This window comes from Neopsephotus bourkii, unplaced genomic scaffold (genome assembly GCF_033783945.1).
Source record: "Neopsephotus bourkii isolate Nb327-2 ecotype Australia unplaced genomic scaffold, CSIRO-AGI_Nbou_v1 NB_1760, whole genome shotgun sequence".
NCBI lineage: Eukaryota > Metazoa > Chordata > Aves > Psittaciformes > Psittacidae > Neopsephotus > Neopsephotus bourkii.
This window is the reverse complement of record NW_026902234.1, coordinates 10901211-12054643: the sequence shown is the minus strand read 5'-3', so window position 1 is coordinate 12054643 and position 1153433 is coordinate 10901211. Positions and strand designations below refer to the sequence as shown.

The 1153433-nt window shown below is 37.4% G+C and overlaps 3 protein-coding genes and 3 long non-coding RNA genes across 6 annotated transcripts; 2 read left to right on the top strand and 4 right to left on the bottom strand.

The window, feature by feature from the left end:
- Window positions 1-371071: 371071 nt before the first annotated feature.
- On the bottom strand, window positions 371072-417320 carry EFNB2 (ephrin B2). The gene is made up of 5 exons (XM_061377847.1): window positions 416127-417320; window positions 394440-394723; window positions 377989-378081; window positions 377119-377232; window positions 371072-374949 (listed from the first exon to the last, which is right to left on the bottom strand). The coding sequence occupies exons 1-5, from the start codon at window positions 416252-416254 to the stop codon at window positions 374567-374569; spliced, it is 1002 nt and encodes a 333-aa protein (XP_061233831.1). The 5' UTR covers window positions 416255-417320; the 3' UTR covers window positions 371072-374566.
- A 7675-nt stretch (window positions 417321-424995) lies between these two features.
- On the bottom strand, window positions 424996-433771 carry ARGLU1 (arginine and glutamate rich 1). Its single transcript, XM_061377675.1, has 4 exons — window positions 433157-433771; window positions 428895-429120; window positions 426446-426529; window positions 424996-425196 (listed from the first exon to the last, which is right to left on the bottom strand). Exons 1-4 carry the CDS (start codon window positions 433510-433512, stop codon window positions 425032-425034), a joined length of 831 nt encoding a protein of 276 aa, XP_061233659.1. The 5' UTR covers window positions 433513-433771; the 3' UTR covers window positions 424996-425031.
- A 60576-nt stretch (window positions 433772-494347) lies between these two features.
- On the top strand, window positions 494348-519133 carry LOC133225375 (uncharacterized). Its single transcript, XR_009729128.1, has 3 exons — window positions 494348-494474; window positions 514794-514877; window positions 518320-519133. It is a non-coding gene; the product is annotated as an uncharacterized LOC133225375 (long non-coding RNA).
- A 54318-nt stretch (window positions 519134-573451) lies between these two features.
- On the top strand, window positions 573452-574943 carry LOC133225327 (uncharacterized). The gene is made up of 2 exons (XR_009729104.1): window positions 573452-573500; window positions 573569-574943. It is a non-coding gene; the product is annotated as an uncharacterized LOC133225327 (long non-coding RNA).
- Window positions 574944-672221: 97278 nt separating this feature from the next.
- On the bottom strand, window positions 672222-1146639 carry NALF1 (NALCN channel auxiliary factor 1). The gene is made up of 3 exons (XM_061377804.1): window positions 1143770-1146639; window positions 683955-684126; window positions 672222-672964 (listed from the first exon to the last, which is right to left on the bottom strand). Exons 1-3 carry the CDS (start codon window positions 1144589-1144591, stop codon window positions 672669-672671), a joined length of 1290 nt encoding a protein of 429 aa, XP_061233788.1. The 5' UTR covers window positions 1144592-1146639; the 3' UTR covers window positions 672222-672668.
- LOC133225433 (uncharacterized) lies at window positions 1091351-1094660 on the bottom strand. Its single transcript, XR_009729158.1, has 2 exons — window positions 1094497-1094660; window positions 1091351-1092375 (listed from the first exon to the last, which is right to left on the bottom strand). It is a non-coding gene; the product is annotated as an uncharacterized LOC133225433 (long non-coding RNA).
- Window positions 1146640-1153433: the final 6794 nt, after the last annotated feature.

Sequence of the window (1153433 nt, the reverse complement as noted above, 5' to 3'; positions counted from 1 at the left end):
CACTTCCTTCTAGTTGGGTTGCAACACTCCTGAGCTTGTAGCAGGTGATCCTTATTTTGCTTGTGTGTGTATCTTTTGCTTTCGCTATTAAACTGTCTTTATCTCAAGCTATGACTTTTCTCACTTTTACCCTTCAATTTTCCTTCCCATCCCATTGGTGGTGATCTAGGGAGTGTCTGTTCTGTGCTTACCTTCCCGCTGGGGTTAATTCACAACAACTGCAAACTGCAGTGAGCTCTGCACTTATTCTTGTACTTCATAACACAGACAGAAACTTGAGCTGGGATCCTTAGTAGAACTTTATAAAAACACCAGTGCCTGAGGTCATATGATCCCCTGACAGAGTTCAGGTCTTCTTTTTTTTTTTTTTTTTTTTACCTTTTTCTTGTTTCCTTCTAAACATAAACCCTTGGAACAAAATGGATAGTGACCTATAAAAAAAATGCATCTCTTATTTGCCTGCTAATTTAAATGATAATACCATCAGAAAACAAGCTACATCATACTGCATTTTCTTTGCAGTTGTTGACAAAATCTGTGAGGATGAATCAAAATATCCTTGACAGAATTGACCATCACAGTTATGAGCTTGTTGCAAATTTTGAGCTATCTCTGATTTTTCCTCTATAACTCTGCTTAGCATTTTTGCTTTAATTCAAGGTCTGTGGTGGAAACCCTCATAAGCTCTACAGGTGTCAGGAATTTAGCAGGTAAGAGGTCAGAGTTGAAAGAAAAACTGTTGTATCTTAGAGTGCTCCTTTTCTTTCCAGTACTGCCCATCTCGCATGAAACTGGCTTCTGACTTAATTTTCTATTTCCAGGTATTTTTTACATTTTTTTTATTCTGGTTGTCAGGAAGCATTTATCTCCTTTACACTGCATAAACCTACTTTTGCTCATTGATGGTATTGCTCTTCTAAATGCTTCTTGATGTGTTACATTTTTCTTTCAAAGACCTGTCCTCTGCAATAAGAATCTTCCTGGATTATAATTTTCACAAAAAGAAGACAGGTTGAATTCCATACTCATCCCCGTGTTTTGTGGGGTTTTTTAATTATTATTTTTTAGTTTGGAAGCTAATTTCTGCAAAAAGTGCCCTTATACTTCAGTTTTAGAATTTTATGGAGGCTTTGCTACTTGTTTCTTTCCCACTGACTCACCAGAACTCTCTGAAGTGGTGGAAGCATTTATTCTCTCCAAGGAACAGCACAACGTTCATTAGGGAACATGACTCATCCACTGTTACTGCTAGTCCTAAAGACCAACATTCTTTAAAAGTTGAAGAAACACTGGTGGTCTCACCTGTAAAAGCAACAACCTGAGCAAGAAAAAGCTGTTGAAAAGATATCTTCAGGAAAGCTATACCAAAGATAGGCAATTTCATATCCTTGATGAATGTACTATTTCACTAAACTGCTTTAGCTTTCTTTTGTGTTTGGTTTGGTTTGGTTTTGAGGTGGGGGGGGGGGGGGTTTGTGGGGTTTCTTTGTTTGTTTGTTTTGTTGTTTGTTTTAGTAAAAATATTTTCTACTGTTGAAATAAATCTCAAAAAGTAAATCAAATGTAACCCAACCTCATGTAAGAAGTGTTGAAGTTGGGTATTATTTCTACACCTTAACAACAACAAATTAGATTTAATTCAGTAAGAACAGATTCCTTTATGGCAACAATTATATATTAAGATGTGGGCAACATTTTTCTGCAATAACATACCTTTTTTTTTCACTTTTTTGAACTAATTATTTATTCTTTCATGCTACTTAGCCATTAATAAAAATATCTCTATCTTTGTGGTAGTTCTAACAACTACTGTTTTCTCTGAGATGTGTCAGCTCTAGCGATACATCAGTTCTTCCTGTGTCCATGAGTTCAGCTCATTTTCAAACATTATTTTAAATATGATATAATCTATGTATCTAGACGACTCTATGCTAAGATATAGGGTCCATACTGATTATTTATCTATTAGCTGCAATTTGTGTCCTTGACCACTCTATGAAATAGTATCTGAGAATAGCAGATGGAGTTTATAGTTAGAAGTCTCCAGGTGTCTGTGGACAACTTGGGCAAAGCTATTAGCTGGTTGCTTATACTACCAGCACCTTCATTCTCATATGACATATGAATTGGTTGATATATATTAGTACAATCACTCTGAATTCTGAACTAGAAACTTTTTGGAGGGAAAGAGCAAGTTTGAGAGTGGAAAGGGTAAGGATATTCAAAACTAAAAGGCAATGATTTAGACTTCTTAACATTTACTATAACTTAAATTTCTCTTCATGTCTCTTTTTCCTTTATCAGTTTCCTATCACCCACTGTTGAAATACATTAATATTTAATTATTAACCTGTGTGCTCAAGGCAACCATACATAAAAAACCCTTCTCAATAGTAAATCACTCTGTTTCCATGACCCCAAAATATTGCTTCCGGCAGTGTCTTTGTCCAGGTAAGTTTTAAGTGACCCAGACACTCTGGCCTCCACAGTTTTCTCAGCAGTCATTCAAACAAAATATCATTCCTGAACTTTCATTCTTACCATCTTATATCACTGATTACACTTGAAGTAATTCTTGCCCTATTGTTAGTGCATGTGGCCTCCACAAGCTTTACATGGCAATATCCCCTCTTTTCTTTTACAAGCTGAAAAGCTAATTATGTGCATAATGCTCAAGTGAATGAATCACTGTTTAATCCCTAAACTTATTTTTTTCCTGGAACTCTGGCCAAGAGTCAGTATTTCTGCAGCAGTGTCTGCATCAGCTAGTAAGTACAACAGGAATTAACCTGTACAGCAAACCCATTGACGTTGAAGACCTGATAGTCACAATGGGTTTGTTCTGAAAGATAGCTTCAGAATTACTCTGCTTATGCAGACTCAGAACACTTGAGTTTGGATCCATCTTCCTGTCTAGAGTTATGTGAAAGGAACCCAGATGTGTGCTCTGATACTGTTCCATTACGCAAAGCAGAGAATTAAGTGGCGATGAAAGATATACTACTTGCATGCCCAATATAAAGCAGCAGTATAGATGTAGCTGGTTCTAAAGTACCTAAATTTGCGTTCAGTGACTGCAACAAAACTATACATCACAATGAGATCATCTGGTCTATGACTTACTACGTCTGCAACTCAAAGTGCCCTTATCACAATTCACAATGGCCACTGGAAAGGCCAAATTCCAACTGAAGTTGCTACTCAGTATCCCAAGGGCTTTTTTCATTTTAGTTTTTTTGCAAGGTTCCGACTTTATCTAATACTCCTGTTATAGGTTATATATTCTCAAATGTATTCAATTGCAACTTCTCCATTTTGAATCTCATATAAGATGCAATTATTTTTAGTAATGGTAAAGATAATTAGCCATTGAAACAATGCACCTAAGGTCATGATAAATTCTCTGAAATGAGAAGTTTTAAAATTGAGAATAGATTTATTTCTTAAATAGAGGACCTTGCTCATCCTGAAGTTTTATAGGAATCACTAGTTAAAATTCTATGGTCTGTGTTATGCAAGAGGTCAGATGATCATTATAATTCCTGCTGGACTTAAAATTTATGGAACTGTGAAACATTTTGATATTTTATGTGCATATTACTAATTCTCTCTGCTTAGAGGTTTTCATAACACCTCCCAAATGAATTTAGCATTATCTCCGAATTTCATTTACATGCTGTAAATCCAGCTGAATATATTGCTATTTATCAGTGCACTGTTTGCAGCTCTTCAGCAAGTTTTCATTGTATGTGACAGTGTTCTTATCCATGCCAATTTAAATTAATTTTGTGAGTAGAATTTCATTTGACACTATATAAAACATTTTAATAGAAGCTAGATATATCACATCTACTTCATCCCCCTCATCAACTGCTTTTGTCAGTTTACTAAAACAAAGTATTCATTTTTTTCTGGAGTGATTTGTACTTTGCAAAGCTATTTCTAATTTTGATCATGGATAACCAAGTGAGAGGTGCTAAATAGTGTTATAGATGTTTTCTTTACAAACTGAAGCCCTTAGAAACGTAAGAGGATATGAATCTTACACTAATTTGTAAATTTTGAATATATTCATAGTTTCTTCCTACTCATGTCTCACAGCTGACAAAAAATACCTGTTTCTCCGAGTTTCTAAGATACTCAGTAATAGTCATTGTTGATAAAAGTGGTCAGAGCTGAATTTGTTTGTCTAATAAAGTAGTATAAGTGATATATAAACTTTCTTTTAGCTTGTGCACAAATAATTATGGGACTAATGTCTAATATGGCTGCCTTATGAGAATATTTTTAGGCATAAATTACATCTTTCACTTCCCTGAATTCACAATAAATCAGAGGATTCTGTGATTCTCTGAAAATCTCTCAAGCTCCAAGACTTACTGTATAAAATCTTGCTAAGAATGTATATGTACAAAAATACAAACTCTCACACATGTGCATTTAGGAGTAGAGAAAAAAAAGAAAATTATGGGATCCATCTGCTAGAAGTTAGACAGCTAAACCTGGAATTTCATCCCTCCATGGTCATAGAGGGACGGGTCTGAGATGCACGTTAGCTCAAAGGACATTGCTCAAGACTTCATTCTGCCTCATTCAAAGTGAAATAAAGACAGTTTAAGATAAGGCTTTTAGATCATTCATATCCTATGCCAGTATATAGCCACATGAAAGTTCTTTCTTTGAAAAGTATATTTTTAAACTGAAAAGGAACATGATGGCAAAAATCTAGGTTTAACAATTTGTTAAAATATCATCTTGGCTTGTTCTGCTCTGGAATTTAAGCATTTTTAAGGAATAAAAATTATGCTCCAAAGGTGAACTGTCAGTTGGATACATTTATAAAATAGACAGCTCATTAACAATTTCTTTTAATCATGCCTGTGAATATTTGTAAAACCATTGCCTGTTTGCAGCTATGAAATCTTGCAGCTTCTTTGCCTATACAGTTTTTATTACAGAGAGCGTTAGCAGCCTGTTGGGGTGCCAGTTATCTGAAATAGTCTGTTGCAAAAAGGCTCTTCCAAAAGCTCACTGACTAGAGTCTGATAATGGAAATTAATTAACAGAAAAAAAATAAAAGGATAAAACTAGGTATCAGAGTAACTGCTACTGCTGAACCCAGGACAGGTCAGAAGCCCTTGTGTTTTTTTGAAATGACTGGCTTCTTCAGCCTTAGAACAAATACAAGATACTTATTATTTCCTACACTCCCATACAAAGATATATGCTTCTCATAATATCAAGCTGTTCTTTGCATGATGTTTTGAGAGGAAGCTGGATGAAATATGACAGAACACAAATCAAGTGTTATATTGTTTCAGTTTTACACAAAAACATTGGGTTTCTTTAATTCTGCCAGAAACAAAGTTGATACAAAAGCAAGAATAGGTGAAAAAACCTGTTTCATAACATCTTATGAGTGCCTCCTTCCTGTCCTTTCCCTTTGCCGCCTCCCTGATATTTTACAATGCCTAAATATACTGTACTTACTTCCTTATTTATTTTACTATCATCTAATAAAGAATGCTGTCTTGTGCTGAAATATGGCATTGTATAAATTATCTCATAAATCACGAGTTGTCATAGATCATAAGTCACCACAAGTAAGCTTTTTTTGTAATTCAAAAATAAGTGAGCCTATATTTCATGTTTTGACTTATCCTGTTGTGGACTATTTTTTTAAAAGTAAAATAATTGAAATTCTTAGTTTCTTAAGTAAAATAATTGAATGGATTAAAACATTATCATGTTTGGGTTTTTTTTACCTTATATCTATTTAAGACAATTTTTGCAGTCTCATAAAATGACACAGTTACTTACTTTGCTTTTATTTGAGATGTTCTCATTATGTCACTCTGACATCCCAACATAATCTTTTAGCTTCTTGGCCTTATTCATATTGTCCTTTTTTTTGCCTAGTTCCCTTGGCTGCTTCTGCGAGACTTGGTCATGTATCTAATCTCCTGCAGGTCCTGTCCACTCATCAGGCTGTTCAACATCATACATAAAAATGAGTAAGTTAACTAGAGAACTTAATTTTCATTTTCTGTTTCTATTTACAGAACAGCAGTCAAAATGGGAATCTGCTTGTTGTTAGATTCCCAAACATTTAATTATCTGGACAGAATACAGGAAGTTGTCTTTCAGAAGTAATATTTTCTGTCCAGTTTGTACCTATTTCTGTGAGGCTATTATTATGCACAGGCACAGATCCAGAAAAAGGTTAAGGAGATATTTTGCACATCATAGGTTTCTGCCAGGTTCAGATCTGTAAATATTCGTGTGAATATTCTCTTTGGCTGAAATATGTTCTTGTTAATAGCAATAGGAAAAAATCTACTGATTTCATGAATGCAAGAACAGACCTAATTTTTGTATAGTTCAATGAAGCAGGAAAACATTCTTTATTTGAAAAATTATAGGGTACACTCCTTACTAAAAAAGCAACTATAAGGTGTAAAACCTCACTGATGATGTCCCTTGGTATGTTTTGGACCAAAATATATCTCTTCTGTGCTTTCATCCTGTGCTCTTCTCGGACCAAAGAGAGCTCAGGGATAAATAACGGTTTCAGTTACTGCAATGGGTCCAAGCTTCCTTGGAATTCACAGTTTTAGTATTTAAAATTAGAAATATTTTGTTAGCAATCATGTGTGCCTGGTGTGTGTCTATACAAAAATAATTTTGTCACTCCTGTGACAAAATAGCCATCTGTTCTGGTATTTATTTCTGACATGAGACTAAACTTTACATCTCAAAATAGACAAAAGTGATTCTTCTCCCACTCTCTTCTACTTCCTTACCAGAAATGTTGAGGGTAAATGTTTTCAAAGCAAAAGAAAGATATTAGCATAGCTGCTTTTGCAAATCTCGGTCTACCTGTATGCAGCCATATGCAAACTATAGAGAGAAAGGAGTTTCAAAATTAGCTTCATGATCTGAATGTGTGCCATGATTTGTAGATCTCTGCTCACACTGACATTCCTAGTCGCATATCTGGCATTAGAACTTGCAAGAGATTACTGAGTAACAGCAGAGTCATTTCTCTGAGGTCACTTGCTCCTTGAAGAAAAGAAAAAAAAAAAAAAAAGAAGTCCAAAAGAATACTACTATGTAAGGGATAATAATATATGCTGTCCTGCTAACTATCATGGATTCAGTGTAAGAAGAAGGGGAAAGCAAATGATAGTAGGTGCTGAAGAGGTTTATCATTTAAACCAACTGTATTATTTCTTAAAACTTTACTAACAGGTTGTGAAATGCCTGTATTATTTTAAAGACATTGGTAATCATGTAATTCAGTGAAACTGTCATGATTTAAGCCCAGCCGGTAACTCAGAACCACACAGCCCTCGTTCACCTCCCCCCCACCACCCCTTACTACCCACGCTCCCAGAGGTGTGGGGAGGAGAATCAAAAGAATGTAACCCCCACGGGTTGAGATAAGAACAGTCCAATAACTAAGGTGTAACCCAAATCACTACTGCTACCACCAATAATAATAATGATAAGGGAATTAACAAGGGAAGAGAATACAGCTGCGCACCACCCTCAGACCGATACCTAGCCCGACCTGAGAAGTGAACTAACCCTTCTGGATAACTGCCCCTAGTTTATATACTGGGCATGACATGCTGTGGTGTGGAATACCTCTTTGGCTAGTTTGGGTCAGGTGTCCTGTCCCTGCTTCCTCCCAATTTTCCCTCCTCACTGGCAGAGCATAAGACTCAGAAAGTCCTTGGTCAGAGTAAACATTACTAAGCAGCAACTAAAAACATTGGTGTAATCAACGCTGTTCCCAGGCTGAAAGTGAAAAAACACAACACTGCACCAGCTACTAAGAAGGAGAAAGATGACTGCTACTGCTGAACCCAGGACAAACCTATCCTATTGTCCTGGGTTTAGCAGTAGCAGTCATTTTTTCTCCTTCTTGGTAGCTGGTGCAGTGCTGTGTTTTGACTTTCAGCTGGGAACAGAGCTGAAAAACAATGATGTTTTGGTTTGGCCAAGGACTTTGTGAGCCTCATGCTCTGCCAGGGAGGAGGGAAGCTGGGAGGAAGCAGAGACAGGACACCTGACCCAAACTGACCAAAGAGGTATTCCATACCACAGCACGTCATGCCCAGGAAGTAACTGGGAGTGACCCGGAAGGGCTAGGGGGACTGCAGGGTTAGAGGAGGTATCGGTCGGTGCTTGATCAGGCTGGGGGGCAAGTTATCGGTCGCCTAGTGATGGGGTGTTGAAGACCCTTGTTATTTCCTTTATCATTACTATTATTGGTGTCAGCAGTAGTGATTTGTGTTATACCTTAGTTACTAAACTGTTCTTATCTCAACCCATGGGAGTTGCATTCTTTTCGATTCTCCTCTCCATCCCTCCAGGAGTAGGGGGAGGGCAAGAAGGGGGGGTGTGAATGAAAAGCTGTCTGGCTGGGGTTAAAACATGACATCTATTAAATATAGATTTCTATGGAAGAAAAATCAGTGACAACTGTAAGTTTCACAAGGTGGTAGTTAGCTATAATCTAACCATAAAATACTGGTTGTGAACATTTATAGACCTCTGAAGCATATGAGCATGGCCACCTCTACATTACACAGTATCATTAAACTTGAGGATCAGTATGTCCATGCAGAAGGACTATGCCCAATGAGCTGTTTTATATAAAATCAGCCAAACTTAACTGGCATAACCTCAAGGAAGAAACACAAAAATATAAAGAATGCCATATGTACCCACAAATGAGCATGCAGGTTACACTTTATGAGTAAGGATGCAGTTTGTTGTTTTCCTGACTGCATTTAGCTCTGGGACTTACTTTTTCAGTTTGTTGGGGTTTTTCAGTTAGTTGGGGTTTTTTGCTTGTTTAGTTTGGTTCATTTGTGGTTTTTTTTAAGTTGTTTCATAATCAGTTTGAGATAAAAACTGAGCAGAGAGGAAGTCTAGTAATTTTTATACTCTCATAAATCCCTTTTCTCAATTGGCTCAGTACATGTTTTTTGGTGGTTTGTTTTTTTTTTTCTTTTTTTTGGTTGTGGTTTTGTTGGTTTGATTGGTTTTGGATTTGCTTTTTTTTTTATATGAGATTTACTTTGTAAACAGCATTTCATTTTAAATAGAAACCATTTGTCAGCTAGTTCTGCAGGGTCTTTTCCAATTAACTCCTTAAAGAAGGCTTCAGACCTTCCAAACCAATTCCAGAAAACCCTTCTCAGTAGAGTATTCCTTAGGGTACAGTTTGTTGACTTCCACCTTAAAATCTTTCCTGTAAAAAGTATTTTCTTTCCCTATGCCAGCTCTGTTAGTGGATGACCAGTACCTACGAGTTGCTGCACTCTCAGAGTTTCAAGCTCTGCACTATGGAGATGCCTAAGAATTGATCACGTAATATTACCAATGTCTTGCGACAGTTTAATCCAGTTTTGGTATCAGTATACAGTTGCCTTCAGATCACTTTTGACATCCCAGTTAAACCTGCATTATTAGAACTACCTCTGTATAACAAGAATCCCAAAATGGGTAACTAAGTGGAAATAGCTGGAACCCTTTGTACTTTCTGTGCTCAAGTTAACCCATTTGTGGAAAGATTTCCACTAATACATGAATGAGAATGATGGGATAAGCTGTAGCCTAGTCTGGAAAGGTATCATCTCATGAACTTGACCTGAAGTGGCACCTCAGTGTGAGGAATAGGTTTGTCAGCAGACAATAAGGTAATATGAAGAGTGAGGCATGCAGGCAACCTGAGGTACTGTCCTACCTGCTAGACACCTAAACTTCATTTCCAAACTGGACTTCTTCAGAGCTGTTTCAGAAACACAGGGCTTAGTCCTGTTAAGAAGCACTTTCCTCCCAAACCCTGGGATTTCCCTGTTCATGTTCTGATTGCAGTCAGGAGTGGAAATGCTACTAATCCTCTGACACAGATGCCAGCAGACATACTATCAAGTCAAGGTTATCCACATATTAGCTGGAGAAGAAAGGCAAACAGCACAACAAGCAGAGTCAGGAGGAGTGAAATTACTTACTTGCAAAGGCAAGGAGAAAAGGTCAAAAAAGCAGCTGTGAAAGGGTGACCACAATCTCCATTCTGCTGCTGAAACAGTGCTGCTCTGTGCTGCCTCTCCTCCTCAACCCCTCAGTTTTGGCTGGCCCCAGGATTAGGAGCAAGCAGCTTGCAGTAAGAACTTCTATTGGAAACAGAAGTTCCATGTGCTGAGAGTTTATAGGACTGGACCTGTAATTTGCTCAATTACTAGTGTAAAGAAAACTATAGGGAACCTGAGTAACAGCAGCTCCTAACCAAGCACATTTGCACTTCATCTGAAACCCGGTGTGATTTATCAGGATCACACCCCCTCCCTCTCTAGGATCTAAAGCAATTTGTGTAGCTTAAATCAACTATTAAATGTATAACTAGAAGATAAAATCACAAACCAGATCTAATTGGTATAGCTTAAATTAAGTTTTACATTTATTCTTGGGAGATAAAATTTGGATAGAATAACTATTACAACAGAATTAAGGAAAAGAAAATAGATATGGTGTGGGACCTATGGTAACTTTTATTGAAAACACATGTCTGATGGAGGCAGGAGTCTGCAGAAACCATCTGATATTATTGCATTGTAATCCCCATTTGCCAGAGCAACACTCTTCTGGGTACTGAGGGAAAATATTAAATCTTCTACGTGATGCTGATTTTGGAAAATATGTAAAGGCGTAGAAACATCATTCAACAATGCCTGCAGCTTATGTGTAGAGAGTACTACAAGAATTAGTGTCCCAAAGAAGATTTTTTTTTTAACCAGTTTTTTATAAAGGCTTAAAAGTTAAAGTCTAATAGAAGCAAAACAACTAGGACAGATAAAGTGGTGAAGCTAAATACAGAATACTGATGTCTGAGGAGACTGAAAGTAAAAAGAAAATAAAAGATGAAATTACAACTTAAAACAGTACAGTCTGGTTTTATTTCCAGTATAATAGAAATTGCCCTAGGTTTTTCATGTTCTCATCCTCAGTATTTCCTTTTTATCTCCTTCAACAATTTTATAATAGGAAATGCTGAATCATGTTTGTGCATCAAGTATTCTTGTTGGAAAGTTCTCATCAATACATGTGATTTGTTAGTTTTAGAATTAAAGAATAATTTATGTTGGTAGGGACTTCTGTACATCATCAGATACAGTGCTGACTGAAAGGAAGACATACTTCAGAATAAATTATGTTACTCAGTCTAATCAAATATTTAATTTCTTCAAAGAAACAGCCTCTCTGAACAAGCTTATTACAACTCATTCAACTGCTTGACCAGTAACACTGTGGATTTTTTCCCACATATCTAAAATGAAAATCTTTTGCTGTATCTTGTGTCCACTGTTTTCCATCTTTTCAGTGTGCAATTCTGAGAAAAGTCCAGCTTTGGCTTCTCTATGACCACTGATTCCATAGTTGACAACTTTGATAAGCTACCTTCTCTTAGCCTTCTCTTTCACATTTTCGTGGAAATTCTGTTACATCGTAAACGTAAAAACATTTTGTTGCTCAGAATTTGCAGAAGACCTGAAGGAGAGTAGTGTTATAACAAGCAAGGAGACAATACAATTTGATGCAATAATTTTCACTAAGTTACTTTTCCTTGGTTTGTAATAATAATAGTAATAGTAATAACAATAATAATAATAATAAATTTTCTAGTACTTCAGGTATTCTCCATTCTGCCATCTCCAGCATAATTTAGGCCAGCTCAGAGGGATTTCCAAAAGGCAATTTTAATGGTACCCTTCTCTCTTTCCACAGAGACAGTTTTAGGTAACCAGAATATCCTCCATATGAAATAGAGGTATACTACAGGCAGATAAAGTCAGCTGAGATTAAACCTAGTTTTAGGATTAGCCTTTGCCACCCTTATTTCCATGAAGAGGTTTCCAAAAAAGGCTTGTAGTAGAGGAAGATGTAATCTGCTGAGTTGAGGCAAATAACTACAGCAATTCTTGTGAATGACAGTCACTCCCATACACTTGCTACATGGCATCTGGAGCAGTTTATCACCAGGACAAAGAAATAAACCTTGGGTGTTATGCATTATACTTTGAATTTCTGTGTCACTGGAGGCATAGTATCACTTGTGTACACCTCCTCCAATACAGCTTTACTTGCAATTCAGTTTCAATGCAAAAACATAATGCCATTGCTGCTGTTGCTTTTCGTAACACTGAAACTTTATCTGTCAAAAATTACCTTAAAAGCCACAGTTCTAAGCAAAAACCTAACTTTTAACATCTTTTTCATCTCCCTTTAATGTCTTTGCTTAACAAACCATCACTCCTCCCTAACAGATATTGTATACCCGTGCAGCCATTACTCATCTTCAAGTCCCTGTACCTGTACATAGGTATATTAAAATCACTTGTTCCATTTGGTTTAACCCCTTTTTTTCTTAAAAGGCTGTGACAATGGACAGTCAAAGGGATGCACTGAAAAACTTCTTTAAAACAAAACATTATGTATGCACTGCAAATTACCTCATGTAAAAGAGAGGATTATAAAGAAACCTACGCTTACATATACAGTGGTTTATACAATTCTCATTGAACTGAGATTGTTTTCTCTCAGGACCAGAAACAGTGGATGTACTTTTCAAAACAAAACAACAACAAAATTCAACAAACAAAAAAACCAAGCAAAAAAACCCCACCACCACCACCCCCCCAAGCCCACCAAAAAAAAACCCCTTCTTATTCATTCTCAAAGTTGCTGACCACTCTTTTCTTTCTTGTCGTGAAGTCTTCATCTGCCTGATGGCAAATAGAGAACCTGAAAGAAGCAATGCCCCCAGTTCAGTAACTCTCTACAAATTCAGTTTCAGAGCTAAATACTTCAGCTATAGCACAAGCAATTCATAGATTGAGCTGATGTACTCTAAAGTACATAGGATATCGCAAAACAAATTATGTACTGATTAGCTGATGCAACTTAGTTCTGTGAATTCAGCAGAGAGATGCATTAGCAATTCTAATATTGCTAAAACTATGTATTTTTCTTTTTTCTTGTGTCATCCACAAAGATAAAATACGTTACTTGAGTCAAGGTTCTTCATATGCTCTCTTTTTAATTTTCCTCATTTCCTTAACTCTTATTTTCTTGTAAAAGTTTTATTTCAATATCTGCAATTCTTCTAAAGTACTAGTATAAATTGGGATAACACAATATACAGAAGGTAATATTCCCACTTTCCCCAAACTTGACCAAGGAATGATTCAAACTGAGCTTAAATACACATCTAAGAAATAATATTATTTCAGATGCACCTGTTCAAAAGATTTTTTAAAGAGGATAAATAAATACTAATCCTCCACAGAAATACAGTTGAGTGGCTATATTGTTTTTAGTAATTAGCATTAGGAGATGTAGCCAGGTACTGTTTCATCACCCTTGCTATCAATATGATCTATCCTTTGTGTCGATGGCTTAATAGGTTCTACGGAATATTGTAGTGATTTCTTTTTCTAATTACTTCTTTATAATCGACATCAGTTACTTAGTCTTCAATTATGTTTTCATATCAGGAGGACTTATAAACAAGATACTATTTTAGAATTTTTCACATAATTTGGGTTATTATTTGCTTGAAGAAATTTCTAATCTCTTTTCCCTTCATTTTCTTGTTAACTAACAAACCCTTTCCCTTAACTTTCTTAACTGTAAAACTAAACAAATAGCAAAAGGTCTGTGTAATATCTTGACTGATTTTCAAGATAGAAAAGTATTTCTCTTGAATTCTGATTGCATCAGCACTGCTGTAGAAAAACTATATTTCAGGACAGCAATTTCACTGGAATTAAAATTCATAATGAGTTAAAGTGAAATAGGGAAAAAGTTGAGTATGGGATTTTTCAGTCATGGGAAGAAAAAAAGAGTACTAGGAATGTAACACAAAGAAAAGATATAAGAAAACAGAAAATTATAACAGTCATAGAATCATAGAATAGTTAGGGTTGGAAAGGACCTTAAGATCATCAAGTTCCAACCCCCCTGCCATGGGCAGGGACACCTTGCTCTAAACCATATTACCCAAGGCCTCTCCAACCTGCCCTTGAACACTGCCAGGGATGGAGCATTCACAACCTCCCTGGGCAACCCATTCCAGTGCCTCACCACCCTAACAGGAAAGAATTTCCTCCTTATATCCAATCTAAACTTCCCCTGTTCAAGTTTTAACCCATTACCCCTTGTCCTACCACTACAGTCCCTAATGAAGAGTCCATCCCCAGCATCCCTATATGCCCCCTTCAGATACTGGAAGGCTGCTATGAGGTCTCCACGCAGCCTTCTCTTCTCCAGGCTGAACAGCCCCAACTTTCTCAGTCTATCTTCTTACGGGAGGTGCTCCAGTCCCCTGATCATTCTCGTGGCCTCCTCTGGACTTGTTCCAACAGATCCATGTCCTTTTTATGTTGAGGACACCAGAATCAAAACACCTGTACTTCATCTTACTTGACCCCTGGATATTAAACCCCTGTTAGTACTGAAAAATGTAATTAAGAGACTAAAAGCTGTCTAAATACCAGTCTGCTGTTATATTTAAAAGAAATTAAAAAAAGTCAGAATTCATCCGTGTCTCCATTTCTCATTGTTTATATTTTGCAGCACTTATGCCTCTTCCTCCTTTAGCACTCCTAAATATTTTCACATTTTATTTCTTACTGAGAACTTACAGCTATAAGCTTTGTTAACAGAAAACAAGACAAGGCATTGTAAAACATAACTGTCAGCAAAATCAAACCAGTATAATATTGATATTTTTTTTTAAATTAAAGAAATTTCTTTATTAATGTTCTCTTTACATAGTAATAAAAAAATTTAGACATCTCCTAAAGAGCAGACTTTTTTTTTTTTTAATACCAAAGAAAAAAAAGAAGGTATTTATTATAATAAAATAACAGGACTAATATTAAAAGAAGAAAAACAATTAGTATGGAAAAATCATATATTAGATTATAATAAACAATGAAGTCTTTTGCAGAACTATTGGAAATTGTTTAACGTATTGATATAAGAAGAAGGTGATGAGCATTGCAGAATGAGATGCATTTAGATTCTATTATGGAATTAAATACTTTTTATAATAGCTTATTTACAAAGGGTATTTTGGTGGAATACTCACTAAAATGATTTGCAATCCTGATTTCTTTCAAATTATTAAATTAATTTTATTCTATCCACACTATCCATAGAACATGGAAACAATTTGTCCTTGTAGAACGATTCATTGATTTGTATCAAGTATTCTTAATTTATTCTTCATAATTCATCCACCAGTGATTCAAAATTGCTTGGAACAGAAACTGAAATATTGTAAACAGGAGCACAATATGCTGTAATTCATAAGTCTGGGAGAAAGACTTCAGTTAGGTATTTCTAAGATCTGCTCTGTCTCATTCAGTAGAGTTCCAGTCAGTAACTGCTTCCACTCTGGCCCTCTGAAGGGGAAATCAAGGCTTGTCTCAGATCTGACACAGGTAGTGTGGCGATAAACTTACTCATTCTCATAGTTTTTATTCATACCAAGTAAATATAAACATTTCCTTAAATGGTTTGTTTTGCCTTCTACTGAAAAGACTAATATGACTTCTTCAACATCTGAATGCAAGACCAGCTACTCAGCTGTCAAGCCCATTATTCCTTTTGGTGTGGCTCAGCTGTGACAATTTATGCTAATGGTCTGTCCCCCATCAGAGGCAAAGCTGAAAGTAAAAATCCATCCGATGAGTAAGAATGTATAAGTATATACATGTATACACACATTCCCATAGATACACTTAGAGCTACAAATATACATGAATAAACGTGTATGTTTACGTATGTATACCTTTAGACGCATTTGAAAGCACCATTCAAAGCAAGTGGAACATTTAAGGATGTATTCAGTAATCCTACTAAGTACTAGACAATAAAAAAAAGCTCCAAAAGACTTTACTTGTTTGTACATTATAAATTATAGAATCATAGAATCATAGAATAGTTAGTGTTGAAAAGACCTTAAGATCATTATGCTTAACCTCCAATGAACAGGACTCTGTGGAATCCTCTGTCTAGCAGGTAAAGCAGATTGATCAGCTGTGATGCTTTCAGACAGACAGAGCAGAGCCACAACCTTGGCTAGCAAAAGGGACCGAATGGATAAACATAGAACATGTGGCCTTGGGCATTTTAGAAATAGCCTATATTGTGTGTAACTCTGCTGTTGGCAAAAATGCAGCCAGAGTCCAGGCTTGTAGGCAACCATATCAGGCCATGATCTGGTATCCGTAATTTTCTGTGGAGGGCTGGTTTCAGCAGGAACTGAAGAGACCTTTCTGCTTACTTTGATATTAATGTATCGCTCGAGCAGGAGAGGTGAGGAGATCTTTGAATAGCTTCTATATAATTCAGAAAGCAGAGATTTCTGCTTTCAGTGTTTCCCAAGACTGAAAGTGTTCAAATCTTCATAATGTCTCCTCTCAAATGTCCATGTGAACCTGATGAAGTCTCCTGTTAGTCTGCTCTGTTTAACTTTAGAAGAGTTTTTATTGTGTTTAATTTGAAGTTACATAAAAAAAATCTATAAACTACAATTTTTCCCCAAATACCTTCTATTTTTTTTTCCTTCACAGTCTTATTTTGTCTGCATATGTGTTTGCCATGGTTTTGAACCTATGTCCAAGATTGTTTTTATTTCCCATTTTAGACATTCATTGGCCTTTCATAATGTCTTTGAAGAATGAGCTCTAATCCAAATCTTTATATTAAATGTATAGCTACTGTGTGGACATATGACAAATAGTCATCAGTCTGGAGTAGATAGCAGTGGGTTGGGATTTATGTCCTAATGGAAACCTAAAACTACCTAGGACTAACATATTCAGGTTAACGCATTCTGACTTTCTGTAAGTCCTGACTACGGAAAAGGAGCTTGTAACACATACTTTTGTATTCCTATAGGAGTGCCTAGAAGCTAGACACTGCACTGTGTAGTCTCTGTGTCTAAACACTTTATTTAATCTAGCATTTACAGTTCTCGTCTGCCTCTCCCAGTTGTGACTTTGAATTAATCTCCCATTTGACAAGATTCTAGTTTGTAAGGGGCAATTTTTTTACAGATAATCTTTTTTTCTTTTTCCTTCTTTTTAGCACCACAGCTCTTCCAGGGTTACTGGGTACATAAAGGGACATTTTATTTCATTTATCTTTTTATTTACTCTTTCTTGGTTTAGGAAGAATTTTAAGAAAGCTCTTCTTTCTCTCTCTGCTCAAAATAAAAATCAATGGCAGAAATAAGAAAAATCCCTTTCTACTATATACCAGTTCTTTTGCAGCTTTCAGTATTTTCATGTATAAGGTATAACTTATCACCAGCTCAACTGGCCAGTGTATGTGCTGTCTAACACCCAATAGATAAACAATACTTTCAGACATCTCTGCAGGATTTCTGGTTGTGTTTTCAGATTATTAACAGCAAGCTGCAGTATGTCCAGGTATCATGGACTCATAGCTACTGTGAATGTACTGCAAGGTACACTGAGCAGGTGGTCTGGTATATTCTGGCACTGAATTTACTATGCTCACGTTGCATGGAAATACAGTTCTGCTCAGAAACCTTGGGAATAAATCTGGAACAACTACCTTAATTTCAAATGTTAGAAAGTATTTCTCAGACTGCATATTCTTCCTGGGCTGAACCCCAGGGCTGGGCTAAGTACTGGGTCCTAACAGAAATAACCAAAGGCTGAGGGCACAATGGATAACATTGCTGAGATACCCTGCTTCACAAGTGCATCACGTTAATCCCAGAATTAATATGACTACATTGCTTCTGGTATCTAAGATGACTTGACTAACTCTGTGCTAGTCTCTGTGGTGTGACACAGATGTATCCTGCATATGGTAAGATGCAGAAACACAATTTAAAGACTTCTGTTACATTATGAATCCACTGAGAGACAAAAAAATGCAGAAACAGATTACTGTTGTATTCTTTTCCCCTGAAGTTCTGTCTAAACATATATGAGTACACACATTACAAGATTTAGAATTACATAGGAAAATATTTAAGAACATAAGTCCAAAATTAAGGTTACAACTATTAGAAACCAAAGTAGGTGTCACAAGCTTCCTCATTTCAAAACTAATTTTGAACATACTGTCCAATAACCTGTCCAGATATGTCTATTGAAATTCAGTGGAATTTATATGGGAGCTTCAAAAGCATCTCTCAACCAAACCTGCTGGAGTTAAATAAACCCAAATTCTGATGTTCTTATACATTTTGGTGAGCTTTCTACCTTGAGATCTAAATACTTATATACAGTAAGTGTTTCAGATAATATTTGTGGACAATAGTTTTCAATTAGAAAATAAATGCAGTTTATGTGTTCTCTATTAATTTCTCATATAACATGCTGATTCTAGACTACTGTATTATGTTGTCTCTTATTTTTTTGTACTATTTCATACTGTGAGCTTTAATGGATTTTTAGAACATTCCTTTTTCTTTCCCTGCTAAGCAGAATTTGTATTTACTGAAAGGTTTGTTTATGGGTTTTTCCTTCAGTGTTTCCAGCTGTGTCATAGTTTAGTAAATTATACCAGAGGTCATTGATATTTTTTGTTTGTTTGTTATCTGCTGTAAGTCTACAGACATTTAGTTTTAATATTTGTTTTTGAAAGCCTGTTTTCCTTTCTTTATTTCCTGCTGTGCATGCGAGCAACTGAATAATATTCAAATGAAAGCTGTTGAAATAATGGAAGAGGGTTGTTCTACTTTTAAACTGTCAGTCTGAAAGTCTCATTTATAACTCTGGCAATGTTCTGTGAACTTGAATAATCCCTAATAAACAGATACCTTCCACTATAACATCATCAATACTCTAGATGTCAGTAAACATTGTCTTTTTTATTAATCATCTGCCAGAAATGCTTTTAAAATTTAGCAATGAAGTTTAATTCTGCTTTTTAGTAAAGTCTTAGATGATCCTTGCGTATGATCAACACAAAATCAGAGACAATCCAGAATAAAAATTATAAACATTGCAAATATGCCACAGAAAATAATTGTAAGGACAATTAGGTAGGCCATTAGACAGAAAAAGGAGAAAAAAAAGTCGGGCTTGTTAATGTGATATTTTCGTATTGTTTATCACTGTTATTAAAATGTATTTTTTTAACTGAAAACAAATGTAAGAGGGAAAAGCTGTTCTCTTTCTGCTCTGTTTGCAGTTTGTATCTCTGAAGTGAGCAAATTCCCAAGTGGTGTTTACAACAGCCCACCTACAGAGCAGCAAAAGATCTAAATTTAAGAATGTAAGCCACTCAAACTTCTCATTATATCAACATATATTCTGATAAATAAGTCAATCTTTAAACTAAGTCAGAATACAGGAACAAATTTACCCATGGCTTGCAGAGCCTAGGTTAAGTGCTCTACTACCCTCATATTTAGGTGGGGCACTACTTCTTATTACTGATTTAAGTTAAAAGAAACTAGCTTTATCTGGTTTCTCTGAATACCTCAACTTCTTAGATGTGCTCCCAGAATAAACACTACTTTTATCAGAAATTTAATTTTTGGGGTCTCTCTGAGATCATGCAGTAGCCATTAGAAAGCTCAGCTATTTTACGACTATAAATGCTCTGAACTGTCTCAAAGAAACATGGACAGCTGTAGAGTGGGATATAAAATATCAGTAATGTCAGAATTTTCAGCATTTCTGGGTTTAGGTGGATGCTAGGAAAAGATTTCCATGTCGGAGTATTAAAAATATATTTCAGCAATGTCCTACACTGATAAAGCAATAAAAAATAATAGTGCTGTGCTAAATCTGTTCTTTATTGATATCTCTATGAGACTGAGACACATATAAATAATTTTAAACTGACTTTTCAGATTTTATCTTTGTGTAATCAAGTAAGCCTACTTACAAATTACAAAAATTCTAATTTAAACCAAACATAAAATCTAGGTTTGGGGTTTTTTTTCCCTTTTATAAAACCTTCTGTAAAGACTCATATTATAGAATCATAGAATAGTTAGTGTTGGAAAGGACCTTAACATCATCAGGTTCCAACCCCCTGCATGGGCAGGGACACCTCGCTCTAAACCATATTACCCAAGGCCTCGTCCAGCCTGACCTTGAACACTGCCAGGGATGGAGCATTCACAACCTCCCTGGGCAACCCATTCCAGTGCCTCACCACCCTAACAGGAAAGAATTTCCTCCTTATATCCAATCTAAACTTCCCCTGTTTAAGTTTTAACCCATTACCCCTTGTCCTACCACTACAGTCCCTAATGAAGAGTCCATACCCAGCATCCCTATATGCCCCCTTCAGATACTGGAAGGCTGCTATGAGGTCTCCACACAGCCTTCTCTTCTCCAGGATGAACAGCCCCAACTTTCTCAGCCTATCTTCATATGAGAGGTGCTCCATTCCCCTGATCATCCTTGTGGCCCTCCTCTGGACTTCTTTCGACAGATCCATGTCCTTTTTATGTTGAGACACCAGAACTGTACACAATACTCCAAGTGAGGTCTTATGAGAGCAGAATAAAGGGGCAGGATCACCTCCTTCCACCTGCCGGTCATGCTCCTTTTGATGCAGGCCAGGATACGGTTGGCTTTCTGGGCTCCAAGCGCACACTGCCAGCTCATCTTCATTTTCTCATCAACCAGCACCCCAAGTCCTTCTCCGCAGGGCTGCTCTGAATCTCTTCTCTGCCCAACCTGTAGCTGTGTCTGGGATTGCTCCGACACAGGTGTAGGACCTTACACTTGGCATGGTTAAACTTCATGAGGTTGGCATCAACCCACCTCATAAGCGTGTCAAGGTCCCTCTGGATGGCATTCCTTCCCTCCAGCGTACCAACCGAACCACACAGCTTGGTGTCATCAGCAAACTTGCTGAGGGCACACTCAATCCCACTGTCCATGTCAGCGACGAAGATGTTAAACAAGACCGGTCCCAACACCGATCCCAGAGGGACACCACTTGTTACAGGTCTCCAGCCGGACATTGAGCCGTTGACCACAACTCTTTCTGTTCGGCCCTCCAGCCAGTTCTTTATGCACTGAGTGGTCCATCCATCAAATTGATGTCTCTCCAATTTAGAGGCAAGATTGTTGTGTGGGACAGTGTCGAACACTTTACACAAATCCAGGTAGATGACATCAACTGCTTTACCGCTGTCCATCAGTTCTGTAGCCCCATCATAAAAGGCCAGCAAATTGGTCAGGCAGGATTTCCCCTTGGTGAAGTAATGCTGGTTGTCACCAAGCACCTTGTTGGTTTTCATGTGCCTTAGCATGCCTTCCAGAAGAATCTGCTCCAAGATTTTGCCAGGCACAGAGGTGAGACTGACTGGTCTGTAATTGCCCGGGTCATCCATTTTCCCCTTCTTGAAAATGGGGGTTATATTTCCCTTTTTCCAGTCGTCAGGAACTTCACCTGGCTGCCATGATGTTTCAAATATGATGGTCAGCGGCTTAGCAACTTCATTTGCCAGCTCCTTCAGGACCCGTGGATGGATTTCATCAGGACCCATGGACTTGTACACGGTCAGACTTTTAAGATGGTCTCTACCCAATTCTTCTCCTACAGTGGGCCCAAGGTCTCCATTCTCACAGTCCCTGCATCTGCCTTCCAAGTCTCGGGTGGTGCGGTCAGAGCCTTTGCTAGAGAAGACCGAGGCAAAGAAGTCATTCATTACCTCAGCCTTCTCCAAATCCTGTGTAGCTAGTTCACCCGAGAGCTTCCTGAGGGGGCCTACATTCTCCCTAATCTGTTTTTTATTTGCTATGTACCTGTAGAATCCCTTCCTGTTATCCTTAATATCTGTAGCCAAGTTTAATTCTAACTGGGCCTTAGCTTTCCTAACCTGGTCCCTAGCTTCCCAGATGACATCCCTGTACTCTTCCCAGGTCGCCTGTCCTTGCTTCCACTTTCTATAAAACTCTTTTTTCATTTGAATTTTCTTTAGCAGCTCCTTATCCATCCAAGGAGGTCTCCTTATTATCTGCCAATCCAATATAATTTCAATCAATTGCCACAAGAAATTAATTTTTTCATTCATCACCTAATCTTTTCTTTGTTTTCTTCACATGCAAAAGCCAAATGAGAGTATTTTAACTATTATTAAATTAAATCAATTTGTCATAATTCCAAATAGTGTCCAATAACTTGTCCATATATGTCAAATATCTATTGAAATTCAGTGGAATTTATATGGGAGCTTCAAAACCATCCGTTGACCAAACCTGCAGTTAAAAACCCAAACAAATTCTGTTGCTCTTAGTAGAACAGTAGAGGGTACTAACCTCAAAACAAAGTGACTGTTTGAGCAACGGAAAGTTGTTTGAGATACCACCAAGACACATTTATTTCAAAGAATTTATTTAAGATACAGATTGGCAACTATCTCCTGCCTAAGGAATATCAGAATAAATAAAGTATTTCAAGATTTGAAGTCATATTTGTTTTTTATGTGTTTCTCAATTCCACTTCCATTGTTGTAAATGTAAATTAAAATCACTGCAACAGCAAGTCAAAAAATAAAACAGTATAGCCAGTATTTTGTCATACCACAGCCAAATTACAATACCAATACCATGTACAAATACAATGTGCATGTACAAACACAAGCACATTAGGCTTAGAAGAAAGTTTATGAAGGGAGGGAACTTCTGCAAAATATGATGGTCAGAGTTCCATCCTAGGATTCCGAAGTAGGCTTATTTATTTATTTCTTTATTTATAAAATATTTTTTAAATCATTATGTTTCTGCCCCTCTTTAATACACCAAATAGAAAAATAAAGCACTTCTTACAAATGAGAAAAAATACTAGATGAACGTCTAGTTCCCAAGACTGTTTGTAACCCATGTCACAGGGTCCTGTTGGCTTGGCATGACCCATGCACACTGTTGTAGATAGTTCCAAGCTAGACATCTTTCCTTTTTAAGAACATATTTCGGTCTGTACAGATACAAAGGATATAATGGGATTTTGCTCCAAGTGAAGCAGCAATATATACGATTTAACACAGCCATGTAAAATCAAGTTATACCTTAAGTAAAAAAAAAAAAAAAGAAAGAAATCAGAAAAAAAAACCCAAAAAAGCAAATTAATTTCAGCTTACTAAATAAATATATTTCTTTGCTTGATGTATAACTGTGTCATAATCATACAACAGAACAAAAAAAAAGATTACTAATAAATAAAATATTATGTTAGGAGTCCTTAACTTCCATTTAAAGCCTCAGTTTAGTTTTGTGCTTGTCTCCCTGTTTAAAAACAAGCATGTATTGCACATTTATGAATTATGTAAAAAGATTCTCATAACTCTTTCTTAGCAACATCACTCTGAAATTCATCTCATTTACTGTGCAAATATATCATACAAAGGCATATTACACTCCTATTTTTATACTACTATTATTATTGTGATAATTTTTGTGCATCAGAATATAATTAAGCTCTTATTGAGATGCATGTTTTAAATCTATGGCTGTTACAAAGGTTTAAATCCTTGCCTTAATTTGAATTGCATAGCCTCTGGTTCGTTTATATTTTTCAAAGAATTTAGTTTATAAAGTCTATAGTAAGCTAATATGATATGCATACAAAATGAATTTGTTCATTCAAGTAGAATTTTCTGCTGAGTTGAGCCCTTTATTTTTCACAGAGTTAACCTTCTGCTAAAATAAAACATCTGAAAACCAGCCAGCAATTCTGTAAGGCCCACATTAAATCTATTCAGAGAGCTCAATTCCAGAAAACCCCAATCAAAACAAAACCAAAAGCCATGGTCCTGTATTGTTTCTCGTTAGATGTCTAATATTTTAACAGTGCAATTGATACTGAATCTACTTAAGGAGAACTCTGAGCATTTCATCACATAGTTTAGAGATGACTGATACACCATAGCAAGTGCTACAAGAAAGTAACATACACAAAAGGGATACTGTTGCAAATTTGCTTTTTAATGTATTTAACAGTATTTGCATTTTGAAAGAAAAACAAAGATAGAAAAATATTAACTTACAAATTCCTAAACAAAATGTAGATAAGCTAGATTTTTGTATTTTGTTTATGCTTTTAAATAGATTGCTTCCAAAGGTCCAGATTCCTCTTGCCTAATTTACATACATAAATTTAACCTGTTTCTTCTGAGTTTAGTCACCCTAGGAATATGCATTGTCCATGGGGAAAAATAGGTGTCTTCGATAAACAGACATATATATGATCCGTTGGAAGTACTTGCTTATATTCAGGTACTAGATTCATTTTTAAATGAAAAGATGATAAAATCTTTAGGCATACCATGTAACTGCCTAAGATTAGGAGAATAAATGTGTCCCCAGTGAAGTTTCTGGTGTAATTGTTACATGTCTATCAGCATGCATTAAGTGCAAATGGTACCTGTAAAGGAGTGTTTGCCAGTAGCAGTTTATTGCTCATAATACTTAAAACATTATAAGAACTGTAAAGAAAAATCCGTATCCAATGAAACGGTTTTTCAAGAAATTTTCTCTTGTCTCAGCAACAAGTATCTAGGACAGTAAATATGTTTTCAGAACCTTGCTGAACTCTTACTGAACTCTTCAATGATCTTAGATAAGGAAGAGGGAACGGGTTTCAGTCCCAGCTGTATGTGGGCTGGAAGGCATTTTCAGAACTGCATATGGGAACCAAGGACCTTGATTCTGAGAGAAATTGCATTTCAGACACTTGTACAGCTTTTTTTTTGTGTTTAATTACTGTGGCTTCATAGCTAGTATTTACTGCATTCCAATGTCCCCCAAACTTCAAATAACTAAAAGAAGCAAGGGAGAGGCTGTTGTTTTGCTGGGGGGGAAGGGGTGCTATAGGTGGGGACTGGGCTGTGGGGGTGTATGTGTGTGTTTCTTGCTCTAGCAGGATCTGAAATGGCTTGAACATGCCTCTGAAAGCTCCTAATGAACTGTCCTGGTTCTGCAATTTGACCTTTGCAGAGGAGAAGCCTACTGTTCTGCAGAGTGACACTTTGTTAATGGAAACCCCAAAAAGGCCTGTACATGGAGTTTCAGAATTCAGGATTAAATTTGCACCCCCTAAAAAGTTCAGAAAGATCAGATGGCATTCTGTATTGTTAATGCATTTCTGAATGACATTATTTTTATGGCTCATCCATCACCCTGTTTTCAAAATAAGTTTTCTTTTTCTCCTCGTAACTCAGTTGCAGCCTGATTAGTTAAGGCTTGAGTTACAAAATCTTCCACCTGTCTTAGCCTGTTTCCAGGCACTATATTAGTACAAATAATAAGTAACAATAAGAAAAAGCAGCAAAACTGAGTTAGGCTGAAGACTTTTATAATTTGTCTGTCTGGCAGAAAGACAAACAGCAAAGCGCAGCAAAGTGAAAAGACTGTGTTCAATCACATTTTATTAATGAAGTTGCAATGCAAAATAATACCACAGCTAGCATGAGGTTAAAAACAAAACAAAACAAAACTATATTAAATCTCTTTTATTGATTTCAAACAAAATTATGATCACAGTTAATTCAAATAGCAACTCTATGCATCATAGGAGGGGACTAGTCTTCCAGTTGCTTCTGGAACAGAGGGCTGGAACAAGGTGTAGACATCTTGTCAGTTTATCTTTAGATAATCTAAAGTTTGCTTCTTTTCCTTCTGATTCAGAGCCCTTCAAGGAAATGTACTTAACATAACATGTTTCATTGTTTCTGTTATAGGCTTTGGAATTTTTGCGTGGAGGCTTAAGAAAACTTAAGGTTTTTCAGTTGAAGAATACACGAGAATTTGGGTAATTTTAGAGAAAATTTAAAAATTTAAATATATTTTCTGGTACTATGAGTTTTGTCCTAAATTTTAATTTAGACTTTTTAATTCTCTTATGGTTCTAGTTCAAATTCTTACAGCTGTTTTTCTACTTTTAATGGGACTTCTGCAGAAAAAAAAGAGAGAAAAATTAATAATAAAGAGGAATTAAATATTTTATTCAGAAGTTACCTAGCGTAAGAAGATTCACACCCATGAAGTTAACTTCTAAGCTTCTGATCCTAAGCTAAACTTCTGTTTATGTCTCTTGAAACATGTGTTTTGAAATACATGCATCCTGCCCTCCTTCTTAACTACTTTCATTACCAGTGTGGTACTTAGTTCATAGAATCTTAGAATCATAGAGTAGTTTGAGTTGGACGGGACCTTCAAAGGTCATCTAGTCCAACTCTCCTGCAATGAGCAGAGACATGTTCAACTAGATCAGCTGTGGGCTGGAGTTAAATCGCCATAGTCTAATAAGATTTGAAATGAGTGCAGGTATTGCCAAACACAAGCTTGCAGGTGTCATCATCCTGAAGACGTTTAAATAATCACTGACCTATAACTGACAAAAAAACCCCACCAAACAACAAAATAAGCAAACACACACACACACACACACACACAAAACCCAACACAACAAAGAAATAAACAGAAAGCAAATAATCAAATAATATCAATTAAAAAAAAAAAATTTACCCAGAGCAAAAAGCTGCAGATGAACATGGGCATATAACATTATTGTCCCTGTCTATGTTTTTGAAGAAACATGCAGGACCAGGGGCACACTATGCTACTATTTATCCCAGGTCTGTGGGAAAGGAAAATCTCTGTGGAAGTGGATAAACCAGAAGTCTTGACTTTTCCAGTCTTTCATAGAATCACAGAATTGTTGAGGTTGGATGGGAACTAAGCAGCCCCTATTATCCCATCTTCCTGCTCAAGGACTATGTAAAGCCATTGACTAGAACAGCATCTAAACAGATCTTAGTATCTCTAAGGATGAAGACTCCACAAACTCCCTGGGCAACTTTTTCCAGTGTTAGTCACCCTCACAGTACAAATGTGTTTCCTGATGTTCAGAGGGAACCCCCTGTGTTTCAGTTTGTTCTTAGTGTCTCCTGGGCACCACTCAAAAGAGCCTGCCTCCATCATTTTTGAACACTTCCTTCTCCTTTTTATATACACCAATAAGATCTTTCCCCCTTCCCCCCACCACTTCTTCTTCGGCTGAACAGTCGCAGCTTTCCAAGCCTTTCTTTATATGTTAAGTGCTCCAGTCTCTTTCTGCAATGAGTACAAATTAGGAACTTTTCTTTTTTTGTTAAGGAATAAATTATGTATATGCTTCATGTAGTACTTTAAAGTACTTTTGACCACTTACATGATTTAGATCATCAATATAAAGAAAATCCACTCCAGCAAGGATCTTATACTTAAAAAGACACAAACAAAAAAAATTAATCATCCTTTATATTACAGGTCTCTCACTTATAAGTGCCAAATCTGTCACCATCTAAGACAAATTTCTTGTTTTTATAAAAGAAATACTATTTTAAATCTGACTTCATGAGGTCTCATACTTTTAAAACACAATAGCACTCAACAGACAGGTAGTTCTGTCTTGCAAGAATAGAACAATGGACAAATGCTGGAATTAATCTGAACTTCAATTCATTCAGAGCTGGGCTTCTTTGGCATCCTGCCTGAACAACTATCAGACTTTACACTGACAGTGTGAAATCTCACTTCCACTGGCAAAATCCCTACTAGCCTCAGTAGAGTCATTATTTCATCCATCAGTTATTGTTTTTTCATTGTTTAGGTTTTTTGTTTTGTTTTGTTTTCATTTGGATTGGGGCTTTTTTTTCACAGAAGTTGAATTCCATGCTTCTCATTTACTTTACCTGTAGGTATTACTTACAGTTGAAAGCACGCATTTTTTATTAACATCTTCAAAACTGGGAATTCTAAATTATAAGTTAAAGTTTTTGAACACAAGGCTGTAAACACTCTATTCTTCAACATATTTAAAAAAAAACAAACAACCAACCCTCAGATATAATATTGCACTCTACTTTGGAAAAGTTACTGTAGAAGGAAAATGTAGTATAATGACTTTTTTATACACTTAGTACAATGGAATTTTTGCATAGTCATATGGGTTATGTCATGAAAAGTAATTAATCTGAACATTTTCTTCTCTTCTGCTTTAAAAATATCTTTTGGACTTTCATCTTCTTTAGAAATCCTGCGATAACAAATTAAAGAAATCAACGGAATATGGTAGTGAAGATTTCTCCCTGAGGAATAAAATAAACAATTGTGTAGGTGATGATCGGGACACTGGGGGAAAAAATGTGGTAAAATCAATTCTAACAAATCTCACCCTCCCTTCTAAATGTATAAGTATACAAAATGGCTAATGTCACAGCTTTTTGGCACAATATAGCCTTCCAATACTGTTTATACATTGATCACAAAGGATACTTACACAACATTTTTTTTCAGATAAATTAATGTGCCTGGCTTATACAGACTCCAAGGTGAATCAAAGAAAACATGCATACAGACTAAGCTGCCCAGATGGCCAATCAACAGTTAATTAAGTGGCAAACACAGAAGCAACTCTGATGCTGCCAACAAAACTGCCTTCAGAGTCTGCCATGGGCTCAAATTTAGACTGCTGGAAGGAACTCTGCAGATTGGCATCAGTCACTTGTGATGCTCATCTGAAAAGCAGACAAAGTAAATTTCACAAGCTACACTGAAAATGAGAACAAGAGTAAGGGAAGTGCTGTCTGAACATATTGCTATTAATGGGATGAGTTTGTCATGCCTGTGCTCTCATGACTAGAGCAGTAGTGACCAAAGGGGACCTGCAGCTGTTACCGGCTCTCCATGTAAAACAATATGGTAATCTTAAAGTTTCCATCTATTTCGTGTCCTCATATTAAAAGAAGCTGATATTCCCATCAGACTTGCAGTCACAGAGCTGAATGAACATATGAACTCTGCTACCTACCCATTCCCTGGGACAGTCTTTCTAGTGAAAAAGTAGTAGAGTTACATGTGAAGACTTTACCTTTGCAGCCAGCACTGAGAGACAATTCCAATCCCTAGAGCTGTCAAATAAACACCAAGTTGTGTCTTCTCTATTTCTCTGCTCTTGCAATTATTGATTTTTGTTGAATTCTTCTGCATTCTTTACCCTCTCCTACTTTACCTATTGTCATTTAAATTCTTACCCTTCTTGATACAATCTGTATCCACAGAGGAAAATTATTTGCATTTCTTGAGGGTCCTTAGCTGCTAAAACCTTTAGAATGGTGTTCTCATATTTGTTATTAAAGGCGATCAAAGCATGTTTTTGGAGGGTACGAGGAAGTTTTGAATATATGTTTCAGATAAATTTTAATTATTTTCAATATTTTTCCCTGAAAATATGCCTGCTTTTTCCAAGTTATGAAATTTTGTTGCCAATGAGAAATCTGAAAAAAATAGAATGTGAATAGATTGCCATACTTCCAAATGTAAATCTACTCAACCTTTGTTAATTCAGTACAATTATCAGATTTTCACTTTGGCTGAGATTCATGGATAAAACCACTATAATTGTTTAAGCAAGTGAGAAGACAGGACTTGGTCAATAAGTGAATTAGGGATTCCTCCTTTGAAATTTGTTTCACATAAAAGAGCAGTAATCATGAATATTTTAAAAGCAAGAACTCTTTAAGCTTCTTTAAATATTAATGCAGCAAAGAGACAACATTAAATATCAGTTAGGAACACATAATATTTCAAGTATTAAGATGTGAAGCTACATGAAAACCAAGCCAAAACCATTGACAATATATAGCTTTTCATTTCTCATATTTTGCCATTTAATTTCTTGCATATTCAATCAGATTTTTATTTTTTTTTGTCTTAATGTCTTCTCTATAAACTGCTTGTTTCTCAAGGATCTTTTTTCTGTTATGTAATCTTACAGAAATTAGTTGGAAAGACCAAAAAAAGACAGAAGTCTTGAGAACAAATCAGCCTTTCAATTAAGTTATTATGGAGTCACTGGAAAAATGTACAAAACATGCCATAGCTCTTTCAAAACCAAAAAAAGTAAAACAGATTAAGCCACTTAATTTTGGTCATGAATTTGAATGAGAGAATTAGTTCAAGATTCTAATTGGGTAAAATGGAAAACTATGGATGATCATTACTCCCAGAAGCACCTCAAGGTGTGCTGTGGAGGTATGATCAGCAAGGATTCAAACAGGTACTGTTCTTCTTGAGTTAGAGAAATATGCTTCCACTCTTTCTACTGCTGCTGTGTCTGGGGGAACTCATGTAGCCAATGCACATGCTCTCAAGAAAACCACAGTATTGGCTAAGTTACTAAAAAAACCCAAATATGCCCCAGAACAACATAAAAAAATAAACTTCCATTGAAAGTGTAGTTGTACATTGAGTTTCAACTGTTCCCAAAAGGCAACTTTTCATATATTACACTTTTTCAACTTCAGCTTGGAGGAACCAAGGAAAGCTATTTGCTCAAATTACAATAAAAGATTGTGAATACTCACAAACCTGGATCCTATATTGGCACATCTGTACTTAGTTTCCATCTGCGGCCAATTTATTCTACTGGTTGCAGCCAAAATAAAATAATTTAGAAAAAAACTTTAACAGGGAGGCCACTGATACTATTAGACACCATACATCATTCTGCATTACTGTTTTTTCTTCCTCTTGTTTTAGTTCCTTGTGAGAGAGGCAATTAAAAGAGAGTAACAAACAACTGAAGAACTTACATACAGATTTACACTTTGTATTTATTTTCTCCACAACCAAACACCACAGTTATTACAGTTTGGGTAAAAAAAAAAAAAAAAAAAAGACACTTATTTTAGATAAAATATGCTTTTGTCTGATAAAACCTAATTCAAGTAGAATATGAATTACTAGAGAGAGGGTTGCTGGCACAGAGATTGACACAGATGATAATCAGGCTCAGCTAATACAGATGAAAACTTGAACTGTGCAGAAAACTGTCTTTTTCAGACCTGACCATACCACATATCCAAGTACAAACAGCAAATTGTCTTTTAAAAATTAAACTAATACTAAATTTAATTTGATATATAATGTTTTATTTTTACTGTTTTGGTTGGTGGGGGGTGTTTGGGGGGTTTGTTTGGTTTGGTTATTTTACTTTTTAGAAAAACTTCCAAACCAGAGAGAATAACTAATCCATTAGTAAAATCATTCATTTGGAAATTAAATGTTAAAAAGAGTGAAAATGTTTACAATTACTAGATACATGGCTTTATTTAATACTCAGTAAACACCTCTTTTTTTTTTTTTTGAAAGTTGATTGCTGTTTTAGATGAATGAAATATTAGTAAGAATTTTTGTTTGTTTGTTTACATTTATATTTATGCACCTTTAATTTAAATAAAACTTTTTTTTCTATGCCATTTTTCAGTGGTGTTAAAAATGTTTGTTCTTTGTAGATTGTTGATAGTGCTCTTGCATATCACTCAATTCTTAGGAGATTATGCAACTCTGCAATTAATTTTAGAAACTTCTTTAAATACCCCAGTTGCAATTAAAACCCCTGAAGTATATGGATGCATGCCATATTGATTGCTTTCATACACTTTGTCTTATCATTTTTCTGTCATGTGCTTAATTTTGTACCTCAATATTATCAAGGCATTAATGATCAGCACAGAGCATAATAGGAACCAAGAAACAGATCTTCACTCAGCAGTGAGAATTTTAAACAGAAAGGGAATAGGGATGTTTGTAATATTGCCCTTGTTTATGTAGTAATTCATCATTTCAACACCGTTTTATTTGCTAACTCATGTGAGATATGGACACACCAATAACCGATGTATCATTAATTCAGCGTGTTTCCTTGAATGTCAGAAAATATTGTCACTGACCTGAAAAGAAATAACTTTTGTAGTTCCTCTCAAAAGAAACCCCAATACAATTCTGGCAAGATGTGAGTAATGTATGGTGACCAGTGAAGCAATGTATGAAGGCACATAAACCCTTCACTTCTGGTCTGCATAATATATGGCGAATGAAGCTATTTCTTTGGCTTGCTGCACTGTAGAGTATTCAGAGGGCAATTTGCTTGGCCTGGGATTGTGGTGGATGAGAGGGGCAGTGGTGACTTGGCTGTTTCTTCCTTTCCATATGCTTGGCAAAAAGCTTCAAAAGGACACGTCTGACAAAACTGTATATAAAATGAAATCAGATTATAAAGGAGGTGTAAGAGGGAAATGGAAGATAGATGGAAGAGAAGTGAAGTTATTACAGTAGAAAAGGAGAAGAAAGGTGGAAGTCTTGGGTACCTGCTACTAAAAACAGAATAAAATCAAATCAGTTTTAGAAGTTGACACTTGTTTGAATTGCTCCCCCATGTGTCAGCTGATGGGAGGCTGCCAATATGCTGTAATGCTACACAGCTCCCTCTCTTGTTCTGCAACCTGATGCTGTCAGTAGGCCAGAAGCATGCTTGAAAGCTGTATGAGAGGGCATAGCCCACTCTCAGATCCTTTACTCACCTCTCACAAGTTGACTTTTTCTTACCTCACTTTTTGATCCAAACACCTTTCCAGAAACAAATGCTCTTGGCCTCTTATATTGCTTCAGGTATCAGTAACACTATGGAGTTCAAACAACGGTTTTCTAACAAGATATTTTTTTCCTCCTCATGAAGTTAAATTTATGGTTCAAGACAGAATGGTCTTTGTGTCAAACTGAGGACATGGGGATGTGAGGGGTAGGAATCATTGGCATTCTTATCCTAATCTAACTTTCATTCCCAAATTGGATTCTGAGATGTATTCTCCTTTGCTTTTGTAGAGCTAATGTGTTTGGTTTGTTTATTTTTCTGAGGTTATTTCTTTTTATTTGTGTGCTGCCTAATGGAAACACATCAAATTCTTAGCAGAGGCTGTCTGTGAATAAAACAAAGGTCTAAATGCTAATATGAATAATGAAATTTCCATGGTGGCACACAGAGGAAAGAGTAGAAATTGCTAAGGCATAAGGAAGTTAATTATATTTCATTGAAAATCTCCCTACAGAACAGATATTACTAAAGGTATTTTCCAAAATGTACTAATGTATATTTTAATTTATAAAAAAGAAATAAAACGCCAGTGTTATATTCAGGTGTATATAGAAAAGTGTATATCTGGAAGCACTCTTTGTTATACAAAGTCATCTAGGTGCAAAGGAGGATAAGAATATTACTTAGAAAATTAACAAGCACATAAAGAATTTGTTTACCATCAGGTGCAAAACAAGCCTGGCTTCATCTTAATGTCAGATGTATCTACACTGCTTTCTCTAATTGCTGACATACAAGTGCAGGTGTGCAAGTCTCCTTTTCAGTGAAAAAAAAAATTATCTATAAAATAAATATAAAACATAAAAATGAAAAGAATAAAAAGAAATAGAAAGAAACACAACAAAACAAAGGGAAAGGAAGGGAAGGGAAGGGAAGGGAAGGGAAGGGAAGGGAAGGGAAGGGAAGGGAAGGGAAGGGAAGGGAAGGGAAGGGAAGGGAAGGGAAGGGAAGGGAAGGGAAGGGAAAAAAAAAAAGAAAAAAAGAAACAAAAAGAAAAAAAGAAACGGAAAGAAAAAAAGAAAAGAAAAAAGGAAAAAAGAAAAGAAAGGTAAAGAAGAAAAAAGAAAAGAAATAAAAGAAAAAAGGAAAGGAAAGGAAAGGAAAGGAAAGGAAAGGAAAGGAAAGGAAAGGACAGGAAAGGAAAGGAAAGGAAAGGAAAGGAAAGGAAAGGAAAGGAAAGGAAAGGAAAGGAAAGGAAAGGAAAGGAAAGGAAAGGAAAGGAAAGGAAAGGAAAGGAAAGGAAAGGAAAGGAAAGGAAAGGAAAGTTTACTGATTAACCTTGGGAGTACTTTTGTGGGATTTAGTCTACTGCTCTGTGCATTGAACTGAAAGATATTTACATGAAAAAACTGGCAGTTAGATTGTACTTTTACGTTTGAGGTTGGGTTTTTTTAATATTAAAATACTGATTTATACATTATCCATTTAGACATTCTCTAGCTTGCAATTTCAGTTACTCTTTTGAGTGGGAATGAAATTGAACACTGGAACTGTGAGAAGAAAATGAAAACATTTTGTGCACTTTTATGAGCAAAACCTTCTCTTCTTTGTTCTTTCCCAGGGTATGAGGAAGAGAAAGATGTCTGACTTGAGTACAGTGGGATGAGAGCCAGTATGGAATGGGAAAAGACATGGAGATAAAGATAACGAATCAGGGTGGAAGCGCAGATGGTGCCTGGGAATGAGGGAGGGGAAGCCTGGGAATTTCAATCTAAGAGGGAAATCATGAAGGAAACAGTGAGGTAGCTGGAGAGGGAAGAGAGCCTGCGTTGGACAAAGATTTGCTTGCTGTAAAGATTAGAACGGTACAACTGGGAGTTATGTGCAAAAAATCTTGAAATAAGTAAATCTGACATTGTGATAGTATGAACAATGATAAATGAGACTTTATTAACAAAGGCGAGGAGGCAGGCATACTACTCTAGCTTAAGGTCAGCAAGTTACAAGCCATCAGCCAAGATGAAGCAATTATCTGTATTATTTGTCAAGTAGAACAAAAGCTTATTTTGATAACACTTACAGTCTTACCTTAATACTTTTGTATAAATACATCTAATTTAATTATTAAAAAATCTACAAAGTATTCAGCTATAACTGATCAGAATTTTATCAGAGAAAAAATGTTTTGTTCTATTTTTTTAATAGTTTTACCTCTATTTCTGTGTTTCAAGAGGGGAAAAGTACACACCAAAATTGTGAATATATAAACTGTGTTTGCTTGCAATTCACTTCCACAAATTTGTAAATTTTGCCCATTTCTCAGTAAAATATTAGAAAATCTGAATAAAAGTTACTGTAATGAGTATCTGTATGTCTTTCCAACAAAATTGAAAAGTATTTTCATCTTTTGGGGCCCTTTTCATTTTAGTGCTCTTCAAGTTTAGCTTTGCTAAATATTAGGAAGAGCTTTATAAAGTTACTCTTTTATTTTACAAGAAATTGGTCACAGAAATGTATTGTTTAAAATTAGCCCTAAAGAATATGATTGATCATGAGCTCATTCAAGACAAAACATCAGCAAGTAAAGTCCTACTGACTTCAACATAATTGTGAGCTTGAAGTTAAAAGCTCATACTTAAGTACTTGGTGGACCAGTATCGTAATCTTCAGAATATTGCTAACTAAAGGTCAAAATTACTTTAGCACTGACTAATTGTATTGAGGTCAGCTAGATGAAAAAAAAAAAAAGGGAAGTACCCTGTGAAAGGGAGGTGTTTGGATACTAATTGTTTTCCACTAGCTTTTGGATTTTGTTTCAAGATCAAAAGGCATCATTAGCTTTTCATTCAGTTATGTGGGTATATAACATGACTCATATATTTCTATACTCTGCCTAACCTGCTAACAATAGAAAATTCAGTCTGGGACCTCTTCAGTTAATTTTCACTGAACAGTCTTTTAAAGGTCTAACTGATATGAGCCTTGGTTTCCTCCACAGTTTATTCTCCTCAGCACATTCTCCTAGTTTTAAAGAATACTGATATTTTATACCTATTTTTATTGCTGGTATTGCTTGGGGTTTTGTTGTTTTGGTAATTAGAACAACAACAACAACAACAAATTATTATCAGGCCAGTACAGATCACTCATTGGTTAGCCTCATCCCTGAGGCTTTTTTTAATACTTTATAGTTACAGAAGATACAGAGATGGCAGAGTTACTGAATGCCTTCTTTGTCTCTGTCTACTCTGCCGGAGGCAGTCCTGAAGAGCCCTGTACCGCTGAGACCTCGGATGAAGATAGGTCAACGGAGCGGTCTGCCTTAGTCGATGAGGAATGGGTTAAAGACCAGTTGAGCAATCTGGATATCCATAAATCCATGGGTCCAGATGGGATGCACCCGCGGGTGCTGAGGGAACTGGCTGAGGTCATTGCTAGACCGCTCTCCATCATCTTTACCAAGTCTTGGGAAACGGGGGAGGTGCCTGAGGACTGGAGGAAAGCAAATGTCACTCCTGTCTTCAAAAAGGGTAAGAAGGAGGACCCGGGTAACTATAGACCGGTTAGCCTCACCTCCATTCCTGGGAAAGTGATGGAACACCTTATCCTTGGTGCCATCTTAAGGCATATCAAGGATAAGAGGGTTATGAGGGGCAGTCAACATGGCTTCACCAAGGGGAAGTCGTGCTTGACCAATCTCGTAGCCTTTTATAAGGAAATAACATGGTGGATGGATGATGGTAGAGCGGTGGATGTGGTCTACCTTGACTTCAGCAAAGCGTTTGACACAGTCTCCCACAGCATCCTTGCGGCTAAATTGAGGAAGTGTGGTCTGGATGATGGGGTAGTGAGGTGGACTGTGAACTGGCTGAAGGAGAGAAGCCAGAGAGTTGTAGTCTATGGGGCGGAGTCTAGTTGGAGGCCTGTATCTAGTGGAGTGCCTCAAGGGTCGGTACTGGGACCAGTATTATTTAATATATTCATCAACGATTTAGATGAGGGAATTGAGTGTACTATCAGCAAGTTTGCTGATGACACTAAGCTGGGAGGGGTGGCCGACACGCCAGAAGGCTGTGCTGCCATCCAGAGAGACCTGGACAGGCTGGAGAGCTGGGCGGGGAATAACTTGATGAAATATAACAAGGGAAAGTGTAGAGTCCTTCATCTGGGCAGGAACAACCCCAGGTTCCAGTATAGGCTGGGGAACGACCTGTTAGAGAGCAGTGTAGGGGAGAGGGACCTGGGGGTCCTGGTGGACGACAGGGTGACCATGAGCCGACACTGTGCCCTTGTGGCCAAGAAGGCCAATGGCATCCTGGGGTGTATTAAAAGGGGGGTGGTTAGTAGGTCAAGAGAGGTCCTCCTTCCCCTCTACTCTGCCCTGGTGAGACCTCATGTGGAATATTGTGTCCAGTTCTGGGCCCCTCAGTTTAAAAAGGACAGGGACCTGCTGGAGAGAGTCCAGCGCAGGGCAACTAAGATGATTAAGGGAGTGGAGCATCTCCCTTATGAGGAAAGACTGAGGGAGCTGGGTCTCTATAGTTTGGAGAAGAGGAGATTGAGGGGTGACCTTATTAGTGTATATAAATATATAAAGGGGGAGTGTCACAAGGATGGAGCCAGGCTCTTCTCAGTGGCAAACAATGAAAGGACAAGGGGTAATGGGTACAAATTGGAGCACAAGAGGTTCCACTTAAACCTGAGAAGAAACTTCTTCTCAGTGAGGGTGATGGAACACTGGAACAGGCTGCCCAGGGAGGTTGTGGAATCTCCTTGTTTGGAGACATTCAAAACCCACCTGGACACGTTCCTGTGTAACCTTATTTAGGTGTTCCTGCTCCGGCAGGGGGATTGGACTAGATGATCTTTTGAGGTCCCTTCCAATCTCTAACATACTGTGATACTGTGATACTGTGATAGTGTATGCAGACAGATGCTGTCCAGAGGAAGACAGGGTGGCAGATCCGTAAGCTTGAGAATTGGTTCTAGACTAATTCTAGAGTTCTAGACTGATCTAAAACAATCTTCAGATACTAGAGAAAATTAACCTCCATCAACAAATTAAATCATTAAAAATAAAATAAAAAACTACTTTTCATTTACAGACTGATACAGTGCATCTCAAATCCAGGTTTTCCAAAAGTTTTCACTGTTAGGAAGCTTAGTTTCTCAAGTTCTCAATTATAATTTTAATTATCATAAAAAAACAACTTTATATCATGAATCCTGTGATTTTTTTATTTTTTTTTTCAGGCTGGAATAATAGCAAAGGTGGCCAGTATCAAAACTTGTACATTTTACATTTTGTTTTACTGAGAGTGAAATACACTTGATCTTTTATATTTCCCCTCTGTCTTTTGTGTTCAGAATACATTTAGAAAATTACACATCTGAACAGTGAAGCCTGTTCCAGGAAGGACTCACTTCTTTGCATTGCACCTCTCCCAGGTAAATTACCTTTAACAGCACTAAAAGTTAGAACTGGTTTGACAAGTTGTGAGCATGGAAACTAACAAGTCTATTTAGAATCTAATTTACTTACTACTTCTTAAGGAAATAGGCACTGTTTTCTACTGCTTCAAATGGCATATACTTCACAACGTACTCTTTAAAGGAAATATACTTCAATCTCATAAAATGCCTTTTGGTCAAACCTGGACCAGGGGCTGGAAAAGAATGATTATTCACAGGCAGGCGTATTTCAAGTTGTAAGATATCTATGTACATCAAGGTAGGATACCAAAACAGGGGCATAGGGCTGAAGTCAGAACACAGTGCTTTGAAATGGGTAGTTTCTACTGAATGCATCAGCATTTCAGAAGGCTAGGTTTCAGAAACATTTTTAATGTTCACTTGGAAGTATTCCTGCTTCTTTTACAAAACTCATTTTCACAGTGATTGTAACTACTTTGCTCTGAAAATATTAATATACTAATATTCCCACTCCAGACACTGAAAATATTAATATACTAATATTCCCACTCCAGACATCTATATCTGTGTCCAAAAAGAACTCAGTAGAGTAGCCATTTTGCCACTGTACCTCACTGGCAATAAATAATGAAGTTTATAAATTGAAATTTTCAGATTCATAGTCATAGCATTTTTCAGTTTATTCCTCACACTAGGTGAATACTGACAATAATTTTTCTAAAAAAGGATTTGAGTTCAGTGAGCTTTAAGAAAAGAATATCTCGCTTAGCTTCAAAATTTCTTTTTGCACTGCATATTTCAAGATTTCACCAAATATAAATACTGTAAAAAATAACACCTCTCCAGAAAAATAAAGTATAGACCGATTTCTTCCCTGAGAATCTTTTCATCTATGTCAGGATTTGGGGTCCTTGGATAAGGTTCAGCCCATGCCCAAGTTTATGGTAAGGCTTAGGGTAAGAGCTGGAAGAAAGATAAAGCCTGCACCTTCAGTTGGTATGGAGCTGTCAAGGGGAGGATTATACTGTAGAAAGATTTATCACCTAAGAACATTTTCATGTGGGTCATGGGTGGGTGCCCACAGTCAAGTGAGGAACTAGCTCAGTGGGTCTGCAAGCAAATGCTGGAGGGTGATGCAGACAAAAGACACGTCAACTTCTGAAAAACAGGTGGAAGGAATCCTGCTTGTATCCCCATAGATGAGGGAATGTTGTGAGGACATTATGGGGGAAGCTTTTGCCCTTTCTCTAGGAAGTCCAGAGAGCTGGACGCCTACCTGAAGTGTCTGTAGGCTGATGCACACAGCATGAGGATCATGCAGGAGTTAGACACATGCATGGTTCTGCAGGGCTGTGATCTCACTGAGTCACAGAGACAAGGTGTAATAGCTCAGAGAAACATTGCAATGGACAGATACAAGCTTTTTAGGAAGGATGGACAGGAAGGTGAGGAGAAGGAACTGTTCTTTATGTCAGAGAGAAGCAGGACTGCCTAGAGCTCTGCCTAGGAATAGTTAATGAGTCAGTTGAGAATTTATGGATTAAGATTAGGGGAGATCAGGGCAGTCAGTATCATGGTGGGTGTTTGCCGCAAACTGCGTGATTAGGAAGAAGTAGATGACTGTTTTTTCAGATAACTATTAGAACCCTTATGCTTTCAGATCATGGTCCTCCCTGAGGACTTGAATGACCCTGATATATGCAAGTAGGACAATACAGCAATGAGGAAATTTGTGGAATGAAAGAGAACTTCCTGACACCTGCAGTTTGAGGAGACAGTGAGGGAAGGCATTCTCCTGAACCTGATTCTTAGGAAAAAAAAAGCACCTGTTTTGAAGAATCTCATGGGATGTAGTTCCATACGATCAACCTGACAACCTTATATAATAAGAAAATTGGCTCCATGGGTGCTGGGAGAGCAGTGGATGGTTTTTGGTTTGACTTTAAAAAATATTGTTGACACTTTCTCTGATCGTAACCTCATAAACAAAACGAGGAAGTACAGATTAGATAAATAGACAGTGAGGTGTACTGAAAAGTGGCTCAATGGCTTGCCCAGAGTGCTCTGATCAGTGCAGTGGTACAAAGTCCATCTGTGGGAGAGTCACAGTTGGGTATCCCAGGATCACAGGGCCAATACTACTTAACATTAATGACCTGGGTGATAGTGTGGACAGAACCCTCACCAAGCCTGCAAATAATGCAAAACTGGGAAAAGTTGCTGATACACCAGAGGGTTGCCCTGGCATCCAGAGGGACCTTAACAGACTCAAGGAGTTGGCTAATAGGAAGCTCATGAAATTCAGCAAGGAGTGCAAAGTCCTGTGGCTGGTGTGGAACAGCCCCATGCTGGGGGCAGACTGTCTGGAAAATGGCTTTGCAGAGAAAGATATGGTTGTGCTGGTAGACAAATAAAATTGAACATGAGCAGGAATGCGTCCTTGTGGCAAATAGGCCACTAACATCCTATGTTGCATAGGTTTAGAACAGCGCTCAGGAAGCCCACTATTCACTGTATCAAGCATGGTTCTGATGTTCCAACATGCGAGTGTCAATCTGGACACACCTTTGGAGACAGGTGTATTCCTTTGTCTCTGTCTGATCGACTGCAACAGAAGATGCCCGTTGGCTGCAGCTAGCCAACCAGGTGGAGGGGGAGATGAGCTTTGGTTAGGCCACCTTTTCTAGGCCTCTCTCCGTATGGAGCAAGCAGTGCTCTCCTTGACAAAAGGCTGCTTGGTCATTCAGGATGTTGCTGAACAAGACTGTCATCTCCTGGGTCAGTCTCGAGCAACCAATGTCCTGAACCGCCTGCATGCAGGGTTGGGTCTGTGACTTCCAGTGCACCTTATTACCTGCTGTTTCATCCCTCGCCTGTCGCTACAGGGCTTTGCAACTGTGGGTAAACCCTTCGGGCCCGCGCAGTGGATTTTTTTTAGGTGAGACACTGCGCAGAACTGACCCTACCCTTTAGACCTGAGGTTTATCTGCCAGGCCCTAGTGAGCTTGGACGGTGACAGCAATTATTTGGCATTTAAGCTAACACTATCATGTAGCCTAGATAAAATTTGTATTTGTTTTATTTTTAATTTGCCACAGGCTTATGTGCCTTTACAACCAATACCATTAATTCTTGTAAATAGTGGCCCTACAACTTAGCACAATGGTTCATGTCTACTCCTTGAAGAAATACACAGTTCTTCTACTAATTCTCAAGTAGACAGAAATTCATGATTAGAGAAAAAGGAAACTTGAAATACTGAATGATAACAGAAACATGGAAAATCTTTGGTAGTTTTGCAAAATAATTTTTAAAAGTCTTCCTGAAGTTGTTTTTGAAAATGTGAGAAGAAATAAGGCATTTTAATGAAAGAAAGCCAAGGATACTTTTGCTGCAGTATCACGTTTTTACCTACAAAACTTCTATTGCATTTCTTAATTTGAAGTAGAAGGTGACCAACTATTTAAGCAGTCAGGATCAAACCAATCCCCACTGTAAATATGTTAGTAGGAGCTCCCCCTAACATAAATACATTTTTAAGAGGAATATGAATAAAGAGTTCTCATGCATAATAGCTATTCATAGTAACACTTCAGTAATTTTTTTAGTTTTTTTTTTTTTTTACTTCTTTTCCTAACAGACAAAAAAATGGTTGGTTTAAAATATTTCTGCTTGCTTATTTTTATTCTTTGGAAAAAATGATCTATTCAATATGGCAGATCCATTAAAACCCAAATTAAATAATTGCTCCAGATTTATCCTACAAGCTTTGAAGATATAATATTAAGAATGAAGGGCTTTTACAGCTGGCTATTTCAGTCAACTAAGGTCTTAATTGCTCTCAGGAGGCAACCTTCTTTCTATTAACTTTAGGATAAGTCTAGAATGATTAAGAACTTAACATAGGATCCTCAGCTAAGTGCCTATACTTAGCTAGGATGAATCCTTAATTTTAGCTTTTTAATCCTCTCTACTTGAACTGAAAAAGGGAAGGGAGAATAAATTACATTTATTAGAAAAGAATTGTCATATCCACCTTCAGTCTCCCTTGCAGATGGGATATTCACCTCTGACACAATTTCCTGAGGCAATGTGAAAGATAAGAACTTAACTCTGCCATCTCCTATCTATGTTTTATTTAGAGTTGCAGTGAATCATTCAGGCTTTTAAGGTACCTTTCTTACTGCTTCTTGGAGTTGTTGAGTGATTTTTCCAGGCAATGCAATAGACATATACCATTCTTTCTGGGTTGCAGGAGCAAGAGTAACTATGGCAAAGGGAATTGGATGCTTTTGTTGACCACTGAAATACCATTCTTGTTCCACCTTTTCAATGTGTTAGATTTTAACTAAACTGTAGTGTATCTGGGGTATAGTTCTATCAACCCTCCTTTATACTGTTCAGTTTTTCCCTTACATAATTAAACATCTGCTAAAGCACTAGCAGGAGATGAGTTATTCCATTTCAGAATTACTTTAACTTATAGTGAGAATAATGTTCTGCCAAGAAGTGGAAAATCATTTCAGACCCACTGTATTCTTGAGGTATCTAGATCAACAAATGTAAACTCTCAGGTGCATGTGCTTAAAGATTTTTTACTAATTTTAGGGGACTAATCAAGACATAAGACAAGAATGAAAACCTTAAAATTTTCCACGTTTGGAAAAGAAAGCTAGATCCCATGATTCTGTAATCTTATGTTTATTTTCTCTGAATATGAAATCATTTTTACTTTTGTAAACACTACGTCCTGTTACTAAGAACAATATAACCTGAAAAGCATATTGCAGTACAATATAAAGAAATAAAGAAAACAGGTAATTTTTCTGCTTGATTTTCCCTGACTGTCAGCATATTTAGTAATGCACAGGAAAAGAAAGAAAATAATAAATGAATCTAAAATTGTGAATATAAACAATTTGAGAATTGCCAGGCAAGGTTAGGTGTTTCACCTCAGAGATGAAGGTCAATGCCATGAAGTCAAGTGACACATTCACTTTACACATCTTAACAATTTCATGATAAAGAACAGCAACAGACAGGGAAAATAAATGACAGATCATAATTAATATTTCTTACTGAATCAGCATGAAAATTCCAACAAATTTTAGCAAAGATTAGAGAGCAAAAATCTGACCAACAGTTGTAATACAAGGTAAGATCAAATCTTTTTCTTAAGTGTCTTTCCTCATAATAAAGGAAATTAAGAAAAATCACCAACTCAGAATATTTAATGATTGCATGTTATCCACTTCCCATGTAATTATTTGCCCAAGCAGAGATGCTGCTTTTGAAGTGGATACCACAGTCTTATTTACTGGAACTCCATAGCAATCTATTAGAAAATAAGTAATGGCAAATATTGCCGTACAGCTCCCTTCACCAAAGTTTAATCTGAATTGAGTCATAGTAAATATAATTGATGTATAAAAGATTGAAACTTATAATAGTTCCTTCATCCTTCTAATAGATTTTTCTTCCTGAGTTTATATCTGCAGTTCTACGACAAGCAGCACTGTGGTAACAGCTCACCACAGGAGTATGACCAAGGACAAAAATGCAAAAAAAAAAAAAAAAAAAACAAACATATACAAAAGCAAATAAAAACCTTACAAGATGATTTGTAGTAATTTTAAAATCAACTTCATTCTCTTTATCTGCAGTGTGGTGACCAAAATAACTTTGGTTACTTCTCCATTTCTCAAACTGAAGAACTTCTGCTTATGGCTAGAAACAGAACTTCAGGCACCAAAGGCACTTCAAGGCCTGTGAGTCTCCAAAATTACTCTTTACTGTACATAAAAATTTTAGTGTTTGCAGGATGGAGGCCTTGATGATAATTAATGAATAAGCAATAATATAACAACAGAGGAGTATTAAAGCAAAAATTTGATTGATCCTGTGCTAGGAAGTTTATATGCCAATATTCTATTTCTGATATGATGACTACTTCACTAAATTTTCAATTTTCTTTATATCATCAAATTAGATCTGAAATTTCATTACTGGTTGTTTTAATGCTATTGTTTTATGCCAAGAAACAGGATGAACCCTGTAATTTTTCTATGTTTTCTTTTTAATTTTGACATTAAATGATATGTCACATGTCCTGATAATACAGATCCAAAAGTCTCTATGGCTCAGCTATTTTGTTACCAGCTAAGAATTATTAGATTTATAAGATTGCACAGAAAAAAAAAAATAATACTAGAATAATAACAGTGGCAATGTATACAGAAAGGAAAGAGGCAATACAGAGGTTTTCTTAAAAATGCATGTTACAATTTTCTTCAGAGGTCATTCTTGCCTCAAGAGATATTCAGAAAGTGAGGTTTAATTTACCCTAATTTTATAGACTAATGTCTGCAACTTCAAAAAGCAGTTTTGTTGATTTTTGTTTCTGAAACACAGACAACAATATTTTTTTATTAATGATATTTCCAGATACTCCCATATTCAGTTTTCTTTAGAAATTATTAATGTGACCATATTTTTAAATTCAGACCTAAGAGTTTTATATCAGCTAATTAAAGTCATGGATCAGTGATCCTTTTGGCCTGGTGACTGACTTTTGCCAGTATCACAAGTACTGGCACTATGAATAGCTCACCTGGAATATTGTGTCCAGTTCTGGGCCCCTCAGTTTAAGAAGGACAGGGACCTGCTGGAGAGAGTCCAGCGCAGGGCAACTAAGATGATTAAGGGAGTGGAGTATCTCCCTTATGAGGAAAGACTGAGGGAGCTGGGTCTCTATAGTTTGGAGAAGAGGAGATTAAGGGGTGACCTTATTAGTGTATATAAATATATAAAGGGGGAGTGTCACGAGGATGGAGCCAGGCTCTTCTCAGTGGCAAACAATGAAAGGACAAGGGGTAATGGGTACAAATTGGAGCACAAGAGGTTCCACTTAAACCTGAGAAGAAACTTCTTCTCAGTGAGGGTGACGGAACACTGGAACAGGCTGCCCAGGGAGGTTGTGGAATCTCCTTGTTTGGAGACATTCAAAACCCGCCTGGACACATTCCTGTGTAACCGTATCTAGGTGTTCCTGCTCCGGCAGGGGGATTGGACTAGATGATCTTTTGAGGTCCCTTCCAACCTCTAACATACTGTGATACTGTGATACAAGTAGACAATATAGTAATATTGATGCTACAGTCTCTTTATGCTATTATTAAAAGGGTAATTGATGCACGTGAGCTTACTTCAATTACCATTCCAGCTGCTTGTCAGTGTCATTTGTGTTAGGACAGCTGAGCTTCACATTTAATTCCAAACTCTAATCAGACTTTTTATTTGGTGTTTTCCTTGTAATCAGCAATTGGGTTGCTTGTCACAAAATGCTCTGTGAACTTGTTTATTCTTTTCTTACTAAGAATTATCTCCCTAGGCATGTGTCTGTATAAATAAGGCATTCTAATGCTGCCCAAGTTCATAAATTTGACTTAGGTAACATTCTCGTGACATGAAGAAGATAGCCAAGTTGATACAGCATATTATGCTCCAGTTAAATCCACACTACATAATGAGAAACATCACAGTGTTCCTAAACTACTGCTTTATCTAGAATCTGTTACTATAGTACCATAATAACATTACAGCTGACAGTTTTCAACCTCTGTGCCACACCTGCCAATACAATTCTGGCTCAAAACTCTATAGAAATATTTTAGATAACCTATTAATGTGTGCTTAATTAATTTTAGTGAATTGTTTATTAAAAACTGGAATAAAATACAGAGGCAGGTATGGCAAAACTAGAAGTATAAAATATAGATAATCATAGATAAAATATTCAATGTCATATATAGCAAATAATATTTTTCAATAGATCTTACAGGCCTGCATTTTTACAGAGGTGATACCAAATTTGATACATAGCTTAAGTAATTTTTTTTTTTTTGTATTTTCCAAAACAACAAATAAAATTAGTATTGGAAAAGCCAGATTTACAGCTCAGAATTCCGTCTCAACTGCAGCACTTGCCCCATTCCACCTTTAGGGAACATTTTCCTAAAGAGAACATGAAATTAGAAATTCAGGAGAAAAATAAGAAACTCTTTGATTAGCAGAACTAATGAAGTTTGATTCTCTGTAGATTTGTTTTGTGGATGATTGACATGAGTGACTGATAAAGTGTGAAATCTGACTGGAGTTTTACCAGTTCGGGAATATCTGTAGGTTTTCATTCTGCTTCTCCCTCATAGGTATATGAATAGAAATGAAGGAACAAAGTAAATGCATGAAGTAACTTCACTAAGAACCTTGTACCTCTCTATACTTTAATAATAATTGAACGGAAGTGGCTGGGGAGAGCCAAGGTCATATTTTGGTTGCTTGCAGGTAACTTAGGCAGCTAACTTTAATTTCATTGCTTAGCATCTCCAGCAAAACTCAGGGTATTTGTCTAAGTAGCAGCTCTTGTTCCTCAAGCAGTTGTTACAGACTGGTTTCCTCCCTCTTACCTCAGAGAACATGTCGCGTATATCAGTCTCATCCACACTGCATTAGTCCAAATCTCCAGACTCCATGCGATACCTCGGTGGCCCAAAGACAGGATTAATTATCATCATTATATCTGGCACTTCTTTTTAATTGTGCTAAAATTAAATCCCTGATCAATGCTCTGAAAAAATATAGGTCTCTGTCACAGTTCACTTACTTAGTTCTTTCTACAAGCAGAGTGCTGCAGGTATGAGCTACATTTGGAAATCTTGGGAGACTGGCAATAAAAATCACAGGTTTTCATTAAAAAGGATAATTCAGTTTTAAAATTCTACTGAAGAAAGCTGTCTGCATTATAAAGAATACTCTTGACCCCCTTTCAATGGGATATAGCACAAGAATGACTAACCTGATATAATAAATAATGATATCTGTGCAGAGAAGAGAGAACTATTATTGTTGTATGCAATATATTAGACTCTGTTAGATTATATGTCTGTCACTTTGTACACAGTACACTTATAAAGAGAGTAAGACTTTTCTCCAAAGAACGTAAGACTGGAATAGCTGGGTAGAACAAACAAGTAAATAGAAGAAACTGGACAAGGTAGACAAGATTGTGAAGAAAACCACCACAAATAATAGAATTTGTAATTACAGGCTAACTAATTAGTCAGGTCTGGGCAAGTGATATACAAATAATTAATTTATCTGATTGAGTAATCAAGTCTTCATTCTTAAATAGTCAACACTAGCCTAAAAACAGCCAACACTTAGAATCACCTAAAATATTTAAATGAAACAAATCGAGAAATATATTTTTCCATTTTTAGAAATTAATAATTTTATTTTAGATTAATTTCAAAACAAAATTACCACGTTAAGGAAGAAAAAGTGTGAATGGAAGGAATGATTAGGAATTACTTATTCTTGTCTCTTCTCTTCTTCTACATCTCTTCTTTATTTTCCTGAAAAATACCGCTTTGCTTAGACCTGAATGTATAAGCATTTACAGTCACTGACATACTGATATTTATTTCAGTAAATAGTATATCTGAGGAAATGCAAGGGAGAATCATCAAGAAATGTACATTACCTGCCTAATTACTATCAAATTACCCAAGCTTTTGAAAGTAGAACTGGTGGCTTTATTGAATATTTTGTTGTGCAGTTTTCCTCAGTTTAAAGGTTGAACTTGGTGTGAAAACATTTGTGGAAATAAAAAGTAGGGAAATCAAACTGACATAATTTATAAATAAAAGCAGTAAAGCATTGATACAGAAAAATAACACAATAGAAGGTTCGTATGATGGTGACTGCTACTTCGTGTTTGTTACAGAAAAACTGGAGGAACTGGCACAGATATTTATATAAGTTTATGATATGAGAACATGTAAACATGAACGGCCTAGTGAAATCAATTAATCTATTTATAGTTTTTAAGAGGAACAAATAATTCCTCGGTAATTTTAGGCCCCAAAGGACATATGAAAAACATTCTGAGTGAACAAATCCAGAGATCAAAATATAGAAGAAGTTGTGTTGTTCAACTTTATGGACAACGGCAGAGCAGCTGACGTCATCTACCAGGACTTGTGCAAAGCGTTCGCCACTGTCCCACACGACATACTTGTCTCTAAATTGGAGAGACATCAATTTGATAGGTGGGCCACTCAGTAGATAAAGAACTGGCTGGATGGCTGCACACAAAGAGTTGTGGTCAATGGCTCAATGCCCAGCTGGAGACCAGTAACGAGTGGTGTCCCTCAGGGATCAGTGCTGAGACTGGTCTTGTTTAACATCTTCGTCACTGACATGGACAGTGGGATTGAGTGTGCCCTCAGCAAGTTTGCCGATGACACCAAGCTGTGTGGTTCGGTTGATACACTGGAGGGAAGGAATGCCATCCAGAGGGACCTTGACACACTTGTGAGATGGGCTGATGCCAGCCTTATGAGATTTAACCATATCAAGTGCAAGGTCCTACACCTGTGTCGGAGCAATCCCAGGCACAGCTACAGGTTGGTCGGAGAAGAGATTCAGAGCAGCTCTGTGGAGAAGGACTTGGGGGTGCTGATTGATGAGAAACTGAACATGAGCCATTGGTGTGCACTTGTAGCCCAGAAAGCCAACCGTATCCTGGGCTGCATCAAAAGGAATGTGACCAGAAGTTTGAAGGAGGTGATCCTGCCCCTTTATTCTGCTCTCTCGTATTCTGGTCTCTCGTGAGACCTCACTTGGAGTATTGTGTACAGTTCTGGTGTCCTCAACATAAAAAGGACATGGAGCTGTCGGAACAAGTCCAGAAGTAGGCCACGAGGATGATCAGGGGACTGGAACATCTCCCGTATGAAAACAGGCTGAGAAAGTTTGGGCTGTTCAGCCTGGAGAAGGCTGCATGGAGATCTCATAGCTGCCTTCCAGTATCTGAAGGGGGCCTATAGGGATGCTGGAGAGCGACTTTTCATTAGGGACTGTAGTGATATGACAAGAGGTAACGGGTTAAAACTTAAACAGGGGAAGTTTAGATTGGATGTAAGGAGGAAATTCTTTACTGTGAGGGTAGTCAAGCACTGGAAAGGGTTGCCCAAAGAAGTTGTGAATGCTCCATCCCTGGCAGTGTTCAAGGCCATGTTGGACAGAGCCTTGGGTAGCATGGTTTAATGTGAGGTGTCTCTGAGAATGGAAGGGGCATTGGAACTAGATGGTCTTAAGGTCCTTTCCAACCCTAACTATTCTATCTAAGTTCTCCAGAGATTTCCAATCTGTTAATTTTAAATCAGTAGTCATACTTTTTTTTTTTTTTTTTTGCAATTTGCTGTCACGATTAGTGTAAAAAAGGAAATTCCTCACAGTTTTCTCTTTATGACATGTATTAATGAAAGCTACGGGCCTCAAAATGATTTCATTAGAAAGGTAACACAAATGTATGTATATGCACTCAGATTTTTTAGTGGCGAGCATCGGTTCATTAAAACATGCGTGCTACTTGTGACTTAGATACAATTGCATATTATTTAAAACATTGTGTTTCATATCTCGTATTGTCTGTGTCACATAAAATTTTTCCCCATTAACTAGTAATTAGAAATAAGGAAGCACATGAAAGAAATTCAGCTATAAATTACAGACCAGCATGTCTTCTAATGCCATTTGGTACTCGATATGCCAATACTGCAGAGTAACCTTATCACAGATCACACAGGGGTACAAAAAGTTTCTACTGACAGAAGCAATATTTTTACTTAGAAAAAAAAAAAAAGAAAACATGGGAGATGTGTTATGCTCATTCAGCTTCCTTTGGGTGGTGTGCAGGAAAGTGTGTATCAACCTAGGACGTGTTAGGGTGGAACATGGGTTTAGGTAAAGCCACAGCTGGTCAAAGCAAAAGGTTGAAGCAGAATATGCTCTAGAAAGCAGATGAGAAATATAACTCACATATAGCCACAATATAACTGCATTTTCAGAAAATATTTCTAATGCTTCCATTTGCTTAGAAAAATTAGGAGGGGAATATTCAGGGTACACAAAGTATACTCAAGATAGAAATGTATGTGGCCATTCTTCTTCAGCAATAAAGTTATCCATTACTGCTATGATAATAGATTTAAGGTGTAGTTTGCATTGGCTAAACCTTTAAGCAATCTACAGACAGTACAATAATCCTGAAAAGTTAGAAGTTGACAGTAAATTTCAGTTCTATGCATCAGTCTTGGACAGAGGCAGGTGGATGACACATCTCATCAAACTCTATTCGCAAGGTATCCTAAAGAATCAACACACAGGTAAAGAATTTTGCAAAAATAAAAGATAACAGGAAAATATACTAATATTTTCTTAAATTGCTAATCCATGCTGATTTTTTTTGTACACATTGTTTTTTCATCTGGTTTACTTTGTTACTCTGAGGCACGTGTTAATTACATTACATTACATTAATTTACAACTGTGAGGTGAAGGAATAACAGATTTTTTGTGCAGTGGTAGAGAAGTAAAAGCAGTTTATAGACAGGTTATTTGAAAGATTGGTAGAATTCCTTTTTTACCTTCCACGAAAAATACAGGAAGAACAGAAATAGAAGTATAATGCACGTTATAATACTCACTCTATGGCAAAGCCTGAAATCCCAGGTCCCTTAATCATCTATCAAACATCTGCCTTGTGAATGAAAGATTATTAATAGAACTAGTATTTGAATGTTGTTACATGATGATGAAGGATCCAAAGACAGACAGAAATCAAAAGAAGCAGAAATGGTCCTTACTAAAAATTGAATTATATTATAATATTTGATTAAAAATATGCTTAAATCAGCCCTCAAATACTTACTGTAGAGATTACGATTTATTGGTCACCTTCTTACCTAGAAAATAAGTGTCAAAAATAAGATGATGATGGAAACAATCAAAGAAGTTAAAGCTTTGTAATAAAAATTGATATTGGCTAAAGAACTTGAGCTAATAATTAAAACACAGAAAAGTAATTTAACTGAAAAGGGAAAGCATAGAAAGAAAAAAGCAAAATGAGGCAAATTGAATGAGCTACAGAAAAGTAACTGGTAGGATTTAAATAAAGAAATGTCATTTCAAGAAAAAAGAAGCTTTTTATATTCTTAGCCTTTGGAGTGAGATCAAGAACAAAAGGAAAACACAGTATGAATAAATTGGCAAAGAAAAACTCAGATACCTCTTCAGAAGAGTAACTCCTTGAAGCACAAATACCTGTGCAGCTGAAATAGATTAAAATATGTATAATTACACTTCTTCAAAAGTGTAAACAAATATAATTATACTTGTCTTTCGTGACTTTGAAAAGATAACCATATGAAGAAAAAAGGAGACTGCATAAGAGACGATGCAAAATGAGGAAGACTATAAGCTTAGCTTCTATGGAACAACTAAAATATTACAACAGACTTCCTTCCAGCCCTGTGGCTATTTTAGATGTTTGCATGATTCAAAAATTTCAAAATTGGGTCATGTTTGCCTAATTGTTATGTGTTTAGATTTAAAAATAATATTGACTTCTACCCTCCTTTATGGCTGTAGCAACAAATTTTAATAAAGAACATTGAATTCATTTGAACTGATTTCTCAAATTCTCTAAAGAAACAAAAAAAAGTAGGAATTTAACAAAAAATAAGTTCATCCTCTTTTTTACTGTAACCATGTGGTTTAAGTGTATTGGCCTTTTAACATTGTATTTTCTTTCCCTTTTTAAAGGATCTACGTTAATACTATTTTAAATTTCTAGTACAATATCAGAAAATCATGAAATTATGTAAAGTAATAATCTAAAATCATGACTTAGACTAAAGCTTTCAGCTGCAACTAACAAAACGACCTTAGATTTTGCTGCTGAAAACAAAAAAAATAAGTACTCAAACACACATAAAAAAAGCCAAAAACAACAAGGAGCACGTGAATGGATGCTAAATAACACTTTGGCACACAGTTCTGTAGTTTTCTTAATGATGAAGGCACCTTTTCTAAATGACATGTTACAAAGTCAGCAAAAAAAAAAAAAAAGGCAGTTCAGAACACAAGGCAAAGTGGGATTACCTGTTCTGTCACTAGCTTTGCACAGCTGGAAAGTATCTGATAATTTCATTGTCAGACAGTGATGAAAATGGCAATAAGGAATGGTGGAAAGGGGAGGGGAAGGGTGTAATTACAGTCTACCCTTATGTACTCACTACTGCACCTTCAAAAAAAATGGCTGAGTTAAGTTAGCATTTCATGTGGACCAGAAAGGACTTATTTTAAAGAAGGAAAACTGGGATTCTAGGGTATGAGCTAGAAACAATCAGAAAAAAAAAATCATTCTTTTTGTAGAAAAATCTACTTCTTTCTTCTTTTGAGGAATGAATGGAAGTTTAAAAAAAAAAAAGAAGAAACTTATGAAATTATTATATTCCAAATAAAATCGATGAATAGTCACTTTTTTGTTTCCATAACAGAATATTGAACCCAAAATATTCATTATTATGTTATACCTACCATGACACATAATATAAAATTAACCTTTAGCATAAGCTCTTAATAATGTTACTTTATTTTAAATCAAGTAATATAAATAGTAATAAAATCTAAATGTATAAAAAATAAATATTAAAAATTCAAAATTGAAGTTTTGCCTTACGAAAAGGAAAAAATTGTGTATTGTCAAGTGTATATCTTTAGGTGAATTAAATTTTCACTCAACACCAGTTATAACTGTAGCCAAATTATTTAAACATGCTATATCATATAATACAATTACACCTGAGACTAAAACATAGTATTGGTCTTAAAGAATAATTTAGCTTTTCAAGTTATATTTAAAGTTGGGGCAAAAATTAGGCAGAAGGAAAGGCAATGAAACACATTCCAGACACGTTCCATATCTTTTAAGGGGGTCCGTGATAAAATACAAAATATGACTAAAAGAAGGCATAATGCTATAGTTTCCACTACTGCAAGAAGTCCATGGCAGAACTTGATTTTTTTTTTCTTTCTAACCTTCTGCCTCAGGTGTTTTAAGACAAACACTTCCGACCCATCACACTGTAAAATAAATGAGCAAAGGCATTATGAACAATATTCCAATGCTTTTTCTCTTTCAAATATACGTTTTGAAGGTGACCAACTCCATCTTTGCTAGCTCTGAACATCTTTTCAGAGATAGATTCTAACTTTTAACCTCTTGAAGAGGAAAAGTGAAACAAACTGGGGAAATACTTCCAAGCAGTTTTTCTTCTAGTATTTGTTTGTACTTTAGGAATCTATTCAAGTCTAGACTGGGTAGATAAAAAAAAACTTCTATCAATATTGAAGAGGTATCAAAAGTGGCAGGGAGACAACAGGTGGCATTCTGAATTAGCACAGATATAATAATAATAGGAGCACATTTCATATTTCAAACACCATAAAAATAATCCAAAGACGGTGAATGAAGGTCAGAGGGTTTTTTTCCATTTTGACTTTGTTCTGGGTTATTTTTTATGATACATGAAACAGAACACCTGCTCACCTGTGGTCATTAAAAACATAATGGCACATGGTACAGATGTTGTACTGAAAATGTGCAACCATATTCTAACTACATGGCTACTGCAGTTTTGTTTAGACAAGTTTGTTTAATTATTTCTTTCTCTTTGACTGCTAATTAGCAATCATGTAAAATTTGAGATGTCGTTCCTTGTTCATTAATAACATTTTGTACAACATTATTTATCCATTAATTGGAATGGGATTTTATGATAAATAATACTTTGTAAACTAATTATTTTCCAAAATCCTTAAAGGTTTTTTTTTTAAGGAAGAACCAGTTTACTTAGAAATTTTCAGTATCCTTTCAGTTTTGAAGATTAAAATTTGGCTCTCACTGCAATGGCAACAATGATTTATGGTCAATATACCATGGACCCATCTAAATATTGGTCAGCATTTGCAGATCACACAACTATGCCTCAGATTTACACAACTGCATCTCAGAGGTAGAGTGAAATAACATAAAAGGTTGACCTACCAGCTACTGTCTGAAGCATACTTAGCCTTACCAAGTAGTGTTAACACTTCAATTTCAAGAGTTCTAAGTTCAGATAATTGCTGTAAATATTATCCTAACTTTTCGGAATGAACATATGAAGTAATAGATATTTTTAAAAAGTCAGCTTGAAACTACACACCATTGGTTCCAAAATAAGATTCGTACAAACCTCAAAAATCAGCTTCAGTTCAGACTACAAATGGATGCAATTTATCTCTCCCCTTTGCTTTCCTTTGACAACTGAAACATGAATCATTGGTACTCATCATATTGCACTTGAGAACAAAAAACTGTTCCTGGATTGACAAAATAATTACATGAAAACCTAGCAGCTTTGAAGCAAAAGTAATGGATAGAAATACTTCATAAGACTATAATGTTACTATATTTAATGGTACTGTACAGATTTTTGTAATATTACAAACACAACAGGATATTTTAGAAATAAACTTGCAACACTGAGAAAAACAAAGAAAAAAACAAACAAAAAACCACACACACACAAAAAAAAAACAAAACAACAAACAACCCAAAACTCTGTTAGTTTTCTAAAATCAAAATGGCATCAAGTTTATGTATGGATTCAATTTTAAGAAAATCAATATATGTAATTCCACTGATTTCAAGGACACAATAAGGATTTGCTCCACCAGAGCAGAGGATTTTGCCTTATAATTTCTATGACTCACAGTCTAAATTCCAGAGAAAAGCAGCTATATTTAGTATATTCTTAGGAAAACAACAGCAAAATACTATATATACATATGTAGATAGGGCAAAGAATTGTTTTGTTGAAGGAGGATTTTCCCACATTTTTCTCTCTGTTCCCCTTTTATGATCAAGAACTCACTGTCCCTTACCTTCTCACTAACCTGTGAATTGTGCATACTCTACTAAGCGTGCCTTGGTTTAGAGAGTTAATGAAAATTCGCAGAGAGCATATAAAGCAGCTTTAGGGTACCTTCTCCTGCTTTCCCTTCTGGAAAGAAAAAGATGTATGAAAGTAAAAAAAAATAATGAAGAAAGTCATACCCGTTCCAGGCTTCAGACTGTATGCATAAGAAGGTGTCTTAACATGATCAAAAATATTATAGCTATTTATCAGAATATAATCTGGGGGTTTTTCCATTATCCAGGCAAGATTCAAAGAGAGGCAGGAAAATATCAGCTCAGGCTTTGGCATGTAAATTTGAATTTCCTTACCTACAGTTAGGACATAAAATTAGGACATCCCAACACTAGAAGACAAGCCACCCTAAAATAAAGAATCAAAAAAGCTCTGAAGACAATGGTTCACAATGACCAGAGTGGATATGTAGAAATTATTTAGGTTAGGCAGTCTGCTTTGCTAATTATCATGGCATAGATTTGCAGCAGTGGATCTGTAGAATTTCTGCCAAGCTCCCAACACCTGTATTTGATGTCTTTTGGGTTTGCTGCACCCTTGACCAATGGACTAGCCATCTATCAGTGCTTGAAGTGAACTGGATACATCCTGGAGGATATCTTCTGAATTTGTTTCATAAAAAAAAAGCCTAACACTCGCACTCCAAGGTTGCTTCTCAAGGTAAGACTGAGCCAAAGCAGGGTAAGTCAGGACATCCAGGAGATCCACTTCAGTAATGCAACCCTGATCTGAAGAAAAACATTGATACAGACACATTCAAAGTCAATTGACTTGAGTAATACTGAAAGACAAATGCTGAGCAGTTATTTATGTATGTTTGTGTTTGTGTGTTCTGGTCTTAAATCTTCCTACCCAATGTGATGCATCTACTGTGTCATCTACATTGTGAACCTAATAATCAGTGGGAATGAGTTAACAAAACCATAAACTGATTCAATCTTCTAGCTAAATTGGAGATGTAATGCCAACTATAAATTATCACCTAAGATAAAGCCTCCTCTAACTTCTCTCTTGAGCACGTTTATTGCACATCTAAATTTAAATATCACCATACTTGCTTCATGCAAAGTATTTTTCAGGTAGTTACTGTAAAAGCTTTGTAGGGAAGATTCCCAGTGTGCATACATGGCCTTTGCTAGAAAAAAAGTCTGTTTCCAAAGAATTAATGTGGTCTGTGGGAGAGAATTAATTTTATTTTTTAATTACCTTTATTCCATTATCATTGTGCTTCATTCAGTATTTTTGCTTGCTCAGTCTCCTTGGATTTAACTTGTATTCTGTTTCAAAGTGACTCAGAAGTGAACATCAGCAGCATGTTCAACTCTCTGCTTTCCATAGACATCATTCTTCACCAATACGTTTATTCATAATAAATAATTTGAGATTCACAAAAAAACTCACCCAGACTAGAACAGAGAATTTCATTGCATTACTTCAGTTATCATAATCTAATAATAAAGATATTATCATATAGATTATTAACTATGAGAAAAGCCCAAGGCTATTAAAATGATTGCTGTCAAAATTGTAGGCTGAAGCAGTCCACATTCTTTAACATAATCACATGACCATGAAATGCTCAACTTTCAAAGGATTATTGTAAATCCACTTTTCTGGGTTTTTTTAATTCTAATTAAAAATCTCAAAGGGTTGGGTCCATTCCTCAGGGTAATCAGCACTGGCACTTTCCTTTAATGGTTAGCAAAGCAAATTACCAGACATTTGTATTTCTGAGTTCCTTCTATCCTGAATATAGTGTATTACCCGCTCTTCTAATGCATGCATTTTGTGCAGAAAACTGGTATAGTCTTATTTCCAATGTAACATACAGATGCTGTGTTTAGTTGTAGAAATATCTGCAGTTGTGCTCAGAAATACTGCCTCTGCTCCCTGATCTCACTGTAAGGAAAAGGTTAAGATCAAAGGCAAAGAACAATCTTGAACTGGTAAATAATTGTTTTGTTTCCCCATGGAAAAACTTCACCAAGGAAGGGGGGGGGGGGGGGGGGAAGTAGAAACTCTTACTTCAGCTATTTTCCCTTTGGCTTTTAGGAAAATCTCTTAAGAAATTAATGATGTGAATCTGAGCTGTTTTGGCTCAAGAAGGCAAGATAACCTAGAAAGTTTTACCTCTGGACACTGACATGTCATCCTGCTCTGCTTCCAGAATAGTTGAGCTTTCTACCAGCTGTTGTAAATGCCATTCTGAGCTGTTCTTGCTATGTGGAGCCAGGATGTCTAACACAGACTTCAACTTTGGTGCCAAATACTCAAAACGTAGACATTGCAAAAAACCTAAGCTTTTAGCCCAAGTCCTTTATTAGATGGTACAGAGGTGGTTAGAACATGGCTGCTCTTATTTTTCCAAAGATTTTTTCTTGAACCTAGGTTGCAGGTGTTCTGTATCTTCAATGCTTTACCTACGTCTTTTTAAGGCCAATTTAGTGAAAACATTTTTACCACCTTCTTTTTTTTACCCTTGCATAACCACATCCAGACATTTTTGTTCTTCTTAAGAATGTCCGCCTCTGTTCTGTATATTAGGAAGAATTAATTGGTAAAAGATTGATAAAAGGCTGCATAGTTTTCTGAACATATGCAGGTGTCAAAGGCTCAGCAAAGTGCCTCTTTGTGCTGAATCTTTATATTATAGCAATTTTTATTTTTTTTTTTGTGATATTCTCAGTTGCTAGAGGCTATATTTAAATGGAATGGAACAAATATTTCCTCAACTAGTTTCTACAAAGAAAGAAGTTGTCTGGTATATTTCTTGCTTCAAATTTATATCAAGGCTCATGTTCTCACAGTTTTTCAATTTTGTGCACCTTCATAGAATACTGGATGAACAGCTTGAGAGCCCTTTATTGTCTTCACAGAGAGCATATAAAACAGACAGTAACAGGCATGATTTCTAATTGCTCTCAACATGCCTGGAGCCTGACCTTGAAGGAAAAGCCTCTAAGATAAGAGTTGATATCTCAGAAGCTTGTTCAATGGCCCAGGCATGTTCAGAAAAGATATTTTACAGGATTTATTTTTATTTGTGTGTTCCTGTGTGAGCTTTAATTTTGCTGGTGGCGACAGGAACCATTTTAGTTGTCAGGTGAGATCAGGACTATAGCTATGACTGTCAGTGCAGTAATTATGTTGAATTTACTTCATGTGCAGTTACAGAAACAAAACATATCTGCTTACACCTTAGACTGCTGCAGTAGGAGTCACTAACAATAGCAGTACAGTCATTTTCAATGCAAAATAAATATATGCATAATTTGTTTTGTACATTTGTCTTTGTCGTGGTTTAAACCCATCCAGACAGCTTGTTACCCACTCCCCCCCCTTTCTTGCCCTCCCCCTACTCCTGGAGGGACGGAGAGGAGAATCAAAAAGAATGCAACTCCCATGGGTTGAGATAAGAACAGTTTAGTAACTAAGGTATAACACAAATTACTATTGCTACCACCAATAATAGTAATGATAAAGGAAATAACAAGGGAAGAGAATACAACACCCCATCACCAGGCGACCGATAACTTGCCCCCCCCAGCCCGACCAAGCACCGACCGATACCTCCTCCAACCCTGCAGTCCACTCTAGCCCCTTCCGGGGAACTCCCCAGTTACATCCTGGCCATGACGTGCTGTGGTATGGAATACTTCTTTGGTCAGTTTGGGTCAGGTGTCCTGTCTCCGCTACCTCCCGGCTTCCCCTCCTCCCTGGCAGAGCATGAGGCTCACAAAGTCCTTGGTCAAACCAAAACATCATTTTTATCAGCTCTGTTCCCAGCCCGAAAGTCAAAACACAGCACTGCACCAGCTACCAAGAAAGAGAAAAATGACTGCTACTGCTAAACCCAGGACAGTCTTCTACGTTACCTGTAAATATATATTTGCGTATTGACAACTAAGGAAGCCAAATGAAAAATGGTGATGATAAATAAAATCATAAAACCATAGAATTATATAACCACCTGGATTATAGAAGACCTTTAGAATCATCAAGTGCAACCTTTACCCCAGGACTGTCAAGACCACCATTAAATCATATCACCGAGGGCCTTATCTACACAGTTTTTGAACATGCGCAAGATAATAAGAACTTATGTGAAATAAAAAAAAAATGGTGCAATGAGCTTTTATTTTATTTGGAAAGGGGATTCGGTTAGATGAGTGTGAAAGAAAATCCATTCCACAACTACTGTTCTCCTAGGCCATGGTTTATAGTGAGTATGAAGCCTTGGAATTCAGTTCCAACTGACATTAGATTTAAATTTCTACCACAAATCTTATTATCATTCTTATAAGCAATCTCCATGCTTTTGGCTGTGTTTAGTAACACTCAGGTTGCTGTCAGACCTATAGACCAGTAGATAAAACATTTGTTCTAGACTAAAAATCCTGCTTTCAAAGAGTTGAAGTGACTTCAGCTCAACCTACTACAGTCAGTGCCTGATGTTTGAAAAATTTCAAGGATGGCAATAAAATATTATGCCTGTCCTTGTCACTTTAGCACAAAAAAAAAAAAAAAAAAAAAAAGTTGTTTGGTGATGATCTATGGCAACATACCTGAAAACAGAAATCATCAGCTCTTTTGGCAAGTCTGAGCTGGTTAAAAATTCACACCCCCAATCTCCTCCTAATGCCACCAATTAAGCCCTCAGCAACAAACAGAAACATAAATTATCAAAATCCAGGGGTTTATACCTTCCTCCTGTCATTGTTGCTAAATCAAATTTCAGATCACTACAGAAAACATGAATGGAATCAACAATAACCAACTCACTATAATTGTGTTTCGTAGAAAAATAGCATAAAAATCAGATTTTTTTAATCTCTTATTTTTTAACTGATCATTGGCCACTGGTGTCAAGGAACAAAAAACATCTTTGATTATTTACTTACCAAAATAAATATTTCTTTGACTTTATTGCTTAATATGATAAATTTTCTTTCAGCACCTATGCTGATACACTGCAAGGAAACTGTATGGTAAAGGAATGGGAAAGCTGTTCTGTGGTCAGGATCTATCTTGTGTGGTCTTGCAGAACACGCAAAAAAATCAGAGGATATGACTTATTGGACCATGGAACTATTGTGTCCATGGATCTCTCAACTCACTGGGAATTGGGGGAAGAAATTGTGAAGAATTACTCTAGTACACTACTTATTATTTAGTCAACAATTTGACAAAAAGAAACCTTAAAAATAATAATTTGATTACATTTCTGAAGGTGCATATGCAGAAAGACATATTTTATTAAAAGAAAAAAGAAGGAATATCGACATAAAAATATTAATGTTTCCATTGTCATAAATCAGAGTAGGTAGAAGATAATAAGCTTCTTCTAACAAAAAGATAATATATTGTGTGGCAGCATTTGTCTTTCGATTACTTGATGTCAGACAAGATACAAAGGGAGTAGTTACAAGAAAATCAAGTGAACACTTTTGTGTGAAAGGTATAACAGCAAAGTTGAAGCCTGTGCTTGATTCTTAAGGAGATCTGATTACAGTATTGCTAGACAGAAGGATGACTGAGAGGAGTCTGGGGATAAGCAGGATTTCAGGCTTCGGAATTACCCAAGCTATGGTCAGTAAGAGAAACTAGATTTAAAAGGTAAGTTTTGAAAATAAATAGCTTTTTTCAAGATATACCTTTCTGGGCAACCAATGGGTATCTTAAATTTGTATGACTGGTTATCATTCCTGTATGTTCAGTAGCAGCTAATATAGTAGGCTTGGTGTCTTGTAGGATTTTTTGGCTTCACATTCAGGACAAATTTCTCAAGCCAGACACACTGGCTCCATAATCCAAAGTTGAATGCATACATGCATACTCACAGTGGACAGTATATTTTGTTAAAAAAAAAGTAAAAAATAAAGAACAATATTTTCCTCGGAAGTGTGGCACCAAAAAAAGACTTCCCATCATGCAAGATACAAACCTACAGTTTCTAACTGCTAAATTCTCCTGCCAATCATTTCAAATGCACATCAAAAGCAGAACAGGTATAATACTTCATGGCAGCTTGTCAGTATTCCAAGGCTGTCTCAGTAATACCTGTACAAGTTGCGCTTAAGCTGGCTTTGTAACCTGCAGAGATTGAAAACAAAATATGCAAGAAAAAATACTTTGCAGTGAAATGTGCATGTTGCACCTTACATGAAAATAAAAGGTAAAAAAAAGAAGAAAAAAGATGCAGTTCATGAATGAAAAGAGCAGTAGGATATTGCCTTAGATGTAATCCTGTGTACTCTTAATACATTTGCTTTCTTTTTCGTTTGTTTGTTTGGGGTTTTTTGGTTGGTTGGTTTTTACAATCTATTTAGCTTTCTACCTGGACACCTTTATTTTGGAAAGAAGATAGCAATTCACCCATCCACCCCCGGGGGCCCCCCCCCAAAAAAAAAAAATCAAAAAAAAAAAAAAAACACACCAAAAAATACCAGAACTGAATGGAAGACAAGTCTAATAGAAATCTAAGATGATCAAGTGTGGTATATTGTATGCATGTGGCAAAATTCCTCCAAGAATATCTTAGCATAACTGACTCAGAATTTTACCCCTCAACTGTTAGGCGATGATGCTGAACCTGTGTATAATGGTGATAATCACTGTGCATATGTTAAATATCCTCATTTTCTACAGAATACAGAGACTGTTTTCTACCACAGATTAACTGCTTTGTACATAAGCATCCAAGCAAAACTAGATGCTTGATATGATGTGATACAATATGACACATGCAATTTCTCTGTAAATAAGAATGAATAGAAGTCTTTGAGGCCACTTTTTCTCATTTAAATTAGCCATTAGAAATGACCAAGTTTTATTTATATTTATCTCTTGCTGTTCCCCTTTTTGCTTTCCAGCATTTTTTTTTTGCCAAAGTAACCAACATCTCATCTTTAAGGTGAAATCTGTAGTTCTCTTTCACTATGTACCTGTTACCTTTTTTTTATGAACCCTCCAAAACTGTAACATTATCCAAATTACCTGAAGTTACCTTTGCTGACTTTTGTGGTTTCCAAACTACTATCTAGCAAACACTTCACTTTTCTTTCAATACATTTTGGGGACAGCTTCACAAAGATGTAAATTGAGGGTAAACAGTCTTATCACCATGACAGCATCATTCACCATGGGAATAAGAACTAAACCGATCTGTGCTAATGTTTAATGATAATGTTTAAATATAAAGTTACTTTAGACAGCCATAATTTTGATATGCCACATATATATTCAGTTAACCTCTATTAAGCTACACTGAGTTTTATTATCTTGGCCATGGTTAGCAGCTCAGATTTCCAAACAGTTCTGGTTTTGTAAAGAAGTGTCCATTTCAAAGGAATACTAATGTTTCTTATATCCCAAGTAAAAAGAAGCAGCCACAATTGTGATATTTTTCTCCAAGGAGCAAAAAATCCTCAACTCCTCAAAATATTAATTTTAAAACCCTAAAACTATTGATTTCAACCATATAAAAATATCCTCTTTAAATAATAAAAAATGAAAATGCAAATATAGACAGACAAAAAATATATTAGTGCTAATATGAAACAAAAATAGGATATATACTTCAGCATGTCAACATTTTTCAACGTAAAAGTCTATAAAAACCCACCATTTTGTGAAAAAAGATCCATTTTAACAAACAACTTTTGACTAATGTAAAGATATTATCGTGCAAAAGTTTTAAACTACTTTTACCAGGAATGTTCCACATGTCAGACTTGAGTGTGATTTGATTTTTTTTTAAGTAGTACTTTATTATCTATCTAAAAACATCAAAATGACATAATGAAAATGCAATAACTTTGTATAATGGAACATCAGATATTCAACCCTCTTATCAAGAAGGTAACAACAGAAATGTATTTGTTTCAGCTTTCTGAGGTGTGTTACCCGAGATCAGATTTTCATAAATAAACACTTTAGATCTCTCCCTCTATGAGAAAGAGGGAGAGAAACAATACAAAAATGTCATTACAGTTCCACAAGAATATGGGATATTCAGGTGTTTGGTTGATTACAAAAGAAATCCATTCTTATCCCCCTCTTTTTCCCAGCGGCCGTACTCCAGGTGCTTCCATTGCTTCTATTTTGTGCATGTTATCTCTGAGTTTTCTTAAACCCATTTGCATTTGCCTATACTTTGAGTAAGTATCAGCTATCATTTATGTTAATGACAGGGAAATATGGCAATTAAAATCGCTATATCAATATCTCCAGCAGAAAGAACTTACTTTTAAGGTTCTGCAGGAAAGCTGAGCAGTAATTGCTAGTTTTTCTTAATGCAAGAGCTCTCAGTCTCTTTATAAGATATACCTTGCCTCTGTCAAGTTATAGTATTTGTTTGCTGATGAAAACTTCAGTATAGAAATAGTAATACAATACATGTTTTTTGCTGTTTTTTCTTTCTTTTCAGGGTCTAAGGAATAATAATGCAACAAAACCACCTTCTATCTAAATTAGATGCATCTACAGGAAAAGGATCATCTGGTATAATTATAAAAGTCTAGCTTTACTTTTTTATCCTATCTTAATTTTCTGTTTTGTTATGTTACAGGTTTTATATGTTCTTAATAAGCTCAGGATTTAGCAATAGAAATGAGATGGCCAATTCTCATACTATGTGTACGAATATACGATGTAAATTAAGTGAGCTGTACTGAAGAAGTAAAGAGTATTTTTATTTTGTTTCTTTTTATCACTTCATCATTAATAAGCTGATTGGAGAACTAAATAGGGTTTATTTTTTACATCCTGGTCTTATTAACATATTTAGAAAAATAAATATTCAGTCTAGACTCATAAAAGGGACAGGTTTGTGCTACCATGTATATCAATATTCAGTATATAAATATTCAGTATATGTCTAGAGAAAAGTGTAAACATTCTTTAACTCTAAACTCTTTAAACTGAATTGCAAACAGAATCATAACTTTACCTTTTCAAAACTTGAAAAAAAAGAAAACAGAAAAATATTCTTCAGAAATAATTTTAAGAAGTTATTTAAAAATACATTCACAAGCTCCTGGTCTAAATTTCTTAACGTATGTTCTGTTCCTTACAAATTTGTCTCTCCGGTCTTTGACCAGTTAATTATTTTCAAATTGGTTTTGCTCAGATGTGTGCTAAATAATTTTTCAGATCACTATGATCCAAACAGAAAACTGGGTTTACTTTGTCTACTTGATTGTTTTCATCACTAATGTATATTTCATCAAGGATTACAGCTAAAATGCAATAAAATGCTATTCTCAAATAAAAGGTCACGGTGCTAATATGGTTTCATTTTGACTGAAAGTTCAGGGTGCAACTTCTGTGCTTTCTTCTAATTTCCACTGAGGAAACCCATAAACTCATAGTTTTAAGGAATGGCTGCATGCATGGCTTCAACAGGTCTTGTAATATGACTGGTAGTGGAGCAAGAATGAGAAGCTCAACACAAGTGCACTTGTCTTGCAAGTTAGTCACATCCAGTGTCAGCACAGAAAGCCAAAGAAGAATGTTTATCTCACAATTGCTAAGGTCTGTATCTGACATAGTCATTCTAAGTGATCTGTTTAGCCAGTGTGCCCATGAAAAGAAGAATTGTGAAGACACAAAAGTGCTGCATTTTGAAGACAAGTACCTCAATAACTCACTTCATTATTGTTCATCTTTCTGATCAACTTGGCCTTAGAACCAAAGGGATTCATATACAATCAAAGACTTTCACAACACTGTTTTGTACAGGGGATTTAATCCAAGAGAAGCACATAGTCATAACTTGTTGCCTCCCTTATTCTTTATATTTGTTCACCCTCCTGTGGCAATGACATTTTTGTCTTCTTGACGGGAGGAGAGAGGATGGGGAAGGGAGCGGGGTGGTGTTTCTTGTTTTGTCGGGTTATTTTTTAAGATCTAATTTTTTTTCTCACGTTTTCAGCCTAGAACAATATAATTAATTTTCTATTACCTGCAAGACTTACCATTTTTAAGGGTGATTTTTTTCTTTTATTCCACAACACATTGGCATTGCTGCACCTTATGATGTAAATTTAGTAAGCATGCTGACAGGATTGAGTTGAAATTTGTTGGAAAGATTCTGAAAAGCATGCTATGCACAAAATTTCAGTCATACAGTGAAATCTTCACCAGTGCACGAATATACACTCACCTTTAACCATATTGTGATATCAGCATATCAAATAGAAAAAAATTATTTGCTAGGCAATTACTTTATGGTATCAGTCCTGTTGTGATTGACTGAATCAATATAGTGTTCCAACTCTATTTTTCCGCAGTGCCATTTTTACTTGGAGAGTATAATGTACATTAAAAACATTCTCACATATTTTTTGTTGAGATTGGTTTTGCCCAAAGTTTTTCCCTGCAGACTCCTTTGAAAGATACTACATAGTACTGGAAGATGTCTCAACAGCATTCAAAACATATTTAGGGTTATTTGTCTATCTAGCTATTAGCAATATTTTCTGTTCTATTGTTGCTAATACTCTTCATTGTATATAATGCAAACAAGTTAACTAGAGAGACAAAACCTGAATAGGAGCCAGAGACTTGACAACCGAGGGCCACATCTGGGTAAATTTGCAGGAAACAATTTGGTACAAACACAGTACACACAAAAAAATGCTGGGTTTTTTATTTGTTTGCTTTGGGTTTCTTTTGCTTGTTTCCACTTAAATCTAGGGGCACATTAGTAGCAATAAGTGCTTTTTCTTATTTGTTCCTACAATAAGTGTCTGTGTATGCATTTTAATGTTTCACAGGTGGCCTGGAAAAGGATCTCTGAGTAGCCTCAGGGCTATCCTCACAAATATTGAGCAGTCTTAGCCTAGGATTCCAGCAGGGACAAAAACTAAGTATGTCTCTCATTAGGCTCTCTTGGGTCTAATTCCTAAAGATGTTCAGAGATTGCTTAAAGCTTATCTTCCAAAGGAGGAGACACAAAAGATTTAGTTAACCAAAAGAGCATCTGTGGATAAAAAGCATCATACAAAACCTAGAGTATACTGCAATCATAATACTGGAAAGAAAGCCTCCTGGGCCTTTTTTACATATGAACAATCCTAAAAAATCATCAGACAAGTTGACAATCTACCCCATTTAATAGAAGAATTCCTGAATAGCCACCTGATCACCAGATCAGATGAAAAGAAAATGAAATAGTACTGGTCATAGGAAATAATAAGCTATGCTAAACCCCACAATAACTGAAAGCATGTCTGTTCACAGTTCAAGAAAACCCTAAAATTAGTCCTCTTGAAAACCCAGTAAAACTGTAAAAATTGTTTTGATAAACCTTCAAGACAGCAGACTACTAGGGGTTGCCCAGATGTGTTTGACTAGTATAAGCACAAAAAAGTCAAGCCCAGATACAGGAATTCCTTCTTGTTGCATATATGTTCATATCATCATTCTGTATTCTGTATGTAAAATGGGACAAATCCACCTCTTCTGAAGTGTCAGAACTAATACCTACCTCAGTCACTTCCTTGGTCTTATACTAAGCTGTTATCTGAATCTGTTCTTTATATCAATCAAGCTCAGTGAAATATTCTTCTCAAGAAAAGTGACATTAAAATAGCAAGAAGGGAAAGAAGGCTTCATCTTCATAATCTACATTACTGTATGTCTCTCGGATATCCATTATCCTCCTAATTTTGTAAATCTGTCTCCTAGACTATGATATTTCCTGAATTAAAAAGGTATCACCTAAAACAAGCATATCTCAGTGTTAAACCCAGCCAGAAGGAATAGGTACTATATTCAAATTGAACATTTCTGATCCTCATAAATATTTCCTCTTATGAAAACATCCTGTGATTTTATTGTCACACAACCATATGAGGGTCTAATGCTGCTTCTGGTAGAGTACAAAAGTAAATAAAAAATTATATATCCTTTGATTACTTCTGTACTGAATCTTCCTAACTTTCTGTAAATCCTATATTTTTCATTTCAGTTTTGTAGATAAAAGAAAAATTGATAAAAGCTTAAACATTATGGAACATTTTTTACAATATACTTGTTTATAAATATTTGATTACACGTTTTAAAGCCAAACTTTTGTGCACACCTCACTACCAAATTGGAATTAAGAAATTCAGTGCAGTCAAAAAAATCAGAATGCTAAAGCAGAGCAGTGGTTGACTTCAGTCGTAGTTTGGTGCTGGTTTTATGCTAACGGCTTTTTAAAGGAGGAAGCTTATCTCAAAGTACTACTGATCAAGGCAGCTGAGACCATGTTTATGGTCTTATGAAAGACTGGTGTGGAACAGACAGTCACAATGCATAACTCTATTAATTGTTTGTGGAACCACACTTCAGCTCTCCAGTGGAGTGAGACAGTATTTCTCCACTGATGCTCATTTTAAACTGTGTCTCTTTGGAGCAAAGCCTGCCAACTCACAAACTGTGCCAAACCTCAGTGTAGTTCTGTAAAGACTAGTGCTCAAAGAAATGAAACCAACTAACTTAGTGTTTATTACATCCCTTTAATTAGAATAATAGTTGTCCTCACCAAGCACTGAATTGTGTCCCCAGAGGTGCAAAGTCAGGGACTAAAAGGTAATTATACACAGCTCCCATTTAAATAGTAAAATTAAATGAATGTAACAAATTAAATTACTGAACATTAACATTATTCAGCGATTCCGGGTCAGATTCAACTTCTGCTCATATAAAATATTCTCTTAACTATTTCTTGTGTGGAACAAAACATCTGTAAAAGCAGGTGCCACTGCTAACACAAAAATCTAAAAGATGCTAAATAGGAAAAGTATTCATACTAATTTTTAGACTCATTCTGAATATTTTAAGTACTATTACTTCCTGCTGTTTCGTCTTTTTAAAAGTGAAAATTCCTTAGCTATCACTTCATCACTTTTCATCCTCTAGGTGTCCTTAAGGGCAAATTCTATTCTTCATGAGATTTGCCAGTTTCTGCAGGTTTTTAAATTTGAACTGCTAAACTGCACAGCTCAAAGCTTACACTAAGTGTATTTTGACAGATTCCTTAATCAATTTGTGATTAATAAACATACACTGGAATGTGACTATAAGCTTTTTTTAAAGCTTTTTTTTTTCTTTTTTATCATTACAAAAGTAAATATTTAAAGTGACATGGAAACTTTGGTCTGTCTTGCACATAGAAGTAATATCTTCCATAAGGTCACTGAGATCAAAATCCCTAGAGACACTGAATCTCTATAACACTTTCCACTTTGTACTTAAGTTTTATATGTACTGCAACCTAATAAGATCATAGAATAACAGAATCATAGAATGGTTTGTCTTGGAAGGGACCTTAATCATGTAGTCCAACCCCCTCTGTCATAGACTGGGACACTTCCACTAGACCGGTTTGCTCAAAGACCCACCCAAACTGGCCTTGAACACTTTCAGGGATGAGGCAGCCATCACTTCTCTGGGCAACGTCTTCTAGTGCCTCACCACCCTCACAGTAAAGAATATCTTTCTTATATCTAATCTAAAGATACCTTGTTTCAGTTTAAAGCCCTTGTCTTTTCCTGGCACTACATGCCCTTGTAAGAAGTCTCTCTCCAGCTTTCTTGTAGTCCCCATTTTGGTACTGGAATATTTTCCCATTAAACCAACTTCCTTGTAGAAAACTGAGAAAAAGCTGAGGTCTTTCCCTCATGGCTAGATCAAGAAACCATTGCTAATATTTTTTTTTCAGCATGACATGGGAAAAAGTATTTGAAATAAAGTTCTATGGGGAAAAGGAGTGAGAGACGGAGGGTTTTCAGCTGCCCTAAACAGCCTAAGTGAATAGATTTCCAGTGGTAGATCTTTCTTTGTTCTCTCAGTGTTCTCTTGATAAATATCTGGACCTGGATGTCCTATACTCTAAGGAAGTGCTCTGTCCAGCCCAGTGTGTACCTATTTTTTTCTACAAAGATGCTGGGGGACTTTCCCAGCATCAGCTGATTGGTAGCTCTCAGTCAGGTACTCATCCTACTAAGTTTATCTCTCCTGAAGAGAATTCTTTTACACAACTCTTAATAAGACCACTCTAAACCCCACTCATTAACTGCAAAGAAGTATTGCTAGACTGGTCCTCTAAAAAACCTTTTGAGCTCTTATACACCATGGGAGAGAATCCAAATTCTGTTTCATTTCAGCCTGTTGAACCCTATCCTGACTTCTTAAAAGGAAGGTACGATGCAATAAGCAAGACAGAAAACCAGTCCTCATCTAGCTGTGCAATTGGCACAGGCCTGTTTTACCACCTGTCATTCTAGTTTCACCCACACAAGTCCCGGGTTCATTCATGACCCAATTCTTTCTCTGAACCAATGAGTATTAGTCAGAAATGTAGTGATGTCACTGCCACCTAGCTTCCCAGTAACTTTTAAGGTCATCTTCATTCAGCTTGTGAACTGACAAGTAAGGAACAAGGCTTGTCAGCAGCAGGTGCTCTCCTAGCTCAGAGAAGCAACTTTCTTGCTCCTATTCTTATCGTCATCTAGACTAGCTTCTGCTTCTTACCCAGTGCAAATGAAGTTTCAACTGCTCACACCTCTTACTTACAGTGGGTTTGTAGCAATTTGACTTTCAAGTGCAAAATCAATGTTCTAGGTGACTCTGACTGCAACTGAGTACTATGAGCTACTACACCGCAACAGTACTGGATGACTATATCTGCTCAAATTTGTATTTCCAATAACTAAAAGATTTTGAAATATATTCTAATACATAATATTGAAATATTTGTGAGAACTACTGTGCTTCCAAGTTTCTAAAGCATGCACAATATAGGAATAGCAAACTTAGTAAAGCAGTTTAGTTATACAGCCACTACTGTTGTCCTCCAAAGTTGGTTTTGCTTTACACCTGTTGCCAGTGTCAACATAAAATATGAAAAAACACTCTTGTCATTCTGCCTCATGGTACTCGGGACACTGAGGAGATCTGGTTTTAAGTGACAGCTCCAAATCAGGAAAAAAAAAAACAACAAACAAACAAACAAACAAAAAAACACAACAAAAAATTAAACTTCTGAAATGAGACAACCACATGCCAGGAAAGTGTGATGAAGTGATGGCAATGATGAAGTGATACATGCACCTGTCCTGCTACATGGCAAAGCTTTTTCAGAATCCCACTAGCATTTTATCTCAACAGTTTCAGTGGCTTCATGCATGCCAAAGGGTAGAAAATTACATTTCTGATAGGATTCAGTGGCAGAAACTTGGTCGATGACATTCCCTAGAAATACGTGGAACAACTGTGAAGGTCTTCATGGTTCCAAAAATTTAGACATCTTGGGTAGTGCTTTTGGGAAGAGTGCTCAGAATCTTTCCACAAACACCTTTTCTTGTGAAAAAGACCAAACCACCCAAACCAGTTGTGCCAGGTGTACAGATGACATGAGGGAGAAGGGGTCCCAAAAATACTTGCTTGTAAATCAGAGTGCTGGAAACAGGAGTCAGACCTAGAGCTGTACACTGTTCTCCACTCTAATCCATGGGTCCTGATGAAATCCATCAGCAGGTTCTGAAGGAGCTGGTGAATGAAGTTGCTATGCCGCTGGCCATCATATTTGAAAACTCGTGGCAGTCAGGTGAAGTTCCCAATGACTGGAAAAGGGGAAATATAACCCCATTTTCAAGAAGGGGAAAATGGATGACCCAGAGAATTACAGACCAGTCAGTTTCACCTCTGTGCCTGGCAAAACCTTGGAGCAGATTCTTCTGGAAGGCATGCTAAGGCACATGAAAACCAACAAGGTGCTTGGTGACAGCCAGCATTACTTCACCAAGGGGAAATCCTGCCTGACCAATTTGCTGGCCTTCTATGATGGGGCTACAGAACTGATGGACAGCGGTAAAGCAGTTGATGTCATCTACCTGGATTTGTGTAAAGCGTTCGACACTGTCCCACACAACATCCTTGTCTCTAAATTGGAGAGACATCAATTTGATGAATGGACCACTCGGTGGATAAAGAACTGGCCAGAGGGCCGCACACAAAGAGTTGTGGTCAATGTCTCAATGTCCAGCTGGAGACCAGTAACGAGTGGTGTCCCTCAGGGATCGGTGTTGGGACCGGTCTTGTTTAACATCTTCGTCGCTGACATGGACAGTGGGATTGAGTGTGCCCTCAGCAAGTTTGCCGATGACACCAAGCTGTGTGGTTCGGTTGATATGCTGGAGGGAAGGAATGCCATCCAGAGGGACCTTGACACGCCTGTGAGGAGGGCTGATGCCAAGCTCATGAAGTTTAACCATGCCAAGTGCAAGGTCCTACACCTGGGTGGGAGGAATCCCAAACACAGCTACAGGCTGGGCAGAGAAGAGATTCAGAGCAGCCCTGCAGAGAAGGACTTGGGGGTGCTGGTCGATGAGAAAATGAACATGAGCCGGCTTCAGTGTGCACTTGGAGCCCAGAAAGCCAACCCTATCCTGGCCTGCAGGTCGAAGGAGGTGATCCTGCCCCTTTATTCTGCTCTGGTGAGACCTCACTTGGAGTATTGTGTACAGTTCTGGTGTCTTCAACATAAAAAAGGACATGGATCTGTTGGAACAAGTCCAGAGGAGGGCCAGGAGGATGATCAGGGGACTGGAGCACCTCCCATATGAAGATAGGCTGAGAAAGTTGGGGCTGTTCATCCTGGAGAAGAGAAGGCTGCATGGAGACCTCATAGCAGCCTTCCAGTATCTGAAAGGGGCCTATAGGGATGCTGGGGATGGACTCTTCATTAGCGACTGTAGTGGTAGGACAAGGGGTAATGGGTTAAAACTTAAACAGGGGAAGTTTAGATTGGATATAAGGAGGAAATTCTTTCCTGTTAGGGTGGTGAGGCACTGGAATAGGCTGTCCAAGGCGGTTGTGAATTCTCCATCCCTGGCAGTGTTCAAGGCCAGGTTGGACGAGGCCTTGGGTAATATGGTTTAGAGCGAGGTGTCCCTGCCCATGGGAGGGGGGTTGGAACTTGATGATCTTAAGGTCCTTTCCAACCCTAACTATTCTATGATTCTATAATCCCTGGGACACAACGGGGGCATGGTCCTCTAGATTCAAGTCAAACAGCAAAACTGTAATTTATCCCCTTCGATTTTCCATCTGGTTGGTTGATTCGGTATGTTTTACTACATTCATTCTTCTATTCCTACAACTTTCAATTTTACCTTTCATCATCTTCTTTCCAGTTATTATTTATATTATCCTCAGTACTTCCTACATCTCTGCTCATACCAAATTTACCAGTCTCTTTTTCTCCCCCTGCCTGGCCTCAGGCATAGAAATGGAAACATTGACAAGCAGAGGGGAGGGGAGGGAAGGGAAGGGTGTGCTGTAGTGAGATATATTTATCATAACTCTCTTACAGATTTTTTTTAAATGTAATTTTAAATTTCAACTCTTTATTTATACTGGCCATCTGCTGTTACAAAAATTCATTAGTTGTTTTGATTTTTTTCCCTCTATCTTTGACAGACGATCAATACCGAAAAAAAAAGGAATTGTTGACTTTCTCAAAAATATTCAGAAGTGTTTATATTTTGAAAGAAAAGGCTCAGTAAGTAAAATCTCTGCAACCTGGGCAGTTAACACAAGACACCAGTACTATTTTTAGAATAATTTTACCTTACTATGGAAAATAGTTCAGTGCATTTTCATAAAGTCCTTTAGTTTCCATGGCAAAGGGGGTCATTATTTTTGTTGAAACTGATGGGGTTTACTTGGTACTTTCAAAATGCTTTTCATACGATGCCAACAAGACAACCAGAAACAAATGCACCAGAGGTCTATTGTTAATAGCTACTAGTTCTTAAAGTGAAATTTTCACAAGGTCAATATGACCTTGAATTAAGGCCATTGAAAACAGTGAATGATATATTGTAGACAATTAACTGGCATTCTTAGCTAGAAACAATGGAAAGGCTTTGATTATTAACCAATTTGTTAAAAAAATTGAGAAAAATGGGAGATTTAACCCTGAGAAGCTATCCAATGCCTCAAAAAATCTTTTATAATAAATGAGCAAATTAAAGCAAACTGTGCTAAAGTTTTACCATCTGTCTTGCTCACAATTTATACAAAAAGCTAAAATTTCAGTGTTCTTAACATACAATTTTTTTTTTTTGTTTCTTCATGATCTTTCCCTATTTTCGATTATTTTGTGAGACATAGTCCCAACAATCTAGTTATATTCATATCTAGACTATTGCTAGAATGAAGTAATAATTATTACAGAAAACACCGGAACATCTGGAGGCCCAAAAATGTGGGCATTTTATATATGTTTAACTAAAATAAGAAAATAAGCTTGATCCTAAAAATGATCCTCTATCATTTTCCTTTGACACCTAACATGCCACTTTTTATGGGACTGTCATAAGGAAATTAAGTTCAATAAATAAATGGTTTTGCACAGCCTGAACCAAAACATGCAAATCTGAAGTGTTATCCCTTCTCTAAGACCTTAAATGGTTGTTTAAAAATGCTATAAAAAAGTGAGCTGTGCTTTTCTAAATTAGACACAACGTTCCTGTGGGTGCCTTGTTAGCATGCCTTCAGCTGGTATAAATCAGTATGATAGTTCCACTAATGGAAATGGAACTGTGACAACTTTTACCAGCTCATTCCCATGCTCCTCCTCCAAGTGTTGTCTTAAAAACTGCACATATTGAAGTGTCTGGTAATACTTTGCACTGAGAGAATTGGTGTCGTTTGGCATTAACCGAGTCATGAATTTCTGCTTGAAGCAAATTGAAAAGCTATCTTCCCCACTCTTTCCACTGCGCTCCCTGAGCCCAATATAGAGAGCTTTTCAGTAGCAAGTGGGAGGCTTGCTGAATGGAAATGACTCCTTTCTCCACACATCCTACATCTCTATCCTTTCTGCTACTGTTTAAGCTGTACAAAAATTCTTCATCTGGCTCTTGAGAATGCCAGCACTTAAAATGAGCAGTGTTTGATATCACAAGAGTAAATGGGACTGGAATCAGGCCTATATATGTTTGTATTGAAAATGACTTGTACAGAAACTGAGTGCACTTATTTCTATTTGTGTTTCTGCAGGGAAACCAGAGAATGTAATAGTAGCGCAAATATATCTGCTTAACAAACAGATCTCTACATGAGTGGTGACGGTGTTTAATAAGCTTACAGAGAACAATGCAAACTCCTGGGGGGAAATGTCAGCTCATTTTTCTTAGTCTTATTCAAATGCTCAAAACTGCAGTTGAATGCTGAGCCAAGGAGATCAAAAGGGGCAGTGCCTGCTATCAGTGATACAGATATTAGGGGCAATGACCCATTTCTCCCTTTTGTCCAGTTTTGAGTATCCCATTTATTACACAGTTTCGACAAGCAATGGAATACTATGAAATCTATCTCACCAACCTCAGAACACATTGCCTTTCCTGTTAAACAATCTAGACCTGCCCTGGATAAAATGCATTCCTTTGCATATAGTTGCAGTGCTTGCACACTGTGTTTACCATATCAAACTACCCTTGTCCAGCTGACCTGAGTGTAAGACAGTGTAACATATGTAAGGAGAGAATTAAATAAGCAAACAGAACAGAATGGAAACAAATTATATGCATTTGAGCATTTCCCCCAAATTAGAAGATAATGTTTCTCTATGTCCACATTTTAAGTTTTATTCTAGCTACCTAAAGTGTCCTCATAGATACTGTCTGAAGTGTTGAAAGGTTTCTTTGTGATCTCAAAGCCTAAAACACCCAACATACAAAGACAAAACAAACAAAAATCACAACACAAAACTCTAAAAAACTAATACTGTGACTAAAAAAAAAAAAAAACAAAAAGCAATTATACCAGTATAAAGTACATGTTTTTATGAATAGTAGGAAATTTTATGTTTACAAACTGTTACTGTAACACAAATATTTTCAAAACCTTCTCCTCCCAGTTCAGTAGTAATAACAGAAGTACAGACAGGAAACACAACAAAGAATAAGTTGTGTAGGTGAAAAACTGGGCTTCTTTTCCATATGCTCAGCTCATTTAGCTAGCCTAGAGAGCATCTAATATTACCAAGTTTAGGGCAAAAGAAATAAATGCAAAATAAGAGATTGGAACTCCCCTTGTAGCAACAACCCACGTATGCACTAGATCATCCCTAATCAATTACTAATGGTATTTTGTCTTTCAGACTCCACCTACTTAATTTATCGGCAAGAGGTTTTGGGGCAAAAATGTATTTTCAATTTTTTTTTTTTTTGCAATATATATCAATTTTTATATTTAGTATTTTTATCTACCAACTTACTCCTTTATAAGTTTTAAGTTTAAATTTAGAATACTCTTCCCTAGTGGCTAGCAGCATGTCCTGAATTATATTCACTTAAAAGACAATGAAGATTTTGTGAATGAGCAAGAAAGTTTACATTCCAATCTGCATTGCACATATAAGGAGCAGCACCTACTAAAGTAGGACATGACCATACAAAAGCCACTATACTACAAAAAGAATGTTTTAAAACCTTCCTTTCACTTCCCTGCCCTTCCCAAGTATTTGACAACTTTCAACTTTGTTTTGTAGCATGGCCCAGAAAAGCTGGTATTTATTATGCAAAATTTCTTTAAGCTAGCAGACAAAAAGAAAAAAAAAAGTTCTGAATAAAACAGTTGTAACAGGAAAATGTCATTCTGAAAAATAACATTCTTAAGCCAAAGGAAAGGCACTAGTCACCATCTAAACCAAAAAGACTTTTTTATACAAGGCAAATCTGGGCCTGTCAGCAGGGAGACCAGTATGCATTAGAAAGAGAAACACTTGAAAAAAACATGGGCAGTAACAGAAAAATCGTGGAAGCTCCAACCACTAACTAACAAGGAATCAAGAATGGTTCTGAGAAAAAAAATTGTGCCTCAGGGTTTCTCTGGAGCAAGCCATTCTCCTTGATTGAGGCTTCCTGCATTAATAGTCTTCATGTACCTTATTTCTAAATGAGCAGGCTGAATCAAAACATCTGGCCTCATTATCAGTAGTTTCTTAATGACTAAGGAGTGCCATGAACACTGATAGATTACAGGTACCAAAGTGTATCAGCCCATTGCAGAGTCCTATCTAACCTTGGCCACTGAATGAGTGTTTGCCATGGGCTTAGTCTGTGTGAATATCCCAGCTCTGAACAGAGGTCCAGCAGCATTCTGCCCTTATACCTGAGACACACCCAGAGGCACATACCTGAGATTAAAACTTTTCACCTTCATTTTGTCTTGAGAGCTTGTACCCACGCTCCAGGCACTCGTTTCCATCCAGTACTGACTCTTCAGTCAAATTCTCCATCTCCACCCAAAGCTTAAATATAGTCTTTCTAAAATACCACTGAGGGTGTGAGTCTTTTGAAGTTGCATGCCCAAAACACAGAACTGAACAAATTATTATCATTTACATAAAATACAATTAAATATGAAAATCAAATATATTTGAATCTGCCTGTATTCACATAGGAAGGATGTGCGTGGTTCATGCTTTCTGGTTTGATTAGTCTGGCTATTAAAGCATATTATCCCTCTTCTCAGTGTCTTTGTCTCCACCTTCCCCTCCCTGCATATCTACCCTTAATGACAGTGATCCGTTGTCATCTATAGCAAGATCTCTGTTTTACCCTGGGCACTTCACTCTCCATCTTATTTCAGAGAAAAGGAATAAATCTCATCTCCCAGGCTGAGCAAACCCGTTGCCCAAAGCAATTCACTTAGATGAGAGAACAAGTACAAATGACTACTGCTGTCCCAGCCTCTCAACATATGATGGATACACAAATGAAAAGGTATTTCATGATGCAGCAGTGTGCCAAGTGACGATTTTATAGTATCAACCAGAATTTGTAAAGCAGAATTTTAAAAGCAAATGTTTATAAAACTATCACACAAGCAAATACTAAGCAGTCAGGTGTTTTCATAACAGCAAACTGGAGCCTCAGCTTCTACTGTCCTTCACATAACTTATGTAAGCAGACAGACACAGTAACATAAGCTTTACAGTCAAAGATAACCCTTACCTCAGTCCTTCAGCAGGCATTGCACAGGTATGAAATAAGTGAAAATTGAATAATTAGACTACAGAAATTGAAGGGAGCTCTGTTACTCATTTTGATTAAAACTCTTTCACCACCTCTTCCAAACCATGCAAACTAAAGCACAGCTGATAAAGCCAAAGTGTTTAATAATTCTGTTTCAGATGAAGGGTCATATTAACACCAGTTGAGCAATTTGCAGTCATTTTAAGCAGAAGCCTAAAAGGAATGAGAAGCAAACTGAAAACTTACTCATGCTACCTCAGCTTAGACCACTTACCAATTTAGTCACATCATACTTTACAGTTTAAGAAGTCGATTAATGCAGCTGGCATGAGCAAAAAGTTTTACGTATACTTAGCTTTCAACTTCATGATAAATTGTATCAATATTTTCCTTTTGATAAATCTAATAGAGTGAAAAAAAACCCTCCTTATGCTAAGATAATTTTATTTTTCTCTTATCAGCTAAAGCAGTCATACTTCAGGTTTCCGCTTTCCAGTTTTCCTAACAGTAGGAGGGAATTTCCTCCAAGGCCTTATCAGCTTGAACCACAACCCCTACACTGATTTTTGGTTCACTCACAAATTGCACTCCTTTAATCTCCATCTGAGAAAATTTTAATGAAGGCATATTTAGAAATTATACCACACATGACAATTTCTATACATACCTAAAAATGTAAAGTCCCAATCTTATTAAATGGCAGACTAGAGTGTCCACTGCAAGTGAAGAGACAGCTCCCATTCCACGTCTGAACTACCTTTTGTTTCACTCAGGCTAATGTGGCTTGTTTCCTCTGCTTATCTTTTCATTTACTTAGGCAAGAAAAAAATAAAACTGGTTTTAAAAATTATTTGCTATTCTCAGAGCATTATCAGAAAGGGTAGAAGAATTATTCTTTGTAAAGAGTGAAACAGTATAAGCTAAACATCACTCACTGAACACTGCAGTAATGTAAATGACTTTTTACTAGTAAATCAAAAATTCTTAGCAGGAAATACAGGTGTCACGAATCCTTGATAGGTGTCTCTTGACTACAGCTGCACATAGGGGGGCAGGTAGCTGCACAGTTTGTCCGCCTGTGCACTGCCTGGCCAGTGAGCCACAGAACTTCTTCACATTGTATGGCTCACAGCAGAAGCAGGTGCACTGGGGACAGGTCCAGTCTTCTAGCTACCCTTATCTTCCTTGTCCTTACAGCAGCAGCAACTTCTGCCATACTCACCCCACTTTCTCCTGAGGGAGAAGCACCAGTGGTCACTTCCATAATATTATTTTTCTAGGGCTCAGGAACAGGTAAAAAAGATAGGAGGCCTGTAGTGATTTTGTCATTTCCTACCATTCTCCATCTTTTAGGGTGGCTGCCTGCTTTTCCAAGCAGACCCAACCTTATATGTGATTAAATGGTTATGTGTAGACGTCCCTGGGCTCAAAATAAAGAATAGGCGTCAGAAGTCTCATACACGTACCTGCTCATTCCTCTTGTCTTATGGTTCCTGGACACCAAACATTGGCAGCTCTGCGGGGCCAGTCTTTTCCACTCCTCGCAGTGACTTTAGCTTCTGTGTTATGCCTCCTGGATAGGTCTGGCTTGCAGGTTTCTGAAGGTAGTGTGCCACACAACAGCCACATTTGCAAAAGCAGCAGAGACCACAACAAAAGTCAATTCTGCCAGCAGCAATGAACTTGCATCCCATAGCCTTCTCTGTCGCATGAAAAATACACACCTGGTACATAACCCCACAGTGCACCAAAGGCTGTACACTGGATTCTCGTAAAATCATGGTCTGTGAAAAAACCTGTCCCGTCTGTTTTGAGTCAGACATTTGCTGTATCCCAGCACTCTCCTTATTCTTCTCTTGGAAAAGAAAAAAATAAAAAATAAATATGGTGCTACAGTGTTATCTTTGTGGAGTCCTGAGCACACATTGATTCACAAGTCTCTTTGCCCCCCAGACAATGCTCGTGTTGCTAACTTAGCCTTGGTCCTCACAGCCAGTTTAGAGTAAAAAAAAATTGTTGCATTATTTGATCCTCAAAGCTATTTTGAAACATGAATTCTTTTGTATTTTATAATGGCTCCTTTAGATAACTGGTTACAGTGAGTGCAAGTTTAATAATGTCCATTTTCAGGACTAAAATGCTTGCCAAGTGTATCTCAAGAGACTGTCAGTATATCTCTATTATGTGACGTATTTTGCCAAGATTTGAAAAATGAAAGGCTTCACATGTGTGTCTATTCACATAAGGTTTATTTTTGTTATTTATCGAGCTGTGTCTAAAATCACAAAAAAGAAGGCCTGCAGGCCCCTCGTTTCACAGTGCTTTAGATACCAGTTCCAACTGCACCTTAATTTCCCTCCACCAGGTTTTTCTACATTGTTGTAAGACTTCCAAACATCTGTTGTCATTTACAGAGCAATTATGCCTAAGCGCCATTACCATCTCATTCATGTAAAGCAAAGATGGGTAACAACATATTTAAAAACATAGGAAGAATGGCATCCTCTCCCTTTCTTGCAATCTTGTGAAATTAATATTGTGGGACTTTTACTTCAATTTTTGAAAATATTTTGTATTACGCTTGACCAGGCTGAACTGAAATTGTGAGTTTTTCCAGAGGGTAGGCTGACACGTTCTCCCACAGATGAAAATAGCAGTGTCTGGGCCTTGGTGAGGTGAATACTTGGTGGGTATGTAGATACGTTCTGCAGCTTCAGTTCTGCTCAGATTGTTATTGAAACTCTGAAAAAGCTCAAATACATTTGCTAGTTTCATTGAATGTCATGCTTCATCCCTGTTTACCTCGCTGCAGGAATGTTCTTAAAATGGCAGGGAATTTGTTACTGATATAAAGAAATGTAACAAGAACAAACAGAAGCAGTAAAAAACATTAACAAATTGGTGCTGTCACATATTCATCATCAGATGCATAGCAACTACAATAAATACTTGCTTATGCACACAGTATAGCAGCTAAATTGCCTACCAAAATGTTAATATATTTCCCAATAGTAAAAATAAATATTAAAATGGTGCTTTAGAAAATTGCCTATCTTCTCAAACATTCAAAGGAAAGATCTTGTATCAGCTTTTACAGTAGAGTCTTGGTCACTCATTACCATCTTGCCAGACAGCAGTAATATGAAGTGCTGCATTATCAGGATAATATAATCTCATAATGGCAGGTGAAAGCTATTCAAGAGTCTGTGACTTTTCACTCCAGAAATCAGGATATCCTGTTGATCAGTGCAAGATGATGTAGTAAGTTCTCCTTTGTGAAATAATCTTAAATTTTGAAGAAAGTCATAAAAAAATTACATCTGACTGAAGAAAAAAAATCATAAAAGACTTAACAGAGACTGGAAAGCTTTGTTACGAACCACAGTGGGGTAAAAAAATTCTCTTCCTAAATAGGAAAAATTCATAATGACAGTGTGTTTTTTGAATACTTTAGGTCCTAACAGAAATGGGAACTGCCTATTTTACTGACAGTTCTTCCCTTGTATGTATCATGGTAAGGTTGGACCACTCTGGACATTTCTATATGACAGAAAATAAATTCATGTTCCTCGTCTGAGCATCTATCTTAACTAAGAAGAACAGTTAAGCTGAAGCTCATCTCAGTCTTTTTTCAGTTTAATAATGAGAGAATCTCTATGTATCTCAGGTAATGAAATGCAGAGACGAATTAAGCTACAATTGAAAATTATGGTTTAGATCTGAGCTTGCCGAACAGAAACCCCTGAAGGTGATCTCTTGAAAGGTGCAAGGTTTTGGATTAAAATGTATTATCTCCAAGTAAACTGGAAAAAGAAGTGGGTCTAGCCTAGTGTTTCAAGGTTTAGGTACCTTAACTGCCTAAGAAAAGTATGTATAGGGCATCTGCAAATTTGCACTTATCGAAAACTGACAAAACAATCACATTGCAAAAGAGAGAAGATAGAGAGGAGATGCTGAATAATCTAGGAGGAGGTAAAATGGAATAAATGAATCCTATAACATCTTAAAATATTATTTAAAAAAACCAAAACCTTCATAGTGTTCTGAATTTAAAGAAAGAACTGTAACAGGAAGCGCAGAATCTTTGTAACAGTAAAAGCAAGAAAGTCTTATATGTAGTCACCTGAAGCTATATTTAAGCCACCTTTATTCATGCAAAATTTTTATAGTACATGCCAACTTTTCAAATCTGATTTTCAGCTGTTAAGGAACTGAAACCAAAATTAACAGGAAGAATCAACAATCTTATTGGACAATGCAGAATATGATGAGATCCAGAATTAGGAAGAGCCTGAAGTAATCTGCCTTATTCTTTCCCTTATTTCTGAAGTTCCAAATGTAGAAAGACAAAAAAAAGCCACACAGTTTTTATTAAGATGTAATCTAGAAGAATTAACTTTCTTCAAAAGATGAAATTAAAAATTCCTAAGTAAAAAGGAATAGAAATAAAAAAAACAGTATAAACCAATCTTCTCAGAATTGTGTCTTTTAAAAGCACATTCTTTCACCCAGGCTTACTTTAAGTCATCCCAATGGCTTACTAGTTTGAAGAAAACTCTTTTATCCCCCCTGTGGTTCGCAAGTTTTATGTTCCATCATTTTGGAAACATGATGCTGTGGCCTTTCTCCTGTCTGAGGCTCCAGTGTCTCTTCACTTGCCTGTCCCACCTTGCAGATTATGACAGTCCCTCCCTCCAACACACTCAGCAGCTTTTAAGAGCAGGAGACCTCCCACCTCCCTCCCCCAGGATGCTACTACTGTTAACACTTCCTCTTTTCATAATGAGTCATAATACTCAAATGTAAGACCAACAAAGAAAATTAGCTGTCCATCTCATAGAAAATCAAATTGTACGACTTGCATGGCCTTTTCTCAGTCTGTGTGTCAGATGTTTTACAAAGCATGTATCTCCAGACATAGCATGCTACACATCCTTACAGAATACTAGTGGTGTGGGACGGTGCTTTTCACTATTGAGTCAGTGACACATTCCTCCTTCAGCCTGCTTGATGAGAACACATGAAGCTATAACATGCAGAGGGTATATCTGTTTCACTCTCACAGTGTTCTGCATCCCCAAATTCTCCAGTGTTGATACAGTTTGCCAGGAATTCTCTGTGGAATCAATGACAGTCTATTCCGTAGGTATATTGAATCAATCTGTAATTAGACTTTTATTAATTGATACTGCATATTTGCAAAATAATTTTCAGCTGCATAACAAATGTCTTCCTGCAAAAAATGCATTGTTGTGTTGACCCCATGGACAGGGAAGGTGAATAGAGTCTAAGGACCCAATGAACCATGAGAAGATTTCAGCATAAAGCAAAGCAACAACCTTTACTGACTCCAGAAATAATTTTGCCATTACCTTCTGAATAGCCAAGCTATTACTCCAGGCTTTGGCATCTCCAGACTTACTTTCCAGAAACTGAAACATGCTGCCTTTCACCACCAGCCAATCAGTTGTATTATATATGCCCCATACTGTAAATTTCCGCCACATGGCTCATGTACATTCAAATTCATCTGGATCTACGTGTGCATTCCCGGCATCCAGCCTGCTATAGATCATCAAAGAATGGCAAACTGCCACGTGCAGCACCTGACTTGGATGTGTCTGCAGTCTTGGAAGCTTGACTACCCTACGTTCTCCTACAACTGGACCTTGAGCTTGTTTGGACGTTCTAGCAGGGGAGAGAGCTACCGTATACCTGTGACCAATGGACGGTACCCCCTTGTATCGGGGAAGGTCATCCTCTTTGACTGAGCATGCAGCTTCGGAAGGAATGCACATGGAGCGGTGAAGGAGGAAGGGGACTCCAGCCTAGCCAGCCAGATCAGCCGAATCAACCCTGGCGATCAATGGGGTGACAGATGTCACAACCAGATCACTCTCACATCCAAAAGAATGGCAAACTGCCACATGTAGCACTTTACTTGGTGCTTTGGCAGGGAAACGAACCAGGGTCAGCTGCTTGGAAGGCAGCTTCATGTGCAACACTGTACCATCAACACTGTATCCATGATACATGCTGATATTTCTATCCATGCTGTAAAGTATAACTGGTATTTTATTTTAGAAATACCTTTCAGGGAATTTTAATTTCTAATATTGTTGCCATGTAATTCTTTTTTTTTTTTTTTTTAAATGCAGTTTTGTTGCTAAGAAAAGAATTATATTTATTAAAAGATCATCTTTTAAAAATCTGGTTCTCACCATGTTTCAGGTCCTGCAAGTTAATGACGTAATCTCAGATAATTTTAAATCAGGTTTATTTATTTGTTAATCTCAAAAGACTTCTGAAGAAGGATTAGCTACATTGAAGTTTGAAATTTTAATACCTAGCACCTTTTGATATGTGACAGAAAAGGCAGACAGACTTTTCATCAAAGCTACACATATATTTTCAGATCCGTAACATATATCTCTAAATTATATCCATTAATTTTCACTGAGACAAAAGATAAGTATATATAATTCATAGAATGATCACATAGAAACATAAAAAGTTATATGCTTTTAATTACTTTATCATATATTCTTGATATGAAGTAGAAGCAAACACATATTTAATTAGGTAAATATTTAATAAAAACCATTATATTTTATTATAGAAGATTTTGAAATCTTTACAAAGTTACATTTACTCTTGGAAGAATGACACAAAGGGGGACTTTAGTCAGTGGCTGAGAATACCGTGATGACCAAGCCCAGTGCCTGTGTATCCAAATTGAAAATGTCTTTATACCTGAAACACTGACTTCATTAAGCATTTCTTCACAGTGCACAAAGGGGTAGAGGTTGAACTCCGTTTTCAACCTAGTGGACACTGCAGACTCTGCAACACTCAGAACCTCTTTGTGTATATAAAGGAAATGTTTGGGTTGCTGCAATGTTCTTGCTGTTTCAGTCACTGAACAATATTTGTATAGCTGGAGGGAGAGTGATTATTTCTTCTGGCAAATGAAGGCAATCTATATTTATTTACTTTCTTCCTTCTTTAGAAGAGAACTGTAATGGTTCTTGGCCATAAAATTAATGATTTCTCTCTTTTTACGCTTCCTTTGCTGTCACTCTTGCACATCTGAATAAGTTAAGATCTATAACTAATTTAGTCTTCTCACAATTTAGTGAGTTCTTATAAACCTAATGCTGAAAAATTTACTTCTTTATTCTCTATCCCTCACTTATGTAGAACCATGGTATATTTTGATCTCGCTTTCTGCAAAGCAGCTGCTGAAGGCCATAGCACATGAATCATTACATTACTAGTAATCATATTGTCCCTATTAGATAGCTGCATGCATTCCCGTATGGTAATCCATCTATCTCGATTACGAGAGCAAGTGTCATGTCATTTACCAGTTCTGAGTGATAGTTAGAATAAAGCAAATACAATAGGGAGAGGGGACTGGATATTGCTGGAGAAGCAATTGACTTGGCATCACTTCACACTCACTTTTCATATGCTGTTGTTTTGTTTGTTGTTGTAGAAGGGCTGATCAAGTGAGTTCAAATTGAAGTCTTCGTATGGCTGAAAGATACATGTCAGCAACCTGAAGAAAGAGAAACTCTGACAATGTATAAAGGATCTTCCAACAACCTTGATGCCTACCAAATTCTTCTCTGAGTGTATGACATAGTCTTAACCTCAAAACTGTACTTGAATTTCTTACCTGGAATCTAAAGTTTGGCAGCCCAAACTGTCATATCTTTTTATGTATCAGAAAAAATTCTGCCAGTAGCTTCTGTAACTGTTCTCTGACTCATCTCTTGTCCATTTTTAACCCTTTTTTTAAAAAAAAAACAAACAAACCTTATTCTTCCTAGGTAGCTTTGACTATCTCTTGGGTTTGTTAGTTTTTCTTGTCTTATGGAAGAAACATTTGTGTTATACAACTTTTCATTATTAAATAAATAAACACCTGTGTTTCATCATCATATGTAACATCACACGCCAACTACAGATCAGGAAATATAAAAAAATAAAGCACTTTGTGATCCACTGCATGTTCCAGTTAAAAACAAGTATCTGTTCTTATTGACGGAAAAAGTGTTTTATCATTTTGTGACCCCAATCCAGCAAAACTCTTTAAAAGAATATAAAATACAAAATAGGCCCATTAAAAAAAATTGGGCTAAATATGTATTTAAAGTTACATACATACATAGATACATTTAGGGGAGCGGGAAGGTAAGATGCTTGCTTAAAGGGCTCTTTCTGAGGATTGGTAATTTTTACTGTTTCTGAGGCAAAATCAGTCTTACTTCTTAAGTAGCTTTGAAATGTCTTCTTTTTGTGCTGGAATATAATGCCAGTAAATACAAAAGCAATGGAAGTAAGAAAGAAAAAAGCCAGTATAAGCTGCAGTGCAACAAGTTTACTCTGAAAACAATCAAGCGTGTGTTTTTTATTTTGCAAGGGATACAAATTGTTAATGCCATTCATAACTTCATGCTGGTAGCTTTGCAAAACAAAGAGGCTTAATACAAAAGACCCCTGAGGCTTTCAAGATGCCAACTCTAAAATTATGGTAATCTTGTCTATATTTTGATACTGGTTCACTAGGAAAATCCTTTATGTATGACGGCTTTGGCAGAACAATGACATAATAATTTGTGGTAAGATACATATTTAGTTTGAGACAAAATAATGCCTGCATAACAGGTAATGAGATTAATCTAGAACAGAGAGACTTCTTTAAAATAAAAAAAATCAAAATGTCACCCTGAAGTGTCAGTGGAAATTCAGGGAGTGCAGATTTAGAGTGGATTCCTTGTCAAAAGCAGCTTTTAAATTCAAATAGCTTGAGGATTAATAAGGTCTAGGACAACAAGTTGTGACTATATCCATGTAGTTTATATACTGCCAGAGTTTTAAGCTGACAGTAATGTCTTTGGGCTAGGGTGGGGATCTTTCAGCAGATACAGCTAAATCATACTTGTTAAATGAGTTTATAAATCACACAACCAGCACAACTGAGTTGAAGGTTTCGTTTCTGTTTCAGGTTTTTTTGACATTTTGATGGTGGAGAGAAAGTAAAACTGGTTATCCAACAGTGTGGAGGTCTGCAATTTATAAGAAAAGCTCTTATATCTGCATCTTTTTACAATATACCAGTGGAAGATTAAAGCATACACAAATAATTAAAAACAAACAGTATGGTTAAAACAGCTGATTAAGTCACAGTCATATGTATAGACAACTGATACAGCTCCCACTGTTGTTCACTTCCTCACAAATGGAATCAAAGGAGACAAAATATCATTCTATGTGATGGAATAATGGTTTTGCTGTGACAGTACTTAATCAGATTAATTTAAAAGAAAGCTAATTCACATATGCTCCCTTCTTTTCTTGTTGCTTAAATTTATTTCAGAACTTCATTAATAATGCCTTATCGGAATCATCCTAAATTTAATACCATGTGCATTATATTTTATTCTCCTAAAAAAAAATCAGTTTTTTTGGTAAGAAAATCAATTGTTTAACTTTATGAAATGTCAACTTATGTGTTCAAACAAAAAATATGTATTTCCTTATTTCTTTCTGTAATTATGAGTCTTAGTCTTTACTTCTGTGACTATTCAGGAAAATTTCTTTCAGGCAGTGAAAAATCCGTTAGCAAATAACCACATATATTCAAAGTCTGAATATGCTTAGTAATAGAGTTTTGAACAATTAATATCCAAGTTACACTAACATATTTAATACTAACACTTTTCAATACCTAAAAAGTTATATAAAAATGAATTAAAAATCAAGTAATCTGTCATTATCTTTTTAAAACCATTCCCAGTTCTTTAGCATGCTTTAAAGAAACTTCTTTACACACTGTACCAATACTGAGCCTTCTAGTTATAAGTACCTGATATGAAAACACAAGTTCCAAACACATACATGCTCTAGGTTTGGGGAGTTTTGTTTATAAATGCTATTCTTGTAGATAGACACTATTTTTGTGCATAAAAATTTTTGTATTCATGTTAAAAAGAAACCTTTACATAATCAACAATTCATATTAAAAAGCTTTATATATCAGAAAGAATATTCAAAAAAGTTCACACAAAAATTCATGTTTGCATAAACAGGAAACAACATGGATGATTTTTTTCTTCACATCACAAAATAAACTTTTGGAATGTGACTTTCATAGATAAATTAGATGATTATATGTTATTTCATTGGAGGGAATGACTAACTTCTACAGGTCTTTTCAAAAAGTTTCAACCTGCACTGACAAAATATGTTCCCTGATGTATATGTTACTTGGTAATTTTACTGCTATTAATGGCAATTACCCTATTTAAAAAGTGGAGTGCAGAAAGTAGAGTAATGTATACAGAATACACGATTTATCTTCAGGGATGCTGGCTGTTTCAAAAACTTATGGCAGCTGTACTCCGTGGTCTGTGGAAAACTCACTCCAGGTTTGGGAGGTGGTGCAACATGAAGAGGTATCTGTTGTGTCTACATACCTGAGTTGCCTCCCAATGGAAAACAAGTTATAGGGAGGGAGAGAAGACATCCCCAAACCAAAGTCTCATCCCAATATACAGTCAGAACTTGGCCACAGCACACATACCCCAAACCAGGATGGAGAAATGTTCTCAGACTCCCCTTTTTAACTATATCCTTGAAATGTAAAAAAATGTAATAAATATTAGCTACCTTGGAACTTTTTGCTAAGAAGTTAGCCAGATGCATATTGCTGCAGTAGACTGGAATTCTGGCCTTAGGAAATAAGAAAAGATTATTATCTTTTAAAGTGGTAGTACTTACTGATTCACTTTTTTGCTTTGGAAGTGTCAGAGGTGGAAGGCAGCTGTATGGAATGCCCAACAAGTCGCAGAAACTGCTGAAGGGGAGTGTGAATTATTTTGAGCCTGGTGGGCCCATGACACTTCAGGCCATCAGGGCAGAGATGCAACATATAGATAGGCTCACGGTAGAGGGGTGGACTTAGCAATGGACACTATTGCCAAGGTTATTCACGAGTGTCACCACTGCACACAGCCTCCCCTGCTCTGAAAGACTGTTACAGGAGATGGACCAGACAGACTAGCAGCTTTCTAAGGATTGGTCTGTGCACTAAGGAATGATCTCTCTCTCTCTCTGTGGATGTATATGTGTATATATATATATACGTATATATATATGAGTGATGGTATATTGAAAATGTGGGGTATAAGCATGACATGAATGGCATGGAATAAGGGGTGGATACTGTCTTGGGTTCCGCGGTAGCAGTCATTTTTTCTCATTAGTAGCTGGTGCAGTGCTGTGTTTTTGACTTTCGGTCTGGGAACCGCACTGGTAACACCGATGCTTTTAGTTACTGCTCAAATGTTGAGTCTGACCACGGACTTTCCAAGTTTCATGCTCTGCCAGGGAGGAGGGGAAGCCAGGAGGAAGCAGGGACAGGACACCTGACCCAAACTAACCAAAGAGGTATTCCATACCACATCATGTCATGCCCAGGATGTAAATTGAGAGTTACCTGGAAGGTCTAAGTTCACTGCTGGGTCTGGCTAGGTATCGGTCGGTGGGTGGTATTGTATTCTTTTCCCTTTTTATTTCCCTTATCATCATTATTATCATTGGTGGTAGCAGTAGTGATTTGTGTTGCACCTTAGTTACTGGACTGTTCTTATCTCAACCCATGGTAGTTACATTCTTTCGATTCTCCTCCCCATCCCTCCAGGAGCAGGGGAAGGAAAGAGGGGGGGATTGAGAGAGGGACTGCGTGATTTATGGCTGAGCTTAAAACATGACACAGTTTTATATCTATATTCTGCTTCAGAAATCTGAGAAAATGGCAGGAAATATTGATGCCTAATATTTCTTTAAAGGGATCAAGGTAGAAGTGACTGACAAACAAACACCTTTTAAAGACAGTTGGCTCACTTGTGGAATAAATCCATTAAAAAAAAAAAAAGAAAATTCAAAAAGCAGCAAGAGCATTCAGGAAAAACAAAGCAGAAGGGGCTGGCAGTGTTCCCTTTGAAGTATTAAGAACAGGTGGAGATTCACTAAGACAAAGATGTTATCAAATTATCCGGTTGATTAAGAGGTTTGAAAAAAACCCAATGAAATAGAGGAAGGTAGTATTATGGCCAGTCTTTAAAAAGAGTGACATTATGGAATATAAGCATAATTGCACATCTCTTTCCTCATTATGGCTTATAAAACTCCGTTATATCAGTTTACTCCTCAGAACAGACAGGAAGAGAATAAAATGCACACTGGATCAAATGCTTTCTATTGGGCATTCAGACAAATACAGTGCTAACAGTGTATCATAAATACAAAAACAAACCCAATAATTTAAGTGCATAAGATATGGGGTTAGGTAATGGAAATCAGACGGCCTAGAAAAAACTCTCAGAAGGATATTTTTAAGAGGTTCAGCTTTGTGGCCAACTAGGAAAGATGGAAAGATTACATTGAACAAAATCTAAGAGTTCTTAATACAAATGACCAGCAGGAAGGCCTTGGCAAAAAGTGGTAGTGATAAACTGTGAGAGCAGCCACAGATGTCTGTGGCTGATAGAGCCATGTAATGTGAGGAGTAGAAAAAGCAGGTGATACATAATATGCATTTAGTCATCATACCATGCCTGCATACAACATGGCACACACTCAAGGTACATTTCAGGCTATTATGGATACCCGCTGCAAACTTCGTAATTGGACTCGTATTAAAATATGAATATCACAATAAAACTGGTTTCCTGCATTCCCTGTTTTCCAATAAATGCTCTGCTGTTTAATATGATGGTGAAAGCACCACCTAAGATTTTCCATCAGCTGGGGAACTTGTCAAATGTCATTCCTATGTGAATAAAAGATAAACTAGCACAGCTATCTTGCCCAATCTCTCATTTTCTATTAAATTGTTCTCAAAGTAAACTGTGCTTAATCTTCAACACATCCACTGAAAAGCTGAATCTCATGATAAACCAAGCCAGATAGTTCAAGCTAACTGAACAATGAAGTACTCTATTGTACTAATTGCATCTATTTTAAAGAATCTTTGCCATGCATGGAAATGTTGCTTTAAGTACAGACAGCATGTCTTCTGAGCTGTTGGTTCCTTCTTGTGACATGCCATGTACAATTGATTTGCTTGATGATTCTATAACATTGGCGTAAAAGGCTTTAAAATACTTACAAATATAAAATAGCTCAGATGTAAAATTTTGGAAGTATACTTTCAGCATAAAAATACCATCAAATGGAAATTATTATTCTCTTTCTTAATTTGATAAGCTGTTATGATTTTCTTTAATATTTTAAATAAAATTCTAAAAAGCTTTAGGGATCAGCTGTGGTGTTATATAAGTCAGTAAGACTATAAAATTTTTTTGTGTGATTAGGGCCAGTTACATTCCAAAACCAGATCATGATTGCTATTTTTTTTCCCCACTATATTTTTCCCCCCCTTAACGTAAAATGGATTGCAGTCCAGATTAATTCAATAGGCTTAAAACCAGTTACTGTCTCATTCATCATTTGTAAACCACTTGACTTCCTGGGCATGGGGAAAAAAATACTTAGTAAGACCTTTTGGGCAGTTTGAGGAGTATTAGTTTGCTTCTTTGATTTATTAGCTGCTCAAATTTGTTAATATTTTCCATCACTATAATTTGCAGTTATAACTCAGTGTTGTGGTTTTAACCCAACCAGACAGCTTGTTACCCACTCCCCCCCCTTCTTGCCCTCCCCCTACTCCTGGGGGAACGGAGAGGAGAATCAGAAAGAATGCAACTCCCACGAGTTGAGATAAGAACAGTTTAGTAACTAAGGTATAACACGAATCATCACGGCCACCACCAACAATAGCAATGACAAAGGAAATAACAAGGGAAGAGAATACACCACCTCATCACCAGCCAACCGATAACTCACTCCCCCCAGCCCGACCAAGCACCGACCCATACCTCCTCCAACCCTGCAGTCCACTCGCCCTTCCGGGTAACTCCCAGTTACCTCCTGGACATGACGTGCTGTGGTATGGAATACCTCTTTGGTCAGTTTGGGTCAGGTGTCCTGTCTCTGCTTCCTCCCAGCTTCCCTCCTCCCTGGCAGAGCATGAGGCCCACAAAGTCCTTGGCCAAACCAAAACATCATTGTTTTTCAGCTCTGTTCCCAGCTGAAAGTCAAAACACAGCACTGCACCAGCTACCAAGAAAGAGAAAAATGACTGCTACTGCTAAAACCAGGACACTCAGGTGATTCTATAGAGCAGCTGGAGCTTGTAAAACACCCTTGAACAAACAAAACTATGTACGCTTTCTACTTGAAACAGTAAACAGTCATTATTTCTATCATACATCAATTTACAAACTGCAATTACTACATTACAGAGATATTTGCTGACATGCTAGTGGCACCAAGGAAAGACATTTCCAGTAGAACTTTCAAGTGAACCTCAGGTTTAGACAAATAAAATCAATTTCCAATGGGATATCAATGCTCATTAAATCTCTACTGTTAAACTAAATCTCTTACACCTCTCCAATCATCTCAATCTAGAAATATTTCCTTTCTACTTTTACATGAAAACACATACTACAGAAGGAAATTGAAGAAAAAATAGATTATTTGTGAGTATTATTGGCTAATGTCAAGAAAGCTGAATGACACTCCCAAGAAATTATGTCTGATTTGGCATAGACCACTGTCATTTGTTTTTCTTGGTGTAGACCAACAGTAGATAAATTGCTTCCTTTTTTAAGTTTAGAAAACCAGGATTTGTTCTTTAAAGGTCTGTACTGTCAGTCAGTACTGCAGTTTATATATTGTATATCCTTCAGGACTATACCAAAAAAAACCTTATCCAACTTCTGATTAAGCTAACTTTACAAAAATGGGTATGTAGACACAATTACTTTTTGTGCTTTCCATGTGTATATTCTTTTCTCAGTTCCCTCAGTATTCCTGAAAAAATATGCACTTGCACATTTGGGGAGAAGAAAGTTCAAAGCCAATCAGGGCAGAGGGAGAACCAAAAATCAACACACATCTACTCAAAATTTTCTGTACCACAAAGGCCAGGGACCTTGCCACTTGTAATTTGCAGTTTCAGCATGGGAACATGCTTAATCTCCAACCATTAGATACAACACTTTATTTCCAGTGTCTTTCAACACAATTGTCTCTACTTCTCATCATAATTCGGAGAAGGATTTGTGCTCAGAAGCATGATGTTTCAAAAATATTACTTTATATTTCTTTATCCAACAATTGTGTTCTAAATCCTGCAAAACTTCTGTTTTCTCAGTCAATGCATTCCACAACCTAAATACCAATCAAGTGAAATATATATATATATTCATATGTTCTTCATTTTTATCAGTTTTGAATTTTCCTTGGTTTGCTCAATTGAAATGACCTTGTTAAAACACAGCAGCTCTGGTTTGTCATCTCCTTTTATATATATATATATGTATATATATATACATATATATATATATATTCCTTTGCCATGATATCATTCTGTTTCTCAGGCTGGAAAATCATCAAATATTTAGGTTTTGTCTGAAAGTATGCTTCTCTTCATACATAGCGAACTGTAAAACTCAATTTGGAATTGATATTTTACCTCTCTGATTGTGTCTTCTCATTTCCATATGGAAAATCTTTGTCTAAAAGCCACTGATAGTCCATCTAAATTGGCTCTGCAATTCAGTTCAATAGTTCATTTTCTATAAACCTAGCCTAGACTTACAGTTGTCATGTTCAGAATCTGCCTGAATCCTTTCACCTGTCTCGTTCCCTCTATGCCCACTTCTCATCTCCCTATCATCATTAGTAGAATTATTTTTGTTTCAAAGGAACTATTTCAGCTCAGACAATGTAATCTCTCTATATTAGAAAAAACTATGTGGTGGGCTGGCAGTTGCTCTGAAAGGGTCTTTGACCACCTTTTTCTGTATTTTCGCTCTAAGAGGGTGTGCAATATCGGGGTATTCATTCATACTAGATGCTGATATTTGGAACTCCTCCAAACCTTAAAAGTCAAAACTTCACATGACTCCAAGTCAAACCCAGATATCATGCTACTATTGGCTTTCCAGCCTATTCTTGGCAAAAAGGCAAAGTCAATGATTTCATTTAAATATGATCCTAAGTATGTGTTTAACTATTAAGCTGGGCAAATGCCACAACATTGTGAATTATGTGCTGAGGAGTTTGCAGAGCTTTAACTCTTTGATCACCTTTCTTCACATAATTGTGCCAATGCAAACTAAAGACTGCATTCCTATATTGTTTCTTTTTGCTTTCAGTAACACTGTTACAAAATATTTCCACTTAGTTTTTAACACATTCAGCCACAAGCCAGAGGTTAATTTACATGCCATAATCAGGACATGGTACTAACTGGTCTACTGTGTAAACTGTTTATCAAAAGATGGAGATCCTGTCTATTAGTTTTTTCAAAATTGTGTACGTCTAAACTTATAATGTGTGAGTCTCATGACATCCCAAAAACCCCTCCACAGTTTCAGATAAGCTTGTTTACACATCTTCACAGTTCTTCAAAGTTTTTCCAGTTCATTCCCAGATGCAAATCAGTGTGTTGATTTACATCTCTAAAGTGGTTTCTCAAATAATCATCCAATCTCCCTTGTGAAATTGTCACATACAGGAGGGTCAAAGAAAGAATTAATGGGAATATCTGGGACCTTGCCTTGACTTGCTTTAATTTGCCTTGCCTTTTCCTTCTCCTTTGCTCTTTATTTTTTCCCTCTTTTTTTTTTCTTTTCTAACTTTTTTCCTCACCTCTCGGTCTCCCTCTCCCTCTACCTCTCCGTCTCCCTATCCATCTCCCTCTCCCTCTGCCTTTCCCTCTCACCTCTCCTCTCCCCTCTTCTCTTCAGGGACAGTAATACAAAACTGGAAATACTGGGTGTCATTGACAATTTTGTTCTGCCAACACTGGGGAAATAAATAAATAAATAAAAAAAAACCACCAAGCCAAGAGTTATAAAAACACAAATATTAAAACAATGACGAGTGTATTTTGCACCAAAAAAAAAAAAAAAAGAAAAATTCTTAACAATGACTCAGCTATACACAGAGCTTTAGATGAGGTCAAATCAAATTGGTGAAAAGAAAAAAATCCTAGTTTTGGGAGAATGCATATTATTTCCACTCATAAACTGGTCTAGCAGTGTTCATAGCTGGCATATGTTATTTGACATTAGGATGGAAATATACTTTTGCTTTGTTATACCACCATTTTTCATACACTTTACCACTCTACTGATGAGGAATATGCCATATGAGGGAAAGAATTTAAATTACCTTTGTTTTAAAAAAAGCATCACTAACAAAAATCAAAGCTATTATATTTATGGTGCAGTCTATCATACTCTTAAATATGGAGGCTGATGCAAGTGACTAAGATGAAGTTTTGTTTGAGTAGGACGAGGGTGACAGGATCTAAAAACATTGGTGTCCTGGGTTTAGCAGCAGCAGTCATTTTTTCTCCTTCTTGGTAGCTGGTGCAGTGCTGTGTTTTGACTTTCGGGCTGGGAACAAAGCTGATAAAAATGATGTTTTGGTTTGGCCAAGGACTTTGTGAGCCTCATGCTCTGCCAGGGAGGAGGGGAAGCCGGGAGGAAGCAGAGACAGGACACCTGACCCAAACTGACCAAAGAGGTATTCCATACCACAGCACGTCATGCCGAGGGGGGAACTGGGAGGTACCCGGAAGGACAGGGGGCGGCCGGGTCAGACTGGTGGTTCGGTGTGTGGTATTGTACTCCTTTCCCTTGCTATTTTCTCTTATCATTGTTGTCGTTGATGGTAGCGGTGGTGATTCATATTGTACATTAGTTGCTAGACTGCTCTTATCTCAGCCTGTGGGAGTTGCATTCCTTCGATTCTCCTCCCCATCCCTCTGGGAGCGGGGAAGGGGGGGGAGCAACCCCTGGGGAGGGGAGGGGGGGGGACGACAGACTAACATGGGCCTCAATTGCTTCCAGCCTGGCACCACTCACTGGGAGTAAGTGCACAAGCTGTCTTGGTTGGGGTTAAACCACAACAATTGGGATCTTATATCCAAATGACTATGCCATATCAGGAAATCCTTTGTTGAATTATGCTTAGAACTGTATCAGAATATGGTCCTTTGTTATGGACATATTTGAGTTAAGTAACTCCATAATACACTGTGGTTCCTGAATGCAAAGTATGTGAATTTTAGAACTGCCACAGAATGTGAAAGCTGTAGTTCATTGTTCAGCTGTTTAGACAGTGGGGTGTGTAAAGTCATGATTCTGACTCATGCATTTTCCTACCTGACTCAAACAATCTGATAGATAAGCAACTATGTTTCTCTGGGCAACAGTAAGCATGTGGGTTGTATTTAGAAGAGTAGAGCAATTTTCTAGAAAACCTGCCTTCAGTTTTAGTGCCTAAGCTCAAAATAACAATTCAATTTATTGTATTGTGAAGCTCACAATGCAGTAGCCCTCCATTTAAAATAAGCAAACTTCTCAAGAAGTAATTTGATGTTGAAAGTAACTGCAAAATACTCATGTATCTTATTCTGTTAAAAAAAAACAAAAAAAACCCAAAAAACAAATACCACAAACAAACAAAAAAAACACCAACAAACACAAAAAAACAAACACAAAAAAACAAAAACCAAAACAAACAACAAGAGAAACCCCAAACCAACCAAAACACTAGACACAGATCACAAGAAAAATTGTGCTCTGCTGTGCTAGAATCTGTTCTTTCAGCAGTAGGAACAAGAGTACAAATCAAGCTGCAAAAGCTGGGGAGGAACCTGGCAAGGAATTGCCTACAAGTTGCAACATCTGTGAACTACTGAGTTACTGTTGTACTCTTTCTCACCTATCTTTTTATATTTCAAATAATCTGTGTGAACATTTGTATGTATGTTGCATAATTGGGTTGCATAACGTTTCATAATTTTAAAACGTACAAAAATCAGTTCTGTAATTATTGCGTGGATTTCCTTTTTTAAAATAAAAGGTAGAATTACACAAAGAACCATAGATCCTAATTCATTATGCTATGTCCCTTGAGGTGAAAAAAACCCTTCTATCTAATCTTTATCCTAACTGCTTAACCATATTAACAACCTACTAGGTTGTTCCATTAACTTACTAATAGTCAAAATTTGCTCTAACATCAATCCTAATTCACATTTTTACCTCGTGTTTCCATGCTAACCAGTATTTTTTTCTTCTTCATATTTTCATCTGCACTGATGTATGGAAATATGACTGTTCTTACATGCATTGAAGACATTATCTACCTGTGTCAAATTAATCCCTCTTTTGACCTCCTCTTGTACTGTACAAACTTCCCTTACCTTAACCTTGTAGGGTATGTTCTCTGCATTTGTTTCCTTCAGAATTCTGCTGTATGGAGCAGAAACCAAAATACTAAAATTTCTTTATCTTTCACACAAATATGCTTCTTAATACACCTCTTGATCTTCTTTTCATGATGCCACAATCGTTATTCACAGGTACCCTGTGATGAACTAAAAAAAATGAAAGTCTTGCTCGTATAGTTTTTCAACTTAGCCTAGTTTATACACAATACCCTTGTAATTAATCCTTAAATTTATGATCTACTTTGTGTTATTACATTTAATTCCAGTTCTTTCACTCTCTTAGCACTATCCCATGCATTACCTACATTGATATTCCAGAATTCAATCATGTGTCATCAGCACATTTTTATTACTTGTTCCAATGTCATTAATGAAATGAAAATACTAAGATTGAGCCCATGAACAATCTGTGGGGGATCCTCTCTAGACTTTTCAGTGCCATTTATCTTCCACACACAGTTTCCTAGGTTGTTTTTTCTTTCTTTTTACCTATCTATGTTATTATGTAGCACCAACATATTTCTTTTACAGAACTTCAGGTACAGAATTTATTTTGCCTAGAAAATGATTCAGAAACATATGTATACTTAATTTTCATATTTTAGCCCAGAAAACTTCATCTCATATTTAGTTTCTGTTCAGTTTTCCTCTTTATCTATATTAATTAAAATGTGCTTTTCAATTCTCTCTCAAATATCTCTTCACAGCATCTACCTTTTCCTTGCTGTCAGGTTGTTTTCCTGCACTCATAGAACTGCCCAGCAATTCTGCGACCTTCCTGGTAAGTAGTAGTGTTGAGAAAATATACATGAAATCTCCTGTTCATCTCTTTTATGACTTTAACTCCCCACTTCCACTTCATGATTGTTTCGACCATAATCTGTGTATCTGCCTAGTTTTATCAGCTAATACACCATGCATTTAAAAATATTTTTGCCATTAATATCTTAACCTTACTTAAGATAATGAGTCGTTACTTAACCTTATTTAAGATAATATGCCCTTAGTATCCTTCTATTGTTTGGTTTATCACCAGTGTTTCATCATTGCTCATGATAATCTTTTCAATGCTTACCTTGCACACATAGCTGTACTAATACTAATTGTTTCATCTTCAGTAAGATTAAATAATAAAAATTATATAATTATAATAATAAAATAGAATTAATAAATTATTTAAAAAGTAAGAATTGCTACCAACACTAAGTTAAGTGAAATATCCCCACTTTCTAATATGTTAACCTGCTTATTTATGACAGGCAGGGCACTCAAGTAAGTGGAAGATTAATGAAAAAAATGAGAGAAGCTTTTTGACACCGAATTTATAGGACTCTCTTCCTATTTTGTAAGTGCACACCTGGCAGCAGAGAAAGTCATAGGATCACAGAATAGTTAGGGTTGGAAAGGACCTTAAGATCGTCTAGTTCCAACCCCCCTGCCATCAGCAGGGACACCTCACACTAAACCATCTCACCCAAAGCTCTGTCCAACCCAGCCTTGAAAGTCTTCCTTACACTGCTAGAAATCACAGGCTTTCCAGTCTTGGGAGTCACCATCCTATGCTCATTCAAGGGTGTTTCCTGTCTATACCTCCCCACATGTAACAGTGGGAAAAGAAACCTTTGGCTTCTGAAAGGTCTCTATTAAGAGCCTATTTATCTACTCATCTCCTTCCCCAGTTCCTTCACCCAGTAGCAGAGCTCCTCAGCCACAGCTGGGGCTGCCATTTTCTTTCCCCCATCTTATTACCAAGTCTGACATCTTGACACTTGGATTTCTGTGTCCTCTCTTAGGAGGTTAATCTGGATCTCTGTCCACCCCGTGGGATATTACTACCAACTTTGTGTGACTGGGTAAATCCTACACAATCTTGATGAGTGTCTCAAGGCCTTTTTGCACCTCCCTTTCCACCAGCTGTCACATTAACTGCTGAGTCAACCCCTCTCCCTGTTCTCCTGAGGGACATTGCAGTTAAACAGAAGTAATCTAGGGGCTCATGAGCCACATTGTCTAAACTGAAAGCAGTCTAAACTGAACGCATAAACCATACCTAATCAGAGACAACAAACAGAAGCAAAATCCCAGCTTTGTGAATAACAACAAAATGCTTCATTAATTGCCAAATTGCAAAATTCAAGTTGCTTTATAGGGAATTTTTGATGTATCTGAATTTTTTCAGTGCAAAATATTCTTCTTCATGTACAAAGTTCTTCTGCACTTTTATTTCTATGAAGGCATCATACCAAGGCTTATGTGTCAGTCTAACATGTCATCCTAATTTGACAAGTAAGTATTTTTAGCTCTCAAAAAGTTTACATTCCAATTTTATTCAGAATACCTTTATATAAAAAATTAATTACAATTCCTTTGTAACTAAACTTTGATCTACAACAGTAGATATTTAAATAAGTATGTCCTTTGTAAAAAATGTCTTTTAGACAAAAAATCACATAACTGTTTTCAGTTTCCCAGAAACAGAGCACATGAAGCCAAATGTACCAGAAGACTTGTATCACATGTAAAAGACTTTGATAACTTGTATATATGTCAGAAAACCCCTACAATTTTAGCCTTAAATTAAGTTTAAATGAAACAGAGGAACACAAAAATATTGAAAAGATTAAAAGACTAAATATTTTATTTGAAGGATCAATATCAGTAATAACATACAGGACTTTAAATGCCCTTAGAAAAGGGAAAGAAAATTTTTCTTTTCTGCTCGGTTTACTGGGTTTACTGCTTAGTTTTCTGAATATAAAAGCCTTCACATACTGCCCAAAGAGTATATGGAGAGGGTAATGCATCTTATTCCAGACAGTCCAGATCAGCACATTTCTACCTCATTGAAATACACTAGAAAAGCTGGATTCGAAACATGAATACGGTTCTCCATCATATTTGCCCATGTCTATTTGCTTCTTTTAGCTATTAGAATCATACATTAATTATTTGGATTAGGCCTTCAAAGGAAAAGGAAAAAATAGTCTGAAGCCAGAAGATGAAAATCCAGGGTCTATATGACTGAATTTACTCATAAAATGGATTCAACTTTACTTTCATCTGCTTTCAAAGAGTACAACTGCAATACTATCATATTGTATGCTTTCGTATCGTGCCATAAGCTATCCATATTACATAGGTGAATAAAATATGGTGTTTTTAGTCATGAAATAGGGTCTCAGGCATCTCAGTTTCTGGGAACTCCAGTTTTCCCCTAAAATGTACTTCTGCAGGTAAAATTTTTCAAGGTTTTTCAAAGAGTTGTTTAGTTTACTATGGGGAGATTGAAGACAAAAGATGATTTTGAGAGAAGGTGACTTTGACAGCCAATTTGTAGTGTAGGGAGAACGCTGATTTCGTCATGGAGGAAAGATTTTAGAAGGTGTGATAGGACCTCTGAGAGAAAAAGTATCTTTCTGAAACTTTCTGGAGACAGAAGAGGCCTTTAAACCTATTGATTATGAATGAACTGCAGGTCTTTAGTTACCCAGGGAAACCAGTGACTAGTCATTATTCATCTTTGGTATGGTATTTGTATTACTTTCTACAAATTACCTTTTATTCATTAATTCTCATTTTCATTAGCTGAAGGATGGGTAACAATATGCTTCATGTAAACACTAGGAATTTCATGTAAAGCTTCCTATGAAAATCTTTTTTCTTTTTTTTTTTGAGCTATCTCATAAAAATGTACATAAATCTGATTCCAGAGAAGGCTTATGTAATCTCATGAAGTCACATAAGAAAACCACCAGTCAACTAAAGGAACAGTATTTCAAATATATAAGCAGTACCACCCAAATTAGAGGAAAGAATGTGTAAAAAACATGCAAAACAAATATTTGTCTACATGACTAACTCTGTGTGCTGTCCCAGGAAACCATTTATGTGCAATCTGGCAGCCCCATGAGCTGATGCTATAACTATGTAAGTGCCTTACAGTCTTTCTTTAGCAATTCACATGCTGTTTGAGAAAGTTGCACCCTATGGTAAAATACCCTGGAAGCAGCATAAGATAGTTCACTTTCCCTACCTTTCAAAGTGAAATTATTTACCAAAGCAAAGCTAAAATCCCACACACCAGAATGCAGCCATAAAATACATACAAGTACTTAATTCAACACTAATATTCATTGAACAATAAACTTGATAGATGCATAAGCTGTGAGGTAGCTGGGCAGGAAGAAGCATACTTTTTATGTATTTAAACTATACATTTACTTTTTTTTCAGTAACACATCTTCTTAAAAGACAAATTTTATTTGTGCTTTCTTTACGGAATAGTGAAAGACTACTGATTCAATTTATTCCATGAAATATTGATTAGAACTATTAAAGAAATCTGACCTATTCAAATTTAGACTGGGATTAAAGACTTCATCTTCAGACGGATATCTTCTAATTATTTACCTTTTGTTTCCTTCTACTTTCCTTTTCCCCCCTTACGCCATTTTTCCAAATTTTTTCATCACTACATAAACTAAGAAAAAAGGAAAAAATCTTTGACTAAATGATTAAATGCCATTTTGTAACCATTGTATGATTTACAACTTAAATGAGTACTGAAAAACCTTAAATATCCATTTATGATGGGACATGTTGCATCCATATTTTCCTTTCTAATGGATGTCCAAAAGAAGCCTTTTTTCTGATTTCCTTTTTTTTTTTTTCCCCCTTTCCATGAGAAACTAACAGTTCTAGTTTCTTCATTAATTAACCTAGTCAGCACGAGGGCATTGTTTTTAAACAGTCATTAAATATTATGTCTGGTTAGGGTGGCAGTGATGGAAATGACAAATGCTCAGCTATTAATAAACAAAGCCAATCCTATCAATAATTTGAAAGCAGAAACTGTTTTCAAAAAATAATTCTTCCATAGGCACTTCTTTGCACAAAGCCAACAGCTTTTCAGTCATGCTATTCTCCTTCTTCTCTCCTTCTTAGTATTAGAGGAGGTTTTGCAAAACTAAAATTAAAAGTTTAACTTTGCAATTTCTTTTTTACTGTAGAAACTGAAAATATGTTCATTGTTCTCTTAATGTCACAGTGTCAAATCTTCTTCTTTGAAGAGGTTGCTGGGCATATTGCCCCTTAATAAACTCCAATTAGCAGTTTGCTATTCTTTCTCTTCATAGAGAAAGCAGTTCCTTTGGAGTCCTCCCTTTCTCTTTCAGATCAGGCACAATTAATAGCAATAACATGTGCCTTCTTTCTGGAAGAAAAAGGGAGTTATGTCTGATGTGTTGCCATTAATAAGGTCCATTATTTTCCTTAATGACAGTGGTAACAAAATTATATAAATAATGGTCCTGGAACATTAGGATGTGATCACAAGTATGAAGAAGAGTAAGGCCATTCTACATGAAGAATTCAGTATCAGTGTTTGGATCTGAAGGTACTTAAAATGCCAACAGTAAGAAATGCATTTAGAGTTTTTAGACATTGAGTTTTTCTTTCATAAACTGGGAACTTAATTCAAAATTGCAGACAAGACAACTTTCAGAAGCTTATAAGCCACCTACCTGAGATGTCAATGAAAAGTCTAATATAGTGATAGTATTTAGTATAAAGCTGACAAACTACTTCCAGTAGATGGGTGAAATTTCGAAGTGATTACACATGTAGAAAGGGAATATATCTTCTGTAGGGTCTTGCTTAAAGATGCATAAATCTTCCTGCATGCCAGCGATCCATATGGAAAGCTTATAGAAATGACAGGTGCAAAGAAATTTTCTACTACAAGATATTTGTGTTTTAAGAGTGAGAACTTCACATAATAAGAAACCAATTTATCTTAGAACAGAAACTCATTAATACAATAGTTTCAGTCCTCTCTACCCAGAAGCAGGACTACTGGTATGTGCCTAGATAGATAAATTAAAATAGGTGTCCTAAGTCCTTCCTGATAGCAGTGCCCTTTCCTAAGTCTTCAGAATTTGGAAAATGGCTCCCAATGAGGTATCATTAGGAAGGCTGCACAACAGTGAGTGACTATAGCACATACACTCATGTGTGGGGTTATATAGGGAAGGTAAATTTTGTTTAGCAAAGCAAAACAATACATTGCTTTTTTACGAGACTGATATTTTGCTATTTATGCAGCCTGTTATTCCACACTGTCCTGAGTTCAGCTGTAGCACTCACCTGTTTCCCTGCCTTGAATCATTATTCTCTTTTAAATACACCTTATTCTACTTTCTGTAAATAGTTTTGTTGTTGTCATAGGCCTACCTTCACTGTGGCATTTAATTACTTGCAAACGCCACTTATGGCTGCATATATAATCCTTAATCATTAATATTATCCCTTAACTAAAGCCAACAACATACAATGTGTCAGCTGGCATATATGACCCTCCTTAAGGGTATAATTCACCAAAATCAGTAGGCTTGAAATTAAAGTTTTCAGTGCCATCTAGAAATACCTTCATGTCACCGGAATTCCTTCTGTTGATGTTAGAAGTTCTTCAGGAAAAAAAATTAATATTGCTAATCCTAGAATCAAGCCCTATGTATAATATTATGATTTTAACTCAATCTTTCTGTGAGGGAAGAATCATACCTTCATCTGTTCTAAAATCAAGGATTACTCGATTGGAGGAAGGTCACAGTGCACTGTAAGAAGGATTTGTCTTTTGTACTAAATCATAGTCCTATGTTGTTTTGTTTAGAATTCTGTTCCTGAAAAATCAGTTGAATAGATTACTTCATCGGTTAGAAAACCTCATGTTGAAAGCTGAACAGAGCCGAACAGGTGTATTACAGATTAAGGGAGACTAAGGGGAAACAAGTGATAAAAAGTAACAGTTCTACAGAGTTACAAAATCTGCAGTGTTTCTACCTTATAAAATCAGTCAGGTGTGAATCTAATCTTTACTTTACAAGAACAGGTTTTATCTTCTAATTGGGGAATGTATAGAATCTATGTATCTATGTATCTATCTATCTATCTATCTAAACAAGCCAGAAACACTGTTAGAGTGACATCACAGTTTTTCTTTCCTTCTTTAAGTCACATAGGAGTATTATTCTGTCTTTCCCACAGAGAGACAGCCAGGAGGACTGTCATGGAGAGTGAAGCAATTCAAGAAAATAGGAGAAAGTCTTCCATCTCTATTCTCCCAAGAGAATCCATGAATACGATGTACTGGATATCTAATGAGCTATTGAGTGAGCGCCAGGCAGACAGGTGTCCTCTGAGAATGCCAAAGCACACAACAATCCTCAAATTTGTAATACACATGATACTGGCAAAAGGATGTTTCTTGACTACTGAGTACGATCTGCGGAATAACTCATGTTAGCAGAACTAATCATGAACAAAACCAGTGTTAAAGTACCAAAGAAATTCTACAATTAAACCTTAATTTTTGAAGTCCTTAGAGTTGTGCAGGAGGTAAGTAAGAGCTTAAAAGAACGTGGGTTAACAATAGTTATCAAACAAAACCTTTAACAGTGCTCATTCATATGTGGCCTCTTCAGACCTAACTCCACGTCTGAAGACTTCCAAAGACCTCACAAAAGTACACTGTTCAGGACTTCTACCTGGTCCCACCATACTGATTCAAAATATATTGCTTCCAATAAATTATTCTGAATGAGTTGCAAGAAGCAACTCCTGGAATTAAAATTCTGGGGCTGAACTGAACTGAATTCAGTTTATTTTCAGGAAGATCATTCATCATAGATTGAATCCAGATACAGATAAAATTTCAGAACAGGAAGACAAACTCCTTGTGAAAAATCACCAAAAGCACAGGAAACATTTTGAGGCTTTCCAGTATTTCCATTTCTCATTATTCAGAGTAGTATATCGACATCCAGATCAGCTGATTACATTTCTACAGAAATACACGGAAAGTGGCAAAAAAAATCGTATTTATTTTTTTAGATACATAAAATCATAGAATAGTTAGGGTTGGAAAGGACCTTAAGATCATCTAGTTCCAACCCCTCTGCCATGGGCAGGGACACCTCACATTAAACCATATCACACAAGGCTCTGTCCGACCTGGCCTTGAACACCATCAGGGATGGAGCATCCACAGCTTCCTTGGGCAACCTGTTCCAGTGCCTGACCAACCTCACAGGAAAGAACTTCTTTATATCCAATCCAAACTTCCCCTGTTTAACTTTTAACTCATTACACCTTGTCCTACCACTACAGTCTCTAATGACTGTATAATACTATAATGACTGTATAATACTGTATAATACCTAATAATAGTCATCAGCATCCCTAATATACCTAATAATACCTAATAATAGTCATCAGCATCCCTATAGGCCCCCTTCAGATACTGGAAGGCTGCTATGAAGTCTCCATGCAGCCTTCTCTTCTCCAGGCTGGACAGCCCCAACTTTCTCAACCTCTTTTCATATGGGAGATGTTCCAGTCTCCTGATCATCCTGGTGGCCTTCTTCTGGACTTGTTCCAAAAATTCCATGTCTTTTTTCTATTGAGGACACCAGAACTGCACACAATACTCCAAGTGAGGTCTCACAAGAGCAGAGGGGCAGGATCACCTCCTTCAACCTGCTGGTCACACTCCTTGTGATGCAGCCCAGGATACGGTTGGCTTTCTGGGCTGCAAGCGCACACTGAAGCCAGCTCATGTTCATTTTCTCATTGACCAGCATCCCCAAGTCCTTCTCCACAGGTCTGCTCTGAATCTCTTCTCTGCCCAGCCCATAGCTGTGCCTGGGATTGCTCCGACACAGGTGTAGGACCTTGTACTTGGCATGGTTAAACTTCATGAGGTTGGCATCAGCCCTCCTCACAGGCGTGTCAAGGTCCCTCTGGATGGCATTCCTTCCCTCCAGCGTACCAACTGAACCACACAGCTTGGTGTCATCGGCAAACTTGCTGAGGGCACACTCAATCCCACTGTCCATGTCAGCGACGAAGATGTTAAACAAGACCGGTCCCAACACCGATCCCTGAGGGACACTACTTGTTACAGGTCTCCAGCCGGACATTGAGCCGTTGACCACAACTCTTTGAGTGCGGCCCTCCAGCCAGTTCTTTATGCACTGAGTGGTCCATCCATCAAATTGATGTCTCTCCAATTTAGAGACAAGGTTGTTGTGTGGGACAGTGTCGGAACACTTTACACAGATCCAGGTAGATGACATCAACTGCTTTACCACTGTCCATCAGTTCTGTAGCCCCATCATAGAAGGCCACCACATCGGTCAGGCAGGATTTTCCCTTAGTGAAGCCATGCTGGCTGTCACCAAGCAACTTGTTCTTTTCCATGTGCCTTAGCATGCCTTCCAGAAGAATCTGCTCCAAGGTTTTGCCAGGCACAGAGGTGAGACTGACTGGTCTGTAGTTCCCTGGGTCATCCATTTTCCCCTTCTTGAAAATGGGGGTTATATTACCGTCTTTCCAGTCATCGAGAATTTCACCTGACTGCGATGATGTTTCAAATATGATGGCCAGTGGCTTAGCAACTTCATTTGCCAGCTCCTTCAGGACCTGATGGATTTCATCAGGTCCCATGGATTTGTGCACATTCAGGTTCTTAAGATGGTCTCGAGCCAGATCCTCTCTTACAGTGGACCTAAGGTCTTCATTCTCACAGTCCCTGCATCTGCCTTCAAAGACTTGGGTGGTGCAGTCAAAGCATTTGCCAGTGAAGACTGAGGCAGAGAAGTCATTAAGAACCTCAGCCTTCTCCAAATCCAGGGTAGCCAGTTCTCCCAATAGCTTCCAGAGAGGGCCCATGTTGTACCTAGTCTATCTTTTATTTGCAATGTACCTATAAAATCCCATCCTGTTATCTTTCACATCGCTAGCCAAGTTTAATTCTAACTGGGCCTTAGCTTTCCTAACCTGGTCCCTATCTTCCCTAACAAAGCTTCTTCTAACAAGACTGGCTCTGTATTTTTCCTTGATGCACTCCTATGCCTGGAAATGCCATCAAAATCTTACTAATTGCTAAATATTAACTATAAAATGAATTAGTAGCCAATTTTGCTCTGTTAGCATATAATTTATATTATGTTAGAAAATATGCTAACAGAAGAAAAACATATTTTTTATATTTTATAGAGAATTTTTTATTAATTATGTTACATCCCATAATGTTCTATATTCTTTACATTCATTGCTGTTCATTTCACTAGGTGTTGGGAGTCCATAGATTATATTCTCGCAGCAAACTATCTATAGGCGACAGCTTCTATTCAAATTCTGATGCATTCAGTTATTTTTACCGTATATCTAAATCTGATGGAATATTCTGTATGTTAGAAGAAACCACACTTAATGTTCATGCTAAAATTAGAGATTTATGTGTGATTTAAGAGTTCAACTCTTGCTTTTAGAGAATGCTCCTTATTAGACATTTCTGTTTGCATATTTTTGGTAATATTTGCACAATAAATAAAAACAGTCATAAGAAGCACACAGAAAAAAATTATGTAGATTAGGTAAAGAAAGTTACTTTTATTCATATATGTAATAATTTATTAACTATTTTATTGATTCATTTTGAAGTACTTATTTAACATTGGTCTTGGGGAGAGTATATAGTTTTTCCAACACCTTTAAGGAAGCATTGTTTCCTTAATAAGTTTGATTAAACTCTCACAAAGTTTTTCCTAGCAAATACTGCTAAGCTTTTTCATGTCTTTTTTATAAATCAGAAAGGAACAGTATTTTCAAAATAAAAATTAACACAGGTAATAAATTTTATTAGCCTTACTTTTACTGCATACTTATCCAAATGCCAAATTTATTGATATATTCTCATAGGTAGTTATTTCAGTATAAACTTGATCTAGAATTTCACCCAAAAACTAAAAAAAAAAAAAAATCTGAAATTATTAATTTGTACAGAATTAACTTTCAGCATAATATCATTATGGTTCATATTTTCTTTATTCAACCAAGAAATGTTAGTAGATGAAATCATGTCTGGGAAAATGTCACAGTAGGCAGGAAAGATTCTTTGGCCCCATAAATCACTCTTTGAGGAGATACCACTATTACTAACATCACCAGTAACAGAAAATTTAATTGTCTAAACATATGTAAATAATATTTGTCTTACTTTGAAGTAAAAATTTAAAAAAAAGGAAAGAAAAGAAAAACTAAAAAGAAAATATTTGTTAAACAGTTTATTATATTGAACACTGTGATATTAAAGTATACCTGCTCCAAAGAGCACATGGTATATGGTAGTGAATTAGGAAATATCAGTCTTTTTTGATAAACTCCCTGTGGTGTAGCTGGTGGAAAAAGACTTACAAAAGCAAGTAGAAAATTACCAACATCTATCACAGTGAGAATAAAATGTAACAAAAGCCTGTAAAAGCTGTCAGAAAGAACAAACAATTCTTGATCCACAGTAGTTAAAAGAAGTCTGTAAACAAAGCAGGTTTTATTTTCATTTCAAACAGTCCTGTGATCAGACTGAAGTGAGATAGCAGCTGCTTAAATAGAGTTAACAAGCCAGATACTTCAAACTCAATAAAATGCTACTATACAGACTGGTGTGGCAGTTTGTTTTTAATGAAAGTCAGCTTTCTGGCTAAAAAAAAAATTGTGTTATCAGAACTTCTATAACAACATTTGAAATTCCACAAAGAAGGAATTGTTAACACTGATGGTGGACAAGCAACACATTTTAGGTTAAAACTTCAGTGTTTGAGTAGACTATAAGCTTACTTTAGTTAGTTTTGTCCCCATTATTTTTCAGATGACAGTACTCATTTTTATTTGAAATTTGTTAAAAAATGGATGCCAGATTATTGAAGTTTTGTGTACTTCAGGATTGGCACAAATTACAATTATTTTCAGTAAATAATAACTGTTAAGGTTTCTCATCTGTTACTGAATTATCACACAGGAAAAAATCATCCTCTGCTTTTACACTGTCAATGATATTTCAGCTATCCAAGTCACACTGAGCAGTTTATAACCATAAGCTGGAGTATGAACTGCACACATATGAGATACTTCATTTTGTTGATTTCCAGTTTCAATGATACATAAATATTTATCACTTTATGAAGTTACATTTCCAGGCAGAAAGAATCATAAAATGGTTTGGGTTGGAAGGGACCTTAAAGATTAACTAGCTCCAATCACACTGCCATGAAAAAATAATGTTTGGAGAAACATGCAATCTAGAGGGAAGAGTTAAGAGAACATATAAACTAGGCAGAATGACATGGCTATCATAACCCTGCCTTATGTGCCAGGCTTATCACCATGAATTTTATTTCTAAGTCTCACCAACACTCTACCTACTGGCCTGTTATACCCTACTGTATACAACACTTATCTAAGTAAAAAGATCTTAGAAAGATCTTTAAAAAGCGTGGTGAGGCAGTGGAATGAGTTGCCCAGGGAAGTTGTGAATGCTCCATCCCTGCAGTGTTCAAGGCCAGGTTGGACAGAGCCTTGGGTGACATGGTTTAGTGTGAGGTGTCCCTGCACATATCGGGGGGGTGGAACTTGGTGATCTTAAGGTCCTTTCCACCTCTAACTTTTCTATGATTCTATAATTCTATAAAGTAGTGGAATCACCGTCTCTAGAAATGTTCAAAAACCAAGTAGATGTAATCTTAGTGGTGTGGATTGGTGGTGGACTTGGCAGTCATCAGATGATGATTGGACTTGATGACCTTACAGGTCTTTTCCAACCTAGTTGATTCTATGATAAGAAACTTGGACCACTAAGATACTGAGGGTTAATTATTTAATTGCCGCTAAGTGCTGACACTACATGAGTAAAATTACTATTTCAAGCTCTTTTTCTCAAAAAAAAATCAATTTTGTTACTCTTATCACAGTATTTTTTTTCTTTCTATGCCTTGTGTATTTCATTATTCATGAAAAATTGCCTCCATCATGTCCATTTGTGAGCTACTGTAATATACTCAGCTATATCTACAAGATCCATAGAAGACCCTGTGAGATAATCAATAAATCTGTGATGAGTATAGCTTCAACAGCATACAACAGAGACATAGGCCAACAACTGAAATAAGAATAGAGAGTAAACTATGGGAGAATATTCATGGAAGTGAGAAAAACTATCTTATGTAAGGCATGGTGCAAGAATTTTTAGGGGGGAAGGGATTAAGTAAGCAAGTTTAATTCTAACATTCCCTAATATTTTATAGCATTCACAATGTGCTCCAATACAGTATTTTCAGTACCAAATATAATATCTTTTGACATGTATAAACATTCTTATGATTAGCAGTCACAGGGTTTATTTATTGTTATGAATAGTGTCCAATCCAATTTAGTTTCATATTGCCCAATTCCCTAGTATCTTTTACTGCAAAGGTAATCTTGGAAATCTGTAAGTATTAGGGGCTCAGCTGAAATTGGCAAACTCACTGAAACATATCTGTCAAGCACAGCAAAAGCCTTGTAAAATGCTCCTCTGATGTAGGTCACAGAATGGAGCTATAATAAACTCTGACCCATAAAAAGTCATGTAAACATTATAATCTGTTTTTACTAGCCTTTTAAGTGCCAGGAGCAGTTGATCTTATATGGCTTGGGTCTTTCCAGCTTCCAAGTCTCCACAATCATCTAGGATCCTGCATGGGTGTTCAAATGCTTCTGGCTTAGAAACAGATAAAATGCTATCAGCTATTTAGTTATTCACTCTAGGCAGATGTTTGATATTTCCATCAGAAAACATTTAAAACTGAAGTACCTATGGAAATCAACTGACCATTTCTGTATTGTTAATCAAAATAGATGTCCACGCAATCTCGAGCTGTTTTGCTAAATTGCTGCATCTGTCATACTGGAACAAAAATGTGCGGTAAGGAAAAAAAAAGTTTTAAATATACTGTAAGAGTTGTCTTCACCTTCAGACTCTCTGGTAACGATAGCTTCCTTAAGGTTCAAAGTTGTTATTTGTTTTAAGAAAAATTCTGCACACCTCACTCCTCAGGGGAAACTGAAGTTCAGTTCAATGTACTCCAATGGGATTTTTGCCTGAGTAATACCTAAAAGATTTAGCTCACTGCTAACTTCATGAACAAACAATATGAATTTTACAGCTTTTGATTTCTGCCAAACACACCATTAAATTACTGTGGGAAGTCAGCCATACAATTAAAACTTATTTTATGTCTTCAATAATGTTAATGAAGAAATTGTGGCTTTCAGAATTTTATATATATGTGTGTATATATGTATGTCTATTTTGGCGTCACTTCAGCAGCTGCTGTTGGCCTCGCACAGCATCTCTTACTTACACAGACGATGTAGTGATAGAGGTGTACATGACTCTGATGGTCATTAAGCCTCATTAAAAAAATAAAAATCCTCCCCTATACAGATGGTTGCCAGAACATGCAAAAATTTGTTGCTTATTGAGAAGTGTACCCTATTCCTTCCATTCTAGGTTAAAAAAAAAAAAAAAGGGAGAAAAAAATATAAGTAATGAGTAGTAATAAGTAGTGTCGAGAATTTCAACTGGTTTCCAGACAGTTACTTTCTCAACAAGGTTTTGATGCCAAATCTGAACATAGCATAAGTTTTACATGCCAGTATCTGGACCTACATCTCAGTGTAGAAACTTATATTTATTGGAGTTTTTCAGTGCATTTTTCATTTCTGAATCCTTATACCAGAAAGCCCTTTAGATGAAGTTTTCTACTTCAGTAGGAGCTCTCACGTAGACGGGTGGCAAAAAGTTCTCAAAATAATCAAATTCTTGTCTTGCTCCAAAAATGCAGACCATCGGGGAAAATTGTTCAAAATTCTATAGTTTTGGTTTTTGACAGAATGATACAGTCAAGATTTTGGCCAAGGATTTTGGTTCTGAGATGTAACTACAGACAACTGAAAAATTCCGAATTCTGTTTTGGGATGTAGTAGTCACTTTCTAGATATCTACCTAGGAGATGCAAGTTTAGAAAGAATGGCCTGAACTTAAGAAGGACTGGATATGCTTCTCTGCTCTTAGCCAGAGTTCCAGTGATCACCTCTGAATCCCAATACCCATCTTTGGAACCTTTAAATTTTCAGTACTCTACTACTTTAAGAGATTCACAACCCTGAATTGAGTGGCTAGGGCCCATGAGGGAAAGTACAGTGACATTTGGACACCTAATATGGGAATTTGAAGGAAGTGGATTCCAGAACACAGATTGACATAAGCAAAATATAAATGATGTTTGAACAAGGAATTAACTAGGAATTCCTCTAGGGATGAAAAATGGGAACTCAGATTTCCCCACAAGAAAAGAAAGATCTTGGCTGTAACACTTCCAGATTTAACAATTGGGTAAGTATCACTCTTAGGTAAAAAAACTAGTACTGTTTCTTATCAGGTTTTGTAAGAGTTAAAATTTGCTCTGAGCCCAACTCCTAGATCAAGCCCTGTAGGTAATTCATGTAGGAAAATCATCATTTAGAGCATTGAAAAAGGCACTGAACTTTCCAGGCCTCCTGGTATTTCAGTGATTATGTGCATGACCTCCTGCAGTAACTGTGGCCATCAAAATTAACCACTGGAAATTTGGGAATGACGGTGACTGTCAGAGGTATATAAAAATACTGTAAGTAAGAAGAAACATTCATTCATACGAATCCCTCTCTCTCCAGGACGTAACAACTAGTTCTAAAATTTTATTTTGCATTTATGAGCTCCCACTTGCATATTTCTATCAGGTAAAGTCTGGGGGGTTCTTTCGTTGCCTTTTTACAGAAATACAATTCTCTGATACTACTTGAATTTGGGAAGTACCAACACAGCAAAATAAATTATTATTCTTCCTTTTCTGCAGCTTTTAACCAGCTCATGTACTGTTTACAGAGTCAGAATAATTTTCAGTCTGAATAATTTTCTTCTTACAATGCAGAGCATGTAAAAAGTTGCAATGTTTTCACTTTGTGGAAATTGCTTCACTGGAGCAGAGACAGAAGTGCAAGCAAACTCCTGTTCAAATTTAGATTGTTCCTGAAAACAAAACTTTATATTTAAATCCGAACTGTATGCTGACATCTTGGGCTAGTTGATGTGAAATTTTATTTGTGCTACTAAGCCTCAGAAGCACGAGAGAAACATGACATGAACAATAGCCATTGAATTCCAGTTTTACAGTATCCCTCAGAAATTAAATAACAATGACTGTTCTATGGACCCAATGTGCCTCTGAGAGCCGCATATCTGGGTACTATACCTAAAAACTTTTGGGTTTTTACTGCTGTGCCTTCCACTGTACAGCTTTTTAGGCACAATGTTTAGAAGCAAGAAAGCTGGAACAGAACTCTATCTTGGCTTCAGTAGTTACATTCAGACACTTGCAAAATATGTTTTTCACATTGAACTCTTTTTTGTAACATAATAGAAAAACCTCCAACAACTTTTTTTTATGCCAAAGACTTCTTCAAAATTGCCCTGGACTTATATTCATAATGTTGTCCTAAACATACAAGTGCCTTCCCCACAACAAATACTTCCAAAATACATTAATAATTACGTAAGTTCAAGCAAGAAGCTCTCAAAAGACATTCATAATGGCAAGCAAGTTTGAACTAATTAAAAAATAGCTTCTAAACAGGAGCCCACTCATCTACCTCTGGAGAAATTAGCATCAGAGGGAAGAATGGCATTCCACCAGTTTTTGACAACAGATCTCTATGCCAGCACTTCTGAACAGATCAGTTGTTTGCTCCTTTGTCCTAGCTTAGTGTGATTCTCCTACATGCCCATGTCTCCAGAACATCAGAGAACTTGTATAGCCAAAATAAACACAATTTTGCTGTCAACACACTTCACGTTTCCCAGCCAGAAGCACTACGGGAACTTTCAACATAAGGATTCTGAAGTCATGTGTGGGTGAGCTTAAAAGCAGCTTCATCATATCAAGAAATAAATTTATTGTGGAAACTGCTGGATTTTTTTTTCTAACCTGCTTTCATATTCAGTTAACATTAATCACCCTCAGCTGCTTAATTCAAATCAATACTCCAGGTGTTTGAAAAAAGCCTGTCACTCCTTTGCTGTGTTAGCTACATATACATTATACTCTTACACTTGAATAAAGGGTTTTACGTGGATGCCCTGAAAACTTGTGACAAAACCAACTTCATGCTGAACACTTATTTTTATTATAAAATGGGTTCATCTGCCCATGACTGAATCACTGAAATGAAACAAGAAAGTTACTGGAAGTGTGGCTAAGATGGCATTGCCAGGAGGTCAAACAGGATATTCCAGCCAACAAACTTTGGGAATGTAATATGGCAATGCAGAGCTTTATGTCCTAACCACACAGAAACACAGTATCCTATCTTATTTCAATTGTACCACTTTACTAATATCTATTCATGATATTAAAAAATATATTTATTCCTTTTAGAAATAACATACTGTTTCAGGTTTTGGTTCACAAATTACCAGAACTACAGATGTTAATATTTTGTTTGTTATTTGGATACATCATATTTTCATCATTTGCATTTTCCTCATGCTACTCCTCCTCAGTTATACTTGTACAATAGAATATATCTCTATCCTTATCCTTTATGCCCTGTCTAAAATTTAATTTATATGAAGTGCACTTCTGCAAAATTTTTCAAACTCCTTGGACATTCAGTGATGAACATTGTATTCAGTTCTCCCTTCTACCAGATTTCCTCTATTTTCTCTTAAAGCAAATGTTTTCCTTCTAGAGTTAAGAGTCTTTGTTAAATTTCTTCTGGAATCTTTCTGTTGACCCCACTTGCTTCTGCACTATAAAGATGCTCTAAGCAATCATTTACATTAAAGACATTTGCAGTAGTGCAAACTGCAGTATGCCTTATAGTTTTGTTTTAATACAGTTTGGTTCTTATTTCTTTTTAATTGTATTAGTAACTTTAATTTTGAGGTTTGATTATTATAAGAATAAAGATTTCAGTTAGTTATACTTAATTTCATTTTTGATACTGGTAAAATATCATTACTCAGCTTTAGAAAGATGTTGTTAGGAACTTTGTGCGGTAAGTAAAACCTTCAAATTGTTAAGGAACAAATCTGAGATTTCAAAGCATGACAAAATTCAGTTTAGCAAGATTAGTAAAAGCTTCCTAATCTAACTATGTAGGTGAGTCAGCAGATAAAACATTTAATCTGTGGGAACAGTCCCAGTGCTTGGTAACTCCTCATAGGTTTGTTAGTTAGTGGTCAACTATAACGAACTCATTATTGGCAACATGTATGTGGAAAACATTTTTTTGCCTCCAGCTGCATTTATACTATTTTCCAATACATTTCCAAGGAATAAGAGCCCTCAGGCAAAACACTTGATTTGGATTCCTGCTAACTTTCACCTGTTCCTAAGTATGTGAAAAATCTGCATTAGTTTTAATAGGAGTTAAGTTTTTCCAGGTAGAGAAGAATACTTTCCTTCAGGGCATGCACATAATTACTATACATGGTAACTAACAGTGAAATAACAGTTCCCTTGTAGGTAAGTAAACTACTCTTTTCCTTAGTACAAAAATAGAATTCTGATGGTCTCATTCGGTACCACTCTTCACCTCATGATTTGTTTGCTATTTTGAAATTTTCATTTGAAACCTTCTCATGTTAGTTATCTCTGTGGTTTCTTCTAACAGATATCCTCAATAACTCTCCATAAAGAGATGCCCTGTGGTGTCTTGCCTTTGCTTAAAGTATTTCATAGCTTTAAATTCTGTCCTTCTCTTTTAATTTATTTTTAAAAAGGGGAAAAAAAACAACCAACCAACCAATTTAAAAAAACCTTACCCCTCAACACTCTCCAAAATGAGAACATCTTGTAGCAGAGCTATTTTAAGTGAAACTAACTTACATGGCAACCGAGACACAATATGGTCAGTGTCAACAGTTCAAACATATGCCTCACTTCAAAAAGAGCAGAGGAAACTTCTTTTTCTACTACAGTTACCCTAATTTTTATAATAAGTAGAATAAATTCTTCATAACTAATCGTTTGTACTTCTCCATTTCCTTCTCTCTTTTTTTGAAGAACATTGTCAAGAACTGTAGGCTGTTATTTATATATGCTTTACAAATGTGTATTTATAAAATTGATTAAAATCCTGATTAAGTTTAGGTCATTGATTTGCCTTTGTGCAAACTAAAACTATATATATGTGTATATAAAATATATTGTGCTATGCTGTACCCTGCATGGTCAAGCCAAATCCTTACTTGAGGAGGCATATATATGTGTATTTATAAATCATAGAATCATAGAATATTTAGGGTTGGAGAGGACCTTAAGATCATCTAGTCCAACCACACACACACACACACACACACACATATACCTGTATCTACTTATGTACAATAGCTGTAAGGTTGAAAAAACTCCATATAGAATAATATCTGAAAATAATTTAAATCATATACCTGTTTACACATACTTTCACCTAAGGCTATCTGAAGTATAAAAGACAGACCATTTAAACTGCTTAAGGCTATTTCTACAGCAAACAGAGCAGAGAAATACAAAGTCATTGCTCATTTCCAAAATACAGATTAAGTCACCTTTCATGCATACCATGCTATAATAAATACATGAGATTGTCAACATAATTTTAAAATATTTGTGTTTCTTTTTACTGATTTTCTTCACAATACAGTTCATCAAATCACACAGATTTCTTATGAAAAGGCCCTTCACCATTCGAGATGTAGTTACTTAAAATAGCAATATCATGGGCCTCAGGAAGTCTAAATATATTCAGGATGATTATTGAATGATAAATCTATATTAATTTTGTTGGAATTTTACATTGTTGTGTATGGTACAATGCAAATCATAGGGTTCAGACTTCAAGCTTCTGAATACCTTCCACTTTGTGTGAAGCAAAGGAAATTGAGAAAATTTAGCACACAGCAGCATTTTTGCACCTGAAATTAAGCTATCATGATCCAAACCTGAATATATATATATATATATCATTTATATGCCTAATGATCCATTATGTGTTTTCAGTTTAAATACATAAAAAATGTGAACCTGAATTACTTCTTTAAAGGTCAACTAAGTAAAAGTGATTTCCTGTTTCATATACCAGTTCCGTACACTACTGCACATATTGACACCCACAGGCCATTTTTATGTTCTCTGCATTATTTAACTATTCCTGCATGTGAATGCAAATTGATTTTTTTCCTACTGTATCCTACTGAGTTCTCCATCTGGCTGTACTGAAGTTCTGCACAGGTACTATACTGGAGTTCTGCACAGGTGCCTTACATCATCTTATCAAAATCAGAAGGAAATATAGCATATTGTCATAAATGCCAGCTTTCTACTTGTGTGCCTAGTCTTCAAAGGACAGACTAAATGTACCATTCTCTCCAAAGTTACAGGCAGCTTCAGAATAAGGACAGAGGACAAGGGGTAACGAGTTAGAACTTAAACAGGGGAAGTTTAGATTGGATATAAGGAGGAAATTCTTTCCTGTTAGGGTGGTGACGCACTGGAATAGGTTGCCCAGGGAGGTTGTGAATGCTCCATCCCTTGCAGTATTCAAGGCCAGGTTGGATGAAGCCTTGGGTGATATAGTTTAGTGTGAGGTGACCCTGCCCATGGCAGAGGGGTTGGAACTAGATGATGTTAAGGTCCTTTCCAACCCTAACTATTCTATGATTCTATGAGTCTAAAAGTTCTTTCTGGGTACAAATATTTTTCTCTCTTTGTTTTGTTGCCCTAAATGTCTTTTCTGGTAGTCTTCTATATTTGCCAAAATACAATCTTCAATACTGCATTCTTTAACGGTGTTACAGTGTGTATGTACAAAAACCAGTATAGGTAGTCTTTGTTTATCCGGTACTTTATGCCGAAGGAGATGTACTCATATTAAGGATTCATACATTGCTATGACACCTCAAGACAATTGTTCTTAAAGATATTCACTTATTTAATGCTGATACAGGAAAACTATCTGAAATTAGGTGCTTGAAGACGGATGATGCTGAGAACTGTATAATATGCTCACCTTCATGTGAACTCTATAATATTCGAAATTCTATGCTATCAGGTTTGGACTTTTTTTTTTTTTTTTTAATATAGTGGAGGTTTGATTCACACTAGAGGTTTTGACTGGTGTGATATCTGACTTTTCTGAAGAACAGACTTATTCTGTGGTCTGTGAACATTTGAAAGCTTAATTCAGTTGCATTTAGTTCAATGAATGAAATTCGATTAATTTGAAGTTGCAGAATCCACATCCAGATAAATAGCAACACTATTGCAAGTCTTGCACTGCTAATTCCTGGTACTTATAAACCCTGCATTTAGATTTTTATTTTGGAAGAACCGTAAGCCAGTTTACTCAGTACTGACAGTATTCTGTTTTCAAAACTCCTTTAGAAATAGCTTACTTGCAAACTCAGCTCAAAGGAACAATGTTCCTCTTCCTGTCCCCAGACTGAACTGCAGGTGATCAGTGAAGCCCATAGCTAGAAATGTTCACTGCATGACTTATCCTCATACTGACTGACACCATGATATGGAGTCCCTCTGAGAGTCATTTATATTAGGAGATAGTCAGAAAGTCCCACTCTCAAAGTCACAAGTGTCAGTTTCACCTCCTGGTCATATCACTGTCTCCAAAGCCAAACTACAGGTTGACTAAATAAGTTACAGATAATCATAAGATGCTACAGCATGATTCCAGTTTAAAAAAGTGAATTAAGGAATGTCATCTAGATTCAGACTTGAAACTGTGCTTAGTATATCTAGCACTGCTCAGAAGTATGAGGCTTTTGTTTCTAGAGTACAAACTGCATTCTTCCTAATCTCCTCTTTTCATTCTTCTTACCTACCCCATTACTCTATCTCCATTTTCTTCTTAATATAGCAATGGAGTTACTACATGTAACTGCTCTTCCTCCTTCAGGCTTTTATTTTAACTTAGCTGCCTCATTTACAGACTGTTAAAAAGTATTTGTGTGTAGCAGTTAGCTACAAAAACTTACAGGACTATTCTTATTTTTGGTTTGCATTCACTACTGAAAACTAATTTAACAACCGGTTACCAGTCTAGATTTTTAATACTTTGGTCATGGTACCTCACCTCTCCATTTCTCATGGCTGGTACTACCAACAGTTCTGCTACCCTCTCCTGGATACTTGTAATAGAGACTGAAGTGGGAATCATCTCCCAAGGGGAAAAAAATAAAATAAATCAGTCTATTGAAAAGTAGTGGATTATTTTTCATGGATGGAAAGTCTGTAATGTTGAGACTTTTTTTTCAAGTCTGCACTGAGTTAAAACTTTGAAAGCATGAAATGTAAAGCTATTTAAGGCATACTGCTCTTATACATTTAAAAGTGACCCATGGCAAAGTCCATTAGACTGGTGTGTGGGCAACAGGTCTTCCTCCTTTGTATTAATTCAGACCAGAGAGCTGAACAAGAATCTTTTGTATCTCAAATAAGGTCTCTTGCTGGTGAAGAGATATCTCCTGATTCTTGGTGGAACTATTCCGCTATGTAAAACTAGATGTCTGGGTGATAGTCAAGTGGAGTGCTTACTTACAAAGTTACTGCAATATTTAAACTGCGGGTTTGAATCTACCACCACAGCTATTAAGAGGTATCTATGATTTTCCAGCAAATACCCTCCCTGCTGTATTATACTAGAGTATGTAAGTGTTTATTTCTCTTACACCAAGTAATCTAATCTTGTCAAAACAGATAAGTTCTTATGAAAATGCTTGTATCAGCTTCTTTCTCATTTTTTTTCCCTTTCCCCAGAGGAAAAGAAATAATAAAAACAACACACATATTTGGCCATTAAGAGTGCAATCAGTTTTAATAACAAGTGCTAATCTCATCAGTGCATATCATTAGGGAAACATAATCACAAGTACCAGTCCATCATTTATATAACTCATTAAACATCTTGCATCAGAAAGGTTAGTTTCAAGTGTCTGGTATACAGACACTCAAGATCTGAATGCTGGTTTGTAATGAACTGCAGAACAACTTTAGATTCAACTCCATCATTCCTTTTTACCCTGGGATGTTTAAATTTAGGTATTCTTCTAGTTCCATCAGTAGAAGCTGAATTTTAGCTACAACTAATCCCTGCTGGTGACCCTTGTGAGTCAGGTGTAAATAGCCATGATTTGTCACACTTGACCTCTGACTATAGGTGAAATTTTTTGAATGTCTAGAGAAAAATCCTTTGAGCCATATTTTAACTATGTTCACATGGAGGAGGAAAGATATAGACATATAAATAAATAAATAAATACACAAATACATAAATAAATAAAAGATGAACTCTCTTTAAAAACCCAAACCTCCACAAACTGTCTTGAATTAGTGTTTTGAAAACAAGATTGAAGATTGCACTTACTAATGACCTCAAATGAATATCAATGGCAGAGGTTTATAGCAGAAAGGAACAAAAAGTGCAAGTGTAAAAGCACTTTTAAAGGTGCATGTATTAATTATGAATTTTTAGCACCTCATTCTTCAGTGGCAAACAAAAATTGGTGATTAGAACTGATTAAATAGACAGCATCAAGGAAATAATTCGTTACAGATCCCCATCACCAGATGATCTAGAGCAACATTTTACAGAAGTCTGAGATTTTTACTCCTTCCACAAATAAAAGAAGTGCAGATCTTCCTTTTCTTAATCACTATAAAGAATTAAAGCATAGTAATGAAAGATCTAAGAATGATTCACTGATAAGATCCTTAGGTCAGCCCTGAAGAGTTGAGATCATTCTTTCTCTTTCACAGACATGGAGTGTGTCTGAAAGAAATCATGAGGGGGTGAAATCAGTTATCTAAATTTAGGCACTGAGCTTCCCCAGGTACACTTGAGTGACCAGTAAAGAAATATTACAGCTTCACAGTTGCTGTGGTTTAAGCCCAGCCAGTAACTCAGAACCATGCAGCCGCTTGCTCACTCCCCACCCTCTTTTTTCCCTCCCCCTCCGCTCCCTGAGGTATGGAGAAGAGAACTGAAAGAATGCAAACCCCACAGGTTGAGATAAGAACAGTCCAGTAACTAAGGTATAACACAAAACCATTACTGCTACCATCAATAATAATAACGATAAGAGAAATAACAAGGGAAGGGAATATAAAACAAAAAGGGGGAAAGGAAAACAAGCACAAGTGAAACACAGTGCAGCTGCTCACCACTCATCGACCACAACCCAAGCAGCAATCTGGGCCTTCTAGGTAACTCCCGCAGTTTATATACTGGGCATGACATGGTGTGGTATGGAATACCCATTTGGCTAGTTTGGGTCAGGTGTCCTGTCTCTGCTTCCTCACAGCTTCCTATGCTCCTCCTCAATAGCAAAGCATAAGACTGAAAAAGTGCTTGATTGGAGTAAACATCAGTACGTTATCAGCATTGTTCTCAGATTAAAGTCGAAAACATGGCACTGCACCTGCTACTAAGAGAAGCAAAATGATTGCTACAGCTGAGCCCAGGACAACAGTAAAGATAATGGAGGGAGATTAAGTGATTTTTGAAGCCATGAAAATGAATTAAATTTTACCTGCCTATATTTAGATGTGTATGTGAGATGATTAGTCCTTCTAAGGATCCTACCACCACTGATAACTGTAAAATGAAGCACCTTGTGAGAGCAGCTTCACTAGGCATTTAGTTAGGTATCTGCATTTAGCATCCCATATGTGAGATAAATTTACCTGGATCTTGTCCTTTCCTTTTGGTCTCATTACAGCAGCTTGAAGTCATGCTAAAATAGCAAGCTCCCTACTAGCTATTATTTTATGTATTGCATGCTAAGGTACCTAAATCACCTTAGACAGTGGTGAGAGAGCCTACATATTGCCTTTGAGGATTCTGGTTTTAGCTTGGGTTATGGTTTGGTTTTGGCTTTTTTTTTCCTGCAAAAGCTCCAGACATTCATTTATGAGCTGGAGTCTTAAACCTGAGAGGTCATATAAACAGCTAATGGAAAGAAGATGAGATAATTCTTGGAAAAGAATAATGACCTTAAACTTTGACTAGGTGACTACTTGACAGAAGATTATTGTGGAGGCTGAATATTTGTTTGTCTTGCAGGAACTATTATAAAAGTTCACGTAAGACAACTTAAAAAGTTTGTAACTATTAAATTGCTTACCCAAAGGGTCATTGTGCAGAAAACTGTTGGAGACTAGAATACTATAAAAAAAAAGTTATCACTGAGTGCTCGCTTTGTTCTATGACTTGCTCCTAAGCATCCACGTTTGGAGAATGAATGCTACGGTGTTTTCTCATCCTTATAATAGTGTATATTAGCATTTTTCTTCAAATACCAAATGACTGTGCTGCAACATCAGACTTCACTAGAGTAGTCTTTTATGCATTTCCACAGAAGCAGTAGTTTGGCAGCATACCTCTATTCTCTTCTTACACATAGTAAAAAATTCTGTCTGTCCTGTACTCTTATTTTTTTAGAAGCTGTTCTTCACAGTAAACTATAAATCCTGTCCATGGAGACAAAAGGATACTGTACTTGCATGTTTTATCAAAAGAAACCAAGCACAACAAAACAAAACCCACAAACAAACAAACAAAAAACCCCAAGCAAACCAGGAAATAGTGTTTTTGAAAGGCAGAATAGAAATTTAAAGGAAAAAGAAATTTAATTAGATAATTCTGCATGCACATATGAAAGACCCCTTCACTTTCCTGTAATCTCCCTTGCTTACAGATTTTCAGCTAAAAAAGCAATTTCTATTTAGAGGAGTAGCTAAAGCAATTTAAATAAGTTAGGCTTAAAATAAATATGTGAGTTTTCATATATCTCACTGGAACACGTTAAAATACATCCTTTAAAGAGTGAGAGGTAAAGAATTTGCTTTCAAATTAATTCAAAATGAAAGAATCTTCATCTGACAGGTGTAGATTTTAAAGTTTAAAGGTCTGAACCTGCATCACTTGCATGTTCAAAGACCTCCATGACCTCTGAGTAACAATGCAGTAACAATGATATACTAAATTTTTCTTGTTACCTCAAGTTACTAAAGGATTTTTGAAATGCTGCCCCATTTACTGGGAGGCAAACTGAAGCATGAATAACTTCAGTACAAACCTAGACCTTTCTGTATGATCCTGTCTCCTTTTCAGTAGAAAATGTCTAAATAAATGAAAGACTACCTCTTGGAAGCCACTTTGCTTTATCCAATGTTAATAAAAATACACCCTTATATTTTCTAAATATATCACAGGCAATCATTGCATCAGAAGAACGTGGGGTTTTTTTTTGCTATGATACAAACACTGTGTTCGGATTGACAACATCATTCTTCTACATACACACCATTTGGAAACAACTGCAACCACAAGCTATGTTACTCAAACAACTACCTTAAGAAATCAGAGCACATTTAATGTTACCTTTTTACAAATACTTGGTTATCAGTCTTAACAAAGCCTTTATTCATATTCCTGTACTCAACCCATGAGTGAGTAATTGATTCAAATGAAGGAAAATTTCAAATTCATTTGACGTTGGCACAGTGTTTTATATGTAAGACTCTCTCTAACACTTATTATACAATTATATATGCTTAGTTCTGAGAAACACTGCAAAAATATTTGTGATTCCCTGTGTACAGCTACAGGGAGCGTGTAGGAGTGCTAATTGCGTGACATGAAGGGGAAAATTCCATAAATTCATAAAGCGCTCTCTTTTGCACAGTGCACACTTTGAAGTCAAGGCAGATATATAAACATGAACAAGTCCAGCACTTGCTGGCAGAGGGCCAGTCACCTCTCTCAGATAAAGAGCAGTCCATGTTTCAGTAGTGGCTGAAGACATCAGTGACAGATTTCTCCTTATGATTAGGTACTGGCTGTGAAGGGTGGTTTCACCATGAACATTTACATTCACCTTATATTCCACCTAAACACAAACAGTGTTGAACTTGGAAAGAAAAAAAAGCACAACTTTATGGCCATGAAGATTTGAATGGGGTTCCAGAAATTCTATTTGTTCCACTTTGCTGAATTTGAAGACATTTTCCTAACATCTAATAACCACTTCTCTGAAATGAGAAGAGAAAAATAAACATTATTTAAAGAAAAAAAAAGAGAGAAGAAGAAAGTATCTAAAACCTGCTGTTGGTATGTGAGAAGCCTGTTTTTAAGGTGTATGCATTTCATTGCTCATAAGAGATCAAACACCCTGCAATTTATTGTGCAGTCTAAGGCTAACTAACACATCATAGGACAGGAGAAATAGCTTGAATGTTCATAGTTTTGAGGGGAAAAAAATATTCAAAATTAGTAGGTAAGTTTATCTTTAATCTAACAATTTCAATCACTAAAGTGTTTCTTTATGATTTACTGCTGTTGAGAATATCACGTACTGTGTCTATTAACAAGGACTTCCTGTGTGGTCATTCAAAGTCACAAATACAGATTCAGTGTACTGCTGTACTGGTTTCAATACCTGCATTTGATTGAAAAGCTCTGTGACATTCATTTTATGAAACTCAACACAAAGCCCTCACAGTAAATACCCTACCATTCTGACTTTTATCAGCAGGAACCCAACCTGGTCACCTTTGTTAAGCAATGTCCAATAGAATCATGATATTGTACCTGTATGATATTGAGGTCAAGTGGCACAGTAAGCACTCACATTTCTTAATATCCAAGTACCATGAAAGCTTTTAATTTGGACATTCTTGTACATATTCATAGCTGTCTGGTCCTCTTTTATTTTTACTGCTGTAATGACCCCCCTTGTTAAAGAAAATAACTCCAGATTTGATGCAGGTGGAAGTAGTTAACAAGATGTTGACCTAGTCATGCATATGATTCAAAATAACACAAAGAGGGGAAAATGTTCTGCTAATGAAAACATTATCTATAGCTATGGGTTATTTTAGCCCAGGTAGCTAATATCCTGAATTGTTTGTATAATCCTATTATTTCCTGTGTAATATAGAGTGTAGTGCCTTTTGATTAGCTGGTAAAGTTACAATAAAAATGGATGGTGTTTCACTCCTCTGTTTAAGTGTCTGTATTTGCTTTGACTTCTGAGTGTAGCTCAAGAAAACGTACCATTCAGTGTTCAGATAGTCATATTTATAAAACATAAAAATGGGGAAACATTAGTAATTCATTTACACATAACACAGTGAAATACTCATATACAACTAACTGTATAATTAAAAATAACATCTGATCTTTCTCCATGTCACGAATACTGTGCAAGACAGAAAGTGCTTTGAGAATATTAAGCTGTATTATCAAAATTTGTTCACTTTCTTCACAGTCTTTTCTTTATGAAATGTTGATCCTGAGTGAGGATATTAATGTGTACCTCAATATTTTAGTCATGAAGCTTTTTTTAAGCTAGATATTCATAAGGATGCAGAAAGCCTTACTGTGGCAAGATGTCTAAACTGCTCTTCAAGTTACAAAGGACTTCAAAAAACCATTCAAAGGCTGAAGAGAATTTACTCCTACCAATAGTAAACTAAATAGTTAATCATCAAGCTTCTACTATGACAGCAGTTGTCAGCATTTTAATTTATTTAAGACTCCATAAATAAATAAGGGAAAAGCATGTCCTATATCAGTTAAATAAAGATGGGAAATTCACATACTTAAAATAAGAGCTGTTGCACAGTAAGATTATACTTCCAAACACTCAATTTATATCCATTATTATCCATACTAAATGTCTTTGCAACACTTCCAAGACAAAATGTAATCCAAATACTAAATCTAGCCCTTTACCCCCTTGCCACACTCCAGATTAAAAAATAGCTAGGAGAGAATTGCTTTATTTTTTATATATTTTTCATTTTGCAGCATACCTTTTCCCTTAGCAGCTCCAATCCCAAATTCAGCTCTACTGTTTATTTCCCTCCCACAATCACCATAAACTTAATCACAAATTTTAGCCTCAGATAACCCTTAGCCAAAGACCTCCAAACATATACCAAAGGAAAAAGATCTGAAGTGAAAACTTTCTACTTAACTTTGACAGACCCTTTGCAGCCTGACATATATGGGCTGCCTTATAGCCCTTGAAGTGATGTTTCAGGATTTGTCACTCTTTCAAACTCGGCCATAATTGATAAACCGTTGGCTTTGGTTGAACCTTTGGCAAGTACCTGCAAACCAAGAAAATAGTTTTCAGATGATAAACTCCTCTGTTACATAAGCTTTCCCTTTGTAACCCCACACCAGCTGGAATTTCAGTCTCTATTTCTTATCCAATCCTAAATCCAAACTCCACCTTTGGCCTCAAGCTGATTACTAGCCATGGCCCATATAAAAAAAGTCCTTAGTGAAGAAACCTATCTTCAGTGTAACTGTCCTTTGTCTGCTTGTTTGACACTCAACTCCCACTGGAGGTAAGTTTTTGTGTCTAACCATAACCTTAAACCCAGTTTTAACCTTGACCTTGGGCTAACTCTTAGCCAAGGCCTCCATGCTATGGCACAGACTTCAGGAAAAAAATCTTTTTGCTACCTTTCCCTTGCTTTAGTAGCTTCTTGACAGCACAGATAAAACTGAAGCACACCCTAGGCATTAAATTACGTTTTTACTCAGCCTTTACCAAGGACCTACAGATGTGGCCCAGACTACACTGTGGTCCAGAAAAACACCTTCTTTCAGTCTACCTTTTTCCTTGCTTCTCCTTGTGCCACCATACTCCAAATGGATGTTCAGACTTTGCCTCTCCCCCATGTTTAGCCAGAACTCTAACTCTTATTGCAGACTGGACTGAGCTAAAGACCTACAGCTATGACCCAGATCAGCAGACTAACCCACCCTTTTAAATGACCTTTTCAATTGCTTATGGGTTCAGACACAACTGGTACTGCTTCCACGTTGGCAGAAAAGAAATATTCCCTCAGACAGATTTCCATTAACTTGCCCAAGCAAACCTGAGATCATTTTAGAATGAAAAGTTCTTTTCCACCAGAAGAAAACTAAATCTCTCTCTGGAATGTACCTCCAGACAAAGGTAGAGCAAATTCTTATTTTCATAATGATCCAGGGATCAATAAAACATACAAATGAATCACTGAACATCACATATGTCTGCAAAAGCTGCCTTTAAATTTGTAGGAAAAAATTCTCTCTCCCCAAATATACTGCAGAATATGCTTGCTCCCCCTCTGCAGTAAAACCTGTAAGAAGGTATGCTAGGGTCCTGAGGGACCTGAGGACTTTCCTGTCCTGACCCTCTGGGGGCTCCCCACACTCTGTTCATGATCCAAAGCTCCATTTCAACCCAGGCTGGAGCCATCAGTCCTTGTTTCAGGAACACCATAGCAGTTCCACTCTTCAGTCATATGTCTATCTCTCCTTTATGGGGTCTTGCTGCAGGGACCCAGCCCTGGCTCACTACTCTCCAAAAGCATCAGGGCTGACTCTCCGTGTCAGGGCCAGCTGACTGGCCCTCAGCTTTGCCACTGTCCTCAGACCCTGCAGGATGATGGCTTTTGGATGGGCATGGCCAGCTTAGGGTCCCCCTGGTACACAGCTCCCCAGCCCGAGGAATCAGCTGGCTCTCACTGCTTCCTGATAAGACATGAGGACGAATTTTGATGGAAGTGGTATGTTTCCTTTGTATGTAACCCTTATTGTGCTTCATGTGCACTTTGTGCAGCATCAGTTATTATTCAGTGAGAATTTTAGATAGGCAGTGAAGTAAGAATCAAATCCCTTTTATGCAACTTGCACATTTCTGCTATTATATAATTATAAAATCTTTACTAAATCAAGTCTGTGCAATGAAAGGCAACATAAACAAACCCATGCAACAAACTATGAACTTGCTAGCTTCTGCCCCACAGCTGAACTGCACTTAGTAAATATGAGAATTGACCAAGTATATAGCTATTGATAAAGCTCAAAAGAAAATGTGGTATGACTTTATTTGAAAGAACATGTGATGAAAGAAAAGAACAGAAACTCTGAAGCGCAGCAAAGCAATTCAACAAAAATATGGTTCTATGTACCAAATAATCATAATAAAATTAATGAAAAAAGAAAATAGTTACTAAACTAACAAAATAAAGTTTTTCATTTATTTCGAAGTCACAAATCTTACAAAATATTCAAAAATAATGAGCAAGCTTATTTCATATAAGCATTTATCATGGAAGAGTAAGTAAAAGTTGCATCACCTATGTAAATAGTACCTTGTACTGAATTTAGCATCACTTCCCCAGAGAATTACCTATGCTTATCTGCTTCTATCCTGGAAGGGACAAAAGTTTTCTGTGTTGATCAGTGTCCTGGTTTTGTCTGGGATAGAGTTAATTTTCTTCCCAGTAGCTGGTGCAGTGCTGTGTTTCAGCTTTAGACTGAGAACAATGCTGATAACACACCAGTGTTTTCAGTTGTTGCTAAGTGGTGTTTACCCTTATCAAGGACTTTTCAGTCTCTCATGCTCTGCCAGTGAGGAGAGGCACAAGAAAGCCAGGAGGGAGCAGAGACAAGACACCTGACCAAAGGGATATTACATACCCCAGTATGTAAACTGGGGGCACTTACCCAGAAGGGACTGACCACTGCTCGGGGATGGGCTGGATATCAGTCAGAGAGTAGTGAGCAACTGTATAGTACATCATTGTTGTTTATTGGTTTTTTTCCTTTTCCCTTTTATATTTCTATTCCCTTCTTTGGTTATTTCCCTTATAATTATTATTAGTAGTAGTATTATCTTTTACTTTAGTTATTAAACTTCTTATCTCAACTTGTGGGTTTTATATTCCTTTGGTTATCCTCCCCATCTCACTCAGGGAGTAGGGAAGGGGAGGGGTGAGTGAGGGGCTGCATGATACTTAGTTGCTGTCTGGGTTTAAACCACAACAATAAGCAAATTACTGTGCTTCAAGCTGTATGTATACACTGTATATATACACTCTATCAGCATCTTTTCCAACAATTCAGTCACAGATTTAAGGGAAGATATTGGTAGTTCAGAGGGCTGTAGACCCTTGTGCTTTGTGTGTTGTGATGCAGCTGTGGTTAAGGTTTGATTTCAGACTCAGGAACAGAGTCCACAGGTAGATGAAGGACCTGAAATTGTGCAGATAACCCATGATAAGAAATTAAAATTATCCTGTAGAGTCTTGTGGAACTAACAGACTATTTTCCCATTCTGCTATATATACAAGCTTGTACACCTCCGTCTCCATTAGAAAGTATAGGAAAATAATGTATCTTTTGTCATGAATATTAAATGGTATATATATATCTCAAAACCTTCATATTCCCACCTCTTTCTCCTATTTTATGTTACTAACCTTGTAATATGTCCAAATAAGTCACTGAAAATCTTCAATATATTTTAGTGTTTGAAAATTAATCCTGGCTTTGAACTGAAAATAAATGCAGTGAATAGAGAACGTTTCCATCTTGTTTCAGGTATTTCTGTGCCTAAACCAAGACCACACTGAAGAAAACCAGGGAACAAGAAGTTCTGGGAAATATGCAGAAGGACATTTAAGTAAACTTATTTACAGCCCACAATAATGAATTTGATTTTATGAATATTTTTCTCTTTCACATCCTGCAAAAACCTGTCTAGGAACCCAGTGGCAGGCAGCAGCAATTTTTCATGTTGATAGAGTCTGTGTTTTGATACAATCATTTCCTTTTGATACTACTTATGCATGCATTGGCTACCAGCACACTTTGTCAGAGGAGTGCATTACCTTTATCATTCAGCCCTCTCTTGAATTCCTGAAGTCTTGTCCTTCTAAGTGACAATAGAGTTGCCTTATAGGCACAGTGGTGACACTCAAATACTGACAGTCAGAAACAGGCCTTGCACACAGCTTCCCTTGTCTATGGTTTTCTGAAAGACTTTAAGAGCTGTAGGTCCTATAGATTTGCCTAAATAGTAAGCTCAATTTCCAAAAACACTTTCTAAAATTAATTCACATCTTAATCTCCACAGTAGTGGAAAAAAAAATCTGTAGCAAAACCAACGTTTGTTTGTTGTTTGGTTTTTGTTGGGGTTTTTTTGGTTGGTTGGTTGGTTGGTTGGTTTTGGGGTTTTTTTTAACATGAAAAGTTTTTAACTCTCTTCATGTCAAAAGCTTAGATTGGTATAGTTTACTAAATTCACTGCAACATCCCAAATCCATGGTTCAGCTGGCAATAGATGCTGAAGAAGCTGTTTTATCCTCTTCACATTTCTCTGATTTGTTTCCTCTTGTACCTTCCTCATAATTCTGAAAGGTGACTTACCCTAGCTCTGCTAATGCAGGTAGTAGAAGTAACTACTTTTTTCCTCACAAGTGCTAAAGGCGTATTACATGTAAAACTGTAACCCACTTTACAGCAAGGGAGAAAAGCTCCAATACATTTCCTGCTGACAAATATGAAAATTATGTTTTACATGATTTTTTGAACTTTCAGAAGTTGCAAATGATACTTAACACAGTTGTAACCTGTCAGTGTGAATTTATAGTGTGACTTGAGAAACATTTTATATTACTTTTTCAAGTAAATTTTGATTTTTGCATTTTTGGAGTTTTCTTAATTTTATATACTTCAATAACACCTCCTGCTGCCATGTAATGAAAAAAAGTGTAATGATAGAGCTTTGAGGATACAAAGCAGTGCGCTAAGCACTGATGCTTTCAAACTACTGCTATCACATCCTGCTGTCTTCAATGATTACAAAAGAGAAGCTTATTCTCTTTGCAGTCTCTGATATTCTGAAACAAAAAATGGTGAATATAAGCCTTAAGCTGTCCAAAAGTAAAAAATCTGCTGAGCTAATTAGTAAGGAAGCTCATGTATGCTGTGTTACATTGATGCTGGACAATTGTCCCCTTTTTCCATCTACTCTGTAGATCTCCTATAGTTTATGACATGCATTTGAAAATCGGTAAACCAAATTCTAGCCCCTCTAACTTTTCCAGTAGTGTATCCATATTTATATGTAATTGGTAGGTAGAAGACTAACACCTTGATAGACTCAGAAGGCCCCCTGTCAGTCTTTTTCAACTGACATTTCTAAGTGTTTATGTATGTTTTTTATTAAAAAAAAAGGGGGGGTTGTCATTTCCAAACAACATTGGCAAATTAGTAATTTAAACATCTCTTTCTACCTCTTGTAACATAACATATCCATAAAGTTTGGGATTTCTTTGTTTTAGGAATATCAAAGCCCACAGACTACACAACATGACATTTATTTTGGCAACCCGTGGTAAAACCTCAGTATAACCAGCTTTCGGCTGGCAGGCTGAATGGCATTATACCAGCGTCATTTGATGCTTTAACCATCTTCAGACATTCTCAGTTACAGTGTGTAGAACACTTAGCTAGAATTAATCCCCTTTTCTTTGTAAATTGCAGCTACTTCCTCCACTGTAAATTTACCCTAGCTTCTCTAACAAATAGTGTAATTCAACAATGCAGAGTCACAGGTTTCTTAATCTAACAGCCATTGAGCTTTGTTCTGAAGAACAGAAAGTGTAAGAAAAAGTAACTCTCAGTCACAGTTTTGGTTTTACATATGAAGAGGAAAGGCTGCTAGCCACACTTGCAGAAAGTTTGATTTTAACAACCCTTATAAAAGAAAAAAAATGTTAATAAATGTAAACAAACAAAGTGTTTAAATGTGCTTCACAATAATTAAAATTAATTCTACCAAAAAAAAAATACAGTTCAGACAAATTCATTGGAATGCTGGAAATATGAGATATGGGAAACATTGAAAATTATTTGTGGTATTAAAACAGTGTGCAGCAAATTAGGAACCTTTATTCTGCTGTACTGTAAATCAATCAGCTCTTAGGACCACAGAATCATAGAACGGCTTAGGTTGGAAAGGACCTTAAGATCATCTAGATCCAACCCTTCTGCGATGGGCAAGAATGCCTCACACTAGACTGTGTCGCCCTCTTGTTAAAAAACAATTTATCCTGAAATCGTTAATTACTACATAGATTTAATATTTAGTAATTTAAATCTACAATGTAAGTCAGCTGAGCAATCTCCTTTGAGCTTCATATTCATTTTCTTTTCAACTTCAATAGCAATTGCATAGGTGAAACTGAGAAAGGTATTTGTTTCATAGTCTGCAGAATAAAAATTATACATATATATCTTTGTTTAAAGATATAACAAACTTTAATATTGGAAGAGTATCCATGCAAGTCAAAAAGCCCACTTTTTTTCTTTTTTTTTTTTATAGATGAGATCATAGAAAATTGGCTATGGAGTTATTTTTTGTTATATTATAAGCCAAAGTAAACACAGAATAAAGCATACGCACTTCTGGAAATGGAAAATGATGTAAACTGTGTATTTAGTGGAATACAGGTTCAAACACATTTGAATAAAATATGCAAAGTTACCTGAAACCTTGATTATTCCCTTATAACTTAAGGCACTTAACCAAATGATTTTTAATTCTAGTGGTTAATGAGTGGTACGCAGCTTATGACCATATTTACTTTCATTCACATTTACATGTCATTCTTTCTTAGAATCATAGAATCATAGAATAGTTAGGACCTTAAGATCATCAAGTTCCAACCCTCCTGCCATGGGCAGGGACACCTCGCTCTAAAACATATCACCCAAGGCCTCGTCCAACCTGGCCTTGAACACTGCCAGGGATGGAGAATTCACAACCGCCTTGGACAGCCTATTCCAGTGCCTCACCACCCTAACAGGAAAGAATTTCCTCCTTATATCCAATCTAAACTTCCCCTGTTTAAGTTTTAACCCATTACCCCTTGTCCTACCACTACAGTCCCTAATGAAGAGTCCATCCCCAGCATCCCTATATGCCCCCTTCAGATACTGGAAGGCTGCTATGAGGTCTCCATGCAGCCTTCTCTTCTCCAGGCTGAACAACCCCAACTTTCTCAGCCAATCTTCATATGGGAGGTGCTCCAGTCCCCTGATCATTCTCGTGGCCCTCCTCTGGACTTGTTCTAACAGATCCATGTCCTTTTTATGTTGAGGAAACCAGAACTGTGCACAATACTCCAAGTGAGGTCTCATGAGAGCAGAATAAAGGGGCAGGATCACCTCCTTCGACCTGCTGGTCACACTCCTTTTGATGCAGCCCAGGATACGGTTGGCTTTCTGGGCTGCAAGCGCACACTGCTGGCTCATGTTCATTTTCTCATTGACCAGCACCGCCAAGTCCTTCTCAGCAGGGCTGCTCTGAATCTCTTCTTTGCACAACCTGCAGCTGTGCCTGGGATTGCTCCGACACAGGTGTAGGACCTTACACTTGGCATGGTTAAACTTCATGAGGTTGGCATCAGCTCACCTCACAAGCATGTCGAGGTCCCTCTCGATGGCATTCCTTCCCTCCAGCATACCAACTGAACCACACAGCATGGTGTCATCAGCAAACTTGCTGAGGGCGCACTCAATCGCACTCTCCATGTCAGCGACGATGTTAAACAAGACCGGTCCCAACACCGATCCCTCAGGGACACCACTCGTTACAGGTCTCCAGCTGGACATTGAGACATTGACCACAACTCTTTGTGTGCGGCCATCCAGCCAGTTATTCATCCACCGAGTGGTCCATCCATCAAATTGATGTCTCTTCAATTTAGAGACAAGAATGTCGTGTGGGACAGTGTCGAACGCTTTACACAAATCCAGGTAGATGACACCAACTGCTCTACCGCTGTCCATCAGTTCTGTAGGCCCATCATAAAAGGCTACAGAACTGATGGACAGCGGTAAAGCAGTTGATGTCACGTTCTTATGCAGGCAGAAGAGTTTGAGTCCAGTTAATACAACTTCACTGAACAATATTTTCTCATGTGCCAGACTACACAATTCTAGCAAAACTTTTAAATTAAAATGATTATTTCAAAATGCAGGTTTTTCAAAAACTAAAATATTTCCTGGAAAGGGTTTGGTTTCAGTTAATCAGTTTGCATTTTATTTTTAAATAAACCACTAACAATGGTCACGTTTTCTATCAATGCTTTCTAAATAACAATAAACTTCTTACATTCTTCTTGTATGAGCTTATTTTTGCAGTCATATCAAGGTAAGCTATATTTTAAAATAAAAATATGATAATATGAAAGTATATAATTTTAAAGTCTCCCAACTTTGGTTTACAAATAATGTATACATATTTTCTACATGGCAGAAATTGTTGATAACTTGAAAACTTTTGTTAAACAGAAAAAACCTTTTGTAACCATCTCTATTTTTAATCTTTTCTACCTGCTCCAAGCATCTGTATAAGAATGAAAATTCCTGCTCTTAAAGTTCTTCAAGTGTCTCTGAAACCTGCATTTGTTTCTGTATTTTTAAGTAATCCTTCCTCATTTATCTTCCAAAGGTTAGATATTATGGTGGGTTACTATTCCCTACAGGTATAGTGACTCCAGCATTAGCAAATTTCAGATTTTTTAGTACTTCCAATTTTTTTTGAAGTGAATTCAAACTTAAAATTAAAGGGAAGTCTTAACCTGTGAGGTTTTTACTTCCTTTATTTTCATCCCCTTCTGCTTAGCCAGACTAAATCACCTACTGTGTTGTTTCCTTCAATGTTTTTTCATTACACATTATAAGCGATATATCTACCATTTCCTTCTGAATTAGTGCTAATTAAAAGAGTAGGCTGAGCTTACCAAGGCAGCAGACTCACTCAGGTCTCATTAACTTTGCTAAGGACACTGGAAATTCAGGATTCTTTTTATTCAGGCCTATTTATAGACAGGTCACTGACTAGAGCTAAGCATGATGATGTAGGAAATCTACCCAAGTGTTTACTTACAAAACCAGCAGCAGCAAATGTGGCATTCAGAGTTGCAGGCCTTGAGAGGGGCCAAAGACAGAGGAGGAGCAGAAAGGAAGGAAATAAAAAAAAAAGTAAAGGAAAAGATCTCCTCTGCCCCAATAAATAAATCCCTCTTCGGGCATCCAGCTTGAGAGTGGAATTTCACCATCAGCATCAGAAGTAGTGACAAGTCAGTAAGTGAGCTCATTGCAAGGGTAATGGAATGACACAGTTTTCCTTCACATTGCATTTACTGAGCAGCTCTGGCAGCGGATCTAGAGGGAGATACTTACTTTGCCCTCCCAGCTGGTGGCCATCTGCCTTAGTGACAACTGCCAGATGGAGGAAAAGCGCATGAAATCAGGGATCAAACACTAAATAAAAGAAAATCACTTTGAAAGCAACTTTGTCATATTATAAATAGACTGTTTTAAAGTGTCTCACATGTTTTAATTAGAAGGGGAAAAGGGAGGTAATGAGGTAGATATAAACCTGTGAGATAGAGATAGTACAGTAATTTGCAGACTGCCTCACTCTCCTCCGAACGTGGATGACACTCATTTAGAGATACATTTTGATGTTCTTACATCAAAAAAGTACCAATTAGGTGAATACAAGAATTATCAAATAGAGTTTCTTTCCCTGTGTGGGTAGTGTGGTGGGAGCCTCCCACAAATTGATTTCCAGTTGCTGACAATGCCTCTTTTGAGCTACTTGCTTTGACCCCCCTGCACTGATTAACCTTCTAAAACCAAACTCAGAACAGGGCTGGTGATGGCAAGTGTCAAACCCTGTTTTCATTTCAATACGGAAAATGATGGTTCCTTTTTGCCCCCCTTGCACAAGCTTAATTATAAAAGGGTAAACAAACCCTCCTTAATTCACTCAGAGATCTAAAAAAAACCCCAAAACCAAACATTGAAGGCCTCCAAGACCTTGATTTTTTGTAGATAATTCATGGATTCGTGGGAAGCCAGGGTTAAAGGACTCGTTCTACACACTCCCAGAGACCAGAAAAAGATGATGTTGTGTGTGTTTAGAAAGACTGTGAAATACAGAGGCAGAGAGATTTGCTGGGTGTGGAAGTTTATTGGTGTTACAGTACCATAGGCAAATGTGTTACTGAGCACTAGAAAACTCAATGTCTCCATTCGTAAAAGTTAACATCTCCCACGCTGTTTTTATCTTTAAAAAACTTGAATGAAGATCATTTTTCTCTTACTTGGCTATATAGGGATTTGGAAAAAGAAAAAACTTTTTTTCTTATTAATAAAATATAGGGGACAGATTTCTGAACAATTGCATAGCCAAAATTATTTGAGGAAGGAGTTTTGATCTGACAAAATAATAGCCATTTTCAGAGGTCAAAGTGTTCTCTTTTCTCCTCTAGAAATTAGTTTTGATGTGACTTATTTAGAAGACTCAGTTTATCAGTTTTTCAGTGTACTTCTAGATGCGTTTGTGTATGATGGTCACCATTTGACCATTAGCTGTCAGCTGTAACCATCTCATGTCAACTTGCACTCTAAGCAGAGAGGGACACATGCCTCCTAGAGAATAATGAATATCTGAGTTGTTAACATGGATGTTGCAGTGTGCTGATACAAATATGCAGAAATGCACAGAGCTGGGAAAGTCCCCTTTATGTCTTCTACATTTCCTTAGGGAAGTATTAGACATTTTGCAAACCATGAAAAGTACCATTAAGAAGCTTTGCCTCAACTTTGCAGCATGCAGCAGGAGCTTGCACTCTCCTTTAGATATTTAAATCTAATTTGGCTTAATATTCCATTAACAACTGCATTGTTATCAGCCTCCTTACAGATTTACTTGATGGAATAAGGTCATTATCTGAAAAAAAAGAAACTGTGCTTTTTTTTATTTTTTTCAGCCACAAACTCAAAAAAAAATCAAAGTGCATTGCTTGTGAAAGAATTGTTAAGCTGTGGCAAGGATATTACTTTGGACTGGAAATGAACCAGTCGGCTTTGAAAATGACGGAGAAAGAAACATGGAAATCTCTGTCATGTCACACAGTACCTATAGACTTACACTGGGGTTCTTCAGATGTAATACTTTCAATTGTCTGGTAAAAAGAAGGGTGTACATCCCTTGAGTCAACATCAAAGTTAGTCACCAGAGCAGCCCTGATAGCTCAAAAGTGACAATCAGCTCTGCTTAGTACTTGGATCATGGTTCCTGAGAAATTTGAAATATACCAGGAAGAACATGCATTGGTCTTATTCAGCTCTCACCGTCACAGAATGCATGCACTCTCTCACATATATATATGCATATATATATGTACACAAAAAGAGAATCACCAGAACTTCCCTTAGCAATGCAGTTATGTTTCCTATGTCACACCTTACTATTTTAACATTTTGCTTTTCCTGAACGTTCAGTGATTTGACAGTGAGTTATAAAAGAAGGTAATTTCAACAGCTAATGTCTAATATGAAGCAATTGTCAGTCAGATTCAGACGTGCTGTTCCACTGCTGAAAGGAAAATGTTTATATGTCTCATGGTACTATTATTCCACTTTATTCATGGTTATGACTGAAGGTCTTGAAGATTCATCATAGGGATTGTACTGTAATTCTTTTCTGACCACCCAGCAAATTGTATGCATTTCAGAGTAAGCAAGCAGCACAAAGAGGAAGGAACTGATGGAACTCTTGATGGGGGTGGACTATAATTATTTTGTGGCTACCCAAGCATGCCATGTGCATTGCAAGACAAGGAATCTCATGCCCTAATAGTGAAGCAAAAAGAATAGATTACGTGAGGAGGTAACACTGTTATTCAAAGACAAACATTATGAAACAGTTCTACTTTTATGCATAAAGATTTTTATTTTCAATGTAATTGCTAGATCACTATTTATGCAGAAGATAAGGAAATTATAATGAAGAAGACTGGAGGAGGATGTATTCAGAAACTTTGCAAAAACTATTATTGATAATGTCATGGGAAGGTACATGAGCATGACATATATATAACTGGGAACATATATTACCTGTTTCTCTTTGAAGATAGCAGGATCTTATGAATACATTTCCAAGTGCAACTGTACATTCCTGATACCTTGTGGATTGGAAAGAGAGTCTGGTTCTAGCTGTTAAATCATAAAAGTTCACATTGTTCTTCAGATAACAACTAAGAATGATCTGAAAACGTACAACTAAATTATAGACTTGTACCTTTCCCTTGTTCTGCCTCCCCCTCCCACTGTGTCCATACCTTGCAATTAAGGAAAAAGAGTGAAATGGGGTGATTCAGAAATATGATGGGGCAGTCAGAAGCACCATGAAATTCCTAGTATGCCCATTGTAACATGAATCCAGGCATCAACAATGCATTATTTGTGTGCTACTTCTTATAACACCATTTACTGTGAAATCTTGATCTTACCTAAGCATACATATAGGTTACAAAAAGAATTGATAGGAGGGAACAGCCTACCAGCAGTCATGATACATCTCAGAGCTTACCCTGAAGCAAGCTGTAACTGGGAGCAATAAGAAGGGCAAAAGAGTTGAAATGAAGTTCCAGTATCTTGCAGCTGAATGTGCAACTTTCATACACCCCAGCTTTCCTTGACCCTCTCTCTTTGACACCTTGTATTTTCCAAAAGTATAAAAAGGTGATAGCCATTGTCAGAATGCATGAGTATGAAAGAAATCCCCGCACCATGGACCACTGATAGCTTGCAATTGGATGGGTTTCCTCTCCCCTCTGTAAATCTACACTGGGAAGCAAAGGGAAGTCTTGAGTGTTTCAAACATGAGGAAAAAATATCAGGGCCATCTGTGCCTTACTCTGTCCTTTGGCTGCTGGAAAAAAATCCAGTTTTTATCCACTGAACCAGATAAAAGCTTTTTTGCACTTTACCTTAGAAAATTTGGAGAGAGACTTTCCACATTCTTCCACATTTGCAGAGAGACATTTCCACTAAATGTCCAGTACAGCACAAATATCTTACAGGAATAAACTGAGCAATCTCTCCTAAATTACCAAGGCTCCCTCAGCATACTCACTTGTGTCCTACAACTTCATTCTCCAGAGTCTGATTGCTGTATAAGTCAGAAAAGCAGTGTTGATGATTGAATGCTAAAAGGGGATGACATGTAATACCTTATTAGGCATTCAAGAGGGGGTTATTTACTTTAAGAATTTCAATTAGCTGCTAAAGAACAGGAAGCTGCTGAAACTTCCATGAGAAAGAAGCTAAAGATGCAATTTTCAGCTGGTCAACAGGTAAGAGGCAATTTTCATCCAATTATGCTGTGTTCTGCAGGAGACAGATTGAGCTAGTGTGCAAGAAAATGCTTCACTAACACTTTAGCAAAGACTCATCAGTCTCTAGAGCTCACGGTTTTGTCTGAAAAGCTAAACGAGAGCTTTGCAGTCCAGATAATAGGGGTATGGGGGAACTTCAACAGTGTTGTGTTTCTTGCTCAAGTCAGCAAATTAAAAATAAAAAAGAGATAAATCATATGTGTTCACCACGTGTATTATCTCTGAAGTCCAAAAATCGTGATTTTTTTTGATGGTTAAGCTTATAAACATAGATAGCCATGCCACACAAATACTAAAAATAATATTATATTAGAAAGCAGTGATGTCTTGAAAATATTTCATCCTGTAAAATGAAGGTTTTGTCAACAACTTCTTTCCCCATGCATGTATGTATATTTAATTATAGCTTTCATTTTCCTGTGCTCAGAATTCACAGAAGAAAATAAGAACTGGTCCTTCCTTTCACTGGGAGAAAAAAAATATGTCCCAAAGAACTGTGCTTATTAATAGAGATCCACATTGACTGAAAGAGGATAGTTCTAATTAACGGCAACAAGGGGCTGCTGGCTTTAAATAGAAGTGGTGAAGAGTTCTGACTTGAGATTTCCCATACATCATGTAGATAATTCTTGGCATTTTTTTACTGATTTCCAAAGTGTTTTTGCCAATTTACTTCATGGCAATTTGTTTCTTCTTTTCCTTGTTATTTTGCTTTTCACTTCTAGACACTGTTTAGATTGTTTTCATCTTCTCTCTCCTGTTCTAACCTACAATTGCTCTTCTTTGTAGGCTTAGTCTTCATCCAGTTATTGTACTGCTTCTTGTCTCCTGAATTAAAGCTCTCATGTCAGTGGTTTTCCTTGTTGTTTTACCCCTTAGGAAAGGTTCAGCGTAGCTTGTATGCATGCCCCAGGGGTGGGTCACTTGATAGCTCCTGTGGGGCTGGCCATCTATTTTTACAAGGCTGCACCAAGAACAATAGAAGTAGGAAAAGAATCACAAAGGAACAGCCTGCTACTTCAACTCTCAACCAATAAACAGTGACCGTGAATAGTCCTCAAATATGAGCATATTTGGTGTTGCTAAGAAACAGGGAAGAGGGCCAGTAAACTCCTATTGTTTCAGAGAATATGTGCAAGGCAGGTAAAAATGAAGATCCTTCTTTATCCTGGCCTGGAGTTCTGATGTCTTTCCACACACATCAGTTTCCACATGGCAAAGAACTGACTGAAACTGAGATCTCTTGGAACAGGGATTCTGAGGAAAATTTGTCCAATCTATGGTCCAACTTTTGAAGGTTTTAGATAAAAGCAAGGAGTAAAACAAAACTAAGAATACAGTTTGTAATATCTCATGGTGGAAAGCCTGTTCCTGAGAAAAATCCTATCACCTAAAATAATTTTAAGCATCCCTTTTCACATGACAGCATATATATATGCATCCATGTGTAGGTGTCAGACTGATGCAATCTGAAATCACTTTATGCCTTTCACTTTCACCACTGTTCATATTTCACATGATGAAAGAATAGCTTCAGTTTGATTTTAAAGGTGTGCTTATTAACATACATATCTTTCTGATCAGCCTGCTCTGGTTGCATTGTCTTGGGCTCTCACCATATCATAGGGGATGCCTGTATTAGTGTCATGTGGTAAATCCAGACACATGATGAAGGAACTAAAAATGATTCCTATCTGAGAAGTGCTCATGGTGTTTACCCAAGGAGCTTGGGGTTACCCATCCAGGGGCAGGTAAGTGCTGAGAGTCCATGAGAATCCTGACTTCCCACTCCCACTAAATGAAGAGGTCAGTGTGAGCCAAGGAGCCCTACCTTTCACATGGGTGGTATCTGTCAGAAGCAGCTGCAGGGAGGGACACCCATTTCAGCCAGTTCTAAGTACCTTCAAAAGCTCCCATAAGCTAAAAATTTGGATTTTAACCACAACAGGAGTGTCAGGTACTATGCATCAATAAAAGCAAACTTGAAATTATTCCTATAAAACCATACATTTATCTAAATGTTTGTATTTTGATTGTCATAGACCAGAATGGATGCATTTATTATTGTGATCTATATTATTAAGTCTCACCTGCATTTTTTGCTCTGTAAATATTGGATGAAATTACTTTACAAAGAAACCTTGAGCTTTAAACACATGCATAAACCACCCACTTATACTACTAAAGTGAAAGAGACACTATATGAGTGTCTTAGCACAGAAGAGTGAGTTCACTGAACATATCTGTTCCTGTAGTTTTGCAGGGGGTTACCAGGGCCAGCTATGTTCCAAATGAATTTGCTGACCTAAGTGAACTTCCTATCAACAAAATTCTCTCAGGCTCCCATTATTTCTTGTCAACAATTAATCAACAGCTGCTAAAAAGTTATGAGTGTGCTTGCAATTTTCAGTAAAACTGTCTTCTGAAATATACAAGGAGTCTTTTCCTCCTAACTCTGGTGTGAATTTTCTGATTGATTTCTTAAACCAATTACCCTTCTGAACTCCCATGTCTCCTGTCTTTGGCAGCAAGGATTCCAGGCTTTACCATGACAGGCATGGATAGCTTTCGCTGATGCCTATAAATTCAGTGTTCCAAAGCAATGACCTCTACTGTAGAAAGATGCTGATATTTGCCAGAATCTATCATGCATAAACAGGATGTGGTTACTCCTTTTGAAGTCATGTAAACATTGAAGTTTTCTGTTGGGAATCAGTATTATTTTGTATCTCTACCCCTGGCAGTCAGGGAGAGAGTCTTGTTTGTGCAAACACCCCTTACTCAAAGTGGTGCTTTAGGGGTCTCCATTCCACAAGGATGTGTTGGGCAAAGCCCAGTGAACAGCGTGGAGTCACCCTTGCTGGAGTGCTGGAGTCCCTTTGAGAACCAGTGGGGGGGGTGGGGCTCACTTCTATCCCTTTTTCTCCTCCTGCACCCATAAGAAAGTATTGTTTTATCCTTGTGGGCAAAATGTATTGTACATACACACAGAGATGACACTGTACCAAACTATGCGAAGACCTGATGATAATGTTCCCAAAACTGTTTTAAGTAAGAACTTTGGAGCTTTGAAGTGTAGGACATTTCACCTTTTTTACATCAATTATTGGACAACTGAAGCAGGAAATAAAATATGCAGCAAGGAATTTACTGAGACACTCCAAACATTTAGAATAAACCCTACCAGATCTTCTGGATTGGTTTTGGAAGGAAAAGCAAGTTATTCTAGAGATTCACTTGTGGAAGAAGGAAAGAGTTAATCCCACTATGCCAGTGTAACTTCACCTACAAAGAATATCACATTTGTCCAAACATTTGCAGGATCAGGCCTTGTGCATTGCTCTCAGTGCTTGACAATTACATCATGTTCTTTTGACTTTCCTTCTGTTCCAATAAGCTAAAATACAATGCATATTTTTATGACCCAGGTCGCCTTTTGTTTTCCCACGGAGAACAAAAACAACATTCAACAAATTTGACTGATAAAAGATTTTTATCTTACATGGGAAAGCAGTGCTGTTTCTCTAAGCCACACATAATATATTCGTAATAATGGTATTCCACTTCAAACAAATTACAAACTAATGTTAGTGTTCTTAACAATGTTGTACTAAATAATAACTCCCCACAGGCCAATTTGCATACAAAATGTAACATTTAAAGCCAACTTACAATTAGCACTTTGTTATGGAAGTCTGTGGATTGTAATTTACTGAAACAAAGTTATACTTGCTGCAAGGAATTTTAATTTATAAAAATTACCCATTTAGAATTGCTGTCACAGTGGACCAACTTGTATTAAAATGATGGGTACCTAATAAATACATTCATTCTTAATGCAATGAATGACAAAATGAAACAAAGTCAATGCAGGATTAATGATTGTACCTCTTTGTAAATAAAGAATGTAAGTCAACAACTCTTTCCCTCTTAACTGATGATGGCACATAGAGCAATATGTGTGTGAGAGGAGGAGGCAAGGAGTGGAGTCTGAGAGAAAAGGAAATTAAGATAATGAAGGGGAAAAGGAAAAGCAAGGAGGGATACACAGAATAGAAAGAACAGAGAAAAACTCAGGATGTTAATGAACCGAAAATTAATTTACAAGGAAACTTAAAAAATCTAGCTCAGCCAAGGTGAATCACACTAGTACTTCTTTTCCTTTGGGTGAATGCCATAAATCACCTGACAATGACAGTGAAAGCTCTCAATCCCACAGATTTTATTTGAAGGGAAGGAACATTAATTATCTGATTGTACTTATAATGCAGAACATACAAAAATAGACATTCTGATGTAAAAAAAATAAATTTCCCAACTAGTCTCCTGAATTCATGTTTTAAACTTGAGGTTTGTTGTTCATATTAGTTTGAGGGAGTCTGGCCCTCAGGGCCATCTGGTGGATCTTCCATTTAAAAATAAAAGGCCAGAAGAGTACCTAAAAAATCAGATCAAAGTCTGTTTCACAGGCACTCAGCCAACCTGGGCAGGGGGAGACAGTGTCACATGCATCTGTATGCTGGGTTCATGTGACTAACTACAGACGTGTGCTGTCATCACCACATCTGCTTGCATGGCGGGGAAAGGCCTTGTCAACCGAGCCTGTGATTTTTCACCAGCTCCAGGTCAGCACATCACCTGCAGTGCCACCACTGATACTGGGAAGGAGAAGTTGGGGGCCAAACATGCAAAACTCATGCAAGCTACAAGAGGCTACTATGAGTCTGGAATATTTGCACAGTGGACATTTCCACTGTAGGTGTTTCAGGACTGCTTGGGTAATCTAGTCTCTTCAGGGAACAGAGCCATTCCCACATAATTTATGTGACTAACCACAACAACTACATGAGTTCAGCCTTTTCACATCTGAAGGAATCACTGGGAACTCTGCTTGTGACAGTCCACTGAGCTAAAAATAATGTGGAAAATTATCTCCCCATGGATATCCAGTGAGAAAAAACAGTCTAAATTTAAGATAAATCATTCTTTGAGGTTATTTACCCACCTCTAGTTAAATCTGATATATCCCTTCATCTATAACAACATTCTGGACAGTATAAACTCAAATTAGGTCATAGCTTGCATTTGGCAGGATGCTACTTGGCAGCACTGGGAAGCATTGGTTTATTGAAGAATAAAATTAAGAATGTATTAAATACCCAGTAAGCAACATAAATTCACTCACCCTTAAAGAAACACACACACATGTTTCACACACTTGGAAGCTTCCCATTCTGATGGAGACCAGGGTGAACTTTGCCCTCAAGACTGTACCATATTATAAGGAGAGCTCTGAGGACCAAAATGAGCCTGGGAGTAAGTAGTCACCACTCCATTGTTCTCTCTGTTTTTACACCCAGTGATACCAGCACAAAGTTTTGATGTGGTTCTATGAATAGCTTTTTACTAAGAATTGTTTCTTTTCTTTAGACATTATATCACTATACAGTTTTACAAAACAACGACATATTCCGATGGTCAAGAGTCTTCTTTCAAGGCTTCAAAAATTCTAATAGTAGAACAAAATGTTTTAAAAATAACTGTGAGAGATGTGGGAAAAAAAAAAAAAAAAGGACAAAATGCATCAAATTTGCTAAACAGTTCTTTTTATTTTTATCTTTTGTTTGCTTCTTAAAAAACAGTCTTTTTGCTTTATAGGAGTGTACTCAACTCATTCAGATTCTGGATCCAGCCTAGTCTGACTCCCTGTTTGACTTTATGTATAGTGGATGTTCTCATGTAACATGTTGAAATATTTTTACTAGAACATAAATTTCAACACTGAATCAAAAACTCTTAACACAGTATAAAAAGCAAGACTACAGAAGAGCATCGAGTATGTAGCTGGTAGAAGACAATTCACAAAACAAACAAACAAACAAACAAAGAATTCTATTACAACATTTTCCCTCATCTTTTTAATTCAAAGAATTGTCAGCATGCTCAAAACTGCCCATCCTGGTAGTTAAACGTAGGTATTGTATTCCAAGGGCATGCTTTTTTTTTTCTAGTTTAGAGGATAATCTTGACAAACACCTGCTCTTCACTCTCAGTCTGTAACATGGCAGACAAGGTGAGTTTTTCTGGTCTTTCTGAAAACAGTAGCAATACATGTCCTGTTGGCCAAATGCTCTACCTTCACCTAAGGAGCTGCTATTGCTCTGTCATCATTTCTTTTTTCCTGCTCGATGTGGCACTCCTGAGATTTGAGCTCTTATGATAAACAGCATTCTACTGAATCTCATTTTAAAAGTTTCCAGGAGATTTTAAATGTTGAAGTTGCAATCAACAAACAATAAATAAATGGAAATAAAAAACTGCTCAATAGAACTTGAATAAGCTTACCCTACTTTCCATGAATTCTTTATTTCCATTTCATTTGAAATTTTGCATTTTTCTATTCTGTCAAATGATGTAAAGGGAGGTGAAACTTTCTTTCATAAATAAGACCATTATAACCAATCATTGAGAGGATGACTTCTTAGGAACTATCAAGAAATTATAGCGGCAGCATGCCTTTCGAACAGCTAATGCTTTATACCCAGGAGATTTTATTGAAGTTACAGCACTGCGTGATCTAATAGTAAACAGCCATTGCTATAAATGGTTGGGAACATTCTCTACATTGACCAGATCAATTTTCTCCAGCTTTATCTCTGAAACCAACATGAAACTAATCATCAAAGATTTCTTACCAACTTCTGGAAAGTAAAGTTGCGATTCAGATCTCTACTGGAAAACTAAAAGGCAGGGGCGATTATTTTACTACATGAGGCTACCTGGAGGTTTTATAGTGGTATTATTCAATAAACACATACTGCTCCTTTACCTAGCAGTGATTTTTACATTGATTCTTTTTGTCTCATTCTCCAAAAGCTAAGAAGATTAAAGAAAATTAATAAAGCATCATCTCAGCATTTCATCTGATATAAATCAATGTGAGTGACTTCTGCAAACCTGTGTCCACTTAACCTGGCTATGTATATGACAGTTTTATTAAATGGAAAGGCTGAGATGCAATTTAGTGAAACACATTGAAATAAGACATTTTAACAGAGCATAAACAGGAATAGACCCTTTTATCTCAAATCACGAAAAGGTTCATCTAACAATATAGTTAATTGAGACCCCACTTCAGAAATGCATTTATCTGAGTGATTAGTTTTAAATCTAAAAAACATTATTATAAATACCTTAGAGTTGAAAGGAAATTATAATCCTAATGGGGAAATAGAATGGAAGTAGAATATTATTTTAAGTCAAAATTCATTCAGTGGCATATGCCAAAATCCAAATTACAAAATAGTAGCACATCTCTTGACTGATAAAAATGGCAAATCCTTATCTTGCTTCAAACAGGTAAAACATACCCAAACTACAACTTTCCTTGTCAATAACAGTGGTTTTAGTACTAAAATGATTTGACTATGTATCAATTCTGAATCATCATGTGGTAACAAGATTGAAATACTGGGCACTTGTAGGTTACGGGTAATATTAATGTATTCATGTAAATCCTACAAGGACAGTGGTATTTTCTGCCTTTCAATTGTTTTAGTAGGCATATAATTCAACTTTATTTATAAGCAAAATGGGTTTAATGGATATATGTATACACACAGAATACGTCTCAAAAGCTGCTCTTTTGCACTTGTGATTGATGGCTTCCTTCCCTTTGTTAATACATGAGGTTTCTAAAAGAATATTTTTTTCTTGAAGGCACAGATATTATATCACAGAGAATTTTGTTTCATATTACAGTTCAGGTGTAAAGAAAACTTTCAGGGAGAAATTTCCTGTTTATATACATTTATCTTCAGAAATTATCTTTGAAGAGAAACCTATTTAAGAAAAAAAAAGAAAGAGCTGCATATATAGGTAATACTGACATGGTTTAGTTATTTGTTTCTAAATGTTTGACCAATACAAAAACTAATCTTTAAGTTAACGTTATCTTTCTCCTCCCTATTCCCTGCCTCAGGTGTATCTATCTACTTTTGAAACAGCTATTAATCTTTTCTATTCAGACTAAATGTTCGTCTCATATTTTAACTTTGTACAGTGTTGATTAAGTACACAGACTAAAAAAATATGTCTAATTTCCATAGTTTTCACTAAGAGGTAGTAACTGGAATGTCTGACAGTACGTCCCTGATACCGTATTTCATTAACTGTTGAAAAGTTTCATAGAATCATAGAAACATTTGGGTTCGAAAGGGTTCCTCTGTCCTATCTCTTGTTACTTGGGAGAAGAGACCAACACCTGCTTTGCTACAACCTTTCAGGTAGTTGCAGAGAGCAATAAGGTCTCCCCTGAGCCTCCTTTCCTGCAGGCTAAACAACCCCAGTTCTATCAGCCTCTCCTCATAAGACTTGTGATCTAGTGCCTTCACCACTTCATTCCCCTTCTTTGGACACACTTCAACACCTCAATGTCTTGTAGTGAGGGACCTCAAACAGAACACAGTATCTGAGGTGCAGCTTCACCAGTGCCAAGTACAGGGGGACAATCACTGCCCTAATCCTGCTGGCCACACTATTGCTTATAAAAGCCAGGGTGCTGTTGACCTTCTTGGCTACCTGAGCACAAGCTGGCTCATGTTCAGCAGTTGTTGACCTACACCCCCAGGTCCTTTTCTCCAGGTAGCTTCCCAGCCACTCTTCCCCAGGCCTGTAGTGTTGCATGGGGTTGTTGTGAGCCAAGTGCAGGACACGGCACTTGATTCTGTTGAACCACATACAATTGGCTTCAGGCCATCAATCTAGCCTGTCCAGATCCCTCTGTACAGCCTTCCTACACTCCTACTCCTCAAGCACACCAACACTCCTGCCCAACTTGCTGTCTGCAAACTGCTTCCCAAGGACTCTGTCAATCAGTCTTCTAAACAGACCGAAGTCTGTCCTCTGGAAGTCCAAGGTAACAGTTCTGCTGAACCCCCTTCTTACTTCTCCAAGAATCAATAACTATAATTTCGTGATTGCTATGCCCAAGATGGCCTCCAACCATAGAATAACCCACAAGTTCTTCTTGGTGCAATGGGAGCCTTCATTAGTTGGCTCACTCCCCATCTGTGTCAAGAAGTTATCTTCCACACACTCCAGGAACCTCCTAAACTGTTTTCTCTCTGCTGTACTGTATTTCCAGCAGACATCTGATAAGTTGAGAACAAAAGCTAAAGATTGTGAGACTTCTCCTAGTTGTATATTGAGTATTTTGCCTGTCTCTTCAGATAAGGTAAGACAAGAACTGTATGTCTACGTATTAAAATATCCATCATATTAAGTATAAACTTCTCAAGGAACAGAACAGTATTTCCTAGGGTACAACTATTTATCAATTAAGTAAGGAAAGCATCAGAAGTACCAAATGATAGGTTATTTGTTTCATTAGATTTTGTTACAGAATTATTTTGGCTGCCCCTAAATGATGACTTTGAGATGATGTAGTAGTGAATAGAGACAAAATTATTAAAAATAGTGGGGGGTCAAGGAGAAAAGGTCTGATTCTCAAAATAAAATCTTGTTAAAATTCCAATCATAAAATGCTTTGGTTTTTCCAGTCTTTAAAAAAGTTATATCAAGCTATTTTCTATTAGAAAAGCAGTCTTACAGGATGAACATTTGACATTATGTCTTTTTTATTTATTTTTTTTTTTAATCAAGGGTAGGGTGACAACTCAGTGTCTTCTGCCCTGTATGAAAGAAGTGCAATCAGGTTAAGCCTGTAAATGCTTTGGAAACTTTTCTTAATTCTACCAAAGGGTTGGGTTTGCTGGGTTTGGTTTCTTGTCTGTTGGATTTTGTTGTGGTTTTTTTTTTTTTCTTGTCTTGGCTCTTCCTGTTTTAAAAATTAGTTCACATCTAACACACCTTTGATTCAGGGTGAGACAAGGGGGCACAAAATCACAAAATGGAATATAGAAACCTTTAAAATTAGTTTTAAGTAATGTTAAGTTTGATGGCTTTGTAACAGTAGCAGTGGAAAATTGTTGAGGTGATGATATGTAGAGAAAAAAAGAGTACAGCTAGAGAACATACTGAGAATTCTCACACAATAAATTGTTATAGTTGACATAGTTTTAAGAAAAACAGTCTAGAAGAACAGGACACCAAGATAGGGAGTATCTGGGAACCGCAGGTGTCCAGGATGGGCTACAGTTAAACTAACTGATAAGTAGGAGGATTATTATGTCTCTGGTGCTAACGAACCAATTAAACTGGTATGAACATCTACTGCGTGTGCTTCAAAGGCTGCCAGAAGTGATGAAGATTGTTGGAAGAAATAAACTACCCCCAGAGACCACCACCACAATTTTGTACACATGTGGGGAACTTTCTGGAAAATGATGTAATCCATACGTAGCCTCATGAATATGTATGCATGCCCAGGGACTGTAAAAGGATGGCTTGTGTGGCAATTGGGGGACACATGTTAGGAGGAGCTATCCCCTGTGTCTCCCGGCACCACAATAAAGAATACCTGCTTGTCAGCTTGAAAACTTTGTTGGCAAGTTTGTTCCTGGAGTTTTCTCTGAATCAAGGGTCAAGAATTCAAATAATATTCCAAAGGAATTAATTATTAACTGTGAATCAAGGTCCTTCCTAAGCTTTAAATTGTACTGTAGTTCATTTCAGGGGAATAATAAAAAAAATAAATTTTTTATTGTCTGAGAAACGAAGGATTTCTCTCTCTACTTATTAAAAGTTGAGAATCCACAGAGCAGTTTTTCTAAACTAAGTTTCTGAAGATTAAATAGCAATATATATATAACTAATATTTAATGCATGTTATAATGCCTCAAACCATGCAATTTCCTTGGCAAACAGAGAAAGCTGTGCTCAGACAAAGCCTAAGCATTTTTAGTTTTAGTACGGTGAGAGCCCTCACTTCTGTATTGGGTGCTGCCCCTCATAGAAGTAAAAGTAATCGTATATGTCTGTCTTTGCAGGCTTTGGCTTTTGCTTCCTAACTTGGTTCACATTGTTGTGAAGGAGCAGTCACCATAGACCTTAATGAGCCAGAAAGGGATGGATTCCCTCTTTCCTGCTGATATTCAGCAAGAGATTTTTTCCACAAGTCTGTGTAAGAGAACAGCCTTTATTTATTTAAATTTCAATTGAAGCTCTTCAGAAACTGGTGGGTTTTTTTTGTTTAGTTGCTTACTTAGAGACTACAGGTGACTATCAGCAGTTATGTATGTTAAAGATCAAGGAGGAAAGAAAACACTAAAACAAAAATTTAAAAACTGCATGAATTCAGGGTCATTGATTCAACATGCCATTTTCAGAGCTTGTCTGTAACAACTTCTCTGTGGAGAAACTGTTTCCTTGCCAGATTTCAGGTGGAACACACATCAAAGAATGACTAATATGTCAATGCAGTGGTGTATCACTTCAAGCTCAATTTTCTTCAGAGGTATTTTACTTGCAATAAATATATAGATATATCGATATTCAGTAACTATGAGTTATTTCACTATGAAGGGGTCCTTAAATGAAAACTTTGATTTATATCTTTTTTTTTTTTTTTTTGTAATCTACTGGTAATTTTGAATGTAAAGATCACCTTTGTAATATCTAATTTCCTTAAATAACTTTTCTAATACCTAAACCTTTCTAATATCTAAACCTAAACCATTGTTTATGAATCTACCCTTTGGAAAATACACATAACAATAAGTGGAATTTCCTCATTCTGTTAGAAAGCAAATGAATGTATCTAAATGAAGTTAGATAATTCTCCAAAATGCTCACATCTCATTTATAAGTATTTCTCATATGCTCAGAGATAACTCAGATGTTGCAGTTACGCATTCTTTTCCAATTTGCTAGTGCAAACCTTTATAAGATAAATTTTCTGAAAATATCGATGCAAAGCAAGGGTAATACAACAATAAATGTTCATTAAATTGGATGTATGAAGAAAAAGAGACTGCTGCTCATATTTCTTTCAAATCAGTTTTTTACCTACCTGTGGAATGCTTCAGTAGAACTCATAATATGTATACTGGCTATCACATGAAAAACAATTTTCAAAGGCTATCTTTAGTGGAGAAATGCCAGTGAAGAGTAAAAGAGAAGATACCTTAGATGTTGATCATAGCACAAGAGCAGCAACGTAGCCTGGAGGATTTGAATCAGCTTCTGGAGTAGTCTTAAGGAAGTATAATAGAGTTAACCTGGGTGAGTTATTCCCTGAGTCTCATCTCAAAAATTATTTTGCACTTGTGTTAAAATGTACTTTTTAAAAATGAATGATAACCAATTTTTATGCTACTGTATGTGAAGTAGTGAGCAACTTAGGATGAAGACGGAAACAATTTTTACTTATTTTCTTTTATGTCTTGAAGTGAACTAGCTGTAAGACACAACAATATATATATGGGAGTTAAATTGTGCTGGGTATCTATCTGAAAAGCTATTGTAAAAAAGAGAAACTGGGGGGGGGGGAGAATCTCCTCAGTGAAATATACTCATCAATTTTTTTAAACTTTATTGCAAAAGCAGTGTAAGGATACCCAGATCTAATACTAGAAAATCCACAAGAATTTTTAGAAGAATACAAACAATTAAAGAACTTTAAGCAGAAAACAGCAATACAGCTGTGGGAGAAGCAACTGAAAAAAAAAAAAAAGTTTGGTTTATGAACAATGATATCTAGAAACTAGAAGACTAGGAAGGAATAATGGAAATTTAAATGATGTGGCAAAATAAGGGCAAGATATCCAGTGAAGAACGGACAACAGACCTTTGAAAGAATATACAGGATACATAGTAGCTGGACATGTGACCACTGAAGCTCTACTCTTACTTGACCAGCAAACTGACCAACACACATATTTAAAATCAAAATCAGCTCAATAGCAGTGTCACAGCTACTGCTTTTCAGAGAATTTGGGAATGGCTGTCTTCTAAGACTGAATCTAATTCCACATGGGGCTCATACAGAAGATTTCTATGGTCAGCTCCTTGGGGAGATAAACAAGGGAAAGAACATCTTTCAATAAATAATATATATCATCATTATAATGTAAGGTAAAGAGTTGAAACCTGTTATTCAACAGCATAAGATTTACGTTTATTAGAGAATGACTGAAAAAAAAAACAGTCTCCACAGAAGACTCTACACATTCACAGGCTAAAGGAACCACCAGGGGAGTACTTTGCACAACTGAACCAAATTAAATGCAAAGAAAGTCATTTCCCACAGCTGGCCATGTGTAATCATCATTATATTACCTTTTTTCTCCGAGCTGATGTGCACATCTCTCTAGCTTACTTTCAATAAATAGCTCTACTCTGTGCAAGGAACAAAATTTTTAAGTTAGATAATACTTAAGAGGAACACTCTGTTAGAAAAACTGAATGCATTTTTATCCTACCCAACTTCTCTTATTTCTCTGCCTTTGAAAATTCCATGGGTATGACAAAACAATTTAGAAACTGTTCTAAAAATTTAGTCCTCAAAAATAAAATCAGAAAATAGAGTCATAAAGATTATTGTTAAATTATTGTCATTAAATAAAAACCTGCTGATAAAAAATATTTGAAAGAGTTGAAATAACTACCCCCACTTTTTCATACATCATACTGTTCTGTAACAGTGGTGGAAGATGCATCTTTTGCAGTCTCCCACAGAAAACTATTGTTTTCCTTTCTTCTCTCTTACAGAAACTGAATTGCTTTAAATTCTGCTGACAAAGGTAAGAAAGGCAGCTATAGTCTCAGGTTCACCAATACCTCAGCTTGCATTTCTTCAGCTTGTATTTGAAAATACAAATGTACTGTAAGTTCTCAGCAGTATATGACTACAGGCTTGTCGGGGTTTTATTTTGTTTTTGCTTTTTTCTTTGTTCTCCACATCATCTGAATATATAGTTGTGAAAATCAACAGACATTACCTAAAACACCAATTAAGCAGTTGTTACCAGCATAAGAACAGTTTTTATAAAAAGATGCTAACGTCCATGTAAACGTTGTTCTGTCATTGTTCCCAGTATCTGCCAGTGATCTTCAGTAAATTATAAACGAACAGGTAAATGATTGCTAATGCCAGAAACCCATTCAATGCTGCCAAAAGAGATGGGGTGGAGGAAGTAATTACTTCAAAGAAAGCTGTTGTGCAAATTCCATGAAGAACAACAGTGCAAAAAAAGTGCATTAAAAAAAAAAAAAAGTTGTCAGTAGCATACCCACTAATCATCCAGTTTGATATTTTCTAATAGTAAGTAATTTACTGAAATCTGAATGACAATTTTAAAAGTTAAATATAAATTAAGATTGGACTTCACAACAAATTTGTAATTGTGTTGCTTATCTCATTAACACACAGATAATTTTATTCTATACTTACACACTTTTGATTCTAAATATTAGCTCAGAATTATCATAAAATTTCAAAATTTTGTGTTAGTATAATTATAGATTCAAATTAGACTGTAACATTTTCCTTTATGAGCCTTCTTTGTATGTGCATTACTGTTCAAATTTTAAATATATTATCAAATTGTATTTTCAGTTTATATTTGGAATAATGTAGAATACAAGAAATTTTATATCCAAAATTATACAGAGTCTCTTTTTCTCTTTTCTGTCGTTCAGTGATTGAAGTGCCAAATAACCTGGTTTACCCTTTCTTAGAGAAATATGTAGATATACAGTAAATCAATAACATACAACAGGAATGAGGTAACCCGATATATAGAGGTGACTTTTCCTCCCACCTGTACTTAAAATTAGTACAATACAAGCTAGTGAAAGAGTACCTAAATTCAGATTAGCCTGTCATAATAACACTTTGAATGAGAGGCAGTCAGGTGACCAATCTTACAATTTCCGCTTGCCTGGTTGGTGTTCATTGTCTGTACAAGTTCTGATTGACAGCAAATTCAAAATTGTTTTCAAAATGTTTTTCCAAGGTGTTAGTCATGATTCACACGGAGCTGCAGCATGTCGCCACTATCCTTCATCTAGTATAAGCTGTTAAAGCTTTTTGCAGGGGAGACTTAAGAGAAAGGCCATTGTCTCCACAATGCTTCTTTGAAGTGAACAGCTACTGCTCATGTACTTCTGTAGGTGGGAGGAATAATCTGAAGGAGTTCAGATTTCCTCAGCATCCTAAGCCTTTCCCAGCTGGCTTGTGCTTCTCACTGTCAGATGAGATCAAAAGGGAACAGTGTGGGACACAGAATAGTTACAGCATTAGTAGTTACACATCTGTGTTTTTATTTCAGACGTATTGAAATAAAGCAAGAACATCACCCTTTGCCATATAGTTGCTGAAAATAAAACTGGGTACAAAGATATTTAAGGTCCATGGAGATTTTGCTGGAAAATCACCAAAACTCCCAGTTTTCATGCTACAGAGGAACATGACACTAGGCAGATGAGTAATGTCTCAACAGTCCAGAAAGAACATGTGCAACAGAAAGGGTTGCCTGGCTCTCCCATCTTTCCTCCAAATATAGGAAATTTTCATTATACAGAAGACTTAGAGTAACACTAACACATGTCAGTCAGCTCATGAAGTGCAACAGTTACTGTCTTTGAAACAGAAAATTGAGCTGCCCTTTTGTATCGCATAAGTACTTGAAATTATTTGCTGAGCTGAGCTGTCTACCAACTGATCAACCAATTAAGCAATGAATCCCAGCTCTTTTAGGTGAAGGGTACAAGTATGTCAGCTGTGAAGCAGTTTGAGTGGTCTGAAGATACTGACAGCTATGTGAAGAGTAGACATGGTAAGCAGAAACACAGCACCCAAGTAAGTAGGTGACTTGGTGAAACACTGGCACATAAAGTATAATTAAAGGGATTCAGGAAGCACTGGAGTGAGAATACATAGCAAACAGGGAAATAACAGCTTTTTGTACTTTTTACAGAAGGATGGAGACTACGAATGAGACTTCTTTTGTAGTTTCAACACTGTAAATAGAGATGTGTAATCTAATGGCCATCTTGTGAGTACCTAATAATATTAATCTCATACAGTTCCTGTACAACTGGTAATAAAGTATCTTCTCAACCAGTACTTCCACTAAAGATTCTATGCCACCTCAGTCAGTGGCTATTAGAAGTGCATTAATGTTTGGGCTGCAGCTCTCAAGAGTCTGAAAGTGTTATTAATGGCTGTCTCTATTCACACATTGCATATAGCTGTGCAAGTTTGCTGCACTTAGTCATGCACTTTGTTATCTTCTTAGCCCTCTTTTTTCATGCTGTGAATAAGGCACTGCAAGTGTATTTGTAATTAGGGAAACTTAACTTCCTTTCTCTCAACTTTCTAAGTCACATCTCATATTGGATCTGTGATATACTTGGTGCTGCCTAGATAAGGAGCAAAACACATGATTGTAAGGGGGTGCCTCCCTTTAATTATTTTGCCAGTGGCACTATATCTGACTGAAAAATACAGGGAAGTACTCACATTACGAGAAACATTGGGTTTCTTTTCTTTGAATTCCCAGGGACTTAATAACCACTTCTCCTTCGTTCCTCTCTCCCTTCCACTAGAATTCCCCCCAGCTCCACTGATTTCCTTCATGAATTCTTCAGTGGAAGAGTATCACAGAGGGCCACAGTAAGAACAAGTTAAACACTGTCAAATAACTGTACAAGTACTTGAGCCCTCTGGCTCAAGAGGCTGCAGGTTGTTTCAGCAGTAAGTCACTGGTGGATGTGAGGGAAGTGGTAGGGGAGAGGGGAGTGAAAAAGAAGGGGAAAAGAGCAAACAAAGTGCCCCAAATGTCTCACCACAGTTCTGGAGATGGATTCAAGCTTTCTAAGTGCAGTTTCCCAGGCTTTAAATTAGTTAAGTGTATACATATTATTATGAAATATTTAAATATGTATGTATGAAATAGAGATATGCAGTTATATAACTATGTATGTAGTTTCTTGTCCTCTAGAATTATTCTTGCCAGCTTCTCTTTTTTCCTTTTGATTTTCCCTCCACTGAGGTAGAGATAGAAGAACTAGGGAAGACAATTATTTTAAATTAATAAATAAAGCAGTGCTTTATGCTCTCTAATGTCTATTATAATGAGTCATTCCAAACCTTCTAGGAGTTTACAAGTTACTGAAAACATACAAGCAGTAGCTGGTAGAAGTTTTTATTCAGTTTGGAGCAGAAAACTCTGTATTTGGAATGATCAGAAATGAATTTCCTTTCCCAGGAAAATTAAAAACCTGGCAGGGCTGGAAGTGTGTTTGTTTGTTTTCCTTCAATGTTTTGATGAACTCAGGACCTATCAATTTGATTTATTTTTTTTAGGTTATTTATTATATATGAAAATAATTAAAAGAAAACATTTTGATCCTCAAAGACCGCAGTGTTTTTGTTACTTAGAGTCAAATCTTCGTTCTGTAAATTAGAAAACAGAATTAATCTGGATGGCATATTTAAAGAATAATAAAAAAAAAATCTGCTTTACTGAAAGGGGAAAAGGGTGACACTTCCAAAATGCAACTTGACAGAGTATGCTGCCACCTTGCCGAAAGACTTCTTACTAATTTTTGTTTGTTTAACAAAGCTGCTATGCTTCCATGAAAACTTATGTTTCAAATATATTGTCATTTCAGAAAGGAGAGAAAAAAAAAAGGAAACTTCCAATTGCTTTGGGTCCAGATGAAAGCAAATCAAATGAAATTCAAATGAGCATCTGATTTTTTAGGTGTTTAACTGAGCCTGTGAGCCTTTTGAGACATAGTTGTTAGTAAAAAAAAGACTGTCATGAGTTGAAAGGAAAAGAAACTAATAAATTATTAAGAAAAGCACAACTGGGTTCCTTTCTGGCATTTTCCCACTAAACTAATAGTTCTTTTATCTTTGCCTTGCATTATTTTGATTACAAATGAGAACACTTTCCAGAAAATGTAAATTAAAACCAACAGCATCGTAAAAGAATCCTTTAAAGATTTACATTTAAGCCACAGTTTGATATAATCAATACCAAAAATAAAATTCATGCTAATACCCATATTTTGTATTTCAATTTTTAAACACAGTGCCTTTTCTTGTTTAAGCTTTTGAGCTCCCTTTCTTTGTCATACATAAATGTATATTAATGGAATAAAGGCTAACATGAAAAAACAGCCTTTATTGGCATGAGCAGAGCTTACAAAAACTTTCAGATTTGATTGCTACAAGTTAGGCTTCTAAATTCAAGATCAATTGCTTGAAGTGTTAAGCACCTGCAATTCCCCATTGGCCTCATTTTCAGAGTTTGGGTCACTTTTATTGACATAGCTAAATGTGGGTTTAAAAGCATGGTTTTAAAGAAAGTACTTACTGTTTTCCTCTATTTCCTGCCTTCTTCCTTTCTTCTCTTTCTCCCTTTCTCCCTTCCTTCCTTTCCTGCACACACACACACACACACACGTATATTCAAGGTTTTAAAAGCTAAGTTACAACTCCAGTATGACCCAGCACTTTGTCTAATACTGTGAATTACTTGTAAGACAGGTAGACCTAGATATCACTAGAATGAGATTGATTGGCAAAAGATAGAATAATATTACATTCTATGTACAATAGAACAAAGTTTAATTAACATTGATATTAATTTCTAGCACTCCTGTTCTTTTCCTATCTACCCTACCTAATGAATAATGAAGTTTTCAACAGTGCCAGTCTGCTCAGTCACTGAATGAGGAGGAGGAAGTCACGGATAATCAACAAGAGAGAATTTCTTGATAAACTAGTGCAGTTTGCAAGACAGAGCCTGCAGGCTGCCATTTTATGCCTGCTGTCTGCACAACAATTAGCAACACTGTAGAATAAAAACCAGTATGAAAGTCTAATTCCTTTTCATTACTGAGAGTTTAAAGTGATAGATGGTAGATAAGAACAGTTAATTAGATAAGAAAAAAAAAAAAGTGATGTTAGGTTTATGGATTAAAGACACAAGAAAAAAATGGTGTCTTAGACATAATATAAAATCAAAGCTTGCTTATGTTCACCTTCCCTTCACTGAAAGGAATCTATTCATAGAAGTTCAAGAATTTTTCTGCTGAACACTTAGCTAATTTAATTCAGTAGAAAAACTCCAATTAACCTCAGGGCAACCTGATCTGACCTCTTGGCTGGCCACTATTCTGAGCCTGTTTGTTTATTAATCTGGCAGATTTAAGATATTTCTGAATCCATTATATTAAGATAATTATAATAGTCACTTATATTAGAGAAAGACAATTATACTTAATTTGATGGATGTCACCATTCTTTCAGGCATTAGTAAGGAAGATTAAGCTGCTTCCTGTACAGTTATTTGCATGGCTACCTGAGCATGGTACCCCTATTGTGAGCATATAGCACTTCTTAAGCTATTCACTTTTCCTGAGTGCAAGTTTATTTAAAATGCACATATCAGTATCAATAAGTGAAAGGAAGCAGATGTTTGATGTGTCCCTCATTGCACTGACAGGTGCAACACAGAGTGCTAAAGACCCCTACTGCTTCCTCCAGGATCACAGCTTTTGGGTGTCCATAAACATAGTTTGATTGAAGGCCATACAAAAGAGTGGCATGGCCTTTGGCCTTTTTATGACATGGTGGTTTTGGAAAGCTTTGTCTGAGATAAGCCATTGTACAACAGTCTCTTAACTGGCACAAGCCTAATTTCCCTGACACCAACACAGGCTTCAAATAAATCTCTTCCAGATAGGATAAATGAAATATCATATTATTAAGAAAATGTTCTGGGATTATTTTTTTTTGTTTTATATATTTATCAAAGCAAAGCATCTCAAGCAGATTATACCATTAGTTAGAAACTGACTAAAAAGAGATCTGGAAATTCTTTATACAGACATGATGTACTTAGCAAGATTTGCTTCAAGATAAAAATTTCTAAGCATATATTTCTTAAATATATGTTCCTAAAAACAGTATTTCCTAAATGTTGCCTCTATAATACTTCCTGAATTGTTGCAGCACAGCCCTTTTTTCTCTTTCTCTTCCCTACATAGAAAATAAATGCAGCCATGCTGTGTTCAGGCCAAGGATCATCTAACTCAGTATGCTTTCTCTAGCAATGGCCATAAGCAAATACCTAAGGAGAAATATGAACAAACTAAGTATGCACAATATTTCCAGAATTCTCCCAGCCTCTAAACATTTTCAGTTCAGTGAATTTGCTGAACTGCCTCTGTTTTTTATACAATTAGTAACTTTAAATGACATTATCTTCTACAGATTTGTTTCATCTCATGCCTGTATAAGCTTCTGCTTTCAAGGACACCATCTGAAAACAAATTTCACAAGTCTCTTATTTTATTTCTTCTTTTTGACTCCAGGTTCTACTAATTTCATCAATTTTTTTTTCTTTTTTTTTTTTTTTGTAAGAGGAAAAGAATTAACTTAATCTACCTTCTCCTTAACATTAATTATTTTATAGACTTCTTTCATATTTCCCCTAAGTCATGTCTTTTCTGGGCTTGATAACTACTAGTGTATTTACTCAGTTTTTTTTATGAAAGTTAGTCTGTGTGCTAGTTAACTTTTCCTCCTCTTTTAAATTTTCCCTCCAACTCCTTTCTTTAAGTCTTCTTGTTCAACCCCCATCTCCATAATACCTCTTATTACAGTTTCACTCCATATCTTTTCAGCTACCATTCTATATTAAGCATACATTTTCTTGCTCTAGTTTTTGTTCACCTCTTTCTTTTCACAAGGACTCCCACTTTTCAGATTTTTCTCCCATTACACTGCTGACACACCCCTTCATCACATACTCATCTCGGACTCCTACAAGCTGACAGTACATTTCTTCCTACCTGCTGCTTCTAGCATTTCTCCACTGTCCAGGGAAGGAGATATAGGAAATGGAAATCTCTGTGAAACTCCACAACTTCTTGATTTGAGCTGTAGAAGCTGCAGTAGTTGATACTTCTTCTCCCTGTCATAAACTGAAAAGAATGCTGCAAAGATGAAAGCATAGGTGGTGGGATTAATTTCATTAGACACTAGACATCTATGCAGATATCTATTACACTTATGTGGTTATGTGGACTGGTTATTCACAATCACTGAAAAGAAAATATAGGTGGTCTACTTAAACGTCTCTCATATAGATGGTTGTCTATAAAATACACCCTATAGCATGTAAAAGGAAGGATACCCTGATTTCCCCCAGTTTCTGTACCACATCAGCAAAACTATGGATACTTCAACTGACAAAATGACAACTTTTTCTTACCTTGCTCTGGTAGATTTCTGCATGTAGAAAATAACCTGTGATTCAGTGTTTGTCTTCTTGCTTGTCATCCCTAACCGAACTAATGTTACATAAAGACCCCAGTCTATGACAAGAGGTTTCTGCCTTCTTGCATGCTTGTCTTAGTAGTTATTGTTATTAGAAGCAGTAGAAGCAACAAAAAAAGATATCAGGTTTTCCAGTTGCAGAAGTAGAACTTGCACAGAGATTTTCACAACTATTTGTCACAAGAATAAGATCTCTGTTTTCTAGTGACCACTTTTTTCTTTGCTTCTATGTTCTCTAATCACTAATCAGTCACCACTGAAATTACCAAGTTACATATTTCCCAGGTGACACACAGGAAAATATCAAAGAGTTTCCAAAGTCATCTTTTTTTCTGTATTCTACTGTTAGCAGGGTGGGTTTTGGCTTTGAGAGTTCAGAATTTTTTTATGCAGGTAGTAGAAGTAGGTAGAATAATGCTACCTTTATGCAGGTATTAGAAGTAGGTAGCCCACCTCTAGAGGAGTTGAAACGACACTTTCTCTCCTATAACATTAACATAATTACTAGGCAATTGTAATATTTCTTCCTAGTGGAGAAGCTGAAGCAACGGTTCAAGTAGAACAGAGAAATTGATTCTGTGGTTCAAATGCTGCTGCTGCTGTGCACTTCTGTACTAAAAATTCATTATCCATTCTTTCTAAAATGTTATTCCTTCATTAGCAGAAAAATCTTGACATATACAAGTAATGTTTGCTTTTTGAAATATGCATGCTCAAAACCAACTGTAATTAACTGGATGATGCAATTTGTCCACTTACATGATTACTGCTGAATATCTAGCTAATATTATGCCCACTGTTAGAAATAATTTAATAGATTTAGTAATTTTAAGGATTTAAATTCATATTGGAGCAGCGTTTCTGTGTAGTAAAGGTGCTAAGGCAGCTATGGAGGTCTTATTGATACAGGGTTTTGTGTGCCCAAATCTTTTCCATGTTTTCCACCATTATCAGTTGATCTATTAAAAGATATTCTCTTTCCTCTAAAACCTTCTCTCTTTATAACATGCTGATTTCAGAAAAAGAAGCTCACGCTAGTTACTGTCACAGTAACATAATATCAGGATGGGACATAATCCACCTGACAGAAGGGCACATTGCTGAGGTAAACCTAGGAACTTTTCCTTCAGTTGTAGATGCTAAAAACTCTGCAGTATTTTTTTTCCAGACCTAAAAGGCAGTCCTGATAGCTGTCATACTGAACATACTCTGCTTCCTCAAAAAAAAAAGCTTCTTAAAAAGTGGTGGCTAGATTCTGGAAGCCTCTGCAGCTATGAATTGCTCCTACTCAGTATTCACTGACAGCTGCACTGAGATGCTGGGAGGAACGCTGTATCTTTTTCCAGTGCTCACATCAAGATACAACTGAGATAATACTCTGTGTGTAGGAATGAAAGTGGAGGAAAAGAAAACAGAAATGCCAGTGAAGAGAGAAGGTGGAAAACCCCTGCTGAGAAGCATGCCATTACAAACAAATGGAGGCAGACCGTGGAAAAAAAGTAACAGAAAAGCATAAACCCCACATTCTTTGGTGGAACTGTATTTCAGAAAGTCCCAAAGCTGTAACTGCTTTCTGACCTAACAAATGTTATTTCTAAAAGGCTAAGTAAGTTGTTTTCTCTAGTCTCACTTCTCTCTCCAAAATACTATCATAAGGCAATAACTATTGAACTGAAGCTAAGTCAAGTAACAAAAATTCAGCCCACCACCAGTTGAAATGATTGTATAAATCCAAGTTAATCGCACCTCATTACTACTGTAAGTTATATATTCATCATATTCTCTGTACTTTTCCTTGGATTTGTTTGATTCCATGGGTTTAAGTGGATTCTATACTCCTTATCCAGGAACTGTGTTTGTAAAATCTGACTCAAATAAAATATTTTGTCTGTGTCTGCAGTTGTTTGTTAATTTGTGACTCTGAACCTATCAATAATACAATGCCTACAATGCAAAAGTATTAGGACTTGTAGTATTCAAGCTGCACATATCTACAATGTAAATTCATGAATTTAAAAGAATGGTCTTGGTACCTTTCATAGTCAATAAACAGAAGTCTAATATAATGACCGTTTGATCTGTTTAGAGATACATACAAGGATGAAATTATTTGTGCCTTAGAAGGATTTATTACTCTGCATTTCATTACAGAAAGCCTAGATGATTAGCCTTGGATGTAGATAACTATAGGCATTTAAAATTAGATGGTCTGAACCCTACATCTTAAATATGCTGCAGCCTTGAGTGACAGCAAGCACGTACCAGCAGCATCAGGAGGCAGCCAGGAATATCCCTTTTGTTGTTGTTGGGGCTGCTTTGAAGGCAGTGCCACACCTCCTGGCCACAGATCAGTGGCCTGCATAAGCCCATGTTGTAGCCAGTGAGTAAGTCCCCAGCCATCTAGAAACTATCATAATGATCAGTCCAAACTAAATGCTTCGGATGGCATATAAACGTAAAACAAAATCGATGAAACCTCTCACCATTGAAGTAAATTAACATATTTCCCTTAAATTCACATGGCAGATTTTCATTCCATTATCTTTTTTTTTTTCTTGAACTTCCTTCACTGATTGATGCTTCACTACTTTCATTATACCTACATTCTGAAGTTGCCAACAATAAGAATAATCTCTCAGTATCACAATGAGAAATATATGTCAGTAAAGCATGGCAGTTAATTGCTGTTTGAAATCTCAGACATCTGTTTTCTTACAATTGTTTTACAATACCATATGGGAACAAAACCCACAAGATTGAAATCACTTATCCAAAATGGCAGGTAAAGCTTCTGAATAGGGAGGCATGTCAAATAGCTTTCTTTTAAACAGAGGCAGGTCACAGTCATGAAATCAAATGAGGGGAAAAAAAAAAAAGCCTTCAGGATCAAAGCCCATCATTGGCTGGACATTCATGGCTCCATGAGCCCACATGGGTTGTACTGTGGGAATTAAGTCTGAGGTCGTGTGATGCTACGGTACACCAGTTTTACACAGACAAAATAAAGGGGGGGGGGGGAGGGGCAAGCAAAAGTACACATCTATGAAACTTTTCTAAGACAAAAGAGGTTGAAAGATAAGACTTTGGGGATATGCAAATACCAGCAATAAATTGCTGAAGTAGGTACCATTAGGATGAATATGGATTAAGAATATCTTCCACTCCGTTAACAGCATCTGAATCATTTGATACTGGATAGATTCAAACAGATTTCAGTTTGCATGACAAATTTTCAAAGTATTTCAAAGCTTCTTATTGCCCTTCAAATTCTTCCAAAACAAATAACTGTAATTGTAATCTACCAGTACCTATTATAAGCTTTATTTATGCTATCTAATTGTAAAGGAAATTATAGTCAGCAGGAATCTAGAATGAAGTATCTCTTAAACATATCTAGTGGAACCATTTTTCAAGAAAGAGTAATATATACCTCTAAATATACCTTTAAGCAAGGCAATTAGTTTGATGACTCCTATTTTTTTCTTAAATCAAGTAACCTTAGAAGCATAGTTCTGATTTTAAGAATCCTTTTAGCTTGGCCCTGAGTAATAGACATATGTTGAATCACATGTAAGTGCATATATCTCTCTGAAACTCATATATGCAAAGTTTACAAGAACTGATTTTCAAGCATGTGTAATAATTATTTAAATCTCTTTACTCTTGCTGCACACCCAAGGCAGACCTAGCAAGAATTCTCATTCTTGAAAGGACATCCGGCATCAAATCAGAAAATTTGCTTAGACCACTGATCTTATAATACTGTATCTCAGTACATAATCACCACTTTTGAGAATTTTTTGGTACAGGCAAAGTAAAGGAGAATAGTTGGGAAAAAAAAGTGATTGTTAATAAAAGTGGTTTGCTTTAGAACCTAAAGTTTGATCCCATAGATACTTTGAGTGACACCAAGTCACTACATACTCTTGACTTTGTAGAGTGGTAAGCACACTGTTAGTGCAGCAGCAACTAATACTCTCACTCTGAAGGACCGTATTGCAATCTTAAAAATAATAAGAAAAAATAAAGCAGCTGGACAGGTTTACCACACCGTCTGTGTCTCAATTATAGAAGTGAGGAAAAAGGTAAATGAAATTAAATTGAACTTTGGCTGCTTAAAATACAACATAATCTTATCTAATAGTAACCATCTAATCCTTTCTATGTTTGGACTCCTTAAATTGTTTGAAGTTTTATGACATTCTGAAAAAAAGTTGGTTTATGCTGGGGTAAATGGGCCTTGAACCTCCACAGGTTAGAACCTCACCCTGTGCATGCAGATGATCCTGCAATTTCTGCTAGAGTCACAGGAGGGGAAAAATACATCTAAAAGCATTAGGTGTTTGAAGTCCATCAGTCAGCTTAATTGAACTGAAGGGGCGTAAGGATTTTGTTAGGAGCAATATGCCAATAATTCTAATTAACAGAACCACATAGTAAATTTCAGTAAATTTTATTGAGGAAAAAGCACAAAGAAAAAGAAAAAGAGAAAAAGAGGAAAAAAGTTAAAATAAAAAGAGGAAAATAAAAGAGAAAAAGGTAAAAGGAAAAAGAATGAGAAAGAGAAAATGAAAAAAGGAAAAGAAAGAGAAAGAGAGGAAAAAGAAGAAGAAAAAAGCAACAGCATGCATGACATTGATTTAATAAAAAAGAATATTGAAAATGTTTTCTTGTTTATCTTATGTCTGAGACAGCTCTTTTGGCTTCCTTGGTGGAAGAAGACAAATCAACCTTTGGAAAGATCTCTACCTTCCCATTTGCTGTATAAGGTACCCACTTAGCTTATATTTGGCACCTAAACATTTCAGATTCCTACAAATCTGGTTGGTCTGTAGGTTGACCTGTTGGTCTTTGCTTTCTGCAGTCATTCAGCTGGTTGTCTGAGCTGTTAACATATAAATTGGCATCATATGCCAGAGCCTCAGAGAAAAGGGTGAGTAATGGGAGCAGCACACAGTGAGAAAGATATATGGGACCTGGCAGGGAGGAGTAGAATTATTTAAAATAAACAGCAGGAGTTAAGGCAAAAGGAAACCTTTTAGAAAAGCAGATTTTCTAGTACATTAGAAATAGGTACAGCAATGAGGAGGCAAAGCTGTGCATGAAGTCTTCCTGCAGCACATCAAGTGTATGCTGAGAAATGTTAATATGCTAAAGCTACATTCCTCGGGCTTCCTAGTAAAAAACTCCACGTGGTAATCTTTATGACCGCTTCCTAGGTCTTTTGGTTAGATTTTAACTACAATTTCCATGGGAGCTGGAGGGTAAAGCCTCTGTAACCACTGAGTAAAGACTTCAGAATTTGCCTTGCAATGTCATTGAGGTAATATTCACTTGTAAGTAAAATGTTCCTGTTCAACAAAGAAAAGTGATATTATTTCCTTGTGTATTTCAACAGCCTTTTACAGATACTTCTTGCTTTTATTTTTAAAGTTACTTTCATGCAAAGATCTCAATGGGTAAGAAAGAATTTATCTGCATGTTCCAAATAAGGAGGATAGGACAAACATGGGATAAATGACTTAACTCATTAACGGCAGAAAAGCGAGCCTTTAGTCTCTATTCTCTGTCAGAAATAATTCTGCTTTGACTTCAGAGAGAGAATCCTCTCTCCTCATGGAAAGGATTTCTAGAAAAGACAAAATCAGCTGTACCAATTATGGTAGGGTATGATATGCATACAGCAGTAGACGATGAGCTGTGGTTCAGCTGTAACAACAACCAAAATTGCATGAAATTTAAATCAAATTCAGTACAGAATTAAATTCTGCCCCATCTTTTTCCCATTTCTCTCCCAATTATATTTTACAGTCCAGTAATATAAAGACCACTGTATTCTCCAAATAACCTCTCTAACTGGAGGCAGAAATCCACAAGGGTCTTTATTGTCCCTTCCCTATTTTCTTGATGTTTTGGTAGCATGTCTTGATCAGGCTACCCTTGAATCAATATATGAAATTGGAATACCATACATGATACTTCAGATTCTCTGATGTCAGATATCTTCATATCAGAGAAGGATCAGTGACAAAATCTGAGCTCTAGGAAAAGATAAAAACGGGTTAAAAAAAAATTATAAAAAGAGAAAGATGATAGTCACAATCCACAGCAACGCTAATGACAATGGTGGCATTGCTGGCAACAATAATTTAGACAAAGGATCAAATGGAAAGTGAAAGACACCTTGACAGTTGGAGATTCGGTAAGACCTTCTTGGATACGATTCTTCCAAGTGATAATTGTGGTCAATCAATCTGTGACAAATAGATCATTAGAAATTATACTGGCACCTCCAAATACATGCAGACACAACCTGTTGAATCAAGTTACTGAGTGTATGCCAAATAAACTACATGGCCATTTAGGAATGCCTATGGTATTTTCTCCACTTCTTTCTGCTATGTATTTCATTTCTCCCATAACATCAAGACCCACTTCATCTACAGAGTATTATCTTGAGATTTTGAAAAGAAGAAGACTACAGCAGATTAAAAAAATGTAGTAAAACTGGAACTTCTGTGACATCAGTCCATAGAGTGAGGTTTTGCATATATATTATTGCACTATGGGTTACTTATTGCCACTATAGAATATGAGCATTTATGCCAATTGCAGAGTGACTAGCAAAACACTAACTCACTCTTAATTCGTTGACTCTGCATTTTTAACTATTATTAAGCCTAAAATAAGGAAGGATTACTTAGGCTTAAAATAGAAATGGAGTGTGCATGAGAAGAAGCCCAGTTCTATGGAGCATCATGGTATTACCTAGAAAGAATGATCTAGACTTCTGGAGCTTAACGCAGTGGCCATTTACATGTTTCATACCTCTTAAATTAAATCAGATTGTCAACATCAGAATTTTGAAATGGTCCTGTATTCTACCTAAATCCTATCTACACTGTTGATTTGTATTGCTGTTTTCAATCTACAGTCATTGCAGTGTGTACCTAATCAGTCTTAATTTGTTGGAATAGCACACAAAGTATCTGAGTTTTGTCCTACTGGTCTGGTACTTGATACCTCTTTGGCAGCTGCTACTGCTCAGAAAAAAAGTTTTCCTTTTCTCATTCAGTCAGGCTTTTAAGACCTCGAAGATATGGATCCAGACTTCAACTCAAGTGCTAATCTGGCCTGGATTTGAGAACCAAGGTCAAACTTCCCCCATCTTTTCTACCACAAAAGAAAAGATGACTGACTCTATCTTGCATACCTTCATCACTGCAAAAACTGATATTAACAATATGAGCTGATTTAGTGGTTGGCTAGGCATTTTTACCAATAATATAGTATTTTTAAATTTCAGTTATAGAGGGGTGGCTTTTCAGGAGTTTTGGATTTAATATGTTGATGTAAATATTGTTAAATTAAAGTCAAAACTGCTTTAGGAGAGTCTTTTCAATATCACATTTACTCACTTCATAAATATAGCATAATGCAAAAAAGGCTTTAGAAAGAAAAAATGTGAATGACATAGAGGAGAGTAATTTAATATCATGTTAACTCGTTCTATATGATACCAGTTAATACTGCATCATGACAAAGACATGGTGTAAAGTATTCCCATATGATTTTATAACCATTAATACAAGAATTCCATATTTTATAACATCAACAAACCAGATGAACCTCATCCACTGAAAGTATGGAACAGTGAAAAAAAAAATGTCTTGTGAGGAGTGGAAATAAGAACAATGTGTTTGAGTTTAAGCAGTGGAAATAGGTTGTGGACATACTGCATGAAGTAATCATTTCTGCAGTAGGGTTCTGCTGTTCTTGCATTTAGTTTATAAGCATGACAGGGCACACAGTCCAGGCATTTCAGAAAAAAATGCCCAGTTTATTTGACATGTAGAGCAAGTTAGATTTGAACACAAAGAAGCCTTAAAAAAAAGCCTTTTAAAAATGGAGGATTTATTAGGAGAATAAAAGAAAGAAATATATTTCATTTAAAATATGTAGTGTTTCTAGTCTGAAAGTTTTCTCACTGTGAGCCTCAGATGGCTTTCTCAAAACAGTGTGATATCTGAAACACAATCAAGGGCATACCAAACCTTTTGAGGATAAATAATTGTGCCAATACCCTAAATATTCGCCATATGCCATTGCTTTTTTTTTTTTTCAACATAAATATCTATCTAAAATTGGCATTCAAACAGAAACACAAAAAGCTGCTCAGAGTATGTTAGGATGGAAACTTAAATAAGCCTATACTAAATAAGAGCACAAGTAGAAGAATCTCCAAATGCAAACATGCTTGTACCAAAAGCAGAAATCAGAACACTGATAAAACTACCAGGAAAATCACAGGCAGTATTCAGAGGGTCAGTGGCTCACACTTGCTTCAGAGCTTGTCATTTTTTAAGCCTCAGTCAAGATCTTACTAAAGTTCAGAGAAAAATTATTTAAGGACTATTTATTTGGGACTGAATATAAACCACAAAAACAAAGGAAAACGATATTTCTCTTGAATTAGCTAAAATTTGAAACTAACAATTTATCATATTTCATGAGATCTAAAATTTTTGCATCTCTTAGTATTATTCTGCCATTCTCTTTAACACACCTGATTTTGTGTCTTGCCCTGACTTTTGCATCAGATGTCTCAAGCTGTATCAAAACAAATGGACTCAGGTACCTAAGATAGGACATTGGCAACCTGTTATTAGTTTCCCACCCTCATTCCTTCCTGCACTACCTCTTGTTAGTTGAGGCAACTCCAGAGATGTGCTGCAAGGCACTACACTGCTAGATTTTAGGGTTTCCCAGTTATCTCCAGTCCTGTTTCTATCCTTTTGAGTCAGCCTATACCTCCTGTTACAGGCTAATCAAGATACAGATAGGAGGCATTCCCTTTCCTAAATTATTTCCTGTTAACTGTCAAGCTAAATGAGACAGATCTATAGGAACTAACCTTGCAAAATGAAACTGCTTTCTGAGGCTTTTTTTATTTACAAAGCAAGGCCTGAGGAAGTTCTTACATTGTACTTAGAAAGTACAAGAAAGCCTAAAATTTAATACTTTCTGTATTGTATGTTCATTTTACATCAAACAGTCTTTAGATGAAAGAAGGAAACAATTTATAGAGCAGTCACCAGAATCTGATATGTTGCAGACTGATATTACTTTATTCTTATTCTCCTCTTCCACTATAATAGCATGGTGTTTGGCTCTCAACAGAAAAGATTAAACAATAAATGTTGAGAGTGTGTCCTTCCTCTCCAGGAATGCATTTAAACCTAAATAAATACGACTGGGAGGACAGCTACAGTTTTCTGGGTAGCCATACAACTAATATGTAACAATCATCCTATTTGATTATATGAGGATTAAATGGAAATTTCGTTGAAGTTCAGAGTTACGAGACATTGAAGATAACTAAAAGTATAACAATTACTTCTGGACCAGTAAGTTTGTGAGCCAGAAATGGTTGAATACTTGGACAGAATAGGCAGAAAATATCACTATTTGATTTATTCTTGCACTTTCCCCTAATTATTCACTTTTGTTCACTATCAGATGCAGCTGGATGATTGGTTTAGTCTTTCTTGTAGCATGATACAACACAGTCAAAAGAAACAGCACAGCTCTCCCACAAAATAATTCAAAGGTGGGAGACAACAGACCCTGCTCAGACTGCTGATCTCCCAGTGGAGCTGGAGTTGTCATAAAGCTGTCATAAAAGTCGTGTTATGTTTGCCTCACTACCTTCTGTAACTGTTTTATCACTTAACTGGAGATATACCCAGGTTCAGCATTGGACTGCTTTTGAGCAGCTTGCAAGCAGAGTCATGCCTGTGCTGGCTAAAACATACAGTTGGTGGCAGCACTACCATCGACTATGCCATAATTAAAGAGCGAGCCCTGTGTGCCGCTTGGAAAGAACAAGTGGAGTTGTAGACCATGGAAGAAAGGATTGTAGGGCCTGAATTTCCCGAGCCAGGTGGGCATAAGTTTCAGACGTGTTTGCCTCAGGCTAATGCCAAGTATGGCTCCAACCACATGTAACCACCAGAAGACTGCTGAGATTCCCTTAAAGATGTTGGGAACACTGGCATCGAATGATGCTTTGCTCTCCATTCCACCTGAATACCTAACAGATACAGGTGAGTATTTTGACACCCTACATTGTAGGTGCAAGTGTTCTTTGTGAGAATACATTTCTTTGCAAAACAGGGACCTCTAAGTCAAGATTTCAGTAACACTTTCTTCTGTCTGCACTACCTTGGGACATACTGTTAAGTTCCTTATCCAGTTACTATCATCTGTTTAACGGTTCATCCAGCTCTGAGTTACTTCCAGTTCCCACAGTAATGGAGGACTTATCCCTCAGAAGTCTTACACTTCTTTTTCTCAAAAAACTTAATTCCCCTGACTTATCTTCCTAGCCCAAGCCCTGGCAGCCAGCACTGTCTTACCTGAGTACAAATGAATTGCCCACTTCCCATCACACTATAACTGGGCTTTACACTATCACTGGTTGCATACATCTGGATTTTTTATTAGGTTTTCCCAAGTAAAGAAAATTCTTGTCAGTCAGGTCAAACTAGTTGATGGCTAAACAGCTCGTTACTGACCTGACCTGATGTTAACCTTCAGAAAAAACACTTTTCTTCTCATTCTCAGAAACCCCAGTAGGGTGTAGATTGTTTATTTAAAAGGATAATTAAATGTATGAGTTAACTTCACCCAGCTTGTGTTCATTCTTTACAGTCTTCTGGTGTATTATGAAGAAAGTAGTAATAAAATAATTTTCACACTGGAAAGAAATAGTGCTTTAATGTGCCTTCTACACTAACAAACAAATAATAGGACTTGCTTGTTAAAACTGACACTTTGTCCTTTAGCTGCGATGCTTACTAAAGAAAAAAATACAGTACAACACTGAGTTCAGGATGTAGTGCCAAGCTTAATCGGGTGTACTTTAATTTTTCTTCTTTAATGAGTGTTTTTAACATGTCTGTGAATTGCCTGGGACAAACATATAGTCCCGCTAGATTCAGAGCTATACATATTCGTAACTAATATGGAAGCAAACAAATACATATAGTTTGACAATTAAAAAGGAGAATTTCTCATATAAGATGAGGAAAGGATTTTTCTAACTGAGTCTAGGAATGAAACTAAGCATATGGCAAAAATCCATATTCTTTTCATACACAGCATTAGATCCATAAGCCAAACCAATTTCTTTTCTAAAGGAAAAGATAAAAATATGTTCCTAAATTTGTTTTATGCAGCATTTAAGCTGCATTTTTATAACTGATAATGTGTGAACTTAGAACAATATCTATAAATTGGATACTTATAAACATCATGATTGTGGGTAAAACAATATTTTATATTTATGACTAGTCAGTAGCCTCTTTCCAGCATCTCACCGTTCCACTGGGGACTGAGAGATTTCTTTCCAAGACAACCACTGCACAAGCATTCTGTTTTTTCAACTTGAAGTACAATGTGCTGTTTTGTTTTCATAAGACAAGTTAACACATTCCTAAAAAGAAAATAAAGTACATGACATAACAAGCTTCAGTCTTTCCTCTTTGGAAATAAAATCTTCCACTGTACCATTTTGTAGTGACTAGAATAATAAGCAGACAATTGGTTGATGGTACAAACATATCATTTTCCATTTGTCATACCAGAGTTCTCTTTTAGTGTCTTAGTGTCATTTAAATATTATAGTAAGTGTTACAGAAGCCAAAGCCAGAGGATCCATTAGATGAACTGCTCTAACCTCCTCTGTGTTGCAAACCATTAAACATCCAAAACCTTCTGTAATGATACCATAAAATGAACACATTACAGTCCTGAGAAAACTAAGCTTTTGTCTTAATCTAAATTTAATTCCACTGACTTATTTTGTGCTAATTGCTGATATGATCTTCAGTCTGAAAAACACACAAAGTTGTAAAACGACCCACCAGAAATACTACAGAAAAGTCTCTTTTTGGTTACTGTTTAGTATTTGTATCATGGGATTTTCAGTTTAAACAACCTGTATGCGCTTTTGAAGTGCAGCTTACACAGACACAAAACACAAATGCAAACTGCCACTGCATGACTGCCATGAGAGCACTCTTTCTATAACAGCCTGCTGTTCAGATACCTCACTAAGTTTTTATTTGAAACTGTTCAGCTGCATATCTCTAGTTCCCCAGGGTACTAGGTTATAGGCTATTTTGGACACAGATGTTCCTCTAAACCACTGTGCTATAACACACTCAAGATTCATGGATCTACTGAGAAGGACCGCAAGAGAGTGAGCATAGCTGCATGGTTCAGGATAGTTAAGAAATGTGGTTTGAATCTACAAACCTAGGGGAGGGCTTCCCACTTCATATATAACTGCTTTGATCAGCAGTAAATCTTTCCTTTTAAAGGGGACTCATTACACATTCAATTTCTGAAGCAAGCCTATGTTCAGGATAGGATTTTAGTCTGTACAGTCAGGCTGAACAGAGCTATGGAAGGTGACCTGGAAGGGGCTGGATATGCTCAACACAGGAACTTATTCCTTTGTATGCAAGGTTTAACTTTTCTTGGAGTCTACCTTTGAAGCCAAATCAAATACAGCAATGAATTGTAAAGTGCAACTGAAATTTGAATGTGCTTCAGATGATTGAAAAAACCCACAAATAAAACAAACGCTCTTCTGGCCAACACAAAGTGCACTTACTTGAAAAATCCCTGAATATCTTACAAATAATAATTACAATTTTATAATTTTTTCTACAAGATTCCTCCTATAAAAAACTTATTAAAAGATTAATAACATTATATTAGGGCATTTTGTCTATATTAACAGATCAGAAGTGTACCTGAGTCCTTATGTAAGGTTGTACATCATGTCCTGAGACATAGATGGCTAGTGTGAAACCAGTTCCCGTACAAATTTATCATCATTTGATTTCCTTTCACTACTTCTGGTTTTCCATGCTACATCCAGCAAAGGGAACATAAGCATCTACATGAGATACCTACATAATATATCTATTTAATATATGTATATATCAACACGACATATGAGTTCGCATTGTGCATTCACAGCCCAGAAAGCCAACCATACCCTGGGCTGCATCAAAAGGAGCATGACCAGCAGGTCAAAGGAGGCGATCCTGCCCCTCTGCTCTCCTGAGACCTCACTTGGAGTATTGTGTACAGTTCTAGTGTCCTCAACATAAAAAGGACATGGAACTGTTGGAACAACTCCAGAGGAGGGCCACGAGGATGATCAGGGGACTGGAGCACCTCTCATATGAAGATAGGCTGAGAAAGTTGGGGATGTTCAGCCTGGAGAAGGTTGTGTGGAGACCTCATAGCAGCCTTCCAATGTCTAAAGGGGGCCTACAAGGATGCTGTGGATGGGCTCTTCATTAGGGACTGTAGTGGTAGGACAAGGGATAATGAGTTTACACTTAAACAGGGGAAGTTTAGGTTAGATATAAAATTCTTTACTGTGAGGGTGATGATGAGCTGGAACAGGTTGCCCAAAGAAGTAGTTAATGCTCCGTCCCTGGCAGTGTTCAAGGCCAGGTTGGACAGAACCTTGGGTAGCATGGTTTAGTGTGAGGTGTTCCTGCCCATGGCAGGGGTGTTGGAACTAGATGATCTTAAGGTCCTTTCCATCCCTAATTATTCTAAGATTCTATGAGCCTGTGTGACCACAATCTTGAACTAGACTGCTGAACTAGACAAGAGGAAACTTTGAGTATTGCCTTCACAAGGATAAAGATTGGCAAACAACAAAAAAGAAAATTGAGTTTAGAAAGCTTAATTTTAAATATATTCCCCTCAAGCATTCACATTTTAAGTTAAAATGTACTACTAATAGCAAGCCCTTGTATGGCTGTGGTAAGGTGCTCCTGCATACATTAGTGATGCTACTCACTAAAGTAGAACTACCTATCATTTTGGCAGGCCCAGGCACTAAATTTGAGAGCTTTGGAAGCTGTTCTTGGACAATTCATGAGAAGGAACAATGGTCATATGTGTGTTGAATAAATTGTTTGCTGTGACTTATTCGTCCAGTCCTCATTCTAAGCCTAAGTACAGGATATTGTCATCACTTTTGTAATAAATAGCTTCCCTGAATAAAAGGCTTTTATTGGAGTTTCACCTGCTCTTGTTGCATAGGCACACCTGGTAAGTTTCTAGACAAATACCCTAAATATTAAAAAAAAGAATATGAAGTTCAAGTCAGTTGAATGAAAAGGCCTTAAAAAGTCACTTCTCAACAAAAATGTCTTAAAACAGTAAATACTCCGGTGAACAAATACAACGTTCAAATAGACCTAAGAGGAATTTCTCCTTTCTGTAATCGGAGCTAACACATAAACCTTTGACATGAGAGTGAACATGCTTTCTCTCTCTCTCTTTAATTTTTGTGTCTAGAGCTGCAGGTTTGAAGTTTTGTTTCTGAATTTGTTCTCATAATAAAACATCTGCAATTAAAGGTTTTCATCTTAGCAGTGCAGGAAGTTACTGTCTGGGCTGTGACTCTGAATTTCATTCTGTTTATTTCCTTATTTTAAAGCAAAATGTTTCGAATTCCCATGCCACCTGCAGAGTTTTTGGTACATATCTAACTGTTTCTGAATCTCTTTCCCACATACAGAACAAGCTGTATCCATTACCCTTCAGGTTGGGTGTACCTCACTGAGAACAGGTTCCACTGCTTTACCTTTTCTGTAGGTAAGGGGAATACCCAGAAAGGGGAAAATTTGATTAACAAGTTGTTACTACTCTCCCTACCAAAAAGAAAACCCAAAACAAACCATCCCAGGTAAAACTGTCAAAATTAAAAGTGAATTTGTAGGTTTATCAACATATATGTCTGCTTATTTAGCAGAAACATATTTCTCAGAGAAAAATAGTGCAGAGAAAATGTTAGAACAAAAGAACTTTGCTGAAGATTTAAGTGGAAATTCTGGTCAAAATTAATGAGACAATCAAGGAAGTAAGAGTTTTTCTAGCTCATTTCTCAGATGAGGATTGGCTGAAGAGATGAGATGAAAATCATTTTTAAACCTTGACAATCCCATAAGACCAGCAGATTTCTCCATCATGTTTAGTTAGTAAGTGTAGTTATCAGGTCAGTGAATAAGATTCAGGCTATTTTTGTTGGGAATCTTTCAGGTAGCATTCTTATTCCGTTCTGATTCAATAATAATGATATTTGACAATGGTGGTGCATTTGAAATAAATTTAAAAGTAAATTCAACTTGCCAAATGTAGAGCTTTACCTCCTTATCCAAATTACACACTCTATCATATGTATTTTGTGTCAAGAAATTAAAAAGCAATAATGACGAAGAGCTGTGGTTTGCTTATTTTCTTTGGGAGGATTATCAAGGAAGTGAGCACTGGTTTATGCAATTCTCAGGCAGGCAGGAATCTGGTTTTACATCAGCTGGAGACTTGCCAGCATAAAACTTGTAGGATAGAGTCCCAAGTGTTTTTTTTCCAGAGCAACATGCAATACATTAGATTAGTCTAGCTTCAGTCTTGCCAACAGTTACTCCTGTGACTACCTGATACATGATTCAGTAGGGCTCTTCACAGGTGTTAAGTTAAGCATGTGTAACACAGTTTACGGGGTCAGTGACCATATAGTTCTGGAAAATACATAGCTATGTGTCAAAAACACAGAGCTATGTGTCAAAAAATTAAAGATATATTTAAAAGCAAAGTTATATTTAAAAATACGCTGAAAAATATGTCTTGTTTCATCTCCTTTTCTATTACTTTGAAAGGTATTATTTTTTGTCTATATTAACTACTTAAGAGTGGTTCTGAAGACAGTATTACCATTTAAGATATGAATACACATTAAATATATATACATATATAACAACTATATTTTCCTTAATTTGATCCAGATTAAAATAAAGTCTTTATTTCCATGCATTAAGTCTATGGGTTCTTCACTGACTTTCAAATTACCAACCCAGTAATGAATGCATCTTAAAAAGAAATATACATATGTTTTTCATACACTTCACAGTCTCCACACTTACTTTAAATAAATAGCTTATGAAATACATGCAGATAACCTTTTCCTTTCCTCAGTATTTATTGTTATTTTACCAGCTTCAAAGCAGGAATTGCAGGCACTTTAGTAAATGTAGTAAGAACAAATGTCTGAACTCACTGTTTTCTATATGTTTTGGTTTGCTTTACTGAACTGCTGTTTTGTAACTGCTCACTGTGTGCTCTCCAAATGAATAACAGTCTAGCATCTCTTACAGCAACTGAGTACTCTGTCCCTTTGTTTTTTAAGTAGAAACATCCTCTAAATATCAAAGCCACATTCACTGACGGCTTTTTCTCTGCAGGCTTTTTTCTACAGCTATGTACATAACATATGGGAAAATACCAAGTGTAATTAACTCCTTGCCAGGACATCATGTGAGTGAGGCTGTATCTTTGCTCCTACACTGAGAACTGAACCTCCATAGCTTTCTTCAAATTACTTCTCCCTTGATTGTGCAGATTAAGGACTTACTTGGATGATATAGCAGTTTCTCCCCTGACCCATATATCTAGATTTCCTAGTGAAATCCACAAAGGGCTGGTAATCACCCAAGTCTTGTCCCACTATGAAACTGGGATGCAGCCAGAAGGTGCATCTGGATGCAGCCCTCCTGTGTTCTGTCATCAAGACGTGACTAAGTCATTTAGTGTGGTCTGTGCCGGATAGATTACCATATGCTTCAGTTCCCTGGAACACATCTCTTTTTTTTTTAATGCCTGGAACGTATATCCAGAGGGAATTCAAAGATTTTTGACATTTGTTCAGGATTTCTGAATGTCTGGCAACCTAATCAGAGCAGTAGTGGAGAAAAATCTGGACATATCCACTCCACATGCGTGTGTCAACTTCACAGTGCATTTGCAATGAGGCCTACCAATCCACTATGCATGTGCTGCACAGATGGCCTGTGTGTACATTGTAAATATGATGTAAAAATTACTGAGAAGCACATGCACAGTTAGTCTGTAGCTTCCTGGAAGCCTCGGGCTCATTGCATTTACCCTTAATATGTAAATGCATGGCAAACCTGTTTGGGAAATCCTTCTCAGCATGATAGGAGGATATTCAGGAGCATCTGAAACACGAATCCAAACAGCAGAGTTACATCTTTACATCCTGGAAATGATGCATGAATTTGTGTGCAGGTGAAGAATACCTAGCACACTGACATACATATGCCTCCCTGATTACTAGATGGCACCACAATGTCTCCTAGCTTTTGGAAAAGCTCAAAAGAAGCCACTGGACCATGTTTCTTGCTATGCCAAAATAGGTGATGTAGGCAATGTGCAAGCATAACCAAGACTACAACATGGGCAATTTTACCCAAAGGGTTCTTCAAGTTACAGCAAAACCAGATGCTTTGCCAGCGAGCTTGCTCACTCTCTTTTCACACGCAGCAGACAAACAAGCATCCACAGTGAACCGTTTAGGGAAAACAGGTAGTGTCAAACAGAGGCACCCTTAGGAAATGGGCTGCAGCTCAAGGCTTGAAGAGTCAGAGGTACGTGTAAAAGGAAATTGGGGAGGGAGGAAGGAAGAAGGAGCTGAACAAAAAACTTGAGAGCCCCCTGTTCTGTAAATAAACTGAAAACTGCTTGAAAGATATCAGAAATATTCTATGATGCAGTAGCACTATGTAACTATTAAATGATCAACTGGAAATAATGTTAAAACCTCATAAGGGCACAAGTTGAATTAATCGCAGGCTGTTAGCTAGCCTGTAATCAGGTTTAAAGCAAGACTTGCACATCATAGGAGGCAACACAGTGGATACATATCTAACTCCAGTAAAGGGCACTAAGCCAGAAAAACCCTGTTTGCACAATGGTAGTTTTCTGTTGAACCCTTCTGAGAATTAGAATAATTTTCATGTAATCAAAAAATACACTGTCGTGGTTTAACCCACAGCCAGACAACTTGTTACCCACTCCCCCCCTTCTTGCCCTCCCCCTACTCCTGGGGGAACGGAGAGGAGAATCAAAAAGAAATGCAACTCCCATGGGTTGAGATAAGAACAGTTTAGTAACTAAGGTATAACACAAATCACTACTGCTACCACCAATAATAGTAATGATATAGGAAATAACAAGGGAAGAGAATACAACACCCCATCACCAGGCGACCGATAACTTGCCCCCCAGCCCGATCAAGCACCAACCGATACCTCCTCCAACCTTGCAGTCCACCTAGCCCTTCCGGCTAACTCCCAGTTACCTCCTGGGCATGACGTGCTGTGGTATGGAATACCTCTTTGGTCAGTTTGGGTCAGGTGTCCTGTCTCTGCTTCCTCCCGGCTCCCCTCCTCCCTGGCAGAGCATGAGGCCCACAAAGTCCTTGGCCAAACCAAAACATCAGTGTTTTTCAGCTCTGTTCCCAGCTGAAAGTCAAAACACAGCCCTGCACCAGCTACCAAGAAAGAGAAAAATGACTGCCACTGCTAAACCCAGGACATACACTTAGCAAGGGATTTAATAATAAAATATGTCATACTTCATTACAGAAATCAAATACGTTGTCCTGAATATATTCTGTATTAGTGTGTATAACATATGTGAATGTATATTCACAAGTCCCTATGCCCTAAATTATTATTTGCTTAAATACATTACTTGAAAAAGAAATTGAATAGGATGGGATTATTTTGTCACTACTTATATTTAACGTTGGGCTTGTTATTTTTCTTCTGGCTAAAACCCAGTACACAGATTGTGACAATTGGATGACTTTATTGGATGGGTTTGATTTTTTTTTTATTTTTTTTTTTTAACACAGCAGACAATTTGGGCCCAGTTTTCTGGTATTATTGCCAAAACTGTATCTGGGAAAGAGATGCATGCCAGGATTGTGGTCCTATATTGACAAAATAACATTGGAACTTGTGCAGCAGGTAAGTGCCAATGCAAACTAATAATTAGCAGTTTAATTAATCTCTCTTCACATTTCCACAGAGATATAACCATGAAGCAATATTCCATGACTTTTAGGAGCTACAGATTACATTACAGTATCTCTTGGTTTAAGATCTTCATGAATTAAAGCTTCTCTGATAGCTGCTAAGATCTAGGGGAATTTTCTTTCCTTCTCCACAACCATCCTGAGCCAGAATACCCTCAGATCCACAGAAAATATCTCAAAACATACTAGGAGATGGCTAAACACCAAAGGGTTTGCCCGTTGTGTTTAATTATGATTCTAATATTTCAGTTGCTTTTCTAAACACAATGAGTACATAGCCAAAGGTCTTTTACACCGGTAAGCCTACAGTAACAGGCCCTTCACAGGTTTTCCAGTAGTTACTTTAGAAACAGGCCTAAATCCAAGACAGTAAAATCTGATGCTTGTGCTTCACAGATTGGATTAAATTCTTAAATTCTTGTTCTATCCAGGGTAAAAAAAAAAAAAAGTGAATTATCATAGCCTTGCATTTTTATACCTCTGCTCCTGCTACTGGCCAATATAAACAAGCCTAAAAGTATGCAACGATTTTTTTATTAGTCTAGTTTACACTTAGGCTAAATCCAGTTTATGTTATATTATTATTTTTTTTTAATTTTTTTGTTTGTTTTTTTGTGGGGGGTTTTTTAAGAAAAAATAAAATCAGTTGCAACCTCTCCAGTTAAGAAATAAGTACCTGGAACCTAAAGAAAGTGTGATGTGATATACTCAGAATTTCTATGCAGTTTTGAACAAATTAACCACTCTATAGCCTGGTTTTTGTTAAATTTAAATAAGAGCACTTTTTTTTCTGCTTTCAAAGACAGAGAAACACATTGTATTGTAAAATCATCCTATGATGTAAGACGACAGTCATTTAGATATTAGAATTCTTGTTAAACACATATGTTCTATTGATCTAGGTACAGTGGATATAATATCAGTATACATTTACAGTGTAATAAAATGTAGAATTATGAAATTAATTTTTTTTTATGAGGGAGAGAAGAGAATCTTACTTTTTTTGCATGAAAAACAAACAAAATTCGCTGAAGGAAAAAAAAAAAATACCCAAACTTTCAAAGAACAGTTCAGTTTCAACTTGAGCAAATACAAACAACGAAATTTGCAATTGAAGTTGACTTCCAATATCTATGCCCAACAGGGTGCCTTCTGAATCACTTCCTTAATGTGCCCCTATTGTGTCTAAGAGGGCAGCTGGCCCATGAATTTCCTTATTATTAGTTTATGTCCCACTGCAAATTCTCTTATTCTATTACAAAGATTTTAGCTATTACATTTAATTTCCTCTTTTCATGGTACAGGTATGACCCCAGAAGGATAAACTACCCCCTACCATGCAGACACACTGAGACTCAGTTATCTTCTGGCGAGCTCATGTGGCATTGGCCTATTGATAGTTAACGTGGAAAAGACAGATTCATTACAGCTCAGCTTTTATTTACTGACCCTTTCAAATCTTTTGAAGTGAAAGATCTGAAAAATCTGAAATATCTGAAATTTCTTACCCTCAGCAAGATGCAGGAAATTAATTTTTTTTCATACTTGAAGTATTTATTGTCAGATACAAAAATGTTTAGTCCAGTACTTTTTATAAAAATATTCCACTTGTTTTGCATTCAAATCTTGAACCCAGTATCTTTGCTTTATTCACCATGCACTTTAACAGTGACCCATATTTTAGTTGAATTGGCTGAACTACTGAGTGGCCACAGCGTCAGGGGTCTCCTTGACCCTGTTTTTATGCACCTTGCAGTGAACCAGAGATTAAGGTGTTCATTTAGTCCTCAGTCATTACAACATTCGAGCTTGTTAAAGGATTACTTGAGATGCTAGGTCAGCCAGTTATTAACAAAAGTGAATGGCATGGGCAGCTACACTTAACATGGTGAAGCGAAGTCCATGCCTTGCAGGAAAGGGACACACAGACGTGGGCCAGGATACAGTGCGATCTCCCTGCACACTTTCCTGTGAAGGGGAACACTGTTTCTGCTCAGACAGGCCTGACTTTTTCCTCACTTTGATGCTTCCTTGCTATTTATTGAAGTTGAGAGCTCAATAGAAAAGTCTGATAAGTAACGCATGATCAAGAGGGCCTTTAAATGATTTTGAAACTTTCCAAGGCAGTCAATTCTTTCAACACTGCAGTTGCTCAGAGAGAACTACCTTCACGGGTATGTGAACTAGCGAAACCTACAGATCAAATAGAGTATTCAGGTAATAGGCCTGAGATGGTGCAAGATTTAGCTTAGACTTGACTGGCTTGGACCAGTAGTAAGTAGTGACACAAGAACAGATGAAGCCTTTAGAAGTCTTTGAAATTGAAACAAAAAAGTATACCTGCTCATGCTATGGCACTGTCATCCATAATTCTCATGGTTTCATAGTAGTAATGATGAAAGCTTAGATTCCAGCGTAAAAGAGCTTGTCTGCCATGCAGTACAATCAGAAATACCATTAGCATTTGAGCCTAGTAATCCCACCTCACAAAGTAGGTTGGTTTCGATGTGCCTTTCTGTTTCATTTCAATAAGCTAGCTAAATATATAGTGCAAAGAGGCAAAGAAACAATGAGGGAGAATGAGTTTATAAACTTGTAGTTAGGGGTTTTTTAGACAGGATCTGGGCATTGCTCCAAATAGTATCTGATTTATTTTCTGCAAAGCATGAGCTTTTAGCAGAAGAGTACGAAAGAGACCTTTCTTTCTTAAGGGGTATTTATTATCTTAAAGGGGTTAAAGCATCTAACTGCCAAATGAGATACTGAGACATAAACCCTATTTCAGACAGAAAATAGAAATTTCAGCATGAATATCTTTTTCCCTGGATCTCATGATTACTGAAGGACTAGAAGAGCCAGAGGGACTCCACTGATACCTCAATTTTTCTTCCACAAAAAAAAGACAGCCACTCATCTATGCATATAAAAAATGGTACCCATCTGTAGCCAGTGTCTTCTGAATTTTGTGTTGGCTACCCTATATTACTTCATATTTCACTACAGATTTTGTGATTCAGGTTCTCAAGAGTTTGATTTGTAACATACCCTGAGTATAGAGCAAAGTATGATTCCTTCCTCTAAGAATCATATCTAGGAATCTAGTTAGGTAGCAGGACATTTAACGATTAGTCATTTTAATAACAAAATCCTTTTGTGCCTTTAGTCCAAAAGATTACTCTCATATATAAGAGCTATTTCAGCTATCTTAAAGGATTTAGATAACTATGGTTTATAAAAATGGGACTAAAGAAATCCAAATTTCATTGATTTCTGCTAACTTCTCAATGTGCCAAGGCAGTATATTTTTGTGTCATGCAAATCTTCTTCTTTTCAAAAAGAAAAGAGCTTTTTCTGGATTTTGTGTTTGTTTACATCTTTATATAGCATACAACCCTAATGATTCTATGATTCTATAAGAAGTAATCTTGTGATGAGGTACTTTATGACAGTGGAACAGGAAGACATACACTTTTAACAAAATACTTGCAGAGAACATGACATTTCCACAAGGGGAAAGTTTCCCATGAAATGAGTTGTCTGTGATGTATTTTAATCTCAATAAGATCAAATTAGTAGTCTTTTCTCCAATATTTGACAGCATTTTGCTTGCTTGAGACCTACACGTGGCCTAAACTCTTCCTTCCCCCAACTTTAGTATAGTCTTTGCTAACTAATGTTCTCTTTCAGTCTTTAACTTGCTCCCCTTATATATATATATACACATATATAGTATCTTATAAGTATTTCTCCATATTGACTACTTTTCAGAAAGCTGCCATTTCTTCTTTATAAAACTATTTTAATATGAATGTAGTATATTTCATTCAGTAATATCAATAATTACTTTGAATTTGAACTTTACACATGGCTACAACCATGGTTTAATATTACACTGAGGCATCTTCCAATCTATAGAAAATGAAACTTCTCTGTGCTTGAAGTTTTGTAATCTCCAATCTCATAGTTCAAGAACTATGTAAGCTGGAACTAGATCATATAAGTATGCATATATATTTGTATATTTACGAACGATGTTGTAGATTGGTATGTAAAATATGCATAATACATTTTCCTTAAATATTCTGGCTTTCTGAACCTACTGAAAAATATTTTATTATTAAAAAGAGTTCTATTTATTCCATAGTCATTAGTAGCTTCAAGACTAAGTACATAGATATGTAAAAGATAATTTTCTACAAGATTCAGAACTTTTATGGTTGCTGTAAATAAAACACAATGGGGAGAGAAGCGAGGTTGAACATACCAAACGTTACATAACTTCTCCAAAAGGCTAAAACATATCTTGAGCAATTTAAGTAACTAGATTCTGCACCATATGTATATAATATAAATTCTAGTTAATGATAGTGGAAAGAAAAAGGGAATGTCAGATATTTGATGATTACTTCTCACTAGCTTTATTTTTGCTCTTGCAAAACTGAATTCTGAGGATGAAGTATTAAATGTAAGACATTAAATTAATACACAGCTTAAATTCAGCTTTTAAAAATGATTCATTACAGTTTCCCCACAAAATGGTCAGTGCTGGCATCCTAGCACAAAATGGAGAAAAAAAATGTCAAATTCATAGTAACATACATTGGCCTTTTGGTACAAGGAAGAAGGTCACATTAAGGGAATCATAATGTTTAAACAGTTACTGCCAGGCCAGGTCTTGCTCGGTGTACTTGTAGGCTCCTCTAGATGGCTTTTAAGTCACTGAAGAAAGGCCATTTATTTCTGCCTTGACAGTTGTATCTGACAGAGGATGCTTGCTTTGTTGTACTTTAAAGTACTACATTAAACAGAGGGACAGGAGTCACTGCAGAGGCAGCAGGAGAGAGTTAACCTGTATTACAAACTATCTGCCTCCATAGATGATCAGAATTCACTTCATTCAATGAAAATATAGTCTCTTCCATAAGGTCATTTCCTACCCAAACTGTTCCATGATTCTATGAGATGCCCCTGTCTGAACTCTTTGATGTTTCCCCTTCCTACCTTCCTTTTCTCAAAAAAAAAAGAAACAATAAAATAAAATCAATTAAACAGCAACAAAATTTAAAAAAAAAACCCACCCAACCAAAACCACACAAACAAACCTGCCTAAGGTAAGTGATCTGTGAGAAGGACCATCCATTCCAGAGCTCTATACGAATAAACAATCATTTTTTGGAGATTTAGCTTCTGGCTTCCAGGCCTCACACCGTAGTATTCTCTTTTCATGTGATCATGAAAAGCTTGTGCAATAGCATCTCTGTAACACTTCAAAAAGCCAGACTCTGTGTGGTCCATTTCTACCTTTCCTCACATTATTGGCTGTGGATTTGCTGATATGTACTACTAGCCAGAATCTGGCCTCAAGTCTAAAGCTCCGCTTTAGTATGTAACCTATATAGTCGCATGGGTGTTAATGTGTCAGCCGCAGAGGGAGAACACTTAAAGATCCTTAGCAGCATTTATTCAGAGACCTCTTATTTCTGTGGATTTAAACATAAATTAATATATTTTCAAAATGAAAAGGAAAAAAAACCTAAAGAGGAATAAAAATTTCTCCAAATGCTTCATCATCTGAATGTGGCAGGAATCAAGGTACAAAGAAGGGCTTGAACAAAAGTATCATCGTGGTATTGTATATTTACACATGAAAAAATCATAGCACAGCAAGTCAGAAATTTTACTTGTTAATTCAGATGAAACCTGACAGCTCAGTGAAAACCTGAAGATGAATAAATACTCCAAGATCAATACCTAAATCCATTACAGATAGTTCACAGAACTGCAGCTCAGCAGAGAGCTTTCTGTGTTCCCACTCCTGCACAGCTTCTTGTCTCATAGATCATGCCAGCTTCAAGATTGACTGCCTGTTCCTCTTCAGGAAACACCCTCCCTTTCACTAAAATGCACTACAGGAACAACACAAAGTCTAGCCTCCAGCTGCTGCAAAAAAAGGGGTCTGTCCTCTTGCTGAGTCTACTTCCTTCACCACAAACTGCAGATGAAACTCCGGGTAGTAGATTTTGCTCATGTTCAAGTTATAGCAACTTTCCAGGACAGAATAAATCTAACAAATGGAGCAAGCTTACACAAGGAAGGCTTTGGCGAAAGAAGTCTGAGGTGATGTCTATGGAATGACGTGCAGAAATGCCTCTGCTCTAGTTGTACCTAGGGCTGGCCACACACACAGCTATGCTGTGGCAGTGGAGAGTGTGTTGCTCTGGCTAGTGATAAGACAGAAAAGCCATGTGAAAATCCTCAGAGATTATCTGGTAAATCTGTTTCTCTATGTGGCACTTGGGGTACCCTGAGTCCCACAGGCCTTATTAGCTCACATTCAGCACTGCCCTAGCGCTCGTACAAGGACCTACAAATCATGAAGACTGGGGGGCCTCCAGGTGTGCAACATCTTCATGTCAGTGAAATTTCCTATCTGTGGAGGCATGTCCTGAATTTTTCTCCCAGTTGTTTCATCTTAACAGCTCTTTGATCCAGAGGTAACAACAAATCTGAAAAAGAAAAAAAAAAAAAAAAAAAGAAATCCCACACTTTGGGAAGGTTTTGATGCAGATCCAGAATTTCTGCCCTGAAGCAGATAATTTGTACTGTTCTTTAGCAGTCTTGGGTGAGCAAATCACTGCTTCTTCTGATTCAGAGGTGCAAATATGCATGTTTATGGTTGAAATTTATGTGTAGATTTTGCATGCAAACAAATCCTATTTACATACTGATTCCTCAAAAACTCAAATATTTTTCCTTTGGAAATAATCCAGTTTCATGGAATACATAATGCAAGGAGAAGAAAAAAAAAAAAAAAAACAAAACCACACCACACCAAAAAAAAACCCTAAAACAACTATTCTAATAATTTGCTGGCCCAACAGAAAGCAGCTTAAACATTTTAGAAATGGGGTACCAGATCTCCAGCACAATAGTGCAATGAGCAAATGCCAGGCCTGCACTAAGAAATCCTAAATGAAACCAGTTTGTGAGTAAACTGAGAAAGTCCATAATATACTTTTTACAACTGGAAGTCACTTGTTTTCACACCTGGGAAAAAAAAAAAAAAAAAACAACAAAATCATTGTTATGATCTTAAGAGCTAAATGGTAAAATGTTATAATTCTTCCTTTTTGTCTGTTTTCAGTTCCTCAATTAAATTCATAACCACAGAAAATGATGTAAAGCTGAGAGTTTGGACCTCAGGATTTGTATATTAAGCTTTGGAAGGCATGGTTGAGGTTTTGGGGGGTTGTTGTTTTTTTTTTCAGGGAAACTAGACCCACTTATTTGTGCCCCAAGTTATATTTCAGTGACTAGAAGCAGCGTCCTAGAAATACATAAACTCAATTATCACCATCGACTTTGGTCTTAGGGATGTTTAGTTGATACGGGTCTCTTTATGGTCTCTGTAGAGTTGCACAGGACTTACTGTAGCCTTAATTAGACCTAGAACATATCAGAAGAGGAAAGGGAGAAAAAGGTAACACTGTATGCCATATCTGTGAATATACTTCACAAAACTCTTAACAGCCAAATAGATATTCAAACAAAAAGGGTGAAGATCAACATCTTCAAAAAGGGCAAGAAGGAGGACCCAGGTAACTATAGACCAGTCAGCCTCACCTCCATTCCTGGGAAAGTGATGGAACACCTTATCTTTGGTGCCATCTTAAGGCATATCAAGGATAAGAGTGTTATGAGGGGCAGTCAACATGGCTTCAGCAAGGGGAAGTCATGCTTGACCAATCTCGTAGCCTTTTATGAGGAAATAGCACGGTGGATGGATGATGGCAGAGCGGTGGATGTGGTCTACCTTGACTTCAGCAAAGCGTTTGACACAGTCTCCCACAGCATCCTTGCAGCTAAATTGAGGAAGTGTGGTCTGGATGATGGGGTAGTGAGGTGGACTGTGAACTGGCTGAAGGAGAGAAGCCAGAGAGTTGTAGTCTATGGGGCAGAGTCTAGTTGGAGGCCTGTATCTAGTGGAGTGCCTCAAGGGTCGGTACTGGGACCAGTATTATTTAATATATTCATCAACGATTTAGATGAGGGAATTGAGTGTACTATCAGCAAGTTTGCTGATGACACTAAGCTGGGAGGGGTGGCCGACACGCCAGAAGGCTGTGCTGCCATCCAGAGGGACCTGGACAGGCTGGAGAGCTGGGCGGGGAATAACTTGATGAAATATAACAAGGGAAAGTGTAGAGTCCTGCATCTGGGCAGGAACAACCCCAGGTTCCAGTATAGGTTGGGGAACGACCTGTTAGAGAGCAGTATAGGGTAGAGGGACCTGGGGGTCCTGGTGGATGACAGGATGACCATGAGCCAACACTGTGCCCTTGTGGCCAAGAAGGCCAATGTCATCCTGGGGTGTATTAGAAGTGGGGTGGTTAGTAGGTCGAGAGAGGTCCTCTTTCCCCTCTACTCTGCCCTGGTGAGACCTCATGTGGAATATTGTGTCCAATTCTGGGCCCCTCAGTTTAAAAAGGACAGGGACCTGCTGGAGAGAGTCCAGCGCAGGGCAACTAAGATGATTAAGGGAGTGGAGCATCTCCCTTATGAGGAAAGACTGAGGGAGCTGGGTCTCTATAGTTTGGAGAATAGAAGATTGAGGGGTGACCTTATTAGTGTATATAAATATATAAAGGAGGAGTGTCATGAGGATGGAGCCAGGCTCTTCTCAGTGGCAAACAATGATAGGACAAGGGGAAATGGGTACAAACTGGAACACAAGAGGTTCCACTTAAACTTGAGAAGAAATTTCTTCAGTGAGGGTGACAGAACACTGGAACAGGCTGCCCAGGGAGGTTGTGGAGTCTCCTTCTCTGGAGACATTCAAAACCCGCCTGGACACGTTCCTGTGTAACCTTATCTAGGTGTTCCTGCTCCGGCAGGGGGATTGGACTAGATGATCTTTTGAGGTCCCTTCCAATCTCTAACATACTGTAATACTGTGATATGGATTTAGCCATGTGGTGAGTGTCTGAACTAATGGAAGGCATAACCCTACATCCTAGCATTTACCATTAATAGTCTCATCAGCTTGCCAAGAGCACAGAAACTTCTGAGACTTTTCCATTTTGGAGACACTGTATGTTCTATGGGATCAGTAGAATTAAACCTTAGCATATACATAAATTTTAAGAGGAGGGGGTCCTGGGACCACAGTTCTAAGCCTTATGGCATAATGCTGGGGTAGCAGTGCCATCTGGCTGATTTTCAACTGGACTGGATGCTTTTGCTATGAATGTGCTGGTTGGCAATACAGGGGCACAAGTTAATGTAAGCACGTTCATCAGCTACATGCCTTAAGGTGGCTGGTTCTTTTGGACATCAAAGGTAGTAGCGTTAATGGGGCCTAGGAATAAAACATACATGAAAGTGTTTGGTAATGCTCTTTGCACATTTACATTTTGTGGGGGAATTTGCTTTTTCCTCATTAGAGTCTGAATTCAGTCTCCCGGAGAAAGGCAAGAATGTTAAAACCACATAGGTCTGCCTAGCTCACCAGTTGCACTATTTTTTCATGCTCCTGGAACACAAAGATTCAGTTCCGATCTTTTTTTGCTGACTTCAACAAGAATAGAAATAAGGCCTAGGGTCACGGGTTCCTTGTTGACTTTTTCCTCATATTTTACATTTGGACTAATTTTGAGATAAACTTTGCCCTCTGGGGAAGCAATTACAGATAACACTAAAATCAACATAAATTAAAACTTTATCATATTTATGATGTCACCAGCTTGTGAATTATGCTCCCCATGTGAAACATTTTTTTCTGCTTAGTTTTAGAAGGGCCACTGCTATGTATATGCTTATATGTATAAACAGAAATACTGGTACATCAAACACAGTCATTCTTCTTTTTAGAGTGACTTTTTTATCTATACAGTACTGGGAATGAATACCCTCAATCAGGAAATAAGTTTCCTTGGCACCCAATTAGCCTCTGTCTTTGGATCCATTAGTAAAATGTTCTTATATGCATTCTTTTTTTTTTTTTTTTAAGAAATAACAAAATCATTTTTATACCCATAGTAATGTTTATGCTTTGGAATAAAGCTGCAAAACAGGATGAAAGGAAAAAGCCACACATTTAGGAACTACCTTTTCAAGATCTGAAGAAATTTAAATATCAAACAAAGAAACAAATCTTCTTTATATAGATGAAAATACTTTTCCTAGAATTAACACAATATATAAAAGAAAAAGAAAACAAAAAAAGGAATGCTTTATATTATTTTGCTTGTAAAAGAAATATTTACCTCTGCTTGACAAACTGGGACAGTGAACATGGGAAACTGAGGAATAGTACAAAGCAGATATAGAAAAGATCTGCAGGTCATTCTTAGTTCTCTACAGTATGCTCCCAAGAATTTGGTCCAGTCTGATTTTAAATAAATCAGCTGAAACCATTTTTTACAACAAGAGTATTCCACTGTTAATTATGCTTGTGAGTCTCAGACACAGAAGTTATTCAAACATTAGTATTAAAAATTACAATCAAAGGGAAAATAAACTGAATAAAATGTTATGTATAGTTTTTGTTTGTTGCCTAGATTTGGTTAGATTTAACAAAACATAATGAATGTGCATACAAGCTCTCAGCAGGATGTCTGACAAGACCTAATTCAAGATTTGGGGCTGAAGCAAAATAGTCTTGTCAAGGAGTGTAGATTTCAAAAGAAATGGATTTATGAGTAGAAATTTCTGAAAACATTTTCATATATTTAGACATCTCTTCTCCCAAAGGAGGAAGAGAAAATATGACTGTCGCTCATCTCTCCCACAGAAGTCCAGAGACCTTTCTTTCCCCCCCTAGAAAAATAAAGATGTGCCTTTCCCTTGGGTTAGGTAACATGTAATCACTATGATATGAAATCAGATCCTAATTAAGGTTCATTGGCTGTCATCTTAAAGATAAATTCATTGCATATAGTAAATTCTAGCTACTATACAAGCTCTCAGGCATACTTTCTTGCCCTAATGCATAAGAACCTTGGGGTTTTTTGCAGTGTTTTATGAAATTCTACCCAAGATAGTACAGTTTTTTCCAAAGAAGTGATTCCAAACTTTGCAGCCCTAGGCATATAAACAGTAATAGCTAAGTGCCTGATAGATCTCTCACATGAGCCTGGGTAGGGACTGTGCCTCAGGGTATTCCCACTCACCGTGGCTGTGGGTTTGTAGAGGCAAATCACATCAGACATATCACTCACCCAGCTGGAGGGGGTGAGAGACTGAGGTGGCCAGGAAATCATGGGCAAACTTGTGGGTAAGCACCCCACCCCACACACCTGACTTGTTAGAGGCAGGGAGGAGGCAGGAAACCATCATGGGGTCTGGACTTATCAGGCTGTGTGCCTTGCCTGCCTGCATGGAGCACATGTGGGAAAGAGGAAGCTTTCCAGATGCTTCAGGTGGCTTTGGCATTCTGAATACTTGCCAGCTGGCAGTCCTGCGCTTATTTGGTGCAAAGGAGAGATCCAAAGGAGGAAGAGGAGAGGTCACAGACTGTTCTACCTGCTGGCAAGCAGCCAGGGCAATGTTGTCCCATGGGCAGGGTCAGCTGCAACCCCTCAGCTTAGAAAACCTCCCAAAAGAAGGAGCAGGGAGCCTCTGCTAGGACTTTCCCATCTTTTTCTTGAAAAGTCCCAAGTCAGACAAGGTTTTGGCTGATACTGCTTTCTTCTACCTGGAGCTGGCTGTGAGCAGCCAGCTAAAATCTCACCCTGCTAGGAGTCGGCCCCCACTAAAGGACAGCCTCATCTTACACCCATACCTAATAAAAAGGCTATGACTGAAATACAGCATCTTGAAGCTATTTTCTCCCATTCTGAAGGAATTCTCCCATCAATTGTTTTGGACAATTCAATAATTGTCTGCAGCACAGTTGTAAGGCTGAAAATCTGGCCCAAAATATCAGCTTATTTTGTCTTTAGCACATTTCTAATTTGTCAGTGCAGACTGGTCTTACTCACAAGGGGGGGAAGCTATTTTTGTGCTGTTGCCAAGATACTACTGGCACTAGCAGACTGATCAGATAGCAGCTGTCAATAGCTGTGACAAAGTAACACAATGATTCAAAGAGGGGAATTTAAATGATGTATAACTAACAGTGGTACAGAGCCTTCCGGACATATCTGCCATGTGTAAATCTCCTAACTCCTGCCTGGAAGTTGGGTAAGTCAGTCCCATTCCTTCACAAAGCTAGCAAAGGGAACAACCTGGAGCTATCATTCACAAACCCCATCACAGAACCTGTACTTCATACCTAAAGTAGATTCCCTTAGAAGGGTACAGTATAGCTTGAAGGCAACTATAAAGATGGATTTGAGGAGCACTGTACTACCAGAAAGAATGATGGTACAAACAAGCTACGTTCAAAAGGCTTTGAGAGCATAAGTGAATGCAGAAACACAGAAGCAGTAGTCATACTTTATGCAAACTAAATACTTTAAGGGAAAGCTTAACAAACACAAAACAGAAACATTGCACAAAAGCAAGATTCTTTACCTTTATTGCCTGCTCTTCAACACTAAAATCTAATAATGCCTTATGCTCTCTTCAAAATTTCTTCCAGAATAGCAATTTTCAGTGTAAAATGCTGCACTTAAAAAGACGTCCAATATAAAAGATACATAGTGGGAAAAGGAGTCTGGATTTGCTTGGTCTTTGCACAAAAACTGAAGAATAAGCACTGGGGAAAAATAATGCAATTTAAATTCAGTAATAAAAAAGTTTTTAACAGAATGTGTACACACTTTGCATTTATGTCTGTAGCTTGGCATACACAATGTAAAGAAATAATTTACTGATGATACTAGCTGTTACATTAGTGATTCTGTGCCCACATAAAAATGTAAAATGTGTCTCCTGATTGTGAGCCATATACACTTAAAATGTAAAATCCCTGTCCAATAAAAATGCTCCAAAGTCACCTTGCAAAATGGAGCGTACTAACAGATTTTTAATCAGAAACTTTTTTTCTAGGTATAAGTAGGATAATGCTTTTAAAATATAATCACAAAAAAATTGAGTTGTGTTTCTCTGTGTGTACGTATATAAGCCTATGTGTTTATACATACATAAGTATGTATGCTGCATGTTCAGACACACGGTATATAGACTCATATAATAAACAACATTAGGATCAGTATGATACTATTCCTGAAATGTGTATCTTTTTCCTTCCTCTAAGGCTACAGATACCACTAAGCAAGATATGATTCCTGTACTTTGTACCTTTTCAGTGTCAAGGGGAAGTTTAAAGTATAAGCAAAAGAGACTACATAGCACTGTTTACAAAGCACCCCTGTAGGATGCTGTCAAATGAGATAAACAAGGATCCTGAATGGTTTTGGGATGACAGTGAAACTTGAATCAAGAACTAGAGCTGGGAAACTCCTTTCTGCCAAATGAAGAATCCCTTAGACAAGTCCAGATTTGGAAGGCCGTGAACTTGCCAGAGAGTTCAAAATTCTTCAGGTGCCACTTCAGTATATTTGTGGAAAATCATAAATTTTTGCCCCTATTTCTCTGCCAGACCTCAAGACAGGCCAGAGTTCACAGGCCTATCAAATATTGAGTATTTGATAAGCGCAGAGCTTTCCCTCAGTAAGATTTTCCATCTATATCATCCCTTCTACTTAATAAAGCAAGGGTGAAGATTATGTTATTGTATTGGGTTTGGGTGGCAGGGTTTGTGGGAGGAGGACGAAGGAGCTGAGGGGCTGGTTTCTGTGAGAAGATATTATAGATGCCTCATGTCAGACAGAGCAAGTGCCAGCGAACTGCAAGACAGAGCTGCTACTGGCCAAAGAAGCCAGGCCAACCAGGTCTTCTGGTAGTGCTTCTGCGACACCATATTTTAGAAAAGGTAAATCCACTGCACAACAGCTGAGTGAAAAGAGTGAGGAGACAAGAGAGAAATAGCCCTGCAGACACCAAGGTCAGTGAAGCAAGAGGGCAAACTCCAGAGCAGAGGTTTCCCTGCAGCCTGTGGTGCAGACCATGTTGATGCAGGCTATGCCCCCCCAGCTCATGGAGGTCCACAGTAGAACAGATATCCATCTGCAGTCCATGGAGGATCCCGCATTGGAGCAGGTGGATGTGCCCTGAAGGAAGTTATAGCCTATCATGAGACCATGCAGGAGCAGTTTTCCTGGCAGAACCTATGACCTTGGGGGGATTCATGCTGGAGAAGTCCGCTCCCAAAGGACTGTACCCTGCAGAAAAAGAACCATCCTGGAGCAGTTCTTGACTAACTAGAGCCTGTGGAAAGGACTGTCATTGAAGAAGTTCATGAAGGGCTGTATATCATGGGGAGATCCCATGCTGGAACAGGGGAAGGGGTTGTTAGTTTTTGTCCTCCTCACTATCCTACCATTTTGCAATTATTTGCCAATAAATTAAATTATTTGCCCATAGTGTTTTTCCTGTGACTGCAATTAGTAAGTGATTCCCCTGTCATTATCTCAACCTCCTTTCATTATATATTAATCTCCCTGTGTCCTATTGAGAAGGGGGAGATAGAACAGGCTGGTGGACACCTGGCGGCCAGCCAAAGTCACCACACTACAGTTATTAAATTTGCCAAAATTTCAAAATATAAGAACAACATTTGTACCAATTCCATAGTGCAGGTGGGACAACAAACAACTATTGGATTATATGATTCCTGGAGCACTTTGTTCTGTTTTGTTGTTTTACTGCTCTGCACAAGTGCCTAGCAAAATGCTGCAAGGCAATCTCCAATGAAATCAGAATCTGACATGGTGGAAACTTTTACACTTGGATCGATTCCTAAGCAAATAGGAAAATTCTGATGATGCCTGCTCAGAGAGGTTCTCAAAGACCTAGGAAGAAAAAAAAAAAAAAAGAGAGATAATTTAGACAACCATCAGATCAGAAATGACAAATTCACTTTTCTAGCACTCATACTGCAAACCAGTTATTTTTGCATTCATTTTGAACATGAAAAATGTTTGATCACTTACTGTCTTAAGTTAACCATAGAGTTGGTTTTATAAACTTATTTAGTAGCAGATGGAAAGGTACACTAGTTCCTGATATCTCATTACTACTTGTTGGAAAGTATCAAATAAAAGCAGAACTAGAAATATAAAGCATCACAGAAATCATTTGAATGTTATTTCTTAAAAACTGAAGTTGTACAGGTAAAACCAGAAATCCCTATTCCTGTTACTTTGGATTGTTTGTTTTGGTTTTTTTTTTAAGTTAAATATCTTTTATAAACTAGAAATTACCTTAAATTAAGGTGCTTATTAAGAAATAATGGTCAGCCAAAGGATCCTCAGATGGCCATTAATCTGTAAGAGATTCCCTTAAATCTTTGTTGTTTTCATGCTCGTAACTATGCCAGCATAGAATCTTCTATTGGAATACATCTGTATGAAAATAGAGGAGACAGGTACAACAAAAGACCTTCAAATTGAAGTTATAAGGCTGAACAGATGAAACTGCCTTGGTTTTATGCAGAAGTTTAGAATATGGCATTCCAAAATTCTGACTCAGGCTCACATGTTTCAGGTGTGCCAGAAACCACCCTTGCCTTCAATTTCCCACTGGGAAAAGGTAACAATAATATTTACTCATCTCATATGTCTGTCAGAAGGAAATCCCACATATTAAGGGTCAAGAATGGAGTCCAGTGTCATATTTTTCAGCTTTTAATACCACCCCACTGTCAAGGTTTAAACCCAGCTGGCAACCCAGAACAATGCAACCGCTCACTCACTCCCCCCTCCCCCCTTCTCCCCCCACTCCCAGAGGGACGGAGAAGAGAATCAAAAGAATGCAATTACCATGGGTTAAGAACAGTCCAGTAACTAAGGTATAACACAAACCACTACTGCTGCCACCAATAATAATAAAGATAAGGGAAATAACAAGGGAAGAGAGTACAACCGCTCACCAGCCACTGACCGATACCCAGCCCCACCCAAGCAGTGATCTAACCCTTCCAGGTGACTGCCCCCAGTTCATATACTGGGCATGACATGTTGTGGTATGGAATACCTTTTTGGTCAGTTTGGGTCAGGTGTCCCGTCTCTGCTTCCTCCCAGCTTCCCCTCCTCCCTGGCAGAGCATCAGACTCAGAAAGTCCTTGGTCAGACTCAACATTATTAAGCAGCAACTAAAAACATCGGTGTTATCAACGCTGTTCCCAGGATGAAAGTGGAAAAAACACAGCACTGCACCAGCTACTAAGAAGGAGAAAAATTACTGCTACTGCTGAACCCAGGACACCCACAGAGAGAGACAGGGTCCAGGTAGACTGAGAATTTTAAAGGCCTAAGAGTCATAGGAAGAAATAAGATTTATGGGCCCTAAATAACTCTTGGGGGACAACAGAAAACAAAGGTAATATTGTTACCTAAACGCATACAGAAAGTCTCTCTGAAGTGTACTTGAATATCAAGCTTGAACTTTGCAGAAAAAAAAGTGGTGGGAAGGAAGAACTTCTTTTAGAAATCATTGCAAAGCATTTCTCTGTCTGGTAAACTCAGGAACAGCAGAATTACAGAAAGAATCACGATAAAACCCCTACAAATATTGTATATATTAGGGAACAAGGTACCTGCACAGTCTTATCTTTGCCTGACCTTCCCTTTGCAGTTATGTTCTTCCCATCCTGCTGTTTACTCCACCTGTTGCTCTGTCTCTCTATTGTTGTGCCGTATCTGTCACCAGAGTTAAAACCCTCTGAGCACAGAATATACCATTCTATGTACCTAGCATATTTTGGGTGATGCCACAATAAACACAGTACTCAAAACAGCAATAATAGCTTCTTTATATTTATATAGTAAACTTTTGCAAACTGAGTGTTTGCATGGTGGTATTTGCTTGAATCACATTAATTTAACTCACTGTTTTCACAAGCACAGCTTGTTAGTGCTCTTACCAAAACATCTTAGCCTTTGATGCTGCTGTAATATTCTCTATCCGTGTTCTTGCATCACACCCTATAACGTCTTTTTTGTTTTGAAGGTCAGGGATTTATTTCCATTGAAGCAAGGCATTCTCTGACATCAATAGACTGAAGTTTAGGAGAACAAAAAAAGATATTGCCTAATGGTAGTAGGAGAAAAACAAAACAAAACAAAACAAAAAACCCTATAAATGAGAGACTTATGAATGACATCTTCCTACAGAAGAGGAAAAGATAAAGACCTGAAATAATAGTAACCAGATGACCACTCATTAACTGCTCTGTCAGCAGTTCAAGACTTTCCAAGTCTTTCTATCAACAGGTGGACAATTACACTGGTTGTTTCCTACATGCACACTTTGAAGTTCTGTTTCACTCCTTGCATACACTTTCTATGTTGGTTTTGGAAAACAGCACTACTTCTGAATGAAAATATTAACACTTTTATTCAAACTGAATCATAGAAACAAAGAACAGTTGAGATTGGAGGAAAACCCTAAAAGTCTTCTGGTCCAAACTCATTCCTCAGGCAGGGCACCCTAAAGCCAGTTGGACAGAACTATATCTAGACAGCTTCTGACTATCTCCAAGGATGGAGACTTCACAACTTCCCTGGACAACCTGTGCCAGTGCTTGGTCTCCCTCACAGTGAATAAGTGTTCTCTGATGTTCAGACAGAACGTCCTGTGTTTCGGTTTGTGCCGTTTGCTTCTGGTCCTGTCAGTGGGCACCACTCAGAAGAGCCTGGTTCAATTGTTTTAACACCCTTCCTTCAGGTATTTATACACATTGATAAAATCCTCCTGAGACTTCTTCAAGCTGAACAGTCCCGGTTCTCACAGCCTTCCCTCAGAAGAGATGCTACAGTTCCTCAGTAATCTTCATGACTATTCACTGGATTCTGTCGAGTATGTCCACAGGGAGCCCAGGACTGGACACTGCACTCCAGTTGTGGCCTCACCAATGATGAATAAAGGGGAAGGATCACCTCCTTCAACCTGGCAACAACGCTCTGCTTAACACAGCCCAGGAGGACGTTGGCCTTTTTTTGCCACAAGTGCATATTGCTGGCTCAAATGTTCAAATGGTTGTCCACTAGGAGCCCCAAGGCCTTTTTTATCAAGCTATTTTCCAGCTGGTTGTCCCCTAGCATGTACCGATACATGGGGTTGTTCCTCCATAGGTGCAGTACTTTGCACTTCCCCTGTTAACTCTATGATGTTCCTGTCAGCCAATTTCTCCAGTCTATCAGGGGCAATTTGTATGGCAGCAAAACTGCCCACAACAAACCCAGACAATCACTGTGGCACAAACATGAAGTTTCTCATCTTACAATACAAAACCATCACCTGTCAAAAAATGTTAGTAAAAGCTGTTTACCAAAATTTCTACCCAATAAACAGGACAAGAAGATAAGTAGGAATGTAGTTTATCAAAGAAAGCTTATTTTTCTCATCAGTAAATCACATTTTCTCTGAACTAGTATCAATCAAGAAAAGCATCAATGTTTCACAGTAAGGCAATTTAGTAGGAATTTATGAATGCTGGGAAGTGGCAAATTAGAGTAGATAGATACTATCTTGTTCAGCCTGACTAGTTATACTGCCAGCTGAATATGACTATATTAATTATGGGTATTTTACTTTTTTTTTTAACATAGTGTTTCATGCTTGTATGCAACAAACTGTAGTAATAGATAAAATGCAGCCTTGAAACCATGACTGCATAGGGTCTCATCTTGCCTCTTAACATAAGAAGGATGCTATCAACTCAGTGAAAAGACCTTAACTCAATGAAAAAGCCTCCCTTAACATGGGAGGTTAATTTGGAATTTATGAATGACTTCTTGTGTAGATGCCCATATTCTCAATTCTGAAGTGTGTAATTTGGAATAAAGACCCTTATTTTAGAGTCAGAGGATATGATTCATCTCATTTAGCTTTAGACGTCTACAGCTGAGATGTTTATAATCAAACGAGTCATCTTTATATTCAAATAGAAAGATAGAGACACACAGAGGATGTGAGTTATATGCCCCATTTTAGAGTTCTACCTTTAGAATAAGATGAATCACAGTAGAAATGAAATTGATTATTAAAGGAAGTCTAAGTAAGTGATTCAGTGTGAATATCTAAAGTTCTGTGGGATTAACTTTCTCGGGAGGTTGAAAACAGTTAATTTGCAATCACTGTTTTATATCCTACCTCAGCCTGAATTAATTTTCCACATAGATCAGACTTAAATGAATCAGTGCCCACTGCTATACCATTGCTTGCACTTTCTATTGGCTCAGTTTCTCCAGAAAAGTGCTGACAAATCTTAATCCTGCCAAATATCAAATAAGATTATTTTCAGTGATAGAGTTGCAAAATTTTCACATACTTGCATGTGATGCCAGACCATGCTTATTTCTCACACAGATCACAGCCTTCAATGACTGGGCTTTTCTGGGTGAAGAGTTCATAGTATATTTCAGGTAACCTAGACGAAAGCTGGTCCTTTTCCAGGAAAATTTTACTAAATATATATTCGCAGAAATCATTCTCTGATGCACATTATTCCCTCATTTTCCATTGCAGTTTATCTTGCAGCTTGTCCCACTGATACTATACTGAATACTAAACCTGATAGGATCTCACATTACCTCATACTTGATTTCCTTAGTGTAAGGACAATTTGCAGTAAAGTATTTTACTGAATAGTAAAAAGGAACCTTATCACACAGCTCCTTGCAGACAGATACTCGAGAGCTGGTTTGTGTACTCAAGACCTGTGATGGGAAGGAAGATACAAACTCTAGACTACTGAACAATCTATTTCAGGTAACTCAGCAAACTAGCAACTCACATCGAGGAGAGAACTTTTCAGGCAACAACAGGAATTCAGTGGCAGGCATAATTTTGAAGATTAGCAGGGAGTTGGCTGAACAGAATCAATATCCAGTGTGGTTTGCGTGGGGTCACGAGAGGAACTCCTCCAGACTGTCACAGCAGGACTGCATTCCAGAAATGTGAATTTTAGAATTTTAGATTGGGCGATACTTTCAGGAGAGACTACTGTTCAAAATGAGTCACTAATAAATCTGTGCCTTTGCTTGATATCTTGTGATACAAGGAGAACTAATGAACATAGTTGTGACATGCTGCTATAAAGATGGTCACATCCTAACAGATTGGAGGGCTAATGCCTCACTGATGAAGACTCCTGATTTCTGAAAAAAGCCTGTTACGAAAAAGTCCTTTGTGTCTTATCCCCAAATCGCTTAGTCTGTCAGTCTATCAGGTTTCGTTGGTTGAAATAGTATTCTAAAGTTAAATTGAACAAGGATGTCTTATTCTGTGCCCCATTAGCTAAGACAATTGCAATTTAAAGGAGAATGCACCAAATAAAATTTTACATTTCTCCAAAGTCAGCATACAAAAAAAAGCCAGGTTTTAGCTCTTTATATAGCTGTATTCTCCTTGCTGAAAGCTAATAAATTACTACATATTTGTTTACAATAATGAATGTAAAATAATTCTTAACTCCATAGCTTCACTCTTCTATTGAAATTTAAATGGCATTTTCAAAAGACAATGTTCCATTCAGGCTTTTGATAATTTTACTGTAAGCCATTCCTAGACTCTTGGCTGGTTCTCTACTAAAGCAGTAGCTACATATAATTACGTATAACGTAACCACACTAAAAAGGAGATAATAGTTTTACAGAGGCAGGTTTTAAAAGGAGCTAACCACATGAAATACTGAGCCATTTTGACTTTAAGAGAGTACAGCCAAAATGTCAGAAAAATTTTAATTTAGATTGAGCAATTGTGACTTTCCTCACATTCACAGAAAATGTTGTGTATCCCCTGTCTTTTGCTGCACAGGACCAGTTATTAACCTGTATAAAATAGGAAAGCACATGCCTCCAGTGTGTTTCAAGCTGGAGTCAAGCAAGGTTCTGCTTGACTCATATATGACAAATCATTCTAGGTGCTTACTACCACATGTGTTAGTTTTGTTAAATAGAAAATAAATCCAGATATTTGATACATTTTTTAACAAAGATGGAATGGAGTTCAATAGTGCTCCAGTTTTGAAAAATCACTTTTCCAGTAGGACTGTCCAAATTCAGTTTAGAAATTTTAATCAAGATCTTAATCAAGGTAGTGGTGGAATTGTGACCTGAGATAGACAGATTTTTTAAAAACTTAGTCACTTTAATGACAAAAGAAAAATATAAAAATATTTAATCAAAATAGAATTAATGTTTTCAATATTGAACTATAAATTTCATAGCTGAAGAGGCCTTAAAACAGTTATACCAGGGAAGATTAGCATCCACTATCACACAAAGATATAATTGTTAATGCAAATTAAGATTTTTATTTCCAAGTTTAATCTGTCTTAAATTGTTGGAAGTTAGAATGATAAGTTCATGGAAACAGACTATAATTTGTTTAGTGTAGCTTCTCATACTCCCATTAATGCAGTCACTGCCTTTGGTTCTCAGTTCACCATGGGTCTGAGCACTGTTATTCCTGCAACAAAACCCAACCTTTTACTGTATTGCTTGCTTAGACCCAGTGCTTGTGATGTCAGCATGAATCACACATTATGAAGTGTTTTTTCTTAAAACTTACCTTCTGAAGTTTAGAAATTGCCTGAAAATCCCAGGCAGGCAGCTAACGGGTATGAAATGTTAGTACAAAGAGGTTTTTTAAATGCGCAGGTTTTTCACCTCTGCAGTACACAAAGTGGTCTACTAAGAGCAGTGGCTCTGAGATTGCACTGGTAATTTGCAACCTGGTTTTTTGAGCTCCCTGTTAATTCTGAAGGCTCTCTGGCTCCCCATTCAATATACACTCAGGTTTTTTGACTGCCATGTTGCTGAGAGTGAATCTCCTTGGCCGACTGCTTTTCTAGATTACTTGCTACCTGAGCACTCAGTTTTCTTCAATGGCAATCCTTGAAGCTGAACTGGCAGAGAAAGACCTGATACTATTAAACACAAGAGAATAGGCACTTACAGAAGCCTAGCTCCAAAATTCCCTGTCAGGGAATGAAGCCATACAGCGATGAAGGCAATCAAGCAAGCTGGCAGAAAGCCAGGATATTTTTTCCCCATCAGAAATCTGCTGAGTTTTGACAAATGTTTTCTCGATATCAGTATGCTTCGATTCAGTGAATCTGAGCTTCCCGAATTAAAAAGTGTCCCCCCAGAAAATGTCCAATCATTTCTGGAAGAAAGACAGCAATTTTGCTCATTAATAGAATTTAAGCTTTGTGGATTTAATTTTAAAACCAATAGACTCTTTTATAAAAATAATTTATGAATCATAGCAGTTTTACTTAGTTTCAGTTCTCTGGGAAGGGTAACTGAACTCAGTAGTGCTCTTCTAATTCATTGCCTGGAAGGATTGTGAATTCCCCTTTAAGACATATTCCCATCTGAGATTATTTTTGCTGGAGAACCATGCAATAGTTTCATGTGGATTACGCATCTTGCATTCTTTAAATGGTAATGACAGTCGTTCCTCATTTATCAGGATTCCTGCTTTTCCAGGTTGATTGGGTTGGTTTTTTTTTTGTGGAGAGTGGGGAAGGTGTTTGGCTTACTATTTTGGCAGTATTAATGCCCGTAACAGTTTCTCTAAGTCTGTGAAAGAGGATTTTTTGAGGAAAGAAGTCTTTTGGGGTTAAGAGAGATTTTCAGGGGGGTTACATATATATTTTAGTTTTTATCGATCAAAGAGAACTCTAAAACAACCTAGTTGAAACATTTGCCATCAGCTTTCCCACTGTTGTCACACGTTTCCACTGGTGCCTGAAGTTATACATACCACTTCAGGCTGTGATCTTCTCAGATCACAGAAGCTAAGTAGGATCAGAGCCACTCTGTGTTTAGCTGAAAGAAGTCCAAGGAAAATCTCAGGTAGCGTAGAATGGGATGGAGGAGGCATCTTTCCCTCTGATTCAGAATGGAGCCAGTTCTGTTGCCAGAGGCAGCATGTTATCAGCAACACCAGGCCAAGAGATTCTGTGTGATTAAGCCACACTCAATGCAGAAGCAGAAGATCTAAGGTGGAAACATTCCTAGACGAAGCCGTACAAACAGTCTGTTTTCCCAATTGGTTTTATTATTCCATTTATTCGCTTTTCTACATTCTGTAAAATTAGTCCCGTATGCCTGACCTAAAGCTCCTGTGATCTATGTATATCCTCTGTTTTCTGTTGGGATATTTTTATAATTACATTTTCCAGTGTTTAAGGTGAGAAAATTCTTTTGAATCCTCTCACAGCCATTCCACTCTTTGCATGGATTTCAGTTGATTTCACTGCTGCTCAATGCAGAGAAATCTGATATACCCCCACAGGTTTAAGTACAATCTGAATTAAGCTTGATCATATCTCAAAAGCTCTTCATTATTCTTGAAGAAATCACTCACGTACCAATAGAGCAGCTGTTCTAATCATGTTTCAATGCCTTCAGTCAATGTTTTGTGTGAAGCTTTCCTCCTGCTACCTTCTACTCACTATGCTTTCTTACACCTCTGTGCACATGAGTAGTTTAAGGCACTGTACTTATTGGACATTTGCTTAATTTTTTTAATAATTTTACCTAATCAAAATTGTTGTCCTTGTGAGGAGCTTTCATGATCCAATGTGAAGTTCTTTGAAATGGCAACTCAAATACTTGTAGCTCCACCTTGTTCTTCTTCCTCAGGGTAGTATTGCGCATTAACACGATTTTTAGCACAGCTTTATTTGAGCCATCATGAAAAGCAACTCTAACGTCATATTTAGATTATGAAAAAGGCAACTCCACTTTCTTAAGATGCATATTTCTTTCTACTAACTGCCAGGGGTGGGTATCTGTTATCAAAGAACAAGTATGTTCCATTAATACCTTGAGAATTCTTAAAATAAGCTGAAGTGAAACTTGCTCCAACTCTAATAGAATTTATATTTTTCTCACTGTATGAAAAGTCCAGTTCATGTATAAGTGTCTCATTTATAGAAAAATTGTAGCTTTTATCTTCTCTGTAAAGGCTGATAACTGAGTCACTGATATAATTCCTGCAGTACACATTTTATTCCCTTTAGCAGTGAGTGTTTGCCTTGAATCTGATTTATTTCAAATCCTTACTCCAGCAAGGGAGTAGTTTTCCAGGCCCTTCATAAGCATATACTTAGTAAGAAGTACATAGCCACTGTGTCACAAGAACAACTTTTACTAACTTCTGTCAGGAATTTTATTTTACCCAGTGTGATTTCCCTGCTCTCAGACAAATCCATAGCCAGTGACCCTCACCTATACACAGGCTGAAAATGTTATCTGGTCTAGCAGCAACTTAGACTCCATCTACTAAACCATCAGCAAGTAACTTACAGAAATTTAACATTTTTCACAGTTTTAACAGCTGCATCATATAGGTGGCTCACAGTCCTGTGAGATAATCAGAATTTTCTTCATATATTTGCGAATAATTTGCAATTCATTGTAAAGCTGCTTTTACTACTGTCAGAATATCTGACTACCCATTTTTTGTGCTATAAAATTCATTATATTACTCCATTAATCAGGCATATATGCTATTTTAGTTGTTCATGGTGCCTCTTTCACAGTCAAATTTCATTAGCACTGTCTCATGAATTATTTGAGAATAATCTTCCTCTGCTTCATCCTGGAAGAATGTCCCTCCCATCTTAGATTTTCCTCGTCATCATTACCTATTGCTACTGTTGCTACAGTAAGAGCCATACTTACCTTACAGGTACTTTACAGACTTTGTCCTCTCCATCTTCTGTAAGTGGGATCATAATGAACATTTCACTAAAGTCTTTGAGCAGTCCCATCTAAACTAAACCAGCTGGGTGTGGACCAGATGATGCCAGAGATCCTTTCCAGCTTTGATTATTCTATGCTTTTATGGTTCTCTTTCTGGATTGGCAAGACCCCTTATATTACTCTGCTCTAAAAGAAAAAGAATTATTTAATAGACTAAATTAGCCTAACATGGCCTGTTTGCCTAAATAAATTGCCATTTTGTTCCATTTGTGTTCTCCTCCATGTCTTGTCTTGAAAATATGACATGCAGCCTGGTACATATGTAGTCAGACAGCATCCAAGTGACTATAATTTTATCTGTTTTATGCTGCATTGCATCCTGTGGACTAAAACCCATTCTCCTTCTAGGGCTGAATTAAAAACTAAAGAAGCTAACTACCTACCTACCTACCTGCCTAACTAACTAAAAAAATACCCAGTATTATTCTTGATAATTTTTTCACTTAATGGTCATTCAACTTTATAAGGTTCATCTTTTTGTTAATAGTCACTTTAATTTGGATTTGTCATTCTTTGTCTTCAGGATGTAACTTCTTGTTATCTTTTTAGTCTGATAAGATGAAGATCTCTTCAGTATTTAGCCTTTTTTTGATAGGAAGATAGCAGCAGACAAGACACGAGTCATGTGTTTATATTCTTTTTATTCACTTATGCATTTGAATTCTTTCCACTGTTTCCAGGAATTTTTCCCTTAAATTACATCTATATTCTTTGCATTTTTCAAAATAATTTTAAATGAGGATATGACATAAAAGCAGTTTCTAATTGATCAATGGCATATTCAGAGGACTACAAAATTTTAATTATATGAGTAGTCATTGTTCTGTTTCTCAGTTTTACTTTTACAGCAGTACCACTTGCCCTTTGACAGATTTACAAATTCCTGCATGTTCCTATTTTTCGTCATATGAATGAGAAGCAAGTAAGTGAGATTCAAACAGCTCTCTCGTGAAAGGATAACTACTTAATAAGGCAAGGTAAAATTAATTTTAGAAGTACATTCCTCACATATTGCAGGTTGACTGGCCTGTTGAGCAATTATCTTTTCAGTGGTTTCTCTTAGGACAGTAATTTCAGTCCTAAGTACTGAAAAGGATGGGTGATGCCAATAAGCCCTAATATGAGAGGGAATTTTCCCTGCCTCAGGTTCTGATTGGAATGCAAGATATATTCACAGTGACAGCTATACATTTACTGAACATGTTTCAAACTAGTTGCTGAAAGCAGAGCAATCAGTTTCGTCCACTCTATGCACACATTTCAGCTTACCAATATACAGCTTCTGTTTGAAAATGAGCTTCTGTAATAAATGCATCTGTACATGTACTACAATCAATATTTTCTTAAAACTGGGAACAATAAAACTGTTGTGGCAAGCAGACTGTATCTCTTATCTAAATTTAGTATTAAGTTTTATTTATGTCACCTTAGCCTTGAATATTCTTGCTGTTACTATCAGTGTCTTGCAATGGCTAAGACAGTGTTACTGTTAAGTGTTGTTTATTCTTGATGAATATGAGTTATTCTTCATCCTATTTAACCTTCTTTCACAGAAATTCTCTAGTTATTTAGAGGCTGTTCTCTACACAATTTAGTCCAAGCTCACATGCTCTGTAGTTCAAGATAAGACAGGCATTTTACTAAAAATATTTTTCATCTTTGTCTAGAGGACCTTTCAATCCCTTTATTTTCCATTTCACTCCTCTTACTTACCTCAATTTCACACTCAAAAAAAAAAATCATATGTAGAAAAATACCAAATTAAAATAAATGCACTTCATTAAACAACAGTTAAACCAGTCCAGTAACACAAAGACTCACAGGACTTTGTATTCCAACCTCCACAAATAATTTTGGAATGTGTATAGGTTTCAGAATTACACTGCTGTAAGGAGAGGCGGAATGAGCTTCATTTTTTAGGATTTCTCATAACTGAACTCTTGCAATGACTTCACTTAGATGGTAAAAAAGAAAAAAAAAAAAAACCACTTCTTTTAACAAGATATTATTGTCCAGTAATGCTAGGGCAAGAAGGAGGACCCAGGAACTGCAGAAAACCAATTAACTTTAACTCACTTTCAACCCCTGGGTAAGTTACGGAACAAATATTCCTTGTAACTGTCTCCAAACACATGGACAATAAGAAGGTGACTAGAAACAGTCAGAAAGACTTTATGAATGCTAAATCGTAACTGGTCAACCTGGTTGTCTTCTACAATGTCATGGCACTTTAGACTGGGGAAGAGCAGTGGATGTTGCACGCCTTGGCTTAGTAAGACATTTGACACTGTAACCCACAAAATGCCTATGGCCAAATTGGTAATAAACACCACCCAAATCTCTTTAAAGGAATTAAAGCTATTTTAAAAATATTGTCCAAATACAGTGCATGTGAAAATCAGGTCTTAAAATATATTTTGTGAAATTTACAAATGATGGCAGAGATGCCATTCTACCTCAAAAAAGTGTGATGAACTTCACATTAGTTCATTAATATTTACATGTGGTTAAAATATTGGAAACCATATGAACATTTAAATAGTAAAATATTCAAAAGTATGCAGAACTCCTAACTTAAACCTAGTTCTTGAAAATTACATTTAATATTATTGCAGATTTCAGAAATACTTTCCAATCAACTTTCTTCTCCTGATGTAGATAGATGTTTTGCTGATATGATTGACCTCCAGAGCCACATAATGCAGCTAGATGGTGGAAAAAAGGTAAAGTTTAGTCTGATAAAATATCTACAATTACAGGATTCATCAAAAATAAAATACACCAAAAAATTCAACAATGGATTATATTTAAGAATGGTACAGATTAGTACATTGATTCACCCTGTAATGTTATTAATTTGAAACACTTGTTTCTTAAGTAACACTTAACATTTTACTCTGCTTGGTTTTGAAGTATATCCTGAAGTACTTGGATTTATTCTCTGCAGACAAGCAGTACTTGGGTCCAATTTAACTTGGTGCAAATAAATACTTGGACAGGTATAAGGACATTTACACCCCTGTATCAGTGGAAAACGAAGAGTCCCTGTGCTATTTGTGATCCTTTTCCATTAACTACAGGATTTCTAAAAGATGTCAGAGGTTTAGAATTCTTTATTTATTTATTTTTTTTTCTATAACATCATTAGCACACTGAATGAAAATATAATCTGCTTCCTGGATTACCCAGGTCTTACTTGGTGTCCATAGTGAATTCATCTGGTAATTACATGTGAGAATAATTATATAAACCCTGGTCATTACTGCAGGGAAAAAAAATGCCTGGAATATTTACTTCAGCCTTCTTCCTTATGTGAACATATTTATATCACACTCACAGATATTTCAAATCATTTAGCTTTCTAGGATTCATAACTAGTCCATGCTAATTACACTCTCCCAATCTGTAATAACAGGGAATCTGCAAAAGAGCTATCATGCTTTGTTTCACTGGTCATTTCACAATAATATCTGACTCTAGACTAGCATTATTACTTTAACAGATTTTCATTTTTTAATAGGAACTAGTAGGCTTTGAAGTAACTATTCAATAATATGTTTCCTCTGAGCAGCTTGATGTGACCAAGATTCCTCTGATCATCTTCTTTTAGTCGGAAATTCAAACTTCTAATAACATCAGACTGGAGTTATTGCTAGTGATTTTTACAAAAGCTTTTATTCCCAAAGGTACTGTAAACACTAAAAGAATTGACTAACACAGTTTTGTTCCAAGAATGGCAAGATGTGAAATAAAATCAAGTTCACAACTGATTACCATTTGAATCTAAGTCAATAATAGATCTTTCTGTTACATGGCCATGTATGGCAGATATAAATTGCAATATTGGCAACATTTCCATTTAGTATTTTGAAGTCAGAAATTATTTTGTAAAATGTAATAACTGAAGTACAACACTAGAATTCAAGAGCATTTAATACCAGTGTTCTCAAAAAGGCATGTTTTAGAAATTTTGATCATACTGCAATCTGCTCAAAGCTGTTAAAGTATGGATAATTTTGTTCAATTTTCCAGTAGGTTTCTGCCTTGAATAAGTAAATAGTGGGTAATGGTTTGTGTCAAAGTCCTTGTAACACTCCATTAAACATAAAGCATGACAATCTGATCAGATGTCTCTTTTATAGTCAGAAACTGACTTGTGACTTTGGGAGTTACTCAGCTGCATCAGGTCACATCAGAAGTCTAGTCTTTTCATCTTCTAAAAATCCCTTATGGCTTTACATCTGACAAATTTTGAATCATAGCATCATGACCTCACTTTTAAAACCTCATTTGATATAGTCCAAGCACTGTTACTGAATGGAAAGTAGAACACCCTATTGCTGGGGACTGTGTAAAAGGAAACGCTTTCTCTCTTTTTCCTTTTTTTTTTTCGCTTTTTTTTTTTAGTGCTTTAGATTTAGATCATATTCTTAAGCTTCAGATATTTCATTTACATGAAAAGAGATTAGACTTCAGAATTGTCAAGATTCTAGCTTAAAAAAACACACAAAACCAAGGGAATCCAGAGTCAGAAGAGGATTATTTCTCCATTCAAACATTACTATTTCATGAAGATAAAAGCTTAAAACCAAACAATCCCTCAGTTAAATAACTTAAAATATAGAAGCAGAGATTCTCTGTGTTGTGACAGAATTCAGTAGAGTCTGCCTATGTAAAGTCTTTGTAATGCTGTACATTTAATGTAACATTCAAAATCTAAACCATGTGTACTCCCCAGCTGAAACAGAGTCATATATCTTTCAGAAACTGTTTGCCCATTTCTTTTTTGTCCTGCAAGGTAATCTTACTTATCTGAAGTGCCACAGAAAAAGAAAGGTTAGGGCATGGTAAGTCAGGGAAAGTGTAAAGACTCAAAGGACAGAATATGAGAACATCAAGGAAAGGTGGAGAGAGAAAAATAAAATTAAAAAAGCTAGTTTCTAATGTTCAGTAGAGGAGGAGGTCAATGGAACCTCTTTAATAACCAAGGACCAGTCCCAGAAGATTCTGAAGAGAACCACTGGCAAAGACAGGTGCAATAAAACTTTATGCCTTCAAATTCACGGCTTTGCACCTTTGGTATACTGAAGTTTCACAGTTTGTAACCAAACATTTGCTTTTTTTCCTGAGACAGAGTCTATTATTCCTGGAAGGCAGGAACTATGAAAGTGATTTGATTGTATTTTAAACAGCATTTCTGTAAACCTATTAATGTCTAATTTCAGATATCTAATGTCTAATTAGATGCCTAAATTTATACAAGAATATATGACTGCGTTATATCAGTTAATCTAGTAAAGTATGTCGTCTCTCACTTGAAGCCGTTCCTTCTCTTGTTCTTGGAACAGCACAGCTACAGAAGCAGAAAATGAAGAAGATGTAAAAGAACTGAGGTCTAGCTATTGGCATAATCTAGCAGTGTATTTGATGACAGTCTTTCCAAAAAAAACCCTGATTCGAGTATGTTTTATACAGGGGGTTTATTTGTATGGCCTTGTTAGAGAAATCACAGTTCCTTTTCTACTGTTCCCTATATTAACAATGGATTTTTTTCGGGCAACATTCTTAAAAGGGCTTGTGACAGAACTATTATGTCAGTGTCACCACTGCTACTCTTCTGCAATGGTAAATATAGATGACGTTTCAATAGTGTATTTAGTTTGAAACTGTAAATTGCAAGTGGTTTCCAAGTTATCCTGATTTATTCTATGAAGTCTGTATTTCTGGAACACCCATGTACAGTAGTGTGCCCTTACCTCTGTCTCATGCAGCTGGAGGTGTTATACAACACTGATATAGAAGAAGAACACACAAAGCAACACTGATATAGAAGAAGAACACATTTTAGCCAATTAGAGAGAATAATAACACTCCCAGTTAATCCAAATTAGCTTCTTAAATCCATCCCATAGAATAAGAACTATCAATAATATTAAACTTCACTAAAAAAACACTACCTTTTTCTTGGTGGAATGTGAAAATTTAATAGAAACATGGTTCATGCTCTTGACTTAAGGCTCTGATATGAACTGAAAAACAAAAAGGAAGTTTAGTCTAAATTGGAACCTTTTAAAACATCCACAAAATAGTGAAGCCTATTGTTCTCATGGGATTTCAAACTCTTATGCTTAATATCCAATAGATTGCAAAGCCAAACTCTTTGGCCAAATATTTGGCGTAACTTGAGTTTAGCCCATTATCCTTTCTTCTTGCTGGCTGAAAAAAAAATCTTGGTGTAATTGTACCCTGGAGAAAAACAGTTTCTTACAAAGCACAAAGCCAGGTGCAGGAGGTCTTTTATTACAAACAAACATCCTTAAACTGAGGCCTGTGACCTGTTTAGGACTGTTTAGGACTTATCCAGCATAAAATAGATACCAAACCACTGAGATACTGAGTATGATTAATATTTAATGAATTGTTCAAATGAATATATAAAAAAAGCTATTTTATATAATTCTCAACAGAATTTTTGTTAGTAAAGCCTTTAAGAAATTAAAAAAGGAAAAAAAACAAAACAAAACAGGGAAATAACATCTTACAGTACAGAAAGCAAATATTTATGAATCTTTTGGGACATTACTGATATGAAATAATACAACTCTTAGGCAGTATGTTTTCTTGTTACCATCATACTGTGAGGGAAGTTGTCTTAGAAAGTTTATTTACATTTTCTTTAGCAAAGGGAGAAACATATATTTTTTTCCCAGAATTCATCATACTTTTTGAACTAAACCAATATAAATGCAAACAGGATGGATATGGAAAGGGAAAGTCTAAACACCTCAGGGGTTTAATACTGATTTCATGCTAAAAAGACTCTTTGACCCCTCTCCAGAAGCGGGCACAATAGCTGTCTTTTAGCATAGTCTTTATTATGTTACATGATGGCTCCCTTGCACAGGAATTAATTTCATCCTTTATAACTTGAAATCAAGGAGGAGGTTCATGAACTATGCATTCATCTCCATGACCTTCAGTCATTATGGTAGGATGGTCAGAAGACAAAATATATGTTAATCCACACACACAAAAAAGGGTTTAGTCAAATAGTCTCAGAAAATTAACAACTCGGTTTCATTATTAACAGTTTTTTTAGCAGTGTCAGGTTTTAGGCCTTTAACATAAACTGCCATTCTTTTGCTGTGGCCCTGTAACATGTTCAGCATTCTTCTTACTCTTCCTGTATGTTTAAATGCATTCACTACAGGCCATTATTATACTTGGGTTTAACAGAACTGTCGTATTGAATGCAAGTGGCAAGGTTCTGATAGTGGGGGCTGGGCTGGAAAGGTGGTTTCTGTACGAAGACACCAGTTCGACAGAGCCAGCTTCAGCCATTTCCAAGATGAATGCACCATGAGCTAAAGCTAAGCCCATGATAACACACTTCAGAAAGGGTAAAAATGCTGGGTAAGCTGTAAAATGAGTAAGAAAAATGTGGGAGAAACAACCCTAAGGACAACAAGGTCAGTGAAGAAGGTGGAGTAGGAAGTGCTCCAAGCACCAGAGCAGATTCCCCTGCAGCCCACAGTGAAGTTCATGGTGAAGCAAGCTGTCACCCAGTCCGTGGAAGACTGCAGTAGAGCATTATCAACACTGAGGCCTGTGGAGGATCCTGCACCAGAGCATGTGGATATACCCAGAAGAAAGCTGCAGACCATGGTGATCCTATGGTGGAGCAGGCTTCTGACAGGACCTGGGTCCTATGGAGAGGAGCCCACATAGGAACAGGATTGCTGGCAGGAATTGTGACCCTACAGGGGACCCACACTGAAACCATCAGTTCCTGAAGAACTGTACCCCATGAAAAGGTCCTACATTGGAAAACTCTGTGAAAGACTGTATCCTGTGAGAGGGACCCCATGCTGGAAAAAGGGAATAGCATGAGGAGGAAGAGTAGCAGAGGTGAAGTGTTATGAACTGACCCCATTCCATATTCCCCTGTGCCATTTGTGGGCAACAGTAGGAGTGAAGACGAACCTGGGAAGAAGGAGGTGGTAGGAAGGTGTTTTTAGCTTTATTCTTATTTCTAACTATCCTCATATTTTCCCTAAGTCAAGATTGCTTTGCCATGACAATAACTGGTGAGTGATGTCCCTGTCTTTAGGTCAGCCCCTGGGCTTCTTCATTGTATTTTCTCCTCTTGTCCTGCTGAGGAGGGGTCATGAGAGAAGGACTTGAGTGAGCATCTAGTGGCCAGCCAAGGTTAAGACATCACAATCCCTTGTGGTACCCAATGCTGGCCAAGTAGACCCAATACAACTGTGAAAATAAAAGATAAGCAATTTCATGGGGCTGCATTACTCAAAGTTCATTGCTAACTAGTAGGATGAGTAATTTCTAGTTACAGCAGAAGATTTTCATGTGAGTGATAGATGAATGCATAAGTGGATAAATGCCTTAACAGAGAGCTTATAGAAAAAAAAGAGAAAAAATGCACCCTTTAATTTATAAAAGCTTGATGCATTTTATCATGAACCAGAACAATTGTAGGAGGCTATTCTGTATAGAAGACTCCCCTCCCAAATGCTGATGAAATGCTTTCATAGAGAAAAGTTTCTACACATGAATGAAAATTAATTCTAATGTGTTTGGCTTATCATCATATTGTAAAAGATTTTGCTGCAATCCTAGAACCTGCAGCCAAAAACATTTGAGAATCACCTGCCAGACTAGAGCAGACAGAAGAGTGCAGTGGACAGGATAAAGGAAAACCAAGGACATGGAAGCAGCATAAAGTCAGAAGTTATTGTCTGAACACCTGCTTCTGGAAACTCTGGGGTGCTTGTGCACTTGAAGATGGAAAGCAACCGGGTCTGAAAATAAGCTGGAAAGAGGTCAAACTCATCCTCTTTACAGTTTTATGGGTTTTTTTTCCACTTTTCAATGGTTTCCACTTGTGGAAAGAAAAGGAAGGAGCAAGTGGGAGGATTTGAAAAGAAAAAGGTCTGATCCAGAATATGCAATTTTCAGTTTACTATCACATTTTAATACATTTAAGGCTGGCTCAATCATGCTTTACTCATAAATATCTCCATTTGTCTTAAAACAAAGAAATGGAAGAAGTAATATTAAAGTGACCTGGAATGACTGAATTATAGAAAAGAATAACACTCTTTAAAACCAGAATCTGAATACCCCAACATTTCCAAATAAAGACAATAATTTCTGTGCGCCTTAGTCCCTTAACCAGCAGAAAAAGTGTTTATCAGTGGAATATTCCATCATTTATTGTGTGTATCACCAAATTTCTCTGCAACAATTTACTGAGATTTGTCTAGCATAGTAATTAAGTCTTTAGTTAGGCTTACTCTTTGCTTCAATATTTATTTAATTTAGGATACTAATCAATGGTACAAAGCTGTTGCCTGAGACCATGTCCCCATGCCAATAGCATGCAAAATTATCTCATAAATGAAAATAACCAACAACTGTCAAGCTCCACAGTGTCATTTCAAATTAATCTCTGTAAGAAAAGTCAGGCTTCATATTAATAACAACAATAGCTGTAATATATATATTTTTCCTTTTCTTTTTTCTCAGCAAAATGTAAAAGTGACAATACATGGTCTGAAATGCCAGTTAGAAATATCTTTGGAGAGAAAGATAAAACAGCTTCCTATTGCTTATTTGTGCTGCACTGTAAGAGCAATGCAGTAGCTAATGTACATACCCATTATATTGTCTAAGACACAAATGTATGCTCAGTAGCAGGAAATCCCTGCCCAACTGATAAGAAGGAAAATTACTCCACAGTACTCAAAAAAATTGTGAGGTTAAAATTGGATTATTATTCAGCCTGCTGTAGTTTTGAAAAGACTATTTTATTTTTAACCATTAGAGAAATAATTACAATCAGATTTTACTTTTAGACTGACTAACCTTTCCTACTTTTTAAGGAAAGGTGACCTTTTTAAAAATTATTATTAGAAAAGAGGACAGCTTTTTATTTTCTTTGAAACACCCATTTTTTAAATATTTAAAGCAATTATGTACATACATATTTTAAATATATATAATGAAAAAATATTTTTATTAACCCTCTGGAAGCAAATAGAAAAAGTCAGTAAAGTTAAAGTCAGATCAATGATAAGTTCATATTAATGGGCTTTTAGGTGTGGAATATATTTCATTTAATGAAATTGCCACTATGATTGTCAGTAGTGAATGAATTATAAATAGAAGATATATTCCCTATGTGGCCTGGTGGTTGGAATTCAGTTCCATGGATCAAATCAAATTAATTTGATACTGTTATTGCAATATAAAGCAATAACCTATAACACAAAATCACCACACACAAAGTGTGAAAACCCTTCCCTATGTGCTAAAGAATGCCAAAAAATAAAAAAGACAGGGACAGATTTATATGCTGTCTTCAGCAAAGTTGGAAAAATACCTAAAGTAACATAAACTAGACAGTTAAACTCAAAACAGTTTATGGGCCAAACGGAAGTTAAATGGGAGTGTGAATATAAATCACACATAGAATTGTTGGTGAAATTAATGAAGTAGGCCAATTGCTTTTTTCAGTTATAATTTTCAGGGTTCCCCATTTTTCAGAATGGAATTCAGAATGGAAGAAATTTACTCTACAGAATTGCTTCTAAGTGTAGAAGTTAAGTTGAACTTGACACTGGGTGTATTCCATGAGGTTTTTGGAAAAAATATGTCATATAGAAGATAAAATACAGGGTTCGGGTTGTTTTATTTTTTGTAGGTGTACAGGTGATGAAACATATGGTTCCTCTTATTCACAGAATTTTATCATTACAGAAGTATTTTTAATTCATGTTCTGTAATCTAATCAGAGTAACCAGAGTAAATGACTTAGTTCTACAGCTATACTCCTACTTCTAAAATGTTGCTTGCTTTTGGAATAACATCTGTAGTTACATGCACAACTAGTAACTCTTGAGTAACTATGGAGCATTACAAAAAGTTGAAGTAAGATTTCCTTAGGGTTACGTCATGTTAATAGCCACAACGTTATTCATCTTGGCTAAATAATATGAGACTCTGTGGTCAGAGAGATTCAATCAGCAGGGACTTCTACAATTAATACTGTCACATCATCTTTGGATCCAGCTACTCATCTATTCATCTGTCCATCCCAGAACAAAAGGATAGGAGCCTTTGGGGAAGCATTGCTACCTACTGCCCCAAGGTACTTTTAGATCATTTTTCCCCTCAAGTACCAGTGTTAAAGTTTAAACTGAGATGTTTTTAAGTTCCGTAGCACAGTGAAAGGCTTTTTCTTGCTAGGATTGGATTTTGTGTCTTTTTTTGAGTAGAAGTTCACTACAGTGAAGATGCTTAGCTCACTTAGCACCCTTAAAATACAGTGCATATAATCTAAAATTACTGACAAGGAACAATAGATGCAAAAACTACATTTAGTATGAAAAATAGCATTCTCACTATGCTTCCTGCTCATAAATACCAAAGAAGTTGATTTTGAGCAGGAATGCTGGACAATAATCCAACAAAATGTGCCAGCTTTACCTTAGATAGATCCAAGACCCATTAGGTGGTTCATTGGAGTTGTGCTATGCTTTTTAAAGCATCCTGCTGCATTACACGAGCTTCATGGGATTTGGGGACTTTTGGCCTTAAGGATCACATCCAACAGCCAGTATGTTCTGTAATCCCAGTAATGAGAAAGTTTCCATATAATTCTTGGATATTTTTGCTCACAGTATTTTTACACTGGGCAACCAACTATGAGCTTCTGTATTTATCTGCCAATACACTTGGAAGGGTTTCCATGTCTTAAACATGCCTAAGCCTTATGCCCTGTTCTCTGAGAATAAAAGTAAGTACTGAGCTGGAAGGTTGCATTTCTTAGCACACTGTATCAACTTGCATGCATATGGACAAGTTTCCAGAACACCAGGGAACGATACAGAGCCCTCATTTGCACTGTAACATTTGGGGTGAGGAAACAAGGTATAAATGCAGTTTTATCATATGTAGGAACATATTCATGAAGTTTGGCTAGTGATAGGTACAACATGAAGTGCTAACCTCCAGGCTTGAGTACGAAAAGTAGGGACATAGCAACAGCTAAGTGAAAAGGGTGCTTAGTGAGGGAGCTGTAAGCAGTGACGAGTTGCTGCTTGTCAATAAACCAGCAACAAGCATTCTGCCTCTGAAAGGCAATCTAAGATAACTGCAAGAAGATAACAGGTATAAAATATCTCAGCTCCTTTCCCTGTTATCACTGATCTCAGCTTGCTTGCTAAAGCCTGAGTAAAGCCTGTGCCTGACCTAGTCGGCACTTAAACATGTACCCACTCCCTGGCCAAGCCCTGTGTCTTGCCCTTGCCTGCCCAAGCCACACTCTGTGCAGTTCAGGCTTCTTCCAATTAAGCTTGACTCCCACCTCAGTTGTTCCCCCGTGGGGCTGGGGTGCCTCCTCTCATACTCCTGTTACAGGACAAGCTGTGTTTTGCATTCCTTTGTAATTTGTCTTGCACCTCACCCTCGGGTCATAAGGCTTGCATTATTTCTTAACAAGAGAGAAAAATTTTGTTTGATCATACACAAACTGGACTTCTGCATTGCAGTTTTCCTGTTGTGGCAAAATAGACAGTCCAAGTTCTTTCGATGAAAACTTCTCCTGGGCCTTTCATTAATTAAACTAATCCCAAACCAGATTCTTTAAAACAAGTGCTCTCTACAGTCAGCCAAACAGAAACAATGTGCACAGAGAAGGGTTGAAATAACAAGCGTGCATGTGCTTTTTTTTCTGAAATTTATTCTTTTTTTGCAAGTATGTGTGGGTATCTTTGCCCACTTGCACCAAAATCTGTGTAGCAGCAGGCACACAATGCTGCTGCACTGTCTCAGTGCCTTCCCTTTAAGAGCGGGGAGCTGCATGTTTGTAGGATTGTGGCTAAGCCAGCCAACCTGGGTGAGCACACCACAGAAACCAGTGCCAAAACAGGGACAGGAATGGACTAAGTTCCCACCCCCATCTATAAATACATGCATGTTATTACACTCAGCTTCTTTTTGTTTCCACCTTCCTCTTTAGAAATGATCTTTAACTGTGAAGTGTCCCTTCAGTCCTAAATTCTGCTCAAGGCCTCGCTGCCCTATAAAATACATCATTAGCTTCATTACAGTTGATTGGATAGCATTATCCACAAGTATACACCTACATATGTGAAGAATTTTCAGTATGCTCTTTGGAAAATACGGCTGTCATGTCTTTGTATTTTTTAATTTCCTTTGATTTTTCCATAAGAGTCTCTTCTGATTTAACTCCATACCATATACAGGATAATATGAAAAAGGAAAATTATTAAGCATATTATATTTGTACAATACAGTACTGAGATATTCTTCATTTTCAACATCTCTTGCACCTTAGTGAAACAGATGAGCAGATCTATTTGATAACTATCCTAAAGAGGCTAGGCTACAGACTCTGTTTTGGATGGTAAATTTGTTACATCAAAAAGTAAAATGTTTCTTGGAGTACCTTCTTATCAACAGTTCAGTTTTCATAATTTTTTAGACATCAGCTTCAAAATGTTAAGGTTTCCAGATCAAAGTTTCATATTTCCTCCTGTGACCTCATTGCCCCGAACCCTTCTTTCAACAAGCCTAAGTTTCATTCCAAGCACATCTAATTGCAACTCCATGTCTCCAGGTAAAATGAGCCCACAGAATTTCATGGTGTTCTCCTGATTTTTTGATTCTTTCCAACGGATTTTTGTCAAAGCTCACATATTTAACAGTACTTTTTCCAAATGCAGGGATGAATGGATTCATGTGCCTGTGTGCATGTTAAGTGTCTGAGCAGATTCTTTTGATTCTGTTTCCCCAAATTCAAGTACATCATATTGCATAATACCTTCATCCTTAGTTTCTCATGAGCAACGCAGTAGGTTACCTTTCATGGTCACAGACCACTTATTCCAAGTTGACCAATGTACTTGATGTTTTCCCTGTGGAAATGGGTGGAGGTCCTGCTTACTCTGAGTCATCAGTTTACAGGCACTGGGATTATGACCTGAGGATAAGGGCTTTCACTTTTGCCTGTAATGGAGGGAGAGGATGTTGACCTTCCCTCCACTTGTATTTCCCTATCACCTCATGCGTTTTCACTGATACACTCAGCTGCATTCCTGCAGCCAGCTGTCTATGCTTTTAGTGAGGAAAGGACCAGATTTCTGGCTCATTAATACATTATGACTTCCAAGAAAAATACCAAAAGGTATGTCTTTTGATATCTTCACTGAGCGTATTCCTGACCTTTACTGGGTGTGTGCAGAAATGTGCTCTTCAGACAGCAGATGTGGCTTCTTGTTTTGAACTTTCAGCTGCATTTTATACCCTCCCAATATCTGATATTTTATTTCCTCACATGAGATCATACCAGAGTTCCAGCAGCTCCTGTACACCAACCCCCTTAAATGTCTCTCCCATGCACACTGCTTCGCCATCCCCTTCATGTCAAGATGTTTTGAAACTCCCCAAATGAAACCTTAAAATAAGCAGCTGTTTGTAGTTGTTTGATGAGAAGTGTAACCTATAAAAAAACCATAGATCTCAGAGGAACTAGCAGTGTACCTTTCTGGCAGAAGATGTATCACATTGCTAACTGCGTTAATCTGAAACCCTAAAACCATTCTGACTGGGAACACAGTGGATCCTCAGAACATGCTTTTAGATGTCAGTCGACAAATTCTTCCCAGCTAAAACTTGATGAGTGTTTCTGTGAGTGTTCTTCACTTTGTCTCCTTGCCTGTGCTTCTGGAATAATCCACAAATGTTTTCTGCCTTTACCCTGATCTGTTCTTACTTAGGAACTCATGAGCTTCCTTTTCAGATTAAATCAATATGCCTCCACTTTCAAAAATGCTCTTTGAGGGCTCTCTGAGGTGAGCTTTACCAAGAAGAGGCACATATTTACTTTAGCTCATTTATAAGTGTTTAATCATCATAGAATAACCCATAAAACCCCAATCCATCAGTTTCAATCTTTTTTGTCATCTCTCATTTTCAACCCAAATTTACTTAAGCATATGAAATCCTTGTACTGGTCCCATTATCTTAGGTGACCTGGACTTCCAAATTTAATCTTGTTACCAAATAAATCTCACATGAGATTTCCTTGTATCCAAGGCCATGGGATGCTGAGTGCAGTCAATGTGCTCTGAGCACACTTAATGCTAAAGCCAAACGGCTGGGCACAAAACATGGAATATACATTCCTTTACATTTAAACATGTGTCTTCTGTTAAAGCTCTATGCTTAAAGTATTCTTCCAGGAAACAGTAAGTGAATTCACTATTCAGTTTCATCTCTTACATTCAATAACCTAGGCTATAAAAAAAAGCTAGGCTGAGGCCGAGTTCATCAGTTCCTGAAAAAGCCATAGCACTGGTCATTCAGGCATGCAGAACTTGAAAGGATCAGATAGACAGGACAAGAACCAGATTGAGCAGCCTCTGAAAGGGGTATTCTCAGAACCTAGTGGAGGAACAAAAGACGGATTGATGGACTTAGGATGTAGTTCCAAAGGCAGTGCATATAGAAGTAAACAAACATAAGGTAAAATACATCCAGAGTCCTCCATTCCTTCAGCTCTGTCAATTCAACATCATATAGCATCTATACAGGACCTACTGTAGCCCATTTGACATTATTCATTCTTGTAGTTTTTGTTCTTGAACTATTTTGTTTACCTTTTTCTGTCTCTTTTTTGCTTGATTGAAGAGCCTCAAATACTCCAGCTCTTCCATTTAGTCCTTCTCTCTGCAACTTGTTTTTTAAAATGTTTCAGACTCATCTGAGTACATTTTTAATAAGGGACATTTCTGAAGTGATTGAGATTATTCTGATATTCTTCCTGACCACATAAGCTTCATATGTAAAATTTTCACGTCATAAGACATAAACCACATCCCCAAGCAAGCTAAGGAAGCATTCATTGATTGTGGTTCACATGCAGGTCCTAATGTTTTCAAGCACCACCACTCCAGGGAAGAATGGATTCAGACTGGGAAAGGCCCCTGATGGATAGACAAATGCAATACTGTCTTCTTCCTAATGCTCTCCTACTAGCCCCAGTGCTGTCATTGGTCACATGCTGAATCCTGACATGGAAACACCCCTGAACTGCTTAGGAGCCTCAGGGATTGGCTATCTTGTAAAGTAACAACTTGACTCAGTTCCCTTCAGTAACTGCTGATAGAAAACTAAGTTCACCCTCATTAATTTTCTTTCAAAAATATGGTTTACAGTTCTACACCTCATCAGCTGAATATAGCACAAAGGCATAAATCTGTTGTTCAACATCTTCAGGCTCAAACACAGTTTTCATATCTCTGTCAACTGGGTAATTTTAAAGAGATGTTTATTATCATTTGTATTGTATGATCTTTTCTCCTCTAATCCTCCTTTCTCAAGGAACACAACAACCGTGGCTTTGTCTTTAGTAGACATTATTTTCACTTTTGTTGTACTCAGTCACTGCAAAATGTCATTGTCAGAATCCTACTACTGCCACCAACAAGCATAGGTGTAGTCAGCCGTATTTTAAACACCTTGTTGCATGGGTCTAAGTTGGTGAGTCAGCTACCTTTGTCACTATCAAAGGTGAAACCTTGCCATTTGAAGAGTTATATATAAGAAATGGGTCAATGTCAAATAACAAATCAGCATAAAAAACCAGAAAAGACAAAAATATATGAAAAAAAAAGATATCAAAATGAGAACTCCTTGTGAGCCTTATAGAAAAGGCCTGAAGAAGACCAAATTCAAGGCTTTCCGTAGAGATCACAACACCCTTCAGTTTCAAGCCTGTTACATCACTATTGCAATATTGGTCAACAAGAGATTAAAGCCATAAGTGTCCCCTGGGGGGGGGTGGGGGGGGGAAGGATGGGACAGGAAAAAAGAAAAGAAAAAAGAAAAAGAAAAAAGAAAAAGAAAAAAGAAAAAGAAAAAAGAAAAAAGAAAAAAGAAAAAAGAAAAAGAAAAAGAAAAGAAAAAGAAAAAGAAAAAGAAAAAGAAAAGAAAAAAGAAAAAGAAAAAGAAAAAGAAAAAGAAAAAGAAAAAGAAAAAGAAAAAGAAAAAGAAAAAGAAAAAGAAAAAGAAAGAAAAAGAAAAAGAAAAAGAGGAGAGGAGAGGAGAGGAGAGGAGAGGAGAGGAGAGGAGAGGAGGAGGAGGAGGGGAGGAGGGAGGGGAGGGGAGGGAGGGAGGGGAGGGGAGGGGAGGGGAGGGGAGGGGAGGGGAGAGGAGAGGAGAGGAGAGGAGAGGAGAGGAGGGAAGGGGAGAGGAGAGGAGAGGAGAGGAGGGAGGGAAGGGAAGGGAAGGGAAGGGAAGGGAAGGGAAGGGAAGGGAAGGGAAGGGAAGGGAAGGGGAAGGGAAGGGAAGGGAAGGGAAGGGAAGGGAAGGGAAGGGAAGGGAAGGGAAGGGAAGGGAAGGGAAGGGAAGGGAAGGGAAGGGAAGGGAAGGGAAGGGAAGGGAAGGGAAGGGAAGGGAAGGGAAGGGAAGGGAAGGGAAGGGAAGGGAAGGGAAGGGAAGGGAAGGGAAAAAAATATCCACAGTAGCTCTGAAAGATACCTTATTCCCCAAACCATTAAAAATGCCAACTCCACCCTTCCTCTTTTGTTTGCCAGATACAGTTATTGGAGTTACAACACTGCAGTACACAGCTTTGTAGCATCCCTACATCATACAAGAAAGGAATGCCATCCTCTGTGTAAATTAGAAACAAATTAGACAGCTTTACAGCTAAAGTGATCTAGAATCCATTCAGATACTTTTTTACTTCTTAAAAAATTTTCATATATATTGGGCAAAAAAGGGAGCTGCCTTCTGCAGGGAGAAGACCTTTCAAATGTAGAGAAAGAAAAACAAGGAAGAAAAGCAGAAAAGAAGACATTAAACAAGATAGGAGGAAGGAGAGAAGGGAGGTGAGAAAGAAAGAAAAAAAGAACAGTTTATTGCCCCTGTAATATGGAGACTTGAGAACTCTGTCTTGCTGCCCCTCTGTTTGATATAGATATATGAAGCAAAGGGAAGAAAAGCACAATAATCATGAAAAAGTTTAAAGCTGCAAGGTGAGAGGGCTAAGAAGAATCAAGAGGCCATCATTAATCTTCTGAAAGCAAGATTTTCACATCCAGCAGCATAAAGATTTCCTGAGAATATTGAACTTTCTTATTACATAATACACGAGAAAGAGCTAAGACAGCATAAAGTGAACACAATGGTATTAAGGTGGATATTATCAGAAATTAATAAAATACAATTTCAAAGAGATTTATGACAGCTGTATAGTTTTTCAGTGGTTAAATAAAAGACCTTTTTGCACAAAGCTGGCTGTCACCTCTGGTAAGTAGAAACACATGCATTTTGATTCCACTGCATAAAACAGAGGCATTTTGTCCTGAAATTTAAAAAGCACACCCAATACATCAGTAATCAACCTGCATCTAATGCTGCATATAGATCTATGGCAGGTGTGGAAGCTTATGTGGAATCATATAGGCATGTGAATACATCCCATTTCAGCTGTAACTTAAAATTTTATGGAGTCACGTAACTCAAGTTATTTACGACAAACTCTTCACTATATTTCTCTGTGTGCATGACTCACATTTCTGAATGCCACCTCCAACCTCTCTTACTTGCTACCCTACCCCCACCCCTCAGCTTCACCCGCCTTTTGTCTTATGGCGCAACGCAGAGTACAAAGGAAAAAAACTGCAAAGACCAAGACAGGATACGGAAAGGATAAAAAACAGATTGAACACAAGGGCTAACCTCTGCTTGTTAGTTCCCTTCTGCAGTAAGAGTGGTTAATCTGCAGTAAAGTTCCTTAAAACCTAGATTTCTGATGGAAAACTCACTAAATGGTGAAAAACTGCAAACAAGCGACTGACTTTGTCTTTGGCTGAAGGGGGAATTTTAACGTTGACAACAGGCAACTGACAAATCTCCCAGTCATCTAGTCTGCCAGCCTGGATGTCTTCACTTCCTTCTCTTTATCCTGAACCCCTGAAGTAGGAGGAAAGCCAGACAGAATCATTTTACTAGTTACCACTAACCTACAATGTTTTTCTTATGTTCTTCATTGACTTTTGCATCATTCATTTTACTTCTGATTTGATTTCAGAATCAGGCTTTTTTTGGTGAGGGTCTTTTTTGAGGAGGTAAGGGGATGATAAATCCTCAAGACTAGCAGAATTCTTTTCTATGTTAAGTTTAGTTTAACTTTTTGTATCTATTCAGACATAGCCTCTCTGAATCACAGGATATACTTTGCGGCCTGTTTCTGCAATGCTGCATCAAATCTATTCACTTGAATATGGATTTGCCTTTAATATAAAATATCTTATGTACAAGAGGACAAACACTGTCATTAAAATTTTCACAATCTAAAACCTGTAAGTGTTCAAATAACAATCCCTCTAGCATGCAGCAGATAAAAAATGTGTTTTGATTTACATCTTAACACATTGCTGAAGTCATCTCTTTGAAAGCTTTACAGCATGATTATTTCCCAGCAGCAGGTTATGCAAAAACTAATTGAAACAATTAAGGTGACATCCAATTGCTTCAGTTGCATTTTGAGGATATCCGTTTGTATTAATATATTTCTATAAGAACAACATTAAAATGTGTGTTGGTCTGTCACCCTCTGGCCAAATTACAATCTTAGAGATAAAGATTAAAATTACCTTCCAAAAATTGGAGTTCAGTCTGGGTAGGAGAAAAAGACTGCCTGTGCCTATATTCACTAAATAACCAGTATCACACCCTGCAAAATAAACCCAGTTATCCAGGACATGAAATGCTGGTTGTGTATCATTTCTGATGGTGGCTATCTGTTATAATGGAAAAAGCATCAGTGATGCATGAAGATCTATCTGGCAAGGCACTGTGAGGCTCTCAATCACTCAGTCTCTGCAAAGTGATAGCAGTTGCAGTTCATGCTTTTTTTCTACAGAAACTTCAATGCAGTGGAAATGTTGGGTTAGAGCAGCAGTAAGATCTCCATCTATTTATTTCAAACTGAATATAAGACAAAAGTCACAGCACAGAATTGACTACCTCTGATACAGTAGATGTGTTTCCCTCGTTCAGAAATGCTAGCAGTGCCTTTATTTCTTTTTCAAGTAGTGCAGTAGCATCTTGATCAAGATCAGAATCACTGTGTGGGTCCCACAAACCTGTGCCAACCTGAAAAGTTTCCATCATGAATCAGTCTGTGTTGCCTCTTCCTTTGGCTACAGCCAGTGTAGAAAGCTTTCTCTAGCATGTGACAACATTACACCCAGTCTTCAGTGCTGTTCAGCCTGGTCTGTCCTCAGTGCCTGTCCCTTTCTCTCTCTGGGCTTCAGAGATAAGTTGAGACACATGTTCAGCAAAAGGATGAGGCAAACAATGGGAGGGAATAGAAAAAAAGAGGCTGATGGTAGCTCAGGATAAGAAACAGTGTTAACTTCGATTATTCTGGTCACTCTTATCTGATTTTAAGCCATGTTAATGTTTAGAAATAGAAAAATATGCAGAAGGGTTTTTTTCAGGTCATAATGGTAAATATAGAAACAGGAGGGTAGGCAAGGGAGGACTGCTGTTCACTACATCATGCTTAGTATATGGACTGAATTTCCATTTTTTTCAAGTGACACTCCCCTGATAAATGTGCATTGTAAATGCGCAGCTTTTCTGTTTTCCCTTCAAGCAGGCCACTGTTGCTTATAGAAAGCTTTTTTCATTGCTTTTCATTAGCTGGCTGGTATTGCTTTTCCTTTTTCTTCAGAGTCTTCTGAAACAAAAGGTTTATCTCCCCTCCTCTTCGCCCTAATTAATAATACTTTGTAGTGCTTTCATTTACAGGCCAGAACAATTTTTTATATAGCCTTAAGGAGAGGGAGGAGACAGTAAATCAACATTAATGGTTCATTTGTAGCCAGACCCTGGTATATGAAATTATATTCTAGGAGCGAAATTTTATTTAAAATAAAATATTCAATGCTTCTACAACCCCTAAACTGTTCACTGGATTCATGTTTTGTATTCACCAAGCTCCCAAATGCAACCCACTAAAAAGAACTACTCAGCAATCCGATATTTCACCTTGTTTATGTTAGGTGGCTGAGAAAAGGCGTACTAAACAGCTCATAAACATTTTCACCTTCTTTCTTAAGTTGAAGAGTTGGAGAGGAGGAGGGGAACTGGCACTATCAAAGTTACACAAGCAATCACGAGTTGTTATATTTATCAAAATCCAACTGAAAGGGAAGACCATGGTGCTGATGCAGTAAGCCACCTCAAACAGCCCTTATGCAGGTTCAAAAAGATGTGGCATATGTCAGGAGCAGAAATTATGAATTCATCCCATCACTCCATTGCATAGCACCAGCAAGGTCAGGCTACAGCTATTGCACACCCCCAGAGACAGTACCAATTCAGTTCTAGGCTGCACCTTGAGAAGGATGCTGCCAGATGTGCACAACTTAAGTCAATATGTATCACTGGCAATTGTAATGTCAAATTTGGCTCTTGATGATGTCAGCGTGCCCTGTTGTTCCTACAGGAGTCTTCTCTGCCTCACCCTAACTGAACAAATTAGGATACACTACAATACAGTGTGAAATGGACGTGACTTGAATAATCTGTTTAAATGAGTGTTACTTAGGAATGGGATGAACCTAATTCAAAGTGAAGAACTCTACACAGAATGGGTCCAAATTATTTGCTTTTAATAAAGCAACAAAATAGAAGTTAATATGTAATTAAATACTATAGAACACTTAGAAAAAAAAATTATTATTAGCCAGAGAGAGAACTTACAAGAAGATCACCAACATTTTTTTTTACCAATAATACAGATGAAAATGGTTAATTCTAAAATTTGTTATGGTGTTTTCTTTGAATATTGTATACAGTAAATTTGTTCTTTTTGAAAACACTGAACACTTTAATATTTTAATTTAGTCTTCTTTCATATAGGGTAATTACAACAAAAAGTACCTACAGTTGACTGCACTGCAAATTATTTATTTAAAACTTGTTTACAAGCTACGATTAAAAATTAAAGTCTTCCCTTCATAAGCAGAGGAAAGGATGCTATCTGATAAAGAAGGAATAGCAGATACTTTCTGATAATAATATAGAAGAATTTATGTAGCAAATAAATTTTGTGTCAACTGGGACATACTGTTTATAACAGACATTTTTGACAACATTAATTATAATAATTTTATCAGATAATTCCAGTGTTTTGCATTATTTTAAAATAGTAAGGAAGTTCTTCATAGACATGTTAATGTATTAGGAAAGCGAAAAACTTTATCAGAAATTCTGTATTTTTTAAAGAAAAGATTAGCTTAATGGCTTTTTCACTTGAATCACTCTGAAATTTTAAACCCATTTATAAAAGGCCAAATGGAATTGTAAAGGAAGCATTAAAGATCACTGGCTAATTCTAACACTGCATGAATTTTCATACAATTTGCAACGATGTGAGTCCGTATAAAATGTTGTGAATGATTTCAATGAATCATGCAGTGTATCTCCTTTGAGAAAACAATGAGATGAAGTAGTTGGTACAAGAAGCGATCAGGAAATCCACTGAGTATTCACTTCTTCACAAAGTCTCATGGTTCCTTTTGAATCTAAATAGCACAGAATGCAGGCTGAGCATCCTTGTAATGTTTAATTTGCAAAGTGCAGCACTGGTGTGATAAAAATAATGAGGGCATACATTTTCAAAAACTTGAATCCACTAAATTACCCATATTATCTAGAGTTGTAAGCAGAAGGAAAAGCATAAACAGTACCTTCTAAGGTAGGATTTGAACATATCCCAACACATTCAAAAGGATTATATATTAGCACAGGATAGGTGCCCAGAACTCTTTTCTGCATTGAAAAGCTACTTAGGCAGGGATCCAGGTAGACCTGGATCAGGACAGGAAAAGCTTCCAGATAGCTTTGTTTTATCTACCTGCTTAGAATCTTTGCTAAAGTGAAAGAAAACAGTGCACAGGTATATTATACCTGTTTGGTTAAATGTCATGCCCCCAGTCATTCATTGCAATTCAGAACAGTATCTCCCACCAAAAAAAAACCCTGGAGGCAGTTGCCGTTTGTGGCTGCACACAGATCTCTAGGTCAGGTAACGTTTGTGCCTGGTTTTGTAAATTCTGGCCAGTCAGAAGCAAAGCTCAGGCTTTCCAGATGAGATACTGGCACTGTATTTTGTCTTGCGTGGGCATGTAAGGAAAGCCAGGATGACATATAACTTGAGTGAGATTTTCACACTCAGATCAGAGTAGCCAAGCTTCTGCAGAAAACTAATAAACCCTCAAGCAGTTCCAGCATCCCTCCAGCTACTTTGTTGACCTCAGTGTCCAAAATTCCCACCAGAGTTTTTTCAAGAACTCAAGCCAACTCCTTGCAATCTGCCTATATTAGCAAAGGAAACAATTGAGCAGGGTAACAGAAACACAAGCTAGAACTGAAGCTGGAGCCAAAGATGCAGTCCTTGTGAGCACTCTGTGTGGAGGAGGGGACAAGCTGAGCACAGTGAGCACAGAGCAAGATTTCTGCCAGCTGTGTCTAGCATATCACTTGCAAGACGTATTGGTGTGACAATTTACATCAGCTGAACCCAAAAGTGGAATCCAGTGGCCTAAATACAGGCATCTACCACAAAAGTAAACATGAGGTACCCTGCCTGCTCTCCAGAAAGTTTTGGGTGAGCTGTAGGCCTTCTGTTTGCCATATCATCTAGCTTTATGTGGATGTCTCAGGAACCCTGCAGCATCAATTATCTGCATCTAGGCCACTGAATTCCCTGCATGCTTTGCAGTAATGTTTTCCTATGAACTTTTCATTTTGACAGATTCTGTGAACATTTGAACATCCGTTTTAAAAGACCATTGAAAAGTCTCGCCGGATATTTAATGTCCAAGGAAATTGCAAAATGTACTTCCTTTTCAGAAACATAGCTGTTGCTCGCATACAACTTCCTCATTCGACCAGTTGCTTCAAGTGGAAAAAAATACTTTGTCACAAGGATTGTGATTCCACTAGGAGAGTTAGTGACACCATGAACATATGCTACATCACTTGAACACTCCCCACCCTTGCTGCTGCAACACCCGAGATTTTAAAATAGCTTTCAAAAGCAGATTTTGATGAAGATGGGGACCACATTCCCTTTACTTCCAGCTTTGAAAATGAAGCACATTAGAGAACAAGGGTGCTGAGCCAAAGCTGCTGTTACCAGGTCTTTAATTCAGAAAGGGTTTTTTTTGTGGTGGTTGTTAAATATGGCGTAGCAAACCCTAAGGCTCCATGTGCTCTAGCCCTGCACACATACTCCTGTGCCATCTGTAACACCCACACACATCCTGTGCTATCTCTCCAGTATCCTACATCATACATCTCCTGGAGAAATCATACCTAGCAAGTCAGACATTCACCATTAGGGAGACTGGGCTGCTCCAGTAATAATGCTGTGAGTCATGGCTTTCTCTGTGTCTGAATCATTTGAACAGCTGCAGCAATCAGAGACCAATACCCTCTTCGGAATAGGTAGATTTCTGCTGTTTCACAGTGAAGCTTGACGTTTTCCACTGTGTAGATTGCTTTGAGAGGTATGCAGGAAAGGACAGATTGGTTCTACTCGTACATTTGGCTTTTCTGACAGAAGCAGCATCCAGTGAGAGTAGGAAGGTCCAACTCTCACTCTTCATCATTTACTATACCAGCTGGCTGAAGCCATTCCCAAAAAACTGCACATTTGAACAGCCAGGTTAAGAAAGAATGGAATTAACAACCCAAGTGGATTTTTAAAACAATGCAGTAAGCCGTGTCTAAGTCCTGCCAAATAAACACAATGTCTCTGGTTCTGACAGCCCATTGTACATTTTACACTGGAAGTACTGGCCAATTGCCATATTTAAAATAGGAAAAGATGGAACATTGAAAATGCATTAAAAATTATCTTAGGTCTGATTGTCCTCCAGTCTAAGGAAAGAAAATGTTTTGGCAATCTACTCTTATAGGTTAACCAAGAGGTTCCCTGAGAGCTCAGATTTGCCTTGGACCCTTTTGTCACCTATGAAACATCTCAGCTGCTCCAGGGCATTAGCAGGTGGGATGCTTTTGAAAGGTATGAGTTGAAATTTATCAAGTACCCCAGGACATGCTGTCTCGCAGTTCAAGTGGATTAGATATATGATACTAAGGTGTCTGACAGCACATTTTTAGTTATAATGGGCATTTTCTTCTTAAGATCATCCACTGTCTGATATGTACATGCAGATAAAAAAATACACATAGACTTATATGTATTTTGTATATATAGATATATACATAGATATAAAATACACACACATGCATAAAAGACTGGTTTCTGTTTTACAAACTATAAAACAACACATACATGGGAAACCTGGGTAACACACTAGAATTACCAAGCTTTTTAGGTAAAAAGCATATTGAACATTCTTGAAGCAAATTCCCCTCCAAGCCAAACTTGCCCTGATGTCATGTCAACAGTCATTTGTAGTGTCCAAAAGCAAGAGGGAAGCATGGTTTGCTTTCTTTGCCTAAATAAAACTAAGTATAGCAGATCTTAGATAACTTTGGTTAGTTCTCTGCTGCCACAGAGGGTATATGCAGAGGCAGCGGAGAAAAGGTACATTGCATTCAAAACTGATATTGACCTCATCCTTTACCAACATGGTTTTTTAGATATCTTACATGCCTATATGTATAGATTTTCCTCTGCATTCTTATGTTAGATGCAGCAGATCCAAATGTCCATGGTACTGTGTTTTACAGATTTTTATACACTGTAATCACACTTGTAAAAGCAAAGCAACCATAATATGTTCAGCCCTTTAATGAAAATAGTTTCAAGGTTCATTTAGGGTTCCTCAGCAATGTAAATAATACCAAATGTTGCCATCCTTTAACAGCAAAATAATTTACTGGTAAGATTTAGCTGTGTTTCAGTCATAGAGCAGCTCCCAGAAGCATCAGCCATCACTCAGCAAGCTTTCCTTTCTGCTTCACGTGCATCAGGCAACAATGCCCATTTTTCATTGGGTAAATACAGCATGCTCAGACAAGTGGAGACAAAATAAAGGAGGAACCGGCTCCCTCCTTCTCGTTTTGTCACTCACAGAGACAGCCTCTCCTACCTGCATGGGTGGAAGCATGCAAAACAAAGGTTAAATTTCAAGTGCTGGTGCAACTGTCTTCCCTTAGTAGCAGAGACCTTGTTCAGGTTCTGCAGCTCGGCTTGTTCTTGAAGGGCTGTGCCAGGGGAGCTAACTGCTCAGGTGGTATCAGGCAGTCAGAGGCTGCTATCACTAATGTGAATCTCCCCAGACATGCTTTATGGCAGATGATGAGTTTGTACTCCCTCCACTAACATGCTGCTCCAGCCAATCATTTATTTTGTTGGTCCTTCATAATCTTATGGTTGGGATTCGTCCCTTTGCTCAACTACTGCCTACTATGAGATAGCCTGGAGTCATACCCTCTATGTGCAGTCTTGTTACTCCCATGGTGATGTGTACTTCATCTAAATTCAACATCAAGTTCATCGGGAGTATTTGGACATTATAATAGAAATAAATCATGCTGTACATCCTGTTCTTTCTCCACTAGCTACAGCAAACAAACAAGACAACAAGCTTCTCAGAAGGAGGAAAGAGAATATTCTTATCCCTTGTTATTTAAGTGGTTTCATTTTCCACAATGTAATGAAAGATTAACTGGGCTAGCAAGGCAACAAATTCATTATCTATAGCTTAGTGGCTAGAAATGAAATTACAGTCCTGGAGTCACTTCTTATCTTGCAAAGTGATCATTGTATATTTTGCCCCAAATCTGTTTTATGCAATTGCAAATGGAAGAAGACAACTGTGTCCTGAGACCAGAAAGAGGACACTCATCACCCTCTCTCTCTGTCCATGCTAGTCTATGAGAAGGACAGCATCTTTTCTAGAACACCTCACTATTCTTATGCCCTATACACTATGGTAACCAGTCTAAAAATTTAAAACAAAAAGTACATTGGGCATAATTGAGCTTTTCAGTATCTAAGTGCCATTTAAGGATCTGGGCCCGTGTAATTTTCATCTTCAAAAAACACAGTACAATTTAGTACAAAAAGACATTGTCTTCTTCACAGTCAAAAAGTCTTAAATCTGTTTCAATTAATAGGAAAATAAAAAAAAAATGGCATTGTCTAATACTTGTTACAAAGCAGAGAGCAAAGATTATTTTTTTTCAAATTTTGATAGCATGATACTGAGCCCAGTAGCCATATAATAATACTGTAAATATAGGATAATCGACAATCTGAGTAGAATGCAACCCCAGGATAATTATGCACTTCTCTATATCTTTAAAACAAAGCCTTATCCTCACATCTAAAAAGTTGAAGTTACATGGTAATTATTCTTTGAATTACTTCGTAACTGGTAGTATAATTATCAAGTAATCTGCATGAAAATAATTAGGTATTTACATAGTCTTTGCAACGTAATTACAGAGTAGTTGGCTGATTATGCAGTGTGTGTCTTGTAAAAGAAAGTGATATCAAAAAGACAAAAAAACACTATAAAAATACTTGCCATTTCGAGTAAAATGACTTGAATTTGAAACAGAATTTCTCTGTACTTTACATGAGCGTGTGTCTGTGTACACATATATACCTCTGTGTACACAAGAATGTGGAAAACAATAGAGATTCAAATGGAGATAGAAGAGTCTACAAATCATGGCATCAGTCAGTTTCCTGGGTGGAAGAAACTGGTAGAGTCAATCATTTTCCAAGTCATAAACTTCTTTCACAAGACAATATGAATTTCTTCCTTAATTTAAACTGCACTTGCCTCTCCATCTCACAAGCCCATCTGCATTCAGAGATGCTTAATAAGTTGGTAGAAACAAAATGAGGATATAATGGTTGCTTAAAAACAATTAGTCTGGCTGACTTTCACTCTGATTGTCAGCTGAAAAAAATGAATTTACAGTATACCTTTTGTTTTAATTTTAAATACATTATGAAATTTTTTTTTCCAGAAAAAACATCTAATAGCAGTAATTCACTTTTGTTATGAATGAAGCAGCCCAATAATTGATTTTGATCGCTGTTATACATATGCACCTTCTGGTCTGGCTGCACAGCTCTAGTCATATCCAATTATCAGATGCAGATACTGCAACAATGGAGATTATTTCTTAAGTAGAAAGCCATTATTTGGTAATCATTTGCATTAAAATAGCAATACAGAGTGAATAGAATGCAAGTGCTCAAAATATAATATATATGGTCAGAAAGTAAATTATAAATGAAGAGGATCTAGAACATATTGCAACTAGCAAGTACCACCAGCAGAAAAAAAATCTAAGAGGAGTATTTCATATTTGTGCCTTTCTCAACAAAGAATACAATCATTATTTTTACACCTCTTCCTTATTGTTTTCATCTAGGCAGCTTTAGCTTCTGTTTTTCTAGGCCTACCCCATCTATGTCCATCAGTGTTATGAAATCAATAAGAATTGTTTTCCTGTGGATATGTATGGCCACAGACCATTTATGACCTTCTAGGCTGACTTTCTACATAGCAGAGACCAGCTTGTTCTTGTATCCAGTCTAAACTGCTGTGTCAGAGAGCTGTCCTTTAGATGAGCAGTTGTTTCTCTTCCTTTTCTTTGTTTGCTTGGTCTTTACTCAGGGAATTCCCTACCATTCCTAAAACAAAATATTCCTAAAACATGAAATGTTGAAGACAAAATTGAATAAGGGTTTCTGTCTATGGGGTTTTTTCAGTGGGGTTGTTTGTTTTTTGATGATTTTTGTTGTTTTTTTTTTTTTTTACCCAGTGAATAATATAATCTGATGGGAATGATATAAACTAGTTTTTAAAATGAATGTATAAACCTCCCACTCATTTCATTATTTTGAATGTCTGAACTATTCCTTGATGAAATATTCCAGCAAAAATACATGGTTAAAATTCAGCAAATAACAAACCCATGTTTGATGCACTTCAGATGTCTAGAATGAACTTTTCATGCTCAAACAAAAATACATCTCAAGCTGACTAAGTATGAAGGTTTCTTTTCCTTCAGTGTTCAGCTTAGCTTAATTTCACATATAGTCTAAGGGCAGCTAATAGGACTGACAGGTCATTTTTTATTCATTATAATATGGAGTTTGAGTGTGACAGGATGCATCTATCTGTTTCAAAACTTACTTTAAATCAAAACTGTGGTCATTATGTGGGTCAGAATCTCATCTGCTCTCTATTACTTGAAGAAAACAGAGAGAGAACGAAGGTCCAAATCTACTTACTTATTAGTGTTAAATTGACTGATTTAATGGAAAAGAGTTAACCAACTATCTTGAAAATTCTGCCCATACCTCTATAAAATGCCTTATCAACAGAAACAAAAGGGATACTAGAATAATTAGTAGGCTTATACTTTCTTTACTGGTTGAAAAGCAGCAGAAAGCACACAGCTACCTTAAGAAGCAAATTTTGTTATAAATATCTGAAATGAATCTGAACATTATTACCTTGATGTGTTGTCAAAAAAATAAAGTCCACAGCAAATACGTGTATCTGCTAGGTTGTAGGTAAAAAAATAAAGGCTTACTTGGGAAAAAAAAATAAAAAAAATAAAAAACCATAGGTCAAATTAAGCTGAAGCATTTATAGAGGAACTGAACTCAATACCAAGTTTCAAGTATGATCAGAAAGAGAACGGGACACATCAACTCCTTTGTACTACGAAGTCTCCACTTCCCATAACTAACAGAATGTTGATTAGCGACTGCCCAAAATACAGGGAGGCTTTTTTACATTCCAGGGTGTCACTACAATGAACTCTAGAAAGAAGACTCATTAATGACAGCTACAAAACTTTATAAAAGTGTGATTCAGAAGCTATGGAAACCCCCCAAACAAACAAAACTGTGTCAAATAGATAAAAGTCAGACCATGTGAGTTAAGTTAGCTGGTGACGCTAAAGAGTTAACAATACCAACATGAAAAAAATATTCCAATTCACAGCATGATCTGTATTTTAAGCTCCAGACAGCCTTGAAATATGTTCATACAAGTTTAAGCCATCAAGCTCCACTTCTGCTAGACAGGAGTTTTTAAGAGCTATTTCTACTTGATTCAATTGATGACATGATAAACACTGCTTAAGCTAGGACCAGCCACTGTCTCATCCTCCAGCCTAAACTAGGGAACCCAAGGCCCTCAGCTCCTACAGATTTTTATTCCATTGTGTTTCTTTTTTCAAATTTACAATTCTCTGTTAATTTCTGAATTACTGTGGTTAGTTAATGGAAGCCAGAGCTCTTAACAGGTAACAGGTTATGTTTGGCAAGTTCTTGCATGCTGCATAGCAGGATAAATTGGTCTGTTACTCTCCAGGACAAGCCTGAATGGAGACTCCGCAGGAGCGCAATTGGAGTTAAGAGCTCTGAATGCTCATCTATGGCAAATGGCAGTAGTCTGACCCTGCAGGACTCATTCCCTCTTGCAGCAAAGTGTGATAAAACAAATGCCTCTCTGATTAGAGGAATTAGTGCTGCCTAGTCTCCTGCGTGGCTGTGTCTCAGTCCTGTGAGCCAAGTGCACTGCATCAGGTGCAGACATACTGTAGCTGGGAGCCAAGACCTTAAGGGGTCTAGCAGACTTTTTTCCACCTGCCCTGTATATTTCACTAGCTCCCAAGTTATATGACAGGAGTTGCTGCCTATCCACACAGTTTCTCTCCAACTTAGAATGGGGCTGCTCTGTCCTTTGAGGATCCACACTCACTTGTGACTGGACGATTGTGAGTAAAAGGGAGGTTTCAGACTGACACACAGACAAGGCAGGCAGCCGCAGTCTTCCATGCCCTTTATTTGAAAGGGACACTTCAAACACTGAGAAAGTTTTCATCACCAGGGAATATCTAAGAAGCTCAAACTCACCTGGATGTTTTTTCTTAAGTCGGGTTACCTAGAATGTCTCCTTCCTCCACCAGTCATTATTTTCACAAAAACTTTCAAACGCAATTATCTCCAAGATTACAGCTTTCCACCCAATCAGACAGCAGGCTGGAGAATTTCCATAGGAAATCAGCCTAAAGTGCACTAGAGTTGAATAGGCTTTTATTGGATGTGTCTGAGTAAATATGGTTCAAGTGGCTTCTGGAACATAAAATCCTTCTCTGGATCAAGGCATGGTAATTGACTGCTTATTAGCAATCATTAATACTGGATCAGGTTTCATAACTACACTGCTCATCAGTTTTCACACTGAGTTTATATGCATTTGTTTGTGCTACACCTATGCATTGAGAAGCTCATCTAAAGCCAAATATTGAATCTAGGTGGTATTCTGTTTCTTTTTTTCCTTTTTTTTTTTTTTTTTTTAATGTGATTCATTTGTACACCTTCACAATGCATGTTTTTAAATGCTACCTGAGTCATGTACAGGATATTACAAGTCATATTCAGTCTTGCTGTAAAACAATACAACACCAAAGATCTATCCACTTAAGCCAAGAAATTCAGCAGTCTCTAGTCTTTGGAGATAGTGTATGTATTGTTAATCTCAAGTCACAGAATTAGTAAAGAACAAGTTTTGGTTCAGACTTTCACTTTCCCTAAAGCCAGTTAGCTCAGGTAAGTGAATGCAGTTGTCAATTTTAGGCTTTTCTCCACGCACTTCACCCCACCCTACCCCACCCCACCCAGCACCTGGCTCATGCTCCTGGACACTGTGTCTTTCAATGCTTACGTGTATTCACAGTCATTCACGGTAGACTTGGATAGTAAGATGAGAAACTCAGGGAGCTTAACAAGCTCTGACACCATCATCAGTGTGACATAACTGTTGTGCCCCAAAATTTTAAAAAAGTTAGAAAACTGCTGAAAGTTCACACCCCACTAGGAATTACATCTTTCCTGTTTCTTTTGCTTTTGTAAGAGAAATTCAGCAAACACAAAGCATCTTTGACAAATAATGATGAGTTGCGTCTCCCTGGTAGGGCATAACCAAGAACTACTGACTTTCTCCAGACTCATTTAATCTTCAGGAAATATCATGCACCTTAAATATCATGGTTTAATTAAAATCATTCTCTGAAGTGCATTAAGCTAAAAAGGGAGCTTAAGAATAATATCTAAAGCACTGACACTGTGAAGCTGAACAAAGGAAAAAAAGACTAATGAAATACTGGGAGTGAATAAAGAAAATGACAGAAATGGCTCATGTTCAGCCCTGGACAGGGTGTGATACTTAAAATAAACAAAAGCGCCACAAAAGAATTCCTACCTGCATGCATTTCCAGTAGCTGACTCTGCTGATACATGCTAGTTTTGTAAGGGCTGGCTTTCTGAATTCACTGATAACCCTGAGCTAGTAATTTTGCACAGAAGGGTGAGATACAGGCATTTCCAGCCATAAACTTCTGCTGAAAGATTTATGGAGGTATTGCATTTTATTGCAATCTTATGTTTATGATTTAACAGTACAATGTGCTCTGCTATTATTGTTATGTAACAGGCCGGCGGCTTTTCTTCAGTGAACTCACCCTGCTAGCAGGTGTTAATCCTGCTGGGAGATGTAAAGTGACAACTCACTGCAGCAGATGGGGCTCCTGAACTCCATCCTGCTTGTACCAGAGGTGTGAGAGCCACTCTGGAACACAGGCAATGATCTCTTCTCGGAGATCCACAACCCAGTCAGGTTTGTCACTGGAGAGTGGCTGACCTAGAATGTCTCTTATTTTGGTAATAATGCTTGGGAATAAAGCAATTCACCAAAAAATGAACGTAAGTGAGCTGTTCTGAGTCAGGCTTAAAAACCTGATTGTTTATATATTGGTTTTCAGATTCATTTGTATATATTTTCCCTCCCTCAGAGGGATTGTCAGGATTAGGTCTACCTAGCAAACCAGTATAAATCCACTATCTTTGGTTTTGCTTGCTGTGCATGTCATTCACAAAGTCATTGTCTGACACTGGTTAGCTTTCAAAACATTATCTTTACTTCGCATTACAAATGCATATTATAACCAGATCTTTCCAGTAGTTTAATTCGAGGCATGCAGAATTTGGTCTTATCCAATGTCATTTTTATTAGCATATGTCAAAAATGCTGCACCCCTTCCCTTCTTATTTTCCCCTAATAGTTCACTTGTATGATACAGCTACCTCCAATATTGTGTCCAACAATTGTGTTTTCTAATAATTAACACACGAGACCAGACATTGTGGATGAAGCATAGTTTATCTAAACTATTAGTAAGTCAGAGACAGTGACAAGTGCTAAACAGTTGCAAGACCCTCCCTAATCTTAAGATCACGATTGGACTTTGACTATGTTTTTGAAAAAACATTTAGCCCTTTTAAGGTCACAAGCACTTCTGACAACATCCCTGCACAGGTCATTTCAGTCTGCCCCCTCTCTAACAATGTTATGTTTTATTGTCTCCCTTCTGAGACAGATCACACTTTCTCCAAAATTATCCACTCTCTGGCTTTAATAAAATTTTTTCATTAAACACATGAAAATTGACACAAATCTTAGAAGAAATAAAACTGGAGTAGAGGTAACACTAATTAAAACGCGTAAGTCTCCAGATACAGAGACAAAAGAGGCTATGCTTGTGCATTTATCTTGTAGCAGTCTGATGTTAATGTTTTTACATTTGTTTTTTTCTTTTTCTTTCTTTTTTCTTCTGTGTCTTTGCATGCTGTTGGTTATTGAGCATCAAAAGTAGCTTGCAAGTTCCCAGCAAAGAGGAAAAAGTATCAATTCTCAATTTTAATTTGAGAAGCACAAGCAATATGTTAGTAACTTCACGAAAGCATCCTAAGTTACATAGAAGAGACCAAAAAACTGCCAGGGAATCTGACTGGGGAGTCTTTGAAGCAGTTCAGCTTCTACATATATTCATCACTAAGCTTATCATATGTCTTTTGCAGATTACACATGCTTGTTAAAGAGTCTCTCATAAAGTCTAGTCACAAATGAGAACCCTTACAGAAAAGTGTCAAATTGCTCATGAAAACTTAGGAGGGGAGGGCAGGGAGAGAGAGAGGGAGAAATATAACTCTGTTTACTTTATCTTAAGTACTGAAGATGTCTCAGAAATCTCTGCTTGTGTAGAAAATAGATTGCTCGTTTGTATTTGCTGATGGTGCTGAAATGCAGCATTTCAATGAAATTTGTGGCTGAAATTTGAGATTTGGAAAGCTTTAGGCATCTTGGAATGAATGTGAATATGCATCTTTAAACTGCAAGATCCTGTAAGAGTTCCTCCTATGCAAATGTACAGCACAGACCCAGGAAGAGAAAACATCACTGAGTTGTATGTCCACACAAACTTGTTGATTCATGGCTAGTGTTCTGACAACATGAAGTTGAAGATTTGCGCTGACAGCATTGCTGAACTCGACTCTGAAAAAACAATGTTATTCCTAACAACAATGTTAACAATGATAGCAATAATAATGTTGTTGCATGGCTCTTCCTGTTCATGAAAGAAAGCAGGGTCAGCGTAAACCAGGATGCAAATCCTATATCCTCATTTTCCCAAGTATGGAGTGGGGACAGTCTTACTGCATATTCTTGCTGTTCATTGTATGCAAAGTTTAAAAAAAGTTAATAAATCTTAAACTGCTCTAAATATCTTTTTTTTTCGCAACTGGGTTGATTTTAATAGGACAGGGCACAATCACAGTTAGGAAACAGTCCAGCAGGGGAGCACTGAAGATGTCTTTAACTGTGTGCACTCTTCATTCTGTCACTGACCAGTTGCTCTCACCACAGTGTTATCCCTTATTGCACTGATGCATTATATTCTGATGAATATATTGTAGTATTATGTCAGTACAGCGCATTCCTTCAAGCTCAGTGCATTGCTTTGGTAAATAAAGTACACATAGTCTCTCCCCTTTTCCATTTGTGTTCATACTGATTTTTTATCGATTCTTTAGAATTACCAATAGTACATCATTGCAGTCACTCAACCTACAAAACACATTTTGAGATAAAAAATTAAAATTGAAACTAAAACAATTTTAATAACTTTCTTGTCACCTACAATGAATTAAACATTTTTTAACTTTTAGTGGATTGCTTTATGACAAACCAGACTGTTCAGCATGTGATTTACTTTACCAGAGTCCCCAGAGTAAAGCTCATTTTGTGTTAAAAAACCAAAGCTGATGCTATGTAACTCTTAAAGCAAAGCACTTCACTTATGAAAAAAAAAAAAAAAAAAGAAAAGGTGATTACAGATTATGCCATTGCCATGAAAACAAAACAAAATTAAAAAAAAAAAAAAAAAAGAAAAAAACCCAAAGCACTTAAACACTTGCAAGCTCTGCAGTTTTTTAGAATTCAGTGTACATAAATATTCTGGGTCTATGGTAAGCTTTCTCGTATTCATTACCCTATCCGAATGGTTTAAACTCTGCAAAACCCAAAGACTTTCTACTTGGGAAAGGACTGTAGAACAAGAACTCAAATATTCCAAAGGACAACTGGAAATTTGTAAGGGCTAGAGATCAAAAAAGAGAGGTATGAAGATGGCAATACTGAAAATGCTTAACAACAGAAAGCCATCATTCCATAAACAAAGTATTCTAAGCAATTCATAATACTCCAAAACCAGTCATAATGCTGGTCAATGCCAACCACATAATATCTTCTTAAATCTGGGAGTCAAAAAGGCCTCCCAGTCATAGACTATATTGCCACATAGTCCTATGATTTGATGGATAACTGCAGTTATCAGCTGGATAACCCATTTGCAGCCTGGTGGAGGCCTTAGCCTGGGCAAACAGAAAGCCCAGCTCTTTGACTGAAGGAAAGGCTTCAGAGACCAAAAAGCAACAGGATTCTTGGGACAAGAAGCAAAACAAACAAAACAACAGAGGCAGGAATGAGATCAAAAGGTCTAAATAGAAGTACAAGATGAGACAAGAACAGAGGTCTGGACAGCAGCCATATTTCTGGAAAACATTTCTTAGCAGGCAGTGGAAACTCTACCCAGATTTATATGATGAAGTCAGTGTCACAGCTGCAGAGTCAGAGACAGAATAAGTGGGGAGTGGGGAGCTAGGTTATGGGAGACAGAGAGACAAAGAGATTGTGCCATGTTGTGTGATATAGTTGTAGGCAGCCAGATGTACAGTCCATTTGATTCAAGCAAGAGCTGCAGGCATCTGTCAAAGCGACACCTCCCCCATGGAGCTTCCTCCTATCTGGCTGACGGATGGCTTCAGAGTTGCCAAACGTATTTGTTCATCAGCAGAAGAGCAGCACCAAAAGCCATTTCTTATTAACCTCAAACAATTTGATCAAAAAACCATTTCCAAAAGTATGTGGGGTAGAATAATCTGGACCAGAAATCATTTTTCTTCCCAGATATCCAGTGTTCCTTTTCTCCATCACCTTTGTATCACAGCGCTAGACTTCCTAACTAAATCTGAATAACCCTGAATAAAATCAAATTCTGAGGCAACTCGGCAAAACATCATTTCTCAAAATCAGCAGAAATGTGGTGTAAAGCGTTCTTCAATGTTAGAGAAGGCAGTGGAACAGGCTGCTTACTCCTGATCTGCAAGGGATAATTTCATGCCTTCATCTATTACAACTTCTGTGTGGCTGTTACCATGGAGAATACGGAGAATAATTTCACAACATGATTCCTACACAGATACCCAGAGAGTCAAAATGATAATGAACAATAAGTCTGACACTAACACTGAATATTTGACACATCATGCTGGTTACCAGACATATCATATGTAAGACCTGTACATGGACTGTCTTAGTATATTTGACCCTGCTGTTTAAAAGACATTGATAAAAACAGTGTAATTTAAGGTGGTCAAGATAACAAATCCACAACATTTGTATCCTTCCTGGCAATCAAGGGTGTATAATCCACCAGACCATTTGAGCCTTTTTCATTATTGTAAGGAACAAAAAAGATAATTCCTACTTGTTCAATATGAAAATTAGAAGACATAATACAGGTTTAACTCTAAGAATATATCCCAAGAGACATTAAGAGCCATTTTCCTTAAAAAGGGACCATCATTCAAGGGATTACAGTTCATTGCTTCCGTAAGTCCTCCCACAGTGACGATATTCTTTCAGCAACCTCACATGTTCCTGATCATTCATATCAGAAGCTTTAGTGTCATTCACTGCTCTCACTTTTTGGGGATTAACCTGATTTCAATGAAATGAGCTTGTGCTCTGCAAGATTAGAGCACAGATCCTGAAACATATTTCAGGACCAGTGTAACTTCAGACCATAACTACAAAACCTTGAAGCGTCACAGCATTTTGTTTCACCATGATTTCTACAGAGGAAATGTTTTTAAAATAGATATTCACTAGTCAATGGGACAGCAGTATGTTTATCTCCCTGAGCTGTTCAAGCTTTCCAAACAAGAGAATTTGATAATCTGAGTTTCTGAATGAGGCTTCCCCTCCTTGGTAGCTGAGCAAAGAAAGCCTATCAACATGGGGTACGCTTTCAAAAAGTCACATGGGGGCTTAACTGTGTATTTTTCATGTACTTATTCAAGAGCAAAGGCCTGCCTCCACATTTGCAGTTGACAAGCATGTGGTAAAAGCAAGAAGTAAACATATATATGTACATACTCATACATATAATTTATTTTTCTTTTTTATTCCTTTATATATTATGTCAGAATTTCTTCAGTTTGCATCCACTGGCGGCAGAGGAAGAAATTCTTTCTCAAGAAAAGGATCTAATCTGGGGAGGTAATGTCTTGGGGGTGTTCCCTACCCACTCCTAGACAATTTTGTGAGTAATCTAAAATTAAAATGACTGTTACTTAAGGTATAACAACACATTTCCACACACATATGCCACATTCCCATAGATATATGCCAGGGGATACATATTCCATGATTATAGATAGGCCCCTTCAACATACAACCTAATACTTGTTAAATGAGACTTTGTATGAATATTAGGGGGGTTTAGCTTTAGTTTGCTAAGAGAAAGACTACTTTAAAACAAATACATTTTACAAATTGGTAAGAATGAGAGCTACTCCCATTACCACAAAATTTTTGTGTTAGTAAATTAAATATAATTTATATTCCTTGTTCCTCAGCTTAAGTAATTTTAAAAGTTCCTAAAATCCTTAATAAACACAACGCTATTTTTACCCAATTTTTAGAATATGGAAATCAAAGCTGGCACTTATATCAAGATCTGGAAGCCTTACTAAATGTATTGCTTACATTCAAAAGTGTTCTATACTTTTACATATTAAACTTCTATACGTTCTGTGACCCTTTTTATTAGAAGTGTATATTGTTTATATGGGAGCCCACAACTTCCTCAGGAAAAAAAATATGTATCAACCCCCACACACACATTATGATTAAAAGAAAGAGATAACCCTCCATTTGTTGCATTCATCTGCTTCATCACTATTTTATTAATTGAAATGTCGGCACGCAAATTCTGTGTTTCTTACCTTCTTCTAGATAAGATCACTATAGAAATTAAAGTTTATGAGAACTGTTATTACCCATGTTCAAATAAGCATTAAGGTATATCTTCAAATGGTTGGCTTTATAGGCATAGTGTGCTAAAACCAGTAAGGGTTCAGATAGCACTGCAGTTTAGAAAAGTTTCTGAACTTAAGTTCACCTGTGATAACAAACTTTGCGTGTTCTTTATCCACAGCAAGTATATGCTAATTTTGAGTTAACCCAGGGCTGAAGAAAGTCAAGCTAACTTAAACTACTTTGCTAAGTTAAACTACTTTAGACTATTTAAACTCTAAGCTAAGTTAAACTACTCTCAGACTTAGAGTATGCTCTTGAAAAGCCTGTGTCAGTCATGCTTTTGAAATCTAAGAATATACCCAAGAACTCCAATTATAATATTTCATTTTACAAAGCAATCACTAATTAATAAATTGAAGAAACAGGTAAGCTCTTCTTGGTATGCAAAACAAAATTTAAAACATGTGTTAACAAGATTTTAGACATCTAATGAGTGGTGTATCAGAGTTACTTATTTTTAAAATGCCAAAGGGTGACTATATGCAAGGGTGGTATAGATCTTGGCAGCTAATTAAACTTACAATCCATGTAGGAATAGCATCATGTCACAGTGTAATTAGTTTACCAGATAGTGATTTGGAATAGCAGATCCTATAATAATCCCATACATAATTTCTGTTGTAAGCAAAATACAGCAAACATGATCTGTTTTCTCTAAAGTGTATGAACTCGTCTTGTAGAGTAAAAAGCAATATAATCTCATGAATAGCATCTACCAGCTCTGAATAGTCATCAACATCCTGTCATTGTAGATGCTGCTTGCACACAGAACACTGCCCATTCCTGACTCAAATGACACTGAACCCATAGGCCTTGCAAAACTGCAAAAATATGCATGTGCTTAAGCAGAGGACCAGCAAGAGAGTAAGCCACAGTTAACACACTCAAGGCTAAGACCTATATTACAGTTCACTATCACATACACATTTACATTCCTTCCTCTCCAATTTGTTTCATCTCTCCCTTTCAGCTGATTAACTCCCCCTTAACATCTTTATTTTGGCTCTACCACACACTGGAAAAGAAACTACTCATTTTACAGCTGCTCAGGAAGATTAAAATGTTTAGAGCAAGAATATGAAATTAACAGGGTTTTAGTGTTAAATACTAATGATTTTTGCCCTGGAGAAAACTACCTGTTTCTGTTTCGCATGGGATAATAAAACACATAGTAAACCTAACCTCCAAGTTAGTCTATCTTGGATTATAATTTGAGTCTTTAATGATAGTAGTAGTTAAAGGAAGTAGCAATTAACCTATTATTTACTTTAGATGCTGAGTACATTTTGGAAAAATTCTTCACCATATGATTATGTTTACCAAAATATAAAAATTATAGATGGTGTTTCCATGTTTTCACAGTTATATTCAGCTTAATATCAAGCTTTCACGAAAGGTTATATATTCTCAAAATGAGGTTTGCTCCTTGAGAACTTAAGTTGGAGACACAATCAGTCTTTGTTAATACTAGTGCACACCTTCATAAAAACAGTTTAATGAGTGTTTCATTTATCTGATTTAAGGGGATTAAAAGGAGAAATTCTCATATGACTAAGTATAGTCACATTCCTTAGTTGCCACCTCGATACTGTTGCTTCTTCCAATAAAAGAAGCTTGCACTTTGTGAAGGGGGATACAGTCAGAACATCTCTGACTTGTGGTTGTTTAGAAATTATGAAAAATATATAAGGATTTTCCAGCTAACTGGTCATTAAAGAAGGAAAAAGATACATGGCAAACCACTGTTGAATCATGTCAAATAGTAAATCCCTGACTCCAAGACTCCCATCTTAACTGCAAAATGAAATTTATTGGGAATTATTGAATTATTGCACACGAGCACATGTTAGGCTGCATGCATTTTGAAAGAAGTAAGGAAAGAAGGGGGGGGGGGGGGCTAAGAGTGAAGGAAATGAGAAGAGAGACGGCTCCATGTCGCATATCATAGTTTGGGGCACAAAGCAAGTTTCTGAAAAACACTGTTACTGCTGCAGCCTAGTTTTTTCTCCACACCATAAAATCATAGAATCATAGAATCGTAGAATCATAGAATCATAGAATAGTTAGGGTTGGAAAGGACCTTAAGATCATCAAGTTCCAACCCTCCCTGCCATGGGCAGGGACACCTTGCACTAAACCATGTCACCCAAGGCTCTGTCCAGCATAGCCTTGAACACCGCCAGGGATGGAGCATTCACAACCTCCCTGGGCAACCCATCCAGTGCCTCACCACCCTTTCAGGAAAGAATTTCCTCCTTATATCCAATCTAAACTTCCCCTGTTTAAGTTTTAACCCATTACCCCTTGTCCTGTCACTACAGTCCCTAGTGAAGAGTCCCTCCCCAGCATCCCTATAGGCCCCCTTCAGATACTGGAAGGCTGCTATGAGGTCTCCATGCAGCCTTCTCTTCTCCAGGCTGAACAGCCCCTACTTTCTCAGCCTATATTCATATGGAAGGTGCTCCAGTCCCCTGATCATTCTCGTGGCCCTCCTCCGGACATGTTCCAACAGTTCCATGTCCTTTTTATGTCCAGGACACCAGAACTGCACACAATACTCCAAGTGAGGTCTCACGAGAGCGGAATAAAGGGGCAGGATCACCTCCTTCGACCTGCTGGTCACACTCCTTTTGATGCAGCCCAAGATACGGTTGGCTTTTTGGGCTGCGAGCGCACACTGAAGCCAGCTCGTGTTCAGTTTATCATAAACCAACACCCCCAAGTCCTTCTCCACAGGGCTGCTCTGAATCTCTTCTCTGCCCAACATGTAGCTGTGCCTGCTATTGCTCCGACACAGGTGTAGGACCTTGCACTTGTCATGGTTAAACTTCATAAGATTGGCATCAGCCCACCTCACAAGCATGTCAAGGTCCCTCTGGATGGCATTCCTTCCCTCCAGCGTATCAACCGAACCACACAGCTTGGTGCCATGAGCAAACCGTCAACCAAAACTTACAAGCCAAGAGTTCAAAGGAAAGATGTTCCTCCAGGAGACACAGAACAGTTCTGTGTTCAGTGCTCCGCAATGCTGGGTACCCTCTATAATTTGCTCAATTTCCCTGGTCTTCCATTTTTACCAGAAAAACAATATTTTCTCTTTTGTTTCTTGTTTGCTTTATTTGTTTAAGAACAAGATTTAAGCAACCAAGTGAAAAATATCTTCACTAGAAGCAGAATTGGGATCAAAACAAGTACAAGGTGGGAAAAGAGGGGGATACAGATGTCTGTTTGCTTGCTTTATGTTTTTAAGATTGCATACAATGAATCAATTTATTAATATGAAATTTGATGAATTATCCTTGCTGAGGGTTAGTGGGAAAACCAAAGGTATACATGTGTTCAAAAAGGGATTCAATAAATTCATGAAGCATAAAGTGATCTAGCTCAAAAAGTCTAACTAATTAATTACTGGAAGATGACCAGCTATTTCTGGGGAAATATCACATTATATGTATTCTTCTTTTTACCCTTCCTCTGAGCTTCTTCTATTACTGGATTAGAAGAACTTTAAGTCATCTCCAGTAGTACATTTCTTCTAGTCGTCAGTGTGGGGTTGTATGTATATGTATATTTTTGTGTATGTGTATCTGTGCTTGTATGTATAAAAGCTATATATCCTTTATGAAGCCACATCACTTTGAAGTGAAAGTTGATGCTGTATTATTAATATCGTGCTGTATTATCATTGCATTATCATTACATTCTTTTTCTATATGTGTTGGTTTGTTGTTTTTTTCTCTATGACACTCCACTACTTGGAATAAATGTTCTACAGAATTTGTCATTGATAAAGAAAAGGATCAAAGGGAAATGGAATTGTATAGTATCAAGAGGACCAGGACTTGTGCTGGCTTTTCTATACAACATCTATTACCCCAGTCGCCCCTGTGCATATGGATAGACATTAGCTTCATCTTACATTTCTCATCAGAGAGGGTAAGGGGGCCAGGTGTAACAGCTCTGGCTTGTCACTTGTAATGCTGATGTCATCTACAGGCTTAAGCAGATACCCCAAATGCACATCCATGGCAAAAGGCTAAAAAGCTTAAATGTGAGATTACCAGATTTTGTTTTGTTTAGTTTTGTGTAATTTAAATTGTCATCTTCCCTGGGAATGAGCTAAATATGCAGATGTACTGAAAAAGTTACCAATATTGTCTCAATGCTCAAGTGCAGAGTGCCATGGTGCCTGAAATCACAGAAGCAGCAGCAATCCTCTGTAACTGCATTAGGGTTTGCATTAACTCCCCTCTCCTTCCATGCAAAGGCAACTCTGCAATTTCTGCAAGATGTAATGAGCCCATTTTCTCCATTAATAGCTCACAGAAGAACTTACAACCACACACATGCACATACGTGTGTGTACACACATAAAAATCAGGAAATGCTGAACTGCCAGTTTAGCCTCCCAGTGTTTATTTTCCCATTACTTACAGGCTTTTCTATGTATTTCTTCCAAACTGATCAAATAGTTGTTGTTTGACTCTCACCACAATAACTTATGAAACTTATTTTTAAAAACAGAAAATGCAATTTAGCCTTGTATTTAAGAAAATTACTTTTAGACATGTTCTTGGAAAAAGGTATTTCCTTTGCGGCCTTGTTTTCCTACTCAGAATGAAAAATTCTTTAGCACCATTCAAACATTTTAATATGAAAAATAGTAATTTATTGCCATGAGCAAAACTCTAAAAACATCTTAGTAAGTGGTTGGTAACCTCAGGGACTTTCCGAAGAGATAAAGAGACAGCAAAAACTCCTTCGTTCCTGTTCTACTCCCCCACACCACTGTTCCTCCTTCTGCCAACAGCAGCCAGCAAATGCAAAGTATGATAGTACCTACAAAAAAATTTTTCTGTTTTCCAAAATATTAGTTTATCTCTGTCAACTTGTGCATCTGTTGCCATGTTGCCATTTAGCTTGCTAAATGAAGTCTGTGTTCTAAACATACCTGGATGTGCATAAACTTTGCTCAGTGTTTTGGCTGAGAGTGTTCCATTTCTGCATTCCTGTTGCTTGAAGTTGTCAAAGGAGAAATTTAACTCTGCCACTAAACAAAGACCTTTTGAAATTTTTTCAAAGCTACTGTTGAGTGATTTTTGCGTGTTTACCATTAAGCAAACCTACAGGAACTGTATCAACATTGTAAAGCTTCATGGTAAGACACAGTGTAATGACAGGGGAGGAAAAATTGTCGACTGGAAGAATACAACCATTTTCTCATCTTTTCAGTCACCTGCATGTTCATTATAATGACACAAAACCCAAGATATTTCAGTGTGTTGTTATTTCTCCTTCTTTCTTTTTTTCTGGTCAAGTTTTTTTTTCCACAAATTCATCACATTTGGTTACAGTGCTGAAAAAAAAAAAAAGTAGAAAAACATTATAAACATTTTTTGAATGTCATTTATAAGTAAAAATAATCACGCCTTCTTATGTCATGATAACAGATCTAGAAAAGGACTCATTATGCAAATAATGTTTTTCATCTTTTATGGCTACTAGAAAATTAGAGCTGGAGTGAAAAAAAAAAAAAAGATTAAATTACCTTAGCTGTTTAAAAGTTTGGTCAATTACATCATATGTTCTTGGCAACCAAAGACAAACAGGATATGGCTATACTAAAGCAGGTAAACTGAACACAAGTGGTACTTAAAGTAGAGCTCTGGTAGCAGAAAACCTTTCCTAAGCAGTTTCATTAGGATTTTTTCACCTTTTTCAAAAAAATTTTCCTCAAAACTTTTGGAGCTTCATCTTATAATTATTTGCCACTTCCAACACTTAAAATATAACAACAAAAAGGCCTGGTTTAGTAAAAAATTGTCAGAACTTCTATTTCTTTATTCCAGTGAACCATTCACTATCTGGGGGGGAAAAAAAAAATCATTTAACTTTAAAGCAGATATATGTTAACTTTTTTTTTTTTTCAGATGGCCCTGGATGACCTTGTCAGTAGTCCAAATCTTTATTCAATTTTAAACCTTTTACTTCTCCACCCCCATAATTATTATAATGCTTTTATTACCTTAGTTGGTGTCAGTGACCTACTTCATAGTTTAAGATGGCAAGGACACTTACTTTTAAATCAGTTTTCTTCAACTAGCCTAGGAATGAGACATCCAGACTGAAGTACTATGAATCCCATAATAGACTTTTTTAATTTCTCTTGATAAATTCAAACTCTTCACTACAGAAATGTAAATCTCCTGAGCACTTACTGCTTTGAGTCAGATGAAACCTGTTCTGTAGTACTGTAGGTTTCCAGTTGAAAGGTGTATCAGATTTATACAGTTCCTGAAGCATTGGCTCATTCACTTTAATTTTTCACACCTAGTCTTCTCTATCAATTCACTTTGTAGACTGGAAAGCTCTAATCCTAGTCAGCAGATTAAGAACTTCACAATTGTTTTTCCTACTAACTTGTAATAAAGACATACATATTCTTAAGAATAAAAACCTCACATAGTTAATACAATTTGAAACATTCTAACAAAGAAATCCAAGTTCTTTCCTAACATTTCAGTCCCACACTGAGAGCGATTACTGTTAATAGCTTCATTTTTCGTAAAATGGAGGAAATTACCTCCTTGCTTTAAAATGTACAAATAAAAATCATAGTCCACATTCTCTATTTTATATTCAGGTCATATTCAAGATGATACTTTAGCATTAAAATATAACTTAAGAAGAAATTAGATGTCTAAATTTTGTAATAAATTAAAAAATATATATATTCAAAAGCCCTAAACAAAACAATCCCTATGTCTCCTATATCATTCAAGCTTCTGGACTTTTTAGCAAAATTTTTGGAGAAGATACTGACATTGTGCTAAGAGACCACCTCTGCCTACAACCTACATGAACACCAGCCTCCTGTCAGCAGCTGGTCAGCAGCTTCCCCACACCCCTGGTCATTCTTCCTAGCCTGCATAACAATTTACATACGAGACAACCTGCTTGCTGGAGGTGAAATTCCCTTTCCTAATCATAAAGAGAACTTAAGACATTCATTGTGGTGACCTGAAGGTTGGGTTCAACTGGAAGTAACCAGGTCAAAACACAGTGGACACTGTCTTCTGAAAGGAAGGGAATGGTAATGTTTTATAGATGTATTGTACACAAGATAAGACTCTTGGTTGGGTTTGGGGATTTTTTCTGAAATAGAACGTAAGAAATTTCTTAACAATTAAGCAAAATGTGTAAACAACAAAAGAAACCAAAAAATCACTGCATTTTTCTAGAGAAGTCACTTGCTGCCAATTTTAGCAAACCCTGTTTATCTATGTTTGCCTTGCCAAGGATTTATGTTTATTAGCTTTATGCTTATTACTGGAGAGGAAAATACATTTGAAAAGAGGAGAAAACACAAGCCCTCATGCAAAAATATTAATCTTCACCTTGTCAGTGATAAGAGACTGTTTTGTTTCATTTATTCCCACCTTTAGAAACATGTGCAAGTCTACTCTTGTTTACAGCCCTGAATTCATTGTTTTCTATTTACTTTTTGCTTTTTACTCACTTCCCAAACCTCTTCCTAAATGTCAGGAATTAACCTTTTCTGGTGTTTGGAGATTTTATTCCTATTACTTGTCTTACAGTGAAATTTTGGATTCCCAGAAGTCAGTGGAAAATTTCACATCAAGTTCAGCAAGGTTTTCACCCTGGCTGTTTCCGTCCTTTCATCTACTGACTAATATTCTGTCTTTTTTTGAAAACTCTTTTCAAAATCAGTTCTTATATTTGAATCTGTTCCAGAGTGCCTCAATTTCCTCCTTTGTAATATGATAACTTTCTTTCTCATTATGAAGCCTTGACATCTGATACAGTAAAAACAAACATGATTTGACTGGTACTGTTGCAACGGACCGCCAGGTACTCAAGGAATCTGATCATTCCATGCTCAGGGTAGTCCTAGATTGCATCAGGGTTGAGATAAACCAGGACTTAATCTGAAACACTGTGATCATTCTTTCCATAGTTCAGCCCAAATCTACTGGTTTATCCCTTTTCACAAGTGTGAAATCTTTAAGAAAAAACATGTATTTATATTTTTGTTAAAGACAATACCTTAATTCTAATGTCACTAAAATAGTAGGAGTAAATCACATTATTAAATATATATTTTTATATATAAGTAATATGTATATATATGTAATATGTAAAATTAGTTCTTAAAAATATTCTTTTAGTCTATGTCTTTTTCTCTACTGCAGAACAAATTATGACGGTGGATCTTTAGAATGAAGATTAAAACACCTCTCTATAGCTCTAATGAGTTCTGACCTGCAGTGCAGTTTTGTAGTGCTTGGTTATTAGTTACCAGCAGCTTTGCTTCTCCTTCAAAGCAAAGTTATCAAAACATACATAGAATTAGAAAGTCGTCAGGTCCCGACAACTCGTCTTGGTCCCATGGCTTGCTAGTTAATTTACATAAATTTTGGCAAAAGAAATCTGATGAGAAATTAAATAAATGATTATGCTCTCATAATATATAAATCAATTCCATTCTTTATTAGAAACCTTTTACAAAGAGTATTAGATAATTAAGCTGTTATATAGTAACTCATGCATATCAAATATCTCAGCCAAGAAGGTTAATTGAAGCTCCCTCTTCATCATTGTAAATGTCTTCAAACTGCTTTGACTGGGTCAAGTTGAAACAAAATAGGTAGGCTCTAATAAATGATCTGAACAGACTAATGACATAAACCTACAAGGAATAACATATTTCTCTCCATATTTCTGATTTTTAAGAGTATGTTATGATATAAAATCTTTTTTTTTTTCTCTTAACTTGGCTTTTAATATCAAATTGGAAAGGAACTTTTCATTAGGGACTGTAGTGATAGAGCAACAGGTAACGGTATCAGACTTAAACAGAGGAAGTTTAGGTTAGATATTAGAAGAAGCACTTTACTGTGAGGCTGGTGAGGGACTGGAACAGGTTTCCCAAGGAAGCTGTGCGTGCTCCATCCCTGGCAATTCAAGGACAGGTTGAACAGAATCGTAGGTGACATGTGGTGTCTTTGCCCATGGCAAGGGTGTTGGAACTGGATGATCTCAAGGTCCTTTCCAACCCAAGCTATCCTATGATTCTGTGAAATAGTACGTCCATTTAAAAATGCAAGATAAAAAAAAAGCAGTTTGTCCTTTATGTTCTCCAGGCTACTGCCATCTATATCACTAGCACCCACGTGGATCACTAGAAGTGGGTAACAGTCAGTGGCATTTACTAGAACAGGCAGCCCCTCTGCAGCATCCCTCATCTGTGCCCCTGGTAGGCAACACACCTCCCTTGAGACTGGGTCAGGCCGACAGACGAGTGCCTCTGTTCCTTTCAAAGTATAGTCCCCTACTACTATGACCTGCTGCTTTTTCTTGGCAATAATTAATTTAGATACAGTTTCATCAGTATGTATTAATTTTTTGTGTTTGTCTCACCTTACAGTGTAAGTTATTGACCAAATACATGTATAAGTTGGGCACAATTTAATGTTAGCTCAGTGGAGACAGATCTTGGTGTTTGCACAAGCTACAATCTCAGGAGTCAGTTAACTTGGAGTAATTTCCAAAACTGTGGTAACAGAAGTTGAATGCAAGACTTTAACATTACTGTTACTGCACAGTAACAGCTCTCAAGCATTGATCTTAACACCAGCCACCAAATATACACCACCCATTTTAATTGCATTTTCCCTTTACTTATATTGTGGTGGGTAGACAAGAAGAAAAGATTTTATGGTTTGGCTTGGGGGAGGCGGGGTGGTGGTGTTGCTTTTTTAGTTTTAATTTAATTTGGATTACTCTCTTGCGATCTGCTGATTTAAAAGATACATATCCTACAGAACTCACTCCCGTTAACTTCAGGTCTTCTCTAATTGAGCTGCTTTATTTCATGTGTTCCCAGCCTTCCCCTTAGAAAAGCTCTTTATTCTTTCTTGTATAATAGTGTATAAGAATCCCTAACTACTGAACCATGATACAGTCTTTCACTACAGCCAGTTTCTGATGAAGAAAGCTCTAAATAATTATCGAAGTATAATGAACGTTGTTACTAAATGCTAACTAAATGCCTCATTGGAAAAATTAAAAGGCATTAATTCAAACAACAGTTTCTCTTTATCTCCTGTATTTCCTGGTTCTAATTCCTCTTTTTTTATTTATTACTAAAATAATTTGCATGAAAGAAGCATCTTTGTTTCTTCAGCACTCATTTCCTTTTTCTCATTTAGGGTATCATTCTGCTTCATAGAAAACAATGGCAATTTTTCTGGTCGACTTCAGGAAAGAAGGTCTGATAGTGAGAAATGCTGGTTGTCTCCAGGCCCTGTTGAAGTCAGCCACCAGGTAACAGCCCTCAGAATTCTTTTGGATCAGAATCCCTGAAGTGAAATCTCTTTTGTGCAATTTATTGCTTTGCTATTGCAGAAATGCTGACTGCTTCATCAGGGATTATGACTTTATGCAAAGAGTAAACAGCAAGATTAGGTGGATTTCTAAGTCCACCTCTTCAACAACCCTCTCTTTTCATGCAAATAGCTCTACCTATACCAAATAGCAGAAGAAAGCAGAAAATGCATGTTACAGAAAAGCAGGGTACTGAGAAGCAGTTTCCACACATTGCTGGCAGTTCAACATTTGTCAGACAAGGAAGTGTCTATCCATCATTAACTGCTCCAGAATAGGCAGGAAAATATGAACCATCACATCTTCATGGTAGCAAAATACCTTTTGTATCAGAATATCAGGTGAGGGGAGGAATCCTAATTGTCAATGAAAGCATTCTTTCACTCTGTTACAAAGTGTTTTGTGCAATGCATTTCTGTCATGTCCAAGGCTGGGTACATTACAAAACAGTCATTGCCAAGGGATGATTTTTTGTGAGTTTTGTTTGTGAGGATGTTATTTGTTCATCAATTTGTGCATGTGTGTGTGTCTGTAAATTAATCCACCAGGGCCAGAAAGTGGAATTTTGATTGGAAGCTCCTGTCAAAGTCTGTCTGAGTGATGGTTGTGCTTTTTATCAGTGTAATCTGAAATCCCCATTTTCATTGGTTCAATATAATTCATTGTCACATACACAGCACCTTGTCTTTTCTGGGCACATGTAGCATAGAAAAATTCTCCACAAGCCTTTTACATTCTGCTACACTTGATATATAGGCTGATGTTTACAAATTATCCAGTCAGAATCTTCCTCAGAAACATCTGTATTTTGTAGTATAGCTCAGAATTTACTGCTTGTCAGGCAAGCATATGACCCACTATACTATGTCAATCAAGGCCTAAAACCTTTTGCTTAGAGCCTTCAAGCTGTTTTTTCACACTGTTAGAGGAAATCTGACATCTCATAAAATTTAGAAATGAATTTTCACCTCAGGAGAAGAAGAGACTGAAAATACCACTAATTAAGCAAAAGATAATGTACTGTGTGTCAGGTTCAGACATGAATGAAGGTATTTACAGAATGTTTTAGGGAAAGCAACGCTCTAGCAACAGATAAGAGTTACTTGTTCTTTATTCTTTCTAATGCAAGCATTCTTTCTATTTTTCCCTCATGAAAATCTTCAAATCTTATATCTGAAGTACATGTGTTATTAGATATGTCTTTCAAAACAAAACTGTTTTCTAATTTACACTTACAACCTACAAAAAACAGCTAAAAAGACACTGAAACATCTGAGACAGCACATGAGAGTCACCTCTGTATGGGAATGCTGGGTAACTAATCAATTTGCATTCAAAGTGATATGTCCAAGATATCAAATGACCACAAAATTGTTTAGGCAAATCTTATTTTGTTATTGCCTTAAAGTAAATGTAGTCTATGCTACCTTTAAAAATGAACAACAGCTTGCAGAACCAAAATAACCTTATTAAAAATATATATATTCATGAAGAGTCTGTCGCAGCAAAATGTTTGCATTACTTGAACACTGCAATTTTGTCCTTTGTCATGCTATCTCCTTCCCACACTTCCTGAAAAATGTGTTGGACTCTTCATTTCCTGAAGGAGGGTTAAACATTCAGTGAAATGATTACCACATCTTCCTCCCTGCCAGGAAGATTCCACCACAATTTGGGGAATATTAAAATGATTAAAACAGAGCAGATATAAATAATGTACAGATGTTTATGTAAATTATTTTAGGTTTAAGCAACTGATCTCTAAAGAAGGAAAGCAGAGTACAGAACCAGTAAATACATCTCCATGTCATTACAATACTTCTGCTCCTCCATGTGGTATTTTTTAATTGTAATACATGTACTATAATGTTGTGCATGCTGTGTTTTGTCATGTACACCCTGCAGGTGAACACTGCCCATGTGACAGAAGAGTTTTTCCTGCATAACAAGATGCATCTCTTCAATTCAGTCTTCAAATCACAACAGATTGCACAGTTAAAAATAAAACTGCAGAGCTGACATTGCTGTGATTCATTCTATCAGGTCATTTGTTACTGGTACATGGACAAATACAGAGGAAAATAAAGCCACCTGCAGACTGTCATAAATTCCAATACTACTGAGTTCTCCAGATATCTGTTTTAAAGTATTGACATGCATTTATTACATGGATTCTTTCAGTCAATAACATAAGTATCTTCCTAATTATATATTCAGCAACATAATAAAAATAGTAAGAGTGAATTTTATATGGAAAATTAGTGATTTAAAAAATTAATTAAATATTTGTATTCAAATTATTCAAAATTCTGATTTCCAACAATAGCAAACAATAAAGCTGTCAGATTAGTTTTAAATAATATCTATAATTAACAGCTGGCCTAAGTCTATTCTATTCTGTCATAACAGACTTGAACATTTTTGTTTCCGTGTTTTTCATCTCGATGATGATGTCAAACTTTGTGCTAGGAAGAGAAAGTGTTTAATATACTATTTCCTAGAAAAAGGAGAAATGGATGAAGAAATTAACAGAAAAGGACTTCAGATCATTCCTCCCAACCATCCCACATTTTGCTGCTGAATGTTTTAGTCAATTATCATGTATTACAAAATTTAATTAATTCATTTATTGGAGAAAACAAAATCTGTGCTGGTAGTCATTTTAAGTTGACATAAAGAAAATCAGTGAGAAAACACTAAGATACATTTGATACAGTTGAAGTGCAAGATATTCATGCCCAGATGGAGTCATTACAGAGAAAAAGATTCCAAAGTGATGGAATAGATATCATGGATAGAAGAATATTCCTTTGGAAACTCATCAAATTCAGATGCCATTAAGACACACATTGAAGTTTGGTACGGAAAAACTAGGTGTGGTCTGCTCCCCACCTGTGCACTCAGTATTCACTGAAATCTTTTCTACTATTTTGTGATAAGTATTAATGCCTCTTTCAGGATTAACACAATCTTGCCCTCTATAACCTAGTTGATTTTCTTCACATAACATGCTTCTGGCACTTCTCTTTTAAATTTCCAACCATGCAAGAATGGAAGCAGGCTCTAAGAAACAGATGATCAAAGAATTAATTTCTTATTTCTCTTACGTGGTAGCAGGGAATATCAAGTCTGTTCAGAAGTACAGCAGCAGAAAGCTAAAAAGGGAGTGGGGGATTTTTATCTCGGAGAAAAGAGAGCTGGTTTCTTTATAAATCTCAGAATTATCTCATCACTATTACCAGGGCAGGGATGAAGTTCTCAAATATTCATGACATGGTACCTTTTATAAAGTCCATACTTGGATGCATAACTCCCATGGAAAGTTAAATTTAGTGGGAGATACTGATGGGAGCTAAGTTCCAACAGAGCCTCTTGAAGATAACCCATCAGCTGCCAACTATTTGTCTTTTTTTCAGTGAAGCTCTAAGTAGCACAGTAACATGCTTAGATCTGTAGCCATAGATAACACTTTTTTGTCCCAAAGTGAAAATACACCTTCTTAGTTCAGGAAGTTTCAGAGAGAACAACAATAATTTTAATTTTTCAATGGCATAACAAAGTCCAAGTATCCAATCTATCTCAGTCTTACTAATCTTCTATTGAACTACTGCTAAATACAAAAGGTCTGCTTTAAAAAAAAAGGGGGTGGAGAAGAAAAAAGGCTGAGAAAGTTGTAACAGCTTCAAAGGGCTTAAGAGCTCGAAGTACTAACATCATTTGAATATAAGCCTTCCTATAACTATCTATAGACATACTAGTATAACACATCCAGGTAATCATTAAAATTATTACATACTTAGCCTCAAAATTTCTTAAACAATAAGCATTGTTAAAATTTTTGTAGCAGTGGAAATATTAATATAAAAATCAAGCCAAACAAATGTTTTATCTTCTTAGGTTATTCTTGCTCATTCATTTTATAAAAGACGATCATAAATTCCTGGGGACCCTCCAACATAACAAAGATATGGTCCTCTTGGAGCGTGTCCAGAGGAGGGCCATGAAGATGAGCAGAGGGCTGGAGCACCTCTCTGATGAAGACAGAATGAGAGGGTTTGACTTTTTCAGCCTGGAGAAAAGAAGACTCAAGGGTATTTTATAGCAGCCTGACAGTGCATAAAATAGCCTGAAGGAAAACTGAAGAGGGACTTTTTACAAGAGCATATAGTGACAAGATAAAGGGGAATGGATTTAGACTGAAAGGAGATTTAGACGAACTAAAAGGAAGAAGGTCTTTACTGTGAGGCTGCTGAGACACTGGCACAGGTTGCCCAGAGAAGCTGTGGATGCCCAGTCCCTGAATGTGTTCAAAGCCAGGTTGGATAGGGTTTTCAGCAACCTCATCTAGAAGGTGTCCTTGTCCATGGCAGGGGATTTGGAAGTAGATGATCTTTAAGGTCCCTTCCAAGCCAAACTATCCTAGGATTCTATGATAACTTCCTGCAAGAATTTAATTTTAACTTCCATAAAAACCAACAGCTTCTAGATGCATAATCTTAATTTCACCTTCTTCTGATTACGTGTGACCTCAGAAATACTTTCTGTAGACAAAATGAGAAAGAGGAAGTATTTGTTCTCTAAAGCACAGTTCTCAATACACCTGTATAATTCTCTGTTGAAAGTCAGAAGTTATTTTTAGTAAATGGGGTTCAAATGTTGTAACCAGAAATTACATCACCCCAAAATGATTTATTTCTTTCTCTTGATCTTGTGTACTTCATTATCTGCTTTTAGAGCTTCATATTTTGAAGCATTATTTTTTGTTCCCATCTTCCCTGTCCATATACTTAGTAAAGTTCATATGTCATAGAACATTTAGCATGCTCTAAGTTTTCAGTCCAGTTTACGTCCTGTAATCTGGATGTCTTCTGTGCACTTAAGATACTTTTTCTCTTCCACTAGAATATATTGTTTCCTTAATTACTGAAAATTAAGTCTCTATATAAAAATAAAGGAAAAATTTTTATCCTATCTTGTGTATATAGCACTACTGATATTTCTGCAAGCCCTGAAAGAGCTGTGGGTGACAACCATGTTCTTCTTTCAACCTGTTTGGAATTTGCTTATGCTAAGTCAAATCCTTCTTTTTTTTTTTTTTTTTCTTTTTTAATTTCAGGGATTACAACCCTTGTTTATTAAACAAGAAGAATCAGAACAACAAAAATCACATGTATTTCATAATGTTACATGGAGTTTTGCCTTTTGATAGGTAAATGTTGAATATCATGAGCAGATGACTATTCAAATAATTGCTTTTACACAACACCATGTAAGAAAAGATCACAGGACAAAAAGAAAAAAAAATAATTTCATTTTGCTCTTACTAATAAGACACAATGTTCTTCAAGCATTGTTGTACATAAAGTAGTTGCCAAATCCATTCTTTTGGATACTAGACAGTATTTTATGACAAGCGAACTAAGACTTAGATACTGGGTTTAAGACTGTATATGTATTTTTAGATTCATAAGAGAAAACCACATCAGATTTTAACCAGTTAGATAGCTGCATAAACCTATGGTGCAAAAGCTTCTTTCAAAGATGAGGGGAGCAAACATAAATATCATACAACTTACATAACAATAAATATATATATTTTTTAATATGCATATAAATATTACATCAGAGATTGACGGTATGGAATCAGATAAGTAAACAAAACCCCAAACCTTTATCAGAAAACATTCCAAATTTGCACTGAAAGACTACTGGACTTTATAAGGACAGCAACAATTTTTAAAAAGCTGTCTTTATCCTCAATAGCTGTCAAGAAATCCTCTATTGCCATGAAGAGAGATGGGCATTCCCTAGGGAGAGGCTCAGGCCAGAACCCTGACTGAAGAGCCCACCATTTCCCTGGAGCACTCTCTCTGCTCACTCTCCATACAAGAGGCCTGACAAGATTGGCATTATCAGGCTAAAGCAAGTGCTTAACAATACTCCACCAATATGTCACTCTGATGTAATAAAGCATATCTACCTCAAGTAAAGCTCACAAGCGCTAAATTCAAGTAGCTCTAACATTTTAGAATATCAACATTTTGGAAGTCACTTTTTCACTTAAGAAAAACTGGGTTTCAATTTCAAAAATTTCTCCCTTTCTGAAACTGTAATATAAGATACCCAAACTTATTGTCATAAGCAAAGTGTACCACAGCAAAGATTTCATGCAAAAAGTACAGCTTGGTATGGCTTAAACCAGTGGTTCTAAGACTATACAAACTCTTTGAAGAGGCCTATCATATTCTCTACTGCCATCTTTAATATTCTTTGGCTGAAGGCATTGATTATGCCAGAAAAGCAGACAAGCAATGTTGTTGCACATGAAAGTCAAAGAAAATAAAAGCAATATCACCTCTGAGATTAAGGTAATTGCAAGGAATAAAAGTTTCCTCTCTAGGAGAGGATCCAATTATGCTCAACAGAATTTTGTTAAGATACTAACTTTTCTAAAAAGAGCTAGTGTTATTTGACATAACTCTTTGCATTATTCTCTGTGGCCACATTAATGATATAGGACATGAAGTGAAAATTATGAAGACTGTTTTTATGTCAGTGCTAAGTATTCTTTTTAGCATTTTTTTATTTTCCTGGATTTTTGAGGAAAAAAAAATGAAAAGCAGAAAATAAAAGTCTGTGTATATATATTCTTAATAGAGATGAAAATTATAGTGGCACTATGTAGAGACCAGTGTCTAAGCACTAAGAAAACACAAATCACAATTTCTGTGCCAAGGGATTTGAAATCTAAAAGTATTCCCGAGGGGTCTACTTGGTTTTGCTTTTCTTTTAAAAAAATACCAGCAGCTGACACACAACCAAGTTGGGCTCCTTCTTCAGGCACCTTATTATTTTGTCTGTAGAGGGTTGATTACAAATTCAAGCGTATTTGCAGCAGCACAAACAGCAAGCTTCATTTCCTGTATTTCTCTGCAAGTATTTTGCTTCCAATCACTAAGGAGTACTTCTCTGTTAGATATTTCTGTGTGACATATATTGCAACTAGAGATTAATTAATATACACTGATTTTGTCTTTAGTGCTGCATGCCTTTAGTGCTGCAAGTCCCACATAAGGTTGGTTCAGAGAAGAAACACTTTAGTTAGGATTCTGAATACTTTTTTGGCTAATAAGCAAACTCAGAGCTATATTGATTAGAGAGCACATTTTGCTGGACCATCAGCTTTGTCTCTTGCCTTGACCTAAATTTTTGCCTCGCATATATAAGCCTTGAGAGTCTTAAAGATGTGTTGGGTGTAGGTTTCGGTAGCATGGGGGGTGCAGGCCATGCTACAACAGGAACTACCCCTGTGTTGGAGAGCCAGTTCCAGCTGTCTCCAAGATGACCCCACTGCCGGCAAATGCTAAGACCATCAGTGACACAGGTAGAGCCTCTGTGATAACACATTTAAGAAAAGGTAGAAAACACTGCACAGCAGCTGTGAGAGAGAGGAGTGAAAAAAAAAAACACAAAAGAATGAACTATGCAGACACCAAGTTCAGTGAAGAAGGAGGGGGAATGGAGAGAGTGGCTTGATGAGCACCTGGCAACATGCCACGGTTAACCCACCACAAACTGAAAGCAGGGTTGTCTCCCTGATGCTGAACAGTAATATTGGAGAGCTTAATCTTCTGCAGCAGGGCTAACCACCCAACACAGGAGACAAGGGCAATGCCCCTCATGTCTCACCATTCAAACAGGCTGCAAAGGACAGCTAATAGCTTGAGATGGATTTATAACTAATAGTACCCTGTGTCTTGCATGGCAGGCCTCTAGTCTCTCTTGCATTTTGTTTCTAAATCCCAGGGAAAAACACAGGCACAGGAATTTCTCTTGGGGCATGAAGCTGAAAGCTGTTATGCCAGGCCAAGCCGAACCAATCTCTGCTAGACTGGGCATCACACTACAGCGGTGTAGAGCATCCTTGTTCCTGGCATTTAAAGCTTCAATTATTCTCTCAACATACCTAAAAAAAATAAAAGCAATGTTTTCTTTAATTGGGTATTTTAGGAATCATTATGCTGTTAACTCCCCCCCAAAAGTCCTTCTTTCTCAGATAAAACTTTTCAAATGATAAGAGATTCTATAAATATGCTGCTCTACATACCCTATGACTTAAATAGTTTCTTTAGTATATCATATCCTTTGCAATATTTCTAGCAATAGTGTTCCATATTTCATGGAAGACCAAACAGATTTACTTTGTAACAGATTGACATGTATATAATCTATCTCAGACGTCCTTCTAAACAAAATTCTCTAGAGCATGAATTTACAATAAGCCTTTTCTTCCAGATTGGTGTTCAATTTGAAAATCATACATATGCAGCTAAAACATATATAAATTTCTACAAACTTACCCAGTTATTTACCTGACAATTTCAGTAATTGGGTTGTGGATTCCCATTAAAAAGACATGAAAGCTTTTATCCCAGCAGACCAAGACCAAAGCTTCTGTCTTTATCTGAGCATATTGATGAACAATTTTAGTGATAGCTCATTATGTGGTAGAATTCTCTTGTTCTTTCTTTTGAAATGGATTTTCTCAAAGGCCTGCTATTATGTATGTCTATAGGCAGTTTGTTCTTTAATTTACTCTCCAACTATTTCAGAAATGATGCCTTTAGTTCTTTATGCTCTTTATTAAGATACTTATCTGATAGCTGTTAGACATTTTTGCACCAAAGCACTCAAATTGCTAGCAGCCAAATTAGTCACTTCATACTCCATAGTTCACTGCTCCAAAGAAATCTTTGCTTGTCACTCTTGTGTTTGAGATCAAGCATCTTTGAGAGCTCACTCAGAGTGACCTAGCTTGCTAATGCTAGTGACCTAGCTTCTCTATGCTGACTTGTCTCCTAGGTATGTTGTTTCTGTACATATCTTTTTTTAATTTTTATTTCTATAGTCTTAGCCTAGGATCTAAGTATTTTTAAAGTTGCTCATTCTTTCTTATCACACTTTGAACTGTTTTCCCACAGTGTAAAACACCATCAGACTTAATAGCTGTCGTGACGTCAAATTTTCTTACAATGCATTCTAGTGACACATCAGGTAGAAAGCATAGCCAAAAAGACAGTCTGAAGAATAGCATCTCTTTAAACAAGAGCTGTACATACAAAGAAGCAACCTTTGTTTTTCTACCTAACCAAGTTTAGTGAAAGTCTTCAAACTAAATATCTTTTCAAGAGTTTTCCCCATTGAAGATAGTACAAAATATTCCCTTCTGATATAGTTAGTTCTCAGTTCTTTGGGGTCTATGCATATGCAAAGTGTATACATTCATTATGTTTACAAACAAGTTTGTACACTGGGTCCATATTGCATTGAACCTTACAAGCTACTCTCCTCAATATCTGTCTTCAGAATGGAGAGCTTTTCTGGCATGAATCATGTACTAGTTGGGCTTTTCAAGCTCTGTTCAGTAGTTCATTGAGAATATCCCTGCTCTTAGTAAATGGTTTCAATTCCTTTTCATATCTTTTCTTAAGGCTGGAAGCTTTACAGCTTTCTTAAGCTATCATACATAGCTTCTGAACTAACATGCTATTTTGTAAACATACTGTTTCAAAGTTTATTTTTCAGAATGCTACTTGATCATACAGTTAATCCACACACTGAGTTATTTTAGCTCCAAACCAAATCCTGGGTTTTACCAAGTACTTTCTCCTGACTTACAGTTAAAAGAGTTCAGCCTTTAAAAAGTAGGGAGTTTCTCACTTAAATTTTGTTTAAATCACCTATGCTTTTTCTGTTGAACAAGATGTGAATACTTCTGGCTTCACAGCCAACTTTCTGTCTGAGATGGCACAGAGGGCTCCTGAGGCAGAAATACAGCTACCTGTGGACTCTCTTTCTGATGCATCTACAACCTGTAGATGGAAAATTAACAACTTTTATCCTTGCACAGTTGTGACCCATAGATCCTTTGAGATTCTTAGGTTAAGCACCCGTGCATTTTATTCCAAATAATTTATGCTTTTAAGAAATTGGTTTATTTTTCTATTTTCCCAAGTTCTGAGCAACTTGCACTATGTAGTGGCAGCCTCTGTACATCACTGAACTCTATGGCTCTTATCAGATAACCTGATGCTCCTCCCCTCCCATCTTGCAAGCTATACCAAGGACCATAGTAGTCTTCTGAAAGTAGTGTGTCTTAAAGACATAATTATAGTGATGAACCAAATATAAAGTGGGTACAACATCCTTTTTTTGTCTCTAAGGTGTTGGGTTTTAGAGACTGAGGAATTGTACAGTAGATTCCAGAAATGATTGTCTGTCCTTGTGAAAGTTATCCATATAAAAATTCCTCTGATATTCCAACAAAACTATGGGAATTATCAGTCTTTATGATGCATGAAAAAAATCATACAACTTTCATTTCAGAATTTTTAAATTAATACAACACTACTCCTTGTGATAAGGAAATCCTCAGCTCAATTCCATGCTTAGGATAACAATTTTCACATACCATATACAAAACAACCCTTATACTTTCTTCATTTTCTGTTTTCATTCTAAATGTAAGCAATCCATAATGAGGCCAAACATTTTTTTCTGAGTTGTTTTAATTCCAGATTATCTAAACACAACATTAACCTAAGAAGAATTTTACAAAAGTAAAATCACAGAACCACAGAAGAGGTGAGACTGGAAGGAAACTCTCGAGGTCATCTAGTCCGACTCTCCTGCTCAAGTAAGGTCCCTGAGAGCAAATTGCTCAGGGCCATGTACTAATCAGTTTGCACTATCTCCAAGAATTGAGATATTTCAGAATGGCCATGAATCCTTTTCCTATGTTCAGGAAAGCCCTCATAGTAGAAGAATTCTTTCTTTATGACCAAGTGTTTCAATGTTGTGCTCATTGCTTCTGATCCTGTACCTGGGCCTCACTGGGAAGAATATGGCTCCGTCTTCTTTGCACTCTCCGTAAGGTATTATTTATATACATTGATAGCATCCTGCTGAGCCTTCTCTTCTCCAGGGTGAACAGTCCCAGCTCTCTCAGTCTTCTTTCATGGAAGAGATTTTCTTGTCCCTTCATCATCTTCATGGCCATTCACTGGATATACTCTAGTATGTGAGCATATCTTTTGCTGGGAAGTCAAACAACAGACCCAACACTCGATGAGTCCCACTAATGTTGAGTAGATGGGGAGGATCACCTCCCTCAACCTGCTGGCAATGCAACTCAGAATACTTTTGTTCCTTTTTGCTGCAAGTGCATGTTGCTGCCTTATGTTCAGCTTGTCCTCCAAGACGGCCAGATCCTTTTCTGCAGAGCTGTTTTCCAGGCAGTCACTTCCCAGTTCATACTGGTGCATGGACTTAGTTACCCTTTCCCATGGGGATACATGAGGAAGGACTTCTCATTTCCCACAGTTGAAGTCCATTAGGTTCCTTTGGCTCAATTGTACAGATCCCTCTGACAGGCAGCACAACCCTCTGATGCATCATCAACCCTTCCCAGCTTTTTAACATCTGCAAACAAGGAAAGGATTAGCCTAACTAGAAAAGATCCAAGTGGGACCAATAGGAGTCTGTGAAAATGAATACAAAGTACTTCAGCAACAAGGCAAGGGAGACCCTCCCTTGAACAACCATAGCTGCCTGCCGGAGGTTGCAGGGATTTGTTACATACTTTGCTGCCCTAAAGCTTTTCCAGGTGGAGGCAAAAAGTTTCTTTGGAACAAGACACCCCTTCTATAGCCTCATTATCCTAGCATTCTCAGCCTCCCCACATTCTTATTTCATTCTGAAACATGAGGATCTTGTTCTCCCTCAAATATACTTAAGGTCCTCTATGAGTCTATTTCTTTCTGTGACACTTTACTCAGCTGCTTTCATTAAAGATCCCTTTAAAAATCCTTCAAAAAAACATCACAGAGTTCTACATCATTCTCAGTTGATTTTCCTCCTGTTGAGCATGCTGTATTTCTTGAAATCTTTGTCAAAAACTAAAATTGAAACATCTTCCTGCCAGGTGGAACAGCATGTGTGCATCATAATAGGTTAATGATTTCTTTATAGCTAGCTGAGCAACAGGCCAGTTGTTAACAGATTCTGTTTTTCTCATAGACAGGGAATAATTTGACACACAAATAGAGATGAGGATAACATGTGTATGTGTGTGCTTTGTTTCCCAGTTCATGTGATTCTAAAATGTCTGCAATAGCATTGTCTATATTTAGAGTTTTTTGTTTCCTCATTTATTTTTTGCCACAGGATGTTTTGCATTAAGTATAGCTACATGTCAACAATACTCTAAGCCTTATAACCAGCAACACAGATGCTCAGCATCTTCTTATAATTCTCAAGGGCAACAAAATGAATACCCTGTAAAAGCTGAGAAGCACCACAGGAGCTTGTGGGATTGGGCATTTGTGTGAGAGAAACATTTTAGTAAGTAACATTAGCTGAGAAAGGCCCTTGACATGTGTACAGTCAGGCAGCAGAAACATAAGGAACGATGAGGGTCTGGCTGACTTTGTAGCCCATGCAGAGAATAACTCCTCTAAATATTTTTTTGGTAGCATCTGGCACATATTGAAACAAATTCTGTGCTAAGGAAACAGAACAATATTCTCTTGATAGCACTGGACAGTTTTCTTAAAGAAATAATTTGACCTATTGTGTTTTCTAACGTTGCCTTTAGACTGACATTTTCAGTCCCTGTTATGGGATTTGAATGCTAGGGCTCCCTGTATCTCCAAAGCAATGGGACAGCTTTGAAAAAATATGTCATTTTAAATGCCAAAATGTTGAATTTCTCAATATTTTAAAATTTTATTTCCCATGAGAATATGTTGAATATTTATATGGTTTTAAAAATAAAATGATTGAAGAATAATAATCACAAGTGGGATCCAAAATAACATGCCATATAGTCATTACATTTTATAATTGTAGCTTAATAATCCTATCACTATTAAAACCAACAAATGGTCAGTTTTGAATACCAACCATCTGAGAGTTCAGGTATCTAAGTTATCACATTCTTTCCTCATCTTATTTAAAAGTGAGAATATAAATATTTGAAAATTAGGAAGATGTCATTTGTATTATCAACAGAATCTCAAAAAACAATGAAAAAAAAAACCAAAAAAAAAACCACCAAACAAAACAGACTTTCCTTAGGTAGGAAATACGTTCCTACTACACTTGTTCTTTCAGCAAGCATGCTGAAGTCAGATCTGATTGCTGAGTGTTTGAGGGAGGGACAGATATCAAACCAATTATTTTGCTGTTCTAGTTCCTCTTTCAAAAGGATAATCTCAGTCTCTTCCCTTGTCTGATACCAAGAGCCTTCACAGTGACACTACTCTTGCTTATATCATCAAGAGTGCTTCACCAAATACTAAAGTTTTAATCACAGTATCTTCACCATGTTTCTAACACCACATGTTAAAGTCTACCAGAAGCACAGACAGCAGATAAAAAATCAAACCTATAGAAAGAGTGAAGTTCAAGCTTACACAACATGCAAATCCCATCTAAAAAGCAGGACAGTACAAAATTCATTTATGGGCAGATGATTTTGCTCCACACACTGCTTTGTTGAGGTCAGTTTCTCTTTATTCTGTATTTTTGGAAATCATTGCACCACAGCATTTTTTCTTCCCAGATTTATTAAGAGGCAACAAATCTCTTGAGTCTTTTACTCACAGTTAGACTTGCCAAGTCAGTGATATTTTCTTTTAGCAACACTAGCCACCTTCCATCAGCACTTCCTACTAAATTTTACCTAAGACACTTCCTTAAACCCAGTCACTCATCTTCCTCCCACAGAACAGTGAGGACTGCTTCTTATTTTGTGCCTTTTTCCCAGAAGTCATGAGAGTTCTCAATGTTGCCTGTAGGCAGCTGTGATACTTTCTGGCTGCAAAAGTTAGCATTTTAGTAACAGTGCAAAAATGGTGTCTTAGCAAGTTGTCACACCATCTTTATTGCCTTCATCTGCTAAAAGTAGAGTAAGGGAGTTTGAAGCCTGTCTCTTGGAATTGAACATATAGATTCATTCCTGCTTCATCACAGTGGCTGTTAAAGGCTGTCAGGCAATTTGCAGTGATTAATTGGGAAATGATTGTAGACTCAGAATACTGAGGTTAAAGAATTTGAAGATGACATATGAAAGTACAGCTAAGTATGCCCACAAATTTGGTGTTTAATGTAAAAGGCACAGATGAGAGCTTCTAATGCATACAGCTACAAGATTAACAAAGGCTCGCCTGCTCTGATCTGCCCGTTTTCCTTTTGTTACAGTCCCAGGCTTTCTGCTGTTGGATTATAAGTCTGTTTCTTCTTTCCACAGAAACAAACTTCACCCATTTGTATTCTTCATTTCAAATTGCTTTTCCCTAGTAATTTGTTCCATATGTTTTGTTACTAACTACTCGAGACACAGAAGTCCGTATTGTGTTCCCCTCTGTAGAGCATGTAACTCCAGTAAGTACTGAAAATAGTGAATTACATAAATTAATTCCCCTGTGAAAAAGTAGTGTGCCAAGACAATGCATGCTAGACAATGCAGTTAAACCCCCCAAAATGCTACAGTAAGTAATAGTTTCAAATAAAGAGCGTCATTTTCTTTTCCCTTTAGGGTGAGGCTATTTTTCATATCTCATGGACTCTTCTTAATAACTGTAATAAAAAGCATCCGATATGGTAGGGTGCAAATGTATTATGTATAGATGTTTTTATAGCTGGATTTGATTGCCTGTTTATGCTTCTCTGCAGTCTGCATTCAAAGTTCAGATATTCTTTTTCACTTTGAGCGCTTCCTATAGGGAAAGACGTTGCAAACAGGGCAGCTATAATTATCACAGACAGTACTAGTGCCTGCTTCAGGGGACAGCAGAGTGCCTCAGAGAGCCTGTTAGCACAACTAGTTTCCCCCTCCTCAACTTTGCTTTTTTTCTGTGTGTTACTGGAGGTACTTCATCTCTTCCTCCCCCCCCCACAAGAATGTCCTTCAACCCTTAACTAATCATAACATTTTTTCAGACTACAATTTATTTATGCCAAACATAAGGGAAACTGAAACAAAACCAGTTGTAAACAAGGGCATATTAGAAATAGAAGCTAAAGTTATAGATGATATTTTAACCAGAAGACTTTTCATAGGGCCTAAGAAAATGCATTAAATGGAAAGTTCAGAGAAAAAGAGAAGAGTGAGGTCTGGAGTATGACAACTGATCACAGAGAAAAAGAGGGAAAGAGTAAGAGTATGCACAAAACAGAACATGAACAAGCACGAAAGAGCAAAGGAAGGACAATAATATCGATAAAAGGAACCAACACTGTGAAAGAGTATGGCAAGAAATTAGATTATTATCTCAATGGCAATTTAATTCACACCTACAGGTTCTATACAGGGGGGTTAGAGACAGTGATCTGCTAGCCCCAGCAGGGAAGGAAACAGGTACTTGCACAGACGGCCATGCTGGTGGTCCCCAGCATGCACAGATGGCCAAGAAGCCACTGATCCACCCCATCCCTCTCTGCACTGCCCATCACATGTGAGCTGATGAACATGAACATTTACTGCTGATGCAAGTGTCCTTGAAGAGTTCCATAGCAATGGCCTTTTTCTAGAAGCTATCACCCAGCATGAGAAGAAGGTATCAATGTGTCTCTCTGCTTTGTCTCCTTTGATCCTGCCTGCTAGCTGTAAAGCAAGGGCAGCAAAAATGTGACTCTTGTGGCAATACCACTGGGGAAAGGCCAGAGCCCTGTAGCACTCATGTATTAATTTCAGATATATAGGTTATCTGGGTCTACTGCTGACCTCAAACCTTTAGATGAATTTAGCTCACACCAAATATACAAACAACTGTTTAATCTCACTTAATTCTTCAGTGGAGAGATTGAATCCAAAGCCCAGACTTGGGGACCTGTGGTCTAACTTATGCTACTATGGCAGTCACTCTAAAAATACATTTTTTCTGAGATCTACTATTTCCCTAACATGTTCAGATTTCTTTTGGTAGCATCTGGAAGAGCCCTTCTGTATTTGAAAATCTCTTTTTCTTCCCCATTGATGGAAGCAGTTGTTTCCTTAGTTAGACAATAAACCCCCAATTTTTGCTTTAACAAAACTTCAGCTCTTTCAGCAGTCTATTAGTGAAGCTAAAGCATCTTTCAGAAAGACAGTGAAAACTTACTAAGATATTAATTTTTCCTCCAGAGAAAAAGATGCTTCATTCTATGAGACTTGCATCTTCCCAAATTTTAAACATTTTAACAATGCATAAAATAGTATCACCATCTTCACTACATACTCTGATGATGTTAGAGCTCTATCAATATTAGCAGGAAAATTGCCTTAACTTTTGTGTAAATACAAATAGAAATTAAACAAAAAAAAAAAAGGAAAATCAAATATTAAAAAACCACACCCATACCAAAATCACCACAAAACCTCAAACACTTTTTCTCTTGAAAATGTTTTTATTCTGAAAAAGACCAGTTCACACCAAAGTAATTCACCATTTGTACACGTTTTGTTGTCTTTTTTCCAAGCCATAAAATGACTGGGCTTCCTTAGATGGTGATTTTGACATTATGCAAGGAGGCAGCATTCTTATGCTAATCAACAAATCTAAGCCATTCACAAAAGAAAGCTCCCTGAAGTGTTCAAAAGTTGAGTTGTTGGTGGATTGAAGCACAGGAGGGAAAAAACCCTGGGTTTAAACTAGCTTTTCCATTCCAAGGCTTTACAAGGTTTTGTCTTGATTTTACCTTCCTTTTAAGTAAAAATATTTACTTTAGACTACAAGATACTAAATGTCAGTTTATGCAAGAAGGCACCTTGTGATAAGTATGACTATCAAGTATAAATATTTTGAGAAACAATAACAAGTTGAGTCACAGGACAGCATGAAAGCAGCTGTCATTTGTGTAGGGGTCTCATTTAATATGATGGTTGCTTTTGAAGTGCATTTGTGAATCATGTTTTGCCCTTATGGAAAAGGCAACTTTTTTATCAACAGGGCTAGAAATAATCATAATGTCTTATAACAGTAGATCAGAAATCTGCAAAAAGGCTTTTGAGGTACAAACTGGATTTAAAATAAGAATCTACCACCACAGGCTGATCATATTTTTTGTAGTACAGAAGTTCCAACATAAGAGAGAAAGATAATATGTATTTATCTTAAATAGGAAAAAAAAAAAAAATCTGTTTTTCAATTAATAAAATGACAATGCTTCCGAGAAAAATATAGAAAAAAATGGGAAGAAAGGGTAAATTAGATGAAGGTTCATTCTTATAATGATTCACACCGCACAGTAGTCCAACAAAAGACCCCTGAATCACTTCCTTCCCACCTAAGGCCTAATCTGAGGATTTTAATGGTTATTTGTGCTGCTCAGACATTGAGTTGTCCCTCTGTACATGTTAAATTTCAAGCCTCAGAATTAATTGGAGAAATAAAGGATTCTTAGTGCAGGACCAGATCAACTTTATAGTCACAGTTCATGAAAAAATACCCAGAAGACTTGAATAAACCCTGGACCATAAGGTCCATATTGAGGATCAGACCCCAGCCTTACCCACTGATTTCAGTGCGATTACTTATGATTCATGGAGTAATTATCAAAGCGCAACTAACTGCTATAAAAATAAGACAAAAGATATTGTATTGTAGAACTTTCTCCTCATCTTCTCCCCCATTTTGATCTGAAATAAATGGGATTGTTCATTTGCAATAAAGTCACTGATACCTACCCCATGTTAACTAGGTCTAGCACGAGTGATTTCATGGTCAAGGAGTTAAATTAAATTAAATTAAGGACCCCACACTGCTTCAGTTGAAACAAGTGACAAGAGTACATCTGACATCAGTGAGAGTAGATTCTCAACCTGTACCTTTCACAAAGGAAATATCTTTAAAACTAACAGGGGCATAGGTACCTAACTTTTTACAGCACCGTTTAACATTACATTGCATTGAGTACAATTTTTGAAGTTGGAAAGTGATGAAGCAACAACAGCAACTGTTATAAGGGTGGCACATCTTACTCCTGCTATAACTGATTTTCAGACAAAAAGAGACATTTCAGGAAAACAATAAAATAGAAGCTAAAAGAGATGGCATCTATACATCATACGCATGACACAGTGCATATTTACAGTCAAATCCAAATTACCCACTATATCAGAGTCCCACTGAAGCCAATAGCATTAATCATGTAAAGATGAGAGCAATTTCATGCTATACATAAAAAGGTATAAAAGTTTTTAACAGATTTAGCATTTATTCTTAACAGGAGAATGAAAGGAAAAATATCTTTCTCTCAGACCAGGGCATGGCTTTAATTTCTGAAGAGAAACTCCATTAATTCTATCAAAAACCTAATTTATTTGGGCCTAATTAACACTGGAGTTGCTGTAATTCATAATCTGTAACAGTGGAAACACCTGAATTCAATAAACTCCATGTTTCTCTGCAGTACTCTTCAACTGATTTAAGGCTAAAGCCTGAAAGATTCAAGACCACAGTAGGTGTCATGAGTGTTAAGAACCGGACCTGGATTTGCTTCAAAGTCTTTGATCTAATGTGTTGTAATGATAATTCATAAATCAACGAACCTATCTATCCACGTAATTAAAATGTAACATCAAGCACCTCTGAAACACTTGAAATCAGAACTGCAGAATGTTTGTACTCCTTGCCCTGAGAAGAAAATTACTCAATTGGAATAGTTTATGTCTAATATGTGTGTAAGGGAAAGAGTTGGAGTACTTCTTTGTGCAAAGAAGATCTAAGCTTACATAGACTCCATATTGTAGTTTTCTGCATCATCACTTCTGCACCATGAAGTCTGAAAACTCCTAAGCTAAATTGTGCATCTTTAATTCATCCCAGACCAGACATTTGCCTTAACCAGTCCAGTGTTTCTGGTGTTCCCATGTTTATGCCAGCCCAAAATCATGTTCAGTAGACTTTAAAAAACAAGTAAGAAAATGAAAACTTTATGGGGGGTTTTGTATAGGTTTTTGGGGAACAAAGGTGAAATCTTGGCTGTATTCAGTCAACAACGAACTCATAGTAATATTAATTATGCCAGAACACAACTATATAAGGAGTATTTTATTTTTTTTTTGTAGAGAGGGTTAATGTTCAAACAGAAGTCTGAGTAGCTGAATGCCAAAATAAGACTTAGAATAAAAGCTACTTTAAAAACATTTTTGGTCACAGGCTCCAAATACCAGTACAGTCAAGTAAAGGAAAGAACAAACAGGCCATCCATAGACAAAATTCTCTGAGATCTGAGCCATTTTATTCTCAATGAGAGCTAAAACATACTCTGCACTTTCCATTAATAACCTCTGCCTCTTTGAGCTTACAGAAAATGAAATCCAGACAGCATACACTGGTTGATTTGCCAGTGTGGTTTTCCCACTGAAGTAAAGATTCTATTTTTATCACTAATTTTGGCAATGTTAGGTAAGTATTTAACATCAGTACCAAAGTAGGCACCCACTGTTTTTAAGCACCACAGAAGAAAAGGATACCACAATTTTGACTTCCAGAGATGTGTCACTGGGGAAGAGGGCTGAAAGCTGATAGAAAGCTGGCACCAGCACAGTATGCCACTCCTTGACTCAGACATGGGGAGTTTCTAAGTAGTCACTGGCACACTACTTCTGCCCATAAGACCAAATCTAGCAGGAAGAATGGCATCTCCAGTCTCAGAGCTACATCTATATTTTAATGCATGTTCTGATTAATTACCACAGTTCTGCCTGAGTTTCTGACATAGTTACCTGTCTTTGGGACAAGAACTGACTCATACCTTTCTGGTTTACAAGAAACAACAGATGAAAGTAGAGCATAGCTGAATACATAAATACGCCCAGAGTGCATTTTCAGGATCCTTTCTTAGGCATTTTTTCATAGAAAATACTGTTCTTTTGAAGTAATGCTGAACTAGCAAAATACTAGAAGCTGGAGACTAGAAATCTACGAGCCAATAGCAGCACAACCACCTGACCAGTTAAACTGTTGTCTTACAACAAGAACATAATATAGATTTGATGGGAAGGGGGAAATGCACGACTAAGAATAAGGAGTTTTTTGGCTATTACAGAGCTCTTCAACTAAGAAGGTATGTATTGACCATTCCATGGTGGAAGGTTGTTGGGACAATTTTTTCCTCAAAGACAACAATTACAGTTTTTGCTGCTGTAATTATTATGATTTAGTAGAAACTGTGAAACTGCTCAGCAAGACAAAAAACCCAGATGGAATATACATTTTGCCCAAAAAAATCTTGAAATCTAAATGAGACAAGCAGTGCAGTCCAGACACATTATGTACTAGTTCACCACCAAAAGGTGAAACGTTATTGTGCCTTTGTTTGTTTATTTCTAAAACAGCATTTATTGGTTGACTAGCACTGAAAAGCAGTTACCCTATCACTTATATGATTTGTACTTCACATACACAATATACAGTGAAGGTATAAAATGCTTCAGATGGAAATGTATGTGTAGTAAGCAACAAAATATCTCATTCATTTTAGATGTATGACCACAATAAGGATCCGTTTTCCAACTTTCAGCTTCACATCTATACTGGTTTTAAGACATATTTAACAAATAAATAAAGAAAGAAATTAATAGCGAAAATAAAAATATAATGTGTACACACACACAAAAAAAAAAAAAAACATTTATTAGGATTTTATTTTTTTCCCCAGGACTATTTCTGGTATGAGATTTTAATTTTTTATTATTTTTTTGTTTTACTAGTTTTACCATGACATAAATACCTACACATTTTTTAATCATTTCTGCATATATTTCACCAGGAAGCCCTGAAAATAGGCAGGTTTAATAGACATGTTGAACATCTAACAGCAGAAATCAAGCCTGTGCAATCTATAACATAAACATAGCAAAAAATATGGGGTAAGCATGTGTTACTGTAACAGTAAAGCTCAAAGACACTAACCTCACTTACATGATAAGGCAAGCTTGAGGTTTGCTTTGATCCATAAGAGATGAGTTGTAAAAAGCACTTCTGTTCACTTCTGTTCCCCTGCTCAGGAATGAAGAATTCCTTTTGCTGCATTATGCATAACATCATTACAGACAAGGTACAAGTCAAGAGCAAGTGGTTCAGATATCCTACCAGCATACTAAAATAGCAGTGGGACTATAAAATGATTTAGATACTATATTACACAGCTCTTCCTTAAATACCACTTATGCCATCACATTTGCCAGGAATCTTCCTTTTCAAGTGTTCTAAATGTAAGGTTTCTGGTATCTGTTCCCTGGAGGCAACTTCAACTAGAATAGGCAGGTTGGTATGGCAGATGGCTATGTATTCCTTACAAACTATGCCTGATGTACTGTAGAGTGATAAAAAACATCTTATCAGTTTGGATTCCAACCTAAAGGCAACTATTGTCCAGATCTTACAGTGAAAGATAATGTGGTGTAATTAAAGCTCGCAATCTACAGATACAGCGTGCCAAACATCACTCACTTTAGTCAGGACTGGAAATTTTGGCTGTAAATTTACTATGGAGATTTTTCTAACCTACAAGAAGAAATCCTGCTTAGGCCTTTCTCTTTCCTTTAACATTCACAGCCTCTCTCTCTCTCTCTCCCCCTACCTTCCTTTCTTTTCCCTTCTCAGATATGTTAGCAAGCCACATTCAAAACTCTTCATGAACACAACATATATATAACAGTTGTGCCTTTGCGTCCACTTGCAAACTTTCCCAAATTTCTTCTAAGCACTTGAAGAATGATAGTTCAAACATTTAGCAGAGATTTACTCAATTCTAACAATAAAATTTTAAAACCAATTTCCACTTAGCATGCAAAAGCCTCACATAATTTTTATGTGCAATTGAACTGGGTGAACTGGTAAACTAAACTGTGATTGGGAATGTTCTCAGACCCTGGGACACAGTTGCCTCTGGGTGTATCTGTGGTAGCATTTTAGTTCAGATCAGAAAGCACTACTGAAGCAAATATCCCAGTAGTTGCAACTTCCTGCACTTTGTTTCACATCACATTATAACGTGCAAAATGAATTCCTTGCAGACAAAAATAAATTTGGAATAGCAGTCTCGGAGAGCATCTAATGCACTTTGACTGCTAGTGGACATTCTGTCTGCAAGAGCAGGCTAGATCTAGGCAACAGTAAAGAACTCTGAAATACAAAGAGTCTGAACATCAGTGTAGATGTGATACTCAGCACCAGATGTTTTCTTCCACAGATCTGTTCTTATTGGGCCTTTTCCCTAATATAGACATGCCCTAAATTGTCAGACTATTTCCTGGCATACTTTTGACACACATGCCATCCAGCACTCTTTCAAAAATTCCCCAAAACAGCTCGGGAGTATAAATATTCCTGGGATCATTTCCAACAGGCACTTTTTCATGCACTCACTTAATTTCACAGAACGATGGAATTTATAAGCAGGAACATGGTCTGCTTCTTGGTCCAGCAGTCAGAGCCTGGGAACATTTTCAGACACTTTTAATTCATTGGTATAGCAGTCCCACACCTACAGTGCTGTTGATGGTCTCCCATGCAGAGGGATCAAAGAGTGGAGAATTTCTTCTGCACCTCCTTTCTCAGGTCATCCAGGCAAAGGTGAGGATGGCTGCTGCAACGAAGAAAAAAAGACACTGGTAGAGCATTTCACGTCATATTCAGCTTTTCTGTGTTTCTGTTATTCTATCTCATATCCACACAAAGGTTGACACCTTATAGCTGTTAGTGACTCGGCTGCTGTGACAGAGGTTAGTTCAGTCCATCCAAATATTTTGACTTTACCAAACAGTATGTGAAACAGAATGAAAAATGCAACCAAGATAACATGTTCAAGTGCCCAGGGATTTTCAAATTGGACTTACAATTACCTGTGCCCTTAGAATCGTGTATGGATTCATCATACAGACCATGTGTCAGAAACAATACTGAGTTTTCAATATACAGAGTTGCAAGATTAGGAAAGGTCTGCTTAGTTCAATGGTTCCTCCACTGTAATCAGAGAAACAAAAGCTTGCAAATTGCATAGGCCTTTTTTGAAAGGTCAGAGCTACAAGGCTCTGTTAGCACCCAGGGAAAACCTTCCCAGCTGATGAAACTTACCTGTATCTGCACTTTAAGGCTATTTCCACAGTGCCATGACCTGCCCTTGTTATGTCTCTCCTGGCACCATCATGTACTGCATCCATCCCACAGTCCTTTGCAGTACCCTATTTAGAGCTTCCTCAGCCTTCAGTTCAGAAGTGCGAAGCCTGCCTCGTTTCAGGTCTGTCACACTGTCCCAGACCACGACAACCACCTTCTGCAATCCATTCATCCTGCTGTTGACACGAGTGTGCTTTCCCTGCTTTTGGGAGGCATCTCAGACATGGCGCCTCTGAGGTGGCCCTGCAGACCCTACTTGTTTTGACAGACATTTGAGGTGGACAGAAAGAGGAACAGCATAGAGCTGGATAGAGCATGTACTACAAAACACGAGCCTGTGAGACCGTTATTTAGTTTTGTAGCTTTAAACAACTGGCAGGGTTCTTTTATAACAGGGTGCATTTGCTATGCTTTTTGAATCAAATAACATTTGTCAGTTTGACATAGCGGGACACTTTCAGCGATGCCTGTGGGACTTGGGAGCACACGTCCCACAGACTTAATTAACAAAACACATTAAGAAAATCATGAAGGTGTTCGTTTCCAAACATTTAAACACAGATTGGAATATAGTTGGCTTTCATTTCATTATATAGCTGACATTTGCTCATCCTGTGAAAGGTAATGTCAACATTTAACTATCTGCTAGGTGTGTTTATAACTCTCTTAATAAATTAACTAGTCCCATCTTTTTCCTTTCTTTGTACTACCACAGTTACCAAAAATAGATTGTCATAAAGCCAGCTTATTTTTGGTAAAAAGTACTTGATTTAGAAGTAGGAGTTATTTAATAATTAGTAATTATTTTCTGTATGTTCTGGCTTCTTCTTGATATTTATATTTTGATGCTGCTGCAGGGAAAGACTGTGGGGACCTATACAGCCAGAAGAATCTGGCCCATAAGCAGGTCTTTTCTATTCAGCTCCTCATGTTTCATGACAGAATTCATTAAATTTCAAAAGACAATAGGAAAACAAACTGGCTTCTCCAGAGAAGTAAACAGTACAATTACAAGAACTCTATTTCAAGCTAGACATAAAAAGCAATCACCTAGAACAATAAAAATCATATTCCAGATGACAGGAAACAATAGACTCCATATTGTATATATATTCACTTGTGCCTTTTATAGACTGAGCTGAGTTCAGGACATGAGGCTGAAATTTAATGTGAAAGTCGTCATACCTGACTTCAAGGTCATTATTATCTGTTTAATCTACTTAAGTAGTGAAACAAACTTATGTAAAACTATGTAACAGTCTACGGCAGTGGAGGATGATGAAACTACCTCTCTCCAGGCATGCTATTGGATACTTACGTAGAAACGCAGGTTTCCCTGGGATCCTCATACAATCAAGGGGCACAGAGAGATTGCTCCAGAGAGCAATTCAGAGCAGAAGCCCAACCAAAGCTGTGTCAAGCTGCAAACACTGAGAGCATTTCTTACTGTCCGGGAGTTCTTTATCCACTGAGTGGTCCATTCATCAAATGGATGTCTCTCCAATTTAGAGGCAAGAATATCGTGTGGGACAGTGTCGAACGCTTTACACAAGTCCAGGTAGATGTCATCAACTGCTCTACTGCTGTCCATCAGTTCTGTAGCCCCATCATAAAAGGCCACCAAGTTGGTCAGGCAGGATTTCCCCTCAGTGAAGCCATGCTGGCTGTCACCAAGCACTTTGTTGTTTTTCATGTGCCTTAGCATGCTTTCCAGGAAAATCTGCTCCAAGATTTTGCTAGGCACAGAGGTGAGACTGACTGGTCTGTAATTCCCTGGGTCATCCATTTTCCCCTTCTTGAAAATGGGGGTTATATTTCCCTTTTTCCAGTCATCAGGAACTTCACCTGACTGCCATGATTTTTCAAATACGATGGCCAGCAGCTTAGCAACTTCATTTGCCAGCTCCTTCAGGAGCCACGGATGGATTTCATCAGGACCCATGGACTGGTGCATGTTCAGATTTTTAAGATGGTCTCAAACCAGTTCCTCTCCTACAGTGGGCCCAAGGTCTTCCTTCTCAAAGTCCTTGAATCTGCCTTCCAAGACTCGGGTGGTGTGGTCAGAGCCTTTGCCGGTGAAGACCGAGGCAAAGAATTCATTCAGAACCTCAGCCTTCTCCAAATCCTGTGTAGCTAGTTCACCCGAGAGCTTCCTGAGGGGGCCTACGTTCTCCCTAGTCTGTTTTTTATTTGCTATGTACATGTAGAATCCCTTCCTGTTATGCTTAATATCCCTAGCCAAGTTTAATCCTAACTGGGCCTTAGCTTTCCTGACCTGGTCCCTAGCTTCCCAGACAACATCCCTGTATTCTTCCCAGGCCGCCTGTCCTTGCTTCCACGTTCTATAAGACTCTTTTTTCATTTGAATTTTCCTCAGCAGCTCCTTATCCAATGAGGTCTCCTGGCCCTCCTGCTGCACTTTCTTCTAGTTGGGATGCAACACTCCTGAGCTTGTAGCAGGTGATCCTTGAAGACCAACCAAGAGTCTTGGGCCCCCCTGCCCTCTAGGGCTATAGCCCATGGAACCTTACTAAGCAGGTTCCTGAAGAGGCCAAAGTCTGCTCTCCTGAAGTCTATGGCAGTGACCTTGCTGCACGCTCTTCTCACTGTCCTGGGGACCTCAAATTCGACCATCTCGTGGTCACTGCATCCAAGGCTGCCCTGGAGAGCCACATTCCCAACGAGCCCTTCCCTGTTGGTGAGCACAAGGTCAAGCATGGCACCTCTCCTTGTCGGTTCCTCTATTACTTGCAGAAGGACGTTGTCTTCCACACAATCGAGGAACCTCCTGGATTGCTTGTGCCAGGCCGTACCGTCATTCCAACAGATGTCAGGGTGGTTGAAGTCACCCATGAGAACAAGGGCCTGTGAGCATAAGGCTTTTCCTATCTGTCTATAGAGTGCTTCATTCGCAGATTGTCGTTGATCAGGCAGTCTGTAACAGATCCCCACAGTAATGCCTCCCATCACTGTTTGCCCTTTAACCCTGACCAACAAACTCTCTGTTAACTGCTCACCTGTCCCCAGACAGAGTTCCATACTCTCCAGCCTATCCCTAACATAAAGGGCAACTCCCCCTCCGCGCCTGCCAGGCCTGTCTTTTCTAAAGAGTCTGTAACCTTCCATTCCAACACTCCAGTCGTAGGAGCCATCCCACCATGTTTCTGCAATGCCTATTATATCATACCCCCATAGACGAGCACACATCTCTAATTCCTGTTGTTTGTTCCCCATGCTACAGGCATTCGCATAGAGGCATCTGAGCCGAGCTCCAAACGAAGCCAGCTCATTGGCTAGAGCAACCGGAATATCTCTACATTGCTCCGAGCATTTATTATAAGTGCTGGCAACTGACTGGGTGTGTTGGGATGGAATGATGCCCCCCTCCCCCAACACATCTAGTTTAAAGCCTCCTTGACCAGCCTGGCAAGCCTCCTACCAAAACCGCTGCTCAGACCAGCTCCACCAGCCCCCACTAGACCTGGCCTACAAACTTGGGTTCCATGTTCAAGCCACCCAAAGCCCTGACTGTGACACCACCCTTTTAACCATTTATTAACCTGGCTAATGCTCCTAGCTTTTTTTAGGTCCTCCCCTGTATCCTGGAGAATAGACGAAAAAACTATCTGAGCTCCAGAGCCCTTAACCACCTCTCCCAGGGCTCTGTAGTCCTTCTTTATGTTCCCCAGGCTACTACTATCTATATCCCTAGCACCCACATGTATCACCAGAAGTGGGTAATAGTCCGTGGGTCTTACTAGAGCAGGCGGCCTCTCTGCCACATCCCTGATCCGTGCCCCTGGTAGGCAACACATCTTCCTTGAGACCAGGTCAGGCCAACAGTGAGTGCTTCTGTCCCTTTCAAAGTAGAATCCCCTACTGCTATGACCCGCTGCTTTTTCCTGGCAGCACCAGTAGAGATCTTCTTTACCAGCGCATCAGCTGGCTGTTTCTGGTGCAAGTGCGTTTCCTCATGAGCCCCCTGCAAGACAGCAAAGTGGTTCTGCGTGGGGACAACAGATTTAGGAGGAAGTCCATTGCTTTTAACTGTCCTTTTCCTCCTTTTTCTGTCCTGTTTTTTTTTTGTCACCAATTCCCAGCTTCACGGTTAACAACCTCCTTTTTTCCTCCATGAGCTAGAGGGGAGGCTTGAGGACTCTGCATAGTTTGGGCCTGCAGCAAGCATTCCTGCTTCTTCTTAGCTACTCTGACATCTTGTAGCCTATTAATAGCTTCCTGCAGCTCAGCCACCTGCTGCAGGAAGACCTCCACCAGGGAGCACCAAGTGCAGCCTTGCCCATTGTACACCTTTCCCTCACTAGACCAGTACAGGCACTCCCTACACCCCGAAGTCTGCACAGCAGCCTCCCCTTTCATCGGCGCTGTCTGGGTGCCTACGGTGGCCACTGCCGAGACAGCCAGTGCAGAGCTCTCAGACCGGGCCCTGGTCACACGGCGAGCACTCACCACCCCGCTCACCTGCCCGCACAAACCACCCCGCTCTCGCTCCCTGGGGCAGGTTTTTACCCACTCAGGGCTAGCGCCGTTCCTCCTGGCTCCGCCCCTGGAGTCAGCTGCTCGCGTCAGCTGAGCTGCCGGCTCCTGGGCAGGTCCTGTCGAGGGCTTAAGGCTCCCTCGGTGGCTCTTGTCGCTCTGAGTTGAGGCTCCTGGACGCTGATCTCCCCCGCTCCGGTGTTCAAGGCGTCCTCTCTCGAGCTACTCACCTCAGCAATTGACCCGGTAATGAAGACAGACCATCAAGAGACATCAGTGGGTCTATGCCTGTTACATGTTACAGTTGCACACTTGTGTTTGCTATGGCAGCCAGGCTTAGATAGGACATAACTATACCCTAGACATACCATTTCCATTTCCTTGCTCCAAGGATGCACCATGTTTTGAGTTTTCCTAAAGAACTGTGCCACGGGAAATTAGGGAGAAACTGTATCTTACAGCATGATATGGAGCATATACAGCTGTTTTGCATTGCCTCTTGACAAACTGAATTTGTTTGTTTTTTCTGCCCTTATCTTCTCAGAGGTCAATCATTCCGCTCAGCCAAAACTCCCTTAAACACACCTCAGTTTTATTCTCAGAGCAGACTGCAGGATTTCAAAGGGACTGAAAAGGAGGCTTTTCTGCAACCAGACATGTCTGAAACTCAGCTATTTCCATTCTCAGATTTTTATCACTGTCCTTGGTTTTAGTTTCTGGGGGGTTGTAACGCAGTAAGAAAAAAAGGTGAACCTTGGCATGTCAGATACATGTAACCATAAATCAGTCAAGATTCACTCAAAATTAGCCATAGGTTTACTTGAAAGATTCACAACTTCAATTAACCTTTTGATAAACCTGGCTAAGCTTACAGAATGTGTGGGTGCAGGTTTTATAATAAGAGCTTTCACAGCTCAAGTAGTCACCTGCCCTATGTGCAAGCATTACAAAACAAGCTGGGCTCTTTTATACTAAGTTAGATACAGTCCCTTGGAGTTGAGTTACATCTCTGAAAAAACTTCCTGCTCATTTATATCGTCTTCTTAAAAGAATGAACTGAATTTACAAAGAAATTCAAGCTTACTAGGCAGATCGCAATTCTCAGGAACAGTGTGCTTGTTTGGACTGTTTTTTTACTATAAATATGCCCATTCTAGGAAAAGGAAATACAAGGTTTTAAGACCAAAACCTGCATCACGGATTTAATTTGACTGTAAATACTGTTAGATATAAAGCACACTTCCTAAAAGCATGATGATTTCAGTTAAGTCCTTCCTTTAAGTTTCATGTTCATTTTTCTAGAGAAAATTGTTTCATTTTCAGACTGAACTTGCTTTTGCAGCTTCTTTTATGCCTGCAGCTTTGTGTAATCTGGAGTTCCACTTACTGAGGATAGATGTTCTCCAGAGATTGGTCTCTTTCAGTTCCACACAACACCCACTTGACATTTTCTGAGGACAAGAAATAAGGCAAAGGATATAATATGGTTAAAAGTCAAAAGCTATAAATACTTTCAGCCTTTGAAATATTCAACATCTTAATATGGTTACATACGTAAGTTTAAGCAAAAAGAACTCCATGTTCATTTTTCATGTTGTTCCTAGTTTGTGCTCTAAACTAATATAGTATTCAGAGCTTGATTTGCTGATTATTTAATGTATTTATGAATAGAGATCAACACTGAAAAGTGAAATCAGATTAATGCCTGTGCAATAATATTAGGATTCTCAGAGCACTCAAACTATTCACTCACATTGCCCAAAAAAAACACTCATAAATCTTTTATTTTTCTCACAGAGATGGCTGTTAACCTCTTACCAACGCTCAGATCTATAAACACAGTCAAACACCCAGCTCTTAATTAGTCTTCCAAATCCTGCTCATATCAAAGGAATTAAAGCAACAGTAGCTTTAGGTACTTTAGTAACTTTATGAATGCAAATTCTCGGTTACTGCATAAAGATAAGATGAAAAAGTACATATGAGGTTGCTAGAGTCAAGCATAGAGGGAGAACCAAGGTGAAGTGTAAGCAAGTCATGGAGTACATTGGACTGTGTTATCATTGCTTGCATAAGACTAACATTCTCTCTGCACACACACATGCAATATACAAAAAGGATGTGGAAGGTGGCCAACATAGTCTACTTAACCCAGCTCCCAATTTGATACCAATTTACTATGGACCCACAGTGAAAGGGTCTTAAAGAAAGTGTCTAGACCACAGATACTTAAAACCAGAGCTGCCTACACAGGGCAAATAACCAGGGAAATTCTCGTGAGCCCTACGGGGAGAAAAGGATAGCACTCATCTAAATTAGGTAGAGTGTGAGTCATCCAGCAGATGGGTGTGAGGAGGGAGGGGCTCATGCCTAAATCTGTGCCTAAGAACCCGGTTCTCTATGGCCAGCACACTGCAAAGCTATTCAGGTGCCTATCACCCCTTCCAATAAATTCAGCTCAGTTTCTAAACTATACCTTAGGTACCTACCTAAAATTTCTGGGCCATGTGTGGCTTTCAGAATATAGCTCCTATTCTCTCTATTCTACTGGAAAAAAAAAAAAACCCAACAGAATCTCCTTTGTCCCTGTATGTTGTCAGAATTAATTCATTGATTCTGGTACAATGCTGAGAAAAATGGTGAGCACTATTTTAAGGATATATAGAGGCATTATATTCTTTGTAGTGTTAAGCAAGTTGTGTAACTTTGCTGGACATGTGCCAGAGCTAAGATCCATGAAGGAGCTCTGTTAGTTCTTGTAATGATAAATCAGGCTAAATGAAGGAAGCATTCCTGTTTCTGGCAGGTACATTCCAACGCTGGCTGCAATAAAATGAATTCAGCTACCTCTGTGCAGCCTCACCTTTGCAAAAATACTTTTGTCAGCTACTGTACATGTCTTTTCCCTGGGTAAGGGACTCTCAAAAATTCCTGAATCATCTGGTCATGAAGTGACAGCCCAACACTATTTGAACCCTCCTTTTTGCTCTTTAAGATTATACACACCATTTTTAATGCCAGTGATAAAATCTTACTTTCAGTTAAGCTGTGGCCATTGTACACAAGAGTTGAACATTTAGCCACATATTTTGTCTGGAGTGTCTGACGGCAACATTGCTCTTGGAAAGAGATTTTTGTCAGACATATTTTAGCCATCATTTTTATTGCAAAAAGAAATCAAGCAAGTGTCTTTCACTGCAAGCTGGTAAAAAAAAATTGAATTATTTAAATTAAATGAAAATTCAAATGGACAAGGTGAAAGGAAGTACTCATCCAGTGGACCCAGATGTTGCATAGACCTAGCATATAGAAGCAGCATAGACCCAGAAGACTGAATCCCTGAGCAGCTGGCTTACAAAGCAGAAAATTCCTGGATTTGCTAATAGTAACTCAGTTCTGGTTCCTTTAAGTGTGGAGAGCCTTACTTCAGTTGGTCTGTCAGTGTTGTAAATTCAATAGCATACTCTCTGCAGGTCAAATTGACATAATGTTAAAACACTGGTCACTCAACTGTGATAAGACTCCCAGTGTTGTTGACACTTGCTGAGATGACCTGATGCTTGCATACCAGCAAGTGACACATTTTTAGAATAAGTCCCCAGTATAAAAGGATTTTTGGGGGGGGGAGGGGGGGGCACTCAGGCCAGGGTGTAAAACCAACCCAAACTAATTAGTTACCACAGCAGAGCAGAAGGAGGAATAGAATTCATTGTTTCTGAGAGACCACGAAAGTGCCTGTAAGGGGTTTTTTGTTTGTTTGTTTTTAATGTGTCTATATTGAAGCAATTTTTTCTCAGTCTGGGTATGTGCAACCTAAACCATTTTCTCCATATAATAATTTTACTCTGCTGAGAGGCAGCATCACCTGGGGAGAGGTAAAGAGCTGTAGAAAAGCTAAGTCATTTTCTACGTCGAGTTTTTCAACTTAAAAGCTTGACAGGGCCACTTTTCATCAGACTTTGTTTATTTGTTTGTTTTCAATTTCAAAGGCTTTTTAACAGATCTGGACAGAAAAGAGAAAACTGCAAGGGTTTGATAATTGTAATCTTTTGCAATCAAATTTATGATGTTTATAAATATAGATGCATGGATTAAAATTCCTAGACAATGGAATATTGTTATTGGCCAACATCCTAGGTTACATACCTGGTATGCTGAGGTATAATCAAGCATAGGATAGGGTTTTATGTGTGAAAGCAATGCTTGATTGGATTTAAATGGTTTTGATTGGAGCTGATACGATGCATAGTTGGACATAATGTTCATAATTGACTATTTTTCTTGGCAAACAACAAGTGCTTGATGACTGCTTTCTGAAATGTTCACATCTCTTTCTTTGTGAAGTGTACCACAATTTAACAGTAATTCTAAACAAGCTTGTGTTGTAGTCCTCTGACTTCAAGAGAATGCACTCCTTATTGACTTAATTTCCTCATTACAGCAGAATTGAAGTATCTCCTTTGTCAAGGTTGAATCTTGGTCTGGCTTTAATGACAATTCCCACAAACACCTTTGCTCTTTCTCTTGTACTCTTCCTTTTCCTACACGTGTGCTAATAACCAACACCAAAATTCAGTCAAATTCACAAGCAATCTCATATGTGCTCCTCTGAGAGTCTAATTTTACCTTTTTTCATTACAGTTTGACACAATCCAGAGGAGGTGTTTTGAGATAGGCATCACAGAGCTATCATAATTCTAGCCAACTTGACACGAATGTGTGCATACACACACATTTTTCCTGCTCAAGGCACAGGTCTGCCTTAGAAAGGCCTATGTTCGCTACCTTACTTGCAAAATGTCTTTATGGGTTTAATGCATGAACATTTTCCAGACTGGAGTTAAAAGAAGGACAGCCCCAGTCTTCTTAAAGCAGGGCTCCTAACACTGCCATAACACAGGCCTTTTCCAAATGCTGGGGCATTCAGGAAGCCTTGCCTGTTCTGTTTTCTTTTGGTTTTCTTGCAGAATGATCTGAGGTCTTTACTGTATTTATCTACAGTTTCCTTCTGAGATGTACCTCACAATGCTTTGATAAGATGATTTCCTCAGTCATGTAAGTCTCCACTTGTAAGACTGTGCAATGGCTGCTATCAGGATACTTGCTCCATCGGTCTTTTAGCTTCATTCTATTCCATTTACATTAATGCCCTTTCTCCAAACCACCCTGCTTTCTTGATTGCTTGCTCACTCCAGGTTCTTCTCATGGAACTGAAACAGCAGCTTATCAATTGGCCCACCCAAATCAGTACAACTGACACATTTTTCCCCCAAAACAGCATTTTATAATCTTACTTAGAACGCTGAGGCAGTTTGTGCACACGTTTGGTGGGACGTTGGCACTGAAAACTCAGACGTTATACACCTACTATGTTTGTCATAATAAGCAGGCGGAAATGCAGCATTTCTTCCTATCCTCATAACTTACAAGTTGTTACTTCCAGGCCAGTGTATCAGAAGGAAATGTTAATTTTCCGATATTTGATACAAAAAAAAAGCTATGTGGAGAACTGATACATAAAACTGCTCTTTCAGCAGAAGTAAAAAACGTTGCCACCTGGGAAACAAAATCTCTTTTGTTCTTATGACAGAGAATGAGTAACCCTGCAGTCCATCCTTTAATGAGATGATCAGTCTGAGCATCAGAGGAAATCAAGCATTCTGGAAAAAAAAAAAAAAAAAAGTCATTAAAGTCCTAGTTCTCTAATGAGAAGACTGACTTCCTGAAGACTGTGCCCGAATGTAGGAAAGGAAAGCAGACCATGAATATACGACATAAAAAGCCTCAACCTAAAATGATGGAGGGGACACCATAAGGATCCTGAAAAGATGAAAAGCCCGTGTTTTTCCTAGATCATCACATGTTTGTGAAGAGTCAGGAGACATCTCTGACTGGAGCACATGAGCCATAGACAGTTGCAATGTCATAGACTCCGTATTTCAAAACAAAAGCACCTCCACACAACCCAAAATGAGGAGCTGGTAGAGGGAAATGTCGTCTTCATCTTCACAGTGTTATTTTCTTTCTTCGTAAGTATGCATAGGGCAAGAGCAGAGAAGTCCCTGCTGAGTAGGGAGGAACACAACCACATGCTAGTGTCCCAAATGCCATCCAAAATACTTACACCATGCACTTAGCTTTTACAGACCTGCTGCATTTGTGATACATTCTCAAGTAGAGCTGGAAGGGAGGAAAATGTTCCTTAAAATGATCTAGTAATGTCATTTCTAATCGTATGGCCAGAGAAACTTCAGGAAATGTACTTGCTTGTGGTAATCTAATATTCACCAAATTTACCACAGAAAGACAGGAACTTCACAGTCTTTTCTCTTTTCATCTCAGGATTTGGCTGATCCGAGACAACTCTGCTACAGCAGACCCTACAAGCAATAAACAGAAATCCCCCACTCATTTGGCAGCTCTGTAGTACATGATAAATTAAAACACTGAGAAGAAGCTGAAGTCTGCTGGTTCTCTGTGAGTGTTGGAATGCTCAAGATTTGCTGATGGCTTTAAACCTGTGGTATTAAAGGGGAGCAAGAGGCTGTGCAGATACACTTGTTCCAGTTTGGTAAAGTCAGTTGCAAATCAGATGGTTCAAGGCTAAATAAGAGTATCTACACAAGTTTAGCACTGTTTTAAGTGAATTAGTTTAATGAAAAGATACATGTTTGCATAAAGATGAGGTTTCACCTTTTCTGCTTCCTGACAGCTGTGCTTAATTCTGCTTTATGTGAAAAAGGCAAAGGAGGAGAAGGGGAGAAGTATCTTCGAGATAATCTAATTGGAAAGAAAGAAAAGAAATGCATGCCCTGCCTACTCCAGCTGCAATCCACCCCAGGAGTAATAGTTTGAAGTAAGCTTATATATAAACAATAAACAAGTTATTCCTGGAGCATTTGCTTTGAGCTAGGACTGTGTGTAAGGTATGGGTTTTGGAAATGCTGTCAAAGTATCTACTTTTTAAAATTAGGTTTTGCATCTCAGGTTCATTAAGATAGCCTTGAGCAAGAGTCTTTGATTCATCCTTTCTTTTAAGGTATGAAGTGTGAATCTGATGAGTAAAAATAACTTGAGTGAGGAATGTCTAAAAATGGGGGAATTAACCACGGAGATATTTATGCAACCTAGAAATAGCTATCAAGATACCTCTTTAACTCCTGTGGTAATCTTTCCTTCCTGTTTGCATTGTCTGTTTGAAGGCTTAAAATTAATGCTTCAAAATGGGAAAAGGATAAAATGTGTTCTATAGTACTGGTGCACATCTTTGGAGGATCTTTTGGCAATTTGTCATGACGATTTTTCTGCACAGAGAATACAGATCTACCATCCTGTACAGAGTTTGAGAGATGTATTTGACAGGATTTTATTTTTCTGCTCCCTTCTCCCAGACAGCTTGAAATCAAGAACTTGGACAAGATGCAAATTGCTTGTCTTGGGTCAGGCTTGTCACAGATGCTAACATGGTAGCATGTATGTGTGTGCTAAAGGCAAATCATACTGCTCCTGAGAGTAATCAATAATGATATTATTAGCTAAGTTTTTCCACAGATAGTCATGAACAAGTACTCTCTGTATACAATACAACAGAAACCCCAGAGGGGGCAGCAGGGGGTGGAAAGGAAAAGAAAAAAAGAGCATAAGCCTTAAAGCATCAAAAGCAGAATAAATACCTCAGTAAATTTCTTGAAGCATTAGTAACTTGACAGCATCTACTCATTCACAAAAAAGCCAGGGCAAGCTCAATGTTTTCTGCTGCTGCACTAAACAAAAAGTTGATGCTAAGTCTCAATAGCTAAGAACAAATGACAACCCTTTAGAAAGTGCTGTAGTTCTAAAATGTCAAAAAAAAAAATGAAAGTGATTTTCAAAGCACATTGCATAGTGGGTTTTTTTAAGGAACATGATCCCTGATGCCTTTAATAAACAGCTGCATAAGAATTCCTCTTTAATTCCCTGTGATTTCTCCCTAGAAATTACTGCTCTACTTCATTCATCTGCCATTACTTCTAATCACAAACGTATTAAGTTACAAAAAAGGGACAAATCAAGTTGACAAATCATTTTAAAACATTTCTGGAAGGTGAGAAAAAAATAAATGGGTAGAAAAATGTGCAGCTTTGAAGTATCTACCCTCATCTTTTTATATCTTAATTTTAAAGGCTATACACCAAGGCTAATTTTCACAAAAAGCACTCACTTCATGAGTGATCTTACAGTAAACAACCAAACTATCAGTATAAAAACAACTGTTCAAAATGACAGAAGGAGGCTCCAATATTTCTAGAACTACCTTTTATTTCTCTTTCAGATAATCAAGTAATTTCAGATAACTAGCACTTTAATATTTGTCAACTGTGTTGTTTGTCTTCTTAATTAAAAAGCAGAATATATCAGCATTCTAGAGTCAAAGAAACGCATCCTAAAAGCGTCGTCCTATTTAACAAAATGTTCCCTTGCAAACACTGCTTTCCTTGATAAGTGCATGCACAAATAAAAGAATGGAAAACAGTAATTGTTTGATTGAGATGTAAGGCCATACGAAGTGGTTAGCACTAAATAACCTGGTCAGCAGCTCAACTAATCTACTGCAGTTTGTTTTCACAGCTTTGCACTGAACACCAGTGCTGATGGCCTGACACTCCCTGCAGAGCCTGAGAGCAAATGGTAAGTCAAGATACCAGCCACACAATGCTTCACCTATGATACCAGAGATTTGGAGGAGGGAGAATAACAGTTTGTAAAAACACTCATAAAATACTGGATTTTTCTTTTTTTTTTTTTTTTTTGCTTTCAGTCCTGCAAACTTCTGTCAAAGCTGCCAAATACATTGTAAAGCCATTTAATGAAATGGAATGCTGCTTGTATTTTTTGGTGGATTTTGTGGGTTTTTTTGTTGTAGTTTTTTTTTTTTTTTTTGGGGGGGGGGTTCATTGTAAGTTTAAATCAAGCCTGAGATTTTTTTCCTTGCTATTATTATTTTCATTTCAGATCTGGAATTGTAATGTGACAGATGAAGGGAATACAATTGCTCCCAAGGGACTACGGACAGCAGAAGACCCCTAAGGGTTCTGCATTACTTACTCCAAAACCTGTTCATGAAACATTTTCCACTCTAGTCAGCATCTATCTTGTAAATACAGTAAGATCCACAATAGTCAACATGATTGTGAATCTGCCCTGACTTCAGTGATACTAAACTTATTTTCTGAGAAATGCGATGCAAGAATGAGCTCTGCAGAACTCTACCAGAGAGCTGAGTCTGCCTTTGCCCTTGCTTTGCTACTTGGTGAGGTAAAAGTAGCCAAAATGCCTGAGTGAGATTTCACAATCTGTTCAAAGCAAAAGATTATCTGATAAGAGCTTTCTATCTAATTATGCTATGAGGCCTGACCCTGTTTGGTGTTGAGTGTTTTCTGCTAAGATCTATCATCTTACAGTGAAAACACCGCTGAATACTCAAATCCTGTGCAATCACTGCGGTCAAACGGGATTTTTACCACTGTGACAGACCTGTCCTCAGTGTGTGTATAGCTGATTTAGATCGTTTCCTACTCAGCATGTGAGCTGTTATGAGTTATACTGACAGGCCCATTTGTTGCTTATAATATCCTAGGAGCAGCTGTAAAGGGGCAGGCAAAAAAAAAAAAATCCACCTATTGCAGTATCATATATTTGACTGTAGCCAACAGCAAGTACCTAAAGAACAGGACTAGAATATAGTTACAGTTCATAGAATCACAGAATCATATGATGATTATGGTTGCAAAGGAGCTTAAGATCTTTGTCGCTGACATGGACAGTGGGATTGAGTGCGCCCTCAGCAAGTTTGCCGATGACACCAAGCTGTGTGGTTCGGTTGATACGCTGGAGGGAAGGAATGCCATCCAGAGTGACATGCTTGTGAGGTGGGCTGATGCCAACCTCATGAAGTTTAACCATGCCAAGTGCAAGGTCCTACACCTGGGTCGGAGCAATCCCAGACACAGCTACAGGCTGGGCAGAGAAGAGATTCAGAGCAGCCCTGAGGAGAAGGACTTGGGGGTGCTGGTCAATGAGAAAATGAACATGAGTCAGCAGTGTGCACTTGCAGCCCAGAAAGCCAACCATATCCTGGGCTGCATCAAAAGGAGTGTGACCAGCAGGTCGAAGGAGGTGATCCTGCCCCTTTATTCCGCTCTTGTGAGACCTCACTTGGAGTATTTTGTACAGTTCTGGTGTCCTCAACATAAAAAGGACATGGATCTGTTGGAACAAGTCCAGAGGGGGGCCATGAGAATGATCAGGGGACTGGAGCACCTTCCATATGAAGATCGGCTGAGAAAGTTGGGGCTGTTCAGCCTGGAGAAGAGAAGGCTGCGTGGAGACCTCATAGCAGCCTTCCAGTATCTGAAGGGGGCATATGGGGATGTTGGGGATGGACTCTTCATTAGGGACTGTAGTGGTAGGACAAGGTGTAATGGGTTAAAACTTAAACAGGGGAAGTTTAGATTGTCTATAAGGAGGAAATTCTTTCCTGTTAGGGTAGTGAGGCACTGGAATAGGTTGTCCAGGGAGGTTGTGAATGCTCCATCCCTGGCAGTGTTCAAGGCCAGGTTGGACGAGGCCTTGGGTAATATGGTTTAGAGCGAGGTGTCCCTGCCCATGGCAAGGGGTTGGAACTAGATGATCTTAAGGTCCTTTCCAACCCAAACTATTCTATGATTCTATGATTCTAAGATCATCTAGTTCCAGCCCCCCCGCCATGGAGGGGGTGGGCCCTCACATTAGACCATGTAGCCCAAGGCTCTGTCCAACCTGGCCTTGAACACCACCAGGGATGGAGCATTTGCCACCTCTTTGGGCAACCTGCTCCAGTGCCTCACCACTCTCACAGTAAAGAACTTGTTCCTTATATCTAACCTGAACTTCCCCTGTTTAAGTTTAAACTCATTACCCCTTGTTCTATCGTTACAGTCCCTGATAAAGAGTCCATTTCTGGCACCCTTCAGATATTGGAAGGCTTCTATGATGAGGCCTCTATGTAGCCTTCTCTTCTCCAGTCTGAACAGCTCAAATTTTCTCAGCCTGTCCTTATTTGCTTTCTCATCATCCATAAATTTGCAGCAGAAAGCCTTCCTGAGCCACTCATTAATTTTGTGTTGTATACTAAGGTAGTTTTTTTCCTATGTCTAATTACTTTTCTGAACCCACATAAACTTTCAGTATCCACAACAACTTAAGTTGCAGAGATCCAAAGACCCCTAGGGGTCTTCACTTAATACATCTTCCCAGGAAAAAACTGGCATTAATTCCCTATTCTTAGCTTCTCATTTTTCAAAGAGAAGCTGGGGCATTCACCTCATGGTTCCAAACCACACTTGATGTCCTAGTCATAAGTTATTCACTACAGTGCTCAGCTGTGCACTATCTAACACTAATTTTGGATCTAATCCAAATTACAACTATAAATTCTAGGTGACATTTGATCATCTGAGTAATGCGCATTACAACTCTAAATCCGTAACACGTACAGTGAAAAAAAAAGTCATTTTTATGGTTAAACACAAGTCAACACGCTGTAACAGTGGTCTTTTCATGACTGCCACAGATTTGTGATGTGTAGCAAATGTTTTTGATAACTCTCTTGGCTTCAGGTCCTAATCATCTGCTCAGTATTTGTCATCCCTTTTAAATTTAAAGTCTTCAGGGCAGGATCTGTGTTTTGTTATGGCTGTCTGTGACAACCCATGCAGTGATTCTTGAGCTGTTGGCAATTCTTGGATGGAACTTCAAGGCGCTAATGCAACAACAAACATTAATAATAACATGTATCAGAAGAGTAGGACTGTGAATGACTTAGCATTGTTCACTGCTTTCCTTCATGATGCTTTCTATTACCAAAATGAAGCTTGATTTATCTAACAGATGTAAGCCTGGATAGAGACGAGACAATGTTTTTTTGCTAGTTCAGTTAGAAAGGAGTCCTGTCATGGTAGTCAGCAAGCCTGATTTAATGAGTGAGTGTTCGCTTTACAGGGAAGTACATGAGGATGGGGTATTTAAGTCCCGTGCTCATTTCCCTTGGAGCATTATTTCACAGAATCATAGAATCAGTTAGATTAGAAATGACTTTTAAGATCATCGAGTCCAACCTTTACCCCTGGACTGCCAAGTCCACCACTAAACCATGTCACTGAGGGCTTCATCTATATGGTTTTTGAACACTTCCAGGCATGGTGATTCCACCACTTTCTTGGACAGCCTGTTCCAATGGCTGATCACCCTCTTGGTGAAGAATTTTTTCCTAATATCTAGTTAAACCTCCCCTGGCACAGCTTGAGGCCATTACCTCTTGTCTTATCTCTTGATACTTGGGAAAAATGATCAGCCATCTCCTAGCTCCATCATCTTTTCAAGTAGTTGTAAAGCGCCATGAGGTTGCCCCTGAGCCTTCTCTTTTCCAGACTAAATGACCCCAGTTCTCTCAGCCATTCCTCATCAGACTTGTGCTCCAGACCCTTCACCAGCTTTTTTGTCCTTCTCTGGACCCTCTTCAGCACCTCATTATCTCTCGTGTACTGAGGGGCCCAAAACTGAACACAGTATTTGAGGTGGAGCCTCACCAGTGCCTAATACAGGGGGATGATCACGGTCCTGGCCCTGCTGGCAGCACTATTTCTGATACAAACCAGGATGCCACTGATCTTCTTGGCCACCTGAACACACACTGGCTCATGTTCAGCAGCCATCAGTCAGCACCCTTATGTCCTTTTCCAGCCATTTTTCCACAATCCTGCAGTATTGCTTGGCTCAGGAGATAAATTAGAATGGTTAGTCAGGAGAATACAGACATTCAGGAGGTAAGTTAGGATGGTTAGTCAGGAAAATACAGACGTTTTGTCTGCACGTACAAAGGACATGTACTATTTCTTTATCTACCTCCTTGTGACACCCTCATCCCACCAGGACTCTTAGTTCAGGAATATGCATGCAAAACGGAGATCTGGACAAAGTAAAGGGAAGACTTGAATTTATTTAGGTATTTATTTCATCAGCAACATCTGGATCCATTTATTTAATGGCAGCAGAGTAAAGCCTTAACCAAAGTATGCACCTAACTACCTGACACCCAAGCCTGATGTCATCAACTAGACTTTCCAAAAGGCTCATCCAAGGTGCATGATAACTGTCACCTGGCTCTTGAAATGAGGTGCTTGACCATTCCACAGGAATGAGATTCTCCTTCACCAGCTGGGACTCTGTGGTTGCAATTTGAAAGCTATGAATGGAAAAGGAAAGTAAAAACAAACCAGAGATGTTTGAAGTTAGTTACATTTTTGAAGGTAGCACTCTTGTGTTATAAAAGATAGGCTTTTTGACAGCAGGATCACATATCATTCAATCAGATTCAGACTCAGATATTTATACTAAACGTACAACACATTTTTAGGATTGATATTTTTAATTCACAAAAAGGTTTAAATTCTGCAAACCTGAGGAAAAATAATGCTTACAAGGAATTGTAATTTGTAGGTAGGTAGAAGATGAACATTCGCATTTTTCTTTGTGAGAATGTCTACATGATCTCCTAAATTTCCTAGTACACTTCAGTGAGATATCTGGTTCTTAGATATGTCTTTTGACAGTTTAATAAGAGAGCTGAAGAAGCCATTTCTTGCTACAGTATTTCAGGAATAAGTTCACTCATGCAATGCCTAGAGCAGGGGCAAAAAAAAAAAAAAAAGATAATCTGTGTAAAACGAGATCAGACATCCAGTGCTCATCCTGAAACTATTCCCTTTGTATTGAAGGCATGTAAGTGCTGATTTAATGAGCTCTGGGTAGAGGTGTTAGTTTGAACGAAGTGTTACTGCACAGAGGCTGCAAATAGTGTGCTATTAGCTCCACTTTCTTGAGAAAAGCTGTTTGAAAAGTAAATAAAAAAGTTTATTTTAATGTGAGAGATTCAGCATATGTAATCAAAAGATTCAAGTTTGACACTACGTACTGAAAGTGAGACTTCAGTAGCAAGAATATGCAATACGTCAGGAATTCTATTGGATTCTGTCTCCATATTGTAAGGAAACAATTATAAAATTCAAATATTTATAAATTACATACACCAAACTGCAATCTTTGGTATAATTTTTAGAGAAAATGACATATCTTAATACTTAAGTGCTCCTACCCTGCTGTTTGGAGAAAATGGGATAAGAAGTTCCTACAGTGTCAGAAGATTCCTGCTTTGTTGAACAATATTGAAATCAGCTTGATTTTCCATTGATGTTTTGTTTTTCTAATTCCACTTAAAAGAATAAGAGCTGACAATGCAAATACAGAGCTTATAGACAGAAGGGCTGAATTTACTGAATTGCAGGGAAAAAAAAAACCAAACTGGCTTCATACAGAGAATGGTTTGGGTTTCTTTTATTATTTTGGGTGAGTTTTTTTCTGAATTCTGACTGGAAAATAAGATTATGGATTGGAGATCTTAGGGTCCCATGAGTGTAATTCTGGCAGCCAGTAGCTGAACTTAAATAACCAGGCATGCAGCCTCTATGGCTTAGCCATGATACTGTCACTATTTAAAAATTTAGATGCTGTTTGGATCTAGTTTGCTGTTTTCATCATGTTTTATGGAAGAAATTAGGGAACACAGAGCCTCTCCATTTCAAACTCTTCTGGTTTAATGTGGCTTTACAGAAAAAAATAAGCTTCTGTATTCAAACGAGTTGTGGGGAGCAAGAAGACTGATAAAATTGGGCCTTAGCTGGGTTTTGCTCCCCTGAGAAAGGAAGGATTGCAGTGACAAAAGACTTAGAGTTGACCTGGGATTTCTCAGAAGAAAATTTATTTAGCATAAATCTACAATCAGTTTTGAAAGCAAAAATAATAATTCTCAGCACATATGCAAAGTATTTCAATATTAATGGAATTTAATATTTTATTTGACCTAAAGAAGTACCCACATATACACAGAGACCATTTTTGAGATTCAGTCTTTCTGTCTCAAGCATAAGTGAGAAATATTACTAGCTATCTGAATCTCTAAGAGCGATAGGTAAAGGAAGAAGTTCTCCTTCCAGCCCTAAAAGTTAATGTGTTGCAAGAAAAATTTCCATCTGCCAAAGGAAAGATCATTGATTTCATACTTAAAAGTTATAACATTAAATTGCTCTGAGTACAGTAGTGCAAGATCAGTCTCTAAGTGTCAACCATTGTGTAGACTGTCGCTGTAGAGTAATTTTTCAATCTTTCAATTAAGTGCACTGTATAATTTTATGGCTTCAGTCTGCGCTTCTTGTTCATACACAACTGTGTTAAACAATGACAGGAGCAGCCTGGAATGAGGAAGAGACTACAGGGAGGATCCAGTCTTGACAAAGAAGCTGACATAGCAAAGGTAAAAGAGGCTTAACGGCTGACAGACACCCATGATTTTTAATTATCCTTTCCCACGTGCTGACTGTTGCAACCCATCTCACCCTCATACCCCTCCTTTTCTCTGCCCTTGTCTTCATGCCTGCTCCCCCTTTCTCTTCTCCACATCCTGAAATGCCCTTGCCTCTCATTCCCTGCCTTTTCTTTGTCCTGTTTAACTGATCTCCACCTACCTAAGCCCCTATCAAACAATAATAAAATGTTTGGAACTCGCAGGGTGTTTCCTGACAGGCCGTTGCTCATTCCTCCCCAGTGACTCAACCCTTCTCCACGCTACTCCTCTGTGGTGAGCCATTCATTTGCATGTATACACCCTCACCCTACTTTTCTTTTGTATTTTCAGGTGATAAGCATCTCAAGGCAAAGACCATCTGCTCCTTCACTGTGCAATCAGACTTTTCCATGCATTAGCTTGTATTCAATACCAACATAAATTACATGCATTTTCTAAATTAATGAGAATAGTTAGTCATAGAAATACATAATGATCTTTATGGTATTTTTAGCAAACCTTCTAATGGTTTAGACTTATAATGAACACCAGAGGATCACAATGTTCTCACATCAGTCATGTACAGTAATACCTCTGGAAAACACACATATCAAAGCTGTAGCAAATATTTCCCAATTTTACTGACTTCCAAGAATCCTGGTATTCAAACAGCCATGAATTTGTAAATATATCTGATGACAGAAAGAAGAATAAATTAAAAATGAATTTTGTGAATGCTTCATCCCTGGAGTGTTCAAGGCCAGGTTGGACAAGGCCTTGGGTAATATGGTTTAGAGCGAGGTGTCCCTGCCCATGGCAGGGGGGTTGAAACTTGATGATCTTAAGGTCCTTTCCAACCCTAACTATTCTATGATACTATGATTCTATAAAAAAAAAAAAAAACAAAAAAAACACACTATTATTTTTGTGGGTGACCACTGATAGGATTTATAAAACTAAAAAGTAGTAGACTGACTCTTAGATGACTTATCTAATTTTTTTTCATCAGTTCAGCCTGTCTCTGGTATATTCTGCTATACAAAATATTTTGGGGACAATCACAGTTACGGTGAGGGTTTATGGGCAGGATGGCAGGTACTCTGGAAGTATTGGCATACATTCCAGGTTTACTCAGCTACAGTTCATTAAGTATTAGAGACAATGAATACACTGACAATTATAATGACATCTTCTTCCTAACTGACACAGAAAAGAAGACTCTTTCAGAATACATTATTGCACACTAGAGCAGTCTCCTTTATGATAGTCATTACCTATATATTTCACACAAGAGATTTATTCTATTATGAAGCTCTGAAACTTCTATGAAATTATTTGTATTTTACTTAGGATTTTGTCATTGGTTCTGATTAATTAAAAATACACTTGGTTTGCAATAACTTTGTGCTATTTGTTATTCAAATACAGGCTTTTGATTCTTCCATTTCTTTGTCTGCTCCATATAGTTTGCCTCCTCTGTATTACATGTACATGAAGTTCAACCAAGCCAAGCACAAGGTCCTACACCTGGGTCAGGGCAATAACAGGCACAGCTACAGGTTGGGCAGAGAAGAGATTCAGAGCAGCCCTGTGGAGAAGGACTTGGGGTGTTGGTTTATGAGAAACTGAACATGAGCAGGCTTCAGTGTGCACCTGCAGCCCAGAAAGCCATTCTTATCCTGGGCTGCATCAAAAGGAGCAGGATCAGCAGGTCAAAGGAGGTGATCCTGCCCCTCACTCTGCTCTCGGGAAACCTCACTTGGAGTATTGTGTGCAGTTCTGGTGTCCTCAACATAAGAAGGACATGGAACTGTTGGAACAAGTCCAGAGAAGGGCCACTGGGATGATCAGGGGCTGGAGCACCTCCTGTATGAAGAGAGGCTGAGAAAGTTGGGGCTGTTCAGCCTGGAGAAGAGAAGGCTGCGTGGAGACCTCATAGCAGCCTTCCATTGTCAGAAGGGGAGCTATAAGGATGCTGTGGATGGGCTCTTCATTAGGGACTGTAGTGACAGGATGAGGGGTAATGGGTTAAAACTTAAACAGGGTAAGTTTAGATTGGATATCAGGAGGAAGTTCTTTACTGTGAGGGTGTTGAGGCACTGGAATGGGTTGTCCAAGGAAGTTGTGAATGCTCCATCCCTGGCGGTGTTCAAGGCTATGCTGGACAGAGCCTTGAGTGACATGGTCTAGTGTGAGGTGTCCCTGCCCATGGCAGAGGGATTGGAACTAGATGATCTTAAGGTCCTTTCCAACCCTAACTATTCTATGATTCTGTGTTTGTGCATGTTGTACAAATACTTAAAAAGAAATATATATATCAACTGTGGCACATCTAATAGCTGTACATCATATATTTTAATCTCATATGGAAATATTTCAGATGTTACGTACAATATTTGAAGACCTGATCAGGTGATAGCCACTCTGCTACATAATGTTCTAATCTTACCTTCTCTCTCTCCTTCTTTCAGGATCTGCAAACTTTCTCACATGCTGAAAGCTAACTTCACACATACATACAGGCTTTCAGCATCTAGTGTTATGGTTTAATTGCTCAAAGAAATGCATATGAGTTAGGCATCTTTGGTCTATTCTAGGCAACTAACTTCACAGCCGTGTACAGTGCGACATTTTTGTGTATGAACACGATCAGTGCTTCAGATCCACTGTAGTTCAAATTGCTGAGAACTTGCTTTCCTAAGCTGTCAATGGAAAAAAAAGTAATCACAGGATTTAGTCTAAATATTGTGTATATGGGAACGATATCCAAAGGGGAATATAACAAATTAGCTGGATTGTCCTCTGATGTGTTTATTAGAAGGTGCAGTATGTTCTGTAATTAACAACAAACAGCAATTATTAAATTCCACATGTTGAAGGTGAAAAGAATCCCAAATATCTTCCACTGTTTTAAGCAAGACATTTTCACCTTGATTTTTTAAACTAATCTCTTTTTCATCTGTGAAAATTTTAATAGTTCTGTTCTTGAAAAATCTAGCTAGGAAAGAAGTGCTTTGTGGGAACTTCGCACAAAGTGCTGACATAATTTTAAAGAAAAACGGTCTGGCCTTGTATGCTGCATTGAACAGAAGTATTGTAAACTGTCACATAATCAAAAAATCAAGGTTTTATGCATTGTTCCTTTAAGGAAAAAAATTATTAAAGTCTTGAATTTTAACAGGTCAGAGAGACCAGACTCCTTACTAGAGTGTATACTGGCTGTTTTAAGAACACTGAACAAATTGGTATTTCTACTAAGATAATTTCTAGTGAAGGGATTTCCTCATTTAGATTTTCTCAACAAAGGTATGATCTGTAAATTTAAGGGCAAAGGTTAAAAAATATAGGAATAAGAAGCAAAAGTCTCACAGAGGAAAAGCAAAAAAACCAAAAAAAAAAATTAAAAAAGCCTACAACCCAGAAACAAACCCAGATCACTTTAGGGATATGCAGTTAACACTTAAAAACACTGTTTTGTTTTGGGTTTTTTTCTAGAGTTATTTGTTTAGGGAAATAGCAGTAAGCCACTTTTTTTTAGGGAAGAACAAACAGCCACAGCTAGTGGTTCCCATGGAAGACTCCTGTAGGCTGTAAAAGTCTGTGGATAGCTGAGTTCTTGTCCATATGTGCAATTTTGTTCAATTAATCTTTATAACTACAAGAAGAGATGGCCCCACAGGAATTACCTATATGTAATGCAAAAAAAAAAAAAAAAAAAAAAAGAAAGACAACTAAAAAGCCACTTCCACAAGGTAGTCATTTGCATGCAGTTCAGAATAGGTTTTCATGAGAACCTCACAAGAAAAAGCCACATAAGAACCTGTGTTCCTGACACTGATGAACTGAGATACTGTGACTTAGCAGTAAAATACTTGTTGTTCAGCAGTGACTAGACAAGCTGAATGGCTGTTTTAAATGAGGTACAGATCATATAAGTCAACTGTGCTGCTACTGCTGCTGAATTTTGAGAAATGATTTGGAATGAGTTAAAAGAACTGTGTTTCAAGGAACTGTGACAAAGAAAGTGATTAAACTTGGCACAACTTTCATTATAATCAATGCAGAGCAAAATAAAAAATGTGGCCTCTGACTCAGAAAGTCCTAAGCCACAAAGCCCTGGAAACCAAGGAACCACATGAAGTATCACTCTATGAACAGTAGGTAAGATAAGTCTCTGGTTTGATCTAGCACAGGCTTTTTTATAAAGCCCATCTTTTAACAAAGATGAGAGGGAAGTAGCACTAGTCAGTGAAGCCTTGTATCCAGCAAAACTGATTTTTTACTTACTGACTGCATCCAACTGTGCATGTCAGACTCTAAATGTATTTCATTTGGCAAAGCACTGGAGCTGTTATATTCTTTCTGAGCCAAATTTTGCCCTTGGCTTCAGGCACACAGCTTCCATTGACTCCAGTGGAAGTTGTACAGAAGGAGATAGATTGTGTAAATTAGGCATGCTCTTGAGATAGTGAAGGAAGGGAAATTCACCGCTGAACCCCAGAGTGGGAGTTCACAAAGGGCCAGCAAAGTCAATCTCACCAGTCAGTCCTCCTCAACTCATCAGAAAAATGGCTTGCAAGATTCATAAAATGAATAGCTCACACACACTGCTTGGAAAATAAAAGGATTTTCTCAGGTTTTGGGGCAGGCCTTCCTTTCACTCATTTCCTCAGAAGCAGTCCCTCCTCAGAGAGTTTATGTTCCATATAGTAATTGGTGGAAGGTGCTGCTTTTTCTCCAAAACCGCACTAGCCCAGATCTGTCCAAGACCCTTTCTTACCTATACTGACATACCCCATATCATCCTGCCACCAGCTAAATCCCTGCTTTTTTCCCTATCCTGGCACAGGTTATTCCAGTTGTTTTGACTTTGCTTTTTGTTTGACTAATTTTGATTTCTTTCACTTGTAGGGCCACAGGATTTATTTCTAGTTTTCTCATAGGTTTAAAGTAACAAATTTTATGTCATGCAAAGTTTCATATATGGGTGCTTTAACTTGGACATCTCAGTTTAACCTCGGTGGTAGCAGAAAAGATCTCTAAGCATAATGAAAATGAATTCAACTTACTGCAGTTCTCCCACACCCAACCTCTTAGTCAGACCCCATGTATCTGTTTGAAACCAAATCAATAGCATCAATTCGAGTTTACTTTTTTGTGTGCTTTCAGTACATAAATAAAAAAACTCTCCTTAGGTCATACTTACAAACCCAGTGAAGGTAAGGCTCTGCTTTGCTACTCGTACCAGGTTCTGCTTGTCTTGTAGATGAAATAAACATGTTTAGCAAGTGGATGAGAAAGCTACATACAGCATAAAATTTATGTATCTATTTATTATTTCTCCTAAGGAAAAATATTTTTTATTATTTTTTATTTATAAAGAGTGTCACACCAGAAGAACAAGATGTACTGTGCAGGTACTTGCAGGGAAAAAAAAATGTTTCTAAATTAACCCAGTGTAAATATGTTACAGATTTAGACCCAGAGTGGCCTGTGAAAAAGATAAAACATAATACAACAGAGATAAGAGTGTGATGGAAGAAGTGAGTGACTAAATGACTCAGGTATGCTGTGTTTGTATGTTACTAGATAGAACTGTATTTTTTCCAGTTGTTTCTATCAGTTGTTTGGTGGTTCCTGATCCAACCATCAGACCCTGCCATTTTCAAGCTGAAAAGGTAATGAAGGAGGGAAAGATCAATTTTAAGTTGTCTGTCATTTAACATGTCATTTAACAATGACTATTTTGGTCTCTAGGGAAACTTCAGCCCACCTCTTGTTGCTGGCTCAAAGCTCAGTATATTATTTTCAATATATGCACACTCAGTGACTTCATAACATTGGTGCCTGGCCTGGTATAGAAAGTGTTTTAAATATATAATCCTAAGAAATATAAAATTTCTGTAAGCAGAGAAGGAGATCAGCCTTCTCTTGCTTCTTCTTTGTTTGATAAAAGCAGCCTTCAGTGATGTGTTCCAGGACCCAATAATTTGCTTCATATGAGAAAAATCTTGGAAAGAGATTGAAACATCTTGATGTTCTGTAAAGTCACTGTCTGTCTTGCTGGTGAAATATGGATACACCACCCTTTTCCCCATTTCTCCTTGGATTGGTCCTAACAAGATCTTTCAAGGTATTCGGTCATTAATTACAACTTTCCTTTGAATCGTCTGTTGGCTTCAGACATATACATGCAATCTACTACTGTCAGGGTTCACTAAGTGGCTCCAGAAATTTTTTTGCTACTGGATTTGTGAAAAAAATTGCTGGAAGGCAGATCTGTGTGACACTGATATTACTCCTTTGTTCAGATGAAGACACATTCACTTTTTTGCTATGTCCCTCACACTGAAAATCCGCTACCTATAAGGAGATCTGAAAAACACATTTTCTTACAAATTACACCTTATAAAACCTTATCAACACTGAAGGTTCAAAAGAGTGAAGATATGCCTGCCAGCCCTCTTTAATGAAGTATTTTCTTAAATTATCAGCTATAAAAGATCTCTTTAGTACTCCAAACCTTCCTGACTGGCTTGTCACCTCTTAAAATCTTTCAACCCATCCCTCAAAAACAAAACCAAAACCAAAAACCTCCTTCCTGAACTTTGGAAATAACCAAAGTAGTTTGGTTGATGGTTTTACAGTTTTTTAACTCATTCTGCAATTCCTAGACACTATAAAAGACCACCAAGTGCCTTAAAAACACAGGATTCGGCAGAAAGGAGGAGAGACTCCTGCAATCCAAGCCTTTATAAGCCCTTATATTTCTCAGTTTGTATTCCAGATATATATAACAAAAATCTGACCTAAAAAATCATTTTCTCTTCCAAGTTATCCTCCCAACTATCCCTCCTCTTGCTAATTCTCCCTAAGCTTAAGTTGTTTATAGGTTAAGCAAAAGTATGACAAATATGTTCAAAAGTAAATATTTTTGTTTTACTTGTTTGACCAATTTCTACATAATTTAGTACATAAATGATAGAATAACAAGATTCTCATTTGTTTTAGCTATTTCTACTTATTATTATAAATGTATGCAAACTCTGTACTAAGTAAATATAAATTAAGTAAGACAGAATTAGTATTAAGTGTCATGGGTAAGTAACTCCAGTTCTTTATCCAAGAACTGTTAACAAAAGTGCAAGAAATATCAGGAAACTGCCCAAATAATAGTTTCTTTGCAGGTTCGATTGTACTAAACCCGAAAGATCTTACTAGTCTGATAGAAAAATAAACCCTAACAGTTACTCTTCACAAATACAGCTTCTTTATCAATTTTGCAAGCAAGAAAAAAGAACGGGCTTGCTAAAATGAATTCAGATGATAACAGAATCAAACACAGACTGAGGTTGTGGATGCCCCATGCCTGGCAGTGTTCAAGGCTAGGTTGTACAGGGCCTTGAACAACCTGGTCTAGTGAAAGGTGTCTCTTCCCAGAGCACGGGGTCTAGAACTAGATGTTCTTAAGGTCATTTCCAACTGTAACCATTCTATTATTCTACACCTGCTGAAAAAGAAAATCTATAAAAGATTTTCAGCCATAGAATAAGATGAGTTAACATACATTACATTACATGCATTTAAACATTATGGTACTTGTAAGGGGTTTTTCAATATTTTATTTTTTTTTTGCTTCCCTTCAAAACATACTTCTTTCCTTATCAATGTGGCTGGATTAAGCATTAGCAAATATTTTTGTGACCTTTTATGTTCATTAGTGCTAGAACCCCATTGAAGTTCACCTGGTTCATTGTGGCTTAATTCTCCACTGCTGACAATTACAGTGGAAGCCATTCTTTAGTGGGTTAGAGCCAAAAAGACTCAAGGAGGAAATGTCAGTGGCAGCCAGGTTAATAAGAAGTTTATCAGAACTTTCTGTGGAAAGATGTGGGTTTTTCTAATAGCAATAAAGGGCAGCAATCAGAAAGCTAATTTGGATAGAACTACATACACCAGTTTGTGCATAGAAGTTTACTTCTCTAACGTCTTTTCCATCTCTCTGTTACTGATGGGTTGTTTGTTTTTTTTTGCTTCCACTGTGCATACCACGTGATTTGTAACGTTCATTCACAGTTGAAGTAAAACCCTAAAACTGCAATTCAGTTAAAATAACTGGATTTTGTAGTCACTCAATAATAATCTTGGAGCCTTCTGTGGCTCAGAAAAATCTACTCCCTCTGAAAGAAAGAGACTCCTCTTACAGTGGAATTATTTGAATTTTTAATATTCTTTGCAGATCTTAATGGAAATTCTATAAGGTACTTTCCTTCAGCTATGAAAGAAATGTAAAGGTTAAGTTTGATTTTTCTTTACCAGTTTATGCAGTTTTCTGAAAAGATAGACACATGATTAGTTTCTCAGTAAAGAAAGAATAACAATGTGATGGGAATGCATTGATCTATTTAATGAAGGATTGTAAAGTCAGCATCATTGGAGAAACAAGAATTATTGACTCTGTTCAGTAACGTTTGGAGGATTTTATTCTTTGGCTTAGCATTAAAGTGTGTCCCATACAAAAAAGTGTTCCACCAAAAAGCTTGTGAAAAGATTTGAATACCTAGATATATCTATCTGTAAATAAATCAGTGACTGTGTATTGCAGTCTAGTGTAACATATATCTTGCTGTAATAAAAAAAATAGGACACATTGCATAAAAATTGCCAATAGCAACATATTCAGTGCACACATGTTATTCCATGATTCATAAGGGAAATAAGCACATATGCCTACTGTTTTATTTACAGCATATAGTGGAAATCACCCAAAATCATGAAAAATACAGAATCAACCTTGCAACAGGCTAGCTTGCTCCATCTAGTAGCAGGAAGCCTAGAATGAGTGAGGCCCAGAAAATTAACATGTCCAGCTCATTTGTGACCAGTTAACAAATAATAGAAACCACCTGTCTTCTGCTATAAAAAACATAATAAGACCAAAGAAGATGTTCTTGAAAGGCTGTGGAAAACAGGAAAGGGAAAAAAAAAATTAAAAAATGAAGTTTTATGGGATTAAACCTTGAAGTCAGTGTTCTTGTAACACTGTAACAGGTAGAAAAGATTGTGTGTAAGCAGGCAGTGTTTATTCTTGGACATATGTTTTGAATACTTCCTCAGGCAATGATATTAGATATAGTAGCCTGCTCAGGAGCTCCCTAAGTTTGCCATCCTTTGAGTTGTCCCCAAGTGGCTATGTGTCAGAAACACACTTTTCCCCACTTTTAGGCCAAGTGCTATTACTTGCAGGAAAAGTGCAGATCCCAGCAATTTTAGAGGTGCAGCATATATTACGTGTTACAGCATCGTCAACAAATTTTAAAAGGCCAAGTATCTGCACCAGCTGGGGTGCAATGTCAACAAATTCCTTCACCAGATGACATGCCCAACATGCTGCCTGCCTGAGAATTGGCACCTTCTTCTCTTTTGAGTCACTGTTCATTGCTCCATACAGCTGACATTTTGGCAATACTGTCCAAAATGGCCCTTCTGTCTATCTATCTCCTGTGCTCATTAAAGGTATCTGAGAATGTTATCTGATTATATTAATTTCTGTAATATTAAAAATAAACAAAAAAAATCTAGAGAGAGACTGATAAAATTTATGGTATGGGCCTATACACATTTTACTTTTCTGTTTGTTTTCCACTTTCTGCTTTCAAATAATATGCAATTGTGTGGCAGCAGGTAAGGCATTTCTACCTTTTCACCACCTGTATTTTGTGACAAATTTGAAGCTCAGATGTAGTCTGAGAGGAAACGGGTGGAAAAAGGAAGGTGAGAAAACATTTTTAAAAAATATGTCTTGGGGGAACAATTAATCATCTTTTACAGGTGCTCAAAGAGGAGAAGAAGCCTCACAGATCATCATTCTTTATTAAATCTCTGCAGCACACTCAGCTGCAATCTCTACAAGGAAAACTGACACTGCTTTTACCTACAGGCAAAGCCACTGTGAGCCTTCACATAGGAACATATACACTGTGGTAGACTGAAACACAAACGGCTTTAGCAGTAGAGAGAGGTGTGTGGTGCAAACTTGGGTGGGAAAGGGGGATGGGCTTTTTGCTCTGCAATTACAGAGTTCTGGGTAAGACCACGGACTAGATTCTTCTTTGGGTTCTTCCACCAATGAAGTCCCTGCTTAAATTTCCACTCAAGCTGAGCAGACAAAGCGAGATCAGAAAGTCAGATCTAATCTGACAAGAGGTCACATCAGTCTGGTGCTTCTAATACAGTAAAGGAAAGAAGCCACATGGACATAAGGCCACTGTTTACAAGAATTACCAGTTACAACTGATTCCTGGAAAAATTATTTCAGTAGAGCATGACAACACTAACTGAAATGATTAAGCAATTTCATACGCTGTATTACAGGCCAAGTCTTTACTATGTTGTTGTTTGCTCTTGTTATGAAAACCAGCCTTTTCATCTGAGCTGTATATAAAACCGTTTATCTTGTAAATGTTTGGTCCCCAACACACTTCAGTACTGGGAAAGAAAGCCAAATTACTTTTGAATTAATCCATAGAAAGATGAACCCTCCACTCTAAATCATCCTGTCAACAAATATGTAGTATTGTATTTTCTTACATTAATCCTAGACCCACCAAAATAACACATAAATGTTTCTATACAGTTATCAAATAAACATCCCATATTCCATAAATTGTTCCTTCAAGAGATACAAGCTAAAGGTTAGTCATCTGTTCTAGCTCTCATGGGGAACCAGACCTGATTCGTGGTTGAACAGTCTTTTTGCTCAAGTAACTCTCCACTGAAGTTAACGTCTCCCAGAAAATAACAGTCATGGTGTTGGTGTGAGCACAAAGAATCAAAGCCACCATCTTTCACCCCAGATTGAAGTTCTATCCAGATTTTTCTTTCTCTGACATGTTCAGACTACAAAGGTAAGGCAAGCATGCTCTGACAATGGCCAGCCAGCATGTGAGTGGTGCCTCATGCACCCTGGCATGGGCTCGCAGGGCTGCAGCTCTGTAAATATCCCTCATAGACAGTATCTGCACTGGGCTAGTGGGATGCAAAACCCTACTTCTGGCTCTAATTTCAAGCTTCCTTTATATATTCTATGGGACTATTTGTAACATTTATTTATAAATGATTAATATTTCACCACAGTTGTTAATGCATTAGCATAGAAGTAATGTGTGTGAACAAGAAATCCCTACAAGCTTTTGGCTTGCGCAGCATAAAACATTGTCTCATACCCAGTGTCCCCGTAGACATCAGTTTCTGTTTTAGACAGTCAGCTACAGCTCTCCGAGTATAATATAAAAAGCACAGCCCTTATTAATGCAGCAAATAGCCTACAGGATGGCTAGAGTAGCAGAGTAAAAGTGGCAGTTTTCTACAGTCACACTCTCTGTTATAACTCATTATAGTAATGAATCACTTTAAAGATACATTCTTAAAATTCAGGGAAAAGTTTTAAAATCCCTTTTGTGGATCTAATGTGTATGAGATAAGGTTTAGAAATTTTATCTGTAATACAATTATTTTTCTCAACAAAGCATGAGCATCTGTATAGGTCTGCAGGCAGGATTAATACTTTTTCATAACTTTCAGCCTTCTTGGTTGGTTGTTTGGATCTGCGGGTTTTTCTAGGTTGTTTTTCTGGGTTCATTTTTGTTTTTTCTCTGGAAACACAAGAAATAATTCAGGAAGGGAAACTAATTTGGCTTGATTTCAAACTGGATTTTTTTCCTCTCAGAAAAACAAAAATTAAAGTAAGTGCTGGTGAAATGGCTCTTTGCAAAACTGAGCATGAATACGAACTGTGGCTTTGTATTTCCTGATCAGGATGGAAACAGAAATGTGGACCCTTCAGACCTAAACCCTAAAATTAATTCAGAGAGCACCATTCAAAAACATTTCCTCAAGTCAGCAGGGGAGGAGGGCAATGAAAAGCTTGATGAGAGTCTGGTGAATAAAGAGGAAATAAGGGAGGGATGAGGGAAATGATAGTGGACCCTCAACCCCACACAAACTTTTCTCTAATTCACCTTTATATGCATACATTGTAGTTATTAACACGGCCAATTTCCAAAGAAAGATTTCCTTGCCCAAAATGTGGACTTGCCTTTTGCACAACACTTTAGATTCCCTGACACTGGAGAAAGAGCCATAGCCATACTCAGGTTTTTAAGTGAAGTATAATCAGAAAGCCAACAGTGATGACAGTACTCCATTAGTCAGATCTATGAAAGACATGAAAAACCTCTATCACTACAGGCCTCTATTTCTGATATAATCACGCTTTTTCTAATGCACACAAGAGAAAGTCTATAATTGCAAATTATTTATTAATACTTTTGTTACTTAAACTGTCTTGGGTTATGCCTGATGTGACAAAGATTGTAAGGTCAAAAGGGAAGTTGTTTATATCGGTGAGTAGACCAGATTATTACACTGAGAAATGTGCAGCGCATCCTGTTATTGCTGCTACCAGCAAAAACATTGCATGAAAAGAACTAGACAGACCAGTTGCTTGGATCCTCAAAAGGCTTTATTTTTAGCCTAATGAAAAAAATGTCTGTGTTTGCACAGGAAACCAGAATGATTGATACAAAGGAGTGGAAATAAAATTCTTCATCTAATTTTCAGTGATATATTAAAGACTAAATCCCCAGAGTGCCAGAAAAGCATTTAGTGAACCTTAGAATGACAACTTTTCCACCAGTCCCCCACTATTCCCCACTTCTTTGGTCATGGAAGCTCCTACATACAAATCAATTCCTCCTTCAAGTTAGAGCCTTTTCAGGACCATTCTTCACTGTGCAAGCAAATAATGATGCTATAGAGAACAGCTGGCATAGCTAGAATAGCCTGTCCTTCCCCGAAGGCATTTCAAGTTGGTCCTGTGGGAATGAAGTCAGAAAGTGGATAGATGTCTTGCTGTTCCCCAGTGGAGTCTTTTGCTATCTTTACTTGCTTTAAGCTCTTTTTGCTACAATTGTGCACAAGATATTTATTTAGGGTCAGGAACGTGGATAAAAATGCAATCGCTCTGAACCAAATCAAAAATGCGTACTTTCCATAGACCTCAGTAAGGCTTCCACACTTATTAGGGCCACCTTCCAAGTGCTAGTGACAGCTCTAACTTCTAGATTATTTTTGCCCAAGCTAAATTAACATTTGAACATGCTGTACAAAGAAAAATGGGTGAAGTCCTGCCTATGCTGGCATCAACAGTAGTTTTGTTACTAACATAGTAACAATAAAGCTAATATTCCATTGAGTGCAGTAAAAGTCAACTATTTCTTTTATAGAAATTAGCATTATGTTTCAATTCTGAATGTTCAGAGAATGTTCATTGTTTTTAATTAAGGTACTTATTAGTGCTTCAGAAATGCCCTAAGGTTTCAGTAGAAGTGCCCAGTTCTGCTGTAAGTGAAATGAAATGAAGTGTAAAGGACTGTTTCAAAAGAAATACTAAGGCTTGCTCCTACACCCCTGTCATGGTTTAACCTGGCTGCCAGCTAAACACCACCCAACCATTCACTTAGTTTCCTCAGTGGAATGGGGGAAAGAATCAGAGAAAAGGAAAAACTCCTGGGTTGAGATAAAGGCAGTTTAACAGGACAGAAAAGGAAGGGAAAGTAATAATGACAAAATATACTAAGCAAGTGATGCACAATGCAATTGCTTACCACCCACTAACCAATGCCCAGCCAGTCCCCAAGCAGTGAGATACCACCCCCTGCCCAGTTCACTCCAGTTTTATAGTTCAGCGTGATGCCATATAGTATGGAATGTCTCTTTGGTCAGTCAGGGTCCTGGCTGTGTCCCCTCATAAATTCTTGTGCACCCCCAGCCTGCTCAGTGGCAGGGCAGTATGAGACGTTGAAAACTCCTTGACTTAGGGTAAGCACTGCTCAGCAACTAAACCATCAGCATGTTATCAACATTATTCTCACCCTAAAACCAAAGCACAGCACTGTACCAGCTAATAGGAAGAAAAATAACTCTTTCACAGCCAAAACCAGGACAACCCCCAATATTCGTAAGAGTGCAGGATCAAGACTGTGTTTTGGGAAAAGTTGCTCATTTTGGGTATATTTCTAGTGAAGGAACTGGAATGTCCAGGTCTGTGGCCACAGAACTAATTGTTGGGGATTTCTGAATTCCTTTAGCAATGTTCTCCATAACTTGATGGTTACTTGATTTAAAGATGACTTAGAGATTTCAATTGAACTAGTACTTGGGCAAATTCTGCTGCTGATATCTTAACCATTTTTTTTAAAGAGCAAAATAATGCAATTTGCTGATTAGTTACAGTCATGACCCTGTTTCTTGTGCATCTTCATACTTTCAGAGGGGCAATGCAATTCATCCTGAGCCAAAAGCCTCTATTTCCTTTACAAGAACAATTTTTCGTGGAAGTGCTGATGCTAAGGGAGAAGATACCTCTCTCAGCCTGAAATCTGGGACTTTGGGTGTGCAAAATAAACATGTACAGATCCGTGCTGTAGCTGCAGAAGCATAGATGAAATACAGAGAAGCTGGGAGTTAAGGAAAGGCAGATCAGAACCCTTAGCTGCTGGTAAAGGAGTTTTACAGTGACTACATACAGGCTTGTCCATTCTGTAGCTGAAGTAGCTTGCACAGTAATTTACATGAACATTTACAGAAAAGACAGGAACGTTCTTCAGTGAAGCAATCCCATCCTGCTTTTTTGCTCTGCAGTTCTGGGAGTACATATGAAGCAGGTACAAATGAGATGTACAAGTGCCTTCCACTCTGCTGGGACAGAGAGAAGAAACGGCATTTTTCCAAAACTTCCAGAAAGACCTAAGAGAGTAAGGAGACAAAGTATAAACAGTTTGCTCTTTAATACTGTGTTTGGGCTGGCTGAAGTCCTCAAGCAGTCTTATTCATATCAGTGGTGAGGAATGGGAGATTTTATGCCTTTCTTCAAGGTTCAAGAAGTGATGAAGGACAAGCTTTTTCTTCTTGTGTAGAGTCTTTGGAGGCTGGAGAGAAAATGGCCAAATTCTCATCTTGATCCATATCCCAGACTGCACCAAAAGAAGCATGACCAGAAGGTCAGCGTAGGTGGTTCTCCCCCTCTGCTCATGTGAGAACCCACTTGGAGAGCTGCATCCACCTCTGGGGCCTCCAGCATAAGAAGGACATGAAGCTGTTAAAGCGAGTCCAGAAAAGCAATGAAGATAGTCACAGGGTTGGAGAACCTCTCCTATGAAGACAGAGTTGGGCTTGTTCAGCCTGGAGAAGGGGAGGCTCAAGAGAGACCTTATAAGAGTCTTCCAGTACCTAAAGTGGGCCTATAAAAAATCTGGAGAGGGACGTTTTTTACAAGAGCATGTAGTGATAGGACAAGGGGCAATGGCTTAAACTGAAAGAGCGGAGATTTAGGTTAAACATTAGGAAGAAGTTTTTTACTATGAGAATGATGAGACACTGGAACAGGTTGCCCAGAGAAGCTGTGGCTGCCCCATCCCTGTGTTCAAGGACAGGTTGGATGGGGCTTTGAGCAACTTTCCACTGGACCTGAAGACAAGACTGACCTGAAAAGTATGCAGGTATGTTATTTCAGTGAAGAACCTGAAACTATTCAAACAAAGAAGGTATTCTGGAATACATGCAAACAGCATAAGTCATTTGAAGCCAATATATTGTGCTATGGTTATTTTTTTAAAAAACTAAAAGGAAAAGATAAAAGAACACAAGGGAAAGGAAGTAAAACCAGATTATTTGCTTCCTAATAGCCATACTTTTCTGTTTGCCCTAAGAAGGATCTTGCAGCTCAAGCTTAACTTCTAGGCTATGGCATTTCATTGCAAGCAATCAGCAAGTGACCATGGACTGTGGAAGAAAGAAACTCAGGAAGGTCTTCTGGGAGCAACATCATAGATCACAGCAATACAACAGCCCACAGAAGATATATGGGGCTTCCATTAATTTATTCTCCTCCATTAAACAACTCCAGAGATACTTTCCTCTGTTTTTCTGAGCTATGTGGTGTCTGTCTTGTAGTTATCTGAAGATTTTGGTAGGTGGCTTGTAAAAATCAGAAAAAATTTCCATCACAGTCATCAATTTTTTTACCATGCTAAGATAGGTCTGTCATCAAAGTACTTCTGTAAGTACTTCTAGGTTTTCTCTGATTTAAACCCAGAACAAATACCAGTTGAAGATAGATATCAATGCCAAAAAATCAAAAGTTCAAATTCCAGACACAGGGTATAATCCTATCTTGAATGAGGCCTATGTGTTGTATTTCTATAGCTAACACGGAGGTCTTGTTTTACCAGTGCTTAAATACAGTGCCTGTATATGTTCTCATGCCAACATCATCTCCTGGAATTCAACTGTTTTATATTTGCTTTTCTCCTAGGCCCAGGGAACAGTGTGGAAATGTCATAGGTTCAGCTGCAGCAACAAGGTATGAAGAGGAGGCACTATAAAGAGGAACAAAGAGGTGGGGTGATGAAAGATGAGGTGCTGGAGCAGAGCTGCAAAGAGCCCTGAAAACGTATCTGCAGAATAGATGTAGGAAGCCACATGATAAGATAAAATGAACAGAGTGGGGTAAAGAAATAACAGTATTAAAGAAGCTGAGATAAAAAGAGGATAATTTTCAAGATTAATTAAATATCCCAGGGGGTAGAATAGAGGAGGGGGGGAAGAAACCCCTAGAGTAAAAAAAAAAAAAAAAAAAAAAAAGAGAAAGAAAATGAAAAGGAGGAGGTAAATAGCAGCTGTGGGAAAGGGTTAGGAGTACTGATGATTAGTCAGGTGATGCATGGTTTTTCATTTTGTGCCAGGCTCTATAAATCTTCCCTGTTACCCTGAGCCCAAAGGTGTGGAAGCTTGAATATAAACTCAGAAGTTTGGATGCTTTTCCAGATCTTACCTAAATCATATAAACCTCCTTATATATAGTGTAACTTAGCCAGCAATAACTTAAGAACTCATTTTTTCTCATGCTACTTAGCACAGCTGGATGCATTATTCATACTCAGTAATACTAATAGCAAATACAACCTTTTTTCTGTTGGAGAATCATTTGTGAATAGGCTTTGACACTGATCTCCAAAATGTGAAATGCCTCTTGATCCTGTTGATTCCTCTGAGCCTTTTATTTTTTTCTTTAATGTAGCTACAGTCTGAAATTCACATTTTGCATGAGTTAGGTGAGTAGACTAACTTTGCTCATCATCATCAAATATGGACTGCTTTTGGTTATAAGCAGAACATGAGGAAATATATAGCAGCACAGTATCAGTCTTTCAGCTGTTTTCTAATCTCAGCTTTTATTTCATAAGCTATACAGTACATGTTGCTCAGGTGTAACTGATACCTACCTGAGTCTGCAGAAAGCCTGAAGTAGTGGCTCTAGCAATGCTATGGCACTCTTCATTTCAAGAGGAGTTAACTAAGCTGTTTTAAACATCAACAGTAAGTTTCTTTCTACACTGTTCAAAGCATGTTTTGGAAGGAGGGGAAAAATCTGAACATGAAGATCCACACAGACTGCTCTGAGTGTTCATTTTGGTATGCTTTTAATAACACATGGGAGGGGCGAGGAGTGCAATTGTTCTTATTTTCCTAAAGAGACAGTTCAACTTTCAAAGATTTGGGAAATGCTAACTTTGGGGGGTTCAGATACTGTCTAAGTATTCACTGCCTCATATTTGGAGCATGTTATTGGTCAGCTAAGTCACGGGATATTCTTCCCAGTCACTAATTGGGTTAGTGTATCCTTTTAAACTGAGGAATAATGAACGCTCTTGTTTGTAAAGGAATAGCCTAGTTCGCATGCAAATACGGGTATTCACACAAATCAGACATTCCCCAAACCTCCTCAGGAACAAAAACCTTTCTGTCTGAAACCGCAGGAGCAGCAGATAACAAGGGGCCTTGATATGGATAGATCAAACAGCCATTACAAATTCCTGCAAATGTTCATGAATACTGTTGTTCAATATTCATCCAGTTCTGGCTTTTCCTGTGTTATGGAAGGAAAACAAAAAGTTAAAGTAGGATGTAAAGGAATGAAAGATATGAAATAGTTGTGCTTTCCAAACCAACTCAGGTATTCCAGTATAGTATTTTTCAGGTTAGTGCCTTGTTTTTGAAAGACAAATGATTACAAAAAATAAATCACCTAGAAACACTTTTGGGGATTCACTGTTTTTCAAATTCAGCATAGCTCAAGACCAAACAAGAGATCCAATAAGCATGAGATAACACATAATTTCAGATGCCTAAATATTCAAGATACACAGTATGTAGGCAGATGAGAAATAAGACTTGCTGTCTGAAGATTTACTAGAAATCCTTCGCCAATTCTCCAAGACTCCTCAAAGAGTGAGTTATGACCTCATCTGGCTATAAAAATAGCTGTTTAACCATAAAGTCTTATACAAAAGTAAGTGAAAAGAAAAGAGACTTGCAAAGAGTGACAGCTCCAAGGGTAACTTGGCTCCCTTTCCTCACTCTGTTTTTATAGCTGTAGGAATTCCTTATTACTTTTTCTCAAGCTGTCATCAGAGCAACAGAAACCGCTGTTATTTGGGTTTCTCTTCTCTTCAGATGGAAAGAAAGGGATGTAATAAAGGCAGGTCATGAGCAATAGGTTGTAATCTATCCACAAAATGGCCCCACCTTTCCATTTGTTCCTTTCTTTTGTGTTCGAACAGACTCCCAGTAAATATGTCTGCTTCACATTGATCATCACTGATAGTAACATCCCTAATAGTGTCTCCATCTTGACAGAAAAATGGTAAGCACCATTGTGCGCCAATGTTTTTGTCTCTTTCTGCAGCCACTGCAAAACAAAGCTGTTAATTTATTCAATGAAAGACATGATAGTGAATGTTATGTACAACCCAGATGTTTCCCCACTGATTTCTTAAATAGGAGCACATAACTGTGATGATTGGGAGGCTATTAATTCAAACTACTTGTAAGCAAAAGAGAAAGAAGACCTCAGCTTACATTTTCACTGTGGCAAGTTTCTGTGCATGAGATGTCTGTCATTCTGCTCAGTGTTTTATAAACCTAACCAGTCAAATGATTCCCCCAGTTCTTCTCCATCTGTTTTCTCACAACAACGTTAATGTTCACTTAAATAACCATAGCAGCATTAACCTTTTAAACTCTTTGTCTCTTTGCTCTGCTTAGATCAGATTTGTGGTCTAGAAAGTTGACTTTTTCCTCAACTTTGACAGATTTTCTTATTATCCCCTGCTGACCTGTAGAGAATTGCACTGGCTCAATTCCTGAGGCACCTACAAGTTTCAGATGGACTCAGCCTCCCTATCTGATTGCTTGTCAAGAGAAGCATCAGTGGTATGCTTTTTATTTCAGCTTATTCCCTTCCTCTCAATAGATATAATGAATTTTTTGCACTCTTGTGCTCTTTTTTTCGCAGACCTTGGATATCACATTTTCATCCTCAATGCAAAGACCACTTCAGAAAATCAGTCTGTCTTCAAAGAAATTTTTGACAGCACACATAACAACAAATGCTTTAATATATGCTTTATACAGATCTGATTTTACTGATATTGTCCACAGTAAATTGTATATAAGTTGCATAAGCCACTACCTCTGTGATTCAATCTTTCTATATTCATGTAAGTACTATTAGTACTGATAACTAAGGATGATAAGTTAGGTTTATATAGAGCAAAATGGGGATGAACATGGCTACTCTTCATGCATGAAAACTGCAGAAGGAATTACGACTCTAGATTAAAACTGAAACTGGATAGTACCATTCAACACAGAGGTTGATAGGTAGCTAAAAGAATAAGCACATTAAAAAAAACGGTTTGGATAAAAATATTACCTGCATTGGTGAATCTCGAGTAACAGCCCAGGTATGTATTTTAATCCCTAATGCAAATATGACTTACGTCAGCCACTTTTCACTGCCATAGGTTGATTTCTTCTCTTTCACCAGCAGCTGTGCTTATATGAATTACATCACATTAGCCCATGTGAGTTACCACAAATCAGCTGGCCTGTAGTAAATTGGGGTGAACTCAAGACCAAGAAAGGGCTTTTTAGATAGGATTGGTGGTGCTGTTTGAGTTATGCTTAGACAAACCAGAAATATAAACTCTCAGAAAGCTATGGGCAAATGGCTGAGGTATGACCTTGGAAGAGTGTTTGAGGAGGGGGAATATGATTGGAAAAAGTGCTTAGAATATGGAGCAAAGAAGCTGCTACCTGTGCAATTTTGACCCTGTTTGGAAAACATAGCTTTGGTTTGTACAAATGAACAGAAATAAAAATTTATCTTTGGCATCTGAGGACAATAGTCAAAACAAAGGCTAGTACTAAAGAAAGAGATCCCAAAAATGAGGTACAATGCATAAGCAGTGTAGAAGAAGAAAAAGAAATAGAGATCTCTACCCTTTTAGTGTAATTATCGCATTGTAGCAGTTTCTGTTTTCTGTGCTCTAGGGTTTATGCTCTAGCCTCTCTGTAGCTCCTACAGCAAGCTTCCCCCTGCACCAATCAGGGCTTGTTCTGCTGAGAAAAAGCTGTGAGAAGACTGTACAGAGATGAGAAAGGCCACAATTGCAAAGTTGAGATTGCTTAGGTGGAATAATCTATAAATCAAGAATTCAAGATGGAAAACACAAGCATAGCTAGCAAAGTGCAAAGCCAGATGCAAGGGGGTATGGGTGGTGATGTCCCAGAAAGAAGCTGCCATCAGTGTCATCAGTGTAGGCAGTGACACCTCCTCACTGCTGTGGGGCCTCTGGGAGAGCTGTGGGGCCAGTACTTCCCCTTTCTGGCAAACACTGGTCCAGGCAGCATATCTTTGGTTGCCTCATTCATCAGGGTGACGAGCACACAAGTGCTTAGCCTAACACTGATCATAGCTATCTTCTGTGTGTGCTAGCCTATGAATAACTGCTTTACACTGTTTCATTGCATATGTTATTCTTGCAGAATATCTTTACATATCTCTGAAGATGCCTGAACAAGCTGACAAAAGAGGGGCATTAAGGAAGACATGAAGCAGAGAAGGAGCAGTGTCATGACTTCACTGTTGGCCCAGGGTCCGCAGTGTTTCATGCAACAGGGCAACGGTGCTGACATATGCAAGGAGCACCTGCCCCAACCTCAGTACTTACAGACACCAGGTGTCTCATGTGGCCCAAGAGGACTTCTTGTAGACCATACTGATTTAACACCACTTGCACAGACTAGTGACATAAATGCCACAGTTTAGCCCCTTGAGTGCAGAGTACAGTCCTCCCCTATTATGCATAGCTCCTAAGATGCAAGTCAGAAAGCGATTCCTGAAGGAACAGCAAGACAGCTTGCTGACTGCCATAGGACAGCTGGAGCAACTGACAGGGAAAATCAGATGCCAGTTAAGTGAGGCACTGATCCAAAGCCCTTTTAAACACCTCAGTGATTCTCTTGAAAATAAGATGTAGGAGCTTTTCAAAAGATTACCCTTAATCTGTCACAGACAGCAAAACAATTTAATGCATTTATCATTTTTTTTCAGCTAGTGAATTCAAATCCCACTGTGACAGTTCAACTAGTAAGTCAAATTTCTACATGGTAAATGTCCGTCCTAAAATTGTGAAGAGTGGGTCCTTTTATCACTGACCTGTCTTGTACATGCAAGGCCTCCTATCAGTGGGAATTTTGTCACTGTATCTAACGGCAGTAGTACTGGGCAACCACTGCTTTTTGTGTCTCTTTGATCTACCATGTTTGATCTAACCACCTCTCAAGCATCAGCTGCCAGCTCAGGTCAATAGACACAAGCTCACTTGTTAACCTGTACCCAATGAGCCAAGGATTACTTTTAACCATCTAGCAATTTCTCGTATTATTTTACATGCTGATCTTCTCAGCAAAGTAAATGAGCTGTCTTTTCCCCTTTTTGTAATGATTGCTGGCTTGTGCTTTAAACAATAAATCAGCCCTCTGTCAGGCTTGTAAAATTCCTTGAGATGCAGTGCAACAGAAATCTGTTTTGTCTTTCCTTTTATATCCTGCTTCCAAAAAGTATCAATATTTGCTCTTCAGGCATACTGTTTGGGTATTAAGGTATTTCCTTTACCATCTTCAAAAGCTGATTATTCTAATACAGCTCAGGAAAAGTCTAGTATTTGCCTTCTTTCAAGTCAGAAATATGCAGAGTTTTATTTTTTAAAATTCTGTTAGATTATTCAGTATTAGATATATTCAAACCAAAGTCATCTTAATACTAAAAATCAAAGTGTCAGATATTAAATGCTCTGGTTAGTGACAATTAAAGAGCAGTAGTTTCTTTGGGGTAAGTGCATATTTCTCAGTGACTGGATATAATTTTGAGGTCTTATCCAACCAAGCATGGAATTTTTAAATACCCTGTTCTATTATATCCATTCTATTACACCCATTCTTTCAGCAATTTCCTTGTAAAATTAGATTTGTGGAAGGTTTCTCTCCCTTAAAGCAGCGAACCAGAGAGCTGCAGTAATCTCTATTGCCTCTCATGCCATTTTTAACCTTATATATGTATTAGATACAGATTAACATTTTGTCTTGGAGAAGCTTATGTTTCATAGAATATGGCGGTGTTTCATTTAAAAAAAAATCAATATACCCTTTATGCTTTAGGAAAAATAGGATGTTTTCAGTGTTCTCCCTCATAGGCACTATTCTCAAGCTTTTTCCAGTGCGACTGGAATAATGGCACTATCATGAATATTGTTTTTACAGTGTAATGAAACCTCATTGAACAAAATGGCTTTTTTTCAGTCACATAAATCATTATTTGCAACCTACTAAAATGTGACAGTATGAAACTTTTTCCAATTTAACAGATCTCTGTGGATCTAAAAATTTAATTTTGAGTTCAAGAACACAACCTCCAGGAGAGAGGAGATTCCGTTCTGGAAGACTTATATAAGCCAGGAGGCATGCTATTTTTTTTCCTACCAAAGAAAGAAAGTGAGGAAGAAACATAAGCATTATATGATAACACTAGGCAGTCCTCTGTGCTCCCCTGGGTTCCCAGGTAGCAGTGATGGCTGAGCACAGATGCACTGCACTGTGGTCCAGATGGATACCATAACCTGCAGCGCACCCATGCTAATTAGACCAAGCCAGTATCTTCAGGCACACTGTGAGTGTGGTAGGAACATAACGCAGTCTCCAAATATGCTGATGAAGATATGCTTACTCCACATAGAGAACTAATCCCTGAATAGTGGCAGCCAAGGTAAATAATAATGAGGCTGGTGGGGGTTAAGCAGCACAGGATGAGTGGGGCAGCTGGCCTTGCCAGGGGTACCAGCTCTGGGGGACACCACTCTTCCCCTGGCTGCAGATCTCTCCTCTGCTTGGCTCAGCCTCCCTCACTTCTTGGCAGCCACCGATGCTCCATATTTAAGGTTTCTGTGCTACAGTGCAAGAAGGGAGGGAGGAGGGCACTGGGGAGAGGGGAGTGGCATGACAGGACCACCCAGGTGCTTTTCCAGGTGAGGAGTGAGGGGGAGAAGAGTCTATTTGCCCCAGGACCCAAAACAGCTCTTGGTGTGGGTTCTAATAGAACTGCTGGAACAATGAGACCTGCAAAACACTCATAAACACAAGGGTGTATTTTTCTTTTTTTTTTTTCCTTTTTTAACTTACTTTCTCTTCACTTTTTTATTTCTTCCTTTCATTCCTTTTTCTTTCTTTCTTCCTTTTCTTTCTCTTTCTCCCTTCTTTACTTCCATATTTTTATCTTTTATGCTCTCTTTCTCCTTTTCTTTTTAGTTTTTCTCCCTCTCTTTCTTGTGTGTTCTCTCTCTCTCATCCCCTCATGTGCAAACACACAAACAAACACACGCCACTTCTTCCAGAGAACACCACTATATACTTTAATGGCAAAAAGCACCAAGGACTCCCAGCAGTATCAAAAACAGTGCTATTGCTCCAGCAGTTTAATTCAGAGATGCTCCCCATAGATAAACTGCTATTTTAAAGCATAGCTACATAAAGAGTTTATTACAAAAGAAGCCAGAGCGTGCATTTATAATATCAGTTTTGAGGCAGGAATTGTCTGAAAACAGCCCTTATAAACACTCATGGGCCATAAGAAATAAACGGAAAGTTGCTGCCTATGTTGACTGCAATAAATGGCTTTTCCTTTTGCTTAGGGGAAGGGTGCATGCAAAGGCAGTTTTTTCAGAGTAGCTGCATGTAAATCTACATCCTCACTTATCTGACAGAAATACTCATAAAATAAAACCCTTTAACATAGTGTTCAACTACTAGCAGACCCTGGAGGGGACATTATCTTTGTTTTCTGTGAAGTTTAAAATATTTTAGTTTCCTGATCTTCAGTTATTGCCACTCAGACAGTGGTACAGTCTAAGCTATAAATTTAGTGGACATGTTTAAAACATATTTGCAATAAAATAAACTATTGCAGACACACACAAAAAAAAAAAAGTATAGAGGGTGAAAAAGAGAATTTTAATTAAAAACTTGTGGGACTTTACTGTCATTTTCGTAGAAATTTCTCATTTCAGATTTTTTTCTACTAACAATGTATCTGGCCAAAATATTTCATAAGTTAAAAAAATCAGTAAAATAATATGCCTTTTATTTAGGGGAGGTCAAAAAATTGTGTCAAAATTGCATCCTTTGCAATATTGTTAATGATCTTATGGAAAAAATCAGAAGTGCAGGCCCCAGGTAATTTTTACTATAGTAATGTAGCTTCCCCAGAGGTGTAAATTATTCTCAAAGTTAAATAAAGATTTTTCTTTACTGAGGAACAAAATATTAGCGAAAAGAAAGTTACAATAACTTTTGAATTCAACATGGAACACAGTGCTCCTCATCATTCCTGAAGCAGCAGAGGCATTTGAATCTTCTCCAGTTTAAAGGGATGGAGCAAAGGGTGTTTTGAGGACCTTTCCATCACTGCTTTTCTGTAACGCTGTGCTCAGAAACATCCATAAAACCAGTGCTGCAGATGCCACTGTATTGTCTTCTTGCCTAGAAGACAAATAATGCAATCATACTGCCAAATAATACGTTATCTTGGTACTGTCTCACACTGTCTCTTTCTTCAGTTATTGAGCTGGAAAAGGCTTTTTTAGCACATCCTGTCGTAGTGGGGCAAGATCAATATGATGATGTGTGCTGTCCTAACCCTATATGCTAAAGTCCACGGTCTCTCTAGGAAGTCTATTCTAGCCTCTTTTGGTTCTTGTAGTCATTCTTTTCCCTCAGAAATTGTGAAAGAATGTTTCACATCTTTCCTTCAGTGGATGCTTGTAAGCAATTGATCACAACCCTCTTCATAACATCTTTTACACATTACTCCTTAGTCTTTCCTATATTAGACAAAGCAAAAACAATTCCCACTGCCACAGGACATCTAACCTCTTTTGCTTCTTGGTGCTATTTTATGGATTCTCACTAGTTTTTCTTGAAGCGTGATAGCTGCATGTGGAGATGAACCTTGGGCTGATGAAAAATACTAATGGGAAGTAAAAAATTACCTGTCCCTTTATGTGTGCAATACTCCGATTAATATATTGCTGAACAGGATTTCCTTCCTTCTCTTGCAGTAGCCACACAATGGTTGCTTCAAGATGAGTGCTTGCTGTAGGATACCACAGGGTACTGCTGTTATAATTCTTCAAACAGCAGTATGGCACACAACTTCTATGGATGGAGCCAGGGCTGTTCGAATGTAGATGCTTATGTGCATGTCGGTCCCGTTCTAATGTGGATTTGCAGGTGTGTGGCATATATACCAGAACCCACTGAATTTCTCCTGACTGCAGTAGTATAGAAACAAATGTTATTAAGTCTTATGAAGGTACAATAGATATGATCCAAGGTAGCCTCCTGCCTTCTTTTTTGTATATTAATCACCAGCTCCTTAATCTTTTTGTTTTCATATTTGAGTGTTGTGTTGGGTTTTTTTCCTGTTGGGTTTTTTTTGTGGGGTTTCTTTTTATCTCTTGATAGACATAGCACTTTATGCTAATCTATATTGGCTTTACTTCACAAATTTCTTTACACAGTTTAACAGTACCATCTTGAGTTCTACTTCTGTCATCCAAAGGGCTTGCACATTCGTAATCTTATGCCACCATCAAATTTCCTTTTAAACCCAAGTTCTTAACTAAACCATGAGCCTGAGCCAAGTTCAGGACAGACAAGTCATTATTTTTTACCTGGATAACAAGTATTATTTGCAGATATCAAAGCAGTAAAGAATGTTTAGTATGACAGTTTGGGACAGTGGAGAAGAGTTAATGGTCATTAACCATGGCTGTTTGAAAGAATTATTTTTGCGTCAATTAAAGAGTCAACAGCCACCAAGTAAGGAAAAGCATGAGGAAAGATGAAAGCCTCTGCAAGAAAGGTAAATTCAAACCCTGGCAAGAAAATTGAAGGCCTGAACAGGAGGTAAATCTAATGAAATGATAGCAAGAAAGCAGCAGAGGGAATTAGAGAAAGACATCTTCAACTGCTGTGACTCACATGTTTCAAGTTGTTTCTATGGCCACAGAATAAGAAGGTCAAATTAGATCAAATAACACAGGGCAGAACTGAAAAGTACAATTAGGCCATAGTCAAAAAGTAATTGCTTTTCCATCCAGTAGAGATTGCATGTTATTTCTTGGAACTGTACATTATTATCTAAATAATAGATACTAGCCAGCGATGAGACTGGGAATAAATCAGGGAGAAAAAAAGCTAAAAAGCCACTTGGCTAAATATTATAACATTATAATTTACATTAAAGCTCAGATAAACTTGAAAGTTGGATGCTGGTGGGTCTTACCATATTTATGTTAACTCACCAAGGGTATAGAGAAATAAAGAATGCAGCACAGAACTAAAACAGAGTAGTACTGAAAAAACTATTTTTTAAGTTACCAAGATAGCTAAAGTAGCATTCCCTTTGTATATAAATATATAAAGGGGGGGGGGGGGGTGTCACAAGGATGGAGCCAGGCTCTTCTCAGTGGCAATGATAGGACAAGGGGCAATGGGTACAAACTGGAACACAAGAGGTTCCACTTAAACTTGAGAAGAAACTTCTTCTCAGTGAGGGTGACAGAACACTGGAACAGGCTGCCCAGGGAGGTTGTGGAGTCTCCTTCTCTGGAGACATTCAAAACCCGCCTGGACACGTTCCTGTGTAACCTTATCTAGGTGTTCCTGCTCCGGCAGGGGGATTGGACTAGGTGATCTTTTGAGGTCTCTTCCAATCTCTAGCATACTGTGATACTGTGATATGTTACCCTTAGTAACAGATCTTCATTTAGCGTTGCAAGAATCATCATGCAGCACCTGAAAATCAGTAGGACCACTCCAGTACTGATGGAAATGAAGTCCAAAGTAGTGTGAATCAGCCTCTTCAGTCAACAACTGCTTGTTTTGGGTTTTTTTTCAGAAGCCCAAATTACCCTGTTACTTACAGGAACACCAGTGGCTACCAGATCCAAAGTTTTGCAAATCATTCCCACATCAGAAAGAAAGCATGCCATGATCATACTATCTGAGTTACTGTCACCTCAAACTAGCAATATTTCTATATTGCATTATCACTTAAAAGAACAGCTCCTACACAAAAGTAATTCCTTCAACTCCATCTGCCAGCCCTGGAATGAAGAGGGTTAAAGAAGCTATAATTTATTTCTACCAAGTGAATAGAAAATTAGGATCTTTCACTTTCTCTCTTTCTCCTGCGTCTGAAAAAAAAAAAAAAAAATTCACTGGAAATTATGATTTCATCAGATGAACTCAAAATCAAGAAATAGACCACTTTAAATATTCACACCATCTTGATTAAAGCAGGTGTCTCCAAGCCCTATTATTGTGAAGTGATTGTCAGTATTTCCATTGTAAATCTCTTCCCTCCTTTTCAGTGGTTTCATACTTGTGCCTTGGCTATGACAGCACATTCCAGGCTGGAATTTAGGCTGGCTGGTTATTAAAAAGAGGAGAATTTTCCTTTAAAAATCATATTAAAGGAATTGTAGGACTAATAAAATGTTGGCTTTTCAGTATGGTGGAAAGGCAGGGCACATTTTTGTATGCTACACATATTGATCCAAAACAGTAACCACAATCTAGTGGAGAAAGCAGATCTGAAAAATTGTCACATTTCCCCAGATGTCAAAAGAACACTCTGAGCTACCAGCCCACTATGCTACTTTACTTTGTTTCATTCCCTGCAACTTCTGGAATGGAACAATGGCATGGGACAGGAAGGGATGTAGTTATTTTCTCTTATTACAGAAGTCACGGGCTTCACTATCACATCATGCATAGTCTTTATTATGTTTACTCTCCTGACATACTATGAAGTACAGGAATGTTTTTGTTCATTTTGTGGATAAGAAATAAACAGAAGAGATTTTCACCTAATAAACTCCAGGTTGAACATCAAGATACCAGCCAGTTCTTTTCTTGTGTTCTGTTTAGGCTATGTTCCCAATAATAAAATCAACTGTCTCAAGAGATATACCTAGACACATGCGTAGGCACTGAAAATTAACTGTAAATACTGTTAAGTGAGTACCAATGCTATAGCAGCTTGTGTTTTTTGGCCAATGCCAATTAGTACCCTCCCAAGCAACTCTTGGGCATGGCTCAGAGCTAACACTGGCCAGAACCATTCCTAGCAGGAGAGAAAGAGACTTTAATAGCATTGGCATTAGCTGCTCTCTGTCAGCTGTCCAGAGAGCAGTCACAGACATGTTTAATTTATGATTACAGAAGCTGCCAAAATGGTCAGCCCCAGCTAGCACAGTGCATGGAAGCCACATCTTTGTGCTGAGCTATGCCTATGCTAGCAAAAGCCTTTCTCATTTTCAGATATAAGAATCTCCTCTCTAGCTGTCATATTCTGCAATACTTACCATGGCTGAGAGTGTGGTCTTTTCTCCTCTTTCTGTCTATATTAAGGTTATATACTGATTATCAGTGTAGCAGCAATTTTTAGCGTAACTCTGAGTGAAAATTCATGCATACTAATACTTTTATGGAAGTAGGAATATAACTGCTCAAAGGAATTGGCAATAAGACACAGACTGCTTTTTCTGTGCACTCTCTGTAACAACATTTCATAAGCATTTTATTCTCTTTTAGTAAAGATTCAGTGTTACAGGTCCATAAAATGAAAACATGTGTTCTCTTTAATATGCATTCAGAGTGAAAATCGCTTCACTCACATAAAACCTAATAATTGGACGCTATGTAGTGAGAGTCTGAAAAAAGAAATGAAGTCTCCTGTGAAGTGGCACTAAAGATGGTTTGCAATCCTGACACCAGCCACAAAAATGCCTAAGCTATCATCCCCCACTGGCTTGAGTAAACACCACATTTTCTTTACATCTGCACGCAAAAACTGCTAGGACACAAACCTACATCTAACTGAAATAATTTAAAAAAAGTAAAGAAAGAGTCTATTATTAATAAAATACATTGTTCATTTGAAAATTATCTTCAATATGGTTTTTAAGTATAAAGCCTGGATGTAATTAAATGGCATCAGTGACATTGATTTAAATATAGATTGCTGTTCAAGCCTTTTTAAATGTCTGGGGTCACAGAGAATGGAGATGAACTTTTGCTTCCCAAAACCCAAGATGCACACCAGAGACTTCCCTTCTTCCCACAGATAAATGCTGGGCACAATTTCAGGCATCAAAAAGGGAATTTTTGTTTTAATTCTGGATTCTGCATACACTTTGATTACATACCCTCCATTTTACCTCATTTAAGTTTTAGCATACCAGCCTACAGACCCATCAATACTGATGGGAAGCTTTTATCATTCTAAGGAGGTTGAGCCAAACACTGACTCAAAGACAGCTTTCAAAAGGAACATAATGAAAGTGATGTCAAATTCAAGCCCACAATCAGCTCTAGAACACTGCTTATTTTTTTCTTGTCCCCTTTAAGGTATGTAACAAATAGTATTAAAAGTGCCGTAATGTTTAAAATACAGATTTGTTTCAAACTACAGCTTTGAAAATAAGGGGGTGGAAGACTTTATAATGTAATTGAAATCTTTTTATGATACCACTGTGGAAACATTGAGGCAGCAATAACTCTCAGTAGGATTACATCCTGGCAAGAAGAAAAGCAAAATGCCTGAAGTGATCCCACTGCGTGTTAATCACATGGTTAATTTGTTAAATTTGCATGTCATTTGTTTCTGTAGCTTGGCAGAAATTTTATTGATAAGGGCCTTTTTTATTGTTTTGGTTTGGGTTTGTGTTTTTCTTTTCCTTTGTCTTCCAAGAGATTCTGCATTTATCAATCTGTTTTCTGTCCACAACTCTGTCATAATTAGTGACTAAGTATGTAGCTGAGCAAGAAGAGTTAATGATAGGGCATAGTCTTTTGTGTAGTCTCTTGTTGTGTAATTGTTGCTTTTCTGGGTTCGTAGGTTGCATGCAATTTGCTTTGGTTTTGATCTTATTTTCTTGCAAAATTGCTTTAAGATAAGCTTCTCTCGGTGATTTTTTTTTAAGTCTTTCTTCTTTGTTTGATTAATTTTCATCCTCCTGATTTCCTTATTTTCCTTTATAGCAAATGATTGGGGTGAGAATTCTAATATGGAGCCAAGTGGAGAATCCGGCTCTCTTGCTCCCCCCAGCTGCTGAAGAAAAATAGCAATAGCAATAAACCCTGAATTGTGCCCATCACTTCCCTGGACAGACATTTCAGCAAACTAAAACCAAACACTTTTGAAAAACATTTGTATCTGGACTTCGACACTCAGGAACAAAAAATTCCTGCATAGCAACAACTTCAGTCCCCTTGCTAACCCCGAAATAATACATCACAGGAGAATCTAAAGCTAAATGAAGCATTTCTTACACATCTTGCAACTCACCGGAACCAAGCATAAGTATATCCTTGGCTAGATCACAGTCTGTTTAAAATGTAGGATGTTGCAAACCCCCTGGAGTAACAGAAGAGAAGAACTGATATATGAAAAAACTAGGACACAAACTGATTAGACTTCATAGACAATACAATTAAATGTCCTTTGAAACAGGCAGACAACTAGTCCTTGGTTATTTATAAGAGAATCCTCTAGAAGTATGTATTTCTTATCACCTTATGACTGACTTAAAGGATTGGTACTGCATTTTGCATTGCCTGGAAACTGCAACTGCTTTTCAAGGACAGATCCAAAAGACAGCACTATACAATGAATTATCACTATTATCCCCCAGGTAAGAATCAAAGCCACACTGGTTTTGATTGAATAAGGTCTTGGAACAAACATTTAGGGGAGCAGGAAAAGGAAAAATAAGCTGCAATGGCAGACTCAGGGTCTCCAGGTCTCACAGACACTTCTAATTTCTCATTTTTTTTTTTCTCTCTGTGCAGAAGCAATCATACCCCTGACCCTTTTTCAGACAGACTAAAAGGTGACATTTGCATCCCTGATTCATTGTGACTACAAGAATCTTCTTTGGATAAATACAGGGTTTCATCTTTCAGTTGTTCCAGCCTTCTCTTGCAATTAGTTTCACTGCTTCATTCACTGACATTCCTTCTGACACCCGCATTTCACTAATGGATCAGCAAGCTCAGTTTCCACGGGGAGAACTACATTCCCAAACAAAAATCTTTTATACTGATGAAGCCTTTAGAAGATCTCACCACTCACTACTATGTCCAGAAAGGTGGAAACTGCTGAAGTCAAGAACCTACTCAATACTATGGCATCTCTCACCCAAGGGTATTGGAAATGAGAAAAACATTTTCCTTTAGAGGAAGGAACGGAGAAGAGGTCCATCTACATCTGTATTGCATTCCTTTATTCTTAGGTATGACACATGCCTGCAAGAGACACTTTCTGCTAGGACAAATCCTTTCAAGGGGATACTTCAACAGCCTGAAAGAAGACTAACATGCACAGCAAAAGTCTGACAGAGGCACTTGGGAGGGGATAGTAAGCTGAGAAAAGTGCAGCAGGGAATTCTTTTATCCTGTCTTTTGCCTTTCTAGAAAGAAGGTAAATGGTTTGGTCTTTGTACTGTCTTTCAGAGAACACCATCTACCAGGAAGCACCTGGCTTTTGTTTTGAAGGCCTGTGGGGAGTTTTAAGGCCATAGTACATTTTCTGACAGATGAATTTAAAAAAAAAAAAATATGGTTAGAAAAAGAACACATTCAGCAGGCAGTGGAGAGCTTGAAAGGCTGTTTTCGCTTTCTCATAGTTAAACAAGAAATACCTATTAGAAGTCAATGCAACAACAATAGCGGGCCGCTATCTCAGGATCTGGACAGTAAAGTGGTAAGGAACACAAATCATATCTGACAATATGTGAGGTAATAAAGTCGTCTTCTAGGTTCAGCACTAACTGGTGTTCCAGCCAGGTTATAACATCAAAAAGGATCAATGTTGACACAAATTTCAAAATCTGGTGCCACATTTGACTGCAATTTTTTTCACAGTGGCTGTAGTATCTCTGAGGTTTCATCCCCTTTAGCCACATCCAGATTTGAACCAGGAATAAAGTCCTATCTAATTTTGTTTGTGACATAGGTCCCTGTCCAAAGTCACCAAAATAAATTCTGAGCTTAAAATGTCAAATTCAGAACTAATTTTTATTCTCTCAATCTGGCTAGAACTCAGGCTGACTGAATAATTCAGGCACACCCCACCTAATCAATCAAATGATTAGAGAAACACCAAACCAGACTTTGACACTCAGGTTTGACAAAAAATCCTACCTATCAGTCCAACTCAAGAATTTGATATAAAAGGGTCCAAAAATCTTTCCTTCAGTGTTCTTGATTTGTGAATATAAAAGATTAAAAAAAAAAACAGACTATCACTTTTAGTTCTAGTGCCCCAGAAGAAACTGATTTATTTAATCACCTGTTACTATCAGAACTGCCCAAAAGAATAAAAACAAGAAAAGAAACTCTTCACCCATGTTCATAGAAAATCTGATTAAGGAAAGCATTAAAAAAACAAACAAACAAACAAACAAAGTAAAAAAGTCAATACAATATCAATAGTGGCTCCATTATTTTAATCACTCTGTAATGAAGGACCTGTTAAACAGATATGTTAGGAGAAAAAAACTAGTCCAGTACTGTCCACTCATTGTGAAGTCATATCTGTTGCGCATAGAAGAGAATCCCCTAAAGAAAACTCCTTAAAAGTAGCTAATTAACATATAAACCACAAATGTCAGAATATCAGAAATATTCAAGTAGTGATGGATAGTGGGATAAACCCTGAGTGCATGCCATAAGTTTTTTATCTCCATAGCTATCTTGAGTTGGATATTTACAGTAAATTACAGCTGCACATGCTTTACTCCAGAGCCATATGTTTTATTATTCAACCAGATGTAAGCTATAAAACTGTTTTATCTATTTTGTGGCTCAGCCTAGTACTAATAAAATAAACTACAAATACCTGACTTACAGCTTTGCTGGCATTTTTGCACTCCAGTGAAGTTCAGTGCCAATGCCTCATGCAGTGAAAGTGATCTAAGAAAATCATATGTTCTTCACATTTCTTATACTTTCATAAGGACCTTAAATATTTGAGTGAACAGTGTTGAGCTATAGCTTGTTCTTTTACTGTTTTTCATCACATGGACTATCACCATCATTGATAGTTCATTTTTGTTTCTTGTAGATGGACATTGTAAGGGGCCTGCGCTCTTTCTTGCATCATACATCCCTGATTTTCTCTAGGCATTACAGGGTAGCATCAAATTACTAAAATAATCATATATCCTAGGAAGGATGTATTTAGTTGTACAAAAAGATAATGTTGCAATTAACAAGATTTTTTTTAATTATTAAACCTTGGAGACAAGAATCTAAAAGTATGAATTTGTCTTGCCACTATTTGGGGATTATGATACCTTTAAGCACCTGTGAAAGCTGTCGTAAGAGCACACACTAATGTTTTCTGCTTATGTCAAGTGTGTTGGAAGACAAATTCAGCCTTCATATCACTGGCTTTGCCAAAAAAAAGTGTTTTCAGAGGTTTTAGAATCCTACTTCTCCTGTGGAATGCGACTATAAGCAACACAGTATATAGCAGAGGTACAGTAGACATACAGAATATTGTGAAAAGATCACAAAATACAGCCAATTCTCTGAACATTTTTAGGTACACTGCTGGCCTTGGACTAATATCCTTAGTCTCGAGGTTGTCATGGACATCTGTTAATAAGTCTCCCTACCCTAACAACATTCATTTGACTCTCAAAATGCATACCCTAGCAGACTAATGAGGAACTGAATGCCGAATGTTTATCAAAGGGGACTCTCTTCCATTCCATCCACCTCTTGCATACTTTCAAAGAATTAATCTATTTTAACAAGGGACCCTCTCCCTGTTCTATGGCCCCAATTCAATCTCTAAAACAGGGGATTAAATCCAACATTCTACAAGTTGAAATTAAAGTGGTTTTGGTTGTTGTTTTTCAAGCTACTCTGAGTGTTAATTGGGGTAAAATCTGCAGCTTCTGGATTACCATTCACATTTCCATTAACAGAGGAGGAAAACTTTGCCAGAAGTACCACAAGCCCTAAGTAAAATGAACTCTTTTAACTCTTTCTCGGCACAGTAAGCAGGTATCACTTAGGGGAACACAGGCAATTTAAAATGTTTTGATTGCTCTACACAAAATAATGAAGTTGAACTAAAAGCACTGTGTCATTTTTTACTCCTCAAAAATTCTTCAGATTTCATTATGATTGATTAAAAATAATTGAGCAGATGTTACAGACAGTAATGCTTTTAAAAACTTTGTGCTTAGATTTAAATCTGAAATAACTCAGATAAAGGGAGTGAGAAAAATTTCATACCACGGTCCCACAAGTATTCGTAAAATGTAAGTGCTGTTTAGATACTTTCTTATGCACGATACTTTATCATTTTTATGTTGCTGCTGAAAGGATAAAGTCTCAAGTGTGAGTTCCTGTGATAAACACATTTTCTTTTGGATCATGAATCATATACAATGTAAAAAGATGTTTTCCTCTGAAAAAGCCAATATTGTGAACATCTGGTTCATACCCTTCTTAACAAAATTTGTTCCACTGCTCTATTACATATAAACATCTGTCATTTATATCAAGTAGTTGACAAATGCTCTATCATGGATTCTAAGAACTGGCATGCTAGATAGTTAAATATCTTTTTATACAAAATAAAAAGTGTTTGTGTTGAAAATAGAGTCTTATTCAATAGAGGTGAGACTTCTTTATCAAACGAGAAAAATGGGTTAAATCTGTATCAACAGTCTTAAATTTTCTTTCCCCTGACAACTGTATGTAAGTACTGTAAATCACTCCTCACTCTTCACATAAGAGACAATGACGTGCTACTGGGTGACACTGCATAGATACTCTTTAGTAAATGGTTTTGTCTACCTGAAAGACTGAAAGTTTTGAGGAATGTCAGACCATTGGTGTTTTCCAGATATTCATAGGTAGACAATTAATTTATTAAATAAATAAAGCAAGCTCCATTTTCTGCTGGTGTTCAGTGTTAAGAAATTGTTTTGTTCCTTTGCTTTGCTCAGAAGGGAAGGGACAGCCACAGACACAGAGACAAGCAACACTTTCCAGGAAACACTTCCTCCACAGGTGTGGAATTAGTTCAGCTTCTTCTTTTGGGGACTTAGAGGCCCATGAAATAAAAATGTGGGGCAGCTATCACTCTTTTTTGTAGTGCCCCAATGACAGTTCAAGCACAAGGAAATCACTTGATTTTCCTTGAGGCACAACGACTGTGGTGCGATCCCCTCCCCATTCAGGAAAGAGCAACAATCTCTTCCACAGCAGGACAGGATAAAACTCTCATGAGGCTTCAGGCAGTATCACCACAGGATCCTGTTTCCTTGAGTACTAAAAGTTAGAAATGGGATGCAAATAGGAAGGAGTTTCTGTTATTTTGTAATTCATGACTCCAAGAAATGAATCCAAAATGTATGTATGACATCCAAAACCAGCTGGTTTGGGTAGAGTCCACTATTAAGAACAAGTCAAGATGTGTAAATGAGGTGTCTCCTTTTCTCCATTGACTGTACAGACTAAACAGAAACCTGGCAACAATTAATAGAAAAATGGATTGCATTTCCTAAATGAGGTGCATGAAGTGGGCAGTCTGCACCTGGCTGTATGAGCTTTAAATTTGCCATCCTTATTCACAATGCATGAAGTATTTTTCATAGCTTTCAAGACAGGCATTGCACAAGACATTTGTAACTAGCTGAAAACAAAGAAACCCTGTGATTCACTGTGAAAAAGGATATTTAGTTAGATGCATGACAGAGCCAGAGGCAACTTTGAGGCTGCAAATGCAATTACCACTGGCCAGAGGCATTTGCTTTTCACTTAGGAAAAAAAAAAAGAAAGATAGTTTGCTCATAGTTGTCTAGTTTCCGTCCAGAGAAGAACAGCATAAAACTTGTCCAGTCTTAGGAGATCTGGAAGATCCTCCCTAGGAAGAGAAAATGAGTGGAAAAGGTCCCTTTACCTACATGTGGAACAAGATAATTTTGTCACCTTCTGCTTTCCTCCTGCCTTTATTATAATAGGCTGAAAATTGTTTTTTCATTGCAAGATGGGCAAAAAATATGGAGCAATTTGATATGCAGCCTGTACTAAAATTGAGAAAGCCAAATCTAGCGTCCTAATGAAATCTATTACAATATAAAAATGGTGTGTTTATTAATAAAGCAGAACATTATTAGATTTTCCTATTGAGCTAGAGCATTTCAAGGCCATTTGGGGCAGGGAGAGAGAGCAATGCCTTTACAGTACATTCTTTGTTTCCTTAACACTGATCACCTGTCGTACGTTATTCCCACAGTGGACCTTTTATAGCAATTTGCTATTCTGACCTTTGCGCACATTTTTTTGCAAGCTTTACTCTGGGACCATTTAAGCTGGGATGGGTGGGCATATGCTGAGTAGAGTAGCAAAGAGTAGGGAAGGATTAAATTTCAGTCGTGAACTGTCTGCATCTCTTGAACCATTCATTACTAGATTCCCTAACATTTGGGTTTTCAAAAGGTGATGAATTTTTGTGTAGAAAAGGGTATTTTGTTGGCTGGACTCCACCAAAGCATACTTTCAACATTAACTCCCTGTTGGCAGCAGTTTCTGCTTATGATTTGTTTTAATGAACACCAGTTTAAACTGGGCTAATCATAATGTCTGCTGGAGAAAGGTTAAACCCCAGCATAATTTATACAAGCCTGACCCAACCAGTGCTCATGTGCTGCATATGGTAGCCATGCAAAAGGACTTTTTAGAGTGTGGGAGTTAAGTCTATACAGGATATGGTTAGAATACATGGGGGAAATTAACATTTTTCCATTTCTTTTTCTTCCTGTTACCTCAGTTCCTCATGTCCCTAACTGCTGCATGCACCCACCACCTTCTTTCTCTCTGACCTTGCTGATGTCTCCCTTTTGCCTGCAACCTCTTCTACTCCTACATCCCCCACTGATCCCATTTTTCTCATGCTCAGCTTATATCCTCTCAGTATCTCGATCCCACTGCTCTTCGCTGTCCCCCAGACATACGTTTTCTCAGCCTCATCACACATTCCCGTGGTTTCCTAAATCCTCCTACTTGCATCATAGGCCAAACAGCTGGAATCAGAAAAGAAAAAGTTTCTAATTTAAAACCTTCAATTGCAAATATCACACATTTAACAACTGATCATTGAATCTCTCAGAAATATCCCTAATTAAATCCCTTTAAAATACTGAAAGGTCTTCCTTACCAAAGTCCACAGAACAAAGCCAAAGTAAAGTTACTATGTTTATTCCTGAGGTCATGAACTGAAAAGGCATTTTTCGTTGAAACTAAACCATAAACAAATATCATAGAAATAATAATTTCAATCTGCATTTTACCTACCTATTCAGAATTAAATTTAGAATAAAGAATTTCTGGGAAAAAAAAATCAAACAACAAAAAATGTAGTCTGGGAATCAGCAGGCAATCAGCTTTACAACAGGATGTCAGCTAAACCCGCATTGATAGAGTGCGCATATCATTCTGCATCTGGTTTGCATCAGTGTTGCATTTCTAATTAGAACTTGCCAATCCATTTTTCAATACGGGTCTACAAGTGACAGGGTTGAAATATTTTTTTACTATTGAGATATCTGCCAGTGTTTCATGTATTTTGGTTTAAAATAGTTTAAAGCAAGGATGGATCATAGCAGAATAGTGAAAATCTCTTTGGGAATAGTAACCATTACAAATTGAGGACAAAATTGAATAAGTTAAGTATTAAATATGAAGGGACAGATCCTCAGATAACATAAACTGTTATTGTTATTCCACTGATGTCATTAAGGTTGTATTGATCCAACCCTACTGAGAATATGCTGAAAAGTACTACCACATCCTGCAGGCAGAAGGAATACTGGAAAAACATATATCAGCCCCTTATCAGAATCCACTTTGCTTACAAAAGAAAGCTATTTCTTTGTAGCTTTATATTAAATTTTATTATTGTGAATATTTGTCTCTGAGTTACCTTCAGCTCTCTCTAAAGCCTTTTCCCTTTGAAATGCAAGGGGCTCAGTGTTTCAGTATTGCAAGGCACAATAACTGTGCAATTTACATGTATAACTAAGCACTTGGATTTCAAACCTTGATAGCACTGCACTGGAACACTAAAGATTCCTTCTTGAATACATAACCCATTTCAATTATACCTGTAGAGACTCCATTTAGTTAAGAAAATAAAGCAACACTTATTTTATTTGCTAGTGTGCTACTTATTCTTCCTTCTTTCCACTGCAAATACGTCTCTATGTACTACTTTGTTTAGTAACATTAACAGATAAGTCCCCGGAGGCTGGAAATCCTGCCTCCAGGATAGTGAAAAAAAAAAAGACTACAAAGGACTCAAAAGGAGCTGCAAATATGGAGACCAGAGAGGTGAGATTTCTAATGCATCAGGCATGTAATTGCATTAATTCAATACAATGATTAAAGAGCTTTGAAGTAATGCTACTGCCTCATCCAGACAGATTCTGATTAAGCAAGAGAGGTGTGAGAAACTGCTATGGATCAAAGATTGATAAGATATCAGTTAGGGAAGAAAATAGGTTGGGAAGATTTAGGAAAGATACTTAGTGGCTCTGAGGGAAAAGAAAATGTGTTAGAAGTTAGCTATCCTTAGATTGTTGTGTAGAATTACAAATTTGTCTTTAAATGCATACTTCAAGGAGCACAGAGTAATACTGGATAATTTAAAGATTTTATTTAAATGCTATTTTAAGGAAGAGAAAATAGACAGTTCAATTGCAGTTCAAACATTAGCCTATCATACCTCCAACTTAAATATCTAAATTTAAACACTGGTAAAATAGCTAAGCTTTGAAATACCTAAAGTCATTGGTGGATTTAAGGAGATATCGCAGGGTCTGCAATACATGCCCTTATTAGCATCACAAACCCAGGATTCACTCTGGGCAGGCAAATCACTCCAACTAGATTCCGAGGGCTGCAGAGAATACATGCTAGGTAGATTTCTTCTTGACTCCAAATGCCTCACTCAAAATCGTAAAAAGCAAGGCAATACATTAAGCCATTCAGTCATATAAAATTCAATAACTTAGTAGCATCACAAGTCCTAAAACTCAACAGCCAAGCATAGGAACGCTATCTCTGAGTGCCTTTCTTTGCTTCTTGTTCTTCACATTAGTGCCTTGTTTTGAGAAGAGGTAGTCCAGAAATAGAATGGGGAAAGGTGGGCGTGTCAAGTAGTGAAGATATGGCTGATGATCATAGTTTCTGCTATGCATTAAATGGCTATTAAATGGCATGGGCTTCTAGATAGGCAACATGAGACTAATATGCTAGCAAATAGGTTTTTTGTTGATTTTTATATATATATAAGTTCACTGGACCGTATATTAATGTGGAGACATCAAATCACACATCTTTATTTTTTTTTAAAGGGTATTTTAGGGATTCAGAGGGAAAGGATTTCTTCATAAGGGAGAGAGTAGGTTAAACCATGACGAGAGTTTATGAGCAGCCACTAACATAATAAAATTTATGTACTAGCAGCTGCTACAAGTGAGCATTTGTATTTCAGAAACAGTAGCTTCACATCATAAGCTTGTTCAAGAGTTTTCCAATGGACAATTGCTTGTTTATACAATTTTTCTTGTGATATATAGGAAGAGAAAATTACCAGGAATCATCTTTTTTCTATTATTTATTTAACAAATTTTCAGTTGCTTCAGGTCTTTTCAGGATACACTCCTCTAACAAATGAAGTGAACCTAAACAGTGTTTTTTTGAGAGCTACCCATTAGCTGCTACTGAAGAATCTCCATATGGTGCTGAATTCTGCACCTTCCCTATGGGAAGATGAAGAAAGTGAAAACTATTACTATGTAAAATAAGAATAATATTACACAGGGGCACCAAAAATGAGACTTCTGAACAGTTTGAAACTGTTCAGGGAAGCCATTTTCTATGCCCATTTTAAAACTCTGTGTTAACCCAAATACAACTGTGACATCTTTCTCAACACACTTTGGCAATCTGAATTACATGTTCTAAACTTGACACAGCTATACCAGACATCAGAAATGGGAAACAGATGAGAAAGATTCCTCCATGTCCGTTCGTGGTCATCTAAAGAATAAAAGTTTAGTTCTGGCACCTGGATAATTTTAGCAGCCTCAGGACCTCTCCACATTATATACACACACAACAGCCAAAAAATCTTCTCCAACAGCAGGTTTCTCTAGCGAGACAGTAGGTTTTCCTCTCAGAATCTCCCTCCTCTTTGGGGAATTCTCCCAGAAAACACCACCTTCACTCCCTCCTGTCATTTTGCATTAGCACTATGTTGCAGCTCATAATGCTAATGAGTTCCCATACACAAACACAGACTTGAAAAGACAGGCTATGGATCACTGAACCAATATTGTTGCTTCCTACACTGTGAGTGGTTTCTGACATATTCTAACATCTCTTCCAAGTAGCAGTCATGAGTCTTTAGATCTAGGACCCAAAGCGTGCTTCTTTTCTGATAACTGAAAGTATAGCACAGAGCAGCGTGGCTCCAGTCATTGCATAGATGGGAGTTAGAGTTCTTAACATTATGTTTATCCCCCGAAATTGCTTATATTTGGAGCTTTCTTGTGCTTAGAACTGCTAATCCCACAGCTTGAAAGGTTGTATAGAGGAATACATGCTTTGCATATAATTATTCTCTTCACCAATTAGCCCTGTGAAAGTTATGATGTTGAGTCCTCAATGCTCTGCATAGTAGGTTTTTTTCCATAGCTGGAAACAGAGTAAAAAGTGTCTTCCTACTGTTCTGTTTTCTGTTTCACAAGGGCAAAGACCTAATTTCGATCACCCGTAATTTTACATTTTCTTCATGTGCTAAATATCTCTAATTTTTTTTACTTTTGGACTAAGCAGGGATGTTGGTATTGAGTAGATCAGCACCATGTGACAGAATCCCTGGTGCAGGAAGGAAGAAAAAGAGAATTATGTAGTTAGCTGTATTGTCTGTAGGTTTCCACTAAATGGATGTCTCTGGCTTGCTATCATTCACTGTGATTGCAGTATCTGGGAAGTTGACTTTCCCTTGAGACTAATCTATTTTAAGTTCAATGGATCAGGTGAAGCTTTTGAAAGACTTGTAGAATTTTTTACACTTCTTAAATCCAAGGAAAGACAATACTGTATACAACACATACTTCTTAGTCAATAATTTATTAGAATATTAATTTGAGACAAATTCTTTATGAATTCCACAGGCAAAAATACACATAGCAGAGCACTACAAACACATACAATTATCTACATCATAATAATAATTGTTTTCAGAGGGACATTCAGATAAATTTAGCTGTTACAGTTTGTATTTCCCGTGTTTTATCATCATCTATGGCAGAACTATCAAGGCAATCTAAAGGTGCTGCAGAGAATTTCAGACATGCTCTGAAGGGAAGATTGTTATACTTTAAGACATTTTTGCCATTTTGTCCAATTGTATAAATAGGATCATTAGTCCTTTAGCCCTTCTTGAGGTTCATTTCTTCACTGAAATAATTTAGAGGCTATTGGAAGATCTAAAGTGATTATTAAAAAAAAAATAAGAAGAGGATATCCATTATGTTCTGAAATCTCTAGTGAGCAAAATGTCATCCTTCTTGCCTGGACATTCAAACTATGGCAACCCCATCAAAAAAAGCTAATCAAACAACAATGGGAGAGGTAACCTTCCAAAATCTCATTTCTGTGTCTGCTCTAATGTCTGTGACTACTGCAGTCTCTGTTCAAATCTCAAAATCAACCTAAGATTCATACAATGTATCAATGGTCATACCTTATTTACACCTCTGAACATTTCTTTTACCAAACATCAAGAGTGACCAACTTTGTAACTTTCACTGAAAACAAAAGTGTTCTAGTGTATGTACCATTCTTGGCCCATGGCATTGCCTACACAAATTCCAGAGAGAGAGACAGGAAGAGAGAGAAACCTCAAGCAACAGTTGTTGTGCATGTTGCTTAATGTATGACTGGAAGGTGCACATTTGTGCTGTAAAAAGAAAAGCGTGAAAACTGAACAACATTTGCTTTCAGTCTTCATGAAGGAACACGCTCACACTTTTCAGACTCCATCTTGTTTCCATTTTTGGGGTTGCCTAGGAAGCCTAACATGAAGCCTAACAGGTATTATGGAAACCTGATGTTAAACAGGTGCATAAACAGGTGGTGAAGTACTTCATTACAGATGATAAGCTTTGAAATGCACCCAGTCCTCTTCTAAACAGCTGTATTTAGAAATCAGGAGCAGTGGAGATACTCCACATCTGGGCTCCTTTCTCCAGCACCTCAGGTTAAACTCAGTATATATAGATCTCTTCTTGAAAGGAAAACACATTACACTCAAAGACTGATGTTCAATGTGAACCTCCGAACTGCAAAAACCTGATATTTCACATTGCCCGCTTTTAGAAAACACCACTCTACAGCCCTCCTTGATAGGCCTGCATGAAGAAAGGGCACTGAGATCTTCCCCTGTGAGGGGATGCAAAAGCACGCTGCTAACTTGCACCAGTATTCTCACAAAACACTCTATATCCAACTGTAAGTCTGCTTTACACTCAGGCTGGAGAGGGCTGCATGAGTGTGCCCATCAATGGCTGAGCATGACCACCTTCCTGTCTTCTCTGCAGTGCTTTTAGCTGCTCCAGAGGCTGAATTTGCAAAAGGCACAGTAACTGAGTCTAATAGTGAGGTTCCTGTACAGATATTTTTTTATGTTATCAGTGTAGCAGCATTTCACATGGCTTATGACAGACCACGGCAGAAAGGAGAAGAATGCTCGCTGCATCAGCCTTGGGGAGTGGTAGCAACCTCCCTGTTATATGACTGGCCATACTACAGGAAAGCCACAGCTGAACATCAGACCCCTCATATGATATAATATCAGCAATTACCGCCATCAAAGCCACAGCAAGACTGTACTTGGATTTGTGGTTTACATGAGAGAACATGACTTCTTTATACTCCTGTTTGAGTACACACAGATTATACACATTTGCTCAATCTATCCCTGTGTTCCTATCAACAGTGCCATATTGCCTAACATAGCTCTTGTGCTGATACTGCTTTTAAAGGCATATTTCTGTTTTATTAGCATTAAACACCTTTCAGACCATTTTCTTCCTTTTCTCTTAGGATTGGTCTGCTGTGAACTCAACAGGTTTCCCCAAATCCGGCTGCGTGAACAAGAGACTTTGGAGACTGCTGATTCAAGAAACTGGAGTGATTGACTGAAACAGCAGTACAGTAATAAAGGGAATCACTAGGGGGGTGTTGGAGCAGACAGCTGTTTTATTATTTCGGACAGGCAGTTTTCCTTATAAATATTTACTGTCTTGAAAAACAGGCAGCTATTGTAGTAGTGATCTGGAAAAAAATTTAAAAAACGACTAGGATTTTCCCAGTGAGACCAACATCAAAAGCTGTAACTGAATACACATATGGTCCAATATTGCACAAAATTTAGGCTCAACCTGTATTTCAAAACTTCCAGTGAAGCACTGTATTTTGAATGCAAGGTATCAGTGTGACTTTTGTTTGAACAAACATTTCAGGACTCCCACCTATTGTTCACAAATTTTACCCAACCCAAAACACATGCCTGACAAAAATGGCCAAACACCCCTTTGATATAAGTCGGCCTCCACAGCACTCACCACAGCTAGCATGTTTTACACCAGTAGAAGATTTGGTCCATGAGCAGAGGTCAGTAAATTTATTAAGAAATCATTTAAATGCATCCAAAACACTTTCCTGAAAAGTTGCTGCTACTTTTATTAGCACCTTCAGAATATCTTAAATACAGGGAACTATTTCTAATACCCATACTAGACAAAGGTTACTTGAAAAATATCACACTATGAAATTTCAAGAACTTAAATATTTGAGAGAGCCATAATTTAGTTGCTGTTGTTCTTGTTGTTTTTAAATTGTCTCGTTCATTATGTAAAATGCTGTACCTATGAGATAATTGACTTTTCCCTGTAGTTAAACCTGCAATTAAAAAATTGTTATCATCACTTAAATAACTGCTTGGGAAACAATTCAATGAAAAGAAGAGCTGAAATCAAACAAATGGTCTTTTCTCAGAGTGTGAATAACAAGGTTTCATAGTCTGTCAGTCACAGTACCAGCAAGCTTGTCTTTGAAAAATGCTTCAATTTTTCAAGCTCTTAGAGGGATTGCTATAGATCTTCAGGGCATAAACCTGAAAGAAAGATCATAATTCAGCAATAGGAGGTCTGCTTATCTCACCCAACAGTGGGCTGGCAGAGGATAGGGACCCATGCTTTGTTTACAGGGGGAATAAACAGCATACCTGCCTCGTGCCTGCATAGACTCCAAACCCCCATGGCACACAGGTGCTGGAAGGATGGATGAGCTAGGCAGAGACAGCAAGGAAAAAACTGTGTGCATGAATATGTAGGTGTGTAATTAGTGGGGCTATTCACGCCTTCAAAAAAGAAAAAAAGAATCTGCCTCATCCTTACAGTATCCCTTGATCTCTTTGTTAAATTGTATTAGTAGGTTTCTATTGAAATGCCATTCAGGAAATACCATTCAGCTTCCCCTGACACAGAAGAGGGAGGATGGTATTAAGTGACCTGTGTAGTGAAAGTAAAGCTGTGACTCAATTTTATTTTTTAATTAAACAGAAATAACTGCAAAAGTGATGGGGAAAATTGGGAGTGGGAAAAAAAAAAAAAAGAGAAGAAATTAGATCCTATTGATAACACACATTTCACAGACCAAATTCTGCTATGCCTACTTATTTTGGATTACTCTTCCACCTGGGGCAGCTCCATTGATTTCAGTGGATGGTCTACTTGCAAAATATTCTTCTAAAAAACCACAAAGGTGCAGAAGTTAAACTGATTATAACAGCACTGTGATGATTTACCTAATAAGAACTTGTCATTTCACCATTTCAGAAGAAACATATTTAAAATCTAATTATGATTGTATATTTTAATTTGGAGTTACAAGTAACATTCACCAAATACAAAGATCAGTAATTACCTTAGTTGCGTGCCACAAAGCCAAGAAAGCCAAACCAAACAAAGTGTTAGCTGAAAAAGAAACATAGTAGAAGAATTAAACATGATAACATTATTATATAAAATAGTGATATACTTTGATTTTGGCTTCTGACTTCCTGGATGCATTTCTAAATAGTTTTCTGTTTTGATATCACAAGAAAACAAACTGAAAAAATACCCCAATCCCATTTATTATATTTAAGTGCATCACCTTTAAAAATTATCTTTTCCAAGTTAGAAACTGAAGATAAAAATTATTACCTGCTTATTGTCCAAAAGAAAATCTGACTTGAACGTAACTTTTAAAGGTCTTTGAAAATTTAATAAAGTAAATATTTCTATTTTCTTTCACTTTATTTTTTTTTACCCCATCAAAGTTAAATGAATGTAAAATAGTTTTAACTGTTTTAAGTAATCAATTTGACTGTCTCAGTTCTTCATGAAAGATAATGAAGTGCATTTAGTCGTTATTACATAATGATTTTATGTAATCATTAAAAGTAGTTAATTGGAAAAGATGAGTTGACATAAAACTGAAGTTTGGAGTCAAAGAAAATGTGCAACAATTTGTTTTCCCATGTGCATTAGTTTGTGTGATGTTATGACATTAACAAGTCCCCCAGTTACATCAACTTTCATTTCACTATGTGATGTTGAAATAATTTACATTTTTTGAAATTACATTTGAGTTTCTGAGTATGGATTACTCAAAGAAGCAATTGGGTGTTTAGAAAACTACATTTCTAATAATCAAACAAATGCTGAATCCTTACATTTTCCAGTGTCAGTCACATTCTTCATATTTCTGAACCGAGCATGTTACCTTACTGATACTTGTTTTAAAATAGAGTACAAATGGTAGCCAGAGAAAGCAATAATTTTGCATGTTTCGTCTGCATAGCTAATGACATGAGAGTAACAAACAGAATGCTTTCTCTAACTTGCCATGGGCAAATATTGTTTGAATGGCCCTACAGACCTCATAGAAGCCACAGCTCTGATTAAGATCTACAGAATTAACCATCACTTATTACTGTTACCTTGCCAGAGGAAAGCAAAGATGTATCTTTTCAGACATAACAAGAAGAATTGCTGTAATAAGAACATTCACAGCTTGACATTTAAGATACCAAAAACAATCAGGTAAGGTAAATACAAGGGAGAAAGGAAGATATACAGGACTGCTCAAAAGAACGACATCTCCACTGAAAACTGCAGCAAGCTTTCAGCCTATGGAGATTGAATACCATTGGATTGGTATACCATGAACAGGTGCTGAATGAAATTTTCTTCCTCAGCAAATTGCGTAGTGCTTTGGAGTATGGGTGGGCAGTAGGACTGGGAGTTCCCCTCCATAACTTATCCATCCCCACCTTGTGGGGCCAGAACGAATGGCATATCACTCTCCACTGCCATAGAGATTTTAGATAGTAAATTTAAACTGGTCTCCTCACTTCCACGCTGCTAATGGGTGAGATGAATCCTGAGTGTTCTCTGGTTTCTTTGGGGGGGGTTGCAGTGAGTCACTGAAGTTCAGGTTACTGCTCAGGATCTATGGAGGATAGGAGAATAGGTTTGTTTTTAAAGACTGCGTTAGTTGGGGGTGTTGGAAAACAGTCAGAGCTTCGACTTGTTAAAAAAAAAAAAGGTGTGAAAACACTACTTTTCTTGTGCAGAATATGTGTTTGATTACTAGAAAAGTAGATTACAGTTAAAAAAAATTGTATATATCTGTTACATGCATCAGCTATCTCCCCTGCTAAATGGATGTACCTGAAGGTTTCACAAGGCTGTTGGAGGCTAATTTGCAAAGTAAGTTTGTAAAGTAATTAAGTTCTTTAGAATGTTATTAACTGCTGTGTCTTTAAGAGATAAGAATGTATTCTTCATCAGGGACTGTAATCAAGGAGCAACAAAGAAAAAAAATGTGAAGACAATGTTGTTCTACCTTTTTGAAGTTGCATCTTATGTAGTTACAATTGATCTTGTGAAGTAAGCAGGAAATTAGGTCACTCGTACTATTTTTCAAGTTAAATTCTACATGAAATAAATTCAGTTCTGATGCTTTTAAGCACCTGAAACTTGATTGCTTGTTGCCTTGCCCTTCAGTGATGATACTTTTTTTTAATGCAGTTTATATAAGATAATAACAATGCAAGATATATGAGAGTGTAAAGAGTTCTGCCATTTCATCCTGAAGCTTTGACTCAGAAACAATCTTTTTATATCAAATTTCTTTCCCAGAAAATTCAGAGGGCACAAATACTATTAAAAGGGCATTAAACAGAAGAGTGACTTACAGATAGAAATGGTACTGCTGATTATTGCTTGAGGAAAGCAAAAAAAAAAAGCTAAGGGAATGTATCAGTTGATGTTAGTTGTATTATCAAACTGCAGAGTATATCTTTACAACTGAAACCACTTAAAACTTTGTTGGGATCCAGGGAATCATTAAGCATGATGGGATCCTGGTTCTGTAAAGAACTGCTTCATATTACACTTGCCCAAAAATAGTTTCTACAGAGAAGCATCTAGGCAGTGCACCACTGTAGGCTGCAGATCCTCTGAAAAGGCATGGTGCACTGAATATTAACACCATTTCACACATTCCCAAGATGTATGCAATTACCTCAGGGAGAGGAGCTGGGAATGTGAGGTCTCAAGGGCTTAGATAATGACATAAAATAAATTGCAACGATTACCCATGTATTTTTCCAAGAGACATATTATTTAAAACCTGTCTAGGCTTTCGAGAATGAAAGACAGAGGAATGTCCACTTTATGAAATTGCTATTAATGTGTGACCTAGAGTTGAAGACAAGGTTAATTATGGGTTTTTAACAGAAGTATCATTCTGGTTTAATATCAGTACCCAGGCCTTAAATATTGAAGTAAGTCACATTTTTCAGGGACAATTGCCTTTGAATGAAGAATGGCGGGGCTCTGATCTTTGCTGACCCTTCCGACTCCCGTTGTGCAATCCATAGAAACAGCGTTGCTACAGCAACAAGGGAACACATCGTAAAATAGGGTAAGACCATGAAATCTGATGTCATACTTCCACGAGATGCAAAATCGCAAACGGCTTCCTAAGACAGATTTATTAAATGACTGGTATATTGTATAAAAATTATATGGGATCAATCTGAAATGAACAGAGTTCATCATACTGTAGCATCACTAAAATAACTGGAAGGCAAGCCAACCTTCCTGGACATGTTGGTGTTCTGGTCAGATATTCAGTGCTTAAGACAATTATTCTCAGATCATGTGCATCTTTCTGTAATGTTTTTGTTCCCTTGAGCTTTTTTCTCTCAATCAAGGTACACTTGATCTAATTCTGTGCAGTTATTCCTAAATTAAATGGAGAAGAAGATATAACTGTAAACAGTGTTGTGTAAATAAGAGGGAATTATTCGGGATATTGTATCCAGAGTTTTATTCTTCCATGTTTACAAGCTGATTTTTCCTTGGGTTAGTGTGCACTCATCCAAACAGCATATAATTTATATGGATGTTCACAAATACAACAGACAAGCTGGTAATATTAAATTCTACTTTCTGAAAAAGAAAAATTCTTTTTCATTGCAATATGCTGCACAACAAAAGCATTAATGGCATGTTATTACTTTTAACCATAAATACAAAAAAGTAAGCCATAAAATACATCACCACAGAGTCTGAACTATCAGTAATTTTTAAAAGGTTATGTTTTATCAAGAGCAAAAAAAAACATCCCAAGAACAGAAGCCCTATTCATTACAAAAAAAGTTCTTGCTGGTCAATCCTCACAACATTTGTTAATTAATATAACTTTGCAGTAAGCTTAAGTATGTCTCACTGAATGGATGGATTGTGCTATACATATTATAATAGGCTCAGTAGCTATATAGCACAATGAAAGAATTTTTTTTTTCTTTTTGAAGGATCAGAAGGGCTTACACTAATCAATTTCATACAGTTTTTTCCCTGTATTTAACAATAGTCAAAGCTGGGTATTTCAGAAGCATATGTAAAACTCTAACATCGTATGCAACTGTAGATTTCTATACCATAAAGCTAAATTTCTGCCAAAGCACAGATGATGATCTACCTATTTCCTCAAGCACAAGGTTTGATGGGTCCTGTAATTTGATTCGCTTTTGTTAGTACAGCTAGTCAACAAGGAGTGCCTTTCTCTGAAAGTTTTGCCTGTATATTGATAGTGTGTGATGCTATGCTCTGCTGCACATATTATACTGTAGACATTCTGCCTCCACAGGAGATTTTAAAAGCAAGTTGGTCCAAAATATTAACCTTACTAATGTCTGCATATTTAAAGATGACTTTCTGATACAGAAAGTTCAAAGGGACGCTCATACAAATCACAAATTCAAGCAACAGTGGTCCTGTTCTTAGATAAAAAGGTATGAGCTCTTTAAATGCCCATATAGATGCAAACCAAGAATATTATTTTTCAGTTCCTTTTTCAGATATTTTAAGGCTTCTACATGACAAAATATTTATATTCTCTAAAATTACTTTCATTAAACATACAGGCATTGATCATGCACTATTGAAGTGCTTTTAGTTTTGATCAACTAATGTTCATATTTATGACTCCTGAAAACAAAGCAATATAGTATTTTCTTTTCCAATGAAAAGCTAAAAAAGCTCCAGTACTGTATTAAAAGGAAAAAAAAAAAAAAAAGTCATTACCAGCCAGCTGGCTCTAACATTCTTATTGTTATCTGCCACAGAACTTTCATGGCAAACACTGATTATCTTTGTAAACTAATTGCAACAATTCAGCAAAAGAACTTGATTTTATGGCTGAAATTCTAATGCTGACACCAGATTTCAAGTGCTTGTGAAATCCGACTGCAAAATCAGGGGCATAGAATTGAATATATATATATATTCTCCTTTTTTAAAAAAAAACCCCAAACAGTTAGGATATTCATAGCTCTGTTCTCCCTACTGAATTATACAATTATGTCCACAAGCCAGTAATACAAGAAAATCTTCTGGAAGATCTGTTTACTGAAAAAAACTTTCCATGTCCATTAGCTGTACTTCCAACAATACTTCTTTTAGTGTGGTCAGTTTCAGAATTAAAATAGAAACTCCCTCAGCAACCTCTTTCCTTCACTTTGACTCCATTTCTACAGGGTCAAGAGCCATTTTAGCTAAGTAAAAAAATGTATTAAACTGAAACTATGGCATTGTTGGAGAAGCAGGAAATTTCTTTAAAGTTTAGATAGGGGGAAGGTGTTTTGTAGTGCTTCATTTTTTAGCATCCTCTTCTGCTGTAGAAAGGATAAGTCCTGCAGTTCATTTCTGAAGAACATAACTGAAGAAGGTGTTGATATGCCTGTTAGTCAATAACTGCTATTCTGGCCTGTGACCCAGGTGTCTTCTGAAGTGTGACCCTTAATACCAGGTAGCTATCAAGCTGTGACTACAGGACTGTCACTCACCATGGTGCAACCTATAGAGAGGGCCCCCTGGCCACCCAAAATGGGGGGATCCATTGGCATGTATGTCAGCACCTTCCCTGCTCATATGCCTGTTTTTTCTTCAAAGGGAAGGATGCCTCCAACTAAAATATAGATACAAGAAGTGTAATTTAAACACTTGCCTAGATAATTTATTGTATGGACTTCCAGCTCTAGAAAGCATTTAGTTTTCTTGTTCCCTCAACTGAGATGATCTGAGACAGTCCCAACAGCCTTCATTTCCCTATATAGCATATAAGATTGGGATTTAAGTCTTCCAAGCTCAGCCATCTGCCATTTATTTCAATTATATTCCTGTACTTTAGATTTTCCTGTCAGTCAGATGGGAATTACTCATCCATTTTGTTTTCTCATATCCCTGGATACATACAGAAGTACATGTACACATGCACTCCTGCAGGAGGTCAAGCACAGGCTCTCATAGTGGGGATTCAGAGGCAGCAGGAACACCTGAATTAAGAAATATATCAATTTTGCTCCTTCCAAATGCAGGTCAGAGCCTAAATATCTATTACTTCTTGCTACTGACTCATATAATCTGCAATCAGTAACTCATAAGCTTTATTATCTTCACCTGAAATAAGATTAGTCACAAAATGGCCCATGAGGGTTAAACTATTTTCAGTGGATATATATTCAATGGATATATTTTCAGTGGATATAGTTTATTTTATGGATTATTTTTTGTCTAGACAAGTTTTTCTATTTTCACAGAGGTCCTCTTCCCTGTTATGCTTATATCCTGTGTGAAAAGCAAGCAAAACTAATTGTTATGTCTATTCACCTTATGTTTCCTGCTCCGTTGGCATCAGGAGAAACTTTGCAGTTAAACTCAAAGGATATTGGATCCAGCCCTAAACATTCTCATGTACTGCAGTAACATCGTTTCCTCTTGTTTTCAATGGCATGCCTTGTTCTTTCTATTAATGTCCATCTAACACATCAAAGGCTGATTGAATCAAGGCAGGTAATAGCTAAAAAGAACATAATCTCCACCAGCAAAGTTAAAGGCTGACGCTATGACCTACTTTATCTAATAAACAAAATGGGCTTCACAGGTGCCAGAATTCCACTGCAATCAACCACCAATATTTGTTTTCCAAGAGTGAAATAACAACAAAAGCAATTTTTCTGTAAAATGAGCTGACTCTTGTCAGTTTTGTGTTAAAGCAAGAGACTTCCGTGGGTATTTTTCAATATACTTTTAATTGTGAACTTTTAATTCTTCACATATGTGAGGTACGGAAGGAACATTTATATTATTTGATTCTTTTATCTACTTTCCAGGCTCAATTATTTTATAGCTGAAAAGCTGGAAAACATTCTTATGAATAAATAACTTCATGTTTATCATTCATTTTATTTTTTTTAGCTAGCCCACATGATACAATTCTAATTCTGATAAAATTGATAGAAGGAGCTGGAAGCATTTACACTGTTATCTAACAATTCTACTCATTCAAAGACATTGTCAAATATATAAGCCACTTGCCAATAAACTGGTATAATGAATATACTTCATACTGCAATAGTTCTCTCACACAGAGAGATCCTAATCTTTTTTTATACATTCTATATTTTCATAGGTTTATATATAGCTTCGTTTTCTCTGTAAGCACTGGTTCTGGGAAGAACAAATCATAAATAAATCATATTCCTATTAAACCATAAAATCTTTAGAGCTGACATTCTTGTTTTAACCTAGGAGGGAGGATTTACAAGAATGCTGGTGCTGGTGCACCAATAACAAATAATTGCCATCTCCTGTTTCTTTGCATTTTCCTGGTTTGTAACCTGTTGTTATCAAATAGGCTTGCAGAATCAGAGTGAGTTTTTATCTCGCAGGCTATGTAGATAACTTTGACTTTTTGCAAGCATTTTTTGTGGGAATTAAATTTTGATGGTCTGTCAGACATGTGCAGACAGAAACGTAATTGGCTCTAATTTAAAAAATAATAACTTTTGCTGTTCAAGTAGCCAAAGAAAACAAAGAAAGGGGACAAAGGGTTAATATCTGAGCCAACTGCCTTTCCTCAGGAAAGGCCTGTAGTTGTGACAAGGGGAAATCATATATGAGAACAATTTTCTCACTCTATATACAAATAAAGAGAAACTTTACTGTGAAAATACTAACGGTGAGGTTTTTTCTGACAGATGTCCTTACATCTTGGTTCCATCACAGTTCAATATAATGTTTTTGAACCCTACTTCACTTCAATATATATTTACTCAGAGAGGGGAGAATGACAGCAAGATGCAACATTCAGAGCTTTTATTATAATCTTAGAATATGCAGATAGCCATCATCCAAACTAGATGATCTTTTGAGGTCCCTTCCAATCTCTAACATACTGTGATACTGTGAAATCATTACCCAATGGTGCTGGGCAAGTAACAATCACAAGATTTTTTAATATGTGCACGTTAAAACCTGATAGACTGTATAGTACCTCCCTCTAAAAGGAAAAGGAGGGGAAGAGAATAATAAAAAGATGGGGAACAAGCAACAAATTCTTATGCCTTTGTTTGCTCTTGATTGCCCCTTTATATCCATAAAAGCTCTCCCCCTCTTCAAGATGCCGCTATTTTTTGTAGACAGTTTGTAGCAGAAGAGAACAGTCACTGACACTAGTTGAGGCAACTGGATTTAAGTTCTTCCAGGTTTCTTTTTTCTGCATTTATACAGTTTCACTTTAGGTATAGCACCCTGACACAGGAATAAGGAAGCACATGAATGTATTCAAACCCCTTCTTAGCTTACTGTAGCTCTTCTGTGCTGGTTTCAGGGGGAAAAACCTTGATAGGTTTTAGTTGTTCGTGTTGGGGTTTTCACTGAAAAAAAGATGTGCTTCAATTAACACAGACCTGCATGACTTCTGCAACAGTTCGTCACATGCCTCACTTCAAAAAATCAGGTGTTCTCCACATTATCATGTCACACATGGCTCTTGTGGCAAGAGTTGGTTTGTGTTTCATGCAGCTGAAGTGCCTCACTGTTTAGGAAACCCCTCTCTCTCTGTGGCCTGAGGAAGTACTTCAACAGAAGCTGGTGCTGGTGACCTTTTTCATCTTCACCATCTCTGCCACACCTCACAGTGGAGATGTGACAAACAACAGATACTGCGTGAAGAGGGTTTCTGATATTATTGAAGTCTTACCTTCACCAGAAAGAAACTTCTCCACCCCACTGCAGAGGGCCAGGGCTTACCATTCCTCCCTCAGGCTCCCCATCTTATAATCTCTAATGTTCCTTTAACAGCAGGATACACATGAAAACCCTCAAATATGTGCTTTCAAAATAGTCCAGGTAGATCTTCCCCAAAGCTTTTGTTTAACTTTTTGTCTATTTTCAATGAAGGTAAAAATACGGCCATAGGATGTTTAAAGGGAAAAAATCCAGCTGTGAGGAAAAAAGGAGAAAAAAACCCCAACAAACTAAAACAACAGAAGGCTACCCTATTTGTTCCAGAAGGGTCTCATAGAGATGACCAACTTCATTGAACATTGGCAGAGACAGGGTATTTTATATTTTTTTTAAGTAAAAAGTAAACCTGGTTCATAGTCAGATCCACATGCTGTTTATGAAAATCCTGTCTCACTGACCAGAAACTCAATATTTAATAGCTCTGAAACAGCTTAAAAAACATCATTGATTAATATGGTACATTGATACAATGATCTCTATTTGTTTTAAGCATTATTTCAGATATTCAATAGAAGTCTGGAAGAGATATAATGAAGAGGTGTTGAGGATCCAGATTTATATCACTAAGGATTCCTTGGACACCCCATTAGGCTTTTTGAGATGTGAAGGGAGGAAAAATATTTTTTCCAACTCTCCCACATAATAACTAGAAAAAGATCTCATCACCAGACACTGAAAATGAAGTTAGTATTGAGGCTTGGCTACCAAACGCATTTTCAAAACATCCAAAAAGATAGAAATGTTTTTCTCATTCTCAAAATGAAAGAAGCCAGAAAAGCTGCTGTTAATCAGGAGGTAATGTAATTCCAAACGCACCCTTTAGAATACTTATACTACCACTGTGTTTAACAGTGATGCATGATTTTGGTTACCCTGACGCCATGTAACCATCCCAAGTTTTCAAAAGCTTGATGTTTAGAGGATAGAACTGAAACACCTTAAACCACTTATTCAAAAATCTCAATTTTCTAGCATATTCAGCAATACTTTAAAGAAGTGAAGTGCTGCCACCAGTTATCTGAGATTACTTCCTAATTATCTCACTGTTTCTAGGATATGGCTGCTCAGAAGTGAGTCCCCTGAAGCACAGAGCTATCTGGACTAGCACAACCTAGTTAGTTCAGACATCATTACCTCTCCAGTGTCAGCAGCCGGAGCTAATTTCTCCTCCTCAACAGAGCAAATTGCTCAAACTTCAGCAGAGACAGTCTTAGAATAAGAAATTGCCAGTTTCTGTAAATATGGTGTACAACCCCTTCTTAAAGTTCGCTTTTAATGTGGGCAGAGTAAATCATCATTAACATTTGTGTAATATACTGGTGATTTTTCAAGTGGTGACAGATTTTAAGGTATGCAATAAAACTTTTAATTTGTCAGGAATGAAATTGTGGAGCAAAACTGTACATTTACAAATGTTATCGTTTACAGTACTGAAAGATCAAGTAGCAGAACTAAAGAGACAAACAGATGCACTTAGAAAAAATCAATGCATATGAGATATTTCTTTGATGACACATGCCTAGTTTCAGACTCTGAAGAGGTGACAGGAGAGGGAGGCCGGCTGCAGGGATGGAAAAGATGAGTGAAACATAGATAAGGCACAAGAGAAACAGGATGATATAAAAGATAATGATTGAGTAATTGTGAAGACAGATATTAAGAGAAGAAAGAAGCATGGCAAAAGCAGTGATGCAGTAACACTGTCTCGTATATCAAGTATTGGATATCATAAATAGTGAATCAGAATTTTTAATATAACACTTAAAAATAAATAAGAAATGACAAAACAATGTAGTTAAGGCTAAAATAGTGGCAGGATGAAAGTATAGAAGGGAACACTGAGAGACACATTTCAAAGAAGAAAAAACATGGAAGCAAAAACCTGGTGAATTTTGTCCTTTAATTAAAGTTCATCTCTATTCTTTTACCTCAGTCAGCAACAGTTGCTGCTTATTACTGATTTTTATTTTCTTTACTGCACTGGGGTTTTTTATCATTACTATTATTATTAGAAAGCTTTGTTCAGTTAATAGCTGCTTTTGTTTTGCAGGCTCATTGTTGCTAGGAAGCATTTTATAAAAACTATCTTTGTTAGCAGGTACCCGCAGTACCAGATTACCCCTTGGGTGCTGGTCTCCCAGAGTTGGTAGGGCTGTGCAACCTCAGTGAAGGACAAGTCCAATCAGGTAAGCACTCCACTACATGATACATAATTTCCATCAGGAGACCAGGGCATAGGACACACTTTCCTTGTCAGATTTGTGTCACTAATAGTGAAAGGAGAGGTACTCAACAGAAATAAATAAGAAACGTCTTCTGGCCTGCTCTGCTAGGCCACAGCCAGAAAATATGTCTTCAAGTAGGAGTTCTTTCCACTTGGAGCCTGATGGAAGACACACTCAATTTGTATTTGCACACAGTGTCACTAACCCTCAGCTCCTTAAGGATGACAGTACAACTGCTGTGGTGTCATTGCACCAGCTACAAATTGCAGACTGTCCTCAAAACAGGAGATGTGGAAGGTGACCCAATACTTTTTTCTTATTATCCCTCTTATTGAAATTCCAACAATAAAAATCAGTGCGATCTTTATGGATATGGTGGGCCTTATATTGCAGGGGAAGGAGGGTGGCCCACAAGAAAAGTTTTACTTCCAGCTTAAGGTCTAACAAAAGACTTTGTCTCCAGCACTGTGCCTTTATCATTATGCAAAGAACTGTAAACCAGGGCCTTCCATATAGAATTAAAAATATCATAGCACCCATGAATCAATCTTACTAAATTTTTGACTCGGATATAATACAGAAAAAGTTGTCATGTGCTATGGGAACGATTGATTTTCCATCAGGGATGTTGATTGGTGGTTGAAAGTCTTGAAAGTTTTTTTTTGTCTTATTATTTTCCCATTTGAAAGTTTAAAAAAAAAAAACAAAACAAAAAAACCCACACACACAAAAAAAACCAACCACCAACCAAAACCTAAAAGTGTTTCCTTGATCTGATTTAAACTAGATCTAGTATGGAGTTATTACTCTACAAAAATAAGAAGGCAAGTAGTGAAATCAGCTCATTCTTTTTCATATTGTTATAGTAAGTTTCTTGGTAGCTGCTTCTCACAGCTAATTTAGCTGTATCTACAGTGTCAGTTAATTATCCAGAAATTTCTAAATGTTTTCATTGAATTGCTCATACTGAAACTACTGGATAATTTCGGCCCTATACCATTCTGAAACTTTGTAACAGACACGGTGTTTCTTCCCTATAAATGAAGCTTAAGCATCACATTACCATGGGCTTCACTCACTCCAAGCTGCACTTACAGCAAAGGAGTCTGAAGGTCTAAATTGTTTGAAAGCATAGTCAAAGCTTCAAGTTTTCTAGCTGAAAAGAACTTTACCTTAATAGTTAAAACTCACACGTGCTCAGAGGACCATGCCAGATTCCTAAAATGAATTTAAGCCCTCATAATATTGCTATAAATTTAAGCAGTAACTTATCACAGAAGCCTTGATCTGGCTCTAGACCCAGGAATGAATTTCACCTGTAGTGAGTGTTGTGTGAAAGGAAAAAAAAGTACGAGAAAGATTCCTCAGAACTAAGCAATCTGGTAAGTTAAACAAGGGGATTGGCAGAGAGCCCGTTATGATTGGTCATATTGGATAAACAATATGAGAAAAGTAATCTGAGATACTTTAAAAGCCATTCTAAATCCTTACCTAGAAACAAAGGATAGATATACTACACTTCTTTGTGTTAGCAAAGAGTGAGGATATCGTACTTCCATTCATGCCTTCGCTGAGGCCCTGAATTTTCAAACATCCTGAATTAAAGCCAGAGGAAAATCTGAGCTGTAGAAATAAAAAACAAACCAGTGACAAAGGAAAAGAATGCATAATAGGACAACTATTAAGTCCTATTTTCCACCAATTACTATAATAACAGATACAGCTCTAACAGGATTAGAAAAATATAGTTTGACATGATATCTTTGCGATATAGAACACAAAAAAACCCAAGGGCCATAGCTGAAGAAAACTAAATATGTTGAGTTGTATGAGCCAACCAAATAACTCAGATATCTAAAGCCAACTTTAAAAAGATTCACTGATCTAGTATTCAAGCTGGAAGACTGCTATTTCACACTTTGCCTGTGCTGGCAACTTCTGCAGAGATTTCTTTGCTTACGCAACACGAGTACTTCATGTCTTTATGCAATCACACAAACTACACATCCAAATACAGGTTGTATATTCAAGCTTTTACATGTGATTGGTGCCTGTAACAAATAAATGGATTTGAAGTAAAGGTTAAATGAATTATCATATTTATCTGGGACTCTCAGCTGTTACCAGGCTTTCCACAGGCTAGCACTGTGCTTAGCAGTGTGTATTTCAAAGTAAAAGGTTAAGGGTTTTATGGGGGGGGGGGGGGGCCCCCCAGGAATAAATAACCAGTTCATTTGCTAAGTCAAGTAATAAAGACACTTTATTCGTCAAAGTCGGAATAGAGGTAACATGGTTTGTAAAACCCTGTATGAAACTAGGGAAAGTTGAGGGCTTCCTTTAAAACTTCATCTTTCAGTGAGAAATGCAATTTAACTTAATACGGTAATATACATACTTTTGATTGACATTGCTTTTGTTTTACAGTGACATCAGATATTCTGACATAAGACTAGAACCAAGTAGAATAGAAAACAGACAGGAACTCCTGGTAGAAAAGCAGCAGATTTTGGAACTCAGTTTCACATTCACAAGTACTCAAACATGAATTTCACTTCACGAAATACAGTACATAATTACAATATAACTGTCCAAACATTACTCCTGTATGGCAACTGTATTTCATACCCCTGTTATGCATGATTTCTGAAACTAGTTTCCAAGCTGTATGCTAGAAGTGGCTTCATTCCAAGTCTTTGTGTGTTGGATATTACTAAGCATAATAAAGCCCAGTTACTGCTGAATATGAAAAGGCTGTTATTCATGTATTTGTTGTGTTAGTGACAAGCTTGCAATAAATTTGTGGTTAACTGAAGCAAAACTCAGTCTGTGATGCAAGAAAAAACTAGGATAATTAATTATCTAAAGCTTATATGCTATCAGCAGTGATAATAAATTCCTTTATTCAGACAGTCTCCATCTTATAGCTTAAATTTAAAGCAATATTTTGAAGGCATAATTGTAGCAGTGTACATTAGATAGAACCAGAGTCATCCTTCATTATGCAGTACCTAGCAAAGCTTTTAAAAATGAGCTCTAACTAGAAAAAAGGTGTTGCACCTATCATAGCCTAAGTGTACAGACCTGCAGAGTGTGTATCCATAGCATGAAAAAATATAATAGGCTACCTGGTTTTACTTGGTTTTAAATATTCTGCATGCTTTTTATAAATGACTATTGTTATGAAAAGCAGCAGTTGTGACACATTGTCCTCCTTTTTCCCCCAAGTATTAATCTCATAAGTTTTAATTAAATACAAGCATACAAAGATTACAGGAGCATGGACATGAAAGTATATACTGTGGCACATACGTGTGTCTACATTATTTTTAGGAGAGGCCCAGTACATCTATAAGTAAATGAATCTGAGGGTTCTAATTTCCATCTAATTTGAGGCTAAACCAATAAACAAATGAAACATAAACTGAGGTAAAAATAAGTGCACACTTCCTGGACCAAGCTATCTTTTCTCATCCTGCAAACCATAATGCTCCACAAGGGTAACAGTAGTTAACTATTTCAACCATGTACAATGGATAAAATACCTGAATCAGTATTTCTGAATGTTAATGTCAATCTGATTTCACCATATGCCACAGGAATTTACGGGTTTAATTATGACTTTGCATCAGAATAAAGATTTTAAATCTTCCAAGTAAAACTTTCCAGATTTCTCCTAAGGGAATCCCATTATCATTATTGGGGTTTTTTGACAGGCTCAGTGTGTGAAACAGACTTATCATTTCATTACTTCAGGACATTAAATTGTGCAGCAGAGTGAGTGCATTCCCCTCTTGGTGTGTTGAGTCATGCAGCGTCTATGCTGGGTTTGCAAAATCACTTTATCTCTGGTAACCTTTGTGACCCACCCCAGTGACTGACTGGCACCTTCACTGTGTGGGGTTAGGATACCTCCAGGCTTTCACTTTGAGGAGCTTTTGTAAACCATTCTTTTAAAAGCTGAACAAGGCCTCCACAATTATGAAGTAATCCAGGAAACTTTTCTGCCTTTCTAAATTCTTGCGTAAGAGCCTAGTGTCAATGAAACTATGTGCCTAAATGAGCTCCATTACAAAAAAGAGATAAACGTTATAATTGTAGTGTTTAAGCTGACCTGTGATTACCTGAATTGAGTCTGACACAGATATGCTTCATGCTGAAAGCTGCAGTGGCCACTGGCAGATTATTAAACCCTGGCAACTCAGCAAACATTTTCGTTTTAATTGTATCAAAATGATGACCCAGTTCAAATTTTCCTATTTTCATTACCTGGGTTGGAAACATCAGCAGATAATGTTGTCAGTAAAATCAGCTGCCCTAACCACAAAACCGAATAGCCCAGGGCAATGGTGGCTTCTTCCAATTAGGGCTTTGCCTTGCAAAGCTGGCCCATGCATAAATTGGCATGAAGAGCAACTGAGCTAAATCAGATGAGGCTGAACAGCCAAACACCTGAGAAGAGATAGTATTTATCCTGACCAACCTGCAAAAATAAGCTGGAAAAAAAGCTGGGTTTTTTTGTTGTTGTTGTTGTTTATTTGGGCTTTTTTAAACAGTAATATAATAATTCTGCCTCAGGGAATTTGTATATGCACAAAGGTACAGGCTTCATCAGTTTGTACTTGTTTTTTTAAATAAACCTGCAAATACAAACACAAAGAGTAAAAAATTATATACCATCATCTAATGTTTGGCTGTGCATGAAAGATGCAAGCTTAAAGTATGAGACATACAAGAAGTTACTTATTTTTAAATGTGTTCCTTCATTTCTATCCTTCAGAAATTACACACTATTTTACAGTGTGAGCACACCTGAAAAATGAAGAGACAAGGGGAAGACAGCAGTTCCTTGCCTATCCACAACAGTTGCATATTGCCTTAAGAAAAAGAAAAGATATTGCACAAAACAAATTAACAAAAAACAGCAGCCACAATACTCCTGTAAGAGCAAGGTAACATAAGCCTACAGCCACAAAGCACTGCAGGGCTTTTGAATCACATGATTAGGTTGTGGTAATGTGTATGTGTTTATTTGAAACAAGGTGGCGCTAATATATACTAATGTGGTAATTTTTGGTACCAAAAGAAATACAGTACTTTTGGAAAATATAATACCAAAAATAAAATAGAATAACAAAAAAAAAAAAAAAAAAAGATCTGTTCTATACGAGGTGTATATGCTACTAAAAAATTAGGAAGGAATGAAATACAGCCAACAGCATAGGACAACTTTGCACCTTCCTAGTGTCCTGGATCCTAGTGGTCAAAGCTTTAGGATATTTCTGATTAGCTGAGACCATATTTTAGTATCTTCATAACATGCCCTGTAAGGCGCCAGGCTGATTTCAAGCTGCCAGTACAGTGAATAAGTAATTTCATTATTTAGTATTTTAAATCACAAAAGTGACTTTGTACAATTAATGCAGGAGAGGTTACTATGTGGATACCTGCACTGTATTTCTCCCTGCTTACCAGTGTTCCCCTCTGCATTTGTCCTGTTGGATCTGTACAGTGTTGCCCTTACTGAATCTACCCCACCCTGCAACCCTGTCTTCCTGCTCACCCTTCTCTCGGGAATACCCGCAGCCTCTACACTCCCAGCTCTTCAAATTCCTAATCTCCTGATGAAACTCTTTCTTGCTGCAGTATTGCACTATGATAACTGATGATTAAATAGCTGTCAGGTGTGACTGTTTTTCTGGATTCTGTTTCCTTTCCTGAGGCCAGCACTGGTGGAAAAAATCAAAGTGACTGTCATGATACTTTTTATTACCTATAAATACAAATTTTCACACCTAAAATTAATCAGAAGTTATATTTTATGTGTGATTTCATCGCAAAAGAGGATTTTTTGGTTTCGTGATTTTGTTGTTTGTTGCATTTTTTTTCAAATGGCCAGCAAAAGGGCACTTAGGACATAGTCATCTTCCTTAGCTACTCAATGACATTTTGCATTGGCATTTCCAAGACACATTTACACTGAAAATGGCAGTATATTTCCACATTTTATCAGTCATTATACTCCTGGCATTCTCCTGCTAAACTTTGTTTTTGGGAAGTTTCCTCAAAGGCAGCCAAGCGTGTGAGTTCCCTTTTATTTCTGAATTCCAAAAGGGAATATGGTAAATGCCTGCTCTGCTTTTTATTAATGCATAGTTTACAGTGGAGATAATCCACATGATCCAAGGAAGAAAAACACCCACTTCATGCAGGTGTGTGGGCACGGCTGAGTTTCACTGTGCTGCCAGAAATCTAACAGAGGCCTTGAGACTTATGCTTACTGGATAAATATGCAATACTTCAAATGATTTTTCATCCAATATATAACTAATTTATAAAAGTAAGCACATTAAAAAAAACGTCACCTGCCATGTAGTGTAGTGTTCAAAAAGCCTTGGTACAGTAATGATTTACCCTGCTTAACAAGGATAAAATAATGCCTAGTAAACAGTTGTTAACACTTCTTACAAACCTCCAAAAGAATCTTTTTTTTGCTCAGTAATGGAAGAATTCTTCACAGGTTTTCTTCACACAAAATCTCTAAGCAGTTATCCAAGATCTGCAGGTTTTTTTCCTCCAGCATTCTTCCTCCTTCTGTTTGCTATCCTACTTGGCTCTGCTCTTGAGTATCAATAAAAGGTGCCATTCTAAACCAAAAAGTTTAATCAAGAGCATATAAATTTGCTGATGTGATGGTATATCAAACACAATGGCTGTCAGAGCATGCTTTAAAGAAAACCCACAACATTCTGTAATACCTCAAGCATATACTGCACTAGAGGGTGTGCGTGCTAGCATGAGAGAATAAAAATGGGGGTGGGGACAGGGGGACGGGACTAAATAGAAACAAAATCAAAACCAGCAAATCAAACAAATGTGAATAATAACTGCTTGTTTCCTGATCTGACCTAGTTACTGTTTCTCCATCTACTCCTGGGCACCTGCTGCTCTGGGAGGGGTTATTTGCTCAGGTGCAGTAGTGGTTGAGCAGTTAGCCAGCTCAGGCTTCAGGGTACTGGGGCTTTTTTTTTTCACATGAATCTGTGTCCTACCTAGTGAGCCCTCTTACAACTAAACAGATTAGGATACTAGAATATTTATTAACCATGGGTAAAGGCTGTTCAAGTATGGCTTTATTGTTTCTGGACAATGATTCCAGGTATTCATGACGCATAATAGCTGATCTAATAGATATGGCCAGATCTATGTTTCTTCTCTGAAGTCATATCTGGCTTTACGTCACAGCTTTACTCTGTTTGACTGTACCTACTGAGGTCTCAAACCAAGGATTCCTTTCACCTTACCAGACCTGATGTTGTGCACACATGGCACATCAGGAGAAGGAGAGACTGGTGATTGCCAGCAGCCAGTATCATTAATAGAAACCTTATATTCTGATTCACAAAGCAGCATAGTAGTCTTTTGACACTGCTCTCTCTCATCTTCAAATGAAAGTGTTGGAAAGACCACTTCTACCCCTTCATTTTAATACATTTTAATCTTGTGCCTTACTTTGTCACACTTATTTAAACTTACTCCACAAGTCCTCCCATTGATGTTAAAATGTCAGCTTACAGCTATCAGGCTACTTTAAAGATTCTTCCTGAAAAAAGAGCAATTTTATCTCTATAAATTTTATCATCTCATACAGATAAAAAGCTTCTTCAAACAAATGCCCAATAGAACAGGTATCATAAGAAATTATGTGGCAGATAATGATTTTAATTTATTATTATTATTGCCTTTTCATATTCCTAAAGTCGCCTATTAAGACAGACAAATAATTTCCCCTTAACCAATGTCAAATAATCTTCATGTTACTAGCTTTCTAAAACAGAAGTTCTCACAATAAAAGAAGCATTGCAAACAATACATGACTCTGTGTTTTGGCTCACAACATCAACGAGTATCTGGTTGTCACAAGGAGTACCTGCAAAACAGCAGGTCTTCGTAGAGTGCAGAGTGATGTGTGGGAGCACACCGGACAACTGAGGAAAGGTTTTCTTGCATAAGATATGTGTGCATCAGTATATAATAGCATGATTTTTTTAGTAACTCTCCTCCGAATAGCAATCTTCTGCTGTTTACAGTTCTCCATTACCGTATCAAGTTTCTCACCAAACTGCAATACATCTGAGAGAGGATTCTGTGTCTAGCTGATCGTTCTCCAAGATATCTAAGATAATACAGGGACGTCATAAGTACATATTTTTAATTCTTTCTTCTCTCTAGTCATATTCTCATCTATCTTTATGAACTGCCACTCTTTAGAAATTGTGGTCTTGAAGATTTGCCACTTCCCTGTTTCACTGTGGTGTTACACTCTGCCTCCAATTCAAGCAACTAAATTAAGTCAGTAGTACCCAGCTTCTCTCTCTAGACTTTCACCTGCTGCTTCATGGCAGAAAAAAGAGCAGTTCTCCCCAGTCTGCAGCTGTGGGCTAATTATCTCTGGTCTGTCAGCAGAAAATTTAAAGAAATACACACTTTTTCTCTTTTTTTTCTTTCCTTTCAAGTAAACCACAGGCTAAGTGTTCTCCATTTAATTTTCAATTTAACCCCACGGACTTCAGAGCCTCTACATAATAGCTGAATTTAGTTGAGTAGATTATGATTTGACTAGTTCTTCTCCCAGAGCACTAGATGGGGAATTCATGCACCACATCTGGGTCTCTGGATTCCACTACAAAAGTCAGACACCTAAAATTTAGGTTTGAGCATTGCCATGCCTACAATTCTTTCTGCATCTGAAGCACGGAGACCTACATCAGCTGTGCCTAAGGCTGCTTTTCTCCCACACCCCTTCAGATTGAGGTTTTCTGCCCCACCTCAGCAAATAAATGGATAAAGGTCATTAAAGACACAGAGTGTCTCCCTGTTTCAGATTATAAACATATACGATGGTGCCTCTGATTTTAGGGGAAAATCAGCCTTATTTCCAGGGATGCAGAGTTTTTCTAAAAGCAGGAGTTTGGTAAGAGATCTAGTAATAGTAGCAAAAAGTTAATTATTCCTCTTCACAGCAGCAAGAAGGAATTAAAACCCCCAATTAATTCAATAGGTGACAGCTTCCTTTAATGACCCACTTAAGCATGAAACAATAAGGTGACCCAGAGTTTACACCTGTACTATTGAACACCACTAGAAGAAGCATATGGACAATGCTGAATTCTCTGTTGGCCTAGCAGTAATTTTATGTTGCCTTAGGGAATAGACTGCTCATTAATTAGCTTACTCATCCTTAGTATTTTCTTTTTTTGCATTAGCTTGCAAATAGACATTTCTAGGTTTAATCAATCATTTGTCAAGGATCTGATGGTTTGGCCATCATAGAAATGGTTATAGAAAATGGTTAACACTGCATTAAGCAACTAAAAATTGTTATCTCTTCTAATAGAAAATAAATCAGAATCTGTCCAAATCTCATGGAACTAATTCTAAAATAGCAAGACAAACCAGGCAGGCATTCATACACTTCTTTTCCACCTTGTAGTAGAGAACTGAAAGCAGTTGTAGACACCTAAGCAAATGAAGCCCATGGAAAAGACATATGGCATAGGATACATCCTGTGATTGCCTGGATGTAAAATACTGAAGACATCTGAAAATGTCATCTGTGAATCTTGACTGTTGGTGGGAACATCTCTCACCCAGAGCTAAGCTTTTTGAAGTGCAAGGCCTCAGCTGTTTCCTTGGCACTTCCTGCTGACATCCTTGTCTTTGATGCCAGCACCAGCGCTGCCTCTTTTAGGATAAAGTGTGTCTCTTTTACATGAGGATAGATTTTATTTATTCATCTTTAAACAATGTTCTTCTCTTGCTCTGTTTTTTCAACTGTTTGTAATGTCATTAGTTTCAATAAATTCAGGGCTGTGACTGTTATAAAATAAAGCCCCCCAAATGCTCCAATGGGATGGGATTTTCCTCAGTTATTCTACACTTTGCAAAATTGTCCCAGCTGCCTGACCATTAGATGTAAGCCAGCTCACTCTGGCTTTTAGTGATAGAAAATGCACATGTAAATTGGAATACTAAGGTATGTTTTCAGCAGTCTTCCTTTCTGCCTTTTCTCTTGTTGAGAAAAAGAAGGCTATTGATTTCCTATTACTTATTTTCTACTGTTCTAATTTTAAGCCTTTTGTGGTTATACTAACCTCAGGGGAACTAAAACCACAGTGCTGAGAAAGGGTTAAACAGGTTTTGAAGCAAAGAAAATGTGTCCAGACTTGTTGAATCTTTTAAAATACCATCTAAAAATCACTATATAGGAGTCAGCACTGGCTCAGCGGCTGAACATAGGAAGCAGTGCTTTCAAAAGAGCACTTTATTGTTGAAGTACTCTGAAAGTGTATTTTAAAACATCTGGAGCTGCAAGAGCTGTACGACTGAGACTGTTCATTATGAGGAGAGGCAGGGGATGGCAAGCAGCCATGGGATCACAACGTAGCACCTGGTTTCTGACCTAAAGTGACTAAGAAACTGAAGATCTCATCATTGGCAGCCACAGCTCCCCTGCAACATGATATATTCTCTGATATATTTGTCTAATTCTCTTTCTAGGTTTCCTGTAGGCTCTCTCCCCAGAAAATGATCCTTCTGAGTTCTTTTTTTCCTTGTAGAAACCAGCAGAGATATGAGAAATAAAGTATGAAAGATGGCAAATAGATCTCACGGGGGGAGAGAGCCCCTTTCTCCTTATAATGACCGGCCAGCATGCCTATTCCTCCAAAGCAGAAATACAAGTTTTGTCTTTAAAATCACAAGGCATTTCCTAGACCTGATGGACTCCCTAATTTTACCTCCATTTCCACATTATAGTATTCACCTTCCTGCTACAGGAGTCTAACTGCGCCAAAAGTTTCTCAGTCTGACAGGATTGCTTAGAGGCACCAAGTATTTGTTTCAGTCCTACACACTTCTGTACATTTCTTGGTGTAGACGTGTACAAAGTCAGTGGGAATTATTCCTGTGTATGCCAAAGCTGAATATGGCCCTAGATTTACTGTGTCATCCAGCATTTGTAACACAATAGCATTTGTCAAAGTGCCAGTGTGAAGTGCAAGTGGATTTCAAACAGCTGCAGTGCTGCCATATGCTGCCCTTTGGTTAAGCCATGACTTAAAGTTCAGCTTCCCATTTAGAGCAAAAAATGACAGATTCATCTTTTTCGGATCTTCAGAATGAGCCAGGCTTTTTGCTGTGCCTTTCCTCATCCAAATCCTTCAGATGGGCACTGCTAACACCTCCCCCTGACATTGGACACAGTGGGTACCTCGATTTCTGGAAAACAAACAAGCCAAACCCACCTCCTGATGGAGTTCACTGTCCGCCATCAAGGAAGTGTTTGGGATCTCAGCCCAAGCCAAAGCTCAGAGGAGAACTAAGAACAGACATGTTGCCAGTAAGACCTGATCTCCCACTTAGGACACCAGTTGAATGGGGGACAATATAAGGGGCAGAACCCTTGGACAAGATTAGGTTGTGTAGATGGGCTTGCAGTATCTTCTGTACCATGGGCCGTGCCCTCCATATTAAAGGGTAATTCCCTAAATGTCTATTTTTGCCTCTTTTACGAAACAGTGACAGGATAATGCCACTGCATGTAACTGGTGAGACTGGACAAGAAGGGTTAGAGCCTGACCCCTTAGGCTGCTAGTTCATGAATTTTAGTATGTTAGAAGTTCTTCTAAGCAGTAGCGGTTCAGCTACCAAAAATGATAGAACTCCAACAGAAAAGAACAACAGACTCAAAATACTTGCCAGGGCACTAACTTGAAATCATATATCTGTATCTCTGTTCAGAGTCATGTTGGATATGTATTTAAAGTCAGGACTCCTCACCCCTGGTGAATGACCTAAGCTGAAAGGAAAATGCATGTTTCCAAAGGCAGCAGATATGGTGACAGTCTAGCTGCTAGCAGGAATCCTTTGTACCCGGGAAAGGACCCAGCCTTTTCTCCAAATATGGTCTTGTCTATGAAATATGGATTGAGAAATAAGGCAAATTTTTAGTACAAGGGTGACCCACATGGTTTGTGAGAGAGAAAAAAAAAAGTTGAATTAAAAGGCATATTCGAGAAAGGAGTTTTATGCACCAAGTTGGAAGATACAACAACGGAGTATTCAGAGAAATATTCCCTGTTAATGTATTACAAAGGAAACATCCTGATTTTGCTGTAGAGAAACATAGGTAGAAACCTCTTAAGCTTTGTGACTACAGCAGAAAATATAATCCTTTCTTTCTCAGCAGGATGCCTAAGAGGTGCTGAGCAGTTTTAAATCCTTCTACTATTAATGTAAGCTTAAAGTGCTTATCACCATGCAAGATGTTTTACAGGAGCAGTTTCCCACAATACTGTGGACATAGAAATTGGCCATGATAGCATCCAGACTGTTTCATATGCAGTTCCTCCTCAGCTACTCTAAGATTACACTACAGGAAAAAAAGCCTGCAATATATATATATATATATATATATATATATCTCAAACTATATATATTCCCTTTCTCTTTGTTTTTAAAGGATAAAGTGGAGCTAAGGGAGAGTTCAAAGTAAAGAAAAAATAAGTGAAAAATAATTGTTTGGGGCATGGAAAAGTCACCAAATGGAAATAGTCTGAGGAGCATGGGTACTATAAGAGTAAGAATGAGATTAATTATTCTTTTTTAAGATCTAATATGCTAAGAAGTGATAGAATTTAAGAGTTTATTTCTCTGTCTCAGAAGAAATGAATAGAGAGTTTCAAAGGTGGGAAGCTAAAAACTGATCAAAGAAAACACTCTTTTATATGATGTATGGCTGAACTATAAAACTTACCTCCACAGAAAGCTACTCAGCCTTAGAATTTAGGGAGCTTAAAAAAACAGAATTTGAATATTGATTGAAAGTGCTCAGAGTTCTGGTTTTCACTGTTTTTAAAGAAAAAGGACTTAGTAGACTCAAAGATTATGTGTATCTTAAAGCAGCTGGCAATGAATAGTATTTTTGCAAGAGCTATTACTTCTAAGAGACTTGGAAATGTTACTAAATGGGGTTTATATTTTACAGTGATTTAATTGCCACCTGATTCATGGCTGTCAATTGGTGAGTGATCAGGGGCCAAATTCTTCAGGGCACGGAAATCAGTCAATGGCATTAGTGAAAAACTCTGCTTCAGGCTTAAGAAATCATGTTTGGGTCAAACGCTATTCTGGGAGCTGGCAGTAATGTTAAGTGGAGCTGTGAAATAACAAATAGGGAGTGTAAGCTTTCCCAGACCTCCTTCTGCAACACAGAAACAGCCTCTCCTGAGAAGCCGGTGCCCACCTCTGGGTCTGCAGAAGATGCTGCTGTGATGGTTGCAGCTATTTCTCACTGCCTCTGTGATTCTCACCACCCATGCAGTTTCCAAAGGTTTAATTAAGCTGGATTCTCCTCATTGTTTCTTGCAAAGCACAGCTGGCAGAACACTCAGCAGTGGTACAACAGATGAACTAAGGCACGCCAAAAGCCCTAGATCAGCCCCCGTATACCTTCCTTACCTGAGCAGCCCACTTCCAAAAAATCTTTTGATTCCCAAATGCTTGCTGTCACAGCCATGAGCAGAAAGCTGAATGACAGCACCACTGCTCAGAGCTTTGGTCCTGCGGTTATTCCGTTTGGTGCTGCAACGAGGGCCATGTGAGACTCCCATTTTGTGCAACATGGAGCAGATCTTCCCTTTGAGAAGGAATGATCAAAACCCTGGGGATTGTGGCCTCACCACCTCCTCTCCACCTCCCTGCAAAAGCCTGAACAGCCCAGGGTAATCCCTCACTGCTGGTGACTGAAAGAAAACAAAATCAGTCCTTACAACTTTTATGGGCAGGGATGATGCCTTTTTCTGGACCAAGGTGTAGTGGTGTTTTGATCTGTCAGTAACGTAACACAATTAAAATGCAGCGGCAAGATATCTCTCAAAAAACTGATGCAAATTTCATCTGGATATTTGTAGGCACTGGTCTATTAATGGTGCCTTGAGTGAGGGGATGCTGTGGAAATGTTGCAAGCAACCAGCTACACAGGAAAAGAAAACTGTTGTATAACTTGATAAATATAGTTCTGGTGCTATCTTTGAAATATTTACACTGGGTGAAAAATCCAAAGGAAAAAAGTCTGCTGTTTCAAAATGCAGCACTAGAAGGGGATGGAGGGGAGCTGGCAAAAGGGATTTATGTTTCTCCTGCAGGAGCAATGTCTTCAGATAAATCCCTCGTATTGTGTGCAATCACATAGGTTACACCTACCAGTGGCCAAAGCATCCAGACTTTAGTTTTACCGCTGCTTGTCTTAAGACACTGAGCGGACAAAGCTAGATAAATAAACCCCAAGCTGGCTGCCACCAGGCTGGTGCACCGATGGTAAAACTAGAAGCACTTCCTGCTTCATAATATTGAGCTGACTTAAGGAAACAAAACAAAACCAAATATTGGGTTTTGTCAAAAGTCATTCTGTCTTTCAAATATGCTCACTTAATTTTGGGCTGCACATCAATGACTGTTTCTTAATTGTGCTTGAATGGTGCCTTCCAAAGTGAAGTGCTTACACTTTTCTGACAGATATTTTAATAGATTTTTTTTTTTTTTTGACTTATGAGAAACAAGACAAAATATTCTGAGGTATTTTTAGTTTAATGCATTGATCACTGGAGATGTAAAATCAAACAGACTGAAATGAGCTATATTTAAATTATATTTAGGAATCTTACTGCATGATATTTTCCTTCAGATGCAATTGAATAAATACAAGAGGAAGAGATAAAGCCACATAAAAATTCAAACTAAAGCTGATTGGAAAATAAGGGGCTTAGAAGAAAACACACTCTTGGTACAAGGAATGTTCCTGTGTTTCATCAGAATTTATTCATTTTTTTCTTTCATGAAAAAGTTATCACAAGCTAAAATCCAGAGCCAGTCATATAAAAGGAGGAAAGCCTAGGGCAACTTTTGAAAAGAAACTTTCACAGTGAGCAACTTAAGCTTTGTCCAAAAGCGAAACCTTATCTGGGAAGATACGAAGCCCCAGAAAGGGCGTTGGGACTGACAGGGCTGGTGCATTGAGCAGGTGATCAGGGCATGGCATCAGGGTATGTGATAAACAGGCTGAAGGAAAGCAGTCACTGTTTTCTCAATAGTGGAAATTTGAGAGAAGACCTCCAGGCCCAGCAGTATGCATATGGAATAGAACTGAATACAGGAGCAGGAAGGAATGAGTTTAAATATTAGAAGACAAAAAGATACATTAAAATGTGATCAATCTTTATTAGACATCTGCTAGTAATCCAACCACTTTTAATGAACAGATACAGCAAATTGCCGATGATGTTCAACAAAATACAAACTACAATTCTTATGGCATTTAATATAGTCTGTTATAAAAGCAGTCTTTGTTGGTATGTTTTTGAGTCCAGTCTTCATAATATTCAGGACAACACTGTTATAAAGCACTTTCTCACAGCTAAGAGGTATTATGAGTATTGCTTATGTATGTGCTATTCTGAACTGTGATAAGCAGGATCAGATATCTAAGTGAGCTATCCTAATTTACATCCACTGAAGGTCTGATGTAGAAGCAAACATTCTCCCACCCTCAATGGATTCCCCATATTATTAAATTAATTGCACTTTTTTAGCAGCCTAAGCACATGAAGCTCTGTCAATACACTTATGAAAACACAAGTCCTACTCCAGAGGTTATGACAGCTATGCACAAGTTTTTCTGCTGCTTAGACTTTTAACAGTCATGCAGTTATTCAGTTCTTGCAGATCCTTGATCTTTTTCACAGGATCCCAGCCTGTTCTCGTCTCAGTTCTCCATCTCATGCAGGCTGTTTCTGCTCTCAGGGTCTAGTAGAACAATCCGGCCTCCTCACCTGCTCAAAACAAAGCCAACACTTATCACATGTTATGTTTACTTGCCTTCCATCTGTCAATGTTTTTCTTCTGCTTGCTGCTGTTTTCCACTGAAGCCTTTACAAGAGCTGTAAAGACTGTCTCTCTAACTATCTCCACAGCTGGGCCTATCATCTTGGTCTGATTTCTCCCCAGGATTTTGTCATTACAGATGTCTCGGATTCTCCACCTCAGGAAGTCAATGCCTTCTTGTACATCTTCCCTCTCACCTCCTCCCTCTGCTCCACAGGTTTTCCTCAGGGAACAACCTCCTGCAGCATCCCTTCCTCATCCTCACCATGTGTGGACTGACTGTTGGCCCAGTTTCACAGAAGACACCAGCCCCCATTTGCCAGCACCTCACTCATCATCAGGAGACCCAGGCATGGGCAAGGATGTCGTCTACATGCTTTTTCCAACAGGAACTCCAGTTCCACCATCAGCCCCATGATTTTATCTGTAGGGTGACTCCTACGGGTTGCATTATGTCTTAATTAAGCATCAGAGTATTTCCATGAGTCATGTGAAAGATATTCTTTTACCTCATAGATGATAGCTCAGCCAGCTGAATCCAGCACCATTCAGATTATGAATGGCACAACTATGAATACACTGTGGTATATCCTTCAACACCCACCTTTTTCCAAAACAAATATTACCTGATTTCTGATCTGATGTTTCATGTGATGACACGTGAACTGCCGAATGAGTATGTTAGGTGCTTTTAAACCCTGGGATTTTTCTCCACCAAAATGTCTATTGTGGCTATGAAGATGGAGAGTGTCTCTTAGAATGACAGTTTTCATTTTCCTTTATTTTGCTAACCCCTACACAATTTTAAGCTTTTCTGCAAAAAGAAAACTTATGGTGCCCACAGAATCAAAATGAGCATGCTGCTGACTGAGTGAGCATTTGATCAATGCATCACAGCAAAGCTATAGACAAAGGATAAAGAAAGAGGTATAACATTTTAAACCTAGGCAGCAACATTGCTAGGCTTACTTTGTGAGGCACTATTTTGTGTAAGAGATACTTATTTCGCTCTAGAGTAGTAACAACTGTAAATTATATTTTCCACTTAGCAGAGCCTATTGACTCAGGCTGGTTCTTGTCAGGAACCAGTCTCATAACAAAGGCAGTAAATTCTGATTTTGTGCTTATTTGATAATTAATAGCGCAGCGTCAGCAGCAGCGCAAAATGCAAGTATGATACTCTTTTCCTCTACCAAATTACAGAAGACTGGTTATAAGTCAGTGACTTTATGCTGAGTGTCCAAGGCACATATCGTTTTCTACAATGAGCGTAGCAGACTCAGTGGAGATTCTGTTGTTTGCTGAGGTATGTATGCAAGGACCTCTCATCCACCCAGCATCGTTGTCCCAAAGTATAACTATACAGACAGAGCTACACCAGCAACCATTTTTTACCCCCCCACCCCCAAGTTGAGACACTGCTTATAGCAACATTGTTTTTCCCTTATTGCTATAACAGTGACAAAAATAGAAGGGTGTGGGTATTGGTATACAAGCTAGCTATAAATATATAATCGTATAATAATATGTTTATCATAGATGGAAAAAAAGGGACACTAATGAAAATGCCACGTAAACTTGACAGTATTATTTTTCTTATCACCACCTTCCAGTATTTACCAAGGCCTAAAATAAAAACAAAAGCCTTAGTATTTACTAAGCTAATCACAGCTCTAGCAGATCGCTGTAACAGACAAGCTTTTAGCATAGACCAGACCCGAACACCACATAGCTATTAACAGTGTGGTGACCCTCACAACAACCCACTGAGATGAGCAAGTGGAATCGCCCATGTGCAAGCACAAAGCAGAGAGGGAAGTCTCAATTCAGCCAAGTATGCGTTTCCCTCCAAGTATGCAACACTACTTCCTCTGAAGTGATTTACAGTGGTTTAGATGCAGGATTAGGCCCAGGTGATTTACTGAGAAGTCAGAGGATGCTCACATGCTCTACCACAGGGACTTAATGTCTTTCACTGGGCCACATAACTCTCCCAAGAGTATCCATAACAGTCAGGAGGTGAATCTAAGTGTCACTATGTGATTTTACCCCTAAAGTCAACTTCTAGCACAGACTCTGTAAATTGGACCTGTAAAATGAGCTCTGTCAGCAAGAAGCCATGCTAGCTCAACCATTCCAGCTTTTGGTAGCCCCCGTTTCAGAACACTTGTGCCACAAGTGAAGTGGCAAGTGCCACTTGCAACACATACAGTGCCTTTGTCATAGTCATTTTTCGATTATTCAGAAAAGAAAAAAATAATCTGACAAATGGGAATTGCGTGACCATTGTATGACCATATCTAGCTGCCCTTCTTCAATGAAAATTTTATGGCAAATTGGCATCTATTGTTAAAGCCACAAATGCATCTTTGTCGTCTGTAGAGGACAAAGTTACTCCACGGATGCTCACACCATTTAAGCACTGCTAACAAACTGAAAGATGCTTTACTCTCAGTAAGGAAAAGGGATGGGCTCTGTAAAAGAATGAAGGTATTATTTATTAAATATTTATTTTCAGTTGTCACACTGAAAATCACAGCAATGCAACCAGAGTTTGTATTAAGGCTTGTGTCACCTGCATATGTTGGCCCCCATCTCCCTTAAGGTGCTGTAAAGCATGGACAGGATGATGCATGGCCCTATTGAAAGAACCATGCAGAGATGTTTTGACTTTGCAGCATTTCCAGTCCTTAGCTATTCTCCAAACATCTTCCATCTTCTGTCCCTTCTCACTCAGCCCCGCCACCCACAAGCTTGTTGTTCACCCTCCTCAGGAGCAGCAGTGACAGCAAGAGCACCCAGAAGGCTTCACATGTATTTTTATCTCTGACTCTACCCACAGTATAAGCCCACTCCATAATGTCTGGCAATTGCTTGTGTGCTAAAGCTCTCCGAATTCCAAGAGCGTTAAGATCCATGTGTTTTGTAAAATCTGCTAATATATGTAAGAGAAAGCCCAGGAAAGAAGTAGGTTAACAGAAGCCAGTATATTATAAGATTTCTTTCCCATAAACATTAGCAATCAGGGTGGAGAGCTGGGAGAGAAGGGGGGGGAGAAGAAAGGGAGGGAGAAAAGGACACGCAAAGGGAAGCAGGCATGGTGGCTTTCTAATTTTCATCTTTTAAAGAAGAAAAAAAAAATCACAAAACAGAGAAGAAAATACTTAAAAGCAAGGTTTCCATAGGAAAAAAATATTTTATTTTTTTAAGAACAAATTCAGTTTGAAACAGATGTGGAATGTGATTTTCATAATTTTCATTTTCTGGGAACTAATTGCAATGTGGAACTAAAGCAGATTTCAAACTTATGACCCGCTAGTCTTAAACAGAATGAAACAAACAAACAAAAAACAAATAAACAAAACAAAAAAATATTTATAACTCAAGCATAATACTGTGTTACTTACAAACTGGACAAAGAAATTCTTAAATAAATATACCTGGTACACAATTTCAGCACAAATATGCGGCAATTTGGCAACCTTTTATACCATTTTTTTCCTCAATACAGTGCAAAGGGGAATGACACTGCCTTTAAACAAGCTGTAGCTAAATACATTGCAAAATTCAAATTTTATACAAAACATCTTGCTCGGACTTTATAAAAAACCAACATTGCTCTATATACACAATCTGGTTAAGAAAAGCCATTATTGTCTTGTTTTCATGTGGGATTTTTTTTCAATTATTATTTAAAAAGGTGAATAAGGCTACTGTAACACCCCAAATCCATATACAGTAAATCTGAACCTATTTACAGCATCTTCACTTAGACATGATGGTGCAAATTCCAAGTCGGTTGACTAGGGATGATCATACAAGCAAGGCATTTACAGGAACTTTTCAAAGCTGGACCAACGTCAAAGAAAGGAACAGTTGGTAGATTGTCATAATTCTGCACCAGACACAAAACAGACGCACAGTACATTTTTTTTTTTCTTTTCAATTGGTTGCAGGTTGCTCTTGAGCAATTCATCTGATTATTTTTTTTCACAGTTTAGTACATAACTAGAATGTAGCCAACTGATGAAGCATAGATTTAATAAAAATCAGTATCAGTAAACCCATCTTTTCCCTTCCCCCGTCCACCCCCTCCCCAAAATAAAATCTTAATGACTTACAAGAGAACCTTGTATGGATGGATTCACAGAAAGGAAGGGTTGTTGAAAAGAATTACATATGTACTGTAGTTAGTCACCATGGTAACCTTCCACAGAAACATGGGTTGGGATTTTTTTTTTTGTTTTGTTTCTCTCTTTTGGACCAACATCCCAACATCATTTTCAGGTTCAGGAAACAAAGAGAGTGATCATTTTTATGACAGATATTTTTTCTTTTTTTCCTTTTTTTTTTTTTCCTTGCAGGTGCTCACTGGAGGTCTGAGATCCCCAAATGCTGTTGCTACATTTTCTTTCCAAGTCAGAAAGCAAAGTGTTACCATAGTAACATGACTATGTTAGAAATGTCTATTTGCATAGCACATATAAAAGTAAGAGTTTTTTTATTTCCTCCCCAGGGTGGGAGCTGTAGGGAACAGCCATGCTAAAGAGAAAACTTTAACCTGAAACCCCCATCTACGAACCTCAACGAAATCTACACAACACATCAGTCTGTAAGGCAAGGGAAAACACAACACACAAAATAAATGCCGGCACGCCTTGTTACTGTTAAATATGTGATGCAGTAACACTGACTTCCTGATATTTCGAGCCTTATATTTCGTAGTTTTCTCGTATGAGATGCTTTGGATTATTTATCTCTTTTTTTTTTTTTTTTTTTTTAATATGCTCCCATTGTTATTTTGGGATGGCTAATGTTTTTCCCAGAAGCAGTTTCTTTTTAGAGAAAAAATGTGTGTATATTTATATATGCATATAAAGACATATATATGTATTTATGTATACACACACACATATATATGCAGAATGATGACAAGTTAAGACTATTTAATTGCCGCAAAGGAATTTCACATCTTCTGGTGTAGATTCTGTGCAATCTCAAAATATATATTAGTAAAAAAAGCAAACCAAAACAAAAAAAGTAAGAAAGAACAAACGAAAGAAAAACTCTCACTTTATATCCCTTGTGTTCTATACACCTATTATAAATAAAGACCTATCTTCCTTCTCCATCTCAGTGTCATAATTTATTTTATTCTTACGGACTGCAAGAGGTTTGCCATATGTGCTTTAACTTTCAACAGAGCACCAATGAACGGCTGTGTCAGTCACAGTACCTAAACTCACTGTGCAGGGACAGCACTATAGTAAACCAAAGTGTCAAAAGGCTCAGTCAGAAAGAAATTTTCTCTTACTTTAGAGATGAGAAAGTGTTGGGGTTTTAGTTTGGGTTTGGTTTTTGGTTGGTTTGGGTTTTTTTCTTTCCACAACTTCACCAGTGACAGAATTACAGCTCATTTGACCTGTTGGCTTACAATCATCTTGCTCAGTTTGCTCTCTGTTATTTTCTTAAACGCTTTCCCTGTGTTTAACAGAATGTGACAGTATAGCAGCTGAGTCTGCTTAAAAGTCATCCAAAGCAGACTACGTTTTTGCTACAGCTTCAAAGCTGTATACTTTATTGCCAGTACCACAACAGCCCTCCCCTAATCTATCCTCAGCGGCCTGCTATTGTCTTGTCCTCTCCAAGCTTGTTCACTTACTAACAATACCCCTTTGTTCTACTGTATTGAAGGTACTATTTTTTTTCTGCACACTGGTATTTGATAACCATTAATTCCTTCAAATGCAGCCCTAATCCACTGCGTGTGTTACTGTGTCTCCTACTTGCCTCTTAAAACTTAGCATACCAAAGTGCTGTACTACCTAAATGTGGTTTTATTTTCTTTTTTTCTTACCAGCTTCTATTTCTGAGACAGCAGTATTAACTGCAACTGCAGTCAGCCCTTCCCTTCATCACCCAGTCCTGCTCTTGACTTTGTTGACAGCCTAACTTTTTGGCTGGAAGGCTCCTTACTATCAAACACGATTTCTATAAATGCGTTACCCATTCGAGTGAGGCTGCTGTAAGCAGATGGATGGAGCGTGGATCTCCAAACATTAATGTTCCATTAGTGATTCAGGAGGTGGAGTGAAAGGAAATCTCATGTGAAGGATGGCAGAGCCCCGGATAACAGAAACAAATGGAACAGTGACAGACTAAAAGCAAGAGAACTTTAACAAGTCTTACTTAGACACCAAGGTCTGTGTGACAAATCCAGCACGTGCTGAGAGAGACACAAAAAAGTCAGAAGATTGCATTTCAAGCTTGATATATCCTAGAGCACCTTCCCAGGATGCCTAGAGCTATTAACATCCACAGATCACTCCATCTTCCCTTGGCTTTTGTACACGCCTGAATGCCTGCAGCACATGGCTTTGAGGATGATGAATGTAAAAACAGTACAGCAATCAGAATGGGCATCTTCTACATAAAAGTCTTCCAGCTTTTAGTGAATACTTTTTCACCGATAGGAATTCTACAGACTAGGTAAGCTGTCCAGCTCATGTCGGCTCCTGAAGAAAGAGCTGTCGCCTTCTCCCCCCTGTGCTTGAGTCAATGCTAGTGCACAAGGCGTCATCACAAACTCCAACAGAAAGCATTTGACCAGCAAGTTTCCTCTATGACTCAACTGTACCACAGAGTTGGTTGTGTGTTTCTCAGACCTTGTAATAAATGTTTGCTGGACTCTGAGGAGGCATCTCTTGAACTATGTACACCGGATGTCCATAGTCGCCGCTGACCTTTTCATAGTGGGGGCAAAAGACACTGTCTGCAGTCCTTAAAGGAATGATAATGTCACTGGGCTCAGAACCATTGTTGTTGCCACTGCGTTTTGGGGTGGCTAATGTACTAAGTGAGAGAGTTGTTGTGTGTTGCGGAGAATGCTTCCTGTGTCTTCTCCGGTACTTCAACAAAAGAACCACCAAAGTGATGATGATGACGATGAAAATGATGCACCCTGATGCAATCCCTGCAAATAAGGCCACCTCTGAACCCAGTATACTGGAGTGCCCAGCCTTACTGCCATCTGTGCTAGATCCTGAAAAGAACAGAAATACAACAAACAAAAGTTATTGCCATGTTGCGATGCACTTACACTGCTTAAAATGTGTAGAGTAAGCAACACTGGGAAGAATTAACTGACAGCTAAACTTTGACAAACCAATTACCCTGTTAGATAGCTAAATGCAAACAGCCAAAGTCAGCAATCAATATTAAACAAGACTTTGTGTCTGTTGGTCTCACTTTTGTGCTGCTCCCAAACCACCCTGTTTCATACATCATCATCCATCAGCAGCGAGGACTGGCACTGACAAGGCAGCCTCTGATACACACCGCATCTTTTAACAGACGCTGGCCAGCCCCAGGCAGCAGAGAGGGGTGGGATATGACTGCAGGGGAAAATAACACAGAAATTGCAATTCTCAGGCCAACTGGTTCTGTTCAGTGTCACACTGTTCTTCCGGTATTTTACCCTTCAAGTATCGATTTAAGCTAAACCATTCTTAGTGCCTCTTTACATGGACTCCTCTTGCTTGCACACAAAACAAAGGAGCTTGAGGCAGTGTGGGAGACAGGCAAAATGGCTATGGCATGTATCTGCTTGTATTACCTGAAATTTTACTTACAAGAAAACACCACCACACATTTGGTAGACAGGAAAAGCTCATGTGCTGAAATACTGTCTCTACTGAATATTTTGTGCTGTCACCCCATCATAGTATTTGTCATAAAAATTAAATGAAAGATCACTTGACCCTTTGTCACTTGAAAAGTTGGACTTACACATCTTGATCCTAACTCACAGGTGGAAGAGTGCTGCAGCTACTACGTGCACGTAACTGTGACCTTTTCTTGAAACCTCTGTAGGAATTAGCTGAACCCTGGCCAGTGACCACTGTATCAAAGATTCATCAGCCCAGTAACTAATGACAGAATTGGCAAGGAAAACTTGCAGCCATTTGGGGAAACCCCAGAATCAACTGCCAGAAAGTTTTGCTTTCCAGCATTTCCAATTCATCAAACTATCTTCCAGAGACCATGGGTCTTAAGAGTTAGGTTTTTTCTTGTCATCTAACGTTGTCAATGCATCCTAAAGATATTTGTTTGGAACCATCTGTTTATCTTGCTTAGATAATTATTTAAAAAAAGCAAATCTTTAAATTTAGTGAAAGTCCAGCCACTCAAGTGTAGACTTTATATGGTCAGTTAAAAGATCAGGACAATAATTATAGATGCCTTGAAATAAACTTTATAAATTGCTGTCAAGAACCACTTGATAATGTATTATATGGGAAGAGGTGACCCTTCCCCTTTACTCTGCTCTCGTGAGACCTCACCTGGAGTACTGTGTGCAGTTCTGGTGTCCTCAACATAAAAAGGACATGGAACTGATGGAACAAGTCCAGAGGAGGGCCACGAGGATGATCAGGGGACTGGAGCACCTCCCATATGAAGACAGGCTGAGAAAGTTGGGACTGTTCAGCCTGGAGAAGAGAAGGCTGCATGGAGACCTCATAGCAGCCTTCCAGTATCTGAAGGGGGCCTATAGGGATGGTGGGGAGGGACTCTTCATTAGGGACTGTAGTGATAGGACAAGGGGTAATGGGTTAAAACTCAAACAGGGGAAGTTTAGATTGGATACAAGGAGGAAATTCTTTCCTGTTAGGGTGGTGAGGCACTGGAATAGGTTGCCCAGGGAGGTTGTGAATGCTCCATCCCTGGCAGTGTTCAAGGCCAGGTTGGACGGGGCCTTGGGTGATATGGCTTAGTGCAAGGTGTCCCTGCCCATGGCAGGGGGGTTGGAACTGGATGATCCTGAAGTCCTTTCCAGCCCTAAATATTCTATGATTCTATGATTCTAAGAGAAAGACAGAAAGACTCGTTCATCTGCCAGAATACAAAATGTAAGGCAGCAGTCACCACTGTAAAGCTGCTCAGTGAATGTCCTGTCCAAAAACTTTCCTGTAAATGAGTGATATTCTCACAAGATGTAATTAAGTTCTATTGCAGAGCAGAAAAGGGGAGAGAGCAGCTGTTGCCAGAACTTGCAGCTCCCAGACATTACCCACCAGAGCATTAGAACTGGCTTTTGCTTCATTTCAGTATGAAAAAAAAATCGTCTTTTTGGCACTTTAATGTTAAAATAAAACACATTTGGGGACAAAGGCTGGAGCCTCACCCCAGGTGCAACTGCCACCATACCCACCTGAGTGATCCTTCACAAAAGGGCTGGTGGTGGAACTCTTCCCATTGGTGCCAGCTTCCTGCTCAGGGCGCTTGGTGGGATCCGTGTGCCGGGGCAGCCCTGCCGAGTTGGGATCTGGGGGAGAGAAAGATGGCTCATGCAGCTTCAGTGCTTGATGGTACGGAGCCTTATAAACTGGCTCTCAATACCTTGTGAGACACAAATGGTTTTGAACAGAAGAATCTTTATGCAGAGGACTGGGAGATACAAGAATGTCGTTTTCCTTTTAAAGCAAAATGGTCAGATTAGTTATTTCAGAGGTTTAAATTGTGAGGCCATCTGCAGAAACTATAGGGACTCCTGTAATTGGCAAGAAAAGCTTTGCAGATGACATTCAGTTTAACTAAGGAAGCTGAGTGACTACTAAACCAACCTCTACTTAGAAGAATAATTCTTTCTTCCAGCACAATAGGTTATCTATATGTGGAAAGAGACAATGAACAAAAACCTCTCTGTAATCAGAATTCATAACAAGCAAACTATAGAAATATTAGCTTCCCTCCTTTCACGTATTTTAAATAATTTTGAGCATTAGAGTTGTGGCTTTTGTTTTTAAAATAAAAATAAAAATGACTGAAACACACTATTCCCAGGTGACCTTTCCTTCTAGGGATCTCTCCAATGAAGAGATCTTATTATGCTAACCCTCCTTCTATAGAAATCTGTCAGTAGCCTAGGAAGAGAAAATAGGCTTTGCTTTCAGACTAAAGGGAGGAATGACTGCACTAGGCTCGGTTGGCTCCCTGTTTTACACCACTAAAAGAAGCCTGAAAAGTAAAAGGACACTAAGACTGATCAAAGTGATTTCATGAAACAGCAGATGGTCTTTACCTTGTCCAACTTTCATGAGGATCTTCATGGTTTTTGTCTGGCACACCCCTCCCTCCTGGTTATCCAGGCCCTCCAAAGACCCATTTGATGTTGCTGATCAAAAATAAAAGAAAAATAAAAAAATAAAAATAAATAAAAATCAGGAAATCAACAGGCAAAGTGATGTGAACATGAATGTCTGAAAGCAGAAATCTTTCAATCTACCAGGACCTGTTCTTGTTTCTCAGGCTGACCTATGGCAAGTTGTGAAATGTTGGAAGCCAAAGGAATGAATACACTGGTAAGCCATACAATATACACAAATGGAGGAATGCGTTATCAAGCTTTCAGATTTACCCAGCAACCTTCGTTTTCTATGCACAATTGACTGACTGACTGGCTTGGCTGAAAACACAGCACCTTGCTATAAAGGTGATGGGAATCAGCTGAAAACGAAGCCCTGGCAGGCTCAGAGGAGCAAAGCACTGAAAACTCAGCTCTTTTTTTTTTTTCCCCTTCAACAATATCTTTATAATCACCACATTACACCTGCTTCCTCTATTACAAATCTCCTGCTGGAAGAAGTGAATGCATACAAAAGACCCAGGTGAAAGCTGAGATTCTGCACTGATTGGAAAACCATTTAATATTTTAAAGTACAATCTCACTTTTCTCAGCATTGGGGAGCCTCCGTGGGGGCGGGTGGCAGCGGGAAACACACTATTCTCACGGAAACCTTTGAGCTCATACAAACAAATGGGTGCTTTCCCCTCTGTTTCTATTGTTCACTCTTATCTAGGTACTGGCTAGAAACATGCAACCCCGCCACAAGCTGACACTGTAATGCAATTCCAGCACCAAGCACAACTCCCTCGGAGAATCCAAAATGTTGAGTCAGTGTAGGGGTGTGCCACTGCTTCCGCCCGAGCCAACTCTTGGTTGCAAAACCCCACCAGCTGCTGGGAAACCATTTGGCAGCTCCTCAGGTGTAGGCACTGCAGCCACCCCACACCACTCCAGGCACCAACCACCGCTGGCACGTGTGCTGGTGCCCCAGTCATGGCGGTAATGCAGACACGTCCACCAGCAGTGGACTCTGGCTTCTCTAGTTAGGGAATGAAACAGGGGTTTTCCCACTCTGCTTGCCCTGGAGGTGGGAATTTCACTGTCGTTTCTTTCAGCTGTTTATTCAAGGCCCAAAACACATAAAACAGGTACAATATGCACATGCACCATTACCAGGCCACCAACTGGAGAAAACAAATAGAAAATGGGATATAGCAGAGCTCGCTACTTGTCGTGGCTGTGGCAAGGTGTTTAAGCATCACTTTCTTGCCTTCGCCCTTCTCCTTTCAGCTCGGGATCTAATTCAACCAGGGCTTCACACTGTTCGTATCTTTGTTTTTAATTCTCTCTCCTTCTTTTTCTGCCTTCCTCGGGGATTTTCTTTCAAATGCAACCTATGTGTACTTCCTTTTTCTTTCACAATGTCTTCCTAGCCCCATGGCAGTATTTTTCTTGCTCTAATCTTCTCTCTAGCCATAAAGATATAAACCCCATACTGCTGAACCCTGCTTCCTAGCCTTTGATCTACTTCTTGTTTTTGTTCCACTTCTGACTCCTTTGTGACAAACTCGAATTACGGCCACCATGCAAACTTTCCAAATCGTGCTTTCTTTTCCTAAAATTCCCTTCTCCTAATATGTGGTCCATCCAAGTTCCTCCCCTTGTTCCTTCCCCCTGTAAAAACATTACAATGGCCACATGTGCAATTACGTTTTTTCTTTTTCTATTTTTTGCAACTTGCAAAAAGGCTTTTTAAAACACAGAAGAACACACTGAGTTATTTAAGATAAAAGGTCATCTGAAATGTGCCACTGCATTGCCATGCTCAGAAAATAATGGAGACATATAGTTTTGTTTTCTTTCGTTTTTTTCCAGAGGGGAAAAAAATCAATACTAAGAACCTGTTCTGGACATAAATCAAATGTGTCTTTGCTGAAAGTGTTTTTTATGACCTATTTGCCAATGTACCAGCACAAGGACATGGGGAAAAAAAGCAGTAAATAGAAATACCAAAGCTGAGCATCAACTTAAAGTACAACTAATAAACACTGACATTGCCTCACATTTTCTGCTACCCTTCGTTCGTTTTTTAATCGAGGTGCTGGGGGCTCACATCTCCTTAAACACTTCTACTGGATTTTAATTGAATAGAGTACTGCTTCTTCTGAACATCAATGCCTTTTTATTCTTTAAAGGCCTATCTATTTAACCCACAGAGCAGGAGACCTCAATAAGATGCAGAGGATGCAGTCTGACCTCAGTACGGAATAAGAAAGTAAGATGGCAAAAAGAATGCAAAATTACTTCAAATACAGTCTCCAAACGGGAAGGCCCAGATGTACAATGAGTCTGGTTGTGTGCCTACGCAAGCTCAATCTGCCTCACTTGCTTGCTAAAAGAATGCTTTAGCTTTGATGTCAGATGAATGAATTTGCAGAAGTATTCACTTTTTCCACTGTTCTTCAAGGGGTTTTCAAAAAGCCTATGTTATAGCTCAGAGTACAGACTGCCACGTCCCAAGGAATGGGGGATTTTCAAAGAGGAGCATTTCAGTGACAAAGCAAAGTTTCCATCTCAGCTGCTCCCTGTAATTAAACCGACAATTACCCAAGGCCACTGGAAAAAATTACATTTCAGAATTTATTATGACTATCGAAATACAACCTCACATATTCCTAGTGTACCGGGAACAAAGTGGGCAGTTTTGAACACATCGTTTCAAGCTTTGAAAAGCAGCACTGAGAAAAAGCAGCAATCTGGGACATCAGAGACAATATAGTTTCATACTGCTAATGCCCCTTGACAGTTCAGTGTACAGAAGTCAAACAAGGGAGTGAGCACAAAATATTCCTCAAACACTCGCCACTGCCTTTCTGTATTTATCTCCAAATGAAAATTATACCCACTATCATGTAGGCTCCTCCACTGCACTCTCACTTCTGCATCAAAGTGACCCTGTACCTGCAGCTCTACTCACAATGAAAGGATATTTAAAAAAAACCCCACCAGTGTCTGTGATAGGAGTTTTGGGTATAAACACAGAAACATAACACAATCTTCTTGTGTTTAAAATGGACAGCTACTCCCCAGTGTGTTTGTATGATCAAAACCTAGACTTTCCCTCCAGTTTATTTTTATATACATACATAAAAAAGAACAGCTTGCATATTAAAAAAAAAAAGGTCTAAAAAGTGATATATTTTACAGAGGCAATCAATCATACACAGCCCTGTGCTAAGAACAGGAGATACTACTTAAATATTGACATTAATAAACACCATTAATGATTGACACAGTTTCTCATGAGTATTAAATGTTCTCAGGATCCCACACCACTTTGTATTAATACAGCACCACATAAGAAACTAAGTTCAAGTACAATGTTGCTAAACAGGTAGCAAAACACTTTTAAATCTTTTGATGGATAGGTACCTCTGATTTTCTGAGACCTGTCCTGTTCCACTGGTGTCAATTACAAAACTAATAATTACAGTCAAAAGCACACTAAATTATTCAGTTGACAGTGTATCCACACCTACAAATAAACACATATAATTGCCCTAAAATCTCTAATAATTTTAAGACTTTCTGACAAAATCATAATTTATAGGCAATGCTCACAGCAGTCAATCAAAAATGATGCTTGAGCTCTGCGTACACAGACACTGTGTGTCTGCATTCCTTGAACACATCAGCAACTGCCATTTTATAAGGAATTTAAGATGGGTTTTCAACTTTAAAAAAAATTGACTAGTTATGAAATTATGGTTAAGAGTCTGCTGATACACACTTACTCGAGAAGCTAGTATATATTTTCAGTTTCATAAAACAGTGCCTTAACATACCCTCTCCTTTACACAAGACGAAATTAAATTATTCAGACCAAAGGATTTCATTCCAGCTCTGACTCCTTCAAAATATACATTATTAAAAGAGAAGACAAAAAAAAAAAGCCAAAAAAAAGCCAGAAAAAACCCCACCCCCAAAACCTGCAAGTCATGTAAATCAATGTATAATGTTTTACATTTGTTTATTTTTAAAACTTCACAAGCGTTATTTACTGTTCGAAATGCATTAGTCATAAACGCAGAGGCAGGGAATCAGTGAGTGAAACAGAGTCAGCTGACAAGAATAGTTCCTGGCTATGACTCCTATACAGTCCCCATGGAAAGGAAGTAATATTACATTTTAATATGTCTTCATTTGATTGTTATTACTCTGCCTCCCAGGAGGCTAAGCCACTGCATGGATCTTGGCTGTTTCCAACCTATCAGGTTGGTAACATTGCTCTAATCAGATGGAGAATTAAGCTGCTGGATTTGTGCCTGTATATAGCTTTTCATTCACAAAGAGATTACAAATGAAGGCACAGTCACAAAAATTCAACTTCCTTCACTCCTAAAAACCCACATTACAAAATGAAAAAATGCCATCACAATTACTTAAAAGAAAAAAAACAGCTGACAAAAATCTCAGCCTCATAATTCTGCCATGATTATTACCCATACTTTTACGTTTTAGAATTATGAGAAACACTACCTACTTGCAAATTAAATGTTACGTCCTTTGAACCAACACTACATAGCTAAAGAAAGAAATTATGAACATCATACTTAGTTTTCCTGTGACCTCTCCTGTTTCCACAGACTGTAAGAATGAATGAGTGATGCCAACTGATGGGTGAACGCAAAACTGGTTTAGCCCTCCCCCCCCTTTCTGTGCTGACAATACAAGCCATTTGGCCATGTATTAAAGGCATATCATTGACTAGGTCATCAAGAATTAATTGCTGCTGATATGGGCCTGTTAATAGAAAAATGAGAATTACAAGTTTCTTTGGGGTAGATCAGTACTGTCTGATGGTAGTGGTTTTCACCGTGGTTTTTTTCCCTTAAATACTGCTTGGACTCAGCATCAGAAAACAGGTTTTTCGAAATCAGAGCTAAATAAAATCCGATAACCCTACCCGCCTCCAATTTTCCCCAGCTGTGTTTAGAAATGAAATGGAAGAGCCTGAACAGCAGCAAAAATCCATGAAAGCTTTAGATCTAACAGCAGTAAGAAGTTATTCTTAAAGCAAAGCTGCACTTGATCTCATATGGACTCACAGGATTACTAAGCGCATGTAAAGTTTTTGAGGGTTTTTTTATTTTACTAAGTAATAGAACACTATTTTGGTCAGGCATTGTGCATTTGTCCTCTGACTGCTTTCATCTGCTTTTGGTCTTTTTAATGACTGTCTTAGCTAAGCACCAAATAAATACTTCTTCTTTCCCATAAATTATCTAAATTTATGGGACAGGTTTAAGAATACCAGAAATCACACACTGCGAAACCACAAATCACAACACAGAGGTGTTTCTAGACCAGTCAGGGATGAAGAACAAGGCAGCTGAGGTAATAGAGTGTTTTAATTAAATGAAATTATTTTTTTTTCTTTCTTACTCCACTTACTAGGAACGCCAGACCTACATGGAGATCTGAAACAACTGGAAAAAAGTGTTCAGGACACTCACCAAAGAACAGGTAGCTTGGCAAACACTTGGTAAAAGCTTGGGTGAGCTGCAGAGAGTTTAGAGAAAAGATACACACACCAATTTCTACTACCAGCCACTAATGGTTTACCCTTACTTGTAGTGAGACTGACACTGAACCCTTCACTTGACTAAAAAGAAGAAGAAATTGTCTTCCAGAATTTAACCATCAGCAGTGCCAAACCTGGACTGTAAGAGCTAAAACTTAAATGCATTATGAACAGTTGCATGGAGTACTGTCACTGTGTTGTCTGTGTTGCTATCTACAGACAATAAAGTCACATCCTAACTTTTCCACTGAACTTACAGAGTCTTTAATAAAAAAGATTAAAACCTGCTGAATTGGCTCAATTAATACAATTTAGGACACCAAGACAGTCATGAAAAATGTGTAAAAATGGTCTACCAATAATTTTGCAGTTTTCTAACGTCTGGTTTTCATTTGTCCTACTTGCAAAGTCAAGGTGGCAGCAGGATTCTGAGTTTCTCAACCTAAAGGCCACTCAGAAACTCTCATTCTCCCAGTCTTATTCCACACATTTCTTCAAATCAAAGTTTTTCTCTTAAACTAAAGCTTATAGAGTATTTATGAATACTGTTGAAGGCAGCCTTTTCTCCCTCTACCCACATACGAGGCAAGAGTTTCATGTAAAAAAAAGGGCAAGAATTATCCCTTCTTTTCCACTTCTCATTCTTGTTTTTCAAAATTAAGTCCTATGTTGTATGTCTCAGGATTTGTATCTAAACAGTATCCACAAATCATATTCCGCACAACAAGTAAGCAATGCCCTCCCCAGTTAAGCTAAAACCAGAACAAAATGAAGTAAATAAAAAAAAGGCCTCTTCTTGCCTGGAGAAGTGAAAACTTGTGATTAACATTTCTAACTACTGCTCTAAAATGTATCTTGTCCAAAGGCAAATTGTGCGACTTGTGGTACTTAGATGGGACTCTTGATACAAGGGTCTTTATATAGTTCCTACAGAAGTCTCCATTTGTGGAGGACAGAAGCAAGGCAGGGCAATCAGTTCTGTGCTGCAATATACCCTACTGTATACCAGTTGGTTAATTCCAGGCACACTTCTGAAAATCCACAGACTCTCCCTTCCAGCACCTCATACCATCCAACTGAGAAGGAGCACCCAAGTATTAAGCACAAAATAGGAATGGAGTTCTTGTAAAGTATCCTACATTCAGAATGATTTTATTAATTCCAGGGAGACACAGCATCATACAAGAGTACAGGTGGTAAATAAATAAATAAGTCCTTTATGTCAACAAAGTCATAAAGGGAAAAAGAGCGAGCAAGACACAGTTGGAAAGCATCAAAAAAGCTGTTGAGCTCTGACGAGTTTCTGTTGCTTATCGTTTTATAAACAGCACCACTTTATCTCTGGGTTAAGGAATACCACAGCTGAAGTGCACTAAACAGCAAACTATTGGCTGAATTATTATCTATTACAGAAGGTCACCGCATCCACCCACAACAAAAACCTACTTGCTTCAGTGCAAGTTGTCTTGGAGTAATTTAGAGATTAAACAAAAATTAAAAAGCGTCTCAATACTGTATCCCTATGACTGACAATTTAAGTCTTTCATTACAGTTAAGCATTTCTAAAAGTATTTCAGCTCCGTATTTCACATACTCTGAGAAATGTCAGATAATGATCTACTGCACACATGGTTGCTTCTAGTTTACATAAACAAATTATATATTTGAGAGCGCTGAAGTAACTGTGGCAGATGCAAGCCCACTAATTATGATGTATTCAGTGTATATCAGAAAGTATGCATCTAAAGCAGATTACTAGCTAGTTAACTTCACCAACCACAAACAGGTATTTTGCGTAAGTTTATCCTTTCTCCCGGCACAAGTCTGTCATGGACGGGGAGAAGTATCTCCCGACCACAACAACAAAAAGCTTTGCTTAACAGTTCAGCTGAACAGAACTAATAGAATTAGTTAGCATTCAAGTTACACTGATTATTGTTAATGACAAGCCAGCTTGCTGGAACAAAAGCAGAAGCTTTAACATTAAGTGAGGACCTATTCTCTGCATTGCACAAACCCTACCCCACTATTGAAGAATGTTCATCTGCCTTGAAAATCTCTCTGCTTTCTGTCTGTAGCACTTGGATAAGGAAGGGTTATAGTGAAAGTTCATATTAAATAAATAACAAACCTCTTGCTCATTCTACTGTCACTAATTGCATGCAATGATATTAATGACCCAGTAATTGCTATACGAGTAGCACTGAAGTGGAAAACATCATTTTGAGGCAGAGTTCATCTCTAGGTGGTAGGACTTCACCAGTGACTGAGTTAATGCCTAGTGACAGTTTAGAATATAACACTATAGATGAAAAAATGTGCCAGTCTCATGGTCAGAACAATTTAGATGGACATGATGTTATTTGCTTTGACCACATAGAGTCCAGAAGTAACCCCAATAAAGTGCCACATTCAGAGTTTGCCCTATAGATGAACCTCATTTTTTTCAGGGGAGATGCTCTGCACTACAACAATCTAGAGCAATTTTCCACATGTTTGCTTCAATAAAAGAATACCTTCATCTCCTGCTTTTACATCAAGCACAACAAAAGTGTGCTTTATTGCAAAACACAAAAAGCTGTTTACATCATCTAACTATCCTTCAGCAACACAGAGTTTGGCACCTTAGTACTGAGATCAATTACGACACTATGGGATGACTGTGTGCTTGGCAAAGATGATCAGAAGTCAAGCACTGTTTTGATTGCAGTATGCTTATGTTTGTGTTTAGAGCTTTAGAATGCCCATGGAGCAAAACTTAATGAGGGAACATTGCTGAAATAAAGCAATGTGACTTTCCAAAGTGCTACAGGACCTCTAGTTCAAATACTCACTGTAAGAAATTAAAGGGTTTAGCTTTTTTTATAAATTATCACATAGGCACATCTCGGTACATTTTAAGAAACTCCGATGGGATGAGAATGTTAATCCAGCAGTGTGTGAAATTTTGAAAAACTGTAATTAAACAGGAAAACTGATACTTCTAATAATTATGTTCATACATATTTTAATATTTCACTAGTGTTTTAGTAGTATAACATTATTAAGTTTTCTTTAAAGAAAAAAAATAAATTCCTTCTGCTACATAAATTCTTTCAAGAACGTCTTTATTCTGTTACCAAATCTGCTGTGGTAGCCTCTGGACGGCAGGTGGAACAGAGTTTCAACACAGGCTGGGGCCAAACACCTGGAAAGCAGATTTGCAGAAAAGGCACTGGAGTCGTGGCAAACACCAAGTTGACCATAAGCCAGCAGTGTGCACTGGCAGCAAAGGCAGCCAACAGCCTCCTGGACTGCATTTGGCAGGGCACTGCCAGCAGGCAAATGGAGGTGATCCTTCCCCTCTACACAGCACTGGTGAGGCCACAACTGGAGTGCAGGGTGCAGACACGGGCTCCCAGCACAACACAGACATGGACTTAAGGAAGCAAGTCCAGTAAATGCTTATGGAGATGATGAAGGAACTGAAGCATCTGTACAGGACTTGGGACCGTCCAGTCTGGAGAAAAGAAGGCATGATGAAGGAACTGAAGCATCTGTATAGGACTTGGGACTGTTCAGTCTGTAGAAAAGAAGGCTAAGGGGGATTTTACCACTTTGTATAAATAGCTGGTGAGGAGAGTAAAGAAGGAAGAGCCAGACCCTTCTCAGTGGTGCTCACTGACAGGAAAAGAGCCAATGGGCACAAACTGAAATACAGGGAAGGCTGTTTAAACCTGAGAAAACCTTTTTAAATGTGAAGGTGAAACAGCACTGGACCCAGCTGTCCAGGCAGAATGGAGTCTCTATCTTTGCAGATCTTCAAAATTCAGCAGGACACTGTGGTCCTGGACAACTGGCTGCAGTTCAGCCTTCTTGAGCAAGGACTTGAGCAAGGGACTAGATCATCTCCAGAGGTGCCGTCCAAAGTCAACCATTCTGCAATTCTGCGATTAACTGCACTGCTGTGGACTAATGCATTTATGTGCTAACATGAAATACTTGAAAAACAAATCCTTCTTGGTTTCCCTGGCAGGATTTGGATTCAGACTTCTGTTTCTCTTACAGCAGCTCAGTGAGCACATAAGGACTAGTCTGCTGCTGCGGTTATTTTTGCTGTCTTCATCTACTGAACAGAAAACAGATAAATCATGCTAACAAAGATCTGAACATGCTTTTTAAAAACAGCCTTATCAGCTTAGTACGGACTCTTCTCCAAGAACTTCTAAGACCTCCTTAAGCCTAATCCTGCTTTTACTCACAGAAATATTTGCATGATTTCCTTGGAACTGAAAAAGAGCAACTGGAAGACTGCCCAGTCCAGCTTAGTTTTATAGTCTGATTTATCAGAAATAAATCCTGGAATATTCTTACTCCAAAGCTTCCAGGATTGACTAAAGTCAGGAAAGAAGGTCCAAGCTGACATTTAACCCTGTTTTTCGACCATTTCAACCTTGTGTTTTAGTTAACACAGTTCTCAGACCAAAGTACATTTCCCTCCAATCCAGCTATGTAAAGACTTTAATGAGACACACATTTTCAAGTACTTAAAATCAGTTTCATCAAATCCTTTGTAAATACTTAGTTTCTGACCTTTTATTTTAAGACTTAAAATACCGTAATATGTAACAGATACTATATGAGCAACTACATAAAATAAAGACTGATGATCCCACTTGATAAGATAAATACTCACCACCAAACTTAGGGACAAAGTGAGAGTTAAATGTGTTTTAGTATGCTAGCGTGCTTTTCCAATATTTACAATATTTTTAAATTATGAGGAACTATTAAAAAAAGAGAAAAATAAACAGTGACTAAAAATATCAAACAGCTTCTATGAAATTTTAAAACCAGTTTAATTTCTGAGTATTTCCTGAGTAATTCCTTCTTCCAGTCTGAATAATTACTCTTCATTTTAATCTGATTCTGTATCTATATGGAATACTTGGGAATGTGGGGGAGAATAAATGCATTTTTTTCACTAGATGCCATCAATTAAAAAACTAAGCATTCCTCATTCCCTTCGGAATAAAGAAATAATAACAGATTTCCTGCTGAACTATCTCTGTCTACTTTAAAGGAGATAAACGGTTGGTATTGCCTAGGTAATGGCACCAAATGCGAACAAAGTCCATCAATCTAAAATAGCCTTATTCTCTTACAAGACCTATGTGGTCTGGGACAAAACCCCGAAGGACCATGACTCCATTAATCCTGTAGGTCTTAGACTCTGTTAGAAATCTGAAGCTGCACAGTGATTTTTTTTCTCCAATAATATTATTTGTTTGAGCTGTATTTATATTTCATTCAACAAGAGCTAAGTGGTATTGCTGATATATCCCTTAAAAGACTCTCAGCAAAGTCAAAGACTGACCTCTGGATATCATTTTACACTAAAAAGAAATCATTTATCTAATTTTCCAAGGAAGGAGGAGGAGAGGGGAAAGAAAAAATGTGATCTTTGTACAACTGGAATCAGGACAGCTATTATCACATAGGCTTTCATTACCACCCACCGCCACCAAAAAAATAACAATTGATTGTGGGTCCACAGAGTCTTTCACAAAAAGCGTGAAAAATGTGCTTGCTGCAAAAAAAAATTTAATTGAAATTCTGAGCTTTTGTCTCCTGTTTTGGCTAGTTTGGAATTAATCTCCAAACAAATGAAACCCTACTGTTTCCTTTTGGGTAGCTCTTACTAGGTGTTTGGGAGGTTGCAGGGGGCTGTGGACTGAAACCTGCCTCAGAGAGGTGTCAGAATGCCCATACAGCCAGATTAGCCACCACTTAAACTGTTTGGTTAGAATACAGAAATAACATTTTAATGTAAATCTATTTGGCCATGCAAAGAGACTTCTTCCTCCCAGCTGAGCCATATTTCAGGGCACAATCTATATTGTCCTTTAATGTGTTCTTCCTCAGACAGTTATTGCCCTTTAATTGTAACAGAATGACAAAGTGAAAACATAAAAAGCCTTGTGATTTTTTTCAAACCCAGCTAATGCAAAAGTTTCAGAATGACTGTTTCAATTTTAAAAGCCACAGTACTCTTAAAGCAGTTATCCACAATGCATTGCTACTAGCCAGTATAAACCTTTCAATCAGTCAGGGATCAAATATATATATATGTATGTTTTTTTAATTTAAGCCAGAGGCCAATTACGTAAGTGGGTCACTTGAAAAAGGTTGACAAAAAACATTTAAGGAAAGCTGCTTATTCAATTTTGCCAATGCCAAAGCCAAAAGGCATCGTTAGCTCAGCAAGCTTGGCTAATGGGGCCCAGGCAGAACAAGCATTTGAGAGGAAACTCTTCTAGGACCATGTATAAACCCATCCCAAGGCTCAGGCCATTCTCTTACAAATTTTAAACAGGTGCAGGCTTCATTGCAGGTGGTTAATTTTTTTAATACTGATGATGCTAGCCCATAATCTTCATTTCACTTATGCAAAAGAAGGGATGAAGTGAGGAGAGTATGTGCTTGCTTGGCCAAGCTATGCCAAGGGCGTGAGGGTGCTCCAAGGCAAGCAGCACTGCTCCCTTACCTCTGGTGTAGCTTCCTGCAAGCTTCCCTTCCCCAGGGCACTTCCTCAGTGCAAACCCAGGGTACCACAGCGTGCTCTCTGTGCCCTCTGACTAAAGGCCAAGTTTGATTGGGAAGGATTCAGGACAACTCCTGTTCACCCAAAGTAAATATCTTTGGCGTATTATATATGCTTGTACTATGCTAACACATCTCCCTCCCTGCATCTGAGAGAGGCACTGAAGCACTTACACCATGAGCCAAGTACTTGCAGATCAATCCCCAAATACTGAGAAGATACTCATTGCTCATTCCAAGTAATCCACAACAGCAGAAAATTATACTTCATTCCCTAACCATACAAAGACATAAAAAAACTTTTTAATGCAAACATCAGAGTTGCAAATCTGCACACCCTTCTTGTGCTTAACTTTGCCCTTCACACAGATATTTATATTGTTGGGCATGATGTATCTTTCTTCACACATCTGATTAAAGATTTCCTTAGAGACTTATGATATGTTAGCTAAATGGTCACATATTTTAGGATAATCTAACATTAATACTTCTGAGATCTCAAGTACATTTGACCTTCTCCAGTTCTGCTGAAAAGAAATCAGGTAACTGTAGGAAAATGAATCTATTAATTTCCCAGGAACAAAAAATTGATGATGGCAAAGAACAGAAAAGCCAGGACACTCTGTTACATCATTTATTCACTTCCACAATACCATTCAGTATCATCTTTCCAAGTACTGCTGTTCACAGAATTAACTCTTTTGATTCTGATACTCATATTAATTTTGTCAAGAAATGGATTTGATTATTTTTGAATTAAAGTACCATTAAATCTGAAAACAGGCATCAGAAACTCATCTACACTTTTACTTTTTAAAAAAATGTGAATTGTGGAATGAGAAAAGTTGCATCTTTACACACTTAGACCTTGGGAAGTACTGAGCAGAAAACATCTCCTTCTGACATACCTATCATGAATACATCTGCATGATATAAAAATTATGGCTTGAAGAATTCCTGTACAGTCATATTTCCCTAAAGGTACACAGGGTTCAGGAAGCTGCTTCATCCTGTGTTATAATTCCTCATCCCAAAATGACTAACCCTAATCTGAATAGAAGCTTTACTGTTTAATACAGCTCCACAAACCATACTATTACCTTAGAAAAACAAACTGTGTTTTCAAATAATGGCAAGATGATAAAGGTACATGATGATGCACAAACCATTTAAGGTCTGACAACAGCCTGCCAGCATAAACAGCGTGAGATTAGGCTACAGACACAGACAGAGTAAGCACTACAAAGATGCTGGGCTCAGTGAACTCTTGTGTCAGGTTTGTTTCATGCCCCTTAGTCAGGGGAATACAAGATCCTAAAACACTTCAAAATCAAAAGCTGGCACATGAAATGCATCACTGCCTTCACTTCATAGCACCCTCAGACCCCTCAAAAAACAACAAATCAAGACAAAACTCAAAACTACCAAAGGGAAGGGAAAGGGGAAGAGGAAAGGGAAAGGAAAAAGAGGTAGCAGAAGGGGACAACAAAATGAGGAAAAAGGGAAGGGAAACGGGAAGGGGAAGGAGAAGGGACAGAGTTGGTGGGAGACCCAGTACACCTGTTAAATTACAAGTCTGGGAACAGAGATGTATGCAAATGATTTATGGCCTGATTTGCGTACATGATTAAGATGTATTATATTACTAGTAGAAATCACAGTAAATGTCCTAACTACCAGAACTTTCATCTGACAAGGCTGTGTCAGGGTCATGAGCTTTTGAATACAAGCTGCTAAAATCCTACCAGCTCCAGTATCTCTGTAAAATGGTGTACTAGCTGAGCCCTGGCCTAGTTTTCCCTCTTAGTGTTTCTGAGACCAGTATCACTGAGTTCATTGTTTTCTCCCTGAATGATAGAAAAGCATTTTAGCTTTAGGATGGCTGGGTTTTAAGGATTGGGGTTTTTTTTTGTCCAGCATATTAAAATGCATGGGTAGCCTTGATGCATCTCAGTCAGTATGCTAGCAATATAGTGACAGATTAGCCATTTGATTATGCCAGAATGAGCAGGGAACGTAACATTCTAAGGCACTCCAGTATTACTGCAAGGCCAGTGTGATTTCTGAGGCATTAGGCTGAAGGCTGAGAAAGTTCTTTCAACCTCACTATACTGTAATCTTCCAGGAAATGCAACGTCTATTACACCTTACTGCTATAATGAAATAATTACACAAAATTAATGAAAATGAAAAATATTTAATAATTCTCTGGGTATATCCATGACATAGACATGACAGAACTGACAGGGTATCAGAAAGCTCAATTTGTGCCTATAATTTTCAGGTAATAATTGTAACGGTGCCATTTGTTCCTCTACAGCTGGTCTGCTGTCAATGTTTTTAAAAGCAGCACTCAATACTGAACAGATTTAATTATTAAAGGCAACTATTTGAGCATGGTCATTTTTATGCTACACATTTTCACTGGGATTACAGACTATTTCTCCACATCTAATCTTGCAGTTTTTACCCTGGTAAATCACTGGATTTCAGTGGGAATTTTGTCAAAGCTAAATGCTGTGTAAGTGGGATCAGGTTTCAATATACCCCTTGACTGAACAGAAAGTGCTTATATTAAGCGATCTATTTGTCAAACCTAAAAAAAAAAAAAAAATGGTGCTTTTTTCTCTCACAACTGTTACTTAGTAATTTCTGTATTTAATATTTAATGCAGTGAATTCTTAGTTTCTGTGACATACAACTTTTTTTATGCTGTGTCTGTGTACCATTATGCATATAACTGTGAAGTGAGCATTTATTTATATTAAATGCATTTCCATTTCCATTTTAAAAGTACTTGCTCAGAGCACTTGTAAAATTACCATTATTTTTAACTAAGAAGTTAAGAAATATTTAGAGTGGCAGACATTACATAAAGTAATTACCAGCCCTCCAATTTTCAAGGAGGTGACAGAAATGTGTTCAGGGACAAACTTTTTAGCAGGGTCTGTTGTGACAGGACAAGGAGTAATGTTTTTAAACTAAAAGAGGGTAGATTTAGACTAGATATAAGGAAGAAGCTATTTACAAGGAGGGTGGTAACAGGTTGCCCAAAAAGGTGGTAGACACACCATCCCTAGCAGTGTTCAAGGTCAGGCTGGACCTTGCTCTGAGCAACTTGATCTAGTCGAAGATGTCTCCGCTTATTTCAGGGGAACTAGATGACCTTTAAAGGTCCCTTCCAACTCAAAACTATTCTGTGAGTCCATGAAGTAAGATAAACCAGAATCCTACTTCTTAGTAACTGCAGAAAAGGCAGCACAGCGAATTTGTCCATCTCCTACTTGCGGGTGATCCTTGGTCAAGACTTCAGAAGTCCCCATGGAGCTTAACGAGACCCGCGGGCTCATTTAGTATTATAATGACAAAACCTAAACTAATGTAAATCATTGTTGTACTGCTGAGGTCTCAGCTTATGCTAACTCCTGATTCACATCATTAACTTTACACATCATAAGTAATTTGAATCACTAAACAGTGGTTACCTCCAGACTTGTTTTCAGCTATAAATCCCTGGTAGGATTAAAACCCACACAAAGTTTATCTTGCTGGATGCAGGCCTGTGTCCCACACATTGTTTTTACAAGACCAGGCCCATGAAAATGGAGGAAATTCAAGATCATGCTGGTCTAGGTTTTGACCAAGAACCCTCCTAGCTATTATACGGACATGGCAGGTATGGACTGTAGCTAGTCATGCTCAACTAGAACCCACAAGTAACCCTTGTGGGGAAGTTACATGGTCAAAGTTGGCACCAAAGTGACCAAAGGTGTTTCCTGTTAGAATCCCTGGATCACTTAAGAGTAACGGCCGGCCATCTCAACGTAAGATGCCTCAGCTCAGAACCTCCAGGCCAACCTAATCCTGCTCCTGGTGTAAGAGCATTCAAGTGTAAGGCCAATAGCATGGCTCGTCACCAGAGCTGCGAGCAGGAAACACATCACGGCTTAGCAGCACACAACTTTCAATGTCAATACAGGACACAAGACAAGCACAGGAGAAGCACTTTACAGGCGCAGAAGTACAATCTAATTTGGTTTACACAAACCAAGCTGAAAAGAGACAGGCCCCATGGAAGTCAGGAATAATGTCAAAAATAATGCTGACAAGAAAATATTTTCAAAGGAAAAAAACCAAACAAACCCATTCACATTCTTTTTAGTACGCTTGTAATGTACAAGACAACACACAAAAGAACAATTATATTTAAAAGAATCAACAACTGAAATTTTGAACTTACATATGACGTAATAATCTTTGTTCTTCTGAAATTCCAGGCCCCAAAGATTAGGACTGAACTCTTGAAACTTGATGGTAAACTTAACATCTTGATCTGGCTTGGCACAGTTGAGTAGAGGTGTATTGTCCTTTTTAATAGCACAGCTATCTGCTTGGTCTTTATCAACCATGTAGACCTTATAATATTCATACTGGCCAACTGTTTTAGAGTCCACCTTTGGGCATATAATATCCAGTTTGTCTCCTATCTGTGGATATAGTACCAGTCCTTGTCCAGGAAGGAACCTGAAACAGGAAAAAAAAAGGGGAGGGAAGGATATGGGAGGGAGATGGGAAAGATATGGGAGGGAGGGGAGGAGGTGGAAACACAAAAAGAAAAAAAAAAAAACAGGGAGGGGGGGAGGGATGGAGGGAAGGAGGGAGGGAAGAAGGGAAAATGTGAGACACTTGATAAGATCACATCCAGAACAGTAGCAATTGCAGTGGACAGAAAAGAACAAATACATGGTTTCCAAAACCAAAATGACTGAGCAAACCAGATCTTAATAATCTAGGCCTGACTCAATGTCAACAAGATGTTTATATAGATCTTGGAAATTACAGATGGATTAAGTAGTCTAATCCTTATCCCAGCTTTGGGAACTCTATTAGGTTTTATGTCTCTGGCAGGCACTGTTTCTTCCACATTTGGCCATTTACAGCAGCTAGTACAACATCTGGTGGTATACTAGCTACAATCCTGTTTTTCAGCTTTTGTAACATTTCTACTATTCTTGCACATACTTTGCTAATTTTGGATATGGGAGGATGACGAGAATAGTTTTTTCAAACCCCCTAAACAGCCGTGTGGGAAGAGAAACAACTTAGACATTAAAATTTAACAACATATTAAGATACTGATTGATATTGCCAGTGGAAAACAAAGGAGCATCAGTCACTCACCAGGATCATGCTTACAGACCTTGGGTAGACAGAGATCTACCTGACCCAAGGATCCCACATGCTTCTGATAAAACACTTTTCCAAGACAGCGTGACTGCTATGCTACAATTTCTTCTCTCTAGCTCTACTATTACCATCATTATTTCTTCTGCTGTAAGTGGAACATGCATGTGCTTTTGCCTTACTGCTGATGAAGACTTCTTATACGAACTGGCAGTGAGCTTTAATGTTTGGGGTTAGACTCGATATTGTATCTACCCTACTTGTATTAATTAGGAGGCAAACCTCACCACTTCCTCACAAAAGAAAAATATAAATAATTACTTATAATATTGATTTATCCAAAAAACGAGAAGCCTTGTTCTCAAAAGGACAAAAGCCACAGCAGGTTTGTTTGTTTCTCTGCAAGATATATTTGTTCCAATTAAGGCCAAGAAGTGCGTGTTTTAGAACTACAGCCAACATCCTCGAATGCACAGACCTAAAAGACTTTCTTTCCTCTTTCTCCCGCCTGCCAGCCTTTTCAAAGATCTTCCTTAATGGAGAATCAGCCTGAAAAAAACAACTGAAACAACTGCTGCCTGATGAACACCCTTCTCCAACTGCTAGCATTTAAACAGCACATGTAGTAAATCTAGCTTATTCACAGGCAGCCTTCCTGGAAACTTTAAATTAAGAGTATTAAGCCCAACCGGAACAAAGCTGTAGGCGCTGATGACCTCCAGTCTCTGGCTTGACTGAAGGAGCCCACCAGCATGTAGTAGTGCTAGGGCAGAATTTACTAAGTTAGAGAAAATGACAATGCAACACCCCAACTTTTGAGTTAATAATTTAAAACTGCTTGCTCCCACACAATGCAAGTTTATGATCTCTGCTAATTGAGCGGGATTATTTTCACCCACAAAGCCTGTGCAAGAATTATATTTGTTGTTAAACAGCACATAGCAGGACAAAGACATGTAATTACAGATTTAGGGAAAAAGAACAATGAAATGTTATGGCAAGAAAAGTGGCTGTTGATGTATAAATCACTGCACTTTTTTGTGCCATGCAACGTGATTTCCAGACTACAGAAGCTAGGCTTGGCCATCGCTGTTCAAACTGAGAAGCACTGGAGGCAAGGAGAAGCCGCACCTCTTCCTCCAGTTTTTGGACACGCCAAAAGAATGCAGTGACTACCACCTCCCAAAATCTGAAATGGTGAAACAAAGGGAAAGGTGGAAAGGCAGGAAGGCATCCTCCTCCAAGTCACCGGACTGGTGAGCGACGACTGACGGAGAGGCTAGCTCTGCAAGGATGCCAAGGAAATGGTGGGAGAAAGACCCCAGCCAGCAAATGTTCCCAAGGGAGCAGCATGGATCCTGATTCAGGCTCTCCTCAGGGACTGATTGACCAGGAAAAAGAAAAGGGACACAGTTTCTGAGCTAACCTCTATCACCTGTGACTGACTTCTCCACCTTATCTTGACCACAGTCACATTCTACTTTGCTCCTGCACAGCAGTGTTATGTGAGAAAAATTACTTGTATTCCCCCATCTGCATGACAGGATAAAGGCTGGTTGCTGTATGATCCCACTGCTGTAAATACTTCTTCTTCCCAGTAATTCTTCTTCATGTAATGGGAATATGTAATATGAAACACACAAGATTTCAGAGACCAAATCTTTTTTGTTAAATCAGTTTAGATTCCCATGCATAAAAAATACAAAATTCATATGACCTAAAAGCTGCCCTGAAAAACAAAAAACACTCATCCTAATTTTAGGGTTTGTGTATATATGTACGTGTGTAGTGAAGCACCAGCGGCATACATTCCTCAGCAGCATACATTCCACATGCAAACTCTGAGCACAAACAGGATGCGTTCAGAGAAACAGCTACCAGAGAGGAAGTATACTTGTGTGCCTTGGCTAAGTAGCCAGGAATTGCCCCATAAAAGGTAGAGGACAGAACCACCCCCAACAGACAGCTAAAACTACATTTTATAAGAGCTTTAAACCGATACACTTGTTAGACTTTATGGCAGGGGAATATTCTTGCTGTGGCTACAAGTCTGTGCAGTTTTAGAACTAAATTTGGTATATCTCCTTCCACTTGAGTTTCTGAACTTGCAGGATCTAATGCTGATGGGATTAGGAAAGAAAGAAGGCTGAAAATGAAAGGATTAATCTTAGAACTTGATTGTGTTCAATTTTTTTCCACAGTTTGCACTTTTGATTGTGACCTCTGCAAGAAAGATATTTTTCCAATTTACTTGCCTTATTTCCTTACAACAGTAAAGCACAAACAGGGATGGAGAGAACATAAAATTTTCACCTCATGCATTGCAGTTCAATCACAAAATTTACAGTGGCCAATTAGTAGTAGGCATGATTATTATTCCCACATCTGTGTAGTACTTTTGCTACTATATTTTCCTTAAGACTTTAAATAACCCATTTGCTGGATACTAAGCATTTTCTGAAGTTATTTATTAAATGCCAGGGGGATTAAGACTACTGTTTCACGATCTTATTTTTGAAAATCTTGTGGCTGGAAAAAAACAAACAACAAACACCCAGCATTGGTAGAGGTTAACAAAGATTTCAGGATTAATCCTGAATCTTTATTTCTGCAAGTACTAAAATGTATGTACGTAAGCATTCTGGGGTAGCATCAACACTCTCAATATGTTTGCAGGATGGCATCTATAAAAATAAAGTTAATGAACTGGCTTTGAAAGTCCAATCAAAAATCAGAATGCCCTTTCAACTAATTAAAAACTTTTTTTTTTTTTTTTTTTTTTTACACAAACAGAAATATAATACAGATGAAGGAAGAGTTTTCAGAATCCTGAGACTGGTCCTGAGAAGGCTGTGCTGCCTGGGACAGTAACATGCTCTTTAAGCAAGCAGGGTAGCAACAGCACTGGAAACATTACTTTCTATAAAAAGCAAACTTTCCGGTTTTCCGCTCTAAATGTTCTTTACTGGGAAACCTACATACCAATATAGGCCCCTGTGCCCTAAGAGAAACTTAGGAGAAAAGCTTAGGGAGTTCCCAACTCATTTCTCTCAGCAGTCATATATAGTGAGATTAGAGCATTCAAAGAATGTTGCTCATAATTAATAATCCTCGTGCTTTGTGTGAGAAAGGACAGAAATGTACATAAAGTACAGTAAAAGCTGTATGATGAAATTTATGCACTTTATGCCTGGCACTTTTGGATACAGATGGCATTTTTACTGTCAGCCCAAAATTGGTGTATTGTGGGCGACATCTGACATCTGTGCAAAGCCCATGGAAGTGAATCCCTCCCACGCTGCTTATCATGTCAGGCTGCTTATCAAATAACAGCAACATGTAGGGTTCCAAAACCTTCTTAAAAGTATTAGACAAAAAGTCACATGACACATGAACAGAAAATAGGAGCCGAGTAGTCCATCCCCCGCTACCACCAATGTTACAATAAATCTCTGTACCACCCTTAATTTAAGGCCCGACAGTTCCTTGCACTAATGTAGCCTTACTGGTCAAAGTCCTACAGAAGTTAAATTTCACTCTGAAATGTTACAAAACCCAGAATTTGTATTATGCACAGTTCCCAACTAAATTCCTAAGATTCTACTTTTTGTTTAGAGGAAATTAGCACATTCAACCTTATTAAACAATAAAGGAGTTTTCCTTAATAATAACCACTCAAACATGCCTAATTTCATTAATAGTAATTTCTAAAAAAAAAAACCCCAAACTTTATCGGTCAGCGCTCTTTTACTCTGAAAATATTCTACCATTCCTTACTACACAGACATTTCTGAAACTGTAAAATTATCAACAGATAAAATTCTTACAGAAACAAATTCTTTGAGATCTTCTTAATCAGTATTGACTTATGTAACAAATGTGTTGTCATGCTTCTTCCAATTTGCAAAACTAGATATATACACACATACTATAAATATATATATATGCAGACTTAGCTTTAACTATATCCTGGTAATTATCAAATGAATGCAATTTTAGAAAGCACGTTAGTACTTGTTGTAAGTCTGGGAAAACAGTGCCAAATTTCTGCGTTTTAATATCGTACCTGAACTAATTGGTGTAGGCAGTTAGCTTTAAATTAATGTAACAAAAATAACCCTAAAAATGCGAACAATCAAGATGCTTCTTACAATGCAGCCTGAAACCTTCTGTTGGGGAATCCTACCCACTTAACTTTATGAAGTTTAACTACCAGCCTGACTATAAAATTATTCATTGAAAAGTTTTATTAAGGAAATGTCATGAATACTAATAACACAGTATGTTAGTCCGTTACTTATACAAGGGCAAACTGAAACAGAATATAGAATAGCATTCCACATACACGTCCTTACTGTTTAAAAGGAATAGTTATAAAACTGTATATGCATTCATCATCTGGCTTTTGCGAAAGTAATAACATTCATATTTTGAGTATCATTTTGTCCACAGGAGAAGTATTTACGGAAGGCGTAAGTCCTACCAGCTTCATGCAAGGAAAGTAAAAGTTCCAGGAAAAGCTCCTAGTGAGTTCACTGAAGTAGCAGTGGACTAATCACAGGCTGCTGAACAAGACAAAAACCAGTTCACTGCTTTCCAAAACTTTGAACTGAGTAAAAACCAAAAACATGGACCAGAGGTCTCTGTAAGAGTCCACTTCTCCATACAGAGCTTTCATATTAGTTTGTGTCACAGTCAACTTTACATGCAGACACATCATGTGGATAACAAGCTATGCACCCAGCTGTAAACCTGAAATGCATTTTTGCAGAAGCACTTATTTTACAGGACTGAATGGATTAAGTGCAAAGAGGACCAGTAATGCTGTGGAACAAAAAGCAAAGCAAGTTTCACAAAAAGAAGAAAAAAAAAAGAACAAAAAAGATTAATGTGGAGTCTGTCTGAAAATGGGTACGGAGTTTGCTTAAAAAGAAGTCTGCTCCTAAGAGAAGTCTCTGCAAAAAATTACCATCGTGTGACACAGCAAGATGACAGACTAGCAAATGAAACTTTGAAATCAAAAGTACAGCATTTTATATTACTAAAATCCTTTTAAGTGAGTTTTGGAAGCTACTTTTCTTTGCCAGTGAAGTATTATTAAATCATTTTAATACTATAACAAAGTTTTATAGAACATGCTAAATAGGGATATTTTTTAATTTAAATAAAATTTAAGAAGTTTAATCTGCTGACCTTTATTTCTACATATCATTTTTCCATGCAGTTAATGAAACTATTCATATAAGCAGTGGTTACTGGCATTAATAAGACTTGCAGGCTAGAAACTAAATGGAATTAACACAAATAAATAAACAAATATATTCACGTTCATCCCTTCAGATCTTTAGTGGTAAATACCACATTATACGAAGCCAGATTATAAAGTACTGTAACACAAGCTGCTAAAGCTGCAGCTCTTGTACTTCTCACTTTCATTGGAATGGAAGAACCTCTATTTGGGGCTCAGGCTCCCCCATGATAAAACTTGCTGCAAGGCCATAAATGCTGTGAAATAATCCCTTGAAACTGTAGCTAAACTCCATGGTGGGAGTTTGTGGTACCTCATTGTCCTCCCCATTTCTCACCTTCAAAGGAGCCCATCTTCTTTCAGACTACCTGGGGGCAAAAGCTTGCAGAGCACTGAAAAGGGGAATGGTCAAGTGTTTGTTTTAATCACCACCCTGGACAGAAGATGGTAGTGGTGCCACCATTTAGTGAGTCTCAAGTAGCCATGTAAATGGATGGTCGGTCTTGGTAATTCTTCCTGGACCTATTCTTATTGAAATTGGCTGCAAAACTTCCATTGATTTCAGTAGGGCAAGACAATGCACTATGTTTACAATGGAAATCATAACTTACACAGGAATGATTCTGCAGCATTATTATGTCTTCTAAAAATTTTCAGTGGACAGGGAACAAGGGGCATGTATGAAATTTTATGTTTCATATATTGATTCATTGCACTAGCTTTTACAAAATACTAGAGGAAAGCATTTAAAATACAACAAAGAATTTCTAGTAGACATAAGAATGGGCTGAAAGTAGATACACTTCTACACTTTATTTGAATAAACCACCTTTTTTTTTCATGGCCCTGTGAGATTTTACAATCAAATTGTACCATCACATCACTTTCCTAAAGGCACAGAGCTTTCACTGTATAGAGGGACACTCACAGACACCATCCCTCTTCAAACATGGCAGAATATGCTCTAACCGATCTCCTAGAAAGATGTGTCATGAGTTTCCTTCAACAAATAAGTTGTGTGTTGCTGTTGCAAGAATACACGCAGCCACTTTTTTTCTCCATTCAGCTTATGGCCTGCTACAAGCCTAAAGATGCCTTCCACTTGAGAGAGCACAAAACCTGCAGCTAAGACATGCTATCTGGCAAAAACCATACCCCTTTCACCTTTCATGCATATGGAAGGTCACCTGCAACCCAGCACCAAATACATCTTACTGGAGGCACTCTCTCTAAGAGAAAATCTGGTACCTTAAGAGCTGTGATGTACGAGGTTGTGAATGTGATCTCATTCCGTGGAAAAATAAGCCAAAGGAGGTGCCGCAGCCTCTACTTCAGGACTACCCCAATCTGGGCTCTACTAGAGGTAGCTGACTGCAGTCCCTGTCCAAGGGATCACAACATCTCAGGGTGACCACAGAGCTCCTTTCCCCACGTCCCCCCATGAAGCAGAGGCAGCATCGTGGCTTCAACCCCCTGCATGCAGCTGCCAGAACGGTTTTGCTGTAAGACAGCAGATCTGTTTCAACTGGACACCATCTCCGCCTGCAAGAGATGATTTAGCTTTTGCTGGAAAGCTGCCCTTTCCCTCACTTCTTGGCTCTCACTTGCAGTACAAAGCAAAAACCCCACTTACACAACTAAAACCTTCAGACCAACTTGGGCTTTACCCCTCTCCCTAACATAAATCCAGAGTGCAAAAATGAATGCACGGTTTTTCCTTGTGTAAAAGGGAAACATATTTACCTCTGCCTTAAAAAACTTGAGAGCAAACACCTATCTGCTCAGGCTTTTTCTCCACAATGGGAAACAAGATCTGGGCTTTTTGTAGAAGAACATCCAGCCTGGCTTAGAACATTTACCACATGGGCAAGGCTTGAAACGCTGGAAAGAGGCATGATTTGATTTTTTTATTAAAGTTGACAAAGGAATATTTTATAAAAAAATACAGATTTTATATTCAGTTTTCATATATGACCTCCACACAAAGCACTATTAATAGCAATTAACTTTTTGTGTTATTGTGGAGAAAGCAATTATCGCTCAGCTAAAAGTACTTAAAGCACTAGAGAATTCCAATCCATTTACTAAATCAATTCTGGTTACCACAAAAGAACTGCTAATGTGTTTCAGGACAGTCTTCTAACTAAGAGGAGGAAAAAAAAAACCCACCAAAAAAAGGGCATGGATATGAGCAGTGTTCTATTTTTAAGTGTATTATATTAACATTTCATCAGCATTTACAGAAATATGAACCCTCCAACAGCACTGGACTTACTGAGCTTCAGCAAACAAGGAATCACTCCTCAAATGACTGCACTCTCTCGCTCTCTCATGCACAACCATGGAAGCACACAGAGGCACATTCTCCTTTTACTGCATTTCTGTCAGAAACATGCTTTCTACATAGAGTTTAAAAACTGCAAGTGGCTGCAGTGAAGAGTAGCAGCCAATCTGTATAAATGGCTTATTCTGAGGAATTTCTGAAAGAGAAAACACTCAGTAGGTGCATTGTAATTAGCTGCTCTTTCTAGCTACCTCTTGACAAATGATGCATGTGGGTCTGGATGAGAGCCCAACTCTTGACCCATGCCACCACTACACACTTTAGTACTTCAAACTGAAACCCCTAGCGCCTCAGCATTCTTTTCGTATTGGTTTTGTTGCTTTTTCTTCTTCCAGAAAAGTGGTGCTGCTAATGCATAACATGAGAACCAGACATGATTAGCAAATTTGGAATTCTTTCAGAAGTGCTTCATATAGCGATGTCCTAAATATATCTGAGGAAAGCCTTTGATTCCTTCCAAATATGTAGCATGTTTCAGGACTGAGTTAAAAGGACAGGCCATGGAAATGCACACAGCAAACACTGTTCCCACAATGCCTGACAATAAGCTTTGGCCACATTTGTAAGTCTTTCAAATGCAGGATATTCATGTGATCATTATTTTAAACGCAGGATATTATAAACTTATTGAGAAATGCAACTTTTGCCACAAAAGATACCTTCCAAAAATAAACATTGTTTGGATAGCACTTTACTGCCCCCTTTTGCACTTTAACATTAGAACAGGTTTCAACATGAATATACCTCTGAGAAACACTTAAGATCTGGGGTAAAACGACAGGGCATCATGTTTACATACTAGTAGACTATCAGGCATTGCTTTGGGGGCATCTTCCACTTGCCTACACAGTAAACAAATGAAGCATCTAGCTTTCATTGTCGCTAATCTTCCAGGGAAGAGGATCAGTAATGGATGGTTTAAATTACCGTCTTCCATTTTCATCTGCATGTATATGGGCAACTGGGAAAGAAGGGGATATTGCTCATTAACACTAGTTGTCTCTCTAGCACAATTTCCTAAAGCAAAGATCATCTGCAATTTGAATTTGGCTTTATTCATCAGGAAGAAAAGAATGACAAAGGACTTTCCAGTCTGAGGTCACCCATGTGTTAGCAATCCCTCAACTGAAAGGAAGGGTGTATCCTTCAGAAGAACACTTCACCAACTGGCAGGCAAGAATATTTTCATGAAAGGTGAAGACAAGAAGCCTAGACATTCCAATACCCTGCAAGCCTACAGGCATAAACCCGTTCTGCAACTCCATGCTGCAATTACAGTGAGTCCAGAATCCATGTATGTGTGTGTCCACATACATCTACAAAAGGTAATAAATCTATAGTCTGGTGGCCAGTTATTTACAAAATACTAATTCATTATGACAGAACCAGAAGGGGACCCGTCCTGCTCCAATCCTCAGCTTCCATTTGACAAAGTCCATGTGCTGCTGTGTACACTTACATTTAAACTTAATCCATTTTCCTCTGTCATCCTACAATTACAATACAAGTCACAATAATATTAAATTTCACTGCCTACAGCATTGCACAATTGAACCATTACTGTAATGAAAACTGACTCCCTTTGATATTAACACTGGTGTTTTCTCTCATTTGCCAGCCATGAAATACAGGAAGAGACCAATGTTGTTTTAATTAAAGAATTGTTGTTCAAAATATGCTACTGGGAATATTAAAGTAGCTCTTTGCTCTCGCAGCAAAGATAATCAGGTATTTATATGGTTTGGATTTTGGGGGAAAAAAAGACAAACGAAAAGCAAAGAAAGATCTGCCATGAATTCAGCGTAACACAAAACCAGCGCTCTACTTGACTTGTGCTCACAGAGGTGGGGTGTGCCAAATCCAAGAAAGATGTGCTTTATTGAAAAGATGCAGAGCAGTAGTTAGCACAGAACAGAAAGTCAAACCAAATCGTGTGCGCTTCTTACACAAGTCACTGAAGTCTTCCCTTTTAGAAAGCTAACAGAGAGCAGCTGGCATTTGCCAAAGAACTACTTCTTAAAAAGGGCACTGTAAATTGCAAGAAAGAAACAATAAAACCAGCCTGTATTATTGCTGTGCTATTCTGTGCTCTTCCCTGCCATTCCTATTGCAAAAGCAAGTATCTTATGTCAGCCACAATACAGGGATACCAACCAAAGTCTGCAGTCTTCCTCCTCTTAAGTTCAATTTGTTTGCACCTGTCTTATTCCAAGATATGCTCCAAGCAAAGTCTATAAAAGAGGGTGAGGACTGTCTTGTTACTTGATGAAACACTAATAATTGGTGATTGTATCTCAAATCCAAACAAAAAAAAAAATCAGCTGATTTGCAGTTGCTAGAAAATGTAATATTGCATACCATTTACTTATTGCATAAGAAAACACTGGAAGTAGAACAAGTTGTTAACTTTTAGGAAAAGTTATGCCAAAGCAGTAACAGCACTGTAAGGTAAACCAAACCTATTTTGGCAAATCATTGTTACGCAAAGGCTTCGGGTTCCAGTTAGAACCCTCTATCACTCCTATACTGCATCCTTTTCCTCTTTGTATTTAAATGATGGGTTTGGGGTGAGAGAAAATAACCCTAAGCAAAAATCCAAATGAGAGATCTACAATCAAGTCTGCACTTGCATCTCACATTAAACGCAAGATTCAGCCACCTGCAAGAATGGAGATTCTACTTTTTCACATTAAATACCAACTTTTCCAAAGTTTGACCAACCCTCAGAAGCAGAATAAAACTTGGTAGCTGCCGCCACCTCCAAAGCAGCAGCAATATTTGTCCTATCAAGAACCAGCTTTTGGCCCACTGCAGGTCTGAACGTCTCAAACTAAACTGACACTATAGTAGTTTAAAATCCTCCTGTAAAGGTCCAGAAGTGCATTCAACACTAGATCAGACATCCCTGCCCCGCGTGGAAGAGTCAATTAGACAGGTACAGCAGATGGCTAGGAACAGCTGGAGCCCCAGCCACACAATTTTACCCCACTGGAGCTCCAGACACTCGATTTTAACCTGCTGCCCAGTGCCTGTGAGATACTGGCATTTTGTTCAGACTACTGTAAGGAGGTTCAGCCTGTGCACCTGATGCAAACTGAGTTGTCTCTCAGAAGGGTAACCTGGGCTCTTGGGAAGAGCCAGGCTGCTCTCAGCTGTTGGTCACCAGTGGAAATGTGCTGTTGACATTAACTGAACTGCAAGCAAAAGCACAGAAAACTCAGTTCCAGCAGAACTACTGGTGCAGTCAGACCTCCAGGACATGCTTGAGCCGTCCCAGGCAATGCAAGGGATCACCATTGGAATGGATACATTGGCTACTGGCGAGCTACATGAAAATTAAGACTTTCCAAATGCAGACAGGGCTGTAGCTTCTGACATAATTCTTTTATATATACATATATATAAAAAAATACATAATGAAGCTTCAGAGAGATCTGTACTTGTCCAACCCCCAAAAGCCTTTTCACTCTGGCCTTGGTTCAAGACAGCTCATGCTTAAATTCGTTCCACTTCAGCAAAAATATTCAGCATTCAGCACATGCTCAACATGAATTTTTCTGAATAAGGACAGTTTCCTGAGTCAGGCCCTAAGAGCATAGTGCAGTCTTGCTTGTCGTGTTGTCACACACAGATCCACAGAATGGAAAAGACCACAATAAGCAATAAATGGATTAAGATTATTCAGCTTTTGTTTTTCTTCAGAAAGTGCCTTAAAACTATTTGATAGAAGGAACAATTACCACTAAAAAAATGTATCTTCTAAAATATTTATCACACAGCCTAGTAATCCTGTCTGCCAACGTAACCTTCCCTGTTCAATTAATCTATATTGCTTGGAAATATCTTGGAAAAAGAAACCCCTCAAAAACCTAAAGGTCAAATGTCGCTCAGTGATTAAGACAAACTGCTTCTGAACTAAACTGAAATTAATTAAACATGAAGAAAGCAAGTGAAGTGTGGGCAGTGAGTGCTATGGGACTGCAAATCCTCGAAAGGAGCCAAGATGTTCCAACTCCAAATTTACACTTTTTTCCAGTCAGGTATAGAAACCAACTGCTGCTCAGGCAGCACGTAAGCAGATGGCAAGCACCAGCACAAAATGAAAATGTGAAACCATGCACCAGTTGAAGAGTCAGAAGTGCAGTTATGTGTGCTTTCACCAGTGTTCACTGCATAGGTTCCTTAAACAAACTGCTTCAAACTTGCAGAACATCAAAAGCCAGATGGGTCTTCCTGAATGAATCCACAGGCAAGCAGCCAGGATTCCCGTATGCTGCAGAAATAGGCCTGGATTTGATTTGAGCCTTCTTAGCTTTGACAGGCTGGAGTCTGGCAGAACTCCCAATCCAAAATAAAATAGCATTCAACTGTGACTGGGCTCTAACTAATAACAACAACAATAATAGTAACAATAATAAATTTTAAACTCCTCTTATTGGCTTTAACATGCACCATCCTTTATAGTGCACTGTTCACCTTTCCCACTGCTGTTATTTGCTTTGGGTACCTAAGTGAATGCACTTGTCAAACAAAAACTAACAAAATGGTGAGAAGTAGTTTGCAGCATCACAGACTTTTCAGCCTAAGGTATCGTTCCACCATCAAACCTATCCGTGTAAGACAAACCATAGAATTTCTCATTTTCTGTTGACATGTGTAAAACTTGATTATGTTTTAAAGTGTACAGAGATCTGAATCCTACCAAGTAGAGTTTTGTAAATCCTATTTCAGCCATCAACCATGAGACATTTAAAAAGAACACCACCTTATACATATGCCATACATAGGGAATGATTCACCTAGCAACATAATCCTCTACCAGCCTTTATCTTTTTTGGCTTGGAACCTAAATTTAAAACCAGAAAAAAGCATAGACTATTACATCAAAGTTTAAATCAGCTGCATTATAATTACCATGCTGATACCGCAATAAACACTGGGTGTTGGCTGGCCAGGATTGCCAAAAAAGATAGAGGTCCTGCCCTTATTTTCTGTCTTTTGACAATGTATATAATCACATCAAAGGAAAGTTCTCTGCACAGTTAACAACGGTTAAAAAAAAAAAAAAAAAAAGAAAAATAATCTGGATGTTCTCTTTGTTGAATAATGATAGATTTTGCTCATTATAAGAAAATGTAAATTTTGCCTATAATGAAAAAAACATTTATAATGTAAACCCCTTGAGGGCTAATGTAATAATGAAATCACTGGAGGTATTTTCATGGGAGTTGAACAGCAGCTAGACAGAAGCCCTGAACACATTTATCTACTCGCAACTAGAAATACAAAATAGTAAGTGCCATTTTCAAACATAGAATTTAGAATTACCTGTTGTAATTCTGCACTGAAGGCTGTTAGGCTCCTGAAAATCTGGCTAAGACTAAACAATTGAATTTATAAGCACAAAATAATACCTGAAAATGACACTCAAGACACTCAGGGAATTCCTGTGTGTATCCTCATGGTTTGTTTTTTAGATCTCCCTGTCCTTGGGGGGGGAGGAGGAGCAACTGCAAAACTGCTTTTTGTTCTGCCTTCTTGTTTCCATACTTGGCTTCCGGAAACAGGCTGGAGTGCGATGTGCTTGTTTTCCCAAAGCCTCTCCACTGTGGTGTTTGTGGTTAGGCAGTTTTGGGGGGAGTGTTCCCCCAATTAGGGAACAGGAGTGCAAACTCCCTGTGTTCTAAGCACAACTTTGAGCTGATGTAAGTCGGGGAGCAGTACTTCGGAGAGACAGAGGGGCACCTGCTGGGAGGGGTAGTCAAAGAAGAACCATCGGCTCTTTTCCCTTGCCCCACCAAACCTATCGAGCCTCCTCGCGAACCTTCCTGAAATGTGACATGACAGGCAGGTTCGAAAGCTAAATGTTGGATAATGGTGAGCAAACAAAGGACATCGGTTTTTGCATTATTTCTTTAATTACTTTAACCCTTGTTCGAGCAGAAAGCACAAGGCCAGAGCAATTCAGCTTCTCCCTTTGTCATTTGCCTGCCATAAATATGCACCAGTCTGCATTTGAAAAGCTGAAGGAGGCCGCAAGCTTGCTGGACATTTATCATGCTCTGTTCCCTGTTAACAAGCAAATACTTTAGTTGAATAGCCCATTAACAATCATTGTCAAATGCAGAATGCAAGGTGCTTGGATGTGACCGGCCTGTAAATTAGATGAGGGTGCCCCTGCGCTTTGGAGAATTTCAGCAAATGAATTGGATCTTTTGATATAGATTTGTGAAGGTTAAGCTGCAGGAGAGGAAACCTATCTGAGCACTTCAGGCCGCGTATACTCTGACAATCTGTTCAGCTCCCTATATGCACTTGTTATTTTTCATCTGTTAAATCCCATCAGCAGCAGCAGCTTGACAGTTTTGGGCTTGGAGTTCCCTTCTCAGAATCGTGAAGCTTTCAGCTTACTACGGGGTAGGATAAGAATGATAAGATTCAAGCATGTAATTAACATATTTATATATATACATATATATTTATATATATTAAAAACCCACACCAAAAAAAAACCCAAACAAAAATCAACCAAACAAAAATTTTAAGTGTCCCAGCCACTGCCAAACGAACAGCATGAATTCCATTTTGCCGAGCTCATCCCAAACTCATTCCCAGTAAAGACACAACTGTTATTGTAGGCTTCAGTGTTTTTTCCCCTTATGTCTAGACTCTGCCTAACAAATGCAGAGTGCTTCCCCACCCCCCTCCCAGCAGACAAATGAGCAGGCAATAAAGTAAATATTTCTCATTTGAATCGTGTCCCTGATTTGCAATGTAATGCTGACTTTGAGGTGTGGGTGGTTACGGTTGTCAGTTGGGTAGAAAAGCAAGTCTTAACTGTTAGAAAGCTCTGTAAGAGAAAAGGTAAGGAAAATAAAAACCCAAGTAGTTGCATTAAGAGAGGTGTTTTACTACGTTTACAGCTGCAGATTGCTTAAAATAAATGACAAAACAACAGCTAAACTGTCTCCTGGCTCAACTCGAGGGGCAATCGGCAAACTCCTCCCAATGATTTTCAGCTGGGGATGGGGGAGTAGGCAGATGCTTATCTCCTTCATTTCTAGATTTCAGCCTGCCTTTCGGAAATAAATAACCACCTCGAGACTAAGCCAAATCAATTTTGTTATCTGCAGCTTTACTGGTAAACAGGAATGAATGCTGGTTTGCTTGTGGGGGTTCTTTTTCCTTTATATTTTCTGCAGGATGGGAAGCACAAGAGATGCTGAAGTATCACCTGGCCAAGGCACAGACAATGCAGTGTGTTTATATTTGGCTGCTCCCATGGAGTGTGAGACTGAGACCACAGCCTGAAATACGGCTGAAATCAAAAGCCCTGTGTTTTCCTTCCAGATAACCCCAATCCTACCCATCCCCTCAGCTTTCTGTTCCTTGCCAGCATGCTCCTGCCCCAAGCCCAAATAGATTAAGGCAACAAACGCCAAGCACAGCTAATTCTTCCGAAGGGCTGCTGCTAGGGCAGGAGTTAAAAAGGAAATTCTTCCCCACCCAACAATTGCAGCCATCTCAAGTTTTAATCGGTCCCCACCTCGGCAGAAAGCAGTAAATGAAATCTATCTTTACCATATTATACACCACCAATGAGCAAGAACTGAGCAGCTTTTCTTTGCTGCTTTAACCATCCCAAGCCACAAGTAGGCCTTTCATACTTCCTAATCCCGGCCCCCAAGTTTTGTGCAGTTCTCACATAATACCTCACAGCCCGGAGCAAGGTCCTTAGTTTATAACACCCCTTTCAGAGACGTGTCATTTCTAACATCAAGCTAATCTATATGTTGCCATGGCATCACCCTTTATCTGCCTTTACATCTTATGAACTGCATGGATTTACCACATTATTTTTATCTGAAAGACAGAAAATGGTGGTTTTATTGCCATACAATCAGATTACTGCTGCTAGTTTCTCTATGCCTTTTTACCATACTTCAATCAAAAGGGATCAGTTTCTTTATACTCTGCCCTTGATTTACATTACATCTGTAAAGACCTAGTCTGGGTTGTAATCCCCTTATTAACTATGACCAGGGTTGATTTGCCTAAAAATAAAAGCAAATTGTGTCAGACCTTTTCACTTTGTTTTTGATTCGGAACTACAAAATGGATTACTAAAGAAATCTTCAGAGTTCACACGGCTGGTATAGTACTGAATTTAAAATGAGAATTAAACAAGTTAAACATGGGAGCTGTGTCAACGGTTTACATTTTCCATCATGGGAGAAAGACTGAACTGCATTTGTCTTTGTGTTCCCTGGCTTTAAGGGGACAATGAAGCCACAGGAGTTTTTCCAAGCTCTTCTAACACTGTCCATCTGCGATCCTCCCTGCCTCTGCTTTTCATGAAACTCCCCCCCCCAAACTCTTCTCTCTGCTCCCTCTCCACCCCCCAAAAAACCTCTCCTTGCTCAAGCCAGCAGTGGTCTGGTTAAAAGTCTATCTTCTATGGCACTGCATATTTTAATCAAAATATTTGAAGCAGTTTAACATTCCTATTTAAGTTTCCACAATGCCTCACAAAGAATGAGCTCATAACCAAATCCATGTAGATGTATGATAAATGACCAGAAAAACAGGTTTCTTTATGTCAGCAGCCAAGGCAGGCAGACATTAGGCACACATGAATAACATTTTAATCACTATCTTTTCCTCAGAAGAACACTTTCTTCTCATTTGCAACAAGCAGTTTCAAGTACTGCAGGTTTGCACGACACATAAAGAACAGGTCCTCCAAAAAAAGAAGAGAAGAAAAAGCCCCCAGAGCACAACCCAGGCCCTGGCTGCTGCACAGGGCAGACAGGTCTGCCCGTGCCAGCATGTCACAGCAGTCACCTCAGGTCCTTGGCTGAATTTGAGATGACGCTGAGTGTCACATCTAAAGCAATGTGATCTCCTTACAATAAAACAGGGAAAAGAAGATTAAAAAGAAAAAAGGAAAAAGAAAAGGAGGGAGGCATTCCTGTGTGTGGGAAGAGGGAGAACTTCAGTGATTTTAGCTTGACTTCTAGTCACTGCCTTTCTAAAGGCAATTACTTCATTAAACAAAGTGAAATAACGTAGCACAGCTTACAGATAACACACTTTAAGATAATTACTATAAATAATATAGCAATTATACTCCACATATAAAAGCTTGGGGCAAATAACCAGCTGAAGAATTTGGCCTTCAGTTTGTTCTGAATTCATGTTGCTAATTCACTTGTGCTTTGAAGACCTGGCTATGAATGCCAGAGATATCAAATGGACTGGAAGCCACCACTTGCTCCTTGTGTTAGCATGCCAAATGTCAACAGCTATGTTTTGGGTACAATTTAGGAGCATGTGTTTAAATCATTTTACCCTTCCACTCCTGTTTCTTCAGCTTGAAGCTGTAATTGCTGAGGTTAGAAAGTGTGGTCCCGTAACACAGGACTTCCAAATAAATCCTTGTCTCAGTGAGAGGCTCCCAAACATGTTGTGAGATATCGTTTTAGCAAGCTCTTTGTGCTCTGGCTGGTTCGCCTGTCCTGTGAAACAGCGGCTGTCCATTACCTACAGTTTATCATCCTGACAAAATGTGAGGAATGTGGATGTGAAAGCACTAACAATTCCACCCCTGGTGCTTTCTCCTTTTTTTCCCCTCTCTGTATTAAAACCGACAAGATTAACCCAAATGCAAACTGCAGAGCATAGTTCAAGGGGCTATTCAATCGGTAGTGAATGTGCATTTGTTTACCTACAAAACTAAGAATTTCAGATACAATGAGAAGCAGACTAGTCTATATGCTACTGAATAGAACATTTAATAGGGTCATCAATTGTAGTTTATTTTATCAGTTTCTAATATGTTAGCATTCAATTCACAGGAAGGCTGTGAAACATCCCATTTATAACTGGTTATCAGAGGGAGAGAAAAATAGTTATCATCTAACTTCATCAGTGTCAAAGGCACCACTTGTGAGGATTACCTTCCACATGCCACTAAGGAGAATGAACCGCTTTGCTCACAGGCCTATAGTACCCAGGGAACTGCCACGCTTAAGGAATGTTATTTTGAATGAGATGTCTCTACTTTTTGCCTAAAAGGCGGCCTGTGACACTTATATGCTGTCCTGTGTGTCAGAGGCGGTGCCTGAGCCCTTGTGAGGTGAAACTGAGGTAATCCATGCTATCTATATACACTGTTTGTCTTGGCAGAAACAGCACAGGCGGAAAGTCCCCCATTAAAAAGTGTCAACAGGAGTTAGGTCCACAGAGTAATTTTTCTGTGTTTTCAAGATCATGAGATTTAAGGTTCTTCAAATGAGAAGTCTGTGAAGTCTACCAGAACCATCTGCAACAATACTTAAATCTCCTATGCAATAAAGTCACAGGTGTAATTATTTCATGCGTCACATCTTGCAGTATCAAGACAATAAAAGCAGATCCCTAAAAAGGGAGAGAGGGGGCAACAGGGAAGGGAGCTCTGTGTTCAGTGACTGTGTGCTCTCCATCTAGCCACCTGCTAGAAATTATAACCTCTAGACTTCAGTACAAAACCAATTCAGTTTATACATTCACCTTAACCTGAAATTTATTATTTCATACTTTATATTAACCTAACAACTTCTCCCAGCATTTAATTGCATACCTGTTCAGCAGATTTATGTGCTGAGGCTTTCAATAGAGTTAAATGCACAGCTTCCCTGAATAAATTAACCAGCACCAAAGATAGTTATTATTTCAAACCTAGAAAGGAGCTTTATTATTATGCTACACCAAAATCCCTTCAGCAGCTTGCTTCTCAGGCTAACATCCAGCCCGAATCCAGAGTGAGGATAACCTCATCTAAGGAGAAATTATTCCCCATCCTTCAGGCAAACAATTGTGACAAGAATTAGTGAGAAATCCTGCTCTGAGAAGTGAAGCTGTCTCACCGGCAGCAGTATCAGCAATGTATTTCTAAGCTTCCCCAAACGACGGGCCTCCAAGTGGCCTATAAATCACTAGCCCCAGCAATTGAAAAGACTAATTTTTAATAGTGTACTTCTTCACTGTGGTGATTAAGCCTCAATGAATCACTCAAGAAAACCCAATTACATCAACAACACAACCTATTTTTACGCGTGCATGCATTTAAGTTCAAAAAGTAATTAGATATTATCATTAGATCTACCATTAGCAACATCCAAACTTTTTTTTTTTAATCAAATAGTTTAGAATTAGCCAAATGGAAACACAATTTGTATTTGATAAAGGAAGCATATCCCCGGGCTCCGTAAGATGGGTTGAATTCAGCTGCTGGGATACTTTCGTTTCTCTGATGGCTAATAAAAAGCTCCCAAGGTAAGCTTCAAAAAAAAAAAAAAAAAAAAAAAAAAAAGCAGGTTGTAGCTGGTAGAGGCGAGGAAGCAGCAGCGGGCTCGGGCTCTTCTGCATTGGAAGAGTGACCTCTGTAGGCATAAACCCATCAAGGGCCGGAATGCAAAAGCCTTCCCTTCCTCCCAGGCTGAGCTCAGCCTGTTTTCCACTAGCACAGTAGGCCTCCTAGCGCAATGCAACCCCGGCTTGGAGCCTTTGACTTTGGAGAATTCAAACAGCATTATATAGCCCGCTTTATCACCGGGCAGATACCCTTATTCTTAGATATTATGTCGTACCTTTCTTAAGCCAAAGAAAGGTTTAGCTGTGTAGCACCATGTAAGTGCAGAGCCAGAGACTGGAGCTAAACTTCGTTTTATTGTAACTGGCTTCCCACCTGGTGCATATATAAAATGATCATGTCGCACAGTATTAGGAATGAAAAGTTAATTGAACAGTCCACAGCATATTTTTTTTTTTTAGGATCAGAAGAACTTTTCAGTAAAGAAACCGTACAGACACAGCAAATACATCCATTATCGAAAAATGCCAGCAGAAATCTGCAGCAAGGTTTTCCTTCCATGGGAAAAAACAGCAGGTAATGATAGCTGTAAAACAAGACTACAAACTTGAGATGTTACTTCTAATTCAAACTTTAAAATCTTCACTAAACTCCTGCAGATCCTGCCACCTACACAGAATTAATCCCCGATTCAGGAAATACTCCATTCGTTCTTGTCTCATCACCACCTGACATTTCCTCCAAAAAGTCTCCCGGGAAAACAAAACCTGTACTTACTGGATTTAATGGGACATTCTGCATTCAATTAACACAATGCCTATGGTTTGCTTTTAAATAAATGTAACTTAAGACACAGCATGAGTTAAAAGAAATTATCTTAACGTATTTCTGGTGTAAAATTCCCCAGACTCATTACAAAGTATTTTTTCCTATAGTGATTTTTGTTCTCTACACTCGAGTTTAGTCACAAAAGTTCAAACGATTTCACAACTAACAAAGCCAACTTTTATTAATGCACTTCAAAAACAAAAGAGGAGAAATCAGTTTTTCATCACTACTTCAGTTAGAAAGAGCCCACTTCCCCAAAAGTTCCTCTTCCCAATAGCAATAATTTTGTATGTTTAATAACTTTCTTTAAAAGGGTATGTTTCTATTTTAAGGGTGTGCTTTGATGGCGAAGCCCTGGGAATACAACTTTTTTCCCTGGGTTTGTTAATGAAGAATGACACTAAATGGTTGTGTGATGGATAATGCTTAGTTCATTACTCACTGACATGTGCCTTGATACCATCAACTCCACAACCAAATTTAGCCCTGTTATAAGCAGATGTAACTTCGCTGGAGTCAATGGGATGAGTTTGCATCTGCAGACGGAGAAGTTGAAGAGTATCACCCTTCCTTGGCAGCCCAGCTAGGCACGGCTCCGCCGGCCTCCGCCGCAGCTCCGACCCCTAGGCGGCGGTTCCGCGGGGGCGGAGTGCGCAACCCACACACCGCACGCAGGTTTCAGCCTCCCGCTGCCGCCCGGCTCCCGATCCCGCTCCGCCTCCCCATCCTGGCTCCCCCACCCGTCGGGACGAGGGGCTACGGAGCAGCTCCGCCTCGACACGGGCCCCGCGCACCGGAGAGGCCCAGATGCTGCTGCCAGCCCAGCCTGGAGACCCCGGCCGCCGCCTCTCGCAGCTTCCCCCGCCCCGTCCCCGGGGCTCCGTCCCCGTCCCCCCTCCTTTCCCGTCGCACCGCCGCGGAGGGCATCGCCGGCCCCCGGAGGGAAGGCGGGAACGGGATGGAAACTTACTTGGGGTTGGAGGAATTCCAATAAATGGGATCTAGAACGATGGACCTCGCCAGCGCAGTTCTGCATAAAACCATCGCGACTCCCCAACAGCACTTCCAGGCGGAGGCGTCTCGTCTCCGCGCTGCCATGGTCGCGGCGGCGACGAGTCCCTCCCGCAGCCTCGCCAACTCCCCCGCACCTGACGGCAACAGCAGGGGGACACACCGGTATCCCAGCGGCCGGGGCGGTGGAGCGCGAAGAAATACTACTACTACGAGTGAGAAAAATAAAAATCACACGCGAAGGGTCGACGATGCACTTGGTGAGAGCTGCAGGCAGATCTACTGAGTCATGTACGCCACTCGCATGTAGGGAATTCTCCTGCGAGGTAAGATCCAAGCTACTTCCGAAGTAACAACATCAGTAACAACAAAAATAATGCAAACACTCAGTCCTTCCTTTTAATGGGGGTCTCCCGGCTGCCTTGGATGATGCCACTTAAACTGCCAACTCCCATTTGGATCCAGGGCGCCATACACGTTCACAGTGTCTAATGCTGGCGTGAAAAGGAGAAAAAAAAAAAAAGTAAAATAAACGTAAAATAAAGGGTTTGGTGGAGAGGGACCCGGCCTTGGCAGGAGGCTCCCCCCGTGTGCCTCTCAGTGCTCCCTGCAGTTTGCAATCCGCGCAGGCACCAGCTCGGGCTGTTTCAGGGAGCTCGGAAGCAACCGCGAGTCAATAAATCCACTCCGAGAGTCAGCTCCACCGGTCCCGGGGAGGCGCATCCGCAGGGCTCCGGCTTTCCTAGGGGGGCACTGCTGACCTTGTCTTTGGCAAAGCCCCCCGAGCGGAGCGGGGGCAGAAGGAGTGTGGCGAAAATACGAGTATTTTCAGAAGTAAAAAGAAATGAAAAGGGGGGTCCGCAGCGTCAGAACGTCCCTCTCTCCCGTTGCGCGATCCGCAGTGCGCGCCCCGGCGGCAGGACAAGGAGAAGGAAAGCCGGGCGTGGGACTTGCGCAGCCCAGCGCGGAGAAGAAGGAAGGAGGAGCGGCGCCAGCCACGGCCGTTCCCGCCGCGGCGCCGCCAACCCGTGATACCGCTGCTCCTCTGCCGCTGCTGCCCCAGCGAGTCTCTGGCGGAGAAGCACAGCCGGCGGCAGCGCGCCGCCGTACCCATATAAGTGCGGCCCCGCCGCCCCGCCGCCGCCGCTCATAGGGCCGCCGCCGGCCCGCCGCGCTGGTTGGGTGCCGCGCGTGTCACTTACCGCCGCCGCCGCCGCGGCGGGCGGGGCCGCGGAGGGCTGAGCCCAACCCCGTCGAGCCGAACAGGGCCGGGCCGAGCCGAGCCGAGCCGAGCGGGGTCGGCAGGTAACACCCCTCGGCTCCCGGCTCTGTCGTGCCGCGGGCGGCCACCGAAGCGAGGGGAGAGCCTACTCGCTCTTAGTCACGCCGGTGCTGTGCAGGAGGCGCGACTGGCCCACGCGGGGAGAAAAAATAAAAATGAAAAGACATAAATCCCCAAAAAAGTCTTTTTTCTTTTTTTTTTTTTTTCAAACGTAAAAAATAGACGTTTTTCAAGTACACCGCTTTTTAAGCAGCGGGGACAGCCGGGCTCCCCCACCCCCGGGAGAGCACTGCTGACTGCGCTCCGTGGAAGCAGACACCTCCGCCGGGAAGGGCCGGGTCTCCGCTGGTGCGGAGCTCCCCGCGCAACTTTCTGCGGTTGCCGGAGGAGCAGGGGGCTTTCCCACGCTCGGTGCCGACAGGCCCTTACCACGGGGCCTCTGAGTGAAGTTTCATCTGGTTGCGGGACAATTAGCCAAGAAATGGAGGGGAGCGGGACACGCGGAGCGCGTCAAAGGGATGAGGGGTAATCAAGGGCGCTGAGGGCGGCTGCGGGCTCCCTCGCCTTTCTCCGGCGATCGCTCAGCGCCTTTGCCATCCCCTCCCTAATGTGGGAGTTGAGGGGCTATTTTCGGATCCGGTTGTTTTCAGACCCCGCGTTCCTCTCTGGCAACTCGGCCTTTTATTTCACTTTGCTATTAATTCCTGACCAAGAGGGATCTACCCGCGGACAGGGCCGGGAATACGGCTCCGGAGGACTCCCTCCCGCCACTTCGGAGTGCGGAGGGCACGGAGGCGACCGCGGAGCCCCCCCCCCCCCCGGGTGCGCGCCCGCCGCCGCGCCCGGCGTTCCACCGCGCTTCCACGGGGACACAGCTCCCACTAGCGGCCAGCGCCTCCGTCCGCGGAGGGACCGGACCACACTCGGCCGTGTCTAGCCCTGTGCTGCTCCTTCGCCTCCTGCCCTGCCCGCAGCCTTCGCGGTCGTGTCTACCACCCCCCACCCCCCCGCACCCCCCTCTCCGAGAAAAGAGGAGACGGCGGCAAAGGACAAACGAGGCGCCGGTGCCGCTGCCCTGGTGGTGGTTCGCGCCAGGAGCTGCGCGGTGGCTGAACACCGGTTGTACCGTGTCAAAGTCAGTCCCGTGAAATGGAGGGGGTTGCTGAATTTCTTTCAGCAGGGATTTCGTGCCAAAATAGTACCTGCAGAGAAGGATTGAAAGTTAAAGCGCAGGAAATCACAGCGCTCTTTTCCTGTCATTTCCCTACCTTTCAGTTAAGAACACGCTACAAAGGACCGTAATAAGGAACCAATTTCGCACAATTTTATTCCCGGAGAAATACGGGTTTTCTTTCCTTTTTTTTTTTTTTTTTTTTTATATCGGGTTAGCGGTGGAGCTCCTCCGGCTTTTAGACGAAGGCGAAGAAGCCCTTAGAAGGTAAACGACTGGCATTGTCATTTATTTCCCTGGTCAATTTGGAAGAAAATCTTCCCTCCCCCCCACCCCCACTTTAAACTCATATGGGGCTCCAGCCTTCTCCGTCCTGCCTGGCAGAAACCACTCCTTTTCCTCGCAAGAGACGGGGAAGGGGAGCAGAGGCGCGCTCGATGCCCCACAGATTTTGCGCTAATTGTGTTGGGTAGTTCTCTTAATGAAATCTACCACTCAAGGAAACAAGGAAATCAGTTTGCTTTTCACACAAAATATCGAATGCGTTTTAAGCAAACTGCTTAATTAAATTTAATTTGCAGTGAGGAAGGAATTGCAGATCCGGCGGCGCAATTTGGTGGAAAAGGATCCGATTCCCAGGACGGAAACTTAGCGCTCAAGTGGGAGACAGAGATTGGGTATCTATGCACATCGAGGGGCATCAAAGGAGAGCTTCGCCGGCGAGGGGAGGAAAGTACTTAATTATTAAACTTTTGAACAAATGTGTGGTCTGTATCCAGTCGTGAGCCACTGTAAACACAGAGCCTGATAAACTCTTCTATCAACAGAGACGTGTAAAATAGCTTTACCTCAGTTTTGTGAAGCCGCTGCTTCTGTTTGTTTTGAAGCAAAAGGTTACAAGCGGTGTTTTGCAAAAGCTGTGAGTAAACTGTGACCTCTAACTCTCCGTATCCTTGTTTTAAGTAAACCAGAGGAAATTAAGAGCCCTGGTATTGTCTGAAAATATCCTTATGTAGCTAAATATATCGCTCGACTTCTATTGTCCAGCGGCTAATTATTTTACGTAAATACAGCTGGTTTACTCAGCATCCTTTTTATGCGCGCTTTAGGCGCATAAAGATCAGTGTTAATAAAATCCTTTTAACTAAGAACCTAGATAAAAACTTGAACTTATCTCCGAGATAACCTAAGCAACAAAAGTTAAAGACATCCAAAGAAATACGGGCTCTGTGGCTGCTCCCCACAGGTCACTCCTTTCGCAGGAGGGGCCGATCCCCGCTGCTGGGGGGTCAGGGCGAGGAGCGCTTTCGGCGCCGCAGAGTGTCTTGCGGGTCCCTTCGGACCCGCGGACGGGAGCGGCAGAGGGGCTGCGGCGGCAGCCGTGGTGCTGTCGCGCTCCCTCTCCGTGTCCATCCCCGTCCCCGTTCCCACGCCGCCCGCTGCATTGACCTCCAACTTTCCCGTCTCGCCTTCGAGGAGCAGCAGGAATCGCCTCGGACACGGAGGAAACGTGAGAATACGTGTTGAAGCCGGAGGGTTAGAAGCAGAACAAGCTCACAAATGTTAGGAAGTTAGCAATGGCCTTCAGCCGCGGCTTCTCGGGGGCTATCTCAGGAGGAGGTCCCGGCAGATATTTCGGGTTTCGCGGGGAACACGATTTCCTGGCAGACAAATGCGCAGGGGAGAAGCTTCGGGGGAAGGAAATCCTGCCGCCGCCGTGGACCCCTGCGCTCAGCTTCCAGCAGACGGATGGACGGACAGATGGTTGAATGAGCGGGCCAGCGAGCAGGTGAGACCTGCTTTTCCCTCTGCCTTCAGGGAAAACCAGCACTTTGGTATTTGCACTGCTCAAACCTTGATTTCCTGTACCTCAGCCAGCCTGACAGCAAAAATCGGGTTTATAGCTCAATAATCAACCCCTTTCGGCTTCTTTTCGACAGTGACATGGGCAATAATTGCATAAATATTGGCTCCAAGCCTATAAAATCTATAACGGGCAGCTAATCTGAATGGGATCAGGATTGGGCCCGCAACCCTACTCTCTGAAACATCAGTCTGAACATCGGCTATTAGAATACATGGGACAAGAAATCTTTTATTAAGTAGAAAAGTTTCATTATTACTTGAAAATTTAGCAGTTTTGAAAGTCAAGAATAATTCAGTAGGCGCAATTCCTACTACTTTTAATAAAGACAAGTGATTGACACTTATTTAAATGAGTTGTTTATTGTTTGTACAAAAGGCCAAGTGTGCTGGATACTTGAAACAGCTCCTAAAAATATCATTCACACCGTAACTGCATTTTCTGCACTTTATGGTAGAGTGTGTATCTAGATGTTAATTTGTCTCCTCCATGTCTGTTTTGGTTAACCATAGCTTCTTAGAAAATGAGAATGGCTCCTCCTCAACACACCTAAAGAATTCAAGCAGCCTTGTAATGAAATCAGGCAAGAAGTACATCCTAACTATGCATTTTAATTCACATTTTGACTTATTTTTATACTGATTTTCAGTATTACTCTGTGAAAACAAAAATCCCTGCATTATTCTGTGGTCTGTGATAACGTGGGTGAAAAACAAGACCAGGGATCAAAACTCTGCTGCTTGACCATCTTTACTAGAGGTTTACATACATAAGCAGAGCTGACCACTGTGCCAGCCTAACCCCTAGTTCGTCTGTCCAGCAAAGACAATGAGAAGCATTAGGTTGCTCAGCATAGAAATGTCAACAGCACTCCCTAGCTGGCAAACAAAACAGCAGGATGGGAAGATGGGGATAACCCCAACATGCATGTGTTCAGTGGTACTAGCACAGAAATGGAATAGAGGTGCATGAAAGTCATGGTTCAGCTCCAACTGGACCAGCCTGTTGGTCCAAAACTCTACCAGCCCAGGCACTTCGACCATATCCTCCTGCCTTGGAATGAGCCTTAGGCACACAGGCAGCTCTACCGCTCTCTTCAGAAATAAATCACCTCTGTAATGCAAACTGAAAAGTGTTTTTTATCAGCATGAATTCCACCTGAACTTGCACTGAGACCCTGTAATAACTGAGCTAATAATTTTCCTCCTGTTTGCCAGGACCACACATCCCCCACGCTGAAATGTTTAAAGAGACGCTTCATGCAGTTCAAAGTGAATCACAGCCAGCACCTTCATATTAGGTGTACATGCAAAAAATGGCACAAAAAAGCTGAACGACTGTATAGCATCAGAAAGAGGGGTTTACAATCTTCAAGTCAGCAAGGGTGAAGTGTATGAGGTGACAGAAAGCTTCAAAGAGAGACAAAGAAGACAGATCCTTCTTTTTCAAGACAAGATACGAAGCAGATGAAGTATTGATACTTCAGTAAGATAATACTGACATATCTGTCCATACAGAGGCACACAGTTGCTTGGCAGCTTAGACATCTTGCCAACATAATTGTCTGCTTCAAGGACACTGGCTCTCCAACGTGTCTCACTGCAGTCAGCTTTCTACTTGTGCTTGGAAAAATGATGATAATGAACATGGGAAGTTCAAAGGGCAGTTTAACAAATCTCCGAGCTAACAGCACACTGCTAGGACACTGCTGTAAAGGCCTCCTGCTCTCTCCCACCTCTGCTGGAGAGATGCATTGTTCAGTATTACAATAATGCTCCAGGGCCTTTGCAAACAGGCATTGGGAAAACTAAGATCTGTTATCATAGAAGGTAAATGAATACTGCTGAAGGTAGGTGGTAACAGGAAATGCCTACCTGCCTCCCTGGGGGAAGAAAAAAACCCCAACACACAAAGCCCCGGAGTAAACCAAAAATTGTCTAACCAAAATTTAAAGTCGAAAATTCAAACTGTAATGAAATCAAACTTAAACACCCAATGCAACTTCTAGGAGAGATTTCTCTATGTAGGCCAGTATCCTTCTGTAAACCCCTCCCCCAAAGCTCATACTCACTACGTATATGTCAGCCTATGTTCTAACCTACTTTGCATTAGTCAGGTATCATGTTTTTAAGGAATTTAAGAACATCAAATCCTTATCATCAAATGTCACTTTACCCCCCTCCTAAACTGTGTGCACCTCTATTTTTCCTAGAAAATGACAGCATCCCTGAAGCCCTATGATAATTTTGAAAAGCAAGCAAGCTCCAGAATAATAAATGTGTCATCCTCCCACACTGGGTCTACAAAAAACTATCCAAGAAATACCGTATACTTTAGGACAAGCCAAGAGACAGTGACTTCTACCAACTGAACACTTTTTTTTTTTCTGGGTGGGGGGTGGGAGGAGAAAAGAAATACATAGCCACTTTATCTGCTCTTCGTTTTTTGAGGGCAGAGAGAAGGAAAGGCAGGTAGGAAGGTGTGTGGAATGGCAGAAGGGGTGATCAAACTGTGATCAGACATTTTGTTCGCACAGTAGTCCTAAAGGAACACTCCTGGAAACAACAAAGTCTAAGCCTACACAATGTTAAGTGTAAAAAACAGATGTTATTACTTAGCTGCAAATTCACTATTAGAAGAAAATACTTGATACCACAACTGCACGTATGAGAACTTCACTTCTTGCTTTCAGAAGATGAAACAAAAATGCATAGGTCTGTTTTGAGTATTGACTTTTAATAGCTTGTTTCTCATAAGGGAACAGGGGATGTTTTCTGGTTTAGAAATACAGGTATCAGTTAAGTTTTAAATACAGCCTGCTCCTGCCAACAGGTCATGCACACAATTTATTTGGCTTCAGCTTTTGTTTCTATGCATTAAGCAACCTTCAACCTTCTTCTGTAACAATATATAGACAAATTTAAGTACAGTAATAGTGTAGGTATTTTACTGTCTTCACATTTTTCTTGACATACTGGACAAAGCAATGCATGTCAACTTGCTCCCACACATTTAATTTGCCAAACCTACAGAAACAGATCCTTTGGGAATATCAGGAATTATTTCCAACTTTGTCCAGTGACATTCAAATGCTCACGCAACTACTGGTAACTTTCATTTTATGGTTAATACCCAAGTCGCACAACAATAGGAGAAAGTTTTCGAACTGGACAAGCTATAGTAATCCAGGTTTTGGTAGAATAATTATATACAAAAAGGGGAATTTTATATATACTTTTCAATCTGTAGTTTAATTTTTCAAAATAAAACCTGTATATATAAACGGACAACATTCAAGATCTGTATACAAATAACAGTTGCTTTCTGGCTAAAACAATGTATTTAGACAGAATCTCACTTTCTGTTTTTCACTTCAAGTATGCTTGCCAGTCCAGTCCTTTGGGAAAAAAACTTCAATTTTTAAATCCGTTAGGATCCATCAGATTCATTATATGGTCACGACCTTAACTTATACTGTATTATGAGGTGAACCGAAAGGGATTAGATACCAAAGTATTGGTCTGAGTGCAGTAAGCCAAACAGCTGTTTAAACATGATACTATGGCTGAAATAAGTCTCTGTCAGAATAAAAACCAACATTCATGAAAAGAGCAGCAGCCATCAAAAACATTCACAACTGCAGGGATTTGTTACTGTGTGTAATCTTGCATTATAAGTAGAAGCACAGTAGTTTAAAGCAAAACTAAAAAAAAAAAAAAAAATACTATAACCTTGAATTTAATAATGTGAATTGTCACTTTTATAACCATTTATAGATGTGTACTAAAAAAATTTACTTAAACATATGAATTTAAGACTTTCACTTTATTCAGCAAATCAGTTTATTTACACAATGAGGAAAGCTGGTTGAATGCTGTCAATGTAATAAAAACAAATCTAACAGAGACAATACTGAACTCCCTCTATGTATTCATAGCAGAAATGACAAACTATTTCCTTACCTGTATCAGGAACATCAAGCGCAACAATGGGACAGTATCATAGGACACTGATTTAACAATAAACCACAGAAGTCCAGTAATACTATGGCAATTTATTCATGTATTTACTGACTTAAAAAAAAAAAAAATTAAAAGTCAGCAATACCCAGTATAAAGTCCTGTCAATTATCAGAGTCAAACTCTGATGAGTAGGTCAGTAAAACCTTACCAGATCATCCACAATTCAAAGTGACCTGATCTGCTTCAGACCACTAATACAGTTACAAAACTGATGAGAACAGATTGCACTCTAAAATGCAACAATGATCTGATAAGGGTTTAACTTAATGGAAGTTTTAAAAAATTAAGAATTGCAGAGCACGGCCCCTATCAGAACAAGCGAACTTTCCAGACTTCCAAAAAAAAGACAAAAGGGGAAAAAGAAAAAAAAAGAAAAAATGGAGAGAGGGGAAAAAAAAAAGAAAAACCCCACACTTCAACATGAAGCTACCATACAAAGTTGTTGGGTTGTTTTTTTTCCATTTTTCCTTTTTTGTTGGTGGTGGTTGGTTTGGATTTTTTTGTTTAAGAGTTCAGAGTTGCAATTTAATCCTGGCTTTTTAGTGAGAAGGACAGTTTTGGCCTAGACTTTCCTTTGCCCAGGATAATTTTTTGCTCTTCCTTTTGCTGACGTTGTCTCTCTTGTTCTAGTTTCATCCTCTCCTCATGAATCTTTCTTTGTTCTTCAACAATTTTCAATTGTTCTTCAGCCTATATATGAAAATTGTAGAATTTAGGCCAGCATATTTTGTAGTCATAAAAGCAATTTACAAGTCTGTATTAACTTCCAAACAGGTCCAATCCTGCACAGGTATGTAAGCAGTTCTACCTGAGCTAGATGGCCCTAGTTGGTTTCAATGAAACTATTTGTAAACTGTTATTTGAATGCAGAAGAAACACTGAACACTTTCTACAGCTAATGTATCAAAATCTTGACTGCTTACAGGCAACGCTTTTCAGCACTGCTTTGCAAACAATACATTTTAATTAAGGAAGTCCGTGTATGCATGGAGAAATTCCCCTGACACCTGTTGTGTCAGATGAAAGCACAATATAATGATGGAACAGACATTCAGAAGTCTCCCCACTCAAAAATACCTGTAACTCCCCCCTCCAAATTCAAAACCAACTTCACATGATTTCTAACAAGCCAATCCTTACACTGACTTACGGTTCTTACAGCTCTTCCAATGGTCTTCTAAAGGTGCTTATTTTGTTCACTTTGTCAGTTTATACTTTCAATTTTTTAATTGTCCCATTTCCACCATATGAGGTTGGGAAAAGGGTAAAACAGAAAAGAGGTGTAAAGCAGACATAGTTCAATCAATTTTAAGAAGCACTGTCTTTATCTGAAAATGGTGTAATTGCTTGGGTAATTGAAGCTGGTACGAGTTCCATCAGGATTTACAAGCGGCTTAGTTTGAGGTTATCATTAATTGATTAGAATCAGCTAAATCATACTGAATGTTCTCAAGAGGCAGACACCTGCTTAAATAGTCTTGGAAACCAGTATAAACTAGACTTTTGTAATGTAAGACATCTTAAGCTTATGCTGAAAGTCCCTTTCAGCACTTGTACATCAATGTTATACTAGTCAAAAATTCAGTTTGTGCTTGTCCTGCTCAACAAAACATAAGTAGTCACTTCTGTTTCAGAAGCAGAACATAACTTGCAAACTTACTTCAACCTTCCCTGTAAGATACAGTAAGAAAAAAAAAGAAAAAGTACTTTTTAAATTCTGAAGGCCTCTATCTTCCTCTGAATTAAGTGCACCTGAACTATTTTTTCAAACCAGTGTTACTGCTGAGGATCTGCTCAATAGAAGAGCAACACTACTGATATAACCAGCAACAGACAAGTTAAGCTCCAGAAAAGTTCAAATTGTTTATTTAATTGTGTTGCAAATTAGGCATAGGGACCTGTATTCCCCTACAGAACAGTTAACTACATCTTCACATACCAGTTTAGCTTGTGCTTCTGCAATTTTTCGATTATTCTCTTCTAGTATTCGCTCTAGTTCCTCACGCTTTGCACGCTCTTCTTCCTAAACGGGAGGACAGGGAAAGATGTTAGTAAAGTAAAATACTCACTTCTGCACGTTCACTAATCTTTCTCATAATTCTTTTGTGAACTGACTTAAAGTGGCAGCTTTATAGCCACCTATTTTGTCTCACAACAGTAAACTGCGCAGCCACTAATACTGGTTTCTAGCACTCACTTTATATAACCCCGCCCAGTCCAAACAGCAACCAACTAAACCCTCCCTAATCACAGAATCCTGACAATTTATTATTAGAATTTTAATATCACACAAATCAACAAGGACAACTACAAAAACTGGATAGTATTTACCAAATTAAAAAGTAATATAGAAAATATAAATAAAGTGAATAGTTTGTCTCACCAATTAAGTATACCTACGTATTCTTTACCTATACTCCTTTAATCAGCATTAAAAGTTGAATATTTACTGTCTTGTCCAGTGTCCTGCAGAGTGTGCTCCTCGGCTGCCATACACGCCAGCTTCCTCTTTAAAATGATTTGTACTGTTAGCTTGGCAATACCTGCATCAGCAGCTCAACCATTTATAAAGAAACAACATACAGGGAAGGCTGAGCTGAGGAATGCAGATGTTTATGATAAGAAGGAACAAAAATATGTAAATCATTCCTAAGGCAAACAATTAATAAGAAAAATACATTTACTGTTAGTGAAAAATACAAATGGTAATCCATACTTCATGGAGCTATGGGCTTCTTTCATGGGGAGAATGGACTTAACATTCAATATTTTGACAATTTTAAGACAGCTGAAACTGTCATTTGCAGTCTGAACTTGGAATTCAGGAGTCCAGGGAAGGCAAGATCAGGAAATAAAGCCTTGTAATTGTTTTCTTGGTGGATTTTATGGAACTCTTGTTATACAACTCAAATATGAAGACTGCATGAAAGTTTTGGAGGTGTTTCAGTTCACATAATATATATCCAAATTATTTTAATATTTGGAAGATTTAAAGTTAGCCAGAGGTTTGTGTCTGTGTAAGAAAAAAAAGTTAATACGAACAAAGCAAGCATATGAAAACTTCTTACTATGACTAGTAACCAGCTACTAGCTAGCACACTTCACTCCAGGCATGGAGGGTTATTCTGCATTACAAAGAACCAATGGGACTTCATCACATCACATTGACAATAGCAAAAATACTTGGGGGGGAAAAAAAAAGAAAAAGTAGTCACCCATCTGATCAAACGAAAATCTATATACATGAAGCAATTGCTCACTACAGACATCTAAATTTAACTTAAATTCTTTGATACTAAGGTTTGAATTTGCAGAACAAATGTGATTTAATATTCCTGATATTTGTTGTATCTCAGTGGTTTGGTTTGTTGGGGTTTTTTGGGGTTTGTTTGTTTTTTTTTCAAATTAAAGACATTATGTGACAGGCAAGTCACACATCATATGAAGGGGAAAGCTCCATTGCTACTGTCTTTCCTTTTGTAAGCCAATCAAAATATTAATTTAAGATAAACTGTGTAGGAGGCAGAATGAAAAGGGCATTTGAGACTTCTGTTTAGCACAAATTTCCTTTACAATTTTAAAATTTGCCTTGAAATTTCTGAATCCTGGAATGATCGGTGCAGGCAGGCATCAAAGCCTTTAGTAGCAAATTACTGTCTCACAGAAAGACATTTTCAGCTTCTGCTCCAGCTGCTGATTAAAAACCAAAAAACCCAAGTCATATGTTCAGCTTGACTTCAGACAAGGGCAACCTGCTCTTTTATAACTTCTTGGAGGAGGGAAAAAAAAATAAAATAAAAGGAGTTGTTAGTAGTTATTAAAACTGGATATAATGATTTGGACATAGATCCTTCGTGAAGACATGGATGGCTTATGCTCGAAGTCCCAGAATTAGTCCAGTGTTTGCTCAAGGAAAACATTCATTTTAAATGAAGAATAAGAAACCTATTTGTTAAAGACAGGTACTGCAGCTCACTGTTGGACCCTGATTTTTGCCTGACTGAAGGCAAAAGCCTCTTACAGTCTAGGTAAACAAAATGAAACAAATTAAGGATACAAAATTACAGATTTTCAATACCCTTCCCCAAAAATGAAAGGACCGCTGATAAATCCTGCAGCCATGGCAAAAGTTTCAAACAATTCTGAAATATGTAGGTCAGTTCCATTAAAAATCAGTATCCTTGTTCAGGTTTTAGGAGAATGACTGTTTAATATCAGTGAGCTCCCCTGAATAGGCTAGAAATTAAGTTTCGCAGCAATTCAAGTTTATACGAGAAGTGAATTAGATTTGCTGTATTCCATCTCTTTCTGAACAGAACAGGAGGCACAAACCAACACTGAAAGTTTTGCCATGGACTGTTTCTACTTTCCAAACGACCGAGCGTTACCTCTCTGGCTTTTTGTGCTGCAAGTTCAGCTTGTCGCTGTCGCTCGAGTTCTTCGAGCAACTGTTTTTCCATGATGCGCTTAGCCTCCTCCACCCTGCGGAGAACCTCTCGCTCAATCTCATCCTTCCTTTTCTCCAACTCTTCTTCTACGCGTTTAGCCACAAGCTCTTCCACTCTTCGAGCAGTTTCTTCTTCTATGAGTTTCTCTTCAATTTCTTGTTGACGACTACAAAACGCAAACATGAGTATTACCTTTTTAATGAATAAAGAATGGTTGTGCTGAAACAAACTCTTTCAAATACACATCATCAACCACACTCCTGAACCACTTTAGAAGAGTTTTATACCTTGCACACACAGATTATGCAGAAAGAACATTTTGCCATACATTTAAGGATAATTAATATTCAGGCAATCAGTACTTCTATCCCAGGGAACCCATTCAGACCGTAACGTATTTAGTACCCTTTAATTTCTTTAGGAGAATAAGCTTGAGGAGACATCTTCTCTTGACTTCTTGATAACTTTTAGTGGAAAATAAAAATAAAAGACCTCATCCAACTGTGCCCACCCTTCACCCTTCAGGAATTCAAATGGTCTCAATTTTAAGAAAACATCTTGTAAGACTTATCTTAAAGCAACCACCTCAGAAGCATCAAACTAATCCCTAGTGTCTAAAATAGAAGACAGAAGCAATAGAATTCGCAATTTGAATCAGATGTTGTATCTGTAATCTAGTTGTTATCTACCTTATCAAATTTCAAATACCTCTGCTCTCCTTAACATCTTTATTGCAGCATCACAATAAAGCATAATAATGGTTTCTAACATAACTATCAAAAAAAATATATGAAGTGCTAAATAAATCCTTGCAATCCTTATAGTTTTCCATGTCCTGAATTTTGGTAGTATATTCAAATGTCTTCTTGTTTTTATCTTTTATTTGCAGCAGTATTATCACTTAGCCTGATCACTGTCACAAGTTTTCATTAAAAAGAATACAAAAATATTATGCCAGTTTGCCAGGTTTATTACCAAAGGCAGGAAAAAAAAAAACAAAAAAACTTACAGGTAGTAATCACTAGTACCATATGGCAATTAGATATCCCTAGACGAACAAAAGTGAGTAGTGTATAGCTATGTGTTGTAGGATACTACTTATTTGGAATTATTATGGGCTTTGGGGAGAAGGTTATTCTCTTCAACCTTGAAAATGAACTCTCATTTTAAGTATTATGTTAACTATGGAACAATCTTAGAAACTTATCTTCTGGCCTGTCAGCACCAGAAATCCATGATTTAGAGTAACGACTGCTGCTGTAATATCCTAATATCCTGTCATTTTCCTGTTAATACCCTTGTCATTAATAAGTTTGCATTTTTTTATTTATACTGAGACACACAAAAGCAACTCATTAAAAAAAAAAGTTGCAGGATTTGTTAACTTTTAGATTTCCTAGTGTACAATTTGCAAATATGTAAAAGGAGATAATGAAGTATGGAATACTGATCTAGATAAACACATGAAATACAGAGGCGAAAGGCTCTTAAGTTCCCCTGTTCATGGTTTGTTGGTTGGTTTAGGGTTTTTCCGTTTGGGTTGTTGGTTTGCTTGGTTTTTCTGTTTTCTTTTTCCAAAAAGTGTACTGAACCAAACAGCTAGTTATCTCCCTTCATTAAAAAGTTTTGGAACCCTCAACTTAAGACACTCAGCCCCAGAAGACAAATTTGATTCTTATATTCCTCATGAGACAGCAAAATTACCTGGTAGCACATTAGGCCAGCATTTACTTTAACTTAAGCAACACAGGATCCCATGGTCTTTACCACCACTATCGAGAAAAAGACAACATTAACCCCATTCTGTTAGCATGCCTCTGACGAGCCACTACCTACAATCCTTTTGGACAAATTTTAAACGTCTTTTATATACTAAGCATCCTTTTATTTTAAAGGGGTTTCTTTAACCCTCCACAAGTATTCAGCAGCAAGTACTCTCACCATCCTGTACTGATACAGCTTAATATACACAAGAGGCTGTTTCACAGAAGTTTTGGGTTGGTTTTGGGGTTTTTTTTGTTTTTCTAATTATTATTTTATTTTAGCTTCATGTTTAACACTGGGAAAATCCAGAATGTTAGCTAACTGAATAATGACGCCACATAGTTATAAAAATACCCCAGACACTCATATCTGAATTAAGTTTTCAAATATACTCAGCAATTGATGATGGATGTACTACTAAGCACTGTGCCTGCACACATTTCTTTCTTCTCAGCCCAAGTAATTCCATTCAAACTTAATTAAACCAAATGTATCTTTTCACAAAGGCTGCAACAATATTATAAGTATATAATAATATATATAGTGGCTTTAACTTTATAACAAAAATAAAATTGTAACCAGATATAAATTTCAATGATCTGTTCTGTAGACTATACCCACTATTATTTTAATTGCATGAACTGACAGTATTTTATATACAGGTGTAAGTTTATCATACTGACCTACTGAGCCATGACACCAGAGCAACAGATAAGCCATTAATGTAAAAGCATTTTTAGTATGAACCATTTACTTCTTAAGAGTAATTTAATGAAATCTGCAGAAAAGACACTGCTTACATTTAAACAGATTTCAGATGGAAAAAAATGTCACATTTGCAAGGCCATTATGGAAAACTAGCATTATAAGAAAAAGCAGAAGGCTATGTACTAACGTTTGAAGAGACACGAGACTAATAAAGTGAATTTCAATATATGAACTGTCCGCTAGTTAATTTAGTTAGCAAGAAAGTACTTCTGCATGAGTATATACTACCATATGTAACACAATTTACAGATGACTTACTGAAATCTACTCTACTAGATAATATTACTTTTTCTTTTGGAATATAAATTGTATCCTAGAAGTATCAAAATTCTATACCAAATCTTTTCCAATATTGTTTCTCCTTCATAAGTTTACTATCCGGTTGCCAATATCATTCAAATGTCATATTCCTCCTATATAAACTTCACAGGGTTTTTTTAAATTTCAAAGCTAATTTAAATAGAAAACTTACACATGAACTAAACCAGCTCCAGAATACTAAAACTATTATCTGCATTACACTGCATTCTCAAATTGTTAAGCACATTCCAATTCTTCACCGCAGATAAGCATGGAATATTATTAATTTAGGTACTGAATAAAATTATAAACCACAAAATTAGGATCAATGACTCAACAAGCCTTCAACATTTTCACATGTTTGTGTTACTATGCAAGTTTTTGATGACATCACTGCCAAATTCTGAAGTTAGGAGATTACTGACAAACAAAAAAGAAAGTGACAACTCGGGGTGATCAAGCCTTCTGAACCACAATTAATATTTCAGTAGAACAATTCAATAAAACTCATTCAATAAAACTCAAAGCTCCACCTTAGAATTAACATTACTACTTGGCTTCACACATAAAAACACGTGCTGCTTCTACACTCAGCGCTCCAATGAGCAACTGTAACATTCAAAGAACAAGTACCACTTTATCACAGGCAGGGACACCTTCCACTAGACCACACCGCTCAAAGCCCCATCCAACCTGGCCTTGAACACTGCCAGGGATGGAGCATTCACAACTTCCTTTGGCAGCCGGTTCCAGTGCCTCATCACTCACACAATAAAGAATTTATTCTTTATATCTAACCTAAATCTCCCCTCTTTAAGCTTAAACACATTGCCCCTTGTCCTACCACTACTGTCCCTGATGAAGAGTCCCTCTCCTGCATCCTTCTATGCCCCAACCCTCAGTGTTACTGTAATCGATGCATGGTATTTCTTAAATTCCTAGCTGAGCAACATCAGGCGCCTCCACTCTAGGCACAAGCAGCTCGCCACGCAGTGAGGGGAGGGGCGGGCAGTGTGGCAGTGCAGCACAAAGCCTCCGCGGTGCGGAGGCCCCCACTGCAGAGGAAGTTTCCGAGCAGACCAGCGGCAGATAGGAATCGAGCAGAGCCGGCGCAGGGAGGGAGCGGGCGGCCGCATCCAACGCCCCTGAAAGAGCCAAGCCTTCAGGGAAGGGAAGGATGGCGGGAAAAAAGGCAGAGGTTAGGCCTCAGCAAGGGCCTAAACGTCTTCACCCCAGTGGCAGGCGCCCCTAGGCCGGAGGAAAGAGCGGAGGAAAAGCCACCAGGGCACGAAGTACCTCCTGTCCTCCTCCTTCCCCTCGCACCCTCACCATCGGCCCCCCGAAGTGCCCAGCCCAGACCCAGGGCTCACATTTTCCGCTGCCGCTCGAACTCCGCTTTTTTCTCTTCCTCCTCCCGCTTCTGCTTCTCGTCCAGGCTGCTGCGCTTGCTCACCGTGCGCCCGAAGATGTCGATGCGGTCGGGCGGGGAGGAGGCGCGGTCGCGCTCCCGCTCCCGGTCTCGGCGGGAGGAGGGGGCCGTGTTGGAGCGGGACCGGGAGCGGGACTCTCGGCGCCGGTTCCGCTTGCTCTCCCGGGACTTAGATCGCTTCCGCGCCCGCTCCTTCTCCCGGGAGCGGGACCGCGATCGGCTCCGGTTCTTCTTGTTGTGCTTGGAGCTTTTAGTGTGCTTGGAGCGGGACGAGCTCCGGCTGCGGGACCGACCCATCCCGGCAAAGGAGAGGCCGCGCCGATGACCGCTCAGACCACCCCCGCCCCCTTCGCTAGCGGCGCCGGAGAGAAGTGCGAGGAAGCTCCGCACGCATCAGCACCGCCCAGGCGGCCCTGTCGTTTTCCCCCTTGCCACCGCTTTGCGCTGTGAGGAGAAAGAGCAGGCCCCGAAAGCGGGAGCAAGTCCGGACGCAGGCAAGATGGCGGCCCCAGCAGAGCGGTGACTCTCTTCTTCCGCCCCACAATACACTGCGCCGCATTCGAGCCGTTTAGCTTCTCATGCCAGCCGCCCTCGGCGTCGTGCCGGAGGAGCACGAAAGCACTCGGTAATCTCCGACAGCCAATGGCAAGCGTCGCTCGCGGCTAATGCATCTTTTGGCTGTGCTTACTCTCTGCGCATGCCCGTAGCAGCAGGCGTTGTGTGTGCTTGTTGGGGTGCGGGGTGATCGCTGAGGCTAGGTTTTTGAGGGGCTGTCTCACGAAGAGCGTACCCGGGGTGGGGTGGGCTGGCTTGCTTGCTTAGGAGGAAAAGGTAATGGGGGTTTCAGGCGTTTGGAGGCACGTCTAGCTCTCGAGGCCGCCTCGGGAAGCGGTCAAGAAGCGGGGAGCGGCAGCATGTGTAAGCAGCACCCTGTCCAGTGCCGCTGTGCTCCGCCGTGGAGGAAATGCTGTGGTTTTCTTTAGTTGGTTCCAACCCCCCCCCCCCCCCGAGATTTATGTTACTTGATTTTGTTTGTTTTGACATAGGGGACAGAGGGAATCTGTTGCTCTAGATTGAAGAAGTTACAAAACTCATTAACCTTCCCAACAAGTAGTGGTTTTATTTTTCTGAGTTTTCTGTTGACCCTCATAGTTCAACGGAACTATGAACTAGGTTCTGCTTCATTGTAGCTATCTCTAACGTGGCACGGTGTTTGTTTTGCCTGTATTTTGATGTTACTTCTACCCGTTGTTCTTTGTTGACAAGTATGTAGGCAAAGGAAGCAGCTTCAGGTCAGGTGTAGTGTGTGAACTAGTGATTCATTAGGTATCTCTATGAGGTTTTTATCCCAGCTCTGCCATAACAAAATTTACAACTGATACTCTTCTTGGTTTCAAGAATATGCAAGCTATGGATAGTTAAGCTTACTCTTTCAGAGAAAATTAGCTCATTGATACTTTTCAGAGTTTGTGCCTTTTTTTTTCTCTCTCTCTCTCTTTAAATATGTATGTCTACGTTCTAAGTAAGTTACATTTGGCAAAACATTAATCACTGGTCAAAATCCAATCTCATCTAAAGGTATTTTCATCTAATTCTGTTGTCTGAGTGACATGTCTTACTTTTCTTGAAGGAAGACTTCCTTATTCTGTAATTCAGAATTGAATTAGTACTAAAAACAAATAAAATTGAAGCATCTTTTTGACAGACCACTTTTCAGGTGACAGCAGAGTAATTGACATTGTGAAGCCTGCACGGCAGGAATTCCAGTGACACAGACCCCGGGTGCGCTTGTTTGTCTCTTGCCCTGGGAAAACTTTGTGCCACAGGTAACTAAGGAAGTTAACAGACATTTTAGCTCGGGACTAGGTGCTTGAGTTTCCAGCTGGCATAATTTCCCCAGCAACTTTGCTGTAATTGAGCACTGAAGCTTTTAAATTCATATGCAACAGGTTTAGTGAAAAGTGACATCATAGTTTTCTTAGTTTTGCCTTCAAGTTGAATGTACCTGACCTGGAGTGGTGGGGGAGGGGAGAGGACATTACTAATTATTTTATTGTCAGCTATAAATGAGTTTTCTCCTTGGTAAATCACTGGGAACAGAACCCATATTTAGCACCTTGCTTGTCTGAAGAAATATAATTTTGAACTGCAGAAATTTGTTCATATTTAGTAGTACTGATTCACCAAAGCTATAAAATACAGTATTTTCTGAGAATAATTCATGATGTTGGATTGTGTGGAATTGAAATTATAAGATATGGTATAATGAAATAATTTCCCCCAGTCCATTACTGTATTGCTCCATCTCAGTTTGGGTTTTTTTTAACTACTGAATTATTAAGAGCATGAGATTTTTAATACCTATACCAGGTTGAAGTTGTTAGTCCACTTTGTTATTTATGAGGACTAAATTCTAGTACTTCTGGAAAAAAAAAGGTCCTTTTCCTTTCAAAAATACATTCCTGAGAGCTGACAAATTAGAACAACATTCCTGTGATTTCTTCTTTGCTTTGAATTTTGATAGTTTGGGATTTTTTTTTATCCTATCACCTTATTTTTCCTAGCTCAATGGGGATGAAGTAATAGTGTTTAGGGTTCCCCTCTCCAGGTGTAATTACAGTTGATATGGAATTTCAGTCCCAAAAGGAAGTTTTAATATTTAATTTAAGAACCCTCTTTCATTAAATAATTTAATTTCTTGTTTGCAGTTAGTAGGAAAAGATGGTAATTTTCTATACCTGTTCCATTTCAAAATTTCAAATAGCTGATTAAGCACATGTAATTTTGTCTAAATAATTCTAGAATTTCTGAGTTTTTAATCACATTTAAAGAAATGTGTTACTCATGGTTTGGTAGCCATACTTCAGTTCTATGCGCTGTTGGGTTTTTTGCATTATTTTTCTCCATTTTAATATATCTCAGAACATTAGAATGCATAATTTAAGTCTTAAAATAGTTGCCTCAAAGTTGGAAAATGCCTTATTTGACAGCCAAATAGTGGTATAATTAAAGCACCTCACCCTTCTTTACCTTGGATACTATCATCACATGAAATCTCTCAACCCGCAGGCAGTTGGGGGTAGCCCTGTGATGATACTGTGTTCTGATAATCTCCAGGTCATAGCTGCTCTCACACCATAGCTTTTGTCATTAGCTGGATCGAGAGGAATCTTGGGAGACTAAAGGTGTTTGCGTTAGTGTGGCAGAGCTGGATGTGAGGTCTTTGTGATAGGTCTAAAATGAAAGAACTCTGGAGGGTGAGAAAGCAAGCAACAGCATAACAGGGTGAGGTGTTCAGTATATAGTTTACTGTCATCTGGTGTAGGCTGTCTCATGATGGGAAGGGCATGAGTAGCACAAAAGAACCAAGTTCTTGGAATGAAAAAAAAAAACAAAACTAACATCAACAACAACAACAAAAAAACAACAAAAAACAAAACCAGCAAAAAACCAATGTGGTTAAAAATATGCGTTGGTTCTTTCAAAGTAAGCATTTCAGCTTGAGTTTATTACAAGGTCAGAAACTATGTATGCAGGTTTGTTGGTTGTTGGTTCCCCCCCCCCCCCCGAAATTATGAGTCAGTGCTGGGATTCATGTAACATAAATCACAGAAGCTGTGCAGGTGTAGAAGTTGGATTAGTTAATCACTTTTTACACCTGATGGCAAAGCTGCTTGTTTTGCTTACTCATTTTCTGCCAGCTACTTTGTTTCTCTTTAAGCACTGCTAGGGAGATCTGAGCTGCTAGCTGCAGAGGTAGGGAGGTGAAATGTCTGGGAGACTGGCAGAACAGCTGTGAGGAAGACATGACAGCAGCATGGAATAGTCCTCAGAAAGGGAAGTAGCTTTTCTAAAACTTCAGAGAGTAAGTCATTAAAATTGCTGCTGCAAAGGATTCAGTTGAAAAAAAAAAATATGTTTAATTGAAAGAATGGAGAGGAAGCCCTGTACAATAAGAAATTAAATAAATGGAAAGGGTTTTCACACTGTACCTTTACAGAAAGGCTGGATAGATTGTACACGTAAATATAGTTATTAGCTAAAATGCTTCTCTTGTCCACATGTTCAGATGATAATCATATCCTTGGAAAATGAACAATACAGAATGCTATTGAAAGTGTTTTGTAATTTAGATATGAAAAAAGGCACAGCTTGAGTAATAGGGACTAGTGTGTGATAATCAAATTAATTTAAAACTATTTTCATTCCCATGTGGATTAGTTTTAGAAAACAAAATTGCTGAATCATGATCAGTGTGGAAATCTTAAAATTACGTTAATTATCAATGTCAGGGGACATTTTACAATTTTTATTTTGTGTAAATCTACTTGCCACTTTTTTAATGCTTAGACTACCTACTAGTTTCTGCTTTTTCTAAGGAAGAAAGTAAAGTGGACATTCATTCACTTACTTTGTTCAGTTTGCCCAGTCCATGCAGGTCCTAAACAAAGCTCTTGAATATTATTAGAAGTGGTAAATGTAAGTTTTTATCAGAACTTGAGACACTGATCTGCAAGCTGTGTATCTGTAGTGATATGCCTATTCATAGTGAATGTTTGTTAAAAAACAATTGATACTATATGGGGTATACATATTTAATACTGCATGTAAGTATTTAAATGGTCCTAAGATTTGGTTCATTGGAGACTGATTAATAAAAATCCAACCAACCTTCTTCAGCAGCAGCATAGTCATGGAGCTGCTTGAACTCTATAGGCATATTCTGATTTATCTGAAAGACTTCATAGCATTTGTAGTGTTTGGTATGTGTAACTGGGGATTTATGCCAGGCAGAAATGAGTTGAGGTGTCAGCTAAAACTCATGAGGGCTGATCCGATGTGAAAGCTTGAATAATTCCTTTTAAAAAACCCAACAAAACAAGCCAGAGTAGCAGCAGACACTGTTATTCAAAACCAGGTTGCTCATGTTAGCATAGTTGTTAGACTAGTTGGACAACCAAGGAAATTGGATTCAGGTGTGTCCTCATTCATATCAATGTCTCTTCCTTCCCATGACAGTATGCTAATCACTAGGCCAGTGTCAAGGCTGGAGGAAAGTGAGAAGGGAGGTATGGGCAAGGTCCCCTTATGCTTCTTCAGTTGAAACCAATTGGATTTAACAGAATGGAAAATAGATGTGTTCAGATGCAGGGCACATGTTTGTAATTTAATGACTGTGATACCCTGAAAGAGGGGGGAGCAAGTTGCCTTGGATTTAAGTCAGTTCAGAAGATGTTTTTTTGAATTTTGTTAAATAATCACGAGAAAAGAAACAGGGCTGATCTTGAGAGCTAGAGCGCAAAACCTGGCAGGTGCTGCAACTGCCCAGGTGTTGCACAACATGCCCCCTCCCACAGCTGCTGTGTTTCAAAAGGGGTGAGCCATGTTCAGTTCTTCAAAGGCTACTGCAGGCACTGCCTTTGGGAGAAGACTCCAGTTTTTGGCTTCTAAACAGGTGAAGATGCCACCCTTGTGGTGCTAACTCAGACACCTTGGCCTTTAACGGGGCGATAGCCGTGCCTCCCCGTACAGCATTTCTGCTTGGCTTGGTGACTCCTAGTTAGCATGTGTATTTTAAGAGTTTCTAATTCTTGCTTAATTTTGAAAAACTATTTGGATGAAGTACTGGCTGTGGAAATTTTGTATCCTAAATATTTTACATATTTTATTTGTAACCAGAGATCTTCCTGGGTTATTTTTTTCTTTCCTTATTTAAACACGCTAATATGTCTAGCAGTACCACTTTTTCTGTATGAATATGGAAATGACTGGGAGTGATTACTTTTTAATTTTTTGAAGTAGTCAAGAAGCGACTTGTGTATGGTAAAAACGGGGTTGCAGGTATGGGAAAAACATTCTATCTACACTTAAAAGTTAAATCAGTGCTACCACAGTTAATGGGAATTGACCCTGAAGCGTTTTGAATGTTAATAGTTGTTCTGTTAAAATTTATCAAAAAAAGTTGCATGAAAACTTGTCCTTTTTTACTTACAACCATGCAAATTGATGAGCTTTAAAATTTGCACATATTAATAGCAGAAAAAAGTTACTACTTTCCTAAGGTTTTTTTTGTTAAAAAGTAGAAGACAAATATGTTGTCTATATGAGCAAGCCAGTTTAGCAGGAAGTTTCCTGAGTGCCAGATTTCTGCCTTCTGTATTCACAAAAATAGTGCTTCATTCTGAAAGTTGAGTCATTAATTCATTTCCCTGACTAGCTAGGTTAAAGGTTGGAGGAATAAAGCATCTGGTCATGATGCAGTTTTATTACACAGTTTAACAGAAGCTTTTAAACTTTCTTTTTTTTTTTACGTTTTTGTGAAAATTCAGTAAAATGGTAACTGAGAGACTATACTTGTAGAGGTCTTTCCTAATAATTTGAACAGAAACAAAATACTACAGAGAAGCTTATCCTTCTGAGAGTTTTTATTGAGTATCTGTTCTTTTTAGAAGACATCAGAAATGTTGTGGCATGTGTTGTTTGCCTCTGTTATTGTTCCTCATGTCTTTTATTCCTAAATCAGATCAGTAGTATTTGTCTGCAGATTGATATTTTTTGAACTGCAATGATAACAGTGGTGCAGGTCAAACTGAATTGTATCTTCATGAGTGACTTGGCTGATTTTGTTGACCCAGCTGATGATACGCCATAGAACTATCACTGTAACTGTGACTTCAGCAGTACTAGAATAGGGCTGTCTTAATCAGTCACAAAGCTTTGAACATTGGGCACCCTCAGAATGCAGAGCATCTAAGTTGCTGCTTACACAGTGTAGTGTCATGCTGCCCACAGCTATACACTCCGTAGAATCTGGGCACAGTGTATTTAATCTGCCATCAGGCCTGCCAAGCATGGTATTCAAAATGGGGTTGGGGCCTGGTTCATTTGGGTCCATGTCTAAGATGATAATCAGAGCAGGATAGGCTTCTAAATGCATGGAATATCTAGTGCCTGTGTGTACTTCTCTAGAGATGCAGCTGACATCAATGTGTATGTGGTTGCTGGTCATTGACAGTCTTGTGTACTGCCGTACAAGTTTGATGAAGTTGTTTTAGGTTTCTATCACAGATGCTAATTGCAGCTTTATGAATTCTTAGGGTTACAATCTTAATAATGTGGGAAACTAAGTACATGTAGAAGGGAATGCACCTGGTCTTTCTCGCTTATCTCTTATTTGCATTATTATCAAGTTTTGAATGCATGAAGTGTATCCTTGTAAGGTTTAAGCATTTTGTAACACATACTGTGGTGCTATATTTGTGTTTAGGTAGTTCTCTGTATTTTACTTTTTGTCTTGTGTTTGGAGACAGTGAAGCAGTTATGGAAGAAGAAAAAAACTGTCCATACCATGTTAAAACATTTAAATGAATACAATGTAAAACACCACTTTCTGAAGTCGGGCACTGCTGAGTATAAAGGTGGCAGAACATAGTTGTAGTAGAAGAACCAATGAATGAATCTATAGTAGCATTTCGTCTAGGAGAAAGTGTGGTGGTTTTGATGTTGAAGTGTATCTCTTGAACATTAATTTGATTGCATTGGAATAGTCTCAGATTGGGTGAGCTGGATTCCTTTTGGATAATACTAAGTCTAAAATCAAAAATGAAATATGATAGGTTCTGTTTGAAACACTTTATTTGCTGTGAGGGTGAACAAGCACTGGTACAGGTTGGAGAGGCTGTGGATTCTCTGTCCTTGGAGTTATTCTGGACATGGCCCTGGGCGACAAGCTCTGAGTGGCCCTGCTTGAGCAGGACAGTTGGACAAGATGACTTCCAGAGGTCTCTGCTAGCCTGAACCATTCTGCGCTCCTGTGAAATCAGATGGTGTATTCTGGGACTCCATCTGCTATTGGAGTTTCAGTCTGCAACACTGGTCTAGAGCTAGTGGGAAGTAAAACACTTCCCAAAGCATGTAGCATGGGCATCCAGTTCTCAATAGCCATTATCTTAGTTCACATACTTTCTGTTGCAAAGTGCTACTACTTGCTAATGCAGACATAGCTACTAACATCACATGGAGCCGAGTTAGCAAGTCGTTTGGTGTTGGCTTCTTTGCTCAGGAGCAGATAGGTATTGCAGAAAGCACAAGCCAAAAGTTGGCACAATTACTTTGTATATTGGGTCTATATAGGCATAGGCCTTTAAGCCATTTTTTTTGCAGACTGGAAGACTCTGGAATTTGGCTATCGGCATCTGAAAGACAGGCACCAGGCCAATCTGAATGTATATAGCATTGGAATATCTAGCCAATCTAAATTTGTAGACTTTCCTGCTAGTTGGTTGATGAGTTAGCACACCCTAGACTCTTTCCATTTAGATCCTCATTGGTCAATTACATATTCTTTCTGGCTTGCCAAAGATAAGTAGAAGAAATGAGTAGGGGAAGGTAATACTGAGGTTGAGTGGCACAGGAGGCATGGGAAGAGATGAAAGTACTGCAGTACGTGGTGAGAGAGGATATATGTAGCTTAGGGTTGGTATGATGAAAGGTTGTCTGCACACTCAAGTCTAGAGCTCCTGCTGTGTATATTAGGCAATGAAATAATGCACTGACATGCTGTGACTGTTCAAAGCAGGTCTCCCAGGGCAAAATGCTATCCATGCTTACTCACCCTGCTGGATAGCATTGTCTGCAGTTTTCCTCAAGCTGTTTCTACAGGTATTTGGTCTTGGTAAGGCAGAGGGACCTGGAATTGTCTAAGAAGCTGTGCTTCAGGAAAAAGTGATTTTGCTGCATCTGTATAAAAGTGCTGCTGTAAAGAGTAAATGCAGAAAAAGTCTTGGAGCTTCGCAGTGCAGGCTTGGAGCCAAGTGCAGACTTGCAGCTCATTGTGAGACATCTGTCATCAGCAGGAGTTGCCAGTGGTAGAGCTGGGGGCTACAAATGAGAGTGACAGAAGTACATGATGACCTAGTGAAAGAAAAGGATTTTCTAGGACAAAGGGTTGTAGTTTGTGACAAGAAGGCAAAATAAACTGTGTACCTGAAAGAGGATGATCAAGTGTGGGGGATGTGAAGGGGAACTAAAGAGGACAAAACCACACTAAGAAATAAGCTGTGAGTAAGACTGGGGGCAGGTAGTAAAATACATGCATTGGTGAGAACAAAATGAGCATGGCGAGAAAACGAGTAGGAACTGAAGAGCCAAAAAAGCAAGGAAGTGAAGGATGCAAAACCCCAGAAAGTACTTATTGCATTGAAGAAAGAAAAAAAACCCCACAAAAATGTATTTTCAGTACTACTTTCCAGTATGGTCTGTTGCTAATGTTGCCAGAATGGATGTTAAACACTTTAAATGGAATGGTGTTTGAGATGAATTCTCTTCAGCTGTACGTCTCCTAGGCAAATGTGTGAGAACTGCTGATCTGTTCATCTTGTTCAGATCACATGAATGTGAACACAGCAGAGATTTGATTTGGTGTCCCTGTCTACAAATACAGAGGGGAGGAGAAAAAATGGAAAGAGAAAGCCTCCCATGGGAAGAAAGGGAGTGATCCCATTATGAATGAGTCATACAACATCCCTTCTGGAGGGGTGTTGAAACTTCTCATGGGAGGAAGAAGAATAAACAGAGGTTGGCATTACTAATAAAAGAAAAATACTTGGCAACCAAGGAAACAATAATTATTTGATTGCAGTGTCCTGAAAAGCTAGCAACAGAAACAATACCAGTTAAAAACAGCAGGCCAAATGCATTTCAGTTGCTGCCCTACCTGTCATTACACCAAGGATGTGTTTGCCTTAGTGCCCTGAGAGCAGTGCTTTGCCAGCAAAATAAATATGCCCTGAGTTTTCGCCTTTGCTGCTTTACTCTTCATATGACCACAGTGTTCCTGAGGGTTTATCATGTTTTACTTCACAAAACTAATGTGAAGCAAGCAAGGAGTATTATCTCTGCTTTAGAAGTGAGGAGCAGTGCCTGCAGGAGAGCTGTGCTTACAGCCACAGAACTTATGGTAAGTAAGGGAGTATGCAAATCACAGGACAGTAAATTTCTTTGCTGACTTTCTGTGATGGCGGAAAGAGTAATGGAATATTAGTAGTGCAAGGGCATGTATAATAGTTTTTTCTTGAAATTTACCTACTATATAAGAAAATAAATGAGCAAAGATTGCTATTGCAAAAAAGATATTCCAAATCATGACTTCAGCAATTTCAACAAGTGATCCATATAGTTATGAAAAAAACATGAATAATGAAATACTGTTTGTGCAGCAGCAAGACCCTATTAAAAACCAGTGCAGTTTTGTTTTAAGTTCAAATTGGCAAAGCCTGTTAAGGCCAAATTGTAACAGGCATTACTATTTCTTAATGGAGAGGGTTAGTGAGAAGGAAGCTGTGCACTGATCATGTTACCAGTCTGCCTGATGATGCAGTTGCAGCCCTACCTGCACTTCCTCAAGAGGTAAACCTCGCTGAATGGCACCATTTAGTTTAGCTTTGTCACAGTGCAAACAGTTGTTCTGCATTCCCAGTGATCTTATCTTTGCTAGCAGTGTATATCTGAGTTGTGGGATGGTTTGTTCTCAGTTCACTGGGGGTCATATAGGAAACACTGTGCTATGGCAGGTATCACTGTCTGAAGCCTGAGTGCATGCTGAATATGATTGAGAGGCAGTACTCCACTAAGAGTCTAAACTAATGCTGTTGGTAAGGGTTAGGTTGTGTAACATAAGCTCAGTCCTTTTTTGGCTAGAGAATGGGTGAGTGTTGGATGTTCCCAGTACACCAATTACTGCACTTTTATAAAGGCTGTAGCACACTGCTTTTTGTCTGCAGGAAGTCGAAGCTATTTAGCTAGATCTTCTTTACTGATTATTATTTTTCTTTGTTAAAGCAATGTCTGTTTCTTATGTTAGCTATTAACATTAGGACAGATCTTCAAAAGCATTGGTATCATCTTTGCCTTTCTTACTGCATCCTTGAGTTTTTATTCTATCTCCTTTGTATCTACATTAGGTATTGCTACCCTGTAAATGAGATCAGTCTTTTAGAATTCTTACTTCCTGTTAAAATAAGTTACCTTGGAGAACAGAAGACAGGAAAAGTGTCAATTTGAATTCTTGATCCTTTTTTGTTACAAAAACGTTAAGACTGAATGGTACTTACAAGCAGAATCCTCTATTAGGACTTAGTTGCAGCATAGGAGTGAAAAATACATACCATGCAAGTTGGTGTTTCTAATAATACTACTTTTTATTATGCCTGTAGCTTTTTAGGTACTTTAATATTAAAGATATTTTTCTTATTGTAAGAGAGCCAAACCTGAAACAAAGTTGACAGCTGAAGACTGATAGTGGTCATTGTACAGGGACCGTTTCATGACTGTGTGAAACTAACTGTGCTTCATTTTGTAATGTTAATTTATGATAGAAATTTATACTACAAATGAAAGTGACTGTTCTTATTTCTGACAGCTCTGCAAAGTTCAGTATTGTCAGTATTTTGTAAATTTATGTTTATTTAGATGTTTGCATGTAGCTGTTTAAAAACGTTAACCTCCTAAACTAGTATGAAAGCAGTCGGTTCAAATATGCTGTTTTAAAGTGATCTGAAAAACAGCATGTAGAAGTGAAATATTTTCTTTAGCTTTTCAGTGACTGCCTTGCTTGTAAGGAGGAAAAAACCCCAAACAAACCAACCAACCGCATTTTAATTTCCTCTTTTTGGTTTCTCTTTGTGGAAAATGGCTTCTCAGTCTCTAAGATTCTTTGAGATACGTGGAAGGAAAAATGCAAGGAAGTAATTAAAATATTTTATAATGGTGCTATATGCAGTTTATTTTCATTTGTCCATAAAGTATGCTTGAAAATCTATTTTCTTCTTGCCTGCTTCAAGATGGGATAAAAAGTTTTCCCTCTAACTAGCTACTTTGATCAACACTTTTGAATTGAAAATAGCATTTTAATTGCTCCAGATAGGCTCACAGAGGTTGGTAAAAGGATTTGCACTCGTGCTTGTGGATGTTGGATGGTGGTCTGTGTACATTGAAGATGAATGCCAACATGATTGTATAAATATTACATATAGCATGTCCTTCTTAAAGCAGTTTGCAAGAAACCCTTGGATTGCCCTACTCCAATATTCATAAGCAAGTACGACTAAAATAGGAATAGCCTAAATAAGTGTGTATTTGCATTTGTGCTCAAAGCTCTGACGGGAGGGAGTACTTCGTATGCAAGATGTGTAAAGTCGTTTGATGGTTTAGGTGCCAGTAGATGGCAATGGAGAGCACATCCCCCAGTTCTACAGGTCCGGCGTGTGGTTGCTGTGACTGCTTTGTCTGAACTTCTTTACACGGTGTTCTTAATGAACGTTAGCCTATTTTAAGCCCACTACTAAAGCGGGACCTATGGAACTTGCATTTGAAAACTGCTATCCTGTGAATGCGAACTGTGTATTTCAGTTTTTTTTTTACTGGAGGTCACCATCTTCATTCCAGTTCTCAACAGTTGTTTTGCTCATGCAATTTTTTTTAAGCATAAATGATTTTAAATGAATACCTCCATTTAAATATATAAAAGGCTGCAATGAGAAGAATTGGAGTGGTACAATTAGAGGAACCCTGCTTCCCATTCTGAACAAAAGCGGCGTCGACAAAAATCTACAGGAGCAGGTCAACCTTTGTTGAACAACATTCCATTTCCTGTTTTATGGGCACTACACTAAATGCAGTCCCTTGCCTTTGATGGAAATAAGTGCACTGCTTGTCCCAGTGGAAGCAGAATTCTTGAATGAGCCTAAAATTCCCTTTTATAAGAAAGCAAGTAAGTAAGAAAAATCCTTAATGACTAGTCCCATATTGGTTATTACTGGTTTAACAAAGCCTTCACCTATTCCGTGTGAATAATGGACTCTGTCCTTAACATAATTATTAGTCTAGACTGGAGACATGTCAGGTTAATATTTCTGCAGAGAGGGGTTTTCCTTTAAAACCAGATGGTGGCTTGGATCATGGGACTAAATCTGGAATGTGCTTCTAAAAAGACCACGATTTGGTCCTATTGGCAAAGATTATTATACTGGGAATCACTCCCAGAAAACGGAAATACATGAATCACAAATAAGCTATTTGATTCCCTGAGGAAAGGACCTAGTGAAAAAGTCTGAAGAGTAGCATAGGGTAAAGGTACTTTACATTAACCACAAGTTTTATTTCTTATTTGGCCTTGGCCTACTGCTGTACAGAAATTACCCAAATAATCTGATTCATTTCTGGGAGTGCCAGATAATACTTTTTGCTAAACTGTAATGACAACCATGGGCGATTTGATTAGATTGCTATTTCTCCATCTTGTGTCAGATAGATAATGTGAAACAAATGCTTTCAGATTGCCCTGAAAAGAGAAACTTAGCTTTGCAATGATATTTTGGCCATGGTGACCTTTTCAAAGAAAGGTCTCAATAAAAAAAAAAAAAGTGTAATTCATGCCTCATTAGCACTTCTTGTACTGCATCTTTACTTTGACTTACAATAATTTCTGCTTCAAAGCTATTCTGAGAACTCAGGAAATTTGCAAGATAGATATTTTTCTGCTGATATCTATACAGAGCTGAAAAAGCTGGGAAAGGTGGTCATTCATTTTTTGTTATGGAAGCAAAGTTTATCAAAGAAAGCCTCAGATTCTTGCAATGTGAGTATTAACGTGTCTAGCTAGAACTGGTGAAGTACAGAGTCAGCATTTCCATTATAAACTGTCATTTTCAGTATTTTGTAAAGTAATGGTCCCTAAAAATTCCTTCCAGGTGGAACCTTAACATGTAAATTCTCAGTCCAGTTATTTTTTATTTTATTTACAGATTTTGATACAAATCTTTTTTGTTTGTTTGTTTTTTCAAGTTTCATGTGGGATAATGAATTTTTATATGGCTTCAAATGCTTTATTACATTCCTGTAACAGTGCAGGAATTCATTAAAAAGAGTTTTTCATTAAAAAGAATGTTTTCATTACATACTGTTAACCTGTGGTTTTTATTTATTTTATTTTTGACATTTGAAAGTAGCTACTGTGCACCTTGTCTTACGTAGCCTATAATATTATTTCACAGGATAAGATTGGCTTGTTATGGACTACCTGGCACTCTCCTGTCAGTGACCTATAAAGAGAGGGCTATATTAAGTGTTAAGTGTGTGAGAATAAGTCCTTAATTAGGCCCAATTTACATCTAGTCTTGAATCATTTTCTTAATCTACACAGATGCTTTCTAATAGAGAGGAATAGAAATTGATTTAATTATCTAAATTTCTTTAAAATTCTATTTCAAGAGAAATTGAGTATTTTTAAAGGATGATTTCTGTCACTGAACACTGGTGAAAGATTAGATCCTCACAAATAAAAATGACCATAATTCTGTGTATTTGAATATGCCAGCTTTATACTTAGTGGTAATGGGATAAAAATTATTTTAAGACATTATATCGAGGTAGAACATATAAAAACTTGTATTCCATATAAAACCTAAGAAAGTGACAGGCAATATGGAGTATCCTACTTGCTTGCCACAGTTCTTTGTATGATGAAATTGCTCTTAAGCAACACCTCTGCAGTATTAATGTTGGAGCGGAACTGCCAGGAAGTTAACAATTCACAGAAATGAGCACTTTTCCCTTTATTGTCCCTACATTTGAATCCATGATTCTCTGAAAAGCATGTTAACTTTCTTGATGAAGTAACTTCATCATTAGGTTAAAGTAATTATTATTTATAGAAACTAAGTGTATTTGTAATGACATATTTAAAGTCTGTAGACTTTTTCCTGAGCTTTGACCATCTAATTTCTGTGCTGTATTTTAATAATGAGTGATAATAGTAGCAGAAATTACAATGGAAATAATAATGGTTCTTAGAAATACATCATCTCACTTCACAAAAACACTTAAAAGCACATGTATATTTAGCGAACAAATGTAGTCTGATACTTTGTTTTAGAGTACATGTATTTTAAATTCACCTGAATCCTTGTGAACTTGGGGAACTTCACCATAGGCTTTTTCTCAAAAAGACAGGTATCATGATTGGCTGGGTTCCTATCTTTATAGCTGATGTTAATAGGCTCAGTAGGTACAAAGACCTATGAGAACAGCATTTTGAATGCCTGTACTGAGCAGAGTCTTGCAGAGACCAAAGTTTGTCATTAATCCAGGGTGATTCTGCTCTGATCTAGTAACAGGGAGTCACTTGTAAGTTTAATGGTGGCTCCAGTGTTATTACTTAAGATTCTGGGTTTGACTATTTCAAATGCATTACTGCTATTATCCTCATCATCATTACAGAGAGTTCAAAAGCAGCCCCCAGACCAAGTAATCCTGCACAGCTCCAGGGAGGATGTTGCAGGTGAATTTCTGTTTTGCCATTCTGTGGCAGTGGGATTCCCTGTTTCCTCTTCTGCTCCTCCAGCTGCCTTCTTTTCCTTGTATTTTAGGTTATTTCCTTGTATATTAGATTAGGCTGCCATAGTAGAAAATGAAGCCAACTATCTTGGGTTTAGGAAAGACAGAGGCTGTTTTCACTAATTCAGACCCAGAGAATATATTTTTCATAGTAGCAGAGGGGTACACCACTCATCCTAGAATCCTAGAATTTTCTCCTTAATTTTTTATGAAGTTTAATGGAGTTTTCCTTTAAGTGAAATGTTGGGGTTTGTAGTATGTTGTCTCAGTAGCATCACTGTTAAGCCCTAACTTAGCATCATTTAAGCAGGACCTCTTCTGGCTCTGTGGCTTTTGTAGCTTTACTGCAAGTGAAAGACTTAAGAGAATCTTCACTGTGATTGACATCAAGAAGGGATTATCCCCCTGGGGCAGTGACTGTGAGTGACTCACTTATCTTTCTCTGCTGAACTGCAAATATGTCTAATGAGAGCTCTATGAAGGAGAGACTCTGGCAGTGTGTTGCTTGTGTCAAGCCACATGGAGGTTCAGATTTTCTTGGGTAACTTTACAGTAATATCTCTAAACTGTCAAACCCTGGCAGAATTATTCCAGTGTGACAATTCCCGCCTTTGTAAACCTCTCTCCTCAACCCCTGTCCCATTGTCCTCCCCCCCCCCTTCCTTTCTGCCCCTGCCAAAACAACATTAAAAGAATACAGTGTGACTGGAGAGACTTGATATTTTGTGTAATTATTTCCTTTAATAACAATTGTAAAGCATATAACTTAAAAAAAACCCTGTATTAAGAGTCAGACGGATTTCTTATGAAGTTGTATAAGAACAGGAGCGTATAAAACATCGCAGAGTAGTCAAGGTCATGACATAGAACTTGGTTCTTGGCAGTCCTTCCGTGTCTTGGATGTTGTAGCTACTATTGTACCAATGGTTGCAAAAAAAGATGATGAAGCATTTTTCCTGAAATAAGTTTGGTTTTGTAATAATATAAAATTATAGTGACTTCATAGCCCTGCTTCAGAATCAAAGATTTTTTTTTATTATTATTTTTTTAATTGGGATATATCCTAGTGCGTATATCCTATATGAGAAATGCATTACAATGCAACTAAAAATGTCCGTTAAAATTCAAATATTTCTGAACATTTTGTTGTTGCTTTTAATATTAGATAATTGATGCGTGGCTTAGGAGATTTAACTGTGACTTTATTTTTAGTTTAGAACCTAAGTGGAGGAATTTTCATCTAACTTTAGTGGTCAGTTAAGTCCCCCAAATAGCGCATGAGAAGAGATGGAGACTTCACTAGGTCCTATCCTAGGAAATATATGACAGTGTAAGTGAGAACCATTATCCCTGGCAGCTGTCTTTTGCCTGGGAAGAAGGGGGACTTGGTGTCTACACGGCTGCCTTGAACAACATCTGTCCCTCTTCAAATGTACAGAAATCATGGGAACACTTTAAAAAGTGCAGATTTAAAATTTGGTTGGTTGGTTTTGTTTTTTTTTCCTGAACACTTTAGAGTTTATTTGTCAAATGTTTCTTAGAAGTTTCATGAGATAGAAACTTTTCAAAAGTTTCACAAACATGGAGGGCTAAGATTCTAAGAGAACCATATTAAATATCCTTTGAATCATGACAAAATTGTGGATACTGTCTGAACTGGTAGGCAGGGACATCTCTTTGATTGATCATATAACTGTGACGTTAATTTTGTTCTCATTGCTGTCGTTCTCACTGATATTAGTGGTGTTCTCCTTGCTAGTAGTAACGCATCACTGCAGACCTTATTAAGTTCAAGAGCAGTCTCTCTTTTGTGACTGATTCTGCAAGAAAAAAAAAACCTCTTTTGGAAAAAAACCCAACCAACCTTTATGTGATAAAGTTTTTGTTTGTTTCTTACTTGATTGGGGATTTTTTTTTCTTGGTTGAGCCTTGTATCAAGCCTAAACAATATCTGGTTTGCAACATTTGAGATCTGAGTCGTAATGTTACAAGTTAAGTGTATCTAAGTTATTGTGTAAGGCTTGCTGTATAGAAAATATTGCCTTTTGTCCATTACATAACAGAATCTGGAGGGAATTAGGCAATAAATAAGTGCATTAAAGACATTTGCATTATAGTGTGCAAAACAGTTAAACCAACTGGTGCGCATCTTGAAAGCCTGGCTGAAAAGATTACTAAACACTGAAGGTATTTTTTGACTTCAAAAGTATTGTAAAGAGGTATTCAGTACTACTGCTAAGAAATTATCTTGCTTTAGCTGAACTATACATTACACAATTATACTTTTTGACAAATTTTTAAGTGCACGTCTTGGAAAAGCTAACAAAACCAAAGAAATGCTATAAAAGTTCACATCCAGTGTTGTTACCAGAGCAGAAGGTCTAGTATGGGTTAAATTCTACTCATGGGAAACAGTATGTAAGGAATAGACCTTTATTTCAATGTTTTTACCAATACAGGTTTTTACTGTTTCTTATATTCTTGCAGAAATCTATGACACTAGCTACCTGGCTAGATCAGTTTTGACTCTGATTTATGATCAGAACTGGTAGAGGAAATGTCTAATGTCCTTGTTCTGTATCTTTGAAACTTCAGGTGATAATTTAATTTGTTATTGTTTTCTTCCCATGGTGGATGGAGCCACAACTGTCCAAAGCAGGAATGGCATGATGCACAATTTCACTTGAGTTGTACCTTGGGGAAGCCACCAAAGTTAAACTGGATGTGGGACCGCTCTGAGGGATTTTGCGCAAAATTACATATCTCTAGAAGCCAGGCTGTGTAAGAAAATTTTCACACAGGACATATAATAAATATTGCCCTGTAGATTTTATGAGGGGAAAGGGCAATCCAAGTTCAAATATGGAATATCTGTGTCATTTTTTATTATTGTTTTTTTTCCATCACAAATACCCATGTGATTGTTTGCTTGATTATCTTGAGCTATGAAAAGAGACTGGGCAAGCAAAATGAAGACAACCAATGTCATGATTCTGTCCTTACGCAGAAATAAGAATGTTTTTTTTGCCAAGAAATATTTAGTAATTGGAGGGAATAAAAGACTAGAAGGGTCTTTTGTTATCCTTTTTTACAGGGGTCTTCATGGAAGGTGTGAAGGAATCATTTGGTAGCGGTTGTGCTGCACTGATTTTCATTTATTTCTGGAGATGGAGACAAGATTGCTCATTTCTTTAATACTGCTATGGTTGTCTTTCTTGCTGTGCTAACCTTTAAATCTTTATTCCCTTATGGCACTGTGTTTGGAACATGAAATTCAGGACTTAGTATGCTTGTAAGGATGCTATGAGAGAGTCAGCAGTGCTCAGGAAAACATGGTTTAATCTTCTGGTAGGACAGTCTGATGGGCTGTGCTGTGTGATTCTGAATTGGAAAGATGAGTGCTACTGATGCTTTGCCTTCCCGCAGCACAGAAATTAAATGTATTTATTTGCTTTTATGCTCTGTTTGCTTATGTTCAATAAGTGCTGTTGTCCAAGTTGCAGCATAACCTGGTGGTACCTGATGGATGATATTTAAGAAAAGCCTACTTTGGTTTGCTGTCTGTATATTTCCCTTAGGTAGAAGCTCTCTTTGATTTTCCTTTTCCCCCCAGTGGTATATTTTCACTGTGCATTTCAAACAGTGATGAACAATAGCTCTGATTACTCCATGCAGGCTGTGTCCCTTCAGACTGTATTATCTCAATAGGGACTTGGAGTAGAAAAGAAAGCTATTTCCTTGTTTTCTAGCAATATGTCAATGGACTCTTAAGAGGACAAGGTTTGCCACAGATGCAATGCTTAGGCTATGAGCAAGCAGAAGATAAAAGAGATCAAAAGCTTCAAATTCTGGTGAGGGGGAAAAAGCTGCTGTTAGCAAGGGGCCAAAAGCTTTAGCAACACAACCATTCTCTAAGAAGTGAAAACTTAAAAGGAACTTTCAAAATGTGTATCAAGCAAAATCTAGTGTATGTTCTCTGTGGACAAAAGAGCATATGCAGGCTCACCACTTTCTATCTCTCGGTGAAAGGTAAACAAAAATCTTGTTTGATTGGTCTCTTTTGTATTAGCCTAGTTACATAGTAGACAGTGGGGGAAGGATCAGCTTAGAAGCTGGAAGGACTGTGCTCAGCAGAACTGTTTTTATTGTTCAGGGAGTTGAGTTTTAACTGCTGGGCTGAATTACTGTATAAAATATAGCTTTGTAATAAGTTATGTTTTATTAGAGAATTGTATTTCATGTGATCATAGCTCTCTTTTTCAGGATTCACAACTTCAGCTGACCTAAATAGTAACTGAAGCTGAGAGAAACCACTAAATTATCTGTGGTATTAAAGGAGCGTTCAGGCTGTCATTTGAAGTATCTTGTATTTCTTTCTTGCTGTACATAAAAGCATTTATTGCAGAGGACTTTGAGGTTTGTTACATTAACAAACACATTAAGTTCTGAAGATGAAATCTGTCTTCCTAAAGACATAAAAGTAATTATGTAATTCATTTACATTTAGATATGCAATCACATATAATTTGTGAGTCCTCATAGTCTTCTGTGCCTTTTATACAAAAGCAGGTGGTTGTGAGAGACAGCCAGGAGATGCAGTTTTCATCAGTGGATTATATGCATGGAATTCAGAGATACCACTCTTCACACTGTTCTTGTAGGCAGCATTAGGAATAAAATCTTTTAGTGCAGTGACAACACAGAAGAATTATATGGTTGAAACATTTTGTTCTCGCAAAATTCAGTTACAGTCTTGTTTTCCTAGGGAGTAGTGTTGCCAGGCCATTTTCCATTCTTTAGAAGTAAATAGTGGGAACTACTGTGTCTCTGAGATCCTAAATTTGGAGGGGAAATACTTCTCAATTTATTGCCTTTTCCCATTAAGGGAAAATGCTTCCCAGTTAATTGAAGAGTTTAGGCAATAGTAGTTGATTGTGGAAGAGATTTAGTCTCCAAGATAGATTAATGAGAATGTTACCAGAGGTTTCACAGGAACTTCTGCATGCTGTACACAGAATGGGAGAGTTAGTCAGCTGCAACATACTGATTAGGACTCCAAAGCCATTCTGGTTTGGGTTTTTTTTTTCTCCATTTGGATTAGATTAGGTGATGCTGCAATTTTTTGCACCCTTTTCCTCTTCCTAACATAAGATATTTTATAGCTGTGTATCTTTGAAACACTTGTAAAGCTTATGCATGTACAGATTTGCGCTCTTAAGCGTCTGAATAGAATTTGGTAAATACATGTTCAAAGATTTTTTTCACTCTCCTGTACACATGTTCATCTAAACCAGATTGAATTATGAGGCTGAGTGTCTCTCTCTCACATCAAAGTGTATTTTGTTGGTGAGAGGTTTAGCATTAATAGAATGATAGAATGATAACGACAAATCCCTAAATAGTGTTTTTGTTTGATTCCTCCCCCACCCCAACCCCGCTTTATTTCATTCCCCTCCAAATGGCACTGGGCAAATTAGGCTGCTGCTTGAGGCCCTTTTCTGTTACTTCATATTTGGCATACTTCACATTGTCACACTGTCACAATCCCGAACTGTTCCTTAAACTTTCAGAAGCATAGCCAGACCTTTTATAGATCCATAATGGAGAGTCTTACATCATCATCATCAGGGAAAGTGATCTTTTTTTTCCTGTTGTGATATCTGTATGCCTTCTACAGCACTAATCCCTTAATAAGGATAAAAGAGCAATGGCTTGATCTGGTAATACAGGACACATAGCAGCATTCCTGGTTTATCCATCTGTTTACCATATTGATCTAATTACAGATTAATTATCCACATTGATGCACATTTAAATCTGCATTTCTCTAAAACCTTTGCAAGAAAATAATAATAATAAAAAAAAGCTCATGAGTCAGATGTCTCACTGGCATTCAGGGTCCCGAGCTGCTGAAGTAATCTGTGTGAGCATTCTGCATGGAGTAATTTCATTATGGTAATCAGCATTAACCATGTGCCCTGTATTAAACATAGAATCATAGAATGGTTTGGTCTGGAAAGGACCGTAAGATCATAGAATCGTAGAACAGCTAGGGTTGGAAAGGACCTTAAGATCATCTAGTTCCAACCCCCCTGCCATGGGCAGGGACACCTCACACTAAACCATGTCACCCAAGGCTTCATCCAACCTGGCCTTGAACACTGCCAAGGCTGGAGCATTCACAACCTCCCTGGGCAACCCATTCCAGTGCCTTAAGATCATTTAGTTCTAACCCCTCTGCCATGGGCAGGGATGTCTCACACTAGATCATGTCACCCAAGGCTCTGTCCAGCGTGGCCTTGAGCATTGCCAGGGATGGAGCAGTTACAACCTCCATGGGCAATCCATTCCAGTGCCTCACCACCCTTACAGTAAATAATTTCTTCCTTATATCCAATCCAAACTTCCCCTGTTTAAGTTTTAACCTGTTACCCCTTGTCCTATCGCTACAGTCCCTAGTGAATAGCATCCCTGTAGTTCCCCTTCAGATACTGGAAAGCTGCTATGAGGTCTCCAAGCAGCCTTCTCTTCTCCAGGCTGAACAGCCCCAACTTTCTCAGCCTGTCTTCATACGGAGATGCTCCAGTTCCCTGATCATCCTCGTGGCCCTCCTCTGGGCTTGTTCCAACAGTTCCATATCCTTTTTATGCTGAGGACACCAGAATACACAAGGGTAACACAATACTCCAAGTGAGTTCTCTTGAGAGCAGAGTAGAGAGGCAGGATCACCTCCTTCAACCTGCTGGTCATGCTGCTTTTGATGCAGCCCAGGATACGGTTGGCTTTCTGGGCTGCAAGCACACACTGCTGGCTCATGTTCATTTTCTCATCAACCAACACCCCCAAGTCCTTCTCCGCAGGGCTGCTCTGAATCTCTTCTCTGCCCAGCCTGTAGCTGTGCCTGGGATTGCACTGACCCAGTTGTAGGGCCTTGCACTTGGCATAGTTAAACTTCATAAAGTTGGCATCAGCCCACCTTACAAGCATGTCAAGGTCCCTCTGGATGGCATTCCTTCCCTCCAGCATAGCAGCTGAACCACACAGCTTGGTGTCGTTGGCAAACTTGCTGTGAGGGCACTCAATCCCACCGTCCCTGTTGCCAACAAAGATGTTGAACAGGATTGATCCCAACACTGACGCCTGGGGGACACCGCTTGTTACTGGTCTCCAGCTGAACATTGAGCTGTTGGGTGCAACTTTCTACATGTGGCATCCAGCCAATTCTTCGTCCACTGAGTGGTCCATCCATCAAATTGATGTCTCTCCAGTTTAGAGGCATGGGTGTCATGTGGAACAGTGTCAAAAGCTTTGCACAAGTCCTGATAGATGACATCAACTGCTCTACCCCTGTCCATCAGTTCTGTAGCCCCATCATAGAAGGCCACCAAATTGGTCAGGCAGGATTTCCCCTTAGTGAAGCCATGCTGGCTGTCACAAAGCACCTTGTTGTTTTTCATGTGCCTTAGCATGCCTTCCAGAAGAATCTGCTCCAAGATTTTGCCAGGCACAGAGGTGAGACTGACTGGTGTCTAGTTCCCTGGGTCATCCATTTTGCCCTTCTTGAAAGTGGGGATTATATTTTACTTTTTCCAGTCGTTGGGAACTTCACCTGACTGCATGATTTTTCAATTATCATGGACAGTGGCTTAGCAGCTTCATCTGTCAGCTCCTTCAGGAACTATGGAAGGATTTCATCAGGTCCCATGGACTTGTACACATTTAGGTTCCTAAGATGATCTCACACTTGATCCTCTCCTACAATGGGCAAATCCTGCATTAGCCAAATGAACTAACTTGGAAGTCAGAGTCTTAGACTTTCCAACCAGTGTTTTAGGCTTCAGTGTGCAATATGCAAGATTGAGATGTAGGACTTGCAGCATCCTTCACTAGGTTTCATTTTACTTTAACATCACCTGAATAAATATAGACTGGAGACTTCCTTATCCAGCAGTACAGGAGAAGGTCTTCTTTATTTTAATTGGCCTAACATTTGTTTCACTCTTATATTTTGGGTTCTACCCATCCATTAACATTTTAGTTACAACCCTACATTTCTTTATATCATGTCCTTTCTAAGTGTCTCACAAATAGATCTTAATAGTATCATTATGAGGCTTCCTTGTTCCTTTCATTTTAGTTTATTTTCTTTTCCTTTAATAAGAAGAACATATTCTTTTGGCTTTAATCAAGATTTAAGATGGCTTTATGTAGTACACAACATTTGGCAGCACTTTCTTTTGTAACTCTTCAGTACTTACTAACTTCCTACCTATCTTCAGCACGTAATTGCCCACTGGCAAATTGCCTTCAAATCACAAGTTTTTCCTGCTCATGTAATTTTGAATCAGGTTCTCCAAATTCAGCTAAAACAAAAAACTACGGTATTAAAATTGCCATTTTGAAATAGTTTGCCATATTAATTTTTCTTTCTTTTTGATGGCAAAAAGAATTTACTTCTGACACACTTTTCTCATCTTTTTCACCTCTGTTTGCTTTTGTGAGTGGTTACTGGAGCAAACTATTCTCTGAGTAGTACTACATATGGTTTTGGTGTATGGTACTGGAGGCAATTAGTTGGAGCAGCCAGAAACAGATCCAGGGACTGAAATAAAAGTTAAGCAACATAGATGATGAGGTCTGATGCTGGGGCTCCGTCCCTAGCTTTCCTTTATTTAGCACTATACCTCCATCCCTTAAAGAGTTTGCAGTATGATGGATGTCTTTTTAGAATATGTCTTACAGTTGAAGTTATGAATTTGCTGAAAAGATTGCTGTTTAAAAGCTTTATAATAATTTATGCATGAAATCAGTCTAAATAAATGCTCTTGTCCTTCCTAGCTTTAGTATGTTAAGTGTATGTGTAATGGCTGAGTTGTCAACAAAGCATTCTTAATAATAAAGATACTTTATATTTCTCTCTGAAAGATTATGATTCCTGTATTTCACAGATATTTTTGACTACTTGGAATAAAAGAACCCCAACTGTTCTGCTCTCCTCCATATAGCTATAGCATTCGTGCTTTGTCTATGGGATTATAAAATTGCATATATGATTATCCTTGGTTCCTGTACACTTTCCTGCTGTGCTGTACTACCTTCTAGATGCATTCAGTTTTAGCTATTGTGGGAGTATGGACTGCAGCTAGAGAAACAGGGATATTTGTCCTCTGTTTCCTCCAGCAGTTCAGTATTGCAGATGTTCTTCCTTTTCATGCTTTTTGTTCAAGTCTTCAATTCACTGCTGTTTTCATCAGCTGTGTAATTTGTTAGCCTATTCTGTGCCTTATCTTTAATGTTCAAAGGCATTGTTTAACTTTTAGTACAGTTCCTGGGTTGTTACAATGCTACTGTTTGCATTTTCCAGGCTGGAGAGTTTTGTAACCGTGGCTTAAATCATGTAATGACTTATACATGCCTTTTATACAGTGGAAATCCTTGCCGTTTCAGTGGGAACAGTCACAGGGTGCTAATTTTATAGTGTGACAAAATGTTGGTAAAAGTTTACCAATAAACAGCATTTTTGATAATGAAACAGTATATTTCTGGATAGCTATAGTTTCAAATACTAGAGACACTCTATCCGACTGTGTTTTGGGTTTCTTTTTCTTTTCCTTTACCTGCAGTTGTATATTTTTAAACCAATATATGAGTATTCCTCTGAGTTGCTGTTGTTTTTGAAGAACTGCAATAGGTTTCTGAGGAGATAGGCAGGTAATAAGCCTGGAGAAGATTGTAGTTGTGCCACTGACTTCAAGAGGTCCAGCACTTAGCCCCTGAACTTTAGTGGCTCAATGAAATGCTGCGGCATACCCCTGCTCTTTTCCATTTCTCAACTGCACATTCTCCAAAGTACTTACAGCCTTGTGCTATGAGCTGGCCACTTACCCAGGGTGTGGGTAAGTGGCAAATATAATTGTTGCCAAGAAAACTGGAAGTCCCAATCCTTTTTCTTACTCTTTTGTAGCCCTGTGCCAGTTTCTAGCCATATGGTTCCACCCGTTCCCTTGTGTCAGCTTTTGCAGTAACACAATTCGTCTTACTTGTCTGGCAGGAAGCTAGTCAGGTTTTCTTCTGTTGTATTTTGCTGCCAGATTAGTAAAATGCATTGGCTTGCCAAAGGATCTGATAACAGCTTACTTTCCATACTGACAACTGTCTGAGAAAAGAGCTCTGACAAATCATACGCTGTCTCTACGGCAATCTTCTCCACAGCCCAACTTCTTCCCAAGAGCCCATGAGTTCAATTTTGGGGAACGTATGCTGGATGTAAGTAGAGGTCAAACACTGATATGCAAGATCCTTGATTTGAGAGTGCTATTTTCCCCCTGGAATTTCCCCGGTGGCATGAAATCACTTACTTTGGGTAGCTGGATAATCAGGAAAAGAAGTCTCATTCATCTTGATTTGAAGGTCAGCCCTGAGAAACGCCTTTTGTGTCTTTCTTAAGTGAGATTCTGTGCTGTTTAGAGCCAGGGACTGTAGGTGCTACAACACCATTAATTTAGGAAATATCTTTGGAGGTTCTCTACAGAAGGCAATGTTGCTTGTCTTTCCTGGAATCTGGTGTAAAGCAGCTTAGGCCTGACTTCAGGTGGGCCTTGATTTGGAGTAGAGGTTGCTTGGAGGAAGAGACTGTGTACTGCTGCTGAATGATTTCAAGATGACTAAGGACATTGCAGGTCATAGATAGAGAGCTGGTAGTGAATGCCTGCTCTTCACCAATGAGGAGAATAAAGATAGCAATGTATTTGCTCCAGAAAGAAAACCAAACACAGTAGGTTTTTTTTGCTCCCTTATTCCCTCCAGAGTAAAAAGCTATGTTTCTGCATGCAGCAGTAATCTGTTTATACTGATCCAGTGGAAGGTCCTGCTAGGTATGGGGCATCTGTGTCCTTAGGTGCGTACGAAATTAATAGAGAAAGCACACTGCATACAACAGTCCTCTTCAAGTGGTCTTTAGGCAAGCTGAATTTGCAAGTGAGAGAAGGCTGAGCCTATAGGGTAGTTTCTTGCTGCCTGCCTGCTCGCCTGTGTTGGTACATGAACAAATATGCTTCATGAATAAGGAGCCAAGACCATGGCTGAAGTTTCCTCCTTTTGTTGAGAAGTGCTGGCAGTTACTGTTATGAGTCGAACAGGAAATTTTGGGTAGGTCATGGGTATGCTGGGTTGCTGGCACATGGATGGTGGCGTGGGGATGAGACCAGCCTAGGAAAACCTTGCTGCGTGAGGACTAGTGGATAAGTACTGACCCTCAGGGTGTACTGACCATGGTGGTCAGAAGATACTCCAAGAGCCTGAAGTGGAAATAGTTTATTCCATTTTAGTGCCATAACTGAGACCTTTTTCATTAATATATCTACCATGGAAATGACCAAAAAGAACAAAAAGTACATTCCTGAAACAGAAATTTTCTGACTTTGAAGAAAAGAGTTTCTTAGAAACTGTCAAACAAGACATCTTGTAGCACTCCACAGACAATGTGGACTGAGTGGAGGATGCCCAGTGGAGATATTTCAGGCAGCCAAATTTGAGAGTTTCAGAATATTCCACCTGACTGATCACCAAACTAACAGGCCAAGTTTGATTCCTGGGAAGTCTTTAAACAGAAACACTTACTTTGATTTTTGTGAGAGGAAGAGACTCCTAAATGCCATGAGTAGTATTCTGGTTTCCTAGTGTTAGTGGAATAAAACCCCTTTAGAATAAAGGGGTTTAGAAAAAACTAATTGAGTTTTCATTTGAAGATGATGTCATGAGTACCTTAAAACTGGAGATAAACATCTTGCCTTACATCTTACTTGTTATCCAAAAAGATCACCATTTCTCACCATTAGCAGGGTTGCCGTTTTTCTAATTTTAGGTGACGTCAGCTTTTGGAACAGAACTAATTTATCCCCCAAAAAAAAATATTTCTTGTTTTAAAGCAGTACAGCCTTTATATTTTCTTTTGTTAATTTATCAGCAAAGCTCCCATTGTTTTTTTACTGATGACAAATTACACTTTTTTTTATGGAGTGCCGAGTCATAGTAATTTCCTTGTTACAATTTCATTAACTTCCTGGTAGTATTGTCTGGAGCAACCAGATGCTGATGTGTAATCCAACTGTTTCCCTAGTATGTGGGAAGCAGTAAACTTTTTGTTTATCTTGTAAACAGTTCTGTCTATATATCTTTGGCTGTTTCTTTCCCATGGCCAGATTAAGATTGGAATAAACTGTATTCTCATTGGCAACATGCAGTGCCTAGAAACAGGAACAAAAAAATCCTAGACCTATGTCATTAGCCTGGTTCACAGAAGTTGACTGGCTTTGTTTTGTTTTGAAATCTGGCTGGGTTATGTTATTTTTGCATATAATCTGTACACGAACAGTCTCCAAGAAGCTGAAATTTTGCAGTTCATTGTAAAATTAAATATATTTTTCTAGAACCTTACCTAAAATCTTCTGCAGAAGGGGAACACTGACATTTAAAACTGATGGCAAAATATTAAATTGTATTGAAGAGAGACATTTTCTTAATTCTTACAAAATAATAGGAATTGCCAAGCCAAAAAGAAAACGTTAATAGTTTTACATGAGTGCTGTAAAAAATAGCCAGGCATTTTGCATCTGTTACAGATATTTATTGTTGAAAAAGTTATTTTGCTAAGCATCAATGTGTGTTTGTGTACATGTATGGTTTTTGTATCAAATTATAAAATACTATTGTAGATTAACACTTTGGGTTTTGAACATCTCAAAAAAAAAAAAAAGATTCATAAGGGTTTTTGGACTAGTCTCACAAGGGTTTGATCTCTTGAACTGCTGTTTTTACCGGTGTAGCCAGTGATATCAGGGCCATAATTAATCACCTATACCTCATATTAGTAAATTGCTTGAATATTTTGGGATGAAATATCTTTATTTTCCTTAAGGTTAGATCAAAATACAGCAGCATCTGACATTCTATCCAAGTTCTTCTGTCAAAGCTGGGTATTTTTAGCAACAGCAAATATGAGTAATTATGTGCAGCTACTGCAATAAGATATGTTTTTGAAAGTTTTGAAAGGGTTACTTGACAAGGGGTGGGGAAGCTATGCATCATTTGTAATTTATAATTTCTTTGCTTTATGTACTTTGAGATAGGTTTTATGAAATGCTATGCCAGCAAAAAGTTTCACAGTGGCACTTTCATTGAGGTATACTTACTTGAGCATTCTTGATCTGAGTAACAATTTGACATATTTATGTTTTAATTTTTTAGACTTGATAATAATGGGTTTTGGAACTTAGAACAATGTGTATTTACACTCCTGAATTGTATTTGCAGGACCGGTCTTATCTTATTCTGTAACTATGGAGCACCTTTTCGCTTTATTTTAACTGGCTCGGAAATAGGCACTCTAATCTTTGCTTACATGACCAGATTGAGATTGGCATTCAGGCTGATTTTTCACAGTGTGTGGCACATTTATAGTGTTTCTTTTAGATGCAGAAAGATTGTGAAGTTGGCTGCAACTGTATATAACCATGTATGCAGTACAGCTACTGGCAGGTCTAGGTTCAGTATGGAGGCACATACAAATTAGGCAGTGAAACTCTTCCGTTTTGGGTGGTCAGGTATGTGGTGGGCCGGAATTGGACACCTAGTATTCTTATACAATGTGCAGGGAAATCCAAGTGCCTTAGGGAGATAACTGTGCTTATGCAGTAAGGTTTCCATCTCTGGCAACTAGGAAGTGGGAGCAGGAAGAAAGAGGGAGAATCATCATCTATGTAAAAGGGCACCTTGGAGAATGTAAGTGGACTTTGTAGTTTGCAGTTCTTCTCAGGTCAGTTGTTTGCACCTGCAGTGGCTTTGCAAAGGGCTTACAGAGCTACTATTTAGAAAATAGTACAGTGGTATATTTAAAAAACCTTTCTCCCCTACTGCCTGGTTCTGGGCCCTTTATTAACCTGCGATCCAGACAGAGTTCAGAAGCCAATGCTAAGAGAGATATTGTCCCATGTATGAGTACTGGAAGTAGCAGAAAAGAATTTACACCATATTTTCTTAAGTTTGTAGGTTTCTAATGACTTCTTATACTGTAGCCGGTACTATAGGATTCTTTGAAGATTCCCTGCAGCAGTGGCTGAGCAGCAGAACTGCCTTGTCCTGCCCACCTGCTTTCACTTCCAGGTCATATATCCATCCTTCTTGGCTTTATTTCTGATACTCTGAAATTCAGGATTTTTGCTGCAAAATAGTCTGAAGGGCTTGAGAGTGCTCTTTCTTGCACAGATAAGTTTAGGTATCTTGAGTTAGGTGGTAGCTCAATACGAAATTGTTGTTTTGCACCAGTTCCTTTGCCTTGGCTTTGGCCTATATTTTGCTTTAGATACTTGCATCGCACTTGGACTTCACTCTTGGCTTTGTCTACAAAGTGCAGTAAACTGGCCTATAGAAATACTGGGACTGATTTCTGTGAAAGATAAGTTAGTCTGTCTGGATATCTCCATAACACAATTGTATTAACTCTGCTAATTTGGATAGTTTATTTAGAGTTAGCTGCCTTTAGATGGAACTGAGCCACAAAGTGTAGAAGTATTCTGCTCTATCCAGAAATTCCGAGATTGGAAGCAACTGTAGTCCTACCAGTGCCAAAACAGCTATTATTATGTAAGTTCAAAATTTATTGCTTGCAAAGTAGTTATTAGTTTGGTTTGTAAATTGTCTGCTGGAATGGGCATAGCAAGTGGAAGTTTTTACTCTTGTTTCTTTTTGTTCCAACAATGAATAATAACCAAACACATTGGATTTAAAGTTTTAATAAAGGTTTGGGTTGAATTTTCGTTTAAAACTTTTATTTATAGGTAAAAAATACTTCTGTGTGTCATAAAAGTAGTAGTCATGAACACCAGAGCTACATGAACCAATATTTTTCTTGAGCTCCGTCTATTTTTATCAATGTTATTTATATACTTACTTATACACTTATTTGCAGTGTATTAGTTGAACAATATAAGGTATTGCTTTAAAGTTACAGCAATAGAGATGAAAATGTTTTAATTCTGATTGTACAGATTTTACTGGAAGAAAAGTACACGTTACTTTTATTAAAAATAATTACTACATTAGATGCAGATATTTCAATTTTACTACTAGAAGGTAAAATTAGGAGTCTCACATACAGTAATTTCTAATCTGTTTACATTTTTCCACAGATTTTATTAACACTTACTGACTCAGACCTTGTTCTTCTAATTAGCTTAGCATTGCAGGCATTTTTCAAATTTTTAATGGCAGGAGAGTGGTATCTGCTTATATATAATTTTTTAAAAAATAGTAAAATTCTATTATGAAAATAATGACCGAAAAATAATTACTTTACTAAAGTCCTCATACTGCTACTGCTTACCAGTCCAGTCCTGTAACAATTTATTTAAAAATGCATAGTGTTCATATAAAGGTGCTCCACAAAATGGATCTGATTAAAGATAGTGGAATTGCAAATCTGAGTGTTTTCTAAATGTTTGTATATATAAAACCTCCTGTCTATAGGGAAATTGTCACACTGTAAGAAATCATGGTTTCAATAAAAGAAGCAAGGTCAGTGTATGAAGTAAATGAGATATCTCCTCATTATCTTTTTTGCTAACTGCCTACGGTGGGCTTAATTCAGGCATGTTTGAAAATATTTATATAATCTCTCTTTTTCTCTGAATATCATAATACTCTTGTGCACATTGAGTTATATGACTGTCTCATGTGATGCGGTGGTGCAGTTTAGCATCTCTTCCAATGCTTGTGGTGAGCATACAGGGAAGTAAGTTGGTTGTAGCCTGGTCTTTGTGAAGGAACAGAGTGGGGGGGAGCTGGAAGAGAAGGTGAAGACATTACTGAATTGAATGCATAAATCTCTTAGAAGTTTTGAATGCACACAATATAAAAGATTTTTTTTTATCCCCCCCCCCCCCCCTTCTGTTTTCTGGTTATACCAGAATAGACTAAAAAGAAAAAAAAAGCCACTGGAGACACCTTGCATTTCCCTGTCAGTTGCCTTTAAAAAAAAGAAAAAGTATATATAGCTCCATAGAAAGCTGTTTTGGAAATAAAAGAGGGTCAGGTTAGAAGGTCATAAAAGTACTGAGGAAAGCGACTCAGAAAATGCCCCTTGCTGAAGAGCAGCGTTGTTAATTGCCTCTCCCACAATAAAATTCTGGTGTCTGAGGAAAGCTGGAAGAGCTACAAGTAGTGTTTTAATCTGTCTTCAAGCAGTGGGTGCCAGCAAGGATAGAAGGCAGCCAGCAGTATGTTTTTTGTTTTTAGACTTTCTTTTCTGACACCAGCTGGCACTGAAGCACTTGATGTGTTTAACAGGCAGGAAGGATGGCTATGAAATGGTTTAAAATAAGTTTGAGGAGTACTGAAATCTGTGTAAAAACTGAACATATGAAAGATGTTTCTATATTTGATAGGAACTGTAAATGAAAAGCCAGCATTTGTGACTGTTTAGAGGTTGAACATCCTCAACTTCGAGAGGCTGAATCCCTGGTGATAGGCCAGATTTAACTGCAATCTGGAAAAAAAAGCACCCTCTAGAGAATGTGCTGTTGAGATACCCAAAATTAACCCTTGGCAAAACCAGCGCAGTTATATTCCTTGTTCGTTTGGAGACATGTTATGAATTACAGGTGTGCTTTGCTTGTTTTTTATTAATCCTTTTTCACTGCCCATTTACAAATATGAAGTTTATTAATTTCATTTGTTTGTAAGAATTTGCTTTGTTTTGGTGTCTTCAGATGCTGTGGAATGTCTGCACAAATTTACACACAGAGAAGGGCTGTTTTGTTTAGCAGTGTTTTGGGATTTGAATGCTTTGTTGTTACTCTACACTGTCTAGCCTTTCCATTTTGGAAAATGAGTATGAAAGGGTAGTTCTATAAATATAAATAATGTCTCAAGGGGATAGTCCATCTCAGATGTATTCTGGTCTGGCTTTACATTTCATCTGGTGTTGGGGTTATTTGTGTGCCTAACACAATTACTGCAAATTTTGACCCTTGTACATGTGCTACATCTCTCAGCTGGTGATAGGAAGGAAAATTTGATTTTTCCTTTGAGTGATTTTCATATGTACATTTGACTACAAGTGTGCAGGGAACTTACAGGACTGAGCTTGGAGATACTTTGTTTGGCAGTTGCATATAGCATGGGTATATATAAACTGAGGTTTATATTTGTGCCAGAATAAGACATGCCTAGAGTTCATATCAGAGGTAGTTCCAGATTTCCAGCCAAACCAGCAGATTCATGTCATATTTGTCTGAAAATCCCATCATCAAGTGTAGAACTGTCTCTACCTTTTGGAGAAAAACCTGTGGATTTTTTATAAATGCACACACAATATTTTTTTACACAGTCTGTTGCCATAATAAAGAATCATGTAAAACTTGTCAGGTAGACATGAAAACGTGTAGAGATTTCATGGTGGGCTTTCCTGAGAAAGCACTCCCAACAGATTTTGAACGACATTGGCAGCTTAACTGAAAACATTAACTGATTTTTTTTGTTTTGCAGTAGCAGGAAGAAGTATATGCTACATATTAATTTGTATAGGCAGTGTGTATGAAAGAGCATCAGCAGGTAAGTAACTTTGTACTGTATACGGAAATAAAGTTATTTGGTAGTGATGGGTAGTTGTGTACTATCATCTCATCAGCAGGAGATTTGAATTGTCATCCCACCTCTTACTTTTCTCACAAAATTCAAAATTCAAAATAAGCATTCGCAAACTAAGGAGCAGCAGAATAATTTTACTATTATATCGAATAAACTGTTAAAAAAGGACAATTAAGGTAATCAGTCATCAGAATTTACAAGCATTAGTTTTCAAGAGGAAAAAATACTGGGATATCGTACAAATGCATTTTTAAAGTGTTTATGTTGATACTTGATTGTTTTTTCTGATTTTTCTAAATGTGACCTGGTTTAAGTTGCAGAACAGACATTCAGGCATAAGCCATATTTAAGGAGTAAGATATACTCTCCATTTTTTCCAGTTATTAATTAACAGCAACATTTGGAACAAATAAGGGAGTACCATAAGATATACCCCCAGAGCTGGAGATACCACTGATTTTATGGGCTGGTAAGCATATATGGTAAAAACCTGGCTAAGAGTATTCCTCACCATTTAGGCTATTGACTGGTGAATATGAGTGATCTGAAAATTAACTGACAAATAATGGACTTTGCTTTGCTTATTTATTTCTAATAGATATCCTTAACTAATGTAGGTTTTTAAGGCTTCTGTTTTTTTCACTTTAAGCATGGAGTATTTTTCTGATCTTACTGCAGAATGTATTGTGATGTGTGAGAAAAGGGAAGACCTGATGTTTCAATCTTTCTGCTTTAACCTCTACTGCATGTTTATTTGCAGTATTTTATTAGACTAGAATCATCTTCGTTCCCTTTGATGGTATCATGATGGTGTCCTGTAAAAATCTGTAACTGGTTTAGGAAGAAGAATTTTAGAGAGATGTTTTAAGGGAGTTGAATCAATACATTCACTAATTGAGGGAAAGCAAGAGTATATACTGGGCATAAAAACATGAAAATAGAAAACTTGGCAAATGGTCTAAGGCCTCTGTATGAAGTTCTAAGTAATGGCATTTGGCACTGTAGTTTTCAGAATTTCAGATGAAACACTTACAAGAAGAGAAAATTACCATTTTTTGACAAGGAGAGGAATTTGGACTTTGAATTAGGAGTGAACTAAAGAAGAATAGTAGGTGTGAATTGAAACTAATTGGTGCTTCAGATCATTGAGCTGTTTGAAAATAACGTGTAGTGAGAGCTGTGGCAGTTAAGTCTCTCTTAAATGCCTAATTAAGTACAGTTCTGTCCTGCATGGGAGAGAAAAAAGTTAATGTCGCTGCATTGTACTCAACTGACTGATTTAATGAACAGTCAGTCAAAAGATCCAGCTTCTGTGCGATAAAGTTCTCCTTATGATCAGGTTGATCTACTAGTCCTGGAAAGGGTGATACCCTAAGGCATACGGATACAGGCATAAAGTTGGCCACAGGTATAATCAGAGTTGTCCAGAAAATGTGTAAAGCAGGTTGCTGGCACAACTGATGAGCATTTTCAAGTGTGTGTAATGTGGGTGCAGAAGCCTTGTAGCTGAGTGTCTAAATTGCATCACACCCTGTGGCCTGACTTAAGCACACATCTGTGCTTATGGCAAAGATATAAAAAATGAAATTTTCACTGGAAAAGTACCCATTAAAAAGCATGGATGAACCCCCCTTCTACTCCCTTGAAAAACAGCTGACAGTTGATCAGACTTGTGTAAAATAAATTGGACCATTTGACATGTAAGATCCTTTGCTTTCAAAAAGACTATTGGGTTCACTGGCCACAATCCAACAGAGAAAACAAAATGTGCAGAATAAACACTGTCTATAACAGGTGGACGTAATGCTTTATTATGCACAAATGCTGTTTTGTGTTGTGTAACCTGGGGACAATTTAGCAGACAATTTTGTACTTAGAAAAATCATGGTTTATGCAGAAAAGGAGAACCACGGATAATGAATTGTCTACATCTGAAAATACCACACTAGATCTGAAACACATGTCACACAGCATTGTCTTACAATTTCAAAAGCAGAGGAAGGAAGAGAGATTATTAAATTTAATTTCACTCCCTCATATCACTTTAAAACAGATGTTTAAAACCAAAAACTTATCCCTGCTTTCCAGTATTTATTCTGAAATATTTTATTACCAATGTTTTGCCATTCAAGACCAAACATACAAACAGTGGCCCTTATTCATTATGCAGCTAAGAAAGAGGTATTGTAATTTTGTGCCTGCAAACCTCAGTTTAACTTTAAAAATAAAACAAAATAAAATGCAAACAGAATACCACTCTGCTGTGAGAAGTATGAGCTGTGTGTGTTTATGTGTATGTGTGCAGGCATGGCTGCCTGGCTCCAGGAGAAGCTGATTCCTGAGGCTTCTCTTCCCCAGTAGTTTTTTACCCTCAATTCTACACAATCAAGCGCCGGTATTTTCAAATAAATAGGGGTTAGCTGAGGTGTAAGTTGTATATTTAAGAAGACAGGAGTCATCTAATGTATTTTTTGAAGAACAAAGCATACAGAGTTATTTCTTGGACAGCTTAGATGTCTGTGAGCAAAAGTGCTGACATTTTGTGCAAACGAATCAGTTGTCTTCACGTTCCTACAGAACTGTGAAGATAAAATTATGTTGCTACTCAGGTAGGAGTATCACCAGCAGATCACTGCAGTTCTGTGTTTCCAACTTTTGAGATGGAAGAAGAAACAACTGGTTTCCCATACAACATGTTTTGCTGATTTCATCCAATTTCATAATTATCAGCCACAGCACTTTTTCTTCTAAGTGATTTATAAATACTGACTAATTTCTTCTCACAATTGTCACAACAATCTGGATTTTACTCTCTCAGACTAAAAAATGTCGCTGAAGACAAGGAAACAGACTAAGTCAAATATTAATCAAAGGGTTCATTTCCTCTGTGAAGTCAGCCTCAAAATGGCATTAGATCCCATCTGGGCGTTATTCCCAGCGTAGGTCTAGTCACTAGGCACTTCTTCACTTGCTCATTTTCTGTGAAGCTGGTTTCTCTGGGACCGTATTGCCAGAAAAGAGGAAATTAAAGCAAAAAGGAAAAAGAAAAAAGCTTTCATTGTTAATGCAGCTGGCTTTGCAAGTTTACTTCAGCTTCATTCCAGTCCTTTTCATTTAATGTTTTGCTCTGCATATATTCAGGTGGAAAAGTGTATAGTGTCGGGACCAATCTTGTTCAGCATCTTTGTCGGTGACATGGGCAGTGGGACTGAGTGCACCCTCAGCAAGTTTACCGGTGACACCAAGCTGTGGGGTTCGGTTGATACGCTGAAGGGAAGGAATGCCATCCAGAGGGACCTTGACACACTTCTGAGGTGGGCTGATGCCAACCTTATGAAGTCTAACCATGACAAGTGCAAGGTCCTACACTTGGGTCAGTGCAATCCCAGGCACAGCTACAGGCTGGGCAGAGAAGAGATTCAGAGCAGCCCTGTGGATAAGGTCTTGGAGGTGTTGGTTGATGAGAAAATGAACATGAGCTAGCAGTGTGTGCTTGCAGCCCAGAAAGCCAACTGTATCCTGGGCTGCATCAAAAGGAGTGTGACCAGCAGGTCAAAAGAGGTGATCCTGCCCCTCTACTCTTCTCTTGTGAGACCTCGCTTGGAGTATTGTGTACAGTTCTGGTGTCCTCAACATAAAAAGGACATGGATCTGTTGAAACAAGCCCAGAGGAGGGCCACGAGGATGATCAGGGGACTGGAGCACCTCCCATATGAAGATAGGCTGAGAAAGTTGGGGCGGTTCAGCCTGGAGAAGAGAAGGCTGCGTGGAGACCTCATAGCAGCCTTCCAGTATCTGAAGGGGGCTTATAAGGATGCTGGGGAGGGACTCTTCATTAGGGACTGTAGTGATAGGACAAGGGGTAACAGGTTAAAACTTAAACAGGGGAAGTTTAGATTGGATGTAAGGAAGAAATTCTTTCCTGTTAGGGTGGTGAGGCACTGGAATGGATTACCCAGAGAAGTTGTGAGTGCTTCATTCGTGGCAGTGTTCAAGACCAGGTTGGAGAGAGCCTTGGGTGACATGGTTAAGTGTGAGGTGTTCCTGCCTATGGCAGGGCATTGGAACTTGATGATCTTAAGGTCCTTTCCAACCCTAACTATTCTATGATCCTGTTATTCTATAGAAGTGATCCTTTCTTAGAATTTATGGTTATCTTCTCAAGTGTGGCATGTTTAAGAGTTATCTAGGACATTCCATTCAGGCAAATGCAAAATAGATGCTGTTTTGTTGTCTGTGGCATCACAGAAAAGAAAGAGGAAGGGAATGAGTGAAGTAGGTGAGCCATGCTCAGCCCAAGCCCTTAATGCTCATCAAAAGATCTGGCAAACATAACCAAGGTTATGTTGCTCTTCACAGCCAAAGAGACCTGGTGTGTGCTTCTTTGAGGCAGAGGCTTCCCCACTGCACTCCCCTGCAATGGTATGACTGTGCCATCACCCGCTCCAGTTCTGGCTGGCTGTCATAAGGGAGCCTGCTGTTGGGAGTGCGACTGCTCATGAAGAAGACACTGTTTGTAAGCAAAGCTGGTAACAGTGGACATGAAATATGGCAGTGTTCCTCAAAGATCTTACCCCTTGGTACCAGATTCAGCCTAATTCTCTTTGGCTGGTAAATTCTCATGGAAATGTAACGCAATGTATGATGATGATACTGAAAGTCTCAGAAAGCTTTTTGCTTGGAGTGCTGTTCTGAAACCTCATGGAGAAGTTGTGGGGTTTTTTTTCTGCCCTTTGTGTGGAGTGAATTAATTCCATAAGTAGGGTTTTGAACAAAAATAAGCATTTAAAAACTTTTTCTTGGCAAATGCTTTCCAAAGTGTGTCATCTTCTGTGTGCATATTGCATGTGAATGCAATGGGATGTTTAGCAATCCAGTTTCCATTTTACCTTAATGCTCATTTAATAATCACAAGGCCTTTACTTTTTAAACATTTGCTTAAATTCAAATATTAAGTATTAGTAAGGTTTAATCTGAAAAAAATGTAGCAGCATTTTTACTTTAGTTTTACTCCAACCTTGTGTTCACCTTGCACCTATCACATAGGGAAGCCTGGAACATTATTAGTAGCTATAATTTGTGACAAGCTTATCTCTGGAGAGCATTACAAGAAGTCCAAAAATGTGACTTCCTATTGTCAGGAGCATGACGAAGAGTTATACCCATTTACTGGGGCTAGATATGGAGATGGCTGTTAAATGGCAAAGTTTCAAGGTTTTATAAATCTACTGTAGAAGATTCAAAGCAGCTAACGTTTTTAATGTTTGTAGGATTTGTTTAGGACTTTAAAATGGGAAATGCAATTTAATCAATGGCATGCTAATACAAATTAGCAGTTTTCAACCCATTTTCCCGAAAAATGAGATATGTTTAAAAATTGACTGAGTTCTCCAGCATCCGCCACCTTTGAGACATAGGTTATTGTCGAAAGATGACTGGAATACAGAGCCACTAAATATTTTATCTTAATGATAATGTATGCTGCAAAAATGTTGAACTTTATATTGAGCTTTGAATTGACTTTTGATAAAAGACATACTGGATTTTTTTTATTTTTTTTTTTTCACATTAAATTTGTGCCAGGAGCTGGGGTCAAAGCTAGCACTTAAATTCAGACTTTTCTCTATTTATTGCTAGTAAAATGGGCATATTAGGGGATTTATTTATTTTTATTGTAATTTTAAAAAAGTCTGGATCAAGTTCAACTAATTAGTTGTGGTTTTAAAGAGATAGATGGGGTAAATGTCAGAAACGTTGTGAGTCAGTTATTTAAGTAAATTATGTCCTGTTCCACTGAAGTTGAAGTTAATTTTACCATCCCTAACCCTTTGAAACTTTTGTGCTGTACTCAGCCATGCACCCAGCTGTGCCCTACCCAGCTACATGCATTTATTAGTCAGAAAACCTGCGTTAAACACCAGTGACATAAGAGTGAAACATCTATCATAGTCAAATGGGCTGTAGTTCAAGACAGTTCAAAATGTATTTCCTAATTTTCATGATTGACTATAACACAAAACCAAGTATTTCCTGCATGTCTAGAGCTGTTTCTTCTTTATTTTTTAAAGGAATTTCAGAAAAAAAGCTGTTCAAGCTTAACATGAACAAGTCTCACCAAGTTTTCTTTCAAGAACATTTTACAGTCACAGTTTTATTGTCCAAAGCTGCTTCTGTATATGAAGCAGCAGATAATTCATGTACATTAAAAAAAAAAAAAAAAAAAGAAGGTAGTCTTTAGGGCTGTAGGTATTTTTCCTGATATATTGGGGTTTTCCCCTTTATTATTTGCTTTCCACTGTTGAATATAATTCTTACAAAGTGCTATGCATGCTTTAATTCTTTTTTCAGTTTATAATTTTTTTTAAGAAGGACCTGATTAGTTTTAAAACATAACAATAGCATTTTAGCCCTCACATAGTTCTTTCTTTTGGAAGAATTTCCAGGAAAAAGCCCGTGATCTCTACTTTTTCCAAATATGGGTATTTGCTCTTAAACATTGTTTTTTTGGGGGGAGTAAAACATAGCCCCAAATAAAATGGTTAATTATAAATGTTCTAAAAAATAACTGTTTTCAGGCATTTACCTAGTGACTGATTTATAACTTAGCAGAATGGAAAAATTCTACAGTTTTGTTATAGTATTGCAATATCCAGTTGTCAATAATGACTTCTTTCCTCCTTGAACTAGGTGGTTTATATCTTCTCTTGAAACTGCTTGTGTTCAAAACAGAGAAATGAGTTCAGAGTTTGAAAAAAACAGCAATCCAACCATTTGTATGCTCCATGTCATACCTCCATCTTTTCAGAAACTAAAATATGCTTTACTACTACTTCCTTTGGTTACCCGCATTGGTTTTGCATCAACAAAGTAGGAAGAGATGGTTTTAGGGCTTTTTGTGCCTTAACTGCAGAACCATGTGGATCATGATGTAGTCACACTCAAGTATCAATGGGAGGTAAATGCATTCAAGAAAGTGTAGGCTTGAGCCTTGTGAAATGAATAAAATTTGGGGTTTAATCCCACCTTCATTAAACCTGATGTCAAAGATTTTGCTGTCTCAAGTGGCACAGGCAGGATGTCTCAGAAAGAAATTTGGGGACTAAAGGTTGATGCCAAGGTCTTTGAGAGGTAAACAGGAAGTCTCAATCACGGAGAGGAGCAATGGGAAAAAAATAAGACTGAGAAAGAACAAAATGCTGTTTTCTTTGCAATACTTCACTGAATGAAGCTTGGAAGCTACAGATTTACTTGATCAAGGCAGAAAAAGAACGAATGGAGAGGATGTCAAAACACATAAGTTTCAGCAGATCAGTGGATGTGCAGCTGCTGCAATTAAGCTCTTCAAGGGGCATGTGTTAAGTTGTAAAAGTTCGAAGTCAGAAATGTTTATTTTGCACAGTTATTTGTTGTGCTGGGTGATGAGCACATATACTGCTATGCAAAGTGCAATGAGAGATTGCACTTTGCCCCAAACACTGATAGAAGTGCTGTGGTGGTGAATTCCTTCATTGCCTTGGGTCTGTGGGAGGAGGGAATGAGGCTCCTGCCTGTTCTCTCTCTGTGGGAACAGGGAATGAGGGTCCTGCCTGTTCTCTGAGCAGTGGAAATGGGGTATTTCTTGCTGCCACTAGCACAGTGACAGGGAGTTCTTCTCCACATGCCTTCAGAAAAGGCATTTCTTACATCTCTGAGCTGTATACTATACCTCATTGCAGAGCAAAGTATAGTGCTGTAATAACGTTCATCATAGTATATTAGTTGGGTATACACATATTACATTTAAATTACCTTAATAACTTTAATCAAGCTTGTAATTAATGTAAAGCATTAAAAAATGCATTTAAAGCATTACTGTATGTTTTTTTGTTCAAGTGTAAGGAGTGGGAAGGAGATGGAGGAGGAAGGCAGCATCAAGGTTAAATTCAAAGCTTCACTAAATGAACAACTCCTAATCTTCCAGATATTCCTCAGATGTTTCATTATAACCATTGACAATAGTTCCATTGCTTTTCTTGGTGTCAATCGTGAATATGAAAGTACAGCAGTGTAGCAGAAAGGATCAGGGTGCAAAAGGGAAGAGGAGAAAACCGTGTCCCCTTCTTTCAGCCCTTTGACAAATACATATTTGCTGTTGGGTATACTGAGAACAGCATAAAAATCTCTCATGAGAACTTTGTGTGAGGAAGTGCACTGTGTCTGTCACTAAAAGAAAAAAAGGAACGTGTCATCACTCCAAGTGGTACTGATTAAAACAATAAGGATTTCCTGGTGCCAACAGTTGAAACAACTGTGTGAAAAGTAGTGAAGAGGTATTACCGTATTGTTGCGGCTTTCTCAGGAAAATTCCAAATAAACCAAAGGATTCCTGTCAATATTTGTATAAGGAAACATGCTGCTGCCTGATTCGGAGGCACTTCACACACATGCACAGGCACACATGCCCTTCTTCCTGCATGCAAAATTCCTGAGAAACTTTATCACAATCACACAGAAAAAGGACACACTTAGAATTTGGTGCACTCTTTCTCATGCTAATATTTACAACATCGATCTCTTATTGTCAGTATTTAATCTACATTTCTCCCAGCACTGGTCAATGGAAAGCACAGCTGCTGAAACCTCATATTGTGCAGGCAGTGTGCCTTTGTGTCTGCAGCTGGGGAGTTCTCATGTCCACAATAGCAAGTCTGAGCACACTAAATTAGGAAAAGTTATTGTTTCATTTATTGACTACACAGGTTTAAAACAGCAAGTATATAGTTTGTTTCATGTTTTATTTGTTAAGGTCATTTTCACTAAAAGCTGGGCACATGGTCACAAATATAGGGCAGCTGTACTTCCAGCCACCCCAGTAGGAAGAAAATTCCAAACATTATTGAAATGAAATTGGATGGTTGGTTGCTTTTATGTGGCACAACCTCCCACCTGCCTTCTCCCACCCATCTACTTGTGAAGACTTGCTGCAGGTTTTTTTCTCCTCTTTTTGCATCCAAGTTCCTTCCCAATAAATTGTTTATCCTACTGTACAATCCATTTTAAGCAAAGCTGGTTTTATGGTGGAAGGGAAGACAAGTAAATTCAATTTTTGAGCTCAGTTTCCAAATGTTTCATTCGTGGAATGGTCTATAGAAAAAGAAAGGCAGCAATTTTAGCTGGAAGCAAATAGTACTCGGGAGTAACAAAGAAAGGGAGGGGAGAAAAGGGAGAAAAAACTATTTAACACTTTAGGTTATAGTGGTATTCAAATATATATTTTTATGCCATTTATTCAGTTGTGAAGGAACTCTGTGAATAATAATAGCTGCTGTCAAAGATATTTATATTTAAGAGGGTCTTTATGTAAAATCATTTTTTTTTATCAGGAGTGATTTTTCTCTAGGAGAAGTCTGCCATCTCCTAGCAACCGATATGGCTATCTTTTTTAACAGACACTGCAATAACAATGGGTGCCTAACCTTTATATGGAAGCATTTGCACATGTACAATCAGACCGCTTAGGAATTCAAACCCAGTTGTTAAAGTGCTCCAAGGGAGACACTGGTTACTACTTTATCTACTATGCATCTCATCTAACCAAGATTTTATAATGGCAGCCATTTTAGCTGTAGCCGAATACCTCCTAGCGAGCTCCAAAACTAAATCAGAAAATGATCCACACCTTAACCTTCCCCTCTCTTCTCTCACAGGAGACAAGGGGACTAACTTCACTACTTCGGTTTTATTTCCTTCTCTGTTTTTTATTGTGTTGCTCCAATTGCAGAGCCATAGCATCACTTAAACTTGCTCGGTAAAGAATTCTTTTAATTTTTAAGTCTAAACATGAGAGCACAAAGACCCGTATCTGCAAATGGATAACTAATTTTAAAGGTACATGACTGTAAATTAAGTATCTCTGACTCAGGGTAGGCTCTTCTTTCTCCACCTGGCTGGTTTTGGACCTTATAGATACAGAAGATTTGGACAAGGGGAAAATCTGGCTAATTATAACATGACCAGGCCCATTTCAGTGATTCATACCTGCGTGCTTGAAGGCTGATCTGAATCATGAACCATGTAATGCCAGGAAGGAGCTCTGTGAAAAAAAGAGTAGCTGTGGAAAAATGTGTGTGTGGTACCTCAGGAGACATGAGATGTAGCTTCCAGGAGCTCAAAGTTCTCCAGCTACTGCCCAAAGGCTGTTCTATAACATGTTTCTGTAACATGAGGGACTTTTTAGAAGGGCAGATAGTGACAGGACAAGGGGTAATGGCTTTAAGCTAAAAGAGGCTAAATTTAGATTAGATATTAGGAAGAATTTCTTCCCTGTGAGGGTGGTGGAGCACTGGAACAGATTTCCTAGGGAAGCTGTGGATGCCCCATCCCTGGCAGTGTTCAAGGCCAAATTGCACCAGTCTAGTGGAAGGTTTCCCTGCCTGTGGCCGGGAGTTAGAACTGCGTGATCTTTTAAGGTCCCTTCCAATCCAAACCGTTCTGTAATTCTGTGTTTCAGCAGGGGGCCTACCGAATTTCTGTTGCTTTGCAGAAATAGAAACAACTCTTGGCCTGGAAAGAGGGAGCAGTTGACTTGAGTAAAGCTTTGATAAATTTCCCTGATACATGTCCTCTGTTCCTGCTCTTAGAGCTGTTATTATCTTTTTAATATCTTGAACCATCCTTGAACAAAACATTTGAACACCATTGGCAACAGGTGATACGAGCAAATGAAACAAGAGTCTGTGGCTTTCCCATCAACAGCATGACTAAATCAGTAATTTCTTATCTATATGCCACAATGATTCGAATCAGAAAGAAAATGAGGCACAATTACAAGTAAATAAATTAAAACTTTCCCTTGAAAGTTCTTCTATCAATTAAGTATAGCTAAACATTGAACTTGAGCTGCCCCACCCCCAAACCTGTAGCTCAGTCCCCTATTTAGTAAATTCATATAAAGCTATGACAAATCCCCAGGTGTGATGACAAACAGATCCTTCGGTAAGCTTCATCATCCCAGTTTATCCTTCTCCATTCTGCTACCAATGCTATTCAAAATGATGCTTAAGATTCATAGTCTGAAAATAAATACTTTTTTTTTTCATCATTTGTGGTTGACCCCAAATTTGGTTGGAAACAAAATCATGTTATATATGCATGTTTTGGTCAAAACGTTTGAGATCTGGAATGAAAATGGAAGTAAATCCACTGTGGAAGAGATTTTGCTTTCTTGCTTTTTAACAGCACACTATTACTTTCCAGCTCAAAACTGAATCTTTTACAATAAATTTGATCTGTATTCCCTGTGCCTTTTCTCTAATTTTTAGCCAACTGCAAATTCTTGTCTTCAGATTTGGATATTCTTTCTTTAGTGGTTGAGCATTTTTCAAAGCAACTTTCTAAATCCTTCATTTAACTCCGAATACAGAGCTTCTGTTCTCATTTTTTATATCTGTCTTCAGGCATTTCCAAGTTGATTCAGTGTGGTCTCTGCTTTTACCGCAACATTTAATGTTTTTCATTATAGATGCTCTCTCCTTCATTTCCACTGATAGATAAGACCCCTGTTTATGTACTACTTTGGGTCACAATTTAAATGTTTCCCTGTAACATTATAAATACATATATATAGATAGATTTCAACATATTGCTTTCATGTAGCTTTCATCAGAAAGGCTGAGTGCCAGGTCAGTGGAGTGTCTTCAGCTATAGATCCAGTAGTTCTTACTTTCAAAGTGCTCTTTAACTTTTTGATGTCAGGGAACTAAATAGTAGTTCCCTGAGAATCTGATGTCTGTCATTTGAGTGCTTAACCACAAATCTTTAATTTAGTCCTACTAAGAGAACTCATTAATATTAGATGAATTTCATTCTTTACATGAGTTATAGAATAATAAAACTAGGAATAATTTGCAGTGGATAATTTACTTTTAAAGTGCATTTGGCAAATTTCGCTGCTTTTTCAGTTTGTGGAATACCAACTAGTGCTTTTAGGTATCTGATAAGGACATGAGGTAAGAAAGGACGTCCTGGGTAACGGGGAGCAGCTACAGCCCCCTGGGTAACAACTCTTTACTGTTGCTGGCAGCCATCTCATATCATTCCTTTTAGGAACTTATCCAGTTTGATCATAAAAGTAGTCTAGCTGCTCTTTTCTCTGGAAATTGGAAACCTTCTTTTAATTTTCCAGTCTAATCTTACCCAAGACTACACTTTTTTTAATCATTCTTGAGTGAACTTCTGGTTTTCACCTTTGCTAGCTCTTTGTCTTCTCTAGTGTGTACTTGTTTCTCAGCATTGGTTTGCTAAATTAAGTAAGCCTCATCTAAATCTTCTTTCTATTCACCACACCATCCTAGAAACTCTTTCTCCATCTATTCAGATTTCTTACTCTTATTATGATTTGACTTAATTCCGCAGTTTTTTCTAACTTCAGAGACCAATCACAAGCAGTTGCTAAGTGTTTAAAAATCAACATTCACTGCTGTTTTGTCTCAAGTATTGTTTCTATTCATAATCTTTCTCTAAGCCTTTCTTTTTATTGTAGCTTACCTAAAATCTATTGATTTTACAGAATTCAATGGGCTGAATCCAACTCATAATAAAAGGATAGAAAATGACCCATTGTTTTCTCTTCCAGAGGTATAATACTTGCAGAACTACTAGACAAGTAAAATAAGGCAATTTTAGAACCATTTAAAGATTTTTTTGCCTGGGTCATACATATCTTGCCCAAGGTTATTCCTCTAGAAATCATCTTGGTTTTTTACAAATTTATGATGGGTGATGATTTAAAATATATACAGTCTACCCTTTGTGTCTAACCGGTCCTATTTCTATTAAACCTTTGTTTCCGTCTTTCTGCATGTTCTTCCTGTTACCTGCTATACAATTGCTAGGCAGCAATGGCTGGATGAATTATTGCTGACTGATTTCAAGAGTATTTTGGTTTTGCTTATAAAATTAACTTCTTTGCCCTGTTACTTGCATGTTTAGCTACTCTATAGTTAGCTGTTTCCTTTTCCCAAATATTCCTACTTGATTTCAAGTTGAGTGAGTGCAGCACCTTGCAATAAATGAAAAGCTGCCAAGAGGAAATGTGGTTTCTAGTGGTGATCTTGCCATCAGTAGATCACAGACCAAGACATGGTTTGCATTTGGTGTAAAGGGCCAGAGGGCAGGAGAAGGATTTGGCACTGATCTGCAAACATATGAAGTAAAGACCTAAGAGAGAAAATGAGGCAGAAAGCAGTTGTGCGTGTTTCTCTTCTGTGCAACACTTCTTGGGTGTCTGACTTTATTGGTTTTGTCCTTGTTCTTTCTCCATATGTTTGCTATAGTTGCTTCATGAACCAAATTACGTTTTATATATTTTATCAAAAAGGCAAAGGAGAGAAGATAATTAGCTCTGTTTTTCCTGTGTAATTCAGCAAACAAGGTACCACATAGGACCAGTGATCAAAAAAGGTTTTGATGAAGGGAAGAAGCGATTTTAAGAAAACTATTTTGCAAGTAAATGCAGAAAGTCAGACTCTGCAGGTGAGAAAATTGTAGCTTTTCCCTGCTGAAAGCAGAGGGAAAGCTGATCCTCCTATCATGGTTTGGGAAATATTGCTGTGCTGGAGCGTGCCTTCGTAGTTGGCCGGTGTACTGAGAGCTCCCCCTCCTGTTTCATTCTACATCTAAGTGCTTGCAGATCTACCACCTCTAACTCACAAATTTCTTTCATTTATTCTGCAGTATGATATACCAGCGCAAAGAACACTTTTCAGTGCCAGTGGATTTCCACAAGCTTAAGTTGTAAGTACAACCCAAGACGGTGGGGAGGAGGGGATGCTGCCCAAAACTGTCAGGTACTATTCCATATACAACCATAGTTTTCCCACATTTGACTTTGGGTTTATAGCATTAACTTTTCTTTTTCTGTTTTGTAACTGTAAGATGAGGACCATAAAATTTCATCCTCTGAATAATTTAATAAAAAAAAAGTTGACAATTTTATTTTTCAGGTTAAAAAAAAATAAAAATAAAAATTCTTGGATGACCAGATTTAAGAAATTTCCCCAGCTCAGATTCAAGAAGGAGCACTACGGAACCCCATGGAAAAGCAATCTGTGTTGAGGAGGAACAAACTGTGACTATGAGGGAAAGTACATTAAAAGGGATTTGATACATGGTGTTGGAAATTTTCTGTTGTTACCATGTCCACAATATAGAAACTGAATTGTCTGAGCCACAGGTAATGATAGAGAATGACATCTATTTTGTGGAAACTGCTCGATTTTGTAAACAAAAATGAAATTTATCCACAGCCACCTAAGACAGAGAGGTGATCTTTTCTGCAGACTCTTATTTCAAGAATGAGCAATAGTATTTTTCATGAGGCTTAATACTGATATCGTATAGGCTCTTAATTCACAATATGGAGAACCACAGTTGATGATGTACATCCTTTTTAATGGCTAGATTTCACTGGGTACCTCACAGCAAGTAAACAACTTCAAAAAGCCTGAAAGGTTGCTAAAGGAGAAGAATTCCTATCAATCATATCAGTAATTTTTCATTTCCTTCAGGCAAAAGAAGATTCTGGAAATAACTTCCTAGTAAAGAGAAGTGATGAAAGAAACAGACACTTGCTTTTGTGGAACATTGTTCACTTTCGTGTAAGAAATGAGGGTTATGCAGTTTGAATGTCAATAGAAGGAAAAGCAAGATTAAATATCTCCAAGCATATGTAACACTCACATTATTTGTGGTAAGAGAGCATAAAAATTTACAATATTTTGAAGTGCTTCTTCCAACAGAAAAGAATTTTGCATTTCTGTGACAGAAAAAAAAAATCAGAAAATGAAAAAAAATAATAGTGTCTGCAGAGGTACCAGTGCTTATGATGTTTTTATTTGTACAGGCAGAATAAAGCTCCAACCATAAGTTAATACAATATTTAGACATTGTCCTTTAAAGTTAAAAGTTAGATTGCTATAAAAAAATATTCTGTATCATTTGATAGGACATTTCACCATTTCTCCTTTATTCCCTTTTGTATTTTACTTTCTGGTGTCCGTTTACCTTTTCCTTTTATTAGGAAAGATCCCTTTGCCTGCTTTTCACTGCTTTCCTGCTCTTTTGCATCCTCCCTCCAGGTTTGTCTTCTGAATTAAATACTTCTATTCTGTTTTCTCACAGTAAACACATTTATCAAAAGAAAATCGACATGAGGCAGGAGGATGGAGGCTACAGTCATATAATCTTTCCTCTCTGTGGAAGGTACTGAAGAAAGTGCAGAAGAATGAATTTCCAAGAAGTATAACTAGGGTTTGTGATGTTCCAGATTGTCTGATGTTTTATTTTTCAAGCATTTTTGCAAACCTTTTTTCCCTGATGAAGTTCTTCTGGAAAACAACTCAATTAGTTCCTCACTGTGAGTGCGAAGACAAGCTTTTCTCGTGAATCCATGTGAAAAAGGAAGGAGTCAAGGGTTTTGTTTCTTTCTTTCTTTTTATATTTAATTTCCAAACAGGCTCTGCTTTTCCTGTTCACCCCTGCTGTACTGCCTTTCATAGCCTTGCAAGAGATTGAGTCAATCTTTGGAAAGTTGTGGGAACGGATGGGTTGTAAAACAAGTTCTGGTGACACGAGAACTCAGCAAATCATCATCTGAGAGCTGAGATTGGGTGCCTTGGAACCAGCACTGATGTCTGGAAGGAAGCAGGGCCTCAGGAAGGATATGGTGATGCTGGGGCTTGCAAAGCACATTGTGTCTAGAACTGCAATTGAGACATTTCATTGCTTTAAGATTGTGTTTCGGTTTCGTCTGTAGAAAGAAAGATTATATTTGCTTTAGGACTGATAGTTCAGGCTTGATAGTCCACATGTGTTTCTGACTCCTTCATTGCTGTCAAGTAAGCATGATGCCAGTGCCTCCCAGGTGCTGGGGACCCTCAAGTCTCAGACTCTTATGAATGAAAGATCTGCTTTAAAACAACTCTATTTAAAATAGTTACACTAGTGAATCTCACAGAAGAAAAGGTGATCACATCCTCTGAATTGTCTGGCTTTTTAGGTATGTTTCCTAGAGGAAGTGCCAGTACATGAACTAGTACTCTACTTTTAAGTAGTTCACATTTTTCCTAGAACTGCAGCCTACCCACAGGCATCACCGGCTCACACACAAAAAGGAGTGTTTCTGGAGTCCACTGCTGCAAGATTGCATAATTGCTTATGCAGTCTAGACTGTGGGGACAGGAGGATAAGACTCACATTGTCATTGTGAGTAGCATATGCAGAGGAATTATGGCTAAATAGCAGCAGCAGCAGCCAATGAAGCATCTGCATTTGGCTGGCCATTCAAATGGAAGAAAAGCAGGATATTTTCCCCCTATTTCATTAACGGAAGCAATTATGTGTTGTCTCTGCTGGTTACTATGTGCAGATTACAGATAATTTAGGGCAGAAAACTGTGAGAAGAAGGTAAGCAACTGTGTGAAACAGAGGGAGAATTATACTGGAAGGTAGCTTTGGGAGGATGAGAAAGAGGAAAGGGAAAAAGTGAGATCATTACCCTCAAGGTTAAAGAGCAATTCAAGACCTCTTCCTGTCAATTAGGATTAGGATGGTAAGGGGGATGCTCTTATATGTTGCTGTTAATTTGTCTGCTTTTTTTTCTGGTACATAATAATTCTCCATACTATTGGATACAGACTAGGCAATAAACATCCCCTATGGTTTTAAAAGCCATAATGCAGGCGATGTAACAATGACGTCTTTTCAACTTTTGTTTTTTTGTTTAAATCAAATGGCTAAAAACACTGACCCTCGTCATGCTGACCCTGACTCCTGGTTTCTGACTGTGTGCTTACTGATGTGAGTTCCAGTGTGATGGACTAGCCCCAGCCGTGTTTCACAGAGTATGGTAACAGCACATACTGACTCAATAATTTCCTTAAGCAATAGTCTCATTTGCTTTCTAAAAACTTTAAATTTGTAACATAGATTTGCATACATTTTACAAGAAATATTTTATATTTTCATTTTTATTCTTGCAATTAGTCAGGCTAAAAGTGTGCTTAGTTACTTTAAAAGTATCCCAAGTCACTTTCAGCAATCTCAAACATACATAGATTAGCAGGACAATCTCTATGTGTTACTCAAATGGAAATGCTTCATATTGAGAGTAAGGAATGACAGTATTAAGGCAGTTCAGTTAATATTTGACAACTGTCTATGTTTTTTAGCTGTAACTTTTTCTTGTCATGCTGTAAATCTGGGTAGGCATATATGCTTTTGCAAAAATAAAAATAACATTTTAAAATCTCTAAATTAAGCATCTAAAATTGAAAATGTCAAGCGCTTGTTATGTGTTCTATTTTACTTTCCCAATACAATTCACAGCAAAAGAAAAAAATTGAACAGCTTTATTAATAAATTCCATAGTATTTTCCTGTATTATGGGAACAATATACATTTCTAAGAGCTCCATGCATCTGAAATTTGTCTCAGTGTGGCCCATTTATTTTAATTCGGGTCTGTCAGTAGAAAAAAAGAAGTAATTAAACTTGTGACTAGCATGGAGAAACATTTTACATCCTAACACTGTAGCTTGATACCCAGTAGTTTCTTTACATTTCTTCCAGTTGTCAGATCAAAGTCTCTCGAGTGCTAGAACTCAGCCATGCTTTGATTAATTGCTTCACACAATGAATTTGCAAATTATATTTCTGAAGTGATTTATGTACTTTTTAATTTCAGTCACACACACCCTGCCCCCATTTTGTTTGTTGGGTTGGGGTTTTTTTCCTTTCTATTCCGATAGTACTCACTAATGTAGTCAGGCCACAGCCTGGAAACGTATTCTTGAAAAATAACTCATGCTATTTTATGCTTAACAAATTGGTATAAAGAGAGGTTTCCAGTAAAGAACGAAAACTTACCTCAACTGTGCAATTAAACAGAACTATAAGAATCACTTAAATTGCAGTCATCCGCCAGCACTCCTAGTCAGGACTTCAGCCTCAGTGCTTTCTACAAATACATGAAGTCCCTCCCTAAAAATTCCCAGCTGCAGGTTTTGTCTAGGCTGGGGTTTTGTTCAAGACAGGGCTATTGGAATAGCTGAGCTAAGGCAACCTTTAAAATACATGTTCAAACCAAACATTTGGTTACTGTAGTTAGACACTGGTAAATAGTATTTAGGGAAGTAATAACTTGCCTGCACCAGTGATGTGCTTGTCTGGGCAAAGTTTAATATTTACATTTCTGGTTTCATTGTACAATCTCACATGGCATACTGCTGTTCATGTTCAAACCATTTGCATTACATAGTGGTGTCTAATCTCTGGTGGTATTGTGTTTATATATATAAATATCCATGCCTTTCCTAAGACTTGATCTGACAAGCTTCTGAAGGAGTGCTATGAGCCTATTTCTCTCATTACTCCTGTCTGATATCCTTAGCTCTGAATGTTTGAATATGGCCCCTTTTGTATTCTTTATAAGTCATTTTCATCTAGATGCTGTTTTGTTTTTACTCTGGTATGAACTGAACTAGGATGTGGGTGAACCAGAAGGGTCCTGATTGCAGATGTGGGACTGGGATACTGACCCAAATACTTCTGTTCCTTCCAACAGCTGCAAAGTAATTGTTTCGTCCATCCATATAGGAAACTGCACAGAGTGAAATGGGCTGAAGTCTTGCAGATTGGAAATATTCATTCACTCCCTGACTTCCCTTTAAAGTATGCTAATAGCTCTCCGTCAGACAAAACCCAGCTATGGCTTGGGGGACAGTTCACTTTGAAGGCACCTCATTATAGGGAAAATAGACAAGTTTTCAATAAACTTGGTCATTTGACACTCCTGACAACCTTTTCACTCTCAAACACCTGAAATGCCTTCGTATCATGCCCCAGGACCTGTAACAACTTCCTTTGTATGTGACATACAGCTGCTGTGCTGGTGGGCAGAATTGTTGATCTCACAATATTTTAAACTCTGAACTCGAAAATAAACAAACATGCACATAAAAAATACTGTGTTCTAAGGCCACCAAAATGCAGTGGAAGGGAAACCCATGGGAAGCAACATGCAGTTTGGATGAGGCCAGTCTACTGTAGATGGGGACAGCCAAGAAATGTATGTGAAGGCACACTGCAGCACCTGCTCAGGGGTGAATGATTGTTCCCTGGGACAGATGCATTTAGCCATGTAGATATAACAAGCTGCCTAGCTCAGAGTCGTGTCTCCAGTGACAGCTTGAGGTGGAGGCATGAGCTAATGTGTATGCATTTTAATCAAATTTGGAGTGATACCTCTCCTTGTATGCGTTCCCTGTCCTAGTTTGCTTGTGCTTTCTACCTTCAATTTTAAATAGACCTATCACTTCTGGGGCTGACCTTGGACATTGGTAGAGACAGGTCTATTTCTCTTTGTTAGGAAATATTTTTCAGATAAATTATTCTGGTCTTTCTGAAACTTTGTGATATTCTAAAATTTTGTAGGAGTTTTAGAAGACTGAAACCTTTTATGACTCCTGTAAATATAATTTCCTATTACATTGACATTTTTTCTACTGAAATGCCAATTTCACCTAAAAAATTAACTTGGACAACCCATAAGGAGGGTACATGTATACCTTTACAGACTGATTAGTTTGCTCACTAAAACATAAGCAGAGGAATTGTAGTTTCTTTAGTTTAAGTCTTGTCATTGCCTTATTTAATACTGTGCTCATGGCACTTCATTTTAACAGTAACATGGGCTCAGCCTGTGCACAGCTGCACAATGTCACTGTAACATAGGGCACAGCATTGCCTCCATTTTTGAAAACACAAACCCAGCTGACTCAGACCAAATGCCCATGGTCATAAAAACAACCCTACAAGTGCAGTACGTTTCTTATGACTCTCCTGAAAGGTACAAAAAATACAGAACATGAGATTGTTTCTATTTCTAGGCCCAAAATCAAGAAATAAGAATGTCAGCAAGCTAAGTGACAGCTTTACATGAAATAATAGAGTCATAGGAGGGATCCTTAAAAAAAGAATAGGTTGATTTTTACATAGAGGCCATTATGAAAATTCTTTGTGAAAAGAAAATTAATGTCTCCATTTCTTGGTTGAGAGTTGAGAAACCAGTGGAGCTAGCATAGTAATAAGGCATTTTAGAATGTCTGTTATTAGGATATCAATGCATCTTGTGTACTGAAGCAACAAATTCAAGTGTGAAGTTCTTCAGACATATAACAAGTATCTCAAAAGACTGCTATCATTGTAGAATAAATCAAATAATACATTTCTGGAAGGACCTCATGTTTCTTAAAGTAGGATTCATTCATTCTGTGTTTGGGTTTTTTGCCATATTTATATGTATCTGTGATGACAGGGGGGGTTGGAAATAGGTGATCTTAAGGTCCTTTTCAACCCTAACTATTCTATGATTCTATGATTCTATGATCTTTGTAAAGGGTCTGCTGGAATACTTGAAATATACTTCCTTATAAATAAAAATTAAAAGGTTAAAAATAAATTATTCCTTTGCATCTGTTATTACCTTTGTGTGTGTAAATTCCTCTTTTGCTTGTCAAATACTGTGAAATCTACCTAAACATATTTTGTTTTCTCACCCTAGTACCCCCAATAGCCTGGTAGACATTTTGCAGTCGTTTAGCACTTTGTATATTTTGTATAATTTATGTTATTATCCCCTTTCAGTTTGTATGTTCCTTCTTAATAAAGGAAATATGTATAATAAATGAAGGAAAAAACCCCACTTTCAAACAATGACAATATACTACCCCCCAAATCTTCATGTGTAATTCACAGTGATGTTTGATCTAGAAAAATAAAAGAACAGTGGCAGAAAAAAACATTTCTATGGCCTATTGCATTACAGTAAGGAATTCTTATTCCTTGCATCACCATTGGCACTGACATTAAGACTTGGATTCAAAGAATACGTTTCCTCAGTCTTACCAGTTACAGTTCTTTTCCTGCCAAAGAGGTGTTAGCTCAACTTTTACACATCCTGGTTTGCCTCATGACTGTAACATGTAAGGTTACATGCACGCCTAAACCTCTGAGGATTGATTTTTTGATGGTGAGAATGTCTTTTGAAAATTTCCAGCATGTAAAATTAAGTTCTCAAATCAATCTCCTCCAAACTGGATTGTGTTAAACCCAAATTAGAGGCAGCTATCTCTGACATGTATTTATAATCTGTTGAATTAATAGACGTTTATTCTTCTCAATAAAATTTTCTTTCTTACATTCCTATCAGAAGAAAGACTGTTGGGATTCCTGTTATCCTAGATAGATTTATTTACTTATTTACTATTCAAATTAGATAATATTTCTTTTCAGACACTGACTACTTTTGTTGTTGTTGTTGTTTTTTAGTTTGGCCTTTCATATTCTTTCCTTCCCCAGTACCTTCCTAACACTCCTGTCTTTGGGGGCTGCCACCTGATTGTAGGAGCCAATCAGTAAGATGGCTCCTAAAACCAGTTTCTTTATTTCAATGGCAATATCCAAACAAGAAGCAGCTTCCACACTTTTGCCAGGACAACTGTCGAACCCAACATGTATGGGAAATCATCTGGTTTTATGCACAGGGACTCTCAATTGGTTTAAATTGGCACAGTGCTGCCAAATGACTCTGTGCTGATTTAGACAAGCTGAGGATTTGGCTGTTCTTATCTGAAAGAAGAAAAGAGATTTAAAACTCATAAACATGAGTACGCACTTATTTGTGCTGAACATGTTTTTTTTTTATAACGAGTTTCTAAAATTCTGGAGAAAGGTTTGTGGGCTGTCTTCCCCCCCTTCCCCTCCCAGCCTTAAGTGCACTTGAATACTGGCAGAAAAAGTTTCAGGAGGAAGCAACTTACTGACAAAACAGCTCTTCTCTGAAGGACCAGAGAAAATAACCCTGGAACATCTGGTTTCCGTTTAGACCGGAAGCACAGAAAAGTTGCCTTCCACTTAATTTTGGCACTTAGGATATGCAAGAGTCTATTTTTGTCTCATTTCCAAAAGAAGTGAAGCTGCTGTCACCATGTTGCCTGTCACTCTGCTCACTCATTTTTCTTTTCTTAATAACTCAGGAATCCACTGGCCAGCTTCCAAGTCAGATGGAGAGGTAGGTGTATGAAAGATGCAGACTTCTCACAATGGTTCTCCAAAATAGCAGCCAAGTAGAGAACCTGCTTAATGCCCCCAGTGAGGAGAAAGGATGGGGCATGAACTCAGGCAAACATCATAGAACTTGGGACAAGTATATTATGAATGGCTTAAATGAAGAGGGAGGGGGAAAAAGGCAAAGGAAAACAAAATCTTCCTAGTCATTGTCATTTCTTTTTAAGAGATCAAGAAAGCTGCACATGATGTAAGAGCCTTGGGTGGCATGGTTTAGTGTGAGGTGTCCCTGCCCATGGCAGGGGGGTTGGAACTAGATGATCTTAAGGTCCTTTCCAACCCTAACTATTCTATGATTCTATGTTACTCACAGCTGAGGGGCTGGTCCTGTGGTGTCTAATAAGGAACAAACAGTGACTCAAGTTTTTGCCACAGTTAGGATATATAATTATCCTTCTGTTTCACAGACTACCCAGTATATAAAAAGTATATATAAAAATTAAATTGCTGCTTTATTCTAATCCAGTTAAAACAGAAAAGAACCACATACTACAAATCTGTTGTAAACTAGACTTTTAGGGGTTTGGAGTCTCACATTAGATCAAGAGGTAGGTGTGGGTCAAAATTAGAGGAGTTCTGTTCATTTGTGTGCTTACAATCTTGCTTGTTTCAGGATCTTTTAATTTCTTGAAGTTTAGCAATTTAACTGCTTGTCCTTATTCAGACTGCTTCCTAAAACATTTTCTCTGTGTTGTCTTTCAACATTTACCCCACAATATAAAATGAATGACACATGTATATTTATAATCTATTTCAAGGCATACTGATTGCATTGTTCTGGCCTTCTGTGTAAGTTTATCCTTGCATATAATGACGGACATCACTCCAAAACCCCATTTTCCTTCCATTTTTCCCAGGTACTGCAGAGGACTTTGGGCATGAACTGCATGATCAGGCTAAAACTTCATGAACTCTGGGGAGAAAGGTAGAGTAACACTAGACTCGGAACAAAAATTTGTTTCTTGCGGCATTATTAGGCCTTTCCCAAGTTGTGGATGTTATTTCTTTTTTTTAAATTAATACAGCTCACTTGAACAAGGCTGTTCATATCTTCTAGCCCTGAAGTTTTTACTTCTTTACTCCTCTGGTCCAGCACTCTTTTGGCAGGCTTAGGCAAGGTTGAAGCATTAATGTAGAAGTTGTCAGTGTTGAGAGGAGCAGACTCTCCCTATGCATACCTGTAGGTCTGTGTCTCAAGATGAGCAGGTGGCTTTGGGCAACTTGTCCACTCCTCTGCTGCAGACTGGAGTACGCAAGTTCCCAGTGAGGTGAGGGGAGTTCTCTTTTCTCTGCTGAGTGCCTCTGTCCTCTATGCATCTGCAGTCCCTTATCACAGGCTTCTCTATTCCCTGATCAGGCCTGAGGTATGTGATCTTGCTGTATAATCTGATATAGCATCCGGTTTGGCTTCCATTTCCTCTTTCATGTTAGGTTATTAATTCTCTTTTAATGGAAACTTCAAATTCTGGGCAAATCTGGGGACAAGATGCTTTTCCCTTTTTTTGGGTCCTGTTTCCCTACACATTCTCTGCAGTTTTGTGGATGCAAACAGCCTTTTCCTTGCTGTCCCTACTTTTTTATTCCTCCCATGCATTGCTCCCTGTTGCTCTGCTACAATTGTTTATGAGGCAGAACAAGCACTAGACTAGGATAAAAGAAAAATAACTTTTCCTTTCTGAGGGTTTTGGTTTCCTTTTTCTTTTTATTTTAAACCTGGATGGTTCCTTGACCTGATTCACTCTTCCCATTTAAAGCAACAGACTGAAGGCAGCAGTGGGGAAGTAAAAGAGACATTTAAGTCAGCCTTACTTCTGAGAGGGATGTAACCACAGTGTTAAGAGGAGGACACCATGCACTGTGTGCCTGCACTTGTTGAATTTACTGAGAAATTTACTGTGAAATTTATCCTCTCCTGTGGTGGACAGTCTTAATCTGGCCTTTATTGTACAAATGCCTCAGATTGGGAAAATGTTTATACAACACTGAGCAAACTGTGAGTGCTCAGAAGATAATTGCAATTATTTTCTCCATTATCTGTTAAACTTTAAGCTCCTCCATGATAATTTATTTTGGTGTTCATGAATAAAATAAGATGGGAGGAATGAATGAAATTTCCTGTGTATGGATAGTAAACACCTGCTTTGAAGGAAGGCCTTTACATTCATATCCTGTCCCTTCTGTAAAACACTCCCCATGGTATACCATTATGTTAAACCAATAAAGAGGAAAATGGTATTCCACACGCATGTGAGCTAATAACAACTGGCATGCAGAACATAAACACCACAGTGGGTCACACTAAGGCAGACTGGCAAGCTGCTGTGCTAGCTTAGTTTCCAAATGCCTGAAGATAATTGCCCCAGTATATCCATGCAAAACTTATAAAGAAAAAAATAAGATTATCCCAAGCATGAAACTAGCTGGAAAAATACTCAGCAGTGTTATTGAAAGCTCATTTTACCTGCTGTGATATTTAGCTAATATGATTAGCAACATTAAGATGAAGACTTCTGCTATAGTTTGGAAATAGACCCCAACCTGCCTATCACGGTGGGAAATTTGTTTTGTTCTGCAACATAACAGCATCTCCTGCCTGCATGAAATCTCTTAAACATCTACCTCTACTTTCTTATATCACTAGTGTCAAATTCAGTACTGATTCATGAGTAATATGTAGTTTGGAACTTCAACACTCAGTGAGAATGGTACAAATAGTAAGAGAAGCATTATTTCAATAGTTAATTACATGAGGCAAAGTTGAAAATCTTTTAAACGTGATTTACAATAGATTTGTATGCACAAAACATTTTCACACTGAGCTCATTTTTAGACTTTTGCATAGGTGAATTCTATTCTATTTATATGGGTATATAAGAAGTTAAAATGCTGATGCTTATTTTTAATAAGATATAAAACAAGTTTTCCTTTTCCTTGAAACTATTTCCTTATACTTTAGTCTTCACTGATCATACCATCTTCATGCTTAATTTGGTAATTACACCTCACCTTTTCTTATAAAGTCTATGATAATCTCAATGTCTGTAATAAAATATCATGTAACTATAGCACCTGGGGCCTGCAGCCTTAACAAAGACCTCATGTGGTGAGGTCTTTACAAAAAAGCACAGAACTGGAAATTAGTTTTCCTTTTCACAGTTTCTCAAGAGAATACATTGTAAGAGAAGAGATAACAGATAATACACACTTATGGGGAGACTGAAAGAGAACAATGATATCAAGTAAGGCATGTATATATAAAGGTCAGACTCTGAATGAGGCAGTGTCCACTTTGATAATTTAAATACTACAGCACCTACTAACCTGAAGATCATAGGGTTAAAATGCCCTTTTGCAAAGTGTATTAGAAATTGACCATATAACAGGTGAAAGCTTGTGAATTTAGTTCACGGAAGGCAGGAACTTCACAAGACTATTGGTATGTTTGTAGGAAATGTAGTAAGTGTGAGGGAATAGTTCAACTAAGGCATCCAAGCACTTTGGTGTAAATGAGGTCACGGGCTTCTTGTACAAAAGCATGGAGAAAATCTGGCATGTTGGAAGAGAGGTGAGGAACTACCTGGGGTCACTAAATAGATGTAATTCTGCCTAAGTCTAACCAGTTGGAAGGCTGGGGATAAGTCTCAAATCTCACTTACTGTTTTTCTCACTTGCAGTTTCTAAAGATGCTCCTGTTCATGCATAATCTGCAGCCCAGAATGCATGCTCTGTCCAGGGGCATACTGCATTTTAAAAAGGAGTGGCTCATTTGTGTCTATGGGTTTTCATAGAGCTTTACCACCTCCCTCTGTGGCTGTGTGTGTATACACACATATATAACTAGACCTTTGGTTCTAGGGACCAGAATTCAGGCCTCTCTTTCCAAACCACGTGCTCCAACTATGAGGTTCCAACAAGCTTTCATCTGATGTTCTTTCATAGAGCCACAGAATCATAGAAAAACTGAGGTTAAAAGGGACTTCCTGAGATCATCATCTCCAGTCCCCAGCACAAAGCAGGGTTTGCTAAGTCAGGTTGCTGGGAACTTGCCCAGCAAATTATACATGCCTCCAAAGACAGGGATTCCACAGCCTTTCTGTGCAACCTCCTCAGGTGTCCAACCATCTCCATGGTACATTTTTTCCTCCTTACATCTAAAAAGAATTTCCTATTTTCAACTTGTGCCTGTCATTTCTCATGCCATCAGTACCTGAGATCTTTAGTGAAGAACACTTTCTTCCAGAAAGAGCCTGGCTTTGTCATCTCTTCATCCTTCCATTTGGCAGCTGCAGAGAGCAGTAAGATTTTCCCTTCACCTTCTCCTCTCAAGTCTGAGCAAACCCAGTTCTCTTGGCCTCTTCTCATATGCCAGGTAGTCATCCTGCTGTCTCTGCTCTGGACTTGCTCCAGACTCTCTAAATGTTCCTTGCAGAGGAGGGACAAAGACTGGAGAGTGCAGTTGCAGCCTCACAGGAGCCAAATAAAGGGGAATCAACCAGCCACACAGGAGCCAAATAAAGGGGAATCAACATTTCTTTTGACCTGCTGCCTACAATTAACTGTTGTGCACAGTGGCACTTCTTCAACAGCATTGGTTCAAGACTACCCTTATTTTCAATAATCTATATCTGTACCTTGATGTTATAGCATTTACTAGGGGAAATGATAGTTGTGGTTTGCATTGGTTCACTAGGGGAGGCAGCTGAATCTATTTTCAACATCCTGGCTGAATGGAGCAATCATTAGATTTAATCCTAAAGGGAAGCAGCATACTTCATGTGGGTCCTAATGCTGTGCATGGATGCTGGGCATGCTCTGAGAATGCTTATTGGATCACAATGTTAAAATCAGTAGAAAAGTACCTAATATATTTATTCTAATCTGTTTTAGATAAAGCAATGTATTTGTTAACTTAGTATTGTAAAAGCAGAGATACATCTGTGCATTTTGCACTACCACAAAACATTTTAGGTAGCTCCAGGATTAGGCAGCAGCTGGAAAAGGCTTTCCAGAATACTGCATCTTTGTCATATATGCCTAAAGTCGACTTAAATCCAAAGATTTAGTAACTCTGATTACTTTGGACTTGCGCTGCCCTTGTTGATATTTCAAAATACAGCTCATACACAAGCAACACAAAAGGGGCATGAGACTAAAGACTGTCTATACCTGATAGTGCATCCAAAAGGACAGGTAAGAAAAATATAGTGTTTGGTGTGCCTTGAGGCTTCGCAGCATCTTAGGTCACTAGGCAGCATCTTTCCAAGTGCTTCTGGATAATAAACTGCCTATCAACATTTTTTTATATTTTCAGCCCCACCCTCAGCTTTTTTCTGGCTGGGTCTCCCCTTTCTACATGGAGCAGATGTGCCTGTGCCCACTGAAGCAATGTGCTGTTGGAGACAAACTGCAGGAAAAGAGTGTGGGCAGGAGTTAGTCTCCAGCTTAAAAGTCCCCATTTTGTAATCCCCTATCCTGCAGAGCTGGGATGCTCCACTGCTGGTGTGTGCAGAGCCAAAGGCAGGGTTAAAAGCAAGGGCAATGGTGCAATTGGCACACATTGCTGGGGCTGGGGAGCCTGCTAAGCCTTGGCCATTTGCAGAGCAGGTGCTTAGAGAGGTGATTGTGCCATGGGCTGTGAGCTGGCTTAGGCTGCCCACAGACCTCTATCAGGTAACATGAGGTCAAGTGACCTCTTTCAGAGCAGACCAGGATTTTAACAGTCCCACAGTCTTCCTCTCAGTCAAGCTCTCTCATGGGTATGGTTGATTTTCCTTTTGAATAAACCAGCACTGACTTTGGTAACACAATTTACCTAAGACTTTATCAATGTTATCAGCTGGATCTTAAAACAGATGCATGTTTTTGTATGAAATTGCATATGATTTAGTCCTTTATCTCTGCTCTAAGGAACTGTACTGACTAAACAGAAACACCGGACAACAGTACATGAGACTCCAGTTGCTTATTTGCTGAATTTTTATGTTACTGTCTGAGAAGATTTGAAGGGTGGACCTCTACTTGTCCCTTTGCTTCAACTACAGGCAGGAAAGTGCTTCGGCAGTAAGTCACGTTTCTCTTGTTTACTCTCATCAAGACCTTTCTGTTGCGTAATTCTTTTGTTTTCCACTCTTGTAATCTCTGATGCACATGGATCCCAGACAATGTAGATGACCCGTGTGGGATGCATGAGGTTCTCTGTCAAGATATTGTTGTCCTTTGCTGGCTGCGATCCAGGTTTAGTACTAAGCAGAAAAAAAAAAAAAAAAGAAAAAAAAGAACAATGGAGATAAATTTAGATGCTGTTGGGAAAAAGAATCCAGCACACTGTCCATCCCAGCCCTTTGAAGCAACGCCCACAAGGCAGTTTCCTTTGACTTTCTCAGGGATTCCCAGATTTTCACAGTGACTTATGCAACCACCTGACTAACATTTGGCTAACCCTTTGCAGTCTTGTTCCAAATGCAAGCTATGAAACAAAGCTTGGTGTCGTAACTTACATCTTCACTATGTGCACACTGAATGCAACTGGGAACAGCTGGAGTACTGTTGCTGGTATCAGAGATACCAAGGCAAATTGGAGTCCTGGCTACACTGACTTCCCTGCAAGGCATTACCAGTGGCACTCTCTAAGCAACTCTAAGTGCTCACTAGCCTGAATTTAATTTTACTAGTACAAGAACCTCCTCTAAGACTGAAATTCCTGCTAGCAGCTCTTTTAAAATACTGTTAATTAGTGACTTTGGTCACAGTGACTAGTAAATACCTATTTGTTATTTTGATTAATAGTTTAGTTACATAACTGTCTCTCAAAAGTTCCATGGAGGTGGTATTAGCTAAATTGATCACTACATCCAATTCAGTATGACTAACATTTCTATATAAACACGGTGTTTAACTGTTTAAAAGGAGAAGGAGATGGTGCTTGCACTAAGCAAGATTCTTGAGTCAAATTCTGGGAGCTGAGGGAGGCCTTCGCCCCCTCCACACCTTGTGCTTTCTATTTTTCTTGAATGGCTTTGCTCTTGAGAGTTCTTTACCTATGTTCTAAAGATTCACATTCAGTTGCTGATGAAACAAACTGTGTTGCATATGTTTTTTTATGTAGTATATGCCCATTCTGTATTTGGCCATATAATATGGGCACCTTAAGTAATGGAAATGCGTGCTCCTTTTTGTGCTTATAGAAGTCAAATCCTGAGTAATGTAATTTTATGTAAGTAAAGCTAAACATAAAAATTGTATTAAGTGCTTTGACTTACTGGTAAAAAATAAAGGAAGGAAAAATTTTGTTTTGTCATTCAGACACTCAAATTGCTACACTAAAGAGTAATAGGCAATATTAGACTAATTTGAGAGCATGTCTGCTGCCATAACTATGAATGCAATTAATTCAGGTACTGGCAGACTACATGTACTTTCTTCTTTTTTAGTTTTTGTTAATTATATTGTTTTAAAAAATAGAAGTGTAATTAGCATTTACATGACAATTCTTATCTGAGAACATGCCATGACAATTTTGGTCTGCTGACAAACGTAGCCCAAAGTAATGCCTTCCAATGCAGTGCAAGGTTTCTATTTGTTTTCACTTTCTAAAGTAAATCTTGGTTTGTGTCACAAGTTCTCATTAGTTAAGTTGCTTTATCCTAAAATAATAGGATTTTTTGAGATAATAACATAGCGTCCATTTTAATATCACACAATTGAAATATTTACTTCTTTCAGTTCAAAATGATATTTTGGTATACTGTTTATTTTTAAGATTTTTAAAATTATACCACTTTGTTTCACGTAAAAAAGTATCATCCAGCTGCAAATTATTTTCTTTCTCATTTTGTCACAAATATATAAAAAATGAATTATAAGTAGGTCAGAAGTTTTCTTTTTGATTTAACTGGAAACTAACAAACATATAGTACTATCACCAGTCCAGACATAATTTGTTTTTTTAACACAGTTTCTCTTCTAGCAAAAACCAGTTTGGGGTGAAATTTGCATGATAGGACTTATTTTGGGGGGTTTGAAAACAAATAGTATTTTTCTATTTCTCTCATTCTGATATCAAACCATGTCCCAAAAAAAAAAAAAAAAAAACAGAAAAAGAAAAAGAATTCCATCGTTCTATCAAATATTGCGGTAGAGAGTTAAAGCAAAGAGCTTCAATGGCATGCCCATTTGGAAAGTGAATGAATAAGTATCAGAAGGGTTTTAGCTGGAGTTCCAAGCTGGTAAGCTATTTCAGCACACACCACTCTTCAAGGATTTCAACAGTATCATGAGACCCATAAAATCATTTGATACATAATTTTGTGAAATTTGAAAGCTTTTCCTGTGCAGATGTTTTGGTTATCTGACTATAATAACTCTATGACCTTAACCTTGGTAAATAGGTATTGTACGTGTTTCTAATCAGTGTGTGTATATGTTGTTTTCATTTTATTTTTAACTTTAATGCCTGTCATTTAATACAAACCTATGCCTCTAAAAGTATCAAACTTTATTAATCCACTTAAAGGCTTAACCATCTATAAAAATGTACTATGCAAATTGAACTTTTTCCCCTTCTTCAGTCATCACGGCCAAGCACATAAATCTTGGGGAAATTTATGCTTTTTGAGCATCTCTAAATTGTTAGAGGCCAAACCAATTTAAACAGCAATCAGTGACCAAGAACACCCTTTGCTCTCTGAAGCTTTTTTTTGCTTGGTATTTTAATTATTTAATTCAAGCTTGTTACGTTCAGCTCTGCTGGATGCTCTGCAGTCTGAATTCATTCTGCCTTGTTTAATTTGCCGTTTTCCTCTGCCACTAGATTGTTAGCTCTCAAGATGAGAACAGAGCACTAACTCACCACTGCATAGTATGAGTAGAAGCTGCTTCTTAAACTTAAAAAAGATAGAATGATCTTTTGGATTTGACATTTGGGACAGAGGTTTTGTGTATAGTTTAATTGCTTTCCAGATTTATCCCTGAGTTTTTCCCACTTGTAAGAGTGGACTCCCATTTTATAAAGTGTTTAAAGGTTTTAAAAAAACCCCAAACTAACATGTAAAGTTTTATTGTATACATTTTTCACTGACTTCAGTGGAGTCAAAAGTTTGTTTCTGAGGCCTGTGGAGTCCATGAGATCTCTGAATGTTATCACAGTGGAAGTGGGAAAGCACTCCAAACACATCTGAAGGTTATTTTCAGAAGTGGCATCTCAGAGAGGGTTGGAGAGCCAAACATGTTGTTCTCAAAATCTGTAACAAACCCAGCTCAGTGGAAGTCAGCATTTTCCTTAAGTTTTTAATAGACTGCTATTTAGAAGATGCATAGGTTTGAATCCTCCCCATAATGTTTATTCTGTTGTAAAACTTAACAGAGGCATTTAAGTCTGGTGTCACTTTTGCCATCAGTTATTTCATCCCTTGTGCAAGATCTGGTCTCTGTAGTCATGACTGGGAAGAGGTAGAAAAATCTATTGCTGGGCAGTTTTTTTATGTCTGCGTCATTCACAAAGTATATTATAGCTTCTATATACAAAAGGTGCATCTTTTCTGACAAGATAGCTCTCCTGATGTCTTGAAGTGTCCTGAACTCATTACAGCTTTTGACTTCTTCCAGCCTTCAGATTAAAATGGTTCAGGTTACATCATTTTAAACTGCACAAAGGGTCAAGAGGCCGTATCATTTCAATGAGGCCACAGTTCATTTGCTTTGGCTTAGGCAAGCCAGAGGATGAAATGCATATTAATTGTCACAGTTTGAAAGAAAGATTGCAGCCTTGGTATTACAATGAAGCAAAACATTTCATACATGATGCAGCAAAACAATCACTTGATTTTTGCCAGTTTGAAGGAAATAGAGATGAAGACAGAATGAAGTAAAAAAAAAAAAAAAAAAAGTAATTAAAAAATGCACCTGGTACCTAATTTTTTTTTTTTTTTTTTAAAAAAAGCTTTTCATTATGGGGCAAAGCAATATTTGCTTTTTGCTTCATGGGCTTGAAATCAGTCCATTAAGAGGGTGGGAGAGAAGATTAATAGGTAAATTCAGCATGCTGACTCCTTCATGTACTTAATGTCCTTAATCTTACCTAAGCGATGAGCAGCATTTACACTGATGGTGAGGGGAGAGAGGAAGTGAGGTTAAATATGTGGTTAAAGGAACAAAGTTAATGAAAGTGTATTACAGGATTTTGCAAAAAATATGTATTACTGTTCATTTAATGTAGTCCTTGGGACAATTACATCCCTGGTGTAATCTCATTAAGCTAATGAAATCACATTAGGGATGAATTTGGCTCTTATATTTGAATTTTTAAAATGGTGCTGTTATCGTAATTTTCTTCTTTGCTTAGCATGCGAATGAGCTTTGGAAGCCTGAGAAAAGAATATTTTAAGGATGATGGAGACCACTGAGATAGGAAGGATGCAGAGTAGATTATTGAGCCAGTTCATTTTCAGCTCTCATTGTCCTTGTCCAAATCATTATTTAAAGTTTATTAGCTTTTCACTTCTCTGCGTGGAAGAACTGCTGTCATCTGAAATCCAGAGTCTTAATAATGTAAGGCATCTAGCTCTTTCTAAAACTTGCCAAGGTTCACCTTTAGGCATGAGTGACACCCTCAAAGTCATCCTCAATTGCACTGATCTGCTTTAATACCTGTAAATGTTTTGAGTGTCTGAATGTACACAGCTTGGTGTCTGTTCCTGCTGACCATCCCACAGTAAGTTTCCTAACTGAAATAAAAGCTTCCCAGCCTCCAGAATATGGCTACTAAAATGCACTATTCATCTACTCTGTGTCCTGTGAGCTTGATGCATAAACCACACACAACATACTATTCTTCTGCTGATTTCTGGTTTTTGTTCTTAACAGTAGCATGTTCAGGTTGACAGTAACAAGCTGTATGCAAGTCTTTTGATGACAGGGCTTCAGACTGAACTTTGTGAGAGCTCCAGCCATCAAGCTGTTGGGGTTTTATTTCATGTAAGTGATGAGTTTGTCATTGAAGCTGAAACTTGTACCAGCATCTTGGGTATGTGTCTTAAACACTGGTCACCAGCAGCTGTGTCTGTGGTCCGGTAAGCAAAAATGGAAATCCTCTAAGTGGGAGATTGACATGGGCCAGGAACATAATATTCAGTAACAAACTGCTAAGGGTAATCTCTTGCAAAGTCAGTTCAGATTACTGCCTCCATGAAGTTGCAAGAGAGATTTTTTAGATCCGAGTCTTTTGAAGCACAGGTGAATGATCCAAGAAAACATCTACTTGATGGTTTCTCTGACTTTCTGTGTTTTTTCACTGATAGGGAAAACCAGACATAAATGCCCTTAGAGTAAATTCATGCCTGACAATCTGTCTCACTGCAGAGAAACATCAGCCCAGTGCTTCACATGGATCATGTCATTGTGACAGGGACATAAGCATTGACTCTGAATATTACTCTTTGTTAAACTGTGCACAATCCTGCTTAGCTAGTTTTTGAGGTATCTGACTATCCTCATGTTTAAGGAAAAAGAGAATACGGCTGCAGTGCAGCAATTCTCTAATTATCCTTGTTTACCAGAAACAACAAACAATCCAGAGATTTCTGAGAGTTATGCCAGCAAATCAAATCTGCCATATTTCACTGGGGCTAGTTCAGTAAGATTCCATATAAAATAGATTACACTTTTATTAAATTTGTCCTAAAAACTCTGCAGTAATAATCCTTCAGCATTTTTTATTTACCCTATATTGCTCTTAGTTCTCAATAAATCTGGGAATAGCTAAATCCCTGTGAATAGTTTTTCCTTATATTTTCCCTTAAATATTACAGGATTTTTCCAGCTGAGCTATAATAACACTATTTCCTTCCAGCCTACCTTCTGGTTCTACTCCAGCAGGTCCACGATGAACATGTTCTCAGAACACACACCAAGCTGCACTTTCCTTTATTACTTATGACAATCTTCAGAGTGCACAGGAGACATTTTTTTCGCCCAGATCTTATTCTTTATTCGTTATGACAATGACACAATGCTCAAGACCTTAATGATCTTATGCTATTTCATTTTTGCTATCAGTAATAGTTCAGACACATATATAACCCCCTCTCTCTCCCTTCCTCCCTTTCCTCACTAAAGTGCTTTTGAATTTTTCAACAAGATATGTAAACATGTCATTTTCCTAATTATTTTTGTTGTTTTACCTGGTATTATAATTACACAATGTTCATTTCTGTTTCAGTCCAGTGCCTCTGCTATATTAGTGAAGGAGGTCAAGTTATGTAATCTCATTCTTCTGTGCAGCTGGATTTTAATCTTATGTGAAGCTGCTTAAACTATGGAGTATCTATTCTTTGGAAAATGCTGAGCTTTAATTTCTTTTGTTATTATTTATTTTAAAATTCACTGAATTTTTGACAAAATAATGGGAGACCAATGGATATATTCTGCTTAGAGACCACTGAAATATTGTGCTCTGATTTAGATACAGTTCTGACAGTATCAATAGTTATCAATATTCATATTTCTGTCAGAATTCTTTAAACAAAACAGTCCCTGAACCAGGATACTTCCTTAAATAGTATTTTTTTAATGCAAGAATGTAATTGTTGGAAGCTTCTTACTCTACAGTGGAGATGGTGAGGTCCTTAAGGTGTAGAATTCAGCTGAAATCAAAGAGGAGCCTAATCCCTTCAGGAGGAACATTGGCCATGGGGAAGATCTGGGAGCAAGACCAAAGAAACCCTGGTGCTGTCCTGCAGGCAGGAAGACTCCTGCCTGGATGGGGAGGGCAGGTCTGCCTGGGACCTGCTCTGCTGTGCTCTTTCCCCCTGACAGCTGTGTCAGGTTTAAGGCACTTAAGTAAAACAAACAAACAGAAAAAAAAAAAAGGAGGTAAAAGGGCATTCTTGATGCTCAGATAGTGTTGTGAAGAGGAAAAGCATGCTCTTGCAAGCCCTAGATATGTGGTTACCCAGAGGTGGTGGAGGTAAACAAAAAGGCTGAGTGAAATTTTTTTCTGTTTGAAATGTGTTTCTCCCTTTTTTTTTTTTTTTTTTTCTTAAGTCTTGTGATATGGGGGGCCCAAGGATTTAAAAGTACGGGAACATTTTATTTTGTGTTACTGAATTCAGGAGTCACTGTGGGTGTCATTGCTTACTTTTATAGATGCTTCATTTTGAGTGCTTTAACATCTATGAGGCCCTTGGTGTAGATGAATGAACTCTGTTGTCATTCCAAGCACATCACTTTAATATCTCCTTGTCAGACAGCTGCAGTTATTAACAGCAGCATTTAAAATTCATTTTCTTCTTTGAAGAAAGCCCTGACTATAAGATAGAACAAATTACAAGTAGTATGTGTAGTGCAGCAGTGTTAAAACTGCTGTCAGCATCCCAATGTGGCCATATGTCTGACATAAAGTACACAAAGAAAAGTGTTGAGGATTGGAGCAGAATCTAATGATAAGTAGGCCGTTTAAACAATAAGCCTCTCAAGTGAGCAATATACATTCTGCTCTGTTTTTCTTACTTTGTGCTGCTTTAAATCAAAGTCCTTGGGTCTGATATTGCTGGGAGGTTGGACATGTCTGCAAGTAAATAGGCCCTCTGCCAAGTAACTAGAGCTCACTCTTGGTAAAGGAAGAACATTGTTCACTAAAATAGTTTGTCTTTTGATGCCAAAGGAAATCAAATTGTAATCAAGGGCTGAGAACGGACTGAAGTCATAAAGGCTGGCTTGCCTCAGACTTTGGCAGCCTCACTTGTTCCCAGGCATATTAAATATAATTTACGTTTGCAGAGGGGAGAGGCTTTATTGCACTGGAAATTTGTTCTAAATAACGCTTAAGTGAAACACTGTCAGGAGCAGCCAGGGATACACTTCTACTGTCATCTAGGCTGCTGGACATACAGAATACGTTCATGGGCTTTACTGGATTTGTTCTGAACTTGCATCTGTGTAAATGGATATTTATGGTTAGTGTTGATGAAACAATCACATTTCCTAGGTTCTGGTCACATGTGCTGAGTGGAAAGTTCATGATGAAAGGCTTAACTCAGTTACAGAAAATATTTATATGTTTTTCTTTCATTTTATTGTGCATGTGAAAATTCACATTAACTATAAATAACCATCTTTGTATGAAAATTTATGAACACTGTATAGGACAATTGAATCAATTCTGTGCTTGATCTGCAGTGTATAAAGTAAATTTTGCTGATAATTACTGTGTCAAAGTTAAAGTTTAAAATACATAACTTATGGTTTCAAAAAAGTAACTTTGGGAACACTTCAAAATAAATTAAAAAAAAAGTTTTTAATTTTTCCTAAATAAGATTTATTTTTTTGAACAGCAAAACTTGCTTTTATTTCACCATGGAATTAAAAACTAATTTTAAAATAGCTTCTCCCAAGAAGTGATAATTCTACTTTTCAGCATCTTGCTCATAAGTAGCCAGCTGAGGGAAAATAATGTTTTAATTCTTTGCACACTTTCGGCCAAGACTTTTTTCTTCTAACCTGACATCATGATGTAGGTTATATCTGAAATTTGTTTTACTAAATTGCACTGAGTCAAAGCAATGGAATCTGTCAACTAAAAGGTCCCCCATGCACATCTTATTTAAGATCACATTAACTCCTTTGTTTTGCAGCTTTGCCACATTGCATATAGCATTCGTCAGCAAATTCACTGTAGTTCTGTGTTTACTATGTAATGGAAATTTGGCCCTACGGAAAATCATAAGGGGTAATTAAACTAACAAAGAAATGCTGGGGTAGCTGCTATCTTTAAAAAGTGGTTTGGTTTTTTTTTCTTGTTTCAATCTTTCTGTTGGAACTAACATTGAAACTGAAGGCTTCCACCTTAAAATAGGAGTCTTTAGATCATTTCACACAGCTGATCTCTGTTCAAGTAACAATTTGAAACACTTTAAGGTTAGGTCTATTAAAAGATTAAGGCAGATTTTAGACCTTGCTGACTAATTTGGATGTCCAAGACAAGGTTTCAAGAACCTTAAGAATAAGTTTTCTGTATCTCAGTGCTTGAGGGGCCAAAATAGACAGGCATCTGTCTGTGATGCTTCTTAAAACCCTGCCCCTTTCTGGTATGTATTTACCTGCACCTTGATCTTGTCTAACATTTGAACAACAGCCTAATGCCCAAACTCTGCCACCTCAGAGTAATCTGTAGCCTCATGACTGAATATATTCAGGAGCCTCCAGGTGGTGTTATATATTCTATACAAGACATCTAATTTAAATTGTCTCAGGGTGGTGGGCCTTAGTGAGAAACAAAGTGTCTGGAAGATGTGACTTGCATTTCTCACCTTTGTCTGAGTCCTTGTGCGAGTCTAACCTGTAAAATAGCTTGATGAAAACATAAACAAAACCAGTCTTCCTGGAGCTGGAACCCTTCCTTTTCCAGAAGGGAGATAAATAGAATTGAAATGCACTATTTTCTGAACAAAATTAATTAGATTGCACATCATTCAATAACTTAAAGAAAATATATCAGATTTTGTTATGATGAAATGAGAGTCAATAACTGCAGAAATTCTGAAAGTACCCTTACTTTTGATATCAGTGGCTATTCCAAGGGGAAAATGACAGGGTAAAATTTTTTACATCAGAGCATAAAAATATCAGGACTATCAATTGTAACCCATGGCTGCCCTTTGACCCAGCTGTAATACACATTTAGAAGATATATGGTCAGGTCTAAGAAACTACAAGAGACAGAAGGGTTACTGAAGAGGTAAACGCTCTGACACAGACAAGAACTAAGCTTCCTGGTACTTTTGACAGCCGTAGGCACTCATGAGGATTGGCAAATTGGTAGGCACTTTAAAATAGCCCATGTCAGTGAATAATACCACATGATGTGGGCTTTTGAGACCATTAGTAGCGACCGTAGGCCCTGCTAATAAAAGCAGGGCACTGTTAAAAAATACAATCAGACTAGGAAGAGATTCCAAAAAGTAACTGGAGAGACCTCAGGACATGTATTCCCGTAAATGCATACAGGGATTAAGATGCTATGGGAGCTTGATCCTGTGAAGATCTGTAGCTCAGATATGCTCTGAAGTCAGGGAGATGCTCTGAGACAGCTCCAAGCTCTCTGAAGAAGTTCGCACAAGGAGCCTTTCACAAAATGACTTCAGGGTCTAAGCCATTCTTCAGTATTACCTTCTCTAGCACTGAATAATCCTGTATCACACATTTCAAGTGCTCTCAAACTTTCTGTTGCTTTCGTTTCCTTCCCTTTCAGTCAAACAATGCAATACAGTGTATTCAGATGTTAATAGGACCATTTGTGTATTTCTTGAAATAGGAACAGACTGCTTTAAAAGTTTTTACTTTTATATATAGACAGGCGTATAAAGATATTTATACTTTTGTTATGTTTTCTGCCTTCCCTTTGTATTGTCTTGTAAACATGTCACGAACTTGATCCTTCATTTCTGAAAACAATAGGAGCTGGATGCTGACTTCAGGGGAAGCAAACGAAAGACCCATCTCTCCATTGTTGCAGCTTTCTAAAAAAAAACAGTTGAGACTTTCAAAACTATTGTTTGAAATGAATATGTATACTGCAAATGAAATCAGAGCAGAAGGACATATTTCAGTGAGAAAACTGTCCTTGCAATCCTATCCAGTGTTTGTAACCAAGGTAATGCAAGGCAGCAGGAAGAGAGGTGTGAAAGACAGCCCAGCTGAGTGTGGGAACAAAAATGTGCAAGAGATTGAAAGCTCATAGCTATTCAACTCTACCCCCACCTCACCATTATCTAGTCTGTAGCAAACCAACTGGCAATATCCCACTGTGTGTTTGAGAACTGAATGGCTGGTTAGGAAATTAGTCCTACTGCTGCAGAGACTGGGCAATCTATTTCTACCAGTTTACACTCTTCTGTTGGACTTGGTCTTTTTATCTCTCAGAAGACCCAAAGCCAGTCAGTTCAAAGTTAACAGCTGGTCAAATTGCCATACACTTTTAGAGGAGATGCAAAAATGAATGTGTGCCATGATTTTGGCTGAAACTACGATGAAGGTTTAACTCATTTTGACAAGGAGATCCTCCCCCTAAACTTCTTTTACATGCTAAGACTTGGTAATATGGGAAAAACACTGCTGATAGCCGTAGAATTACTAGCCTGTCATCTTAACAAAGGAGCTTTGGAAATGCCTTCTCTTCTTGAGAAAGGGATTCTCCTGCATGAGGTCTTGTCCCAGAAAACTTACAAGAGACTTTTATAACAAAAAAGTACATAGCCAATAATATTTTAAGTTCTGTAATATCAATATTAAAATTAATTATTCTCTATTATTTAATAAATCATCATTCCTAAGTGAAGAAGCTTTTTTTCAGCAGTCAGGCAATCAGGTGACACAGGCCTTATAACAATGTCTCTAACTAAAACTGTCTGAAACTCATGTACAGGTATACATCTGTATCATGCCTAAAACCATACACCTCTCTCTATAAACACCAAGTATAATTTCAAGTAATTTTTGCGTAATTAAAATGCCATTCAGACTAAGCAAATGTCTATTACTTTTGCTACAGGAGCAAGCACTTTTTCTTTCTTCGTGTTTGTCTCAGCTCAAATAAAGTGAAATACAACACCCCAAATCACTTGCTCTGCAAATACATGGTTTATAGGACCCATAGAAACCACATGCAGGTAAATTTGGGGTTTAATCTGCTGAAAATCTAATGCCATGAAGCATCAAAAAAAAAAAAAAGAACAGCCTAGCCACGTTGTGGTAAAGGAAGCAGTGATCTTCATAATACAGCCCCGCAATGCAAATAACTGAATGATTTTCAGCCAAAGTATATTTAAACAAACAAACAAGCCAAGCTCAAACTCTCAGTCCGTCAGGTATTTCTTACAAGGAATGTCAGAAGCCATGTCAGCCAAAGCATAAAAAGATTCAAGAGACTTATTTTGGAATGATGTCAAAAGCAAACATGAAAGTGTATTCAAAGGCAAACATTATCTTCTCACTGTAATGCATTAGGATACTGGCTATTGAATTTTTTGTTCAAGTTCAATGGTCCTAAAATAAACCCCCAGACTCTCAATAAAGACTTCTTGGCCCACATGCATACAAATAACTTTGTATATACATATTTTATATTTTTCCTTATCCAAGCATTTTTGCATGTATATTTTCATTCTTTAAATACTACCATTTAATTGCTAAGTTCCTTGAGTGTGATGAATCTGGGTAATAAATGAAAGTCTGCAAAACAAGGGAAACTTCTGTAGCAAGATTGTTCACTTTTCCAATGAAAAAAACATAAATAGTAAGAAAAAGACTTTTAACAACCTCTAATGATAAGTCCCTGCAACACAAATGTTAATGAACAATGAACAGTAGCATTTTTAGGACATTTGAATTAAGCTATTGGATAGTACCCATGGATGCTTTTTTTTGCCTTCCTTTATGATAAGAACAACTTTTCAATATCTTCTTATTGTGTAGAAGAGATTTATAGTTTGTCTTATGCTTTTCAGTTCCACAAGAAAACACAAGGCAAAACAAGCTCCAAATTCAAAGAGAAAGGGTAGCCTGTTTACTATATCAAGAAAGGATGAATAACTGTTGTGTACCTAATATGCAGAGACATCTTAGTATAACAAGATACAGCTTAACTCCTAGAGTCCTTGTTATTTAATCCATTTAGTTCTGCCCAGGGATCACATGAATTTATGGAAACCCCCTGCTACCCTCTTTGTTGACTTCCATCCCTGCTGGGAGATCCCCATCTGCTGGGAAGTGAAACTCTGTCCTGAACTTTACCTCATTTAACAGAGTGCCACATGTAAATCCAACTTCTTCATTTATTACTTTGACAGAGCAGATGGCAATGGGCTTTTAAAAGACTGTAATGTTGCTTAAAATCAGCTATATTTGTAGAAATAATAGTTTTAGCTGCTTGGATTCTAGTGCTTGATTTTTAGGAAAAGAGTCTGACACAGACAATTAAATTTTTGTGCCATCAGTACTTAGTGATGCATCATAATTTAGCTGTTTTCAGAAAATCATATTGTGACCAAATAATCATTCATTAAGACAGAAAATACTTTCTTAATGGAGATTTGAGACTCATGTTTGGTGGCTGATATGACTGACTAGTTTTCTAATAGCCTTAATCACTGGAGTATTTCTTTACTTGTTCATTTAAGCCCATTAATGAAAACGTATGATGTTAAGTCAAATATCTACTAACCCTTGATGACTGTTTTGACTTCCAGCATTGTCCTATAAATAACTGTGAATGACATGCACTGAAAATCAAAGAGTATTATTTCACTGTGATTAAAGAGAACAGGTTCACCCAAGATTTCCTTTTCATCCAGTAAGACCACAGAGAAATTCATTGTTAGCTTGAGTCAGATGTAATGTACTTCGAAATGTCTTGTCCTTAAAAATCTTACCCTAAATGCATAATGCAGGTTTTAAAAGTAAGTCAACCTCAGCCACTGAGTTTGCTTATGGAAGGCACATAATAACGTAGTGAACACCAAGCACAATCACATCATCCTGGGCTTGAAGACTACAAATACCATAAATTACTTGTCCTCAAGATCCAGTCTAATGGTTTGTTCATTTGTCTATGTTCAGTGACATCTGAAAGGATTTTTAGCCCTGAAGAAGGAAAGTAAACCTTAATAGGCAGTGCTGACTGTGCTTTTCTAACTTAAAATATCAGCTAGCTTGATACTTTGTAAAACTCAAAGGGCATGTGTTTATGTGACACAACTGGGAACTTTGGTTATGTTCATCTTGGCCATGGACCTCCTGATCATAAGTACTATGGCCAAAAGGCACCGCTTGTTCGCATGACATTTGCACTCTGTCATGCAATCATGTCAACTTGTACGGCATCTTCAGGGTGAGACCTCATATGAACTGAACAATCTGTGTTCTTTGTTTTAAATTAAACAAATACCTCTAACATGCACTTCCTTAGTTTTAAATCAGGTGTTTTAAGGTATTTCAATCTTGTGCCTATGCAGGTGCCCTGAGTTTCGTAATAGGTTTTTGCCCTCCTGATCATAAATAACAGTTTAGAAATGACAGTGTCTGTCCCCAAAGGTCTTTTATTATGAACTGTGCAGGCCTCCTCTGCAACTGCACTGGTCAGACTTCTGTGATACAAAACCCTGTTTTTATCAGTCATCTGGAGAACATTATACCATGAAGGGTTTGTCTCTCAATTGCATTATATTTAAGATTTTTCTTCATATATTGGAACTTTCTTAAGCTTTAATGTCACGCTCCTTTTCCTTGATTTTAGTTTCAGATAATTTTTAAGATTATTGAGTTAAAAAATAAACCTAAGGCTATCTCCTGCATGAAAAGACCCAGGATGACAATCCTAGTGGCAAATTCCTTTGCAACAATTTCTTACAGTGTGATGTGGAGAAAAGTAATGCACCGCAGTGAAAGCCAGAGAGCCTCTGTTCTTATCTAATAAACCCCCTAAGGAAAACCTGAGGAAAATTGGAGTTGGGCATGGTTATTCCTGCTTTGACTATAACCTCAGGAACACACCCTTTTCAAGGCATCTCTGAATGCAAAAGGCAGCAGTGGTCTCCTGCCTATAAAAGTGATAGGAAATCAGTGGATAATTAGTGGGTATGTATAACGTAATACAGCTGAGAATCTGGACTGCAGTGAGAGGCAGTTCAAGTAGTGTAGGGAGCTGAGAGATCTGGGGAGAGGAAGACAGCTGAGTCTTGCTGGTACAGGATGTGCTGGCATTCATGTACACATGGCTCTTGCTGGTGCAATCTAACCATGGTTGGTTTATGATGAAATAAAAGTGCTTGACCTTTCTTGTGTTTTCAGAGCCTACAGACTGAACTTTGTTAGGGAAGGCGTTATGACTCAGTATGAAGAAATATGGTGGAATCAGGACCTTAATTTTTTTCTGAAGTTGTCTAGGATTAGAATTGTTTCCTTTTTTGTATTATATTTAAATGTAAAAAAATGCAGCAAATGTTTTTTTCTGTAAATAAAAAGAGAAACTTAATCACTAATGAATGTTAACACCCGGTGAAGTTTAAAGAAAAAGAAAAGAAAATCTCCAGTCCACAAGGATTTAAACCCCTCCATGTCAGTAAGTAAGCTAACCATTTCCTTTTCTCAATGGTTGCTTGTGTAGGCAGTTTATGGTATTTCGGTAATTCTGACCTTTGTTTAACTACAAGGCTGAGTGTCAATAAAACAAGAAGTCTAAACAAGTAAAGCAATCTGAGTACAGCTAGTTAAAATTCACGGCTAGCAGGGAACAGATTGCCACAGGAAAGCCCTCAGCCTGTCCATCTACTGGTACCATACCACCAGCAGAGCTCCTTTTATTAAAGCCTCTCTCCATGGTTGCCTCCAATTCTTCTGCAAATTTTCCTTGCCCCTCACAAATTTATAGCCCATTGAGGACTTTCTGTGGGTGGCTTGAAACATCTGGGTAGCAATCCTTCAGTCTATGTCCTGCACCCCTTCGTTAAACAATGGCGCACAGGCTGCAGGCAGCCAGGAAACCTAGGAGGAAGAATGGAGCTGGTTAACATGTATATTCACTACCAGCCCTCAATTAGGTGGCGAGCAAAGGTGGAGGAGCTCAGGATCTTACTTTATCAGCCTCAGAAAAACATTTCTGCAATTGTTACATCATGTTTCATTAGACTAATTCAGTCTAGGTGATGCTAATTTCTTCCTGGGTGTCAGGCCTATTGCTACCAGCTGCCACTTTTACAAGAGGTTTTGCAGTAGATTCAGGCTGAGCTGGTTGAACTCATATATCCTGGTCCATTGACATGACAGAGGGGAAGATGTCTCAGAGCACACACAATTAATTTACAAGAGTTTTACATTTACATTAATTTAATGGATTTTAATAGAGAGGGCAAGTTTTCCCCAGAGTTTTAAAAGCATTAAGTAGCTAGGATAAAGCTCCCTATTGAACTCTAAATTTAAATATTTTATACAAAATGTCTGTATTTCTAGGAATTTATCTGATAAGCTATATCTTTTAGTAGATACTTTTTTTGCTTTGGGATAACCAGGATGTGTGAGAGAAGGAAGAGAGGAAGGAAACTTTCCCCCTTGTATTTATGTTATTCAGTGTGTTACAGTGTCTGTGAATGACACATGCTAAGTCAGTTACTTATTTTATTGAGATCTGCTGGACTGAACTAATGTTTGTTTAACTTTCTCATTGTTGGACCAGCCAAGTGTTGCATGTCATGTTCCTCACTGCAAACTGTGAATGCAGGAGATATCACAACTTAGAGATCTTAGTAAATTCTGGGGAAAATTTTGTTCCAGATCTAGGCTTATAGTCCCATTTAGTATGTCATGATTAGGTACTTAAATTCTATAAATGATGTTTTTATTATCATGTTTTATTACAAGATGCTATATAAATTTTAGTCAGAGATAGAGTTGAGCCTTTTTTGGAGACTGAAACATGTTGAGTAGCTTATCAAAATATGTTCATGCAGATGGGTTCTCTGATACCATTTCCGTCCCCCCCACTCATCCAGAAGAAGGAGGAATGGCCAAAAGCAGCATCATTCACTGTAACTTGGACTGCATCACGCCTGGCTGAAATTTCTTCCAGGCTTAACAACATATCTACATCAGGGTAATCTGCTTTGTGCTGTTCTGGGGCAATAGATCTGTGACCTGAAAAAGATGCACTCCACATCCACCCAAGTGGCAAAGCAGGGGTATGATGATATACCAATCTGTTATTACCTGCAGAAAATAAATATGCCAGGGGGTGAGGCTGATTCACAGTTGGTATTGATGGGACATGAACTTGTGAGATAACATACAAACATGTTTGACCTGTTAAGCTATAACTGTTTTTCTTCAGTGTGTGCTGAAGAACAATGATGGCTATTAGTCTATTTTTATAGAGAAGACTACTGGCAAGTCCTGTAAGTCTCTCCAGAGAGCCTTGGTACAAAAATGATTAACTGACTGAGACAGGCATTTGAGCACACACACAATTACTGTGTGCCACTGCAGAGAAGATCGTATATGTAATATTAGTTGGGATGGGGAACTGCCTCAATATTATCAAATACTTAGAACAAATCACTAAGACTCAGTCTACACTGCAGGAATAGTCCTTCTTTAGAAAAGAATAAGCAGTTTGCAGTCATACTCAGAATAGAAAAACTACCTAAATTTATTGAGAAAATTGTTTGTCTCTAAAGAAAATGTGCATACACATTACTTATTGAAGAGTAGGATGAGGTTATTATTGAACAAAATATAAGTAATATTAAAAAACATGATAGAAATCCTGGCTTTTAAAAATACTTTTTGCAGAAATGTGTTTCAGCAGTTCAATACTGTCATTATTTTGTCAGAAAAAACATGACAGGCATTTATATTAGAAAAAGTCTAATTTTCAGCCAAAACAACTCTTGTAAAAACTTGCTAATAGTATATTTTTAGTGATAACAAATTAATAAAGATATTTTTAAAGAAATTAATTTACTTAGTAGCAGCTGTATATTACACATTAATTGATCCATCTATGAAGAGAAAGCAGAGATGTATATTTTAATCCCTTATGGAAATCCTTCAGTAAATCCATGCAGGATACATATTTCATTGATTGGCATCTGTCTACACTTAAAGGGAAAAACAAAGGCAAAAGGATTCCCTGTGACACATCCCCCGAGGACTGGGGAATTTCTTTCTTTTATCTATTGTGGGTGTAAACACGACATCTCACCCTTCCAAACATAAGCTTTGCTCCTGAAATTAGAGATACTTTGCGCTTCTTGTCACATCCCAGCTCTCTGTGAAGAAAGGTCCTCTAAGGAGTTTCTGCTTATCTTGTTTTACTTTGAAACCTGTTCAAAGGAAAGAAGAAAGATCCCACTTAGCCTAGTTAGCCCGAGACTAGATCGTTTGGTTTGCTTATGGAAAGGCTTCCCTTTAAAGATAAGAGCCCTTAGAATGTATCAGATAATTTGAGTTAAACTTTTGGTTGTATGTCTAAGTACTTCCGTGGCTGTCTGCTCTAGCATGTGAGCACATCACAGTTACTCTGTTTTGTCATTATAGCATCCCAGTGAGATAAGAAAACGTCTTTATTTTATGCCTGGAGAACTGAATCACAGGGTAGGTGAAGAATCTCGCTTGAAGTCAAATGGAAACTCTGAGAAGTTCTGTGGTTGATCCAGGGTACTAAAACTAGGTCTGAATTCCCAGAGCAGTACTGTTTCCCCAAACCCAGCCTTTCTCTTTTGTCAGCTGTGCTAACACGTAGTAAATACTTTCAGTTGAGAATTATGTCCAAATCATGCACAGACCTGAATTAGCAGCAGTGCTTATTAGGTAGAAGTACAGCATTTTAAGATACTACTCACACCACGTATGTGCATATTTTTGTAAGATGTTGAGTGCTGTGCCTCCTTTAATGACGTGACTACATGCTAAGGATTTAGCCTTATGAATAAATTTATGTGGCTTTCAAGGCAAAGTAAAAGAATATATTCCTTTAAAGTTCAGATAAAAAAAAAAAGTGAGCATGTTTTGTCAGATCTTTTTGAGATAGGAGTATGCAATGATTTACTATGATTCAGCTGATTCACCTGACCTAAATTGCAATAATATGATAAATTTATCACTGAATTTACACTGTTGTAATTTGACTATTCTGGGATCAAAATGAAAGTGTCTTCTCCAGTGAACAGGAGCAGGATCCTGAGTGATGACCTTCTCTCCCCCAAAATGACTGCAATAATGTGATTCTGGACTAATTTTTCTGTATACTAACAGTAGCTTGTGAGAGCTAGGATTGATTCTACAATGGTGCAGATTTTTTTTCAGCTTACATAGGGCTTGGAAATCTATGACAATCCATCAATTCAGTTAAGAGAAAGTATCTGAAACAAGTTCTTTGTTTCCCCATTACTGCTGCAGCAACGAGAAAGACAACAACAGGATTTGAACTGAGCTAGGTTACAGTAGAGCAACACCCAGTGCAGAAGCCCATCCCTGCTCAGTGACTTGTGTGAATGACATGTGGAGGGAGAAGGTACAGTCTGCGTTCTTTCCTGGGCTGCACCTAGGGAGGTTATCAGTGTCTCAGTATGTAGTGGCTGTGGCTCCTGATGATGCCTTTCCTTGCCACTCTACTTATACTAGGGGTCTGTACAGTAGAATACACCCAAGTGTGCACACCCATGAAAATGAACTGTTCTTCCACAATTAGAAAAACACAGTGTAGTGTCCTACACTGCCTTCAGAGTCTCACTTATTCAGGTAGTTAGATTAAAGTTATTTCAAGTGTAAGTAAAGTATCGTAAACCATCTTCTCCCATTGTTTTTTCTGTCAGAAGCAAAATATTTCTGTGTGCTAGTAGAAGTTCCTCTTTTTTTTTAACTGACTTTTGGCAATCATTGACTCCTAGGCTGACATGAGCATTGTAAATTTTTGATTAATGAAAGGTTGCTTTCCTAGGCTATTTGTCTAACATTAGGCACTGGACTGAGTAGTCACATTGTTTTGTTTCTATGCTTGCCTGACTGCCTGGTTAATTTCTTGATTTTAGGATTTCAGTGTCTAGTGTCTTATGTATAATGGCTCCTGTACATTTCCATTACCTTTCTGGGACAGTTTAGATGACACAAGCTGAGTTTCCTACCATGGTCCTGAACATGGCTGTCCTGGTTTAACCCCAGCTGGCAGCTAAGCACCACACAAATCCTCAGTCACTTCCCCCCTCAGTGGGATGGGGGAGAGAATTGAAAGGGTAAAAGTGAGAACGCCTGTGGGTGAAGATAAAAACAGTTTAATAATGGAAAAGAAATAATAACAATTACTCATATAAACAGCAATAATAAGAATACTAGGGAAAAGAGGAAAAATAACAGAGAGAAAAATAAAACCAATGAAAGACAAGCGATGGAAATGAAAAAAATTGCTCACCACCAACTGACCGATGCCCACACAGTCCAGGAGCAGTACCCTCACCCTTCCCAAGCTTCCCCCCAGTTTTATTACTGAGCATAATGTCATAGGGTTTGGCAAATCCCTTGGGTCAGCTGGGATCAATTGTTCTGGCTGTGTCCGCTCCCAGTCTCCTGTGCATCCCCAGCCTGCTCACTGGTGTTGTGAGAGGCAGAAAATGCCTCGACTCTGTGCAAGCACTGCTCAGCAACAGCTGAACCCCGTGTTTCCAGCACAAATCCAAAACACAGCCCCATACCAGCTACTGTGAAGATAATTAACTCGATCCAAGCCAAAACCAGTGCAGTGACCTTGTATGCAATCCAGATACTCAACATGCAAAGCAGAGATGTTATGACTGTTGCCTTAATAAGCTCTAACTTTTGATACCATTATACTTTTCTCCACAGTCTCACTCAGATTCTTCAAAAGCACCACTGTCTTAACATAGTTTGTGGTTGCATCATCATCTTCCATAGCACATTAATTCCTAGGTAAATGAGCTAACACACTATAGACAGTAAATACCTGTAATGGGTGCTACATAAAGTTTAGCAAAATCAAATACTATACCAGCAAGACTGTAATAGTTCTGTGTACCCTCAGGCCTCAGTTCTGAATTACAGCATTTTCTCAGGTTACATATATGACAGTGGTAATTTATGTACTGAATTAACTCTGCTCTGGTTGACTGATTTTTGGTGACGTGGGGAAATTTACAGTGATGTCAGTGAATGCAGGAGATTCTTATCATTTCTAAACATGGACCATTTGTGTTAGACTTCATATTTGTAAAACTACAGTTACTTTCATTCTCGCCCCTCAACATTCCTGCTATCAATCAAGATAGATACTAGCCTATTTTTCTATATTGACTTGATAAATTAGGCCTGAAAATACAATTGAAATATGCCACTTTTGCACTAATTAAGGATCTGATTCAGTAAACAAAATAGAAAACAATATGCAGCTAATACTCAGAATAAGATCACTCTGCAGAGATATTTCTGAGTGAATTTGTTAAGTCTATTTTGTGCCTGCAAACTTTGCATATAGATTCAAAGATGTGGGATTTTGGAAGGGAAAAAGGTAGAAGGGAGGCTTACCTTGTACAAAAGCAAAACATCATGAGAATTCCTCCTGTGCAGCCATTAGACACCAGAATCTCTCCTGAAATAGTGATTTATTGTGGGAATGAATAAGAAAGATTGTGTGTATAAATCAGAGTGTTAGCTGAGTTGAGGCTCAACTTCAAAGCCTTCACACTTCCTTCCCTCTACTTTTTACTGTATTCTACAGTTTATTTTCCCAGTGAAAACTACTTTTCTCCTTCTCAAGGTCTGCCTTCTTGGGTACTTTTTAAACACTCCCGATTAGAGCAGGGGTTTTGACCTTCTGCTTTAGATTCTATGTAACTATCAATGTCTCACTTGGGAACATTACAGGTACTCTGCTGCACTGAGCTGAGAAGTGTTTAGCTGATTTCTGAGGGTGATCTTCATTGCTTTGAAAAAACTAAGGGTCATATGGTAGGGTAGGCATTAAAAAAACACAAAACAAAACAAAACAAACAAAACAAAATGAAACAATTTTAAAATGAGGCAAAATAAATAACAGCTTCGTGAGGTGTCCCTGCCCATGGCAGGGGGGTTGGAACTAAATGATCTTAAGGTCCTTTCCAACCCTAACTATTCTATGATTCTATGATTCTGTGATTCTGTGTTGTGCCTGATATGCAGCTGGTTTTGCTTCTGCTGATGAACTTGGCAGAGCGCCTGAGCAATAATTACCAAAAATATTTTCCTAACTTTTCTTAAGTTGAATGAACCAACTACTAAAAGAAAATTGTTCACTTGTTACAGAACAACTTCAGAATATTAAAGTGGGTAGTAGCACAATGAATACTGATTTTATTTTTCTTCACCTCTTATTAGACTTCAGTGATTTCAAGGTTAGCCTAGGGGTGGGTTGTTTTTTTTTGGTGAGGGGAGGAAGTGAGCTGAGAAAGAGGGAAGGCCCTGTGGAGATGGAGGAGTATTTTCTGTCTTTTACCAGTGATTTTTAGCAAAGGACAAGCTAATGAATGTGCAAGCATGCAACCATGACAGCAGTGCAGGAAGAAAAAGCCTCATTACCCACAAAATTGCTGAAATTACTGTTCTCATAGGTTTCCACTGAAGAGATGTTTTTTTCACTAGACTGAGTTTCTGTTATTTGTCCTGACTAGACTTTTGACAACTTTTGTTGACTTTTCATCTCTCTAATAAACACACAAACAGTTGTACCCTTCTTGAAACTCAAAGGTGTGATTGCAAGTCATGGAAACCTGCATGTGAAAATTTAGGCTCTGCACCTGCTAAGCCTGGGTTTTGGGAGGATTTGCAAGACTCACACAGGATGCTGTGCCAACCTGGGAACCATACTGACATCGGTCCACCTTTATTAATGATCAGCCTAGCTTGGTTAGAAATGTTTCAGGTAACCCTGCATGAATTTTGACATAATCTCTGAGCTTCACTGTAGGGAGGTGCTTTGCTAGAGATTCTTCCTGTTCACTAACCACTTCCCATTGGTATGCATGTAGTACCCTGTACTCCAATATAGACAGTAGAATGTAGACTTCAAATATTTTTAAGTAGTTCATGACTTAGAGGGTGTCTTTATGTCGAAAGTCCTTACATACTGAAAGAATCAACCTAACTTTTCATTTGGTTTTGTAAGGTAAAGGGCAGTTATGGGTAGACAATATTCTATGTGTGCACTTTTACATTTAGTCAAACCTTTGTAGAGCAAATGCTGTTTTAGACTTCTAGAGAAGAGTGCATAACATGGTCTTTCTGAAGACACTGATTTTGTAGATCCTGCTTTGTTTCCCTGCCATCACAGAATAGATTGAGTTCAGTGATATGGCTCCTAACCAGGGGAAGAATCATAGTAGTATTGAAGGGATTCTGGACCACAGAAATGAAATGGCTTGTTCAAAACCACACAGCAGGGAAGGACCTATGGATGGAACAGAACAGAGAAGGGTTTTTTTGCACTTTGTTTGCCCTTTATCACTTGTAGGAAATTCCATAAGAAGACGTTTCAGAGAAAATCTGTTCTCTGCCTTTAAAAAAAATAAAAATCTTACTTATTTCTCTTTTCTGTCTCCACTGTCCATATTCTCATCCTGCTGCACTGATGTCAGAATTTGGTATACCTTGATCCTATTCCAGTCTAATAGTTCTTAGACTGCCTTTATGCTACATCTGTGAGCTGAATTAAGCATACCATCTTCCAGCTCATAATTTAAAACCTTAAATAAAACTCAGTGTAACAGTGATCCCTGCTGTAATCCACTGGCCAGGTCTCTACAGACTAACACATTGTCATTTATCATTAAGCTTTGTTTACTGTATTTGCTCGCCCCTCATTGTTACCATAAAAATCCTATAGTTCAGACATTAGCTGTCAGTAATCAGAGTTAAGACATTTACCTCATTGCTGGTCAGTTCAGTACCTTCACGTTCCTGGAAATGGTTGCCAAAAGAAAAGGTTAACAGTTGCACAGTAATAAGGTCATAAGATTCATAAGGACAGCAATACAAGGGGGAGGAAAACAATAGCAGAGGCAGCTGGGAGATCTGAAATAGTAGACGTTTGCTTGAGAGAATAACATCAGTGGCAATGACATCAAGAGGAAAGGGGAACAGTTATGAAAAAAGCAGATCATTAGAAGGAAAAGGAAGTGCTGGGCATGGAAAGAATCCAGTATCATGTTCAATTAAACTTGTATTACACATCTAGTCAAGTCAACTCTTCGAGGTTTAAAAGAAAATTGGCTTGATAACTGTATTTCACATCTGACATATTTTAGCTAAAATAAAAAAACTAAAAGAAGGATACAGAAAATCTCTTGTATTACTTGATTGTTTTATAGGTTCTGATTTACAGAGATTCAGTGGATCTCAAATGGAAGAGTACTACTCTATGTTACTGCAGGCCTGAGCTGGGGATGTTATTGCTTAATATAGGTAATTTAATATTGTGAATTACATTAAAGATATCTTGAGACAATCATTTAAGGAGAAGTTTGTGTAATAACATTTATCAATGTATTCTGCAATATTAAAGAAGAGGCATATTTTGAATTATTAAGCTATATTTCTCTTTTGAGATGTAAATCAAGTGAATTTTCACTTCAAATAAATCTCCAAAACCTCAAGGGCTTCTTGCTTCCTCCTGTACTTCTCCCAATTCAATTGCATTCTTGATTACCCTCCAAAATCTATTCATTTATGCTGATTGTTAAATATCCTCTCCCAATTTCCACTAACTACATCATTATCAGCCTTACAGCAGCAGGACCATTTATCCTGTCCTTTATTGTGCTCTCATATTACCATCCCTCCTCTCTTCTGAACACTGACCTTGACCTTCTCCACAAGTCCTCTGTCTTTTCTACTGTCAAAACCTCCTTCACTGTTTATTTCTACTTGATCTGATTTTGACTGGATTTAACCAAACATCTGCTAGGTGTCAGGTGATCAACAGTAAACCTGAAGATTTCATTTTAATGAACCTTCAAAAGTTTTTTAGTCCTTTGAGAGTGTATTCTGTGGTGATGATGTGAGAAAGCAAGAACATTTGTTTGGATTTTTTTTTTTTCAATTTTTTTATATGGCTTTATATAGAATTTGGAATAAAAAATGTTAAGAGGGGAAAATGTGATCAATTTTCTAAGGTAAAGAAGTGAAAGCAGAAGGACTTTCATTTAATTGAACACATTTTTATTATTTTATCTTCTTTCACTTTTCTGTCTTTTCTTTTCCCCATGTCCACTCAGTTTTTCCACACCTTTTTTTTTTTTTTTTCCTGCCACAGAAAATATGTATGAAGTAATGTATCACTTTTTGGTAGGCTATGAGGCTAGGAATCCAGATCTTATCAGGTAAGTGCATTGCATTGCACTACTCCCAGAATTGAACAACAGAGTTTTTCCATGCAGCAAAGGGATTTTGGGTTATCCCTGTGGGATGTGGTGATCAACTTTCTCTTCCAAATAACCATCTGAAGCTTTAATTATTCTTGAAAATTTAAGGATTGTTTTGATTAGGAATAAAAATGTAGAACAGATGAAAAATGTAGAACAGAGATTTTCTGCTTCCTTTTTTCTGTCTCTGGACATAAAACAGAGGAGCAACTGCGGTTTCTGTATATGCAGGGAAGCACAAAATCAGTATGAACCCCTAAATCAGCAGGATGTTGGATATATGTGCAACAGGCTGGTATGACCAAGCAGAGTCCTGCTTCCTCACGACTCCCAGGGTTGGAGTAGGGAGCTGGATGGTGCAGGAAAGCATAGGGAGCAGTTGTGCCACCCTTACAACAAGAATGGAAAAGAAAGAGCTTTTCTCAGCCCTTTCACTTCAGTAAGAATGGGCAGCAGTTTTGCTTTATATTTTTGAGGCTCTTAACAGTGCATGTGCCCCCCTTTCTGCTTAAATCAAGAAGCCAGGCAAAGGTCATCGGTTTTATGAACTGTATAATGCTAAGAGGGCAGGCCTCTTAGGTGAAAGGAAAAAAAAAGAGCGAAAGTGAACAGGTGAAAATAATCAAGATTTAAATCCTCTCTTAATGTGGTAAATTCTGTGGGTCAAGCTAGCGCAGCACTGAAATGAGCAGAAATGGAAGCTCACATTTCCCCAGGGTGTGACTAATGCAACTCTAAAACAACACACATAATCCCAAGCTATTAAAGCACTCATAAAAGAACACTCCTCAAGTATATTAATACTGTGTGAAGTGTGTGTCTGCTTTATGGCATGCTGTTTCTTAGTCAGACTGCCCCAGTGTGGAATATCCTGGTGCTAATGCACCTGTCTGTTTTCCTCTGTTTTGCTGTTCAAGTTTACTAACATTAGTGGATTATCCCCTAGCATTTCTAGATCTAAGGGGCAATATTATATTCAGTTGTGGTTTTTTTCCGTGGCAATAGTGGAAAAGGCTATCTGAGTGCTCCTTATTTAAGGCATCATCTAAGTGCTGGCAGTTCAGCAATGTACTGTACTTTACAAGTGTTTGTGGCAGGAACTTCTGGTAGTTTTCTCTTTCTAGATAGGTAGACAATATTTAATTGCCATGGTATTTGACAGCATCTTGTAGTTACCAGTGAGATTTGCTTTTGACCCATGCACTGATGTTCCAGGCTTTCAGGTAGAGTGGAGCTGTGTCTTTAAATTAAACAGAATTGGCAGTGTGCATTAAATACAAACAGCAGTCTTTCATGTTAGATCTGAAAGAAAGAGCACAGGTTGGTGGGAATTTTGTGTATCAAGAAAAAAAAAGCCCAACAAAACAAAGCCTGGCCTAGCTGTATAAAATTCCACTTCAAAAAAGAAAACCCAGAAAGCGCATAGTTTTTTTTACAAACAAGCGGAAAGTCAAAGAGACTCTTGAACTTTTCCTGTTTTTGTTGTGTCTAATGTCCAGCAATTGGTTAAGACTAATAGCCATTTTCTCAGGGTTACATTAATACTTCAAAGAATTTGACCAAACCACAACTGGAGTTTCCTTTTGAAAATGTTGATGGCAAGTTTGATTAAAACCTTTTATTCCCATAAACAACTTATGCAGTTGAATAACCCTTTTATTTTAGACTTGTTTAATTTATTAAAGTCTCATCTCACCCATTTGCTTAGTGAAGCCATTACTTTGCAAACATCTGATAGAAGAGGGAGTCTGAGGTGCTTAAGTGCAAATAAATATCTGTAGAATTTAAACCTTTACCTCTACTTAAGAACAAACTATTATTTTGAGCTGAACATTTGCAAGAAGTTTAAAGGAAAACAGGATTCTTCTATCTTGGTCTATAATGTTTCTGTGTAACTACTGGAGCTGGAGATTATTCTTTTATAATGAATGATACATACTACTAGCATGATGTATTCTTTGGGGAGGACTGAGGATTTTAGCCCTGCTTCCAGACTTCCTATTCATACTCTAGCTCCTAACTGCCTTAATATATAAATATGAGATTCCAGTACTCATCAAGGCATTAAGTTCTGTCTTCTAGCAGATAAATTGTGGACTGTGACAGAAATTATTTTGAAAAATGCCTGTAAAATTGAATACCACAGTACTAAATCCATCTATTTCTTATAATTTGCATTATTCCAAAAGCACTGGGAGACAGAAAACCACCTGATCATCTTAACAGAAAATTTCTCCACCATGCAGAATTTTACAACAAATAAAATATGTCTCTCATCAATAGTTTATCTCCATACCAGCAGGTTTTATGTTAGATGGACTGTCTGCCTGTACCACTCAAACGGTGGCTCTAAATTCATGCAGTTAGCCCTGCACTCTCCACCTGCTCATCCCCTTCTTTACACCCTCTCTTCTTTAATGAAGAACATTAGGAACTTGCCTATGTGAAAACCAGTAATAAAGGAAGAAGGAAGAAGGAAGGAAGGAAGGAAGGAAAGAGAAGAAAAGAGAAAAGAAAAGAAAAGAGAAAAGAAGAAAAGAGAAAAGAAGAAAGGAAAAGAAAATTAAAAAAAAGAAAAGAAAAAAGAAAAAAAGGAAAGGAAAGGAAAGGAAAAGAAAAAAGAAAAGGAAAGAAAAGGAAAAGAAAAGGAAAAGAAAAGAAAAGGAAAAGAAAAGGAAAGGAAAGGAAAGGAAAGGAAAGGAAAGGAAAGGAAAGGAAAGGAAAGGAAAGGAAAGGAAAGGAAAGGAAAGGAAAGGAAAGGAAAGGAAAGGAAAGGAGAGGAGAGGAGAGGAGAGGAGAGGAAAGGAGAGGAAAGGAAAGGAGAGGAGAGGAGAGGAGAGAAGAAAGAAAAGAAAAGAAAAGAAAAGAAAGAAAAGAAAAGAAAAGAAAAGAAAAGAAAAGAAAAGAAAAGAAAAGAAAAGAAAAGAAAAGAAAAGAAAAGAAAAGAAAAGAAAAGAAAAGAAAAGAAAAGAAAAGAAAAGAAAAGAAAAAGTTAATTTAGCCTAGGACTTCATGGCTGTCTGAATAAACATGGTGTTGCCACAAGGAATAAAACTGTGGGAGTGAGAAGTGGTGACTGCAGTAATGGGAAGCGGGGACTACTTAATTTGGTGGAAATGCTGGCTGAAAATGATAGCTGAATTACAATGTAGCTTTATTCTGGATTGAATATTGGCTGTCCTCCCACAGTCACTGCAAATCTGGCATAATAAAGCCCTGTATAAACATATGCTAGCTAATTTAACAGACCTGTGATCATGTATCTACTCCTGATAGCAATGACAATTGCTATCAGGACCTGGCAATGCACAGGGCTGGTACAGGTGGCTTTGCAGCCTCAGACTTCTTTTGCAGCCAGTGTGCTGAGATCAGGAGCTACAACTGTCCACCTGGCAGTGACTTCTGTCTCACATGCTGCATGCACTGGACATTGGATGAGCTAAGCATCCAGCCTGCAGTTCCGTCTATGCATCTCATGCTGTTGCTCTAGAGCCCCATTGACTCAGACAGTGTGTTAATGACACCTGATACACATATTCAATACTGAACATAGGTATTCAAGTTCAGTTTGCTTGTGCAAATACTGGCCACAGTACTATTGTTCAGAAAGATCTTCTTGATTTCGTGGCAAAACTGAAACAGTATGTAGCTGTTTTAATTTCAAATGCCAGTTCATTGAAGATGTTAACTATTTAAGTCTTTGAGTAAGTTATAGAGAAATATAAAAGCAAATTATGAATCTCCATATAATAATGGAACTGCCAGAATTATTTTCTAGACATATCTTTCACTCTGATTAGTTCTCTTTTTCACTCTTGTGCCACTACAAGGTTTCTGCAATGCTGAGGAAAAAGCCCAGCTTATCTGAACTACAAGCACCTTAGATTCCTTATAGCTTATAAAATGTACATAAATGTATGTCCAGTGGCAAATAGCTTTGGGACGTTTAAATCACATTTGCTGCTTGAATTTAAATACATTCTAGTGACCTAGCACTCTGCTGACCTCTGGAGAGAAAATACCTCTGTCTGAATGCACCTTATTCCCAATATTGTGAACAATCACTTTGCTGTTTCTTTCAATTTTGCTTTCACCATATTGCTTTACTTTGATTTCCTCCTATTTTTCATCCTGACATACACACACATTAATGGTTGTTAATATCCTTGCTAGAAACTGAGTCCTGGTTGCATTGCTCTTCAGGTAATAGCTTGGGGTAAGCAGGCATGGGACCATAAAAATACAATCTTTAATCTTAAGGACTTCCTGTTCAGGAAGGGCTAAGTGCAGACCAAATGGCACCGAGCAAACAATGTGACCTGCACTGACTTTTAATGTGAATAAACAATCTGATTAAGAGTTACTCACTGCTAGATATTCTCAGCAAGTCTGAAAGAAAAATAGTAGCTCTGCTGGTGCTGAAATTTCAGTTGTTTCCACTAGAATCAAATAAGCCTTGCTCACTGGGGAGTTAGACTGTTGGATTCCTTTCCTCAGTTAAAGAAACAGAATAGTACCTTTCCACTCCCTAGTACCTACATCTCCTGATCTCTCTTGCTTTCACAGTTAGAGGCATGCATCGAGCAGAATGTTGCTTTCTGGCCATATTTTTAGATTTACTCAGAATCAGAATACTGCAGTAGCCACTATTGGAAGACCCTTCTTTGGAAGACCCTCCTCTACATGTCACATCTGAAGAACTGGATCTTTAGGCTTAAAGACATATGTTTCAAAATCACTGAACCTTACACATATAATGATAGGTGTTTTGTCTGGAAATCAGCTGAAGTCAAGTTAGTGCTTGTTCCCAATGCTCTGTTGACATGGTGAGCACCAGGCTTCATGCCATGGGAAAGTTGGTTTGAGTAGCATGGAGAGAAATCTCTACTTTCTTCCTGAATAATGTACAAGCTACCTTAATTTCTAGTACTAAAAGTATAAATTCCATTTCTATGACTATTGTATTTTAAGCAGGGTTTTTTGTATCTTAATTGCAACACAAAATTCATGCCTTACTGACAGTTAAGGACAGGTAGGAAGGTCAAAGAAGAATTTTACCTCATAATTTAATTTTGTAGAGCTGAGATTTATTTTTTTTTCCACTCAATTGCTGGTTAACCCATCGATTAAAATATTAATTTGCTTGGTATTAGGTTAAATCATTCAAATACTGTTTTATTATTCATATTATCAGTGATGCAGGATTTCATATTTGAAATAGAATAAAATTTCTCTTCCCTTTTTACCTGGGGTCTCTCTTGACAATGTGATGTGTCATGGAGAGATGGTGTAACTATATTTTTGAATACAGGTTATTCAAATCCACAGCCTCCACCCCATTCCTCTCTTCCTGCTCATCCTCACGCCCTCCCCCCACTTTTATTTGTAAATTACATGGTTTGTCAGTTCAAAGCTTGGACTACAGAATTTCTGATATTCCTCTGTGCAAGTGTTATGCCAGCGTTATTCCTCCAGCTATCTTGCCATCTCTCAGTCTACAAAATAAATAACTAGGATGAGCTATTACAGCACTTACTTTCCTGTCTCTAATGGATTTCATTAAAAAATAAAATCAGCTAGTTTTCAACAGGAAAAAAAAACACAGAACAAACCCACCTGAGAAAGTAAGGAGTGAACCCTTCAGAACTAAAGTTAGGCAGAAGTCATTAAGGCTGCTGCAGCCTTAGCACCAATTTGCAGGTGTACTGCAGGTATGGTTTTGGTCATTCAGGGCTGTACACATACCTTTGAACAAAGGACTGGACTCACAGTTGCTTTAAGTTCCTTTGGCTTTTATGGGATTAAACCGAACCTAATCTCTATATAAATATTTTCCCAAATCTCACTGCTCTCAGCCACTCCACTGTACAGAATTGAGCTCCACAGTATTTGACTTCCTTTTTTTTTTTAATTTTTTTTTATTTTTGAAAGTCCTAAACCTGGATACTCTCAAGTAAATACACAGTCCATATGTGCTCTAGACTTAGTGGAAACAGATATAGTTTCTTGGATTTAAGTAGAATCTGTGATTTTACATTTCATGGGTTTTAAATATTGTCAGACTTACTATATTCTTTCAAATATGATTAATATCTCAGTGAGGTGGAAGGATATTAGTATAGAAAAGATGAGAAGTGCCTAACAGCTTTCAAAATTAGGTTTCCAGTACTGTTATTTAAGGTATTATTTTTATGTGCGTTTAATGTTAGACAAAAACAGCTTCTTACTAAAATAGATTGTCCTTAATCAAGTGTCCCCTGATACATTGAAAGCAGCTTCCTCTCAGTCTGGGAAAGCCAAGCCTACACTTATCAGAAAAGAGTAAAGCTGTGTGTTTTCTTCTGGTAGGTTTTCTTGATTGTTTGGGTTTGTTTTTGTTGTTGTTGTTGTTGTTTTGGGGGTTTTATTTTTTTCATTATGTTTCTTCCTTTCTCTAGATAGCTTGCTGTAAACAAGAGGTATCTGTAATGCCTCTCATTTGGGAACAAGTATTCACAGGGCAGAAAAGGTTTGTTCAAACTTAACAAGATATGTGGGAGTTTTAAAACTTTGAAATTAACTCAGTGGAGAAGTTTTATTTCATGTAACCAGAGGTAGCCTCTGCCATACAAACCACTGTCCTGATACTTTAGAGAAACAGGAAGCAATTTTCACAGCTCATTCACACAACCAATGAAATGTGAAATAGGTTGCATGGTTAGGTGAGAATCCTGGATGTTTCCCCTATCTCTGGGTAAGGCAATCGTATTCCCGGGGCATTAGGGTAAGGAGATAAACACAGAGCAAAAGGTATTTTTTAACACCAATGTTACTGTGTGAGTAATAGAGGAAAAATGAAGGACTACCCAATGCTTTATATTCTTATTTACATCCAAGAAGTGTTACTGAACATCTGTATGGACGAACAAAAACCCCAACTGTTTTGTTTCATCCAGACTGCAAGCAGTAGTTTGATGTAAAATCAGTGGATATGTATATAGCACAGCAGATTATAACAGTTATCACATTCTGTATAGGAGGGGCTGTCAGAAGACTATAAATCTTCATGCAAAAGCAGAGGTTGTTGCTAGCACTACTCTAATATATGAATAAGCTGCTAAGGTGGAAAAATACATCTCTCCTCATCAGAATTTCATTGACTTAAATGAAGCAATCTGAACTACGCACAGAATGATCATAGGATGAAAGCTAATTAAATTTTTAAAATTGTTTTCCCCTGCCCTTATAGTCAATTTCTTTGACACTTAATAGTTAAGCCAGTCCATTTGTGTCTTAAGAGTGAAGTTCCCACAGCAAAAAAAAGTACAACACAATAGTCTGTGCTGGAGTCTTGTGGGCAAGTGCAGCGAGCATGGAGAAACTCTGATGAGTCTATTGAAAAAGCAGCTGTTTCTGACTTCACTTCTGACCTCATAGTGCACTCCAGTATAGCTGTGTTCAGCACCCTTTCATTCTTTACTTGGTGCTGCTTGCCATTCAGTGGGACAGAAGAAAGATCTTTACACTGGTTTAAAATTACATCAAGAAGCAGATGCAGCAATTACCTTTAAAAGCAATAGCTAGATGGGCCCTGAATGGTGGCCTGTTTTTATTACTGCTGTCTGTCCAGGGAGCACACTTTCATTGCTAGCAATCAGTGTTACATCTTCAATAGCAGCTGATCATTTTTGCTTCAGGCTTTTGTGTGTCCATATGGTCATGTGTGGGGAATGCAAAGATGTATTTGGTTTGCAAGGCAAGGTTTTGTGGAAGGGGAGGGGGCCTACAGGGGTAGTTTCTGTGAGAAGCTGCTAGAAGCTTCCCCTATATCCAAAAGAGGCAATGCCAGCCTGTACTGTAGCCTATGGGAAGAACTCATATCGGAGGTTAATGGAGGACTGTCTCCCATGGGAGGAACCCCACCCTTGAGCAGGGGAAGAATGTGAGGGTCTTCCCTTTGCCTTGAGGAGGAAAGAGCGACAGAGACAATATGTGATGAACTGACCACAACTGCCATTCCCCTTCCCCCCTGTGCCACTGGATGGGAGGAGGCACAGAAAATCAGGAGTGAAGTTGAACCTTGGGAAGAAAGGGTGGGGGGGAGGTGTTTTTAAAGTTTGGATTTACTTCTCATTATCCCACTCTGATTTGATTTGTAATAAATTACACTAATTTCTCTGATTTGAGTCTGATTTGCCCATGTAGGTAACTGGTGACTGATCTGTCTCTGCCCTTATCTTAACCCATGAACTTTCCATCATATTTTCTCTCCTCTGTCCAGCTGAGGAGGGGAGTGACAGAGTGGCTTTGCTGGGCACCCGGCATCCATTCAGGGTCAATCATCACAGTCCTTTTTGTCACCCACTCTGGGGCATTCATACTGTCTTCTGGAGAAACTTCTATGTGTACGGAAGCCCTACTTCTTGGGAAGTAGCTGGACATTGCCTACTAATGGGAAGTAGAGAAGAAATATTTTGGTTTCCTTTGTTTCTGTGTGTGACATTTGTTTTATTATTTGTGACATTATTAACCTGTCGTTTTCTTGACCCCACAAGGTTTTTCCCATCTTAATTTCTCCCCCTCGTGGCCTGCTGAGTAGCTGGGTAATAGGGTGGCTTGGTGGGCACCTGGTGTCCAGCCAAGATTAACCCGCCACAAAAGAAGCACAAATTTTACTACTGGATTGTCTGTTCTTGCCTTACCTTCAAATTTTACATTATAGTACCTTGTATGCATACCACAAAAGGAGGAAGCAGTGTGACACTGTGGTAAATGATAGCCAAAGAGGAGGAAAGCTTCAATCAAATACTGCATCTCTGGACTCAAAATTATTAACATGGTAATTACAGAAGGTATGTACAATTGCTGACACAGATAGCTTGGGAAATAATGTGTACTTACCAGAGTATAAAATGTTCCCAAAGAGTTATACTAAGGGTGGTGCAGATTTCTTCACTTGTTAAATTTGTAATATACAATTGGTAGAGCTCAAAATGACAGGGTTAGAAAAATAGGACAGGTATTAATAAGTGTACAGCCTCTTTCTTTTTGCAGTATAACAATTACAGTCTTTTGGGTTCTCAGGTATTTGCTGAAGATACAGCATACTCATCTTAAGTGATGATTTCTTTTCAAAGATTTCATAGGTAAAAAATTGACATGCCCATGATCTGTTTTTCAGATTCAAACATTTTGACTGTTTGTTAGTTTTGCAAGTGGCAATGAGCAGCTAAGGACTGAAAAATTCAGGACTACTGATAGTAAATGCATAATTCTGTGGTAATTGAGACCCATGTAATTTCATTAAAGTGAGATTTCTCAGATATACCAAAGGCTGGGTGTGCTGTACTGTAATTAGCTCTGTCAATGGTTATTGATGAGAACAATTACATATTTTATTTATTTTAATATGAAAGTTTGGGGGGTTATAGAGTTTTTTTGTGGAAGACAGTTGTTGTGTTTTGAGGTATTATGATAAAATAATTTAAGTTGCGTATTTTTAATCAATTCCCCAGCCTCTTTTTTATTCCTCTGAAATTCCAGAAAAAAAAAAAATCGAAACAAACTAAACTCTGACTTTTATTCTGGCTAATCTTACAAACTGCAAGTCATAAAATACCTACTCCAAAGAAGTGAGAATCATACCAATTTTATTATTTTCCTTACTCTCAGCTGCAAATCTAAAACTAGTGATGTATGATGCAGTGACCAGTAAATAGCAACTAGATATTAATAATGTTCTATTTATCCATGTAGAAACAATAATGACAAATTAGCATTTGTGAAAACACATTACATTTTGTATATTCAAACTGACCACAGGCATAGCATTATGTTGAGTTACCTGTGACTGTGAAAGATATCTATTCATACCCAGAAAAACATATTTTGCTTTCAGCAAATAGTAGTTTTGGCAATGAACTCTCAGAAAATATTTACTGAGAAACAGATGGGATCTCCACAGTTATATACCATAGCTTTATATATATACTACCCAAATTGTAGATAATTTTCCTCCTTCAGAAGTGGTGTTCCTTGAAGTCAAATCTTCGATCACCACAGTCTGGTGAAACAGTGGTGTAATACTGGGAACAAGGTGTGAAGATTCAGGTAATGTAAAGCTGTTGGACAAAGAGAAACTTGTGTGATGTACTTTTCCATGCGGGAGTGTAACATGAATTTGAGACTGAATCAAAGTTATCTTTGCAAATAACTCACAGTTCCTAGATGTTAAAATACAATAATTGATTTTGCAGTGTAGGGAAAGACAAATAGCTTGATAGTGGTCCACATATTGCATGTCCAGCAAAGCATCCTTGTCTCTAAAGTGGAGAGACATAAATCTGATGGATAAACCACTCGGTGGATATAGAATTGCATGGATGGCTTCACGCAGAGAGTTGCAGTCAATGGCTCAATGTCCAAATGGAAACCTGTAATAAGTGGTGTCCCTCAGCGGTCAGTGTTGGGACTGATACTGTTCAACATCATTGTTGGCAACATGGACAGTGGAATTGAACAAGCCCTCAGCAAGTTTACCAGTGACACCAAGCTGTGTGGTTCGATTGGTACACTGGAGGGAAGGAATGCTATCCAGAGGGACTTTGACACACTTGAAAGGTAGGCCAATGCCAAGCTCATGAAGTTCAACCAAGCCAAGTGCAAGGTTCTACACCTGGATCAGGGCAATGCCAGGCATAGCTGCAGGTTGGGTGAAGAAGTAATTCAGAGCAGCCCTGTGGAGAAGGACTTGGGGGTGTTGGTTGTTGGTTGATGAGAAACTGAACATGAGCTTCAGTGTGCAGTCACAGCCCAGAAAGCCACCCATATCCTGGGCTACGTCAAAAGAAGCGTGAGCAGCAAGTCAAAGGAGGCGATCTTGCCCTTTGCGCTGGTGAGACCCTGCTTGGAGTACTGTATAAAGTTCTGGTGTCCTCAACATAAAAAGGACATGGAACTGTTGGAACAAACCCAGAGGAAGGCCATGAAGGTGATCAGGGGACTGGAACACCTCCCATATGAAGATAGGCTGAGAAAGTTGGGGCTGTTCAGCCTGGAGAAGAGAAGGCTGCGTGGAGACCTCATAGCAGCCTGCCAGTGTCTGAAAGGGAACTATAAGGATGCTGGACTCTTCATAAGGGACTATAGCAATAGGACAAGGAGTAATGGGTTTAAACTTAAACAGGAGAAGTTAAAGTTAGATATAAGGAAGAAGTTCTTTAGTGTGAGGGTGGTGAGGCACTGGAACAGATTGCCCAAAGGAGTAGTAAATGCTCCACCCCTGGCAATGTTCAAGGCCAGGTTGGACAGAGCCTTGGGTTTAGTGTGAGGCGTCCCTGCCCATGGCAGGTGGGTTGGAACTAGATGACCTTAAGGTCCTTTCCAGACCAAACCATTCTATGATTCTATGATTCTTTGTGTTTAAAGAGACTGAACTGGAAATACCAGTCTGTATTCTTCTCTATTGTTGATCATATCCCAAACAAGACATAAGATTTTAGACCAATGACTGCTTTTTTGTACATCTTTGAATTATATGTGTCCAGAGATACTGGGACTAGGCTGATCCAAAGCAAATCCCCTGAGTAGATGGAGTAGCCTCAGCAACAACAGACTTGATCTACCTATTTTTTTTATTGCACCAAATTGATAACTAAGAGACATGCCTTTAATTGGCATTAAGTCAGCATTAAATTTACTGCGCTAATATTTTATAGGGTCACAGAAAGGTATGTGAAGAGTGAGGGAACATCTAAGGTTTCAATGGCTTGGTGTTGCAGTATTGCCTTTGAGTTTCTAAGAGTTAATTTTCAAAATGCTTTTCACCTGTAAGTTTCTAAGATTTTGTATTTTTTAAGATCTGATGCCAGGCAGTAAGATTTCTCCAGTTTATTTGGTTTGATGTGTAACTTTATTTTGTAGTGAAAGATTGGACTTGGGCTCTGAGTCTAAATGACTGCTTTTGAAGGAGAGGAGGTTGGAAGTAGGTGCAAACTTGCATTATAATTTAACTATAATAAAATAAAGAAGAAATTAGTAATAATGCCATAGTTCTCAGTGTTTTGAAAATCAGGATCCTGTTGCTTAGCTAGTAGATGTTGGTGAAAACTGATTGTTTTTAATGAAGCTGTATTTGTTTAACCTGCTAGAGGTCTGGTCTGATTTTTTTCTTGTATTGTAATAATGTCTGCTGGCTCAAGCAAGTGCCAGTTGTGTGAGAACAGCTCAAAACAATTGGTTATATAATGTTCCTGCCTTAAAAATCTGTACATCTAGATAAGCAAGAAAGATTTAAAAAGTACAGAACCCAAGCATCTGGATTTTACACCCACTAGAGTACAGGCCGTGGTTTTGCTAAGAAAATTAAATTCCCAGCATAAAAAGGTAATTTTTGGAAACTAATAAATCAGATTTTTTTTTTTTTTGGAGGTTGCTTTCAGTGGCATATTAATTTCTCTGCAACATGCAACTCCATTTCTTTCCTCTCAGAAAATCCATTGGCAAGAAGACTGTTTCTTCTCCTGTGGAGTTTGATTGACAGGGTGTTGCCAAGGAAGTGAAAATGATTTTCAAAGTCTGACCTAAGAAAAAACATTTCTTGTGCTCTCACTACATTTCTGTTACTTCAGGTGCTACAGGAAAAACAAATCAGCTCAACTGCTCTGGTTCTTAATAAGAGTACTATTATGATCTTGAAGCATTGCTGATACTGTTCTTCGAAACAGACCAAGGAACTCCATTCATTTATTGATGCACTCTCCGTGAAGGGATTATGTTTCACTTTGTTTGAAGGACCTGAAAGCCCTTATTATTTTTGTTTGCAGAAGCACTGTAGTGCACATGAAAGAGAAAGAGAAAAAAAAACTTTTTTTTTGGTTGGGGAAGAATGGCTGGCAGTTGATTGCTTCTTTTTTTTTTCTTTCTTTTCCATTTGAAAAAGCTTCTTGGATGATTGATTTCTGATTTAGATTACCACATCCTCCCTGTTGTTCCCTGTTCTGTTTACTGAAATTTTCTAGCTGCCTTGTTCGTCTGACATTCAGGATATTGATAAGGTTAAAGATAATGACAGAGTTGCTTTAGTGTCCAGGTAAAACTAAAAGTTTAGCTTACTTTGATAAAGTCTTTCCTCCCTTCCACCCAGTAAAGACAAAAATTTACTTAGGGTGATAAAAAAGAAAAACAAATACAAAAAATATGAAAGAAAAAGAAAACCTCTCTCTTTTAGATTACCTTTCTCTGCAGCTGCTGCAAGTCCTTGCACAACAATACTTATCATGGAAAGCAAATGCAGCAGTTGGTGGGAAGACCATGCTCAGAACAGAAAACCAACAAGCTAGCCGTCACATTTGTCTCTTTGCAAGCAAATATGCAGCTCCTGGGGGGCAGCAAGTATGGCCATCAACTGTGCCCAGGTCATGCAGTTCTGCAGAAGCTGCTCAGGAAGCTGACCTTCTTGACAGTTGAATACTGTGTGAAATCTTTGGGAAAGGGGTGAAGAAAGGCTCACAGGAGGTTTATGGGATCTCAGAGACCACAGTAATTCTCCAGATAGGGCCCACTGTGCTTTCAGGAAGCCTGGTTGAGTTAGTAAGCTTGAAAAATTGTCTTTTCCTTATGTCTCTATGTGTGTGTCATAATTTTTCATCCCAAGTAACCAAACAGAATATTTCTGCCTAATCCCATTTTCTGCACTTAAGACTTGAAAAATACAAATTAGGGCCTCTATTTATTTGGGATTGTCAGAAAACCATTATGATAAGGACAATACTTTTCACACTAAGACCGCTGAAGTACAGTAGTTCAACTCATCTTTCTTATATGTAGTTTAAATTGTAGTTGCTCTTGTGCTTTCACTTATTCTGCCTTCTTTCTCAGTGTGAGTTGGCCCTTGACAAACAGTTAATGACAGCTGAGCAGGATTTAACGTAACTGGAGAATGGCATGAGTTGCACAAGAAATCATAACCTTTACACTGTTCCACCTCTGTGTCTGGCTGAAAGGGGGATTTACATTCTCGCTGCATGCCAGCAAAAGCTATATGCTGCTGACTACTAGAGAAGGCCAGGATGCTCCTGCATCCCTGTTGTATGTCCCTTTCAAATGCACCCAGTAGCTACATCTAGCTGTGGATACGTTTGTGGATACCTTCATGCTTAACTTTATGGTGTAATTTACCTCTGCACGTAAAACAATCTGCAAGCATGTTACAGGTTTACACAGTAAAGCAGATCCTTATTCTTTGATAAGTAAAGGAGATATTAATTTTGTCAGCTTTACCAGATCCCCTGCAAAAGTGAGGTGGTGTGTGAATTTTGAGGGTCTCTACCACATATCTATAGTGACAAATCAAACCAGAAAGAATATATTTTCTTTCCCAAGAAGATTGCAGTAATTTGATGCAACTTATAAGACTTTACTGAAAAATAAAATTTGTGCATTCCACTTTATTAATAGTACAAAATGAAAGCCATTAAAATATTACTCGGCCTGATTTTTCATTTATTTACTGTAAAATAGTAAATAGTAAAAGCTATTTTTACAGACATAGTTTCATAGATTATGATAGCTTTCTTCTGGATTTACAGAGGGTAATATAGTATGGGGTCATGACGTTTACTGTAAAGAGTATATTTGCATTTAAAGGAAGTCTTTACAGACAGCTATTAAGTTAAAGGTTATAGAGAAAAAAATAGTGACTGTTGCTTAAGCTATAATAGGACCACAGCAAAGTGGAAGAGGAAAGATATTTTTAGGCACTGAACTGCTGGCTTTCTTCCTGTGTCATGATTCCTGTTGCTCAGACATGATGTTTTAGACTGTGTTACAAAGAGTTTTGACTTCTTTTCACTCCCAATTTTAAAGTTTTTGCAAGATAAGGTCATCATATTCCTGCAGTTATCTATTTTGATAGCAGTGTAGACAAAAATAGTAAGATATGGAAACATTATAACCTAGCTGAGATTTTGGAAGATTCTTATAAACATAGAAAGGTATAATTTGTTCTTCTTGGTGCAACTATAAATCCAAATGTCTGTCACTACCTTCAGTTTGGAGAGTGGAGGATGTTTGGTGTCTTTAAAAGTTAATAAGAATAATACAAAATACGATAACAGCGACAAAGTTTCTGCATTTCAGCTCAAGTTCTGCAGTGCTGGGTTTCCTTAGAAATATGTTAAAAGTTTCTAAGTTTCTTTTTTAATTTAGGGTATTTAAGCAAGCTCTGTCTTTTACATCTCTAAAGACCATTGTGGAGTGATACTGATTCAGAAGTGCTAACATTCTGCTTCAGTTCTTTATTGATGGCAGCAAAAATATCAGGGAGACCTGAGGAACATTAAAGAGAAAATAAAGATTTTAAAATAATACATGAAGTAGGGAGTGTCTTTTATCTGAACATTTTAATGAGAAATATCAACTATCTCAGCTAGATGCCTGGAATCTAGTCTTCAAAGCTGTGAAAACCATCTTAGATCCTCTCATATCAACAGTATGAGGCTAATATACACCAGGTGAGAATCTCCTATGAAATACAAAAGAAAAACCCACTACAAAATTAAGTTTTCCACAGAACAATGTGGAGTGATAGATAAAACCCTTTGAATCATATGCTGACTTCTGATGGATAATATGCTCTGCAAATTAACTTCCATATTGATAAGCACTTAAAAGAAGGTTCTCATTACTTGAACAAGAAGGAATCCTCTTTCGATCTCTCTCTCTCTTTTTTCAAGACTAGTTGCATTCAGACTTTAGTTTTCAGACATAATTCATTTGATTTGGTTGGTATACTGTACAGCAGAATTTAATATAATATAATTAAAGAAATACAATTTAATCACAGACTCTTTCATTATGAACAATTTGCCAGCTAATGGTTCCAGCTGATGCAGTTATCCATGATTTTTTTGCACACCCAGTATTGATCGTTTGTTGCATTAAGCTTAACTTTCATAGATTTGGTTTTGATTTTTTTTTCTTCATTAAGCCTTAGCACAAAGAAAGAATTCATTACAAGCACACAAAATAAATAGGGGGAAAGACCTATAAATTGTGACCATGTTATATAAATATCCAAATTTGCTTATTGAAAAAAGGGGCCATTATTTCTATTTTCTTTAGAAATAATGTTAGGTCTCTTGATTAAAGTCCTAGTGCAATCAGTTATTCATACAGAGAATTTTGTTTGTTAGTAAGGTGGTGCTTGATAAGCATGTGTAATCAGTCTGATGTTTTTTTGCCTCAGATCCACTCAAAGATTTAGATGTGTTGTGCCCACTGACTTTGAGAACCACTGAATACCTTAAAGACAAGAATAGTCCAAAAGACAGCTTTTGTACTGAAAGAAATACTATCACCCACAAAAAAGCATTCTATAATTAATTACTATTTGTAGCATTTTCATTAAGGAAAAAACTATTTTCTATAAAAAAACTGTAATAAGGAACAGTTTTTGGTAGAATATCGTTTTCGATGGGCACTCAGAATATTTGGTTCTCCTGCAGTTTAGTCCTCTTGGGAAGAAAGTTTCATAACTTTTTACATTGGGAAATAAAAAACCCAAACATTTTGCCTCTCATAACTCTTGTTAAAGACTATGCTGTATTTTAGCAGCAAAGTTAGTGGCTGATACTGGTGCAGTGATAGGAACACAGAAGAGATTCCTCTATATGTCAAAGCAGGGCTGCAAAATAAAAACATGTTCTCTTCCTTTCACATAGCAAGCAGTTTACAAATCAGTGAAAGGGGGCTGTGGCCATCGTATTTCACCCTTTTTACTGCAATGCTTTTTTTAGCTGCACTTAGGAAAACCAGTTTATAGGCTTCCTAAATTAGATGAAAGAAGGTAGTCTGACCCCATGCACAGAGGATGTGATAGAACAGCATAAATCAACACCTGAGTAATGGATAAGACTTAGAAAAAGTCCTCTTGCATTTCGCATTTAAAAACAGTAAAGTGCACTCTCAAAGAACTGGGTTAGATGGATCACTAGTTTAATCCAAATAGCTTGCAATACGACTCTGACAGAGCCGAGGTTACAAGTTACTACGTCAAATTCACCTACTGATGGCATGGCACAGAACCTGCACATCCTTTCAAATTACTTTTGTTATAAAGACTTTTAAGACTAAATAAGATTGATAACTAGCATGAGCCATAACAAAGTAACAATCTGTATGTCTAAAATTATTTTCCAAATATATATATTATGGCAATTGTTATACAGATGTCTGATGAGTATTTCTGTGAGCATGAGAGAACCTGCAAAAACAGGGAAAAATCCTAAAAGGGAGAAAGTGGGAGAATTTGGATGTCTTTGGTCAGCAACTCAGACAGAACCAGGTCATCTGGGACCTACCATGGGGAGACTGTACTTGTAAAAAAGTAATTTTAAAGGATTGGACTAAAGTGCATAGCAAAATAGAAAAAATCTGTAGAGCTTTGCAAAATCTGAGGGATTCCTCACAAAATGAATTATAAAAGAAAATAAACCTTACCTCATCAATTTTTTTAATTTCTAACCACTTTATGTCTGTAATCTTTCCTCTAGCCTTTCAGGAAGGCTAGAAGGTGAAACCAAAGATGTAAAAATTACAATACCTCTGTTTAAGGGGCATTTTTGACTCACAGTGCTCGTTACATTTCTACCTTTGTTTTTTTTTTTTTTTATCCTGCTATGTCTGCCCAAAGGAGAAGCAGTAATCTGCCTGCTTTGTGACAACTGCACTCCAAACACTGCAATGGACCATTCGATTACCAGCTATGTGCTCAGGGAAAGAAGAGTTCCTATGTGATGGATCTGAATGAACAGCCTACCCCTCCCCAACTGTATCTTTGATGGGAGGTAGTAAGTGCTGTACAGTGTGCTTTTGCTGTCCAATACAGGCATAAATAACACAAGCAGCCACTTAGCCACCCACCCAAACAACTCAAACGTCCTCTGATGAAAACTATATGATGAAAGAATTTCTGTAGGAAAAAATTGTCAATAGATGAATTTGATTCCTTTTAAAAGAACATATAAAAGAAATCCACTCTTGGTCAAATGCAAGAAAAAATTGACTTCTCTCTTGAAGAGTTTATCTATTCATTTGATTGCCTTTTCTAAGTGAGCTGTAATTAGAGCTAGTCCTCTTCTAACCTTTGTGCTAATGAGGCTTTGCTCACTTCTATTAGTGACAATGCATTGTATTTTAATAAGGATCCCCTGGCCTGGCACTGCAGGGCCCAAAGATAAGGGGAAGGAGAGCAAAAGGAAGTGTAAAGAAGTGGGATCAGCAGGAGGTCCCCTTCTTGGCACTGGGCTCCACAGGAAAGCAATGACTAACTTTGCCTTAGAACTGTCATTTGTATTAACTTCTAACCCATCACCTTCCCTGGTAGGCTAGCTTTACTCAATGAAGCGGGATAGATCCTTCGTTTGGCCTCACTATCCCCTGTTTCAGCAAACTGAATACAACACAAAAAGTTCACAGGGGAAGCATTTGGGAGATGGTGTTAAGGATAGGGTCAAAAAGAGCTTTTAACTCATCTTAACATTACTGTCCTTTTCCATTTCAACTTTTATCTGCCCATCAAGGCTTTTGGTTTGCTCACTCATGCATTGCTAAAAAAAACCTCACAAAACACAATAAACCTCCAAATGGAAATTATATGTTTTGAGATATATATGGAACACTGTGGCCTGCACATTTGTTTCTGTGTTTTCCCTCTGTATGTTTTGGTGGTGTTTTTTTCTGCTGATTGATTCCTGGTCGGATTAGAATTCTTTGACTGATTCCACGTTTGTGTATGCTGATGCAAATTGGGCTAATTTCTTTGACATTCAGTAAAGTTAGCAGGCAAAAGAGAATCAAGCCTTTTGTATCTTTTGTGTAACAGTCTTACATCTCAACCAGAAAAATCTTTTCTAACCAAGTCTTTGTAGAGATACTGGAGGCTGCTAGAATGTGACAAACAGCTCCCTGAATGGCAGAAGGTAGAAAAGCATTATGCCTTTTTGCTAAGTTTGTATCGATAACTTCCCAGAAGCCCTCAGCAGAATATATTTCTTACTGTTAGCCCTTTCAGAGCCTGCCTTGTGATCTTTCAGACCTCTAGGGACATGATTCTGTTCTGCTTCAAATTCCAGAAGATTGTTCGCATGTCAGTGAAGTGAATGCAATACTTTACCATTTTCACTCAGTTTGTTATCCACCTTTTATGCAGACCTGTAAATGCCTTTAGCAAAATATAAAGCATGAAGTATCAAGCCAAAAGCCCCCCATGAAATACTGAGACATGTATCAGATGTTATTTAACCCTTTAAATAACATGGCATGCTCAGTGTCCTTGCTGGTGGAAAATACATTACTGAGCACCTTCCTGAAGCAGATACTGTTTAGTAATGAAGCAGTTCAACAAAAGGCATGGTACCTATTTAGTCTACTGATGTTGTAGACAAGTAGGATTTATAAAGATATGAGATATGAGTTTGTTTACGTTCCAACTCAAGCTCACAGAAAGGTCACTAGTTGAAAGAAAACTGGTATTTAAGTTCTGCCCCTACCTTGTGTGGACATGACAGGGACCAGGATGGCTCTAAGTAGCTTTATCACAGGCCTCCAAGGTATTCCAATAAGCTTTGTGAGTTCATCTACACAATGAACCTGCTTTATCTGCCCTGGCATTGGTTGTGTCACCACAGAAACCTATGCTCACTTTAGAAACTGGGATTTTTTTTGTGTGTGGATGGTTTCCTTAGGTATGATTTCAGATGGCTGGAACAAAGCTTCTTTAGTGATCAAGTAACTGGGTTGCCTTTCTAAACATCACCTGGCTGCCAGGATCAAAGGCTGTTGCAAAACATGTTCCTTAAGATCAAGTGTATTTTCAATCCTAGATTCTTTTCCTTGCCCAGCTGACTAGCAGGCAATTCAGGGCCTCCACCATTACCTAGCACAACCCTTTACTGTTGTCCCAGCATACTGTCCTTCCCTGAGCACCAGCATGAGTCTTCCAAGAGGAGTTTCAGGGTTGGCATTTGTGTAGGGCATGAGAAAAAGCAGACAATCTTGTGCTAGAGAATTTCCACAGGCACAAAATATGTCTTTTACTGGCTAATCAGAATGTGTTGAGGTCTTGCACTTTTTCTGTTGTCAGTAGCCAGCTCACAGAGTCTTCCTTTTCCTTGATTGTGCTAGCGACCTGCTGTGACAGCGACCTGAAACTGGCAGTGTGTGTTCTCTGACTGGAAGGTGGGCATACTGCAGGATCGTAAATGCCTTAAGAGAATTCTTAGTATGTAACATAGACCTGATGCTGGTGTGCACAGCTCTCCTGTCCGTTCTGATACCTCCCCAATTCTCTATCACATTCTCCATCTCCATTCCTCTAGACACCACTAAGTCTATCCTGGAAGACAAACCATACCATGGCCATTTTTCCCATAGAGTCCAGGTTCCATAAGGAATAGAGGGTGCAATGGATACTGGATAGATGGCAATGTCATGAAGGAGGTTTGTAGAGGAAGAGGGTAAAGAAAAATAGAGAGAAAATGAGACAACAGATTGTACAACAAACTGTATTTTATCCATGGCAGTAATAGAAAACTCTTTTATGTCACTTGCATGTAAACAAAACAGCAGTATTTCATGTGGTTTTATTTTTTTGTTGTTGTTGTTTAACTGTCTTTAAGTTAATTTTTCTACTGTATCTAGGCCGGTTACACAGGAGTCAGAAGTAATCAGAAGTGGTAAAATATTATGGCTATGTAGTAGCAGTGAATCTATAATAATGCTGCAGTCTTCATTACTGTGGACTCTGTTTTTTACATCCTTGCCCCCAGTGATTTTCCTTAACATTCTCTTTGTCTTACAGCTGACAAAGAGATAAGAATTTCCAAAAATATTTAGATGTTGGTCTACTGACAGAACAAAGTTTAACTCATTTAACATCTTAGTGAAATTATCAGACCTCACTTAATCTGGCTCATTGGTCACATAGGTGTCTCTTAAGTAAACAGGGAGAGTAAGTGTCTCAAAGGGGTCAGAATTAGCTATCCGAGCACTGAGATAAACAGAGGACACTGAAGCAATTGTTCTGACCACTTACTGATTCACAAAATAATTCTGTACATACTTTTGCTTCACTGACTTGCAAGACTGAAAATCTGCTGCAATTGCAGATGCAGTGAAATCTTGCCTTTTGGTGGAAGGCTGGGCAGAAAAATTAAAAAGTAAGGAAAGAATTATTTATTTCTTTTTATGGCTTTAGCAACTGATCTTTCCAACAGGCTAGAAATAGGTTTCTATCCCCTTCATGCCCCTCCACCCTGCTTCCTCCACTCCCATTCCACTAGGCTCTTGAACTATGAACTTAATGCTAGAGCTGGATACCCAAGACATACCAGCCATTTTTTTCTTTGCTATCTGCTTTAGACCATATCTTTTTGCTCTGGTGAGTTATTTAAAGTCCTTGATACAGTTCAGTTTACTACCTTTGTGTTTAGAGATTATATCAATGTCCATGCCTGGTGTCTCAGTTACTGACAGGTTGAAAGCACAGTTGAGACATAAAGTCTCACAGTTCAGGATCATAAAGTGACTGTAGAGAATGGGAATTTCATTATCTATAAATACCAGCACAATCATAGTCAGGCTATAGTCCTCATCCTTTATTGTCTGTCTTTGTCCCAAAGAAGAGGACTCATGAGTTGAGAAGATGAAGACTGCCTGTAGTATTGGCATAGGGGTATCGCAAGGAGGGCTCTTTCCCTACCTCTTGCTGTATTAGGGACATTCCTGTTAGTGTGACACGCTTAATTCTATCAAGATTTCTATAAACTGTCTTTTTGTTAAGAAAAAATGCTTTCTGATTTCTAGCAAGATAAAATACCCCAACTACTTACATAGGAGCAAGACTAAGCCTGATGTGTTTTTCTTTATTTTTTGTTACATACCTGAATGCTGGTCATGTCCTAAATATTATACAATATTTTCTAAAGATTTTCAGTTCTTTAAAAAAATGGATTTTGTGTTGAAGACAAGATAATGCCTTGTAATTACAAAATATACTTTTACACTCCTGTACTCAAAAGACTTGCCAAAAGATAGAAGTGTTTGTGACAACCACTGCCCAAATTGGGAAGAGTATGTTACTCACATATGTATATTTAGATCAAGAATAATCAGCCATTTGCTCTTTTGAAGTCCTTTACACTTTCGATGCTGCTTACAAAATCAAAGATTTCAGTCCCCAGAACTCATTTTATGGGTACGTGAAATCTCCTTGTTAGCTATGTACAGGATAAGAAGTATTTTTAGAAAATAATATCCTAATTAATGTCTGATTGCAAAAGCACAAAAATACGTTACACACAAAAGTTTATTAATTTTAGACTAATATCTCTAAGACTTTTCTAAAGTGCCACAGCTGTACTTTTGTATTACTATCTGTTTAACATTGTATGAAAAAGTTACAACATATGAAAATGTTAATTATTAACATGATAAAAAATACCGTGTGACTGTGTTTCTTAGTTTGTTCTTAATCAGTGAAGACATATGTTAATTCTGATGATCATTCATATACAACTGATTTTAAAGTACTATAGAAGATTCTGTAATGAAAAGACTGTGGGGATTTTTTTTTTTTTTTATCCTTTAACTTCTATTTTAGAATTTGCCTCCTCAGTGGCTAATATATGCTGTAGTCTAATGTATCTGCTTACCACATTTTCATTTTGGAGTATCACTAAAACCTGAATCTGCTAAACGCATGGTTATCAAGTTATGAGAATATATCATTTTACTTTGTTTTCTGTTGTTGAAATAAACAAGATAATTACTGTTGTTTAGTGCAAAAATTGGCAAACAAGCTGCAAAGTCTTTATCATCAAAGGCTTCTTGCCCTTAGGTCAAAATTGTGTGCTTTCTTAAGTATGTTTTTTGTAACACTTGTTCTTTTTCAGAAAGAAGAAATAAGGTAACAATGACGATGTCTGAAAAATCATTTATCAGACTACAAGTCTCCTGGTGTGTTGAACAAGGAAGAAATCTAGGAGGTAACTTCTGCTCCAATGGATCCCAGATCCAAAATCTTCTTTGCAAACAGAGCCTTTCATTTAGTACAACTGGATCATAAAGTGACAAGTTTTCCCTTAGAATTTAGCCTAAAGCTTCTTCTGGTCAGATTAACTCTGTTGTATTCAGCTGCAGACCTAGATTAACCTCTAAGAAGCTCTGTATTGTTTCTCTTCATTGTATATACCCCTGTGTCTCCTATTATCTCCTTTTTACATCAGACAAAGTGATACAAACTTTAATCCATGATAAGCTTTTTCTTTTTTTTTTTAGTTTTGCATCTCTGTTAAGACTTCTTCTTTGACAGTTGTTTCCCCTTTTAATGTAAACAGCCCATCCAAATAGAAAACTTTGTCAATAGACTTTGCTAACCTGAAACACAGAAGAGATAGTTAGCAGAAGTGTCCTTTTCACAAGGACAAAGATGTCAGTGCTAAATCCATTGTCCCTTATTGTTGTCACTGTTGAGTGCAAATTGAAAACACACACGTATATGGATGTGATACATGCATAAGACACACAGTTCTTGTGATAGACCTACTACCAGGCTGTATTTTCTCAGTGAAAAACTGATTGCTGTGAAGTTTTCTCAATGTAAAATTATTGTTATTATTACTTTTTAAAAGCTTTTTCAAAGCTGCATTTAAAAACTGCTATTTCTCTGGTGCAACTGACAGGAGGAACTAGACAGGAGCCCTGATGAAAGTGGATGCTAGAGTAAGAAAGAGAATGGCATCACTTACATACCTACCTAACTACCTGCTTACTAGGAAAACCAGAAATAATATAGCATAGATCATATATTTGATTGGGATATTACAGCTCTGGTTAATGATGATTTATATAACAACTTGCTCCCATATTGCTAATATTTTATGGTGATATGACATATTAGCAAATCTATCACTTTTTCAAAAACTAGCAAACATCCAAGGAGGCTTCACTGACCTCATCACATGAGTTTTGCTGAGGTCTCTACAAAGCTGTGTTCTACATGGTGTAGGGTTAGGGCTAAACAGAGATAATCCTGTCAAGACTTTAAGATGTTTTCAGAAACTCAAACCAGGGCACAGTACAGCAGATTATCCCCTGGCCTTTCACCTCCAAGGGAAGCAGACATGGTATTGAGAGATGAGACATAGCTTTTAAAAGGCATATATTAAAAGTTTCTAAACTGACTGGTATTAGCCTTACTCTTGCAAATTTTCTGCAACCGTTGGATGGCAATGCCATGCACCTGGCAGAGACAGGATGTACTTTTTTACCCCCCCATAACTTTGTACCATCACTTGTAACAGTGGTTTATTTTTTCTAATATTTTCAAAATGGCTTTTGTTTAGCGTTGTTTTGATTTTACATTTTTTTCTCACTTTTTTTTCCCTTTTTGCTAAAACAAAAGAAGGGAAAATGGGAAACTATCTTATTTTGGCTTTCAGATTTTGTATTTTAGAAATTAAAATAAACTCTTCGGGAGCACTGGGAAGCATAGACTTTCTTTTTCTTTTTTTTTTTTTTTTTTTTTTGTTTTCCAGAACTCTGGTATTGACCAAAAGTATTTTGTCAAAAATTTTTAAACTATCAGAAGTTCTTAGTTTGAGTATATTAAAAGTCTTCAGAAATATTATCTCTAGAGATCTACCACAGAATGGTTCTTCTGAAGACCAAAATGCAAGATTGTAATGTCTCCTGTTCTTGTCATCTCAAATTCTATATATTGTCATTAGGTCTTTTTTATTATTTCTAAACCACTTACAGAAACTCTGGAACTCAGTAATCACATGACATAGATGTGTGAACACACAACTTACATAAGCAGGGCATGTTAAAAAGGGACAAAATTCCTATTTTGTGTCAGACTTGTGAATTCTGTTTTGAGTAGTCCTCCAACGTAGTCCACTCTCTTAACCAGTTCTATTCAGGGACATCAGAAGACCTTGGGGTCTTCAATAAGAGTTTAAGTATGGAGAAGTCTAACTATGAAGCCTATTTCTGCCTGAGCTCTGGAAAGATCATCCTGAATAGCAAGGAGGGTAGACTGGACACATCCAGAAAACAGGATAGTGACAAGGTGAGGTTGTTATCATTGAGAGACCAGTGGAGAATAAGATGAAGTAGGGAATAAGATCAGTAGGGAGAGGTAAAATTGTACCAGCTTTTGATAGTGCATTGTAACAGTGTTAGTCTAGCATAGTGGGAAGAAAAAACTGTGACACCCTTTCAAGGAGATGAGTGTGCTGCTCAGCTGATAAACTGATCTCAGCGTGGACTGAGTTGAGAAATACCTACCTTAGGAAGAACATGGTGCTGCAGACATCAAGGTGTGATATGATGATTGCTTCAACTGCAAATGGTAGGGTGGAAGAAATCATTCTAGAGATGCCGAGAAAAAGGAAAAGTAGCTGTATTTAGCTGACACATGTAATCCTTTCAGGTGTGACATTCTTATAACAAAAATGTGTGAAAAATCCTCTCTTTCCTTGAAAGATTTTTTTTTTTGTTTGGCAGCAAGCTCTCCTGTCTTTTTCATGTGAACTACAAAGGAATTAAATAACTATGCAAATTTATGAAGCTGCCTCAAAGGAATGAATGTCTGTGTTGCAGTTTGCACCTCACAGAAATTACAGTACTGCTGTACTTCATTTTTTTTCAAGTGTTGTGCTAATCATCTCAATAATAGGGTTTTCCTGAACTGCGTTGATAACAATATCAGTGCAGCTGTCAAAAATTAATATGTTAAAAATAAACAAATTGATGAAAAGAAACACCCAAAACCAAAGGCTGCCAGACATGATTCTATGGAGACTGCCTCAAAAAATTCCTAACCCTTGGATTGTTAGGAACTGTGATGAAAGGGTAAGGATTTTGTTATCCTAAACATGGTATTTTCTACTAGTGGTCACTATTGGAGACAGAATAACTAAGCCATTGATATGATCCAGTTTTGTTTCTCTTACTTTCTGACTCAAAAATGTGGCATTAAATGCATGTTATAAATAATCCAACAGCTGATTTGGTCACCTATAGCAGTATATGTATTGATTGAATTCATTTTGTGATATGCCTGTGTTCTACAGTCTCTTACTTCTGTTACTGATTGCTGTATGTATGATCATGTGCGACTGTAAAATTAATATTGATAATTTTACAGGTTGAATATTAAACTAATTTTCCAATGTGTCCAGCACTTTTGACCTGATCCACTTTGATTTATGTTCAACCTCGAGTATGTGCAAGTTACATTGCTTTTCCACAATAGGACTTCTCAAGATCTCAGTGTTCTAAATGTTGAACCAGCAGCCCGGGTCATCTTTGTTTATAAGTCAGACTAAATTGTAAAGATTAAGCATTTTGTTGGATTAGGGACTAGAATGCATCCATTTTACAGGATAAATCTTCCAGTTAGCATGGTATGTGTGCTAAACAAGCTTTCAAAACCAGGTGTATTAAAGGTATAATTATTCCCGAGCTTGATACTGACATCACCAAATATCCAGATCCCTCTGAATTTCAACATTGTGAAACATACATGTGGAACAGCATTCAGAAATGTCCCACAGGGCCAAAAGCACCATTTTTGGAAAGGAAGGTTCCTATCACTAGGTCAGTTACCTAAAAATTAAAGTCACATACATGTGACTTGGAGAAAATTATGGAAAATTAAAGGAAATGTATGTTCATCCTCTCAAATGAATTAATGTTTCTGGAAGATTTCTCTGGGACATGAAGAGTACTCAGTTCCCACTGAAATAACTGCTGAACAAGGAACAATTTCTTTAACAAAATTTTGAATGAAATTATATTTTAAACACATATGTTGTGGATGTCTTTGAAGATCCTTTGGAAATGTGTGAAAATCAACTGCAATAGTTGTTATAGTAAAGCTTATAGAAGTATATATATTATACATATATATACTTCTACAGTATAAAAGCCCTGATCATTTTTCTTGTTAATCTCATAAAAATATGGAACATATTGATGGAGTAGTTCCCAGTGAAGTTTCTTTTACGACAAGATGTTTCTTATAATGTCATTTAAAACTATACAGTTTCCAGCTGAGAGTCCTCTAAACAGTTCAGGATTTGTCTATAAAGTGAAAGTTTGTCCCCAAGTTGATTGTTATTTTCTCAGCTGTATTTCTATCTGTGTGTAGCTTTCCTTAGCCCTTTGTGAATTTCCTAATTATTTACATGTGAAAAGTAACAGAAACAATACGCTTGATCTTATCTACCATTCATCTTGCCTTCCACCCTTTTCCTTCTCCTTCACCCAGAAAAGTGACTCCAGAAAGAAAGCTTCTGTTCTCTTATACCATCATTAGCTGCACTCATAATTAGATGAAAAATAGTGTCTTTCAGGAAGAAGTGTAGATGTTTCCACCCAAGAAACAAATCACTTTCATGACCTACAAAAGACAGAAAAGCAGATTTCTGTTAGAGCTCATCATTTAGTAGTTTGACAGATATTAGCAGGGAGTTGTTCTTTGCACACATCTGTCTTGCTGGATGCATTATATCCAGACAGTGGACATTAATCTGTAGTATGCACTTCTGATCTTTGCAGTAGTTACTGCTCTGTAAATTTGCAGTAAACATAAATAGCACACCCTAAATAAACATGAAAGGTGTCTTACTCAATTCAGTGATGGACATTAAAAGCAGAAGAATTTGACATCTCTCATCCATGGTAACAAAAGAGGAATTCCAGGGCCACTAACAGAAAATGAATCTAAATTATTTTAGTTTTACAAAAAGACTTGCTGCCCGTGCCAGTCTCCTATTTTGAAATTCTTAAAGCTCATCTACATTTAAAAAAGTCACACAAGAGATGCAATAGATGAGAAAAAGACCCACTATTTTGGATAGAAGAAATGGTTCAGACAGAGAAGATTACTCTTGATTGTGAAAATTATACGGTAACATGTTTCTTGTCTGTAAATCAGCACAGAAAAGTAAAATCATGTGAATAACAGAACATCATACCATTCTCCCATATTGCAGTAAATAGGCTACATAAATATGGTGTTTTCAGAGGTGTTCACTGATGTAGCTGGGTGAGTCAGAGGAAGGAGTGAGGACATATCCATCTTTAGGTAAATCATGTATCAATAAATTCTGTGCATTAGTAAAGGTGCACAATTGTAAATAGTACCATGAAGTGGTAAATGTTGTATGACAACATAAGCAAACCACTGAGCTTTGATTTTACATTTTGGTTTTACAGCCATTTTTACAGAAGAAAATTGCTTTAATGGAAGAATGACAAGCACTCGTTTTACACCACTATCATTACTGGGATAAGACTTTATCCTGCTACAGCTAAAGTTTTAAAAAACATAGATTATAATGTGCATGTGCATACTCATCTATATGTTGTCCCTTCACCATTTTAGTAAGGATTTTTTTTGGAGTACAGACCTGTTAGGCCTTTTGTTTCCTTGTGAACAGTTCGGAGCTAAGCCAGGATGTAAGGGGAATTTAGCCCTGAGGAAGTTAAACTTGTGGGACAGCATAGCACAAGCTGTTGTTATCAAGCAAAAGATTTCTATAGCAGCATAGATCGCTGGAAGTGAAAGCAGGAAAACATTTGTAAAAGGAAATATTTCTCAAGACATATTTTGTCAATCCTTTGCCTTGGGTACCAATCCTCCACATTTAGGATTTCTCTGATGCTGAGTGTGACCTTTCTTCCTTTTCTTTGTCCAAGGAACAAAACCTATCCACGTGCCTGCTCAAAGGGAGCACTATTATGCACCTTACATGCAGCCTACTTATCTCCCCCGGCCCAACCTTATTTTCATAACACACTGTGACAGATTACATCATTATGTCATTTTCTACTGGTCCATTCCTCTTGCTTTTGAAGTTATTTAGCCTACATGAAAGTTTAGCAATGAATTGTTCATTCCCCCCTTTGTTATATGACTATTTCTTTGAGAGTTACTTATCACCATATGTATCTGTCTCTGACCATATGCTACAGAGACAGCAAAGAGTGTTGATTGCATTGAAGGACAGGGGTGACTGGGAAAATGAAGAAATCAAATTCCACAAGCAGTGACTGAAAGAATGGAAAGCAAAAGAAGTCATTAAGAAAAAAATGAAGAAAATGTGCAGAATGCAAAATGAGAGAACAAAAAAAGCTAGTCTATCTCTGCCTTGTCTTATTCCAGCTCTATGCAAATCTCCCTCAAGCCTCTGGATAAAACCTGACAGATCTGTATATCTGCCAAGACAGACAGAAATTATCTGATGCAAAATTATTTAAAAAAGAGAAAAAAAATTAAAAAAAGGAAAAAAGTTATAAATAATCTAAGCAAAGTGCAAAAATAAACACAAAGATAACCATGAATGCTACTAGTTTAGTCTCTAAGCCTGAAAAGGACTGTGCATTTGCATATCTATGCACACCATGAATAAAACCTTTGACATTTATGGACCTAATAGCAAGCATGCAGACCTCTTCTTTGCAGGGTCATGGTTTTACATTGTAGGCAGAGCAGAGATCAGTCTTGCAAAACCATAAGCTGAGTTGGATTCTATTCTTATTTTGGTAAACATCCTAAATATGAGACATGTTACAGAAAATTGAAATTCACTGCTTTTTTGTTTTTATTAAATCTAACGTTAATTATTTTTATTCAGCAGAGTGTTAGTTTAGAAATCTTGTGCACAGCATCTGTGTATTTCAAAAGAACCAAAACATTTTCTTATATGTTACAGTAATCCACAGGTTGCTTCCACAACAGCTGCGAAGATGAATTAGTTCTCGCACAGTGTACTTCACTGCTGATGGTTTGGTTAGTATGCTGGGGTGCATGCTCAAACATTTTTCAAATTGTTTTCCTCTTCTCTGGGTAAATGCTGTAATCACAAAGATAACACACAAAAGGCACCACAACTGTATGAATGTAATGTTATATAAGTGAGTATAAGCTCATACCTACATTGTAAGAACGCTTTGTAGGTATCTTTCTGTAGACCTCTGATCTCCAGCAAAGCTTAGGCATCTCTTTCATCTGGCCACTTTCTTTCTGATCATATTTAGGAGCACTAGGAGCTTTGTAATCCAAAATAAAAAAATAAATTTCAAGAGTGTATTTGAATGAAGATGTTTGATTTACTCCATAAGAAGGGGCTTGCAAAGGTTTTAGCTGGACTCACTGGTACCCTATATGTCATTGTGAATGACATGAGAAATTAACTGCCAGGAAACATGACATCTCCTGTCTCCTGCAAGCAGTTTCATAGTTCTTGTTATGATAAATTTTTTGATGGACATGTGTGTTCCAATTAAGGCTGGATTGTTAAAACACATTTGCACCAGGAAGGAATAGGTTGCTGTAGCCATGAACACTGCCTGGGTAAGACTTATTGAGAGAGGTAATATATTCTCTTAAGTAACATTGTGTAATTGGAAAAATTAGGCAAGCTTTTAGGCAAAAGTGCTCCTTCAGGTCCACACAACTTAAAAACCAAAATTAAAAAAATATGTAACTAAATACATTATTTAATTTACCATATTCCCCACATATGTTTAGTACATTTGTTGCATTTACAACACCTGTATTTAACTCCACTCATATACTTCGTCCTGCCTGAATGGAGGAAAATAAGGCAAATTTTGGTCAGTTTTATTCACCAAAATATTAGTTAAATGAGAAAAAATGCAGCAACATGGTTAGTAGTGTCAAACAAAAGAGCTGCTCCTTTTTTATCTATTATTAGAGGAAATAATATGAGGGTAAAGTGCCAACAATCCTAAGGTGAGTAGTTATTAAGCTGTGGCTCAGCAAAGCACTAATAACATATGCAAGCTTGCTAAATACTACCTTGGCTGTACATTCATTTCCCCTGTGACTTAAACAGAAGAGTGTACTGGCATGAGTCTAGAAATATTCTGTAATGTTCAAATTTCTTAGATGTTTTTGGGTGTGGTAAGGGTTTTGGGTTGCTTCATTTAACAGTACCATTCATTACTGTTGGTGATTTTAGACTAGGAGTTGTTGCATAACCTCACCATAAAACCCAAACAGTGGAATCAGGTAGAAATGGACACAGTTACTACATTCTTTCAGAGATCCCAAGAGCTTCCCAAATTTATTCCCATTTGCCATAAGCAAGCATATTTTATTTTGAAAAATGTTTTATACGCTGATTTTGAAAAGTCCTTGAGTTCCTTTGGCCAGGAAAAGTGAAAATTAGATCAAGAAGAGTTATGAATGTATTTTTCATTTAAAGTAGCTCTACATAATACATAAGAGATCCACCGTGTTGTTTTTTTTTTTTTTTCATAAATCCCGGGGTTTCTGTGGAAGTTTCTTTCTTTACCCAATGTTGTATTTAAAAGGATGAAAAATGGACTTCTTTGTCCATAAAATTCTTAGATTATATATTCTTAGACTATATTTAATGTATTCTTATTAAAGAGTCATAGCTATTCTCAGATTCTTTAGCTAAACTTAGCTGATCCTTTAGGGGCATCAAATCTGTCATGTGGGCTTCCACAGAAGGAGGCAAGTTTGTACCTACAGAGAGCTGCAAATCCAGGTAGGATACAACCCCTCTGCTATATGGACAGGGTACCTATTTTTCACATTGGGGCACTATAATAAATCATGACTTTTACAGCTGTTGAATATATGAACCCCCACACTGAGTTCCATGTCTCAGTCCCTTCAAGAGCACAACCTAAGCCTAGAGAAGTCAAAGCTTTTCATTAATTTCAGAAAGATTTGTCTTATCCTTAATTAGCAAAAAATGTATCCATTCACAACTGTTGTAGCCTGGAAATATGTTTTTTTACATTAACAAATTTGAGTAACATTAAAATTGGGATCGAGACCCTTTTTATTTTTTTTTTTCCTTTCTTTTTTCAGTGCAGCTGAAACCTTGAATCCCTGCTAGCATACTGAGTAAACCATCTCATTCTTTGTATTTTGACCATCACTTTTCTTCTTTTTCTCTTCCTGGGACTTTTATTATCTATTTTGCAGAATAATATTATTTCTTTCTTTCATGCCCATCTGTCCACCCATCTGCTTATTTTAGCTACATTTCCTTTCACTCTGCTGGCTCCTGTGTATCTTCACCACACCTCAGGCATATATCCTTCAAGAAGATTTATTATGTGAATCATTTTGAATACCTTCAGAATAGTGGTAGAAGAAAATTGGATTCCTACCTTTTGGTGAGTAATATAAAATTATTTATAAGGTTAAAAATGCACACAGTTGCCCTAAGAGAGGCTTCAGGCTTCAGGTAAGATTTCAAAGAGTAAAAGCTAAAGTATAGTTTATATCTAGAAGTACCAACAAAAATGTTCTAACTGGTAGTTGCAAAGTGTGTCCTCCTCCTTGGCCACTGGGAAAAAAAGGAGGCTGCACATGGGCCAAATGGGGCCTGGGGACTTCACACCACACACCTCTTCTGCCTGAAATGGTGACCAGAAGCTGGGGGCACATGCATGCACAAGATAAGTGAGAATACACATACATGTGCAGCAACTTTCCTCTGGCATGTGTTAGTTGATTGTCTTAAGTAGATTCTCAGACGAAAAATAAATAAGTCAAAGAACATTTTCCCACTGTAAGATCTTACTGCACACACACAGTGGTGGAAATCAGCATTAAACCTAGGGAAGTGAGAGAGAGGGAGAGAGTGTAATCTGACCTTTGCTTCTTCCCTTAAATAATTTTATCTTTGCTTGTGTTAACTTACTAGATAGAGAGCCATAACAATACTTCTGGTTATTGCCTATTGCTTACCTTAAAGAGCTCCAGGAGGAGCAGCTTTTGGTAGGGTACCTGCCTTAGGAAAAGCCATGTGGGTGGAGGACAGAACCAACAGTGTGAAGAGGGCTGCACTCCTCAGCTCCCCATGCTCCTATTTAGCTTGGCTTGGTTTCTTTGAGCTCTTTTGTCAGCCTCACTGGGACAATAACATCCAATTTGCTGGTGCTGAGGAGATCTGCATGGTCCCTTCTACCAGGGCTCAGCAAAAGAATGGCCAAGGACCTGTCACCATGCCACCACCTCCAGGAGGGCTGGAGCATGGGATGAGCCTGGCACAAAGCCAGGCACAAAGCCAGGCAAAGAGCTGTCTGTGGATGCTGAATGAGGAGGAAAAGCTATGCTGGAGCTCTAGATGATGAGCCTTTTTACTACATACAGCTGGTGCTGCCTCTCCTCTTTCCAGCACACATCTCTGTGGTGGGTAGTGCTGCCTGCTGGGGTGACAGTGAAGGAGGCTGGTGGCTGGTCTCTAGGTTTCTCTTTGGGGCAGCATGCTCCATCCCATACCTCTAGCTCATGGAAATGCCTGGGTGCCACATTTTTAACTTTTGTGCTTCTTATGGCTACCAGTAGCTGCTTCCAGAAAGTACTGATGTTGATATAAAGTTAATTATATTGGAGGTACAACAGATGCTCTGCGTTGTAGATACATATGATTTTTTGTCTCTACGCAAGAAAAAGTATGTATTTTCTTTACACAAAGGTACACGTTTTTCTCCACAATTGCTGATATAGCTTTGTTTATTTATACTTATAATTCATATTTAAAATATATTAGTCAATATAGAGCTGTTTAACTTCCAGTATTGATGTATATCAGTGAGAAAAATATCCTTACAGTATGAAGAAATCTTATCATTTTCTTACCAGAACAGTCTGTCAAAGTATTTAGATTCTTTGATCAGACTTCAGATTCGGGAGTATGACTACAAAAAATTGAACGACAACACATCCACTTTATGTGCTGGAGAAAATGGAAATTAACTTAAAACAACTAAAATCTCCTCTAAAAAGGAATTGCCAATGACCATTTAAGCAGCAGCGGCTGTGTGTGTAACAGTATGTGATGTAATTGCCTTGTATTTTAAAAACTACAGTGATTTTCACAAAGATGATTTTGTTTCCTCCCCTTAGTAAAAATGTTCTTTTATTAAAGTGTATTGACCTCACTTGTGTCAAATCACCACAATCTCCCTTGCTAAGTCATAGTCTGATTTAGTAACCACTGAATGTTCTTTTTTCACACAATTGAAAGTGCCTATAATCTATTTTGGAACAGGCTTCAGTCCAGAAATATGTTTTACTTTATTATTTTCTCCTCTCTCTGGGGATGCCTTCACAAAATGGTAAAGCCCAAAGACTTCCTGAAGGCTAATCCTTTTCTGGGTCATATGATTCTTTTCAGATTCCATCTTGAGAGAGTTTTCTTGTAACAATAGGTTCTGCTGTCTGCAAACTGGAGAAAATCCTGTTGCTTTAGTGCTAACAATGAGTGGAATTTTAGTGCAGGAGGAGTGTTTGCTTAATACAATAGAAGTTGGTACAGACTGGACTCACAAGTGTCAAGTAAGCGGTGTGGGAAAATCTATACTACTGCAACTGAGTCAACAAGGTGCTGAACACCTAAGTGTGACTGAACTGTAACTGCAATAACTATCTGGTTGACTTCACCCTTTCGTCTAAGATAGGACTTGACACATATCTTATTGGGAAAGAGTTAACAACAAAACAGGCTGCTAACAGGGAAAAGATGAACAAAGCACACATTCAGTCATGCGTTAGAAACACCACACTATGTGCAATCAGAACAGCCGTGTTTGAGGATCAGATACAAGTCTGACCCACTAAGCGAATATGATGGAAGATGACTGTTTAGTCCTTGCCATAATCGCACACATTCACCCAGAAACCTAAAGCAAACCCTGCCTAGGTCACAAAACATCAAATCTTTTCTTTTTTTCCCTTTCCCTTTCCCTTTCCCTTTCCCTTTCCCTTTCCTTTCCTTTTTTAATGATAAACCTCCTCAAATTTATATCAATTCAAATGAGCCAATGAAATTTGAGTTCACTTGGCAGTAATGCGAATGCCAGTATCCTAATCATGTTTGGACTGAGAACACAGGTTGGCTCAGCCCTTACTGAAGTCAGGACAAATGAGGCAACATACATTTATATCCAATACAGCAAATAGATAAAGTGATATAAATTTCTTTAAGTCAGAAACTACAATGCAACCTAGCCTACTCCCTCATTTGCAATGCAGAAGTAGTTTTTGTAAGTTTTAACCTAGGGAGAATTCTAAAAAAAAGGCTTATATCATATATTTGGCTTTTCAAAGCAGGAAGTTTTCCAGGTACTTTGTCCACACTTTTGTTTTCTGATTTGTATTCCTTTACTTTTATTTGAAGCCTTATTCATATTTAAAGATTTATTTGTATTCAGGTTGCACTTATGATTTCCACATATTGAGCCAGCACTGCTATAAAACTGCTGTCTTAAGAATAAAGATAAAAACTGTCTTTTTATTCATGTCTTTCAAACTGCTTTAGATCAGATGCTGAGGTAGAAAGATGTGGCATAGGTCCTGTCTCACTGCATATTTGCCCCATACAGGAAGCACTCCTTGCAACACTGCAACATCCCTCCACTAGAATCATCAGTGAGGTGCTTTGGCATCACCAGTGTTGATTTAACCACTAAACCAAGAGCTTTTATGAGAGCTGGGCTGCTGAATTTACTTCTAACCCATATAAAAATGTCTGTGGACTCCAGTACTGGAGTATATCCATGGTGCATGTACATGCAGAACCAGTTCAGGGTTAGAAAACTGTAGCTGTTTCATGACAGCTACCTCTGGGGTAGGAGTTCCTGTGACTCATAGTCAGCTCAGCCTAGGAAAATCACTGCAGCAAAATTACTACCCTGTTTCTCAAACACCAGCTAACATCCCTGTAGTTTCACTACTGGCTCTATGCCATATACTGTCCTTGCTGAGGTACATGTACATAGTGCTGCTTTGTCCCATGCATACCTGCTCTAAATGCAGAACTGATTCAATTTTCTGTAACGAATTCAAATGAATTTACAGTTTGGTTTTTTTAATTCACTTTCCCCATACACATGCTCATACATGTACATCTTTGTATTCTGTATCTGTCTATACCTATATCTATATAATCTATAAATTTGAATCTATGTGAAGTATGCATGTATTTTTATCTGAATCAATAAACTACATTTTATGGGTGTATATATTGGCACATGCATACACCAATACAATACAAAATATTTCTGCTAATTAAGCCATTTCTCTTACTGCCTGCTGCAGAAAAAGGGATAAAAAGAGTAAGCAATTGACTCTCATTTGTAGTTTGAAATATTTAGGAAATAATCAGGTGGCAGGGGTAGAGTAGATAGAGACAAATGCCTTGTAGCACCAGAGGTGTTCATTACATATGTGCAGATTTGTGAGTCAGAGGAAACAGGTTTGGGGATCTCTTACCTTTGGCATGATTCTGGATGTGTCTGTAATTTACAGAGTTTATTGTTCAGTGTTTCTTGAGGAAACATCAAGACGTACTCTGTACAGCACATAGTGCTAACTCCTGGCTTTGTAAGGATCTGGATTGGTATTTTTCTCAATGCACCAGCCACCCATGAGCTCCTCAGTACCCAGGGCAGCATGCATCCTGTTCTCCTGTGCAGCTGGCCAGTGGAGACAGCAATACTGTGGTCCATGCTCCTTGTGTAGCTCAAGATGGATTTAAGACTTATTTACGACTTGGATTTAAGTTCTACAGCTGGTGGAGAAGAAACAATGCATGGACCCACACAATGGGTTTTCCTATGTTTCTGTTTGTTCCTCAGACATGATCATATACCCAAGAAGGATCCAGAAACAAACTTGTTTTTAAACAAATTAAAGGGCCACTAATGGCAAACAGACATGTTAAGAACAGCATTCTGTTTCTGTAGATCCCATTATGGATTCTCTGCCTCTTCTCCTTAGCACATATTGTAAGCAGCTGAGCAGCCCTACAATTAGTAAAGTATAAAGCAGGTATATGGAGAGTTTTTTCTATAAATCCTGTAGCGCTTCAGTGACCTTGACAGGAATTGCAAACATCATTTTATTCTGATGTTACACATTACTGGAGTTTGGTTATTGGCCAAATCAAGCAGCTGCCAAACTGTCATAAGTATTTTTAAGTACCAACACAGAATAATTTAGTCTCACAAATCTAGATTGCTGCAAGAGACTTATCAACACTTTTGTTATGGAATACTAACAGTCTTCACTTACTCCTGGGTGCAAAAATGAAGCACTGTTTCTGAGATACACTGAGACAAACTGGTTCCTTTTTCTGCTTCATAATAAGACAAATGGCAGACAGGGATAAAAAAAAAAAGAGAAAAGAGAAAGATTGTGAATTTTTGTGCACAAATGGGTATGCATATAACTATAATTAAAGTAACCTTTCCATACCTTGAAAAAAGTAAGATAGCAGTCAGAAACTTATGGAAGATCAAATAAATTAAGATACACAACAGTAAAATGCACAACAGACAAACCTTAAAGGACCCTGTATAGATTTGTTTCTCATACTCATCTTCTTTCCCCTAGCATCCAGAATTGGCTAGGAGAACGTATTTTATTGAAAACATTTTTTTATTTGTTTGTGTTCTCCAAAGTCTGCCAGCCAACCAACTGAGAATTAAAAATACTAATTATATTTTCTGTGTGTGCCAAGGACCAGGCAGACATGAGATTAAAAAAAAGTTATCGAACTTCAGAGAGGCCAACTCTCCATCTTGCAGAAAATAATGACTTAATGGTAGCTGCAAACAAATCATAGAATTATAGAATGGAGAACTTAGCCCTGTAGTAAGCAGTAGCTTAAGATGTTTCAACAACCTTTCCATGGAATATGTTTTGAAACCCATTTCTAATAACAAAAATAGTTGCTACTGTCGAGCTGTTGAGTACTTTGCTATGTTAATTTAATAATACCAGTGTTATTTAATAATACCACTATTCATACGTTATACTGCCTGGTTTCATAAAGCATTGAAGGAAAATATCTCATTTGAATTCACCTCTGTAAGGATGCATCATAACATGTAAAGGTTCAATCTCTCTTAAGCCATGGCATTGTGGTATCTATGCTACAGTTTGCTTCATGGATGGAGGATTTGTAATGTTCTATCAAGCACTAATCTTTTAATGCTCTTTATTCACTGTGAAGACAGGACTACATGGTTTTGTCATAAGAGTGCAGTTTTATCACATCTACGTTCCACTTCTATTCCCTTTATTACAGTCTTTTGGTGAAAATTGGGTCTAAGATTTCTTCACAGTTAGAACAAAACAGCAATTTTGAATGCTTTTCTCTTTGAAAGGCTATTCTCTGTCCCCAGACCTCTAATTCTGTAATTTGAAGAAAGCATCAAAAGGACCATCATTGTCTTGCGATAAACATTTCAAGTGCCTGGAATTGGTTTTTAATATAAGCAGTTTGCAGATTGACCTTAATTTGTATTTAGATTGAATACAATAATTTTTCCAAGAATTTATAATTCCTTGTATTGCATTTCACTTCTAAGGACACTATGTGTTGAACTTTACCCACCTGGGTGATTTAAATCTCTTCTCTGGTGGGAATATATGTTTGTATCCTTCGAGTTAATTCTTCTATTCTTTCCCTTTATCTCTGTGCACTTCCTGGTAGCAAGATAAATGATCAATGAGATTGCATTCTTTTTAGCTTTCAAGGTAAGGGTAGATACCAACAATTATGGAATAAAATTAACATTTGGGGAGGGAGAAAAGAGACTAGTAAAGGGTAGAGAAGTCACTGTGTAGCTTTATTTTAATCATGGATTAAATTGTGAAAGTGAAAGGTTAAGCAAAGGTCTTTGCTCTCCTTAGCAGGAAATGTGAAAAGAGTGGCTAATTAGATTATTCAAACCAGCAGACACTCCAATTACATTTGATAGGCCCAGTGGACATTTCCACCTGGAGGAAAGGGGGGAATGGCTCCTTGATCAGCAAGTAGAATGCAACTAGCTGAATGCCCTCCATGCATGCTAAGGAGTGACTGGAGAGCTGATGCTGTCCGAGCCCTTCCATCTGGGCCATAGGACATGAGTGGATAAAGACTGAGAGGCAGATGTTCTCCAGAGTCTGTCCATCCCCAAAACAGCCCATCTGATGGACCTTGTTTACCTTTCTACAGAAGGAAGGACTTGGTCCAGGTATTACTCAGAAATCAGATGCCACCTCTTGCCCCTTGTGGGCTTTTTGTTGTAGTGTAGAAACTGTTCTCTGCTCTGTGTTTTGAGGAGCTTCCTGGTGACTTAAGTGTAAACATATGTCTACATTGTGAGGTTTAGGAAAATATCCTAATGTCAAGTTTTGGTTTTACAGCCTAATCATGCCCTGGCATTATGTTAGGATGACAGCTATTGCCTAAAATCCAGCAGTTAATACCCAGCATCTTGTTGACTTTACATAGGCAGTTAAGGACCAGAGGTTTTTAGATTCAGCTGAGAGCTTGAGTTTTTCTGTAGAGGTGGGAAGATTTCCCAAACTTTACGGTTTCACCAAATAATTTCATGATGGTTTGATTTTTGAACAGATTAAAGAACTCTGCGTAGATCTTTGACATTATTCTCAGTAATGCTGATTTTATCAATATAAACCTCTTTCCACTTTGTGAACTTGTGTATGTACTCATACATCATCTCATTTTAAAATTTAACATTTAATCAAAGAAGTAACTCAAAGTTTCTGCAGACTAGAGAAGAGTTAGTGGATCACAGTGTGGTTACAGCTACTGCTTCTTTTCCTTAAAAAGGAAGGGAGAAGGAAAAAGAGATAGCATATATAGCATATATATGTATGTAGTACGTATTTATGACAAATACAAAGAACTCTAAGTTGTTGGTTTTTTTCAGTATAAACATGCTACATTTAAAACAGTCTGAAGAGCTGTTTTCTGTTTTTTTTTAGATTGCATTAAGTATTACACTTCATGTGTTTATGAGTCATCCTCAATGAGTATATTGCTCCTTGAATAAGCAGGCTCAACCATATGTTTCATTTGCATATGCTAGTTTGGATAACTGTTCATTCCTTCTTCTTCCCCTCTTCCCTCCTTTTTCTTCCTACCAGTTCGGGTTGTTGGGTTTTTTTTAGCACTCATCTACATTTTTGAATCCTTGTGACTTTGTGCAGAGTTGGTTCATGAATAAGAGCAACATGTCTTATATATTTAGCAGTAATACCAGATTAAAATAGTAAAATTTTAGCAAACTATGCCAGAGCTGATAAGATACAAGGCAAGAAATGTGGCTCTGTAGATGTAAATAGTTTCATGCAATTTTGTTGTTTTGTTGGGGTTTTTTGTCAACACATTATATTCTTCCATGGCTGAATCCAGCCACAGTCTGAAAATCTGTCTCTTTTATTTTAACACGATGAATCATTGTGTAGCCAGAAAGTCCTACTTTTATAAATGAATTAGTTGAGTTTTTTTGTTTGTTTTGTTTTGTTTTGTTTTCCGGAGGGAACAAAACAGAGAATTTTTTTGTTTGTTTCTGTCTGCCACATATATCAGCACACAATATGAAGCTATTAAATTGTGAAGAGGGAGGAGGATACAAAATGGAAATTCTGAAAGAGTGGAGGACTGAGGAAAAACATTCACTGTTGACGCATACCATACAGATAGCCTACACTGAAGATGGTTAATTTGCTGAAAGCTGCGTGCCATAGAGACACTTCTTTACAGTGTCCTAGATATCACGCGTTCCCTTTCAGCTGGCAGTCTTACAGGGGTAACAGCTTCAAAAGAATGCCTGCTCTTGACTATTTCTTTCTTAGTTTTGGCATAAATGTGGCTTCTGTCAGCAGTCAATATGCCTGTTATTTTCCTCCCACCATCGTTAGTTCTTGGAAATTCACATTCCTTGCACCAACATGCAGAAACCCACATTCTCCAGCTGTGTTTGAATTCCCTTGTCTTAAGCTCATATCAGGCCCTGACAGTTAGAGGTCCATGACCCACACCTGGGCTGGGGAAGATAATCCTCGGAAGACTCAGAGCATACTGAGCATTCGTATGACCAGTCACCTGAAACTAGGCTGCCTCCTCCTTTTCTGGCAGGACATGAAAGTGCCTGGATGCATACAGGGCCATTAGTGGCAGTGGGTTATAGCACCAGAATTTGAGGGTTCAAGCATTTTAGGGAAAAGTAGAGGATGCAGCTCTAAAACAGACTGTAACACACTCATGAGTAGAGCGAGTGCAGAGATCTGTGTAGTTCTCCTGAACAAGCGAATGCATATAAAACTAAAAATATTGTAATTTTGCTATGTGCTGAGTAGTCCCATTTACTCCAATAGTTGCCTATGTAATGAGTGCTATGGCTTGTCAGCTAAGTAGGCCTGACGGCAGAAAAGAAAAACTCTAATTTTTGATGCAATTTACCTCATGCATTTTAACAGCTGCTTCATAAATACTAGTTCATGAATGTAATACGTTTACAATGTACATCTGTGAGGGAGTGTTGCAATACAAATATATGATCTGAAAACTAACTGAAGTTGAAATTCTTCTTGGGCAATGGGTTTCCATTAACAACAGCAATAAAATGGTACTTTGATTTGTGTGAAATTCATCCTGTAAGTGCACTTTTTTTAAAAGTGCACGAAGTGGAAGCAACTTGAGAAGCTGTATGTATGTTTGTATTTTCAAGGTTCTGAAACAATTTTTATCATCTGGCTGACAGTTGTCGGTATCCAGTTCAAATTCAGTCAAGGTAGAGAATCTACACCAAAATATTGTTCCAAATTTGAATGGCACCTAAACTTAACCTTTTAATTTATAGTTTATCTTGACTTAAACTTCTTACTGATACTTTAGAGAGAATTTTTTTTTTTCCACTTCCAAGCTGTGAGCAGTGCTGAAGAGATCTTGTGTAAATTCCTGTGGAAAGGTAGCTTTCATAAGTACTTTGGTTCAATCAGAAGTAAGAAATAAATGAAGTCAGGTCTTACTGTTATTTTGATTACAGTTTAATGAGTTCAAGAGGTTCAGATAAAGATGGATATGTATCTTACTGAATGAATCTTTCATTATTTTTCTTATTTAATGCTGGTACTTGGATGAAACCCAGTGACTTTGAACTCCATTGTGCTAATCAATGCACTAATTTGACCTTATCCATTAATTCTCCAATATTCACCCATTATTTCAGTGCAATATTTCACAATGATTTCTCTGTACTTCATTTTTAAAATGCCGGTAACTAATTTAGATTTCTTTGTTTAAAATCTTTGTAGCAAGAAGAGCTTGTGCTCATTGTTAGCTAAGGTTAATGTATGCTTCTCACACAGGACTTAATATCCTTTATAGGACTAGCTCAAACTAATGATTGTTTTTGCCAGCACAGACATAATTGCAGAAGATCTGTTCGCCCCTTTTTCATGCTCTGTTTAAAACAGAGTTTTACTTTCACATGTACTTTCAGAGTTAAAAAAGTGAATTACTTTCTTGGACAGAATAGTTAAAATACGTAGAAGTTGTCTACCTTAATTAAGCATGTAAATGATAAGTAAAGCAAGTAACTGAAAATGGAGTCGAATCTGACATATTGCACAATATCCATCCTGGCAGTAAAGCACAGTGACTAGTTACTCACTTCTTCAGCTGATGGGAATGCACACTTAGCAACTTAGTGTTAGAAGCATATTTAGCAGTTTGTAATAAAAGTTAGGAGATGACAAAGTGGAAAAGACATTTAAAAATATGCTTGAGCTATGAAAGTAGAAACAGGGTCCAATGAAAATGCATGAGATTCTATAGTACAGTGTTTGAAATAGCTTTGTGACTGGAGACTAACTTCTAATATGCAATGCATAATACAACAAGAATTGGTCCTGCTTGATGTCATTACAAGCACCGCAAGAAATAGTTATTGGTGGATGATAAATAAGCTTGAAGAAAATAAGTAAAATTTTTATGGGCATGTGAGCACCTTATGACATAGGGGAGAAGAATTACTCTCTTCCAGCAGTTCATGTCTTTGTTCAAGCATTAACCAGTAACTATTTGTAGAGTTCTGAGGAGCTTTGGTTTAAAAAAAAGAATCTAAAAATAGTCGAACAGGCTGTGATGTGTTTTGAGGAGGGTTCTCCCAGGGGGTCAGCATATCTGCAAGGATTTACACCTTTACTGAGAACAGAGGGAAGTATAATTTCAACCTTCAAGTTCCACATAGATTAACTCTTCATTACAGAACAACATAGCTAGAGGCTACGGAAAGTTCAGCTTGATCTTTTGTGACATCAAACAAAATACAATCATGTTCCTGATGCCTGGTAGCAGCAGCAACAGCTTTCAGTTAGTGTGAGAACAGAAATAAAGAAGCAAATTAAGGCTTAACACTAATTTGCATGCAGTTAACCATTTGCTTTTACCACACCGTAGTTAACTCACAGTCCTTCACTGTCTGTCATTCTTTTAAAATGTAGAAGGGAAGGATATTATTTTCTTTCCTGTGTTTAATTCAGGAGAGATGATGAAAGCTCCCTACTGATCTAACTTCTTTGGTTTATTCCCTCCATCACCACCACCCGAGGTTGAAGGCCTGCTTCCTGTTAAAGAAAAAGAAATACAGAGTTTAATATACTGTTACCCTGTCCCTTTCACTTAACTCCTGTGATAGTTATATTTTCTTAGCATCTTAATTGAATGATAGAAAATGTGCAAACTGTTCCTCCTTCAATTTTATCAGACAATTCATACCTGATTCCTTTGAATATCTATAAAGAAATTCCTGGTGTCTTGCTTCCTTATAAAAAAAAAAAAAAAAAAGGAAAAAGCCATTGGATATGCTTTCATTAAGTTGTATATAACATATTTGTCTTTGCATTCTTTGATTAAAATGTAGTAGTATTTCTCTGAAGGGAGGAACTTTGCAGTTGCAATTACAGATAATAGGGTTGTTTTCTAAACCCCAGTGTGGTATGAAAATCAGAGTAGTGTAGATTATAATAATCCAAACAAATAACCTTCTATAAGCTCATAAGAAAGAAGCTGGATGTTTTCATTAAGAGAGAGGCAATGCATTTAACAGTTGTTGCCTGTTTCTATGTGGTGAACAGTCTGTTAATTTGCATAAGAAAATGACCACCGAAGAAATGTAAATGACTGAACTAGGATCTCATTAGCAAAGCCTCTCTAGCTACCTGAAGGACCTATCTCTGCTGGTAGTAGATCGAGTTTCAAGTACCTGCTTACCTTTTAGAACCCAATTATCTTCAGGCATTTCTATCAGGTCAGGCAGAGAGAAGGGAATAGCAATGGTCTTGGCAACAGATCTTATAGTTTCCAAAATAAGCTTTTGAATGACCTGTGATTTTTTTTTTCTTTTTTAATTAAAAAAAAAAAAAAAATTCTTGAAAATCTGTCCTTTAAGTAACTACCTCTAAAACTTACATGATTTTTACTGTGGCAAAGGAGTATACACTTTTCTGGGAAAAAATGCAATAAATTCCAATCAAATGTTCCAATTTGGAAGGAGAGGATAGATGGCCTTTGAAATATTTTCAGTCACTAACTGAGCAAATATGTTTAGGTAGGCGGAAAAAATGGTTGTTAATTATTTAAGTGGGTGAAGAGGAAATCATTGTTCCACAGTACTGCTGGTGACATACACAGGGCCTTAACTCCTATAATGTATAAAATACAATAAAAATATCTTGAGGAAAATTGATTTAGTTCTACTAGAGTCAATAGATTTTTGCCTGCTTGTGTCAAATGAGAACATGGTTCACAGTATTCTCTCTCAACCCAACATATGTAGTCTATAGACGTTTTACACATGGACAATTTCCAGGAGACAGGTCATTCAGTGCATAAACACGGTAACATTTCACCTCCGGAGTCCTGAGCTTAGCCAGGGCTGGTCAAGTTACAGTCAGCAGCAGTTTGATAAACTCTTTGCCTGCTAATGGAGGTTGGCAGTTTGTGAGAGAGTCATTCATTTCTGAATTCTGTCTCAACCAAGTGCTTTATAGGGGGTTGGAAGAGAGGCTGGAAGTACGGCACACCAAAGTAGGGAGGGGTTTTCAGGCATTCAGGCAAAGGTGTGCTGCCAGATTAGCAAGAGCTCCCAGGGTCAAGCTACAGACCATGGTTTTGAGGCCATAGGCAGGGATTTGCCTATCTGAGCAGGAGCAAATATGGAAAAGAATAAGGAGGAGCTTTACCCTGAGTGCAGTGTGTTAATGATAAGACTGTAACTTTCAAAAAAAGACTGTGCTAAGCAAAGTGAGTGCATTTTTGTCTTGCATCTAAATAAATTTCTTCTGAAACCTTTACATGAGTTTGTGGTTGAGGTCCTTTGTCCATTTTTTGCCTTCAGCTGGCCTGGCTGAAGACATTGTACTCTCCTCTACTGCCCCTCACTATTTCCTCACCACGTGCAGCTTCCCAATCAGCTCTGATGATTGTGATGTTCATGTTACTGGTTCCTGACTCAGTGCAATCAAGATGAACTAAGTGAGGAAAAAAAAACCAACTCTCTGTATTTCAAATTATTAGAGAACCTGTATTTCTTTTACAGAATAAGAGAAGTGAGTTGTACTGTTGTATTTATACAAGTGGACATGTCACCAGAGGGTGAAATAGCACTCCACTTACACTGCATCATTTGTTCTGCCACAACTCTCTCTACTGAAGTTTTCTTTCATCATATCCTTTCACTGGGGCCAATGTGCAAAAAGACAGCCGAACAGGTACCAAACCAAAATAACAAATTTAATTTGTCTTTGCATCTTTACTTACTCTGTGGTAAATTTTTCACTTGATACTGATAATTTCCTACACCAATGTTCTTGAATCATTATAAAGCACATGTAAATGAACCTCTCATTGAGCAAGACATCTCCTGGCAGACAAGCATCTGTAGGTACACAAAGATGAAGAACAAGTGAAGATGTCTGCGGGGCAAGGAAGTGTCTGTACTCAAACTGATAATGATTGTTCCAAATAAATGGTAGTGTAAATGTAATTGCAAGCTAGAGCTTTTACTATAAGGTCACTATAAATTGCTAGGGTAAGTATGATCTCTGCCATGCATTGTAAAGATCATTCACTGTCCAGTTCAATTCTGTAGGAACTGATAGGCTATTTGCCCACAAGCCAGAATTTCTAGGATGTGTTTTTGGGGCTTTTTTTTTCCTCTTCTTTTTTCATGACACTTTCAGCATTCTGTTCCCAAAAGACATATCAGTAATCCCTTTGACCTCAGTTACATGCAACTGTTGGATATTTCATTGTCTTTAACTGCAGAATCATGACATAGAGGTCATTGAGCAGAAATAACATCAGAGCATTGTGTTGAAGAAAATACTTGGAAGATACCAAAGTGAGATTGGGTATTTTAGTGTTGGCCTAGCTCCATCTGCAGTTCCTCATTCATCAGTGAAATTTTAATCTGCTGTAAAATTATAAATGAGTCTTGGGAAGATAAAGAGCTATTTTTAGAAGTTTATCTCTTCTGAAAGAAAGATCAGAACAGGTCAAAACCATTGTAACAGAGACTGGACATAAAATGGAACATCGAGCAAAGGCCAAAATAATATTTGAAAGCAAAATATGACTGTTATTTAGAGGCACTGTGTTAAATATGGTGAAATTGAACTGTTTATAGAAGATGCTGGATTCCCTCCAAACAGACTCTGGCTGCATCAGTTAGGTGTTATGTTTTTCAGAGACAAGGAATTTTCCTTATAGAAGCCATAAATGAGAAAAAGGGAGCATAAAGGAAAGTGTACTTCTAGATGCTATCCACATTACAGCATTGCCAAATGTCAGGGGGTGAGGCTTGGAAGGGTGGGCAACCAGCAGAAGGGCATGCAAAATTAAACACGCTGTTCACGCATTCCAGTTTCACACTACAGCAGCACAGAGGGCTTGGGCCGAAAATGTAGGATGCAAAGATGTCTTGTATGGAAGTCCAGCATTTGCACGCTCCAAGTGGTGGGGAGAGGCACATTTCAAAAATGTCATTACTGCCTACATGCAGCTTTCAAAATTCCTCCAAAAGGGTGCTCTAGCGCTTCGGTACAATTCACGCAGCAGGGGAAGGGGGCGTTAAGATTCTGCAAGTTTAGCTCTTTGATCCAGCTCACTGCCAGATAAATACCAGAGCCTGCGCAACAGCGAGGAGAGGGCAGTGGGAGGGAGCCGCCCCTCCCTTCAGCAACAGCTGGCAAGGGCTAACACAGCTACATTGCTCATCCACACCCTCAGGTTCTCCACCAAGCGCTGAATCCCTCTCATGATCATGTGAGTCAGTACTTAGGGATTTCATGACTTGACTCCAGGTATTGCCCATGGCTAAATCAGAAAGCAACACCTGTTCATCTTAACAGGTTTTACTGCTGACTTCAAACTCCATGCAAACTTCTCATGTTCTGAGTTAATCTTTTGTTTTCAGTATGTTGTCTGTCATTTCCCTCTTTCTACTTCTCTGATTTCAAGCCTCATATGATCTAAAAGACTTCAGTAAGTTAGCTTAGCAAGTCAATACCTTGCTATTACTCTTAATTTACCTTAAACTTCTTCCTGTTCCTCCTTGTAAGTCTAGTAGGGAGGGGAAAAAATAGCTTTAACATGTGGCCTTAAATACTTCCCAGCTGAAAAAATACAGTTAAGCAGCATGAGGCTGATGGGCTGATGTACAAACTGATGATCCACACCAGTTGCCCTGCAGCCAACTAACATCCTCTGGCCCGTACACACAGCAGCTGATTTTACCCTGGATGTTCTAGTTTCTCTTTTTCCTGCATTTCTGATCTCTCAGTACAGAGCTCTAATGTTAATTCAGGCTCTCTTAGCCCATTAACTGAATGATGTAGCACCATGATTCCCGGCTTGTAGAATCCTGGTTTTTTTATTTCTCCGCAGCTGATAGTCAGCTCCACATAATTTACCTTGCCCTTTCCTTAATGACGTCCTTCTCCATGAACATCATTCAAAACAGACAATATAACGATTTAAACTGCTTCTGTGGGTTGAGTAGCTTGTTGATTTTTTGTTGTTGTTCATAACTAAACAGCCCTTTCTAACAAAATGTGTTTGAAAGTCTGTCTTTTGAAAGTTCTTTAAATCAGAAAAGCTGCTTAAAAATGAAAGTTAATAGCTAGTATTTTTGTGTGCACTAGTAGTAATACTACACTGGCTAGTAGTAAAACAATTCCTTTGGTATTGTTTTCTTTTTTTTCCCCCTGTTTTCAGTTTGGTTTTGGTATTTGGGGAATTTGAATAAGAAAAAAAATTAAAAGAGGCAGAAATATTGGAGTTTTTTCTCTTGCTTTCCTAAATGTTAAAGAGTTATTATTTTTTTAGATACTGGAAAAAGTGTCAAAATGCAAGAGAGCTCATGGGAATGAACAGAGAATCCAAATCTATGGGAAGTTAATGTAGAGATAGAGAAAACTCCAACTCTCTAGACCTCTTATAATACTGAACAACTTGTAAGATGTCTGTATATGAAGTCCATAACAATAAAGTTATGTATTCATAATTTGCAACTAAAATAAAGCAAGGGAAGAAGAGAAAGTGTATGTTCTTTAAAGTGCAAATGGCCCAACTCTGCTCTCAAATGCCTTTGAATTAGAAATAACTGGAATTATTGTAATTTAAGTGATGCAAAAGAGAGAGTATAAAATAATTCCCTGGAGATTCTTTGGACCAATACAGGATAAAAATGACATAACTATTTAAAACATGTAGTTCAATTATGATAAACAAAAAAATTTCCATACATTTTTTAAACTATTATTTGGACAGCAGTAATTTGCAGCTGGTGGCCTACAAAACCTCCTGGATCTCTGGGGCAGTTCTTAAAAGTCTCTGAAATGTATATCAGAAAAGCAAACATATTTCAGCAGCCTAAATTCATAAGGATGTAGGCACATCTGAAAGGGTTGAACATAATCACAAAGTGGAAGCAATACTATTTCCACTTCTACCTATCAACAAGAGAAAATGTCCAGCCTCCCTGTTAGCTGAACTGCTCGATTTCAAATCAGAGCTGTGTACTGAATCTTAATCAACTTGAGAAGTGGAAACTTAAATGGAAGTCATTTGAACTTAGAGCTGAGTCTCCTAGGGGTTTTCAAGGATCTTTTTTATGGTGATGCCCTGGCTGTCAGAGTTTAAATGCTCTAGAGGCTCAATAGCTGTGATATTTATTAACCAAGTGGTTATGATCAGAACTTTCTCACTCAGGCTTGCTTGGTATCAGCTGACATATGGTATCATGTTTGAAATACCACTCAGTAAATCACTGATAATGTCAATGTAATTGCTGAAAGCTAACACAGGGTATAATTCTTTTCTCATTGAAGTTGATGGCAAGAGTTTTATTGATGGCAGTGGTACAGGACTGAATCTGCTAACCAGAAAAGCCTTTCCCTTTTCCTAATTGCACAGAAAGAATCAATAATTTTTTAAAAACCTGATTTTTAAGCAAGCTTACATTTATAAATGGCAACATGAAAAAATTCATGATGGACTTTTTTGGTAGATAATGTTGCTGTGACTATTTCAATATGTTTTATTTGTGAGTCAGATGCTAATATATTCATAAGTAGATGAATATATGAATGTAAGAGCTCTACATATATCTCTGTTCCATCTGTTATTTCTTTTTACCCTAAATTTAAATACTCTGTTTAGTGCTAGCATTGTTATTAGCATTTAATCATTTTTTTCCATATAATAATTAGATGGTGTCCATGGAAGAATTTTTTTCTGCTATTTGGGTTTAATTTTAACTGGTCATTTTCTCACAAAAATGCTAAATTGCCAAAAATAAAATCTTCCTGTAAAAACAGATTTCCCCAACCCGAAATTTTCTATGACAAGGATTTCTCATGTTCTGGGCAGATTGTCTGGTGGAGAGACACTGCCACCACCAAGATGTGAGAGATTCAGAGTCAGTTCTCCATCCCATATGATTTGGAACAGAGTCTTAACTCTGGGCCTCCTACACCCAGGAGGTTCCAGGATGCAATCTCAGGCTCTCTCTAGCCAAATGGGTGTGACAAGGCTGTTTGCTGGGTGATCAGATTTCCTGCAAATTTATTTCTCTGTCTCGTGTGTTTGCCTAGAATGCTTAGAAAGGTCTTTGTTCCAATGTTGGGCAACATTCAAAACCCCAAAGAGTTTAATAACATAATTACAATGTATTTGCAGCCCCTGACCAAAACCAGCCATTGTAAGCAGGGATTACTTGATTGCTGAAGGTTTCTGCAGTTATACTTCAGAATTACCATTTCACTATCACTTACCATATTTGGTTCTCTTCATAAAATATGGACATTAAAATGTATTTAAACTTGAATTTTACAAACTCCAATTTATTGGAAATTTCTTTGTATTTGCCAGCTAGCTTTTGTGAAAATTTCAAAAGTTTTGGTGCATTTCAACACCTTCATAAAATTGATGTTTGTCTATTACTGACATTTTTGACAAGTCTGAAAATGAATTTCATTTGGTAAAGATTTTATAAGCTAGGATGGCAGTGCACAGATGAAGGATAGGTAAAGTGGAGGAGTAACTAGCAAAGTAACTGTGGTTTGATTACATCAAATGCCATGTCTTGTCTTGTTATGTCTGTTCTGTGATTTTATTTCTTTCACATTTTTTCCTTTTAGCTGTCTATCTGATCATCATATCTACTTTATTACTCAAATGAAAGTGGGAGATGCTTTTTATCTTTTAAGAAAGGTGGCTGCTGTAGGAGGGAATTATGGCAGCAAAAGTAACGTCCATTGAAAATCAAGAACTTTTCCTTTGCACTGTCATTTCGGTCAAAGTTTAGTGCAAACAGCTCTGCAGATAAGCTATATATGTAATTTGAGTTTTATTTTTCTCTTTCTCTGAAAGCTATCCAAATAATGTGTATGTGGACATACAGACAGCAGGGTTATTACTGTGTTTGCCTGCTGCTTTTGAACTTCAATGTGGCATTTGACTCTTTCAACCATCAGATATAATTGTACTCTTTTTCTTATTTTGTAAAATTTATTGCTTTGATCTCTGGTATCTTCAGTGTCATCTGGTATCCCTCAGGGACATATTCTGGGTTCTATAGTGTTTCTTTGTTATATGTATATTGGTTGGAATTACTTGTGTTCACAGGCCAAACTGTCAGACAAATAGACCTTAGCTGTATTTATCACTCCTTGAAGACCTTGTTATAGCATCTACAGTGTTGCTTGATTGTCTTTCCATTATCAAGGTTTGGATGGTACTAATTTTCTTAAGTGTAATGTTGAAAGGATGGTATGTAAGTGGAATAATGTCAGCTGAAAGTGGAGCCTCTTAGGGGTCTTTTATCTTGGGTTTTAGCTATTGCTCTTTCCAGGCTTTGCAGTGTCTCAACTTTGGATGAGATTCTAGGCCATTTTGAACAGCCATTGCAATCTAGGAGAAATGGATGCTTGTTTAAAAACCAGGATATTCTTCTCATGCAGTAACAGGAAATGCAAAATGCTTACCTGAGGTCATTTACTTCTTCAGACTCTTTCCGTAGTGGAAGAGTCCAGGATCTCATAATCTACCACTTCTAGATAGTGCCCTCAGGCCTTTGGTCTTTAAGGGTAACTCACCCTCAGAAAAACATCGGTAACAACTAAAGCTCAGACCAAAGCATAGTTTGGGGGAGAAGGGGAAGGAAGCATGTGTAATGCTTCCTCAGAATCCTTCCCTTAGCTAAATTCTAGCTCAGCCAGACAACTTTGAAGGTATTAGGAAGGTACTCATGTCATCTGCTCAAACATCCTTGAGTAGTAGGAGGCTTCTTTTCTTCAGGTGGTGATTGATAGGTAAACTACGTTTAGCTTTATTCACAGGGAGTAGCTGAAATTGGCAGCTGTGCTGTGCTTGAGGAAGTTTCTTAGGATCTGGGGGAGGAGGTGGAGACTATATCACATCAAGTTTACCATCTGTGTTTGAGGAACATCTTCATACCCATGGCAATTATTTTTGCTCTTCCTGACATCTCTCTACCTGAACTTTAAAATGGCCTTTTTATCCTGAAACCAGTGGCTCCCACATAATTTGGATCAATGGAGTTCTGCCAGTCTTCAACACTTTACAGAAACTGCTGTGTACTTTTCTCAGCAGAATTTGAATTGCCAGTACTGTTCATTTATTACTTAGCAAGATTCTGCAGACTTACTACATGTGCTACAAGAGAAATTGGATCACAGCAGTGGTGATGTAAGAGGAAAGAGGGTGGCAGACTTATTTTGCACTTTTCCTTTACATGTGTACCTACAGACACATGTGCATATACATGGATTTTCTTCAGCTTTGCAGAAAAAAATGGACTAACAAACATGCCATTTTCAGACTTTCAATCTTTCCTCATGAACCTAAGAATAAGTGATGAATCATTGCTTTAGATACAGCTCTGGGCACTTTTGTTGCCTTGATGCTGAATTCCTTCCTCCTAAAGAATCAGAATAAAAGGTCAGGACTTCTTCTGTAGTTTGGTTGCTGTTTTTGGGGGTGGTGTGGGTTGTGGGTTTTTTTTTGTTTTGGTTGTTTTTTGTGTGTGTCTGTTTTGTTTTTGTTTGTTTTTACTTTTAATGATCTTCAATTATTTTGTAAAAGAAAAAAAGAGTGTATCTGAGACTTCTGTTTTCAGAAATTTTCGGGCTTGTAGTTTTGGCTTTTTGGGCTTCCTTTCTTAAAAATACATTTTTTGTATATTTGCATTAGTGATATTGAATAACTTAATGCTGCTAAGTAAGTCCGAATTTTGCAGAATGATTAGACTCAGTTATGCTTGTTAACAGTCCAAGTATCTGGAACAATATTGCTAAAGAACTCACAATGTTAAAATTAAAATTTGCTTTTAATTCATATTTGAATGTGCACAGTGGTGATGGGTACAGAACAAAACAAAAAATGAAAAGGAAGCTATTTTCCTTATCCTGTACGCTACAGCCAGTAAAAGGTGACTACTAAAGGTAATTATTTTTAATTATCTCTAAAAAGATTAAACTATAGAATGTTTAAAGAAACAGCCAGCCTTAGTGAACACTGGTCTTGGAGTAGAGAGAGCTTCTCTCTATTCCTGTGTTGCTAACTTCTTTTATGTTACTCATTTATGCCTCTGGGTTTCCTTGTTTCCTCTGCTGAGTTAGAGCATATGAGGTTGACAGCAGAGACCTGTTTACTTTTACTGTGTGCAGTTATCCACACTTTACAAAAATGCAAGGAAACAGTTCAGTGTGTGCTTCACAATACACTGTCATGCTAAGTTTTTTTCAGTTTTGGAACAGGGGGATAGTTAGCTTTGCATGTGCTTTTAAAGGTCCTAGTGAACTATGGTTCTAGTTTATGACAAATCTTTCAGTTGATATACCAATGCAAATAATTTTTTTTTCTGTTTCTATGGTTTCTGAACATAGCTAAGTTCATAGAAAATGCGCAGTCAGCCTGAGATCACTTTCACCCTGTAACCCTAGTAAAATGTTTATGTTAAACTCTTTCATTGTATGTGTTCATGTTTGTGCATGTACATCTATAGAGCATAACATAATAGCAGAATGAAGTTTAGGATAGAGGGCTGCAAAACATTTTGTAGAAATAATGTTCTCTTAAAACCTGTGTTTGCTTCAGTTTTAGAAGGAAAAGAAAAATATTATAAAGGGAAAACTGCAAATGACCGAAAACCAGCCAGAGGGAGTGGGAAGAAAAGAGTTGAAGGCCACCGGACACAGACTGTGTTCTGAGCCAAAAGCATTATAGAAGATAAAACAAAAGGTAGGCAAAAATCAGGCCCTGACCATCAAAGGAAAAATATCGTAGACGAGATGGCATGAGGATACGGCTCCTGAGGTAAGATTTTGGTGCCGTTCCAGAGGGGACATTTTCCAGATCTTGTGTCTTTAGTTTGTGGAAAGACTTGGAACAGAAGGAAGGATCACATAAAAAAAATGCAACTGCACAATTGCACTAGACTGTCACCAAATAAACTTTTTATTTTCTTTTTTTAAGTCCACATTTTTCTTGACCTTTTACACAAGAAAACAGTTTTTCATATTTTACCCCAGTACATCCTGCCTAAGATATTTTTAGCTAAACATTATGTTGAAGAGGAGGGTAGTGAGGGAGGCCTGGGGTGCAAAAGGAAGGTGACCTGAGGAGCTATGGGGTACGTATGTGCTGCAATCCTTGCAGTGCAAACATTAGCTGCAACGTCAGGTGAGGTCACCTTGGAAAAAGACTATAAGCACAGACTGGCCATGAGAGAGGCTGGGGAGACTCTTTGATGAAGGGCTGGTAACAACTTCCTGTGGTTTCAAATATACTGAGCATCACCCGTAAGACAGATCAGCGTGTATGTAGTCTTAAAGACCCCCCTCTCCACCTCCTTCAAATCCATGGTATTTTCTGGACCTTGTATGTCTGCAGCTACTCTTAGTCTATGCTGCCCTCTTCTGCTCAGTCTCACAGCCGCAACGGTTGCCTTCGTATTTACAGTTGAATGTTGTTTAGACGGTACCATATTTGCTTCATATAGTTTAATATAAGAAGCATTTATAAATGCACGAACTATTTAAGATGATGGTTAATATGAAGCTGGCATGTAGTGCAACAACTTTTCAGCTCTTATAGCAATTTATTCATACATCGTGAACAAGTGAAGATTTATGCTAAAATGAGGAATTCTCAGAAATATTGTATTAAATTAATAACTTTACCATTCATAAGGTAAAAGGTAGGTGATGTATTTTGTTCATCCTGATGTTTATCTGCTTTGAAAGAAGTGGAAAACATGAAGGCATCAAGTAGATTGAACTGTTAGCACAGAACAGCTCTTTATTGTACTTATATCAGCATACTGTTCAATCTAACTTTGAATGTGCTTGCTGACAAGCTTTCTATCATTTATAGCCCAGATATTAATGGATCACTCTATAAAAATACTTTTCTGTATCTTGTTAATCTGGTTATTTCCCTTGTTGCTAAGTTTTAACTTGTTCAAATATTTAGGGGTTGCTAGTGTGTTCTATAGCCTTAGCCAAGCTTAGGCATACTTAACTCTGATATTTTTTAAACCATTCCTTGCATGTTCTTAACTGTTTTCCATGCTTCTCTTAGAGTACGCTGCGTTTATCCGTGATGAGGTACCCAGATACGAACACAGCACTCTGCAATGACAAGAGCAATGCTGTTATTTTCTCTTCCCACTGAAGACTGCCTCTCTGTATGAAATCAAACTTTATGCACCCTCTCATACTATTTATTGTCTACATTTTTTATATATTATTTTTTAATTTGAGACAATGAGTGTTCCTCCTTCCAATCATTAATTAAAATGACCATAGTGCCTTCATAGTGCTGACTGCCTTCTCACAAGAAGCTATTCAACAGCCAAGTTACTGTCTAGCATTGCTTTCCATGTGTCAGTTAGCCAGTTTCCATTACACTGGGCAGTTTTCCTGTCTGGAATAAAAGGTCCTAGTGTATCAATTTTCTTACATTCTCTTCAGCAAGTCATTCTGGAGTACTAGAAAACAAGCCATCCAGTCCATTTTTCAAAATGCATATTCTGTAAAAACCTGTGCACATTATTGGTTCTGTGTCATGGTCTTCTACTGATATATGATTCAGCTAAAACTAATTGAAATAAATTAACTCGGGAACAACTGGAGTGTGTTTATATACTTCTGCTGCTGGGTTGTTTTGGTTTTGTTGGTTTGGGGCTTTTTTTTTTCTATTTTTTTTCCCCCAAAGTAACTTTTCACTCTGCACACTTTACGCATGTCCCCTCAAAAATCTTTGGTTGGCTTCTGCCAGTTCTTTCCCTGTTGAAGAGATGTCTAATGCAAGCAAAACCTTGCTGCTTTATCCCAGCTAGGCATTTTCACTCAGAGCAAGCCACCATGAGATCCTGAGCTTTCTGGAGACTGGACTTAATTTTGTCTCTGGTGGGACTGCTCTCCTAAACTGAAGTTAAGTGTTTTCTTAAGCTCTTTTGCAAAGCCTGAATATCACAAGGGCAGTAAATGAAAACTGCTTAATGCTGCAGTTTGCTTGTGCTTGCAAGGTGTTCCAGTGTCTCCCCTGAAGGACTGAATACTCTTTACTCCCACCCATTTCAGCTCTTACTGATCACTTCATTGAATTCAGTAAGATATGTTCCAAGTTGAACAGTAATTGATCCTCAGAGTGTTCCAGCTCTTCTTCACTGGACAGCAGGTTTCTTCCAGTAGTTTTTTTTTCTCAGTTTTTGTTGCTATTTTTTGTAACTTTTCAGAAGGAGGGGGCTGGCTCATGTTTCAGATGGGATCATTTCATGGAGGCTGAGTAGCAGACAGGAATAGATGATGCAATGGGTTTGCTAGAAGGTGGCTGTTTGTTCAGACTGTGCTCCTGTTTTCAGGGCCAAGCAAAGGAATCAGAATCTGGAGTTTTGTGCAGCTGTCTAAATCACCTTTCCAGGGCTGAAAATCTCAGCCAAAGTCTTTTAGTGGTGTTTATTTTTTGCATGTATTTAGTTAGCAGAAAATGAGACTTTCAGTGCAGATAAAACCCCATTCTTTTAAAACCCAATGCTTTTTGTTATATTTATTCATTTATCAATGCTGTGAAAGTCTCATGAACTCCAGCCATTGATTTCAGGAGCCAATGCTATTTTTCCTGTTTATTATAATTTATTGTCTCATTGTTGCCGGTAGTTTGCACTTAGTTGAGTTTCCCACACAATATACAGGAAACATCTCTATAGCATCAAGCTTCCTCAGATTGATTCCCACAGGGGTTGGGAGGGACAAGTCACTCCCAGGCGCTTTGTGATGTGGCTGTGGAGAGTCATGTTAAATCCACCATTTGGAGACTTACTTCCTTTCACATACGGTAGCACACACAGTAGCCAAATTATGCCTGATCTCACTACACACTCTCCCACTATGCAGTCTCCCACGCAGCCTTTGGGAAAATTTTACCTGTCTGTGTGGTTTCATAATTCTATCGCTTTCTTTTCATGCAGTTAACACTTTTACTGCCAGTCTTCAGTGAAAATGTACATCTCTGAGGGCGTCTATTTGTATTAGAGCAAAGCTAATGAAATTATTCAGTTAGAATAGGATATTTATGTCAATTTACCTTTCCTCACTGTTGATTAACTGATGACTTGCAAATGTTGACTGATGTATTAAGCTGTCTAGGTGGAGGTGCTGTGGTAGTAAAGATGGCCAGTATGCCTATGTTCCTTTGAAAACACCCCTTAAATAATACACACAGGAGTCTCCTGGGAAAGCTGGGAAATTAAATGAACATTGTGTGTGCCTCATGAGCAATACTTCCCTAATAACAAACAATGACTTCAAGGGTTTAGAACAGAGACAACTTTATTAGGAGTGGGGGAGCAGCAGAGGGAAAGTTGAATATAGAATTAACTTCACAAAGTCAGTGATTCATAAATCAATTCTATGAAACTATGTCATCACCCTTTCCTGCTGCCTTCCCTCTTCACTCCCTTCTCCTGCAGCTCTCCCTCTGCCCCACCTTCTCCCGGATATGCTGCACAATAGTTGTGAGGCTACCCTTCTCCCTTGGTCCAGGTGGTTAGTCACCACTCTACCTCAGAATATATTGCTCATGGGTTTTGTTTTTGGGGTGTTTTGTTTTGTTGTTTTTTTTTTTTTTTTTTTGGTCAAGGTTGACTGAATCTGTTTTTGGCAGGTTCTAGTTCTTGACCTTACAAGGTCACGCTGTGTGTGAGGGCATCGCCATTTCTAATGCATGCTGATTCCATTTCAGATGCTGGGACAGCTGCTGTTGGTAGCTCCAGTTTGAGCACCCTCAGTTCTGCCTAACACCCTGCCAGCATTTAAACACAGGAAAACACCTTTTTTACCATGAGGGTGATCAAACACAGGTTGCCCAGGGAGATTGTGGAGTCACCATCCATGAAAATATTAAAAGTCTGACTGGAGATGGCCCTGAATAACTCTGAGCAGGTGGGTTGGACTACATAATCTCTAGAGTTTGCTTCCCACCTCTACCATGCTGTGGTACTGTAAGAAGTATATTGCTTTCATTTGTCAGCCAAGATAGTTGCAATAGCAGTTCCAGTGTAACAAATGCTATTTTATATAAATCAAGAAAGTATTAAAAATTCAGTAGTGGGTTCCTTTTAAAAGAAATTGCCAGAAGACTATATCTGGAAATATTTTGAGACCTTAAGTGTTTATGTGGGTAACACAAACTTTGGCAAAGTTTATGGTCAAATGCCATAAATTAAGCTGTTAAACTGTAATGCTCATGCCAGACTCATAACTGCTCAATACAAATTATTTCTAAATGAAAGTTAACTGATTTTTTTGATTTGCTAATAATTCCCTGCTGCCAAAACTCAACATAGCACAGCTTTCCATTTTCCTGTTTCTGCTTCTATAGAAGTCAGACTATTGTTTTGTCTAATATATGACTCCCATGACAAGAACCCCATAATAGGTAGGTCTCCCTCAATAAAAAGCCATGTGTTTAGTTAGATCATGGTCAGCCTGATGAAGACATTGCTTTCTAAATTCTCACTTCAAAGCACAGCAAGGATAAACCATCTGGCTTCAGGCTGCCTCATGTGTCAGAATTAATTTTAACTGACCATACTAGAGAAAGAAATTTAATTGGCCTATTTTATATATATATATATATTTGTTTGTTCATTGGCATACATTTGCATGTGTGTTTTAAAGCAAGCTCAGCTAATTCTCTGTTTGTCTAGCAACCTTTATGAGTGGTTGCATTTCTTCTTCTTTATGAAGTATAGTGAAAATGTATATCATGGGAAGATTATCATCTCAAGAAATAGAAAGCTGGGTGAGGTTTTTTTTTCTCCCAGGATCTTCGGGAGATTTACAACTATATTGACCAAGGTGGCTGGTGCTCCATGAGTGCTTTCTGTCTTGGCATCTAGTTTGTTCTTTTTATCCTCTGGCAGTTACCTCCTGCTCAGAGATGCTGCTAAGCATCTCTAGAAACATGCTTTTTTTTTTTTTTCTGACTGTCCTTGTGTCTGTGCTTCTGGTGACCTTTGTCACTATGTTTCTTTTCTTTCCTCCTGCCCTCCCTTTTAACTTATAATCTTGTCCTGGTAAGCTTAGAAAGATGAAACATGCGAAGTGACTCTGTTTCCTTCTTTGTCTTTCTTCTTGGTTCTTTTCAGACAGAACCTTCTATAATTACCTGGCTGTGTTTATGGGATCTCCAGCAAGGTTATTACCTCTTACAAATCGTAAGGGTAATGACTATAAGGTCATCCATATAAAACCCCTATATATCCTGAAAATGTATAGAAAATTTGGAATATCTGGAATCCAAATCACTCGTTTGCACACTTTTTTTCCTTGTAAGTCCTGTTAAGTTCACAGAATGCTTTTCTTTACTTTACAGGGCTGAGATGACCGCATGAAATTGCTCAGATGCCTGAGGCAACAGACTGAGTTGTCTGGAATGATAATGATTATTTGAATTATTATTATCCAAATGACACAGAATTTTTCCTTGCTATATCTTGACAAATTGCTGGGCAGTGACACCTCTGCTGTCTGTGGTTCTGTGGTCAGACACATTTGGATATCCATGTAAGTAAGCTGTACAGATCAACAATACCAATTAGGCATATCAGGAGTGGGTGTATAAGTTACAGTGCCTTTAGTGCAGTTTTCAAGATTGTTACTGTAACTGCTTTTCTTTTTTTTTATATTTCATTGTCTTTATCTTACAAGTTCATGCTTGTATTGTGCAAATTCAGAATATGCAGTCTGTTTGCAATCAGCTGTTGCCAATTTAGTTGAACTGATTTTATTTTGTCTAAGTGTTTGTCCTGAGCCATCCACAGACCAGGACCATGCTGATAGCTTGTTTAGCTTACAGACTTTGTAGTTGCATGCTTGCATTTTAGGTGGGATAAAATATGATTTATACTGAAAACCTCTCCAATGGCATACCACTGCATCCCTGATCTCCCTGATTATGCTATGGGAAACTTTCCATCTAGGTTGGAGACATGAATTTTATGGTGACTTCTGCTAAACAGATTAGACTTCAAAAATAACAGTAGTGTAACAAGGAAATTATGAAAGGCAGAACTCCTCTTTTATATATTTCTAGACCTCAGTACATTTAGCCTTTCTTTACACTCTGTGTTTTACACACCATTCTCAAGTAATCCTTTGATGCTACTTGGATTATTATTTTTTGGGGGGGAGGGGGGGCTTTCCATAGGTAACTTCTTCTCCTCTTTTACTTTTGGCCAGCTTACTGTGGATTCATTTTCCACTCTTGCTTCTACCTCTGTAGGTTTCAGAAGTGCAAGTGCTCAGAACAAGGTGTCTAACCATAACAGGCAAAGCAGTGTACTTGTGAAAAAGACTAGCCTCTGGGTCATCTTTAATCATTTAATAGAGAAGGAATAGGCTTCCTTGTGGAAGAGAGCTAAAAAACAGCATTGCTGCAGAATCAGCTAAAAAGTAAATAGACAGGAAAACCTTAATCATCTTAAAGGATGCTCATATTTGTGGAACATGAGGGAGTGCCATGACTCTTCTGGCTTTATAGTAGTTACTCTAGGAGTCTTTCTTCCATATGATCATGGTTAGACATAATAATCTCACGTGTTATTCAGTTATCTGCAATATCTTTTTCTCTATAGACCAAAATAATAAAATTAAAAGGTCCTCCTCTGTCTCTGCAACAAACCTGATGCCATTAGAAAGCACTGACAGATACTGAAAGAAATAAGCTTGAACATAAACAGTAAAAACATAACATTTCTTTTAATATCTTGGAGAAGATCAGCTTAGGCTGATGCTTTCAAAAATCCACAGCTTTCAAGGGAAGCACATCAGTGACCTCCCAGCTTTCTACGCCAGTAGAGTACCGTTTGCAGAATACATTCCAGCACTTCTGGAATTTTGATGAAGCACCAGTTTGAACAAGATATTGTCAGCACATTTTTATCCTAACTGTTGCACTTGGAATGAAGTGCTATGGACATAAGGAGCATGTGCATCATTAGTTACTCCAGTCTGCAGATCACACTGATTTTGATTCCCCACCTTTCTGGCTTTAAAAACTGTGCTTATCCTAACCAGCCAAATAATGTAAGAAAATGAGAAACTCTGAATGGGCCATACGCTTTGAAAAGCTTTCATAGTTTGACCATAATACTGTTTGACATAGATGCACAGCTTTTAATTTGAAACTGGCCTGTATCAAACTAGTTAGAAGAAGAAGCAGCAAGAACTCCTATCTATCTATCTGTAAAAATACCACTGAGTACTTGGAGAGACTTCTCTGATTTGGATTCCTATGTTGCTTATCATTCTGCATGCCACTGTATCCAAAATTAATATATTACATAAGAAATAACTTCAGGAAAGGAGGAAATGGACTCAGTTGCACCAGAGGAGGTTTAGGTTGCGTATTAGGAAAAATTCCTTTCCCAAAAGGATTGTCAAGCATTGGAAGAGGCTGCCAATGGAAGTGGTAGAGTCATCATCCATGGAGGTACTTAAAAAGTGTGTCCGTGTGGCACTTAGTGGCACATGGTGGATTTGACAGTGTTAGGTTAATGGTTGGACTTGATGATCTTAAAGTCCCTTCCAACCTAAATGATTCTGTGATTCTATGAAATTGAAGTTGGAGAAGCAGATGGATGCAGAGATTCTATGATTCTGTACCAAATGGCTGTGATACTGTTCTTCTGCAGAGTACTAAGAACCTACAAGTGGCCTGACAGCAGCAGAATTTGACACTGGTGGTCACTTTGGATTGAACCCTAAAATTTTATGTCATTGTATAAAGTGTATCACAGCAAATTGGAGGGTAGAAGCCCTGAAACACAAATTAAAATGAGGTGAGGTAATTTGAACTAGATGTTCAAAATATTTCCACGCACTGTACTGAATTTATTAGGAAAATATGTTGTGTCTATAAGACAGCATAATTCCTCTTCCTCCCTGCCAGTAAAGCCTGGTTTAACCTTGGAATCTTGGGAAAGATTAAAATGAATCATCAGTGTATCCCTGACCAATAGCTTGCTAAAAAAAAAAAAATCTCTCAGAACTATCAAAAGATAAATTGCTGTAATCATTGAATCTTACTGCAAGGTACCTTCTACACCATGTAAGTGACATTATTTGTTTCAGAATCATCATGTAACCTGTAATGCTGGTCACCCATATAGCATTTTTGTCTATTTTCTGTGCGTAAGCATATGCTTCATTAAGAGCTAGTACATCTGCTATTGCAGACAGAACTCTTCATTTTCAATAGTCAAATGAGAGTTATTTTTAACTTTTTTTTTTTTTCCTGCTTGAAGTTTGTAAAAACTTTGACCTATATGCAAAATATGGCTTCCCTTTTTTAGTACAGTTAAGTGGTAGATAAACTGGACTGGAATTTCTGAAAGCAGGAAGTCTCCAAAGAGTATATAAAATTGATAATGACCTCGAGCAAACTAACTTGCATGTAGCGAGCAAAAATGTCATTTTATACTGACATATCTGTCTTAAAACAGATGCTGCACATATGCTGCTGTTTGATTCAGTGTAACAAGAGTCCTGTAAGGTTTATGTTAAGAAGTAGCTGTTAGGCTTAGTAGTTAAATGGGAAAACTGAAAACCTTCCTCTAGCCCTAGCTGTGTAATGTAAGTCAAATTAAGAAAAAAAATAAATGTCTATTTCTGTGAATGACATTTGTAGTTCCTTAAATCAGGGTATCAAGAGACTCGATCAGGCCTATCATTAAGTGCAGCATGTTACACCTAGACAACACTCTTTCCCATCAACCTGCTATGTACTAGTCGTTCTTCAGACACAGTCAGGGTATGTGGGCGTGGGGGATGATAAGAAACAGAAGGAAGAATCGGTTTGTGAAAGTGGAGTTACATGACAAGAGAATGGAAAAAATAAGGACCTTGGTGTTGAAGCTCAGTCTTTGGACCTTCAGTCTTGAGGTTGATTCGAAGTGTCATGAGGAGGTGCTCAGCAAGTTCTCCTTCCATTTAAGACTGGTAAAGGTCTCAATCTCTAAATATCACAAGTGGCCCCACTTTCTTCAAGGCAGTGAAGGCACTCTTTTCCCACCATAAATACGGGAGATGTGCTGAAAACTGAATGTTGCAGATGAAACATCCCAGATACCTGTTGAAAATTCCTCTCCACAAGGAACAGATGGTTGTATGAGAGAATTTGTATTTTTGCCAACAGAATCATTCCAAACACCCACATCGTGAAGGTCATCAAGTGCAGAATTAGCACAGACACCAGCTTCGGGATGATGATTGCCAAGTCCTAGCTGCACCTGGCCAAAACAGAAACATAATCATCCTGGGGATGAGTCATGTTTTGTAACTGTATCCCAAGTAAACTAACCCAGTGCATATCAAGCTGAAATAAAACATTACTGGTTCATTAAATTACTTTTAAAAAGCAATTTAAAGACTCTGAGCCAGTAGCACAAAAAGAGGAGCCAAAGACTGAATTCCTAGAATGACCTTGCATGCAGAAGTACAATGTCTAAGTCTTAGGTTTCCTGCCAACTGACAGAATCTTTTACATGAGAAGCTGCAAGAAGCAGATCTTTCTAGCAAGAAACTCTCAACACTAGAAAACACTTGCTAGAAAGCACTAGCAGGAAAATGCTCCTCTGAACATAGCAGTATAGTTGAAAGAAAATATACTGGGAATTTAAGATTTAGCAAAATGAGTAGGCTTATTAAAAATTGTCTTCAAGTGCTTAAGAATAACTTAATTGTGTCCTTCTACTGGTCATAAGCTTCTCCAGATGTCATCTGCTTCACCCTATCCAAGAGAAATGGCCAAAGTTTAGTTTTGAGACAAAACGTTGCAGTGCTTTGGAGTGGACACATCAAGCAGAAATCACTTTTCCCCAACATTTTTGAATAGGGTAGGGTTCTATTCTGACTTAAATAAGCCTGTCTTAATTTTGGGGTAGGGCTTTGTATATAGCTCTTTGTAATTCTGTTTCTTTATACTTCTGTATTGATTATCCACATTATTCTTCAAAGAAGCCAAGGCTAAAAGTTTCCAAAGGTGGAGTTTCATCTTTTATTTTTACAAGAAATTTCTTGGTCCTTATGCCTATGTCAATGATAGCCATATTCCCTTAAAGATCCAGAAAGCTTCCCAAGAGGCTGAACATCTATTAAGTCTTGGCATACTGAGCCTGAGTATGAGGGCCCAAAGTGCTATGCAGGTATTCCAAGATCTTTTTGTACACCTTCCCTTTCAGCTTTCGTTCTGACCATGCTATTTGTCTGTCTTCATTTTCATGTCTTTTTCATACCTGTTCTTCAGATTTGCTTGCTTAGTATTGAATTTTTGTCTTTCTTTTCATGAACTGTGTGTACTTGGCATACTTAATCAGATTAATTTCTTATTTTCTGGCACTAAACTTTCTATGTGGTTCTGTGTAGTCTGTTCCCTACCCCTTTTGTTCTAATTCCTAAATAATTACTTTTGTTCTAATTCCGAAATAATTTTTAATTCCCTTCCAGATAAAGCTTCTACCCTACTCAGCTGCTTTCTTCTGTTCATGTTCCTTATGCCTAGCTCCGAGACCAGCCTCTTCTAGCCCTAAGCTGTTTTTTCATGTAGGGCACTTTGTCTCAGATTTGTTATTCAGTTACAAATTTTATTGTTACAAATTTTCCTGGCAAGTCTCCCTGATGCCATCATTTCAAAGAAGGAAAACAAATGTGAAGGACATTTATGTCCAAAACAGGTTATGTTCTGGACCTAATAATTCCAAACAAAGAAGTATTTATATGTATGTTAAAAATAAGGTTGATTGATAGAGAATATATGATTTGTAGTTAAATAGCCCAGAATTCTCTCCATATTGATAGAGAATATAGGATTTGTAGTTAAATAGCCCAGAATTCTCTCCATACCGTCTCCTTTTCCCAATAATCATCTCTTTTCTTTGAGATTTGCCATACTAGTAAGAGATAGCCATATGCTAGACAGAAGGTTGAAGTTTTCATTTTAAATTTGAAATAAAAGGACTATAACAATATTTCAGGAATGCAGGAAACAGAAAAGAAAGTAACACCCACTGTTCCCGTTATTAGAAGGATGTATCACTGAGGATAGGATGCTCTACACTAACTAGCCCTCTTTGTGAGTGAGATGGGTAGGTTCCTCTCTAGTCAATGAAGAGAAATATGCCCCTCTGGAGGGCAATCCATCCCACTTATTTAAAATGCTTGTTTTGGACTACAGAGGAAGCCTGAACAACAAATTTAGACTGGACACATAGGGAATAATTCAGGTGCCTAAATTTAGATGTGTGGTGTCAACTTAGATACTTAAAGGAATTTTCTCTGGCACAGATCTGAGATTCTGTATCATTTCTATCAGTCCTCTGCAAGATGTTTTGGACCATTATAAGGAGCTAAATGTTATAGTGTAAGAAATGCTGCCTAAATAAGATGTCTAAAATTTCTAAGCTTAGCCCTACAGCAAGGATATAAAACTGGTGGACTACATGAGGATGAATGAACAAAGTGAGCTGTAGTAGGGCAGACAAGGAGAAGCTTCTTAGAGAACTTAACACCTGAGAAGACTATTTATAGTACAGCACAGATATTAGTCAGAAAAGGAATGTGACATTTTATTTTCACTTGTTGATATGAGCTAGTCTGTGTTCAAGATGCGATACTCAAGTGAGATGACGTACTGGGAAAATTATAAATAAGGCAACAGGAAAACTGGAAGGGATCTAAGACAAAAAGAAAACTTTCAAGAGTAATAAAGTAAAAGTAAAGATAAATCCTGGTAATAATTTGTAGTTACATGGCAATAAAACAGACAGGAAAGATTTGGGATAAAGGAAGGGGGCGGTCATTAAAGATTATTATGTGCTTTAGAAGTATGATAAGTTCTCAGATGAGGGGAATAATAGCCTCCATTTGAGAGTAAAAAGGCATGTTCTTCAAGAAGGAAGATTTTATGACCTTGTACTGAAATATTTAGCAGAAACTGAGTCAAAACTGATCTGACAATATCAAGAAAACACAAGTAAAATAATGGGATGTTGAGAAATCTTTCATAAGACTTTGAGGCTGCAGATAGGGCAGAATTTAACAAGTAAGGAGGGTTTATTTTATTATATTATTTTATCCTGAGAGCAGAGACCAAAGTTGGACAATAAAACTCATCCTTGTCAGTGGAAGCGCAATAGAAACTGCAGAAGGCAAAAGCAACTTTGAAGGAAGATTCATAAAGAAGAGGTTTCTGTGAGGAAAGCAGTGACTATTCAAAGCACTGTTAAACAGCTAACATAAAGAACTAAAAATTGGAGGAGAATTGCTTTAAAAATTAAAACAACTGCTCTGAAACCATGACAAACTAATTGCAAAACCATGATGCCAAACTCTGAAGGGTATTTTTTTTTTGGCAGTAGAGTATGTTTTTTTGGCTGACTTCAAAGACAGCTGTACTGGCAACAACTGAACTGTTTCATGGTCAGTCACATGGCTGTATGTAGCTTGTTTCAGTGTGAGTATTCTCTTATTTCTCTGTTTCCCTCTCACAGGTTTTCCCTAGGTCTATTCTTTGATTCTGATGGGTATGAATAACAACATATTTAATGAAAACACTATGTAAATACTTTATGAAACCTCTGCAAATGATTTTTGTGGCTGAAATGAAGTTGTAAATGTAATGGATATGTTGTGTAAAAATTCATTCTGATTTTTAGAAGAAAGCATTCATTCTGTCAATTTCATTCAGCTATAGATAAGGTTTAGTGAAGGAAATGCACTGAAAAAATTTTTTAATGTTATGGGATTTTTTATTGTGCTGTATCAGTGCACAAATGCATGTCTGAAATTGTTCTTTCCAAGAACACCATGTAATCTTGAAATATGGGTAGCATTTCAGAGACATAGAAGATGGTAAGGGAGGATTTAATGGTCAATGTGCTGCCCTCTGAAATGAATTGTGTCTCTTATAAGACTAGCCTACAGTTATATAGAAGTCTACGTAGTTTAATTGTCAGAACCATATACTGCTGGTAAACAGAAAGAACCCTAGGGAAATCATTTGGAAAAGACCTGATAATCCCTGGATGTAATCTGTGCCTGAGCAGGTAAAGAGCAAGTCAGAGTCATATCCTGCAAATTCTAGGGAGCTGAAGGGACATCCAGCCCTTAGTTTATCTTTTGTGGACTAGGAGCCATGGCCCTGCCTCCCTTTGACCTGCTGGGTCAGAAACCTAATTTTATGGTTGGAGGACATGTGGAGAATATCAGTTGTGGTTCCAGAAGGGCTATAAAGGATGCAGTTTTTGTTGAAGCTGCTGTTGTTTGGGGGGTTTTGTGTGGTTTGGTTTGGGGTTTTTTTGTGGTTCATTTGTTTGGTGGTTTTTTTTTCTTTTTTTATTTTATGCTGTTTCTAATCAAATAGATACTTGTTTCTAAAATGAATGAGTTTGTGAAATTAGAATATGTGTCTGTCTTGCCTTAATTCCTTAGGAACTTCTGCACCTTTTAGGTGCTTTTCATTGCATTTAACAGAAGCATGGACCAAAATTTGTGATTTTTTTTTTTTTTTTGGGGATTTGATTCCTGTGAAAATGTTTAAGTTATTAAAAAAGCACGTTTTGACAAGAAAGAAACAAACACTTTTATCATTCATGTAGTGCCAAGAAACATAGGAAGTAACCCCACGTCAGAAAGTGATTCTACTGCTTCTGATATGATGTCTTCTGAATCTTCTAAGTTTGAATTATGGAGATTCAGCCTTATGGATGCTTTCTTCCCACTGAATGGGAAGGTTTATGCCCTTTCAAATGGGAGAATAGTATAAGCCAAAGCTCTTTTTCTTTTTTTTTTAAATCCCTATCACAATGATCCATGTTTTCCTCATTTTGTAGTACAACATTGCACTAGGTTGTGTTATCTAAAATGACATTCCATGTGTTAATCATCACTATTTATATTCATTAGTATAATGGCTGTAAAACCCCTATTTTAGTCATTATTTCAAACCCTGCCTTCTGCACCCAGACTTTTTATCAGGCATGATTATAGGGTTGGGAACAATCTGTTTAAAAAGCCCAAAACTGAATGGAGTATGGATAAAGATATTTAGCTACAAATATTAATGACAAATACTAGTGTGAAGATCCATGGAAATCCAGTTATCATGGAATTAAATTTCTACTTGTTGGCTTTTCAAGTAAAAAGGATGAACTTTGCTTTCAACTTAAGGGAGGAAGAAAATTGAGGTTTTAAATAGAAGAGTTGAGAACTGATCCAGCTGACTTCTAAAGCCATTAGAAGCTGTTTAGTGTTCTATTATTTGGTATTCACATTAACGTTAAATGATTTGTAGTTTATCAGCATCTAAAAACATATTTTATGAACTCCAAGTTATCGATTTACACCTGTCTTGCAGTATTGAATCATGTTGTGTGAATAATCAATGAAACAACTTTGTATTTGCTTTTGCTGATCATGTTTCCTTACAGGAATTGCTGTTTTTCTTTAACAGGTAGTCAATGCTTTATAAGGATGATTTAAGTTTTAAAATAATATTTTTACATTAGTAATAGAGTTGTCATAGTTTATGAGCTTGAGCAAGATCAGTAGTAAGAAGCAATATGTGAGATTAATAAATATATTAGAAATGCTCAGTGGCCTCTCCCCCTCAAAAACCACCCCCAAAATAAACTTCTGAACTTCCCAGCTCATGGCACCTAAACACTTATTGTGCCGATGCTATTCTTCATGCATGGCAAAGGCGGTCATTTTAAACTGAAATCTGAAATTTAAAATAATCATAATCACTTCAGTATTCATTCAGCAAACAAGTGTGTTTGGAACAAGGGTTATTTGACACAGCTTGAACTGAGGGTGACCTGGCAGTGCCAATCTGCAGATAGTATTTAGTTGTATAATTTAATGGCCTTCACATTTTTCTATCTAGGTGTCTGAGGCAGGTTTCCTCTTTCATACAAATCTTGTGGTAACCTTTGCTCCCCAATGGTTTAAATCACATTCTTAAGGGATTAAACTGTTATGACAAAAGAGGAATGTTTAGATATTCTGCTTTGCAGCTAAAAATTTGTCAGATTAGAAATTGTGTATTTTATAATCTCAAGATCAAAGAAGCTTTCCATCAAAGCTTTATGTCCACTGTAATATTTTCCCAACCTTTGTTGAACCTGAATTGTTTTGGATTATCTCACATTGGGTTCACTGAGTATGCCTACCCAAATGTGGGAAAAAGCTTCCTGCCAAACATTTTAAACATTTCACATGTGTAGGGCAGAGGCGGTAAGCCACAGGTATTAGTTTACTGCAGTGGTGAAGCTTGCTTTAACAGTCTTTTAAACTCTTACACGAGATGCTTTTTGAGATTACTATGACAGATAAAACCCCACAGGGCAACCGTTTATCTTCCATTAGGAATACCATTCACTTTCTTTAACCTGGTGACCTAAGTCTTCCTATAAAGAGTCTCTTTTATAGAGGTTTTACATCTCAGTGGATTAAGTATCATTTCTCGGCTGAGGAAACAAAAAAAAAAAAACCAAAAAACCACCAAACACAACACAATTAAATTTTTTTAGAAGAATGGTTTGTCAGAGGAGAATAGTTTTTGTCTTTATCCATCTCTAAATCAAGCAGTCATGTTCCCTGAATAGTCACAAAACAGTGATCACTCAAAGTTCAAATTGTCAGTTAATTTAAAATCCAGTCACCAAGTCCCTTTATTACAGTTTCACTGTGCATTTGGCAAGGCAAACAGCATACCAAGAGGACAGAGGATAGTGGGTTTAGTTATACTTTGTGCTGAATAGTACCTTAATAGTATTTAATGTTGGTATAATCTTTGTGGAAAATGCATATTCACAGTAATATCTTTTTTTTGTCAAATAACATTATTGAAAGTTATATAAGTCTATATATAAAACCATACATAATTAATTAATAGAAATATACATAAGTAGAATAGAATAGCCTCCGTAAAGAAATAATAAAAAACATTGCTCAGACATTTAGAAATAAAAGCTTGGAATTTACCTTATGGAGAGATATGAATTTTCTGGTTTCCTGTCAGTATCTTTTGGGAAAGCCAGACAGGTTGATTTTTTAATGAATATAATGAACAATAATATGCCCAAACATACAAAGATCTTAAGTGTCCTTTTTGCATTTGCTCTGTTTGGTATCTAATGCAATGCCTTTGACAAACTATTTGGGACTCTCACCTGTGTTCGCCTTTAAAAAAACAGTCTATGATGGGAAACCAGGCCCCATCACATTTTAGATTGATTTTAGATGCAGGCACTGCATCACATTTTAGATTGAGGCTCAGGAACAATTTATTTTTGGTGGCACTTGCTTGAAATAAACCTTCCCCCCCCCCATTTGATTCTTAAATATAAATTATTGTCTCCTTTTTCTTCATTATTCTTGTCTAATTACTGCACTGTAATAACTGGCTGTTTCCTGTTCTCCATCATGTTTTTGTTTCGTTTCCTTTTCTGCCGTCAGTGACTTGTTTTCTTGATTGATTTAGGTACCATGCTTATATGTGCAGGGGTTAGAAGTCATTTTGGATTCCCTGTTTTCCCTGCACTGTTTTAGTCCCAGTCTTTCAATTGCAACATGAAATAGCCTCCTGCGAATGAGGAGTAGCTCACACTGCAACCTGAAGTGCATTCCTGATTTTATTCATGCTCAATGTCTTTTGATTTAGTCAGAGTTTAGAAAAAGTACTGGATGCAGCTTATATTCCAAAGGTTTTAATTTTGAATTTTTTATTATTTAATAGCATTTTTATTGATGCACTTGAAACACCTCATGAGTATTATCAGCTGTGGAAAAAGTCCACTCAAAGTATAGTACTTACATATGTGTCATTTGTTTTTCAAGGGGTGTGCAGATATTAAAAGAAGGACAATATCAATGTCTTCAGCTATTCAAGTTTACACAGGTTAAACTTGTAGTGCCTATATTCTTTTTATTAAAAAATATGAAAAACACTTTGAGACAAATGATCAGACTTTCATTGTATTCATATTAAACAATAATTGAAATATGGATTCACTATATGTACATTGCTATCACACAAAATGCTGAAGAATTCTTCATTTTCCTTTCCCATTTTGTACCCAGTACTACCTTCCTTTTCTAGTCTACTGTCTGTAGACTGTCCCTGACATGTTTATGCCCAGAGTGACACTTTAAAAGAAAAGATTAGTACTTTTTTCTTTTTTATTTTAAGATTGAAACTGTACTTTTCAGCTCTGAATTTGAATCTAAGTCTACTACTTGTGGGCCACCTGCGCTAGATATCAATCCCCTGTATCTAGTGTTTATAACCTATTATCCTGTGCTTATAGAGTCAGAATGAGATGTCTGGTCTTATAAGGGCATCATCTTAGTGTGCATCTTCACGCACTGGGGCTAGTAATTATAAGCTGCAATGCTAACATTAGCCAGCTAATTTATTCCTAAGCACCAGAATCTTGTGATTGTGTGATATGTGACAAATCTTTTGATCATGGCATGGAAATATATCCTAAAAGGCTCTGCAATACTTACTAATTAGTAGAAAAACTGGCATTAGTCTGAGAAAGGCAAGTTGTGCGAAAACAATTGCCATTGCAGTAAAACAACCTTCCTATGCTTGTTTAAATACATTCTGTCTTCATATGTGATTTTCCCCAAACTTAAAAGAGGAATTTTTATATTGAAGAAATCATATGAATAAATATCTTATAGAGATACTACTATATTACTGGAATTGTGATTTTGTATATGGATGTAAAAAGTGAAACCTGGCAGAAAAAAAAATATTTATAATGTAGAGAAGAAAACATAACTTAAGCCTTCTGGGATACTTCATCAAACTGTTTTAAAAGACTGAGAAATAAGATTGTACTTGCTCATGGTCAAGGGATTTCTGAAATAGAATATTAAAGGTTTGTTAGAATTAGGTTTCAAACAATGGTGGGCATTTCATGCTTGAGTGACAAAAAGACAATTATTTCTCAGTGTCTTTTCTGCCTCTGGGCATGATTAAATTATGGAATTGTATTCTCAGAAAGATGTGGTTTATTACTTTTAACAGCTTTTCAAGCTGAAGTCTTTATAAATAAAAAAGAGCTGTAATTAAAAAAAAAAAAAAAAGATAAAAGCCCTTGCGCTATTTCATCCCCTCTAAACATGGAAGGGAAGGAAATGTGTATAGTAATATCTATAACTTTTAGCATGTGGTTTTCCTGAGGTATGCATTCTTGAGGGAAAGAAAATGTAATGCTCCCAGGGCTGAGGGGCTCTGCCTGTGTTGCTTGGTTGTTTTATGTTTCTCATAGCAATGGTTTATGCAAAAAAGCTGAACGAACTGATTTGGGTTTGCTGAATTTTGATGGTGTTTTCACAAGTGGAGAATAAATTAAAAAAAAACAGCCACCATATTCAGGTACTTTACTTAGCTTTGCCATTCCTGAATGTCTCCAAGCCAGGCTGCAGCATTTGGAAAGGCAACCACTCCTTAGCAGGGTTAGTTAGGAGTACTAGAAATATTCTGTGCCTGTATACTGCTTGTAATTAGGTCGTTGTCAGGTATCATTTCTGGCCACATCAGCAAATTGGAGTACTGGGCTCCTTAGCAGCATTATGCTTTGGGCTTCAGCTCACAGAAGTGTTTGTGACTTTTCCTGTCCCCACACAGGTGCTGGCAGGCTGCCTGGTCTCACAAGCAAGATCTGTTGTATGTAGGTGCAATCAGAACCACAGCTGATACCAGCCACCAAAAATCAGTGGCTTTTAATCTATTAAAATTGGAATTTCCATGTAACAATTCCAGTGAAGGTGAAGACTTGCATATGAAAAACTAGTAAAACTAGAACAACCTTCTTTTTTTTTTTTTTTTTTAAGTTGACTGTTTCTTGAAACCATTTTAGCTATGCTTACTTTGTCTTTTTGAAGTGGAAAAAAACCGAAAGCAGCATGATATCAGTTTTGCCCTTGTCTGTGGTTGGTCATCAATGCTTGTCCCTATCTCCTCTCTAGTGTCAGATCTAGCCTCCTAGCCACCACATAATGAAACTGTTGGGACCTGTCTTCAAGAATAAGCTTCCTGCTCCTCCTGGTCCCCTCTCTGAGAGAAATTTAGCTGGATCCACTTCTCCTCTGAGCTACTGTGTCTCCACAAACTCTCGAACTGGCAAAGGTGAAGGGGAAAAAACAGCTGAGAAGAGGGAAGAGATAATCACATCCTTGGTGTTCAGATGGATTTGCATACAATACAAACAGGAGAGACATATGCAAAATTAAAATATATGATCTATTTTGTTGCTTGACTGCACTAAGTCAGGATAACGATGCTCTATTTACATGACATCTTAAGTATTCTGTATCCTTGTTATGTTTTTAGGATTTTGAATCTCTTTCAACAGGCTACAAAATCTTCTTTGTGGACTACCAGCTTTTCTTTATAGCAAGCAAGATCAAGGTTTGTGACAGCAGCTCAAAAAGCAATACTTTTGTGTCCACTCTGACACGTCATTATTCTGTGATACGTATCAAAGCTCCCCTCTTTTTATCAGGTTGCAGAATTGTCCCATTTGTATAACTGCTCAAAGTAAATAAATAATCTAGACAATACTAAGTGCAAATGCAATTGAAGCAATTCATTGTTTGGTCTCACTTCAAGGGGAAAACATGTCAAAGAACTTGTCCAACCAGAGCAAGGTGCCAGAATCCCTAGATCTAGCCTTGGCATATGGTATTGAACAGATGTACTGGATATGAAAAATCACAGCTGCCAGCTAGCTGATAGCTACCTAAGAATCAGTCATTGCTAATTTGGTATTCCAATGCCAGATAAGATCTATGTGGTGTGTCTGTGGGTAACTAAAGCTCTGTTTACATTAGGTTGATAAGAATGGATGCCATACGGAGTGTCTTAGGAAAGATGTATCCATTTGTGACTGCAATCCACGTGACAGCTAATTATTTAAAATGAAATCTCCTATTACTGCATCACAAAACTGCATCTATAAAACCAGGACAGAAATGGCATCTTCTTCCTGAGATCCTATGGGTGTTAGGAGCAAGCAATTGTACTTTGAGTCTTTAATAAGGTCTTTAACTTTGTTGTGAAGTGCAAACAATCTTTAAAGTGAGTTAAGTTGGTCAGGGTAGCAGAACATTTTATTAAAATTGAAAGCAGGGTCCACAATGATTAGGTACAGTAGGAACATCCCTGGTGTAATTTCCCTTATTTCCCCTAGCTATATTTTTCATTAATCTCTTCACATTCCTTTCAAATAAACTGTTAGGCGTAAGCAGGTTAGAATTTTGTCCCATTTATTGTAGTACAAAAAATATTGGTTCCACACCACTTGCAAAGTTGCCAGTAAACATTTTTTCCATTGTGGCCAAAACACCTCTTGTTTCTAGCATCTCCAAATGAAATTAGCGCTGTCTTATCAGTGGTATAAAATAAATAAATAAATAGCACCCCCCTAAAAAAATAATCTATCAACTTCCAAACACAACTACTTTGAGTCTGACATCTTCCTCAGTTCCTCTTATCTATTAATTTGGAAGATTTCAGTGCCTCCCTTTCCTATATCTTACACTTGCAAAAAGCAACATTTCCCAGGTGTCTTAGAAAAAGGGGACAAAGTCTATCAAATTCAGACTTCATTTTTAGTGTTCTCTCTAATGTCTACATTAATTAAATAAATGCATTTTTAATTGAAATACATGAAGCTTTCAAGTCAAACTGAGTTCATGTCCTCAGGCACCCTATTAATGGAATTTTGAAGTGACAGTGCATTCCAACCAGCTGGGTCAGGGCCACGTTAATGCATCACTGAAGTTTTTTCTCTGATGGCTCAAACCATTCATTCATTCTAGAATGGAATAGTCTATCCCTTCACAGTCCTTGGAGAAGTAACATTTCATGAAATCTCAACAGATTCCACATGCAGTTTGGAAGATATTTGAACCCGGCTAGTCCTTTTCAATGTTTGATTTTATAGTCTGTCAAGTTTTAACAGCAGTTAATGCTCTTCATCATGGAATTTTGTCTTCCCTTCCAAGGAGCGAGGACCATTTATTGTTCTTTTACTCCAAAAGAGTTATGCACAAGTGCATTAAGTACATAGAACAATAAATAGTTTCTGGGATTGATTGATGTTATTCTCAAAGGACCAAAGCATTTTCTTTCTTTAAAAGGGAATAAGAAGAAAACAGCACAAATAGGCCTGAATAGATATACATTACAATGGGTTATCCTTATGCAAATAGAAACCCCAGTCACCATCAGCAATATGCATGCCAAAAAAAAAAAAAAAAGGCAAAAAAAAAAGGGTAAGGGGTGGATAATTCCCTTGCATTGTTGACTAATGAAGCTTTCCAAGTTATGTACATGCTGCAGCTGCACATCCTTTGTGTTTTGTATTGGCCAGGGATGCTGGAGCCTGTTCCGCACCTTATCTGTGTAAGACCTCCCAGAGTCCCCCCTGAGCAGGGGCACTCAGCCACCAGTGCATGCTGGTTTCCCAAGACTCATCTACATTAGTAAACAAAAAAAGACCATAGACTCTTACCTGGTCAAGAGGCAAACTGATGCAGGCTTATACTTTTATGCCCATGTGATTTCTTTCCTCAAAAGAGAGTGACTATACCCTTACACTGTCTGTAAGAAACTGGCGGATATGTTGTAGCTTGAATTTTCACCTGTACCATTTGAGAGGGTGTTAGTTGACATGGATCTAAATTATATGAGGGAATGTATTTATAGCTAAACATTACAAGTGATCCTTGACCAGTAAACAAACTCATGATTTTATAACTATCAGCACAGGCTAAGGGCGTAGTTCTCCCTGTAGGCATCACCATAGCAGAAAGATACTTGAGGGACAAATTACCTCGTTACAAGACATGTAGACCTGAGTGAAAGCTCAGAAGCCTAAGTTTGCTTAAAATATAGCCATAAAAGGAAGTAAATGCTGCTCTTATGCAAAGCCTACACCATTTTGTTAAGAAAAAAAGATATACACCAACTATAAAGGCTAGCAGCTTCTAAATCTGGTCACTTCCTTCTTAGCAGGGTCCAGTTTCAAGGGGACACTTTCAGCCTTGCCTACTAAGGAGTCTGGTTGCACACTTATTTACAGCATGAATACAGAAATATCTAGCCGTACAACAGCTTGGTGCAAATCTCTAAGTTTATGGATTTCAGAGTCCATCTTTTCCTCTACCTCTCTGGCCTTATGAAAAATTAATGTAAGAGGGACAAAAAGATTTTTGCACATGCTGTGAAAGACATCTGCTTCAGCACTTGTAAGTCTGTATTCCAGACAAAGTAAGAATGTGTGTTTCCTGAACACTGGCTATAGAGGCGGAGAGGGACCTTGGGGTTTTTTGCAAGAGAAAAAAACACTTTTGGCTTGTGAAGAAAAGTTGCGCTTACAAACCCTAAACTGAAGATGGCTGTGGAGCAGTATGCAGGACAACCCCATTGCCTACTGCTACTACCATTGGTCCCTCCCTACTTAGCTTACTCATCTCTCTAAAATATTGTTTTAACCTTCTGTCTAGCATCACAGAGGAATAAATATTACCTTGTGAGTTCCAATAAATGGCCTTTTGTCTCCTCAAAACATTCCTTAAGCATCTCTTGTAATAATAAGATATGAATACCTTTCTTAATACTTGTTAATATAAATTTTTGTTACCTTGTTGCAGAATTGTTCAAGCAGCCATGACACAATTCATAACATAAGAGGTTCATAATAGGAATGAAAGATCAGCCACACAATTCAGATCCATCTAGTTCAGCAGCACTGGCATTCAAGTTTATTCTTAGGGAGAAGGAGAAAAAGAGCAACAGCATGTGATACTTCTTCCTAATGCATTCCTAGTCTTCAGTTATTTTCAGCTCAAGCATTTTCCTCGATGTCTATGGCTTGTCTCTTTAGTAACCATTTACAAATCTGCTTTTCAAGTACTCCCTTAAGTCTACATATGCCTCTTGTATTGACTAGGTTCTTTGGCAGGTTAACTTTGGCAAGGTTAACTGCATGTTGCATGAAAAGCTGATTTTTTTCTGTCTTCTTTAAATCTAGCTTCTTGCACTAGAAAAGCAGTGAGTAATGAGTCTCTGTTTCTGTAGGCCACTATGCTATTTGTAGTTCTGTAGACCTTTGTCTTATGATCCAAGCCCATCTCTTTTCTGAGCTGAAGATTTCAGCCTATTAAGTCATGCCTTGTAAGGTACCACTTCTATACAGCCATCCTAGTAGTCTTTGAAACTGTTGATACATTTTCTGAGATGAAATGACTAGAATACAGAATTAAAAGTCAGTGTGAACAATAGACATATATTCCAGAATAGTATTTTCTGATTTATTCTCTTACTTGTTTCCTAAAAAATTCTAGGATTTAATTATATTTTTTTTACTACCTCTGAATGATAAGTTTATGCTTATGTGGAGCTACTTATCATGCCTTCGAGGCCCTTTATCTGCAGAGTAATGGACAGATCAAAGCTCATCTTGTACACCTGAAGACAGAGGTTTTGTTCCTCAAGACCTTGCATTTGACTTAAGTTCCAGCAAAAAAAAGGTTTTATTTATCTTTCTCTTAAAAAAATATTTGTTGTCGACACACACAGTTGTGTTAGAGTGAATTTTCCCTAATACAACTATGAACAAAAGATTTCCTTAGTTCACAAAAAAGTACTTCAACATACTTTGTGTACTCACAGGGCATTAGACAAGAATCACGCATCTTGCATGATACTAATTTATTTTTACAGTGTGTGTAAATATCCGATTCTAGAGTTGCCCAGTCCTATCAAGACCTAAAACTTACATTAGAACATAATTCAAATGAAAGGCTTGAAGTTGGAGAAAGCTGCTGCTTGGATTATTGTAGTTGTCAGGGTTGAACCCTGCCTCTGTGCTGTAAGCAAGAATCAGTCAGCTACGACTCTCTCCCTCTCTGAAACACCTCCCTCTCCTCACCTCCCCTGACCTCATGCTTTGTACGACAGCTGTGGAAAATCAAATCATCCTGTAAACCTGCTTTCTGCTGGCCAGCTGGCAGCGTAGGCCAGGACCAGGAGTGCCAGAACCTTACAGCTGTATGTGTATCGCTGCCTATCCATCTGTAGCATATGCCATATGCCAGTCCCTGAAGTGAGCTGAGAGGAGGATCCATCTGAAATGAAACTCTTTCATCAGAGCCTAAAAGTGTTCCTTCTCACTATCTCACCTTGCTCCTCTGATCTTTTCTGCTAACCATTTATTCTGTTCTCCCTTCCTCTAGGAGTCATATGCAGTGAATTAATTCAAGTTTGTGGCCCATTGCTATTTTTTTTAGCGAGTATAAAAAATTCTGTGTGACTTTTTGAGTGGAAGGTGTGGTGAGTCCAACTTGTCTTGAGTAAGTAATGTAGGATTTACTGCTTCATGAGTTCAGACAAATCTGTTCAGGCAATTTACAGTTGATTTGATTTTCTTTCCCATGAGGTCAGTACAGGGCGTACGTGTAGGGTATAAGGGACAAGAGGTTAATTCAAAGATATGGTCTGTTCTGCCTTACTAAAATAAGCGTGTCTGTCGAAGAACACATACATTTTCAAGTCTAAGTTATGTAAAATGTCTGCTTACTTAAATAATGGTTTTCCCCTTAAAAACCAAAAGCAGACATTTCTTTAGTTCCCAGATTTTTGAACAGCTTAAAATAGAGGTGGCAAAAAGCCAACATGCTTAGTAATGTGCAGTGGCACTCTGAAGGCAAATACAAACAATAAGAATATCCTTCTGCGCTGGCAGAGCTGATCACATTTGACTGGAATGTGGATTTCATTATTTGTTAAAAGGTGACGCCTTCTGTCGTTCCAAAAGCACACCCCTCACCACAAGCGGAAGGAAATTATTTGAACAGAGAATTCAGGGCAGATGTGCTTTCTTTTTTTTTTTTTTAATGCTAAATGTAGTTGAGGAAAGGATTGTGGCAGTGGAGTAAAGTTCTTAGAGCTTTCTTAGTACTCTAACCTGCATTCATACCTCTTCTTGTTTAGCCTTTTCATGTAAAATTAAAAAAAAAAAAGTCTTCTGAGTACAGGAATATTAAATTTTTATTGCTCATGTCATTTTCCTAAATAGATCTGAAGTTAATTCCAAAGAAAAAAGAGAATCCTTCTGTTTGTTTGTACTGTATTAATTTTCTCTCTCTTCTGAGTGTTACTTGATTTAAGACAAAACATAATACACCTAAAAGTGCAGAAGCAGTGCTCTTCTTGAATTCTTGACCTGCCTGTTCTCTTGGCTGTTATCTTCTGAGTGAATCTGGATGGTTAATCATATGTTGAAGATTACACTTGCGAATTATGGGGCTACTCTACTCATAGTGCCTAACTTAAGTATCCAAGTTGAAAGCTCAAAAGTCCCTCTCAGGGTGTCTCGTTCTCCCTTTAGGTTGTAGAGAACATGTGCTCCTCAACTGGGAGTCTACCAATTGGTCCAAAACTGCCTTCCCAAGTAACAGTGTGAATTCCTTCCTTCCCCAATATTATTATTTTTCTTCATTCACCCCAGACTATACTTGTAGTGGTATAAACTGTCATGGAAAGCTAAGCTCAGCTTTCTAGAGCAATAATTTAACAGTGGTGGTACAGTTTCTTTTTTTCTTGGAATCAAGTTAAAATTTAAAACACTGAAACCTGACCCTTTGGTAACTGAGAATTATCCTCTTCTTTCTATTTTCTTCAAATATTTGTACTGAGTAAACCAAATTTGTTTACATAACTCTGAAAAGTTGCCATCTGGCAATCTGCTGTCTTGATTCATGGCAGAGTGTTTTGTTCCTGCCAATTTTAAGCCTTTGTTTTAAAATGTGTGCTGAAAACAACCCTATTCTCCTTTGCCCTGAAGTCAGTGGCAGAATTCCCACTAGTTTCTGATGGAGCAGGATCAAGCTCAGACAATGATGGAAGGTAATTAAAAAAAAATAAATTCAAAGTATCATTAAAGGAACTGCACTACAAATTCTGTTTGTTGTTTCTTTGAAAACATAATGGTAAGGTTTTGCATATATCAGTCAACAGCTCTAGGCAACTTGAAACTGAATTAACTACTGTACTTCTCAGTGAGGTCTTTTCTTCTTTTCTTCTTTTTTTTTTTTCTTTTAGAATATATCCCCATGAGAAAAGAAAGGAAAACATTTGAAACAGTGCATACAGTACTGTGATTTCTTCTCTGAAGGCTAAAAGAACCTGCTAAGCAATTTGATTATTCATCACTCAATAAATACAGATTTCCTAGAGCAGGTTGAGTTGTAGGACACAAGCTCATAGCCATACTACTTACGTAGGCTGAAATGCCATCAGATCTCACAACTGATAATAAGACGACTGTAGTCCCTGGCATAAAGCAGGGTGTTTAAGAAACAAACAGTGATTCACTGTGCTCTAAGATTTACAGAAATCTTTCCGTTTATATTAGGGGGAGCTGGATCACTTTTCCCTAACGTTGTCTTCAGTGTCAAATTTCAACTATGCCAACTATGCCGTATTTGTTGGCCCCTGTGGCCAAGAAAAAGGCTGAAGCCTTTTTGGTCACAGAAACGTGCACATCACCCCTTTCTCAGAGTGAGATGTTGGCCTCCGTGTTCTGGCCCAATTCCAGGTGAATTCCACTCTGCATCCCTGGAATTGCCCTGTAGTTTTAGCTGTACATAAATATATGTTTAATTTTATTTCTTTAAAACTGTTGCTCTTATGTAGTGTTACTCGTACAAAACAGCTGTGATATTCTCATCTGAGAGAGCTGCATGTCACTGGGAAGGAAAGTGGTACCTGCTAAGGTCCCTGGGCTTGATAGATAGCTGTTACTAGAAATGATAATGCTCTTTCCTTCCCTCCTGCAGACTGCCAGTTTCAACCTAAACCCAACGTTACAAAACCCCCCCACAGATATAGATATTATTTGAAAAGTAAATTTAGAGCAGATGTCCAGAAAGACGTGCTACCAGCAATCAAAAGTCACCTGCCCCAAGCTGAGTTCAAGCCTTAAGATGTTGTTGGTACATAGGCCTTTTTTTTAAACTTTCACCCTTGCTGTGCCAGCAGGTGATGAAGAGTTTTGCCATCACTATTATTTTAACTAATGGACTAATTATCTGTTTAAGTGATGGAATGTCAGCCATACTGGGTCCCTGCAGGTAGAAGGAAAAGACTACTGGTCCTACCTATATGCTATTAAACATCTGGAGTCATTGTGTATGGAATAAAAGAAAATTTAAATGTGAGACTGGGAGTTAGGTTTTTGAAAAATAGGGATCTAAATGTTTAAAATTTTGCTTTTAATTGTTTGGGGTTTTTTTAGTTAGTGATCTCCTTTCTTACTGCACATATAAAACTAATTGTTTCATCTTAAGTACATGTAAACTGACTCCATAAGGATATGTGACATACAGATCCTACCACTTTAATCAGGTAGGTAGTTTCTTCTACTTTTTTTGGTGTCTTTGATTTTAGGAGGCCTTACAGAGCCTAACTAGCCACTGGGCTGTAGCTGTATGCTATTCACCCCAAACTTTCTGTGTGAAAGGTGTGTAGCAAATTCAGGACATTGCACCTGACGCTATGTTGGTTTTTACTTTTGAAATCTTAGTAGAATTCCTCTGAAATGTATGGAGTTACACACTTGACACGGGGCTCACTATCTCTGGCCCAGAGAGTTAACTCTGTTAACTGTAGGACACTGTTCAGTAGGACCCACTGTGTTTCTTACACAGTGATGTCTTCTCTTTGAAAGAAAATTAAAGTGTCTCAAACTGTCTTTGTTGTGGAAACACCTAAAACAAAGCTGTCAAATTTAAGCAAATTTGCAAATAAAGCAAACATCTGAGAACCACAAAAGTGGAATCTTGAATTGTGATATGAAGCTGGATATATTTGGACATGGGTTTGTATTTTTTTCACATATTTTCTCAGGATGTGAGGATATCCTGAAGTATAGGAATGGAAGTAATGTTATTGATTGAACACTAAAAAACCCCTGTTTTGTTCCCACTGTAAGCTAGCTCTTACAGCAGCTTGAATGTAAATTTTAATTTCCTGTGGCGGTAGGAAATGTATATATTCAGTGGGGATCAACAGGCAGAATTATTCAAGGGAGACAGTGTGCTTCAGTAGTTGCAGCAGGGAACCTGAAAAGGTCCTCAGCATCTTTCTGGGTCATTCATTCACTGTGTGACCTCAGATGACTCACTTGACCTCAGTCAAACCGGCTGCAAAGGAAGGTAAAGGAGACACTCACTGGGGAGGAGATACAGGGTCTAAATTGAGTCTACCTGGGGAAACAACTACAGTATTTTGAACTGGCAGCATTCAAGTTTTATGCATGTAAAAAGTGTAGTAAGGTAAATCACTTTTAGTATCTGATGGTGAAGCAGTGGCCATATATTCTCCTTCATGGATCATTTCAAAGCCCACATGACAGCATTAGCTATTGTGGCCTTCCTGTGTATGGACTTAGGCTGCCTAAATGATGATGAGTTAGCTAACAAAGATAACAAGTATTTAAGTAAGATAAATTCTCTCCTATCTGAACTCTGATGGTCAACAAATATAGAGCCTGCAACATTCTAGTACAGCTTTGCTTAAGCCAGGCGACGTGACAGACTGTGCACAGTCAGACTCAGTAGGCCACTGGTGCATTGCCAGACAGAAGGTGCAGTGAGCCAAGTGTGTCCTTCAAACTGAGAAGAGTCCACATCTATCAGAGAATGTGCTCAGGAATGTCTTATTGCAAATAACATAGCAAAAGTCACTGCTAGTGTGAATGAGCATGACTATTTGGAGGTTAATGCTGCTGCGTGTTCAGTACCCCACCATATTTTTGCTATCATGCAGATGTATTCATTAAAATATTCTGCAATAGTTATAGCCAAATATTCAATAAATATTAATTCTTCATTAAAAGAGATCTATATTTTCCAGTCCTTGCTGCTGCCTCATGTCCTTTGAAGCACAACTGGAAATTGTCAGTATTAAGAATGAGATGTGGAATATTCAGGAATAATTTTAAATTGACCTGAAGCAAACCTTAAATAGATACTATGATAACCTTTATCTCAACTGACATAGGATGTTGCTAGGAAAAGAAAGTGAGTGACATGTGTCTGGTTTCTCGTGTATAAAATGCCACTGGAAGTGCTGGAACGATCACCTCTGGTGAGATTAAATATTCTAATTACATTTCTGAAATGTAGAGTCATTATTCTATACTTAGTGCAGACATATTGAGAGGTTTGTGAGGTTTGCTGTGAACTTTTTCCCACCCTTCTTTGTTCCTTTCCCCTTTGTCTTCCCTCTCTTCTTTTCCCCTTTTTCTTCCCCTTCCCCTTAATCTCTTCCTCCCGCCTCCTCTTCTCCTTTTGCCCCTTTCTTCCTAAACCAGCTCTCTTTTCTTTGTTTCCCCTTCTTCCCCTGTCTACCGCCTCTCTTTTTTTGCTTTTTCTCTCAAGTAGGGAGGGACGATGGTGGTGGTAGAGAAATGTGTATTTTCATTTCTTTATTTCTCCTCATTTTCTTTGTTTTCTCAGACAGGTTTCCTCTTTTGTGATCTAATATCAGCTTTGCTAGTATAGATCGAAATGAAACCACATATAGTCAGAGATCACACCATGCATCACTGGTTCTTATTTTGGGTTTCTAGTCTAAAAGAGTCTCACAAAATCAAGCTTCAAAAACGAATTTGGATTTTAACTATGGAAGGTCAAATCTTGGGAAATCTACAGAGGTATAAGTTGTTCTGTGTTGCTGTGTTATTTTTGAAAAGTACCCGTTAAAGCACCTCTTAATAATTCTGGGAATGTTTAAATGTGATTATTGCACACATAAAACTTCTTGTCAGATTTTAATCCCAGGTATAGGCTTTTGTTGCTTATCTCTTCTTTAAAATTATATTCGCATGCAACATTAACTTTACAGTGTTTTATATGGAGAAAATCTAAAGTTTCTTAATTTAATGAAGTTTCTTGTTTGTTCATTTTATGACTACTTCTTATAAAACTAAACCTTAAATTGTTATCTTTGACAACAAAGAAGAAGCTGACTGGTGGAATTTACCTTCTGTGAAGCCAATGTTTAATCCTGGAGGGGAAGCCTGTGAGGTATTATTACGCATTAGTCTAAATGCTTTCTTATCATATATTGAAAGATTTTCATGGCCAATATACTGAATTTAAAAAAAAAAAAACAGGTATAAATCATTCTAGAGGAGTACTCTGAAGTGTACTACTTTAACCAGGTATCATGAAATGCAGCTTCCATGTGACAGTAAAATCAAGAGATACAGAAAGTGTTTCCTCCATATTGAGAGTCACAGTTTTGTGACTTTTGGACAAACATAGTATCCAGAAGATTAAAAATGATCATCCGAATTTGATATGAGCTCGATTTGATTTTTTTTTTCCTTTTCTTGTCCCCTTCTCCCACCCCCCATTTAATTTCTCCAAGAAGGAAGAAGGCATTCTGAAACATATTTTGTGCCTCCAGCCATAATGGTTGGCAATACTATATGAAATTACTTTTATTCTTGAAATGAGATAATATCGCTTCACGTGATACATTTGCTCATGAGGCATTTATAAAAATATGTTTTAATATGACTAAGTATACTAATTTCTGTCATGCTTAGTGTTGAACTCTTGCATACTTGTGGGAACAGGAAATATCAGTAATGTTTATTGCCACCAAATGCTGCTGTATTTTGTGAAAAATATGCCAAATAAAGATAATTTATTGTAAAATTTGTAGTAAGGGTTATGATTTTGCTGTTTGAGGAAAATATAATTTTGATGATATGTCTTCTAGACAAGAAAGGTCTTTTTAGTGAGGAAGTATATAGAACTGACATTATGCATGTGTTAAAATATGTAAGAGTGATGTATTAGATTATTATTTAAAGAGGGCTAATTTTCATGTACCACTAATCTTCACTTATCAGGAAGGACACCCAAGAAGTTTTGAGTCTATGGAAAAATAACCCTTTTCTCTAAGACTGCTGCAACTCATATATCCCTAAAAGTGTATGGGGACAAAATCCCCACTGAAACTAAAGGAGTTACTTACTTTCCTGTGGTGAGATTAACAGACAAAAGTAGTTAAATTGTAAAACCTGGCAAAATAGTTGCCTGAGGACATACTTCTAAGCATTCGGATGATTTTAATGGTTTAATAACATTTCTCATATGACTAAAACTGAGCAGCAGAGATAGGGTAAATCTTCCTCATCAAGATGTTTTCTGCTTCCTTTTGTTAAAAATGTTTTCTTACTTTCTTTCTTTCTTGACTATTTTTTTCTTCTTTTTTTTTTTTTTTTTTGAGCTATTATTGTTTCAGAATATAGTGTTGAGTAACTTTTGGTGTGTATGGAAAGGGAAATTCCAAACCTAAATCAAGTAAATATTGCCTTATAAATTGGAAGGTTTCTGTGATTTTTCATTAAGAATTTTGCTGGCATAAGGTTTTCAAAAACCTCTCAAAGTTACTTTTCCGGAGGAGGTCACAGATAACAATCACAAAGTTTGTTAGGTAATAATCATCCAGGCAAACTGGCAATATTTGATGAATAATGAACCACGAGAGTTCAGATTTTCTGTGTGCCCTGGTTTTATTAGAAAAAGTGTTATTGATTATATAATAATATTATTACATATAAGTTATATATTAACACTAAGCAGAAGTGTGCAAGATGTTTTTGCTTGCTTTTGTGTCTAATTTTAAGCAGAAATACTGGCATTACTGAGTTGAGAGGAGCATAAAGCAGGCTGTATAGCTCATGCCCACAGTTCAATGCAATTTGCTGTATAATGGGTGTAGCAGCTCATGAGGGCAGTAGTCCATGGCTGCCTGAGGCTGAGCTGAAATGAAAGCACGAGTGTTTACCAAATGAAAAAATGATTCAGAATTTTCTGGCAGCCTCTGCACATGAGATGCCTGACTGAATGACACAGAACTCTACCACTTTCTAGTTGCCCTATGGAGCTTGGTCCCATACAAGATTTGCCTACAGAAGTGATTTTCAAATGCTTACTTTATGCCTGCACCCCACATAATATCTTGTTTCGTCTTATTTAATCTCATTTCATCTGACCTCATGATATTCTTTTGAATAAGAAACTTCTTTCTGAGCCTTGCAGGTGATAAAATAAAAAATAATTAAAAAAAAGCAAATAAAACTACTGTAAATATGTATGTCTGAGGAAGAACCACATGATTCAAATTGTATAAATTAGTATGAAGAAGGTTAAAGGCACATCTTTTGGATATGTTTTGAAATACAGACAGAATACCTTTGTTCTCAGGATATCACCCTCCTGCAAAAAGTGCCTTCTTAACTTACTGAGAAGCAGAGGTGCGTATTTCTGAAGTTCTGAACAATATTGTAACTGTTGCTAGTAATCTGTGCTTTTCTAGTACCCTTACTCTCCATCTGCTCTGGAACAAGGAATGTAACTTGCAGCTAATATTATCTACAGAAAATCAGTTCTCTCTGTGTCTTGCAACATCAGTTATGTTCTATTTATTTTCTCCATGTAGGTTATATGTTATTATTTTGTATTTTCTTAGCAAAATTATTTCTATAATATAGTATTGCTATTTAATGTGTTAAAATTTTTAAAAAGCCTAATATCTTCAGTGAATTCTCTAAATCTGTGAATTCCTATTCATTATAATCAAACAGCACTAAGAAGCACAAAAATGTTTTTATAATTACATGAGAAGTTGTTAGGGAATTATTTTGCAATTGTTAGTTTCTAATAATAAAATAATTTTGTTGACTTTCTATAAACATATTTTGACATGCAAAGTAATTTAGTGTCAAAAAATGTAATTCTGATTAAAATCAAGTTTTATGAGAACTAGGAAGAAGCAATTTCCTGCTGGTGTGAGAAACATTTTGTTTTCAAAAGGTAGGTGCAAGCACAGTGTTTAACTGACTTTTTGTTTAACTGACTTTTTGTTTAACCTTTTCTACGCCTTTCAAATCTATTGTTGTTGGAGAACAAGGAGATAACGGCAGAATGTTAGATATGGCACTTACAAACTAGACCTCCAGCAAATACTTTGTAGACATTTTGAGGGTCCCATATTAGAGTCTAAAATTCCTTGCACTAAATATTTTTTAATTATAAGTGGAATAAAATTGTCTGGCTCTGCATATTTTCAATAAACCAAGCCAAATAACAACTTATTTGCTGTGTGTTAGGTCCTGGGAAAACACAGAAAGAAAAAGAATGTCAAGCCACTAATAAATGATATTTAAAGAAAAAAGGATTCCTACTGACATCATTAAGTGTGTTGAATTGTTTTTATAAGGGTACATACCTATGTCCCATCAATTTTTCCCAAGAAATAAGCAAACAAAACATCAAGAGTTGGAGCCTGTCTTGAGAAAATGACCAGCTATTTAAATACACTATTACATTTTCAGCATAGCTGCTCCTCTAAACCAGCAAATCCATGTGGGTATATGATTATTTACTGGAGTTACTAGTTATCAGCTTCAAAGGAAACTTTATTCTAAAATCAGTGAAAAAATTTGTATATAGTAGGGGAAAGCAGAGAAAGTTATTTGTGATATGAAAAGGTGTATTCATCTAGTTAATGAAAGTTTGATTTAGCTCGTAAAGGAAAGTTATTTCATAGCCATAGAGTTTGGTAAAGAGCTATTTTAAATAATTAATTAGGTAGGTTTTAGGTTGGTCAAAATACCTGATTCATTATAATTCAAAAACTACATTTCATCAGCTATTGTTTAATTGTAAGTCTAAAAATAATTTCTATTTTCAGTTCTTGAATTAGAATGTGAGTATATATAAATAGTGTAAGTATTCACAAATATATATGTTCAAATTGAATAAATAGAAGGTGGATAGAACTATTTGTGGAAGCACAGTATCAGGAAATGAAAGACTTATTCTAAGTGCATTCTGTGTATCCATGCTTCAGTTACCCCTTCTGTAATATAGCTTTTATTTCTTAGGTGTCTTATTGTGAAATTGAGTGAGATCCAGTCTCATATTGAATGGTATTGTGTAAATTGTGAGCTCACTGTTGTATTAAAACATTGAAGGAGCTTGTAAAGCAAGCTGCAATAATTTCCAACTGTGTGTAACTGTAAGGTCACATTTGATTCAATTTTTAAAATGCTAGAGTTGTTTTTATTTTTTCACAATGAATACAAATAATGAACATAAAGCAACTCTCTGTGTATACCTAGATATCTAACAGTTAATGAAAATGGTTGTGGAGAGACAGAAGAAAAGTAGCATGGGTATACATTCTGTAATATTCTTGTAATAGGGCAGCTGTAGATCTAATCTTATTGCTGATTACATTTTGAAGGGTTTTGTCCAAGAACACAAGAAACAGGGACTGATTGGGAACTTCTTAAAGAGATGTTTCCTTAATCAGAGTATCTTATGAGCTGAGAAAACTAAAAGCCTTCTATTTGGACGCAGGTGAAGGAGAGAGTTTATGTTGACAAGAAACAGTACAATGCAGCCAAATGCCCAAGACACACTTTTGGGATGTTCGCTTCCTTCTTTGCTTCGGCTGCAACGCATTTCAGTGGAGAACATAAACCATATCTACCTCTGTGGGCTGCTCTAATCTCTCTCAAAAACATCTATTTTTGATTTTTTATAAATGATAGTAAGTGAAAACCTGCCTGTTTCAGCAGGTGGTTTACATTGGAAGTGGAGACATGAAGTAATTCCAAATTATAGATGAAGATTCCAGTCACTGGACTGCTGATTTTATCTGTGAGTCTTTCTTGCACGTCTCTGGGATTCCACATGGGAAAAAAATGAAAATTTAAAAATGCAAAATCAAACACTATATTCCTCTTAGCCCTAATAGGAACTTGCTTCTCCATAGAAGTTTTGAAACCATTAAAGCATAAGGGAAACTAACATGATCATCAGGAAACAGTCAGCTCCTTGAAAAGTGTTGATTTTGTAGCTACACAGATTTCCAGCTGGAATGTCCCTGATAGTAATTAATTTTCCCCTACAGCACTGTTTTCATTCCCTTTCTGGGAAGAGAACTACAAAGCCTGGCTCTGATGTAGTGTCTGGGAACAATGACAAGGCACTCCCACTTCTCGCTGCCTCTTTCTCAAAACTAAACTCAGGTGGAAATTTCACTCCCAGTGTATTGCTTTGATTAATGAGATTATATCAGGTCCAGGGCTAAATATGCTGTAGTGTTCATAAAATGTTCGATTTACTGGAACTCTTTTCTCCTGATGGTTAATACAAGTGTAATGGGCTGTCATTCCCAACTGTTTTGTCACATATTTGCTACACAACCTGAGCCTACATAGGAACTGAGTCTCACTTTAATTATTGAATTAACACAATTTCATGGTTGATATGCTTCTTTCTCACCTCTGGGCTTTATATTTACTGGTCTGCTGTGATCTTTTTCCCTATTGGTGCAAGGAGAAATTAATGTATTTGCTTGGTGCTCATGCATAACTATCTGTAACAATCCCAAATTAAATTTTACCTGAAGAAACAGTCTTGCATCAAAACTTTTCTCTACAGCTCCTTACAGACTTAAAATAAGCAAGACATCTTTCTTTTCACAGTTCACAGGATACATTTCCATTGCAGGATACTTGTATCCAAACTATCTGTTATATATTTCAGTTTTATGTTCATATCTTGGAATGTGTGGCCCAAATTCCTGAGTCATAGTAACTGTGAACCTCGGTCCTGTCCTGTCCCTGAATATCACTTTAGCTTGTTCAAGTGAAATAACTTTCAAAGTTTAGATTTCAGAGTAATTGGAATTTTTAGATATCTAGAATATTTAAGTTTGCATCTAAAGTAGGTTCTTTATCATTAGGCCAACATTCAGATATATCGGTGCAGCATTTAAAATAGGGCATTGTCATCTATGGTGGCAGGGTTCCCCATTATCTGCAGTAAAAGGACTTGGGGGGTGCTGTTCTTTTCTTTTGGAATGATGCCCACTGTTTTCTAAGCACTTACAGTGGGACAGGCTTAGACTTAACAAAGAGAATCTTGTGCCAAATAAGTGACAGATCATCACATTCATCTCTTCCTTTCACTCTGCCCCTATAAGCTATATGAAGTAATCTCCTATTATGGTGATAAGCTTGGCTAAGAAGGCGATACAGTGCAGAAAAGATAAAGTCATACTTATGGAAAACTGAAAATGAGTGATTATAAAACATACATTTTAGCCATGGAAAATAAAGCTTTGAATCAAAAGCCTCTTCACTAACCTTTCTTCCTTTGTTCTCACCTACTTTGTTTTTCCCTATTACATTGTAATTGTTCTCTCATTTCATTCTGATAAATGAGAGGATGAGTGACAGCTACTGCTTTGTCAGCTCACCTGGAAAAGCATATAAATAGTATGACAATTAACTAGTACCATAATATACGTGAGAAGTGGGATATGCTCCTTCCAGTAACTGTTTCTCTTACTAAGTAATCATTTTTCAGAAAGACCACTGTCATCAACAGGACCTTAAACTATCTGCGTCTTGCATGAATCTGTCACTAGTAGGCCATCGGGGGCAGTAAGAGTAGTGAAGAGGTGGCATCCCTCCACTACCCTTTCTTCCATTTTGCAAACCAATTTTTCCTGTCTAAAACTGTTCAGTAGGACATAATTCCATTTTGTTAGTAATTGTAGTGAAACTACAAATACCTTTTTAGCAAGAAAAGTATTTAGTCTGCGAATAATTTGCCGTTCATCTAACAGACACAGGAAATAAAAGGAGAGAGATATATTATGGTAGTCTCTTGCTTCAAAAAGTTTCTCCCCAATCTTTATTCTCCAAAATACTAAATTCAGACAGATCTTGTTGTGACTTCGAGAGCTTTATGCTCATTTACTTACTACTGGAATTATTATACGGATGGAAATATTCAGGGTTACGTGCTGTCATCTACAGCATTTACCCAGGGGAATATTGAATTTTTCATAGTAGTTATCTTTTGGAGTTATATGTCATTGAAATTCCTCCAGGAAGAGGGATTGCACACTTGAGAAACAGTTGCCAAGTTTGGATCTGTGTTTGTCTTGTACTTGTTGAACTTAATACAAAAGAGACGCAATACACTGTTTAAGTACAACTGAACTTTAGGTAGCCTTGTTGAAACAGGAATTCCACGTTTTGTATATTCTTTCTTTCAGAGTACATATTGAAAGTACATTTTTATAAACAGATATTATACAATAGGGGGTACTTTCAGAGTTGACAAAGACCTTGGGAAAGTTAATGTTTTGCTATTATTAACCAATCAAGAAACTGTACTCCCTGGTCATTTTTCTATGCAATGAGCCATAATTCCTTTGCTGTTGTGCAACCTTTAATTTTTATGGAACATTACCTGATGATGAATTAAAAGGAATTGCAATGGAAGACAAGAGAGAATCTGCATGCATAGTATTTTATGGTTTTTAATTGCAATTATTTATTAAACTTTCCAGCCTGTATTTTTTTTGTATCACAACAAGCCAATCATATTCTAGACAGAATAGTGACAAGAATGTTCTACACCAGAAATGCTAAAAGGCTCTAATGTTATACAGTGCTTGTATATCCACCTCAAAACTCTTGCATTTCCAAAATACGGATTTTTCTGGTAAACAGTCAAAGAAAACCCATGCAACTAAGAAATTAAACCAAGAAAATCCAAATCCAGCTGGAAAAGGGTTGAAACGAGAATAAGAAATGGGAAAACAGTTTTAGGACAAAACTATCACATTTATTGCCTGTATTTCAACTAAGAAAGTGTTTCTTTGCTGTCCCAGTTCAAATCTTTTAGTTGAACAATTTTATGAAACTGTCTCAGTTAGACCAAGTTTCTTCTCACTTGTCATTTACTGCACCTTGTCCTTTATTCACCTAGCTTTGTAAAACATCCTATCAAATAATTTTAAAGTCCTGTGTGTCTAGTAGGATTTTGTAAAGTTTATCTGCATATTAGCTGCATTAGGAAGAACTGTCAGGCTAAGAGAAGAGCTAATTAACCTCTACTTGGCATGCCTGCAATGTTCTATTCATTTCTGGGACAGAACAGATACCAACAAACTGGACAGAGTTTGGAGAAGGGATGCTTCTGGACAGTTAGGGTCCCAGAGCGCAAAATATATGAGAAGCTGAAGGAATGGGGCTTTTTTAGCCTGGAGTACAGAAGCAAAAGGAGAGGTCAAACTGCAGTCTTCTGCTACTTTTTATAGAGAACAATAAGCCAAGCTCCTTTCAGATGTCCACAGCTAAAAGACAAAAAGCAAGTGTCACAAACTGTAGCAAGCAAAAGTCTGATTACATGTACCTGCTGTCCAGAGGCCACCAAAACTCCAAAGGAAGGAATTAATTTTCTTTCTCCACTGTGCCTTTGCAACTCTTCATTTTTATCTAACAGGCAAATTAGCCTCACATTCATCTATAGCAAAACTGAACACAGATGACTGCTATCACCTCCTCACTTCTCATGGAGGGTGAAATCATGTCATTTTTACCTTTTAATATAAACAAAATTTTAAATTTCTCATCTTAAGGTGACTCAGCACTCTACTATAAATCACTCATCTACAAACTATCCATGTCAAATTTATAACTCCTGCTACTTTTAGCTTTACATAGTAACTGCAGATGGCACAGTAAAACTTCAGAGGTAAGGAACAGGATAAAGTGCTTTGACTAAGCACACCTACTCTCACCCCCACCACACGCAGGCTCACATACACATCCTTTGTCAGATTCTGGTGGCACATTTTTACATTGCAGAACTGCATGACCGGGAATAAGAGGGCAGGGGAAGTGAAAGCTGACATGAATGACCTCTTCCACGTTTTGACCCCCATGAACATTCCACACCTACTTCCTGTACACTGGTTGAGGTAATCCCATTATTTCGCAATAATTTGCACAGGTATTATGTCTTATTCCTGCAAAAAAAGTCTAACTAGAATGAATTGTTACTGTAGTATATGCGCAGAAGCTATTCAAATGTTAACGTGGAATTGCAGTTATGTAAAATGTAATGCTTTAAAATAGATTGAATAATAATAACCATCAATAGGCTGGCAGACCTACATCACTTTGTAACACATTTCTGTTTCCTCAATATTGTTTCATTCATTAAATACAACTTCTAGTTGCATTTTTTTTTAATTTTTTGTTATTACTTTGAGGATATCTTTCTCTTTCAGTGGTTTGTTTGTTTGTTTGTTTGTTTTAGCATTTCTGGACCAGAATCTTGAGGGTTTTGCTGGTGATTAGTTGATCTTATATTTTTTTCCCTCTGAATAATTTTCAACACTTTCTCCTTAAAAAACAAGAATACATTTGTATCATTATTGTCTTAAAAAAACGAGAACTGGAAGGATGGAATGTTAAAGAGGATCCAGGAACTGATTCAGTTTGGTCCCTGTGATTTACCAACACATATGAATCCAAATGAATGATCCCCATAACTCAGCTCTCTTTCTCTCTATTTTCACCAGATAAGCCTCTTTGGACCTTAAATCTTCCAGAGACATGCAATTATGTATGCAAGCATACAGGCAAAACTTTAGTTCAAATATCCTGTTGACTAAGCTTAGTCAAGATCAGGAAATGATTTCTTTGCCTAAATCCCCTGCTTCATTTGTCATGCTTTAAGCATAACCACAGGAGCATTTTGTTCACAAGATAAATTTCATTCCCCTTTTTAACTTTTCCACGGTAGCACAGGACACTGACACAACCAGCAGGTGACCTAGCTTCAACTCCCTTCCAAGTGTGAATGAATTTTGACCCAGCATTTCCTCTCTTTGGCAAAATCCCGCTCATTCCTGAAAAAAGAAGTGATGATGTTGTGTCTGTCTATAGAAAATGTATGAAATCTAATTCCAGCATAGTTGTAAGGACCCTTCAGTAGAAAAACTGAGGACCTACTGACATCTTCTCCTCTGTGGACTGTTTCTATTCATCCAGTTGTGCTTTCATTTCAGGTGCTCACGTGAACCAGTCACTTTGGATTCTCTTCTGAAGTTATAAAGAATCCTGCACACTGTGACACACATTTCAAGCTTTCCACCCAGTGACCTTGGAAGCTAAAATGTATTCCTGCCCATGTTTTTTAAAGAGTCCAGCTCTGTTGCTAGTTCTAACTTCTACCCTTGAACCATGAGGCTAGGTAACAAATGGTAATGCAGGCTGGGGTTTCTCTGAATTCCCTCTTTGCCTTTCCCACATTTGAAAATGCACTTCAGTACTCTTCATTCACATGTTCCCTGTATTTTGGGATGTAATCTTATGCTGACAGCTGTGGCCAAAGATCAGAATCTTTTTCAAGGTTTTCTGAAATTCACATGTTCTGTTATTATAGATAACAATTAGCTTTCTTTGAAATCAGAATACCTGTACAAAGAGCAATTTTCTCTGCTTGTAATAATCTACACTGTACTAGATATTGCTAAAAATACTGGTGTCTGAATAGGATTGTTCTCCCTCATTACCCCATGTCTCAGCTTGGTAGTGCAATGCATTCACAATCCTGTATTTATGGCTACACAGTCCTAACGATGGAAACAATCTGTAGTAGCACAAATTCAGGGCTGTGGCTTTACTTAAGATCAAACTGGCAAAACAGAGAAGGACTGAAGAGAAAGGTTGCTATTTCAGCAGAAATAATTTGAAAAAAAAAATTGAATATGTGAAAGGATAAGAAAAAAGCCATTCTAAATATTGCTAAATTATTTAAGTCTTTCTTATTCTTTGACACATAAAAAGTCATATACTTCATTTGCATTACTTTGGGTAGCACTAAACCAGGGCTTATTTTAACAGCATTTTAAGGCATAGACTGTGATACCTCTCCATTTAAATAGGAAAAAGAAGGAGAAAAAAAGGTGTGCTGTGGTGTGAAGGGAAATCAAATCCTTGTATGAAGCTGTCACCTGGCCAAATTCTCAGCTCTGCATGCAGTTCATTAGCTTTAGAGCATATAGTGATACCACTACATCTGGTCCATCTGCCCTAGAGAGAATGAAAAATCAAGCCTCAAAGATAAGGGAGAAAAGTGAGGCAGTTGGTTAGCCAGAGGTATAATTTTTTTTTTGCAGCTATTGGCAAAGAGTACATGGGATGTCCACCAGGAGGACTGGCTGAAGTTATCTCCTGTTTCCCACTCCTGACTGTAAAAGAATCTGAGCTCCTCTGAAGCTGTAACTATCATTTTCTATCTGGAAAAAACACTCTCTGATGGGAACAGGAGCATTTCCACTGCTCTGAATGGAGCTTTAACTAAGACTCAAGTGATAGGACTCACTACATGCTGTGCTGGTGAATTTGCCAACACTTGTGTTGCATCTTGTTTGATCTCTACTCAAATTTTCTTATAAACTGTCTGAAGAAGTTACCCTCAAAATTTGGTCCAAACTTAGCAGATGCAGTGGCTGGATCCCAGTGTTGTGATCTAGTGGGATGTAGCACATGACTGCAACCAGAATGCAGTAACCTGTAAAGGCACTAACCACAGCAGGAAATGTTTCCTCTCATTCTCTTGCCAAAATTTTGGATGTGGCAACAAGCTGGGATGGGAATACTGCTTACAGATCCTTCCTCCTGTCCCCTTTCTGTATCCTGCAGAAAAGATGTGTCTTCTTTCCCACAAGCTTCCATAGGCATTGGGACAGGCAATCAGAGAAATACGACAGATTTTGCCAAGCCTTGCATGCCAGAGCATGTCTCCCTCCTCCCAACTTACATGTTCTTAAGGCCAAGAGTTCCCTTTGTCCTTGAGGAGATCCTTAGCAGTAGGAGGTAACTGCCAAGGAAGAGGCAACTTGGGATGGATGAAACTTAAGATGAACATCTACATAAACTGTGCACTGAATCACGTTAGTATAGACATTTCAGAAAATATTCCTAATGTATAAAGTTTATCTTTCTCACATTCCTTCAGCCATGCTCAAAATTACGAACTTTGAAGTTTTCCAAGATTTTGACACCTTTGGGAAGAGTTTGTGTTTGTACTAAGACTTATTTTAAAGCTGATTATGACTTTTAAATCTTTTTGATGACAAGATGTTTTGGGGAGGACTTGATCAGAAAGTTTGTCACACCTACAATTACAATATTGGAATATTTAAAGCTAAAATAAAATGGGGTTCACATAACACTGAACAGTTCACATTTAAGTCATTATTAGAAGGTTACCTAACCCCTCAAACTGTTGATTCTACCTTGATGGCATCCTTGATTATTGACATGTTGCAAAGGCTACTTCTAGCCTACATGCTTTTGATTATAGTGATATTATGAACACCATGTGGATTAGCACCAAGAAGGGAGTAAGAAACTATTGCTGACAGAAACCGGTCTCAGGCACAGAAGGAAAATAAAACATTATTTTCCCCTTCAAGCAGCACTCCTTCCTTTTGCTTTCTATGCTGTGATCATTCGCTGCGTAAATACAAGTATAAGAAATGCTACACAAGGTGTATTATACTTGCTAAACCCTAAACCACGTTGGTACATTCTTGAAACTCTGCAGCATGGACTGAAAGATACTGCTCCAACAACTCTCACTATTCATGGATCATTGACATGATAGACCCTAATGGCTCCCTCAAAGCTATTACAGTGTGCTATATAAATGTGAGCCCTTAATCCATGGATCATTGGCACGATAGAATGCTACATTCTTTCAAAACCCTTGCAGTCTATCAAGTAAATGCATACTATTAGAGAACTTTAATTTGTGGATTATTGTCACAGTTGATCATTATACTTCCTTTTGGGCTGCTGCAGTCTATGCCACTAACGTCTATTCAGCGAGCAATAATCAGTAGATAATTGATACAAGTATTTCCATCTGTTTTGTCAAAAGAACTTGCACAGTTGAGAGATCTCTCATCATCTCTTGTAGGCTCTTTAATTCTTTAGTTCAATAACTTGTGTTTTCATTTCTTTTGCTTCATTATCAATTGCTTATGTAAACAAACAAGTTCATGTGTTCAAATGGCATTTTACATTTGTCTTAGTAAAATGGGGTTTCAGCTTTTACTTCTGTTATTTGTGAGATTAAGAACAAAATGACACAGGCAAAAATATGTGTTGTGGCTTGCAACTGTGGCCCTGAGACTTCTTTACACTGTGAGCTACCACTACAGTTTGAGTGGCAGAGATGGTAAAAATGTCCATGAAAAGCCCATGTTTCATTTCTTTTATGCATACTAGTAATGAGTGCTTTTAAATGGACTTTCTCACACAATTTCTCTATTAAAATTCCTGAAGTTATCAACCTAGACCCTATGGATTTGTAGTCTTGCGATTAACCTTTTAATGTTTAACTATTAGAAAAGTTCTTATTGTAGCCCAGTGGCATTCAGATATTTCTGGCCTCTAAGTAATAAAATGGCTAAATCTCACCTCATAAATCCCCATAGCTTACATTCTTTCCTATTCCTGGTAGTATTGTAGTGATAGGTGGTTGGGGTGGGAAACCAATGGACTGAAGAGTGGCTAAAAGCACCACATCTCCCAGGCTGCTAGGTAGCAAAAGGGCTGAATCCAAAGCTCTTACGTTGTTTGGATTCCCAGCTGGAACACAGCTGCAGTGAGCTGGCTGCTTATCTCCCTGTGAAAACTTGTCTTTCATTTTCAGCAAATCATCATTTCTCAACAAAACAAAAAGAAAATAAAATTTTCAATCATCTGTTTTTCCTCTTGCTGAGTTCCCTCTAACCATGGTTATCCAAGACCTTTGGATGGATACAATTCATACCAATAAGGTATAAGCCTAGTACTGTTGCGATGACTGCAGAATCTCAGTTTTCATTAGAAGATTTTCTTTTTAGCCTTAGTGGCTGCTAAATAAAACTTGGAATGTGAACTGAATGCAGCGGCTTTACTTACAGCTGCTTGGAGACACAAAAGAAGAGCAGCAGATGGTGAAGCAGCAATGGTCACTAGAGCACAAAGTTAGTGAGAAAGCCACTTGCTCCCATGCCTGCAGAAATAGGCATGGTTTTCATTTTCTAGGGGGTGTAGGGGCTGTGAAAGGCTGGTTAAGAGGAGAAATATGCCTGGGGAATGGACATGGGAAGTGAGCAGGGGTGGCTGTGGCAACAACAGCATGGAATAGGATCAAGAGGAAAGTTTACTCACTCTTCTCTGCCTCATCACCTGTCTCAGAGACTCAGACATCTGCTGCTATCAGCCAGGGTATTTGGTTTCCTATCTAAGAAGTTCTTATCTAGTCTAAAACTGCTAATCTTGTTTTTTTAAGAGATAGCTTCCATTGTAGCTAAGACTTCTGATTTTGTAAAGCCTGCATCCTTTCACAATGAAGGATTGCCATATAAACTGTGTTGCAGCATAGTGTAAGATATGTGAATTCCCTTAGTCTTTTTTTAGCCTTCTTTGAAGAAAAAGATAGCAAAATTAATTTAAACCAGATAGGTCCAATAAATAAAGCAGGAGGAAAGGGAGAAAGCATCTCAGCTGTGAGCATATGTGGTTTTTCAGCTATGAGCATGTATTTTCGGAAACTGTGACGGCCTCTCAGTGGGACAGCAGTAGGTAGTTTAGGCTCCAGAATTGACTCATGTTAAAATGATCACAATCTGATGGAGATAACCTTGGCAAGTTAATTTGCCTTCCCTCTGTGCTTTTATAAGAGAAAATCTTAAATTCCCTTTGATTTTAGAGAATGTAAACAAATTATTTTAACTAATGCTCTACTATTTTCTTCGCAGCAGTGTTCAGTGTAACTCCACAAAATTACTTTCCAGGATGCAGTTCCTCGTTAGAATTGCTCTGAAGGCAAATCTGTAGTGAAAAGACCCCACCACAGCCTTTTGCCTCACCACAGGTTGCTGCCTTCTCAGTTGTACTCATTCAGCTGTTTGTATGTCTATACTCTAAAGCAGACCGATGAAATGACCTTTGGTGTGCAAAGTAGTTTTTTCAAACCTGCTGGTTTGACTGGTCCCATTTAAAGAACAGACTGTGTGGTGCTGTATAGTAAGGTGATGCATAGTGGGAGGTGAGCTTGCCTGAGCAAGTGAGAGACAAGGACCTCTAAAATAGTTTCCATGGAATAATAGAATGTTTTGAGCTGGAAAAGACCTTCCAAGATCATCTACAACCCTTTTGCCACAGGCAGGAACACCTTCCACTAAACCAGGTTGCTCAAAGCTCCATCCAACTTAGCCTGGAAAGCTTCCAGGAATGGAAGAGCCACAAGTTCTTTGGGATACCTGTTCCAATGCCTTACCACCCACACAGTGAAGAATTTCATTCTCACAGCTAATCTAAATCTACCTTCTTGCATTTTAAAGCCATTCCCCTTGTCCTATCACTACATGCCCTTGTAAAAAGTGCCTCTCCATATTCCTTATAGGCCCCCTTGAAGTACTGGAAGGCTGCTTTAAGATTTTTCTGGAGCCTTCTCTTCTCCAGGCTGAACAAGCCCTACTCCTTTAGCCTGTCTTCGTAGGAGAGGTTCTCCAGCCCTCAGATCATCTTTATCGCCTTCCTCTGTATGCACTCTAACCGGTCCATGTCCCTCTTGTGTTGGGGGTCCCAGAGCTGGCCACAGTACTCCAAGTGGAGTTTCATAAGAGCTTAGTAGGAATCACCTCCCTGGACCTTCTGGCTGCACTCATTTTGATGCAACCCAGCAAACAGTTAACATTCTGGGCTGCAAGTGCCCATTGCCAGTTCATGCTGAGCTGCTTGCTCACTATCACCCCCAAGTCCTTCTCCTCAGGGCTGCTTTCAATCCAGTCTCTATCCAGCCCATATTTGTGTTTGGTTTTGCCCTGACCCAGGTGTAGGACCTTGCACTTGACTTGGTTGAACTTCATGAGTCTGGCATTGGCCCACCTCTCAAGCATGTCAAGGTCCTGGATGGCATCCTTTTCCTCCAGCATGTTGTCTACACCACACAGCTTGGTATCATCTGCAAACTTGTTGAGGGCTCACTCAATCCCGTTATCTAGGTTGCCAAAAAAGATGTTGAACAGCACCAGTTGCCTCCTCCACTAAGTAATACCACTTGTCACTGGTCTGCACTGATTTTGTTGAAAGACAGCTCATAATGTATAAGTTCTGGAGGTTTTACTCCTACTTGTGGTATTAGAATGAAGCATTTGTATTGCTGTATATATTCTGGCAGACATATTTTGTGGTGATGTGTGTGTCTGAACAAGGATGATAAAAATGTTCTACTGACTTTTTCAGAAATGAAATATGGAAATTATGTAAAAAGACTGTATTTGTTTTCGTTCTTCCAGTGGCCTTTAGGAGATGTCTGTGAATGAAAAATGTAATAAAAATCAATATTTAAAAACAGCCTGGAATTTCCCTTTAGATTATAGCAGTGCTGCTTGCTGCTGCTACATTAACTGCTCTCATGAAGTTGCTTAATGATATCTTGTTAGTGATGGAAGATAATGAGATGATAAGGGCAAAATTCATTGACCTTTCAAAGCTTTTGATTCACTAAATGACACTGTTAGATAAGCTAATTAAATTTTGCTTTTTCTGCTGGAATGATGACTTGGTTCTGATCTTATTTGATTAAGAGGAGAAGTCAGTGGCTTTTTTATGCTATCATTCTGATTTATTAGTATTACTATTGAAAGGTGCCTTAAGGCTCAAGAACTGATTTACTTCTTTTTATTTAGTCCTAAATGATATCTGAGATATTTGTGATAAAACCTAAATTCACTTACATGGTATTTGACAATACTCTTTTGTACAACAGTTCTGTAATATCTCTGTCTTAATATGCTTGCTTCCAAAATCACTATAATAAAAGCATTTGAAAAGATAGACTTGAGATAATGATGAAAAACTAACTTCATCTCAGTTTCCCAGGAGACTTGTCAAGAGGAAAAAGACACTCAGCTAGCAGTAAGGCTATAATGAATTGCCAGAAAATAACATGATTAGTCAGAATATTTTACTCATGGCAGTCATATACAAATGCTCCAAGATAAAAGTGTGCAGGCCCCCAGTTCTGCAAAACTCTTAATCATGCATTTATTTCTAGTAATTTGAACAGTTTAAATGTTAAGTCCTTTAGCCTATCATTGGGAATCCAAGTGGGTTTGATGAGACTTCTCACGCTCTTTAACTCAGCATATATTTCTGAATCAGACTCATGGTGCACAAGAAGGAAAGTAAATAATATATTCTGCTAATGCTACTTAAGAAAAACATGAAGTTTGTTACCACATGCATGTGCAATATAAAAATTTCCTGGACTGATGACAGCTTACTATTGCTAGCTACTTTATGGCAAATATGTTAGTTGACTTATATCTCACTATTTTTGTTAGGCTATTTTATGAAGTACAGTATCTCAGACTGTACACTTTCAAATGTCTTACAAAACCATTATTACCTCCATTCATCTAAATTCATTTCTCAAACTTCTAATCACTCTAAAACCTGATACCAGATTCACGGTGGGTTTTTTTTCAAAATCTTGTTGACAGCTATTATTAATACATCTTGTCTTAATTTGTATCAGTTAATAGTTAAATAGATCAGTAAATCAGTTAAATAGATTTTTAGTTTTTTCCTCACTACTTGGTCTGGGATGCTGCCAGAATGACTGCGCTGTAGCTGGTTAGGCAATTCCAAAGACATTGGTGCTGCATTAGTATTCTACTCCTCTGGAATTTCCTGAGCTTATTATTAAAAATGACACCCCATAAACCAGCAGGGTTTCTGAAAGCCTTCAGGAAACCCAGTTTAGATGAGAGGTTCCAGCACTTCCAGACTTTCTGCTGCAAAACTATGGCTCAGAACCTGGAAGTTTTGCAATGGGTTTGGGATATGTAGCCCCAGCCAGGCTGCAGGCACTGTAACTGTCTATCTCTGAGGCAGGCTGCAGAGTCCACCTTATTAACTCCATCTAGAGCTAGGGATAATGTAACATCAGCTAAGGGCATACTAAAATGATCAATACAGCACCCTGTACGTATTTTTCAGATGAGATCTCTGAAAATAATTTTTGCCTGAAAAAGTTGCAAAAGAACAAGAAGCTGCCAAACTCCACAAAACCTATGAGAGAGGTATGTGTAAACAGAGAGAGGCTGATGGGTACACATAAGGAACAGTAGCATCTTACAGCAGATCAACAGACTTTTGTAGCAAAGGTAGGAGAGAATGATTTTTGTGTAAGATCAGATAAGGCAAGCTAATGCAGAAGGACTCTTGTGTTGTAGAGGAAATCAAAGTGGAAGGTCGTGATCCTTTCCAGAAGGAAAGGGCTCTTTCCCCAGCACCACAATGCTTCAGACTGACTACAGAAAAGAGACAGTGGAGGACAAGCAGATTTTATTATTTTGATGGTGCTCAAACCATCTAGAATCCATAAAGTAGGGAATGCTGAAGTGCTTTTCAGGTTCAGGGTCTTGAAATGTGTGGTGAATATAGCAGTGCATCCCCATGACCAGTTGGGGGTTGCCAAGAGGAGAAACTCAGCCAGATTCCTTAACAAAACTTGTCTAAAATAAAAACTATTTTATCATTTGACTTCTGAAACAATGTCAGTAATTTTGAATAATTTGGATTCTGCCTCTGCCAGATGCACTTAAGTGTGTGGATTGCAGCAGATGACACCTTTCAGATCGAGCAAGGGATATGTTAAGAATTAATGGTCTGGAGAGTTTTCTGTTTTGCTTTTGAAAACACAAACATGTATGTACAGTCCTTCTCAAAGTCCTTTTGGAACCTGTAGGTTCCAAATAGTGTTTTGCAGTCAGAGTTTTAATAAATAATGAGACTGCAATTTTTGGCATCGGTGATATAGAGTGCAGAACATTGTAAGAAGAGTTACTTTAATGGTTAAAGATATTTTTGGAGTTCAGGCAATGCAAAATTTTACCATTATTCCTGTGAATTTAGTTGATCTGTACTTATTATTTTCTGGTTCCTTATTGTAAGTAAATACAGTTGTCTGTATTAGAGCTCAGGCCACTGAACTTTCACAGGCTTTGGAATGTTAGTGTCTACATGGTTAAGTTTTTTGAATTTGGCATTGCTGTGGTTCATGCTATCCAGAATTCTTCAAAACAAATCTCCAACAAAGGTCTGGAGTACAGAAGCCTAAGGTGCCATTAGGCACATTCCTAGTATAGACACCTTGTCTTGGAGAGCAAGTAGCTTAGTAGCATGGGAGCAGCTGTTTTGCTCCATTTGGCATCATTGTGAGACTGGATTCCTGGGTGTACTTAGTTAACTAGTTTAGGCATAACAATATAGACACAGGTTTGAAGAACATTGCAGCTTAAATCTAGTGTATCGTCTTCTACAAACATACAGGACCTTCATGAACATTCAGTGTATCATTCTTTCAAGATGACATTTTGCTTATTATAGCGTAGCTTTATATATATGTGTATATATATACATATATGTATAACACAGCTTTATGAAGTACAATAGCAAAAACATATCTGGGGACAGCTAGAGCTGTCAATTCTTCTTTCACATGTCCAAGAATGTGAATGCTGCACCATGCAGTGCTAAATGGCATGGCTACTGAAATACAATACTGAGCTGCTCAGACAAAAAAATGTTACAAGCCTACAGGGTAAGAGGAAATATTACTCTACAGTTCAACCAGTTACAAAATGCATCACTTAAATGTAGAACACTAGATTCATTAGTTTTGAAGAACTTGAACAAATTTTTGAATAATGCTGCAAAATGTTTATGCCCAGAATTCCTACTGGCTTCCCAGAGAGACCAGTATGTGGCAGATTTATAGAAACAGTTCATAGGCAGCTTGATCATTCAATAAGCAAAACTGTGTAAGGCACATTTTTCTATAGAAAGTCATGTCTGCTTTATTCTCCAAACTTCTATTTTCCTGTTTCTAATTTCATTTCCAAGTCATGCAGAACAATATGGTGTAACAGAAAAAAGGATACTGAGTAAAATGTAAAAGGGCAGCGTACACTGTAGCATGCAAAATGCAGCACAACAGTGGTGCTGAATGCTAATGAGTAATTATTTGGTCTCACCCCAATCTGTCTTGATCAAATAATTAATTCAGGGGCTGACCATATGACCTGAATTTCTGAAGGCAATTTCTGCATAATATCTTTTTCAATGTGTGAACAGGTGGTTCACAAAATGCAATCATTTTTAACAAAATAAATTCTGTTCATTTCAGTTTTTTGAAAGCTCAACAGCATAATGTGGACTTACCAAAATCTATAAATGTAGCTTAATAATTCTTTGTACCCAAAGACCCTTTTATCAAGATTACTGCTTGTGTAGAGGTCTGTTGTATTAGGTTTTAAGCACAGTAGAATAACCAAAGATTTGCTTAGAACCTCCAGGTTATCTTAAATTCCCACCACTAAGCATCTGTTAACTGAAATGCTATTCAAAGAAAAATTTAGATCTGTATCTCCAACTTGGTAAACTCTGAAAATGTAGATTCTTCCTACATGCAGAAGAGTAAATGAGTACTAGACAACACTAGTGTATTATTTTAATTATTACATTTTGTCATCTTTTTTCCTTACTTTGAAACTGCTTAAAATCCTGAGAGTCAATGATGGATAAGGGATACTGAAGAGAGAAGATAGATTTTGTTTCCTTTGAATATGTACATAAGTATTTTCAATTCATGAATATAAGCAAATGTGGAATAATCCTGGATCCCCATTCAAGCTATCAAGAAGTTCAAGGTATCATTTCCTTACGCTTCTGACATATGTACAAATTCAGGAAGTAAGTCAGGAGAAAAAAATATAAAAGATTTAATTGAGCACCTTCAATGTGAATTACTAAAATTTATATAGAACATTTGTACTGAGTGGACCTGGAATCAAGGTTACAAATCTTGTTCCTGTAGTACTTTGGATTTGAGGGTGGGGAGGGATGTTGTGTCAGGAAAGATTTGACATAGGATCTTTAGCACAATCATGGAAAATATAGCATTGGAAGATTCATAGCAGTTTCAGTTAGACCAGCGATGGTCCCATTTTGAGTGAAACAGACATTACTTTTAGAGGGAGGACTAACTATAAATCGGTAAGACACGTTCTGGAGTTTCTTAGTTAGAAGAAGAGGGAAATGGAAAATGACAATGCTCCAGGTTGGAGCATGACTACTTCTAGTGAATTCCTGAGCATGCGTACTCAGATAGCTACTGCATTAAAATCAAAGGAAAATTGGAAATGAAAGAAAGAAATTAACATTGGAAATGTTAATTAATACAGGTTAACAGCCATCAATCAGCATGACAGACTATCCAGTTGAAGAGGAGGAAAACTTGCAAAAATGGAAGAAAACTCTGGATTCTGAGGTAATAACAGCGGAAGGTAACTGTCAAGTCTTTGACTCACATGGAACATATTTGAACTTCCTTCCTATCCTAATGTACGCCTCTACAGATTGTTTCATTTTCTGGCAGGAAATAACTAAGATCCAGTGGAATCATGAGACAATATAGTATTCCTTTTGGGGATTCAAAGGATCTTTTATTTTGTTTTATGCCCTTTGGTATTTATTATGGGTCTTTGAAAACTGGTTTATAAGTAAAATGTATAAGTTTCTCTAATACATCAATTCAAAAGTACATTCGAGCAAACATTCTGTCACAAATACTTTTCAGTTTCTTATGCTGAAAGAAAAAAATTTAGAACAGGTATAGAGTGATCCTTTTCCCTTTAAAAACTCCCAGTTTCCTGGAACCTGGGGAGGCAGATGGCATTCCATTCATTGTGCTTAACGGCTACTGATGTGCCTAATGTCCATAACTTTTCCTAATCCTCTCTATATATTTACTTTTTTTTTTTTGGCTCTCATTAACACAGATTATATTTCTTTCTGTGGCAGCAAGTTCTTTATGTATGAAGCAAAAGTGCATACCTTTATGAACTGTGGGCCTGGAAAAGAAGGTATCTGTGCCCAAGTGTCATGTGTCAGTTGCGCAGGCAAGGAGGTGGCTGGAATACTCTCTGGGTAATGGTAGGATTATAATATGGGATGTGCAGTGGATTGCACCAAATATGCATTTAAAAAGGCCTTTGTTTTACCATTTAAATTGTACACCTGGAGAAGCTGTTTTCTTTTTACTGAGAGTTGTTGATTGTAGTTTTGTGTGTTTACTTTTTTTAACATGGACTTTAATTGTTTATCTGTTGTGACTAACATACAGCATCTATCCCATATTTGTATATTGACATTTATTTTAAAAGAAAAGTTGATGTTTTGAGACATTCCAGTCTCAGAAGAAGATTCTACATTTTGAGGGGTGAATCAGACATTTAATCATTTTAGATAAGAAGTGTTTATGTGCTGTTAAATTAGGGGTTTGTTGACATTTGTTTGAGCCCAAGAAACTTGTGTTACAGGAAATGTGATTTAGGGCTGGCATGGTCTGAATTACTTTTTTTTTTTTTTTCCCTGTCTAAGCTTGTTAGAAAAGTTAAAGGCATTTTCAGAATGAGAAAGAGTTTGGAAGTGTTGCAAAACCACACAAAGAGTTGTCAAAGTAAAACTTTTTTGTGTGTGGTTTTTTTTTTGCAGGACACAAATAAGTATCTGATTGTTAAAATTGTCTAAAACTGTGGTTGTTAGAGATAACTATGTTTGTTAAACTGTGGAGCTCATGAGCACTGTCATCCTAAAGAAAGTGCTTATAGAAGAAATCTGGAGTCAGCTGGCTTTGTAAAGCACTATAGATGGCACCTATAAACCTCTTTTAATGTATTAAGAAACTGAAAGTAGAAGAGGGTACGCACAGGTATGATTATGAGGGACTAAGCATACTGGTTGAGTATAGAAAGAACTGCTGACACACTGCTGATAATTCAAGAGTATTGCAGTAAATTCTTTCAAGGACAAACTATTATTTCTTTACTGCAGAGACACTTTTCAATAAGTTTTTAAAGTTTTTGCATTTTAGTGGTTGGAGATGGAATGGATGAGCCCTGCAGTTGGCAGAAGTAGCAGAAGGGATGACATTAATTAAAATGTTTGCAACTGCTTGTTGTTCTGTATCACAAAGGAAATTGTTGCTTACCTTGACAACTATTTTTCTGATGTTCAGAGACAGTGAATGTAATTTATAAAGCATCTGCTGACAATATAAAGAAAGGATTTAGGAATGTCCAACAGCCTTTTTCAGTTTGCCTGACTGAGAGTATAGCTGAGCAGTTCATTTTCCAGGGTCACTAGGAAACATCAGGAGCTTCCAAATTGCTTCTGATGGAGGCATGTTGAGGTAGCTTTTCAGGACATATTTGTGTTTTCATGTACTCTAACTCTTGTAATTATTATTTTAAAGCTTTTATTTTACAAATAAAAACAATCTGAAGTGTAACTGCTTGGCGCAGAAAACTGTACTTGATATAATCTAGAATTGAGGCATACTTGTGTCTTATCTTGGGGCATCCTTTCAAGGATATTCATAAATGAAAAGGATTGCACATAGCTTGCATTATACATTTCATTTTCCTTTGCTGCAGATGGCACTGCTCATCAACTGGGGCTATTTAACCTGGAGAAGAGAAGGCTGCATGAAGACCTCACAGCAGCCTTCTAGTATCTGAAAGGGACCTATAAGGATGCTGGAGAGGGTCTCTTCATCAGGGACTATAGTGATAGGACAAGAGAGAATGGGTATAATCTTAAACAGGGGAAGTTTAAGTTATATATAAGAAAGTTCTTTGTTGTGAGGGTCGTAAGGCACTGGCACAGATTGCTCAAAGAAGTGGTAAATACTCCATCCCTGGCAGTGTTCAAGACCAGGTTGGACAGAGCCTTGGGACACATGGTCTATTACAAGGCATTCCTAGCATGGGACGTTGGGTGCTGGAACTAGATGATCTTAAGGTCCTTTCCAACCCTAACCATTCTCTGATTCTATGGCACTGAACATTTTTGTTTGAAGTGTTTGTACTTTCACAGTCAGAACTGGTCTTACGATAGCATGAATATGATCTAAATGCCCATTCAAATTCTTTCTTTATCTTTAGTTATATCCCACCTTTGTTAGCAGTCCTGACAAATTATGTAGTGATGATGTAGTTAAATATGCACAGAATGATGTAATAAATAAATATTTATTACATAAATAAATAAATAAATAGTTTAAAAGCTTACAAATATACACATAAAATCCAAACCACTAATAATATACCAGGATCTCACTATGCCTTGTTTATGAGGGACATAAATTGAAAAACTTAGATAAACATTTAAATTCTCAGATCTTTTTTCATCAGTGGTAGAAGCAGTGAAATGACTCTAAATGATGACTGAAAGAATCACTGATGAAAAGGCAATACCTCACTGACATTAGAGCCCAGGTATCTATGAAGTCTCTCTGTTTCGAACTATCTATTTTTAGCAAGCTACAGCTACATTATGAAATAATTTTTCTATGAGAGCTTCTGCCTTTCCAGAGCAGAGGACCTGCTGAATGTGTGCTCCCTTCTTTCTGAGGTGGGTAGGTAAAGAAGGAATGGTCCTATGTCCCACTGGTGAGGCATAGCTACAAAGCCATTTAAGATGAATCAATGAAGAAATGTCTGCTTCATCCAAACCTTTCCCACCAATGTATCTGATTTGCATATAATTGTTTGCTCAAAGCAGTCTGCAAGCTGACATGGGACTGCAGCTATCCATAGCAGCATCTCCCTGTGACTCTCCCCATATATCTTCATATGTGGTCAGCTGAAAGGAGGTGTTGCCAGGGATCTTCCCACTTCTGTGAACTTAAAAATGTGGATGAACATTTCAGAGAGCTGACAAGTGTGCTTATTTTACAATAATTATTCATCCTCTTATAGTTTACATGAAGCTATAGTTGACGTGAGGCATTCTGAGAATGAAGGAGTAAAAAGTCATTAAATTTTTAGGAATATTTCATTAGTTGTTTAGTTCTCCATGGCTTCCCGAAGCTCAGATAGGGACATCAATTTATTGTGCAAAAATTTCTGCAGGCATAGAGTTCAAGGGAAACCCTTGCTGAAAAAGAAACCACTCAAATAAATAAATAAATAAATAAATAAATAAATAAATAAATAAGTCTTTGCTCATTATTTGCATTTATTTTATTCTATAAAATCTAACAGAAAAAGAAAATGCATAGCTGTTACACACTGGAAATGAACACAGAAAAAAGTAATGTTGAACGGTACATATTGCTTATTTAATTTTAGTTCTGCTCCCTGTATATTTAAAAAGTGTTCTTAAAGACTATCATATTTTGAACGCTTGTTCAGAATAAACATGAGAAGGTATCTGAGAATACAAGAATATATCTGAGTTATTTTACTTAAAATCTTAACATTTATTATAAAAACTTCAGACAAGACCATAGACTTATAACATAGCAGAGGCCTTAAGGAATGTATCTAGACATAGCTTAGACATTCTTAGAAATATAGCAATAGTATAAAGTAAGTCTTTTACATTGTTGTAAACAATATCTTGCTGTCTGTTAAATTGGCTAGAAGTTCTAAAGAAATTATTGAAGCAGATGAGCACATGTGAATTCTAAACTATGGACCCCTAGGAAAAGAAGGCAGTTAGTTGGCCTTGCTTTGAGTATGGCTGTAGAATACAGGTATGAAAAGATGATTTGAAGAGAAAGATCAGTTTTGCTGTGAGTTAGCAGATCCTTAGACATTGATCAAAGCTGATGCATACACATAGTGCATTGGCTCTCAATTTACTGAAGTACCAGAAAGGTTCGGAGATCCTCAGTGTTGGAAACACTTAGACAGTAGGATTTCTAGGGAAAAAAAAAAAGAAGGTATTATGAACAGATATTTTTGTTTAGAAACTAGAATTTACTGAGCTCTGCAAAGCCCTTCTATGAATTCTGGAACTTGTGCTGATGGTGGAGGCTAGAAATAAGATTGTTGACTCAAACTGGCTCAGCTGAGCTGTCTTGTCACCTATCAGATTATTCACCAGCGTACATGTGCTCTGCTTCCACTCACCTTTTGGATTATTTACACAGAATCACTGAAACACAGAATTGCACAGGTCAGAAAGGACCTCCTGAGATCACTTAGCTCACCCCTGTCCCTGCTCAAGCAGGGTCAGCTATAGTAGGTTACTCAGCACCATGTCCAGCCAGGCTTTGAATATCTCCAAGGATGCAGATTCCACTACCACTCTGAGCAACCTGGTCCTGGTTTTGATGTCTCACATAGTAAAAATGTGTTTTCTTGTGTTCATATTGAACCTTGTGTGCTTTGATTTGTGTCATTTGCCTCTTGTCCTGTCACATGATACTACTGAGAAGACTGGCTCCACCACCTTCATTCTAGCCCATCAGGTAAATACGCTGTTCCCAATTTCCTCAGTTCCAGACTCCCAGAAGAACTCAAGCTTGCTTTGCAAAGAATGGCTATACTGCATTAAGATGCAACCACACCTTTAAGAAATCTAACTCGGTTTGAATGGTGCTGTACTAATAAATATTGTCAGACCTGAATCAATTTGCAGTGCCTACATCCATTGGTCTGCTGACACAATACACAGAGAATCCAACCCAAATGGGAAATCTTTTATATTTATAATCATTAGCAAGAAGTGTAGCTATTGGCTGAGAATTTTAATTGCCATTTAGCTCTAATATGTTGTACATCAGGATAAATGTAAACACAGAAGCTAGTGCTGAATCATTTTGATCCATTGCATTAGGTAGCTTAACAATGTGACATGCTGAAATGACAAAATGCCAGATCTCTGCTGAAGATGTAAAGTGCTTAAAATTACTTTTCATTCAGAAAGAACATATCATTTTAGAAGAGGACTTGTGGAAGAGAAATAGCATGGTGGAGGATAAGACAAGCATCTTTCAAGGTCATAGGCTGTCAAAGCCAACAAATTCAATCACAATCTCTAGAAGAGGGAGTTTTTGAAGTATAAATGTTCTAGAATTTTTTCAAAAGCTTTGTTATGTAACAGAGGTCTTGGGAAAACAAATCTTTTCAGTCTAAATGCATAATTTCCCACTTTTCAGTAGTATTACTATATATAATATTTTAAAATGTTTACATAAACTCTAATTTAATGCAAGGGTGACCGGAGAAGAAAACCTGTTTTTCACCCCATTAATCTATGACTTTACAAAGACAGAACAAAACTTTCTTTCAGGGCATATGATCATAGAATCATAGAATGATTAATTATATTTCTTTTTCTCCATGTTTGCCCAAAATTTTATCTTTAATGACATTTCTTAGAATCATATAATCATAGAGTTAACTAGGTTGGAAAAAACCTTTAAGATTTCAAGTAGGATTGTGAAAATATATGGGTTTCTTTACACTTTTTCTTTTATTATATAGATATATATTAATAAAGTCATTTATTTTATCTGAAATTACAAATACTGACATTAGAGTTGGTTTAGAAAGTTCACAAGAACTTCAGTAAAACACCTGAAACAAATTTTAATGCAATGATTTTTTTTTAAACTAACAGTGAGGTAGATGTACTTTCCTCATGCATAGTATCTCTATAAACATCTCCATGTAAACTAATGGCTCACCTACCATACTCCGATGCACAGATTTCCACATGTTTTAACAAAAGTGACTATGCATAACATTGCAGACATTGCAAGCAGAGGAAACGATATACCTATAAGTGTGAAGAGACTGTTGTGAAGAAGGCAGAGTGAAGACTAAACTGAAGAATGAATCCACCTTATGAACCATCCTCTAGTTCCTTCAAGTTGAGCTGATGCAATTTATACCAAGTAAACTGTATTACATATTGAAATGCAGGGAAAACATGTTAAAATATTTGTTAGCAAGCATTTTGAATGAGGCTTCACCAAGGACCCATAAGGGCTATGTGGTCAAGAGAAACCTTGAGAGTTCAGGTAAAGAAAAATTCCAGATATATAGTTTTCTACAGGAAGATGTCAAATATTGAATTAATTCCCACAGGAATGAATTAGCCCACATCCTTGGCATGTTTGAACAAAAATACAAAACGTACTAATTTTTAGAAGGCATTCCTGTAACAAAGCAAAAATAAACAGAACACAAAAAAAAGGCTAACACGTTGGAACAGAAAGGAAAAGGAGATCTCTGCAGGCAATTAATATATAATATGAACTGAAGACAGTTAGATATAGTAGTACTCAGATTTTATGTTTGCCAAAAATATTTTTTTTTACTTGAGAAAGCATCTAGGTATTGTTTTCTAAAGAAATCCAGTCTATTTTTCCTAGTTTGTTTCCTTTCTACCCTTCAGGGATGTTACCTTTCCTTAAGGAATCAAATCTCTGCCAGATATTTCTAACATTCTCTAAAAGAGTAATGTCTCCATATTAGCTTACCTGCCAAAAGTGTAGCAGAGGCAAAAAAACCCAACAAAAACAATCTGCTAACCAAAGTTTTAGAATTCATCTTCAAGGTGACTGTGCCAGAGTAACTTTAAGGTCACTATGAATGAAACAATTGATGGATGATAAGTAATAACACAGACAATCTTTAGTTTCAAATATCAGAATAACTCAAAATGTCCACACTTTAATTACTTTTGTCAAAACACATATTTTAGAAGCAATCACTTAGCAGTATTGTCAAGTGTCATGAAAAATTGAAAACTCAAATACATTATTTTAAAGGATATAACACTATTACACTTTTGAGTGCTGTATTTCTAAGGTGGTTGCCAAAATTTTATGTTAACAATTCTTTAGTACAATTTAACTTTGCTCTGGTTTATTAAACATTTATTTATGTTCATATGAGGAAAAAGACAATGAAAATTAGGTTGACTAAAAAAATTAAGTAAAACAGAATGAAAAGGTGGTTAAACTCTCATGAGTATTGAAATGCATAGTGTAGTCTAAAATATTATTTTTCACATACATAATTTGTAATTTTTGTAATGTTACTATTATTCAATTTAGCTTAAACAGAGTTGCATTGCATAGTTACCAGGGAGATGGGCTTAGATCTGGAGGCAAAGAATTTAATAGTCTGCCAGTTTGGAACAACAAAGAAGAACTGGGATGGACAGATATGAAAAAGTAACAAACAAGCTATTTTTTGTTTAAAGTACAGTTTAAATAATTGCATGGAGTGGGAAACACTAGTTTTTCAAGTCTTCGCTAGTCATTTAGGTTCCATTATCAAAACAAGCAGAGACACATTTAAAGGTGAAAGATTTACTCCATTCAATAATAAGTGCCTAAGATTGCTGGGATGAATCTACGGTGGGAAGTAATTTCTCTTTCCGCTGGCAGAAGGAGCTTTGATTACTAACATGGACTATGTGCCTTACTTTTAGCAGAGAGAAGGGATCTAACTGCCAGTCCAAATCATATATCAATATACCAACCAGGGCAGTAATGTTTTGTAGCTTTACAAACGCTCAGAAAATAAATAAAAATGAAACAATTAACAAAAAGACACATTGCAATCATTTGACTTGATGTTACTGGAAGTGATCAAAGATGGAACACTCAAGCTATGGCTTGGAGATGTGATTACAGACTTCTAGTGAAGTTTGTGCTCTAAATCAGTCAAAGAAATATCATCAGGACAGAAGAACATTTCTGATACTCTGACATTTTGTACAGCTCACTGAAAAATACTAAGACAAAATTAAAGCATAAAGTTAGCAATTATTAAAAAATATATAAAAAGCTCAAATCTGAGTTATGGTAGGTGGCTATATGAAATTAATTGAATTAGCGGATCTAAAGATTCACCATCTGCGTTAGTGTTTTGGCCTGTCTGTGAAGGCATAAATTCTGGTTTTTTTCTCTGAAACAGTCTCTATTTAAATACATGCTACTGAATGGTTATCTCAGACTGAGGATCAAATATGTGTGTTTATTGTATGCTGAATAAATTTAGAGTAGCATTTGTTAATATGAAAGTTGAAAAGATTTAGAGCAAAAAGCAGTAACTTACAGAATGCAGATCATGTAACAACAAACTGATATTTTTTCTTACTTTGCTTTTAAGTTATATATAAAAATTGGGTACATGCATATCTCATATTCCATCATTAAATACTTTTTTGATGATAGTTTCAGAATCCAAATCCTCTTTAACTAAAATAAGCTTTATTTTCTTGTATACAAGTCTCCTTTTTCTCAGAATTACCCCATGGAGAAAAGAAATTATTTGTCCATTCTCTAATGTTATCAGACTTCTAAGTGTGTAGAAATATACAGACTTAAATAGTTGGTACATTTCTAGGGATGTATGGTTTAAATGTCAACACCTAAACTAGTTGTCTGAGCATTCACTATAGCCAAAGAAAATGAAGAAACATTTTTAGGGCATGATTTACGTGATATATTTTAAATATTTACTTGTAAATGCAATCAATAATTATCTTAAAGCAGAGAAAAATATTGTTTGGTTTTTTTGGCTTAGTTTTTTGTTTTGTTTGTTTTTTCTCTATCAGTTTTAAAGAGAGTCTGGATGACTTGTTCAGAAGTATCTGTCTACTTTTTAGATACATAAGGTTCAGTGAGTTGGATCACATCTTCAGTGACTCATCTGAAAACCTAACCATAGGGATGCTTGAAAATAGAAAATAAATCTGCTCAGGCTTGTGGGTTAACATTACTGCTATGACACTAAGTTGAGCTTTATACAGTCATTGTCTAAAATTCACCAAGACTCTACAATAACTTCTTTGCATATCATCCAGAAGCCAATAATACTCTTCAGTGAGGGTTCATTCTTCATTTACAGTCTGCAGAATATTTATGAAGTCACCTAAAGCTAGTCACATATCTAAATAGTGACAAAACACATAAATAATGACAAAAGATTTTTATAAAGACCCAGGAAAGAGGGAAAAATGAATATACAGCTCCTTATCTACTCCATGCTCTTTTGACTTTCAAGAGTATATCTAGCGCAAAGAGCAGATAGTAAAACTCTTGTTAACGTTATACTGGTGCTGAGGTAATGCCTCATGGATTTTGGTTTTGTTTTAGTTTTGTTTATTAATGGAAGCATAACACCAGCTTTTTAGCTTCTTATAAAGTTTCTGAACACAAATTAGTCAGAAACACTGAAGTAAAATAGAACACTTCTTATAAATGATTTTGAATTTCTAAAGATGATGTCAAAATTTCCCTTGAGACTTTTTTTTTTGAGGAATCGAGTATTCATCTGATAAGAAATAAAAGCTAGAGTAAGAAACAGAAAACAAATAATAGGTATTAATAGCTACATATCAGGAGCTCTTAAACAGTACTGGTAAGGAATTTTAATGGTCCTCTAAAAAGGTATGGTAGTCAGGCAACAAAATTGCATGGGAGTGTTGAATACTTGATATCTGTCTGGCTTAAGAGTACTAATAGAAAATATTTCCATATATAGGGCTGTAACAGTCCAGCACTGGGCAACACAGTTACCCCAGGAAAAATAGACAGAAATCTACTGACATAAAGTTGCCTTTTACAAATATGAGATATTTTGCTTTTTGAACTGAGGCAATTCTCACCTTTCAAAACAAAACAAAACTACTCTTCACTAGTCTGGGTAGTTTTAAGGCAGAATATCTTCATCCAGACACAGAGGATTATGTCTGCTTTACTCAATTCTTAAAGTGAAAAGCTGCTTAATCATAGGCAAATCTTAAGGTGGCTTGTAAGGCAGACTGAGAAACTTTAGAGGTTGCTCGTATAGCCTCGTTGTCTTTGTATAACATTCATACAGAAAGTTTCAGAAAGAATCTTGGAAAAGGTAACAGCATTTGAGCTCTTTAGAGATTTTCTAGGTAGGTAATATATTGCCTACTCTTCAAAGGAAGCTCCCAAAGGAAGTCCACAAAGGAGCTGTACAAGTAGAAAATACCCAAGAAGTGGGGTGTGCTGTACCTTTGTTTTCTTCAGAGTCTGTTCTGTCAAAGTATAGTCAACACTCTTCTTTTGCTTAATAGTTAATTTAACTTTTATAATTCACTAGACATGTTTACATACTTTTACATTATAGTGCAAAATGTTTAAAAATTTATTCTTACTTTTACTGTTTTAGTTTTAATAAGCAACATGCAGAAGTCACTCACAACTATATATCATTTAGCCCAAACAACTCTTAATACTCAAAAACTAAAATGTGATCCTTCAGTTGGATACACATTAAAGAAGACAATTCTGCATAAGGCTTAACAGATAATCTATATACTGGCCATATTAAGAAGTAATGTCCATTCAAATAAATTGTATTGTAAACATTCTGCAGATTTCTGATGATCAAAGAGAAGATAATATCCTAGACAGACTATCACAGTCTGCAAGTTTCCCTCCTGGTAACTAAGTCATGAATTTCCATTTTGGAAAAAAAAAATAATAAAAGGGAAAAGCAAAAAAGCACGTAAGATATATTTAATCATTTCACAGTCATTGATTAACTCCTCAAAGACATCTTCCTGCATATCAGTGGTAGATAAGAAATGAAAAGCTGAGAGCAAAGGAAGCTAATAGCCAAATTGACCAACAGCCAGAGACAGTGAGGAAGCTGCTGCAGTCTACTGAGAAAATCAGATGTGTAGCATAGTTAGTTACACACACATGCATAGGTACACAAATAACTTCAAATATCTTCAGATGGAAGCACTGAAATAAATCTCTGATTTATCAATACAAATACCATACTATTAATCTAGTAACTACATTAATTTTGCTATAAACACGTGGTCAGAATAAACTCCTGAAGTGTAATAACGAACTCTAATACTATCTACTTAGTATGCTATGTATAGGTTAGAATATAACTCTTATATTTTGCTTGACTAGAGTTTTTCTTCACAACCTTTTCCAAATATTGAAACAATAAGTGTTTATCTGGTGAACCTTATGTTTTTTCTCATGCTAGAATTTTAAAATGCGTTCAGAAAGTCCCTTTTTCTGTTTTCTATGCACCAAAGATGCTTTCCTTCAAAAGTTTTTCAACAATATAACTTTAAGACTAACAATCTCCAAGTCTTTAACCTTTCAGTTAAATGTGTTATTGTTTCTAGTTCATCTCATTTTAAAGTGAAATTTTAAATGAGGAGTGAAAAAATTAAATTCAAAGGGAGTCTGAAATTATTATGAATCAGTAGTTTCCCTAGGTATACATATATCTGAAGTATGTATGTATGTATACAAATATAAAGTGAAAAGAAATACTTTCTAAAAAACACCCTTGGAAAAATTCAGTCTGGGACCTGGAAAGCCATCTGCATTAATTTGTATTTCATTGTTTGCACTTCAGCACAGCAAAAGAAATCTGTTCACTTAGCAGCTACCATTTTAATACAGACACTTCCAGTGTAGAATTTCCCTTTAAAGGTTATCTCAACACAATTATCAACATTCGATAGACAGTTGCACAAGTGCAATTTTGTAATTGGAAATCATTTTCTTACACTCCTGAGTTGCTGTAACATTCTGTTAATTGATACTATTTGTTAAAACATCTGTAATGAAAAGCAGTGTATTTCCATCCAATAAACCGGATTCATTAGTTTGTTGTTAAACACTGTGGTTTGGAAGAATGGATAAGAAGCTGAAAGAACAAAGTACTTTCCCAGTTCTTTGCTTCATTAAACAGTCTGAAGGACTTCTCCAAAGGGCGTAGCCTTGAATACGTGGGTTATCTCAACTAAACCTCTGCATTAAAGAGCCTACTTCATCAAGAGAGACCCCTCTGTGCCTGTATGTGAATGATAAAAAGGAACAAAAGAATCAGCTCATTCAAAGAGTAGGCATTCACTGAATCCAGGTTCTGTGTGGAAGCAGACTTTAGCATGCTTGAAGCACAACAGAACAGTGAGGAAATAATTTACTCTAGTGCTACAAATTGGAGAGTGAAAGCTCTCTCAAGTGAGGGAGGATTGCTTTGAAAGCAGATGAATCAAGTTAATTAGTAGTGTGTATATCGCAGATCATGAAATAGGCCTTCAGGATTTGAAAGTATCAGCCTAATACTGTAAACGTACAGAATGCATTTTGCATTTGCTTCTATTATAATACTTTTTAATGAATGAAATAATGAAATTAAATGAAATAATGAAATTAAATTAAATGAAATAGGACTGTGATTGAACCTCTAAGAGCAAATCTCTACACAGGAATCTCTTACTTTAATAAAATATTATTACTAGGGTTTTTCAAAATGATGCCAAGCTTTTTTCCAAGTAGCAAAAGCAAGATAAGTAAATATACAGTCTTTGCAAATAATAAGCTTGACAAGTTCATCAGCAAGGTAATGCAGCTAATAAAACCTCTCTTGATATAAATTTTGGCCATGGGATTTTGCAATAGATTGGACTTATAGCACCACATTTTGCCAGTAGTATTCCTTGTCTGCTTTTCTATGGAAATGAGGTTTATGTCCATGTTCAAGTGTGCTTGTGTGAGAAAAAGCTTCTTGCTCTCTGGCCCAAGAGCCTTTAAAATCAGCTCTTTTCAGTGACATTTAACAAAAAAGTAGAGGTCTCAGGCTATTAAAATATGCACGTTTTATGCAAATAGGCAAATTGGTAGCAATGAAGGTACCTTAGTTGAGGGAAAGAAAACAACATGAACACACATGTTAGACGCCTGAGTCTAGAACATATCAAGGCATGGAAGAGATAAACACCCCAACAAAAGGAAGGGTTTTCATCAGACCTACCAGCTTTTTAGGCATCAAATGTAATCGGTTGTGAGACAGGAAATGGCAAAAAACAAAAACAGCAAAAAACAAAAAACAGACTTCATTAGTTCCAGTGATTTGTGAGGAAACAAAATTTTCTTCAGAGTGGTTCCTCTTGATTTCCTTCCCACTCCTTTTTAGATTCTACTATTCATCAACAGATCTCATCTAAGGTGAGAAAGAAAGTGTCTTCATCACCACATAAACTGGTGACACTTTAAGGAGTAATTGTAATTTAGGTAAAATTGCGTTTTTCATAAAGAATGTATTTCATGGGGAAAATATTGACTTGTTCCTGGAAGACATGAAAAACCCCACATCTTTAAAATTTTACTTTTTGACATCACTTGAAAACTCATTGAGAATTGCTCTTATACCTGACAACTCATGCCTGGCAGCCAATTCTTTCAACACACAGCTTAAACATAAAAGACCCTATTTCATCATAAGGAAGGTAGCCTTTCCCCAGAAAGAAAAGCATACCGCTCCAAGCTGCCAGCCCTGGTTTGGTTTGTAGACAAAGATATTCATTTTATAAATTCCTATCAAAGAATTAGAAGTCTCCACAGAGAAATAAAAATATTTACCGTTCACATGACAATCAACCTTAAGATACAACTAAAAATAAGTTAAATATCTGTAGTTATTTCTACAAAGAATATGATGAAATATAAATGTCTGATATAACCATTGCACCAAAGAAACCTATTAAGTCAATTTTTCACTTCTGACTTCAGCCTAGAGTGTATGGATAAAATTAAGAAAAAAATTGCCCCCTTTTTTTTTTTTTTACTTTTTTAACTTGCTAGGGTGAAATTGGGAATTCTCCAGGTGATGAATAAAATGTCATAGAGTTAAATCATGTCAGAAATGTCATCAAAATAATATGTAGTATATGGGCAATAGGAACAGGACCTACACAACTGCTACAGTCATATTTCCTTATGACATTTGATGTGTATTTTGAGTAGACTATTGAGTTGCTGTTAATATATATTTCCCTAAATACATATCTGAACTGGTTGTTGATTTTGGTGGAGCTGCATTTCCACCAGAATGCACATTTACATTAAAAATCCCCTATAATATACTTTACATCATGCGTATAAGGTATTAGTATCATATGTATAATGTATGAATATAGAATAGTCATAATATGTGCACAAGTTTCATTATAAAAGAATATTCTTTCCTGAAAATGGCCAGAAGCCATGAAGTGATTGACAATCAATTGCTCCATTTGTCATACTAATACATCATTACTTTTTCTTACTTTTATGGCAATAATCACTAAACAGCAAAACCTAGAAGTATTACAGGTTGGCAGATAAAAACTGTATATAGACAGAAAGATGCAAATAATTTAATGTGCAATAAGGTTACCATGAAGACATTACTTTGGCCAAGAATAGATTGAACAGTTACAAGACTGGACACAAAAGGTTGCCTGAAAAGACTTTGCCTGTGGAGTGAAGTTTGGTGTTTCACAGAATTTCCCATCTTATATATGATGTTTAGACTCACCACTGAACATTTCATCCAGCCCACAAACATGATTTATACTGTGCTGTTCGTCACCATTTGTTAGAATAATGTTTGCCATATCTCTAAGGTCTTTCACCTTCTGAATGATCTTTCACAGGTGAAAGAGATGACTAATATAACTTACTGTGCCTAGAAAATAATACTGTAATAAATTACAGACCTTGCAGCATGTTCTGTAAAGAAAAGATAAGGTTATAGATGGGCAAGTATTGGAATACTTATCAGCAGATAAAGAAATATAGCGAAATAAAAACATCCTGCTTCTCACTCTCTTATGAAACTGACCCAGTCTAGGAATAACAACGTTTGACCTGAAAGCTGGTGGACCCTCTATTTTAGCGAAGTTGATTGAACTGAAAACTCATATACAGGCATGTGTATGTACACACATATATATATACACATCTATACGCATGGAATTAGCTGTAATCAGCATGCACATTTGCATTTCTGCTGGAATTTATTCCCAAGTATAAGTCTGTAGATGGCACCAAGCTGGGTGGGAGTGCTGATCTGCTGGAAAGTAAGAAGGCTGATTTGAACAGGCTGGACTGATGGGCCAAGTCCATTTGTATGAGCTTCAACAAGGCAAAGTGCCTGGTCCTGCACTTGGGCCACAACAACCCAGTGCAATGCTCCAGGTTTTGGGAAGACTGCCTGGAAAAATATTCAGAGGAAAAGGACTTCAGGGTGCTGACTGATGGCTGGCTGAATATGAGCCAACAGTGTGCCCAGGCGGCCAAGAAAGACAATGGCACCCTGTCATGTGTCAGAAACAGTGTGGCCAGCAGGGCCAGGGAAGTAATAGTCCCCCTGTACTTTTAACTGGTTAGGCATCACCTCCAATACTGTGTTCAGTTCTGGGCCCCTCAGTACAAGAGAGACATTGAGGTGCTGGAGCAGGTCCAGAGGACAACAAAGCTGGTGAAGGGTCTTGAAAGCAAGTATCATAAGGAGCAGCTGAGGGAACTGGGGTTGTTTAGTCTGGAGAAAAGAAGACTCAGGGAGACCATGTCACTCTCTACAACTACCTCAAAGGAGGTTGGAGCTAGGTGGCTGTCTTTCTCGAGTCTCTCTCAAGTAATGACCAATGAGAGAAGAGGAAATGGCTTTGAGTTGCACTAGGGGAAGTTTATATTAAGTACTAGGAAAAAATACTTCCCCACAAAGTTTGTCAAGCATTGTAACAGGCTGCTCAGGGAAGTGGTTGAGTCACCATACCTGAAGGTATTTAAAATATGCGTCTTAGAGACATAGTTTAGTGGTGGACTTGTAGTGTTAGGTTGGACCCAATGATCATAAAATTATTTTCCAGCCTAAATGATTCTATGACTAAGTACAAAAGAAAAAAAAAAAAAAAGGAAAGAATCCTATTACTGATGATGTACTGAATTATTTTTTTGGTGTTAATATGGTATACCACTCATTCACAGAAATAAATAACTGATTTCATTAAGACAGCTCTTATGCAAAGGTCTTCTCCTTGTCTTAATTTCTTAAATGCACACTAAATGAATAATAGTTCTTTCACCGAACCAAGAGATCTTTAGGGCAAATTCTATCTTGCTGCGACTTTCTTTTGCATTCTTTGACTGAAAACCTTCAATTTTTCCTCAAAAATTTTGGTAACAGTGAAAAGAGAATTACTGAATCTGGTAAATAAGTAGAAAGAAGATAATATCACCTTTTTGCTCTAAACCATAGTTTGCCAGTTTAACTTTGTAAATGATGCATACTACGTAGGACTCAGTACTAGAATATGGTACAGGACTTATTATCAAGGTAGCTAGCAGTGATAGCTATTATCGTTGTATATTCATGAAATAACTGAGTGTGCAATGTTGATTTTTTTTTTCTGTGACAATCGAGAGCAGTTTTCTTCTGCTTCATCATTCTTAATTGTTATCTTAAATGAACCCTAGTATTTATGCCCAGAAAGCCAACCATATCCTGGGCTGCATCAAGAGGAATGTGACCAGCAGGTCGAGGGAGGTGATCCTGCCCCTTACTCTGCTCTTGCGAGACCTCACTTAGATCACCGTGTACAGTTCTGGTGTCTTCAACATAAAAAGGACATAGAACTGTTGGAACAAGTCCGGAAGAGGGCCATGAGGATGATCAGGGGACTGGATCACCTCCTGCATGAAGATAGGCTGAGAAAGTTGGGGCTGTTCAGCCTGGAGAAGAGAAGGCGGCGTGGAGACCTCATAGCAGCCTTCCAGTATCTGAAGGGGGCCTATAAGGGTGCTGGGAAGGGACTCTTCACTAGGGACTGTAGTGGTAGGACAAGGGGTAATGGGTTAAAACTTAAACAGGGGAAGTTTAGATTGGCTATAAGGAAGAAATTCTTTCCTGTGAGGGTGGCGAGGCACTGGAATGGGCTGTCCAGGGAGGTTGTGAATGCTCCATCCCTGGCGGTGTTCAAGGCCAGGTTGGACAGAACCTTGGGTGGCATGGTTTAGTGTGAAGTGTCCCTGCCTACAGCAGGGGGCTGGAACTTGATGATCTTAAGGTCCTTTCCAACCCTAACTATTCTATGATTCTATGATTCTATGCAGTCAGCCAGATAAGACAACTGATCCATCTGAAGATTATCACTATGAAACTTATCCGTACACCTCCGTATATGTGTGTATGTGTGAAATTTGCCACTAGATCAGATCCTTGTTCAGCTAACAGTGTAATCTCATGAGTGCTAGCACCAGTATAAGAAATGAGGTAGGAGACATAAACAAGGGCAGGAGGGTGAGACTACTTGCTCTTAAGCTGACTTAAAGCAACTGTGAAATTGCATCCCCCTCATATACCTTCACTGGCTGAGTGAAGTTCAGTGTGAGAGGTGAGGTTAAATTCCATTAACACACCCAAAAGTCAGGTACTACAGGATGTAGTATATTTTAACCCTTATTCATACTGGTTTGGAAGAAAGGTCTTAGCTTTTTTCTCCTTTATTTTCCTCCAATTTGCCTTAGTGTGTGAGTTAAGTGCTACACTGTTAGACAATTTCACTATCAAGAATATAAATATGAAACAGCTACTTGTGATGACTACTTACCTCAAAGTGACATCAGATAGGAAGTAGCTTCTTATGTCTTGCCCATACTGGGCAATTCAGAATCGTAGTGAAAATTAGCTGATCAAGGTTAAAATTATATAATACCCACAAGAATTGTGCAGAAAGAGAATTCGAGTTTTTTAAATGTGGGTGATAGCTTAGTCAAGAAAACATGTTACAGAGCCTCAGAAATCCTTTTTCCATAATAAAGCAGTAAGGATAATCACAGTATTTTTGTTGTTTGGAGCTGTAGTCAAGTTCACTGGAAAATCATGGGCAGGATAAAATAATGGATTCCGTGCATTTCACATAATTCCTCAGTTTTCCGCCATCTGGCAATAATAGTGTCTGTTTAGCAGCCTCTGTGGAGGGCAGAAGTTAGTAAAAATGCTCGTGTCAGAAGAAAAGTGAAAACACAAGAAAAAGAAGTATGAATGATCTTTACAAAGAGCAAAGAAACAAAAGGTGGTGAAACTGGGAAGAGATTGTTGCAAATAATTCCAAGGAAAAAGAGATGAAAAGTAGAAGTGAAACAAGTACTTAAAAACTGGAAAGATAAGTTGAGCATATCCCTTGTGATATTTAATAGCTGTATCTAAATTGCCATAGTCACACAGACATGGTTGTAAAGCCCTTTGTGCAATGTCTTTGCCATTTGAGGTAAATATTTTGAGAACATTCTTCTCTCTAACAATGTAGCCTGAATGTGACAGAGAAGAAATCCAGAATGATTTTGTGGGAGATTTAGCAGACACTAAATCAGGACCTTCAGGTGTACCACAATGTACATCAGTCAGGCACACAACCCTCCATCTCTCACTACCTAAGTGGAAAAGAACACTTTTATGAGAGCCTTCACACTGCTGAAACTCTCCACATTCAGAAACTCAGAAATCCAAAAGTTCTCATGTGAAAAGCTTAGGGCTTGACACACCTATAAAACATAAATATAGATATCAAAAGAAATTAATTTGAAATAGTTTGCAAAAATGTTTTTTCTTAGCTGAAAAATTAAATGGGAATTTGCTTTATGACCATATTTGTGGATATAAACTTTTGATCTGCATTAGATATTCACAGACTAGAATGAGCTCCAACCTGCCAAGAAGTCTTCAGAACCACAAAATGTTGAGATGATGAAAAGTTTCATGTTCTCATCAAGTTTATGTACTTGATAAAATATACATTTTATTGGTTTATTCCTAATCCAAAGAACTTTATGTTCTAGGGTAGGTCTTATCTCTTAATTGTATCCATCCAAATGCAAGGCTTCTAAGCTGAGATATATATGCTTCCTCTAGCTGGTGTAGGTAAATGAATGCTTCCAGAAGACAATTCACCCTGCTTAATTTTGAATGAAATTAATTACTGTTCTAGAGGGGCTTACCTACATTTCCCCACTGATTGTGAAAACTAAATGCCAACAATTTAACCAGCTAATGTTAGCTGCAGTGAATCCAGGCTTTAAACTCTGATTCAGTTGAAGAACTATGCATCAAAACCCAGACTGCAGATCCTGCAGTATCTGGCTCAGCCCCTGCCTGATTGTGGAGGTACCTTATTTTTTACATTAAATTAATCAAGGTAGGTATGTGTAAACTATATGTATGCCTGTATTTGTTAACACCTGCCTAAGACAGGAATTCAGAAACAAGATACCGTTCTGCCTGAGTGCCCTGTAGGGCTTTGCTGGGAATGCTGTACGGTGTGTGAGATTGAGTTCCGCACAATCTGTTTGCAGTTGCCACAGTTTTTTAAACTTCACCAGAAAAGGTTGATTTATCCTGTTTAAGTACCAAGGGGGGTTACAGTAGTCCCGTGGGAATGGGAAAAGAGATAGTCTCAAGCCTGACACTTTCAGGCTTCAGGAAACTGCCTTAACAGCCAGGCTGCAGGCTAATGCAGGCAGAAGGAGGAGGAAACATCCACACACCAAACAAAACATGTGACTGTGTAGCAGGGAAAGCAAGGTGGTGTTTGTTTTATCTTTCCTTTCCTCCTCCTTAACCTTTTCATGATTTCCCACTAGCCATACAAAGAATTCATTCATTAACAGAAGATTGAACAATTTGTAGAGTGACAAGGTGATGATCTGACAAATATTCCTAGAACATATTTAACCTTATTTATAGGAATAATGCCAGAATTAGATGTGAAACAAATGGTGTATGATTTCTTGTTCAATAGACAATTGCAAACTGTAGAGTAAATATCTGCATCCAGGATCTCTTGATCCCAAACAAATGAGTCTCTCTGGTCTCTTATTTTGTAGGAATGATGAGGTGTTCTTTGCGCTTTTTTTTTTTTTACTTGCCAAAATGTTGACAGATTGAGTCAATTAATCCTTGTTCAAACAATGTTTCCTGTGACAAAAGCTATGTTATAGGCTTCCTCTTTCTGTACAGCAATAAACACACTTTTATCATAGTTTTACCTTGTGATAAAAACAGGGAAACCAAAGAAAATCAAAAGGTAGTTGGCACGAAGATACACAGAAATGGAAGCAAAACAAACTGCCTGCTTTTAGACTGCTAAGAAAATAAAACAAATATCAAAGCAATCAAATGTAGATGCAAGAGTTGCTATCAAAGGAACAAAACTGAAAACAGTCCAATCTAACAAGGTAAAGACTGCCAATCATCCTTCCTTCAAGTCCTAGCAACCCAAACTTGTAAAAACATTCCTCTTCCAAATCGTTAGCAGTGGAGATAATTGTAGGGACATGAGTCTGAATTCCTCATGGTGTTGAATGGCATTCTTAGAACTGCTGGTCTGTTTACTTTCTTGGCTCCAGGGTTAATGATATAGACAGCTGAACAATTGGAAGAGAATTGAACTGTATATTGCAAGGTATTTCTCAAGTGCCAGGAGGATAGATGACCCTGCTGTGTTTTCATTTTCTGCCCACCCAAAATTATTTTTTCTGAGAGTTTCCAACTGATCTTATGTTTGCACTAGCTTAAAATTGTACAGTTTTCTTTCCTTGTGCGGGTGTCTTTTGAGGGGCCATTTCCCACCCAGTGTATGATACAGTACTAACTTGCTGTTATGAAGACTTGTACTCCAGCCACACTTAAAATACTGCAACATATAACACAGAAATGACATTTGAAATGTAGGGGAAGACAAAAATGCTTTAAATTTTTTTGCATTGTCATATTAAGTAATTCTTTCTTCTCTCTTAGGACCAGAAGAGACTCACACATATAAGTGGTCTGGGCTGAAAAGTAGAAAAACCTGAAAACACACTTAAAGGTTCACAGAAACCCTCCTCCTGAACAGTCTTCCTAATGCCCTGTTACATTTCATGGATCAAAGGATATGACATGCCAGAAAAGAGAGCAAAAATGAACTTTACGCAGCTATTCCAAGGCAGAAATTTTGTGCATATGGGTCCCTTCAGGGAAAAAATATGTACAGTATTTTTTTCCTCTTTTTCATATTTACATACTACTAGATCAGAAGTTTCACTCTCTCAGACTGTTTAAAAAATCCTCCATCTTCTTCAAAAATTATACAAAATACCTCAGAAATTAGTTTAATAGCTTTTAACCACTTGTTGTAAGAGTTAGGGATTAAATATTTCTCTATGACCCTGAATATATAAAAAGTCTATCTGGTAGACTATACAAGTTGCTTGGCAACCTAACCCAAACAAGGATCAAGACTAAATACGAGCAGATAATAGATGCCTGGGAGACCAGGCACGTGTATTCCTATATTGTAAAAACATAATAAAATTTAAAAAAAAAGAAAAAAAAGAAAGGAATGACTACTAGCTCTCTTTCTGGAAACCAGTATGAGATCCCACATGATTGCAGCTTGAACTAATTTAAATTCAAAAATTCTTGTTATTTGATTCAAATATATGTAGGAAAGAGAGCAACATAGCAAAGAACACTGATTTGTACAGCTTTGGTTGTGCCTTAAAATTACACCTTTAGGAAAGTAAGCTGTCATGATATAGAGAAAACATCCAACTTTAAGATTTTTGTCATCAAAAATAGAAACCTGCAGTACAAAATAGGAACTATTTTAAATTTTCTATTTCTTTCCTCATTTCACTTTTGGCTACAAAACAAGCTATAGCCAGAGAAATGTGTTTGCCCTAACAATTTAAATATTGGAGTAAAGAAATCTCGTTGAAAATGTAGTCCTAACATTTCAGAGTAAATACATATTTTTCAAGAAAGAACTTCCTCTTCCACTACAAAATTAAATTTTTGATTCATAACCTATGACAACTTTTTTCTCTGAGTGAATTTTCCCTAGCCAGTGAACCAGAGTGAGGTAGAAACTTCATTTGGATGAGGAGACTGAGAGTATAATTGTTAAATAATAGACCAGCTCTTACTGTTGGTCTTAACTATTGTTAAATATCACTTACATTCTAAATATTTTACCTTAATTTTTAAGGACATGGGAATTTTAAGGACTGCACTAACTGGGACCTGAACCTGGGAAGCCCAGTATCTTGACTCAAGCGATGGCCAGTTTTGGAAAAGTGTATAAGAAACCAGCAAATATTCTTCCTTTGTGTATTTTTGTACTTTCCAGATAAAAACAGAGACTAAGTCAGAAATTCAGTTTTCATCACTGCTCCTTCGCTTATGTACTCATTCTTATTTGGTAAGTTCTTGCACTACAATTTCCATCACCCTCTCCTCTAATAAGCTCTACAGCTTAACTATCCTCTTTGTGAAAGTTTGTTTCTCTGTGTTAAACTCTGCATGATGGTATCAGTAGGTGCTCTTCTAGTTTTATATTGTGAAGAGCAGTGAATAGTCATGCCTTAGTCATTTTTCCTTGCCATGCCTGATTTAACTGATACCTACACCATCACTTGCTTTTTTTCTAAGCAGAAAACACCTACTCTTCCTAACCTCTGTCAATAAGTTATCTCCATTATTTGTATCTTTTCCCATTTCTCTGTAAGTTTCTGAGAGAGAGCAGAGAGAATTTCATGCAATATTCATTGATTGGAACTTACCACAGATTTATACGATAGCATAATGACTATAAAACTACTTTGTTTCCAGAGTCTTCCCTCATAATTCTTTATGTTCCACCATTTTTCCTCACTATTCCTGACTACTGGGTTGATATTTTGGGACTGATATATTGCGACATCTTTATGCTTTTCTGAGTAGTAATAGCAAACTTAGAGCTTGCAACTACAGAGATATTTTTATGGCTATACTTTTCCACGAGGTGCCTTCTTCTCACTGATGTTGAACTCCATTTGTTATTTTGCTACCTACTTTCCCATATATTATGAAATCTTCTTTAATTTTTCATTTAAAATTTTATAGCCAAGTTTTGAAATTATTTTTGGTCATATGCAACTTTTACACCCCTTTTTTTGTTTTAATTTTCCCAGAATATTCAAGATTATTTCAGGTTGTGGAGATGCTAGGCCAGGTTTCATGTAAAGTTCCTTATATATGCCATCATTTTGGAAACTGCCTGTGTATTCCTGTACTTTTTTTTCCTATTTGTAGATAATTTGCCAGTCTGTAAGAGCACTTGTCCTAGAATTGGTCTTTTTAGGAGATTTTTATGAAAAGTCTTGTAAAAATTTAACAGCAGTGTACTAGATAATTTGTGATGATTTACTGATTAGTGTTTTTTTCTTTTCTTTTAACCTCACTAATTCTGTGTAGTAATTTATTATTGTGATCATTCTTACTTCCTCTGGTGTTAGCAAAGTTATTCAAGCAACTGATATTTAACTCAGTGTAACACCAAACCCATTTTATGTCAGTCTTCAATTAGAAGGTCAAGATTTTAAAAAGTAGCTAGTGATTTTGGAGCCTTAACTGCATGGTTGTAAACATAGGACAATTTAAGAGGGTAGCTCCTCAATAAATAGTTGTAACTCATCATAAGCTACAAGTCTTCAAACAGTTCAGACAAGTCAATCATTAAAAATCCTTTTTTTCCCCTCACTAACTAAAAACTGAGCTTAGATGATGACGTTTGAAGCAGAAACGTACAGAGGTAGGGGGTTACAACTGTATCCCACCTTGTTTATCTAAGCACACTTTGCATGAAGGGATAACATATTTGGAGTGTACCTAATGCCAAAGATATCAGATTTCTTTTTGTTGCTTAGAAGGAATAAATAGATAGGAAAAATTGCAACCATAAGAAATTTGTATGGGGTCAGCTAAAGTCCTCTGGAAGTTTATAGCCCTCAGTAATGTGGAAGGGAGAAAACAATGGGAGAACAAAAATACAGCCTCATTTGACAGTGGTTTGTTGTAAATCCATCAGGAATCCATGTATGACATAACCACTTCTTGATAAACATCTTTTTATACTAAAGGGGTGAGGCTGTTTGTATTGTTTATTTGGGAGGGAGGTCCTATTATTTGACAAAAAAAAAAAAGGGGGGAATTTAAAATTTCTTAAGGCCAGCATCAGCATAGAAGAGCAGATGCATCACCTCACATGGACTGCTTAATGCAGGCAATATTGTAAACAGCACTCTAGGGAAAGGTTTCAGAAGTGCATTTAATTGCATTTTCCACTTCTCATAACAGTGAGAGATTAAATTGAGACAAAATGTAATGGAACCAACTCTTTCCTATCTGCTTAAAGAAAGGAAGCTAACTGAAAACTGTGTTTATTAACTCGCTAGGAAAAAAAAAAAAAAAGCCTATCCAAAATTAATGAATTTATAAGCCTATTACTTCTCATGACTAATGGAGAATTTTTCATCTGGAATCTAAATGAGTGTTATGAAAGGCAAGAAATGAGGATTGAAATCTACTGCATTTATTTACAAGTGTTTAATTCTCGCAACCTAATGAAGCTAGCAAAGAACATTGCAGCAGCCATATGAAATGCGAAACAATGCTCAATTAGACATTGTATATTACTGAAGGATGTAACAGGTGGTATGTGTTACCCAGTATTCTTATCTGTCATGAGAAATACCTATCTTCTGCACTGCTGTAATAATAACCCACTATCTTCCTATTTGAAAGGATGCAGATTCTGGAGGTTCTTTCTGGAAGTTTTCTTCTACAAATTATAGTACCTGTAAAATTTGTATTTACGCTGCTGCTTTCTTTTTCTGGAAGAGTTCTTTGCTGGGATAAACAACAGAGGAATAAAATATGCCTCTTCAGACAAACAGTGACAGTGATTGAGTCCTCATCTTCAGTGTGGGCCAGTGGATACCTGCACTTCTTGAGATAACAGAACTTAACCAGCAAGAAGTGACACCCTCTGTGAAGAGATTGATATGAAAAAAACCCAAAGAACAACTATTTAAGCTTCCAAGAAAGTTATTATAAATACTCCTACTTAATATTATCTTTCTGCTTTTCAAGGAATAATGGTTTTAGATTCTGTATTCCTATACACAGTATCTCTAGGGATGGAACGCTTGATGGCCTGTTTCATTGAGGCAATTAAGAAGCATAATATTAAGGCAGTGGCACAGGCATCTCTGAACCTAGTGGAAATGTTCCTAGGCTTTTAGTGTCATGTTATCTTGAAACCTGAGCTATCATATGAATATATGAGGATGGACATCTTGAATCAGACCAAAAGTTTAGCAAAACCTGAATTAGTCTCTGGCTGTTGCTAACAGGAAGAGGAATAAGGTAATGACATGGTGATGCTCCTTTTATATGCCTTGTCATTTTCTGGGAAATTGTTGCTAAAGGAATTTTCAAGATAGAATTAGGCCTGATAGGTCTTGATAGACATTTCTTCCAGAAATTAATGTGACCTCCTTGCTTTTTGTGCTTAGTATGCCACATGGGGCAAAGTCACTTTCTGCTGCTTGCTCCCAGTAGACAAAGAACTAATGGAAGGAAGGAACTAAATGACAACTTCCCTTTTGTAACAGCAGTAAAAACACTAGGTTCACGCTAAACACGCAAAGAAAAAACATGTTTTCCTACACATCTGTGGTGCCAGTCATTTGACACATTATTTCCTCCTTGCCACCCTCGTTCCTCCTTGCCACCTTATTCCACCCAAGAAAAATCCTCTAGGGTTTTTTAATCAGCCGTTGCAACAACAATGGTTAGCTTGCACCCTTGCACCCTTGCTTGTTGCATACCTCTGTTTTACAATCAAGTACATTTCTATTAAGCATTACATTCGTAAACTGTCAGGCTTCTTATAGGTGCAGAGACCTCAGCTCTTCTTCCTGAAAGACTTTAGGCTCAGAGCTTGGTAGGATGGGCTAGCTAATTTTACAGTTGAAGTGGGAGACAGCTGGTCTTCACTACTGCTCACCTTCCAACGTCAGCTGCTTCCATTTAGCTGGTGACAAAGACCTAACCCTAACCCTGACTCAGGTACCAAACCAAACTTGACATACAATGAGTATTGGTTGTATGCTGATCTGGTGTCTCTGCCTATATTTGGGTTTGGATGTGCATGGCCTTCTCCTTGTTGTAATAGGCTTTCCATTCATTTTGTCTGCTAGTTTAAAAAATGAAATTTTAGGAGTTGTATTTGGCCTTAGACCTTATCACTATTTTTTTTGTAATTGCAGAGTTCATAAAGCCCTGAGGTTCGAATCCAGAAATCAGTTGATAATAGCAGTAAAAAAAATTTTGAATAATCTTTCACTCTTACTTTAGTCTTGACAGAGTTTTACAAAATACTAATTTACAAAGTCCAGCACATTTGTAAGGTGATTATTTTCTTTTTATTTTACAAGGGAAAAAGTCCCTTTTTATTCCATGGTCACTTTTTGTCCATTTTAAATTCTCCCTCTAAGGAGTCTGTCTTCTTCACATATGTACAGCCTATTTCTCTCACCCTGCTATCTTGTTAGTTTTATTTTATCTTGGCAAACACAACTGACAGCAGCATAGTATTCTGAAGTAGAAGAACGAAAATATAAAGGCATCTTTTAAACTTCTGCATTCTGCCTTCCCTACACTTTCTTCCATAGCTCTTCAGTAGGCTAGTTTCATTTTGCATTGAAAAATACAATCAGGTGAACAAAGCAGCACTCAATTAGATTTATTCTTTTTTTTAAACCACTAAATTATATTGTCCAGCTGATGAAGGGGGGAGGGAAGGCTCTGGAAATTCAGGGGAGTGATTTTTTTTTATTTTTTTTAATATAAAACCCCCTGTTTGTTTAAAATATAAGGTCATTAAAGCAAGTTTTTCTCCTACCTTCATCTCCAATTACTCTGTTATTCTGGTTATATCTTTTTTGCTACAATATACCTCATTATATTGTTTAATACACATGCACTGGGTAGTAGAAAAGATGGTTTGTCGAGAGGTCTTGCAGCAGTAGAAGTAACCTGGACTAGAGAGGCAGATCAACTGTAGCAGCCATGGGTAAATTAGAAATTAAGAGGAAAGGGAGGCTTCTGGGTAAAAAGAGAAGCTTTCAAACAAGGAGAGACAGCAGCTTTATTAAATGTGTTTAGAATATTCATCCTTGCTCTTGTTCACAGTCATGATAGGATCTACTTGAAGAGGAGTTTTAAACAGTTATGTAGCGTGCTGATTAAATGTACGTACACACAGGCACTCCGGATTGCCTAATCACAACCAATCTCCAAAGAGATTTGAAATCACTTCCATGAGCCAATTTCTGTTTGGCTTTATTGGTGATCTGCCCATAGGAGGGGGGGTTGGAACTAGATGATCTTAAAGTCCTTTCCAACCCTAACTGTTCTATGATTCTATTATCTGTAAAACTTTATTAATCTTAAATATGTAAAACTAGATCCACTGGGAAAACTTAGCAGTTGCATTGCCTGAAGTTGGAGCACCTGACTTCACAGTATCTAGCAGAATTTTGACATTCAGATTCAGTATCCAAATATTGTTTAGTATCGTTAAATGCTAAAGCCAGATCACACTGAGCTGACTAAAGGAGCTGATGAACTCACAATGTACCATTTGTAGGAGAAGGAAGGACACTTACAGTATGTTTTCCATTAGATCACTGGAATGCTGGACCACCTCTAGTAGCCCTGTGTCTGTATATGCATCACTATTGGATTCACAAACATGGGTTCTTTAGGAGTGCCCTATGAGAAGGACTCTTACAAAACCTACAACGTGAGGACTTTGCTGTCACCATCCTAGCTAGCTAGGCCATGGCAGTTGAACCTCAGTTGTAAAGGGTGAGGCCAGTTCTGCACACGCTGCCTGTCACCTAAAAAATTCCACTGTGCAGGCTGGAAGGATTTCCTCTCACTTGTCTGTATGGACAGGCGAGGATCAAAACAGCAGGTGACAAGGTGCATGGGAAGCTGCAGATCCAACCTTGCATGCTGGCGGACCAGGGCAGGGGTTACTCAAGATTCCGACCAGGACTGTCATCTCCTGGGGCACACTTCCTGATTGCCTAAGCAGCCTTTTTTTCCAACCAGATCTGCCTACCCCACTTGCCCACCCCACTTGCCCTTGGCCATCATGCTTGTAGTACGCGTGGGTAAAGCTCTTCCCAGATGTTCACTTGACAAGCCAAACCATCAATATTGGCTTTCCATATACAAACACTGGATCACTTTAAATCCCTGCCTTCTCCGAGTTTAGGCTATCATTTTGACATAGTGAAATATTTCTTTTTTGCAACAGATTTTGCAGTAGCCTCACAGGGTAGTAATTAAGGCATAAAGTAAAATGAGGAAATGCTGAGAACATTTTCAGTAAAGAAAATTAAAAGTGTATTTTTCTGTTTCATTATTCTGCCTTTCAAATGTGCATTGCTAAATACAAAACAAAGAGTTGAAAGCTGTATTTTCCCATTTTAAAATGATTGATGAATTGCATGAAAAAAATATGGTAAGGAAAAGCATAAATGAAAATATTGAAAAAACACTTGAAATTCCACTTTTCATTTTCAAGATCTTTGATGGTATTGCATCTACTTACCCTAGGTAAGGAATCCTTTTTTTTCTGTTGGATTATCTTAGAGAAATCATACAACCTAAATACAGGTCTGATCTAAGCAGATGTCTATCAAATTATTTGCAGTGGGTTTGCATGTGACCTTCTGTATTTTCAGTCCTTGGAGTGATGATTGTCCATTAATTTACATTTTTTCCTGCATTTTTTTTCTTAAAGAAAAAAAAAAATACTGTATGCTTGCTCCTTCTCTTTTTATTTGTTTCTCTTTCTCTGTCCACTCAGCCTCATGCTCAGTGTAGTCTGAAAAGCTCACTATTTTATCACACACACCATTAATTAGGGTCTTTCTGATTCCTATACAACTGAAGAGAGATATAGATTATTTTAAAATTCTCTGTGTGTGGAAATAAATAAAAATTTTGAACACCTTTTTTTTCAAAGTATGAGCTTATTGGGAATAATAAAAACATGGTATTTGTGTGTATACTGAAATGAATTACGTCTAGATATATCTACTTGTCTTGAATTTCAAATACAGATTTGTGGTATATGCATACATACCACACAGAGCCAGCTAAAATGTTGCAGCAAATCTATATGGGACTGTGGGATTGACTGAGAGCTCCAATAACCTTCTGACCTGGCCATCAAGATACTGAGCAGATGTGATGTCTTTCCTATGAAGAGTTCAGTGTGAACTTCTTTCTTAATTTCAGTTGTCTCCCTGACTGACCGGGGCTTTCATGATCAAGTAAGATTGGTAACCATAATTAAATGCAAATGCCTTAGGTCACTCTTTCCTGAACAGCTTTGAATAAGAGAACAAAACCCTTTGAACTGAAACTTGACTTTAAATGGGAACAAGTGCAGAATGGATTTGTGAAATAATATGTTCATGGGACACTATGTTACCAGCTTTTGATAAAGTGGTTTGGTTGAAGTCAAAAAGGTCAATACCAACATTATGTTTGACAGGTTCAGATACATCCAGCAGGTCCTCGTAATAGTTTGAATTAAATACTTTTGGATGAGAGAGGTACCTTTATTTTTTGTATGAGGACTACAGACTGGGGCACACTTCAACTAACTTTAAATCTCCCAAAGTTAGATGTCCAGGTCTGACTTACTTGCTCAAGATTTGTTTATAATCAGCAAAGATTATACAGGCATTCTTAGACTGCAGTTTGTCTGACCACTCTTAGAGGTTCCTAACTTGGGAATATGAAGGTGATGTGAGTCATTGAAGAAATTTCTAGTTCTTTCCATAGGGAACATCAAATGACTATGTCAAGCCATGATGCCTACCTTTAAGATGGCAGAGTAAGAGCCTCCACAATGATCAGTCATAAATATACCATTGTCTGTTTCATAATTTACTTTCCCAAAAGTTTCATGCATGAAGATCTATATGACTCTGAGATATAGGGAGGACATGGGACCTCACTGAATATGCAGCAATGTGAACATTGATCTAATAATTGTTTATGAGTAATTGCTAAGGTGGAGAATAGATACTATCTACCTGAGTGTTGCATATGAACTAAGAGAAATTTGTCATATATTCATGCAGAATCTGTATCAGTTCTTAAGGAAGATATTTTTTATCTGAAGAGAGGCAAAATGTCAATATAATTATCTCTAAGCTTACATAAAGTAAGTGCACTCAAAGGATTTTATTGAAAATGAGCTTCTGAGGCATTAATGCAAAAAAGAGAAGAGAATGGTTATGGTGTCTTCAGTTTGTTTGTTTGTATCTCTTGGCCTGAATTTATGACAGCTGTCTGGAAAATTTCCACAGGGAAATGCACATTCAACAACATTTCAAATGTTCCACCAAAACATGTCAAATTCTTCTAATTTCCCAATTGGATCCAGGAAGGTTTCTCAGGAAAAATCTGTTTGATTAACAGCCTGCTTTCTGCTTCCTTGACACTCCCCATGGCAAGCTCCTGCAGGGCTGGTAACCTGGGGAAGCTAAGGAGCGCTGCCTGTAGTGAAGGCTTCCAGGCTCCCTGCTGTGTATCCAGGCCACCCAGAGCCCTGAGGATGTCAGCTTGCCATGCAGCTCCTAGAGCTTCCAGACTACTGACCACAGGGCAGCAATCCTGGCAGTAGGCCACTTTCGGTTTGAAGAAGGTTAGAAAGTTGTACTGGAAAAAAAAATAAGCAAACTATATTTTCCCTAAGAGAATGATGCCCGGGAATTGACTTTCAAGGAGAAATATCTGTGTGCTGCCCAGATGGGCTTCTGAAATGGGTAAGAGTGGGTGGCTATTTAGCAGTGTGATTCAGGATGGTAAAAGGCTTTTTGAACAGAGGCCTTGTGTTGGTTACAGTGAGGCAAAAGCTGAGTCCTGGCACCTGTATTTTGAACTTTTGAGAGATAGCTCTTTGCCAGTTTATTATCATGGTCTGATTAGGGAAAAGTTGCATGCTTCGTCACTTAATCAGTTTGAACCAATGAGCAATTCATTGCCGATTTGGCTCATTTTGAATGAAACATTTCAGTAAGTGGATGAGCTTCTCAGCTCACTCTTCAGATGGAGATAAAGCTGGTAGCAATGATTGCTAGGACCTATGTAAGGATCTGCTGCAGTCAGTAACAGCTTACTCAGCCTTGCTATAGCTGAATGAAGATGCACAGTTACAACCAGCAGGTCTTTTATAACAGTACAATTGCATCACAACTGTGGAGGATACAAATTAATGTGTTCATGGGCACTTAAAGTAATACTTTCCTGATACTAAGTTCAGGCAACTGGGAAGAATCAGCAGAAGTCTGAATAAAGTAACACACCTTCAGAGATAGTGAAGCAACTGATAGCACAGCTGAAAAATTTCAGGGAGGTGCACCAGGCAGATTGTGGAAGATGGGCTAAATAAAATGCTAAGCGAAAGATAACAGGTCTTTTCTGGAAAGGTCAGGAAGCTGAGAATAAACCAGGCTTTTGTGAAGAGGAAAACAGAACTAGGGAAATTGGTGTGAAGAAGAGAGGATGAAGAGCTAAGAAAGTACATGCTATTCTTCAGTTTCTTTAGAGACAGAATTTTGTACTGTACACATTTTATAGCTTTCTTTGAAATAGTTCCCTGGAGGCTGGGTTGAAAAATGAAGACACAATGCAAAATTAATATGAAACATTATTGCCTTGTAATTGGAAGAAAGTATATTAATTAGATTGCAAACAATATAAAAAAAGGAAAATTAATTAAACATTCTATTTTTTGAGACATATGCATAAAATATGGGTACAGAATAATCCGATTGCAAGCATTTTCAAATTATCGGGCTGAGCTGTTAGTGACATAGGATACATAATTTTCATACTATAAAGGAGTGTTGCCACTGTGGTCTCCGTCCTTTTACTTTAATGTCTCTTGTGTAATGATAAACAAAGATCCAAAGACGACACCAGCACTGCTGAGATGCACAATATGGGTGTCTAATATAATTATAATTAACAGTTTCCATTCATTTGCAGGATATACCCTGATGGCATTGCTCAAGAGAGGGGAAGCATTAGCGGTAATTATGCTTTGACTTTATAATGTTGGATTGAAGTGATGGTTTCTGACAAAACCAGAAATAAAGAATGGTTACTTCGAATGGTGTATCAACAGTGCCATCTAACTGCTTCTACAGAGAATCACAAGTTAGCCCCGGAGAAAAATACCTCAGATTCACAAATCAAAGTCCTTGCAGTTGTTATGGTGACTGAATAAAGGTAGTCCCTCTCTCTCTATTTTAAAAATCATAACTTCCTTTTTTTTTTTTTTTTCCAAGTAGTAACATTAAGCCTTTGTGCTTGTACTGAATTTGATTGTAAGCAATGAAATTTAGTATATCTTTGGATGACAGGGGCAGTTAAAACTGTAGTGGAAATGTACTTCAGAAATTTGGCTTTGCCCAGGGACAAGGTACAAAGCAGCACGTATGCTGGAGGGCAGTAAAAAGCTAAAGGAAACAACAGACTGCATGAACACAGGAATTTCTACATGAAATCACAAAATTAGACTACCAGTTTACTACCTTGTACTTTACAAATATTCCAGAAGTGTGTTGAAGACTGCTTAAAATAGGAAGCAGTAAATAACTAATTTAACAATAGTGTCATTCTATAAGGTTCTGGGTTTTTTTTGAGCTACATCATGTAGAGTGAGATGGTCTTATTATTACTGTTTTTTCACATCCTGCTAACACTGCTGTTTCTGAAAGTGACTTTCAACCAGTAAACAGGACACTGAGTACAAAGTTTTTTATTTCCATGGTATAAACCTGATGTTCTTTAAGCCCATTGGATGCTTCCAACAATTCTTACTCTGCTTTTTTTTTTTCTTTCCGAGTTCTCTTATTTCCAATTATGTAACTTTTCTTTTACAGATATCCTTATTGCATTTCTAGTTTTTTCCCCAGTTGTTTTAAAATCTTTTTTGCTTTCTGCTATTTCTTTTCAAAAAAGTAATGTGGCATAATCAAAATACATAATTCTATCAGATTAGGCAAAATCAGCGTATCCTTTACATCTCTGTTTTGTGGTCTTGTTTTCCACTTAACTGAAATGGAACTAAGCATAAGACAGTTTCAAGTGAATTCAAAGGGATGGGAGCTAAGCCGTAGATGCAGTAGACCTGTAAGACAAACAAAATTAAATAAAAGTGAGCTAAGTTTTTCTATTGGTCCAAAAAACTTCGGCTCCTAAGAGTCATTGGGATTAGGATCTTAAAGCACTTTTGGGGAAAACAAAAAAAAAATCTACTGATTTTTAGCTGTTTCTCAACAAGAATGTTTCAAATTAAACATGCATATGGACCAGAGCTTTCCATCTTTACTTTTCAGAGTGCTATGATGATGATGAAAGCTGAGCTGCTATTACAGGGCTCTCAGTTCTTTAAAATCCAAGTGACACAAGAGGGAAAGTGTAGAACCTCTTTCTCTGCCTGCCTTAGCCCTGTAATGACTCGCTTAAAGCCTTAATAGAAGACAGAGAAAAACAAGTACTTTAGGCTGAATTATTATTAAATTAGATGTTTTACTTGGATAGGAAAAGCAATTTGAAAAACCATATAAATGTTTTGCAGAAATACTATGGTAAGTGTCCAGAAGGATGAAAATACCACATGGGTAATAAGCTATCTACAGACTCTTTGTGAAACAAAGTACGTCTTCCAGTAGAACACATTTTTTCAAGGTTAGCTTCTCCAGACTTAATGAGTTGAAATATGTAATTTAGAAGCATGAACATGGTTTCATCTAGTTTCACCCATGGTAAACAACATAGTATAATAGTCACCATGGAGATACCTTTTTCTGCTTTATGCTTACAGCATATTCTCAGCCTGCAGTGTCTGCTTTAGAGGAGTTGATGGAGCAGGCTAAATTTATGATTGCCACCTGGTGGCTAGAATAGAAAATAATTAGGTTTTGGAAGCTCCAGGATTATTAAGAAATAGCAGTTCTGAAAGTGCTTTAGTAGAAAAAGCATTTCTGGAGATTCAGGTGGTATCCTGTAGAAAAGCCATCTGAAATTATGCAGAGAAATGTATGCAAAATTTTAATTCATTCTTTGCCTTACTTTTCATTTTTTTAAAGACTATTTAGACGTTAAAAGAGAAAATGATACATTACACCCAGAAGCTGAGATTTGGTCAATACGTCACTCATGAGGGGCTCCCTGAACTATCTTCCATCAGCATACAAGGACAGATTTTTCTTAATAGTTTGAATTTGTTTGGAATGACACTTATAAACAGTAGCACTGTTTGTAAACAGTCAAAACCAACAACAAACCCCCTGCTAAGTTCATTTCCTGCATTTGTTGTTTGTCCTACATTTACAATTAGATTCTAGGAGAATGAAAAAATAGCATGGAAATAACAATCAGAGCAAGAAAAGAGCATATGTTCTCAAGATTTAAAATGATGGGTTACAAATCTCCCTTCTGGTTTATGATGAACTTAATATCATTGACTGTTCAGACTTACTGTAATGAAAAAGTAAAGCAAATTGCATTATGAAGTTACCAGCAAATGCTCAACTATTTCGAATAGCAAACTAATGGTACTTTAAAATTAAATTCATGATTCTAGGATCACTATGGCATTTGAAAATTGAACTGGTTAGATATTTTTTTCTCCCTGTGATTAAAAAAAAAAAAAGAAAACAACACAAAACCCCAAACAGTATTTGAACAAAGAAAATTCCTTGATGCAAAGTAAAATTTTGGGATTTGGAAATCCTGTGCCTCATGGTGCATGGAACATCTGACTTTACCTTCCTCTTTTCTGGGCCAGGTGTCCTTAGCAGGCACATCCCTGGAGGATCACCTTTTGGAAAGAGGAGGTAATGAGTCATGATGTAAGCGGATGTGATGGATGATGTGAAATGTATTACAGCAAGATGCTAAGACTTGGAGAAGGAAAAGGATATGAAGCAAGCAAATTTATCTGCCCTCTTGACTACGTCATTCTTGTTTCCAGGCTCTCTTTTTCTGTCACCATTAATTTGGAACTGGAAACATGTCACACATGGTGGGAAAAGAACAAAAAAAAGGGCAAACAGTGCCCACTAGCCTGAAAGGGAAGGCATTTACCAGAAGAATGCAGATCTCAGCCACAGGAAGAACTTGAACCACCATCACCAGCATGCTGAATACTTTTAAACCACTTTATTGAAAAAAGTGTGAGTGTGCAGTAATGCAAGTAGAGCAAGAAGAAAGATGAGAAAGAAAAAGGAATTAACTTTTTCCTCAGTAATATCATAGTGCTTGCTAAATCTACTCTCCCTTATTTCAGCTCAATCCTTTGGCATTTGGAGGAAAGAAGGAGGGATACCTCCCATAAGCAAAGGAATTACATTTTATATTCTTGCATATATTCTTCCTTCAGTGTTGCATATGGTATACATATCCTGGAGAGAAAATTGTTTTAAGAATTTGGAATTATTATGGACATGGAGACCATGGAAGGTTTATATTTCCTCTGACTATCTTAAACAGTTTTCTTAGTATGTTTATATTCAATGAAGAACTTAATTTTCCCCCATATGTTATAGTGCCTATTTACCTGACTCACAGCTCTACATCTGCTGTAGAGCTGGTAGGAGATGTCAGCTAGGCACTGCAATTTGCATTAAATTCATTTGTTTGTTTAATCCACTATGCTTATAATGGATTTATTCAGGCATTTTATTTAGGGTAGAAATTTATTTATTCAATTTTAAAATTTGACACTTCAGGGACATCTCTTAAGGAGTGAAATGAGATCTGAATTATAAATGAGACAGAATATCAACACTTAAATGGGAATTTTGATTACCAGAAGATCATCAAAGAAGAGGTTGTTTAGCTCTAGGTCTTTAATTCAATCACACACAGAACAGGACCTGGCAGAGAAATTCAGTGTTAAGTTTCTAAATGCTAAGCGTTATTAAGAAAGAGAATGTTGAGGCCTATGAAACATTTGTTTCATTTCCATCTTTCCTTTAAACAAAATACTCTGTAAGTTCAAAGGCAGGATAGATTTGTGTTACTGTTCTGGCTGAAGATGAAGAAACAATTCATAACTGCTTTCCTATGGGTAAACTTTGCACCAAATTCTGTTCTTCTGGAAAATATAGTATCAACATCCATGACACCTCATGCAGTAATGATAAACAGAAAAAACCCTACCACAAACCCATGAAACTCATGCAATCTGTAAAGCCTCCATCGAACAGTTGTGAAACTACTTCTTGACTGTAGAAGGATCCTTCTTGCTCACATTGCCAGCCCCTTAAGTAACCTAAAATTGCCTACACACAGGAGCAGAAATTCAAAGTATCACTGATGACAAGAACCAGATACTGGGATTAGGAGGGCAAAAGGTTTCAGCATGGTTTATTGCAGACAAGTCAGAGTAACTGATACTATTGCATTCTATCAAAATTGGTGGGAGTAAGTGTGCAACTGGGTTAAGGATTAGTAGCCACAATGCCCTTTATTTTACATTTCCCTAAAACATGAGATGAACTTCGAGTTTTCTTAAGTCACATGAGGCTAAACTGACTGTGACATGGCTTCAGTGTATCATCTGGTATTTCAAAACACTTGGGGTTTTGACGCAGTTCTTAGTACACATTCTGTTGTTTTGCAAGACTGATTTTTACAGCTCTGTGTCAAGCCTTGAATTTCTATAATGCAATCACAAGTGACCTTGAAGAAAACATAATTACATAATATTTTTATAAAATAGGAATACAGAGTGCTCTACTAAATAATATAAAAGAAGACCTATTTGATTTAAAGTTGACACTGGATTGTTCCCTGTATGAATATAACGGTATGTATAATAAAGTTAATATTGACAAGAAAGGTAAATGTCTCATATTGGATAATTTGGATCATTCAAAGAAAGTTTATTATGATTCCTTGGTATTGACTTCACCCAATTCTTACTACAGTACCATAATAGCTTTTCCAGAGTAGTCTGGAAATGTAATTTTAGTAGCAGCAGAGGATGTCTTTAAAATAATGAACTAAAAAAAAAAAAAAAAGAAAAGAAACAAACCAATCCTGAAACAATAAACCCTCGTAATTGCAAATAATTTTTATAATGACAAAAACAAAAACCCAAAACCTATATTCTTGAATCAGCTTCTGGTTTGGGAAATTTTGTCCATCACTGTTAATGTGCCAGACAGAGACTTCCACTTGCCTTTTATTGCTACAAAATGAAAGACAAATTGTATTACCAGATTTCATACAGGCCTGTGTGCCTTTGCCTCTGTCTAGTACTCCTCCTGCTGTCTGACAGCATATCCCTGTACTGCAATCAGCTGTACTTCCAGTTTTAGCTGTTTCTGAAATCTGTATGTTGTTCTGAATTTAAGCTTTCTTTAGAATCCCTGATTGGTTTACTGGGAGGGGGGAAAGCCTCTACTCAAAAGCCTACAGAGAGTCAGAGAAGAATTCTATCATAGGAGAGAATGTAAGTCATAAAATATTTGCCTAAGGATTTTTTTCCCACCCTACCTCCTGCATAAGAAATCAGGATCATACAAACCCTGTAAAAAACAAATATGTTTTATGGATCTTTAATAGCAGGAAGAACTGAGTTCTTATCAGGACATGAAAGGTAAATGTCTCGTCATTGGAAGTATTCAAGGTCATGCTGGACATGACTTTGAGCAATGTAACCTAGTGAGGTCACTTCCAGCCCAAACCATTCTATGATTCTATGAAATGCTCAGGGGATATTAAGCAAGAAGCCATAGTAAGCAAGAAGGCATGGAAGAGGACTGAATAAGCTAAGTGAGTAGAAATGATGAACGCATGCTTGAAAAACTCTTTGCATGCTTGGTCTGGTAAATGTATTTACTTTGGAAGAACAGAGTCCATCACTTTCAGTCTATAGACTAGTATAGTCTTGTGAAGCTTTATTAAGAAAAGTGGAACAGCTCAACCTCAAACTAAAAGACGGAAAATATGTTATAAAGAAAAAACAGAGTCCTTGAAATAATGTTACATATAGATCAAAAGCTTGATGAATTTTACTTTGGTTTACGCATACTCCATTTCCTTCTTCTCATTCCCATGTGAATAACGGCCAGCCAGAGAAAATATTTTGTTCTGTGTTTCAAATGGTTTTCTTAAAATAGGAACCACATTTAACTCTCACTTACTTTATGCCTGATGATATTGCACACGTAAATTGAAACCTTGATGTTCTTGTAGTCAGCAAGAATTTGACCATAGGTTTGAAACAAAATTGAAGCCTTCTGTCTCCTCCTTGGAAGCCAGTGGACTAATGACAAACTGGCATTGTTGATCCGCTGGGCTTAACCTACTGAATCAGTGAAATTACTCTCATTCACAATGTCTGAAGCTATTCATGGCTGAGAAAATCTGGCTTCAGACTATTCTGATACGCAAAAGGAGTTTGTAGTAAATCTGTATGTTGAAATAGAAGTCATGTTGAACTTCATTGACCTGTTGCATGTACCTACCTGTGTGAGCAAGTGGTTGGGTCAAAAAGACTGATGGCTGTGAAGGGGTGAGTAGAAATATCAGATAGGTTACAGGACTGCTAGGAAATGGTGAGGCTTTTGGCTTACTTCCTCACCATATTTACAGCTCAGATGATTGTTACAAGAGAGTTTTTATTTTCACCTGACATTTGCCACAGTACGTTATGCCAGCTTCACTGTATTTTGGCTCATCTGATCAGGAGGCTGAGCACTGATTTCCACAGATGTGTTGCCATCATATACTGTCAACCAAAATAGTTCCTAAAACATTTGAAATCTGAACTGTAAATGTCTATCTACTTACCTCTTTGAACTGTTGGTTGTTTTTTTTTTTATAAATCCCTTTTGAGAATAAAATGCTTGCATGACCAGACAGACAAATATCTAATATCACCTATTAATTCAGATCCTTGTTATAAACTACTGAATATCCCATAGGTAATAAATAAACATGCATTTTTGTAGGTTCCACAGCACTGAATTTTGATATACACATGATATAAAATTAAATGCTTTTCTTTTGTGGGTATTATTTTTCTTCTGATTTTTATTCCCTTCATAAGAAATCTTAGATGAACATCTGTAAAGTGCTGATGCTGTTAAATGGTACAGTCTGGAAAACCAGTTGACTATGAAGTAATTACCTTGATCTTTATATTTTTTCAGAAGCATTCTTTTAAATAGGTAGCTGCAGTCTAGGTCAGACCACATTATTTTCTTTTTTTGTTGTTTGTTTGTTTTTCTCTTGAGAAAAAAAGTTTAAATTTTAAAAGAAATGTTTAAATATAATTAAAAAAAAAATTGCCTCCCCCCCCCCCAAAAAAAAGCCTTGGGTTTAATTTCATTCATAAATCCCTAGTACCAAAAAGTCAGACTCACTGTTTGCATCTTTAAATTTATTCTTAGTAGAGCATTATTTTTAGTATTTTTTTCACAATCTTCAACAGTTTCTCCTGTCATTTTGAAAACAAGTTTTTCTGTGAGTCATTGTAATAAATTATTTCATCAAAGTTCTCTGTAAAAAATTAAAGATAGTATTAGTTGCTTAACTAAAGTTGCTATAATAATACAATAGTTAATATATTATTACAATTTACAGTTGTGTTTTTTGTTGGATTTTTTTTTTTTCTGACAGGACCATGTAGCCCTCTTTTCAATGATAAGAATCATAGGACATTCCATATAGATAAAAAACACTGATGCCAGTTTAGCCCATTTCAATTAAAATCCAGTCCTTAACTCTGAAGAAAGAAGGAAAAGAAAAAGGAAACAAGATTAAACACAGTTAATTAAATTTGTTTCTAACATAAATTTTCTGTTAATACAATTTGGGAATAACAGAAGACTAGTATAATTTTAATTGTAAATCTGTTAACATAAGTATGTAATTTGTAGCTGCATAGTTCAATATGAATTTCTAAGAGGCCAAAAAATCTGGTTTTGAACAAAAGAAAGGAAAATGAACAAAAGAAACCAAGCAGCTTCTGAAGAACTACATAAGTTGTCATTAGGGGTTAATAATAAAAAATGCAATTAACAGAATTCTTAACTCAATTTTCACTTGTAGAAGTGAAAATTTTGTCAATGATTTTAAATATTTTTCCTGTATTTATAATCCTGTGTAATTTTTTGCATATTCAAACCCTGAATGAAGCTTGTTCGAGTTCAGAAAAACAAAGGTCTATCAAAACAAAAGTCTATCAAATCAAAGCTCAAAGCTTTGGCTCAACATGGCTTTTGCATAGAGCTGCAGCTAATTATTTGACCTACCACTTGGACAAACTTTGGAACGTTTCATTCAGATGTTCACATGCTTATTTATCTTATCCTTGTGAGTTTATTCGTGCTGAAAGGGACCTTGGGCTTTCCAAATCTTTCCTGAACGCAGTGGAAGGACTTGCACTACAACTGGCAAGTGTTGATCCACGGCATTAATCCTAGTACCATCTAAATTTTCATGAGTCCCATTGAATTCAGTGGACCTGTGGACTAGTGGTAGGTAGGAAACTGATGGGAGAATATCCCTCTGTGAATGAAAAAATAAATCCTTTTGTTTTGTTTCCTTTTTTTTTTTTTTTCTGCACATGTAGCAAATATAAAGTAGGAGAGCTTTACATCTTATCAAATGCATTTAATTTTTAAGTGGGTTAATAAGGCAAAAATATGTCCTGGGTCAGACTGGTGACTCACTCAGAGAAAGGGAAAGGTGGAAAGGTGGAAAGGTGGAGTGAAGGAAGGAATGGGAGAAAGAAAATTTTTCTCTCTCATTTGTGTTTAGTGGTCTTCAAAACCAACAAAAACTAGTGACTGTTTTTCCCATTGGTTGCAGGTCTGATACCTTCCAACTCAAGTAGCTGCTCTGCTTTCTTTTCAGAGTTCTCCTAGAAAGCTCATTAGTAGCTGATGAATAGTTAAGTACCACTACCACATAGGAACTTGGTCCAGTAAAGTGCTAGGTGCTCTTCCCCATCAAATACAATAATTAGAACTGAGCTTACTTGGTTGAAATCCTGTATTCCCTGTGCGAATTACAATAAATACCATGAAAATTAGGTAATGCCACCAAATTATTAACTGCTTAATATGTAATCTGTCAGCATTCCTCAGAGAAGGAAAAGAACCTCTCTCTCTCACATGTGTGCAGTAACCAGACCTTGCATATTCTTACTAGGCCAATTAATAGTTCATTCATTTGTGTCCACTGGTAAAACACTAGAAAGGAAATAAAGTTACTTCTTTTTCTTTCTCATTCAGTAAAGGCTAGCCTGATGATCAGGAAGAGGACAGATGTGCATTCACAGGAAACCTAGTCACTGCATTCTAGCTGGTATGGGGTTATCACTTCATCCTCCATCTATATTTCATGGAAAAAAAAGGTAATGTAGGAGTCTAAACCTAGCAAAAACTCAAAAAATATGAATTCCATGTGGAGATAGGTGGATTCTATGCTCAGAGATGCTCAGAGAACAGTTCCGAGAGCAAAAGTAAGACTGTCCTGTTCAGTGTAGACCACTGTAGACCAATGTAGCATCTGACTCATTAGGTTCTCTTTCTTGATCATGAACTGCTATTGTGTATTACACTTCATCCAGCTTAATTGAGAGATCTATGTTTACTATTTATAAGACACATCAGGGTTTGGTGCTGCAATGCTCAGTGTTGTCCTGACTAATGATACATTCAAATAAATCTTGCAGTGGTGTATGAAGACATTATTTCCCTCTGCTGCCTGCTTTTTTATCCCTCTGACAGACGCTACCTCCCTTCTTTAATCCTCCCACCACTAGAGACTTGATGGAAAGGTATGTGTGTCTGCTTTACAGATGTCCTGGTTGGCAGTCTAGTCTTCTCTTAGATGCTGCTCATTTCGCACTGCACTGGACATCACATCCTCTTCTCTGCTTATCGTACTCTGAGACAATACGTTCTGGCAATATCATACAGGGGTGCGGATGGAAGGGTAATGTCTGGACTGCTGCAGGGAGAGTTTGACAGGAATTTGTTGTCAAACCTCTTGCTCCTTCTGATGAGATAGTCCTTCATGTATGTGATAAATGAAGATATATACAGCTCGTAAAATCTTCAACCTTACTTGGAGGGCTGGTTAAGAAGCATGCCTATCATTTTAATCCTGCCTTAGTTTGGAGAGTTCAGCGCATCTACTGCATTTAAAGCACACTAGTGGTCGTTCTGACCTTTGCAATGGGGCCTGACTGAGACTGAAGGCATAAGCAGGGCAAGCACAGTCCCCTCTCAAGAGGAAACTGAGTCACTTTGTGTATCCAAGAGACAAATGTAGCGTTAAGAGAATGCGAGACTAGAGATTGGACTGAAGTGCTGAAGCTTAGTCTCCACTTTGAACAGAGGCCTTTAGGACCCATGGCTGAGACCTCCTATACTACTGATGCTGGAACTGCCGGAATGGGGTCTGTGCTGGGAACTTACTGTGGAAATCAAGGATTTGAATAAAAAATTCAGAAGGATCATAACTAAGATTATAGGAGACTGGATGGTGGAACGAATAACCAAATTTCTCATTTCTCCCGAATTTGTTACTTTTCATATTACAAAATATATTTCTGGTGCTGAAATTCTACCTGGGAATGCACATTCCATAGTAAGAAATATAAACACAATAATTTTGCCCTATTTATTTTATAGGTGTCATCCTTTGGTGTTTTTACTCTATAGTATGCTGTATTCATAATAACTTTGGACAACATATATATGTGTCACTCTTTAAAAAAAGAACTATTTGTATTTATAACTGCATCTACTTTTTTTCTTTTTTTTTTTTTTTTGCATCTCTGATATATTTTGAAGAAGTATAGCTTGTTTCTCAGATGAAATTTGGGCCAGATCTATTTTGTTTTTTGTTTTAGTTTCATCACTTACAGTAGTTCCCTCTCCCTTATTCTCCCTCCAGGGGCAGATCAAGTTTGTTAACATTTAAAAAATACTGGAAAATACTGGAAAACTTAGAGGTGTTCTGTAAACTGAATTGCTTAGAGTTGTTGCAAAACATGTTGACAAATTAAATCCCTCAACTGAGACGGTATGAATTTCTGTCGTCTTTGCCATCCAAAAATCTAGTTTTAATGAGGACTATCATATTCAGAACTGAACGTATTATTTTCCCAGGCTTTTCTGAAATAATGTTTCTTTTCCTGCCAGCTGCTGACAGACAGCAGAGCCTCTTTTTACCTCAGAAAGGCTATTGAATTTCACCTCTGCATTGACAAGGTTTCTGTTAATTTGTCCACTGTGTTCTTAGCTAAAGTTTGAAACCACTCCTTCACCCACCTAATATAATGGTAGACAATAACAATAAAACAGAACCGTTCACCGCTACTATGCCATCGCCAGTCTCTTGTTAAGACTCAGTTGGCTAGGGCTGAACCCAGTGGTCCTCCGTTGATACACTATGCCCATGAGCAATTCCTGAGTAAATACTATGGGACAACAAATTGAGACCTATGTGCTACAGTGAATTTGTTATGGGTGCGTGCCTGTACCTGTATCAAGGCCCACTGAAGTCAGCATGCACCTGAGCCCAGCTCGAAGCCTCCCTGTGCAGGGCTCATCACATGGTGATGGCACCAACAATACAGTGAAAGCTGCAATAAGGAAAAATCCTGAAATTTCCTAAGATAAATTTGTTTCTTTCCTTAAAGCTACCTCTATCCCGCAAGTGAGTTTTGCTTGTGCTTTGGATAGTCACTTGACAGGTTTCACTGTGTAAATCTGTGTGCATATACATAAGCTGTCTTCATCTCTCAGGATAAGCAGGTATCTTCTGTGCAGAGAGGCAATGCTTACAAAAGGACATCCATTATCATAACAAATACAGAGAGAGCAGAAGACAATGTCCCTCGCTTTTTAATAGAAGAAAGTAACTATATAAGCAGAGTGCCACTCGTGTACCAAATGAAACCTGACATCTCTGCTCTTGAAATACAGCTCTCATTCTTTCCTCTCTAATCACTTAGAATAACATTATTTTTAAACGTTGAGAAAGAATTTCTTGACAGTCCATGTTTGGTTTAAATCTATCGTTCCACAGATTCTTTGGCAGCTGATGGCTTGGTTTCACCATTTATAGAACTAAAACTTCATTCTAAAGTTTTGTTGGGTTTTGTCTTTAAATTATGACATGCAGAAGGACAGCCTTCACCTGCTATATTTTCCAAAAAAAAAGATACTGTCTCTTTAATGAAAGAAAAGCATCAATATAATGTATTACCGAATGCAAACGCAATAAGGTATAACATATAGCTCTGGTTATGTTATATGACATTTGGCTTAGCAGTATTAACATATTGCACAAAATCTGGATTTTCCCTATTGCAGAAAATAAGACATAAAAGACATGGGAAATTTCTCTCTTCCATATGATCATAAAATAAATATTCTATTTTTCCTTTTTCTTCTCATCAGTCATTGGCAGAAATATTTTAGTATTACTCCTTTGTTAAGCCAGCTCTTTATCATGTATGTATTAGGCATACAGTACAAAGAGAAATGGAACAAGATGGAAGTTGCAAGTGGCAAGATGCAAATTTATTCTGGAAAAAAAAGTAATATGTGCACAATATCAAGCATGCTTAGGTTTGTGCCAGGAAAACTATTACGAATGAGGAATGAATGGAATGGAATTTAGCATCATACATGATTACATGTTGCTTAACTTCACAGAATAGTCCTTGTCTACTCCTGATGTCCCAGTTGCCACCAAGAGAAGCTGCATACCACACTGCTGGAGTAAAAACGGCAACAGATTCCCTAGCAGTAGTCACCTCTGCAACATGACTCTCTGTTTCAAAAAATTAAGGAAATAGACCTCAAAAAGATGACAGAGAAAATTCACAGACCATTGAACTGCAGGCACTAACTCCAGGTAGGGGGAGGGAGAGGAGTTTATTACAACTTGTGTAATAATTAAAAGTCTGTAATTGTTTTCTGCTTCATTTTGCCTCAGTTTAATTTGGCTACTTTTGCATGTAATGATGTTGTCACTGTTTTTCCTTATGTCTCTCATATTGTATGATGCACGACCAAATGTGGCCTAGCAGTGGAGGAATCATATTTTTCACTGACATGACTTGAAAACATTTTAATAGAAAAATAAGGGATGAAGGATGAAAAAGAGCAGGAGAGAAGAAAGAAAATGTATTAAAGATAGCTCTCTGTAATTTACCATGAGGCAAAACAGAAATAATAACTCTTCTTCCTGTGCCATTTCAATTGGGATGAACCAGACTTGCTACTCTATTGGTACAGTGTAAAAATAGATGACAGTGAGTAACGGTGTGAACAAAAAGATGAGAAACATCACAAAAATGGATGTTGGATGGCCTTTGCACAGCAGAGGTAGATAAAGGTTATAACAAACTGTTTACTGACCATGTACACTTACTAGAATTAAGAGGTCAGTTGAACAAGAGCTCACCTAGTAAGAGCTTTCCCAGTAGTGTGACTCATCAGCTGTTGTACAGTACCAGAGCACTGCCCAGTTATTGCTCCATCATTTTTTAATAACATCTCTGTCCTTTCAAAAGTCTACATTCTACCATTAGTTAAGGCTTTTTCATTTGCATTTCTACATTTTCCCGAATTTTGCATCAATTCAATATAATTAATACATGTGCCTCTAACAGAAAATAAAATAACTAAAAAGCACCATGTTTTATTGAACAAAATATAGCATGTGCAAGGAAGGGAAGGGAGGAATTATAGAAACAAACAAGTGTCGAAGAATTTTGCATTAGCTGGTGCTTTTTGTTGCCATGTTTGCACAGATCATTTTAGGCTCCTCAGTCCAGGTTGTAGTAAAACACTATCAAAACAAATAGTTTTGCAAAATATTTGAGCTTTTGCAGCTTAACATGTGCATCTTGAACCGCTTAAGCAGCATGGTCATCTTTTTTTTTTCCTCCAGAATTTAACGGACCATAAAGTGTATACAAAAAAGCATTATGCACCAGTGATTAAATGTTCTTGCAACATTAATATTTATCAAGGGGTATTTCATATCTAGAAAGTAGGTAACTATATTTTATTTCCTAAGAGAACATTTTCTATAGTTTTCCTTCGTCTCCCAGCTACACAGCAAACATCTCTAAAGTGCACTTCCCAAGTGTAGTTAGAGAATAGGAAGGAATGTAAAGTTTTTAAAAACAGCCCTTATTAACTTTTCCTTCCATTGATTCTACTGTAAACTCTAAAAAGCCTTTTTAAAAAGCAAATTCTCATACACTCAGCAGGTGAAATGTTCCCACAAAACTAAAAGTAAACAAATTAAAAATCACCCCAAACAATGAAAAAATCAGCAATCATATTACAATCTTTTGTCTTGACTACTCATATCCTAGAATATCCTTACTAGTTTTATTGCACATTTATGAAAATGGTTGTCAATATATTTTTAAAAAAATTTATCTGTGCTAACACATTCTTGTGCACCCTTAATGACTAGATTAACTTTCCACAACACATAGATACTAGAAAAACAATGAACTCAAAACTGAAAAGATACTTTGTATTGTAGATGCTCAAAGGCTTCTAGTGTAACTTTTTGAGACAAAAAGACTTGGATTTCGGAAGCTCTTTGCTTCCATTCTTCATGAAGGCTGCTGGTTATATGACAGCAGGAGAACTCAAAACGTAATTCACAATGAATGCCAATCCTTCACCTCCAATATGAAGGCTTCCCAACTACTCAACTTGCTGAGCATAACTGGTTTTACATAGCATATCTAAAAAAGGCTGCTCCTGTTCAACTGACCAGTGAGAAAGGACTGGACTTCTTCAAAACGGGTATTGGAGCAACAGTTTGTTATATATATCTTTACATTTTTTAACTGTCCAATCCCACCTTGTAAGGAGAGCACTTGTTTGCTCAGCTAAAAGGAACCCTCTTCATGCTCCTTTTGGGTTTGCTCAGTCAACTGGTTTGTGCAAGTGGCAGAGGCACACTGGAATTGTGTACCCATTCATTGTGATTACACAGACAAAAACAAATGTATGCTGTCTGTGACGGGAGATGGGAAGAGGAAAGGAGATGAATGGTTCCCATGGGTAAGAGGACAGTTAGGTTGTTTTGGGTTTTTCTGTGATTGTTTTTTTTTTCTTTTTTTTTCTTTTTTGTTAAATTTTGTTGTTCTTTTTATGTTTTTTTTTCTTGTTTTGTAGGTTTTTTAGGTTTTTTTTAGTTTTTTTTTTTTTTTTTTTTTTTGCTATGTCATGGAATCATAGCAGCCATTCCTCTAATAGAAACTGACAGGACATAAAAGACAGAACTATCAGATGAACACACACAATGACTAGAAATATATTGACAGAGAAAAGACTTAATTTAGCTTTGAGAAACCGTCCCAAAAAATAAAATCCTGTATTAACAAGTGCAAAAAACAAACAAAAAAAGAAACTTCAAACATTAAAACACAGTGTATAAAATGGTGTGAGAAATTTAAGTCACCATACAGCCTTTTAGTCAATAAAAAGCTGTGTTCATGTGTCCTTGTTGTTTGGGTAGTGGCCCATTCTTTTCATTTTACCCAAAAGGTCAATCAAGAAGAGATCTGAGGATAAAGCACTCAGTCCTTGCTATTTTTGACTGAAGTCATTTGGGCCTGTTGTGTTTCTATCACGTAAGATGAATCCTTTCTTTTATTCCTCATTGGTTGAATTATCTTCCAGAGTTGTTATGCTTCCAAAGCCCAGTCCTGTTGAGTTCTGTGCTGCTGAGACTGTAAGTACTGTATGTAAGAGCATTAATACAAGAACACACAGTTTAAGTCTGCTGTTACACAGTCTCGATGCTGATGAAACTGTGAGTGATGTCCTGTGACAAATTGTTGAGCCACTTGTTTTTATAGTCCCTTTGGATTGATGATCTGATAATAGTCCCCATCTGACATCACAGCATTCTGGTTCTGCATTGGTTGGATAGTTTTCATAGAGCCCTGCAGGGTAAATACAAGAAAAAACAACCATCAGGCATCAAAAGACTGGCTGAAGCTGGTAGCACAAAGGAACAGTCAATAGATTAGTCTAAGCAAAGAAATCCACATCTTTGAGAGAGCCTGAGGCCCTCAGAACACTGGCCATTTTGTATAATTAAAGTTGTTGAAGGGATATGCATTATCTAACAGGAAGCAGCGTCATAAAATCATGTAACAGAAGTATGACATTGAGCATGGTTGTGTAAAGAAACAGCACTAAAAAGTAATTATTGATGTTTGAATTATAAAGATATTTGAATTCTTCCTTTCTGGGAAGTAACAACTAATCAAACCAGACATTTCCATAAAACTTGAAAGGATCTTGAAATTATTGATCAGTCTGTGAGCACATACTAGCAATATTACTGCCCACACAAACGTACGCGTTAAATAACAAATAATTGATATACCTACAATATTGACAATATTGATTGTCAAACTAATACAGGTCAAACAGCTGTACAAGAACAGCTTCAAACAGAACTGTGCAGAGTGTACTTCTTTACCCTACCTCAACTGAGGTTCTTCAGCTGGAGTGTTCTTTTCAGAATAACCCAGAGGACAGAATAATCTTTCCCTGCCATGCATCAATCAGATTGCTTGATATGTCTGACTATACATCCAGGCCCTTTCTGCCTTTGGAACTTTACTGAGTTACTCAGACTGATCTGATTATGAATTTTTGAACGATTAGGAATTCCGTCATTTCCAAAAGATGCAACTGTCTTTTTGGAAATTGTCAATGCTGTCTGCATTGCTATATAGGACAGTAACAACCAGAGTATTCCATTTGTTTCTCACATATATTCTTTTCTACTATATTACAAGAACTTAATTAGGCTGTTTAATTAATAGTCACATTCAAGAATCATAGAATCATGGAATCATAGAACAGTTAGAGTTGGAAAGGACAAATACATTTTCTCCATTAATCATAGAATAAATTTTGCCGTAAATACTCTATGGCAGTGCTGGGTTTCAATAGACAAGAGTCCTATATAAACTGAAATATTAGGATAAAGATTTTGAAAGCAGACACATAATTGTTATAATTTATAAATTAACTTCTTGAAACAAGAATTACATTTTGGGTAAAGTATCACAGCAATGAAATGACTTTCAAAAAGCAATGTCTATAAGTTTAGGCATAGCATCCTTAGGTCCAAGCATCAGACTGCTTGTATTTTGTGAATAATCCGTAAAAAAAAGTAGCACACCTTTAAATAAGACAAAACTGAACTCTTTTGTACCTACTTCTATATTACTGATCTGCAACTAAAAAAAAAAAAAGTTCATTGGGTATGCTGAGCATGTTAAAATGGAGATTAAACCTAAACTGGCACTCTTACATAACTGATACAATAGTCTACCATGTTATGTGTTATCCAAGTAAAGTTGCATTTACCTTTTGATTCGACCAAGTTTTTAAAGATACAGGAATGACAACAGCTTGTCTGATTTTCTGTTAAGTCAGGGTTTACTTTGTAGGAAATAAGCCTATTTTTTTGCACCTATGCACTCAGACACTTAAGGCAGAGCACCAGCACTTGAAAATTATTTATTTTCTGTCAGATCATCAATGAATGTACTTCATATTTTTAAGAGATCTCTTTGTATTTTGGAACTTCTGGGCAGTTGTTTATTACAAGTATAATAAAGCAGTCTTATTCCTAACATCATATTTTCTGAGACACATCTTTTGTTGTTTTCTTGCATAAGTGTGTTTTTAAACATGGTAACATACAGGAAGTGCCTCCTAAAGCAGGTAATTTTATGATCGGTTCTGTGACTGCAGCAGCTCAGACTGTTACTGGTAATTGAAGAGACACAGATAATGGTTAATGCTTTGATCACACTCAGGTTTGTTTACTATTCAGACTATATTCCCTGTCTTTCTTGTTATAGGAAAACCCAGATTTCCTTGAAATCAAAGCCTATATGTACAAGATGGCTATCAAAAGGTATTTAAATAGTTCATATGCACTTACTGAATTATAAATAAATTGAAGATAACTTCTCATTCAAAGCTGCATTGAACTTGTTCCTTGATGCAAAACTACATTTCCTCTTTATTTGAATTCAGCAATTGAATTTAGGTTTTGAAATCTCAGTTACATATTTAATAATAAAGTAACTATGGAACCACTATTCATATGACAGTTGCAGAACATTTATATAAATTCAGTCAGAGCTTTTGCACTGAGATTATAAACCTTCATGATTGTGCTACATCACATAGTTGTTTGAAGCCAGAATTACCAGTTTTGGCCCCTTGGATCTAATCAGTCTACTCAGTCAAAGAGTTACAAACGTGTGAAACCCTGGAAAGGTGGCTGCATCAGCCTTGGAAAAACAAGGAGAAAAAACCCTAGTTTGTTCTTTTAAAAAAACATTTTATAAGGATACAGAGTTTGGGGTAAGAAATCAAAAGGGTATCGCCTTTACCCATCAAACCACCAAGGCTTCTTTCTTCCTCTTCTGTCTTTGTAGTTCTGTTTGTAGATATCATTACTTTGTATTACTTGCATGTTCAGAAATTGTATTTTTGAGACTGAGTTGCCAACTGTTACTGGCTCAAAACCTAATTTGCTTTTCCCTTTTCACTTAAAACTCTCTGCTCTGGATCTCCATTTCCCAACTTTTTTCAGCACTCACCCATATTTTGCCAGCAAAAATCTTGGTCCAGGTGGAGGTTCTTGGATGCTGATCTTTATCAAAGATCTAGAATTTGCCAGGATACTGTTTGGTATCAAACCATTCTCCAGGCTGATATGCTGTCACTCATGGAGGTCATGAGGGCTTTTAACCAGCTATTTTTTTCTCATGGAGATAACATTTTGATGATCAACACAGCAGTTATGTCTGTAGGGAATGTGTGCTACTAATGCTGATGAAAGAATTAGGGCTACTCATTTGACTGATATTATGTTAATGGAGACTTGACTGTGGGTAAGTCCCATGTATTCTGCTCAGGTGACTCATACTGGAAGAAAAAGGAGTGACAGCATGAGCGTCATGTTCACTTTGTGCGGAAACAGCTTTGAGGGAAAATCAGCAAACTGCAAATAAGCTTCATACAAGAATTAAAAACAAAAGACTGTCTATGCATGCATTGTCTGCTGATCAGCTAGATCACCAGCTAACTCAGGGAATGCTGTGGTTTCTGTCTGAGCACTATAATTTCATTTGCAGAGGAAGCAGCATGCAAAACAGGTGGTTGCATTTCCACATCTAACCCCAACACTATCAGGATGTGTCATGCTCATAGCTGGATCTGTATCTGTAGCAGTTGGTTTATCTTGGCCTGCTTCTTGATTTCTTTGCTACAGAAAGAGCTATGGAACCATAGTACTCTGCATCAAAGGAAACTGATCTGAAAACTGGTCTGATTGATATATTTATTGTCATTGATGGGTAAGTATTTTGGAAAGCCACAGAAATAAAACAGATCTTGTGGTATGTTATGGTTCTTTCCCATTTTCTTTTTGTAGAACTCTAAACTGTGGTCCTTTTTAGCGTAGATTTCTGATTATTTTGAGAGGCATACCAAGCTTCTTGTGCCTAAAGAAAATACCATGAACTAGAAGAAACCAGATAAGCAGATGTGGTATACCAGAAGTTTTGAATACTTCATTTTATTGTGAAGGCCAAAGTAAATAACGTCTGCCAAGACTGATCCATCCAGCAGTTAACATCATTGTATCAGTGAATGCAAATACTCTGCATGATGTTTGTCCTTCTGAGGAATTATTTCAGAGATTTCAATATTAACATTTTCCAACTACAGAAGGCAAAAGAACACATTAGATATTATATGACTAGATTTCACTGCTTGCTTACATCTGATCTGGCAGCCAGCACTCTTTGGTCTTATGCAGATGGTCCTCTCAACTTCTAAGTGACACATTATGATGCTTCTGTTTAGGCATGTATTTTATACCCTTCATATTACAAAAAGTAACAAAATATAAAAGAAGGTTTAAAGATAAATTATTATTCTTTAGTCAAGCAGATTTTTCTTAAACTGGTGAATACGGCTGTTCAGCTCTTTTGAAAAGGCTAATTTACTCAGACTGTACTCCAGTTGCTGAAGGAGATCTGTGTTGCTGTAGGTTGGTTGGTTATTTAATTTTTTTTAATACTGTATGTTGGTTATTTCAAACAGTTGCCCCTGGAACATTTTCCTGTCTGTATGTGTCCACATTTAAGAAAAATAAATTGTGTTTCCTCACCATGAATGGATCCATCCCCCCCCCCCAAAAATATGTAGAGGACCAAATTCCTCCTGCAGTTGTAAATCAGTATTATAACTATAAAACTGACTGAGCTGCAGAAGAATAAATGAGTAGCTGACTCTCAAGGCTATATAATAAACCTTTTTAGATCTGCTGAGATACAGGATGAGGGTAAGATAACTTGATGCTTACAAGCATTTGGCTTTCCCTACCACACCCCCTTCCTGTTTTGCTTCTATTATGTACAATTTTTTATCAAAAAGATTTACTACTGAGATATGATAGGAGTCATACATATATAAGTACTGTGTTATCATAGAAAGTTCAGGGATATCAATAGGTTGTGTTGTTTTTATAGGAGAAGAACATTTGCAGCTAATAAACTTACTATGACATAGGACCTTATTCATGGGAAAGCCCCAACATTCAAGACTAGAAAAGCACTAAACTAAAAAAGATGAGCTATTAGATTGACAGATTCTGCTTGTAAAACCATGTCAAATTTTCCTTGCAGCCAGATCCACAGTAACGATTTAAACCATGCTTGTCAAACATAAATGGGATTTGTTCTGCTGTCTGTATTAGCTTAGTATTTTGATATTTTAGGACCTACTAAGAGGTGTAGGCAGGAGGCAAATGACACATAATTGCGAGTTATTTTCAGAGCAAGAATTTGGATCAGGTATATACTTTTTTGTCTGTGTTTGCCAAGAACAACATAAAGCAAATAGCATTCAGGGATTTTCTCTTCTTGACTTGTTCTTCAAATAAAAGATGGATTCTGAAGCATTCCATATATCACATTTTCTTGAGGAAATTGCTTTTCAAATTGCACTAGAATCAGGGTATCTGTTTTGACAGAGACACTCTATAGCTAAACCTGCTAGTGAAACCCAGACACACATCTGCCTCTTGAGAGGAAGCTGCAGTTTAAAGAATTGCTCCCAACACCTTTGTTGAGCTTTGTTAAACAGCAAACTCCTCGTACAGGTTGTTGAGAATTCTCTGTAATAATTCTCACTACGCCCTTAGAAACATTAGTGTTTGCTAGAAGCGTGACTGACAGTTTTATTTCTGAATATTCTTTACTCTGAAGGAGGAGGAGTTTCTGAGGAAGTGTTACTTTGCATGGATCACATAAGCATATGTTACTGGTATTTGCCAAAAACTGATGCATGGGAGAATATTTACATTATGCATTCCAAGCTACCAAGATGTTAATCAGAACACATGAAATTAGGACCCTAAATTAGTATGAACTGAAGGGAAGAATGAGTGAGTCAAAGCACCTGAATCACCTGCCTGCTCAGCTCCTCTGTTACTTTGCTTTTTCCTTCCACAATGAAAAGTATCAGAAGCCTGTTCAGCACAGGAGAGGAGACAAATTTGATTTTCCTCCTGGTGGCAGAAGACTCATTCTGATGACACTGCTTATAGGAAGTACCAGAGTGCTGTGCTGGTTTTGGAACAAGCTAATGCAACGCATCTCTGCCTTGTTGCTGTTCACTACATTTCCTTTGTTGCCTTCACAGAGGAACCTAGGTGCTCTACTAAATTCCATGACAAAAAGAGTAAAGAGTGTGAGCATGTGGCTGGAATTTCCTGCCTGATACTTGCTGCTGGGTGATGGTCCCCTTTGACAGAAGGCACAAGAGGCCATAAATCTTGTTCAATACAAAGAAAGACCTTAGCAACACAGCTAGTCTAGTTCAGCATTCTAAAGTAGCCCAGACTTGCCACATGGACAGCAGTTTTGGGATTGTTCTCCCAGAAGCCAGAATAGGCTATGTCTGTATTAACAAGTAGTCTGGGGCAAGAGAAGATACGTAGGATGAAATAGCTGGTGTTGAGTATCTTGTGTCAACTCTAAATGCCTTTTAACGGTTTTTAACTCACTCTAGCTCTAGTCTAATTCTGTAGGTCAAAATGTGCATTAGCATTTGGGACATGCTAGGTATGTTCCAGTAGCACATCTGGCTGTTTAATCCAAAGGAACCCAGTTCAAATCCTCCAAGACCTCTCCCCAGTGCAAGTTAAACAACAAGAAGTATGAACAGGAGATCTGCTTCAAAAGTACACTCCTGAACTAGATCACTAATGTAGGTGCAATTGCAGTGTTGGTGTTGATGTTATATCCTGGAAGGGCCATGTGTGGGGAGAGGTCATCTCTTTGGGTATCTCTCCTGCTCATTTGGTGGAAATTGAGCTCTCATGTTTTTTGGGTTTAGCAAACCACAGGCCTAAATGGATAGTTTGGTTGTGAAGAAAGCATTTATGCCTCCTGTATCCTGTCTCTGTTTCTACTGGGAGATGGCAGCAAGCCAAACAGAAACAGTTCATGGGCTGGACCAGTCGCCAAGCCAGCTGCTGGACCACATTACTTTGGAAGGCAAGGGAAAAGCAGGATTTGTAAATTATTACCAGTCTCTTTCCAGTGCTTTGTACATAGAGTCATACATCTTTCATCTCTCTTTTCACACTCAATGAGCATGTGTGAACAAAATCTTCCACTTGTTCCATTCACACTGGGAGAAAAGAGGAAAAGATGACTACATCTATGTAAGAAAACAATCTCTCTGGTATGACACTATTTTCATAGGAATCACAATTAAAAACTTTGACCTAGAACAGTGGGGGGCTCATTCATTGCAATCTGACATGTGTGGGTATGTACGTCTGAACACTATTATTATCCTCCTTAAATAAGATTGTGTTTTGCATGGGCAATTCTAGACATCTGAGCTGCAGGAAGAAACTTTAGATGAAACTTAACTCATATGGATATAAACTCCAAAAGTCTAAACTGAAAGCAACCGTTCAATTTTAACGAATATGAAAAATAGTATGTTCCAGAACACTGTCTGATGGAAAGACCAACATTTTTCTTCTATTCCTAGAAGAAAGGGGGAAGAGTGGAACACAGACTCTTTCTAGCTAACCGCATGTTTCTGTAATCAGAACCAAACTGTGATTTTTGACTGTTTTGATTAATCTCCCAAGTACTTTCTTTTGTGATGTAGTTGACCCACATCCTTACATGCATTTCTACACAAGATAAGTTCTGGTGATCCACAACTAGTGTCGCACTCCCTCTCCTTTTCCCACTATCTACTTTTGTTGCAGGTAACCAAGTAAGACATTCTCAAGCTAGAATGTCTTCTTATATCAGTCCTCAAGAATTTCCAAGAAATTTTTATTAATCCATGGTATAACCTACTTTTTTTTTAATGTTGTCAAAGAAAAGAACTGAAAAATTTCTTGGCTAAAATTAGATAGTCCAATGCTGTGTTCTCATCATGTGAGCCTTCTGAGAAAGGTTCTTGTTATTATTTCTTTCTATTCTTATTCATTTTCACAACCTCCAGTACTTTTTTGTTTTGTTGTTTTTACAGCATCCAACCTTGAGAAAATTCTGTTCTGAAAGCAAAAAACCCAAGTCTGTGGGTTCTCTGCCCACTGATGCCACCATGCGCCTGCCTACTGCTGTGGTGGAAGAGGGCTGGCGAGGGGAGGCAGTGGCTTGGTATTGCTGCAGCAGCTCCTAGTGCCACCAGTGACATGGAGCCACACCAGTCTCTTACTCAGCTGCAACTGAAAAATGACATGTAACATTCACACATCCTGCACTCTGTGCTGTAGTCAACATCAAAACCAGTTATCACCAGTACCCTTTTTCTATTACTTGCCTTCCACAGTATATTGAAATGTTTTATAGAAGTCAATCTTCTGTCCTTCAATTAGCCTCAATCTCTACTGGACCTTAGAGGAAATAGTCTGTTAACATGGAGAGGAGGAAGGAAAGCCCGTATTACAAAATTGTTGCTTCTGAAACATTATTAAAGAAAATCAGAATCCACAAATTCTTGATGTTTCTCAGATAAGTCATCCTGTTTAGAGGGGCTCATTTATTTTCTGTAGAAACTATTTACTAATTAATAGTTTTTCTTAGCTATCTAGATAGTCTTTCATTAGTCTCATCGAATAAAAGAATACTGCACCAACATAACCCCGTTCAGTTCCTGCTGGGTTTCTCTGAAAATGTAAGTGAAAATTTCAAAAAAGGACCTATAGCTTTTCTCTGCATGGGATACCACCAGAGTCAGGAGCAGCAGGGGATATTCAAGAGTAATTTCAATGAATGACAGGCTGTGGCAAAATGCTGTTCATGAGGAAAATCTGAACATAAAGTTTGCTCCTGTTTTGTTTCGTGTAGCAGAGCTTGGTGACCAGCTTCACAGTGAAGTTAGATCAGTTGGAGACAGCAGACAACCAGTTATAGGACTTAAATATCAAATAGATATATCTTTGATCTGACTCTTCTGGGTTTTGCCAATGAATTTCACAAATGACAGGAAGAGCAGAAATCCCAGAACATGTCTGCCAAACAGGAGCTCACAGAGAGAGCAGCAGAAGAGGTTCCTCAAGACAGTGGTGACCTGCTTTCAGTTGCTTTTCTGCAAAAGGAATTCAAGTTAACTGTCAAGCCACAAGCCATGCTGAAGTAGAGTATTTTTTTCTGCTGTTGAACTCACTGTACTGTTTTAACTAAGCTGCAGAGAAATGTAATTCTTCAGTCCCACAGCAGCTATTAGTCTAATACCTTGTTTAGCAGAAGGAAGTCCTCTTATACAGAGCTGCAGAGGTTGACCATGGGCCTGTATTCTGGACAAAGTTTGAATTGCAGCCTTGTACTTATCATCATCTCTTGTAGACAGCTGCCTAGCATCAGCATGCTGACTCCTATGGGTCCATGAATACAAGCTCTGCTCTGCTGATTCTGCGGGTCTTGACTTGAGAGGACAAAAAATTCAATTAAATATTAATGGACTGCTGAGATGAGATTGAGGTTTCCCTGATTTTAAAAGTCTACAATAAGACTTTGGTGACTAATAGCAGCTACAGCAAACAAGAGCAGCCAGCACTGTTAGCAGAGCATAGAGAGCTAGTCAGCTTGTGAGGTGCAGATGCCTACTTAGACTGAATTAAATAGCTGTACTGACTACACCAGATCTTCAGTGTCCCTAGTGAGAATTTAATCACAATTTATGCTACTAATACCTGCAGTAAAATGAATTTAATCCTTTGCAAAATCTGCTTTTCATCCCCAGATACTAACTAAGTAATCTTTGCAAAGTCATCTATTTTGTGTGTCTTAGGAATGAATTTGGACTTGGAGATAAAATAACAAAAATGAAGATGCGGATATGTATTTCCCAAGAGATTTTCTGAAATAATTACAAATATGGTGTCCTGGTTTCTCCAAGAAGGAGAAAAATTGACTGCTACTGCTAAACCCAGGACATATGGTTGTGTTTATTGTTTGTTTATTCTTTGCCATTGTGTATGTATATATATACACACACGTATATATGTGCATATACACACATATATATCATATACATGTTATAAATAAAAATGTCCTAAGCTTCTCACTTCAGCTTTTACTGTCCTATTTTAAACTGGAAAATATCACTCATTTGCTTATGGTGTAGGCACACTGGAAGGCATATTTCTGAAATGCACTGAAGTGCTAAATACATTACGTTATTGATGACTACCAAATTGTAACTCAGGTTACAATTCATTATATTGTCTTTTGCATATGGATGAATATTGCTCACTTTTGTGCAATAGGCTACCAGAACCTCCCTAAATCCAAACACAGTTATAAGGTGAAGTGAGTTGCCGCAAACATTTATGGGGTTATATATTTTACTCCGCTTTTAAGTAGTATACCACGGGCAACTGCTTTTGTATCAAGGTTTACAGTGCAACCCTAATTTAATGTTAAAGATGTCTAATTTCAGATATTTGGATCAGGATGTCACAAAATCTAAGTGTTGAAGTGCCTTTCACTGAGTCAGTGGGAATAAGGTGCCTAAATATCATCAAGATTCTCAGGTGATACTCTAGACACCGGAAAGCTGCAGATAGTGATATAAGCTGAAGTTTTGTGAGGATGTCTCTCAGCCAGTCCTGAAAAAAGTGTGTGAGGCACCTGAGATGCACTAAAACTACTTCTTGCCTACTATGTCCTCCCTGGTTGGGTCATTCTGAGATAGTGTTTGAGAAGAATGGAATGTTAAATGAACCAAAGCATTTTATAATTGCGTAGACCTATATTAGCAGTACCTTTAAAAATTACTCACAGAATGTAAAATGACTCAAGAAGAGACCAAAAAATCAGCTCTTTACAGGTGAAGAACTAATTCTTAAAATTCTTCACTAGTGACAGACCTTTTCCTTAGACGTTTACTTTCAAAGAGCTGCACAGTTTTGATTGCTACACCTCAGAATCTTTGTTTATTTAACTTAAGAAGGCAGGTGAACAAAGGTGAATATACTAAAAACTGGACTTGGCTTTTTTCTTTTTTCTGAATATTGCATGACACAGAGCTTCTTTTCTTCAAGCACTGCATGATACGGAGCAATAAAACTCTTCCACCAAATTATTAAGCATAAAAAAACCCAAACCAGAACCAATTTATTCTAGTAAGTTTGTTCTGTAAAGATAATGACTATGGCAAGCTGTAGCATAAATGTGCATTACTAAATCTGGGCTCAAATCCTACCACCTCTGATAGGTGAGGTGTGCTCACTTGTATTTGTGACAGGGAATACCTTCAGGTTCTCATAGTGCTAATGGAAGAAACATTATCCACACTCTCCCATACATATAGACTGAAAACAAATGAAATTAGCTTTCTATACTATACCTGTACAGATGAAACTTGATAGTCCTCCATAGATGACATCATCATTGTCTGGTAATATAAAGGGACACCTCGTCTGAACCTCCAAACAGTATTGCTTGCAAGGAATTCTGTTGCTGCAGTGAAACTGTGTGACTTCAAAATACTGGGAACAGAGCCAGGCTTTGTAGACAATCTGGAAAAAGAGAAGAACCAGAGGTAGAGATGGATGAAAATAGCCTTGCCATTATTAGAACATACTGTACTGTACACCTATATTAATGCTGCTTCTAAGTAAATTTTGAGAGAATATCACCTGAGTAAAACATACTCTAAACTTTTGACTATCTTCTGACTTCAGAAATTAGAATTTCAGCCAAGTCATTCAAAAGAAGTAGTCAAGACTAAGCTTATGCTGTTATTTTATCTTTGTTTGTAAACAAGTATGTCTCTTAGATGCACTTTTTTACTAGACACATGCACACGTGCCACAACCCCCTCTCCCTGTATCATATAAAAACTGAGATCCTAGCCTCATATGAACCAGGTCTGAGAAAAAATTCTGAAAGTACAAGTAAGAGCTTAACACTGGGCTCAGGCCAGCTCTGCTCTTTATATCATCCAGAGCTAAGCTATCAGGTTGCAATAGATGGTGCTGCTTCCCTTCAAATAAAACCTTATCCAGTCCACAGCAGAAACACATTTTCTGATCAATGACAGGTGCAGACTAGGGAAAAAAACTGTAACAGTGAGGACCACTGTCTGCATTTGGAAACTAAAAGGTACACATTAAAGATGCTGTCATTTGATGCTGTGTAGCCATGGCTGCAGGATCTGTGATTATTACAATGACTAGCATCATTTAAACAGAAAAGCAAAATAAACATGCAAATTTAAGTTTCTTTTGCTTATTTTCTTCTGATCAGTGGTCTCTGTCATAAGGATTAAACTAGCCTTTCAGGCACAGAAAAATTTCACATCTGATCATACAAAAATAGATTTCACACTAGGCTATGAAGGTGATGAAAAATCTTTGAGGCTCACTACCAAGGGAGTTTTGTTTGCTTCCCATTTCTTTTTTTCCACTTATCTGTTTTGAAGTACATTATTTACCATCTAGATACTTGCTATCTAGGTTGTTATACAGGAAAAATTTCCTTTTTGCATTCATTTAGAATATCTGAAAATCTTAGTATCTACTTTTCCTTTATCCCAGACTGAAAAGCAATACAGTCAACTGATTATTTGCCTTCTTCCTAGACCTGTTTTCAATAAAAAAGGGAAGAGATTTCATTTTTTTAAGCACTGAAACTCCAAAACCTGACACCTGAAAAGAGCAATATAGCTGAGAGTTTGGTTTCATTTCAGCAGGTTTCATCTCATGTGTTATAATTTTATTCACATAAATAGCAGCTTAAATTGTATAATTAATTTAAATGTATTAGTCCCAGAATCACAAAACTTTTATCTTCCCTTGCTTGCAATGGTGACAGTTATGGTTAAGGTTGCCAGGTGATGAAGTGAAGCCTTTATCACTAATCTATGTTTTGTGAGTATCTCTTTATAATAGCTTTTGTGCATTCTGTAGAACATTTATTTTTTTTATTATAGGTTCAATTTTTGTTTCTCACAAAGATTTGTTATCCACAATAAATGATTAATGAGAAGGAAGACTAGGCAATGCGTGTACTTTTTGCTTTTGAATAAACTTCTAAAGAGCAAGTGTTTTTTCCAGTGTTGACTAGATCTCCCACTACACTTTTAATGCTTCAGCTCCTATATTGACATTTGCAACAATAAAAGAAATAAAGTAATTGTTTTTCTATTTTTAGTTAGTGAGGGTTGTCTACTGGTCTGACACAAATGTTGTGCCTGGTAACAGATAAATATTCACAGGTGTTCCTTCCTGATCACTAGTGCTGTACACCTGATTAGTATGAACACACCTGCTTAGTATGAACATGTTCTCTTCATAGGCTGGATCTAAGAGTAGTAAGGTTGTTTCTGAATATATTTGAAAACGTGTATCAGTTATAGGAAGCGTATTGAACAGCAACTATGCCTGTAATAAGGAAATGAGCAAACCCATGTATTTACTTAAGCAAGACAGAAAATAAATGTTTACTGAAAAGCAGAAGTAAATAATGCAATCATAGGTTTAATTTCAGTACGTTTTCTTCTGTGAACATTTTTATGTATCCAGTCTCAGTTCGAACACATCATCTTCACGAGTTTTCAGCTTTGGCTCAAAACTGCATTTGAACTCATGAGTATACCTGCTCCTGAAATCTGTTTATCAGATTACTGTCTTCAACTCTGTAGATGTGTAGATGAGCTACCCAAGAGGGAGTACAGAAGCGTTAAGAACTGATCTCATATTTGTGCATACCACTAACTAACTGCTCAGCAGCCTTTCCATGAGACCCATAGCTGACCAAACTGAGTAAGCAGATTAAGAGCATGTTTATTTTATTTCAGAGATAGTGAAAGGTGACTCCTTTAGCGTAAACATTAGAAGTCCATGATTTGGAAATGAAATGTATTGAAATTTCTAAGAAAATTTCTTAATAGAAAAGTAGATCTAATGACCTTCTTATACCCCAGAAAATAGAAGGTTTGTTATGGAATTTTTCTATATCTCCTAGCAAATTCCAAATACTGATTTCCAGAATCTTAAAACATTCACTGTACAACAAAGACTGAAACTGTAAATGAAAATATATATAGGCTTGTATTTTTGGTACAATTTCTGTTACATATTATGGTCTTTTGTATGTGTTCATAGAAATGTAAAATCATAGAATGGTTTGGGTTGGAAGGAACCTTAAAGATCACTTAGCTCCAATTCCCTGCTGTAGGCAGGGACACCTTCCATGTTGGTTAAAGCCTCATCCAACCTGGTCTTGAACACTGCAAGGGATGGGGCATCCACAACTTCTCTGGGCAACCTGTGTCAGTGTCTCATCACCTTCACAGTAAAGAATTTGTTCCTTATATCTAAACCTACTCTTTCTTAGATTAAAGCCATTACCTTCTCCCGTTACTACTTGCTCTTATAAAAAGCCCCTTCCCAGTCTTCTTGTAGGTCCCATTTAGATGGGACTGGAAGGCTGCTTTAAGGTCTCCCTGGAGCCTTCTCTTCTCCAGGCTGAACAACCCAACTCTCTCAGCCTGTCATCATAGGAGAGGTATTCCAGCCCCCCTGATCATCTTTGTATCTCTTATCTACAGCATGCATACAATGCAGGAAAATAATTAAAATGGTCTTCTGTTTTCAGCTGGTTCAAGAGATGACAAACCTTTGAAAAAAATCACAGTTGCCAATAGAATTCTGACAGACTGATCTCAAAGAATGCAAAAACACGTTTTTCTGTTGATTTTGGTTTTACACTTTTTTGACAACTGAAAAAAAAAACAGATAAATTGTATTATTGATGCATTATGGCAACCACATACAGTAAATAACTGTATATATCTAAATATCTCATCTTTTTATCATCAACAGAACTTTAGGCATTTTATATTTGAAAGAGATATGGTCCTGGCTATTAGATAAGACACTATGATGGAAAGATATGATTATATAAGAATGAGCACATCTTTCATGTACAGAGGCATATCTACAAAGTCTCAGCAGGGTTTAGTGGCAATTTTGCTCACCTAAATAAATTAAAAATACATTACCATGTTCCTGTATGGAAACAAAAAAAACCCTAAAACAAACCATTGTTGAAAATGTGCACCAGCTAACGCTGGTGTCATATACCTGTATTCACATGCATGAGTGCCTTCCAGAATGATCATGTTAAAAATCTTCTTGGTATTTATAAATGATTAATAATATCATGACGAAATATATTATTAATTTGGCAGATGAATTCATTATTTGGCGTTCATTTTATTTCTACAACTTTCAAGTCAATGTCTGGAAGCAGAAAAAATATTTATGACTTCAGTGGCTAAGCACCCAACACAAATAACCAGCTTCAACAGTTCAAGGACTCTGAATTAATGCTTCATAAACAAACCATACACTAAACTGCATTTGCTTGTCAAATCTTACAGATAATAATGGATTCAGAGTCAAAGGGAAGAAAGCAAGGTTGTATACGGAGAATTTTGAGAAAATAAAAGAGCACAGTGTGTTCTTTTTTCTCTCAGGACATTAGGAAGAATGCCTATTTTTATCTCTTTGTGGGGAACAGCAGTCCAGATATTGTCGCTTTTTAGGGTACTCTGTGTCTCGTATCGCACATGAGGTTAGACAGTGTCTCAGAGTTATTATTTCTGGTCTTGAAAGGCAATCAGACAGACGCATTATGCAATATGGTTACATTATTTGCCTAGATAGGGGCCAGTGGCTGCTGCCAGCAATGTGTAGAGTATCACCAGGTAGAATAATACGCAACCACAGCCCTTGTCATTGCCCTAGATGACTTGTAACTGGCTGTGCAAGTGCATAAAACTAATTTTAATTGTATGACCAGGATTTACTAAGGCTGCAAAAATGATGGGAAGATAAAGTTGTATTTACTATGCATATATGCCCACAGTCTTTCTCCCTCCCCCTCTTATTCTCACTCACTCATACATGCACAATATATGATTCTACATAACCTGATGTCTGCCAAGACAGATTGAGTATGTATCCTGAATCACATGAGTCACACTGCATGAAATGTATCAGTAAAGCAGAATGGAAAAACTCAACCAGTTTCATTCTCTACAGCTGTCAATTCTTCATAGTTTTCAAGAAATAAATTCAGCCCTCTTCTGCCCCTTTTCCTGTTGTTCCTGGATGCCATTGCCATAACAATTTTTGATGAACAGTGAAATTTACCGGAAGTACCTACTTTAATTATTCTACCTGAAAATGACTTTTTTTTTTTTTCTTCTCACTGAACAAAAAATTAGTGTTACTGGCTTGATTGTCAAAATAATAACACAAAAGGAAACCTAGAAATCATCAAATACTGTGTAGATGTGGAGGATGGTGGGAGGAAAAGAAAGTAGGAAGAAAGAAGTCACAACAGAAGCTCTCTCTTCCAAAATGGTAAATCTTCTGAAACAAAAGAAATTTTAACTCTTTGTACAGATGTTTTAAAACCATATGCATTCCTCAGCATGAAAAGGAAGTCTTCAAATGGAGAACAACTTAATAATTTAACCTACCAGTTGAAACAGCAGAGGCCCCTTATGAATTTCAGAGGCATTCTTTCATTGACATTTTCAATAATCCAGGAAATTGTACCTTACTGGGATAAAGGAATTAACAATATTGCCTTGACAGTCTGACATGAATCCAGCTCAACTTCTCCGAAAGCTTGTGAGTATCTTGAGCTAAATTCTGCAGTCTTTATGTATACTGAGGAATACTTAAAGCTGTGACTGATTAATCAATTGAATTCTCCAAGAAAATTCACGGAATAACTTATTACATAAGCTGAGCTTTTTCAGCAGAACTGAAAACAGATATGTTCATTAAAAAAAACCCCAAACATCTGGGTTACAGAATAGTGTTGTGGACTTCAAGTTTTGCTCTGTTCTAAACTAATGGTCCCCAGCCCATGCTATTACTTTGACAACAGTGAGTAAGCTGTGTATGGAGATAAAATCTCCTGTCAGCCTGTTTTAGCATGTAATTTTCTGTAAACAAAAGTAACCTTAAAGATTCTAGTGTTCAGCACACTGTCTATACACAACAGGTGATGTCTAATCTCGGCCCGATTCATAGATTTAGGATGTATGAGCTATTTAAAGGCATTACATGTGCATTTAAAGTTAGCGCATATGTTTAAATCCCATGGTTTGACTTTTTTTTTTTTGAGTTGGGTGAATTTGTTGTCTCTGGTATTCTATGACATTGTTACAATCATAAGGTTGTCTATTCTACGGTTTCCATCACATTTTTAAAGTATCTACTTCAGTAAACTTCTTTTAACTTCATTTTAGTTTGTTTTAGTGTTCCATAATCCTAAAGGGCAGGGTCACCGGAGTTTAAGACAGTATTTGTTCTTTTCATGAGCTGAGATGCTGTCAATAATAGAGTTGGAGAAAAGCTACTGGCAAAGCCTGGAAAACCTTCTCAGTCTTCACTTACCCAAATAAAGTTATTCACTCATTCATTCAAAACTGCGCTTGAACATTGCCTGAATATATCAGACAATATAGATAGAAAATAAGGGGACAAGATCTTGCAATTATGAGTTTCATGCCAGCAATGAGGGACCTCAGAAGAGCATGCCTATTTCTTCTCATGATAAAGCTTTTGCTGTAAAATTCACTCTAAATCTTATGCATATTGTATGGCAGAGAAGTAATAGCTACTGTCTGTGTAGTGCAACTTCTAACAGGCTTTTTATATCTGGATCACCAGGGTATTATGAGTTGGTTTGAGTGACAGTGTGTCTTCTTTAGGAAACAGTCGGGTCAATCTCGGTGTGCATCAGGACCTGAGATATCATGCTGTACAAGGAAAGATGTTTTTTAGATAGCTTACAAGTGTATTTTATATAAATTACAGAACCAAAATATAGATGTCTAACTGGTACAAGACCTGATTAAGTCTGACAAGGGTAGTGTTACAAATGTGAACTCCCCCAGGAACTTTGTCAGTTTTGAGCAGTAAAGGCTGTCTGACTTGAGGAAAACTGCCTTTTGCATGTGTACTAACAGAATAAAAGTCAGTTCTTACAGGAAGCCTTCTGCCCATGAGAGCTGTGGGACTTCTGGTGGCATTTCTCTTTTACTGGCCTTCATTACCAGTCTCATTCGGAGACTGTGAACAGCCTCAGGATAGGGCTGACTAAGCATATAAATAGCAACTGGATAGGAGGGATCAATCCTCCATAAGGTATCTTTGCCAATGAGAGTCAGTGGCACAATCAGGTGATAAAATTCTTCATTACATGCAGTAGAAACATGTAATAGTGGCTTTGAAGTATGTGGGTTGCTGAAAATAAGATATTTCACAGGAACAGGTTTTCAATAAACAGATGTTGGGGTTTCTTTTTAAAGTTATTAATTTTGTTTTAACACTATCAAAATAAAATAATTTTGACTGAGGGAATATTTCTCAATAAGGTTCAAACACTTCTTTCCAGATAAAGTATTTTCATTCTATTTTACAGCCAAGCATTGCTTGAACTATTCACTTAAATACACATCACACTTTTGTAGTTTATGACATTAATATTGACTCAAACCTGTTCTTTTAAGGAAAATTGCTTTGTCCATGCACAGACCCCCACACTCATCCCTGACATTTGTTTTTTTTCTGGGGAATTCTAATTTTGGTTTTGAGTTATTATTTTTAATTTGATCCTAAATGAACACAGATTAACAATTTCAGCTTTCTGAGAACATACATTATATTTTCCAGTTATTCCATTGTCTGTGCAATTTTAAAATTTTTTGTATTAAAAGATTGCATTAGGAAATGAGAATGTCTGTTTCATATGATGGAAACTTATGCCTGAAATTTACAGTAATTTGGGAACAAACACATCTGTCTGATGGTTATTGCAACCTTTGATTTTATTTATATTTTATTATAATTAATATTTTCTGTGTTACATGTATCTGCAGGGACGGAATATCATATGAAAAATATTTCAAAATTTATCCAGAAGACGTGGATGCCAGTGAATGCAAAATAATGTATTAAGACACAAAAACTTTTAGAGTTTCCTAAATGATGGTAAATTAAATAGATAAACGCGTTTCTTTCCTGATTTTGCTCATTAAATAGCTAATTCCATTTGAAAGACACATATGCTATATTATTTGTAGATGTATAAAAGGTAAACCAAAGTTGAAATTTGCCAGAACACTGTTGATTTTAGCTTCAGTTAATATACTACATAACAATATTTCTTTTAACCAAATACAAATAAGAGCAATGACAAGCCGCTCTGTTCACATCCTTGTTTATATTGGAAATGACAATCAGAAAGATGAAAATAATCCAGCTCCTAATACAAATATGTGTCTTTGATTATGGAGATATTACTGCAGAGGAGATTGCATCAATGTCTCATTGTCACTTTAGTAATCTCACAGAGATCAGATATAGAAAAGGTCTATAAAATTCCTATCTGCCAAAATAAATTACACTTCTGCAAGAATAGATGTAAAAAAAAAAACCCAGATTCACCAGTCTTATCTTTCTGGTGATTAGCCATCCAATCGACTGGGGTCATCATAATGATTAACTTCCCTGTTGTTTTACAATACCCTAAAACCTGAACTCATCATCTGCATCAGAATTCAGTCTTAGCTCTTAATATTGCAAAGAAACTTCTAAAGAACATAAACATCACTTTGGGTGAGCTTAAAGGAAACTGAAGATTAAATAACTCATTATAGAAAGAAGTAGTCTGGTAAAAAGGGGGCATTAACTAGCGTTTGATTTTGTGAGCTTAATAGTACTCCATCTAATCAGATACCCTATTAAAAATGTTCAAATTATTAAAATAAAACAAATTAATAATCTTTAAAATGTCTGATGAGTCTCCCTGGAAGGTCTTAGGGCAACTGACTTCAAGTCACTTTGCAATGAGCAGGGGCCTGTTTTAAACTTTTACAAGTTTAAAATACATGTTCTAAATGTTCTAAAAATACATCTGAATTCATGAACCAAATGACCTGTCGAGGCTGGAAAGTCTTTGTGTTCAACTGCGCTTTCAATCAATTTTAAAGTCATGGTAGTCTATATAAATGAGCTCAACATGACATTATTCAGAAGATTGATACTGCTGGCTGTGAGTGTATGCAGCAGACCAGGGCACCCTCTTTAAATCCTCTGCTTCCTCAAATTAAGGACCTGATTTTTTGCTGCTTACAGAGCTCCAGTCTTGTTCAGAAGAGACAATCCCTTCTGGGCCCAAAGGGCCTCCAATCAACTTGCAACAGCTGCTGAAAATTCCTGGCAGATGAGGAGACTTGTCACAGGCTGATATAAACATACAAAAAAAAAAAATGGTTTTTGTGCCTTGAAATTCTCTTTGCATTTGGAATTATAACTTCTCTAAGCATAAGGTTTATTCAACTTCGATGTTGAATTTTCATCTTGATCATACAGGCTGAAAAATTCTCTGTCTTAATCCAAACAAACATCTGAAAATTCTACGAATAAGATGACCAAGTAGCCAATGAACCCATGAGAAATAAGAAAATTGAGGCACCAGAGGTAAATGCTTTAGAACCTGAAATCTATGCAAAAAGCAAAACCCCCCAGAACTTCAAATAATGGAAGGAGCCTGTCATAGCATAGACTCTATTAATGATATAACCTGTATCACTGACACAAATTTATTTTGATCACGGTCATTTGAAATTGATTAGAAGAACCTTACTGTGTTGCAAACTATCTAAAGCAGATTGGCCTTTCTTTTTTCTCTAGACATTTTTGAGTGCACAAAAGGGGCTGGAAATACGACTGTGCTATTCTACATTGCTATACTCAATGTCCTCAAGTTGTTCTACTTCTTGCCCTTATATTTAATGTATAGGCAGACTTACAGACCTTAGAATTCTGTGCTGTTGTTATGACATTGAAGTAAGACATCCAGACATCCAAAGAGGGTGAGTGTCTGAGCTTAAAAGCAACTTGCAAGGAAGAGACAAGTCCCCCTTTCTCAAAGTTACTGTTGCACACAACTCTGGTTTGAGGACACCCATCTGCACCAAAAGGTGGCTTGAGTCCAGGTAGCCAAAGCTGGCCTAAATGGGAATATAATGGGGGGACATATATCACATTGCAGTCAAAGCCATGACAGCTTGTAATCATCCATTTGATAAATCCTGTATTCTGGGAAAGCAAAATAAACTTTCTGAATTGTTCAACAATAAGATCAACAATAAGCTCACCCAAGAGCAGGTATCCCGAGTGATGAATTTCCCCAGTCTGACAAGGAACTAGACATTTTCCACAACAGAATTAAGCTTGTTATTACAAGAGGTTACATAGCAACAGAACAACCTGCACATACATTTTGCAATTTCACAGGCTGAACTGGTGATCCCCAGCACAGGGATTGTAACACAACCTTCTCACCTCTGATTTCCAGAGGGACCTTGAGATGCTTGAGAGATAGGCTAATGCGAGTCTCATGAAGTTCAACCAAGCTAAGCGCAAGGTCCTACACCTGGGTTGGGGCAATCCCAGGCACAGCTACAGGTTGGGCGGAGAAGAGGTCCAGAGCAGCCCTGCAGAGAAGGTCTTGGGAATGTTGATTGATGAGAAACTGAATATGAGCCAGCTTCAGTGTGTGCTCACAGCCCAGAAAGCCAACTGTATCCCAGGCTGCATCAAAAAGAGCATGACCAGCAGGTCGAAGGATGTGATCCTGCCCCTCCTGCTCTCATGAGACCTCACTTGGAGTATTGTATAGTTCTGGTGTCCTCAACATAAAAGGGACATGGAACTGTTGGAACTGCGGAGGAAGGCCTCTTCATTAAGGACTGTAGTGATAGGACAAGGGGTAATGGGTTCAAACTTAAACAGTGGAATTTTAGGTTAGATATGAGGATGAAGTTCTTTACTGTGATAGTGGTGAGGCTCTGGAATGGGTTGCCCAAAGAAGTGGTAAAAGCTCCATCTCTGGTAGTGTTCAAGGCCAGGTTGGACAAAGCCTTGGGTGACATGGTTTAGGCTAAAGCATTACTGCTCACAGCAGGGGGTTGGAACCTGATGATCTTAAGGTCCTTTCCAACCTTAACCATTCTATGATTTCCCAGAAGAGCTGGAAGCATCAAGTGTCTATATACAGATCTGTGCAAGCTGTCTGTGGTTTGACCCACAGTGACAGCTCACGACTCTGAGTTCAGCATTCTGAGCTCTTGCACCATATAAATACAGTATTCCTGAGGCTTCAAGCTTTTATCCACCTTTGGAAGGCTGTGTTACTTTTGTTTGTTTGTTTGCAGTTTTCTGTGTATAATCTCACAATAATATAGTTTGAGAAATCCCTTGAAATCTAGTGTACATGTTCTTTGTCAGCATACAGAACCCATAATGCCTCTGAGGTTTATACTTCATTAGCAGGCTCATAGTTCTTTGTCTGTCTTTGAACTTTTCTTTTTATATATTAACCCTCCCACTGCTGGGTTTATTTTGGAGAGAATTCGACGTGTATAGGTGTACTGTGCATCACTTGTGTTTTTCGATTTTTATTCCTCTCTCTCTTTTTCCTATTATTATTGTAATTTTATTTTATTTCCATTATACTTTGATTTTCAAATATTTACTTCACTGCAGTTTTTCTTAGATGATTTCATGCACTCCATGGGGTCAAGTTGGAATGCAACTATCTGCTGACACATCTAACAATTTGCATAGGTCAGGTACATCAGGGAAAATATTGAGATGCAGTTTTGCCCTTCAAATTTACTTTCATTTATTGTTGCTATAGCTTGTTCAGCAAATAGGAGATAACATTGGAAGGCTACCAAGAAGCTTGTGAATTAAACACTAGACATGCTACCAAAAATTGTACATTCTGTCATTAAAAAAGTTAATAGATGTGTTGAGAGGAGAAAATATTTAACTTTAAACTCCCGAATGATTCCCTGAGTCATCCAAAGACTCTCTGACAAATAAGCCCCAGACGTATTTGGAAACTAATAAGTTGGTTAAAACAATATTTCAAAGGGGAATAATAAAACAAAGTGTAATCTGTGATATGAGAAAGGCTAATCAGCCTGATTTCGGCAAAGGTATATTCTCTCTCTAATGAATTAGAATTCTTCCAAAGCATAAAAACAAAGATGTTATCCTGGTGAAAATCTATTAAGCCCTTCAAAAATCCATTAACAAGATCTCTAAAATAGGTAGCAGCGAATTAGATTATTATTGCTTGAGAATAGTATACAGTCACGTATATGAACTGGGTAAGGGGAAATAAAGGAAAGAAAAAAAAAACAATTAGTTTTCATCAGTACAAAAGGTTAAAAGCAGGGTGTCTCAGGGTTTCACATATGCTATGTTTCACTTAGCAATGTATTAATGCATTAGAAAGTGGGCTAAATAGAAAGGCAGTAAAATGTACAGAAAGAACAGAAGTTGAATTCCAAAAAAATAAATCAAAGTTCAGCTGAACTGAAAACATTCTGAATAAAGAGTGAAGTTCAGTGCTGAAGAACTGAAAGAAATTAAACTTTGTGAAGAGAATTTAAACTATGTATATACCATAAGGGATTATATGTTTAGCATGTAAATCCATGGAAATAATCTGGGTCTTGCTCTTCAGTGAACCTATGCAGTTACAGCCAGATAAAACAACTATTGGCTGTACAAATGCTGGGAAATGATACACAAACAATCCTCTGAACAGCCAATACCACACACTTCTCTGGAATATTGTACACAAAACCAGATAATTCCACCTCAAAAGGAAGGGACAAAAATTAAAGTGGTCGGTATTTCTGCCACTGGGACCTCTGAAGAAACACTGAAGGATGAGTTATGAAACTTCAGAGAGGAGATGGTGGCAGGGAAAAAATCTATAGATTTATGAGTGTTGTAAAGAAGAGGGCACAATTTTCTGATGTCCTTGGTTTATGTCCCAGAACCAGGGGCCAAAGAAATAATAAAACTATAATCTCACTCTTGAAATAATTAAGGAAAATATTTTTCCATATAGTGCTTACACTTGGCAGCCATACAATAAGATTTTCTTGAGAACAGGAAACTAAGATTCAGAAAATGATCTTTCTAAGGTAAGGCATATGTTCCTTTGTATAGTTAATAGAGGAAAAATGATTTTTTAAGACCTTAAGTGTGCCCACCTTAGATGCTTTGCGTAAGTGTAGTGTCCCTCTGTTTGAAGAACTTGTAGGCATTCTCACTGTTGCATTTAAAAAAGCATTCATACTTACTCTAGGAAAGCTACTGCAATAGACAATTAAGTTACATGATGCTAGCTTATAATTATGATAATTTTATAATTATTTTTATTATATAATATATATTGATTACATATTATATATAATATCATACCATAACATATTATAATGTTTATAATGCTAGCAGAAAGGGTACTGGTATAAACATAAAAAAAGTCCATAACAAAAATCTCCAATGTTAAGACTGAATGATTAGGGAGTATCTGTACCATTGTTTATTCTGAAATTTATGTCTTCTTCCTATGGAAGGTCTACTGCTGACTACTGTGGGAACAAGATTGTGGATGGGATGACATATTCATAAAGTCCTGCAAGTGGCAGTTGTCCTGTGGACAGTTGCTTTCTAGGGAATTACTCCTAATTTCAGTGAGTGACAACAGTAAATAAATCATGTGCCTGTTTCACTGGTATGTGCCCAAAGCACACGACAGGTTCAGAAGGGTCCATGAGCTTCTAATCCTTATTGACCGAGCACTGGACACTCATATTTGTCTCCAAAGCCAATGAAAACCCTACAATCAATGGAAATGCATGGTACAATTTGCACACATTGATTAATAAAGTGATAAAAGTTAAAAAGATATGTTTTTACTATATTGAAAGGAGAATTTAAATGTTTAGTAAAAAAAATCCTGATGGACAGATTACAAATGAAAACAGATTAGCTTTTTTTATTATGCAAGATGCAAGTCTATAGTTTAGACCCAGGTTCTCTAATTGCTTGTTGTTTCTGTGATGACTGCAAGTCAATGTAAATAATGACTGTTGTTAAAACAGCTGAACTTCCTCATATCTTTATACTAGATGCACATTCCTACTACCACTCTTATACTGGCAATAATATTAGAGTAGCCATATGTCACACCATATCAGATCTTCTTGGCTTAATTTTTAGCTGTATCAGATCTGTGACTGAGCTCTGTGAATTTCAAGTGTGGGAGAAAAGACTAATTGGAAATGAGGAATAAGGAAGTAAGGAAGCGCTATGTCCTTTTATGCAGTCCTGTTCATTTATGGGCTTAAGGTGACTGTGGAGTCTAAACCTGCACCTTTAGATGGCTTATGATCAGCTAGAGCAGCAGAAGTATAGAACATGTTTCCAATGTGACAATACCCCAGCAATGATGAAGAAAAAAATGCAGAAAAACACAGAAAATGTAATCAAAACGGTTTAATAGCTACAAACTTTTTCCTTTTTTTTTTTTTAACCAGTGCCATTAATATTTCTTTAGTTAAAATTAGGTTATTTTTGATCTCTAAATTTCTGTTTGTAACTTTAGATGCTTTAAAACTCTTGAACATATAGCTATTTTTAAGCTTTCACTGTCATTTTGCAGTGATTTTTGTTCCTTAATCAAACCCTGTTATGTCTGGAAGCTCTGCTGTGACTGTCAAAATCCCTCTTTCCTAAATGCACTCAACATAATAATTGCAGATCTTTCTTTGCCAGCCTGTGACCCAGTTATTTATCCTTTTATGAGGATGTATTCCTTCTCATATTGACAGATTTTATTCCCTTTTTTTTTTTTTTTTTATTAAGATGATGTCTTTGTGAATATCAAAGACATCTTGGAAAGTCAGCACTAGCAACTTAGTCTGGCAACCTGTGCTGTATGCAATGGTATTATGCGGAATACAGAATGGGTAAAGAACACAGAACCAAACAAATTTTTTATGTGATCAGCAGTTCTTCTCCATGCTGAGAATCTCACCCTTACTAATAGCAATCTCTCTTTACAATGGCAAGCCTGCGTACCTTCTTAAAAAGTTCTCCTTTTCAGCAGAATGAGGAAATAATACATTAAGCTCCTGTGCTTCTTTGCCTTTAAAGTTCTAAATTCCTTCACAGTTGGTTAATCTCAGAAACCAGCCACAGACATATCTTTTTTGGGGTGATTACATTTCCACTGATTGACATACAAAATCCTTCATCTAGGCCATGAACTAGCTGTGTGACATGGTAATTCCTAAAGATCCACTCTCATGAATGCTAACAAGCTTCCTGGAAACTTAGCAAATCTCCTCTGTCTACTTTTCCCCTTCTTAATGACTTATTTATACTAAATTAGTTCCCAATCAGGCTGTTAGCTAATTTTTTTTCTGCATAATTTAATTTAATTTCTTTCATTTGTTTTAAAAATACAATCTGTTTTTAGTCATCTAGTCTTCATGGGTTTGAAACATCACAGACCTCATCGACTGCAATTGAATTGATTCCTGCTTTTTTTTTGGCTAGTAAACAGCCTTTACATACTTAAAATTATGCAGGTAAACAGGTCACAAAGGCAGAATCCCCAGAGATACAAAATTCACTCAAGTTTGTAAAAATAGATGACTGAATATAATAAAGAAATACAACTGAGAGAGAGGTCAAAATAAAAGCTTAATTCTTACTAAACAACAAAGATGCCATCCAGGAGTTTAACATAAGACACGATGTTAAGGTTCTGTTGTGCTCTGTTGTTCATGAATATACCTGTTTTGTTGCTATTGCTGTGGTCTCAACATTGTAATAAAAAAACACACTTATGTTGCTAAATAAAAATTATTTCTACTGTAATTGTTTCCAGAGCAGTTACTCTTCAAATAAACAAGTGGTTCCATCATATGCTCCCATGTTATGCAATGATTTGGGATATTACACTGTTCTTTAATCAAAGTTGACTATGAACAGAGTTGTGTGGCTCAGCCTCATTTGGAGACTCATGATAATCTATTTGGAAAAGGCTTCTCAGTAAACCATTCTGTTGGAGGTTACCAGAACAGGAACTGCACCTTTCCGTGCCACATCTGATTTAAAGGTATTTATGCACTATTTTCTCATGGCTTTCATAGAGCACTTCTGTCCCATGTTGTATCTCCATGCTTTTTGGACCAGCAATAACGAGAATATTTAATGAAATAGTTTCTGCGTTAGTCATCCTCCATGTAAATCCTGTTTGTGGGAAATTTTGTGTTGGAATGTCAAAGGGTGATAAAGGGCTGGAAGATCCATGTGTATTTTGAAAGAGAGGAAAAGCTCAGAATATGAGCAAAGTGGACGGAGAATCATGGTTCAAACCAGCTTGAAGCGACAGGCGTATGTCTGGGACACTCCAAATTGGGACACTCCAAGTCTGCAAAAGAGATGGGCCTTGGGACCTGGTCACTCAAGGTTAAACACTCCATATGTTCTTCTATCTGGCTTTCTGTCAGGTATGAATACTGAAATACCGTACCTTTGCCACTCAGCGGAATATGAGATGGAAAGTTCTGAAGCCTACTACCAGCTCAGCTGTGTAAGTGTACATTAAGGATCCCAGGATACACTTCAGAAAGAAAACTTGTTAACCCCACTGTTCTGACCAATGTTTTCTATACCAGTAAAACAGTCCCTGATGCCAGAACTTTGTATGTGCTATCACAAACAGAATAATAAGCAGGATTTTCAAATCCTGTAGGAGATGGTTTGTGAAGGGTCTTCCATGAACTGAATCCAAACACGTAGTTGTCAAGACTGGGAGGTCTTTTTTTTTTTTTTTAAAGGTATGTTCTGTTAGCAGAATTGGAGGGATACAAGAGAGGAGAATGAAAGGGCTGAGAAAAACTAAGAAATACAGCAGCATACTTGACAGCCTCTCTTTACCTGCAGCTATATTCATCTCCTTGCAGGCATAACTTCAAGATATAGAGATATATCTTCCTACCTCCATTCAATCCAGCTTGATGTCACCTCACTTCTGTTGTCTAAAATACTCCAACCAGAAATAAAGAACAACAAAACGGACTGTTCTTTTTGGTATGGTAATTTAAAGCTTTTGTTATTTAAGCCTCTACACAACTTTTTATTTTCTCATTTTGGATTTCCATCAATCATATTTGTCAAATATGATTGAACTATTTTTTCATTAATGCCATGCTAAGTTTTGTGAAAGGTCACACTCTCAAACACCTATCAGCACCAAATACCTTGGCAGCAATTTAGCTATAGGAAAGAAAGTATAGGTGGCATTTATGCCTTCAGTTTCTAAAATAAAGTCTTACTCTCAGCTCATGTATTGCATGGATGAAGGTTATATCTGTTTAAATGTTAAAGAATCGTTACTAACTGGGCAGTTCAGGTGCCAGGGTCATCTTTTTCTGTGGTTTCTGTATAATCAGTGGAGACACAGTTACTCCTACTAGGACTCGCAGAAACAGTCTGCCTATCTACCCCAGGGATGCAGGGATTTAGAGAGATTACCTCCCCCTACTCTAAACTCCTGTATTAGGGGACATAAGGAATTCACATTCTATTGATAAACTGCTACTAATTCTAAAGATAGTAAATAGATCCAAATAAGTAAAGGAAATCTATTAACATTGATTTTACTGGTGAGTCTTGCCTTACATCCATAGATCATGGAGTGAATGAATCACAGAATGTAATGAGATGTCTGTATTTGGGAAATGTGGCATTCTCCCTACACAAAGAAGCTTATGATAGGGAAAAATAGCTATTGTAATTTTTATGGTGGTTTTTTTTTTTTTTCCCCAATATGATTGTTCTATAAAATATCATGCATCTGTAAAAGCAAGTAAACTTTGAATTCTGTGCATTTAGGTCTGGACACAGGGGAGAGAAGTGGATATATACTTTTTGTCTGCAAATTTAGCATAGCTAAAAAACGTTAGAATTTGGCCAGTACCGATATTACCAGTAAACTCTAATTCCAAAAAGTGCTGTAGCTACAAAATCAGGAGCAACTTTTCTGGCAGTCAATTCTGTCAATTCTGCTTTTGAATTGAACATGACCTACTAAGAGGCCAAAGACTTTTCAACAAAATGCACAAAGCAATTTCTTGTCAAAATTTGCTATATAATTTCCACGATCGGGAAGTCCTACTTGTGAGATGTAGAAATAATTGTACTGTCCATCTTACTCCTGTACAATGAAATTCTGGAGCTAGACTAAAGTGGTAGTTGTTGTTTAAAATTAAAGATTAAATAATTACACTGATTTATGCAGAAAAAAAAAATAAAATGCTGGGGATAATGCGTTCTATCTGCACCAGTCAGTGACACACATCACAGTATACAGTATCTTGCCACATTCTAGTGTTTTATATAGATGTCAACCCTGCTATTTATTTTCAATTTAAAATGCATTAATATTAGCTCTATCATGCTGACAAATCTTAAAATGAAGGCAGCTGATTTTTTTATTTTTTATTTTTTTTTCTGAAGGACAGGCAAAGACAAGCATGAATTTCAAGGCAATGAGGAACATGTCTCATTATTTTATTGAGAAATTGATTCATACGTCCCATTCTTATTCATGGCAAAATAGTCTATAAGCAAAGACATGAAGAAGGAGATATGGGAGATAATCATGCAAGAAAAATTGCTAACAAATGCTAATGAAAAGCTAGGGAAACTGTTTTTATTTCTGTATAATTTGATACCTATGCATAATTACATTATGATTAATTGCTTTACCTATATTCATCAACTCTTTGTTATTTTTAAATTGTTTTACAGTTCTAGAAGGTTCTACAGATATTATTATTTAAGTGCTTGGTTTTCATATTCTTTTTTTAATAATGATTTTACTTCCTTAGATACTGATAAAAAAAGGACTGAATTCATATGAGGTAATTTCTAAAAAAAAGTTTGAGGTGATGGAGAGCAAATTTAAGGAAAGTCACTAGTCTTTTGTAACTTACAAACAGGCTGATTTTTAACAAAAGAGATTCTTACGTGATCAAAGGGTTTGATTAATTTTACACCAGTATAATTTCTGATTTCAAATAAAGCATTAAATTTTGTGAATTTTGTAAGGAATTGTAAAATACAGTAACTGTTGCAAGATGTACTAGACTTATATGGTCTTTTGCTAAAGTTGTTATTATCTGTTTCTATAGAAAACATACAGGAACATTTTCCAGGTGGGAAAGTTTCTAAAGAGCAGAGATAGCAGCAGCAGCAAAAGGCAAGCAAGGGTAAAGAGTTTGTTACAATCATAGGTCATATGCTGTTACTTTAAAATATAATTCCATCACAGAAATTAATTTACAGCACAGTACAGCTCAGTATAGAGACTTTATACATCTAAGTTCACAGTTCTCAGAGGCACAGTCAACACTGGGTAACTCTCACTACGCTGAGACATGAAAAATGTTTGGCAAATATGTAAACAGTAGTAAAGAGTAAAAGGTCAACAAATGTGAATATGGGAGCCTAATATTAATCCATTAAAGTAATACATATACACACAAAAAAGGGACTGAGCTGCTCCACATCTGCTCACAAAAGCTTTTCCATAAAAAAGCATATATGTGATAAGAAAAGATTTTAAAGCAGGGTCTTTTTCTGCTGTATTCTAATTAAAGACAAAAGTGCTGAAGGCATGAAATGTAATTAATTAGAATGAGCAGAAGCTGACTGAAAGCAAATTTAGAGAAATTCACAAGATCCTTTTGGAGCTTAGATCAATAATGTATGTTAAGTTAATGCTTAATGATAAATTATTCTTGTGGTAAAATATGGGTTTGCTTTAAATAAGGAATGAGGCATCCCATGATATAAACCAGCATGGAGGACCTCATTGTATTCTGGCCATTATCAATCATGGGATTGCAACACATGCCCAGCTGATGATTAATATCTTTTCAGTGAAGAGGCCTAAAAGGGATGATTCCCATGATTCTAGAGGAGCTTTTATGATATTACAAGAAATATGCAGTGTCATTACGCAATATATTCAAATAATTTTTCTGAGTATGCAAAGAGACATTTGTGTAAATGCTTTCAGGAGATTTGTGCAGTTACTAAGTGTTTTACTTTGTGCCTTGTGCTGCCTCCATTCTGAAGGTCATGCACACTTTTTCTCCTAAAGTGGCCTGTATTTCGGCTTATCTCAGCCTTAAAGGATCAGTGATAAAGCTGAGAGTTAAATCTTCTTTTGTAGTACAGCTTCGAAGTATGGAACAGGAACTGGGGAAAGAAATTGAAGTTAATCTTTGTCATATATGCCATCTATATCCATTTTTTTTTCACATTGGTTTCTTAATTTGACCACAGTGGATTACTTTCAACTCCCAGTACTGTTAGGAACTTCAAAACATTTACATTTTTAATATATTATTATTTCTCTGCAGAGTCCTCTTTGCACTGCAGCCTCTTTTTTCTTTCAATTACATTTTCTATGCAAGTGCATTTTGTACCTGGACATGACCTCTGGTTAAAGTTTTATGTATTCTGTATTTATTATCTGTGCTTTCAAGTAAAACTGAACAACTCCCATAGTTTTGGAGTTAAAAAAAAAATAAAATAAACACTACAAAAATATCAGGAAGCATGGGAAGAGCTGTTCAGTGATATCACTATTCACCTAGGTTCAGCAGCTATTTATATGCAAATGGGCCAATGCAATAAAAGTTAGGACTAGTCACATCAGCCCAAGCAGCAGGATCCTGGAGGTGTTCCTGCGTGCCTGGCTTCTATTAAGAGGAAGAAACTAGGGGAAAAAAAGTTTTGTATCTCCCTGCCCATCTGAGGATGACAGCCTCGCAGGTTTGTCCAGTGCCACCCTCGCCATGGATGCTATCAGAGGTCCTGCAAACCCTGCTGTTATTTGGTGGCACTACTCCCCTTAACCCCCTCCCTACTCCCCACCAGAGATATATTGCATGCCCCCAGGCAGCACAGAGCACTAACACCCTCAGTTTGGTAATGTGCCAGTTTTCACTGAGCTGTATATCCCCAAACCCTGTTTGGCCTATCTTCTGATCAAACTGAAGGGTAATGAAGCAACAAATGCAACAAGGCACCTGAGTATCCCCTCGCAGGTGGCACATGGTCACACTCTGGCAGCTGCAGGCCTCTGGCTTTTCCTCTGCAAGTTTTACCATTTCACAGGAGTAGCAAGCCACCCATTTCTGTCGGAAATAGCTCTGTCCATTTTAAAGCAGGTGTTTCTATTCCTGTCACCTTCACTGGGATTTATGCTCTATGATCTGCATGACTAGCAGTGCTTCTTTCATCACTGTTTCACAAGGACCCGATTTGTAAACCATGTTTTCCACTGATTAAAGAGGAAGCTTGTTGAAATAGTAGGATATTTCAGTGTAACCCAGATCAAGTCCTAAATCACTCAGTATTCATGTGTAAAGTAACTACTGTCACAATGGAAAAGTAAGTTTCTTGCAGATGCTTAGACTCACTAGATTTCCTGAGTGTCAATCATCTGGGCACAGATAGATTGCTTAAAGAAATCTTATAAAATCTGAAGAGAAGCTACTTGCTATTTATGCCACAAAATGCTTTTGCAGCTCCAAGGAACTGAAATGAGACCTGTTTGTTTCACTGCAGGGCACAGCAGCATGCATGAGAAATCAGCCAAGAGAAACTTAAAAGGAAATACAGAGATGCTCTCTTTTTAAGCACTCTAATCTCTTAGTAAGAGTTGGCAGGTGCTAACACTTTGCAGTGATTTCTTTCTTCTCCTTTTTCAGTTATCTCAGTTCTGTGGAGGTAGATTCATTTTCTGGGTTCAATAAGTATTCCTTCACCTGCCTTGAAATGGAACTGGGGGCCCTTTGATAAATAGATTAAAAGGTTATCAAATTTCACTGTTGATTTTACAAGTATCTTTGTTTTCTCTGATGAAATGCTCTTTTGTTGCTTTCTGGAGTAGTAACCTCCATGGATCACAATAAATGCCCCTACTCCTCCCACAGCAGAACCAAATCAGGATGGTAAGGAAAGAAAGCCTTTGCCTTAACTCTTCAGTAAAGACATTCAAAGCAGCGCTAAACAACAGGACTCTCTCGTGTGCTGCTTTCAACAGGTCCCCAGTGAAAATTACAATGCCAAATTAGCCCCTTACTAATGCCATTAACAGAGATTCACCTCATGTATTTTCCTTCTGTTATTAATAAGAGCAGTTTACATATTGAAGCGTGAAGGTCTACAAAGTCACAGGAAGCTCCAGGGCCTTTACCATACACTCACACAACCATGTCTGAGACAAGCATGAGGTAAGTGGAAAGATGTGATAAAATTAAGTCTCTAACTTGATCTTTAACAGGTTTTAGGTGATTTAATTACTGGATACAAAAAATAAGTGATCTCATTAGCACACCCCTAAAGCAAAACACTTCATGAAAAAGATAGCTTTTGAGGTAGAGATTACTGAGGGGGATGCAGAGGCTGCAGCATGCCATGCCTGAAAAACCATGAGCACCATGAAGCACAGTGGGAAATGAATGGTGCTGCCGCATCGACCTCCTTACATGGCACTATGATTTGAAGCACGCAACTGGGGATACGATTTTGCCATGGCATGAATTTTTCCTGGGAAATAACACTCAGGTGCCCACTGCAGCCTCCGGGAGGGAACAGGGACATTCGTCCTCTAAGCAATAACCCCTAGGAGAGAACACGTGCCGTCTGTGAATTCATTCTGTGCTGTATTGCTTTTGTTGGTGTGAGATAGACATGACTGGCAATACTTATTTAGATACTGCTCTGCTTTTTCCTAGCATACCTCCTTCAGATGCGCTAAAAAAACACTTGGCCAAATAACAGGCATAGACACTATGCTCATGCAAATATACTGACTTCAGAGGGCATCAAGTTAAGTATGTACCTGAGGGCCTTTCTAAATCAAGTCTGAAGCATGGTCTGTGAATGGGAATAGTGTCTCACACAACTTTCCTTGCGCTTTGCATAAAATAGACCTATTCCCTATAGTTTTGAAGACTTTTTTTCTTCATTCATTCATTGTTTGAAAAGACTGTTAAGCAAAAGAGCAAGCTTGATGACAATATAAATGTCAATATTTCTAATAAAAAGATCAAGACCAAAGGACACCAATGGGCTCACATCCATGCTGCTCAGAGATTATTTAACCCTGGTGGTAGATTTAAGTTTTTGCAGCAGTTCAAAGACAGAGACAACTGACCAGCAAGGAGTGTGAATATTAGGATCCACAGCTTTCTCTCTTGCTCTTTTTTTTTTTTTCCTTCTCTGTCTTTTTTTTATAGGTATCAAATATTCTTCAGATTTCTTACGACCTTAAGAAACATCTGTGACGCTTGTAACCCCCACTGTAGATTCAGCTGCAAAAAAAACCACAGTAGTCTTTGGCTTCTGCAGTACTTACTGAGTTAAGATATGAGATACCCAGAGAAACAACAAATAAAATCAAGGATAACTTCATATAATGTTGCAGAAGCTCAGGACAATACAAACACCACAGCACCTGTAAGCAATGAAGCAAGTATTCCAAATATATGTTTGTATTCAGAAACGTGCTTCAGTAAACAGCCATTAAAAATACAATAAGGACAAAAAAAAGGTGTTACAAATTCAGGGACATTTATGGGACAGTCACTTCTTGATGTCAGGAACGTAATCAAAGCCTATTACCATGTCAGCAAAGAATCACAGCATCATTTTTTGTACAATGTGAAGGGAAAGTGATGGAACACCTTATCCTTGGTGCCATCTTAAGGCATATCAAGGATAAGAGGGTTATGAGGGGCAGTCAACATGGCTTCAGCAAGGGGAAGTCATGCTTGACCAATCTCGTAGCCTTTTATGAGGAAATAACACGGTGGATGGATGATGGTAGAGCGGTGGATGTGGTCTACCTTGACTTCAGCAAAGCGTTTGACACGGTCTCCCACAGCATCCTTGCGGCTAAATTGAGGAAGTGTGGTCTGGATGATCGGGTAGTGAGGTGGACTGTGAACTGGCTGAAGGAGAGAAGCCAGAGAGTTGTAGTCTATGGGGCGGAGTCTAGTTGGAGGCCTGTATCTGGTGGAGTGCCTCAAGGGTCGGTACTGGGACCAGTATTATTTAATATATTCATCAACGATTTAGATGAGGGAATTGAGTGTACTATCAGCAAGTTTGCTGATGACACTAAGCTGGGAGGGGTGGCCGACACGCCAGAAGGCTGTGCTGCCATCCAGAGAGACCTGGACAGGCTGGAGAGCTGGGCGGGGAATAACTTGATGAAATATAACAAGGGAAAGTGTAGAGTCCTGCATCTGGGCAGGAATAACCCCAGGTTCCAGTATAGGCTGGGGAACGACCTGTTAGAGAGCAGTGTAGGGGAGAGGGACCTGGGGGTCCTGGTGGATGACAGGGTGACCATGAGCCGACACTGTGCCCTTGTGGCCAAGAAGGCCAATGGCATCCTGGGGTGTATTAGAAGGGGGGTGGTTAGTAGGTCGAGAGAGGTCCTCCTTCCCCTCTACTCTGCCCTGGTGAGACCTCATCTGGAATATTGTGTCCAGTTCTGGGCCCCTCAGTTTAAAAAGGACAGGGACCTGCTGGAGAGAGTCCAGCGCAGGGCAACTAAGATGATTAAGGGAGTGGAGCATCTCCCTTATGAGGAAAGACTGAGGGAGCTGGGTCTCTATAGTTTGGAGAAGAGGAGATTGAGGGGTGACCTTATTAGTGTATATAAATATATAAAGGGGGAGTGTCACGAGGATGGAGCCAGGCTCTTCTCAGTGGCAAACAATGAAAGGACAAGGGGCAATGGGTACAAATTGGAGCACAAGAGGTTCCACTTAAACCTGAGAAGCAACTTCTTCTCAGTGAGGGTGACGGAACACTGGAACAGGCTGCCCAGGGAGGTTGTGGAATCTGCTTCTTTGGAGACATTCAAAACCCGCCTGGACACGTTCCTGTGTAACCTTATCTAGGTGTTCCTGCTCCGGCAGGGGGATTGGACTAGATGATCTTTTGAGGTCCCTTCCAATCTCTAACATACTGTGATACTGTGAAAAGCCATTCAAGATCATGAACTAAAAAAATAAATATCCAAATTCTACAAGGACAAGGACAATGACAATAGGATACACCGTTCTTGTAGTAAATCTTATGCTAAAATGTTTTCCTGACAATAAAATAGTAATTTCTAGCTATTCTGCAAATTTTCCTATTTTCTGTTTTTCCAAAAGCATCTATTTTTTTCATATTAAATTTAAGTAAATAATATACAATGACCAAAGTCTACTTAACCAATGACCTACTTGCAGGGATTTAAGAGGTAAGGTAGATCTTCCCTCCTCCATACTTGTGTACATGATGACCTCTTACGTCACACAGGCGTAAGGAAGGCTGAATGGAGAATTAGTACTCTTCAAGCCCCAACAAAGCTCTAAAAATGTTTAGTCATGGAAATTGTTGATATTTTTTGTTCTGAAATAGCCTACAACTTTGATAAAGAAAAAATACAGGAAAAATGGGAATAGTTTTGGAACTAAAATATAAGTATAGAACTATAATATAAAAGAAAACTGGAGTATCTCTTTATGGTTTTGTGGAACTTATATGTGTAGGGGAAAATAATAATGGGAAAAGACAAGCACTATCTCACTATGACTGATATCTAAATAAATTTTAAATGGAAAAATATTATGATTTCTAGAGTTTTGTAAAAGCTAACAATTTTTGTAATCCTAGCAGAGCAATGTTCTCTTTTCAAACGTATGCTTTAAGGAAGTTCTGTTAAACGCTCCATGGAGAGGAGGAGAACCATGTGGAAATTGATTTCTAACTATTTCAACAGCTTCTGTGCACCCTGGGACACCCACTGACTTTCATTAATGTAAACTATCAGAAAGTATGGATTTGCTTGTCAGTTGAAGTAGTAGAACAATAAATCAGCTAAGGCTTTAGTAACATAATTTATCTAGGCATCTTAAGAAGAAAAGCCTTGTTAATGTGCTATGACTTTGGGACTTATGTGAAACTAGAATTCAGAGCAGGAAAGATATGGAATTGGAATACTAATGTATATAAAGCACTGATATTTCCAAAAGATGCTACATTGATGTTGTGGTTTGGCACAAGATAACCTAGATCCACACTCTTGCTGAATAATGAAGCATCCAAGTCACAGACAATTTAGCCTATGCTGGGGCTCCTAAGAAACAGTGAGAAAATAACCTGTTTGCATATTTTCTGGGATTTTTTATTTGTTTGTTTGTTAGTTTTTAGTATTTTAGCACTGCTATAATCAGTAGGTTACTTCATGTAATCCCAAACAAGTAGAATATTTGGATACTGGTCTTAAAATATTATACATATTTTATATATATATATATTATATATATATTATATTACCTTTTATCATGCCATCACATACTGACAGTCTTTTAGTGTGTTTTCTTAGGTCATTGTTTTCTGTTTAAATTTAAGGGTTAATGTAGCTCTGCTCATCTTGGTGTGAGACTAGTTAAATTAATAGTAAAAAGGAATAGCAAATTCACAGTACAGGGTGTATTAAATTGATTTGCTGAAACTTTAAATAGGCTACAATGTCAATGGGTCAATCGTCAAATGCTCAGAATCAGTTGAGAATCAGTTTATTTTTTTTCATATGTGACGTGTAAGAAGAAAAACAGAAAGCAACCATGAAAGAATATTGTTCTTGAACTGATTATGGAATCCAATGATAGTAAACTACCCAGTAAAAAAAACAACAGAAACAAAAGATTTTCACATTTGAGTCTACAAACTGACTTGTACAGAAGGACCACTGAGGGAAAAAGCATCTCTAGAATTTCCAACTCACATAATTATCTTCAAACATTCTCCCAATGAAGTGTTCCCCTAAATAAGTCAAATATAAGGAAAGTCCTCCAAATAAAATGAAAGCAAAAGATTTGATATGCTTTGAAATTTGAAAAATATAGCAACAGAAGCTCTGATCAGTATGTAGCATCATATAACAGAAGAAAACCAAAGTAAATAATTTATTCTTAAAAAAAAAACAACCCAGGAGACACTGATACGATGCTATAATAAAACCAAGAAAATAGAAATTAAATTTAACCGAGGAAAATATCAGCAAATATATATTGATCAAAATTCTAGGACTAGCCAAACAAATTATTTTCTATTTAGTAGGGAAAAAAGTAGCTTGGGTGAACACCAGCAAAAGTTTAATGACCTATGTTGCCAGATAAAATTCCTCTGTGTCATGGTTTAAACCCAGACAGACAGCTTGTTACCCACTCCCCCCCCTTCTTGCCCTCCCCCTACTCCTGGGGGAACGGAGAGGAGAATCAAAAAGAAATGCAACTCCCATGGGTTGAGATAAGAACAGTTTAGTAACTAAGGTATAACACAAATCACTACTGCTATCACCAATAATAGTAATGATAAAGGAAATAAGAAGGGAAGAGAATACACCACCTCATCACCAGCTGACCGATAACTTGCCCCCCCCAGCCCGACCAAGCACCAACCAATACCTCCTCCAACCCTGCAGTCCACTCTAGCTTTTTCGGGTAACTCCCAGTTACCTCCTGGGCATGACGTGCTGTGGTATGGAATACCTCTTTGGTCAGTTTGGGTCAGGTGTCCTGTCTCTGCTTCCTCCCGGCTCCCCTCCTCCCTGGCAGAGCATGAGGCCCACAAAGTCCTTGGCCAAACCAAAACATCATTGTTTTTCAGCTCTGTTCCCAGATGAAAGTCAAAACACAGCACTGCACCAGCTACCAAGAAGGAGAAAAATGACTGCTACTGCTGAACCCAGGACACTCTGTCATTGTAAACACCAGTACATAAGGAGGTCATGCTAAGCTTCTTGTTACAGCTAATGAAAAGAAATATGTACTTGTGAAATATGAATCATCCTCTATCACATAAGAAGTATGAAGAAGGTAGTCCTTGAAAAAGGGAAATCATTGGCCTAGTATTTCTCCTGAATGAGTTCCTCTAATTCACAATTACTGTATCAGCCAATGTGCACAAGTACAAACTTGAAGTTCAGATGTGTAACAGTGGACCTTCAGGTTGGTCAAACGTGTCATTATTCTTCTGCATTTGATGGATAAGATTCAACAGGACCTACAGCACCCAGAAATGCAGTCAATGAAAAGATTTTCCATTATGCTGAAGGTAAACAATGTGTTATTCTGACATTATTAATATTATATACATTCATTTACTTCTATGAACATGGTTCTTCTGTTGTCTGCAGTGTCTGTGGCAAAGGTGTTTCCAGTATAGTCATCTCACTTCTAGTCCATGTGAGAACAAGTCATTCAATTACCATTTCTTCAATTGAAGATTATATCTAAAAACACAGATTCAGAAACTTTTCTGGATTCAATATTCACCAAACACTGAAATTATGTCCTGACTCCATAGTGCAGTAGGATTTGGACATGCTTAAGGAGAAATTTCCACTTCCTCTTCTAAGACATTCTGGCTTCCCCCACAAAAAACCCTGTGCACATGGGATGCGTTACAGTGTGCTCCTACTGGTCCCTAACTTTTGCAGATGTTGCATTCCTCAGGAGATAAACCTGGAAAGCAATTTCTCTTTGTTCTTATACTTCAAAAAGCAAGAAGTAGTTGCAAACACTAGTAGTATACGTTTTTTTCCTGGGATGCACTGTCTAAAAGGAAGTAGTTTCCTGGAAGACAAATTTTCAACAAAACGACTTCTTATAGCCATAAGAAGTCGGACAACTTGGAATACACTATGACATAATATCTCTGCTGCTAAAATGAATGTTAATGTAAAGAGTAATAAAAAGAGATTCCTTAGCATCCCCAATGCTGTTGTGCTTCTGAATTATACGATTTTTACAGTCTTCTTCAGTAGATTCTACATTTCTCAAAGCCAAATGTATACTTTTATGATTTCCACAAACAAAACTTAAGATAGGTCACTGCATTACATAAATGAATGAAAATGACACATTAAAGCACTTAGCTAAGTTCATACTTGTATGTATGAATTTAAAAACTTCTGCAGTTATGCCTGTAGATGTCTTACATGGTTTTGCTTCATGATTATGTTCAGCCACCATGTGCTACTATTGAACTGTGGGAAAACAGATGTTCTCTATTAATTCAAAATTCAGCAAAATTGATTCACTTTATGCTTTAAAATGAATTTATATGCTGCTTTAGGGAAACCTTTATGTAATACAGGCCATCTTGTTCAGTTTGGCCAAGACTGAATAATTCTGCTTTGTTTTAGAGCTTTATCCTAGAGCTAGCACAAAACCTTCTAGATCATAAAAGATTTTAATTATCAGGATGATAAACAATGTTATCGCTATAATTCTCTGCAAACAGATAAGGTCAGTGCCACAGGGTGAGCATATTAATACCATCATTATCAAACTTCTCTAAAGTAAAAAAAAAGAGCAATCTCTAAAAATCTCCCTAAAATTTTGCACTCATAATTTATGACTGGATATGCCAAAAACCTCAATTATCACAGTAAAATCCAAAATTCTGGTTCCTAGTACAGACATCTGGCTTAGGACCCCCTTATGATTGGCAGAGACAGGTATATGGGTCAGAAGGCCAGTTCAGGGCCTGAACTGGGCTAAAAATTCAGGGCTAAAAGTCCCTGGGCTAAAAATCCCTGGGCTAAAAATCGTGCTTCAGATATTGGTAAGCATTTCAGTTTGGTAGATAATCCTTCATAAGATTTTCTTCCATAATCCAAGTCCAAAATTTAAATATGCTGTAAATATAGCGACATGATATTGTTAAATAAAAGAAACTGAAGCACAAGATGAAACCTTACATCTGTCAAAATAAAATACTTCATAAAGTAGAAAATTTCAGAAGTTATATTAGAAAGCCTTATCTGTAAGAACTTCTTTCCTCTTCAGAATTCTTCAATCCAAGCCCAGAATTGGAATTTTCACTTTTACTTATGAAAATATAGGAGCTTAAAAAAATCATCTAGTTGACACCTTAGGAAGAAATTATTTTTTAAAGTACAGTCTGCCAACAGAGTGCAGTATTTTCTCACGTGTGGTCTCCTGTATTTCTGCCACCTAAACCCAGCACTAAATAACTGCTGCTACTGAGAAGAAGTAGTTTCTGCTGCTACCATCAGATGTTCTACGGAGACATGAGTACAATAGACTATCTCAAATGAAAACTATTGCTACCTTTACTTATTTTTACCTTTAAATACCTCTGTTTGTTTGGTTTTGCTTTTTTGTTTATAACAAATTTAACTACACAGCATCTTGGAGGGCTAGTAATGACCTATTTTTGTGTTCTTTAGGAATATAAAGAAGTTTTAACAAAAGGCAATATTTCAAAAGAGTGTGTTTTAAACATATAATTGGAAAGGGGAGAAACAAACATGATGTTCTTCAAGGTCTGGAAAAAAGTTCCACATAGCGTTAACTTTTACAAAAGATAAAACAATTTTAAGGTTAAACTAAATCCAAAAGGCTGAAAGAGGGATTTACAGAGAAGGATGTTAGCAATCATTGATCCAGGGAGGTTCATTTGTTCTGCAATGTTACAAGTCAACTCCCAGCAGAAATTTGCTGAAGCCAATACAATCTGTCTGTGACATGGAGTACTTTAATTCATTATTTTTATGAGTTAAAAGGTAAAAAAAAAAGCAGATTTGCTTTCCATAAGCCACACCTTATGCTTGTAAAGGAGTCTACGTTGACTAGATTGTTCACTAGTTAAAAAGATTACACCTTGCATACTTTTATTATTTATGTTTCCAATTTCTGTTCCAAACCCTCCATATAATACACTTTGTTCCCATTCTTTGATCTAATTTCTTGTCATTTGCTTATTTTTTGTTGTTATTTTAACAGATGTTGGGGTTGTTTATGAGTAAAAATTTTCTATCATTGCAAAGCACTTTTCAAGACTGTTACATAAAAATTAGTGTTTCTGCAATTGAAAATTTTTTTAGATCAGATTTTCTATCAGCTCAACATATTTACAGGAAGCCACTGCCTTTTTCAGCTCCGTCTAGTAAAAGAAATGGTCTTTCACATAAATTAAGCATGTTATGTCATTTTGATAGTGTGATCTTTGAAGCTGGTCTATTGAGATGCATAACCTTCCTCAGCATATCTTTATTCATTCTTCATCAATTGATGCTTCACTCCTCATTCAAATACAATTAACTCATGACTGTACAATAAAAAAAAAAAAAAGTCTGGGCTGCAAATCAGGTTATAAATTTTCCTGAGTTATAAGGGCCAATAATGACAGGATACTGAATAAACCATTACCTGCTTAATCCTTCCTTCTTGAAGCAGATAAAGTGTGCCCAAATTAAACATCGTTTCCCATATTGAAAATTCACTGCTAAATAGCAGATGTTACCACCTGGTGGTATGGACCAGTAGAAATGTACCACCATACTGTAAATGAGGGAGCTATATGGAAGGAATGAAATGTTTCCTGTAGTTACTTCAGGTGTATTTCAGCTTTTTTACCTTCGTTATTTGAACTCTCAGTGTGAATTATTAAAAATAATGCCTGACTGTTAGGACTGATTAAATGCATTGCATGACTATTATGCCAAAGCTAAAGATAATAATGAAAAATAAAATCAAAAGTGGGGAAGAGCTAGAAAGAAACGAGACAGAGATATATAAGTACTTGGGTGTTGCAACGTGCCAGGCTTTATGATTAATATAATTTGAAAGTTATTCCTTACAGTAATTCTTATACCTCTTAGATTACTGATATTTAACCTTCCTGAAGTCCCAGTTAATTAAATCAAGCAGAATTTCCTTTTTCTGGGTATTACCCCCTGCTTTCCATTTGGTTTTGTGTGAGGCTAAAGAGGTCACCTCCTTCAGTGAAAGAACTGGTAAAAGAAACAGCCATTCAGAAAGATAAGAAAACGCAGTACCTATACTTCTATGCAACTCTTATCTTACATGATTGAATCATGTTCTGCTGTCACATCCTATTATTATTTTAAATGTATACATGTGGTTTCATTTGTGCTTGCTTCCCAAAGGCAAACTTGGACTAGGAAAACCAAAGTTTACAGCAGGTCATGTAATGGAGCTGAAGCTAAAATTTCAAGGCAGAAGAACCATAAAAGCAGCAATTCTTAATGGAATTTTCTTAGCCTTTTTTTATATGGATGTAAAACTAACGTACCAATTTAAGTTGGTGTTTAAAGACAGCTTTTTCAGTATAATAAAGATGCTGCAGGAAGTCCAAATAATTATTCATAAAACCAGCCCTTAATAATCAAAAGGAAACTCTCATGAGTCTTGTTTCATACAAGGACCTATGTTATTAGTCGAAAATTGTTAACTCTCTTCTCATCGTCCCCTGCTCCTCTACTAAATAGCTCTTTGACTGTTTTCTGAAATAAAGTTATTTTTCTGCTTGTCCACCGCATTGAATAAAACAACAATAATTCATTGTGCGTGTTACCAGATTATCCTCCTGGCCAATTTTTAATCTAACTCAGCAAAAACTACCCAGCCTCACAGACTGGTTGGAACGCGAAAACAAGTGTGGAGTTGCAACAACACCTACAAGTAGTACTGAATGCAGTGACTGAAAAATATAATGGATAATATCTTTGGAAAGTGATTAAGTTTTTATAAAAAATATTTTGCATTAACTGAAAACATTCACAGATGGATAATTTCAATTAGAAAATAGTATCAGCTGGGAAAATGTGGGATTATTAAATTCAAAAGTCTCACATGGATGTTTTATTGCAAAAGTGTTTTGATTTTCCCTTTCACAGTGGTATTTTTATTTAGAATACTCAATACATTTACTATTGGATACCAATGTAAAGGAGAAATGAAATAAAAATTTAGCAACAATATTCTGCTTACACTTGGCCAAGATGTTTTCATTTATTCAGAATGAATTTTTCCCCAGTTTACAGGTTGTGTAGTTCTAAGTCAATACAGGTACATCAAAAGTTAAAATGATCTAATGCCTAATTTGTTATAAACAATAGTTTTAAAAAAGTAAAGTTCTAAAAGCAAGCATAATACACATATCCGTGAATTTAAAGCCTTCCAAAAGATTTGTATATATATTTTTTTGATCCCACCCTCTTTCTTGGGGACCACAACCAAACTGTGTCTCTCTGGATCAGCTCCTTCTGCCACAGCTTTCACGTTTAACTTTTTCTACTACAAAAGATAATTTAAAATATTATGGAGCTTTGCTGTTTGTTTTCAAACCTGGCAAGTTAAGTGCCACCCAACTGATAGGGACCCACAGATGTCTACAGAGTCATTATTTTCTTAAACAAATCCTAATTTCTATTAATTAGTTTTCTATCTATCTAATTTTTAAAGAAAGCCTTCTGAAATATTAACCTATGGGTCTTCTAAGTTGCATATAAGGTATCTATATATTAATATAGAACATTCTTATTCTGCAATGTCTATAAAGGAGTTTCCAATAATTGTTTCATTTACTTGCATTTAGAATTAGTATACTTGTTTAAAAAAAATGTACACTTCTAAGATGTTAAAATAAAAAAAATAATAAAAAGAAGTATCTGATACCTATGGGTTTTCATCCCCAGATTTCCCAGCCCTCACCCCCAATATTGAGGTAGTCAAATCAGAACAGCTGCTTTTTTTTCAGACGTCTAGGCAGAATAGAAAATAATACATTGATTTGTATATACCATACCTACTTTGTGTTAAATGACTTTTGTTTTTATTTTTAAACCTTTAATGTCAGATGTCTATGATTCCATTCCTCATCTTTAAATAATCTTATAATTTTGATGACCTTTTCATTCCCTGCCCATGGCAGGGGGTTGGAACTTGATGATCTTAAGGTCCTTTCCAACCCTAACTATTCTATGATTCTATGATTCCTACTAACATTACCTTTTTAAATTGACAGATGCATACATAGGAGATAGTATACATGAGAGGCCACAAGTATGGTGTGTGTGTATGTGTGCATATATATGCGCGTGAGAGAGTACTTTCATGCCATGTTTGTGTCTTTTATTCTTCCCTTATATAGATCCAAACCTCTGCTTTTTACAAAGACACTGAATAAACATGAAGAACTAATAGAAGGGATAGTGTAATAAGCACCTCTCTTTCAAAATATTATTTCCTTTGCAGAAAATAATTCTACAGCATGAAGTGTACCATGTATTCAGAAGAGGCCCAGGTTTTCATTGTGGGTTTTTTTCCTTCTGTGTCTGGGAATTAAAACTTTGTTACAATCCACTGGATAATGTTATATATCTCAGAATATGAAAATATTACTATAAACACGTCTCAAAGTTATTCCAGGTGAAATCCATTGGTTTATAAGCTCTAATTCTAATACTTTGCCAGCCTGACAGTCTTGAAATAGGTGCCTAAGAAAAAAAGAGAAACATTTTTCATATGAATACTTATTGCTTAAAAAAGTTCTCTTAAATTAGAGGGAAAACCCCCTGGAACACTAGGGAAAGGTCCTAATAATTTAATAACAGAACTTAATCAGGACCTAGAGGGATCACTGAAGTTAATTAGCAAGAAAGAGTGCTTGTAACATGCAGTCAGGCCTAGACAAACATAAATAAAACAAAGCAGTGGTCTATGCCGTAAAGATATATTATGTATAATCACAGACACCATATACTGTACCAGCACAATAGCAGAAAGATTAATTATCACTAGAACCTATTGCCGTATATTCCTTCTGTAACAAAATAGTCTAGTAAAATTTATTTCAATATATATCTCTATGAGCCTTCAGGAGGAAGGAAGAATAATCAGTACTGTATAAGCTGTTTGCATAAACATAGAAGAAAAAGAGAATCAGATACACTGATTAACACCAAAGTTATTTCACAAATAAATTACAAGGAAGACTCATGCATGAGCTAAGCTTTCATAGCTTGTTCTAAATCATGAAAAAAACCCTGTCTCTGAAAATAATCCTAGATATATCATAACCACGTTCAGCAGGACAGTATAATGGCTATGCTTTTTTCTCCAAGTACAGAGCTGTTATATAGATGCCCTGAAGCAAAAAGATAAGCTAATCAGAGTCATCCCCTGCCAACTCCTGCAATAGCCAGCTTGAAATGTGGAAAAGCACTAGGGATGAATGGTAAGAATGTATGGGATGTAACTCCTTGTTTGGACTCCTTTTTTAGGTTTCTTCAAATATTCTGTGTCTTCTGAGTATTCCTGCTAATTCTCTCTCTCTCTAGCCACATTTGTGTTAAGTGACTAGATGCATTAATGCATAGAGGAGTATAATGCATAGATTTATCCCTACATGTCTGGTATAGAACTGCTGCATAAGCAGGACTTAAAACCTTGTGATTTAATTATGCAGAATCTGCCACTCAGGCAAGTTTCTCAAATACCAGTATAACCACTTTGTGCTGTTTTAACAAAAAGTGTTGACTGATGTTAAAGCTAAGCCAATCTACCAACTAGATACTCTGAACCCGATGCTGTGAGTGAGAGACTGGAGTAGATGATGGACAATGGTCTTGTCCATTTTTTCTGTGTTTCTGCTATTGAAAAAGATAGCTTCCACCCTTCCTTTGCCTACTACTTAATTCGTCTCTCTGGCCTGACTTTTCAGTGAGTCAGTTCAGGGAGTTAAGTTGGTACAAAATTACTATAACCCAAAAAAAGATAAACAACCTCTTCATATCATTTAAATCCCTGAAACAGTTCATGAATCATTCAGGCAAATTTTTCTTCATGTACAAAATATAAGCAAGAGGGGGAAATGTATTGCATGCATGAAGAGTGCAGAGTGCCCTTTTTGGCAGCAGCTAGCCTTTAGGTTGCAAAGCTGTAGCATCAAATTGAATGCTAAGGGTTTTTTGACATCACAGCAATTCAGGAAAAAGCCCCAAAGGTGAAAATTTCCACTGATCTGCTATAATAGCTTAATAAATTTGCAGTAGTATATTCACTATTTTGATAACAATATTAATGAAAATAAAATATAAAAAATATCTCCTACTGACTGTTAAATTTCACAAAACTCTCATGCCATTGTTTTTCCTGAACTGCTGTATTCAATAATAAAATAAACATTTCATAGACAAAGCGGGTTTGTAATGATGCTTTATATATTTTAGTGATAATTGTTACATTAATGAAGGACACAGACATGTTTTTTCATTTTCTTTACTTTTTTTTTCTTTCAAAAATGTTAATCCTTCTGCTTGTAATTGTTTATGTAACTATCAATATTCTGGTTTAATATCAGGAACACTTCTAATTGTTGGTCTGTTCAGTTTGTAGAAGAATATAGGAAGATATTATCTCTGAAATGTTCAACTATAATATGGATTTATTTAAATCTCCTTAACACTTATTAAGTTTAGTACCTGAAATGAGGGTAGGTTTTATAAAAATTCCATTTCTAGTTTTCATAAGAAAATGGAAAATTAAAATTTGCAAGTTGGCTAATACTCTGTGATTTGGAAACAAAACATTATTTTAGGTGGTTTTCAACTGGGTAGCAAAAAACTGTTTTCAAAACTCTCTGCTACTCTCTGCTACTGGATGTCAAGATAGTAGTACTGACACCTGGCCCTTGATTTCAGTAATTTCTATGACAGTTTACAGCCTACCTATTATATGTCAGAACTCATAGTTGATACATATGTTCACTAAGGTAAGGTTTGGACATAGGACTGGCATCTTTTCATTTCTCTAAAGCACGTTGTAAAATTTACCTGCAAGAAATCTGAATGCCTTTGCAAAAGAACGCAAGACAGCAAAGCCCTCACCTTTCTGATTAACAATGTGCACAAAGGTATTCATTTAGGAATAAAGTAGCAGCATGTTTAAAGAAGTGTGTAATTAAAATTCTGTGAGTAGCATACCCACTTGAGTGGCACTCATCATTTTCTTAAGGTAGGTTCATGTTCAGCAGAAGATTGAAGAGGAGATATATAACAAAGGGCTTTCCACTGATGATAAAATGTAGAACTAAGCAATTTTGTACTTGAAATAATTCTGATGTATGAGAAATATGCATAATATATGCACTTTAATATATATCTATAAATAGAAATTATATGTACTTTAACTATGTGATTTACTATTACGAAATCTAGATTTGTATAGGTCTATGTCCATATAAAGGCCCAATGCATGTTTTAATCTGTAATGGCCGGAGGGTAGATATAAAATTCAACACCAAACAAAAGAAATGAAACTTTCATCTTTAACAAATAAAATTATGTTCATCTAGATTAACAATTTTCTGTGTTTATATGCTACAGCTTTAAAATTAAAGAGCAATTGCACAAAGTATATGATGTTGTCTTACAGTATAAACATCAGAAAACTTATTTTGTGTATAAATTTTATTCAAATTTGAGGTACACAACTGGCAATGTTATGAACATGTTGAACCTAGTAATCAATACTTTAGTCCAGTCTTACTACCATAGATGTAGATAGATGATGTATAAATGAAATAAATCCCTGTTACCTATAGAAGTATTAATTTAAAAGTTAGCTACTTTCTTTTCCCATCACGCTAACATGAGTTCAAAGCAAGATTTTATTTCATAAGTACCTAAATACTTCTTCATGTGTGAAATACCAACTTTGACAATCTCTAAAAAAGAAAAGAGTATGGATTAGTTGGATGTATTTGTTGAAAGCAATTGTTCTTTCGTCATGATTGCTTGCATCTAGTCTATACTTTGTTCACGAAGCTTCATGCATCCAAGGTGAAGCTAAGAAAAGATATTATTGTAACTTTTTTTTTTTTTAAATCACGTACCTATTTATGTATTTTCTATGAAAAAAAAAATAGGGAAAGGTTTCCCAGTAGCCTTATCTGAAAATCAGTATGCTGAAACAGATCACTGGGTATAGGTCCACTTAATATCTCATATGAAACAGATTAGGAAACTATACGGAAAAAAAAGTAATAGATATTAGTAATCATCATCATAGTAAAAACATATTATCTTAAAATGTAGTGAGAATATACTGCCCTTGCTGTAGAGCAGACATTATTTCATTTTTTTGTTATTATTCTTACAATCTCCTATTAAATTAAAAAGTTTATGTGAGACTTTAGAAATACTGGGTACTTTCTTTACAAATAAAATAGTCATCAAAACAGAAGGGAACACAGCAGTAAGGAAATTGGGAAAAATTATTTCAAGAGCAAATCTTTTCTGTCAGCTCCCTGATGCCATACTTTCTCTTAATACAATTTGCTGAAGGAGACTTAGTGCATTGGCTTAACTCTGTTTTCTAGTTTTTCTTCTTTTCACAGTTATTTGAAATAATCACAAACAGAACTTTCCCTCTAATGTCCAAGCTCTTGAGGAGTGAGATACAGAACAGAGAAAACTCTACTTTTGCCTGCCTGAGAAGACACAAGGGTTTGGAACGATCTAAAAGCAACAGAGTAGTATATATTGTATTCCAATGACTCAGGAGCAAGTATCAAACATGTCTGGTTACTAATACTTCTTTCAAAAGAAGATGCTAAAGAAAGGGCATATTGCAAGTCTGCTGCCCCTGAAATTTCTGAATAATGTAATATGACATATCATTTTATTTACTATTTACAGAGCTGCTAAGTAATTCACAGGCTTAGAGCATTCATGTCCTGTTGTCTACTTGGCCAAAACTGACATGTGAAAGACAGGCTTATTACTCAGCCATCAGGGAGAAAACTGCTGCACATGGAGAGCAACCACTGCTTAGTAGTAGGACCAACTTAGGAAGCTATAAACACAAAATGTTCAACTTTTCTCTGAAGGAGAGCAGAAATGCCAAATTGAACCAGTCCTCCAGTTTCTTTATTCCATATCAGATTTCAGTCTCCTCTCCTCATGCAAGGAAAAGAGTGGTGTGGTATTTGTAATTCAGTGCAGTGTATTCTGAGAAGCCTGAGTTGACTGATTATTTATAATAGCAGTCACAGTTTGGAGGCTCTGAATGCAAAGCATGGCAGAAAGATACATATGGAGAGCAGAGAACCCTGCCCCAAGGAGCTTGCCCACAAGAAAGAAAACCTACTCATTAGACAAGTAAGCAAGATCAAACCAGTAACTAATACAACATTTTAGTAAATCCTAAAGTATTGGTAGTAAATTAACCAACTCACAGCAACGAGCGCAGCTCCTGTCCTGCATTCCCCATCTTACAAAATACCAGCTTTCTGTATTTATTTTACAAAATTCAGTGTTTATATTTCTTCCTTTTCTGTTATGTCATTAATTCCCAGTAGAGCTGCAGACTTCTCTGAAGGAAAAGATTATTCAGTAAATAAATAGGTCATTCTGTTGCTGTGCTATTGATACAGTCTGATCAGCTTCTTTGATCACTAATACAAACTGGAAAGCCAAATAAAGCTGGGGTGACACTTCCTAAGAACAGAGGAGTAGTTCAGATTAAAGGGAGGAAGACTGGAGTGCTTTCTTTCATTAGACATAAAATGCAATGGGAAAACACCTGATCGAGTCTCATGCTGTTGTTCTCATTTTGGTTTTGAAAATTGCTGTGGGAAATTCATGCTGTGAATCCTAGATTTGAAATATTCTTATAACTCCCAAGAATCAAGTACAAAGTCCAGAAAAGTATGACCTGTCTCCACAATGATTGACACTAATGAAAATGTTTAACAGTTTGTAATTTAATTCTTCATTCTTTGACACTTAGTGAACTATTCTTCTGCCAAGGAAATGCATAAAATGCTTTAAAATTACCTCAAAATGAGGAATTTTATCTTTGTACAAAAGTAAATGACTGTATATGTCCAGAACAAGATGGAGAATCATGATGATTATATCAAAATGAGACTGTCTTGCAGAGGTCGTTTATATTGAAAGGCAGTTAGCTCTGGAATATGCTGTCCTCAGAGCCTGATAAGCAGTAATCCTATTGCTGTTCAGGGTATGCCTTAAGCACATCTGTTTGTAAATGTGTGTTCGTAAAGTCAAATCCTGTTTAATGTTATACTGATCAACTGGTATTTTTATAAACTAAAAAGACACAAAATGAACCAAAATACAGATTAAAAAAAAATGTGCATATATGTTTCCATATTTATATTTCAATAGTGATGGATAAAGCTATTATTTTAACACATATGAGGAGAACTGCAGAATAGTCTTGAGATATTGGAGTTCATTGCTTTATCCTGTGCATTGCAGAATAATATAACCAAGGAGAATCTCCTTTTTCAGCCAAAATTTCTCCACTGAAATATGTGATATGAAAACTGAAACTTACTCATGAAATTTGTGTTGATTCTTATCAAACTGAGCTTAAGGAGCTCAGCATCAGCTACACAAGATCCAATATATTCAGGAAAGAAAATTGCTCAAGGGTCTTAAAATGACTGAGACCTCAGTGCAGAGACATGAACATTTTGACCCAAACCAAATAATGCAGTTGCTGGAGCTAGTAGGAGGTAAACCTTTAGCTGTGCCCAGCTAGTCAAACAGTCCTCCCAAACTGGAAATACGGCAGAAGAAACTGAATAGGGAGGTAGTAAAAAGGGTGGAAAAAATCCTTTTTTTTTCAGAGTGCCTACAAAGGTAGCTAGGCTTTTTTGGTGGTGGTGCCGTTTGATATTCCTTGGCAATAGGGTTTTTTAGTCCTTAATTTTCCCTTAATTCAGTCAAGGTACTTTAAAGGCAGATAATTGAAAAAGTATTCCTTTATTCCTTGCAAATGATGATGACTGGGACAGAAACCAGGTCAAGAGTTTTACATTATGAGAACTGAAAAGTTTCAGCTGACCTCAGTGGAAGCTAACAAATACTCAGTGTTTTAGAAAATTGATCACTTACTTAAGAGTTTATTATAAGATCTCATTTCATGTTTTGTTTGAAAAGTTAAGGAAGTGGTGATAAGCTCCTTGAACTTCAGTAATTCTACACAGTATTACATTAAATGTAATATATTCCAAGTCCAAGTCTGAATTATTTTTTCTAAGTACTAACCCCTCCGGAGTTAAGAGGAAATTATACTTAAAAGCACTTCACTGATATATACTAATTCTTATCTTTACTGATGAGTGGGGAAAAAAAAATAAATGTCATTTTCAGATAAGAAACAACCAGAAAAGAATAATAAAGTCTTGAGCAGAAATATGAGATCTCCTTGCCAAGGCTCTGTTCTCCTTCATTTCCTTAGCTCCACTGCACTACTTGTGCAATTGCATATCCACTAATACAATGTTGAGGTACCTTACTTTATGTCTGGGTAGCAAAGGATTTTAATGTCACAAAATGTTTTCATTGTACATCTCACTCTTTAGAAATAGTTTCTGGCTCTTAAATGCAGTCTAGTATTTATTTCCTCTCACTTCAAATCTTATGGAGCTTACCAGATGTAAAAGAAAAAAAAATTATTTAGCTTTATATATCTCTGATCCTTCTCTGTTGGGCCTCAGCAATGACATTTATGTCTTTGTCACATCAATATCAATTCACTTAAGTCACTGTTGAAACTCTGCTGTAGTATCACGTGTCATTCATAAAAACATTTAATTTTTTCTGTTCTGTGAATTTTTAAGCCACTTTTTTCCTTGAACAGTCTTCTTTCATTTGTCATTACAATCATGAATGTCTACAAAGGTATAAAAGTTTTGCCTCTTTTATTCTGCATTTCTCTTTTTTAATAGAGACAAGTGGAAAAGACATTATTATTTGTATCAATGAGAATAAATCTTACAAGAAACAATCCTCTGTTCCTCAGAAGAACGAAAATAAAAGCCTTTCAATGCTGTTTTGGAGACAACTTTGAACCTCAAGGATTTATTCTCTTCCATGTAACTTTAATTACTGTTCATCACTGAGGTGATGAAATTAGAAGTATAATCTTTATGTTCCCATTATATTCAATAAAAAAAGAGAAAATGATAGACCGTGACAGATGGCAGTAGAGAACCAAGTTAGGATTTTCCTCTTCCCTATGTCTCTTTGATATTTGCAGTATGTGTGACTAGCTTCTTAATCTAGAACTTAGTCACCTAGTGTTCTGAATACCACTGTAAATGTTTATTTTCAGCTCTTTTCACCCTAATATGGCAAGACATTTCATAGCATGTTTTTATTAAAAATTATGTAGGTTCTTTTTTCCTAAGATTCTAGTGTTAAAACACAAAAGACATACTGTTTCTAACCAGCACCAGAATTTGTTCTTTCATCCAAACCCATTAGTCTGCTTCCTGTCTCATTCCCTTAAGTACGTAAAACCTCTCTTTTATAATATCTTCAGTGTGGGGCCATATTCTCACAATGATTTGCAACACATCATTATTTATTTTCTATACTTGCAATTAAACAACTAGTTATTTCCTCTTTCAACTAATAAAAAAAATACTATTGTTATTATATTTTACTTATCCATATAGTTATTTTTGTATTTATTTTCATATTTATTCATATACCCATGTTATATTATATAGTATTATATTAGAGATAATTGTATTATACAACACGGGCAATCCTCTAATATGTTGCACCATTATTTAGTCCACCTCTATGCAGTGTGCATGGAAAACTATTTGCAAGCATTCTGACAAATTAAGAAAAGAGTTAAATGTCGCAGCATCTTCGCCTTTCTGTGTTAATTTTTCAGGAATATAAACTACTCATGTGAGACTCCAATGAATTTCAAGTTCATCCAAGCTTGCTTTGTGAAAAAATACAATTATTTTCAAATGGAAATGAAACTGGACAACATTATCTTATAGTAGGAGCATTTATAGATTGTGGTGATAAAGCCACACTGACAGAGCTTTTATTGTAGGAGTCTTTCCTCACATTTTTTATGGAACTTAAATATATCTTTGGCAACCCTGGTGTCTCTTAACTGCTAGTACTTTTATTCCCCCTTGGCCTATGATAATGTCAAGGAGTAGCAGCAGCCCATCATAGAAAAGAGGCTAATTAACACACCAGATGGAGATGGAGACCTGTTGAAATGTTCTACAGATTCCTGGCCAAAGCCCAGGCATGGAGGTTAGTATAAGGTTCAACCAGAGTCCAGCTGACACTGGACTCTCGACACCTACAGCACAAGTGAATATATATACAGCCTGTAACTGCGCTGGGATACATGACACATTCTACCAAGACATTTTATTGTGCAGGAGCTGGAGCACAAAGGTGGACTAGAGGAGGTCTTGATGCCCCTGCTGAGGAGCTTTCATCTGATTTGCATGATTAAATGAAAATGTCCTCTGCTGTGATTTTCTTTTGATGTGCATAGATACAGTCTATATTGAGCTCATCCCTTCCAAAACCATTAGAATAGTGACTGGCTGAGGCTTCTAGGCTAACCTAGTCATCTAGGCTACCTCTGAAGCCAACAGAAAGATACCTTCCAAGAAAAAAATCATCCCTCTTGTTATAGACACTTACTAATTATATAGGATGAGATCCTAGTTGATTTTATTCCAGGCCCTCTCACTGAGCTATAGAACCACAGGCATAAACATTTGTCTGGGAGAAAGTTTCATTAACTGCCAATAAATTTAGATACTACATTTATTTTTTTAACTGCTATTGAAAATACTGATATAGTCTTCTAACATGAAAGAGATTAATTTTGTTTAGCCAGTTTTAAGCCATCATTTAAAAGCTCAGAAGGAATGGTGGGGCTAATAAAAGGTTTGGCCAGGTTAATAAATGGTTAGAAGGGTGGTGCCATAGTCAGGGGTTTGAGTATCTTGAACACAGGACCCAAGTTAGTAGGCCAGGTCTACTGGGGGCTAGTGGAGCTGGTCGAGCACGATTTTGGTAAGAGGCTTGCCGGACTGGTCAAGGATGCTTTAAACTAGATGTGTTGGGGGAGGGGAGCATCATTCCATCCCAACACACCGAGTCAGTTGCCAGCACCTATAATAAATGCTTGGAGCAATGTAGAGATATTCCAGCCACTCCAGCCAATGAGCCAGCTTCATTTAGAGCTTGGCTCAGATGCCTCTATACAAACACCCGTAGCATGGGGAACAAACAAGAGGAATTAGAGTTGTGTGCATGCCTATGGGGGTGTGATATAATAGGCATCACAGAAACATGGTGGGATGGCTCCTGTGACTGGAGTGTTGGAATGGAAGGTTACAGGCTCTTTAGAAAAGACAGGCCTGGCAGGCAGGGAGGGGGAGTTGCCCTTTATGTTAGGGATAGGCTGGAGAGTATGGAACTCTGTCTGGGGACAGGTTAGCAGTCAACATAGAGTTTGTGGGTCAGGGTTAAAGGGACAACAGCTATGGGAGACATTATTGTGGGGATCTGTTACAGATCGCCTGATCAAGAGGACTCTGGATGAAGCATTCTATAGACAGATAGGAGCAGTCTCACACTCAGAGGCTCTTGTTCTCATGGGAGACTTCAACCACCCTGATATCTGTTGCAGTGATGGTATGTCCCAGCAGAAGCAATCCAGGAGGTTCCTCAATTGTGTGGAAGAAAAATTCCTTCTGCAAGCAGAAGAGGAGCTGACAAGCTTGACCTCGTGCCTTAGAGGGCAGGGAGCCCAAGACTGTTGGTTGATATTCAAGGATCCCCTGCTGCAAGCTCAGGAGTATTGCATTCCAGCTAGAAGGAAGTGCAGCAGAAGGGCCAGGAGACCTTGGATGGATAAGGAGCTGCTGAGGAAAATTTGAAGGAAAAAAGAGGCTTATAAAAGGTGGAAGCAAGGACAGGTGGCCTGGGAAGAATACAGGGATGTTGTCCGGGAAGCTAGGGACCAGGTCAGGAAAGCTAAGGCCCAGTTAGAATTAAACTTGGCTAGGGATGTTAAAGACAACAGGAAGGGATTCTATAGGCATGTAGTGAATAAAAGACAGACTAGGGACAATGTAGGCCCCTCCGGAAGCTATCAGGAGAACAGGCTACACAGGATTTGAAGAAGGCTGAGGTTCTGAATAACTTATTTGCCTCGGTCTTCACTGAGAAAGATTCTAACCGCACCACCTAAGTTCTGGATGCAGGGACTGTGAGAATGAAGACCTTGGGCCCACTGTAGGAGAGGATCTGGTTCGAGACCATCTTAAGAACCTGAACGTGCACAAGTCCATGGGACCTGATTAAATCCATCCACAGGTCCTGAAGGAGCTGCAAGTGAAGTTGCTAAGCCACTGTCCATCGTATTTGAAAAATCATGGCAGTCAGGTGAAGTTCCTGATGGCTGGGAAAAGGGAAATATAACCCCCATTTTCAAGAAGGGGAAAATGGAAGACCCAGCGAACTACAGACCAGTCAGTCTCACCTCCATGCCTGGCAAAATCTTGGAGCAGATTCTCCTGGAAGGCATGCTAAGGCACATGAAAATCAACAAGGTGCTTGGTGACAGCCAGCATGGCTTCACTAAGGGGAAATCCTGCCTGACCAATTCGGTGGCCTTCTATGATGGGGCTACAGAACTGATGGACAGGGGAAGACCAGTTGATGCCATCTACCTGGACTTGTGCAATTTATTTAAATTTATCTAGAATTCAATCTTATTTTAAACTAAATTGTCTTCTAACTTCCTTATTCCGCTTTGTCTCTGACTGCTCCAGCGGATTTTTTCGTCATGTTTTTTTGCTAATTAGAAAACAAACTCACAATTAGAGGTCTTTTTTTTTTTCCCAGTGGAAGTAAAGGAGCTGAGAAAACAATGCAGAAAAAAGGAGGGAATATTTCTAAAGAAAACCTTAAAATTCAGAAATTTTGTCATTTGAAATGCTTGTTCCATATAATCTAAAATAAAATATTTCATATGATAAGTACAATATTTTAGCAATCTCCATTTTCAGCAGCAATGTAAAGCATTTCCCCCCCATACCCCCTTCTCTCTTTTTTTGAGAGTGTATGGTATTTTTTCCTTAAATTTCTTCCTGTTTACCTGAAAGGAAACTGAAGTAAGCTTTCTAAAACAGAAAGCATTCAGTGCATGAATCTTGCGCTGACTGAGTAGAAAAGCCAGGAGAATTTACAGTGATAAGTCTGATCTGTGCCTTTCTCTCTTTTCTTACTTAAACCTTAACCTGAGGGGTGAAATAATTGTTTGAAATTCATTTTTTAACGTTATTTAACCTCATATTCTGCAAATTTAAAATACTTTCTATTGCTTAATGGCACAATCCATTTGTTCTTGTAATTTATACTGCAGCTTTGATAACAGGAAAGTTAAGAGACTGTTGAAAGTTAAAAGTTTCAGTTGTAATGGCTTTTCATTGTCTTTTAAAATAGTTTTGAGGTGGACTCCAAATAAAAACATTTCCCATCTGAATATGTTCAGAATTTTTTGTTCATCTCTTAGTCCATAGCAAGGTAATATTTTATTTCCTTTTATTTCATTTTATTATCTATCAGTATTTCACACAATGGACAGGCTCTAGATTTATGCATAGAACATAGCATGAAAAAAAACATATTTTTCCAGTGTTAAATGACAACCGATGTTCTCCCACTGCTATCATCAGATGTTTTTCCTGTGTAATCTAGAATGAACATTACTGGAAGCCACAAGACTTGTGATCAACTCTTCCCCTGGCTTACCATTCCTGTTACAGGAAGTTCCTGAGTGAAAAATAGTAGGAATTTTTACTTTTAGTATGAGCAAGAATTATTGCTTATTCTCACACTTTTCTGACTTTTTCCTAGGCATGTGCTAATGGCCGCTTCTGAGTACTAAGCTAAATGAATATTTGATCCTACCTGTCCATTCTCTACTTTCTTAAACACTACTAAGATATGTCTATTGCCTTTCATTGTCAACAGTAATTATATTTTTAGGTGCTAAAAGTGAATCAGGATGGCACTGTACAACATGGAATGGGTCACTAATGAATTCACCACATTTTAAATTCTCAAAGCACATCCTGTTGGCCACCAGAGACTCAATAAAACTTTGAACAGGCTTCTCTAAGTGTGATATCCTGCATCACCCTGGTGGAGATAAATTTAAGTATTTCTCACCTTGCTGTTCTGCATGCTAAATAGTCCACTGAAGGCAAAAGCCTGACAATACCGGCTCCACATAGCTGGAGGGTAACTTGGCCGTTTATCTGCTTTTTTCTGTCCTTGGTTAAACCTGGGGCTTGTTTTCCTGAACCACTCAGCTTCAGAATGAAATGGAGGTGGTTGATTGGTATAAATGAGATAGACTGGGCTCATTTCAACTGTGAATTAAAATATAACAAGATTGAGGAGATGGCAGTTCATTTTCTATTATTTCATAACATTATGTAACTTGCTAAAATTATCATCTTTTTCCCCCCCTTCCATTTTACAGGCAGAAAATTCTTAAACAGCTTCATCTATACTACCTATCTGACAGGTTTGCTTGGGAAAATGGATAAATTTCCAATTAAGTCAGACTAGATTAGTTTGTTTCTGTCATCATCAAAATGTGAAAATCAGATCAAGTATTCAACATATTGCAGCCTAGTGGCACAGTATAAGAGAAAGCTGGTAGGTAGCAGAGTATTTGTTATCTAATAGGCAGTTAAAGATTACACCTAATAATACAGGTTACTAGGCAGGACCTCTTTTCCATTCCTCCCTGCTTCTTTGGTCTGGAACAGCAGAACAATACGCCTTCAAAGCTGATCTGTAAAACACCTTTTGAAAATGATATAACTAAATGAGATGCCTGCTTTATGCTAGGGCACAGAACCTGTTATTTTTACAGCCCTCAGGGTTTTGAGGAACTATTGTCATTATCCAAACTTGGTTTTCTATTGCTCAGTTCCTATCAGAATTCAGTTGATAAAGCCTTCAAAAAGTCAGACATCTATAATCAAAATAGGTACCCCAGCTAGCATCAGTAGAATTGAAGCACTGTAGGAATAACAGAGGCCTTTTCCCTGCTTCTATAGTTTGAATGCACAATAAATGAAAAACTGTCTGGATTTTAGAAGTGGAATTAAAAGGTATTATTAATCTCCATGAGGTATCATGCAGAGACATAATTTTTACTTGATATCTCTGACTGACATAGAGCAACCAGCTTCTTTGAACTACTGGCTAGGTTACTTACATGTTCTATTTCTACTCTGTTTTAGTCAAAGTTAGTTAGATTTGCCAATAAATATGAATTATATTCTTTCTGTAACTGAATCTATTTTGACATGAAGTGATCACACAAGCAGTGTATCTCTGTGCAAAGCTGACAGAGTGGAAGACGCTGACATTTCCGCTAGTGTTTGGGGATAATAGATAATAGGTACAAGAGAGGACGTATGTGTGATACTACCATAAAAAAGACATGAATAAAGACAATTACATGTTCAGGACTGTTTGCAATAATTGTCATAAGATGTCAAGGGAGTTCCTCCATAACCTCAAATTAATTATTTCTCTGAATTTCCTCTGGAGTTCAGCAGGAAGCAATTATGAACGTTCTAATTTAGATGCTAGATGCAGAGGAGCACCTCCACTTCAGAGGCTCTCATACAACAGTTTTGGTTATGGAAGAATTCAAGTGTATATACAAGGGTGTGAAGTTAGAGGACTAGAGATAACCCATACTCACTTCCAGAAAAAAAAACAACCCACAACTAGATCCTAGCTCACTTCTTCCCAGTTGCATGAAAGGAGAATCTATTTTTTCGTGTTTTCACTAGCTGTGCCCTTACTCACAAGTTCTCATTACAAATAGTACTAACTCTATGCCACAGAAAGTTTTCCAGGGAAAACTAACGGATGGTATGGCTGGATGAACAAATTCATCATTGAAAACCCATCAGTGGATCAAATGTCAGAAAAAATTATGCATATTTTATAACAGCTAACACGGCAAAAAGAAGAAAAAGATCTGGAAATTCAAAATAACTTTGGGTAATGTGACAAAAACTACAGTACATATATTACATGGCCATGTTGGCACCTGTCATTTATGCATACATGCAGACTGAAAGAAAGATGAACTTAAACTCCCACAGAGAAAGTGTTTCCTTTGGCTGCAGGTCAGAGACGAAAGCGGGCTTAAGTTAAAAGCATTTCAGATAATCTCTTAGTCCACAGGGTACTCAAGACAACAGTTTGGAATTTTCAAAGACAGAAATAAAAGGTGTTTTTTAAAAGCTGCCATGAAAGGGAAAGCATCAGAGTAAAGCTAAGCCAGGCAAAAGGCTTTAAGACATGTCATTAGAGAAGGGTTTTCACTGAGTAAGGACTTATTCTAAGCAAATGTATAGAAGGCCACTACAGAAGACACTGCAGTAGGATATAGTGATTTCAAGCAGAATCTAGGCACACTTTAACCATAGGCCTTGGCTGCAGATACCCATATGTTAGCATGAGTGACTGCTGGACATCCTAAGTGCATACTGTGACATGAGCCTTTAGTAATACCACCTGTATGCACTTCTTGTAAGGGCTATTGCTGTGGAGCTGTGTAAGAACATAATGCTCCCTGTGACCTTTGGTGTGGCATCTAGAAAGTCCAGCATTGTACAAGTGAAGATGATCCTCTGTTCACTTGTCAGAATACTACAAAGATGGGAAGAACATTGAGGCTTGGGAACCTCACCACAGATGGGACCTAAGAAGCATGCTGCTGTCTACGAGGAGTGGATCACCTGATCTTACACCAGGCCAGAGTTCCCAGCACAAGAAGGGACGTAAGTTTGGTAACACTGTTTCTATGATTTGCATTCTTTACACAATAAACCAGTTAACCAACCTTGAATGTCAGTGCCTCTCTCATAGAGATCCAAAAGAATTGTCATCTCCCCTGTGCAAAACAAAATGTCAGCACTCCAAGACCAGGACTGCAATAAAACTTAAAATAGACAGTTCTGGTCTGTAAAAGGAAGATCAGCAAATTAAAAGCAACTGAAGTTGGTAACAAACTCACTAAGTAAATGGCTAATTATTACTTTTCATATTTAAGATCAGACTTGCTGGAAGATAACTGAATTAAATTGTTGTCTTATTCTGTTATATTGTTATATACATATAGACAAAGCCCCGAAGCTGGAATTAAGGTTCTAATTTCTGTTAACTTTATCGCTGTTATTGGCTATGTAATGGAGTAGTGAAATACATTAAAAGTGTCAAGTCCATCTATTTATTTAGCCAATGCATGTTTTACAATGAAAAGTATCAAAAAAGGGGGGGGAGGGGGGGGAAGGGAAATCTTACCTGGTCTTTATGTGATTGTGAAAAGATGCTCCCTTTCTTCATAAGAAAACAGAATAAAGCTAAAGTATTTTTTTCAGAAGATTATACATTATTATTCCATACTAGCTAGTTTGTTTTCTGTGTTCTGCTCCCTTGCCCAATTGTTGTTGTTGTTGTTGTTTTATCTTCCACTCTGAATAAAATGTTTGTTTTCTATTTCTCTATTTTTCTTCTAAGAAAAATAACTTTTTTAAATATGGCATTCTGTAAAGGATAATCCAGAGCACGATTTCCTTAAGAAAGTTACCAAAAATTTACTTAGGAAAAAAATTCCCATTCTATAATTCAGATTATTCCTGCAGATAATTTAAAGTACACACTTCTAGTAAGTAACCATGTTGACATTAAGAATATAGCCATTATAAAGCAATCATTATTACACATTCACTTTTGTAGATCTGTAGAATTTCAGATATTAAGAAAGCTGGAAAACCAACTCTCCCTGTCTACAAGCAAGCAAACAAACAAATAATCTTTTCTTCTCCTGTATCTATGGAATGAGTAGCAAAAATATTATTTATTTCTCCTTTCTGCACACTCTCCATTTTTCTGGGCTAGGCCAACCTACTCCATGGCCACTGATAACCTGCTCTAATTCCTGGAAAAAAGGGTTTTGGTTTACAATGTTCTGATAACAGGTAAGCAAAGGTACTACACCACAGCTGCTTTCAACAAACAATGTATTGGGTAAAAAAAGAAAAATTTGAAGCAAAATGCTCTGCAAAAATATTTGAATTTAATTACTCCTTTTCAGGACTTTATTAAAATCCATTTTAAGCTTTAATTATCTTCTTTCATCTGCTCAAAAATTAGTGGTTTTAAATTAAAAAATAAATATCCTAGTAATTTGTAAAGTATTTTTGATATAGCAGTTTATGTCCTCTGGTTTTAGTCTAGGGAATTAAAAAATAAATGAAGAAATGGAAAAATAAATAAAAAAAATAACACTGTGTTAATCATACAAACTATATTACAGTATAACTGCAAGAATTGGCCAGCTTTAGCACAGAGATCTTAGAATATCCTCCTAAACATTCTTCATCCAGTAGTGTGAATTTATCAAAGAATTAACAATATTAGAAGTTATTTAATTATTTTCAAAGTTGAATGCAAAATTTCAGAATCTGTTAGTTTTCCAAACTAGATGTGCATGTTTAATTTTGTGAATTTTATGTGCCTCCTAAAACTTTAAATCATAACCTCATAATCGTATAATCATATGTAACCTACAATCCTTTTTTTTATTTAAAAAATTATTAGATGAAGTAAGGAAGTATCACAAGTTCTATTTTCCAGTGGAGAAAGAAAATCCTTTTCAAAGTAAAAGAATGCCTTGATAATCTACAGAAATACTCAACTCCTCTGAAACTTTAATCCTTATAATTGATGACACACTCTTCCCTTACCCTTTTTGATATGTTTTGTGTAGTCACCCAAGCAATTAATTTGATACTTAAGAAGGGCCAGCCTGCTTTTCAGAAGTATCTGGCAGTCAAGGGGAAAAGTACGCAAACTGAATATGACACAAGAAAAACATCACGACTAAATGATTTCTATATTCATAAATATTATCGCAATCAGACTTCCTGACTTTGGATGTTCAACTGAAAAGCTCCTCTACATAAGGATCTCCAGAAGACTTTACATTATAAAATCATGTACAGAAGGCCAGCATGTATTTTGGATATGGAAGTCCTGTCCAAAAGAATTTAACATTTTAAAATGAAAAGGTTTCTTAATGCCCAGAGTGACCAGACATCCATAAATTAAAAAATAAAAATAAGAACATGAAGCCCTGAAACTGGACTATTGTATGTACACAGACAACTGTGTCTGTTCACACTGTAGTTCACCTACATGGGCTCTCCAGTGCTCACAGGTATACTAGGTCCATTGTGCTATTTGTTAGAAGATTCATATGCATTATATGAACAAATAACAGTCCCTAAATCTTCATATTAATCCAATTTATTAATGCAAATGACAGATTTTTCATATTTTTGTGCATATGCTTCAGGCTGAACATTTTTGTTGCAAAAAAAAATTTTGTTAGTTTGTATTTTGTCTAAAACCAGGTTCACCAAGACAAGATTTAATATAAAGTGGATTTCTGAAGAGTATTTGCAGATCCCATACTTAAAAAAATGAGAAAGAGTGAGGACTATCATAGGAAACACAGCTCTAATTCTTTTCATGATGCTACATGGAGTAGTGTAATATTTTTTCAGTTGCTAGAGAAGTTACCAACTCAAACCTTATGGTTTTGACATTTTTGAACCAAGTTATTTTAAGACATGGGCCAACCTACCACAGACAGTGCAGCTTATCAAAACAGTTAATACACTTCACTAGCAATTATTTTGTTTTCTGTATTAAGTATTCCACTATGTGGTTTATGATAGTACATAGAAATATGTAAAAAAAAAATATTGTAAGCAAAATCATGAGGTACAGTGAGAAGTTAGGAAAAGGATTCAAATTTTTCACTGAACAAAAAAACCCCCAACACTAATAGTGTTGGTTGGGCCCCATTTCCACGATGCCTGCTGCTTTCTTTTCCCATGGGGACTAGGCTTTCACTTTCACAGGGGATCAAGTCATCTTTCCTGGGTGGAACAAAGGAGATAGGAGCCATCCGCCCTATAGCTATTAAAGGCTGCTGTGGTTGTGTTGCCAAATCAAAATATTGGGTGTGAGACCAATTCCCAGTTGATTCTAGGATGCTGTGAGTTGTTTTTTGTTTGGGTTTTTTGGTGAAAAGCAAGGCCAATTTGGCTCCAGAACCTGATATCATATTCATAAAAATACAATAAAATGTAAACTAGAAAATTTTAACCAACCTTTGACACCGATCTTTAATCCTTTCAACTCTTCACACTGGAAATGCTTTGCAAAGCACCAAAAAGTGTGAAGAAATTAAGCTGCAGTTTTTCTAACTGATATGAAACAACACTAGAGAATGAAATGTTTTTATGAATTACAGAGACAAAATGCATAGCAGTTGAACATATGTTAACTTTATGAATGTCATAATCCATGACTGGAAATAATCAGTATTAATCTTGGTGAAATATAAGAAATTAATGAATGAGATCATATCTGTGAAAGCACGTTCAGTAATAAAAATGTGAAAGGAAGCACAATATTTTCACCTTTTTCCTCTGGCTTTCTGCTTAATTTCTTTTCCCAGAAATGTTTTGCTACCACACTACAAATAGACTTAAATTCAGCTGTACACCCCTGAGAATGTATCTGTGTTTTCTTTTTTCTGACTATTCCCTTAAAGGACAAGTTCAATATCATCTGAAAAGAAGAATGAGAATATGTGAGAGAACCAGCCCTGCAGGTACTAAGGTCAATGAAGGAAGGGGAGGAGGTGCTCAAGGTGCTGGAGCGGAGTTCCCTTGAAGCCTGTGGTGCAGCCCATGGTAAGACAGGCTGTGTCCCTGCAGACCATGGAGGTCCACAGTGGAGCAGATCTCTACCTGCAGCCCAGAGAGGACCACACACCAGAGCAGGGGGATGCCCGAAAGGAGGCTGTGACCCCAAGGAAGCCCACACTGGAGCTAGAGCAGGTGCCTGGCAGGGCCTGGGGCCCCACAGAGAGAGGAGCCCACACTGGAGCAGGTTTGCTGCAGGACTGGTGGCCTCATAGAGGACCATGCTGGAGCAGCCTGTTCCTGAAGGACTGCACCTCATGGGAAAGACTCACACTGGGGAAGCTCATGGAGGACTGTCTCCTATGGGAGGAACCCCACACAGGAGCAGGTGAAGAGTGAGGAGTCATCTCCCTGAACAGGAAGCAGTGACAGAGAATATACGTCATGAACTGACCTCAATCCACATTCCCTGCAAAGTCTTTTTCTCACATTCTGATGTAAACCTCAGAAGACAAAAAATTCTGATTGTTTGGTATTGCCTAATAATTATCACTGTTTACCATAACATACCTTTGCCTTTCATGCAGACTAACACAAGTTACTTAGTTTTCAAAGCCTTTATTTTGATTTTATATTGAGCTTGTTATTAACCACAATCAAATATGCAAAGTCATGTTCTAAATTTGTACCTTTTTTCCTCAATGACTGTTATTTTCCCATTACTCATATTGGTTTAATCAAGAATTTGTCGAATTATGTTTTGATTAGTGATTTTTTTTTCTGCTCTACTTAATAAGCACACAATAGCAATCACTAGAGAGAAACCTTCTCCCATCTGGGTTTTCATATTATAAGGAATGAATCTGTTATTAACTGGCTATAATTTTCCCCACAAACCAAAAAATAGTATGAACCACAGTCAGAAAGTATCTGTAATGACTGTTTGCATGTTTAAATACAAGTGGGTACTTTGCAGCACCATTTTATGATTATTAACATAACTCTGAAGACAGTCTTCCAGCGTTCTTTAAACATATGTTTGAGGCACTGGCAGGGATAGTGGCATTTCTTGAAATAGTTCCCTTAGAAAAGAGCAAGTTCAATTTTAAAGATATGGATTCCTTTTATGTTCTTATCCAGTATGTTTACAGGAAATAAAGTGGAAGTGAAAAATGCAATTAGAATGTTCCTTCACATCCTTCTTTACTTCATTTGTTTAACAAAGAAGGAAATTGAAAATGATCAAATAATGGCTGGAATAGCTTCTTCTGAAGATTTAGTTTCAAGTTACCTTCCGGAATACTGAGATTTTTTTTGTTTGTGTTTTTTTGTTTTGGTTTTTTTTTTGTTGTTGTTTTGTTTTGTTTTGTTTTCTTGGTTGGTTTTGTGTATGTTTGGTTTGTGGGTTTTGGGGGTTTTGGTTTTTTTTTGTTTTGTCTGGGGTTTTTCGTTTGATTTTTTTTGGGTGTTGATTTGGTTTCGTTTTAGTTTTTCCCCAGAACTGAAACTGACAAAATTGTACTGGTTAGAACAAATATCTGTGGATCAAATACAAAGCCAATTTTAACCCAACCCCCTAAAGACTGAAATTGCTGAATTTTATATTGCTATGTTCATTTTCTCTTAATAGAATTATTGCTATAATTATGTCTCTGCTTTACCTGAAATTTATTTGCCCTATTAAAAGTTTTACCAAACCTGACAATTTCCCATGAACAGTTCAGGTTCTGACACACTAATCCCAGCAAAAAGACTTTTCATCAGAAAATCCTCTACCAGATGTAGAAGTAAGACCCTTGAATTTTACTGTAATGTCAGCAAAGCAGCTCTGGGTAACTGACATGAAATATTTAGATGTGCCTAGTTTTATGTGCCCATGAACTGGTGTGCTGTTTACCATTCATTTTTCTGAAACAGATACCTTAATCTCATATATATTGCTACAAGGCTTAAGGGGCAATCATTTGTCTACGGAAGTCAAGGGTACTGCTATAGTTTTGTACATCTATGCAGTATATAGCTGGGCTACAGGCAACTTAAGCCTTAAATAAGCATTTCACAGCTGATTAAATCAAGATATTTAAATGCCTGAAGACTCAGATACACATTAAGTAAAATTTCCACAATAGCACATGCAAATGACAGTTCTGCTGCTGTCCTACAATAATGAGTTAAAAAAATGCAGTTGAAGTTAATGAAACTCTGTAAACATCACCCAAGACTTACAGAATTGAATGTATAGAAATAGATTAATGAGAACAACATGGCAATAACACCTTCTGTAAAAGCAGAGAATTTGCATTTAGTGTATGAGGCTGCCAAGTGTGAGTGTGCAAGTCACTGAACAGGCTTTTTCCAAACTGCTACTGGTTTTATGCTGTTATTAGACTTTACTGTCACTTATATTGTCTCTCCAGTCTCAGACTACTACTAAGCAACTACTAAAACTGAATATGTGCAGTCACTGGGGATGGGATACCTTTGCAGCTCATGACTGCATATTTATGACTATATTGTGGACATTAACCACCACTTGGAAAAGGGATTTCTGTCACTGTCTTTCAAGCTGATGTGTCAGTTAATGCAGTTGTTCAAATGCAAAAGATTGTTTGGATAGTAATGCAATTCTGTTCACATAATCAAAATGGGCTTTCAGGAAAATAGTATTTGGTTTATCAGACCATATTGAGAATGACTAATAGAAAAATCTAACCCAATTCCTTATTTCTTTTTCTTTGGATGATAAAGTAAGATTAAGCCCATCTTACTTTCAAATTCAAGAGTATCTGATAAAATAAACAGGCAGACTTTATGGATGATAGCTTTTATCCTGATCAACAGATGAGCGACATGAAGGATATAAATAGAGAGCGCATATCCAAACTGTGGTTTATCATTCTGTGTTAAAAAGAGGCAGTTCACACTTGAGTGAGTAAAGGAACGCAATGTTCCATCAGAGAAGGATAAAAAAATATTCTTCGATGAATCTTTATACACATGTATCTGAGACACATTATGAATTTAGCAAGCAGCTTTTATTCCCTCTTCTCAAAATGTAACTGCAATTAATATGGCTTTGGGTGAGAGATGGTCTAAACTTTTTTTTAATCTCTCCCTCTCTGTAGAAGACAGGTGAGTATAGAAAGCTTTGTTACACTGAAATCAGTAATGACTGCTCTCAAGGGAAGGAGTGGCAATTTGGGCAGTGCAAAACCTGTCAGTTTCAGATAAGCAAAATGAGCAGGTAATTGCAATCTTCAACTTTCAAGGTTCACTTGAACCTTAAAATTAAAAGTGCAAATTCATATAATTTCCTCCTCTTCCTTATACAAGAGACTTCAGTTGTCCCCTTTATTTTTCTGGTGTAAAGGCACTGACAAGAAGATGGATAGGAGAGCAGGAATATTCCTCCTGTTTGTTTTGCTAAGTCTAATAACAGCACAAAACCAGTAGCAGTTTGGAAAAAGCCTGTTCAGTGACTTGCACACTCACACTTGCAGCCTCATACACTAAATGCAAATTCTCTGCTTTTACAGAAGGTGTTCTTGCCATGTAAAGGCACTGACAAGAAGATGGATAGGAGAGCAGGAATATTCCTCCTGTTTGTTTTGCTGGTGCTGGTTAGTTGTTGTTTTTTGTTCTGTTTTTTTTTTTTTAACCTTAATAGATCATCTAAAAATGATATAATGACAATGTAATGGTGAATTCCATTTTGCATGTTTTTTTGTTTCCCTGACCTTGGGACTATGGAATTGTATCAGATGCTACAAAACAATTAATCACCTTCATCTAGAACAATTATTATTTGCTCATGATAGCATTTTCTTTTTTTTCTTTTCTAAAAAAGCTTTTTTTTTAAATATATTTAGGTGTTACTGCTACAGGGGAAAATGCAGGGAAATATCCTTTCACCCTGAAATAGTGAAGAATGGTATTTTTTCATTTGGTTGTGTAAGCTTCCTGTTCATAACACAACTGGGGGCTTGATGTGAAAGGATTGTTTATCCATGTATACCAGCTTCATCAGTTACTCTATTTTTAATCAAGATAACTGCAAATAGACAATGACAGCCCAACACAGACTTATACAATCAACGTGTAATAGCCCAACCATTCTCCCAACCTCTGTTACTTATGTCCTACCACCTTTATGGTAAATTTTAAAAAGACATTCATTATAAGTAAAAGTTTTAGAGAAAAGTGGAGCTAACCTTTTCAGCACAGTTTACTCATCAGACTCTTAAATGGAAAAAATTTTCTTAAGTGTTTTTCAGTTGTACATAAAAAAGGATTAGAGAAATCTTACAGTAAGAAAGACCATTCTAATTTTCCTCTCTTTCCTTTAGAAGAACATATTTACAAGCCAAGCTTCTACTGTAACTGAAAACTTTATTTATTTATTTATTTTCATGCACCTGAATTGAAAGGGAATGAAACTTCAATCTAGGATTTGGTAGATTTCTTTAATGGCCAGTATGTTAGAAATTATCAAGAATTCTACCTAAGAAAGCTATAACAGAGGAACAACTAATTTTATCATTTGTGCAGAGGATCATTTCGAGCAGATAATTTGAAGCAAGAAGGAAAGTAAAATAGAAATTAATTTACTAAAAGATTGGTTAACTGTCGAAAGCAGTGACAATAAAACCGGTTGTGGACAGAAATGAGTAAGAAATATAGCAGGCTGCAATACTATCCTACAGCACTAACAGAAAAATTAAAGTTATTGAAGAGATATTCAAGTTATTTTGTTATATTAGTAAGGAAGCACTTTTTGTTTGTTTTTAATTTAATTTTATGGTTAGTATCTAGGAAAAACTGCCAAGCAGAAAGACATAAGGAGGTAAAAAGGTACACAAAAAATGCAATAAACTGATAATAGGTAACTCTTTGTGTGTGTGTGTACACACATCTTTTTATATAAAAAATGGACATATTTTCCAGCAAAACATTCATAAAATCCAACCACTCATGTAACCAAGAATTGAAGAATTCTATTGGTCAAAGAAGATAAGTTGCATTCCTATGATTTTTAAGGTATGATTAATGCTGACTTCAGAATTGAAAACAGAATTCTTAAACTTAGTATGTGATCAGTCCACAAAGATGAAAGATCAGCTGTCTAGCCTAATGTGGTTTCCATTGCTTGTGTATTTAAATATATTTAGGTTTCTTTTATGAAGACTGGTTCTAATGCCATGTTTTATACCTCAGTCTTTTTTTACAGTAAGAGTATAGGGAAATCTTTGATGACTTTGTTCTTATTCACCTCCAATTGACATTAAGGTACCTATTTCAGTGATGTGTATGTGAGCTGGGATGACCTATCTTTGTTGCTGTTAATAAGTGGGCAAAACTTCTTGGGAGTGAAGTTTTTCTTACATTATTCAATTAGCAGGACTGTGGTTTTTCTGCTTACCTTTTCATGATGTTATTGTCAGCTACGTGTGCAAGTTTTGTGACAATATCTGCATATTTTTTCCACAGATCTCATAAGACAGACTTTATTAAAAATCCCCATATCCTCAGATAATAGGAACTGGAATAGTCTCATATTTAATCATAACAACTATTGATGTCAAATGTGATCAGAGTAGGAATTTCTCTCACTTGTGTGCTCAAATTTAGCAGCCAAGATCTTTTACTGCCGGTTAATCCATCCCAACAGCTAACATTTGCACCTCAGAGCTATTACTAATACTGAATCTGGAACTGTTTAAGAGCAAGCAAAACCCTGAAGGTTCATGAAATCAATAAAGAACCTCACAAAAATATCTCGCTTTCCTACTGAAAATCCACTGTTATGGTTCTGTTCTAAAACCCTGAACTAGAGCTAGATAAGCAAATTTCAAATTTCTCAGAAGGAAAAGAAAATGTTGGGATGGGATGATATAATAAAATTTGTGAACTCTCTTGCCTTTCATTTGGGCTGATAGTATACTCGAATTAATGACAAAAGGACATATAGACTTTATTTTTTAGATAGGAATAACATGACATATCCAGACAGAATCACCCTGTTTCCTACATTAATACTTTACATTTCAGATCTTGGCCACATGTAAGCAGCTTCCAAAAGCAAATAACTATGTATCCTTTACTACTGCATAAGTTGATTTTTTAAATATATGAGAAAAAGAAAGCAAGGAAGACTGCATTTGCAGATAGGCACTTTTGCAATTTTAGTCAAACTCTTTACAATGTCTCCCACACTGGAGGTTCTGGATATCACAGTCGATATGATGTAACTGATAGTGTGAGAATAATATATGATCTCATATAATTAAAAAGTTTAGTCTAATATCACTACAGAAGGGTAATTTAAGTTATACTGAACAAGGAGAGCTTCCTTAATAACATAGTGTTCGGGATGCAGAAATTGTAGTTGAACAGATGGAGACACTAATGTTTTACATCACTTTGGCCAGCTTGGCAAAAATATGTTTGTGCATAACCTGTGTAAACTGTATATTTTAATCCCTGCCTTATATAATAAATGATGAATAATTAAGAATATCCTATTCTGTAGAATTTATTAGCAGCTGACCAATAGGTAATTTAAAATTTATTATTATGAAATACTCATGTTCGCTTAATCACTATTCTTATATAGAAAGGCAATAACAGAAGTTTTATAACGGTAAATTTATGCATATATATAGACCAAATAAATACTGTAAAACACTAAGATAGACTTTAGCACCAGAAACCTGTAGCCATAAACTGCTGCAAGCTGTGAGTGGGTTCTGGAGAAGTACTCCTATATACTTGACCTGTTCTTAGACTTAGATTCCTCTGTGGACATTCACTGTTGATTGTTGAAAAAAGGATACTGGGCTACACATTCCCAATTAGTTCAAATCTAGAGCAACTTCTTGAAGGTCATCCTTACTTTAAGCACTGACAAAAACTGCTTATAACTTACTGTTAATGGTTCATGTAGTCATTATAACTTTACAGACAGAATGATAATCACAGCCCTTTATATAACTGGATGAAGATAAAATATAGATGTTAAATATCTATGTAAATATAACCATAAAGCACTACTGCTTTCATTCACGTTAACAGCATTCTCTTTCAGATAGTAATAGTATTATTCTGCCACGCCAGAGTGCAGTATTCAAGTCTGAGCATATGATCAGAGTAAAAATAACGCCCAATTTTTATTACACTCTGCCAGTCCATGATTCTGTCTGTGGAGTACCACTAGTTGATTAACCTATCCGTTCTCCACCTTCTTCTATTCTGTAATGAACATAACGATAAACAGCTTTCAGAGGAGGCTATATAAACCAGGAGAAATTTCTTACTATGTAGACCTTATTTACAGTATTATGTCTGCAAAAGAGACTCAGGTATAAAATCTGCTGGAAAATGCAGTGCATTCAAGGACTATTGGAGCAGGTCCATAGTTAAAAATACTACCTGGACTTTATGACAGTTCTACTAGAGATTAGTTTTACTTCAGATAAGTTATTAAGTCAGCTTACACCCAGAAAAATCTTATAAGTACTTCACAAGTTGCTCAGGTGTTCAGCTGCCTCATGGCACACTCCTGATTCACTTAGCAGGAGAGCATGTAAAGTGCAACACTGCTTCAGAGAAATTTGACATGCTAAAAGAAGTGAACATCTGTGAAGTGTCAGACTTATTCAGATAAATATTAGATGGATTTGTTAAATAGGAGGTTGAGAGATATGCTGCCCATACGAAAAAGCAACAAAATTTTTAGTTTGCAACCTAAAGTGTTAGATAGGGTCTCTGATTTATTTTCCTTAAGCATTTAGTTGGCTGTCTGAAATTCCATAGTCTTCCTTCCAGCCAATTATGTTCTTTGGAAACATTCATGTCTCCTTTGGAAGTAAGCTTACTCAAGATAAATTAAAAGGCAAAATCACTTGTTACCGCATACTGGATAAAACCAACTCTGTTTCACCACAGCGTTTTTGACTGATAGTGTCCTCATACTGTGTGCTTAAATTTAGAAATACATGCATGGCTTACACTTTTTAAGCTTGTAAGCCTGGATTTGCTCTGCTCTTGTGTCCTGCTGCTGAGAATAGTCATCACACAGTCATTCTGTTTCTTCTAACAGAGAAGCAGCTGTAATATGCGAAAAATTGGCTTAAATAATGTTGTTTCTAACCATAAGATTTTTGAAAGCTTGAGTCCAGTGTTTGGCCTCTGAGAGTCCGAAATGACAGATAGTTCAATTCATGGATAGTTCATTTCCTACTCAGATGAAATTAACCAATAACATTGTTGCAGATGAAAATGAAAATCCTACAAAATATAGCATTGTTTGTAAGGACTATTGCATTTAGTTTCTGCATGGATTCTAAGAAATGCTTACTCTTAATAGTTTTGCCTGAATTAAAATAAAATTCTGTTTAAATAAAAGCAATGGTATGCATTTATTAAGATTAATTAAAAAATTCTTAGGTCATTTCTTGTTCACCTTCATGAGAATCCAGTGTTTCTGCATGCCTGTAGATCCACATCCATTACATACCTAAAAACTAACTTGTTAACATTAGAATAATGTAATTATTAGAATAAAGAAGTATTGTCACTCATCATTAATCTATGTACTTTACTCATAATTTTGAAACAAGAACAGGAAAGCACAGAAAATAAGAGGAGAATGTATAAAGTTCTTTTCATACCTGTATTTTTGAAAACTATCAATCTTAAGGATTCTGAAGGTCTAAAAAAAGCCTAATACTCAAATACTCAAATATTCAAATAAATCTAACTGTTCTAAATTAGAACTCCATTCCCCCAAGGTAAAACTGTGAAAACATAGCACTGACATTTGTGCAACTGTATAATTAATTTCTTCCCTAAACTAAAGAAAATAATTAGAAAACACTATGAAGGATGAAAAAAGTCACAGAACCACCTGAAAGAACATATAATGTAGAAAGCAAAGAAAAAGTATATGTATGTAATCTGGGAAAGGGTGGGCATCAACTCTCACAGATTCAAATGAGATCAACAAACAACAGAAAAAATAACCCTCAGATACAGAAAACGGGTGAACCTGATAGACGTAATTGCTGTTGTCCATATACTTGCTTTCTGTAAAGATATTATTTACAGCAGAAAACAAACAAACAAAATATTGCCATATAGGGAGCATTTTGACAAAGCTACGTCTACTGTTGCTGTTCATATATAGATTACAAATATTCCATATGAAGTGCTAGCTTTGAAAAACAAGCGTCATAGAAGTAATGCACAGAGGTGGCCCTGATAATTATATACATTTATATATATGCATGTATATAAAAGTCTAAAGCATATACATATATACACACACACATTAAACTATTACTGCAATATCCCAAGGAACAGTAAAGAACATTTATGGAGCCAGATAACCATTTATGCAGAATAACCCTATGCTACAGGACAAGCAGAAAAGCAGAGTATGAAATTATTCTCCTATTAACTTTCATTTGACTCTTTCTGCAGGGAAAACACAAAAAAACCAACAAAACAAACCCAAACAAAAACCAAAACCCTAAAGAAATATTTATGGATGGCAAGTAGTATCATGACACAATTGTGCTAGATCAAATCAATATCAAACAGCTATATTAATAAACAAGGTCCTTCAATTTCTCTTTCATAACTCCTCATGTTCTTCACTGAAAGTTCCTTAGATCTCCATCCTGTTCTACGCATCAACAAGCTCAGTGGATATCTAGGACATTTAAGGCTCCAACTTTCCTTCCAAATTATTGATAAAATCTTGTTGATTCAGAAGAAAAAAAAAATCAACTCTAAACCATTTTATTTTCTAATTGAACTATTTGCTACCAATTTAATCAATTACTTAAAATATTGTATTCTATTATTTTTAATACTTGTTATGAATAGAATACCAAAAAAATCATGCTTGGCAGCTATGGATTTGTAATCAGACATGTTGTGTGATACTAATTCTGTTCCCTGGAGAAATAAATGAGTAATTAAATCCCACATTTTTCTGATTTAAGATTTGGATATTATAGCTTATGAATTTTTTTGCCAAAAAAATATCATGAATACGGATGGAAAAATAATCCAAAAGGGCAGCAGGCACAGACAAAGCACAGACTGGTCACAATCAATATAAAGACTTTGACTTACTTTTAAACTTATCATAAGTGTGCTCTACCCAAACAGTAGCACAGTTCAAGTATTTTCTGAATATTCTAACAAAATGTTGCTGAACAGAGTATCAGAGCAGCCAGTTGGCTGTATTTTGTCCTGTGAATCTCAGAATTTGTGCTTCCTTTTTCCTACTTCTGGGGAAAATACTATATACATAGTCTGGAAAAAAACGCAAGGAAATCTGCAAGATAAATCTTACAGACAATTTAAGTGCTATATTATTCTTATTTTCTGTAAGAAATGCTCCTTGCCTGAACATAATGTGACCTAGGTGGCCAGTAACTGTCATTGTGAGAACAAGAATAACATTAGAAAGGAATTCATGGCTGGAATCTCAAAATTCTAAGATCTAGATTCATTTGAACTAGGACTTAAGACACCTAAGTGACATTCCTTACATGAAGAGAAAAAAAACTGAGAGAGAGAAATTGGATCAGCCCAGTTAAGATACAGATGGATCTGAAGATGGATTGGACAAATTTGTGTTTAAGTACCTTGGGATAAAAATGTCCATAAATGTCAACATGCTTTTTATTGCATGGAGTGCTTTAATACCTATGTTGCATAGTCCTGCTGGACCAAATCCTGAAATTTTACCTTACGTATAGTCATTTTTTCTTCAGTTACACATCCCCTGAATTTAATGTTATGTTGCCCAAGTAAAAAAGAGTCAGAAGAGTAATATCTGTAGGATTTGCATCACTGATAGCAGCAGGAGCAAATTTCTGAGAAGCAAAACTGTTCAACTGATTCGAGCTTAATTAAAATAAAATTGATTATGTGAAAAATATTATTCATTTGTTTTCACTGTTTCACAGATGCAAAAACTAACACTGATTAGGTGTCTAACAGAAGAGCCTGCTTTTTTTCTTTTTCTCATTTGTGCTCAGTGTGCTACTGTCTTCAAGAGCAGCAAATAAAACATGATACAGTACAATATTACTATTGTAATGTCTTTATGGTACCTATTCAAGCAGGTTCCTTCGCTGCCAAGAAAATTGTTTGAAGAGCCAGAAACTAAAGGTTGAATACCAAGGGATGAAGGGTTTAGGCTTCATGAAAGACATTCACTGTTCCTCATAGGAGTCTTTAGTAAATGAGGATTTCATATTGTGCCAAAGTTGTCACTGAAAGTAGGATATTTACATTCTTTTTCATCACTTACATGAAAAGGTGGTAAGGCAAATTACTTTCACCTGTAGCATGAACTCAGGAATGATGCAAAGATGAAAAAGTTTTCTTTCCTAGCAGACTTGGGAGACTGAAAGCTGAATAAATCTGAAATGCCACAAAATTTTGAAAGATTGTAAATTTTGAAATAAGATCTTCCCAAGAAGTTCTACTTCAATCATTTCACATTTCTAAATTAATCACATATTTTTATATTTTTTTTTATGGCTCAGATGTATTGATTTATGACTTAGGATCATAGCAAAAACATAGCTGAATATAGATGAATTTCCACATTAGAATCTGTGCAGGATTGGATCTGCACAACAAACAAGCCACAGAAGCTGATGAACTTCTCTGAACTAATACAAAGATACTTTCATCCAGCCCTACTGAAGTATGTGGTAAACAGACATGAAACTTAGAATCAGCATTGCAACACCTCCTTTTGCCTCCTAGAAGACTCAGCTCTGATTTTTATGCCCCTATTACAACACACATAATAAATGTTCAATGCATCAAAATGAAATAATTCTGGAGAAAATAAGATTTTGTAAAAGCAATAGTTAAGTATCTGAAGGGGGCCTATATGGATGCTGGGGAGGGACTCTTCATTAGGGACTGTAGTGCCAGGACAGGGGGTAACGGGTTAAAACTTAAACAGGGGAAGTTTAGATTGGATATAAGGAAGAAATTCTTTCCTGTTAGCATGGTGAGGCACTGGAATGGGTTGCCCAGGGAGGTTATGAATGCTCCATCCCTGGCAGTGTTCAAGGCCAGGTTGGATGAGGCCTTGGGTGGCATGCTTTAGTGTGAGGTGTCTCTGCCCATGACAGGGGCACTGGAACTAGGTGATCTGAAGGTCCTTTCCAACCCTAACTATTCTATGATTCGATGTAGAGCTCTTGGGGAGAAGTTTTACATCTCAGAAATACGGTGTGTTCTTAAAAAATATAGTAGAAAATATTTGCATGGATACAGTCAAATACACTTATGTTTGCCTACTGAATGAATGTATATCAATATGACATTCAAAGATGCTTCAATAACCTAAGTGGAAAACTAGAATAAATCTACTTCACTACTGTAAGTCAGAAAAAGAAATACATCTGGGAATGTCCAAAATTAAAATTCTTTACCCTGAAACTCTGATTTTATAATTTACATCAATTGTGATTCCATTTTTTTCTACCACTTTATCTCTTACTTTCACTAATGTGTGTGGATAGTATTTTGTATATTAAAGCAGAAAGATTTCTGCTAGATAACAGGACTTAGTGTTGCAATGATATTATAGTAAAAAATAATTATAATTTGTTTCTTATGGCTGAGACAAGATAGAGGCTATATTAATGTTTTAGAACATGGAATTTACAGAGTTTTAGAAAAATAGAGCTGAGAACTTTTAATTTTCCTTTCACCTGTACTGTACTGAAAAGGAACTGTGTTTTGAGAAGTGTTGTAAATGAACTCTTTTGAAGAAAAAAAAAAAAAGATAATCTGGAGACCCCTGGAAATCTGGAAATAAAACCTCAATTCAATTAATAAGCATAAATAAGTATTGATTCACTGAAAACTATCTATCTATGTGATAATCATAAATACCAGAAGGGAATTATCCTTACTGTCTGGATGATTCTTCATATTTTCACTTAAGTATAGGGATTATCAGTAACTATAGTAACACTACCATTTGAGAATGCATTTGCTTTCCAAATAATTTCTGAATATTTGTATACAAACTGCTGAACTGCATCTTTCAAACTGCATATGAGACTCTTCTGAATTCAAATCCTGTGACAAGGAACAAAATACAGTGCTTAAAACAAGAGGGGAAAAAACCACAAAACCAACACAGGGATTTATGTTAACATAATTCTCCCAAATGCCTAAATAGGCTTCTACCAAGAGCTTGTTTTTTTCTGCCATCTGTTCATCATTCTGCCTCTCCAACAATGAAGTTGCAACTGTGATTTTCATTTCAATGAGTCTTCTGATTCCACTGGAAACAAATAAAAGGTTATACTGTTTACAAAGAACAAAATGCCTAAGTAAAATAAGCGCTTTGATAATTTAAGAAGAAAGATGATGCTTAATATAATCACTATAACACAATTATTTACTGTTTTGAGAAATTGTATTGTGAAATGCAGTTTCACAATGCAATGAAATTTTGTTAAAAACCTATAAGGAAATATGTGACAGAACTTAGCAACTAGCTAACAAGATCAAATTGTTTGCAATCAATCTTTCAAGCAAATTTGGCTAATACCAGGAAGACTGAGGGAGTTGAATTATTTGCTAAACTTGGGTAGATGATAGAAAACCTCCAGAGTTGGTTGTTTAATTCTGTTCATATTTTTAAGTACAATCTTTCAAACTACCACAGAGAGATTTACTAAAAGGCTGATCTTTCCTAGGTTACACATACAGATAATTTAATGTATCAATATCTAAGATATCTAAGAACTTAAGAAAACTTTCTTAAACCCCTGTTACACAACAGAATCCACACAAAATGATCAATTCACACTCAGTGCTTCTATCATGTTGCTGGGCTCAGGGTGCTGTAATTCATGGAATGATAATTCTGTAAAGTTACAACACTACTCATTTGCAAAGACTAAATAATGCAGTGCTGCATCTCGAGGCTTTATTAATCCAACATTTTCCAAAGTTGATAAATACCAAATGAATTATAAAACAGACTTATAAAACGCTCATACATCAAGTCAGCAGCAGTTACAAAATGGGTGAAAAAAAAAACCATGATGAGTCTGAAATAGGGAGCCTCTTTTCCAGGTATTTTTGAGGTAAGGGGAATTCTAGGAGAAGGTTATATGTGAAATGGAAAAATAGTACTTCCATTGTCTGCAAAATAAAAATTACTTTTATTATAAAAGAGTTTATTTTCTGAAAGCACAGATGGCATCAACATGCTTCAGTAGCCACCTTTCAGTAGCTGAGAATAGATTGCAAAGTAGTGGAATAGACCAGGTAAAGAAAGCACAGCTGTGTAGCTTTGATGAAAAAAAAGAGATTTATTTCATTAAGATCAAGGAGAATAAAAGCTCAGGTTCTTTCTTTTATTGGATTTAATTTAGGGAAGTTATAAAGTGAAACTACTCTTAAATTTCATCATAACAGTTTTACATTTTCCAGCTGTTCTTGGGCAATAATAATTGCTCAAAGCCAAAGTTTAAAAATAAGTTTGCTACCCCTAAAACTGTTCTCACCTTTCAGGTTCTTTTCTTCAATCATACATCCTACTGAAGCATTCCCTCTCAGGACTGGGATGGTTAAGTCCTTGTTAATGAAGCCTATGAATCAGACAAGAGCAGATATTGCAGCTGCATATAATCAGGCACAACTCTTACCTGAAGATAGTGGGGTTCAGTCTCAACAGAGTTTAATAGACCTCATCCTTTGAGGTTTGTCTTAATAGTGACATCCAGTAACAACACAGTGCCATAAAGGCGTAAGAGAACAAATCGTACAAAAGAAAACCTGTATAGCTTATTCATTTCCAAGGTAATATTGATAGGGTCAAAATGTTTAATTGTTATAACGTAGAAAATGAAAAAAAAACCCATGATCTTGAAAGGGACATTGTTATTTTATCCTATATGCCCATTTTATAGAATCATAGAATCATAGAATAGTTAGGGTTGGAAAGGACCTTACCATCATCTAGTCCCAACCCTCCTGCCATGGGCAGGGACACCTCACCCTAAATCATGTCACCCAAGGCTTCGTCCAACCTGGCCTTGAACACTGCCAGGGATGGAGTTTTCATGAAACTTCTATTGAAGGTTAATGATCATTCTTATTTTCATTGATCTCCTAAGTGTTGTAATGTCCAGCTGGTGCAAAAGTGAACTGGAGAGTGCATTTCTTGGTGGTTGGTCTTAGCCCCTCCATTTACAGCTTGCGTTTTCAAAGTACATAAGAATGTCCTACTGTAGTAGCCCTCAGTGATAATTTCTCTGACTACTCAGGCTCATAGAAATGAGCATGCAGCAGCTGGGGATGGGCAGAGAAGAGGCACAGGAAAAAGTTACAAGGTCCTTTACAAAACCATTAGCATTTTTTGATCTTTTCTGGTGTATAGTAGCTAAATATTTTAGTCTTGTTATTATCTTACATTGCTATTATCTTGGTATGATCTTATTTCAATAAAAATAATAAATCTACACCATACCTGTTTTCTATGATACTGTACTCTTTAATTTCTCCATACACATGCATACATACAAGTGTGCAGGTAAACACACAAAACCTACTAAAAATTATTCTTAATATCTTCACCAGAGCTGCCACTGAGCAAACTATTCCATTAAAATCTCCTGCTACATCTACTACCAAGTATAAAACCACACCTAGTCCTGCACAATTATCCCTGTACTCCAAATCCAAATATTAAACCATGAACACTTGTACCTGCACCAAAAGACTTTTTTGTCTTTCAAAACCTACAGATGCATTGACCCACAAGACTTCCTTGCAGAACTGCATCTACACCTCCCCTTTAACCTTGACACAAATAATAAAATCACAAAACTTCTGCTTAAGGTAAGAAAAATATATGAATACTAGTTTTATGCCTAACATCTGTGCCTGAACCTAATATCCTTGTTTATGTAGGACTTTCAAAGACCTCCCTTAGAAAGATCGGTTGATTTTTTACTAATTACGTTAAGCCAGGACATAAAAGAAACTGTAAGCAAAAATGTTCACGGTCCTCAACTCATCTGAAGTGAAACACCATAAAAAGTCACCACCAGCTACAGAGAAAATTATTCTTAGGAGTTCTTAAAAACCATACAAACATTAAAGAGAAATAGTTAAAATTGTTCAGATACAAAATCAGCAGAAAAGGAGCAACATAATAAAAAAAGCCCGTAACTGACATTCTCCTCCTTTCCTCTCCTGTTATCACCTATCACTTTCCTTTCAAGTGTTCTTGCAGACTGTGTCACTCACAGCACCAGTTATAAAAATAAGGCCTTTTCCACCACTGGAGGTTATTTGGTCTGCCTATCTAGAATATGAATGTTGATGCTGTCATGTGTGGTAAACACACCAGTGACAAGACTAAAGGGTGAATGATAATATCTCCAGAAAGTTTGCAAGTGCAGTGTAAGTTATATAAGTCAAAAATACTCCTTATGGATCATTTTCTTTCTCTTTTGCTATTGTGAGGCAGTTTTTAAAAAGTTCAGCACTGTGATGAGCAGTATCTCAAGAAATAAACTGATGTACAGCTGGACAATAACATAAGAAGAATTAGAGATATTAAGGTCTATTCATAACGACAAACTTATTTCTTTTCATAGAACTGGTGGCCACAGTGCCTTTATCACATGCAGTTACAACTTTTCTCCAAAAAACTTTCTGAATTAAAATCTTTTGCTTTCATGTTGCATCCCTGAGTGCCTTTTCAGAGACACAGAAACTTTTAAAAAGTGTAAGAATTGTATTTCTCCTTATTTTTTCTGCTGATAAAAGGAAGGTGATTCTTTTAACTTAGAAGAAATAAAGTGTGCATGTATATAAGGCAACTGAAATGGCTGTAGAGGAAAAAGTTGGTGTTATTTTGGAACAGAACACGGAGTTATAGGCTTAAGTTGCAATATATAATTGGGATCTTGCTGTTTTCGTAGCACTACTTGGGGTCTCAGTTTAGTGTGTTGCTAGCCTCTAGTTTGCTAGGACAGTGCAGATCCATGCCCTTGCTAAAAGCAGGAGGTAAAGATATTTCAATGCTAAATGTGTGGAGGGGACCCTGTGTGAGAATGGCTGCATAACCTCTCAAAGTCTTAAAACATATCCTTAAGAAAACAGCACAAAACAATCTAAAACCCCACTACTGCTTATTGCTTAATAAGATAAGAAGCAGTGGGATGAGAATTAAAAATAATTTCTGTATTAATCTGTCTCAATTTCCTACCCTTCTGAGCAGCCACCAGCCTGCATAAGGAGCCATCTCAAGTTGTTAATATGTCTTTTGAAATTTGTGTTTTCTTTCCTTACTTGTGGAACCTTTCTATCACATCTAATTGTTTTCTTACTTTGGCTGTCGTTAGGTCAGGCTATTTCTGACCTTGGCTTAAGCTCCCCGTGTTCTAAACAGTGTTTGTCTCTTAAAGATTCTTATTTGCTTTTCTCCCCTACCTGCTTTTCTTTTTTTTTTTTTAATGAGGCTTCCACTAGCATAAAACACCCAGTGGATCACGGACTTCTCTGTTCTGCTTTGGGTAACTTTCCATTGTTTCAAAATAAACTCTTCCCCACAGACAGGGAAGAGAACACTGGCTCTCCTGGGCTTCTGCTAACCCATCATCACAAGTGGCTTTTAACAACTGCCTTTGGTCTGGAGGGACACAGTGTAGTCCTCACCAGCAATACTGCATGCACTTTAATAAGTAAGAACGTAAAAACAAAAAACACAACAAAACCAAAAAACCAAAAAGGCAGGGAAATTTAGTAATAAGAAACAGAATCCGTAAATCGTGGATAGACAGTTATTCAAATAATCTCAGCTAATGAACTTATTTGGCCTTGATAATTTTTTTTTTTCTCCCAGTGGAACTATTGAGTTCATTGGCAGGGGGAGTCCTTCTGGGACAGAAAATTACATGAGATCCAGATAATCTCTTTGCAAAAAATCTCTAGGCACTTTCATCTCTCTAAGCTACTTTTATATGATGAGCTAAAATGACTGTGGCACACCATAACAAAACCCTCATAGATTCTGATTCTCCACTTATCTTCTGTCCTAGATAGTGGAAGGGAGAATGAAAATAATGCTCTCTTTTCTCTCTTTATGGTAAGGGCAGTGCATGTCAGTATTTGTAATCTACAATACTAGTGAGATTCAGCAGTTCATAGATCTGTATTTTTGTCATCATTTGTCATCATTGCTACAAACGACTTACTGGTCAGAATTTGGATGGACTGTTTTACTTTTCTATTGTCATTTAATGAGAGAAACTATGGTTTTATATATATCTATATAAATACATAGATATGTTAATGAAACCCAGAGCATATAAAACCAGAAAATGGATGTTGCATGACTGGGTTTTCAATCTAATTTTAATAAAGCAGGTTATAACTGACTGAAGGTTAGCTTTCACAGCAGCATTAATAGAAATTGTCAAGTTACTCTGAGATCAAGCCTTGCTTGAATCATTAAGACTTCAAGTTTCATATGCTATCATACTATTTTGCCCTTGAAACTCACCAGTGTTGTATAGACTGCAGAAAAAAAAATTAGGTGGAAAATTACAGGTCAGTGATCTAGAACTAGATCTCTAGTTCCATTTTACACAGAGGTTGAATAAAAATAAAATGAATCATAATTTTCTCTTATTCTTTGTGACTCTTTTTTTCCTGGGAATAGAAAACAAATAATACCTTGGTCTTTCTTTCCAAAAAGTGAACTAGGTGATAATGTCAACAGCCATTCTGTTCAACTTTTCCTCATACAGGAGGAACTTTGAGATCCTGTAGGTTTCTGCCAAGTACCTTTGCTTCAGTGCAACAGTAAGGGCAAATGCATGCACCATAGTTAGTTCCCAGCTCAGCAGGATGGAACACAGAGTAAGGACACTGACTGGCAAGTGATGACAGATCTTGCGACAGGCCCCAGCTGGCGACTCTGCCCTTCTGACAGAGGTCAACAGCAGAGTCAGCAGAGATAATGTGGGCTCGCCTGTCAGCCGCTTCAGCACAAAGTCCTTTGCTGGCAGCCTAACTGGAGACTTTCAGCTTTTACATTTACATCTCTGAGGGTTAGAGTTTCTGATAAAGCTGAACCAAACTAATAGCTCACTTCCAGTAAAACTGGCTGCCGCTTTTTCCCATGTTCTTTCATCCTAGATGGCTGCTCCCACCTCCTCCCTGCTGCTGACTTTGGCACTCATCTGACCTCAAAATAAGACAGTTCAAGTTGCTTAGCTAATGGAAGGCTAACGAAATTAAACCAGGAATGGATGCCTACTAGTGTAGGTGGCTCAAAGGAGGAAAGAAAACTGTGCCTGTAAGTGAGAAAATGAGGACTGCCAGCTTTGGTGCAAGGAGTTCCCAGATTGGCTCATTCACTTTGTAGAACCAGAGTGAAAATGGAGAACTTGCCTTATACGGCAGCTGCATTGGGCAGTTGTTGTCTCCAAACAGAAAGAACAAATAGTTGTGGATGGTAAGACAGCCACAGCACAATATGCTAGAATCAGCATGCTGCCATGGGTTTTCCACCATTATCTAACTTTCTGAATCATTGTTGTGCTACTATCTGAAGCCATCAACACTGGCTCTCAAACTGTTCCCACGAACAAGCAGGTAGGATGAAACTAAAGTATCACTTTGTTTTGTGTATGATGTAGTTATGAAAAGCAATCACAGCATGTGCAGGATACTTGAATTAGCTTTAATCTGGCTATTGCATCTGTTGAGAGGAGTGAAACTGAAAGAGTATGGCTTCTGCAGAAGTCATGTAAGACTGCCTAGGACCCCGATTACCTGTTTGGTGAACTCAGAGCACCTGAAGACCTTTTTGTGCTTACCGAAGCTTAGTACTAGCCCATGAAAACTGAAATCAACCTTTAAATACAATGCAGATACTGTCTTCATTTGAACCTTTCCAAAACCAATTTCTGTTGCCCATGACCTACCAAGAAATACAGCAACTCCATCTTCAGGTTCTCAGATCTGAAACTAGAAATGAAAACTTTGGAAGGCTTCCCTGCTTTCTACCCAGCAGCTCTTCAGCAAACTAAAAGCATACTAAATAAATGTGGCAATTTAAACCTGTCAACATCATTGGACAAAAAATTTTTGACTTATTTAATGTCTCAGATTATTTCTGTGGATTAACTGTCACTTGGCCATGGAAAAACATAACAAAAACCAGGAAACCACTAAAGCCGAGTAGCTCTTACTTTAATTTATCTGGCAAAAAAACTCAATTATTTAACAAATTTATGATTCTCTGGTTTGGATCGTAACCAGGCAATTGAAACAATAATTGCAGGAAGGGGAAGGGAAGAAAAAAAGAAGGCAGGCAAGTTTGCTCTAAACCTTCCATTCAGCTTCTTGGGCTTAAAACATTTCTGTTCTGCTAATTTCATGTCATTCAGATGCTTGCTGTGGATATCAAATAGTGCCACAAGCTGGAGCAGATAGTTTTCTGTTCACACATCTCAGCCTAACCAAGCGAAGGAACAAATCCATGTCAAAGCCTTACGTCAGTTTTCCTCAGACCCTATAAAAAGTTGTGTGCATTTCTAGTCGAGTACCATATCCTAGTACTAGAATTAATTAAGTATAGTATTGGCACACAGGGCCTGGGTGGAGCTGGAAGCTTCTTCTAGAGGAAGGACCTCATTTAATGTGCTGAGAGTGCCCTGGTAATAAATAGAAAACATTAGAGGAAACAGCCTGGCTCAGGATAACATGCTTCAGTTAGCTGTCTGCACTTACATCTCAGTGAATTATGAAGAAATAAAAGACCTGCACAATATCAGCCTCTTCACTTTTCTACTAAATTACACCAGCTAAAGAAAAAAGACTGCAGGCTTTCTGAACACTTTGGTCTCAGGCATTTTCATACCTACCTTATAGAAAGCCATGATTCATGTGTCTTTCCTACAATGTGTATGTTATATATGACAACAAGAAACTGCATCAGAAGCACATTTTATTTAAAAGCAAAACAAAGTCAGATGATTTAAAAAAATCCTCCTATAAAATTGGTTCATTTCTTCAAGAAATAAGAGTATTTAGGGTTATCTTCATTGGACTATATTTTCTGCCTTTCAATTTGATGTAATGAAAAATGCAATTATTTCTTTCTCTTACCAGTGCAAACTGAGTAGCTGAGTACCTTGCTTTAAACACTCCAAATAACAAGAGACAAACATCAGGTGGACACAGCAGAAATTTTTCTTTGCAACTATAATTAACAGTCAGAAAAAAAAAAACATGGCTAGATATACATAAGTGTCTCTTTGCTCTCAAGATGTACAATTCAAAGTTCTAATCAATATTCTTGATGAAGACCCTATGAAACAAAACCTGCTGTTTTGTTCTTGGATAGCCTTGGGAAATTTTATTCTCAGTGCTTTAGTCCCTTTGTTGCTTCTGTATTATGGGAATAACAGTATTGGTAAGTGAGCAAATGCTTTTAACAGTTTGTGTAAGTATTTACACCCATGAGTTCTTGCATTCTGCACATGAATATACTTAGCCTTTTACAATATGCTACATCTGTGAGCATTTCTGTCAGTATACTATTTGAGCAGAATGTATCAGGAACTGGATATAACAGGAAAGCATAGCGCGTTTAAGCTAATCTATATTAAAAGTACAAAGTGAAAAGTCACTGATAGTAATTTATATGACCCCTATATGCCAGTAATAATTATCAACAAATAATATCTCAGCAAGAAGCTTCCAAAACTCGAACCCTTTTTCCTATAACTTGTACAATGCAAATAGAAAAGTGTATGAAACCGAATACAAATCCAGGTATGCATGCTTTAGCAGCAATAGATCTTTATTTAGGCCTTCATTAATGAAGCTTTTTTTCTCATTTTGTTTCTGGTTCTCATATTTTTTATTTGAGACCTTATTTGGTCATTGTTTGCCTCCTGTATTCTTCCTTTAAGCAGTCATTCACTGTTCCCATAGAAACATATGGTGGTTTTATCTCTCGTTATACTTTATTTTATACTTAATTATTTTTTCATTTGTTTTATGATTCTTGTCTGACACATTTTCACCTCCAGATCACCATCGAAAATACATTTTCTATCATAGGTGACTCATTTACAGAGGTAAAGACATAGCTGAATTATTTCATTTCAGTTTTTGTCAAGATAAAAGTAAGAACTAAAAGTGTTAATCTGAGGCTTTCAGAGCCCTTGCAAAATGAAATATTAACCATGAACAGTAAAACAGATCAAGAAATAATGTGTATAAAAACTCACAATCCACTTAACACCAACCTGTGACAGTCAAAATAATAACAGAAAAATACAATTGTAATGAGTGTAATAATTTAACTGAGAGAATTATGAATCACTGGCACAATTTACCGAAGTATGTTGTAGATTTTGCACTGTTTGAAGTCTTTATTATTGAGCTACAGGTGTATTTTAAGAGATATTTTAGACAGAAGCCATTTAATGAGTGGCTTAGGTTCATGAATCACTGGAAAACCTCAAATGTTCTTAAATCATGTTCAAAAAAGTTAGAAGATAAAGTCTTGCAGTCAAAGCATTCAATTTTCTTAAATTATTGTCTTTGATACAGTTTGACTCTTTACAAAAACAAGGAAAAAGATCTAGTGAATATAAAGAAGAATGAATGGGACTTAGCAGGATTAAGGGATTTTCCAGACCTCCAAAATAGGTGGAAGAGGTATAATTGCAAAGGCCATGCAGAGTCTTCACAGCCTTCCTTATTCCCATGGTCCTTTGCAGCCCAAAGGGAGAAAATACAAGTTGGTTCAGGGAAGCTATAGTGAACAGGATGTGTAGAACGGATTTGTAGAAACAGGGAGATGTTACAGCGGCAGCACAGATGCTTCTTGGATTACCATTCTGTGCCTGCCAACCATCAGAAAGTTTTCCTAATGCTTTGTATTAAAGAAGCAGAGTGACAGCAGCATAGATTATAACTGTTAGAGATGACCCCCGTCTTTATTGTTTGCTGCAGGTCCTGTTGCAGGGTGATGCTACAATAATTTTTTGCTGGGGAGCTTATGCCATTAAACAATATTCATACTACTAAGCAAAAAAAAAGTCAAATATATTAGAAAAAGCTATGTAGTTGCTTTTGTAAAATGCAATATTCAGCACTTATACACATAGATTCACTCACACACAAAATTGTGCAGCATATTTTTGAGGCTATTGTCTTTCCATTGCTTTTATTAAAAAAGTTGGGATTATCTTTAAATCTTGGCACAGTCATCTCTCCATGGGTATAATAAGCATGTTCTTCTTGCTCAGCAACTCACCCACCACTACAGAACAATTGCTAATAAAGTTTAAGGAAAGTTTCTGGTAGGTACTAATAAGTAATATGAATTTATCCCCCACCCAAAAGTTATAACCTCGGAGGTGTCACCTTCTTCTGAATTCACTAATACAGCAGATATGTCACCTAAATACACTTACTTAAAGAACAAGCTATTGCACTGAAAATCTCATGAAAATAAAAGCTAGCTAAGCATCAGATTTTTAAGAGCATTTAAGGACACGGATATACAAACAAGCCTTTAGGGAGCTTTTTAACTTTTTTTTTTTTTTAAATCATCTCATTCTTCAGTAGATCACTGGATGTCAGATTCTTTACAGCAGGAGCCATCAGCTGGTGAGTTTTTAAGGAGCTCATGAGTAGCTGGCTTACAGGTCCCTTGGGTTATTCCTCTGCTGAGCTTGTGACACACAGTCAACAACAGAGATGAGCTGGCACAGAGACTTTTGGGTGGTTTGAACATTTGGCTTTTTATCACCCACTAATCAAATACTCCCACACTTCATAGCCTCTTCAGCTAAGGTACGTGTCTTCATGCAGGGTTTTGATATATGACATCTGGTTCACGAAGATAGCTCAGCTTCACATTTAAATGGTTTGCAAAATGCAAGTAGGGTCCCAGTATATACATGTTCCATGTTTTCCTTGTTGAAAGCACCCTGTATTTTATATACAATATCCTGCAAACTTGGTATACTCCCCTAAAGCTATGTCAATTTAACAGTGAGCAGGGCAGGCTGCAACACATACCTTGTCCCACCCGTTGTTCCACGTCCCTTCTCTCCCCACACCCCACCTCCCCGTGCTTAGAATACATCTGGCTTCACGTAGAAATGTAGGAAGAAAAAAGTGTAGGTTAGCTGTATGTCGGGACTTCAGCTGGTTTCATAATGAAAGCTGTATTGGAAATGAACTGGTGTACTTTTGTGGATGAACTGGTCTTTTACAGGAACAACTTTCTCCGAGAGGTGCTTGCAAAGTTGTTCAGAGACCATGCTACACCTCCAGAAATAAGATCTGCAGGATTTATGACAACTATTAGCCCTGGCTGCCCCACCCAATATTTCAGCCTGGTGCTTGCAATATGACTACATTCCATCATCATGGCTTGACTTCGCGAACGAAGATTTGGGAAGGGCTTTACCCACGTTACTACAAGCACGCTGATGACTAAAAAGGCCAATGTGAGATAGGCATATCCAGCTGCAAAAAGGACAGCGAAAGGTCTCCTTGGGTGGTATAGACCGGGCGCGATTCTTTCTGTTTTCTCCTCGAGACTAGTTCTGCATGAGTTCTCAAAGGAGTCAATGGCATTATGTATGGTGTGTCTCCCTTTTGGAGGCCAAGGTGGGTAACTGATGGTAGTCAATATGGCCAAGGCTAAGGTATTGTTTCAGGAAGTCCTTATACCTCTTCTTTGGGGCACTTCTCTTGCAGCAACCGGTGGCAAGTTCACCGTAAAACACAATCTTAGGAGGCAGTGATCCTTCATCCTAAAGACGTGCCCTGCCCAACGCAGCTGCAATTTCAGCAATATGGCCTCGATATTGGTGACCCCTGCCTGTTCGAGGACAGTAACATTTGACACATGGTCAGTCCAATGGATGTTTAGAATCGTACAGAGGCAGCACTGATGAAAGCGTTTGAGGAGTCACAGGTGATGACGGTAGATGACCCATGATTCAGACCCATATAAAAGAGTTGACAATACAATGGCTCTGTAGACACTGATCTTTGTACTTTTTTTCAGGTGTTTATTGCACCAGACTCTTTTATGGAGTTTTCCGAAGGCTCTATATGCCGTTGTTATTCTGTTGTTTATCTCTTTGTTGATCGTGGCATCCGAGAAAATAATGCTTCCCAGATAGCTGAACTGCTGAACTGACTTAAGCTCTGACTTGCCAATGGTAATGTGGGGATGATGATAATCTTCTTGTGGTGCAGGTTGGTAGAGAAATACTATCTTCTTCAAGCTGACTTCCAGCCCAAAAACCTCAGCCACCTCCACAAAGCAAGATGTTAAATGCTGCAGATCTGCTTCTGTGTGGGCAACAAGGACGGCATCGTCAGCAAAAAGCAGTTACAGACAAGATGATTTAGGGTCTTAGTGTGGGCCTTCAGTTGCCTTAGATTGAATAGGCTACCATCAGTGCAATACCGAATATAAATACCGTTTTGTTTGCCTAGGTCTATTGTAGCCCTTTGGAGCATCATGCTGAAGAAAACTGAATACGGTCGGTGCGAGAACGCAACCTTCTTTCACACCACTGGTTATTGGGCAGGGCTCAGAGAGTGCATCACCATACCTGACTTGGCCTTGCTGATCCTCACGTAACAGAATAATCATTTTCAGGAACTTGGGGGGACAACCTAATCGTTCCAAGATCAGCCACAGGCCTTTTCTGCTCACAGTGTCAAAAGCTCTGGTGAGGTCAACAAAAGTTACATAGAGCCCCTTATTCTGTTCTCTACACTTTTCTTGCAGTTGTCTGAGAACAAATACCGTGTCTGTGGTACTTCTATTAGCTCTGAAACCACACTGACTTTCAGGTAGAAGTTCTATTGCAATAGCAGGTACTACTAGTCTGTTCAATAATAATCTTGCAAGAATTTTTCCAGCAATGGAGAGTAGAGTTATACCTCAATAGCCTGAGCAGTCTGACTTTACACCTTTTTTCTTATACAGAGTGATGATGATTGCATCACGAAAATCTGATGGTAATTTACCTTGTTCCCAACAGTGCAGAACCAGTTCGTGAAATTTAGCATGAAGCGTTTCACCTCCATGCTTCCAGATTTCAGGTGGGATTCCGTCAACCCCAACTGCCTTGCCAGTTTTCACCTGTTGTATGTGGCTACATTTCACCTGGTGTATATGACTACATTAGACAGTACCTATATCACTATTACATATAATGTTGATTACAGGGCCCTTTCATGATAAACCAAAGTGCTAGTACACCCTATCTTTAAAAGAATATTTTACTTCTGCAGAGATTCAGATACATCACTGTGTTGAGGGTATGTTTGTCAGTTCTCGAGTGCATTTCAAGTGCAGTTTCCCAGAGGTCTTCATTTTCTGTAGAGTCATCAGCTCCTGGCTCAGATGCCATGTCTCTGGGACTGCCTCAGAAATTTGAGTTGAAATCTTTCTAAAAGCCCATTTATTAAAAAGCATTTATCAATAGTACTGTAAGCAACATGCTCATTCTTTGTGATTTTAACTGCTTGCTTCTGAAATGGGGAAGCACTATTACCTCTCCAGAAAGTTCTTTAAGATAACAAGAACCAAATACTCAAAAAATTCATTCTGAAATCTGTAGATTTATATTTAGCTGCTATTTCACTTCTTAAAAAAAAAAAAAGTTTATAAAAAAGTCCATCATCAGGTTTAAGACTATGTTTTGCAGACTTCAATGCTTTCTGTAATGTGGAGGGCTGCACATTACTGTGGCTAAAACAAAACAGCTTCTTAGAAAAATCATCTGCTTTTAGTGAGAACAGATGTTTCAAATTGACTTTCAGATTGAAACATAAACTCCTTTAATTCAAGGTCATGTTTTACTGTAGGGCAGCTAAACTGCTTTTCGATTGCATATGGAGGGAGTATCTGGAGCTAAGCTTATTTTGAAGCAATGATATTTTGCTTTCCAGAACTATATTCAGTCTGTGGGGAAATTTTTCAAATAATTCTACTTTGCATAAAGTGTTGTCCATTTATCTGAGTAAATACTGATGCATTAAGTGCAGCAGTTCAATGTTGTTGGAAGTTTATACTGAAACTAAGATAAATTCTTTTTCTTATGAAGCAATGCTTCTGTAAATGATCCAGGTCCTATCATTTAGTTAGACATTGTATTAATTTAAAACTAATGCTTTGGTTAGACTGATCAAAATGCTACAGTTCCAATGTCAAATGTTAATGGCCAAAATGAAGGGCACATCTAAGGGAAACACTGTAAGAATCTCAAAATAATTTGGAGTTTGTATAATTGCCAATATAGTTTTTGTTTCATGAATCACTAAGTCAAACCTACTAAATGCATAATAATGAAAGTGATATTTTTTGAAGAGAGTAGTGAAAAGAGATACTGTTTTAAGGCTATTGTGTACTTCTCTATCCTTAAATAATGTTGTCTTATTCGAATACCTCAGCTACAATATATCAGCTTCAAAAAAAAAGAGAAAAGGAGTCAGAGACAGCTGCAATACCAGTTGCAATCACATTAGTTAAGGTCATACTACCTTTATCTTGAGAGAAAAAGTATGCATATGTGTTTTATGTTGGAGACTGCAGTGCACTTGTTTAAACTTTATTTTGATACGCTTTTGTAAAAGAAAAATTGTACAGGTGAAACTTGTTCAGAGTAAGCTGTTTCCAAGAATCCACAAGCCTTGCACCATTGCCACAGTGATACTTTACCACAAAGAAGAAAGAAGACTGTAATAGCATCCTTGCATGAGCTTACCCTTGAAGCAGAAAAGACCCTGACGTCAGCCAAATAATCCTGACAGAAATATAGCACAGTGGCCTGGTGCTCCTGGCTCCCCCTCCCCCCTGCCTCCCCCTTTAGTAATCTGTCTACCAACCATGGTTCTCCACAGAAAGCAAGCAGTTCAGAAAGATCCTGAGCTGTACATTCCTTTATCTGGCTCATGCTTCACAGACCAAGTCACCATAGGCCAAAAGGTGATACTGTTAAGTCACTTTCTTCATAGAGCAAAGAAAAGGAAGGTGTGTAACAGATGGGCTCCTGTGTTACCTGCCTCAGAGCAGCAGAAGTATCTTTGTCATTGATCTGGATTAGGGAAGTGTTTTACTCCTTCAGACTAAGGAAAACATTCAGATGTCCTGCAAGACCTATTCCAGGAGTGAGACGTTAGCAATTCTACAGCTCCTACAGAAGCTATAGGAGGGAACAAGAATGACACCTGTAGCAGCACCAAAGTTACATAAATGTGTTTATGGATTTTTTCATTAAATTCAACAGTAATTTTTTTTTAGCAAGTCATACTTGAGTAATTATTTTAATTTTGCTGAAGATCCAGCAGCAAATTGATTCAGAAAATGGAAACAAAACACACAGAAGAAATTTTGCAACCTTAATCCAGAAACATTTCCCAGTGCACAAGTATTTGAATTTGCTGACAAAGATTTTTTGGATTATATTTTTGATAATTGTTAAGAGTAGTTTCTCATATCAAAAAGTAACAATATATACCGTTAGAAGCCCGGATCTCCATTTACTCCTTTTATTTAAGGTTTGACCCATTTTTATACAGATATGGAGACATAAGATGTTATCAAGAGGTAATGAAATTTCTTTCCATCCACCTTTCAGATAAAAACAAGGATCAGGTTTAACATATATATCATATATCGTGATTTATTTAGGACTAGTGGCATTTGCAACCACTCTCCAGATGTTTTCAGAACAAAGTACGGTCCTATTGTTATGAGCTAGTATATTTCACAATCACATTCATAAATGTATCAAAATATGTCAGCCCTTAATATTTGGGACAGGAGCTTGTCATCTCTGCATCACCCCCACCTCCCAAACTTTTTCATTCTGGTGGCTGGAAGCCTGCTTTTAGCCTAGATTTGTTCATGACCTCTGTGTACGTATTCCTTTTTGTAAAATATTACCTGTTGAGTATGCGTTTCTTCTCCCTCACAAGTGTTTATGTCCCTGAAGGATTTAGAAAAAAACAGTTGTATCCATTCTCAGCTACTCTCTTGGTAAAGTGCAAATCTTAGGATTGGGTCCTCTAAGGTACCTGTGTGCCTAACTCCTATTTAGGTCACAAACTCCCACTGAAACCAATTACTTCAGGGGGCATTAGGCTCTGCATTAGGAGTTCAGTGTCTAAAGAACTCGGAAGAGACTGAACTGAAGCATCACTGCTTTTCTTTCATTATCTTTTTTGGACACTGAAAAAACTGCACCAAAGACAGCATCTTCTCAGTGCCTTGTAAAAAGCTATTAATATTCTCCCAAGTCTTTAGGTTAACTTTGCCTTGATCTTAAGTTGACTTTGCCTTTTTATAGGCTGAATCGTACTTGAGGTACTGGCTGTGTTCAACAACTGTAATCAAGCCCTTCTACCCATGGTCATTACCAGTAAATGATCTAATAGTAAAATTACTGTTACTAATCTTTAATTGCATACTTGTAATTATAAAATTTCATCCAAGTTCAGCTATGACACCTGAGGACAATCAGTTCCTCCTACATAGTATTTGATCCATCTCTGACTACCCACACCCTCTAGGTTAACATTTCCATGGCTTGATGTCATCAGCAGAATTAATATACCTCTCAAATACCTTTTGATGTGGTATGGCCACACACAAAGAGTTGTGGTCAATGGCTCAGTGTCTGGCTGGAGACCAGTAATGAGTGGTGTCCCTCAGGGATCGGTGTTGGGACTGGTCTTGTTCAACATCTTTGTCGCTAACATGGACAGTGGGATTGAGTGTGCCCTCAGCAACTTTCCTGATGACACCGAGCTGTGTGGTTTGGTTGATACGCCTGAGGGAAGGAATGCCATCCAGAGGGACCTCGACACACTTGTGAGGTGGGCTGATGCCAACCTTATGAAGTTTAACCGTGTGAAGTGCAAAGTCCTTTGGTAGGAGCAATCCCAGGCACAGCTACAGGTTGGGCAGAGAAGAGATTCAGAGCAGCCCTGCGGAGAAGGACTTGGGGGTATTGGTTGAAGAGAAAATGAACATAAGCTGGCAGCCATATCCTGGGCTGCATCAAAAGGAGCATGACCAGCAGGATGAAAGAGGTGATCCTGCCCCTCTGCTCTTGTGAGACCTCATCTGGAGTATTGTGGGCAGTTCTGATGTCTTCAACATAAAAAGGATATGGAACAGCTGGAACAAGTCCAGAGGAGGGCCATGAGGATGATTGGGGGATGGAAGCACCTCCTGTATGAAGATAGGCTGAGAAAGTTGGGGCTGTTCAGCCTGGAGAAGAGAAGGCTGCATGGAGACCTCGTAGCAGCCTTCCAGTATCTGATGGGGGCCTATAGGGATGCTGGAGAGGGACTCTTCATTAGGTATTGTAGTGACAGGACAAGGGGTAATGGTTTCAAACTTAAACAGGGGACGTTTAGATTGGATATAAAGAAGAAATTCTTTCCTGTTAGGGTGGTGAGGCACTGGAATGGGTTACCCAGGGAGGTTGTGAATGCTCCATCCCTGGCGGTGTTCAAGACCAGGTTGGATGGAGCCTTAGGTATCACGGTTTAGTGAGAGGTGTCCCTGCCCATGGTAGGGGGGTTGGAACTGGATGATCTCAAGGTCCTTTCCAACCCCAACTATTCTATGATTCAACTGTATTCCACTATTTTTTATTTCCACTAGCAGCACCTCTTCAGTCTTTCGATTTATATCTCCACACAGTTCATCAGTGTTTGCCCCAAGGTGGGCAGTTTTGGTTTTGAGGAAGATTTGGAAAACATGGGAATCTAGAACTTAATACCTGAAACTCTGTACTTGCTCTCGTCATTGCTTTGTAATTCTTGTGCTAATGCCCTGCTTTCTCATCCCAGTTAGAAGTTCCCCATTTGGTACTATATCAGTGATTTACTGTCAGTGCTGCATTGAAATTTCTGTAGATTAGACTAATTAGTAAGATAGATTACTTGGAAGATCAGTTATCAAAAAATACAAGCTTAGGTTGTCTTGGTCTACCTTTGGTTTAATTTCATTTTCCATTTACTTCAATGAGTGTGTCCTGGGTTCAGCTATAATACTTATTTTTCTCCTTCTTTGTAGCTGGTGCAGTGCTGTGTTTTGGCTTTAGGGTTTTTGTTTTGGTTGTGTTTTTTTTTTTTTTTGTTTTTGTTTTTTTTTTGTGAAGAACACTGATAACACGCAGATGTTTTTAGTTTTTGCTAAGTAATGTTTACTCCAATCAAGGGATTTTTCAGTCTCATGCTCTGTCAGTGAGTAGTGGCACAAGAAGCTGTGGAAACTAGCCAAAGGGGTATTCCATACCACAGTGTGTCATGCTCAGTATCTAAACTAAGGGGGGTTACCCATAAGGCCAGATCACTGGGTCAGGCTGGGTATCAATTGGTGGGTGGTGAGCAGTAGTATTGTGCATCACTTGTGTTTATTGTTAGTTTTTTTTTACCTTTTTAGTTTTATATTCTCCCCCCTTATTATTTCCCTTCTCATTATTGGTGGTAACAGTAGTAGTATTGTATTATACCTTAGTTACCAAACTGTTCTGATCTCAACCCCTGAGGTTTACATTATTTTGATTCTCCTCCCCATCCTGTCATGAGCTAGGAGGGAGGAAGAAGGGGAAGAGTGAGCAAACGGCTGCATGGTCTTTAGTTACAGTCTGGGTTTAAACCATGACAGAGTGCAAGTGTTCTTTTCATTTGATCTGCTTCATCTAAGATGTAAGTGATCTCCTGAATGGTTGATTTATCTGCATCTTCTCCCTCAGTAGATTGACTCCAAATTTATAGTGATGTCTCTATCTAAAAATGTCACCCTGGTGTAGTGGCTGTCCTGGGTGTTCCACACCTGCAGATCACCTCAAAATTGTGCTGCAATTCTGCTGCTATCCGAAGCCAACCAGAGTCAAGCTTGTAGCTGCTGTTTTAATATGGTAGTGGAATGCTAAAGATTTAGCTACATCAGTCAAGCAAAAACATTTAAGTGTCACTCTTGTCTTTATAAAAGGTTAGACAAATTGTCAGTCCATTAAAAATACAAATGTAAAGTGCACTTAAACACTGACCAAGTTGTTATGCTGATGAAACTTAATTACCTGTTGTCCATGAAATGTAACATGCTGCAGAAAAACTCAATCACTGAGGCACAGTCAACATTATTCATGCATTAACCAAATGCCTAAACTGGAGTGTTAAAACACTTTCAATTTTGTCCTTGTTTATTTGATCATTACACCAAAAAGAAAATATCTGTGTACTGGTCCAAAGAACATTTCAAAGAGCAGCTTGAATTGCTACCTGATTTATTTTTTTTGCTGCCTGCAATACACATTGCAGATTTTGCCTTTGTGTTTAGTATTATAAACCTGTGGTGCTTCCCTCTTTATATTTGCCAGTGAAAAATATCTGGTATTTGCAGTCTCTTCCTACTACTCTCCCAATTAAAGACAAGCATCATATGCAAGAAGCTGGATGTTTTTAATGTACTGAAAAGATCCTTTCTTAAATGAATGAAAACAATACTTTTAGCTACATTTCACAAACACACAAATCTGCCAGGTTTTCTTTGCTCCTATAATCACAGAATCAAGAGTTTTAGCACAAGTAATCCAGCAGATCTGCAGTTTTATTCTCTTTCCTCCCTTCACCCTACTCCCAGCTCTTTTCCCGCTCAGATGAGCTCTCACCATTTGATGATAGCAGAGGCCTGATATCTCTTTAATAATATATTGTAACTACTGTTCTAGGGAAGGCAGAACAGATTAAACTGAAAAGATTTGCAAAGTTTTTCCTTGGGCAACCATCAGTTTTGAATACACTGGTTTAGATTTACAAAAGTAGCAAGAGCAAACTATTGAGCTACCTCTTATTATAATTTGCTCATTTACACTTTAATGAATAAATTATTATGCTGTATCAGTTCTGTTCTGCTGTCATGATAAAACTTGCATTTATATAACCTGTAATCAGTTTCACTATGGACACAAGGGAAAAATTGATTCTGAGATGACAAGCACAAATATTTTTTTACATACCGCTTGGTTTTGAGAATTTACAAATGGTTGGTAGCAACATGCAAAAGAGAAAGTGCTATTAGAGGTGTGTCTACAGCAATTATTACTGTGCTGAGAACTAGAATGGATGTGCCAATCCCTTTCACATGCCTGAACTATAGCACATATTTTGCTTCTTGCAGGTTACTTGCTGCTACTGTTTCATCAGAAGAGAAAAAAGGAAAGGCTTTTTTATACCTGCACAAGATAAAAAAATGGATTTAAACATGAGATCAGTTAATCCCAGCAAGCCTGAGATGTTTTGATAAATGGTCCACATGCATTTTTCTTATGTAGGTATTACTCTCTCCACTTAAAAGTTTTTCAATGTCTGTAAATAAAGGCATTAAATATCACTCTTTCTCACCCTTGGGAATCTTTTAAATCCTTATTTTCCAGGTCTTCAGTGAAAGTGGAAAAAATACATTAAATCTCACTTTGTGCTCCCCTTCATAAAACACTTGCTGGTTCCCCTTTTCTATAAACTGTTATGAAAGCAGTTGACAAACTTGAAGGCTAACTTCAGAATATGAGGGGAAAGGTATATAACTTCCTGCACATCACACGTCTTTCACAAACTTCTCACAGTTTTTGCTTGTTTTTTTGTTTGTTGGGCTTTTTTTTTCAGATCCTCAACACCTCACTGTAGTTGTAGCTATGGTAGAAGGAAGTTGAACTGGAAGATGTACGATTTTGCCAGCTTCTTTATAGTACAGTATCACAGAATCATAGAATAGTTAGGGTTGGAAAGGACCTTAAGATCATCTAGTTCCAACCCCCCTGCCATGGGCAGGGAAAACTCACACTAAACCGTCTCGCCCAAGGCTTTGTCCAACCTGGCCTTGAACACTGCCAGAGATGGGGCATTCACAGCCTCCCTGGGCAACCCATTCCAGTGCCTCACCACACTCACAGTAAAGAATTTCTTCCTTATATGCAATCTAAACTTCCCCTGTTTAAGCTTGAACCCATTACCCCTTGTCCTGTCACTACAGTCCCTAATGAAGCATCCATCCCCAGCATCCCTATAGGCCCCCGTCAGATACTGGAAGGCTGCTATGAGGTCTCCACGCTGCCTTCTCTTCTCCAGGCTGAACAGCCCCAACTTTCTCAGCCTATCTTCATACAGGAGGTGCTCCAGTCCCCTGATCATCCTCATGGTCCTCCTCTGGACTTGTTCCAGCCGTTCCATATCCTTTTTATGTTGAGGATACCAGAACTGCCCACAATACTCCAGATGAGGTCTCACAAGAGCAGAGGGGCAGGATCACCTCCTTTGACCTACTGGTCACTCTCCTTTTGATGAAGCCCAGGATACGGTTGGCTTTTCAGGGTACCCTTTTGCATCCAACTTTTTCTCAGTACCTACCTAACATCTGTGTCGTTATATTTACAACTTATCATGACCAGTAGGTTCAGAAAAGAGCTTCGGTGCCATGGCTAAGCAAGAGTTGGAGCAAGAATGGGAAGCCTAAGTAGTTTTATTAACGCAGCCCTCAGTGTTTTCCAAATTTTGTGAATTTATCTTAACATTTCCATGAAGTAACAAAACTCCCAGTGCTTACACAGATGCCAGTAACCTGGGACTTGCCCACCTACAGCTATGGATGATTAGGAAGAAATAGAAATGTGGAAATTGACTACATGCACATACTTGTTAATCAGAGAAAACTTAGTTGATTCCTAGATAGAACTTCTGAAGGAAGCTTTTCCAAACTGGCATAGTAAGTATCCTAAAACATTTCCTACATTCCATTTTTTTATAAGGACTCAAGCAACTCCAGCAGCATCTTATTTGCCCTTACTTTATGAACAGACTTTCCTAACATTGTGTTGATTATAAGAACTGGTAAATTTCCATAGATGACAGTTCTGACCCCTAGTTCAATAGTATTCCAGTAAAATATTTATGTTAAATTCTGGTCATACCAACATAATCTCATTCTATTCTTTCTTTTCTAGCTTGACTTTTATTAAAATTGTCAAAAAATTTTAGGCCTAAAACTATAGAAAGACAAAGAACTAGCAAGATATTGGCTATTTTTTAAACTTTGCTTTGCTTTGTTTATGTATAGCATGGTGCCAGAATATGAGTGCAGGTATAATACTAATATATAACTGGCAACTTTTTATTATTAGATTTTCTTAAATTTTCAGTCCTTTTATTTAATTTCATAGTGTTTACTGGAAATTTAAGATATATTATCTAACAGCAATGGACACAGGGTAATAAATCAGCTTTTTTGGAAAGTGAATGCCCCATTCTGAACCTTTTGTTTTGTTTTGTGGGATTTTTTTTTAATTCAGAAAATGTTGACTTGCTCAGTTTCAAAATACTAATTATAAAACACAGTATCAATTCATGGAAGCAGAGAGAACAAACTAACAAAGATTTAGAATTAAGGCAGTGGTAGTTCCACATCATGCAGCAAACATTCTTTACCTAAATTCTGTTTTCACACATTCTTTACTTAAATCCTGTTTTCACAGCAAGTAACATTTCAGTGATTCAAATCATGTCGACTGCTGCCGCCTTGAGAGCAGAGTGTAATAAATGTTTTCAATTTGTCTGCACTGGTTTAGCTGAATGGAAACATTAAGTGGAGTTTTCACATTTATAATGAATATAGTCAAATAATGTATTTGTAAAAATGCATGCTTAAAATATGAAAATAAGATCAAAAACAATGTTATGAGCATTGAGCCATATGGGAAGAGGGCTGTGCATTTTACAAAGATCTGAAGGCTGCTGCTTATGTTCAAGTCTCTCCAGTATTTTAATAATTTGTTTTTCTGTGTTACATTGATTAACAGCTGGCAGGCACATTCCCATTTGTTTCCAGACAAGACATGTGTTGTCCAGTAGTGAGTAATCTTTGCTTTTGTTGTTTAATTCTTTGAAAGAATAGCCTTTGAGAGCCAGCAACAGGACTATGGTGCCAGGCAGAATTAAATTGGTTTGCATAGCTGCCAACTTGGCTGATCCCAGAGATTCAAAACAGCAAACATGAAAGAAGCTGTCTTATCTTGAAATTTAAAATTGAAAGGTGATATGAGACATATCTAAGAACACAGTATCAGTGTCTGAGGCACAAGGTAGTTTTGTTCTTTTGTTGACAGCTCCTCATTAACCATACCCACTTGTATGTTAAAGAATAGGGGCAAAGCATAGAAAATGCTCATTTGAATTAATCATTTACACCAGCAAGGTATTTGGGCTACATGAAGCAAATTCTGGTTTTAGACACAATCTTCCACTGGGGGTGCAGGGACTTCACCTGCTTGAGACATTTCTGAGCTTTTCAGCACCAACATAGCCCTGCACTTTGGATGCTGAGCATGGAAGCGAAGTGCCATCAGAGGTCGAAGAGCTTTAATGCAGGGAGTAATGGGTTGGCTGGACAATGACAGTCAGAAAGGAACACAGAAAGCCTGTAGAGAACCAATGGATTTGGCTTACTTTACTTCATTATCTTTTCAGTAACTCCAACAAAATATATTTGTGGATGCAAAGCATAGTTGCTTGTTGTAGCAATGCCACTAAGTGCTACCTTCAGAATACTACCTTTGCAAGACTCCATAAAAGGAATATTGTGAAACATGTTCAGATGCAACAAACTTCCTTCTGCTCCCAAGCCTGGCAGAGGGTATGTTTAAATTTGATGATGTGCTGCAATATGTGAGATCATCTTAACAGCTCATAAGAGGGCTTATTCATAGAATAGTTAGGGTTGGAAAGGACCTTAAGAACACCCAGTTCCACCCCCCCTGCTATGGGAAGAGGCACCTCACACTAAACCATGCCACCCAAGGCTCTGTCCAAACTGGCCTTGAACACCACCAGGGGTGGAGCATTCACAGCTTCCTTGGGCAACCCATTCCAGTGACTCACCACACTCACAAGTAAAGAAATTCTTCCTTATATCCAATCTAAACTTCACCTGTTTAAGTTTGAACCCATTACCCCTTGGTCCTATCACTACAGTTCCTAATGAAGAGTCCCTCCCCAGCATTCTTATAGGCCCCCTTCAGACACTGGAAGGCTGCTATGAGGTCTCCACGCAGCCTTCTCTTCTCCAGGCTGAACAGCTCCAACTTTCTCAGCCTATCTTCATACCGGAGGTGCTCCAGTCCCCTGATCATTCTCGTCGCCCTCCTCTGGACTTGTTACAACAGTTCCATGTCCTTTTTATGTTAAGGACACCAGAACTATACACAATACTCCAAGTGAGGTCTCACAAGTGCAGGGTGGCAGGATCCCCTCCTTTGACGTACTGGTCATGATCCTTTTGATGCAGCCCGGGATACGGTTGGTTTTATGGGCTGGGAGTGCGCACAGCTGGCTCATGTTAAGTTTCTCATCAACCAACACCCCAAAATTTCCTTAGTCAAATTTATTTTCATCTTTCTGAAAAGATTAACTGCTTCAAATCATTTAATCCATCAACTATTATACTTTTTGCTTTTTTTCTGCTACTACTTTAAGATTTTGAATGTGAAATTCCACATAAAACCAAGAAAGTAGCACTACTTAAGCTATGGAATCATTGTTTGATAACTCACAACAACCTTAAGTTAGCTACACCCAACTTCAGTCAAATAAATAACCTCTATTCTTTGGAAACTGGTACCACAATCCACACCCCTGAACACACTCTATCTCAACCAGTTCTTATCTCTCTTGTTCTTTGGCTGATTCTCACTATTTTCTACTGAAAATATTGCTATTTTTTAAAACCATAATATTACATGACTTTGCAAACCTTTCAAGCATATACATATTTATATCTTGCACACAGTCTGCCTACAAATATAGAAGTAAATTTATGAATAAATTTCAATTCTGTATAATTAGACTGTATTCAAATATATATTATCCATATACAATGTTTATGCTTTTACAAAACCACACATATACATATGTTTATTTCAGTGTCCATGAACAGTAACAGTAAAGCACATAACAATAAAGAGTATGTACTTACCTGTGTATGCATGGATGTAGACATGTGACTGGGTCTGCAAATGCATACTCATCTACACTCCTCCAAAATTTCATGCAAATTATCATTATGAATATCAGTAGTCATGGATACTCAAATTATTGTTATAGTTTCCATTTTCTACTAAATTATTAAATACCAAAACCAGATGAGACTTCCTCTTTTTCAAAACAAAGCACATACGATGCTACTTTATGTCAAGTTCATGACAAACGTTCTATTAAGAAAAATTGAATGTGCAGCTGGAATATGTGTGATCATTATCATTTAATGCCTATAGGATTGAGGCAATATAGAAATTCTCCATTTCAGAACAAACCAACTGCTACAGAACTTTCAGAAATGTGATTAAAAGGAAAATTAATAATATGTTTTTTTTGTATATGATTCATCTAATTTGTCAAATATTAACAAGGCAGTTAAAAAGGTGTGTTATAAAGAAGAAACACCTGAATATGTACTGGCTAACCCAAATATGTATGAAATACAGTACACGGCCACAGGTTTTTTTATGATTTCTATATAAACAGTAGAATCTCTTAAACAACTCTGAGTTCCTCGCCTACAGGAGCAAGCCACACCTTTTACATTATCAAGTGCCCCCATAGTGTCTACGCTAGACAGTTCACTGTGCATTAAGCATCAGAAATACTTTTACCTTACTGACAAGTGTTGCACTAATCCTAACTAAACGCTTTCTCTGTAGAGAGGTAGATAGAAACAAATAATAATAAAAAAAGGTGCAACAACACTGCTAACACCTTGGATCAATTTACATTGAGTGTGCAAATGTTTCTAATAACACACCAGAATAGGAAACTGCCAGGTCTCCATCGATGCCCAAAAAATATGTGCGGGCAGAAAGCATTCCCCAGTCACCCTGGAGCTTACATGAATTCATAAGGAAAATTAATGGTAAGCTGCTTATTCACTGCCAGGAAATTTATGGGTCTGTCCACAGTGAGTAAAGACAACTTCTGTGTTACTCTGCTTTGAAGGTCAGATAAGGAAATACTTGTTCGCATATATAAAGCTACACGAAATTAACAGATCAGGAAAAAAAAATAAAAATCTGGAAGTAAGCTTGGTAGCCTGGGTAAAGAAGTTGCAAAAGTACAGACAGCTGCTGAAGTATTTTTGTATCACCACCTTATCTTCCAGGATTTTGGGTTGGGTTGGGTTAGAGGTTTTTATGTATACTGTATGAATAAGAGACTGTTGTGGTCAGAATTTTAATCCTGACACTTTTACGTTTATAAGGCACCAAACTAGTTTCCAGGGTCAGAACAGTAATCACAATGGGTCAAGAATGAAAATCTGGTTCACATTTCCAGCAAACTGGGGTTTGAAAAAGAAACCAGCTATGCAAGTATATAATAAATATTCCCAACAGAGGGTTGTGACTCTTAGGCAGCTGGCTACAAAAGCTTCAATATACTCTAGAAGACCTTTTTTAAGTTTAGATCTCAGCTTCCAAAATTCATTCCTCCATAACTTTATGAAAATGGATAAACCTATAAAAGTCAACAAGGCCACTTATGATCAAAAGTATTGGCATTTCATATGGGAAAGTATATCCCATTGATAGTGGAATCAGGCTAGTATATAGCAGCCCAATGCACTGTATCTTACAAACTTTAGTTATTTTTTTTCTGATGTGTGAGTGAAGAGATTTATACACAATCTGTTTGAAAGCCACAACAAAAGGACAGCTTACTGAATGCCATAAAGCAAATCTGCTATGTGATAACCAGAAATAACCATGATGATAACCTCCTTGGAAATGCAGTATCTGTTATATTTAAGGAAATTGAATTAAAACAAATAACATGTTCAAAGATAAAATCTGCAATGCAGTAATAAATCCCACTGACTGTTTCCTCAAAATTACCTGAAGTTTCTAAGTAGAACACGGTGAAAAAGCAGAAAAGGAAGAAGATGCATTTTTAACCCCATATTACAGTTCCATTGCACCAAGTGGTGTAAAGTTACAAGGTGCTCAGTTTTTTGCCATTTTCCTCATTCTGGTTTTGGCCTTTGTTTTATCATACCCTCTCTTCAGAATCAGGAAAAACATTGTATTTACGATGACTAACAGAAAGTTAAGGAAAAGAAGTAGAGACTTTTGGAGATACAGGAAAAGGAGGGCAAATAAATACCACGGGGAACATTAGTTTTCTTGGGATTATGTATTTGTTCATTCATAAAAGGCAAGATTATACAAGTCTGAACAGCCTTATAGATGCTAGAAAGTGAGATCTCTATTATGCTGCAACATTTGCATACTATTTACATAATATGCTCTCCACTTTTAGAAAAATAGGAAAAGGTGGAAAAGGGTTTGGATTAGCACCTTTCAAACGTTGGTCATGTGAACCTGATTGAAAAGCAGAACTGAGATTTTTTGCTTTTTATCAACTGGATAAGTAAGGAATGTAAGAGCTCTGAGTAACAGTCTGCATTTTGCTTGGACAAGTTTCTAAGCCTACCAAAGTCCCAACTCTGTAAAATATAGCTAGCAATGCTCCCTTTGCAACTTCCTTCTCTCTCTTGCCTACTTAGAACCTGAGGTTTTCAGAACAAGGAACTTTTGTTACTGCAAGCTCTCTAGGATCTCTGCAAAGGTTTCTAATCAATACATGGCACATGTTCTCCTAAATGGGAAACAAAAATATTAATGTAGGCACAGGGAACATAGATCCTTTGATAATATCATTTGAGAAACCATTCCTGAAGAAGAGATGTCAATAAAAAGTATAAAAGAAGGAATAAAGAAAGAAAAATATTCTGAGGAAGCTCAGAAAGGATGAACGTTCAGTTAATACCGATGATTTAAAGCACCTTTTAAATCCTTATTTCAGGGTCTATATAAAACTGATGAGCAAAAAATTAAGAGCAAAAAAGAAGTTGAGATGTGATTAACATTTCTCAATATCAACCGTTGTATTCTGACTGCCACACTGTCAGAGGATAAAATTATGTGACCTATTTGCTATGCTGCAGGCAGATGACATGAGCAGCATGCTGAAGAGGCATAGTTCTTTCTGTATGTACCTATTCATGTACTTTTTCAACTTGTTTTCAGAAGACACACAGAAGCTGAGGTAAAACATTTCATAGCAGCCTCAATTAAAAAAAAATAAATCAATACACACACACACACATATAAAAGGCAATTGATTTGATCCCTGTTGTCTAAACACAGCAACATGAATGGATTCAAGTACAGTGAAGTACAGGGAAACACAAAGCAGTTTGAAAATGCTTTTTTGATAGAGAATTTGTTTTACATCTATGCAGTTTCAAACCTGTCCTCTGAGGTTTGTTTACATCCTGTAAAAGCAAGCCTTGCGGCAAAGACCATGACCTAGATCCCTCTTCTTTTTCCTGTTGTGCACTAACTACCAAATTACAGAAGCATTTCCCTTTTGTCTGAATATAGGTTATTTTTGTTACTATCAATAGCATTTATTATTCAAAGTGGCAAAGAGTTTTGAGCATTCAACACATGTATATACCCCAGCCCAGCCAAAGGCAAAGAGTTAGGGCATTCCTTTAAGAAAAATGTAGAAGAACCACCTTGCAGGTAGGAAGACAGAGAACTCATTTGTCCCAAATACTGGATTAGTACAGTAATTACAAAGTTACTCATCAAATTCCAATAGTAGTGCTCCATCTAAAAGCACAAGTGAGATGAATATAGGCATTCCTAGTGCACTTTGTACAGCTCTCAGTCATGTCAACGTTTATTAAGGAAAATCTGAGCACAACTATTATGTTATATCCCCCTGGCTACACAAAAAATGTGAATGTGCATCTAGTTGGAGGATTTCAAAGGAAAAAAAAAAAAAGGTGATGAGCTCCTCAGTGAATTCAGGACTGTATTTCTATAAAAGAACTGATGTTCCTTAGGCATAGAATGAATTTATCAGTAGAATCTTAGGCAGCTAGAAGCTTGGTATGTATTTTTAGATTATAGTCTTGGAATTAAACTGATAAATTTGACATATCAGTTTAAGTGCCTTTACAAATCTGCATCTGTGGCAATGCAGCAGCATTTCCATTAACAGGTGATTTATGTGCGATTCCCACAAGCCATTGACTTTACATGTCAACCCTTCAGTGTGGCTTTTTTTTGCTGCACCATTTGACCCAGGTATCCTCTCTGAAAACAAGATCTGCATGTGCTGCTGCACCATTTCACAGGTGTCTTGGGTTTTTTTTTTGTGAAGCATGACTTAAAAAAAAAAAAAATCCTAAAGAAAATTCTGAAGAAGCACTACTTTTCTTCTTTCCTTTTTTTTTTAAACAAACAAACAAAAAAAAGTCATTAGCAGGACCGTATTATCAGACCAAACAGTGCAAGGAATAAGACTATCACAGAGAGGTCTTATTTTCTATAACTATCCCTAGTAAAGATTACACCTTTCCCCCTAAACAACTGCAACATGAAAGAAGTCTCCATTTAAGATGACTTTCAGTAACTTCTAGAAACAAGTCTTCACACTATTGTAGACAGGTAAAAAATTTATAAGCATCTGACAACTGGGCCTCTAAATTATTTACAAAGTGCCACTTATTTGATTTTCAGAATGTATTACTTACATTTTCCATGAAAGTAGAAACTTATAAGCTCTACTTCTACAATGTTTCCATCAATGCCAGATTTTGTATGTGAGAAATAACACATCATATCCACAATATTTGCAGAGGATAACCAGAAAGAGAAGTTAAAAGACTGGAACTAATTCAAACATTACATTATTTTTACAAAATGTATATTTTTTATTTTTTTAAATATAAGACGAGCTAGGCAAATGTACCTGGGTTTGAACAAAGCCCTTGAAATAAAAATGTTCTCTAATATTTTTAAATGACAAAAGAATATTCTTGCACCATGAAATGGATTTGCTTCCCCTTCTCTCCTGAGTGATAACATTTCCAGGGAGAAAGATCTCCTTTCTATCTACTTAATCGAAAGTTGCCACCATTAGTAATGTAGCATAAGTCTATTGACTTCCACAGGACGCCCTCTTACACTCCCTTTTAGGCAGGACTGAATTCTGTTGGTATAAAAGCATTCTCTTTACTTGATCCTCAGAAAAGCTTTACTCAATTACATAACAGAAAGTTTTGTCTGCAGATTGTTAAGGAATGAGTGAGTTCAAGAAAAACAAACACGCTTCATAATTTATTTTTATCCCTTCTCAAGTAACATGAGAAACCAAGTAGTGGCGCAGATAATGGAGGGATATCACCAAGAAATGAGATTTAAACAAGTATAGAATGAATAAACTGGGTTGAGTAGGCAAAGTGCAATACAGTCTTTCTTACAGTTTCGTGAAGACACCATTAAAAAAAAAAAAAAAACAAAACAGAAAGAAGGAGCTTAGTGTGAAAAAGAAGTATTAGGTTAGTTTAGTTCCTTTTCACTGGTCTAGTTGCATATACAATATGTTTAGATATAGGTCTGACATTTCAGGTGGTTTCTCTCTTGCTTTATATTTTACAAACCAACTAAGTAATCTATCAGTAATGATATTAAAAGAAGTCTGTCTAGTTTCACCACCTATGCTGGGATTATGAGTAGCTCAGGTGTATTTTGCTTGCTTCTCACTTTAATTGCTGCAAGAACTTTTAAACCTATATTTTTTTAGAGAAAGAAAAAGGGTCAACTTTATCCCTATTGTATTTTGTTCTGGCTTGTAGGCAATTTTGTAATTGCCCTTTTCATAATACTTTGAAGTACTTCAAAGTTTCTTAAAACTTGGAACATTTGGACTGTATCATAGCAAACACAGAGTCATAGAATGTAATACAATAAGAGAGATAATGTGTCATATCTTCCAGATCACATAAAAACTAATATTTAGATATTGATGTAATATATCTTAATGGTGTCATTTATGCTAAAATAAATACTGTTATTACAAAATACTATGTATTTTTTGTTTCAGCTTTTTGTTTCAGGTTTGTTTTTTTTTTTTTTTCCTTAATAAGGGCAGGAAGAAAAGCAAATCTTCTAAGAAGGCAATAATGTAGAAATGTTAGATTTTGTGAGTATGTAGGTAAATATTACATATGTAAATATATTTACATACGTAAATGTTTGTACATTATAAGCTACACATAAAGAACTGCTGTCATCTGTAAATAAGTTGTCATTTGGCAGAACAGAAGAAAATAAGGCTAATATGTGCCTCCAACTTTTCAGTAAGATATTTGGGGTATCTTTGTGGATTGCAGCTGTTACTTGCATGCCTCCAAGTAGGCTCAATTTCAAAATTATTTCAAAATGCAAACTGATTATTTAATTTTCTAATTTATTAAGAGCAGTTACCTACTAATTTATACTGAGAACAGAATGATCAATCAAGGCAACATGCTATGTGGCAAAGGCACAATACTCATGTAGGAATTACTGCACCTAGCTAATGGGTTATGACTGTACAGGGAAAATTCTTTGATGTGGTTTTGAATAGATTAACTATAGAAAATTTGTCACAAGATAAGTTAGCCAAACATACAGATCACTGTTATTCTGTTGCTTTCAGTTTTGTTTGTACAATTGAAGAGTCATCTAGTACTCAATAACTTCTCCATAAATAAATATATTTTCAACTCCCATTATCTGAACTTTTTCATGTTTTTTTCATTAAAGAAATGCATGCTGAAAGGAGCATGAACTTTAATCTCCAGCCTAGTATTGTGGTCTGCCTTCTTAATAAAAGAACAATAGTGGACATAAAGATTCAGCTATATATTTACTGCTGACACACTTATCACCTTGTGTACAAAGTTGTGGTTACCTGCAATGGAGAACTTTTACTTTTTTTAATTTAATATACTTACCTCCACCCAAAGAAAAATTGCAGGATCCTTCTCAGAGTGAGGTGACAATACCAATGCCTTGAATTCACTTGCACTTTGTGTATCTTCAAGCAAGTTAAGTTTTACCTGAGGCTCATTTTTTATGAGAAGTTCCAAACTTTTTTTAGCTTTTGTTTGCTGTTAACACAGAGAATATGATGGAATTGAAGCACTGCAAAAATGCACCTTGCATTTTATTCATGACCTTAGCAGTAGAAATAGAATGGATGCAAAAACATCTGAATTTTTTAAGAAATAGAGTTTTTTCTATTAACTTAAAAGGAAGTGTCCCAGGTCTTAGATCTCTCCTGTCAAGTGCTAGTACCGGCATATGGAAAAAAGTTCCGAGAAATGAATTTTTGATAACTCATCCTGTAATAAGCTGCTAGCTTCCACTGGCAGCCACTTCAAAAAGAAACAAACAACAATATAAGCCACAAGACTACCTGCTGCTTGCTTTAGATGTCTAAAACTCTCTTTTACTGTAAGAAAACTGCCACAAAGTGGTCATGCTATAACAAGGAGTATACCAAAATGTGATACTCTTATGACAGTAAAAGAGATAAGTAGTAAATACAGGTTTCATTTTGCTTTTCACAAATACACGAAAGTTGCCAGGCTGGCAAGTTTCATGGCTGGCAGGTTGGGGGAATGAAAGCTAAGAGGAAAGGAAGGGAGGAGGACTGAAAGATATGCATATAACTCCTTCAAGCTGGGTACTGGTGTTTTTTTGTTACTAATAATTTATGTTCAATAAACAATTTCTTTCAAATTATGCAGCATGGGCAACTCCTAACCTACACTACCATTTCAAGTAGAGATGAAGGAAGAACACTGAGAGAACATCAGTAATTTTGTACGTGTGAGGCTGTTAAATTCATTATTATATCATGAATATGAAATCATGCCACAGTCCAGGAAGCAGAACAAAATCTCTAATTTTCTCTGTCCAGAAGCCCTAATATTCTCCAGACTCAGAGAAAAGCCATATAGAAATGTGAGCTGAGGATATGATGCATAGGAAAGGAAAGGACATCTGTTTGGATTTTGGCAAGATCAAAAAGCAGAGAAAGTGAATGCCTGGTATCAAAGATACATTTTGTATAGCAAATAAACAGGAAATGTAGACGGACACAATAAGAAAATATTTTGGATTTTAAAAGGAAAATCAGTCATACTGTTAGCAAAGGGGTTAGGTATGAAAGTGTACTGTAGCTGTTTCCCCACAAAGTTTAGTTCTCCTTTACAAAAGTATCCTTAGTTGGAAAACACTAAGCTGCTTTCAAATGCTGAATGAAACCTGTGGTCTCAGAGCATTGTGAAAGTACTATGAATCAGAGTGCAGTGAATTTAAATGAGAAGTTACATATTCTCTCTGTAGATTTCTTGTGGACAGAGTAAGTAATGTTATGTTTTGTAAGATGTATAATCTGAGTAAAATGGCTTCCGTGAAGAAAACATGATTTACAACCCAAGATTTTGATACTATAGCTAAGTCTAATAAACTATCAGTCTTGTCAAGTTGCTGATACCTCAAAATGAGAATTCACTAGTAAAATTTTGGTTAACTCCATTGAAACCCTACAGAAATAAATCAATTTTGAGGCAAAATTAATGAGGAAAAAAATAAAAACAGGCTCCTTGTAGATTCCAAACCAATTCCAGGGACATATTAGTCTCCTATCCCCAGAAATTACTTTACAATATAAAAATGACAAAGTGGTTAGCTTTCCTAGTCACAGTGAGTTTGAAGAAAACAACAGTAGACAACAAACATTTTCTCAGAAAGATGTGTTAGGTGATCAAGCCTATAAGGCAGGATGCCGCTTTCTTACACAGTAAATCTCCAAATAATAGCTTTACAATTCAAGTGGTGACCATTGTGATAATTGTGGCAGCTTGCATTGCAAGCTATTGACCTCTGCTCATCTGTTATGTAACTGAAAAGGCAAATCAGACAAATGTTAGGAATGCTTCAGTATATTTGACGAGTGTCTCTTTCACGGACACCCCCTTGTCGTGGGGAAAGAGCTTGCGTGCCCTTGTGAAGTTGGGAGTTATGCTGGTGGTGGCTTATGCTTCCGGTAGGGTCTCCCATGCCAGTCAGCTCTCAAATGAAGGGTCAGACAAAGTGTGTCCATGGGCAGGATGGGCTCACTAGCCTTCAGGCAACCATCCTAGGAGAAGGACAACTCTAACTTCAAACCCGGGCAGATGGAGCTCATGTAGCCCTGTAAGGCCATCCATCTAAGAGAAGGATAGTCTAATTAAACCTACGACCTGAGGACTTTGCTCGCTAGGCCCTGGCAGATAAACCTCAGGTGTAAAGGGTGAGGCCAGTTCTGCGCACGCTGTGCCTCACCTAAAATAAATCCACTGCGCAGGCCCGAAGGGTTTACCCACACTTGCAAAGCCCTGCAGCGACAGGCGAGGGACGAAACGGCAGGTGATAAGGTGCACTGGAAGTCGCAGACCCAACCCTGCATGCAGGCGGTTCAGGACATTGGTCGCTCAAGTCTGACCCAGGAGATGACAGTCTTGTTCGGCAGCATCCTGAATGACCAAGCAGCCTTTTTCAAGGACAGCACTGCTTGCTCCATATGGAGAGAGGCCTAGAAAAGGTGGCCTAACCAAAGCTCATCTCCCCCTCCACCTGGTTGGCTAGCCACGGCCAACGGGCATCTTCTATTGCGGTCAATTAAAAACAAAGAGACAAAGGCATACACCTGCCTCCAAAGGTGTGTCCAGATTGACACTCGCATGTTGGAACATCAGAACCATGCTTGATACAGTGAACAGTGGGCGTCCTGAGCGCCGTTCTGCGCTAATTGCCCATGAACTGTCATGTCTTAACATCGATAGCGCTGCACTCAGTGAAGTTCGCCTTCATGAGGAAGGTAGCCTCAAAGAACATGGTGCTGGCTATACACTCTACTGGTCAGGCAAACCCAAAACTGAAAGTCATCTTTCTGGAGTCGGCTTCATGATTAAAAACTCCATAGCCTCTAAACTTGAAAATTTGCCGATAGGTCATTCCGACCGTATTATCTCCTTACGTCTTCCACTACACAATAAGCAACACATTGTTCTTTTCAGCATATATGCTCCAACTCTGCAAGCTGACCCTGCAGAAAAAGAAAAATTCTACTCCGACCTGCGTCACCTCACTCAGAAAGTCCCTATAGAAGATAAGATCATAATCCTTGGTGACTTCAACGCCCGAGTAGGAAAGAACTTTGAAGCCTGGAAAGGAGTACTAGGCAAGCACGGTGTTGGCAACTGCAATGATAACGGTCGTCTCTTACTAGAGTTCTGTGCAGAGCAACAGCTTACCATCACCAACACTATCTTCCAGCAGAAAGACAGCTGGAAGACAACCTGGATGCATCCTCGATCTAAACATTGGCACCTTATTGACTATGTTTTAGTACGCCAGAGAAATATTCGTGATGTCTGCCAGACCATAGTGATGCCTAGTGCAGAATGCCAAACAGACCACCGCCTTGTGCGTTGCAAACTTAATTTCCACTTCAAGCCCAAACCTAAGAGGGGCAGCATTCCGAGGAGGAGGCTCAATGTTGATAATCTTCAAATAGCTGCAGTGAGGGACAGCTTTCAGGCTAACCTTCAAACTAGGCTTGAAGACCAACTTATAGATTCTTCTCCTGAAGCGCTTTGGCAACATATCAAAAACAGCATCCTGCAGTCCTCCGTAGAATCCATTGGGTTCTCCTCAAAGAAAAACAAAGACTGGTTTGACAATAGCAACCAGGAGGTCCAGGAATTGCTGACAAAAAAGAGATCTGCTCATCAAGCACACCTCGCTCAGCCACTCTGCCATGTAAGAAAAGCAGCCTTTCATCTTGCATGTAGCAAACTCCAACAGAAACTTAGAGACATCCAGAACAAGTGGTGGGCCAACCTAGCAGAAAAGACTCAACTATGTGCAGATTTGGGTGACCACAGAGGATTCTATGAGGCTCTGAAGGCAGTGTATGGACCCACATTCCAGGTTCAAAGCCCCTTACTTGGTGCAGATGGCCAAACGCTTCTTACAGATAAAATCTCCATCCTGAATCGTTGGTCTGAACATTTTCAAACCCTCTTTAGTGCTAATTGTGTAGTCCAAGGCGAAGGAATCCAGCACATTCTGCAACATCCAGTGAAAAACGAATTGGATTTAGCCCCTACCATGGGAGAGTCTCTTAAGGCCATACAGCAGGTGAAAACTGGCAAGGCAGCTGGGGTTGACGGAGTCCCACCTGAAATATGGAAGCATGGAGGCCAAGCACTTCACGCTAAATTTCATGAGCTAGTTGTGTGCTGTTGGGAACAAGGCAAAATACTGTCAGACTTTAGTGACGCAATCATCGTCACTCTGTATAAGAAAAAAGGTGCCAAGTCAGACTGCTCAAACTACCGTGGTATAACTCTGCTCTCCATTGCTGGTAAAATTCTTGCAAGAATACTATTGAACAGACTAGTACCTGCTATCGCAGAAGAACTTCTACCTGAAAGTCAGTGTGGTTTCAGGGCTAATAGAAGTACCACAGACATGGTATTTGTTCTCAGACAACTGCAAGAAAAGTGTAGAGAACAGAATAAGGGGTTATACGTAACTTTCGTTGACCTCACCAAAGCTTTTGACACTGTGAGCAGGAAAGGCTTGTGGCTGATCTTAGAACGATTAGGTTGTCCCCCCAGGTTCCTGAAAATGATTATTCTGTTACATGAGGATCAGCAAGGCCAAGTCAGGTATGGTGATGCACTCTCTGAGCCTTTCCCAATAACCAATGGTGTGAAACAAGGTTGCGTTCTCGCACTGACCTTATTCAGTTTTCTTCAGCATGATGCTCCAAAGGGCTACAGCAGACCTCGACGAACAAGACGGCATTTATATTTGATATCGTACCGATGGTAGCCTATTCAATCTAAGGCGACTGAAGGCCCACACTAAGACCCTAAACCATCTTGTCCGTGAACTGCTCTTTGCTGATGATGCCACCGTTGTTGCCCACACAGAAGCAGCTCTGCAGCGTTTAACATCTTGCTTTGCAGAGGCGGCTGAGGTTTTTGGGCTGGAAGTCAGCTTGAAGAAGACAGTAGTCCTCTACCAACCTGCACCGCAAGAAGATCATCGCCATCCCCATATTACCATTGGTGAGTCAGAGCTTAAGACAGTTCAGCACTTCAGCTATCTGGGAAGCATCATTTCCTCGGATGCCATGATCGACAAAGAGATAGACAACAGAATAGCAAAGGCATATAGAGCCTTTGGAAAACTCCATAAAACAGTCTGATGTAATAAACACCTGAAGAAAACTACAAAGATCAGTGTCTACAGAGCCATTGTATTGTCTACTCTTTCATATGGATCTGAATCATGGGTCATCTACCACCATCACCTGCGACTCCTGGAACGCTTTCATCAGCGCTGCCTCCGTGCAATTCTAAACATCCATTGGACTGACTATGTGTCTAATATCACTGTCCTCGAACAGGCAGGGGTCACCAGCATCGAGGCCACACTGCTGAAATTGCAGCTGCGTTGGGCAGGGCACGTCTCTAGAATGAAGGATCACCACCTCCCCAAGATCGTGTTTTACGGTGAACTTGCCACTGGTAGCCGCAAGAGAGGTGCCCCAAAGAAGAGACATAAGGACTCCCTGAAACAATACCTTAGCCTTGGCCATATTGACTACCATCAGTGGTCCACCTTGGCCTCCAATCGGGAGACTTGGAGGCACACCATACATAATGCCGCTGACTCCTTTGAGAGTTCACGAAGAACTAGTCTCAAGGAGAAAAGACAACACAGGAAGAATCGCGCCCCACCTGTTTCACCCAAGGAGACCTTCTGCTGTGCTTTTTGTAGCCGGATTTGCCTATCCCACATTGGCCTTCTTAGTCATCAGCGCGCTTGTAGTAAGCGTGGGTAAATGCCCTTCCCAAATCTTCGTTCGCGAAGTCAAGCCATGATGATGATGATTTGAAGAGTGGAGTAAAAGTCTTGTTTCACCAATAATTTATGTAAACCCAGATGTATCAGTATTTAAAGTTAATAAAACAAGAAAATACAAACCCCTAGGTAAACAGTTATGTTCTCAATGAAATAATGTAAATTCCTGCAGAAAAAAAATAGGGTGTAATGTTTTAATGGTAAAATGGTGTTTTATATTTAACTCAGAAGCCGCTATGTCTGTGAAAACTTTACTTTTTTAATTGTATATTTCTGTTCAAGGTGCCATTTGTGTTAAGTACAAAAGTGAACATACATGAGACACAAGACTCCTCCCAGATTTCAAACAGCTTCCGAAAAGAAGTGTCTGGATCTGGAAAGCAAGGAGGAATTCCTTTGCACTTTCAAAGAGCTCCTGAGAGAGAGTTCACAGGAAGCTGGCATCATCAACAATGCCTAAAGGAATTCATGGAACAAATAAAAAAAATAGAAAATTTCTAAAGACATATTTAAACAGAATTTCTGAAATTGAATATAAATAAAAGTTAAAATCCTAGACTGCTCCCACCACTTTTTTTCTGTAATGAAAAAAATGAATAATTTTACTAGCCTTTGGGAGCTACAGTGACAACGTTTCCTTGTGGTATTAAGAATATGAGAGAGATTTATTATAGTTAAGAGGACATTGTTGGTAAATTTTGGAAAAATGCACTGTTTTAATGAAACTAGGGGGATTTTCTTCAGTGATTTTGATGGAACAGGATTATGAATTCAGTTTTATCAAGTTATTAAAAGGTAGGAGATTGGTTCTGAATCTTGCTCTCACAGAAGCAGTGGTCACCTAATGTGGTTTTAAGGCAAATAAACTTTTTTCTTCTGGCTGTTTTCACTCATTTTTTTATCCAGTGAGAAACTATCCAAACTGTGGGGGGAGGGGAAAGTGAGGAAAGTGGAAGGAGGAAAGAAGGAGGAGGGGAGAAACCAAAACTCAAATACAAAACAAAGCAATTTTTTTCTCTCAGATTCTTGCAGGCAAAATTTTTAAGTACCATCTATTTTAGGCACCAACTTTAAAAGCACTGAATAGTGATTCTAAGTAAAAATAAAGGTGAACTTTAAAATTTTAATTTCCCAGACTGACAGAAGTGTAAATGCAATGAACACGTATGAAATACACTGGTAAATAAGAGGCTACTGTCTATTTTTTAATAGAATCATAGAATGGTTTGTGTTGGAAGTGACTTTAAAGATTAACTAGTTCCAACCCCACTGTCATGGGAAGGGGCACCTTCCACTAGACGAGGTTTCTCAAAGGCCCATCCAACCTGGCCTTGTGAGGTGATAATGGAAAAGTCATATATGCAAAAAAGAAAAGACAGTGTCCCCACTCTACAACATCTTAGCTCTGTGCAGCCCTGCTTGTTGCGGGCTTTGGAAAATATATTGTGTATGGACAATGATTTCAGGTTAAAAAAGGAAAATAGTTTTGTGTGTAGCTGATTTCATATATGAGACAGATTCTCTTTCATAACAGTATTGCCCTGGTGATAAGCAAGTCACCCAAACCAATGATTTTTAGAAATGCTTATTAATAGCTTTTCTTATTTTCTGGATTAGCCCGTTTTGATTTAATAACGAGCATTAGCAATGGAAGTGTGAAATGGTTGTTCCTAGCATATTACTGTTGCTCAAAAAAGAAAAAAAAAAAGGCATGATAAACACTGTAGTTTTTTTCCCATCAGATATTGGTGTTTAAAGGATAGGTTTTACCCTGCGTTAGTTACCTATTTCGTTCATCTAGAATGGAAACAATTAACACCCTTAGATAGATAGCAGTTCAAGACAATCTAAGAAAGGTGTGCTGCCCCTCTCCATTGACAAGAGAGGGCAGTGAGATGACAAGCTTCAGCTAAACACACTAGTGTCAGGTAGGTATTATAAGACAAACTAACTCAACAGTGATTCATGATTTGGGAAAATCATTAGAATAAAATCTTTATTGTAAAATTTGTTTCTAATGGTGATGCGTGATTTTTCCATATAAAAAGTATCATTTACTCTAACAAAGACACTGAATAGAAAAATACTTTAGAGTTTATAAGTAAGTGAGATACTGGACTAAAATTACCACCATCCTACTGGAAATTTTATATTTTCTCATAAATTCTGGGAATAAACAAGAACACTGATCACATAAAATCTGAATCCTAGTAGCATGTAAGCAAAAATGAGTATTTAATTCTAATTAGGGAGTTTCATGTAATATTTAGGTAAAGATAATTTTCTGAATATTTGAAAAAACTAGGTAAAAAATGTTACCAGAATTCCTGTGCACTTTTTGGCTTAGAATAAAAGCCTTAACCAGAGGAATATACCAAAGAAAATAACTGCTGGAATGAAACATCTGAAAATGTGTTTCTGGCCCTGTGACTTCCCATGCAGCATAGCTGACCTTTGTTTTTAAAGATCCGGTGACTCCATACACAAAATACAGTGTGACTTTGTAATAAAGTGAAAAAGCTGTTGCCCCACCAGTGGCAGAACAAAACGAACAATATCTTTCCAATATGCGTTACTAAGCAGAGGCACTATGCACCTTCTGCAAACAAACATTTAAAAACATCTTTTAAAAGACACAATTACTTTCCCTAATTAAGAACTACCACAGACTTGGTAAATTAAGATTTGGAATCAGCTTAGATATTCAATGATATGAAAACATGACAGGATTCCTGCATATACCAATCTAGCTGTGCTAATCAGTGCTTTTCCCTTTCCTTACCCTGCTGAGATTGATGTCAGCTATTTCTTTTGAACTCTTCCCTGACATATGCCTTTTGCTGGTTACTAGGCAACCAGCATCATCGAGAAAGCTAAACATGTGCACCAACTATTATTCACATCAACGTTTTGTTTCAGAGTACCTCAAAACATCTTTGTCAATTCACAAGTTTGGTTTCCCAGCCTGCAGTCCCTGAGGAATAGCTTCCCATTACCTAGTTCAGAAGGAAATGTGGATGCCATTTCTTTGCACAAATAAAATCCTTGAAAATGTTATTGAAGGAAAAAACAAACAAAGGTCTAGAATTCTGAGGTCTTAATAATTTTCTTTTCTTAACCTCCAACTCCTCCACTCTCCAAAATAAAACTTTAAATATTCATTATTCTTTTAATCCCTCTTCAGGAAATCTTTAATGAGTTAGCACAACAGAAGTATGTGTAAAGATTTACACTTGCAAGTGTAAGTCATTTTCTAATGGTCTTGTAGAGGTTGTGAGAAGAAAATTCTGAAGCATAGCATCAATACTGGGCAATTAAGAAACAGGAAAATAGAGACAGTCTGATGTAATTAGCTGACACTTTTGTGGTATTCACAGGCAGTTTTTCAGGTGAATGAGTAAAAATAAATTAAATCACCATACAGAATAATAAAATCTCTAATAATTTCTGTAAATCCAGTGCCATATTCTGAACACATGATTGTAGAGTCTGGTGGTTAGTCTGGAAAGGTCTGTGTATGGGTCAAATAGCTTCCACTATGAAGCCTATTAATTTTATTTACTGTTTATTGCTGATGACAAGTGGCTATAATTATGATAATTAACACAAAATTTACCATGATTCCAGTTTCAAAAAGATTACATAGTAAAAAACCCAAAGCACATGCAGATAGGCAGAGAAAAATAAAAAGAGGTGTATAAAATAATGAGAGTAATAGGCATGGCACCTTGCCAATATACATTTTTTATGATCCAGTGGTTTTATAAAAAATGAGAAACAGAGCTTTAGACAAACCATAGTCCTTGGAAACAGAAACTGCTGACTAATATGTTAACATAATTTTTATATATATTCAGTCCTTTCTGATGTGAAGCTACAAGGGTATAATTACAACTTCATTCTCAGTGCATAAGTGGGAATTATGTTATATATGGAGAAATTATGTTATTTATGTTATATAAGGAGAAAAGTAATTTCATGGAGTATTTAAGAATTTAAATCTTTCCTAACTGAAAATGTTATTTCTACTATAGCATTCATGTCTCAGTTTCATTGTCTTTCTGGTTTTGTTTTTCTGCTTTTGGGTTTGTGTTTTGGGGTTTTTTTATTTATTATTTTTATATATAAAGTCCATAAAAAGATTTCGCTTTCCTTTGTACATCATATGGCGGCACACAGTCAGGAAAATTGACATAATCATTTTGATTTCTTCTAAGTAACAATGAAGTGAAACAGAAACTGGAGATGTTTTTCTTTACAGTCAGAGAGTTCATCAGTAAAAAATATACAGTGTAATACCAGCTCAGTTCATATTATATTAGAATAAAAGATGAAAGGATTTGGAGGTTTACTTACCAGTTGTAGTCTACACAAGTATTTAATCTTTATACAACTCTGGTCACAACAAATGGTGATATAACACTTTTAAGCGAAATCCTTTTATGAAGATGGGATTGCTTACATTTGGACTTACATGGACTAATGTTTTAATATTAACTAATAGAAGATTTTGAAATGGAAACCATCTTTCAGACTATGAATAAGAAAATTCCCTGTGTACACATATATATATACATATATGTACATACATATAAATACATGTATACACACAAAGTCCTAGATACGTATGTGAACTCCTCTCCATATAATAATTCTGGATGGGAATGGTATCAGTTAGTTAAGTAATGGGCAACACCTTTTGTCCTTTAATTGTGGCCTTGACTGTTCATTTCCCGTGAACAAAAACTCACCACTTCTTTCAGAGAAGTTTAGAAATTTATCCTAACAGGAATGCAAGATAAGCCCCAAAAGATACAAATACAGCTAAATGCTTCAGTTCAACTGTCTCTTGCAGTCAGAATTTATTTTAAATATCCACATCTCATTAAAATACAGTACCAATTAGAAGCAGTGTTGTTCTGCAGAGGTTGCTGGAGCTAATTTGTGTAAAGATAAATCCTGGCACAGAACTGACATAGCAAGACCTGCATGGGTTTTCTGAAACTCAATTTTAATTTTGTGTATTTTTGTTTGATGCTAAAATGAAAATTTAGTTCTTGGGATAAAATATATGCAGTGGCCACATGGTTTGTGATAGCTCACAGTGAGGAAAACTACAAGCTCATAACCAGACTAGTAGGAGATCTCAGTTTATCTAATCATTAAGAATAATTCATTAGCGATTGATTTGTAAATGCAGTACTTGTGGAGACAGTTCAAACTGCTATTTTATGCTCCCCTCTGTCACACAATTTTCAGCAGATGTATCATTTGAATGTAGGTTCATATTTGTGAACATATCTGTTGGGGTTTTTAAAATAATTTTGCCCCCAAAAAATCAAAATTTTTATACCCCTAAAATGTATGAAGATGACCTCACAGCTTGTGCATGGAAGTATCCCTGACAAAAATTTTAAGAAACAATAGGAAACGAAGAGAGAAAACAAACAAATCCTAGCAAGCAGGAAATGATAAAAAATATAATATTTTACCCTCAGTGGAAAAAAAAAACCAAACCCAAAACAACCAACTAAAAGTAAATAAACTTATTATAAGCTTTTTAAAATGAAATATTAGGTAACTACTTTCCTCTCTAATTCCCCAAACCTGTTTTATTGCATTTATTTAAATCTTCCCTAACTAAACAAAATCAGCTTGCAGAAATGTGTATTAGTTTTTGTTTCATAATTTTTATATCTGTTCGCGAGAGTAACATAACTTTCATATTTACTCCATGGTTATTCTACCTCCCATCACAAAACTAGCTGAGACAGCTCCTTTTTCTGTTCAACAACTTTCTAAAAGTTGTTATAAATTAAACAGAGGAGGAATAAAAAGAGAAAACCCATTCTATGCAAAGCCCAGTACTGTTGTTAATGTTGTCTGTATGATGTGCAGCTCTAACAGGTATAATCTTGTCAATAGCATTGCCTGTTTTCACATCATAAGCAAGTAATCCAATGTGATTTGGAAGTAAAAAGTATAGATTATTTCTTTTTCTTTTCAAAGTTATTTCCAGAAGAATTGGCTATGTTGTGTCTTACAGAGTTCAATAAGCTATTCTAAATTTTCTGAGGTTAACACAAATTACAATAATCTTAAAAAGGAGATTGTCTTTCCTGACTGGTGACCAGTTAGTTAAAGAATTATGCAATAATCTCAAAAAACCCCACCAAAAACCAGTAAAAAGAGCAGCAATGTGTGGATGCTTTCTCTGAGTCAAAAAAATTCAAGGAAGTTTCAAATAGAAACCAAAAAAGAAAGTCTGAAATGTAGACCTGCTTCTTCTTGTCCTGCTTAATCCTCCGAGTCTGGCAATCGCCTTAGTCAGAAAACTAAAATAAGCTTCCTGCTTTAAAAAATCAACTAGTAACTTAATATCCACCAAGAAAGAAACAACAAAATGAGAAAATGCATCTGCTATAACAACTAAAGTTTTGGTAAATCTGCAATAACTAGCACCTAGTCCTCAGTTACAGTATCAATCATAATGAAATAATGCATCAGACTGAAGCTGGTAAATCTGCAATTCTACTTCCACACCATGCTGGAAATCTGCCATCACAGCTGGCTGGGATTTGAGAGCTGAACAGTTAATACAGCACTCACCAATTTAATCTTTGGTGGTTACAGGGGGATTCCTGAACTTCAGACCAGCCTTTTAGTGTCTTTCCTCTAGGACTGATCCTTTGGCTGACAGAAGTCAACAGTAATAGAGCAGAGGATTGTTTTTTGTTAATTTTTTTTTTTTCATAAAATTCAAAATCCTGGTGTGAAACCCAACACTGTACTCTGTATTGATTTCCCTTTCCTCAGTAGTCTGTCTAAGTGTAAGGAGACTGAACCACTCACCAGGTTCCACAATCCCATGTCACACTGAGGAGCTGAACTTCTGTAAATTGCTTCATAGACAAGGCAGTATGTATAGCAACAGTGATTTAAAAGCCTGAAGATAAGGCACAATATTCAAACTAATTTTGAATATTCCTATATCTCAGACTTGGGGTCAAAAGTTCCTATAAACAAAAACATAAAGCAAAACTGTAAAGTTTATGAAACTAATAACCTGCTACATCTGAAGTCATTAAAAAAAATCTATGTATACACAAGTTTTTCCTCAATTTAGCTAACCGAGTATAACTAGAGGTGATCCAACTAGGTCTTCTATTTTGCCTGAACATGTTTCCTGTGATTTTCCTGAAGTACAGCCTGATAATTGGACATCCTAGTTTTGTTATTGTAGCCATTTCAAGTGCTACTGACACTTTTATCAGCTAAGATGAAGAATTGAAAAGCAGCATGCAAGTATGGACAAGCATTAGCAGCAATAATGTGGAGACATTCAGATATCATAGAATCATTTACATTAGAAAAGACTTTTTTCACGTCCAACTTAACCTAGCACTGCCAAGTCCACCAGTAAACTATGCCCCTAAGTACCACATCTACAATTCTTCTAAATACCTCCAGGAGCAGTGACTTCACCACTTCTACGGGCAGCCTTTTCCAATGCTTGACAACCCTTTTAGGGAAGAAATTTTTTCTATATTGTCCTGGGTTCAGCAGTAGCAGTCAATTTTTCTCCTTCTTAGTAGCTGGTGCAGTGCTGTGTTTTGACTTTCAGCCTGGGAACAGTTCAGATAACACCGATGTTTTTAGTTGTTGCTCAGTAGTGTTTACCCTGATCAAGGACTTTGTGAGACTCATGCTCCGCCAGGGAGGAGGGGAAGCTGGGAGGAAGCAGAGACAGGACACCTGACCCAAACTAGCCAAAGAGGTATTCCATACCACAGCACGTCATGCCCGGGATGTAACAGAGTTACCCAGAAGGACACAGGGTCTTCTGGGTCGGACTTGGTTTTCGGTGGGTGGTATCGTATTCCCTTCCCTTGTTGTTTTCTCTTATAATTGTTGTCATTGGTGGTAACGGTGGTGATTTGTGTTGCACTTTGCTTGCTGGACTGTTCTTGTCTCAACCCATGGGAGTTGCATTCTTTTGATTCTCCTCCTCATCCCTCCGGGATCAGGGAAGGGGGGGGGCGGAAGGAAAGAAAGAGGGAGGGAAGGGGGGGGGGGGAGTGAGTGAACAAGCTGCCTGGCTGGGTTTAAACCATGACATATATCCAACCTAAACCTACCCTGGTGCAACTTGAGGCCACTTCCTCTTGTCCTGTTGCTTGTCATTTGGGAGAAGAGACAGAGAGCCACCTTGTAACAACCTCCTTTCAGATAGTTGTAGAGAGTGATATGGTCTCCCTTTTCTCCAGGCTAAACTGCCCCAGTTCCCTCAGCTCTTCCTCATAAGACATGTGCTCTTGACCCTCCACCAGCTTTGTTGCCCTTCTTTGGACCCACTCCAGCACTTGCTGGTGTCCTTCTTGCAGTGAGGGGCCCAGCACCGAACACAGTATTCCAGGTATGTCTTCATCAGTGTCAAGTACAGGGGGATGATCACTGCTCTGGTCCTGCTGGCCACACTATTTCTGATACAGGCCAAGATGTGGTTAGGTACAGGCCTTCTTGGGCACCTGGGCATAAGCTGGCTCATATTCAGCTGTCTACTGATCAACACCCCCAGGTCCTTTTCTTCTGGGTAGCTTTCCAGCCACTGTTCCCTAAGCCTGCAGTGCTTCATGGGATTGTTAAGGCCCAAGCACAGGACCCAGCACTTTGTTGTGTTGAATCTCATGCAGCTGGCTTTGGCCCATTGATCCAGCCTGTCCAGATCTCTATATAGAGCTTTCCTACCCTGCAACAGATCCACACTCCCACCCATCTTGGTGTCATCTGCAGACTTACTGAGGGTGCACTCAATCCCCTTGCCCAGATAATTGCTAAAGATATTAAACAGAACTGGCCTCACTACTGAGCCATGGGGAACACCATAGGTGACTAGTGGCCAACTGGATTTAACTCTATTTACCACCACTCTTTGAGCCCACCCATCCAGTCAGTTTTTACCCACTGAAGAGTACACCAGTCTAAGCCATGAGCAGCCAGTTTCTCCAGAATACTGTCAAAGGCTTTACTGAAGTCTAGATAGACAACATCTACAGCCTTTCCCTCATCCGCTAAGCAGGTCACCTTGTCATAGAAGGACATCATATTGGTCAAGCAGAACCTGCCTTTCATAAATACATGTTGACCGGGCCTGATCACCCGGTTATCGTGTACGTGATGTGTGATGGCACTAAATACGATCTGCTCCTTAGCCCAGGGTCAGACTGACAGTTTTTCCTATAGATGGGTGTGCTTACCTCCAGTCAACTGAGATAACCTGGATAGCAGGACTGTGGCTTGGTGAGTGCTTCCATCAGCTCCCTTAGTACCCTTGGGTGGATCCAATCTGGCCCCATCGACATGCAAGTCTAGGTGACATAGCATGTTGCTTACCATTTCCCCTTGGATTAAGGGGCCTTCATTCTGCTCCTCATTTACACAGGCAACTGCTTGTCAAAACTGGTCCTTTTGCAGGTTTTTACCCCTCTTAATTTTATTCTCACAAATTAGCAAAACCAGCCATTTAAATCACATTCTCACAATTGCTATGGCTCCACTTGAAGTTGCGACTCATACTTTAAGAATTATTTTCCTAAAGAAAGGGAAATGCCTCCAGTAAAAGCATGTTTGATTTCAGAAGGTGCAGAGTACCCCATTTCCTCTGTTTTAACACACAGTCTGAAACAGAAGGTGTAAAGGAGTATCAGGTCACTGATGTAGACAGTATTTTGCAATGTAAACTGCATTGCTGCATTTTTAACGAAAGACTGGAAATGATGTCCCAGTTGTCAACAGCGTTAGACCATGCCTGCCAACCATTGGTATAGATTGTATAATATGAACAACTTGTTCTAGGATACTGGTGTTCTGTAAATGACAGCTAATGAACACAGACATGATATTAATGCAATCAAGATTTAAAACAATATTGGATGTGTAAGGATTGCAGTACATTCATACCTGCCTTCTTGAAAATGTTTAGGACAGATACTAACCGGACACACAATAGCTGTCATGAATTCAGAAACCAAACATATTTTGCTTTGTTTTTTATATCCTCACTGAGTGCTCTTCTGCATTCTCACACAAAGAGCCTCTGATGGATATTTGTTCCATAGCAAAATTCAGACTTGCTTTGTGAAGAGATGGTGGTGGATTTGGAGGCTAGGTGACACCCTGCAGGTGAGGAGCCTGTGCTGGCCACTGTCCTCCAGTACTCAGCATTACCCAGGAGTAGGTTAAGCCAGCCCTGGTAAGGAGCCCCTTTCACAGAGCAGAGAGGGTTCAGAGCCTTTTGTAGACCACTGCTACACATATTATCACTCCTTATCAGAGAGACTAAGAGATCCAGCACATCTGTACTTTCTCATTTGTTTCTTTCAGGGTATCTGACACATTCCAGTTGTGGTACAAGGAGAACAGGAGGAATTAAATAGATTTGGGATTATTCAAAAGAGAAATGTTATCTTTTTTCTCAGCTAATTATTTTCAGACTATATAGAAAAGGGGGAATTTTCCTCTTCTTTCACTAAAAAAATAAACAATTTATAATATATTCCAGGGAAAACAAGTGCTTAAAAGTAATGTAAATTGACCTTGTTGAGCCTGAAGATGCTCTAATGTGTTAATGATGAATTTTTAATGCTAGTCTTATACAGAATTTTATGTAAGAAATAAAAATCCATGGTTTTACAACTATAAAAAGTCTTTGAATATTTTAATCACCAAAATAATATAGTATCTTAGGAGGAGGACAATTTGACTTACCTGAAATTGCCCTTTGAATCTACTTACATATTTCATGTTTTTTTATTTTATTAGTACTGAGTAGAATGGGCTAGTTCAGAATGAAATGCAATAGATGCATAGAGGGGCTTCTCTTTCCTTCTTTTATTACAGGATAAATTGCATTTCTGTCCTCTGAATTTGTAGTTTCTAGTATATATCTCCTGTTCTTAGTCCTGATAAATGACAGCACTAACCACTGAACTGCCATTTTGTTAGAAGTCAAGATGCATATGAGGGTATTTTTATGCCCCACACAATCTATACCTTCAGGCACACATGGGCTATATGGTTTGCTTTGTTTAATGCTTTGTAACCATAATCACAGCTGAGAAAGACTTTAGAAAGCTCACATATAAAACTGCTTTTCAAATTGTTTGTAATAGAATGTTTTGTGGACTTTTTCAAGGATAAATAGTTTCCATGCAGAATTGCCTACTGTTAAATAAAATAATTTATTGACATAATTTTTCAGTTAATTTTTATTAAAAGTTTAATTTGTAGCCAGAAAAAAAACTACCCTTCATCACCCAAGTAGAGCTAATAGTCTGATTAATAGGCTAATTCCTTTAGTAATATTTAGCACTGAGATTAGCAACGTAATATGGAAAAAAACTTTAAGGAAAACATGTAAAACGTGCTTGGTGGCCTATGCTTGCACAACTCACTTTTGCATCTGTAAACTAGTTTTTGTATTGTGAATTGCTGCAAATATAGACATTTCCTTTAATAATCATCCTTTGTATGACTTAATTGCAAATATGTTGTTATTTTAATTCCAAAATTTATGCCAAAAAAAAAAAAAGGATTATCAGGAACTTCCTAGGTTCCTATGACTTTCAAGCAAGTGATGAAAGTGTTCTACCAGGTGAAACATATAAAACCACAAAAAGATACTCAATGCTTTGGAAACATTACCTCTGATCAGTAATGCAGGCTAACAATTGTTAAGTAATTTGCAGAAATACATTAGAAAATATAAAGTGTAAAGAATTTAAGGGGAAAAAATATTCAGACATGCAATGCCAATATAGAATATGTAAAACTTTTTTTTTTTTGCAGCTTACTTGTAAAGTTGCTGTTGTGTGCCTCACAAGAAGCTGATATCCTCCTTCCTTAAATTAAGAATTCTTCCATATCCCAATATGTATTGCCTTGAATGATTCTTTGTCAAAAAGGCATGTATTCATGCTGTGAAATTTTAATTATATACTTTTCAAAACATATAGAATATTTTCATTACATGTTTTACAAGCCTTAAATATATTTTAAAGTATTTTTATAGCTATTTTATCTCAGAATCAAGTATTTTCTAAATTAATTCCAGGCCAGCTAGCTTTATTGAAGTGTTGTTTATGCAGAAATGATTTTGTTTAAAAAGTGAGGTAAATGATTCTCTGCTAAATGCTGTAAAAGTTTTAATATAAGACCTCACAATATTTTGGAATTCATAATACATTTGAAAAACCAAATATGCCCATGCCTTTTTCTTGTATCTTGAAGGAGATTAAGTTCACAATAAACAGAAATTAGCTAACTAAATTTGTATTGCACAGCTACAAATAATATCCTTACTTTCAACAACTGAACATGTTGTACAATTGAGTGGGAAAAATTGAGTGAATCATGACCCAACTTGCCAAATTTTGCGTAAAACAAAAGAAATAAAAAAAGCTCCAATTCTGCATTTCTATAAGAGATGCTCATACTAACTTGCAAATAAGAAAAACAAATACAGCAATTAACTTTCCAGGCACAGGCTCGTGATTCTAATTTAAAGAAAATAAATTAGAAATATCTTAAAAAAAATAAATCCTAGTGATTAATTTAACTATTTAGTCATCAGCATGGAAATTTAATGGTAGTGATAGAAACTGCATTTAACTAACGCAGTCCAGCTCAGCCCGCACCAAACAAATGCTAACTCAGTGAAAGAGCTGCTTTAAGGACACAAGCTTTTTAACAGTTCCAAAGAAAATGAAGACCGGATATCAAAATACTATTGGTTGTAAAGAATTTGAGAGCTAACGGCTGTCTTCGGTTTTCTACTCACATTGACTTCCAGTGGCCTGCCATTAGTCTATAGAGTAATGTTTGTCTGAACCCTCTGTAGCTGTGTCAGGAGGTAAACACGCTGTCACATGCAGATTCCTTTAATTCTCCTGAACTAGTAAGTGACTGGTCTCATGCAAATGCCCCAAAATCTGTGAACTGACCATGTCACGTATGTAGACTTAAGTGTACAAAACATGTACACAGGCATGATCTCTTTAACTTGTGGCTTGCTTTTCAAAACACACATCCATGCATCCAACTTACTAACATTTTTATTTTCCTCTTTCAAAGAAGCAGCACTTAACTGTTTACAGTTTTCTAACACTTAATGCTTTTCCAGGGAAAATCCCCAATACAGCAATTTAACAAAGGCACTGACTACAGATTTCTTCTTCTTAAAAGGCTTTTATAGACCTTAAAGGATGCTAACAGCCAAAACCTGACTTAAATTTAAAGGAGTGCAACCAATGTCTAATTTATTCCTAAATCCTCAGATTATTATAATCAGTCAAGATGAATAAATATTTCTTTTTCCTGCAAGCCACAGTCATCTTCATAAGGCTCCTGTTTGTGGCCAGCAACATTTATCTTCATCACTTTAATGATGAATGACACTTCATACTGCACTCTATAAATCACAAGTTCTCTCATTTTTTATATAAATTAGGCAGTTCATGTCTTTTCTTTTGGCTTTGAGGAATAAGATAGGAACAAAAAGTCAAAACAGAGGGCAGAGACAATTCACAATATTTTCAAACACACAATGTGTGAATTTGCAAATGCACTAACATCCAAGTGGGAATGATTTGGTAGCGTATTACTATTAGCATTAATTGCTCCTACAGGGAAAAAAAAAAATCCTCATTCATCTAGAAAACCATTTCCTTTGAAGTGGTCAGATGTTTTCTTTATGAAACTATATGTATTCCTGGGAGTAAAAAATGTGTATCTTTGGTCTGCCCTTCTGATAAAAAGTACAGGGAACATTTTAAAAACACTTTCATAATGACATTTATCACTGAAGTCTAAATTTCAGTAACCTCCATAAATTAATCCAAATGCACAATAAAGAATCAGGATTTGTGGGAAGGAAGCCCTGCGAAGAATAAAAAGACAGGTCAATCTGTTATAATGGCATTGTTTGCCTTTAATGGGAAAACTTACACAGAAAATGTTATTAGAACATAGATTTGATTCTGACTTTTGCAGCCAGCAGAGCATTGTATGTGAATGTCATGTTGTGCTGGAAGCCTCAAGTGGAGCATCCACATTCCTAGGTACATACTGTAAGTGAACTAATAAGCTTTCACACGGCTCTGTTTTCTGCACTTACAGAACTCCCTCGTCTTTAGTGCAGACAAGATATTTTTGCAAAAAAGCAGACTTCCAGTATCTGAAGGGAGCCTATAAAGATGCTGGGGAGGGACTCTTCATTAGGGACTGCAGGCATAGAACAAGGCGTAATGGGTCAATACTTAAACAGCGGAAGTTTAGATTACATATAATGAAAAAGTTCTTTACTGTTGGAGTGGTGAGGCACTGGAATGGGTTGCCCAAGGAAGTTGTGAATGCTCCATTCCTGGTGGTGTTCAAGGCTGGGTTAGACAGAGTCTTTGGTGACATGCTTTAGTGTGAGGTATCCCTGCCCGTGGCAGCGGGGTTGGAACTAGATCATCTTGAGGTCCTTTCCAACCCTAACTATTCTATGATTCTATGATAATATATAGAACATGTGAACACTTCAGAATGGCTATACTTATAAATGACATTCCTGTTACTTCCTTACAGAAAATAATGTTTGTCCTGAGCAAAACAGCATTCTTTGGAGAATTTCAAGAATAAAACCTCTCTATTATGGTTTAAAGAACACAGGGTTTCTCTAACCCTCTGTAAAAGGTCAAAGAAACAGACATTTCAAGCTAGAGAATCAGTGAAACAATTTGGTTCTGGAGCAAGATGTCAATCTGTTGTTCTGTGATTCAGTAACTACCTCTCAGAAAGACCTTAATCTAGATCTGGGATACAGACACTAACTGCTCCTCACATATTGGCTGCATCCCCTCTTGCTTTTGATGAAACTGTCACCCTTCAAGATGAAGGGCCCTATGCCTTCTATTAGAAGTATGGATTTCCTGTGCAGTTAAAGCTATAGTCCTCTTGCAGTCCTTATGCAATCTTCTTACCTTAACCCCAGTAATAGCTTTTTCTCTGATACAGTGACAGAAAGGCCCAGTCATGAGTGACCTCCTGAGATTGATGGAATATTTTTTTCATTTTAGAAATTTTCATTTTTTCATTTTTGAAAAAACAGAGTAGAAAAAATTCCTACTCACATTGCATTTTGCGCAACATGGCAGTTTTCCATGTTCAAAACTGAAGATACAGCACCATGTTCTTATGGAGAGATATTTTGTTTTCATAAACTTCAGTAAACACTAACTGCATAAATCCCTCATAAGCAAATATAAAATAAGCTTATCTTCCAGCTTAGAGGAGAGCAGTTTAGTATCCACTTCTTTCAGATTAGTAGTTTTGGAACTGCATTAGATAAGCGTTTCAAAAGCAATTAAAAAAGTAATCCTTGGTTTTTGATAAAGGACTTGAATATCCAGTGACTTGTGAGCATATTAAAATACTGTTATGTTCAAAAAGGGTTTTTAATTGAAGAGCATTTGTTGTGTGCAACTACATGCAGCCTATCTGAAAAACAAAGATTACTAAAAGTGACAGTGAGCATTTACTTTACACCTGCTTTAAAAACTTAATTTTCGTAGAGGTGAAACTGGTCATGTAAGCAGCATAAGCCTTCTTTTGCAAATAAAAAGCAATCACAAAAAAAGTTGACACATAGATGGGATGGGAAATGAGAACTCACCATGAAATCAGTATCTTGATTCGTGTCACAATCCAATGGTGCAACAGGTCCTACTTGCTGAGTAAAATATGATTATACATAGGAAAAACTTAGCCATGAGTTTTTTCATTACTGGTCTTTAAATTTTGTTCACCATTCTGTGGCAGGTAGAACTGAGTGACTAGATAGGTGTTTGGCTACTGAGCAGTGCCAACTCAACACACAAGATAACCACAGAGGGCTTAATTTTAGGCTTTTGAAGATTGACTGCCCTTTTGTGAAATAGTTTCTGTCAATACAAAGTGAAAAAAAAATTAAATTAAAGAAGACCTGATAGATGAGACTTTGAACGGCTGGAAACTTCAAAGACTACGTTATGATAGAAGCTGTGAACATAGTATAAAAAAAATCAGTTTTGTTGCTACAAGTGTTATAGAGCATCGCTCAACTGGTTCAGGTGTGAGATGAATACAAAAACCACAAGGCAGGCATCTGAATCCTCAAAAAGTATTGTTTCTGCAGAAGCAGAAAGATCCACAGAATTTTACAAGGTTTGACAATGAAGTGCCTGCATAGAGTCTTTTAAATGAGGAAAATCAAGCAAGTTGAAATTGTTAGCAGGACTTTTTTTTATATTGGTCATTTTTGCAATCTCTGAACTTTTATCAGATTTACTATACTCAAAGCAATCACCTTGAAAATTTCCATTATAAGACTACCTGACATTTGATGCCTTTGTACAGGCCCAAAGTGCAGTGTACTTCAACAAAGTGCAGAACAAGAAAAAGAAGAAAACCCATTAAGCTCCTAAATCAAATAAAGGCACTGAGAAACTTTCTATACAAGTATGAAAAAAAAACCAAACCAAACCTAGGTAAGACAGTTATTTAATTATGATTCAGTTGCGATTTAACAATAAGAGCAAGCAAAGGTGAAACATGGTGTATGACCATGCTGCTTAGACCATCTTAGACTTTTGCAGTACTAGGCAATACTTGAAAAGAAGAAATTACAGAACTTTAAGAAGAGACATTATTCTGTCACAACTGCCCTTTTACTCTCCTAAGGTAAGTTACCTAAACAATACCCAAATATATCTTGGACTTTTTTATTACTTCAGTGGAAAAACCCCATAACACTAATGTTTCATGCAGACAGAGTCCTTGATACAGTTATTAAGTATCTAACTCGTGTTTATGCATACAGACGAAAAAAATCATAGAACCACTTGTTTTGCATAAGTATTTTGCCTCCTTTTCATTCTCTTCAAAGGAAAAGATAACATGAAGGTAATACCTTTTTCTTCTCATTAAGCTAAATCATCAGGAGTTAATTTATACATATTAGGGAAGATGATGCTCCTCTATAGAGGCAAAAAAAGACTTCTTGAGTAGCTCATAAAGAGACTTTGGATTCAGTACAGCAGAGGGAATAACAAGATATTAGGACACAGAATGACAGATGAAACCAACATCAATGAAAGTACATGGTTATTCAGCAGGATTAGTGTGAGGCATGATGCAGGAAGAACATTACATTCTGCCTTCCATTAGAAATAATAGCATTAGCTAGCTATTTTCTGTAAGGTTTTAAGGAAGAAAAGTATTTTAAGGAGAGACCTGAGCAAAGAAAGAGTAGGTTTTTTTTGTTTTTTTTTTTATGTTAAAAAAAAAAACCACAACAAAGTATGTTTTCTTGAACCAACTAATGTCAGTGGAAAAATATTTTTTTCTGATTACCAAAATATTTTCCTGTATATCAATGAAACCAGAAAATTTCTAACCTATTTTTCTAGATAATCTCCAGATAAATAATTATAGTTTCTACTCAGATAGTTAGTTTCCACCTAATGCTGCTTTTGTTTGAGAAATTTCTGATAAGCCATAAGAAATTCATATCTCAATATTGTCTTGGAGCAGAAGTTAAGGCTGCAAGAGGATCAATTAATTTTATAACAAGAAGAAAAATAAAATATTGCTGGCTATGTGGTCAGTTGAGTTTGTTCTCTTTCACACCTGCGAAGGCCAGATTCCTCCATCCCTTGCAAAAGAAATCAGAAATTATGAATGGTAAAATGGAGTGCATAAGCAACCTGTTTATTGAGATAAAGGAAATTGATGATTTATTGGGTATAGCAGAAAATCTTACTAATTCCTTCTCCCCCGGCACTGCGGTACATCCATGACACAAGGGAAGAAAACACCTAAGGAGCAAACCATGAAAGGAGAAGTAACATAGTACTAATCAATGTCTTAGGCTCTCAGATGTGGGAATGTATTTGAGAAAATGGTTCACACTCTCATGCTGAAAACATTTAAAGATATAGTACATCATTACTGTGTCTGAAAAGAGCAGAAGGGCCTGAAATAACCATCTTCCAAGATGACCAGACTTTATAGATCCCATCCAAAGAGGAAAAGGAAATTATCACAAAATTCCCTTTTTCCACAAATAGGTAGGAGTGATGCCTAGATTGCTATAAAACAGTGGAATTCCTTAATTTGCTCTGATTGAAAAGAACTTTGGAACTGTCCAGCATACTCACCATCACTATTACGGAGAATGCCAAGAGCCATTTATAAGAAAAAGAAGCAGAAACAATGAAGACATGAAATGCTTTTATTCTGTTTCATCTGCTGTCCTAAGAGCTGGCTTAGCATTCAGTGTAAACTTTTAACAGTTTATTCTGGCTAAAGACTTGTGTTCAGAGTCATACATTTTTTCCAAGAAAATCTTTTCAATTTTGACAAAATTTTCTTCCTCCCTATAACTACTCTGTCATTTGAATGGACTTCAAGTATTCATTTCTCTCTACTTGCTGATTATGTTGTCAGACATGACTGTATATTTCTGGCAAATTAACATTTCCAGAGACTAACATAGCTTTACATTTTGCATGATGACATTCAGGGATCACCTACTTGAGTCAATATATTTGAATATGCATCTAATGTCAGAAATTAGAGCTGACTTCTGGAGGGTAAGTGAATTATCAGCAACACAAATAGAGCATTGAGGGAAATTGTAACAGTGATGATGTATATTTTCTTAAAGGATATGTATTGGTACTTGAAAAATTTGGCATGACACATAAAGATAAAATAAACCACAGATGTTTTGTATTGCACTATACAATCAATCACACACATTGAAACCGGTAAATCCAAACATTACCATTCCAGGTATGCATTTTTACTCAGAAATGTTGGCAGCTGACAAGCAGGTAAACTTTCTTAGCACTGTGTACACTAAAAAAGAGAAAAATTTTGGTTCCACTATAAATGCTGAATATAAGATATTTCAAAGTGAATGTTATTAAAATTTGCTTGCTTCTAAACTTGTTAAAAGCTTAATGGAAAGTGAAGGTGTTGTCATATTTTATGATGTGAGCTGCTAAATATCTTGGTCATGCTAAACTGTGCCACATTACCCAAGCGCTCATCACAAAAACCCTTTTAAGTTGACATAAGAATAATGCAACTTTTTTTTTTCTACAAAAGAATGAAACCAATAGAACAAATAGATTCATAAATGCTTGCAAATTTTTTTCTGACTACCTCAAGAATTTTGATGATCTTCAGATAACATTTCTGACAAGTTATGAATGTGTTTCTGTAATTAAGACCTTGCAGTATGCAGAGGGTGAGAATATATACCTTATACACCAGACATAGCTGTCATACAGAATTTAATTCCTTGTAAACCAACAGCATCTCCGGTCAGCACCACTGTTTACACTGAGATATTTGGTAAACTGACAGTGAACTGGAGGACCAAGACTTACTAAAAAAAACCACCACCACCACAAGAACAACACAAAAACAAGCTCACACAAAACAAAACCCAACCCAAACAAACCAAAACCAAAACCAAAACAACAACAAAAAAGCCAAACCAAAACTGAAATAGTAATAAGAATGTCACTCAGGCCTGAGTATACAGACCAAGAACATGGCATGCCACATACTTTGTGGGAAGTTATGTGGTGTTACTTTATATCTCTCTTTAATGCACAGGACCAAAACGAGGAAGAAACTAGCTTGGCTTTTAGCTTTGTTAAACACTCAAGAACTTCTTTCTGCAAGTAGAATGCAAAGACAGAATTTCTTCCAGCACTTAACAGGCATAATATATGAATTAAAATTTAATAAAGTATTGCTATGTTCTTGAAACTAACCCACATTTGCAGCACTGTAGCCGCCTTAGAAGCTAACCTTTCCTGATTACTTAGCTGTTTCAAACAACATTTGGAAAATAGTTGGAATATTACCATTACAGTTTCTTTACACTTTTTAAATTTTGACCTGTCAAGATAGTATTTCTCAAGATAGAAAAAGAGAAGAGGTCCTCCCATCAGCCAGAATAATATATTACAAATATCCATCCATGGGCCAGAAAGGGAGAGAAGAATACTGGCAAAAAATTAGGCTTACGGAGAGTTTATTATTTTACCAGAAACTGGAGAACAAACAAAAAAGTTTGAGAAGCCCCATTTTAAAACATCTTCCAATAATCCATGAAATATAAGTCTTTTGGGTCCTCTCTTTGGCCTAAGGAGTGTATTGAGGCAAGCAAATATAGTTTTGACTCCTGTGGTCTGGCACTTTGATTTCTTGAGTTGGAAAATAACTTTTTTAGGTAAGCAATTAATTATCATTATCTTATTTTAATGAAATTCTTTCTTGCATCAGTTATCACAAATGATGCCAAGTACTGATGTCTGAGTTCATCAAGCTTCAAATGGAGACATCTTCTCTAAGTGCCTGTGCTAAGAGTGGCAAATCTCACAGATACTGAGAAGAGATAGACTGAGAGACTAATTTTAGGTATGCTATCTCTTTTCCATTAGACGATGCTGGATTTCTGTTTTACACACTCAAGTCTTCTAAGGTTGAATGGAATAGCCCTGGCCTTTAACACATACATCTTTTCTTTGTGTGAATAAAGCATACATTTAGAAAAACAAGAACTTGAAAGTTTCACTGACTACACTGAATAGTCAGTGTTCAGGTATTTGGAAATCGTACCTTGGCACTCTTATTAACAATAAACAATGAGGAATTCAGTAACTATAAATAAAATGCCAGGTAGTGTTACTTTTATTACTGCTGTACATAGCTATGTCCTGTGCAGTCACAGTTCACATAGCTGAACAGATACATTTAATTTTGAATTTATCCTTGAGCTGAAAAACTACATGCAGTAATACACTAGACTGAACCGGAAGATACAAATGTTTGAGCACTGTTATGTACTGTATTTGTAGCCCTTGTAAATGAAAAAAGACAAGGAAGAACATTATTTACTCATTCACTGTACAGGTATATTATGGTCTCCAGCATCAACACTAGCAAGAGGAGAAGTAAGAAAGAGTACACCTGACGCTTGCTTTTCAGAGAACAATTTGCTCATTACTGATTACATGATCTCCCAAAAGCACTAAGTTAAACTATGGCAATTCTTGTAAGGCCATTTGACTCTGAAAATGTCAGTCACTGGGTGCAACCAATACAGTTCAGTTCTACCATGATCAGCCATTGTTTTGAAATTCGCATCCATGATCAAGAATTTTGCTAGTGACAGCTAAATGAGTATAAATGGGAAAATACCTATTTTATTTCTTTTTAGAAATAACAGTTTAGAATGGGGTTCACATAGATTTCTGCATGGATGGTAAAACTTGTGCTGTGTGATCTTCCAGGGCAGAAGAAAAATCTCAGCTTTGTCAGTCCAGTAACTTTTAATGACACTATATAGCTGCTTTCTTTTCAATATAAATTATGTTACAGTCAAACCATCAACCTGAGATATATAACTTAGCTAAAAGGTTATGTTATGGAATTATCAGCTCTGGATATATAATAACTCAAAGGTGATTGCACACTAACATACTTATTGCACCCTTTTCTGCCACTACACACAGACCAACTGAGGAGGTTCAGTAATAGCAATTAAGAAAATCCTGTGTATGTTCCATGAGGCTTATGTGAAGTGTGAAGTTGAAATATAAGCAGAAAAGAAGGACAACATACTCTTGAAATACAGATGAATGTTTCTCCATGATGAAGAAAACTGTGGTATAAGTTATTCAGAAAAAAAAACAAAACCCAAACACCAAAAGTAGTTCAGAAGCAGTTTGAGATATGTGCTAGGGATGGATTACAAAACTGGATTACTCAGGCTGCTCAGGGACATTGGGCAGGCTCCACCCTTGCAGGTTTTTAAGACCCAACTAAACAAAGACCTGAACAGCCTGATCTGATCTCATAGCTAGTCCTGCTTTGAGCAATGGTGCACCCACGAGGTCCCTTCCAGCCTGAATGGTCATATGAAACAATCTCTGCCTCCACCAGAGATATCTAGTCCCTTTTTTCCTAACCCTGTGCATAAAATAAGACTCATTACTCTTCCTTGTCAGGTATTATACTACTGGATACTATGTAGGATATAATAATGAGAATGTATTGAAATAAAAAGTAGTGTTAAAGGAAGAGTAAGTATCAATAAAATATACACAAATATTAATTTGGTTGTTTTTTTCTAGAAATGTGTGTAACTTTGTTTCAACTTCTGATCGATATTTGTGCAATGGATACTTGCGGAACATGAATTTCAAAATTTTGTGTTCAGATGTATGAATGGAAAACTAATTCTGCTCCTGTAATCAAAGACTATTTAATCCTTTTCTTATTGCTGTAGCTTAGCCACTAATACCCTTCCAACAGGTGGAAACCCTATTGGAATGTAAGTACTGGAAATTATCATATGGTTTGTCTCTTGAGGACTATCTGTCCCCATTACCTAACTCAAAACTCTGAGTGCTGAAAGATAAATTGTTGAAAATACCATATCCAGGGAAATCTTATTCTACTTGCAGATATTCCAGAAGCAAAAAGAATGGTGAAATTTATCAGATGAATTATTTATGTGGGTTATTATTAACACATTACTATAATTATCATTATTATTATTATTGTTGTTGTTATATGCTATTATTATATGCTGTCATATTGTTATTATTGTTATTATAATTATTTCCATTGTTCCATATTTCCATGTGCCATACTCTTTACTGCTGGGTGTCAGGTCCATATATTTAGTGATGCACTGATTAGAGATAACTAAGTTCATTTTCCTGACAAAATCTTCTCATTTGTAAAAATACTTTCATTAAGTCATGTTAGAAGCACTGCAACTGATGATAATATACTGTCAAAGAAGATAGAAAGGAAAAAAATTATTTTCTTGAAGATCCTTCTGCACTGACTACTATAAGATACTAGGTAAGTTTCCATATGCTGGATTCATGAAGGAAAATGGAATTTTAGAGAATACAAAAAAAACCAGGCAGTTTCCAAGGTGATGGCCAGAGAATACTAACAGTTTATCACTTGTTAAGAATCATGGCAGAAACAACATAAAAAAACCCCACTAAAACAACTTCCCCCAACCCCAGCCCTTCAAGCGTGTTTGAACTTCAACTGTAATGTTTGGCCCTCTCTACATGAATTACTTGAACTTGAAAACATATAGTCACATTAGCAGCTCTGTGCTAGTGACATAAATCATGTTAGATTCACTGGAGGTATTTCAATAATCTGACAATATTGATTAGAAGAGATACAAAGGTGAATAGAGACTTTTTCAGGTCAAAATGTCATAATCTTGTTTTTAATGGGAAAGGGGCAGAATGTAGATGGTGTAAGACCCATTATGGGATGCAGGGAAACAGCATTTTGGGACTGCACAATAAGTTTGGGAACACAGGATGTTTGGGAAGAACAAGGGGCAATGGGTACCAACTGGAACACAAGAGGTTCCACTTAAACTTGAGAAGAAACTTCTTCTCAGTGAGGGTGGCAGAACACTGGAACAGGCTGCCCAGGGAGGTTGTGGAGTCTCCCTCTCTGGAGACATTCAAAACCCGCCTGGACACGTTCCTGTGTAACCTTATCTAGATGTTCCTGCTCCGGCAGGGGGATTGGACTAGATGATCTTTTGAGGTCCCTTCCAATCTCTAACATACTGTGATACTGTGATACTGTGAACTGGACATGGGTAAAGAATGGGATTGTGGTGGAACAAATATCTGAAAAGGAGGGATAAGGGTTTAGAAACATCACTCACATTCAAACCATGCAGACAAGTGACTGGTCAGACTATGCCCTGTGCCTAGTCAATGTAGTTTGTCCTGTCTTCTCAGTGAATTGCATTTCTGATTCCTTTCCTGCATGGGAAGACTATGTTCAGTGTACATGTGCGTATGGAGGTCTGTATGGCAGCAGCTGGAGTCAGACCAGGAGGACTGTCTCTGGTGTCACCAACTACAGAGGTCAAAGAGCCTGCATGTTGAGCTGGTACGAGTTCACCAGTGTGTGACTGCTGGTGAAAATCAAGCTGTACTAGCTGGTAAGTAGGATAACAGGTTTGGGAACCAAGTTTTGAAGCAACCATTAGTCTGGGCCAGACAGTGCAGAGACAAAAGGATCATTAAGCTGCCTACTGGAGAGGCCAAAAGGTCCAAGTCAGCTAATGTGGAGACCACAGAGATAGGGAATCACCACCTGGTAAGGCCATAGGGTTGGTCCAGCTACCAGCAAGACTTTTTGCTAAATGTGTGCATCCCTGTGTGTGAGGAGATGAGAGGATGAAGATACAGACTGCGTGACTGAAGCAACTGAAGGGAGTGGAGCATCTCCCTTATGAGGAAAGACTGAGGGAGCTGAGTCTCTATAGTTTGGAGAAGAGGAGACTGAGGGGTGACCTTATTAGTGTATATAAATATATAAAGGGGGAGTGTCACGAGGATGGAGCCAGGCTCTTCTCAGTGGCAAACAATGATAGGACAAGGGGCAATGGGTACAAACTGGAACACAAGAGGTTCCACTTAAACTTGAGAAGAAACTTCTTCTCAGTGAGGGTGACAGAACACTGGAACAGGCTGCCCAGGGAGGTTGTGGAGTCTCCTTCTCTGGAGACATTCAAAACCCGCCTGGACACGTTCCTGTGTAACCTTATCTAGGTGTTCCTGCTCCAGCAGGGGGATTGGACTAGATGATCTTTTGAGGTCCCTTCCAATCTCTAACATACTGTGATACTGTGATACTGTGTAATCTATGGTGCATGGGAGTATGTGTGTGTGAGCAGGTGTGTGTGCAGGTCTGAGTTATAGCAACAGGAGAGGGGCCATGGGCTTTAGTGGCTGGCATGCTGTGCTGTCCCATTGCATGTGTGTGTCTTTGTGAGAAGACAGTGAGGACCCAGGGCCAGCTACTAAGGAGTGAGTAAGTTTTCCAACTGGGGAAAAACCTTAGAGTGTTTTGGAGGCAGCAGCAGAAGCAGAAGCAGGAAGGGAACAGATTCTTCAATTCTCCATTAATGACATACATTTTCCTCATCTTGTGGCTGTGTCACAAGGGCTGAAGCTTGTCTCCTTTACCCCCCCACCATGTGCTGAGATCACATTGAACCATGGTGTGTGTGATAAAGCCAGAATTCCTCTTAACCCCCATGGTGGCTATTTTATGACATGAGAACTACAATTTTATTTTTGTAGTTGAAAAGCTATTATTACTCAACAGTTCTATTATAAAAGCACCTGCAGGCCCTACTTTATGATTGGAGACTGGTTGTGATAAGCATTGCCTTTGTAGGGAGACAAATTTACTTCCTGCCTAAAGAGACTGTAGTCAAAGGACAGGCTGGCAGCTGAAAACAGATATTACCTGTCCCAAAATTATTTAACTCCTTTTCAAACAATCCAGTTTTGCCTTTAAGCACAAAGAACCCAAATGTGTGTTTCTAGGTATGATGAAAATCAAATCCTGGTTAGATCTTTAATATTTATGTGTATATGTTTACATTTAATGTTTTTGTTTCTATATTTTTTATGATATACAAGAGCATGAAAAAAGAGGACCTGATTATGACTCATTGTATAATAGTCCATTTTCATTTAAGGATTCTAACATTTATTTTTTATAATATAGCTCATGATTTGCAAATATAATAAATATATATTGCTTTCTAAAGTCAGTCAACATATTTGATGATGAATTATCTGCCATTATGTTTTTCAAATTTGCACACTAATGTTCTACCAGTTACTGCAAAAAATAACACTTAAAATGAAATACTATAATTGTTTTATCATTGCTAGATAGAGATGTTAGAAAAAAGGCCAAAAGAGCAGAGGAAAACAAAGGCGCTGTTGTGAACAGTGTAAGTCAGCAGCATGACAAACAGACAGGTGGGAAGCCTGTGCAGATTCTAAGAAGTACTTTGGATTGAAGGCCACAGGATGGGGGAAGTGTCACATGCTTAAGCAGGTGAACAGGCAGAGTTTGCAGCATGTGGAAACATCTTTAGATAGCTAAGAAATCCCATTAACAATCTCTCAGCTGCAGGGCTGTGAAAAGATGAGGTACAACAAGCACTGATGCGAAAGATGAGAAAAAAAGAAATCAGAGGGAAAAATTAGTCTAGAGTGAGAAGTCAGATGACCTACTTGGTTGACAGTGTTTTAGCCTGCTCTCTTAAATAAATGAACAGAAGCCATAATTCATCATTGTTCTTCTACCTCCTTGTCTCTCTTGTGAACCCGCATGTATCAGAGCTCTCCAACTCTCTCCTGCATGATTGCACTAGGACATGAAGTCTGATTATTCATGCAAGAAATGATTAATTTTTGTTTTAACTTACAGAATATCCTTTGCTGTGTCAATGCTGTGATTAAAAAAAGATCTTCACTGCATGAAGTAAATGTCTATGAACATGAGCATTCTATAATTAACACCTAAATGTGTACAGGTGTAAATGTATCAAACAGAGCTAGGTGGCAATGATGCCATTCACACCAGCTGTCTGAACTGTATGGGTACTTTTTTACTTTTGTTCCTTTCTGCCTGCTCATGCAAATCAAATAATGCTATGAAAACTCATCAGTTATAAGAAAAAAAATCATTGGAGTATATTTCTTAGTCCATAGTAAACAACTTTTATTCACGAAGACATTCTTTTACACATTAAACTTTCCTCCTCCTACATGCCTCCCTCTTTTTTTCATTCCTAATGCTGTTGCTTAAGGCATATGTTGGCTGAACAATATATTTTGGTGGATACTCGATTCCTGGTTGGCTTTTAACAGAAACAGCTTGTTTTCAACATTTTTTTTTTTTTGATGGGATGTGTAATGTTTACCTAGGTTCTTTTTTGTGAAGCAGTAAGAACTGACTGGGGAAAATGAGGTGAAAAATGTAATGCTAATACTTTCCTGATTATAAATGGACTGCTCAGTTACCAAACATTATAACAGACTAAGCTAGGGGAAAGCTATTTGCTATTAATCTTCAAGTGCTAGGAGAACGTCTCTTTCCAAGAAACACAAACATGAATTTCCATCACACAGATATAATTCTGAATAAGTAGACTTTTCCCTGAAAAAATTTAGTAATGTAGCTCTAAGACTCCTAGATAGTTTCCTGAGTGCATGTTTGTATGTGTGTCCACATATCTGCTTCATGTCTATTTGGAGATTTGGGGTTTTTTTCCAAAAATCAACATAACTACATGTATTCAATACAAATCATGTTGTTCATTTTGATTTAGCAAAGAGAATTAATTTGCTTCTGATTCCAGTGAAGGAAATATTAGTAAAGAACCAGTACTAAGGAAAAAACAATGGGTTAACTGGTCACTTTTGTTTATAATGAGAGGATCAAAATCGAGCCAGAACCTGAAATATTTGATAAATCTTTACTCTTTACTTCAAAAAAGAAAGAAATCAATTTGGTTCCTTGTTCCCTGCCCCTTTAAATTTTACCACTAGATGAACCTGAGCAGCAAAAGATTTTAAGTTTAATTTTCAGCTGAATTATTTCAGATATTTGGTTTACTGCAGTTTCTCTAACAGTTGGCACAGTGGAGAAGACAATAGCTTGCTACATGGATGCAGGAATCAGTGTCTAGCCGTTCTTAAAATGACATTTCCGCCAAAGAAAACACACCGTGGAATGACATCCTTAGATACCACATCTGAATAAGGATAAATAGAAAATGGAACACATTCTAATCTTAGTTGTCCAGTGTACATTTCAAAACAAGTTGCTGTACTGACATAGAATTATGTCACAACATAACATGATATAACTGAAACATGATTTCGAACAACTGACATGCAAAACAGAATTTGTGTGTTAACATTTAATTAGAAATTGAGTCTGTGAGCTGAAAAGAATTATTTTATTTTAAAGGTTTGCTTGGCACAAAATCTAGACAAGAAGGCATTTGGTCCACAAAGTGATGTGGAAAGACTAAAGACAGCATATAGAATGCCATGACACCAATGAAGGAATGTGACAATAAATAACTTGCTTTGAGCAACACCTACAGAATACAGCAGCAATTGGAAATTTTTCATAGCCCATTGCTGCAATTTTAAAGATATTATCCTCGTTAGTTTTCACTTGAACCACTCAGTAAGATATATCTGCCAACTTTATAGGTGTATTTCAGCATATACTTGAACTTTTTTGAGTAAGACAGACTTTGTATAGGGAAAATCATGAAATTACACTGCTGGAAAAGGAAATATATTTTCATTATTTAAGTTTTTTCCTAACTAGAAAGAAATCCCTAGAAGAAGCTTAACTGGTGTTTAACAGAGCAATAGATGGAACACCTAAGAGAATTGGTGGGGAGAATGGGAGGAGTAAAACAATTTTTTTTTATGAATTCTGGTGGAGGTTATGAATCAGTCCTGTTGGAGAACATCTTTATGTTATGTAGACATTATATTGTGACTTGTCAATGGTGTGTGATGTCTCTCTAAGATCCACATCAAGAGACTTACAGCTGTCCTTCAAGAAGGGATAGCCAAAATGCAAGGAAGCGCTATTACAGAAAAAGGGGTGCTTTGATGAATAGTATTTTGTCAAACAGAATAACAAGCAGGGGAAAGGAACAGTAAACTAGAGAAAATTTTGAACAATAACTTATTTTTTTTAAGTGTAAAGAATGCTAAGAAGAAGGAGGCAATGCATTCTTCAACGTCTTTTATTTGTTTCCTAGCTCACAAATTCCTGAGTTATCTAATGTAAAAAGTGGGGTTTTTTTGTGAACCTGTCCATACTTGTTTGGTACTATTATCAGATATTCCTGAAGATATGACCTGTAAATGCAGGAGGCCTACAAGATTGGATAGCCAGAAAAGTTTGTAATTAAGCTACAATGAAGCCAAAGGATGAATTTATGAGAAAGCAGGAGGATTAAAACTAATCCCTAGGCTTAATGCAGTTGTGAAAAGTTCCTGAAAAACCACAAAGGACAGCCTGCTGAGATCAGAAGTAAGAAGAAAATAGCGAAGAAAAATTTCTGGGTTTATGTATTTGGCTTGTTAAAACATTGTACTAATTCTTTTTGGGACAGTGCTTATGTGCTCCCAAAGTCCTGAATCAGTTAAGAAATGTTTGATTACAGTATATTCAGTGAAGCTCAAATTTGTTGATGGTTCACTTAATGAGGGATGATAGTTACAGAAAAGACCTATACAATGACTGGCCATAATGGCTTATTTTTTTTCATGAAAAGAGTATAAATCATTTGCATAATGCTAATTTAAATAAAATTATGAGTGACATTTCAATGGATAAGCAATATGATGGTCAGTAAATACTTCTAAGGATTCTTAGGTACAATAGCTAGCTAGTTATGAATTGTTATTCTTATGAGGGGACAGTATATAAAAAAAAAAAATATCCAGTTATCTGCACTTCTGATTTTGGGAAACCTTGAATTCAGAAAAAAACCTAAGTGCTGGAGAATAAAGGTGTTCTCATGATCTGCATTAACTGATTTCCTTTCAGTTTGTTTTTAAAATCTAACCCATAGCTCCGAATAAAGAATTGAAGGCTGCAAATGAACCTAACCATAAAATGATACTAATTTGCTTCAAACCTTTTTTAGCATGGCAAAACTAGCTCAGCCCTTGGTGGCGTATTCTAAGTCAGATATTAAAGTGCCACCCAAGAACAAGTTAGTGTTTAATTTTAAAACTGTAAGCACATCATCGTTCTTTAGTACAACCTCCCCCTGGTAGTAATATTTGGAGAAACAGATTATGCTGAACCTGAGAGCTTTATTCAGACTGGCTGCAAACATCTTCAGGTTTGACTCATTTCAGTGAAAGCTGCCACAGCTGAATGATTGTGGGGATCAACTTTTTAATAGAACCAACATCAAACTAGCCATTTTTCCATTTGGACAGTGGAAAATAGAAACAATGTGTTTCTATCCTGTTCAAGCTATGCTGGAGATACTGAATCATTTCCTATCAGAATTATTAACTTCAAATGACAATAATTTCCAAACATATAAACCAAGTTCAGGTAGCCCATTATCTGCTTGGATACTAGGTAAGGAAATGAAAAAATCTTTATCTGTTTTTTTTTTTTTTTATGGATGCATAGCCACAATATCTCAAAGAGAATCTGTCACTAGCATTAGCTGTAGGAGACTCAACGAAATCATAGGAGAAAACAAAAATTTAAATCTAGGCAGATGAGAGTAGGCTGATTATGCTAAACTATTTTATACTTGCAGTAAAGTGAGGAATACAAAGGATGTGGTAAACACACTAAGAAGCTAATTTATGTGGGAAAAAGCTTAAAGTGATGCACTTGTCTACAAAGCAAGGTTGCAGTTATTACTGCTGTTATCAAATGAAAGAAAACATTCCTATAAGAGATGCTACCAAAGTGTTTGTAGTACCTTAAAAAGCCATTTCACTATTTGTTGTGCATACTATGTATGAAAAAATTACATACATGCACCCTTAAGCTAATGTTGTGTTTGTTTACATCATGTGCTTGTGGTAGCTTTCATGTGAGGATGAAATTAATATTGATGGACATTTTAGTCAATTGACTATAAAACTAAGTAATAGCAATTAAAAGGATATAACTTCTATGGAAACACTCCTGAAAGAATGCATGGTGAAAAAATTGTATATAGGGTAGATTACCTCTCTTCTACCACAGATATCTGTTTTTTAAAATCCATATTTTCTTCCTCTCAGTTTGCATATCTAATGCTGAGTTAACTGAAATCTGAGATCAGCAGATTCTGATATTTCTTGCCCTTTCTAAACCTAAAGACAATGACAGCTCTTCATTTGAGTATGAATGTCACACTGCTATGAATATCTCTAAACACAGAGGAATATAGTACTGGTCTTAAAATCACTGTCATGACAAATAATTTCTTCTTCATTTCTGAATATCAGAACACAAAATGGTTATCATTTCCAAGGTAGTAACTGTGAATCTCTGTTTGCCAAGCAGTGGTAGAATTATGTTGAATGAGGAGTTCAGGAAGATCACCGTTTGTTGTGGTTTTTTTAGTATGCAAGTCATTTTTTCTAATGATTGGATCAACAGAAATGTCCAAATATTTATTGTTTGATTACTTGCAGTTTAAGGGTAAATACACTGAGCTGTTTCAAAGGGATTTCTCCCTATCTTAAGATGCATACAATCCTTTGTTAAGTATTTTGATTTCCATTTTCATTTACATGAAAGAAAAACAATTATTTAACATAATTACTGGCATACTATTGACAATTTCTCATTTAATTCACCCATGGTTAATATTTTCAAGGGCAACTGTTGTGATATTTTTAACATTCTTGTATAACAGCAAATGGTGATTTCCATCTCCCTACCCCTTTTTTTTTCCTTTTCCCTTCTCTTTGTAGTTTTTTTTTTAAATGATGAATGTTTCAGAATTCTGTGCAAGTTTGTGTTTTTATTTACTGTCTTTTTCATTCACCTTAGTAGTACTGCAGAAATGTTACACGCTCCAAATATATAAAAAAAACCAAACAAAAACAAAAAAGAACAACTGCCTGTAAAACAAGCTATATTCAGACTTAGTTTAGCAGTGGCAATTGTAATAGGTTTGAACAGTTGAAACATTTCCAAGCTTTTACACGTAAAAGCAGAGATGAAAACAGAAGATCTGCAATCCATGCTACTGAATGTGTTACATCATAGTTTAGACTGCAAAAAAGAAGCATCATTATTCCCTGAATTCACTTTACATATGGGGATGAAGACATTTTCATAACCTATATGGTAAATAGTATGTTTTCAATGTGCTTGTAGTTTTTCCTCAAACCTCTAACCTTAGGAAACACTACCACTGATTTAATGATTCAATGGTTTTGTCTGAATTCGGAGCTAAGCTCTTCAGCAGTTAGTGTACTCATTACTAAGAAAAGAAATACTTCAAGCAAGAGTTTAGATATTTGTGGATTTCTGACACAATGCTGTTTTCAGTATAGGGAATGAAATGTTCTCAACGATAACTATACTGTAGGTAATATCATTAAAATTGTTTAAGCATTACAAATCCCTATGAAAATGCAAATTCTGACCCTGAAAGGCACTGGATACCCTCAAGTACCACAAAGTACCTCACAGAGGATGCTTGGAATATCCATTCAGTCCCGCTGCGTTAAAATTCTTTCAAAACTTAATGGGGGTGTATACCAACAAATGTCATTTTCTCTATGTGCAAGCCTCTCAAGCAAAACAGTTAGGGTTGTAATAAATGGCACCATGATGATTTTCAGACATTAGACATTTCCAAATAGCACAACAAAAAGACACACATTTAAAATTATGAGACAGTCTATAAAAGAAGGTTAGCCATGTCCTGATTTTTTTTCTTAGCAAGTTGCTATTCTGCATTTTTAAGTCCTCCAGCATAAAGTATTAAATGTGGCCATTGCCATCTTAAAGGTTATATACACATACCTCTACTGTGCTCTCATGAGACCCCACTTGGAGTACTGTGTACAGTTCTGGTGTCCTCAACATAAAAAGGACATGGATCTGTTGGAACAAGTCCAGAGGAGGGCCACCAGGATGACCAGCGGACTGGAGCACCTCCCGTATGACGACAGGCTGAGAAAGTTGGGGCTGTTCAGCCTGGAGAAGAGAAGGCAGCGTGGAGACCTCATAGCAGCCTTCCAGTATCTGAAGGGGGCCTATAAGGGTGCTGGGGAGGGACTCTTTTATTAGGGACTGTAGTGATAGGACAGGGGGTAACGGGTTAAAACTTAAACAGGGGAAGTTTAGATTGGATATAAGGAGGAAATTCTTTACTGTTGGAGTGGTGAGGCACTGGAATAGGTTGCCCAAGGAAGTTGTGAATGCTCCACCCCTGGCAGTGTTCAAGGTCAGGTTGGATAGAGCCTTGGGTGGCATGGTTTAGTGTGAGGTGTCCCTGCCCATTGCAAGGGGGTTGGAACTAGGCGATCTTAAGGTCCTTTCCAACCCTACCTATTGTATGTGTCTATGATTCTATCACTAAAAGACTATTTTTACACTATTGTGAGAGGCAAGAAAAATAGAGAAAATTTAAGCCCATGATTCCTTCTGAAGAAAATTCCTTCACTTTCTAATTAATATTAATTAAAAGAAGTATTTGCCAAATGTTAAAAGATCAATTTATGTCCTCATTCTTTTCAAGTGTAAATTTCAGCTGCATCCAAATGAAGTTTAACCAAGTTAAACTATTGAACTGTGAGTCTCTCTGTATGTAAGCAATAAGCTTCATTTAAAACAGCCTTGAATTTCTAGATTCTATTTGAGTCATTTATTCTTATTAGTATTTCCTGTACTAAGTAGAAAAAACTACCACTTAAGGAGAAATTAATTGGTTTAGGAATTATTTTAACTGCCACTCTTCTGTAGTTCTCTAGGGAAAGATGTTCCAGATTTTTCTCATTACCTGCATGTTCTATACCTGTCCTTTTCCTCAGACACAGATTATCCCATTACATGTTATTTCTAAGTGTACTTGGGCATGACAGAGCAAACTAGGGAAGCATAATTTCCACTTGTATCTATTCTCTAAATACAGCATCCTAATATAAGTCAGAAGTTCGAAGAAATTCTGAAAAGCCTGGCTTTTAAATTTTCAGGTAAATCAGGGTGATTTGACTTCTGATGAATATCACCTTTTCACTCAGGAAATTGTTATCCTCTCTGTCATACAAAATAGTACTTCTGAAGAAACACACTTCCAATAAACCAGATGGCACCATATGAAACAGTTATCAGAAATGAATGTCTGAAAAGCCTTACAGAATTTTCTTAACCAGCTTATTCCCTTGCCTTGATTTGAAAATACAAAATATAGCTGTCTGGATGTGCATTTTTTATCATTTTAATGATTTATTTTTCCTAATAATTATTTCCATTCTATATTGTGATGAAACTGAGACCATTTCAGGCTGAAAATACGTCCAGTACTTTTAGAGTATTCAGATAAGGTATAAAAAAATCTATTTCTGTCTTTTTTTACACATAAGGATGAACAACAACAAAAATCTAAGCCTGCCACTTCCTGAATTGTTTTCTTGGTTGCTGGTCTGGCTGGTTTAGAGATGAGAGTAAGCAGGGAATAATTTTCATTTGTTATGACCAGAAATTTCATCCAGGACAATGAAAAGAGATAAATTTCCTTTAGAAGTTCTGCTCTCAGCAAAAGGCTATTTTCTAAACTACAAGTGTCAAGCTGGAAAATTGCAAGCCAGCACTATGCAAATAAATACCAAAAAAAAAAGGAAAACTTCACCCAGAAAAATATGTTTGGTTTTGGCTCTTTTTTCCCACTAATTCTGTATTCAGAATTATGTATTTATCTTCAGGAGGGACAAAAAAAAGCCTCTGAAATGCATTTCACTCTAGTCTTGTCTTACTTACAAATTTAAAACATAGAACTTCTATACTTAGAAGAATGCTTGGAGGTGAGACAACTGATGAAAGCTTATATTGCATGTCTCCCACCGGAGGGTAAGCTCTGTGGGCATCTTTTCAAACACCAACAACCAGTGCAGGTTCTTTTCCTCTACAGAAAAAAAATTCTTTCTCAGCATGCTGCCTTCTGTGAATAGTCTTCTGATGTTCATGAAATCCTATATACCATAGAAATGGACATTTTACTCAGTTTCAAAATCTTGTGACTTTGAATCTTTTTCGATTCAAATTTATCTTCTACACCCTTTTCATCTACTACTGCTGTGAACTCAGTGGGACATGAGCTGCTGCATGAAGGTCACAGACAGAAGACACACTTAAACAGGCAGCATGTTGTTGAAGTCTGGATGCAACTTAGCTCTAATACGCTTATTATGATGGCGAATTTCACACCTTTAATAAGAGAAAGAATCACAGTTTAAAAAGGACAGGGGGTTTAGGACAGAGAAAAGGAGGGAGATGGTGAGACACTTAAAGGCAGAAGCCACCATTCCTGCTAGTCTGGCAATAAGAATAAGAGATTCAGGGACAAGCTCAGGAGAAAGAGTTGAATCTCAAAGCATGGCATGGAGTACTTGAATTCTGAGTTGAGTGATAAAGATGTATTTTTCTAGTCAGGACCACTTCACACTCTGGAAGTACCTCATAATTATTAAGTACCTCAATTTCCACCAACAGATTACTTCAACAAAAAATTATGTGTTAGTGATGCAAGCAGACACATCTATCCCTATCTGCAGTCTTTCAAAAACCTTTATTTGAAACCTCTGAAGAGGGTCTCTTACAAGAATAAAACTTATTCATTTACATCAGCAGTAATTTCTTCCTACAAATAATTTTCTTATGTTTCTCTAGATTTAGATCTTCAACCAACATTTGAGGTACCCAGCAGGAGCTCCACCTCTTTCAGATCTGCCCCTATGAGGAAGCTAATGTAGGAAACCATGATACTTGCTTGAGGCAAGCTAAATCTCTGAGTAATCTTTTAGATAACCAGGTGACAGGAAAATCAGCAGGGAGAAGCAGGAGGGTGATAATCCTGGATTGTTCAAATCAGCTAAGAGGTTGTTAGTAGATACTGTGACTATTTGGAGTTGAGGAATAGAGAGAAGCTCCATAGCTCCACAGCATGAAAGAGAATAATTGGAGTACTTATTTACATCTTCCATACAGAAAAACCTATCAGGCTCTTACCACCAAGATAAGTTACTAGATGATAACCAATAATGAATCGAATTTCTTTCACTCCTCACAACAAATCTCCCATTGCTAATAGGCAAAAAAAAAAAAAATAAAAAAAATCAGTATTCTGAATCTATCTGTCATCAGGTATTTGTATATTTCTGATATACATCTACTATACATCAAAACCAGCAGACATATTGAACATGCAACATATTCAATATGTATCTCATACTCAATATGTACTTCATATTGAGTATGTTACTCTCTATGGATAAAATTTCTCAATCTGCTGAATACTCAAGTTATGAGATTAGTGTTTAAACCTTATCTCTGATGGATGACAGTACTGGAAGCTACAAGAAGTCTGTAACATTAGCAAGTTACATTTATTTTGTGGCATTTAGTGCATTACAAACTAATTTAAATATAATGTTTATGAGGAGTTTTCTGGAAGTAGATTTCTTCCTCTTTCTGCCTTTGCTTTTGTTCTTTTTGTTTGTTTCTTCCTACACAATGATGACGTGTTCTCAATAGACTACTTTCTCTGCATTGCCACTAAAGGCATATTTAAAGAAGATACACAGTTTAAGACAGCCATGTTATTCCTGATTTTAAAAAAATAATAATTTTTTAATTCTACTTTACTAAGCATCCATAGCTATATATCTAATGATAAATTGCTTCCTAGTAGATTTTTTAAGGCTATACATTGTATTTATTATGGATAAATAAGGATCTGCAATTTTTTTTTGATGTTACCAAGAAGTGTTATTGACGAACAAAAATTTTTCATTGCATGCACAAATTAGAAATTTGCACCAGATAAAATGGACTAACAAAGAGACAGATACCAAACTGTCAACTAGAAAGTTAAAAAAACCTCTAGTTTGACTGTAATGTTGACAGAATATGTTGGTAAATTCATGTCACTAGGTGAGACACCTGGCAATGAGCTGTGAATGACAGCATGAAGTAATTCAGAGATATTTGAAAGGGTGGTAAAACTCCATCTGCCCATGTTGTCATTGCTATATTAGCTGCAGTCAACTTAGCAACAAAAAATAGCATACGTGCTTATCTTGGAGCAAAGCTGTCTTGAAACTGCATCACCACAAAAAGCATGTTAGTTGCATTAACATTATTCAAGGCTTTAGCTACATTAATATAAAGCAATATTGGTGAAAATGACGAGTTTTTTGGAATGTGAATATTCCTTCATATGAATGGAGATCAATGACTCTGCAGAATGTCTTGAAACTTGGTTTTGCGTGCATACGCTAAGTTTAGGGGCCTGTTTGAATAACTTGTGAAAGAACTTAGTTCTGCTCTACCAGTCACTGAGTTAAGTTTCTGAGAGTATCTGTCTCACAAGGTTAAACTGGATTAAGCAACATGTTCTGTGACAGTAAGGAAAAATACACCTGAGAGACTGTTGCACATAATGCTAATAAAATCTTCATAAGGACACACAATATATATGGCCTTGAAGAACTTATGTTAATAAACTTGCCGTGTATATATTAATAAATATAATACATTAGTATCATTACCACAAATCTGAATGTGTGTTTGTCATTCATGTCTGTCCTGGGTCACTGCATTTGAATCAGTCCATGTTGAAGGGAAAAAAAGGGAGAAAAGTCATTTTGTAAATATACTGAGAATTTATAGCCTTCAGTGTTAATTATTCTTTTACATACACCTTAAAATAAGCTGCTGCTTCATCTCATTCCAGGTTTGATTTATGGCATTCAAAGCAAATGCAAGAATAAAAGAAACAAATACATGTTATCTCTTAGTAAATTACAGGCTTTCACAAGCTTGTATTTTATAGCCTGATGTTAAGGAATATAAATATAAAGCACACTATAAAACTTTGTCAGTAATCACCCAAAGGACTTATAAAAACTCATTCCTAACAACTGTTGGATCTTTAACTAAAGGTCAAGTGAAATAATACTGAAAGCCATGTGGAGACCTTCAAGTTGTCATGTAAAAGGAGATTACTTTTTTTGGAGATTCCTCTGTTTACAATAACAAAATGGCAAGAATGTCAATATATATACATATATTGCTACGCAAGATGACAAAGGGATTTTGGAAAGACCACCGAGTAGGATAAGGAGAAAAATATCAGGGGAATTATTTAATGTCCTACATGTAAACATTTTTGCTTGTGTGTTTGTTTGTTGGTTTTTCTCAGTGAGTGTCAGGAAGCTGTGAAATATATTTTCAGGAAGATATAAGCTGAAGGTTTTGATAACTTCTGCCAGGCCTATAGGCCCATTCTTAAAGAAAAGCAGGAAAAAGTTCCAGCAGATTAACAGGCAAAAACAAGTGGTCAGATGGGAAGAGACAGCAGTTCACGGTGGTAAGGACCTCTCTGTAATAGCACTTCAGAGGAAAGCTGGTTGCAATCCTTCTAATATTGTTTGCCCAGAAAAATCTAGGTTGGCTAAAGTACATATGTGAGGCTTCTGACAAGTACAGGCATCCCAGCAAGGAACACAGAAAAGTCACTCTTGGACACCCAATACATGAGACACTTGGAATCTCTGTGGCTTTTAGGAGATCAAGTTTCAAACTCATAACAATACAAACTAAGAAATTGAACTTTTTTCTCTTTTGTTTCAAGTAAATGCCCTGTTGGTTAGTTGATAGAAAAAGTCTGACTTTTTAAACTGTTTGAGTATGAAATCGCTCAGAGAAGTCACCTACAGCAAGTTGCTCAGGGTTGTAGCTGGTTGGGTTTTGAATCTCTCCAAGCTTGGTCCATAACACCTCTGAACAATGTATTTTCAACCACATTCCCAAGTAAGTATTTTCTTATGTTTGACTAGAATTTCTGGTATGTCAATTTCTGCTTGTTGCCTCTTGCTCCTTTCATTAGCATCACTAAGAATGGTCCATCTTCTTTACTCATCTCATCAGAGATTTATGCAGATTGATGAAATCTCCCTCTACCTTATCTTCTCCAGTCCCTTCATCATCTTTGTGGCCCTGTGCTGGACTTGCTAGAATAAGTCCATGTCTCGCCTATACTAGAGAACCCGTCACTATACCCAGCACTTCACATGTGAATTACTGTCAGGGTTTAAATCCAGATGGTAACTAAGTACCATGAAATTGCTCACACACCCTTCCATCCTTCCTTACCACCACGTGTGGGATGGGGAAGAGAGACAAAAGAATGTAAAACCTGCTGGTTGAGATAAGGACAGTTTAATAATTAATATAAAGTACAATATACTACTACTACTATTAATAATAATAGGTACATAACAAGGAAAGAGATAAAACTAAAAGGGGAAAGGTAATAAAACCCCAATAAACACAAGTGATGCACAATATAACTGCTCACTAGCCACTGACTGATACCTAGCCTGACCCAAGCAACAATCAGTCCCTTCCAGGTAACCCCCCAGTTTATATACTGGACATGACGTGCTGTAGTAGGGAATACTCCTATGGCTAGTTTGGGCCAGATGTCCTGTCTCTGCTCCCTCCTGACTTCCTGGGTCCCTCATCATGGGCAGAACATGACAGACTGAAAAGGATAAGTGATCAGAGTAAGTGCTAATGAGCAACAACTAAAACATTGTGTGTTATCAACATTATTCCCATACTAAAGCCAAAACACAGCACTGCACCAGCTACTAGGAAGAACATTAGCACTATCCTAGCCAAAACCAGGACATCAATGTTGACCAAAGAGGAAGGAACACCTCATTTGACCTGCTGGCAATATTCTGCCTAAACCAGGCATTCTTTGTTGATGAAGAATACAGAAAAGGTCTAAATCAAAATATTTTGCTGAATGGGTAAATTTTCCCATAAACACATTCAAATTGAGGAGGTAGGATGATGGGGAAAAAAGAAAAAGTGGAAAGCAGCCAAATGAACTCTTATTTGAGCATCTAGATTCAGTCAGGGGATCTGAGCTTTAAATACTATATGGTTTGCAGGTATTTTGGATCACACATGAATTAATACTAAGCAAGATACCAGTAACATGTGTCTGACTTGCTGAGTTTTTTATTTAAAGTTCCTGCTATAGAGAAGGTGGTAAGTTTTGCTATTGCTACTGTAGGCCAAAAAAAAGCTTTTTGAAAATGCATCTTTTATAGGCTTCAGGAATTTCCTTTTTTTAGCTGTTTTCATGAGTTATCTTTGAGAATACTTGTATGTGAAAGGAAATACATTGGTTTGGAGGCATGCACACTACAAACTTTTAATATCTGGCAATGTTGCTGTGTCCCAGTTCCCTATCCCTACTCTTTCAAGATCCATGGTTGAACAGAAACTCTTGCTTGTCTCAGTTTTGAGATGACGGTGTGATGTACATAAATTGTGATTTTCAGGAAGCTTCCTGAATGTCACCTACTTGAATTTTTCTTTGGATGTGATTAAGCTGGAGCACACTCTTAGATCTTCCCTAAAATGGCTATCCAGTTGTACTCACAAGTGCTATTGTTTCCCCTACATAGCTGGCCCATTGTGGGATTAATGAAAAACAGTCTGCGATTACCCACTTGGCAATGCTGGATTCCAATCTTCATCACTGATGTGATGACCTAAGTTATTTTCCCTAATTTTCTAAAGTAGTAGAGGAACATTATTGTGGATTACTATGAGCTGTTACGTCTAAGGACATAAGTGGTTTTCAATTAACATGACCTGCACTAAGTAAGTCATGTGTTGACTTTAACGATGAACATAACACATAGCATTACTGTATAGCTTAAATATGGATAGGTTCTTACATAGTATAGTCAGTTACATTCTTACTAAGTGAGCAGATCTTGCTTGTTTTAAGTGTAAAGAGCATTCTCCTTACACTCTTACACTGCCTGTCTTCATCCTTTTGGAGTTTGAGCAGGAATAGGCAGACTCCACAAAAGAGCTGCTCCTGTTGGCTTCATAACCTGTGGGCTGTTGGCTTATATGGGACTTGTGAGAGGTACATCTAGCTAAGCAGCAAGGGAATCAGTCTCCTCTCAGGTGGCTTTTGGAACTGTTCAACTAATGTTGGGTGACCCAAAATATAGTTCTTAGGTTATTTTTCTATTTTATAACAGAGCCAAGAGATATCAAAGAAGATTGGGAATCCTTTGTGCTAGGCATCATAGTGCATAATAAAAAAAAATCTCTTCCTTTATTTCAAAAGACTTTAAAAATCATGTTCCATTTTAATGATGAAAAATTGCTGAAAGCAATTAAAATCTTTGTAGGAGGTCTGAAAACTGAACTTGGATATTTTGAAATCAACACAGTTTAAGAATCAAGTCCCATTATGGTTTGCCTAAAATACAGGGCAGTTCAGGATATGGACTAGAAAACTGAGTGAACTTTACAACTTTTTTAGTCAACTATAGAGTGTCTTTGCAATATTCAAATTAACTGTTATGCAAGTTTTATTTTATTTATTTGTTTTTTAGTTACTTGGACATTATCTTTAGAACACTTTCTTTTTTACAGCAGTTTTCAATACAGTTTTCTAATTTTAGGCTTTTCATCACCTCTTAGCACAGTATAGAATTTTTGTATGAAATTAAGTTGTGTAGTTTATTTGATTCTGTATCTGAAAAAGAAAAAAACCCCTTTTGCTAGTTCTATTCCTATTTCAAATTTAGCTTTAAAGTTATACTAAAGTTATAACTGAACAGATGAACATAAAAACAAGACAAACTGAGATAATTGCATTCATAAATGTACTTTGAACCCTTAAGCACCTATTTGATTTCCTTTTTTAAAACAGCATTACAGCACTGTGACACAGCTCTGTTGCTTTTTCTTTCTCCCCCCACCACCTCCCAATAAAATCTGAAAAATACTAAACACACAGGATGTTCCCTAAACATGCAGTCTAACTGATGAGATTGGGTTTGTATTTAAGAAAGGATTTTCTTGAGCATAAGAAAGGGAGTCTGTGCTATGTGAACAGCCTTTCTGAAGTCAGCTTTTACTTGAAGTACAGGAAGCTGAACATGTACTTAAACCTTCATAAGATCAGGCACTAAAAAGATAAGCAGTGCTTTATTTTCAAGGCTTCAGAATACAGCAGCATAATCTGAGCTTTCGCCATACAGGTAAGTTATGGCATCTGGATATGTAGCACTGCTGCTTTCCCTGACATACTGCTTCTGTCACCACCTCTGTCTTCCTCAGTGTTGCTCTGATTGCTAGCATTTATGTTGGTGACAAGGAGCAGTGACAGCAGTGCAGCAGCAGGCATCTTCAGTCTCTGAGATACATCTTCATTTTAGGTATCCATTGGAAAGAGACAAACTTTCATATAATAGAACGTGAGGAATAACAGATGTGCAACATGGATAAAGGATGATCCCCCTGTGCTCTACAGAATTTCCTTAAAAGCAAAGGACCAAAGTGTAGCGGGTAATGTAGGCTATATCTGGCATTCATATTCCATACATTTTTAATAGCATAGCTTATACTATATAAAAACGCAGTCAAAATAGCCTTTAAAATCCTCAGGGGGTGGGTTTAGGTTTTGTTTTGGGTTATTTTGCCTTTTTTTTTTTTTTTTTTTTTCATGCATTGAAACAACTCATTCTCAAGGAAGAAATTGCCAAAGGTAAGGATTTAGTTATTTTGACTAAAACGATTTATGAACTCTCCAAGGGAAAGATAGAGGAAGAACTAACTGCAAATGTGAAAAAAAAATAGCTTCTTCTATTTTCCTGTTCATAGACTGCAAGGAAAAAAATACAAAGAGAGACAAAGCAAAAAAAAAAAAAAAAAAAAAAGGAGACAAAGACTTTCCCCCAGACATAAGACAAGAGAAAGATATTTAATGAAAGGTCCTATTTTGAATAAGGTAAAAGTTCCTAACTTGGAGCCTTACACAGCAGGGGTACTATGGTACCATCTAGTCAAACAGGTGATGTTTTCTGACTTAGTTCCTAGGTTTTCTTTGTCATCTTCATGGGTTCATGAGCAGCTGGCATTTACAGCCACTTATTTCCTCATGTCCACTGTAACAAACTATAAGCTGTAACTTGCTCAAAAGCAACCAATTAAAACTGCATACAGCAGTGCAAATAAAAAGGAGCAAGAGGTTGAGGAGTTTTACAGAAAGCTATAAGCTTGTAAGGTTAAAGGGGTCTTCAAAACCAACAGTAAAAACAGTGAACTTCACAACCTAGTTCTAGCATTGCATTGCTTCCTTTTGCAAATTCCTATGGAAAGAGTATTTCTCATCTCTCTGCCCAAGCGCTAAGGAGCTTGCACAGACTAGAAAACACTTAGTTCCCTTTACCTTTGGCATCAGCTCAGCTCATTTAATCTGGTGAATGACATCTTATACTTCCAGCTAGTAGCTACAGAAAGCTTTGCCTTCTCCACTTTAAATCAGCCAGACTGCTGTTAGTAATTAAAGGTAGTTAGTTGCTACCTGGCTTGTATAAGTACTTGTGATGCTAATTATAGCACGCACTTTTTCTTCCCGGAATTTACAGCTCCCCTGTAGTTTAAGAAGGAGAATAAAAGAGAATTATCTACAGAAAAGGGAGCATGAAGGCAATCACAGAGGGACCAATAAACAGCAAAGACACTTGTGAATTCTAAGAGTTTGAGAGAACATAAGTGAAACAAAGCCACATATTTTTTCTAAATGATGAAAACAAAAAAGTTCACTTTTCTGGTAACTTTTCTGCTGCAGTTTCAGTCTTACATCATTCAGAAGCACAATTTTCTGAAGTTTAACAGATGTAAATAAAATAAAAGTATTCACCATAAGATGATTCCTATTTAAAAAAAAAAAAAATTTTGAAAAAAATCTCCGTAAAAAGTAGTAATAACCCAGATTGCCTTTGACTTTATACTGCAGTATGTATAGATTCACTATTACATATTGCCACACACACACACACAGTGCAAGCAAACAAATCTTGTAACAAAGAAAAAATATTTAATTAGACCAAAATAGTATAGCTGAGGAAAAAAATTAGATGACCTTTTGGGTGCATAGCCTTTCTTCAGGTCTGATATACAGGGAGTAACTACAATTCTAGAGCAGAATTTGTCAGAGTTTAGTAAAATAATGCACTAACAAAATGTTATCTGAAAGGAAAGGTAATTGGAACCAGTAACATTAAAGTGATGTTGCAAGGAGGAGCAAAGATATGAAGGAAAGAGATATGGTAAAGTTATGTTATTGAAAAAAGAAAGACACAGAGCTGCTGGGGGAAGGTTGCTTTTTAGAGTTATTAAAAACTAGCATCTCCATTAATTCAGTGATTTTTTTCCTTTACTGTTTTTTTCTTATCTGCTTAAACCACGATAGCTATAGCAGCACCATTACTGAGATACAATATACAATACAGCCGTTGAGGTAATAATATGCTATTACATTTCCATTGCAAATGCTGACTCTGATGGGATGGCCAAGGCTTTTCCAAACCTTACTCAGTGTGTCAGCCCCTTGAGACCTTTGTTAATCACAATTTTTTTAGAATAGCTTTTTTAATTGCCCTTGCACTATACTGATGAGTAGTCCCAAAGATCCAGTAAGTCTATTCTTGTCATTAAAACTTTTTCTCTGAAACCTAAGGGAAGCCATTGATTTTCACTGCAGATGTCCTTCAAAATATCCATATTTTTTTGGCTGACTGAAACTCCTCAAAACATAAAACATTTTTTTTACCTTTTTATTTGTTTGTTTATGTTGTGTGGTAAAGAAAGCTTAGAATTATGGTAAAGTTTGCCTATTTTGCTTCACATTTTGCTGATATTATGGATTGTGTTCTGTGCACAGATTAACATGATCCTTTGCATTATCTGATGACCTTTTATAACTCTGTCATAATGAGAACATACTGTTACTTACCACAGTAACTGGTATATTGTGATATATGTCATTCACGATGTTCATCTTAGCTTTCCACCAGAAAAGCCCTAAAACAACAAAAGTTAAATATCCAGCTATACCTGCCTCTCAAGTGTCACATCAAGATCTCCATGCAATCCAGACATGGGATCTGTGGGATAAGCACCCAGGGGATGGCTGCCCCATCCCTCACTGGCCACCCTACTTGCTGCGATGCCAGGACCTCTGTAGGCCACCATGCCTTCTGACAGACCAGGCCTCCTCTCCATCTCCCCAGTTATAGAAGGAGACACCTCAGACAGCTTTATCAACTGTCTGCCAAGAGGGCATGGAGGTCTCCCCCTTTCCAGTCCACAAGTAAGTCAATCTAGGAGCAGACTTCAGCTCCTGAATGGCAGTTTCTCTAGAGGTCCAGCAGGTTATCTCTTTACCTGGCAAGTGAACAAATGGAACAAAGCCTGCCAGAAGCCCTGCATCCCATTTTTTTTTACTTTCTCTTAATCCTATCTGATTTTTGTGCCTATCATTTTTAATTTTCCAGTACTGCTTCCATTTCTATATGTTGCCAATTACCTAAGATTACCTGCAGGAGTATAAATTACAACCTAACAATGACTAATTAAAAGTTACACATGATTACTTTATATTTTTAAGATAAATCATAGGTTATTATATTCAGTCATATTGCATTAGTTGATTCGAGCCAAAGGATTTTATCTATCTCTCTCCTAAATGACTTCACTCTTAAGCCATTTTGTCTACAATGAAGTTAGGAATTCATTCACATTTTTCTAATTCAAAATTCTAAAACTGTGATATGTCAGACTTCTCACACAGGTGAGGTGTACTGGATTCAAATTACCTCTGAAATGTTTTTTTCAGGCTTAAAATCTTTTATGGAGATCATATCAAGCAACTGCTTATGCACATATAATAGCTATGACATTGCTAAAAGCATTTCACGCAGCTCTTTTTAGCTTCATTAGATATTGGGTTTTTTTCAACCTTCTGTGAGTCAAAAGTCAATTTTATGAAATTATTTTTGAACAGTATTACAGGTATCTAAGACCAAATATCAAGGGCTTGTCAAAAGCTGAAATCAAGGGCTAGTGAAGGCAATCTAGAAATCTGGGAAGGCTGTTTAGGAATATCAACAGCATCAAGCTTTCTCTGCAAAATGTTTCAGAAAAAATAACAATTTCTTCTTCTTCAACCACCTGCCCCCCCCATTTTATTTCCTCCCTATCCTCATGATAAGCATTAGTTTTAAATCTGAAAAACTGGGGATTTTTTAGCTTTTCTGTAATCTCCTCCAAAACCTTTCTATTTCTTAAAGCTGCAATACACCTCTTTCAAGAGAGGCTTTCATTTTTAAGATGAACACATACCATTTGTTCAGAAATTCAGCAGACATAACATTCCATTATGGATGTCATATTTACTTATTTACTTCATATTTACTTTCCAATGCATGAAAGATTTTACAATCCACCCACTGTGACATACAATAGCTTGCTATCAAACATTAAGAAATTCCAGATTATGCAGCATCCAAGGCTGACAGCAAATTTATTCAGTTCTGCTCTCCAGCAGCTTAAGATCATTGTAAATAAACAATATTAATAATTGGGAAAATACACTGTACGGGATTCAGTACTTTGAATAAAATCCATTCTTCCCAAGTGGAAGATGGAACAAGAAAATCATGACATTTTTTTAAAAGAACAAGCTTGAGGCATTCTATCAAGACGGAGAATGACTAAAGAGCAAAATTAAGAACAGCACTTCAAAATCAAGCTGATAATAAAACCATCTTTTCAAACTTATATCCTTCTTACCATAACATTGGACTTAAAGGAAGTCAGCTTTCCACTGAAAGGAAGCTCATTAAATTGAAATGATCTTATAGATGGTGTAGGTATCTAAAAGTTTGTTTCCATAAAAGTAGACCTTACAAGTGGTTAAGATGCCAAAGTAGATATTGAAGCCCAGACTGCACACATGTCTATAAATTATGAGCCTTTCCTACATGATTGGAATCCTTAGGTATTGGCACTGTTTAAACAAAATAACACTGATTATGGTTTATTACACCTCAGAGGCTATTGAACAATATTTCTCACTGCCTGGTTATTTCATGAACACAAATAGAAACACACAACTTTGCAATTGCAGTCTCTATGATCCACCTAAGTCCACATCTGAAGCAGATATCCATAACAGAGGAAAACATGCAGAATTCTCTTGGAATAGAAGACACAGTTTTAAAAACTTGCTTTCTCTAACATGGAGTACTGTGTAAGAATAAAAAAAAAAAAGTAATTTTAAATTAAAAAAACAATTTCTTGAAGAATATACTACACCACATAGCACATCCAATTCTGCCCTTTCTGGGAATGTATTCATTACGTTGCTTACATAATACACTATTCAAGGACTTTTAAATATTCATTATCAAAGCCTATATAATTTTGAATAAATAAGTTCTTTTCTCTTGCTTTTTTTCCCCCAAGACTTTATACTCAGTTTTGCAGGTTGTGGCAATTCAGCTATAGGCCATTTGGGGGAATGAAGCTATCACATTATAGCAAATTTCCTGATGGACCAAAACCACCAGCTGCTACATCTGGTTTTGGCCAGAAGCCTAGGGTGTGAACGCAGCCCACTCAGTATTTTATGCAAAGCCAGTGAATATTTCTTATTTCCTGATTATAATGGTGAATGCCTCTTTTAAGAGATTTAAGCTGAAATATAAACTCCCCCAAATATTCTGAACCACAGTGATCATTAGAGTGAGTTACTGGTAACAAGTGACAAAATCAGACAACCCTCACAAATTCTTTCCTCTAATATTTGACTGCCTATTAAAAACAAAAAGAAAAAAAAAAAGACCAAAACAAAAACAAACAACACAGTGTAGTTACAAACTTAATACTAATAATTACAGAAGCTTGTGATATCGGCTTCAGACTTTCTACCATGATTGCAGAGACAACTGGAATTGAGGATCAACTCTGAGCTTCATAACAGCACTGCTCTAAAATCAGTCCTTCAGAACTGTATCTGCGCACATCTCTAATTGCATACATTTACCAGTAATGGCAGGAATATAATAATACTAAAATTAATAACAGACCTTCCTTTCATTGAGAGTGTGAAATAGGGTCCTGCTCTGGTATACAGCTTACTCTGCCTTCCATAGAGAACATAGTCTACTGTGATCAATTTATAGCTTCCCTGTAGCAACCAGAAAGAAAATAAAGCAAACATAGAATCAAAATAGAATCCAAAATGCAATATAATTAAATAATAATGATAGCTATACTAAATTCATTAATGTTTGAACAATATTAACTATGAAAAGATTACATCTTAAAAATTTTTAGCGAAAATAACGTCCAAGAATGAAAGCAAATAGACTAAGTTTTACTATTGTGAATAGTGACGGAAAGATGAAATTAAAGCTACTGAAACCACTAGCTCTTTGTCATGTTATAGAAAAGTCAAAATGCCAATGTGTTCTTTTGTCCTTTCACAATGTGATATAGGACTGGTCCATGTACAAGAATATAGGGGAGGGAAGACAGAGGGAGAGAAAAAAAAATATGAATATAATCTCCACAAAAATTACAAAGAAGGAGCTGGAGATGTGTGTGGGAAATGCTGATCACCGCTAGTAAATACTAGGCATAGAACCAGAGCCTTAACAGTCCTGAGGAACAACTTGTACCTGAAGGTTCAACAAGATCTACCTTTGAACAATTAGAATATTACAGCTCTTACCCTCTTCCAAAACAAACACTAACTCTATCAAGATGTCTAGCTCAATGAATAAAACCAGTTGCTGGAGTTTATGCAGACAACAGATATTCTGTTGGAATTAATAGGAGGTTTTACCAAAGCGATATTTTTGTTAAATTACTGTGCTATTTTGGGTGCCTGTGTTTACACAGAGTTGGATAAATTACTTTTTTACTATTCAAAAGAAAAGATTATCGAGACCGAAGATTCATTATTGTTTTTATAAGCTAATTTGACAGCTGTTGATTTGACCACTCAAAACAATCTCTGAGCATTTATAGTCTAATACCATCTCAAATGGAACTTCTTCTGGTGAAGTATATTACCAACCACATAATTCAATTATTTCTGAGAAGAAGCCTGAAATCTTCTTAAGTGTGTAGGGAGACAGAGGCTATTGTTTGGAAATTCTCAGTATTCATTAAAATGAATAGTTTTATGCAGACTGTATTCTTATACTGTATTATTCAAATCAGAAACTGATTTATATCTGGGTGCAAACCACCTTGTCACATACAATCCATTCTGTTGATAGGATTAAAAATAAATAATAATCAATGATGATCAAGAGAAGAAAGAAGAAGCAACAAGAAAAGCTTCCATAGGTACATTTGTGATAAAATTAAGACTAGGAAAAATGTGGGCCCTCTCTAGAAAGAAATGGGAGACCTGGTTGCCTGTTTTTAGAAATGAAAAAAAGGAAGACAAAAAGAGCTACAGGCTAGTCAGTCTCACCCGGTGCCCAGCAAAATGACGGAGCATAGCCTCCTGGAAAATGTGCTAAGGCACATGTTAAAAAAGGAAGTGATTGATGACAGCCAACATGGTCTTACCAAGGGAAATTGTGCCTGACAAATTTGATGGCCTTCCCCAGTGTGGTTAACAGCATTGATGGATAAGGGAAGAGTAACTGACATCATGAAGACCTTAGGCCCACTGTAGGAGAGGATCTGGTTTGAGACCATCTTAAGAACCTGAACATGCACAAGTCCATGGGACCTGATGAAATCCATCCACGGGTCCTGAAGGAGCTGGTGAATGAAGCTGCTAAGCCATTGTCCCCCATATTTGAAAAACCATGGCAGTCAAGTGAAGCTCCAGATGACTGGAAAAAGGGAAATATAACCCCCATTTTCAAAAAGGGGAAAATGGATGACCCGGGGAATTACAGAACAGTCAGTTTCACCTCTGTGCCATGGCTCAATGTCCGACTGGAGACCAGTTATGAGTGGTGTCCCTCAGGGATCGGTGTTGGGACCAGTCTTGTTCAACATCTTTGTCGTTGACATGGACAGTGGGATTGAGTGTGCCTTCAGCAAGTTTGCCAATGACACCAAGCTGTGTGGTTCAGTTGATATGCTGGAGGGAAGGAAAGCCATCCAGAGGGACCTTGACATGCTTGTGAGGTGGGCTGTTGCCAACTTTTAAGTTTAACCATGACAAGTGCAAGGTCCTACATCTGGGTCAGAGCAATCCCAGGCACAGCTACAGGTTAAGCAGAGAAAAGATTCAGAGCAGCCCTGCGGAGAAGGACTTGGGGATGTTGGTCCATGAGAAACTTAACATGAGCCTTTCCAACTTAACAAGGTCCTTTCCAACCCTAAGTATTCTATGATTCTATCATCTCCTTGGACTTGTACAGGGCTTTTGACACTGTCCAACACTACAACTTTGTCTCTAAACTGGAAACTTGAATTTGATGGATGGACCAGTTGGTGAACAAGGAATTTGCTGGATGCTTGCACTGTCCAAGTGGATACCAGTGACAAGTGGTGTTCCTCACAGGTCGTTACTGGGACTGACGCTGTAAAACATCTTTGTTTGTATCCCAAGCAGAAATACAGGTGGGGTGGAGAATGAATTAAGAACAGGACAGAGAAGGATTGGACATACTCGTGGATGAGAAGCTCAGCATGATCTGGCAATGTGCACCTCGAGCCCATAAAACAACCGTATCCTGGGCTGCATCCAAAGAAGCGTGGCCTTCAGGTAGGGGTAGGTGATTCTCCCTGTCTGCTCTACTCTGAGGAGACCCCATCTGCATTGCCATGTCCAACTCTGGGGCCCCCAAACGGGAGAATGAGGTGGAGCTCTTAAAATGAGTCCAGAAGAGGGCCACAAAGATGATCAGAAGGCTGGATCTCCCCTCTTATGAAGACAGGCTGAGAGAATTGGGCTTGCTCATCCCAGAGAAGGGAAGGCTCTGAGAGACCTTAGAGGAAGCTTGTAAAGACTCTCAGACTGATTTCAGGATACACTGGAAGATACCGGTGCCTGCTATAAATTCAGATGTTTCTTTCTAAAATATGTCCATCTAACATATAGTAATTTGATATGGAAAATGAACCAAATTTAAAGAGTATAAATTTACATCATTTAGTGTATTCACTAAATGCTGAGAATATGAAGAATCTTAGATGCACTAGCTGTTTCACAATTATCCAGTATAACTTTTCCTCCTGTTTAGTATGAACATCTAGCACTGACTACCGTTGACAGTAGATTATGTGGTTCATTGATTCACCTAATGTACTTATTGTTAATAAATTATGTTTAAAACTGTTGAAATAATAATATGATATTCTGAAATGAAACAATAAACTTCTATAAGCATCACACGCAACTATGCTTCTACTTAGTGATTCATTACACCTATGCTAACATAATGCCAATGCTTAACTCTGTGGTCATACATAAAAAGCTATCTTTTATCACAAAATTCTGATCACTTGACTTTGGTTCGGTTGATACGCTGGAGAGAAGGAATGCCATTGTTGTGGTTTAAACCCAGACAGACAGCTTGTTCACCCACTCCCCCCCCCCCCCTTCTTGCCCTCCCCCTACTCCTGGAGGAACAGAGAGGAGAATCAGAAAGAATGCAACTCCCATGGGTTGAGATAAGAACAGTTTAGTAACTAAGGTATAACACAAATCACTACTGCTACCACCAATAATAGTAATGATAAAGGAAATAACAAGGGAAGAAAATACAACACCTCAGCACCAGGTGACCAATAACTCGCCCCCCCAGCCCGACCAAGCACCGACCTATACCTCCTCCAGCCCTGCAGTCCGCCTAGCCCTTCTAGGTAACTCCCAGTTACCTCCTGGGCATGATGTGCTGTGGTATGGAATACTTCTTTGGTCAGTTTGGGTCAGGTGTCCTGTCTCTGCTTCCTCCCAGCTTCCCTCCTCTCTGGCAGAGCATGAGGCTCACAAAGTCCTTGGCCAAACCAAAACATCATTCTTATCAGCTCTGTTCCCATGCTGGAAGTCAAAACAAAGCACTGCACCAGCTACCAAGAAAGAGAAAAATGACTGCTACTGCTAAACCCAGGACAGCCATCCAGAGGGACCTTGACACACTTGTGAGGTGGGCTGATGCCAGCCTCATGAATTTTAACCATGACAATTGCAAGGTCCTACACCTGGGTTGGAGCAATCCCAGGCACAGTTACAGGTTGGGCAAAGAAGAGATTCAGTGCAGGCCTGCGGAGAAGGACTTGGGGGTGCTGGTTGATGAGAAAACGAACATGAGCTGGCAGTGTGTGCTTGCAGCCCAGAAAGCCAACCATATCCTGGACTGCATCAAAAGGAGTGTGACCAGCAGGTTGAAGGAGGTGATCCTGCTCCTCTACTCTGCTCTTGTGAGACCTCACTTGGAGTATTGTGTGCAGTTCTGGTGTCCTCAACAGAAAAAGGAACAGGTCCAGAGGAGGGCCACGAGAATGATCAGGGCACTGGAGCACCTCCCGTATGAAGATAGGCTGAGAAAGTTGGGGATGTTCAGCCTGGAGAACAGAAGGCTGCGTGGAGACCTCATAGCAGCCTTCCAGTATCTGAAGGGGGCCTATAGGGATGCTGGGGAGGGACACTTCATTAGGGACTGTAGTGATAGGACAAGAGGTAACAGGATAAAACTTAAACAGGGGAAGTTTAGATTGGATATAAGGAGGAAATTCTTTCCTGTTAGGGTGGTGAGGCACTGGAATGGGTTGCTCAGGGAGGTTGTGAATGCTCCATCCCTGGCAGTGTTCCAGGCCAGGTTGGATGAGGCCTTGGGTGAGATGGTTTAGTGTGAGGTGTCCCTGCCTGTGGCAGGGGGGTTGGAACTTGATGATCTTAAGATCCTTTCCAACCCTAACTATTCTATGATTCTATGAACTCATGAAAATAGATCTAGACTTTTGCTAAGATTGCTGAAAATATTAGGCAATCACAAATAAAAACATAAATAACTCAGTTGCATAAAGTACCCAAATATTTGAAGTGTTGAATTTTATGTGTGTCACATGCTGGAAGCTGCAACAGCCAGATATCAATATGTCATTGAAAGGCTATATAATGCAATATGGAAGTATCTTCATGTATCTTTTGTAAAAAATGTTTTGACTATGAGATAGCAGTGAATTTGAGACTGCTTTAGCTTAAGCTTTCATAATATAGCTAAAATGACAGCATTGCTAACATTATAGCAGCTATCTCCGTGGTAGTTCATGTATATGATTTATATGTGTTATATTTAAAAATAATCTGTTGAAAGACTATTGAAGGTCACTTTATCAAATAAGCAAGTCTATTATATAGGAATTGCAGCCATTTGTTTCAGTTTATCTGAAACTGAAACAAGGTGTCATGAACTTACAGAAATCTTTGCTCTACCTTGCATGTAGTGCTTGTTACTTATTAAACAATGACTTTTCCTTTTCAGTTTTGGTGATTTGTTCCTTTTTGCTGATGCATCTGTAAACATGTAATTGACAGACCCATGCTTCTCCAGCTCTCTAAGGTAGGCTGCATAATATTTTTGCCCAGATTTGAAAAAAAGTATTTTGAAAAAAGTATTCTGTGAAGTATATTTTGCCCTAGAGGAAAATTTGCAAATATATTTCATGACTCTGTTTATCACATTTCCTAATGCACATGGAAAATAATGTGATCTCTCTTGCAAGGTTCTTTTCAGTTCCTTTCTTCTGCAAGTGGGAGAAATGTTCTTCACTGAGAAACAGAAACACTACTGAAGCTGAGAACAGAACTGATTGAAGGAATGATACCTGGCACACAGCAGTGAAGACTGGTGTTCAAAGGTGACCAAATTTTAATTCTTCTGAGCCAGGCACTAATAAAGGTGCTAATTGCTGCTTAGAAAACACAGTTGCATTAGTACATGAAGTTACTAATAACAAGACAATGTATATTAGAAAGTAGTTCATCCAAATTTTAATTTTCTCACGATCCAGTGACTGACTACATTTGATGTGCATTTTCTTATTAAATATGACACTGAAATTTACAAATTTCATTAAAGGTACAATATTAAACAAAATTAGTATTTAAAACTGCATATAAACCTGATATTTTATCTGATTTCCTCTTTAAATTAAAATAACAGTGTTCTTGGCATGCTAAGTACACCCAGCATTTCCTCAACTACAATGCAACGCAGGAGAAGAAAACCTGCTTTGAGCACCTGAACAGAAACCAAATAAACATCAGGTATCTTAAAGGTCAGGGTTCTTAGAAATTCTATTGACACAGAATAAGCTTAACAACATAAAGCTAGGTCTTCAGTTCACATATACTGCCAGAAATTGTTGCTAGCAACAGAAACTGCCCCTGGAGTAAGAGAAAAGTGGAGGAATAGAGGAATCATACACTGATCAGAGGACATGAAAACACAAGGTGGCTTAGTCTACAGATGGTAGAGAAATAGTTCTGTTTTTTTAAAGGCAACAGCTGAAGCAGGCAAAAAAGAAGATACATCTGCAGTAGAGAAAAATAAAATCTAAAACCAGCACTAGCTGAAATCAGATCGGGCAACAAGAAGGATGAGTGGTCAGCTGCCAAAATCATACAATGAAATTGTACAAAACCACATTAATGATAAAGTCATTGGGAATCCAAATCATTAGCTAATTCTACAGTAAACATAACTGTTGATTACTAGAGATAGAATATCTGGATGGGAATATTTAATTTGCTTTCAAATATGTTTACTGTATTTGCTTAGGATAATCCTTGAAGTTCTGCTTACATAAAATTAAATCTAAATAGTCTGTTGCCATAACAACATAATACATTAGTTTTCTAGCTTTATTTTTGATCAGGATCTTTGTGACTTAACTCTTCAGTGTTTCTCAGTATTACTTAAATAAAGACTCCGTATATTTATTTAATCTTGAGGATAATTCATAATTCTTTTCCTTGAAGAAACAAGACAGAGTCAAAGAATCTGACACGGAAATAACAGAACCAGAAAAAATATTGTACTTCCATTGGTATAATAATAAAAAACTCAGAAAATGAAGCTAGATAAATGTATTTCATCCTTTGATGTTTTTACTGGCATTAGATTACAGCATCACATTTCTGACAGTTGGACTAAACTAACACAGGTAGGCAAAGTCTTGATTTCAACAAAAATCTCTAGATTGTGTGAAAATGCACTAAATAAACAGATGGAGAGGAAAAACAAATGAATAGGTTCTACATTAGTTATTGTAGTTTGCCATTTTTATCTTCTTCAGTTTTACATTTGGACCTGTCAGATTTCCTTGTTACCTGTTTCATACAATGGAGATTTATTCTTAGCTCTTGTCCTTAGGTTATAGTAAGCCCAGTAAAAATACCTGGTTCCTTATCAGCAGAAACACCTGACCATCCAAACTGAACCTAAAAAATATTCACTTGGTTCTGACATTCTCCAGGCAACTAAACTTAAAGAAAATTAATAAGTGCTGTATGAGAGATAAGTTAATCTATTATTTCAAAGGCATTATCTGGGCCTACAGTGGAAAATTGTGTGTGATTTGAGACATCTAAGCTAACACCAGTCTTGGTTAACATGTTCATGTGATTCAGATCTGAGCCCCCCAGACAGGGCTCTTTCAGATCAAGCAAATAACTATTCATTCTGTTCTCATATTAATGCTCAGGTAAATCCTTTGTGACAAAAGCTGTGAGACCTGAAATCCATTTCCCTCTGAGGAAGATCCAGCACCCTCTCATACAGTTCACTTTTCATTACAGAAGAAACATTCCAAACAACATATGTTCGTGGACTTGAACAGGTACGCTCGAAGACCAAGCAGCTTTCTTCACTGATTCCTTGCCCCTCTTCCTCCAGTGCCTCCTCTGTCCATGACTTCCTGAAGATGTTTCATGTGAAAAGCAAATATTTTTACAGCAGGGAACTATTTAACAGCACAGCCCTAACCTTAAACATCATCTGTCAACTGTAATGAAGAAAGGTGGTACTTAGGTTGGCATAGTTCTTCCGTCTCTAAGGCATTACCCGTTTTAATACACCATTACTACTGATTTGCCATAAAGCTGCTTATTTACACCCATTTTATTGTATATCCCTGTTACTCAATAGTTGTTACCAGTATCTAATATATGACTGTTATTTTTTAAGAGATACGTTTTAATTAGAACTGTAAAAATAAAATTTCTTTTTCAGACACTGAAAGTCTTAATTTTGCAAAATATAAACACATCAAGCAAAATATTTGGGGTATTTTTCTAGCATTTCTGTATCAGCAGAAGAAATTGTTTAACATTAGAAACATGAATTCCACATGCAATAGTCACGTTCCTTAGCATAACTTATTTAACAAGTCATTATTCGATCCTGACTCAAAATGACAATCCATTCATTGGAAGTATTTGCCTAATGATTTCACTTAAAGACTATCTTTTCCCAAAAGCATTCATTTGGAGTACTTAAGAGCCACTGTATTGATATGCTGTAGTTGTGAAAGGCAGAAACAAGCAATTATCCAATTCCAAAAATTTAATGAGGCTCAGGTGGATTTAGAGTCACAGTCTGATTTGCCCATTATATTCAAGATCTACATGCTGTAGGTTCAATGCTTCAGAAAATTATGCGTTAGGTTTTTTCAAATTACTTGCATTTTTTTTAGTTCTTGTACCACGAGTCATAGGTACTTTCTCAGTATACTTCTGTAATCTATAGAGTGCTGTACTACTTTGCATTCGCAATACTTATTCCTGTGCTACTTACTTAGATAGTTCCAGTGCACTCTGAGAGAGACAGAATGTGTTTTACTAGCAATTTTTCAGCACTACGTAGGGATGGCTTTATCTTAAAACTGACAAATTGCTTACCACAGAATCATAGAACCATAGAATAGTTAGGGTTGGAAAGGACCTTAAGATCATCTAGTTCCAACCCCCCTGCCATGGGTAGGGACACCTCACACTAAACCAAGGTCCTGTCCAACCTGGCCTTGAACACTGCCAGGGGTGGAGCATTCACAACTTCCCTGGGCAACCCATTCCAGTGCTCCACCACCCCCACAGTAAAGAACTTCTTCCTTATATTCAACCTAAACATCCCCTATTTAAGTTTTAACCCATTACCCCTTGTCCTATCACTGCAGTCCCTAATGAAGAGTCCCTCTCCAGCATCCTTATAAGCCTCCTTCACATACTGGAAAGCTGCTATGAGGTTTCCACGTAGCCTTCTCTTCTCCAGGCTGAACAGTCCCAACTTTCTCAGTCTGTCTTCATATGGGAGGCGCTCCAGTCCTCTGATCATCCTCGCAGCCCTCCTCTGGACTTGTTCCAACACTTCCATGTCCTTTTTATGTTGAGGACACCAGAACTGCACACAATACTCCAAGTGAGGTCTCATGAGAGCAGAGTAGAGGGGTAGGATCACCTCCTTCAACCTGCTGGTCATGTTCTTCTTTTATCAGTTGTCATCAGTGTTTAAAAACAATGCCAGAACGCTTTAATTCTGCTCTCAGAAAATAAATAAATAGGTAAACATAGGATTCAGAATTTAACTGCAATTAAGTTGAACTTTGTTTAGATGAATGCTTCCGACTGCAGCAAAGAGGTTATGCCGACATTCAGATTTTTATGAAGGGTAGAAAGACACTTCATACTCTATTACGGAAAGTATAAGGATGTGGACAATTAAGAGGGCATTCATTTCTGAGGGGAACTGATGGTGTTTCAAGGCAGTCTGAAATTCAAGAAGAGGTTGTTGCTTTTTTTTTTTAATAAAAAGTCTTATCTTTGTAAAAGGAGGGCACTTTAAACGTGTTCATGTAACCACACTGTTGAAAGAAAAAAAAATGCAGCTGTGAGAAGATAACAAATGAAAAAGCCCAAGGATGGATGGCACCTGGAATTTTCAGCCTTGATAACTATTTACAAAGTGTGCAACTAAAGGTCCCTCGAGCACACCTTCGAACAGTTGGTCACTTGGAGTTGAAGGCAAGGCACTGAGGGTTATTTTGGCTGTCAGGTTTAAATAACAAGCAACTCCCTACTCCCTTTCTGCTTAGCATATGCTTCACAAACAAGGTAGATCACACTCTGCTACAAAATGTTAGGCTGTGTTGATGGGCGTAATGACCTTTATAGTCTGTCACAACCTGCAGAAAGTTATGCAGAGCGATGTATTAGATTGTTTTCCTTTCTGACAATGCCATTCACTACCGGAATTTGGCATTGTTCTTTTTACAACTGCTTAGATTGCCTGGGAAATTGGATTCTAATTTACAAGCAGTCTTTCCACTATTCATTTATTTTTTTAATTAGCAGCAATACACTGGAATTTATACTTCATGTGCTGCACTCTACATTTCTGGAAGTGTCAATAATGCTTGGATAACTATTGACACCTGTTATGCAAGATATGCTATTGTGTTCTGGACTATTAATGCAGCATTATTGTATAAAAGCGTTTGCCCATGCTTTTTGCCACTAGTTTTATATGGTACAGTATATTCCTCAAGGACTCTGATTTTCCAGGAAGACTTTAGACAGAGCAGTGAGTAAAATACAGAAACACCAATTTACTAGAAAATGCTATTTCAAAATACTCAAATCCCTTTTGGAGTGTTTGATGCAGAAAAATATAGACAATAACTAGGTATTGGAGAGCATGCATATATTGGGTTTTGGGGTTTCGGTTGTTTGGGGTTTCTTTTGTTGTGTGGCGGGTGTTTTCCTTTACACTATGAAAAATAAACCTATTATACTGAACCACCAGCAAGCTTATCATTACTAAGAATTTGTTTCAGGTAAACCCGAAGTTATGTTTAATGAAGTCACTTTACTTCAGTACGCATCTGAATGTAGAAAGATTTCAGGCTGCAGAAAACAGACTATGCTTAAATTACAAGATAATACGTCTTTTGACAGTTCCAGAGTTACCCAAACTCAGAAAAATCTTTACCCAGCTTAAAATATCAATTGGAATAGACAAATCTTGGACACGCATAAACCATCTCTTTAAATATTTCAGGGATTCAGTAAGAAAACAAATCAAAAGAAGCATTGATTTTATGTCCTTTGATAGTATGAGAGAACTGTGGGGTTTGATAATCCATAAAGTATCTTCACACATCTCTCCTATCAGGTCCTTTTTCCGGTTCATACTAGAGCATAGTTCTGAGGAAACTAACCTGTCATTATTCCTGCTTGGAGCAGGGGGCGGGCTAGAAGACCTCAGAAAACTTCATCTGTCTCTAAATCTATACTACCACACCAGAAAAGAAAATGCCTGGCAGTTTTTCTAGGACATTTGCTAGGTGTTTTAAAAATTACAAGCTGCTAATCTACAACATCCTTGGTAACAGTGAGCTCTTAGGGGTAAAATATTTTAGCTGCACTGAATGCATTTCCTTTTAATATATTGGTAAAGTCACTGCAGTTCATTAAAAAGACTAAGGGAAAGGGTTAGAAACTACTGGCCAGCACAACTACCCCTAATAGCACTATTCCTTAGAGGTGTACTAAGGTGTACTTATCTGTCCTTCTGCTCCCTTCTTGGCAAGACACTGCTTCCAGACTGGAATTTCTTCTTCTGCTCCTACATCTCTCCTTACCCATCATGCTTCACATTCCTACTTGCACTTCTTTTTCCTCTTTTCAGGAAATAAACCTCACTGAGTTTTAAATAATAAAACTTTATTCTAGAAGTGGTTTGCAAAGTACCAGGAGGAAAAAAAAATAATCTTGGGAACTCCCAAAATGTTCAGAAAAAGTCATTCCCCACCCCCATCCTACCTCCACCCCACCCTGTTATACATTAGTGTATAATAAACAGATACTGTTGAGGTAAATATGGGAGATCCAGCTTTGCTGTAACTCAACATATTCGATTGAACTTGCTCTCCCACTTCCCATGTTTTCAACAGGGCATACATGCTGTCTGCATTGACTATCTGTGAGCATCTTATTTCAGCAAGAAATCCTACCTCAGGTAAAAGAAATTTCTCCTAGGATGTGCCCCAATTAAGTTTATTTTTCAAGTAGTTGATACTTTTCTTTCTCACACTTTCTGATTATCTACATTTTTCTCTATGATAAGGCATTTTGTTTTCTTATTATAATCAGTTACTACATTAAAGGAAAGGGGAAAAAAAAAACTCAAACCAAAAAATGTTTTGTAGGGCTTACTCTTTTACTCCCTGTGAGATATCAAAACTAAACACAGCGATAGTGGCAATATTTTCTGTAGTTTCTGCAGAGCTTGCTTGGATGCATTTCATCCAAACCTGTGCTCATATTGTTAATTTATTCAACTGCTTTCTTTCTCATTTCTTCTTCAAATGTCACTTTTTTTTTTTCTTTAACTATTAGATTACATACCACTAAATTGAGAAATAGCCTTAATCAGGACATTTCCCAAGGAATGGAATTAAACCTAATGATACTTATCAGCAAGAAGTGCTCCTTAATTGGGATAGTAATTCAGTTAACTGGGATGCCTGTAGGTTATTTACTGTAATCAGATAAGGACATCTGATCCTTATTTTCCTGAGAAATAAGGAAAAGTGCTAGCTCTAGAAAGATACTGTAATTATAGCAGTGCTGCATTTCAAGTGCAATACTCTCATTTCAGTTGTTGTTCACCTATTCACAGCTACACTGTGGACAGAGCTTTATGGTCATATAGTCTATGCCACAAGTATCCTTCTTTGAAGCAGTGGCCAAGAAGGTGACATATTGAGTGTTCCTTAACTCTTGGGGTAGCATAAAGAATATAGCAGCTTGTGCTTTGAATAAACTGGGAATTCATTCATGAAAGCCAAGCGATCACTTGATCTGCCTGTCAGCAAGATCACATAATCAGTATTGGACTAATGGAATAGTCTAATAATGGCTAATAACAACTACAGAGTAACTAATGTCCCCCAACAGATTGCTTTTAGAAATTCCCTGAGGATGCACATACTCAACAAGAAAATGAGCAGTGTTTCAGTAAGCTACAGCTGTTTTATAACTGCAGATGTAAACTGTTCTCTCTGCGCTATTTAGGAGACTATGTTCTCTGGGATGGCTATATTAAGAGAGTGTTTAGGAGGAAAGTGTTTCAATATGCTACTTTAACTCACTATATCTTAGCTCACTTGGTCAAATATAACAGAAGTTGAACTGCTGACAGAAGACACAATAGTGCTTTCAGCTCCTTAATGAGGCAATAATTTTTGAGACGGGTAGGGCCACAGAAAGATACTTCAGACTCAAAATAGCATTTTACTAATTATACTCCATCACTGCATTATGCAGAGGAAAGTATTCAGCCTTTCAGTGCTAGACATAATGGAACCAATCATGCAAAGCATCACTTTCAGGATAGAGGTTGTTACAATTAGGACTAAAACCAACAAATACCAAGTTCTTTTTTTTCATTATTAACAATTTTACTGCAAGTTGGGTGCACCAGAGCTTTAAAAGTGATAGCTAATGGACAAGCCACTCTTGATTGCTCTCATCCTGAAATTCACTGTTACTCTTTTCATTTGGTTGAGCATCTTGATTTACTCAGAGGTCAGGAGTTTACAGCATCTAGCCTGATACTCAGGGTTCTTGGGAACGGAAAGGATGAAGAATGACGGATTCCATTAATACAGATCACTTATCCGGGCATTCACAAAACAGTAAGAATGACAGTGAACATGAAAACCATGCTTTCTAACATGCAGAGTTAATGCCCGTCACCCTAATTTCAAAGATCTTAGAAAGCAATTACTCTTTCTTTTGCTCTTCATTCTCCAGTGGACATTTCTGCTTCATTATACAGGACTGTGTGGAGTTCAAGAACCATTTGCAGACCTTGTCCGAAATTTTAATGAAAAAATAAGTAATAAAATCTGAATATTTCCATTAAGCAGAACTACATCTTCTCTTCTTCTTCTTTTTTTTTTTTTTTTTGCAGCCACTGATATAGGAAGGAAGCTTTATAAATTCATTGATAGTTAACCTGGATTCACAACAGTGGGAAGATAACATTAGCTTATAAGTAGGCGAAAGAAAATACTAGCTTAAAAGGGTGGTCTGATAGCAATTTTTCAGCTGCTCAGCTTATGTTTTCAACTCAGCATTCTCATCACAACAGTAACTCACAAAGTCAATATGTCTTCATTGCAGGACCTCACATATAGACATGAAACAGGCAAGAGAATGCATAAATGAGCATATAACTTTGAGGAAGCATTTATGGACTGAATCATATAGGTATTCTTTCTGGTCGTACTGCTATTGACATCATCTGGCACAACATTCTCTACCTGATTAATTTACCTAAATCAAACAAAGTATGTCTGTTCAACAGTTCCACTGCACCAACACATTTTGGAATGGATTTCTAGGACAGTTGAATGAAGAACAGCCTACTTTTGTATGCTTTTAGAGATAGATCAACTTTTTGAAATGAACTGGGTATAGCAGGGGAGATAGTGAGCTTCTTCTAGCAGCCTCCAAAGATGCTGTGCTATGTGCAACAATACTGTACAGCTTCTACAGAATATTCCTAGACATCAGTCTTTTGACAGACATTTGTAAAAAGGTTTTTTAACAAGCATATAGTCTCACTTGAATTCCATGTTTTTTCAGCAGAGCTCTGCGCTCACTCCTTTCAAAGCAGCCAATAATCATGAAGCAAAGGCTCTTTAATTTCACTGTCAGATGTATGCTTCCCATTAAAAACACAGGCAGTCTCTAAAATCCACAGCAAATAATATGGATGTACCAGTCAGCAGTACAGCCAAATCATATGGATATACCAATGAGTTGTTTTGGGTCACGAACCTGACAATATGAGATGAACTGTCTCACTTTTGAACTCTCTGTGGGAGCCACCTGAATCCCATACAAATGGTGGGGCAGAGGTTCGATACTTCTTGCTCTCCATTATGGTCAGTCACCCATCTTGCCCAGTAGCAACATGCTATTCACAGCAGTCCTATTCAGAATTTATATCAGATTGGCCCTCTTCTCTCAGGAGGGCATGTGAACATATAGTGCATTAAATTGCAGAGTCCTAACACCTAAGAACACTTTGGTGTTGTATTGGATATGTATCCCAAGTGTTCACAAAACAATACTGAAGAGTTTTTGTTGTTAGTGTCAGACTGTTCTGGGTTCAGCAGTCGCAGTCATTTTTCTTCTTCTTAGTAGCTGATGCAGTGCTGTGTTTTTGAATTTCAGCCTGGGAACAACACTAATAACGCCAGTGTTTTTAGTTGCTGCTAAGTAATGATTGCTCCGATCAAGGACTTTCTCAGTTTCATGCTCTGCCAGGGAGGAGGGGAAGCTGAGAGGAAGCAGAGACAGGACACCTGACCCAAACTAGCCAAAGAGGTATTCCATACCACAGCACATCATGCCCACTATATAAACCGGGTGCAGTTACCTGGAAGGCCCAGACCGCTACATGGGTAGGGCTGGGTATCGGTCGGCGGGTGGTGAGAGCTTGTATTCTCTTCCCTTGTTATTTCCCTTATCATTATTATTATTGGTGGCAGCAACAGTGGTTTGTGTTATATCTCAGTTACTGGACTGTTCTTATCTCAGACCATGAGAGTTACATTCTTTTGATTCTCCTTCCCATCCGTCTGGAAGCGGGGGAAGGAAGGGGGGGGGCAGAGCGTGAGCTAGCAGCTGCATAGTTCTGAGTTACCGGCTGGGCTTAAACCACGATGCAGACTAAATACACAGAGTTAAATTATCCCCTTCTGAAGATGATATAATACATTTTATTTGGTTTCATTTTGAGCAAAGGTTGAGTGCCAGGAAAAAAAAAAAAAAAAAGTAATTTGAGGAAAGGATTTCCTGTCTCATTACAGAGGAATAAAGCTGTTTGGGCAAGGGGCATATTTAAATCACAACTTGGAAAACAGAGATCTAGCATGAATAACAGATATGGTGCTATCACAATATGCAATGAACAGCACTTGGATCATATGACCACAGTGATATCCCTGTAGAAAAATATCACTTCTCTTAGGCAAAGCTTGAGATTCCGTTCCATTAACAGTCAAAAGCAAGAGGGAACTCTCTGGCTGATGAAAAAGGTATTCACATTTCAGCAGTCTCCTTTGTGATGCCATTAGCTGTGGTGTAACTTTGTGGTGAGACAGATCAGAGGACTGATCTCATCAAGAACAACCAGGTTGAAGAGAACAGAGAAACACGTTGTGCTTGATGACAGCTTACAGTCACATAGAAATTAAATTATTCCAGATATCTTCTAAAGTACTGCAGATAAACAGACTTCTGACCAAATTTAATAATTATGGTTACTATACTGTTCTGTGTGGACTAGCTTGTATCAATCAATCTGGAGCTGCTCCAGTATTAGTGTTACTATCATTGAACAATGCAGATCTGCACAAGGAGAATTTTCAGGCAATATGACAAAAATATTCTCTTCATTTCCTAAAAGGTAGTAGTTTATAGTGTAGTTACAATACCTACTCTATTAGTATACTAGTGGTAATTATTCATATTAAAAATTTATATCAGTGTGGATCTCTATCAAGTCAGGACTACATTGTGCTATTTCTCTTTTCAATACAAAATAATTTGGTAATTTCTAAATGAAAGAGTCTCTCTTGAGTTGAAATAAACAAACAACGAACACAGCAGATAGTTACTTCACTCCTAAAATCTTAAGTAAACTAATTCTACATTTTCTACCATGGTAGCTGTATGACAGAACAGGCACTCAGCATTACAGAGTAGCTGAGGCACATTAGTTACAACTTCATGTTTTTAGGTAGCTCGTACAATTAAGTCAGCACTTTTAATCATGTGTTAATAATTCCATTTAATGGTTATTTCCAAGGTTTTGGTTTTTTTCCTGCTGAAAGGCAATATTTAAATATATAATTGGGGATTGAAAATCAAACTCTTTAACAGATTTACTTAAACTTGGCTGGGGATGTTAAGGATAACAGGAAGGGATTCTACAGGTACATAGCAAAAAAAAAACAGACTAGGGACAACGTATTCCCCCCCAAAGGAAGCTCTCTGGAGAACTAGCTACACAGGATTTGGAGAAGGATGAGGTTCTGAATGACTTCTTTGCCTCAGTCTTCACTGACAAAGGCTCTGATTGCACTACCCGAGCCTTGGAAGGTAGACACAGGGACTGTAAGAATGAAGACCTTGGGCCCACTGTAGGAGAGGATCTGGTTCAAGACCATCTTGAGAACCTGAACGTGCACAAGTCCATGGGACATGATTAAATCCATCCACAGGTCCTGAAGGAGCTGGCAAATGAAGTTTTTAAGCCGCTGGCCATCACATTTCAAAAATAGTGGCAGTCAGGTGAAGTTCCTAAAGACTGGAAAAAGGGAAATATAACCCCCGTTTTCAAGAAGGGCAAAATAGATGACCCAGGGAACTACAGACCAGTCAGTCTCACCTCTGTGCCTAGTAAAATTTCGGAGCAGATTATCCTGGAAGGCATGCTAAGGCACATGAAAATCAACAGGGTGCTTGGTGACAGCCAGCATGGCTTCACTAAGGGGAAATCCTACCTGACCAACTTGGTGGCCTTCTATGATGGGGCTACAGAACTGATGGACAGGGGTAGAGCAGTTGATGTCCCCTACCTGGACTTGTGCAAAGCGTTTGACACTGTCCCACACGACATCCTTGTCTCTAAATTGGAGAGACATCAATTTGATAGGTGGACCACTCAGTGGATAAAAAACTAGATGGATGGCCTGTCGTGGTTTGACCCACAGCCAGACAGCTTGTTAACTCACTCCCCAACCTTCTTGCCCTCCCCCTACTCCTGGAGGGACGGAGAGGAGAATCAGAAAGAATGCAACTCCCACGGGTTGAGATAAGAACAGTTTAGTAACTAAGGTATAACACAAATCACTGCTGCTACCACCAATAATAGTAATGATAAAGGAAATAACAAGGGAAGAGAATACAACACCCCATCACCAGGCAACTGATAACTTGCTCCCCCAGCCCAACCAAGCACCGACCGATACCTCCTCCAACCCTGCAGTCCACCCAGCCCTTCCGGCTAACTCCCAGTTACATCCTGGGCATGCCGTGCTGTGGTATGGAATACCTCTTTGGTCAGTTTGGGTCACGTGTCCTGCCTCTGCTTCCTCCCGGCTCCCCTCCTCCCTGGCAGAGCATAAGGCCCACAAAGTCCTTGGCCAAACCAAAACATCATTGTTTTTCAGCTCTGTTCCCAGCTGAAAGTCAAAACACAGCACTGCACCAGCTACCAAGAAAGAGAAAAATGACTGCCACTGCTAAACCCAGGATATGGCCCCACGCAGAGAGTTGTGGTCAATGGCTCAGTGTCCAGCTGGAGACCAGTAACGAGTGGTGTCCCTCAGGGATCGGTACTGAGATCACTCTTGTTCAATATCTTTGTCGGTGACATGGACACTGGGATTGAGCACACCCTTAGGAAGTCTGCTGATAACACCAAGCTGTGTGGTTCGGTTGATATGCTGGAGGGAAGAAATGCCATCCAGAGGGACCTCAACACGCTTGTGAGGTGGTCTGATGCCAGCCTCATGAAGTTTAACCATGCCAAGTGCAAGGTCCTACACCTGTGTTGAAGCAATCCCAGGCACAGCTACAGGTTGGGCAGAGAAGAGATTCAGAGCAGCCCTGCGGAGAAGGACTTGGGGGTGTTGGTGATGAGAAACTTAACATGAGCCGGCTTCAGTGTGCACTTGCAGCCCAGAAAGCCAACCATATCCTGGCCTGCATCAAAAGCAGTGTGACTAGCAGGTCAAAGGAGGTGATCCTGCCCCTTTATTCTGCTCTTGTGAGACCTCACTTGGAGTATTGTGTACAGTTCTGGTGTCCTCAACATAAAAAGGACATGGAACTGTTGGAACAGGTCCAGAGGAGGGCCACGAGAATGATCAGGCCACTGGAGCACCTCCTGTATGAAGATAGGCTGAGAAAGTTGGGGCTGTTCAGCCTGGAGAAGAGAAGGCTGCGTGGAGACCTCATAGCAGCCTTCCAGTATCTGAAGGAGGCCTATAGGGATGCTGTGGAGGGACTCTTCACTAGGGACTGTAGTGACAGGACAAGGGGTAATGGGTTAAAAATTGAACAGGGGAAGTTTAGATTGGATATAAGGAGGAAATTCTTTCCTGTGAGGGTGGTGAGGCACTGGAATAGGTTGCCCAGGGAGGTTGGGAATGCTCCATCCCTGGCGGTGTTCCAGGCCAGGTTGGATGAGGCCTTGGGTGAGATGGTTTAGTGTGAGGTGTCCCTGCCCATGGAATTAGACGATCTTAAGGTCCTTTCCAACCCTAACTATTCTATGATTCTATAACATAGTAAGGTGCGTATATATTTTTTGTTTGGACCTAATCAGCCCTCCTGAATGTTCACACAAAAATGGTCACATGCCATAATGCTTAATGCAAATTGAGATGTGTTTAATGGAAACTGCTTGTCTCTGTGTTTAGCGTTTTGTGGTTAGGACACTGGCTGGCTGAGGATGTGAAAGACTTAAAATCAGGTACTACTGAAGTATACAAAAGCACTGATGAGTTTTTAGTGGGTACCACCTTAAGACAAAAAAGAGAAGAATAAAGTCAGAATACACATGGTGAACTGTGTAATGCTGGATAAAGAGACAAATGTTATTTCTTGATCCAAGCGCTGATCTGTTTATTCCCTGAAGCATGAGATTATGATGATGAATGAAATTCTCTTTGTTGTCATTTTTTCAACACAATATACGACCTGCATGATCTGTCATTCACAATTCAACATCATTTTACATTTTAGAAAATATATCAAGACCTCACTGCTCTTTTCCTCAAGAATATGAGATTCAAATAACTTTCTGGGTTTTCTCTATGTGAAAGAAAAGACAACATATTTTCCTATTATGAGCTTAGACAGCTCCTGGCCACTTAAGTAAGAGGCATTTATGAAGCATACTTTTTCCAGCTATAAAGATTTTATTTACAGATGGCTTTGCATTAAGTGATCTTCAATGTATATATAAACAAAATCAGTAACCAAGGCTAAATTTTTCAGGCCATTAAATCTTTAAAGCATAATCTTACTGTGACCTTGAATGCAGAACTGCATTGCTAGCTATATTAACTAGTGAAACAATAAAGACATCAAATTTAATTCCATACTAAGAATATATTATATTTTTCAGTACATAACTGCAGGATTTATCATTACAGCTGAAGAAGTATCTTGCACTGAAAAATAGTGTAAAAATGTGATACTCTGGGGCATTCAAAATGAATCATAAGTTTGTGCCAAATTTGTAAATAACTTTGGCTGAAAAAAAAAATAATCAATTCTTTCATTGTAGCACATATTTCATTTGGTAATAAAGATAGAATTAATTAAAAAGTAAAACATAGAAAAATGACAAAAGACAAACTCAAGTGGTTTATGTTGAATGTCATTTTAATCCAGCATCCTAACCTTACACTGCCTGAATGACAATTTCTTTTATATTTTTAAAAACCATTCTTACAGCTGGTGTAACAAGAAGGTATATGTTCATCTTGCGGTTTTTATGGTGGGGTGGTTTTTGGGTTTGGTTTTGTTTTGTTTTGATTTTTTTTTCCTTTGGTGTTTTTGGGGTTTTTTGTTTGTTTTGCATAATATATATAGATACCAGGAGAGGGGTAATAAATTATTAAAGGAACGATGCCCAAAATCCCCAATTTTTGTTATTATTTATCAGAGATATTTTATTATTTCCTATTTGGCTTTGAACGAACCAAAATAAAAATGAAGAGAATGACTGTGACTGTCTCACAGAGATTTTGTTCATCATGAAGTATGGATCGCTGTTTTTTTTATAGCCTCTTTTAACAACTGAGTTCAAAAATTCCAATAACACCAAGTGCAGTTCTACAGGGGAAATCTTAAAGATCCATCTCACAGATAAGTTTAGCTGTGGTAATTCCAGTAGCTCCCACTTTCAGCTAACTTTATGCTAAGGTGCTTATTTAAAGTCATGTCTTTCACACAGGGTTGGCACAGTGGCTCATAAACCAATTTACAACCCACATTCTAAAGGAAACAAGCCCTCAATTTCAGTTTTCTTCAACTCACCAGAATGTAATAAGGAACAGTTTAGAAGCTGTCACACAAGCATCTGAGCTGTGCTAGCACAGATGCAGCGAGGTAACTGGTTGGGGTTTGGAACATAGAAAGTAATGCTGCAAGGAGCAACCTGCCAGCTAAGCCTTTCCCAGAGCAAATCAGAATCTTCAGATAGCAATTCAGCACATACCCAGAAGTCAAGCCTCATTATGTTACAAACACAAATAAAGATGCAATTACTAGTTTATTAATAATTAATTATTTAATAATAATATCTTATTAACCATTGAGGCAAATTATTTTTCATCAACTCTCACTCACGCTTATAAAGTTTATGTTCTTTTTTTCTCTTTGAGAAAAGACATCTGGTGCTCACTGATTCTTTTGTGAATCTGTGTGTATTATAAAGTGTGGTGATGTTATGCCCAACTGGGCAGCCCAGAATGGCAGAAACTTTCTCTAGTGAACCTGGGTTCATATCAGAGGAGAAAATCCACAGTCATAAATTGTCCTCAGATAGAATTCCTAACTATATGAAATAAGATGGTGTTGTTATTAAATGGCAATGTAATAACTCACCTGAACTTTTCACCTGAAAAATTCACTTTCTGCACTTAAAGCCACTCTCAGTAATATCTGTTTGTAATTTCTAACTGGAGTATGGTCGTGGTCCAAAGTAGCTCCTTCACACTTTTCCTTTATCCCTCTAATGCAGCTTTTGGAAAGCTGATAGTTGTGTCTTTTACTAGTTACTTCAAAGCTAGTCTGGCACACCCATTACCATCTGATTGCCTCCTAAAATCCTGATAAACATAATTAGTATTTTAATATCTTTAATTGCACAATTGCATTTTAATAGCCTTGTGATATAGAAGACAATGTAAGCAAAACATGTCAATACATAAACTAATTAATTTTATGTCTTAGCTCCTTTTACAAGACTGAAATATTCCAAGCCCAGAATTTCTACTGAATTAAATCTTAACTTGAAGTGATTTACCAGTGTTAATTCTCTTTTCAACTGCTTCCTTTGAAATATTTCAGTCATTCAAACTCTTTTTGCTGTACTACTAAAAAGAAACACAGACCAAGAAAAGGAAAGTATATGATATTTATTCTTTCTACCCATAAAACTAATTTCTCTTGATAATAAAACAAAATGCAGATGAAATGCATAATTATTGCCCTCCCTACTCCCTCAAAGCTTGGAAAACATTATATCACTTCTTTTGGTTTAAGCTTTCTTTTGCAGAACACATTTATGCTGACTATGTAAGTAAATGAACTTTAGAGCATAAAAATTTTAGGATTTAAATTAAAATAATCTGTTATTGCAAATATATGTATTAGAATTGTAACACCATAAACCACAGCAAAAACTTGCTTTGGATTAATTTGTGAAAAATTTCCATAAACAGAGCAGTGGAAAGAAACAAGACTGCTGCTGGAGCTCTGGCTTTTTTTCTGGGATTTAGGTTTTTTTTTTGAGATATCCAGTATGTCTAGAAACCTAAACTAAAATGCTAGATACCTAAGTGTGGTCCCAGAAATACGCAGGCTACATCTGTACGTACCAGCTTAACAATGTCACTGCATGGGCTTATGTCTGGACACTGTTCCACAGACTGCAAATCAGTAACATGGTCTCTGCTGTAGGGCTTCGGCCCATGCACCTATTGCTTTCCCAAGTAATCCCTCAGCATGGGCCAGTAACTGGCTATCTGAATGTGGCGCCCTCCTTTACACAGTGAGTGATATTAGCCAGGTGGACCAGAGTGTTGTGATGCTCCACCACCATCTCTTTCTGGTCACACTTTGTCTACTGCAGTTCTTCACAGTTAAAAGTCAGAGCCTATATGTATAACGGCAAGGAAATTAAACACCGGGATCTTAGGGAGAACATGGGTTGAAATGGTAAGACGTTACTATAAGTTACCCCTTTTTCCCTGTCAAGATTTTAATGACAATTACCTAAACTTAGACTTACAACAGTATAATTGCAGGATGGTTACTGTCGTGTAGATACATCTGGCCTGGTCTCAAACTAGCCAGCTAATGTAGCACAGGTTGTGGTATTGAATGTTTTGTCTATATTCTCACTGCTTTCTAGTGGTATAAAACATGTATGTAAGCCAAGAGAAGGGTTAGGAAAGCATCATGTAAAGGAAGATTAGACTGCTGTAGTAAATAGACCTAGTCAAACACCTCTACAATTGAGCAATTAAGAAAAATATAAAATACATTTAACAATACATATATTATTGTTCTAAACTGTGAGATGAGCAACAAGTTTAGCAGTTACCATACTTAATTTCATTTTGTAGCCAACAGGTAGTCTGTATATATATGTATATGTGTATATATATATATATACACAAAAATAATCAATTTTGCTGAAAAAAAGAAAAGGTTTGTAGCTGAGTGAACCTACACTTAAATAGTAGGGAATATTTGCATCGAGTTCTTTCTCTATTACTTAGGATTCTCCCCAGTATCTAGAATCTGATTTATGAAAATGCATTTTCTCAGTGTTAATATTTGGTTTACTCTATAACAATTTATCCTGGCTTTGATGAATTTCCTTGACAAAAACATGGACTGATGTAAGCAGTTTTAAATGACTTTTCACATGCAACATTAGATTAAACTAACTTCCCACACAAACACATATTCCTGTATCTCTCATAGGCAAATAGATGATCATTAGCCTTCAGAACGAATGTTTTCCAATAAAATGATGAATGAATAAATAAAAAAAGTCAAAAGCATACTTAAATGTTATAGTAAAATCCAGAAACAAGGATGAATGTAGATTTGCCCTTAGACAGTCTTAACTGTAGACAGGTTCAAAAATTTTAAATGTATCTAGGTTTGCCTCTGTCAGAATTCTCTTATTATACTAATGTTATTAAATATTAAGATACTCTTAAAGAGTATATTAAATGCTTTAAATTATTAAGATATAAATATTAATAAAGAAATATTAATATAAATCTCTAAAAATACTTAATGTATCAGCTAGTTATATGCATAGTCTATTGTGCTAAACTCCATGACTGATACCATCAATCATAAACTGATATATACCTTAAGATAATATTCTAACATGGTAATCCTATCTAATAAAGTTGTCATTCAAATAACTTGAGTAACATTTTCAGAAGATCTCTTCCTTCATCAATTCACAGGAAAGCTTCTGAACAAAGTATGTCTTGAGAAGTTTTTCAATTCCAGATTTTTTTCAGGAATGTCACATTACTTGAAAAGCCTCATAAAGATACAGCCTAGATAAAGTCTAAAAAAGGGCCTCAGGGATTTAAATGATGACTGAAAACTCATATTTAGTTACTGCCTATCCCTATAAACACCTCAACTTTCCAATATTCCTATTGCCATAAATTCAGCCTAAATTAGCTCTAAAACCACATGACACATTGCATCACCACAGGAATACATCAGCTGACCAGTCAAGCACAGCTATCGACCACCACAAAGGTATGTTTCTCGTCATTTGTTTCCTGCAAATCAGCTAATGAAATTAATCCTTTTCAGGGCGGGTGGGAAGTGAATGGCATCAAACTCACCTCTCCTCTTCTATATTATTACATAATTTCAGGAGAAGAATCCTTTTGATGCCCCTCCACTCTACAGATGTCAGTTATAATTCATTGGTGTAGAAAGCAAGGGTGGCACCTGGAATAAAATTCCAACTTTATCTAGTGGTAACAACAAAAACAAGCAGTCTAATATGCTAAACTCTGCTCCAAAGGTGAACTCATCTAGGTTTGGATCTCAGATCCACCCAATACAGCTCCTTAAGCCAGGCAATGGTTTGATGATCCCTGACCTTGAATTCTTCCTGCAGTTCACAGTAGAGAACAGCACAACTTCAAAGGGAGATGTGGAGAACTTCCCCCACAGAGGCATATTCCTCATAACTGAGATGTTCTCCAGAGAAGTGAGAAGTCAGTTGGAATTACTTCAGGATAGAGGTGGATACCTAACTTGGTTTCTAATGTCCCAATCAGGGGGATCCCATCAGTTGTTTTACAAAAAGAACACCATCTTTTCCTCTGGTTTTTATGTTGGACACTGACATTCAGATGGTGGTGAAGGAGCTCTAAACCCCAGATATTCTCTACAAGGGCCCCATCTTGAACATCCTGTATCACAACATAACTTACCAGACTGAGCAAGTTGGACCAGGGAAACTAAGCATGTTGTCTAATATAGGTCTAGTGCAAAAACCAAATTAGCTGCCACTGCTTAAGATGGCCTTTTTCCGTGAGCCATTCTTATTTTCCTGATACAACAGGTATTACTGAGTAAGGGAAGTAGTTGAGTTATTGTAGTATCACAGTCAGGCTTCACAGTTGATGAGAATTGTGGCTGCTTAATTCCAAACACAATAAAAACGTTAAAAGTTAATGTGCAGCTTGTACTGAATCATAACAGGAAAATATTATAATGAATAGTTAATCATCACTTAATTAAATTTTCAGTATACAAGGGCTACTAAGCAATTAAGCAAAGATTCTGTACTTAAGGGCATAATTAAAGGGCTTTCTTGCTTCCTGCATACAATATAATTTTAAAAATTTTACATTTCTCATGATAATTTCTACCAGAAAATAACTGTGAGGCAGAAGGCAGATTATGCAGCAACATTTCATTGTTTCCCCAAAACTGTCACAAATAAGAGCAACATCTTACATAATTTACATAAGAATCAGTCACAAAAGCAATTGTTCATTAAGTCCTCATTAATATTAAGGGTCAATGCCTATGACTAGATTGCTAAAAAAATAGAATGTGCTCTTTTCAACAGTTTGATACCTGTGACTGATTCATCACAGCCTTCCATCTGTACTTAATACCAAGTGTGGCTGCCCCACTGCTTTTGAGAGGTACATTTTACTTTGTTCAAATTATTAAAACTATACTTGTTTTTACCTGTGGGTTTTACCTTTTTCCAGTTCTCCTCTCGGCTCCACTGGGGCGAGGGAGAGAACAATCAGACAGCTGTGTGGTACTTAGTTGCCAGCTGGGGTTGAACACGACACTATGTACATACAATTTTCCTAAGTTCTGCAGGGCTGTGAACCATACCTAATGTAATATGGTTATGCTCCTTTTTAAGGCATTATCTTTAAAATAATTATTAAACTGTACTATGTATGAAACAACAGCCAACTGATAAAATGCAGAAACAAAGGCAAATTTTGACAGTTGTTTTGTTCTATTTGTGGCTGACATTTTGATGCATATTTCCTTGGGTTTTCTCCTGGAAGGCAGGTAGGACACGGTTATTCTAATTTTAGTTTGCCAAGTGCAAAATGAAAAGACACAAAAAGAAAGAAGTTCTTCACTATTCCTCCTCAGAAAACTTATGAACTGAGTGTATCATCAGATTTCTTTGCTATTTATCCTACCAGAATAGCACATTTGGATGTCAGCAAAATCATAACCCAATCCCAATCTACAATTTCCTAAATATAAGTGGTTGCACAGCTCTCCACGCGTACTCATAGTCTATGGCAAGACACACACAAAAAACCTCCAATCCCAAACAAAATCACCACAACAACAGAAAAAAAATCCCCAAAACCCCCAATCATCCAAAACCAGCTACAACCCCCTCCTGTTCCTGAAAACTTTTTCTTATAGCAACATTTTAAACTGCCAGTGCTTTCCTCTGTCTCTCACTTTCTGTCTGGTTAAATACTCATGTCATCACTGGCGTACACCATCTCATCTCTTCATGAAGACAGCTGCCAAGATCTAAGCTGCTGAGAAAGCAATGACTTTGTAAAATAAACCAGTCAAAAGAAAATAAAAGTTATTTTTTCCAGTGATGACCTGCAAGTGCAAACCAGTACACAGTTCACAGGCACATGCATTCAGTCTCAAGAACATAATTTAGCAGCAGACAGAAGCTGTAAATTATAGACATAAACATGATTTTATGTTGAATCTTCCTTAGAATCTTCAACAGTCCGTATTATCATTTAGCAGTCTACCACTGTTTTTATGAAGAGAATGCTAATTTGACATAACACCTACTTTCACTCCTTCACATCTCTCTGTATAAGAATCCCTAAATTGCAGAATAAATTTTATAGTAACACAGCATTTGAAAATCACTGAGGAGTTCTACTTTGAAATTACAATTTACTAAACAAATACCTTAGTTACTAAAAACACATACAAGCATTTTTCTGATATATTTTCCATTAGTCAGCTGTAGGTCTGTCTGTTAGGACACATAAAAACTTTCAATGGGACATTTTCTGACAAATTTCTGTTTCTTCAGAAAATGTCCTGTTGGTGCTATTCAAGTGATTTACGCAATCTACTGTATTCCAAAAAAAAAAAACTGACCTAAAACTTTGAGAGATCAGTAGACTGAAGACACTATAATCTGGGATGCATTTTCACAAAACATTCCTTGAATCTCACCTTATTTAGCATCTTTGTCAGGTCATGATTTCCCATCAGCCTACTTAGCCTCCTAGTTATGTTTTTCTTGAACGTGTAAACTCTGAAACTGTCCAGCTTTCAGGGAATTGTGTGCTTTGGGAATCCTGTTTTCCATGAAAACTACTTAAACTAAGAATTAAGGAGTAAATATGCTGTAAGACTTGCCTCATTTCCTTAAAGTCCACAGTGGAGTATGCCATATGGTCAAGGGTTGCAGAAAGCCATATACATGATCTATTGGACCTTCAGAAAACTGTTTTCTGCCTAGGAGAACTCCATACCATAATTACTCAAATAAAAGCAAAAGGAAGAAGGAATATTTGTATCTCTTATCTGTTGGCAACTAATGTATAAAACTTCCCCAGTCCCTTTTGCAATGCATTGTGTCGGAAAAGGAGGTGATAGAAGTAATACAAACTGTCCTTTGGATATTCTTCTATCTCTGTCATTGTTTTTTCCTGACAGCAGAGACTCTTTTTTAAGAGTTGCAAAAGTGGGTTTCCTGTTCACAGAATTTCATTTGTCTTTCTAGTCTGCAGCCTCTGATCCCAGAAATAAAATACCAAGAGGTTGAAATATAAACATGAGAAGCAGCAGCAGCAACATAAACTTCTTGGGGACCATTGCAAAAAAAGTCAATTAAAGAAGATTCTGTTGTTAGTTGTCATATGACAATGAGCTCCCTTCTGTTATAGAATCATAGAGTAGGTAGGTTTGGAAAGGACCTTAAGAAAATCTACTCACAACCCCCATACCATAGGTAGAGATACCTTGCACTAAACCATGTCACCCAAGGCTCTGTCCAACCTGGCCTTGAACACCACCAGGGGTGGAGCATTCACAACTTCCCTGGGCAACTCATTCCAGTGCCTCACAACCCTTACAGGAAAGAACTTCTTCGTTATATCTAACCTAAACTTCCCGTGTTTAAGTTTGAACATGTTAACCCCTTGCCCTGCCCGTACAGTTCCTAATGAATAGTCCCTCCCCAGCATCTTTATAGGGCTCCTTCAGATACTGGAAGACTGCTATGAGGTCTCCATGCAGCCTTCCCTTCTCCAGGCTGAACAACCCCAACTTTCTTAGCTTGTCTTCATAAGGGGTGTGGTCCAGCCCCCTGATCATCCTCCTGGCCCTCCTCTGGACTTGCTCCGATAGTTCCATTTCCTTTGGAAATATGTTGTTAACCAAACTATAATTTATCAAATGGGATTTAACATGGAGAAGGTCTCTAGATCAAGTTCACTGTTAGGTTTTGATAGCTTCTGACAGCACAAAAATGTAGTAACATTACCTTTAGTGGAAAGCCATGAATAACTTGACATAAACAGTAAAACAAACATAACGTCTTTTAATCCAGGTTAATCAGGCCATTTGTTTACAATTCTGAAAAAGGTTAATACAATTTATGCTAGACAACACAGGGTAATGAAAAATATAGCTTGCTCAGCTCCTTTGATATTTCTGTTTCTTTTTAATGTGATAACAAAAGTGACTGATTAGGTTAGTAAATTCCACACCATATTCATAGGTCTTTTCCAATTAGGGATATTGCTGCTATGTAAACCAGAATATAAATTTGTATGCCTTTTGTTTCTAGCTCATATTTGTCTAAGTTTGCTTTTTAGATACTCAATTTAATTGCATGTAATGTATAGTCATGAGGGTAATTAATAGAATTTAGATTCTAGTGTGGCACTATTACCAAAAACAGTGTCACAGACCTTGGATACCTGAGCAAGGGAAATATTAATTAGGCATGTATCAGTTACTTTATTCACTTATTTTTAGTGGTGCTAAGAATATTTTGCAAGCAGTTTAAAAAAAGTAATGAAAAAGAATTGGAGAAAGCTCAGAAAGAATAATCTAGAATGATGAAGGGACTGTAAAGTGTGCCATTAATGTCCACTCAGCAAAATTCACTCCAAAATCAATGTAATTTATCACACTGAAATTAAATAGTTAATAAATCATACCTGATTTATAAATTAATACAACTAGACCCAATACTTGAAGTAAAATATGAGTAGATTCTCACAGAGGCTTGCAACAGCACTTTTTATGAATAGCGATAAATTTCTAGTAGAGTTTAACCTTTCTGTCAACAATATTCAATGAGATTTTTTTAATTTTGGGAACATTTTTATTTCAGTTTGGTTTTCAAATGCACATTCACTAGCTTTGATAGTAATGAGTGAAGTTCTATGAGCTCTGTTAGCATACATGACAAGTCCTCTGAACTTTTAGATTGTGACTCTACAGAAAATCTGTGAAACTACTTCTTTGAGAGATACAACTTTATAACTCCTCTACTAAGGGCCATTGGCAGAAAACTAAAGTTTTAGTTTTGTGCTTCCCTTTGCAAGCACCCTCTGCTTGAAGATATGTAGTTTGAATTGCTCATTGCAGTTTTACTTGTGCCTACCACTTTTTTCACTTGTCAGGATGAATAAATCTGACTTCATATAATTTTATACTCTTATTACACTATTTGTACTGTTAATCTAAACATCTTGGTATCCTCTTGTACTCTTTTGCTTCTAAGATTCATAAAAAGATGTATAAAGATAATACAAAAATTAAGTGAATGACATTGCACTGAATGATAGCTCCTTTTTTATATTCACTCACTTGGGAAAATTTTTGATAACACTAATAATGGCAATTACAGTCCTGTTTTATATGAATCTGTAAGTTAACATCCATGATTGTTATTGGAAGAAGAGAAGAAAATAAAATGTGCTTGCAGATAGAGTTGTGTTGGTTGAGTTATGTGCAGTGCAAAGAGAAACATCCATATATTACGTACTTTCAATAATGCAAGAGTGCCAACTCACATATTTGGAGGCCCAGCTCTGAAGTACCAAAGTGTAAAGTTCGTTTTTCTTAGTAAAATACACCATTCCAGAACAAAGGTGATTTTTCATAAAGCATAGAGCTGTAGGCACAAGGAAGTTTGGTAACCTGCATGCAATTTAGTACTGAATGAAAGAAGTTCCTGGGCAGAGGTTTTGCGTGGATAAAAAGAACTGTCAAATGAAGTCAGAAAATGATGTGCAAATTGAGAACTGTAGAACGCTATAATTAACTGAAAGAACTGGCAAGCTTGGGCTTGATGACATTAGTGATCAAAAGTAATCTCAGAGGTTTGGGGACTTTGTTCTAATTTTGAAATCTTAGAGATAAATTATTTGCAAATACTATTTTTCTGTATTTGCCTCAGTTCTTGTTAGACTACTGAGTTAAATGATGTCTACATTAATTGCAAATTATTTTATTGCCACAAAAGCTAAAATTATGCTCTATGTAAAACAAAAAACCCAACAAGAAATACATCCTCAAAATCATGTCTAAAAGACGTCCTTTTTATTTATCGTGATTTTTCTCTCTTTTTTTTTGGGGGGGGGTGCCTCATAAATCATCATAAATGTTTCTGTCTTTGTTTTTGGGGGCTTTTTTGTCTCATAAATGTCTCATCCACCATATTTGAAATATCATGGCAGTCACGTGAAGTTCCCAAAGACGGGAAAAAAAGAAATATAGCCCCCATTTTCAAGAAGGGCAAAATAGATGACCCAGGGAACTACAGACCAGTCAGTCTCACCTCCGTGCCCGGCAAAATTTTGGAGCAGATTTTCCTGGAAGGCATGCTAAGGCACATGAAAAACAACAAGGTGCTTGGTGACAGCCAGCATAGCTTCACTAACGGGAAATCCTGCCTGAGCAATTCTGTGGCCTTCTATGATGGGGCTATGGAACAGACGGACAGGGGTAGAGCACTTGATGTCATCTACCTGGACTTTTGTAAAGCGTTTGACACTGTCCCACATGACATCCGTGTCTCTAAATTGGAGAGACATCAATTTGATAGGTGGACCACTCGGTGGATAAAAAACTGGATGATGGCCCCACGCAAAGAGTTGTGATCAATGGCTCAGTGTCCAGCTGGAGACCAGTAACGAGTTGTGTCCCTCAGGGATCAATGTTGGGACCGGTCTTTTTCAATATCTTTGTCGGTGACATGGACACTGGGATTGAGCACACCCTCAGCAAGTTTGCCGATGACACCAAGCTGTGTGGTTCGGCTGATACGCCAGAGGGAAGGAATGCCATCCAGAGGGACCTTGACACGCTTGTGAGGTGGGCTGACGCCAACCTCATGAAGTTTAACCATGACAAGTGCAAGGTCCTGGGTCAGAGCAATCCCAGACACAGCTACAGGTTGGGCAGAGAAGAGATTCAGAGCAGCCCTGCGGAGAAGGACTTGGGGGTGTTGGTGATGAGAAACTTAACATGAGCCGGCTTCAGTGTGCGCTTGCAGCCCAGAAAGCCAACCGTATCCTGGCCTGCATCAAAAGGAGTGTGACTAGCAGGTAGAAAGAGGTGATCCTGCCCCTCTGCTCTCATGAGATCTCACTTGGAGCATTGTGTACAGTTCTGGTGTCCTCAACATAAAAAGGACATGGAATTATTGGAACAAGTCCAGAAGAGGGCCACGAGGATGATCAGGGGAATGGAGCACCTCCCGTATGAAGATAGGCTGAGAAAGTTGGGGCTGTTCAGCCTGGAGAAGAGAAGGCTGCGTGGAGACCTCATAGCAGCCTTCCAGTATCTGAAGGGGGCTTTTAGGGATGGTGGAGAGGGACTCTTCACTAGGAACTGTAGTAATAGGACAAGGGGTAATGGGTTAAAACTTAAACAGGGGAAGTTTAGATTGGATACAAGAAAGAAATTCTTTCCTGTGAGGGTGGTGAGGCACTGGAATGGGTTGCCCAGGGAAGTTGTGAATGCTCCACCCCTGGTGGTGTTCAAGGCCAGGCTGGACAGAGCCTTGGGTTTCATGGTTTATTGGGAGGTGTCCCTGCCCATGGCAGGGGGTTTAGAACTAGATTATCTCAAGGTCCTTTCCAACCCTAAGTATTCTATGATTCTATAATTCTATCAGTACATACAATCCCCAAATGAGATCAAAATTTGCAATCATATCATGCTGTGTTATTTAGGGAAGTCATATTCTCTCTTTTGACATCATTTACAATGTATAAACAGGAAATTACATGCATATGTTGATTTTTTATTGGGAAGGAAGATATTTTGCTGCTGTGTATATGTTGGGTTTAGAGAAAAGACAGATGAAAGGTATAACATGAACAGAAGGATTCCTCTCTCCTAGACACAAAAACTCTGTGGAAATCAAGAACCATTATCTACTTCAGATTTTGCTGAGTTGCAGGGGGGCTGGACTCATTCCAAGTCTCTCTTGGAGTTGCCTCAGAGTTCTGGAGCTCTGGAAAGCAGATCAGAGCAGGATTTCCTACTGGGTAACTTGCAGTGGGTTCCTTTAGTCTTTTTTCTATTTCCAGGAACTGCAGAAGTCTGTCCTCAGCCCCTTCACTCATACTGAGCCATGTTCACGAGCACAAAAAGTCTTCTGTGTGACAAGCAGAGAAGAACAAGCACACAGGTCCACTAGCACTTCCTCAGTTTGCAATATTGCGATATTCTAATATTGATCTGATCAAAGACAATTTCTTTCACAAGAAAGTCTTCATTTAAAAATAAAGATTTTGTTGAAATGAAGGTTGGGGTTTTGTCCTGTCACAATTCTCTTTATAGAATCACGGAATGGTTTGGACTGGAAGGGACCTTAAGTATCATCTAGTTCCAAACCCCCTGCCATGGGCAGGGACACCTTCTAGTAGACTAGGTTTCTCAAAGTCCCATCCAACCTGGCCTTGAACACTGCCAGGGATGGGACAGCCACAACTTCTCTAGAACCATTTGCAGACCTTGTCCAAAATTTTAATGAAAAAATAAGTAATAAAATCTGGATATTTCCATTAACCAGAACTACATCTCTTTCTCTTCTTTTTTTTTTTGTCTGCATGGGGAAGGTGCTCCAGCCCTTGATCATCTCTGCGTCCCTCTTCTGGGCTTCTGAGAGGAGGCCCACATCTTTCTTATGTTGGGGGCCCAGAGCTGTATGCAGTAGACCAGATGCGGTCTCAGGAGAGCAGAGCAGAGGGGGAGAATCACCTCCTTCGACCTGCTGGTCACACTCCTTGTGATGCAGCCCAGCACAGGGTCAGCTTTCTGGGCTTCAAGCACACATTGGTGGGTCATGTTGAGCTTCTTGTCCATGAACACACCCAAGTATCCTCAGGAAATGGAAAATAAGGAGGTGATCAGTGACAGCCAACATAGCTTCACTTCAAGCAAATAAGGAAATGGGAGTTTTATTTCCCCTTTTCCGGTCAGTGGGAACTTCACTGGACTGCAACAACTTCTCAAATAGGATAGATAATGGCTTAGCAACTTCCTCTGCCCATTCCCTCAGGACCTGCGGATGCATCTCATAAGGTCTCATGGGCTTGTACACTTTCAATTTCCTCAAACCTCATCCCTTATAGCAGGCAGTTCATTCTCCAAGTCCCTGCCTTTGTCTTCTGCAGTTGGGCAGTGTGCCTGGAGCACTTGCTGATGAGGACTAAAGAAAAAATTTGAGTACCTCAGCTTTTTCTATACCCTGGGTAACCAGATCTCCTCTTTCCTTCTGGAGAGGGACCACATTTTCCCTAGCCTTCCAGTCAAACCCCTGGCTGTGGTACCAGTCCAGTAACCATTCGTTGATTCACCAGATTTCACTGGCTTTTTCAAACCCTCCCTCTTTGACCATAAGAATTGATTAAAAAACCACCTGCACCCCAGAGTTCCTTAACACTCCTCCCAGGGCTCTGTAATCCTTCTTGATACTCCTCAGACTGCTCCTGGCTGTATCAACGGGGCCCCATTCAACAACAGCCACAGGTAACAGTAGACTGAGAGAATGGACTTTTTTGACAGACAACAGCTTCAAATTCCACTGTTTTTCTGTTTTTGCCCTTCCTTAAGTAGAAGTGTAGTAGACAGTGAACCCAGAGTAAATATTTTTTAACACTGAGAGGCAGAAGCCAGCATGTAGAGTTTCAGCTTGCATTTAACAGCAACATTTCTGGCTACATTTGCATTGGTTAAATAAATAAAGCAAATAAGGAAAAATGTAGTATGATGTAAATAATTCACAAGTCTTGTCCACTGCAGAAATCAAGTGTTTTCTTACTAACTGAGTAGCTAAAACTAGCTTGTAGCCTCTGCACAAGAACATTACAAGGAGCAAGAAGAAGCACACCCATGGCTGATACAGAGGAATCTGGCAGGCTGCCGGGCAGGATGTGTAAAGCGATACCACCCACATGGGCCAATGACAAAAACAATTCTTCCCACTTTCTAGACTGTGTCTTAGGCTCTGCCAGTACAATGTGAACCTTAGTTACAAGCAAAATTTAAGCAAAATTAATATATCTTTATGCAGACAAATTCGAGGTGACACAACTATGCTTCATCTCATGTATGCAAATTAACAGCCTATTTAGTATCATTCTGCAGCACAGCTCGTTTCTTGCATCAGGAATCAGAGTCACAACAGGTGTTGGCTGATTTCAGTTTCCAAATCTGGAAATCCCAGCAAAGTACATAATTTGATCGGATTTTCCTTGGATTCTGTGTATTCTAAAATCATTTTTTAACACTTAGATTACTCAAGCAGCCCCTGTACAATCTGTTAGATACATGCATAATTTACTATCCTGGTGAATTAAGGCAACTAAACCAAACAAAATTATCAGAAGTTAACATTCTTTTAAGAGCACTATTCTGCCCAAGGTTTTATTATTCTGAGTCTTTTGCTCTGCATATTCTTTTCTCCTAATCTCAGTTCTAAAAAAAAAATAAATTTTTTTTCTTTCTCTCTTTTGTTTATTTATTCATGAAACTGAAACTTTGGCATCCTAAAAAAGACAGAATGAATAAATAACACATTTACAAAATGGATGTGTACATCTGTGCTAGTTGTTGAGATTGTTTGGGGTTTTTTTGTAGGCATTAAAGAGAAAAAAATCACATCATATCTGATCCTACAAGCCAGGTCAGTTGAACTCAAGTAGGGTTTACTTCTTTATGTTGACTATTAAGGGACTTTACAGAATTAGCTCAGACGCAGTCATGTGTATCATAGGCATGTAAACCTGCCCAAGAATTCTCATGCTTTTCCAGTGGATGTGACAGATGTGCATCAGGTAGGTACCAAGTAGGAAACACAGAAAGACAAACATATTTCTTAAATGTCTAAAATAACTCCTTTGTAGAATATCCCTGTGACATGGGTGTAGCAAGCAGTCAGCACAGAAATTTAGTTCTGAGTTAATTTTCATGCTTCCTTTTCATTTTACCTCTAATTGTTAGGCAGATTCAGCAGACAAGACATCAGTGTTATTCCAGAAAACAAGGAGCAGCCTACTGAAGTAGGCTGAAACTTCTCACACAGAAGCTATCGTATTTAGATTGTTGGAATGCAGTTTTGAAGTAAAAGTTGGTATGCAGACATATATACAGATTATAGATAGCTTGCTGGATTCGATGGAGAAGTACTGGGCAGAAGAGGTATGATTTTAAAAGTCCTGACAGTTCTGTTTGATATATCTTCCCAGGCAGGCTAAGCTTACAATATTATTTAAGCAGGCTTTTGCTTCATTCTCCGTCTTCCTTCTTTCCCACACTTCCTAATTGATGATCAAATCTGGAAAGGGCAATCACTGGATGTAAATTCAGCACAAAGTATAACCATTCATTTTGCAGCAGAATAAGCATTCTCTTTCTCCTTTAGAAGCAGCTCACCCAAACTTATATGCATTTCTAAAAAAAAACCAAACCAAAACCCAAAACCAAACCACAAAACCACAAAACAAAGACAAACAAACCAAGCAAGTTTGGGGTTTTTACTGGTACTATTTGAAATTACAAGTATTCTTAATGTTTATATCACTTCTTTTAACAACAGAAAAACCTAACAGCCTTACAAGCATTCCATATACAATCATACTCAGAAAAGGAACACTGTCAGTTTCTAGATATATTTTACTCACAAGGTTATTTCTTTCTCTGCTGTATTTCCATTCTCAGACAAGCTTCAGTGTATCCCAAAATCTTAATTTCATAGTTATATGGCAAATATTTTTTTTTATGCTAAACTATAATTTCATTAAGAAGTTTCTTTAAGGAATCCTCACATGATGTTGTAAAGAAGTGAGTATGCAAATATGTCTCTTTCTAATCAAGTAAATCTAATATTTATTCATCCTCAAAGTTGTATCCTACTCTTAGAGCAATAGCAAGAAGTGCTGTTTTTATTGTTGCTGGCTTCTTAACACTCTTAGTAATAATGGATGGCTGCACACAAAGAGTTATGGTCAATGGCTCAATGTCCGGCTGGAGACCAGTTACGAGTGGTGTCCCTCAGGGATCAGTGTTGGGACCGGTCTTAACATCTTTGTTGGTGACATGGACAGTGGGATTGAGTGCGCCCTCAGCAAATCTGCCGATGACACCAAGCTGTGTGGTTTGGTTGATACACTGGAGGGAAGGAATGCCATCCAGAGGGACCTTGACACACTTGTGAGGTGGGCTGATGCCAACCTCATGAAGTTTAACCATGACAAGTGCAAGGTCCTACACCTGGGTAGGAGCAATCCCAGACACAGCTACAGGTTGGGCAGAGAAGAGATTCAGAGCAGCCCTGTGGAGAAGGACTTGGGGGTGCTGGTCGATGAGAAAATGAGCATTAGCCGGCTTCAGTGTGTGCTTGCAGCCCAGAAAGCCAACCGTATCCTGGGCTGCATTAAAAGGAGTGTGACCAGCAGGTCAAAGGAGGTGATCCTGCCCCTTTATTCTGCTCGCGTGAGAACTCACTTGGAGTATTGTGTACAGTTCTGGTGTCCTCAACATAAAAAGGACATGGATCTGTTGGAACAAGTCCAGAGGAGGGCCATGAGGATGATCAGGGGACTGCAGAACCTCCCGTATGAAGATAGGCTGAGAAAGTTGGGGCTGTTCAGCCTGGAGAAGAGAAGGCTGCGTGGAGACCTCACAGCAGCCTTCCAGTATCTGAAGGGGGCCTTTGGGGATGCTGGGGAGAGACTCTTCATTAGGGACTGTAGTGGTAGGACAAGGGGTAATGGGTTAAAACTTAAACACGGGAAGTTTAGATTGGATATAAGGAGGAAATTCTTTCCTGTTAGGGTAGTGAGGCACTGGAATAGGTTGCCCAAGGAGGTTGTGAATGCTTCATCCCTGTCAGTGTTCAAGGCTAGGTTGGACGAGGCCTTGGGTAATATGGTTTAGAGCAAGGTGTCCCTGCCCATGGCAGGGGGTTGGAACTTGATGATCTTAAGGTCCTTTCCAACCCTAACTATTCTATGATTCTATGATTCTAATAATACAGTGTTTATGAAGAAATGAGACATGAATTTTCCTTATCACACCCATTAGAAGAACTGTTAATTAATTTGATCCTTGTCTGTATTGTCTTTCTCCACTGAAATTTGTCAGTAGTATGTAACTCACTCTAGCAATATTAGTCATGAAACACCTGCAAATTAAGAATTGTGGCTTTCTTTGAATTTAGTTTACAACATCATGATTAAATGTCAGCCTCATTACTATAGGACTATTTTCACCATTCCAGTTATTGCAGAAGCAGTGAAGGACAACAGGGGAAGCAGATTACTGTAGTTAACGGCTTCATTTTGTTTGTACAACCCACATGAAAATCAGCTGCTGTGCTATAAATGAATGAAGTTAGAATAATAATTGCTGTTGGATTTATATAGAAAAATGAAAGAACCAAGTTAACTTTTTGATTCACATTCTGAGTTTCTATGTACGCCAACTGAAAACAAACACAAAAAATCCCAAAACCAACCCCGCCCAAAAAAAAACCCCTACCAACCTCCCACCCAAAACCAACCAAAAAACCCCTCACCCAAACCACTGTATATATATATATATATATATATATGTGGGGATGTGTGTCTGTGTCTGTGTGTCTTTGTGTCTGCTGTTCCTCCTTCATCTTAATTAGGAAGTCATTGAGATGTGAAGAGTCACTGAGACACCACGAAGATGAAATCACTTCTTCACAGGAACAGCAGAGTCACTCCCTTACTGCCATGAGAGAGAGATGCTTGTAAAATAATTGTTAGTGGATGGGCAATTACTATGCAGTGACTGAAACTTAGAAAGCAAATCACAATCACCTGTCATTTGTTTTTCATTGCATCCATAGACTGCAAGTGCCTCGAGACAAGAACTGTCTCTTCCAGAGAAAAGAGTCTCCCATTGCTGAACTGAGGCACAACTAAAAACAATTCAGTAAATCTGTAACTAACCAATTTAATTAATGCATTTGTAACTGGACTTAACATTATTCCAAAAGTGGTCCAACTGACATGACCCCTGAATTTGAAAGGCATGGGCTTGTTTCTGTTCCTTTGTTATTTAAAAACATGCGTCAGTGTTTTGACCTTGCTAAACACTTCAGAAAGATGAAGAGATTATTTCTGTGTTAGTTTTAAAAGCTATTATGTATAGAGATTTTGTAGTTTTCTTTTTAAATGAATCTAAATAAATTCATAATGGTTCTTCACCAGTTTGATTTGTAGCTTCAAAATTTTCATGGAATGCTCATCAAATGAATTTTAAATTTGCCTCCAAGGTAGTGCATACTTTTGTTTCTCTAATTTGAAACTATTCTTTGTTAATCTATTAGTTCCCTCAAGATAGTATTGAAGGTTTTCAAAATTAGTAAGCTTACCAAATACATATATGTTGGGAAATCTAGAATGAAAATAATACTGAAAATCATTCATTTTTTCTCAGTAATTTAAGAGTTAAATCTAATTCATAGTTATTAAAGGTCTTATTTTGATTGATACCTTTTCTCTTGTCTCATTGGTATAGTGACCTTTTATTCTGTCCTTCTAACTCACCAGCTGAATCATATTCAGAATCAAACTGGAAGCGCTTGAATTGTTTATCTGAAACCTGAAAAAATCTAATGAGGTGTCTTTTTTTGTAGGATACTTTTAGATTAATTTACTTTAACAGGATAGGTGCATTCAGAGTTTGGGCATACAGAAAGACTGCAAGACAAAATGCCCTTAAAGAGCTTTTGGGCATATTTGGTAAAACATCTGCAAGTAGCTCTAATTTATGTTCTTAGTGAGCAAATGAATCATTTATTTAAATACTAAGTAGGTCTTCAGGCTATAATGAAGGTAAGAAGCTGTCTTCATATTTGCTTTTTTTTCCCATTTCAATGAAGTAAGAGCTTTTCTTTTCTCCCACACTGAAATGAGTGAAAAGATATCATAGGATGGAGAAAAATTTAGGACAGATGAGAACATATTTCTTAAGTGCTTTGTTTTGACCTTTAGAAAAGGAATAATACAACTCAGTCAATGTTCTCTCTGGCACAGAGCATTGAAAAAAACCATACAAAATATCTCACGGCATATAATAAAGCTGAAGACATCTTAATTGACTGCTTTTGAATGAAAGTCTCTTCTATACTTCAGTATTATATAGCTACATTTTAATAGGCACACATTTTGGTAAGAGTTTTTGTCCAGACATTTCTCCTCTGATTTTTAGTAAAAAAGTGTTTGGCATACAGAATACTGCCAATTGAATTTTTAAATCCTATTTACTCTGCATTTTCTCTAAGTTAACTGCTTCCATTTTCTGCAGAGGAAACAAAGTGTTTCCAAATGAAACAACAATATCCTTATTCAAAGCTTCATCATGAGTGTTAGGTTATGTACCATCCCTGTAACAGAGGGTAAAAATGCAGTGGCTCTGTTCAAAGTAGTGGGATGGGGAGTAGTTGCAGTCAGATATGTGTTAGTGTTTCTTGACAACACTCCACCTTTGTATGAGAGTTAGAAGGACCACCTGACTGCAATTTGGCTGGCAAAAAAACCACAAAACAACAGAGAGCCAAATAACATGTTCCGACCCTGGGAAAAAAAAAACCAACAAACAAACAAAAACAAAAATGAAACCAAAACATTGACACTTTTCCCCCAATGCTTTTCATTAATATTATCACCTGAAATAAAAGAAAAAAAACAAAACAAAACAACCAACAAACCAAAAAAAAAAAAAAAAAAAAAAAAAAAAAAAAAAACACAAACAAACAAACACAAAACCCCCCAAACCCCCAAACAAACAAACCATAGTGGAATGGAGAGACGGCTCAAGGCTGTTGTCCTTAATTTCTCTGGACCTGTGCTGGAAAATAAACCCAGGGGTAAGAAGAATATGAAATATCACTCTGTTTACTACCTAAAAGGAGAAAGCTGGCATGTCCAGATTGCTTGTGATAGTCAAATTAAAAATAAAACAATTCTGACACTGAAATTAAACAGCAAACAATTACACATCCATAAAAGAGAATACCCATCTGAGCAGATGATGGCATACATTTATGTGTTGAAAGTCTACATGTACGCAAGCACTAAAAAATAGAGATCTATAAAAACAGATTATAAAATCCTTGATTTCTACATTCCTCTTACATAACACTTGAAAGTTAATTCCAGTAGAGCTAACTGATGCAGAAACATCCAACACACCCCCAAAATACTGAAACAGGCAGAGGACATACATGCGCTGCTCTTCACAAATTGGATGTATTCAAGCTCATGCTTAATGTTTAGGTTGGCCCACTGTATCACAGTACATCAAAGTCCAATGTCTTATCTGAGTGATGTGGTTTAGGTTGAGAATTATGTATGGCTTGTAATTGGGACTGTTCAATTGTACATTAACTCCTGAAAGACCATCACTACAATTAGCTGGATTAACTGACCCTGAATCAATAGTGAATGTGCCTGTATTGATACTTGAAGAAATTGTCTATTTTGTTGTCATATTGGTCTTTCCTCTCCTGCAATCCACAACTAAAGATATGATGCCTGTCTAATGATAAGACCTGGAAGTGCAAAGTTTTCCACATTTCACTTAGCAAAGTATAACTTGCCATATAACTTGGACAGCTCATATGCAGTGTTTGAAACAGTACTGATTCCTTTTTTTGGCTTGGCTCATACATAATAGATCGAGGGACAGGAAATCACGGTGCAGTTTGATTCATGGAGGACACAGCAGGATGTAGAGGATTAACTGCTGACAGGCTTTTGGTCAACAAAGCCCAACACAGCAAATGAGGACAAAGTATTTTCCCTGAGCAGCAGGTTTCTGAGTTCTGCTTCAGATGTTTACAACACAGAAACTTTACAAAACATTCCTTCTCATATTTTGAGGCTACTTCAGATCAACAGCTTTAACCTGGCATGCAGTGACCTCAACCTGTAATGGTTACAGAGGCCTCCAGCAGGACTGAATGAGGCAAATCTATTTAATCTTGTTTTATTTATGGCATCAGATATATAAGCAGAATAATATAATACAATACCTTCCACTAGCTGAATTTTACCTAATAATATCTCTTAATGAATGCAATTATATTCCTGAGGCATTTCATCTTTCAACATTAACTTTTATCAGTCTGTCTATTCTGTAGACAACAGCATTCATTAAACGTAATTTAAGCAAAGGGATCTAAGTATGACATATCACTGGAACTGATAGCAATTTATTACACTGCATACAGAAAAACCAATGTGTGTTCCATGTACAGGAGCTAGTGAAGCTTGTCTTCTGTCAGATTTATATCCCCCATTCTTTAAGCCAAATCACCATAATAGCTCCATGCTCTTTTTGATCCCACTACCTTTTGCACCATGAAGTTCTTTAATATATCCCTGCTCCATCTTTCTCCAATCTGCTAAAATATATCCCAGTGTACACACATCCTTCTTTTATACCCTAATAGAGCTAGATCAGCAAAAGCATATGCAATGTCTCTGGGACCACCCACTAACTGAGCTGAGGTCAGGGAAGTGCTCAGCTCACTTTAAGTATTTCTATCCATGGAGGTGTTCAGTGGGAATGCTCCTCTCTCTCCACCAAGTTGCACAATACTTGTGTAACATACTGCTTTTGAAGCGCTTAATCTTTGGTTGGATTTGACTAAAATTTGCAGTAGGTTCTAAAATGAAGGAGGGAGGAAAGTCAGAGATAATGAAAGCAAATTTGCACAGACCTCATTTCCTCAAGAACCACAGTAAGATTTGATTCACCTAAACATGTGTGAATCTCCACAGAGTACTTTAAGAAATATAGGTATGTTAAAAAATTAGTAAAGGATTATGCAAATGTCTAAGCTTATCATATAAAAGTTCTTTAAAATCCTCTGTGGATGAAAATATATGCAAAATATCTTCTTAGACCATTGCAGCCTTGTAGTGCATACTGAATCACTTACTCTATTTTTCCACTGACTATGATTTAAGAGGTGCATTTAAAAGTATCTCTTCAAGTCCTACATTTGCATGCAAAGATTTGTTAGCAAGGCAATTCTCTGCACAATTCTCTGTCCAGCTTGAAGCTGCATTTGATATGACCTCTTCTAGACAGAATGCAATAAAAATTGCTGTTACTAGTCAGAAACCAGAGTTCCTTACTAAAACCCTAAAATATTCACTTTGCCAAGAAATATTAACTTTGCCATGTGAGATTTTTACAGCAATGTTACAGTTATATTCCCAGCTATTTTATGTGGGATTATATTCAGCAGTTTCTTGATGATCAATGTCCAATATGGAATTTCTGGTTAAAACCAGACAGGAAACCATTCCAAAGTATATCTGAATATCCATCAATCTAGTAATTAGAGCAAGTGTTTAAGAGAAAGAAGAAACAAAATAAACCTCCTCCTTTTTTTATTCAGGTTCCTCAGTTTCACAAGTAGAAACCTTAACTTGACATCTATGATATCTGTACGAAGCAAGTTGCAGATGCTGCCCCACCAGAAGGGTAGAATTTTATGTCTTTTTTTACTCACTTTATGTTGACACAAATGCCTCTGCAAGGTTCAGAGTGATAAGGCACACAGAGACTTTCAGCTTTGGTGGTCAGAAAAGCTTTCTGCTCTGGAAAGGCAGTCTGTAACGGTATCTAACAAGATCACTTGAAAACTTATTTCCTGGATTGCTGTGTAATGCTACTCATTTACTTAAGTAGCTGTCACATCTCTGTGGGGGCAGTGAAGATTCGTACACTGGGAATGTTTACAATGTGCTTCCGAAGAAGAGGAGCAACAGAAAAAGCAGCATAAACACGGACAGCATCATCAGATTCAAAACCTGACTCAATACCAGGCACGTGGCACACTATCTGCTGAGCCGTCCTATCTGTTACAGCATGGAAACACATTCAATAGGTGTTGATAACCTGGACTTGTTCTGCTAGCCCATTAGTTCACATTCAGTAATAGAAAATCTATTGCCCATGGCAAAGAAAAATAAATGTTACATTATAGAGGATCTATAGCTGTGTAAGTGTCTTGATTTTATGAACTCTTACTACCCTGAAGCAAGTGACATGGGCTCAGCATGCTACACTGCATTACTTGAAGATCCTCCTCTATTTGCTACTCAGGTATCACACAGATACCTTGTAATTTCTTTGAGTCCCTGCTTTTCAGCCAATTTGCACCTTCTGTAACCTACTGCTAATATGCTTTTTATATAATAAACTGAGGATGTGCTGGGGAATGACAGCAGGTAAAAAACATTGTAGTGCTGTTTTCAAGCAGTGGAAAGGTAGTCAGTGTTTACTGCTGAATCTTTATGTCTAGCATTTCCTACCATGAGTAAGCTTTCACCTTTGCCTGACCCACCTGTGTCATTATTTGTTGAACTAATACTTACCATTTTATCTTCTATCTCCTCTGCGAAATTCAACTCCATGTACTCAATATGCCTTTTCTGCTTGGCAGTACTTACTGAAGGAAATAAACTTCATAGCTAAGCATTTCTCCGAAGTATTTTCCATCGATACAACAAAGGCATATTTTCATACACAGACAAAATTTTACTTTAATTTTTAAAGGCTAACAGCTGAAAGAAGGACCTGTATCTAAAAAAGGGACATTAGTTGTGCTCATATCAGCTACAAAAGTATAAACAGCATGTTGGAGAGGTGAAACCACGAAACTTATGATCATATTTTTTTTTAGTCTCCATTGTGTTCTTCTGCTACTTTAATTTTTATTCTTTTGTCTGAAAAACAAAATCATTCTTCTGTGTTCCTGAGAGCAAATGGTTTCTCCTGTCTTCTTTAACCAGTTGATAGTGATATACAGAGAAGACATCCACTGACAAACAGAAAAAGTTTTAAGACTAAGGTAACTTGTTTGTTTAATTTTAAACCAGAAGGAAAATGCAACTGACTCTAATAAGAAGCCTCAGAGAACACCATGTGATCTGTGTGATGGACTGCTTAGCTCACTTTGCTTTTTTCAGTGACACTCCCTGTGTTTTTGTGGAAACACTAATATAGCCACATCCTTCTAGAAAATGTGAATAATCAAACATATATATTGACAGCCTGTGAGATTTTTTCTTGCAGTACCTCTGTTTCTCTGTGTGTGTGCATTTTAAATATTAAAGATGCATAAATATAATATAGCACAGGCTGTATTACAGTCAGTGGACAGAAATGATCAGCTACAATCTAGCAAATTTCAATGAAAAAGATACTGGCCCCAAAACCCCATATTGAGGTAGCTGCAGTTCTGATGCAGGTATCCAAAAAACAATATTCACTTCCAACAAAAATGTATGCAACAGAGATGCCCACAGGACGCAGGTACGCCTGTTCCTAATGACTTCAGTTGCTTAAAACTGGAAGTGACCTCCATAATTTTTTGCATTAGCCACAAACTCTCCCGCCTTATATATCTTCATTTTTAATTATACAAATATTTTTCCACAAATTCTGAGACATCTCTTTCTTTTATGTGAGGTTTTTCAGGATGACACATCAAATAACATGCCTAAGCAAAGTTCTTTGGGAGCTTTAATAAAAATTGCAAAACCAATATAAACAATAAAAATAATACTGTGGAGAGTACTAGGGATAGTTATCTGTACTTCAGGGTACATTATTACACTATTTAAGCTATAATATTTTACTGAGCCAACCCCAGCACACTTCACATCTCTTTCAAATGGGGAATATTTTTTCTGAAGTGAAGGCAGTATTTTTCCTAATGATTAATCATTAAAATGGTCCATAGAGAACGAAAAATACCAAACTTGCATTTTTTTAAACAGAGATTAAGAAATCCTACCAAAAAAGGCGCAAAAGTATTGTCTTAGAATTTATACATAAAATTTGTGTGAGTCCAGAGTTTTATCTGTAATTTGCTTATAAGAAATATATAAACTTTCCTGAAAGAAAAAACTGGCACTGCACGGACTAACTTTTGTGAGATATTAATTATCAAAATAGTTTCATTTCACTATCAAATTGGAATTATAACCTACTTGGAACTACAACCTGTTTCATCATTAGAACAAAAGTTTATTTTCTTTTTGTTTTCCCTTAAATGATTCAGTAACCCTCTCACTAACTTAGATACCTTGTTAGCCCAAAGCAGTGCTGCTAGCTTTTTAATGGGTTAGATGTTGACCCTGGGGAAAATTGATCAATTTACACACTTTAAATCAAGTCAGGATTAAAGCAATTTACTAATGAGATGTAATTAAACAGCAAATACTATACTATATCAGTATCAGAAACACATCAAAACACAGTCATAGACACTTGCAAAATCTTGATACATACATACCTTCAGAGTTCTAAATACTAATTATGTCTCATCCCAATCAGTTTTATACAACACCACCCTGGTGAGGGTTCTCCCTATCTGGGTTGGTCAGAAGCTCAGCCCCCACCCCAGGAGTGTGTCCCCTTTCAGCACACCCCTCCTGTGGGATGAGTGGGTGCCCTAATTGTGTGCTGTCCATGCGCTGTGCTGTGCACCCACTGGTATATTTGCTGGTAAGAAAGCCCTGTGTCCCAGTAGTGGAATGGCTGACCTGTACCCAACTAGCAAGGTGACTGCTGCTGTGTCAGAAATCTCATTGTAATTCTCTATTTGCTGTTTAATTTTGCTGAGGGCTGTCTTCCACTTTAATGTGATCAGTGTGGGCCAAAGGCACTTTTGGACCATTTTGGATGCCCTCCACCTTCCACCTACTCCCCCCCTCAGGGCTTACTCCCAATTTCCCGTTGTATCTGCTGTGGTTGCAGAGGTCTTTTTGTCAAGGGCCAGCAATGTGATCACCCTCACAGTGTTTGAGCCAAAGTCTAAGCAATGGAGCATTTCCAGCTACACTTTGGAAAACAGAGGCAGATTGAATATAAAAATCCCAACAGCCTTTCAGTGAAAATATTAGTGGTTTAGCTGCATGTTGTTTGTATCTTCATATGGATGCCTCACAGGGCTTTTAAAAACATGCTATATGACATAAGAAGAGAAGGCTACCTCTAAGGATCTTAAAGCAAAAGCATACAATTATTTGCAAGACCTTGCTATGCTACAATAAGGGCAAGGAAGTATTTAGATGACATAAAGAAAGTAAATAGTAAAATAAAATGCTCTAATGATTATCTTTTGTCTGCCTACCATCTAGTGATTCCTGAGCTCCTGGAGAGGTGTTAGGGAGCTTGCTCCAAAGGCCCAGGGTGAGAACTGGGCTACTCCAACATGAGACTATTAATAATGCAGACCATAGCACAGCTCTGACATTACCTTATTTCAGAATAGGAGCTGAAGTAATGCCTGTACTGAGCCAGAGGATCCAGCTAACAAGAAAACACTTACCTAAAAGGTGAATGGTAAGGGAGCAGAAGTAATAATCATGGCTAACATGCCATAGAAGCATCAAAGCTCTGGAAGGACTGAAATTACCAAAGGTCACAAAAATAAGGGAAGAAATTATTCTCTATTGAATAGTGTGACTTGACTAAAGATAGGTCAAGATGATGATAAGGGAATACTTGCACAATGCTTATGCATGATGTAAGTAATGCTTTCAAAGACAAATGTAGAACTAATGCAAGGCTTATTAGACCCTTCAAGGCCTCCCATCCTCCTTTTCTCATTCCCTCCCTTTCTCCCCTCCTTCTCTCCTTTTCACCAAGTATACTTACAGTATTACCTTAAAATCTAAAGAGTTTTAGCTTTGGACACTGAAGAGAATTGTCCAAATGTCATTGGACAACCACAGTATCATAATGCACACGAAGCCTACCTCAAGGTAAACCTAGGCTAAAACATCCTATAATGATAAAAAAAAAAAAAGCCGAAACTAACAAGCAAAAGTATTTTTTCATTCCTTGCATGTGAAACAAAAATGCCTGTTGGCTGGTTAAGAAAGAAAGAGGTAAAAGCAAGACTGCGAATATTTTCTTCTGAATATAGTGTGACTGATGACAACTGTACTTACCTACAGCTTCACACTAATTTTTGCAGTACCTACAAGTTAATCTAAATTAAATTAAAGGATCCACTTACTTTACCATTCTTAATAGTATGAGCAGATGATCTTAGATAGTCAGATCCTCACAGTTTATACCAACCTTGCTATATAAATCTCCACTAGAACTTTCATTTTCCAGTTTGGAAAATATGTTTATTTTTGAGACATAAAAATACTGGGAGTTTATTAAGAAAACTAAAAAAAAAAAAAAAGAAAGTAAATAAAGGCTTTCTTATGTCAGAAAATACTTTTTAAGGAAATACTTCCAATAGATACATAGATCAGCTTGGTAGATAGTTCATTCATGGATAAAATGGGAAAGAGTGTTGCCTGGTCTACTTTAAGACCAGAACTGCTCCCAGGCTTCAGGTCTTCAGAGACTGAAAGGAGTCCAGAAATAAAATAGAAGTTTGCCTGATTTTTTCTTTGAAATTCATAATGCACATCAATTTTAACTTCCAGTATAAGAACAATAATAAAAGTAATATCAACATTAAATTTTGTTTTATTGCAATTATTATAATATTTATTATTAAATAAGTGTTGTTGGAGAAGACTGGGAATTTTAAATAGTGAAATGGGAAAATTTTGGAAAGACTGTTTGGCATTTTAGGGAAATATATCTATAAATCTAATGCTCTAGCACTTCATGCAATAATTTTAGGTGTGCGCTAGTACTGTGATACTCAAGGGTCTGTCATCAGTCTGTCATAATTTCCATTACAAATCCAGACTTTCAAGAATTAAAACTCAGCTGTGAAAATTTTCTTCTGCTACAGATTTGGTATTGAAGACACAGCTTGAGAATGCATTTCTTTAGTGTCTGATATGTACACTGATAGCCCCATACCAGCTTTGAAAAATATGTTTAAATTTTAATAAGAAAAAATTAATAAAAGAAAATTCTACTCTCTAAATGGTTTTGCAAGTATATTTGTGAGAAATGCAAACAGAAAGGTTGAGAACCAGTCATACAATGTTCCTGTAGCAGCATCTGGTAGTCTGGAAAATATGACATACTCCCCATATATTATGGGGAGTATGACATGAACTGCTTTGGAAGCATTCCCATTGGACTACACTGTAAACCAGCAAGTAAATGGATCAAAAACTTTCATTCTTAGTTGGGCTAAACAGTTCATTCTTAATTGGGCTAAACAGTCCTTTCTTATGTGGGCAGTCTACAGGACTTTCATGGAGCATTAGTCGTTAATTTAATTGGGGGAACTACTGAAATAGAATACTAACTGTGAGTTAACTGGAGAAAACGTGAGGAGTAAGACTGTACAATCCAGGTCTGGGGGCTTGTCTACAATGATGCTTGATCACATCCTGCTTAGGATTAATAAAGTGAATGAAAGTATCAATAATAGAAAAGAAGCAGGTCTAAGAACTGGAGTCACAAGACGCATCTCTGACCATCGTCTGAACAGGCAATACTGAAACTGAAGATGAGGTATGTTTAATTGCCTCACACTGGTAACTGTGGTTATGTTCTTCCTCCTAAGTCTTTGAAAAAGAACTGGAAATGACATTTAGAAAACTATAAATGCATATAGTAGGTTTTGTTGCAAAGCCAAGGCTATTTCTGGGTACTGGAGATTTAACTTCTAATGTAGAGTGATAAGTGTAAAGTTCAGATAAACTATCAGCTATAGATAAGAGAAATGGACATGCTGCAACCATTCTTGGCTGTGTTTTTTATATGTGCTAGTGCTAACCAGTGCATGCCACCTCTGTGATGTTCATAAGAAGATTTTTTACTCCAGTATCTTCCTTGCAATTCATGTAGGGCTTTTTCCACATTTATGGGCTGTTTCATCATGCATATTTTAAAGTACCATAAAGTTTCAACACAAGGACATTTTAAGCTAATTTCTACAGTTAGAAAGGACAAGAAAACTTTCTTTAGTCTAGTATCAAACCACACTAACTATAAATTTTCCCAGGCAAACGTATAAAGCCAACAGTATCCTGGGCTGCATCAAAAGGAGCGTGACCAGCAGGTCAAAGGAGGTAAGCCTGCCCCTCTACTCTGCGCTCGGGAGACCTCACTTGGAGTATTGTGTACAGTTCTGGTGTCCTCAAAATAAAAAGGACATGGAACTGTTGGAACAGGTCCAGAGGAGGCCACGAGGATGATCAGGGGACTGGAGCACCTCCCGTATGAAGATCGGCTGAGAAAGTTGGGGCTGTTCAGCCTGGAGAAGAGAAGGCTGCGTGGAGACCTCATAGCAGCCTTCCAGTATCTGAAGGGGGGGCTATAAGGATGCTGGGGATGGACTCCTCATCAGGGACTGTAGTGATAGGACAAGGGGTAATAGGTTAAAACTTAAACAAGGGAAGTTTAGATTGGATATAAGGGAGAAGTTCTTTACTGTAAGGGTGGTGAAGTACTGGAATTGGTTGCCCAAGTAAGTTGTGAATGCTCCATCCCTGGCGGTTGTTCAAGGCCGGTTTGGACACAGCCTTGGGTGAGATGGTTTAGTGTGAGGTGTCCCTGCCCATGGCAGCAGGGCTGGAATTAGATGATCTTAAGGTCCTTTCCAACCCTAACTATCCTATGATTCTATAATTTTCTATTCATTGTTCCTCAAATAAGAAAGAAAATAACACAATTTAGTGTTAAATTGAATAAAATTTAATTTATATGTTCTGACAGTTCAGGGGAAAAAAATAATAAATTAAAAATATTCTGGAAAGATGACAGTCATTAATAAGTACTGACATCAGTAGGTAGTTGGAATATTTCTTTATCTGGATCCATTTTTAACCATTTTGAATGAAAGTTGAAATACTAGTTTCAGACAGAGAAATTCAGCAATTCTGACTTTAACACTGCAGGTCTTGAGGAAACTACACACATTTGTTTCCTCAATATCTTGAGAAAACACAAAATGGAAGTGGAAAATTCAGTAACAAGGAAGTCAACAATCATGATGATAGTCAGGTTGTTGCTGGAAAAGACACTATATCGCAGTCTCTGCAGAAGGCAACTAAAGCCAATATGAGAGGTGACAAAGAAATAGTGAAATACCCATTTTTTCTTCTTTTCTAGAGCAAAAAGCTGCATCAGAAGTCCTAAATCATAGCTAATTTTGCCCGTCCCAGGACGCAAGTACAAAAATTCCAATGCTATCTGTCTTCATATTCTTAGCATAGTCGCATGACCTCAAGCTTCAGACATTCATGAACTGAAATACTAGAATATCATAAAGCTACTTTCAGTGTACACAAACTTCTCACAACATTTAAAACAGAAAAATAAAATAATTAAAAAAAGAGACATGTTTTGAAGAGATAATAGGTCCTTAAAATTTTCATGATAAGTCAAGTACAGAAAGTCTTTCAAATCATGCTTGAACAAATTGGCTCGACACTTTTCAGATTATATATATAGGAAGGAAACATACTTCTGCAACAAAACCAGGTTGTCACCTATTTTTGGATACTCAGAATTGGCTCTACCTATAAACTTGGTATAAACAGAGCCTTCTGAGAAGAAATCAGCTTGACACATTAGATTTTGTGCTTCATATATGAAATAAAAAGTAATATAATAGGTGCACAAACATTGCAAAAAACTCCGGTAAAACCTGTCCACTGTGCAGAACTGCAGTATATAATTCACCTTTAGTGAATGAGGTAGAAATAACCGATTGTGTAGGGATATATGAGTAAAAATCCTCCTGTACATCTCTTATCCCTTTCTCTCAACTCCCAAATAGAGGTGGAGAAATTAATCTTATTCTTTCCTGAATCAGTTTACAATTACTGTCTCTGAGAACTAGTAGGAAAGAAGTGAGGTGATGGAAAGCCTACCCCATTCACAGAGTCAAAGGTATGATCACCTTGCAAAAGAAAGAGAACACCTCCAATGACAGAGTGACAGGATGTGCAGCCTCTGCATTAAGACAGATTTTTGCATCCCCATGGTGCAAAATGCCTTGCTGAGCCTTGCTGAGCACCTGCCAGAGTGGTGTCCATGCCATGGTCCCTACACCAGATTTAGATAGCAGACCACCATCTGTCCCATGTAGTACCAGTTAGCCAGGATATCAGAATACCATTCAGATTACCATAATTTCTTTCCAACTATAGGTTTAGACATCCTGCCTAATATTTTTACAATTTTCAGAAGAGGATAAAGGAACTCAAAATATTAAGCTTTTAATACTAATTAATTTGCATGTGCCTACAACAAAGCTTTCATCCTAATGTGCTATAATAGCTGTTAGTCTTGTTTTATTTCAGAAGTATCAGTCTGAATTTCTTGTTGCTCCAAGATTTTTTTTGGAAAACACCTAATACAAGTTCTCTACTTTCAGAATTATTTTCCTGATTAACAAATGGAGGATCTTGTGTTTTTCTAAAAGCTTTTAATGGTAACAGGAAGATGAACAAAATATATTATAATAATACTGGGACCAGTATTATTTAATATATTCATCAACGATTTAGATGAGGGAATTGAGTGTACTATCAGCAAGTTTGCTGATGACACTAAGCTGGGAGGGGTGGCTGACACGCCAGAAGGCTGTGCTGCCATCCAGAGGGACCTGGAAGGCTGGAGGTGGGGGGGATAACTTGATGAAATATAACAAGGGAAATGGTCCTCTCTGGCAGGAACAACCCCAGGTTCCAGTATAGGCTGGGGAACGACCTGTTAGAGAGCAGTGTAGGGAGACCTGGGGTCCTGGTGACGACAGGGTGACCATGAGCCGACATGTGCCCTTGTGGCCAAGAAGGCCAATGGCATCCTGGTGTATAGAGGGTGGTTAGTAGGCGAGAGGTCCTCCTTCCCCTCTACTCGCCCTGGTGAGACCTCATCTGGAATATGTGTCCAGTTCTGGGCCCCTCAGTTTAAAAAGGACAGGGACCTGCTGGAGAGAGTCCAGCGCAGGAACAAGATGATTAAGGGAGTGGAGCATCTCCCTTATGAGGAAAGACTGGGAGCTGGTCTCTAAGTTTGAAAGGAGATTGAGGGGTGACCTTATTAGTGTATATAAATATATAAAGGGGGAGTGCACGAGGATGGAGCCACTCTCTCAGTGGCAAACAATGAAAGGACAAGGGGTAATGGTACAAATTGGAGCACAAAGGTAAAACCTAAGAAACTTCTTGGGACGAACATGGAACAGGCTGCCCAGGGAGTGTGGAATCTCCTTCTTGGAACATTCAAACCCGCCTGGACACGTTCCTGTGTAACCTTATCTAGGTGTTCCTGCTCCGGCAGGGGGATTGGACTAGATGATCTTTTGAGGTCCCTTCCAATCTCTAACCTACTGTGATACTGTGATATTGCTTTCCAGATTTAGCAGAATACAGATCAGCCAATAAATTTATTGAGACATAGAACTACTGTGAAAACATCAGCTATTGTAGACAGTAGAAATGTCTGATAAGGAAACTCACAAAAATCTGTAGTATTCATTTTTACAGAACAATTCCAAGATTTACCCAGTTAAATTAGCATTATAGACCTCTTGGGGATTTCTTAATTGGGCATTGTTATCAACAAGAAAATTACATTGGCTACACACAGACAGGGCATTTCCTTCCAATAAACAAAATGAAAAGTAGGATTTATACCCCCTCCCTTGAAAGCTTTCTTAAACTCACTGCATTTAATAATTCACCTATGAAAGATAAAGAAAGATTTGCATGCCTATGTAGGGAGTCTCCCATCTGTGACTTTAAAGGGAAAATTTGGTCTTCTTGTGTTGCTTCTATTATTCTCTGTTCTGCAGAGGCTACTGCAGTTCTGGTGCTGCATAATCATATTTCTCTCCTCTCCCAACAGTGTTCTTCCACTTCTTAGCATCCTGGCAACACTGTCTCCTCAGTCTTTCCTCCCTCCCAGTGCTGTCTCTTTTCTTGAGGAGTTCCTTCATGTCTCCCAAAATATTCTTTTTGTTAAGGATGCTTTCAGGGAGGAAAGGCATAGCTCTGATTAAATCAAAGGCTCTGGAGCAATCAGCACGGGAATCCCTGGTGATTGTAGAAATGCAGCATAGCACTTTGCCTGCACTTGCAGAGGTAAAGCCACAACCTGCTTGCTATGTACTATATAGATAGGCATTATGGCAACTGTTCTGAAGTTATATGACTCTTTGCTTCTTGAAAAAAAAAAAAAAAAAAAAAAAAAAACCAACCAAAACACAAAAACCTTTACGTGCGTAGGAGAAGCAAACTATGTAGTAGAATGTGCAGATGAAAAACTACACACGTCACAACCTCTGGCTAACAAGGCAGTGTTTGACATACCAAAACCACAATAGATATTCCCAAAGTGGCCAGGCACTGGCAGAGGACTCTAGACACCTCAAGAAAATGGACAAATACACATAAAAATAAATAAAATCAGAGGAATATAAAGCATAATATCTTCAGAAAAAATATTTTGCTATGCATGTAGGAAAAATACAAGGAAAAATATTCTGTCCCATAGAAATGATAATCTAGAACCCTAATAAAAAAAATAAGAAGCTGAACTTGATTCAAATAAGGGGAATTTGGTATTATTCCCAAGTAAATGTGTACTCAAACAGAACCTCAGAAAAACAGTCAGAAATATTTCCACCATTCTTAAGATGTCCTTCAAATTGCTTATTATGATATTAGTGCCTAAACCTTCCTTGTCTCTGGCACGGCTTTGCTAACATTTTAGAATATACTCAGTATTAAACCACCACTCCTTGTCCTATTCCCACTGGATACAAATAACAGTTCCCTCCCTTTGAAAATAATCTTCTTTTAGGTTGGCATGCTTATGTTGAAGTAGGCTAGATAGATTAAAGCCACATATCTAACATGAGTGGGGGAAGGACTATAATTGTATCCTTTCCATATGCCAGCTATGCTAAAGAAAGAATTTTGCATATTATAGATCATAAAGTCATTGTACACACAACTGTTATCAATGATCAGCATTTTCCTGTACCTCTCCCAGACATCACAGTAATTTGGTGGAGCAAAAGTAAAGCTGAGATTTTAGTTGCTGTTCTGGGAAAATGTTGTGTGTTCTGACAGCTGCTTCTGTTGTTGCACTAATTCTTTGTAAGCAGGTAGTCATGATCATTATGACACCAATAATTATGCTAGACGACATGTTTTGAAAAATGATACATAATCAGAAAGGAGGCCATACGACTAATTTTAGAGCATTATGGAATACATATTTAAGGAGCTTTTCCATTTGACAAAAGCTCATCATACTGGCATTCAGCAGTTGGAATCATTGCTAGAACGTTACTTAAATACTATTTTAGAACAGAATTTCATAGTAATAAGTACTTCCTTCTTCCTGAGCCTCCTTTTTGGATTTGAAAGAGGAATATTCAAAGCATGAATAATAGAATGTACTAAAAGTGATAGCCTAGTTTTTAGAGGTCAATTTGCTTTGCAATCTATTGGAAATGATTAATAGAAAGAATAACACAATAACAGTGTGGCATTAAATTAGGCCATTTGTCCAAACAAGGCCATTCCACTGATTATTAGATACTTACTACTTTGTACAAATTTCTCTAGCAGATGTTAAATGTCAATATTAAAAAATGCAAAGAAATGATTAAATGGAAACAGTACTACAAAATTTTCTTCTGGCTTTAGATTCTGACATTAACTGTGTTTTCACAGAACAAAATGAAGACACTTTGTTGTGGTTTAAGCCCAGCTGGTAATTCAGAACCACAAAGCCACTTGCTCTAACTGCTTAAACCATAACACACTCATAATCAGTATTTAACTAATGATATTTTGGTCGCTCAGTACCTAACTCTTTGCAGGATTTTACATAAATGCCTGTATGCTCCCTCCTGCCTCTGTGGTACTGTTCTGTGAAGCTATTACATTTTGCAAAGAGCCCAACTTTGCAAACTGTACAGCATTTGGAGATACACTCAGAGCTGATCCCCAAGACATGAGGCATTGAATATGGCTGCTTTTAGATGAAGAATGGTCTTGAAGACAGGCTCCAGGGTAAATTCATATGCTGTTCATAGTAATGATTCCTATATTATTCACTTCTTGCTGAACAAGATGGCATACCCACAGGAAGAAAGGTTCAGTAGACCAGCAGTGTATGCTTGCTGCCTGGACTGGTCATGGTGTTGTATCACCTGGTTTCAGGTGACAGCCTAGAAGTGTCCAGTCATTGCTGATGCCACACAAACAAAGCTTGGTAGGAGGATGAGATTAAAAAAACTGAACCTTTCATGGCAGAGCTAGGACACTGCCTGCCACAAGGCAGAATTCTTATTTTTTTTTAAGAAACCCTATTTCAGCCTTCTGCAAGAACTAAATGGATCTGTCCTGAGATGTCTCAGAAATGCATCAGGCTCATTACCATGCTGACATAGTTGAGATGACGCCATAAGTTAATTTCTAGAACCTTTTTTCTCTGACTGCCCACATGAGCTGACACAAAACCATAAGAAAGTGAATATTTGTCCTCTCAGAAATCCACTGTTCATCCTGCCTTTAAAAACCCAACCCAGCCTCAATACCAAACAAAAAATGTTACTGGAGAGATCACTAGATTACTCTCCATAGCTGAAGGTATTCAGAAGAGAAATTTGATTTCCTCGCCAGTTACCCACTTACAGTTAGGATGATTGACAGTACCTCTTTAAATCTGAAGCACAGCTCTACGTTATGACTTTGAATCTATAAAATAATTTTTGAAACATGCCATTTATTTATGTTTAAGCAAAATGAAATCATTAAGCCCTTGTGAAACTTTGCACTGAGCAATGCATCATTTGCTGAACCATAACTGTAAAGATTTGTATACCTTATCAAAATGGTTTTGGAATAGCTCATCCAGGTTTTGTCCTCTAATGCCTATGAAACCTGTTTCCGAAAGCCTTAAGTTTTCCTCATGCATTTCTTTTGAACTGAAGTCCTAACATCTGTGGGATTCAATTACTCCAAGTTAGAAGCACAGTAATGGAAAGAGTATGTAAAGGAATGGAATAAATCATATGTGGGGTTTATGAACACAGAAGGATTGGTTACTGTGAAATGACAGGGCAGCAAGGAAGGCACACAGGAAGCTCGCTAGCCTGGACTTCAGAAGGGCAGACTTTCTTCTTTTGAGGGATCTGTTTGTGGAGTACCATGGGATAAAGACCTTGAGGAAAGAGTGGCCCAAGAAAGCTGGTTAATATTCAGGGATCATCTCCTCCAAGCTCAGGATCAAAGTATTTCAACAAAGAGGAACTCAGGAAAAAAGCACCAAGAAGCCTGCATTGGTGAACAGGGAGCTCCTGGACAAACTCAAAACACAATAGACAAAGAAGCCTACAGAGGCTGGAAGCAAGGACAGGTAGCCCAGGAGGAATACAGAGAAACTGTCTGAGCAGCCAAGGTTCAGGATAGGAAAGCTAAAGGCCTAGTAGAATTAAATGTGTCTGGGGACATCAAGGACAAAGTGAAAAACTTCTCCAGGTACACTGGTGACAAAAGGAAGTTTAGGGACAACATGGACCCTCTCCAGAAGTAAATGGGAAACCTAGTTACCCAGGACATGGAGTAAGCTGAGGTATTCTACAAACTTTTTGCCTCTGTCTTCACCGACACGGGGTCCAGCCACAGCAACCAAGTTATGGAATGGCATAGACTGGGAGAATGAAGAACGACCCAGTGTAGGAAAAGATCAAGTTTGACCCGGTCTGAGGAACTTGGACGCTCCTTGGAATCTGATAAAAGTCATCCGTGGGTCCTGAGGGAACTGACAGAGGAACTGGCTAAACCACTGTCCACCATATTTAAGAAGTCACGGCAGTCTGGTGAAGTTCCTGCTGACTAGAAAAGGGGAAATAAAACTTCCATTTTTAAAAAGGGAAAACAGGAAGACCTGTGGAACTACAGGTCAGTCAATCCCACCTCCGTGCCCAATAAGACCATGAAGGAAATCTTCCTGGAAACTATACTAAAGCACACAGAAAAGGAGGAGGTGATTGGTGACAGCTAACATTAGCTTCATTGAGGGTAAATCATGCCTGGCAAATTTGGTGGCCACCTTTGAGAGGGTTACATCATTGGTGGATGTCCTGGGTTCAAGCAGTAGCAGTCATTTTTCTCCTTGGTAGCTGGTGCAGTGTGGTGGTTTTGACGTTCAGCCCAGGAACAGAAACTAAAAACCGATGGTTTTAGTTGTTGCTAAGTAATGATTATTCCAATCAAGGACTTTCTCAGTTTCATGCTCTGCCAGGGTGGAGGGGAAGCCGGGATGAAGCAGAGACAGGACACCTGAACCAAACTAGACAAAGAGGTATTCCATACCGCACCACATCATGCCCGCTATTATAAACTGGGGGCAGTTACCCAGAAGGCCCAGATTGCTGCACAGGTAGGGCTGGGTATCAGTCAGCTGGTGGTGAGAGGCTGTATTCTCCTTGTTATTTTCCTTGTTATTTTCCTTATCATTATTATTATTATTGGTGGCAGCAGTAGTGGTTTGTGTTATACCTTAGTTACTGGACTGTTCTCTCAACCTGTGGGAGTTACATTCTTTCAATTTTCCTCGTCATCCCTCCAGGAGCTGGGGAGGGAGGAAGGGTGGAGAGTGAGAGAGTAAGCTGTGTGGTTGGGCTTAAACCACTACAGTGGATAAGGGAAGAGGGACTACTTGTGTGAAGCATTTGACATTGTTCTGCGTGACATCCTTGCCTTTAAACTGGAGTGGCATGGATTTGATGGATGAACCACTCAGTGGATAAGGAATTGGCTTAATCATAGAATCATAGAATAGTTTGGGTTGTAAGGGAACTTAAAGATAATCAAGTTCCAACTCCCTGCCATGGGCAGTGACATCTTCCACTAGACCAAGTTGCTCAAAGCCCCATCCAGCCTGGCTTGGAACACTTCTAGGGATGAGGCATGGTCATCCAGGGAGTGGTCATACTCAAGAGTTACGGCCAGCAGCTCCATGTCCAAGTGGACACCAGTGGTGAATAGTGTTCCTCAGAGGCTGATATTGTGACTAGTGCTATTTAACATCTTTGTTGGCAACATGGACAGTGGGATTGAGGGTACCCACAGCAAGTTGGCTGATGACACTGAGCTCTGTGATGCAGCTGGCATGTTAGAAGAAAGGGATACCATTCAGAGGGACCTGGACAGGTTCAGAAGGTGGGCCTGTGCAAACCTCATCAAGTTCAACAAGGCAAATTGCACAAATTGCGTTGGAGCAACCCCAAGCACAAACACAGCCTGGGCACAGAATGGACTGAGAACAACCCTGAGGAGCAGAACTCTGGGTGCTCATGGAAAAGAAGCTCAACATGACCCAGGAGTGTGCACCTGCAGCTCAGGAAGCCACCCATATGCTGGGCTGCACCAGAAGAAGCATGACCAGCAGGGAAGTGATTCTCCTCCTCTACTCCACTGTCAGTATACCCCATTTGGAGTACTCTGTCCATCTCTGGGGCCCCCAACATAAGAAGGACATAGACCTCTTGTCACAAGTCCAGAAGAACGTCGTGAAGGCGACCAGAGGGATGGAGCATCTCTCCTACAAAGACAGGCTGAGAGAGTTGGGCTTGTTCAGCCTGGAGAAGAGAAGGCATCGGGAAGACCTTAGAGTAGCCTCCCAGTACCTAAAGCCTACAAGAAATCCGAAGAAGGACTTTTTACAAAGATGTATAGGGACAGCACAAGGGGGAATGGCTTTAAAATGGAGAAGACATATTTAGATTAGATATTAAGAAGATATGGTTCACCATGATGGTGGTGAGGGACTGAACAGGTTGTCCAGAAAAGCCATGGCTGCCCCATCCCTGGCAGTATTCAAGTCCAGGCTGAGCGGGACTTTGAGCAATCTGGTCTAGTGGAGGGTGACTCTGCCCATAGCAGGGGGAGTGGAACTAGATGATCTTTGAGGCTGCTTCCAATCCAAACTGTTCTGTGATTTGATTAACTTAATATTTGTCTGATACGTGAAATGACTCAAAGCAGGATTCTGTATCAACTTTATATTACCTTTGTCCTATCTGTGGTACAAATATTTTGAAAGAAGCAATCTGAATTTTACTGTCTGATAATCCATATCCTGTGAGAAACCTAATCATTCTGTAAATCATGCTTAAAGAAAAAATTGATATAATTTCTGATTTTGCCAGGGGAGGAGAAAACTTGCAAGAAAAAAAAATGCTTAAAGCCCAATTACAGCAGCAAACAACTGTATTCCTATGCTGAGAAAGCTGGTTATAGTTCCTTAGTATTTTCATAATCATAGTTACTATTTCTCAATTTGAGTGCCAAGCAGACAGAAGAGATATAATGAGTTAGATAAAGCATGGAGATCAGCAGCCAATGAAGATATTCACACTGGCGTGATGGTGTTCCCCTGTGCTTGGTGCAGAAATCAAAATACACATGACCCAGTTTAATAACTTTACACTAATTTGACTGAACATGATTACAGAAAGCAGTGACTAAGTCATTCACACATGATGCAAGTCATTGCTACTCAATCATTTGCCCTATGTCCTTGTAATGACCATGGCACATTGCTGCCCACTGGTTTATCTGGTAGCAGTCAAATAATGATGCCTTTAAAATAGTTTCTAGAAATTACAGTAGAATTGTTAGAGTAACAGCACCACTGCACAGTATCTACTTGGACAATATGGGTGCAATTCCTTACAGCCACATTTGCATGTGGATTTTAATTTTAGTACATTATTTGATTTAATAAGTTTTCTTCTAACCTAGGCAAGTACATGCATGCATTATTTCTGTGAAATATCTTTTCTTTTTTTACGTACCATGTACTTGTCAAATTTCTAATTTTAAAAACAACATGAAACCTTTATAAGAATTCACGTTGACTACTAAGACAATCTCCATACACATTTATAACTGTAGTATGTTCTGAGGACCAAATTGCACTACATTTTAATATTCATGTCAAAAAGAACATGCCGATATTATAAACATATTTTCTGTTACTTTCAAGGGTGTGCATTTAGCAGAGATTTAAAGCACATGTTTAAATGGTTTGCTGACAAGGGATCATCAAAGAATCCATTGGTCTATGTTAGGGCAATTATTTCGAAGTCTAGCTGCCAGCTGGCTTTGCTGTGTCTCTCTCTGGACAATATAACTTGTCCCAAGCAGAGAAAAGGTAATTCATCATCTTAAAATTGAAGTACAATTCATGTATTGAAATAAACCCATACAAACTATACTCAATTTAGAACAGAATCATAGAATCATAGAATAGTTAGGGTTGGAAAGGACCTTAAGATCATCTAGTTCCAACCCCTCTGCCATGAACAGGAACACCTTACACTAAAGCATGTCATCAAGACTGTGTCCAACCTGGCCTTGAACACTGCCAGGGATGGAGCATTCACAGCTTCCTTGGGCAACCCATTGCAGTTTCCCACCACCCTCATAGTAAAGGATTTATTCCTTATATCCAATCTAAACTTCCCATGTTTAAGTTTTAACCCGTTACCACTTATCCTGTCACTACAGTCCCTGATGAAGAGGGATCCAGCATCCCTATAGGCCTCCTTCAGATACTGGAAGGCTGCTATGAGGTCTCCACGCAGCCTTCTCTTCTCCAGGCTGAACAGCCCCAACTTTCTCGGCCAATCTTCATACGGGAGGTGCTCCAGTCCCCTGATCAATCTCATGGCCCTCCTCTGGACCTATTCCAAAAGTACCATGCCCTTTTTATGTTGAGGACATCAGAACTGCACACAATACTCCAAGTGAGGTCTCACGAGAGCAGAGTAGAGGGGCAGGATTACCTCCTTCAACCTGCTGGCCATGATCTTTTTGATGCAGCCCAGGATACGGTTGCCCTTCTAGGCTGCAAGCGCACACTGCCTGCTCATGTTCATTTTCTCATCGACCAGCACCCTCAAGTCCTTCTCCGCAGGGCTGCTCTGAATCTCATCTTTGCCCAACCTGTAGCTGTGCCTGGGATTGCTCCGACCCAGGTGTAGGACCTTGCACTTCTCACAGTTAAACTTCATGAGTTTGGCATCAGCCCACCTTACAAGGGTGTCAAGGTCCCTCTGGATGGCATTCCTTCCCTCCAGCGTATCAACCGAACCACACAGCTTGGTGTCATCGGCAAACTTGCTGAGGGTGCGCTCAATCCCACTGTCCATGTCACCACAAAGATGTTGAACAAGACTGGTTCCAACACCAGTCCCTGAGGGACACCACTCATTACTGGCCTCCAGCTGGGCATTGAGCCATTGACCACAACTCTTTGCATGCGGCCATACAGCCAGTTCTTTATCCACTGAGTGGTCCACCTATCAAATTGATGTCTCTCCAATTTAGAGACAAGGATGGCATGTGGGACAGTGTCGAACGCTTTGCACAAACTTTTTAATATTTAAACATTTTAAAATTTAAATAATTTAAGTACCAAATTATTCCTGTATTAGCTAATTCACTTAATAAAAACCTGTTAGCTTTGCCTATCAAAACATTAAGAAAGATACTAGTCAGTTTGACTTACAGTTGCCATTATCTAGGTTTAATTATGAATTCCTCGAACCTTTCTGATGAGGACACATTGATCACAGTTCTTTAGGCAATAGTAACTAGTTGAAAATTTGAAATTTATTCAGATTATGTGAGTAAAAAATTCAAAGAATTAGACTATTTTTGTGTTTTAAAAATTCTGATTCTTGTTTTGAAGCACCATTTTTCAGAATTTTCTCACTCTACTCTAGGATTTCCATACTTATTTCATTTGGTCATTTATTTCTGATAAATTATTCTTTCCAGATTAAATTTCTGTTCCTTTTTCTCATCTCAAAAATAAGTTTTGTTCATTAAATTTCAGAAAATTCTTCAAAGTGGAAACACATAGGGAACTAAGTTGAAAGAGGATTATTTTTTTCTCCAGAAATACAGTGTGAAACTAGATTATTTTTTAAGGTTTCTTCTTAAGTTTCTTATATAAAATTAACTCTCTGGCAATCTGCTAGGCAACATGAAATTTTAGAAATAAAGTTAAACAGTAATTGGCTGTAAAAAAAATTATTTTGCAGCAATTAAAGTACATCATGCTCACTAAGTTTTAGAGCAGTGGCAATCTTTAATTAAGCATTTGTTCCTTTCCCTAGATTTTCCTAAGGAATAACGAATGCTGTCAGAAGAGGATGAACAACTATGGGGCATAAGCTGAAAGAAGGCAAGTCATTCCTGTGCTAAAGGAAGCTTTCTTTCCCTAGGCATGGCTCAGATCCAAATATCTCATAACAGACTGAGTCCTTTTGCTTTCCAAGATCTCCTTTCTTCACTGGCAAATTTGTTCTTTACTTTTTTTCCTTCATGTTCAGGACTTTACTCAACTGCTTGCATTTTCACCTGTGTCTCTCTCAAAATCTAAATGAGTGTTGCCCAAGTGCAGAGTAGCATATATAATCTCAGCTTCTCAACTGGTACATAATTCCAAAATTTCATACACTTCAATGAATATAAGCTGATGCACTGAATGCATCAGCACAAGAATCTCCTTTGCTTTGGAGCAGTCATTTGACATGTGTTTTAACATAAATAAAGTGAATGTAAAATACTGTGGACATATATTTTAGCATAAAATTCAGTATTGCCATGAATATGTATATACCGGATAGAAGCAGAATTTGATTTCCAAAAAAAGACACTTAGTGACATACAAACCTTTTAACGTGAGCGATGCGTATTCTTTATAGAGATTAAAATATGTTTTGAAAAAGATCCTATAAAAAATAATAATTCCATATTTGTTGCTCGAGATCCTCTGTATAAGTCCTGTTTGCTCTCTTCTCCTTTCACCTGCTGCTGTTGAGGGCACACCCAGATTTCCAGGGCAGTGAAATATAACTGACCTTAGGACCCCTGGCTTCACAAGGCTGTTGTCAAATTAATGACACTTGGCAAAGAAATTTACAGGGGTATTAACTGAAACACTGGCCGGTCCTTCACAAGGTAAAATACAGCAAAGGATGTATCTTAATTAAACTTCTGCCCGAAGATGTCCTCAGGCAGCAAAAGGTGGGCTCCCCCTTTCTTCTCTGGTTCTGATGATAAACTGTTGAGTCCTGAGTGTACAAAAGGATACCGACTCCCATAAGTGCAACCTGTGAAAAAATAATAGCTATTTTTCCAGTCACTGACACTCCACTACAGCTTGCATTTTCTCCAAGTTCATTCCCAGTTTTAAAGCCATGCTCCTAAATTTTGGCCAGCAGAAAAAAACAATCAAGATTAGAGCTTCTACATGAATTTGCTGCTGGAATGGGATGGCCCAGGGGTCAAGGAAAGCATAAGCTTTTGACAAAGTCTAAAGAGCAAGTTTTTCTACTCATTGACACTATTGGCCTGACAGAAAAGACATATCTTCCCTTACCTTTCCCTCACCAAACCCTTCTGATATACTGCTTGATGATGCACATTGACTGGTACTCTTTAACACAGCAAATGTATATCAGACCTCATTTTGCAGATATGCACAGATTTCTTCTTTGAGCAAGCACATGATATTGATTGTATTGCTGCCCATAATATAAGTTTTAAAATAAACAAATATTAATAATACATTCATTGCTGTAACATGGCAATTACAGAAAAATCTGCTAACACATAATATTATACATTTTTGCATAGTATCCTATTTCTCATAAACGTTAATGGGTAAACCCAGGAAATTCTAGTCCATTATTGGTGAGGCACTGGAATAGGTTGTGAATTCTCCATCCCTGGCAGTGTTCAAGGCCAGGTTGGATGAGGCCTTGGGTGATATGGTTTAGAGCAAGGTGTCCCTGCCCATGGCGGGGGGCTGGAACTTGATGATCTTAAGGTCCTTTCCAACCCTAACCGTTCTACGATTCTATGATTATATAGTTCAGCTATAGGATGGCAGAAGAAAATAAGAGCTACCTTTTAAGTTACCTACTAAACATAAACTGTCAGCCAGATACTGTATCAGATTTTCCTTCTGAGGCATATAGTAAGCTAAATCCTGTAAATCCTCGTACACACATTGGTCATATGGATAAAACATCAAAAGTCACTTCAGTGAGAATTTTCCTGCTTAAAACCAAATGGAGTTAGACGTTTCAGGATCAAAACCCTATTCTGTAAGTAGTCTTTCTGTTTTCATTGAGATTATTTGAAAAGTAAGATATCACTCAGGCTAAGGAATGCAGAATCTATCCCACCATTCAGGCTATGTAGACAGCTTAAAACTCAGGAGGCACTTGAAACATATAAGCTGAAGCTTAAAATCCACAAAATGGATAAACATACTTTATTTGACATTAAACTTACAAAATGTTTTAAATAACATTGGAATTCTAGACACAGTAACTCCCTTAACCACATCATATTAAATCTGGGTTTGGGACACTACTGAGAACAAGCAAGAAATATTTGCAAAAACTGCACTGAAGTGTGAAAACTCAATTAAAACTTCCAGCCACCCCTGAATATAAATGTTTTCCATAAAATAAAATGTTGTTAAAAAACTCATGTTATAATAGCACAAGTAAAAACTAAGCCATTTTAGCTGTGTGTATATATATATCCTAGCATTATTTATATATATTATTTCTATATATATTATATATATTATTTATGTATATTAGATATATTATTTCTATGTATATAAATAATGCTAGGAGATAAATTTAAACTGAATAGCCAGAAAAGATTTTAACAGCAATTTTAAATAGGATTAATTGGATCTTTAAACATCAAACCCACAAAAAATATTTTTAGCATGCCTTTTCAGTTTTATATTTATACATATTCCTTACATAACTAATATACTTGGACCTGACCAGGCAACCTTAGATAAATGAATACTGCATTTGATCTGTGGAGCCAAAACCCAGCAACTGCTGCTGTATAACTGAAGCCTCTGTATAAAGCTGAACATCACCAGATCTGCTGTATTGCTCTACAGCTTTGAACATAAAGCCTCAATATGCCTTCACTAGTCTTACCCTTCAGCCTTCCCTGTGTCCTGTGCTCTCATGACATCCTCCTTACAGTGGTATCTCAACTCTGTCACTTCATTGCTTTATCTCATTCTGCTGCATTTGGAGACTCCTACACTGAGGGGGTAAGGAGTCAGATGAATCCCTCTGTAATTCTTCAATTTAGCAAAGCATCTTCTGACAAAGGGCAGCAGTCTCAGGCTTGTAGTAAGAGGGGAAAAGGAGCTATCCAGCTGTTCCAGTAATTGAGCTAGGAGGACATCACTAAGGGCATCAGTCAAGATGAAGGGACATTGGCTGCAACTCCTACTTTTAGCAGTTAAGTAGTTGCCAATTTGTAATTCCCAAAACTCTTTGAGACTCTTCATTTTAGAAGGGGAAAACTTACTAAAACAAACAAACCGACCAAATTAGCTTTCCTTTACTACAGTAATGTCTACATTTCTGAGAGTAGTATTTTTATACTGACAGACCTCCTGAGAAATCTAGCAGTCATTCCTCTAAACAGATTAAAACAGAAAAGCTAACACCTCAGTGGATTAGAACAGGAGGTTCAGAGTTTACTGTCTTGTCACTGACCATATGTATAGACTGCATTTGTGGGAACATTTACTGTACTTATGGAAGTACTAAAAGTAAATTTAATCTGTCTAGTTTAGGAAACAAACGCTGTGAGAAAGTGTCAAGATGAGTTTATACAAACCTCGCAGAGACTCAGAATAATTGTATACAGTGAACAACATACTGCTGAGGATGTTTTGCATCTATTTTTTGGAGGGTTTTGGTTTGGTTTGTTTCTAAGCCAGATGGATTTAAAACAGTGCTCATATGCTTATTAGGCATCTCATTACCCTCCCAGTTCTTGTAGCACAGGCAATAAGGGTCCACAGAAAATGTTTGAAAGGGGGAGTACAAGAAAATCATCAGCAGTACCTGAATCACACTTATGGTAAAAATTTCTTTGAAATGTACATGGTTAAAAAATATCTTAAGCCAGTTTAATACACTTTCAAATACCTTTTCCCAACTTTAATGTGACAATTATGGAAAATACAATTAATTGACTGAGTTAAGGACAGAAAATTGGATAAAAAATGCAAAAAAATAAGTGAAGAAAATAAACAGCACATTTGGGAACATGCAGGAACATGAATTAGTAAGGGTGTCTGATGTTCAGTTGTGTAAATTAGTGATCTAATCAACTTGTCATCTGGTAACCCAAACTCAGAATGATTTAAACTGACATCCCTAAAGAAATAACATGTTTATTTTCTATAAGCCGGGAACACGATGTGATTTTCAGGGATATTTTAAAAAAGCAACAGAAAGGAGAAAGTTAGCTAATGAATAATAGCCTGCAACTGAAGCTATCCTGTCATTGCTAGAAAGCTCATACCAGTTTAGCTCTGGCATTTCTCTATAGGTGGTTCTCATACTTACATTGATTGACCTTTTCTTGGAATCCAAGTCCCAGCAAGTCAGCTACTACTATGTACAAGGAGTACATGCCAGCCTGTGCAGTAACCAACTGTCCCTCCCCATCTCTTGTCAGTTTGTGCCTCTTAGTTTTGTTGACGCAGAGAGAAACATTTTCACTAAGGTTGAGAGAGAAACATGAATGAATGGAAGAGAAAGTCCAGAAAGCTGCAGAACTTCTGCTGAGGTTTCATTCTCCATCCCCGCCCATCATACCTTCCTGCTCCTTCCTTCCCTAACCCCAACATGGCTCAGCTTGAAAACAGATTATCTAAATTATTCAACAGACCCCAAATACAAAAGTGGAGAACCAGAATAAAAAACAGATAGTGAAGGTAAGTATGGAGGGAAAAAGGCGTGGGGCATTTTTCTTTACCAGAAACAGCACAGGCAGGTGCAGTCATGAGGAGGGTTTTTCATGGGTCACTTTCTTTTCCAACACTCATCTTTCAGAAATAGCAGCGGTCAAATCATTTGGGTATGTGTGACAGGTTTATATGAGACAAAGCCTGGCGCTAACAGCATCTGACAGGCTTTAACAGAGCCCTGCAGGAAAACAGTTTAGGAACTTCCTGCTTTTAAAGCTGAGGAAAACAATAACAAATCATAACAACACTCTTACCTTATGTTCTTAGGCACAAAAAAGTTTATTGACTTTATGCAACTCATGCTTTCACTTGCTGCAGGATTTCATTTTCCTGTAGCGGCAACAGTAGACCAAATGAGTCTATTTGGTGAGGCTGCTATGCAAGCCGAGGTAAATGGTTCTGATGCTAACACTGTGTCTTCCCTATCTTAAACAAACACATGCCAATGCTGCTTATTTCAAATTACCAACGACATCCTACACATTACAAACCATCAGATCTCAGCTGCTAGCAAGCTGTTCCATGCTGCCAGATATCCTTGACATTAGATCATCTGATAGTTTCTTGGTGGTTGCTAAGGCAGAGTCTTGCTAAATCTCATTCATGCAGAATAGGATTTATTCACTGCTTCAGTTTCCCAGCTCCCTGTCTTCCAAAATGAGATTCAAAATGGATTTGGTGGCATATAAAAAAAAAAAGTACATCCTTGCTCAGAGTTTTTCAAGAAATACTCCTTATGTTGGTGTTTACAAATGAGCAGGACTTGATTTGTGACAAACTTCAGACAAAAATTTACCACACAATCCTGAATTTGAACTTTGCATAATGTCTGCTTTTCTGCTCTTCAGCCTTGTCAGACACACTACCCTCCTATCTCTAAAAGCATTTCTAATTAGATTATATCAAACATTATATTAATTAGCAGAATCCATATTTCCCCATCACATGGTGTAGGTTCTAATTCAGATGCAGATTTGGCTAAGGAAAATCTAAATTGTTATTTAGCTCACTGCAAAAAGAAAAACAGCATTGCAGTCCTTATTTCATTCATGCTCTGCTGAGCATAGAAATCAAAGTGATACCAGCAACAAAGGAAAGCCACTTCGTGTGCCAAAGCTCATCTGGTTTTAATACACCACTTTATCTCATGATCACTTTCACACTGTCAGCAACATGCCTATGCTTTCATACCAGCAAATTCTATTATTAAAAAAACAACTACATAGTTACATTTAACATTTTTCTTCCAAATTATTCAATTGGTAAAGGAAAAACAAATCCACATGTATAACATTCAACACATTGATACACTTTCAAAATATTCCTTTACAGATGACATGTACATGTGGCTAGTACTGAGAGCTGAGGAGTGTGTGTGCTGTTTGTTTATCTGGTGTGCAGATGTACAGAAGAAGGTTACATTTGCAAACACAAAATTAACAAACGTACGCCTATTTCAAAACATGCTACCAATATCACAAAATTGTGCCTGCATTTTACTAAAATTATCATAAAATTTATTTGGGGGTAAAACAAATGCTCAGACTCACTGAGGTTCAGGGAAGAGAAAAAGTGACCGTTTCACTTAGCACATCAGTGATTGGAGCCACTTAGTGTCACTGTGAAAGGCAATTTTTATTTTTGCTCTCTTGCCTGGCAACATTTCAAGCCAAACCTTCTAAGAAATATTCCTATAGAGCAGATTTTTTATTTTCTTTTCATACCAACAAGTTCTACCATTAAAATTAGAACTAGTAGAATTGGATTTAACTCTTTTTTTTTTCTTTCTTTCTTTCAAATGAAGTCATTGGTAGAGTAAAAAGGCTGATCTTTATATGTTATTTGCTCATACAATAGAGTTAGCAAGAGTCTACTTGTCTGGTTGCTAATATTTAACAAAATTAAAAACTTGTGTGGCAGGGACTGGTAGCAGGTTAGGAAATCACATACTTTGTCTCTGAACTTATTGTTTTATTAAGAACCTGGTTTATTTTACAAATATAAGAATTCCAACAAGAAGGATCATTATCTCTATGAAGTGTTGGATTCATGTCTCCGAAGAACAGAAGAGAGAAATGCAATGACCTGTTGTTGATGAACTTTTTAATTATCATTTACCTAACTTAATGGGAACAACACATTTATCCAGAAGTTCAATCAAAATGGTTGAAATTAGCGTGCCTTAGTTCAAACGAAAATATGGGATTTTCACACAATTTTCAAGAATCAGAAATGTTTCCACATAGTAAAGCTACAACAACTAATTTAATTTTAGGGTATGAGTATTAAGTTAGGATATTTATTTGTGCTTTTCTCTAAAACTGGACAGCACATACTATTATATATCAGGTTCATTTTACGTTCCTTGAATTTTGTATTAAGCTGCTTCTTTTCCCCACATGGAAGTTTAGTAGCAGTTATGTGAACTTTTGTTTTAATCAAAAAATAAGGCATCAGACTGCTAAGGACAGCATCAGATCCCTATTACAAAATGTGGCTGAGATATAAGGTAATTTGTCAGAGAAGTATATTTTAAGTATATCTAGTGTAATGTATATGTTTGGGGTCAGGAAAGAAAAGCTGTTATTCTTTACAAGCAGAAGTTACACAAGAAGGGATCCTGCAGCGTACAATTCTGTTATATAAAATCTTCCTTGTGGAACAATTTTCTATAATTTTTTTCATGCTTATGCATTTCAGTGCAAGAAGGTTTAATGTGCATTAGCCAACTCAAAAGTATCGTGGGCTGCAGTCGTTTCCTGCTTGACCTATTGTTGTTGCTGGAGATTTTTTTAGTATATGAAAAAAGAGCTCTCTTGCATTCAGGTGGGGCTACACAGACAAAAAATCTGCCTCAAAGTCAACAACAACAAAAAAAAAGAGGAAAAATAAAGAAACAGAAATGTGAGGTCACTTACGATTAGTGCCTTACAGTATTACCATGATCACAACTGCTGTGCCACCCATTCATTAGTGCACTGACTTGCTATTGATCCTCCTTTACTAAGCCATCTCCTCTCAACACAACAGAACCAAAAGCCAATTAACTGTAATGAGTACAATTAGAATTATGTTACCTACTTATTAATACAGAAAGTTGAAAGCACTAAATTCAGTTTTTGCTGCATGCCTGTCTTTGCTACAAATATGCGTCAGAATATGAAAGCATGTATCTGTATCAATAGGAACAAAAAGGGCTCTGATAAAATTTGTAGTACAGAGAGGAGGCACAAAAAGCTATCACTGCAACTGGAAGAAGGCATTTTTTTTTTCCTTTGGGGCTTTTGGTTTGTTTATGAGTCAGTTGAAGTCAGAGTGCAGCATAGTACAGCACAACAGAACAGAAAGGCTACAGACACAGATAAAGGAAACAGGAGTTATTGTGAAATAGTGCTGAAGAATAAACTACTGAGTTATAATAGAAGAATTAATGTACACATTAGATGTTGTGGTACTTCATAAAATCTTAAAAGACCAGTAGGCAGTTTTACTTGAACAGGAAAACGGAAGATGCCAGAGAACAAATTATGCACAAACAGGCATGAGAAATAATACTTTAATGTTTTAAAACATTATTGCTTTTTTTTTTTTTTTTCGGGTCCCACAAGAGCTTCTAGACTTCTCGATGGTTTCCTCCTTCTCAATACTCCTCTACTTTGACATGCCAAATGAAGGCTTTTTCAGGTCTGATGGAAATAGTATCCCAAAACCACCTGTATTTTTACTTAAATAATTAAGCTTTTTGCGTCTTAAGCTGTGATCCAAAAGCCTTACTTCCAGCAGAAGATGTACAAGCATGTGACATTACCCCAAACATAAATGTGTATGTGTCTTGACCTTTCAGTTTCCTTGAGAGTGAGCTAACGCGCACTGAATGTGACTATTAAAACAAAGGGAAGAAAAGCTTTGCTGCACCCTGCCATTTTCACAAAGAAAATCCAGCTAATGGAAAGTGCTTGACAATGCTTGCTTTTGCCTCTCCTCTTGCATGTTCAGCTGTACCTAATCTTTTGTTTGCAGTTAGACAAAAGCCAGGACAAATTACATGTTTGTTTATGCCTATTCAAAGAAAAGGAACAAAGGTTTCAGAATCAGCTATAGAAAATGGAGCTATTTTTCTAACTCTTTACAAATATTTAAATTGTAAGTATTTGAGCTAAAAAATAGCAAGCCTAGCTGAAACTGCCATTCCCCAAGAAATGTGAAAAGACCTTTTTTAAAAAATTATAAGAAATTCTTTTCTGTTTTGATACAAATACTTTCACGAGTAGTTAAGAGGAAAATTTTTTACATTTGATTTTACAAGACAAGTTTGATTTTCAAGTATTACAGTTTTGGGTTTAGGTTTTTCTGCTGAAAGAATGTAGAAATTGAACAAATCCACAAAAATATTTCTCCTATTTGGAAACCATTTGTTTATAACAACTCTGCGGTACTCCTGGTCCTAGGAAATGTTATACTCCACAAATTTTAAATTAAATACATGCTGTAATTTTACAAGATAATTTTTGCCATTAGTTCGGCTGCATATTATACTTATCTCTGACAACCATGTACAACTTCTGACAACACTGTACAATCATGTTGCTTCTTGCAGCATGTTTTATGCAGTCTATAATGTATTAAGTCCAAAAGACAGATACATTACTGTACAACATGGAACAGTGGGAATGAATAAATGTCTTCCAGGAAAGGTAAATTATTGAAAAGAAAAAAAAAAAAAGAAAGAAAAAAGTTAAATGTATTTTCTACTGCATGGCTTTCACTGTTTTGAAAAACTTAAGAGCTTTTGGCACTGGATGCTGGAGTGAGTGGTGCCCTACTGTATCATGATATGAACCCTGCTACCTGTACACACTTAAGTTTTGAAATGGAGTTGTGATGTAGCATCACCTTTGGTAATGACACTACATTCATAGCTGCTGTCCATCAGTGTGTTTCTCTTCTTTGGGCTGTATTCTGTGTTAAGGGATAATGAAAGATATTGCTGTTTGTGAAGGTCCTTATTCATTGCAATGCAAAATCCAGCAGCTGCAGGACAGAATTTTGATTTACCCATATAACTTTGTGTGGAATACCGGAACAGGAACAAAGCTACAATATTAAGACAGAGCACCGGAGACACTGAATTCAGAAGGAAACCCTGAACCGCTACTATCATAGGATACATGCAATTAACAGGGCTTTGGTTTAGTAATACAGGTTCACAGTGCTTGGGAATGGGCTGGAAAAAAAATCTCATCATTTTAAAATATGGTTGCTAAACTATAATTATCTCATTCGGCAGCAACTAGACAAATCAATTGATCATTCTGCTGATCGCTTAATTATTTAATGAGTCACCCTTGTAAGAATCCCTATACAGTGCTACAGCAGCAGAACAATACCAGTTCTGTAAAGAGTGAGTGTTCAATTTTGTGTAGCCAGAGAGATAATGTCAATCCACTTAACCTAGTACAGAAAATGAGAGTTGGATTTCCTTCTGGAATAATGTTTCCAGATAAGCAAATTACATCTTGGTCTAGAGAATGTCATGGATATCAGAAATTACATGTGTAATTGCATATGCATAAGGGTCTGAGATAAGTCATCCGTGTGTTTCTGTCGTTATTTCCACAGCATATGGGTATGTGTGCATATACCAAGACTGTTTAATATTATAATTTCTTAATTTTTTCTACCTCTATTCTACTAGTTGGTCTCAAAAGTTATATCACACAGTTTATTATATGAAACTACATAATACAATTCCTTGAGTTTAAAAAAAGTATTTCTGATCTGGGACCAGGGTTTCTCTGAAAGAGTGCAAACGTGTTTGGTGAATGACCACAACATCAGAAGAGCCAATGGGTCTTTAAACATTGTTCTAATGTGCTTGCATGTTCAGTATTGAATAAAAATCAACTTTGAACATAGTCTAAAATTATCAAGTACTTTTTCAAACCAGCTGGGGACAGAAATGCATTCTTTAAATCTTAGTTTTGTGATACAAGCTGAATTTGTCACAGTAGTAGTGGGGAAACTTTATGCTCTTGTGTACAACTTATTAGCTGCTCGTTCACTGCATTTTTAGGTGATTATTATTTTTTAATAATCTAAATTATTAGAAAAGACTTATCCTAAAGAAACCCTGTTTTTTTGTGATGCATAAGCTCTGAATGTTCATAATTATTTGCTACGTACTCTTTAAAAAGGTTGACATGAGGTTAAGCTGTCATAAAAATCCATGCTCTGTACTGTTAGGCAGAAAATACTTCAGCCTCAGAGGGACTGAGTTACCTTGTCCTAGCAGCTGCTTGTAGCCCTGATTGCTCTTCTGCTCTCTGTTAAAATAAAGGACCAGTACTTCCTGTAATTTTCTTGGTCAGTATTAGGTAAATCTGTACAAAAGTTTTAAGTAAAATGTTTCATTTGGGAAGATGCCATTTCATTTACACTGTTTTCATTTTGGCAAAATCTATTTAAGATCTTTGCAGATTTTTTTTGATAATGTGACGTGTCCCATTCACAGAACTTTTGCTTACTGTGAGGCATTTCAGTTAAAGTGAATTCTGAATAGAATCTAAGCCATTCTCCAATCTTCCTTATGTGCAACAAGCTACTCTTTGTCTTTGTTGTTTTGGGGTTTTTTAATAACTTCAGCCAAAAAGGAACTACAGGGTAGTATTTTATCTCTACATAAAGGAAACAGACAATAAGGAATTAAAAAGAGATCATAGGAGCAAAGTCAGGTGTGGCTATATCTTAAAATGTACTGAATTTTGCTTTAAAATGGAAGGCAAGTGCTTTTACCTGACGGAGAAAAAAATGTTTGGCTGATAACCTGCACCTTGCTGGAGAAAAGAACAATACTGTGCTGAATATGGCCAGTAAGCAATGAACTGGGCCCCAGCTCTGAACCTGCCTGTCCTCATTATGTGAGGCCATGCTAAACCATGCTGCTCTTGGAATGAAAACAACTTAATAACCCACTCTGCCAATACAATTTATTTATACATGTGTGGAAAACAACCCATTTAGAATGAAAGACAGAAAAAACATAAGCTTTCTCCATACCTATAATACTACTTTACTAAAGGAATTTTTGTGACACTTGTCATTTTCAACTACCTTTAGCTTTAACTGAAGTTCTAGGAGCACTCTGAAGGTTTGGACCAACTTTTTTCATAACTCAAACCTAAAAACCTCCTAAACACCCCTTAGCTATTATATGCTCACTTGCTTTTCATAGCACAACAAAAGAGATCAGTAAAGACATAGAGGATGCAAGAATCAATTTTGGGAATGCTGATAGCATCACACGTAAATTTACCTTCAAGCAATTGTTCCAGTAATATGTGTCTTATTTATTATAGTATAATGAATGTATTTTTAAATACATTCTGCCAAAACCCAATAAAATAATTTCTAATAAATTTCATTTAGAACATGTGTATTGGAATCTCCTTTTATAAATTCCTGCACTCTAAGATCATCAAATGTAACCTCTGGTTAAAATAAAGATTTGCCAGTGGATTTCTTTTAATTGTAAAGCGCAGCATATTCGATTTTCCTCAGTATAGATGTCTGTAGGTACTGGACTGCATTTTCTCAAGTACCTTTCAGAAAGTGTAGCACAAGCCTACCACTTTCCTCTGGGTTAAAGCTAGAAAAGTCAACAGTTTCAGCAAGTGTCAACATGCAGTCCCACCTGACATTTTCTGGCTACTATTTAATAAACATCTCTAAGGGCAAAAGTGGATTTCTGCTTCTAAAATGTGTATTCTTCTCTGTTTTTTTTTAATGAAGTCACGATGCACAGACGGCTGAAGCTCCCACATCAGTGTTCCCCATGGATCTCACTGTGTCTCAGAGAGCTAAGTACACTAGTGAGAAGGGCAAAACACAGCATGAATGTCCTAGCTATGTGTTTTTTGAGCTGGCAGGGCTCTTTTACCTGGGCAGCTACCAAATGTGATCTTTTGGAATATGTAACTACTTTAGGAGGAAAGTATGAAATAAAACAAGAATCTACTCAAAAGCATAAAGCTGTTGTTGGGGGGGGTGTGTTTTTTTTTTTACAAAACTGCACTTTTTTTGTATACAGTCTACTCAGATATCTGCTAGAAACTTAAAAGCAGATATTGCCCAAATAAGAATAAAATGCTTACAGCTTTTATTTCTTTTATTTCAAAGAATACCTACCTTAAAGTACATATTCTTTTAGTTGAAGATACGAGAACCAGAGCTAATGCCTATGTTTCCTCTCTCTGAGACACTGAATAGATATTTGGAATACATTTAATGGACACTTGAGTATTACTATGTTGCTGGTTTTCTTCCTTCTTTCCCTGCTTTCTAGATGGATGTTTTTTTGTGGGTAAAGAAAAAACAAGACTCTCTGCGGACTGACAGTGGCTAACCCCAGCTGCTTCCTGCATATTTCCTAAGTCGAGGACCTCGCATTATCAGTTGCTGTGACACATGTACTGTCATTAGAGAGGGGACAAACTACTTCAAAACCATCTACAAAGCCCAACATCTAATTAGTCAAACAAGGAGGGTGGGAAATCAGAAACACCAGGGCCAACTCCATCTTGCTATGTGCTCTGAGAAAAAACATGCCAACTGCATCTATGCTCCAGGGTAGTATTAAAGTGACTTCAGGCACAAATAATCATGATCAGATGAAACAAAGAAAGTATCAGTTTTTTAATTCTTGAGAAAAACTAATGGATTTTAATATGCTATGTGTGTGTTATAGCAAGAAGGGGGCCAAAAAAATAATAATCTTGTTCAGTGCTGAGTGAAATATCACCTGGAAATTGTAGGTGGAGGATATAAGTGCATTTTGGGTGGGGAGTCTGAGATTTTCTTCTTGGCAAATTAATATAAGATGCTTGGAAAACATCCACCAGAAATCCTGTTCTCACTGTGGTGGGGCTGGGAAAGACGTTTAACTTTCACATTGGCAGAGAGACCTTCAGCTAGATTGGTATGTCCCTTATCCCTTCAGCTAGATTGGTATGCTCCTTACCCTGAAGACTTATAAGGCTTGCCTACACGCATGCGCAATGTGTGACTTCAGAAAGCACTCTCACACACTACCGAAAGTTGGGTAATAGAAAAGACAGAACCAGGAACTTCTCTGAGATGTAAAAACAAACAAACAAACAAACAAAAAACCCAAACCAACAAACAAAACAAAACACAAAAAAACAAAGCAAAAGGCAAGTTCTAATTGGAGAAGGTGGGGGGGAGTGGTGGAGAAGGGAGGAATAATCTAGGTGCAAATGATAGTACACTGGGATGTATTCTCCAGAGAGGCTCCTGGAGATTTTCAAAACTGAACTAATCTTGAGCAACCTGATGTATTTTGAAGTTACCTCTGCTTTGAGCAGGCAGCTGGGGTCAATGAACACCATAGGTCTTTCATAACATAAATTATCTTGCAATTCTGTGATATCCTACCAAGTTTCAGGGATGTGGTTCTTGAACTTTTAGCAAGGACTTTGTGTCAGGGCTGGAATTTATATTTTGGGAGAGGATGATCTGACACAAAGAATGAGATTATTATTCTCCAAAGCTGAAGCAGATCTTAATGTGTTTGTAGACATTTGATTTCATTTCATCTATTGTTTTCTGTCCCCTGCATCATTTCAGGCTTCTTTCTCGAGCTGGACATCTTTCTTAAGACTATTTTCAAATGTGTGAGTCAGAAGCAATGTCTTCTATTGCCTTAGTTGTTCCTTAAGGGACTGCAGGACTGTTTTGGCTTATTATTTTGCATAGCACTTTTGCTATGTGCTTTCTCCTGACAGCTGTGAATGCCATCTCTAACTCTTCCTTATATTTCAGTAGGCGCTAAAAAAAAAAAATAAAAAAAATGAAGGGCGGAGAAAAAAAGTCCTTAAATAATAAAACAGATGTGATAACAATTATTGACATGTGGCCAAATTATAAAGAATTAAAAGTGTTTTTCTGTAATGAACATGGCAAAGGTTTTTGCCTTACCAGATAGGCTGCAACATTATTAGGGTGGGTTTTTTTAATGTAAGGCTCCAGGGCAAAAAGGATCTGGCACAGTAGGATTTATCCATTGCCTTGATCTCTAACTTAAGTCAGCTGTCCTGGGTTTAGCAGCAGCAGTCATTTTTTCTCCTTCTTGGTAGCTGGTGCAGTGCTGTGTTTTGACTTTCGGGCTGGGAACAAAGCTGATAAAAATGATGTTTTGGTTTGGCCAAGGACTTTGTGAGTCTCATGCTCTGCCAGGGAGGAGGGGAAGCCGGGAGGAAGCAGAGACAGGACACCTGACCCAAACTGACCAAAGAGGTATTCCATACCACAGCACGTCATGCCCAGGAGGTAACTGGGAGTGACCCGGAAGGGGCTAGGTGGACGGCAGGGTTGGAGGAGGTATCGGTCGGTGCTTGGTCAGGCTGGGGGGGGCAAGTTATTGGTCGGCTGGTGATGGGGTGTTTTATTCTCTTCGCTTGTTATTTCCTTTATCATTACTATTATTCGTGGTAGCAGTAGTGATTTGTGTTATACCTTTGTTACTAAACTGTTCTTATCTCAACCCATGGGAGTTGCATTTTTTTTTTCCTGATTCTCCTCTCCGTCCCTCCGAGAGTAGGGGGAGGGCAAGAAGGGGGGGAGTGAGTTAACAAGCTGTTTGGTTGGGTTAAAGCACGACATCAGCCCTTGAACTCTTGAGCAATGTTACTCCTAGATGTCTAGGTCTGGCTACTGCAGATAAAATAAGACAAAAATTCCTTCCTTTCTATTAAATTCTCTTCATTCCAGACTGAAAATATACATAAAGGGAAACATGTTACTCACTCTTAGAATATATATAGACTCTATCTGTTTCCTCCTTCACTGAGATATCAGACTGTAACTGCGCAAATATTACTGCTCAGGTTACGTACTCTTCAGAAATTTTGTTAGAAATGTAGTTGGAGCCTAACAAAACATTAAAAATTATGACAAATTTCTAACTTTTCACTAGAAGTTGATATGTAGATTAAATCGAATTTTAATTAATTGTTAGAGGAAAAATGGGAACAGAATTGGTTTTGAGAAAATGCTAACCCACGTTTCTGATGCAAGGTGTCTAGAAACAGAAAATTCCCCTGGTAGCTACAAAGAGAAAGGATTCAAGGTAACTGAGCTAAGCTTTTACAAGGTTGCCTGAGGTAAGTCTTGCCTGAATAGCAACAAGATCCATGTACATGTTATTAACAGCAACAGGGTTGGAGCACCTCTCCCATGGAGACAGGCTGAGGGAGTTCAGCCTGGAGAAGGCTCCAGGGAGACCTTAAAGCAGCTTCCAGTGCCTAAAGGGGGCCCACAAGAAATCTTATGAGGGACTTTTTATAAGAGCAAGCACTGACAAAAAAAGGGGAATGGCTTTAAGCTGAAAAGAAGGTAGGTCTAGGTTAGATATTAGAAAGGAATTCTTTACTATAAGGGAGGTGAGACAGTGGAACAGGTTGTCCAGAGAAGCTGTGGCTGCCCCATCCTTGCCAGTGTTCAAGGCCAAGTTGGGCTTTGAGCAACTTGGTCTAGTGGAAGATGTCCCTGCCCACGGCAGGAGTGTTGGAGCCAGATGAGCTTTAAGGTCCCTTTGGACAGAAACCAGTCTGTGATTTTGTGTTTAAAGCATGAAAAGAAGAATTACAATATAAAGATTTTCTCCAAGAAAAATCAGACCTTTTCAGACTGAGAAACCACTACCTTGGCAAAGAGTAATTAAGTACCCTGGTGTACCTGGGAAATATCAAATCTTAGGATCAAATTAGCTCTTATTCTAAAATGAATTCCACTGCTCCTGAGCTTACAGATGTTTTGTACAGTACTTCCTTTGGCGATTTCATTTATAGAATTTATTGTATATGGAAGTTAGTGAGCACAATCTTTTTTCTTATTTTCCCCCTCTGCATTCTATCAGTATTTGCTAGCACACAGTTCTCTAAATATTTGCATTAATACCCTCCTCACTGTATTACATTATAGTTGTAGTGTTGCTCAGTCCCCATGATCTTTGTTTCCTTGGAATAATATCATCCTTTCTTTTTGTTTTTGGCTGATACTTATTTCCTTCTTTTTTTTTTTCTTTCATAACTAACCCAAAAAAATCAAACTGCTTTTACTTTCCAGCAATTATAACTACATAACTGCATTGCAATCCATACATAAAATGTAACTCTGACAAAATCATCTTATTTCCGTTTTGCAGAAATTTTCAGTCTTTCACAAGCATTGATGCTGCATAAACCAAGTGTTTTTTTTTTATTAGGGCTTAAACAATCACTTGTCATTCTAGTGAACAAAAATAAACAAAACCCAAAAACCAAAACAAACAAACAAACAACCTAGGCAAACTGACTTACTGTACAAAGATGACATTTTCAGGTTAAAATTAAAGAACATAGACAGTCTTATCACTTCCATATTTACACCCTGTACCTGCCTTTCTTTTATCTCACTACACAACCCGTTGAAGACAATACTGTTAAGTAATTCTTATTGCGACATGAGAAAGAGAGAGAAAACATCACACTGATCACTAGTGACAGCAGCTGTTACGTGATTTTGTTATGAAGCTATTTCCTGCTGCTAGAGGGCTTGAAATAGCATTTACTCCTGTAATTGGAATTCCATTTATCATCCTAGCCTAAATGAAAAGCATAGATTAATCCATATGGAATATTTCATGGAGATGACCTCTTTAGAGAAAAATTGGTTTTACTAATATTTGACATGTTATTACAAAATAACTGGTGTCAGAAATCATACCTAAAACAACCAAATCTATACTAACTTCAAATATCAGTCTTTGCTCCTTGTAGGACTAGACTTCCACCCCATTACCTTTCATGAATGAGTAAATTGCTTACATCTTATTTACTTACAATTATTTATACATATATGGATCACAGTTACTTTAGGCATCTGAAACCAGTCATCCAAGTTATTTCTACAGTGAATGAAGAGATACAGTCTCTAGAAGCCAAAAAGCAAACCCTATAAGATGTCTCAAGGTAGGTATGCTGTTATAATTATTTTTCTCCTCAGGTATGACTACCTTAAACAATCTGTGCAGCTTATATATCTATTATTAAGTATGATGAATCATACCTGAAATGAGGGAGTCATTTTTGTAAAATTATCCAATTAAAGGCTTATCCTAACAAAAACAAAGACCTAAGGAGAATCACAGGAGCTATGAAAAGCAGAGGAGTCCTCATAACCCAGTAATTACTACAAAGAGAGCACACACAAATGGTTAATCTCTAAGACCACCCAATGAGACCAGTTAGGCCATGGTCTCTGGTCAAACAAATCACAGAAAGGAGCTTTCTCCCTGTAATGACAAGCAAATGAATGACCTTGCTGTCTCAATGAGCATGGGACTTAGTAGCAGAAGAGTCTGGTGGAGAACTTGAAAATTACCAAAAGATATTTTCAGGATATTGCAGGATGTGAAAAACTTATTAGGTGATGTTGAGAACAGTCAAAGTGAGGGAAGAAGGGATCAACGTGGATCCAGGAGAACAAGCATGAGGGAAAAGAGGACAACATGGTCTAGCCAAGTGCAACAAGAATGAAAGACCACAAACTGGAGGGTCCTGAGCACCCAGGTGCTAGCAACTCCAGGAAGCTGCAGTCTAGAGGCCTGCTACAAAGTGGATTGAGCATGTAAAGCTAGCCACGCAAGAGACTTGTGTACAGCCTGTGTCTGTGTATACTTTACTAATGGACTCTGATCCTGATAATCTGGAGCAGAGGAAAAATCTGTGCTGCTCATACTGGGATAAGAGCTGTGCTGAGAAGGACTAATTTTCCTCACTTTGTCAATCTGTGCACCCAGACATGTCAGTACTGTACATTTTCTCTGCCAAGGCTTGCACTGGGCTGGACCTGCGACAGGAGGAGCTTCCCAGGTCCTGTATGCCCCTAGGTTCAGCTGCCTCTGGTGAGATGCAGCCTCACTCTGCCATGTGAACTACAGAATGGCACCAGGGCAGGCTTGCTCTCCAGTTGCTTACAAGGGCAGGACAGCATTACTTAGCAGCAAAGCACCTGCCACGTATCTTTCATACTCATACCTCACTTCATTATTATCTGTCTGTAATTCCCCTAGAGGAGAACCTTTTAAATTTTAAAGCAATGGCTCTACATGGAGGATGGAGTGAGGAGGTATATGGTTTCTTCTCCCAAATAACAAGTAAAAGGACAAGAGGAAATGGCCTCAAGCTGTGTCAGGGGAGGTTTAGACTGGATATTAGGAATAATTTCTTCAAAAAGAGGGTGATCAGTCATTGGAACAAGCTGCCCAGGGCAGTGGTAGAATCACCATCCCTGGAAGTGTTCAAACTACATGTAGACAACAACCTTAGTGACATGGCTTAGTGATGGACTTGGCAGTCCTGCGTTAATGGTTGGACTTGATGATCTTAAACATCTTTTCCAACCAAGCTGATTCTATGATTCTATTCTCTAAACCCCACGTGACCCGTGGAACAGGGTTCATTACATGTATTCAATTAATTTTTAAAAACAGTTAATAAACCACTACCACCAAGAAACAGCAACCAATCTACAGGAAAACAAAATTTAGAAAATCAGTATTGAGTAATCTGAATCTTAACTTACATGAGCAAATTGATAATGCGCTCATTTTAGCTAGAGACTGCTAATCTTCTTTGTCTACTGGTTTTCAAATAGTTGACTGCAAGGAAAATTAGTGAATGCGAGCACTCATTAATTCTCTGGTGGTTCCTTCTTCTGCTTTCCACAGCACTAAATTCACATTCATTTGGTTATCTGCATTATTAGTAAATCAGAAGAATAAAAAGAAGAAAAAAAAAAAAAAGCAAAACCAAACAAAATATCCCTATCAAACTGCTATTCAGACATAATTATACACAAATTAAGACTCAAAAAGCTCTTATCCCTGCTGTTGACTATAGAGTTTCTTCGTGATCTCATGCATTGCTCACATTAAGCACCATCTTGAGTGACAACAAAGAAACTTGAATCACACTTTAATCTGTGATTGCATCTCAACATATTTCATCCATCTCCCTGAATATTTATTTTTAATCACGCTGTAGCACCATCTACCAGAGCACAACGAAACAAGACATGAGAGGACTTGTAACATACCTAATAGGTTATAACTTTCAACCAATATTTTGCTATCAATCTAGATTTAGAACACTTTTAAAATTTATTCTTTAAAAGCTGAATTGTTGGTGGCAGACATATAATTAAAGATGGGAAATAGAAAAAAAAATACAGTGAAAGGTAACAGGTTAAGGGAGAGTGAGAGTAGGAAAAGACAAGAGGAAAATAGAAAAATATTTAAAAAGAATGCAAGAAAAAGGGAATCTGAGTGAAAGGTAGTGGCAGAGAGTATTATTTACATGAGACAGATGAAAAAATGCAAGAAGAAAGAGAAACCTGAAATAATATTAAATAAAAAGGCTTAGAAAAGCTAAAAAGAAATAAAAAAAATCAAGAAATCAAAAACTAATGGAGGGAAAAAAGGATTTTTGACTGCTTTTTTTCTGTGCATCTCTAACTAATGGAAAAGAGGGTATGTGGGATAGGGCATGAAGAAAAGAAAAAAAAAAAAAAAAAAGGATTAAGGGAAATCTCTAGTGATACTACCAAAGAAGCAAAAGCAAGGCAAAAAGCAGAGGAGAATGTGATATAGCTTATGCTGCAACTATCAACATTTTAAATATATCAGCATTTTACAATATATTTTCTTTCTCTTCATTTCCATTCACTATTTTCTATACTTTTGTAGAAACATAGTCTTGAGCTATACTCTGCAAATTGTTATATATGAAATATCATCTGCAACCTTAAACTTCTAAAAGTAGACCACTGCTGATAGATATTTTCCCTAATACAGCAGATGTTTTATTTGAGTTTAAAGTCAATAGGTGGCATTAGTTTATTATAATAATATTTTATATTTTTTATTTCACACTGGTATTTGTGATAGATTTGACATATGATTCAGAATTCCTCAATACAGCATGAAAATCTTAAGTATGTATTTTCAATGTTCATCATTAAGATTACATTTCACTGCGGCTTAAATTATCTGGAAATTATAAACCCTTAAAACACACATAATTTACCATTTGGGTTTGATTTTCATGAAGGTTTTCACTGGTACAAATTACAAAGGTAATTTTTTAGTGGATGATTTCTTTATACGCTTTAACATTTTGAGAGGTCTTTTGCATCAATAAATCTTCACACCATGCATAAGGCTATATAAAGAAATAAAGACACCTCGGCAAGACATGGAAGAAACACCAGTCACTCACAGATTAAATCAGACTGAAACTGCTAATATCCACAAAAGTAAAAAACAAAAGAGCAACTTTATCGCCTGCCAAACTTTTCTCCCATTTTATGCATTTGGCCAGCATGACGGGAATAATGAAGGTCTCTAGGACAGAGGCATAGACTCGGGCAAGCTTCTTATAGTTTTGCCCCAGTTGAGGTAAGATCAACAGAGTCCTGCATCCTATTTACAGTACTATCATCAGATTTTCATCAATATAGCTGAAAGGGAGGCAGATAATGATATGAAAACATTTTAAATAATATCTGACACTTTAGTAAGATCCACTTTATAGGGTTTTTATAGGGAGATTCTCTGCAGAAAAGTATTCTCATCTACATCAGAATCTCTAAACCTAAAAAAAGTTCACTTTGCCTTCTTGAGTAGAATTCTGCTGGAATTATGACCTTTGAGACTTGGTCTAGTAAAGCCTCTAATTTCAAATGAAAAGAATTATTCCTTTGCTGTATTTCTTTTAATAAATTTTGAAAAATAGTACTGAAGTCTTGAATGAAACACTTCAGGTTTCAGTTGCCAATATAGACAGCTGCTCACATTTTTTCTCTCTCCTTTTCTCCCTGTCCTGGGTTTAGCAGTAGCAGTCATTTTTCCCCTTCTTGGTAGCTGGTGCAGTGCTGTGTTTTGACTTTTGGCCTGGGAGCAGAGCTGTTAACACCAATGTTTTGGTTTGGCCAAGGACTTCGTGAGCCTCATGTTCTGCCAGGGAGGAGGGGAAGCCAGGAGGAAGCAGAGACAGGACACCTGACCCAAACTGACCAAAGAGGTATTCCATACCACAGCACGTCATGCCCAGGAGGTAACTGGGAGTGACCCGGAAGGGGCTAGGTGGACGGCAGGGTTGGAGGAGGTATCGGTCGGTGCTTGGTCAGGCTGGGGGGGGGCAAGTTATTGGTCGGCTGGTGATGGGGTGTTTTATTCTCTTCGCTTGTTATTTCCTTTATCATTACTATTATTCGTGGTAGCAGTAGTGATTTGTGTTATACCTTTGTTACTAAACTGTTCTTATCTCAACCCATGGGAGTTGCATTCTTTTCGATTCTCCTCTCCGTCCCTCCAGGAGTAGGGGGAGGGCAAGAAGGTTGGGGAGTGAGTGAACAAGCTGTCTGGTTGGGTTCAAACTACGACACTCCCATCAACTCACAATTCCTTTAGGCCTGCAGGCACTTTCCGAAAAACTGCCAGAGTCTGAATTCTTTTGTTTTACTTTTTGTGAACAAACCTTGTTGTTAAAAGGAAAAAGGAAAATCTCATTCAGATGCAATACCTTGTTGAAAAGCACTTCATGTTTCATTCCAACTGTTAAATATTTATATTCATAATTATATACCATTGATGCATTTATACACTCTTACTGTATAATCCTTGTATGGTTACTGCACGATGTATTTCCTGGGATGTCATACTGGGATGTACAGGTACAGAATTTTGACATCTTTTGCTTTTCAGTATCTTCTGCTTTATAAATATTACTATTCAGTGCCTTAAAGCTCTCTTTTAAGCTTAGATTTTACAGATTTTTTTTATATAAAAAATGCCCAGAGCAATCATAGATATACCTCATATCTTACCATCTATGTTTAAAAAACTTATATTTCTGGGCAGTAAAAATGCTCATTGCTACTGTGTTCCACCAGCTAAAATATTAGCAGGAAAACCAACACCTACAAAATTAATTTGCTTTCCTTTGAAAAATATTTTGAAATCTCAACACAAAAAGTCAGCAACAGTGCATTCAAAGGATGTAGGATCAAAACTTTGCAGTTTTAGATGTTAAGAAAACTCACATTCAGTGAGATATAAAAGTCCATTAAAATCACATAATTGTAAAATAGCATGTTGCACAGGCAGAAACTGTACTCAAGTATGCTTATTTTCTATGCCCAAATTCCATAATGCTTCAAGACATTAAATTTAGGGCTTGAAGGGACATCAGCTACTATATCCAGTTTCCTACAGCTAGGGGAAACAATGCAATAGGGACTGAACTCAAAAACATTATCCAGAATATCTACCCTATTATCGTCTGTACAATAAAGGCTTAAGACACCTCTAAAATATGACACATTTAAGACTATTAAACAAAGGACCCCATGCCTTGAGGCATCTTGAGCAGCAGATAAGAAGTTTACCAGTAATGAATTGAATTGCTGAAGTGCAGAGAATTTGTTATCCAGAAGTGAATGCAGTCACTTCCCTAATGATCTCCACTCATCTGCCTGGAGGAAAATTGTTTCCTATTTCCTGACATGACATATCTGATAATTACATTAAATTGGCTTATAAATATGGGAGCAAATAACAGTAACTACCAACTCAGAAATTTGGAAGACAGCTCCTTGAATGGAGAAGCTGAACAATCACATTCATCCTGAATTCTGAGCACTGTGATTTTGGGATTTGATGTAATTACTGCTAGAGTAAGCCAGTTACTTTCCAGGAGTGGGATTTATTGCTTTTGTGTATTGTACGTATGAAATGGATATTTAGATTCAAATAGTTGATGGGGATGTAAAGACCAACAAATTCAGGTCATGGGTTGGAGGAGGAGATAGAATCACAAACGGTATTGAAATCCTTTACTGTTGAATTATTAACACAACGCTCCAGTGACAACTATTAGAACAGATGCTTCAAAAATTTAAGCAGAGACATTTGTAGTCAGCTTCTCAGCTACAGAAGAAAACCTTCATTGATCATTTATATGAATTAGTTTCTGAGATATTATTTAAAAGTTGGCTTGTAAAATCACCTTTTTAAATCCAAAAACATATATTTAGATTATTATACTTTAGCAACCATAATGTGACCGAAGGGCGCACTGGAACAAAACAGTGACAGATGACCAAATCAGAAAGAAGACTTCTTTTCTTAGGATGTTTTAATGTGACCAAAGAAAATTTGCACTCTAAGAATCCCTGTCTTAATTATCCAGCCAGGGAATACATAATTAACTACATGGACAAATTCATAACCCAATAAAAATTTCCCAATAAAGCAACTCTTGAGTACAGAGAGGTTTTCAATATGGATTAGAAATAGTCTCAACTAAGTAAACAGTTACTTTTAATAAACACAGGCTTGAAGAAACAGGCTTAACACAGGCTTAACACAGGCTTGAAGAAACTGCAAATACATCCATTTAAAATTATACTTTGTTTCCCAGGCCCATTCCTTGAAAGAATCAGACTGACAGGGTCATAGCTTTTCACCCAAAATGCTAGACTTCTGGCCATGTTTATTAAAAGTCCTTAGAGAAGGGATGTAACAAGAACCCTTCCTTTCCTTAGACCATACATGTTATTCAGAAGGTCCATTTCTCTTTTAGCTAAGGGACAAAAGATAAACAAAAGACATCCGTAAGAAGTGTATTAGAATTTATGCTGAGATCAGTATTAAATCTGAGTATGCAAAGACACTTAGAGCATACTTCAGCCACCTTCCTTTAAAACATCACATAAAAAGGGATAACCCACTTGAATGGTTATAACTGGTACTTCACTGAATATATAAGGAACAAACAAGTCATTTTCAAAGTCCTTAAGGATGTGACACAAATCATCTAAGAGGCCATTCCACTCTGACATTTGTGGAGGAACAATATCCAGATCCATGTACACATCTGCACAACTTTTTCTTTTTACCCATTGACAAATCTTTTCTAAACCCACATAGCTTTCAGGGTGAACTGTGTCGTCAGGATTTTTCAAGCAAACCCACAAGATTATGCTTCCTTTAACCTAAACTTTAACCTTTATATCTTAAGTGTATCACTTGAGTTAAATAATGATTCTGCTGATTGGAAAAGAGAGACATTTTTCCTGTCTCAAAATCATAATATTGCTTAACATTACATATTAATAGATAGATCTAGTCAAAGTAATGTTGCATCCACAATCAGTTTTATGGTACAATCTGTATCTGTGAGCAGAAATGGCTACAGTCAGGTATCAAGATGAAATCTTTTCCAGGAGCAAAAGCCTGCCACACACTATATATCTGCCACTACAGATTAGGTCTAGCCAGAAATTATGTGAAAAGTTGGAAAAATTCAGTTTGAGAAAATACAATTAAAATTCTGCCATGCATTTTGAAGAACGTCTTAAGCCTGGGGAACTGATTCTTTTGGCTTTCCTTATTCCAAAGTGTTCATCCAGTATGTCTGCTTGCTCTGCTCAAGCCCTGGAATTCCTTATCTAAGAGTCTCCTTTGGATCCATCTCAAGCCATATGTACTGAAGTCCTTGGCTGTAGCATGACATTGTCCCCAGGTCATGAATGACAGCCCTGGATCAGCAGCACTCTATTTAATAGACCTTCAGACCAAAATGCAACTTAACATTTCCTGACATTTCATAACTCCATTCGGGACAGCTCTACTTCTGAATTACTGTGAGAGCAAAATAAAGTTATTTCTTTTGAAATACAAATTCAATAAAATAATTAACAACTGAAGGTGAGATTAACTATAATAGTGAGTTTCATCACAATCTGCTTGCAACAGGGGAGATGAAGAGGTTTGTGTTGAGTGATAAGAAGGGAAAAATGTTTGGTTCACATTTAAAACTTCAAAGACAGGTGAGCACATCTGCAGCATACTCCCAGAGACTTGTGGAGACATTTGGTACTTTGCATACACGGGCAATAGCAAACCTACATCTACAACTGAGTGCACCACAATTTCATTTTGCTTGCTAGGGAACGTCTAATGCTTCTACTTTCTTTCCAAGCTTTCAGTGTGTACCAGGTAAACCAGCCAACTGTGTGGCAAGACTCTTCTTAATAAATGACCATGGCGGTTCTCATTATTAATGACTGTGAAGTGCTCACCTAATAAAGGTATTTTGAACAGGGGTTTCTAACACAGACATGTATTACCCACTACAGGAAGAGTTGCCAGTTGTTAAAAACATAAAAACAGTGTAATTAATGTAGCTAACAAGAAAAACTAAAGCCTCATTTATTCCAGGATAAACTAGGTGCATACCTGTATATAGATTAGGTAGCACAAGTCACAGGGGTATCATTGTTCAAATTCCTGCTTCCGTGATAAAATTAACACAAACAAAATCAGTTACTCTGCTCATTGATTTTTACTCCTCACTTCTTCATGTTTTGTGTAGGGGTGAAAGCTTCAACCTGCTCTTCACTTGTCTAGGAACAGATAATTACCACACTGGTTGCGTCAGTTCTAAGTTATTCTGCATGTGGTGACTGCTAGCTTGTTTAAAGCAAAAAACAAGATGTGAAAAAATACAGAAAAATTGAAACAGAAAAGTGTCAATCATATTCTCCTTTACAATTCTAGCTTGAAATAGTGAGAAGAGATTTATCGTAGGGCTGTGGGATTTTTTTTTTTTTTAATGTCAGATAAGAATCAGACTGTCTAAAGTACCAGGGGACCTTAACTACCCTGTCTGTTCTTATTTAAATAATAGAAGGCTTACGCTGGCCTTATTGCTTAAATATGACATATATTCAGTAGCATTTTTCTTTCCCTGTGCTGCAGACAAAGAGAAATGGCAATGCAAACATCTAGTCATAACTAAAAGCTACTCAGGCAGCAGGGTCCTTTTGGGAAGCTATACAATAACAGTGTCAACCTAGAACAGCTTAAAGCATTTAGAGAAGAGATTCAAAGCAGCCCTGTGGAGAAAGACTTGGGGGTGTTGGTTGATGAGAAAATGAACATGAGCTGGCAGTGTGCGGTTGCAGTCCAGAAAGCCAACCATATCCTGGGCTGCATCAAAAGGAGTGTGACCAGCAGGTCGAAGGAGGTGATCCTGCCCCTCTGCTCTCATGAGACCTCACCTGGAGCCCTGTGTACAGTTCTAGTGTCCTGAATGTAAAAAGGACATGCAGCTGTTGGAGCAAGTCCAGAGGAGGGCCACGAGGATGATAAGTGATAAGCAGGCTGGAGCACCTACCATATGAAGGTAAGCTGAGAAAGTTGGGGCTGTTCGGCCTGAAGAAGAGAAGGCTGCATGGAGACCTCATAGCAGCCTTCCTGTATCTGAAGGGGGCCTATAGGGATGCTGGAGAGGAACTCTTCATTAGGGACTGTAGTGATAAGACAAGGGGTAATGGGTTAAAACTTAAACAGGGGAAGTTTAGATTGGATATAAGGAAGAAGTTCTTTACTGTAAGGGCGGTGAGGCACTGGAATGGGTTGCCCAGGGAAGTTGTGAATGCTCCATCCCTGGCGGTGTTCAAGGCCAGGCTGCACACAGCCTTGAGTGAGATGGTTTAGTGTGAGGTGTCCCTGCCCATGGCAGGGGGGGGTGGAACTAGATGATCTTAGGGTCCTTTCCAACCCTAACTGTTCTATGATTCTATGATACTATCACTTTAAAATGACAATGCAAAAACCATACCCTACAGGGTAAAACATATTTTCTTGTAAATACGCAAATTTGCTCTGACAAACTGTTATAGACACTGCTATCTCTGATACTGAGAAATCAGCTTTGTAAACTACTTACTAACCACAGCAATTAGAACAGCTGTATTTCTTCAGAGATGAAGCAGAAAGTTCTACCAGGCACCACAGAGTAATGGTGCCACTGTAGAAGTGACATAAACTTGAATCACCAAAGTTGCCTGAACTATTGTGTTAACACTGGCATGCACCTTTTCAGAACCAAGTTTTATCTTTTGTGCAGCCTGATATTTGCTGGCTGACAAGGACAAACCTTAAATTCTAGCTTTTGAACGTTTCCAGTTCACCATATAGAAAGACAGAGGTATATTATTATGAACTTTTTTGAGACAACTAATGGAATGAGGTTTTACTTGATTCTTAATTCAGATGGAAGTTTTTCTTTCTTTTGCTTCAGTTTGAAATATGGATTTATTTTACTTTTCTAACTAAGCCTTTAACTACTATTGTATAGGTATGACAGCTAAGAGGAACAAAGATTGTCTAATCAAGATGGTTGGAAGAAAAAAATCCTAAAAATATTCCATGCTTTGGAGACAAAAATAACACAAGACACAACAACCCTTCCCCAAAAGTCAGAAGATTGTTCAAATGACATTTTATCCCAGTTCCTGTTCACTTCCCCAAAGCCTTCTGGACTACTCTTCCACTGTGGGAAAGAAACCATAATTTATCATAGGCTGCTCCTTGCTTGCAGTATCCTATTAACCTCACTGTCAGACCGTGCCATCTCTTCTTGGGTAACCGTGAAGGACAGTTTTCCTGTCATCAAAAGATGACAAAAGAATATTCCCTTTATTAGTTTCCTTTTTCCTAGTTTTTCCTTACCAAAAATAGAGAAAGCTGCACAACTGTTTTATGCCATAGATAATTCGATCGTATTCTTTGAAAAGTTGTCAGGTATTTGGAAACTCACATTTTGTTTCTTATCTCTTCAATATTTTGCAGTTGTTATTAAAAATGAGGTGCATATTTCAAGAAAAAAAAAAAAAAGGAAAATCCAAAGTTTAAATTTACACTGCAGGGACATACTCTGTTCAGAAAAGCAAAGATCTCTGATCAGTGATATTCTACCCAGTTCAGTGTATATCCCAATATGTCATATTTATTTAAGTCTTCACTCCTTGTAACTCCTCACACTGTGAATTCTCCCCATTCCTATGTGCTGCAGCTGGCTTTGGGCTCTCAGGAAGAAGGGCAACCTGCACCCAAAGACGCCACAGGGCCTATTTTCTAAGCATAACCCCAGCACAACCTTGATACCCTTGATCAGGTGCCTTCAAAAAATGAAAACCAGAGATCATAAATACTCATCATATGATCCTTCATTATGTGGTTCACTTAAGTATATGCTTATCTTCCTATTCAGTTTACAATACATGCAGCCATACAAGCGTAATACAACAAAACACACCACAAATCAAATGCATGGAGGGATTTTTGTTCAAGTGAAATGAAATTTGATTATCAGCAGAACAGGTGAAACTCCTTCCCGCTGTAGACTATTTCCTGTTTCGATTTCTACTTTCTACCCCCAGTTGCTCTGTTATTTCATTTACTAACAAAATACGCCAAAAATTGGTATATAGCACAAAACAGTCACACCTTTTGTAACAGACCTATACCTTTGCTCACAGTTTCTGGGGAGGACAAATTAATCAGAAAGTGCCTATGGAAACTTTTAGCTCAAATGTTACCATTGTAAGTAAAACTGAGTTAGTAAAACTAGAACTAGAATAGAAACACTGCTAAAATTTAACTGTGATTTTCATGCAAACACAATATGAGTAAAGGCATCAAACAACTTTGCACTGGGATAAGCTGCAATGATGACAGAATCACGGGGAAAGATAGGAGACATTTTTCAACAGAATCCTTGTTTCTTAAGCAGAAATTGTGTATAATGCATGTGACAAAGTTCTATTAATATCCCTGGATAAGACTGCAAGGACTGGAGCAGAGAAGTGCATGTGTTATTGCTGTTTCATACCTAGCAAGCTGTTTGCTGCTTTCTCTAATACATATTCCTTATCAAGCTGTGGAGGTGCTGATAAAAGCATTCTCCATGTCCTTTTCCCATCCTTTTTCATAAAACATTGATGAAAACAGAAAAGGAACTGAACTGAGAAAAAAAGAATATGCAAAACATCCACATAAGCTGAAGTATCTTTCAAGCAAAAGCCTCACTTTTCTGTTAAAGAAGTGTTGAAAGGGCTTTTTTAAAAAAGTATCCCTATCCAAAAGGTGTTCTAGCTGATATTTGGAGCAGCAGTATTTAAGTAATCAATGGCCACCCGAAATTTTTAAAAATATTTGTATTTTTAAGACAAAACAAAAAAAAAAAGAGAAATTTAAAAAATCCACCTGGTACCACAAATGGCTGTGTCCTCACTAGATATTCTGGTAACTGAAATTTGGTTACAGCTTTGTACAAGGTGGCAACAATGCTAGTTTGAGATCATCTCGGCACATACATAAAAAATGCAGGTTATGCAGTTGAAGACTTTTCAAAAAAAGTACCCAAATACGCATTCCCACTGGTAAAATTGAAAGCATGAAACTATAATGAATAGGATGTGCTTATCTTTGATTTACTGTCTTCCACAAACAGTCACTGCAAAGTCTGCAATAGAAAACACAAGGTGTTTGATAAAATCTTCATGTTTCTGCTGAGGCAGAACACATAGTAAAAGTGCAATCTACACAGCAGCAGTAAAATCTTCTACAAAGCTTTCTTTTTTCTCCACAGTTAAATGTCTTTTTTAAGAGGGTCTTTTCTCTCAAAGTCTGCCAGGAAAATTTTTGTGAAAGGGTGTCTAGTTCATACTCAAAACATGCACAGTTTAATGAAGTAATATTCCTGACTAAATTTTCAGTAAATACTGAAGTTCCTTCTTCCCTCTAGTAAATATACATAATATCTAGCATGAAGTATGAAAGCAGCAGTTCAAGGACACCTGAACTGGAGAAGTGAGAAGAGGAAAAGGCACTGGAATATGCCCCCAAACTATCTGCTGTGAAGGAAGCTGCAAGGAAGCTGAAATAGCAGCAAATGAAAGAGCTGGAGATATAGTCAGAGGAATATACAGATGATACTTTTGACATTTTATGTTTTGTAACTCTTGGATGATTTTTCCAATTTCTTCACTCTTGCTTTGGCTGAGTAAAGGTGATTAAGCCCTTCTTTCAAATCGTGCCTAGTATGAAGTATGATCTCCCTCTCAGCCTTTTCACCCCTGCCCCAAGATTATCTGTTTTATTATACACATTTTGAAATTGTTGAGAGTTGAGAAATGTGCTTTCCAGTTTTTTCGGCTTTCCCTCCAAGAGGTGGTTTGAGGTCAGGTAATACTGAATACCACGCAGCAGCCAAAAGAAATCTCTTCTCTAGCCAGTTCTTCTCTGTTAAGAAAAAGCTTACAGCTCTAAGAGTATGCTTCTTAGAAAACTAGCATATGTTCCTCTATGACTGCACTTCGCAAATATAAATATCAAAACCAATAGAAATTGCATCTTATTTAACCTTCTGCTGTGTATTCATAGGATGTGATATTCTCTCCCAAAGAATTTTGTTTGCTTGTATTACCTCTTTTGTGGTTGCCTGAGTTGTCTGACTAATACAAAATGCAGTGGATTCTTTACTTTATAGAACTGGGAGTGCTCTGAACTCTCACTTTATTGTGTAACAAATTCAATAAAAATCTCCCTTGATTTTCACAAGAAGCTTAAAAAAAATCGAAATTTATTTTTTAATACATACTATGATTTGAAAGACACAGATGAAGCTAGGCATGTCACAGAAAGTAGGAGAGACTGCTGTAGAGAAGTCTTATGAGAACTATTTTTTTCTGGTTTTTGGCCATTATTCTGCAAATCAGTGTGGCCATCAGGTATTGACAAATGTGTCATCAGTGACAATGCTGAATGAAACAAATTGAAACAAGCAAATATTTCTTGAAGTATTTGGGAGGGAGGTTTTGGAATTGAATTTAATGTGTCTTCACAGACTGTAGTGATGAAGTTCTTTTCCCTGTGAATGTCTGTTTCTCTTGAATGGTGCACATTTGGCACTATTGAAATGGCATTCTGTTTGGATAATAATCTAATAAATCACATTTCTCAGGAGGAGAAAAATGTTTTGCATCTCTACAATAGGCAACTGACAATAGCAAGCGGCTCATAAAGAGACTGTGGAATTAGTATTCTGTAACTGTGCAAGAAAATGATGCTGGGGAGGGTCCTATCCATCAGTTACAGGAATGTGCCAAAGAGTGGTAGTGTGATGTCATTTTGATATAGATTTAACATTTTAACAAGGTGAAAATTATCAGCTTAACCAAAGGTTAGAGTAGGGTACTAACAGAACTGATTTGATTCTAGTCCAGTTTAATTTAAACGCTGGCAAGGAAGCCTGAGGCAGCAAATGACAAACTGGTCACTGCCAAGATGTTTTGGACCTCCTTTCTAGAATATAAAATTGGTTGTTTCCAGTTTTTCCACCCCCATGCAATGTTTATATTATTACCAATATAAGCAAGTGGGATCGCTGTCCCAAATGCAGGTATTTGGCAGAAAGTCCATACTTTCACAGCATTTCATGAGAGAAGTCCTACTGTGAATTATGAATGAATGGTAACTACAGAGGTACCCACTCAAAAGAATATCCCTGATTTCTATTCTCTCAGTGGTCAGTCAGCCCTCTCTGCCTTTTAACATTCCTTCTGGACAGACTGTAAAGAGCAGATGAGTTCATCCTTCTGTCTTATACTATTCAAAGGGCTTCTTGATAGGAGACTTGGCTTCTGCTATTTCACTACGCAAGTTACGGTCTTGTAATAGGCTGATATAGAGATTCATACCCAAGGTCAGTTATTCTGACAAACCATAAAGCTGCCATTGTATAAGCAATCTAGCTTTTAGTAGTAGAGAATGCAATGCTGCTATGGTCAAAATCCATTTATAATGTGTAAAGCAGCCTTTCAAATCAATCAGAGGCAGTGATCTGTAAAGAAATTGCATCCCAAGGAATCACCTTGCACTTCCATTTTAATGCACGGCATCATTATGTATCTCACATCACATAAAATCTGACTTCTGTGAGAACAGATGAGGGCACTAAATTCTTTTAAGTTCCACTGACATGGCTGTAAGCATAAATTATGTTCAGAATTGCCTGGAAGTCACAAACGTAAAGCAGAAAACTAAATAAAAACATCAAAATTACTTAATTTATTTCCTGGCTCTATATTACATGCAAATGAAACCTGTACACAGGACTGATGTTCAAACCCTGCAAGCCATTATGTGTATGAGAACCCTGATGCTCACAGGTAGCCTGAAACCGTCAAGGAAACCCAGTGGGATAAGACCCATTCCTATGTGCAGTATTTCATCACCTAGAACATTTCCATGCTCCAATGAAAGTGAAACCTCCAAGACACCAATGAAAAGTTCATCAGCTCAGGATCTGACAGGCCCCTCAGCACTCTGTGAAAGCTCCAACCACTGCTCGAGGAAACTAAACAGATGGAAGAAATTTAAATTTTTAGCAACAAACATAAAACCAGCCGCTGGCAAAAGAAATGCTAGTTACAAACTCAGTACAGCAAAAACACTGATGTCCTAGTTCAAGTATCAACAGCACATTCCCTGATGGCACAGCTAGATGACTTCTACTAATTCCCGTATCTCCTACTGAGTACAGGAAGACTGTTGTTCCATCTGTCGCAGCAGAGGGGAGGGGGATAGGGGGAAGTCACTTATACCAGTTTCCTAAGAAGAAATAATATCCATCTTATAGCAGCAACAGCAGCATAGCAACAATATGCCAATATGCAAATATCAGAGCTACAGCCCTGTATTTCAGAGGCTTCTTGGTTGTGCTAAAGACATATGAACATGGTCTCTGCAAAAGTCAGTCCCACTGCTACAATTATTAATGGCATGTTGAAATTACAAATGCTAAATTTGCAAATGCTGGGCAAGGCCTAAGGTACACTCCCTTGGACTGTGGGGAGTAAAGAGGCATGTGACCTCCAGGGAGGACTTCATGTCTAAAGACAATATTTCATGGAGATAGCAAGAATTAGTTATTAAAAACATAGGGAAAAAACTGCTCCAGGGTATGGGTAACAAAATCACCAGTATGGTGGAAAGTTATGGCAAGCAGTAGTGGTTGACTAAATATCTGCTTCTTCTATTCATTATTCTGCTTCTCATCAACCAACACCCCCAAATCATTCTCAGGGCTGCTCTCAATCCATCCTCTGCCCAACCTGTATTTGTGCTTGCGATTACCCCAGCCTAGGTGTAGGACCTTGCACTTGGCCTTGTTGAACTTCATGAGGTCTGCACTATCAAGCCTGTCAAGGTCCCTCTGGACGGCATCCCTTCCCTCCAGTGTGGACCACACCACACATCTTGGTGTCATCAGCAAACTTGCTGAGGGCACGCTCAACCCCAGTGTCCATGTCACTGACAAAGATATTAAACAGCGCCAATCCCAGTTTCAACACATGAGGGACACCACTGGTCACTGGTCTCCACTTGGACATTGAACCATTGACAACTCTTTTGAGTGTGACCATCCAGCTAATTTCTTATCCACTGAGTGGCCCATCCATCAAATCCACGTCTCTCCAGTTTAGAGACTAGGATGCTGTGTGACACAATGTCAAATTTGCACAAGTCCAGATAGATGGTATCAGCTGCTCTCCCCTTACCCACCAGTGCTGTAAACCCACCATAGAACACCACCAAGTTTGTCAGGTACATTTTGCTCTTAGTTAAGACATATTGGCTGTCATCAGTCACCTTCTTGTATTACATGTGCCTTAGCATAGTTTCCAGGAGGCTCTGCTCCACCATCTTGTCTGACACAAAGGTGAGTTCCTCAGGACTTCCTTTTTTTCTTTTTTAAAATGGGGATTATGTTTTTTCCAGTCATCAGGAACTTCACCAAACTGCAATGACTACTCAAATATGATAGTGGCTTAGCAACTTCAACCACTAGTTTTCTAAAGACCTACAGATGCATTTCATCAGGTCCCATGGACTTGTACACCATCGAATTCCTCAAACCTGGTCTTCTCCTACAGCGGGAAGTTAATTCTTCCAGTCTCTGCCTTTGCTTTATGCAACTTGGCTGATGTAGGTGCAGCCTGTATCAGTGAAAACCAAGGCAAAAACTTGAGTACCTCAGATAATTCAGTGTCCTGGGTAAATAAGTCTCCCATTTCTTTCTGGAGACGGTCCATGTTTTCCCTGATTTCTTTTTATCACAAATGTACCAAGAGAAGTTTTTCTTTTTGCCTTTGATGTCCTTGGCCACATTTAATTCTACGAGGCCTTTAGCTTTCTTATCCTGAACCTCGGCTGCTCAGACAATTTCTCTGTATTCCTCCTGGGCTACCTGTCCTTGCTTCCAATCTCTGTAGGCTTCTCTATTGTGCTGAAGTTTGACCAGAAGCTCCATGTTCATCCATGCAGGCCTATTGGTGTTTTTTCCTGAGTTCCTCTTTGTTGGTCCTGAGCTTGGAAGAGGTGATCCCTGAATATTAACCAACTTTCTTGGGTCACTCTTCCCTCCAGGGATGGTACTGTATCAAGCAGATTCCTGAAGAGGCCAAAGTCTGCCCTTCTGAAGTCCCAGACAGCTTCCTGTGTGACCTCTTTGCTGCTCTACCATTTCACACTAACCAATTCTTCTGTGCAGACCAGCTCCAGTTTTGATCCTTTCCATACTCTTTCCATTACTGTACTTCTCACTTGGACTAATTGCACCTCACATATTTTACGACTTAAGAATGTAAATATATGAGACTGTAAAACCAGCTGCTATCATACCACGTCACATTAATTTAACTAATCCTTCTATATGTTGTTTCATCTTGTTCACTAGTTTTTGCTTGGGCTAATTCAGACAGCTCAAAGGAGCAGATGGAGATCATGACCCTGTATGCAATAAAAGTAAGTTAGTTTAGAGAATGTGACTTCAGTGAGGAAGGCACACAAGATACATGCTGATGGGGAATTTTGATTAAATATGTGACTTGATTTCAAATGACCATCACAAACCACATCAACTCTAAATGCTATAGAATTTTGCTCTCTGAATTGAATAATGAATTTAATATTTGAACAAAACAAGAAATATTTAAATATTTCACTTTTCAGGAAAAAAGGACAGAAGATTAAAGATAAATTTATTTGACATAATTTTTGTACACATGCGCAATATGTTCTGTAACAGTTAGGTTAAAACTCAGTATCTCATTAACATAGATGAACTATATTCCAGCCAAAATACGTCTCTTGACTGTAAGAATAATTGGGCTGGGAGGGTATGTTAATGGCTAGAGATATCGTCTCATGTCAAACTGAAATGTCATTCTTTTTTAAGCGCAAACATAAATATTACTGAAAATCCCTCAGTTTAGCATGGAAGAAAAGGAGCATGATGGGTCATTTTTTTGCTGATTTTGAAGAGAGGTGAAATGAAAACTGACTTGTTTTCACTACACCACATGCTGATGTCTATCCCAGCACAATGCGTTTGAATAATTTCTTGTGGGTTGCTGTGGAATTTGAATATTCAAATACTTACCAAGTTTAAGGAAGCACAGTTAGCCAGTTAATAGTTATTCATGTGTAAGCATCCAGCGCATGCACTGTAGCCCTTCTGAGTTTTGTGAGGCAGTTATTTCAGCTGTGCTAGTGCCAAAGTAGCCCCCAAGAACATGCTCCTATATTCCTTCTAACCAATCATGTCTCTCAAAAGTAGTGCCTGCTGCAACTGAAATATAACAACTTTATTTTGTAAATGTTTATGTTCTGTCCAGCTCACCACATGTCTGAATGTTCAACTGTACTTAAACAGAAAAGGTGGCAGAAATGTGATGATGTGGAGCAGTATCATCTTCCTGCACACATTACATCTTGGAGCAGCCACACCTGTAAAAAGTAGCACAGCCTAAATAATGAACTTGGAGCATTCATTTCCACTGAAGTTCATAGAAACGCTATCAGTGTCCATTAGGCCATGTTTCCATGGGAAATTGCTCAACTGAACATACTTGCCTTTGACTGAAAGTTCCCTAATAACATGTACAGATTGGCATGTGTGAACACCTTCAGCTGTCTTGACTGCGTCGTTTTATCTTTGCATGATATAGTGGATACTTGTATTTGATTTATTATATGGGAAAGGCCTTTCTGAAGCAACAACAGCTAGAAGGCAGAAAGTGGTTCTAACTTGCAAGATTTTAAATGGTATTTTTTAAGTTGTCTTTAACTCTGACGAAATTAGAGATCAGAGTTTCATGATACACAATAATAGCAGTAGGCTTTCTGAAACAATGTGAATAAAATCTACATGTATTATGAGAGGAATACATAATAACCCACTGATGGAAAATCTGAAGAACCATTTCTCAAAATATGAAAAACTGTCTCTCTGAATAATTACAGTATTTCTTAAAATTAACTAACTTTTTCAGAACTAGATAACAAGTGGAATAAGCTTCAAAAAAACCCCATAATTTTATTAAACATGGAGAAATATTATTTTGCCACAAAATATAAAACAGAAGAAAGCTTCAGGGGTGAAATGTGCTCATTTCTTTTTTACACTTCAAAATCCTACAGTGAGGAAACAATACACATCTCCTCTCCATTCTAGACTGCTTTGTTCAAACATATGTTTCAAAGGCAATGAAAAAAAATAAAAATAATTAATCACTCATAAAAAAGTGTGATACATAATACCTCAAAATTACAAACACTGCTTTTTCCATGACTGAAATTAGAATATCTACAGGTTCTAATTACCTGCATTCACTTGTTAAAAATCAGCTTTTTATACACATTCATTCTACAGTAAATCCAAATATTCTTACCCACCTTTTAATTCAGGCTGAACTCATACAAAATACAAAGACAGAATAAATGCTGTGCTAATCAAAGTTACTTAGTCTTTTTTATTGTATGTTTTCCAGAAATTCCTGTTCTGTTCTGACTCTTATTTGGTAAAATAACTTGCATTTTATTCTACCTTATGGAAAGTGTCAAATATGAAGGTAGATTTTTGGAAAGGTTCTGATGAGAAGGCAGATAATACACTCCAGTCCTAAAACACTTTCTAGTATGTATATTTATTGTTTGTGTATCATTTGTTGCATAAGCGAGTATAAACCAATTTAAATGAACAGCCTTGTGTATGGTTATGGTTTCCATGTGAAACATGCGAAATTACTATAAAACCATAGGAAATTAACTACCAATCAAGAAATGAGACAGATAAATGTAGGAAATTTTTAAAATTCTAATAAAGAACTGTCCTGGTTTAAGCCCAGCCAGTAATTCAGAACCACACAGCCGCTCGCTCACTCCCCCTCTTCTTCCTCTCCCTCTTCCTGGAGAGATAGGGAGGAAAATCAAAAGAATGTAACTCCCATGGGTTGCGATAAGAACAGTCCAGTAACTAAGGTATAACACAAACCAATACTACTACCACCAATAATAATAGTAATAATAAGGGAAATAACAAGGGAAGAGAATACAGCCACTCACCACCTGCCAAACGATACCCAGCCCAACCTGAGCAGCGATCTGGGCCTTCTGGGTAACTCCCCCCAGTTTATATATCGGATATGAGGTGCTGTGGTATGGAATACCTCTTTGGCTAGTTTGGGTCAGATGTCCTGTCTCTACTTCCTCCCATCTTCCCCTCCTCCCTGGCAGAGCATGAGACTGAGAAACTCCTTGGTCAGAGTAAACATTACTGAGCAACAACTAAAAGCATCAGTGTTAGCATTGTTCCCAGGCTGAAAGTCAAAACCGCAGCACTGCACCAGCTACTACGAAGGAGAAAAATGACTGCTACTGCTGAATCCACGACAGGAGCTAAAAAGTAATTAAATTAGTTCCCTTTTAAAAGGAAACCAGTAAGTTTTTACAAGGGAAAAAAAAAAAAAAAAGTTGCCTTTGAAATGCTGGAGTCTTTTGTGCAGTTATAACTTTACTCAGGTAGTCTTTTGCTTGCCAGGAGACTTTCTTTCCACATTTCTTGGAGGCTCTTAATACTGGCATTGTAGAGAGCACCATCATCAGAGAGACAACTTTTCTTAATAAACTTATGGACCACTACTATTTTTTGTTTTAATAAAGTATTCACATTTTCCCCTTGTGCCTCCATTTGAGTATAAGGATATTTCAGATTTCCTTTGTAAAATGGGAAACCTGATGTATATTTTTCTAATTAGACATTGAACCATACACAAAAAAACCATGTGAATGAACACAAAGAATGGCTATTTAACATTCATGGCTGCTTAAATTTGACTTAAAATTACTGACATATGCAGTGAAGATGGTTCTATGCATGAGAAAGCACCATGTATCCATACAGACCATACTCTGTATTTTTAGTAAAAATATATTGGATTTATACTGAAAAAAAAATATTCCAAAGACTGTGACTCACTGGTTGAAAAACTGAAGATGAAGATCAGATCCAGAAAACTCAGGAACTGGGGGTGTCACAATGTAAAAAATGTTTCCTGAAAATGATTCTCCCATGAATAAAGATTTCATTAGAAATCTTCTAGGGAAATCATTCTCTGAAAAAATAGTTTGTTTCCTTTTCACTGACTTCCAGCTAGTCTGAGGTCACTTCTCTTCGTATTTTTAAAGAAGCTACTTCATCAAACCCTTCTACTTTGTCAAAAGTCAAAGGATTTATTGCAAAGTCATCAGCTAAGCAGAAAGGTGAGAGAATGACTGGGTATTTTTAATAGCAATCACAATAAAAAATTACTCCATTGGACCATGTGAATAGTACCTGAATATTCAATTAGATTCCTATCTCACATTCTGATAGTCAAATTTAAAAATGCATGTATATATATATATGTATACACACACACACACGTATGCACACATATGACTAGGTATCATATCACAAGCATGCACTCTGAATTATTTTTATTTTGCTTCTTTTCAGCTCTGCAGAAGTGCAAGAACACAAAAAGACAGGGAAGAGGAAAGGAGGTTTGATCAGCATGGCAGAAAACATTAAAGACGCTTGTAAGAAACAACCAAAAAGTCAGATTACAGGCACAGGCCTCTTATGGAGGTAGGACAGTCAACTTAGCAATTTCCCAGCTATTTGCTTCCTACAGTACAGATGCCAGCAGCCACCCTTAGGTTATAGATTTCCACCATGATCACTGCAGCATATCACATTGAAGATGATGAAGCATCTTAGCACTGAATGACTGGTAGTAAATCAGCTTTATTAACAATGCCCACAGAAGTCACCAGTTCTTTCTCAGTCCTTCCTCCTCCTTTTCAAAAGGGCAATTCATGAACTGGGGCTGAGTAATGGTGCAACTGTTAGTACAGTTTATGAAATGAAGATCATATCTTAGAGGGTAAGCAGTGAGTATAATAACAGGTTCAGCTGAACTATTTGGGAACAAATCTTCACAGCCAAAAAGGCTTTCTTACTACTCAGTTACCTTCTATTGTACATAAATCACCCAAACATATTAGAGATTTTATATGTTGGACTGAGATAGACTTATCAGGGAAGTGCTGTTTCAACAGAACACCATAGGTTTTACATCACCCTTAAGCATGTGATTATCCTGACTGAAGTCAGAAGGAGCTTAGGCACAGAGCTGGGAGAGGAATTATATTACCAGCTCCAGAGGTTTTAGGACTATAAAAATGTTCTCCTCTCACAACTCTGTGCTCTCAACATATAAAAACATAACCCACTATCATATTAGTATTCTGTGAAATACAGTATTATTACAGGAGAATCATCTTATTTATGATGTGTGGGAATCAAAAAGGAAAGGGAAAAGAACCAGGAAAAGCGGGAAAGGAAGAAAAGACCAGAAAGGAAAAAAAGAAAAGAAAAAGGATTCAGATTTATGCCAGGGAAAAGAATACAAAAAAATGGAGAAGAAAGCCACGAAGGAGTCTCAGGAAAGCATGAATAGCAGAAAATTGAAGACACAAAAAGGCATTATAGAGAAGAAAAGAAAAAGCACAATAACACCAAAAAACAGGATGAATCAAGACAGGATGAGGATAAAATAGAAAAATGAAGGGTTACATAGAGGTGATGATACTAGATGAGGGGAATGAATAAGATGCTGGGAAGCCTAGGAAGAGTGGAGGGAGGAATGAGTTGCAGTTACTACTGATTATGAAAATTTCATGAAAGAGGGAATATAGGGACCATCACCTATTATAAAACCTTCATTTGGAAGACTTGTCTTTTTGGAGTGATTTATATAATTTATTTCTTTCCCTGCTTAGTATATTCATAATACTGCTTTTGTCTCTGTTCGTTAAAAAGATACTGTGGCTGATTTCAAGATAAAACCACACATTCTAGAAAATGAGTTTTCAGGTGTTATAGTTCTCACAAAAACTCGTTTTTTTCCTTTTAATACTTTTTTTCCTACAACACAGAAGTGCTCACCTGGGACATACATTCAGAGAACTCTTGTTCTTCTTAGGTATGTAAAGTAATTGTTCAGCTGTTTTTGCCTCAAGCCTTATTAACAATACTGCTGGAAACACATACTAACAGAGAGATTCATTGCTAATTGCTTAATTATAACTGTTCCAAGAGCCTGATCATAGATGCATTCATATCTGGTGGGATGCTACCTCTATCCAAAGGCTATCTTTCTATGTACTGTTTAATTTTCCCTGTAATTGAAGATCCAGAGTCCAGAATGCCTATGTGGCAAAATGGTTTTCACAGTTGCCTTGAGAATTGAAACCCACTACAGCAGTATTTTGTTAATGTTTACAAGATGAAAATGGTACTCTTGGGTGGCAAACCTCTTTAGCTACACAATTCACACCTTTATTTCTTCTACTGTTTCTTTTATGACAGGCATTTCTAACCCATTGGCTAGGATGCAGTATATAAAACTGAACTGTTGGGCTGGATTATTCATGTATGGGTTTCCTGACAGTGCAAACAACATACAGGTAATAATAATCAAACTAATTAGCACATGTATAGCACTTTGTATCCTGGAAGCATTAAACAAATGTTAACTACTTAATTCTCACAACACCCCTGTGAGGAAAGGAAGTAATTATCCTGAGCCCCATTTCACACACTGAGAGAGGTTAAAGCATTACTCTGGTTGGAAAACATAAGCCATGGGTTGGTATTATGGTGCTTTATGTCTGTGATTTCTCAGTGATACTGCTCTCCAAGAGCCAGGCCTGTAAGCTGAGATTTTACTCTGACAGAGAAGAGGGAACAGTCGGTTCACTGCCAGCTTAGCCAGGGCACAGCCAACACAGGCAGCTGCTGGCAGTGTGGGCTTCTTGTAACCTCGTGTGTAAGATTTTGCCTTCATAAAGTCCTTCCTTCAGTTCTACTATGTCCTTTCAGTTCTACTATGTCTTAAGTATTTTTGTGGTTCCAGTGACGCCTTTATGCCTGTGGGGGCCTCCCTGCGTTTCAGCTGCAGTCCTTTGGACTGAGAGCTTTGGATGGGTCTCCAGTGTAAGGTGGGCTCTAATACTCTAACACTCAGCCTATGCATCAGAGAGGAACAACTGGCAAACCTTCCTTGATTGCCTCTGGGGACTGATGGAGAGAAAGAAGCGATGTTATCTCTGACATTAACATAAATATAATTTCCTTTTCTATTCTACACATAAGGAACAGGCCATGTTCCTGCAATTCGTTTTGGAAACAAAAACAGTTCCTTTCAGTGAAAGCAGGCTACTGAGTGACTGTGGAACTAAAATCTGCCTTCTTGCATGCAAGTGAAATAAGCATGAGTATTCACACGACACACTATTCATCTCCCAGATCAGTTTTATGAACACATCATACAGAGGCAAAATGTGAACTGCAAATCAAGCAGCCCAGGTGTTGCATTAACAGGTTGACAGTTACAAGAAATACTCCCAAATTATAGTAGATCTAGAACAAGAGTAGGTCAGAACAACATACCATTCATTGGACTTTCCATTTCACTAGCATTACTTTGCAATCCAACCTGTTATGGAGTAATGCTCATGTAAATGCTATGTATATGCACTACACATTTTGAGGACAGAACATTGAGCTGGATGCTGCCTTCAAGAACTTACAGGTTAAAAAATACAGAGCAAGAAGTACAAGGCTAAAATGAGAACAGAATAATGTGTATAAAGCCATGCAGAAAGTTAGAGGTAGGGTCCCTGTTTTTGAAATCTCTGCTTACATAGTTCTAAAAGTATAAGCACACCTGAAGTGGCTATAGTTTTCCTATCCATAAAGCATGGAAGGTCCAACAGTCAGATATTTTTTATTGTCATTCTAATATATTGGAAAATGGAGTGAGCTACAATTTTCTATTCCTAGAAAGCAAACGGAATAGATAAAGTTATCACAAGGAATAAAAAAGTAAGGCTTTTCTTTTATGGATTTTTCTGAAGAAGCAACAACTTCTACATTGCCTTACCTCACACATCCAATAAGAATTCTTGTTCAGCTTAACTTTTAAATGCTATCTCTTAGAGAGAAGCACACTATCAGCTGTAAGATCTACATGCTGACCTTTCTAAGAGGTCAAACAATTCAGGAATAAAGTTGCATTTTACTCTAGACGATAAGGAAACAATTAGGTAATTAACCTAATGAAGTGTTACACATTTGTGAAACTAAATTGGTTTGTAGAGTAGATATATCAAGAGAGGTACTCAATGGCAATTAATCATCTATCATCATTGCCAGGACACCAATTGTCAACCACAAATATGCATAAATTCCTCTCATTAACAGAAGTTTAATCACATAAATCCAACTTAAAACTACGGCAGGGCTACCTGACACTATAACCCAATAACACTGAGAAGTAAACAAACAAACCAAAATCATCTCCCATAATATAAAAGCAGTGGGGGAGGAAAACCAAACACACAAACAAAAAACAAACAAAAAACAAAACACCAAACAAACAAAAAAAAAAACCCTAAAACAAATGAAACAAACTCCAACAAAAAACCCCAAACAAACCTAAACCAACCAAAAACGCAGTTGTTAATTCCCATAATGTTTTCAGTATCTATATTTATGAAATATTAAGTGAGCTTTGAATCACCCTGATAACTGATGAAAACCTCTGGCAAGGAACCATCTAGGTTGGGCAGAGAAGTGATTCAGAGCAGCCCCATGGAGAAGGACTTGGAGGTGTTGGTTGATGAGAAAACGAACATGAGCCAGTAGTGTATGCTCACAGCCCAGAAAGCCAACCGTATCCTGGGCTGCATCAAAAGGAGCATGACCAGCAGGTTGAAGGAGGTGATCCTGCCCCTTTATTCTGCTCTCATGAGACCTCACTTGGAGTATTGTGTGCAGTTCTGGTGTCCTCAATGTAAAAAGGAGATGGAACTGTTGGAACAAGTCCAGAGGAGGGCCACGAGGATGATCAGGCGACTGGAGCACCTCCAATATGAAGATAGGCTGAGAAAGTTGGGGCTGTTCAGCCTGGAGAAGAGAAGGCTGAATTCCAGGGTCTGAAAGGGGCCTATAGGAATGCTGGGGATGGACTCTTCATTAGGGACTGTAGTGATAGGACAAGGGGTAGCGGATTACAACTTAAATAGGAGAAGTTTAGATTGGATATAAGGAATAAATCCTTTGCTGTGAGGGTGGTGGGCAACTGCAATGGGCTGCCCAAGGAAGTTGTGAATGCTCCATCCCTGGCAGTGTTCAAGGCCAGATTGGACGAGGCCTTGGGTGAGATGGTTTAATGTGAGGTGTCCCTGCCCATGGCAGGGGGTTTGGAACTAGATGGTCTTAAGGTCCTTTCCAACCCTAATTATTCTATGATGCTATGATTCTATGATCTAATAGTCTGGAAACAACACTGTAGCATTCCTAAATCCCTCTGTCCACGGGCTGCTGCTTGGGAAAATAAGTTTTCTTTGGGATGCATGAATTTTCCAGGCATCTTTTTATTTCCAGAATGACCTACAAGATCTGCTCCACTGTCATTTCAGACTGACTTATTGTCTCACTGTAGCAGACAGGTGTATAGTGAATGCATAGACTATATGCATACAGTGAATGTATGCACGGTCAGAGTGAATGCACCAACTCCACTTCTGAATCCATATTTGCAGCTCTGTAAATTCACCAGTTCTGCATCGTGTGTAAAATAAAAACATCTGTGCTACATTGAACCAACTTGTTGCTATCTACTTTGTCCTGGTTTGTAAAATACATGAAGCTGCATTCCCCAAATAAATCACTAATTCAGTGGCTTTCTACAAAAAAAAAAAAAAAATCTTTTCAGTCAGACTACGTATTAAAGAAAAAAAAACTCTATATGCATGTTTATATCCACATAAAAAAGCCTATTTCAAATCACTGATTAAGCTGGGATTTATATTTCATAATTAAATGAATCCACACAACTGCTGTAATGGGAAATGTGTTTAAAATTTGTACACACTCCTTAATAAAAATTCTAAATTAACAGAGAAAAAAAAGAACAGAAAGAATCAGGAGCTGAGAAATCCGACTTTCACAGTGTTTAATCGGCGCAGCTGAAAAGGACTGATGATATTTATTTGAATCTTTTAAATACAGAAGTTTTCAAAACTTTATAAAGTTACTAGAACTTAGTAATGTGTTCTCTTTCATAATCTGCATATTATTGATACATATTTCAAGTTACAATACGTCTCTAAATAATAAATCTGACATAGTCTTGCACAGACATAAGAATTTTAGCAATTAACTAATACACGGCTTCTACAGTTAGTTCCACGGCCGGCATCGCTTTTATGCTGTTACAGCTGCATTTCTAGATTTTAACCAATAGGTGGCACTAGGAATTTCTAGAAAATAGCTATAAATTTAACACATTTGATTGCAAATTAGATTCCAGGTGATCAGTAGCCAAATTAACAGCTAGATATAATTAGCAATTATATAGCAGTAATTGGAGTATGAAGGAGGCATACAAGGAAAAAAAATAGAAGAAAAATAAAAAAGCCCCTAACAAGAGCTATGAAATTCAAAACCAGATGGAATAAGAAATGATAATATGATCAGAGGCTGTCAGAAGAAGGTTTACAAGAACCGAATTCTGGCAGCAGCAATAAAATAACATACAAGTTGATACAAATTAGAAAGGCACAAATTAGCAAGGTACGCATTTCTGAGATATAATTGCTCTTTGCTTCAGAAAATCCCTAGAACATGGCTCAAGTTAGGCGTCAAAACTTAAAACAGCTGAAATAAAGTTTTTTTGGAAAATAGGTGAATATATGAACATGTGATATGTATGCAAAATTTCTGATTGTGCCAAATTTGAACAAAAATCACTGTCTGACAGGACAGCCCTGAAATTGTGAAACACCCACTGCACCTGTGACCAAGTGAAGGGCACACAAATGCCAGTCGTAGGCCATCCTGACGCACAGACGCTTGCAAGTGTTTGCGCAAAATACGTAAAGCGAGAGTCAAGGTGCTGCCATGTCAGAACACATTTAAAGGATAAACAAGATAATGGGTATTTCTAACAAAATGTGAAACAGTAACCAAAAGAATTTACTGCTGGATCCTAACTGGTATGCTACCATCAAGCCAAGTACTGCACAACACAATAATAGACATATCTCCATACACACACGCATACATGTGCACACAAATCCAGGTTTTTTAATGTATTCTTCTTTCCTCTCCTCACTGCTCAAACTTTAAAATGGAGACTATCACCCACTGGAGACACGTTCCCCAGAAAGGTAACCAAAATAATTCTTTCCAATATTTTACTTAAAGGATTAAAAATAAATAAGAAACATTGCAAAAAAAATGAATGCAGTATGATATGTGAATCTGAAGAAAGAATTCATTGAAAATGCTTTACACAAAATAGAAGATGATATATCAAAGAAAGTTTACTAGAAAGCAAAGCCTTTCAAAGTAGTGTAAGACTATTTTCCTAAAGACACAAGGACTGGTTCTGAAATAAGAGAGTGATGGAAACTACAGATAATTATTTCAATTTTATTTTTTTTGTAAACTCAAATGTTTGCATTTATTCCACAAATTTGTATTTATTCAAAGCTGGAGTTAAAATGGTTTACACCTAAATTTCATTTAAATACTAAGATACATGATTATGTACTTTTTGGAGGGTACATACTGCCATCCATTAACAGAATTAAAAGGTTTTTTGTAAGTGTTGAGGAGCAATGTAAGGAATAAGATAATGTGAAAACCATGAATTTTTAATTCGCCTCCTAAGGCTCAAAGTGTCTAAAACTATAAGTAAGCCTAGCATTGTCTCAAAATGTTTTTTGTTAAGGACCTTAAATTTTTTTCCAAAGTGAAATAACAAAAACAGATACAGAAAGCCAAAAGTTTGCAAATAACTAAACCTTCAGTGTACTTTTAAATATATATATCTGAAAAACTACTACCACTTATGGGGGTTCAGTAGACAAAACTGAGAATGGTGGGGAAAAAAAAATAAATTACTTCAGCTTTTTAAAGACACCTTATTAAGAAGAAAGTTAGAGACAGCTATTACTAACATCTATCACAGATGTCATATACAGGTTTCAAGGAAATAATAATAAATATGTATGTCAACACATGAACATGGGTTTTTTTTGTGTTACAGAAAGTTTAAAGGAACTTAATGACAAAGAACTTTATCAACTTTTCTACAGTAAATATGGAAAATGCAGAGCATCTTTTTTTACTCAAAAGGTTGAAAAAACAATGGCAACAATGTAAATTATGGAACTGATAAAATATCCATCAATTAAATGGAATTAAAGAAGTTGCACAAGGAAAACAATGTTTAGATATATTACATTAAGAAATTAAATTTTCTTTTTAATATAAAAAAGGGAGGGAACATCTAAATGTCATCTAACATGTCATGCCTGACTAGATTTGTTAAAGGAGGACAGTAGATGAAAATAAAAAAAAAAACCCTTCTCACTCTTCTTCTTTTATAGAGTAAGAAGAACCCAGAGTTCTGCTGCTCACTCACCCCTACAGTGAAATTTGGGTGTTAAAAAGTATTAGAGACACACTTTCATAATACAACACCTGAGCATCTAAGTATTCTTCCTCCACAGAGCTAATGCACAGTTGGTGCTGATTATTCACATGCTTTGAGATACTTTTAAACCTTACTGTTTACGACAAACTGTCATTTAAGATGACTAGCTGTTTGCCTAAAATCCTTTCCCAGTTAATTGCATCCATTCCCACTGGTGCCTGGTATTTTGTGCTGTATTTGAACTTTTTCTTTTTTTTAATATATTAATACTTGTAAGAATTGGTGAAGTTTATAATTCTGAGACTATGTGCAATTTTGTGGTATACAGTCAGCAGAAGCAAGAGGTCATGATTGCTTTTGCCCATTATATGATTGTCATAAACCAGAATGGAATCGAGATCTTAGTTTTGATAGGAAAAAAAACCCAACAAAATACAAGTGATGCTTAGTGCACTGCATTCCTTCTGTGGAGCCCTTCCAGCTCAAGAGCCTTGATTTGTTCAGCTTTAGAGAACACCAATTTACACAACTATACAGCCTAAGGTAGAATAGTGGGTTCTAACAGACCTAACAGATAGATACTGATGAGGAAATCCACAGCAGTTATGGGTATCTCCATTTGAGCTCAAGTATCGTTTCAGGCCTCTTTCATTATACCTGCTACAGTCAAGATCAGCAGAGTTCCACTTCTCTCTTTTCTGGACATCAGAAATACTTTTTCCCCATCCCAAAGAAACTGTACAAACAGAAGTGATAATTTGAGGCTAAATGGATCTGAACTAAAAGATCTTCAATGTTTCCTGCCTTACTTTTCTTTCAAGAGAGATTGGCTTACTTTTTTGTGATTTTTTAATTTTGTTTATAGGATTCAATACCCAGAAACGAAGGAATTTGACTGGGTTGAACATGACAGACACAAAAAGTCTTTGGCTATCATCTGTAAGCAACATCATAGCAGGCTTGATGTGGATATGAAAGCAGCCCAAGCATGTATACAAAATCAAGTATGAGGGCATGTCAGACCACTCAAACCCTATCTAAAGAAACCCCTGCACAACATTGTCTTCTTCGTAGGAATAAGACTAATCTGAACAACACAAGCATGAATTCAGCTTGCCTTGTATTTGCCTTATAGCAAATGCTGTCACTAACAGCAAATCACCCATTCAGAACTGCAGTGTCACAACAAAACAACCATATTTATTTAGGAAAAGAAATACAAAAATAACTTAATTGTCTGAAAAATACCATGATAATGAAATACTAGATCACTGAACATTTCCCCAGCATAGCCTGAGCAGATCTCAGCAGATGGTAAGTAAAGAAAGAAGGTATGGCCATGCAAAAAAAGCAAAATGGAAAATCCAACATACTATAGGTTGGAAAAGACATCCATGAGGGCAAAAGCCTAGCACAGTCAAATATTCAAGATAGATAGATATATATATTTGAATATTGCTTGGCTTTTATATATATATAGATATATCACTTCAGGGATAAAAGCAACATAGAAATAGAATTGCCTCCACCTGAGGTACCTTCCTTAGCACGTTCTATCATACCATGGTTTAAGCCCAGACAGTAACTCAGCACCATGCAGCCATTTACTCACTCCCCTCTTCCCCCTCTCCAAGCAGGATGGAGAGGAGAATCAAATCAAATATAAACCCCATGGGTTGAGATAAGAACAGTTTAGTAACTGAAGTACAATATAATATAATACTACTAATAATAATAATAATAAAAAGGGAAATAACAAGGAAAGAAATAACACTAAAAGGGGAAAAAGGGGAGAAGGGAAAAAAACACCACAACAATAAACAGCAGTGATACACACTACAATTACCACCACCCGACTGACATCCAGCCCTGTCTGAGCAGTGATCTGGGCCTTCTCGGTAACTCCCCCCAGTTTATATACCGGGCATGATGTTCTGTGGTATGGAATACTCATTTGGCTAGTTTGGGTCCAGTGTCCTGTCTCTGCTCCCTCCAGGCTTAATGTGCCCCTCCTCACTGACAAGAGCATGAGAGACTGAAAAGTCCTTGACTGGGGTAAGCATTACTTAGCAACAACTAAAATATCAGTGTGTTATCAGCATTGTTTCCAGACTAAAGCTAAAACACAGCACTGCACCAGCTGCTAGGAAGAAAACTGACTGCATTTGAGCCGAAATCATGGCACACCAATATACAAAGGAACTCCTCAGCTTGGGACCCAAGAGTGTGCACCCATGCTACTACACTCTCTGCCCTTCAGCAGCATTAATTTGTTTGGCCTTCCTCCTATGTGACATGGCTAGACATTTTCCATTTCAAAACAAGGAAAAACACTCCCTATTCCAAAATACTTCCATAATGAAAGTATAGATTTATTTTTTTTTCTCTCAAAAGCAGTGCATTTCTAGCATAAATAACCTAAGCAATAACTTATTACTGACATCCACATAGGCTTTTTTTGTCAGTTAGGGGCAGAGTGCTTTTTGCTTGTGTCATTATAACTTAAAGATTGGAAAGTCTTCATCAGGTACCTGGCCTAGAGTTCAGATTCTGCTACAGCCTCAAAAAAAAAACAAACAAAAAAAAACCAAACCAAAAACTTTTCACCCCTATCCTCAAGTCATTCTGACAGCTCTTGCTAAAACTTCTTTTGGATATTGCCTTTGCCAACTGTATCTTTGCTAGCAATTAGCATGGAGCAAGAACAATGAATTCATACTGCAAAATAGTTGGCACAGAGCGCCTGATCACCACACTGCACAGAATTCAGGAAAAGTTTGGTTTTGAATAGCTCTGATGTGGTGTGGAGCATCCATTAATTGTTGGAGTGCACTAAGAGACCTTCTGGAGCTTGCTGTTTAGTTTTACTTGCAAAGAGTCCACTGTGAGACCATGAAACTAGCCAGCAACTACTGGAAAATACCTTCAAAAGTCCATGTCTGACCTGAACCAAAAATGCTTGTGTCAGCAGACCATGGAGTATCACAAGAATAGGCTGTGACCTATGTAGGTCTTGCTGAGGCGGAGAGGATGAACTCAGGTGAGAAGGGCCCTCTCAGGAGAACAGGGAATGAACAAGAACATAGTCTTCTTCACTTGAAGGATTACACTAGAAGGAGCAGAGACAGTATCTATGATGTTGAAGCATAAATAACACACTGGTATACAGACTGTAAAATAGAGCTTTTTTTTTTATAAAACAGAGCTTTATATATATATATATACACCTGCGCTCTACTTAAAAAAAAATAAAAAATCAGCTAACTAATATGCCCAAATACTCTGTAACTAGCCACCAGCAGCTCTAGCAGGAGCAAACATCTTTGTCCTACTACAGCTTGCTGTTCCTTTTAAGTCCAGCCCTCAGTTATTGAAAGATACAGAGATAGCACTGAAGGGCAATGGAGGAAAAAAGACAACATTCCTCAGCTCATTTTTTTCTCATTTTTTACTACTTTTGTGGTTAAGGTCTGACAAAAAAAATGATTGATTTGCTCTTCTACCTAGGGCTTTTTGCTTGCCTGGTTATGTGAGGCAGAGCATGTTATTTTTCTTCATACTTCTAGATTAGGAATTTGTCATTTATTATCATAAATAAAAGCTACAAATCTTTTAGAAAGATGCTTTTATGTGGTTTAATTTTATATTTTCTAGTTATACTCAGTGCATATTGATTGTAATTACAGTTTACAGTTCATCAAAATAGCAATGTTCTTCTATATTATACAGAAGACAACATCCTTTCAATCACGGATAGTTGCTAAATTCACAAACACCCACTTTCCATAGTTTTTACTAAACTTTATTTTTAGAGTTTTGTCCACCTTAGCTCAAACAGGGAATTACCACTTCTGAGTTTCTCACTGTAGCATGCAATATTTAGGTCTGCTTACAAGTATTTACATTAACTGGTTCCTCCAATTTGCTTGAATTTTCTGAAGAAATTCATAACATTTGATTATGTTCCAAAATGACATAACTCAAAAATTGAAAGCTCCTGAGTTTTCCACAGTTTTCAAAACAAGACAGTTCTTAAAAGAGTTGCAAAAGAACCCAAGGTGAGACAACAGCACAACAGGAAAACATAATTACCCAGAAGCTCAGCTCCTTAAAATAAGTAGAGCTCCACTGGTTTCAGCAGAGCTCATGCTCTTTCACTGATTTAGACTGCTGTCTGATTATGCAACACCTCTCACCCACCCTCCTCAGTCCTGCATTTTGCCCTTTCTACTTGAAAACAGACTATTAGAATGCTTTGCACTACAATGTTGATTTAATGACAGTTGGTCTATTTTAACAAACTTTTCAAACACTGTTTCCGGATTTTTCTATTTTTATTTTTAATAAGGCTATGTAAAAACCAAGCATAAATAAAGCCCTTATACAATAGTACTACATAAACACGTGTTTTGCTCAGAAAAAGAACTCTGGAGAGATAATTAACTCAAATTGCAGGGGTTTTGTCCAAACACTGCAGTTGCAGGCAATTTCCCCACTTTTGACTACCTTATAATTATAAATGGTCTGTATGCCAGACCACTTTGTCATTTTTCTGTTGGCTAGTAAGAAATAAAAGCTTAGGCTGTAGTCTGCCTTCTTTAGTCCATACTGCACCATCTCCATGATTGCTACTAGAATAGAGAGAAAAGGATAACTCTAACCTTAAAGTCCCTTCACTAAAAATGTTGCTGATTTGTGAATCTCTTTGACGGCCACTACTAGCAAGAAAGGTTTGCATGCACTTACAGGCCTTAATGTAATACAGAAATTCCTTTTACAAAACAGCCATTATATTAATATCTAAATATCCATTCATAATGACAGTGAGCCTTTTAAATTTATTCATTTATTTTAAAATAAATTCATTATAATTATAGAAGTTTAACTCATGCTCAGAATATGATTAATATTTACTTTCTCGTGTACCTAACCACCATTGCTATAGCAATGCTATCCTTAGAACATGGTCTGAAGTGTCTGCTCATTGAGGTTGATGATTTGGTGAAATAATCAGTGTGGGAAGGGTGGTTTGAGGGGGTAAGAAAATGTGTTTGGTCAAGTTAAGGTTGTGCAGCTGTTATCAGTCTCAAAAACAAGAGTATTATTCATCTTGTCACAAAGCTGGACTTCTTGTTTTAAGGTTTTGTATTTATTGCAGGAGATGTTTCCATTGAGTTGAATATTACTTCCTGGTAGTAGTCTAATTTACCTGAGCAGATATTAAAAATCATATTATTCTTACATATGTATTAGATCAGCCACTCAGTACTGTGATACTGTGATACTGGGTCTATGTGAATGTCCAGAAAAATGTTTTTATTTTTGAGGAAGCCATCAGGTTTCCATTATGGTAACGTGAGCATTAAGTAGCTATCACTAAACATCAAAAGAAAGAAAAGGCAAACACATCTGATATGAAACTCAGTGTTCCTTCTTCTTTCCCGTGTTCTCTTAATGACAGTTACAATCTAAAACCTCTAGTGATGACAGCTTCCTATCTTTCCTTCTCTTTGTTTCCAAAGGAGCAAAGACACTGATGCTAGAGAAGAGACTGGACTATGAATATAATTAGATTTTAATAATGATGAACTGACAGTGTTCTGTGAGATTAGGTAAACCATATATTCCAGTATGTAACAGCCCTTTGTGGACCATTTTTCCCTTGCCCTTGCTGGATTTTCATTTTAATTAGCCTAGCGGGCTAAGGGAACCACTTTTCAACACTTCACACACTCCAATGTCATGATAAGATCCCAAACAGCCAGCCAAAAATTGTTTCATAAAAAATCTTGAAATCAAACTTTTAAAAAGTAATAGCGCATACCAAACTGTTTTCTTCTGTCAAAGAATTACCCAACTACAGTATCTTTGCACATTGTATTTGGGTACATTTGGGCACATTAAGAAAAAAACATGACACATGAACACACATTTGAAGGATATCTTTTTTCTTTTTTTTTTCCTACACATAATGGAAATGATTGTATTGCATCCGAGCTCCAAATTTATGCATCAATACCTATTCCAAAACAGGCATTATGTATTTGTTGCATTATGTATTGTGCAAAAAAATACCAACAACCCAAACATGAAAAAAACAAAAACCAAAGCACTTCTCTTCTGCATTAATGCAGACCTAAAGCCCAAATAACCAGCCTGGCATCTGGAAAGGTTCCTTTGATACAAATAACAAAACTCCTTCTGATGTTGGTAGATCTAACGGCCCACTCTAAGCAACCTCATTCCCTTTAAATAGATTCAGGTTCTATTTCCATGGATTTTAAATGCATTTTGGCCATTTTAAACTATATTATATGTATTTAATCACTTCTAAGTTGAGTAGTCATCACTTGAGTAAAGTTCCCATCAATATGAATAAAGATTATTAGATCAGACTGTAATTAATGGTCGTTGAAAAGAATCCAAGTCATAAATTTACAAACTATAGGTACATAAGCTTTGGGAAATATTTTGAACTCAGTCCAAGCCTATTTCAATATCAGAAATAAAAAAGGTTTAATCTTATCATAAGGTGCGTAACATTAGTGAAGTTTTCTTTATTTATCAAAAAGATAAATTTTGATAAAAATGATGCACTGTCCCCTCTCAACTTTTTTGTGGACCCTCAGCCTACTTACTGGTGGGGTGGGGTGAGAAGCAGAAAAGACCTTGACTCTGTGTCAGCACTCCTCAGCCATAGTTGAAACATCTCTATGCTATTAACACTGTTTCCAGTATAAATCCAAATCATAGCCCCATAACAGCTACTATGAAGAAAACTAACTCTATCCCAGCCAAAACTAGCACATGTACTCATTTATTTGTCTTTTATTTGTCTATATATTTGTCTTTTATGTTATGCCACTTTCTGGGCTTGCTATGAAGAAAATCAACAAAAACACCTCAATTTTATCTTGGATAAGAAAAATACATACACATTAGATCTATATATATATATATATATATATATAAGAAATGCAGAGAACTTACTTCAGCAATTCTGATAATTCAATGAAAAAAAGACCGTAGTATGCTCTTTATTTTCTCATAATAAACAGAAATTCCAATCTGACCAACTGAGACTGCCATTAGCTGACATTGCTACTTGCAGGTAAAGAATATGAAAGACTTAACACTGATTATAGACTCTTCTGGTGCTAGTCAGATGTAAGGAATGTACTGATTTTGACTCTTGCTCCCAGTTTCATTCCCAGTAAAAGCTACGGCATTATCAAACCCTACAAGAGCAGTGGAAAGCTAGACGTACTGCTCACACACTTCAGAACATAACAGAAAAAGACAAAGTTTAATGAGATAAAGTACTGACCCCAGTCAGAAAAGCCGATTTAACAGAATCAGTATTGGGGTCCCATTAACCTCAGTAAGGACACTCCCTCCCTAGATTTTCAAGATAATCAGTATAACAACTTGTTATTAAACTCAAAAACACTGCCAAAAAGCAAAAAATGTGGTGGAAGGATAAAAGATAGGAAGGATAAACAAGGCAACCTTCATAAAGGTCAGTGGGAGAGATAACGAGCGAACAAGGGAGCTCAGTCTCTAATATCCTTTTAGTCACTAGTGTGATATACCTGATTAAGATGAAATGGTTATGTCTGATGGTGTGTCAGAAGAAATGTGAGAAGTGTTGTATGATCATCTCTATTCGACTGGAAGGAGAAAATCCAGTAATGAACATAAATGACAGGAAGAATAGAAAGCTCACAGAGAGTGCCGGGGCATGGGGTGGGAGTGGTGAGGGGAGGGAAGGGAAAGTGGGATAGTTTCTTTTCTAAAATATGGGCATGAAGAAGTCTGAATTGTTTTATGTATATGAAATGAGGGATACAACCCTGCCTCCCTGGGGAAGTAGCTTAGGAGAGTAAACACGGGTAAATTAGAACTTGCTGTGATAAGATAGGATGGTGTAAATGTCAATGGTATTTTCAGTGTGCTTGAACTTGTTTTGGATTATAGAACCATAGAATGGTTTGCACTGGAAAGCGCCTTCAAAGAACACCTGGTTTCAATACCCTTACCACAAACAGGGATAACTTCCCTCAAAAGGGCACAGTTCAAAGCCCTACCCAACCTGGTCTCAATACTTCCAAAGATGAGGCAGCCACAGTTTCTCTGGGCAGCCTGCTCCAGTGCATCACCACCCTCACAGTAAAGAATTTCTTCCTAATCTTCAATCTAAACCTACCCTCTTTCAGTTTAAAGCCATTACTCCTTCAGCCCTTTTGAAAAATCTTACTTCAGGTTTCCCATAGACCCCTCCCTTCCCCCACCTCAGGTATTAGAGGGCTTCTCTAAGGTCTCACCAGAGCATTCTCTTCTACAGGCTGTACAAGCCCAAATCTCTCAGCCTGTCTTCCTAGGTGAGGTGCTCCAGCTGTCTGATCATCTTTGTGGTCATCCTCTGGACTCGCTCCAACAGATCCATGTCCTTCTTATGTTAGGGTCTCCAGAACTAGATGCAGTACTCTAGGTGGGGTCTCATGAGAGCAGATTAGAGCAGAAGAATCACCTCCTTTGACCAGCTTCTTTTGATGCAGCATGGGATACGGTTGGCAAGAAGATTTGAAATAGACATCTATTTCTTCTAAATATGCATATATCAGTACTGTTTTCTCAATGCTCCATTTCTGAGGAGAGTATTTCCAGAATATGGTACAAGCACTGGGCAACATGCCATTTTGCAGAACTGCTCCCTTGGTCCTTATCTCCTTGTTTAACCTTAATTGTGCTTTTAGGCTTCTTCGCTTCCTCCACTTGGGAAAAAACCCCCACTGTGGTAGTTGAGTCTGACTGCAGTGAAACCTACTGAGAAAAGAACTGACCTGCTGCTGAACTCAAGAGAACAAGCAGCTTATGCCTACAGACAGCTCATGCCCTTTAGAAACAGGAGACAGACAAACAGAGAAAGTTGCATGGGCAATTGCACTGGTTATTTTATCTTCCCTTCATGAAATGAGCACATAACCCAGTTCAAACTCCAGTCAGAGATATCAGGAATATACAGTATGGTAGTCAGGTTTCAAAAAGCAATGAGGAAGACAAAAAAAATAAAGTTTTAAGTCACCTATTTGTATTTATACGGGCTATGCTGTCCTTTTTCCTTCCTCATATTTTTTCCATTTCATACACTGTCAGCTCATGCAAATGCAGGTAACTGGACCTGGATAAATCTTAGCCAGCTCTCATTTTTTACAGTGAAAACAATAAGGGTATGTCTGGTGCTGGATGAGAAGGCAGTACAGTCTATGTGTCTAAACAAGTAGATAATCTTACTTTCCTGTTGTATTTTCAGAAACATCAGAGTTCAAAATAACACTTTCACACATGTAACCAGGAGCTGTCAGATTTTCATGAAAATTACAATGCACTATGAAGTGTCGTGCTAAATCTGATTTCCTGGATAAGAAGTACCTATGAGGTAGTTCATCTAACAGCACAGGTGAGCCAAAATAACTTTCTTGTCTATATAACAATTTTTTTGCCAGTATTTGAGAAAAAAAAAAGTCTATGAAAACAAAGTGGTGTACAGCAGAAACACAATGAATGGCAAGGATCTGAATGAGCTGTGCAGAGTGTCTTTTGCATAGGCTTAATATAAAAGAACAAAAAAGATGTCTTCAGCACAAGCTCTGCATTTTAGACACAAGTTATCCAATGCAGGATGATTTAAAGCATTTTTAGCACTAATTCACATTAACAGCAACATATTCAATCATAAAAAGGAAGAATTAGAAGAATTTCTGAAAATGTTAAACCATTTCATATTAGCTTTGTTCAAAATTAAATGTTTAATTTCATTAGCACAAAATGTTTCCTTTCAAAATTAGCAAAACAAAACTTTTTTAATTTTGAAACAAACTTTCTGATCTTGCAAAAAATATTTTAAGAGACCACAAAATGAAATGAAGCATCCTCTCTGCATTTACCCCAATATTTCTTTGACAATGTAACAGCTTTCTTGTAACAAAATCTTAGAGAAAAATGTTCCAGTACATGACATTGCTTATTTTTCATAATTTTGGTTTAGCTACAGAATTTAAAAAAAAAAAAAAACAACAAACCAACCAACCAAACACAAAAAAACACCACCAAAACCTGCTTAGTATTAACCCTGAATTTTCTTTAAAATTCGGGTAGAAGCACATACACGTTTTTTAACAAGAAGTCTTTTAGCAAGATTTCTGAACTTTGTAATATGGATTGTATAAAACAATTAAATTTTAAAGCATCCTTTAATAAATGAGGCAGAGAACTTTCCTTACTACAAATTGGGCGATCTTTGCTGCAGTTCAAGGAAAATGGGACCTCATCTTTAAGATACATCAAATCTCAGGTGTATTATATTTGGGAAATGGAAGATTATTTGGATGCTGAAGACCAGGTAAAAATTAGTATGCTAACATCAATAATGTATGGTATTGAATTAATGATTTAAGACTTGTAGTGTGATGAATATTGATGTTTCTGTTAATAAATATAACTTTAATAGTTCAGTTTATTTATTTTGGGGGACAGCTGCCTACAACTAATTTTAAATCAAAGGGGTCTAGTTAGTCATTTTACGTTTAGTCACGCCACCTCCTTGTCTTCAGAACCCTGTAATTTAGAATAGAAATAAATCTGTGTTTAACTCTTTAAAACTAAGGGCAAGAACCTTCTCTACTCTAATATCATGCTGAAGCCCCAGGGAACAAGGTCCAGTTGTACCTGGATTCAGCACCCGTTTCAGAAGATGGCTCTGAAGATAGTAGGGAGATGTTGGACCATGCCAGTGGAACTAGCACATGATCATGACTCAGAATTGCAAAAAAAAAAAAAAAAAAAGAATCAGGGGAGAAACTGGAAAACTCTTAGCTTTTGAAAACATCAAACTAACAAGGAGACACAAACAGATTCATATGAACCTTCTCTATTCAACATAATCCAGAACTAAACCAAAGAGGTTTGGGACCCTCTAAGCACAAGACTGTGGTGGACAAAAATCATACAATGGTACCTATGAGATGATTTAAGGTGTAATCTGCTGTTCAAGACCACTCTCTGTCACATACCTGTGATGGAGTCAGTTGCGCAGATCCCATACATCACTCCTTATTTGATATGAAACTTCCCAAAATCCACTAAGATAGGAAGGCTCTGCATTTGCTCCAAATTGAAGACGGGGAGCACAGCTCAGGCCAGGTATTATTTTAGCATGTTGTGACACTACTGAGCCAGCGTTTTTTCTTTTGTTTGTAAAAGGAGTTGAATGGAGAGAAATAGGCTAATGGGGGACCACGAACATTCATTTATCTCTTTTGTTGAGTAGTGATATATTTGCCTAAATTGTGTTACTCTTTTTATCCACTCTGACCAAGGAAGGAATAGGAATCATGCCATAAGGAAAAACACACATTTCTTTTTAATGAATTAATCTACTCATCATTAAAATGTGTTAATCACCCAATAACCAGGAACATTACTAAGATAATTATTACAGACTATGAAACAGAGGTTATTGAAATGAACACTTAGCCACTAAAATAAATTCCACAGCATTTATGCTTCCTGCATTAACAAAATGTATGTCTTGCCTTTGGGTTTCAGTAGACATTTACAGATATGAAGTGAGGCTATTTATGATTTATGTACATTCAATTAAGTACCTGCTAAGAAAGAAGAGTTGTCACTCTGCCTATGAAAATGTTAGCAAACAAAGAGGAGTTTATAGGAATAAAAAATTTTTTTTTGGTCATGATTTTCTGCACATCTAGTATGTAGAACTTAAACATTTTGCCTACAAAACTAGAGGCATGAATCAAGATTACCTGCCCAAGGTTACCATTCCAGAGGATTTCTCATGGGATGGAAACTGGTTTGTATTCAGCATACGTATATTGACCTAGATATTTATCCCAACCTCAGCACCAAGGCATCTAATGACATTTTAGGCTGGTTGAGGAACTAAGTTCTCAAACAGAAGATGGCAAGGCATCCATGTTATTCTGAATCAAAGAAGCTCAGATACCTTAAATGTCACCAAAAAAAAGGAAAATGCAAATAGAGATGTATTAAGTATGAGACTGTATTTTTCAGACTAAAGGAAAAAGACTTCTGACTATAGAATCATAGAATCATAGAAAAGTTAGGATTGGAAAGGACCTTAAGATCATCAAGTTCCAACCCCCCTGCCATGGGCAGGAACACCTCGCTCTAAACCATATCACCCAAGGCCTCATCCAACCTGGTCTTGAACACTTCCAGGGATGGAGCATTCACAACCTCCCTGGGCAACCCATTCCAGTGCCTCACCACCCTAACAGGAAAGAATTTCTTCCTTATATCAAATCTAAACTTCCCCTGTTTAAGTTGTAATCCGCTACCCCTTGTCCTATCACTACAGTCCCTAATGAAGAGTTCCTCCCCACCATCCCGATAGGCCCCCTTCAGATACTGGAAGGCTGCTATGAGGTCTCCACGCAGCCTTCTCTTCTCCAGGCTGAACAGCCCCAACTTTCTCAGCCGATCTTCATATGGGAGGTGCTCCAGTCCCCTGATCATTCTCATGGCCCTCCTCTGGACTTGTTCCAACAGATCCATGTCCTTTTTATACTGAGGACACCAGAACTGCACACAATACTCCAAGTGAGGTCTCACGAGAGCAGAATAAAGGGGCAGGATCACCTCCTTCGACCTGCTGGTCACACTCCTTTTGATGCAGCCCAGGATACGGTTGGCTTTCTGGGCTGCAAGCACACACTGAAGCCGGCTCATGCTCATTTTCTCGTCGATCAGCACCCCCAAGACCTTCTCCACAGGGCTGCTCTGAATCTCTTCTCTGCCCAGCCTGTAGCTGTGCCTGGGATTGCTCCGACACAGGTGTTTTTCTCTTTGTACACACAACTGCACATGTATTTTCTCCTATTTCTGGGTGGGCATTTTCTGAAATTAAAGGCTCTGTGATTTTTCAGAGCAGACTGGGTTGTTTCAGTAAAACTCAGGCAGTACATAAAGAAAACAACCAAAACAGCAGAAAAGAAATATCCTTTACTAAGCTAATTACTATGCTTTATACAACCAAATGAGGTCTGAAATTTCTAATTACATAAAGAGTATATGAATATTTCCTCCAGCATATGGGATTTAAGGAGTTTGAGAAGATATAAAAGGAAATGAGCACCTTGAGAGACTAAGTATGATACCAACTTGATTCCATTACAATAATTTGTCAGCTGCTGCCTGATTAAGATGAAACAGAATACACAGGCTCCTTTTTTTTTATTATGATACTAACTATGACACTTATTAGAAAAGCTTATAATGAAGTTCAAGAGTTTGTGTGAAAGTGTATTCATTTTGAAGTTATTTACTCTTTTTTTTTTTCTTTTTTTTCTCAGAGCTTGGGATAAGACCAGGCAAAGCTCACTACCAGAGGGAAAGGTTGGTTGTTACAAAAAGCCAGAAGCAATTTTACGTAAAATGCAAACTATTTCTTGAAGCTTTATGTGAGAGCTAAAACCACTGAACTCCAGAGAAAAAGACAGTATTTCAGAAAGAGCAAGGGAAGAAACGAAAACAAAGCATGCCTGTTTATTGTTATCGAGTGTATAGAGTTGCATGGTAACTTTTAGTTACTTACTGGTGCTCATCTACCAAGTCTCAAGCATCCCATGGAACAGGAGGATCTTGATGTCAGTTTACGTTGGTAAGGAAAGCAGAGCCAAGTGATAGTCCTGTCTGTGTGGCCAGTGCAGCCATGATCAGTGCTAACTATGTTGTTTCCTGAAAATTGCTGTTCCTGACAGTTCCTAACATTTCATTGACTCCACAGGGAAAATCAAAACACCTTTCATATTTCCCTTTTTCTCTCATCCTTCTCCCTCCCACCAATAAACAAAATTTCCTGCTAGCAAGTTAGATCAAATATGTTAAATTGTTTATTTATACTGTATTTAACCTGTATACATACAAACACATGTAAACAGAAAATTGTGGCAGCAATATCTTCTGAGGACTAATGAAAGTGATCAAGATGCTTTAATTGTTCTTTCATGAAAAGATTAATTATACCTCCACTATGCTCAGGTATAACAAACAGGACAACAGTGAAATACTATCTTCATGATCTCCTGCACAGTAGTCCTTCATGAGTCTACATAGACTTGATCTTCCAAAGCTGTCAGAGGTGTGAAAAGAATAGGAAAAGACAGAATTGGCTGTGCACATATATAAACGCAAGCATGGCTTACCTATTTTTACCTTATAGCAACAAGGCAAGTTCTCAGCTCTGGCTCATGTCATGAAGTATTATGGGACTCTATCAAGGACTGTAGTGATAGGACAAGGGGTAATAGGTTTAAACTTAAACAGGGGAAGTTTAGGTTAGATATAAGGAAGAAGTTCTTTACTGTGAGGGTGGTGAGGCACTGGACAGGTTGCCCAAAGAAGTGGTAAATGCCAAGTTGGACAGAGCCTTGGGTGACATGGTCTCATGTGAGGTGTTCCTGCCCATGGCAGGAGGGTTGGAAATAGATGATCTTAAGGTCCTTTCCAACCCAAGGCATTCTATGATTCTATCACTATTGTGTCTGCCACCTTGCAAGGTAGCTGAGCACAATCTGTATTTCTCTATAGGTAATACTACAACAGAACACCTGTGTACCTTGAGGTATTTATACGGTTAGCATACTCCTCTGTGGGAAAAGCTGAACTTAAAAGCCATGAGACTACATCTTGCCAGAGAACCCCTATAAATTTCTTACACACTTAAAAACAGTTCTAAAGGCAAAATCTATTATTACAAAAATATGCAAAAGAGGGAGTTTTTGTTGTCAGTTTGGTATTGGTTTTGTGTTGGTTTGGGTTTTTCTTTTGTTTTTTTTTTTTTTAGGAAACAGAGGCAATAACCTGTGCCAATTGCTTTGCTAGCACAGACTGGCTATTTCTCATATTAAATTGATGGAAGGCTATTAAGAGTCTGGTAAAACCTTGGTGCTTTTATTTAACACAAGTTCTCATTTCAAAAAAGAGTAGAAAAGATAAAAGACCAGACTTCATGAACAGGTCAATTTCTTAATAAATAATTTGATGTTTTAGATCACTTAATTTGTGCTTCCATTGCTCGATTTGCAGGCAACCTGAACTCTAAACTGTATTTCATAAAGCATCTGCTACTGTTATGTTACGGCATACATATGTGTCGGGGGGCGTACTGCAGGCAGCTGGATCTGAGTGGTTTTCCCCTTTTCCACCAACACTGTGTCAAGTGGACACAGTAACAGATCTGTGGCAGCCCAGTTAGAAACTTAGGCCATGAATGATTTGTTAAGTGGCCCTTTAACTAACGAATTTTGTGTTTGAAAAGACTCTGAAGTGTTAAAACCTCATAACATTCCATAAAATGCTTCACAATTTTAAATATGTGCTAATAAAAATGTCCTTGCATGAATTATGACAAACTGAAGAGATAATGAGCTAAAACAAATTTGCAGAAGCATTTTACATATCAAAAAAAGTAACAGGGCTGTGCAGTTGCTTCAGGTAATTTTGTTTGTTCTTTTCAAAATTTTTATGCAGCATTTTAAATCCTTCCTGCAAGGGCATCCCAAAAAATATTTGTTATCATTATCTTATCAGTTAACATATTTAGGGAATGACCATTATCCTGAATTTTATTGTCAGTTTATAAGATTTTCTAAAGCATGTGGTCCAAGCAGTGGCAAAAGCACCCAAAGCTTTTGTGTGTATCTACACAGGTGTGCATATTATTGCTCCTATGAGAACCTTAAAATTATCTCCTTAGTATTTTTCATTAAAAATCCCCACAAATGAAAAGCACAAACACTTTTCCATGAAATATGCAGCAGGTCTTCAAAGAGCTTCATTGATTGACACAATAAACCTTGTATTTCTTTCATGACAGTAATTTGTATTGAAAAGCATTGCTTTTCTCCTGAGTCAACCACCACATCAATTAGTCTTTTCTAAATCTCTCTATTTAAGCCAGGCAGCCGAAGTGACTTTGTAATTTCCTCAGGTATATCATACAAGGACCTAGTTTGTTTTTCTGGGGGGAAGGGTGTGCTGTTTTTCTTAAATGGAAATCACTCTTTAATGACTACTCTCTTGAAAATATACTTTTGACCAGCCTTTATCCTTTCATGCTTCCTTCCCTTCCTTTTCCTTACTGCAGCCTCAGAATAGGTTTGTCAAATATCATCCTGCTCCACAGTTCTTTCTAGAAATTGCAGGTTAAACAGACAGAAAAACTATACAAATCCCACATGAAGAATGCTGTCCCTCAAATTCAAGCAGACATTAAAGTTTTTGTAACCTTTTCAGTGGGAACCTGTTTGAAGCATGGGTAAAGAAGAACATATACTTCCAGAGACTGATACTGTTACAGACTCCTTTTAAGTCAATACTACTTTGTGTGACTGTTGCCTCGTGTCATAGTTTTCTGTAATAGATGGCATGATATCAGATCCATTTAGCCTTCATAAGAGCTGAACCAATGACAGTATCTTTTTAGCTCTGCAACTTCTGAAGTTTTCAGAATTATCTTTGTTTCTTAGTGAAGCAGACGCATTTTGAGCATTTTAGTTTAAACAACATTTTGCAGGGTACAATTTTCCATAAAACAGAGCACAGTGGGGAAAAGTGTCCTCTGCATTTGAGATAGCTTTGCAAAAGTCACCATGTTCAACTCCATGGGCTGCCAGATTTGCAGCACAATTTTTCATTTCAGATCAATAGAACAATGTTTTCAACCACTTTTCTCTTAAGGCAGAATTTAACCATCTAATTAAAGCTAGAATTGCCCTTCTCTGTTCTCATACTTTCATCAGGTTTGACTGAGATACTGACTGGACACATGAATGAGAAGATAGCTCCATCCCTGTGGTGTTTCCAAGACCCGGATGGGCAAAGCACTGAAGCAACCCAGTCTGATCCCACAGCTGTCTCTGCTTGGAGCAGGGGTGCCTAAGGGACCTCTTGAGGTCCAAATTCTATGTGTTTTCAGTAAATTATAATTTTCCAGAGAAATTATTCTGATCAGCTTTAGCTTCCAGGTTTTCTTAAAAGAAAGCTCATTTGATATCTGTGCTCCCACAAACTAACAGAGACTTTTTAAGGTTCTAGAGGACTTCAAACAACCTCTTGGCTATTCTGCTAATTAATTATGGTAATTTCTTGATTAAAATGTCACCACAATGGATTCAGAGGATACCCTAACATATGAAACATTCAGTATATTATAAATCGATCTCTTAATATTATTTATGAGTCAAAATCATAAGCATGAGAAACTAAAATTAACAGCCAAAGCTAATTTTATGTAATGGCGGTAATTGACTTGATATTTATATGGATAAGAGAGTGGAAAGATTTATGGGGAATATGAGGTTAGACATGAAATAATTGTTAGGAACTGAAGTATGGCAGCTATTTACCTTCCAGTTCAGCTTAACCACAACATTTTTTACATTGTTCAGAAATTGCTGTGCTCCTACTGATGACCATTTGCACTCTTTCCACCAAGCACACATAGTGCAAAGTCTGCTTTCCTCTTTGCCATCCGTCCATTCAGCATTGCATCAGCTACTGCTGAAGAAAACCAAGGTATTCCCAGCTTTCTCAGACTGTTACTCTCCTCCAGGTTGTTAATCTTGTAATCTCATTCCCTTTCATTTCGATACTACAAAAATTAACAGCATCTTTCACCAGTTCCATTTTGCAAGACTTTGATGACTATTGAGAAAACACATTTTCTTAATTTGCTGAAACATTTCCCCACAAGTTGCTAAACAGTAGTACAAAGGTATGACATTCTTTCCCTGAGAATGTTTCATCATACAATTGCATCTAGAGGTTTCTGCATATCCTCTGTAACATGCCCTGCGTGATCAGTGCAGGTGAGTAAGTACGCTCCCCTTAAGGAAACCTGAATAGAGTCTGTTTTCAAATTATTACAGAATCATTTTCCTGCCACTTTTAGTATGCTTTGTCTGAGATGTCAGAAGAAAATAAGAGCAGGGGCTGTTGTGTGGGAAAGTCATGGAAACAATCCAACAGCTCCCATCAAACCTGTAGTCTTACAATGAAATTTTCTACACTTTGATCTCATAGGGTAGAGATGCCTTAATTCTCAGTTACTTTATTAACTTTGAAAATACTGGAGGACCCAAAAATCTTCACAATGTCTCAAGGTGAAACTATATGATAATGAACTTCACCTAATCAGATCTTAGATTACCTGGATCCAAACTGAAACATTAGACACCCTGTCTTGTTATCACATTAAAACTAGACTGCATAGAAACAAAGGAAGACCCTTTTTATCAGGTGTCATGAGACAGAAGTTTGTTTTCTAATAGGCACAATTTATCTCGAAAGAAAATCAGTAAAAGCTTGAGAAACGATCACTGGATGCAAGTTAATTCATTTCTCATTTAAAAGGCTAAATCCTTGATGAAGGAGTCAGAAAAGAAGGTAAGCTACAGGTTTGTGAAGACCAAATCAGTTTTGAACAGAGCAGAGCCAAGCACTCCTGCTGTGAATAGAGATGCTGCAGTTGCCCCAGGGAAATACTTTTGCTTGAAAATCACTATTTCAGACCTTGGACACAACCTTTCAGAAGTTTAAATTCCTAAATGAAGGCAAGAAAAAAATATATGCACCATAAATAATTATATACATTTATATTTGTGCATATATATACATATATATTTATATATAAGATATTTTTATTTTATACATATGTGTATATTGCAGCTACTTGGCAAAACTTAGCTACTTTTGACTGGTTTTCATATTGCATAATCTTGCCAAGCTATTAAGCAGCAAGATAACTTCTAGATCACATATTATTTCCCTCCACTGCTTCAGTGACAAATAGATGAAGGTAAATCACCTTATTTACCACATGCCTGAGGCAAAACTTAATCTAAACTATTTCAAACCTAATAAAACCTAAGTTAGTGGAGAAAAAATATAGAATTTAACTGCAGTGGGTAAACAAGGTCCAATTTCTTCACACATACATGACTGTGATTAGCTTTCTGCACTTAAAGAGTATTTGCACTGCAAGAGAGCTCTCCACATGCAGAGAATTAAATGCAAGCATACACACATGCTAACTCAAGGCCTGTAAGTCTTTTTCTCAGTTCCTGAATTATGGTTTTGCCTAACCCTGCTCTTCAAAAGCCACCAAGAAAATACAGAAAAGCTATAAAAAATCCCATCTTCAACTACTGTTTAGACAGCTGATATCTATATGAAAAAAAATGCTTGCTGGAAAATTTATTGGAGATTTACAATTAGAAAATTAGTTTTTAATCAATTAATTACCTTCAAAAAAGATTTTCTGCAGTGACATTGCAAACAAATTAATTCTTTCTAATAGATTTAGTCTGAGCATTTCAGTTTATACTTCTAACTGATGTCACATTATCTTCTTGTCTAGGCTATATTTAAATTGCGTGATTGTTAAAATTGGACTTGTCCAATTACTCTACTGGGAAAGCTGAAAGGATTTTGGGCTAAAAGTCTCATCTTTTATTTGCTGCTTTTTGTTGAAAATTTCCAGAAAAAGACTAAAAATCAAAACTAAGCTGTGTAATAGTTTATGTTCTTTTTGTTATTTTAAAAAGCAAACACTAAATCTGTGTATAATCACATTGGTGGGTGGTGGTATTACAAAGGCAACAGCCAAACAGTGGAGAGATTCATAATCAAGTTTGCCTGAGATTAAGCCATAAAGATTGTGAAAGTATATAAATAAAGATCAAAGTTTTTTGGGGTTTTTTGTTAGTTTTTTTCAGTCACAGTACAATTCTTTGCAGTTGAGATATTAGTCTGGGTGCCTAAAGGCTATATCTTTCACATAATTAAAAAAATAGAATTGATAACAATCCACATATTCTACTTGAGAATTTCATCATAGTCATTTATTATACAAAACCCATTCATGAACATACTTGGAGGACCCAATATTCACCAAGGATGTGTAACTGTGAACAGAGAGAGAAGAAGAAACTTGCAAGGCAATTGAGGACAGCTCTGTCCAAGTAAAATTAAGAATATATTTCAATATAATTTCTCAGCCTAGAAATACACTTTAAGTTCAGACTCGGTGATTTTGTAGGACTAGGATGTGACTATGTTGTGTTTCAAGATAACCTTAAGTTTCTCCATGCAATTTACACTTTGTTTTGGTTGTGGTTTGTTTTGTTTTTTTTTGTCATGATTTTAATTAGGTTCCTATTCATAAACACAGAGCTATCCTTGCTGAAAGATACTCAGACAGTAAATTCTATAGAGGCATGAGTGCTAACTACCTGCTTAACTCGATTCTCTACTGAAACTTCATCAAACTAAGAAGGAATTTTGATTTCTAAATGTTAATCAAGGTAAAGAAAACAAAAATAAACCCCCAGTATCCTTCTATAATTCATACAAAGTATTTTTTAAATGTACTTGGTGATTATATAAATTCAATTTCACAAGTACGTGGAACATTTCAGATTAAGGTTGCTTCATTTTTGCCACCTCCAAGTTATCATCACAAATAGGCAAATTTGACAGCTTAATCTTTAAGGCTTGAAAGAACCAAAAGCCTCATTTAGCCCAGTAGAATATTTTTTTACAGAAAAATCAGGGAAAAAAATAGGAATAAGCAAGAAAAAGCAGTTTTGAAGCAAACACATTTCTTTTAAGAGTGACGATTGTGTAAGAGTCATTGGTATGTAAGTAGGATCGATGTCTTCATATGATCTTTCACAACTACACACATTTTGAGGGCAATTACTCTTTACCTTTTAAAGAACATTTCCATTAAATTAGAATAATTCATTTATCTTAAGAAAATTGTGTGCTTAGCCATAAATTAGCTATTTCTTTCTGCTCTGAAACATGAATAATTTTAAGTCTGTAGAATGTGGGGGAAACAGAGGTGCAGTGAACAAATGTATGCTTTCCTGCAGTTCAAACATTGCTACACATTCCCTGTCTAACATCCTATTTCCCTTCAGAATTTTTCAATATTTATATTTACTATTCTTATTATAATCTAAAACCCTCTATTTATAGAACATACTCCATTAAGTCAACATTCTTGACACATGCAGAAGCCATATAAACAGATGGGATATTGAAAAGATGGAGATTTCATGCATACATTACGGCAGGTGAATCTGTTTTCCCAAACAAACAAACAAACAAACAAACAGACAACCTCAATGTAACACTCACTGCAATGTTTCCATGCAATACTTTTTTTTCTTTTTAGGTTAGTGGGCTGCCTCCTGAGATAACAATCACCACAGTAGGACTATTGTGCAAAAATAAATGAACCCATCCTGGAATATGAAAAATGGACAAAGAAATTCAGCAAGATTTATTGAACTGACCTGCTACTGTGAAAGAGGTTGAGGAACTTTAACTGGACCTCTCCATCACTCCATTGTGCATTCCTCTGTGTAAAGTTTTGGATTTTTTTTTTTTTTTTTTTTTACCTTGGAATGTATGAAACAGATCTGCAGCACCAACTCCCTGCTTTTCTATGGATCACAGTGATTCAAAGTCTCACTATGGCATAAAGAACCACATACTCATAGAATCCTATCATAGAATGGTTTGGGTTGGAAGGGACCTTAAAGCTCATCTGGTTCCAAACCTCCTGCTATGTGCAGGGACACCTTCCACTAAATCAGGTTGCTCCAAGCCCTATCCAACCTGGCCTTGAACACTGCCAGCAGCAAGGCAGCCACAGCTTCTCTGGGTAACCTGTGTCAGTGTCTCACCACCCTCGCTGGGAAGAAATTTTTCCTAATATCTAATTTCAATCTCCCCTCTGTCAGTTTAAAGCCATTAACTGACTTCAAAGTAATTCAGTGTTACTCTTTATGAAAATGCTGCAAGGATTTTTAGGCAGTTAGGAGATTGTTCTCATACTTGGAGTGTTTGTTATTAACAATATCATTTTTATCAGTTTCTGCATAACAAGATAAATTAATACCCTAGGTGGTAAGAGTCCACAGAAAAACAAGAAGGCAGTGTACAAGTAAAAAATAAACATTTTTCTGGTTCTTTTTTGTTGTCATTTTGGCTAAGAGATAAAACAAACAATTTGTTCATCAGACATTTTCTGTCATTTTTTTTGCAAGCAAAAATTGTCCATGGCTCAAGATGGGGCTTTTCTTATGTTCCCTAAAATAGTTGGATTTCAGTCTTCATGTGCACCTCATACCTGTCTTCTTCTCAAGACAAATTTCTGATATGGATTGTGAATGACTTCTTTCCTACAGAATGCGTCTAATTTACGAAAGAGAACACGAAGTTGCTAGCCTTTGTCAACAGAAAATATTGTTGAATGTAATAATAATGAAACTGATAAGTCTTTCCAGATATCTTAAGACTCACAAGCACAATAACCTAAAAGTAAGCAAAATGTGGAAGTAGAAATTAAAGGACTAAGTCCTGCACATTTTGCTAGGTGCGGAAAGACAGAACTAGAAGAAAGAAACTTGCCTTAAGACCTGTCTGTATAATAAGAATACATGGTGGTAATTTTTGAAAAATATAGAATCACAGAATCATAGAATGGTTTGGGTTGGAAAGGATCTTAAAGATCAGCTACTTTCAATCCCCCTGCAATGGGCAGGAACAACTTCCACTAGACCAGGCTGTTTAAAGCCCCATCCAACCTGGTCTTGAACACTGTCAGGGATGGAAGCAAACCTATTCCAGTTTCTCACCACCCCTCATAGTAAGAAATGCCCTCCTTCTGTCTACTGTAAATCTAACCATCGTTCAGATTAAAACCACTGCTCCTTGCCCTATTATTACAGGCTTTGGTAAAAAGTCTCTTTCGATTTTGCTTTTAAGTCCTCTTTATATACTGAAAGTTTGGAATACGGTCTCCACAGAGCTTTCTCCAGGCTGACTAAGCCTAAGTGTATCAGCCTATCTTCACAGGAGAGGTGCTCCTGCACTCTGATCATCTTCATGGCCCTCCTCCTCCCCTTCATGGCCTGCACTCTGATCATCTTCATGGCCCTCATCTTCATGGCCCTCCCATCCAAACATGTCCTTCTTATGTTTGGGGCCCTAGAGCTGGACACAGTACTGCAGGTGGGGTCTCCTGAGAGCAGAAGAGAGGGGAAGAATCACCCCCCTCAGCCTGTTGGCGATGCTGCAACCCAGCATATAGTGTGCTTTCTGGGCTCCAAGCACACACTGACAGATCACATCCAGTTTTTCATATACCAGTATCCTCAAGTCCTTATCTCCAGCACTGCTCTCAATGTATTTACTCCCACAAGGTATACTGATACTGGGGAATGCCCCAACCCAGGTGCAGGACTTTACACTTGGCCTTGATGAACTTCATGAGGTGCACATGGGCCCACACCTCAAGCCTGTCAAGGTCCCTCTGGTTTTCTCCCTTCTCTCAAGCACCACTGCAAGCACCATTCAAGCACCACTCAGTTTGGTGTCATTCACAAATTTGCTGAGGGCACGCTTAATCCCACTTTCTATGTCATTAATGAAGACACTGAACAGTTCCAGCTCCAGTATGGACCCCTGAGGGACACTGCTTGTTAGTGATCACTATTTGAACAATAAGCCACTGACTGCAATTTATTGGATGTGGACATCCAGCCAATACCTTATCTAATAATAGTCCATATCTCTCCAATTAAGTGGCAAGGATGTGCATGGAAGCATATCAAAGGCCTTAACACAAGTCAAGGTACACCTGACTTCAACTTGCAGTTAAGTATTTAAGCTACTGCCTCTAAAACTTAGAACCAAACCTTTCCTCCAAACAGAAAACAATATCACTTTCCACATATGGCATGTCAATGTTTTCATTTCATTAAATAATGTGGTATTAAGTTATGGATCACAAATGAAACATGAAGTAAATGTTTATTCTGAATGAAGGCTCTCTGTCTTTAGCTCGAGCATGCTCAGTTAGCTGTAATTTCTAAATTCACCAGGAACAAAGCATGCTTACTAGACCACACAGTTGAGTAAAGGAAGTGTTTGCTCTAAGTTGGGCTGACAAGACCTGCATATATAAATGATTTTCTATGACACTAGTATCCTTTAATTCACATCAAATTTTCTACCCTTTGGAGTCTGCAGTCAGGTCCTACATGTGGGAGGGACAGAAAAGAAGCAGCTAGGTTACAAATTTTCACTTTTAGCTATCCATCAAATATCAGCTCAGTCCAAAAGTTTGGTGGTTTTATTCTTGAATTCTAAAAGTTTGATTTAATACAGCTTAATAGTTTAGCAACAGATATGAAAGAACACTGACCCTAGGCTTTCCTGATATTTCATTTATCTGACACATAAGAGACCATCTGTTGGAACTGATTAATTTTTCTCTTTTTCAAAAGCTCATATCTTTGCTGTGGTTGGTTTTTTTTACACACTCCTCCCCTTTTTTCATCTCTGCTTTATTTCTGCCACCAACAGTACCAGTGTCTATTGCCTTTTTGCATTTCTCATCATTGGGAAAACAACAGTTTTACACTGCTGGCTCCTTCATGCTTGGAGCCTTAGCAGCACGGAATCAATGCTCTGCCTGCTTGAAGAACTGCATCCTTCTAGGAGCAATCTCTCAGCCAGGGATCCCTTCATTGATTCATGAACTTTGAAGTACAGTTGCTGTCTTCCTAGTTGCAATAACTTTAAAAGTGACTCTTGGTAAATAAATATTATCTCTAAAGCAAGCTCCTTTAAAATGACATTCACGTTCTAATTGCTTTAAATATCCTCCTAGGTTGTTATCCTGAACATAAGTGCTTTCTCCTCCCCAAACAAAAAAACAAACTTCAGCCTATGAGGTTTTGCATCTCTTTTTTTTTTTTTTTTTGGTAGCATTATAGTTTCTATGCAAACAATATTTCCCCAGATTTATTCCCTCAGAATAAATCAGTAGCCCATTCACTGTTAACTTTCAGAAAGCCCAGCCAAAACCAACAGATAACGAAGGGGTTTTGTAGCAAAAGCAGAAGTTCAAAGCAATTTTTTTCTTTTGTATTACAGAGACAGCATTCCATTAAGCATTTTGAATTGTATGGGTACCAGTGTTACTGATTTTGCCAACGTATGAGGTTTTTCTCATCATTGGTATTTTACATTACCATATGAGATGGACTACAAACTAGGGCTATTTGTTACTTTTCAAAGGAGCAAGGCTATGTTGTTTACTTTTTCTTTTTATTGTCATGTAAAGTACATTTCCTAGGTTCTCTAACAGTAGTATAAACAGAACAAACAAAAATGAAAATCCCACCTCAGTGTACATGGGATTATATTTTTTCTGTATGTAATCATCATGTCATACAATGCAAATCAGATTGACTAAATCAAATAGTACAATTACGGTTGCTCAGATTCTAGTAAGCAGCTTGGAAGTAAACTTCTGCCATGTAACATTTTTGCGTATGAAGCCTTATTACTAGGCTAGAAGTTTGAACATAAGAATACAACGATACTGAAAGATCCTGAATCTTCCTTCCTGTTTACATCTTCCAAAATGTCAACATGCAAAATTTCTCTTTCTGCGTAAAGGTATATTTACACACACACTGCCTATATAATTAATTACTTTCATGACATATATGACTTCCCAATAGATTCATTACTGTTTAACTTGTGTTTGTTAATTTTTATGTAGCATTTGATCTTTATGGTTGTTTAAACACAAATATTTTCCCATCAGGATAGCTTAGGAGAGGTGGAAAGACAAACATGAAGAAAAAGCGGCAAAATGAAAACTCTGAATTACTGAAAGAATGAGAAATTATATTTTGTCAAAATGTTTTTTAATAGGAAAAAAGAACTCATAGAAGTTGTGATTAAAACTTTTATTTTGCTTTTTGAAATAACACAAAAGGAGTATAAGAATAAAGTATGCATAATTACATGGATCATGATCATGAGTTCCTTGATACTTTCTGGGTTTTTTTATAGGAGTTGGCTATGAACCATACTTGCAGCAGTCCTCATAGGATTGCCCAACAGAGAAGATAACTCCCTTTGGAACATGCAAAGTGCTCTGATATAAAAATTGCCTTTGTTTTCAACTTTTTCCAAACTAGCTAAAACTACTAACCCCAAAATTCATAGATAAAAAACAAACAAACAAACAAAAAAAACACAACAAAACCCAGAAAACAAAACCATGCTGTCAACTTGAAAGATAATTTATTGGGTTCGACTGTTTCTTCACTGACCTGAGATTTTCATCCGAGAGCTTCATTCTTACCAATGTTCTTTCAGCATTTCCTTGCAGAGATAAATTTTGGTAAGAAGATGTGAATATAACATGGAAGAAAGTCACATACTTGCTCCAGGGTCCAGAACTGTCTTTTCCTCTGCTCTGTGAGTTGAACTTTTAAGTCCTTTTCTCATCAGTTCAAGTCCATTATGGCAGACAGGGCATGTTCTTCTTTGTGTACATCCTCTAAGCATCTATGTATAATACCTGCTTGTCTCAAACAATTGGAAGTAACGAATACCTCTGTTTGAGATAAACTGGGTAGATGCTGAAGAGGGAAAACTACTTGAGATCAGAGGTTTTTGCTTCAAGGCTGTCTCTGCTTTACTGAACTTTACAAAGAACAGTTGTCACCTTATGCTTTTTCTTTCAAACTGCTCAAGCAGCCTTAATGTCCAGCGACTCTCTAGTGACAGCATGTGACTCTGTGGCTTACAGAAGAATGTCTGCTGAGAGATACAGAATCGGCAGATGAAGAGTCCTGTAAATTGAAACAAATAACAATTTTTTTAGACAAAAAAATCCACTAACTTCGCTTTTTATTTATTTAGTATTTACAAAGTTATATAAAAGATGTCACTTGTTGGATACAGATGGAACTTACTTCTGAAGCCAGGAGAAGTCTTCACCAGTAAGGAGCAGGATCATGCGCTCTGCCTGGCTACTTCAGAGAACATGGAAGGGGAAAGAGCATCTCCAAGGTAGATGCTGAGGATGGCTTTAAAGAGAAAGCTGATGACTAATAACTACCCTTTTAAGAACTTTCAAGGAGCACCAGATTTGTGATAAATGCTCACTGTGTGCTTGCTAACAATACCCTGCTCTTCCAGAAACCAGAAAACCAAAATAGATTGACTCACAACCTACCACTTGGGATAGGCTTTTATTATATACTCTGAATTTATATGGTTTTATTAATATTTATCATTTTAATGCATTTAGCAGGTGGTGACTGAAATTATTTCTTCTTGATGCTTTCTTGAATATAAGACAATGTTATTCTCGCCCTATGTGCTTTTGCAGGATGAGAGAAAAAAAGGTTTTGTCCTAAAACCCAAATAACTCAAGTAGCATTTTTAAGAAAACATTCCTGCAAAGTAACATAGCTCTTTTCAAAATAGGTGATAACACCACTACCAACAGCCCAAACCATACTGCTGGAGGCACTGTCACTAAAATAGTAGTTGCTCCCTTTGCTCCAGGACTGCCTAGGCCCAGTTTTCAAGAGGTAACAATTATTTTGTTGTTTGAAAGGCCCTTAAGTCTTCCAGGAAAAAAAGATACACTAATTGCTTTGATAAAGCAATCTATTGCAAGTTCTCCTCAATGTTTCTTTAGATAGCAAAGTTTCCTAAATATGTTTATAAAGTCATCTCGTACTAGTCAAGCTACCTGATGCCAAAGTTACCATCACTGAAGGCCCCCACCCGAGTGTTTCAAATCAAGAGAAGTTAGCTGGACCTACAAAATCAGTTAAGTTCAAGGTAGCAATGACTTACTGCTTAAGACTCAGGATAAAAATGGGCATGATGCCTAATACACATAACCGTATTACCAATGCATGGTACTTCTTGGATTAGTAAAATGTAGCTGGGGCAAATATGAAAGTATAATCTCTTGTGCAAACTCCTTATACCTGTGCTTCATGTTCTGAATTAACTGGTTTGGTTCAGTTCAGTAAAAAGACTACTCTTTGACCCTCTGTGGCATGTGTTGGATTCTTAACTTCTCAGCTGAAGTAAAGATACTGATAAAGCAGCAGGTATTTTATGCATCAACTTGAAAATAAAAAATCACAACAGTGTGTTCTACTCTCTCCTTACTTTTTAATATAATTTTGACAGCATACACTCATGATAAGGCAATATTATCTCAGCAGTCTCTGAGCGAACTTAGACCAATGGAGTCTAGGAACATGGCTTGAAATCAGTCTCATGAAAAATCAAAGCAAGTATTCTCATGGTCACACAAGCAATACACTAGCTAAAATTAAGGATGAAAAGAAGTCTAATGTTTGCCTAGAATGTAAGAGTAGGTGGTTAAGATGAGATATTCTGTAAAACAGTTCTAAGAAGACTACAAATAACAACTTTCTTTTAAGATACTGACATGTAATGCTTAATTATCCTGTATGAAAATTCAAATGTACTTTAACTAAAATGTGTATGAAAATGCACTTTTAAATTGAGTCATTTATCAGTACTTAGGTACAGCATATCATAGGCCCTATAATTCTTGAATGTGTCTAACTGAATCATTCACATTAACAAGTATCTGGCTTCTTTTAAATACTACTGTACAAAGCAACTGTAAAACATTCATTTCACCAAGGCCTTTTACATCTCATACACTTTATTAAAACTGCATTACATGCCTGCAAATAAAATATTCTCCTTCCGGTCAGCCTAAAAGTTAATATTTTATAGCTTAGTTAAGCAACACATACTATGTTGAGTTCTGGGCCATCCAAGTTCAAGAAGGCTGTCCAGAAGTCAGAGTTCTAGCAAGACAGTAAGAAGACCTAAGAGGATAAGTTCATTTATTGCGACAAAGAGCTTAGAAAATTGTCACAGCAGCCTACCGGGACAAGTTATGTAAATAAGAGACTCATTCCAAGTAATAGCAAGTGATATAAGAAAGCACAAGTCACCTGCACTTTCAAATTGCACTGTAGGATGAACTTTTCACTGGGATGGTAGTGTACAACTGGGACATGATAGCAAGACACTTCGTGAAATCTCCATCTTTCCAAGGCTCAGATGGAGAAAACCACAAGGAGCTGGTGGAGTGTTTGAAAGTGCTGCTTTGACAGGGCAGTGAAACTAGAGGACTCCTAGAGGTCTCCTCAAACCAGTAGGGCTATATGAGGCAAAGCTCATTCAGTTTGCTTGTTATTAGAGCTCCATTACATGGAACCTAAAGGGATAAAAAGCAGAAAACAAATGTCCTTTTTTTAATTTTCTTTTTTTTTTTCTTTTTTAATGTCCGAATTCAGACAACAGGAAAAATTCTGAAGTCTAAGGAAACATGTGAAAACCCTCACAAATCTGAAAGCTTGAGACAATAGAACACGGACATTTTTGCATAAGTCCATATCATTTATTAATGTGTTGGCCCTTAAAATCTATATTAACTACTCTTCTGTATAATAGCCACCCACAGAAACTGTCGATGCATACTGTAGAAGGTTGATGGCAGGCTGCATTCAAAAGGGAAAATAAAAGGCAGGTATATTTGAAGAATAAATTGAGATAAATAACCTAATTTTATTATGATAAATATAATTCCATCAAACTTTAGCAGACTTCTTATTATCTATTTCCTAAGTAATTGAGTTTCTCCTAGTACATGGCTAAAGAGCTTTGAAATATTAAGACAAGAAGCCTGCTGGATAAACGTCTCCCTGTTGGATTAACTTCTTCTCCTAATAGTTGTTTGAAGAAACTATTCACATAATATATTCCTATTCATAGAATCATAGAATATGTAAGTTTCCTCTGTTTCCATATTGCAACAATTTTGCTTCTGTTTCCTCTTTCCTCAATTTAAATAGGGCCTTAGCTATATGTTATTCCTAATTTGAGCATCATTTTATCATTATGATAATCTGATTATTTTCAGAATTCATAAAGTCTGTCCTTTGCTTTTTCAGAGGAAATCCAGGGACTTTATCTTCAGCTTGAATTTTTCAGCAGATAAAAAGACAAATTCTGTATTTCTGCAAAACTTGTAAAAAAATTTTATTAAGGATAAAAGTAATTTTGGCACAACATGCATACTATTTCAGTCATGTATATTTATTCTATATGTGTTTCTGTTTCTTTGAATTTCTGTACTATTTCACTGCATTCACTTTTCAGATAAAGGGTTGTGAGGGAGCTAACTTACCACTGATTCATAATGCTAAAGGGCATGAACTTGGTTTGAGCTACAAATTCTTGATCTGAAACATGTTGATGACTAAAAACCATTTTGTCTTTATTAATCAAGAAGTTCTTTAGTTTTTCCAGTTGTAGTAATTAAATATTTTTTTAATTTAGAAATTGATTTTGAATTCATAAGCATAACAGTTCAGTCATAATCCTGTCAGTGCAACATGAGTACCAGGGAACATACAAATAAGCTGTGACAATTAAAAGGAAGAAGGCGTTATTCTGAAACTCAAGGAAAGAAGGAAGGAGTTCCTTGAAAAGAATGAGAAAAAAAAAAAAAAAAAAGAAGTTATTGTATCAAGCACCTTGTAAAGAAACTTGCTGCTGAACCAAAGCATTAAAGACAACCATATATTATTAACCAACTGAAGAATCACAGAATCGCAAAATGAGTGAAGTTGGAAAGGAGCTCTGGAGGCCATCTGGTCCATCCCCCTTGCTCAAGCAGGGACACCTACAGCCTTTTTTTCCCAGGACCTTGTCCAGGCACCATTTCAGTATTCTGAAGATGGAGACTCCACAACTCTGCTCTCTGGACACTCTGCATCTGTGGTGGGTTACCTTCACAGTAAAAAAAATGTCTTATGTTAAGAGACAACTTCTTGGGTTTCAGTTTGTGCCCACTGCTTCTGGTAATGTCACTGGGCACCACTGAAAAGAGCCTGGCACTGTCTTCTTTGTACCCTCCCTCCAGGTATTTATATATGTTAATAAGATCCCCCCAAGCCTTCTCTTCTCCAGCCTGTAAAGTCACAGCTCTCAGCCCTTCCTTATAGGAGAGATGTTCCAGGACCTTTATCACCTTAGTGGCCCTTCACCAGACTGTCATCATTATGTTCATGTCTTTCTTGTACGGGGAGCCCAGAAATGAACACAGCACTGCAGGTGTGGACTCACAAGGGTTGAGAAGAGGGGAAAGATCACTTCCCTTCACCTGCTGGCAATACTTGGTCTAATGCAGTACAGGATACCAACAGCCCGCCTTTGTAGCAGGGTCATTTTGCTGGCTCATGCTCGACTTGGTGTTCACCAGGACCCCCATGTCCTTTTCCACAAAACTGAAGTCTTTTAAGTCTAAGGACAATAAAAGGTTTAGTTACTATTTCACAGTCATTTTTTCAGCAGATTGTGAAGGACTTGATCAGAGAATTTAAAATCAGGAATTCCTGAATCTTTATCTCCATTTTACCATTGTGATGCACAAGATTGCTACCCAGCTTGTCATTTTTATTCATGCAGATAGGCTAGGGTTTTAGGGATTATGCATGATACTATGTGAAGCAGTGCACTCTATAGCTTTTAAGGCATTATTGCTCTTTAAAGCTTTAGCATAATTTTTCAGTTAAGGTTGCTCTCTCCCCTAAAGTGAGGAATATATTAATGTATTTTTTTGCTATCAGTTAAAGGGAAGAGGATAATTAATTTTCTGTCTCATCAGCTGCTTTTAAAATCTCTTTCTTTCAGCAAATTCAGTACAACAAAGAAGTCTGTTGACATTTCATGTTTCCTGTGTCATGCCAAATATAGAGACCCTAAAAATGAAGCATATATTTTATTTCCTACAATTTTGCCAAAAGAGAAGAAGAAATACCCTTAGTAATGTAAAGAATCAAAATGTGAGAAAAGAAGTGGATTTGAATAATCATCCCAATCTGCCACTGCTTCTTGTTCTTTTCTTCTGAAAGAAGCTTAACTGGTTTTGCATCATTTTTGGTTCTCCTATTGTGCATCTTGGTCTTTTCTTTACAGTGCTTTTTTTAGTTTTGCTCATTTTTTATTTTCTTCAGCAGGTTGGAAACTCATCTCTCAACCACTCCTTCCTGCAGATCTTCCCCAGTGTACTTCCTTTAAACTCCCTGAAACCCACAGTACATTTTATCCCACAAAAAATAAGAACAAAATGTTACTGGTCTGTGTTTTTACAGCCGATTTGCTATAATCACTTTCCTTTGTATTATATAACAGAAAGTACAGTACATCATCTTCAAGAACAGGGAGGCTTTGTTTCAACTATTTTTAACAGATTTCTGTTTGTGCTCTTCCCATCTTCTTTTCTTCAACTCCCCTGTGATTTTCCACACACTCCACAGTGCCTGGTTTGACAATAAACACTGAATTTTTGGCTCTTGTGGTTGAGATCAACTGAGGTAATGAATTGTTGAGTCTGGATAGGCAGGGTTATTTACATTTGTTAAAGATTAAAAAGTATATGTAACCTGGCAGACAGCACGTAATACAGAAAATACTTTATATTACTTTCATTTTACATATTTTATCTGTCACTGCATGGCATGCTGAAATTTTATTCTTTTTGGCTGTCTTGAAAATGTCACTCTTTTACATTTATGAAAAATTGACCAAATATTGAGTAAATGGGAAAAGAAAGAAAATACTGGCCTGCCATTCGAGTAACATTGATAAATGTAAACAAGAATACAGACTCCTCAAGAGGAAAAAGGTTTCGTAACTTAGAAAAGCATAAGTGAAAGCTTTGTGACAGAAGCAGGCTTCCAACACAGCCTACTTTCTTGGAGAAATTGTTCTCATTTTCCTTTGAGGACTCTTTCTCTCTTTGCCTTACATCTTCATTTTAATGGGATTACTGAGTACAATTTTTCCTCCTAACCTCATGTGCTCACTGTAATTCAAGCATTATTTAGCATTTACACCCAGTGTAAACCTGAGTTACCTACAGTCACGTATATTGGGGAGTGATTAATAACCCCTTCTAATTGTCTGCTCCTCTGAAATGATCATTTCAGGAGAGTTTAGTCCACTACACCATAATTTTCTAAAGTTAGGCAGCACAGGTCCTATCTTAGCTTGCTATTCACTGGCTTTCTTAGCTTTCTAGAAAACACATTATGTATGCATCAACAGCAGCTTTTCTGTGTCAAGCACTGTTGGGTATTAGTCTATTCTAGAATGTCTTATTTTGAAAAATCATGTCAACTTGTACTTGAGACTGTTTACATGCAGCTCCAGTAAAGCCGTATTTTCCCTTTCTAGAGGCAAATAATTTACTTTGAAAATGTGCTAATTACTGTAAGAGTGTTGTTGAAAATATGACAGTCTATATTTATGCTCAAATACCATATTAATAGTTTGACTTTTTTTTATATTCTTAGAACTAAGTGCCTCCTCCCCTCTCCCTCCTCCCCTATACACACTAGCCCACAACTAATTAATCAGCTTACTGAAATGCAATATAAACTTCTTCACACTTTATATCCTATTCTTTCAGCTGTTGCCAAGACAAGGCTAAATCTCGTTAGAGAATGTAGCTTTAATATATAACCAACTAGAAGAGGTTTATTGCAAATGCTACAGAAAGTGACTATTAAATTTACTAGATACTAAACTTTTCACACTTTTCACCTATACACCTCACTTGTGCATTGCTGTGGTCTAGAAATTTATGAGCAAGAGCTGTGGTTCCAGAATGGGACTGGTATAATGCTGGTACGCATACATTGAGTCATGCTTTAAGAGATTAAATGGAGCGTGTAGGAAAAACAAAGGTTTTATGTTATTGCTCCTGGCACATGATATAGTAAGATGCAATATGGCAATACTGCAGCATTGGAATGGGTTCAGGAGTCAGAATACATGTAGGAACAGCAAAAATTAAGCAATATTTCAAAATTGCTGTTCTTACATTATCTATCTTAAATGCCATTCTTACGATTAAAACAGTGCTGTGTAACTATGAAGTTTCTAGGTTTAACCGGTATTTAGACTGTAGCTATAAAGAACAGATTGTTTCTTTTTTTTATTTAGGCATTTATTTAGCCAAGAAAAGCTAAACAAATGTTGAAAAAATTATGAAGTGGGAAATAACACTGACTTGCTACTAGGTGGTCTCCTTGCCATGACAAACCTGCCCTGAGTGGTTTTCCATAAAAAAAAAATATGGTCCAAGATGAGAGTCTGGAAAAGCACTTGATATTCTTTTTGAGTTGTGATCATAACAACTAAGCTTTGAAAAATCACCCTTCCATGCTAAAAAAATCGACTGTGTAATGGGCAGTTGTGCCTCACTTCACTGGGAGGGTGGCAGTTCAACATGAAGTCATCAATACATTAAAAATTAACTTCAATTGGAATACAAGTCAAATTTCAGCAAAAGTTGCCACTCAGAAAAGCAGTTACATGGTGTGAAAGATCGCACACAGGCCAGCCACTGCGTAGTAGCATACAGTGTGCTACTGAATACTGACTCAGGTCTAACCTACGCATAACAACATGGGCAACAGAATGAGAGGAACTCAGTATAGGGATAAACATCCATAACTCTACTGCTGGCCTTGCCAGACCCCTGTAAAGCTAAGATAATTGCTTCTGCTGCTGCCAAGCAACTGAAAAGTGTGTGTTACAGGCTATTCTTAACCAGTAAGACCATGGTTCTCACCTCCCCATTACCCACAGTAATTTGCAAGACCTGTTCCTGCCACTCAGGGGCACCATTCAGCCAACAGTCTTTCCCTCTCACAGGAGTATGACAGACAGAAGTAGACTCTTGTATATTGTAATACCATACTCAAAAGCTGTTTATGCACTGCATGTAAAAATGGAGCAAAGATCACGATACCCATATCAAAGTGTCATTTTTGCTCCATTTATATACATGCTGTTGTAAGGTTTATGGATAATATGTAAAGAAAAGAAAAGCAATTCAGCACACTGCTTCCCTCTTGTTCATGTAAAATTCTGTATTAATTCAAACGGACCTTGTGCAGTAGCAGAAGACCAAGTTCTTCACTTCTGAGCTCACTGCACCCATGTACAGTTGCACAGTAAAATGTTTCCATAACATTAAAATTCACTCTAACCAAAGTGAAATATTACAAAACTTAAAAAGCTACCACTGCTCTGATGGTCTTAAATTATTCTACAATCTTATGAAAAGTGCTATAAGGAAATAAAGGATACCACTTATGCTTTCCTAACATACTTAGTTTTTTTTTCCCCATTGACTCGTAAGTTCTATTTATTAACTTTTTTTTCTCACCACAAATGATGTGAAGTTAAGGGTACAGAGGAAATAGATTCATGAATGCTATAGTTTCCTAGAGGATGGTATGGATAGGGGAATAAACTACATCAATGGATCATAACCAGTCACAAGAAATTTTGAAAAGCATAAATTTCCAGTCAAGAAGAGAGATGTAAGAGAAAATGTGTGAAAATAAGAGAACAAAATGATGGCAGTAATCAAGAAAGAAGAAACTATGTTTAGAAAGAGATTCCTACCAAAAGAAAAAAAAAAAAAAGAAAAAGAAAAAAACGAAACAAAACAATAAAAAAAAGGCCACTGGAAGACAAGGGTTTTAAGCCTGTTAAGCCATTATGTGAAAAAAAGGTCAAGTCTTGTGAAAGTTTCGACCACTGACTCCTATATAAAATACTTCCTTTGTCCTCCATACAAACTGACAGCCTATGAGATGGCAATGAGTTTACATTCACATTATGATCAGAAGTCAGTGAAGAGAAAAAAAGCATTACAGTTCTACCTTAAACTGACTCGACCAAATCCACTATTATTTTGCTCCCTCACTATTAAAAGTCAGATTCTGTACACAATGAGCACATTAATTATTCATACAGTTATATTTTTTTATTTTTGAGTTGCCTTCTTTTTTTTTCCTGGGCTGCTGCCCTAGATTCACTATTTCTAGTCAACAGTATTCTGAAAATAACAAGGGAGCAGCTCTAACAAAGACAGCATGATCTAAAGCTTTGTCTTGGGGAGTGGAATTGAGGTGAAAACATGACATTTGGTAATTTTATCTTTCTCATAATCTTTCTTTCTTAGCACAGAATGAACACGAAAACAGTGAATCACTTACTGTGACTGAGATTTCACTTTTACATTAGATCATGCAAACTAAACCCATTAGTTTTTTCCTGACAAAGACATACCTTTTGGGTTGCTGACCATGAACAAGAAGGAAAAAATGTGTGAGAAATATGCAAGACAACCATGCAATTTGTATCAGCATTAAAAAAAAAAAAAAAAACCACAAAACACAAAATAACAGCTAAAAAACCTCCACAACTCATCTAGTCATGGCTCTCAGCTGAAAACGTGAAATACTGAGTCTCTAGAAAGTCTGCAAATGAGTTTTAAAGAAGGGCACAAAAATGCTAGGGTGAAGTGCAACCACACAAAACCCCAGTATAAAATACTTCTCAACAAGTGTAACAAAAGAAAGTTCTGCACAATGTACAAATTTAATCATTAATTGCCACTTAAAAGGGGATTGAATTGATTTCACACTCCACCTCTAATATTTTTTACATTTGTTTTTCTGTCAATATCTTCCAACCCCACAAACTGAATTCATCAAGAAAATATCTCTGGAAATATATGTAGAGCATCTTATGAAGGAAAAACAAACAAACAAATCCTCCCAAAAAAACCAAACAAAAACAAACAAAAACAAACAAAAACAAGTGGTGAAGTCCACTGCTCACAAAGGGGAGGAAAGAAATCCAAATTTCCCTGGAAGTTAACATCATGCTGAAAAAGCTTTTTTGTGTATCAGCAGGGTATTCTCAAGCTACAGATCTCTTTAAACAAAAACTCACCACAGTTAGTTAAAATCTTGATCTCAGCACAGCAACGTGGTTCGTGCCCTGGTAAATGGAACATGTTCTCAGCTAACTGATATAAAATTAGTGATGTTGCAGCAGCATGCCATGTGAAAAAGGAAAGAATAAAAGAAAATCACAGTTTGGTTATATGAAACTGGCAAGTTCATTTCCTCTTGCTTTGTTGCTACTCAAAATCACTGTCACCTACACAGTACAGAAAATTTTTAAACTGATATTCAGATTGATACAAAAGAAACAACACTGGACTTAACAGGACACTGGACTAACTCTCCTAAAGCATTTAATAAATGAAAAAGTTGAAATGAAAAAGAAATAATTTCCAATTTCTTATAAAAATTGTTTCTCATTCTATTATACTGGTCAATTTTGAAAAATAAGTCTCTCTTCTTCCCAGAGGTTATCTTGTATTACTATACATAACTGCTCTGTTCCCTTGTGTATTCTAATGTTACTGAGTATGAGATTAATCAAAGAGCAACCTGACACCAAAATCAGAGAACAATTCAGTATTTTCTACCCAGTATAACTCAAGTCTTCTTAATTCATCCTATTCCCCAAAGAATCAGCTGCTTTCTTGGTGCTTCATTTTGTTGGGTTTTGTTGTTGTTGTTGGGTTTTTTTTCTTTCCATTTGTTTAATATTAGAATCTTTGGAGCCTTTCATTATGACTCTTGAGACAGAGCCCTGATCTCACAGATTCATTATCTGGGGAGAAGATACTCCTGTCCATATTAATAATGTATGAAATTATATCAATATTGATTTTACTTATAATAGCTTTAAAGTTCTGTAACAATTACACTGTTACATCTTTATTACCCACCCCCAAACAAGCCTGGCAGTGTGTAGTATATCGAACATGCTCACTAAACATGCACTGCTAAACAAATATGTTATAGTCGTGCTTGGAGAGGCTTTAGATAAAGCTGTTCAGACTTCCCAGCAAGGCTTAGCCAATTAAATACACAAACCTGCAGTTTCTTTTACTGCCTTATGTTTTGTATGATAGTATCAGAGACTGCAATCACTGTACTTTTTCTTATACTTTTTATTCCTTCAAACAAAGAAGGGAGACAGAGGAAGAGAGCTGAAGTGGGTAGAGAAGAAAGCAACATTCAGGGGTTTTGAGAGTGACAGGAAATAAGACAATACATTTAAAATGCGCAAAATAGTATGAAAGCACCCTGGAAGGAGGCTTTAAGATCAGAACTACCAATGTCCCCTGAAACTCAGCTAGTTTCAGTGAAGTGCCGGGAATCTGTGACACTTCTGTGCTCCAGGTCTGCCAATTCTTCCAACTGTCCTGTCATGTTTAGCGAGACCACTTGTGTGCAAAGTCTTGAAGAATCAGATCCAGGCAGTAAAAGGTAATGCAGAAGAAAAGTGTGTCATGAAGGAGCACACCCTAGCAGGACCAGTCTTGACTTAAGTCATACTTTGATATATGAGTTAAAACAATATCTATACCTCTCTTAGCTGCACCTGACACCTTTTATCCGCTTTCCACTCAACACTTGGATTCAGAAAAAAGATGCAGCTCCAAGCATGTATTATGACTGTACTTATAACAGCAGCATATAATAGAATTAACTACTTTTCTGTTTTGCAGACTCAGTTTTATCCACTTTCCAAAAAACAGAAATTAAAACAATTTTTTTATCTGAAAACAGATGGATATAAAGGTGTGTTGAATAGGCCCGCCCAGCATCTCCTTGGGGAACCATGTGTACCATACTACCATGTGTACTGTACTATTTGTAAGGGAGCACTAAAGCCATAAGACATTTATAGTTTTCAAATGTTTTATTTTGAAACTGTATTACATATGTCAGTTTTCAGTCAGCAAAACCATGCTTGTTTAAACATTGTAACGTTCCTCAAATATTGATATTCAATTATTTTACAGCATCATAAAAAAGAAAGAAGTATTTTTAGGTAAAGCCTATGTCATGAGCTAACAGCATGTTTGGGGTTTTTTCTTTCAAGGGAAACAAAACATAACCCTAAATTTAAATCAGCATTGTAAGTTCGGGACTCTGCAATCTGGGAAATCCATAGAAGTTCTATTTCCCCCAGCAGCAACTGAAAATAGTGTGTGGGGGGGGGAGAAATCCTGGTGTCATGGTCTTTCATTTCCACTTACAGAACATTTCATTCAGTTTGCCTTTGGTTTGGCTGCAAGAATATTTCATGGAACCTCCACAGCATTTATGAAAGACAGAAGGTGTTCATAAAAACTGAGGTTTATACTAAAATAAATATCTTTGGTTTTAGCAACCGAAGCTTTTTAAACAAAATCTACTGATACAGACATACTGATATAGGACTTTGTAGTTCAGCATTTATCATTTACAAGACATGTTTGTGTATTTCACATAATAAATTGCTAGCTTGCAGTTTGAATTTGACCTCTTTAAGAAACCTGTATGGTTTTTTTCCATGACAGTTCAAACGATGTCACCATGTAGAACCTTTTCTCTGCTTAGCAGTACCTGAACAAAGTTGAATCCCCAACTAATTTTATGAGTTTATGTGCTTAATGGTTTCACAAGATTGTGTTCTCTTTGAAGTTAATAAAGTTGACTAGGCAGCATTTTGCTGCATCAGAAGACCAAAATCATTGTAATAAGGAAGAAACATGACTGCAGCACAGCAAGCACAGAGAAATTATATTTCATTTCATTTACTGTGTCAGACATGACTAGAAAATAGAAAATCTAGTCTTTAAAAAACCCCAACCAAACAAAGATTATATCAAAAGGTACAAAAGGTTCCAGTTTTGCTTAGAAAACAGTTTTTATTATAGAAAAAAAAAATAGTCTGACCAGGTATTCCTGACCAGCTGTTGTCAGTATACCAAATTTTTAGGGCTTGCATCAAGAAGCTGATTATGTTTCCCCATTAGCTTCTAATGCAGCCTGGGAGGGAAGGAGGAAAGAAAAAAAAAAAAAACAACAAGACCATATATTATATATATGCATGCAGGAGTACATTACAAGTAGCTCAACAGAATCATTCTGAAAGTTGATGCAGCACGTACCTTGAAAGGAGCTGTAAAATGAGCTTAAAAATCCATTGTTATGACTGACTAGAGTGATTACTTTGCATGTATAAATCAAACCTTTTTCCATTTAATGCCAACAAACCAGCTCCTTCTTGTATTCTGAAACTCAATTTCCACTAAATAATAAGATTTTTGGCAAACAAAATAGGGACAGAATTTTTACTCTGTATGTGTATGATTAATCTTCGTACTAAAATGTACAATTTTTTTCAGAGAAATAAATTATACTCCTAATAAATATACCACTGTTAACATTTTAGCTTTCTACAAAACACAATATGCTTCTGAGTTTCTGTGCCTTGATAATCATCACCTCAAAAAAACTTTTTTATCTGAACTATTTTTCTTTTTTTCACTTACATTTCCTCCACTCTTCTAAATACCTTTAGCCAAACAAATTTCTACCAAGTTTAGCAGTGGTATCGTAAGCACTGGGAATCAAGTAGGAAAGGGGCTTTCAATTATGGTTACATAGATTGCTTTCTCACAAATGGGCTGTTCAGCCTGGAGAAGAGAAGGCTGTGTGGAGACCGCATAGCAGCTTTCCAGTATCTTGAAGGGGGCTATAGGGATACTGGGGATGGACTCTTCATTAGGGACTGTAGTGACAGGACAAGGGGTAATGGGTTTAAACTTAAACAGGTGAAGTTTGGATTGGATACAAGGAAGAAATTCTTTACTGTTAGGGTGGTGATGGATTGGAATGGGTTGCCCAGGGAGGTTGTGAATGCTCCATCTCTGGCAGTGTTCAAGGCCAGGCTGGATGAAGCCTTGCATGATATGGTTTAGTGTGAGGTGTTCCTGCCCATGGCAGGGGGGTTGGAACTTGATGATCTTAAGGTCCTTTCCAACCCTAACTATTCTATGATTTTCTATAATTCTATGAAATACACATGGAAACACACACAAAGTTCATAAGTGAACAGGACACCACAACAACATATAAAGATGTATATATACACATACAACTGCATATTCACAGTGAGGAGAGATTTAGACTATCCTTATGAGAGGATCTCAGCTGGGTTTGGCATAGAAGGAGAGTATTAAATACATACTCAGGGCAGGATATGCTATTATTATTATTGTTATTATCATTACTATTATTATTATTAATTATCATTATGGGTGAGGTGTCCCTGCCCATGGCAGAGTGGTTGGAACTAGATATCTTAAGGTTCTTTCCAACCCTAACTATTCTATGATTCTATGATCATGCAGATATATGTTACTTCATACACATATACATAATCCTGGCTGTATACAAGCATATACAGGTACACATATGTAAGCACATATATTCCTATAGAAACATCTGTGGGAATGTAATTAGGCACATTACCACAGTTAATTATCTAGCCTATCTTCAATTACAAGTACAATTATTTTTATTGCCATAAAATATTCAAGGGGTAATGACTTTAAAAGAAGGTAGATACAGAATAGATATAAGGAAGAAACTTTACATGATGAGGGTGGTGGAACACTGGAACAAGTTGCCCAGAGAGCCTGCATATGACCCATCCTTGGAAACATTAAAAGTCAGGTTGGACATGGCTCTGTGCAACCTGATCTAGTTGAAGATGTCCCGACTAGATAACCTTTAAAAGCCCCTTCCAACCCAATCTATTCTATGATCACCTGAAGACAATAGGCTAAATAGTCCACTTCTGGTATTTAAGACAAAGCAAGTCCGCTCACTGCAATCCAAGAAGTAGGAAATAGATGATCCAGTCTGCAGCTGAAGGAAAGGCCTTCAGAAGTTCCCCCCTGCCATGTCTACCCAATTTCCATGTTGAAATTAAACACAATTGTATTGAACGATAAATTTTCTATTAAGTTAATAAAACAGGCAAAGGTTAATCAAATTATAAATAAAAAAATAAGGATTCTAGAAAAAAATCACTCCAGAATTGAAAAAGAAGTTAAAAGAAATAAAGCAATCAGTATTTCATATATCTCCATTAGAAATGTCAAATTAAACCAAATCAAACCTAATTTAACATATCTTAGTGTGCAATGATCCACTCAAGTAAGTTAGTCCTGATGCCTTATTATATGCTTCATCTAAGTTACAACCAAAACACTGTCCAAAACTGAATCATACAGCTATGCTTTCTACTTCAGCATCATGGATTAAAAAGTCTTTGAAACCATGTTTCTAAACAAAAGTAAGTGGGAAAACAACAGAGTGAAGAGACATGATTTGGCGACACCATTCATTATGAAAAACATAATTGAAATGTGAAGTCAGTCAAATGTTTTTGGTTTGGTTTTTTTTTCTTTCTTCCTTTTTCATAGAGATTAATGCTTCATGCTTTTCTTTCTTCTATAGCATTTTGGTTTATAACTTAAAACCAGCACCTCATTGGCTGGAACAATCCAAACACTTATATAAAAGGGATCAAGGGACTATTTTCTTATGAATATGAGAGAGGCATCACTGTCAAAAAAATACCCTGCTTTATTTTCCTGACTGTTCTCCAGATGACTCTGCAATCTTGAATTATTTACATCTTGACAAAGGCTGTGATGTAATTCCAGAAATTTTACAAGAGCATCTCTCCAAAATTTTCCACCTCAGTCAACAAGACATATGATTTTCCCTGAGCATAACAGCTTTCCTGCCAAAAAATAAAATATGTTTCTACTTACTGCCAACCCACCTGACTCTACCTAAGAAAATTCCTTGCCAAGTCCATCAGCCTTTTCACCTTAAGCCCTAAATCCATTCATTCTTGCTCAACTTAATACGCATTCCCTTACCCATCAAATCATGAAACATAATTTGATAGACCTAAAATACACTGAAGTCGTACCTCTCAAAAGTGGGCAGGGGGCATTAGTTATATGAATGTTGATCTTGTCATATTAAGTATGGACTTCAAATTCTGAGAATGTGATCTCATCTGGTCTGAATGGATTTCTCCTGACTGCCAGTGATCTATGCAGAAGAAACAAAAGGCAATGGTGTGGAAGTGCCAATACTTTGGAAGCAGGAACGGTCACCCACAGAAGGCAGGAAAACACAGCTAGCAGCTGCCAACATCCACTTTGAACTACAGCTTCTACTGAATTCAAAGAGCAGGCTGTATCTCTAGACAGTCGGAAAAGATTCAAAACCCCTTTCGCTTTTCGTTTTCATGGCTGTTTAGCTCATAATCATGGGAACACTCAGGAGACTGATACTACTGCGTAGGAAGCCAGAGCAGCTAAACATAAATGGTGGGAAAATAAACTTAGGAGAGTAAGATCCTAGTACAGCCAGCTCTTGCTATTTAAAAACGTGGTTACAGACAGAGAAAAAGTTGCAGAATCAACTGGGTTACTTAGTCTGGCTTGTAACATTACCTCCTGGTTGTAAGCATTGACAGAGGTGGAAATGTTGGTGCTAGGACAGGAAGGGAGCAAAATCAAAACGATAGCACAAGCAAAAGAAGGACAAAAAAGTTTGAAAGGCAAAATGCATGGAAGAGAGTATTTTACACCGGCTGAAAGGAAAAGGCCAAACCTAGATACAGCCCACCCCACATAAATGTAAGCATGTAGTTAAAGATTCTTATTTGAGTAGTAAGTTCCCTATACAGCCAATCAAAGATGGCAGACGCCTTCAGAGCAGTGATATAATTATAGCTTAAGTCTGATGCTGTGAATCTCCCTCCTGAAGAGAGTCACCTTTCTCCAGTGACTGCAGGACACCTGTGCTGCCTGAAGTTGCTGAAGTAAATAACTTCTCCATACAAATAACTGTGTGATGGGACGGGCTCCTCCCACATAAAACAAAAGCTAAGATTTTACTTCAGGAAGTTTCAAAACAGCCTGAATTTCACAACACAGCTCTCCATTTTGGCAATTATACGTAAGTAAAATACATAAAAATACATAGTAACAGCTGAAGATTTACTCATAATAGAGTGAAGCCATTCTGTTCTATCTTCAGGCCACGTTTTTTTGCCAAATTCAGGCATCAGGAATTGATGATCATAGGTCTATGATGCTAATTTTTCAGGAAGAATGTTTTAGATCATTTTCCAGCTACGGCAATACAGACAGACAGATACTTACTACACAATAGTTCATGAGTTGAAATAAATTTGGATATATGTATACACACACACACACACACAGTCCCTACACTTTTTGTATGATATATTATTCACAATACTCCTATTTATGTTACAGGTAATTATAACTTAATTTTTCCTCTCATGTCCTCTGTGGATATGACACTTTGGCTGATGTTCTGAACACTGAATTAATCTCTTTTTCATAGTAATGACAGATAAAAAAAAATGACCTATTTTTACAATGTGGGCTTTTTTCCCCCTCCAGAATTCATTTTTATTGCTTTCTAAGCTCCCTGGTATCATGTGTTTTCCTGTTTTCTTAAATCTTAATGTTCCAGTCTTCGATTTCCTGTATAAAATATCTGTAAGAGGAGTAAAAGACAAGCATTAAAGATACAGCACAGACTGCATAATTAGATGCTGAAATGTTAGCAAGATACAATGCTGATGCTTCGAGATGCGTTTTAACTCTTTGTAAACATATTTGATCCTTTCGAGAGGCACCTGAACAAAATATTTAAAGGAAAACTGTGGAAGTCCTGGAGAATCTTTGTTGCTTGTATAAATATGATTTTTTCACAAGACTTTTAAGTCTGAAGGAAAATAGCAGACAAAGAGATAATTTTCAAGGAAAAATATTTTTTTTTTCAGCTTTCCTCGCTATACATTTTGTTGTAATTCAGAAATTAGAAGAATGAACCGCTATCTTTGACCGTTTCTTTCTTTCAATGCTGGCGAATATCACAGTCATTCAAACAATATGCAAATATTTAGATATTCACATTTTAAAAACACAGCATAGGTAAATCTGCTGTAATCTATTCTTCTACATTAACTTCTCTTGGATAACTAACTAAGAAGGATTGAAGCAGAAATTTGAAAATGGTTTAAAATACGTAACATGTTAACTTACAATATCTAGATATTTCAAATATATTTTAGAACTTTTATTGTGTATGTTCACACACTTTTATCTATACTAGTAAACACCTGTCATCCATTTTTAGTGTAATGCCATGTACTGCATTAAATTTGAGGAAATAAGAAATTATCTTAAAGGTTATCTATGACACTATATTACAGACTTGAAAAATATCTTAGACTTTATTAAGGTTAAAATTCATGCCACACAGAGCCAGGAAAATGTAACATTAAATATGGTTTCTTGTACATGTATGACCATATGTAAGTTTTTCTCTCATATAGGACCCTGCAACATTCAATGCATACTTTGATCATTAAATGACTACCAAGTACTTTCCTTTTCTTAAACTGCTTAATATAGGGCCTTATTTATTGCCTATTTTATAGACCTACATTGAAGGTACAATTAGTCATTCCTTGCAGGATTTGAGAATGATTACCTGTGCAGAACAGGAGTGTTTGAAAAGTCTTTTATTTTTTCCTCTCCACCTATTCAGTGAGGTTAGGACTTACTTAGTGAACTTCCATCTAGGCAAAAAAGAGGTATTGAAGGAAAAGACATAAAAACTTAAACAGGGGAAGTTTAGACTGGATATAAGGAAGAAATTCTTTACTGTCAGGGTAGTGAGGCACTGGAATGGGTTGCCCAAGGAAGCTGTAAATGCTCTATCCCTGGTGGTGTTCAAGGCCAGGTTGGACAGAGCCTTGGTTTAGAGTGTGGGGTGTCCCTGCCCATGGTAGGGGGGCTGGAACTAGATGATCTTAAGGTCCTTTCCAACCCTAACTATTCTATGATTCTATGATTCCATGATCCCAACACTGGGTAACCAAATCATGGAATCTAACAATTATGCTTTAAGAGTACTTTAGCCTTCAGAGATGTGTTCAGTGCTGCGTTATCTAATCACAGCATTCCTGAGATCACAGAACAGACTTAAGCAGTCTTATTTTAGATCATTAGACCAGTCTCCTGGGAGGTATCAGCTAGGTGGAGTCCAGAAACTGCAGCTGAGCATATGCAATGTAGGATTTTTGCCATTTGGCCAAATCTGGATGGAATTTTACAAAGGTAGCAAAAGATTCCTGTCTAGCATGAGACGCATGAGACGTATCTTGACATCCCATAATGTCTATTATCCTGTTCTAAATCTGTGAGGTTTGAAAGAGACTTATGATCCTAGCCCTTTTCTTGAAATTAAATGAACTGAACTGGTACGAATTCAGTCAATCTGAATAAATTACTGGTCTCTAATGTTTCAGATCACACAGTGAACAATTGACATGTGGCTGAGAAAGTCACCTGCTGATTGCCCCACTGGTAACTTTCTGTTTTTCTAAGGTAACTCTGTACTAACACAAGAATAGTAACACTATTTACAGGTAAACCATATTTGTCCACCTGATTTGTGCTCACCTCCTTGCTTGTTTAATCAGAAGCGAAATAGCCTGGTTTATGTACTCAGAGTACTTGCAGATCTGTTTTTTTCTGTAGGTAGAGTGCAGTAAGTCGCACTAAGCTATGTGCTCTTAGCCTAACATTGCAGTCACTGTAGCTGATATTCAAACTATTGAATATCAAATTGCAGCAGAATCTGTCTGCAGTAATTAATTATTAATTAAGCAGGCTGGGTGAAGGGAAAAAAGAAAATGCAGAAAGTGATGTCAAACGCACTGGTACTCTGATGTTTCATTAAAAGCTGTAATGAACATGCAGCTGTTCACTTGCATACAGAACTATGTAAGTCATTTATAGATCTTAATTTCTGACTAAAATGAAAGATCTGAAATTAAATCTAAACACATAAATACATAGGTTCTCAGCTTTATAAAATAACCTGAGAAACAACAGCATTTTCCTCAGAACTATTCAGAACAATGAATTCTGAACTTCTGAAACTATTTGACTGCTTCAGGCATAAGTAAAAATAAGGTAAGAAATTATGGTGTATATTCCTTTTACTTGTGTAATGAATGAAATGAAGCAATACAATTGCTTCATGGGAAGCTTTTGGTATGCTGTGGCAGTATTCAGGTTATGTCTGGCAATATCTAGTATGTGACCGTTATTTTTAACCCTGAAAACTCAATAAACTACCTGCCATATACAGCATGGTAGACAGGGACTGAAAGACTGCTTTTCATAACACTTTAATGCTGCCTTTTTAAGGATCACATCTTTCTGGAAGATTATCACACGCATAAAATAAATGTACACTTATTACTCGTAAATGATCTTCTGCAGTATACCAATGTCATAACACGTGGATTGTGCATGAAGTAGTTTGAGAGCCAAATTATCTGCCTAGAAATAGAACCTTAAACTCTGTGAGATTAAATGCAGCTCCATACTGATCACACTGAACTAAGACATACTTTAAAACAACAAAGACAAGAAAACAGTATGTGATTTTTTGAAACTATTAAGTAATCAACATGAAAATTAGTCAGTGGTCAAAACCAACAACAGTAGCAATGTGAAGGAAATATTTGAATCATTTCTAATGAAGTTCTACCAATGAATACAGCTAAGTGGCGGTAAACTGTAACAGGTTAAGACACTGATTCCTCCAATTTACTTAGGCTGCTAAATCACAAATTTGAGTCAACAACATTGCCATCGTCTTCAATTCAATGAGGAGCTGAATACAATTTTTACTAGCCAGCTAAGAAATTGTTCTTTGGGTTCTTCCTCTTGTGTTATTAAACATTTATGGGGATCATCATGACTATTCTTTCAGTTACTGGTAGGTGACCAGAATTTGATGGGCTCAGCTGATTACATCTAGTCAGATCCCTCTCATAAAAAAACCTAAGGAGAGGTTGCACAGAGGAAATATAACCCTGTAAAAGATGAGAAATACTTTTATTTAGTTCTGCATAACCATTTCACTGGCACATTACTTCACTTGACAACTTGGTATACAGAATAAGCACATCAGTTTTACTTCAAGTATTGCATTTATATAGAGGCAAAGATGTGTCACCTTCTCATGATGTCTCATGGCAAACTGCACACACTTCAAACAATGTATATCAACAAATAGATGGTTTAGTTTCACAGTGTACATTACAGGAAAAATCTTCCCTGACAGCCTATTTGTCAGTGCGTCGGATGCAGCACTGTAACACCAGACCATCTGGAGATTCCAGTGAAAAAAAAAACATTTAGGGTGAAATTCCTCTTTTTGCTACTGCTCACTGAAAGAAGACAGAATAATGGGCCTTTTTTACAGTCTTTCATAACATCAGAAACCAGTAACTGACTGTGCTGCGTTTATTTGTATTGTTTTGAAAAAGAATATGCTATAGCAATAAATGCAAGATTGAGTTATGACAAAACACTGCTAAGATTTACTCCTCCATTTTCTCAAGAGGAGGAATGTGTATTCCATATACATTTATTTTCAGCCTTCAAATGTCATAGCACAAAACTCAGCAGACTACTTAGATTCAAAGAGCAACTTTCATGAAATTTCTTGATGAAGCCATGCAAACTACTGAATTATTTTTACTCATTTGCATCTAATGACCCACGGTCACTAATGAGTTACGAACTCCCAATGCTCAGAAGATAAAACTCACTAATGTGTTTATTACTTTAATTAGCCAGGTGGAGTTTTAACAGCAATGTTGTCTTAGAACAAAATATAATTTTTATAATTAGTGTAAAATCTGGTACATATTACTTCAGACCAGCCTGTACAATAGACACAAACAGAAAGAAGAGAATCTTCACAGTTCTTACTGTGATTTCTACTTGCTGCAAAATAACATTTAATGAGACTGTTGGGGGACGAAGCTATTGGGACTGTAGATAGGTATATAAATTATACCCAGATAAATACCAGAAAGAATGAAAAATACCCAGATATAGTTGGGTATTATTACCAATATTACCTGATTAGCAGGTAATAGTGTCCTCAGGGAAAAAAAAAATCTAGACTGGGCAAGATGTTTGTGAAGAAATTAAACAACAGTCTCACAGTAGTCACACTGTACTTAGTAACAAAAACTGATCCATCTAGGTTTGCTCACATTTGCTGTTAGACACATTATAATTGAGGAATACCAAATGCCATGCTTTACTCTGATTTGCTGCTGATTAACAGCACTAGAAGCCAAACTTAGAGCTTTTTAAGAACAGATGGTGCTTCTTTCCTCTTCTTACTGGTCAAAAATTCAGAGAAAATAAGGATGAAGACGGATGTAGATAGAGAAGAGAAGCAACCAAAAGAGAAAAAAAAGTTTGGCACATCCCATAAGCATCTATAGAAACAAATTATATCCATTTTCCACTGTGGGTGTGCAAGTTTGAGGATTCACAGATGGCCTGGAATTCAGCTCCTCATCAGAGCTGAATCTGTTTCCAAGATGGTCTGAAAAAGGGGTGCCGATTTCAAAATGTTTCTTTTCCCACTTTTACTACCTTAGCTTCCCATCTTTCCCTCCTTTTTCTATGAATTAACAAAACATGAAGAATGGAGGTTTATTGATGCACTGGAAAAAAATGGGCAGTGCTCAGATCAGACAACTAAGTTGTTTTTGCTGTGGGTTTCCTAAAGCCTAAGGGGACTTTAGGAGTTCTCATATCCTCCCACCTACTCCTTATAAATAAAACCATGACTCACTTTTAAAAATTTCGAATCAAGTGAGTCATTCTTTTACATGACCAGCTTGAAACACCTTAAAATGGTGGTCTCTCTTCCTCTAACAGGAGGACAGGAACATTTCAAAATTCCAGGAAACACAACCAAATGCAAAGGGAGGTGCTCTGCTTTCTGAGTATCTTTATCAAAGATAAAGAAAACCATCTCAACCGTGCTGAATAAGTGTTCAGTCAGCAATTGAAAGCTAGAGTCAGTAATTAGGTGCTAGAACACAGTGCCAGAAACAGACTTGCTGCTATAAGGAACGGACTAATCTATGATTCTATGACTGTCCATCTTGTTCCAAAGCACAAAAAAGACAGTTTCGATCCTGGTATTTCCAGCTATGGACTGACTGTAGCTTTTTCTTCAAACTCCACCAACCTATCAACACATCTTTTATATCTCAAGATGCTGTACGTGCCATTCAATTACACCAAGCTCTCTCTCCTAGGATTTGCATTAGTCTCTTCTGTAAGTTTAAAAAAAACAAGCAGTTCACTCCTAGCACATCTTCCTATTGATTAATGTTATCAAAGAAGAGGGAAATTTGGTTTGCTCTCTGCCAGACTCATCAGTGAACCTAAATCCTCTTGTTCACTGACTTACTGCATGATTTTCTTTCTCTATGGTGACACACTTTAAATTTTCATCCATACAGTTTAGCACAACTGTAGTTGATCAATCAGAGAAAACCAATTGCGAAAGCCTTGCTGTGCCCTTATTTGCTTCTGTCACAGAGTTTATGCGGGCTCTTAAGAATGGGAAAGGCAAAACTGCACGTGTCACACTTATGATAGACAAATCCCTCATATCCTATCAGATGAAGGCATTTAGTCTCTTTGTAAAGAATTAAAAAAAAATGCAGTTCAACTCTGTTTCTTACCACAGAATGTAGGCAAATGCATACCAACCTATTTCTCTGTGGTATGCTAAGTTTCCGGTGGAACTCTCCTGGGGTACATACTAAAATACCTCCTGTTTTATAGCTCTGATGCAGTAATGTTAGCAGCGTGTAAATATTTTGACATGCCAGACACTAGAAAGAGGACTATTAATTAGAATTTTAATAGTATCTGTAGGTTAAAATACCAATAAATAAATAATGCCTAATAGCTTCATAAATAAACATCTGAAAACACAACAAATATCAAACATCATGATATTGAAGTTTAAAATCCAATACAGTAGACAGATTCTTCTACACATGTTGGTGTTTGAATTACAAAGACGTGTTATTTCCATAAACCTTTACTTCACTAAAATCACCTTGGACATGAAACAAGACAGAAACTTCTATTCTCCATTCTCCTTCACTGTTCTTAATAAACTGCTGAGAAATAAATTTAGCAGAGGGGAGAGTTAAACTGAGATTTTTGTTTTCTGAAATGAAAATATTTTTTAACAATTATTCCCTCCCTATACATGCTATCGCTTATTTTACAACTCTTAATAATGTCGTGCAGCAATGAAGCAGTTATTTACCTACTGTATCTGTCCTACCGCATCTATCAGCAATATGCTGTTTTTGAATCTTCATTCCTCACCATTTTTTAAATACTGTCTCATAAAGTCCATCTTTCCTCACACACTTCCAGAGCTCAGTTTTATTATGATGGTAAAAAAATCTGTTGCTTATGTTTATGGTTCAAAGATGGTGTTCTCCACAAAACACAAAAGAAAATGCAGAAAATAATACTAAAGTATCAAAACCGCAGAGTGTATTTTGCACTATTCATTGCAAACACCTCTCCGGACCAGTCACAGCTTGAAGGTAATAAGACAACTCAGTCATAAATAAAAGTAGTGAACATATAATGCCCTACTCAAGACATGACACATATCTTAAATACCAATTCAATCAGCATCACATAAAAATTCTGTGAAAACTGAATTACCTTACATCTCACCGTTGCAGATAACATCCTGTCATGTCTAATCATTGGGAAAAAAAAACATGCCAGAGACCAGTTCAAATTTAGTTAATTATGCTTAACTGTGTAATAAGAACTGTCAAGTAGTAAAATGCTTTTACAACACCAATTTCTTCTTATATTTTAAGAGCAATCCTTGAACTTCATGACTCTTCAGAAGGGTTGAGCATGTTATCTAGTAGGTGAGGAGCTAGCTCGTATTTTTTTCATGTATTTATTGTGGATTTTTTTTCTATTATTTGAAACTACAGCTTAAATGACAGGATACATCTGTAGAGAGGTTGCTTAAAAACCTGAATGTCTGAAAATACCCAGAAGGTGCATGAAACAAAGAAGCTATAGAAGTATCGACTCAATTATTGCTGTTACAGGTTTTTATTTACTTACATTCATTGCAACGTGAAATGCTAGAACAGCAGACTGCAACTTTCCTACTCACAGTAAAGTTATTGTTGCAAGTAGAAAAACTGTGGGTGGAACTTACTTCAGGGTTTAAAAACCTACACCAGAGCTTGGAGGCTAACCTATTGCAGTTAATGAAACATAGAAAACAATTCGATAACTAACCACTGGGTGTCATCTTCAGCCAGATTGGCTGAATTACTTTCTAGACTCCATTGACCACATGGGGTATTTAGACTCCCTACAGATAGTGTTTTCTGGCACTGAATCTCACACTTGGTCTGCATAACCAAAATCAAAACCAAACCAAAACAAAGTTAATATTAAACAGTAGTCATTGCTAGAAACATAACCATTATCGTCTGTACAGCCACACATAACTCCAAAGATTATGACAGAAATAATGTTACATTACAGAAGTACAATATCTTGCAGTTTTACAATCATTATGTTCCAGAGTACAAAGTAATTTAAAACATTAAACATGCATTAAAAATAGGATGACAAATGCTTTAAGGTTTCATCTGATTAGGAAATAATGTCCCTTATACTGAAAGAGCTGATTCTCAGGAAATGCTTTTTACCTAAGGCTAAAGTTTTCCCTTTTACGGGGGAATTTGAGTGTTAATCTAGCAGATTTCCAGATATCCAAGGCACATATTGTCTAAAAAAGCCTTCCCAAATGACTCCTCTGCAGATATCAATCGACTTCATAAAATTCATAGAAAGCCCTGTATCAGTTTTGATGATATCCAGACAACAAAGGCAATTCTCCTAAAAACATTACTTCTACTGATGTAAGTAATTAACAGGTCAAGTTAGTGTAAGTGTCATGTTCACCAGTATTAGAAGTTATTTCTTCACTACAAAGCATTGGCTTCAGCATTAATTCCTAAACTCTGAGTTCTGCCAACAAAGAAAATCTAATAAGCAAATTCATGCCCTTTTTGAATTTAGTAGACCCTTAAGAAAAGTGCAACTGCTTTTTTATATACACAGACACATTGTCATGGTTTAAGCGCAGCCGGTAACAAGGAATCATGCAGCTGCTAACTCACTCCCCGCCTTTTTCCCCTCCGCTCCTGAAGGGATGGGGAGGAGAATCAAAAGAATGTAACTCCCGGGGGTTGAGATAAGAACAGTTCAGTAACTAAGGTATAACACAAACCACTACTGCTGCCACCAATAATAATAATAATGATAAGGGAAATAACAAGGGAGGAGAATACAACCTTTCACCCCCAGCCCCACTGAAGCAGCGACCTGAGCCTTCCAGGTAACTCCCCCCAGTTTATATACTGGGTGTGATGTGATGGCCGGTTTGGGTCGGGTGTCCTGTCTCTGTTACCTCCCAGCTTCCTGTGCCCCTTCTTACTGGGAGAGCATGAGACTGAAAAAGTCCTTGATAGGAGTAAGCATTACTTAGCAACAACTAAAAACATCAGTGTTATCAGCACTGGTCTCAGACTAAAGTCGAAAACACAGCACTGCACCAGCTACTAAGAAGGAGAAAAAATGACTGCTACAGCTGAACACAGGACACCCGTAAGATGCTAGAACAACTTCAACATATTTTTATTATTCATTAACACAAAGAGCTTCCCATCTTAGAAGAAACTCAGACACGCTAAAATACTAATATCACAAATGGCAATAGCTTTCTTTTTCTCCTAAGTCAGAGGTACTTGCTTTTCAGCCCCAAAATCCTTTCTCAAAGACCTTTAATCTCAGTAATTAATTCAGATGGTTCTGTCATATGCATTAAAGAAAATTCTCTTGACCACACCACATTTTGCCCAATTTGTAGCTATTTTGTTAGGAAAAAGGAGGGAGAAATGTAATCCCAATTTAGGTTGGTTTTAAAATCAGTAGGAAAACTTACAGCTGCTCCCCAAATTATTCCATTCTCTTTTTTTATTTCTCATTGTGCTACAGGCATGTACATATATATATATATATGCTTTTTGCTTTATTCTGTTGAACATTTCAGTTTTTTGAACTATGGCCAACTTTAAGAGATTAACTGTATCTTGGAGTTACCTATTTCATTTTTCACTGATTCAAGAGGGAACTACTCATCTGCCTAATTCATAAACAGCTGAAAGTAAATTAATTCACAAGACTATTCCACCCTTGGATACAACTGTAGCTGGAGGGCAGAGAATACAAGCAAGGGAGTGATTCCCCTAACTTCCCACACTACACGAACGCAACCCACAGCTCTGTGAGCATCCTGAATGCTTTTGACTGTATTGCTGAGCCCAGCCCCTTATGTAGGTCAGTATGACTGGACTACATTTTGCCTGCATGTTGTGGCACTCTGGTAAGTTTAAAAAGAAAGTGACAGGATTGCACTGTCAAACTGACAGCACTTTGAATTTTTCTCCTCTTTTGCAACACCTCTCTCAGGAGACAACTGTTGTTGTCATCATTTGCATAAATCCAAGGCTCAAGGTTTCTTTGACCTCCTCCAGCTGAAAACCCGGGTATATCTCCATGGGGCTGTGAGAGCCTTCCAGTCTTCCATCAAAACTGCCTATGGTTCACATTATTTAAGTCACCTGTACATTTACAGGTTTGCTTAGCTGCACTGTCCTTCACAACAGTTACTTTTTATATGTTGCCAAAGGTTTAATCCTAGTAAATTATTACTCTTTTACTTGCCCTAACAGAATTTTAAATCTTATGATGACAAAACTGTGCCTAAACACATTTCAAAGAATTACTAGTCATAAAGAAAACCAACAAAAAGAAAACCAAACCAAACCAAACCAACCAAACCAAAACAAGCAAACAAGAAAAACCAACACAAAACACAGAACTTCTGAATGAGTGGAAATACAGTAGAATAATGCACACTAATCTATGACATTAATGAGGCATGCAAAATCAAAATTACACAGTTGTGTCTATGGGTACAGTCTCTGTTTATGACTTACAACATTAAGCAACTAGTAACACAGATGTGTGTTTTAAATATCTAACAGTCAAGTTCAGAGCTATTTAGCTGGATCCTGGGGGAAACATTTCGTCAAAATACCATGATGATCATTATTTATTCCCAGTGTAGACTGCATTTAAAAAGCTTATCAAAACATTTTTCTATTGAACATTTTACAGAGGTGAGATGCACAACAATTGTTAGCAACATAGTAATTATGGCTAAATTAGTTAGTTAACTATGATTAGAGTCCTCTCTTGTTATTTTTGACAATGCAATAGGACCCAGAAGGCTTCAGACAATATCAGGTCCTTACTCTGCCAGACAACACAAGCATGCAATGAAGACAAACACTGAGCATGAATGGACCTGAAAAGCATCATAGATTTTAAATCTGTAAATTAAATACCATCAGAACTACCCATGACAGCTCTGGAGACTGTAAAACTATGTCGTATGCCTTGAAAGAATTAAAGTTCAGTAAATATAATAAGCACTCACATGTGCACTGTCCTTCTGGGAAGGACAAAAAAACAGAGAAAAAAAAAAAAAAAAAAACAAAAAATTCCTGAAAAACCAAATGCACAAACAAAAAACAATCCCAGCTCTAAGAATCCTTTATTACAATCTGAAAGGAAGCCTTTACAGAACAAGTTTCTAAATCAAATCAGCTTTTAAAAAGGCTTTTGTAAATGCAATTTATTTGCCTAGGAACAATCAGCTTGGCAAGCACATCTTTTTCTATCAAACTGGTTAACATAAATGTGAAAAGATCAACTATTACTTTGATTTTCAGAAGCCACCATCAAAATTTCAATTAAAAAAGGTCAATTCAATAGGTGGGCAAAAAACAAAAAAGTAAAAAACAGTAAAAAGCAAAGCCTCTGAAACATTTCAATCAACTCCACTTTGTAGTAGCAACCACACTGTGTTTAACTCACTGCTGGGCTGACTGAACACAGGTATTTTTTCAAATTATCTGAAGTATCTGGATACCTATATAAATTTTTCACAGTATAACTGCAACCAAGGGTCAGTTGACTTCTCAGGGTGCAAAATTAGGCTGTTTCACTGTAAAGGAGCCATTTGCACAGACTTTCTGGACCAAAACTCAGTTTGCAAGTTTCCCGAGGATAAAGCATGAATTCTTCATCACCCTTCTTGGTCCTCTGAGCACTTCCAACTGCCACCTGACGCTTGAGCAAGAGTTACTTGTTTGCTTTAATTTGCCCAGCTGCATAGACTTCCTTTAAATGAAACAACATATTTTTATTATCAGTTGAAAAAAACTGAGAAAATAAAGCTCAGATTTAAAATCAGAAGATCAACAGTTCATACTGACATCACCTAATTCTCAGAAATATTAGTCATTTTCAGCTCTTTCACTGACACCAATGTATATGCTAGAAGGCTTCCTATTAAAAGATAGGAGATGATTGTATTACCAAGTGCAGCATAATAAACCTTTGGTCCAAATTCTGCTATCCTCTGTTGACATTCTGATTCCTCCAAGTACTTATGATGCTTATTCATCTTTGAAATAAATAACCTGTTGGTAGCTGAAGTACTCTTTTGAATTTAGGCAAGTTGTACAAGTTTCTGCCACCCAAATTTATTGGCAACTGAAGTGAAGAGGGCTGAGTTTAACTCTTTGGGTATGTTTTATTCTTCTCTTTTAGGGCAAAGAAAATAACAAGTGCATCATCTGGCTTTGCTGCACGCATAAAGTGATCTTCTCTCTGCAAAAGTAATGGTTGCTAGCTTTTATATTAGTACATTCTAAATATGAGGGTTTGAATGACAGTGGGAGTAATAAAGGCATGAAAATGAATACATCCAAGTTGTAAAGCAAGCTATGGGAGGGATCTGAGGCAAAATTTGTGTGCTTTGCTTCTAAAGGTACTGTCTCAGTTCCACTAACACAAATCATTTCAGTATATTTTAGTATTTGTACAAATGACAACAAGGAGACTAAAAGAGATTAGGACTTATTTCTAAAAATAATGTGACAGTATGTTCTCAATAAAGATACTAAAAGGCTACCAGGTTTTCCATGTGCAGAATCACATCTTCAGGCCCGCATTCTCAGGACAAAACATCTGATGACATGGAACATGAATGAGTTAAACCTCTCTATTTTAAAGAACAACGCTAATATGAACAGAAAGGGATGAGGAAAATATAGTTTATACAAATATATAGAAAATAATTGGAAATCATCAGGTGGCACAATTGGCACTAACAGACATCTATGGCACTAAACAATTCCACCAAAATAATATCAGAGGAGTAAAATGTAAGAAGCCAAGCAATTTAAATTTTAAGCACAATAATCTCCAGAAGTAAACTGTTATATTAACAAACAGAATTAGTAGGGGGAAAACAAGTCACTGCAGCTGCATCCTCATTTTGCCAGCATTTACTGATTATTTTAACTGGGAAGACTAGAACACGGTACTTCTAGGAACCTGATCTAGGGAGAGAACACACAATAAAATTACTGACAAAATCAGGATCTCAGCATTACATATTAAAAATTATATTTTACTCTAAAAAAAAGAAAAAATAACCAAAAACAAAACCCAGAAAACCCACAAACCTAATAAACCCCACCATAGTTTCCAGGTACAAAATTTACATTGATTTTTTTTTAAGGCTCACAAGACAGCCAAACTCTTTAATCTTTAATGATAAAATTGCTATTAAACAAAACAAAAAAAAAGAAAAAGGCATTGTTGCTGTTATGAAGTTTAACCTTTATTCAAGTCTGGCTTGTGAAACACAGAACAAAAAAAGAGGTTCCTAGCCTAAAACCAATCTAAAAGCCTCAGACTAGACTACAAAGGAATGCAAACCATGTTTCTCTGTAAGTGAATTAAGTTCATCAATAAAAAATAATAAAGGCAGACTACATGATTTATAAATTTTGTTTAAGATTTCAGAAAAGAAAGTATCTTTATTCTGCATGGATCTTTTGTAGTTTATCTTCTTTACGAACATTACAAGTTAGGTATAAGATTGACTGGGTACCAGTTCATAGATCTGAGAGCTGACACTTGTTCCACAACCCCGCTTAAGTGAAAAGGTGGAGGTAGGTGAGAGAAGAGGAAAAAGAGAATCAAAACAAAGGTCACAGATATCAGAATATTTAATAATTTAGGAGTACTGTATGCATTTGCCTTTTCTCCTGAAACATCTTGGGAATTTAAGCCCAGAATGCTATTTACCCTGCCAAAATAAGGCCATCTCCTCCAGTGGGCATGTAGAACAGCTTTACACTCAGGTCTTAGGCAAAAAATGTCACATCTTTCTGCCAACATAATTCTCCAGAAAAAATCTTCCCTGGGTAACAAGATTTATATGCAGTGAGGCTGAATGGCAAAAGAAGATGCGCTACACTGCGAACAGCCCAGAACTGTAAGAAACTCAACAGAAAGCTAAGATATGAAGAAGATATTTACATCAGGCTTCCAGAAGCTCAGCTGTCTATATAACCCTCTGGATTATTACTAGCTAAAAGTGCCAACCAGATTTTAATCTCTTCCAACCCCCATCATTCTTTTTTCAACGTTCAGCAAGTACTCACCTTCCACTATTTGACATTGAAATCTGCTATTCTGTACTTTCACAAGCTCTTTACAACCTTTGCTGATATTCATACTTGAAGTGAAATGCAAAGGGTAGGAAAAGTCAGGCAATTATATTTTGAAAGTGCAATGTTCTGAACAGAAGCCCCATATAAGCCTGGGAACTTCCAAACCATGTATTCTGTCTTGACAATAAAAATCAAAAAGAGAAGTATTCAGCATTTGTACAAGCCTTCCATTTAGATTTTTTTTAATATTAACATTCCTTCAGGGAATCATTTGGACCCAACAACTAAAAATAGCAGAGCAGATATTTAAAATTCTTTGAAAATACATTATCAACAATATTCTGCAAATGAAGAAACTGGGATACTCAGAAGACTAAGAAAAATGTTTAAACTAAAATACCTGGCACTTTTCTCGCTTAAAATTTATCTTCAGATGCTAGACATTGCTTGATTACCAAGAATTATCAAATACTAAATAATCTCATTGACCAAGAGGGTCAACTAGCTCTGCAGCTGTTATCATTGCCAACAGAAAGGCAGAGGCTTATTAGGGTGTAAACATGGTCCTCAAGAGAAATCACTTGTTCATTCTGTGCATCATGAACCTGACAATTAGATGATCTGACACAATAGCAGAAAAGTCATCTTTCCAACTGGTTTGGTCCAGTGCTCAGAGTTTGGAAACAGCAACCCATTTTTTGCAATAATGAAATATGTTCATTTTCACAATCACCACCTCCATGCTTTCTCTGTAACTCTCTAAATCTTGCTTCATTTGTTTCTAGGATCTTGTCTGCTCCTTTCTTGTTTACCAAAGCCCTCTTCTTTCTTGCATCAGCAGTTTGTACATAACACTCATCAAAAACATTCATAAATACTTTTATCTTCTTTATTTCTTATTACAACTGTGTTTTAGCATCTGTCTACATCCCTATTCCAGCTTCTGATCTCTTTCTATATCAAGTACCAGATGTTCATCATGGCCTCAGCACCAGCACGAAACCTGGCAAAGATGCAGTGGTGCTGACAGATAAACTAGGTGCAAAAAGTGCACTCACTGATAATAAGGTCAGAGGAAAAATCTAAATTACTTCTCTGCATCACTGTTGACTGCAAAACATCTTAGGAAGCTTCCAAAACTCTGATTTCTATTTAAAGGGGAAGGCATCAGAAGAACTTGCTCAACTGAAATATCCATAGAAGGGGTTTTGAAAGGACTCAGAGAAAGAACAGTAAAAAATCCACCACTAACTGAATACATCACACATTTTCTCTAGGAATCGAACTGTAAAAGCAAGAAGCTATCATTCAAAGCAGGCTCAGTAACAGAGGACAAGTAGTAGTAGTTAATAATGCAGATTTCTGAAGCACTCCAGTATACCTGATTTCTAGCCAACACATTGATAGCACTGAATAAAATTTGCAGACCCCTAGTAAATATGGTGAAGATTTAGCACTACTTTTTTCAACCAGACTTGGCAAAATTGTTATAAGGCATTTTGATAATGTCAGTGAGCATGGGAGATGAGCTAAAAGGATGGAACAGGGAACTGGAACTCCAAAGAGCTCTTGGAAATGTCTTTCAGCTGAAGAGGCCAAGAACAAATGAATGGTATTCTCAAATTCAAAATTATTCACAGTAATCAAAAATAAAGCTGACAGTAAAGAGTGAATCAAGGCAGCCTTGTTATTAATGGATTGAATTTCACCTTTCATTTTAGTGATCAATAAAAAAAGATGCAGAGTAACATACGTGAAGAAAAACAATTCTGTCCACAGGTATACGAAGCATTATATTTATCTGTTGCTGTACAAGAAAGCTATGTTGCAAATACTGTTAGTGGTCTTCTGGAGATAGAGTGGTTCTCATTAGTGATCAGAAAGGCAAACAGAATGCTAGGAATTGTTGAAAAAGAAATGAAGAAAGAAAAGAAATGCCTTTGTATTGGTTAGTAGTTTGCAGTTTAGGCTGCCCCATCACAGGAAGAATAAACTTAGAAAAGGTTGACTAGAACAATCAGAGGTGAGGAACAGCTTCCATCAAAATTGAGGCAAAACAGTACAACGATGGCTTTGCATTGAAATCTGGAGATGTAGTAATCTAGAAAGTAAAAAAGTATACGGAAAAGAGGAATAGGAAAGATTTTTTGTCTTTTTCACAATGCAAGGCCTGCCAAAAATTTGCAAAACATAAGACTTAAAAGCAAACCGTAGGGAGTACTTTTGATAACTAATCAAATTATGAAACTCATTGCCACAGGCTGTGAGAGAAGTCCAGGTGTAATCAGTATTGAAACCTGGTCATTCATGAAAAAAAGACTTATTTCCAGAATTTCAGAACTTCAGGAAGATGTACTTCATGGAAAAGCCATGAGATATTCAGTCCTGAATTGCTGATTTGATTCAATCTGAACTCTGGAGGTTCCTAAACAGTTGTGGTGCAGTTGATACGCCCAAGGGACGGGAAGCTATCCAGCAGGACTTAGGCTCAAAAGGGGAGCCCATGAGAAACTCATGAGGCTCAATGAGGCCAAGTGGAGGGTCACTTGCTTCTGGGTCAGGGCAACCCCTGGTATCAATAAAGACTGAGGGATGAAAGGATTGAGAGCAGCTCTGAGAAGGACTAGGGGGTAGTGGTGGATATGAGCCAGTAATGTGTGCTTACCGCCCAGAAAGCCAGTCATAACTTGGGCTGCATCCAAACAAGTGTGACCACCAGATCAAGGGAGGTGATTCTGCCCCTCTACTCTGCTCGGATGAGAGCCCACCTGGAGCACCGCATCCAGCTCTGGAGTCCTCAGTAGAGGAAAGTTATAGCCATGTTGAAGAGGGTCCAGAGAAGTGCCACAAAAAAGATCAGAGGGGTGGAGTACCTCTCTTATGAGGAATGGATGAGAGAGTTGGAGTTGTTCTGTCTGGAGAATACAAGGCTCTTTGAAGAACTTACTGCAGCCTTTCAACTCCTAAAAGGGGCCTGTAAGAAAGATGGGGAAAGGCTTTTTAGCAGGGCCTGCTGCAATAGGATGAGGGGTAACGGTTTTAAACTAGAAGATGAGAGATGCACGCTGGACATGAGGAAAAAAATCTTTACAATTAAGGTGGTAAAACACTGGCACAGGTTTCCCAGAGAGGTGGTGGATTTGCCACCCCAGAGACGTTCAAGGCCAGGCTGGATGTGGTTCTGGACAACCTGATCTAGTTGAGGATGTCCTTGCTCATTGCAGGGGGGGCTGGACTACGTGACCTTTGAAGGTCCCTTCCAACCCAAACTGTTCTATGATTCTGTAATTCTAGACTTCCAACAGGAATTCTTTTTCAGTACTTTCCTGTTTCTTACTCTCTTTCCTTAAAATCGTCTTTTGGCCAGTAGGCCAAGTTAGACTATTACATGGACCATTACAGTTGCTGCTACATTTTCATCTTTCCTTATGTTCTAACAATTTTTTAAGCTCTTACAGTGCTTATATGCAACATCTGCTCTTCTGCAGTAGTATGCCCTAAACTCCTAGCTGTACGGTGAGACTTGTCTCTTTCTCCCACACGATTTGATGTTGTAAAGCTTATGTTTGGTTACTGATCCTCTGTGTATCACACAGCCCACTTTAATTCTCATCCTTCAGCTCCTGTCCTTACAAACCCCTTCCTTCTGTCAGCATGATAACATTAATTTATGCTTATAGTTTCTGCTCCGATTTCATTTCCTCAAATTATGTTCCCTTGTCTTTTAGTCCTTTAATATTCTACCTGTCCTTCCAGTGACCCTTGTCACTCTTGGCTATCTGATGTATTATATCTATTTAAATTATGGCTTTCTGGGTTTCCTTTTCAGTTACTTGCCTGGAAAACTAACTGCACTGTGATTGTGCTGCCCTTATGATGCATACTGGTAAAGTGCTACTAGCTACCTGCATGTTACTGAGTAGATCAAATTTTCAGTTCTCAGATGAACAGCAGCACTAACAAATGAGCTGCATCTTTGATCTCTGTTTTTAAAACCATGTTGTGGCCTATACTTTAGAGAAAATATCATATACAGCATCATAAAATTTTTCACAAAGAAATATGTCTGTGACAAATTAAATCCTCCAAAGCAAAGTAGTAGGTTTATCAAGCAGGGTTCACTCACTGATTAAAGCTGCTTAAATTTACCTGTAAGAGGCATATCACCCAGCTAAGAGGCCAGAAGTATCAGCCAGAACCCAAAGAGAACAGAGAGACAGAAAACCAGGGTGAGAAAGCGGCAGCAGAATGAAGAATTCAACGAGCCAACTGACTATTGAAAGTTACCAAAAGAGAAATCATAACTTGATTTTCCAATTTCCAGAGGCATAATTGTGCAGGTTACAGAAAATGGAAAAATAAAACAGAAAGTGCTTAAGCAACTGAGTGTGGTACCACACTAGAACCCCTACAAAGAAGAAGAAGATGAGCTTTTTCTTTGTTTTTAGATCTCACAATGTAATGGACTTTGTTTTAACAGCAAACTTGATAAAATCTGTCTGAATCTTATACTTACATCCCATATTTTGAAATCTTTAATAAACCATTTAGAACATTTTTTAAATTACTAAGTTCACTTCTGGAAGTAATGTACCTTGAAATTAGATGAATGATTCTACAAACAATAACACAGTTATCAGAAGGAGCCATCAAAATATTATTATCACTAGTTCAGTGATGGAGGCAGAGTAGTGTTATAAATGGGATTGTTTTGATATGCAGTGATATGCACCAAAACATCCCATTGTGATATTAAACAGTAGCAAAAATCTATGGAACTGGACTGGAGGTAACAAAACAAGATAATAAGCTGTATATTGCCACTATTTAAACACAGGAAAGTGAAATCACTGCAACCAGAATAATCTATAATTTCCTGGGCCTGGAAGCTACAACTCTTCTGCTAAGTAAAAAGAGCAAGGCCTCCAGCTCTGGAAGTAAGTGGTGAGCAGAGCTTGTGTCCCTTTAGCTAAATCTTTTCACATCCCAAAATAAGTAGTCTCATCTATGGCACTTACTCAGAGAAAGTCTTGATAACGATAACTTTGAAACAAGTATGAGCATTATCTTGGAAATGTGTTAGTACAGCCAAAAGCTTTACCGGTGAGTGTGTTATCAAACTCTGAGGGGGGATTGTTGAGGAGGGCTGTGTAACAGTGCTCAAGCCAGAGTCATGGCTCTGTGGAATTTATTGCTGCTTTAATCAGTGGAACAACCTCCTCTTCATTCCTGTGCTTGACCCTTCTCCAATTTTCATTCTGGATGTATTATGGAGAGGAAGGTACTTGATTAATATTTCTTGTTGCATGCCAATACAGATACTCTTTTCCAAAACAAGAGGAGTCTAGAATTTACACATCACATTCCTTCCCCCAGTTCTTCAGATGGAGCACTTAGATAGCACGACTGCACCCAAGTGACACGCTGCTACTAAGACACACACTACCAGCTGATGCAGTAGAATACACAGCTTTCTTGGTTACCTCATGCTACCTCTTTTCCATCCTCTCTTCTTACACCTGTTTCCGTATTATCTGTAATAGGAAAGCTAACACATTGTTCCCCACAACTGGCTTTGCCTAAGGAAGAGTCTAGCCTCAAGTCAACACTCAGGTAACAGCTCTGGAAAGTGCTGTTCCTTCAAAGCTTTTAAAATGAGTTGGCTGTATTTAGTGTTCATTCAAATTCTGGCAATTACTCACTGATTTAATTGTTTGTTAATTGGTTTTCTAGGAAAAGTATTATTATGTGGAGACTGTCGTGGTTTAACCCCAGCCAAGACAACTTGTTAACTCACTCCCCCGCCCCTTCTTGCCCTCCCCCTACTCTCGGAGGGACAGAGAGGAGAATCAAAAAGAATGCAACTTCCACGGGTTGAGATAAGAACAGTTTAGTAACTAAGGTATAACACAAATCACTACTGCTACCACCAATAATAGTAATGATAAAGGAAATAACAAGGGAAGAGGATACAACACCCCATCACCAGGCGACCGATAAATTGCCCCCCCAGCCCGATCAAGCACCGACCGATACCTCCTCCAACCCTGCAGTCCACTCTAGCCCTTCCGGCTCACTCCCAATTACCCCCTGGGCATGACATGCTGTGGTATGGAATACCTCTTTGGTCAGTTTGGGTCAGGTGTCCTGTCTCTACTTCCTCCCGGCTTCCCTCCTCCCTGGCAGAGCATGAGGCTCACAAAGGCCTTGGCCAAACCAAAACATCATTTTTATAAGCTTTGTTCCCAGCCCGAAAGCCAAAACACAGCACTGCACCAGCTACCAAGAAAAAATGACTGCTGCTGCTAAACCCAGGACAGAGACCAAAAGCCACTGTGACTTGAAATGACATTGAAATGATACAGGATTCAGCACAAAAAATTAAAATTCTTTTTTAGTAAAATAGGTATTATTTTTACTAGCACTTGGTTTTAGCTTGAATTTAAATTAAGGCTGTTGGAATCAACAATTTAAACAACTTGTTCTTTCACACAGCTCCAAGGAAGTCATTGAATTACAGCAGGCATGTAGGTTCTTACTGTATTTACGCAGTCTTTAATGGACACTGGGAGTGTTCTTCCTTTTTTTATAAATTTCCATTTAATTGCAAACACTTCTTGTTCAGTCCTAATCCTAGCTGAAAGAACTATGTCTGAATTGTCTATTAAGCTTAAACTATTTTAAGTTGGTTTCCATTAGTAATTGCATAGCCTGAATTAAGAAGTATTCTTTTACCAAACTTCCAAATATCTTTTAATGAGATAAAACTCAAGTGATAGCAGTTCTCTAAGTAAGTAGTCCTTGAATGTATTTCACACCACTTTTACATTTTAATAGCACTTAGTATAACATTTCATTTGTTCTTCGCTCAGTCAGTAAACAGTCATTGACCAAAAAAAAAGTTGAAACCAGCAGCCAAGCCTCTGTAATCCCAGAGTGCTCTGTGCTCTAACCGGTAACACACTGAAATGGGTTTCCTTTTTCTTTTTTCCTTCCTCATTTTCGAGACTCTTGAATGGGGGGGGGGGGGGAAGAGGCAGGAGGAGGAAAGGAAGGAAAAAGAAGGGAAACAGCTTGACACACCAAATCCTGCTTCTTCTCTCCAGGACTACTGGGTAATTAAGAGACCCTTGAAGATGTTCCTGAGTATCCTAATCAGTGAACTCGGGTCTCTGAAACCATCAGTGAGTATCTTAATCACAAAAACCTTGAAAAGAAAGGGAAAACACCAGCAGTACTTCTACTTCTTGAAAGACTGATCTCTGCCTGGCTTCAGGGAGAAACCTGGGATGCAACTGCCAAACCAAAGGGAGTGATGCAGTATGAACATCCCAGTGCATTCAGAGTGTTGCCAGCTGCTGCTACAGGGACAGAAAGCTCTCCTAGGCCATACCTGCAAGCTCTGTGCAAGTACCTCAAGCATTCTGGAGAAATTAAGATAGCACTAGACATGAAACACTGATGTTTAGGCCACAGAATTGTCTTCCTAGAGGCAAGCAGTGGAAATTGTTTCCCTGTTGGTTAACCCTAGGTAGCTAAATCTTTTAAAAAGTCTCACAAGCCGCAAAAAAAATTCACAAGCAGGTTCAGTATCTATGGAAGTCTCCTGGATCTCACTGGTGTATCCTCAAAAGTGAGCACTGCTTGGCTAAGAAAGCCCAAGTCTCTGGAGTAACACCTCGGTTTTTTAATGAGATACTTTCAGACAAAACTTTAGTAGATTTTCATATTATTTTTATTTGAAAGTTACAAGTGAGATGTTGAACTGCTCCCTGTTGAACAAAAATAATTACTCAACCACACTAACTTCAATAAATAAAATTTTGAGCTTATTAGCATGTATCCCTAAAAGTGTTTCCTTGTAGTTCTCTCCTCACATTTTTGGAGGTCTTCTGTGACTAAACTTTTGTTTAGATGCAAGAAGGATTTTTAATCAACCAAACCTTAAATGTGTCCAAATGCTGATCTGCAAATACTATATGCTGTCTGTATAGCGTACTTCCAGTTTTCAAAACATGATTATTTAAAAACTAACTACCTGTTGCTGCCATGATCTATGGTTACTGCTGCAGAAAATATATGGACTCAGTCAGAGATCAATATGATCAGATCAAAGCTATTTATTGCAAAGCCTTAACTCCTTATATACTGTTGCTTACATGCACTTACAGTGATTTGGCATATTATGACTGGATACATGTCTTGAAGACCCTTAGCGACTAACATATAATTGGTTAAGCACAGGTGTGAGAACTTGACCTCGAAAGCTTGCCAATAGTCCACAGTTCTCATAACTCGGTGAATTTCAGCTTCTTCTTATCTTGCTTGTTTAGGCTTCCTTGGGCCTTCTCATGGCCTTGCTGTATCTTTCGGGATTATTTAGAGTCCATGTTCCAAATATCCATTCTCCTGTGAGAACACTGCCTCCACAGGTTACTGCACATAGCGTGTAATATGTACCATCACTGATTTCAGAACAAAAAAATAACTTTTAGCAAAAACAAGTTGGGAAAATCCAGAGAAAGAAAATTTGTCTGGAAGCAGAGGGACAGCATTCAAAAACCTCAGGCCTCCTTGTGACTCTACTGGCATATCTTATTTCACTGGACAGGTTATGTAGCTTCTGTCTTTAAAAATTAGAACTATGACTGCTTGTGGACATTGGCAGACAGGGGCAGGAAACAAATAATGGACCCAGGTGGAAGTTGAGGAGCTCAGAATCTGTCATAAGTATTTCTGACCGCATTTATATGGAACTAAAATCAGTTCCGAAGTGAGAGTAGAGGGTTAAAACATTGGTAACTGTTCAATTTCTCACTGTTGCACACAGGCAATATGAGTTTACATATACATATTTCACACATGCCACTTAAGGGAGCCTTCTGTCTAAAATTCCTAAAAGCTCAGCACAAACCTGTTTAAAGCCAAATTCAGAGCTCATACAAATAAGAAATGGATTTACATCTGCTACGTCTTAAACCTATCTATCTTCCACATTTAACCTGTCCTGACTTGCCCAGCAGTTGCAGTTCAAATAAAATCAACAGGCTTTTTCTGAGATTCTGCAAATCTCACACTACAGCTAGTTATCTCAGCTTTTCTTCCAGAGCATCCAACTGTATCCACAGATCTCCCACAGAGACTGAGCATAACTACAGCTGTCACAGTTCACTGGGCTATCAATATCCCTGACACCACTGCTTCTTTTACAGATTGCTATTTGCCTCCTATTGTTCTCAACCTCTCCTTCCTCCTCTCTTGATTCACTTGGGTTCATCAGCAACTTCATTACAAAAATAATCTTGAATACAACTCTATCTTTAATAGTGTGATTTTGAACTAGCACAGTACAGAACACCATCCCCAAAGTAATTTAGCATGAGCACCACCAAAACATATGAAAATTAATAAAACATGGAAAAACAAAATCAAGTTTTCCCTTCTTGACCATAGAATAAGATCTGACAGACAAGCATAAGTAACTCAAAGGGAAAAAAGGTGACTTTGGTTATGTTCTCAAATTCTATGTTATTTAATAAGCCCAGTAACATGATGATAATGGAAATAATGATGCTTTGAAGAAAATCTGTGTTTTCTAGAATATACAAGCACAAACACAAAGGAGAGGTCCAATTAGTCATGAAAATATCATTCCCCCAAATTACCAGCACTATCTATATAAACAGTTAAAGTTGAATTGATAGCATTAGCATTCCTTTGAATACCTGTAATGCTGTGTAGTTCATGTGTTGTATGTGACGCAGTCATACAAATGCATGTGGCTGTTAGATGGGTACTAGATGGATACCAGATCCTGGTTTATTCTCTGTACTGGGTTTATACCTCAATGGTCGTTTTCATGGCAGCAATGTGCTCCCTGTGTTTCAGAATATGATGAAATCAAGGTTCATTAATCAGTCTGAGAAGCCTCAAAAAACTGTATGTCTGTCTGCTGGCATTTTTGCCTGGATACACAAAAATGCTGTGTGACATCCTCCTGACACAAGACAAAAGTGCAGTCAAGAGTGGAAGGGTTATGGCACCTGCCAGACATGGCTCAACCGGTGTAAACATGGCTGACCCCATGCTGGTTTAGATGGTCCAACTAACTGATTTGAATTTGTTGCTGCAGTTCTCAGCAGAGCATGTGTGGGAAGTGCACTTTGCAGAGAAATCACATCAATACACTGAGGGCAAAATAGGAAACACAGTAGGGAGATAAGAGAGATTTGGGCATTTAGCACACATGGGAGGCTGGGGAGAGGCACTGAACTGGGCTCTCCCCCTTCTTGGCAAGTGCTCAAGCCGCTCCGGGCAGCCAGCAGGTACAGAAGTTCAGCTCAGTGATATCGGAGGCTGTATCAGCACAGATAGGTAAAAAAACCCCTTCCTTGTCCTCTGCTTGGACAAATTCATTCACAACCAACTCTCTGTTGGTTTGGTTGAACTGCAGAGAGGATATAAAAAGCCTAAAATTTCTGCCTAATCCTGTACGATTTATCACCTCTGGGAGTTCTTCTAATGAAGGGACACAAGTCCCTCTTGTTTTCTCCTGTTAGTCATTAGAAAGAATGCATATGAATAACAGTGTTTAATTTTCTTGATTTTTTTTTTTTTAATTCCCTTAAATGTGCATGGCTTTTTGCTATGTCTCGGGAGTAAGTCTTATGCTTTCTCATTTTTCCCATTTGTTCTTGTTTTGGCTAGTACAGAGTTAATTCTCTTCATAGTAGCTAGTATGAGGCCATGTTCTGAATTTGTGCTGGAAACAGTGTTGATAACACAGGGATGTTTCAGTTAATGCTGAGCAGTGCTTGCACAGAGTCAAGGACTTTTCTGCCTCTCACCCAACCCCACCAGTGAGCTGAGGGTGCACAAGGAGTTGGGAGGGAACAGCGCTGGGACAACTGACCCCAACTGACCAAAGGGATATTTCATACCATATGGTGTCATGCTCAGCATATAAAGCTGGGAGAAGAAGAAAGAAGGGGGGGATGTTTGGAGTGATGGTGTTTGCCTTCCCAAGCAACCATCACACGCAATGGAGTCCTGCTGTCCTGGAGATGGCTAAACACCTGAACCCCTGCCTGCCAATAGGAAATAGTGAATAAATTTTGATTTGCTTTACTTAAATGCATGGCTTATGCTCTACCTGTTTTAAACCTATTTTAACCTTTTTTCCGTTTTTTTTTTATATATATTTAAAACCTAAAACTTGTTTTATCTCAACTTATTAGTTTTCTCACTTTTATTCTTCTGATTCTCCCCCCATCCCACTGGAAGGGAGTAGGCAACTGGCTGTGTGGGGCTTAGTTGCCAGCTGGGGTTAAACCATGACACCATTGATAATAACAGTTATAATAAAAATAATAATAATGAAAATGAACCACCAAATTATTTAGATATTGTTACCTTTAGGGTCTCAAGAGGTGGACTGCAGCACTTCATGCCATACGTGTTTTGCTATCAACAGTGTGAGGCACTAATTAAACTAATTATCCACAAGTTGTGCATAAAGTAACTGTTTAGGTGGACTGCCCTGAGATACGACAGAAGTTCCTGAGGACCTGACATTGCCAAAATTCTGAGTAATGACTAACTGCAGATGCTTTCTCTGGACCCATAAGGGTGGGAGGGAAAAGCAGACAGAAATTCATATTTATTTGTTCTTAAAAAGGAGTGTAGCTTGCTTTCACTTCTTACATAGAAAACACCTCATGTTTCGAATTCAACATAAATCAGGCTGCTCTACTCTTCTGCCATTTCAGACAGCAATAACCTTCCAGTAGCTGTTATCCTTTTGCACTGCACCAGCATATAACACAGGGGCACCAGAACAAGGCAAAGACACCACAGAGTCCCAGCTGACAGAATCTTCTAACAAATTAATTCATTTTTCACTGTTTTTCATTGAGTAATGAACGTTAAGTTTGGCAGTAGCCAATCACAGCAAGTGACCTGGAAGAGGAAAGTATTCAAAGCAGCATTAAATTTGCACAGCATGGTAGAAATTTGTTAATGAAGACAGGATTCTAAAACTTTCGTCCCTTCTTTTTCACACACAGATAAATAGCATCTTCAGAGAATGCCTCACCATACTGCTGATGTCTTTTGAGGCTCTGCATGGAAACTTCTGTATGCAATGGAAAAAAAACATTCTGAAGAAGAAAAGAGAATCTCTTTTCTCAGCATCTGCTTGATCAAGTGCCATAAATTGATGGAATAGTTTTTAATAGTGTGATTGCCAACTTAAACCGAAGTGAGTATATTTGGTTTTAATATCTATGCATCTAGTTAAGAATGACCATTAATAATAGAATCTGGAATATTTCCTGCTAATTTTCATTCTATTTTACCAAGAGTTACACAAAGGATCATGCAATGAGAAAGAACTCTTCACTTGAAGGTGAAAAGTGTTTAAAAAAAAATAAAAGATTTCTATTTTTATACACTTTCACAGCTGGTAACCTTAGACTCTGACTTTTTGTTCTTGCTGTCCTTTGGCATTTTCCTTCATGCTCTGTCCTTTCCTCTCCCTTGACAATATCACTAAAATATTCCATCTGATGCTCTCCATTAACAGATCTAAAATAAAAAGTTTACATAAACGCATTACGAAAGAAAATCTGGTTTTCACTGCAAAGAGTTTCTAATAAAGTTCAGTGAATTAATAAAAATTGGGCACTGTCTAAATATCATGTTTCCCACATGCAAAGTGCATCTACACCATGTTTTTATACTTGGTCTTCTTCCCCTGTGTTATCAAGTTTCTTAGATGAAATACAATCGCTGACAAGTCAGTAAAAGCCCTACAACTTATTATTGTTGGAAAATTTGTGTCCTTATTAATTCACATAGAAATAACAACAAAGAGTAGTCTTTCAGGCTGATTCCAGGAAAATGCTGTGCGCTAGACCAACAGGGATAAAAGATACTCTGTTTCAACACTCATCCAATATATCCTGCAGCTACCCCAGATTTTGTGGTGGGGTTTAGACTGGATGCCATAATAAAAATGTTTTACAATTTTTTTCATACTACTCAAAATTTCTAATATTGAACAAGCTCTAAAGCACTAATTAAGAAAGCCTTCAAAACTATTGTTAATTTTTAAGTAGATGTAAAAGGCTTTTCTAGACATCATTAAAGGAAAGGGGAAAGGTCATACCTTGCATAAAGCTATCAGCAAATAAAAGCAAAAGAAGCATCAATAAAATGGATACCTACACAACAATGCAGAAGAAAAAAATTATAACCAGTTAACATGTAAAAAAACCAGGCATCTCGATGTTATATTTTAAGTCACAGGCAAAAGATGCTGCCATTTGGACTTCACATGCCTAATAATAGTGAAATTAGATAATTATCTAGCTGAGAAATAGGCAAGTTTTCAAATGTCCAGATGGTTTCACCACCCACCTCATTTAGCAAAACTTCCTTTATTCACACTGCTCTAACATGCTGCCCATTTCCTCAATTTGTACCCATTAGCTGACAAGAAAAGGGCTGAGCTCAGAAATCAACAGGCTCTGACAGGAAACCAATTCCCAGGGGCCCTCTTAGAAGTAGGATTTTAAGTGATGTTGCCCAGGAGACAGCTGTAGCAACTAAGTCCCTATCTGAAGTAGCATTAGGGAAACAGGTGAAAGGATTTACAGTACTAAGACCTTTTAATATTCTTGATAAACTGCAAGGAATGATCGTTAGCCCACGGGAAGGCGAGCGCGTGGACTTACGGTCAGAATGGTAGGGCAACTTAGTTCCTGTTCGCAAGTGAATAAAGCTTCCGCATCTTGCTAAGAGATCTAACTAAAGAATGCAGTTTATATACTTTGGTAGATGTAAGGGACAGGGTCAGATTTATGGTGGAAGGCATCCTTGCATCTGTGCACACATCTGAGAGTTCCCCAGGTGCTGGGAAGGGGTGGCCACCTCACTGCATTTGCAACCATGTCCCAGGCAAGGGCTTGATTTGCTGTGGATCACGCTCTAAAATATGCAGACTTCTGGCAGCAGAGGCATGCGTGGTTGTAAAACGGAGGAGAGGTAGGAATGCACAAACAAGGTCATTTGACAGATGTCATCTTCCAAAACATCAAGAGATGCTAACTTCTAATTAATTTTATGTTTATGAATATTACATCAGGGTGCACCAAATTCAGTCTGCATTTTCACTAACACTTCTCTGATTAACCTGGTTATCCTAAAAGATATTCTAAAGCATCATTGCTTTAACTGCCTTAAAAACATGAATGCTCATATGCCAGAATGGCAGAGATCACTTTATTTAATGTGTAGTATGTGGACAACAAAGAATAAATAAAATGTTTAGAGTTTTGTTTTGTTACGGTGAAAGCGATAAGCAAATAATGAAAGCTTCATTTCAAGGTCTTTAATGGTAACTGCCTCAGAGAGAAATGTAATTCACCTGACACTGAACAACAAAGCTGAGATGCTGTGATGACTGTATCTGTTACACAGCCTGGGAAACATATTAGATAATTATCTGTAGGCATAATGATTCCCTGACAAAAGCTAAATTAAAATGGAATTGCTACTGAGAGTACATATTAGTAGTTTAAGGTAAATTACGAAGCAGGCATTTTATAATTATCCTTAAATCTTTCATTTTAATCTAAGACATTGAGTGAAGGTTATAAGAAGGCCATGCATGTTGTAAAGCAGAAATCCAGTGAGGGGACCAAAAGTACCTTACTTTAGTACTGTGGAGGATGCCAGAGATTGGCATATGAAACAGATTTTGCATTGGAATGTAGTGCCTACCCAGCATCAGATAGCAAAAAATTCATTTTGCTTATAAGTGGTTGTGTCAAACTATCAAACTTTCTTCATACAGCATTAATAGGAGGTGCTTTGGAACTGACAGTGTATCAGTCAGTACTGGGTGGCAAATGATCAAATCTTTAATAACTACTAAACTAAAATCATAATCTAAAATCTTTAATAACAAACAGTCTAAAATCTCCTAAGAACACAATCTGCATTAGGCACCCTTTAGAGAAGAAATACACATCTCAGAAGAAGAAAAAGTTGAAAGACACACAGAAAAAAGATTCGTATTTACAAGCCTTAAGAGTATCAGCGGAGGTTGACCTGACCTGCAAATATAGTCTGTGTAAAGTACTGAGCTGATGGATGCTTTTGGTTATTTCTACCTTCTGCTACAAAATTAGCAAGAGATCGCCAATATGTATGCAATACCTTTAAAGAGAAAAGGAAAACAAATGAGACAAATCAATAGACCAAACCTTAAAAGGGAAAAAGTGTCTGAGGCACTCTAATTTACCTGTTTATATTATGTTATCTTTTTGAAGTAGAAGTATATATAGACACTATCATTCTTTTTGTCCTTCAGCTATGTCTATTATCCCAGGTAAAGGAAATACGAGGACTCATAAATTCAGTTCAAAGGCAACAATGTTTTTTCTTTGGTTGTCTTAATAAATGACTGCTTTAAAAATATTAGTCTTTAAAAAGACTTCCTTGAAATAGCTATTTATCTATACTTCTTAAAGAATTGCATTCTTCTTCCTTCATTACAATATATACATTATGAACTGCTGTCTTTTCTGAAGAAAAAAAAAAATTGAAAAAAGTTTTATAGTGGTCTCTCACACATTTTAGAGTAAATATCTCCCAGAAGGTCAAAATAATCAAGAGGCAAATAAAACAGCCCAATAACTTTACTTTGCTGGTTTGACGGAACAGAACAGGACTGGGGTCATAGTCAAGGTTTTTGGTTACTGCAATTTGCAGTACTGTAATTTCTAGAGGAATTACCACATCTTTGGATTTCATTACATTCCTTTAATGATTTTCTTCCTTTGTTTGAAATTTTATCAGGGATGTGAAGGTTAATTTACTTTTCTGACAAATAATGGACAAGACCACAATGCAGTTGCACTCCCTGACTCCCTTGCATTATCAAATTCATTCTACTTGTCCTCCCCAGCTATGATGGCAACTGCGTTTTTCCCCTGTAATTGGTGAAACATCAGGATGGAAGAAGAACCGATCAAATTATGATGTTTGCCTTGGTAACTATTGTCTGATGCTGAATTGTACCTGTCAGAACCCTTTGTGCATTTCTGTTGAAAAACAGAAACAATCTTTACTCTGTATGATTTCCTTTATCTCCTTGACTCAGTAACATTAATACTAGAGTGGCCAGTGCTCAGCAATAAGCTTCTTTGACACAGCTAGCACAAATTGCTTGCTGTTGTTTAGCAGAACTGTTTCGCTCAAGCATGCTAAGGAAATAACTTCCTTTCTCCTTTTCTTCAGGTTTTTAAATTTACCATCCAAAGAAAAAGAAAATGTCCAGCTGTTAAAATAGCTATTAATTCCATTTTAGCTGTCAGTTTTTTTAGAAAAGAAACTTGTAGTAGGATGTGCAATGACATTTCTCCCTCCTCACATAGTTCCTGACTTTCAGCTACCAGGCATTTGGTTTGGTTAATATTCAGTTAATATCAGAATATCATGCCTGTATAAAAATGTAATTCATTTTTTTCCCTTGAGGTTGGTCTACACACAATTTCTATACCAGTTTATTTTTGCTGTGAGGAGGCTGCTTGTACCAAATTAATTAAGCAAGTAACCTGCAATTTTTATTTTAATAAGCTGGTGGTAGATTGTCTCTTACTAGACAAAACTAAAGTTCCACTCAGTAACAAAATAAGCTGCCCTAATACAAGCAAACTTTTTGTTGCACTGCGTTAATAACATTGCAGTAATTTTTTTTACACTCTGCAACACATTAGCTATATTAGCAGTACCGTGCAGAGAAGCCTCTAGAAATCACAGTTTTCAGTGAAATGAAGATGTGATAGGATGAATAAAGGCAACCAGGCATAGGCAAATATTACTCAGTATGTAAAGGCATAACTATAAATCACATATTTCAACTAAAAAAAATAAATAAACCTAAAAAAAGAAAAAAAAAAAAAAAAAGTTGTGCTTACGATTTTGGCATAGACTCTGACTCTGTATGTATCTCACACACCTCGCAGTTTTCCCAGGGTATGTGCTACAGGTATGCTCTAATTTTCTGAGAGTGAAACATCCTCACAAGTGTGTCTCTTCCCAGGTGTGTTTTTCACTCATCTATGTTCCTTCAGAAGAGACTACAGTGTGCTCTGAGGTATCTGGCTCTAAAATGTTCTGTAGCATATTCCAGCACATAGATACAGATATTCTCAAAAGGTTATAAAGACTCAAAATTATGTATATCTGACTCCTGACATTCTTTACATATTCCCTTAAAATGAAGAAGGTTGTCTACATTACTGATGACATCCATCCATTTATCAGTTCATGCATTCAAGCACACATTCCTTTATTCATGACTACATCAATAACCACATTTCCCACTTCCACCGAAGCTGAAGAGCATTTTATTCACAACTTGAAGGAGAAATTCAAGGACAACAGGTTAATGCAGTTAGAAGGCAGTACAAGGAAAGGCTGATCTAGCTAATGCTACACTGAAAAGTATCAGTGGTCTCTGAGTAAATCACTAACAATAAAAAGCTATATGGCTGTATACCCAGAACAAGTCAAGGAAAGGCATGTTCCATTATTCTGTTCCTTGCTTCACTTTCTCTTAAAGGACAAATTGTCTAAAACACAACTTTTACCATTACATATAAAAGTTCTATTGGCTTTGATATTCATGAAAACACTGTTATTCTCAAGCTTTCCAGAGTTCTGAAGTTCCACTGCAGAAGAACTGAACAAGAGACACAGTATGTTAAAATGCTGGTAATTATCACAGGGAGTTACAGAGAAGTGTGGATTGGCATATAGAGAACAAGGAAGTATGGTCTTCACTTCTCAGACATCTTACTTTTACAATCCTAAACATTCCTCCAAAATAACAGAAATATCTAATATACTATAAACACACACATAATCTAAAGAACATAGCTCAAAACAATGTGCAAGGTTGCTATGGCCCAGTTCACATCACCTTTAATAGATATCAAGCTAATCCACACTACCAAATGACTGCACGATCTCTTTAAATCAAAACCTACATGAACACATTCCACATAAAGGACACAACAATATTCAGCCTTCATAGACTTTGCTACTCTTGCTTTCTCAGGTGCTTTCTCAGCCTGAAACAAAATTGTACAATATTTAAAGATCTATACTTTCATAAAACAAGATTCTTTAATTTCTTGTAAAATTTGAAGCTATCACAAATAAGCAGAAAAATATAGTTCTGAACAAACATCACAATACTGCATCATAAGGAAGGATGGAAGGATGAAAGGAGGTGTAAGCAGTTTCAGTGCTTAGGACCATGTATTTAGGAGTGCATCCTGTACTGAAACAAAGTGAAGGACCTAGGTGTTGACTTCATTTAGCAGATGGAAACCAACAGCACAATACTGAGTACAAATTAAACAGATGCCTCAAATTTAGAAACATTCTTGACAAGAATCTTCTCATTTCTTTTCTGCAAGCAAATGGCTACATTTGAGTAGAGGATTTGCAGCAGTGGCAGAAGAGCTGGCTAGTTACTGTTCCAAACAATACATACTGTGGCTCTTTGCCACACCAACACTAAAAAGCTCAGGCAAACCTGCTAATACAAGGACTGCAGTTCTGCTCAGGAAACTGTGAATTGAAATTCCCTAGAGCCCTTAAGAAGTAGTCTTCCACAGCAATGAAAATGAACACTTCTTATTCCCTACCTGGGAAAAGAACTCCTTCTCAAAGAGGCAGAAGAAACCCAAAGAACGGAGAAAAGTTCTAAAAATTTGTGGGGTTTTTTTCGAAGGTAGATGGATTACTAAACACTTGACCCTGGAGTTTAGCAAGACTGACAGGCTTGGCTGGGCTCATTTTTCACTGGTTCACTAACCTGATCTGATCTGAGCATACGGAGCTCCTGTGCTGTTCAGTTTTGTCTAGCCTTTCTTTGTGAGCCATCTCTTGACAAGCATTCTTTTACAGGTTTGTGACATCTAACTGGTTAGGAACAATTCAATTAAATCAAGCCATCACATTAAATGTTAGCCTCCCACACAAAAGATTTGACAATGAAATATGGCCTCAAGGAAATCACAGCAGGTTCTTGCACATATGCAATTTTTCTGTTGGCATTTCACTAGAATGTAAGCTGATACAATGGCATGAATGGGAGTAACCAAGGAGCAAACCCCGGCTTTCAAATCAGAGCGTTCGCATTTTTATTGTTATTTCAGCATGCTCAGCTTGGCTCTGATGACTGGAAATATTGCTTGTCCTTGCTTCTTCTCCTGCTTTTAAATATTTGCCACACTCCTAGAGAAATTCTTTGAAAAGTTGGATGTTATCTCTAAATGTTCAAAATAAATATTCAAGAAGTTCTGATTTAAATAAGATGCACTTGGAATCCCTGCCTCTTAACAAAAGGGAGAAAACATCTGTTTCATTTCAGCTTCTATTAGTAAACACACCTGATTTCATTTGGCACATACCACATTTTCATTATTTAAGGAGAGGATCCTCAAGTTATGGACATGCATGAATTTCACAGAAGCTTTGAGTGAAGCCACATTACATTACACTACATCAGTTAGGAATCAAGCTGTTTAGTATTAATGCAGGTGGTAGGTGCTTTTTTAAAACACTACAGTTTTTTTCCAGTTTAGTATCTCAAGGTATGACCACAACAGAAAGTGTCTCCAATAGGAGATAAAAGTGAGGTCTGATGAAGGCACTGCCTCCTGACCTGAGATTTGGTAGATAGCTCTGGCAGTAAAAGTCAAGGTGTATAAGAATTGGCTTGGATAGACATCATGTGGCAAATACCACTCAATATTTTTAAATCCTCAATCCATGCTTCTACTGGAGTTTCTCATGTTGTAGCAAAGGTGGCAGAAAATGATGTGCTGGCACTAAGGCACTCCTGTTTGGAGAGTGGACAGCAGTAAAGAGACTGTCATCACCCTCTAAATTGACATGTCTGCCAGTGCTTCTTACTAGCTTTGCTGGTTGGATGTAAGCATGAGTATGCAAAGCTGGCAGTAAGATGACGTTTTCCTACTCAGGATGTCAAAAATGTAGGTGACAACATTTGCCTTTTGGACTTGGAAATTCAGGGAGTGGTATCGTGTACCTTAAATTCAGGCTCCCTCTCCTGAACATTATAACTCTCAAACTACCTTCCTGTCCTAAAAATAATTTTTATACTGTTCTATAGTTTCCACAGCAGGTTCAGACTCAGTGCAAGGTCTACACTGCTTGAATGATTGCTTTCAATAAAGCTAGCATTTTCAAGCAAATAACATCAAAATATGCTGTGTTAAGGCCTTACACACATGGAAACACTATCGAAGCCAGATGTTTCTGTTGTCGGTTTTTTTAAGTTTGAGTGAACATGAAAATAATGAAAACTCTTAATTCCTCCCAGAAACAACTTCAATTTGAGATTTTCAAAATATTTTAGTGTTGTGGATTCATATGTTTCAATAGTTGTTTGTTTCAGCAAATGCATCAATACTTTTTTCAATAAAGTAGAAATGTTTTATTTTTTATAATATTACATGTAAGGCAACAGTTTTTGTGTCATCACCATCACAATCTTACCTTATTTCTGTTCAACTTGCATATTACACTCAATTTAACACACATTATATACAGTATAGCTCCTAAACTGTAATGCAAAATACATTAATTTAAAAAATATGTAGTCAATATTGGCAAAGAAACAGTTTATATTATGAAAAGTTGTATATTGCCTGTCATCAAAATGAAGGTTTAAAATGTTTAAAAGAAGTTAAAATTTTCTTTTGTTGTTTTTTTTCCCACACTGCTTTTGATCTCTCTATATATTAGCATTATACTCAATATTCCATTTCAAGCAATATTTTAACACCTGAAAACTTTTGTCAAAATTCCCTTCACTGCCCTGTTTATGACAGAACAATTGACACTCAGAAAGAAAACTACTTAGCCTTTTGGATCTCCAACCTTTCTTTACAAGACAGGACAAGCCTTCTCCATAAAAAACATTACTGCTGATGTTAATGAAACTGTGTTTCATTGTTGGAGCCATGGTGGGATCCTCTGTAAAAAATATTTTAACTCTGTCTATAAGGAGAAAACAAGAGCATCTGGGAAAGAAAGAGAAGAGGCATGACTACAGTAGACAAAAAAAAAAGTATAGTATGATTTCTCAAGAAAAAAGGACCCAACTAATTCTTTCTCCATTATTAGATGGGCTGCTGAAGATTCAGATCTGCAATTTGTAAACTGTTTATTCTGGGACCATAGAAATTTTGGGGTTTGTGCAGATTTAAGCTTAGTGAGGCTATCTTATGTATGGCGTTTAGTCAGTACAGTAATTCATGTATTAAATCTTCAAATTCTATTAAAAAATCTGCAGAATTACTTTTCCTAAGTCTTTCTCGGCTTGACCTCATTCTTCACAATGCCTTCTAGCAATGTCTGTATTATTTTGTTTAACCCGAGGATTTACAATGAGTTTTTAATTATGCTAGTGTCTTGTGCTCACTCTTGTAGCATTTGACTTGAGAAAGTATTTCCATTAGATAGGTTTTCACTTACAACACTGAGACAACTACTTCTGTTACAGTAGATTGATCTATATTATAGAGTGAGAAAAGTCTAGAGAGTACCTGGTACACTCCTGGAAATCAGATACACAAAATTCAAATACTTGGCAACTTTATCCTTAAAACTCAAAATCTCAGTGTTTTTTCTTGCTTGAAAGAAGAGTGGCTGATTACTTTATATGCCTACTAAATCTACCCTTACATTTCTAATTGAACAAGTAGTTTTGTGGACAAAAGTACTGAAAACTACTCCTGTGCCCCAGTGCAAGTGTCTGTGGGATCAGGGACTATGGGTCTGATACAACAAATTTATGTTAGTAATTTTTTTTCATGAAAACATCTAATGCAAGATTAATAAAATTTCTAGAAGCACCTTCTCCCACTTATTAGCCCTGGTTGTTTATAGCCAATTTAAATTAGACATATGTTGCTGCTTTTTCATTGGAATTTTACCTAAGGTCAACAAAATGTCTCCCAGCATCCAAAAAAAGCTACTTTTTTCTGGTTTTTCAGTCAGTTCATCCCAACAGTGAGCCTTTGGCTGAGAAGATGACACAACAGTGAAAGACCTAATCTAAAGCCTAGTGAAAAAAAAAATGATAAAAGTTAAAATAATTAAATTGATAGAATTTTAAAATGGGCAAGATGTCTACAAGACTAAGTTGTCAACAAAACTGATTTCAGTAAGGTAATCAAATGCCATGACACAAAAATTATAATTATGCTACTATGGTTTTAATGGGCTTTCAATTCTTTATTAGTGTGTTTGGGATTTTATTACTTTTATACTATATTAAATCTTGTCTGGAAAATTCTTATTCTCTTATTGTCCCTTATGCCATTCCAAATGTCTTTCCAAATCTTTAGATAAATAAGTTTCAAGGCTTCTTGAACTTTGATATCTCCACTGCTTCTCCAGAATTTCATTACAAATAGTGCACAGGAACATTCAGTACAAAATCTGCTTCAAACAATGAAAGACACAGGAAACATTTAGACGTATGAAGGTGCCCTCCTCATGGTGCTGACAACAGCCTGAATTATTTACGCTGTTAAATGACTACTGTTGTCTTGTAACCTAAACTGAGAGTTGTATCTGAAGTGGTTTACAAGTGGAATTCTGTAAAGATTATTTTTAAGTATAAACATTTATTTCAAACAAACATGACCAGTCAGGTTTGGGGTTGTTTTTTTTTTTATTTAAAGAACAAGTTGCTAACTTATTCTAGGCTCATTTAGCTGTTCAGCTCACCCACACCACTAATAATACATCAATAAGCAATACCTCCATGTATTATGTGTAATCACTAATGTGAAAAGATAAAACAACAATGTAGTGCAACAGGAAAACAAATGCAGATTTTTTCACCAGAATTAGAGGATGCGACTGAATGAAAAGAATAACTATGCAATTGTGGCAAAGCTGTTCAAGCTGGCCACCCAGAAATCCATTGAGGTTAAGCCTCATGTCCCTCAGCTACTATAAGATATTCTGAAATATCCTTTGATGCTACAGACTGGAAGACTACATTTTCTTTTCTTAAAAAAATTCTAGCACATGTCCTGAACACAGGTCCTCTGTCCATTTCTTCTTTACAAAATATATTAGCGAGCTCTCTGAAGCAGTGCTGATGCTTGGCACTCTGCAACAAATAGTGTAAGCACATTCTCTTGTACATGGCTTCAACCTTGAGAGGTATCCTGAATTTACAGCTCACTTTTTTAGCGGCATGTGGCAACTGAAGGAAATAGACAGGAAAGTGTCACAAGGGCACTATGACCTGCTCCAAGCTCACTTAGTTACTATGATGAAATAGTCTGAGGGGAAAAAAGACTCTTTAGTCTATTTAGACTCAGAAATCTTTGCGATTTCATGGTCCTAGAACATAGCCCTCTATAGTATTGCAGATATATTTACAAAAGTGTATAACTTCTCAAAATCTTTCTGCTGCTTCTACTCTTTTAGTCAGATTTAGACTTTTTATTCCCTATTCTATTATGAGGAGATAGGCATGCTGTGATTCTAAGATGCACTTTTTCATAGAAGAAGACTCCTTCAGGTTTATACAATTCCAAATTAATAACAATGGTGTCACTTCAATGTAAAAATCTAGCCTGCTCTGTATGACAACCGCACATTCATTTGTAAGATCTCTGACTGAATGAAAAACTGTATTTAATGATATTCCATTATGATCACCATGACAGGTGCAATATTTTTCCATGCCACTTCCTATTGACTTTGCAGCGAAATATAGACACACAATGCAGAACTGAAGGCAACCAAACCCTAAATTCAGAACAGAATTTTCTGTCTGACAGATACATGTAGAAATTCCCTGACACCGATAAGAATGAATAACACACAGATTCTGCACATCACTCCAACTAATTAAATGTATTGCCAGCCTGACTCTGCCAAGTCCTTCCTGCACAGGTTTCTGAAGCCAAATGCTCCTTGTATGTCCAGTGTCAGACTTTAGGTTTGAACATAGAGAAAATATTCTGGAGTATACATCCGGTTAAGAAATCTGCATAATAACCATAAACATTGCAATGAGCTGAGAAGCCTGTTTTTAGTCAACAAGGTATTGGGTTTTGCACAGAGTTTTTACATGCTTTCTGTCTTCAGGTACTAACTCTCTTTGATAGGATTTCCATTTTCCTGGGTTTTTACTTTTCCTTTCTGCTATTATTTCCAGATAAATCAAAGGTGTGAATTATTTCTGAAATGTATTTTGTTGTACTATTTAGATTCTAATTAAAGTAAGGTTACTGATTAGCTACACTTACCAGAAATGCAAAACGCCTCATTGTCAGTATTTGAAGGAGAGGGAAGGCTCCCATGGTAGCCATGGTAGGATTCTGCAATATAGTGATCTTCTGTTTTCTAGAAATGTTCTCACACAAGTCAAATAAAACATGGTTGTTATTCATATGTGCTCTTTTAGGGATTTACGGGTACCAAACACATAGCAAAGCAAAATTCTGAAAATAGCTGCTGATGGGTAAGTGAAAAACTAATGCTGAAGAAATGTCAGAGTTCTTACTTAAAGAGAGCTCAATACATCGCATAAAAATCCATAAGCTTGAAGGGAAGGACAGTCCATCATAACTCACATTAGCTGAGGTGGCAACTAATAAGAGAAAAGACAGAAATCAAATATGAAATTACATATATTGTTCTAAACAAAATATATAATTTCATATGCATACATACATCATTGCATGCAGAACTCTAGCCAGATACTTATTTACATGAAAAAAGCCTATAAAACTCCAAGATCAGTTAATTCATACATGCATTTTACTAATATTACTTTTCTGGTCACTGCATGAAAAAAAAGCTTAATTTGTCCCAAATCCCAAATTAGTTGGGAAGGTGAAGCTGCACAAAGAACTAGATGGAAGAACTACTGCAGGATGTCTTTTTTAAACAGTCTCCACACTGATTTCAGAGAAGTTATTGCTGTTTGAAAGTACCCTTATTTTGTAATGTCAGCAGGTAGTGAAACTCACCTTATCCTTTCACTCCAAGCATGGGAAGCATAGCTGTAAGGTAGATAGTAGAGTGTCTTGGTATTATCTTGAAGTTCAAGTGTTTAGGTTTTCTCTCCCTTTCTTGTCTCATTCTCTTTACATCTTAAAGGCCAATATAAAAGGCAAATAGGTCTTTAATTCTCCACAAGTTCAAAGCCAACAATTAAATTTAGAGCTACCTTTCAGACAGTATTGAAAGCTGAGCTTTAGGAGGAATAGCAACATTGCCTGAATGGCTGCCCGATTTGCAAGTAAGCAATCCATGAGCACCACAACATTGCTCAAACATTGCAGTATTGCGTTATAAACATTTACTTGTGAGTTGTGTAAGTGATCTGTTTTGTACTTCTCAATATTCCAAAATGATATCCAGAAAATATATGATTTCTGCTATTATCTATGTTTTTTGTAGTTTATGTCATCTTTACCTAAACACACTGTGCTATGAAGTTATATTACTTACTGCAGTTCTTTATTCATTATACAAATACATCACTCCTAGATTGTTGAAACTATCACACGAATAAGAAAGAACCTCAGTCTTTACAGTCACAAAACTTTATTTAGAAACTTTAGACCTCAAGGGCAATTTTGCCAAAGTGTACGTTTTGCTACTCTGGTTTTATTTGGCAAAGAAAAGAATGTGTGAGAAAATACATAGTATATTGCTTATTATCTGCATATACATGATAATTGAGCTAGCTGTATTTAACTGTTTCTTAGGCATAGACTATTTAAAAATAATAATGAAGCAAAATTCTGTTGCATGGTGCGTGATTTATGCTGTTCAAACTAGTTGACTGACAGCTGATATTATTATTGACAGTAAATTATCAAGTCTTTCTTCACATAACAAAAGACTTTGCAAAATACAAGGTAACCAAATAAGGTTAATTTTCACTCCATCAGCAGTTGTTAAAAAATATTTTAAACCAAATAATTGCCTATTATATCTTTCTTACATGGTAATGGAAAGAGAGCTTGAATTTAAGTTTTCCATGCTTTTATCCCTAATACAGAGAAAAGTAAAAAATAGTAGCAGCACAGAAAATTTCTCCCTCCCATCTGCCAAAGTAGGTAAAAAACACTATTCAAGTCATTTCATTTAAGCCTTAATCTTTTTCCATTTTCTGCATTTTCTATTCCTGTGAAACAGCTAATGTTTTTCAACTCCATCATTTTATACCAACAAAACACTGTAATTTCCATGCTTCCCTCTCTTTCCTCCCACACCCATCCATATTAATTTTGAATAGACTGTGTGAAATTCACCCATCTGCTACTTCTGTTTAACTTCTATGCTTCTGATTTTACATAGTGGTTGCTGATACTCATTTGAACAACAAAGACAAGAGCTTTAAGCCTGAATTTATCTATCTACTAACAAGCTGTCTGTAAAGTCATTAGTTTATACATATTTTAGCAGGGAGAGAGAAATAGAATATTCCTGAGAGGATCCTCTAGCTCTGTTAAAAGGGATTTTATTTTTTTTTTCATTTATTTTTCATTTTTGTATAGTATTTCTCACATGGAAGGAATTAGGTGTAAGAAAAGATTATTTAGTCTTACATTATGAACTGGCAACAAAAATCTGATTTATTAATGGTTGGGTTTTAGCTTTGTGCATATTGATGAAAATAATAATGGTCAAAATTCTCTAACCTTATTTTGATTTAGAATGTCAGATGTTTTTTGTAACATGGCAACCAGATATGGTTTGCATGTACAAAATAACTTATATACATTTTTTTTTTTTTAATCTAAGGGCTACAATGATTTTGAAGACTAACTGCATAGCAAAAAAAAACCTATAAAAATTCAAATTATAAATGTCTTTTGGGACTTAAAATCAGTTTAAACGTATATATATACACACATATACAGTATGTATGTATGCAGTACACAGCCATTCATTTTCCCTTTTTTTTCAGATGTATTTTGATCTGGCTACCAATTTTACATTGCATTTTTTCCAACTGGCCCAACTCACATGCCCTTAATAACACACTTCTGCTCCCTATAGTCAGATAAATCACAATATCAAAATTCTATTACATGAAAACCAGATTAGATTAGACCAAACGATAAAAAAACTAAAATCCATAGTTAATTAAGAGATTTCAGCTCATTCATTTCTGCTATCAATAAGTGATTTATATTCAAATAAAATATATTTGTCAATAAAATAAAAATTAATAGAGAATGTAAAAATGGAGTTGTGTAGCCTTCCTAGTTATGAAAGACTTCATGGTGTTTGATTTCCAAAGCATTAACCTAACTAAATGTTCTCCTGTTTCATAAGGCTGAATCTTGCCCCAGATGTGGCAAGAATGCAGCACTGCATTAGAAAGAGATTACAAAAAAAAATATATATATACATGTGAGAACTAGGAATACTTTGGTGAGGCTTAAGTTTTAGCATTTGGAATGAAACTTCAGTTAAAGAAGTCTATATGACAGATGTGATAGTTAGAAAGTATTTCCGACTGAGAAACAAGTTTGCACAGTGCAGACCTACTCACCAGCATAAAAGGATGCGGAAAGATCATTTAATATGTTTCAACTCCTAGTTTAGTTGTCGAACAACTACATCATGTTTTGTGAAACTTCTCAGGGGGTTTAATTTTGCTTCTCCCTTAAATTTACATTGATTGTAAACACATTATTGCTCCACACCCTGAGTATATCTGATTTTGAAGGGATATTTTTTTATTCAATCCATATTTGCATGTAGTTTCTGTGTTGAAGATTATTATCTTGAAACGTATACTTGAATTGGAGAATCTGATAACTAACCAGTAAGATTAATTCAACCACAAACTTCTGTTGAAAATATATTCATCTTCTCCTTTGCTTGGAAATCTCTCAGAGTTGTATTCATTATCTGGGATTCTGCAGGTTTGGAAGCACTTTTCTTTCAACAGATCAACTTTGAAAATGACATGGGAGCCTTTCAGACTAACCATACTGAACAACTTTTTTCACTCTTTTTCGATGACGATACAGATGCAAGCTAAAAGGACAATCAAAAATTCCCTCTCCTTTTGTTTTAATTGGGTGCTCATGTGTGAGTTACTCGACTCCTCAAAAATACTGCTAGTTGGCAATCTTTATGTTATGTTCCTCACAATCATTTTGTTCATCATTTAGAAAATATCTCCCTTTCATGCATTTATGAATTGGTTTTTTTTTCAGTTATGTGCCATTATACACAGTAAGAGATTGACTTAGTTTGCATTTTAGCTGTTCTTTGGAACTCAATTTGGAGTTAGGAAAGGCCTACACCTGATCAGCCATCCAGGACATAAATAAAGTATTACATTTAAAATAATTGGTGATTGGAATGGTGACACATTTACTGCACCAAAATGTCTGCCAGGCAGAAATGAGGAGTAGGAGAGCAGAAACAGTCTGGATAGCCAAGGCTCCCCCTTAAAATAGCCTTCCTCCAGCAGGTTCCCCACTGCCTACCCATAGCAGAGAGCCTGTTGAAGGGGTTTTAGTTGCTAATTGCACAACACTGATCCTGATCTGTTTGACCAACATGACTCTAAGCTGGCAGCCATCCTACTAACCACCTTGCAGGAGCAGCGTGGAGCTCACATAACCCTGTGACCCTTGGCAGTGCTTCCCAGGTCAGGATGACACTAGCCATCAGTATCCGGCATCCTCTGGTAGCACCGTGCCTGTGGCTGCTACTGGAGTGGGATGAGGGAAATAGCAGGCTATGTGCTGAATCATTTCAAGACAACTGAGTTTTCTGCAAATCATTTTGGAGACTTCCTTTCTCAGTTTTGCAAATGTGAGTTCATGAAAAGCTGAAGTCTCCCTGATGAAAACACGCCTCCTTCAATTTGTACGTGAAAATAGCAGTGATTGATAAAAAAATGTACCCATATTGCTTCACTGGTGTCAGAGTAGGCAACTATCTGAAGTAAAAACAACATACCTTTTAAAGTATTTTCTTCTCTTTCAACTAACTTTGCAATTTCTCTTCTATTGAAAGGAATTTATGAAATATATGTCAATGATATGAATTAAGTTGCAGAAGAGGAATTTTTTGCCCAGAATCCCTCAGAAAGTGGAAACACAAGATACTCCATCACTCTAAGCGATTACAATAAATTAAGTAGTAGTCTGAAAAAAAAAAGTATAATCTCTACATATACACAACCTGTCACAATTGCTTCTCTAATTTGTTTCTGATACCTAAAGATCAGATATAAAAAACAACTGTCAGCAGAAGTGTTTTGCATAATTTTTCTTTCTCTTGAAGAAATACTTTTGAAATGAAGAAATATTAAAGATTTTCATAGATAATACGTTAAGTATAATTAGACATTCCAACCTAATTCAGCATTTACTAAAGTAATAATTTTCTTGAATCATTATAAAATCAACCAGATTTTAATCTTTTCCTTCCAGAAGTACACCATCAATTGTAAATGTGTGCTGAGAATTTACCTACTGTGAAAACTTGACCAGAAATGTGAACTACATTATAAATTTAAAAATTATCTTTCTGAATCCAAATTTAATTTTTTTTATGAAGTCCTACTCAGAATTCATTTAATCTGTCTTTTTTTTTTTTTTTTTCAATCTCACCTAGCTACTCTTTTGAACTGGAAAGGGATTTATTTGATTTGTTGCGATTAAATACCTCGCTTTCAGTTTGGTAATTTTGCCATTTGCAATCCATCCTCGGATTACTTTTTTGCTGCATTAATGATATAGAAATACTGGCTGTATAGCTAATCTCAGCTGCAGCCTGAAGTGTAACTGTAGCTTACTCTCAGCTTTAAACTGGTTTGTGAACTGCTTGCAGTACAGCTGCTATATCATCCATCGCCTATGCTGCAGACTGCCACATACCCTGAAGCAGCCCAGTATTTTGGCAACTGCAGCCTGCACCGAGCTGCTTCTCCAGTCACACCTCCAACTACAAGTGAAGAAGAACTGAACTACAAGTGAAATCAAAAGTTTATCTGAAGGGATGATCTAGATTTAACCATGGGTTGAAGTATCATGATTTCAGACCCTGGTAAGGAGGAGCTGGAGTATTTTCTGAAGAATACAAACCACAAAACCAGACATGGCTCTGGTAAAAGATGATAGCCTTGAATTCAACATGCTAGACCTACTTTGGGTAGTCAACTAGTTAAGATCGTGTGTAGCAGTCCTAGCCAGAGCAATGAAATCACTGGCAGCTAGGTAGACATTGCCTGATAGCCCTTACTACTCTATGGATCACAGAAATGCACATTAAACAAATGTGACTGAAATATTTCACTGAAGTTCCCTCTTACATACTGTATAGTGTTGATGGCCATGATAGGAAGAGAGAGAGCAGAAATGTATTTCATATCAAGTATTTGTTATTTGCTAATGACAAACATGGTTCACAGAGTACTAAGAATGCTGTTGCTGCATGGAGGACTTCTGGCCAAAGTCCCAGCTGAAACATCAGAGAATATAACACCACCACTTAGTATTTTACAGCATCTGCAATGTAGCTTTGCAAGTTATCCTATCAAACTCTTCCTGGTATCAGAAATGAAAATGAAGAAGCCAAGCGACTCATCTCAATTCAAAGTGGATAAATCCAACTGAAACATCACCATAAGAGCCAAGTAATCCTTGAGTGGGTTACTGCAAGTCCCAAGTGCAATATCCTGCTAGACATTAGATTTAAGGAAAACAGAGGAAAAGAAGATACAGCCTTTTTCTTAAATAACTACAGCAGATGTCCACATGATGCATGGAGATTGTCCAGAAATATAAAAGCAAGTGCAGCCTCATTAATAGTTCAGCTAACTTATTCTACAATTAACACAGACTTCAGAGAAACGGCAATCAATATAGCTCTACTACTTTCTTCAGCCTGGAAGCACACCATCATCTCTGAGGGATGTCACAACCCACGCAGAGACAGGATTTTGGGATGCGGGGAAAGCTCCTTCCAACTCTGTGTAGTGTGTTTATCCTCTGTATCACCTTTCCGCATGCACACCCGCCCTGGAAAGGGATGAAACCCTTGAAAGGGATGTGGGGAAGAGGGTACACAAGAGTGGCTGGCAAGAGAGGATTATTTTACCTTTTTTCTAAAGGGTAGGTGTGGATCCCTGAACAAGCCCAGCCTCCTTATTCCTGTCTATGTCACTTCGTTGGCCTCAATGAAAGTTTTAAACATCACTGCATGTCTGGGCATTTACCGTGACCAGACAAATGCCTCCACTAGTTTCAGGATCTTCATAGAGCACATATGGAATGAAATTTGGAGCTGTGAGACATCTGGTTGTAAACAGGATAGGAGCCACCTGAGATTTAAGGTTAACATCTGATGCACCCATGGGAATGGGGGGGGTTTCAAAAGTAGGGCAAATCTGGAGAGGGGACTTCCCTCAGAGACAAAGGCATTTCTGAAAGTACCACTCCTTCGTGAGCTAAAGGTTTGCTGCCAAGTGTTTAGCATCATGGAAGATATTCTGAATACCACCATTTGTTTATTCAAGTGTCTGTCTTATTATCTGCTTTTACTGAAAATAATAAAGTCATCAAAAAAGTCTGTTTGTCATAGATTCATTGTAAGAAGAAAACTTACTCTAGATACTAATGATTTTTGATCAGCCCAGCTGTCAAACTGAGAAAATATATGTAATGCCTTTGCAGCACAACTGACAAACTGTGCCAGGCCATAGTAACACAGTAGTATGGATCTGCAGCTGATTAATTTAGTTTTAGCAGTAACTTCATTTGAAACCTGTAAATTTGGCATACAAAACTTTTTGATCACTATGTCTCTGGAGTAGTTTGACAATGTGACGCATCAGCCCAGGATTACATAGGATATGGGATGCTGAAATAAATTTGGACAAATAGAGGATAAAGTTTACAAATGAAAATATAACTGTATTTTAATATATTGTGTTTAATAAACTTTATTAAAATTTAATAACATTTAAGTCACATGTCTTAACAATGGTTACTTGTGAAGATAACAGGCCTCTCCTAAGAAGCCTGGTCTAGTACTCCCTAACATTGACTAAAAATCTATACCTGTGCAAAAATCAGCTGCAAAGTGCTGCTTTTCTTATTTTCTAGCTTTTAACACCCAGACTGTATATGATGCACACAAGGTCAAGTAGAATCAAGTACAGAAACCATATAGTCAATTACTGGAATTCTGGGCACGTCCAAGTTTGAATGTTAACAGCAGAAAAATAGATTAATGATGATCTATCAGAGGGCTGCCTATAAAGCCCACTGAACTTCAAATACCAAAAAATACTTTTATCATCCATACCTGACAAGAAGCCTTATTTCATGGTTCGAAAAACTTGAAGCAGACTTGGAAACATCTCAACTACCGGAACAAGTACATAGGTAATATATTTTTTTAAAGGTGTAAGCTAGTAAGCTACTACTAAAATATATTAAAGATGAAACAGGATCTGTCCACATACAATTTAACTCTTCATTGCTAATAATGACTTGAATTGGGTAAGATTAAACTCCAAATCCTGGAAAATACTTTTTCTGCTTTTGTCCATAGACCTCTTTCTTCATCAGTTCTTTCAAGTTGGGTACTACTGCTTCTTCCCAGAAAACACATATTTTAAATACATTATGAGTTCCACAGTGTTGGGCTTTTTAAATATGATGGTAAGAAACAGGAGTTTTCAACTGTATTATGAGAACAATCGGTAAGTTGAACTAGTTTCTGTAAGCAATTATTTCTTGTGATTTTGGAAATGGTATTTTGGGCTATGTAGCCAGTTATGCTGCCATTTTTTTTCCTTAATGCAGCTTCATGACAGGAAATAATCCTGTGGGAATTGCCAGTATCCAGAAGATCAAGAAAGGAGAGAATATAAATATGAAGGCATTTTCACTTCGCAACAATTAATTACGGTGCCCATGAATAAATATTTGAATAGTGTTGTTAGTACAATGCAGTAAGAGCTCTCTGGTGGCAAAAAATAATCATTACATTGCATCTCATTGTTTTACAGGCAATAAGGGAGTTTTCACCTGCTCATTTCTTTTCACACTTCTGCTGAAAATATAAACAAACTGTGTTTATAAGAATATGCTTTTTAACTGTGGATTTTATTCCTGTTAAGAATTTTAACTTAATAGATTCTACACTTCTAAACTTCTATTCACTTCACTATTCACTTCTTCACTTGGTTCCTATAAAAGCACTGATTTCTTCTGAAGGCCTGTCTCAAAACATCAGTTCTGAAATCTCTTATTCATCTTATTAGGTGTACCTAATGGCCTTATTTTATATTTCACTAATTGATACTAATAGCATTTTTTTAATTATTTTTAGTGAAAAGACATACTACACAGTGTAAAACAAGCTGTTTAACAGTATGCACAAAAATGTATGACAAATTTCTACTGATTCCTTTCTGACAGAAGCTGACACTCCAGTTTTTCTGCTGACAATGTTTAAAATGCAGGCAGGATATCAATACAAAATTGTATGTGCAGTGGGAAACAAGTATGCTTAATAATGCAATACAATACAATGCAATACAGGAAGTACTGGCCCAGCATGCTAGTCATGAACGTATGTATCTCTACATCAGCAACTTAGTTGAGAGGTAGTCTGTCTGACAGAAGCATCTCACTTATACCTTTATTTTACATCCCTGATGCAGCTGTCCTCACAAAGTAATTCCCTACATACCCTAGATAGTGACTAGGTAGACCTACTTTTGAAAGTATCAGAGGAGATCCTGCCCACCTAGTTAACGGACTTAAAATTGCAAATGATGTCTTCTGTCAAAGCCTCAGCGATATGTGCATTGTTAGTAATTAAATCAAGAATGGTGAAAACTAAGAGCCACTTTTAAGAATATTAATACATATTAAGATTTAACGTATCACCAACATTTTTCATCTAGGTTTTGTAAAATTCTCTGATTTATGCTCCATGCAAAGAACATGATTCATGATATCACTATCAGACGTCAGAAAAGCAGAACACAGTCCAAGTTTGTCAGTCTGTCCCAACCCCTCTTTCAGGTCATTTGGAGCTGGCCAACACCTAGGAACTGAGCCAGACCAAGAAAAGAGGGAAGATTTTCTGCAGTAGATGAGCACAATTATCAGGCAGTCTCTAACAGGGTGATGCAAGATACATAAACTGCAAGGACTTCTCCTAGCCAACTTCCTTTGTCCCCCTTTTTGAACACTTATTGGTGACAATATGGCACAAGCCTGACTTAATAAGTACTAAAAATTACATTGAAATGGCTGAAGTGTACTTTTCTACTGAAGCTCTATCAGCGTTAGTAAGAAACAGAATCTGTAAAAATGCAAATGGTATGAACAGTTCTCCAGCCCAACAGCAGCTAATTTTGTCAAGAACAGAAAGCTTACATATGTCTATATATGCCAGAATACTTGCCTGCAAAGTGCTCAAGGTTGGATGCCTCTAATTCATGCTTCAAGGAGATGTAAATTCTCAGCGGGTATAGACTTTGAATGCCTACTTGTAATGCAGAATTTTCTTTAACAAATACAGGTTTTGTGTCCTACAAACCACAGCAATTTTAGCATGTACCATTAAAATCTTCATTCACATACAGCAGTGTCAGTGAACTGGCTATATCCAGATTTACCTTTCTTTCGTTATCCAAAAAAATCAGCAAATAATCAAGGGAGACCATGAAGTTTTTTCCCCTTGAAAGTAACAGAAGAAGAATCCACATTTTACTGAATGAAAACCAGCTCCTATACTATCCAATGCCCAGCTTTATCTCATCCATTCACACATTTCCCATGATTTCTTTACCTTTTGGTATCTGAAAGTGAACAAAATACAAGAGTGGTAAGTAGCAACAAATATCACATATTGCAGACATCTGCCTTGGCTGTGAATTCAATATAAAGAATATAGTATTGAAACTGGCCACTTTTACACAGATTGCAAAGACATATGCTTCACCCAGAAATTAAAAAAAAAAAACAAAACAAAACACCACCATAAAAAAGTCAAGCTCCTCTCACAGTCCAAAATTCTTTCCATCCACTTTCTTTCAACACTTGCTTACACTGTTGATTCCTTCGATAAACCACAGTCCTCTACCCTAATGATGCCCTCCATTGCCACTATCATTATTACCATAAACTGTGTGAATAGAAACCTGAATAGTGGAAAGTGTCAAACGTGTTAGAAATCCAGACACACACACAAAAAAAAAAAGAAACAAACAAAAAGCCAGAATTAGTTCTTGTCTTACTGAGCTTTATATAACCTTTGCACGAGATTCAAAGTTCAGACCGAAACAAATCTTACCTTTCCCATTGCTTATTTTGGTTTTTAGACATGAAAACCACTTCGACAATCTAACTACTCTCCTTAATTTTAGAATAAAGGAAAATGCTACACATACATTGGAAACCATTATTTTCCATAAATAATTAGTTAAAATACATCTGTGTTGGTTATTGTAGAGTCAAAGCTCATAAGTTGTGAAAAAGACCCTGATAAAATACCCTGTTTATGACACAGAGTGCCCTTGGTGAGCCTCTTTGCATCCTTATGAAGGGAGAAGACATAAATCAGACAGTTCAAGTGGATGTCTTCTCCAGTTGGTCAACAAAACTGTCAGAACTTGGTTTTAGGAAATGCTGTAAGATTACTTTCTGTCTGCACTTTGAGGAAAGAAATGGGAAGAGTGCTCTAAGCACTTAATACATTATTATGCGGAAATGAGCTTAAAATTCCTGTCTGATGAAAACTCATTTCATAACAATTCGTCAGCCTTCTCTGTGGTGGCCAGTGAGGAACTTAGTCCTTACTAAGAACCTCCACCATGGCTGAGTATATAGTGCTCCCTTGTCTCCCCACTATGTATACAGTTCTGAGAATATTTTTAATGCAGAAAGTGTGTTTTAACACAGTGTGAAAAACAATATTATTACAGAGGGTCAAACAAAGAATGAGACTGAAAGAGAACTTCCAGGAATGAACGGGAGTTGCTGTACCTTGGACTGAAGTATGCAAACACTCTTTCAATTAGCAGCAGCATTCCCAGCAAAGTCCATGAACTACCGAAATGAAAATAAAGATCTGCCTATTGATAACATAATTTAAACATGGGAATAGAAGGTAGTTTTTGTTTTCAAAGTATCTTAATGCATGTCTGTGACTCCCCACTGACATTTCAATGAAACTTAACATGACATTTTATTACTGTTGATTTGGTTTTCTGTATACAATCAATGGCATATTTCTTGGAACATGTTTGTCTCATAAAATGCAATTCATGCTTGGAATATTAATACGGCAGAAGGGAAACTGTCACCAAAGATAAGAACCCAGAACATTACTTACTAATCTAATAGCAGCCTTCCAGTATCTGAAGGGGGCATATATGGATGCTGGGGAGGGACCATTAGGGACTGTAGTGACAGGACAAGGGGTAACGAGTTAAAACTTAAACAGGGGAAGTTTAGATCAGATATAAGAAAGTTCTTTACTGTAACAGTGGTGAAGCACTGGAACGGGCTGCCCAAAGAAGTTGTGAATGCTCCATCCCTGACGGTGTTCAAGGCCAGGTTGGACAGAGCCTTGGATGACATGGTTTAGTGTGAGGTGTCCCTGCCCATGGCAGGGGGTTTGGAACTAGATGATCTTAAAGTCCTTTCCAACTGTAACAATTCTATGATTCTGTGATTTGTTCTGCTAGAGAAGACATGCAAAGCAACCGAAAATACATCACTATAAACTAGTTGATCAGGCAGATTATTAAAAAAAATTAAAATTAAATTTAAAATTAAATTGAAAATCAAACTTAAAATTAAAAAATTTTTAAAAGAAAAAAAAACTGAAAAAAGATTGTGCAGAAGGAAACCCTGAGTTTCTCCTAGCTGAAACATTTCAGTATCAGTTTAAAACGACCTGAGTTAGACATGGGAAAGAGCAGGCTCTTGTTAGAAATGTTCACGTCACTCGTACAAAAAAGGATTAGTTTGCAATCATAGCACTTTAAAAAAAAATAACCTTTAACTTAAAAAAGAAAAAAATGAAAGACAGGCCATTTAAAAACAAAGGTTCATTTTTACTGAAAGTTAATGCTTATACTTGAAGGGGTCATGCAGTATTCACCAAGTTGTTGGATTTAATACAACCTGAAATGCTGACAAATCTGCAAGACTTTGTCATGGATCTGGATAAACCGGATCATTTGACAAAGGATCTGGAGTTTTCAGTTATATTACAGAATCATAAAATCATAAAATAGTTAGGGATCATATAGTCCCAAACCCCCCACCATGGGCAGGGACACCCCACATTAAACCATACCCAAGGCCTCGTCCAACATGGCCTTTAACACTGCCAGGGATGGAGCATTCACAACCTCCCTGGGCAACCTATTCCAGTGCCTCACCACCCTGACAGGAAAGAACTTTCTCCTTATATCCAATCTAAACTTCCCCTGTTTAAGATTTAACCCACTACCCCTTGTCCTATCACTACAATCCCTAATGAAGAGTCCATACCCAGCGTCCCTATAGGCCCCCTTCAGACACTGGAAGGCTGCTATGAGGTCTCCATGCAGCCTTCTCTCTTCTCCAGCATGAAGGACCCCAACTTTCTCAGCCTATCTTTATATGGGAGGTGCTCCAGTCCCCTGATCATTCTCGTGGCCCTTCTCTGGATTTGTTCCAACAGTTCCATGCCCTTTTTATGTTGAGGACACCAGAACTGCACACGATACTCCAGGTGAGGTCTCACAAGAGCAGAGTAGAGGGGCAGGATCACCTCCTTCAACCTGCTGGTCACACTCCTTTTGATGCAGCCCAGGATACGGTTGGCTTTCTGGGCTGCAAGCGCACACTGGATGGCTCATGTTCATTTTCTCATCGACCAACACCCCCAAGTCCTTCTCTGCAGGGCTGCTCTGAATTGGTTCTCTGCCCAACCTGTAGCTGTGTCTGCGATTGTTCTGACCCAGGTGTAGGACCTTGCACCTGGCATGGTTAAACTTCATGAGGTTGGCATCAGCCCACCTCACAAGCGTGTTATGGTCCCTCTGGATGGCATTCCTTCCCTCCAGCGTATCAACCGAACCACACAGCTTGGTGTCATCGGCAAACTTGCTGAGGGTGCACTCAATCCCACTGTCCATGTCACCAACAAAGATGTTAAACAAGACTGGTCCCAACACCGATCCCTGAGGGACACCACTCGTTACTGGTCTCCAGCCGGACATTGAGACACTGACCACAACTCTTTCTGTGCGGCCATCCAACCAGTTCTTCATCCACCTACTGGTCCATTCATCAAATTGATGTCTCTCCAATTTAGAGACAAGGATGTCATGTGGGACAGTGTTGAACACTTTACACAAATCCAGGTAAATGACATCAACTGCTTTACCGCTGTCCATCAGTTCTGTAGCCCCATCATAGAAGGCCACCAAATTGGTCAGGCAGGATTTCTTAGAGTCCACTGTTGTTTACATCAGCAACAAAGTTTGTTGGCACCAGAGAAAAAAGATCAATAACATATGTCACAAAATAGGATGAAAATAGAAAAAGCAGATGGACAGTAAGAGAAAGTGAAATGCAGTCAATGATGGGTGGATAACCAGGAGGCAATGAATATTGCATACATTTAGCCACCAAGCTCTTATTCTTTTCTTTAACACTCTTCTTCACTTGATATGTCTGAGTCACAGTTTCCACTTCAACAAGTTGTAACCTAACGTAACGTAACATAACATAACACAATGCATAACATAACACAACACAAAATATAACAGCATACCTCTCAGCATGCTTATGTGCTGCTCTCCAGTTTTATAAACCACAGGGAATGTTCTTGCTCATTTGTCCTCTCCATACTATGCTACTCAAGGGTTGTTGCCTTTATGCAGAAGTACACATGTTCTATTCTACAGGAGTAGCCCACAGGACTTCAATGTGCATTACAGTACCCTTAGTTCTCTGGACTTTATTAATATCTGTTTATACACAACTACTTGAAAAATATAAATAATATCATTATTATACAGTAGTATAAAAGCAGTGTTGTCATGGCTACATAAGCTACAAGTCAGCATTCCCCCTCTACAAGTTTATAATCATGGTTCGGAGAAATAGTCTTTATTGCACCTGCAATATATAATACTGTTGCTGTGCCTTTGTCACTGATTTATCTCTTAGTGAAACTCTTCCTTAGTTGTGCCCTCCTTTCACTCCTACATAAAGAAACTGTTAGCTCACACTGATGCTCTCATAAAAGGAAGTAATCTATAACTGCCTCAGCCAACTCAATTTAATCAATTAAAATGGAAACAATTATATCTATTACAACTGCAGTATGTTTCAACACGGCCAAAACTGGAGTAAGTAAATACTTATCCAATGAACGAGCTGATTCTGCAAAACTTTGGGATGTCTAAAATGATGTTTAAGTAGAATCTATAAACCAAATTAATTAAAAAAAACCCAACACACTGACTCCCAAATTCTAGTGGCCACAACATACTAGAGGTACCTACAGTCATTTGGCATCTCTACTCATGGCATGAGAGCTTCTTCAGTGCAATGTTCCACCTCCCATAAATTTTCTCTGTGTACAATACTGTGGCCAGAGGAATATTAAAAGCAGTTCAATTTCACCAAGTCTCTAAAGCATTATGCTGCACATGAAGTACAGCAACCACAGTCACGTATGTCCAAAACCACAGCTAGAACAGGCAACCCTGCCCATCCTTAACATTCATCCATTTTCTAATGACAATGATATTAAATAATACATCTATTCAGTGTTATCGCTCTCTCTCAGCTTTACTTAGTGTCCTAACCACAGATTGGCAGAAACACCCAGAAACTGAATCATATCTTCAAACATTTGCAGCTAAAGTGCTCTGTCCAGCCCATTATTCCTGGAGGAGACACCCAGTGGATTTCATGAAGTTACACGATTTAAAAGCAAAAGTCCAGGAGATTTTTAAGATATATTAGAAACTGATGGCTGACTGTGTCTCCACATGCAGGGACTTATGATGCATATTGGAAATCATACTGAATCAGGACATAGATCAAAAGTGGAATAAAGAACTCTGTCCAGGGAGGCAAGTGAAATGCTTCAGAGGCAGAGCATCTACTGAAAGGTAGTAATAGCTTCAGTGCACCACGTGTGACAGTACTTCATTTTCCTAAGAAAGAGGGCTTTTATAAAGATCTAGTGAAAGAAAATAAATCTGGTTCATTTGATCATGATTTAATTCCCGTCAAATTATTTAAATTTAATAATAAATTTAAAAATAGTAATCAGTATGTTTGATTTCAAAAAGGAAATGAGAGAAAAAAGGTTCCTCAGTAAAACTAAAAGAACTAAAGAACAGAGGAACCTGCATGCAGAAATTGCCTTAAATTTCTAAAATTAACATTTAAAATCCTTGTGGGAATTGCATTCCATCTGACAGGAGAATCAGGTTAACATAGCAGTGAGGATGCATCTAAAAACAGAATTAATATAGATGTTGTTGGAAGGATGTCTCATTAAATGACAGAACACTGATACTCAGTATGCTATAATGAAAACAAATGTATCTTAACAATCCTTCTGTATTTCACCCATTTCAGGAATTACTTGTTTACTGTGACTTAGATAAAACATTTAATTTCTCAGTTTCATTGTTGGAAGACATTTTGTAGACAAAGAATGAAGCAGTTGTCACTTCCCAGACAGTAACTTATAGCATAATGCATTTATGATCAAAAGTACTTTAGATCTTGAAAGTTTTTATTTTCTTTATGCCTTATTCAAGTTATGAGTTTGTGGTTTAATATTCTAGAGGTTAGAAATTTTTACTATAACATAAAAATATTTGTATCCTAAAAATGTATTTTGCATGTAACCATTCCATAGTGCAGATGTGATAATTCTGATAGACTATTATACACTAAACATTCCATCTTCAGAAGTCAAGATCTGAAACAGTGTTATCACTAAAGAAATGAGCAAGTGTATACACTCTACTTTTTACATACTGCAAAATGAATACTATATTCAAAGATATTTTTAAAAATGTCTAATGTTAGGTTAATTTTTAAATTTTCATATAGCCTTTCATTTTTTTTTTTATTACAAACTGTATTAAGCAATACAAAATTTTAGCTTTCTTTTCAGTATTTCTTACTGGATTTGTTAATTATTAAACAAAAGGATGAGATCCGTATTCAAGTCTTCTACTTCTTTTCTACCATATGGTTTGTTTTAGAAAAATAAACATGCATATATAAGTTTCTGCATCTTTCAAGGCAAACGGCACATAATATGTAGCTTCTGGATAAAAGAAATAATGGCCATTGCTCTTTCTGTGGGATTTAAGAGACTCCAGGCAGCCCAGGACACAGATGCTAGCTCATATGCAGATGACCACAGCTTTTCTCAGATACTAAAATTACGTGAGATGATTCCACCCATTGTGCCTTCACAATCTGAGCTGCTTTAGAGTAACAGAGGTTCTTGTAACTAGAGTACTCTTGAAATTCTGTCTAGATAAAGCCATCTTATAAGATTACCAAATAGATGGCAGCATTGTTAAGAATATCTGCAATGCTGCAGCCTACCTTCTCTTTAAGTCTCTGCTCTCCATACATTTTCTGTATTCAATCAAGATGAAAGAATTTCTTGGAAAGCAGCTCTTCTACCTTCTTTCCTCAGTGCTAAAGGGATTTTTTTTCTGACTACATTTTGAGGTTTTAGAGGTTTTTTCATGGATCTTTGACCTTTATATGCATTGTAACTTCATCGAAAGTCTAAGCTTTTCTTCCTGTACGTAAATAATTATTCAGCTACATATACCTAGAAGCTTATGAGCTTTTAGAAGTTACTCAGAACCTACGAACTATGTAACGTAAGAGCCGCTGAGGCCTTAGAGTCCCTATTAATATGTAGAATTGTGAGCACTCAATGCCACTGAAGATCAGGCACACAGTGTTTTCGAATGATACTCTTTTTCAAAAACAGTTAAGCATCTCATAAAGGACTGGGAAAAAAAGAGTACGCAGAAAAACACAGAAAGCCAGGAAATTCAAAGCAAAGATGAAATGGTAAATCAATTAAAACTTTGGACTAGAAAATGGAAATGTAGAAGTAAGATAACCATGATCTGTTAATTATGTCTCTTCCAGTATCAGCCCACTTCAACAACTTGCAGTTTGTATGTGTGTGTTTATTGGGAACTACAGAACTGAAACTGCTTAGCCTTTAATGTGCATACCATGGGTGCTTCACAGCCTAGAACACAATTAGATAAACATTTGCCCAAACTCAGCTTGAATGTGAATACTAAAATTACCATTAAAGGCCCTACTGTAAGAAAAGGGTTTTCATTTTTATTTTACTGGGCTTTTTGTTTTGTTTTTTTTTTAATTCTTACTTATCTGTTTTACAATGCTACCAGAATGAGATATCTAAGTACTATGTCACATCATGTGTTTTATGTGTTCTCTTTTTCTTCATCCAAACAATGTCTGTATGCCTGCTGTATACCTAGATATTTATAAGTAATGCTTACACAGGATACTGAGCTAATTCATAGAAATAGCCATCCAGTGTATGGATGATGGATGGATGTAGGTGTATATGAAACCTGTTTCCACTTGCATAAATGTGGTCTGTAGTGTTAGCACCCATTAATAATAATGATTTATTTTGTAAAGCACACAGAAATCCTAGTTGGGAACAAGACCCACATCTCATAATCACTAAGGTTACCTATTATATTGTTAAGCAAAGAGAATGGAAAGCACAGACCAGCTTTATGGACCACAGCTTCTAAGGCTCATTCCACTGAGAGCTTTTCGTTACATACTCTAATAAAAGTGAAGACAATTTTAAGACCAAATGATCAAAAGGATGAATTCACGAAGACCACAGACCAACATGTAGACCTATGAGAAGTTATCAAATTGTATAATGCCTTTTTTTCTGTCACTAAGTTTAAACTGATTTTTAAATCCAAACCAAACTTTTATATAAGATCTAAAGACACAATAATACACATGAATTTATGTAGCTACCAATATTAATACAGAGATTTAGCAAAGCAAAGCTATTTACGATTCAGAAAGTCATCTACGCAACCCCACAAGGAAAATATTACTAACCATTTATTGGTGGTGTTTTGTTAAAATGCAGTCAGAATAGGCCAACCTCCAATCGCCTACATTAGAGCTGAACAGTAAAAAGGATAAACTGCCCTAGCATGAGCCTTTCTATCTTCTCCAATAACACAGCTACCTGCAGTGCCTTATAAAATTATGGAGAACACTTAAAATGAACTCACTGAAAAATAAACACCCAAGTAAAAATAAATACTCTCCTCCCAGAGAAGAATAAAGAAACAGCAGCAGCAGGTTCCATGCATATCAACACCTGTGTTTGCTTTTCAGTACTTTAAAAAAACAAAAACTACAGTCATCAAGGCAGCATTAAAATCATGACCATAAAACAACCTGACATGAGTCTCTGAGTAAAAGCCTGATAAGTAGCAAGCCTAATTTAGGCTGTACCTTGACTGAGTGATAAAACATACCTGAAATAGATTAATCATTGTGAGCCACACTGCTCAATTAAGTGTTTTTAAACAGTCTGAAGCGTTAACTCCATCTTTTGTCATCGGAAAATCCACCCACCCTCCACTCCAGCAGTACAATTAGGAATCTTTCTTCTCCTTTCTTCCCTTTTTTAATAAAATAACACAATAATCTGTTGGACCTAAGAATTTCACTGACTTTGTAAGCAGAAAAATAATAATTTAAGGCAGGCTTTTTCCCTTTTTCTATCTTGAGGTTGCTCATATAATTGTGGATATCTACATGCAATGTGCAAATTAAATATTACATTAATATTTGTATTAGGTTAGGCCATTTTTATGTCTTGGGTAAACCAATTTCCCCTCCCGTCTTGTTTTCCAATGTATTCTTTCAATGAAGCTCTCTTGTAACACATTTCTATATAGTACCTCTACATGATTTAAAGAAAAATGCACTACTTTAACACACTAGCTACTGTCAAGATGTCACCTTATTGGGTTGACAGCACTTCATTATAAGAAAACTCATGCAGCAACACAAAGTACTCTCCCTTTTTTTTCACTGGTGTGCTGAAATAGTGTTTCTTAGGCAGGAAAAAAGCAGGACCAAGAAGAAAACATGAGAAAGAACCACCTAAATATAGTAGTCCAGTTCAGGTAGCAGACCACCTAACCTCCCTATATTGTCTATGGGAAAAGAAAAAATCCTTGAGGGGACTGAGAGACTAACTTCCTAGTTTAAGACTTTAAATCACATGGCATATACACACTTTTTGACTCTGTGATACTTGTTTCTGTGGCAAGATGCTCTCTGTATCTCAACTGGAAAGTTTTAATGCTGTGTTTAATTTAAGTAAATTGTTCTTTGACAGCCAAAATAACGCCGCTGAACTTCATACCAATGCATTTCTTGCATGTCTACAACTACCTCATTGCACTAACCCAGACACCTCAGCTGGTGTTTCGCACTGCTTTCCACAGGCCACATTCCTCCGATTTCTTTGCAGTCCTGAGTTCCCTACCCCACACCATAATGAGGTGGAGCAGAGGGTGGCGAGTGGCATGCACAGGCAGTCTGTGTGGGCATACACCAGGCATCTGCTAAGCATGAAAGTCAGCCATTGGTCTTCCTCCTCTGTATAGGAACCATTGCTCAGAAACATGATAGCAGTTTCAAATCCTTGAGAGGTCCCAGATGCAGAAACTGGCCAAAGGGTTCAAAAGTTAGTTAAGGGTGGCAGGAAAAGGAGGCAGAAAAAATAGCATGATTACATATGCTTTACAAAACTGAGCAGAAGGGAAATTAAAACAATTCTCTCTGCTTCACCAAGCTGATTCCCAAAGTGAGTATGCCTCCTTCCGATGTGAACCCCACTTACCTTCTAAGTATACTTTATTCTTTCCTTTTTTATGGTAGGAATTGGCTGAGCCTATTGTCCTGGGTTTAGCTTTAACAGTTATTTTTTTCTCCTTCTTAGTAGCTACTGCAGTGCTGTGTTTTTGACTTTAGCCCAAGAACAATGCTAATAACACACTGATGTTTCTAAGTTGTTGCTAAGTTATGCTTACTCCGATCAAAAACTTTTCAGTCTCCTGCTGTGCCAGTAAGGATGGGCACAGGAAGCCTGAAGGCAGCAGAGACAGAACACCTGACCCAAACTAGCCGAAGGGGTATTCTATACCACAGCACACCATGCCCAGTATATAAACTGGGAGGAATCACCAGGAAGGCCCAGACTGCTGCTTAGGTCAGGCTGGGTATCAGTCAGGGGGTGGTGAGCATTGTAAGCGTCACTTGTATTTATTGTTTTCTTTTCCTTTTCCCATGTTAGTTTCATATTCTCTCCCCTTGTTATTTCCCTTATCGTTATTATTATTGGTGGTAGCAGTAGTGGTTTTGTGTTACACCTTAGTTACTGGACTGTTCTTATCTCAACCCATGGGATTTATGTTCTTTCAATTCTTCTTCCAATCCCTCACGGGGATGGGGGGAGAGTGAGCAAGCAGCTGCATGGTTCTGAGTTACTGGCTGGGCTTAAGCCACACCACCTATGAAGTATGATAAAAATTCAATATAAGATTGGACTGAAATACATTTTTTTTAAGTAACACTCATTTAATTCACTTTGTAAAGACCTGTCATTAATTTTCTTATAGTGACTATGTTGTGAATACATAGTTGTGTGCATGTATATTTTTTTCTCCTAGCAGGTAATAAGCCTCAACATGAACCTATTTAATTTTCTTCCATTGACTGTCAAGACATAACACAAGACCATTAAAGTATTTCTCAGAATTAACTGATAGTACACTAAGGAACTAGGATGCCATTCCACCTAGTCAGCCACTAGCTGAACACATCACTTCATGCAAGTAGATTCAACTGATTGTCTCATTTCCAGATTTCTCACTGCCAGCACTTACAAAACTGAGACAAGACACAGAAACATTTCAAGATCTATCGATTAAATACACTAAGAAAAATGCAAGGAATTGTCATATAATGGACTGTCTTCCAAGTGCTGTCAGTTCCAAATAAAATCATGGGAGCTGAAGTTCTCTGCAAAGTAATTTTCCTGGACCATTAATTCTGAATTGCCATTTACAGAATAATTGCACTTTTGTTTCCCTCGGGATCTTGCTGGTGTGCTTGAACCTGTGCTATCATTCTTAACCCTCACATCAAAATATATACCACAGAAATAGAAGTCATGAGCTTACAGGTCATTAGTGCAGAACTGGGCCTAAGGGTATCTTTAATAGATCTGACGAGGGCATCCTTACAATGACTGCATTTTTAGGGGAGTAGAAACATTTTGTACAGAAGGACACAGCTGGATCTATTGTGAGAAAGGTTAGTTGGGACAGCTGAATGTCCCTGAGGAGATAATAAATTGCATTGGCCAATTTGATAGAGCTGATTTTGAACTGGAGGAAATCCAAACAGCAAAAGCCTTTTGGACAGTAAATACTTCCCCCAATAATTGCTGAAAATACAGGTAGGCTTGAGGGAGTTTCAGCTCAACTCTGCTTTTTTTTTTTTTTTTTTTTTTAGGTAACTTGCAGATAAAAAATGTACTGTACTTGAAAATTACTCTCATGACTTTGATGAGGCTTGTGTTGAGAAAAATTCCTCTCTCTTTCCTTTTAGGAACTACCGAGGGAGAAGCAAGGCTAACAAAGTTAATGACTCAATGTCAGAAGTCAGAAGTGGTGGATCTGAGGCAGGAAGGAGGCTTGGCTGCCTCCCTGCTGTTGTACAGGGTAACTAGGAAGGCTCTGTATTAGCAAGAACATCGTCCTGGCCACATTTTTGTCAGGCTCTGAATAAAAGGTCAGTGTCTCCCTCATTTTCCCCTTCCAATCAATATTTAGTCTGCTCAGCAGCCGCCAGAGCTGGCTGCCTCTGAACTTCAGTGCTGTTAGTTACTGAGAAACTGGCTTATTACAACTCAGATCTCCCATCAGATGTGACCTGCAGCGGCTGCCCTGTCTCTTTCAATCTACTCCGAAATACAAAGATGACTCCAGCGCACAGCATTTGCTGTACAAACCACTGCAGAGAAGCTCCTGATCAATAGGAAAAGTAACAGCCTATGAAGGGACTGGCATCCAAGTATGTTACATAGGACAAAAAATGTATATAATAAGGGTATAATAACTAGGTGCTAAAAAATATAGCTATGAGGACTTAAAGTTTTACTTCCTCGACTTTTACCAATCAAAGTTCCAGCACTAATGGATTTTTCAAAGGTTGTTTCACTTTTTACAAGAGACCTCAGGCAAGACACTCAATATCCATAATGTTACAAGCCAGCCAGGATTTTTTTTTTTCAGAGAGAGATGTTAGATGAACACACAGTAACAGAGTGATTTTACTGAAAATTATGCAGACTCTGGGATTTCAAATAACTGGTAACAGTATAGACAACTTCTAGTCCCTCAGCTAGTATTTGGAGCAAGGGTCTAAAACCACCCTGGCAGTAATTTCAGGATCACTTGCCATGTTGTTACGTAGATAGCACACAAGAAATTATCCTGACTAGACTACTAGCTTTACAGTACATCTGTTTGTTAGTACATTTTACAACACTGACATATTTCCATTCCATCCACTACCTGATTTTCACATGAAAGCAGAAGCTGGGAAAGAATGTTATGTTTATCAAAAAAAACTTTTTAACCTTAAGTCTCAAATTATCTGTTTAGGGAAGAGATTATTGCATTAATATAACACAGCAGACCTCCATCCACTACAAACAGCCCTCCAGCTTCAGTGTGAACGCATGCGTTCAGACCAGTTATTCCCTGATAATGAAATTACTTCAGGAATTACATACTGTTAGGAAGCAATACCATGCCATTACAAGATTCTCTTCTCTTTAGTTTAAAATCTAGTTACTTATTTCAGTTTGAAATTTAGTTACTGTACAGAACACTACTAGTTTTACAGAGAAAATAATGAAAAAGTTTTATTTTTCTATAGTAATCTACTGTGAATTCTTTTGGCGTTCAAGAGACCAACCACAAACCTATTGGTAAATTTATGATGATATAAAATTATAAAATGATGATAAAAATTATAGTTACAATACAGTTGTATATGTAAAATCCTAAATATATATATATATGTGTAAAAATAAATCATTCCAACTGGCTTTCTTCAGTTAATGTAGAAATTTCAAAATACTCTTAAAGAACATTTCTAAAGTATCTAATTACAAAGTACTGATAATCCAAACAAAAGTAAACTTTTCAAGGCTTGCACACTATTTGTGGAGGAGTTTTGATTCACCAAGAACTGTGTTGTGACTACCTTTACATAGATACCTCAGGGAAGGGAAGTGATATATTAGTTAAAGCACAATTCCTGAGCTAGGCTCTATTCCAGGTTCTGTCCCAACTTCCTCTGTGACCTTGAACGAAGCACCTAGTTCGGGGTATTTCAGTTCCATTTCTAGAAAATGAGGACAAGGAAATTGTGCTATCTCAAGATCCCTGTGAAATGAAATTAATTAGCAGTTGTGAAGCACTCATACGCTGTGGCCACGGCAATCTTCAGTCTGACAAAAAAGGGGCAATGTAGTAAGAGTTTTTCTATGTTCTGTATACCTACCAAAAAAAGTCAGTGCTACAAGCTTGATTCTTGATCACTTGGCACTGATGAAATCAATCACAGTCTGTTTCCATCCCCTTTTTGCCTCTGAAGGAACACAGCTATATAAAAATTGGATTATAAAGCAGCATGCTTGCTATACCAACACACAATTTTTATTTGTCTGCCAATCCAAAAACAAGAAGAAAAAAACTTCAGTTAGAGTTCTTATTCCTCCACTAAAACCAGCTTTTCCAAAATTGTCTCTTAGAAATTATATTTTGGGGCACACCAAAGCAAACAAAAAAAACAAAAAAAAACCCACCAAAACCAAAACAAAAAAAAAAAAAACCTGAAACAACAAACAAAAAACTCCACAAAAAAAAAAACTAAGGAAGGAAAAAAAACAAGGCAAAACAAAACAAAATGGATAACCAGATTCAGAAAACAGCTAGCAGAGGAGATTCCCTTTTATCTACTATTTTAGTAGCTTGCATACTCTGCAGTGATTTCTCCTATGGGAGACACAGCTTTAAATCTCATGGCTATCTCACACCTCCCACATCCCACATTTCTCACCTATTCCCATTATTTCCATTTGATGCCTTCCTACAAATTCATCACAGATTCATAAATAGCTTGGGGATGACTGAAACTGGGGGTGGGACTGGCATATTTAGTATTCATGCAACATTTTTGGAGATTTTGATGCAAAACCAGGGTTTTTAAAAAAGTATTTATAACAGTTGACTGATACTGCATATGCATGTAGAGCTGTTATTTATATGTTTATATATTGCCTATTTATGTTATCTGCAAACTGAACAGCTGAATGCTCTGGTCTGCTCTGAAATTTTAAATAGGTAATTCTCTGTATTATGTGTATTTTCACCTCGAGAATACTCAGTATGTCTGGAGAGGTTATACTATACTAAATCATTCCTGTGAGGTGTGTACTATGAATATCAATTCAACAAATATAAGATGAGTCATTAATGTCTGTAAGGAAAACAGGAAAAAAAACACGATATCAATAGAAGAAACTTTTACCTTTAGGCTAAATTGGCAGCTTTAGAACTGTTCTTTAGAAATGTAGATCTCTGTAAAAATGCTAGATATCTGTAAAGATAATTGTTCACAAAAATTTAATTTTAAGAATATACTTTCAATAATATTTTCACCCATTTGAATAAAAATTGTTGTAATATAGCTTCAAATTAGTTCACTGATTATTCTTTTCCCTGTCAATACTGGATGTCAAACACTATTGCTGAAATCCTTAGTTTCAAAGAGATGATTCTATTCCCATTGATGCTTCAAAATAATAAGAATTCTTATTTTTAGACCATTTTTGCTAAAGACCATTAAATACCATTTATTCAAGACCATTTCATGCAGACATATCTGTAAATGCTCAGAAACCATATGAATGCTTCACTACTATTGTATGCACACATATCCACAGATGTTCATCATATGTTCTGAATTAAAGTGGTCATTCACATTCATCTATAACTTTTGGCATTCCCATAGCACAAGAGTGTCTGCCCATGATGTGTCTGCTCAGCACCGAGCACAATGCCTTACTAATCCCACAGAAAAAGTTGGAGCAAGATGATCAATAGGACAGAAGTTATAGACGTTGTAGACTGAAGAATGCTCAAGTATGGCCAATGTTATTCTTCCCTTTCTGATGCTTAATTACAGTCACCTGTCTTTTCTTCCTTGAAAAATAAAGATTATTACTCTCCAAACTTTACTGCAATAATTGAAAATACTGGCAGCCTGGTAGTACAGAGCCTTACTGTGAAGGCAACAGTTTATAAATTAGTTTTTGACAGGCAGCACAGAAAGGCTCGCACTCTAGATTCAACATAATTTAACATACATGCACAACTGGATTTGAGAGGCAAATAATGCAACCATAATTTTCTGTAGAAATTGTGTTAAGTTTTGACTAAGATGCTCAAATAAAAAGACCTTAATTCAGATGTTACTCTTGATTAGCACATACTGGCAGCGCTTTTCGTAGTCACTAGGTAATGGACAGGATTACCAGTGTTCCAGGCGTACTGTTATAAACACATGTCTTTTCTCAATTTCTTTTTCTGCAAGACATGTATCACTATTAATTAAAAAAAAAATCCTTGAAAGATTAATTTTAAACATCTAGACAATGTTATTTAATTTGAAGTTACTTTTCTAAACTTATTAGGAATATATACATGACAACTGGAAATTCTAGAGATACGGGGTTTTTTTAGAGAAAAAAAAATTTTGGATGTGTAAACCTATAATTTTTGTTTATTTTCTAACTGGGAAAAAGTTTTTGTAAGAAAAAATATTTTTTAATCAAACCAACAAAAAACAATAAAAAATAAAAAATATATTTTTATTAAACAAGACGTTTTTTAATTTTATCTGTGAAAGCTTAACTTTCAAAGGGTAACATGAAAGGAACAGGGACAAGCTTATTGTTTTATTGCTATCACACCTGACTTTCCTGAGATTATTTTTAAATACTGACTGTTGATCCTTGGAAAAAGCAGGTTTTGGCTTTTCTCTAACTTCACCCTAGTTCTGTAGCTATATAATAAGAAAACTGACTTGGGACATGGCAAGGACATATTTGTAAACAACACTTTTCGCCAGATCAAATTAGAAGTTTTTGCTTTCAGTGGGATTCTAAAAGATGTTAAATCCCCAGATACTTTGGTGCTGGAGGATGCACTCAAAGCTTCAAAATGTCAAGTTTTTCTATATGTATTTGACCAAGGTACAAATCCCATTATTATGCTGTGCTGATGTGTAAAATTTAGATATTTGTTAACACTGCAAGAAATACTCAGGAGTTGCTGTCCTTCACCAGTAATGAAGCCAGCTGTGCAGTTTTGAGGTCTAGTTGTGTATTGCAAATAACTCATCACATAAACATTGCAGAAGTCTCCAGAACCTTAAGTCTTCCCCAGCTAAAGGAACTAACCACAACTAATATCTATGTTAAACACCATACGACTGCGTGCATTGTCCATTCACATCACAGAATCATAGAAAGGCCTGGGTTGGAAAGGACCTTAAAGATCATCCAGTTCCATCCCCCCTGCCATGGGCAGGGACACCATCCACTAGACCAGATTCCTCAAAACCCCACCAACCTGGCCTTGAACACTTCCAGGGATAGGGCAGCCATGGCTTCTCTGGGCAACCTATGCCAGTGACTCATCACCCTCAGAATAAAGAATTTCTTCCTAATGTCTAATCTAAATCTACCCTCTTTCAATTTAAAAATTCTCCTTTGTCCTCTCACTACATGCCCTGTCCAGATGAAGCTCAACATGAACTGGCAGTGGATGCTTGCATCCCAGAAAGCCAACCATATGCTGCATCAAAGAAGCATGACCAGCAGGTCAAGGGAGAGAATTCCCCCGCTCTGCCCTTGTGAAACCCCCACCTGGAGTACTGCATCCAGTTCTGTGGCCCTTAACACAAGAGGGATGTGGACCTGTTCAAGTAAGTCCAGAGGAGGGCCATGAAGATGATCAGAGGGCTGGAGCACCTCTCCTATGGAAACAGGCTGAGAGCTGGGCTGAACAAATCCATCATGAACCCACCTACAGGCTCACCAGGCTTCACAGATGGCAGGTTACCTGGCTGTGTAGCCTCTGTGGCCTTACAACTTCAGTTGTGTCAGAGGAAGAAGGAAGCCTTGGCATTTCTCTGGAAAATATGTGAATTTGCTGACAAACCCTGTTGAAGATGTAAGCCCTGATCCTGCACCAAATGCCACATTGAGTACTGGGCCTTTTAGCAGAGTACTGCAAGACCAGAACTGAATTCCCAAGTAAACTTTGTCTCTTGGTTGTTTCTTGATTGTTTTGTTTACTTTCAGTAGAGCTTGTTTACTGACAGGAAACAATCTATGTCCCAGCAGCCAGAATGATTTACTTGGTGTCCCATTACATTTATATGGTATGCAGTAATTCAGACATGGGTTTAATAAATGAGGGTATAAAACAGCAATCGTGTATTTTACCCTACCAGGGTCAATTAAAATTATTTGTCTAGTTTTTATATTTACTTTGTTGCACAAGATGATAGGAATGATGGGGTTGAAGTCTTGCCAAAACTATACTGCCATGAGGTTAGGAGGAAAACTTCTGGAAGTATGTTTAAATTTGCCTGATCTCTAGTTGTCATTTCAGTGATAACTACTAGCAGGTTCTATTAAGGTGAAGAGGTGATGAAGGAATATAAGAGATCTGATAGCAAACCCATGTAGGGCAAGAGAGGATTACTGTATCTTCTGCAATAGGAAAGTAGGCAACAACAGACGTTGCAGAATGGAAAGTTCACAGCAAACACTCCTCCTTTAGCTTATAGATACTTTTGTGGAACAGATATACATACCTTAGTACAAAAATCTAGTCTTCAATTTGAAATCAAAATGAATATTCAAGTACCCATCTTTCCCAGCTGCTATATATGATTATGCTTTTAAAGACAGGAAAGCTAGCTCAAATGACAGAAGAAAAGTCCAACGTGAATCTCCAACCAAATGCAATCTTGATTTTGAGGTTAAAAAATGTTTTCAAGTGCTGTTTGAAATATCCTTATACTTCTAATTCCTCTTTGCTTGTATGCTTACTTAAAACATGGCCAGAAAAATATCTCAGTGTAACTTGCACAAGCTCAGGAAACTTTTGTACTTTTAACAGAACATATATAATGGGAAATGCTTTGAGTAATTCTATGTTTTTAGACATTTATTTCTATGTCAAATTGTGTAATATCATCATCTTATTAAAAATTACTGTATCACCAGAATTAGGATTGTCTGCAACAATCATATCCTGTATCTATAACCAATCTCATTACACTGCCCAAAGAGTCACAAACACATTTAAATGAGATAAACAGCTTTAAATATGCTGTGAGGTGGACTTGAAGGCCTAATTATTTAGGAATTTTGGAAACTGTATTTAAACACACAAATCTGAAGAGAGATCTCACACCAACCTGGAGTGAGTTCAGTACAATTCAAATCAATGTTCTCACTACCGAGGTTAATCTTGACAGAATACTGTGTAATCAAGAATGTAGCTGAACACTTTTACTAAAACCATGAAGGAGGAGGCTTCAGTTTTAAAACTATTTTTTTGTAAGCTTTGTTCCCTGTTTCATTCTGTTTTATTAATAAAGCATTGATTTTTACACTGTAGGCATCTACAGTCAGGTAATAATTGTTTCTAATTTTTAGTAGGCTGCCCAAAAGGTATTCTATGCTAGTTCAACTAAACTACCAAGTGCAAAGCTAAAAGTCATTTGCAATAGTGCTCCTGACTGGAATATTGATGGGATACTGCCCATAGGTTGTGACTGCTCCTCCTGCAATGTCATTATGGAGCACTTACAAAGGATTCATTACCAGCAGGGCACTCACAAACAAACAAATTTGTTAGGCAACAGACATCTTCAGCTGCGAAGTACAACTGCGACACACCAGACAGACGTGCATGTTTCTAAATTCATTGGGGTTTTTCCTCATTATCTGCAACTATACACCTGATTCAATTGTGCTATAACATGTTCTTTTATTTACCTTTCTACTATCTGGACTTTGATTGCTTCTCTGGAAATATTCCTCATCCCTTGCTCCCAAGATTTTCTCCACTGAAGTCATATTAGAAGAAACTACTGACATAGACTAACAGATGCTTGTAGGACTCAAGCTTCTATTTTCTTTGCTTTCCATACTATACATACAGCATATCCCCTGAATATCATTCAATCACTCTTTAAATGACATGCATGATTTTTCACTACACTCTCATTGTCTTTCAAAATCTACAAAAAAATATGTCAATGGAATCATACTTTGTGCTAAGAGAGTTCAATGAGAGAAGTCTCTCCACTGGTTATGCAGGTAGGAGACTGGAATTACCACCAGCTGCACTTGATATTTTTGACTCAGCTGAATATTAACTTCACCTTGTTTCTGACATCTAGCTACTCGTTCCAAATGCTTTTCACCACTCTACTGTCAGTCTTTCAGCTGTAGATGCTGATTTCACAGGTGTCTGTGCATCTATTATCTTAAACAAAATCCTCATTCTTTCATACAACAAGCTATAATGGCTTTTAAGTGCTTTTCAGCCTTGATGAATAATCCCCAGTAAGCATCACAATTGCAAGGAACAGGTTCAAAACATCAATAAAGTCCCTTGGACAATAAAACTTCCATGTTCTTAGCTAGGTCCATGCAAAGTATTGGTTGCTTTTGACAGTATCTTGCCTACATTTGTTGTTTGGGGCTTTTTGCTGCTGACAAGATATCCAATAACACTGCATATGCACATCACTGGTTCTGAACTCACAGTATGTGCGTCAGGCAAAACATAATTGATAATATAGCATGGAAAGCAATTATAGAGAAATCTGGCCAAGATCTTGCCAGAAACCATCAACAAGAACATTATTACATGGTATTTTCTGCAGTCTGATTTTATCTTTTTCAGATGGTGAGGATTATGGCATTTTGACATCCTCCAGTATTTCTTGGTTTTCTATATGGAGAAAATAATCATGAAAAGATACGTATCTCAATTGGATACCATCAAGACCTGTACATAAGTGATCATTATGATCATTTTACCAACTTTTGAGACAGACCTGCATCTGTAAATGCACTATCACTATTTTTATAAAATCACTTACACCTTTTTATTAAGGGAAGATCACATGAATTAAATCACTGTTCCTTAACTAATCAAGTTTTTAAATTTTTCTCTTCCAGTTCTTCCCTTGCCTATGCAACATCTGTTCTATCACAACAGTTTCATGTTTCTTTTCTTCTTAGCAAATAATTTCCTGCCCCTCACCTTCTTAGTAAATGTTCACTCTGCTCTGGGACTCAATGAAAATTTCATCACTTCTGCATGACTAAATACAAATGGAGCTCTGAGACACTTTGGGAAAGCCCTTCTACCAAGGAATGACATTCTCATTCTTCTAAAGCAAATTTAAAACTATATGCTTCAAGTACAGATATTTAAAGATATTTAAGCATTGCAAAAAAAAATTTTATGGTTTTTTTTTTTCCCTTCTCTACAAATAGTATAATACAGTTGTATTCAGGTTTTCTAGCTTAATCCAAATGGAGAATGCCCATTAGAACTGCAGAATCTTTCACTAGCTACTGCATCACAGGCAATAACAATCAGTCATAGAGAGTATTTTAAAACAGAGTATCAATAATAAGGTCACTCAAATAGTGTCTCAAATGTATTTGTCTCTCAAAAGTGTTTCATGTTTTCCAGGTTAATGTACTGTATGTCTGTTAAGGTAAAAAAAAAAAAATCCCCAATATTCTCAACACAACCTTTTAATTGAATTTACAGAATTTAATTGTTTTCAGTCAAATGGTCACTGGGGTAGTTGTGCTAGGAAGTCTAGTATTTCCCAGCTACAATCAATGGTAAAATGTTCACCAAGTTCAATGGGCAAAGTCAAGTCTGAAGATAATATCATCAATCCACAAGCACAGAAAGCATATGCCACCATTTAAACTGCAAATACATTTTCACAGAGTGCTTTCATCCAGATTTAGACGACAGGTTTTACATCTATTGGAAAGCCATCTTTGCACACTTCTTTTTATAGTGTTCTAAAAAAGTGAGTCTTAGATATTTTTTTTGCCTTATCTCTTGCTGTATGATTCAATCAGGGTAATAAGGAATGTGAATGCAATCTAGATGCACAGCCAGCATTCTCAGAGAGTTCGCACCATGCTATTAAAGAGTCTTTCTGGCTCATTTTTAATAGTATTGCAGTGTTCCTGAACTATTTTTATTTTCTTCATTTTTAGGAATGTGTTCTGCTTCCTTCAAGGAAACACCAAATAAGGTGTTAATGATATATTTTTCTCTAGATAATTAAAGAACTTTCCTGAGATATATCATGCTGTTGTTCAGGCATTTATACAATGATTACTAGCAAATATCAAGTGCTTACACTGAATATGACACAAATTAACCTAGTGGGAACCTCATTACTGCTGTGTGCTTAAATGGATGTGAATTAACATATGTGCCCGTCTAAATTTGAAGGTGGGAATTGTTTAGCTTGCTGAAACTGGAATGGTGTTGTTACTTCCCATAAAAGAGACAATTCTGTTCTGTGCTACCACAAGAAACCTGTTAAAATCTAAAGAGCTGTCATAAAACACAGGTAAATCATTCAGGCTTTCTACGCCACTTTCCTCTCACAGCTTCCCTTCTCTGTCTTTCCTTTCACCACACATATGTTCTTCTGCTTAATGATACGTACTTGCTTTCCACACTCCTTGTCTTCTGTTACCGATAACCTACTTTACAGTAGTTCTGAAGCCTAATTTATCAACTCTGAGACTCTGATGTAAAGACCTATGGATCTCAGAATTTACCAGATGTATAAAATAATTTATCATATATAAAATTAATTTGAAAATATTCCAATGACATACTACAAATGCTTATGTTTTGTTATTAAATATACTTGATAGGCATTTTACACATTATAAAATAGGAGTTTGATATTCTATAAAAGCTGGTAGCAATTTAATATTTGATCATTTATAATATAATAATTTGCTTTCTAAGGGATTCCAATGGTTGTACTGCTTCAGGTAAAAAAGGTAGTTTGACTACTACTCATTTTGATTCAGGGTGACAATATGGAAGAGATAAGCAATAACGTACAACAGCACCTAGCCCTGTGGTTTCCAGATCTATGAAGAGAGCCGCTAAGAAGCATAACTTAAAGAATGCAATAATAAGCTATTTCTTGACAATAAATCCAAAACTCTGATACGGAGAGAGCTTAAGAGATACTGTATTATTTGTTATCATTACAATCTAATCTTTGTATCAAAATTTAGCTTACTTTGATGAAGACCTATAGCTCATAAGAGATGGAACAAGTGAGAATATCAGAGCCTGCTGAAACTGGCAAGGTACCAAGATTTCAGCAATATGTAGGAAAGGGTGAGCCCTAAAATGATTTTGAAAAATGAGATTTTTTTTTCCCTCAAGCAGCAGAAAATGTGACTTGTTGAACATTATAACCTGAAAAATATTTTAGGGCTATTTAAGAGAGGAAGATCTGCTTAACAGGGACAGTCTGACCTTAGAATGCTATACGAAGAATCTTAAACAAGAGTTTCAAGGTCAGATGCGTCTTTGCTTCTCTCAGTGACACACATAGTGTGCAAATATCGCAATGCCTTTAACTGCTTTTCATGGACAGTGCCTCTATTGACTTAAGAAATTGGGGTTGCTCAAGCACTTCAATATGCTCTGGAGGAAATCCTCAGTACCCACTAACACTGATGTGAAGTAGTCTCTTAATAGCTGTCCACTTCTTGGAATTACGTAAAAATGGTTCCTTAATGTGCTGATTAATTTGGCATAGGAACACCAAACAAATGTAGGCAAAGTGATCAGTATACACAGATTAGTGATCTTGAGGTGTGAAACCTACATCTGCCTTAAATTATGATAATATTCCAATACAATGGTAGCAGTTTTAATGACAGTCTATGTTTGAAAAAATTTAAGCTGTGAGTACATCTCTCAAGTATCACTCAGTGATGTAGCCTGTAACAGTCAAAAGTTTAATTGCTGAAAAATGCCAGGTACATTCACCCTAACTTATAAATAATTCTGTCCACCACGTGGTCTCTATTGGCTTGATGTCTGTGAAAATACAAATTCTGTCCACAAGAAACTATGCTAACTTTTATGGGGCGTTTATACAGTCATGGATGCCATATGTATCTTAGGTGCTTGTAAGAACAAAAAAAGAAACACTGTAACGTAAATAAACTGTGTCACTGACACTGAAATATCCCTGTGAATAATTAAGACACATTCAACTAAGGAGAGTATAAGTCAGTGCTTTTATAACACTGGAAATAGCATTCCCTGGGAATAAAAAGTTGTGACACCTGTGTTGAAGTGTTATGGTCAGAAGTAGATAAACACAGAAACTGAACGTAATAGGCAAAAGAATAAAGGAAATGAATACCACAAAAAGGATAATGTAAATGGTAATTACAGGCAAGTCACAGAATCATAAAATAGTTAGGGTTGAAAAGGACCTTAAGATCATCAAGTTCCAACACCCCTGCCATGGGCAGGGACACCTCACACTAAAGGCCACCTCACCCAAGGCTTTGTCCAACCTGGTCTTGAACACTGCTAGGGATGGAGCATTCACAACCTCCCTGGGCAACCTATTCCAGTGCGCCACCACCCTGACAGGAAAGAACTTTCTCCTTATATCCAATCTAAACTTCCCCTGTTTAAGTTTTAACCCGTTACCCCTTGTCCTGTCACTACAGTCCCTAATGAAGAGTCCCTCCCCAGCATCCCCATAGGCCCCCTTCAGACACTGGAAGGCTGCTATGAGGTCTCCACACAGCCTTCTCTTCTCCAGGCTGAAGAGTGCCAACTTTCTCAGACGATCTTCATATGGGAGGTGCTCCAGTCCCCTGATCATCCTCGTGGCCCTCCTCTGAACTTGTTCCAACAGTTCCGTGCCCTTTTTATGTTGAGGACACCAGAACTGTACACAATACTCCAGGTGAGGTCTCACAAGAGCAGAGTAGAGGGCAGGATCACCTCCTTCGACCTGCTGGTCACACTCCTTTCGATGCTACCCAGGATACGGTTGGCTTTCTGGGCTGTGACCGCACACTGAAGCCGGCTCATAGAATCATAGAATCATAGAATGGTTAGGGTTGGAAAGGACCTTAAGATCATCAAGTTCCAACCCCCCTGCCATGGGCAGGGATACCTCACTCTAAACCATATCACCCAGGGCCTCGTCATCTCTAAAAAGAATACTGTAGTAATATACATCCCATCTTACATTTCCCCTGTATGGCCCGTATTATTTCTTCTCATTTGTATTTAAGTCAAGCAGGTTCTGTATCAATAAGTACAGCTTTTAAGCTCCTAGAGGCAGCCATGAGAATGAAAGGTATGAATAAGTAAGCTTCAAAACACCTTATGTCATCTTTCCCAGATAGGAGACTGCAGTCTAGAATCACTCTGCAATCATTTCTGTGTGACTTGCAGTTTCCTAGAAGAGACAGGGACCAGCAGTTTGTATAGACAGGTCTGCCTAGACACTTGTCAGCTCTTAACATCTGCCAGAGCCTGATTCATAGAATGGTGCCCTTACTGATAATGGTAGCAAGGATGACATATAAGGTCATTTAAAATCAATCCAGCTCACTGTAGGTGCCTGGGGGATAATTCTGAGAAAGACAGAAGTATGTTGCAAATTGTAGAAAGAAAGGCAGGAGATAAGTTATATCTCCTAAAACCTTCATGAGGTTTCTGCATTTTCCAGCTTGACAACCTTCTTTTGCTTAACAGGTAACTGCTGTAAGTCTGCATGCAGAGTTCACTATATGTGGATGTCTGCTCATACTGTGTCCTGGAGTTGGTAATAAACTGTCTGATACAAAAGTGAGATTATAGGTACCCGATCATGGAATGATAATAGATTTACATTAGGAGACTAACAGCCATGAGATCAAATCCCGTATGTTTTCAAAAATCTTAAAATAGCTATGTCTAAGCTGTCTTATCCAGCGAAATCAGTATCATTTTAATCAATAAGAAAACCTGGGCTGAAATTTTTTTAGAAGGTAAGAAAGCTTTAAAAATGTATTAATATATTTTCTACTTTAGCATGTAATTAGGAGACATATTCCCAAATGCTAAAGGCATCAAGTGATTCAGTGGAAACTATGAAAAGACTAGAACTGCCTACAGTCAACGCACTTACTTATACGCTTCCTAATGAATTAAAGCTAACTAAGGGAACACATTACACATTGTCAAAAGCCTAGTGAAGAACACCCCAACAGAAGCGTTCTTCTTTTGTTCCAGCGTGCTTCCTGTAAGCAAAATTTTCACTGTCACCTATGTGTATTAGTTTCCAGTCAAACCTAGTACTGATCAATAACCTCTAAGTTTATGTGGTGTATATCTTCAGCAAAGATCACTAACAGCATATCCAAAAAGTGATACAAAAGAAAGTGTGTGATCAGTGAAATTAATGTGAAATACAGGGTTGAGCATTTTACTTGTTGATTTGATTTTGTTGTCTCAGCTTCATGGAGGCATCAGGTAATTCAGCTTTCCTCCAGTTCTAACTCACTTCTCAGTTAATCCTGCTTGGCATTCATAATATTTACATATGGACAAGAAGAACAGAGCAATCACAAAAATCTGCAAACATGGAAAAGCTGTCATTTTTATCACAATAGCATTTGCTGTATGGATAGAAACCTAAAACCCAAACTTCAGATCAGTTATGCAAGTATTTGTTCACACTTTAACACTGAATAATATTGCAGCAGGCATACTAGACCTTTACTGATAATACTGCCAACATGACCTAAAAATAGTCTACAGTCCATTTTAAGATCAACTTAACATGCCAACCATTAATTTACAAGAAACTCACTAACTGAGAAGACAGAATTAAACAGAGTTCTATCTTCAAATCTTTCATCTTTTCCCCTTGTGTTAATTGGAATTTGCAGATTTTCACCACACCACAAAGCTTAGACACTCAAGAAATACCAGCAAAAAAAACCATGCGTTTTAAAAAATAATCACAATGAAGTTTTTTTCAAGATCATAGTATACTGCTGCACATCATTTTTCCAGTGACAATAGGTCAAGATACTTGTGGTACTCTAGTTTAGAAGTTATATGCATTTTATCAGGCAGAAAGGCAAAACCACTTGTACAAATGAATGCTGCAAAGCAGTTAAATAACCGAATCATTCCAACAAGACAGTGGAATATAATGCATCAAAGCAAAGACAGTTCTGCTAATTTATTTTTTGCATATATATTCTTAAAACACCTGCATTTTACAGAGGAAAAAGCAAATGTGAGCAAGAACTCTACATTATTTTGCTTATCTGTTATTAACAAATAGTAGAAAGATATCTTTTTGCATCTTAGAAGCAGTGGTAAATGTCTTGACCGCACAAGTAATATTGAGCTTGCTCTGAAATACTGCTTTAGTTTATTTAGTTCTACCAGCCCAGTAAATATCACAAAGTATTTACAAAGTTGTCATGTTTTAACCCTACTAGGCTGCTAAGTCCCACAGAGCTGCTCACTCACTCACCCCCCTTGGGTAGGGGAGAGAACTGTAAGGGTGAGAGTAAGAAATCTCCTGGGTTAAGGTAAAGACAGTTTAATACGTAAAGTAAAACTTCTTTACAAACACTGGTGTGTTATCAACACTACTTTGCTCACAAATCCAAAACATAACACCCTACAACCTGCTATGAAGAAAATTAATTCTACCCAAGAAAAAAGAAGTATAAAAGTAAATACAGCATAGAAATATTTGGAAAAGATTGAAATATTTGGAAAATGCTTAAAATTAGTCTTACATAAATTTAGCGGCAAAACACTGTGCATGACAAATTCTTTTCCTCAGCTTCCAGCCAATCAGCTGGCTTAGATTCCCATTTGCACGTCAGTGTGTACCTATTTCAAGTAACTACTAGTATATTAATAATTTCTGTCATTTTAATATACTGGCACAGTACACATTACCTTGTAGTAGTACATAAATCTATATAGCTGCTTTGTTGCCAGGTTTTTGGCAATGCAATTTTTATTCTGTCTTTATGGATATATGTCAGTCTGTGATACTGTGCATGTGGATGTCCCATTGTATGCACCTTTGAACTTTCTTTGGGATTTGGTTTAACCCTGAAAGTAACGGACACAACAAAAACCCCCAAAATGTCAGGACCCATATGCTAGCTTGAGAAGGTTTCTTGTGAGCCCTGTAATTCAGAGGTAAACACTAGCAGAGGAAAATCAAATTGAAAATCAAATCAAATCAAATTGGATGCTAAAACAGTATCCCACAAGGATTTTCTAAAAGACTTCATGAAAATCTCTACCAAAAATTAGTGCTTGCTTAAGAGAGAAAAAATAGCTTTGGAAGGCTAGCCAGAAAAATAATCTTCCCTTACTCTACAATTCAGGATAACCAACTTTTCACTGTAGCGGTATATAATCATTTCCTTCCCTATCATCCAAGAGTCTAGTCTGAATAACACAGTTTTTCCAGAGCCATTAAGATTCACAAGAGTGTATATGTATGCCTGTGTCTGTGTTCATACCTGAGCAAGGAAGCAAATCTCAAAATCTCATCTCATCCATCAGAACATCACACAGAGTTCACTGTACCTTGTAATTTTAATTGTAGCAGAATTTCTCCATACTTTGAGAATAAGCTAGTACTTCCCCTACTAACTGACAAAAGAGGAAGAAAAAGAAACAACTCTTTAAAATAGTATTATTACCAATGGCGTATCTTTGTAACATGCTTACTGTCTTTAACCCAAACTAACTTTTTGTTTTACATTCATCAGAATACTTGTTTTATATTCATTTTAATATTGCATCATACCTACTGAACCATTTCATATTAACTTCAGCTCCAGTACTGTTCTCCTTAACAGTTCCTAATATTTATCCTGCACACAGATCTCATGGGCTGTATAGAATCATAGAACAGTTAGGGTTGGAAAGGACCTTAAGATCATCAAGTTCCAACACCCCTGCCATGGGCAGGGACACCTCACACTAAAGGCCATCTCACCCAAGGCTTCGTCCAACCTGGCCTTGAACACTGCCGCAAATGGAGCATTCACAACTTCCCTGGGCAACCTATTCCAGTGCCTCACCACCCTAACAGGAAAGAATTTCCTCCTTATATCCAATCTGAACTTCCCCTGTTTAAGTTTTAACTCGTTACCCCTTGTCCTGTCACTACAGTCCCTAGTGAAGAGTCCATCCCCAGCATCCCCATAGGCCCCCTTCAGATACTGGAAGGCTGCTACGAGGTCTCCACGCAGCCTTCTCTCCAAGCTGAACAGCCCCAACTTTCCCAGCCTATCTTCACATGGGAGGTGCTCCAGTCCCCTGATCATTCTCATGGCCCTCCTCTGGACTTGTTCCAACAGATCCATGTCCTTTTTATGTTGAGGACACCAGAACTGCACACAATACTCCAGGTGAGGTCTCACAAGAGCAGAGTAGAGGGGCAGGATCACCTCCTTCAACCTGCTGGTCACACTCCTTTTGATGCAGCCCAGGATACGGTTGGCTTTCTGGGCTGCAAGCGCACACTGAAGCAGGCTCATGTTCATTTTCTCATCAACCAGCACCCCCAGGTCCTTCTCCGGAGGGCTGCTCTGAATCTCTTCTCTGCCCAGCCTGTAGCTGTGCCTGGGATTGCTCTGACCCAGGTGTAGGACCTTGCACTTGGCATGGTTAAACTTCATGAGGTTGGCATCAGCCCACCTCACAAGCGTGTTATGGTCCCTCTGGATGGTATTCCTTCCCTTCAGCGTATCAACCGAACCACACAGCTTGGTGTTATCGGCAAACTTGCTGAGGGCGCACTGAATCCCACTGTCCATGTCAGTGATGAAGATGTTAAACAAGACTGGTCCCAAATATCATCAAAAAGATGACAGTGCACCTGAGAGGTCCACTCCAGATAGGGACATCAGCCAAGAATTAACTAAGGTAGAGCATAAATAGTAAAAATCATACTTAACACGACGGAATAAAGCAAGAATTTTCAAAACCATTTGTTTTCCTCTGTGGAAAATGACAACTTTCAAAAAATCACATTCCCCTTCCAAATGACTCCCAACCATCTCAGCTAGGAGGAAGTCATTAAAGTGAACAATGTAGAAAAGGTGGTCATTAGGAAAACCCTTTTCTCCCAGAATTTCTTTGCTTTGAAAATGATGCTCAGATCCTAGGTGTGTTTACCAGTAACACTACAAGACTTGACCTTTATTATGGGGTTAACATACTACTGCACAGGCACAGGATGGCCACCATGCCTGCTTGCCTCCCCAGGCACTCTAATGGCAGCAAAGCCATTTGCTGCAGCTTCCTCTCCTTGACTTCTCTCCCTCCTACATGGATACAGACTGAGCCCACACCCTGGCCTTCTCCACTCCTTCACTTGAAGTGTGCATGGAGATTGTACAGATCATATGAGCCACACCTGCAGTTTCAAAGATGCTGTAGCAGAAGGGGAGTATGTGCCCCTGTCTGTGCGCTCTTATTGGTTGCACAGCAGCTAAAGATCACTTTGATTAATAACCAAATTATAAATTTGGTGTTTTTTTAATAACTGTTTTTCCTTTCATTAGGTCTATCATTCAATTAAGTGTTTCAGAACACAATGTTTCATATTTTTCTGTTAGTATTTTCCCTTTCCCATTTGTATTAACATTGTGCAATCTCATCATTGTTTTTGACATTTATTCTTCTATTTCTTCCCTATAATCTTCTTGATTTCTCTGTCAATTATCATTTTATACACATTACGAATCACTTCAGGGACTGCCCATTCCAAAATATTAATCATTTACTTTTGTAATAAACAAGTACTTACTGAAAGAGCTTCATACAATGTTGGGGTTTTTTTTTAAGAACTGTATTCCACCAGAAATACACTCTTACCATCCTACAGAAATTTATAGAACTGCAACAGACCTGAATTGCAGGGGATTTTAAGGCTAATGTGTAGGTAATACAGAACCAGCGTTCTCTGGAACAATGCAGGAGCTGCTGCAATACCAGCTATCACACTGGAAATTCAACACACAGCCATCACGTATCACATCATCTTTGAGCCTCTTCATTGTACAGGAAAACAAGGAAAGTCTTGTCCTGTCTCTTTTTGCTTGTCTACTTTCACTGAGCTGGAATGATGGAATTCATAGTTTGCTTATGTCATTAGTTCAGGAAATCACAATAGAATTACCTCAAGTGTCTAAGTGTCCAACCACCTGACTCACATCTATAAAGCCATTTAATTCCTTAACTGGGTAAAAGTTAGGCAACTGCACTTTGTAGTTTGAGTCCACATTCTTTAGGTAGTAACAAAGCCAAATCCATCCTGAGACTAAAACACTTTGTTTGGAGGAAGGAAGTTGATTCTTTTACTGTTTGCTATTGATATTTTGGCTGGAGAACCTCCCCTATGACAACAGGCTTAGAGAGTTGGGCTTGTTCAGCCTGGAGAAGGCGTCTCCAGGGATACGTTACAGCATCCTTCCAGTACCTAAAAGGGGCCTACAAGAAATCTGGAGAGGGACTTTTGACAAGGGCATGTAGGGATAGGACAAAGGGGAATGGCTTTAAACTGAAAGAACGGAGATTTAGATTAGCTGTAAGGAGGAAGTTCTTCACTATGAGGGTGGTGAGACATTGGAACAGGTTGCCCAGAGAAGCTGTGGTTGCCCCATCCCTGTCAGTGTTCAAGGCCAGGTTGGATGGGGCTTTGAGCAACCTGGTCCAGTGGAAGATGTCCTTGTCCACGGCATGTGGGATGGAACTAGATGATCTTTAAGGTCCCTTCAAATCCAAACCATTCTATGATGCTATAATTCTATGATTTCCAACAAACTATTGTCTTGCATTTGTTCAGATTGCTAGTTCTGCTTATATAAACAGCCTGCCTGCCAAATGCATATCCATGGTAACTGATTCTATACAGAATCAGACTGCAGTGGTGTTAACTTGGTGTCATTAGTGTCAATGGCAGATCTCCTACTGATTTCAGTACTGCCAGTAACACTGCTGTTCTTATAAATTGCACACAGAACCCTCACTACCATCAGCGTTGTTATCAGATACTGAGCATATCTAAAATATAAGCTTAATAAGGTTTCAGTATCAGAGAATTGCATACTATCATTTCTGTCTTATTGTCTCTAGGACTCTGTAGCCGACATACATATACCATGTATGTGGTATACATGGAAGCATTCTATTCAACCGGACCCTGGTATCACCTATGATCCTTCTGTACTTGCAGACAGTGCTGAATCAATCTTTGCTATTCCTCTTGCCTTTGAGACTGTTCATCCACACCTCCCAACTCTCAAATTAGTGTCTCAACTTCCAACGCCTCAAGTGTCTTCATCTGACACATTTATTGATTGCATTATTTATGACGTTACTGATAGGCAGCTATAGCATTAACTCATTATTCTTCCCAACTGATTTTCCCCCAGTCCAGTCAATGAAGAGAAGCCTTGCCTTAATTTTAGTAATATATGAAGTCTGGACAGGTTAATCAAGATGACCAATCAATTGCCCAACTCAATACTAATCACAAGGCCCTCTCTGGAGGCATTACAGCAGGAAACCTATTGCTCTGTTACACCCTTAGATGCTATTTGTTCAATGATGTCAGCTACTGTGCACTACTTATTACTCTACATCCTGTGAAGACTTTCAAAATTTTTTTTACAGTGACTTAGTGCAAATTTCTTCTGAATTTCCCACAATGTCACATCTTTGTTCACTAATTTTCCAGTAAATCTCCCCGCTTTCCTGCTTTTCTTTGATAGATAAATTAATGTGTTTATGAAATTTATGTTCAATGATCTCATTGGTAAGTCTAAGTACAACTCAAACTTTTTTACTATAATTAGTGGCTGATTTAAGGCTGCTCAGCACCAGTACTGTCAATTATTTAAATGTAAATACATTGGCTTTGGGGGGAGCGGGGAAGAAACCACACAAAAGAATGGTTTCAAGAAATAATATGAGAATCTTTCAGCATTTTCAAGGAACTTCTGCATAACATAAAACACTGTGCAATTTTTAACCTTCACATTTGCCAAAATTGTCCAGGAGCAAGTAAGAATACCATAAATAAATTAATCCAAATTACAGAAACAACTACGCCCTCATTGTTACAAAACTACCAGCATTATAAAACAAGCATATGAACAGCACGTGAGTTTATTTGATTCATAGTATCATGAATTCTTGGCGTCTGTGGATCTGAGAAGCTTTCAACATATTCTGAAAGGTCTTGGGCGTAAGGATTTTGTGCATCTGATTATATATCAAAAAGTGTATCTGTTACCCACTGTACTAGTTGCATGAACAGTTATGAATATGTTGTTTATGAAAAGTAAAGAATGTACCCTTATAAAAATGTGAATTTTCCTCAAAAACTTTTTATATGGGTAAAAGCCTAAAATCAAGTTTGGCTTAACTCCCAAGGAATTACAGAATAGAAAATTTTATTTTACACCACCACATACTACAGATCCAAGCACACGTACACTTTTTTGGATAGACTTGATTTATACTTTGCCAGACCCAGTCCTGTGGATCCCATCTGTTTCTGGAATTAAATTACATAATCTTAAAGTCCTTCTATGAAAGATTATCACATTACCTGACAGAAATGAATGATAAATAGGATTCATAGGCCACCTTAGTTTAGCCTGCTAAAGAACAGTGCAGATACCAGCAACTGAACTGCCATTTTCACAGAGGATAAGCAAAGACAGGTCAGGGAGCATTCTGCTGTTAGTAAAGAGACCATATGTATGTTTAGAATGATTATTTTCTGTGCCTAGTTACAGAGGACATAGGAAAGTGTTTCCTCTGCAGCTCTTTCTTTTCTAATGCAAGTATTTACCTTGTCTGGAACCAGAAATACTTTATGTCATAAAGCTTTTAATTCAGCGTGTGTATGTATGTATGCACACAAACCTTTCTGTTTCAGAGGACTACTGAAACTGAAGGTATAAACATCTGCAGGAATCATCCTTATATACCAGAAGGACTGCACGGAAAAATCCAGTGTATAGATCTGCTTCAAAACTGGTAAAGAATTTGGCCTTCATTTTCAGAATTCCTGTGTAGCCCCAGAAAAAACAGTAATTATAAATGTGAAGCTCTTTGGGCAGCACCTCTTATGTTTCCACAAGGGAGGGAGGCAGAGGCTGTGTTCAGAGGTGGATTTCAATGTTGAGTGAATCAAATTAAAATACTTATTTTGGCAAAGCTCAATTAAAGATGTATCATCTAAGCAAGCCCCCACATTTTGTGCACTAGTATACAGGGTGCGATTCTGTAGAAACATAGTAAGATTTTACTGAAGGAAAAACTTGGTAAAAGGCTGAAAAGGATATTGTAAGGAAATCCTCGGCCTATGCTGTTGTTGTGTGTTTTTTTTCTCAAGATCTCATATCAATGTTCCAGTAACAAGTAAGAAAGCAAAATTAATATTCTGTAATTAAGGGAGGGAGGAAAATACATAAACAGAATGAAAATCAAATTCTCCGAAGTATAAAGCATGTGGAATTTTCTAGCAAATGAACAATTAAGTTTAAAGCAATGTTACTGATAAATGTACATCAGGTATACTTAGGAAATAGCCATGTTTAGCTAACGGGAAATATTGTAAACAATTTTTAACAGATCCATTCTAAATGCAGAGGAAAACACTGTCATCCTAAAGGCAGTGAGGTGAGCTTTAAGTGTGATAATTTCAAATTATAGTGCATTGACTAAGCTAACATCCACACCAGAACAGTTTGACAGAAACAATAAAAAGTGAAAGAAGTGGAATACTAAGTTGTTTCTATCAACACTAATTATATTACTACAATACGGTTAAATTAGTTGACTGTATAGTCAATATTCTGAGTAGTCTAGGGTTTATGTCTTAATTATTGTGTCTTCTTTAATAGAACAAATTAAAATTTCAGTGCTGTGCTATAGGCTTAACCTTTTTCCCTCTGCTCCTTCAAAGATTTTTCTAGTTAAATAGGGTTTTTTTCCTGGTAGCAAGATATCTGAGGCACATTTAGTTAATCTGAATCAATTTCTACTGGAACTACATTTCAAGTCACTCATGCTTAAAGAAATATATTATAAATTCAGATATTCAGGTATAAAAAAGAAACTTAGATATAAGAAAGAGCAAACTCTGCATTTTTTTTATTGTATCATATGTTTGTATCACTGCAGAAAATTTTGTACTTTTATAAATTTTCAAAATAGAAGTAGCATCTATATAGCATTATTCTTTTTAAAGTCAGAAAGCCAAACCAATCTCTGTAAAAAAAGTAATTATATGAATTATAGATACAATTTTCAAAAATGGATGGTTTCATGACCTGAGTTCTGTTTCCCCTAGAGCAATTATGAACAGGTTGCAAATTCATTGTACATTTACAAACAATTGAATGAAACCCAGTAGTACTGACTATTGTGACAGTAACTTCTAGAGATGTTATAAACATTGCAAGGAAAAGACATTCAAGAAGAATGGCCCAAAATCCTATCTGTCAATTTTAAGAAGATAAATGCAAATAAAAATATATTTAATAAAATATCAAATCTTTTTGAAGATACTGTGCATTATAGTGATAGTAAATTGGCTGAAATTAATTTGCATTATTCCACTGACATTAATGAAAACTGGTCTTTCTTTTTTTTTTTTTTTTAGGACAGAAAACATACATAATTAATTATTTAGTGCTCTATCCACTTGCGCCTGTAGAAGATCAGCCTCAGACCTAGGTAAGGTTTTTCATCAAAGATCGAACAGTGTAAAGACAATTTTTCTAAGAGGTTTTTTAAAGCAAATATTTTTATATTTGTTATCTTTGCTACGAAAGGCAAAACCGAATAGTTATGAGCAACTATTAAAGTCTAAAATCTGTACATCTTCTAAATAACTCAATTTCAGAAAACCAGAGTGCTACTTTCTGTAAAACACAGCAAGAAAATGACCTAAGAAGAAATATCTTAAAAAAGTAAAATCTAAATATAATCTAAATATCCAAGTCTCCCTTTTCTTCATACATCTCACAAAACTGTTCAGAAATATCACTACTCAACTATCCAAGGACACCTTCCTTATTTTAATGATCCATGAAATGTGATATCTACAGCAATTTAAAAAGTTACATAAAGCTGTTGAAAATGACAGCAGTAAACAAGCAGCAGCTGCCAAAAACATATGGATAAAGGAAGAGTTAGGGAGCAAAAAAAATTCAGGGTACAAAACTCCCCTTTCTGTTTTGAACATAATAGATGTAAGGTTCGCCTCGGCACCATAGTCAGTATACTAATTTTTGTGCAGGTCTGGGCTGGGACAAACAACAGTAATAAATGCAGATGGCTTTCAGGTTAAATACAGTAGACTGATAACTCTCATTTCCAACAACTAAATACCAGTCTGTGAACTTTCCATTGTCTCTTCTGACAGAATAGCAAAGATGTATTCTGAGAGCTGTATGCCTTGATGTGTGAGGAAAAAAGTAAGTTGATGATGTGACTGTGTTACTATGTGATATGCCATTTTGTTTTTGAAAACCCTTCAAATCTGCTTGAGTTTCTTGATATTTTGCAGCCAGGAGATGGAACTGAGAGGAGAAAATGCTCATAATCCTGACATATAGGACATTTCCTCCACTATTTTCTTGGGTCTTGTAAGAAGTTTTTGACAAAATGGAAAGCAGCAGTTATAAAGCAATGTGAATCTTCATGAGTGAAAAAAAAAAACACCAAACCTGACTTTGAAAAATAATTTTAATTTTTACAGTCTTGACAATATCCCATTAGCTTAGAAGACAAAAATACAAGGGAGTCATACAACACTTTTATTGACAGGGTATGAAACATAGCAGGGAAATATTAAATTCTCAAACTGCATTCAATTTCAAATCAAGATTTGGTAGAAAATGCTTTTTTAAATAGTGGCTCTCTTTTGCTGTCAAAACACTCCTTACATGCTGTCTGGAAAAATTATCATTCATATTCATTTGTCAGTGCTTGTCCCACACTTCACAATCAGGCATCGAGAATGTTATAATTCAAGTTACAGTTGTTTTTTGATGATTATATTTATTGCTCCTAAATACCAATATGTAGACAAAACTTTCCTGATTCTTGATGCTGCTTGCATGTTTTTCAGGTTAACCCTTTATAATTTCCGTGTAAAGTTATATTTGGTAGGGGAATGGGTTCTATTGCTACGAAGGAGACAGTGTATGTCTTTTCATCTGTCAATTTAATGATATACATTATTTTTATGACATGCTACCACGTCAAAGAAAGCTAGTCTACAAAAGCCTGACCATTACATTTCAGGAACTTGCTTTGCATAATACATCTCCATTAGTGTTTCCATACAAGTTGTCAGTATGTCAGTTAAAGGTCTTCATGCATTTCCATCACTTCATATAACAAAATGTCAAAGTGCCTATTCCACTGAAGACAAAAATGTACACTATGTAATGTAAAATCAAGGCGTGTACAACCAGAGGATAACAATATTCTATAAATGGGTAGTTGGTATCAGACTGAAATCCAGAAATTACAGTCTCTTAGGTATAATGGTTTCATTAAAATGTTCAAACAGTGTCTCCAAAGCTAATTTTCTTTCCAAAGTACCCATGCATAGAAAGTATAGCAATAAGACATCCCCCTGCTATGCCTTTCTGAATAGCAGATTAACTGCAGAACTAGAATGATGTCAATTTGTTTCAAAATATTGCAGCGAAGCTTTTGAATGGATGAGCAATTACTAACACAGGGTGCAATTATAACGGAGTCACAGGGAATGCTTTAATATGGTTCTTCTCCATGTACAAGGAACAACAAGAAAATGTAATGAAAGAGGAATAATGAGACAGCTGGGTTTGACAGCACCTTGGCAGCTGTCACTAAGAAAGTAAGTGCATTAGTTCAGTGGAGTCCATTCTTCAAGAGATCTTCTAAAGAAGGATGAGGAAAATTAGCATCTTGTCAGAGGGTAGCTGGAAGCATAACCAACAGTGGCTACAGAATATTTATTTGAATCAAAACAAAATTTAATTTTTATACTAATTAGCACTTAAAAGACAGTCATTTGGGCAGTTTTAAATATAAAATATTTGCATTTCTTCTCTTCTTATCCCAGATCCCCAGCTCATTTTTTGTTAGCTCTTTGGAGATGACACAAAAATCTACTTGTGATCTCTCTTCCCCACAAGCTCACTCAACAATTCACTCTTTTGTTTTTGAATGAAATTTTTACAAAGTGCTTTTTGCCATTTGTCACATTAAGGTGGCTTAATAACATTTCAGCACTTGAAGTGGTCCTGCCTGGAGCCAGCTGGTCTGCCTAGACAGGTTTGGGAGGAAGAAAATTAAGTTTCAGAAGCAATGGGCTAAATTCTCCTTTCAAGTATCCATTGTAACCTCATTACATGCAAAATCAATGATTCAATGTGCTCCTATGTTTTGCTAGTAGAATCAATATAATTGTCTTTTATGATATTCAAATGCTACAAATATGGCAAATGTTTTTATTAAAGATAAACAGCTGCAACAAATCCCCCAAACAAAAAAAAAACCAACTTTATCTAGGCTACTGCTAAAGTTTGTATTTTGACAAATTTAAGTTACCAAAAACTGTAAGAAACAAAACTACAAGTTCAAACTGCACTGTGCCCAGTTCTGGGCTTCTCAATACAAGAAAGACATGGCCATAATGGAGTCAAACAAAGGGCCACTAAAATGTTTAAAGGACTGGAGCATGTATCCTATGAGGAATGGCGGAGAGAGCTGAAATTGTTTAGCCAGAAGAGAAGTCTTGGGGGGATCATGTTAATGTCCATAAATACCTGAAAGGAGGGTGCAAAAAGCACAGGCCCAGGCTCTGCATGCTGGAACAGAGGCAACAGGCAAATGCTGAAATGCAGGAGGTTCTGTCTGAACATCAGTAAACACTTTTTCACTGTGAGGGAGAGCAAGCACTGGCACAGGTTGCCCAGAGAGGTTGTGGAGTTACCATACTTGGAGATACTCAAAAGCTGTCTGGACATGGTCATGGTGAAGTGGCTGTAGGTGGCCCGGCTTGAGCAAGGAGGCTGGACCAGATGTCCTCCAGAAGTCCCTTCCAACTTAACCCACCATGTGATTTTGTGATTCTCTGAAATATTCATACACTTTGTACAAAACTATTGAAAAAGGTATGAACAAACGATATCCAACAACACAAGCTGCTTCTTCAGCACACTACTTCTACACTTCCCAATAAATTCTCTTTGAATTGTCCAAATAACTCACCCAAAAGATGGAAGGTATCAGCATACCTAAGTTGACAGTATACTTTATATTTGAGGCATTTTATTATAGGTTTATATTTGAGGCATTTTATTAACACACACTAAACAATGTCACCCAAGGCTCTGTCCAACCTGGCCTTTAACACTGCCACAAATGGAGCATTCATAACTTCCCTGGGCCAACCATTCCAGCACCTCACCACCCTTACAGTAAAGAACTTCCTTATACCCAACCTAAACTTCCCTTTTAAGTTTTAAACCATTACCGCTTGTTCTGTCACTACAGGCCCTAATGAAGATTCCCTCCTCAGCATCCTTATAAGCTCCCTACAGATACTGGAAGGCTGCTATGAGGTCTCCATGCAGCCTTCTCTCCAAGCTGAACAGCCCCAACTTTCCCAGCCTATTTTCATATGGGAGGTGCTCCAGTGCCCTGATCATTCTCGTGGCCCTCCTCTGGACTTGTTCCAACAGATCCATGTCCTTTTTATGTTGAGGACACCAGAGCTGCACACAATACTCCAAGTGAGGTCTCACAAGAGCAGAGTAGAGAGGCAGGATCACCTCCTTCAACCTGCTGGTCACACTCCTTTTGATGCAGCCCAGGATACGGTTGGCTTTCTGGGCTGTGAGCGCACACTACCAGCTCATGTTCATTTTCTCATCGACCAGCACCCTCAAGTCCTTCTCCGCAGGGCTGCTCTGAATCTCTTCTCTGCCCAGCCTGTAGCTGTGCCTGGGATTGTTCCGACCCAGGTGTAGGACCTTGCACTTGGCATGGTTAAACTTCATGAGGTTGGCATCAGCCCACCTCACAAGTGTGTCATGGTCCCTCTGGATGGCATTTCTTCCCTCCAGTGTATCAACGGAACCACACAGCTTGGTGTCATCGGCAAACTTGCTGAGGGCTCACTCAATCCCACTGTCCATGTTACCAACTAAGAAGTTGAACAAGACTGGTCCCAACACAGATCCCTGAGGGACACCACTCGTTACTGGTTCACAGCTGGACATTGAGCCACTGACCACAGCTCTTTGTATGCGGCCATCCAGTATCACAGTCAAGATTTGTTTGAGTAAAAGTTACTGCATCAGCTGTCAAATTCTATCAGTATATATACACAACACAGAAGCTGCCCTTTTAACTACCATTTGGAAGTATGCCTTTTAATTTTCTCACATATATGAGTTTCTTGCCTCCTTATTACTAGTTTGTATTGTTACTGGTACTATATGCATGAGCACAGAATCTATAAAAAATCAAATTATCTATCAATTTATAAAAAATCCACTAAATCTATAGTTATTAATGCAAGGTAACAGAGTATCTAGGAGCACAAGAGAGACAGTGCATGACTTTATTGTGCTATGCGCTCTATAACTGTTGGACTACAATATGGTGACTCCCCTAAAAAGCTTTTAAAAGTCTTACCTTCTGCACTTTCATGTTGTAGTTCATACCTGGCTTTTACTCTGTAGAACAGGAAGAATATTTTTAAAACACACATAACCATAGCAGAAATTTAGAGTCATAAGCACATGAGTATTTTCTTCCATATCTCATCAGTAGCCACTTACACTTCCCCATTGTTATTATACTACATACATCCCAAACAGGAAATTAGGTCTTCTGGCTTTCTCTACCATTTTTCAAAAGAATCTGTGTATGAGAAGATAGCCTACTTCCTAGACTACATTAACACATGATAATTACATTTTCAAAGTGAAGAAAAAGCACATGTCCTTTGTAGTCTTTGATGGTAACTTTAAATTGCACTCACTGCTTTATAGGAAGTATCTCTTACTAACAAAAAAATGAAGTTATAAGACTGAATAATTGTTCACTGCTTTCCAACTTCAAAGTGCCTTGTAAATATGACCTAATTCATCACAATTTTCAGTCCTCAAGGGAATTGGGTACACAACAGTAGAGATAGGAAAAACAATACAGACAGGTCTAATGGTCAAAGTCCATAATTTTTGCTGAGGCATTAACCTCCTCGGGATTTTCCTTAAATAAAAACTGAATCTAAATAAGGAGGTAAAATTTTTCAAAATCAAAAACTGTAGCTAAAAGTGCAGCTCTCACTGACTTGATGTCTGGCATTTGGGAACAATGCTTTCAGAAATCTCCATAACTCTACAAAACACCTGAGGTTAACAACATTGTGCCAGACCCTCAGAATCTGCCTGTAGCAGATATAAATTCCTTCCTCCAAACCACAAAGCAAGTAAGCTCCTTACAGACCTCTACTACCAGCTTCAGCTTGCCATTATCTCCTTATAATAAGTTTTGGCTAGTCTGCTCACATTATATATGGGCCCCTTAACAACTCATTCAACTTTTACCCCAGAAGCTTCCTATTCTCCAAGCACAGAACACTTCTTCCTTGCAGTCACTACAGCATGTAAATATAGGACTAGAGTGGATATATGACTTTGAAGCCATGCACATTCATCTAACGGGGTATTATTCCTGAGGATTCAACCACGCAACAAAGGAAGTATCATTACCATGATTTGGCCATGTCTGTATATCTATATTTTTATGTGATCAGTCAAAACAGGAATGAAAATGAGAAATGCTTCAATAGATGAATTCTGGAGTCAGCAATGAATGATATTTGAAGTCAGCGATATTCCTTAGTGTGTTTTCCCAAACTTTAATCAATGCACAATAACTAATGCATGGGTTTAAGCCATTTTTCAATAGTTTAAAGGTACATTCCATTAATGTTTTTATATTATTTATATTTACACATCTACATTTAAATACATATCTATACACTATACAAACATTTATTTATATGTTATGAAAAATATAGGATTACCTATATAGGATTAGTGTATATAAATATATAAAGGGAGAGTGTCACAAGGATGAAGCCAGGCTCTTCTCAGTGGCAAACAATGATAGGACAAGGGGCAATGGGTACAAACTGGAACACAAGAGGTTCCACTTAAACTTGAGAAGAAACTTCTTCTCAGTGAGGGTGACAGAATACTGGAACAGGCTGCCCAAGGAGGTTGTGGAGTCTCCTTCTCTGGAGACATTCAAAACCCGCCTGGACATGTTCCTGTGTAAGTGTAACCTTATCTAGGTGTTCCTGCTCTGGCAGGGGGATTGGACTAGATGATCTTTTGAGGTCCCTTCCAATCTCTAACATACTGTGATACTGTGATACCATGAAACAAAAACAGCTGAGAAGGCAGGTTTGCTGACACTGAGGATCATTTATAATTATCATAAATGATTGCCTAGATAAAATGCCATTAGATGCTATGTAACTGTCTGGACTACTCTGGCTAGGCCTCCAGAACTTTCTTTTCAAACATTATGTTATAAAATGAAATAAACTGTATATTGTTTAGATTTAAAACAGCTGACCTGAAGACAATGTCTTGTTTAACTGATTTGGATATTTTTTCCCAGTATTCCTTTTATTTATGGCTACTACTGAAAAAAGGACGGAGGGAGGGGGATAAACAAAGAAAGAAAGTAAGAAAGAGAAAGTAAGCAAGAAACAAAATAACCCCATTCATCTTTTTCCTATGCTAAATGCTTGGCTTCCATTTAACAGAAGTAGATAATACGGGATCACCTAACTCACAGGAATTATCCATCAGTTTGCCAGGAACAGCTAAGCCAACAAGCAACTGGAAATATGGAGGAAATTTAATGGAAAAAATGCATCCGGCTTTGCACAGCAGTTATCTAAACTAAGCCACGTGGGATGTTTTCACTTCTTAGAACTGGATTAATGACTATGACCATAAACAAAGCCATTGTGTTTTATTCTAATCCAGCAGGAAAGCATGTATTAGTACTGTAAACCACTTTTTTTTTCATGAATGTTTGGCCACTAGACTTCTGGCATTTCATGCACATCAGACCACGTATGCTGGGAAGTTTCATAAAAGCTTTTACCATTTTAATGTTGTACAATGCTTGAGCACTTCTGTGAACATGTTCATTGGCCTAGAAGATGAAACTGCATTTTCATTTACAAAAAATACGTATGGAGTGGAAAATAATCCAGTGCAGCAGTGCTGGAAGACGTCTGCTGCCAAAGTGTTTCTCCTTTCAGGGAACTAGATAAAACAGCAGTACTGAGCATATAATAATTTGACCTCTTCGTTAGTTTCGATAATGCTGTATTTTACTCTGCTTGTAGCTCATTTTATGTGTTTAATGAGCTCAGATGTAAGTAGATCAATAGAACATACTGTGCAAGTAAATGAGGAGTAGTTAAAAGGTCAAAGTTTGGATCTGATCAGGAAAATAAAGAATCTTAAAAATGAGTACATGCTACTATATATATCTACTTTATGTGTCTAACTATGCTGCTGGCTTTCCCAAAGCAGGGAAGCTCCACAAATCACCTGGATTATCGCATTAAATTGTGCAGGAAGAGAAGCAGGTCTATAAATGCCACAGTATAACGTCATTGCTATGCAGTTTCAATTTACCATCCAGAATTTACAAGACATAAATTATTGGTCTGCTAATTGAAATTAATATCAGACATACAACATTTGCTAACACGTATTCAACAGAAAACCTCAGCTGGCTGTACTTGGCAAACATTACATGGAAGTGTGACCACCAGCTGCAGCAAGATCAAGTCCTTCCTCTTCACTGTCCCATAGGCATCCCCCAGACATGATCTTCTTTCCCACAGGGCTGCCCCAGCTACTTGTAGGGAGAAGTGCTATGAGGGCTTGATGGTGCCTCACTCTGCCTGGATTTCTCACAGCCTGGCTCTGGCAGGGGTGGAAGAGAGCCACTGCCACCACAGTACACAGACGCAGAAGACAGAGACTCAGTGCTACGGATGTGTGAGTAAGGAGTCACTGCTGAGTTCCCACTGTGCACAAGACCAAGAATCACACTGTCCCAAAATACCCCTTCCACAAGCAGTAACTTTCTTGAACAAAATCACTTATTAATTAGCAGCCACCTGTTTATTAGTAATAGAATTATGAAATGAAACAGGAAAACTCAAAAGTTTATTCCATACAGCTGTAATCTAAGAAAGCAACCACACAAAAAAACATCTCACATAATTAAGTCCTGCCACTAGTTGTTGGTGGTTTGAGTTTGGCTGCAGGGAACGTGTGCTTGTTTTTTATTTAATATACAGATTTATCTCAGTTGTAATGTTGTCATGATATTTTGTTACAGAGGAAATCAATTGAAACAGTTTATTTATTTGGTTTTCTTGTTCCTTCGGAAATGGAAACCTAAGCACGTCGGTGCCGTGCATGTAAACCATAAAATAAAATTTAAAAAACACATAAACATTACGTGTAAACCATAAAATTACACTGGCTGAGGACAATAGCTTTAACTAACTGAAACAGAAAGCAGGCTGCTTTCATTATCCACCCTAAGCAAACTAGAATATTAAGAAGCAAGAATAAAAAGTGAAAAGTAAATTAGAAGTAAATTAGGAACTGATTTTATAAATTCCTGTGAGCATTTTGCTAGTCTTCATATATAAACAACAATCAATTGCAAAACATTTTCACAAATAGTGTGCAGGATGGGAGCAACAGATTTCAAACAATGTTAATAAAAAAGAGTAATCTAAGGTACCATTAGCCACAAAAAGAAAGATCTTTAAAGTGTATCTAGTTATTGCAGTCTTGATTTGGCCTATTAAAATATTACTACTGTTTATCTCATTGCGGTTTTTCCTTTTTTCGTGGTTTTTCCTTTTTTCATTGTTTTTCCTGGTAACATGACTTTTTTTACATTGAATGCAAATTTTAGGGAAAATATAAATAATCTAAGATTCTAACATGCATTATGCCAAGAGCATACTAAATTTAATTTATTTGCTCTTTTAAATCAGAGAAGGTCACCAGAAAGTTTAGGAAGGAAGATACTAACAGAAAAATCTATCCAAAATTATCTAATCAATTACTTTTTATCAATCACATATCTGGGAGTAAATCTGTACTATTTGGCTCAGGATGACATTTGCTTAAGCCTTATCCACATGCTCAGTGTTGAGCACATGCTTGTAACTTGGTGAACAAATGTTTAGAGACAGAAAAATGAATCAGGATTCCTATTCCTAAGTAATTCCTCCAGAAGATGAGCTGGTTGCCAAAAGCTATGTCTAAGTATGGAATCTGATACTAAAGTGAAACCAGTTTTGTAATACCCCACCAGATCAAAACCATCACAAGTTCGGGATGCACACCATCAATCACACGAAGGTCAGCTGCTGGTTCAAATGTGTTCAAAAAGGTTTTTCTGACAAAGCAGCTTTACACTTGTAAGCTTAAGGATTGGTCAAATATTGTCTGTCCACTGCTGCCCCTATAACGTCAGCATAAGTGTGTGAGGGCAACATAAGCTATGTATATATGCACTGGTTAGTTTGCCAGAAATGCGATTGTGTGTCCATTCCTCAGCCAGATGAAATTAGCACTCCTTGGTCACCCAGGAGCACATGGATCAGGTATTAACAATTGTGAAACAAAAACCTAATAACATTTACTGTAAAATAGGCATATCAATAGTTTTTGCCACAGCCAGAGTATGGAGAGGATTAATTCAAATCCCCATAAATCCCAGAAGCCCTTTCTGTTGTGGGAAATTCAGCAAAATAGTCGTATTTCACAGCTTATTTTTTTCTACTTTGAAACTGTCTTGACTACATATATCAATATTATTGTTCACTCTACAAGAGCAAAAGATAACAGCAGAAAGTAAACACAAAATCCTGAATAATGCACCTCATTCTGATATCTTTATTATCCAAACTATAATTCAAAACACTACCCAAATAACTTATTAAGAGGGATTTTTTTGTCAAATTCTCATGGGAAAGCTCACTTTAGTAACAAAAAATGTTATACTAGATATTCCTTGAAACATCTGAAACTTTACTTACATGAGTCCATGAACTGATTGGAAAACTGTAAATAAATTATTACAGTAAGTGAAAATGGTGCACACTTATACAATCGATGCTGGAAATTACTTTCCATATGGGGAGATAAATAAATTGACAGCAACAATAATCCTATTTTGGCTAGTCGTCTTTGCAGCAGGATGAGCTACTCAATCCAAGTTCAGAAGCTGAAGGCTACTGAGCTGGTGCAACTGCCATTTTTCATTTCTCTTTCATCCCGCTACATGAAACTACCTGGTTTCTAGCATATAACCTAGACTCATCCCAGCAAGGCTGAATTTCTGTAAGAATTCTTTTCTTATTTCCAACCCTTTCTGCATCCTAATAAGAACTACAACATCAAAGCTCCACCCATGATTTGAAGCGTAGAGATATTTGAAGCCCAGCCTCCATTTTTTTCAAAGGTAGCAAAGAGAAACTCAGCTCCAGCCCGTTTCTGGATTTGCAAGTAGAACTTAAACAAGTGATGGATATATACACCTTGCTTTCACTGATATTTTTCAGAGTTAATGACTGTATCAAGTAGAATGAACTCACTGAAATATATTTCAAATAAACAGAATAGAAGCAGGACCCTTTCTGCAACCCTTGGAACAGAAGCATGTGTCATGGAACTGACAAATGCAAGTTCCAGCCTAGGCAAACTGTAGTTTACCCCTAGGCAGAACTCAGGGGAATAAATACGACTGCAAATTTTTCTTTCTCATCTTGCTATAATTCATCTTTAACCCTTCCAATCCTACCTACAATTTTCCTCAACAGATTTTGTTTCAGCTTACATCAGATACTGGCATAGTGGTGAGCAAAATTTCTAAGTTAGCAAACTTCTGGTGTTACCTTCAGTTTGAAAACAACTCTCTCTGGTAGATCACTGGGTCACACACTCAAAATGTAGTTCAGTGTCTTCTCCCACACAGATTCAAGCAATCTGATTTTATCTTTTTTTTTTCTGAGAGAAATTACACAGAAATGCAAACCTCAAAGTTGCTTTCCATACTCCACAAACTCACAGTGCCAGAGTGATCACTTCTGTCCTTGAACTTTTGCTTCCTATTTTCAATGTATTATCTCAGTGACTACCAAATATTTTGTTAAAAAACTGTTGTATACAAGTATAGAAATAGAACTTTCTGGTGGTCCCTAGGCTGGAAAGTGAAAAAAAAAAAAAAAATGAATTCTTTGGATGGCGTAGAGGAAGCTTTTAAGAGGTAGATGCAGGAGGCTGAAAGATGTTGCAAGCATGCAGAATGGGGGCTGGCTGGACAGATAAAACGGAGATACAAGTGGACCTGCTTGCTGTTTTGGGCAGTCAGACAAATTGGAAAGCACAGATTATGTTTTGGTCAATGAAGAATTCCTCGACTTGAGGAAAGTGAGAAACAACAAATTAGTGGCATAATCAGCTATTTCTCTGTACTAAATGGAAGAGAATCTGGTGCTTAGCCTTGATCTTGAAGCCAAGTGGCTTACTTGAAGGTCTGCCTAGACCCTTCTCAAGGGGAACTGTGTTAAAAGAAGCCAGACGTAGCTGTCCTAAACAGATCCAGGAACTGAACTAACCTAAAATGTTCAATTCTTGACCATCAGAGCTTCAGTTCCCTTCCCCTTTTTAATTTATGCATATATTCAGCAGCATAAACTTTGCCACAAAGTACAAAGCAAGCAAGACTGCAATAAGAAGGGATTAAGTTATGCTGAAGCAGTTATGTTAAACACTTAAGTGTGTAGGAAAGGTGTACTCCTTGGAGTAAAATATGCAATTGTCTCTTCATTGGTTGAGTTGAAAAATATGAACAGGTCTTTATTAGGCCATTTGGAAGTCCCACCCCAGCTTGACTTCAAATAGACTAATCTCAAAGGATACTTTCATCCCTGGAAGTGTTCAAGACTGGAAGCTAGAACTGGAAGCTCGAACTGGAAGCTCCTGGAAGGAGCTTTGAGCAACCTGGAAGATGTCCCTGCCCGTACCAGGGGCACCGGAGTTAGATTATCTTTAGCATGTCTTAAAACCCAAACCAATCTATGCTTCTATGCTACCATGTATGACTGCATGTCTCCATTCCTTCATAATTTATCAAGGGATAAGCTGTTTCTGTAGACTTTTTGGCTCTTGAAAGCTAAGGCTGAAGTAAAATGAAAATTTTCAAGTATCACCATACTTGGGGAGCTTGCTGACTCCCTGGGGGACCAGCAAGTACTAGACTTTGATATCACAAAATTTGCTTTCAGTCAAAATCCAGGGTGAAAACCAGTGAAGTTCATATCAGTCCTCCCAGGATCCTGAAATGACAAAGAGGAGCCAACATGCCCAGAAGCACCCTTTCCTAATTGCCTACAGGTCCCAGGGTAATATACTAAAACCTTTTGCTGTTCTCAGGAGGATACTGCACTATCATTTACTGCTTTCATTCACAGAAATCAAGAAAGCTTTTTTAAAAGTTTTTATACATATATATATATATAAGATGCAGCGGGGAAAAATACATCTAACATATGTGTTTTTAAATATTTTTCAAATACTGTTCCCTTCTGTCTCATTTACTGTAACATCAGTAGGGCATTTGATACTGTCTCCCACAGCATCCTCATAAATAAGCTAAAGAAGTGTGGGCTTGATGATCAGGTAGTGAGGTGGATCAAGAGATGGTTGAAGGGAAGAAGGCAGAGTTGTAGTCAATGGGGCAGAATCTGGCTGGAGGTCTGTGACTAGTGGAGTCCCTCAGGGGTCGGTGCTTCGACCAGTGCTGTTTAATATTTTCATCAACAACCTGGATGAGGGAACCGAGTGTACCCTCAGCAAGTTTGCTGATGACACTAAACTGGGAGGAGTGGCTGACACACCAGAAGGCTGTGATGCCATTCAGCAAGACCTGGATAGGCTGGAGAGTTGGGTGGGGAGAAATTTGATGAAATTCAACAAGGGCAAGTGTAGAGTCTTGCATCTGGGGAAGAACAACCCCATGTACCAGTACAGGTTGGGGACTGACCTGCTGGAAAGTAGCGAAGGGGAAAGGGACCTGGGGGTCCGAGTGGATAGGAGGATGACCATGAACCAGCAATGTGCCTTTGTGGCCAAGAAGGCCAATGGCATCCTAGGGTGTATTAGAAAGGGTGTGGTTAGTAGGTCAAGAGAGGTTCTCCTCCTGCTCTATTCTGCCTTGGTGAGGCCGCATCTGGAATATTGTGTCCAGCTCTGGGCCCCTCAGTTCAAGAAGGACAGGCAATCGCTTGAAAGAGTCCAGCACAGAGCCACAAAGATGATTAAGGGAGTGGAGCATCCCCCTTATGAGGAGAGGCTGAGGGAGCTGGGTCTCTTTAGCTTGGAGGAGACTGAGGGGTGACGTCATCAATGTTTACAAATATGTAAAGGGTGAGTGTCAGGATGATGGAGCTAGGTTTTTTTCAGTGATGTCCAGTGATAGGACAAAGGGCAATGGGTGTAAACTGGAGCATAGGAGGTTCCATGTGAACATCAGGAACAACTTCTTTACTGTGAGAGTGACAGAGCACTGGAACAGGTTGCCCAGGGGGGTTGTGGAGTCTCCTACGTTGGAGATATTGAAGGCCTGCCTGGACAAGTTCCTGTGTGATGTACTCTAGGTTACCCTGCTCTTGCAGGAGGGTTGGACTAGATGATCTTTTGAGGTCCCTTCCAACCCTTGGGATTCTGTGATTCTGTGATCTTTTCTCCCTGTCCCATCTTTAGCTGAACAGCAGGTGGAACAAAAATGGAGGGAGATGTTGGTCTACTGATCAAGAAAATCACTCTCTGTTGGCACAGGTGTCTCACGTTTATTGCCTTTTTCTTTTTTTCTCCTGTGCAAGGCAGTAAAAACCAGTGCTACTCCAGCTGGGGATTTCAGATATAATTTTGTTTACTTATACTTACTGAGATGATTTATCTTTGTCCTTTCTATTTTGAACGGATTGTATCTCTCTATTTCCCACTTTCAGGCAAAGGTACTAAATCTTTTTTAAGCCTATTTAAGCTACAGCTTCAGCTGTAGGTAAAATAAATATGCAACAGGATCAATTAGAATAATTTTTCAAATAGTTCTAGGTGAAGCCACCAAATTCCTTATAAAACATTATCTCTAACAGAAAATACAGATTTCTATGCCATTATGGAAGTGATGAGCAAGGCTTTAGTTTGAGTTAAACTTCGCAACTTGAAAGGGGAATGGGAGCACTTCAGTCACAGCATCCTTCCAGAAATTAGAGAATTTGGTCTTTCAGTATGGAATAAATTTTCTGTCAAGTTAAAAGCAAATCTTCTATTTAAGTGACTGATTACACTGATTTTAGTGCCATTACAAATGTTAGCAGCATATATTGAAAATGTTCAATTCAGACAGCTTTTTTCTGAGAAATTCATCACAAAGTTGTTTCAGTATGAGTGCTGGGTGATTTTTTTTTGTAATAACTGCAAGGTTAATTATGTAAATATACTTGTGTAAAAATGGCAAGTGATAAGCGTTAAGCTCGAGGCCTTTATAATATACATATTGCTGCTTTTATGCTGTAAATATTAAAATATTTTGGCCTGGCATTAACATACCATATTCTCCATTCTGTATGAATTTTCAATCTACATTTCTTCTTAGAGTCACAGAATGAACTAGGTTGGAAAAGACCTTTAAGACCAACTTCTACGCCAGGACTGCCAAGTCCACCACTAAACCATGTCACTAAGGGCTGGTTTTTGAACACTTGCAGGGATGGTGATTCCACCACTTCCCTGGGAAGTCTGTTCCAGTACCTGTTCACCCTTTCAGTAAGGACATTTTTTTCAAATATCCAGTCTAAATCTCCACTTAAAAACAGCATATCAGCATAATAACATACAGAATTATAATATATTTATATAAATTGTACCGCCAGTTTAGTATTCAATACATCCCTTGTACTGTGGCCTGCTGTCCTAATTTAAGAAAGAACATAGAGTGACTAACTTCAAACTCCCTGTAAAGCTGTATTTTTCAATATGAAAGTGCGAAAGTTCTATGCTGGTTTTCCCATGGAGATCAGTTCGGCCTCATGATATACAAACTGTTCATAAATATTCACCTGAAGGAGGTGCAGAAGAAAGGAGAGAATAGGGAGATGCTGTTTGGTAATAGGGAGGAAAGCCCAGAACACTTCCAGAAGTTCAAGACATTAGGAAAAGACAGCCTCTGCTACCCAAGCAGCCTTTCTGCTATGGAGACAGAAGACAAAGCTCCTCCATAACCCATGCACCATTTCCCATGTTCCCTACTCCATGCTCAGAGTCTTGCCTAAAAATCTATATCCCAACAAGTTGAACTTCAAAGTTAAAAAGAAGGTTTATAATACAAGGCAACTTGTTTCTTTTATCTGGACTGTGATAAGCTTCAAGTGACCTGAGCTGGAAACAGAGAATGGAGTGCCTGTAGTGCAGCTCACTGCTCCACCTGAAACAGATTTCCAGTGCTCTTAATCTAAGTGGAGAAGCACTCTTTAAAGGGATCAGGTTCACACAGAGTAGATGGCTTTGCTTTTAAATATGAGAAATCCTGATCAAATACATGGACACGAAAGGAAATCCATGCAGGAAAAACTCTGGAGTGTGTAGTAGACTTAATTTCATGTCTTCTGATTTTCATTAGTTTTTTTACACCCTTTGTAGTTAAAGTATTATAGGAAAAAGATTTCTAAACGAAAAGATCATTATCTCACAATCAAATGGATGAGACAGTTTAAATTTATGAAACACTTAGCGCACATCATTTTTCGTCTTCAATACTACAAAGGCATAAAAGCTCAGCTTTGTTTTAAAACAGTGAATGCTCATTTCCAACTGTTGTAAACCAAATCAGTCATTCAACTTTGACATAGAAGTAATTTTTTAAAGTTGTCAAATAAATACCTTTTAAATAAAAAAATGGTTACATGTGTATTTGATATTATGTTAGAAGAATTTAAGGCTCTGTTGATTTATCTTTAATTGTAACTTAAATTCTAAAGATTAGCAATACTCAAAAGATAATTACTAGTTTGGTAAAAAAACATCATAAGTCTGCCTTAATCAAAACCTGAAATCTGGCAACAAAATGTCATTGTGAAGGGTTTGCTTTATATATTGCTGAGAAAAGCTTTGCAATGTTAATATTTCAAAATTAATACTTTTGTAGGGTTTCTCAATGATTAATAAGCTTGCCATTTTTAATTTAAAACATGAAGCACACATTTGTATTCCTAATAATAAGTATATGGAAGACTGTAAGCGGTTCAAGAAAATAAATTATATTATTCTTTAACATCACGTTCTCTGACATCATGAACATCACAGTCAAGAATGACAATGCAGAATCTGCCACATTATGTGGAAAAAAAAAAAACTAAGTGCTTCTGGTTTGACCATAACATACCCTGGCATATTCTCAGAGCACATCTGAATTTTTAGTTTTATCTTGCTGACTCATCCGTCTCCCTTTAGCAATTTTGGTGCCTGATAACTGCATCCCTCAGCAGGCACTAGTGTGACAACTGCTATTACCAGAAATTATTATTATTCCTCTGGCCAGAAGTTGTCTGCTTATCTACCTAAGTTTTAATTCTAAACTCATCTCCATACTATTTCTGTGCCCACTACAAGCCCATGGCAGGCAGAGAGAGTGTCACATAGCGTGGGAAGGCGGAAGCACTGAGTCGGTTTCCAGATGCTTCCCTCTCTGCTGCTCTGGCAGAAGGAGCGAGCAGGGCTTGCCTGCCAAACGTGGCAAAACCACTCCTAGCTCAAGGGAAATCTTGGCTTTGCTGAAACCCATGGAACAATGCCCATCTTCTTCAGCGGAGCTGGGTTTTTGACTCTGCAGTGGTGATGGGAAAGGACAAGACAGCTGATAAAGTGAGGAGGGCACTGGGCAAAGGAAACAGAGACACCACGCAGCTGGGTGAGGTGAAGCTGTGAAGGAAGTCAGATCTTGGGTCTTTGGTCTCACTTGATGTGCTACATAAAGATGGATGATACTCACAACATCACTGGAATTATTTATTAACCAGAGGAGGCAAAACAACACCCTCACCATCCCATTTTTCTTTATTATATTACACAGCTTATTAGTATGCCCAACCTGAGCCCTGTAACATTTCATCATTGTCCTCTTCGTCCGTCTTTACCCCACCATCTTTCTTACTACATGTCATCCTCATTCATCATGTCATATTTAAAACTTAGATGGTAAGATGTCTTGGAACAAAGCCGTATCTCACTGAAACTCCTGGACAGAGCCTGCAGCACACCCTTCTTTGCATGCAAAGTAACAAAATCAATACAGGTTTATTTTCATTGTTCTCTTCCTTATAGCAAGAAATGACAGAATTAGGTTCCCCAGAATCTAATACTATCAAAATGTCATTTGATTTTGTCATCCTTGAACCCTCTAAATTATGTAGTATTCCCTTTATCTTTAGACTGCAGACTGTTAAAGAGTAGCTGAGGCACACAATTTCAAAGATCTCTTCCCAAAAATACACTTTCCAAATTTTATCTCTTCAGAAAACAATACCATGATCAGCTATTACTTGGTGAGAGACTATGGTGCTGCTTGCCACCTGCCACCTAGCTCACATTCCCTGATAATGATCTGAGTTAACACCAGCCACCACCAGTTTGATTTTTGTTCTCTTTAATGTGATGTAGCTTAACACAGCAAAAGCTTAAAAACACCAAACTCTTCACTTTGTCAATTCTTCTTCCTTTTGATTATGGGATCTGGATTCAGAGCCTTGCAAAATGTATGGTGGAAAAGAGGTATAAGAGGCATGTGGCCAACAGACCTGTCCAAAAGCACAAGTAGCTCTACCTACACCAATTCTTCCCCTAACACCAAGTGGCACGGAGAATTGGATATCATTTTTTTCCTGTACTAACCTTTAACATACTTCAACACTGAATTTCAAGCTTGTTAGCTTACCAGCACTAACTCAGCTCATCTCCTGTGACTATTTTGCTACCAGGCTTGACATTTTGGGGCATATTGATGTCCTTTCCTTCATTTATTTTAAATGTAATTTGCCCTGCATCACTGCATCATGTTTGATACTTCAGTGCAGACTCCCTAGGGCAGATGTCAGCAGTCTGACTAGAACAGTTTGTTGAACTGCAGGTTTATTTCTCAAACTCAGGATTATGTTTCTTGCCAGTCACCTTATTGATATAATCTTCAATGCATTTGCCAGCAGAGCCTGGTTCCTGCTTATTTGAGCCTCTAAGGCAAGCTGCCTTCCTCAGGAAGCAGACCTCTCACCTCCTGGACCCATGCTACATCATGACATACAAAATCTACCCCTTTTCCATATAATAGGTGGTGACTTATTCCCAAGCAGAGTTTTACTTATTCTTACCACTGCACTGCCTTGGTAATTCAAAAATAAACAGAAGCTTCTAAGCTATGGAGGGAACTGGCAAACTTGGCATGCCTAGTAAGAACATCTTAACACGTATTCATTCAAACACATATTTGGCAACCCTCAAAAGATATCAGCACTTGAAAATAAATTCATAGAAAACTAGCAGCCTCTGATGTTTTCCATACCCTTAGATGACTATCCTAGCATTAAAGGGCATGGGAAAGTCTGACAACTATCAGCGTGGAGAGTAAAGGCTGCAGAAGGCATTTACAGGGAAAATGAAACATTAGAGTAACACAGGTGAAGATGCTGTAGGCCAAAGAGATTTTGGCTTGCAGATAATACAGTTTCCCTCTTAGTCCTTCAGTATTACTCCCTAAACTACTGCTGAATTACAAGGTTGGAAGGAGGTTTGCAGATAACCTTGGTCATGTGAGTTTGTCACTATGTCTAATAAATTCTCCTTGTCCTACTAATCTGTAATAATAACAAAAATAAATTTGATCCCAGTTCTCAGTAATTTCACAAGTGAACACAAACTTATCTGAATTAATTAAAAGAATCTGTAAAAATATACTGAGAATTCTGTAATCATTTATGCAAACTACTGCTGCTTGAAGTTGCTCATTTCAGGTGAAACTCTAGAACAGGAAGATAGTTTGAATGCAACTGTGAGAAACTTTATCTTCAAAATATCAAAATAATAAATTTAATATACCATATTTTTCTGTAGAGTTCAGCCAGGAGGCTGCGGCACATCTTCACTGTCATGTTCCCTCCTTTGTGCTCCTCTGCCAGGCTTTCCAGGTGGAAGCAGCAAGCACCTTTCTTATCATAGTATCAGCTGCAATGTTGTTTTTTCAAAAGGTAATTTCTTCAAAGTTCTGGTGGTTAATATGCATCAATGCTATAATTTACTCCAAGAAATTATTTGATTGTAAAATATAGAAGAAATTGGGGTTTTTTTCACTCACTTCAAGACTTTAATTAATACTTCCAGTATGAATGGTGTATCAAAATCAGAGATTTTCATGAATCCAAGTAACAGAAAAAATTAAACAAGTTAAGTAAAATACTTTTTAATCTATCCTTAGATATGCTAGACTTGACATTAATTTTTTTCTTTGAAACTTTTAGCATACAAAGGATCAATATTTGATTTTAAAATCTTTTGACCATTAAACACATGGTAAGTATGTTAACATTATACAAAAGGCATTGAAACTAGCATAGTCTCTGACATTTCCACTTTGCTACAAATGCTTTAAGAAGAAAACTAATCCACTATATAAATATATTTCCTTGAAAAATTTCAGTCCATCTACAGAATTAAATTATATCCCCTGAGAATATAACAGGTAAAAATGAGAGGGGGAAGGACAGAAGACAGCAAGAAAAAGCATTCAGAATCTGGCCCCTGTTGGGCAGAGGTAGCACATAACATGTTTAAAAAATTGTATTCTGCTTCCATTGTGTCAGGTTAGCACTAAATACCAAAGGCCAATTTTTTCACTTTTTAGGAATCCTTCCCATGTCATGCTGATGCATTTAGGTTTTACTTAACATGCGATTGTTAGACTAGATGGCTAATGGAATATATGTTTAATAATGTGAAAGCTCAAAATCCCTTAAGACTGTTGAATGAGATACCATTAACTCCCCTACCAGAAAGGATATTAGTGGCATGTCAGAGACAACATACTTTCCAAATGAGTTGACTAGGAAACAACCGTCTCACTCTAGGAGAACAAGAAGATTTCCAGAAAAGAGGCTGCCTCATTCAGTCATATACACTCCACATCTCACAGGAGTCCTGCCAGACTGCTACCTTGTGCAGAGCACTACAGTGTTAATTCTTTGTACAGGAACATTGTAATACATCACTCTCAGCTCCTGTGTCCTTATAAACCCAGCCAGCTTATCCAAGAAGAGACACTTGTAGCAGTTGCCAGTAGAATCAATAGACTGAAATTAATCATCCACTGGCTGGACTCAGTAGGAGCCAGCGTGTGCTAGAGTCAGAGGAAATGTAAGAAAGCCACACTTTTTATCTGCCTCAATATTATCTCTGACAGTCTCATAGTCAACATAATTTGAGAACTCTAATATTATTCAGCTATGTGCCAAGCCTCAACCATCACTTTTGAATATTTACATAAGACAAGGGCTCCCAGAGGACCTCCTCTTTTCATTTTTCCCAAGGATATAGGAAAAGGAATATAATCTGATATCCATCATCCTTTGGAGAGAGACTCTTATGGTTCCCAGTAGAGCATGAGGGATCTAGCAGTAGGAAAAAGGAAACCCAGGATTGGTTTCATCAGTCTTCTTGCCTGAGCTTGAGGAGTCAAGCTCAGTACCTAGTGACTCACTTTACCATCTGCTCACCATCACAGGAGTACTGTGAGGATAAATACATTATGAGTAGGAGGCACAAGTTACTACAGTGATGAAGGCAATATAGTATGTCAGCTACCAAAATGAAGGTGTAATTGTAGCTTATGCTATGCTCTTCTGCAGTAGTAGTAGAGAAAAGCCAGCATAGGCTTTAGTAGGTGGTAGCTGCCACAAAAAAACTATTTTCCAAAGAAGCTGAGAAGCGACATAAAACAAACTGATTCCATATAGTGATAAATTTATTTACCTCAGAAAAAAAGACTCAGGTTCAGTTTCCCACACCATAAGCTGTTCATTTACATAAACTGTAAATTTAACAACAACATAAGCGTAACAACAACATGAATATAACAACATAAATATAAATCCACAGACAGCTCAGAAAGTACCCAGTAGGTACTCAGCTGTGTTATGCTGTACTTGGCATCAAGATAGTCTTCTAAGTTGAAATAAGAAATTGAATGCGTATCTTCTGTGCTGAATGACAACTACTTTGTTTTCCAGTTTCAGCAGCTTTAAGAAGCATTACCTTGATTTTAATCTCCACAAAACATTTATTTTAGAAATTGCACACTTATTGGTGTTATTCTGACAAGTTCTGACAAGTTTTTATTTTTTCTCTCGTCAAGAGAACAGCAAGTGTAGCTTTGAATCTGACAAACAAGTAGCTTTTGCTTCTCAACAACTTCTTAGTTTCCTCTATACACCATCACAGCAGTTGACTATTTCACTTACTGAGAGCACCTTGGTGACCAAAGTATTTTGCTGTGTTGAACACCACATTCTTCTCTATTTGCTTATTAATTTTGAACTACACAGCTGTCATCTATAAAAAGTATGAAAGAGCAAACTGTTAAATTCTGTTGGTGACTTCCAGATGGTCTGTGATGAAAAGCTTACATCAACCAATGTCTTAACATTTTTATCTAAAAACAAAAAAAATTATAATACCTGCCTCTATTCCCAGGGTTTAATCAATCTTAATCATTATCTGAAAAGAGTTCTGAGTTCTTAAAATTAAATATGGTATAAAATTAAAAGTATTTTCTTTAATCTTTGTTTCATTTAAAGTGTTTCCTTATTTGTTTATTAACAACAACTGTGAGGTTATTGTTGGAATCTAACAAATAATTTCAATGGCTTTTTAGTTTACTTCTTTCAATTATTCATTTAACAATGAATAATGAAACTGGAGAGGAACATTTTACAAGAGCATGTAGTGACAGGACAATGGGTAATGGCTTTAGACTGAAAGAGGGTAAATTCAAAGTAGATATAAGTAGAAATTCTTCACTGTAAGAGTGGTGAGGCACTGGCACAGGCTGCTCAGAGAAACTGTGGCTGTCCAATCCCTGGGAGTGTTCAAGGCCAGGTTGGACAGGCTTTTAAGAAACCTGGTCTGGTGGAAGATGTTACTGCCCACGGCAAGGCAGTTAGAATTAGATTATCTTTATATATCTTAACCTGAATCATTCTAGCACTTCTTTACAGCCTTTCCAAACAAACTTTGACTGAGACTGAATTTTACATTTTTTTATTTAATTTTTTTTACTTTTGCTTTTTTACAACCCACAGACAAGACACTGGAAAAGATGTCAAGCAAGCCTTGCTGTTTACCAAGGCTGAGCTCTGACTGCCTAAATAAAAAGCTGTAAGTCCAAGTTGGTCACAGTCAAAGGAATTATTCCACAGCCTCAACATTTACTCCTTGAACTTGTGTCAAGCTGCCACCACGGGAACACTGCTTTGGCTCAATGTAATTGAATTACAAAGAAAGAGATTTATTGTTTGACTTTTGCCTTTTTTCCACCGATATCTGTTTACGTCTTACAAAAGAACAGTTTTGAGATGGGAGTTTACACGAAATAGTGATTTCTGGTAATTTTTCACAAATATAACTGCATATATTCTCCTTATGGGTTTAAGCACCTAAACTACATTCCTTTCTTCACTTGTACAATACTCCTTTAATGCTCTGTATTTCAGAAACTTTGATTTTTCAGGAAGAATTAGGTAAAAACATAATTTCTTCTAAGAAGAGCAAAGATGGAAAAGAGCTTTCTTTTCCCGGAATTTGAAATGCTTTTTTAGTTGAAAACAGATCAGCCAATAGTGTCAGAAACCACTCAGTCCTGCTGTGCAAACCTATGACACAACAGTGTGAAACCTGTCACTCCAATGTTTATTCATACTTCCAGGCACCCAGGTGGTAAAGACTTAAAGCATCCTAAGTAAACAAAAAGGGTATTTGAACTACTATTTCATGTCATCTCCTACAGGGGCAAATTTCCATCTAATCTTAAAGAAACTGACAGCACTTTAAAAATTTCTTTTTCTGGTTTCTTTTTCCTCATTCAGATTATTAAGCAGTAATTATTACAAACATGCTCTTCTCCCAGTTCACGTTCTGAATTGCAGATGTCTCTGTATACGCCATGATAGAAGCAGTCATCTTCATAAGTAGCAGTGATTTCACATGTACCTGAAACATCCCTTCTGCAGCAAAAAGTACTCAACATACACAAAAAACTTCCTAGCTGTGACAGATCACACAGAAAGTGATCTAACAGACTGACAAACTGGACAGGTTGACAGGAGAAGTTGTGACTCCCCATCCTTTGTAGTGTTCAAGATGAGGTTAGATCAGGCTTTGAGCATTTGATCAACCTGGTCTAACAGAAGGTGTACATAATTTTCATGGAAAATGTAAAGGGACAATTCAGCTAGCAACCGATTTTTGTTTGCTCACAAAACTTAGCCTTTTTCTTTTAATCTTTATAAGCATTATTTCTATATGCTAGGAAAAACAAACCAAACATAACTAGGATTCAACAGGTTAAAACACATCACAGGCTTGTGTGCTACAATGCAAGCATCTTTGAAACAGTAATTGTTAATAACATGATATGAGTTGCATCTGGCTAATGGACAGCAATGCAGCAGCAGCCTAACATGGTTTACCATGACAGTTTTCTGGGAACACATCAGCTTTCAGGCCAGTTAAATACTTAGGAGATGAGCCAAGTCAACTAACCTGACATCTAGGTCTCCCTTCCAAGCACTATACCAGAAAAAACAGGACTTCAACTACACTATTCAAATACAGCAAATGAAAACACTTTTGAAATAGATGGCATATGGCAATTTTTCCATGTTTGTTTACAGGAACTATTTTAGTTCAGAAGTTGGGGGATGCTAACGTGAACTAAATTAAAATGTAAGTATAGAGGTGGTTATTGTTGGCTATCAATAGCTATCAGTAGTAAAGCTGCCTGATACACTTGTCAATTTTTTAGCTTTATACCTTTGTGTATCAGGACATGGGGCAGAAACACTGAAAACTATTCCTTCAGAGACACAAAAAAATGCAGCAATACACTAGTGTCCTGCATTTTCCTGTTCAGCTCTTGCACTACTTAAGATGTGTAAGTTTTACAAGTACCAGGCTTTATTTTTTTTTCAAAAAGAGAAAGTTCAGCTCTAGATTTATCAAAGTATTTAAGAACTTTTTCTCTAGATTTATCAAAGTATTTAAGAATTTTTTTCTCAAATTCATGCAGTGAAACCTGAAAAACATCCAGCAGAAAACTGTCTAGTTGTGTGTTTATGTATTTTAAATGAAACACATATTGATTTTTACTACAGCCTGCTACAAATACTTCACAGCTTAACTCAGAAAATGTGCAAAACCACTTTGAAAATTCAGTTAAACGTTCTGAATCATGTGAATTACACTTTTGTTATTGTTGTTATTTTAAAACAGCAAAAGCACTGGGGATGAATCAAAACATTTTATAATAGTATAATTTGACTGAAGAACATGAAAATCAAATATTTATAGAGCTATACCTCAGATTAATCCTTCCAGAAATTTTAAAAGGTTGAGAGACCAAAAGGCATGATTCATTCTGATTCATATTACTCTGCATAAAGTAGTTAAACTCACATATAACCAGTGGATAAATAGGCCTGCCAATATTTAGCCTGTATAACTACTTCTCTGGATAAACAGGGTTTTTTAGTCTCCAATGCTCTCTCTGTTGCACTTCTCCCAATTCCTTTCAGTAATAAAAAACCTCTTCTCTACTTCACCACAAACTTACATTCAATTTACACTGCATCCCACTTAGTTTAAAGAGTAACACTTAAGAGAGAGTATTTCTAGAGAGTTGTTAGTTCTTGCACGTTTTGCTGTAAAAGAACTAATGGTCAAGGTTCATTTATTGCATGAACCTCAGAAAGCATCCTCAGAAAGAACACAGCTGGAGCTGCAGTTATTACAATTGTGATGTGAATATTATTATGACAATGGAGTTTTCTTTATGGATAAGTGTTGTACATAAGATGTACTAATAATTAGTCAGAAAGGTTTTGGTTTTTACAGTTCAGACCAGCACACAGTTCACAGCAGCACAGAAAAATACAACAGAATACAACTAATTAATGGCATTGCATTTCCCTACTTCATGGTGAAAAAGCACTTCACTATTATTTGCAGTAAACTATACAGCGGATATGGTAAAGGACTAGGCAATCTATACTTCGCTCATAGCAAAAGATACATTTTTTAGACAGTGTGTAGAAAATATCAATAAAAGCTTTATATGCACAAACTGAAATAATGCCTTTCCTATTTTAAGTTGCAAATAGCATGAAAATATTCAGTATTTTAAATATTCAACATTTTATTGGAGCTGTATCTCTGCCCTTAAAACAGGACTTCTTAAAAGAATGTGGCTGAGAAGCTTTCAAGTTGTTGAAAGGAAAAAATACAGTAGCAGGAATTTTCAGGTTTTAAAAATGTGCTTTATAAAATATTCTATAAATCTTACAACATGTCTTTTTATGTTTGCAGGTTTAAAGAATATTATGTATTAGATATCATGGGGGAAAGTGCAAATGCATTTCTCAATATGTATACTAGTAGAGGGATGCATCAAAATGGTGTTATGCATGATATCTCTTCAACCTGGATCATCCATCAAAAGCGTATCTCTCAGTGGAATACAAAGACCTCTCCAAATTTCCCAGTTTGGGTTCAATAATCCCATCTGACATCAGATCACTTATGTTTATGGAGACAGAGCTGCTGGTGGCCTGGATTTTAATCTCTCCCGAAAGGCAGATATGATTTGCATAGTATCTCTCCAATTTAATGTGGAGGGGGGGAAAAAAAAAATCAGAACCACTTCTTTTACAATGGCTTTAAAAACAATGTGTTTAAATCCTGTGACTATTTGAAATACCAGAATTCTAAGGGACAGTGTTCAGCTATTTCTGACCATATGATTTGCCTTTTGCTCACAAATTAGAATCAGTAGTGATATGGCAGAACATTAATTTATTTTATAATAGGCCTATGCCAGCCAGCAAATTACAAATGTAATAATAAGATTTTTTCCAGCATTCACATACACATTTCTAATGCACTAATTAGTTTTTATAACTTAACAGCATCAAAGTGATCAGTGACTAATAAAAAGCTGCAACCATGTAAATGGTATGCCCAGCAGCTCTACCTTTTAACTTGGGGGTTTTATACCATATCACATAAAAGCCCAGAACTAATAAACCATATCAACTTACTACATCAACCTACTACTGACTGTGAAGTGTTTAACTTGCATTTTACCTGTATACATTTTTAATATATCACAGTATATATACATACACGCAACTCATCTTCAATGCAAGCTTTCCATTTTAATCAATACAAAATCTATTTTTCTTACTATAAAATGCCATTCAAGTTGCTCACAGATCTTAAAGAACTCACGGTGCACTGCTGAACTTAGAGGGGTAGGATTGCTCCAATATATAGCTTTCTACAAAGGCTTTTGTACGTTTTGCATTCATGTGCATAATACTCAGAATTAATCCCAAATTAAACAGAGCTAGGAAACCAAGGAGACCACAAAATTTCACAGCAAGAATTTTACAAGTAAAAGAAAAAAGAAGTTGACATCACAGGTAAGGAATAACAGTCTATGTTAGGAGGAAGACAGAAATGAAAAAATATGGAAAAGGAAAAAAAAAGAAGTAAATGTTAATGTGACCAATAGTTCCAGATTTTTATCTGAAACCAGAAATGCTCATCTCATTTCACTTGCGGCACAAAATCTAACATTATATTTCATTATACACATTTAATAATACCTGAATAAAAACATCTACTCTATAGTGTTATGGAAAGTAGTGCCTTAGAGATTGTTAATTTTGAAAGGTTCACAATGTATTGGATTGCTTATTTTTTAAATGCAAAGATGGTAAATCTACATCAGACATGAGGAAGAAATTCTTTACTGTGCTGAGTTTGGGCAACAACTGGCACAAGTTGCCCAAAGAAGCTGCAGATGCCCCATTCCTGGAAGCATTCAAGGCCAGGTTGGACAGGTCTTTTGAGCAACCTGGTCTAGTGGAAGGTGTCCCTGTCCATGGCAGGGGGGTTGGAACTAGGTGAGCTTTAAGGTTCCTTTCAACTCAACCCATTTTATGATGAAGAGTTAATGGCTGTGGGCAATTGTAACAAACAGTATTCAATTTATCATGTATCATTATGCATTCAATTTATATAGTATATCATTATATAATATAGATAATATATTATTAATCTTAATCTGCATCACATATCATACTCTATAATAGTAACTGTGTACCTAACGCTTTAAAAAAAAAAAAACAACTAACTTTGTTTACATTTTAGCAAGCCAACTAAAGAACAGCTATAGCCAGTTCTGTAACAGCATGGCGTTAGTAAAACAGTGGCATGAGGCACATGCATTTCTGTACACAGGGGTGGAAAATCAGTAACAAAGCAACCGGTATAACTCTGCTATAGATGCTCCCAAAGCAGAATAAAACAGATGGTTTCAAGCCACATGGTACCTGAAGTCTCTAACTACTATCAGTCAGTGCAAGTCAGCCCATCAATTCCAAATCAGAATCAAAGCCTTAACATCCCCAAGTAATTCCTGACCCTGTGACACTGTGCTAGAGATCAAATTCTGAGACAGCATAACTTTAAAAATGTTGCATGCTACTGAAGTAAAAAGGCTGGTAGTAAAATTTCCAGATGATGGTGTAATAACATTTCCTGAGTCTAATGCAAATGCCTGGTTTGTCACTTAAAAAGACTCTAAAACAATCAGATTTACAAAACAAAATTACTTCATATAATGTTTCAGTGCCTAGATTAGCCATGACCTTTCTTCATCTGATGACTTTCTAAACATGATGGACATTAATCTGTGGCTCAAAATTGAAGAGAAGGCATTTAGGATTTGAAAATACAAATTAGGCTAATTCACATGCAGTGCTAAAGTAAGGTGTGCAATTTAATTTTGATATTTCTGTCAAAACATTATTCAGTTGTAACTGTACCTTCCTAAATGTGGGATGATAATTTCCTTTGGAGGAAATCACTCAGAAAGGTTTCTAAGGAAACCAGGCAAGCAAACCAAACTAATATCGGGTTTTATATGACAGCGAATGCCACACAAGAGGAGTTGGAAGAGAATTTTCAAGGGAAAATCCTGTGAATGTGAATAAAGATAAATCAGGTTTAAACAGCAACTGTTAGAGAATTCTCTGCTTCTTACTTGAGACATTTTACTAGGTTAAGCAAAAAAGAGGTATCCAGCATACGAACAGGAACACATATATAAACACAAACAGTGGCGTGTGGGAGACAATCCATTTAGCAAAATCCAAATGTAACTAAAAGAAGGTAAGAAAAGGAAAATGTAGATTATTTTAATGCCACTTTTAGAACGGGTAAAGTAAGTGAAATGGGAGGAATCTCAACACTGCAGTAATGACAGATGCTTTTGTGGTCTGACTACAGTCAGCTAAAAATATGGCTAAAGGAGACAGAAACTGCATGTAAATAAATTAGATGGGAATATTTTTTTCACGTGCAAAGCACGTCCAGCCTGAGTGCTGTTAAAAATCAGACTCCCAACAAGAGAAAAGAGGAGAGGCTATGTCTGAATTTTTGATTTTTCAAACTTCAGAGGTACTTGAGTCCTTCTAGGAACCTTAAATGTCTTTAATTAAATTTTCCTCTGCAGAGGCCATTTCTTGCTTTCTTCCCTAGCAGAGCTAAACTGCTCCCTTAATGTCTAAGGGATCAGAGAGAAGGGGGTGGTTCAAGCAGTGTGGGGCACCAACCACGAATTAAGGTGACTTCTTCTTTAGGGTGTACATGCAACATCTTTTCAAAAAACAATAATAATCAGGCCAGAGGCAAGAGCTTTTTACACTAGATGAAGCAGGGAGAATGGGCAAGTGCAGTCATACTGGGAACTGGGAGCACAGCAGGTGACTGTACACAGCTCTACTACGGCAGGTGCTAACCATGAATAATGAAAAGGCTTTGTGCTCCAAACATGTTTTACAAATGAAAAAGACACAACTGATTTAAATGGTTGAGGTTATAAGGGAGGCAAGGTTTCCAGGCAGAATTAATTCCCTTCATTAGATCATTTCATATCAAGGGAAGCATTCCCTCAGCACCTATGGCTACATCCAGATTAGATCACCTGCAAGACAACTCATTTTCCACCCACCTCCCAGGCTTGCTTCCTCTTGAAACCCAGGTGCAGGAATGGGGAGGACTGTACTTCCAAATAAAATAACACTGGGGTATGTCTTACTGATCATACCTGGGAAGATCTCTCTGGACCCATAGGTATAACCTAGTTTGTGGTTATGTGGGTGTCATAACATATCATATGCATCGATCATACTAAATATTCTAGATGTACATTTTTTCCAAAGATATTTCAGAGCTTAGGCTGCTATTGATGGTATCTAGATAATCAAATACCAAGTTTTAAGTTCTTTTTTTATACAGGATATAGTCTTTGCTTTCTTTTCCATGTACTGTGTCATGATTAATAAAATTATATTGCTTTTTAGATGACTTTGGTCTTTCTTTTGCTGGGATACTTTCAAGTTCCAATCACAGGACTCTGTCCAATTCTTATTTAATATCTGATTTTCTCAGCTGGACAACTTTCCACTAGTATGATGCATCAAAATCACTATTAACATCAGTATTAGTATCTTAAGAGCACATAAATCTTTGATTTACAGTATTGGATAGCTCTTCTCTTACAATAAATTATATACATTATTTTATTTACCACTGCCTGGATATCTTTATCGTATTGTCAACTACTGGAATGTAATATGTCATTTGCAACTTCAGGTACACATCCTTTGGATTACTCCACTAGAAAATGAGATAAATGCAAAAAATACTGAACAAAGTATTTAATTTACAAACTATTTTATCAGATATCATGAATGCAAATGAGACAATATAATAAGGTTGCTTTACTACATCTCCCGAAAATATTCACTTATTAATCACACAGACAGCTTTTCTACTTTCCTTATCCATTGGTGTGTTTGATTAGCAACCAAGTATATTTTGAGATTTTTGACATCCGTGATGGAACCAATCTGGAAGTAAAATTATTTTAGAAACAAAAATATCAGTATGTTTAATTATCGTTGGCAAATCTTTATCCATACCTCTATGCAGGTAGCAAAATCCCAGATACTCTGGGTGCAACAACCTGCTGGGTCTTAAACATGCTCTTATAAACAGGGAGAACATGTACCCTTCACCTGAACTTTGAAGAGAATTAATCCTTTACCAATCTCTAAACCTTAAAACAGGAAACAGAAAACATTTTGCTGTCACAGATGAAAACTTTTGGTGAGAAGGAGGACTGTGTATTTTTGCTCCAGAAAACAAAACAAAACGCAAGCATTTCACTTTCTGAACCACCCAAAAGGGGAATCCCTGTTAATCAGCACATCTGCAGAAGAAATGTTTATTTGGATTCTGCTGAAGAGGGTGATTAATTACTCATTTTCTTGTCAACAAATCAAACCCTCAGGATTTATGTCTGATCTTAAAGCAGAAGGTACATCCTTATTAAAAGACATTTTAGTATCTATTTTTCCTTTTGAAAGTCACATTGTTTCTCCCTTTTACAAGTAGATATACACACACATTTTATTAATATCTAGGCACTTCGTGACGTAACATCATATGGACATAGGAGAGGAGAAAATGTAAATCATAAACAAAGTACTATACCTCTTCCCTTAAAAAAAAAAAAAAGAAAAAATCCTTTAGGCAAAAACTATCAACAGTTTAAATAGTAAAGGCAGATGCTAAAGGGTCACCTACTTTTCCATCTTGCAATCATTGCCAGAATAGTTATGTAGATATAAAGAACAAGCCACTGAGCCAGATCCTGCTGTTCAAGAAATATGTTTCACAGCCAGATAATCGCTTTCCTCAGACTGTTATACCAAAAGGAGGGGAAAGACAGACAAAACCCTAACTGTAACGTGACAGACTGCTCCAAGACGAAATGGTCATAAAGCATGCTGGGTAACTTTGTTTTATTGCAACAATCTGTAACCAGACATTATCTGCACAAAAAAAAAAGTTCACTTTCATAGAGTTACGAAATAAACTATAAGTAAAAATAAAAAATAAAAATAAAGTAAAACTGTCCTGGGTTTAGCAGTGGCAGTCATTTTTCTCTTTCTTAGTAGCTGGTGCAGTGCTGTGTTTTGGCTTTCAGCTGGGAACAGAGCTGGAAAACAATGATGTTTTGGTTTGGCCAAGGACTTTGTGGGCCTCATGCTCTGCCAGGGAGGAGGGGAGCCAGGAGGAAGCAGAGACAGGACACCTGACCCAAACTGACCAAAGAGGTATTCCATACCACAGCACATCATGCCCAGGAGGTAACTGGGAGTTACCCGGAAGGGCTGAGTGGACTGCAGGGTTGGAGGAGGTATCGGTCGGTGCTTGGTCGGGCTGGGGGGTCGAGTTACCGGTCGCCTGGTAATGGGGTGTTGTATTTTCTTCCCTTGTTATTTCCTTTATCATTACTATTATTGGTGGCAGCAGTAGTGATTTGTGTTATACCTTGGTTACTAAACTGTTCTTATCTCAACCTGTGGGAGTTGCATTCTTTCTAATTCTCCTCTCTGTCCCTCTGAGAGTAGGGGGAGGGCAAGAAAGGGGGGGAGTGAGTGAGTGAAAGCTGTCTGGCACTGGTTAAACCACGACAAAAACTTAAATAAAATTTAATAATATATTAATAATTAATAAATAATAAAATTAATAAGCTATAAAAACAACAGTAAAAATAAAATTCCAGCACTGTTAGACCACAATACTGTAGATTATAATCTGTCATAAAGATCAATAACCCAATTTTGTGGGTTTTGGGTGATTTGGGTTTCTTTGATTTGTTGTTTTGTGTTTGTTTGTTTATATTTTACTCTACATCTTTTGACAAAGCCCCTCCTGTAATATATTTTCACTACAAGTCTCTTCCAAAAATGTTCATAAGACTTTACTATCTATTTTAAAAAGGAACAATTATGGACCCAAGGAAGTTTCACATCTTTAAAGGCGTAAATAAAACAGGCTGAACTAACATCTTTCCTCTACCCTTCAGAAGTCCACCATATCTCAACAGGCTGAGAGGCAGTACAACTTGCAGGACCAAGTTGTTACTGGTCATTGCGTTCTGTAAAATCCTATTTCTAACAGTGTCATACAGTTGGTGGACTTGAAGGAAAACAGATATTCAACATACTCCTCTGTCAGAAAACAGACAAATGAGTAAGCTATGATTATCACAGACTTGTGTTTCTGCATTGGTGAACCATTTACCTAAAACACTGTTTTAATCTCTGAATATAAACACTTAATCTGCTTATTTGATGTACTTTAAAATCACAGGTCAAGTCCTCTACATAGTAAAATCTGCTGAAAAAAGAAATTGTTTTGAGGAGTAGAAATAATTCACGTGTGACAGATATTCATTGTAGTAATAGCTGTTTCTAAATTATGGATTTATGCAACAATATGTCAGAAGCAGCAGCTCATGCTTATTCTGGTGTCCTCATTTGAGATTGTCTTGCTACAACACGGTCAGACTCTCTTGTTTCTCTGTCCTTAGACAGAAAACATTCACTGTGTGTGGGTGTTACATTGTCACACTTCCAGTTTCTCATTATTTATAATATAAAAAAAAAAAAATCATATAATGGTTGGCATCAAATGATGTGCAGTAATTTTGCTACAACAGCACTTGCAGTCACAGTCAAGTTGGAGTCTGATATTGCAACAGGACATCCAGGATACAGCTCTGTATCTACTTTTGTCTTCAGTGGCACATGCATCAGGGATTCAGCACAGCATCTGGTCTTTTTATTGACTTTTTTTGTCTCTACAGAAAGAAAAAGAGCCAGTTTCTTGCATGACAGTTACTTAGATTTGAAAAAAAGTAGGAAAGAAGCTTTAGTAGCATTTAGATGCTGATGTACATCAAAGAGCAAAGAGTAATGCAAATATCACAGCAAGTCAGTAAATCAATAATGAGGAACTGGTCATGGACTTTGCCATGCCATATAAGCATATACCTCCTTCACACATAACAGATTTCTCCCACTGCTGTGTTATCTGTCAAAAAAATGTATAGGTGTATATCTGCAGACTCAGATCTGCAGTGCATTGAAAGCAGTGAAATAGTTCCTTGTCTGGTTATCGTAACAGATATTCTAGACAGAAGCCAAACTTCTGGCTCTTTTTTCCAGCTTCAGAGGAACAATGTCAGTTTACAATAGAAAAGAAATCTGCCTATTAAAGAAAAAGATGGATAAAACATGAGAAAAAAAAAATCTCTTTGCCTCTAATTTAGAGTTGGCTAAACCAATTTAAACTAAAATTCATTTTCCAAACTTTCATAGGATGAAATCTCTTTCTAACAATTTTGTTGCTACAATAAAGGCTTGAAAAATCAGAACGTACAATGGAATCTGTGACAGACCATTAACTATAGTGGATGCCACCATAAAATAGAAGGGAACCTGTCAGTGGGAATACAACTTTCAAGGGACTTACTTTTGTAGTTATGTAAGAATATTAAATAAAGGTAATAAAGGAAACCCTACTGCAATAATTTTACTTGACAGGTTTTACTGTAGCCATTTTCCTTCAAAGCCTCTTTTCTCATTTCTTCATTAATATTCTTCTTAATAGATAAAAACGTTTCAAACAAATGTAGCAAATTGGACAATTACATGAACTCAAGCATACTTAAACCTGAGAATTCAAAAAGCATTCTGGTTAGTCTCGTGTTTTCAAAAGCTAGCTTTGTCTTGCTGCTGGGAAATACCTGACAGGACATTTCTAACAGATGACACATGATGGTAAGAATATATTAGGGTTGAAAATGGAAGTTGCCTCCAAAACTCCATCAGCTCCTCTGAAGGTGAAAGGTATCTGTTTCTCATGCCAGTAACCATTTCATGTGCAGTAAATGGTTTTGCCCAGCCCACTATTGCTTTCCTTATATTTTGTTGCTGAGGAGCTGTGGTTTTTCAGTATTTTTCTGGTTCAAAATTAATATATTCTATAGAGGGAGAGGCGCTTTTTGTTTGTATTTTCTATTTTGCTTGGCTTTGTGCCGGCAAAGACCTCAACTAAAATACACAGCAGACATAATCACACACATAGACTTCATGAAGCAGACAGCAAATCATAAAGAAATTAAGGGAATTTATAACTTGGTCTCCAGTTAAATTTCATCCTGTCTGCTCCACATTTTTGCAGCCTGTGGGTGGGTGAAATAGTAAATAATGGATTACCATTAAAAACATATTTGAGTCATCACAGCTTTTCAGTGAAAATGAGCTTGCAGGTAACAAAAGCTGTTGGGTCTGTCTGGTTCTGGGGGTATTTGTAGGATGCTGATCCCAGACACCAGGTGGAGATTAGGGTTCTAATCAAAACAGATGTGAGTCCCAATGATGGGGAGTGTTCTCAGCTGAGTTCAGCACACCAAAAAACAATTATCACAACCCTACCCACAGTTCTAACATTGACAGCCAATTCTTTTAGTATAGGACTACTTAACAACATCAAAACCTATATAGGCTTTGAGCAAGTTAAGTTGTACCCTACTAGTTTATACAGTTTTTCCTTTATGTCCTGATTAATAACCAACTACTTCTACACAAAAGGCTGGGGAAACTGTAGCTCAAAATGTGGTTACCACCAGCTTTAACTTACATCTACGTTACACATTACGCAGAAATATAATTGATGGAAATCAATCTCTGAAATTCTATTATATTATTCTCTCTCTATTTCTGTTCTAACAGGGGGATCAATATCTTCATGGATCTTCATGGACTTCCAATTAAGCAGATTCAACTGATAATTTTCATGCTCTGTTGAGAAAAAAAGAAGTAATTACTAACATAATGAGCACTACTTTAGGGAGCACTTTTGGGGTTGGCATTTTTTAGGTATCAGCTTAGATTTTAAAAACACTTTAATTTTGTTTACTATTCCCAGGGAAAAAAAAAAAAAAACACCAAAATGCATTTTAGAAATTTAGTTAGATGGCTTGGGTTTGGGGGGGGTGTTGTTTTATTGGGGTTTTTTATGATTTTTGGTTGTTGGTTGGTTGGTTGATTGACTGGTTTTGGTTTTTTAGAAGAAAATATAAAAGGTGGTTTATATTTGTTTGGCAACTTAGGGTCTCCTCTGGCCCTGACTCCTTTTTTTGCACTTGGTTTTTTTGGTGTTGCAGTAAAAGTAGTGGAAATTTTTTTCACTGGAATCACCTCTCTTTGCCTTCACAGGTTATCTGCACTATCTGTCTGTCAAAAGAAATGATCTTTGTGGTTTTCTCTAGTCATAAGTAGTACAGCTCAAAATGGGTGAATGAAACTTAACTATCATAGATCAGATAAATCCACCTTATTGTTCCTATTTTGTCTCACTGACTTTAAAGTTCGGTTTAAGCATGAACATAAGAAATGTTTATACTGGCCAGAGGACTCAGTGAGTTTTCTCACTGCGCATATTAAGAACTAAAAAAATGCTGGTTCTCATGCGAAGTTTTGGTCACCCAATAAAATGCTTAGAAACAGCATGTATAGATTTGTTTTCACTCTCACATTAAGACATGTCCTGAAATATGATAAATATGATCTGTAAATTAAGATCACCTTTGCTCCTAAATTTTCGTTCAGTGAAAATATATATTTTACATATCTGACAAGTCATCTCTCTCTAATCTATCTAATTTACATAAATACCAAGACTCAGACATTTATTTAGTACTTTTAGTCAGCCAGATTTCACATCCATTGAAATCCTAAGAGTCTTTAATGCTATTACTTGCTGAAAAGGATTTGACCTATTTACTTTCACAAAACATTAATTTAAATAGAAATCTAGAAATGTACTACTAAAGTTAATATTTATTAACAGTAAATTAAGGAAGTATTAAACAATTATAAATTCAGCATTGAATAAGACCATTAACTGTATGAATGACAAAAATAATCCTAATATAGATTATAAGAAAATGGCTATTTGATTATCAATGTCAACTAAGTAGCAGTCACAATCAATCACCTCTGCCTTTTATAGAATTGCATGGTTTAAACAGGGTTCAAGTTACTATCTGACAGAACTTTATGGTTATCTATACAACCATTGTCTTCAACCATTCCCAACACACCTGTCATGGAAAGGTTAATCCAAGCTACGAGTATCATGCAACTCAGAAGTTTGTGTTCTAAAAACTAATTCAAGAATGCCTACCTAGGTTTTCGAGAGAGTCAAAACCTGCAGGGTTTTCTGAAAACTTCTCCACTTGGCTAAAGTTGAGCCCTATAGAGTCCCTCAATGACATGGCTTAATGGTGGTCTTGGTAGTCCTGGCAGTAATTGTTGGTCTTGATGACCTTAAAGGTCTTTTCCAACCTAGTTGATTCTATGATTATGTAAAGTTCCCATCTTCCTGAAAGCAGATATCCACTCAAGTACCTAAACAACTTGTTTTCCTTGTTTAGCTCATATGAAAATAAATCAGTAAGACTGGCTGAATGGTACCATGGTCCTACCACCTGTTTATTACAGTATCATCTTTCAGTGACAGATTTGCTGAGAAAATGGAGACTGGTGCCTAGCCTCATGGAATTTTGAGGTGACTGAATTCATGGCCATTATTTTTCCAGGACAGTGCCAAGTAGTATCCTACAGAAGACAGTATAGTCAAAAACGAAAACCACATAAGATCAAAAGGAAAGGCTCCAAGAAGGAAATCCAAATCAAAACTGAAAAATGAGGCCTTCAGGTTTCAGACTTGAGGAGAAATCATCTCTCTGTTCACTATCATGTGGGTCCAGAAATATTGTATTTCTGCTTGCATTGTAGTATAGAACTGAAAAAGGGGATAAGAAATACTCATCGGTAGAAATCATCTCCTTGGTAATTTAAGTCACCGGAGAGCACTCAGGGTGAAGTAAACCTACAACCTCAGCTTCCTGAATGAAGAGCAGTCTCATTGCTGAAGAAAAAAGGTTATGTACGTACCATAAAGCTCAGGGTATGATCTTTGGGTTCAGAATTCCTTTTCCACAGACATGGGCAACCCCAGCACGCAAAAGAAAGAATTTCAGCCTTACCTCAGTCAAACTTTCCTCTTGTCTGACTTCAGCACACTGAGATTCTGGACTGTGTCTGGTGTAAACTACAACCTGGTTAGCTAACACTCTTCTACATCAACATACTTATCATTACAATATCCTTAGTTTCAGCTGCCTGATTTGCTATATAGAGTCTTTGCAACTAGGGATGAATGCTGCCAGTATTGCCTCTGCTTTCTGGGTCTTCACCAAGTAACATTTATCACTGTAGGTTACAATGCAGAATCTGACCCTGTGATATTTTCTTTTCTTCCAATATAAAATGTGGAATAGGGTGGTCACATTCTTCAACTGAATCATACAGGGGGGAGTAAAGCAGTTTGCACAGACGCTGTAAGTGCAACTGCATCCCACAATGAGAGAAAGCATATGATGCAGTAGGCAGTATTTATGCTGAGTAGTGGGCTTCAGCCTTCTTAAATATCCTGAATAAAGCCACTCAAGACAAATAGATAGAAAACTACAGTTACGTCCTGAACACAGTAATAAATTCAGAAACACGAAATACTGACATTTCTCAGGAGATACAGCTGAGTTTGAAACTAGTTATGTTACACTGGCAATTAACCTTCCTAAACAACAACGTTTCTCCATTTCCTAATTTTCTGCCAAAGTAGTTGTGACATGGACTACCTATGCAACAGTAGCGCATACTTAACAGTATGAGCTCTACTGTTCACTGATCTAAAACAATCTTTCCTCTCTGCTTCATTTCTCTTTTTCTGGCTTAAGCATCATTCGTATACGTATTTAACAAACATTTATTACATATGGTTTTAAATGTTAAATTACTTTGCCCAGATAACAACATACATGCAAAAAGTGGGTTTTTTTGAAGCTGACAAAACCAAATATATAAGATGTTTCCAGGAAAGAAACTGAAGTAAAAAACAACCAACCACACAAATAAAATCACTGCAAGAATATTCTAATTATCTCAATAATTAGAATAGGTTGGATTGTGGGTTTTTTGCTGTCTATGGTCTTTGTATCTTGGGTCTTGATGGACTCTGTATTACAGATTTATGTTTACAAAAAGTTTCAATGAAATTGAAAAAGTCAGAATGCATAATCTTCCATTCAGACATACTCTTGAGTGAATGCCAAACAATGACTGAATTCATTTAACTATTGAATGAAACAGTTCCCTTCAAAATTATTTTTTAATGTTTAGCTTCCCTTTTATTTGTCAGAAACCTTTACAAAATGTTGAGGCCTTTAATAAAGATAATCATAATACAATAATTACGAGTCATACTTTGATTTAAAGAAATCTAACTGCTGCTCATAATTTAACGGTGGAATTAAGATACTTTTAAAGAATACAAATGGTTTAGTATTTCTTTCCACTCTTCATTTACTTCAGTCTACCTTCTGCGTACAGATCATCCTTGCCAGCTTGACATTGCCCTTACCCCCAATGCCTCACGATGAGGAAGCTCCTTCCCATTTTCACACACAATAAGGCTGCTTATGCCTGTAAATATCTCAGCCAGGTGTTAATTCAGCTGAAAGAGATATCTCCATGGTAGTTTTTCTGATGCCACATAGGTACTCATCCATGCTTCTTTCATCTGTGACTAACTGCTTGCAACTTCAGCTAGGCACTGGAAACAGCCTCGCTGGGAACATTTGGTGCCCTGACTCATGGGTGCTGGAATGAGCAAATAGGAAAAAGCTGATACATCCGGAAGAGCCTGAGGCTGAATTCTCAAATTCGATTTCCATTCCTTTGGACTACTAGAGAGATAAATTGAGTGATACAAAATCTCTAAAAGACTCAAAAAAGACATCTAGATTATTTTATTTTTTTTAGAGAGCAATCTAAGTAGTTGAGAGAAGCTGTTGGTAAAACTATTCATAGGAGAGGGCTTATAATGCTATTTAGATTTTTATTTTTCTATGTAGAGTATAGAAAAGACCTAGTTCAACCTGCATTCTGCCTTTAGATCTTTTTGGTCAATCTCTCTGAAAGCAGAAATTTAACCAAGTAGCACAAAATTGGTGGATAAGTATAACGTAGCTACAATGAAGCTACAATGAAGTATTTTTCATCAAAGCATGAAATTTTTCTGTTTTAACAAAATCCCATGCTTAGAGTACTTCATACTGGTTATAGAAGAGGAATTCAATATTTATAAAAAGTTTTATTTCCAGTTTTATTGTCATTTCCTGCTTTTTCCTTAACTAGGCTACAAGTTCAGTGATTTAGACCTGAACTATATATATGGACAGGACAGAAGAACCTTTTAGAAGTCACACCAGGTTTCCCACTTTTTTTTGAAGTCTCGAGTTATGCTTTTGCCTCACCCAGTACAATCAGCCAAACATTTCCTAATTCAAACTTATTTGAATCATTCTTGACCCAAATCTGTGTGGCCCTCTTCTCCTGCCTGGGTAAATAATTAGTAGCAAAGTCTGGAGGAAAACATATTTGTTTTTCTCTGTGAAGTACACTCAAAAGACAAAGCTCAGAATGAAGTCAGAATGATCTTATTTCAAATGGTATTTCAGGTTTCAGCCACTAACTTTGGTTCAGATACAATTTGCTCACATTTTTCACTAACCTACAAATTGTCTGATTCACACTTCAAGTTTACTCCATCTCCTGACTGAAGGCAAGAAAAACTGAGGCCTTCTAAAGGTTCCACTTGGCCATTTTCCTGGGAAGCAGATTTGTCGAACTAGCTAACCCATTTTTCAACAGCATGAATTCTCACTGCCCTGATTTTTATGTGCTCATTTGCACTAATTCAAAGTCAGTTCACAAAACTAACACAATCTAATTTGGTAATATTATCTATCTACCTATAAACTGAAACAAATTATTAAGACAAGTTCAGCTGTGTGGACAGTCAAATTTGGAAGTCTATTTATCTTTCTAAAAAACATTTTAAGTTATTTTAGAGAAGTCTTTCTACAATTAATTATTAGGCTACAGTTGCCCAAAAGCGGTGTCTTACATTTTCTGGGGGAAAATAATGGTGTCTCTGTGGCCCAGTTTTGTTCCCAGAGATATAAAATCAAATATTGTTCTTGATTTTAACTGAGGAAAATCCTGTTCTAAGTTAAATTCTTCCTTTTAAATGCATTTCTACCTAAATGCAGTTAAAGTCATCCAATGAAATATAAAAACAATATTCTAGAACAATATAAGTAGTTGATAAAAGACACAAACTATTAAATTCTGCACACTGTATGACACAAACAGCTTCTCTAACTAAGACAAATTGTGTATCTCAGCTTCACAGAAGCAACTTGATGTGATTCCTCTTACCTAACCTCAACAAGACAACATACTAAAAAATATGCTTAGAGTCAACAGTCTGTGTTGTATTAGTTCAACAGTGCCAGAGACCCTTGCTAAGAAAGATTTCTACCACTATTCTGCTAGAATAGGCACTTCAGCTAATCTCAGCTGCAACTATCCTACACAGTAAGGAAAGTGATATTCAAAATGATACATGCTTATGCTATGTATAGCTTTCCTTTTTAAAGCTTACTCTTAGCCACAAAAGCTGCTCCTGTGCAATTGCCAGAGGATCAATGTATTGTGCTTCCTTTGACTAACTCCACCAAGCAAGCTGAAAGTTGAATGAGCTGAAGTATTTGAGTGCCAAACTTTCAATCATCATTACAGCTTTAAAAAAAGCTAATACTATTTTGAGTGCAGTTACAATAGCAGGCCACCTGTGAATAGCTAGTTGGAACACCACATTGACAAAAGCCTCATTGGCTTACATGAACTAAATTTCCACCCTCTAGCAATAACCTAAACTGTGAAACTCACTTGTCCTTCACTGCTCTCTAAAGCTGCATCTGTACACAAGCTATTTTTCCAAGCCTTTTATCACACATTTTTCTCAAGAAATTAAAATTATTAAGCACATGTATGCATGTACAGACAAATGCGTTAAACTAATAGCACTCTCATATGGAAGTGATTATCATGATCTGCACCATTTTGATGGGCCATTTTTATGATTAGATTTATCTATCAGATTTATTTATTTCTACCAGCGGGGCATCCCATTGCCACCATTATCCTCTGTCTAGAGAAGTGAATATATTTGAAGCTGTAAATCAAGAAGATGCTGATAGCCATGAGTATTTTACTGTCATCTGACAGGCAGAGATGCTGTCAAGGTTCTAGCTCAGCTATACTTTAAATTCAGGATTCCATCTCACAAAGACATATGCACTGTCTTGGTTTTTCTTTCCAGGAAGTACTCACTGTGAAGAAAATACATATCACAGCTCTAGTAGACCTCTCCAGATGAACATTTATTTTACTCTAGTAGATGTCCATCTCTTCTTAAGCTTCCTTTGGTTGACATGATTTCCATGGAAGATTTCCTGAAAGCAAGGAAATCCTCTGCCAGCAATGAAACTACACAATTTCCCCAACCAACACCACCCACTGCCTCTTCTATGATACTTTAGTTTGTCCTCTCCCAAAGTTCAAACCTGTGGGTTTACCATTTCCTTCTTCAAGAACAGGCAATAAAGAAAGCAGACACAAAGCCACAAGTTCTCTATTTAAACCAATACAGTCTACACAATCAGATAAATTTTAAATATATAAGCCTCACTGTTTTCCCACCTTAGCTTTAGAATTCATAGATATCTGAGCAGTTTGGGGTATTTTTTTCTAGATAACACTTTCCTGATGAATTGTAGAGTCTCCCTTCCTTTCTCCACATCTAGCAAAGTCCTTAATTTAACATTGCCTCTCTGCTATACAATCAAAACCCTCTTGCATATGCTTTTCTTACCTTTTTGAAGAGAACCTTGAATTCCTCTTCTCTAAATTACTCTTCACACCTTTCTTAATTTTTTGAGGGGTGTGGAGAGAAGGAGGAGGAAATTTGTTTTTAAGACTATTATCTACTCTGTTTTCCATGCCCAGACTATATTGCCTATAGATGTGAACAAAATAATTGCCCCATGTAGGACGCTGCCTGATAGCCTGGTAGATCCATGTAGGATCCTGGTAGCCTTGTATGCTTTTATGTCAACGGGCTCAATCTGGGTTTTAAAGACTCCCCATTGACTTTCTTCTGAGAGGTAAGATGCCATCCTGATATCAGACAGAGACTCTCACATACATACACTCAAGAATATTCAGTGATAAAGCAGAATACATCCAGTTTTCAAGACACACATATTTCCTGGACTGTCACAAGATGATTAAGTCTTTTTGAAGGTAATGACTACCCCATAAAAAGGTTCTTTCTACAGATAAGGTGTATTGATATATTCAAGTTTCTTACTGCGTTGTAGCTCATGGAAATCAGAAGCTGAATTCCTTGACAAATCCCATGGTCTTATGTAGCATTCTTCGGGTGATTCTGTGACATAACTGTTATTTTTGTTAGAGCTTCACATACATTCTGAAGCAGGCTTTGTTTGCCTGAAATTAAATTAAAAAATCTGACATTCCTTTTGGCTTTTAATACTGAAGTCATATTATTTGGATTTACAGACAGTCAAAATAAAGTATAGACTTTCTAGATTGTATTGATTTTTTTTTTTTTATTGTAAATGATACAGTGGGCTGGCATGTTCTTTTCTAATCTGTTCCATTAACAAAAATGCATGCATCCTCTGCTCTTAGCACAAGAGAAATCAAAGCTAAATATCAGGAAATAACATCTCAGAGGTACAATTGAAACCTGCAGGCCTTAACTCTACCCTATGTCAGTCCACCTGTCTAGTGATGTACCATTATTGATAGTAGAGGGACCACAGGAGTTCAAAAATGGACTAGTAACATAGCAATTTCTGCCCTATTTCCCTATCACATTTAGTGATCATATTCTGACTCTATGCTTTTGAGAAGACAGCAAACTGGTGATAATCAAGTTCATGTGCTTGCTTGCATCTGAGAGGTCATCTTAAGATGTCTTTAATATTATTTTTGACCAAGATATTAAACTGCTTCTGTAAAATTTGATCAGTATTAAACTATTAGAATATGCATTGTTAGATTTCAGAGTTACTGAACAAAAAGCCACAAATGTTCTTATAACACAAGATAATAATTTCATAAGCTATGTTCACAGACTTTAAATAGCAACATTTGTTTATGTCTGGTTCACATTCAAGCTTATCTTCAAAACCAGACTATACAGTTCTCTTTAACTTTTATATATTCGATTCTTACAAAGAAAACTATTTCTGAACAGTCTGAATTCTGCAGTATTTTCCCAGAATCAGAAAAAAAAATCTCCATAGCTATGCTGTTTCTCTTCTGAACTCAAGTGCAGAAATCCTGTTTTTGCTAAGAGCTCAGTGTATAGAGAAAAGGAAAACATGTAAACTTTGAGATTTAAGCATATAACATTAAAGCTTTTCTTCAGTTCTGATAGCACTCTATTTTTCTACTAGAGACTCACTCTAGCTTCTCTTTAATATGTGATGTCCGTTCTTTGTGCTCTGTACAACACTACAGTACTCAGTGCTGCTGTTACTAATTATTTCAATGAACTGGATGTACAGTGTAGCTTTGTAAGTTTCATAATGCAACCTATTTTTTTCAGCTACTGTTCTATTTACGTTGTTTCTTCCCTTTCTAGACGTCAGATGACCACAGCATCATGTTGTTTTAAATGTTTCATTAGTTCTATGTAGACAGAGGTTCACCTAGTTTACTGTGAAATTTTCTTGATCTGTATAAAATTACTATACATACTATAAAACTCACACCTGACTTTCAAATTATCTCTGGGGATGTGAAGGCTGCCTTCAATCTCTTTCAGCCTGGCAACTGACAAAAAATTCTCCCAGATTTCCTTCTTCCTTTTCCCTTCTCTCTATCCTCCTGCTCCATCACACCTGCCTGTGACAAAGATCTACCCAGAAGTGCAATAGCAAAGCCACTGGAATAAAGGTATGAAAATGTGACAATATGGACATAAACCTCTCCCCAGGCTCATTAGCTGTTCTTACGCACTGCAATACCACCCCTGTAAGCCTACACCACATGCTACATCTCAGTTTATTTCTTTAAAATCACTTTTTCCTCTTTGTATTTCAGGCAAAAGTCAGGTAGCCCAAATGGTAGAACATTAGATCATTAAGAAAAGGAAAAAAATAAGCAAATATTGTTAAAGAAACACAGAAACCACCTGAAGAAGTCTTACTTATAAATATTCCGCCTATGATGTTTAGAACTTAAAAATCTCTCATTACTTCACTGTAATAAAGAGCTTTTCCTGCCTCTCGGAGAGCTCTGCATAGTTCTCAGCCTGATATCCCTGCTGCCTGCATTTTGGGTTCTAATCAGGCATGTATCTTATGTTTATCATTCCCTCTCCTTAGCAACCAGGGTACAAGCAAGGGAAGAAATTCTAGCATGAACATGCTTCATTGAAGATTACACAAAGAAGATTAATGCTTAGTTGTATCCACCACATTGAATTAAGGAATTCTTAGCACTGCATTTCTCTTTCTGAAAAGTATTGCATCCTGAAGCTGTGTTCTTTAGAGGTAATTTTGTGATAATTTTCACGCTAAAAAGCAAAAGGCAGGTACGCATCCTCATTCTTTCTGAGGAACACAAGAAAATATAAATGCTCTTTCTAAAGCAAACCCAACCAGGCAAATAAAGATCATGTACTTTCAGCAAATCTTCACAATCCTTAAATATCTTGGCTCACCTTGTGCTTTTGAGAGGCATACTATTTTTTAATTCAGAGATTTAGCTAAACTACTCTCTTCCTTCCTTGGTTTGGGTTTCAACCTACACAGTCCCAAGAGGGATGATGATACCGTCATTGAAGGAAACGTAAGGAGACTGAAAATAAAAGATCAAGTCTAAGACTCAATATATCCTCCAGTATCTCCATATGTTTGCTTAACAATACTGACAATGTGAGTAGTATAAGTAGTGTCAAACTATTCTCAAAACTGTCGTAGTACAAGCATATACACACAGGCAATTACAGGATAGTAGCCGGCATCCTGCGCATCTGCATTATACTTCACACTGCAGTAATTTGCTCATGAAACCAAAGCACAGAGAAAGTCAAACCATGCAACAAGGACTCACTGATAGTCAGTAGCTGAGAATTTTCTCCTCCTATCTTCCCCCGCCCCGAAAAAAAAAAAAAAAATACTGACATCAGAGTGCTGCTAATGATAAGCTTTTTTTTAAGTGTGGGTTACATGGAAATAATATAATTTGTACAGGGGAACCATGTACATTTTGAGTTATCCAGTTCATTAGATTCCCTAATCCTTGCATTTGCATGGAAAATAATTTGAAGCTACATCCCTTGGCACTTAGGAAATTTAGTAATTTCTTTTACAAAGCCTTGCTGCAAACAACAGCCACACCTCCTTTAGACATCTAATCCTGCAGACTGTCTGTGGAAAGCCTCCAAAGGCACAGCACTCAATATCCTCCACTGTGCAGTAGGCTCTGATGCAGAGGCATCCTGCAGAGGCACTTCACTTCTCAAACATGTTTTGAAGTACCATATAGCTTTCCTCCTAATACACAAAATCAGAAGAAAAGCCAATGGGAGATCAGAAGCATATCTATAAGATGATGGATCTGTAATCCTACTTTCCTCCAAGAGCAAAAGCACCCCATCTGCAGCTATTGTGGCAAGTTGCTGTTCAAATAACCAGATAAAAATTAATCTCATTTAATTTTAGCTGTCTAGTCCAACCTGTCATCTTCTTTAGATATGTCACCTTAGGCTCCCTTCATAGATTCATTTGCCCTGTCACATACGCCTGTGTCAGAAGAAGATGGATGACTCTTTGGAAATGCTATTTTCCACCATTTGATACACAAAGTTAAACTAAGACTTTGAAATCTAACTCTTAAAGTTAGAGCTGATGAATATCTCTCTATAACTGGAGAGAGTGCAGAAACTCCAGAGAGCAATTCAACCCATCTTTTTAAAATAATAAAATTATATAAAGTAAGAGAAGAAGTCATTTTTTCCTCATTAACTGTGTAAGGAGCAAAGTTAACTTGCTTAACTAGACACTTAGCTTTCAGACACTAAAAGTTGCTAAGATTAATTATATCCCACATATTCTACAGCCTATAAGGGGATTTTTTTCAACCCCTTCAAATCCTCAAAAAAAACCCTCTTACAGCTTGTTTATTCAGACTTTACACAGAGGTCATGATTTAGTGCTCTGACATTGAGACAAATGTAATTCAGGGATACCTAGTGATGCTTTTCTTCTTTTGACCTGGGAAAACACCTCTAAGCTAAAAACCACTTTTGATGTATTAGGTCATCTTCAGCTCCTAGATCAGTAAATAGCTGGAATACATTTGTGAAAGTCAGGTTGGGAAAAAATCCATTTCATAAAAAATTTCAATATGGAAAAAAAAAGGTAATTTAAAAATCTCTTATGAAAGGCCAGTACTTACACCTACTTTCATGCTAGCAAATCTAATTGCTCTGTAAGTGTCAGCAACTCTTAAGTTGAAGTGCTAAGTACTGAAGGAACACACCATTTGCTTGTGAATCCTGTTCATAAGTGGGATTCAAAAGTGATTGACAGCACTTGTATAATTACATTTTACAGAACTCAGACATTTCAAAAGGACACTGCCCTACTGCTCCTTTATATTAAGAAAACACAGATAATTCTATGTTTTTATTAACTCAATTATGGCAATTTACCAGCCTATACCATGTAGTAGCCTTAAATACAAATTAGAGGCAGAAAACATCACCCATCTCCAGGTAAAACCCTTCACTGTAATATAGAAGATTTAATCTTTAAGAGGGTGCTCTTAACTACTCCTGTCTGCATGCAATTGGTCCCTCAAAAATAAAAATAATGTTGTTCTGTAGGCAAGCTATTTTGCCTTTTTTGGAGGAAACTGTCCTGAGAAATAATTCCCTGGGAGTTAATGGAAACCTCCAAAATAAATAGTCCCTCACTAACCCTCATAAAGGCTGAAATAAACACATTTGATCCCCCAGACCTAAGAAATACCGGGATCTCGTATTTGATCCCTGAGTTAACAAGACAGAAGACAAGCCTCACAAAATACTGCACATAATATCTTCTTATTTTTTTAGTAAAGCTATCCAGGCTTTCATTTGGAAACTCCATTACACAAATAGTTTTACAGATATTACAGACAGAAAGCATCAAATTGTAGTCATCCTAAATTTACTGTAATACCCTTTCAAGTTTCTAGCTTAGAAACATTTGAAAGGTTCATAACATTACTATCTTAGCATGCACTGAATTCTGACTTCTTACGCAGATGCTCAACCCAGATGCAGTTTTAACATCCTGAAGTGCACTGCAGTTTATGCATTTTGGAAGCTAAAAGATGCATGCAAACATACCATCTTCTGTTCATAAAAAAAAGCCCAGCAACTCCGTAGCGAAAACGAAGAAACATTTTTCCATAACAGCCATTCCCTAGGGAGACCTAACTGATTTCCCTTCTCGACACAAGGATCTTATCTTAATGCTTTTAATGCTAATTGTGTTGATTTAGTGGAAAAGAACTTAGAAAAGTAGGTACTATGTAGAGAAAACAATTGGTGCTCAAAAAGTGAGTTAACCCTTTTGTTCAGCACTCATTCAAAATGCTGCCTATTTGAGCTTGATCTTGGTGCCAGTCACCAGCAGAACTATGAGCTGCTGCTATTTATTGTTGTTGCCAAAGATCTCAAGGAACTGTTTCAACTGCTAGTGACTGCCAGCACATGGGAACATCTTGTGCATGAAAACATCTTAAAGCCCGCCCAGACAGAGTAAAATGTATCATTTTGTAAGGTGGGAAACCACAAGGGATTATTTCAAGCTAGTCAATTGCTTTCCTGAGGAATGATGCAAGGGGCACTAAACGCACACACCCTGTGGTACTCCAGCAGACCCCACCTGCAATGCGATGGCCACAGGATGTCACCTATATGGAAGCAGTTAGGTCAGCACCTTTTTCAAAAGTCAGCAGTACAGAAAGTGCCCTCCCCTTGCTCTGTATATATATCGCATATGCGCTCTCAGTCTTCGAATGGTGAGTTTCTCTGAGAGTGGCCTGGCAAGCAATTATTCTTCTCATGGAGGGGACTATTAGAAGAAGAAAACAGTCTTCATGGGTGCATTTTAGAAGAGAGGCTTCTTTTCACTGAAATATTACCTCAAAGCATTTAGGCTCACTTTGTCTGTGATAGTCTTTTAGAAGACATTTAAGTTTTCATTAATATATCGTAACTAGGTAGATGGTAGGTGAATATTTTTCTCATTATGTAGAGAAAAAATAATACAGAACTTGTTCATGCAAAGGAAAGCTGTGTGATAAAGCTTTTGGCCTTCAGTGGGTCTTTGAAAAGTAACGTGTAAGGAAGTATTGTCACTATTTTAAACAGTGAAATAGCTTCTTTTAATATGTTACTTAATCTGGAAAGCAAATAAAATTAAATAAACATTTTATTATGATATCTTTGCAGCTGCCCATCAGTCAGCTTTTGCTAGCTAAAAAGAAAGCAGAAATACTTTATCACAAAATCTCTAGCCCCTGAGTATACGACTGATTACGTCCAAACAGAAAGCAAAACCTGATATGATATCAATTTCCAGTGAGTTGTTCACAAGCACAAAATTCCTACTATTAAGTCAGCTGAGCAGCTCAGGTTCATGTTAAAGGGATCTGCACACCACGCTGTCCGGATTTCTCTTCCATCTAGACATCTCATCTCCTGACAGTCTATATACAGCATGTTCTTTCTCATGTAAAAATAGGTAAGCATTGCACCTGGCTGTAAATGTTTTCTGTATCAGCAACATCTTTATGTGAGCCACTTGTAGTAAAGACAAAGATTTTCCTGTTGGCTGCCTTCATCATTTATTTGTATTACATGCAACAAAAATAAACAAAAAAGCCCCAAACCCTACAACAAATAACACCTCAATGCTACAATGTAACTTTATTCTTTATTGTGGCAGTGAGATCTTACAGAGGTATCCAGAATGATTAGTGACAAACACCAAAAATTCTGAATAAATATTTCATCTTCTGCTTCATTTTAGTAACCTGTATTCAAAAGGCACATTATTCCCTGCCAAGTACACTGATCTGACTTATGTGCATTAAAAAATACTCTTCCTGTGCTTTTTTCATGTGCTAGAAATTAGATCCTAATTTGTATCCTAAATCAGGATATGAGTGCTTAGAGCCTATGAAAGCCAGGTCTGATCTCTTAATTTCCCTTGGACACTGTTCCCTCAGAGTATCCTCCTAAATACTTCCTACTTCTATGGTTCTGAGAGTAGGATAAAGAAGGGATTCTATTTCCATCACCATAAAACAGCAATAGAGGTAAAAGAGATGTACCCTGTACCCACTGAACATATTTTGATGTTTTGCAATAGCCCTTGTGTATGCTGGAAGGCCCAGAAGAAGCTATTAACTGAGACAAAAGTTCTTCTGGTCTTTTACTACATATATATAACTTTGGTAACATTTCTAACCTTGTAACCTTTAATGGCTTAAAACATTCACTGGAATGCGTATCTTGAGGTAGGTATGCTCAGATGAGAATTCAAACAGGCTAGCTGTTCCACTACTGTTCTGTTCAAAGCCTAAAATCATTAATAGGGTAGCTAGGAGAGTTTGAGTAGTTAGTTCACGCTTCTTGTAGCATAAGAGCACCCTCCTTTGCTGACAGGATGAGGATTCTAGTGCAGCAGCAGAGTTTTGTATGAGGCAAAAGCTATCTAAGACATATATGATTAAAAAAAATCAACAGATGTGATTGGAGATTTTCTTTCAAAGTACTTTCAAAATTATTATTAGTACTGGTTTTATTAAAATAAACCTCATCAAAATCTAACTGGAAATATGGAAATATGGAGGGGAAAAAAAATAAAATTTGAGGACAGAGCAACTTATCCCTAAACAGTTTTCAGCCAAATCTGATCAACTACCACTTGTTGCTATTCCTACTGCTTCACTATGTTCAAGTCACTGAATATCATCAAGCTGTGGAGGGCACTGAATATGTACTAGCAAACTCCCTACACCTTAACTAAGTTCACCAGCTACTAGGCAATTAAACAAAGAGCATCCTCCCACCTGATTTTTTCAGAGGAGGGTGGAGAGAAAGTTTAAAAAAGATGCTGTTTCTCTGTTGGAATAGAACAGAAACCATGCATATTAAAAAGCAGCACCTCAGAAAATAAGTTATGTGTGTGCATAGATGCTGCAACACATCCAGGCAGGAAGAGACTTGGAAACAGTATCACAGTGAAAATTTCCAGGATTCTCACTTCTCGGTTGCAGGACCCAGAATTCCCAGAAGCTACAATTTTAGCCTCTTTCTTTGGGAAAAAACGTGTTATTCTCCCTTCCAAGTGGTACATAGTTAAAAATAAAATAAAATTTAAAAAATATTAGTCTAAACCCCACTTGGATCTTTGAACAAGGAGTATTCAGGTTACTTTTGGGACTGCAACATGTTAAGCTATTAGTGGATTTGCCAGTGTACCTGGAACAGAACACTTCTGGTATTCAAAATGCATAAACAGTGACAGGCACATCTTAATATGGAAGTGGGATGGCTAAATGAGAATATATGGAGTAACTATATGAAAAATATAACCAAGAGAGATCCTTACTGCCCTCCCAAAAAGCTAAAGGAGAAACTGGACAAGACAGGAATATAGAAGGAAATCATTATTTTTCACATTTTGTCTCAGATAGCACTGAGGTGATACCAACCTTTTTAAGCAAAGATAAGGAGATTTCAATGACTCAGATATCGTAAAAAGAATGGCTGGAACAGATCAATAAATAAAAGATCAATATATACCAAGAATGTAATGCTGTTTATTCAAGAGTCCAAAAGCAATTTAAGACTAACGCAAAGAAATCCACAATCACACTGAGATCAGTTTGTATACAGAACAATGCAGGAGAGTGGTCATCTTCATGTAATTACTGAGAGAACCAAGGAAGAATTCAAACAGCTCCACAAACTTATTACTGCAGGAATAAATACACTGAGGTACCAATTAAAAGTGTTAAATATCTGGATTAAAGTTAGAAGCCTTAATGCCTTGTAAGTCTCCTTAACCTATTAGAAATCTTTTGGCATGTTAAAAAATAGCAGATTAAAGAGAACTAGTTAAAAACATTTTCTGGACTTCCAAAGAGCCTCTGAGAATGCTTCCCACAGAAGGCTGTTACGGAAACTATGTAATCACAGGATGAGAAGTTAACCACTGTCAGATTACAAAACAGGTACAAAAAGCAGAATACAAAGACAGAATACATTTATTAGCAGTCACTGCTCCATGTGGCTAAATGTTAACAGCAGGGTGCCCCCAGGTTCTTTACTTTATTAATCATCTGGAAATGGGACTGAAAATAAGATAGAAATGTTTACAAGTGACACAGCAAGTCTTAGGTCAATCAAAGCCAGAGCCAGCCAAGGAGCTTTTGGGTTGCTTAAAAGAGCCCAGTGAAAGGAGCAACAACGGCAGATGGAATCCAGCCCTGCCAAGGCTAATAGATGCACACAGGAAAGAACCATATGAAATACTTTGTCTAGAATTAAAAACTCAGTATGACCACTGAAGGAGGGGAAAACCCTCTTGATATGCATGGATCAATGAAAACACTCATCTGGGACCAACCACTATCTAAAATAAAGACACCGTTGAGAAAGAGTTTAAAAAGAAAGAGTACTGACAGAGATTACAAAGGCTAAAATTTATTTATTTGGGGGAAAGCCTGACAAAGGAAGAGGCTAAAAAGATGCAGTGAACAAGTAAAGATAAATCACAAATAAAGTAAATTATATAATTACTTATCTCTCTTCATAAGACAAAAAAAAAATTCAGCAAAACTGAAAGCTGCATAATTAAAACAGATTTTTATTTTTCATTTAAACAAAACAGATGAGATTCCATATCTGATGTTACAAAACCTAAAGGTACCATTTTAAAGAAGGACTTCGATTTTTCCTGTGGATTTATACATTAAACTTCTTCAAACTAAAAGCACTATGTTCTGTAGAGCAAGCCAGAATCAAACCAACACAAACAATAAATGAAAAGCCAAGATACCTCTGCAGTCACCCTTTTCTGTTTCATGGGTACACAGCTTATTCTTACCCAACTTCTATACACTGTAAACTACACTTTTCAGTTGCAGCTCTGCTGTCATGGATACTCATATTTCCTCTTTCAGAAAATTGTCCTTACTTCAACGTACTGCTATATCAAATACCCACAGTCAAACATACCAGGAGAGATTAGTTTGGTAGAGAATCTGAAGAAGGGGAAAGCAAAAAGGCTATGTAGTAGCAAACAACAAAAAGGAAAGAGAAGCTATATCCTAACAGATATTTTAAATTGTCAACTTTACTGGTGGGCATGAATTGGAAATGTATTTAGCACAACCCTGCTGCATCATAGCAAACCATGCTGTGTACCAGTGTACTTTAGAGTGTTCAAGCAGGTAAAGAGTAACACATGAAACTGTCTAAGACAAACTGCTAATAGCGAAATCTTAATGCATTAGGCAAAAGCCTACATCGTAATGTGTCACAGCTGCAGAGTGAGATGTTCTTCTCATTTATGTGTCCAATACACAAACAAAATCCTTCTCTGTCACGTAAGAAACTGCACTTAAATGCCTTCATCAGTCAGTAGCCACTAATAAGGCCGAAGCCCTGTTTTTGCAAAGGGCACAAAAGAAGCAAATCCCTCCACTAGTATATCAATATATTCCAAGTTGTATTTTTTTTTTCTGGTTTTGGTTACTAGTTTGGCTATACCACTTCCTATAATTTAAATAAATACAATCTCCTTCCATCCAACTATTTGCCACTAGACATCAGAAAGAAAAAAAAAGTCCTAAAGGAGCTACACAAAAAGTTCAGTAAGAACTACAGGAACATTGATTCTATCTTCATTATTACAAAAGAACAACAGAACTAATGCATGAAACAGTGAGAACCAAACTTAGATGAAATTTTGGTGGGTTTACCACACGTTTAGAGAAAATTAGGATTCTGAATGCCATTCTAAGTTCATTTTAAAATGAAATTTATCTCTAACAAGATACCCCTTCATGTATGAAATTATACTAACCAAAAAGTATATAAAAAGTTATTTTATTGAATCATTGTATGATAAATTGACTACTGCCCAATATGAATTAACAGGAAACTTTGCAAACTAGCAAATATTCTGTCTGGTCTACCACTGATTTTAACTCCCAAGCTTATTCCTAAAGATAGGACATGACTTCAAGCAGATCACTGAGCAGTGTAGTACATCAGTTTCTTTATAGTGGTTGTCAGAAATACACACTCTTCAGTTTTCTGATTCTTCAGAATCAGCTCCTTCAGGCTTCAGGATAAAGAAACGCAAGTATAATCTAAGATACATCCAACTGAAGCCTTATAGGAATATGTTGTCTGTCTAGTGTGATGTGTCCCTGCCCATGGCAGGGGGTTGGAACTAGGTGATCTTAAGGTCCTTTCCAACCCTAACTATTCTATGATTCTATGATTCTATTCTTGTGATAACCTAAGTCAAATACGCAATTTGACTACCTGCCCCTCTGACTCCTTTTCCCACTGGCAGGACAATGTCCTGCCTCTGTTGATTGGTCTCCCTTGCAGTTCCTGGTCAGCTCCAGAGCATCTGGTGGTGAAGGAAGTGTTCATCACCTGCAGGTCTCTCCCTGATGTTTCAGTAACACACACTGATACTATTCCAACAGTTTCTTTATCCATTTTGCTAGGAATCACTTCTTGCCTCCTTTTAGCCCCACACAAGTTTTCAGTTGGGGAAAACATAAAAAAACTTCCTGGTGGTTACCAAAGGCTAAAAAAACATTAAGCCCCACAGTTCTTCAAGAACATTGTTACTATTGGAACAGGGCTGATCATGATCTCTAGAACTTACTTGTTTCCCAAAAGCAGAGTAAACTAACTTAAGTCAATACATGGCATGAATTCTCAGGGTTCAGGAACAATGACCACCTATAATTACTGGGAGTACTGCAGTAAAAATGCCAAAATAATAAAAATTGGAAAGGTAGAACTTCAATCAGCAAGGCAATATTCTTCTAGCATCATATTTTCTGAAGAACTACACAGTATATTCTTAGTCTTTCAAAGAAAAAAGCTTTACTCTGTGGAGAAAAATAATATCAATACCACAGATACAGTTGTCCTCTATGCTGAAAAATCCAACGAAAATTAAGTACTCATAGGTATGTAGAAAATTAAGTCATTAAAAACCAGTTATTTAGGCTTTCCTGCATATCTGGCTGTCAGTTCAATAGTTACCTAAATCCAGACTTAACACTGTTCCACAACCTTTTCATTTCTTCTAGTAGGAAACAAGAAAATAAGCTAGAAGACGGCAGTATTTTATGAAGGAAGGTTAGACTTGTTCCACTGTTGCCAATTTCCCTCCCTCCCCACATATTTTTTTCAGTTTCCTGCTTGCTTAGATGTTTTTGCATTGTTCTGAAACTAAAAACTCAAGAGTAGCCAGAAGGGGCACTGACAGTTCTGTTGGTCCTGGGAAGTTGACGTGAATTCCACAGCGAAGACAGAGGCAGCCCAAAGAGTCCAAAATGCAGCAGAGCTGCAGTGGTTCTCTGCTGCAGAGGCTTGGCAGCTGCAAGGAAGGCATAAAGCAAAAATCTGCACCATGCTGTGCATCATCTCCATAGGCATGCCAGCAGAAGACAGAGGAGGAGGGGAGGGGGGGGGGGGGAATGGTAATACATGATCACTAATGCTATGATTATATAAAACCAGGTGCAGTGAATCATTTCAGAGATCCAGCTCAGGGTCTTGAGCTGTAGTCCTGAAGAAACTTCTGAGACACTTTGGGAATAATCTCCAAGTGAGGGTTGAATTTCAGGCTCTTTAACTATGGCTACATGAATATTAACCAGGAGTGTGGCTCCGTCAAAACACTCTACTGTAGACTGAAACAGTGCTGAGAGCTTGCCATCCACATTATATGTGTTTCATTTGGTTTACTCCAAGCTAACCTTATTCCTACAGACTGCATGTCTCTTAGAGCCTGCAACCCATCATACGTGCTTCTGGGGCACTTGTGCGGCTCTACTTTCAGCAAAAGTCGTGCAGTCTGGGTGCTCCCGGATTTCTCTGTGGCATGAATCAAGATATAACAAGAATGGCAGTGGGAGTGGGAGATTTGTTTGGAAAGCACACCCCTAACCTGAACTAAAATGCTAATGGAGACACAGCCTCGGGGCAGCTGCCTGTACACAGTTCAAGTACTTGAGATTTGTGAATGGCTGCCTAAGTGTGTACAGACCCTGTAATAAATAGTTGCCTTTTAACTCTACTAAGACACAAAGGAAAGAAAAGAATTTGAAGCAGCACCAGCCCTTTGAGGAGTAACAGGTGCACCACATGATGCACTGCATGTTACAGGACACCCTCATTGCCAAATTACTGTAATATTTGAGTTCCGCAATAGCACCATGATTTGTAAGTGGGGGGGAAAAAAAAAAAAGTTTCAGGTCTTTTCCTTCTCTTTCAAACTATCATCAAATCATTTCAAACATCTCTTTATCCATATATACCTTAAACACCATTTTCTATCCTGTACACCACAGAGTTAGAGCAACACAAAAAAATCTTACTGATACTCACAGATCTTTTATTCCTCCCTCTGAGCCTACTGATCTTCTGTGCCAGTCCTAAGTCTGGTAAAATTCTGACATGTAAATATTTCCTGCAAGCTGTAAAACATGTCATTTCTTCCTCTTGCAGATCTAAACATCTATAAAAGGAGAAAAAAGATCTCTTCCATCCCAAATATCAGCTCTCTTCAAACCAGGACTATATTAAAAACTATTAAAAAAATCATGCTATAAATATTTACATTCATACCAAACTTTAAGGAGGAATGTTTCTCCAGGAATCAAACATGAAACAACCACAAGTAGACAGGAAACTGAAAAAAAAAAAAAAAAAAAAGAAAAGTTTATATAAATATTTTGGAAGTGACTAATTCATGGTTATATTGCACAAGCTAGCACATATAAATATTTCAGAAAAAAAAATCTAAAACTCAGATGATACAACAGTAACAAAAACCTGATCTCCTAGATAATCACAGCAATCAAAAGATCCTATTCTCAAGAAAACCCCACAAAAACAAAGAACTTCATTATGTAATGAACAAATAAAGAAGCAGAAACAAAAGTAACCTAAAATATTCCAAATAAGAAAGCAAAACACTTGAGGTAACTTCTTCCATAATCTATTAGTATTAGGCATGTATTGGTATTAGTATACATGGTGATTTAGGTGGTTTTGTTCCAACCAGTGATACAAATTTCAGTCCAAACACATGGAGCATCTCTACAAAGGAGTTGCAAAGACCAATGCAAAACAGGGTTAGTGCACATCCTGGCTATGACATTGGCAATTTATTGTTTGCATACTCCACATTTACTGTGGACCTTTTCTAAAGTTTTGACGAAAGAAATAACTTACATTTCCAGATCACTCAGAAAACAAACCAGTGACTGAAAAAAGGAAAAGACTATTTAGAAACAACTGTTACATTCTCCTCTACTTTCTAAACTGCTCCTTAATGTTACACAATCCAGGACATTTCAAAGATTTCCATAGGAGCCTATACTTCAGGACTGTTCAAGACTGTCCTAGCCTCTCCCAGATGCTTGGTCCCACTTCAGTAATTTCCTTGTTGCACTTTCTGTAAAGACACACACACATATATATGTATCACATGTATACATACATATATGTGTACAACATCTGTAATTCTTATTTAAGATGAGTCATTGTTAAAATTACTACCTTTTTTTATGAATGTTGAAATGTACTAGAGAGCAAAACTTCCATTACCTGATCAGTTCTTCAACTTATGCTTAAATTCTAACAGTATATATATATATACCAGCATAAATACAGAGTGTGTGTACAGCAATCAAAGGAGCTCCTCTGGATTTAAATGAGCAATGCTACTGATCAGCATCTCTCCTTTTAACCCTGGTAGATGACCTACACTCTTTGCTGGAACAGGCAAATTAATTCTGCTTTGTCTTCTTCAAGATTTCCCCCTCCTGGACAGCTGAACAAGTTAAGCTCATAATATTTTTCTATAGTGTGGCTGAAAAATCAATAGAATAAGGGAATGGGATCAAGTACAACAACAAAGAAAAGGGAAAAAAACATTAATCTGACAATAATTACAAATTAGTAACGTCAGTCAAAGAAATGAGCATTTGAAGCACTCTGCATATTGCTTTTTGTAGTAAGGCTTGTAAGGCAAATCAGTCTGCATCAAATCTGTCCCTTTGATTTTATGTATTTGAATTTTAAAGTGTATCATGTGCCTCCTGCTCTCACAACAGTTATTATATTTAAGCAAAGCCATTGATTTCAATGACATGACACAGCCATTGAAAACAGTTAATCCTGGCTTTTGTCATTGTAGATTACTGACCAGAGAAAATTGTTCTACATTTACAAATGAAAATAAAACATTATTTTAAATTCACATCTGTCATACAAAGATTGGCTTGCAGTACATTTACTCAGGTCACGTCACAGGAATCAATCTCAGCTGCTGAATTTTTAAAAGCCATCATTACAGTAATAATTTAATTTCATTAATATAGTGGGGTTGCAAAAAAAAATGGATATTTATAAGATTCAGCTTTAACATTTGTAAGATTTAAATGAATGCAAAAGAAACCATAATGCACTTCTAAATAAACTGGGATATAAAGCAACAAGCCTCACTTCCTGAACTCCTGAAATCTAGCTAGCAAGATATCGTGTATCTTGTTAGCTAAACAGCTCACAATAGGAGTCATTTCCCCAAGCGTTGTTCTATCAGAAGGCATAAAAGAAAAAAAAAAAAAGTACAAAAAATAATTCTGCTTTTAAGACAATTTGCTAATATACGTTATTCAGAAACTCCTATTTGTTCATAATACTGGTCCAAGTTCTGTCAGGTTCTGTGTAGAAATATTTACAGGAAGGCTTTAGCTTCAGAGCAGAATGGGACTGGAAATGAGCGTCTCTCATTTTTGAATTCATGACGAATTCTAAAAGCCATCCCACGAGACTTTGGCTATGGTTTTGTTTTGCTTCCTTTTTTTAAGTGCAGAAACTCAAGCCAGTGGATGCTAATCCCCATGTATCTTCAGACCTGGTCCTGCTCCAGCTACACAGCTGAAGTGGCAGAGCCTCTATGTTACTGGCAGCATAGGCTGGGACATCCCCCTGCACAGGACTGGTCCCGCACTTGTATCCTGTGAAAAAAACAACTTCCTTCTTATAAAAACTTCCCAGTCTCTCTTTAAAACACTGTATCACAATCTTAACAGCTTGAACATGGTGTGAAAGGAAAACATGGAAGGATGGTCTTGTACTTACAGAGGTATAAAATTTGCAATCCTCCAAAACAGATGCATTTGGAATAATTCACAACAAAAACTTCAATGAATTAATTAGGCTCTGATGACACAGATCCTTCTCCACAGATTACACCACTTGCCTGAGTTTAACATGGTTGCAATCAGTACAGACACATGCCACTGGAAAGCCACCAGAAACTTTCTGAAGGAATTTACCAATGATCAGTATTCTATGTAGGTATTACAATAATATTCCTCTTGAAATTTTCCAGATGCTTTAGTTTTTTCCAAAGCACAGATTTTGGATTATTTGTAGCTGCTTTTAATAAAAAACTATGACTGACATACATAATTTTAACTTTTTTATATTATACACTGAAACTTAAATGTATAGTTTTCTCATTTTAAAAATAATTTATTTTTAAAGTGAGATGTGCTATACCAGATTTCACCACAAAGCGATTTTCTTTTAAAGTCAGTTATAAATCTTTGAATGCATAAGAACTTTTAATTGCAACTGGGAATAAATAAAAGGCCCTTGTTATCCTAAAGCTCTTCCACACAGGAATCCAGTTTTAACTAATATCATATGCAAAGGCAATGTTAGGAGTACCCATGGGAAATTTGCATGTAATTTTTATAAGCACATTTTTTTCAAAGTAGCCTTAAAAAAAAAATTATTGTTTATTCAGTTTTGCTTTTGTGGTTTTGGGGTTTTTTGTTTTTTTTTTTTTTTTTGTTTGTTTTGTTTCCTTCTACAAGGTGGGTTTTATTTTAAAAGATACCTGGTTTTTAATCCAGTGTGCACATATACAAATACAAAAATCTCAGCAGAGATCATTTTAGTGCCACTGAAACCATTAACTCTAACAGCAATAAAGATACCCATCTAAATGATTAAGTTATAGTAATAATGGGTTTTTTTCTTGACTCATGGGCTTAATAAATCAACTAATATGACTTAAGTATAAATTTCCCATGCTAGCAACAGATTTTCTGTCTGATATACTGTTCCTTATGAGGAACCTGGGTACATGAATAAATGTTTTATATTTGTGGTCTTCTATTTAGTTGTCTATTACTACACACAGAAATCTGCAAGATACATAATTAACTTTTAATACAGATTTTAAAGCATTTAAAAGTCGCTCAAATTCTTCCTTTACAGCTCTTTAAATCCAAGTATGTCTCTGAATGAATATATCTCACACAGAATTTGCTTTTCTGAAAAGAACCCGTGAGTGTAACCCCTCAAATACAGAGAGCAAACTAACCAATGTAGAGCAAAGATCAGGAAATCATCAGTCAACAAACCCTGGAAGCTCTCCTATTGTCCTAAGGAGCGCATAAAATGAAAAAAAAACCTATTTTTCCAAGTAACACTGACAATCCATCTTTTCCCCTTCTTTGATAAAGAATGTCTTCTGGTTCTTGATTGTTAATATTTTAAAAATGTAATAAAGATACTTCATTATGGTGTTTCATTGATAAGAAATGTGTCAACAGGCCCAAGATACCATTTACATAAACGTTCAGGCAAATTGAAAGCAACATCTAGCCTAACATCCTGAGGATCAGCAAAACTTAAGCATGCATTTTAAAAGCATTCTAGGTATCATATTTGCTGACTGGAAAATATCTCCTGAAAGCTACAATATACTGCACATTTTAAAATAATTTTTTTTCTTTTATAAATTTTATAATAAATTTGAAAATATAAGGGCTTCCCTAAGGGACATGCCTAGATAAAATAAAAAAAAAAAAAAAAAAAGTTTTTAAAATGCCATTGTCATATATCAAAATGAAAATTCATATTTATTCAATTTGTTATTTCTCCACTACAGTTTCCCCCTTATTTCATTGAAATTCGTTAAAACATCCACATTGACTTCGAAACTGCTGCAGAATTTCTAAAAATTTAGACCCAAACATATTGGGTTTTGGCAACTTCAGATCATCTTTGCTACTGATTTTAATCAGCAAGTTGTCTTCAAATGATGAAATCTCTGAATGGTCTCTCAACACCAATCTACATGAAAGGTGAACATTCACATCAAGATCTCCAAGACAGTTCAAATGACCAAGACATTCATATAGAACTGCTGAAGTTTATCAGTTCAACATTTATCATTACCATTCATCCCAACAATTTGGTTGCATTCAACCAGTGTTTCAAAGGGTCCCATCAGGTTCTTCCATCAAAGCTTTACAACAGTGCTATTTCAAACACATCTTTTGAAAAATGTCCACTAGCTTGGACGAAAGAGATGAGATGAAGGGTGAGAGAATATCAAGTGTTGATCTCATCTCTTTCTCATTATGGACCGGGAGCTCATTGGATACAACTCTTCAATGTGCACGCTCTAAAGGAACAATCTACATCTTTCATGTATCTGCCCTGTTTGTAAACAAGGTCAGATCACAAATCCAAAAATAAACTGGCCTTTATTTTTTTAACATATCTTCAAATTAATAAAATCTCTCTACAAGCCAGAATGTGTCTCTAGTGCCTCGCTAAATTTGTATTCATCTGATTGATGCTGTAAAGTAAATCAAACTATCACACGCTCTCGCTTAGCAATGTTTGCTCTACAGTTCTGACAAGAGAACAGTGAAAAGTACATAGAGAAGTACAGTATGGTTATTTTAGTAAAGTGGCATAAAAGTCTAAGAATATGTCTCTCTCGAGTGACAGAGATTGGGTAGAGGCTTGGGAGTTCCCTCTGATTTGGTCTAAAGAATTAAAATGAAGCCCAGTGTAATACATAGGAATTCTCACACACATAGACACCTCTACCAAAAAACCCTAACCTGCCTTCTGAAGAGATGAGAAAATAAAAGAAATAATCTGTAGCAGATTTACCTGCAAAAAAATTGTTATTAAGGAGATGACCTACAATTTTAGTTATAGTAGAAATAACAACTGGAAAAGTAATACATAGAAGCTGTTGGCCTCCCCTCTCTCAAAAAAGTGATAAAAATATAGTTTGTCATGCAAGGGCCTTTCCTATTCTTTTCCCTAAGAAGCAGATTGCATAGCTCACACATCCTTCAGTGACAGAACACAGTTATCAGAGATGTGAGAGAGTCTTGTCATTTCACTAGGTTGGAGTGGGACAGCACAAGTAGCAGGATTTCACAAACTTTCAAGCAGTTATATTTTGCGTAAGAACACAATTTCATCCAAACTTACCAAAATCACTTTCTTAGGATTCATCTAATATGTCTTTAGATGTCAATAGTGGAGGTGTTTGTATCAGAGATAAAATGACAGTATGTGCTCTTTAGAGACAATGAACAGAAAATAGGTACTTTTAGGGCATAATCCATCTGTCCTATTTTTAGACGTCCAGTTTATTGTGAACTGAATTATGCTCTAGAATTACCTATGCATCCTCACTGACTACAAAGAGAGTCAACTTTTATATTTGATGTGGATGTCCACCCTCAATATCTTTTTTTTTCTTTTTGTCAGATGAATTATTTAATTTTTCTGTCTTCCAGGGTGTTATGAATGATACTTCTCAAAAAGTAATATTTAAGAATTCAGCTTCTAAGTTACTTTTTCTCTTTTAGGCAATTCACAGATCTAAATACATTATGGATCTTAGTGCAAGACTGAAGTGATAAATTACTAAGTATAGACCAAATGATTTTTAGGCAGGATAAGTGATAGAACTATAATTTGCATTTTGATTACTTTTCCTAGAAGAACATGAAATGAAGATGCAAGACTGACGCATCCTCTGCAAGGTGCATGTGAAGCATACTGCTTGATGCAAAGAGAATCAGTGAACAAAGCAAAATTGAGGGCAGAGCCCTGAGGTCCCTAGCCATGTGACCCTAATACCATAAAGTATTAAATGGTGGCTGCTGAACTAGAGTGAAAGCCTCTTCAACTACTCTGTGGTAGTCATCTGCAGTCCTTTTTTTCCTAAATCAGGAATGAAGTACCCATCCACACTAAGAATGGGATGAATATTTGTAAGTTTAACTAAATGCAAACTTTAATAAAGTTTGGTGGGGTGAACTCTCTTCTGGTAAGAAAACCTGGGAAATCTGCTCCTATAAGAGTGAAGAGATCTGGTCCTAATGCAACAAAGCATTTACAAAATTGAGTGAGTACAAGAACGTGCATAAGGTTCCCCAAGTGTCATGTCATTTATCTAGCTCAAAACCAGAGACTGAAGCAGATTGCCAAAATCAGGATTTTAGGCCAAAATACAAAGTCTATCAGTACATAATCAGTGTTGCTCCTTATATCAATATACCAGTGCGCTATTACAAGACTAGTCATACTAAATTCATCCACATATTTATCTTAAATTACTTTAGAAAAATAATTAAAATTCTACTTTTTTTTTAATCAACTGAGCAAATAGTATGTGCAAACATCAACTTATACAGTCAAATTTGTTTCACAGAATTTTAAACAAAGCTTTTAAAATATATATACATGAAAGTATAATGGCTTTTAAGCATATGATTAATCTTTTAAAAAGCTTTAAAATAAATATTTACATTTCAACACATTCTGAAAAGGCATCAGTTTAGTAATTAAAGTTTATTGTTTTCCATTTGTATCAGATGCTGACCACCAGTGCAGGTTTCTGAAGGTTTAATTTTCAAGCGTTTTTTCTGATTAGCTTAGGTTATCACTTCTGCATATAACAGAAATATTGTGTGATTAAGATATGCAATTGAAAAGTCAAACTTTGTGGCAGATGCTGGTCTATGTGACCTTTTGTAGCAGAAGAGTTCTTTTATCACTTGAGATTTTGGTTTCATATTTCTCATTTGCTCCTTTCTGCCAGCTTAACTGAGAGTTTAAATCAAAACCCAATTAGACTACATATGCTGTTTAGGAAAAAGTTCTTGGAAAAGTCATGATTCATATAAGGTTTGATATTTTCACATAAATGAGAACAAATGTGGTTTTAATTGTTTTAAATAAGTTTCAATCATTCTCTTACTCAAATAAAAGCAGTTGGACACACTCCTTTGATTCTCCCCTCCCCAAAAAATCACTAGTAACAGAAGAACTATATTTCTATCAACTATATCATCTATGGTGATGAAACCCTTTACTGATATGCATGTTTCCAACCAAATAGTAGTATAACTCAGCTATCCTCTTACATATTTCTTATACCAATATCATAGACCTCAAATCGTAATTTACTAAATGATATTTAATTTCTGATAAGAAGAGAAAAAAGGTCTGTGTGTATGTGTTGAGCACCTAAGATGTCAGCTAAATTTCACTCTTCAGCGATGTTGACATAAAAAGAGTTGGTATGGTTTTATTTTTCTCCTTTGAAATTCTAGGAGGAAAACAGAATTAATTTAATGTTATTTTAACTATAATGGGCTTACCTGAATTACACATTTCGATATTTTAACCACCACTGAGGAAGGCCACATTTTAAACACTTTCAACTTTCACTGGGTTAAAGAAACCAGTCCCAAATAATAGTAGCTGATGTTATGGTCAAGCATTAATAAACACATCTGCCAAGAAAGCTCTGGCCTCTGATACTTTTCAAAAAGGCGTAAGTTCCATCTCTTAAACAAATAAATAAAACCCCACCATAAAAAATAAAACCCTTTACATTTATATGTCCTACTTAGTTACTTGACCCAGTTTTAATCAGAGGTAGCCAGAATTTTCTTTTATTCCACAGAGCAATTGATTGCCTGCTGTCTTAAGAACAAGAACTTGAGTATTTCCCCTGACAGAAAGCTAAGTCATTACGAGGAACTGTGTCTTCCAACATCAAGCCAATATAGTTCTCTGTTAATTATCTGAATACAGTACTGTGTCACACCACATATAAAAATGGTATTCTGGAAACCAAGAAATTATGGATATTGCCAAGAACAATCTCTGTAAACATAACCATAACTGTGTAATATGCAAAAGCAAAATTTCATAAATATATAAAAAAAATCTGAATTTGATTTCAACTAGAAAACTAGAAACCCAGATTTTCAGTTACTCTGTTACTTTAGTGATTTACTAAGGCTACAACACTTTATCATGTCACCTGGTTGAATATGTAATAAGTTCAAATTCAAAACCTTAGTTATTGTTTAGCCATTACTGACATGTGGCTATCAGGACAAGAAAACAAGATATAAGGACATCAGACTTGAAAGGTATTTTTAAATAAATAAGTTGAAGATGGATTTATAGTGAGAAAACACTGATATTCCAAGCTTCTAAACAACACACACGTCTGCTGTCATCCTAACAATATAAAATGCATACACACGTTCATTGCAACCATCAAAACCAGTGATTTTCCAAATGTTCTGAAACTCAAAATTCTTAGCATTTTCTACAGAATTTTCAAAAATCCCAATGCAACTCAGTAAGTTTAATAGTAACACCAGGATGGCATTCTTTAAAAAAGAAAAAAGAAATAAATAAAGAGTTTACTTACATATTCAAACTGAAACCAAATCCCACCATGCAGAATAACTAAATGTGAACTGATAACTCAAACAACTCCTGTCTGCAAATTTCTGTAATGAAAAGCAATTTATTTAAAATATTCTTCAGAGATCAGAATACATGTAGTGAAGCATTATGTTTTGCAAATAATTGTGAATATAATTTGTGAATAATTTGAAAGTAAAGTTCACTTTCTTATGGTGTTAGATAAAGGAATGAAATTATGAAGTCTGAGGTTTAACCTCATACATCAAAGTAATTTGATATGTACTATTTGTTATAACCAATGCTACTTTCTGGAAAGGTGTAACTTGCTGGACTGTGAAATGCCCATGGTCTTCACTCTTCACTGTGAGAAATGTGTCGAGGGTGGAAGATGGTGGTGGGGAGAATTGAAGGGGAAAGTAACACCAAATTACAAGTTTTAGGTTGATTGTTATTGGTGTAAATTTTACTGACTTTCTCATCACCAATAATTGGTCAACTGCATGAAAAGCTCACTCTTTCTGTAAATGCAGCCACCTTCCTATTATACTCAAGATATCTTTAACAGAAATAGATTTAACAAGACTTTCATTGTATTAACTCAGTGCTTACACTCATGTCTATTAACTAACATCAGTATTTTTAGCATTTTGTTTAAAAAAAAAAGCAGCTCACCTTGTAAACCAACCAAATGGTGTGTACTTAACATGCATAATCAGATGTCAAGTTATTTTCTATTCTGATTCTTAAGCTAAGAAAAGTCTAATGTCCAAAGGTCAAAAGAAAAAGTATCCACTTACATAAGTTATTTTCCTGATTGAGTTTTATAAATGGATTATGCATAAAACACCAGAAAGACCAGCAGAACGTTGCAACAGTCACAAAGTGTTCATGGTAAGTTTCTAGTTTCACCCATACACACTTCAGGCCAGACCAGATGCAAGCACACCAACACACACGGCTATCAGACCGCGGGACCTGCTTAACGCTTGGCTTGCTCAGCCACCAGAACGAATCAGAACGCTCTAGGGGGACCGAGTAGCACGAAGGTGGGAAGGAGACAGAAGAGAACACGGGCACTCCCCAGTGTACCCACGGGCTGCGATTGCCGCCGTTCAGCACATTGGACAGCGCTCACAACGCCTTGCCCCGGGCCAAGGGAGGGAACACCGAACTGCACGCACTCTCGGGTTGGGCTTGTTTGGAGGTTTTTTCCTTACCCTGATGGAATAGCCTTTCATTTTTAACACAGACTGGTTGGCCGAATTCTCAAAACGTAGAGCAATACCGTCTGGCACCCGGAACGGAAGAACTGCAGGTCACTGGCACTGCATTTGTATGGTTGATTGATATGCTTCACACAGTGTTTTAATGTCAACAGCTTTTTCCCCATCATTAGACAAGTATTTTTCCTTATTCAGTCTCCGAAGGGGAAATTGTTACACAGTGTACACTTGCTGTTCTTTTCATTTTCAACACTTTTTACACCACATTATACTGCAGAGCAACTGCACACTTTGTGGTGAAGTTCACTCAGACTAAACTGTGATACAAAAAAATTCACTTAAAGCATGTAGACGTTGCCCATTTGGCAGGACAGAGTAGTCGGTCAACTTCTAACTAAAGAGACACTGAAATGGAAACGGTGTCCTTACAGCAGCAGACATCTATTTACAGTCGATACTCTTTTTACTTATCCAATTCACTCTGGAAATAAAACACATTTTATCAGTAACTAAGCACATAACATATATAAAGTGAGCGTGTATACACACAGTTTATAACTTAGAAACCGTGAATTCAAAATTACTGATGAAACTACTTTACTTCTGTCTGGTTTAAAAAGGAAAAATATATACAGCAACTTTCCTACTTTATCGAATTGGATAACATGGTATTTCAGCTGCTGGAGGGACTGTGGGTTAATTTTTCCGACAAAGATGTATGCAAATTACACCAACTTATTGGTGAATGGTATTCTTTAGGCATGTACTATTACCATGAAATGATTTCAGAAGGCCCAGATGAAGTTACAAAGCACAGAGGTACTGCTAGGCCTTCTGTTCACAGCAGTGATTTGTATGCACTTACGTGTTCCACTGCTAAAGTAGGATTTGGTTGACATACAGTTAACGTAATGCTACAGTGGTTGCTATAATACAGTTCAGAGCAGAAATCATGCTCCTGGCCCACCTCTCAACCAATACTCAAACATACGGGGGGAGGAAGCATGCAGATACTTATTTTATGGCACCAGTGACAACACTTTTTTTCTGCCCTTTCCTGTCTTGAGAGCTAGGCCAACTAATCTTGTGCAAAAGTAGAGAGAAGACAACTACAAAGAGCCAAAGTGGGACACTTCCTTCTAACAAAAGAAAAGAAAAACCTCTAGTTTTCTCCGAGACGTCACGAGTGGCACCAAGGAGAACGACCGCGGCTCAGTGAAACACTGTCACCATCACCTCTCAACCAAGGACTACCGCGGTGCCCGCTGGCATCTACTCTCGTCCTCCAGCCTTTCCCAACTCCAGAGATTCTGGCAGAGCGCCTGGAAAACGGTCCCGCTCCTCTCTTCCGAGGTGGCCAGGAGCTTCCCTGCTCCGCAGCACCACTCACCGCCGCCGCAGGGGCCACCCGGAACGGAACCCTCCCGAGCAGCCGGTGCGCGATCTCGGCCGTCGCGGGGGGACGAGGCACCCGTCCTCTGGGCACCGCGCCCATCGCCGCCCCGGCCAATCCCCGACCCCGCCGCGTCTCTGGTCCAGGAGGTCCCGCGGGCAGGGCAGAGCCGTCGGGCGGCCCCTACACCGGCCGCCGTCCTTGGCCCCGCTCATTGGCATGCAGACCCAGTCGCTGCCTGCCGCCAAGCCGCACCCCAACCCGCTGGAAGCCGGCAGCCAAGCCGGAGCCAATAGCATATTCATGAGGAGGGGGAAATCCACTGCTGCACTCCCAGAGGACGGAGTATCACTTTTTTTTTTTTTTTTTCTCCAAGCTTCCCCCTCTCTCTGCCTCCCTTTTAGCAATGCGCTAGCGGGGGCTCCCCATCGACACCCTCAGCAGCTCTGACTGCACCCTAAAAACGACGGCCGGCGGCGCCAGGGTCAAAGACCGCAGCTAAAACAAGCAGCACGGCAGCCACAACAGACGAGGGAGGCACGCCAGCCCGCCAGCGAGGGACAGGAAACACATCAGGGGCTCCTACCTTACAATCCTCAGGACACGATTTCACCGAGTACTCATCCGACTGTAAATATTTCTGGAGCATAACCTCAAACTCTTCGTATTTCTCCTGAGCGTGCTGGTCGTAGCGCTGGTAAGCCTGGACGCACTGGCTGCAGGAGCCTCCCCCCCTCAGCACCACATCCAGACTGCAGTTCAAAGTGTCCGGATTGGACAACCCGGCGAACAACTCCCAAAGCGTGTAAGAATTACAAAAGGAAAGGTAAAAATCCGTCAGGTCCCAGCCGGGCGCCGGGCTCTGCCCCGCGCTCCGCGGCCGCCCGGGCCCCCCCGGCTGCCGGCACAGCTCCTCCGCGTCCCCCACGCTGAAGCACTGCCGGGACCAGGAGCCCAGGAGGGGGCACGTCTCCAGGGGCCTGGCGGTGGAGTTCCCCAGGAAAGCAGCCTCGCCGTGCCCGTGCTCGGTGCCGTTGGTGCCGCTGCCGCCGCTGCTGCCGCCGCCGCTGCTGCCGGGGGAGGGCGGGAGGGAGGGCGAGGGGGGGGCGAGCAGCCGGGGCGCGGGGGGCGCCGGCTCCCCCATGCCCGCCAGCAGCTCCTGCTCCGCGGGCTCCGGCTTCTCGGGCGGCGGTTGCTCCTTCTCTCCGGTCCCCGTGAATTTGGCCTCGGCGCAGAACCACAAGTGATCAGAGAGCAGGACTGTGAAAAACAAGAGCGATGCCAGGGACAGTCGCCATTTCTGAGCCCTCTCTGAATCCGTGAAGGGTTTCTCGTTCTCCCGGGGTGCGAACCAGATTTTTAAGCCGTCATCATACTGCCGACTGCACATCCAAGCACCCCTGGTCATATTTTGGGAACGCACAGCCCTGGCCGACTCCACCGTGAGGGCTCCTTTGCCAGTGTCACCACAATATGCATTGACTTAAAAGACTGGGGTATTTTCTTGCCTGCCTTCCCTTCTCTCCCTCTTTCGCTCGCTCTCTCCCTCTTCCACTCTCCCCCCCCCCCCCCCCCTTCTTTTTCCCTCTTCTTTCTTTCTTCTTTTTCTTCCTCTGAGATATTGTTGGGTTTCACCGGTGGCTCTGCCTTGGTCTCACCACACGAAGCAGCCCCAGTCCATCCAACGCGGAGTGCCGTGGAAAAGATAAGAGCAATAACGCAGAGAGGAGGAGAAGGAGGGAGAGGAGATGGTGGTGGTAGTTGGTGGTGGCGGGGCTGCGCGGCTGGTCCTTTCCCCCTCTCACCCAGGCATGGTCAGACCGCAGCTCCCCATCTCCCTCCTGAGAAAAGCCCGTTGCCCCCGGACAGCTGCATGCCGCGTCCCCTGCTGCCGACGGACCGCTCCGGGAGGACTCCTCGCCTCTTCTTCCTCCCCGCCGCCGCGGCTCTCTTCTTCCTCAACCCCGAGCCGCGGCACAGATGCCTGCACCGCTGTCTCCGTCTCCTCTTTCTCCTCTCCCCCCTCCGCTCTAACTGGAGAGACGCTGCTGCAGGGCTCCCAGAGCACTGCCGAGGATGCTGAAGAGGAGGAGGAGGAAGAGGAAGAGGAGGAGGAGGCTGCCGGGGCCGCCGCCGCTGCTGGTGACAATGGTCTGCGGCTGCCGCCGCTGTTGCCGCCGGGCGCGGTGTCCCCGGGCGCACGGGGCGGAACTGCCTGGCTGGGGGCCCCCGACGGGCACAGGCATCTTGGGCCCCTGGGCTAAGTTGCCGCCATCTTCGTCCTGGAGAAACACTTTTTTGGGGGGAGCTCTGCCTTTTGCGTCATCTCCTCCCGCGCCGAGATCTCTCTATCCTGGCGCATTGGCAGCAGCAGCAACTCTGCCTCCTCCCGCCTGAGGAGGAGGAGGAGGAGGTGGGAGAGGCACTGGGGACCACATGGGCCCTCCAAAGGGCTTCCTCAGTGCAACTCTTTCTACTTGTCGCACGGAAGGGACTGGTAGGTACCACCCTCTAGCCTTCTCTCCTTAAAGGTCTCCTTCGCTTTCTGGCCCATGCCAACACAGGATGGTGGCTGGAGCGTTCTGTCGCCCGTGTCTTGTCCTTGCCAGAGTAAATCACAAATGGTATATGAAACTCCAGGCACTGGATCCTGGCAGGTTTTGGCCCCACATTAAAATGCTTGAACACAGTTGCCCGTCTTTTAGCCAGCTAGCTGGGAAGCATAATGCCCATAAGCCACAAACTGTTCCCCCAAGAGAAGTTTTGCAAAGCCCTGGTCCAGCACAAGCTGGGTAAATACTGACAGACTTTTGTGTTACACTCTTCAAATCTCACTGCCTGAAGACAGAGGCAGACAGAGCAGGCTTAACTTTCCCGCTAGAGTGATGAATCACAGATGAGCTCCATTCAGATCCACAACAGAGATCCATCTCTTTTTGGTACCAACCAGCAGGGTCCCTTGCTTAAATAAGCATACTGTTTTGTCACTACTAAGTTGCCTGCATCTTGCTTGGTGACACACCTTAATGTAACAACAACAGAAAAACTTGGATCCCATGTGAGACAAGAGGTGTCAGCTAGAAGTTGAACATTATCAGATGAAGACCTGGAGTTACAAGGTCTTCCTCTCAGGACATAAGGTATGCTATCTGGCCATAGCATCACCAAGACATGTATTTGAATTTCTCCACTGGACTGGGGTCCAGAAGCTCTGTACACCCTGAGGTAAGGGACCAATTAGAACTGCTAATGGCCATTGAACAAGGTCCACAATGTAGCCCAAATGGTGGCTTTTCTCCATTATTTGTTTATAGAAAGTTTTATTTCTTAAAAACCATCACTGACAGCTCTCTGACTTGGCTTCAAAACGTGTAGTGGGAAGAAATCTGAGACTAAATTTTATTAGAGGAGGACAAAACTTGTATATTTTTTGACTGCAGCTGTTGTTAACTGAGGTGTGAGCTTACCAAGTAAAGTGTTGGAATTTCCAAATCAAGGCTGGATGTCTTTCAAAAGGAGATGGTATACCTCAAACAGAAGACGCAGACTCGAGAAATTGCTGAGAGAGGTTCTATGCCCTGTGTTATGCTGGGGGTCAGAGCTCATTACCATAATGGTCTCATCTGTCCTTAAAAGATCTGTGAGTCAAATTCTACACTGAACGGAAGTTATCTGTGGATTTCTTTTTTATAGACTATTTAAAGACACAAAAATAAGTGCTAATACAGTACTCATTTCAGAATGCATGTTTGCAATTCTCAGTCAATCAGCTCACACCATCTGCTAATGGTACTTTATTAATTTTGGTTTTGGAGCTTTGATTACAATGATTTGACACACCAGGCCCTGTAGTCTATCTGCATTTTTGTAATACTTTCTGTTCTGGGACAAGACCATGACCAAGCTTTTAAAAGGGAATCAGAAGAACTTTACTTTTCTGACATACAGTATCATTTAATTATACTTTGCTTGTTTGGTTATATATTTTGTGGTGCAATAGAGGGACTGAAACAAGATGAAAGAAAACCCAACTGGGATAATCAGGTTCTTGACATCAGGTCTAACATTTTAAGACTCTAGCACTGGCTACTCAGTTATTCTCTATTTGATAGCCAAACTCTGGGTGAAGGAGGTTGCTTTTGAAGTCCACACCTGCAAACATGCTTAACTTACATATTTTCTTAAAATACTGCTTTCCTTTTGTTCTGTTGGGGAAATGAGAGGCAATTTTGCATTTCACTGGAAATTAGAATTGTTCTTTATCTCCTTAGTCATAGTCTTTATCTCCAGATTTTCTGAAACTTAATGGAAGATTGAATTCCTGAGTCTGTGCTCCTCTGTTTACACTTGTCTAGGATCAAAGCAAATGTACTCTTAAGTCAATCTGCTTGTATTTTTTCGGTATAGTTGGCTTCTCAAAAAAATCCATTTTCACATCATGCATTATTTTCACACATTTCCTAACTTTTGTCTGGAGGAGAGTTCTTTTGCAACACCTAGTGATAAACTATAATAAGACATTCAGCATTCCCGAAATGAGCACGTCCTTGCTTTTCCATTGACAGTTTTCTGTAACAGAGAATCTGTCATGCAGAACTATTGTTTCGCCTGTTATGTTTCCCCCAAAACACCATTCCCTCTCCACCTAGCACGGTGAATAACTTACAATGTTAGCTGCAGCAGCTGGTTCCTGGTGGATCTGAACAGATGCAGTTCAGTTCTCTGGTGCCCCTTAGTGTTAGGTCTTGGAGCTCAAGGGAAAAAAATGAGGCTATAAGATACTATCTGAAAATCAAGAAGCTGATTGTGTATGGTAGGGGAAAGAATCTGAAATGTATACTGCAGCTGCTTTCTCTCAAAGCTCTTAAAATTTTGTTACCATAAATGTGATCTAAATACCAGAATTTTATTTAAACAAGGTTAATGAATTACATGAAAAACAGGGACAAACTTTCCCCAAAATATCATTACAGCAGTATGTCCCTATATTCATCATTTGTCCTAAATAATTCTAGTGTCAGAATATTGGCTTCTTTTTGAAATTACAGTTTTTATTGGGAATATTTATTACTTGTGTTCCAAAGCTTGGCAACTACGAGAGCTCATAGAAGTCTGTGTCCCTAGCTGATGGGGTCAACAGATTTTTCACAGATGGATCTCCTTAAAGTAATGTGGTTCAGTTTCAACTCTGCCATACAGTGATTCCATCAATACAATCAGAGCTGATGTTCTTGAATTCTTTGACTCATCATATATACGATAGCTAATTTATTGAGCACTGATGACAAAATCTAACAGAATGAGCATGCACAAGATTCAAGAGATTTGAAGCTGCTGCTTAACCTACATACCATGTGTTTTCTTCATGAAAGTACTTTAGCTTACTAAGCAGAAATAAATACTGACGTGATATGTTAATGATAATAAACACTCAAAATAAAAGACTTTGCTGTTTCAAAGTGAATGTTCCTTTTTTTTTTTTTTGCCTAATAACATGCATACAGTAATTTCCTGCATTAGTCTCTTACTGTTCTTTGACTTTTTGATACAAAATTATAAGGCCTTTCAGATAACTTTAACAGGTGTGAGAGCCATGTCTTGTCTTTATAATGTATATTCTTTATATAAGAAACTCATTTTCTAATTGCTAAGGATCACTTCTCTTTGTAAAATCTTGCAGCAGACTATTTTTAAAAGAGTAGATTTCATTTTATTTTTGGTTGACTGTATCTACTACTAATAGGAGCATTTGTTGCAACAATTATTAACAGAAATACTCAGTTAAACCCTTGCATTGGAGTGTCATCCAGCACTTTTAATACCAAGCAAACATTATCAGGCCCTCTACTAGTTTGTCGTATATTAATTATTTTTCACAGGAGAAAAGAGTTTGTATTCAATAGGAATATCTATACATTCTTTGTAGGCAAACTGATATGTCAAATACGTGCTTTAGCATCCTCAGAGTTGTATAGTTTTAGTTTTATTTCTACTTCTTACAACAAATTGCGGGTGCCATTTTACCCATTACCTGGCAAGGGAGTCAGAGATTTAATTATCTGTGTCTATTTGCTAAGAATAATATCCATAATGGTTGTAAGACACAAGCAAGTTAAGAACCCTGAAGAGTTCATTTTATTTCCCATCATATTTCTGATGTATTAGTTTCCCATTCAGTATTTTGCAGATAGCTGAATTATTGTGAGAAAGCTTCAAGCATCTGGGCCTGATTGCTCCAAAGCAATGGGAAATTTATGTTAATGTTAGCAAGCACCGAAGCTCCTAATCCCTGTTTAAACAGCTCTAATTCAGGTTTTAAGATCCTTGCGCTCTCCTTCGTTCCCACTTTCCACATTACCTTAGATTTTGTCCCTTTGGCTTAATTTTTTTAAGTTTTTCTTACAAAATTAGAGGATTAATTATCACCCAGTAAGTTATAAAAGTTTGTCAGACTGGATTTTAAAAGGCTGTGTGGTACAAACTTGGAAGATACTAATGTTTTTAAATTGATTGAATTATCTTGCAAATGTTTGCTCTGTATCTCATAGAGTTCTGTTAGAAAATGAGAACATGTTTTTTGTTGTTGACATTTTCAGCCATGGAACAATAAGCGGATAACATGGGATCTGGAAGTCTGATAATTTCTCTCCAAAAACTGTTGGTCATCTTTATCATGACATCTTTATAATAAAAGCTCAGTCACAATATTACATCCAGCTGGTATATTTGGGCATAAGTTAAAATGAACTGAGGCTATTCTTCATTAACTGAAGCCATCAAACAAGTGAAATATAACTTCTGCACATGACTGCAGCAGGAAGAAGATAATATAAATGTCTTGCACAAATTAGCCTGTGTCTGTTAGAGTAAGGTCTGATCCAAAGCATGCTGAGATCAGGGGAGAAAAATGCAATCAGTTTTTAAACCAGGCTTGTAGAAAGAGAACAGACAGAAGAATAAAAATTCCCCCCATATGGGGATGGAAGAAAAAGGGTTGAAAGAACCACCAAAAGGTAGATTGCAGCTTTTTAAATATTTTTCCTTCTTTCCCTCTCCTAATATAATATATATATATATAACACTAATTGTATGCATTTGCTGTCTTCTAATAAATGTTATAGCCTGATTATGGTTTTACAGACCATAAAGGTACGTAAAGGTACCTTATCAAAGGTATGCTTTTTAAGCTTTTCTGCTTGGTTGCCTTATGAATATGACATCCATTCCTTGTGTCAGACTTCGTCTCACAGGAAAGAGATAATACCTTTTTCTCAGATATACCCTTTTATAATCTTTTTCTTTAATAAAATTAAAAAGAAATGTGTGCATTATGTAAAAAGTCTTCAGTTACAGCTTTCATTTGCTCTCTCTCACCCTCACTCAAAGAAAAAAAAAAGGTACTTCTAGATATAACCTCACTTTACTCAATAATCTGATTTTCTGTTTAAGCATGTCTTAAAATATTTGTCAACTTAAGTTATAATATAATATTAGGTAGGTCTTCTTTGTGATGTATTGATATGCTGCTATTCCGGAATTCACATTAACTTATATTTGTAGCCCATTTCCACCCTTGCCTGTGATATGAAGAATGTGGAAAAAAGAGAAAGAATTAACTCAGATAATAATGTAGGTTACCAAGTAAGCTTCTCCCTGCTTACTACCCCACGTTTTGTAGCACTTTTCTGGAAAATATGCCATCCTAGAAAGCTCTTTTCAGACTGACCATTCAAAAGTTTTGTAGTATCTTTATGTTTTGAGTCCTTATGGCTGCAGTGTCACTTTTAAATGCATTTGAAAGTGTGGGCATGCAGGAGAGATGTCTAGCAGATTCTGGTCTGAGGTCGTGGGGTTTCTTTTGACCAGAAGAAATACCCCTACTAATAAAACATATGTAATTATGTATAGTTTTGAAACAGAGCTTGACCATAGGCTGAATAATTATAGCTGTAATATACATATTTGTCTTTATATGTTGTTATATATATCCTCAAAAATGTAAACGGTTTTAACTTCTTACTCTCATCTAGCCTTAGATATTTGGACTTAAGCATTCAGTCAAAGGTTATCCATCATCTTGCTAATAAAAAGTTAGACCTATCACTAGAGCACAGCTTATCCCATTCTTAAATAGGTGTCTATGACAGACACTCTTGTATGGCAAGTCATCTGCCGCATGAATGAACCATACGTACACTGACACTCATTTTTTTACCCAGGAGTATTCTTTTCCACCGAGCTGTAATATCTTGCGTTCTGCTAAGTGGCTGCAATGCCGTCTGCCCAGGAGAGAGAGAAGGTGGTTAGTTTTTCCTCTCTGCATTCCCTGCCTTACAGGGTATTCCTGTGAAAATGGCATGTGACTGAAGTTGTAGGATGACTCAAGCTCTTGTGGTCTTCTTGGAGTCATCCCACAATCAGTTTAATGTGTCTGCCCTGAGGGCAAATGTCTCCTTTTGTCTGCAATATCACCAGCAATTCTCTAAACTTTGGCTTCTGTTCTATACTCCTTACAAGAGATTCATAGAATTGAGTGCTGGCTGCAATTAAAGAGTTCCTGAGATTTTTTGCTTTGTTCACTGTTTAGATGGAACATGATTTGGCAAAACACCCATTACCTCTTCCTCAGCACCTCTGTGAGGCTGTGAGAATTAGCTAATGCCTGCAGGGTGTTGTTTTAAATAATAAAAATCATGAATTTACCTCTTAATGGAGTACTACGTAGGCAGCATATCGTGTTATTTCTTATCTCATTCAGCTTCTAAAGACTGAATATTATTGCTTTGAATCAGTTTGCTCTCCCTTTCTAAGTGGCATACATACCTTTGTGAATAAAAAAATAAAGATTTTCTACAAAAAGTATCTCGTTCAGTTCTTTCTCAGTGTTGGAGTAAATGAACAGAGTTGCTTCTCTTATTTGCCAATAAGATATGTTACTTGGTATTTGGTGATATATTACATTTTCATCACATTACATTGCTAGGAAAACAGAGCTTTATTTTCATGCTTTTCTGGCGGGGGCGGGAGGGGGGGAGGCAAAGGAACCGTAATTATACTGATACTTTATTCTCCTAATTAGTTTCACTGGGTCTTAAATTTAACTCATCTATTCGGCTGAAGTTCATTTTTCTTCACTTTTCATCTTGTTCTCTTATTTGCTTCTGGATACAGCACCCGATGGCCAGCTGTGGCTGTGTTATACCCACTCCCTCCGACAGCACCAGAGCAAATACAGCTTCCAGCCCGTTACCCAGCATATTCAGAGCCTTGGTGCGGGCAAGCAGAGAGTCTCTGCCTCTAAGTGCCACCATTATGACTATAATTTCCTGGAAGCCACAAACACTCCTGGCCCAGGGCCAGTGAAAGGGCACTGTGTGTTGCTTAGGTGACCGGGTGCTCTCAGGGTTCACAGACCATCATTTCACATGGTGTTGACTGACTGCTGCATAAGGGCTTCGTGAAACAGTAAGAGAGAAAACACTTCAGAGGGGCAGTGAATGATTTTCAGCTTCTTTCTGGTATTTCTCTAAAAATATTAGTGCAATTTCACTGTGTCTTTTTTTTTTTTTTTTCTTATAATTGCTTATAGGAGAAATATGGGTTGGTTTGGGTTTTTTCCCCTTTAAAGCCTAAATTGCAGGGCAGAAACCCTTTTAGTACACAAAGAAAAATGCAAAAACGGAAGGGGAGTCACCGCTGTACTTTAGATACTTAGCTGCCAGAGAGGGCATTTGCTAAAGTGAGACAGTTAATATCGCTGAAGCCGTTCCTTGGTCAGTGTAGAGATAGTCTCATTTTCAGACAAAAGTTAATTAGACCCCTTCCCTGCATCACTCTCCAGAAGAACCTCTGTGTTCTCTGTTCATAGAGCCTCGGGAGGGAGCTTGTTTAAACTGGTGCCAGAAGAAGTTTAAGACTCCTCACCAGAGTCCCTGAATTGGAGGAAACCCAAGTTAAAATCAAGCGAAGAGGTAATAAGTGGTTAATAGACACACAGGATCAGGAAGCATTAAGCATGCTATGGTAGTAAAGATGTAGTCAAGGAGTAGACCATAATTCATACTGACATAACTGAAAATTAGAGACTTGGAGACTTGTTTTTGAAATGGAAAACTTGTGTTTTTTTGAAAAACAAAATATTTTTAATTTTTTAGTAGTAGTAGTATTAAAATAAATGTTTCTGGCTTCCCTATTTATCAACTGCTGTGAAATCTGCATTCTTTTTTTTGTTAGTCTGAACTTTCTGCAGT

Bases quoted from the DNA above. Each gene is read 5' to 3' on its own strand.
- EFNB2 (XM_061377847.1), bottom strand. From the start codon at position 416,254: ATGGCAGCGCGGAGACGAGACGCCTCCGCCTGGAAGTGCTGTTGGGGA. The intron at 394,724-416,126 runs GTAAGTTTCCAT...TTCCTGTTTCAG, and splicing joins TGGAATTCCTCCAACCCCAA to GTTCCTTCCTGGACAAGGAC. The intron at 377,233-377,988 runs GTAAAGACCATC...TCTCTCCCCCAG, and splicing joins CCTCATGAAAGTTGGACAAG to ATCCCAACTCGGCAGGGCTG.
- ARGLU1 (XM_061377675.1), bottom strand. From the start codon at position 433,512: ATGGGTCGGTCCCGCAGCCGGAGCTCGTCCCGCTCCAAGCACACTAAA. The intron at 429,121-433,156 runs GTGAGCCCTGGG...TGCGTTTTGTAG, and splicing joins TTCGAGCGGCAGCGGAAAAT to TCGTCAACAAGAAATTGAAG. The intron at 425,197-426,445 runs GTATGTGAAGAT...TTTCATATATAG, and splicing joins CAGAAGCACAAGCTAAACTG to GCTGAAGAACAATTGAAAAT.
- NALF1 (XM_061377804.1), bottom strand. From the start codon at position 1,144,591: ATGACCAGGGGTGCTTGGATGTGCAGTCGGCAGTATGATGACGGCTTA. The intron at 684,127-1,143,769 runs GTAGGAGCCCCT...CTCTTTTTCCAG, and splicing joins CGTGTCCTGAGGATTGTAAG to ATTGTCTACAAAGCCTGGCT. The intron at 672,965-683,954 runs GTATAGTATAGA...TTTACCCTGCAG, and splicing joins ATCAAGTTTCATCTGTACAG to GGCTCTATGAAAACTATCCA.